Source organism: Vespula vulgaris, chromosome 10 (genome assembly GCF_905475345.1).
Source record: "Vespula vulgaris chromosome 10, iyVesVulg1.1, whole genome shotgun sequence".
Classification (NCBI taxonomy): domain Eukaryota; kingdom Metazoa; phylum Arthropoda; class Insecta; order Hymenoptera; family Vespidae; genus Vespula; species Vespula vulgaris.
The window spans coordinates 4,825,217-5,978,649 of NC_066595.1; the positions used below are offsets into that span (position 1 = coordinate 4,825,217).

General features: G+C 32.5%; 90 protein-coding genes, 4 long non-coding RNA genes and 2 other non-coding genes across 265 annotated transcripts in view; 49 read left to right on the plus strand and 47 right to left on the minus strand.

Annotated features, from left to right (window-relative positions):
* Positions 1-50,470: 50,470 nt before the first annotated feature.
* LOC127067006 (mitochondrial inner membrane protein OXA1L) lies at positions 50,471-52,516 on the plus strand. The gene is made up of 8 exons (XM_051001434.1): positions 50,471-50,651; positions 50,732-50,972; positions 51,040-51,216; positions 51,282-51,425; positions 51,515-51,600; positions 51,690-51,956; positions 52,082-52,244; positions 52,319-52,516. Exons 1-8 carry the CDS (start codon positions 50,592-50,594, stop codon positions 52,474-52,476), a joined length of 1,296 nt encoding a protein of 431 aa, XP_050857391.1. The 5' UTR covers positions 50,471-50,591; the 3' UTR covers positions 52,477-52,516.
* Positions 52,517-52,609: 93 nt separating this feature from the next.
* Positions 52,610-53,632, minus strand: LOC127067007 (MIP18 family protein galla-2). Its single transcript, XM_051001435.1, has 3 exons — positions 53,199-53,632; positions 53,049-53,128; positions 52,610-52,980 (listed from the first exon to the last, which is right to left on the minus strand). The coding sequence occupies exons 1-3, from the start codon at positions 53,317-53,319 to the stop codon at positions 52,708-52,710; spliced, it is 474 nt and encodes a 157-aa protein (XP_050857392.1). The 5' UTR covers positions 53,320-53,632; the 3' UTR covers positions 52,610-52,707.
* A 149-nt stretch (positions 53,633-53,781) lies between these two features.
* LOC127066999 (HEAT repeat-containing protein 1) lies at positions 53,782-61,085 on the plus strand. The gene is made up of 8 exons (XM_051001404.1): positions 53,782-53,966; positions 54,130-54,278; positions 54,374-54,668; positions 54,741-59,085; positions 59,161-59,478; positions 59,606-60,057; positions 60,161-60,611; positions 60,734-61,085. The coding sequence occupies exons 2-8, from the start codon at positions 54,137-54,139 to the stop codon at positions 60,902-60,904; spliced, it is 6,174 nt and encodes a 2,057-aa protein (XP_050857361.1). The 5' UTR covers positions 53,782-53,966; positions 54,130-54,136; the 3' UTR covers positions 60,905-61,085.
* Positions 61,086-61,239: 154 nt separating this feature from the next.
* On the minus strand, positions 61,240-85,155 carry LOC127067005 (uncharacterized). Its single transcript, XM_051001433.1, has 8 exons — positions 82,165-85,155; positions 80,279-80,382; positions 77,808-77,987; positions 77,325-77,507; positions 76,507-76,689; positions 62,901-63,083; positions 61,994-62,078; positions 61,240-61,820 (listed from the first exon to the last, which is right to left on the minus strand). The coding sequence occupies exons 1-8, from the start codon at positions 82,602-82,604 to the stop codon at positions 61,751-61,753; spliced, it is 1,428 nt and encodes a 475-aa protein (XP_050857390.1). The 5' UTR covers positions 82,605-85,155; the 3' UTR covers positions 61,240-61,750.
* A 6,129-nt stretch (positions 85,156-91,284) lies between these two features.
* LOC127067001 (whirlin) lies at positions 91,285-164,629 on the minus strand. 13 transcript variants are annotated; one of them, XM_051001413.1, is made up of 15 exons: positions 164,501-164,629; positions 164,135-164,378; positions 141,822-142,172; positions 140,675-141,114; positions 134,163-134,311; positions 123,176-123,499; positions 122,160-122,389; positions 121,039-121,342; positions 117,730-117,884; positions 113,427-113,508; positions 112,914-113,024; positions 98,388-98,654; positions 94,065-94,373; positions 93,629-93,707; positions 91,285-93,533 (listed from the first exon to the last, which is right to left on the minus strand). In XM_051001413.1, exons 3-15 carry the CDS (start codon positions 142,142-142,144, stop codon positions 93,391-93,393), a joined length of 2,916 nt encoding a protein of 971 aa, XP_050857370.1. In that variant the 5' UTR covers positions 142,145-142,172; positions 164,135-164,378; positions 164,501-164,629; the 3' UTR covers positions 91,285-93,390. The 13 variants fall into 13 exon arrangements, with proteins under 13 accessions (XP_050857370.1, XP_050857372.1, XP_050857378.1 ...); XM_051001415.1 differs by lacking the exons at positions 164,135-164,378; positions 164,501-164,629 and adding exons at positions 137,629-137,640; positions 161,935-162,677 and having other exon boundaries at positions 134,163-134,293; XM_051001421.1 differs by lacking the exons at positions 164,135-164,378; positions 164,501-164,629 and adding exons at positions 137,629-137,640; positions 161,935-162,676 and having other exon boundaries at positions 134,163-134,293; positions 140,735-141,114.
* A 39-nt stretch (positions 164,630-164,668) lies between these two features.
* Positions 164,669-195,718, minus strand: LOC127067002 (ral guanine nucleotide dissociation stimulator). Of its 5 annotated transcripts, none has more exons than XM_051001428.1 (8): positions 195,582-195,704; positions 194,777-194,981; positions 177,376-177,882; positions 170,895-170,999; positions 169,691-170,120; positions 167,788-168,404; positions 167,364-167,678; positions 164,669-167,270 (listed from the first exon to the last, which is right to left on the minus strand). In XM_051001428.1, the coding sequence occupies exons 3-8, from the start codon at positions 177,535-177,537 to the stop codon at positions 166,620-166,622; spliced, it is 2,280 nt and encodes a 759-aa protein (XP_050857385.1). In that variant the 5' UTR covers positions 177,538-177,882; positions 194,777-194,981; positions 195,582-195,704; the 3' UTR covers positions 164,669-166,619. The 5 variants fall into 5 exon arrangements, with proteins under 5 accessions (XP_050857385.1, XP_050857383.1, XP_050857387.1 ...); XM_051001426.1 differs by having other exon boundaries at positions 195,296-195,688; XM_051001430.1 differs by lacking the exon at positions 177,376-177,882 and having other exon boundaries at positions 194,777-194,936; positions 195,582-195,718.
* A 1,130-nt stretch (positions 195,719-196,848) lies between these two features.
* Positions 196,849-221,081, minus strand: LOC127067000 (FK506-binding protein 5). 6 transcript variants are annotated; one of them, XM_051001407.1, is made up of 7 exons: positions 220,842-221,079; positions 220,558-220,747; positions 210,785-210,899; positions 201,649-204,124; positions 200,872-201,128; positions 200,370-200,786; positions 196,849-200,228 (listed from the first exon to the last, which is right to left on the minus strand). In XM_051001407.1, the coding sequence occupies exons 3-7, from the start codon at positions 210,785-210,787 to the stop codon at positions 199,233-199,235; spliced, it is 4,149 nt and encodes a 1,382-aa protein (XP_050857364.1). In that variant the 5' UTR covers positions 210,788-210,899; positions 220,558-220,747; positions 220,842-221,079; the 3' UTR covers positions 196,849-199,232. The 6 variants fall into 6 exon arrangements, with proteins under 6 accessions (XP_050857364.1, XP_050857363.1, XP_050857365.1 ...); XM_051001411.1 differs by having other exon boundaries at positions 199,342-199,671; positions 199,745-200,228; positions 220,558-221,081; XM_051001406.1 differs by having other exon boundaries at positions 220,558-221,079.
* Positions 206,255-210,229, plus strand: LOC127067008 (uncharacterized). The gene is made up of 3 exons (XR_007782531.1): positions 206,255-206,384; positions 209,808-209,994; positions 210,091-210,229. It is a non-coding gene; the product is annotated as an uncharacterized LOC127067008 (long non-coding RNA).
* Positions 221,082-222,751: 1,670 nt separating the features above from the next.
* On the plus strand, positions 222,752-225,375 carry LOC127067004 (bifunctional purine biosynthesis protein ATIC). The gene is made up of 7 exons (XM_051001432.1): positions 222,752-222,918; positions 223,030-223,233; positions 223,376-223,664; positions 223,750-224,241; positions 224,380-224,769; positions 224,842-225,106; positions 225,205-225,375. Exons 1-7 carry the CDS (start codon positions 222,900-222,902, stop codon positions 225,322-225,324), a joined length of 1,779 nt encoding a protein of 592 aa, XP_050857389.1. The 5' UTR covers positions 222,752-222,899; the 3' UTR covers positions 225,325-225,375.
* A 15,724-nt stretch (positions 225,376-241,099) lies between these two features.
* LOC127066730 (uncharacterized) lies at positions 241,100-245,052 on the plus strand. Of its 7 annotated transcripts, none has more exons than XR_007782489.1 (6): positions 241,533-241,679; positions 242,189-242,346; positions 242,634-242,791; positions 243,079-243,236; positions 243,682-243,903; positions 244,794-245,052. It is a non-coding gene; the product is annotated as an uncharacterized LOC127066730 (long non-coding RNA). The 7 variants fall into 7 exon arrangements; XR_007782488.1 differs by lacking the exon at positions 243,079-243,236 and adding an exon at positions 243,302-243,459; XR_007782491.1 differs by lacking the exon at positions 242,634-242,791.
* Positions 245,053-247,562: 2,510 nt separating this feature from the next.
* LOC127066731 (uncharacterized) lies at positions 247,563-248,824 on the plus strand. Its single transcript, XR_007782495.1, has 3 exons — positions 247,563-247,692; positions 247,753-248,287; positions 248,383-248,824. It is a non-coding gene; the product is annotated as an uncharacterized LOC127066731 (long non-coding RNA).
* Positions 248,825-260,411: 11,587 nt separating this feature from the next.
* On the minus strand, positions 260,412-263,419 carry LOC127066725 (transcription elongation factor, mitochondrial-like). 4 transcript variants are annotated; one of them, XM_051000785.1, is made up of 7 exons: positions 263,134-263,419; positions 262,582-262,657; positions 262,133-262,243; positions 261,839-262,052; positions 261,619-261,765; positions 261,346-261,532; positions 260,412-261,262 (listed from the first exon to the last, which is right to left on the minus strand). In XM_051000785.1, the coding sequence occupies exons 3-7, from the start codon at positions 262,234-262,236 to the stop codon at positions 260,949-260,951; spliced, it is 966 nt and encodes a 321-aa protein (XP_050856742.1). In that variant the 5' UTR covers positions 262,237-262,243; positions 262,582-262,657; positions 263,134-263,419; the 3' UTR covers positions 260,412-260,948. The 4 variants fall into 4 exon arrangements, with proteins under 4 accessions (XP_050856742.1, XP_050856740.1, XP_050856743.1 ...); XM_051000783.1 differs by having other exon boundaries at positions 262,133-262,325; XM_051000786.1 differs by having other exon boundaries at positions 263,066-263,419.
* Positions 263,420-263,726: 307 nt separating this feature from the next.
* Positions 263,727-266,449, plus strand: LOC127066952 (46 kDa FK506-binding nuclear protein). Of its 2 annotated transcripts, none has more exons than XM_051001290.1 (4): positions 263,727-263,894; positions 264,080-264,169; positions 264,440-265,460; positions 265,605-266,449. In XM_051001290.1, exons 1-4 carry the CDS (start codon positions 263,885-263,887, stop codon positions 265,684-265,686), a joined length of 1,203 nt encoding a protein of 400 aa, XP_050857247.1. In that variant the 5' UTR covers positions 263,727-263,884; the 3' UTR covers positions 265,687-266,449. The 2 variants fall into 2 exon arrangements, with proteins under 2 accessions (XP_050857247.1, XP_050857248.1); XM_051001291.1 differs by having other exon boundaries at positions 264,452-265,460.
* Positions 266,450-267,503: 1,054 nt separating this feature from the next.
* On the plus strand, positions 267,504-269,125 carry LOC127066957 (coiled-coil-helix-coiled-coil-helix domain-containing protein 7). Of its 5 annotated transcripts, none has more exons than XM_051001303.1 (4): positions 267,504-267,718; positions 268,403-268,581; positions 268,653-268,751; positions 268,828-269,125. In XM_051001303.1, exons 2-4 carry the CDS (start codon positions 268,483-268,485, stop codon positions 268,933-268,935), a joined length of 306 nt encoding a protein of 101 aa, XP_050857260.1. In that variant the 5' UTR covers positions 267,504-267,718; positions 268,403-268,482; the 3' UTR covers positions 268,936-269,125. The 5 variants fall into 5 exon arrangements, with proteins under 5 accessions (XP_050857260.1, XP_050857259.1, XP_050857258.1 ...); XM_051001302.1 differs by lacking the exon at positions 267,504-267,718 and adding an exon at positions 267,743-268,204; XM_051001301.1 differs by lacking the exon at positions 267,504-267,718 and adding an exon at positions 267,744-267,961.
* Positions 269,126-270,010: 885 nt separating this feature from the next.
* LOC127066953 (ethanolaminephosphotransferase 1-like) lies at positions 270,011-272,802 on the minus strand. Of its 2 annotated transcripts, none has more exons than XM_051001294.1 (8): positions 272,523-272,802; positions 272,134-272,197; positions 271,860-272,052; positions 271,379-271,641; positions 271,139-271,296; positions 270,876-271,056; positions 270,421-270,597; positions 270,011-270,345 (listed from the first exon to the last, which is right to left on the minus strand). In XM_051001294.1, the coding sequence occupies exons 2-8, from the start codon at positions 272,161-272,163 to the stop codon at positions 270,283-270,285; spliced, it is 1,065 nt and encodes a 354-aa protein (XP_050857251.1). In that variant the 5' UTR covers positions 272,164-272,197; positions 272,523-272,802; the 3' UTR covers positions 270,011-270,282. The 2 variants fall into 2 exon arrangements, with proteins under 2 accessions (XP_050857251.1, XP_050857250.1); XM_051001293.1 differs by having other exon boundaries at positions 272,134-272,202.
* Positions 272,803-273,200: 398 nt separating this feature from the next.
* On the minus strand, positions 273,201-277,018 carry LOC127066944 (G patch domain-containing protein 1 homolog). The gene is made up of 4 exons (XM_051001262.1): positions 276,505-277,018; positions 276,057-276,435; positions 275,719-275,949; positions 273,201-275,648 (listed from the first exon to the last, which is right to left on the minus strand). Exons 1-4 carry the CDS (start codon positions 276,566-276,568, stop codon positions 273,500-273,502), a joined length of 2,823 nt encoding a protein of 940 aa, XP_050857219.1. The 5' UTR covers positions 276,569-277,018; the 3' UTR covers positions 273,201-273,499.
* A 234-nt stretch (positions 277,019-277,252) lies between these two features.
* On the minus strand, positions 277,253-281,472 carry LOC127066951 (GDNF-inducible zinc finger protein 1-like). 2 transcript variants are annotated; one of them, XM_051001288.1, is made up of 7 exons: positions 279,541-281,472; positions 279,341-279,390; positions 279,002-279,189; positions 278,734-278,910; positions 278,213-278,678; positions 278,039-278,083; positions 277,253-277,709 (listed from the first exon to the last, which is right to left on the minus strand). In XM_051001288.1, exons 3-7 carry the CDS (start codon positions 279,182-279,184, stop codon positions 277,318-277,320), a joined length of 1,263 nt encoding a protein of 420 aa, XP_050857245.1. In that variant the 5' UTR covers positions 279,185-279,189; positions 279,341-279,390; positions 279,541-281,472; the 3' UTR covers positions 277,253-277,317. The 2 variants fall into 2 exon arrangements, with proteins under 2 accessions (XP_050857245.1, XP_050857246.1); XM_051001289.1 differs by lacking the exons at positions 279,341-279,390; positions 279,541-281,472 and having other exon boundaries at positions 279,002-279,299.
* Positions 281,473-281,624: 152 nt separating this feature from the next.
* Positions 281,625-288,549, minus strand: LOC127066948 (RNA-binding protein 39). Of its 13 annotated transcripts, XM_051001285.1 has the most exons (10): positions 288,387-288,487; positions 288,236-288,309; positions 287,914-287,987; positions 285,198-285,262; positions 283,834-284,178; positions 283,323-283,530; positions 282,964-283,230; positions 282,711-282,886; positions 282,411-282,581; positions 281,625-282,062 (listed from the first exon to the last, which is right to left on the minus strand). In XM_051001285.1, exons 3-10 carry the CDS (start codon positions 287,929-287,931, stop codon positions 281,765-281,767), a joined length of 1,548 nt encoding a protein of 515 aa, XP_050857242.1. In that variant the 5' UTR covers positions 287,932-287,987; positions 288,236-288,309; positions 288,387-288,487; the 3' UTR covers positions 281,625-281,764. The 13 variants fall into 13 exon arrangements, with proteins under 13 accessions (XP_050857242.1, XP_050857238.1, XP_050857236.1 ...); XM_051001281.1 differs by lacking the exon at positions 287,914-287,987 and having other exon boundaries at positions 288,387-288,549; XM_051001279.1 differs by lacking the exon at positions 288,387-288,487 and adding an exon at positions 285,665-285,760 and having other exon boundaries at positions 283,834-285,262.
* Positions 288,550-288,970: 421 nt separating this feature from the next.
* LOC127066941 (E3 ubiquitin-protein ligase HUWE1) lies at positions 288,971-310,637 on the plus strand. 7 transcript variants are annotated; one of them, XM_051001249.1, is made up of 54 exons: positions 288,971-289,311; positions 290,418-290,490; positions 290,848-291,066; positions 291,147-291,386; positions 291,545-291,607; positions 291,689-291,907; positions 292,184-292,455; positions 292,538-292,814; positions 293,010-293,651; positions 293,811-294,080; positions 294,186-294,695; positions 294,776-295,219; positions 295,296-295,412; positions 295,506-295,640; positions 296,529-296,815; positions 296,943-297,180; positions 297,260-297,382; positions 297,464-297,718; positions 297,837-298,154; positions 298,264-298,395; positions 298,491-298,739; positions 298,811-299,160; positions 299,248-299,488; positions 299,596-299,749; positions 299,838-301,059; positions 301,304-301,445; positions 301,523-301,628; positions 301,789-302,085; positions 302,213-302,357; positions 302,442-302,583; positions 302,705-302,831; positions 302,921-303,070; positions 303,150-303,290; positions 303,372-303,557; positions 303,655-303,829; positions 303,960-304,145; positions 304,229-304,457; positions 304,553-304,733; positions 304,809-305,181; positions 305,293-305,469; positions 305,543-306,161; positions 306,338-306,513; positions 306,598-306,779; positions 306,884-306,943; positions 307,033-307,125; positions 307,198-307,325; positions 307,454-307,691; positions 307,790-308,065; positions 308,202-308,390; positions 308,464-308,651; positions 308,740-308,873; positions 308,997-309,162; positions 309,290-309,480; positions 309,624-310,637. In XM_051001249.1, exons 2-54 carry the CDS (start codon positions 290,446-290,448, stop codon positions 309,724-309,726), a joined length of 12,522 nt encoding a protein of 4,173 aa, XP_050857206.1. In that variant the 5' UTR covers positions 288,971-289,311; positions 290,418-290,445; the 3' UTR covers positions 309,727-310,637. The 7 variants fall into 7 exon arrangements, with proteins under 7 accessions (XP_050857206.1, XP_050857205.1, XP_050857212.1 ...); XM_051001248.1 differs by lacking the exon at positions 288,971-289,311 and adding an exon at positions 289,322-289,705; XM_051001255.1 differs by lacking the exon at positions 288,971-289,311 and adding an exon at positions 289,322-289,705 and having other exon boundaries at positions 307,054-307,125.
* A 2,357-nt stretch (positions 310,638-312,994) lies between these two features.
* On the minus strand, positions 312,995-322,276 carry LOC127066955 (putative phosphatidate phosphatase). 3 transcript variants are annotated; one of them, XM_051001296.1, is made up of 8 exons: positions 321,797-322,276; positions 317,622-317,773; positions 316,561-316,665; positions 315,913-316,115; positions 315,577-315,634; positions 315,338-315,514; positions 315,130-315,228; positions 312,995-314,291 (listed from the first exon to the last, which is right to left on the minus strand). In XM_051001296.1, exons 1-8 carry the CDS (start codon positions 321,858-321,860, stop codon positions 314,217-314,219), a joined length of 933 nt encoding a protein of 310 aa, XP_050857253.1. In that variant the 5' UTR covers positions 321,861-322,276; the 3' UTR covers positions 312,995-314,216. The 3 variants fall into 3 exon arrangements, with proteins under 3 accessions (XP_050857253.1, XP_050857254.1, XP_050857255.1); XM_051001297.1 differs by having other exon boundaries at positions 312,995-315,044; positions 321,797-322,274; XM_051001298.1 differs by having other exon boundaries at positions 312,995-315,062; positions 321,797-322,274.
* A 2,065-nt stretch (positions 322,277-324,341) lies between these two features.
* LOC127066943 (regulatory-associated protein of mTOR) lies at positions 324,342-333,704 on the minus strand. Of its 4 annotated transcripts, none has more exons than XM_051001259.1 (24): positions 333,611-333,704; positions 333,280-333,531; positions 333,066-333,168; positions 332,599-332,840; positions 332,384-332,530; positions 332,130-332,314; positions 331,990-332,049; positions 331,666-331,766; positions 331,460-331,593; positions 330,963-331,346; positions 330,802-330,876; positions 330,439-330,696; positions 330,227-330,370; positions 329,898-330,153; positions 329,771-329,812; positions 328,802-328,947; positions 328,606-328,703; positions 328,438-328,546; positions 328,110-328,273; positions 327,777-327,947; positions 327,315-327,556; positions 327,075-327,239; positions 326,490-326,772; positions 324,342-326,413 (listed from the first exon to the last, which is right to left on the minus strand). In XM_051001259.1, exons 2-24 carry the CDS (start codon positions 333,436-333,438, stop codon positions 326,218-326,220), a joined length of 3,864 nt encoding a protein of 1,287 aa, XP_050857216.1. In that variant the 5' UTR covers positions 333,439-333,531; positions 333,611-333,704; the 3' UTR covers positions 324,342-326,217. The 4 variants fall into 4 exon arrangements, with proteins under 4 accessions (XP_050857216.1, XP_050857217.1, XP_050857215.1 ...); XM_051001260.1 differs by having other exon boundaries at positions 333,598-333,616; XM_051001258.1 differs by having other exon boundaries at positions 333,280-333,655.
* Positions 333,705-334,021: 317 nt separating this feature from the next.
* On the plus strand, positions 334,022-341,007 carry LOC127066942 (Fanconi anemia group D2 protein homolog). 2 transcript variants are annotated; one of them, XM_051001256.1, is made up of 17 exons: positions 334,022-334,441; positions 334,618-335,560; positions 335,630-335,903; positions 336,053-336,412; positions 336,492-336,852; positions 336,927-337,354; positions 337,428-337,519; positions 337,685-337,859; positions 337,936-338,193; positions 338,264-338,588; positions 338,666-338,978; positions 339,057-339,263; positions 339,352-339,649; positions 339,775-339,992; positions 340,115-340,323; positions 340,439-340,565; positions 340,696-341,007. In XM_051001256.1, exons 2-17 carry the CDS (start codon positions 335,044-335,046, stop codon positions 340,707-340,709), a joined length of 4,176 nt encoding a protein of 1,391 aa, XP_050857213.1. In that variant the 5' UTR covers positions 334,022-334,441; positions 334,618-335,043; the 3' UTR covers positions 340,710-341,007. The 2 variants fall into 2 exon arrangements, with proteins under 2 accessions (XP_050857213.1, XP_050857214.1); XM_051001257.1 differs by having other exon boundaries at positions 334,022-334,282.
* Positions 340,668-341,913, minus strand: LOC127066956 (transport and Golgi organization protein 2). Its single transcript, XM_051001299.1, has 4 exons — positions 341,768-341,913; positions 341,349-341,598; positions 341,038-341,256; positions 340,668-340,965 (listed from the first exon to the last, which is right to left on the minus strand). Exons 1-4 carry the CDS (start codon positions 341,907-341,909, stop codon positions 340,758-340,760), a joined length of 819 nt encoding a protein of 272 aa, XP_050857256.1. The 5' UTR covers positions 341,910-341,913; the 3' UTR covers positions 340,668-340,757.
* Positions 341,914-342,510: 597 nt separating this feature from the next.
* LOC127066954 (solute carrier family 35 member G1-like) lies at positions 342,511-344,664 on the plus strand. The gene is made up of 4 exons (XM_051001295.1): positions 342,511-342,652; positions 342,728-343,032; positions 343,245-343,342; positions 343,430-344,664. Exons 3-4 carry the CDS (start codon positions 343,333-343,335, stop codon positions 344,476-344,478), a joined length of 1,059 nt encoding a protein of 352 aa, XP_050857252.1. The 5' UTR covers positions 342,511-342,652; positions 342,728-343,032; positions 343,245-343,332; the 3' UTR covers positions 344,479-344,664.
* Positions 344,665-344,935: 271 nt separating this feature from the next.
* LOC127066945 (SANT and BTB domain regulator of class switch recombination) lies at positions 344,936-350,021 on the plus strand. Its single transcript, XM_051001264.1, has 9 exons — positions 344,936-345,649; positions 345,776-346,658; positions 347,112-347,495; positions 347,591-347,857; positions 347,942-348,236; positions 348,346-348,574; positions 348,725-348,986; positions 349,154-349,344; positions 349,744-350,021. The coding sequence occupies exons 1-9, from the start codon at positions 345,559-345,561 to the stop codon at positions 349,845-349,847; spliced, it is 2,706 nt and encodes a 901-aa protein (XP_050857221.1). The 5' UTR covers positions 344,936-345,558; the 3' UTR covers positions 349,848-350,021.
* Positions 350,022-350,345: 324 nt separating this feature from the next.
* On the minus strand, positions 350,346-353,889 carry LOC127066947 (lymphoid-specific helicase-like). 5 transcript variants are annotated; one of them, XM_051001268.1, is made up of 8 exons: positions 353,536-353,888; positions 353,094-353,455; positions 352,754-352,958; positions 352,372-352,684; positions 351,658-352,259; positions 351,106-351,500; positions 350,752-351,010; positions 350,346-350,599 (listed from the first exon to the last, which is right to left on the minus strand). In XM_051001268.1, exons 1-8 carry the CDS (start codon positions 353,678-353,680, stop codon positions 350,511-350,513), a joined length of 2,370 nt encoding a protein of 789 aa, XP_050857225.1. In that variant the 5' UTR covers positions 353,681-353,888; the 3' UTR covers positions 350,346-350,510. The 5 variants fall into 5 exon arrangements, with proteins under 5 accessions (XP_050857225.1, XP_050857226.1, XP_050857224.1 ...); XM_051001269.1 differs by having other exon boundaries at positions 351,106-351,167; positions 351,438-351,500; positions 352,372-352,958; positions 353,536-353,887; XM_051001267.1 differs by having other exon boundaries at positions 350,346-350,590; positions 352,372-352,958; positions 353,536-353,889.
* Positions 353,890-355,674: 1,785 nt separating this feature from the next.
* On the minus strand, positions 355,675-359,890 carry LOC127066950 (beta-1,4-mannosyltransferase egh). Its single transcript, XM_051001287.1, has 3 exons — positions 359,604-359,890; positions 358,280-359,088; positions 355,675-358,212 (listed from the first exon to the last, which is right to left on the minus strand). Exons 2-3 carry the CDS (start codon positions 359,081-359,083, stop codon positions 357,640-357,642), a joined length of 1,377 nt encoding a protein of 458 aa, XP_050857244.1. The 5' UTR covers positions 359,084-359,088; positions 359,604-359,890; the 3' UTR covers positions 355,675-357,639.
* Positions 359,891-359,993: 103 nt separating this feature from the next.
* Positions 359,994-366,270, plus strand: LOC127066946 (inositol polyphosphate 5-phosphatase OCRL). The gene is made up of 18 exons (XM_051001265.1): positions 359,994-360,184; positions 360,736-360,923; positions 361,030-361,210; positions 361,482-361,616; positions 361,692-361,804; positions 361,887-362,029; positions 362,119-362,292; positions 362,369-362,531; positions 362,605-362,783; positions 362,875-363,096; positions 363,199-363,334; positions 363,415-363,691; positions 363,751-363,888; positions 363,981-364,078; positions 364,166-364,343; positions 364,451-364,578; positions 364,729-364,840; positions 364,934-366,270. Exons 2-18 carry the CDS (start codon positions 360,858-360,860, stop codon positions 365,092-365,094), a joined length of 2,604 nt encoding a protein of 867 aa, XP_050857222.1. The 5' UTR covers positions 359,994-360,184; positions 360,736-360,857; the 3' UTR covers positions 365,095-366,270.
* On the minus strand, positions 364,347-369,358 carry LOC127066949 (importin subunit alpha). The gene is made up of 8 exons (XM_051001286.1): positions 369,215-369,358; positions 368,625-368,768; positions 368,171-368,490; positions 367,778-368,033; positions 367,262-367,400; positions 366,817-367,175; positions 366,377-366,709; positions 364,347-366,270 (listed from the first exon to the last, which is right to left on the minus strand). Exons 2-8 carry the CDS (start codon positions 368,688-368,690, stop codon positions 366,172-366,174), a joined length of 1,572 nt encoding a protein of 523 aa, XP_050857243.1. The 5' UTR covers positions 368,691-368,768; positions 369,215-369,358; the 3' UTR covers positions 364,347-366,171.
* Positions 369,359-371,857: 2,499 nt separating this feature from the next.
* On the plus strand, positions 371,858-375,727 carry LOC127067101 (uncharacterized). Its single transcript, XM_051001630.1, has 3 exons — positions 371,858-372,000; positions 372,194-372,268; positions 372,915-375,727. The coding sequence occupies exons 1-3, from the start codon at positions 371,986-371,988 to the stop codon at positions 375,702-375,704; spliced, it is 2,880 nt and encodes a 959-aa protein (XP_050857587.1). The 5' UTR covers positions 371,858-371,985; the 3' UTR covers positions 375,705-375,727.
* Positions 375,728-376,308: 581 nt separating this feature from the next.
* On the plus strand, positions 376,309-378,197 carry LOC127067282 (60S ribosomal protein L13a). Its single transcript, XM_051002051.1, has 6 exons — positions 376,309-376,422; positions 376,900-377,030; positions 377,123-377,232; positions 377,417-377,562; positions 377,838-377,960; positions 378,075-378,197. The coding sequence occupies exons 1-6, from the start codon at positions 376,402-376,404 to the stop codon at positions 378,156-378,158; spliced, it is 615 nt and encodes a 204-aa protein (XP_050858008.1). The 5' UTR covers positions 376,309-376,401; the 3' UTR covers positions 378,159-378,197.
* Positions 378,048-380,366, minus strand: LOC127067279 (DNA-directed RNA polymerase II subunit GRINL1A). 4 transcript variants are annotated; one of them, XM_051002041.1, is made up of 5 exons: positions 380,224-380,366; positions 379,540-379,712; positions 379,224-379,482; positions 378,787-379,158; positions 378,048-378,704 (listed from the first exon to the last, which is right to left on the minus strand). In XM_051002041.1, exons 2-5 carry the CDS (start codon positions 379,689-379,691, stop codon positions 378,486-378,488), a joined length of 1,002 nt encoding a protein of 333 aa, XP_050857998.1. In that variant the 5' UTR covers positions 379,692-379,712; positions 380,224-380,366; the 3' UTR covers positions 378,048-378,485. The 4 variants fall into 4 exon arrangements, with proteins under 4 accessions (XP_050857998.1, XP_050858001.1, XP_050857999.1 ...); XM_051002044.1 differs by having other exon boundaries at positions 380,254-380,359; XM_051002042.1 differs by lacking the exon at positions 380,224-380,366 and adding an exon at positions 380,160-380,178.
* Positions 380,367-380,781: 415 nt separating this feature from the next.
* LOC127067276 (glutamate dehydrogenase, mitochondrial) lies at positions 380,782-389,607 on the plus strand. The gene is made up of 8 exons (XM_051002034.1): positions 380,782-381,650; positions 386,778-386,978; positions 387,450-387,683; positions 387,768-387,925; positions 388,008-388,163; positions 388,254-388,464; positions 388,553-388,707; positions 388,813-389,607. The coding sequence occupies exons 1-8, from the start codon at positions 381,221-381,223 to the stop codon at positions 388,927-388,929; spliced, it is 1,662 nt and encodes a 553-aa protein (XP_050857991.1). The 5' UTR covers positions 380,782-381,220; the 3' UTR covers positions 388,930-389,607.
* Positions 389,608-389,756: 149 nt separating this feature from the next.
* On the plus strand, positions 389,757-400,621 carry LOC127067280 (band 7 protein AGAP004871). Of its 3 annotated transcripts, XM_051002046.1 has the most exons (10): positions 389,757-390,314; positions 391,413-391,539; positions 395,665-395,774; positions 396,222-396,294; positions 396,476-396,558; positions 396,643-396,846; positions 397,142-397,197; positions 397,281-397,359; positions 397,420-397,521; positions 397,592-400,621. In XM_051002046.1, exons 2-10 carry the CDS (start codon positions 391,458-391,460, stop codon positions 397,688-397,690), a joined length of 888 nt encoding a protein of 295 aa, XP_050858003.1. In that variant the 5' UTR covers positions 389,757-390,314; positions 391,413-391,457; the 3' UTR covers positions 397,691-400,621. The 3 variants fall into 3 exon arrangements, with proteins under 3 accessions (XP_050858003.1, XP_050858005.1, XP_050858004.1); XM_051002048.1 differs by lacking the exon at positions 395,665-395,774; XM_051002047.1 differs by lacking the exons at positions 389,757-390,314; positions 391,413-391,539 and adding an exon at positions 393,233-394,278.
* Positions 400,622-400,643: 22 nt separating this feature from the next.
* LOC127067278 (cubilin-like) lies at positions 400,644-404,748 on the minus strand. 3 transcript variants are annotated; one of them, XM_051002040.1, is made up of 8 exons: positions 404,631-404,748; positions 403,182-403,305; positions 402,958-403,110; positions 402,745-402,880; positions 402,323-402,450; positions 401,946-402,236; positions 400,902-401,147; positions 400,644-400,793 (listed from the first exon to the last, which is right to left on the minus strand). In XM_051002040.1, the coding sequence occupies exons 2-8, from the start codon at positions 403,231-403,233 to the stop codon at positions 400,672-400,674; spliced, it is 1,128 nt and encodes a 375-aa protein (XP_050857997.1). In that variant the 5' UTR covers positions 403,234-403,305; positions 404,631-404,748; the 3' UTR covers positions 400,644-400,671. The 3 variants fall into 3 exon arrangements, with proteins under 3 accessions (XP_050857997.1, XP_050857996.1, XP_050857995.1); XM_051002039.1 differs by having other exon boundaries at positions 403,182-403,345; positions 404,631-404,729; XM_051002038.1 differs by lacking the exon at positions 404,631-404,748 and having other exon boundaries at positions 403,182-403,551.
* A 15-nt stretch (positions 404,749-404,763) lies between these two features.
* Positions 404,764-427,333, plus strand: LOC127067275 (BAI1-associated protein 3). Of its 3 annotated transcripts, none has more exons than XM_051002030.1 (27): positions 404,764-404,925; positions 411,891-412,457; positions 413,823-414,130; positions 416,651-416,825; positions 416,900-417,067; positions 417,311-417,377; positions 417,461-417,650; positions 419,142-419,288; positions 419,687-419,731; positions 419,810-419,966; positions 420,027-420,230; positions 420,320-420,478; positions 420,577-420,755; positions 420,835-420,942; positions 421,029-421,178; positions 421,260-421,311; positions 421,800-421,841; positions 422,835-422,980; positions 423,357-423,573; positions 423,663-423,737; positions 423,817-423,930; positions 424,388-424,603; positions 424,730-424,945; positions 425,013-425,207; positions 425,288-425,532; positions 425,613-425,821; positions 425,948-427,333. In XM_051002030.1, the coding sequence occupies exons 2-27, from the start codon at positions 412,272-412,274 to the stop codon at positions 426,040-426,042; spliced, it is 4,065 nt and encodes a 1,354-aa protein (XP_050857987.1). In that variant the 5' UTR covers positions 404,764-404,925; positions 411,891-412,271; the 3' UTR covers positions 426,043-427,333. The 3 variants fall into 3 exon arrangements, with proteins under 3 accessions (XP_050857987.1, XP_050857989.1, XP_050857988.1); XM_051002031.1 differs by having other exon boundaries at positions 404,765-404,925; positions 423,817-423,918; XM_051002032.1 differs by lacking the exon at positions 421,800-421,841.
* LOC127067281 (dynein axonemal light chain 1-like) lies at positions 427,233-428,359 on the minus strand. Of its 2 annotated transcripts, none has more exons than XM_051002050.1 (3): positions 427,977-428,359; positions 427,645-427,856; positions 427,233-427,561 (listed from the first exon to the last, which is right to left on the minus strand). In XM_051002050.1, exons 1-3 carry the CDS (start codon positions 428,173-428,175, stop codon positions 427,397-427,399), a joined length of 576 nt encoding a protein of 191 aa, XP_050858007.1. In that variant the 5' UTR covers positions 428,176-428,359; the 3' UTR covers positions 427,233-427,396. The 2 variants fall into 2 exon arrangements, with proteins under 2 accessions (XP_050858007.1, XP_050858006.1); XM_051002049.1 differs by having other exon boundaries at positions 427,645-427,922.
* A 150-nt stretch (positions 428,360-428,509) lies between these two features.
* LOC127067277 (locomotion-related protein Hikaru genki) lies at positions 428,510-432,274 on the minus strand. 3 transcript variants are annotated; one of them, XM_051002036.1, is made up of 10 exons: positions 431,689-432,274; positions 431,532-431,614; positions 431,262-431,424; positions 430,982-431,161; positions 430,779-430,913; positions 430,549-430,692; positions 430,032-430,244; positions 429,722-429,928; positions 429,156-429,244; positions 428,510-429,021 (listed from the first exon to the last, which is right to left on the minus strand). In XM_051002036.1, the coding sequence occupies exons 1-10, from the start codon at positions 431,987-431,989 to the stop codon at positions 428,905-428,907; spliced, it is 1,632 nt and encodes a 543-aa protein (XP_050857993.1). In that variant the 5' UTR covers positions 431,990-432,274; the 3' UTR covers positions 428,510-428,904. The 3 variants fall into 3 exon arrangements, with proteins under 3 accessions (XP_050857993.1, XP_050857992.1, XP_050857994.1); XM_051002035.1 differs by having other exon boundaries at positions 430,982-431,164; XM_051002037.1 differs by having other exon boundaries at positions 430,982-431,155; positions 431,689-432,273.
* A 1,798-nt stretch (positions 432,275-434,072) lies between these two features.
* On the plus strand, positions 434,073-456,605 carry LOC127066754 (triple functional domain protein). 8 transcript variants are annotated; one of them, XM_051000841.1, is made up of 34 exons: positions 434,093-434,644; positions 435,460-435,752; positions 436,148-436,261; positions 436,569-436,890; positions 436,965-437,623; positions 437,930-438,034; positions 438,893-439,071; positions 439,173-439,320; positions 439,408-439,599; positions 439,692-439,895; positions 440,008-440,292; positions 440,390-440,716; positions 440,789-441,200; positions 441,280-441,518; positions 441,655-441,956; positions 442,043-442,289; positions 442,379-442,570; positions 442,655-442,918; positions 443,000-443,356; positions 446,018-446,429; positions 447,368-447,437; positions 448,386-449,064; positions 449,125-449,208; positions 449,275-449,627; positions 449,766-449,925; positions 450,061-450,288; positions 450,463-450,651; positions 450,934-451,166; positions 453,226-453,487; positions 454,512-455,052; positions 455,145-455,676; positions 455,752-456,087; positions 456,205-456,397; positions 456,465-456,605. In XM_051000841.1, exons 2-34 carry the CDS (start codon positions 435,492-435,494, stop codon positions 456,570-456,572), a joined length of 9,189 nt encoding a protein of 3,062 aa, XP_050856798.1. In that variant the 5' UTR covers positions 434,093-434,644; positions 435,460-435,491; the 3' UTR covers positions 456,573-456,605. The 8 variants fall into 8 exon arrangements, 6 of the variants coding, with proteins under 6 accessions (XP_050856803.1, XP_050856798.1, XP_050856801.1 ...); XM_051000844.1 differs by having other exon boundaries at positions 436,980-437,623; XM_051000843.1 differs by lacking the exon at positions 437,930-438,034 and adding an exon at positions 438,273-438,368 and having other exon boundaries at positions 434,094-434,644.
* A 108-nt stretch (positions 456,606-456,713) lies between these two features.
* LOC127066764 (zinc finger protein 62-like) lies at positions 456,714-460,222 on the minus strand. Of its 2 annotated transcripts, XM_051000879.1 has the most exons (3): positions 459,651-460,222; positions 459,432-459,514; positions 456,714-459,357 (listed from the first exon to the last, which is right to left on the minus strand). In XM_051000879.1, the coding sequence occupies exons 2-3, from the start codon at positions 459,438-459,440 to the stop codon at positions 458,041-458,043; spliced, it is 1,326 nt and encodes a 441-aa protein (XP_050856836.1). In that variant the 5' UTR covers positions 459,441-459,514; positions 459,651-460,222; the 3' UTR covers positions 456,714-458,040. The 2 variants fall into 2 exon arrangements, with proteins under 2 accessions (XP_050856836.1, XP_050856835.1); XM_051000878.1 differs by having other exon boundaries at positions 459,432-460,220.
* Positions 460,223-461,256: 1,034 nt separating this feature from the next.
* Positions 461,257-465,204, plus strand: LOC127066766 (ubiquitin carboxyl-terminal hydrolase 22). Of its 2 annotated transcripts, none has more exons than XM_051000881.1 (6): positions 461,257-461,400; positions 462,588-462,720; positions 462,814-463,029; positions 463,157-463,571; positions 463,650-464,216; positions 464,293-465,204. In XM_051000881.1, exons 1-6 carry the CDS (start codon positions 461,281-461,283, stop codon positions 464,348-464,350), a joined length of 1,509 nt encoding a protein of 502 aa, XP_050856838.1. In that variant the 5' UTR covers positions 461,257-461,280; the 3' UTR covers positions 464,351-465,204. The 2 variants fall into 2 exon arrangements, with proteins under 2 accessions (XP_050856838.1, XP_050856839.1); XM_051000882.1 differs by having other exon boundaries at positions 463,157-463,400.
* Positions 465,205-466,203: 999 nt separating this feature from the next.
* LOC127066768 (hexosaminidase D-like) lies at positions 466,204-469,728 on the plus strand. Its single transcript, XM_051000887.1, has 9 exons — positions 466,204-466,545; positions 466,633-466,687; positions 467,268-467,483; positions 467,548-467,896; positions 467,981-468,055; positions 468,136-468,331; positions 468,391-468,666; positions 468,780-468,866; positions 468,945-469,728. Exons 1-9 carry the CDS (start codon positions 466,517-466,519, stop codon positions 469,117-469,119), a joined length of 1,458 nt encoding a protein of 485 aa, XP_050856844.1. The 5' UTR covers positions 466,204-466,516; the 3' UTR covers positions 469,120-469,728.
* A 275-nt stretch (positions 469,729-470,003) lies between these two features.
* Positions 470,004-473,310, plus strand: LOC127066765 (centrosomal protein of 112 kDa-like). The gene is made up of 8 exons (XM_051000880.1): positions 470,004-470,473; positions 470,599-470,987; positions 471,097-471,292; positions 471,351-471,584; positions 471,656-471,868; positions 471,944-472,132; positions 472,293-472,459; positions 473,174-473,310. Exons 1-7 carry the CDS (start codon positions 470,183-470,185, stop codon positions 472,353-472,355), a joined length of 1,575 nt encoding a protein of 524 aa, XP_050856837.1. The 5' UTR covers positions 470,004-470,182; the 3' UTR covers positions 472,356-472,459; positions 473,174-473,310.
* LOC127066755 (intraflagellar transport protein 140 homolog) lies at positions 472,508-478,195 on the plus strand. The gene is made up of 11 exons (XM_051000848.1): positions 472,508-473,340; positions 473,448-473,689; positions 473,777-474,095; positions 474,167-474,383; positions 474,462-475,332; positions 475,403-475,538; positions 475,613-476,095; positions 476,174-476,460; positions 476,550-476,826; positions 476,900-477,801; positions 477,883-478,195. The coding sequence occupies exons 1-11, from the start codon at positions 473,077-473,079 to the stop codon at positions 478,193-478,195; spliced, it is 4,311 nt and encodes a 1,436-aa protein (XP_050856805.1). The 5' UTR covers positions 472,508-473,076.
* A 195-nt stretch (positions 478,196-478,390) lies between these two features.
* Positions 478,391-490,154, minus strand: LOC127066769 (nuclear autoantigenic sperm protein). 3 transcript variants are annotated; one of them, XM_051000889.1, is made up of 3 exons: positions 490,005-490,154; positions 479,622-480,317; positions 478,391-479,523 (listed from the first exon to the last, which is right to left on the minus strand). In XM_051000889.1, the coding sequence occupies exons 2-3, from the start codon at positions 480,315-480,317 to the stop codon at positions 478,846-478,848; spliced, it is 1,374 nt and encodes a 457-aa protein (XP_050856846.1). In that variant the 5' UTR covers positions 490,005-490,154; the 3' UTR covers positions 478,391-478,845. The 3 variants fall into 3 exon arrangements, with proteins under 3 accessions (XP_050856846.1, XP_050856847.1, XP_050856845.1); XM_051000890.1 differs by lacking the exon at positions 490,005-490,154 and adding an exon at positions 480,832-481,015; XM_051000888.1 differs by lacking the exon at positions 490,005-490,154 and adding an exon at positions 480,678-480,810.
* LOC127066775 (uncharacterized) lies at positions 481,141-496,229 on the plus strand. Of its 3 annotated transcripts, none has more exons than XM_051000911.1 (7): positions 481,141-481,428; positions 482,758-482,979; positions 485,360-485,467; positions 486,386-486,523; positions 487,168-487,902; positions 487,975-490,898; positions 493,965-496,229. In XM_051000911.1, the coding sequence occupies exons 1-5, from the start codon at positions 481,350-481,352 to the stop codon at positions 487,425-487,427; spliced, it is 807 nt and encodes a 268-aa protein (XP_050856868.1). In that variant the 5' UTR covers positions 481,141-481,349; the 3' UTR covers positions 487,428-487,902; positions 487,975-490,898; positions 493,965-496,229. The 3 variants fall into 3 exon arrangements, with proteins under 3 accessions (XP_050856868.1, XP_050856867.1, XP_050856866.1); XM_051000910.1 differs by having other exon boundaries at positions 487,168-487,571; positions 487,705-490,898; XM_051000909.1 differs by having other exon boundaries at positions 487,168-490,898.
* On the minus strand, positions 490,911-492,402 carry LOC127066781 (uncharacterized). 2 transcript variants are annotated; one of them, XR_007782503.1, is made up of 2 exons: positions 491,721-491,834; positions 490,911-491,385 (listed from the first exon to the last, which is right to left on the minus strand). XR_007782503.1 is itself a non-coding variant. In XM_051000930.1 (2 exons), the coding sequence occupies exons 1-2, from the start codon at positions 492,312-492,314 to the stop codon at positions 491,090-491,092; spliced, it is 474 nt and encodes a 157-aa protein (XP_050856887.1). In that variant the 5' UTR covers positions 492,315-492,402; the 3' UTR covers positions 490,911-491,089. The 2 variants fall into 2 exon arrangements, 1 of the variants encoding a protein (XP_050856887.1); XM_051000930.1 differs by lacking the exon at positions 491,721-491,834 and adding an exon at positions 492,137-492,402.
* On the minus strand, positions 492,958-494,783 carry LOC127066780 (uncharacterized). Of its 3 annotated transcripts, none has more exons than XM_051000928.1 (5): positions 494,365-494,451; positions 494,191-494,277; positions 493,947-494,031; positions 493,666-493,754; positions 492,958-493,595 (listed from the first exon to the last, which is right to left on the minus strand). In XM_051000928.1, the coding sequence occupies exons 1-5, from the start codon at positions 494,410-494,412 to the stop codon at positions 493,395-493,397; spliced, it is 510 nt and encodes a 169-aa protein (XP_050856885.1). In that variant the 5' UTR covers positions 494,413-494,451; the 3' UTR covers positions 492,958-493,394. The 3 variants fall into 3 exon arrangements, with proteins under 3 accessions (XP_050856885.1, XP_050856886.1, XP_050856884.1); XM_051000927.1 differs by lacking the exon at positions 494,365-494,451 and adding an exon at positions 494,677-494,783 and having other exon boundaries at positions 492,961-493,595; XM_051000929.1 differs by lacking the exons at positions 494,191-494,277; positions 494,365-494,451 and adding an exon at positions 494,677-494,754 and having other exon boundaries at positions 492,960-493,595.
* Positions 496,230-496,243: 14 nt separating the features above from the next.
* On the minus strand, positions 496,244-498,887 carry LOC127066772 (uncharacterized). Of its 3 annotated transcripts, none has more exons than XM_051000899.1 (7): positions 498,134-498,882; positions 497,573-497,816; positions 497,395-497,512; positions 497,096-497,328; positions 496,883-497,029; positions 496,612-496,791; positions 496,244-496,382 (listed from the first exon to the last, which is right to left on the minus strand). In XM_051000899.1, the coding sequence occupies exons 1-7, from the start codon at positions 498,147-498,149 to the stop codon at positions 496,244-496,246; spliced, it is 1,077 nt and encodes a 358-aa protein (XP_050856856.1). In that variant the 5' UTR covers positions 498,150-498,882. The 3 variants fall into 3 exon arrangements, with proteins under 3 accessions (XP_050856856.1, XP_050856857.1, XP_050856858.1); XM_051000900.1 differs by having other exon boundaries at positions 498,094-498,881; XM_051000901.1 differs by lacking the exon at positions 496,883-497,029 and having other exon boundaries at positions 498,134-498,887.
* Positions 498,888-499,029: 142 nt separating this feature from the next.
* Positions 499,030-514,920, minus strand: LOC127066758 (uncharacterized). 5 transcript variants are annotated; one of them, XM_051000857.1, is made up of 3 exons: positions 514,679-514,920; positions 502,651-503,708; positions 499,030-501,305 (listed from the first exon to the last, which is right to left on the minus strand). In XM_051000857.1, exons 1-3 carry the CDS (start codon positions 514,918-514,920, stop codon positions 500,074-500,076), a joined length of 2,532 nt encoding a protein of 843 aa, XP_050856814.1. In that variant the 3' UTR covers positions 499,030-500,073. The 5 variants fall into 5 exon arrangements, with proteins under 5 accessions (XP_050856814.1, XP_050856816.1, XP_050856818.1 ...); XM_051000859.1 differs by lacking the exon at positions 514,679-514,920 and adding an exon at positions 511,227-511,595; XM_051000861.1 differs by lacking the exon at positions 514,679-514,920 and adding an exon at positions 508,354-508,828.
* LOC127066760 (inward rectifier potassium channel 2-like) lies at positions 503,577-540,848 on the minus strand. Of its 6 annotated transcripts, XM_051000873.1 has the most exons (11): positions 538,236-538,343; positions 531,427-531,715; positions 528,332-528,446; positions 527,992-528,230; positions 527,237-527,510; positions 526,969-527,161; positions 526,677-526,898; positions 525,358-525,593; positions 524,996-525,294; positions 524,527-524,795; positions 515,203-515,351 (listed from the first exon to the last, which is right to left on the minus strand). In XM_051000873.1, the coding sequence occupies exons 2-10, from the start codon at positions 531,597-531,599 to the stop codon at positions 524,534-524,536; spliced, it is 2,013 nt and encodes a 670-aa protein (XP_050856830.1). In that variant the 5' UTR covers positions 531,600-531,715; positions 538,236-538,343; the 3' UTR covers positions 515,203-515,351; positions 524,527-524,533. The 6 variants fall into 6 exon arrangements, with proteins under 6 accessions (XP_050856826.1, XP_050856828.1, XP_050856830.1 ...); XM_051000869.1 differs by lacking the exons at positions 515,203-515,351; positions 531,427-531,715 and adding an exon at positions 503,577-503,708 and having other exon boundaries at positions 538,236-540,848; XM_051000871.1 differs by lacking the exons at positions 515,203-515,351; positions 531,427-531,715 and adding an exon at positions 507,518-507,647 and having other exon boundaries at positions 538,236-540,848.
* Positions 540,849-542,005: 1,157 nt separating this feature from the next.
* Positions 542,006-547,921, plus strand: LOC127066773 (coiled-coil domain-containing protein 137). Of its 2 annotated transcripts, none has more exons than XM_051000903.1 (4): positions 542,006-542,753; positions 542,826-543,474; positions 543,566-543,776; positions 547,625-547,921. In XM_051000903.1, the coding sequence occupies exons 1-3, from the start codon at positions 542,677-542,679 to the stop codon at positions 543,773-543,775; spliced, it is 936 nt and encodes a 311-aa protein (XP_050856860.1). In that variant the 5' UTR covers positions 542,006-542,676; the 3' UTR covers position 543,776; positions 547,625-547,921. The 2 variants fall into 2 exon arrangements, with proteins under 2 accessions (XP_050856860.1, XP_050856859.1); XM_051000902.1 differs by lacking the exon at positions 547,625-547,921 and adding an exon at positions 544,666-544,805.
* On the minus strand, positions 544,092-546,024 carry LOC127066776 (BLOC-1-related complex subunit 5). 2 transcript variants are annotated; one of them, XM_051000913.1, is made up of 2 exons: positions 545,052-546,024; positions 544,092-544,979 (listed from the first exon to the last, which is right to left on the minus strand). In XM_051000913.1, the coding sequence occupies exons 1-2, from the start codon at positions 545,354-545,356 to the stop codon at positions 544,484-544,486; spliced, it is 801 nt and encodes a 266-aa protein (XP_050856870.1). In that variant the 5' UTR covers positions 545,357-546,024; the 3' UTR covers positions 544,092-544,483. The 2 variants fall into 2 exon arrangements, with proteins under 2 accessions (XP_050856870.1, XP_050856869.1); XM_051000912.1 differs by having other exon boundaries at positions 544,092-544,985; positions 545,052-546,015.
* A 2,848-nt stretch (positions 547,922-550,769) lies between the features above and the next one.
* On the minus strand, positions 550,770-636,656 carry LOC127066778 (MORN repeat-containing protein 3-like). 4 transcript variants are annotated; one of them, XM_051000925.1, is made up of 4 exons: positions 636,434-636,656; positions 636,037-636,326; positions 634,815-635,919; positions 550,770-553,808 (listed from the first exon to the last, which is right to left on the minus strand). In XM_051000925.1, exons 1-3 carry the CDS (start codon positions 636,607-636,609, stop codon positions 635,705-635,707), a joined length of 681 nt encoding a protein of 226 aa, XP_050856882.1. In that variant the 5' UTR covers positions 636,610-636,656; the 3' UTR covers positions 550,770-553,808; positions 634,815-635,704. The 4 variants fall into 4 exon arrangements, with proteins under 4 accessions (XP_050856882.1, XP_050856880.1, XP_050856879.1 ...); XM_051000923.1 differs by lacking the exon at positions 550,770-553,808 and adding an exon at positions 576,534-577,470 and having other exon boundaries at positions 634,815-636,326; XM_051000922.1 differs by lacking the exon at positions 550,770-553,808 and adding an exon at positions 576,534-577,470 and having other exon boundaries at positions 634,811-636,326.
* Positions 580,327-632,951, plus strand: LOC127067102 (uncharacterized). The gene is made up of 8 exons (XM_051001631.1): positions 580,327-580,338; positions 586,247-588,300; positions 620,521-620,645; positions 623,893-623,971; positions 629,090-629,182; positions 629,492-629,796; positions 629,890-630,163; positions 631,377-632,951. Exons 1-8 carry the CDS (start codon positions 580,327-580,329, stop codon positions 631,585-631,587), a joined length of 3,153 nt encoding a protein of 1,050 aa, XP_050857588.1. The 3' UTR covers positions 631,588-632,951.
* A 299-nt stretch (positions 636,657-636,955) lies between the features above and the next one.
* Positions 636,956-641,792, plus strand: LOC127066762 (zinc finger CCHC domain-containing protein 8 homolog). The gene is made up of 7 exons (XM_051000874.1): positions 636,956-637,445; positions 637,746-637,986; positions 638,081-638,391; positions 638,471-638,684; positions 638,773-638,953; positions 639,081-639,229; positions 639,314-641,792. The coding sequence occupies exons 1-7, from the start codon at positions 637,117-637,119 to the stop codon at positions 639,761-639,763; spliced, it is 1,875 nt and encodes a 624-aa protein (XP_050856831.1). The 5' UTR covers positions 636,956-637,116; the 3' UTR covers positions 639,764-641,792.
* LOC127066783 (small integral membrane protein 14) lies at positions 641,267-645,296 on the minus strand. Of its 6 annotated transcripts, none has more exons than XM_051000936.1 (6): positions 645,148-645,285; positions 644,187-644,261; positions 643,065-643,182; positions 642,429-642,483; positions 642,181-642,332; positions 641,267-641,958 (listed from the first exon to the last, which is right to left on the minus strand). In XM_051000936.1, the coding sequence occupies exons 3-6, from the start codon at positions 643,134-643,136 to the stop codon at positions 641,914-641,916; spliced, it is 324 nt and encodes a 107-aa protein (XP_050856893.1). In that variant the 5' UTR covers positions 643,137-643,182; positions 644,187-644,261; positions 645,148-645,285; the 3' UTR covers positions 641,267-641,913. The 6 variants fall into 6 exon arrangements, with proteins under 6 accessions (XP_050856893.1, XP_050856892.1, XP_050856890.1 ...); XM_051000935.1 differs by lacking the exon at positions 645,148-645,285 and adding an exon at positions 643,299-643,432 and having other exon boundaries at positions 644,161-644,596; XM_051000933.1 differs by lacking the exon at positions 644,187-644,261 and having other exon boundaries at positions 645,148-645,296.
* A 1,132-nt stretch (positions 645,297-646,428) lies between these two features.
* On the minus strand, positions 646,429-653,103 carry LOC127066774 (calcium release-activated calcium channel protein 1). 4 transcript variants are annotated; one of them, XM_051000906.1, is made up of 4 exons: positions 652,955-653,103; positions 648,600-648,796; positions 647,140-647,268; positions 646,429-647,014 (listed from the first exon to the last, which is right to left on the minus strand). In XM_051000906.1, the coding sequence occupies exons 2-4, from the start codon at positions 648,759-648,761 to the stop codon at positions 646,487-646,489; spliced, it is 819 nt and encodes a 272-aa protein (XP_050856863.1). In that variant the 5' UTR covers positions 648,762-648,796; positions 652,955-653,103; the 3' UTR covers positions 646,429-646,486. The 4 variants fall into 4 exon arrangements, with proteins under 4 accessions (XP_050856863.1, XP_050856862.1, XP_050856865.1 ...); XM_051000905.1 differs by lacking the exon at positions 652,955-653,103 and adding an exon at positions 651,519-651,797; XM_051000908.1 differs by lacking the exon at positions 652,955-653,103 and adding an exon at positions 647,474-647,547 and having other exon boundaries at positions 648,600-648,672.
* Positions 651,949-660,311, plus strand: LOC127066771 (SEC14-like protein 2). 6 transcript variants are annotated; one of them, XM_051000894.1, is made up of 11 exons: positions 654,848-655,115; positions 655,311-655,414; positions 657,148-657,217; positions 658,305-658,348; positions 658,495-658,612; positions 658,690-658,899; positions 659,049-659,129; positions 659,212-659,411; positions 659,500-659,645; positions 659,702-659,853; positions 659,923-660,311. In XM_051000894.1, the coding sequence occupies exons 2-11, from the start codon at positions 655,364-655,366 to the stop codon at positions 660,027-660,029; spliced, it is 1,179 nt and encodes a 392-aa protein (XP_050856851.1). In that variant the 5' UTR covers positions 654,848-655,115; positions 655,311-655,363; the 3' UTR covers positions 660,030-660,311. The 6 variants fall into 6 exon arrangements, with proteins under 6 accessions (XP_050856855.1, XP_050856853.1, XP_050856851.1 ...); XM_051000893.1 differs by having other exon boundaries at positions 654,849-655,115; positions 655,278-655,414; XM_051000892.1 differs by having other exon boundaries at positions 654,850-655,115; positions 655,302-655,414.
* A 192-nt stretch (positions 660,312-660,503) lies between these two features.
* Positions 660,504-661,557, minus strand: LOC127066782 (thioredoxin domain-containing protein 17-like). Its single transcript, XM_051000931.1, has 3 exons — positions 661,176-661,557; positions 660,906-660,987; positions 660,504-660,732 (listed from the first exon to the last, which is right to left on the minus strand). The coding sequence occupies exons 1-3, from the start codon at positions 661,315-661,317 to the stop codon at positions 660,576-660,578; spliced, it is 381 nt and encodes a 126-aa protein (XP_050856888.1). The 5' UTR covers positions 661,318-661,557; the 3' UTR covers positions 660,504-660,575.
* Positions 661,558-662,093: 536 nt separating this feature from the next.
* Positions 662,094-668,223, plus strand: LOC127066770 (ribosomal protein S6 kinase beta-1-like). Its single transcript, XM_051000891.1, has 12 exons — positions 662,094-662,339; positions 662,434-662,474; positions 662,547-662,721; positions 663,303-663,386; positions 663,457-663,590; positions 663,682-663,744; positions 663,838-663,966; positions 664,056-664,146; positions 664,231-664,347; positions 664,451-664,690; positions 664,826-664,977; positions 665,101-668,223. The coding sequence occupies exons 1-12, from the start codon at positions 662,253-662,255 to the stop codon at positions 665,156-665,158; spliced, it is 1,371 nt and encodes a 456-aa protein (XP_050856848.1). The 5' UTR covers positions 662,094-662,252; the 3' UTR covers positions 665,159-668,223.
* A 994-nt stretch (positions 668,224-669,217) lies between these two features.
* LOC127066767 (T-cell activation inhibitor, mitochondrial) lies at positions 669,218-673,409 on the plus strand. Of its 3 annotated transcripts, XM_051000885.1 has the most exons (9): positions 669,218-669,375; positions 669,454-669,877; positions 671,157-671,271; positions 671,429-671,829; positions 671,914-672,226; positions 672,293-672,393; positions 672,436-672,597; positions 672,675-672,806; positions 672,912-673,409. In XM_051000885.1, the coding sequence occupies exons 3-9, from the start codon at positions 671,191-671,193 to the stop codon at positions 673,144-673,146; spliced, it is 1,425 nt and encodes a 474-aa protein (XP_050856842.1). In that variant the 5' UTR covers positions 669,218-669,375; positions 669,454-669,877; positions 671,157-671,190; the 3' UTR covers positions 673,147-673,409. The 3 variants fall into 3 exon arrangements, with proteins under 3 accessions (XP_050856842.1, XP_050856840.1, XP_050856841.1); XM_051000883.1 differs by lacking the exons at positions 669,218-669,375; positions 669,454-669,877 and adding an exon at positions 670,163-671,075; XM_051000884.1 differs by lacking the exons at positions 669,218-669,375; positions 669,454-669,877 and adding an exon at positions 670,166-671,075 and having other exon boundaries at positions 672,454-672,597.
* A 221-nt stretch (positions 673,410-673,630) lies between these two features.
* LOC127066759 (engulfment and cell motility protein 1) lies at positions 673,631-677,559 on the plus strand. Of its 4 annotated transcripts, none has more exons than XM_051000866.1 (8): positions 673,631-673,715; positions 673,872-674,323; positions 674,477-674,770; positions 674,858-675,286; positions 675,389-675,805; positions 675,904-676,341; positions 676,413-676,719; positions 676,800-677,559. In XM_051000866.1, the coding sequence occupies exons 2-8, from the start codon at positions 674,213-674,215 to the stop codon at positions 676,961-676,963; spliced, it is 2,160 nt and encodes a 719-aa protein (XP_050856823.1). In that variant the 5' UTR covers positions 673,631-673,715; positions 673,872-674,212; the 3' UTR covers positions 676,964-677,559. The 4 variants fall into 4 exon arrangements, with proteins under 4 accessions (XP_050856823.1, XP_050856822.1, XP_050856821.1 ...); XM_051000865.1 differs by having other exon boundaries at positions 673,656-673,807; XM_051000867.1 differs by having other exon boundaries at positions 673,683-673,799.
* LOC127066763 (uncharacterized) lies at positions 677,487-680,598 on the minus strand. 2 transcript variants are annotated; one of them, XM_051000876.1, is made up of 9 exons: positions 680,251-680,598; positions 679,883-680,165; positions 679,624-679,738; positions 679,422-679,547; positions 678,902-679,347; positions 678,555-678,804; positions 678,297-678,469; positions 678,060-678,225; positions 677,487-677,946 (listed from the first exon to the last, which is right to left on the minus strand). In XM_051000876.1, the coding sequence occupies exons 2-9, from the start codon at positions 680,059-680,061 to the stop codon at positions 677,743-677,745; spliced, it is 1,659 nt and encodes a 552-aa protein (XP_050856833.1). In that variant the 5' UTR covers positions 680,062-680,165; positions 680,251-680,598; the 3' UTR covers positions 677,487-677,742. The 2 variants fall into 2 exon arrangements, with proteins under 2 accessions (XP_050856833.1, XP_050856832.1); XM_051000875.1 differs by having other exon boundaries at positions 679,883-680,133; positions 680,251-680,597.
* Positions 680,599-681,129: 531 nt separating this feature from the next.
* On the plus strand, positions 681,130-688,505 carry LOC127066777 (23 kDa integral membrane protein-like). Of its 7 annotated transcripts, none has more exons than XM_051000919.1 (5): positions 681,130-681,859; positions 682,825-683,013; positions 683,093-683,251; positions 684,231-684,363; positions 686,500-686,639. In XM_051000919.1, exons 1-4 carry the CDS (start codon positions 681,800-681,802, stop codon positions 684,324-684,326), a joined length of 504 nt encoding a protein of 167 aa, XP_050856876.1. In that variant the 5' UTR covers positions 681,130-681,799; the 3' UTR covers positions 684,327-684,363; positions 686,500-686,639. The 7 variants fall into 7 exon arrangements, 6 of the variants coding, with proteins under 6 accessions (XP_050856876.1, XP_050856875.1, XP_050856877.1 ...); XM_051000918.1 differs by lacking the exon at positions 686,500-686,639 and adding an exon at positions 684,548-685,815; XR_007782502.1 differs by lacking the exon at positions 684,231-684,363 and adding an exon at positions 685,831-685,940 and having other exon boundaries at positions 681,139-681,859; positions 686,500-686,642.
* On the plus strand, positions 688,362-692,803 carry LOC127066779 (CD63 antigen-like). The gene is made up of 5 exons (XM_051000926.1): positions 688,362-688,505; positions 690,941-691,129; positions 691,219-691,389; positions 691,651-691,854; positions 692,002-692,803. The coding sequence occupies exons 1-5, from the start codon at positions 688,446-688,448 to the stop codon at positions 692,074-692,076; spliced, it is 699 nt and encodes a 232-aa protein (XP_050856883.1). The 5' UTR covers positions 688,362-688,445; the 3' UTR covers positions 692,077-692,803.
* A 79-nt stretch (positions 692,804-692,882) lies between these two features.
* On the minus strand, positions 692,883-839,297 carry LOC127066756 (uncharacterized). Of its 8 annotated transcripts, none has more exons than XM_051000853.1 (16): positions 839,103-839,297; positions 837,352-837,708; positions 778,546-778,626; positions 777,747-777,969; positions 729,277-729,387; positions 709,795-709,928; positions 707,695-707,785; positions 705,745-705,993; positions 704,949-705,219; positions 704,100-704,577; positions 703,254-703,521; positions 702,307-702,685; positions 701,354-701,649; positions 700,630-700,863; positions 700,028-700,178; positions 692,883-696,407 (listed from the first exon to the last, which is right to left on the minus strand). In XM_051000853.1, the coding sequence occupies exons 2-16, from the start codon at positions 837,390-837,392 to the stop codon at positions 696,049-696,051; spliced, it is 3,366 nt and encodes a 1,121-aa protein (XP_050856810.1). In that variant the 5' UTR covers positions 837,393-837,708; positions 839,103-839,297; the 3' UTR covers positions 692,883-696,048. The 8 variants fall into 8 exon arrangements, with proteins under 8 accessions (XP_050856810.1, XP_050856806.1, XP_050856808.1 ...); XM_051000849.1 differs by having other exon boundaries at positions 704,079-704,577; XM_051000851.1 differs by having other exon boundaries at positions 704,079-704,577; positions 837,352-837,827.
* A 3,587-nt stretch (positions 839,298-842,884) lies between these two features.
* Trnav-uac (transfer RNA valine (anticodon UAC)) lies at positions 842,885-842,957 on the minus strand. The gene has a single exon. It is a non-coding gene; the product is annotated as a tRNA-Val (tRNA).
* Positions 842,958-846,363: 3,406 nt separating this feature from the next.
* LOC127067333 (tetraspanin-6-like) lies at positions 846,364-848,930 on the plus strand. The gene is made up of 5 exons (XM_051002140.1): positions 846,364-846,607; positions 846,708-846,896; positions 847,010-847,168; positions 848,114-848,320; positions 848,405-848,930. Exons 1-5 carry the CDS (start codon positions 846,503-846,505, stop codon positions 848,735-848,737), a joined length of 993 nt encoding a protein of 330 aa, XP_050858097.1. The 5' UTR covers positions 846,364-846,502; the 3' UTR covers positions 848,738-848,930.
* Trnad-guc (transfer RNA aspartic acid (anticodon GUC)) lies at positions 847,916-847,987 on the plus strand. The gene has a single exon. It is a non-coding gene; the product is annotated as a tRNA-Asp (tRNA).
* A 150-nt stretch (positions 848,931-849,080) lies between the features above and the next one.
* On the minus strand, positions 849,081-852,750 carry LOC127067336 (CD63 antigen-like). Its single transcript, XM_051002141.1, has 5 exons — positions 851,268-852,750; positions 850,950-851,138; positions 850,565-850,729; positions 849,756-849,971; positions 849,081-849,662 (listed from the first exon to the last, which is right to left on the minus strand). Exons 1-5 carry the CDS (start codon positions 851,328-851,330, stop codon positions 849,600-849,602), a joined length of 696 nt encoding a protein of 231 aa, XP_050858098.1. The 5' UTR covers positions 851,331-852,750; the 3' UTR covers positions 849,081-849,599.
* Positions 852,751-852,884: 134 nt separating this feature from the next.
* Positions 852,885-864,631, minus strand: LOC127067338 (uncharacterized). 4 transcript variants are annotated; one of them, XM_051002145.1, is made up of 5 exons: positions 864,417-864,631; positions 856,342-856,405; positions 856,042-856,257; positions 855,398-855,648; positions 852,885-853,716 (listed from the first exon to the last, which is right to left on the minus strand). In XM_051002145.1, the coding sequence occupies exons 2-5, from the start codon at positions 856,393-856,395 to the stop codon at positions 853,611-853,613; spliced, it is 627 nt and encodes a 208-aa protein (XP_050858102.1). In that variant the 5' UTR covers positions 856,396-856,405; positions 864,417-864,631; the 3' UTR covers positions 852,885-853,610. The 4 variants fall into 4 exon arrangements, with proteins under 4 accessions (XP_050858102.1, XP_050858100.1, XP_050858103.1 ...); XM_051002143.1 differs by lacking the exon at positions 864,417-864,631 and adding an exon at positions 858,815-858,953; XM_051002146.1 differs by lacking the exons at positions 852,885-853,716; positions 864,417-864,631 and adding exons at positions 854,815-855,327; positions 858,815-858,952.
* A 1,968-nt stretch (positions 864,632-866,599) lies between these two features.
* On the plus strand, positions 866,600-868,554 carry LOC127067337 (superoxide dismutase [Cu-Zn]-like). Its single transcript, XM_051002142.1, has 4 exons — positions 866,600-866,699; positions 867,541-867,865; positions 867,963-868,187; positions 868,298-868,554. Exons 2-4 carry the CDS (start codon positions 867,686-867,688, stop codon positions 868,550-868,552), a joined length of 660 nt encoding a protein of 219 aa, XP_050858099.1. The 5' UTR covers positions 866,600-866,699; positions 867,541-867,685; the 3' UTR covers positions 868,553-868,554.
* Positions 868,555-868,883: 329 nt separating this feature from the next.
* LOC127067340 (uncharacterized) lies at positions 868,884-870,987 on the minus strand. The gene is made up of 2 exons (XM_051002149.1): positions 870,519-870,987; positions 868,884-870,090 (listed from the first exon to the last, which is right to left on the minus strand). Exons 1-2 carry the CDS (start codon positions 870,640-870,642, stop codon positions 869,852-869,854), a joined length of 363 nt encoding a protein of 120 aa, XP_050858106.1. The 5' UTR covers positions 870,643-870,987; the 3' UTR covers positions 868,884-869,851.
* Positions 870,988-871,327: 340 nt separating this feature from the next.
* LOC127067339 (probable small nuclear ribonucleoprotein Sm D1) lies at positions 871,328-872,918 on the minus strand. Its single transcript, XM_051002148.1, has 4 exons — positions 872,711-872,918; positions 872,448-872,524; positions 871,614-871,811; positions 871,328-871,536 (listed from the first exon to the last, which is right to left on the minus strand). The coding sequence occupies exons 1-4, from the start codon at positions 872,722-872,724 to the stop codon at positions 871,454-871,456; spliced, it is 372 nt and encodes a 123-aa protein (XP_050858105.1). The 5' UTR covers positions 872,725-872,918; the 3' UTR covers positions 871,328-871,453.
* A 276-nt stretch (positions 872,919-873,194) lies between these two features.
* LOC127067332 (probable malonyl-CoA-acyl carrier protein transacylase, mitochondrial) lies at positions 873,195-874,631 on the minus strand. The gene has a single exon (XM_051002139.1). The coding sequence runs from the start codon at positions 874,495-874,497 to the stop codon at positions 873,238-873,240; it is 1,260 nt and encodes a 419-aa protein (XP_050858096.1). The 5' UTR covers positions 874,498-874,631; the 3' UTR covers positions 873,195-873,237.
* A 541-nt stretch (positions 874,632-875,172) lies between these two features.
* Positions 875,173-881,009, plus strand: LOC127067307 (uncharacterized). Its single transcript, XM_051002090.1, has 3 exons — positions 875,173-875,322; positions 878,006-878,211; positions 879,657-881,009. The coding sequence occupies exons 2-3, from the start codon at positions 878,031-878,033 to the stop codon at positions 880,358-880,360; spliced, it is 885 nt and encodes a 294-aa protein (XP_050858047.1). The 5' UTR covers positions 875,173-875,322; positions 878,006-878,030; the 3' UTR covers positions 880,361-881,009.
* Positions 880,460-885,229, minus strand: LOC127067308 (flightin). Its single transcript, XM_051002091.1, has 3 exons — positions 885,079-885,229; positions 884,298-884,552; positions 880,460-884,199 (listed from the first exon to the last, which is right to left on the minus strand). Exons 2-3 carry the CDS (start codon positions 884,504-884,506, stop codon positions 883,956-883,958), a joined length of 453 nt encoding a protein of 150 aa, XP_050858048.1. The 5' UTR covers positions 884,507-884,552; positions 885,079-885,229; the 3' UTR covers positions 880,460-883,955.
* LOC127067309 (uncharacterized) lies at positions 881,137-882,983 on the plus strand. The gene is made up of 2 exons (XM_051002093.1): positions 881,137-881,798; positions 882,582-882,983. Exons 1-2 carry the CDS (start codon positions 881,793-881,795, stop codon positions 882,981-882,983), a joined length of 408 nt encoding a protein of 135 aa, XP_050858050.1. The 5' UTR covers positions 881,137-881,792.
* On the plus strand, positions 884,742-890,784 carry LOC127067303 (meckelin). Its single transcript, XM_051002086.1, has 14 exons — positions 884,742-884,807; positions 886,642-886,797; positions 886,904-887,065; positions 887,157-887,458; positions 887,527-887,721; positions 887,799-888,050; positions 888,154-888,308; positions 888,383-888,545; positions 888,623-888,907; positions 889,046-889,489; positions 889,579-889,844; positions 889,925-890,132; positions 890,245-890,455; positions 890,532-890,784. Coding segments are annotated over exons 3-14 (2,706 nt in total). The 5' UTR covers positions 884,742-884,807; positions 886,642-886,797; positions 886,904-887,064; the 3' UTR covers positions 890,756-890,784.
* Positions 890,785-890,883: 99 nt separating this feature from the next.
* On the minus strand, positions 890,884-892,634 carry LOC127067310 (NADH dehydrogenase [ubiquinone] 1 beta subcomplex subunit 3). 3 transcript variants are annotated; one of them, XM_051002094.1, is made up of 2 exons: positions 892,487-892,634; positions 890,884-891,296 (listed from the first exon to the last, which is right to left on the minus strand). In XM_051002094.1, the coding sequence occupies exons 1-2, from the start codon at positions 892,499-892,501 to the stop codon at positions 890,973-890,975; spliced, it is 339 nt and encodes a 112-aa protein (XP_050858051.1). In that variant the 5' UTR covers positions 892,502-892,634; the 3' UTR covers positions 890,884-890,972. The 3 variants fall into 3 exon arrangements, with proteins under 3 accessions (XP_050858051.1, XP_050858052.1, XP_050858053.1); XM_051002095.1 differs by lacking the exon at positions 892,487-892,634 and adding an exon at positions 891,559-891,713; XM_051002096.1 differs by lacking the exon at positions 892,487-892,634 and adding an exon at positions 891,384-891,547.
* Positions 892,635-892,792: 158 nt separating this feature from the next.
* LOC127067306 (fizzy-related protein homolog) lies at positions 892,793-898,053 on the plus strand. The gene has a single exon (XM_051002089.1). The coding sequence runs from the start codon at positions 892,800-892,802 to the stop codon at positions 894,258-894,260; it is 1,461 nt and encodes a 486-aa protein (XP_050858046.1). The 5' UTR covers positions 892,793-892,799; the 3' UTR covers positions 894,261-898,053.
* On the minus strand, positions 895,720-901,668 carry LOC127067304 (nucleolar protein 58). 4 transcript variants are annotated; one of them, XR_007782589.1, is made up of 5 exons: positions 901,475-901,664; positions 901,209-901,285; positions 899,569-901,061; positions 899,140-899,465; positions 895,720-898,674 (listed from the first exon to the last, which is right to left on the minus strand). XR_007782589.1 is itself a non-coding variant. In XM_051002088.1 (4 exons), the coding sequence occupies exons 1-4, from the start codon at positions 901,517-901,519 to the stop codon at positions 899,314-899,316; spliced, it is 1,761 nt and encodes a 586-aa protein (XP_050858045.1). In that variant the 5' UTR covers positions 901,520-901,668; the 3' UTR covers positions 899,094-899,313. The 4 variants fall into 4 exon arrangements, 2 of the variants coding, with proteins under 2 accessions (XP_050858045.1, XP_050858044.1); XR_007782588.1 differs by having other exon boundaries at positions 899,130-899,465; XM_051002088.1 differs by lacking the exon at positions 895,720-898,674 and having other exon boundaries at positions 899,094-899,465; positions 899,575-901,061; positions 901,475-901,668.
* Positions 901,669-901,891: 223 nt separating this feature from the next.
* On the plus strand, positions 901,892-904,074 carry LOC127067233 (uncharacterized). Of its 2 annotated transcripts, XM_051001940.1 has the most exons (5): positions 901,892-902,213; positions 902,370-902,509; positions 902,655-902,773; positions 902,852-903,000; positions 903,101-904,074. In XM_051001940.1, exons 1-5 carry the CDS (start codon positions 902,207-902,209, stop codon positions 903,589-903,591), a joined length of 906 nt encoding a protein of 301 aa, XP_050857897.1. In that variant the 5' UTR covers positions 901,892-902,206; the 3' UTR covers positions 903,592-904,074. The 2 variants fall into 2 exon arrangements, with proteins under 2 accessions (XP_050857897.1, XP_050857898.1); XM_051001941.1 differs by lacking the exon at positions 901,892-902,213 and having other exon boundaries at positions 902,373-902,509; positions 902,641-902,773.
* A 980-nt stretch (positions 904,075-905,054) lies between these two features.
* Positions 905,055-918,307, plus strand: LOC127067231 (cAMP-dependent protein kinase type II regulatory subunit). Of its 3 annotated transcripts, XM_051001936.1 has the most exons (9): positions 906,539-906,741; positions 906,829-906,898; positions 907,193-907,284; positions 910,808-910,891; positions 911,150-911,256; positions 911,341-911,599; positions 911,862-912,020; positions 912,100-912,202; positions 912,332-918,307. In XM_051001936.1, the coding sequence occupies exons 2-9, from the start codon at positions 906,880-906,882 to the stop codon at positions 912,460-912,462; spliced, it is 954 nt and encodes a 317-aa protein (XP_050857893.1). In that variant the 5' UTR covers positions 906,539-906,741; positions 906,829-906,879; the 3' UTR covers positions 912,463-918,307. The 3 variants fall into 3 exon arrangements, with proteins under 3 accessions (XP_050857891.1, XP_050857893.1, XP_050857892.1); XM_051001934.1 differs by lacking the exons at positions 906,539-906,741; positions 906,829-906,898 and adding an exon at positions 905,055-905,961; XM_051001935.1 differs by lacking the exon at positions 906,539-906,741 and having other exon boundaries at positions 906,748-906,898.
* Positions 918,308-918,726: 419 nt separating this feature from the next.
* LOC127067234 (uncharacterized) lies at positions 918,727-922,374 on the plus strand. 2 transcript variants are annotated; one of them, XM_051001943.1, is made up of 3 exons: positions 918,727-920,571; positions 921,058-921,210; positions 921,573-922,374. In XM_051001943.1, exons 1-3 carry the CDS (start codon positions 920,451-920,453, stop codon positions 921,803-921,805), a joined length of 507 nt encoding a protein of 168 aa, XP_050857900.1. In that variant the 5' UTR covers positions 918,727-920,450; the 3' UTR covers positions 921,806-922,374. The 2 variants fall into 2 exon arrangements, with proteins under 2 accessions (XP_050857900.1, XP_050857899.1); XM_051001942.1 differs by having other exon boundaries at positions 919,463-920,637.
* Positions 922,375-922,511: 137 nt separating this feature from the next.
* LOC127067235 (nucleoside diphosphate kinase 6-like) lies at positions 922,512-924,168 on the plus strand. Of its 2 annotated transcripts, none has more exons than XM_051001944.1 (3): positions 922,512-923,162; positions 923,276-923,579; positions 923,651-924,168. In XM_051001944.1, the coding sequence occupies exons 1-3, from the start codon at positions 923,085-923,087 to the stop codon at positions 923,818-923,820; spliced, it is 552 nt and encodes a 183-aa protein (XP_050857901.1). In that variant the 5' UTR covers positions 922,512-923,084; the 3' UTR covers positions 923,821-924,168. The 2 variants fall into 2 exon arrangements, with proteins under 2 accessions (XP_050857901.1, XP_050857902.1); XM_051001945.1 differs by having other exon boundaries at positions 923,276-923,534.
* On the minus strand, positions 923,928-926,149 carry LOC127067232 (uncharacterized). 2 transcript variants are annotated; one of them, XM_051001938.1, is made up of 5 exons: positions 925,857-926,142; positions 925,193-925,733; positions 924,846-925,115; positions 924,575-924,708; positions 923,928-924,387 (listed from the first exon to the last, which is right to left on the minus strand). In XM_051001938.1, exons 1-5 carry the CDS (start codon positions 925,888-925,890, stop codon positions 924,227-924,229), a joined length of 1,140 nt encoding a protein of 379 aa, XP_050857895.1. In that variant the 5' UTR covers positions 925,891-926,142; the 3' UTR covers positions 923,928-924,226. The 2 variants fall into 2 exon arrangements, with proteins under 2 accessions (XP_050857895.1, XP_050857896.1); XM_051001939.1 differs by having other exon boundaries at positions 924,245-924,387; positions 924,832-925,115; positions 925,857-926,149.
* A 49-nt stretch (positions 926,150-926,198) lies between these two features.
* On the plus strand, positions 926,199-939,287 carry LOC127067228 (GATOR complex protein Iml1). 9 transcript variants are annotated; one of them, XM_051001927.1, is made up of 24 exons: positions 926,199-926,702; positions 926,776-926,901; positions 926,987-927,458; positions 927,519-927,715; positions 927,881-928,164; positions 928,241-928,473; positions 928,597-928,812; positions 928,867-929,043; positions 929,118-929,258; positions 929,845-929,853; positions 931,393-931,610; positions 931,691-931,896; positions 931,964-932,138; positions 932,225-932,425; positions 933,204-933,299; positions 933,786-933,859; positions 935,272-935,382; positions 935,477-935,684; positions 935,752-935,860; positions 935,924-936,541; positions 936,621-936,781; positions 936,854-937,022; positions 937,100-937,416; positions 937,481-939,287. In XM_051001927.1, the coding sequence occupies exons 1-24, from the start codon at positions 926,352-926,354 to the stop codon at positions 937,679-937,681; spliced, it is 5,070 nt and encodes a 1,689-aa protein (XP_050857884.1). In that variant the 5' UTR covers positions 926,199-926,351; the 3' UTR covers positions 937,682-939,287. The 9 variants fall into 9 exon arrangements, with proteins under 9 accessions (XP_050857884.1, XP_050857886.1, XP_050857885.1 ...); XM_051001929.1 differs by lacking the exon at positions 933,786-933,859 and adding an exon at positions 934,782-934,852; XM_051001928.1 differs by having other exon boundaries at positions 928,244-928,473.
* Positions 937,607-941,517, minus strand: LOC127067230 (rac GTPase-activating protein 1). The gene is made up of 10 exons (XM_051001933.1): positions 941,148-941,517; positions 940,869-941,071; positions 940,646-940,800; positions 940,162-940,573; positions 939,908-940,077; positions 939,685-939,811; positions 939,376-939,608; positions 938,987-939,284; positions 938,737-938,912; positions 937,607-938,650 (listed from the first exon to the last, which is right to left on the minus strand). The coding sequence occupies exons 1-10, from the start codon at positions 941,230-941,232 to the stop codon at positions 938,587-938,589; spliced, it is 1,923 nt and encodes a 640-aa protein (XP_050857890.1). The 5' UTR covers positions 941,233-941,517; the 3' UTR covers positions 937,607-938,586.
* A 538-nt stretch (positions 941,518-942,055) lies between these two features.
* On the plus strand, positions 942,056-956,959 carry LOC127067066 (uncharacterized). The gene is made up of 5 exons (XR_007782544.1): positions 942,056-942,780; positions 942,846-945,968; positions 949,994-950,284; positions 950,362-950,922; positions 952,926-956,959. It is a non-coding gene; the product is annotated as an uncharacterized LOC127067066 (long non-coding RNA).
* On the minus strand, positions 946,883-950,568 carry LOC127067064 (arrestin domain-containing protein 17-like). Its single transcript, XM_051001579.1, has 8 exons — positions 950,420-950,568; positions 950,160-950,275; positions 949,275-949,394; positions 948,561-948,775; positions 948,242-948,415; positions 947,999-948,172; positions 947,697-947,940; positions 946,883-947,598 (listed from the first exon to the last, which is right to left on the minus strand). Exons 1-8 carry the CDS (start codon positions 950,473-950,475, stop codon positions 947,438-947,440), a joined length of 1,260 nt encoding a protein of 419 aa, XP_050857536.1. The 5' UTR covers positions 950,476-950,568; the 3' UTR covers positions 946,883-947,437.
* An 8,701-nt stretch (positions 956,960-965,660) lies between the features above and the next one.
* LOC127067060 (putative polypeptide N-acetylgalactosaminyltransferase 9) lies at positions 965,661-1,136,126 on the plus strand. 7 transcript variants are annotated; one of them, XM_051001555.1, is made up of 14 exons: positions 965,662-966,542; positions 988,269-988,375; positions 1,065,357-1,065,452; positions 1,071,590-1,071,786; positions 1,083,663-1,084,470; positions 1,085,307-1,085,502; positions 1,115,952-1,116,121; positions 1,119,200-1,119,513; positions 1,119,990-1,120,188; positions 1,120,384-1,120,553; positions 1,122,133-1,122,261; positions 1,127,936-1,128,046; positions 1,131,587-1,131,715; positions 1,131,897-1,136,126. In XM_051001555.1, exons 5-14 carry the CDS (start codon positions 1,084,215-1,084,217, stop codon positions 1,132,035-1,132,037), a joined length of 1,815 nt encoding a protein of 604 aa, XP_050857512.1. In that variant the 5' UTR covers positions 965,662-966,542; positions 988,269-988,375; positions 1,065,357-1,065,452; positions 1,071,590-1,071,786; positions 1,083,663-1,084,214; the 3' UTR covers positions 1,132,038-1,136,126. The 7 variants fall into 7 exon arrangements, with proteins under 7 accessions (XP_050857518.1, XP_050857512.1, XP_050857511.1 ...); XM_051001561.1 differs by lacking the exons at positions 1,071,590-1,071,786; positions 1,127,936-1,128,046 and adding an exon at positions 1,128,613-1,128,717 and having other exon boundaries at positions 965,661-966,542; XM_051001554.1 differs by lacking the exon at positions 1,071,590-1,071,786.
* Positions 1,131,821-1,153,433, minus strand: part of LOC127067062 (serine/threonine-protein kinase Warts-like) — a 142,756-nt gene continuing 121,143 nt past the window's right edge. The window contains exon 6 of the mRNA XM_051001575.1: positions 1,131,821-1,132,105. Coding sequence (XP_050857532.1) covers positions 1,132,076-1,132,105 — 30 coding nt within the window. The 3' untranslated portion in view covers positions 1,131,821-1,132,075. The remainder of the gene's footprint in view (positions 1,132,106-1,153,433) is intronic.
* LOC127067061 (serine-enriched protein) lies at positions 1,136,776-1,147,324 on the plus strand. Its single transcript, XM_051001562.1, is given in 9 exon segments — positions 1,136,776-1,137,411; positions 1,138,254-1,138,456; positions 1,138,682-1,138,817; positions 1,139,737-1,139,775; positions 1,140,777-1,140,894; positions 1,141,298-1,141,455; positions 1,141,678-1,141,809; positions 1,142,395-1,142,577; positions 1,142,877-1,147,324. Coding segments are annotated over 8 exon segments (1,731 nt in total). The 5' UTR covers positions 1,136,776-1,137,411; positions 1,138,254-1,138,268; the 3' UTR covers positions 1,143,654-1,147,324.
* LOC127067063 (alpha-amylase 1-like) lies at positions 1,148,953-1,152,807 on the plus strand. Its single transcript, XM_051001577.1, has 5 exons — positions 1,148,953-1,149,155; positions 1,150,323-1,150,753; positions 1,151,373-1,151,733; positions 1,151,993-1,152,481; positions 1,152,594-1,152,807. Exons 1-5 carry the CDS (start codon positions 1,148,982-1,148,984, stop codon positions 1,152,606-1,152,608), a joined length of 1,470 nt encoding a protein of 489 aa, XP_050857534.1. The 5' UTR covers positions 1,148,953-1,148,981; the 3' UTR covers positions 1,152,609-1,152,807.

Genomic DNA, 1,153,433 nt, shown 5'->3' on the forward strand with positions numbered 1-1,153,433 from the left:
CTTTGTAATTTTTATCACGTTTGAAATACCAACGATTACATACGTTTACATTGTTTCAATTTGAAAGTTTACCAAATATCAAAGGGTGTAGTAATTGGAAGAACATGAGCGTGTTCTCTAACACACATATAGATATTTTCATACATCGATACATCGGAGTTTAATGGACCCTCCATGACTGAAAATCTGCTCGAGAATTTCTGCGGTTTCGTTCGTGCAAAAGCTTGAACGACGAAGGGTGGGATGACTGAGTCGCTCGAGTTTCGATGAAAATAATTCTCGATGCGCGAAAAGGTCAAAAGGAAGGCATTTTTATCGGTAGGTGAAATGAAATTGCATGAAAAATGTAACCAAGCGAAAGGGAGCATTACGTACCTATCTACCTATCCATCTACACGCGACTTTGAACACTCAAATGATTTTTCTGTCACGAATGCTCCAAGTTTTTTTATTATTCATATAGACGTAGATACATATATGAACCTTTAACTAACAATAGAAAGTTTCTCGATGAAACACGTGGTGTTTTTGATACCGCTACTGTTATTATGTTTACTCTTTACGAATAAAATAAACGATTAAAACGATACGAAAAAGACATTTTAGTAGCTAAGTTGAGAGAAGACAGACAAATCGAGGAAAGAATAAATGAAAGAGAGAAAGAAAGAAAGAACGAATGAAAAGAGAGAAAAGAGAGAGAGAGAGAGAGAGAAATGAAAAGAAGGAGGAACAGCCACGAAGGGCATTGAAAGGAAACAGTTTGTTCAAAGCACAGCCGTTTTTCACGATAGTAAAAGCGACAATATCGGTAAAGAAACTAAACGGTCCACCCTGTTGAACATTGTCGGTATTGTTGGTGGTTTCTAGAGGCCGCAAGCACGCGCACCAAGTTACAAAAACGCAACAATGTCGGTGGGTGGACGTCAGTTACATACCCGGCTTCTTCTCGGACGATCCTATTCACAATGACGAGGAACTCCTAAACGTTTATGATTCTTCCCTTTCTTTCTTTCTCTCTCTCTCTCTCTCTTTCTCTCTAGAGAAAAATTTGTCCTCGGTTATTGTGAATGAAATCTCTCTATCTCTATCTATTTCTCTTTATCTCTCTCTCTCTCTCTCTCTCTCTCTTGACCGTTTTATTTCTCTTCTCAACTGGACAGCACACCGGTCCTTTTACATGAAACGATCGGAAACGCGTGCTGTTGAATGGACGGTCACAGGATTACAGGAATTTCGAACGATTCGTGAAACGAGCGTGCGCCAACTCGTGCCGACGCTTAAGCTCACATCGTTTGAAATTAGGTTTATGAGGAGAACTCGTCGTTAACCTTTGGTCAAGCCTCCCTTTCTCTCTCTCTCTCTCTCTCTCTCTCTCTTTCTCTCTCTCTCTCTTCGTGTTTGCTACTATTCAAAGCTTTGCTCAATTCGAATCGTTGTTGTTAAATCGTCTCTTTTGAGCTATAGAGATAGTCGGCTAAAATCGTAGGTAATAGCAGATATTTTTGCGCTTTTCCAAACTTCAAACCTTCAAACCATACTTTGAACGTATTACCGTAAGCTTACACATTTCTCGCTAATGACTACTGTCCTTTGAAGTTCCATGATCTGAACGATAATCAGAATAATATTTTTCAAATATTTCTTTTTTCTTCTTTTCTCTTCTCTCTTCATTCTGCAACACGATATTGCGAATGACATACGATAATAACAGAAAAATTATCTACCTATCTAACAGAAATTATTTTTACATTATTTTCCTGTCATCGATGGCTCTGTTGTTACCCTCGTACGATATTTAAAAGGTATACGATTTTTTACGTACCTCCGTAGACCTCTCGCGATATTACATGCGATAAACTCAAAAGTGTTTCGCTTTCGAGACCGACAAAGGGGTGCCACTAGCCGAAAGAATTGGAAATCTCTTCGTGGTTCTCTCGGATCGAAAGTTCATGCGAACGGAATGGAGAAAGAAAGAGAGAAAGAGAAAGAAAAAAAGAAGAGAGAGAGAGAGAGAGAGAGAGAGAGAGAAAGAGATTTTACCTTGGAGAGGGAAGTCTCACGCTGCGTCGTGAATAAGGAAAGAGGGAGATCATGATGAGGAAAGGAGAAAGGAGAGGGAGAGGGAGAGGGAAGCGCAACAACGATGTCTTAAATTTTTCGGAGCTGTCAGAAAGTAATACAGCCGTCGGGATGGTCGGGAAAGAGAGGCGTCTTCTTTTAAAAAGCGGTCGTCGCGCTTGGACTTTCTTTCTTCTTCCTTTTCCTCAACTCCCCCCTCCCCCACCCTTCCTCTTTTTATCCTATTCCTCATCCTCATCCTCCTTCTTCTCCTTCTCCTTCTCCCTCTCCTTCTTCTTCTCATTCTCATGGTCCTGCTGGTCCTCCGAGCTGAGAGATCCCAAACGCTTTTACGGATCCCGGTTCTCGTTTTATTCTCCGACACGATGACGATGACGCCGGTGATGATTCTGTCGGCTCGATGAGAAAGTAATAGCCTTTTGCCTTTTTTATCTTTCTTCTCTTCTTCTTCCACGTTTTCGTCCTTTCTTCTTTTTTCTCTTCTTTTTTTTCTTTTTATTTTTTTTTTCTCTTCTTATTCTTCTTCTTCTTCTTCTTGTTCTTCTTGTTGTTGTTGTTCTTCTTCTTCTTCTTCTTCTTTCTTATCTTTTTTTTACGACTATTATTAAACAAGCTCCCCGTTACGTTCGTGACCGGCAAGCAAACGCGGACAAACACGACTGACACTTTTACTTCGTCCGTTGTTAATCGCTTCCTTTCGTTATGGTTTTAGAAAAAAATAAAATAAATAAATAAATAAAATAAAATAATAATCCTTTTCATGGATTTATTTTTAGATCTATACCATGTTACTCCTTGATCGCCTATCGAACATTTCGATTCGATATATAAAAAAAATATCAAAAGTACGAAGGGTATCTAACTTTCTTTTTGTTTTTTTATTTTTGTACTTTTTTTGTTCCCGAAGTTTACCTATCAGAGCTACAGAGGGGGAGAGAAAGCGAGAGAGAGAGAGAGAGAGAGAGAGAGAGAGAGGGAAGAAGTTTCGGCACCTGAAAAACTCTCTCTCTCTCTCTTTTTCTCTCGATGTAAGGACGATACCAAAAACGATGGCAGAGCCAGCTCTCTCTTTAGGGTGGCACCGACGGATATCCTCTTACCGACACGTGGCATGCACGTGCCCTTTTGCCACTCGGTCCTCCGTGAACGTAGAAGAAGAAGAAGAAGAAGAAGAAAGGAAGAAAATGAGAGCGAGAAAGAGAGAGAAAGAGAGAAGAGCGAAGAGAAATAGAAAGGAAAAAAAGAAAGAACACTGGCCGAAGGGCTAGATCCCGTTATGGCTATTAATTAAGCGAGACTCGAGACACGTCAGATTTTTCATCGAGCCGCTCTAACGTCATTTCGGCGTTTACGACCGAAGAGAAGTTTTTTTTTTTACAATCGCAATCCTCACGTAAAAACAATCGATCAGTTTACAACATTGAATTGATCATTTTTCGATCCTTGAATTTGTAATAAGCCTACGACTGGTGGCAATACGAAATCTTTACGAGAATTGATCTGACGTGTAAATGATACGTATCTATCTACTTACTCCATAAAAAAAAAGAAAATAAATAAATAAAAAGAAGAAAGGTCTCCGCACCCCTCTACACGTTCACGTGTGCGTTTCTTTATTGTGGGAAAATATCGATAATCCGAGCAATACTATTATCCCCCTATCTTTTTGCTCTCCCTGTTTTTTTTTCCTTTTGAACAAAAAAAGAAAGAAAGTAAGCTGTTAACGCAAATGGTTTTGACATGCTTCATTGTCATTTCCATAATGGATATTCTATTATATTACAAATTATTATAAAACAACGCCATCAAATTTTTTTTTATCGATTCAATCTCGACAGACTTATTAACACAGCTCATTTTCTCTTTTTACTTTTTTGAGATCACTTTCAATGGTTTTCTTTTTTCTTTTTTGACTAAAGAATTAAATACCTGTAACGTTTAGCAGACAATGACATTTTCGTAATTATCGATGGGTACCTTTTTATTATCCGGCTTATACGGTACGAGCAGTACGTATTTTCCCGATATTTCACCTCCATAAAAATCTCATAAACAATGCGATCAGAATGGACGTACGTACGAGGGGTTGCGAACGCTCCTGTTAGTGTCTCTCTCCCCTTTTGGGGTCTCGTGTTACGGATTTCCAGAGTTCATCCATCAACCCTGAAAAAGCTGGCCTCTATGAAAACGACATAGTGGCAGTTCGTGATTGATAAAACGTCAAATTAGTTAGCCGAAATTCCACGATAATCTTAAGCCTCTGCTAATAGCGATCTCTCTCTATGTGCAAATCGTTCTTTGCATTTTATTCACGCACCTTTGAAAACTTTGTATACAGGTAAGTACTTACCTACTTATTTCCATCGTCGAGAAAAATTATTCAAACACGATCATTATGTTATTCTGAATAATACTGAAAAGTTCGCGGGAAAAAATTCTACGAAAAATTTTCACAGTCCCGAGTTCAAAGGATTCGATGAAATACTTTTAAGAAAGTAATCTGGATGAGCCATGAGCTTTAGAACTACAATTTGGTTACTTTTAACGGATCCATTTGACTATTCTTTATGCTCGAGCTACTTTAGCTTTTTTCGCTTAAAGAAAACTTGAAAAAGAGAGAGAGAGAGAGAGAGAAAATAGTTTATAATAAGGAGTACGATTTTAGGTGGATTTTACCAAGTAGAAGGAATGCTCTTTTGGAAAGAAATCGACAAAACTTTTCGCACGAGTGAGATTTGAAAAATGTTAGCCAGTGTGGTAAGCCATGTTTTACTGAACTGGATACACACCTGGATCTTACTAGGATCGCAGGTGTGAGTTAGCTAAACCCGAAAGGACCTCCTAGAGATCGACGAGCTTCGAAAGGGCACACCGCAGAGACCGAAAAAGAGAGCGACAGCATGAAAGAGAAAGAGAGAAAAGTGATACAAAAGGGCGTGACGACACGCTGGGCACGTCAAGGGTAAACGAGTGATTTCACACAAATTAAGCATAGCCTATGGTCGTTCGTTCGCTGATGTGTACCAGCTAATGATCGAGAAAAAAGGTAAAAAAAAAAAAAGAAGAAAGAGAAAAAGAGAAAGGTGTATCTACCTACTACCGCTGAAGATGATCGCTTCTTTTTGCTTCATCGATGCTTCCATTCTATTGGACGAATACAAAGAGAATTATTACTGGTATTACACTATTAAAGGTAAATGTTTGCTATTTTACCATCACAGAAACTCTAACTCTGTTCTCTCCGAAAACCTTTTCATTCGTTTGATTTCATTTAGCCGCCTGAGTCCTCTTGCTAAACGAACTAATCACCATGTCCATAACTCGCTTGAAAACTTTGCTTTTAATCTTTTACGCTCAACCGACTACACGATGTTTTTATCTCGTTGTGGCCCTCGCTCTCGTGTGGAGCTATGATTTCGAGTAATCGAACGAATCGTCAAAGAGTACCAAACGTTTGGCTGCCCTTTGATCTGCTTTTTATTCAACAGAGTTAACGTACGTTTCATAACGAGTACCCAACCTGTCATACTCCGCTGTTTTCTCTTTTTTTCTAACTTCTTTTTTTAATTTTTTTCCTTTTTTTTTTCTTTTTTCTCGTTGTACCAACTAACGATCACGTTAATCCTTGGAATCAGGATTTTTCCTAGGGATTTCGTTTTTTGCAAAGAAAAATATATCGGAAGAAGGTTGATGAAAAAGAGCAACAGAAAATATTCGGTTTCGTCGGCTTGTTTTTTTTTTTCCTTCTTTTTTCTTTCTTCTTTCGTTATCCTCTCGAAAGGTAATGGTCACGTTTTTAGAGAGATCGCACGAAAGAGTTTCGAACTCTCTCCCGAGTAGGCACGTGCACGTTCGAGAGGGGTCTCGAAGACCATACACCAACATTCAGCAGCAACTACGACACGGTGGCACCCCATCGAATTACTCACGCTTCAGCAACGACGCATCGGATTTACGCGTGTCGGGGTCGGCCACGACGCGTACTACAGAGATCACATAGCAACGATCCTTTTCTACGTCCGTCTAGATCCAACGAAGCGTTTCATTAACGATCAACGACCAGCTTTGGCTTCCACGCCCTTCTCTACGAGAGAAACGGGATTCCTCTTACGATGAGAATTCACGCTTGCGTCACGTTTCTTCTCCTTTACCTACGTTATACGTAATATCCCCCTTCGCTTCTCTAAACACGAAATGTGACTATTTAATGATCCTTCGATATGCTTCGACGGTAGTCAATGATTGAGCAATACCATAATGAATACCTAATTTATTATCACGTTAATTATCTCGTTCGTATCTATAAATTATATTAGGATATTTCGATGATGTTATTTAAGATTAGATATTTGCCAAAACTATTAACATTTCTGATTTTTTTTTTTTTTTTTTCTTAGATACATACTTTTCATTCGACATGAAATCTTTCATGCAAATTAATATCGACAATTTTAATACGATATTTATCCAAGTTAGACACTAGTTGTTAAACGTTCAACTTTTTTTTTCTCGTTCGTCGAAATAAGGAATTCATTTTTTATCAGTCTTTTTATAATATTCATTATGAAAATAAATAATGGATAATGTAAGAACGTTAAAGACTATAATATTTTGTAAATGAATTAAAAATGATGATGTAGTTTGATCTTTGATCCATACGTCATGTCGTTTCCTTACATTATATATTTGCAATGAAATATTGTTTATATTTAGAAAAAAGAAAAAATGAAAGGAAATTGTTACGTATCTGCTAACTTTTATCTATCCCCATATACATATTATTTTTGTAATTCATTGATCTATATCAACGCCTACGAAAAATCTTTTCTCTCTGGTTTGGTTTACGCTCGTCTACGCTCACTGCCATTCTTCGCGCTTCGTGCCGCGTGCAGTCTTCGAAGTGGCCGGTTATTTATGGCTGGATGTATTAGAGGTGGATATAAACGTCGGTTATTGCAAACACTTAACAGTCCGTATATCAATCAGACGCCAACTTGGACTACAGCTCCTCGAAAGTGAAGAGGGTTTATCCGTTGTTGTTGTTACGCGAGTTCCTCGTCGTCAAAGAAAGGCATCCTTGCTGATTCTGGGAGTCTTCCGAATAGAAAATGCGTCTGCACTCAACGAAGTGCTATGTTAACGTAGCATAAATGTATTTCCGATAAGAATCGTTACTGCTGTAATATTTATAGCATGATTAAGTGATGAAATATCCAATGGTAAGTTAAGTATCAGTATTATTATATAATATATTGATTATCGCGATAATAATAATACTCATTTTTATAATAGAAAAACATATTTGTTATTCGCATTGTAAAAGTTTCTATAGATATTATTTTTCAAATTGTACGTAGATACATCTTTATAATTTCGTCGTGTAAATTTGAAGAAAAAAAAAGAAGAAGAAGAAAAGGATGGATATGATTTACAAAAATTAATCGTCAAAAATATTCTAACCAGAAATATTCCTATCTACAGCTGGGTATTTCAAAAGATCATTTTAAATTAACATTAATCAAAGTGTACAAATGTTTGATGCTATATTAATATATAATATAAATATATATATATATGTACATGTATGTGTGTCTATAAAATAAGTTTATTTCTGTTACTCTACACACATAGCTCTAACAATATCTTAAAAGAAAAGATAGACGTCGGGTTGGTTTAGGACATCTTAGCTTACCCTTTCCTAGTGCTCGTAAATAATTGCGGTAGGGGTGGACGAGGGAGAATAGACGAGCCGCATCACTACCGGCCATTTGATAAGCCAGATAAGTCCTATAAAGAATGTTTGTCCCTTGTGTTCTCCTCTATTCTATACACCGCGCCTTTTCCCGTCACTCTTTCCACGATTCAGTGTCGGTATCTTAATGTTCCTATTCCTCTCCGAGCAACCCTCCCTCTACCTTTGAGTATCCCTACCGATGCTATAAATTACACGCGAACACCGCACAGCTGCAACCACGGTTATCCTTTCCCCTACCCTCCTGTCTTTTTCGACGTTGATTTTTTCGAACGAAATTTCTTTTTAACCTCACAACGATATCTATTTTCGATATTATTAACATTAGCTTAATGAATAAAATAAATCCTATAGAAATATTTCCTTAACATGCAAGTAACAAAGCGATAATAATTTTAATAAAAAAAGAAACATAAAGGAAAAGAAAGTATAATAGATAAAAAAAAATGTACATTCTCATAGATGAATCTCTTTATAACAATTAACATTCACCTACAATCACGATCCATTTATTTTAATATATAATATTCTTAGCAAATTGTTATTGGCCCGATAATAATAAAGATCAAAAAAGATCAAGAGAGATAAACGTCAAAGATCAAAAGTCGTAAACACGATCGATTGTTGGCCGATATCCAGTTTATATTACTTCGCGTGGTCCAGATGATTTCGAGCAATGATTTCGATCGGATTTAAATTTATGTAGACATCTCTATCACGTGTGCAACTCGATGACACCGTCATCGTACTGTCGCAAAGAATACACTAAGTTGGCTCAGTCGGTTGGACGAACTAATGTTTAATGACTTCTAAAAGGGAATGGAATCGAGACGTGGAAGAAGCTGCGTGAGAAGGAAGGATAGGGGGTGGGGTGGGAAGGGGGGCGAGGAGAAAGGGAGGAAGGGAGGGAGGGAAACGGTCGTTAAAAAAGATTTCCCTACGATATATCTTCATTTACGTGCGGTAAATAACTCACTAGCGTCCTTGGCTCGTGTCGTGCTTCGTTTTTGACCTAAGAGATGTTAGAATAAACCGTAGAAGAAGAAGATAATCACATTGATTATCGTGAAAATTACCGTCGAAAATTTTCTTTTTTTTCTTTTCTTTTTTTTTTATTATTATTTTTTTCCTTTCTCCAGTATCTTTTTATTAGAACAAAATCGTCCTATCTCTCATTATTTTCATGATATTATTCCGCGAACGACGCCATTTTCGATTTATCGGGACAGTAGGTACGTAACGAGGAACAGTTTTGAACGAAACTGATAATCATCGTAATGACGAGCATACCATTTTCATTTATATTAAATCGATAATTCGTAGCGAACGTTATCACGAAATTGCTCGTTAAACGTTGTTCTCATATCTTTTTTTTGTTTTCTTCTTTTCTCTTTTTCTCTTTATTCTTTCGTTTCTTCTTCTTCTTTCTTTTTTTTAATTTTTTGATTACTTTTTTTAATCTACACGCAGTCATGTCTCGAATTTTCAATTGCGTTCATGTATATAATTTAAATCCAATGTTATATCTCTCGAGTAAATTATTTGCTATTATCGATTAGGTATTATAAAAGAAAGACAGAGAGAGACAGAGAGAAAGATAAATTCCATGAAATATAAGAAACGACATAGAAAATGGAAAGAAGTTCCTGCCTTATCGTTATTCCTATTGAAAGATCTTAGAAAAATAAAGTTGGGGGCGCTTGAATATATGTTGTCTTGTGATTAGTGTCTTCGTTCATTTTTCTTTTCTTCGCGCTTTCTTCTTTCTTTTCTCTTCTCCTTGAAATTCGTTTTTTTTTCTTTTCTCTCGTTTAAGAAAAATTAGTAGGTCGGCTCGGGGTTAAAGATCCGTCAGTGCTCGCCGTGAAAATATTTTCTTAGGTTGCGGACCACTCGTGCCAGTAACGGAGACAATGACAGAGTAAACATCGAATTATCCTTTGCCTTTCGGCTTTTGTACGAGCACTCGAAGATCTTTTCTTGACAGGTAGCACTCTCTCTCTCTTTTTCTCTTTTTTCCTCCTTTTTTTTTTCCTCGCACCTGTCGCTCTTAATACTCTTCGATCTGAAATTGTAACTATTTTATTTTTTCCCAAGGATTCTTTCATTAATGGACTTTACTTTATTTTATATTTGTACGATGTCCCCAATTAAATTTAATAAATCTTATTAATTCTTTAATCTCTCTCTTTTTTTTCTTACTCAATTAATATCTCTTATAACTCTGTGAACGCATGCAAGAACGTCATATATCGACTTCTAAATTTTTTATCGAACCGTGCTTACATTTCTTTTTGTTTTATTTCGCCTCCTTAAAAATCTTCATTTATTGATTGACTTTTGAATGAAAATTAAATCATACAAAACTCGTGGTAATGTTATATAAAACGTTAAACCGATAAACGTAAAGAGAAAACATGTTGTTTCATTAAAAAATTATTTCATTAAAAAGTCACGTAGCGGATTGTTGCATGATACCGACAGAACGGTATCGATCTGATCTTACATAAACCTTTCAATTATATTGTCTCTATATTAAATATGCGAAATTTTTTTTCTTCTGTTGTTTTTTTTTTTTCACTCGTGAGAGAAGTAGAGTTTATCTCGAAAGAAAATCGCTGTTAAACGTTATCTCCGTCGTCTGGCGCGTTACGAACCATTGAACGAAGATTCAACCAAACATCTGGACGGTACAGATAGTCGTGCTTTGAGTGAATTCTAGACGCGAGTTTGCTTCCCGGAAGCATCTATCTCTTCTTACATCGTAGTACGTTTGAACGCGAGAACGAGTAGAAAATATGTGATATTTGTTGTTTGTTGACGTTTCTTGATCTCGTTACTAACTTTTAAAAATTATACCGGAGGGAGAGAAGATATTTAAGATCTTATAAATATAATCCGTTCAAACAATTTTCAAATATATTCTTTAGAATCACGAGAAGCATTAAATTCTTTAAGAATTGACCATTGGTATTTCATGAATTTGCGATATGAAAATTGTTAAGATATGCAAGTATTTTATTGCTTAAGTATATACACGTATAATAGCTATTATATCTAATATATCTAGATATATTATCGAAATATCCTATTCGATATACCTATAAGTAATAAAATTTATGAAATAATTTCAGAGAAAGAAAATTACACATATATGTATTATTTCTATTATATAAGATATAATCGATCTCTTTTTATATATTTATCTATTATAACAGATAGAAAAACTACTATACCAAAGCAACAAATTATCAAATCTTAAATATGAATATATATATATATATCGTATTTAAATAAAAAATAATTACACGTAAAAAATTACTTGTGATATAATAATGCAATTTGATTACTGTCGATTTAAATGAATCATTTAAAAATGATATACTTTTCGAATTTACTTATTCGAAAATCAAATTTATCGTCACCTGTTGTATCTAATCGATCTACTCAACTATAGCATAACACGTGCTATAAACTTCTCGTTAGGTTTCATCATATATGAAGGTCGTTGAAGATTTTTTAACGGTTCACAAACGAACACTTCGTGTTCGAGTTCGTCTAGTTTCTCTCTCTCTCTCTCTCTCTCTCTCTCTTTCTGTCTCTCTCTCTCTCTCTCTCTCTCTCTCTCTCTCTCTCTCTCTCTCTCTCTCTCTGTCTCTGTCTCTGTCTCTGTCTCTGTCTCTGTTTCTGTCTCTTTCTTTCTCATCTCGACGATTCCTCGAAGCAGCAGCCTTTCATCCAATGTAAGAGTTCTCTCGCGAGACTCGACCCATAAATACGCGCGCGCCCGTGCTCCCAACACTGCTTTCCGTGTGCGTGCGTGTCTACGATAAAAGGAAGAAAGAAAGACGGAGGGAGATGCGTATAGATAAGTAGAGGGATAAGGAGGACAAGAAAGAGAGAAAGAGAGGAAGAGAGAGCTCTTGATTATAGATGCCCAACCATGATAACCCCAAAAATGAATAATGAAACGATCTCTCTTGCGCTTTTAAAACCTATGTACGCGCTCTGCATACGCCTAAAGAGAACGTATTATAAACAAACATTGAAAATCTTCTCTTTTGTCTTTTCTTTTCATTTAACAAAATTTTACTTAACTCATTAAATTACACAAGAATAGAAAAATCTTTAGATATATTTTATATTTCTTATCCGACGTAATAATCATTCGCCTTTCATAAAATATTGACTTTCATAAAATTTCATAAAAAAAAAAAAAAATTGTCAAAAAAAATTGCTTGAATCATCGTCATATATTTATACTAATATAAAATCTTGAGATATTAATATTTAACATAAGTATACATTTTATTAAATTGCTTAAAAAGAAAGGAATAACATACGATTAGATGAACGAATTAACATACGAATTTGATGAATCTCTCCTTTTATATTTTGTAAAATCTTATATCTTTCCCATTGAATTATTTTCTTCGGTAATAATCGAATACAGATAATTTATACGATATCGACGTCGCGGCACCAAAATGATCGGTGTTCGACACAAAGTGCAAACTCGCTTCGACCGCTCGTTATCCCTTTTCTCAACGAGAGGATCCGGAATAATAACGTGTCCGTTCTCGCGATAGTTCGCCCGCGAGCTCCGTTAATAATTCATGAATTATTACTCGACGGACTCCGAGTAATTACCATCTTGCACTCGATCCGATTCGAGAAAGTATATAGATACGGATGAACGCAATTAGGTATAAGGTACATCAAGGCTTTCTAGGTCGAGGGCTTCGTTCCTCTTTTCTCTTTCTTCTTTTGATTTAAGTATGTTGTCCTCCTGTAGAAGCCACGCGTCTCCCTTATTAAAAGGGAAGATAAAATTAAAGAATTATCATATTAGATAAGAATTAAATAAAAGAAAAAAAGAGGATAAAAAGAAATAAGAAAAAAGGGAGAAAGAAGAAGGAGAGGAAAAAAAAGAAAGAAAGAAAAAAAGAAAGAAAAATCCAAACGTAAATCGTTCTCAAAACGATATATATCGTTCTCGAAGTTCATCTTCTTCAAAGATCTTTTGATCGTTCCCCGTGTCTCCCGAAGGATGTTCCATGCTATTCGAGCTACCTCGTTAGGTGCCGTATATTCCTTATCTCAGAACGTAAAGATGTAAAAAGATATTCTCTTGGAATCTCCGACACTCGCCGTCTAATGAATATATAACATTTACAGTAATATTTACTTGGAATGATGCATGGCTGCCGTGTTTCTACCAAAAATCTTATGAAATTACGGTATATATGTATATACATACATACATACATACACAGATATATTCATGTATATATATTTGAAAAGACAAAACAATGAATTATTTACATAAACACTTATATGAATTAAAAAAAGAAAAGAAGAAAAGAAAACATCTAGTTCTTCTATAATATAATGGAAATACATAGATATATGTTTCAAAAATCATCATTCATCATCATCATCGTCATGATCATCATCATCGAATTACTCATTCATATTTTCTTTTCGTAAGCGATCTTCCAGAACAATTCACTCTCGCCGTCGTCGGCTGTCTCGTTCGGTCGTCTCTAAATACTCGAAGCGGCACGAGTGGCATTTCGTATCAGAAGCTCTCTTCGATCGAGCTACAAGAAGAAGAAGAAGAAGAAGTAGAGGAAGAAGGAGATGGTAAGGAGGAGGAAGAGGAGGAGGAGAAGGAGGAACACGAACACGGCGGCATTGTGTCGCCGGGGTAACGTGAGACTCGAGGAACTCGAGAGAGCGCCACTTTCTCTCTCTCTCTCTCTTTCTCTCTCTCTCTCTCTCTCTCTCTTTCTCTCTTTCTTTCTCTCTATCTCTCTGAGAAGCGTTAATACAAAGCTCGCATAACGCATGGCACGAGCGAGAGTCCGGAGAACGAGCGTGATAAACATGTCGACGTGAGTGGACCCCCTGTAGAGGTCCACCGTCGGGGTCCTGGGAGCTTCGTGCCACTCCACCTGCCCCTCCACCTGCCCTTCCATCACCTACCCTGTCCACCTACCTGCTGCCGATCCTTCTCTCTCTTTCTCTCTCTTTCTTTCTCTCTCGCGCACGCTTTCTCTCTTTCTTTCTCTTTCTCAAACAGTTTTCACTTGAGATAAAAAATACTTAACTCCAGTGTTCTCTTAGATCTGTAGAAAATCCGAGTAAATAGTTTTATTATCTATTTTCATTGTTATTAAAGATTCCTTATTTTTTGTGTGAAAAATTAACGGAGAGTTAAAAATTTTTTACGATGAAAAAATGTTACAATATATATCTTAGTTCTTTTTGATTAATTTTGCTTTATTTTTTACGCGTCTAACCTTCTCTCTCTCTCTCTCTCTCTCTCTCTCTCTCTCTCTCTCTCTCTCTCTCTCGATCTCTATTTTTTATAGAATTCGAAGGATAATCCTTTAGATGAATTTCTTTAAAATTTTTCTCATTTCGAACAGTTATTATCATATTATCGAGCAAAAAAGAGAAACAAAACGTTCAGGGATATAACAGACGGCACTCGTTCCAAAATCCCATCCCATTTCACACAAATTACGGAATACCTTTTCGCACCCTTTCACTCCCTAACGATTTCCGGTTGCAGAGTGGATAATACGCTGGCGCCTCTCGTCGGCCAAAACGAGATGATTGCTATAATCGTACTGGCATTTCTTCTTTCCCTTCAAGAATTCCATAAAAAACGTTTCGTTTTCCACGAACAAGCGATCGATAGGTAAGTAACTAAATACCTAACTTACTTATCTACTTAACTACACTACTTCGTAATCGCGTTTTAAAACCCTTATCACGAAATTTCTTTTTTCAATTTCTTTTCTTCTCTTTTCCGATTTTACATAGTAAGAAAAAGTAGTTGGCGTTTATCATACGGATTATCCTACGATAAACGCGCGATCCACACGAGACAAGTAGATTATTATACCGAACGATCGAGAGAAATAAACGATTTCGAAAGGACGATTCTTTTCGACGAAAACAAGTTCGATCTATCGACCTATTCGTTCGTTCGCATCGTTTATGGATAAGACTCAACGATGAAATTTTCATGATGCTCGTCCTTTAAAGAGTCACATGAATTTCCTTTCGATTTCTTTCCATTTTTCAGAGAGATCGAAACGATCAGAGAGACCGAGCAAAAGAGAGAACGAGAGAGAGAGAGAGAGAGAAATATAGAGAAAGAGAAAGAGTGAATCCGATTGGTGATCGACGTTGAAAGGGCTCATAAACGCGGCTCATGGAATGTCGCTCATCTCGCTGCGCAAGTAGGTACTACCTTGGAATCAGTGGCAGTATAGCAAATCAAGTATTTTATTCGGCATAACTGGCTGCCGGCCGATGCGACAGCTCTTCATATAGGTTATCTCTCTCTATCTCTCTCTCTCTCTTTCTCCTCCAACCCTCTCAACCTCATCCTCCCCCTCCTCTCTGTTCTCTCCCCAACCGCTTCCTTGCATGCGGAGTCGCCGCTCCAAATGTAGTTTTCAAATGCAGTGCATCGTTCGTGAACGGGGAATGCGGTCCGAATAGTGTCCAGTGATACTCAAACGCAACGATACATATATATGTATCCTTCTCTCTCTCTCTCTCTCTTTTTCTCTTTTTCTCTTTTTCTCTCAGAGCAATGCAAGAACTTGTTAATATCCTCTGTTATCTCCCTATGATTTTCACCGGTCTCTTTAACGCTCGACGCCAGTTGCCGCTTCGTTACTATTGCATTCACCTTCGACGTTTTTTTTTCTCTCTTTCTCTCTCTTTCTTTCTCTTTCTCTTTCTGTTTCCCATTTTTGTGAAAGCGAGATGAACGAAGAGATAAGGGAGGATTTCACTGGTACGACGCAGCCTCTCTTGACTGGCTATGACAAAAAAGAAAAAGAGAGGAACATAAAAAAGAAAGAAACGAAAAATAAAAAATAAAAAGGAAAGAAAAGAATAAGCAAGATTAGAATGAACGTTTCAATTTCCCTCTATATCTTTCTCTCTACTATTTATTTATTTCTCTGTTATTAGATGGTATCTACCATTCCCTTCTCGCGATACGACGATTTAATCGTCTTTACGTAATTATTTCATTAGGTTTTATCAGCTTTTAGATAAAATTTCCGCCAATCCAATTAACGAATTCTTCTTTCCTTTCGTAGAACGATAAGAACTAATCGAAACGTATTTATTTACTTATCAGTTTCTTTATTATTTTCATTTTATCCGATAAAGTATTTCGAAGGTTTTTAATCAATGAAAATTGCGAAACAGAGGAAAATTGTTGGATTTGAGAAGCCCTGCACGAGTCTGCCGTATTTCGTTTCCAACTCTGACGTCCTGTTAACGCAGCGGGTACAAAAAAGAAAGGAGAAAGAGAGAGACAGATTCTTCAGTACGACATAGGTATCGTCCTGAACAGTTTTCAACAAATCGACTTGAATACTAACTCCAAAAAAGGACGAGCTTTTACCATATAGGAAACAAAAAAAAAAGATTGAAAAAAATTTCCTCGACTTCGTCTATCATGAATTTTACGATGGTGCTTTTAAATATCGATAAGATCTCGTTGCGATCATAATTCAAAAATATTTTCCACGATTATAGATAGTTTTGTCTAATTATTTTCTTATTTTCTTTTCTCATATTTTCCATCGCGATATCGTCAAATAATAATTCATTGAACGCTGGAATAACACGAAGATATTTTTTGGATGAATGAACAAAAAGTAAAAAAAGAAAAAAAAGAAAAAAAAAACAAAAACAAGACGACGCATTGTTCCTTCAAAATAGAGTCAGACTTTTTCAGCGCAAAAAGCGTGAGAGACCGCATTGAAAAATCGTATAGGAATTTTAGTACCGTGATCATAATTTAAAAATATTTTCCCTTTTTGCAAATATTTTTGTCTATTCTTTCTTCATTGGTTTTTTTATTTATTTTTCATTCCTTTCATCGTGATATCGTTAAAATAAAAATTCTCTGACGCTCGAATAATTCAAAATATCTTTTGTTTAGTAAAACAATTAAAAAAAAACAAAAAACAAAAAAAACAAACAAGAAATAAAAAAGAAAAAGAAAGAAAAAAAGAAAAAGCCAATGCATTGTTCCTTATAAAAATCGAGGTTTTTAAGCGCAAAAAATATGAGAGATCGCATTGGAAAAGCGAGCACGGATTTATATCCGCGGGATATATCTCCGTAGTGTTTCCGTTGCAACCGTGCCGGCTGGATTTATGGTCTACAACCGCCTCATTGCGATCGTAGCGTAAAATCTATGGGCAAAGTATATCGGTCTCGTCGTTGCCTCCGGCCGACGAAAAATTTGCACCGAGCGACCGAGTACGTTTCTAAATTTTTTTCTTCTTTCTTCTTTCCTTTTCTATTTCCTTTTCTTTTTCCTTTTTCTTTTTGTTTCTTGCTTTTAAAGTAAGCTCGCGCTCGCACATGTCTCCACATCGTGTACGCCATGTACACTATGTAACTTATGTACGTCGCCTTTTTGGGAATTCATTCTTTCGAATTTCAGCTCGATAGAGAAACGTTATCGTCGACGTACGTGTACATACCTAAAGGATATGAACGATAATAAGATCTTTCGAAATGGAAAGCCTCGGGAGAGATATATTTTTTAACGAAAAAGAAAAAAAAAGAAAGAGTTTCAAGAAACGGATGGATGAAAAGTAAAGTGGATGAAGCCAAAATAAATTGGGCAAAGACGATCCGCGTATTAGAAATATTTCGAGCGAGGAAGAGAGTAGAGGATGGAATAAAAAAAGAAAAGAAAAAGAAACAAAAAAGAGAGAGAGAAAAAATGTCGAGAAAGAAATGAAATAAAAAAAAAAAAAGCAAAAAGAAAAAGAAAGATAAAGGAAGGAAGTGTTATATAATCCGTTAGGATTCGCGACGGCGGGCCGCGCGAACGGAGCGAAGCGGCTAATTAATATTTGCAGTTAAATCTACGATCTAGATTTGAAATGAACCGCTAGCTATCCTCCAGACAGCCAGGTAGGATCCGTACCGGCTCCCTGATTCCGTTGTCCGACGCGTTGAAACCGAGCCGGCACTGTTGTTCTGTTGTTTCCGAGCATCATCGCGATAGCATTCGTGTGAGTGTTCACTGACCTGACGAGAGAGTGTGGCCGCCTGCAAAGTAGATACGATAGTTAGACGAGCTTAAACTTTTACGGAAGACACCAGACACGTTGTGCGGAAGGAAGCGTCTTGCAAGAGTTGCCGTGCGTTCAACCGTTTCTTACCTCCTTTCGAACGTAATCGAACGACAAAAATTGCACGAGTTCAAGGCTTTTTTATCCCTTTCTTTTTCTATTTTTCTTTTCTTTCCTTGAAAGGTCAAAAAGTATGAGAAAGAAAGAAACGTTAGCTCGTTTTATGTTAACGTTACTACGAAGCTATCGACCGATCGAAAGAAGACGAGAAATCTCGAAAAAGATACGAGCCAAGCTACGAAACTCGCTAACGAGTTACGAGTGGCACGACGCGAGAGACAGGTGGAAGAAGTAAAGAAAGAAGAGCAAGAAAAAGAAGAAGAAGAAGAAGAAGAAGAAGAAGAAGTAGAAATAGAAGTAGAAGTAGCAAAAGAAGAAGAAGAAGAAGGAGTTGAAAAATAATAAGAAGAAAAAGATCACGTAGGAAGGCAGCATTGAGAAGGTAAGATAATTTCATTTGCCGCGAGCATACGCGGGAAGTAGCTCGAAGACGATTACCGAGGGATCCCGTGTTCCTGTCATCGACGAATCGAGATCTCCTATCTGATGCTGATTATGCGCGAGCCTTACGTGTGTAGATACGAGCCGGCATACAATGTATAATAAAAACGTTACCCGTCTTCGGGCTCGCCCTCGAACCAACCAACAACCTATATCTACTTACAACACAACGTAGGTACCAACCTAACTTCTACATCATTTCCGTGTATAAGTATAGACGCCTCTCTCGTTTACGCGATTCGAACGTGCGCGCACTTATGTATGTATCCATCTATGTATATATGTTAGAGATGTGCATCTATTATATACCTACCTACTCACATATATACTTATTTAACATCGCGTAGGAAGTTCCGGCCCGTAGAAACTCCAAGTTGGAATCAACCACGCGAACCTAGCGTCTCTGATTGGTAATTAAACGCATGACAGCCGACCGCTCATTCATCGCTCATCTTTCTCTCCTTCTCCTTCTTCTCCTCCTCCTTCACCATCTTTTCTCCTCCTCCTCCTCCTCCTCCTTCTTCTCTCTGCTACCTCTTCCCTTTGTCCTACGAACCAACGATAAATGTAATGACGGTCGAGTACGTAATTAACGTCATTTTTCTTTAACCTCGGCATCACGATTATAATCGAGACAACTATCTCTTCTACCTATATATTGTATTAATTCTTTTCGAACGAGATACCTTCATAAAAGCTCGTTGATTTCGATTCGATCGAGATTAGAAACGTTGCCTATACCCCGCGAGCGCGCTCGCCCCCCACCCCCGTTCCTCACCCTCCTCTCTTCTTCTCTCCCTTTTGCGTAATCGCATTCGATCGTAATTGTATTTAATTACCTACCTACCGTCCGCGCACACAACAGCTGGGACTAGCACGATTTTTCATTTCGAACTGAACGCTACATACATTTTGATTCCTATGTAATTTTACAAACGAACAGGAGAAAGGATGGACGGAAATTTTCATTTTATTACCTCGGCGATCTTGTACATCGTTGATCTGCCGTCAAAGATAACGTATGTTAGACTTTACAAGATATTTCCTTAAAAAAAATACATTTTAATTCTTTCAATGCGATGAAACAATCTGAGAAACGATGCGTTTTTCGAAAGTCGTCGTGTTATTTTTGTTTTGTTTTTTCTTTCATCATTTTTTCCTTCGTTTCTTTTTCTTTTTTTTTCTTTTTTGATAAATGGGAACAATACAACGAATAATTAAGATGTCGTTTCGACTTAAAACGAAGGATATATATATATATATATATATATATATATATATATATATATATAAAACGATAAAATTCACGATTTGCTTATTTTTATGGAAGTATAATTACACCCGCAGTGAATCGCATCGCGTTCGTGGCAACTCAAGTGCTGATAGTAATTTAAATATATATACCAAGAAACCTCGATTCTTACATCTTTATTTTCTAGACTGTATAAACATTGTAAATACATAAGGCACGCATAATACATCGTTCGAACGTAGTTTTTACTGAATGAAAAGAAAAGGAAAAGGAAAAATGAAAAAAGGAAGAAGGGAAAAGGGAGAAAAGAAGGAAGGAAGAAGAAGAAAAAGAAGAAGAAGAAAAAAGAAAAGGAAAAGAAAAAACTTATGTTCGCGTCCCGTGCGATATTATTTTTTTACAAAATACGCAAAACATGTTAGCGTGCACGCGAGCAAGTAAGTACTTACCTAAGTCCTTACTTACGCCACCATACGAATCTCCATTTTAATCGTTCTCATTTTCCAGGAGATGGAAATGCTGCGCGTGCTCATCGATGCCAAAAAGCGAGCCGAGCGTGGAAGCCATTCACAAACAAGGCGGACGTTGCTTTGCAAGAAGCAGGGAGAACAGAAAGTTCCATGAAACGCCGTTTGCCAGCCGTTTGTCGGCGAAGCTAATTCCCGTTTATCGCGCTCATCTGGCCCATAAACAATAACAATTACGAGTATCACTAATTTCATGCTCGAGACATCCCCTTCTCGTTCGTCGTACGTATTTTGCCAGAGAGGGGAAACTAATAAAAGAAAATATAAAAAAGAATGAAAAATGGAAAATTAAAAGAATACGTGCACGCATACAAAACCACGAATAAAAATCCAAAACTTCTGCTTTAAATCCCTTTCGAAAATTATTTTTGTCCTTAACAATTTCATATAAACATCTACTTACTGTTTCCCCTTTCTTCCGGTCTCATATATCATAGGTCGTTAGAATATGATTTATAACTTGTCAATACAAACGAAATGGTTAATAATTATTTTTCCAATATGAAAAAACGAAAAGAACGAGAATGATCATTGATAATTAATTTCTAATGATTTTTGTTTCGAAAAAAAAACACATAAAAACATTTATATATATATATATATATATATATATATATATAAAATACATTATTAGAAAATAATGTTTATTCAAAAAAAATCGTACATGATTTCTAGGGATATTCGTTTGGAAAAAATACTATAATATATATATTTACGTACGTAAGCACGTCACTAAAAAATATCGTTAGATTTCATTATGAGGAACGTAGTAAGGAATGATAGTTTTTTTCTCAAAGCGAAATAAGAACGACGATCATACGTAATCTTTCTCTAGTAACTTCCGCTTTAAAAGGAAACTACGGTCACGTGAGGAAGAAATGAAGAATGATTCGCACGAAAGGCAACTTAAGTATCTAAGTACTATCGTTTCGCCGTCCGGCATATAGGCAATAACAATTACGGATATCGCTAATTTTATGCGCGAGCCATCCCTCATGACCGAGCACGGCAATAAATACGAACGAGAGTGGTGGAAAGAGTGGTAGTTACCGATGTAGTTCACGGCTTCCCATTACACGGCAGTGTGAACCGTATCCCTTCTCCCTTTCTAACTAACTCTGCTCTTTTATATACAGGATGATTATGGACGATGCTTATGCTTCTTTCTCTGTCCTTCTCTCTTTTTCCTTTCTTTTTGTCTACACGAAATTTAAAAGACAAAGACCTTCGATTTACGTGTCAATTTATATTTCAAATAAATTTTTCTCTTTTCTGTCTATCTCCCGCTCTCTCTCTCTCTCTCTCTCTCTCTCTCTATCTTTTTCTCTCACTTTCTCTTTTCATTTTTTTTAATCTCGAGTTTAGAAAAATAATCTCTCTCTGAATCCAAAGAGATACGGATCAATTCCAATCACGATGTCAGCTATGTATATGAGTAACGTTACCGAAAGCGTAGGTGTTTTGATATATCGTATATGTGATTACATGTATACCTATACACACATACACACACATATACACATAGATATATATGTATATATTTCTGCAGGGAGGCAACTACGCGAGGCGTTATCCCACCTGCACGATATCCACGCCGGAGGTATGCCGGTGTAGCACGGTGAACAAGTATGCCCGCTTCCTTCCACATTAAATCCCAGCGAATCGCGAATCTTTCCATCTCTCTCTCTCTCTCTTTCTCTCTTTTTATCTTTCTTTCATTCTCGACGGTGAATTGCCGTAGGGCACGCACATGGGATTTCGCGCGTGGTATATAGAATCGAATCACGAGCGCAACCACGAGACGACGATGACGATCAGGCGAATGAGAAGAAGGAGGAGAGGAAAACGACGAAAGGGTCTCTTGTGAAACGGAGAACTAGGACCGTACATTTATATGTTATGTGTGCATATATGTGTACGTGACTCGATCTAACATGTGAATGTATATCTGTGTATGAGCAATGTGAATCTCTCCTTCTCTCTCATTCTATCTTTCTCTCTTTCTCTCTTTCTCTTTCTCTCTCTCTCTCTCTCTCTCTCTCTCTCTCTCTCCCTCTATCTCTCTCTCTCTCTCTCTCTCTGTATGTTATGGTGCCCGTGCTCACGATCAATCTACTCTTTCTTGGTAGAACCCACGAAGGTGCTTCTCTGCACTCGCCTTGATCTCGATCCTTTCAAAGTGAGAGAAAGAGAAAGAGAAAGAGAGAGACAGAGAGAAAGATTGAGAAAGAAAATGAAAGAGAGAGAGAAAGAGTGAGGGAATGTTATACGCTAGAAACTGTTGATATTGGTCGAACGATTTACTTACGTTTTCAATGGAAATTCTTTGCACAAGGTGGATGAAAGATCGTAGAACTTGTTCGTGTAGAAAACATCAATTTTATTTCTCCTAACTACGAACGTTCTTATTACACATATCTACTCCGTGAAACGTGCGATAATAAATAATTTCGAGAAAAATAGATAAATAACGAAGAACTCGAACCGTCGATCGTATGTATGTACGTACAAATGGCGCACGTGATCACCTTTACCAAGCTCTTGGAAAGATCTTATCTATGTATATGTATACGTAAACATGACGTATATAAACAAGCTTTTTCGCGTAACAATTGCGACGACTTTCATCCAATGTCATTGAAACATGCTTTAAAAATCATTAGTACTCGATCGTCAACAAGTTACAAAAGTAAACATTGCAAAAATATTACTTTGTCAATGAATATTACTTTGTCAAAGTCACCTTTATTTTTATTTTTTAAATGGCATCATATATAACTTCATATATATAACTACGTAGTGATGTTGAATAAATAACATTCAAACAAATTCAATGACATAGATACTTTAGTTGGATAATTTGTTTAAAAAATCATTTTCGATTTAATAAAAATCTTTATAAACTTCTGCGACTTTTATTCGTAAAAATATTTACAGTTAATTATTTACGAAATACTCATAGAAATTGTGTATTTTCTATGCAACATATGGGTCAAACTCATAAATGTGTGGATGCAAAATGAACGCTGGATTTATGAATAGATGGATGGATCGATGAATAAGTGGAAATATGTGTACATAGGTGTTTATATATTATATATATGTATCTATGTATATACGTATGTATGCATATATGCAAATTTTTTTGTTACACTACCGGAAGTACCTAAAAAGTCAAGTCGGGGCGACCGTTATGCGAAACACTGTATGATATATCTATGTATAAAATCACACATTATATATAAATATACATACATATATATATATATATATATATATATATATATATATATATATATAATAAATACATATAAACTCGTTGGATTTACGTAAAGGTAGAAGAAAGACGAGGGTGTTTCGCGATCGGTCGGAATTAGGCGCAAAACGTTCGCAGCCTGTAGGGAACTTAACGAATAAGAAGAGAGAAAGAGAAAGAGAAAGAGAAAGAGAGACAGAGAAAAAGAGAGAGAAAGAGAGAGAAGATACAAGAAGCCGCTTTAAGTGTGTGCGTGTGAGCACACGATCGTAAGAGTTGCATGGCTCCTCATAATCTCGCATATTTACACTGGCCGCCGTGAATAAAACTGTTACATTATGTTTCGGCATTCCCACGTGTGCGTACGAGATCGCCGCTAAGAGGATGGTGGATGAAGAAGAGGTTGAGGGGACCAAAGGAGGAATCCTCCGAGCGCTCATTTTTTCTCATTGCCAGCCACGCTCTCGCCATAGCGGTTTCGATTCTCTCATCGTTGGTATTAAAAGGTCCAGGTTTTCTTACCGTTTGAAAAAATTTTCATATATACCTAAATAACGTAGAAAAAAAAAACTCGGAATGTCGAGTGATACTTAACTATCACGTGATGAAAGATAAATCGATAGATAACAAAATGTCATCGAATGTACAAATTAGATATAATGATTTTTAAATAATTTCTAATGTCATATTAAAATACTCAATAATTTCAAATTCAATCTTCAGATCTCGACTATATGAGAAAAATTTTCGATATAACGATTTTAATCAAACGATTCGTATGCAACTAATCTAATCAATCTGACGATCTAAAACATTCTCTCTATCATTTACGCATAGAAATTATACCTATATAAAATAACGCAGTTCGAACGATTTTTAACGAAGATTATTATACCATACGATATAAATATTAAAAAGTCGATTCGATCGATCCTTCGTTATGATCGACAAAAGAAATCTAAATTAAGTAATATAAATATACAAAAAACTTATAAATAATCGATGTAAACGTGGAAATAAATGTACACATTGGAAATTCTTTGAAACGCAATAATTTCTTAAGTCGTTCGAGAAGTTTAGACATTTTCGGAGATAACGCGTACATAGACGTAATATTAAAAAAAAAAAAAAAAAAAAAAAAATCGTAGAACGAGTATCAGGCGTTGACACACATCGTCCTATGAACAAAACGGACTGCAAGATGGAGTCTCCATGAAAAAGAAACAGGCAATCCGACGTATAGTATAGTCTTGAGGATTACGGTAAAAGCGCCGGTAGACAACTGTTACGAGAGAAAGAGATAGAAAGAGAGAGAGAGAGAGAGAGAGAGAGGAGAGAAAGAACAAGCCGAGATTTAATTATGTCCGAGAGAGTCAGAAAGGGGGAGAGTAATACGACGGACAGCCCGGGGACTTTATTACTGTTTACTGTAAAATTATTGCACCGAGCGAGCCGTTTAATCACGCTGGCTCTCGCACGACCAAAAGCGTTCGCTCGTTCGCTCGTGCGAGTTCACATACTCAAAATCCCTTTAAAAAAGATCTCACCGTAATTTACAATAAAGTCTTTTGTAAATTCGTCCGATGTTTATCGAGTAAAAAAGAAAAAAATGAACAGGAAAGAAAGAAAGAAAGAAGAATAAATAGAAAATAGAAAAGATAAAAATGTGTTTAAATAAAATTTTTACGTTATACCTCCTTCGTCGTCGTTGTTGCTCCTCTGCTTGGATTATTCGCCGTCGTGAAATTTAACAAGATTTCGTAATTACCAAGAAACAAAATCAGAAGTCTCCAACATCCAACGTGCGTCTTCGTCGACAGTGAAATGTGAACTGACTCCGTCGTAATTGATTTCGTATGTTATGTAAATATACGTAGGTACGACGTTCGTTGTTCGCTTTAATAATCACTGTAACCTTTTTGTCCTTTATATACAAAGGTATATTATTAGTATCGAATAAGAAGATGATAATCGTTACAAAGAGGTTCACGCTAGTGAAATAGAATGATTAGCGTAACATGCATTGTAAGATATGTATTTTGTATCACGGTGTCTCACGATAAAAGATAAGATTGGAAAGAAACGTTCTTGTCAGAGACGTTAGAGCATTGAGACGTCAGTTCGGTAATTCGAGAGAGAAAGAGAAAGAGAGAGAGAAAGAGAGAAAGTGGCACATAGTCGTAAATCGTTCTAAATATAAATATATATATATATATATGTGTGTGTGTGTGTATCAGAAAGAACGAAATATCATCAGTCCGAATTATTTTCCGCGCTATTGCGATTCCTCTTCCGTTGAAAGTAAAGAGGGATCAAGGTCAAGGGATCTTAATTAATACACTTTTGGCCGAGGATTCGAGAAAACGTGTCAGTTGAATATTTTTTCACGTCGCAACGACGACGGTGTAATTAATCTGATAAAGCGAACTTACATGGCCAGGGAACGAAGTTAACTTCTTACGTATTACTTTCTCTCTAGCCGTAGGAATGGGTGGAGGAAGGGGAGGGTAAAGGTACGGGCGCAACAAACATTTACAGAGGTCACAGGCGTGAGATCTATGCAAGATTTTCGAGATATGTCGTATTGTCGTAGGTAAAGTACCGGCCGTAACAGAGATACCCGAGCGAGTGCCTATCTCTTAACGCGCTTTTTCTCCTTGCTTAGTGCGGCGGGGCCAACGTGCCCGAGCGTTTCTGCCGCATCAATTTTCCCATTCTTCTTCTTCCCCCTATTGTTTCGCGGAGCGTGCAGTTACATACATACACAGATAGATAGATACATACATGCATAGATACTTACGTATATACACGTACATAGATAGATCGGGGCGACTCCGATCTGGCTCGTGCTTCTCTCGCTAAACTCGATCCATGCTGATTTCGTTTCAATAAGAAAAGAAAACTCGTACGTTCCGTTTTCGTTTTAGCAGTAAGAAAAGTTCGATTAAAAAAAGAGAGGTTTCGTTCGTGTCTCGTCTGTACGAGCGAACGATGGTATAAACTTTCTTCGTTTTCTTCCTTTCTCTTTTTAAATAGCGTCGATTCTTTTTGTCAACGAGAAATTTAAAAGAAAATGAAATAAAAATAGAAAAAGAAGAAAAACATGAAAGAATAATTCGTATCCTGCGATGATCCCCGGCTTCGATAAAGGAAGGTCGACGATCGACGGCCGCAACGACGCGCATAGGTATACTTTACATATCGCATAACCCTCTGACGCACGCGATGACTCGAGCAAATGAAGCACGGTCATTAAGGAGAAATTGCCCATACAAAGTGGCCCCATAAAGGAGCAGAGCCTCCTATTAAAACCGTCGACGTAGACGGCTCTTTCGAACTCAACTTGCCGGCTTCCTCGACGGCGCGATACGCGTCGCGCATCGCGAAACACCTGCTTCGAGCTTCGTTCGCAAAGCTTTACCTAACTTGTTCTGGTCTTTGTCGTTACACTTCTATCTCTCTCTCCCTTGCAATTCCTTCAAAGTTCTGTTCTCCACTAGAGTTACATACCTACTGCCGAATCGAATCGCGACACGAAATTTCCTTCCTTAGAAAATATTTTGTTCCTTCCAGAGAAAGAGAAACAAAAAAAAAAGAATATAAGGGAAGAAGAAGAAGAAGAAAAATATTATTATTATTATTATTTATGTACCTCGTAAACGTGTATAAGTACGTACCTACGTACTTACATAATTATTCATCTATGTATGCGAATAATACCGGTTCCGGTTTCTGCGTAGAGATGTTTATCCATCGTTATTACGTCTGCCAGACACCTGCCAAAACCGATCTGCAATTAATGCCGAATGCTCGAGTAACATGCAATCTTTTTCGAACCTACCTACCTACGTATTATCTATCGATACAACGTCAACGTCCAATGGCGTCCACGATGTTTCCTTCCTTTAACTTTCCCTACTGCCGTTTCTCCTTCTAATCGCGAAAAGATCGCGTTGCAAAGCGTGTCATAATATCGGCCTCTTTTCTGACGCAACTTAACTCGATCGACGTACGAGCAATTCATCGCTTACCAACGACGTCCAATTACCGATCGAATTTTTCTTCAAAACGAACGTCTTAAAGTCTACCAACGTCGTCCTTGTGATTTTCCAACGCGGAAGGAGCCTCGATAAGATAAACGATGACTTTCGTGTTAACGTTGACGATATCTAAACGTTCGAAACGAGACTAAATAAACTGTATCAAGAGCGAAATATGTAAGTGCACCTCGAAAGTGCCGTTCGAAACGCTTTGAAATAATAGAAAATCTAGCAATGGTGAAAGCGTTCGCGAAAGAGCTAAGAGATTTATTATGTGTTTTATCATCACACATATACACACACATACACACACATATATATATATATTCTTATATATAAAAGGTACGAAATCGAGGGAACTCGAGATGGTTCGACGCCTATCGACGAAATTGCTTTATCACGGGAAATTAACGAGATCTCAGATTTTTAATTAATGCACTTTGCACGGCAAGAGCTGAGAACCGAGCTGCATACATCCTGAGAACCACGAAATAATGCAACGAAGTATGCGCCGCTCGCTCGTTTCCAACCGCGTGAATCGACGATCATCAAGTTCAGAACATTTGCGCGATTCTTGATTAGGTATGATGATTATGGGATATACTTTATATACGTAGCTCGTTTAATATTAAACTTTTCCAAACAATAGATAGGTATGAAGAATTTTCGTCGAATATAATCTGTCAAAATCAATAATAATAATAACAATAATAATGATTATTATTATCATTACTATTATTATTATCATAATGATTAATAAGTCTTTTGAAAATTTGAGAATCATATCGTATAATTATTCCCACAAAAATGAATAATTTCAACCAATGTCCCTGAACTTTCGTCACGGATCCTTATTATCGCGTCGGATAGCGTACCGTAAACGTCGACGTCTCGTTTGTCCATCGTTCCCCGATCTTCATGCCGTTTTTCGAATTAAAAGCCACTAATTTGGTCGAACAATTAGCACCGAACGATAATGCACGTCGGTCATGGTGCACGAAGCCATGTTAAGGACGTTCGTGCGTGTTTCGCTAACGACGTTTCAACTAATTTTCATTGAAACCAAGCGTATCGGAATTTTTCGCGAGGAAATAACTTTATTACATTAGCCAAAGTCGTCAAAGAGAGAGAGAGAGAGAGAGAGAGAGAGAGAATGAATCTAAAAAAAATGATCTACGTTAGTGATTCAATTAAAATTCTTTTCATACAATGGGTCTCGAAGATGCATAACTCAACTACTTTTATATTCCATGTATTTATAAAAGGAGTAGAGGGTTAGCGGGTGTGTGGGAGGCAGACAGAAGAAGGAGTAGGGAGGATATAGAATATCTCATGCTGTAAAAAGAAATCTTGGAAAAATAATGAACATTCGTTCTTCCTCGCACCATTTTTCGTATCCACTGTTTAACATAATATCAATCTATTTATAGATATCTCTTTTCCTTTCGCAACAATTCGGAAAGAATCAAGGTAACAAACACGGCGATGACCTTTCGCTTCTCTACTTGTATTACTTAATAATCATAAGTGTTAGTAACGTTTTAATAATTATTTTTAGCGACGACCTCGCGTGTAGGTACTCGTCGTTGTGCTCCTTCCGTTTACATTTTAACGGTTCTCCACTTCCCGTCTCGATCGACCGGTCGCCCTGTGGTGTGCTCCATGGAAATCGAGAATTCTACTACGTAATGCGACTCGAGCTTCTCTCTCTCTCTTTCTCTCTCTCTCTCTCTCTCTCTCTCTCTCTCTCTGTGTATCTCTATCTCCGTCTCTTTCTCTCCTTTCTGCTCCTGTTCGTGAGATCTCAAGCAGAAAAAAATGGTCTGCCGGTCCGATAAGATCGTCTGGTTAAAGCCAAACAAACTATTTCATTAAGTGAAAAAGAAGAAATTTTTCACTGGCGGACCAACGACCGAGCACGTTGTAGGTATCTTACCTATGTAAGTACATTGTACATACATATAAAAGTATCCACTAACACAGATATTGAATCGGCGGCCGTTCGAGCGAGCTCTCGGCAACCTCTAGTTACGTTGCCTCTCGCTCATGCGTTTCTACCTTATCTATTCGATCTTTTTTTGCGCTCGAATATGCTCGCTCATCGTCGGCTAATTATTCGAAAATTATCTACGGACTTGAGAAAAGATATGTATATACATTATGTATGTATGTACATATATATATATATATACATATATATATACATGTATATAGTTTTTTTGGAAATCCTCGCTGATGTTTCAAATATTTCACCAACTTCATTTATTACGTTAATTTATCTATGAATTTCAAACTCGTCGTGAAATAAATTTCAACACTTTCGCAACATGTCGAATTAATAGAATGAAAACGTATTGACAATTAAATCAAATATTTCATTTTTAAATGATAATAATACGGTGATACGATGATGATAATAATAATAATAACACTAGACAAATTACAGAATATATTCATTATATTCGACATGTTTAAATAATCACGTTCACCTTTGTAAAATCTAGTTCGACACCTGGAAAAATGAATAAGAGAGTTTGCTAGAGGAGAACTGGTCAATCGTCGATAATCGCATTTGACGACTGTCCCCATGTCCTTTGATAAGTCACCTACACATATACATACATATATATATATATACAGATATACAACATACATATATACTGGTTCGTCGAATAAAAACTTTCGTACGAAAGGACACGCTAATAGGAACGTGCGCGTGCGCTGTAGTTTCCTATTACCGAACATGGATTATCCTCGGCTTCGTCGGAACAATGCCATTTTACATTCGTCCTTTTCCCTGTAGCGAGGAAAACGAGCACAAGAGAGAAAGAGAAAAAGGGAAAGAGAGAGAGAGAGAGAGAGAGAATAGAGAAATAGAGAGAGAGAGAGAGAGAGAGAGAAAGAAAGAGAGAGTGAGAAAAGAGAAGCAGTGTGGCCGTATTCTCAAGCGGGCTATAATGACATTTAAGAAGGACACATTTTCACGGCTCAACTTGTAAATGGTCGGATTACCGGAACCGGACTACCCATAGTTTTCTACGTGTCTCGGATATTTCGAAGGAATACGAAATCGTCAAAGGCGACCGCCATCCTCAACTATTCCGTTTATCCTAAGACGATGATTTTAAGACGGTTCAAAGGATTTGAAAAGCGACATGGAAGGATTCTTTTGATAATTCTTACGATTATGAAGTGGTAGGGACTAGGTATAGTCGAGACATTGCTCGTTTGTAAACGTTCTCATTCGTTGTTCCTTTCTCAGTAAGAAATCTATGTAAGTACTTACCTACCTCTCTACAACTCTAACAATATTAAACTCTTTCTTCTTTTCTTCTTGTTCTTTCTTCTTGTTTCTTCTTTTTCTTACGATAGATGAAAAGAAAGAAAGAGAAAATAACATCTCAAAGATTTACCAAACAACAATTTATCTTTCTTTGAATCGAATTTCTCTTTTTAATCCGATCTCTTTCGATTTTACAATCAGTCTCTTGTCTTTCGATTTTACGAGAAAGAAGAGATAACTTCGTCGCGACAGAGTTTTCACGCGAGTTTCCTTGATTCTTTTTATACCTGCGCCAGGAAGAAGGAAGTAAAATGGAAAACATAGAAATCTTTATCGAGTCTGACAGTTCATCGGATAACGTTTAAACGTGGCATCCTTCGACGAACGACAATGGCCTTTTCCCTTTTTGAAAGCCCTCGATATTTTGTACGCACATTAGAGATAGTGTCCGCGTGTGCGTACGTTACCATAGGTAAAATGCCACGCGACCACAGAACAAAAATCTCTCGGCGACCTAAAAGCCCATAGAGTTCGCACTGGTCCCCGTAGATGTCCGTCGGATAAGACGACAACTTGAATTATATTCACCGGTGAGCACGAAGGACACCTATCCGGATGAGTTTCAGCTCGGAGATAAAGTTAATAGCTTTATTAACTGTGGGAAAATGGGACCGTAGTTGACCACCACACAACCACAAACTCCATCAGTACGATCGAGTTGTTAGGAATTAAAAAAAAAAAGAAAAAAGGGAAAAGAAAAATGATTTTAGATATACTAAATCCTTTCGAACGCTTATTCATTAATTCATTATCTTTTTACTTAATTCACTGGTATCTTATAATTTAATCGGTTTGTTTGAAATTTAAAAAAAGATAAATTATATAAAGATAGAAATGGTATAGATCCGTATAATTTAATATAACACGAGAGAGATTATATTGTATTTATCGGTGAATATAATATTCTACACTCGCTCGAAGTATAAATAAGTATAATCGATAGTATAATCGATAGTATAAAGTATAAAATAAATTAGAAGAATAAAAGTTATATGTTATATCATTTAATATAACACGAGAGATTATATTCATCATTAAATATAATCTGTACATTCATTCGAAATATAAAACAAACCATAAGAATAGAAATCAAATATAATATAATTTAATATGCCATAACACAGAAAGATTATATCTATAACACATTTGTAAATATAATTTGTACATTCCTTCGAAATATGAAACAAAATCGCAACAATAAATATTCTACACCTGTAATCAAAGAGAACAACACTTTACATGTTAAAAATTATAATATAAAGAGAACATAGAAAAAGAAAGAAATAAAAAAAGAAAAAAATATCATCGATCTATGAACAAGGACCAAAAATTTCTCAACTACTTCGTTAACGAACCGGGCTATCCTTTCGCAAACTATGTTCTCACCCTGGCATGAATAAGCCGCACCCTTCTAGTCGATCGAAATCAGTCGGTAAGTGCGCTTCGTAGCACCGTTCGATGAATCGATACGGCATGAAATCGAAGGGTGATCACAAAGATAACACCAGGATCGATCTTATCACTTTTTTCGCGTAATTACGCGTGTTGGGCACACATTGAGAAGGTCTCTCGTCATTCTGGCTGTCCGATACGAGTGGTCTTAACGAAGATGCACTACTAAACTGTACGAAAGGGAAGGAAGAAAGAAAGAAAGAAAACAAGAAAGAACGAGAGAGAGAGAGAGAGAGAGAGAGAGAGAGAGAGAGAGAGAGAGAGAGAGAGAAAGAGCGAGACAACTAAGAGCTCCCTGCTTACACGCTCGGAAAATCAACGCGAGCATCAAGCAGCAAGAGAGGAGAAGGGATAAGGCACACTGATTGAATTTCCTGTGGCAATAATTCTTCCCTTTTACACGGGCCCGCGCACCGTCGGTTCAGCGGTGTAAAAAGGCGGATGCTGTTAGCGGTGCAATTAATATCGCGCGAAATCGTACATCACGGAACTAGGCCTTTGAATTCAGAGATTAAGTCAAGCTTTCGAGTTATATTAGTGAGAAACGATTTGCCGATAATTCAATAATTAGATTTATACCTGCAATTATTTTGATTTATGATAGCTATTTTATTTCTTTTAAATTCGCTGAAATTTTCGATACAGATAACGTAGTTAATTGCTTTTTCTTTTTTTTCTCTTTTCCTTTTTTTCTTTCGAGTTGGTAATAATCCGACCAGATTCGAGGAGTTAATTATCATTGATATCATTTGTCGTAAATAAATGATTCGCGCCAATGATTAGATTTATATCGAATTATTTTGATTTATAATACGACTGTTCTTATTTTAACTTCGTTGAAACTTTGATGAAGATAACAAAGTATATTTCTTCTTCTATTTTAGTTATTATAGTTAGTTAATATATTTAATATAGTTTCTTTTTTCGTTTCTATTTTTTTTTTCATCTTTTCTTTCCTTTTTATTTATTTCTTTACTTATCTTGTTTATCTATTTATTTATTTATTCTGAGTAATTATTTAACTCGATTAGAGAGAAACTAATTCACAATTAATTTCGTTACAGTAGATGAAATAAGCGTCGCAATAAGAACGTTACGAACGTCGAAAGAATCTTTTACCGTTTTTTTATATAAAACGAAATTGTCTTTTTCTAAGCACTTAAGTTTTGAAAATTTACGACAGCCGTATTGTGCCGAGTAATACGAAATCTCGAGTTATTGTTGACCAACTCAAAAGGGAAAGGGAAGGCGTTTCGAATCGGTGCCTTCCAGCAGTAAACCAATAAAGTGATAAAACCGAGCACTTTGTTCAGCCGTTTATACGAAGCCTTACCCACTTTCTATAGCTTTTTATCTTACGAAAGTATCATCGTTCCGACAAACTGACTTCTCCAGGACGACGCGAAAACAAGGACGTGGTATTTACGAGCCGTTATAGAGACGTATCCGTATGTTCTCGCGTTTGAAAACTGAACAATCATCATCATTTCTACGATTGGTTGCTACCTATAAGCGATACTTCTAAGAATTATCAACATTTTACGACGTTGTTAGATTGATTTTTCGACAAGGGTATATATATATATTTTATTTTGCTTTTTTCAATCGATCGATAATATTATATTTACTTACGTACATATGAGTGTATATGTGCATCGGAGAAAATTTCCCCAGAGTGTTTCTTCTTGAAATTGAAATCGACATGGAATCTGAAATGAAAATGAAAATTTTTTATGATCTTTTTCCCCTTACACGATACAGACGAGTAGACGATCTAATTGATAACAACGTGCGTGTTTGTTGTCTGACAACGAATAATGGAAAAAGGAGAAAAGGAAAAAAGTAATCAAAAAAAGAATAGATCTAACGAAGGACGTTATTTTCAAACGTATCTGAGCTTCATGCCGACGTTTCTCTCTCTCTCTCTCTCTCTCTCTCTCTCTCTCTCTCTCTCTCTCTCTCTCTCTCTCTCTCTCTCTCTCTCTCTCTCTCTCTCTCTTTCTCTCTCTCGTGAAACGTCAAAGACGCAGCGAGAGACGGAAAGATGAAAAGACGGAAGCTAACGAGCATCCTCGTTCGATCGAAAGCAATGTTTAAGCGCCTTTAGTTCAAGGGGTTGTCCCCTGTAATCGTGCCGCATTATACTACCAACCAACCCTTCGTGAGTTTACGTCTGGTATCCGCTTGGATCAGCCCATGGAACCGTACAAACTGGCTTATGTCTGCCTGCCGATCACGAACAAATACGACCGCAAACATTTGCACGGCCTGTTCTAACCGCTTTGTCCATGACAGAAGGCAACGATAATGTTTGGGGTGGCGATGATCGCGCGTGGGTTTGTGTAACAGATTGAAATAACTTCTTCCGAATTCTCAAGAGGAGAGTAGTTAGGAAAAAGGAGAAAAAAAAGGAAAAAGAAAGAGTGGAAAATGTGCTAATTTCAAGATGATTAAAATTACGATTACAAATATATGTGCATGTATACATTGATTTTATCGAGAAAGAGAAATGATTCTTAATTAAATTCTAATTATAACTACGTACCTTTTATTTCCGTCGAAACTTTCAATGTTGCGGAGATCTTTACGAGAGCTAAGACGAGACGACACTGATTCTCCTTCGTTACGTACAGATCACGTCGCATTAGTTTATAACATTGCGATGACCTCAACATATTATTTACAATATTAATGAAAGAGAGAGAGAAAGAGAGAGAAAGAAAGAGAGATGGATAAAAGAAATAAATATATAGTAAACACGGTTGACCTATTCAAGGATATGTTCTTTGAAAAATGTCGTGTTTGTGTGTATATATATTATGTAAGGAATAAAACCTAGAGAAGTATATTTATTGTTAGAACTATTTTATATGTGTGTGTATTTATTGTATGTGTGTATGTGTATGCGAATATATTATATTTAATATAGGATTACAAACAAGCGTTGAAGAAATGAATTCACATTTTTGCATTATCCTATATGAAATAGGCCAATGAAATCTAACGACCACGCAAATGATTACGAAATGTCCACGTTTCTGTGCTCGTTAAAATGATTTTAAATGATGCCGTTTTAATAGATACGACGACGATAAAGCAGAAATAATCTTAACCGATCTATCGAAACTTTCGTCATCGATTCAACGACGATGATTTTAACTAGACTCACGTTCACTTATAATGTAACAAATAATAACCGACACAAGCTTTATTCTCTCCGCCCAACGTAAATCCATCTTCGTAGATCATCGAGAGTTCATCGAACGAGAACGCTACGCCCACGTTAGCTCATGTCGATAAGCAAAGTAGATATTTTTGTAATTCGAGCGTGTAGTCACGAAACAAGCGCACACACACATAGACATTTTTCTTTGCTTAGCCAATTAACGATCCAAAAATGTGAGCGTCCTGGATAATAATAGAAAGAAAGAAAGAAAGAAAGAAAGAAAGAAAGAAAGAAGGAAAGAAAGAAAGAGGAAGGAGAAGAAAAAAATAAAATAGATCGTATAAAAATCCCATGACATTTTGTGAATTATCGACGGCTAAGACGAACAAATTATATATCATAAATATCAAGCCCTTATGTACACTATCGTCTTACGTACATATATAGGGTCCAATCTCTCGTACAAAAAAGCCCCTTCTACCAACATAGATATTTTTTTCGTCTCATTTGAATCAACAAAAATAAAAATGAACGAGGGGAAGATCTATACTTTTCGTCTTCGCAAACTCTAACGAAACGAGTCGATAAATCGTATCGATCAGGATCCAAAATTAACTAAAGATCATCGAACGTTATTACTTTCTCTATGCGTTCATCCGTAACATGTGTATCTCGTCGTATTATTCTTTCTCTCTCTTTCTCTCTCATTTTCTCATTCTCTCTCGTTCTCTCTCGTTCTTTCTCATTTCCACACTTCTTCGTCGAAAAGATGAGAGGGCGACTTGACAAATCCACCGGGCTTTCCGTATTTATAAACACTCTCACGCTACATGAATTTAAAGCCTCCGCATGACGACGAAGGAACACACGTTGACGAAGAGCGTCTCGTATCTCGTCGCAGCGCCCTTTCTACAGACTCTCAACAGAGTTTCTCTCTCTCTCTCTCTCTGTCTCTGTCTCTGTTTTTCTTTCTCTCTCCCTTTCATAAATCACTCGGATTTCTCCCGGAGACATTTCGCTCTCGCAACGAGATCTTTCCTTCTTCTACGACGTAACCTTACCTTTTATACACCGACTCTTTCCGATGATCTTATCCGATAGAACGATGACAATGAATTACGTATTAATCTCGTACTTTTTAAAAAACTTACGATGTAACTGTAACCCATCTTACGTGGGTACATCCACAAGAAAGAAAGAAAAAAATTAAAGAAAAAGAAAATAAAAAGGACATTAATTAAATCTAAAAAAGACAAGGATCTAAAGAAAGTAGTACGTATACCGGACGAAAGTTGATTTAGGCTCGTAGTATTAAAACAAAGATAAGATGATCTAATAAAAGAGATAGAAAGATAGAGACAGAGAGAGAGAGAGAGAGAGAGAGAGAGAGAAGGAGGATCGTGACGAAATCACGAGTAGCGGTGCAAAAATCTTCGTTCCAAGAAATCAACGAGGCGGACGGATATCGTCGAGAAGAGAGCCTCTCAACCGCTCGCTCGGAATAGATCGAGATACGCGATGGTATTAGAGCTGGCTTAGGAAGCAAGCTACGAGGAAGAAGGTACCACACGGTTTATACTCCCTCTTCTTCCTTCTCCTCATACACCTCCTTCTCCTCATACACCTCCTCCTCCTCTTCCTCCTCCCAACTGGCAGCTTCTTCCAGGTCGCAGGGTGGGTGCATTTGAACGCTCCGATTCCTCTCTCTCTCTCTCTCTCTTATTCTCTCTCTTATTCTCTCTCGCTCTCATTCTCTCTGTCTCTCTTTCTCTCTTATTCTCTCTCACTCATTCGTACACTCGCTCCGACTCGCTCTTTGCTTCGCTACATCTCAACCGTTTTTACGACGCTTTGAGTCGCGGGCGTCGCAGCGGAATGCGCTAATGAGGACTTGGCTACCGTCACACTTCCCCCTTCGTCGACTCGCGCCACCCCGAGAGCGTCGCGTGAACGAGAAGAGCGCGTCGCGACGCTTCCTAGCTTCGCCCTGACTTTGCTAAACTTCTTCGAGATGACTTACGTGCTTCTCTCTTCTCCTCCTCCTCTCCTTTTCTTATTCTTATTCTTATTCTTATTCTTATTCTTATTCTTATTCTTATTCTTATTCTTATTCTTATTCTTATTCTTATTCTTATTCTTATTCTTATTCTTATTCTTATTCTTATTCTTATTCTTATTCTTATTCTTATTCTTATTCTTATTCTTATTCTTATTCTTATTCTTATTCTTATTCTTATTCTTATTCTTATTCTTATTCTTATTCTTATTCTTATTCTTATTCTTATTCTTATTCTTATTCTTATTCTTATTCTTATTCTTATTCTTATTCTTATTCTTATTCTTATTCTTATTCTTATTCTTATTCTTATTCTTATTCTTATTCTTATTCTTATTCTTATTCTTATTCGTCTTTATCGTATGTGGTAAAGAACTACCCTAAAGATGTACCTACGTATATTTCCCTATAAATAAGTTTATTTTATGTTTAAAAAAAGAAAGGAGATTTTAAAATGTCTTTAACTTATTTTGTTGTCTATTTTATAAACTTTTACTTTGTTAAAAGTATCTTGTCCTATTTGAAGAAAAAAATTTGTACACGATTCTCTATAGGTATAATATCTTAGATATTTTTCATAACTTTCAATCTAATCATTCTCACTATATTAGAACGTATACAAATGATAATAGATCATAATCTAAAATTAATAAAAAAAAGTATTTATCTTGAGACATATGTATTCCCGAATTTATATTTCCAAAATAAATCGATTCAGTCCATTTTTATTAAAATTTGTATTAGAATAAAATTTATTTATACAAGAAATCATTCTTATTTATTTAAATTTATTGTTGTATGATTGACACGTATATATGTACGAGCAACTTAAAAACCCTCTCTTATCATAGTTTGTTACGTCAAAAGTATTCTCTATATCTGATAACAAGTATCGCTGATATTTTCGAGAAAAATAGTAACGAATCGAGAGATAGAAGAAGAATAAAAAGAAAAAGAAGAAGAAGAAGAAGAGGAAGTAGAAGAAGATACTTTGGTAAAGTAATCATGACTACCACCGAGCTTTGTACGACCTACCTACGTGCGTAGAAGAGTCCAAGAGGACTCGCTTTGGAGAAGTTTGCATGAAGTAGCACAGACACGCGAAGAGTCTCGGTGCTGAAGGGAGATTGGAATAAAAGAGAAAGAGAGAGAGAAAGTTAAAGAGAAAGAGAGAGAGAGAGAAACATGTAGAAGTCATCCTCGCCAGGGTCCTCGTCTCTTCCAACGTGATGAATAACGAGCGAGACGCACCTTTTCCTTTTATTTCTCGACTCGTCGCTTGGATGCGCGTAGAGAAGCGTCTCCTCGCCTCGCAGTCGCGTTAACACGAAGGGAAAGCCGAAGGAAAACGTGAGAGATGAAAAGAGGATGAGCCTTCTCGTTTTTCGCTAAGCCTCCTTTTCAAGGAGTCACCCTACGCAAACTAACATCGAGTGTGTTTGCGTAGGTTGCAATTTTATATTGATTTGATAACAATACAAACGAAAAGGTTAATTAGTGTCAACGATATATTACATTTTAATAATAGAAGTTTATTATGTCTATTATAATAACATAAGATTATCTTGAATTACCTAGACGGAAAACTGAATTAATTAATCCTTTGTATATTATACTTTATGTATTTAAATACTAATTATTTTCTCAGTTAGTTCTCAGGTAATTCTAAATTTTATTTGTTATTGTTTTATTAATGCTGTAACTGTGAATAAATTATTTGAATAAGGAAAGAAAAAGAATGAAAAACTAACAAGTTTCTTCATAAATTATGCATAATGTTTAAATATATGCTAACTTTAGAGATATTTAGCTATTTGTGAAAATAAAGTCTTACATTAAGTAGATACGTGTTTTACAAAAATATATTTTCCATTAACATGACGACTAAGTTATTAGAAAAGATTAGAAGAAATTATTTATTTTATAAGTATTATACTTTAATGAACATTATTACAAATAATACATATAATTAGTAATATAATATTATATTCAGTCAAAGATGACTCTTCCTCTCTCTCTTTCTCTCTCTCTCTCTCTCTCTCTCTCTCTCTCTCAATCTGGAGTGCAAAAGTTTAAAAAGCAAAAAAGTCAAATGAAATCAGTAATATTCCTGTTATAGGTATGTATAATATATAATACCATATCCGTATAAAATAATTTTACCTAAAGTTAATTCAGTTAGATTCTTTTTAAAGGAACAAATATATGTAATCATTCTTCGGTCATCAGGTTTACCATAAAAGAAGAAAAATAATAAAAAGTCATATAGTCGAGTTAGAAAAACTTGAACTCGAAATGGTCGTTCGTGTTAGACACGCGCAAACGTCTTCTCGTGGGTAGGAAAGTGCAAATAGGGCTAAAGGTGGAACGGTGTAGAAAAGTGGCATCCTTTTCCTTGGCGCCAACGTTTACGGTTTAGCGGTTGTGCCAGCGTGCGATGCGTATTCCGATCTAGCGGTTGCACGCGGATTACTTCGCGCGTATTACCGTACAAGGGGGAAACACACGCGAGTCTCCTCTCTTAGGAAACCCTTTTTGCGGATACCTTGCTCATCGCGAATGCCTTATCGCGAAACCTTCGTACCTGCGATACCTACCTCCTCTCCGAATGGACATGAATCGCGTTTAACGTAATAACGAACGAGACCTCTTTTTCTTTCTTTTTGCACATAAACCTTCTTATCTCGACTGTTCCGTCCAACTGCTTGCCTCTCGACGAATCTTTATTTCCCTTTTTAACTCTTTAAGATAGGATGTCTATTGTTATTTATTTACAGCATGGAGAAACTTCTCTTTTTAATTATTATCCGGGAAACGTAACTCTTTTCTTTTTCATTTTTTTCCTTTCTTTCTTTTTTATTTTTATTTTTTTTTTTTTTCTATCCCTCTCTGTCCTTTTTTCGTGATGAAAACCGACGAGAAAAACGATAACAAATCGTAAATAACGATGACCTATACGATGTTGTTAACACGCTACCGGCTAATTATTATATTTTTTTCTTTTTACTGTCTCTTTTTCTTTTTCTTTTTTAATCGGTATATGTATCTAAAAAAGAAACAATTTTCATTGTAATAATTATAATTTCGGTAATATTACAGGGAGAAATCTCCGGATTCGTTATTTTTTTTAACGAGTTCGATAATTTCGGCTTTAATAGAATGAATTTTACGTGATTATTTTTGATAGAAATTACTCGATTTAGTACAGACACGTTTGCCAGGTCTTTTTAAATCTTTGATTTCACGGTGAGATTAAACAAAAAGAAAAAGGAAAAAAAAGCAAGAAAAAGAAAGAAAGAACAAAAAAAACGACAAGAAAACATAAAAGGTATACGAGTGTCTCGAACCAACTAATAGCAATAATTATAAAGCGTGGACGGAAGCGCGAAAAGACGAGTGGGCCGTGCCATTGCGACCGAAGGAAAATGATTATAATTTAAATTCATACGCGGCCGATTTGTAGCGTGCTAACGAATCTTTGTCTTCGCACGCTAACGAGCCACGCCCGCTTGCGTGCGTGCAATTGGCTCAAATTGTTTTTCCACCTCGCGAATGCGACCCTTTCGTACGCACACGCGAAAAAAGAGGAAACATTACGCGACGGGTTTTACCATCGTCTCTTCCTCTTCTTAATGCATGAGTTTCAAAGAAAATCTTCAACACTTAAATACGTCCTTTTATATTAATCGTTAAAATAAAATAATTTCGCCTACCATCTTTTTTCCCTCCTGTTTGCTTTTTTCATTTAATTTTTATACAAAATTTCATACTTACATACAATTAATTACAATTAACACTTATCGTTCCAAGAAACATCTAAATTCATAGCTGAGAACTCTAAAGAAGTTTCTTCGGACTTTAAAGCAGCAAGAAAACGCCCCAGATAATTTTTAATAAAAATATTTATAAATATTGCATAAAAACTATTGCATAAAAGAAAAAAGAAAAGAGAAATAATACAATTGATAGTATTATTGTCGCGTTATCGATTGATAAGAATTAAACGTTAATACATCTATCGTAATTCCTTAATCTACGTTTGTAATAAGGTTAATAATAACACAAACGTTCGAATAATTAACGAATATAAGTTGTTGTAGAAAGAGTTATCCTTTATTGAATTTGACAGATAAAAAGGAGTTTACGAGATTCGTTTGCGCCTCTGGATAAAGAATAATCGATATGTTTGGAAAGTAGCCGGTGTTTCGTGTCAAATCAACGACGTTTAATAAAACGAGAATCGAAGACTCGCGTTAATGTGTCGTATCTTTCCTTTCCCCTCCTCACCCCTCTCTCTCTCTTTTTCCCTTTCGATGAGCTGTCTCGTAAATTCCGCGTCCATCGAATTGCGTTAGATATGCGGTAAGCCGTGTAACGATTTCTTTTGAAAAAAGGTAAAAGACAGAGATAGGGAAAAAAGAGAAAGAGAGAGAAAGAAGGAGAGAAGATATGAGACGGTGCATCGGTCTCGCATAAAAATGAGAACTCAGTGCATTAAACCGAGTAATGGGCGCCTTCGGGAGAAAGCAAGGAACATAGGCGCCGCATCCTTACGCGTAATACCCCGTGACAAAGTGGCTCCCGCGCTAGCATCCTCTGGTATATATATGTATGTGTTTGTATATATATATGTGGGTGTATATATGCGGACGAGACGTGAGCCAGACGAAGGATATCTTCCGTCTTTGCTTCTTGACCGTATCGCGTCCGATAAATCGCAACTACCCATGCGGACATCCTTCATCGGTTAGGTTCTTACACCCTCTATATATAAACATATGTATTGTCTATAAGTATATATATTATTAATATAATAGACTTAATGTACGTGTCTATAATCATTTTTGTTCAATTCAACAAAATTTTGTATAATGTTCCGACAAAGGGTTATTATTAGTTTAGGAAATATCGATTAGGAAATATAGATTGCAATGATTTGAACTAGTAAAAAGAAAGAGAAAAATGTAAAATTGGGTACATTGGAAATGCATTGACTCAGTTATTTATGATTGTAAAGTTGTTTAAGTTAGAAATGTATTGTTTGAGTAACTTACGATTGTGAGATTTATGATTCGTAATATCCGTAAGCTATCTACCGTGTCTTGAGTTTTACCTGAGATTTAATACAGGCTTTTGTCTAGAGTTTTGCATCGAATTGAGTATTTTCTAATTTATTAAACATGTTTCATGTTTTGTGTATTAAATTAGAAATATCTTAATTGATTTATAATGACGTGACAATTCCTTTTTTTCTTGTTTAACTATTGAGTCTGGTTTCTACTTTTCCATCTTTTATTTCTCTTTCATTCGATTATTCCAAATTTAATATTGTTAGGTACAATATTTGTATAATTAAACAAAATATTTTCTTTTATCTGTTTCGGCTATTATCACGTCAATGTGTTTAAAGATTTTGCATGTGGATGGAACTTTTATACAAGGGACAGGTGCATCTTTTAAGTGCTAACAAATCGACAGGTGTTATCGATCCTTCCTTTTTCCTTTGAATACTTTCCTAAGAGAACATCAAAATATAATATATATATATATATATATATATATATATATATATATATCGCTCGTACGTTCAATGACCGATTTAACGAGATTATCATCGTACTCTTTAGAGCGCTAAATAAATCGACTTTGATTTATATTAATAATTCTCTGATTAAAGAGAATCCCGTATAAATTCTATTTCTCTTTTTTTCCTTTGTTTTCACAAGCTCAATATTACTTTTCTTATCGATTCAATCGTAACGAACGGAAACGAGAAAAAATGAACTATGTAAGAATAAAAACAGCACGTTATACCGAGTGGCACTGGCACCGATAGATATATTTTCATTTAAAACCCTGGAAAAACTCAGTAGGAACGATGATTGATAGGTACGTAGATCGATCTGGAAGAAGCTTCACGGCGGAAATGCGTGTTTTCTATGATATACACACATCCGGCGCAACGCCTCCTTGGCTCACCTGCCGCCTCGTAGACGTTTCTACCCTGAAATAATGATGATAATCGTAATAATAATGATAATTCTATCTAAAAAAAATAAAATAAAATAAAAAGAGAAGAAAAAAAGAGAAAAAGACAACAATAATGTAAGTGATAATAACCGAGCTTGTTGGCCGAGCATCGTCGAAATTGGCCATTGAGAAGAAAACGTATGTATATAATATATCTAGATATATAAAGACACGTGGATAAAGACGATGAAAATTCTAATCGCAGAAGGAGACTCCTAACGAGCTCGATTAATTGACTTTTAATATCCTTTTAGTATTCGCATAAATTGCATTCGTTACTTTCGTAAATCGTTTTTTTCATACATACATACATATATACATGCATGCATACTTACGTACCCTATGTACATATATACACGCATACGCATAAGTATACATAGTTACTATAATAAGTCGAGTCGTAACGTATACCATCAAGGATTGAATATTATTAAGACGATCGAACAAATAATTAGAGGGCGAATTTATAAAACGGAATTAGAGCGATACGGCACGATCGGAGAAAAAAGAAAAAAAAGAAAAGGAAAAAAAGAAATAAAATTAAATATTTTCGGGGAAAAATGTTTAAAAATAAGGAATATAACGATGGTATAACGGTAAAAATGAGGACGAGAGACGTTGTTGAGGCGAAAGGAATATTTTGACAACACTATCGAATAACGAGCGGCATCTCGCCGATGAGAAACAAGCCGCAACGAGTTGTTCTGTCTCTTTCTCTCTCTCTCTCTCTCTCTCTCTCTCTCTCTCTCTCTTGTGTACGTACATATATCCGCGCGTATCAACCGCATTTTCGTTCGTTAATCCCCGACGTTACGTTCCGCCGACCAGAATACTTTTTTTTTCCCAGTTCGAAGGAGGGCGGGGTATCGCCAATTTGTGGGAATATTCTCTCGTCGAGAATCGTCGATGTGTGCCTGCAAAAGCTCACGCGAAATACATGGAATAATAGCGGTGGGTGCTTGCACCTTTGTATATGTACGTGTGCGTGTGCTTATACGTTTGTGTATCGGGTAAATCGGTGTATCTACCGTAACGAGCGTCGAAGAGAAAAAGAAAGAGAGAGAGAGAGAGAGGGGAGGTCTTGTTGGTCTCACGACTAAGAACGCTATGCTAGTTACACGCGAGCTCGGTTCAGCTCGCGACGAGCATTAAGTAAGCATTATGATAACTACAGCCGCCTCCCTGTGAGCCAGTTCGCGTCTCCGGTGTCTCACGAGACAACCGGTCTCTCCTCTCGTCGAAATCTTAACGCAGTTCCTTCTTCCGGCGATGAATTCTTCTTAGACTATTTCTTAGATAAGAAACAAAATAATCAAAGATCACGCGATCCAATTTAATAATATAATATATTAACAACCTCTTCCTGGAATTGTATTATATTATAAACATCACCATCAGATTTTGTTGTTGAGAGAGAAAAAGGTGACCTTAACGAGACAAACTTTATCGACGAATGAAAATGCAACGAGTTTATAGTTCGGTCAATGAATACAATAATAATCCAATCGTTTTTGTAGACGAACGATCGATCTCGTTGAAAATTATAATTATAAAATGTATCCGATGAATAAATTAAGACAAATAAATGGATAATTACTTAGTGATTTATGTTTATTAATTAGTATTTATTGAACTTTGAACGTTATCAACAACTCGGAAGGATCTACTTTCCATCCTTTTCATCGTTAGGAAGCTAAGACGGTTATGTTTCCCGTGAGGATTCTTATTTTTTCTTTCTTTTTTTTTTTTTTTCTTTTTTTCACAGAGATGAAACTGCCGGAAAGATAATCGGGCCGAGCAATCGTGGCGAGCAATCGTGCGACATTCTCGATGAAGAAACTGCTGAATGAAAGGAAACCACGCGCGGTTCACACGAGCGCCCGACACGCACGTACATACATACATACATAAGACTCTCCGGTCTCCGAGCATTTACTCTAAAGTAAAGCGATTTCCTTTTACACATCGTGATCCCACAACGTGCCGCCGTCAGTCCGCGCGTATCTCCTCTAGATTATCCTTTCCACCGTACACCTGCGATTACCCCGACACGCGAGCGAAAGAAAGAAACGACGAGAAGAAGAACCTAAGACTTTTATACCTACATATGTATGTGTGTGTGTACCTATGTATGTACATATAGCTACATATGCGTGAGCTATTTCTTAGATGCTTGATGAATCTTTGAAAAATGTGTGCTAACGGTAAAACGGTTGCTTATTATTTTTCTGCAATAACTATTCGTCACTGAATTGACAAAAAATATTCTAACTAATAATATTCTTGATTTGAAAAATAATATTTCAAACAGAGATAGAGAAAGAGAACTTCGAATTTTTTAAGTATAAAATATAAATATAAAAGATTTAAAGGAAAGGAAAAGAAAAATTACGAAGCAAACTCTTTTTTAAAGTTCGATATCGAATAATTTTACAGAAAAGACAAATGTAGATATACAAGAAGATGAATATTCTATCTAGAAAGAGTTGAATTATTTGCGATGTTATTAGAAAAAAATTTTCTAAGGAAGTGAAAAATGTCGAGTAGAGGTAGGTATATCTAATGCCCTTTTCTAAAAGTCTTTTCTCAAAGAATCGTAAGGTAATCGACCGGTAGGATAGAGATCTCTCTCGAGGATAGAGGGTTTCGTAGGATTCGGTACGTACCTACTTCTAGACCCATGAAAACGTTTTTATCTGAGTCTCTTGAATGAGGTCTAACTCTAGCCACCTGATAGATCCCACAGATACGAGAAAAGCAGCTCTCCCCATAGAAAAAAAAAAAAAGAAAGAGAAGAAAAAGAAAAAGGCTTTACCTGCTTCCATGGTCGTGTTAACAGCCGAAACTCATAAAGACATTTAAAGTGGCCTAAGAGAAAGATGTCTCTCTTCTATCTCGTTCTTGTCTCTTGCCTCTCTCTCTCTCTCTTTCTTTTTCTATTTCTTTCTCTCTGCCACACGTTCGCATCTCCTTCGAAGAGATTTTTTCAAAGTCGCTAGACACTGGCGACGATGAATAGGCCATTCACTAAACTCGTATAAACGCATACAAATACATTCAAGTATTAAAAAGAATACTTGTATATCGCTTATTCCCGTGAGAGTCGCACGAGCTACGAAGGAAGTTACATTAATGAACCAAAAGAGGAACGTTCGTTAAATTCTCGATCATCCCTTCGAATTCGATCATTCACTATTAAAGTTGAACGTAATTCAATTATCTTAGATATCGCGAAGAGACTCTGCGATTGTTCGAAATCCATTGAATAAAATTTTGCAAATGTTTTTATGATATAGAAAAAGAAAGGGAAAAACAGAGAGAAAAAGAAATAAAGAGAAAGAGATCTATATCCACATTGATTCTTTCGTCTCTTTCCTCTCGATCTCGATATTCGAAAAAAGAAGGACAAAAATCTTTTCTCTAGGTTTATCGGCGCGATCAAAGGGACGACGATAGCGCATTGACGCGAGAGAAGGACTGACCCGTTGTCGTCCCTTTTTCATGACAGCTTCACTACCTTCTTCCTTTAAGGGCAGGTCGATCCCATTATCTTTTTCGTGGCCGACTTGTTGGTCGCGTAAAGTGGGGAGCCTTGTCCAGGAAGCGAAGACTACGATCGACGTTCAATCAATTTCAAATTCCTCGAGAGACGAGTCGAACAAGGAAGAGTAATTCGTAACGAACTCTTCCGACTCGATCATTTCTGTCCGATCTACTGAGTTGTATGCTTTACGCGATTCGGATCTAAACGAGTAACAATGAATAACAGAAATATTTCCATAGATATAGTTTCAATCACGGATTGATTATTCTTACATTTCTTTTTTTATTCTTCTTTTTTTGTCTTAGAAAAGAAAACGTTTCGATAGTTTTTCTTAATAATAAAAATAAACGACTTTGATGATATACCGAAAATTTTTTTTCGACAAGAATAAAGAATATGATCAAACGTTTTTTTTTTTTTTTTGTTAAAAAATTCAAAAGTTTATAATAGAAAGATGCAATACATAAAAAGAATTATTTTTTATTTCGTGTCTATAGTGTAATCGATCAATAACGTAGATACAGCGTGTGTCTATGAATGAAACGATTCAAAATAATTTTTGGTACGTCTACGATGCGATTGGTCAATGATTTATCGTATGTCTATCATAGTTATTCATCAATGACGTATAGAGTATCTATGAATAAAACGATTCAATGATTTTGAACTTGTCTATGGAATAAATTGTAATGATTTATCACGTGTCTACGATATCGTTTGTCAATGATATGTTTATAAAAAAGTTTTTCTTCAATGGTTTAAATTCGCACATTATTAAATGAGCTACTCTGTAACTTATTAATATTAATTATTGAATCGTCTCTTATTCGTGGATCGTATAACGTATCATATTATTTTATATAATATAACGCAATATTTCAATTGCGATCGTTAATATAACGAAAGTATTTCCCCAACATTGATATATAAATATGTATATATATGCACACACCTATAAATATATATACACACCCATCGTCGATATCGGTCGGGTCGCAAAATTATTAAGCGTAATGAAAATATGTAAGGACGTAGTCGATGAATAGATAAAGTTTAAATTGCGGCATGATATAGCATCGCGTTATATGCCATATCCGGTAAGTTCATAAGTAAGAACGAATGGCGTGGCTCTCGACGCCATGATCAAAGAATCCAATCTACACACTACCTAGCAACCTATCGAAATAAATTACGAAGTTATGTGATCTACTTATGCAGATTGCTTACGACAAACTTGATAAAAGATATAGACAATCGTTCGTTTCTTTATATCGAAAGATATATTACGTACTTACTTACCCACTTACATATATGCATATATATTTCATGCGTGCTTTTTCTTTCAATTAGAAAATAGAAATTAGAAGTTATGAACCGTGATAATATATTCACAAACGAGAACTCAAAATCTCATAACCACTACCACTGATTTATTGCATATAAACATGTTGCATAGTGTGCGTTTTGTTTCTGTGAAATAGACGATTGTCTGTTTGTTCGTCTGCTATAATAAACAGGTTTTTTGATCCATTTCCAATCCGCAAGAAAACTCCAATTAGCACAGAGACCAATTCTCGATAAGTGACAAATCACCCCAGGATCGCATGTTTTAGAATAAAATCATAGTCCGTAGGTTTTCGAATGCAGCAACCCCCACATGGTGAGACCTGGGTCGATAGTACTTGCGATACATCGAAATCTTATAGAATATCTAAGTACTACCAAGCGGATGGCTGCATATAATAGTTCAAAGAATTATTCTAGATTAATTATTCTAAATTTTCTAGGATCAGATTTTTGGGATGGACCCTCGGATGTGAGTCTTTGGGCGGGCTGTTGTCTCAGCATCTTACAGAGCTCTCAGGTTCTTGAGAAGGGCCCTTGGGTGTGAACTCAAGTTCCCGTGGAACGAGTCTCCTCTTTTCTCAGTAAGGAAAAATCAAGCTTGATTTTGGTATTCTGCTTTTGATCGGAGATCAAAAGATAATCGGAGAAGTATAATATTCTTTTTTTCTCTTGTTATATGTATTACTACTTTTACATAAAAAATATTTGTCACACATTAACTCGATTATTACATTACTTGCAATAGGAGCATATAACTTATACAACAGATTTATACACAGATACAATAAGTGGTGCATAGTGGTGCTAGTGGTGGTATTTCTCTATTGCATTTGTAGTTCATATTTTGTCCATACCTGTCGCTGAGATCGCATAGTCAACGAACAAAAAATGGTGAACAACCTCAAGGATCCTTTTTGGCGTATATGTACGACGAAACGAAGCATCTGTTATCGAATTATATCGAGACGACAAAAAAGAGCATGAGTGAAAGAAAGAGAAAGAACGAAAAAAGAGAAGGAGAGAAAGAGAGAGAGAGAGAGAAAGAGCGACTGACTGACAGGCGTTACCGCAGCACGGTGGTTAAAAGGGATAGTAGGAGGGAAATTGGAGGGGTGTGGGTTTTCGGACAATGCGAATCTCTAATTATACGCGCGCCGTCTTCTGCTTTCCTCTCTTATTCTTTTTTCATTGTAAAATCTCTTGCAGCCAGGTATTATCGCCTTAAATCAACAACGCCGCTTCTCAAAGAAGAGAAAAAGAGAAGGAGAGTGTGAGAGAATAAGAGAGAGGAGAGAGAGAGACAGAGATAGAATGAGTGAGTGAGTGAGGGAAGGGTAGGAGTTACGCGTTCGGAAAAGAAGAGAGAAACTCTGGAAGCAGAAAAGAAGGTACGAGAGGGTACTTTAATAGCAGGTCTCGCTTAATGACCCACGTCCCAAAGCCCAAACTGAATGTCATTGCAGTAGATTCGATCACGTGACTGTTAGCCCAGTCGAAGAGTACTACCAAAGGCGTAAACACGATCGATTTCGATCGATTTTTCTATAGATCTTCGAAGTTTTATTCTTGTTAATTAAATTTGTTTGTTTATTGATATTCGATATATATATATATATATATATATGTATGTATGAATATGTATGTATATGTACGTACAATATCTTTATAAAATAATTTATGGCCAACTTCATTTCATTGCTCTTCTAAATCGTGGATTAAAAAAATATTATATTTACCTTTTTTTTTCTCCCTGAAGTTCATAAAGTGTACTTATTCTAATTAACGATGTATAGATAGCGTTAAGAAAGATTGTATTTATAATGTTAATTTAACAAATGAAACTATGGTTCTTCTTTTTAAAATATAAAACAAGTGGCGCCATCTGACGAGCAAACTTTATACGATGTTCTTAAAGCACGCTAACACCACATGGAAATGCGAATAGATGGTTTTTGATCAAATGGACTGAATAGTATGAGACTATTTACATACAGCTCATATTCTTTTTTGAAAATAATTAGTTGAGTTTATAATAGAATAAAATAAGAAAATGTTGCGAATCTCTGTCAATAGTTGTTGTCGACCGTTGTTAAAATTAAATACTGTACAGGTAAGATCTGTAGTTTTTGTTAATATGAAAGGTTATGTATGAAAATTATATTGTTTTTTACATTTTTTTTTTCTTTATAGAGCAATACTACATGTAGATCAATTCACATTGTACGTCGAAGTAGGCATACTATTGTAAAAAATTTGCTTCTTCTTGATTCGAATCGTTTCGATTCTCATATATTAAATGCTTTCTTTATGCGACATGCAAGTACGAATGGTACTGCAGTAACTGATACAAAGGAAGTTCCTGAAGTAAATCGAATTGATTTAACGAATCATACGACTGTTAATAAAGATGATCAGTTATTTGAAATACCAGGTAATTTATGGTATATTTTAACATCTTAAATCAGAATCAATTTTACATGTTTGTTCATGGATATTAGATATACCAACTCCGGTAGATGAGGTAGTTACAGTGGTACAAAAAGTACATGCCAATGGCGAAGTAATGTTTGAAAGTTTAGGATTAGGAGGATATAATCCTGTAGGTATTATTCAAACTTGTATGGAATGGTTGCACATCTCTTGTAATTTACCTTGGTGGTCTACGATTGTTATAGGTAAATAAAAAACTTTTCCCTTTCATATACTTTATTTAATTGAGCTAAAAGAATTATTTTTTCAGGAACTTTGGCTGTTAGAATATTCATGTTTCCTTTAGTAATAAACTCTCAAAGGTATTCAGCCAAAATGAGTATGTATTTCCCACAAATAACGAAATTACAACAGGGTTTAACAGACGCAAGAATGAGTGGAGATCAGTATCAAGGTATGAAAAAAAAAAAAAAAAAATTTGCTGATTGATTTATTGGAAGAAAAATATAGATTATTAATAGATAATATTCTTTTTTATTTTAGCTGCTGTATATACGAATGAATTATATCAACTTATGAAGGAAAAAGGCTTAAGTCCTTGGAAATCTTTAGTTCCTATACTTGTACAGGTATTATATATGTATATTATGAGTTGTTATAAAGTATATAAAATGATATTAATTATCTTTAATAAAATATGTGTAATGATTTTTTATAGGCTCCTGTATTTCTTAGCTTTGTCTTGGCTTTGAAAAAAATGGCTGATTTACCAGTTGAAAGTCTTAAAACTGGTGGTCTCTGGTGGTTTCAAAACTTGACTGTGCCAGATCCTTATTACCTATTACCTTTAATAACAAGTGGAACGTTATATATTACGATTGAAGTTGGAACAGATACATTAGCAGCTTCATCAATGGGAATGATAAAATATGCTTTACGTTGCATCCCATTAATTACATTACCATTTTCAACATCCTTTACATCTGTAAGTACAATAAGATCTCTAGCTTTACAATATTATAATTATCAAATAATATCTTAATAATTTTGGCAATAACAATTCTCTTTCATACTTTTAAAACAGTAAGTGTAATTTGTATTTAATTGCAGGCTGTATTAGTTTACTGGACAATGTCAAACTTTTTCTCTTTGATACAAGTTGGTTTATTAAGAATAGAACGTGTAAGAAAATTTTTTAATTTACCAAAGATAGTACGGCACAAACCTACTGATGTAATTGCAAGAAAGGGATTTATGAAAGGAATGAAAGAATGTAAGAGCAATATTGTAACTATAAATATTTAATCTACTTATTTAAAATTTTTAATTTATTATACTTTCAATTAGCTTGGGAGAACATAAAAATAACGAAGCAGATTGCTGAAAGAGATCGCGCGGATATGATCAAATTTAACAATGCTGGAAGGGGACCCATAATAAAAACGTATACATACGATCCAACAAAACAAATCAAACAAGCTAAAATACTTACAAAAAATAAATAAATAAAAAGATAATTCAATAGAATTATTGTAAAAATTTAGAGTTTAGTATTATTTATAACTTTTCTTATAAATAGTTATTAGAAATAAAATAATAATTTTATTTATTATATTTTTGAACTATTTCAGAAAAAAATTATTTCAACATATTTATTGCTTACAATATATTATGTCTATTTGATCTTAAGTCTTCTGATCTAATCTATTGTAAGGAAAAAGCATATTTGTAAAATTTTAATATTTAGAACCACAAACACAGTGATTAATTACTTCAACTAAATGTGAATTTTCAAGTGCAGCAGCTACTCTTTCTTTATCTGCTAATTGTTTGTTAAGTGCTGTTTCGGATATATGAGTACCAGGAGTTATTTCTACGCTTACTTTAAATCTAGGTGGTAAGGCTCTTAATAATTGCACTCTTATAGAAAGACCAATCAGAGTTGCCATACTACAATGAGGTATTGTTGGTGTAAATTTAACATTCACTATATTCTCTGCATCATTCACCTAAAATATTATAGTTTTAGAACTATTTAAAAAATACATAATAAAAACAGTGTATCATATTGCATTACCTCTATAAGATTTTGTTCTACAACATTTAGTTCTTCTAACGTTAATGGATGTTCAGGATCATTGATATTTCTAATGAGATCTGAAATTAAAAGCAATTAAACCAAATTCTCTTGATAAATATTCCTTTATCGAATCGTAACAATAACAACCAAAAACTTCTCTTGCATCAAACGCATCAACGATATCTTCATCTTCCTCAGCAGCTGTGACTTGTCTATCTTCTACTTTTTTATATAATTTTGGATTGATATTTTCCAAGTTATCCGTCATCGTCGTTATGTATATCAATATGGATATAAAGTCAACATTTTCAGATTCGATATTTACATATACTGATAGATTATTATGAACGATTATATGAAATAATCTTAACACTTGTAATCACATGAATTGTAACACAAATATAACTAGCATAACGACACCAAGTTTAGCGAACACAGAGGACGACACTAGCACAAACACGTGGGTTTCTAATCATGAATAACGCAGTAGAATTATATTCAAACACATAGAAATGAAAATTTATTATTGTTATAAATAAAGTTAAACTTTCCAAACAATTATGTATAAATGATGTCTTTTATAGGAGCCTGTTAACAAGGAACTATTAACAATGAAGTTAAATCTTTATTGTGTCTTTTCAATGGTCAGCGCTTAACCATTAGGAGGTATGCAATTTTATGTAAGCGATGGCCGCCTTTATATCTGAAATGTGAGAGCGGCAAAAGTTAAGCGGTTCGCTACAAACGTTAATAGCACGTGTAGAATGATCAATTACCGCTCGTTCTTTTCTTTTGGAGCGATATGGGTTATTAAACGTTAATTGATAAATATTTGCATTAAATTATACATTTCGTTCGATTTTAGTAAAATCGCTTATCGTCTAATTCAACTATTTCGAAACGATAAGTATTAATGTAAGTTGTCACAAGACATCATAGAGGTTATGTGTACATCATATTGAATGTGCTCAGAACGTTACATGAAATTTATATATTAAACAAAACGAAAATCGTGATAGAATATAAATAGTAATAATTTAAATTGTGCAAATAATCGTGTTTGCTTTATTAACTGTAGAATTATAATGGCCACTTCATTAGCGGAACAATTAAAGAAGCTAAGAGCTCCACAAACTGCGATATTGTTGCAAGATAAGAAACGTTCAAGCTTGTTATTTGATCCAAAAGAAGCTGCAAATTTAGATAAAGAAACGGTATTAAGCATAGGTAAAATTTTTTGTTTAATTAAAAGTTATTATAATTCGTATATATGTAGTTGAGTTATTAAATATTAATAATATAATTTTTATGTTCACATGCAGGTCAAAGCGGATTACAAGAATTGATCAAGTTATCTAACCTATTTATAGAATTTGAAGAGAATCTATTTGCCCGGAGTTCTATGAATCTAGAGCGTTCGATCTGTGATGTTAAGGTCAACAGAAGACTTGATGCTGGAATTGAAAAGTTTCTTATATTACTTTCACCTTATTTTCTTTTGAATACAGCTCATAAAGCTCTTGAATGGTTAATATATAGGTTTCATATACATCAATACAATAAGGATCAGTTTCTTCTTTTGATTTTGCCTTATCACGAAACTCGTATTTTTGCCAGGTATGTCATAGTATATAATTAATATATTAATTGTGTTTTTATATTGATTCAAACGTGTGTTTTATTTGTTAGGGCATTACAATTGATAGATCTATCAGATCCAGCAGACAAATGGCGTTGGCTCAAGCCACTACAGAAACCAGGAGTACCTTTAGCCTCCAATACGCTTATAAACAGAGTTAGTTCCGATAATGGTATTTTAAAAAATATCTGCACTCATGTTATTACAGCAACAAAGACATACTCAGAGCAAGCAACATCTTTAAGTACTCTGTACTCATTTTATACTACTGTATTAATCGGTGCTATCGATCGTTCATCTACCATTACAGAAGTTCAAACTGGTCACATCCTACCAAGTCTTTTAAAAGGATTAGCAAGTAAAATTCCAGATTTTGCTGCTAGCAGTTACATGATTCTGTCCAAATTATTGACAAAGGTAAAAATAAAAGATGATATTATGGAAAAATTATTATTGAAAACATTTAAAAGACCATGCCTACAATTAGAGGCAATGCTTTTGCTTCTTTTCTTATATGATTCTGCATTTTGTCGATTGACTTATATATATGGTAGTGTCGTACGAAGATTGGCAGAGCTTCCATGGTTTATAGAAATGATAATCAAATTACAATCTTCGGGAATTAATGTGACAAGACTTATCGTTCCATTGATACAAACTGCATGTCACGAAATCCTGATAGACACAACAGAAACTATATTAGTTCAGAATATGGTAAACGAAATAATTTCTTCAGTAAAATTGGAAGATAGTGCAGTAGATACATTATTATCAAGTATTCTAAAAAATAATTTTTCCGAAAATGAAGTATCCAAAGAATACAAAGATTTTTTGGTTCATCTATATCGATCATTGGAGAGAGGATATCCAGAAAGGTTTGACGATTATTTAAAAAATCTTATGAAATATAACGAAAAAGATAGTAGTTCTAAAGTGGAATTACGATTTCTCACGTCCTGGCAATTTGGTGCACACGGTGCATACGAATCAGTGGAAATATTGGATAGATTGATTCACTCTAGTGCAGAACAAAGAATAATTGCATTGGAAGCACTCGCAAATGACAATGTAAACATTCCTGAAAGTTTTCAAGAAATGATCAGGAATACGCTCAAGACTAGATTCAATGATAGCGAAGTAAACGTTATCAGGAGTTTGCTTTCATTTCCTGTAAAACGATTGACAAAATTACTTTCTACCGATACAATAGTCGATGAACTATTAGTTTTATTATCGACCTGTCATAACGATTCTAGAAAAGTGTTGGCTAAACCGGCATTGAGGATACTTTTAGAATTGTGTGACGATAGCGATGACACAAGTATATTTATTACAACTTTACCATATTTATTTCCTAACAAAGATAAGGACGTAGAAGTTGCTATGGAAATTCTATTGTCAAATTTTGCCAAGAAGAATAGCTACATGCAAAAGGTTAAAGCTGACATTGGAAGATCACCAAGTGCAGAAACGATCACTTCGGCTGTGTTTCATAATATATTAAATTCGGAATTATTACCACCGACTGAAAATATATTGAATGCTATGAAGCAACAAATTCCTCATGGCGATGCCGTGTCCATGTTTTTTAATATGATTTTATTGGGATCTGTTTGCAGAGTAGCCGTTGGTTCGTTAAAACCAGAACTAGCTAGAGAAGTAATTGAATTGGCTACAGAAATACTTAGAATGTATCCGCAAGTTAAACTTTTGCCAAATTGTAACAATTTAACTGGGAACGATATACAGTCGGCACTTGAATTAACTTCGAACGGTATCTTACCACTCCAAGTTGGCACTTACGTTCTCGAAATGGTTCACAGACGTTTGGATTTAAAATCTAATCCTACATTCGATTTTGATAATGATTCAGATCGTAGTAATCTGATATTACGCCTTCTCGAAATGTTTTTCGAAGGTATAGACAATAAATTTCAATCTAAACATTATTCACGATGTTTGCAGATATTTTTTCAAAGACATTTTACAACGATGAAAGATTTAATTCGTTTTTTATCACAATTATTTATAAAACCTGTAAACGTCCAAACGTCATTTCACTGTTTGCAAATATCATTGATACTTTTGGAACAATGCAAATCGATGCAATGGGCATTGCAAGACAAAGTTTTTCTAACGAACCTACTACTATCACTCGCAAGAGAACACAATGAGTGCAGAGTCGTTGCTATAGATATTTTGAAAAAATTAACGCAAACGTTTCATTTAACGATGGAACCATTTTCAGTGTTCCTTCAAGAATTAGTGAACAGAAGTCCAGAAATATATTTGGATCCAGATCAATTGTCCTTGTATCTCTATGTTTTACTATCTCCAGATCCAGACGTAAGCAGTCAATTAAAATCCGACATACGTAAGAAACTTCAACAAGTACAGCAGGAATTATTTGATATTGTTACGGATCCGATAACTCCAATGTACGTTAAATCGCAATTATTAAATATCCTAGTTCACGTAAACGGATCAGAAATTTTACAAAATCTCGCAACGCTTGGTCTCGAATTACTTAAAAAATTAAATATTGAAACGAGACAGGAATCAATGGGGAACGCTTTGAAAAATATTCTCCAACGATTTAACAGCGTAACTACGAAAGCTTTAACGAATGAGAAAGTCTGGAAACTTTTTGAAACTGGCATATTGGAATATAAAGGTCAAATAATAATGGATAACAAACTATGTCCGCCAAGTGTTATACTTTTGAAGCAGATCGACGAGACGTTCTTCGAAAGTGTTGGCAAAGTTTCAAATCAATTACAAGGAAAGATTCTCGGGATATTGTTGGATATCGCAACGGATTGTGACGTTGGTAACGTAATATCGAGTGTGAACAGAGCGATAAGAAGAATACGTATGCATGCTCGACTTATAGTCGACGAGTTACAAAAGATGAAAACGTTTAACGAAACGAAGATTGAAACTAATCAGACAAAAGTAAGAGCAAGACGACCAAGTCAACTTCGTGCCATTCCTAATCCAATGATGATCAATAGCAGAGATTGGAAACGCGGAGTGACCCTTTTGGAATTCGTACAACGTGCTGAAAATATAGAAAAAGAAGAACTTCTTTATCCGATTTTGTTCGATTTACTTAAAACATGTCTCAGCTTTGAGGAACAAAGTCCGATCGAATATACGAATCAATTGATCTTGTCGACCATTCATCGACTCACAACCGAAAAACTTCCGATCCGAGACGCTCATCTACAAGTGGATTTGATAGCACAGTGTATAAGAACATCGAGAAATCCTCAGACTCATCATCACGCGTTACTACTCCTGGTTGAAATGTTGAAGATCGTTAATGTACGTTGCGCATTTCACACGATCATGCCTATATTTACATTTATGGGTAGTTCCGTTGTTAGACAGGACGATGCTTACTCTATACAAATCATTTCGAAAACACTCGAAACTGTGGTACCCATTGCAAATTCTGAGAACGACGAGACACACGCTTGCGAAATTTTAAGAACGTTTATCGTATCATTACCGGATATACCAGAACACAGAAGGACGCCTTTATTCGTCAAACTGTTGCAATTGCTCGACGATCATCTTCATTTGTATTATCTTTTAACGTTCGAAAGTTATGTACTTTCCAGAACTCGTATAATCAATGAAAAAACACCATCTCAAAGGCTAGAATTTGCTTTGAACGTCTCGAAGGAATTCACACCGAAAAGATTGTTATTAGTTTGCGTTAAATTGGCACGATTTTTGAGAGATTTGCCCGTCGATATCGAGGAAGAGAAAGATCGAAAGGCGGCTATGTCGTTTCCACATAAACACGTTTTCGATGTTACCAAGAATACTCCGAAACATCTTAGACATTACAAATTTATATTGGTCCAATTTCTCGGCAATCTATTATCATCGACAGATTTTATAAATCGAGTTGCCCAATACAATTCGGACGAAGTGGACGAGATCAGGCCGCATTACGATGCTCTGATAATCGAATTGGTTCTTTTGATACATAATACTTCTAAGACCGCAGATATGTATCAGGGTAAGCCGATAGGAAAATATTGGAAGGTTCTTTTACATCATCTTTACGACGTCCTGGATCTCGTTAACAATCTTCTACCAAACAATATATTTTTAATTAGCATCAAACAACTTTTGAGTCATGAATTATTAACGGTTAAAAGGAAAGCTTTAGAATTGCTCAATGCAAGACTTCAACAGAGAAACTTTAACGAAGATGATCACGTCGATCTATTAGAGTTGATCGGTACGTTATTAGAAATTATCGACGTCAACGTGAAAATAGAAAATCAAGAAGGTGAAGTTGTTCAACAAACCGTCTTAATTACGCTCAAATTGTTGGCAAAGTTGTTAGCAAGCAAACATCCTGCGGTATTCAAACCCGTAAGTAATAAGATTCTTCTTATCAACGATCCAAGTATTAACGATCTAATAATGTGTTATATTTTCTCTTTGTAGATTCTCGAAATGACTACGGAACTCTTACAAACACGCGATGGTCCGATATTAGGAAGTGCGGCACTATGTGTTGCAGAATTATGCAGCTGTTTACGTACTTATGCTATACAATCGTTAAACAAATTTATACCTGCGATTATTCATTTGATGAAGACTCATTGTCACGAGGAAATACCTGATATCGTTACTATCAGTATCGTTAGCGCTTTCCAGAAGATCGTCGAATCTATTGGAAATTTCTTATCGCTTTACTTGGATCAAGTTTTGTACGAGTTAACCCGATTGAATTCATTTTACACGGACACGGATCATCCGAAGGTATTTTTATCACAAAAAGCTTCATTATTTTTTTGCGAATTCATAAAACTGTTGAAATTAATACTAATATATAACTACTATAATACTACTGTGATACTACTATAATATTCTTGTCTTATATATTCAGATCGGTGTCGTGGTTTCTCGTTTAAAATCGACAACGCAAAAGTTGGCAAGCTTCGTACCATTGCGTGTATTGTTACCAGCTATCAACAGAACTTACGATAGATTATGCAAGAAAAAATCTTACAAATGTATACCACCGCTTTTAAGTATCCTTTCCGAATCGTTTCTTTCGATACCAACCGCTGATTTAAATGCAGCTATACCAGATCTCGCGAGTTTCTTTTTAAAGGTATTTCAATTTCGCGAAGATATCGTATCTAGTCAAGATGATATGGAAGTCGATGGTGCAGATATATCTAAAGATATCGAGATAGTCGAAGAGAGTGCTGGTAAAGCTTTGGTAGCATTAGTTTTAAAATTAAGCGAGGCCACGTTCAGACCACTTTATTATAGATTTTACGATTGGGCAGCAAGAAATCCAGATCACAAAGAACGTAACATAACGTTTTTCAGGTATGTCGGAAATGATCTTGTCTATTTTAACGAATCGAATTAATCTACTGCTCGTTTTTCATTTTTATTATTTTTTTTTTTTCTTTCTTTCTTTTTCTTCCAGACTTTCAGCGAACATAGCAGATTGTTTGAAATCATTGTTCGTCCTTTTCGCCGGTCATTTCTTAAAACACTCTGCACTCTTATTAACCAATAACAATCTGTTCGTTACTCAAGAATCAGGAGAACTTACTCTTCCTGAGGAATCGAGTAGAATCGAATTGGTGGAGTCGGTTTTATTGACCCTCCATCGAGTTTTTACTTACGATGCAAATAATTTTGTTAATCAGGAACGATTCGACGCATTGGCTCAACCGATCGTTGATCAATTAGAAAATACAATGGGTACAAAAGAAGATTATAATAAACGGGCGAACGATTTGATAGTACCTTGTATAGCTTCGTTCGCTAGCGCTATACCAGATGATTCGTTGCACAAACTTTTGGTTTATCAAACTTTGTTAAAAACTAGACACGCCAAGGCATACGTCAGAAGTGCCGCTTTAAACGCTCTGGTAAGATAAATATTTCTATGAAGTTAATATCTTTTTTAATGGTATATTATTATGTCATTTCGTATCAAAGAAAGTTCTTATTTTTCTTTTTCTTCCTTTTTTTTCTTTATTCGTTTTTTCAGGTTGAAATCGCTCGAAAATTAGGAGAAGATTTTATGCCATTGTTACCGGAAACCGTACCATTTTTAGCGGAGATGTTAGAAGACGAGGACGAAGCTACCGAAAAATGTGCTCAGAATGCAGTGAGAACGTTGGAGGAAATTTTAGGAGAGCCATTACAAAAATATTTTTAATTTTAGTCAATTTGACGAATTCTTTTTTTCTTTTTTTTTTTATGAATCCGTCGAACGGAACAATACGATGTGTATATATAAAAAAGAAAAACATGTGTATAAAAAAGATAAACAAAAAAATCGTATATCTGTGTACGATGTGTGTAAAAAAGAAAAAAAAGAACAAGATTTTTATAAAGTATCTTCTATAATTTCTTATATTAAATTGATTTATGTAAAATAATCAATCGATATCGATCTCGTGGTTTTGACATTTAATTATGAATTTCAGAAGAATAGACGAACGATAGATTATATTTGAGATATTTTTTTTTTTTAACCAGAGCAGCCTGATCTATTAAGAAAAAACATTCTTTTTATTTTATAAGTTATTCACAATTTGGACGAAATATAGAATATATTATTTGCTTATATTATATAATACACTATCGTTAGAGTATACGCAATGTCATGGCAGTACATCGTATCCGTTGTATACATAATAACGTGTATCTATGTACATATATATATATACATATATATATATATATATGTATACACATATATACACGCATTAATTAATGTTTACAGTATACGTGTACGCAACGTTCGATTTATTAGTTCATTTTTTTTCCTTTTCTGTTTTTTAAGAGAATTCTTGTAGGATATACACACATTACGTATATCCCATAGCGTATACATCATCACATCAAATTAGATGCGAAAAGAATGAGCGTTTCATTTTAAGCGCTCATATTTCAATGACGTCTCTTATTCTTCGGAAGTATATATGAACTAGGCCTTTGATTAACTTTCTGCTTGAACGACAAAATTGACATTAAACGTAATTAGTCTTCTCCTTTGGAATCACACTTGTGGAACGTCCGCCTCGTTTCTCAGGGCCATCTCTTCTCCTTGCGCTGTCGTTGGAATTTTTCTGCGACAAAAAGAATATTCCATTTTTTATCATTTATTTATTTATGAAGAAAGAGAGAATGAAAAAAATTTAATGAAAATTGAGTTTTACTTTTTCTTGAATACAAATGATAAAAAAAATAATTCGTAAAGGAGAAAGATAATTATAAAGATAATTTTTAGAAAAAGCCTTACCTCTTTCTATACTGGAATATAATATAGACAATAATAGCATTGCCAACGAACAATAAAGCGATCAGGACGGTTGGAAGTACAACATCTGTAAAACGAAAAATAATCGAATTTATCAATCTGTATAAAATGTCAAACGAACCGCCGGCCAAAGTTTTCGTTCTCTTTCTTCTTCATCATCAACATCTTCATCGTTGTCTCTTACGACTAAACACGCTATGGGAACATGACACAGTGAACTTTGAACGCGTTACGACTAACGGAGCGTCATTCATAACTCGTTCCTCTTCTTTTTCATCCATACAAATATATTATATTAATGAAAACTTTTATGACCAATTTCTTAGAAAAAATTAATAAAATACAAAAAATATATATATACGTCGAGAGAGAAGCAAAAAAAGAAGTCATAACTTTCGAAAAATTAATGAAGGATATTTAAATATTAACAATAAAAAAGATCATCGTACAAAGATCAATGTACGTTCTTGGATATAAAGTTCTAAAAGAAGATGAAGAAGAGGGAGAAGGAAGAAGAAAGAAAATAATAAAAAAAAAAAGAAAAAAGAGATTACTTCAACGTAATCTTCTTGTTCGCAGCTGTTACGTATCATTAATACGAGGAGTCATTTATCGTCGGAGAAGAAAACTTCCAATCGGAAAAGCTAAGCAAAGTTATTACTTATCAAGAAAATGAAGATTTATCCTCGAGCAAGTTCGATGTACCGAATGATAAAAATCCTGATGAAAAATCCTGATAATTAATAACTAATAAATTAATTCGTTTCACGAGAACGATAGAATAATTTTAACGACACATTGAATTGTCACTTTGATGTTTCACTAATATAAAAATTTTAATATAATGAATTATTTTCTATAAACGTGAACAAGAGGAAAGTTCACCGACCTACGACGTAGTCCGCTTGCTTCATCATAGCAGATTGCGCCGAATCCATGGCCTGGCTGTTTCCGTTTGCGAGTGCGCCTTCGCCCCTACCGATTCTTACGCCCCCACCAAGGACGTTGTCACCCGAGAGACTCGACAAATGATGATGTTCGTTCTCTGTTTTGAGGATCACCGCGGACGTAGCTGAAAAAAATAAAAGAAATGAAAGAAATAATATTAAACGAACGCTCATTAAAAATTTTTATTCATTGATCGTTGATCAAAAGGATCGATCAACGATTTTAATCTTCGATAATTTAATCAAAAAAATCTAGGATCTTGGAAATTGTAAATACGGCCCTGAGACTCTTCTGTATTTGAAGCTTGAAATTTGACTCAATCGATCGCATTCCTTCTTCTATGACTCTATATCTTACGCGATTGGTTCGTATTGTATTTTTAATAAAAAAAAGAAATATTTGATATTATATAATAGATATTTTATAAGAAATTTGATTAGAACATATTAATTTATTTATTATTAATATCATTGATCTTTGATCGATATTTTATAGAGAGTCTCCTTTAGCTTGTCCTTGATTAAAGAATCAAAAAAAAAAGGAAAAAAAAAGAAAATATCGCATCAATCGGATCATTTTAATTCAATCTATAACATTGAAAAAAAAATGTTTACGCTTATTTTATATTCCAGTTTTGCAGATCAATCTCTTTTGTTTTGTTTTTCTTTACTTATCTTCATTCATCGGCATAATACTTACATTTGTGTTCGTAAACATTGTCTAAATCTACATATATGTATATTATATGCACGTATGTGTATATATGCAAGTGTGTATGTATATATATATATATATATATATATATATATATATATATTCGATTAGAAACGATCCTTATTCAAACATTATTCAAACAGCATTCGTATTGAAATACATACATAAGTACAACTCGGTCACGTTTCCGTTTCTCTTGAGGTGCAAGAAATCCAATTTATGTACCGCTATACGTTCACGATCGTTTTTCCAGATCTCTCTCTCTCTCTCTCTCTCTCTCTCTCCCTCTCTTTCTCTTTATCTGTCTGTCTCTGTCTCTGTTTCTCTCTTTTACTTCGATCGAGAAACGTTGCCCTACAAATTGAATGAATTCGTCGGCGGTTTCCCTCTTCTCAACCTTGAGAAAGTATATAGTCTCATGGAAAAAGTTTTTAACAAGCGAGACATTGTTTCATTATTGTGTTAATATTCGAGATCGGGAGAAATACTTCTCTTCTTTTTGCTTTCCTCTTTCTTTTAGTTTCTTTTTCTTTCAAAGATCTACGGATCGATCTCTTGCAAATCATTATCTTCGTCTCGCAAACGTTTCATTAATTTCAATTGATAAATCAAGCACATTTTATAATAATATAAATAAATTTACGATTTAAAGAATCTTTTGATAATTTTTTGTTTCTTTTTTTGTTTCATTTATAAATATCTTACAATCCGCAAAAATTACTCTTGTATTATTACTTTGTGAAACGATTATGTTGCATGAAATTGATTACTCGATCGTCTCGTAAACCTTTCTCTGCTTTTTCTTTTTTCTCTTTCTTTTTTCTTTTTTTCAAAAGAAAGCTTCGAGCGAAATGGTGAGAAAGAAGGAAAAAAGAAAAAACAAAAAAACGGAAGTTAGAAATCGTATATCGTTGTAAGCGAAATTGCAACGGGGTGCCCATTTCTTGTGTTTCTCTTCGAACAATATCGAAGACAAACAAATCGTAATCGATATAACAAACATAAAATGTATTTACGAGCGAATTCATAACTTTCCCTTTAGCTAAATAATTCCTTTTTTCTTGTTTTGTTATGAAACAGAAAGCTTTCTATATTTTACTACACAATTCTTTGATAAAATTGATTTACAAATATGAGATAAATGAAAAAAAACGTGAAAGAATTACTTCGTTTTGAAAAAAAAAGAAAAAAATTATATATATAAATATTAAAGCTATGATATGAAAGTTGGATTAATAAAAAATAAATATTGATTTGAGATAACAGAAGGTATAATAAAAAATATTATTTCCGAGATGATGCATCCATGCGTTGTGGTATCTATGCGTTTGTGTTAAATTCAGATAAATGTAATAGTGTCGTGGTAACCAAACAATTATATCAATTAATAGATATCGTATTTGATAATAAGTCGATTAAGTAATCCATGATAATTTAGAGATGGACGTTTTCTAAATTTTATATATTCAAACATAATAATAAAAATAGTAATAAAACAGTAATAAAATTTAATTAGATTTTAAGCATAGAACAATTTTAAAGATAGGCAATTCGTTCTGTTCTTAAACATATACGTGTCTTAATGATTCATAATGATTGAGTAATATTCCATGACCATGAATCGCATGTTAAGTCTTCATCATCGAAAATAATGACAAGGAATTTGGAAAATACGTATCACATGTTTTCGTCTACGCTAGTTAAGAGGGATAGGAAATTAGATAGAAAACAAAAGGCTTAGAAACATAAAGAAGAATATTATACCATTAGTTATTCGTATTGTGCTTGATAATGGTTACTTGTTTTCAAAAATGGACGTTTATCTTAAGTAAAGGAAACGAGAGAGATAGACGAGAGATACTGAAAGAAAGAGAGAAAGAGAGAAAAAAGAATTTTCTCACGAAAAAGTATTTTTTGTTTATTCTTTTTTTTTTATCCAATCGGTACGATGCAAAACGAAGAAAACGATATTATCGATTTCTCCTTTCTCCTCGACTCTAACTAATATAATTTATATTGTATTTAGAATCGAGCAGATTCATCTATATCGTATCACTCAATATTTTTTTGCATATGTATCTCGAATATAACTCAAACAGTTTTAACTTTATAAATACGGAGTTAAAAAATGAAAAAGAATATTTGTTCTTTCTCATCTTTAACGATTTCTCAGAAAAGAGTTTCCGACACGATCATAAAATTATTTAACATTGTAAATGACATATCTATATTGTAATCGCGCGAAGATATATTATTGTATTCGTGAATTTTGTGAACAAAACGATAACAGAACAAATTTATATGAGCGAGCAGACAGAGTAGCACGTGTTTCAAGTATTATTAATATCTTTATACAATTATGCAGATGAAGTCTCATCTCTTAAAATAATTCGCAAATGTTTACTTTCCTGTTTAACAACAATATATATATATATAAAGATTCGTTCATTGGTTATGTAAAAGAGATTAGCTTGGAAAGAAGGTCATTTCGATTATAATTGTAAATCATTTCACGTAGTTAACGTTCTTATCGTTTCTAGTTTTCTTGATTTTTTGTTTTGTTTTTCTTTTCAAGTTTACCCTCCATTAACTCACGTTAATTAAGAAGAAGTTTTAATTGGGGTCTATTCGATGGTTAAAATCTTTGCCATGGACTTTCCTTCGTTATTTCTTAACATTTTCCGATATTAAACTTCTACATATAAAGCAAATCTTTTCAATGAATGCAATTTTATTGGAATCAACGAATATAGTAAAATTTCAGAAAAAAAGGGAAAAAGAAATAAATCGATGATATGTTTTTCTTGTTATTTTAACTGAATCGACAAAAAATGCAAGTAATTTTTTATCACCTTTGAACGTTAACTTGTATCGTATCACGTCGAAAGTTCGTCATTTACTATATTCTTGCATCTTCGTAACTTCAATGCAAAGACTTTTCGATGATCTTCGATGACAGGGGTCATTACTTATCGATATATCACTTTTTAATTACGTTTTTTTTACGGGGCGCACGTTTCGATCACGTTTCGGCCTCGCGATCAAATCGATTACATCTTCCGTATAGAAAGAGAAAAAGAAAAAAGAAAACAGCGTTGATATTAAATCCAAAATACATATAAAATAAAAAAAAAACAAGACGTATTATCTTATTACTCTGATAACTAATTAAATGTATATATATATATATATATATATATATATATATATATATATATATACATATATATGATTTTCTTTTCTGAAAAATTTAATATCGTCAGCTTTAAAATTTAAAGAAGATTCCTTATTGAAAAATTTATACTTTTCTTTTTACTTTGATCGATCAATCGTACTTTCTTTGAAGAAATCATTGCACCAATCGCTTGAGAAGTTCTTCGGAAGTCCGGAAGTAGTTCAACCGTGGTCGAAATGATCGGAGGTGTTAGCACGTACTACTAAAGTGGACGCAACTCGAATGAAGTTGCAAGAGGGTTCTTTTGTTCATCCTTGTCAATCGACGACAATTGTCCGTAGCTCTCTAATCTAATTGATCCACGAGCCCACGAGATGATCTTACTCGACTCAATATACATGTATATATACACACACATTCCTGTTTTCCTCCTTTTTCCATCTTTTTTCTTATTTTTCTTTTTTTTTCTTTTTCTACAATTTGGCAAAGTATTGTAGTAAATGCATGAAAAATCCATCTAACTAGAAACTTAGAAATATGTACAACATGTTTAAAGTTGCATACATATATGCAACAAGCGAACTCTTGATAATGATTTACATAGAACTTTCGTTGCATTTTTCGGTAAAGGAAGGAGCAAGGAAAAAAAGAAAGAAAAAAGAAAGAAAAAAAGAAGAAAAAAGAAATCGAAAAAACGAGTGAATAGGAAGGGGAGTCATTGTTTTTAGCGATGAATTCCAAATGTAGGTCATATTTTTGAGAGACTCGAATATTTATTTTCCTAATACGTACATATCTATGTTCGCGTACTATTGTATCTCATGCGAATTTCATTCAAGCATGATTCTTTCGTATTTCCATGAAATTACTTTTTTCCAAGCAAAAAAATATTAAATCGATAAAAAGAGCTGTTATTTGTCAATTTTTTGAAACGACGAATATAAACGCTGTTAAAATAGTATATATATATATATGTATAAAGATAATCTAAATATATCTTATAAAATGAAATTGTACACGATGTAACACGAAGAGAAATTAGATACTTTTCTAAACAAATTTGTATATATCGTTACAAAATATAATGCATATTCTTTGTTTTGTAAAAGCGTATTAAATGATACGTTTTATGACTAATAAAATCACAAATATGTTCGATAGAAAATAATATCGTACGCGTTTCGAAGAAGAGAAAGAAAAAATGAATGAAATTAAGTATATAAAGAAATAAAGTTTAACGAAGGAGAAGTAGACACAGTCACGCAGGAAATAGGAATTTTTTTTCGCTTCCATAGCACATTGATTGAAATAATGAAACCATGCAAATTCAATAACAATCACTGATTTTTTATTCATTAGGCAAGCTATTCTTTCTTCTTTTGTTTCACCATTTTTTTATTTTTTTATCGTTCCCTCTCTCTTTTTGTCTTTTCATGTCGAAGCAATTCGAACGATGTTACTTGACACGGAAAATAATTTTACGTTAGATCGAACATTATTCGAAATATCAATATGACGTCGAATAAAGAGAAAAGAGCAGTACTCTCGTGCAGTTCTCTGATACGTTGCGTCAGTCACGTATTCCACGTGCGAAGCACGAGTAGAGAGACTCGTTTATGACGAAAGGAAGCCGAGTTTAAGCACGTGCGAACGGAGTGAAGAAAAGATATCGATCCGACTAGTAACGGATAAATTTCTTGCATTTTTATACTATCAAATTCGTTTAGTCTTTTTCTATAAAAACATATTTTTTTGTAAACATTTTTTTTTTTAACAAAATTTTGTGTAATTTTTTTTAATATTTGTCATATATATATATATGTACACGTATAAAAGTAAAATATAACTTACTGATTAAATTCCTGAAGGTATCCGTGAAGATTCGTATCATTTTGAAGTAACAAGATGGCGATTTCTCTTGATGAAGTAATTAAATACGTATGTTAGATGTGTCTATGTATATATATATATGCGTGCGTATTTGTATATATATATGTGTGTACGTGCCGAACACTACCGACAAATATTAGCTATAATTCGGCACCATCACGCGTTTCTGCACGACACATCGTATTACGCGATTGCACACGATTTTCTTCCAGTTCTTTCCAAACGAAAAGAGTAAAGTAAAAAGGAAAGAGAGAGAGAGAGAGAGAGAGAGAGAGAGAGAGAGAGAAAAGAAAAAAGATAAAACTTTATGATATTCGTGTACAAAACTTGTTTTTTATTTTCCCCTTGTTCGAGCTTCTCGTTAGACACGATCTTTTCCTCTTTCTGCTTTTTTCACCAAACTGAAATGGTTCCCGCGCACAACGAAAGAGCTTGCTTTTCTCTTGCTTTACAACCTTTTCACCAATAATACTCGGAGTTCCACTTATTCCTTTCTTCCCTCTGATCTTTTCTTTCTCCTTTTATTTCAGATCTTTCTGAACGAGACGAGAATCAAATAGTCCAAGGTGAGATATTACTCCTCATCGTGGAAAGGAAATTTTCTTTGACGGTTCAAGAAAAAAGAAAACAAGAAATAGAAAATATCAAAGTATATATATACATATATATATATATATGTATGTGTGTGTATATGTATATATATATTTCTTTTTTTTTTTCAAAGAGAATTGGCACGAAGCCGATGCGTTCACGGAACAAACCGAACTGAACGAGATCGCTGCTATTTTGTCGATTTTATTATCGGAGATGAACGACGCGTGGCGTGATGGGAAGGACGTTCACGGCGAATCGACGCCTTCTACTAACAGATGCTCTTTGACCCCGGGAAAAGAGAAAGAAAATATATACGGAACTGTAGAGAAGGAATAGAAAGATATAGAAACGCGGATAAATCGCGAGAAAATAAGTTTATGTATATATGCATGTATATATTTTATGTTTTATATAAATATATATACACTCACACACATATATGTATATACTTATACATATATATTAATATATATATATTATATATAATATACTTGTTGATATCTATGTTAACGAACGTTGTAATTAGTAAGTCTTCGTTTCTTATCTCTTATCGACTGTACGCCAGTACTCCTTCTCTCGATCATTTTCGTAACTCCCCACCCGTACTGTCGTAACATTCGTCGAAGTTCGGCAAAATTCGGTTTCGCGCGTAGATCTTTCTTCTTTCGATTCGAGTCAAACGAGTCCGACATTCTTTTCACGGCATTTTCTCTCTTCACGTTTTTTTCTTATCTTATCTTATCTTTTCTTTTCGTTTTCCTTATGTCGTTTTCCTCTCTCTCGTTTTTTTTCATGTGTTTTTCTTTTTAATCCCTGACTTTACAAGATTTTTCCTCAATCGTTTCTCTTCTATTTATCCGAATAAACACTTTGCGTTTAGAATGATAAATCGATATATTTTAAAAGATTATCTGAATGATAAACGGGAATATCTTATCAGAAAAATACCATTTTATTTACGAATGATTTAGTAAAAGCCACGGATCTAATCTGTTTGTTACACATGGGTGACCTTGTTTGTCAATCTATAGTCTTCGAATATTTTATTCTTCTTGCGAAAACTTCGATACTTTATACAGTCTCGATCGATCGATAAGCTATGTTTTCTGAATAAAAATGAACTATATCAAAAGAAAAAAAAGAAACAAGAAAATAGACAAAAAAGAAAAAATTTAGATACACGATCTTGATAATCACGGAAACTGATCAATCGATTTTCTTGCGGAATGAATGTCAAACACTATTTCCGGTATCCTTGAATGAAATTATTATCCTTTCCAACAGAAAGGAGAAGAAGCTTTGATGGCGTGATTCACGGTTGTCCTTGAACAACGAACTTATATCAATCCTTTTCAAATGAAGAAAAAAGGAAGAATAACTTTATTCTCTTTTATATTTCTCTCTTTTTCTTTCTCTCTCTCTCTCTCTCTCTCTCTCTCTCTCTCTCTCTCTCTCTCTCTCTCTCTCTCTCTCTCTCTGTTTACCTCTTTTTGTCTCTCTTCTGCATCAGAGTGCAAGATCAATGGGTGTTTGTTTTATGCAACTTACCTTAACTGATTGAGAGAGAGAGAGAGAGAGAGAGAGAGAGAGAAAGAGAAAGAAAAAAGAAAGAGAGATAAAGAAAACTTTCCATACTCTCCCTTTCACCGTGAACGTTGCTCAAATTTGTTCGTAAGTACGTTTCTAAGTTTTTTTCCCTTTCTCCCCCACTAAGAAACTAAAGAATTAATGAATGAGAAAAGAAAAATCGGGCCTCTCTCTTCGAAGTTGAACGAGAAGATTACGGATTGACGTTTGAAGTGAAAATAAGAAAATACGACGACGAGGAGGAATGATATTAAAGAAGAGTTAAATTTCTTGAGAAATGGACGATTACAAGAGAAGACGAAGAAGACTCGGGGGTTCTTCCTTTTCCTCGCGATATCGCGCGTATGCCGTGGAGCGTAATCGCAGGGCGTGCGTACGTAAACGTGAGAAACGCTTGAGCGTGCTCTCCATTGATAAAAATAAAGGCGATAAGAAAGAACGGAGTCGCGACGATCCCGCTATCAGAAACGCCGATGGCGACTGGAGTTGAAATTCCTTCCTTCTCTTGGTTGCCTGGCTGACGCACACGATTCGTCCAATGGTGAGGGAACCTCGTCGTCGTTGTCGTGTGGTGGCGTTGCTTCGAACCAACGAGTAAAAGAGAGAGAGAGAGAGAGAGAGAAAGAGAGAAAGAGAGAGAGAGAGTGAGATGGCGAGGGTGAGGGCGAGGCAAAGGGAGAGAAAGAGAGAGAGAGAGAGAGAGAGAGAGAGAGAGAGAGAGAGAGAGAGTGATCGAACAGAACGGAGAAGAGGGAGAGAGCCAAGTCATCCCCACTACAGGGTCAGCCCATTCTCTCTCTTTCTCATTCTCTCTCCCATCCTCTCTCCTTCTCTCTATTCTCTCTCGTTTCTTATAGCCAGGACGAAAACAAGCTACCTACTTACTATTCCTATAAATATCCAAATAAGTACTCCTACCTATCATGATATTGACATGTTAAAACGCTTTCGAAATGTTTCTCAAAAATAAATTTATCAAATATGTTAGAATAATATACAATTTTGTTTTACGATATCTACCCTTTCCCATTTTAATCTCTTGTCTTATCGAATAATAAATTGTCATTCGCGATAAGAATTAACGGGGTAAATTGTTGTATTAAAAAATGGCTGAAATATTAGAGAGAGGAAGAGAGAGACATAACTATATGTGTCGTTTTGTTCTGGGAATTCTAAATTTATCAGTTGTTCGGTTTGACCGGGAGAGAAGAGCGTGGGAGAGAAAGAGAAAGAGAGATAGAGAGAGAAGGAGAGAAAGAGGGAATTACTCCCTCCAGCTGTATCGTTACCACCTCCTTTCCCACCTTCTCTCTTTCTCTCTTTCTCTTTCTCTCTGTCTCTCTGTTTCTCTGTTTCTCTTTCAGAATGAAAACTGGCTTCCCTCCTTCTTCTTCTTCTACGCTTCCGAAGCCGAGTGGATCCGGCGTTGTTGAATATCCTCTAAATTATGCATGCATTCGAAATGCGTGCACACCGGGTATAAGGTATAGCTTATATGCATGTACCAGCTTCTGTAGTTTCAAACTCGTTCCACACACCGTCTCTCAACGCGCGATTTAAAAAGCTTCTTCTTCTTCTTCTCTTTCTCTCTTACTCCCTCTTTCCACTACGGAAACTACGGTTTTCATCTCAAACGACTCGCCATTCCAAAGTAAAACATACCTATGTATACATATATATATATATATATATATATATATATATAAAATATATATATTATATATATATTATATACATTTCTACTCTTCTTTTGTAATGGAACGATCGAAAGCGACGTTTGATTTTGCACAAAAGATTTTCTCTAGATATATATTTCTAAACTCGTCCAATCGTTCGAACTTTCACGTCTTTCCAATTAACTAACGATGACGCCGCAAGTAAAAAGGGAAAAAATAGAAGGTAGAAGAGAAAAAGGGTTCAAGGTGTTTTTTTATTCCTTATTTCGCCGACAGCAAAATCTTCTTGTCTTTGTTCGCACGGGTACTTATTACTCGAGTGTAATAAGCAACTTCGAGCTTTCGAGCTTTGAAAAAAAAGAGGAGAGAGAGAGAGAGAGAGAGAGGAGGGAGAGAGCGTAGGTGAAAATCGGGTCGTTTTCGAATTTCCTGTTCGTTCATTTCCATGACCTGAAGGAACGTTCGCGAAATATGTTCATGAATTTGTTACACAAAGAAAGTAATAAAGTGCAAAGATGAACATAACTTTTTAATATATTATAGGACACAGCTGCTCTATATTCTTTTTCTTCTTTTTGTATTTCTTTTTTTTATTCGAGATGTACGAACACGATTCAAACACGATAATTTTAATGCATATGAGCCAGTGATTATAAAAATGATTTAATTATTAGTTATTTGAAAAATTTTTAAACTGCATAAAGAAGTTATTCTGCAAGAATAAATATATTCTCTTTTTCGATTTGTTATTACGAACAAATAATGTTTAAATATAAATATACATATATATTTCATTCATATCCAAATATTAAAATACTATAAAAAGAAAAAAATATATGACTTGAACCGCATAATCGCCGGTTCATAATAGATAAGCTTAATCGTACACTGCACAAATTTAAAATTTTTAATGTTTTTAAATATAAATTATACTAGTATAAGTAACAATGGATTTATATAACATATATAATATAAATAAAAGGAAAAATGTGGAATAAAGAGAATATATCTCGTCGTGATTTTTAAATTAAAATGATTGTTTTTTTTTAAATATTAACGAAGCGAGAATACTTCGAAGGATTTATTATCGAAATAAAAAAGAAAACCGAAAAGAGATCAATAACCAATGAACGGAATATGCAGTCCTATGCACATTTGCATAACGGTGAACGTGCAACGAACCTGATCCGCATCGAATTCATTAACATTTTTCTTATTGGAAACTAGTCAAAGTAGCTAAGATAAACAAGTTTTTAATATATATGATAAATAAGTTAGTTAAAGACGATATTTCGAAAAAAAAAGTAATGAAAAAGAAAACGTATTGGTATATTTCTTTTTTGAATTATCACTAAATAATGTTAAATGTGCACATTGTTGCTTTGAACTATTTTATAAATCGATGCATATTAATAAATTATGTCCAAGATATTCCAGTCTTTTAATTCCAATATGAAAAGAAATAACTCGCTAATACGAAAATTATCTTTCCTTATAATATCATTAATGAATTGACCAATTGAATCATTAAGATGGAGATTTATCTCGTTCATAACGAGAAATTATGTGACAAGAAAACTGTTCAGCAATCTGAAAGCAGTAAGCGAATAATAACAGTCTAATCCTTCTTGTTTAGGTATGATAAGCGACTTATAGAATAGACGCTTATATATCAAAGAATAAAAGAATAGAAAAACAACTATTGAACAATTAGAATTAAGTCGAATAGTCAATCTACATCATGTTTATTCTTTTTACAAATTCAGATTCGAAAAATAATGAGTGCAAAACGAATAGAATAATTCATTCGTTCAATGGATCGTAATGAGTCGACAAAAAGAAAGAAAAAAGCAAGAAAAAAACATGAAAGAAAGACAGAAAAAAAGAAGAAGAAGGAGAAGAACAAGGAAAAAAATGAAAACGAAGAAAATTTCTCGACGAACAATTAAAAATAAAAAATACCTGAGCGATTTTCGATGTTTCCTTCTTCGAAGATAATCTTCCTGTCTTTTTTGAAACACTTATAAAAAAAAATCGAAGTGAAATCGAGCAAATATCGATGTTAATCGATCGATACAAATATATATATATATATATTTTTTTTTTCACTAAAGAAAAAAAATAAAATGGAACACCACGGTTTAACGTTGAGAACGATTTTCTTTCACCGAATGATTTTTCGTAGGAGACACGTGGTGTCGTGACGACCGGCGTCGCGATGCGTTCGAACCTGGCGATGTATGGTGGTCTCTTTACGAACTCTATCTCTCTCTCTCTCTCTCTCTCTCTCTCTCTCTCTCTCTCTCTCTCTCTCGAGGTAAAGACAGAAAGAGAGAGAGAGAGGGAGAGAGAGAGAGAGAGAGAGAGAGATAACGCGAGTCCCTCCTCTCGGTCTCTCTCTTTCTCTTGTCCTCTCTTCCCCTTCTTTCTCTTCGCCTCCCTACCTCTCTACTCCTCTTCTCACCCTTTCCCGCGTTCTCTTCGTTCCCACCACTTTACTAAATCCCCACCACCGTAACCGACTCATTCTTTCCCCTTTCGAACTCGATGGACGGTCATGGGGTTCCCGAGCAGACGGCTATCGCAAAAGGGACGTGCTATCGATCTCAAGGACCTCGTCCATACGAGACTCCCTATTCTTGTTTTTTCCGTATTTACATTGTAATCGATCGACTAATATTGCATATATCTTTTCGTCCTTTTTTTTTCTTCTTTTTTCTCCATCTCTCTCTCTCTCTCTCTCTCTCTCTCTCTCTTGCTATTTTTTTCTCTCACTTTTCTTTTTTTCTTTATCTATTTTTCTTTTTCAAGATCTTCAATATAAAACTTTAGTTACTTTACTTACTATTTTAAATGCATAGATGCAAATCGATTTGCACTGAATGCATAGATTTATATATGTGAATTGTATAGTATTAGCTACTGGCGATTGTAATTAAAATTCTGGATTTATTACGAAGTACTTTTTTTGATCGATAATTTTAATATTAGATGGAATAATACTCGAAAGTAAAGTTTTATAATCAATAGAGAGGGAGAGAGAGAGAAAGGGAGAGAAGATATTAAATCTACTTATGTATAAAACGCGATAGATAGATTATTTAAAAGTCAAGTGCAAGACAAAGAAAATGTACCAGATATATGTCTGCATCTATAAGAGGGCACGATAACCAATGATTCATATGTTCAAACTTTGAACTGTGAACATATATCTATTAATATTATACTTATTTTGATTTGTTAATTAGATTGATAATTATTTGTATTAAAATAAATAATTGTATTCATGTAAAGATCATTTTTGTCTCGTGAAAAGTTCGAGAGACATTATGAGAACTATAAAACAGTATACAAAATAACAATTGTAATAATAACAACAATTAAATCTATCTCAAGATTCTTTTGATTCATTCATCTACGCTTATTAATAACCTAATCAATAATTATCAATCAAATTAAAATGAGAACGATAAAGAATGCAGATTAATTAAGGCATTGTTGACCGATTATTATTTCCAAAAGTTAAAAATTAATGCATCTCGTCAGCCATATTCATAATTCAATTACCAATCGTTATTAAAATATTAAAAATTTGGGAGAATTGATAATACAAAAATTAAACACGATAAGTAATAAATTATAATAGAGATTTACATGCAACGACTCCTGCAACGAGTATACTCGCGATAATAATTTATTAAAGTATAAAATTGTGTTATTCGTATTATTTCCATAATCTTGATATATTAGCAAATTTTTCTTTTTATCTTTTCTGCATTTTTAATACTTTAATGAAGATTTTAATTTGATTACGAACAAATGACTGAGTATAGGAGAAACGCATTATTATTTTTCCTATTGCATATAAATTTAATTAATCAACTGATTATTTTAGATTTTTCTCTTCTTACCCACGCAAGTTGGCAGCTTATCGACGGTCTCGTTCCATTTGCCGTTCTTACATTCAAGTATTCTATTCTCTTTTCTTGTGTCGGGAAACACAGCGCCGGATTTACACGAGAACGTTCTTGACGTCACTGTATCATACGATATATAGCTTCCGTTCGGTGCTGAAATGTTCGGACAGCCCAACACTGGAAATAATATTGCAATTCCTTTATGTAAATATTATCGATTTTGATTCAACGTGAAGAACGGATAAGACCGTCGAATAATAAAGTAATATTAAAAACTATCTATCAAGTTCTTCACGATATTACAACGCTGTATAAAACTTGTCCGTCGCAAAATTAATAAATTAATTTTTAAATCGATAACAAGACAAGATCAACTACTTCAACCTAGACTTTTATTATTATCGAGTTTATATACGATATTGATAGAAGCGAAATTATCTTTTCTCTTCGATATTGAATCCACGTTCGAGACGAAGTATTCGATATTATTGTTCGATGCTTTCATCTTATCGAAAAAAAAAGAAAGAAATGATCGATTTTATCGAAAGGAATCGCGTTAAATGTGTAACGTTGTCAAGTTGATGGTGTGTATTCATCCATCCAGAAATATCTAATGCTATTTCTGGATAGACCGATTCGTTGCGTAATCATTGGTAGAAATCTCTTCAATCACGAAGTTCACTCGACGAGTTTGACTTCGTTTTAGAGTGCATCAACGTAAATAAATTTTCTACGGTTTAAAGTTAGAATAAAACGCGAGTGTTCGTTAAGGATCTCCGTCGAAATCGAAGATATCAAAGTCATAGACCGACCTTGATATTGTAGAAGAAATCCTCGAGCAGGATAGAGTTTTGTCGAAGCTATCAGGTCAAGTGTCACAAGGCTCGAATTAGAGATAATTTTAATGCCAGCGGCGATGCCGCAACGTTCAAACAAGGTGTTTCCTTTTTCTCGAACTCTCACGACGTCTATACAGCTTCCGTCCGCTTCTGGACCTGTCAAAATCATCAAGTACTATGTAAACAACACTTATTGTAAACATTATACGAAATGAGATAGTTGATTTTATAAAGAAGAAACGACTTGTATGATTTTGAGAGTAAGACAAATTGAATGAATTTTTTTTTAATAATTTTTTTTTCTTTTTTTATAGAAATATGACATTCACTTTTACCACAGAAAAATTTCATGTTATAATATATTTCTTTAAAATCCATACGATCTTTTCTATGAAATATTTTCTTATAAAATCAAACATATCTATTTTTCAGACTTCTTACTTATTCGAAACTTACTGCGAATATTCAAGTCGTGAAAAGTAAGGATGATCCTTTCACCCGGTGACGATTTGAATGTCCAACCACAGGAATAACCACCTGGATAATACAGTGGATATCCCGGAGACTTTAAATAACCTCCTTCATTTCCTTTGGGTATTCTTACTTCCACATTGCAGTATTTACAAACCGCTACCTCTGAAATCAATGTATTATTAATTCAAATATAATTTATCTGTAGAAATTCGATGAGATATGGGATTAATGTAAGGCGTATTATCTATCTTTCTCTCATTCTATTTATTTATTTATTTATTTATTAGATTACTTTAATCAAATAGAAAGAGAGAGAGAGAGAGAGAGAGAGAAAGAAAAAGAGAAAATACATTCTTCAGTCAAAAAAATGATCGCCTTTCAAGTGTATTATTAAATATAGGATGCGTTTTGGCAGAAGGTAAGCTCCTTCTGGTTAGAAAGATCGACATCTGCGTCCGTCGCGGTCCATTTGTCGATGTAGAGCGTGACCGTAGAATCCATTAGAACCACGATGTCAGATAAGCGAGGTTGTAGTTGGGGGTGTCGACGGAGATGTCGTCGAGGTCTGTCCTTGCCCTACTTTCACTCGGAGAGTGCGCTAAAAGTGGGGCTTCTAAACGGGGATCCGAGCTGATATTAGGGCAGCGAAGGGGAAGTTTTCCTTTCTACCCTTAATCCACGTAATTTGTAATTACGTCAATTGTTAAACTTTTTTCTTGGAAGGAAATATAGTGTTAAGTAAAAAAAAAAAAAAGAGAACAAAAGAAAAAACGAATGATTTTTATTTGCACGAACGTAACACGTTGATTACCATAATCATGATAACAAATATTATGCATTTGTAGAAAGTTCGTTTTTATATATTTTTTTCAGGCTAAAAGTGAAATAACGTGAAGAAAATGATTATTCGATTCGGTTCGATGAACTTATTAACACGTTGAATTCCGAAACAAATTTAAGTTTGTCTGATATTTTTCGTAATATTTATTATAATATTTTTTTATAGTATTTTTCGTAAATGAAACTGATAAAATTATAAAGGACAGATAGATACATTGTCGTTTAGACTTTTTATGTTAGGCTATAAACTTTTATGATCTTCTAAACATAATAAAAAAAAAACCCTTTTGAAAAATAATTAAAGTAAAAACTGCAAAATGAAGTGTCAGCATTAAATGAGTCGAACAATTTTATTCGCCGTATAACTTTGTTGAAAAGGAAACATTAGAAAAATCTTTACAATCTTTCCACGTATTTTATCGATTTCTTTTACTAACCACGTCTGTTCTCATTTATTTCAAGTCATCGAGATTACCCCTTAAAAGCTTCTCGTTACGTTAGCAAGCACGCAGTAGAGAATAAGAGGATAAAATTTATGTGAATCGTGAAACGAATCGAGTACAAAGTAGACGAGACGTACCAATAGAAATCAGTGGATTAAATCGATTCGTATTCGTTCGAATTCTTTTATTTATTCCTTTTTTTTTCTTTTTTCTGTGACCCAAACGTAGGACCAAAATGTCACGTTGCTTTTCATGAAATTTTGGATAGCTCGTCGGAAGTGACACGTACACAAATCCCTCCATAAGCTTTTGGGATTGGTAAACCGTCCCCATTTCTATTTTACCAGTGTCCATTCATTTCGTACTTTGCTTTGCAGCTGTCCTCGATCTGTCTCTCCGATCGCTCGAACGATAACGATCGAACGACACCAACCATTCGATTATCATTTTTCATTGGCTTGTTTATGAAACGTAATCAAATAGAATGCAATAGGTGAAAGCATACATCGGTAATTGTAAATACATCTAGATACTATGTCTGGTTAATGTAATTTATATTTGCGAATTAACGAAGAAAATAATTTCATAAGCTTTTAGAGAAAATTTATATTATTATTATTATTACTATTTGTTTTTTCCTTTCTTTTTTCTCTATTTTTTCCAACGAATAATAATAATAATTTAGTAAAATGAAATAACGTTAAACTGGACGTAGAGTCTGAGGGAAGTTCGATAATTGGAATAAACAATAGACCAGGCACGAGCTGCGGTTTAATTTTGTTACGTTGTTATCGATTTTTAATATCACACACAGTCAACCCACATACACAATTACACACAGTGTAATTACTCATCAACGTCACGCGGATACAGGTCACGTCATTGAGAATTACTATTTCTGTTGTACATTTGCACTAAAATTTTATCTCTTTTTTATGTTACATTCGCAGCAATAAATCTTTTTCATCAATAAAAAAACAGAAAGAAGAAAACGAAAAAAGCTTCAATATTCGATACATAAAGAATGATCCTTTTTTTTCCTTTTTTATTAGAAAAAAAGGTAGCAAATTTAAACACCGATATAATAGTTTATTGTGTCCTAACTTTTTGCTGTATATATATGTGTGTGTGTGTGTATAAAAAAAATTCTTTTCAATATCCAATACTCACCAGGAACACAAGCGTATTTTAATCTTAAAGCAGCGGGATGCCAATAGGTTGTTCCTGGATGATCGCTGCTCAAATTATACCGACAATGATGCTGACCCGAACATCTACAAAAAAAGATATCTTTTGTTCGAAATCAATGTTTGAATTTATTTAAAAAAAAAAAAAAAAGAGAGAAAAAAAATTACGACGACGAAAAAAAGAAAGAAAAATTAATTTCATTGTCACATGCACAAAGAAATTGTCACATACGAAATAAGGGATCGTAGATCGTTAGCCGTCCTATCGGACGTCAAAAATGCAATTGCGAGGGCGAAAGTAAAAGAACAAAACTCGCTATCATTCGCATCGAACGTTCGTACGTTAATGCGCGCGTTGAGCTTAAATAAAGAGGGGAATGCTTTGTTTTCACCCTCTCGCAAAGGGGTTCGTCACCGTTGTTTCACCCTTCGATCCATCCCCCGTCGACCCTTTCGCTTCGTCGATTTTATCGTATCTTATAGTCTCCCTCTTTTTCAGCCGGAAATAAAACGGGAAAATAGCTTTCTCGCGGCAGACATGCTCGAAATTCTTATGAATATTTCAAATAAACCTTTCTCGAGTGGAATTAAAGATGAATTTCCTTCTCGATTTGCACGAGAGGGGAAGAAAGAGTGAGAAAGTGTATGTGTTACGGAAAGAAATCGTAATTTTTGTTTTTTTCTATTCCTTCAAAATATAATATTGCTTGCTTTTCTTAATTTTCCTATAACTTTCAAAATTTACGTGTCTGGTTAATATTACAAAATTTCTTGGTTGCTTTCAAAGAAAATAATTTCTAAGTAAACGTAATAAATCCGAATCTATAACTTTTCTAAACAAATACTACACGTGATATTCACCATAGTTTTCTAACTTTGTATCAATTTGTTCTAATTTTGTTCTCTATCTCCTTTCCATGTCTCTTTTTTTCTCTTTCTCGCACTGGTTTATACTACATTATTTGCAATTTATAAAGGATCTCTGACTAGATGCTCTCTTCGAGTCTTTATTTGCAATAGCCGATTTACGTCATTTTTCAATTGACCTTAGGGAGTTTGAACTTCCCTCTAGAGAAGCAATTAAAACTTCTCGACATCAAAGCCGTGATTTGATCCACCCTCTTGTATGTGCATCCGAGACGCAATAAGCGTTTCTCGAGTGGAGATTCTCCTATCGAGTCCTTGTTCAAGACGGAAAATGAAAAGAAGATATCCATGCGTGGATGTACGATGAACTGAACGGTGAAGAGAATATAAAAGATAGGAACAAAGAGAGAACGAGAGAAAGAGAGATAGAATGACGCATTATCCTTTTTCAAAAGATCTTTTTTAAAGGATATCGTCCTTCAATATTTAACGTTAACGTAATAGTCTTGTAACTAATTAATTAATCTATATTAAAAAAATTAATCTAATCAATCTGAAATTAATCAACGTGAAAATATTGTCATCTTCGTTCTCATTCTCATTCATTAATATTAACTACACAATTTTTGTTTTGTTTTTCTATAAATCAATCTTTTAACGGTAACAGATACGTTTGATAAGATCGACCCATTTATTTCTTTTCGATCTTTATATATCTATAAATTTAAGTACTTGATATTGTTATTAATATTTGCGATGTCGTAACGAAGAGAAAAAATAGAAAAAGGGAAATAAATATAACATAAATATCGATTTATGCAAAATTGACTCGAGACGCTCGATTAAATATAAATGTAAAAATATAAGTTTCATTTTCTAACTATTTTCTCTGCGGTCTCTAACTTATCCAGATGTAATCGAATATTCTATACTTTCTCTTAACCTCGCGCGGTCTTTTAAAATACCGAAGAAAAGTAAGGGAAAGAGGGAGGACATGCTTACTTTCTGTTGAAGGAAGCCCTAACGTCGAACAAATATCGTTCTTCTTCCTCGTCGTCTTTGATGTAATTTCCACGTAATTGCCTCGTGTCCTTGACACGTGAATTCTTAACGCCCAATTTGAATTTCTTCTTTTTCGCTATCAACCTTTGCGATTCGTATCCACAAATACTCGTTCGATTTGATTGATATTCCGCTTCCAAGACGAAAATGAAAGCTTTGAGAGATCTACAGGTCAGACGTAAAATCCGATCGGAACATTGTTCTTCTTCCACTAGCTCCATATTTCCAGTTGACAATTTGACGGCTTTCGTCGTTCTTAGAAAATACGAGGGACTCGTCGGTACGATAAGCCGACAGATAGCACGTTCCGTCATGGTCGCTAAAAACGACAGAAGAAGGAGAAGAATCACGTTTGGAATCGTTCTTCTTACAAACGCCATGACCGATGATCATCTCACGAGGATTCCTCGGTCTGAAGCTTCTTCTCAAGGATCCTGTCTTAAAATTAGCCCTCCAGAGAGATCAGCAGGGTGAATCGTCGAGTGTACCGATAAGATGTTCGCTGCCTCTTCTTTTCTCTTTATTCTTCTTTTCTTTTTGTTTTTTTATTCCTTCCATCCAATTTCGAAACACTGTGTGCGCAACAGAGAGAGAGAGAGGAAAATTCTTTTTGATTCACCACTTTCTTCCTTTTCTCTTACACACACTCCAGTTTCTTTCTCTCTCTCTCTTTTTCTTTATATCTCTCTTTACATCAAACGAGGTCGTTGAACTCTTTCCTCTTCGTCGTCCATTCGCGATCCGTGGGAACCAATCTTTCTTGTGATCGCTTAACGTTTACGATCGATCGATGTTGATATCAACACAACGACGAAAGATTTCTTGCTTGTTTACCGTGAAAACTTCGAACTTCACAATCGATCAAAATATATTTCTCTTTTTCTTTTGCATTTGAAAATCAAGAAGTCGATTGCAATAACGCGTTTCAATGTGCCGATACATACTCGTTCAAAGTCGTAATACGAATAACGACTTGTACGCCGTGGAGTACCCGATAAATGGAGAGTAACTCGTGAAATACGATCGGATTAAATAAATAAACGATAAAATCCAATTGAGTAGCATCTTTGAGCTATTATCATGACGAGTTAGGTCACGATCGTTAACGAACTATATAAGTAAGAATCGATTCGATTTATTACTTAACTTCTTTTCTTTGCAAGCTCGTCTCTTGAACGTGATCTCGCTCTTTCTCTTTTTTTTTTTTATTTTCACACAAAGGAAAGATTTTTCATTAACGAGTTCTTCGGATTAAACAAGAGAGAAAAATCAAAACGATCGTACGTTTCTTCTTTCGGAGTAATCACAGAACGACTGCCATGGAAATTGTCCAGACTTGAGAATTATTTTCCAATCGAATTCTCACTCTTTCTCTTTCTCTTTCTCCTTTATTTTTGGCATGCGTGGTAAGATTTTAACGAGTGTTCGCTAACCTAACGAGCATCTTCTCCTTCTCGACGGTTGTGGTTTGTTGCTATAACGAAGAGGCCTCGCTGGGCGATCAATCGGCCACGGCCAATCTCCAGACGGCTTTTCAGAGAAAGAGAGAGAGAGAAAGACAAACAAAAGTATGTTTTCTCTCTCTCTCTCTCCCTTGCGTGGGATTCTTTCGTTCCAAGGACGCGATCTAGAATAGATCCAAGCATATACGTACGTATGACCTCTTCGAACGGATTTTCTTGAAATGTTTTCTTTTATTTTTCTTTTTCTTTTCCTTTTGGTAAAAAGAAGCTGCTCTTTTTTCTTCTTCTTTTTCTTCTTCTTTCTCCTCCTCCTCTTCCTCTTCTATCGTTTATATTTTTTATTCGAGAATCGAGAAAATTTTTGTTTTCCTCTTATCGATACTTTTCTTTTTCTTTCTTTTTTTTTCTTTTTATTTTTAGTATCCTTTCAAATATCGAGATATCGTCACTTGTTCTTATCGTCACTTATACGATCACACAACCACGTGATATTGTCGGTCCTCGTTTCTCTCCAAACGTTCACAAAACTCCACGTTGAAATCGAACACTCAATGTGTTTCGTTCTTCTTCTTATTCTCATTCTCGAATATTTTATTCTCCTTCTCTCTATCTCTCTTTCTCTCTCTCCCTCTCTCTATTTCTCTCTCCCTCTTTCCAACTCCGTCGACGGCGAATCAAGATCTCAAGAATTCACGAATTTCATTATCATTCTCGACCGGACGAATATATCGAGCGATTCGTTTCACATTTGCCAAGTAATCCATATATCCTTTATAAATTCTTGCGAATAATACATAGAACGAAATACATAGAAGAGCCTCTATCAACGCGTCTATATAAAATAGACGAATAAATTCTATTCTACGATCTAGCTCCTCTCTAAATCTCGTCAAACGATCGACATGATTGATAATCGATCGATAATGTCCGTAATAAATTAACGATAAACGTTTGCATCGCGTAAAAAATTAATTAACGATTAGATTTTAACAAATGACATTTTCTCCTAATTAACATCTCCTCGTATTTTCTCACTGTCATTCGTTAAAATCCCGCGCACTCGCGCGAGTAACACTCGCGTTGGTTAGTCGTCCTAGTGTGTACTGCGATTCGTTGCGTTGCTTGCTTGCTTGCTCTGATCCCTCTCCTCTTCTGTCTCTTTCTCACTCTCTCCCTCTCTCTCTCTCTTTCTCTCTCTCTTTCTCTATCTATCTATCTATCTATCTCTCTCTCTTTCTTTCATCGTAGTCTTAACGTGTCCGATGGTAGGTAGTAGAAACGTTTGTGGGTATTCACCGGAAGCAATGGTAGCTTTTAGAAACAGGGACCACCCTTCCCGAGCACGTGTACCTACACGTACGTTTAGTTAGTAAGAGGGATGAAGAGTAGTGGTGGGGAGGGAGAGAACCAAGTTAGGGAGAACCACTACGTTAGCCTCTAACCCTCGTGGGGTAGGTTCGTGCCACGTTGTCCCTTTTCCCCTAACTTTCCTATTTTACCCCCCTCGATTTTCTTTTCTAATCTCGCGCGTGCTCCCCCGCCCCTCTTTCTTTCTCTCTCTCCCTCTCTCTTTCTTTTTCTCTTTTTCTCTTTCTCTCTCTCCCCCCCTTTATCTTTTCACGGATCGACGCCAATCTTCTCACCAGCTGCTCTTCTTGAAATTTCACATATTTCCTTTCTCCTGGTTTCCATTCTTTGTTGCAACACCGGCCGAAATTTCAATGATAAAATCGTCCAATTTTGTTCCCGTGTATAATTTTACTTTACTAGGAAAATAGAGAGTCTGATATTCGATGAAATTGTTTAATTCTTTTTTTGTGTTTCTTTTTTCTTCTTTTCTCTTCTCTCATGTAATTTTATATTTTAAGAGAAAGGATAGGTATTTAATGTTCAACGCGTTAACAACGTCGTCTAATTTCCTTTTTGTTTTTTTATATGTAACATAACTTTTTAAGACAAAGGATAGGTATCTAATAATATTCTACGCCTGTTTTTGCGAAGATTAGAAGAAAATTAATCGGGCTCTGAAAATCTCAAGTTTCCAATTGTTTCAATTCTGGAGATGTTCCAAAAGTGGTCAGGCATTGTTACTGGGATATCTTCCGTTCTAGGCATTGTCCTTTGCAAGAGTATTCTTCCGTAGCTTAGAAAGAAGATAGAATGATAGAGAAAGAGAGATAGAGAGGGAAGAGAGAGAGGGAAAACTGAGTGCAATCGCTATTGTCATTGGCACGTGGTAACTATTGGCATCGCATCTGCGTCTATGGTACCCAGGAAGTACTCGTACTTCTTTTCCCTGTCACCGATTCTACCCTAGTCATTGTCCTTTGAATGAAGGACGCTCTTTCTAAAAATTTAAACGATCACATCTGCGTGAAAGTAAGTAAGTACATGAGAGACACGTTGAAATTGCATCTGTTTGCAATTCGATACGAGTTGTAATAGTCTTATCCTCGAATTTCTACATCTCGATCATGATCTATCGTCTCACGAATATTTTGTAATATTTCATATTGTTGCAACGGATTATCAATCTCTCTATGTATTCGTGTATACGCGTGTGTAGGTGCGTGTCTTGGAACTAGGACATTTATTTATTACGAGTATCATCTTTCATCCTTTACGTCCTTGATCGATATTCGTAATTGATACCGTAGAAAGTTATCAGAGACTCCTGGAGTTACATGTCTTGTTCCGCGTCTCGAATGGTGTAGTTTATTTGTTTGTTCGTTCGTTTTTTTTTTATTTCTTCTTTCTTATTTTATTTTTTTATTTTTTTTTTACAAAGAAAGGAAGTATCATTGGCCAAGTAAGTACATATATGTAAGCATGTATTTAGGTATACGCAGTGTTAAGGTTTCTTTCGTAATTTTTAATGATCTTTCACAATTCCTCATGTATGACAGATTCCGATCGTTATAGTTTCGAATGGTACAATTCGCTTCTCTTTTTTTTATTCCTTTTTCTTTTTTTTTCTTAATTTTATTCCTTTTTTTATTTTCACAAAAAAGTGAATATTATCGGCCAAGTAGATGTATATATGTATTTACGTAGGTATATGCAGTGTTAAGGTTTCTTTCGTCATTTCTAGTGACCTTCCATAGCTCCGTACTTATGGCAGATTCCGATCGATATTGCATATATGAACACAGAAAATAGATACTCGATACTACATACATATACACATATATCTTTTATATATCTTTTATATATATTTTAATAAAATAATTTCTACTCGATTGGAATATGTAAAATATGTGATCGAATTACTTTGAATCAGTAATAGTACTCCATAAGGGAAATTACTAATGAACAATTTGTGGTTGGTTCAGCTTTAACCAACTTTGCATAGTCATTCGAACGACATACGATTTGCATGGGATCGATAAGCAATTTCAAAGTTAAATGTAAAAGAAGAATCGTAGATATCCGTTTTGGTTCTCACGAGGCAACCCGCAGCATTTCTCACCCCCGATCGAAGAGACCTGGAAAGTATCTGCTTTGAATTAGAACGACATGTGCGATCGGTCACGGCTCGTTGAGTTAGTAAATTCGTTCGAACTTTAGTCATATTGGCTTCTCCAATTTAGCATTCGAAACTGTTTTCTCGAAATAACGAAGTTTGTCACTGTTGTGTTAATAGTTCCGTAAATTGTCCATTATTATCGTTTAATGTATATACGTGACTTTAAGCGAGTAATTAAACTTATTTCGATCGAAATAAATAACACATTAATTTTATAAAACGACATTAAATCTGTTAGCTTAATTGACTCTACGCGCGAAAGAATGGATTTTGAAATTTTCTAAAGGAAAATATTTTTTCGATTCCTTTTTATTTACATCCTCGAATTTTACCTACGTGACGAGAGCGAAACTTTCTTAAGTTTATAAATTATTTCGTAAGTTCTGTCGACTCGACAGACCTCGTCATTCTTAATAGGATTACGTGTTACGCGAAGCTCGAACTCGTGGCGTGGGTTCTTGCATAATCCACCCTCGTTCGCGTTAGCGTCTGGCAAAAGCTCCGTTTCCTTTTATTTCTGTGTATTGGTGAAAGTTAGAGAAAGAGCAAGAAAGTGGGAAAGAGTGTGTGAGAGAGAAGGAGAAACAGAGGTGAAGATAGAGAGAGAAAGAGAAAGAGGGAGAGAAAAAAAAGAGAGACAGATAGAGGGTTTAACTGTTTTGACGTCTCCTCAACTTTGTTTATCTCACGATTCTAATCCTGCAGTTTTCCCATTTCGTAATATAATCAAGACTATTTTTATTCCTCACCCTCTCCCACTTTCTGTCGTAAAATAATTCAAGGAATACACAACCCAATCGCACCAATATTTCTTTTTATCTATAACACATTCAGTAAAACGAAAAATGTTTTGACGAATAAACGTTTACATTACACTCGACATTTTATTATTTAACTTAACGCGACAAACGTTTAATTTGGGAAGCATAGAATTATTTTATAAACGATTTTTCAAAATTATAATTAGTTACTTACGTGTTTAGAAAATAGTAGATTCCTATATTATCGACAAGATGCCTAAAGAACGATGCATTAGCTTTTTCGGTGCGCTCTATTTTATCGTTTATGCGTATTGCAGTTTACGACGTTATCTTTTATTCCACGTTAAATAAATTTCTACTTGTTATTTCTTTTCGATGATGAACCTTTTATTCAATTACAATAATACTTGTTATCGATACGATAATCGTAATTAGAATGAATAATAACAACGATATTAACAGCGAATAATAATGATAACGATGATGTTGATGTGACGTTAATAATAATGATAATGGCAATGATAATAATAATAATAATAATGATAATGACGACGACGACGACGACGACGACGACGACGACGATGATGATAATGATGACGATGATAAGAAAATGAATAAAAGTAACTTGTACGATAACGATGAGAATAACAATACTGTGTATCGTGTCTAAACACGCAACCGTTATGTCACGAAAAAATACACATACTCTCGCACATATGTATGTGTATTACATATATATATATTACATATATATACATATACATATATATATATATATATATATATGTATATATGTACATATATATCACTATAATCGTCTATGCGCATCTGTATGCATGTATCTGTATTGAATGAAGAATTTGTTTCTCTCTGTATGTATTCACCATTCTGTGTGTGTGTGTTTGTATGTGTGCACATCACAATGTATTTTACAGCGTACCGATATTGGCGAATCCTTAATTAAATATATGTTTATTATACGCATTCTCTCGGCACTTTGAATATTTAGCACGATGCGCGTCTCTCTCTTTTTCTTTATACTTGAATATTTTTTCTTCTTCTTATTAATTTTTTTTCTCTCATTTGTTATATCATCCTTTATCCATGGATTTTGCTGCAAAAAAGGGTGGCTTATGAAATGCATATGAATGAGGGAAAGGGGAGAGATAATATATGAAGGAGCTTATCTCTTTAGTGTATGTACAACGCGTTATATAACGTTACGATTAATTACAATTATCATGTTAACAATAATTATAATAATCGATTTGTCGATCAAGCTAAATCTCTCTTTATGTCAACTCGAATTTTCTTTTATATCGTTGATAATTGCATTACTTTACTCTCTTATTCAGTTCTTTATTTTCTTCTTCCTCCTATTTTTTATTTTCTAGTTCCTTTTTTCTTATTCTCATTATCGTTTCGCAATTTTCTTTTTCTTCTTCTTCCTTTTTTTTTTTCTTTTAATAACCATTCCGTTCTTTCATTCATAGAAATCACAGTAGAACTATGAAAGGGGAACGACGAAAAGAAGAACGATGAAAAGAAGAAGATAGGAAAGTGAAGCTTATTTTTTCGCGTTGATTCGCGTTCATAGGAATCGTTGTTAAATAAAAGCTATGCGAGAAATATAACGAGAGAATATTAAGACAGGAAAATAAACGGATTAATATTGGGAGATTCGTTTCTTCTTTCTTTCTCGTATTCGATCTTTCTAACATCCTTCTAATATCTGTCTCTCGTCGCTTGTTTTTTTACGGAAAAGCTGTAAGGCATTGTCGGATATGTCGGCTGAGGTTTTTTCTTTTTTTAATTATCGTTATCATTATCATTATCATCATCATCATCATTATTATTATTATTATTATTATTATTATTATTATTATTATTATTATTATTATTATTATTATTATTATTATTATTATTATTACTATTATTAATGTTATCATTAATATTAATATTAATATTAATATTATCATTATCATTATCATTATCATTATTATTATTATTATTATTATTATTATTATTATTATTATTATTATTAATATTATTATTATTATTAGGGCCTGAGAAAGAGACGATTTTTCTTAGCTTTACACAAAACGTACCTCTCTCTCTCTCTCTCTCTCTTTCTTTCTTTCTTATTTTTTTTTTTCTTGAATTGCATGAAGTTCTTCGTAGGAAGCTTTATAAAAATATTTCCACGGTTTTAGATAACGTCGCTTGTTCAATGTTCTTCGCGCCGAGATGAAAAAAAAGGATTCGTCTCGATCGAATTTCCAACAGATTTTTTTTCGAAACGATTTGAATGGTGACCAGACTCGCGTGCTATGTCGATCTATATCAAAGAAATAAGAAAAGAAGTTAAGAAAGAAAGGGAAAAAAATAAATAAATAAAAAATAATGAAGAAAAGAGGTAAATTCGTTTGAAAAATCAGTACGTGCGTGCATGCGTGCGTGCTTGCTTGTGTGTGTTTCATGTCTTCCATGTAAGGCTATGTTTTCCACTTCTTTTTTCTTTTCGATTTGTTTTTCTTTCGTCTCGTTACCCCTTTCATGTCTATTTCATTTTCTGTCTTTATCGAATTTTCTATACTCTTCTGTCGCAGTCTTCTTCTTTTTCTTTAATCAATAATCTCTTCGTGTACTTGATAAAATCAAGAAATATAGTAAGTATGTCTTGATTATACGTCAGGAACGAAATCATTTTTGTTTCCTTTCTCTTTTCTTTGTTATTTTCTCTCTCTTTCTCTCTCTCTCTCTCTCTTTCATGTCTTCGTCACTCATTACCGTAATTAAACTTGTATATACATACATTGACCACTCCGCGGTAAATTGCAGGCTACTATTTTTTTTTCTTTTTTTTGGCACATTTAGCAGATTTGTCCTTTGTCACTTCTCGTATCTGTCTACCGTAATTGCTAAATATACATGGCCTGAATCCTTCTTCTTCTTCTTTTTTTCTTCTTTCACTTTTTGTTCTTTTATTTTTTACATTTCATCCTATATATTCTTGTGTTTTTTTTTTCTTCAAACATTTCTCTCGATTTGTATTCACCTACTATCTGTTTTTTTTTCCCTCGGGATCGATACATACAAGCATATACATACAATCGTATAAGAAATCACGAACGATCGAGAATTTCGACTTATCGATTTAACACCGTGTTTTCATTCAAATGAACATCTATCTTTTTCGGATCGTTTAAGTGAGAAAATAAAAAAAGAAAAAAATCAGATTATTATAATTTTCAATAGAAAGATATTTTAATAGATCGTTGGCGATTTCTTCGGCATCGAAGGTCACAGGCTTTCAGCTAAATACATACGTATACGCTTCTAAATAACAGCTTTTGAAAATATCCTTTGTTTTTTTTTTTGGTTTCCTTTTTCTTTCTTTAATATATAATCTCTCTTTTTTTTCGTTTTTTCTTTTTATTATTATCATTATCATTATCATTATCATTATTTTTTTTTCGGCCGTCACAGTATACGCGCGTAAACATATAGCGAGCGCAAACGCATTGATAGGTACAGCTTGCAATTCCACTACAATAATCATAATATATATATGTATATATATATATACTCTAATAAATCTCAACAATTCCCATAATAAGTCTGTACTTGTTGTTGTTGTTCTTGTTGTTCTTGATGCTACTGCTTACGATCGCATGACATTGTATCGATTAGTATTATTTTTCTAATCGTCGAACATTCCTTGAACATTTTTTAACGCATTGATAACAAGACATTTTGTTGGCGATCTTACGTAAATAATTATTAATGTCGGGAGAATATCTCAACTCGGAATATTAATTAATATTAACCTGTGTTTTATCGAAGCTTAGAATGCGCGATAGATCGTTTTTGTACGTTTTTGTCTGTAATTCATTATCTTCATCAGTGGTAACTATCTCTTGATACAAATTAACCGTGTCGTTCATTCAATTTTTTTTTCTTTTCTTATCTTTTTACTTATTGTTAGATCGACGTGTAATATCCACGTTTCGAAGGACGCAAGGTCTCACACAGACATACACATGCATATATATATACGCGCACGCACACACACGCATACATATACACTCTTTTTCTCTTTCTCTCTTTCTCTCGAGTCCAGTCGGCCGTTCGCCCCGTTATCGACTTTCTAATATTAATATCCGCTTTACCCATGACGTAGAGTCGCGTTATACTACTACTACGTCCTTATCGTCGACGTCGCGTTTCTCGAGCGTCTCGTTTACCGCTATCTCGGCTCATCTTATTACGTAAAACGCTCAAACGCATTCCATTCTATTTTAGGAAACCTTTTTTAATTAAACTTATTTCACTTTTCATAAAATCTCAATTATATATCGTTATCTCATATAGGATATATATATATATATATATATGTATATATTTTTTCTTTTTTCGTTGAAAATTAAGATGATCAGAAAAAAAGAAACTATCAAGAGAAGATTTTTATCTTGTTATCCTTCGAAACGTCGATATATCGTATAAATCTCATTAAATCACATATTCTTTTTTCAATTTTGATCTCATACTCATATAATCGTACGAAGTAACACCGATCAAAAGGATCTCCCTTTCGTGACAATTAATGTAATACCATAATAACGTATATATGTATCTATGTATATATGTATGTATGCGTGTATGTATATATGTATGTATGTATGTATGTATGTATGTATGTATGTATGTATGTATGTATGTATGTATATATGTCTAAGACGAAAGACCATTTTTTTAAATAGTTTTGGCACAGTTCACGAGTCTCCCTCTTCATTTCTTCATAGATTAATCGTACATCCAAGTATTTCATTCCTTATCGGAGTACTATAGGATTTATCAGAATGCAACACTTTAAGTTTATTACCGGATTCGTACGTTTCCAGTTCTTTGTTTTTTTTTTTTTTTTTTTTCTTAGTAAGCAGGTCAAGAAGGCCTCGATCTGACCTGAAAGTAACTGGTAATTATGTACCCTCGATTCTTTGTCTTCCTTGCAAACGCGACGATCTCATTTTTTACTTTTTTATCTTGGCTTCGAACAATTAACTTTGCCGATCACAGATTTCCTCCTTCCTTACTCCGTTTCTTTCTCCTTCCAATGTCTCTTTTTCTTCTTCTTTTTCTTTTTACTTTTCTATGTGTCTTCTTTTTGTTATTTCAATATTGAAAGGTCCCACCACCAGGGCCAGGTTGAGGAACGACCGATCGAAAATTCGGCAGCGAATCGAGAATAAATTCTTACTCTTATAATCGATCATAATAGATCATAATCGATCATAAGTCAAGGATTAGATGTTCTCTCATGTTAAAACACGATTCTCTTTCGAGGCCGATTTTCTAGATTGTCGAGAAGAGCCTCTTACTACGGCGGTTCCGGCTCGGAGGTGGGGGACTCCTGCTACGCCTCCAGAAAGATCAAAGCCGTTGGTTTTGGCTCGAGGTTACTTTTCTTCGCTTCAACTACAAGAAACTCGATTTCGTTTCTATCACGACGTGCGAATGACTCGGCGATCAATCTAGCAACCTCTTGATGATGTAGCCCTACCGATGAAAGGAAATTAAATTCATTAGGAATTTATCAACGTTCGATATTGATTTTGTTATAGTTCAAACGAAATAAATAATGCTTTGTTTACCTTCAACTTTGTGACCATCGACCTCGAGAATAAGCTGACCGACTTCCAATCCACCAGCTTCGTAAGCAGCTCCGTTATCCTATGGTTTTCAAAAAATCTCTTTAATATCACTAGTTCATTAAATAGAAATTAAATAAGAATTATAAAGAACATGAATTATCTGTTCTACATATTATAATTATAAATCTTATTTAATATATCTTTTTTTTTGTTCTTTTTTTATGGTCAAAGCAATTTAAACAAATTTTATTACACTTTAGACTATCACCTTTCGATATATCTATTATTAATTTATACTAATTTTATTGAAACAAATACTTAAATTAAAAAAAAGAAGAAATAAAGAATACACGTGAGTGATCTAAACGATATTAGAAAGAAAAATCAAATTATAGTAATATAACAAACTTTAAATACAATATTAAGTAGAACTAACGTGAATGTTAATGATCCTCGGTAAAGGATGCTTAGTATTAGCACCACCCTCGATTGCTATACCCAAAATTGATTTAGTTTTCTTCACAGTGATCCTAAGATTTCCCTGATGATCCGGTACAACTAAAGCACCGTCTTCTTCCCTTCTATCGGACATCTCGCTTCTAGTTAATCTCTGAGCACTATGATGTCTTCTAGGTGGTCCACCTGGTCCTCCACTTCCGGTAGCAGAACCTCCACCGGAACTACCTTCCTCGAGTAATTGTGCTTCTTGCATATCGAAGCTTCGCGAGAGCTTGTGCGCGAGTTCCTGAAACGTCCAAAACTCGGATCGCATGCCAGTTTTAACTGTGGGTTTTTTTCTTCTCCTTTTTTTTTTTTTAACATTCTTGTGACGTCTCACTGCGATAACGACGATATTATTTACAATAAAAAAATAATGTATTAATATATATATACACATATATATATTATATATATATATATAATTATATTTTATATTACATTTCATATATATTAAACGGAAATTTTGAAAATCTTCGTCGTTATCGTTTACGAAGAGAGGTCGATTAGAAAACACACGTAAAGAACGATGAGAGCACACAGTAGCTAAAAAAGGCAATTATGCTGGCGTAATTCGTATGCGCTGGATCGTCAAAGATATTCCCGGTTGAGGTTTCAAGCTCACAACTTCTATGTCGACTTTTTTCGTCTCGTCTCATTTTTCTTTTTTTGCTTTTTCTTCCAACGATTACGTAAAACAAAGATTCTCCCGCATCCGGGAAATCTTTTGGCAACGATGCGTGATTCTTTTCTCCAGTACCTATATGCAAGTATACCGGGTGTCTCGTTTCAAATAATATAATCGAATATCTTCGTTCTTATTGATTTTATAAATGAATATTTCAAATAAAAATTGTTAGACTTACAAGGGAAAAATTTAATTCAATTCATTGCAAATTTCATAGATGGTTATAGATTGTCGAGATAGAAGATTATTAAAAATTTTTTTTTTTTATGAAAATCAAAATTTTCAGCCCGACAAAAAAGTTATGGAGAATATCCGAATGATATGAGAATAAAAATCCGATGAATACCTACACAGTGTACCCTTTTTAGCGATATTTCATCGATTTGTGGCGATAACAGTTACACCACGATACGATGTAATCACAAATCTGAAATCACAGATCATAGAACAAAGAACAGAGAACACAGATCACAGAGAACACAAAACACAGATCACAAATCACAAATATCGGTACCGTGGTTTAACTACAATATATTATCACCATAACTCGATAAAATATCGATGAAGAAATACAAACGTTGGTTACTTCGTTAAATTCGTATTTATATTCTCTACAACTTTTGTTATGGTTAAAATATTCATTAAGAAAAAAAAAATTGTCATGACTTGCGTATTATAACAAAGTTTTTCCCTATGAAACAGATGCAATAAATATTCAATTACCTCTTTAAAATCTAACAATGTTTACTTTGTTTCACTTAATTTTTATTTCTTTATAAAAGCAATAGAACCGGGAATATTTGGCCGTATCGTTTAAAACGTGACACTCGGTACGTGTACGTACAAATCTTTATATATATATATATTAATCTGAATATATATAGATATAAGTATAAATATACATATCGATATAGATCGCAAGAGTATATAAAAAAATTAAGTCATGCTTGCTGATAGGCTGGTAGCAATTGGGTGTTGGTGCTCGGAGAAAGAGTGGTGGTGGTGGTGGTGGTGGTGGTGGTGGTAGTGGTGGTGGTGGTGGTGGTGGTGGTGGTGGTGGTGGTGGTGGTGGTGGTAGTGGTGGTGTTGTTGTCGCGCCGTAATCATATTCAACTATCATATATTATATATAACAATTTCAAAACTTTTGTATATTATTTTTATAACACGCTGTATTATCTTGTAATCAATTTAGTTTAGATTTTGTTGTTCGTACAGAAAAAAAGCTCCGCTCTATCATTACGATTAATTGATTTATTTTTTACACTTTTCTTTTCTTTTCTTTTCCTTCTTTTTTTCTTTAAAGAAACGACCAAAGAAATAACCAAAAGCGTAACGAAGAGATCGTATCGAGAAGCTAAATCGCGAATACAAACGAACGATCCCATTTTCGCGCTCTCGCGAAAGGTGAAAGTGTTTTGCCTACGCACTCGCGCGTACACTCACGATTCTTACGTTTTTTTTCCCTATCGCTTTTACCTTTAATCAAACGCACACCTCCTAATCTAATTTTCTAATTTTCTAAATAAAACTCATGAATCTCTCGACAACGATATAAATGTAGGTAAGTAGGTATATACATATAATATACATATATATATATATATATATATATATATATATATATGTATGTATATACACATACTATATACAATTATTTCTTTTTTGTTTTTTTTAGAAAATAATTGTAATCTCTATAAAAATAATTATGGATAGATAAGATACCTATGGAACTTGAGGAGATGAATGTTCTACCAACTAATTTAACTAATCCTCGTTTTCTATATACTCTAATCTAAATATACGCTAACTATACGCCTAAGACATACTAGTTTTACTCTAATTTCTAACTAATCTAATCTTTTACATTCTATTCATCTACTTGTCATAATATAATATTCTAACTATCTTCTAACAATATTATATTATATTTTATTTATTTATTTTTTCACTAATTTCCTATCTTTACTTTTTCGATGTGAGTAAAGTGATCGTGCATGCCAAGACATCTATGTACATATACATATATGTATTGATATACAATATGTATATAATAATAATAATAAACATAATAATAATCATAATTATAATAATAATAATAGTACATAAAAATAACGATTATGGTGGTAATTTGTAACAATAATTCGAAAAAATATAAAAAAAGAAAAATATAAAGAAATATATAAAGAAATAAAACAAAATAATAATAACAATAACAGTAATATAATAGTGACGATAATAATAATAATAATCGTGCTTGAAGATACGAGTAGTAATAATAAAAAACCGAAGAAAGTAGCATGTGCAAACATTCAAGTAAAACACGTACACACCTAACGCTAGGTCGACTAATATTCTCTAGGAGCTCTAGGAGCAGAAAAAGAAATCGATTTTTGTGATAAATAGAGAGACAGAGAGAGAGAGAGAGAGAGAGAGAGAAGTATATATATATAAAGATAGATAGAGAGAGAGAGAGAGAGAGAGAGAGAGAGAGATATCTAAAAAATTAAAGGGAAAATTCATGCCAAAGGATGTCGTCGTTCGCGATCTTTCCGATCTTCGATTCGCGTGCGCATCTTTAGATCATTTTCATGGACGCGTAGTAAATAATTTTACCCGAGAGAGAGAAATAGAGAGAGAAATAGAGAGAGAGAGAGAGAGAGAGAGAGAGAGAGGGAGAGAAAGAGAGCGAGAACGAGCGAACGCGCGAGATCGAGAAAGAAAGAGAGAGAGAGAAAACGCGCGCGATTCGAAATTTTTTTTCTCACGTACGATCTCTTGGAAACTTCGGATGCTTTGTTAATTATTAACCGACTAGAAAGTTTCGTTTTAAATTAATTAGACCAATTTTGATCTAACCTTTTGTCATCCGTCATTTCACTTTATATAAAATGAAAAGATATTGAAATTTTCTCTTTTTTCTTTTTTCTCTTCTTTAATTTCTTTTTGATTGAAATAGTCCTCACGATTAATAATAATATTAATAATAATAATAAATAATAAATAATAAATAACAAATAATAAATGATAATAAATAATAATAATGATAATAACAACAATAACAACAACGACAACATCAACGATAATAATAATAATTATAATAATAAATATCATTCGGCAAGATATGCAACTCTATCTATAGGGTGAAATAAATTTCGATATAAACATTAACGATCGATCAATGGATCATTGCTTCCGTATTTTAAGGTACGATTAAGGGAACACGTGAACGACGTTTCTCCGATTGAAGGAAAAAAGAATAAAAAAAAAAGAAAAAGAAAAAGACAGATAGAAAGAGAAAGACAGAGAGAGAGAGAGAGAGAGAGAGAGGGAGAGAGAGAGAGAAAAAAAGAAAAAGAAAAAAGAAGAAACATCGTATACCTACATATGTCAAAATGTGTGTGAGAAACAAATCTTATAAAACGTACGAACGAGCCTTATATTTAAATACGAAAACGAAAATAAGTAAATAACCGTGCGTGTTGACATTTGATCTTGTCTTTTTTTTGCTCTTTTTGTTTTTTTTTTATGTCGTCGGCGCTTGTTGTTGGTTTTGTTTAATATAAAACTTACGAGGGGCCTGGCGCCCCAGTACCAGGATTTCACACGCTGCGTCAGCCCACCGAGTAGGTGGGACCTCCAACCACCGAAACCTCCACCACCTCCACCATCCGAGCTCCTCTCTTCCCTTCCTTCTTCCTCATCCTCCTCCAAATCGCGTTCCCTTTCTCCTCCTCCTATTCCTCCACCTCCTCCTCCTCCTCCTCCTCCTCCTCCTCCTCCGCGCCTCCCATTACCGATCATCTCAGCGTCGCTATCATCGCATCCTCCGTCGCTCTCCTGCGTCGCGACGAAGGATCAAAAAAGAAATGGAACACACCCAAGTTCTTCCGATTAACATCCTTAGATCATTTCTCGATCATTCTTTCATTTTTTCTTTCTTTCTTTCTTTCTTTCTTTCTTTCTTTCTCTTTTTACCCTTCTTAAATTCTCCTGCACATTCTTTACTTTCTCTTTTCCCTTTTTTTTCTTTTTTTTTTTTTGGCGAATCCGTTATGAACGTATTCTAAACTTATTCTATTAACTTTGATTAGGATGGAAGAAGAATATTCTCTTTTTTTCTTTTTGCTCTTTTCTTTTTTCTCTTTTCTTTTCTTTTCGCAGCAAACGACTTCGACTCTTCGAGTTTAACACGTATCGGATCGTATAAATCATCGTTCGAATTTGTTTAATATCTCTATCATTATTTCAAGAGATTTTCAATGCATTGTGAAAGTTGGCGATGCGATTATTATTATTATTATTACTATTACTATTATTATTATTAGTATTATTATATTATTATTAGATGGAATTTATACTTGTGTACAGAAATAATTCCTAATGTTTTATAGAAGATATTGTTATAATCGTATAATAATAAAATGTATGGAATAAAAATGATTAAAATCTATTAAAACCTGTATTATTCCGATTCTCTTTAAATGCAATACGTATATCGATAAAATCATCATTCAATTTTATTACATTTCTCTTTGCAAAAATTTTACAGTATTACGAAAAATTAAATATTGATGATAATTATTACATTCTTATTCGTGTGTATGTAATTTCTATGAAATAATCGTTAATGTATTATTGATAATTATTATAATTAGTGAACGAAAAAGCTATAAAAAAAATAATAATAAAAAAATATTTAAAAAGAAATAAAAATTCGTATGAGAAGTTTGATTTATTTTCAAAACGTATCGTTTATAAATCGAATAAATAGTATACAGGCTGAGTAAGCGAAAAGTGTATTTTCGCGTGCGTTTAGTCGAAGCAATGAAACGACGTGGCTCAGTGCACCTCGATAATTGACCCACTTCGCGAAATCATAAAACGGTGACCGCAGCCCCCACCGTCGTTCCGGTCCTTCCAGGTAAATAACGGAACGAGGAGACGCGTCGAAACTTTCTCCGATGGTGACCCATAATACCGTTCTGGTCATTGTCCATTCTTTTGTTGTTTTTTTTGTCGTTTTTTTTCTCCTTGATCCACGAAAAAAATCGCACGAGTGATCGATAATTTATCTCTCGCGTAGAAACGAAAGATTTTCAACTTAAAATAGAACTAAAAGATTCTAATAACTCTAGAGAACATTTTTCCAATCGATAAATTCTATCGAAAGATTCGAATATGAATTGATTTTTATAAACAATCCATCTCTGTCTAAATCTGATGTAACGATGTAACAAAATTTTAATCGAAAATTAATATTATCGATCATTCTTGAAAGTCTCCTTCTAATCTTAATCGAGACAAGTTTGTAAATAATAATAATCGATATAGTCTTAGAGATATAAATAATATAAATATAACAACTTAGATTATTTATATATATAAATATTCTTCTTTGTGATTAATCGACAACGTCAATCGAAAATAGACAACTCGATGATCGATAAATCGTTATAATCGCTTATCGCATCCTGCTTATCGTTTCAATCGGGATATCTACTTTTTCGATATCACTGACGAATTTCCGTCTTTATTCGACTAGGTTGAATTCGCGTAGGTGTCACTCACAAACTGGTTCCCATTTTTTTTTGTCTGACGTAACGCACGTGAGTTGAACGAACCCGTACGTGTGTGTATAAGTAATGAAAATAAAAAAATCCATCTTTCTCTTTCACTTTTTTCTTCCCTTTCAGTCTTACTCTCAAACGCTTTTAATTTTGCAATAACTCGTTAAATTGAGAAATCATTAAACAAATATATATATATATATATATATATATATATGCATGTACACATGATAATCCATTTTGTCGTTAACTTTCGGCTTTTTAAAAGACATCTCAAATCCGACAATAAGAGCAAATAAAGTAAAAAGTAGTTGAAAGAAGAAGCCATAAAAAGGCCGTTTAGGTCTTCATTGTCCTTTCAAAAAGTTCGAAGTATCGTCTCGAGCCGATTCCCTTTGTCAGTGATCACTCGCAATGAGAAGAGCCGAAGAAGGGTCCGATACGAAAGTACAGACTAATCCTCTTCTAAGAAGCACGAAGAATGATCCTTCGATCAAACCGGTTCAGAGATAAGCGCGAACGATAGTCGAGAGAGCTCTCCTTACTCGCCGACGAGCGAGAAATCCGTGCGATCGATTGATCGAGCAAAGAATGGAACGTGTTCTAATTCTTTAACGAAAGCTTGTCAATTCGCGAGAATCTCATTCGTTCTATCTTTCTATCTTCCTATCCTTTTTCTTCCTTTTTTTCTTTCTTTTTTCTTTCTTCTTTCATTTATTGACGCTATGAAAATAACACTACAAGTTAAACATAAAGAAATGCATTATCGTGAGATTCGTTTTAATAATAAACAAATGATTCTATTATCGTTTATGAAATCTATTATCACAAGATTTTTCTTATTATAATAGACCAATCAATTATTGAAATCTATTAACAGATATAAGATCCACGTCTTATTATCAAACAAAATCAGTTCTCCTTCTCTACTCGAATTAATAAAGAGTCTACGTCGAAATACGCATATTCTTCTTCATGCTACTCGATCAAGAGACTCAGAGCTTAGGCTTGTCCTTTAATATTTCATCTTTTTAATTACTTTCTATTCTTTATTACTTGTCCTATATAATACAGAAAAAAAAAGGAAAAAATGAAAGATAGAAAACCCGGGATAATTTGTGAGATCTCGTTGGAAGTTGTTCAAGTGCGAAACTTTTCCTTCTACTTCTTTTTTTTCCTCTTTTTCTTTTTTTAATGTACAACCGAGGCTATTTGACTAGAATATTTACCGTCTCTCGTATCTTTAAATCGGCGGGATGTGACTCATCGACGGAATGAATCATAATTTAGAGAGTCGCCGTTCGGATCCGTTCCTCTATTCCGGAAAAAAGGGAGGAGCAACTAAGTAAGTACTGTGCGAGTTTCTCTTAGCGGGAAAAGATACGTCGCGATCTAAGTCAAGCCTTTCGTGGCTTTCTAATCGCTCGTGTTTCTTGCGAACCTGCCTAAGTACATACGTACTTACGTTTACTACCAATGTTCCAAACATAAAATATCCATGGTCAAACGTTTGATCGTGCGATTAGAAAGCTTCTCTATGATCTCTCTATTCTCTTTGATCGAACCGAAAGAGAAGAATCCAGAAAAAAAAGAAAAATCGATCGTTATAAAATTTTTCATTTTCCAATCGATCTTTTATCATAATTTCTCAAGCTTTTTCGAATCTGTCGCGAATATTATTTATCGCGGTTGCGTCTGGCGATACCGCGACCGACAAGTGTTTATAATCGAATACACTTAAAATCGTTTTACGACTTTTTCCCGCAAGGTAATAAAAATTTAACGCGACCCGTAAGTTGAGAAACGCTGCCTCTACGATCGTTACATAATAAATTTGCATCTGCAAGATGATTTTACTTTCGTCGGACGATCCCTGTTCGTTTTCATTTAAGTTTAAATTTTTATTTTAATTTTAATGTTTCTTTTTTCTTTTCTTTCTTTCTTTTTTATCTCTTTTCCATTTTTTCCCACCTACTTTCATAGATTTCGTTTGGAAAATGTCTGTCTCGAGGTCACTGCCTTCGACACGTTCCTATAATGTCAATCCTTACTTCGAACGTTTCAACGTATGTACCTAAGTACACTTTCCTCCGGTTGAATGGGGCCTTCCATCGCTCTATGTTTTTTTTTTCCTTTTAACGAGACAACGTCATCGCTTCTGACAATGAGTAAACGACTGTGGGGATGCGGGGGAGAGAAAGAAGAGCTGGTGGCTGTGTGAAGACAGTAAAAAAGAAGATAATGGTGTGAGAGACTTTGAGAGGTTAGAGGTTTTTTCGTGATTTATGAAGGCTTGGTAAATGTCGATTCATAGTAATAAAATATGACGTTCTATTTCTAAATCGTTGTAAAAATTAAAATAAATATGTTTTGCGGATTGACAGATTAAGCTATTTAATGAAATTACATTGATAAAGACCCTTAGATCGAAATGAAAGTTAATATTTTTTTTACATATTTATACAATATTTAATGAGGATTAATTATTTCAAAATTATGCAATTTCGAAGCATTGCACTAATTAATCTTAACTTGAACTAATTAAAAAGAACAGAAATGATTTATTTATCTCTTTATCGCGAATGAATTAAATTCTTTGCGTGATGTAATTTATTTTTTTTCTACTTCTTTCTTCTCTATCTTTTTTTTTTTAGTTTTTCTCATGCAATTTAGATCTGCTTTTGATATCTCAGTTATGTATACAGACAATAGGCATATACTTTCAAAGCAATTTTTCAATAAAAAAGTGATTTTGTTAGATAAAATAGATATCCTCGAATAAGTATTCTTCAAGAGCAAATACTGTCGTCACGTTTCCAGTGATCTCATAGTGCAAAGGATTAAATATTCATGACAAGTACATTCGAGATAATTTATTATTATTTAATTGGTTGGAATATTAGATTTTGTTATTATTACATAAAGCTAATAGACTTCATTTTATGAATAGTCATTATTATTCATAAGAATATAAAAGTCAATGTTAATATTTTATTATTATTCTTACTATTACTATTATACGGATTAAATAATAATGATTTATCCATGATGTATCCATAACGAACCTTTTAACCGATAAAGTAATAACAAATTTAATCTATTCAAGAAAAGAAAGAAAAAAAAACCGATTAAATAATCAATATTAAGCTAAAGATCAAATAATCATACCTATATAATAATGTATACGTAAACAAATATTCACATTTACAGAGAGATATTAGAAAACACAGGAAATAGAGACAAATCTAGACAACTCCATTCGTTTGAAAATAAATGTTCGACGCGTCGTACATTTCCCCTTTTTACATGCGGATGGATGGAACGGAATCTCTCGAGAAAGTCTTTTACTGCGATATCAATGGACTGGAATGTATAGATAGAACGAGAGAGATAGAAAGAGAGAAGATAGCAGACATCGAAAGAGACAAAGAGGGACAAAGAGAGATACAGAGAAATACAGAGAGAGAGAGAAAGAGAGAGATAGACAAGACACGCGTTCGTATACGCACACGTAACTCGTATGAATCGTAGATGGGGATATCTTTCGACGAGCACAAGTTGGCAACGTTGTACAACTTCTCTCCCCCACTTTTTCCATCTTTCAGTCCCACCATCAGGTAAAACCTCTCACCTGTTCCAAGTTGTCCCTCTCTCGCCCTAACCAACCTCCTCCTCCTTCTCCTCCTCCTCCTCCTCCTCTTCCTCCTCTTCATCATCATCATCATCCTCCTTCCCCTTCATTTTGAGAGACCCCCTTGATTCTTTCTTCCTCCTCTCTCTCATTCTCTCTCTTTCTCTCACTCTTTTTATTTTTCTCTGTCTCTCTTCCGCTTTCTCGGCCTCGCGTCTCTCGCACACGTTGCTTGCTTGCTTGCTTGCTTGCTTTTGCTGCTCGTTCTCCCAAAGCGTCTCGCAAAGTCGCGCTCCTGATCGTCGTGCAGCAGGTAAACGTGAACCTGGCCGAGTAGGAGCTCGTCAGTTCGCGTTCGAGTCTCGAATCGTTCGCAGTCCGATCGATTTCACACACGCGAAGATATCTCCTCCTGCTCCCACCCTCTACTCGTCATCTCATTGTTTTCCAATATCAACAATCAAGGTTTTTGTTTACTCTTTTTTCTTTCATTTTTTTCTCCTTTTACTCGCTCCTCTGTGCACCCCCCTTTCTCTTCTCTTCATCCTACTGCTCAACCATCCTCTTTATTACGCGAGTCAAACGTTTCTAATCAGTATTGTCCAAGACGAAAGATAAGAAGATATTAGAAAATAGAGAAGAAATATCGATCCTCGAAGGTAAAGAGATTGAAAATCATTTGTCTATTCGAACATCTCTTTTTCTCTCTCTCTCTTTTTTTTTCTTTCTCTCTCTCTCTCTTTCTCTCTCTGTTTATTTCTCTGTTTATTTCTCTGTTTATCTGATCTTTCTTACGGACTTTTAACGATATATCGAACGAGCTGTTCGTTGTAATTTTTCTCGAAAGTATTTTAAAACTTGACATGTGTATATATGTATGTATGTATTAGAGATCTTTCATCGCATCGAAGGACAACATCGACCAATCGATCGATCGTTCATTCCTTTCGCTTCGATCATACACACGCGCAGATATTACGCGTTATTATCTTTAACGATATCTAGCAAAAACGTTCCTTCGAGTTTACGTCGTTGGTTCGATCGTCGCAAAATTTACTTTGAAAAAAAGGTAATATTCCGGTTCTTACACTTTTTTGTTTTTTTTTCCTTCTTATAAAAATCTTTTTTAACTCTCTACGATCGAATCTTTTTTCTTTAATAGAAATATATTACAAGTTATAATTAAAAGGATATTATTTTCTAACATATTTACACGGGTACTTTTAGATCGATTTTATGATTATCTTCTAATATAATTGTATATACATATATATATATTTTATATATATATATATATATATAAAATATGTAATAAGAATATAATAATTACATATATGTATATGATTTTAAAGATATAGAAGATAAAACGAATTTTCTATATAACTTCGCATTGATCCATTATTCTTTTAAATAGATCATTGAAATCTTGAAATCGCGTTGTTCTTCCTACTCGTTTCATCGACAGAAATTTTTCCCGTTTCCCTTCGAGTTTCTCACAGTCTCCTCTTGTTTCTCGCAAGATTGACCGTTAATCCTTTACGGTACTCTCTCGCCACCAAAGCCTGGGAATCTATATTTTTAACCGGTTTCGTGCATCTCTTATCGCTCGTCAAATGAATTTTCTCTTTGGCTAACAGCCATTCGAGGAAGTTCGATGGGGAACGAGCACACTTGTTAATTGCTAATTTATTCGTCAGCGAATCATCGTGATCGTCGTGAAATACGGGACTCGTGTCTACGAGCTCTTATAATCTAACGAAGCGATTATAAAATTCGATGAAGATGTCAACGATATTTCTTATATTTCTTTTTCTTTTCTTTTTTCCTTCTTTCTATTTCTCTTTTTCTTTCTTCCAAAGAGTCACATGTATAAGCGAAATATAATATTAGAAAATGAAAATCTTCAAGTAAAGATTATTACAAATTTAAGTAAAAAAAAAAAGAAAAAATTATCAAGCGAAAATGAATTACAAAATATTAAAATATCTAATCCATCTAATATCGATTATTTTATTTCTTGTTAAAATTTTAACTAAGGACCGATCATGAATATCTTTTGTATGTATTTCGAAAGAAAAAGAAAACAAAAAGAAATATATAAGAATTATCCTTTTTTTCTCTTTCTTTTTCCTTCTTCCAAGTTAGACTGAGAGAATTGTTTGAACTCGCTAAAAATTCACGATGACAAATTTTTTTTTTGTTACCTACTTCAGAAGCCATCGACAATAATAAGATCGGCTCTCGTGTATATGTCGTCATCTTGAGAAACGTCGGGCTCGGGTTCGCACGTAGCCGCGCGTAAACAAGATCGTAAAAGCTCTCTAAATCGAGTCGTTCACCGAACTCGTTCCGAATCGAGTGTCCATCTTGTATCTTGTTATGAGCGCGAGCTACGATGAAAGATTCGCAAGCAAGTAATGTCGTATGCATCTATTTTTATCGATCGATGATTAATAACATAGATATCGGATAAAAAGCATAGATTGTCATCGATAACGAAAGTCGAATGATAAAAATTAATGGATATCACGATACTTTTCGTTCCAATATAAAAGTTTATAATACGATCGAATTGAAAATACTCTGTCTGTCGCTTGAAAATTTATCTTCCTCGATGCACCGACACACTTACACATTATCAGTATACAATATTTTTTGTTATTAACTTGAGCACATTCCAACTTGTTTTTTTTCCTTCTTCTGTATTAAGAAAAAAAATACTTATGTGACGCGGATGTTTTCGAAAAATATATAGGAAGTTTACGCCTCGTCTCAATGCTATCTCCGATGACTCATCATTCATCGATAAAAACTTCCTTATTTATCGATCTTACTCTTCGACGATCGAAGCGAAAATACTTACAATACTTAGATATTTTCATTCAAACTTCAGATTTCAATGATTCACTTATTTATGATTCATATTTAATCTCGAATTATAATTGGTAATTAAATCGAAAAGAAATGTGAAAAAGGAAAGAACAATGAGAACGATGAGGAGGAGAAGGTAGGGGGAAGAGAGGCCACTTTACTGACAAGGTAAAAAGAGAGAGAAAAAAGTGGGTCGTAAGAGGCAAAGAAGTTAAGTTTATGAAGAAGAGAAGGGGGTAGGAAGGGGGAGGGGATGTGTCGAGGGAGACGAAAAAAACGAGAGGATGTCACTGGGCCATCCGATGGCGTGTCGACTCGCCAGAACTACTTGCTTCGCATTTTAATCAGTCTTGAATCATTCGACGAGCATGGTCGATCGCCTCGAGGCTGAAACGTTCACTAGGCCACCTCGCTGTTTGTCAGACTAAGACGGACTCTTTCTACTCCACCCTTCTTAACTTTTCTCTCTCTCTCTCTTTCTTTCTCTCTCTCTCTCTCTCTCTTTCCCACTCTTCTTCCTTCCTTCTTCCTTTTTTACTCTCTTTCCCTCCCTCTACGACGATATGTTTCTTTTATGGTATACGTGCTCTACGGGTCTTTGACCTTCCTTCATAATTAAAAATCAGTCGGTTATTTACTAGCTCGAGTTAGACCGCAGATAAATTACAGTTATTCAACATTAATTATTTTTTTACAATATTTTCGACTCTAAGTAATACGGCGTTATTCAATAATAGTCAGTTTTTCTTTTCATATAAAAATATAGAAAATTGTTGTGTAGTGATAAGTTAAGTTACTCGAGATTATATCGCGTTTGATAATTTTAAAAGTTTTTAATATCAAGACAGAGTAGTAAGTTGAATATAATTATTTGAGATTACTTATCCTTAATGATTCTTTTTAATAATACTTTCATCAAAATTTAGGTATTGATATTACATGTATTAGATATTGAAGTTTTCGATACGATTATTCGATATTTTAATACTTCAATGTAATTTTCTCGAGAATATTTTTAATATTAACGAATATATTATTTTACATTTATGTAATGAATTAAAAACAAAATAAAAAATAAAAAATAAAAATTTACTAAGCAACGATGCAAATTCTCGATTTATCCTTGAAGAAAAATGATCGTAAACGGTCACCCGTTTACAAACAAGTAGAGCATAGTTCTCTAAATGGCGTAACCTGACATCAACGTAGCGGGATATGGGTGGTAATTAACTCGCTAACTAAATGCCAGATATCAGGGGTAAGGACTGCGACTACTGTAATTAGCTTGTTAACGCGATACGCTTTTTGCGCGGCAAACGTCGTCGGATGGCAGCAATGGTTTCGTCTTAATTCGTGCGTCTCTCTCTTTCTCTCTACGTGTGTTTGTTACGCGTGTGTGTTAGTTGCGTTTAACGTTTTAAAATGGCTCGTTAACGTTAAAGAAAAACAAGGACCTGGAATGATCGGGGTCAACGATCTTACGATTACAAAAATTACCTTTAATTAACTTCAATTATTTCTTTAAAAAACTATTATTACTACTTCGAAATTGTACGGCACGATTAGTTCGCCGAGGAAAAAAAATGTATATCCAAATATATAAAGAATATTTTAATACTTGTAATAATTTTATGATATATACCAGAAAAAAGAAATATAACATAAATAATATTTTAAATAGAATTATGCTAAACTTTAAATATTTAAAAATTCTTAAAATTATCTGCATACATACATACATACACGTACCTACACATACACACACACATATATATATATATAAAATTATAATAAAATTTACATATAAAATAAGATGATATAAAAAAGTTACAACTTTCATTTTTTGCAGGATAATAAAATTGAAATATGGAGTCTTGGCTGAGCGATGTGCAACGCGTAAGAATTCCGCGGCCGAAATTCGGAAGCGGAAATTCCGTGAGGAGGTCAAACTCGAGCGTGCAACACGTGCGACCCGAAGTTCACTCAAGACAGGTTCAAGACGTGGCCAAGGCCACCGAGGAACTTCGACAGGCGTTACAGGACAAGCTTTGATCGAGAAGAATAATCGAGTCGAAGAGTAGAATCGAGAAAAAAAAAAGAAGAAGGAGAGCCGACGCGAAAGACTTCTCTCTCGTACCTTTTGCTAGACCCTCGTCTCTGTCACGACGAAAGCCTATTCTTTCTCAAGGACGAAGCTCGAGATCTCGATCGAATATTATTTAGTTGTGATCTTCCCGAGGATCGATAGATAGATCGATTTCATTTCGATAAATTCGAGCTTTTCCAATGACGCTCGTTTTTAACCCAAATCGAATTTCGTTCTTTAATCTGTATGTATGTATGTATGTATTCATCTATGTTGTATGTATGTATATATAAATGTATGCGTGCTGTTCCTATGATTTCATTTTTAAAATTGCATCGATAAAGTGAAAGTTTAGAAAAGTACGGATTCGAATGCGAAATCGAATGTGAGATAACTCTGTCCATTTAAAATCGATCCGATAAATGAATATTTTCTTTCTTTTTTGTTTTTTTTTAATTTATTTATTTTAACTTTTTTTTTCCTTTCTGTTTCTTTTTTTTTGTTTTTGTTTTCTTTTGCAATCGCTCGCTCGTAAATTTCACTATGTCGAAACGTTGGAACGATTGAACGTCAAAATGACACGGGGTTTCAGACCAGAGGCGAGATCGCTTTTTTTTTTATTATCTTCTTTTTGTTTTCTTGTTTTTTTTTTTTTTATCGAACGACGTAAACCGTAATTATTAATTTTTAGTTTTTAAGTTACAAACGTGTGTACCTATTGTATTGCTTTTAAATAAGAGACAAAAAATACTATGTATAATATTTGAAATAAATCTTTTTATATTAAATTATATTATCATTTCTTATATAAGATATATCGAGATATTAATTTCGTTAGATATTTTTATTTGTTTTTAATCCCTTTTTCCCTATTCTCGTAATTCCATATTTTTAAATCTTTTCTTTCTGAAAATTTTTTTTCTGAAAAAAGAAACACTTCTTACACGAGACATCAAGGATCCGACCAATTAGTTAGTTGCACGTTCGATCTAACAGTAAGGACTCGAAAAAACGTAAACGGACGTTTCAATGGTGACTTTAAGACAGGCAGACAACGTATCGACAAGGACTCTTGGCATTTTCTCGAAGTAATTTCGAGATATAGCGCGAAAAGCAATTTACGATTACCTTTTACGACTAAATTGGCATTCAAGTTTTTTAATGACTTTTTTATACCGAAACACATTCAATATACCTCAATATCAATATATAAGAAGAATCAAGAAAATGATTGGTCCTTGAAGAGAAAAGAAAAGAAAAAAAAAAAGAAAAAAAAGAAAGAAGGAAAAAAGAAAAATAAAAAACGAAAAGAAAAAAAAGTTCACAAAATTTCGATCGTTCTTAGTAATTTAGATTTTTGATTGCGCGTTAATAGTCTACAATAATCGTCGGGATGATACCGATATCGAAACTTTATCGCGAATCGTTTAACGCCTCTATTTCGATCTCGATCATATTCTCGATCATCCGATCCATGTTTTTTTACGTGAAAAGAATTATATGCCTCGTTGTAAACGATTAACCGACACACACACGTTCACGAGATATAATACCTCGCTATCATCTTAATTACATCAAGCTGGCAAGAAGTACTAACTTGCACGTTCGTCTTTTCCTGCAAGAAAGAGAGAAAGAGAAAGAGAGAACGAAGAAAGAAAAAAGAAAAAAGAAAAAAGAAAAAAAAAGAAAAATAAATAAGAGGAAACTGAGAAAGGAGCAATATTCATCGTGGTAAGCGATGGGAAATCTCGTGATTATCTCGATTACTATAGTCCTTGATCGCGTGCGAAACGTTCAAACTACCCCCCTCGCTCTTGAACTCTTCCCCTCGCCCTTCTACTGCCTTCTTTCAAGGGCTTCATTTATTTCCGATAAACTATCATGAGTAAAGTTTTATCTTGAGCAATATTTTTTTTCCTTAACCCTCTATAACGACATATACCTAGTTATTTTTTTGTATTCTTGTTTGAATTTCCTTTTTTGTTTCGTTAAAAAATTAATTACTAGCAGGATTTTACTTGCAATTAGTATTATTGTTAATATCGATTTTTATAATTATTTATCGCAACAAAAAAAGAAATAAATATCTAAAATATTGAAAACTGGATTTAAAACGATAATATCTAATAATAAAAAATTATTGGTTTTTTAGACTATTTGATGTCGACAAAAGAGAAATAAATTCCTATGGGTAACATCTTTGTCCCATTTAAAATAATAATAATAATAGTAATAACCGTGTGTTATTCTTTAATCGGTCTATATGAGAAATTTAAAGGGTTAAAAAGCAAATAAGAATTTCATTCGTGCATTGCACGCGTATTTTCTCGAAGAGTCGATGATTTTATGGTCGCAGCGGCGTTGCAGCGAAACGACCGACGCCCTCTCTCCAATTTCTTTTCTCCATCTTCTTCGTCTTCTTCATCATCATCTTCTTCCATCCTGCGCACCTGCACTTCTACCTTCTACGACTCCTCTTCCTCCTCCTCCTCCTCCTCCTCCTCCTCCTCCTTCTCCTCTCTTTTACTCTTTTTATTCTTTCTTTACCGTGCCGCGATGAGTCGTCGCACGCACAAGCCCTTCTCCTTCTCGAGTGCCACTAAAGGTTCACTTTTAACCGAGTTCTTAAATCGATTCAAATACCTTCGAGATTTTCAATCTCATCTTTCAAATGAATTCTCGAATCAAGTTTGCACAATTAATTTTTTAATTCGAAAAGATTATTACACGTATATTTATTAATTTATTTTTATGTTCAAAAATTATTCTGATATACGTATGTATATTTAAATTACATAGAGATAGTTTTTAGAGATTAAAATTAAATACATACACATATGTATATTTAATAATTTATTAAACTACATATATATATATATCAAAATATATAAAATTCTTTCATAATATTTAACACAGGAAAGTAACGATTATAAAATAAAAGAATTATGAATAAAATTCCAAATGTTTTTCCATCATTATCAACAATTAACACCCACGACTTTTACTTTTACAGTAAATATGATCGTTTAAATATAGAAAAGAATTCATGGAAAAGTTGATAATTTCAAATTTCGTATAAATAAAGTAAGATATTTCACGCATCTTGTATTATCATAGAAACTCGTGCGTGGCACTCGGTTGCAAGGAGAAGCGGCACGCAAGTCGGCCATTTTTACGCGAGTCCGACGAGTTTCGCGAGAGAAGGAACGTAAAGCTGACTAACGAGAGAAACGAAGGAGCTTCTTTGCGGTCGACCCTGAACCCTCGTCCATTGCGTGCTATAATTAAACTATAACGACCGATATAGTACACGTCTACAACGACTGCAGCGCGTGCATCGAGTAAAACGTGCATCATCTTCGTGATGAAAGAAAGAGAGAGAAAGAGAGACAGAGAGAGAGAGAGAGAAAGAGAGAGAAAGAGAGAGAAAGAGAAAGAGAGTAGTGCACGGCTTCGTTTTCACGCAATCTCACGTTCTCTTTCAACTTCCACGCTCGATTTCTTATCTATTACGATCTCGAAATAAATTTATTGTGCTCCTTGTCTTCTTCGCTGTACTATATGAAACAATGGCCAAACGCAAAAAGTAATGGACGTCGCGTAAAAAAAACGAAAGAAAAAAAAAACTTAATGTACCTCGTTTATATCAACGGCATAATATATCGTACAACTAATTATGGATAATTAAATATTGATATTAATTAAATGGAATATAAACCAACGAGAGATTATCATAAGAGTGATAACTGCATACCTATTATCTTATAAAAATAATTATGACTCGAAGATCGTAATAAAAAAGTAGATAGAAAAAAATAATTATAAAAAGAAAAAGAGAGATAGAAAGAGAGAGAGAGAAAAGAAAATCAATTTTCGATCGAAAAGAAGACAATGAGCACGGAGTAACTTAATTAATTAACTCTAAAAGCGATTGGACTCACCAAATTATCCGGATGAAGATGATGATGTCCGTAATCTCGTGGATTTCCTCGAGATCCTCCAGGCGAGCTATGTCTTCGTCCTCGTCCGTTGTCTATATCGTCCTCGTAATCCTGGAAAAAAATAAAGAAGAGAAATTAAACGTACACGTCCGCGTGAGACACGCAAATGATCTTCGTTCGAAGAACACGATCGTCAGCCTCTTCCATCGAGTCCTAGTATCGTTCTCTTAACAAGAAAAAGAAGAAGAAGAAGAAGAAGAACAAGAACAAGAAGAACAAGAACAAGAAAAAGGAGGAGAAAAAGAAGAAGAAATAGAAGAAATACAAGAAGTAGAAGAAGAACAAGAAGAAGAAGAAGAAGAAATAGAAGTAGAAGAAGAAAAAGAAGAAAAAAGAAAGAGACATTTTTATTCATCAAAGATTAAGTGAAATAAGAAATGATCTGGGGTTAACAGTGGCGGTTGAACTAGGGTAGGTAGGAGGATAGGTTGTGAGGGTGGTGTCATTCTATACCTGATTATCACACTCGTCGTCGTTGGAGAGGGCGAGGTCGGAGGTAGTCACCTGATGTTGTTGAGCCCTCCTGCAGGTCACTCTGGAATTCCCAAAATTTCCTTTTGAAATCGAAACGCGTCTCGTTTTTTTCCCCCACAATTTTTCTTTTTTTTTCGTTTTTCTTTTGATCCTTGAATACGGGAACGTTTCGTATGCGCATTATTAAAAACGTCCTTTTTATCTAGCCCACGCACGCGCTTGTTACCCTATGAGCACGAGCAATATTCGAAAATCCCTTAGAGAGAAATTAGTATGGTGACTCTAACGAATCCTTATGTTGAAATTAAATTTTCGTTTCGAGTTAAAATATTTCTTTTTTATTTTTCCTTTTTTTCTTGTTCCTTATTTTATTTTATTTTTTTTTTTACCTGGGAAAACGTTCTACGTTATCATTACGAATTCAACGTCCTAGTGCGAGAAATTTCTTTCGTCGTCACGCGTTATTCCTTCTTTTTTCTTTCTTTTCTTTCTTTTCTTTCTTTTCTTTTCTTTCTTTTTTTTTCGTTCACTTTAAGTTATTGTCGTTTCACCCCTTACTCGCGAGACGCGAACGGACGTTTAATCAATAACTATCGTCCGAATGAAATATTTTTTTTCCTTTCCTTATCTTTCCTTTTCTTTTCCTTTTTATCCGAACGTATCACCAATAGCAATCGTCGTACAAGATCGAACGTTTCCTTTTTAACATTTGTATTTTCCTTAAATTTATCATGAATCACGATTGTGTTACACAAGAATCTGTCACCGTTCTTACGACCGTTTCGATTAACCGAGGAAAAAGGGATTATGACGATGATAAGTGAATAATGGAACAATATTTTCGAGATCGATTGAATTAATTAATGAACGATCATTAATTTACGATCTTTTTTTTCTTAGATTACGAAATTATCTTTAAGGTATTTTTATGATACGAATTGAAGGAAAATGCTCAAGGAAGAAGAAACGATACAACGTTACGTTCGAAAAGCTATTACTGAACTACATTCTCCTTCTCTCTTTCTCTCTCTCTCTCTCTCTTTATTCCTGAAAGTTGAATCGTTCGGTTCCGTTACCCAGGATACGACCTATCGAACACGATACCACGAAACCTTTTGCTGCTTTACGTGAGCTTAAAATTTCAAGGGCTCAAATCGCGACACGACCTGTTCAAACTTTAGATGTTTGTACCTGTTCGTACCAAGCGTCATGACGCGTTAAAACATTTTAACGATTTATTTTATTATCGTGAATTAACCACAAACATATTTCTTATTTCTTCGAAAAAATATTATCTTCCAGTAAAGGTATTGCCTTCATTTTCGTAGCCATTTAATTAAAAACAAGAAAATAAAAAGAAATGGATAGATAGAGAGAGAGAGAGTGAGAAGGAGGGGAAGAGAAAAGGAGATTAAACTATAAAAAATTACAAGGTCGAACCTAGTAATTAAAATTGTAATAACCTATGTAAAAGTAAGTATTTAGAGGTTGCAATAGAAACCCAAAGAAATTATTGATCTTTTTTTAAGATCAAATACATATTCTGTTTGACTTAATAATCTATAATTTTTAAATTAAAAGAAGTTGGAATAGTTAAATTGATAATCTTAAATTGTTTAAAAACAAAGATTTTCGATAATAATTCTAATTTTCTTTTTTAATTTTTTAAATCCCTATAAACCAATTTTCTTTTTTTTTCGTGTTTCACAAAATTGTAAGCAAAAGATTATATGATGTATAATTATACCACACTAAGTATATTTAATAAACATTAACTCTTTCGACATTTGAATTAACTCTATGAAACTATTATAACAAAAATAAAAAAAAAAAGATAAAACAAGATTTAAAACACATTTAAAACATCTAACTTCAAATGTATATAACGTTAGAGAGTTAAATAAATGTTCATTATATTTGTCCAACATCCCATAATATGATCTTCCTTTTCTCCATCTGAATTAAATGGAAAAAAGAAGAAAAGAAAAGAAACGAATAATTAAAAAAGTATATGTAGATACTCCTTTTGAAATCCAATATTAATTATACTCTTTTTAAATTCAATCAATACAATACACTCCATACGTGCATATATATATATATGACCTACTATTATTTTTTACACGTCTCTGATTTTCAATAGTTTTCCTTTTCCTTTTCCTTTTTTTTCTTCGACTCCTCATTAACGAATTAAATATTTCGATCTCTATTTCTTGAAATATAACATCGACATCCTTTTCATAGATATACGAACGAGAATGACTGTAGTGTGCTTTTATGTTTGCGTTACGCCCATACGAACAACGCCCTTTCACGCCTACATGTTTCAAAGACCGACAGACATAGATATACATACAAAAAAAAAAGAAAAAAAATGATTTACCTTCCGCATTATCTGCTGTCCATGTTAGGTATACATTCTAGAATGTATCGTCGATCGTGTCTCTACGTGATTGCCGATAGGAGAGGAAAAAGACTTGAAGCGAATAGATAAAGTAGAAAAGGAAGATGAAGAGAGAGAGAGAGAGAGAGAGAGAGAGAGAAAAGAGGATATAAAATAAAAAATATCGATGTAACACATCCGACATAGAAATGCCATTAAATAAAACGACATTAAGAAAAAAAGAAAAAAAATAGTTAAGCCTTCTCGAAAAATTGATAATGATAGATCGTAGATAAAAATCCAAATAGAGAGCTTTAATAAAAAAAGAAAAGAAAGAAAGAGAAACAAATCATAGATAATTTTGAAATTCGATCTGTAACATATGCGTGCTTTCATATATTTTTTAAATAAAAGAATGCGAGAGAAAGGAGAGAGGAAGAGATAGAAGGGGAGAGCGAAAGTTTTGAATAGTGACGGTGAAAGTTATTTCAGAAATATCTTTGACGATCTCTCAATGATATACTTCTTTTTATATATATATAAATTATCTATATAAAAAGAAAATATTAAGTATATATAAAAAAATAAACACAGATCTAAGGATAGGCATTCTTTGAATGATATAGTTCTTTTTTCTTTAATAATTTAAGAGTCAAAACGAGTATGCCTATAAGAAAGAAGATATACTTGTATAAAAAAATAAATATATCGATCATAATTTTATATATATATTATGTTCGTATATATATATATATACCTTGAAAGATTTCATATCTTAAATTTGATCTAACACGAAGGAGAAGATTTAAGGATAGGCACATGTACCAGTATAATTTTCTCGTTGTTCGCCATGTCAATCTCATTAGGTGATACGTAAGTAGATAAAAATTTATCTTACGTAAGAAATGCAAAGCAAGCGTAGGCGATAAACAAAATCTTTAAGCGTAAAGCTTTTCGCGCGGTGCACGAACGATTAGATCAGATATTTGCGTTATGTGATTAGTTAGCGAATGAAATAGCGAGGATCGTTCATATCTAAACGAGAGTTTCTCCTTCCTTCTCTCTCTCTCTTTCTCTCTCTTTCTCTCTGTCTTTATTGAGAATTTTGATTGGATCGTACGAGCGTACAGGGAAAATCGAATTCCCATGTTGACTCGCTTGACTCTCTCTCTCTCTCTTTCTTTATCTATCTATCTACCTATCCATCTATCTATCTATCTATCTATCTATCTATCTATCTCTGTTCTAACGAAGCTGCATGCGGAAACGATCAATTTGAATTTCATGAAAACTACGCGGAACGAATATTTTTCTTTTCGAATTACATGTTAATTTCTTTCGGAATTATCTACTTCTCTCCTTCCTAAAATTCTAATCAAAAAAAAGAACGAGAGAGGTCGATATTGATGTATTTCAGTTTAACATGAGAGAAAGCTTATTCGTAGAAACGTGCGATCTGACTCGATAGGTTCTACGTATCTTTCAAAGTTTTTTTATTCCAACCACAGACCAAATGAAAGAACGCGACTATTTATCAGTGAACTATCACATTAACAATATGTGTCATATTAATAATATCCTTCTGTTCTAAATAATTAAACCAAACAAATACGATATTTTATGATCGACGAATTTTTAATCTTAAACATTTTACACGACTATTTAATTAATAAATAAATAAAATATCGTTGCAAGTAAGGAAGGAATCGATCTAGAAATCAATCGAATCTTTTTTCTTTTCTTTGATCACTTCCAAAATATAACGAAAAACATCTTGTTGTCTATGGTTGTAATAAAAAAGCGAATTGGAATATCAAACGTTAGAAATATGAAAAACGTGAAAGAAAGTTTAACGAGGGATCGTTAAAAAGTCTCATTGAAAAACGTTTAGAGATCGACCTGGTCCTGGGGATATCAGCCCCGAGACCGCTGTCCTCGCTCGGTGACCTATACTCTTGATTATCCCGTGGCAGGAGAGGTCCTGTCACTCCCAGGGGATCTCCCTCGACGTCCACCAGTCGTCCCGGACGGCAACAACCACCGGGTACACCCCTCTGTGAGAAATCATCAGATCCTGTCATGCCGTCTCTAAGCGAGATTCGATTAATCACCGATCACCGATCGTTCGTTCGATTACGTTGGCCAACGATTTTTAACAAGATACGATCATTTTTGTTCTCTTTCTTTCTTTCTTTCTTTTTTCTTCTCTTCCTTCTTTTTTCTCTCTCCTTCTCTCTTTCTCTCTCCTCTTCCTCCCAAAAGATTTTCTCTTCGATCGAAAGATAAGAAAGAGACAATGATCGTTTAATATAACGTTGGTCACGAAACCGATCGTTATCGAGTTTACCCGAGCTTTGTTCACAGACCAGGTCTCACAGGATCTTTTCTTAAGGCACTTAACTAACATTATTTTTTCTTTCCCGTTTAGATTAGACGCAACCCTATGTATTCCTAATTCCTAATCGGCGAGGCGATGTACGGAATGCGGATTAAAATCGATCTTTTATGCGAATCGCTGTCAGCATTTTTCGAACCAAGTGTGCGATATTATTAAAAAATTCCGAAGGATTTAATAATCGTTTTTAATATTTCATGTAGATTTACTCGTAATCAAATTTCTAATTTATATGCGATTTTTTTCTCTTTTTCTCTATGTGATTTTTCTTTTTTTTTATTTATATTAAAATTACATCGACGATAAGCTTCGATAAGCTTTGACAAAATTGTTTTTATCGTTCTTGTGATTTTGTTCCGCTAGATTTCCTCTTATCGTGAAATATATTCCGATTGCACACTCGGTCGTTTTTATGGAAGAAATAAAAGAAAAAAATTTAGCAAAGCTCAGGCGAACTCGTACATGAAAAATCATGTAAGTAATTAAATATATGTATATATATATATGTGTGTGTATAAAAAAAAATTATATGTATATACATATGTATGTACCGTTGTCGCACGCTCGGTACATCAAACGAGCGAATAAAACGGAAGAGAAGAAGACTAAAAAGGCGAGAAGATAAGAAAATAAAACGAAAAAAAGTATTAAAAAAAAGAAAAAACAAAGAAAAAGGAAAAATAGAAGAGACAATGAAAATGAAGAATGTGTGAAAAGAATAGATTAGAAAGTAGAGTTTAGTCTGTCTAATAAATTATCGAAAAATAAAAAGCATATCCAAAAGATATATATATATATATATATATATATATATATTTATTTATATGTACATATATATATCGTATGAAAAATACGTCCATCATGTTCGTAAGCTCATTAATTTCTACAAGCGCATAAGCTTCCTCTTTTAAAACAACGCATTAAATTAATTAACCGGATAGATCGTCTAATACGATATCTAGATATCTAGATAAGCAAAGCGATAAACAAGCGTAAAGGCAGCCTACAAAGCAAATCGTAGAAATGAAATTGTTAGTTCTCTAAGCAGCGTTGTGGTGATTAATGGCAGCGGTGATAGTAAAGAGATAGATATGCAGAAAGGACGAAGAATGAATCGTAGAGAATGAATGAATGAAAAAAAAAAGAGAGAAGAGAGAGAGATAGGTGGAATAGGAAGAAGAGAAAGAGAGAGAGAGAGAGAGGATGCAGGATATTTTTTCCTCGAAAGAATTCATGCTGTTGATCGCAAAAAGGGTGACTAAAGAAGAGGATTAGGCTAACTAACGTTCAAGCGTGAATATCTTCGTGTTATCTCTTAATGAGATTTTTCAAATGATTTAATTTTTCTTTTCTTTTTTTTCCCTTTCCTTCGTCTTTTATTTACTTTTTATTCTTTTTAACTTGAAAAATCAACCCGCCAAATCGGTGACAACTTCCGTCGTTCCTCGCAAACCCCTCCAACGAATACGTCGTCCTTTCCACGTTATTCACACATTTTTCGAGCAACGATAATAGCAGCAGTATATTTTTTCGATTATTTTTTATCGTCGAAAAAATTTTCGACCTTTTTTTTTCTTCTTTTTCTTCTTCTTTTTTCACTTCTTCTTCTTCGTCTTCTTCTTCTTCTGCTTCTTCTTTTTTTCTTTACCTGCTGCTCTCTGCAGCGTCTTTTACCTCTCCTTTCGTTCGTATATTTTACGTTCGGAATGTTAGGTAGTTAAAGGCGAATATACGCGACAGAAAAGACGAGAAAAGAGGATCGAGCATACCAATAATAAGTATGTACCTACGTATTTATGTACGTCGAGAAGTTTCTCAAACGAATTTTTCGTTTCCCGTGAAGATTATTCGACGTGAAAAATACTTCACTTGGGAACGAAATTCGAAGAGAAATACTCTTCGAAGGAAAATTTTGTATAGGAGTTATACAGGATCTTTCTAATTTTTTTTTTTCATATCATTGGCGATATTTTTCGATCATAATTCGTCTCTTTATAATATGATAAAATATCTCTTATAAAAAAATATAATGAGAATTAGTCAGTTCTTCGAAACGTCCTGTATAATGTATATACGTGTGTGTATGTGTTTGTAAATACTTATATACATACATATATATATGTATATATATAAGTATAAATATAAATATGGACTACACACACACAATTACAAATCTAACCAGTCATATAAAGAATAACAGAGGACATAGAGAATGAGCAAGAAGAAACAAAGACTGTTCTATGTACGCATAGAAATGTAATAATATTCCAAAATATAAAGAACACGAAATAAAAAGAAAAATAATATTAGTAATAATAGTAATAGTAATAATAATAGTAATAACAACAACAACAATAACAACAACAACAGTTAATAATAATCATATATAATATATCGTGTAAGTGTAAAAACTACGTTACGTGTGAATATATATGCAGTGAGGAGACTATAATTACATAAATAATAATATATCGTTTGTATGTAAATGACACACTCTATATTACTTACCAAAAGATCATGGAATGACGATGTAACTATTAACTCTGAATAAATTCGATCCCCTTTGCTCTATATATATATATATGTGTGTTAAAAAGAAAATAAAGAGATGAAAAGAAAAGGAAAGAAAAGAAAAAATAAAGAAAGAGAAAGAAAAAAAAATGAGAAAAAGATGAAGCGAAATAATAATTTTTGAGGAATCGACGTTCCGAATTTCGAAAGATTTTTCTCGTTTATATCATTGTTCTTAAACTTAAAAGGATTTTTGTCTATTTCTTTTTGTTTCTTTTGTTAACTGTGATTTAAAAACTCACCCTAGCCATGGTGATGCGTGGTCTGTAAACTAATTCATCGAAAGCAGCTCTATCCTTGCTATCAACGAGTTCTCTGAGTTCCGTTAGAAGCGTCAATTTTTCATGGGTATTCAAAAGATCGGCAAGATTCGCAACCAGCTCCTCCACCGTCAGTCTTCGCGTTCTATAATCGGCAAGAAGTTGAGAGAGTGCAGCCCTTTCGCTTCTCGCGAGAACGACCCTCGCCTTTTCTTCCACCATCGCTGCTGTAGCCGCAGAAACCGTGTGAATTCCTCCACGATGTCTCCATTCGTTCGTACTGCTTCTTGAATAACGTTTCGATTTTAATATTATTTTATAATGTCTTAAAATTTTAATGTTTATCGAACTTAAATTTTTTAAATTAAAGTTTTCTAATGAAGTTTCTCTTTTTTCTTTCTTTTGTAACGCGATTCAAAACCGCCATTAATATGCGTACGTATTTTTATATTTGATAGATTATAATTATAAGATCTTTTTACGTATAAGTTTTATTTATTATTAGTATAGTATAGTTATATTAGTATAAGTTATGCTGCAAGTAAATAATAATTACGTATCTATATAATCGTATTGTTCAGTAATAAATTATATTATAATTAAATGTAAGTATACTAGTACTAGTACTATATTGACTACAACTATATATATTGTATTAAGAATAAGTATAACTTATACTATAAATTTTACATTATATAATTTCCTTTCCTTTTTTGTAGAAACAAACTTGGGTTATCGTCGAAATCACGTGAATGTCTATTTATCGATTTCCTTTATTTCATTTATACAATAAGTCAATAAAAATCATTGCCTCGAATAAATCTTTAAAAATGTATAAATAAAATCGTACAAACGATTGTATAGATTTCTCAAGGATATCATAAAAATCTTCCAAGATCTATTATTTTAATATTTATTGACCTATTTTCAAAGAAAGAAAGATATTTATTATATCATTCAAACGTATTTACGTACTACGATATATTATACCTACGTATTAGAAAGATAAAAATATCGTTGTTAGACGTTTGATTAAATTTCTTTCGCCTTTCACATTTAAGCTAACGAAATATAATATAATGAAATATATAAATTTTTCTTACGCAGGACTAGGCGGCCGATGATTTCCAGGACTTTCGAGAATAAGAGGATCGTGTTCGGGATATCTCGTTGGCATCACTATTGGTTGACTTGTAGTACACGAATGAGGTACCTTTCCTACGTCTCGTATCAATAGACTCATTCTCTTGTTTGTTTTTAATATCTGTACAGCCTCATCGTGTGTAGCTTCCTCGAAATTTTGTCCGTTGACCTCTATAATCTGATCCCCAACCTATTCTCGAAAATTAATAAACAGAAAATTCTTAGAATATATTATAAACATAGGTATGTATCTGTGAAATTTTCTCATGAAATGTATGCGTCATATTCTTTTCTTTTTTCTCTTGTTGTTATCGGCTATTCTCGGAACTAAAAACTCCCGATAACCTACGAGTTCTCGTATACGAAGCATACATTCGAGATGTTATTCTACATAAAAAAAAGGAAAAAAAAAGTGTGTTTGTGTTGGCAATAACGAAATTCGATATCGACTAAAATCGATAAAGCTCTGTGAACAAGTAGCTTAATATTTATAACCGCTCGTATTTCAGCATAGTAAATCTCCTAACAATACTTTAAAAACTATTTCGAAAGATTTTTCGATATAAACATCTCTCGGATTTAATCGTCAAATGTATTGAATGTTTCCATATAATTTCTATCATACTTTTGAATTATATCTATAATCTCTTGAAAAAAGAATTATGACGTGTAGAATACTAATGTATAATATATTAAAATACTAATACATACGTAACAGTAAATATGTATATATACTATACTATATATTATAACTATATTATTATATTAACAATATAAAATCATTTATAATAAATGATATAAATTAATATATAGTAATTATTATATAATATAGTAATATAAGTATATTAAACAAGTAAATATATATATAAATTTTTGCATAATATAATAATATATATATATTTATTGTTATAATATATAATCTATTAAAAAAAGAAAGAAAGAAATGATAAACTATAAAAATAGCAGAATTACTCGCCAGAAGTCCAGCACGATCAGCGACACTGTCCTTGTCTACTCCAGTGACATATATTCCAAGGCCATATTCGAGACCACCTCTGATCATAAGACCAAGGGATTGGCCTGGTTCGATGCATAGTTCGACCTTTCGCGTTCGTGGTCCATATCGGGAATCTCTGGAGGAATAAAAAGGTGGCGGAGAGGCTGGTCTTCCTTGACGATCCATCCAACTACAGGATTGTTGACGACCCGAAGATGGCCAAACAGGATGACCAACTCTGCAACGAGGATCTAATGCCGGTCCACGTACCGTCATACTCAAAGTCCTACAGGATTTCAGCATCTGTTTCGAAGGAAACATTTTATTCTTTATTTCTTGAAAAAAAAAAAAAAAAAAGAAAATGTCTGCAATGAACGTTAATAACTTCTATGATCTTTAACAAAACAAAAGAAAAAGAAAAAGAGATGAGCCTTCACGAAGTAATAATAAAACATGCACGATGATTCAAAACGAAACGATATTCGTGCTGAGAATTTATTACAGTTAAAAAAAAAAAAATCAAAAAGAAAAAGAAAAAGATGAAGAAAAGAATAGAAAGAATTGCACGTAATCGACGAGATGTATGTGAGATTTTATTTTTGAAAAAGAATTATATTCGAGAAATAGAAAAGAGAAGGAAGAAAAGAAAAAAGAAAAAAAGAAGGAACAATTCGAAGGTAGAATGTTGGAAATGCTTTCGAAGGAAGAAAAATCATAGAAGATAACGTTGTCAAAGGCATACCCGATAAAATTGCTTCGATATTTTCGAATTTTCTTTTCTTGAGTTAACATCAGATAGCATGAATAAAACATACGTTAAATAACAAGTCTTAAAATTCTTAATCGAGATTACCGATAAAGCTGAGATAAGTTTCACGAGTTAAGAATTAATGTAAGATTAAATCCTGCAACGTCGTAGAAAACGACGCTATGCTGCAACGATTTTGTAAGAAAAAATAACAAAAAAAAATATTAATAAATAAAAAAAAGAAGAAAGAAAGAAAGAAAGAAAGAAAGAAAGAAAGAAAAACAGTTACGTAGTAATTAATGATTAAAAAGATCTACGTTCGTTCTCGAAAATATTTCTATAAGATATGAAATAGGAAAATACGTTGTCCCTTCGTGGAAGGAATGTATGTAACCATGAAATATTCTTAGATCTGGGACATCCTTAGTCCGGTGAGGATGTCTAAGCTCCCAGGACGATTCGAAGATTATAGTGAGATGGTCCGACGTTTACCGTTGAAATCCACCGAGAATATATCCTTCTCGTGAAGGAGAGTGTACAGGACTTTCTTCCTTCCACGATGTATTTCTCTATTACTATATATACAGGTACTTTAGTAAGTATTGTATAAGTACTTTATATACCGTTTGCTCCATTTTATCGAAAAGATTAAATCCCATATATACAGAATCATTCAAAACTTCCCAGATACATCAAAACTTCCTAAGTGATATTAAATATCAATTACTCTTTTCCGAGACCTTTTAGGTCTTGCAGTTAAACATATAGTTTTACAAGTCAATTATTTCTTTGATTAGATAAGAAAAATGAGAAAGAAAGAAAAGGAATATATGTAATATTAATTTAAAAGATTTCGGAAAGGATGTAATAATCGATTTTAAAAATCCTAGTCTAAAATTCCCGATAGGAACATTAGATCCATATCCTGTATAGTAACTGTACTAAGTATATCCGTAATCCAAGTAAATAAGTATAATGATTTTTCCTCGAGCACGACTTTTCACGAGTTGGATAATTCTAGAGAATGAAAAGAAAATCAGATAGTAGCAGAACTAGCAGCAGCAGCAACAGTAGCAGTAGCAGCAGCAGCAGCAGCAGCAGTAGCAGCTGCAATAGCAGCAATAGTAGTAGCAATGGTAATAGTAGTAGTAATATTTATATGTTATCTCCACACAAACAAACAATGGACGCATTGTATTCGTTGTATAGAAAGCGTCGAAGATGGAGGCGAGTGGCTTGTAAGAAAGCTCGAGCTTTTCATTAGGAAAGAATTCTTTTCGAAAGGAAGAGGCAAAAGGATACCCGTAAAAAAAAGAAGAAGAAAAGAAAAAAGAAAGTAAAAAAAGAAAAAAGAATGGAAAATAAGGAAAGAGGGATAGAGACGACTGGTAGCCATTGTGTTTGGTGAAATCGGTAGCAAAAGAGCCTTTTACTGAGCGTTCGAACGCGATTTTCTTGAAGACGAAAAAGAGAGAAAAAAAGAGAGAAAGATAGAGAGAGGAAGAGAGAATAATACTTTCGAATAAGGAGAGAATTTGCCTTGATAGTAAGGTCAGTAAAGAGAAGAGAGATAGTGCGTTTGTCGGCGGTGACGGCAGCACACGAACGAGCCGGCAAGAGGATATCGATCTTCTCGCAGCCCGTGACGTCACATCCTGCCTATCCTTGACCCAGCGAGCTTGATCGAGCTCAGATCCGAGTCCTCCTTTAGGATCTCCGAGCAAAGGAAAGATGATTTTTTCTTATGTACAAATATATGTAATGGGAAAACAAAATGTAAAAGGATAACGGTCTTTACTTCTTTTGTGCATTTCTTTTTTTTTTCTTTTTCTTTTAGGATCGACAAAGTATGATATATGTATATATGTATAAAAGATTATTTAAGTGTGTGTGTGTATGTGTGTAAGGTACCAAACTAATAAATCCCTTTTGCAAAGGACTCTGTTTGATATTTTACTTTGTTTGCTTCCTAAATAGGAACTCTTATCTCTCCTATAACTCGTTTAGTATTATACACAGATTCTATACCAGAATTCTACGATCAAAAATAGCAGCTCTTAAATTCGTAATTAAAATGCTAACGCAAAAGAAGAAAGTCGAGTCGGGATAGGTATGAATGAGGGAGGAAAGAGAGCCAGGAGGAAAAAATAGTAGAAAGAATGGATTATATTAACCGATGCGATAAATCTTGTGGTATGAAAAAAGAATGGAACAGGAATGGGCGGATCAAAGATCGCTTATGTTAACCACAGGGCGCCATAAACGTATAGGTGGAACGGTTCCATGTGCCAACGGCTGGTATATATGCTCCCATTATTGCGAAACACGTCGACGTTATCGAAACGATCGGAAATAAAGAAGGGACATTATTCGGTTTATCAAAAAAAAAAAAAAAAAATGAAAGAAAGGTAATGTCCTTCCTCTTTTTTTATACAATATTTTTCTTTCTTTCTTTCCTTTTGATCCCGGCGTTTCGTCTTTTTTATTCAAGAATCTTTTTATCCTCTTCTTTTTATAAAAATATAAGGCTGTTTACATGTATACATATGTGTGTGTGTGTATATACAATCTTAATGTACAGTCTAATATATGTAGAAAAAGAAATTCATTATGAATATATAAATAATGTATAGAATGGTCCTCGTAACCATAATCATGATTTTTAAGATATTTATCACAACACCATCCGAAAAATAATCACGTAGAAAAATTTAACAGTTTCTAATCGTCGATAACTTACAATAATAATAATTGGCAAGACAATTCTCAAAACAATTTTTTTTCGATAAAAAGGCTCTTGACTTTTTAAAAAGTCAAGTCGCTTCGACTTTTGTAAATAGGACCATTGTGCTTTTTCTTTCTCTCTTTTTTTTTTTCTTTAATTATAATATTAAATAACAGCAAAATGAATTCAACGAGTAAATTTAATTTTACTTTAAGTTACATTACAACTTGAAATGAACAATTTTCAATTTGTTGAAGCGTAATATATACTGCGAATGAATTTCTTTTTCTAGAGATACATTTTGATCTCGTGAAGAAAGAAAATAGAAATATATAATATATCGAAAAAAATATATTTGTGTAATGAAAATTCTTAAAGAAAAAAGAAAAAAAGAAAAGAAAAAGAGTTAACCCTTATTCCGAAGAAGTTTAGAATTCAAAGAGATTGTAATCCCATCGCATCATAGCCGTCGTTTGATCCATAAGATCATAACGAACTCGGTTGAATTTCAGTTTTAACGAGTTTCTGAATGAACAAGGTCTACGCTAGAAAATTAGCTTGGCTAATTCCAGAATTCGCCGGGCGAGTTTCGTCCGGGTAAAATCATGAATAATAAAGAGCGGCAATGGAGATAAATATTCAACGGAGCTATGCCAAAAGACATCGAGAAATCCGTTGAATAATGATAGTAACCGCATTATATATTACAGTAATCCATTATATACGATAAATTTTTCGTACGACTAAGTCGATAGAACGATGATCTTAAATCGAGCGTGAGAAGAAAAGAAAGAAAAGAAAGAAGGATAAAAAAGGAAGAAGAGAGGAAGAAAAAAAAATTATAAGAAAAGAGTAAAGAATCGTGTTAAATCGATCGATAAATAAATGGTTGAGAACGTTGAGAGAAACGATTCATAAAGAAAGTAAAAACGATGGGATGGCCTTTATGAATTCAAAGAAGGAAACGATCGATTTCCTGGCTAAGCTTTACGTCATAAAGGAAAATGCTCGTGATCGTGTTATAAATTTGGACTTCCGTATGATCGATTTCTTTTAGGATCGAAATCGCGTGTCGAGTATGACCTTAAGCGGATATATAAATTATTCAAAAGATTCCATTATAAAGAAGTAGATACATTGTCCGAACGATCATTACTAGGTCATTCGAAAATTCGATTATTATCTTTTATACACGCATACGTACTTACACGTATTTACGTTTCCTTCGTAAATAATTATTTATATTCGAACGAATCCAACTACTTATTACTAGCGTTGTCAGACAACCACCATTTGACAGAGCTAACGATGATATCTTGCAAAAAATGATAATAACTCACGACCGACTTTAATAAGACGACGTCGTAATTATACGATCGTAACGATGCTTAATCACCGTCTCCCATGTAATAAACCACCTTACATTAATAGAAATTTTATTCTCTCGAACATTTTTAATATTTCTCTCGACATACTAATGAATGAAAAGATGACGACTCCTTTCGTAGCATCGTAATATTTTTAACTCTCTTCTTTTTTTCTTTTTTTCTTTTAATTATCTTTCTTATTTTATTAATTAATTTATTTATTTATTAGCTTCATCGATCTCTATAATAATATCAACGATTTCATGTAAACACTTCGATATAACTACGTTATAATTTACGACACATTTACGATACGGCCCCATGCATGCATGATATCAAATATTGATACGAATACGATAAAAACGTATCTACGTTTGTAAAGAGTAGATTTAATTTGATGCAAAGCTATCTTCTGTTCTCTTTTTACATATATATAAATCTACCTATGCAGATCTATAGATCTTTTTTTTTAAAGTAAAGAAATGAAGTATTGTAAATTCAATGTTTCGTAAAAAAGAAAGAAATTTATCGATTCGAACATGAAATATATCGAAAAGGAACTATTAAATATGACAATTAATTAAATAATTCACGAAATTAAGTACAAGTTTCGTTATCATAAATCTCGACATCTCCATTCAACGTACTTACTTATTTAGAAGCTAAAAGTTATCTTTAATATCGCGTGTAAATCGACAAAGTCGCATCAAATTTCGGCCTTCTTATACTGAACACACACATATGCATACACGTATACACGTGAAACTATCCATACTTAGATTCTGTTTCATTTCAATCGATTATAAATATGTTAATGAAGTCATTTTCATATTCACATCGATTAGAATAAAATTTCGATTATGTGATGAAAAAATATTTTAAATCGTTAAATAAATAAATCATTATAGCTTTGCATTTTATACTTTTCTAAATTACTTCGTAAATAAAAATAATTTATCTTCGATGAAATGAAATATATAGATGTAGCTATATAAAAGAAAAAAGACAAAAACGTGAAAATTAATTTAAAAAATATAATCTTCGATTATCGTAGAAGGGTCGAAGTTATTTCAGCTCGTACCAATTTGAATCCTGGTATTATAGATAACATCTCTTAAGATCGTGTTAGAGTATAAAGACGAGTTGATTACTTGCTCTAAATCGAATCTAAATACATAGATACATACGCATGTATTTAAGTGATTTCGTATTCCATTGTAGTGATACGTAAACTATCTATTAATGAATTTGTCTAGACAGTTATAATTAATATCCAACCTTACTTTTAAAAAGAATAATCAAACTATATTACAAATATAATTGATTCCTTAAAACTTATTTTTGTAAAATTATAATAAACAGATGGATCAATTATAATTTTATATATACAATAATATAGATTTTCATTCAATTCTATACAAAATATTACAAAACTAATACATTTTCTACGCTTTCCTAAAAAGTAAAAAGAAAAAAATGTGATCGCACTTGATCCAAAAATACGTGTCGTTTGATTACATGATATCCATAGAAAAAAAAACGAAAAAAAAAGAACTGATCCATCATGATTTCTCAAAAAAAAAAAAAAAAAAATACGAAGTAAAATTAGTTAATACGAATTGTAAAGAATATCCTCGTAGGATTATCAAGACGGTAGCTTCGACACACCCTTTAACAATAAGGGAAAATAAATGATAGTGCTTTGGCGAAGAAGGGCGCCTGAAAGACTGGCGCCAGGATGTCGCAAAGAAGTTTCAACGGAAGAAGGAAGAAGAGGACGAAGAAAGGAAAAAAAAACATGGGGGTGGACAGTGGATGGTGGATAGTAGATAGTGGATGGTGGATGGTGAATGGTGGTGTTAGTGTGAGAGGATGAGAAGCCAGGAAGGAGGATGAGGGAGAAAATAAAGTAGAATGACGACGAAAGATAGAGGACGACGCTCGTTTACGCGTCTCTACGAGGGTTTCCTTATGCGTATCGGCCTATATTCCTTCTTATATTTCCTTCTCCTTCCAGGATTCGTCTCGATCGTGCTATCTTGAAACGTCTACAAGCCATTATGGAATAACTGGCTGCCGTTACCACCGTTACTCTTAACGACAAGCCGAGCAATTTAATCCTCTATTTCCTTCCGTGTCTTCCTCGTCGTTTAACGTCGATCGATAAACTCGGATAGAAAAACAAAGAAAAAAAGAAAAACAACAACGCATGGATAAGACCTAGCTAGCCGTTTTCAACGAAACGATACAATACAACGATACCGACACAATGATGATTCTTTTATTTACATATGTATACATATGTATAACATGAAAGGTGATAAGAAAGGGAGATCATTTTATATGTTTACGTGCGATCTACGCGTGTATCTCTAGTGTTTTTATTCTCTTGTTATTATTACTTTTATTATTGTTATTATTTCTTTTTTCTTTTACCCACTAACTGCAGACCGATTTTCGCAGAATTTATTTTCGGGAAACGTCCTTGATCAAATTTCTCGATTATTATTTATTTATTTATTAGATCGATTATATCTAACGTTATTAAGATTTTTTATTCCTATGATTTAGTAAATTAAGACTCTTGATTTTGGATTAAGACTATAATTTTAGGAGATTCAAAAAATGATCGTAATGATCTTATTTGTTTCTATTGTTTCTTGAACTCTTTTATTAATGATATATATATATATATATATATATATATATATATATATGTCTATATTTTTTAATTTTCTCTAATGTTTGATGAATTTTATATGAGTATTACAACGAATTGTATGTGTTCTTATTTATTTTTTATTACTATTATTATTCTTATTATTTCGAGATAGTCGAGGCTATAAATTGACTCGCTTCTAACACATTCTCACGATGGATTAATTTTATCGTGAAATGAATGAATCGATACCTTCGATCAATAGCTTCGAACTTCGAGCATTACCACGTTAAGATAATTAATGACTAACTATCTTTCTTCGCTCGTACGATGGCCGTCGCAAACGCCTATCTCTTTGACGTAAACCACGAAGGACGAGGTTTTGTCCTCTTTTACGATCGATACAACCAGCAGCGAATAAATTTCTATAGATATAGAGGTAAAGTCTTCTTACATAGACTATCACGTTATAAGCTATTAAATCCTATTAAAAATGAGAATTTTTTAATCATTTTCTATCATTTACGAACCGATCAATGCAATTCTATTTTAACGATTGTTGACCTTTTAAGAATATTTTATGATCGTCAGCATATTTACGAGCTTTAAGAAGATAGATTATAAAAAAAACATTCCTTAAAAAAATGAAGTTTATTTTACGATTCTAATGACTATGTAAATATAATTTTGTGGTACAAATAACTAACGTCATTCGAGATGTTAAGAAAATAAATTGAAATGTTAATTTAAACTCGTCGCAGAAAAGAAAGAAAAAATATAAGATGGAACAATAAGAAATTTGAGAAAAAGAGGGAAAGAGAGGAACTCTAATGGTCTAAGAAGAAGAAAAAAAAAGATCTATCGAATAAATAACAAGCTTTAGTAACTTGTCCGTTGCAAAAGTGCAGTTTCTTCCTAAGAAAAGTTTCATAATAAATCTTACTCGTATATTCTTTTTATAGTTTGAATATATATATATATATATATATATATATATATATATATATATATCCTCCTTCTCGACAACGAAACGTTTTGGATTACAAAATCATTCTGATATAGTTCGAGTATTATACAATCACGATAATTATGATATTAAAAATAATGAATTGGAAAAAGAGAAAGTGTCATTGTCACACAAAAGAAAAAATAGAATTGTCAGATTGAATCAACGGCAGGTAATCAATTCTGACGATTTTTCCTGATTTAGAAAGTCAATATATAGAAGAACGGAGAAAATATTATAAAAACGAGGAAAACTGAGTCTGATCTACTTCTGATTCGTCGTAAAAGTATTAAAAGTACTGTTAAATTCCGTTTCTGTTAAATTCGCATAGATGTATTCGTCGATAATAACTTGCTTCCAAAAAAAAAAAATATATACATATATAATTAAATATAAAAAATCTATCGAATGAAGAATAAGAAACATTAAGATAATTCTTATTGAAAGATGTAGAGTAGAATTTGTTCTTAATTCAAAAAAAAATATTAATTCCTAATTGAAATAATTAATCTCTCATGCAATATGTCTCTTAATAAAAAATCCCTAATTCGATTAATTTCTAAGTTAAAAAAATTTTGAAATTTATCGCGTTGATACGATAACTATGATCGAGAGAGAAAAGAAAAGAGAGGAAAAAAGAAAAGATCAAACTACTCTTGCTAGTTTTAAAGGATTTTTGAAAAAAAAGAAAGAGTGAGAGAGAAAAGGAGAAAGAGAAAGAGAAAGAGAAAGAGAAAGAGAAATAGAAAGAGAAAGAGAAAGAGAAAGAGAAAAGGCTTAATACAAAAGAATAGTAGCCAGGCAAAGAGGTAGGATCGACGTAGCGAAATACAGCGTAGGATTAGAAGTAGCATTAGGAGGATTTAGCGCATATCCAAGAAGTATCCCACCGTTAGCTCTTTTTGGTAGATCCCGAAGCTAACGCCTCGTGCTCTCTTTATATCAAGGTAGTCCCTCTGATATCCTGATGGGCCATTGTCGAGAATCTTTTGTCTCGAAACTAAGCGAGCTACTATGGAAAGTATGATGACGAGCTGTTATCGGGAGGTACAGTGATAACCATCGCACATTGTACCGTAACGTTTTACAGTTAGGAAATATTAGACGAATGGCATAGCTCCGAGCTATGTACATTTCTTTCGATCTTCGTCAGCTATCCGTTTCCCTTTCGATTCTTCTAAATAGATATTTTTTACCCTCTTTCCATATAGATACATAACAGCTATCTATCTATCTATCTATCTATCTATCTATCATCGATCCGGTCCACGCGTCAAGGACAACTCGTTATCTTTAATATTTAATCTTTTCCTTCTGCTCCTCTTCTTCGTTTTAATAATCGATTATCAATTTTAGCAAAGTTTTTTCCCTTCGAAAAAGAATATCATCTATTCTATCGACTTTAATCGATCTAACTCCTTCGAAATGATTATTATGGATTTTTATCTAAATAATACTCGAGTCGATAATGATTCTCCATCAATGAAAAATCGATCGGATCGATTAAGAAATTATCAATGAAAATATTAATGTCGAGATAATCTCTTCTATACTATATAAATAAGTAAGTACTATCTACGTTTTATTCGATATTTTCGATCGAAACGAATCTTATTCGATGACACCTACGATCGATAGACCTTCTAAGGTTGATCATAAATATCCGTTCGATGAGTTCGTATACGAGTTAATTTACAGTCGACTTTTAATTGGATCGTTTGTAATCGATTGCGAATCGATGAATTTTGATGTAACATCGAATAATTTATACGGTCGATTTATAAATTCTCTAAACTATTAAACGATAAAATGTTTATTTAACTCGTATGTTCAAGTTCATTCATATATACAACTTTAATATACCATCGTTAACGTAACGTTGAATAAAACAAGATTCAACATATAATTAATGTGGCAATCCGAAAAGTACACTAAATGATAGGTAACTTTTCATATGTAGATAACAAGCTATCTTGTAATATATGAACTTGCATAATGCATATACGAACGATGGACAAATCATTCGCGATAACGAGACGTCGAGAGAGTTAAAACCATTTCAGTGCTTCCAAGCTCGGCTATACCTACATATATTTTTTATCCGCAAGGTCATCGATCATATTTCATACGTAGAAAACTGCAAGCTCGACCTGAGTCGGCTAATGGACAATATTTTTCAGCCTTTCCAATGATACATTCTTACGTATACATAGATACATGTACACACATATATGTACATATATATGTATACGTTTCTCAATAGATATGGATAATTTAAAACGTTTGAAATATTTTTAAACGCGTTAGAAAATGTTTGGACAAAAAATTTCGAAAACAAGTTCAATGATGATTATGATGATGATAATCCTAACGATGATGATGACGATGATGATGATGATGATAATTTTCAAGAGGAAGAGAAATACGAGATCGTTGAGGATAAACAAGAAATTGAACTCACTTTGAGGGCCTCCTCGTGGGTCACCGCATGAAAGGGTGTGCCATTCACCTCTAAAATGGTGTCCCCTGGCCTGAGTCCAGCTCGCTCGGCCACTGAACCTTCTTCCACTCTCGAGATATAGACACCCACCCCTGAGAACAATTCGCAGACTTTCCATCAGACTAAAAAGTTGCCAAGCTACTGTTCCGCGAACGGTGCGTGCTCAAATTTTCTACCCATGTCGTAATATTTATTTTCCGATACATTTCGTGATTTATTTGAATTTGAAACTTGGATTCAACTTAAGTACTCTACTTTTATTTTTTTCTATTTTTTCGTTTCGTTTATTTATTTATTTTTTCTTTTTATTCATCACCTAATCTCCTCGCAGTTTTGTTTTGTCATTTGCATTTGGCATGAGTAGAAAGATCTCGTGTATATAGAATGTGAAAATAGAAATCGAAGAAAGATCGAATATGCAAATGCATGAACATTGTTGTCAATATCGAAATATATATGTGTGTGTGCAAGTATATGTGTATAAAATTTAATATACATACTACATACATATATTTATTGTAAATACACTTAAATGGAAACATGCAGAAAAACGTAAGAATATTACAATTATACGTACGAAGAAGAATAAGAAGAAAAAAAAGAAAAGAATGAAAGTGTCGATCTTTCATCGTGCTAGTGCAATAAATGAATTAAATTGTTTTCGTTTATATTAAGTATAAGAATAAATCGTGAATCATTATTATATGATGCAAATGACATTTATTCGAGAAAACGGAAAAGTTATAATTATCTCGTAAATGAACCCTTTCAAAATAAGTCTCTGGAAAGGGTCGATTCGAGGAAAAACAGGAAAAGAGAAAAAGAAAAAAAAAGAAAAAAAAATCTTCATTAAGAGCGCGATCCGAAGTCTTGAAATTAAGAAGTTTCGAAAGAAAAATCAAGCCAATGGCAAAGACTCCGGTGTCGTTAGTTTCTCTCCGAAGAAAACTTCGCTTCGTAAGGAAACGAAGTCGTCTAATACTCTACTCTATTCCACTCTAATCGTCGAAGGGTGACTAACGCCACCCGATAATTAATTTTTCTAATTCGAATCAACGAGTTGAGTGTTACGAAAAAGTCCTCATATACCATAAATTAATCTAACTCTTAAACAGAAAGAACAATCGATTTGTTAAATCCACAAATTTTAAATGTACAAACTAATTCACCGTTTGTTCGTTCTTTTCCCTCTCATACAATAAATTATCAAACGATATTTATATCACACATAATCGATATTACGATTGAAATATTTCATTGTCAATGTAAAAATTAAAAATACAAGTTTTTCTTTTTCCATTAGTTAATAATAACAAAAATAATTTTAATGATTTTTAAATGTATCTACGAATAACACGATTTTCAATGTTATTTCGATATATCTACAGAATATTTAAAGAATTTATAAATGATCTACGACTTGTCTTAAATTGCGTAGAGTGTGAAATAATTCATGAGCATGCATCATTGAATCATTGATGAGCTACTTCCTAGATAGACGTAAATAAATTGAATCGTTTTTTTATTCATAGACACGATGTAAATCAATGACGAACTACGTCAATGAAAACCTAATCATTGATAATTCATTTATACAAAAATGTAATTAATTAATTTGCGATTAAAATGACAATGAAACGTTTCAATTGTAATTGTTAATTAAATTTAATTATAGAACGATCCTAAAAGAACTTGTTTCCCTTTAAATGATTTTCAATGAATGAATAAGAGTTTCTATGTGCGCGTGCACACTGACATATCACTATATACACCATCGATAATCAGCAATTGTTCTAATAACATTCATATTCACGATTATTAAAATAATCGTCATGCAACGAAAGATGCAAACGTGCCGATTTCAGAAGCCGATGCTTCGATTCCGTGTTTGAAAAGATCTTTTTTTCGATGATTGGCGAATTCACGTTATAAGATGGCGACCAAAAGTAGAGAGAGAAAAATAAGAGAATTTAATAATTTGCTCAACAGCAATACGTACTAATCCGAATAAAATTTCATTGAAGTCAAAGAGAGTAAAAGTTTTTGATAATAAAAATCGACAAAAAAATCGATACTTGTTTTCTTTCTAAAAAAGAAAAAAGAAAAAAAAATTCCACCTAAATTGAATATAATTGGAAAATCGAATTTCCATTATACATACTTCGTTTAAGTTCATCGAATGAACCATGAAAATTATTCCCCGAACGGCTAGCCCCGACATAAATAAAATTTAATCTACGTGATCGTTTGAACGTGTAGATAGGGACAAAATCTTATAGAAAAATAAAAATAGTTCCTTTGAAAGAGTATAAAAGGCTGATAAAGCAACGTTTTGCATTTCTGCAGATAGAGACGGGGATAGTTTATCGAAAACGATGTAACGCGTATCATAATTTATTGACATTTACGGTCCGTGTTGTCATCGGAACTCTGGGAACTCCATTACAACTCAATTTCGCTTCGATATTATCGTACGTTCGACGTACGTCCGTCCCATGGCTATTCGATTATCGAAGCTTCACAATCTGAACTCGAACGCGTTTACAAAATCAAAACTAGCCTACGATAAGTAAGCGATAAAAATATGTAAATGTATGGCTAAATAAATAAATAAATAAATATATATATATGTGTAAGAATAAAATTTAGTCATCACAATTTTGTTCTATTCGTCGATTCTCGTCTTTGATAGACAGATAAGATAAACGAGAAGAGAAATATAAGAAAAGTGATTTACGTTTAATAATCTTTTGAACCCTTCTAACTCCCTTCTACCCCGATCCCACTTCCCATCCAACCAATTTCACAGAATAAAACGAGTAAAAGTCGATCTTTCTGAGATAAACGAGCACCATCAAGAAAAAAAATTTTTCTTCGCGTTCCTCCCATCTTATATTTCCTTCAGCTTCGTTCCTCTCACTTCTTCGACAGTCGCCATCTAGTTTCAAGCCCGGCCGATCTGCGCATAACACCTTCATGCGACATCGATCGTTACTGACGCGAGTGTATATCGAATACTCGAAAACCACCGGGAAATTGAAACGACCTCGTATTCGAATACTTCAAACTATGCTGTGAATAAGTCTCTCTCTCTCTCTCTCTTTCTCTCTCTCTCTCTCTATCTATCTCTCTATCTCTCTCTTTATCTATCTACCTATTTTTATCTCTTTTTTTCTCTCTCTCGTTTTCTCTCGCACGGATGGATTTTTCAATGACAATTAAACTGACAGAAACTCGAGCGAAAAAAATACAAAAGAAAATAATAAAAATCAACTTTTATCATCGTAGAAGAAAAAATGTGATTTCGTTCGAATTTTTCGGTGGTTTGAAAACGGTATGTTCTTGTTCTCTCTCTCTCTCTCTCTCTCTCTCTCTCTCTCTCACACACATTCTCACTGTATTTTCTCTCATATCACCGATGAATTACCTGATTGCACATCTGGTACAGCGAAATAGAAAGCAAGAAAGAAAAACACGCAAATTGACTTATATCCCATGAAAATGATATACTTTCGTCTTGCTCAACTACCTTCCTCTCTTTTTTTTACGTTTATCATTCGTTAGGATCCACGAAAATTTGACGAATTAGAGCAACCTATGGAGTTTCGGTTGGCGCTATTGGGCCGCGAAGAAAGATGAAAGAAAAAAAAAGAAAAGCTTTCATTCGTCTTCGAATGTGTGCACGCGTACGATACGCCGAATAGAAGCTTGAAAAGTTAAAAGGCAAACTCAAGTGCGATGACTTTTCTGCAAGCAACATCTACAAACTCAACGAATTCAAGAAAGCGTATCCGGTCGTATTCAAACGTGGATCCTTCGAAAGTTTTTCGCTTTGATGACTCGCAAATCGGGGAGCTTTCTTGGAAAACCTTAGTAACATGGTTTATCCTTATCGACGATTTTTTGTTTCACTTTTCTTTTCATTCCTTTCTTTTCTATCTATCTATCTCTTCTTCTTTCTTTTTTCTTTCCTCGCTTCTTTTTTACTTTATCGTTTGCATCACGTTCGATTGGTTTCCTTTTATTTCTTTTTTATTATTTTCCTCTCTCTTTTTTTTTTTTTGTTCTTTCAAAACAATGTACAGATATCAACCAGTCGCTATACTCGACGACAATTCTCTGATGGGCCCAACGGAAAGAATATAAAAGAAATTTTATGTCAAAAACAGGATAAACTCGCTAATATATTCTAGATCGTGGTCCTTTATTTATGGTTGTAATATTGCATGTCAATTTCATTTCATTTTTTTTCATGATTTTTTTTCTTGCCAGATATAATAACAGTATAATGTATACGTCAAATACAGTACAACGTGCGTGAAAAATAATATAGGCTGAATTGTAATATTTTGTTTCTACTTTTTCTGATTTAGTCGGAATATAATACAAGTGCATACTTATACCGTTTAAACTCTTAAAAATTTTGTGATGTACGATATAACATTATTGCGAAGTTTAGCCATAGTTTCAAATAGTGGTCGTGCTTGCTTGCTTGCTTGCTTGCTTGCTTGCTCCAAATAAATGTAAGTCGAATAGAAAATTTTCATAAGAATAATGTAGATAAGGATTTTCAAAAAAAATGAGAGAAAATAAGAAAGAATATTTCGCGAGATATTTATGTTATCAACTTTTCTAATATTACATAAACGTTTTTCCAATTCATACTCTTTTTCGTTAGCCCATCAGAAAATTTGGTCTCGTCGAAATTAATTTGCATTAAAACAGAAAAATTAAAATATATCTACAAAAGATTAACATTTCTTTTTCTCATATAAGAAATATATTGCAATATCGAATAATTTCGTAAATCGTATATCGACGAATAATTAAATATAAAAAATAATATCACAATCATCATTCAATCAAATTTTCTTGAAAAAATAAGTAATGAACGTAGGACATATCGAAGTACGTAGGAAAGCTTGCTAACGTCGAATGCTTCAAAAGCACGTCGTTAGAATCGTCAATGTGGAAAAGCACCGACTAATGACTTTCACGATGGGCAAAACCAATCGAAACGTGGACTAATTAATCGGCATCGTTGATTGCACGAGTTAAGTGACACGTACGAGCTGAACTCTCTATCACATAATCATAAACCAAAAATATGATCTTTCGATCGAGTTGGAACAACTACGAATTGTTCGAGTAAATTGTTCGAGTAAAGGAGCTTTTTACGTTCCTTTTTTTTTCTTTACGCGCTTGAAGTAACTAAAAATGTTATTCGACTCGTCGAAAAAAGTTCTCCGATTTAACAGTTCACCAAGACATATTTGTTTTCTTTCCTTTCTTTTTTCTCTTTTTTCTTTTTTTTTTCTTTTTCTTTAGGGAGAAGAGATCCCGGTTATAAAAGTTTCTACGTTTCTTGCAATCTTCACTGCCAATTGAAAGGTAAGAAAGAAAGAAGTGAAGAAAAGAAAAGAAAAAGGAATAGAAGAGAAAAAAGGGAATAAAAAGAGGAAGGAAGGAGAAGCAAATGATTCAGTGTTTCAATCGCACATCTTACTCGAGTTCCTCTTTCTCATTCGTTCTCTCGTTCTCATTATGTCTCCCTCTCTCTCTCTCTCTCTCTCTCTCTCTCTCTTTTTCACTCTTTCTTTCTTACTCTCTGTCTCTCTCTTTCTTTCTTGCAAAAGTTGTTCGTCATCGGCCAAATGGAAACGCTTAATGATCGGGAAATGTTAACTCTTTTCAACCTTCTCCCACCTCTTCTTGGATTTCGTCGACTCGCGCTCGTTCTCTCTTTGCTCTCGACTAACATTTATAAAAAAAAAAATACCGTAAAATAAGAGAACAGAAGGGAAGACAAGACAAGAGAAAAGAAAAGAAAGGAAAGGGAAGAGAAAAAGGAAAAATGAAGATCCGACTGTTGATCCGTTGCTCGTAAAAGAGGTTAAAACGAAACGTACGAGCTAGTTTGAAATAAAGGAAGAAAATTAAAAAAGTATTTTCATAAATTGCTACTCGCTTTAACGTACAAAAGAAAAGCTTTTGCGCCACGTCCGACGTTATCACGAGAAGATAAAGGAAAGGAAAGAAGAAGAAGAAGAAGAAGAACAAAAAAAAAGGAAAGAAAAGAAAAAGAACTGAAAGTTATATGAGAATAAGAGAGCAGATATTCGAATGGAATGGAACGAAGTAATGATATAATAAAAAAAAAAAAGAAAGGAAAAAAGAAAGAAAGAAAGAAAAAAGGAAACAGAGAAAAAACAGTTCAGAGTAAAACAAGATTTTTATTTATGTTCTAAAAGAGAGCCAAAGAGAGTGAGAATAACGAAACAGAAACGAGGGTGTTAGAGAATCGAGGTTCGAGAGTAAAGTCAACGAAAGGGGTGGACAATGGTAAAATGGAAGTAAGTAGATGAAGGAATAATGGTAGCGGTGTCAATGGCTGAGAATGACGGCAGACAACGAATAAGAATAAGAATAAGAGAACCTAAAGAGAAGAAGAGAGTAAACGTTTGCGAAAGTACCTCGTTCTCGAGGCACGAAGTACGGCGACGGGGGTAGCTTGAAGGTACTTCGGATCTCACCTGCGTCCTTGCCACCCTTCACGCAGATTCCAAATCCATGATGAGAGTCCGGTGGATCTCTCGTCATGGTTATTGTCCTTACGGTGAGCTCCTGAAGACTGAGAGGCTGCGAACTTGGCGAAGTTGGTGGATTCGAGCCTATAACCTGCTGACCTTGCTGTTGCTGTTGCTGTTGTTGCTGTTGTTGTTGCTGTTGCTGTTGCTGCTGTTGCTGCTGTTGTTGCTGTTGTTGTTGCTGTTGGGATTGTTGTTGACCGGACGATTGATGACCTTGTTGAGAAGAACTCGTACTTCTCACGGCGGCCACGCTGGCTGGACTCGAGGCAGGTGTCCTTCGTTCACCTTGACGTCTCTCCGCCGGTACACCGTTGCCGAACAACCTGATATTTCGTTCAATGAAATTGCTCGGGGTTAACTTTAAAATTGAAATATTTTGTTTCTCTTTCATTGCTATAGCAATGCCCGATGTTATCTAACAGAAATAGAACCTTCCTCAAAAGCCATTGAAAATATTCGTAACGGGGTGAGATATCGAAAGGGAGTAAAATCGAAAATGGGAAAAAAAAGAAATAAACAGAACTTTTCACTTTATAAACGCGTTCATGTGTATATGTGTATGTATGTGACTTCAAAGGAAACGAGCTTTCTACTACCAGAACCGCCACTTCAAATACATACCTACCTATGTACGTGCAAGCTCGTTACTATGAAATATTCCTTTGTGATTCCTAAAGCGAGAATCGCATCGCTTAACCTCCTTTGTACGATCCTACCACGTTACTTTCTCAGTTAAATCGAAATAAACCGTAACAGGTAATTATCTCATTATATTAGGAGATTAAGGTCGGTCTGTTTTCTAAAAACAGAAAAATGTCCGCAAAATATGATATCTCAAGAGAAATTACTTTTCACCAATATGCAATATGTTTTAAATACTCGAACAAGACATCTCGAAGTGATTCTTTTTCTTTCTCTTTTTTTTTTCTTCCTACCCTATAAATTCAAATTATCACTGTCCTATGAAACTGTTCGAAATGGTAAAATCCTATCGATAAAAGTTATAAATTACATTGGAATATAATCGAACCTGAGTACTTGTTCCGGTGAAATAGCACCTGTACCGGAAGTCGCATGAGTTCGATGCCTGTAAGGTGTCGTATGAGAGGAGTGATGATGAGGAGCACTGGGTGGTCTTTCGACAATGGTATAACTGGTGCCAGGCGGACTATAATATCCTCTGTGTTGACCGGCATGGTGCCTGCTATTTGGTTCAAGATCCTCAGCCTCGTAACAGCCTCCGCTACCACTTCTCAGAAAATGAGAATTATTTCGTAGAAAATGAGAACCGCTACCACCACCCCATTGCAGCTCCTGCAATTCCGAGCCGTAGTCCTCCGTACTGCTGGCCATTCCTTACACCACCTCCGAACGGTCAGACCTGAAAAATTAAGCGAACTGACGAATTGATTTACTATTTTTAACAAAAAAAAAGCAAGCATAAGAAAAAGAAAAAAAAATTCAACGAAACGATCGAACTCATTCAATTGAAATTTTATTAAAGGTTTTTCCCCGTTTTGTTTTTTTTTTTTTAACTTCAAGATATCTTTCGTTTATAATTTTATTATGATAAATATCTCATGCCTAACATAATAAAAATGTACTGTGCGCGAATTTTATATCGCGAATATAATGGTAGTTAAAATGGATGTATACTATTAAACACGAATATCAATTTATACTTATGAATATTATTTTATATATATATATTATTTACGAATATTATATATATATATTATGCAATAAAATAAATAATTTTTTTTTCCTTTCTATACCGCACGAGTCGATTAATTTCACAAAATTAAAATCGTTTATCGGTGCGTACCTTTCGCGAATATAAATCGATTATTTTATCACTATTCTATCCTTTCCAAAATCTTTAGTCGTGTTTAAAGGAATTATCGACGAGAGCAACCCTAAAATGATATAACAAAGATGGTAAAGGGGAGAGCGGAAAGACGCCTACGCGGCTCTCAATGTCGGTTATACGACCTAAATTTCAAAGATACCTTCGCTATCGATCGAGATTCTCATAAATTAGTCAAGACCAAATATTCCCGTGGGATAAGGAGCGATAGGATTTCTACACAAATGATACGTCATTCTATCAAATAAATGTGTTATTTTTATAAAGAAAAGATAAATTTTTCTTTTAAAGACAACATTTGAAAACCCTTGATAAAACAGCGAATAAAGATGAAAACGTAAATGTGATGTAAAATTTTTACTTCCTAGCAAAAATGAAAGAGTCAATCGTGAAAAGTAAAATACACAAAGACGATTCTATACAACTTAATATTTTTACTCATTAAAAAAAAAATTACGAACTAACAAAATCTTCGAACGTCCTTGAGCAAACGAAAGAAAATTTATATTAATGTTGAAAATAAAAATCATCAAGTCGTCGATAAAACTTCATAGACTTTCATCGGTAACTATATCTTTTGCTTTTTCTACATCATTCTCGATCGTTCTAAATAATTTAAAAATTATTTGTTAAAATTATAAAATTATCAATTATATATAAAATGAAACGATATGAAATTGAAAATGATATAAAATACAAATATTACTCCTCTTAATTGATTTCTCTTTTTTCTATAAAAGGTTATCAACGTGATTTATTTATTTAATATTTTTACTCGTTCGTCGAAAAAAATTTACATCGCGATAGTTAAAAAATATCTAAGCCGTCACGTTTAAAAAGTTTCAAACGATGGGTTGCATTAAAGCGTGGAGAACATCCGTGCAAGCGAGTGGCCATTTTGTCAAGCCGGTCCCCGCCTGGATCGATAAGCTTTGCTTTTAAAAGATTTATGGAGTCAGCGACGCGACGGGAAACGATTATACGCTCGATCGCATCGTAGGGTTGGTGGTAAGGTAGGTAAAGGGAAAGAAATACTCACGGAAACTCGATTCTCCATTTAAACGGAGAAGTAACGTACCTAACGTTATCATGCTTTTAGAAAGGCTCCCGTTAAATGCCGGAAAATAATTTTCAAGGGGTCTCCTTTACGATACTGAACTTTCAAGTTATGCGAATTCTCAACAGTAAAAGGCTTTCATTCCACAGACATCGATCGCAGTTCTCTGCCCTATGCAGACCGAATGCTCAAACTCTGTGGTTAATTTATGAGCAGTATGTTAATCGATCTCTCTCTCTCTCTCTCTCTCTCTCTCACTGTTTGTATCTTGCTGTATATATATACATATATATCGCATTTATTCAACAATACTCCCTGTATTAATCAATACAATAACAAGATTATTATAACGTGTTCTCAATAAGATTTCTATTAAATAATAGATTTTGATTGATATTATTTAAAAAAGATTATATATATATATACAACTCTATTTGTAATATAGATGTGTGTATGTGTGTATATATATATATATATATATATATATATATATATACACATATATACATCTATGTTCCAAAACCGTTCGTTCAATTTCATTTTGGACGTTATCATTTAGTTCCACTAGAAATGTTTTCTTCCTCTATTTTTATTTATTTATTTATTTATTCATTTATTTCTTTTTTTTTCGTAAAACCCGTATCATTGAAAGCATTCATTGAAAATACATGAATAACTACGGTATTTTGACGAGTTACGGTATTTATGTGCAGAATATACAAATGTCACATTTATTCGACATTTAAATCGCAACGGGACTATGTAACTGGTTACGTTATGCTCCAAATAAAAACATGAAAATTTGTTGTAATCGTCGATCAATCTTTCGAATGAAATCAATTTTGTTTTATTTAATTTCAAAAGAAACGAGGGTTTTTCTTTTGTATTTTTCTTTCCTTTTCCTCTTTCTCTTATTCTTCCAAAATTACCAATCGTAAATAAATTTTGATTAAATTAATACTAAAATTTATGTATATAAATGAGATTATTATTTTGATCTATCTACATAAAGTTTTATTCGAAACAATACGTGCATTATTTTAATCAATAATTTTTACCTATCTGCATGGTTTCGCCTTTCTCGAGAACTCTCTGTCCATCTTTTATCTTTAAAAACTACCGACATATATTTTATAATCTTCAAGGGACTCATAATTTTACTAGGTAATCTGAATAAATAACAATGTCAGGCAAATATAGAAGATAGATGAAAAAATCGCAATTGAGTTACTTTTAGTTTTGCTGAGTCCGCAAAAAGATAGTCTCGTTTCATATTATCTTGATGAAAAACTACACCCTTAAGAGTCATTAATAGAGTTTACCTCTATATATATTTCTCAAATCCGATCGATTAAATTAATTTCGTTTAAATCATGCAAAACCTAGATCGTAGTATCCAGAAATATGATATGATCTATGTAAAAAACTCTCTCTCTCTCTCTCTCTCTCTCTATATATATATATATATATATATATATATATATATATATATGTAACTATAATGCGTATTATTATATAAATTAATTAATTTCGTAATTTTCTATTAAATTTTCAATAAAGGATACCAATAAAGCTATAATGTTTTCTTACTAAGATACAAAACGTTATTTATCGATCAAACCCTACTGTAAATGGAGTTAAAGGTCAACCTAATGCAAGGGACACCCTTCCCTTGATTTATACGATACTTTTTATAACCGGTCTATGTTTTTAAGCGAATTAATTTTACCCTGTCAGAAAATATATTCTACAGTATAATCATTATTAAATTTACTACCTTATCGACAACGCCTGAAGTCTAATAAAAACGAGATTCCCAATGAGCCCGTTGTCTTTTTTGCCAATAAAAATCGAAAAATTTAATAACTTCGTAGTACGACAACGAATAAAAATTTATTTTAGTTTTAGTAGAATTTCATAAATTTTCTCGTTTATATTTATTTTCTTTATGTTGGTTGTTATAAACCTACGTGAAAAAAATATTTTTTTTAACTAATATTTGACCTCTCCCATGTAGTACATATGTTTTTCTTTCTCTCTCTCTCTCTCTTTTTCCTCTCGTGCCAGCAGATCACGCTCATACGGTTTTTAATCGCGTAGAACAAACAAACAAAAAAAAAAAAAACTTCATGGAACAAACAAATCGAGCGGATGAAGAGACGCGATGGATGATTTGGAGGGAGGGGATGGATACGTTATCGTACAAATATCCGGTATAGAAAAAAGAAGAAAAGAGAAAGAAGAAAAAAAAGAAAAGTCACAAAGATAAAATCGAAGATTACTACGATCGAAATAATAACGGAGCGAAGGAATCACTTCTAAAGAGAAAGAAGAAAAAGAAGAAGAAGAAAAAGAAGAAGAAGAAGAAGAAAAAAAATGCAAAAGGGTGGTAAGAGAGCAATCAAGCGTGTTTCCCTTTCCTTGATTCTCGAGGTAGTCTGACCCGACCTTGACACTGACGAGATGAGAGAACGAGGAAGGTAGCTTGTTTGCCGGCGGGGGTTGGCCGTGTTGGAAGTTGCCCCTGGACGCTCCTAGGGGTTGCTAGAGGAGAACATAGAAAGAGAGATAGAGATAGAAAGAGAGAGAGAGAGAGAGAGAGAGAATGTGGGAGGAGAAGACACGATAGTAGATAGTGTCGGTGTGAAGGTGCCTTCGGAGGAAGCAGAGATGTGCCGCGTGTATTCCGTTGTGCGAGAGTGGGCCGATCAATACTGCAGAACTCCTCTGAAGCTGCCTTCTCATTCAGGAACGAGTCCCTCCCGTCCTCTTAAATCTCTGGACATAGATATAGCTAACGAACATCCGCGTGTCATCTTACGACAATTAAACGAACGAAGGAACGAATGAACGAACGAATTAACAAACGAACATAACGAAGCTCTTGATCATCGATCAGAGACAATAAAACTTAATAAAGAGGATTTGATTTAATTTAATATAAAAAAATATTTAATTCGATCCAATAAATGAGACTCTTTTTTATCGATAATCAACAATGAGCAGTAATAATTCGATTAATAGAGACAGTTTTAAATAATTAACGAAATTAGAAATAGTTTTATCATCGTCTATATAAAGTATTTATATTAAAGTGTAACGACTTGATGTATCGTAATGTAATAAATATATTTTCAGAATGATCAACATGAGAGAGAGAGAGAGAGAGAGAGAGAGAGAGAGATAGGATTTTTTTCTTTTTTTTTCATGTAAAACTTACTGGATAACAAGTATCCTTGTTAAGATTTAATTAGAAAGAACTGTAATTCTGTTCATAAACCGAACCGTCCATCCCGTCGTCGTCGTCGTCATTATCATCGCACTTTAGACGAATAAAACATAATCATGATATATAATTCGAAAGGTAAGGACGGATACGAAGTAGTAGCTAGATCATTAACCTAGATCATTAACATAGATCGTTAATATAATATATTCCTTCTAGCTGTATAACTTAGCTAGTTCAATTTAAACATCTATGTCGTCTAATGGACGAGGATCTGGATCAGTGATCAACGATTAAAGCTACGTAATGCTTAAAAGCGTACTACGATGGCAAAGTTGCTTATACTACTAACAGCAAGAGATGGCTCTTAAAATATTTATCTCCTGAGTGCTACTCTTCCATAAGTGTTCTAACACCGTCTACTTTTACAAGATAAAAAGCTTACTTTATTTTCTTTTTTTTCTTCTTCTTTTTCGAATCTAAACGTCGAAAGAAATCATAGAAAGAAAGAAATAAATAATATATTCTTTTTAATTCTTATAGAGGTTCTTACGAAGCTATATTTCGAGATAATATAATATTATATATTTCAGTCACGAAACTATAAAGATTCCTTCATTGATTTTATCATAGCAAAATCGTAGAAAATCTAAGTGCAAGCGAAACAGGTAGTCTACGTATACACACACATACGTAGGTACCTTACACATATATATGTACCATGAACGCTCGCCAAAGTTCAGAGTCAAGGTAAAGTCGCGTGCGATCGAGCTTGAAATTATTATCCCTGAGATAAGCGCAAAGGCCAACGTAACGTACTTTTTTCCTATTCTTTCCTTCTTATTCTTCTTATTCTCCTTATTCTCCTTCTTCTCCTCCTCCTCCTTTTTCTTTCTCGTCTTCATCAAATCGATTAAATTGATACGTCCATCGATAACGATGAAGCTTCTCAAGAATTTCGACGATTATAAAAAGATTGCTGAGTCGCAATAAATGACTCTACTATATTTTTTCGAGATATTCTTTAATTCCTACACGTACATTCTAACAAAAAAAAAGATAAAAAATAAATTTCTCCTTTTGCAGATGTATCCATTTATAAATACCATGTATACCTTCAGAATAATCATGTCTGCGTTATGCATTATTGTTTATTATTACTATAATCCATTATGAAGTTGATTATAAGGCAAAAGTTATGAAAATCTCTCTTTCTCCCTGTCTCTCTTTCCCTCTCTTTTTCTCTTTACTTCCTTATACAGCATTGACGTAAAGAACGCTCGCGAGAACGTGGGCGTAAACCGTGCAATTTTCACCTCGTTCCACGATGTTCCATTGATCGAATTACCTCTCCGGTTAGGCTACCGACACCTTAACGCCTACGTTGACGTCACAAGCCTTCTATTTTCCCGTCGCACGGCGGGATGAATGAATATCGAGGTTACTACTCGATATAGATCTTAATAAATTTCAACATAAGCCGCATACCCGGCAATTCGATCATTCAAGTAACGCAATAACTCAGAAATATCTACGATGAAACGTATAACGTAACTTTCTAACGAATTACAAACGATTTAATATTTATTTATTCAGAAGCTTGTTCACCGCGTTATCAATTATTTCCAACGTAATATACGCGAGAAAATGAAACCATTGTTTTCTCTTTCTAATTCTCTCTCTCTCTCTCTCTCGCCCTCGCTCGCTCTATCTACCCATCTATCATTTTGTGTATCTCTAGTTTGATACAGTAAAACTTTTAATAAATGTGTTAATAATAAAATAAAAAAAGTTATCAGTACATTATCTTATTTGTATTATGGTGAGGTGAATATTAACGTGACTGACAAAAAGAAAAAAGTAAAAAAGAAGAAAACAAAAATACACATCTACAAGAAAACATGTATATTTAAATTAGAGTAGAACTCGAATTTCTCTGTGTTTTAAAGCTCGAATAAACAATTGTGAAAAACAGAATGATATATGTAGATTTATTTCGTGAACGTATCCCTTACTCCTTCTCTTCTTGGGTAACGTATAAATATCTATGTTAAATTAATGTCTAATAAGAGTGACGAAGGAACAATGATAATACATATTTTAAGCGTGACGATCGAAAATAAATAAATAAGAACTCCGAATGGACGTTGTTTTAACGATGAATTTATACGGAATGGGAACTCAAGGTGTGGAAAGTTCGGAAGCACGCGTTAGACCGACAAATCATCTTAAAGGGGGATTAACGAGCACGCTACGAATTACGTTCTTTCTATTATAAAATCAAATTATAATACAACCAGGTTACGGGAATCATTTATGTTTTGTAAAATAAAAAAAAAAGCGATTAATCGGTTTAATCTTTCTTATTCGATTTTCGTTCAAATATAATCAAAATTTTATTTAAGAATGCAAACGATCAAGAGGAAGAATATTCGTTAAAAAATAAAAAAAAAAAAAAAAGAAAAGAAAAAAATAATTTCTCCCTTAACTTTTTGTAATTATTACTTCTAAAGCGAAATTTCCATAACGAACGAGCAAAGTCACAAAATTTTCTTAAACTTTTAAATAAATTCGTGTCGTCGTCGTTGCGTCGTCGTCATCTACTTTCTCCCTTCCTCCTTCTATATCCCCGTTCACTCATCTATTCCCCTCACCCCTACCATTATTTGTATACTGCGTAAAGGTATGACACAATGACGATAATAAGAAGATAAGTGAATAAGATATGTTTAGCATGACCGTTAGAAAAAATAAAAAAACAACCGATAGATCGATATGAGCGTTGAGACTCGAGGCTCCCTGCTTTTCTATTCTCGGTCAAGGTTAAAATAATATCAGACAAATAATTATCCTTAATCGCTATAATTTAACATAAGTAAGTAATCCGGTATGCTTCCGGTTTTATATAAACTCATTAACCACATGCATATATTAAAAGATGATATAAAAAATAATAATAAAAAAAAAAAAACATTTCTTTAAATAATAAGAAATGAAATCTGAAAGATTTCTCTTCCTCTTTCTCCGTGTTTCTCTCTTTCTCTTTATGTCTTTCTTCATTTCTTTCTGCACTAGAATAACAGAAAGAAATAGTAGAAAGAAGATCCGAGCTCGGTCACAATATTAGCTTCTCCGTTTTCCGGTTTATCGCGTCGCGTGGTATAAGGCGGATGTCTAAAGGGTCAGGGATAGGGCGGACGATATAGCGCGTAAAGAGGGTCGTAAAACCTGAAACGCATCCAGCTAGTAGGCAAGATCTCCCGGAGGGTACGTGTCCGTGTGTTTTCCTAGCCATTGGAATACTACTCTCCCTTCGAACAACACACTGCGGCAACTGCAGTAGCAATATTTCACGAGGTGCCTCAAGAAAGGGGCCTCGACTGACCTCAGTAGTTCACACAGGTGCGAGAACGAAGCGTACCGATGCCGAGGACTCTTTGCTCTTTACTCTTTACTCCGTTTCTTCTCGTAAATTTCGTCCATTCAAAATATGAGATAAGGGTATCTACCAGACTCCAATGTCTACAACTTACTTAGTTAGTTACTTATTTCCTTACTTACTTATTACTTCAAACGATACTTCTACATTAAAATAATAACAACACGTTTTTAATAGAACACGACAACACGAAATTAATAGAAATAAATAGAAACAAATAAATCGTTGTATCATTTTTGTCATAATATTCGACTAGAATTAAAATTTATATTTAATTAATAACACGGGCAATACTTGTCGCTTACGTGATTTGTAATTATTGTTTTCGTTTTTGAACAAACAACTTTACTATCTATCAAAGTAACGACATTGTCATCCTTCGAACGAAAGATTTATAACGTTAAAATTATACGATGATACTACTGGTGATATCATTTTTTTTTCCTTTTTTCTCTTTTTTTCTTTCTTTTTTTTTAATTAATCCATCGTCGAAAAGTAAACTTGCTACTATGTTTCATAACAAATGCACTACGAGCATCTTATTATAATGAAATATTCTTCTTGGTGTGTACCGCTTACGTTAATCCGCTGAGTCTACAGTTTTTCAATGACATTATGAGCTTCAACATTTTATATCATTTATCACTCACAATGTATAAACTATTTATCACTGACGTCAGAAGATTAATATAGCTAGTAGTAGAAAACCTTCGAGTTCCTAAAAATAAACGAGTTCAATCGTTCCCAAGAAAATAAAACTGGCTTTAACTATCGAGAGAGAGAGAGAGAGAGAGAGAGAGAGAGAGAAAGAGAGAACTTTGAACATGGTTTCGTTTCGACTACGGAAAGAAATATTGTATAATGCATATGTGTAAAGACGTGAACAAACGAGTGACATTTAAGGAAAAACCTTTTGTTTCGACTTCAAACATATGTCATAACGAAATGCAATGAAAGAAAGAAAAAAGAAAATAGAAAAGAACAATGCGATAAGCGAAAACAATTTTTTCGATAATAACAACAACAACAACAAATAAATATCTACGAATTTCTAAAGAATCGACAACTAATCGCATAATATTCGATAAGGTTTATCCTATCGTCCGATCGAATGGAACTGGTCGAAGCTTTTACGGAAATTAAACTCAGCGTATTAATGTGGCCAGCGCAAATCGGCCATTTTCACGGGTCACCTGCCATGCGAAGTTGTACAAGAATGCTATTTCATATACTACATATTCGCGTGTAAACCATGTATATGGTGCTATATATACGGTGCTTTTAGTAGCGTAAAGATAATACCTAATCGAAATAATTCGCATGATTGAAGTTTGCTCTATGCTACGAATAATATGCATATATACTTGATCATTGTTCTAACGTATAAAAATATCATCTAATATCGTTAACTATTACAAATGTAATGCGTCAGATTAAAGTAAAAGTTAAGATACTAAGTAAGTTACTTAGATTTGATGTTAAAGGGTAATTAAACGCTAAAAATAAACTACCAATATTACTAAGTCGTTATAAAACCAATCTGGACATACACGCATACATAGATATATACATATACGTTATCGAACTCTGGGGAACAACTGCTAAAAGCCATATCAATAAGATGGAAGCACTTCAATCTATAATCCTTCGTACAATGGTTAATGCCTTATGGTATGTCAGAAATGAGGATCTCAGAAAAGACCTCTATATCGATTCCCATTGAAAATAGGAAAATACAGATATGTATCGCCAACAAATACGAAATAAGAACAGAGAACCACATAAATGATCTATGTAACGATCGAACTATAGACAGTAGTATAGACAGTAGTATTCCAAGGTTTACTGTAAAAAAAAATATTCTAGCAACAAGCAATTAATTCCACTCTGATATCAACATTTGCTTGTACCACTGAACTAAACTGAACTAATGATGGTATCGACCACTTGGATAATATCTAAAGGCTACTATGTATCTTCTACTAGATAAAACAAATTAACGAATGATTTATTTTAAATAAATCGTAAAAAGACAGCTGAGAAAATAAGAAAAATAAAAAAAAATGAAAAGGAAAATAAAAAGTTGAAGGAAACTTTCGAACGAAGAGTAAACGTTTTCGAGGAACAGAGCAAGTCGAATAAATCGATACAAGAGTGTCTCTCTCTCTCTCTCTCTCTCTCTCTCTCTCTTCCTCTCTCTCTTTCTCACTCTACGTGTATATGAATACATATATGTTCCGTATGTCGTTAGACAGAAAAGTGTCTGCGCTTAGTCACGAACATGATTCTGTACCTGGCACAAGAATAACATCATGGTACGAAAACCGTCGACACAATGACTACCTAGCGTCCTTTGTTCCATCCCCTCGATTACAAATTGATTAAACGATGTGTATCGACGTTAGAGTCCCTCCCAATAAAACGACCTTGAAACTTCGTCGTTTCTGAGCTAACTCGCGGTGCCATTATGGAAAGTCACTCTGACGAACAATCGAGAATATTAGGAAATTTGTTATTAAATTATTATAGTCTAATATTTAAATAAAAGCACGCGTAATAAATATTTTATATTTCATTCAATCATATATATGTATATATATATAAAAATATATATATATATATATGATTTTTTTCATTCGAAAGAAAGGACTAAGAACATGAAATCGAAATAAAAGGTATTTCTTTTTTTTCAATATTTGCAGATACAAAGAAGCGCATCGACGCGATTGGAAAGTTTCCCTTTTATTTGAAAAGAGATGTTTCTAGTGTTCAGCTCGATACGCATAAAGGCATAAATGATAAGAATGGAAAGGATTGGAATGTAATATAAGAGAATCATAAACCATAAAGACAATGGAGCTTTTCGTTAAAACGACAATAATAAGTTTCAAATAGGAGTTGGTAATATTCGTACACCTAATCGAAATTGTTAACTATTCCAATAACAAATGTATATTATTCGATCCTTTCGAACAATAACGAAATATTAATTTTTATCTATCATTGAGAACGATGCTTTTGAAATATCTTGAAGAGAAAAAAGAGAGAATATTTTTTCATAAGATACTATATTAATAGCTAATAAAATAGAACTAATAAAATGTAGGATGAATAAATAGTAATAAAAAATCGATGATCGATCAAGAGTAATCTTTCTGATATCTTTCAAATAAATGTCAAGAACGTATTTGATATTATCAATAACGTAAAGATATTAAATTCTAACGTCAAGTTTTCATGACACAGTCTCATACACATATCTTGACACACAAAAACATACACATATTTTCAACGAAATACGAATATCTAACGACGACTTCTCTCAACGCCTACATGGGAAGAAGTAATTTTCAACGAAGTGCTACCTCGGTTAAACGTCGAAATTCATTTGCTCGACATATAATTCGCTCGAGACACTTCACGGATTCCGACTCGTTTGTTAGACGAACAAAAGGGAGAAAGAAAGAAATAGGAATGGGGAAAGCAAGAAAGAAAGAAAAGAAAGAATAAGCCTTGAAAGCTAGAAAATAGAGGTTAATTTCTTTTTCTTTTTTTTTCTTTTTCTCTTTTTACAGTCGATTACTCTCTTTCTAATTCTATTTCAAAAATACTTTTTCTTTTCTTTCTTTAACCTTTCATCAACATACCTATCCTGCTATCCTTTTCTTTCTGTCTCTAAATTCGCAGTAACAAATGAACATGCTGACGAGCAATTACGTACATAAGTATGTACATATGTATGTATCTATGTATTTATGTATCTATATATGTATGTGTATACATATATACATATATAGATAGATAGATAGAGAGGGAGAGAGAGAGAGAGAAAGAGAAAGAGAGAAAGCTTAACACCGCATTGCGTGGCAATGTTCGTCGCAATGTTGAATATTCACGATATCGTGCAATGTAAAGCAAACACGTGTAAATTCGTGCGAGTTTGTGTGAGACTTTTCGACCACTACGAAAGCAATCGCCGTGACATACGAAATCTTATCGACGTATTCCCATGTATCTTCGACGTAAATCAACCAGAACGAAAATAAATTTCTTTCCCTTACTATACATTATTGTTTCTCCGATTCTGAGTAAAAAAGAAAAAAAGAATATCGCGAATTAATGAAATCTACAAAGGTTTAGGCGTGATAGTTTACCGATTTAAATAAAATGTAATATTAATGTAAAAAAAGAAAGAAGTAGGGTTAATTAGAAAGGTAGAGTTAATTATAATAAAATAAAGATGAACGGATTAAATATAAATGTGAATAAACAAAATTGTTAATACGTGTTAATATGCGAAATTAATTTTTGCGAAACAATATATATATATATACATATATATAATACCATAACTTCCGCATAATATAATTTTTATCTATTTAATCCGACGATCTAAAAAAAGAAGCTAAATATATACGATATAATTTCAATTCATGTAAAACGAAAATAATACTCGAACTAGTCGATTTTCTTATAAAACTAAGTAAGTCAAATCGAAAATTATTCGCGTGCAGTTAGTATTTAATATACTTTTTTTTTAGGATTATACTATATCTAACGTTAATTACATTGTACCTTAGTCGTGATAAAAAAAGAATATAAGACACGACTCACCGTCACGATATTTTTCGTTACAAACGAGCGCACGAACTTACAATACTCTCTATAATACATACATACATACATATATATATATATATATATATATATATATATATATAAATTTTTAAAAGCAAAGAAAGTGGGATAGAGACAGAGAGAGAGAGAGAGAGAGAGAGAGAGAAAGAGAGAAATTGTCTTTCTCGAACAGCAGCAGTATTCCCAATGGTACTCTAAACGGAATCGAAGGATCGAATCCAATTTCCCTTTCCCTCTTCCGCCCCTTTCGCGTGACGTTCTTGCATAGATACGTGTATTCAACGTCGATTGTACGACTCAGCACGACGAGAAAGATCCGACTCGGCCGAGTAACGTATTTTTATTTCTTACTATATATGTATGTATGTATATATATATATATGTACGTATGTACGTATGTATGTATGCAGATAGATCGTGTAAAATTCTAGACTCACGAACTACCCCTTAGACTTTTACCTTTTTTTATTTTTTCTTCCTTTTTTTATTTTTTTCCTTTTTTTTTTTTTTTTTTTCTTTTTTTCTTATTCTTTTTTTTCCATTAACACCGACCAAACAATCTACTCGAACTAAAAAGAAAAATATAAGTCGGTCACGCAGAGACAGACATACTCCATTGGCATCATATTTTTATATATTTATTAAATCGATAATAAAGAATATAATACGTTGACTATGTATAAATGATAAATAATAAATAAACCTTAAATGCATGCGGTTTTATGGAATTACAAAGAGAAGAAAAAAAAAAAGGAAAAAGATTGTATTAATATTTAATATAGTTTTAGATAATATATGTAATAACATATACGAAAGTATTTTTTATGAAACAGTCTATAACATTTCTATATATAATAATTGATCTCGTTAAAAATTTCAAAGAGAGAATACACCGAATCATGCATTAAGGAATTAATACTATTAAACTAATTGTACGATATAGAAATAGCCAAGTGTAAGTACGAATGCTAAAGCGATAGAGCTAATCTAGGATATTCCGTTGACTAATCGCTGCTTATGTTTGTTTAGTCTACACAATGGAAACGTATATCAGCCCGATGATATTCTCTTGAGACAGAAAGAAAGAGAGAGAAAGAGAGAAAGAAAAAGAAAAAAAAATACTCGGAACATTAATAATTAAAAAAATAAAATTAAACGAATTATTATTTTCTATCGTCGATATAATTAAAAAGAATTTTCTTCTAACGTATAATACGACGTCCCTAAAATTAAAACCTTTAACAACGATGTCTACGATGATATTTTCGTTTAGTATAATAACGAAGTTAAAAGTATTAACTCGCATGGACATATGTATGTACAAAGGGACAAGGTAATAGAAAAAGTTACTCGAACTTTATGCGTATTTGTTTGTCCACGACATACTACGTATCTACAACACATGTATTCGTCTAAGAATATTAAGTTCGCATGAATCATATCGCGTTTTTACCTGCACGTAAGCTTAACGTACGTTGATAAAACATTATTAAATAAATAATATGTATGTACGTGTATATACCCTATGTTAAAACCGTATGTTCGTGTAAAATCGTTAGCTCAACATTTAACGTTGCTCAACAATTTAATAGTATTCGAATTTATTATAAATTTTCAATTACTATACACAATTTCATATTGAATAAATATCTCTAAGTTAAAGTCAAATCCTTGTGGCAAATAGTTTTCATTTGATTCGTTTGCTTTTTCACAAATGTTTTATAGATATATTTCGTTGACTTTAAACACTCTTTCAGTAATCGCGAATATTTCCCCGATTCGTAGAATTACGTTTTGTTTCGACTAAAAAGAAAATATAATCTCATACATAAGCTCGCAATATTATCGATTTTTTTTTTTTTATTTTTCTTTTCCCTTCCAACGCATTAATTATATAACCACCACTCGACTGCATATATTCGCGTAAGTAATTTTTTTCTCATGTATGCGATTTCTCTTTTCTTTCTCCATTTTATACTCTTCGAATTTACATTCAATATGGATAGATACAAGTGTCATTCACAGAATTCACGTTAAACTTACGGATTTTAAGCGTAAACGTAATAGCACGTTTTTTTCCTTAACTACGTTCGAATAAATTTCAACTTGAAATGAATATTTTCTTTGAAATAATAAAATAGAGATCCTTTGATAAAGGATATTTCATTGGGGAGATTTTCGATTCAATTAAATATTTCAATTGAAAAAAGAATGGAAAGGGATTAAAATATACGGCGTAATAAAACGACCGCCTAAGTTTCTACATATTTGAACTTACGTATAGTAGTATAGTTATTAGTTATTAACATGGAGAAGCCGGGCCCTCGCCTTTTTTCCACGAAGGAGAAGGTTCACGCACTACGTCACAAAGATCGATTCTAAAAGCCATGAGGTCGTGAACTAAAAAGTGTTACGAGAAAGAGAAAGAGAAAGACCGAGAGATCATTCCGACATTTTTTTTTTCTATTTTTCAAACCAAAAGAAATTGAACTGTATAAAAAAAGAAAGAAAAGGAAAGAAAAATTTTTTCTGAATTCAAAAACCGAAGAAAATCGAAAATTTCTGGAACGTATTTCTTACACATTATCGATGTATCTTGAAATTATTCAATTATGAAAAATTATTCGATTCGATAAATAAGTAAGAAGAACATATTTTAATCGGACTCGTTAAAATAATGTAAAGTCCTTTGTCCTCTTAATCAATCTAAGCAAATCTCTACAAATAAATTGAAACATGTAATCCGAGCAATTTGAGATTATTTAAAATTGCAAAACAAACAGAGAAACAACTTTCGATATGATTGAATCGAATGTAAGACAAGACCGATTCGAAAGTAAAAATTTTCTAATGTTACGTTTTAAGAGAATTTCACAGTTTTAACTTTCCTCCGTGTGTAATCGTAAGTTAAAGCACAAATATTGTTAGAGCCATTAGAAGGGGAACTCGAGCGTCTACAAGGATAAAAAGCGTTAGACAAACAAAAAATACATATATCTTGAAGTTCGACTTTAAAGCTTTCCTATGTTGTCTGTTTTCTTTCTTTCTTTCTCTCTTTTTCCATTTCTCTTTCTCTTTCTCTCCTTCTCTCTTTTTATATTTTTCTCTCGTCTATATTTTCTATATTGTATGATTGTTATTTCTCCCTTTTTGTTCTTTTTTACTTAACTATTATTTATTATTATTCATTTATAATTAACGCACGTTATTTGCTTCTCATGTGCGACACCATTATAAATATATCTAATTAAATGAAATAGATATCATGTATATATATAATATACATCTTTTATCGTCTACATTTTCCGCATCGAATTATTATTATTAATTATTATTTATTTTTACTTACATAATTTCTTTGTCTTTTATTCTCAACACATCATCATGAATATAATTAAATAAAATAGAATGATTAAGAAAATAAAATAAAATCTCTGTCTCTCTTTTTATCTGTTTTTTATCTATATTGTTTATGTCGCAGTATTATTATTTATTTTTAATTTCTTGTCTTTGCTCGTTATTTTCTATTTGTCCAACACTACCATGAATATAATTAAATAGAATAGATCTCTTTCCTTCTCTCTCTCGTTCATGCTTTATTTCTAGAAGCAAACACGATATTATTGACGTTTGGATTTTTCAAATTCGATCGTAAAGCTTCGAGCACAAAATTGGCGGCTGTCCATCGATGAAAACGAATCCGAGATTTGAATTTTTGCATCTCTAAAAAAGAGGATCCTGTCAATACGAGTACTTACTCGATAATGGAAGAAGCGATCGGACAAAAGGATCCGGTAAACGTCCCTGCATTCGGCAGGTAAATCCAACCAATCGGTTCGACTAGTAAACGCGTATAAAAAGCTCTTGGAAGGTTTGACAAAAGCTGTGTCGTCGTGGAAAATGTATTCCATCGTAAAAGTGAGCGTGCGCGCGCACATTTTCCCGGATTACTCCTACCGAGAATCTCGTGTCTGTGCGTTCGATCCCGTTTTTAACTTTCGAGAAAGAATTGAGATACAAAATAACGATCTTTCATTTAAAAAAAATATATATATGCATACATATACATGTGTATTTATTTATTTAAAAATCAAATATATATATATGTATATTCCTTTACTTATTTTTTAAGCTTCTAAGAAAATATTAAACGACATTTCAAATAAACGTTTGTATAAAAATGATTGAAATAAATAATTTTGACTGGTTGGTAAATTCATTGCGTTAAATGCATACATGTACATATATAATAAATTCGTAATTGAAGAAAAATATTTTTTCTACATCATCAGACTACCGATTAATGCTAGAACTAATAATAATTATTTCGACATATTAAGATATATCTCTCATATTTATATCGATAAAAGAATTAGAATTAAAAAAAAAGAATAGAATGAAATGAGAAGAGAAAAGAGATGTTTCTAAAATTAATCATACGTATATATCTAATATTTAATATCTACTAAAAGAAAAATCGTAATGCCATTGAAAAAACTGTTGGACGAAATTTAATGTAGACGTTTCTATGAAAACGATTGATGGAGTTAATAATTTGTATCGGTCGATAAATCTAATATTAAAAGCATACATTATGTAATAAATGTATAATCGAAGAGAACAATTTTTTCTATAACATTAGGCTGATGATTACATGCATATACATATATAGGAATGTATCTAACTATAGACTGTATACATAATAGATATAATCTAACGTAAAGAACGAAGACAAAAGAAAAGAAAAATGATGAAAGATCGTATTATCGTCTTTGAAGATAAAAATGATAGACAAGATCTTTAATTTTCTCGTCGATGAATTTAAATTTTTATGATAAAAAATTATAAAAAAGAGGAGGAAAAGAAATAAAAAAAGAAGAAAAAGAAAAAGAAATGTTCTCAATAACAAATGGCTATGTCTATTAATATGCAATATAATCTAACGTAAAGAATGAAGATGAAAAAAAAAGGGGAACCATGAAAGATCGTATGAAGATTACATAACGTATGAAATCTTTAATTATCTCTATGTCGATGAATTTAGATTTTTACAATAAAGAATTATATGTGTGTGTGTGTGTATATATATAAAGAAAAAAATAAAAGAAAGAAAAAATAGAAGAAAGGAAAAAAGAAAAAACGTTGTCAATAATAAATGGGTAGGTCTTATATCGCATGATCGTTAAAAGTAGAATCGATCGGCATAGAAGAACGATATCGTGACGAATCCATCTAACTTTCTTTCTTTTCGAAAGGAAAAAGACTAAGTAAAGCGACCTAAGGAAATCGTCCGAAGAAAAAACATCGATTCTCTAACTTCGATATACCTACCACCTATCTTATTACAGAGTTCACGAGCGTAAAAAAATTCTGTGTTACCACGCGGAAACCTTTCGGTAATTTGGCAAGAGAACATATAATCTACAGGTTTTCAAGCTAACCGTCAGATTTGTTGGCACGGAATAACGAAGTTTGCACGCACTCAACGTAACCCGCGGACGTCGTTTAAATTTTTTATAAACTTGAAACATTGTTATCATAAAACAATTTATTTGTCAATCAAAAAAAAAAAGGACATTGAATTAAATCCGTTTATTTCTAATTTGTTATTTCTAATTTATTTTTACGTACCTAATCCTATTATTATGGGTTGTATTCAAACGAATATAATTAATCAATAAATATTAATAATATTATTATTAAATAACACATAATAATTATTATTAACATATTACTAATGAGAAACTTGTCTTCTTTCTCTCTTTAATTAGCAACTTGTTAATTCTCAATGTAAGAAGTTATGGTTGACTAAACAATACCGACGTACGAAGGAAATGACGCAACTCGAACATTTTTTTTCTTACTTATCCTTATTATATCGGACTCCTGTTTTAATGAGACTTTCAACAGTGGTAAAAAGAATTTTGAGTTTCAAAAAAATAGAATATACGGATCTACTACAGCTGGGAATAAAAAAAAAAAACAAGGAAAAAGAAAAGAAAGGAAAAAAGACGGATAATGTTCTTTGTATGAAGAAAAATATCAGAGATATTCCATTTTTATGTTACGTTAATCATGGAATTATTTTTCTAATCAGAAGAAATCTCCAAATCTTTCTCTTTTTCGATGCTTCGAGCTAAGCAAAAATATTAGAACGTTTGATAAAAAATCGTAATCACTTTTGCAAGTGATACGTGTAATTCATGAAACGTACAAATGAAACGAAAGGAACGCCATTGAAAATCAAAAGAAAATAAATAATCGACGATGGAAACGAAAAGGACGAACTCTGTGAAACGGAACGACGATCGCGCGCCATTGCTGTTTAGACTTTCAAGTGCTTCCACGATCTCCGATCATAATTCGTGTTCTTTCCAATATCTCGAGGAACGAGTCGGCGTAATAAGACCTTGACAAAATAATCCGATTGAAGTAACCGATGATATTTCTTCACACTTTGTTCTTCGTTAGATATCTCTCTCCTTTTTTTTTCTATGATAACAAAGACGAACTAGATGTGAGATAAAATTAACGTAAAACTAACAAATAGAGAAATAATACGAGAACGTAATTATTCGCTGAAACACAAAGTTACCTCTGTAATTAGACATTATCCTTTAACCACGAAAAATTAACGACGGATAGTAACTCCTCCGATGGGATACCGAAAGAAAGAGAAAAAAAAAGAAAATTAGAAACAAACGAACTAATGAACGTACTAATGAACGAACGAACGAATAAATAAATAAATAAATAAATAAACGAACAAATGAGAAAAAAAAGCCTGAGAAATATATAATACAAAAAGATGTAAAGTTCATTTCCTTTTTCTTTCCTTCCTTTCTGTCTTTTATCTTTTCTTTCCCTTTCCCTTTTCCTTCTTTTGCTTCCTTTTTCACATTGATTCGAAACTCACGTCTCTCATCTCGTTGGTAGAACGTCGTCGTGCTCACGTGTCGACCTGGGTATCGTCGCGTCGTTGAAGCTTGCGAGCCGATCGCGATGGCGTCGAGAAGAATAAGGAAATATTCGTAAGGGTCGTAGAAAGGAAGAAAGAAAATATCGAGGAGGCTGACAAGGAAGATAACAGTTAAAGGGATCTAAGAAATAACGTTTGAACGTTACCGACGGCAGCAGCAATGACGAACGTTCGTGATCGCGTAAACGAGTGACAAGCATCGCCCCAGTTCGGCACGAAGCTCGCGACTGCTCGCGACTGCCGTTGCTCGGGATGCCGAGGTCTCAGCCGGGGGTTGCATCCTCGAGTTCACCGGTTCAATCGGCGACTATATATCTCTATTTCTTCGACCCCCAACAAACGACGCGCCATCTGTCGAGACTTTGATAGAAACTTTTTATACACCACCCCTACTGTGTGTCCCCAAGCACACAGGGCGCAAACTCATCCCCAAGAATGCTTTTTATCTACCTATCACGTAACGCGAACGTTCATTTGTTCCTGAAATATCTTTCTAGTTTTCAATTAGATCCCTATACTGAGGATCCAACGTAAATCTTTCTTCTATCGATTAAATAGAAATCAAATGTTAACATGATTGTTAATTGCAATCGTTTCCGTTTCCAACTGTTTTTCTTTCTTCGATCGTATTAATCAATTTTTTATTTTTTTTTATATTACGAAACACCAAGACGTATTCTATGAATCTAAAATTGTGAAAGATCATCACGTGGAATTAATAAAGTCTGTTGAAAATTGAAAGACAAAAGGATCAACGTAGATACAATTACGCTAGGCTCATTGGACACATCTGTGTTTTCCTAAATAGAAGAAGATTTTTAGTCCGAACTTGTAAATACTACTTTATCTCGTTCTTGTCAATAATTTCTAAGATATAGTTATTCTCTCTGTCATTGTACAAAATCATCGTTAATTATAAATAAACATATTTATATAACTAACAAGATTTGAAAACCCTTTGCTGTTTCATCGCTCATAAAAAAGAAGAAAGAAAAAAGAGAAAAAGAAAGAGAAAAAAAAAATGAACCGTCTATACCAATCCACTCGTTTTTCTTTTCACCTCTTTCGTATACTCATTATCACGCATCGGTTTTTTCGATTTCAGAGTCCTATACGAACTCGATACGCATGAATGACAATTCGACGATTTTCTGTGCTCAAATACACCAGTATATATATATACATATAAAAAACTAGAGAATATCCGTAGAAAGAAAAGAAGCTATTTTTGGCATGCGTTTCCTCCACCTACTCGTTTCTTCCTTTCTACTCTTCATTTCGTCTTTTTGAATTCGACTGAATGTTTGCCTTCAAAATGAGATCTTTCTTGGCAATCGTAGGCGTTTCAATTAATGTATTCGTTATATAAGCAAAGATGCTATATGGAATTGAAATATAAATTTGATTAATGTTCATTGTATATGTATATACGTGTATATATGGCTCTCTCTCTCTCTCTCTCTTTTTCTTTTTGACGAAGAACATAAATTTGAAACATTAGCATTGTATCCCTATATATAGAGACTAACATTAGTGCGATAAATTGTCAGTCCATAGTGGAAAGATTTAAACGTAGTCAGACATGCAATTTAACTTCACAAAATACTTTCAAATGTCAAATTATAGTTTTTTCCTCGTACTTTTTAATTTAAATCATGTGTGTGTATGTGTGTGTTTGTGTAGAAGTTATCAAGAAATATAACGGAACGATTGTGCAATGTCTAAATTCACTTGAAAAATCGATCAAAGTTCTAAGCTCAAGAAATATACCTATACGTCCTACAGTAATTCCTACAGTTTGCAAATTTCTATCTCTGACGTCGTCGGTATGACCTTGAGCCAGTTTCCTAAACTCGTGGCAACGTCCAATATAAACTTCCGTTGTTAGACAATGCTTTCTCGTCGTCGTCATCGTCATCGTCATGATCGTCACGATCGTCGTCATCTTCGTCACGATAAAAGCTTTGCTTTCGTTATCATATTGATCAAGAAAAGACGACGAGATCGACAGAGAGAGAAAGAGAGAAAACGAAAGAGAGATAAAGATAAAGATAAGACAAATCGTCCAGGAACATTGTCGTCTACCTTCGGTTTTATTCTTAGCACGACCTAAAGACGAAGCTAAAGTCGTACCTACCTGCCTTTCGGGGTGAAACTTAGGGTACTTGCACTTTCTTCCATTTTAACCTTGGCTCAACAGGTTCGCGTGCCGGATGTACTTGCATTCCGGAAGTCCACTCATCGACTCGATGGAACGACGTTATCGCTGCTAACTAACGCATCGTCGTTCATCCAAGAGGGAAACTTTCGAGGATTTGGATATTTAAATGATACGGGATAAATCCATACAGGATGATTCTTATAATCGGGATACGTTGTATCTATTGTGAACAGAATAAAAAACAGGATTTATGTTGCGATTAATTAAAAGGAGAGGAAATGATGTTGTTAGGATGATAAAGGATTCAATAATAATCGAGATTATCGTGACAGTAAAACTTACGTTGAAATTATTTCAGGAAGATGCATCGTCTGGGCGAAAATATACGTAAACATCTATAATAACGATAATAAATAATTATGGATACGATCGTGTTACGTGGATACGTGATTTGTGCCGGTAGGATCTTCTAAAAAAAAAAAAAGAAAAAAAAAAGAAAAAAAAGTCGGAAAAAGTTTAGGCCATCTATTTTCGTTTTCGTTATCGATTCACATTATACATCCATTTTGCACGACGCGACTTCAATCAATTAACGGATAGGTGTATACACGTATAATATTATAATTAATAACTAGCTAATATCCAACGAAGGGAGAGAGTTCGACGAAGATAAGTACAAAATTGCCTAAACCTAGTTTAAAAAAAAAAAAGAAAGAAAGAAAAAACAAGAGAAAACAAACAAAAAAATAAACAAAAAGAAAAGAAGAAAAAAAACAACATGAAAAGAAAAAAGGAAAAAAGAAAAACACCCACGTAATTAGATCAAAAACGAAGCTCGATCGATTATTGTTATTATTGTGCGAAAAATCGCCCCACGATAGTCTCCTCTTTTCTCTTTTTCTTCTTCTTCTTTTTTTCTTCCCTCGCTGTTATTCGGTGCTTCCTTCTTACATGTGTACGTATATATTGCATGTCAAAAATATATCGATATTCTGCCGATTGAAATAAAATCGAACGATAATAATTCATTCCTTGCCGATTTGTGTTAGTCCGTTCGTTCATTCATTCATTCATTCATTCATTTATTTATTTGTTTATTTATTTAATTAATTAATTAATTAATTTATTCGTGATATGAGAATGAAAGTAAAAAATGTATTGATTTCGCATCGAAACTGGACCCGATCGTCGATGATCTATCCTATTTCTCGAGGCCAGAATAAGCGACTCCAATATCACAGAATTCGTTTGACCATTTTTATCTGTATATTTCTTTTTTCTATTACTTTTGTTTTCTTTTTTCTTTTTTTTTCCTTCTTCTTTTTCTCTTTTCCTTTTCCTTTTTTTTTTTTTTTCTTCGAATAACTCAATCGAACGAGACTAAATCTCTATGTATACGTTTTGGTCTTCTCTTCGAAAGGTTCTCTCAATTATTAAACCGACGTATTTCTGTCGTTTCGTTTGAAAGAAAATAATTAATTGACAAGATATTTGCCCGTTAGTTTTCTTTCAAATGGGTGATCTAAATTTGGTCCACTTGGCCGATTCAATCCTTTACGAATAACACTCGATTCACGGAACTCTAAGAGATTTTTATATACAACGATCACAATAATACTCTTTCTTTCCAATGCGGACCCTTCTCTTCTTCTTCTTCTTCTTCTTCTCTATTTTCGGCAAATTGTTTCTCCTTATAATCTCAATATAACCGCTAGGTAAATATAAATGTGTATGTGTGTGTGTGTGTGTGTGTGAAAGAATGAATGTGTGTGCGTACGTGTGTGTAGCGTATATAACGCAAACGTTTGTAAATATACGTATCGCGTTCGATATTACATTGTAATATTATACCAATCCTTCATCTACATTTCTTTCAAGACTAAACAATCTCTATACGATAGATAAAAACCTATCCATGCTAAACGATTTCTCTTTTTGTTTTATTTTGCTAACACTTAATTAATTAGTCCGTCGTTACGTTGCAATGGAAGAAGAATAAAAATGACGTATCTTATAAATTAAATGCATCGCGATCGTTCGATCAAACGATTTACGAATCGATGTACGAAGTAACAGCTCTGTCATGGTTCTAAAAAAAAAAGAACAGAGAAAAAAGAACAAAGGGAAAAGAAAAACAAAAAGTAAACAAGTAAATAGAGAAACGTACCGAATGGCAGAGCGCGATGAGATTCAATATCGGATATTCGATGCAAACGAAACTTCTTTCCTTCGAAAGAATATAATCGAGTATCGAGAGTGTCGCAGGATTGATTCGAGAAATAGAAAAAAAAAGAAAAGAAAAAATAGAAATAAAAAAAAAGTGAAAAGGAATGTTTTCTCTATCTTAGTTATTTCTTTTTTTCCCCTATCCTTCGTGATCGCATTCGAATCGCGATAGACGATCGTGCCGCACCGAAAGTTTCGAGGATAGACCGAGGATAAGATCCTCGTGTAGCCAACACTACCGTTTGTGATTGTGACTGGTTTTACTTTTCGGACTGTCCGTGGCAGAATCATTGACGTCCCTTTTAGGTCGTAGAATGAAATTAAGATTGTGTGCGGTGTTTACGGCATAATAAACGTTAGCCGAATGTGGTAGAACCATTTCTCGATCGGGTAAAACTTGAGCGAGAGTATATTGATCGGGACTACCCTCGATCCCTAATTTGAGCATAGCGTTACGTATTACTTGGGGAGTCCTCTCGTTGTTGGATAACATGATCGATTTGTAAAGCACCACACCGTCCGTTTCTACGTTCTCGCTTTCCATGGTAACCTTAATAATGTAAAAGTCTGGTGAATTCTTGTGCGAATGACTCGGACTGGAGACCAAGTTCGGAGTACTTCCATTCGCTGTAAAAGAAGCCCCGCTGGGTGGGGCCAAACGATTGGCAGCGATCGCTCCCCCGCCACCTCCGCCCGAGCTCAAGGACACGTCCAAGGAGGGTAGAGAAGAACTCGAAGAGGAGCTTGACATTTGCGAAGGCGATGTACGACGGTCCAACGAATTGTGCGGCGAACTAGGTAGAGAATCGAGATCGCAGTAGAATTGCGAACTGCTAGAGCTCGACGTAGAGGCTATCGAGTCGTTCTTCCGATGACCCTGATGACTCTGTAACGCAAATTTCGGCTGAGTCTTCTTTCGACTAAAGTACGACATTCGGGAACGAATGAGGATCAACGAAATCGTGCTTAATGGCCTGACCTGCTTCTTCTTGCCCCGACTATTTAAGGTGTTACCGGGTGGTGGAGGTTCGATTTGACAGCTCAATTTATACGCCTCTCGATCATCCAACACCACCACGGAATGGAACCAACGATCGAACAATGGATCCGTACTAAAGTTGTATGCATTCGCAGCACCTTGAAGCAGTCTTATTCTGGCGAGTACCTCAAACTCCTTCCGTCTCTTATCGAAATTGATCAGACCGTCCGCTATCGTATCGGGGATGGCGGTGTCGATCATCGTGAGATCCGTCAGGAACGTGCCCAAGTACGGTATCGTGCCGTAACTGATATTCTGAAATTCGAAATATTTCCCGATGAGAAAAATCATTCGTCGGATAATGTATTCCGTCGCGTGAAACTATACAGAAAAAAAAAAAGAAAGAAAAGAATAAAGAACTTACTCCAGCGTGAGTATTTTGCTTCTGAAATAATTTCTGAAGATGTCTGTCGCTTCTACCGGCGGTGTCAGCGAATTTAGCTGTCCCTTCCTTGATCAACAATTCTCGCTGCGTCCAAGCGTTGTTCTCCTCGGAGAAAATTCTTTCGAGTTCTCGAAACAATTCGTGCTTTTCTCTTGGCATAGACTGCCAACATTTTTCCAGCCTGTAAACCGGATTACTTTGTAAACCGGAAACTATAGCCTTCAAGCTACTGAAATTCTTGAGAACTCTTAATTCCTGCGCGATGTCGATCCAGGCCTCGAGAATTCTCGCACGGTCTTGCGACTTCATTGTCGGTTCTGTCAAAATAGTCGATATTACGCGTAAGGATACTGCGTTGAACTGATTGACCGTTGCCAAGACCGTAGCTGCCTCGTGATTCCTCGAACGATCTCTTCTAGACCAAACTGCGCCTAAACATTGATGCGCCACGAGTTTCTTGAATACTTCGGCATCCATGCGAGTCAATTGCTCGGCGAAATGTCGTTGAGGAACTTCGGGGAACGTATAGCTGGTCCATTGATCACCGTTCGAATCCGAACTACCATGAACTCGGCTATTGTCGTACACCACGCAGTCTGAAAGTCGACATATTTTCAATCAATATATCTCTTCGCTTAATCTCCTCTCTCTCTTTCTTTTTTTCCTTTTTTTTTTTTTAAATCGCTCATGCAAAAATCATGACTCGAGAGAAAATAAAGATGAACGAGCAACCCCGATTCGTTTCGATTCTATTCGAGCGAATTCTTTCAAGCTGAGCAGGTGCAACACGAGACTTGTGTTAGTCAAAGAAGGCCGGTCTTTATCCAGTCACGGCAATGATTCAGTCGTGCCGATGATTCTCTACGACGAACTAACCAGCGTTATATTCATCGACGTTTTCCAACCGATCGTGATAAGAGCACGAGCAAACATCCGGTAGCAAACATTCGTATCGTTAATGTAACATCGACGACCGCATCAGACGTGCTTTAAAACTTGATCTCATAAAAATAAAAAAAAATTACGTAACAAAGGCAAACTCGATCGATTTAAAGAAATCTCTATTAGACAATGTCGATTCATTTCTCGCGATCGTACGCGCCATGATATTTTTTATTACGACTGATTAATCGTTATTTCTAATTTTTTATACGTAAAATTTTTTGCAATTTTTATTGTAATCCTAAGGAAACGGGTTTTAATCAACGTAATTTCAATGTATCATACTCCTCGGAAAATAACGTAATAACGTGCGTCTGCCTTTTTCGACCGATGATATCATCTTTTTAGATTTCCACATTAATGATTAGCACTCCGAAGAAGATGTTGGAGGTCAGAAACGAAAGAACTATATCGATTCATTCGACGATTTCCAACGAAACGATCGTGCTTAATGAAAAGGAAGTTCAATTAATATTCGTATTAATTTAAAAGCGACTGACGATTATTTGACGAATGCTAACTACGATTACACATATTTCGATGTTAATTATATTAAATTGGTCGATAGGCTATGTAAAAATTTTTAATATTTTTACTAATTAAATAAATTAAAAAAAATTTTCGTCTTTATAATATTACCTTTGATATTAATAATACTTGATACTATTACTATAAACATTTTTGTAATATCATTATAGTATTTACAATATCCGTAACAGTAAACAATAATATTAATTTATATATAAATAAACTGATACTAGTAAGAACTTGCTTTTCTCTTTATCAGAACATTAACAAAATATTGTCATCGGTTGATGAACAAATACATGACAATTGTAATTAAAAATCTCCAATGTGTCCTTCTTTTAGATATAAAAATAATGAAAAATATTAACATTATATCTATCGACCAGACTAGAAATAAAAACTAAGATCTCACCAATTTGATCCTCGCGTTGGAATCTATGCAAACGATGCCTAGCCTTGAGCTCGAGTTCCGAGCCAGGTAAGCGTCGATGAGCAAAATCGAGAAGCCTAGCGAGTAGTGGATGATTCGGTGGTGTCTTCCAATCACCGGGATAGGCGTCGAGCCAAACATGAAGCGCCTGAATAAGGGTTTTACGATGTTGTTCACCGGTGAGGGCGCCTGTATTTTCGTCGAGCGCATCGTACCTGGCGAGAAGCAGTTCGAGGACTTCTCGCGGTGTGGTAAAAGCACGATATGTCGCAAGGAAGACGTTGATGTAGGTCGACTCGAGTTCTCCATCGTCGTTGGCTAAGCTCTCTACGAGACGTTGAACGGTACCCGCTTTTAAGAAACGTACTCTTACGGTCTCCCATTCTAAATGCGAGATCTCGTCGTCCGAATCCTGAAATATATGTATATATATATAGAGAGAGAGAAAGAGAGAGAGAGAGAGAGAGAGAGAGAGAGAGAGAGAGAGAGAGAGAGAAAATCAATCGATCGTTCTATTTCATCGGAGAAATTTATATAACGTAACATAGCAATTTATTTTATTCGATCGTCAATTGCATTTATAGAGGATAAAAACCCTTCGACTTTACTTTCACGATGGATCGAACGATATATTCATATTTTCTATAAAACGAAATATTTTACTCTCATAGTACACGCAATATTCCTCGTGCGAGTAATGAATGATCTCATTCTCACACTGTCTTATCTCTATCAATAGATATTATCTGGAAAATCTATATTTCTACGTTTCCACTAGTTTTCATTTAGTATATCGTCCTCGTGAGTAGATCGTTTGTATATGAATATGATCGGCATTCGTCCGCGAACGTTTAATAATTTAATCTAATTAATCATACAATATCAATATATGTATATGTTATAACTTATAAACTGTATCTTAAAAAGTAGAAAAAGAAAAAAGAGAACAAAATTCAACGATATACATGTTCATATCCAATCGACAAATATCGTAAATCATTCGACTATTTCAATATTCAAACAATACAAAAGTTCGATCGAAAGTTGTTTCTTGTCTTTTCTTTGTTTTTTTTTTTTTTTTAATTCACAAATCATAAAACTATAAGCTAGAATAATAAAACTATTGAAAGAACTTTTGTCCCGGCCTATGTTATCCGAAGCTAGTTCAATTAGAAAATGAACTTACCGATGCGGAAAGGCTTCTCGTAGGTCTGTGATAACGAACTTTCTTCAAGTAGACGGTGTATATGACGCCATCGCCCCTTTCCTCGCCCCATAAGCGCCACGTGGGCTGTAAAAAAAAAAGAGAAAACGGTGCCAAGTCGATTAGGAAACTAAGAGAAGAAGGGTTGGAATAATTCGTTTGAGTAATTCGTGAAAATACGACTGTTTGGAAAGGACGATAACAGAATGGCATCTGCCAATGATTAACGTTCCTAATTTCACGGACTATGAAGTTACATGCATGCAGTCTCTATCTATCTATCTATCTATCTATCTCTCTATCTCTATCTTTCTCCATCTCATAATAGCAGAGGAGCTAATCAATGAACGCGTTATTGCTCGGCCGTGTACCCAGCGAATTTATTGGGATAATTGAGCCCGGCCGATTCACTCGACGGATTTGACCTCGCGTATCTCTCTTTTCGTTACATCGACGAGTACAACGAGTACAATAAGTACGACGAGTACGATAAGTACGGCGACGACGAAGCCGACGACGACGACGACGACGACGACGACGACGATGATGATGATGATGATGATGATGATGATGATGATGATGATGATGATGATGACGACGATGACGACGAACGAACAAACGGTGTGAGTACCACCATGCTTTTGTATCCTCCTCTAAACTAAACCGGATGAGACATTTTATCGTCGAACAACGATAGCCTTTGCAAACCATCACGAGGGACCATCATCAATCGTGCGTTACCCCGAAAGATTCTTATCGTACTTGTATGTGTGTATATACTTTCGATCAAATCGAGATCAAATCTGAAAAATTATATTTATTACATACCTAATAGATACTATTGTGTATGTGTGTGTCATCATATATATATCATATATATATATATATATATATATATATATATATATATATCGACATGCAATGTGATAATATATATGAAACATGCAAAAGAAACGAATGATAATTGTCATATAAAATGTGATTATAGGTATGTACTTGTATAATAGCCTAATCCAATCCTCCTTTATAACGCTATGTAATTTTTAATGTCACTCACTTATACTGTATTTTTTTGTAAGTTTTACCTTATTCCATTTCACGCTCGCACGAATTTTATTGTTACCTCATATCTGAAGTTTTTATGATATAAACTGTTTAAGTATAAGTTATATTTAATACAATATAATTATATTGGTATAAGTGACGCTGTTAACTTTGATATTATATAATTTTTTTTTTATTCTTGTAGATATGATAAAAAATTGAGTTATATAGGGCTAACAGAAAGATACAAACTTTTTCGATGTGCATATATACACACACATACATAAATATATCTTGTTATCTCACGTAATTATATCTTATATAAATATCAAAGAATATTAACTCAAAAAGTAATGACTCTCTTAAGTCAATAAGTAAATAAAGTTTTCTTCATCTTCATCTTCATCTTCATCTTCATCTTTCTTTTTCTTCTTTTTTAATTCTAAAGTAAGTAATAAAAACGAAGCCAATCGTGACTCGAGGTCTTCGTACCTTCTCGTCCTTGAGAATAGCCCTGATAGGATCGACTTTACGAGCAAGTCTATTGTTCTTCGAACAATCCGATTGTACGTATCAAAGTCTCTCACAGTGCTAAGCGATAATAATTAAATACTTGTCTCTGTCTCTTTCTGTCTATCTCTCTCTCTCTCTCTCTCTCTCTCTCTCTCTCTCTCTCTCTCTCTTTACGTCGTAATACTTCTCTTTTCAGTTATTTCTGAAAGCACTTCTTATATAATTTCATGTTCACGTAAGTACACAGGAGTACATCGAGACAGGAGATATTTTTTTATCGGAATTTGATAAATATTTTCTTTAAAAAAAAAAAAGGAAAAAAAATAAAGAAGAGAAAGATTTTTCTCGATCTTCTTTATTTATTTATTTATATATCATATTTTCGTTGTTAGAAAATACGATAGCGTAAAGTTAAAGCCGTCCAGAACATTTAATGTCTGTTTTAAAAGCGTCGATCTCGTGCTGCAATGTTATGCGCTGTTAAACGTTACGATTTGTACGTTCATCTTGAGATCTGGTAGCGTTTGCATTTACGTTGTTTAGTCGATGGAAATGTAGATCGCTATAAAAAGCATCTTCCTAGTTAGAGTTACAACGGAGACTACCTATATAGCGTTTAAATTATAACTAAACTATAGTCATATTGAGAGCACGTTTATATGCGATCAGAAAAGAAAAGAAAAGAATAAAAAAAGAACAAGAAGAAACAAGATAAAAAAATTAATCATTTCGTAATAATAAATAGAAATATGAAACTTGAATAATTTTACGATGGTTCTTCGTGAAAATTGCAATTGGTAAGAGTATGCATAATAATCGAATATAAATAAATGTGACAGATCTATTTTTTTTGTTTTGATGCATTAAAATGTACTCGATATATACATATATGTATGTAAAATAAGATATAAAAATATACTAACAAATAGAAACAATAAATTACATAATTTCATGTAACGACTCATAAAGAAAATATTATTGCAATTAAAAAAAGTAGGTAAGAATCGAAGCCATTCACATTTCTATATCTCAAAATGAAATAATCAAAGTCAGATGCATAGAAATATGCATAATAAATAGATCTAAACAAAAAAATACAAGTAAATATATGCGATTATTATATAACACATACTAACACGTAAAAATAATACATAATAATATAACAACGATAATAAATATTATATATTGCAACTGGGACAAGTAATTATAGCGATCAATTCGATTTACACGTCTACGTCTAACGAAGTTACGAAACACAATTACAATGGCATGCAAATTATTCAAGACTATAGAGAATATTCGATTGATTTATAGGAAATTTGTACCGAATACAATCCCAAGACGTAGAAACTTTCTCTTCCTCGTCGTGACTATCTGAATCGATTCCTCACACAAGATTCCAAGAATGCTTCCGGAACCGATCGATTCGTCGATACTATCATTTTTGTACATAGGTATGCTTTCTACGAAATGATCCACGAACAACGATAAACATGTAGATTGCAAACCATAATTTCTTTTTCTTCTTTTTTTCAAGATTATATCATTAATATAATTTATACAAGTAGATATATACATATGTATTCTTACATGACGGTGTACGTCGATAAACTCGATTGACGATTTCATAATTTTTTTTAAAAGAAAGCGTCGCTGCAAAATTTCTTAAATTCCAACGACGTTTCTAAATTCTTCCATAATTTATATTATATATTTTATTTTACTAAAAAAAGGCCCAAGTTTGACATAAAAGAAAAAAGAAAGAAAAAACAAAGAAGTCTAATCATTCATTAATCATGATCTTCTTTTATTTTAATGTTACGAACGAAAGAATTTATTTCGAATGACTAATATATATATATATATTATATATATATGAAAGAAACAATATGTGAGGTAAGAAAGAGATGACGAATAAAGAAAAAGAAGTAAAGAAAGAAAGATTCTCGCGACAAAGTCATCGCGTGGGCAACGAGACTCGACGGAAGTTCAAAGAGCGAACGATAAAGCGGATCATTGCTAGCTCTAAAGAAGGAAAAGGTCGTTTTATACAGTACATGCATGTATGTATATACATATATAGATACTTAACAATAAATAGAAATGCATGTTAAAGTCGTTGAAAGTAGTCAAAGAACTTCAAAGAACGTATAGACATTTGTGCAGTCTTTCTTGTACTATCGTCATTTACGATTTGCACTGAACACGTCACAACTGTTAGCAAATCTTTTCCAAATGAGTTTTGATATTATAGTGATCTCAGTTACGTGGAATGCAACGGAGCGTGTGAAACCGCTTTGCGATCTTACGTTAGTTTTCTTTACTACATATCTATATACGTATGTATGTATATACACCGATAAATATAGATTACAGAGAAATTATCTTTTAATCCTCGTTTACGTTACAAGTAGAAAGAAAAATAGGACGTTTAACTTTTACACGTTTGATTTTTTAACTCCAATAGATTTCAAAACAATGTTGGCATATTTGAGTTACACGGCCTCTTCGAAAATAATTGATACTAATCTAATGATATATAATAACTGTAATAGTGGAAACGTAATATATCTCGTGTTATTCCACGAACAAAAGGATTTTCTCACTTCCCTTTTGAATTCCGAATGAACAGAAATAAAGTTTGCGTTTCCGGTCAGGTAACGCATAATTACATGGTTCCGTGGTTAGACGTCGCGTTGCCACCGGCGTTAACTATTGCGGCAAGTAGCGGATAGACGATTAACTTTAAGTGTTTTATTTCTTTCTTTTTCTTTTTTCTTTCTTTCTTTTTTTTTCTTTCTTTCTTTTTAGGGCCTAAGGGCTCAGGATGAGTCACGTGCCAGGAAATTAGATGTCACGAGCAGTTTAAGATTACAACTCGAGTCGCGTGTAAACGCTTATTACGTAGATCGTTAGATCCTATACTCTTTCTTCGTGATATTTTTCTAATCGACAGAAATCACAATATATAATTTTCTAACTATTGTATTAGAATGAAAAAAAAACGTTTTTCTTCTTTTTTTTTAAATCAAATTTCCTCGATAATTGCATCTAAGAGATATCCGAAAATATTTCATTTGTATAAATGATCTTCTTTTTAAGAAAAAAGAGAACGAATTGAATTTTGAAACTTTATGGTAAAATTTCTCAAACTTTCATTTCAGATCTTCGAATTTTTAAATTCCAACTGAGAATTTTTTTCTTTTTCTTAAAAAGACCTACAACAGGGTCGAAACGTGGTAGAATATATCTTAAATTACCATTCTTGAATATAATCTTAACCCGATATAAAAATTCCAGGATTATATGTCATGACCTTCCCTTGTAAGTAATAAATCGTTCTTATTGCATACACATGTACTTACTACTTATTTACTATGGACTCGATCGAAGCGTGTACTACTATCATCGTATCCCCCACCATTTCCGCGTAGTATTAAAGACAACGATATAGTTCCGATGACACTGTGACCCTGATTATTCGATTACGTTGCTAACGCCTGTGCTTCGGGCTACTACGAGATATATACATAATATATACATACATGCATGCATGCATACACACATATATACCTACACTATATGAATATATATATATTCAACATCGTTATACAAAAAGAATTTGATCCACAGAGGAAGAACAATGTCGTCATTGATATTTATTATTTTCAAGGTTCCCCCGAGCGATGCCGTCTACTACGTTAACACGAATGACATTTACTATCTTTATGATTTTTATCTCTTCATTGAATCCGTCAAATCGATCGAATTTTCCCATTGACGTCACTTAACAAATTGTAGTCTTAATGGAAAATAATAGATAATATCGAATAGAGAATGATAGAAACTTCATAAAAAAAAAAAAAGTGAAAAAATTTTGTTTCCAAGAAATAACTTTATCTCGATTTATTCCTCACAAAGAGCACTTAAAATTTTTGCAAAATTATAATGTATTAATATTGTATTTAACGTAATTTTAATATACATAATATGCGACAATATAATTTTTTATGAAAAAAAGAAAAGAAAAAAGATAATTACTACGTAATTTTCATTGAAACATTATTTTCATTTTTTATTTATTTAAATTTTACTTAACATCTATTCATTTAATATCTAATATATTTATCCACAAACTCTTGTGTCAGAATAAATACTATAAAATTTAAAGAAAATTTCTATTTAAAGCTCGTATATCAACTTATCGATTTCGATGATCGTACGAATTTCCATTAGTAAATAAACGAAAGGTAAAGAATAGAATTCCAGATCAAGGTTTCACGCCGCAAGCAAGACATTTAAAAGGTGCGTTCTTCTTACGCAATATCTTATCGAAACTGACTTAATCGCATTCTATAAACGACGAATCTCTCAAACGAGAGGAACGTTTTATTGTAAACAAACAAAAAAGAAACAGAAAAGAAGAGAAAAAAGAAGAGAAAATAAAAGAAAAGAAAAGAAAAGAACAGAAAAATCGAGACTCGCGCGATACGTACAAACCCACAAGCAGAGATACAGAGAGAAAACATACGAAGACGAAGAATCAAATGGAAAAAAAATGAAATATTCAACGACGAAAAAACTACGACAGAGCGAAGTAAAACATTCTAAAAAAAAAGAAGAAGAAAGAAAATATAAATTTTAAAAAGAAAGAACAGTGAAAAAAAAGACGAGGGAGCAAGACAATGTGGAGAGAGATATCATTAAAATAAATAAATAAATAAATAAATAAATAAAAATAATACATACACACCTACACACACACACACATACACACACACACATACAGAAGACGTACGAAATAATCAATGAATTATCAAAGGAAAGAAAGAAAGAAAATAAAGAGAGGGTAGGGGAAAGAAAAAAGAAACGATCAAGAGTAGCGCTTTCGTGCGTGTCTCTTTACCTGCTGCACGTACCACTGCGTGGAATTTTGGTTCTTCCTTTGGCTCGGCTTGCAGGGTGCGCAAAGAAGAAAGGGTGCCAGTTTGTTGACGCCCTTAACGCTGGCCGCCGGCGGGGGCGACGTTGGGCTTAGCCCGTCATCCCCCAACACGGGCCACAGCATCCACGTCCTAATATCACTCGAACGTTTTTCCTCCCCTCCTTCTCCTCTTCCTCTTCTCTCCTTCTTCACCTTCTAATCTCTTTACTTTCTCCTCTTATCGGTACTATTTTCTTCCCCTCCCTCGAAAAAATATCTTTTCGAGAAGGAGAGAGGGAGAGAGAGAGAGAGAGAAAGAGGGAGAGAGATAGAGAGAGAGAGAGAGATAGAGATAGAGGAATAGGAAGAGAAAGAAAGAGAACAAGATACTCTCTTTCTAAGCTCGTCGATACGTTCAAATTATTATCACCGATCTGCCTAACACATTTTTGTTTCAATCTTCTTCTCAGATAAAGTTCCGCCAACGATCTGTAAATTAGGGATTCGTTTGAAGTTGAAACCTTTGTATTAAGCGGTTATAACTGACGTGATCGTTTCTTCGTTCTGAGAATTCTTTATCGGCTTTAATCAATTTTCATAGAATTTTCTAAGAGACAAACAGGTTGATTATTTTTATCCACTACAGCTGTTTTCATCGTTCGACTGTAACGAAAGACAAGAGACTCGATAAGAGCGAATATCTGTCGATAAATAGAATAAAAAAAAATAAAAAAATAAAAAAGGAAAGAAAGAAAGAGAGAGAAAAAGAAAAAAGGAATATATTAAACGACGTAACAATGTCAAGAATAATAATATTTGCTAATTAACATTTTCTTCGTAACAATCGAAGTCTACATTCGAGAAATCGATATTTTTTATTAAATTGAACCTTCGATATACATATGTGTATATGTATATATAGTCTCGTTGCCAACGAGATAAATTCAGATGCGTACGAACGCATCGTACGTACGATGCAACAAGAAGGGTTAATGAAAACGATATTCCCGATATCGATTTTCGATAAGTAGTCGACAATTAATATCGGAAGGTCGTAACTTTCAATCGACGATGTGGTTTTCTTCGAGTCTTCCTCATTAATTAACTTCATTTTCATTCTCAACTTTGAGAGACTAGGATTTTTCTCGCCCGAGAAATGATCGATATGATTATATTCGAGGGAGTACTCGATATCGGATTTTTTTCCTTTTATTCTCGTAAAAAAAACAAAGGAAAAAAAAGAGAAAGAAAAAAGAAATTAAAAAAAGAACGGGAGCAATCCTCGTCCAATATTAATATTCCATTAAATATTCCTAAATACAAATGAAAACTTTCGATATTTGTATCGAATCAATTCGTTCGTATCGAATTCGATATTCGTTCGTATCGCACGAATAAACAACATTTAAACGATCGAAAATCGATCCGTAAAACTTTTTTTCTCTTTCCACTTCGATAATTTTGATCCGATAATATTGATTTATCGTTAAAAATACATCGTTCAAAGAAAAAGAAATGAATATGTATTCAATAAATATATAACGTTCGGATCGACTGACTGTCCATTTTAAACTTGTTGATGATAATAATAATCGATGTCGTTAATTAAATAAATTTTTTCTTCTCTTCTTTTTTTTTTCTTTTATTTCTTTTTTCTTCCTTTTGCTGGAAATTAGACATTGAGAAAGAGAAAGAGAGAGAGAGAGAGAGTAAGAGAGATGAAAAATGGTATTAAAAGACAACTTTATATAAAGACAAGAGATTACGTTCGTAACATTCTACAAACTCATGTATCCCAAAAAGATAAGATTGCTTTGAAAAATAAAGAAAGAAAATAAAATAAAAGAAATGAGAAGTAAGAGAATCTAAGAAACGAAAATACGTTGGACGTACGATAGGATAAAACGCAAAAAGATCGAACAAAAGTTCTCCACGATAAAAGTGTCGATGCCCGTCGACGCCTCGTTTCGATAAAACTCGAATAGCCTGTCACGACTTGTCACACGAGAGAAGGAAAGAGAAAGAGTGAGACACAGAAGTATGTAAATATCGAATAAACTATGTATACAACGACTTTAACGAACCCCTGCAATTAAATTTCGTGTCGGTGACGAGCGACCGATATTAATTAAAACGAAACGACAAACTTACACGTAATATGTACGATAAAAATGCAACGAAATTACTTTCTCGATCGAATTCTCGTATCTGCGAGCCTTCAAAAGAACTATTTCGAATTTTTCTATTTATTAAATTATTATTTCAAATATTTCTAAGAGTAAATATAGTATATATCATTTTATTGCGTCAGTCTGATAAATTAAATAAAAGAAATTTCAATAAAAAGAAAAAAAAAAGAAAAAAAAATTGAGCGTGCCAGGTAAATTTCTAATTATCTAATCTTCATTATTGACATCTCATAGAAAATGTCTTCCTTGACATTTAATCATTCTATGAGAAAAATATTGTCTTCCTGATGAGAATAAGTATTTATATTTAAACCTATATTAAATATAGATATATACATATATATACTTGTAGAATAGATTCGAGAGAGATATAGGTACATATGTGTGTGTGTGTAAATGCATAACGATGCAACATCCTGTCAACGGTATTCCGACGTTTATTAATTTCATTAGAAACTAACGATAAATATGACGCCAAAGAGTGACTAACGTTTCCTCATACGATGATAATTGTATTGTACTTTACCCGGTCACCGAACGCCGAGGCGCAACCGATCTGTTTATATATATATATAAAAAAAAAAAAAGAAAAAAAAAGAAAAAGAAAATGATTAAAAAAGATTAGGATCGATTCCTGAAATTTAATATTAAAAAATATATATATATACATATATATGCATATAATTTTTTTATTAGCTAATTTATATCAATTAAAAAAAAATAAAAGATATATATATATATATACACACACACATATCCGATCTCTGGTTTTTCATAGTTATTCCATACTTCACGATAACGTTCGTTCTCACTTATGCATCTCGAAGATAAAGAAGGCAATGGGAAGGCGACAAAAAAAAATAATAATAATAATAAAAGAGAAAAGAAAAAAGAAAAAGAAAAAATTAGAACGTGTTGCAGGTCGAAAAAAAGAGCGGAAAAATTTCGCAATCTCGTACGCTTCGCGAAAGAAATAATTTTCCCTGGAAAGAAACGAGGGCAGAGAGAAGTCCGCGAGATTTGCACGAACGCGTTTCTCTCCCGAGAGTCTGTCGTCTAATAGCAACCCCCTCTGTGTTTTTATCCCTTCCCCCTGCGTTTCTCTCTCTTTCGTCGTCATATCCACAAGCGACTTTCTTCGAGCGTACCATAATTTTCTATGTGCGTATGCATTTGTATTTGTGTGTGTGCGCGCGTCGTTGTAATGAGAATTATACTTCGTTGACACTCGCCAGATTAATCAAAACATTCTACCTATTCATCTTATCGTGCTGTTTCTTGCATCAAGTTAGCACAACCCTTTTATTTATCTTTTTCTTCTTTGTCTTCTTTCTCCTTTTCTTTTCTTTTCCTCTTTACAAAAAAATATTTATATTTCTCCGTTCTCATCTGGATTATTTTCGCTTTATTCTACGTATATTTGTTTCGATAACAATAGCAAACTCTGTCGAAAAAGTTACATTGAAAAATAAAATAGAATTATTCGAATGAATCGAACGGAAAAGTTATATACAATTTTCATTACTTAATACATTCATACATATTTTTCGAAATAATCCAAGGTAAAATTACAGAACGATTTGAAACAACCTTAGAAAAATATGGATTGAAAACATTCGAATAACTTGCCACGAATTTCGAGCAGATTTACTCGAATAAAAAAGAAATAAATAAACAGAAGAAAAAAAGAAGAGAAAGAGAAAGAGAGAAAGTAAGAATCGAAGAAAAGAAAAACAGAGAGAAAGAGATAAAGAAGAAACCTTTTAGTTTGTTATTAGCATACTGGTTGAGAAAAATATTCCGACCTTGAGAATCTCCAGGTATTTCCTTCAAATTCTCTGAATCTCGACTGGTTTACAAAACATGACTCTTTCGTCCTCTGGATATTTTTTGTCGCGATTTGTCGTGTACGTTCGTACGCTTGCCCCACCAGCTGTGTCTCTCTAAATACGATCGATTCGATTTAGGTATTTTAAACTACGCTTTAAACGTTGAACTTTACATTTTACAATGCCTGTTCTATATGCGACGAAATTACCCTACTTACACTTGGGTACTCGTAAATAGGATGCGCCAAAAAAATAAGTCCGAAAGTATGGAATCCATCCAAAGCGGTGGAGGGCCATCGAACGTCACGACTAAAGATTCTTTGTCGTGCCCTTAATCGGGCTTAACCGAACTATTCATGCATATTTTTTTTTCTTACGATAAATAGGTATGCCTACAAGATAAGTACATAAATATTTCTTCCAATTTGAACCATCTTTCTTTTTCCGATTCGATAAACATACGTACATACAGATAGACAGACACATGATGAAATATTTCATCATTTGTCTTAGATCTATCCGAGATTATCGAAAATTCGTAATCCCATCCTGGCAACATACCAGAGACTCTCCTTGGATCTAGTCTCAAAGTTATTCTAAGGAGTATCAATTAAGTGCTAACGTATTGTCGACGTACTAAACACGTCTTGCTCGACTAAGTTTTCTAATCTATATGCGAATTATATATTAATAATATTACGAACGTGTACTATTGAGATCTACGTGCGTATGTAAAAAAAGAAAAAAGGAAAATAAAAAGAATAAGAAAATAAAAGATGCTGTTACTCCACAATGGACGTTCGTCCTCGTTTTTTGTTTGTATCGGTATGACCACAGGTGTTCCTACCCTTCTCTCCTTATCCACCTCGAAAGTGAATTAGTTTAGAAGAAGTAATCAAAATCACAAGGTGTACAACAACGACGCTAGTCAACCCAACTAATGATCCGTAGACTGTTCTACTAGATAAATAGGCTAAGGCCTTGTTCGACGATCTCGTTCGACTTTTTCTCTCTGGCAATTCTACTTATACATATATTATATTTATACATATGTGTGTGTGTGTGTACACAGACACACGCAAACGGATAACAAGTAAATTCGCAAATCGTCTAACGAATTAGAGAAAGCATTAGAATACGTTGCAATAAAGCGAATCTAATGTTCCAAAGACTTTTCTATCCTTTTCTTCTTTTTTTATTTTATTTTCCTCGAAGAATTTTTCTTTGAAAAATCCTTAAGATTTGTATGAAAATATATACGTTATTTTGTATATAATATAGGTGAATACAGTACTATAACGCTTTTATCTTTACGATATTATTAAAATTCAGAAGCTTTCAAATTATTTTAAAACAATTAAGAAGATAAGTTTGAATAAAGTAATATTTGAAAGAGGAGAATAATGTCTATACGAAAAGTTTCGTCAATGATTGAAATTCGTACGAATTAACAAATTACAACGTCGTAGACACGTTTGAAATCATCGAATCGTTTTATTCATTGATATTCGTCATTCATATCGATTATCTAATTCATAATAATAAAAATATATTAGAATGACGACGAGACTACAACTGTTAAAAATTCATTAATTTAACCTAATCATTAAATAACTAACTTTAATCGTATCATACATACGTATAAATGTAATCATTGATCGAACGAAATATTGTTTCAGATTGATTCGTCACGTGCTTTAACAAGATTCTTTTTTATCAAGATATTCGTAATAAAGGAATGATACGTTTTACGAAAACACGTGCGCTGTCTCGTGTAACGTTATTGTTGTGAGATCAGAGTGAGACTGACCGCTCCGGGGCACACGTACACGTGTCGGAGAACGTAAATACACATGTAAACGTATACAAAAACATAAATGTTATTGAAACAATGTGTGAATATTTATATGGAATATTACGACTAAAGATTTTTTCTCCTTAAATCGACCTTCTGTAAATTTCTGATTAACAAAATTATTCATATCAATTATTAGCATTTAAATTATTTTTGAACGTAGTATTGTAAATGTATATACATAAATTGTTTCTTTGAGAAACAAACTATGTAGATGCATAGCTATGTAGTAACATCGAAAAATGGTTAATTCAACAAAATGATATTAGATAACGCGAAATGTATAACGATTATTCCGTTCCACTTAAAAAGTCTTATCTATCGATGACCCAGCTCTTTAATCCTAATTCAAATCCTATTTACTCTGAGAATCTAATAATACGAAAGTCGTATTAAACGCGTATCGAACGAAAATCGTATACACACACATACAATAAAAGTTCAATAAGAAGGGACATATTCAAAAGGAGGGAAGGACTCTTACCGTACAGAAAAATCTAAACAAAGTTTCGAACAACGGTATATCTCCAATCTTTCGAACTGCGAAACGATGAAAACGATTTTGTATGTATTTCTGTTTAAAATTTTCTTCCCACGGGTCCTTTATCGAAAGTATACATTTTCTTTGAGACTAATCTTGAAAATTGATCTTTGAAATTCCAAAAAAGGAAATAAATGAATAAACAAATTAAAGGCAAAGAAAGCTTCGTCAGTTTCAACACTTTAGATCTCCGTCGAAGAAACGATCGCCAGATGTTAACCGGTTTTCTACCTTTTACAATCCTCGACTCTCTTCTCTCTCTTGTCTGACGAGAGAGAGAGAGAGAGAGAGAGAGAGAAAGGAGTAAAGAAAGATCGAAAAAGACGCGAAGCTGGCGTCGGTCAAATTCCTTCCATAATGACGTATTCACTTAAAATTCACTTGAATATTCTTTGATCGACGAGTTTACGTAAACGTCGATAATACTAGAATATAATATAAAAAATGGCAAGATCCTATCGGAAACGTGTGATGATTCGATCGTCGTCAAGAACGAACAACGATAAAGTATACGACGCGATGTCACGGCAACGACTGACGCCGCCGGCTGACGAGAGATCTCGACGCTGGAGGGAGTCGAACCGAACCGAGCCGACACGAATAAAGCCGAGTCGAGCCGAAGTAGAGTCATAAGAACGAGCCGCCGATCGACCGTATGCACACCGACCGCTTTCCTATTGCTACAGATTTTTTATTCATTTTCTTTGTTCCCTTATTTTTAGAAAAATTATCTCGAACACAGAATCTTTCTTATTTCTTTATTTTCTCGATTAAAATAAATCTTAACTTTTAATATACTGATTTAATATAAGCCAACCGCAACACAATTAACTAATTTCTTACGACGATCCTACTGCGTTTGTAATGATTAATGTAGATTAGACATGCGATTATTATCCAACATTTCGTTTCCAATTACGAAAGAACACGAATCGTAGTAACTTTTAATCGTTTAACTATATACGGCACTGCATTGACGTCGGTAACATCAATGTTTGATTTTACCGAGGCATATCGCTTTCCGCTCTATCGGTAACTCGAACGCACGCATTAAAATTCTCCATGAATTTTCTTATCGCGCGTTCTCGAGTATGCGATAGTAGCATACTATACATTTCATCGATTTAATTCATTCATAAATCCAATGCGATATAAACGAGAAACGAAACACCCCGCTTGAAAAATCTGAAAACGATATTACTTCCAAACGAATATACATATGTACGTAAATATTCCGATAAAGAATGCTTGCGTCAATGGTTATAAGAAAATAGGATATATGATATTAAATAATTCACTATAGTTGATATCGACGATCACGCAACGAAAGATCTTTGTATATTTCTATGATATCGAATATAATTTTTGATCTATTTTATGAAAAGACAAAATTAAAATTGAAGTGTTATTTTATTTAATAAAAACTAATACCATAATTTGCTGTTGCTTTCGAGATGATCATTTTTCTACATTAGAATTATTTGCTTGATAATTAAACAAGTAGATAATTAAATTTTTCCCGCACACATTTCGAGATTCTGTTAGAAATGAAATATAGATAAATAACAATATTCGATTAATTTAGTAGGTACTTTTAAGATTTCACTTTTTCGGTTTTGCGAAGATTTGAAATCTCAATTTTTTCCTTCTTTCCTCCCTCGCGAATCATCTATTGGTCTATACCGTTGAAACCGTAACAAAAGAAGGGAAAAAGAAAAAATTGTAGAAAAAAGGAAAGAAAAAAGAAGAAAAAAAAAACATAAACGATGTTTCTTTGTCAAGTAACATGAGTCACCAATAACTATCGTCTTATCTTTCGCTTTTTATTTCATTTTCCATTTGGTCTGCCATACCTAGCGCGTTTGTTTTTCCGTATTTTCCACGACCATTTCTCGTAATATATTAACCGCATCTAATTTGCATTTTACATTAATTCGCGTCGTTGCAACATACTGTAAAGAAAAAAAAAAAAAAAGAAAGAGAGAGAGAAAAGAAAGAATACAAAAAGAAAAAAATTAATGAACTCATCTACTTACTACGTTCTCTCTCGCGTTAATCATCAAAAACCTAACGTTCTCCATGTGAATAAAATACACAAATAAAATAAGTAATACGCATAACTGCAATTAATATGATACGAAATCGAATATTAATTCAATGAAATATTTGTCTCGTCTGAACGACCAGCCAGACTAGACGACAATTTACCCTCGCATTTACCCTCCCGATAAAACGTTGAGTCATCGAACTCGACTCATCCCTTCGTACTGGAGAGAACAGAAGTCGTCTCGATGTACGAAGGGTTCTACGATCTTTTGGTCTATTCAAAGCTTTCCGAGAAAATATCCTCTTTCCTTCTCTCTCTCTCTCTCTCTCCCCCTTACTCACTCCCTCTCTCTTTCTGAACGAATCCTTCGATATTATACATGTCCAACGATCTGATTTGATTTTTCCACTATGATTAACTTCGAAAGTATTAGTTTCACAAAAGAAAAAGAAAAAGAGAAGGAAGATACAATGAAAATAACAAATTTCTAACATAGAAAGGCAAAAAAATTATGCAATTTTTATGTAAAAGGTTTTCCTATGAAAAATCAAATTGTCTGACGTTATATAACGATTACAAAAGAAAAAGAAACAAATGAATAAATAAATAAACAAATAGGCTTGAATCGTTTAAAAAAAAAAGAAATGATGAAATAAATTATCGAAATAATCGTTGTTTTAGTATAACGCTAATCGATATCCACGCGATCTCATCGAAAGCGACTGCGCTAATGCTTTCATCCGCGTTTAAATGACGTAGAGATTTACGTAAATATATATATAGAGACAAGTAAATAATTAACAAACAGTTTTAAAGACGTGACGTACGTTATTGTGACGTAATTCGACGTTAGAATCGACTACTCTTTACGTCACTACTCGTAACGTTGCACCTCGTTGAAAAAAATAGCCGACTCGAGATAAGAAAAGAATTCAAGGGCACGAAACCGTGAGCGATAACGAGTTACGATAAGTATGGTTATGCATATAATTAAACACCATGCTAAATAAGGTATTCCCCGTTTTTCGCAGGAAATGATTCACCGACTATCTATTAAAGAAAAAAATAAATAAACAAAAAGGCTTATATCTAACCATTTGTAAAAATACATTAAAATAATAAGTCACAATTCGTCGACTATTTGTTTAAAAAAAAAAAAAAGGAAAAAAAAAGAAAAGAGAAAGAGGGAAAAAAGAGATGGAAAAAAAAGGAGAAAACATTGAGAGAAAAAAGTTGCAGAATGAAATTATCGTGAGATTGAGCACCCCTGAAAGGGATTTTACGGAATGAGCCAGGGTATTTTTTAAAACCGCAAATGTGCGGCGGACGCGGATAATTATGTCTTGGGCTTACATTAATCGTTTTTCAAGATCCTTCGCTTTCGTACGAGCGCGCATATGCGTATACGCGAGAATCGCGTTTCTATATCTGGCCCCCTTCCCCCACCCTTTTTGTGGTCCACAAACTACTCGGCTGTTAACTACGATAAATATTTGAGCCTTAAGCAACGTACCGTACATTGACCTCATCATCCTCATCATCCTCATCGTCATCGTCATCATGATCTTTTCTGTATCCCGGATTGAATATTATATTACTTTTCCGTTATAACCCTTCTTCTGAAATCGACTTTCTAACTTATTCACTATTACATATGACTCGAATAAATCTCGAAAGTACCGCCTTATTATCGCTAAAAACCTACTTCGGATAGATAGGCTAGATAAAAAGAACTTGCCAGACAACGATTAATTTAAACTATAGCATTGCTAATGTAAAATCAACCATAAGGCGAGACGACGTCGTCGTCGTCGTCGTCGTCGTTGTCGTCGTAGTCATAGTCGTTGTTGAAAAAGAAGAAGAAGAAGAAGAAGAAGAAGAAGAAGAAGGAGGAGGAAAAGAAGGAGGAGGAAGAGGAGAAAGAGGAATCGTCGAGTCAACGACCGAGACGAGAACGAGACGAGAGAAGAACTAGATTTGGAAGAACGTAAATTATTCTCACAAGGACGAGAATAGAACGGAAAATGAAGATTAGATCCTTAACGTCGTGAACGTCTTCTCTTTTTGAGCCCGCACCTCTTGGGGAAGATATTCTTCGGAACTTTCACGTTAGAACACGAATTATTCTCAGCTTTCGGTTATTAAGAAACGCACGATGATTTTTCTTAAGCAGTGATTCTCAAAGTTAAACTAAATTCGTTCCATTCCAAACGTAAATCGAATTAAAGAGTATTAACAAATGAGAATTAAGAGAGTCATGTTAATCTTTCGCTCACGAGTATAGTGTTACCCTCGCTATTCGTTCGACCTTGAGCTCAATCCCCGTTCAAACATTTTCCTACGTTCATGCGTTCCCGTCCATTTTCGAAAGAGAACCTAATATCTATATCCTATTTAGCGAGGGCGTCAAACCTACGGTTAAAACGATTTAACGAATTTATTATACAAGAGACAAAGAAATAATGTACTTGGGAGCACACGATAGTTCGTACGATTCTTAGATCTTAACGTGGGTGTCTTCAATGATTCACGATGAACCACCACGCCTAACGACTCTTAAAGATTATCTACTTATTAACGAGATCGATCAAATATTTCATATTAGTGGATATGCTATCACGTATACGCCATTTTGCGAGGCATTCGATAAGTGTCGCATAAATTAACGAAAGGGTGAACTATCTATCGAAGATATCTTTTTTTAGCTTTTTCTTTAAATTTTTTAAAGACTCGATTCTTTAACGCGAATTAAATCTAACATAATGAAACTGGAATATAAACAAAATCTCTAATAGATTTTGTGCTTTTAATTCTTCATTTTCTCTTTCGAAACAAAATATATTGTACACACACACACACACACACACACACACACACACGTGAATTGAAAACGTCATTGATATTAAAAGATAAGTAATTTATTCGCGTAACTCGATTCTACAAAATTACTATTGTCCGTCCTGTTCTCGACAAAGACAAATTGGAATAACCTTGACGTTCGTCATGCATTTCCACACAAATACGTACGAGTCCTCGCAAGAAGAATAAGAAGAAGTGAGATTATAAAAGACAAGGTCGTATTCGTCAAAAGAGTTAATCGGTTCAAACCGGTCAAATCAGTAAGTTCGAACTTAACTTGTTCGAATAAGAATGAAACTATCGGAAAATGTATGTGAGTAACGTTATCGGTAACGAATCGAGTACGATCGTTCGATCACGTAAGTTTAGACTCGACTCGTCGATGTAACAATTATTATTATATGAGACGAAGTGAAATACGAATCGTACGGTACGGTAAATGAAACTTCCATTTTTTCTAATCAACTTTCCAGATTCCGTTACGAAACAACATGAATTTGCCAATTCTTACGATCATTTAAAACGGCCTAACAACGACCGTTTCGCTATTTTAAATCTAAACGTTCTTCGAAGTATTTCCGATATGCTCTAATAATCTCTATGAAATATATAGAAACGATTGCGTTGTTATTCCATAAAAAAAAATGATCGATCATGTAAACTGACCGACCATTGTTTCAAAACGAAACAATAACATTCCGAAAGTTTTACAATTTAACGCGATCCCATCGATATCAACGTATAAAAATAAGAACGAATTATTTTTAGATGGAAATTTATTATTTTAAGATGCACACCGATTTAAACGATTGCATTCCCGTTAATTTATTCGTAAAATTAATGACAATAATTCGCTCGTATGCAAAAGTATTAATTATTTGACTAACTAGTGTAAGTAAAATAATCAGAAATCAATAATTTCTTCGGATATCGTTAGTATGTCATAATGCATCGTTCCTACGAGGCGTGAACGACGATCGTGAATCACGCTTTCGTGTAAACATGCCTGTCGTGAGGATTGCCTTTGACGTCAAACACGATACCTCTCACAATCAGTCCTGATACGATCGAACCGGTTCGATTTTCAATCGTGGCAGTAGCAAGCGTGAAACAAAGGATGTTTCTATACGGATAAAAAGGATATTAATTCTTTCACTTTCTCTTTCTCTCTCTCTCTCTCTCTCTCTCTCAGTTGTTTTCAATCATAGTTAATTAAACAGAAATTAAAAATCCCATTTGAACAACAGTTCCATGAACTATCCGATGATAAGGAAACATGAAAAAAAAAACTGAAACGAGCAGGACAGCGTGATTTACGTTCGTGGTTCACGCCTCACGGTAATGCGGTATAACGCAAGACAGTAGCGAGAAAAGAGGAAGGGAGAGAGAGAGAGAGAGAGACAGATAAAAAGTGACACAATCGATACTCTAACGTTACACTTCCAAAAACGGTTCTTCGTGAACGATCGGCATCCCGTTTGTAAGCGTTCGTGTAAAACCCGTTATAAGACGATGCAACGAAAAAGTCGAGTACGATCGAGTAAAACACATCTCGAGTCGTCGAAGAGGAAAGGAAAGGAAAATGTGCTCCCGCGCGCACGATTCGCACGAATCGATCTTCCCACGGGGAGGCAACTCGATCGTGAGAAAGTCGGATGTCCATTTCGAATCGAGTGCAAACGCAACGTAGCGAAAGAGTTTCCTCCGGTTTTCTTTCTCCCTGTCTGTCTGTCTGTCTCCCTGTCTGTCTCTATCTACCTATCCATCGATCTATCTATCTTTCTATCTCTTTTTCTTGAGATAGTTCGAGTAATACTGAAAATGTAAAAGTATCTACATTGTCGGCTCGGACAGGACGCGGTCACCAATTTTTTTGGTGACATTTCTGAAATCGATACGTCTCGTCGACTCCTCGAGGTTATTCTGTCGATTGGAACGGCTCTCTTATAGATGTGTGTGTATCTGTGATGTAAGAAAAAACCTCGTATGTTACAATTTCAATAAATTTGAGTTTATACAATTAATTTGGTCAGCGGAATATAATTTATATGTATTTTTGTCGGAAAAAAGTGCATGGAAATATATTTGCATTTATATCGTTATAAAGCAAAAAGAAAAACAAATAAAGAAGGAATCAACAACAAAAAAACAAAACAAGGAAACATTGCTAATAATAATAATAATAATAATAATAATAATAATAATAATAATAATAATAATAATAATATTATCGCGTTCAGAACTTTATAAACAATATATATCTCGAAAGTGAAAACGTGTAGCAAGCGGCATTTTCCCTTAAAACCACAAACATATATATACATATACACGATCGAGATGATCGTATAGAACCTTTCTACGATTTCATATTTTCTATGTCTCAATGAATAAATGAATATTTGTGTGTAGGTGTATGGGTGGGTGTCCGTGTGTTTATTAAAAAGAAAAAGAGGACAACATTTTTTTTATAGCATTCCGTTCTCTTTCGTGAACTCTTGTGTCGATCTTTGCGCTACATTAACTTCTTTTTTTTTATCTTTTTCTCCCCCTCCCTCTCACCCTCTCTCTCTCTCTCTCTCAACTTTCTGCATTCCGCAACGAGACGAGACGAGACGAGACCCGACGCGCCTCGTTAGACTTGACACGTATTACTTTGCATTCTCATAAACGCTTTACCCCGGCCTACCTTTCCCAATAAACGCGATGATTCTGTTATATCGAATGAAACGTTTCTTTTACATTTAATAATAACAACAAATGAAATATATAAGAACAAATTGGCCGAACGATCTTTGATTTGTTTCATAATAAATTCGAGAAAATTAATAACTTATTATCATTAACTCATAACTGGGAAACATATACCATCGATCATTTCGTGTTAATTAAAATTATTAACTCGTTGTTGTAAAAGAATCTTAAATAATGTATTTAAAAAGAAAAGAAAAGAGAAAAAGAAGGAGAAAAAATAGCGTTACTACATTGCGTCTCTTCGCATTTATATCGAATAATATGCGTTTCGTTCGTTCCTTCGAATACAAGTAATGCATTCTAAGTATTCCTAAATGTTTCCTTTGCCTTGACGTCGAGATTACTACACTATCCGTCTAACATAAAATATAAACTACTGCTCGGGGAGTCTTGATTGACTGCTAAGTACTTTACAAATGCGTTCACTTTCATTTCAATGCGACGATAAATTTTACGAAATTTCTCAAATGATTGTAACTCGGATCACGTTGATATGAATCTATATAATATAAAAGTTGTATAGATCTTCGTAATATTTAAAAAATATTTAGATTAATATTTTTATATAAATCTATTTAAACTTTTATAGAAATGACGATGATAATCGATGGACGAATGCAATATACGTAAATAAAATAACGAACGATACAAGATTAAAAGTAATAATGTAACAAAAAAAAAAACAAATACACAATTATTACTCATAAATGTTTTAGCATAAATTATTAAAAAAAAAAAGAGAAGAAAAGGAAAGAAAAAGAACAAGATCTTGTTTCCGTTTCAAGATCCTGGAGCTCGAAGAAAGAACTGATTAAAAAAAATAAAAAAATAAGGATCGATAAAATTAACGAGCGTGTAAATATAGCAAAAGCGTGTCACGATACCGAACTTACTACCTTAGCTTACGAGTTTCATTGACTCTTGGATGTCATTGAACGCACGACCCTCGAATTCGGACTGTGACTGGAATGGTAAAAAGAATAGAATACACTGGCATAACGAAAATTCAAAAGACAACCAATGAAATACGACTGAAGTCGTATATAACATTTACGTTATACGATTCTACTCAGAATTTAAATTTGTACCAAAGAAAAACATCAGGTCACTCGTTTGGTTACGAATAAGAATCGTAAATACAAACTCGTCATTCTACGAATCTTCAAATATTTGCAATAGAAATAAATATGGGCATAAGTATGTGTGTAAATACGTAAGTGTGTATGCATAAACGTACATATGTACATATATATATATATATATGTTTGTATGCACTGTACACGCGTGTACGTATTCCGAGAGACGTCAAAGTTGAAAACATGAAATAAGAAAATTTCGAATTCTTTCGATACTTTAGATATATTTTTTCAAAACGAAGTATATTTACGAAGTCATTCGAGAATGATCGAGAGAGCTCACCACGTGACTAACCACGTGCCAATTTGTTACGTAGGATTTCATCGTCCATATGTGAGACGATCATTTTCACTGTTATAGAAGAAATCCCGAGTTTCTATTGCAATCCTTACGATCAACGTTGTTTCTAAATATTTGATCCATAAGATTTAATCGTTCTAATATGTATGAATGTGTAATGAATAAAATTTCTTTACGATTAATCCAATAAATAATCATTCTTATTATTATTACATATAAAATTATAAATTATTATTATTATTATTATTTTTATATTTGTTTAAGTGCGTTTCATCGTGGGATAGTTTTAATGCACGAGCTATTGATATATCTATTCATATATTACTATTGTATATGTATATTATTGATTTAATAATTTACTACTAATATTTCACGTGTTATTAAAATTATTGCCTTTTGAATTCTGATATGTATGTTGCGTTGTAAACCGAGCTGAGTTAAATGCTTTGTGAACAAATGTAGAGTGATACCAATGATACTATTATTACTTCCTTTCTGTTGCCATATTCTCTCTATTTCTATTTCAAGTTGATCATATCTTTATCTATTTTTCTTTCTTCACATTTTGTTAATATATTTTTATCATACGGTATTGATGCATGTATCTATAAGGATAACTAATTTCTTACATTTTATCTCGTAATATGATGGCTTGTCTGTTATTAACGGTATCCCTATCTTTGTCTATATCGTTCTATCCAACTATAGTTTCTAGTTTTCACTTTCAATTATTATTTATGGTGTATGCTCGTAGTATGATGCATTATTCAGATTTAAGTTTTATTTTTGTACTATTGTCTCGTGCTTGTTGTTATTATTATTTTTATTATCATTATCATAATCATTATCATCATCGTTCACGCATGAATAGGTTCATTCTTGAATTTCAAACATTTTCGTCGCTTAAATTTGCCGTCATTGAAATGATTTTACTTTCACGAAAGGGTCGTAAGAAGGAAGGACGCCACATCGTTAGCGTTTCGCTTTTAGGTGAAAGCGCCTGCTCGAAGTATATACCTACGTCATACGATCTCGTTTAGAGACATACCGGAAGAGAAAGAACGATACAAATCCGTCGCTCATATTTCACAAATTTCCTGTGAAAATGTAAAGAAGAAAATAGAGATAAAACAGGAAAGAACATGACGTCTAAAAGCACAGAAAATTTATAATCCTTCCATATAGATATATCTAAATTCAAAATTAAATCGATGATAACACAACGTGTTTCGAAACTAACTTTATCAAATCCTTTAAATAAAATATCAATTAATCGATTAATAATATTAATAATAATAATAATAATAATAATAGATATGGCGTATCAAAGGATATCGCGATACCTCATTAATATGATATATATATATATATATTTATAATTATGTAGACGTTTGATCAGGTGCATTTGAAAGTACACGACGAAGCAATCCGAGCGATAACGAGCACCGCTTCGGTGTCTCATGGCTGCAATGTAACAAAACGAGACGATGGAAACGGAAACGGTATGGAGAACCGTCGAGCGTACGCACGCGAGCGTGCGAGAACGACCGAATGAGTGTCAGAGAGAAAGAGAAAGAAAGAGCGAGAGAGAGCGAGTAAGATAGATAGACAGATAGATAGAGAAAAAGAGAAAGAGAGAGAGAGAAAGATGGACAGATAGAAAGAGATGGAAAGAGAGAGAGAGAGAGAGGGGGAGCAAGTAAGATAGATAGATAGATAGAAAAGAAAGAAAGAGAGGAAACAAGTAAGACAGATAGAAAGAGATGGATAGAAAAAAGAGAGAGAGAGAAAGATGGGGAAAGGGAACAAGTAAGAAAGATAGAAAGAGAGAGAGAGAGAGAGAGTAAGGGAAAAAGAGAAAGGTATGATAATTACCAAGGAGTCGTCCCCATTGTCAGCGCTCATAGCCTGTCGCTAGCGCGAGGGAATCCGTACTCCTCCTGGTCTTCGTCGTCGTCGTCGTCGTTGCTGTTGTCTTTCCTCTTCTTCGCCTGACTTCCGAAAAAACGATGAGGCCCGACGTAATCTCGTCATTCTGCGAGTACGGCGACGTATAAGAATAACGCGGGAACGACGTAGCCTATGGTCAACAATGGGGATAATCTTTCGAGGGGCGCCTCGCACCTGTCATTTGGCATGGCAATGAGAGAGAGAGAGAGAGAGAAGCTTGCAGTCTTTCTCTCTCTCTCTTCCTCTTTCTATTTCTCTCTCTCTCTCTCTATGTATATATATATCCTCTATTTTTTTCTTCCGTTACTCTATCCCCTTCTTTCCGATGCACGCCAGAGGAAAGACTAGAACGGTTTCCGTATAAAAGAGAAAGAGAGAGAGAGAGAGAGACGCCGAATGAAAAAGAGAAAAAGAGAGAGAAAGAGAGAGAAAGAGGACACTGACACACGAAACGTCAACGGCACTTGCACGCCGCGCACATTAAATAGCACTATTTATAAAAACACCATTAATTAGCCATATTTGGCTTATGCACTTTCCGAATGAACCGTTAAAAACATTGTCCAATCTCATGCCCGTTCCAAATTCTATCGTCGCGATATCCCCCTAAAAAACGTTACAGACACGAAGTGTTCATACTCCTTTACTCGATGTACTCGTGTCCCTATGGCTTCTGTCGTTCCCGTTGTTCCTAACGAAATACGAAAGTATATGAAACGAACGTACAAACCTCCTCGATGGCTCACGGACAAACGCCAACTTCCACCAGACGGTCTCGGCGACACGAGAAACACACCACACCACTACCGCCACCATTCCACCACCAACCGGCGAGTACTTCCCTCTTTTCCTCTCCACTCTCTCCTCCTCCTCCTCCTCCTCCTCCCTCTTTACGGTTTACAATCCACTCCTCACAGCTATAACACACGTTATGACTACTGGAAAGACACGGAGTTACCTTTCCCCGACCCTCTCATACCCCCTTCCCATGCCAATCTCTTTCCCCACTCTTACTCTTCGAATTCTTCCAATACTTGCGTACGATTAACTTTGCGACGACTAATCGTTCTTCTAACCGAATCGTTTTGTTTACAACATAGACATCCCGTTATAAATGAACGAATAACATGGAAATAATGATCTATCCTTCGACTTTTAACAAGGCGCAATCACGAAAGAAAACTACGACGCGACCGACCGTAGTTACTCCGTTCCCGCTACAGCGCCATTTTGTGCCGGTGGCGGCGCGCGCATCTCCTCGTGATAGAATGGCGGCGATTTCAAAAATTCCATTGATATTCTTTTCTACGAGTTTTTCCGAATGCGAGGAGAAAAGAAAATTAAAAAGAAAAAAAAAACGTGGCGATTAAAAATGGTATACCTGTTTTTATCTCTGCATCGATTCTTTCTTTCTTCCTTTCGTTCATAATCATTTCTCTTTGATTGGCCACACTTCGCAATGTCTCGTGAAAGAGAGAGAGAGTGAGAGAGTACTACATAAAAAGAGAAAAACGTGTCGTTCATAATGATGAAATTTACATACATGCTTAGTATGTGTGTGTGTGTGCGTGTGCGCGGAATTATTACAAAAAATTATAACGGGAACGAAGGTATAACAATCAAATAGAATTGCAGTCTTGGATTGTGCGTGGTTCTTAAACAAAGAAAAAAAGAGAAAAAGAAAAGAAGACACTTAATGATAAATCTTATCATCATTTTAGATTACGAAGGAATAATTAATTATTACATAGAATTGGTCGCTCTCGCTATAACGATCCTATAATTTTCTTTAAATAACGTTTAGATAAAGCGTTGAACATGCATTTTGACGATGATATGATATTTATATAAAAGGTAAGAAAAAGAGAAAGACAGACAGATAGAGATAGAGATAGAGAGAGAGAGAGAGAGAGAGAGAGAGAGAGAGAGAGAACACGAGGAATGGGAATGATATAGACGCGTACACAAATAGACAATACGTTAGACGAGAGACGAGAGACTTTTTCACAACATTTAATAAAACGCTATCAACTATGTATGCCTTTTTTCTTTTACTCAAATAATCTAAAAGTTACTTACATACGTGCTTATATGTATATTTATATGCCATACGGAAGTGTCACATCCCACATAACGCGTATAAACGACGACGTTTCTCGCTTCTCCTTCTTTATAAATACACGTCTTTTTCAATGACGGACTTTTTTCTTTTTCATTTTCTTTTTTTTAAAAACGCTCGTGCAAAATACACGAATTATATTAATCGTTTAGGCACCGATCAATGAGAAAAAACATATAAAGAGTGAGGATAGGAATAAAGGAAAATTCTTAATAGAAGGAGTTTGGGAGTTGACACGTCCACACAATAAGTATGTATAAATTTAATACTAATCCTCATATATCATTGTTTTCTTACGTAGAATTATTTGAATTAATTGTGGGTATTAGCGATCAACGTCCCGGGATGCTGAAAAGGTCTGTGTCAGAAAATCTACTGGGTGATTAAGAATACATGTGACATGTGCCGCAAGAAAAAAAGAAAAAGAAAAAAGAAAAAAAAAATGAAAAAAAAAGAGAAGAAAAGGACAATGTATAATATAGCAAGAGTTTCATTGCATTTTCTTTTTTCTTTTCTTTTTTGTTCTGTTTTTTTTTTTTTTTTGTTTAACGTTTTAACCATGAAATCGTTTCATATTTGTCGGAGGAGTAACATTGTATTCTAAGGCCTTCGTTCTCCATGAGAATTTTTTTCTTTCTTTTTTTTTTTTTATAAATATGAGGCGCAAAACAAAAGAAAATTGCAATTTCAAATGAGGTACGACGAGAGAACAAAATTCGATTAGAGTTTAAATGTTAACGCTTAACTTTTTGCAAACGACATGCGCGTGTCGTTTTACGTCAGCACCATGCGCTCTTTCTTCTCGACGTTATTATTATAAATGGCCGTTCGTATTATTTCCAAACATTTGTGCTTTTCGTTTAATAAACGTGGACACGGTACAAGAAAGATGTATATATCTTCTATTACCGAAGAACAGGTGTAAATCGACGATCGAAAAGACCATTTTTCAAATGCGATCTCTTTCGATCCCATATATAAAAGTTCCGCGATAATATATTTCTTATAACCTATGACCTTTGTGTGTGCGCAAAACTGCATCATACGCACGAGTATATCACAATCGCTCACGTGTCGTATTATTCGTGTGTAACCGAGGATGCGTATACGCGCATATTTTTCATATCATTTTTATAAATTGGTAAAGTCCAATTTGTGTTTTCTTTAATACGATCGAGAAATATAACAAACGAATGAACAAACAAACAAACAAACAAACAAACAAAAAATTATTCATCTATTCGTCACTTTGCATTTTTTTCTTATATAATCGAAAGTATCCCTTTTAAAAAGAGACATACGATCCGTTCTGAGCTACGTGTTTACAAGTATTTTTATAACGCTAGTTATTATAAACCGCATTTCTAAGCTGATCCCATGTTGTTTCTTGGTCACAACCACGTTGATTACCTACTGTCACTTTGGTAGCATACCCGCCATTTTCTTCATATATATATATACATATATATTTGTTTTTCGTTCCTGTTTTTTTTCTTTCCTTCCTTTTTTCTTCCTTCCTTCCTTTCTTTCTTTCATTCTTTCTTTCTTTTTTTATCTTTCTCATTTCTTTTTTTTTCTTCTTTCATTATTATCTTTATTTATTTATTTTTTTTTTTTTTTCAAAGGAGTCTGCCCTCCACAAAGATTTTCGACGGAGACCTTCGTTTTGAATAATCCTTCGGCGAATTCGCACGACCCCCGATTTTCTCTTAGCGTTCTTCGACATCATACTTCTTCCGATGTGTCTATCATTCTCTCGACTTCGAAGAAGCTCCAGGGGTTGAGTGCGAGGTAAGGTGGTGTGAGTGAGGGAGGTTTCGATATAAACTATTCAAGAAGGACGTTCCAAGATTTCCATCCCGGGCGGACGCATATGTAGCCGCAATATTTTTTCTAACGATATCCATGGGACTCATCGTACATCGCCAGTGATTCTTAACGAAAGAATATCGTTCTTTCGAAAAATCACGAACAACAATAAAATCGGATTTATCTAATCGCACAGAAGTAACGGAACTATCAAAGTTCCAACATCCTTCTTCCTCTCTATCGAGAAAGTTTCTTCGATTGAATCGAAACTCATCGACGGATTATTAAACTCTTGACAATTATATATATATATATATATATATATATATATATATATATATATATATTCATCAAGATGCAAATGTCGCAACATACGAGACAAGGACGTGCATCATCGTATCGCCGTTGGACGACACCCACCATTACTCGTCGTATTAACCAAGACGATTCAATCTAAGCGGATACCGTCTCCACCATAGATTTTTTAATGATCTCTCCAAAATTTTCATCGCATTCCTCCGTACTTTCCGATTGTTGCTCGTTCGTAGTTTGATCCTTTTCTCCTTCTTTATTTGCGTTTCCATGATAAGTACCATGCGCTTGCGGCTCTATCTCGCCATAATACGAATACCTACCGGATAGCAATTCCGAGAACGGTTCTAGCTTACCTATCTGCTGAACTCCACCGTTCATCGGCTGCACAGAATTCAAATTTGTATATTGCGATCCGGTCGATTCGTCTTGCGCGAAGCTAGCCTCGTAATTGGAAGAATGTTGCCCAGGATGTACCTGGCAACTGTCCTGCACAGATGTGCCATCTTGCCCATAGACCGCGTAATGCGAGAAACCTGAGCTTCCGGGCACTGGTTGAAATTGCGGCTGAAATTGAACCCTAGACGTGGAAGGAAGATTTGTATAAGCCTGATAATCCTGATAAGCGGTCTGTTGAAAATTCATATTTGCACCTGCTGTTTGGCCCGAAAATGTTTGAAAAGCTTGACTAAATTCGGGATGCAATTTTCTTTGGCCACCTTGCGTACCATCGACCGTGTCTTCGTTCGGATAACAATCGTCTCTTATAGCATAAAGATCTAAACTATCTTCTCGCGTACCAGGTACTTCTGGTTGACAATTCGAACTACCATTGCCGGCATCATGATTTTCATAATGTAACGTTGTAAAACCACCACCAGTTATACACGCTTCCGTATTAGAATTGTCTATTAGGGAGCCCAAATTGATATCTCGCAATGGTCCGCTTTTATTATTCTGATTGTCGGTGCCCTCGTGATCAGTTCCTTCTTCATCGCGTTGCTTCTTCTCTAACTCGAGCCGCATCAACGTGTGTATGAAGTGTGTTCGCACTCGTACCGGGTTAAATTCTATCCTACCGGAGCTGTTGGCACAACCATCTCGGGTACAACCGCAGGGGAAACCGGCGCGATCGACCTAAAGTACACGCGAGTAGAAACAAATTAGAAAAATCGAAGACAAAGAAAAAAGAGGAAGTTAATTATTTTGTCTGATTTCTTCGGGAATGAGCACTTTTATAATAATGCATTCACCATGTCCATATAAATAAACATATACCTGGCACTTGACGTTCGCTCTGCTACAAGGACAACTCTCCGGATCGCAGTATCCCTTGCATCCACAGCCGCAGTGTTCTCGACTCGCGCGGATATCTCGACATTCGTCCTTCTCAACGGCATCTATCCTACGTACACCGGCCGCACGAAGAAGCGCTCGTCTCTGCCACGTTGGTACAGGCTGTAGAAAATAATAACTATCGATGTCGAGCTCCTCGTTGTCGCTGGGTTCTTCATCGGTATCGTCGCTCGGATCTTCCGAACTCGAAGCAGCTTCCGTCGCGCAATTTGCTGCACGTTCTGAACGTAGCTGCGCCAATCTAGCCCGATGCAATCTCCTTTGCTCGGCCGCATGTTCGGAAAGAGAAAACCTTTCGGCGTGCGTATGAGTCGCGCTCATGCCTAGAGTACTACCACCCTGAAAGAAAAAGATCAAACAGATTTTAGGATGCGAAGTATCTTCGATTTATAATTAACGAATGAAATTAAGGAATTGCCATTACTTGCGAAGGAACACAAGTGAAACCTTGCGCTCGAGGAAAATAATAAACAGTAACGGCATCAAAATGGATGTTTCGTTTCTTCTTCATAGGCTCCTCGGTAGTATTGCTTCTTTTAGGGCTCGGTTCTCCTTCCATACAATCAGTCAGTCTACGTTTAAGATTGCTTTTCGGAGGATTTCGGAACGTCGCTAACGTAGCCTGCGATGCCCCAGGGACACTCGTTTCCGGTACAAAACTCTCCTCTAGTTGGTTCACAGCTAAAGAGAAGAAAATGATTATCGTTAGAAAACGTCGTGTTGGTGTGTTCGATGCGAGACTTATCGATACTCTTTTCTCCCATTCTGCCGGATGGTGAGCACAGTTAGATGCTGGTTGATATTACACACGATTCGATAGGTACAAAATGCGGGGAAATGTTGATCCTTGTTACGTTGGAGCTTGAAAGGTATTATGATTATCGTTAAACGAAATGATACGATCTTCTTTTAAAGTCATGCGTTTTTTCTTTTTTTTTCGTAAAAAAGTCTCCATGGAACTCGATTCGTCGGAAGTGGAAACGATCAATGCTAGTAAATATAGATAACAGTGAAATGGATCGATCGTGCTGGATAAAAGACGAGGGCGACGACGACGACGACGGCGACGACGACGACGACGACGACGACGACCTTGTCGATCAACCAAGATAAGCGGATTTCGCGAACTGATAAGATAAAATTGAAAAGTATTCGTTCGTATCGTGCAAGATAATATGAAGGACCAAGAGGAGTCTCTCACCTTTTTCCTTGTCGGAAAGAATATCATCCGGTATTCTGTCAAGAAAAGACGTCTCGGAATCGCTCTCCGGAGCTGGTGCTGGTCCAGGATCTCCAGGTATTTCGCTTCCAAGACCAGAATCGCTCCCGTCGGATCTAACCTCGTCTCTTGCACCAGTCGTCAACGCTAAACTCTCTGCGGAATCCTCGGTGAAAGGTTCTGGTTTTTCTGGCTCGAGCCTGGTTATCATCTCGGACGCTATCTCGTCGCAACAGAGAGTCTCATTCTCGGGGCAATTATTCGCTGCATCGGCGATGTCTTCTCCTTCGCAACTAGTGCCGCGAATACGAACAATGGACGTTGGCATCTCGGAACTGTCGGAACCAGTCTCGGTTTCTGTTTCGGTATCAATCACTTCTTGGACATCGACAGAAGCTTCCAGCGCTTCTCCAGGTGAACCTGGTGTTGTTGTCTCGGACGAATCCAAATCAGACGAGTCAAGATTTCGCAAATGATCGTCATCTTCGTTCGGCATAGTCGACGACGTCGCCAGAACGACTTCCTCCTCCTCTTCGAGTTTCTTGATCACTATCGCCCCACCGCTAGACACTTCTTCTTTATTTAATTTCTGTAACACGCTGCTTCTCCTCGCAACATTTTTCTCAACTCGTAACTCTTCCTCCTCACCGAGCTCATCATCCTCCTCCTCTTCCTCTTCCTCCTCCTCCTCCTCTTCCTCCTCCTCCTCCTCCTCCTCCTCCTCCTCCTCCTCGGTGATCATTTTCGTTTTATTTCTTATCGAATAACGTGTGGCTTCATCGAAAGCTATTCCATTCGAGTCCAACGAAATTGGATCATCATACTTAGCCACAATGGACACTGTCGGGGAGAGTGCCCTTTGCGTTTCCGAACCTACGATTTCGACTTCCTCGTTTAACTCGGCTTGCCGCAAATTGCTTACATCGTCAACGCTATTTTCCTTCTCTATACCAGACAATACGACCGGATAACTATCGAGTAAAAGCGAATCGTTTCTGTTACTTTCTTCCGTGTATCCATCCTTTGAACTTACAATATTGTTCATGTCTAAAAGCTTTTGCACGGAAGACGAACGAGTAGATATTTTTTGCATCGTACTATCAATTTTTGTTCGACAATCTGCCGTAGATTCGACTATATTGCTATCAACGCATCGGTCAACATTTCCTTTCTCCTTTTTAGCACCTTCCTTCACGTCTATACGATTTAGCACTACGATCAGTTTACGAGGCGACAAATTAGTCTTTAGCATCGTTTCGTATACATCGTCCTTCGTAGTTGTACCGCCGTCTTCTCGAGGAATCTTTCTCGGTCTCATCGCACTAAGAACATTGTTTTTGCATTCCTTAAGATCCGACTTATCTTTGATCTCTTCGTCCACACGATTCAGCATGACAACCAAATGACGCAGAGAATCTGTACCTTCTTCTTTCTCCGACTTCATGACGACGGACGTATCGGCTTTGGAATCGTCAACGACTCCGTCTTCACAAGGGAGAATGTCATTCTCACGGAACGACGTTGAGCAACAGGAATTTTCATCATCATTACCATTATCATCATCACCATTATCATCATCATTATCGTCATTATCAACGCCGTCGTCCGTGCTATCCTTATGCAATTTACATTCGACGTTCTCCGTGATTTCGACGCTTCCAGTACATTCGTCGTTTTCAATCGTCTCGTCCGTTTTATAGATCTTAGACTTTGATCGTGTCTGCGTACTATCTTCATTAGGATCGACCAAATCATTAATCATAGTTTGCCTATGACGTATCATTCGAGAAACATTGGGCGATGATAAATTCTCCGACGTGACGTTGTTGACGTCTTCGCAAAACAACCGTGATTCCGGAGTCAATGAGATCTCACCTAGTGTACGTTCTCGAAGGCTTATCTCAACGGGCGAAAGTCTTTTGACGTCGTTTTTCAATTGATTCGTTTCTTCCTCAGACATCTCCACGCCGATTCTCTTGGCATCTGAATCGATCGACAGAAAGTCGCTACCGGCTGGTCTCTTTCTTGACATCGACGAAGAAGACGAAGATGATGGCGAGGACAATGGCGATGGCGATGACGATGACGAAGAACCCGAAAAGTCGTCAACGGTCGTCTTCGATTCGGTCTCGACATTCTCATCGACCTGCATACGTTCTTCTTCTTCTCGAAAACATTCGGGAACGAATTTGTCCAAAAGAATGCAGCAGCTCGATTCGCTGCAAGTTGTTGTTGTTGTTGTTGATGATGATGTTGTTGTACCATCTTCGTTCTTTTCATAAGTTGCCTTCTCTTGCTTCTCCGTAATCGTACGCGTTGCTTCTACTAGGCCTCCTTGGATCTCCCGCGCGACCTCCATCTCACAATCCACGGGATCACAATCCGTCTTCTCGATCATGCTCGAACCACCGGCCGGCTTGGCGGACCCGTGACGTTCCAGGCTTTGATCGAAGACATCCTTTATTTTAAAGAAAAAAAAGAAAGAAGGAAGAACAAAAACGAATTAATAAATAATGATCCTTTTAACGTGCTGATAGAAATTTCTGAGAGACAGAGACAGAGACAGAGACAGAGACAGAGACAGAGACAGAGACAGAGACAGAGACAGAGAGAGAGAGAGAGAGAGAGAGAGAGAGAGAGAGAGAGAGAGAAATAAAAATATCCAAGGATATATCTAACAACTATCTCCTTTTTCTTTATCACGCTATAATGTTCGATCGTCGATTATCGTATCTCCTTGTGCTTTTTTCTTTTCCTTTTCCTATTCTTTCTTTTTCTTTTCTATTCTCTTCTTTTCTTTTCTTTTCCTCGAAAATCCCATAAATGTTGGAGTAGAAGAGAGAAGAGGATATAGCGAGATCAATAATTCGCGGCGCTGATACTGGCGCACCGCTCGAACAAGGCCAGGAGGATACGGCGGAGGAAAATCAATTTCCACACGTGAGAGAGACAGAGAAAAAGAACACCTCTCTCTCTCTCTCTCTCTCTCTCTCTCTCTCTCGCTCGCTCGCTCGCTCGCTCTCGCGCGCGCACTTTTATGTTGCGTCTCTGCCTCTTGTATAGTTCCTTCATATCTCATCGCAATTTTTAATCATAAGTATTATATCCGATATTTTCGCGATTCGATGCACAGACAGAAAGATAGATAAAAAGAAAGAAAAGAAAAGGGAAGAGAGGAGAGAGAGAGAGAGAGAAAAAAGAAGGAGAAAAATGAGAGAGAAAAAAGAGAGAAAGAGGAAGAAAGCTTATATATAATCGTGACCGGAGATTATTGATTCAAAGCTGGCTTGGGAGGAGAAGGAAGAGAGGAAAGGGGGAGGGGAAGGTTTCTGTCTGCCTGCCTTTGGTTACCATGCGCACCTTGTGTCCCTTATATACCTCCGAGGAACTCGAGCCAGGTGTAAATGGCTGCTGCCCGTTGTGCTTATCCTACCATCCCTTATTTCCTTCCCCTTTTTTCTATTTCCTTATATTTTCCTTTCCTTCTACTTTCCTCATCTATATTCTTTATCTTCTTGCCCCTTTACTTTCCCATATTTCGTAACGTTCGTCTAGTTTCGTGCGTCTCCAATTATCAGAATTTGAGCAGTAACTCTGATCACGATCGAATCCTATATCACGCAATTTTAGAAAGTGCTTCGTAGCTTCAGCCATTTCCATTCTGATCGCGACCACAATCGTCCTTCAGATCTGTCGTCCGATCGACGTTTCCGAGCGAGAACGACCAAACTTGAGATTTTAACGACATGAGTGTGTGTGTGTGTGAGAAAGAGAGAGAGAGAGAGAGAGAGAGAGAGAAAGAGAGAATGAAAAAGAGAGAGATTGATAAAGAGAAAAAGGTTGATAAATAGACAGATAAAGAGATACAGGAAGAAGGATACTGAAGCTATCACAAGAATAAGCTTCTCTATCAAAGTGGCCTTGTCTCTCTGTGTATTTTATGATTGAGAGTTCTGGAAGGAAAATCGATCGAAAAGAACGAATGAATGAACGTGAGGAATCTATTTGAGATGTAACCAAAAAAAAAAAAAAATTAAAAAAAGGAAAAGAACGATCGATCGTGAAACTTTAAAACGAGAAAAATAATATCGTCGATGTAGAATGATATGAAATAATGCGTGATTTCTTCTACACGAGATAGAAATATTATATGTGAAAAGATCCGATGAAGGAGGAGATGATGATGATGATGATGATGACGGTGACGATGACGATGATGATAACGTATCGCGAGCGTATTTATATATAGCGAAAGAAATATGCGAGAAAAATGATAGACGATTGTTATTAGATGGGAAGCGAAAGTCTGCGAGAATTAGAAATAAAGAAAATATAGAAGCGCAACGCGATTAGGATTTTTACGCCCGTCGCGTTCGACAGCTCGGAGCAAAGTGAGCTGTGGTGCCTCGACGGCTCGTCGATGATGTTACTGCTCGATGCTCGGCAATGTTCGGCTATGTTCGTTTGCTCGACACGACGACGACGACGAGGACGACGACGAGGACGACGACGACGACACAAGCTCGCTTCTCTCCGTCGCGCTACCAAAGAGTACACGCGTATTTTCCGTCCAAGAACTTCGTATGCGCATGCGCTGGTTTCATTTAAAAAAATAAAAAAAAAAACAGTGGTGCTCGGACTTCGAAATTTCGAACATGCCGTTCATTCGATCGCACGATAAAGGATTTCTTCCTCATAGGATTCTTTTCCAAGTATAGGTGTGTGTATATATATATATATATATATATATCTTCTTTTTTCCTTAAGAAAACCTGATTAAAAACTAACGTAAAAAAACTTACTTAATTTCCACTATCAAACGATGTAACGTATCTTACTCGTGCGTTTTTACACGTAACTGCACTTCGTAGATAATTGGAAAGCAAATTGAAATTACAAACATAAGTTTTCACGAGCGTGGATCTAAACAATGTACTTTTTTATTTAATATAAAATATGTCTTTCTGTGTATTGTTCTTCTCATCATATATTTAACAAATAAATAAATATATATATATATATATATATATATATATATATATATATCACAATCAGAGAATATTTTCTGCAACTACCAAACAGAACCAAGTCTCGTGACGTTCTCGTTCATATTCTGTCACTTATCGCAATTAAATAAGTCATTATTTAAATCAACCTCCATTCGTCTATATTCGTAAATGTTCGGCCAAGATCGTACGACGTCAGTGAGAGAACATCGCAAAACCATACGGATGTATCGCGACGCGTTTCTAAATATGTGTGCGCGCGCGCTTGTGTATGTAGCAGGCTTCGTTCCGTAAGCAGTGGTTCTCAATCAATAATCGTAAGAGAAAGTACGCAAAGCTTTTTTAATCGATTCTTCTTGTAATTTGAAATTCATTCGTTGGTTATTAACATACTGAAAGGTCAGTCCGAAGATTTATAACTCGGAAGTGTAGATTAAATTATATATAAAAAACAAGTGATGAAAAAAAAAAGAAGAAAAAAATAAACCCGATTGTAATTAAAGAAAACATTCCAACATCCCAATATTACAGTATAGCACGTTCTAGATTTCACATTTAATGAGTTAATTTAATAAATCTTTCGATAGGTATACCTTCGAATGAAGCACAAAATTAATATCGAACTAATGATATAAAAGTTCTATTTGCTGAATATAATGAAAAGTGATAAAAAAAAACAAACATTCTAATGAAAATTACAAACGAAAAAAATGATCGTTTCGATTGAAGAAAGAAAAACCATCATTACAAATTCATCATTACTAAACGGTAATACTTTCACGAAACTCATACCGAGAGATTCAGGAAAAGAAAGTTACATAGATGGGGCTGCCTACGGAATTGGCGCGGAATCGCCAACGAGTCTCTTCTTTTTTTCACCGTACTCTTTTCGAACGACCCTCTTTGCTTTCTTTCTCTTCTCTTCTCTCCTCTCCTCTCTTCGCCCCTCCTCTTTACCCCGTTCCCATGTCTATATTTTTCTTTCTCTTTGAGGTATCTACACATATACACCCATACACGTGCGCACGCGCACGTATACACACACACCAAATACTATTCTCTCACAAACAGTTCGACGGACGAAAAGAACGTAGCGCTTGCGCAACTCCGCACGGTGACTGCTGCTGCCCGTAATTATTGTTGCACCGCGAATCTTGCATCCTTTTAGCTACGTTCCTTTGGTCCTCGAAGAAAACTATCCTCGATAACATCTTCGATAATTCTACAAAAAGTACGTTATTGTACTTTTTTAAACTCAACAAAGTCTTACGATTACGAGAATCATGATATTAAAAATAGAAAAAAATGGATAAAGAAAAAAATATATATATGGAAAAAAAAAATACGTGGAACAACTGTGCCAACACGTATTTGAATTTTTTATGTTATTCTTTTTCTTTTTTTTCCCCAGAATTAAGCAGTGCAAAAATGAAAGGAAAATGCGTTGGGAGGTAAAAAATTGCATGTAACAAGGATGAGATAGAAAAAAATAATAATAATAAAAAACCGAGCAAGAGAGAGAAGAGAGGGAAAAGAGGAGAGGGAGAGAGAGAGAGAGAGAGATCAAAGGGGTTTTACGACACTGGCAGACGGTGCGATATTGCTTCGTCGTGCTTTCTACCTTCTGGAAAAGGCCCTAGACGCGCTTCTCTCTCTCTCCCCCTCTCCCTTCTCAACCCTTCTCGTTCTTCTCTCTTTCTCTCTTCCTCTTTCGTCTTTTCTACTAGCAAAGCTTTCCCATATTCCGTCTGCGCAGGCTGCTACGGCTATATGGTATAGTATAGCTCCACTATAATGGATCGCTATAGTGCACCATGCGCTTATATCGCGCAAACATACTACTACAAACTCTCGGCTCACTGTACGCGCAACCTAGGACCGTATCGATGGATTCGAGAATCCCTAGCCGTTGCGTATTCATATCGATCGCTATCTATTTTTATCGAAACATGTTCTTCAATAATTTAAAACTTACCATTACTAAGGAAGAAAATTAAATGCATTCATTATTTAACATAGATCTTATTCTTGTGTTAAATTATACTAATGCATTAGAAAAAAAATTCGAACCACTCCATTACATCTAATTCGTTGAGATAGATATATCGAAATAATTTTCTTTAAAATTTAATCTATACCTCTAATCGTCTATGCTAATATATCTAGGTATATGTAGAAACTACTCGAGCGAAAAAACGAGATATGCAAAGAGAAGTTATATGTATGCATACACACACATATACACGCATATATATATATATATATATATATATATATATATATATATATATCGTCATCCGCGTCGTCTTGGAATAATAAGAGCGAGGGAAAGAATTACTATAATAATACGCAGACTCCTTTCCTCACAGGCTTCCTTGGAAGTCGTGGAATGTGCTGCTCTCCGAACGTCTCTCTCCTCCTCTCCTTCTTCGAACCTCTACCATTAACCCTACCATTTCATCTTTCTACCATAAAGATAAAACCAAATTCAAGGATATTTGTTTAGTAAGGATAATGTAAATAAATATTTAATATATTCTTTTTTTAACCCTTTGCACTCTTTATTTTTTTTATACATATTTTATTTCACATAATTTATCTTAATGAAAATATAAAATGCAAAAAAAATTTGTTATCATTCGAAAAAATGTCGAACTATGCTCAATATTTGAATGCAAAGGGTTAAATATATATATATATATACATAATACACACACACACGTGTAACTTTAATCAAATTTTGAGTTTTCCCTTTTTTCATCTTTGAAAGAAGTCATTTCAAGCATTTTTTAAATAAATAAGACATATGTATACAAATTAGATATAATTATACTATACTATATAAAGTATACGATTTTACAATCATCAAAATAACTCTCGCAATAGTAACAGAGTAGAAATATTTTCTGTACCATTACTTTTAAATCTTGAAGGAATAAATTATAGTTAATAATTGAAAATTTAATATCTCGTTGATCGTTAATTTCACTATAATGTCCTATTTTAATAATATTGCATGGCATAAGATTAACTGACTGAAAGTGCACGAATACAGATATACAGACGTTCCGTGAAACGTGGATACGCGCATACTGCAGGCTGCACATTATTGTCATGCATTTATGTTTTCAATAGATGCGCACCGGCGAAGCCGACGCCGACGCCGACGCCGACGCCGACGACACCGGCGCCGCCAAACGACTCCGTCACCGTTCGTTTACAGAAATACACCCACGAGGAAAACGAACGTGGTATTCCCAGATGAGTATGTACAATTTTAAAGCTCGCCTCAAGAGAGCCTCTCGATTTATATTCGATAAAGGTAAATAGCGATAATAATTTTCTTTCTTTCTATTTCTTCTTTGAGAGAATATAACGAAAGGATTAACATAAATAAATTTCTTTTACTTCTTCTCAGTGAAACGTGATATAATACTATTTTGAATTTTCGATAAACCATTGTCAGCGAATACGAGAATGTCTGAAGATTTATTATCTAAATGATGATAATATTTTTTCTTCCATGAGAGAAAATAAGAAGATGAAGCTGTAATAACTTCCATTTTTGTTCTAAGTACATGTTGTAACGTGATACAATTTTGAATTTTCGATAAATCATTGTATCAACGAATATGATAATGTGAAAAGATTTATTTACGATAGGTAAATGACGATAAGTATATAAAATAAGGTATATTTAAAAAAAAAAAAGAAAAAGAAAAAGAAAGAAAAAAAATACCATGATATAACAAAGATAAATTTCATTCTTTTTGTAATTACCACGTAAGATAATGTTCAATTTCTGTATAAACGTCAGTCGGAAGGAAAAAAGATGTTTTCTTTTTACCAAGAGATGTGAGAATATGAGAAAGGAAGAATAAAATAAAGGTATTATTTAGAGAAAAAGGAAGATAGGAAGGAAAAATGATAGGAATATTTAGTGAGAGTGCAAAAGACAGAGAAAAAGAGAGAGGAAAGAGAGAGAGAAAATCGAGAGAAGCGCTACGGGGGTATATATCGAAGCTTGTAAATCGAGGTAGGGCTTACACCTCCGGTCGAATCGATCCCACCGCAGCACTGTAGCACTATAGCCAGTTCACGTGCATACATACCATGAACGACGAGGTCCATGGTACCACACCGTCAGTGCCGTAATAATCCACCTCGGTTTCCCTCCCTTCTTCGTTTGGAGGACGATGTTACCGGCTCGGCTCGACTCGGCTCGACCTAATTTTACGTACGAATATTTATCTTATATCGAAATCTTGTATATATTAAACTTCATCAAGTTCAATCCAGTAATCTTTAAAATATACTTAGACTTTTTTTTTTAACTTACACATTTCCCATAAAGATATAATTATCATATCAGCATCTATTCATTTTGTCGAAGAAAATAAATATATAAGAATCTTTATCGCGTTTAACAATTTTTGAACGTATTAAGTATAAATCCTCGTGCGTTGATTAAATTTTATGTACGAGGATTAACGATACTTTTTTTCGAGCCCAACTTACGCGTATTATCGGCATTCTAACGACACCTGCATACGTGGGATGTACTAACGTCAATGGTGGTACGTTCCGCAGATGGTCACGAAAAAACGAGACAGAGAAAAAATAAAAGGATGACGAAAAAATCACGAGTGAGGTAAAAAGGAGACGTGGGAAGATAACGAATGTGGATGTATAATACGTCAGTACGAATGACGTACATTTTCGATTATAAAAAAATATACGTTCTTTCTATATTATCATTCATTAATTAACTGATCATTCAATTCAATTGTGTCAGAAAGTTTCCACGTGCTTACGACCCTTTCTAATATACTTTCTTCTTTTTTTTATAATTTCAAATCGTCAGCATAGTATTTCTAATTATAGCGTATACATTTCGATGAATGATTATAATAATAATAAAGAAAATTGATATTAAAATCAAAATGATAAGTAAAGAAGTGGAAACTCTTTGTGGTTCTACTTAAAAAATAAAGAGAGAGAGAAATATATCAACTTTATTTATTATTGGCTTTGTCTTGAAACAACGCAAAGACGACACTCTCTAATTTTATATAAGTATGATATATTTCGAGTTTATAATAAAAGAATTCTTTAATTCCAAAAATAAATGTACGATGATTTAACATGTGAACGAACTCGTGCAGGATACATACATACATTCGTGAGTGTACTAATTTAACAAAAAGTCCCAAGTTATATGGAAGTAGAACGTATAAAAAAAAAAAAAAGAAAAATAAAAAACATATTAGTTATATCGAGGTTGCAAAAATGAACTTCATCGAGAATTTATAAGGTAATATTTTGATTTTGATAGGAATTCTGTAAACTTTGATCAAAGTTTGTAAAAATATTCGATTGTGTTCGCACTTTAAAGTGTTGGCAAACGCAACAACCTCCTGCTCTTCCTTCACATAGTGGGAGGACCAAAGCAATCGATATTACTTTCGATACTAATATACACATATCGTGTAGAACATGATATATATATATACACACACACTTTAATGGGAAACTACTTTTCACACAAATACAATACACAAATATGATCGTTCTCGACACATAGGCGCAGACGCGACTATACATCGAACGTACACGAGTGAGTATATGCTAAGGGTTTAGAAGAGGAGTAGTGGAGGGGGTGAGGGTAAGGGTGGGAGGTGGACAATACAGCTGGTACTCATTATCCTCGGTTCAATAGACGAGACCATCGGTTTCTCTTGATGTAGTCTACACCTACACTATATAACACCTATATGTATATATATGTACGTATATACAAGCTGTAACACATATACAGATAGATAGCGAGCATTTAGCAGATATGTGATCTGGTAGGCGTGCATATTACACACGTATAAATGTATATACGTGTGTATGTATGTAGATACGTAGGTATGTATATATATATATATATATATATATGAACATAAGCGCGCACTGACCAATGTGAGAGAGTGCAGATGTGCTCGCCAGACTGGGAAGAAAGAGAAAAAGAAAAGAAGATAAACACAAGGTACTCGGAAATCGCTAAGAAGAAAACTTCATAGTTGTTATTTTTTGTTTTCTCCAAAACACTATTAAAACTCAACGTTGTTGTTGTTATATTACTCCTACTACTACCATTACTGCTATTATCTTAATTGAAAAGATATTGCATATTTTTAATATTTTCCATGGGATATATCTCTTTACCGACCAGATTCGGATTTTAAAGTGAAAATTAAAAAAATATACATTATATAGATTTGTAGAGATGTGAAGTGAGGAGAGGAAAAAGAAAAAAGCTGACAATAATAAGCCGAAGACGCGATAACCTGTGGAGACAGAAGAGAAAACGAAGAAGTTGTACGTTAACGGGATCATATCTATGTAGTGGGGTCAGCGAAGCTTCGTACTTCCATGGTCATAATCGTACATGTCCTCTCTCTCTCTCTCTCTTTCTCTGTCTGCCTGTCTTTTCTCTCGTTCTCTATCCCCATCGTGGTATGGCGAACTAGTGTCGACGTCTAATACACTTGTCGTGTTCACTAAATCTTCCTTTTCTTTTCTTTCATGTTTTCTTAATATCAAAGAATATGGAATACGAAGAGAACTTCGAAGATATTAAAACATTTTTAAATCGCAAAAGAAACAGAAAGAGGAAAAAAAGATGAAAGAAATGTTTAGAGAATAGTTCAAAACTAGTAATGGATAATCATCATCTCTGCGTCTCTCGCGTTAAGATCTATCTCTGCGTCTTGAATATGACCGAATGAAACATCCTGGATGTCTTTGGACCAAGAATAGCCGCGGTAAGCCTGACGTCACAACGAAGTAGTACTACGGCTTGGAGCGACGTATAAAACAAATGAAAATTCTCCATCTAGTTCGTTACAAACATCTTCGATCTCTCTCTCTCTCCTCTCCTCTCCTCTCCTCTCCTCACCTCACCTCACCTCACCTCACCTCACCTCACCTCTCAATCTTCACTTCTCTCGATGCATTATCGTTTGTAATTAAATTCCATTTGTGCGAATCATTTATATTTCAATTGTCAATAACATAAACTTCTTCGTTTTATGCAAATCTAATACACTATGAATAACTTAGAGAAAATCTCTTTCAAGAAATTAAAAAAAAATAAAATTATATATATATATATATATATATATATATATATATATATAGAGAGAGAGAGAGAGAGAGAAGTTCTATCTTATGTGTTTTAATGCTTTTATTACTTAATTATCAGGAAACACTGAGTCGCGATAATGTATAGCGTGCAAGTAACTTTACGCCACTTTCCATGGTAAAACGCTGTAAGCAAACTGTGATGCATGTTCTATGGTTTAACAGTAACTACGATAACAACAAAAGTTCTCCTATAAATCTAATTCCGCGTTAAACTATAACGATACTTCAACACTGTCGTAAAGAACACTTTGTTTCTCTTCTCCTTTTTAAAAGAAAAGAATCAACGATAAGATACATAATTATGATTATACTACTTTTTATTACGCCACGAAATCACAAAAAAAATGCACTTTGCTTTTAAACAAAATAAATAAATAAATAAATAAATATATATATATATATATATATATATATATATATATATATATATACACCTATCTATATGAACGCGATGTGCAAACCCCAATTCAAAGAGAACGGACTGACCCACATTTTGTAAATCTACAAGCGTCGATCGTGTACGCGACTGATCTCTCGTAGAGCAACTCGATATTTTTCATTCCCCATCGTTCATTCGTAGAACTTGTAAATATATCGAAGTTAATATTAACGTATTTGTGTAAATATATGTTGGGTTACAACGTATAAATAAAGCATTTATTCATACGAAAAGTTACTTAAATATTTAATACGATCAATCTTTATATCGATAAAGAATATTCGACATTCCCTCGAAGACAATATCAAAGAAAGTCCATTAAGGCTGGTAGCTTTTAACAGAATATAAAAGTATCTCAACGTCAGAGTGGTAAGATAGAATGCAAGTGGAACGAACGAACGAACGAACGAACGAATGAACGAACGTAAACTCGCATGGAGTAAGAACGTCGAGTTGGTTGCAAAATGATTCTGAGATTGTTCGGTTGGCCGAGCGTTGTAAGTTTCACAACGAGCATTGTTAGAAACGTGCGAGAGAGAGAGAGAGAAAGAGAAAGAGAAAAGGGGAGAAGGAAGAGAGAAGGATGTCGAAATCGCATCAATTTTAGAAACAACGAGGACAAAGTAAAAGGCATCCCTCGAACGATTTTTTTACCCTTGTAAACATTACTAACGTCACGCGAAAATCTTTGATAATTTGAGTACAATTATAATTTAGAATAATAACGTATAACGAACGAGAAGAAAAGTAATGAAAGTAAAAAAGAGTAATTCATAAAAAAAAGGAAAAATAAAAAAAAATTAAAGAAGAAAATTTGACTATACGAAGAAGAAGAAGAAGATAAAGTCCGAGATTTGACGTGGCAGCCTGAAAGAAGGGAGAAAGATCGAATCGAATGTATAGTACGATGACATCGCGTAACTGACCACTCTTAATTCCAAAGAGTAGTCGGACTGAGAAGAGACGGATAATAATCCACAGAATGGAGTACTCTCCCAACCTTTTTCTTTTTCTTCCTCTTTTTCTCCTATCACCGAAGTATATCCCATCACGCGTGCTTTCACCGGACACGCATCATCGACCCCAAAAGAGTCTCTTTCTCTACGTAAGCTTGATCCCTCCTTTAAAGAAAATAAAAGAAAATTATTCTCTAGCAAAACTTAGGTAGATAAAAAAAGAAGATAAATAAACAGACAAATAAATAAATAAATAAATAACCGAGTAAAACAAAATGGATGCTGTCGAAAATGTTGCATGAGAATCGATTACACAACGAATTCAGACAATCAAATTTAATCGGTAAAATCGTTTACAAGAAAATAAAAGTATGTTCATAAGAATATAAAATTAAAAAAAAAAAAAGGAATAGAAAAAGAAAGAAAAAAAAATTTCACTAAAGAATTTCTTCATGGAAGCTGTTGAATGTATAGTGCGATTATATACGATGATCCGTTGTAACCGCGAGAAGGTAAACTCTCGACCACAGAATTACTCAACCCTTGGCGTTAAACGTCGAGAAATCAAATGAAACGGATAAGGATAAATGAAGATTCGTTCGTAGATCGACAGTTCATTGACATGGTATTCAAAAAATATTGAAAATATAGTTTATCAAGAGAGAGAAAGAGAGAGAGAGGGATAAGACGATGTATATATCAATCGTAAGAAAAAGATATCTAGATCGACATTAAACATTTACGTATGCATCTACATATATCGTGTTCCCACTAATGATGAAAATAAACAAATCGATAAACCGAATTTAAGTTAAGCTATTCGTCTTTTTTCTTCGTTTTTTTAAACATTTCATTTCGTTCATTACTATCTCACTCTTGTACATCTACCATCAAACATCTGACTTCCCTTCGTTCTCGATCTCATTGGACGTCATGAAGGAAACGAAATATGGCGAACGATGATCGAAATCCGTCGCGTCGAAGGAAAGAAAGAGATGCTCCAAAGAGACGAGGGATGTGGAAAGGAAGAACGGTAAAAAAAGAGAGAGAGAAAAAGAGAAAAATAGAGAGAATGAGAGAGGGAAGAAAAGAAAAAGAAAAAAGAAAGGAAAAAAGAAGGAAGCGAGAGAAGAAGAAAAAGAGAGAGAGGAGAAAAGAAAAAGAAAAAGAAAAAGAGGAGAGAAAGAAGGAAACGAAAGAGGAAGAAAAAGAGAGAAAGAAAAAGAGAAAAGGGGAGAGATAGGATGGGTGGGAGAGAAAACGAAAAGGAGACCGAAAAGTCGAGTAGCGTAGTGTAAGGAGATCGAGCGAGAAAAAAGAATCGGTATGTTGTATAGGTGTGTATCAGACTATGTAGGAGAAATGTGAGGGTGGGGAGAGGAAGAAAAAGAGAGGGTGGTAGAGAACTAGAGAGAAAAAAGAGACAGTGGAGAGAGAGAGAGAGAGAGAGAGAGAGAGAGAGAGAAAGCGAGAGAGAGGGAGGAAGAGACTAGAGGAGAGGAGTGAAAGGATGGTAGAACAAGAGGGGAGGGATCAATGCCGGTTGCCAGGGTAACCACGGCACCCGATCTTCCTTCCTTCCATCTATCCTGGAGCGCACTTTCTCAGTCCTACCCCGTGCGTACAAGAACGAACCCGGATTGCGAAAAAGAGAGCTTGCTTTCTCTCTCTCTCTCTCTCTTTCTCTCCTCTAGATATCTGAAGGACTTGCTTTAGAATTCGACTATAGAAACCACCCCGAGAAACCACCCTGTATCATTCGATCCAACACCTTTTTCGTTGGATCAATGATCACAATCGATTTTCTTTTCATACATCTTCTTTACTCATCGACCATATATGTTTTCTTTTTTTTATTATTGTTTTGCTGTTATTATTTCTAAAAATTCAAAAAAAAGAAAGAACAAAACTAATACGTAATAATAATAATAATATTCAACGAATCAAGATCTCGATGATAAAGTGAAACGAGTTGAAATTTTTTCATAAGGTAAATTTAATTGAACAATCGATTCGATTGATCGTTCTTTTTTCTAAATATCCAATTTCGTTTATATATATATATATATATATATATATATATATATATATATATATAAAATACAATTAACAATTAAAATTGATATACTTTCTACGAGTGTGTGTTTAGTGATCGATAAAAAATCTAGATCATTTTGCATGTTATTGGAAATGATGAATTACGAGGGAAAAGGGTACAGCAGAGTTTCCCGCTTAAAATGACCATCGTGTGACTCGAACTCGTAAACGCAACTTCGTTGAAAATCTAAAACTATTCGCATCAAAACTTATCCATAAATCATCGCTATTCGATGAATGAAGATGATAGAGATAGTAAAATGCCAATCCTCTGTTCCACCGCGCCGCTCCCTCCCCATTTCTCTCTTCCTCTTTCTCTTTCGGGGAAAAAAAAAAAAAAAAAAAATACATCGAATAACTTTCTATAGACTCGATTATTCTCAAACTCGAATTCGAGTAGAGTAGTAACCATGTTATTTAATTGCATACATAGCTTAGCCGCCATCTCGATGGGAATTTTCGATGTTTTTAAATTAAAAGAAGTAAAAATCGATCGAACCAACGATATAAACGATCAATATTAGAAGCGGGCTTGCAACAGTAACGGAGGATGGAGGAGGAATGAGGAAGAAAGAGAAAGAGAGTGTGAGAGAAAGTGAGTGATTAAAACACGTTCAATTGTTTTAAGCAAGGACGACACGGCACGACACGACACGACACAACACAACGACATAACGACGACGACGAGGCGCGTGTTCTCTCTGCATCGGTAGAAGTTTTGGCGGGTCGATGTACCATTGTTGCCTCGACGGCTGCGTTTGCTTTGTTTTCTTTTCTTTCTTCGTCCCTTGCCACCCACCTTTTCTTTCTTTCTTTCTTTCTCATTCTCTTTCTCTTCGTTCGTCATCACGACATCCCTACTCTCTTTCTTCGTCTCTTTTCCCTTTTACCCTCAGCCTTACCGCAGGAACTCACATTTATACACACACACAAAATCATTTAATATCACACACACACACATATACACACCTACGTGACATTAGCACACTATACGATCACGGCGCTGTGCACCACATCACCGTTACTAGTTAGTTAGTAGATAAAAATGAATTCCCTGGAGCCAAACGACGGAATCCGAAAAACCGTAACAATTTATATTTTCGTCCAAATGAACCGCGGTTCTCGATGAAAAGACGATGAAAAGAGAAGTCGAAAGATAATGAAATCAATCCACGAAGTAACGATCCAGATTATAGATCTTAATGCAATTACGATTACGTTTTATCGAGGTATCCAGTTAATATGATGTGTAATTGATGTCGATCATCGTTTAATCACGCTAATCTCATCGTACAGTAATTGATAAAAACTTTCCATGAAATTTTCCTCGTTTCTATATTGATTACATTTATCTTGATATTTAAAAAAGTTTGTGAAGTTCTAAACCGAATTTATCTTTTTTTTTCTCTTCCTTTTTTTCCATCATACTTACGCAATGAAGTTCGTTCTATTGAATAAATATACATATTGTAAATGTAAATTCGATAGGTAAGTTTAATTTTTTCAGCAAGAAATCTAGTATATTCCGATGACTATGAACAAAAAAATAATAAAAATACTTTGAGCTTATCATTTTACTAAAGTATATATCACGACGAAACATTCACAAATGATGGATAATTCACTTGATTTTCACGACGTAAGTGAAATATGACTGATATTTGATATACATACATACATATACACGCACACAATTTCGTGAATCATAACCCTCGGTATAGTTGAGAAGAAAAAAATCCAAGTTCATATTTTTAAAAATGTCGTTTTGCGATCGGCCAGTCCTTTTTTCCCGCGCGACCTTTGACCGTTTGTTGAACTTCGATAGGTCATTTGATTTCTAACAATGTACATATATATATGTATATATCGACGATGAATATAAGAAAGGAATTTCATTTTATGAAAACTTTATGAAAACATTTTTAGATCTTAAACTACGTAAATGATTATTTAACGTAAGAAAAAAATTGTATATATTAAATAAGATACAATTAAAGTATCTTATGATTTTTTAAATCTGATATTAATCTCAATCATAATTGAAAAGGCTTATAATCATGCTACAAAGATATTGAAAATATAATATAAAACATGTATAATTAAATATACACACACACATAAGCACATATAGTTCGATCGATAAGCTTTGATAATTTCATGTCGAGTATATACATACAAAGAAAAAGGATATACATATATAGAGAATAATGGACATTGTATAATAAATAATCGTTCATTGAAAATACACGGTTCGTTTCAGATCCGTAGGATTGTTTCGAAATAAAATTCCCAAATCGTAAATTCTTTGAGTTTCTTGTCGTTGTAAAAAAAGCAATGTTTCTTTACTGCTATCGCCAACGAAAAACATGTTTATCTAACTTCAACAAAAAAATGATACACTTTGGACACTTCGAAAAAGAAAAAAAGAAAAAAATAAATAAAAGCAATTTATACGTCTCGTTTAGATGCCGGCAAAAATTTTCACAACTATTTATCTAGAAAGAATTGAAACGAGTATATTCACTGGATCAAGAAACTACTCGGCCTATTTTCTTATTCGCTACTATACGTAACATCCTCGCAAACTAAAAGACAAGGTTAGCGAACGCGTCCGACGACACATAGATAGATAGATAGATAGATAGATAGACAGACAGACAGAGAATCAGATAGAGAGAGAAAGAAAAACAGAGACAGACAGACAGACAGAGAGAGAGAGAGAGAGAGAGAGAGACAGACAAAGAAATACACCGTTGTAATAATATCGTAAAACTTTAAGCTTCGTACGAGTGATTGATCATCTTTTTCATCGACTTATTTATTATTCTATCATTTGTATTTTATTATTTTTGAAAATTTTAATTGCACGATAAAAACGCCTCAAGAAGGAATAAATAAAATAATAATAAAAAAAAAGAAAAAGAAAAAGAAAAAAGAGGTTTTCTAACGTACGTTACGCTTTTACTCGCGTCCTTTTCGGACAACGACTCTATCTTTCTGTTCGTACACACTATCTTCGTCTCACTGACTCACTAACTCGTCTCGTTTTCTTTTTTAAGATATCGGGTGGTTAACTACGCAGGTTGATTGCAAAGTTGAAACGACAAATATATGTAATAACGTTAGAAAAAAAAAAGAATAGAAAAACATTTATAACTGAAAAATAATAAAATTGAAAGGAAAATGAAATACGGCTTACCGGTTTCGCATTGACTCGTCACATTTCCGGACACACAATTCGTCCAAGAGATCGAGCTTCCTCACGCTTCTTTTTCCTCCTTTCCCCTTCGCTCCTTCTTCTTCTCTTTATCCCTCTTTTTCTCGTTAGTCTATTTATCTTTTGCAAGAGTTTGTAAAGAGAGCGTCGTATGAGCGTACACCAGCGGACACTGGAAATTTGATGAAGATTACACCGTGGCGCGCAGTGTTAACCAGTAGCGGTAGGCCATCTTGAAGCTAGCGACGAAGCGCACACGCACATACCGCGAGGACCGTCAAGTTTGTCACGAAGAGCGGCAACGGCAACGGCAACGGCAGCGGCAACGGCAGCGACAACGGTGCCAAACCAACGTAACGCGAACGAACCATTATCCTGACTCGTCCGTACGGTAGGACGGCGTACGGACGAATGAGCACGCTCTCTATGGTTGTTACGTTACTACTACCGCCCTCGTGCGACCAAGCGCCGTAATAACCAACTATTTGCCCGCCAAAAATCATCAACGTATTACCTTATACTATATCAACGTTTACCTATGCTTGTTCATGTTTACTGAAAAAGAATTTTCTTCTTTATTTATATCTATAATTTATTTAAAATCTATTGATTTTTCTGAACTTTATACTTATAGTATAATATTCTCTTATTTTTAGCATTAAAATTTTCATGACTCTATTTTTTTTTACGAATTTTATTCGAATTAATATTATTTCTAGATGTTACCAATTTCAAATGACGCGCGTATAAAATATTTTAAGGTAACGCTTCACAGCTGCAAATACGTAATAAAGTAATAAAATCCATAAAATATTTCGGATTTTTCTTACATAAACTATACGTATAAATTGATTTGTCGAGATAATTAACGTATTTATTATGTATAACGATATATTGAGAAAATTAATGAGAACAAGTTTTAAACAATTCGTTATTCGTTGGCGTTTTTATTAATAATGTTTCCTTGAATATAATATATTCATTTAGATTCCAATTTATTTTATTATCCTAATAAAATTATGTTATTGAACCTATTCTATTTCTATGCATCTTTTTTATTTGGTCATAGGCATCTCTTCATGAGCATCTGTTCTTTAAAAAAACTTTAGTTATTATAATTATTCAAATGTTATACTGCTTATATGAAAGATATGATGATCACATAAAATATAATTTCTTTCGATTCAAAGTTTCCAATCGAGAAGATAATTTCTAAATTCCAAATGGTTTTTTCTAATTATTTAATATATAACTGTAACTTTAAAACTATCATTTAAAACTATCGTGAACTAATTACACCAAATATAGCTATCCGTATAAAATGTGATCATTATTTTCTGAAAACTAAATTAATAAGAAAATTATAAGAGAAAACGATACTTAACATTTTCTGATACTTTTCCTTAGCTTCCTTCCTTTAATTTGATGAATGATTTCTTTTCTAATTTCTTGTCTGTTTCGCTATCAACAAAATATATTTTATTATTTCTACTGTGTTATTGCACATTAAACTTACAAATTCAATTAGAGGATCAAAATAATTTATACATAAATATATTTATCAAGCAAGAAACGTTAATAAGTAACATGTTTGTTAATTCTATCTCTAGCTCAAATAAATTTGTTAATATAAGTATTTAAAAATTCGATTATGTACTACTGTAATAATTTTATCTTATTCAATATTGATAACATTTGACACGGACACCCGCGAATTGCGAGACATTTTGACGTAAATTGTAAAACAGTATACACTATCAATGAGGCACAATAAAGTAATTTCAAACTATTTATAGCTATTACCATCCAGTAACGACGGTAAATGCTAAAGAACCTGTCGCTTTCAAATTCTCATTATTCTATGATTCTGAATCTCTAAGAATTTAAGACGAAAGAACTAAGTACTTAGAAGACAAAACTTGTTTAAATAAAAAATATATAGCTTATTAAATTTTAATTACAAAGAAAGCAATTCAAATGCATAAAAAGAAGGAAATCAAATTAAAATAATTCTATGAGTGTACACAAAAGAATTGCACATAGTAAAACACAACGAAATATATATAAAATATTGATGTTATTATTACTTATGTATTACTATTATTTTCGCACATTTGTAGTACCCTGATAAATACTGAAATTATTCTTTTCTATATACGGCCCTGTAATAGAGTTATAATGATAACAATTGCCGCCTTGACGAACACTTCTTGAATGTCTTTCGTTCGATTCGAAAGTAACGTGCTATTATAACGTGCTATAATAAATTGTTCTATATATCAAAATTCATTTTATTATTTTCTTCGGTAAAGTGAAGGAAAAAAATGGCAACAGGAAAACTAGGTAAGAATATTAAAATAAAATAAATATTTTTTAGAATTATTAAATAATCATCAATGGATTGTGATCAATAATCGATCAATGATACAATTAATATTTTTTATATAATCATAGCTCTTCTAAGTGTCTCAGACAAGACCAACTTACTTCCACTTGGTAAAAAATTACATGAAATAGGCTTAACTTTAATAGCATCTGGAGGTACTGCTAAATCATTGAGAGAAGCTGGACTTCCCGTTAAAGATGTTTCGGATATAACTGGAGCACCTGAAATGCTTGAAGGCCGTGTAAAAACTCTTCATCCAGCTGTTCATGCTGGTATATTATTTATACTTAATAATTACATACTTTTAATTTAGATTTTGAAAATTTTGAATATTTCTTTATAATGTTTATTATTAATATAAATTGTGTACATATTTTATTTTTGTATATAATTATTATATTATGTAATATATAGGTATATTGGCTAGGCTTACCGAATCGGACCAAAGAGATCTTGAAAAACAAAATTATGATCTTATCCATATAGTAGTATGCAATTTATATCCATTTGTAAAAACTATATCAAAGCCTGATGTAAAAATTGATGATGCTATAGAAAATATTGATATTGGAGGTGTTACTTTATTACGTGCAGCAGCAAAAAATCATTCTAGAGTTACAGTTGTTTGTGATCCAAATGATTATGAAAAAGTGATTAAAGAAATAGAAACATCTTCTGACAAGGACACATCCATTCAAACCAGGTATATTGTTTACTACACTTTGTTTATAGATTAAAAAATTTTTTTTAATCAGATTAATATATAAATCATTTTAATTCGATTGTAGACAAATACTAGCATTGAAAGCATTTACACATACTGCAGAGTATGATAACGCAATCTCAGATTTTTTTCGTAAACAATATAGTGCTGGTATTTCACAACTCACTCTTAGATATGGAATGAATCCTCATCAGAAACCAGCACAAATATTTACAACTTTGAATAAATTACCATTAACAGTTGTTAATGGTTCTCCAGGTTTCATTAATCTATGTGATGCACTGAATGGTTATCAATTAGTGAAAGAATTAAAAACTGCTTTGAAATTGCCAGCTGCAACATCCTTCAAACACGTTAGTCCAGCAGGTGCAGCAGTTGGTGTATCATTGGATGAGGTGCAAGCAAAATTATGTCAAGTAGATGATCTTATTAATCAGTTAACACCTTTATCTATTGCTTATGCTCGAGCAAGAGGAGCAGATAGAATGTCTAGTTTTGGTGACTTTGTGGCATTATCTGATCCATGTGATATCATGACAGCTAAAATTATTTCAAGGTAATATATTACTACTATTACTACTACACTACTACTACTACTACTACTACTACTATTATTATTATTATTATTTATATATTTATCTAAGAAATTTATTTAATTCTATTGTATTTATTATTTAATACCATTCATTTTTAGGGAAGTTTCTGATGGTATAATCGCCCCTGGTTATTCAGAAGAAGCTCTTCAAATTTTAAAGAAAAAAAAAAATGGTAGCTATTGTATACTACAAATTGATCCAACGTATGAACCATCTCTAATGGAACATAAAGTTCTTTATGGACTTACAATGGAACAAAGGCGTAATGATGCAATTATTAATAATCAAACTTTCCAAAATATTGTTTCTAATGCAAAAGAAATATCAGAAACAGCTATGCGAGACTTGATTGTGGCAACTATTGCTGTAAAATATACTCAAAGTAATTCAGTATGCTATGCAAAGGATGGACAAGTTATTGGAATTGGTGCAGGTCAACAGTCGAGGATTCATTGTACACGATTAGCTGGAGATAAAGCCGATAATTGGTAGTATACTCTACATTAACTAAAACTTTGTTACAAAAAATATTATAATATTATCTATTGTTATATTCATAGGTGGCTTCGACAGCATCCTAAAGTAGTTGGTATGAAATTCAAGAAAGGTATAAAAAGAGCCGAAATTTCGAATGCTATTGATAATTATGTCAATGGATCTATTGGAAAAGACATGGATGAATCCACTTGGGCAGCTATGTATGAAGAAGTTCCTGAGAAACTCTCTGAAGATGATAAAACAGAATGGATTAAAAAATTAAACAATGTTGCCATTAGCAGTGATGCTTTCTTCCCATTTAGAGATAATGTAGACAGAGCTAGACTGGTTTGTATATTTTGTATATTTCTGTAATATATAAATGTGTAGCTTTGTGATCGGATAAAAATGTAAATATTTTAATGATTATTGCAATCAAATTACAGAGTGGAGTTACTTACATCGCTAGTCCTGCTGGTTCTACTAACGATGAAGTGGTAATTCAAGCATGTAATGAACACAAAATTGTATTATGCCATACAAATCTGAGACTGTTTCATCATTAATATGATGAACCATACTATGATGGGCCATATTAAAATGATTTTTTTGCATTATTACATAATTATTATATATACATACAATTATTTGAAAAATGGAATATATTAGCCTTTAGATAAGTGTTAATCTAAGATTATGGTTAAAATTTTGTATTATTCATAAGAAAAAAAATATTTTTAATTCTCTAAATATATCCCAATGAAGATTACCTTATAATGAACAAATAGGCAACATCGGCAGGAGCTGCTAAAAGTATAGAGAGCGCTACTCTCGACTTTATACCTTTAAGACAAGGGAATATATTATTATTATTATTATTATTATAACTATTATTATTATAAAAAATAAATAAATAAAATAATTTCTAAAGAAAGAAAAATAATTACTACCCAGATAAAATATTTGACTAAACAGAATTCATTTAGATCATTAATGCTGTTCACCAACCCTGATTTTATAATGGTTCGTACCAATGTAATGAATTCACATGTAATTCTTGACCGATTTTGATGAACGAAGTTTTATTTTAAAGATGAAGGTTTACGCTAGGTGATGTCTATTTGAATTTATTAGAAAATTTTTATTTTTATGCATGAACTATTTAAAAAAAAAGAAACAACATTTTATGACACGATTTTCTTCGAAGAAGTAATATATATAACTTATGTAATATAAGTATGTAATTTCAAAACAAATATAACAATAAATATATTAAGTAATAAAATAATGTATCTATATCTCCATCAAAACACAAGAAATAGAAAGTATGGAAAAATGAAAAAGATCATCATAAAACATAATAAATTTTGATTGAATTTAAATGCAGCCATTAGCTCGACAGTACTTGCGTTATTTACATTTATCATATATCGCAATTAATATCGATTTCCAGGTCTCACCACATGGAGGTTGCTGCATACGGAGACCCACGGGCTAAAGACTCTACTATTAATATCAATTATTAATATCAATTACTTTGGAACCAATTATATAAAATCATTATTATAACAATAATTAATTCAATAATAATTATATTATTATAATTCAATAATAATTATTATAATTTGGAAAGAGAAAGAAAATCAATCGCGAAACGAATCAAAAATTTTTTTCTATTCAATTGTGATTAGACGAAAATTTATGAATTCGTTTGATATCGACCTACTTACCCGGTAAAGAATAGAACCCTTTATGTGGAATTCTATTCCCATTAAACTAATATAAACATATTGTACATCCTTCGATGTACATTATGTTGAAATTAAAAATAGAAAGAGAAAAACATGGCCTATAGATTTTTATATAAAAATTATGCTTTTTATTCAATATTATTTTATGATAAGAATATATGATATTATGAAGATTATTATCTACAACACAACAAAAATAATTTAATCTTCTGTAAGATTAATGATTGGCCAATTTGTTTTTCTTTTATTGTATTATATATATTATCTTATCATCGAATATATAATTCTATATACAAAATTTCTTCATATGATGTAAACAGCATAGCTACCTGTGAACATAAAACATCAAAAAACATTTCATAATTAAATAAAAAGCAATTGAAATAATGTGGGAATTTCATATAATAAATCAGCAGTCACCTGTAAATATAAAACATCAAAAAACATTTCATAATTAAATAAGAAGTAATTGTAATAATGTGCGAATTTCATACAATAAATCAGCAGTCACCTGTGAACATAAAACATCAAAAATATTTTACAATTAAACAAGAAGTAAAGAAAATCAATATGCAAATTTTATACGATGAACAAATAGCCTGTGGAAATAAGAAATTTATAATTTTATTATTTTCTAAAAATCAAACATCAAACTAATAATTATTTTACATGTACACACATACGCACACACACTCTCAAATATGAGAAGAATAACCAACGAAGAGTGGAATCGGATCTTGCCAATTTAAATGATATTTCCTGAAACAGAAATCAACTCTGTTTAAATCGATTGAAAATTTTTTAAATATTTTAAATGAAAAAAAAAAGAAAAAAAAAGGGAACAATTCGTGCTTCATTGCTTTTTATTTTTTATAATTCCAATTCTTCATTCAAAGTCTCAATAATTAATTAAATCTCCATATTATTATTTTGCTTGGATTTTTTGTTAACTAAAGCATCTGAGAAACCTGAAACACAAATCTATTTTATATAATATACTCATAATCTTTATCAATTTATTTTTATACCACATACCATTATGATGATATAACGAATCTTGAAATATTATTTTTAACACTGTTGTTAATACTCACTGATATATGAAGAGATATTTTGCAATATTTAATATTGAAACGCAAAGATGTCACCTCTCTGTAACAAAAAACTATATAAAAGGGCATGTGTGGAAAAACAAAATTGTATCTACAATCCATGTATATTTTTATAATTTATATCATTTTTATAATTTAATAAATAAAAAACTGTATATACATATATATAACCATGGATTGTAATGCTGAAATAAAAGCAAAAAAAGTCATAAAATTGGCGTTGAATGTATCGAATTCTCGATGCATTAGAAAATATGTTTTACATTTAAATAAAAATATAAAATTATGCGTCGATTTTATATACAAATATATAGAAATATATATAAAGAAAGAATTGCACAACAATAAATAGTCAACTGTTTAATGCAATTATAAATATATGTTGTAAATTATTCAAGACACGTTATGAAAAGAAAAAAAAAGAATTGTAAATATTTCACAATATTTATGAATTAAATCGCGTTAAAAAAAAAAAAAGAAAAAGTGAAAAGAACAAAAGTATACTACACCTTGTGTTGTATTATAAAATACATACACAATTTTGTATACCGCCATAAACATATCCATAACGAGATCAGATCTGTATTTAATTAATAGATTATATGTATCTTCTATCATAAAGTTTATACTAACGCGAAATATGCAGTTACATTGTGTCTGATGTACGTATTAAATCGTTTATATGTAAGACACGTTTTTATCTATTAAATTAAAAAAAATATACTAATACAATTTCACAATTTTAAAACTATGTAGTTTGTATATGTATATAAAATAGTAATGAAATAGGAAATCTGAAAGAGGAAAATAAGATTATGTATAAAAATATTACACAAATATTACAGACAAAATAGTTTTAATATATTCTTGCATATTATTCTTATGAATTTGTTTTATCACCAATGCTTGCTTTAACAGATCCTAACTTTCCTAACTACATCAAGTCTTATAGATTTTTAATCAATAATTAGAATTTATATAAGATGATGATTATATTTATACAAGTCATAAAATGACTCTTACAATAAATGAGCCATCCTACAACTTGTGATAAGACTACGTTGGCATTGGATAAAATATATATATAAATATATAATCATCAAAAAGTGAGTATATATAAAAAAGGTACGAAAAGAATTATTGATTTACTAATAATTATATAAAAAATTCAAAATTAATCTGATATAAAAATCTATATGCTTGAGTATCCAGTGCATTCCTGAATGCAAACCTGTTCTTACTCTGAACTACTTTCGCTCACACTCCTGAGTGTGGTCAGCCTTTTCATTCGTTTCATTTATATACCAAGATATATGCATTTTTATTCCAAAAAATAATCATATTTACTTACTATATACATAAATATTTCCTATAAATTCATCGTCATATCATTCATTATTTTTTCTTCATATTTCTTATGAATCTGTCATATATATGTACATATACAAAAAAAAAATATATTTCTTATATATCTGTGGACCATTTAATTTGATAATCGTGTTTAAATAATTTGGAATAGAAATGTACATTCTTGACATATTTTGTGCACTCCTGAGTGCAAGGCTGTTATTTTTGTATCATATCGCTCGCTCAGCAAGATTTATACATTTCTAATTTAGAATAATTCAAATTTTCCTTTCATTCACTTGCACTCTGTTTAAATATAAATATATTACTATATTACAAAGAGTATGAAATAATCTTTATTTATTATTAAATAAATATTATTCCTTAAAAAAAATAATAAGATTAGAATATTTAAATATTTATTTATTATATCATAAGTGCATTTTCATTTTGATCACTCGAAACAAGAAATGTATATCCTTACTATAATATGTTCATCTGCATTCCTGAATGCAGGCATGTATTTACTATGACCTATTATATGCACTCCTGAGTGCAGGCAAGCCATTTCAATCGCTTCATTTATATACCAAGACATGCATTTTTATTTCAAAAAAATAATCATATTTCTCCCACACATACACACATATATATTTCTTAATAATCTTTATGTCATTCATTATATCTTCTCATCATTTCTTATAAACCTTTTATATATCTATATATATATATATATATATATATATATATATATATATATATATATATAAAATACTCTCTCTCTTTCTTTCTCCTCCATATATACTTAGTAATTCTCTCATTTAATATTCATTTGTTGATAATTTTGAAATAAAAATGTATAGCCTTGACATACTTTAATATGCACTCCTGAGTGCTGGCTGCCATTTATGTCGCTTTATTCATCTAGCAAGACTTATACATCTCTTATCGGAATAATTCAAATTTTCCTTTAATTCATTTGCACCATTTAAATTCATTCAATTATTATATATGGAATAAAATAAAATTTCATTTATTTATTGTTAGACACGTTTAATATCGTATAATGAAAAAAATATCACCAGAGTTCAACGTATTTATATATTTCTTCATTAAGTATCCTTATTAGTGCATTCATTTATCTTTGATTATCCCGAATATGAAATGTATATCTTTACTATAGTTTGTTCATTTGCATTCCTGAATGCAATCATGTACTTACTGTGAACTTTTCACATGCACTCCTGAGTGCAGGCAAGCCATTTTATTCGTTTTATTTATATACCAAGAGTTATACCTTTTTATTCCAAAAAATATTTATATTTCTTTCAAATATGTATAAACATTTGTTAATAATCTTTGTATCATTCGTTATATTTTCTTAATATTTCTTATGAAACTTTCATATATATAATAAAAATACTCTTACTTTCTCCCTCTTTCTCCTCTCTCTTTCTCTCTCTCTCATATATATTTATTAAATCTTTCATATCATATTCATTTGTTAATAATTTTGGAATAAAAATGCATACTCTTGACATATTTTAATATGCACTCCTGAGTGCTGGCTGCCATTTTATATATTCATCTGCATTCCTGAATGCAGGTATTTCAATTCATCATCAAGTCTTGTAGATTTTTAATCAGAATAACCAAAATAAACAGAATAATCAGAATAATCAGATTAATCAGATTAATCAGAATAATCAGAATCATATTGCAAAAAGATAATGAGGGTGAGGATGGAGATGATAACGATAATGATTACCACATAAGAGTCATTTTGCAACTCGTGGTAGAGCTGTGTTGACATTGAAATATGCATATATCTCGTATATATACATACGCATTATGAAATTATGAACATGAAAAATTTGATTAAAATATGATTATTCTGAATTAAAAATCAACATGCTTGGGTATCCAAATGCACTCCTGAGTGCAATGCTGCTGCAGGCCACGAACGTCCACACAATATTTAACGAGCGTGACTCTATTTTTATAACTAAAAATTTATTTCAAGAAAAGACTAATTTAAAATTTTACAATGCAAGGACTCGACTTTAATTTAAGAAGAAAAAATGCAAGGACTCGATATTAATTTAAAACAGAAAATGCAATGACTCGACTAATTTAAAAAAAAAAAATGCAAGGACTCGACTTTAATTTAAAATGAAAAGAGGGAGGGCTTGACTTTAATCAGAAAAAAATAAATAAAAATAAAAATAGAAAATGCAAAGGGCTTGACTCTACTCTGAAATAAAAAACTGACTCTACTTTTAAAAAATACAATGACTCGACTGTACTTTAACAAAAGATTGCAATGACTCTAATAATTAATAACTGCAAAAGCTTGACTCTAATCGCAAAATTTCTAAGTTTTCACGAACGCGAGTGCGGAACACCGTAGCAAGGAGATGGAATGGTCCATCATCTCCATCCAGGAACAAACTACTACGAGCATAAGTGTCAACGTGGTAAAGGGTAAAAGGGATTTTGATAAGACCACAAGCCATTAACGAAGGGTTCGACATACCGACCACCTTTGAAAAATGACTTGTAGTCGATAGTTGCCCTCTTGAGCCACATTATGTGGGGGCCTCTTCAGCACATAGCCGCTTCTTGCTTCGTGCCCTAACCACTGCATTGGAGCATTCCTTACGTGCGACGCAAGATAAGTTTACGCATCAAAAAACGCCCTACCGTTCGAAGCAACGCACCCACAAAGATTGACATACTGCAGTGGTTGCTACTACAAGAATGAAATCGTCCCTAAGCTAAACCGACCTAATCCCGACCTGATCTCACTTTACGCAACAAGACTCAAACCACTCGTGTAAAAGCACGAATTGAACGAGACGCAACAGTCGTAAGCTAAGGGGTTGGGAAGTGAAAACACATTTTCGCACGCAGGTTGTTCTGTTTTTTCTTTTTTCTTTTTCTTTTTTTTTTTTTTTTCTTAACCTAACGAGCGGTAAGCGCTTGCAACGTAAAGTATCGATCTCTTCTAAATAGTATAACCACTGTAGTATGGCAAAATTCGCGAATGAATCACCCCAAACGGCACTGACGAGTCCCAACACGTATTCTCAACTGCGTTTTCTACTCTGCCTAGGTGCGTCTCGATTTTCTAACGATTTGTATTTATTTATTTATTTAACCGATTAAAAAAATAAAAGAAAAATATTCGTGTATAAATATTCGAACTAAACCGTAAAGCTATCCTAGCCTGTGGACGATTAATGGACTCAAAGAATCCACCAACCGTACACAATAACACAGGCACATTTAATCGAATGCTCCAGCAGATATAATATTCATTCTATTCGATGAACCTATTACATACTAATATTAACTCGTTGCACTTAGAAAATGGATATAGTTTCGGTAAAATGTCAAGATCACAAGAACTGTAATACTTTCATTTTACTTATGCAGGTATATTCTATTTCTAAATAAGAAATATATAGATGGTAAATATTTTAAAAATCGCGAAGTGCAAGAATTAATTTAAAACTAAGTATCGAACAAATTCAAAATCCTTTGCTAAGTTCAAAAGATATGGAATGTATCTGATGTTCTCATTGGGTGCAAAGTTTTTCGAACTGTTTGATACTGATATATCGCGCAATGCAAAGTGTCAGCAAAAAATGTAAGAAAAAAAAAAATAAAAAAAAAATACAAAAAGATAAAGTTCAGCCATGCTGAAAGATCGTAAAATTTGCTGAAACTTCACAAATCCCCGGAGAAAGGACTTCCCACTCCTGAGTGGGAATCGCATCCTTACCCGGTCCCTACCTGCTTAAAATGAATTGAAACATTCACTCAGAAAAGTATGCTACCTGCCTGCCTATGACCTATATTTAAAAAGTGCAAACATTCACACCAACACATACACTCCACGGTTCTCTCACACTCCACCAGGGTGCAAAAGCCTACACTAGAGAGCATGCCCCGGGGCACCTCCGACACCCTAGTTCAACCGCGTGTTTTTTCTAATATATTGGGAGTACGTACCAATTGCTGAAATCGACTGCCAAGGCTAATGATTATTGCATATATGACTAAAGCAAAAATACTAGTACATACTAGTATACATACAGATACTAGTAATATATACGAGTATTTAAAAATTTTCCACAAAAATGTGGTAACTACTATGCAAACCGATATTAATATAATTATATATTAGATATATAATATATTTATTTAAAAGTTATCGCGAAACGATGTACAATGCACTTCCTAAAACGCACATACAAGTGCAAGGTACACCGTGCAATCACCAGCACAATGACAGCCGCTGAAAAGGAAACTTAAAACTAAATCCACACTGACTGTTTCTCATCCATACGAGTAACACCTGGATTAAACGCATAGATGAGAACGCAGAAAGCATGGGGGGAGAAAGGGGTATTAGTATATTAGTGCTGAAAATCCTGAGCTAAAAAATGATTAATTTATAATATATATAAAAAAATATATAAAAATATATATAAAAACATATATATATAAAATTTAAGCGGACTGTGACTCTAGAGTCTCTTTGCACGTCTTATTAGCAAGAGCTCAAACAAGGATGGATGATGGTAGGCGGTCACCACATATGAGTGTGACCACCACATATGGGTTTTACCACTAAAAGTGGTAAAAAAATAATAAGTGGCAAAAATAGTTTTGCAACCCCACCTGTATACACCGCTTAAGGGCCTTTGAGCGACCCGCGGTAGGCAGTCGTTGACATGGAGGGATGAAGTATGCACATAGCTCATATATAATGCATACGCATTATGCAGTTATGAAATTTCATTATTAAGAAATATATAATTTTAATAAAAAAACCTCGGACGACTCCTTTCATCAAATGGCTGTTCTAATGAAAGAACGGGATTATAATCCACCACTTAACTTCCAGAATCTATCCGTCGCGGAAGGGGTTTGTCTTCTTGCTCATTTGTTGGTAAATCGATATTTTGAAATATCGAAGTAAATCGCGATTAAATGGACTAAGTACGGAGCAATGCATGTAACGTAGACCACGTTATATGCTTTATACGAAATCGGGTAAATTAATGCCCGATTTCATTACTAATATCGCGAACAAAAACGAAGAGAGAAAAGTGCTAATAAACAGCACTGTAAATTAAACGACTTTGAAACAAGAAGACCCTGGCCTGAGCTATATATATATATATATAATAATAATAATAAAATATTCATAAGAAAATAACTAATTACACGTATAGGGAATCACTCGTGAATAAAATCAAAGATTTTAATCACGGACACTTTTGCTCGTTTCGGACATGGGACGTCTACGAATACAACCAGTAACCCGTGCCGATAAGGACCTTTCATCCTCGGCATGATGGGCACCAGAGGAACTTAAAATTTTTCACTCACTACTTAAGAAGTTCTGCGATGGCTCCAAAACACTCGTCCCCCTCGTAGGAGGTTGAATGATGTCGTGAAGTTGATTGAAATTATCATTGAATCGTTGAATCGATGAATTGATGAATCTGTAATACAAAAAGGTATAAAAAAGGATTAATTATACGTTTCATATCGAATCAATGTGAATGAATGAAAATGATTAAAAAGAAATGTATGAAATATGAAACGACAAAGAGAAGTTACAATTGGAAGAAAGATATATACTTACATGTAATTGTATCCAGACGAAGCTTTACAATCGTCGGTAAAGATGAAGAGGATGAATTTTTAAATTCACACTTTCGACCATAACAATATTTTTCGCAACGCATCCTCTTCCACCGAATTGGCCGAAAGTGTGTTAATGATTCTAACAACGCGGCGAACATGTGATTTTAACAAGAATATAACATAAATTCTTGTTTTTTGATTTACTAACGCGACCGAGAAATTTTTATCGGCGAACAACACTGACTCTAATTCGCGATTTTATTTTATTTTATTTTTAAAGCAACCTGTTTGGTTGCAAAACAATCAAATTACTTCGCACAAACACTGACTCTATGATCGCATTGCGCGCGATCAACAACTGAAGACCTGTTGAATAAAAATTGTTAAAGCAAGCTGTGGCGTATATATTCTATTAAATATCATATATTAAATATTAAATATTCAATATTAAATATCATATATCATGTTATTCAAATTACATGATTTAAAATTATAAATTTATATTACATCTTTTGTATATGCTATAATAATAATAAAGAAATACTATTCAAAAGATGTAACTGCAAACTTGTAAGCTATATTAAAATAAATGAATATGTAAAAGCAAACGATCAAAATCGCGTTGTATCTATCGTTTAAAAATAGATTTAATCGCGATAGGGATATGTTCACAGAAGTATACTAATTGCGTGGATACCTATAAATCAGAATAGATATAGCATTAAAGTAAAACTACACAAGGAGCAGTAAAATTGAAATTATAATATTTATAATATTAATTAAACGATTAAACGCATCTTGAAATTTTATTCTATTTTAATTCAACTTTTATTATACTTTAATTACATTTTCATTATTCTCGGTGTTTCTTAATATTCTTTAAATTCAATGTAAGATATATTTCAACAAATTTTTAATAAATTAATATTTAATCAAAATTATTTCCTAATACACCGAACGTCAGCCTTTGGCCCGGTAGTGCGTACGTTGTATAATATAAAATATACGAACGTTCGCAATACCGATTTCCGAATCCCACCACAAGGAGGTAGCTGCGTATGGGGATCCATATATAAATTTCTTAAAAAAAAATAAAATATTATATAATAAAAGTTCTGGATATAATAGGGCATAGAAACTTACAATGGGACTACGACAAAACACGTAATGAAATCGTATAACACAATAAATAGTTTGTTAGTGAAAATTTCAAATTCAATGGTGAATATTATATTGGTCAATATGATGAATAATTACTTGAAAATATCCAAACTATTATTAATAGAGAATAAGATTATGCACGTAAATGTGATTTGCATATTCAATATATAAATGCTATATTATATATCGAAATCTAATATGATATAAAATAAGATTAATAAGCTGTAAATGATTAAATGAAACTTATAAAATATTATATATAATGTAAATGAGAAATTAGACGAACCAAAATTGAAGAAGCAGGAACAAGTCTGAACACGTCTGGACGGCTGCTGATACAAACGAAGAATGTGTAGAAATGAACTAAGAAAGTCGTCCTCTTGGTCGTCCTCTTAGTCGTCCTTTGATTGTTTACATGTGCTATTGTCGGTACCTCCTAAATACTGCGTACAGTGTAGCGTATACAAATACACGTATATAGATATACCTACAACAGAATAATATCACGCTTTTTCTTTTGTTGCTAGCCGGAGATTCATTTCCAAGAATTTCAATTCAAAGAATTATTTAGCAATTGGTAGAGATACTTTAAAGCTATTATTTATATACTATCTTTCTTTGTTTCATTATATGTATTTAAAAACAGATTTTTAATTTAAAAATATGCGCATATAATAGTGAACATAAGTAGAATAGAAAATATAATATTTAATATGAAAAAAGTTAATAAAAATAAATAAAAGTCAATGAAAATAATCAAGAACAAATAAAAATAATAAAGAAATTAGAATTTTTCAGTGCGTTTCACTAAAACATAATTTAGTACATTATGAAAATTGAAATTATTAAAAGCTAAGTATTTTTGAACTGTATCAAAGTATGCAGCCATTTGCTCGATATTGCTTGCTTTGTATCTTAAAACACAAACTCAAACAATATCGATTGCCTAAATCTCACTGCTTGGAAGTAACTGCATACGGAAATCCAATTATTAATAAAAATGTAATAAATTTTCTAAAATAAAATAATAGCAGAAATAAATGCGATGCCGAAGTTAATCTGCTTTCGTCTGTACTCGTCCAAATGTTATATAGAAATAAAGATCTCTTATGTGGCCTTGAGAGAGTTGGAACACTCGACTGTTTTTGTTTTGATATTGATCGAAGAATGTTTAGAAATACACAATCTAATGTAACTTCCATGTCGTATGTTACCTATCTCTTTCTATTAAACCTCGCTATATTTATTAAAATAAAATAAACTTACCTATATCTATTGAAGAAAAGGAAACACTGGAAATATTCGATGCTTTGTACTGCAGCTTGGGAATTCTTGAAAATCTGAAAAAAGTAAGATCATATTACTACAGGACAAGATTAAAAGTGTGTGCGTAATATGTGTAGGGAATATCCATAAATGATGTGTGTGTGTGTAATCATTATATATGTTGTATACCTATATATACATACACATTTATGATCGTATACCATATGTAAATATATATGATCGTATACTTATTGTGTATATATATGATCGTATTCCTGTTTGTGTGCGTGCATGCATGTATGTATGTGTGTGTGAGTGTGTATGATCATATATGAAAATCGAATTTAATACAAAATATCAATCGATCACAACTATTAATGCAAAATTATTGATCAGAGTATCATTAAACAGCGAGAGAAGTATTAATATTGCGAGAATAAAACAGGAAAATAGAAGAAAAAATACTACGCGAAAGCTCCCTGGGCAATCTACGAGAGGCTGATCTTATTTTCGCGAATATCTTTTTAACGCGATGATACCCAGACTTGCGAATGCGGCCTCATGAAAATCGCGTGTTTGGCTATCGATTGATATATAGGAAAAGAGTGTATGTTAGAAAAAATTTACTAATTACCTGTAATTATGCGGAGCGACGAAACACCGTGTACACTTGTCACTGCGTCCAAAATGGCGATGAGACTAGTGACAAGGAAGGAAAGTAGTCCCTATAATTCGATGACGTCATCATAGGTACAATCGAATCAAATCAAATATTATATTTTTCAAGGAAAAATAATAAAAAATATAATATAAGTATGTAGATAATACGATATGGATGACAAATGTAATTAATTCGAATATTAAACATAGACAATAATTTTTTAATGAAAATATTATATTTTTTAAAGATATAGAAACGTTAAATAGATACGCATTTGTATTACAAGGTTATCCCTATGCTTTATACATTACGCGAAATAATGAGTAATTGTTAAATCAAAATAATTCGATGAATTTATGTATTGATGCGTAATATATATATATATATATATATATATATATATATATATATATATATATATATATTTGAAAAAAGTAATACTTCTTTGAATTTTTATTTAGACATATCGGATAATTACATAATTTATGATCGAAGTAATGTATCGTGTGTCGATAATAATTATATATAATCGAGAATCGAAAAGAAAGGAAAGAAGGAGAAATAATACATATGTAAATAGATATGTAGAGAACTGATCATTAAAATGTATATAGACGACGAGAATTAAAAAGCGATCACGAAAACTATTCATTATTTTTGGGCAGTACTAACATATATAAAAAACAAGAACTGAATTGGCTTACTAACCTAATTTATTTCTTCTTCTCTGTATTCGAAGCGAAAGCAAATGACAGAAAAAGATAGAAAACACACAGATGCAAACGATTGTCGAGCTCGGAACAACACACCAACACATTCGTAATAATCGTATCACATATACACACATATACGTATATTACACATAACCAACTCTCCGAAACGTCTAGTATTTACACATTCTCACAGATTACGTTTTTTCATTTTTCACAGTTGCTCAGAAGACAAAGAAAGAAGTTCGCTTAGCGGTAGTAGCTGTTGATCCTTCAAACGACGTACGTCTTGATTCTGGAAGACGAAGAACGATACACTGACACTCATTCTAATTCGATACTCTGTCTTATCTCGTGAAATTCTTGACAATCTGAAAAATGTGAAATCTCATATTAATACAGAATAAAATTAAAAGTGTATGTGTGAAAAAAGAAGAAGATTAAAAAAGTGTATGTGTATATATAATCTGTAAAAATATCCATATACGTGTGTATGTGTGTGAAAATCGAATATAATATAAAATATCAATCTATCATGATTATAAACGCAAAATTATTGATCAGAGTATTGTTAAAAAGCGGGAGAAGTATCGATATTGAAAAAATTAAGCTGGAAAATAGAAAAAAAAGTACAATGCAATAGCTTCCCGGGGATCAACGAGACCGATTTTATTTTCGCGAATATCTTTTAAACGCAACGATGTTCCGATTTGAGAATGAGGCTTTTTGAAAATCGCTTACTTAGCTATCGATTGGTGTTTAATAATAAAGTGTACGTTGGAAAAAATCTCCTAATTACTTGTAACGGGGAGACGTATTTGGTTGGTACGAACTGAAGCAGCAATGGCGTCATCTACACCGTGAAGGTGCATCTTCGCGTTGTACATACATATTACGTCATTTTAGAAATATTACGCATTAATAAATATATTAATTTTTCTTAACATTTTATTGAAAAATAGCACAAAATATAATATTCAATCGCAAAGAAAACATTGAAAATTGTTATCAAACGTCTTATTACTTTCTATTAAGTTATATAAAATTCCCGCCAAATACGTAGATTCCCGCCAAATACCCGCGTAATGATATACCTAGATTTCTTCTGTCTTTTACTTCAGGTGTCAAAAGATAATTAATTAATAAATGGAATAATCAAAGAATTTATCTTTTCTATGATCAATATCTCTTGTAAATGTTTGAAAAGAATGATATTCAATTATATTTGCCTATAGATTGATCTAAAAATATTAATTAATAAATAATGTTTGTTCGAGAGTATTTATTATGTATTCGTTGGTAGCCAGAAGTTCTAATCGTTTTGGAAGAAGAAAAAGCTGCAACGAAGAAGAAATTCATCTGAATAAGGGAAGAAAAAAAAAAGGATTTCGTGTAGATTTTCGAACATTACTGATCTGTATAAATTCTAAAAAGCATTAGCACATCGACCAATATCATTTCTTGCAAAAATTTATATTTCATCGCAAAATATGGGGACAAAAATATTCACTCTCGTTTGCTGTCACACAGATATTGGACACATTCACACAAATACATGGAACCGAGAATAAAACATTGTCTCCAAGCTGCGAATGCACAAACCTGTGTGAATTGATATGCTGCATCCATAATCTTTTAGAAAAATTCTTTCAATGCGAAGGTAAGCACAAACCAATACTTTTTTATTTGCTTGTACATATTTACTATATAGCTACATAAGATTTCGAATTAGTTTTCTTTTGAATATCGAATCTTTTCAAAGGCGAAAGCTCAGAAATTAATATTTTCGATAATTTTACACTTATTTAAACAGTTTCTAATATTTGCACAATACAAAGATTAATATTTAAACAATACTATATTCCTTTAACATTACAAAGATCGATACGTGAGAGAAATAAAATAACTAGTTTATAATTTTAATACTTTGAAATTTTCGTTTTGCGATCATTGCCTTTGCGTAATACGAACATATACGACTTTTATTTACTTTGACTATTATTTTGTTAGTTTCCTTTTGTATGCCGACGAGTGCACATCGCAGTTCGTGTAATATGCATTCTTTGGAAGTAATAGAGAACAGTCAATGTAAGTACATAATTATATCTCTCATTCTTCCAATATTCTACACGATTTATTTCGGTTTAGAATGAAATTGTGGAGTGGGGATACTGGGCTTCCCGAGATGACAACAAAGTCAAGCGTTCGACCGATTATGGTTCCATATAAATGGTTCAGTCTTGCTGCGTATTCCGACGACTACACATCTCAGTTCTTGTAGTACACATCGCAGTTCTCGTAGTACACGTTCTTCGGAAGTAATAGAGAAGAGTCAATGTAAGTACATAATTATATCTCTCATTCTTCCAATATTCTACACGATTTATTTCGGTTTAGAATGAAATTGTGGAGTGGGGATACTGGGCTTCCCGAGTTGACAACAAAGTCAAGCGTTCGACCGATTATGGTTCCATATAAATGGTTCAGTCTTGCTACGTATTCCGACGACTACACATCGCAGTTCTTGTAGTACACATCGCAGTTCTCGTAGTACACGTTCTTCGGAAGTAATAGAGAAGAGTCAATGTAAGTACATTTACATTCAAACATTTTTTCTAATTTTCTATACGATTTATCTTGCTTTAGATTCAAATTGCGAAGTGGGGATAGTGGGCTGCGAGAGAGGAAAACAAAGACGGGCCTTCGACTGCCTCTTACAGATACTAGTTCAGTTGTGTTTTGGTCTTCGAGGAGAGAACTTAGAAATTTTCGCGGAGGCCGTTCGTGCGATTATTAACATACAGGTAGTTTAAATATATATCTGTATCACTCATGCGTACAATATTCTATACAGTTTGTTGGATTTTAGACTAAAGTTGCGGAGTGGGGATAGTCGGCCTGGAGGGACGACAACAAAGACGGTCCTTTGACTTACTTTTACAGTTACCAGTTCAGTTGTGTTTTGGTCTTCGAGGAGAGAACTTAGAAATTTTCGCGGAGGCCGTTCGTGCGATTATTAACATACAGGTAGTTTAAATATATATCTGTATCACTCATGCGTACAATATTCTATACAGTTTGTTGGATTTTAGACTAAAGTTGCGGAGTGGGGATAGTCGGCTTGGAGGGGCGACACAAAGACGGTCCTTTGACTTACTTTTACAGTTACCAGTTCAGTTGTGTTTTGGTCTTCGAGGAGAGAACTTAGAAATTTTCGCGGAGGCTATTCGTGCGATTATTAACGAACAGGTAGTTTAAATATATATCTGTATCACTCATGCGTACAATATTCTATACAGTTTGTTGGATTTTAGACTAAAGTTGCGGAGTGGGGATAGTCGGCTTGGAGGGGCGACACAAAGACGGTCCTTTGACTTACTTTTACAGTTACCAGTTCAGTTGTGTTTTGGTCTTCGAGGAGAGAACTTAGAAATTTTCGCGGAGGCCGTTCGTGCGATTATTAACATACAGGTAGTTTAAATATATATCTGTATCACTCTTGCGTACAATATTCTATACAGTTTGTTGGATTTTAGACTAAAGTTGCGGAGTGGGGATAGTCGGCTTGGAGGGGCGACACAAAGACGGTCCTTTGACTTACTTTTACAGTTACCAGTTCAGTTGTGTTTTGGTCTTCGAGGAGAGAACTTAGAAATTTTCGCGGAGGCCGTTCGTGCGATTATTAACATACAGGTAGTTTAAATATATATCTGTATCACTCTTGCGTACAATATTCTATACAGTTTGTTGGATTTTAGACTAAAGTTGCGGAGTGGGGATAGTCGGCCTGGAGGGACGACAACAAAGACGGTCCTTTGACTTACTTTTACAGTTACCAGTTCAGTTGTGTTTTGGTCTTCGAGGAGAGAACTTAGAAATTTTCGCGGAGGCTATTCGTGCGATTATTAACGAACAGGTAGTTTAAATATATATCTGTATCACTCATGCGTACAATATTCTATACAGTTTGTTGGATTTTAGACTAAAGTTGCGGAGTGGGGATAGTCGGCTTGGAGGGGCGACACAAAGACGGTCCTTTGACTTACTTTTACAGTTACCAGTTCAGTTGTGTTTTGGTCTTCGAGGAGAGAACTTAGAAATTTTCGCGGAGGCCGTTCGTGCGATTATTAACATACAGGTAGTTTAAATATATATCTGTATCACTCTTGCGTACAATATTCTATACAGTTTGTTGGATTTTAGACTAAAGTTGCGGAGTGGGGATAGTCGGCCTGGAGGGACGACAACAAAGACGGTCCTTTGACTTACTTTTACAGTTACCAGTTCAGTTGTGTTTTGGTCTTCGAGGAGAGAACTTAGAAATTTTCGCGGAGGCTATTCGTGCGATTATTAACGAACAGGTAGTTTAAATATATATCTGTATCACTCATGCGTACAATATTCTATACAGTTTGTTGGATTTTAGACTAAAGTTGCGGAGTGGGGATAGTCGGCTTGGAGGGGCGACACAAAGACGGTCCTTTGACTTACTTTTACAGTTACCAGTTCAGTTGTGTTTTGGTCTTCGAGGAGAGAACTTAGAAATTTTCGCGGAGGCCGTTCGTGCGATTATTAACATACAGGTAGTTTAAATATATATCTGTATCACTCTTGCGTACAATATTCTATACAGTTTGTTGGATTTTAGACTAAAGTTGCGGAGTGGGGATAGTCGGCCTGGAGGGACGACAACAAAGACGGTCCTTTGACTTACTTTTACAGTTACCAGTTCAGTTGTGTTTTGGTCTTCGAGGAGAGAACTTAGAAATTTTCGCGGAGGCCGTTCGTGCGATTATTAACATACAGGTAGTTTAAATATATATCTGTATCACTCATGCGTACAATATTCTATACAGTTTGTTGGATTTTAGACTAAAGTTGCGGAGTGGGGATAGTCGGCCTGGAGGGACGACAACAAAGACGGTCCTTTGACTTACTTTTACAGTTACCAGTTCAGTTGTGTTTTGGTCTTCGAGGAGAGAACTTAGAAATTTTCGCGGAGGCCGTTCGTGCGATTATTAACATACAGGTAGTTTAAATATATATCTGTATCACTCATGCGTACAATATTCTATACAGTTTGTTGGATTTTAGACTAAAGTTGCGGAGTGGGGATAGTCGGCTTGGAGGGGCGACACAAAGACGGTCCTTTGACTTACTTTTACAGTTACCAGTTCAGTTGTGTTTTGGTCTTCGAGGAGAGAACTTAGAAATTTTCGCGGAGGCCGTTCGTGCGATTATTAACATAAAGGTAGTTTAAATATATATCTGTATCACTCTTGCGTACAATATTCTATACAGTTTGTTGGATTTTAGACTAAAGTTGCGGAGTGGGGATAGTCGGCTTGGAGGGGCGACACAAAGACGGTCCTTTGACTTACTTTTACAGTTACCAGTTCAGTTGTGTTTTGGTCTTCGAGGAGAGAACTTAGAAATTTTCGCGGAGGCCGTTCGTGCGATTATTAACATACAGGTAGTTTAAATATATATCTGTATCACTCATGCGTACAATATTCTATACAGTTTGTTGGATTTTAGACTAAAGTTGCGGAGTGGGGATAGTCGGCTTGGAGGGGCGACACAAAGACGGTCCTTTGACTTACTTTTACAGTTACCAGTTCAGTTGTGTTTTGGTCTTCGAGGAGAGAACTTAGAAATTTTCGCGGAGGCCGTTCGTGCGATTATTAACATACAGGTAGTTTAAATATATATCTGTATCACTCTTGCGTACAATATTCTATACAGTTTGTTGGATTTTAGACTAAAGTTGCGGAGTGGGGATAGTCGGCCTGGAGGGACGACAACAAAGACGGTCCTTTGACTTACTTTTACAGTTACCAGTTCAGTTGTGTTTTGGTCTTCGAGGAGAGAACTTAGAAATTTTCGCGGAGGCCGTTCGTGCGATTATTAACATACAGGTAGTTTAAATATATATCTGTATCACTCATGCGTACAATATTCTATACAGTTTGTTGGATTTTAGACTAAAGTTGCGGAGTGGGGATAGTCGGCCTGGAGGGACGACAACAAAGACGGTCCTTTGACTTACTTTTACAGTTACCAGTTCAGTTGTGTTTTGGTCTTCGAGGAGAGAACTTAGAAATTTTCGCGGAGGCCGTTCGTGCGATTATTAACATACAGGTAGTTTAAATATATATCTGTATCACTCATGCGTACAATATTCTATACAGTTTGTTGGATTTTAGACTAAAGTTGCGGAGTGGGGATAGTCGGCTTGGAGGGGCGACACAAAGACGGTCCTTTGACTTACTTTTACAGTTACCAGTTCAGTTGTGTTTTGGTCTTCGAGGAGAGAACTTAGAAATTTTCGCGGAGGCCGTTCGTGCGATTATTAACATAAAGGTAGTTTAAATATATATCTGTATCACTCTTGCGTACAATATTCTATACAGTTTGTTGGATTTTAGACTAAAGTTGCGGAGTGGGGATAGTCGGCTTGGAGGGGCGACACAAAGACGGTCCTTTGACTTACTTTTACAGTTACCAGTTCAGTTGTGTTTTGGTCTTCGAGGAGAGAACTTAGAAATTTTCGCGGAGGCCGTTCGTGCGATTATTAACATACAGGTAGTTTAAATATATATCTGTATCACTCATGCGTACAATATTCTATACAGTTTGTTGGATTTTAGACTAAAGTTGCGGAGTGGGGATAGTCGGCTTGGAGGGGCGACACAAAGACGGTCCTTTGACTTACTTTTACAGTTACCAGTTCAGTTGTGTTTTGGTCTTCGAGGAGAGAACTTAGAAATTTTCGCGGAGGCCGTTCGTGCGATTATTAACATACAGGTAGTTTAAATATATATCTGTATCACTCTTGCGTACAATATTCTATACAGTTTGTTGGATTTTAGACTAAAGTTGCGGAGTGGGGATAGTCGGCTTGGAGGGGCGACACAAAGACGGTCCTTTGACTTACTTTTACAGTTACCAGTTCAGTTGTGTTTTGGTCTTCGAGGAGAGAACTTAGAAATTTTCGCGGAGGCCGTTCGTGCGATTATTAACATACAGGTAGTTTAAATATATATCTGTATCACTCTTGCGTACAATATTCTATACAGTTTGTTGGATTTTAGACTAAAGTTGCGGAGTGGGGATAGTCGGCCTGGAGGGACGACAACAAAGACGGTCCTTTGACTTACTTTTACAGTTACCAGTTCAGTTGTGTTTTGGTCTTCGAGGAGAGAACTTAGAAATTTTCGCGGAGGCTATTCGTGCGATTATTAACGAACAGGTAGTTTAAATATATATCTGTATCACTCATGCGTACAATATTCTATACAGTTTGTTGGATTTTAGACTAAAGTTGCGGAGTGGGGATAGTCGGCTTGGAGGGGCGACACAAAGACGGTCCTTTGACTTACTTTTACAGTTACCAGTTCAGTTGTGTTTTGGTCTTCGAGGAGAGAACTTAGAAATTTTCGCGGAGGCCGTTCGTGCGATTATTAACATACAGGTAGTTTAAATATATATCTGTATCACTCTTGCGTACAATATTCTATACAGTTTGTTGGATTTTAGACTAAAGTTGCGGAATGGGGATAGTCGGCCTGGAGGGACGACAACAAAGACGGTCCTTTGACTTACTTTTACAGTTACCAGTTCAGTTGTGTTTTGGTCTTCGAGGAGAGAACTTAGAAATTTTCGCGGAGGCTATTCGTGCGATTATTAACGAACAGGTAGTTTAAATATATATCTGTATCACTCATGCGTACAATATTCTATACAGTTTGTTGGATTTTAGACTAAAGTTGCGGAGTGGGGATAGTCGGCTTGGAGGGGCGACACAAAGACGGTCCTTTGACTTACTTTTACAGTTACCAGTTCAGTTGTGTTTTGGTCTTCGAGGAGAGAACTTAGAAATTTTCGCGGAGGCCGTTCGTGCGATTATTAACATACAGGTAGTTTAAATATATATCTGTATCACTCTTGCGTACAATATTCTATACAGTTTGTTGGATTTTAGACTAAAGTTGCGGAGTGGGGATAGTCGGCCTGGAGGGACGACAACAAAGACGGTCCTTTGACTTACTTTTACAGTTACCAGTTCAGTTGTGTTTTGGTCTTCGAGGAGAGAACTTAGAAATTTTCGCGGAGGCCGTTCGTGCGATTATTAACATACAGGTAGTTTAAATATATATCTGTATCACTCATGCGTACAATATTCTATACAGTTTGTTGGATTTTAGACTAAAGTTGCGGAGTGGGGATAGTCGGCCTGGAGGGACGACAACAAAGACGGTCCTTTGACTTACTTTTACAGTTACCAGTTCAGTTGTGTTTTGGTCTTCGAGGAGAGAACTTAGAAATTTTCGCGGAGGCCGTTCGTGCGATTATTAACATACAGGTAGTTTAAATATATATCTGTATCACTCATGCGTACAATATTCTATACAGTTTGTTGGATTTTAGACTAAAGTTGCGGAGTGGGGATAGTCGGCCTGGAGGGACGACAACAAAGACGGTCCTTTGACTTACTTTTACAGTTACCAGTTCAGTTGTGTTTTGGTCTTCGAGGAGAGAACTTAGAAATTTTCGCGGAGGCCGTTCGTGCGATTATTAACATACAGGTAGTTTAAATATATATCTGTATCACTCATGCGTACAATATTCTATACAGTTTGTTGGATTTTAGACTAAAGTTGCGGAGTGGGGATAGTCGGCCTGGAGGGACGACAACAAAGACGGTCCTTTGACTTACTTTTACAGTTACCAGTTCAGTTGTGTTTTGGTCTTCGAGGAGAGAACTTAGAAATTTTCGCGGAGGCCGTTCGTGCGATTATTAACATACAGGTAGTTTAAATATATATCTGTATCACTCATGCGTACAATATTCTATACAGTTTGTTGGATTTTAGACTAAAGTTGCGGAGTGGGGATAGTCGGCCTGGAGGGACGACAACAAAGACGGTCCTTTGACTTACTTTTACAGTTACCAGTTCAGTTGTGTTTTGGTCTTCGAGGAGAGAACTTAGAAATTTTCGCGGAGGCCGTTCGTGCGATTATTAACATACAGGTAGTTTAAATATATATCTGTATCACTCATGCGTACAATATTCTATACAGTTTGTTGGATTTTAGACTAAAGTTGCGGAGTGGGAATAGTCGGCTTGGAGGGGCGACACAAAGACGGTCCTTTGACTTACTTTTACAGTTACCGGTTTAGTTGTGTTTTGGTCTTCAACGAGAGAACTTAGTAATTTTCGCAGGAAGCCACTCTAGCAAGAATTAAGCAAGAGTCGACGTAAGTATATTTTTCTATCACTCATATTTTCATAATTCTGTACTGTTTCTTTTGTTTCAGACTTAGATTCTGCACTTCCAGGGACTTTGACACACTATCTCCAAAATTGGACTTAGAATTTTTCTCACCTTCGTGCTACTTTGACAATCTATCTGCACGAACGGACTTAGAAATTTTCGCACCTTCGAGATACTTTGACAATCTATCGCCACGAGTGAACTTAGAGATTTCTGCACTTTCGGAAGACTTTGAAAATCTATCTCCACGAATGGACTTAGAAATTTTCGCAGGAAGCCACTCTAGCAAGAATTAACGAAGAGTTGACGCAAGTATATTTTCTATCACTCTTATTTTCATAATTCTGTACTGTTTCTTTTGTTTCAGACTTAGATTCTGCACTTCCAGGGACTTTGACAAACTATCTCCAAAATTGGACTTAGAAATTTTCTCACCTTCGAGATACTTTGACAATCTAGCGCCACGAGTGAACTTAGAAATTTTTCCACTTTCGGGGGACTTTGACAATCTATTTCCACGAGTGGACTTAGAAATTTTCACATGATACCATTCGAGCGAGTATTAACGAAAACTTAAAGTAAGTATATTTCTCTATCATATATTTCTTGAATTAGTTATACAGTTTTCATTATAACAGTGATACTAACAATTTCGTTTGTATTTTTGTTTCAGAACCCGTTACAATCACGCACGTTGCAATGATGTAATCGAGTGTTAGTACCGCTAAAATAAATTTATCGTGAAATAGAAGCAGTGTTTGTTCGTTCGCGTTTCGCGATTTAAATCATAAGTGTTTTTGCACAGACTGCGTGCAATGCAGTCTTTAGAGTCAGTGTTTGTTCGCGTAGTTTTTTGATTTTTTAACAGTCGCACAGACTGTACTTATAAAATATAGTAGAGTTTCGTTAAGTAAATTCAGTGATCGTTCGTTAATAAATAACTATCGCGAGTTAGAGTCAGTGCATCACTGAAGAGGATCTCAACCAACTTCGATGTCGACCTACCTCATTTTCAACCAACTACAAATCATCCACCCTCAATTTCGACCTAAGTCGCGGTCCAGTGTTTTGGAGCCGTCGCAGAACTTCTTAAGTAGTAAGTTAATTTTTAAGTCCCTCCGATCACTCAATCATGTCGAGGACGAAAGGTCCGAATCGGCACGAGTGATTGGTTGTATTTAATTCGTAGAAGAGCAATGAGTGACCACGAGTAAATTTATCCGGAAATTTACTCGTGAATGGTTCGTTATTTTTTGATTTATTTATTAGATCAGGATAGAGTCTTCTTGCTTAAACGCGTTAATTATAATTATTTGAAATTTTGAATATTTAAATGCATTTTTAAATAATTTTCTCTCGCGAAAATAGTAAAGTATCGCGATATTCACAAATTTTAATAATGAATAAGCAAGAAGATATTCGCGATGGATAGTATCTGGATTACAAGTGAAATTTTGTAATTTGTTTTTCAATAATTCGAATAATTGCTTGTAAGAAAGAGCGTCCAATGATTTTTCATTAAATTTTTAATTAAAGATTAATTAGTTTTATTAATAAAAGAAAAGTCTCAGTAGAGTCATTGTTTTTGAAGGAATAAAGTAGAGTCATTGCTTTTGAAAGAATAAAGTAGAGTAGAATCTTTGATAAAAGACAAAGAGACTTGTAGAATCATAATGCGTAGAACATAGAATAACTTAATCAATTTTTAGCATAGGATTTTCAGCAATTAATATATTAATTCCTGTATCTCTTTCTGTGCTTTCTCGATTTTTCGTTTCAGGATTGCTTTAGAGTTGCGTTAGATTTATTAGTTTTCTTCCACGTTTTAGAATAATTGATGGTTTTAATTTCGTGACATTGACGATAGTTCAAATGATCTATAGTAGTTGTTAGGGCACGAAGCAAAGAAGAGGCTATATGCCGAAGAGGCCCCCACAAATTGTGGCTCAAGAGGGCAACTATTAGACTATTGAGTTATTTTCGAAAGTTTTACAGAACTCTTCGAAAATGGCTCTTAGTCATAATTTAATTTTACCATGTTGTCACTCAAAATGCTCTTTTAGAATAATAATAATGTAATTTCCAGAAACTGAAACGACGTGACATTCCGTCTCCCTTCTCACATTGCCACGCGTACGCGAATAGAATTTTTACGTACTTTATATACTGATATTATTAAAGTCGAGTAACAAATTTTTGTGTATTTTTCTTTTCTAAAGTTCAATTGAATTCGTAATATTATTTTTATAAAATCAAGTTTCATATTAAAGTAATAATTTCGAAACGTTTAAAATATGGCAATTGTGAGGACCACTGAAGGTGCACTAACTAAAAGTGCACAGAATAAGAAAATGCAATTGCGGAAAACACCGAAATTGCACTGAACGAAGGTGCACATACAAATGAAATAAGAACATTTAAATATATACCATATTCTCCGCTCACTTTTACAGGAAGGATACCTAATAGGATTCCAGTATTACTCGGCGCATGGCTGCGTGTTATAGTTTAAATAATTATTTTAAATTGTTGATTAATTACTTTATCTTTTCTCGGGTGGGACCCTTGGGAGGGGCCCTCGGGTGTGGGCCTTAGGCGGGTTTCGTTCTTTCACTAATGAAAAATCGAATACACTTATGGTATTCTGATTTTCATCGAGTGAAACGTTCTTCGAGAAGCACACACATCGTTCGAAATTCTATTTTTCTCACACGCACTTACAAAACTATTCTCGGCTTCTTTTTTCCTTTTTCTCTTGTTATTTTCGTCTCCTCTTATTTTTTCTTTCTTCTTGTCCTCATCTTCTTTTAACCTTTTTTTGTTTCAGATCAGATCATCGAAGAACCGATCATCGAAGAACCGATCATCGAAGGACCGATCATCGTGAAATTAATTTTTACAGGGAAGTTTTAATTGTATATTTGTTTTTTTTTCTATTTTATTTAATCATTAATTTATTTATTAATTATTAATATTATTGTTTAATTATATTTTGATTTCAAATGTATACTTATATATAAATGGCTTTTTGCATATAATTATCTCTTTCTGTTTTATTCTTTTTCTGTTTCAAGTTACTTATTTCTGTTTCAGGTTAGATCATGAAAGGACCGATCATCGTGAAATTAATTTTTGCAGGGAAGTTTTAATTGTATATTTGTTTTTTTATTTTATTTTATTTAATCATTAATTTATTTATTAATTATTAATATTATTCTTTAATTGTATTTTGATTTTAAATGTATATTTATATATAAACGGCTTTTTGCATATAATTATCTCTTTTTGTTTTATTCTTTTTCTGTTTCAAGTTAGGTGATCGCTGGACCTATCATCGTGGGATTTTTACACGGGAGTTAAAGGAACCTCTCTGCATATAATCTATATTATATGCGGGAAGGGTATGTCTCCTTGCTTCCGTACGCGAATAATAGGGAAAACACTCACGCGCGTGACGGCCGGCACGCGCGTGGGTGTTCGCGAACGCGAGATTAAGTCCTACCGAGGACTACGCTTTGATTTTTGAAATCGAAATAGACACGACCGGTCGTGTCTCGAGATGTCTGAAGCCGACGGTGTGGACGGTGGAGCTTTCTGTAAGCGGGGTTTTATACATCTCCAGTTTGCTGAGAAGCCCGAAGCTCCCGAAGCGGAAAGGCATCTCGGTTCGCGGATTTTAGAGTAGATTCCCCGTTAGCCCGTGGGTCCCAAAGTGCAGCAACCTCCACGCGGTGGGACCTGGGTCGGTGATACTTGTAGATACATCGAAATTTTATGGGATACAAGTATTACCGAGCAAATGACTGCATATTTCAAAGAATTTTCCAAAATCTTTTCTATGTAATTCCAAATTATATTTTATATTATTTCTAACATCTTCGATACATTCACCAATAAATTCACAGTCATTTCTATTCATTGAAACGCATAGCTATGTAGTAGTTGAAACAATCATTCGAGATTAATTATTTTAGCTTCTCTCGGGTGGGACCCTTGGGTGGGGCCCTCGGGTGTGGGCCTTAGGCGGGTTTCGTTCTCTCTCTAGGAATAAAATTAAACTCATTTATGGTACTCTGAATTTTGTCTAGTGAAATGATCTTCGAGATAACTATCCATTGTTCTGAGTTCTATCTTTCTCTCGGACATGTTCCGTGTTTCTTTTCTTCGTTTTTCCTTTTCTTATCTTTTCTTTTCCTCTTCTCTTTTTTCTTTTTTCTTTTCTCTTATTCTTTTACTTTTTTCTGTTTCAGGTTAGACTATCGAGAGACTGATCATCGAGAGACCAATCATCGTGAAAATAAATTATTACAGGAAAGTTTTTGTATATTATTTTGCATATAATTTTAGCTATTATATTTAATTTTTATTATTACCTTTTAATTTTTGCTGATATATTAATTTCTTTTTATATTCTTTCTCTGTTTCAGGTTAGATCATGAAAGGACCGATCATCGTGAAATTAATTTTTGCAGGGAAGTTTTAATTGTATATTTGTTTTTTTATTTTATTTTATTTAATCATTAATTTATTTATTAATTATTAATATTATTCTTTAATTGTATTTTGATTTTAAATGTATATTTATATATAAACGGCTTTTTGCATATAATTATCTCTTTTTGTTTTATTCTTTTTCTGTTTCAAGTTAGGTGATCGCTGGACCTATCATCGTGGGATTTTTACACGGGAGTTAAAGGAACCTCTCTGCATATAATCTATATTATATGCGGGAAGGGTATGTCTCCTTGCTTCCGTACGCGAATAATAGGGAAAACACTCACGCGCGTGACGGCCGGCACGCGCGTGGGTGTTCGCGAACGCGAGATTAAGTCCTACCGAGGACTACGCTTTGATTTTTGAAATCGAAATAGACACGACCGGTCGTGTCTCGAGATGTCTGAAGCCGACGGTGTGGACGGTGGAGCTTTCTGTAAGCGGGGTTTTATACATCTCCAGTTTGCTGAGAAGCCCGAAGCTCCCGAAGCGGAAAGGCATCTCGGTTCGCGGATTTTAGAGTAGATTCCCCGTTAGCCCGTGGGTCCCAAAGTGCAGCAACCTCCACGCGGTGGGACCTGGGTCGGTGATACTTGTAGATACATCGAAATTTTATGGGATACAAGTATTACCGAGCAAATGACTGCATATTTCAAAGAATTTTCCAAAATCTTTTCTATGTAATTCCAAATTATATTTTATATTATTTCTAACATCTTCGATACATTCAGCAATAAATTCATAGTCATTTCTATTCATTGAAACGCATAGCTATGTAATAGCTGAAACAATCATTCGAGATTAATTATTTTAGCTTCTCTCGGGTGGGACCCTTGGGTGGGGCCCTCGGGTGTGGGCCTTAGGCGGGTTTCGTTCTCTCTCTAGGAATAAAATTAAACTCATTTATGGTACTCTGAATTTTGTCTAGTGAAATGATCTTCGAGATAATTATCCATTGTTCTGAGTTCTATCTTTCCCTCGGACATGTTCCGTGTTTCTTTTCTTCGTTTTTCCTTTTCTTATCTTTTCTTTTCCTCTTCTCTTTTTTCTTTTTTCTTTTCTCTTATTCTTTTATCTTTTTCTGTTTCAGGTTAGACTATCGAGAGACCGATCATCGAGAGACCAATCATCGTGAAAATAAATTATTACAGGAAAGTTTTTGTATATTATTTTGCATATAATTTTAGCTTTTATATTTAATTTTTATTATCTTATTAATTTTTGCTGATATATTAATTTCTTTTTATATTCTTTCTCTGTTTCAGGTTAGATCATGGAAGGACCGATCATCGTGAAATTAATTTTTACAGAGATGTTTTAATTGTATATTTGTTTTTTTTATTTTATTTTATTTAATCATTAATTTATTTATTAATTATTAATATTATTCTTTAATTGTATTTTGATTTTAAATGTATATTTATATATAAACGGCTTTTTGCATATAATTATCTCTTTTTGTTTTATTCTTTTTCTGTTTCAAGTTAGGTGATCGCTGGACCTATCTTCGTGGGATCTTTACACGGAAGTTAAAGGAACCTCTTTGCATATAATCTCTATTATATAGGAATTATATAGCAGAAAGGGTATGTCTCCTTGCTTCCGTACGCGAATGATAGGGAAAACACTTACGCGCGTGACGGCCGGCACGCGCGTGGGTGTTCGCGATCGCGAGATTTAGTCCTACCGAGGACTTCGTTTTGATTTTGAAATCGAAGTATAGACACGACCGGTCGTGTCTCGAGATGTCTGAAGCCGACGGTGTGGACGGTGGAGCAATCTGTAAGCGGGGTTTTATACATCTCCAGTTTGCTGAGAAGCCCGAAGCTCCCGAAGCGGAAAGGCATCTCGGTTCGCGGATTTTAGAGTAGATTCCCCGTTAGCCCGTGGGTCCCAAAGTGCAGCAACCTCCACGCGGTGGGACCTGGGTCGGAAGTACTTGTGATACATCGGAAACTCATAGACTGCAAGTATTACCGAGCGAATGGCTGCATTCTTCAAGATTTTTCCAAGTTTTTCTCTATCAAATTCCAACTAAATTTCGAAGTACGTTCAATTTACGTTCATTCGTACATCTTCCATATATTCTGCAATAAATGTGCTCTTTCATTTTTATTTATTCAAAAGTATAATTTTATAATAATTAATTATTATAGTTTCTGCCGGGTGGGTCCCTTGGGATGGGCCCTTGGGCGTGGGCTTCTGTGCGGGTCTCCTTCCTTCAGTACCAAATAATCGAGCTGGATTTTCGTACTCTGGTTTTGCTCGGGTATGTCTTTTCTTTTCTTTTCCATGTCCATATTTTCTTTCCAATTTCATCTTTTTCACAGGGGCCTATGTTCCATTGCACCTTACGGATATTCTTTTCTTTCCTTTCTTTTCTGCTTCATCCTTCTCACGTGTGCGCACACTCTTGTTTTCTTCTCTTCTCATTTGCGTCTTCTCTTCTTCTCTTTCTCTTCTTCTTTCTCTTCATCTTTTCCTCTTCTTCGCGAATCTCGATATATCCGCGCGGAATACGGGTAGGATAGGAAGAACACTCGCGCGTCTGTCGGCGGGCATAGGCGTGGTGTTCTCGGGCGCGATTAAAAGTCCTACGGTAATGGACTTCGTTTGATTGCTAAAACGAATAAATGACCGGTCGTGTGTCGGTTCGTGTGCTGCCGAGTGGTATGGATCTGCTATCCGTAAGCGTGGACTGACCCTCCTCCAGTTAGCCGCCTGAATTCTCGGTTGGTACGTGGACGCCGCGAACGCGAATTTAGAATAGAGTCATCGTTATTCTAACACTCACGGAAGTGTTCGGGCGCGATTAAAAGTCCTACCGGGGACTTTGTTTTATAGAACGTCGATGATTGATCACGCCGGTCGCGCGAATTTTAGAGTAGAGACCCCGTTAGCCCGTGGGTCTCCAACTGCAGCAACCTCCACGCGGTGGGACCTGGGTCGGAAGTACTTGTGAATCTTCAAAATCTTATGGTGTGCAAGTATTGCCGAGCGAATGGCTGCGTTCTTTAAGACTTCTCTAAAATTTCTTCTGTGTAATACCAAATTCAACATCGAAGGACATACATTTTACATTCTTTCTTATTCTTTCCGTATATTCAGCAGTAAATTCACATTTATCGAAAAGCACAGCTATTTAATAATTGAAATAATTATTGGAGATTAATTATTATAGTTTCTATCGGGTGGGACCCATGGGAAGGGCTCATGGGCGTGGGCTTCTGTGCGGGTCTCCTTTCAGTACCGAAAAATCCAGCTCGATTTCCGTACTCTCGTTTTGATCGGCTCCATCATTTCTTTTCTTTTCTCTTCTCTTCTCTTCTTTTCAATTCCATCTTTTTCACGTGTGTACGTGTTTCTCTCCATCTTACGGATATTCTTTTCTCTCCTTCTTTCCGAGTTTTGTCGTTTTAACATGCGCGCACGTTCCGGCTTCCTTTTCTTCTCTTTCTCTTCCTCTTCTTCTGTTCTTCACTGATTTCGATACATCGGCGCAGGTTCGATGTATCGTCGAATGGTTTGTTTCATATTCGATTGTTAGACGGGAATACGGGTAAGATAGAAAGAACATTTGCGCGTGTGTCGGCGGGCACAGGCGTGGTGTTCCCGGGCGCGATTAAAAGTCCTACGATAATGGACTTCGTTTGATTGCTAAAAACGAATAAATGACCGGTCGTGATACGGTCATCGGATGACTGTAGAGTGAGACGGTCTATGTGCTACTGAGGAGGATGGTATATGGCTATTTGTAAGGATGTTCAGTCCGTTGACTGACCCACCTTATATCTATAGTCACCTGAGTCCATGGTGAGGTGTATGCAACCCCGCGGGACCGCGAATTAGAGTAGAGTCACCGTTATTCTAACACTCACGTGAGTGTTCGGGCGTGATTAAAGGTCCTACCGTGGACTTCGTTTTATTGTTCGAAATGCGAAAAGCACGGACGGCCGTGCTTAAAGGCGGGATGTGGGCATCCGAGGCTGACGGCCTCAACGTCATCCCTAGTAGGATACCGTTGCGGACTCGATGTCTCTGTTCGCTCATGTTACCTCGCGAACGCCGGGAACGCGGATTTTAGAGTAGAGTTACCGTTGTACTAACACCACGTGAGTGTTCGGGCGCGAATTAAGTGTCCTACCGTGGACTTAGATTTATTTGCTTGATATATAGATAAAATTACGCCGGTAATGCGTATTTTATAGTAGAGTCATTCGGACATTCACGTGAGTGTCCGAGCGCGATTAAAAGTCCTACCGGGGACTTCGTTTTATTTGTTCGGCGATTATTTGTTCACGCCGGTCTCGCGGATCTTAGAGAGTAGAGTCCCCGTTAGCTCGTGGGTCCCCTGATGCAGCAACCTCCAAGCGGTGGGACCTGGGTCGGTAATACTTGCGAAATATCGAAATATATGTCTTAATTATATTTAAAATCTATAGCTAAATTATACATTTAATTATAAAACGCAAGTATTACCGGGCGAATGGCTGCATATTTCTATATTTTTACAATATCTCTCGTTTGTCTAAATTCAATTAAACGTTAAATTAATTACATTTTCAATTGTTGGTTATATTTCTACAGATAAATAAATTTGAATATAACAAAATTTTTGATTAATTTTCTAACAGAACGCACAGAAAGCTTTCCCGTCAACACTTATGTTAGCTATCATTTGTATTTATCCTTATTCACTTTTATTACTTATATACTTTTATTAATTGTATACTTTTGATAACTACATTAATTATGTACTTTAATTTACTATATGAATCACTTTTATTAACTTTATTAATCATTAGTTCCGGGTGGGACCCTTGGGAGGGGCCCTCGGGTGTGGGCCTTAGGCGGGTTTAGTTCTTTCATTAAAGAAAAGTCGAATTCAATAATGGTACTCTGATCTTCCTCGAGTGAAATGATTTTCGAGATGCACTTCGATCGTTCGAAATTTTATTTTTCTCACGTTCACTTACGTAATTACTCCACGTATCTTTTTCTATTTTTCTCTACTGCGTTTCTTTTCTTTTCTTCTTTCTATCTTTTTTCCTCTTTTTTTTTTACTCTTTTTCTGTTTCAGGTTTTTTCTGTTTCTGTTTCAGGTTAGATCATCGAGGGAGCGATCATCGAGCGAGTGATCATCGAGGAATCGAGCATAGTGAAATTAAATTTTTACAGGGAAGTTTTTGAATATAAATGTCTTTTGCATATAATATTGCATTTAATTTTTGCTCTTATATTTAATGTTTATTACCTTTTTAATTTTTACTCATATTTTACTATATATATAATATATTCTTTTAAATATATATAATATATTCTTTTTCTGTTTCAAGTTAGGTGATCGCCGGACCTATCTTCGTGGGATCTTTACACGGAAGTTAAAGGAACCTCTTTGCATATAATCTCTATTATATAGGAATTATATAGCAGAAAGGGTATGTCTCCTTGCTTCCGTACGCGAATGATAGGGAAAACACTCACGTGCGTGACGGCCGGCACGCGCTTGGGTGTTTGCGGTCGCGAGATTTAGTCCTACCGAGGACTTCGTTTTGCTCTTTGAAATGCCGAAATATAGACACGACCGGTCGTGTCTCGAGATGTCTCAAGCCGACGGTGTGGACGGTGGAGCAATCTGTAAGCGGGGTTTTATACATCTCCAGTTTGCTGAGAAGCCCGAAGCTCCCGAAGCGGAAAGGCATCTCGGATCGTGGATTTTAGAGTAGAATCCCCGTTAGTCCGCGTGCCGCAAGCGTTTCATCGTGCCCAAGGACCATGGACGGACTTAGATTTTTATACGGGTGTTTAAAGAATCTTTCCACCTCAGGCGTAGAAAGATTTCTTTTCTCCCGTTCGGGCAAGATAGAAGAACACTCGCTTACGTCGGCTGGCATAGGCGTTGGTGTTCTCGGGCGCGATTAAGTCCAAAATTGGTTCCAACGTACTCAACATACTCGCGTGAGTGTTTCCGGAATACTCGCGTAAGTATCTGTGAGTGCGGTAGGATTCAATTTTGGGTTCCGGCGTTTGTCGCGAAGCACAATCGGTTGTGCTCAAGTGGTGATCGAAGCTTCCGATGTTGGATAGTTGAGCTATGCGTAAGTCGGTTCCCAAATGCGGAGACGCATGGGGCTGCAATTTTAGCGTTTGGAGGCTTGAATTCGTCGGGAGTGGAGGTCGCCCCGTTGCTTTGCTTTTTTGATAATAGTAGAAGTAGTAAAAAGTAGAGTCATCGTTAGTCCGCGGGTCTCCAGATGCAGCAACCTCCACGCGGTGGGACCTGGGTCGGCAGTACTTGTGATATATCGATATCTTATAGCCTGCAAGTATTTCCGAGCGAATAGCTGCATATTTGAAGGCTTATCCAAAATCTCTTCTCTATGTAATTCCAAAGTAAACGTCGAAGTTCATACATTTTACATTGATTCTTATATCTTTTGTATATTCGGAAATGAATACACCAGATTAATTATTACAGTTTCTCTCGGGTGGGTCTCATGAGTTGGGCTCATGGGCGTGGGCTTCTGTGCGGGTCTCCTTTCAGTATCGAAAAATCGTGCTCGATTTTCGTACTCTAGTTTTGGTCAAGCTTATCTACATTCTATGTTCATCTTCTCTTTTCAATTTCATCGTTCTCACACGTGCATGTGTTACCATCTGGTTATCCTTTCTTTCTTTTCTTCCGAATTCTATCGTTTTCACGTGCGCGCATGTTTCGGCTTTCTTTTCTTTTCTTTCTCTTCTGCTTCTCCTCCTGTTCATGGATTTCGATATATCGGCTCAGGTCCGATATATCGTCGTAAGCTTCGGGTCATAATCGATTGCTAGACGCGAATACGGGTAAGATAGGAAGAACATTAACGCCTGAGTCGGCGGGCACAGACGTGGTGTTCTCGGGCGCGAATAAAAGTCCTACGGTAATGGACTTCGTTTGATTGCTAAACCGAATAATGACCGGTCGTGTGTCGGTTCGTGTGCTACCGAGCGGTATGGATTGCTATCCGTAAGCGTGGACTGACCCTCCTCCAGTTAGCCGCCTGAATTCTCGGTTGGTGCGTGGACGCCGCGAACGCGAAGTTAGAGTAGAGTCACCGTTATTATAACACTCCCGGGAGTGTCGGGCGCGATTAAAAGTCCTACCGGGGACTTCGTTTTATAGAACGCCGATTATTTGATCACACCGGTCACGCGAACTTTAGAGTAGAGTCCCCGTTAGCCCGTGGGTCCCCAGATGCAGCTACCTCCACGTGGTGGGACCTGGGTCGGTAGTACTTGCTATATATATTGAAATCTATGTCTGAATTATATCTAAAATCTGTAACAAAATTATATATACTAAAATCTATAACTACGTTCTACATATGATTATAGAATGCAAGTACTACCGAGCGAATGGCTGCGTATTTCAATCTTTTTCTATAATCTCTTTTCTGTCAAAAGTTTCGGGTGGGACCCTCGAGTGTGGGCCTTTAGGCGGACTGCTTTCTCTGCATCTTCTAAAGCTCTTTTTCTTTTCTTCTTTCTTTACGTCCTCTCTCTTTTTTCTGCTTCTCTTCTTCTTTAACTGTTTTTCTGTTTCAGGTTAAATGATCAAGAGATGAATCAGCGAGGGATCGATCATCGTGAAATTAAATTTTTACAGAGAAGTTTTTGAATATAAATGTATTTTTTCATGTAATATATATAATTTTTGCTCTTACATTTAATTTTTATTATCTTTTTAATTTTTGCTTTATATTTAATTTTCATTGTCTTTTTAATTTTTGCTTTTATATTTAATTTTTATTATCTTTTTCATTTTTGCTCATATAATCATCTCTTCTACTTTTACTCTTTTTCTGTTTCAGATTAGGCGATCGAGGGATAGGTCATCATGGAATTTTTACATGGAAGTTAATGGAATCTCTCAGCATATAAGTTTTATGTAAGTCTCCTTGCTTCCATACGCGAATGATAGGGAAAACACTCACTGGTGTTTACTATGGGTTACTTAGGAATTTACTATAGGTAAAATTAAAAGTGTACGTTACATATGTAGGGAATATTCGTAGGTGTATGTGTGTGTGTATATGTATATACCTATTATATATTATCGCGCGGGGTAACAATCGAATTTAATACAAAATATCTATTGATCAGAAAGAGAAACTAAATAATTTTTTTTAATAATCAGAATAATTGCTTTTAAGAAAGAGCATTCAAAGATTTTTCATTATATTCTTTATATTCATTATACAGTTCACATTGTTTACAGTAATCTAGATTCAATTCACAAACACAAAGTTAAAATGAAGTTTTTTTAGTTATATCCTTATAGAGCAATCTTATTTTTTCCAAGATATTTTCAGATAAAGCTTTATATTTGTGCTGATAATGTTTTATCAACACCATAATTTGCAACATGATTCTAAACTATGTTGAACTAATAATGTTGCAGATGCTCAATTTATGGAACTGTAATGGTAAAATATTGACCGATATACTATCATAGCATCTTCTTTTACTTATGAATCTTTTGTGCTTTACTATATACTAACTAAGTTTCATGTTCTGCTTTCTATTTTTCATATTTAACAATTATTTTTTAGTTCTTCCTAGTATCTAAAATGTTATATGCACGTATAATTGATGCATATGCGTATATAATTGATGCATACATAGCAAAATTGCAATAAAATGATTCGAAACAGAAAAGAAAAGTTAGAGAATGGAATACTTCTTTAATTTTTTGACATCTTTACAATCTCAAACAAATTCATAACCATATTTTTCAAGAACACCTAATTGTAAGAATGTTAAAGCAATCAATAAAGACCAATTCATTTGATCTTTTATGTAATTTATTTCGTTGTTATAACTATGCATTATGTCCTTCTGTATATATACACCAACAGGATGTTTTTCTTCATCATTTATGCAATCTTCTTCATATAGTAATTTATTAATTACTCTCCCAGAAGAGATTACTTCGTAACCTACATGAAGGTTAAATAGTTTCACAACTTTCTCATACTTCAGTAGGTAAATATTCTTTGTAAGTGATGAAATTTTGTTGTCTTCTAATTTCAATATGAAAATTATTAATTATTATAGAAATATATTTATAGGAATTCAAATAATTTATTATTACTTTTACAATTACCATTAGTCATCGAAGTACCCTGCAATAAATTTTTTTGTGATAAAAAAGCTAAAATTATTGCTTTCAATTTTTCTCTCTGTAAAAATACTTTTACTTGCTTTACAGATTTTAACAAGGTACAATTGAAATTTGTTTCATCCATTACATAAGCATCAGCCATAGGAATCTTTAACATTAATTTCCAAGCCTATCATAAAAAAATAATTTCTAATATTATATCATTAGATGATTAATTTTTGTTTATTATATAAAAAATATATATTTAACATTTACCAAATTAAATAGTTCAAAAGTATAATCACTTTTTGGAACTTCTAAGAAATTTTCATATTTCCATTCCAATATATTTTCTTTAGATTCAAGTAATGCCCAACTAACAATATTTGTTCCTACGTAGATCCCCAATACAGTAGATATTTGCTAAAATAATATTAAATAATGTTTATTCATCCATCATTCTTATATCTTAAATAAGAAATGGTAATTCTTTTACCTCTCGTGGGATATCTGCTGAAGGGAAAATAATTGATCTTCTGAAACTTTGCAAATTTTTATACTGTTTGTCATTAATAATTGAATGTATAAATGCATCTAATATCTCTTTTGTCATATCTTGTATTTCTAATATATCTTCTAATGATTTATATGAACCATATTTTTCACGATGTAAATGCAATTTATTTGCATGTGATTCAGAAATCTTATACCTACATAAAAATTATTTTAATATATGCTTCCAATTATAATAATTTTTAAATTCAAGATAAATTATAAAAACAAAATTTACCTTTTAAAATAATCAATTCTCTTATCATTTAATATTTTCAAAATATAATTATTATGGGCACAATTATACTCTAATTCCTTCTTAGTTCTTCTGTTAGAGTACATCAGTCTGCTATAAGGATATAATACAGATCGAATTTGTTTTACAAATAAATTACAACTTGTATATTGTCTAACCATATCCAATTTTTGTACTAGAATCATATAAAAACAATTCGTAAAACAAAAATAAATTCTCTTATTCTGTTTTTTTAATTTTACTTATACAATTATATAAAAATTTTACGTAAATTAAAACTATATCATTTTTTAAATTACGTCATTTTATAATGATTACATTATATTAAGTCCATTAGGTATGAAATATATTCTTTTATTTTTGTACAATTATATATTATACTATTTATTTACATTTACTTATCACATAATTTATAAAATAATATTACTTACTAAAAATATTCACTTCAATATTAATACTTTAATATATTAAACAATAATCTGTTTCTTTATCTAAAATATTAATATCCTGAAACATAAAATATATTTTTCATATCTATAATTTGTTAATTAGTAAACAAAAATTATTATAACTCAATTATAATCAATATAAAAAATTATGCATAAAGATATATTATTATATAAACTCCATAAAATCAAAAATTATTTCTACTTTGTCTAGAATAGATAGAATATTAATTAAAATAAACTAAAAGAATATATATAGATTCTCATGAATTTATGTATAAAATTTTGTTGATTATTGATGCCTTAAAAATATAGGTTAAGAGCAAACTGTAAAAATTCTTCTATTAACTACATTGCTTTCAACTTTTGTCGTTATAAAATTAAATATCACATTATCATAATATTTGATTCGTTATAACAACATTAGTATTACGATATCATGCAAATTTGATTTTTTACTGATATTTACAAATATCATGCTATCGTACAGACATGCAGCGACAAAACCATGGCTTTCATTATAACATGAAAACATACCTTAAGTCCAACCACACATATTTTTCATACAGGATTTCTATTTTACATTTGTTCGCAATATTATGCTATATTTTATCTATGGCAGCATTTCAATATTATATACACATAGGTTTATTTTTGGTCTTTGTTATCTTGTTTTAACTACCAAACCTACGATACGCCATTTGTTATATTCGCAATTATTTTATGAATAGAATCCAATAACAGTAACATTTTGACCAATTATATTGCTGGAATCGGCTTCCGTAAGAGTAGCCATACAATAATAACAGTAACAGTCATAAAATTCAACATATTGTAATTGATTATTATATTCTTATAGATAGCCAATCAGATTGTAAGATTGGCTGACATCATAATTCAGCGCGATAAATGAAGCATCTAACTACGTAACATAGAAAATATTTAAATTAATACTTCGTTTTGTGGTGGTAGTTGATAATAAAAACAATTAAATCTTATGTATAATACAATAAATGAAATTAAATAAAGTTGAATTAAAATATTCAAATATGGATTAAATTAGGTTGGAAAAAGTCTAGTGAAATCGTTTTTCCGGTATTGGCGCTAGTATCGTTGTTGCATTGTTTGTTCATCGTTCGTTTTGGGCGCATTGGCGCGAGAACATCGGATGTGGTCTGTTTATAAGAGCGATCACTCACATTAACGTATTGAAAAAGAAGAGAATAATTATTAATATAAATATACTTTTGTTTATTTTGATCCAAGGTTATACAATAAAGCAATCAAAATGTTTTGGGGTAAATAGTAGCATCATTTATAAAAATACATATAAATCCTTGTCTTAACTTTACCGGTACTATATGCCAAGAATGGCGTCGCCATGTGGTTTTAATAATAAATTATAAAGTTTAAAAACGGAAGAGAAACTTATAATACTTCTACATGTTTGTGATCAGTATAATATATACATATATATTTGTAGGTCTAATAATGGAACCGAATAAACGATACACTCAAACCGTTGAAAAATCATTCCACGTGTCTATGGCGACTTTGGATGTTGCAAGCGCCGGTAAGTCAAAAAAATGTGAATTACATTAATAGTTTTTATTTGTGTTTTTCTCTTACTCTATCAAGTTATAATTCTTTTTGTTTTTTATATGCTTGACTATTTTTTAAAAGTTATGATAGAAGTTATTGATGCAATCAATAATAAAATTCATAAAATTAATACAATTTCAGATGTCAAAGTATTACTAAATAATATTAAACAGACTTTAATTACTTAAATATTTTTTCTTTCTAAAAACAAATTTATAATTAAAACTTATATGACATATAGCTGTTATTGCAGATGACGATGTAGTACAAGTGACTGTATATTATGATGGTACAAATTACTTACTCTGTAGTTTAAAAAAAGGCTCTGTATGGCAAGTACCACTTGATTTGCACTTTCAAGAGGGTACTAAAATAGCTTTCACATGTAATGGGCACAGTCGTGTGCATTTAACTGGATATTTAATACCAGATGATTTAGTTGATGAAATAGAAGAAGAGGAAGAAGAGGAAGAAAAAGTTCAACAATTAATTGATAAACAATCAAAGAGAAAAGCAATAGATTTTCCAAAAGGAAATAAAAAAGTAAAAAGAGTAAAAAATGAAGTTGAATCGTCAGAAGATGATGATTTAGAATTAGATGGAACAAATAATGATGAAGATATCGATGATGAAGAAGAAGAAGAAAGAAAGGAATCTTTGTTGAATGAAGAAAATGTTAATGAAGAAGAAGATGAGGAAGAAAGTGATGGTGATGACGATGACGATGATGATGATGATAATTATCATGATGATGATGATGATGATGATGATGATGATGATGATGATGATGATGACGATGATATTAATGAAGAAGAAGAGGAAAAGATACGAAAAAAATTCAGTAAACAACAGCAACAACAGGGAAAGAAGAACAAACAAGTAGAACAACTACAGCAAAAAAAGAAGCAAGATAAACAAAAATTGGTAAATGGAAAGGATATCAAACAGAATCAACAAAAAAAGAATAAAGGAGAACAGCAACAACAGAATACTTCAAATGAACAGAAGAAAAGGGTGGTTGAGGGAGGTGTACAAGTAAAAGACATTAAAACAGGCAATGGTGCATTTGCAAAAGCAGGAAAATTTGTTTCTGTGTACTTTATAGGACGATTGCAAAATGGCAAGAAATTTGATGCCACTACACAAGGAGATGGTTTTAAATTTAGGCTTGGAAGAGGCGAAGTTATCAAAGGTTGGGATGTAGGCATTACTGGTATGAAAGTTGGTGGAAAGAGACAAATTACAATACCTCCAGCTATGGCGTATGTATATTTATCATGATTTAATGCATTATTATTACGTTCTGTTTCTTTCTTAAAGTATTATAGTTGTTCTTAATTATTAGTATAAAAGATCACAAGAGAAACTATGTAATATATCTATTCTATAACATAATTATTTTTTAGGTATGGTGCTAAGGGTTTTCCACCTGCTATTCCTGGCAACAGCACACTTATTTTTGAAGTTGAACTAAAAAATGTCCATTAATATGTAATTGTAATCTGACAAATATTTGCATATTTCATATAACTGTAATTCTAAAAAATTTTACTATTTATTTATTAACATATAAGGATATATTAAAAATTTATTAATAATGACAAAAAATCTCTATAGGTTATTATATTTTAAAAATATTCATACAACATCAAATTTGTTTGTATTAAATATAATATTTATTCCCATAATACGATAATACTTATATTTTTGCAACAGATTATTGTTTACATAAATAATTAATTATAAGAGTTTAATTAAATTGAATATTATCAGATATAATTAGTAATGATATTTTGTGACATCCTTATATGTTAATAGGTGAGTATTCAAATGTAATTAGACAAAAAGTCGTGAAATATGTAAAGGAATGCCTAAATAGATTAAAGCAGTTTTGAATTGTTGGAGGTATAAAACAAGATGTTGATGTTTTTGATAAAAAGTTATATTAATGCAATGCATTTAATATCGTATATACAGTCAACATATATTTGAGCAATCAAGGTACAGTGTATACAAGTATAACATCTCTTATATCTCACTATAAACTTAAAAACTACTGTTGAGTATTAAAAAAGTAACTGATGTTTACAAATAAATTTTACAAATATTCTAGCTCTGGTATATGTTTATTTTAACTTTTATAATGTCTGCAACATAAATTTCCAGGGCGTATACATCAAAATTGTGTAAACACTAAATGTATTTAAATGTATTCATCAAAAAGATATTATATAATAAAATTTTAACTTTATACCTTCTATAAATTCTATTATGAAAAAGAAGCAAAACCGAATATAGTATTTTATTAATTCTAAACAATATATTTCTAAATTAATCTTTAGTCAATATGTCACATATTTTATTAATATAATTTATTTCATATACACTCTGTTGAAAGTAAATTTCATAATATTAGAAATTACATTAAATTAAAACAAAAAATTAAATTTTGCACATTCTTTGATATCTGCATAGCAGTACTTTTTGGAATGATTTGATAACTTTTCTTGAAGAAATTTTAATTTATTTTTACAGGATCTTTGTTAGTTTTTTTCCATGCTAATGTACATATTCCATTTTTACAATCTTTAACTAAATCCGATGGTTGTTCATCTTCATTTGTACATTTGATTTTATTTTTGAATTGCCACCATTTTAAAATAAGTGGTTGTATTAAAAATCTCCATATAATTAATAATATGGGAACAGCAATGCATGGTACACACACCATTTTATTTGTCTTTTATTTTCTTTAATAACCTGTAGCGTACAAATTATCATATTAATAACATGAATACACAAAATATATTAATTAAGAAACATTTAAATGCAGAATATTATTTTCGAACCTTTGTTTAATACGATTTATTATTGTTTTATTAATCAATATTAAAGATGATTTACTTTAACTGGTAATAAATTAATATTTACTTGAAAACAGATGCATGACTACTGCATAACGATAAATGTATCATCTATCATCAGCAAGTATTAAGCTTAGATAGAATATCACATATAGAGTGGACATCGATTATAATGTCGTATTTTTCTCGTTGTAAGGTTAGTAATTTCTACCATATCGACGAGCCTTTCCTACTTTTGTAAGTAAATAATTAATTTTTATAATAGTTTCAAAAATTCGGTGCAGTAAAAATACTATTTACTATTAAATCTTTCATTTGATAACCAGTTATTATCATACTTTGTTAATTCGAAGTTTTAATTTATTATAAAAAAATATCCCTCTCTGATAAGATAAAATTTCGTTTTGTAGAATAATCGTTGGTGGCGCTAATGATGAAATAAACCAAGTTAAGATCTTTAGGATCTCACATATTAAAAATTTTAGGAAATTTTACTTTATGATAAAAGAAAAAAATTCTTTTACCGATACTTCAAAATTAAATAAAAACTAAAAAGTATATAATATTATAAAAAAACAAAAATTATTAATTGAAGTAACTACATTGTGAAAAAACATTTTATTTGGCGCAACGGAAATACCATTTCTACCATCTTAGTATGTTATTTTTTTATTGCTATCATTTTCTTTTTTAAGTGTTTTGTTGTTCTATTTCTTTCTATATCTGTGTGACTACGTTTTTACTGTAGATATAATTTATAATTGAATGGTGCAAATGTGAACTACGTAGTTATAAGTATGATTGACTCATACAATATATTTTATATGGTAGCAAGTATATGCTAAAACGTATATCAAATGAAAAATGAATATTTTATTATTTATTTAAAAATCTGAAATGTATGTAAATTATACATTTTTTAAATTTAATGTAAATGAAATTGGTATATCAAGGTGGCAGTCATACTTTTACTTTCATTACAAAATTGGTTAAATTATTCGTTTTATGTCGATGATTGTGAAGTTTACATAAAGCGCATCTGTAGATACGACGAAACTTTCAATAAAAATCTTTGTTACTTATTACATTTGTAAATATATATCCCGATCCGTGATATTTTTCACGTATAATGTTTTTTGTTGGTAATAAAAACGTTCTACAAAATTACTGATTATGAAACATTAGAATTTAAAACGTGTAGTATTCTATTAATATTTAGAATGTGCTAAACAAAACAGTTCAAGCTATTAACAATTTATAAACGCATGACGTAGCTTCATTTTATTTGATATCCACCTTTGTCATTTAATGTTTTATAATTTACATAATAAATTATGCAGGTTCCCTATCAAGAGTAAAGAAATTGCACATTTTTGAAGGTCTATAAAATGTAAGAAAAATCTATATACTTAATTAAAAAATGAACAAGTTGAACAATACAGATAGCAATATCTCAAAGGTAACAGATGTAAAAAGAAATTTGCGACGGAATCATGAAGCAGATAATCCATGTTTAAAGGTATTATATAATGATGAAATGTTATTTATTGTAACATAATAATATACTAAATATGATTGTTTAAAAATTAGGAATACAATTTATCTTTAGAATGCTTGAGCAATAATAATTATATTCGTGATGCTTGCCAAGCCTACTTCAAAAATTATAGAATTTGTCAGAAGTTCTGGGTAATATTTATATGAAATTTTATATCAAAATAAATTTTTTGTAAATTTAACTATACAAAATCAATTTGTATTACAGCAAAAAATAGTGGCTGATCGTAAACTAAAAAATATCAAACCTTATCTTCCATCTCCAGAAGATCGAGAAAATATAAAGAATGAATATCTCAAATTTAATATTAAATAGCAAATAACCATGTATATGTATTTACATACATTTTAGAAAGTGTTCCAGTGACTATCATTTAAATTTACTGATTTTAATAAAGTTTGCATGTACAAATATACTATTTAAAATAATATTGTTATTACAGCAAAATTATGGATAAGTTTTTATTATTATTATAATAAATTGTAATAAACTGTATAAAATGTGAGATATTTTAAGTTTTCTCAACGGTTGAATATATTTTTGTCTATATTTACATTATACACATTTTTACTTTAAAAATATTGCTTATTTTGATCATACGTATTATAATTTTTGTTAATAAATCTGAAATTCATTCAAGAATTCATAAAGATTGATAATTATAAGAAACATTGTACTATTGTATGACACACTAACAACAAATCATAATAATTTCTGCAATTGTAAAAATTATATTATTGATACAACATTATGTGAATAATAAATACACCTTTTTGCAAAAGTATACACTTTGGCCTTGGAGTGAATACATTTATATTTATACAATATCGTAAGTAACATTTTTTATCGATATCTATATATGTAGTTCAAGATTAATGTATTTAAAATTTTCTTATTTTCCTTGTATGTAAAGTAAAATTGAGATTTCTAAAGTAATCCTTACTAGTGTCTTGATTATTTTAATCACGCTTATCAAATTATTAAGAACCGAAATAAATTAATACATTTAATGCTATTGAGATTTTTCAGTACTATTATAATAGGCAAATATTCAGTACTCACAATCAGTACAATCATAAAGTCATCTAGTGGTTATTTTTTGGCATGATTCTTAAAAGTTTGCTCTAACATATTTTCAAGTGTTAATTCAATAAGATAAAACATATAAACATGTATACACGATGTATGTAAGTACACTGATAACTATCAATGCAAAACATACAAGGATTAATACCTGTAAGAACCAAAAACACATTTAATGCATATATGTAGTGAAATTAATAATATACAGGCGAATATTCACACATATAAAGATAAGCTAAAAAATATAGTAAAATAATGATATATGAAATCAATAATCAATAAATTAAAGACAATTTTGCTCCATTACTTCAAGGAATTGATGACATATTTAAACTAATATGACATCATTTATCAGGTGTCAAGTAAAGGAGTGTATGCTTACAATTTTAAATAGTTACATTGTAGTAATATTAGACTTAAATTACTTTGGTTTCCTATACAAGTGAGTTATTATTTGATCTATGATTTTCGTATGTTACTAATTGTCGGGTTCCCAGTATCTCCTTTCCTTTTTATTCTTATTGCCTCTTGTCCGGTTTGTTGTTCTTTTTATTTCTAACACGTATTATCCACAAGTAGTCAATCAGAATGATCCTTTATATGGAATGTATGAATTCGGAAATGACGGCACATTTGACGCACCTAAAATAAATATTTATTTTCCATTTATTAAATTATTATAGAATTCCAATAACATAAAAAAAAATGTAGACATACCACACAGGTACCATAGTGAATGTGAGCAAGTAAAGATAAAATTGATACAAAGTACATAGATTTAAGATCCATTTCAGGCAAGACAAATGAAAGAATAGTTGCTATTGTCACTGGCAATAATATCCACGGCAATATTTCACATCTAGTATTGCTCATTTGAGATACAATTAAGCGACACTGTAATGTATGAAAAATAACATATTTAAATGCCTTTATAAGCAAATGTTTTTTCATGCATTTACAAGAAAAAAATTGATTTTTAAATTTTATAATACAATTTACAATATTATCAAATTATGCATAGTACAAATCAGCTAAGTACTTTTTCTCACTAAAATGTTATATTATAAAAACATATTTATCAATTAAAAGCATATTTAATTCAAAATAATATTTTGTTTACGAATATATTTGTTCTTTTTATTACATAAAAATATTACGTAATATTGACTTACGCATATATTAGAAAAAGTAGTGCCAATGGCAAAATATATGATACGAGGATCCTTCTCCAATACATTTTGTTGTGAGAATAATATCCAAAGTGTAGAAATCATAAATAACAATACTAAAGGCACCAATGGTCTTATTGCTTCTGGAAATGTTCTCATTTTTCCTGTCTTATCTCTATATGATCTATAAATTAATAATATACATATTGTGATAAGTGAAATTAATCATTTTTAAACAAAGCATAGTAAAAATCAATTATACTAACTTGTATATATTCCAAAGTACAACTGGTAAGTTTGAAACAAGGGCACTAACATATAATAACATTTCAAACATTATTCCTGCTGATATTCCTCCTGGCAAGTAGAATTTCCATGCTTCATGACCACCTACACTGGTCAAGATAAATACCAAAATAGTTGCCTAAGATGTAAAAAAACAGATATTATGAATAATAAGATAATTATAAAATATAGTGTAACTAAAATTTATGAACACAACCAACCAACATAGATGCATCATATCCCCAAGGAAGGAATAGCACACCTGTATTGTATTTCTCCCAGTGACTTAAATAAAAATTAACAAATACATTCCAAAGTATGAAATACATTCGTAATGGAGAAACACTATGATCTGTCCTTCCAAAAACTGAGTACATACAAACAGTGATTAACATTGCTGTCCAACTGTCCAAACCATGATCAAACAATTCACCCAAAGGCCCAGAAGTTTGTGTACGTCTTGCTTGTTTTCCATCAATACCATCTAAATATAATTCAAATTACTGCATTATAAAATTAATATAATATAATTATTATAATGCATAATTATAACTTGATATAAGTTAAACAATATAAAGAAAATAATTATGCTCTTTATATATTATGTATAGTTATAATTGAAAATACATGTAATTAAATTTACTAACATCCTAACTAAATGTTGCATCACTTTCTGAAAACATAATATAACTTTCTACTTACCAAGTGTATATGCCATAAAGATATTAAATGCAGCTATTGCAAATACCCAATGAGGTATAGGAGAATATTGTGAATGATCATCGCTTGATGCATAAAAATAATAATCAAATGTTGCAAATACCACAAAGTTTAATACAGTAAAAAGAAATCCAGAGAATGTTAATACATTTGGTGCTACCCACTTTGGACAATACTGGAAAAATAAAGATATGACAAGGATATTTTTTCTGCAAATTGTAATTATAATTATATGAAAGTAATATAAAATTTATACCTCAACAACTTTATTCCAAAATGGATGCATAACATACACACTAAGGGGACTTGTATCCAATGAGCTATACTAAAAAAAAATGTAAATAAATATATATATACATATATATGTGTATACATATATATATTTCAATACGAGGATATTTACATAAATTACATAAATCTCATACAATAAATTAATAAAGCAATAAAAATAATTACGCATAAATACATTTTTATTTATACTTAGTTATGTCTATTATTCATGTCTATCAATTTTTTTTTTTTTTTTTTTTTTTTTTTTTTTTTTTTTTTTTTATTGATTTACTGTTTTAATCTGAAATATTGTGCTTTATTGAAAGCATAAGAAAAGATACAAAAAAATAGTTGTCATGGAAAATAATCACTTACTTTATAATTTTCAAAACCAGTCAAATGTTCTTCCGATAAATATTCTGTTTCGAGATTCATTTTTTGATACATCATAAGAGAGATCTAACCTTTATAATTCGAGTACTTTATTTTTGAAATATTTAACACCTGATTTATTGGTTTGTAAATATATATGAAAGATTTAGTTTTTAATATCAATTATTTCAACCCCTCCTAAAACAATTTAAAATGATGTATATTGTACATAACAGTAATCTTTCATATAGCGCCCATTCATTGTCATTGAACAATATAAGTTTAGTATGGATTCTCCATCTTAAAACTATTGACAAATTTGTGCGCCTCTGTAAAAATAAATATACACTAAAGCGAACACGCGGGTTATTTAAAACACACATAAGAATAGAAATTATTCCATTCTTATCTATATAAATTATTATATTATATAATATTAGCGATGCTGTATATGATAGTTAGGTAAATAAATTAAAATTAGGAGTGAATAAATTTGTATTATTAATCGTTCTCATATCTTAAGACATGTTAAAATAATTTTAAAAAATTTTAAATAAAATTAGCGTTATTTATTTTACATTAAAAAATTCAATGTAAAAAGTGGCAAAAATATTGTATTTAAACTGTTTTAAATTATATTAAAAGCAATATATATCTTTATTATAAAGATAGAAAATTACTTCATTATTTTTAGCAATTTTTCCGTTACTGTTTTAGAAACCTTCATCATTCAATAGAAAAGTGTATACTATTAAATTCATTAAATTACATTTTATAATCAGTTACATTATCATTTTATTTCTAAATAATATAAAGTTGTTCTATTTTCTAGATGCACATTGATAACATTCAACTCTACTGAAAAAAATTGATGTATTCTATATAACAAATATTCATATAATATTTAATATTTGACATATAACACATAAAAAAAGAAAGATAAAAGCTAAAAAGCCTTTAACTCTCTAAAAGTCATTTAATTAACGTTTATGCTTTTTGGATTTTCGCTTACTTTTTGAACTTTTGTGTTCTTTATGTTTATGTTTCTTTTTAACTTTTTTTGATTTCTTTGTCTTGTGTGATTCCACCCACTTTCCTTGAAATTCTTCTACGACTTTTGGTACTATGACACTTTTACAAATAGGCCTTGAAAATTCTATACTTCCAGTAGAATCTGTTAAAATATTTCCATCTTTAATCAATCTTGAAGGAAGTATCGGTCCATATACTTTTTCTGGTATTGGCATTTGTAGCATTTCACAGGTTTTATTTTCATAATTTTGTTCAATGGTAGTTTGTGGTTTTAATTGCAAATTCATTTCTTTTTCTTTGATATTACTCTCAATATCTTCTGTAGTGACATGTGTTTTTTTCACAAGATCTTCAAGATCCAATTTAGCAAAAATGCCTCTAGGTGGTGACATATTTCTTGATACATTAATATCATTTGAAGAATCACCAATCAACACTGACTTCACAACTTCGTTATCAATATTTTCTTCTGTCTCTGTTTCTGATTCTTCGCTACTACTGAGAAAAATTGCTCTAAAAAGATCTTTCTTTTGTTCTGAATTCTTTTTATAAGTTATACTCGTCTCTTTATCTTGAGATTTTTCAATGTCTGCCAAAATTTGATGTTGTTCTATATTTACTATATTATTTTCTTGATTAACAAATTCTTGTTCAGGATTGCATTTCAAAAATTTCATTGAAGGTACCTCATGGACTGTTTTGCCAAATATTTTTTCATACGAAGTTTCGAAATTTTTCATTTTTTCTGATATTATTTGTGGTTCATGATTTACAACAGAAGTCTTATAACATGTAGAAGAAGCAAGTGCATAATCTTTTATGAATTCATCTCCATATGAGGTAGATGCCTTATTATCTATGTCTTTGTCAATTGTGTCAGTTACTTTTAAAAATCTGGAGGATGCATCTAAATCTAATGAATTAAATACTGAAAACCTTGGTTTCTTCTCTGTTTTAGTTTGTGTACAACTATTTCGTGGTTCAGGAATATTAAATCTTTTACATACAATGCTTGTAGGTTGCCATTCAATTATTTCTCGAGTTAGTTTTCCAAACATTTCCATCTTGGCAGCTTCATCTTTTTGTTTTCCTAAACTATCAGTTATATTTATTATATATTTATTTGAGTTATTTCTATCATTATCATTACTTGATACTTGTTCAATTGATTTAGCTGCTTGTTTAAATTCAACAAGCTTTAGATCTTTTTCTGATTTAATCGTGGGAGATGATTGTATGTTATCAGATTTATATTTATCATTAGTTTTTAAACAAGTAAGAGATTGTTCAAATCGTCTTTGTTTATTTTGGTTATTAACTGATTCTACATTAGCGAATGAAGAACTATTTAAATGTCTTGGTATATTTAATAACCCAGAAGTGATTTGTTCTGTACCTGTAACACCACCACTGACAAATGTTTTTGTACTTAATTTGTTCACCCACATATTGTTCACTTGTGTTTTTGGTCTTTCAACTATTTTTTCACTATTTTCTGCCTTTTGATGTTCTAATGAATTCAATGATTCTGATATTAAATTAGCAACAGGCATAGAAATTACAGAATTTAATGCTTTTGTGGTTGTATCAAGTTGACTTTGCATTGCTGTATCAGTGAAATTAGTGTCTTGTAAGATTTTAGCTCTTTTTATAACATTAAGACTCTTCTTTTTTTCATTAATTGATTGATGTGGGATAGGTGGAAAAAATCGACTTTTTCTAGTAAGATGAATTGCATGATAGTTTTTCGGAAGACAAGGCAATGCAAAAGTCTTTCTATAATTTAATTTATCTTTTGCTTGTACAAATCCCTCTATACAATTGCTTCCATTGTCATTTAAAATATTATCCTTCGACCATCTTGTTTTATTTTTGCGTTCTGGTCCCAGTACAGAATCATATTGAGACATATCTTCTCTTTCATATATATCCTCATCATCTGCTTCAAAAGCACCAACTCCAAATGCATGTCCAAATATTGGAAGGATTTTATTGTTGCTTTGATAATTATATTCTTCATTAATTTGATTAGATAATATATTTTGCCTATTTAGTCCACTATATCCAATACCAAAGTAATTATCTTTTCCCTTAGACCTATAAAGTATAAGTGTCTAGAATAATAAAAACGGTAAAAAAACAAGAATAATTATAAAATTATATTTACTTAAAAGGCTCATAATCATCAGGAGCAAATGTAATATTAAGAGTTTCATCATCAGAATCAATGTTACTATCAATTTCTTTTTCTTCATTTTTAGGTAATGAACAGCCATATACTTTAATTCTTTCAATTTGTTGTTTTGCTTTAATCTTCTCTTTCTTTGTAATTCTATTTCCTATTCCTTGTCCTGGTTTCCATCCCATTTTTTTCAGGAGAGCGATACCAACTGTTTCTCTATAATTTTTACATCATATTGAAATAATAACATTTATGCAATAGTTTTGCTTATTTTTATTTGTATATCTTATACCTAATTGTAATCAATTGTAATAACCAATTACCTGACAGGTCTCAAAAGTTCTTTCAATACAGGATTGTACGACAGAGATCGATTGTTAATTATTTCAGTTCTCCCTCTTTTTGTACCTTTTTGTCCATGGTATTCATAGTCACTATTGGCTCTAATACCTTTTGGTGCTATGCCAAATATGCTTATATCTTCTTCATCCATAAAATCTTCTGGTTGTTGTTCGATTGTTTTTGCTTTACTACCTCTAGAGGATTTAAACTGCTGTGGTTTCCATCCATCACGTGTTCCAACAGTATTAAAATATCCTGCAGAAAAACCGCCGGTGAAAGCACCATGAAATCGACGTCTACCTTGCGCATCATATGCATACTGATCTTCTATTGTCACAGCTTTTTTCCTTGGTAAATTTTCTGTAAAATTCATTTAAAATTCAAGAGATATACATCCGATATATAAAAAATTAAAATCATTTATAATACCTTCATCTAAAGGTTCCAAAGGTATACCAAAAGTTGCATAATTTTCGTCCTCGGAATCACTCATTTCTTTTTTAAGTTCATATATAACACAATGTTTGAAGTTTATAATAATTAAATAAGAAATATTATTTAATCTTGAGTACACTTTTTAAACATAATATCATGGAGGTTATGGTGCACGTCAGTAATTCCAATTCAAATGTAGCTCCGCTGATACAGCACTAATACTAATGTATATTCACACATAGCTCGCGCGCATATATTGATCGATATCGACTTTTGCAAATGATTTAGATCATGTATACAAAATGGAACAAATAATCCAATTTTTATTTAGATAAACGATTTGTGTAATTATATAATTTCATATCAACGTTTTTTTTTCTATACAATACTAATATAGATTATATTAAAAGATAAATAGTAATGTTTTTAATAAAATTGTAATTTAGAAAAATATGTGTATGTGCGTGTGTGTGTGTATATATAATAGTTTATTTTCTTAAAAGTTATTACAGTAGAACTCTCATTATAAAATATCTTTGAAGAAACATTAAATTAAAACAAATGAATGTTTATGATAGTAGTCAAGAAATCAGAAAATGAAAGTCAAGAAATATGCATCAGATTTTATTTATATAAATTTATTACTATCAGATGTAACTTATTAAATATGGATATTCATGAATTGTTTGTAAAACTATATAATTGTTTAAATAACAATTGTAATAATTCATAATAACTAATATCTTGTAATATCTTAATAATTATTATTATTGTGGTATACAAAAATACTTGTAATCTTGTCCATTTCTAATTATTATTATTTACAAGTGATTTATTATGTTTGTCTCGTTTAGCATTATGATAAAGGTAAGAGTGTACACGCAAGCTGTTGCTGTTTTTATATTTATTGCCACAAAGCTTACATGTAAGACTTTCAAGTGGACCATGAATATAACGAACATGTAATTTTAGATTTTCTCTGCGTGTAAAATTACGAAGACACCAAGGACATGAATAAACCCGCATTAATTTACCCTTTTCCATATAGAATGTTGGTCTAATTTCTGAAACTAGACGCAGTGTTGTTTCCAGGGATAATGTACTATTAGGATCACCTTTTATATATCTATACTTTCCGCCACAATTAGCTGCATCATGTGTCAAGTTTTTACGTTCTTCTATCACCATACTAGTCAGACCTAATACATTTATACATATATTAGATAGAAAAATAATAATATTATGTAACAAGATTATTATCTGCAAGATTTTTCAATTAAAAAATAAGCTATTAAATTGATAGGAAATTAATTATTCTTAAATATATACTAAAGACTTGGAAACAATACGTGGTCGTACAATTGTTGAATATATTTACATTTAGTTTTTCTTTTTTTTATAATATGAAAAAAATAATGGAACTATTCTGTATTCAGGAATTTTTCATTCTTATTTTTTTCATAGCATTTTTAATTAGCATTGAAAATTTTCATAGTATTAATAATATACACCAAGTTGTAACACATACCAAGAGATTGATTAGCAGTTTTTAAATGCATATCTGATTCAGAATCTGAAACATTAAATAAAATTACTTTAAAATAAAACATTAAATAAATTAACTAATTCGTTTATTGCATTAAAACAATTATGTAGAATATAAATTTTAATTCCAGCATAATTGTAGGTGTTTTTCTATTACCTGATTTATGTACATTCTCAATATTACAAAATACTTCATTTAACATTTGTGATTTATACATTGCTTTTATATCCATATCATCCATATAATTTGAGGATTTGTATTGTATTGTTTTTGTGTGATTTATGTCAGAGGTACAATCGAATGGTTCCTTTGTAGTATCAATATTTTTATAAGTTTCGATAAATAATGTTCTTTGTGGACTATAATCTGTATGAGAAACTAATTTTTTGGGATAAGGAATTTCATTTGTTACATTTCTTTCCATAATACTGAAACTCTTTATTACAGAACTTGAAGGAAGAATTGTATTTTCTCTTTGTACCTTCTTACATTTTAAAGATTTTGTTAATTTCTCACACTGATAAATATCTTCTACGGAAGTAAGGTGATTTTCTCTATCTGTTTTTATATCAAAGTAGCAATCCATTTCTTGGATATTATTATCCAATATTCTGTCTTTTTTCTAAAACCAAAGAATAATAAATTTATTGCTGTGATTTCTAATCAAAATAACATACCTCATTTCTTTCTGTGGTTAACCCTTTTATCTGCAATATTTCTGCTACTTTTAAAAAATTGCCAATATCCTCTTGTTTAATATTAACTTCCCCTTGATACATGAATTGAAGCATAGCAGATAAATCACGATAATTGACATCTTTTAGTATTACAATTGGATGTTTACAAGAATTTTCCTATATCACAAATAGATTATCATGAAGATCTAAGGTGTAAATAATAATCAAGAAAAAAAGACTCATAAATATTTTTATAATAATGATTTACCTTGAAAAGTCTATTGAAATATGTACTACAAACTGATAATATCAACTTATGTGCCCTTAAAATTTTGCCTTCAGCTGTTAAAGTTACATCAACAAGTTGTTCATCAATTAATAAAGTATATAAACCAGAAGATAAATTTCTTGGGAAACTATTCCATATTAAAGAAAATTGTTCTCCAGACATTGTTGCTAAAATATAAAATAATAAAACTCTTTAAAAAAGATATAGTTACATAGATATCTAAATAATTTACTAATGAAAAAACAGAGTATTATATAATATAATTAATATAACAAATGATATTTAAAAAATTGTATGATCAAAAAACAAACGCAGTACCTTAAACAAATAATCCATAGAAAATATAAAGTACTTTGGAACTTGTTCTCCTGTTATGTATATATACATGTAAATATATGTATATATGATTTAAAGCATATAATAATTATAAACAATACATTACAGTAACATAGTTTTTACTCTCATTTGAAATATCCTTTTTAGAATTTAAAAATATCTGGTATTCTATTTATTGTTACCTTAAAGTAAAATTTGATAGGAAGACTAAATAAGAAGCAAACATTTTGTAGTATGCAATGGAAGTGTAAGTACAGTCACTACATAGTATGCCAATTTCGTTCGCGCCAAATTTAAAAGATGTATAATTTATATAGATTGTAAACTTAAAATTATAGATTTTAAAATAAATAATCAAATATTAATTAAATAAAAGCCACAACTTCGATATCGTAAACAAAATTTAACTACTTCTAAAAATATTTAGAAAAAAAATGTTAACGAGAAAATATCAAAGAACATCCAATATACAAAAAAAGTATGTTCTTTCCGTTTTCCGCTCTATACGTATATATTATTGGAAGTGCTTATGATTTTGTGTGATTACAAATTCAGATTTTTTTTATAACTACTAAATTGCTTCTTGTAGCATAAATAAAAAAATAAAGCTTATATATTTTTCATTGTAAAAAAAAAAGTATTAATAGATCCTTTAAAATTGAACTAGAAAAATATATAGATTTTTTTCATTATTCAATCATATTTCTGAATTATTTGAATATAATTATTAATATCTAATTATAATGAAACAGTAATTATCCTATAATATCTTATTGAACAAAACGAATATTGTTACCTTATAAAAATATAAAAAAATAAATAAAAACATTATTACAAGTAATACACATAATAAAATTTCTAAAGGGGTTATTTTTTCGTATTTTATATAAAGTTTTTATACTTGAAATTGTTGATACATTCAAAAAATATTGTTTCTATCAACATTTTTAACACGATATATATATGTACTTTATATTCGTGTAACCAAAACAAAAAAGTATTTTTATGAAATAAAAATGGTAATCAATCATTTGTAAACATTTTCTAACATTTTAAAGCGTGACCTTAATGAACCAAATGCTTTGGTTGTTACATATTTACATGAGTTACGTGATTTAGTTTTGGTGTAACTATATCACATAAATAAATAGTCTTTAATATTAACTTATCTAATTTTAACAGAACTCACTGTTTAATACATATCTGCATATATGTATATACTAAATTTAATAATGATTGAACATAAATACAAATAATTATATTGTATCATGATATATTCAAAAATATCTTTTCTGTTATCAAATTTAAATATATCTACCGAATAAAAAGAAGTTTTATTACTTATAACAATTGAATATGATTTAATAGTTTGTTTAAATAATGATACTAATACATAGTTTAATAATAATATATCAAAATGTATTTTATAAGGAAATCTAAAAAGAATTTATTATACATTTAATTTATGATTGTGATATGAGCGATAGAACATTAATTTTATATTTTTAAAATATATTGCATGTTTTCTTTTACATTTATGGATATCCATATAGAATTATACCATGTATAGAGAGTATTTACTGTATTTTTTCTATTTTAGTTGGTCATATAAAAATTGCAAGCACGCAATCTCGTAAAGGCAGATATTTTCACTATAAATTCTTAATACAGTAGATTTCTTATAAATTTTCCCAATAACTTACTTTACTTTTTTTTTTCCCTAAATCTATATCCAATTATTCTTCGTTAGTTAACATATATACGTGGGTGTATACATATACACGCACTAAATACACACGTCATTATATATCATTATTCACACAATTGACACGACATTCTGAAAATCTCCAAAAATGATGTTCTATAATCACATTGTACTTCCATAAACTTTTAACCAGAATACTATACATTGATTATGTTTATCGCTTTTAATAACTGTTTCAAAATAATTTTTCTAACTAATTATCTGCTATCATCGGGGCGTAATATGGTGAGACAATTGGTGTTATACAACGTCACATTGTGTTGAGTTTTAAATTTAAATGCTATATTTCCAGATTAACGCAATAATACGTACAAGTTTTGTATTAGATCCTATTACTCTGTACACAGCTGTTGCTAGTAACAAAATAAAGAGAATAAACAAAGAAATAGGGCCCTTATATATTGTGATTTTCTAAAATATGAGAAATATTGTTGTGCACAAAAATATTATACAATTAAACACAAATGATACTTAATTTAATATACTTAATATTAAAAAACGTTGTTCTTTTTTTTTTCTTTTTTTTTAAGGGAAAGAGGAAAAGGATACTTTTTTAAGGGAAAGAGGAGGAGGATACCAGCACAATCATTGTAATGCTACAAAAAATGTACAACATTTTAAATGGTCTGATTCATTTGAGATCATATTCCTCGTCGAGGTGCAGTTGGGACTAATAATTGAATAGCAGTCATAGCATCTGGGAAGAGAGAATGATAATTTACAACCGGTACATAAGCAGCGGTTATAACTCGACCAGCAAACCATCGGCCATGTAATGAATTGACCGCAGCAACTGCCGTTGCTATTGACGGGCATTTAACATAAACATTTCCTTGTGGAGAAGCTTGATCCACATATACGTGTAGTACACCGCCATGCTTATTGCATTCTTCTATTACATCATCACGTATTTCTTTTGCCCAATTTGGATTTGTTTCGCTGTAACAAAATCATATTACATTAGACCCTTTTTTGTTTTCTTTTCTTTTCTTTCCACATATAATGTTTTAAAAATTAGATAAACACATTCATATTCATATAATCGTTTTAATGTTCGATTACCATTTTGCCACTAACATGTGCTATATTCATGTAGCGATATAAAAATGGTATTACTATTTTATTTCGCATATTTGTTCCTCCAATAAAAGAATAAATGCTTACACTGGATCTACTTATATATGCTTCGTGCAATTACTGAACTTCGTTAAATTACTTTTTACTTGTACTTCAACTTGTATACATTTTTGACATATTATTTAATGTAAAATAATGCAATATACTTACTTTTGTGGGTCGAACATGTTTGAAAGCATAAAACATTGTGTCGCAATTGGTGGGGCAGCTTGTGGTGGTGGTGGTGGAGCAGAAATAACAGGTGCCATATTTAAAGCATTTGCTGCTGCAGGAGGAATTTCAAGACCAGTACCTTCGGCCAATTTGAACATCAATTGTAATCTGCGAAACAAGCATTGGATAATATAATTAAACGTATATACATATTTATGAAAATAATGAGATAAATTAATGTAATTAAATATATTCAATGCTAAATACACACACACGCGCACTTCGCTATATATTTACCTGCCAGTTGCACCAAGGTCAATACCACTTCGATCTAATTCATCTGTGTCCAAAAGTGAGGGACCCTGAATTAAGTCTGTACGTTCCGTAACATTTCCAACTTTCATTGGTCTACCAGCTAGTTCAAAACCATTTAATTGCTCTAAGGCTTTCTTAGCATCATCTGCATTCCTAAACTGTAAATATATTTATAATAGTTAATTAATAAAAATTGATATAAATTTATTACACAATTGTGTACACATAAACTTACCGTCAAAAAACCATAACCTTTACTTCTACCAGTTTCAGGATCCATAATTAATTGAATATTATCAATTTTTCCAAAGGGTTCAAAAATCCCACGAAGCATTTCTTCCGTTATATTAAAGTGAAGAGAACCTACATATAATCTCATAGGTCCAGTTTGCCCTTTAGGCATTAAATTTGGCATAGAATTACCCATGCGATTTTTCTCTGCTTGAGTGTGTTGTACTACTATAGGAACACCAAGTAACTTTTGGCCTGATAGTCCAAGCGCCTAAATAAACATCATAAAAAATGTTCTAAACATCAAACAATCAAATCAAATAAACAAAAAAGTTAATAAAACTATCTAAAAAAACAGCTTACAAGTGTAACGCTCTCGGGATCTTTAAATTCGACATACGCAATCCCTTTGAATCGTCTGGTCTTGTTACATGTAATGAGCCTGACATCTTGAACTTTGCCAACACTAGAGAAAAATTCTTCTAAGTCACGTGCACGTATTCGTTGACTAAGCTGCATACAGAATACTGTACGAGCATCTCGCTCTTCAGGCGTCAACTCGTCGTTTCTGCTAAAACATAAAGCAGTATTCTATCATACTGTATTTCTCTTTTAAGGGGCTATATATAAATTCAGATTTTGTTTTCAGAAACGATCGGTGTATAATACATAATACAATAAAGCGAATACTCAAAGTACTTATGAGTAAAAAAATTCGTTTTATTTTCATTAATTGTTTCTGAAAAAAATTCCGAATTTCGATATTTTCTCGGGCTTCTAAGTGAATATAATTCATTAATAATTGTAAATATTTTTATACGTACTATATATGAGAATATATATTTATTCTAAACGAGTATAATTATATACTTACATTCCAAGAGGGCTAACACCTTTACCAAAAGATGGTCGAGCTCTTGGTAATGTAATTGGAGTAAGAGATCTTTTTCTTCTTCTGTCTCTGTCTCTTCGATCTCGGTCTCTATCGCCATCTCTGTCTCTGTCACGATCACGTCGATCTCTCGATCGCGATCTTCGTCTGCGTTCGCGATCACGATCGCGGTCACGATCTCTATCCCGGTCCCTCTCGCGATCTCTGTCCCTATCCCTGTCTCTGTCCCTATCCCTGTCCCTGTCCCTGTCTCTGTCACGATCGCGGCGGTCTTTATCTCGACGATCGCGAGATCGTGAACGGGAACGAGATCGATGTTTGCTCTTTCTAAAAAAAGAAACATAAGAATTAGCGATAGAAATATAACATTCAAACATGATTTTAATAAAAACATGTTTTCGAACGATATTAGGTATTATTTTTTTACTATCCTCCTGCCAAATCATCTCAATTTATGTATTAATAAAGATATTTTAATTCAATAGAGAAGAAATAAAACACGCTTATGATACTAGATGAGAATAAATTTTACATATATAAATTTTATTTCTTATAGAAAATGTTTAATTTGTCCATAATAAAAGACACCATGTAATGTATTATAGAAAAAAAATCGATTAATAGGATAGAATAAAAAATCTGGTAACTTTATACACATATTTCCACATTGTTGAAGAAATGATACAGTGTTTCCATTCAAAAAGATAATATTTTTTGTGAAAATGTTCATGAATTGCTACATTTAATTACATTATTGATAATAAAATCCTTAAAAAGCTTATAAGATTCACTTTTTTCTTTATTTCTTTTTTTTTTCTTTTAATTCTAATACAAATGACCACTTACTGTAAATAAATTTGTTATCTTCTATTATTCTTGGTCCTATGTACTTACCATTCAGAAGTCTAACCTTTGGAATTATCAAAATAACCAGCATTTACACTAATTGAATGGAGTCTATAACAAAGAGAATATAACTTCAAATGGCCATTGCAAAGACAAGTTTATATTCATCTTTAATATTGCATTAATTAAACTTGTGATCTGCTGAATAATTTGTGTTAAAAAGAATACATTTTTTCACTTTTACTATAATAATTTTTAAAACAACCTATTAATTTTGCATGCTGCATAAAAACTTATATTGTCAAGATGTGCTAATTGGCCATCTTAAAGAATTGATGTTAAAAGTAATATATATAAAAAGAAAAGAATATTTCTGTACCGTAGATAATATAATAGAGTATTAAGAAAATTAGTATAAAAGTAAAAATGATGATAATAATGATAATAATAATGATGATAATAATAACTGTAATGATAAAAAATAAATTTTTAAAACTCACCCAGATGATTTGCGACTAGACTCATTTTCCTTGGAGGACTTGTCTTTGGAGGAGGAGTCCTGCTCCTACGAACAGCAAACAGTTGAATGCCATGCCAGCCAGCCGATGTGGCAGGGTCGCGCGAACAAGGGGACAAAAAGCAAATCATTGAACGTTAGTAGGTTTCATAATAATGAGTTTTATGCATGTTCAACATTTTGAATTTAAACAGCAGCTATAAAAACTTAAATATAACATTAAGTTGACTTTGCTAGTTATGAACACGTTGATATTTCTCCCTTGAGCACTAAATTTTCGAGTATAGAGATGATTGCCGGATGGTGGTATAACTCTTGTGCTCTTTTGTCTTTTCCAGGCAGACTTTACTGGTCTCAGGGGGCTGAGATAGGGGAATAGCAATAGAGAACAAGAGAGACGGGGCGAGCTTAGTGTCGCGAGTCGTCGCATAACACCTTGCTCAGACTTACCAATCGTTTTATCGGGTTTTAGGAAAGCATTGCAATCTTGGGTTGAGCATGCCTTGGTCTTAAACTACCAATGGCCAACCACACATCCTTTTTCTTCTGTAAAAGAGAGCCCTCATCAAAGACAGTACGTTTTTAATGTAACACGTGATGTGAACCCTAATTGCTAGCCTAAAGCCCTTGCATGCTTACAATAATAGCTACTCCACGATGAAATATAATGATTAATGGTCATTCCTGCGTTACACTCTTATCATATTGATAGATTAATATTAAAAAATATTTTAGGTGATGAAGATATTAAAATAAAATGTATATAACTTATAGAGAATTTTAGAATTGAAAATAAGACCTTTGTGTACATTGTTTTTTAAAAAGACGATAACATTTTCATGAATGCATATTTTCTGAAAACATGTTTATGTGTGTATTACTCTATGTTTTACACTTTTCATTACGCACCAGTTTACCATGTGTTTATGTCTCAGTGTACAAGGTAATATTATAATGAAATAAATTTATAGTACCAAGACCACATTGTATGTGTATTCACATGTGCACAATGGTATTTTTGACAAACATAAATAACGCTCATTTGCTAGGAAGTATATTATTAAGGTTAGATAAAATACAAGAAAAAATGAACGGTATAAAAAGAGCTAAACAATAATTTTTATTCATTAAAAATAGATCTCCTTTTGTTTATGTTAAAATTCTTTAATTTTTTTCAAAAATATATTATTTCAAAATGAAATGAATATCATAAATTAATTTACTATTACTTTGTTGTATTATATTATTTAATCATAGTGTTTTATAGATTATTTATTATTATAATTTAAATAATCTCTTCTACTTTTTTTATAAATATCACATATAATAAAAGAATAAAACTTTTTTGGATGATAATGTATATATAGCTTTTATCAGTAAATACATGTTTCAGATATATTTATGATTATGATTACTATATACATCAGAAAATTTATCAAATCCTACAAGATAACTTTATTATGTGAATACACTTCTTTTGTTTTTATCAAATACAGAATATTGTGGTATGGTATATTGCATAATATATATTATAATAGCACATAGTTTCCTTATACAAGGAGCAATAATCAATGATAATGAACATAATGTATATAACAATTTCTTCAAATAATTATGTTGTTAGCAATCAATATCTTTTAAGTGTTTTTATAAAAAACAAAGATAAGTCTCTATTTACTTTCATTAAAGAACAACGATATTAAACTGAAACTAAAAAACAATGTTATTCTCATATCTTTTAATTAGAATGTTTTGTTTTCATAGGGATGTAAGTAATTTATGATTGATAAATTATTAAATATTTGTAACTATCTGGTGCATAAATAATGAAATGTGAGATGTAAAAAAATATTTTTATACGAAAGAAAAGAGAAGAGAAAAAAAGAAAGAGAAAGAGAAAGAGAAAAAAGAGAAAAAGAAATTTCCATACTAATAGAAGTAAGGCATTTACTACTATACAACAATTACACCATAATGAATATATAGTGATTCAATATTCCATTGAAATTTCTTAGCATTACTGATACGACATATACACCTTGCTTCAATGAGCATGTTAGTGTTATTTATAAAATTTCATTTAAGTGTTTCTGCAATACTGTCATTAATAAAAATGAATTTGTCATTTCTTGTTATTTAGTGTTATTCATTTAAATTTCATAAAAATACAAGAAAAAAGGTGACAGAGAATAAAAACCATTTTCCTACAGCACTGCTTTCCTTAAATAAGACCTAATACTTCAACTAAAATATCAATGATATTTTATACTGTAATCAACTGTTGTATGTTCATAGATAATCATATAGATGAATAATAAGAACTATAGCAATAACATATGAAAATAAAGAAAAAACAATAAATATTAAATAAAATATGTTTCAAGGAAAATAGATATCCACCTATTGAAGTAAAAGATTGTTTCTATACCAGTGCCTGTTCAATATAAGTCGCATATCATAAAATATAATCACTTTATAAAAATCTAATATGTTAATATTTATAATATATTTATACATTTTGGAAAAATAGGTTTATAATGTTATATATAATCATTGAAATCATTTCCAATCTTCCTTTCCTGAAATGCAGTACTTGACCATAGCGATACTATCTACATCCTAATTATTAAAAAATTATGTTTCATCAAAATAAAATAAAAGAAGTAGAGAATGATGTTAGTGATGACTTTTCTTAATACCTCGTATTTCAAGTGCATTCTAGGAACTCGCTGCCGAACATCCTACGAGCGCGAGGGTACATGTTACGTACCATCTATAAGTACAAAAAATGGAGGTATTGATCAATAGAATGGTATCAGACAAGGATGTACTTTGTTCTACATGTATATATTGAGAGGAGGAGGATATTTTTTTTATCTTAACAGACGACGAATACGCTCAAAATACGAACGCACCGTACTGCATCAACACAATTAAATTATAGGAGAAGAACAAATCGGGAACTCGAACACAAGAATACAAAATAAAATACCACAAAGCCTCAGAATAATGTATTCTTACCCCTTTTCTATATGGTGCTTCCAGCATCGCTTCGACATCCAATTCCTCCGCCATTGCGCGAGTTGGAGAATTTTCTGAAATTCCACGCATTAGCACACGACAAATAAATATACGCGAGTCGAAAGAACTATTTTAGAATTATAAAACGTACGGTTTATAACGATTTATATATAATTTAAAAGATTTAGATTTTTTTAATTGTAATACAAAAACAAGTGCAACGCACAATACCGCGATCGTACGTAAGATGGCCAAAAGAAAATGGACGATATCGCAAGAACTACGACTAATCGCTATTTTACCGGAAGTGACGTATACATGTATGTACCCACAAAAATACTACGTCTATGAGCAAAAAGATATCAGAACGTGGTCGTTGTTGAATTTTTCTTGATATACCTAACAATGCATCATCTGCGGAAATGGTTATTTGGTTGGCTAATAACAAAAAGTGATCATTTGAATCTAATGAAATTATATTTTGATAAAACATTTAATAGAAAATTGAACAATAAAAATGATTGTATAATTTCGAAAGAAATGAAATTTATTTTGATTGATTATATGAAATCGAATACAAGAAATAATTTAACAATTACCGAGGTCTTGAAGCATATCTAGGGAATTTGAACTATATCATATCATGACTACTTCTAAATAGAATGTTCCCGAAATTACGTATTCAGTGGCGACAGTGGATGAACAAACCGTTGTAGTTGACTAGAGCGCTCTTTGCTCGGCTTGGCGGCGATTAGTCTGTGCTTGAAGGCACTTTAGACTCTTGCGCGCGCGTGTGTACTGTTGTGATCGTTTAAGTATAAGATTCGTACGCCACGAGCCATTTCCCCTCCCCCCAGTGCGGTGTATTTAAGACGCAATAACACGTACAGTAATTTTTGAGAATACGGTGTCGTGTAGCAAAATCATCATTTCTTGTAGAGCGGGTCAAGATATTCCGTTGTGCGAGAAAGACTCGCGAAGGACGGGAAACAAGAAACGGTTATCCTTCGTGGAATGCTTCAGTAAAATGGCGGTAATCGACAGTGCAATTGGTGCTCAACGATAGAGGAAAATCGGTGCGTTCGGATTATCGACGACGTTTTAAAGTTGTTTTATATTCGTACTATCACGATAGATATTCGATTAACTCACAAACGACGTTGAGTTTCAAATTAAAACCTTTTTCATCAAGGTTTTTCTTCCGTTATCATTTTTTTTTTCTCTTTTCTTCGTCGCCTTCAAATTGAAGAGTAATACATCGCGAAGAAGGATAATAAGGGAGGAGGATCAGGTTAGCACCGTAGGGTGCTGAGGAGGCCATTGCATGCGCTCGAAATCTTCCTCCACAGTCGTTACAAGCGCGATGCACGTGTCACATCGTAATCTTTGCAAGAACGTTGAAAGCGTTAATACAAACGAGAGAGATACGGTACGAGTAGGAGTCGGTGTCATCGACGAGATTAAAGTTAGGTGAGAGACAACGTCCTCTGATTGTGTTCATTCGTGATGTATTTTTTCTCTTCGTAAGAAAGATAGAGATAGAGATGTAGAGAGAGGTAAAGTAAGAAAGAAAAGAAAGAGAAACAGAGAGAGAAAGAGAGCGCGAGCGAGCGAGCGAGCGAACGACGAACGAACGAGCGTGTGTTGAAGAAGGGGTAGAGAAGAGGAAAGAGAGAGTACGAAATTGCTTTCCTTGTTGTCATGCGAGCGAACGTCGTTACGGTCTAGAATCGAATTTTTTACTACTGACGTTTGTCAAACGTAAGCAAAACGATAGTATTTCGATGGTTCTATTGTTTATTAAATATTTTCACATGATAGATAGGTTAGGCCAATCTAACAGATGACTTTGCAAAATGACACCGTGGTTCGTGGTTTTACGAACAAGAATTTTCTGGATAATTCGAGCGAACAAAACGATATAAAGTATCCAAAAAAAGAAATAAATTAAATATTCGAGTGTTTGTCATGATACCGTTAAATGCCAATAAGCACAAAACACTTTTTATGGATATTGGTGAAAGTTCATAATTAGGGAATATATTATATGCTTTGTTAAATATGTAATTTTTTAATTGATAAATTAATTCTATACCAATTAGACGTGGAAAACAAAATCTAATTTGAGTTTCGTTATTAAATTCTTAGAAGAAACCTACAAAAAAATTATTTTTCATTTCAGATATTAGGTCTTGCAAAGAAATACTAAAATGAAGATCGACAGAAGCAGATTGAAAAAGTGCACTTCAGAAGTTGTAAGTAAACTATTTTATAGATTGAGTGATGTTTAATTTATTGCAAATTTATATAAAAATCTTTGAGTTGCTTCAAAATATTTTATATAATATTTAAATCATGATATGATACAATGATAGCAATACAGATTTATTCTTGAAAATAATTATAATATTATAGTAGATAATTTTTCTGGCTACTACTGTTTATTCTGATGTGTGTGTGTGTATATATATATATATATATTGGAAGAAGAATCAATTATATAAATAGTTAGATGATGTAATACTTATTTATAATATAATTTTTTTAATGGTAATATGCAAAAAAGAATTGTTTGTATGAAACCAAATTCATATTAATTTATTAATCTATAGCCAGCTGAATGTCAAGCCCTCATAAGCAAATTACGTTCTTGCTCCCACGCGGAATTATTAGAGGAGCTAAAACAAATAGATGCTTGGACTTTTGGAAAGTGTGAATTATTTCATTGGATTGATGTCTTGGATCTTAGCGATAGTATTTTAGAAGAAGCTACAGCAAGAAGCTCAGATAATCCATGGGAATTGGCATGTGACTTGCCTCAAAATGCAGAGGTAAATTTAATATCCCAATAATATATATCATTTTTATGAGAATAAAAGTAAACATAAATAAAATGAATAACTTTTTACAGGCAAAAGAATTACTTCTCTGGGTTCTTCATTTTACTACATTGTTAATTGAACATTCATTCTCACGGCATTTGTATAACAGTATGGAACATCTAATTACATTATTATCAAGTTGTGACATGCACGTGGTTCTTGGTGTATTAAATCTTTTGTATATGTTCAGTAAGCGTAGTAATTTTATTACTCGTTTAAATAGTGACAAACGTCAAGCTCTTCTTAGTAGACTAAACCATCTAGCAGAGGTTAGTGTAATCAAGTTTTAATATAGTAAATAGATTATTTATGATAATAATAATAATAGTAATAATAATGATGATGATGATGATGATGATGATGATAATAATGATGATGATGATGACGGTAATAATAATTTTGATACATGATTTTCTTTAATTTATAGAGTTGGGGTGGAAAAGAAAACGGTTTTGGATTAGCAACATGTTGCAAGGAACATCCAGATAAGGTATTACATGAATTTCGCGTGTTTTATAAAGATTATAAGATTACTTTCAGTATTTTGAAACATTTCTATTGTTTTATTCAGCCATTCCCGTCAAGCGCTACAACGTTACATTTTGAATTCTATGCAGAAAATCCCACTGTAACAGAGAGTGCAATTACATCAAATATTAGTATAAAAAAGATTGGTCAAACAAATTATGCAACATATATACATATAGAAGGTGTAGATAAACTTGGTAAAACACCAGCACAAATAATGAATGACTTATTAAAAATTTATAATGTACCTCAGGATCGTCAGGTATATTCTTTATGATTAGTACTTACAGGATATGTAGATATTCTACTCTATGATCATTCTAGTTTATGACTTTCAAATTGTAAATTATAAATAATTTATTCTATGATAGAATACACATGATTATTTAATATCATTTTGATATTTCTAATTATAAATTTTATTTTACTTTATTTTTATATTTGAAATATTTATTGATATATTTGTTTTTTGTATAGTTATGGTAACATATAATTTTTATTACTTGAAAAGAGTTAATAATCTTTCCCATGTTTTTAGATGGCTTTATTGACACATGTTAGGCTGGCTCACAGTTTCTCAGATTATCGTAGGCGTTTGCAATGTGTTCAAGCTCGTCTTCAAGCATTATCTGTATTAGTCTATAGCAACGCATTGCAAGAAAATGCACATAGTCTCTTACATGCTGGACTTCTTGAAGAATTAGTGGAATTACTTGAGTTGCCACACTCTCATCTTGTTGAAATTCGTGCTGCAGCATTACGCACCCTTACTAGTATTATACATTTGGATCGTAATCCACATTTTCCAAAGTATGTATATATTTTATTAATATTTTTATAAAAATATGAATTTATATTTTTATATATCATGTATATTTCATATTTTTGATAGAAAACCTGGCTCTAGATTAAATATGATCATCGATGTGACTGGTGCCAGTTCATATCATGGCTTTTTACCTGTTCTTATTCGTACTTGCATAACAACATTAACATCATCACAAGCAGATGGACAGCCGTTTCCACTGCCATTGGCAACGGCTTTATTCAGTTTTTTATTTCATCTTGCTAGTTATGAAGCAGGAGCAGAAGCTCTTGTTAGTTGTGGAATGATGGAAAGTCTTCTCAAAATAATAAATTGGCCAGGGAGTGAATTAGAACATATAACGGTATGTAGAGTGTAAGAGGACAAATATTTTAAACTTAAAATTAAAATATTATTTGTTTAAAGCACTTTCAGATGTTATAAGTTAAGTTCTATTTTAATTTTAAGCAATGAATACTAATTATAATTAAATATATATATATATATATGCTTTATGAAATAGTATACAGTAATATATTTAAAAAATTTATATTTATAGTTTGGTACTAGAGCAGTGCGTGTGATAGATCTGATTGCAAATATCGATATGCAAGGATTTCAAGCTCATGGTGGTTTGGCTAGTTTTATTAATCGGCTTGATATGGAAGTTAATGTCTGCAGAAAAGAGCAACCTTTTGAAATAGAACCACAGCTTTATGAAGATACACCACAAACTGTACATGAAAGATCTTTAGATAGAGATGGAGAAGCTTCTTCACGCCGCTTAAATGAAACTTTCGAAGAACGCGAAGAATCTTTGAATCCAATGGAATTTTCAGAAGATGAAAATATGAGTACTAAAACAGATGATAAAAATGAACAGTTACCTGATTATTCTGCTGCAAAGACTGGAAAGACTTGTCTACTACAACGTGCTGCACTTTTAAAATCTATGTTAAATTTTCTTAAAAAAGCAATTCAAGATCCAGCTTTCTCTGATAGTATTCGACATGTTATGGAAGGAACGTTACCGTCATCTTTAAGACATATTATAAGCAATTCCGAATATTATGGTCCTTCCCTGTTTTTACTTGCTACCGATGTTGTAACAGTGTACGTTTTCCAAGAACCATCGTTACTCTCATCGCTGCAGGATAATGGGTTAACAGATGTTGTATTGCATGCTCTTCTTATTAAAGAAGTAAGTATATCTTGTATTTATAGCTTTTATTGTGAATACGATCGATCTAATTGAATGAAAAATTTCATTACTAGTTTTAAATGTTTCGCATTTATGTAATGAAATTATCTACTGAAATTTATAGATGTGTAAAATGTAAAATGATTTTTTTATATACAGGTTCCTGCAACTAGAGAAGTTCTAGGATCATTACCCAATGTATTCAGTGCACTTTGTTTGAATCAACGTGGTCTTGAGTCATTTGTGAAACGTCGTCCCTTCGAACGATTGTTCAAAGTGCTTCTCTCACCAGTTTATTTATCGGCTATGCGAAGACGCAAAAGCGCGGACCCACTTGGTGATACAGCTTCTAATTTAGGCAATGCTATGGATGAATTGATGAGACATCAACCAAGCTTAAAAGTTGATGCTATCTCTGCAATTATTAAGGTACATTATTATTATTATTATAGTAGAGATACATTGTGTAAATGATGATACATTTATCTAATTCTAAACAATAATGCATTAATATAAAATATTTGATATATATAGTTGCTTGAAGAACTTTGCGTACTTGGTTGCGATCCACGATACATATGTTGGCGTGGTGTTAGTAAATCGGATAATTCTCCATCAAATTCTGGATGTGGAAATCGTCAATCTTCGGGTCAGTCAGTTGGCGTTGGTGTTGGAGATTCAGCAGGTGGTAGTGGTGGAGGCGGAGGAAGTAGTAGCGACGAAGAGGAAGAAGATGAAGAAGAAGCTAGCACTAGCTCTCATCCCCAACGCGAAGAACAACCCTCTCCATCTCCCGCACAACCTGGACCACCACCTCAACCCAGAGAAAAAACACCAATTGCCTTGGTTGATTATATTCAGAACGTTATGAAGTTCGTCGATGCCATATTGAGTAACAATTCGACGGATGATCATTGTAGAGAATTTGTTGCGCAAAAAGGACTCGTACCGCTCCTTTCCATTTTAGGATTACCAAATTTACCAGTAGATTATCCTGTTGCTCAAGCAGCTCAGGCTGTAGCTTCAGTGTGCAAAAGTATTTTGGTACGTTGATATTTAATGCAATAAATTAAAAATTAGCAAGAATTAAGATCTATTATTATAGTTTACATTTTTATTTATAGAATTTAGCGCATGAACCTTTGGTTCTTAAAACGGGATTGTCACAATTAAATGAGGTTCTGAATTTGCTAAAGCCTCTTTGCAGTAACATGCAATCGCCTGCAGGTTCTGTTTTACTACACGAATTGGCTTCAGCACCAAATCTTGAGACAGCTTTCACAAGTGATACAGCAACGCCATTATTACACGCTATGAATGCAGCTCATGGATATATTGTAATGTTTGTCCATGTTTGTCGAACGAGTCAAAGCGAGATTCGAAACTTATCTATGAATCATTGGGGATCTGACTTAGGTTTAACAGTTTTAAAAGGATTGTCTAAGTTATACATGTCTCTGGTTTGGGAAAGTACTTTATTACTTGCGCTATGTAGCGAAGATATCATTCCAGCTGGTTGCGACTTTGGAAAAGAAGATATGGACAAATTAATACCGCCCGAATTAAGAGTAAGTTATAGTGTACTTTGTATTATTTTACTTTTATATATTAACAAATTTTAGACACTAATATAAGTTTTCATAGACGGATTGTGAAAGTTCTACATGGTCTGGTGCTGCTTCTTCTACCGACATAGGTAGTAATGGAATGACAACTGCTATGGAAGCACTCAGCACTGATCCTCCACCTATACCCATGGAGGTAATTATAAATTAATGAATGTAGAACATAGAAAAAAAAAGAAAGGCACAGAAAAAGTGAATTATAATATTAAAATATTCACGAAATGTTTAGGTCGATGATAAGCCAAGCACAAGTGCTGGAAGGACATCACCTAATTCTCATCAACTTAAATATATTAAGCCTTTATTAGGTGCATCATCAAGATTAGGTAGAGCACTTGCAGAGTTATTTGGTCTACTTGTTAAGGTATAGTCAAATTTATCTTTTATAAATATTATGTTCATAGTATATTTAATAATATTGCATTATACAAATTTTGTTTAAAATTAAAAAAACAATTAAAAACTATATTTTAGCATACATATAAATAAATTATAATATATATTTTCTCGCTTTAATGCAAATGATGAAGTGAGAAATACATTGCCTAAATTCGATTATAATCGCAAATATAAAAATAAAACTTATATAACAGTCATCAGATATTAAATTAAATTTATTATACAATATAAATTTAGATTGTTCAAAGCAACCGTTTCTACCGTCTAGTGTGTAAATCCGCCATTGTATATAATGTATATTATAATTTTTCTTTATTATATTTAATATATGTAGAATAATACTATCCAATACACATTTTGATGCCTAAAAAGTAAAACTTATTCTTAAATATATTTGGGGCACTAATTGCAAAAATGGCAATATTTTTATTCTGTCAATTATAATTTTGAAGATAGGCATAACTATCTTATATGCTAATTCAACAAGTTGTCCATAAAAATTTAGAATTTTTAAGTGTTTTACCTGTACAAATAAATAGATCATATTAAATTCTAGAGTTGAATTTACACTGACTATGTTTCATTCTGGCCGTAAAAAATCATAATTAAAAATGTATACTTTATTATTAAATTATGATTCTTACATACAAGTGTTTGTGCCATGTCTCGAAATCTAGAGCTGATATAATGAAATTGATGCCATTTTTGAAGTTAGTGCATCAAGTATATAAATATAATAGGTTTAATTTCCAAAACATCAGATAAAAACTTTTTTTGTTGGGCTGTATAATTTAATGCGTATATATATATTATAATTATATAAATATATACTATAATAAAATTCTTTTTAAAGCTTTGCATGGGTTCACCTATAAGGCAAAGAAGAGGACAGCAAATGCCTTTAACTCCTGCTCTTCCTTCCCAAGCAGCAAGAAGCGTAGCGACTGCTTTGAATTGTTTATTAACGCGTGGTCTATCTTGGGAAATATTACCTCCATCGCCGATTCCTAAGTTCCAATTGACTTTCTTAATATGTTCTGTGGGATTTACATCTCCAATGCTCTTTGATGAAAAGAGGCATCCATATCATTTGATGCTTCAAAAGTTTGTGCATTTGGGTGGACAAAATGCGTTTTTCTTGTAAGTATTACCAAGATACAAATGGAATACATATTATGTTGGCACAATGTAGTTACATATATAAATATATATAAGACATTTAATAGTATAATTTTTATTTTATATTTATTTTATTTTATATTTCCAGAACTTTCCAATGGGCATTGTCAGGAGGAGGACAATTTCCATTATCCGAAGGGTTAGAACATCCAAATTTACCTGATGGCACTGGAGAGTTTTTAGATGCTTGGCTTATGCTTCTTGAGAAAATGGTGAATCCTAAAGCAATTTTAGATTCTCCGCATGTAGTATCTTCTAAATGTACAGGAATGTATGATAGGTATGAAGTATTTGACCCAATAAAATACCTCACGGATATCCACAAGGTAATAATCCGGAAATTATTATTTACAAATGTATATGTATTTCTTATGCTTTTATCGTGTAACGTTTGATTTATTACAGAAAGCTTTTAAAGCGGTGATGCTTATGTGGGGTAAAAAGCCATTAAAAAATTATGGAGCTCGTATGACAGAATCTATATTATCGATCTTGCGACATATATTACGCGGTGAAAAAATAATTAAGGTAAATAATGTATAATATTTAAGATCTTTTCGATGATTATTGTATTTAAATTATTAAATAAATTATTAATAAAATCCGCAGGAACGCTCTGAAAGAGAGAAAAATAACGAAGGTGTTTCGGCTAGTGGTAGTGGCAGTACTAGTTCCGTTGGTAGAAGCGGAGCAATATCAGATAGACGAGATGAACCAGAAGCAGATGTAAATTTGGAACATTTGAGGCAATTGATGGACATGGGTTTCAGTAGAGCCCATTGCATTGAAGCTCTCTTACATACGATGACCGTTGAGCAAGCAACCGAATATCTTCTGGCAAATCCTGCTACATTACGAAGACCAGTAAGATTTAACGTAACTTATTCGTTATATATTAATTCTGCGTACAGAATAAGAAACAAAAAGTTATTCGTTTGTCACAAATCTTAAAAGAGCGATTGTTGTATGCGTTTGTACTTAGGATGCTCCATCAGGTGATCCAAATCGTGTTGTTACTATGGAATTAGAATTAACCGAAGATGAAGACATTACGCAGGTTCTTGCTATGGCATTTGCCGATACCGACGCATTAAAAGCACCAGGACCGGAAGAACCAGATAGAGAGACAACATTAACAGAGAGCATAGATGAATTTACTCGTAATGCGTTAGCACAATGTCTTAACCTTCTGGATCTTATGCCCGACACGGTATATAGAATTTGCGATTTATTAGTAACTATTACAAAACGAAATGGGGATGAGTGGCGAGATAATATGTTACGGCAATTAATACGAGAGGTAATGTGTATATTTATATTATAATTCGTAGATTAATGATAAAGAATAATTATTTCTTTATATTTCTTTGTGGATTAAACTTCTAAATGATATTATAATAATTCAACAGATCGGTGACTTAGTCGATTATTTGATCGATATTACTAAAAGTCAAGATGAAAATGCTGGAACGCGATTAGTAGAATGCGAGGAAGCAAATAAAGTGTCAAGACGTATCTATCTTTATACTTTATTTTTTGAGGTTGGTATACAAAAGTATCGATTTACTTAATTTTATTCTATTTACCTTTGTCTGCATTCTTTATTTGCTTTCTTTCTATATTTAAATTATTATAGGGTACCTTTCAAGAAATGCGGGTACCTTGTGCCCGAATTGTCGAGGAGTGTGTTATGTTAGACAAACTTGTGAAATTACTTGTTATGAGCGAAGGACCGCTTACTGCTAATAAGAATAAGATCGTAAAAGAAAGTAAGGATGGAACAGTCTGTGTAAAGACTCCTAAATGGCTTGCACCTTTATTATTACTTATAGACCGTTTAGAGAAGGTTGGAACTCTCACAAAAAGAAAACAACTAATGCATAAAGTAAGTAAACGATACAATACAATGGGAAGTAATTAATACAAGGAAATATCTCTAATTGGATGCTTCACCAGGTCACAAATTGTATGTGGAAATGGTTCGATTTAAGTACTGGAAAATGGACTCTTTATTCACCAATGAATAATAGAATTATTAATGAGGCATACTGGGCAGGAGAGCCCAATGTGCGTATAACATGTAGCAGACGTCGTTATTTAATAACATTTTCATGTATGACTCAAGTAAACGAGGAAAGTGACAATAGGAGACCAATTACGATGGGTTTTAACTTCAATAGTGGTACAAACGAAGATGGTGGTTCTGGTTCTGATTCTAATATGGATACCGATGATAGTCCAGTCGAGGAAAAACGAAACGCTGTAGTACAAGGTTTAGATCCTAGTATAGCACCAAGTATCGTACGGTAAATTCAATCTTCTTGTTTTGATTAGTAATTTTATTAACAAAATAGGGATATTGCAAAATATTCATTTATTATTTATGTTTTTAGCGCGTGTGTAAAATTATTAGCTATCCCGGTTGATCGCGATACACTCCATGCCTTGATGAAAGTATGTTTGCGTTTAACGAGGGATTATAAAAATGCAGAAGTATTTGCACGTGAGGGCGGTGTAAAATTGCTTCTTGAAATGACTCAGTCCAGTACCTTTATCGGATGTATTAATCTAAGTACACTCCTTATAAGACATACGTTAGAAGAGCCACGTATTCTACGTCTTGCTATGGAGAAGGTATTACTTTAATAATTTCCGCGACGATCATAAGCGAAGTGGTATTGGATATTATAAAACACATTAAGGAATTCGAGATTAATTCTGATTTTATTATTTCTAATTAGGTCATACGCACGCGCACGCAAAGTAATATTCCTCCTGCATACAAAGAGATTTTGTTTATGACTCGACAAATTAGCAGTGCAGTATGTCGCAATCCTGAAGTTTACAGAGAAGTTTGTGAAAATATTCTTAGAGTTGATATTAACGTATTAAAAAGTGAGTATCTGACTTATAATTGGAAAGATGCAAGATGAGAAGCAATTATACTTAAAATGTGTATATTTATACATACATATTATTGTAGGGGATGACATTGATAGCAGATTAGTCGTCAAAGCCTTGCCTCCTACTCATTCTCCAGCCTTACCAATGGTAGAAGAAGTTTCTATCGGCGTTGTTCGTGATTTATTAAATGCATTAATCAAACCGGTGCCTATACTACCTGATGATGGATCTGTAACACCGACGGGAAGTCCAGAAAAAAAGACAACACATTCAACCTCTGCAACTGGCAATGCATCTTCGTCATCTTCAAGACGCGATGTACTTAGAAATAATGCGATGTCTACGAATGATCCTCTAGATGATGATGATCAAGTATCTCAAATTATTCCTCTTAAAATATATACGGATGTGAGCAGTAATGGTAAAGCAGAATCAGAAGAAGCGAAAAAGCCATTATTGGCAAAGTCTGCAATATTAAAGACATTAGCCGATGCAGTTCGATCCTATGGTGCAATTGTTAGTCTTATTACTGAACACACATATAGAGCAGGCCAGAGTGAATTAGTGACGGAAGATACCACAGCTCTTGCATTTCTGCTTGATAAACTTTTGCCGATGTTACCAGAAAACTCCAGTGATCGTCAATGTAATAATATGGCACGTACGCTAATAGCTGCTATAGCATCGTGTAATCATTCACCGGATGTGCAGACGACATTAGTAACTGAAGTTAAAGCGGCATTGACACGAACATTAGCACTTCCAGAGAGTGCGGAAAAACATGCACAATTGCAGTTATTAATTGGTTTGATTTCCACTATGATTGATAGTTGTCCACTTACATCACACGCACAACTAAGAGCATCTTTGAAAATTCATCAATATAATAATGTTAATTATATTGTCAGAATTATGCTTAAAAAGGGTATTATAACTGACTTAGCTAAAATTCCACATAGTCTTGATCTTTCGAGTCCACATATGGCTGGAACTATAAATGCTGCTTTGAAACCTCTTGAAACATTATCTCGAATTATTAATCAACCAATGCCTGGAGGTATTAATAAATTCACGAAGCCGAAAAATAGAACCGTTCATGAAGAACCGATAGGAGAGCAAACTGGTACTACGACTTCGGAAACTACTCATGCTGTCGGCGAGGAAACTATTGAGGATGCGGAAAACACCGAGCATGACATTTCAGTGACAGCAGAAAGTTTAGAACCAACATCTGAGAGTCACGTACATGAAGTAGGAGATGAAGCTGCCTTAGAAGACATCATGGATCAACTTCTTGAAAGGTAATAATACATAAATAATTAATTTTTAAATCAAACTACAAAAAATATTTTTGATTTTATTAAATTTCATTAAAATATATGAATTCTTGATAATGTTGATATGGTTCAATATTTTTTGTACTTTATTTTTAATTTCATATAAAAATGTAATTTTTGAATCATTAATTTTCAAATGATTTATTGTATGAATAACTAAGAACTCAGATATGAGCGCAATAGTTGTGCAATGCTTATAATCAAGCAGTGTGCTATTTTCCAGAGATGGTTCTACCGTGGCAGAAGAACAATCGTCTCGGTCACATCGGCCAATGGATATTGACGATGAAAGTTTAGCGATGCGTGATCCAGAAGGAGACTTCGATCCAACACGTGACACCACCGTAAGAGTAACATCGCTTTTCTTTTTTCTCTTCTATTATTCTGTTCTTGTGTTCTTTTTAATAATTTTATTTTATTTTTATAGGAAGATCTAATGAGCTCTGATTCGGATTCAGACAGTAATCAATCAGATGATAATGAAGACGAAGTTCAAGATGACGAAGACGAAGAGGAAGAGGAGGAAGATGAAGGTAACAGTAGAAACATCTTATTAATTGTTATTCCATATTATCTGTAGTTTCAGAATATGACTAATAATTTGTATAAAAGGTTTCAGTGTAGTTTAATATTTTTATCTATAACAAACATGTAGATTACAATAGAAATATAGATAACGATTTATTTATCCAGGTGAGGAGAATGAAGAAGAAGAAGAGGAAGAAGAAGAAGGTTCGTCAAACTATGAGGAAGATGGAATAGAATTTTATGAGGATGTTGGAGAAGCTAGTGGTGTCTTTCGTATGTTTCCATCTGCAGAACGTGATGGTGGCAATGTTGTTATGATACAGCATAATATCGATAATCAAGACAATGTAAATACAGTCTCATCTACACCTATTTCAACTCGACCTGGTCTATCGTGGAATACAAGCTTCCCTCTACCACTTGGTTTATTTGAAGAACCACCTTCTTTTTCTGAAGGAAATGGTAAATACAAAAGATTTCAAATATAAATTATATCGAATTTTTAATCTGCAAATTTTTGCATTTGTAGAAGGTATGTTATATTTACGTATATACTTGTCTCATAAGAAGATATTTATTTTAATTCTAGGTATTAGTTCACATCCTATATTAATAGCTCAAGGTAGTTTTGATAGTGGAAATCCAAGAGCTCAACGAGTGCTTCGCCATCGACGATATCAATATTTACAACTATCTAATTCTCGCAATCCAAATCCACCTGTAATATTACAAAGGTACGTACTTTAGTAACCTTCAGTATTGTTTAATAATTTTTCCTTTTTTCTTTTGACTTGATTTTTTTTCTTTTTTATTTTCAGACTTTTAGGTCCAACTGCACAGAGTCTTCCTTTATCAGCTAGTCAAGTTTTAGCTTCTAGCTTTAGGGACACACGTGTTGTTGTAATGGATAATGGCCTTGGAATATTTACAAATCAAGAAGAAGAACAAATTGATTTTGTAGTAAGTAAATAAAACTTATTATAGTATCTTATTAAACGTACTTGAAAAATAATTTTATTATTAGTATAGTATAGTATAATTCATAAGTGTAATTTTATTATTAATGACAATAAATTTATAGGATCAATCGGGTTACTTGTTTGGACCAAGTTTGGCTGCAACCTTAAATAACATTCCAACTGCATTACATTGGTGGATCGAAGAAAGCAAACTATTAGATGGAGATTCACAGCCCGATTGTTGTGTTGGTGAGAATTGTTAAAATATGGAAATATATCAATCATTTTTATATAAATTTGTAATATATCTGTAACATTTCATTTTCCATGAAAAAAAGGTGTTGTACACAAAATGATTCCTAGTCTTGAGAAACACAGAAATGCTGAATTAGCTGAAAGAAAAGAAAAACGTAAGAAGCAGCATGGTTCAGAAAGGGAAACTGAGAGAGATGGAAAAGAAGAAAAGGACAGTACAAAAAATGTTGAATGTAAGTGCGAATGGAATGAATTAATATAACAAAATTCTTTATACAAGGTATAATGTTAATAAGTATGTTTAATCTTTAGCGGGCCCATCAACAACAATTTCAATAGAAGAAGAAAGAAACTTGGCATTATCTCAAAGAGATGACACGATAGTTATTACAGCTCCTGAACCTCACGCTGAACCTATAAGGCAGGAATGTATACCTGATGAAGATATCATTGGTAATTGTATATAGAACAATATTATGTGTACTTTATATTAAGTATTTTTATCATTTAATGTTGGTTATTATGTTTACTTAGATGTAACTGGAGAAATGGAAGTGACAGTCCAGGATGATGAAGAACGACCACGTCCTCCTCCACCGCCAGAAGAACAATCTACAAATACTAGGCAACCCCGGATTGATTGGACTCCTAGATTAGAGCTCGCTGAAAGTATCGTTGATTCTGTACTTGCTCCTTGTGCTTCTGAAGTTTCGAGACTAAGTAAATATATAATGTTCATTGTTAGTTTGTAATATACAATGGTTATAATTAGAAATTTTGCCTGAGAATTTCATTTATATATTATTTTATGAAATAGGACAATCGGAACATACTACCGAAACATCAAATGAAATGCCGGATTGTACATCTACACCGATTCTAGTAGATTTTAGTCAAGAGGTCAATGAAGATCTTTCAAGAGAGAGTAGTGATTCGGCTGATTGGATCAGACGTCTATTAACTGATGATAGTCAATCTGGTGTAGAACGAAAGTAAGTAAAGTTATTAATAATTGATAGCGGTTAAAGAATACAATTAAATTATTCTAATTTTATTATATTTTTCATATATATAATAATAATGCGTACTATTTCGATACATGAATGTTATTAATTTATTCAGTGCAAATATCGTCGGCCAAGATCCAACGTCTTCGACATCTGAAAATGCACATCCAGAAACATCGAGTCAACAACAGCAATCACAACAGCCATCTCAAGAACAACAGTTACCAGATGGTGTAGATCCATCCTTTTTAGCTGCCTTACCAGAGGACATGCGTGATGAAGTCATAGCGGAACAACTGAGGTATGTTAAAATCAATGATTTGTAAATTATATGAATATTACGGGCAAAAATAGCAGTATCACATATAATTTATTATTATACAGACTTCAGCGCATAAGGCAACGCGCTCAAGCTACAGCAGCCGAAGAACTTACGGGACCGGTTGAAGTAAATCCAGAGTTTTTGGCCGCATTACCACCAGCCATTCAAGAAGAAGTTCTTGCCCAGCAAAGATTGGAACAACAAAGACATGCAGCTGCTTCTGCAAATCCGGAAGATCCGGTCGATGCTGCGGCATTCTTTCAAAATTTACAACCTTCCTTACGACAAGCTGTTAGTAAATTTTTTAACATCCAACATTAATTCTTTTCTTAAATTTTGAATCTATGGCTACATCAATTGTTTTCTATTTCTTTATCCTTTCATAGATTCTTACGGATATGGAAGAATCGCAAATATCTGTTCTACCTCCAGATTTAGCACAAGAAGCTCAAAATTTGCGTAGAGAATGGGAAGCTCGTAATCGGCATATGATGCAGGAGAGATTCCTTAGTCATGTTAGTCAAGGCAATACAGCATTATCGAGCATATTGAGAAGTTCGGGTGGAGGTAATTATTATGCGCTTCTTAAAGAAATTATGCGCGTGTTAAAGAAGTTAAATTAATAGAATATAACTTTAATAGGCAGAGGAGGTGGTACACGATATGCTATCCATGCAGTTCCACAGAGAGCTCAGTGGGGATCTTGGAATCCTCGTGGAGATACTGCTATAGCACATCAAGGAGCAGGTTTACGTTTGAGAGGAAGACAATTACTTGATCACGAATCGATGGCATGTTTGTTGGTCTTACTATTTGTCGATGAACCTAAAATTAATACTCTAAGACTTCACAGAGTGATCAGAAATCTCTGTTATCATGGCAGCACAAGAGAATGGGTAGTTAAAGCCTTACTTAGTATCATGGAGAGAAGTAATGATGAAACTAGGGATATAATTACAGATTTCAGTGGAAAATTTAAAAGAAAAAGTTTGCTTCCTACCGCTTCAGATTATTGGTAAAGAAATTAAGTTGTTCTTTTTTTTTAGAATTTTTTTTAGTTTATATATATAATATACACACATTCTATAAAAATAAATAAATAAATTGAGAATGCTATTATTTTTAGGTATCCTAAAATTTTTGAACAGAGAAATAATACACAATCGTGGCTAAATATTAGTATGGATGCAGCTTTAGGATGTAGAGCAAATGTATTTCATATTATCAGACATGGTGGTAAAAAGTCAGAAAGACAGGGTAGCATAATAGCTATTCATCCACAAGCTGCACCAACAGTTTGTAGGTTGGTATATAAAGATTTTCTTTATTTGTATCTTGATAAAGTTATCCTTTCTAATGTTATTTTAATTCTATAGGCACACTTTAGAACTCCTAATCTCTTTAGCAAAAAGTTTTCCGGGATATTTTGTGCCAATAAAATCTAAAGAGTCAGAAGATAAAGATAACAGTAAGGAAAAAGATATAGGCAATAACAAAGATGAAACTATTTCGAAATCAAAGTCTGCATCAAAACCAGGCAAGAGCGATATTCCAGATTTTTGGGATATGCTACTAAAACTTGACTCTTGTGCTTCAAAGAAAGGAAAATCTGTTGCAAGAACTCATTCAAATTCAAATTTGGGAGTGGATTCGGAGCATACAATGACAACTTTTGAAGCATCTCCATTTGGTCAATTAATTTCAATGCTAAATTGGTCTGTTATTAAACGAAGCAGTCAATTAACTGACAAACTATTGCGGTTGCTTTCTCTGATCTCAATTGGATTGACAGAAGTAAATCTATATCGTCGACAAGAAGGTAATAAAAATAAAAAAACAGAATTAAATAAAGAACAGAGTGTTGCTGCGCCAGAAGGACATTTGAGATTAGCCGTACAAGTATTGACTAGTAAAAGTTGTTCCGAAGAAGGCTTAGAAGACGCAACGGCATTGTTGCTTAATTTATCACACTGCCCAGATCCAACTAGACAATTGGTATAGTATTGCTAAAGTATTATATATGATATATAATTCTGTGATTTTTTTTATGATTTTTTTTTTATGATTATTTTTTATGAATTTATTTAAAAATATGAAGTATTATATTTATTATTTATAAGAGATTAACTGTTTTTCTAATTTTCCTTTTTATTTTTCATTCTTTCGAATAGATACTGAATTTACTATTAGAAGGAGCGATGGAATTGGCAAACATGGTTTGTGAACACATCAGTGATTTAATGACAGAACTTAAAGTTTTAAATCGCGAATTGAGCAGAAGGAATTCTATTGAAGAACAACCATCGACCAGTTCTGGGGGAGGTGGACGTGGAATTCTTTTGGATAGGTAAGAATTAACTTACAATTTGCACATTGTTAGTTTCTGTTTTCTACACATTTGAAGATTAAAATCTGTAATATCTCTTTAAAGATTTACCAATGAAAGCGTGGTTGTAACGGCACCAAGTAAAGTCAAAGCCGGAAGCGATCTCCAATTACCATCAATGGCTGCTCTTGTCAGTAAGACCTCTAGTCAGGCATTCTTTTTAAGAATACTTAAAGTTATTGTACAGATAAGGGAAGCTGTGCGTTTAGCAAGTACAAAGAAAGCAGGTATATATTTAAAATATATTTATAACATTATTACAATTTATAATTGAAATTTTATCTTGTTTGTGACAAAATGTATCTTTCCTTTTTTTTTCTTTTTTATTCAGCAAACCAAGCACCTGCTCCTACTACGGACACGGCAACATCGAGTCAAATCTCAGGAACAGGTGATATATTGTATTTACTGTTGTTAGATTATCTATACATAATTATTATTATTTAGTATTATTATATCATACTTTATGCCATGTTTCAGCCGATGATAATTCTTGTGCAGATGTTCCTATGGACACGGTGCAAAGTAATGCTGTTAATTCGGAAAATGCAAAGACAATTTGTCCACGTACTGGTAAGTTAGATAAAAATAGAATATATATACACCTACTAACGAATGAAAATTATGTACTTGTTTTTATCATAGATGATGAAAAATCACCACTTCCACATTTAAGTGAAAGTTTAGTGTTGGATCATTTATGGGAAACACTTAGTGCTTGTTTATTAGAATTGGAATATACTCCAGACCATCATGCCGTCCTTGTTTTACAGGTAAGGCAATTATATTATTCAAGATAGTAAAATAAGGAGTTAACTTTCGCTAAGTCTAATTTTTTAAAATGTTATGGATCGTAATAATATTTCTAAAAAACTATGACAATTTCATATTTTATTTATAGCCTGCCGTGGAAGCATTTTTCTTAGTCCACTCATCGTCTACTACATCTCGTGAACGACATCGCAATACTAACACGGAAAATCGTGAGGTCGTGCCAGATTTAGCACCAGTTTCACCAATATATTCCGATAACGAAGGTACTTCTCAAACAGAAGCTGGTACCAATACTTCTTGGGATACAACTATTTCAGCGCAAAAAACTCTACCACCAGATCAATTAAAATTCTTGAAATTTGCTGGTATGGTTTTTATTTATATTTATATATTTATATACGAAATTACGTATAAAAACTTGTCTTGTATTTGCTTTTTTTTCTTACATATTATATTATTTTAGAAACGCACAGAACTGTACTGAATCAAATTCTACGACAAACAACCACCCATTTAGCCGATGGTCCATTTTCAGTGTTGGTTGATCATACAAGAGTATTAGACTTTGATGTAAAGCGTAGATATTTCAGAACAGAATTGGAACGAATGGACGAAGGTATCCGTAGAGAAGAACTGGCAGTTCATGTGCGTAGAAGTCATGTTTTCGAAGATTCATTTAGAGAACTTCATAGAAGAAATGCGGATGAATGGAAGAATCGCTTTTATATTGTTTTTGAAGGTAAATACGGAATAAATAATTTTTTATTTTTAGTAATCTTGTTAATATCGATATATTGTCTGGGCATAGATAAGTTATCTGTCAAGGAATCGATCACAGCAATTATAAAAATAATGTTTTTATTGATTTGTTGAAGGAGAGGAAGGGCAAGATGCAGGAGGTTTACTGAGAGAATGGTATGTCATTATTTCGAGAGAAATCTTTAATCCCATGTATGCTCTCTTTACTGTTAGTCCTGGAGATCGGGTTACATATATGATCAATTCATCTTCTCATTGTAATCCCAATCATTTATGTTATTATAAATTTGTTGGACGGGTTATTGGTAAGTATTAATGTTTATTGTTATCTATTTTGTTTATGATTACAGGAAAATAATGAAATGTTTCTTTTAACAGCTAAAGCTATTTACGATAATAAATTATTGGAATGTTACTTTACACGTAGTTTTTATAAACATATACTTGGAATCCTTGTAAAACATACCGATATGGAAAGTGAAGATTACAGTTTTTACAAGGGGCTCGTTTATCTCACGGAGCACACTATTTCTGATCTTGGTTATGAATTGACATTCTCAACGGAGGTAAATAAATTGATATTCAAAATTTATTTTTATAGACTTAAATGAATATTTAATCTTCAAATGTATAAAAATCACAAAATTTTGTTAGGTAAATGAATTTGGTGTTAATGATGTTCGAGATTTAATACCAAATGGCCGTAACATAATTGTTACAGAGGAAACAAAACTTGAATATATTAGGCTAGTATGTCAAATGAAAATGACTGGAGCAATTCGTAAACAGTGAGTACAAGTACAGAAATCTTCGTTAATGGATTTAATAATTATATATTGTTATTTGTAACGATATTATAAAAAATTATTTTTGTTATTTGTACATTATTTTGTACATTATATTTTTTGTAGATTAAATGCGTTCCTGGAAGGCTTTTATGATATTATACCGAAGAGACTGATTTCCATATTTAATGAACAGGAACTGGAATTATTAATCAGTGGATTGCCTAATGTAGATATTGAAGATTTGAAAGCAAACACTGAATACCATAAATACAGTGCGACGTCACTGCAGGTATACTATCTTTAATAATATAAAATCATTCATATAATAGTTGATTTGTAGCAGTCTCTTATATTTAGAATCAATGAATGTGTTTTAACTTTAGATCATTTAAAATAAAAATAAAATTGTTTAACAGATCCAATGGTTTTGGCGTGCATTACGAGGATTCGATCAAGCCGATAGAGCAAAATTTTTACAGTTTGTTACTGGAACTTCTAAAGTACCTCTGCAAGGTTTTGCTGCATTAGAAGGAATGAATGGTGTACAAAAGTTCCAAATTCATCGAGAGGACAGATCAACAGATAGATTACCATCCGCTCATACATGGTTAGTACTCGATTACATGATTATGTAATCGCCAAAAGAAATTTTAGGATTTATCCTATACCACAATACCGTATATTTTTGTACATGATAGTATGCTGCATGCGTATTCTTCAATTATTTATTTATAAATTCTTCAATTATAGTTTCAATCAATTGGATTTGCCAGTGTATGAAACATACGACAAATTACGCACGAATTTACTCAAGGCAATTCACGAATGCAGTGAAGGATTTGGATTTGCATAAAGTGTAATTTGAATACTGTTTTTACATATTATAAAACTTCATCGTAAATGTGTTGCCCTGCCTATCTACGATATATTATAGAACACGGCCCTTATAATTACTGGCTTATTATTAAATCGGAGATATCCTAAGCAATCATGCTTAATCTTCGTTCAAGATCTACTGATGAGACCTATACATCAACGTATATATAAGATACACACGTATGTATATACGTATAATTATCACGATGTAATTATTGAGAATAATTTTCAATTATATCCGCTACTAAAGTTTATTTCGTTGAGAAAGATCTTGAGGAAGATGCTGAGCTTTACAATAATTTCCAACAAAACGTAATATAGGAAATTTAACTAAGTTATATGGGTAAGATAAATGTAAGGTTCATATTTAAGTAGTAGGAAGTTTAATTTCTCATAAGGAATACATAGGGTGTAAAATGTAATATATTGCACTTCAACTGATTGGCGATACGTTGTAACCGGTTCGATAGTTTATATGGAAATAATACCATGGATACTGCTGGGGAGAAAATGTAGCGTTTAAAAGCGAAACGTTGTAAGAGAGCAAGAGAGAGAGAGAGAGAGAGAGAGAAAGAGAAATATGCAAGTAAATGAGATGTGTGCGAATGAGTGTGTGAATTTGCAAATAAGGGAGCAAATGTTCCAAATAGAAGGGGAAATATTGATGGAAATGATGAGCCTAACTACAAGATTTCATAATAAAAACGCTGTTCTGCCCCATGTAATGTATGGTTGTACACTATTAGTATTAATAATTATAACTAACTTTTAAATAATAGTAATGATCGCTAATTAATATCATTTTAATATTAATCATTCGAAATGTGATGTTAAAATCGTGTAATTTTTTCTTGAAATCTAACGAAATAAAGTTTACAGTTGAACAGACATTACTTTGTAAACACATCGAACGGGACAATATCAATTATGCGCGCAAAAATACATACAGTTATATTATTGGACTCCTTTATTAGATATTGTTAGAGAGAATTACTACCTAGAAATCATAGAATAAACAGAAAATTGTATTTCTTCTAAAAAGGATTGTATTTTTTACTGCGTAGGACAACTTTTCTAATTGCATTCCTTATTCCGTGTTGACACAAAACACATTTGTTGTTCTTTTGCGCATTTCATTTCAATAGCGCCTGGTAATCGATTCAGATATGGTTTTTTAATATATATATGTATGTATTTTAATTACAAATATTATGCTTCCATTAGATTGAATAATTCAAGCGGCCAATATCTTTCGTCGGTCACTCATATATAATAATATGATATATGTATATACGTTATGTGTGATGCATATATCAAATAATACATACACATATATTTATGTGCTTATTCGTGGCTTTTCGTTAAGATTCTAAAAGAATATGACATAGGTGCTTTGTAAACATATACTAACAAAGAAAGATTATGATATATTATCTTGGAATTTTTTAATTAGATTGACATGATGGAGAATGGTGAATTAGAAAAAATCTTAAATTGTTTCTCTCACTACTATTATTTTAAAAGATCCATTTTTATTTAAAACTGTCAACGTTGTTGAATCAAACTGTTTTGTTTGTATATTATATTATTGACATTTTTGGAAGAAAGAAAAAGATGCTTTACAATATCATCGAGAAATTAAAGTTTTGCTTCAAAAAATTGTTTTATGTTGCATATTATGTAAGAAAGTAAACAAAAAATTGAACCTTTATTTCAACAGCAACGATGACATATCAACAAGCGATTACGCTTTACAACACAAAGACTCGAGATCGATCCCAATTGCAAAGGTTGTTTATGTTTTCTTTTTTGCAAGTTTTTACTCATTTTATTTTTTTTATATACAGAATATTTTTCTTACGTGTTTAAGTATATTTTTAATTATATATCTTATTTTTAATTATATCTTTATATTTCATAAGAGATCCATTGACACTTTTTTCTACAGATAAGATTTCGTTTCCTTTATTTATTTTAATTCTAAGCAATAAATTCTCTAAATCATAAAATGACCACTTTCCAAATATAAAGTGAGAATGCATATTTATTGTAATTCTTGAATGCTTTCTTGTTCATTTTTCTTTTAGTTTTCAGATAACAATCTTCAGTAATATATAAAGGAAAACGAATATTTGCATTATGAATAGAAAATTGATATAGAAGATGCTTGTTTACTTTTATTTTAATGTCAACAAGAAAACAAAAATATATTTTTTTTTTACATTCAGAAATATCCCTGTCTTCTGTGATCAATTCTGATGGATTTTGCAATCTGAAAAGAAAATCTTTTACTTGCCGAAAAAAGTATGTATCAGATAATTGACAATGGTATACATTTCAGAAGAATTATTTTTAACGTGCATCTTGATGAATTGTTCTTTGTATTAACAAAGTATTATATCGTATAAACTTGTATTTATTTGGCCGTTTCACGAATCTAAAATTACCATAAATTTATTTGGTAATAATACAGATTCCATTTTTTGTTACTTTTTCGTATAATGTGCAACATAAAACAATCTTTTCTAAGTATATCTATTGATTTTTCACTAAGAACTTCTTTCATTGATTACATTTTAAAATAAAGATAGATTTTTTGAGAAAACTGCTCATCATCGGAAAACTATTTTAAGGCATCCCTTAAGTCACCTTAAATCTACTCCCCATATAATCTCAATCTAATTTCAAAATCAGAGGATAATATGTCGTGGCCTCTCTCTATAAAAAAAAATCAAAGGAGAGATGAGCTATCCTCAACAGGCGCTGTTAATGTCACGATCTGTACGGAAGATATACGCATACATTCAAACAGAAACAGAAATAGTATTCATGTAGGAACTTCTGCGCAAACTCTTTAAACAGAAAAAGATGCGGTATTATGCATCAAGCAGTTGTCATTGATATGTACATGCTCTCTTTAGATTAATGAAGAAATAACTTTTTTAGGAGGACTATTTATCTGCATCGATGATCTTTTTTCTGACTTCATTTATTATGTTCTCCGTTTGTTTAAAAATAGAATAGTACTGTTGATGCAGTGACGTTACCGATGAAAAAGCAACTCATTTAGATATGAACATTGTAAGGACAGTAATAGAAATCTGATGAAAATAGGAACAGAGAGAATAGAAATAAGAAGAATTTTCGAATAATTTAAATTTTGTTAGATGCTTATGAAATCTATTATGGATATCAAGGCAGCATATCGTGAAATTAAAGATTGTTATTATGTAAAGAAAACTTCGTTTATATTCACCATTTTTTTATTTTCTACATCATTCAATGGTGTAGATAATTTACTCTCTTTACGAATCTGTTGTAAACTCTTGCGAAAAAGTTACGTTATTTTTGTCGCGTTATAGTAAGTTAAGAATAAATATTATTGAAATATATTACATTGGTCTTGTGTGCACGGTTACTTTCGCCTTAATTCAGTGCTATTCAATATATCTGATCACGAATAGGCAACCTTTATAATCATATCGATTTGAATACACTGTATAGCGTATAGCATTGTAATATAACATCCAGAAATAATACATAGATTCTTGTAACGAAATTGGATTTTTTTTCTTTCCTTTTTTTATTTATTACCTATCGATACTTTTTTATTTTATTTTCTAATTTTAAACTGTTAATTGTAAATGTTTTATAGAAAATTCACATATAATGTTATAAAATATAAGTAACGTATTATTTAAGCATGGAAATAACAGTATAGAGTTTACAATTTGACTAATATAAATTAACATAAATTAACAAATTAGGACCTAATATTACGGATGTTATATAACTGTCATCCGAAATAACAGTATCTTCTACGTAGAAGAAATATAGAGCCCTTTTATAATCTATAAACTTAATAATTTATAATATATCAAATGCATATGTAAATCCAAACTCTATTCTACATTAAGGTATTTATAGAATAAATAAAAATCTTTGAATGTATGTAAATATAGAGGATTCTCTTACATATACATAAGATACATCTAATTACGAAATACTTTCAGATACAAGAATACAGCATAGCTGTATATGTAACAAATCTAAAGCACCATTGTAATATGTATGTATCGTCGATACTACAGAATATTTTTCATATTTAAGTAGTATGGATCGTGCATGTATGATCATCATACACATCTATGCACTGCAAGACGTACATCACAAGTTCTATGAACGTACTAATCATGCTAAGAATTTAACATTATTGAAAAAAAAATATTTATCTACAGACTAACTTTTCTTAATTGACGCCATTGAAAATTTGCTCTAAGGTCATAATATTGTCCTTTTTCTGAGAAAATATTTACACAGATAGGAAATACACGGTGTTTTCCAAGTTATAAAGTCATAGTTATTCATCATAAAACTTTGCTCTTTTAAATAAATAAGAATTAACAAGAAGTAAATATATATATGCATATTGACCGAAAAAATTAATTCGGTTCTGTCAACTTCTTATTAATAGGTACGCGTGTAGTTACAATGTCTGCCCAGTAGTATGTCATCAGCCTCTTCTCCTAAGTCGATAACAACCTTTTGATCATAGAATAAAGATATTTTATCTTTATCTGTTATCAATTTAAATATGTTTTGGCGAAGAAGCTAGATACATTTAACATAAATAAAAAAACGGTATGTTCTTGCCTCGCATTATGTATGAAGTTTTGTACTTCATAACTAAATATGTGCGAATATTTTTAAATAAAAGTTCGAGAATTAGCGTACATTCTATTAAATAGAGATATTTCTACATTCCATCGATATACACATACATATATATACTAATTTATATACTATGTAAAGGAACAAATAGGTATATCTATTCGGATGATCGTAACGACCGCTAATTCACGAGCATTGTAACAAAAACAAAACTGATATTGCACAAATTCGAAATCGTTCAAAAGAACTTCCATGACCGAAGCGCAAGCAAGAGGATTTAAAAGTTTAAATAAAACAAATATTTAAAAGTTCTCCTCCCGTATGGTTGGTAGCATTGCGTGGAGAAAAATGAGAATGGATGGATGATAGATGGATCACAAAAGACCTTTAGCAGCTTTTTATCTTGTCCGATTGGCAGCATATGTTGTATGGAGCGAGAAAGAAACAGAGAGATAGAAACAGAGAGAAGGCCTTCCAGATGAGAGAAGAACTGCATATGAGCAGTCCCGGTTGTAAGGCAGCTGAACTAAAAGGTCCCGAAGGATGATGGGTGCATCCTCAAGGCCGACACTAGCAAATTCGACGTTTCGTTTTCCCGAGAGCACACTAGCTTCCCGGAGATAACTAGAAGACAGTCACGGCCTTGTTGCGATCAGCGACAAGCGATCTCGTTAGGTCAACGATTGTGATTAGCATTGCCATTATTCACCTGCGTACCAGCTTCCGTTGCTTCGTAGTCCCCCGTTCGTTGCTTTTCCACCCGACAGCTCCTTCGTCTTTCCTCGAAGAGATCAGCTATGCAGAATATCTAAACGAATCCAACGTTATCAATATTAATAAAGAGTAACTTTAACTTAGATGACAATATTCGATTTTTTATTTAGAATGAAGGACATATATGAAATATCAATACCTACCACAATAAGAGCAACAATGGTACCGATAGTCGATCCGGCAAGAACGTCGCTCCAATGATGTTTATAATCGGAAATTCTTGACATTGCCGTAAACCACGCCATAAAGATGCATACAAGTTGAAACATATGCTTCAATAATTTGCTACCTCTCCATGTAATTCTTAGCTGCAAGTAAATCTGAAAAAAACGATCGTGTTATATTTTACAAAGTATGTGTAAGCATATTTCAAATAACTTACGGCAAGGTAGATCATCGTGTAGGCTGAAAACGAGGAGTGCCCCGAAGGAAAAGATAATCTGAAACGATCCATCGTACTGTGTAAAATATCGAAAATATTTTTTTTGCGGGACACTATAAGATTATAATATAAAGTATGATAGCAAAATTGCGATTAATTTTAGATTAATATCAAAGAAAAAATAAAATAGACGTAACAAAACCGAAAATCTCATAAAATCTATTTTTTCAAATTTTAGTTGAGGTTTTACTCGTGGTAAAATTTTCCTTTTTTTACCTTTTTTTTATTTAAACAATTTCAACCTTTTTAAGGAGATTATTTTACACCTTCTTTTACCTCATTTCCTTAAGTAATTTCGGCGAAATGCCTGGTGCGGTACAAGAGAAATTCTGGATATATCTGAACTGATTTTCAGGCAAACTGCAATTAATGTCTGGTACGCAGAGTGTCATAAAATGTGGTCTCAATCGACCGATCGTGTATTTGGCAACGTCCGTCACCAAAACTGTTGTTGCTGCTCCAAATCCGAAAACTCCAACCTGGAAAATATTATAGAATATAATATATATCTTTCATTATTATATCGTATGCATCATACTAGATAGCATGTTTGTAAAAGCAAGGAAACGTGAATCTGTCATTCTTATTGTTAGCGGTTAAGTAGCATACACAATTTACAGTTTAATAATTCTTCCTGCTATTCGATATATATACTATGAAATATAAGCTATATGTATATATATATATATATATATATATATATATATATATATATAACATGGGACGATAACAAGTAATAAAGATAAATCTATTCTTATCAAAGTGGCAATTTTGTTTTACATTAAATTTTCTCAAGTGTTCTACTCTTTTTATAAAATACAAAATGTATGTGATCAAAAATGTAAAAAATATTTTCTATAAAAATGATGAAAAAGAGAAGAAGGGAAATTGAAAAAAATAGTTGATAAAACGTAATTTCCTTACCTTAATGTAAGCCATCCAAAGCCAAGGTGGAATCGTGTATCCAAAGAGTATTTTCGACGATTCGGTAGAATATTGTCTTCCATATAAATACTCACCTGCGATCATCTATAGTAAATAAAAAGATTACATTTCAACTGAGAGATCAATATAAGAGTTCAGAATAACTACATCATATTTAAATGGTTAAAGATAAAATGTTCGGAACGTCATCGTAAAGGGGAAATGAAAAATAGGGTAAGTAGGGACGCGTTTGTCTTTCTCTTTCTCTTTTTCTCTCTCTCTCTCTCTCTCTCTCTCTCTCTCTCTCTCTCTCTCTCTCTCTCTCTTTCTCTTTCTCTATCCTTTGTGGAATCTTCTCCAATGTAAAAGCTACATCCGTATACCTAAAGTGGGTTAACCGGTCAAACTCGAAGTAAATGCTACGCCAGGTGATACGGCGATCGAGACAAGAATTGTGTGAATGAAATATAACTGCAACTCTAAGGAGTTTTACCTGCCTCGAGGACCTCTTTCATCTTTTCCGAGAGAGTAGAATAACTTGTCCTCTCTCTTTTTACACATTAAAGGGATTAAAGCTTTCCTATGAAGCCTGTAAACTTCAGGTCGGCAACAGAAATAAACCTTTTTCGAATTCTTACAAATCTAGACATAGCATCTTATATATTCAAATACTTATTCTAAGAAATAAAAAAAAAGATCTTATTCTATAAAAGAAAAAAGATTTAATAGAAATAATAATACAACCTAAGATAAAATTTATATACTTTATTCCTATATGTTGTTAATCCTTTTCCATGCAACTGATTCTATTTTTTCTTTCTTATCTTTTTGTTTATTGTATCAACGCAAAATCAAATAGATTTAAAATTATCGACAATAATTTAAATTGTATGAAGATAACAAAGAAGTGAAAGAGACAGAGAATACCGAAAACATGCGCGCAAATATCATAAACTATCTTTTTTCGTTAATCGAAAAAATGGATGATGATGATAACGATAATGATAACCACTGATTTCATCTACCATCTTAAGAAATAATGATTACTACAGGTGACTCACCGTACATATAGGAAGGAAGAGGCCAGTGACGTAGAGCATCGCACTAGTAACCGTGGACGAATGGTATGGATGCATCAATGATTCATCATTGCAGAAAAACCCACGCTTGTATGGCTTACCAAAGAGGAAGAACATCAAAACCGCTAGACTAACTATAACAAATTCATAAAAATAATACGTTAGAAGAATGTAGGAAAAAAGAGATCTTATATTTGACAATGCTGTATTATTTGTTTCTTGCTGTTTTTCTAAACGATAACGAGTTTCACCTGATCTTTCCAGATAAAGGACTCTCATTACTTTAATCATTGTGTCAGTTCATAACGATTTACATACATCAACATCGTCGGTTATTACGCGCATGGTAATTATGGTGAAAAAAAAAAGATGAAAATAATGACTAACGTTGGAAAATTATGGTGTCCGATGATATAGTTTGCGTGAGACACGCATATACCGCTTACATTTATGAGTAGGTAACGTCGTCAAGGATTGACTGCATAATTTTATTTCTTCACGATTAATGCAAAAAATAAGGAAAATGAAAAAAGAAGAAAAATAAAGGAATCAGTAATTAAATCATGTTATATTTATATTATCATAAAAACGTCGTAAACAAAGTCGTTAAATATACAAATTCTTTGAAGTACATAATAACTGAATTACGTTTCACTAAGGTAAAGTAAGAAAATAATTAATCATTTGCGATCTTACGACATTGCAATCATATTTTAGCAGATTTCTTCGTTATTGAAATTTCTTTGTTAGCTATTAAAATTTACATCTTTCCTTTTACTCGACATCAATGACATATGTAATTTACCAGATATAAATCTACGAGGAACATTTTTTAATAATTCATAGAAGATATTTGTCTTTTATAAAAGTATAACATTTTTTTAAATATGATATATATCTATCTGTCTTCTTATAATAGGAACACGCCGGTCTGTAGTGTAATGCTATCGATAACGCGATAGAAATAACACTATACGTCATCTTTCATTGCCTATTTCTTCTTATATCTTTATCATGTAGCAGTCTAACAGAAGAAACAAGCATAATAAATAATCATAGAGAGAAACTAATGCAACGCAATGCGGTAGTCAAAAAATGCAAGCTAGATTGCTCAAACTACCAACATAGTCATAGTAAAATTGCCAATGAAACGTTGAACGTTTCAAGGAAACTATGTATCTCGGATTTCAATGAATTGCTCTCTTTCTTTCTCTTTTTTCTTCTCTTTTTTTTCTAAAGGGTCGAGCAGGTTTTCGTCATCCATCCTAACGACGTCTCAAAGGGAGCGGTCATTGTGTATGTTCACGAAAGAAATAAGCGTTAAGGCATATACACCATTGATGAATAGTGTGAACTCGGTACGATCGTCATTGTGTATGGTGGACTGCTTTAATTTAACACTTATAGTAAAACTCGAACGTTATTTTTTTTAACCTCACGAGATCTTTGTACGGACGATCTGTGAGTCCCATTAATCGCTTTTTGAATGTCTATTTGAATTTTGCAAAATGACATAAGAAAACCGTGAGATCTGATGTTAATACTATAAATCATATACGAAAAACTTTTCTTTTTAATACTTTAGAATTTGCTTTTCTGAAATTATATGAAACCATGGAGTAAATAAATCTGGAAAATCATTAATTGAAAAATAAGCAGAAATTGTATTAACGTTAACTACATTAATCAAAAAAATATTCGAACCCTTTAGAAAAAGCTCTTTATTTATGTACCCTAAATCTATTCATAGAAATTGGCATGGAAGTGAATTAGAAAATAATCTTTAAAAATAAATAATGAGCTGACAAAGAAATCGTATACTTCGAAGCGTCTTACGAGCAATCTTCCGGAGATATGTTGTTGAAAGAATTGTATGTAAGTACTTCAGCTTACGGGTTACGTTGTATCAAGTCTACAAAATTCTACGAAACTCTACGAATAGTTGAAATGCTTAAAATAAATCGTTCATAAATAGTTATATCACATGATCTGTGCAATTATCAGAATAGAACGATAAACACTTATTTAATGAATATTAAATACAATTAGAAACGTTGCTGGCAAATTGATTTTTAATGACATAATCTAACAACTTTTCATTACGTTCTCTCTCTTTTTTTTATGTATGTGTGTGTGTAAATATACGAATGATGAATCTTTACGAAGAATCGTCATAAGAAAAAATATATATAAGGTACTAGTTTAGAAGTATAATAATATAGAAGTTTAGTAGTATAGTGATGTAGAAACTTAGTAATATAGTAATATAGAGTAAGAGAACAATAATAGTATAGTAATACAGATACATAATATATAATATTCACATATGTACGATATCCGGCAATTTCACCGGTGGTAGATTTACCTTGTATCTGTATTTTTGCGTGTTTCTATTCGTATAAAAAAAAAATACAATTATGTTCTGTAAATACTTATATATATCCAATATGTGACATAATGAATTATTTCAGCTATCTGAAATAAACCTGATTCGTCATCGTAGTAAGGATTACGCACAATAAAAATAGTAATATTTACACGAATTATGAATCATTCGTAATTCGTTATTTGTTATCAGTTTCGAAATTTTATCGTCGATAACGTAGGAGAAGGGGGTACTTATTTTATATTTTAACAAATATTATCTTTCCGATCGATTTTCGTTACATTTACAAATAACCATATTTTTTTCTTACGCTGTTGTTAACTATCGATGTATAATACATTATTATACACCGATATCTTCTACTATCAATCTAATTAGTTTCTCTAATATAAAAAGATAATTGTGACAAAGAATTTATCTAATCGTTTCATACATCAGATTACTTTTTTATGTGTATTTAATGGCGTACAACTATATGTCTTTATACTTTTTAATACGATCATCTTTAATAGACATTTAGCAATAAATATTTATTTTTTTAGAAGCAATAAGACAGGGAGGTTGTAAGCGTGTCGGTTTGTTCACTATGAAACTATGTCATCTTGCCTCGGATCAGATCGATGAAACTAGAATCATATTTACGTAAGACAGTTTTCAAAGTATACCGAAACGTAAAAAACTCAAGAACAAACTTTGTATAAAATCGATCTCTTTTCCTTCGATGTTTTTTACTTCTAATCATACACTTGCTATTCGATGTATTTCAGTCGAGAATTTAACTGCGGAAAAACTAACCTGCAAATTTGCATTTTTTCATGTATGCAAAAATAAATGTACTATTATATACTGCTGAGTTTGCTTACGGTCATAAATAACTAATGATAAAGAAAATAGCCTCGTATTTTTTCCGAGACGATTGTTGCGATAGTGGCTATAAGAACGAATGAACCTCAAGGAACATCAAAAACGAGGTAAAAGTATATAAAATTTGTCGCTTAAGAAAAATAATAACATAGATAACTTAAGAAGTACATAAAAATAAGATAAAATAGTACGTGAAATTGTTCAGTATAATATTCAGAACATCAAGGCTTTCTACTTTTTCAATTAATGATTAATATATCGTAAAGAAATCGCTAGAAGGTTGACAACGCAGTCGAGAAGGTGAGTTATTACTTATATAGTAAATCGACGATCCTTACTTTCAATGACCTCGACGATTGCGTAAATTGTTATGAACTAAGAGTGGGGGCTTTGTTACGCGAAATACTAAGCAACAAGGATGCTTCCAGGAACCACGGATGAATTAATCACGACCGAATTCATCGCTTTCTTGGGCGTGGAAATGAGCAAACAGTTTCTATATGATATATGTAGAAACGTGCAAAAGATAATGTTTTTTTTTTCTGTAAAGAAAGAAAAGATGGAGAACTCGCGGATAAGCGAGCATATTTGTGTTCTTGGACAAGTGCACAGCAACGCGTGTTCAATGTGCTTTCACCGAGATATAAAATAAAAAAATTTGAGCATATTCGAATATATTCGATTCAAAGGTTAAGCCCTTGGAGATCGCAATCGAACGTATCGCTTTACGATGCCTTCGTCTGTCACGATCTGTCAGCTCGTTTGACGTAACGCAATCATCGTTCATTGTACCCTCGATTGAGTAAGACGACTCACAAAAGCTTTAATGCCGCTTTCCCTTTTTCTAACGACAATGTACTTTTCTTAGGATTTACAATATCGTTTACGATAGCGATAAATTACTTACCAATAAGTAAGCACACAAAGTCGATGATGATTTTCCGTAAAAGTAACTTTGACGTTCGATCCATCTTCTTTCCGACGTTTCTCTTGTAGTACTAGATACAGTCCACAGCTCGATTTTTGCTTCGTGCGGCTCTATGTGTTGGATATGCGTGTGTGTATATGCGGTGTGTATACGAGCGCGCGCGTGCGCACGTGTGTGTATTTTATTGAGAATAAGAAGAGTTCGCGCGAACGCGATGCGAAAAATCATGCGTACGATATATCGGAGTCTCTATAAAATTTCTGTTTCGTTGTGTGTCAAACGTTAAAGAGAGAAAAGTTTGCTGGAGAGAGCATGAGAAAAAATGGAAATAAGGAGATAGAGAGATAGAAAGAAAAAGAGAAAGTGTGAGCGATAGAGAGAGAGAGAAATTTCACGACAAAAACAACCAACTCCTTCGAGATCCGAACGAAAACTGTGCGACGACGGCGGTTCGCGGCGGTCGAAGAATGCGTCTGCGCTCGTTGCCGCTTCGCTAATGCGGGGCGCACGTGCGCTTTTTGATTGGACGGCAAGTGCCTAGACGCCCTTCGAATCTGTCGCTTTATAAATAAAAAGCTGCAACGGACGTGATTTCTCGCGAAATTCTGAAAGAGATCGTTGATCCGTTGAATATCGTACGAACATCCTAATCGATAAAAAAACCTTAAAAGATATATGGAATCGTAAGTCGTTTCTCCTTTTTTCTTGAAGACATACAACTAAACGATCCGCAATAACATAAGAACGCTATTCGAATTGTCAACAAGCTCTTTTTAATTACTTCTTTTTTTATATAATTACTTTTGTATTATAAATAGATCAAGTTACTATTATCATGTTTTAGTTACGATTGTTTTCACTTATAAATTGTACATATTTACATATCAAACGTATTATCGAAAAAAATTACGTTGGAAAGCATAAATGATAACAATTTAATATATTATGATCAACGATCGCCTTAATTTGGTAAATAATCCTAATGTTCCATATATATTGCCATTGATTTTATTTAAGGAGACTCTTTGTTTGGTCACTCGATCGAGTTTGTACAATATAATGTGGCTCTTATAATCTTTTTTTTGCATAACCTCTCTCATGTGTTTTGTCGAATCTATCGTTCTTTAAGATCTTCGTGAAAGTACAAATGAAAGTTAACTTTCGAAAGAAAATAGATATATAAAATATTAAATAAACTAAAAATGCTAAAAATAATTTTTTGCATATTACTTGAAACTTGATTAATATTTCTGTGATATTTCGTGCGTACGCTCGCATATTAATTCCCAAAAAAATGCACGATTATAATAATCACTTTTTTTCGATTGCATGTACAAAAGTTAAAAATTAAAAAATGTAGAAGCTTTTTGTGTGTACGAATAAAATTATATGAAAAAATAATACATTTTTTACATAACATTTATGAGCGGTAATATCAAATAGTAGAAAAAAAATTTATCAGGAATGTATAACAACATATGTATATACGTATGTACATACGTATTATATAACTTACTAGGCATTATAGATATTATAGCAATATATATATATATATATATATATATATATATATATATATATATTTCTGGTGATAAATCAAGTGATAATAATATCCACCTTAACGAAGTAATACACGAAAATAATGTTATCGTAGTTATTTTTTACCATTATCTCACTTATTAAACTATCTAATCTTCCAAATCATTTGATTTTGTATCGATATTTATACGCCGCATTCATGGAAATGAATTCGCGTAAATTTAAATAATACAAAAGTAATGACTCATAAAGTAAAAATAATAATTTATTAATATTATTAATAATGTTTTTTTTGTTTTTTTCGAAATACAATTTAAATAACATCTGATTGAAGCGTCTTGATATTCGTATGATATAACTGAATGTGCTTGCTCAAGAGATTTATTATGATATAGCGCTATTACCTGTCCATAATAATCTCAAACTCTGCAATATAATCGTAGTAATATGTTTTAATAAAAAATCTCTAAGGGTTACAAATAAAGATAAGGTCATTAGCCTACATTATATTTATCTGAAAAAATCGGATCCTGTAATGCATAGGGCAGGTTTTAGGGATCATTTCAGAAGCAAAAGACGATAAGATTAAAGAAAAACGTAAGTTAAATATGTTCCGGCAAACATGCTTTGATTTATCATCAGAGCTTCCTTCATACTACAAGCATGCCGACTCTATAAAGTCAAATTACGAGATAAGACTGATACTTGAGTTTCATTGTTCATTGTAAAAAGAAACAAGGTACTACCCATGATTTCTTACACATCTCTATTATTATTTTATTAATATTAATAATAATATTATCATTATCATCATCATCATTATCATATTTATTATCGTTGATATTATTATTATTTCTAACGTACATTATATCCGATGTAGCAAAAGCGCATACTTTGATTGAATGTTCTTCGAAAAATTAATGATTGTATATTTATCCAATGGACGTTTAATTGGAAAATAAATTAAAAAAGAATATATCTCATATCATATTTCGACTTAACATGATTGTGTATTTATTATAGGGCAATTATATACAAAAGATAATACAGAACGAAGCAAGTACATGGAATTTACCTCCTTTCTTCGTCTGTAACAATTACCATGTACATGATATACCTGACAATTATTGCTAATAATAGAAGCGACCGTCGACTGTATATAATACAGACAAAAATTTGTCTAGGCTTGTCTGTAGTTTAGCTTTGCCTATGTGTCTTATTTATTGTATATGTGGTCGAAGCAATCGATCATCAATCGTCACGCTTAAGTACATTCAACAGTCAGCATTACTTAATTTTACAGTTACAGTCATTTTTCGAAGACTGCATAAAATGAACATTATCCGCGTATATAAGATCAAATCGCTGATTCATTTAATTGAATCGTTTATATCGAGTATCGTTATAGGAATTACATTTAAAATAATGTAATCATTCGAATACATTCCTGATGGTTCTACTTACGAAGGACATGTAGTACTTTGTCAATTAAAACATGTTAACTTAAAAATAATGACTCATATTAATTGTTTCATTTATATCGTTCATTTCATGCTTTCCGCATGCATTAGTCTAAGCACTTATCGTCCATTCGTAGGTGTCAATATTAATAGTAGACTATCGATCGAATTATCTGTCGGTATAATTTATTTTTCGTTATTTACTATACTTGCGCGCATGTATGCTTATGAAAACTATGCAGTGACGAAGAAGAACAATGTCAATCTTTTCTTTTATTCTTCCTATAACATTTTTACCTACTCGTTACCTACTCGTTCGTTTTTTAATGTATGTTACGTTGAGATTAATACAGTTTAATTAACAAATATGATACACAAGCATTTTATCTTATATGAATATCAATAATTTACGTTACATCGCACTGACGATAGTAGATAATAATAATAACGCAACAATATTCTTATATCGTAGAATATTTCATATGTATTGTAGTCGTGCAGTATAACTGTAATTATAGTAAGAAAATGCTTACTCTTTTCAACATAAAAATCTGCATTGTGATGTATATTTAAACGTATAAATAAATTTTGAATAATTCTTACACAGGAAAATAATTGTGCATCTTAGCTTCAAATGCAATATTTTCGTGACTAGAAAAATTAGAGCCAAACTGTGTAAAAAATTTTTTGTATCCTCATAGTCACTTTGAATAAGTTCTTTTTTTAATTAGGAACATAATTACAAAAAGACGTAATATTTGCTGATCTTACACAACTCGTTAAAAATATAAAAATTAATTTAAATTATATCAAATTCATAATCTATACATCATAGCTTCCAAATCTTCTCGAAGTCATTTCCACATAGTACAATGATTAAAGTTAATTTACTTTGTACAAGTTGCAAACTTCTGTTAAATATTAATTTAAACATATGCAAACACTTATTCGCACAGCCTCTTTCATTAAGTTCTACGCACGCACACATATTTCAAATTCGTAGTTAACGGAGCACAAATTCAATTTCAAAAATGGTACTAATTGCATTTTTATACTGCTCTTTGGTTATTATAAGAGACTTTGGTTGTGCTAACCGCTACTTTTTTGACTACAAAAGACATATTGAAATATATTTTTTGTACATATTAGACCCAGAGAAATATACATAACCAAAATGATTTTATAATAAACAATGGGAAAAAAGATTGTATTTAACTTTTTACTATTACTTATTCCAAAACATATATAGAAAAAATATTCTATGCTTAAAATTTCTCTTCCTCTTTCTTTTTTTTTCTTCTTTTTCTTTTTGTACTTTTCATATCATAATAATTAGACAAATTCAAAATATAATTTCAAAAATTGTCAAAAGCAATATTACATAAATTCTCTTTCTAATAGTCATCTTCTTGACTCTGATGCATATGCAGTTATAGTACTATCGACACATCCCGCTGCTAAAATCACACGATAGGGATGAAAACTAAGACAACTTACAGGACTAATTCGTGTACCCATAAAACCTTCGTGAAACTTTATTGTATTGAGATGTTGTCCAAGCGTATTATAAACACTGATGCAGTGATTCGTTGAGCCGCTAAAATAGATTAATATAAGAGGATGTTTTGAAAGAAAGAAATACTTAAAGAAATTTTAATATACTTTTTACTTACCAAGCAAAAACATTAGCATTTTCATGAACGGTTAATGCTGTAATGCCTTGCGTTATCTGTACAGTACTTATAGAAGAATTTTTTCTTATGTCAAAAATTCTAATATCCCCGGAGGAAGATCCAGTAAATAATTGTGATATGAAACCATCGGACTTTCTCAAGTGTGTTCCCAACACCCATGCAGTATGTTCTCTCCACGTCATAACTCTTGCTTCCAATGGAGGCAATCTTCGATCGAAGAGTCGAACTGATCCGTCACCACAGCCTAATGCCATCAAAGACCCTAAAATTTAAAACATAAGATATGCGTGGCTACTTTATTATAATTTAAACTGAACGATAATATAAATTATAATACATATATTCAATTTATATTCTTATAAATTAATAATAAATATTGTATTCGAAAATTAATTGGAAAACTAATGGACTGACAAATAAATAATGGAATTTTTATGAAAGAATATTGAATCGTTTATTTTAATATAAAATACTGGAAATTATTGGCCAAATCTATACAAGTGAATATATATATATATATATAAATATTTTCATTTGTATTAGATCTTATAGAGGATTACAAACCTGTATTATCTACATCAACAGATGTAATACAACAGTCGGCACCTGTTGGTATATCTTGTTTTTTTAACTCTGTTTCTGCGTCCCACAATCTCACAATACGAACATCACCTGTCACAGCTAAAGTTAGAGACTTTTGCTCCCACTTAGTAACCAATCCTGCTGTTGCTAAATAAAAAATTCCTTAATATCGAAAAATATATTTCTAGAAATGTACAATTATAATTAATATTAATTATTTACCAGTGGAAGTTCTTGCTAATGGCTGTATATCGGACAATGCTTGCCACGCAGTGAGCAAGACAGGATCACGTCCTAAAGTGCTACTGTAATTCTTCCATACTCTAATCGAACCATCATCGGAACCAGCCATTAATAACGTTACATCATGAGCATTGATAAATTCCAGAGTTGTAATACGTGACATTCTATTACCACGACTAGCATAATATGTTAGTTTTGCACCATTTTGACAGTCCCATACTCTGTAGATATATATTAACCATACTGTATTACAGATATAATATAGTAATCAGATTTTAATTCATTTAGTCATGGTAAATAATAAATATTTTAATAACTTCATTGTTCATCAGATGGAATATCCTCTTTTTAAGAACGTTTATGTCTTTGATTTGGAAAGTTTTTACAATGATAGATATCCATACTTAATATCAGTGAACTGAACTAAACTGTTAATATTACCCAAAGTAATCCTTCAATGCTACCGCCAAATGTGATTCAAACGGATGGAAGGTAAGAACATCTGGAGATTGAGGACATCTAGTATGAAATACTTGAGATTCTATTCTATTTTGCATTGCTTTCAATTGTTCTTCTTTCGCATCGCGTTTCTGTCGTTTGTTTCGTAAATACCTATAGAAATAATTTGAAAAATTTATATAATTATGTAAATTTATATCATATTATTTATATTATTATATATAATTATATTATTTACGTAAAAAATAAATATGATAATAATACTATCTTAAATAGTAATGATACTATCTCTTTGTTTTCAATAATACAAATTACCTCCATTCGCGTTCATAATGTGCCCTGCTTTCCATGTCACTTATAGATTCAGTTTCATTTTTTAACGTAACAGGTTGTGCGAATTGTGCACAACTCCATTCAACAAATTGTGAAGTAGTTAAAGGAGTTTTAATATCAAATATTTCATCTGCTTCTTCTGATATCTTGTAATAAAGAAACAATAAATATATAATAAAGTATATACAGAAGGAACTTAAATATTTGTATAGTACAATATGCATTTTCATATTCCTATTGTACAAATACTTAAGTCCTTCACTGTATATACAATCTATATAAAAAAAACAAGATGATATTTTATATTTACTGTAATGGGAACCGGTTTCCTAGAACGATTACCATGTGAAGACATTCGTGCAGATCGTAATAGATCTGTTCCAGAATTAACTATAGGTGGTGATTCTCCCTTGCTGTTACTAAAGATAATACAAAAATCTTAAAACAATAACTTAAATCCGAAAATGTATCTACTAACCTTAGATAACTAGTTTGATTTGATGGAGAAGGTGGAAGAGACAATGATGAGGATATTTTTGTCTCTACTACTTCTTTAGGCACAGACGACTCTTTAACCTGAAATTTTGTTTAAAAATTTGCTTTAATTTTACTAATATACCAATAAGTAAACGATATACATAAAGATATTTCTTTTCAGTATAGTAGTATGTTACCTGTCTGCGAATATGATTTGTTACTTTCTGAGACATCACAGCAACTGCAGGATGAGGATCATTGTCAAGATTACCAAGTCCATGCCATAATTTCATGTATACACTACCATAAGACAAACTTGGTAAATTTCCTAAAGAACTATGACCTATGATAAAAATACACTAAATTAATAAAGAATAATATAAAATACGATTATTTTATAAGAACAATATATACAAAGTACCCCAATGAAAAGTGTCCACTAAGATTATTATTAAAAATCGAATGATTTTTTCGAAAAACGTTAAAAGACAAGTCAATTTTGTTTTCGAGAGAGACAGGTCCTTATTATAAATTCACCTCTTAAAAATCTTAAATGACAATAAAAGTCAACTGACATATCATTTTAAAGGTCTTTTAATTATCTTTATAATGGTGTTATTTTTTTCAATTTTGAGTCAATAGTTTTAGACGTTTCCACAATCTGAACATTTAACAAAATAAAAGTTGTTTTCAATCTGAAACTTTTTCTAAGAGACACATTTTAGAAACTACTAACTCAAAATTTAAAAAGCATCATTGTAAAGAAAATTAAAAGATCTTTCAAATGATATGTCAATTGACCTCTGTCACTATTTAAGATTTTTGAAAGGATTAGTTTAAAGTGAATGAGCTTATAATAAAAATCTGTTTCTTCTTGAAAACAAAATTGACTTTTTGAAGTTTTTCGAAAGTATCAGTAGATTTCATAATAATCCTGATGGGGCCTTTTCATTGAAACACTCTGTATATTATATTACATTATATTGTATTGTATTGTACTGTACTATATTATATTATATTATATTATATTGTATTGTATATATATCAAAGAAACATATGGTCATTGAATATTTAAAATTTAAGATATAAAAATATCTATTGAATACATGAATAGTAGGAAAGTTGTGTAACCAAGAACATGCAACTGAATTCCTAATTATTATTACCAAGTGACTCGCAAGGTTTCCTCACGAACTCCCAATTATTTCCTGGCATATGAATGAAACAATACAAGTAACTATTATCTTGAGATCAATTAATCATATAGAATGATATAACACGTAAAAATTTTACCTAAACTACTAATAGAGGATGAAGAAGAAACTCTTTTTATACGGTCTTGACCAAGCCCATCAGTTGTATCTACAGTATATGTATTATTAGGAGACAGCATCTTCAAACGATCTCGTGAACTAATACGTCTCATTCCACTGAATGGTGATAATGTTTCTACGATTAAATCTTTTCTGCTATTTTCTTCAGCTAAAGCTAAAGTCACAAATGAATTCTCAAAATGTAGAACCATCCATTGAAGTGCTACTACCAATTCCTACAATATTCATTCAATTTTGTGATAATTTTTTCTTTTCAATAATTTGTAATGAAAAATGAAGCATACGTACTTTTCTTACTAAGGGACACATATCATGAGAAACAGTATTAATAAGGGTCATAGCAATAATTTGATCGATATTGTTTGCATGTTCGCTTCGAGTTGTTACGCTGTTTATAAAAGTTCCCAGCGCGTAAACGCTAGCAGCTCGTACCTATATATAGTTTAATAATCATAGTTCACTGATTTTTATAACATATACCAAAATAATAGATTTTATACCTCAGGCACAGGATCATGTAGTAATATGAAAAGTTTTTCATGCGCAATGTCTCTTACTCCACACCATCTTGCTTTATCATAATTATGCCAAAGTCTTCCAAGGCATAAACAAAGCCATTGACGTAATAACGGATGAGAATCACCCAATTGTTCAAGACAAATTGATACAAGACTTCCATGATTTGCAGCAACTTGCCCAGGTCGATAATCATTTACAATACAAGCTAACACAAATGCTGCTAATGTTCTGTGTTCCCGCTGAAATATGATTAATTTAAAGATATCCATGACAATAAAATTGGTAATAAATTAATTAAAAATTATGGTTACAGATATTGCTGAAAATACTATTAAATTTTATACCAAAATCGAAGTATCTTGCAGAACAGACAGAAAGTATTTATGACCATCATCTCGTACTAGATCAGCCTGACAGGTCTACAATTTAAACAACAACTATGCATTAACATTAGTATTAAAACAAATAAAATAATAACTATAAAATATTTTAGAATATAACTTACATTGTCCACTGCAAGAATTTTTGCCCAGATAAACACAAGTAAAGGTCGGAGTTCTTTTGCATTGCTTTGAAGTAATTTTAAGACATATGGAAAAATTCCAACACTTAATGCTAAATTCACAGCCCAAGGGCCAAGATCAAGAAAACGTCCTAATAATTCTAATGCTCTAAGTCTATGTACTTGACTCAAAAGCACTTGTAACACAATTGGAAGTTGTTCTGGAGGATTACGATTTTTCGAACCTAATGTAAGCCACACTTGAAAAGCTGTTAGTTGTTCTTCAAAGAAAGGAGAATGTACAAATTGCTCTTCATTTTCAAGAATTTGTGGTAGTTGTGCTAAACATAAATCAAGTGCCAAATCCCAGGCTTGCCACATTGGATGCTAAGATTATAAAAAAAAAAAATTATATTGACATATTCCAAAATTTTATCAAAGTTTCTTAAAAAATTGAAATTTCTTATTCCTAAAATAAATGTTCCAATATTAATTTTTACCTGATATGTAGGTGGTAATTTTGGACAGGATACTGGAGTACAGTCATATGAACGAAGTATTCTTTCGGCAAGTAAAAAGTTTCTAAACAAACTAGCAACTAACAAATCTTGTCTAAACAATCTTTGGAATAAATCTGAAAAAGCAAAATATTTACTTAAAAATTAATTATTAGCAATTTTAAAATAATAAAAATTTATTAACATACCTCTAGGTAAAGTGTTCCATGCTATGGTATCTGTAATTGCAGTAAATATCCAATTTAATTCCCCTAACATAGTTCTTCTATCAGTCAGCTGACCTGGAATTCTGTAATGTATGCGATTACATACTATATTGGGTTGACCAATAATATCTGAATTTTTACTATTTTATATCTAAATAAACAATATTAGTATTGTATACTGAAAATTTTGACTTCATTTATTAGCTAATCTAATATATTAATAGATAATAATTATTTTTTCAGACTGTATATATATGATCTTTCTAATACCATTTAAAAATTAATTAAAATAAATGTTTATCTTACTTGTCAATCAAATCCAATGATATCTTTGGAATTAATTTGGTAGTATTTTGCATCACAAACCTACATAAAGATTATTTTAATGAATATTATAAATAAATATTAGATGCAATCAAAAAACATTTGCAAATTTGTTTTCTTACCAACGTAATGCAATTTTTATTGGTGTAGTAAGGCAAGATGTGAACACATCTGCTGGCAAATCTGGATTCATTGGTAAAATCTGATTAGCTGCACATGCTGCCAATTGAATACAGTTTTTATAAGATGGGATTGTAGAATTTGCAATTCCAGTCGCACAATTTTGTTGCACAGCCTGCTTTTCCATCTGTAAAACAGGAATTAATATCATATGTATTTTATAATCACAAATGTGAATTTAATAAAATATTTTTACTTCGTATTCTTTTTCATGCTGTTCAGCAAATTGTTGGAAGGACTCTACAATAATGCCGGCATTAGAGCAATCATATACATAGATACTAGGTGCCCCCATCCATGTTTGTAAATCATACACTGACAATGGAATGTATTGTGTATAAGTCTGTAAAAAAAATCTGTGTCTCAAAAAGATACGTAATTTAATAATTGAAAAACCATTTTTTCACCAACCCTATTAAATACCCATATTTCACCATTACTAGTAGGTTTAGGTACACCATGTCCATTGTAATGAAAAAGAACTCGTTCTTCTTTAGCGTTTCTCCGTAAAGAGGTACATAATTTTTTAACTTCTTCTACTGTAGGATCTAAGCTTTGTTTATAACGTGCTCTAGGTTGCCACCTTTCATACTGTTTTTGTAAGTTGGAGCCTATCATTTCAAGAGCTTTTTGTGGACTTACAGAAGATGGATCTGTAATAAATAAATTAGAAATTTAATTTTTTATTTACATATTTAAAATCTTATGTTATTACACATTTGTTTAGATAGAAAAAAGTAATTATTATAAACAAAACATTGAAAATCATTACGTCATATATATTGCTTATATATTAAATATAATTAAAACATTAATGTAACATTACATAGCAATAATGAAAGAGACAGATAGCAAATTAAGTAAATAAAATTAATTACCAATCCAACATTCCAAACGAGCACATGGTTGTGTTTTAACAATATCAGGTGGATCAACACCAACATTTAGACAAAGCACCAATGCCACGCTAACTGTTTTCATCTGAAAAATGAAAAAAAAAATTATAGAAAGCTTAACTTAACAAAAAATCTATAATACTAGAACACTAAGGCAATTCAAATAAAAAAAAAATAAATAAAAAAGAGAACCGACCCGTTCTTTCATGCGCCAAGTTTGCGTGACACAATTGATACCCTCGATTGTTGTTGTATGTCGAGGTTTTTGGAAAGCAACAGGCATTTTCCAATCGTCCTCGGTCAAATTCGAATTGTCTTCCTCGTGGCATGACTTTGCGTCGATAACTGACATCATCCACTTATATTTCACGGAAAGCCTCCGCCGGTTTCCACAAAAGACACGTTTCGATCACATCAAATTTCAATTCACTTTTACGCGGACTATAGTCTGTAAACTTAAAAATGAGAAATCACAAAGCACACGAATCGTAAATGTATTGAATTAGATACGGACTTGGTAAGTTTACCTGAACAGTCGCCATGATAAAATTCCATGCGACTCATACTATCAGGTTGGCCAATAATAATATAATCGATGAATTTCTCTACATGTTAGATTAGTTTCTTTGTTGCGTCTATTGGCAACAAAATTACAGGTTTATCAATTATGGAGATATCAATTATGTTTTTAAGAATGAATATTCCGAATGTTTATTTATCTATCTTTCACATATTACATAAAAATAAACACTAAAAAAATAACTACTTTTTAAAGTAATAACTGATTGAAGTCTGATGTATGACTTTTACAATTACAGACAACAGGATAGACAAAAATAAATAATGCATGTGTACCGTCTCTTCCAGAGAGTACAAAACCATGAAACGAATTAAGATTCATTTATATACAACTATGCTGTAGCCGTGCATAAAACGAATTGATTTGGCACGACCAACGAGGAGAATGTGTCCTTTTCTATTGTATGGATAAGATGGGAAGAACCGCGCGCGCGTAAAAGTTCACGGAAGCGATTAAGTCAAACAGTGGATTCCGTTTTATAATTATAAATTCCAAAAAGACGAATGGTCGTATTCAATAGTGGTGATTGAAGTTTTTGATGTTGCGACGATTCTGCTATCCATAAGTGGAAATTAATTCTTCTCCTGTTAACATATACGTCCTAAATGTTCACTAAGTGGTATGTTATCCAGGAATTTGAATTTTAGTAGAAACCATCAGGCTATGGATCTTCAAAAACTGCAACCTCCATGTGATGAAACTTAAATCGGTTTTTGCGATTTATCGAAATCTAATTCTAGATTATACAACGCAAATACGCGAATGGCTGCACATTTCAGTGCGTTTCCAAATCTTTTCTTTCTAATTATAAATAAACATTGAACACTTACATTTAAATAAATAAACAGATTAGATATAGGATTTTTAAATAATTTCTTAGAAAAACGCACTGAAAAATTTTAATTTTTTTATTTACCATTGATAATATATACATAATTATTAATTACTTTATAGTTCATATTTTGTCCATACCTGTCGCTTAAGTCGTACGCCATATGCGAAAGATGATGAACAGCCTTAATGATCGGACAATATTCGAACATGAAATGGCCATGGTATGGTTGTATATAAATGCACTTTTATTAGTTTTTGGACAAACGACGAGCGAACCAATAAGAATGTTCAACAAAATTGCCATCTCGTATCAATTATTTTACGCTAAATGTAGTCAGTGGTAAAGTTTTTCAAAAAGTTTAAATAATACTAAAAAACTACTATAAGTACTACATGAGACTGATAAGAGTTTCTTGATCGCTTATTTATTATTTTTGTATACAGTATAAAGTTTCTTTGTACTTTGCATAATAAAATCTTTATGATCTACAACAAACCGTTTATAATATTAAGAAAAAGACAGGAACTGATCATAACTTTGTGACAATGGATAAAAGAAAGTTACGATTAAAAACAACTTTACATAAAAATTTGAGTTGTAGTTCAAGTCAAGCATCAGCAAGTAATTCAACTGATGAAGATAATCTAACGAATAAAGAATTAACATCACGAAAACGTAAACTACCTGTTTTAGATATTACAAAAAGCAAAAGCAGGAATGATTCTAATCTTTGTTTATCGCAAAATGAGATAACAAAAAGAAGGAGAAACGAAGTGAATCTAACACAAGAAATAAATAAGCTTTCTCAATATGAAAATTATTCTAAAATAAATGATATAATGTCACAGAAAATAACTTCAAGCATTTGTAAAACTCCTCTTAAAACAAAAGAAACATCTATTGTTTCAGAAAGAAATAATGACAATATTGTTGAAACAGAGAAAAGTAGAAATATACAAGAAAACATAAGTAATATACAAACTACTGAAAAAACAAAACTATTTATTGATTATCTAAAAAAATGTGGTATTACATTGGCTTCTGATGAAGCATATATATTCAGTAAGTTTTTTTTTTATAGTTCTGTTATTACATAATATAAACTGTAAAATATATTGAATATTCTTATAGACCAAGAAGTTACAACAATAAAACAGAAAATGAAAGAAAAGTTACAAAGTAAAGAATATAAAAAACAAGAAATTATAAATTCATTGGAAGAATATATTGATAATCGACAAAATTTACAAAGTATCTTGTTTGACTTTGTAGTTTCTTCTGATTGTCAAAGCTTTGATCATATAAGTAACACATGTGTTGTAAGAATTTTATTACAAATATCAGAACTACAACCAGATATATATGTTTGCTTTTTAAATAAGTTGAATGAATCTGTTCTTTTAGTGTAAGTAGAATTATTTTCTAAAAACTTTTAAAGATATAATAATATTACAGAAATTAAAATGATGATACGATATCTAATATTTAGATATATTATTTAAAATAAATCATATATGATTGATTGTAAAATTCTATTTATATTACATCTTACAGTGAATCTATAGAAAAAATACCTTGGGCTAGAACATTATTACAGAAATTTCGTTTTTTAGAAATTATTGTCGAACCAGATGTATTAACAAAATGTTTACAACAACTTCTTGAGACATGTCCTTTATGGTTTCAACGTGAATTAATTCTATATATACCTGATATAATAACAGAAGTACAACATCAAGCTATTGCTGAAATTCTGAATAAATTAATGGATGATAATAATGAACTAATAGATACAGTATTAGACTGTATTAATAATTTGACTCTTGGAAGAGAATATTTAAATGATTATAAACATAAAGTACTAGAAATGTTAAATAAACATTTAAAAACAAATATAATACCTGCCATTACTAAGTAAGTTCAAATATTTGAAATCACATTAATTTTTAAAAATGTGAATATATCAATAAATTGATTAACTTTTTTTATATAGATTTATTCTCAGCGATTGTACAACGATGGAGACGTATAAAAAAATATTATATGTCTTACGTAATCTTGATATGCAACCTCTTCATGGTGAACAACTTGAAGATTGCTATAAAAACCAAATGATTATGATCCAAAATATAAAAATGAGTATTCTACTCTCAAAGAATATGGTATGTGCATCATTGATGATCATAAAAAAAATTGACAAAGATCCGAAACCTATGGATATCATATTATTACTTCTTATATCATCTACTGGATCATCCAGGAGAAAAGGTGTTGATGCTATTCTAAAACAACATGTGCGATCTGGATTTTACAGATTAAGTTTACTTCAACTTTTATATAACAATTATAAAGAGGTATGTACAATAAATTGTAAGCCAGTTTATTTACCAAGAAATATAAATCTTTTTCATGGATAATATGATTTCAGGTTGTACAACATTTACAGCCATCTATGATACAATTAGCAAGCAATTTATTGAAAATGGAAGAAAGAATTTATGTGGATTTTGCAATTGAATGGTTCCGATTACAGTTTCTTAGTCAAAAGGATACTGTTCATAAGCAACGTGAAATTATAGAAAAAATCATTTTACTTATGGGTAATAATGATCAAACAGCAAAGAATGCCCTTAAAGTATTGTGTAAAATGGCCATGGGAATAGAAGAAAAAGAGTATTTATATTCACACTGCAATCATTTAAGAATTCTATTAGAAAAAATAGATCATTTTGATATCGAAGAAGTTGGCACATTAAATGACTTACTGCATAGTTTATGTACAAGTACACTGGCAGAATCTTTACGTGATGATTTATTTATAGTTTTACAAAAGCAACTTTCTGCTGTAAAACCACTGTTAGTATCATTATTACTCCACAACTATGATATTTCTACATAAATATAACTGTGTTTTCCTCTTTCCTTTTAGAATAAAATGCAAAGGAGTTCTTGGAGCTGTTATGGCAATAAAGCATTTGGCATGTAAATCAGATACTTATATATCTGCTCATAATTTATTCAGTATGAAATTTATATTTTTTATATTTTTTGTTAATTTCTTTTTTTTTACTTAGAAATATATTTTCTATAATTTTCTGGATGTAAAAATATTTTTTTTCGGTCTTTTTATTACTTAATCTCATTGCATACATGAATGAATTTTTTCATAAATGGTATTTTCCATAGAAAAAGTTCTTACTGCAGTGAAGTCATGTCCACGTTCAAAAGCATTGTTTTATGATCAACTGGCACAAGTTATTTCACAAACCGGATATATTCATGAAGAATTTCTTCGATGCGTGACAATTTATATACAAGATGAATTAATCAACACATACATGGTTAATAAATTGGATTATAAGTAAGATGAATGTTATAAATATATGTTATCTGAATTAATTCTAATAACTTTTATAATGTGTTGCTATTATCCGTAGCGGGGATCTTATACCTAAATTTGGTTTAAATAATGCAGGAGATGATCCACAGAATTTGGTTTTAAATTTTAGTAATAAAAAGTATGGAGCTATTGTGCCTATTACGTTTAGATTATTAAAAACTTGTTGTATGAAACTTAATGAAAATGGGGATTTGGAAGACATAGATTCTTTATTAGGATGTTCTATTTTAATGCCAGAAAATTTTGATGTATCAGAACCTCTTATAGTAGATCTTATAGTATCCTGTATTAACTGGTAAGTGGATATCACAAATCAATAATAAATATTGTGAATCATTATATAATATTTATGTATTTATTTACAGGTTTAGAGAAGTTATTAGTGGTTTTGTAACCCAATCACAATCTTTATTACGAAAACAAGTATTAATACGATTAAATGATTTAATGTTTTTGCAAGGAGAATTAAGTACAATGTTATCCCTGTGTGATTCAAAATATCAACCATCACCATGTTATTTTCATTATTTCCCACCTCCACTCTTTTTAAGAGTTGAAAAAACTATAAAAAAGAAAGGAAGAAAGAAATCTTTAGAAAAAAGTGTAAATACATGTGATCAAGAAAGTTGGGAAATTGGTTCTATATTGTGTTCTAAAAATCCAGCATATTTTAGGAAACTTGATGCAAAAGTATTTTCTTACTTATCTTTCTTCATATAATATTACTACGTTAAAAAGAAAGATATTACTTTAAAATTTCTTTTTAGATAATACATTTATTAGATTTTAAATTAAATATACATGCATCACCAACAACAGAAAGTATTTCAATATCCCAAGTATGTTTTATTATTAAAGAACTTCTCGGAATGTTTGAAAATGATCTTAATGAAACGTTTTTGAAAGATATCATATATTTATTGCCAAAGATATGTGGAAAATTACAGGAGATTGTTATTGAACTGAGAGAGGAAGATGCTGATGAAAAAAGAGAAGGGGCAAGATTAATATTATGCCTTTTAGCAACAGTTTTTAATTGGAAAGAATTTCACAGTGCTATTTATAATCCAATGCTTCGTGGTATAGTATATATTATATTTATATTTTTTATATAAGATTTTGTTTGTGATAATTGATAATCATTTTCATGCATTTCAGAGGGATTACGAATATTAGCAAGTCAACAAAATAACACAAATGTCAAACTTAGATCTTGCAAAGAACTTGTTTCAGAGTCATGTAAATATATTGAATCTTTATCTGATATAGCCACACGAATATCGATCAGCGTTGCTCTTATTACAATATACCAGTCAGTAATGAAACACTCAGAAAGTTATATGCAGCAGCATAAAGATAAGAATGGTAAAACATGTATGATAATTAACAATAAGATAAATATTCCTTTCAAACTATTAAAGCAATATGTATCATTTTTAATTATATATATCAGCAAAAATGGCATTTGGCTTTTTATCTTTGGACTGGTCTAAAGATAAGCATGCTGGTACTTCATATAAAGCTGCTGTTAATACTCTTATAAAAAGTTGGATCGATTATGAATTGTCACCTCTTGATACAATAACTATGTTATTGGAATGGTTACCAAGTGAAGTTATAAAATTGGAAAAGTCTCACAATTACTTAGATAGATTACCGTCAATAAATAGAAATAACTTTCACTTGTTATATAAAAAAATATTTGATGGTATGACTAAAGGTGTGAAAATATCTTTATCCGCAGCTAATAGGTAAACTTAAACATCTAATAAACAGTGTTAGAGAAGTTCAAGTATGCATACATACATTAAAAATTAATCATATTAATTTAATAATTTTTGATAATTTAAAGAAAAGATTTTTCTTCTCCTTTTAGAGATCCTGAAAGAGTAGAAATATGGTTGAATGTTGCAACAAATGTTCAAAAAATGGTTCACATATGTAAAACGTTGAATGCAAAAACTAATATACTTATCTTCTTACGATGTATGCCTATCCTTTTACGATTGTTCTTAAATTCTGGTATACCAATTTTGGAACATAATTTAAAATATCAATCAGAAGATATAACTAAAGCAGTAAAATTAATGCAAGGTATATAATGCATAATATTTATTGTAACATGTACTAAAAGTAGAAGTGTATTACAATGAGTTGGATAGGAGGAAAATGTAAACATTCAAATGTCTACTTTAGTATATTCTACTACATTATAGTAGGTACAAGATATTTACATGCAGTATGTTGTGATGGAATGGAGAAAAAAGACATGTTATTAACAAAGCATATACCTGCAGCAAAATCTGTACTTGAAAGATTAGTCTATAGTGTGAAAGGAATGCTTGTACTTAACAACAGTTCTACTGCATTTTGGATGGGAAATCTTCTAAACAAAAATTTAGAGGGTCAAGAAATATTTTCACAGGTCTCTTAACAATTATATACAAATTATATGCAAATAGTTACACGTATAAATTATTACAGTTAAATATTTCGTGATGTACAAATATAAAAGAGAAATTAATATATTTTATTTTTAGACAACATCATCTGAAGAAACCACATTACCAAGTATTGATACAACTACACATGAAACATCGAATATATCATCAGAGATATTAGATAGTGATTCAAATGAGGAGAAGTCTATGGCAAGTATGGAAGATGGTAGGTATTTTATCAATATACAATATAAAAAATCGAAAGCAGATGAATTAATGCATATACATATATCTGTGTAAATATTCTAAAGATCAATTAACCATCTCATTTATTGATCAATGTATTTATTTCCCAGATGAAGAGCTATAAGTATTACATACTACAAAAATATGGAACTGATTATTAAAGTTATGTCCTCTAATTAGTTAAAGTATTATTAAATAACTGTCGTTTCCATGAAAAATCTGGCATAAGAGTTTCTTCTACAAAAGTTATTTGATTTAAACCATTAACCATTAATATAGTATGTGTTCTTGTACCATAATCAGCAACAGAAACAAAAATGGAACTGAGTTCAACAAACATATCTGGCGATCTTTTTTGTAATTCAAGATCTGGTAAATGTCTATAAATATTAAATAATAATATATTAGTTTTGATATTAATATATACATTCAATTAATAATTTATTACATACCTTTCTCGTGATTTTAAAAATTGCAAAAGATTTTCGATAAGTTCATCTTGCTGTGAAGTTTTAATGTTATGAACAATACTTGAAAAACTTTTTTTTCCTTCTTCTACCTTTTTATAAGGACATTCTATTGGACTATTACCAAAACCTAATATATCATCTTGACACATTTTTGGTCCTGAAGAATTTAAAGAACTGCTTAAGTAATACACATCAGCAGTACTAAACGAAAACAAAAAAAAAATATTTTAATAAACAATTTTAATTTTAATAAATTTGTTCAAATTCTTAATACATAAATAACAGATACATACTACAAATTTATAAGAATTAAATTATATGGATTATAAGCTTGAGTAATTTGATTTTCCCTATGCATTTTTTTTAGGTAGGATTCTATAGAGTCATTCGAAGTAATGTAATCGTTTACTAAAGTTCCACGACCCTTTTTTGGAGTTTTATTTTTATCTGGTTCATTACTTAGATTTAAAATGATACCAGCTTTTCCTTTTGTTGATAATGCAAACCAAGTACCACCTTCTTTGCCAGGTTCCATGTCAATACCTAATCCAATAAAAAACAAAAATCAGACAAAAAATTATTGCAAAAAAATGAAAGAAAAATAATAATAAGTAAATAAATATAAATGTGTTTTAAATATTAACGTGTGTATGTATACACACACACACACACAAACATATACAAGAAAAAAATTTATTTAATTTTAATATACCTCCTAAGCACATAGGATATTTCTTCCAATAATGTGCAGGTAATGCTGGGCGTTTAAAAATTTCATCACGATTTCCAGCGAGGATTAGCCGATAAGATTTACCGTCGGCATTAGGATTTCGATAAATAAATAAAATACACATATTGTCTGTCACATACGTATTGAAACGGTATATAAATGCATTTGGTCTACATTCTTACACTTAAAAGAACATCATTCAGATGTTATCTATTGTTTCTGATAAGATCATGACAGCATGTAGTCATAAATTAAGATAACCTCTTTATAACAGTATATTAAATCAGTTACGATTGTTAAAATTAATCAATATTAATTATCATACATTTTATGCCAAAATAATTTATTACAATAACTTCTTTGTTTTCTCTTCTTTTAATCAGTACATCATTGTTTTCTCTACCAAGTACAGTAATTACAATTCCTAATGCGCTATTCATAAATGCATAAATATGTTAGAACATTTAAAATAAAATTTAAATATGTAGAGAAATATATAAAGAAAATTAACTTTAGAAATATAAAAACTCGTGATCAATTGTGACGTAAGACGAATGTATCTTCATTGAATTTTAATCGGACAATTTTTATATTTATATTAGTAAACGTAATTAAAATCTTGTAAGGCCTTATGTCAACATTATTTATATTTACAAAATTTGTTTTCATTACTTTACGAAAAATACTTGTGATCTCTTTTTCCTTTTAAGCAATCGTATAAATATACATATTCTCTTTATAAATTTTAAAACACGAACAGTGGAATTTGATAGTAATATCAGCCAACATTCAACTCAGACGCGTGCGCAAAAATGCATGATATCTGTGTCACAAATTACTTCAGAAATTGCTTCGGAATGCTTTCAAGTATGATCTGCTACGAAAGTTAAACATTTATTAGTAATTCTTAATGATTCTGTTTATCTGTGTTTGTATGTGCAGAAGAACCTGAAATACAATGATATCAGTACAAAAAATGCACAGAAAATGTAATGTAAAAAAGTATAATTAAAATCGCAAAAGAATAACCTTGTACCAAAATGATACAATTCATTGACATGATATTATGAATTAATAATCATTTAACTTGGTACTGTGGTTCATGGATGGCTTTTATCAAATTGTGAACAACATATATTTTAGAAAGTTATTCCATAATCTAGTCATCTTTTTACCTATTTCAAATCTAGTCACGACTAATCAGCAAAGAAGTTTTGATTGTCTACAATGATAAGTGGGATAATTAAGTGAGTGCATTTTATTTAAAGTACTAATAAATACTAATAGTAATATATAAACATACTTCTCATATTAGAAAATAAATCATTTCTAATTTTATAAATTTTACTCTTTTAATTTAATTTAATTACCTTCAGTTTAATTATATTTTCAAATATAATAGAAATAATAGAAATAACAATGATTAACAAGCATTTAATAAACTCTAATTCCATTACAGTTTCTATTAAAAAGTATTTGTTATAAATATAATATAGTTGATGTGAAACTTAATGAAATTTGGTGTTTAATAAGTTTATATCTGCCTCATGTCTAAAGGTATTTATAATTATTACAAATATAAATGATTTTTTCTTAGATCATGATATTAAAAGTATCTATAAAACAATTATTTTTTCTTTTTAGATATGTCAAAACACGTGGAGTTACAGCATTTAGTTGATGAAGATGTGGAAAGTAATACAGCTTTCCATCAAAAGCAAATATCTGCTCCAATTTGTAAATCATGTCCATATCTTGGTTTAGTGTTAGCAACACTTTCTTCTTTATTCTTCTCTTTATGTAGCGTTATTGTTAAAGGATTAGTAGAAGTTAATCCAATGGAATTGGCAGCCTTTAGATTTGTTGGGGTGTTATTACCAGCAATACCAATTCTAATATATAAAGGTGAACATCCGTTTCCTAAAGGACGTAGAATAATGTTAATATTGCGAAGTTTTGTAGGTACAACTGCTCTCATGCTTAGTTTTTATGCTTTTAGACATATGCCTTTAGCAGATGCTTCCATTGTAGTATTTTCTGTTCCTGTATTTGTGGCAATATTTGCGAGGATATTTTTAAAAGAACCTTTTGGATTATTTAATATACTGACTGTATGTTTAACATTGATCGGGGTTGTATTAATAACTCGTCCACCAATTATATTTGGAAATACCATAGAGTCTCTTTCAGATGTTCATAGTACATCAGAACATGCTGATTTATGGGGTGCAATCGCAGCATTTTCTGCAACTTTATTTGGTGCTAATGTTTACGTTTTATTGCGTGCATTAAAAGGTCTTCATTTTTCTGTTATTATGACAAATTTTGGATCACTTGCTTTAATACAAACAATAATCATTTCTTGGGCAATTGGTGCCCTCTGTTTACCTCGTTGTGGTGCAGATAGATTGTTGGTCGTTGCTCTAGCATTATTTAGTTTTGGAGGACAAATTTTACTTACTTTAGCTTTACAAATAGAACAAGCTGGTCCTGTTGCTATAGCAAGATCAGCAGATATAGTTTTCGCATTTTTCTGGCAAGTACTCTTTTTTAATGAAATACCTAATAAATACTCAGTAGGTGGAGCAATCTTGGTAACAAGTTCTGTTTTATTGATAGGATTAAAAAAATGGGCTGTGTCATTACCTGACACATCTAATATTAAGAGATCATTAAGCATATTAGCAATGTAGTTTAGAAAAACAAAAAAAATTTATTGGTATGAAGTTTTTGAATAATTTTAGAATCTGTGGGTGTTCCTAATACATGTCATAATTATGTTACTATGTTATAATATCTTATGTATATGAATATTTTCAAAATACACATTTATTGAAACATAATGTACCATTATGTAATATAGATATATTCAATACATATTTTCATGAATTTCTTATTGCTTATTACAAAAGATTGTGATACTAAATTTATATTGGGTTTAATAGTCAATATTAATTCTAACAAAATATTCTACCCAAATATTGTTTTTTTGAAATATTTTCAATGGTTAGCATAATATTATTTATTGTAAATTAAAATAATATTACTATATCTTAATTTATAGAACTATCTGTAATACTTATATATAATCTGAATATAATATTTTTTTTTATAAGTTTAATGTATTAATATTACAGTTAAACTTTAATATTATTTTACAGTTTAACTATTAATATTATCATCTATCTATATTAAGAAATAATTTTGTAAGTATTATTAACATAATTGCTTTTATTAAATTTTATTAAATTTATCATGGAACTATATGAAGTATTCAAAAAATTCGTCAAACAATTGACGAAAGTACATGATTAACTTCTTATATTTTATTTACTATAATAATGTATACGTAAATATTTACCAAATTTTAAATTAAAATTTGTCGTTCATAAAATTATTTTGTTATTATAATATTGGCGACACTGTATGTATTTTTCACATTTCTCATAGGATAAAGTAGACAATTTTTACTATAGTTTGGTAGGACTGTTTAAAAGGCAAATCCACTCGAAATTTGTTGAAATAACCAAAACAATCTAATTTTTAATACATCGATTAGTGGTATCAGTCAGTATCAATCAATGTAATTATTCTATAATGGACAAAGTTAAACTATTTATATGATATGATACGTTCAAATTTTTCGTGTATAGTAATGAATTAATTATTATTATTATATACAAGTTAAATTTAAAATAGTTCAAATTCTTTTAAAATAATAAACTAATCCTTGACAATCTAATAAAATTTGTAGAAAGTATACAAATTATTATATGTCAGAAATGGAACTAAATAAAAACCGAAATCTAATATCAAAAAGACATTCGTGTTCATTTTTAGCACCAAATTCTACTACTCAAAAAGGTACATTTTAACCTTTATTTTTGAATTCTATACTATATTAAGGTCTTTTCTTTATTAATTTAAAACTTACAATACAATATATCAAATCTATTACATACTTTATATTAATTATCAATGTATTGGAAGATACATCCCAACAAAAACAGCTGGATGAACTTACCTATGGATTTTCTAAAAATACATATGATATTAAAAATAATAAATATCCAAAATTGACAATTGGAATGTTCTTTGAATTTATGAAAACTGCATATCAGGTGAATGATAGTTTTGAAGGCTTAGCTGCTATTCTTACAAATAAGAGTGAAATAAACTGGAATAAATTGGCAAAAATTAATTTAAATTTGGATGTGTCCATTGATAATAAAAAGTCAGTAAATGAGAATCAACTACACAAGGATTTCGCAAATGAATTTGAAAGTCCTAACAACAAAATGTCAGATTTAACAGAAGCATTGAATACATGTACAAATGAAAACGTAGATTCCTATATACCAGAGATAATGCATAATACAGCAGAAAACAATAATCAATTAATTTTACCTGTAACAACTAATCAATATACAAAAGAAATAAAACCTTTGCAAAGTATTCATGATACTGAATCAATTGTGTGTTTGAGAACCATAAATTATACAGAAAAACAAGATTATTTGCAAAATTCAAAATCAAAAGAGAATGATGCTAAGGATAGGAATCAATTATCAGAGCATATATTATATGTAGAGCCATCAAAAACTAAGCAACACACAGAAGAAAAAGAACCTGTTTTAACAAAAATTTTGCGGAAAAATTTGAGTGATATATTGCATGAAGGATTGTTAGATTCTATATTGCCATATATGCTTCCAAAGCCTGCAATATCACAGCCTGTTATTAAAAAATCCATTGTTAATATAAACATCAAAAGGAGTACTTCTTTATCTAATGATATTGATAATGGAATAATAAATAATCTGTCAATCTCTAAAGATAAAGATAAAAATAAACAAGTGAAAAAAACTGCAGAGTAAGTATTTCATTTTAGTTTAGCTTTTTAGTACTAATAATTTACATAATAATATTATATAAAATAATAGGAGTGCATAGTCAAATATTTATTATTTAATAAAAAATTATATATAATGCTTAAGTAATCTTAAGTATATTATTTTATATATTTTTTTTAACAATTCCATTTTGTTGCAGAAGTACATTAATATTATACAATAGTAATATGTGTTAACTTTCATAGAATAATGTATTTGTGTAATAATTCATTGTACTTTTTCTCCTTACCATTTACTTTGATTATATATATATATATATATATTCATAAGCAGTAAAAAGTACTATAATAGTAAAGTGCTGAGAATATATTAATATTTCATATTAATTTCTTATAGTTGCAAATAATTACCATTATAGAAATATACAAGGAAAGCTATTGTATATTTTTCATATTCTTTATGTTTGTCATTAGTATGACAGAAGTAGAAATTCATGTATGTGACGAGGGAAAAAATATGAAGAAGGATTTCCGATGTCCTCAAAAATTACTGATACAAAAAATGCATTATTTTGCTGATATAACAGCTGGTCAGAAATTAGAAGAAATAGATATATCTGTCCATTGTGATATTGTTATTTTTGATTGGTTAATGAGATGGGTTAAAAAAGATATCACAAAAAAATCTGAATGGCCTATATTAGAAGCAAGCAATGTTATTCCTATAATGGTTTCTGCGTCCTTTCTACAAATGGAACCATTACTAGAAAATTGTTTTCAATATTGTCATGACAATATGTCAGATATCTTAAAATCATCAACAATCTTAACATGCTTAAATGATAATCTTCTTACAAGGTAAGATATATTTAATATATGTTACTTAAAGCAAAGTTTGAATATTGATGAATATTTCTGCGAAATTTATTTTAAATATTTATTTTAACATATAGATTAGCTAAACTATTTACCAATGAGGATGTAGAAAATTTGCAAGACAAAAAAGATAAAATTCAAAGCCGATTATTTTGCAAGCTTATTATGTCATTAATAGAAATTAATCCAGATAATAAGAAGGGACATTATGGTTCTTTGGCTACTTTATTTAAATGTGGAAAATGTAATAAAAATGTTGTACAATCAATTTCTGATTTCATTCCATGTATCTCAACTGCTATGCAGATAGATAATAAAGGAACTATTCATAATAAACATATAAGGTAATTTTTAATATTATATGATATATTATATGATAAAAACTATTTCATTTAATTATAAATAAGGAGATTATATTTCTTTCTCAGAGATTCAACATGGTCATTAAATGAATATATTACAAACCTGCGAACGGAATTACGTTCATGGCGTAAAGTATATTGGAGATTGTGGGGTGACTGTCATTTCCTCTTTTGTCAATGTTGTAATACATATTTTTCAATACATCAAATGGGTTGGTGTTGCTACCATCCTGAATGTCCACAATTTTTTGTAAATGAACATCAAAGACCTATGTCATTTCCATTGGGTAGATATCCTTGTTGTAGTCAACGTGCTTACAGATTTGAAGTTTTACCAAACCAACAAGGCTGCAAATACAAGGTCCATAATCTACTATTATTTATTTCAGTTTTTATCCAGAATTATTATAATATATAATCAAAAAACTTATTTGCTTATATTTACTTTTTTCTTGTACTTTTCTGATTAGGAACACTTACCAAATATCAAAACAGAAAATGACATGAATATATTGAACATCTTTATAACATACAAAGATATTATATCTATAGAACCGCCTCAGCTATTTTTTCCAGAAAAAATTACGAGATTAGTAGCACGCGATTCAAGCATTCAATCAGGCAAATTAATATGTAAAGAAACCATGTGGTGGAATGGTTTAGAGCTTGTACCATCAAGACTGCAACTTGGTCTATTAGGTACAGTAAAATAGTTTTTATGAGAAAAAAAATTATAACATGATATAATTTTATATGTGATAATATTCTGTAATCTTTAACGAATTTGTTATTAAAATAGCTTATTACAAAAAACTTACAGAGAATTTTAATTCTCTTATGTAAATATAGGAAAAATTTGGAATGGATCACTTATTCATAAGTCTACTCAAATTATTGACCTAGAAAAACCTTTGCAAAAAGATTATCGTCAAACAACAGATAGATCTTCTACTAGCTCTTCAGTTACATATAGTGATGATGATGAAATAGAAATAAATGATGATGATAACACGGATAACGAATCATACGATAGCGAAGAATCATCAGTATGGTCCAGTTTAAAAACGGTTAAAAAAACAAAAAAAAAATCGAAAACTGCAGCTATCAAAAGGTATATGTAATGTAATATATTATTAAATACATCTTTCATATAGGTGCAGATATAAGCTATTTATATATACATATATATATTAATCAGTAAAATGATGTTTTTGCTTGTTTCCTATAAATTATATAAATGTGTTTATATATATGTATATTTAATATATGTATTTATAGGGAAAATGGTAAATGTTGGAGTACAAGTTTAATGGTAAGATATAATCAAGACAATCAAAGAGATTTTGAAGAAAGAATTAATGCACAAATGATTTCACTGTTAACAAAAAGAACATCTATAGAACACATTCTATTAGCAAAATCATATAACAGACAACGCAGCCAAATTTATAAAAATATTCTACCAATAGGTATGTGTATTATTTATTTTGTTCTTTCCCCTAAAAATAATCTAATATATTTTAATTAAAAAATATAATAAAGAACATATATATATTATAGTCAAAATAATAAATAGGGAATTATATATAATTATTGATTAATCTAATAAATATAATAGTATTGATAACACTTCCAATTGGGGGATTATTTTATATAGTAATTGATGGTTATATATAATCTCTAAATTGATCATATATATGTTATATATATAGCCTTGTCTATAACGTTTATTCTTAATTTAGGAGAAAATACACATATCACAATTACATATGATTTTTTCATTAGTCATATGCTATTATACAAAAACAAATACATCTGTTTGCATTTTTTATTATTTTTAATATATACTAAACTGTTTCTTTAAATAGGTGGATCCTACATGAAATTAGAAGCAGAGTTTCGCGATCAATGGGCCCAAGCTTATAAGAATTCTTCAACAGGAAAGAACATAATGCGTTTGAAAAAGCAATAAGCTTTACTAAGCACATTTAAAATCTTTTATATAAATTATGTTTCGTCTATATCGTTATGTTAGCCTAATACACACGTATTTTTGTAATTTATAATACGAAAAAGTTATGTTTATACAAAACATAAGTTATCTATGATAATTGAAATTAAATAACTAAACGTGAAATGTAGAAAATTTTTAACTTTTATTTTCCACGATTATCCATATTAATTTTCAAATGTTTCATGTTAATTATGGAACAATATATCACTTTTATTTAGAAACATGAGAGTCTTGTCACATATTTTATTAGTATTAATATTCAAATGGTCCATTTTAATTAAAGAACAGTATATTGCTTTTATTTAGAAAGTTAACTTATCATATATTTTATTATCAATCATTCAAACATGAAAAGAAGTTAAATATCAAAAGTTAAAATTTATAGTAACAAAATGCATAATATGCAAGAAGTTTTCTTACTTATATTTTTTTCAATAAATAGAGAAAACTACAATGTGTAATTAATGCTATTTTATTATAAAATTAAACAAAACTTTAGTAGAGTAAACTGTAAAAGACATAAAATAAATACTTATTAATAAATATAATACTTATCAAGAAAATATGACAATCTATCGATATTTATACATTAAATTGAACTTTGATCTTTAAAAAACAATCTTAGTAAGTAAATTTTCTTGTACCAGCAGAATTGTTGTGTGCCATATCACTTCTATCCATTAGTTCATTGAGTTCTTCTTCTGAGTACGCTAACAAATTATCATATTTATTGTACTTTTTCATATAAAATATAAAAAACTGAGAATATCATTCATTTTTGTTACAAAAATTCATATTCATAAATGTAGGATTGTGTTATATTATACAATGTTGAGTGTACAAAGAAAATATAGAAAGTTACCTTCTAGTGTAGATGTAACAATTGTAGATTCTTTTGATTCTAAAAGTTGTTTCAATTCCATAAGTGTATCCTTACTGTGAATATCCAGTTTACGTAATTCTTTAGACATAACCATCTTTTCCAAAAGCCGTTTAGCTTCAGCACGTTTAATAATTACTTCATCAATTGTTCCTTTAGTACATAACTTATAAATTACAACGGGACGAGTTTGACCAATCCTATGACAACGTGCCATTGCTTGTATATCTACTTGTGGATTCTGCAAATATAATACATATATTGAATTTAATGTAACTTTCATATTATAACCATTTCTCATAATTTATTATATAATTTTATATAACACTAATATACCCAATCACTGTCATATATAATCACAGTATCAGCAGCAGCAAGATTAAGACCTGTTCCACCAGCTTTTGTAGATATAAGAAACAAAAATAATTCAGGTTCTGTATTAAATTTATGAATATTTATACCTCTTTCTTCTAGTTTACTTGAACCATCTAATCTAACATATGTATAATTTCGTAATGAGAGATAATCTTCTATGATATTAAGTAATTTTGTCATTGTTGAGAATAAAAGAACTTTATGTCCTCGCTTCTTCAATTTAGATAACATAGCATCCAGTACTAAAAGTTTACCAGAAGATTTGATAATATCATCATTAATTGAATGCATACCATTTAAATCCAAAGGATTATAAAGCAAATATGGATGATTGACAATCTTTTTATATAGTACCCCTGGAATAACAAAAAATATATGCAATAATAAGAGTAACGATAGAACTACTGTTTGTGTGTACAAACAATACATACAATATATATATGTATGTATATATATATATATATATATATATATATATATATATATATATGCAATTGTATGTTAATCACTTACATCTGTTTTGGAACCGTAGGTTCTGTAAGAAATCACGATTCTGATCAGTAATATTAATATGTTTCTGCCACTGCAATAGATATGGATCTGTTAGTGTACTTTCTTCCTCTGGTACAGGAGATGTTAATTCATTGTTTAAATTATCAATACCCATTGTATTTGTTGTAATACGCTTTCTTTTAGGTTTGCTACCATCCAATGTTTTCAAAATAGGTTCTTTTTCAATTTTATTATAAAGGTCATAATTTAAAACTGCTCTGTATAATTCATGTTGCAAATGTGAAAGTGGAGCATAAACAATTAATTCTTTTTTAGGTGGAATATTTATATGGACATCTGATTTCTCACGTCTTAAAACAAAAGGCTTCAAAATTTCTCTTAATGATGATAAAATGTGTTTTTCTTCTTCTTGTTTTAAAATCTTGTTAGTAGCCTCTGTACTTTGTAATTCATTTACATTAAACCAGGATTCAAACACAGGCAAATCATCAAATATTTCAGGTAATAAAAAGTTAAGAAGTGCCCACAATTCAGCTAGATTATTTTGAAGTGGTGTACCAGTCAATAAAAGGCGGTTCATAGATGGAAATGTTCTTAGAACTCTATAAAATGATATAAATTTTAAATTATAATAATACAAAAGAGTGTAAATAAAATAACTTTTAATCCTATATATCATTTCAGATATATTATATATTATAGCAACTAACTTACTTAGATAATAGTGATTCATGATTTTTGATTCTCTGACCTTCATCGATAATTATATATCTCCATTTCTGACTCATAAGAAATTTATTTTCTACTAATGGCATTTCATATGTGGTTAGTACAATAGGTTTTGTTCTATATTCTCCTTTAACACTGTAAGATTGTGTAATTTTCTTAGAGATATTTAATCTTATATTTTTTGAGCCATGAAATACTATTATTGGTAAATCAGGGGCAAATTTCTTAAATTCTGAAACCCAATTTGGTATTGTAGAAAGTGGTGCAATTATTAAATAAGGACCACCTTGATGTTTTTCTAAAAGATGACATAACAATGCTATTATTTGAATTGTTTTTCCAAGTCCCATTTCATCAGCTAAGATACCATTTAATCCATTCTCATAAAGCACTTTCAACCATTGCAAACCTTCTCTCTGATATTCATATAAAGTACCATTGAAATGTTTTGGAACACAAAAATTTTCACAGTTATCTACTTGCTTTTCAATATCTAAATTTAATAATTCTTCTGAAATTTGTCTTGGACTTAAATTGGATTTTGATCTATCTGAATTTATTTTTTTTTCCATCTGGAAGAAATTTAAATGTTAAAAATAATTTATATTTTTCAAATATAAAAAATAAAATATAGATATATTTTTCATTATATTTATTATGTATTAAGATTTATTTAACTGTCCTAAAATAATATATATATGATTCACCTTTGGAGAAATATATTGGCGTATATCATATTCTTGAGTATTTTTCTTTTTTTCTTTTTTCTTTGGTGGTAAATTCTCATTAGTAGCTTTTTTCTGATCTTTTATTTCTTGCGATGAAGTTGAAGTAATTTTTCCCATAAGATAATTAGCATAAAATTGACTTTGAGTTAAAAGATGCATTAACCGTTTATATCTTTGTTCATGCAATGTTTTATTATATTCTTCCTGTGCAATACGCTTTTCTTCAATAAACTCAGCTAGGCTTCTTTTTTTTTTATTCGTAACATTATCTTCAGGAACTTTATCATCAAGCTTGCTGTGATCAGCAATTATACTCAAAGATTTATTATCAGTCGAATCACCTCAAATAATAGTTGTTGATATAATAAAAGCCTATCTCTTATATATATGTATATGCTTGAAAATATTACATTATACTTACTCGTTTTACTTGGGAAGTCACAATCCACGACGATATCTTTATCGGATTTATTATCGGAATTATTATCGAAATTATTATCGAAATTATTATCGGAATTATTACTATCCTCTTTCATTGTTAAAATTTCATCATTCGTTTGCTCCATCTTCGAAAGAAACAAAAAATATGAAACTCTTTGTAACAACTGAGTACAACTAAACCATGTATCGGCTAATTCCCGCCATAAAGAAGATTAAAGGAATCGTTAACGTAATCTTCTTCCCTCTATATACCGATCAACCAATTTATCCACTAGACCATTAGATATTACACAAATCGTGTCTTTGTAACGAACGTATGTACTAGTCTGGACAAATAATCAAAAAGAGTTACTAGACAACAAACGCTACGATTGCAGCGCCACGGTTACTAGACTAAGTAAGAAGAAATCTCACGCCCATTTACCGCACATCAAGAACGTATAAATTTTTTGTTATATCTTTGTTATATGGTTGCTACAAATAAACTGTTAAAACAGTAAGATATCATTTTCTCGTCATTTAAAAAATGGATTATAAATATTTAGTTATATTATCACAAAAAAAAAAATTGCACACCTTTTTTGAAAGTGATCAAATAAAGAATGTAACAATATATAAAATATAACAAACTAAACTCACAATAATTCAAGGGCTATCTAGTAACATATTTTGAAATATTTATTAAATAGTTGTTAGTTCGATTTTATTTGCAGTGGACTGTATATCATGTGAATAGGAAAATAGATAAAAAAAAGGATGTGTAATCCAATAAATATGAACGTCATCAAACGGATCATTTTGCCAAAAATCAAGCGAAGATAATCTTTACATAATCTTAATTAGATATTTGTGATATATACATTAAAAAAATACATTAGATCAAATAATATAGATTGTCTAATTCTCATGGCATAGAAGCTGCTGTTTTTGAAAATTCCGATTCTTTTTTATATATAAAATTTTGTGTTATTATACGATACATTATTGTGTTGTTATTCGCTATTACGCCGAATGATATTCATTTTCAAATAAAACATTTTATACATAATATGAAACACAAAATATTAATTAAAATAAGCTAAGAGAATATATATACACACACACACACATATACGTATGCATTTCTATATTATGTGTAAGATTTTTAAATGCTTATTTGCATTATAAAAATATAGGTTAAAAACAATATATAATTAAGTTTTATTGTTTGCTGCACTGCTAATTGAGTTAATCGTTGATTAAAGTTAACCAAATTTGATCGAAGTTGCTTTAAATACATTAGTTGGTCAGTACATACATACATATGCACATACATACTCAGTATAAATTTTGTATAGTACCATGAAACAATTATGAAACAATCACTGTTATAAAAGATGGATTAAGCAATTAATAAATGATATAAATTTATAAAATTTTTGTCTATTATTTATTGTTACAAACGAAGATTGTTCCAGTATTCATACATATATAGAAATCATCTTGAATAAACAAACGAGAGATGAAAATACGCATATTATTTGTTTATATTTCAGAAAATGTGGTCGAAAATTGTAGCAAGAATCGCCAATAAATATATTCCGTATATATCACTTCCATTTGGTTGTGTCATTGGTTTTATTGGATATCATTTAGAAGGATGGATATCCAACCGTTATACACCTGGGACCGCTCCTGTGAATCAGCAACGTGAAGAAAGATTATTAGAAAATATAGATTCTACATCTACTAAGGAAAAGCATAATCCTTTAGAGGTCAATCTTTCACCTTCGCTTTCGACTTAATGCAGATACATATAAACAAATTTGTTAGCTGTTCTAACGCTAATTACTTACGTTATGTAATATAAATATGTAAATATAAAAGTACATGTTAAGCCACTTAAGTAATAAAAATAATTTTACGTAACTGTTACGATAAATTCTATATTTAGATATTGTTTTGTAAATTTATATCTTATATGAAGAGACTTTTATATATATATATATATATATATATATATATATATATATATAGACGTAGAAAAAATATCTGTTACTTAGCTTTCAGTAAACAGTTTCATATTTTAACTAGATTCGTTTATGATATGGTTAATAAAAAAATAAGTCACACATAATCATATATTTGTATATTCATTTTAATATTTTGTTTCATAGTATTTATTATATATGCAATGAATGCTTTTTAAACTAATATTCAATGATTTTATTAACATAAATCAAGTTTGTATATATATATATATATATGTATATGTCTGTTAAGACATATATACATTTTTAAATATTCTAATTAATAATTTTCGATATTAAACTTAATTTTTTTGATATTTACATATTACTTTCTTAAAGACACACATTCTTTCACATGTAAGATATATACTAAAAATAAATGGTATAGACATAGTAATAAACATTTAATACATTTAGTATTATTGTTACAAACATTTCTATAGTTAGTAATGTGTCAATTCTTTTAAATTTTATGACTAGATTGCTTAAGTCTTTTTGAATAATCTTATCTACTACTTATTACTTCACTAAATATTAAGATTTGAATATATCATTACATGAAGCAACAAAACACAGATCCAAGAGGCACAAATTTAGAATAACAATTTCTTATAAAAACATCATTTCAGAATATTATAAAAAAAAATATTTACTTTAAATTGGAATTAAAATTGTTTCAACATGACTTTATTTCATTTTTGCTCTATATGTTGTTTTCACTTATTGGATATGTTGATACATATGAAAATAATATAATACACATTCTTCAACACTCTATTGATTGAAACTTTTTAAATAGCAAAAAATTGAATAGATTTGGAGGGAAATAATAACTTTTTTTTGTTTTATTTTGGAAGATACATTATGTTTTTCTTTTATGTCCGCTTTTATTGTAGATAAATATGTTTCCTAAAATATGAAATCTTTAGAAATAGCCACGTTTGATTGTTTAATTCAAACGACATTCAAAGAAAATGAATGTTTATAAAAGTCAAAACTCAAAATTTAGAAATGATCGATTATATAAAATATTAGAAATATTATTTTAGTAGTATGATTACAAAATACATATTAAATCAGAGTAAATGTAATATAAATATTTATTATATATGTAGTTTTATTTTCAAAAATTCTTAATTTTCTGTCTTATTAACTAATCAAATAATTTAAGTATTTTATACGTAATACCTTGTAAAGATTTAATGTAATATAATAGAATTAAATTCATAACATTACTTCGTACATACAAATATTTATATCATAGAATCAAAGATGTCTAATTGGATACTTATAAGAATAGTAGGTATTATGTGAATTGTTGTATCGTGTTGACCTCATTGCAATCTTTTATGTTTGTTCTTTTGGAGGCACTTAGCTTTTATATTTTATTTCTTTAGAAAATATGTAATTAGATTAAAAAAGTTAACAAAGTAGAAATGAAGATTAATCCATTAGACATCTCTCTCCCTCTATCTCTATCACAGATGATATTAATATTTTTTGATTATAAAAGTATGTAATTATATTAAATAATAACTGACAAATAATAATATTAAAAATGAAAAGAAAGTATGTATATGATTGAAATATATTACAAGTGCTTTTTTTTAATAACAATATGTTTTTTTAGATTCAATTTCATGCAATTTTAATTTACTTTTTTATCTTAACAATTCTATAAATTGTAGAAAATTGTATGTTATAAAAGAACAAATTCAAGCTTTATTTATATTGCTATTTCACAATGCTTTGGAAAATAAATATGCAATAATAATGATCAATATTATTGAAAAATTTATTAAACTAATAATACTAAGACCTTTTTAAAATAATAAATAAATATTACCTTATTAGATTACAACTGAATGTAGATACATTATTTGGTTTCCTAGTAAAACTTTACATACTTATTTAAGTAATTAAACATTTTAAGTTCCAAACATTTTCCACTTATCAATGTTGTAAGTCTATTTATATTGATATTTTTTCGATATTGATATTGCTATTTTCATAGACTTACAGGTACCGATTATATGCACATATGATACGTTGTTGAGCACACAGTACTTAAACAATCATACAGTTATAGGTGGTTTGTACTCTTTGTTAACAACATAAAATTTATGTTTTTTACCAAATAAACCCCATATTACAGCAACATTCTCAATTATTAAGTTAAAAGGAATAGTTGATAATGCTCCACACAAACATAATAAAAAATGAATAATACCAAAACGATATAAAGAAAATGATTTAACTACTCCAAATACATACATATAAATATTTACGGCTCCTATAAAAGCACACAAAAAATCTATAAGTGGAGAACAACTAATAGGACATAGCCATGCTAAAATAATATTAGAAGTAGATAAGGGCATTGTTATCCATGAGTAACAAGATATACCTAGTAGCAATTTTTTTTTCAATGGAATTGCTTTGGAATGGACCACTAGTAATATACCTTGTAGCCACCTTTTTCTTTGTTGTACAAAATCCCATAATGTAAATGGTGATTTTTCCCACATTTCTCCATCTACAAAATTAAACGTATACCCCTGTGAAAAGGCTTTCATGGCAAAGAAGCAATCTTCTGCAACAGATCCATCTAAACCATTGTTAAATGAAACTTCTCTCTCTGCTGCCATCTATAAGATAAAAGTTATTGTTGCATATCTGATTTGATAATAAGAAATATCATCTATCTGTCATTACCTGAGTGACAACATAAGAACCCTTCATACTAAATAATGGTTTATGAAACATTGTAAATTGTAATCTTAATTTTCCCATATCATCTGCTACTCTAAAGCTGTCTGCTAATGTTGTAATCCAATTAACAACATCTTCATTTGCATATGTGATTAGGCCTTGACCAAATTGATGTTTCCCATCCAATACAAAATTTAATATTCCACGAATAGAATTTTCTGTCATTAAAGTTTCTTCATCCAAATGTACAATCCAATCATGATCAGCTAATTCATTTACTGAATTTTCAAGGCAGTATTGTAAAGCACGTGCTTTAAACAAAGCACCACTACTTGTGCGATAGTTTGCAGGTACAACAATTTCTGTAATTCTACGATGAGATACCAACCCTATTGGTTTGTCACTTACTACTTCTATTTGGAAGTTCTCAAGGCCTGCTTCTATACATTTATTTAAATTTCTATTTACATTAGTTTTGACTAATTGTGGATAATCTCCACGTGTTACTATTCTGATACAAATAAATGGTGCTAATAGTGGTGAACCTTTCAGAATAACTTTATCCGGAAATGCATTATAAATCGTTAATCCAACAAAATTAAATAGAACTTGAGGAAGTGAAAGAAAAGTCACACTTCGTAACAGATATAATATTAAAGCACCAAAAAATCCATATCTGACCCAGGGATCTAATTGTTCTGTTTTATCAATGTTCCATTGTAATCCCCCAGAGACAAATTCAAATATAAGAATAACAATGAGCAGTAAGCAACAATGTAAAACATGTTTCATAATACTGCTTAACATTATGCCTGTAATATAGAATAAAAATATTTTATCACTATAACAAATAATTTCAAAGTAATAAATTCTTAAAATTATAGATATATTATTTATTATAGTTATATTAAAAAATTAAATTTATATACATTAAGATTAAAATTGGGTGCTAAAAGAAACAAAATATATATATGTGAATATATAGTTTAATTAATTTAATTTAATTAAAATGACATTAGCAAGAAAGTAGAAAAAGTGTGTGTGTGTGTATAACTTTGAGATATATAAATATTATCTTATCTTTAAATAAAAATAATCAACTAAGTTAATCATTGAAAGAATTCAATGAGATCTTATCATTTTCATACTTTATCCTTTATCTTAACAAGTAGTATAAGTTATATCTAAATTTCATATGTTTAACATATTTAAATATATTAATTAATTTCTTTATTACAATAAATAAGAAAATGACAGGAAATAGTAAACATTCTGTATCTAGTGTATTAAAACTGTAATCATTTTGACCTATAATAAACATATATACCTGTTTTATGTAGAGCTTCTAATTAAAAATATGTTTCGAAAAATTTGTTTATCCCATTGCCTGTAATAAGGCAATAGGTAAATAACATATAAATAAAAATTTCACGAAGCAACGACCAACACAGACATTTTTGCAACTTTGTACTTATTTTTCAGTGTTACCATCAGTTACCACCAATAACACCAAATTATACTGAACCGATATAAGTATATTTCTATATAACGATAACTAATTCCATTTAATTTTGTGATTGGTTGAGCAATTATACCATGAAAATACTTCTGATACATTTCTATTAGTTTTCGTGTAAACAAGACAATCCATATTTTACTTTTATCGCGTGCCATCTTTCTGTTTTCTAAGTTCTGATAGTTATACCAATCTATGTATAAAACCTTCATAGATTTAGATAATACGTTTTTGACGCTAGTGTAATAAATAGTGATAGCTCTGTCAAAGAGTTTTGTAATTTTACATTTTTATTGAAATGTATATTTGCTTTTCTTTTTAATATTTTATCTAAAAATTGAATCATGACTGTAATTAAGGAAATATGAATTTTTTTAAATATATATTAAGTGGTAAGTAAAGCAATACGAATTATACGATAAATGATACTTTTTTTGATTAAGCGTCTCCTTATAATCTCTCTCTCCCTCCTCCCTCTCTATCCCCCCTCTCTATTTCCCTTTCTTTCTCTGTTTCTGTCTCTCTCTTCCTCGCTCTCTTTCCCCCTCCTTCTCCTTCTCTCTCTCTTTTCCCCTGCCTCCCTCCTTTCCTACTATGTATCTATCTATCTATATTAATTATACTTAATATTGTACCTATGTATACACATACATCCACGTATTTGTTTTGAATAAGTATTATTATATATTTGCGCATGGTTGTAATCGACAACGAATTTTTCTAACACAAAGAAATATTTCTTTTTTAATTTCTTATCCTTTCAATGCTTCAAAAATTTCTGTTATCTCATTAATTTTATTATTAAATTGCTGTTAATTGTATTTGTCCTTTAACCATTAGTATTCTGAGACATTTATATAATTAATTTATAAAAAAAAATTATATATATTTAATATAAAATATTAATATTATTAATGATATAAATAAAAGTAATAATTTTTAGGAGATAGAAATACAAAAAATAAAATAAAAAATAAATAGATACTCATGGTTCATTGCATCTGTATTTAACAAATTATATACCAAGTGCCATATAATCTGCAATTTATATTTATAACTAATACCATGGCTTCATCAGAACAATTGGCTATTATTCAATCCAAATTTATTTCTGGTGAAATAGTAGTGATTGTATCCTTTATCTAAATTAATACAAATTTTATTTTAGTAACTGATATTAAAAGTGATAGAAACATTTTATGTATACATTTATAAATAACCTTAACTAGATTTAAAGGCAATGGAAGCATCTTTAATGCAAGGATGGGTAAAAGCAACACGTGTAATAGCCTTAGTTAATAAAGGAGCAACATATGCTCTAGTAGTATTTCTTATATCTAGAACACCTCCACAAGTGTATAGTGATTTAACTATAGAAAGAGTACTACCTATTGATCAGGATTTTAAGTGTGATATAGGTAATTATAAATACAATAAAACTCTCTGTCTCTGTCTCACACACACACACACACACACACACAATGCAATAAATATGTTCCATGTTATAGAAAACTTTCCACATTATATTTTGACACTCACATAGTCAGAAATTAGCCTTTACATTCATAATCAATATATAATCCATAGGTTTATATGACATGGAACATCTGTTGTATTATACAGAGATTCATTGTATTTTATATTTTTATTGTTCAGAAACAGATAATAAATATCTATCATATTATTTAGATACAGGTGGAAAGCAACAAGAAGGTTTATATGTATATTTGAACATAGCATTCAGAAAGCTTCGTTTGATATTCGAAATGAAACGTGGTACATCAACAAGTTCTTTAGTCTCTGAAATATTTCGTGCTATAGAAGGTAATGTATTATTTATATTCTGGAAAGAAAATATTTTCTGACATTGAAGATTTATTCAAAGTATATCTTTTTTAGTTTACCAAAAATCAAAAATTTCACCAGCAGAATACTTATGGATAAAAAAATTAACAGGATATATGAGTAATTTAGATAGTACTAGTAATGAAACTCAAAATGTGATTGATCCTGTAAGAATTTGAAAGTAATTCCAATTATTATTAATTAATTTATCATCTATTTGAAAGTTGATTGAATTTAATTATTTTACAGCTTGTAGAATTAGAAAGTCCTGATTTAGTTGTATCCAGACAAACCATAGCATCTGGAAAATCACCAGTTGCTGCAAGGGAATCTGTAGTGCGTTACCAGATGGCATGTAAAGAAGATGATTATACATACAGCAAGACTTTTCGGTTTGTTACTCTTTCTTCTATAAATATATATTTTTATATATGTAATTATAGATTTTGTATTCCTGATTTGAATTATATTTTTGTTACAGTATATTTATAGGAACATGGAATGTGAATGGACAACCGCCAAATGGAATTAAATTAGAAGAATGGTTAAGTAGTGACCAAATACCTCCTGATGTGTATGCTATTGGATTTCAAGAATTAGATTTAAGTAAAGAAGCATTCTTATTTAATGATACACCACGAGAAGAAGAATGGAGGTAAAAATTCATTGTCAGAATGTAAAAGACATTTACTATAATCAATTTCACTTACAATTAATTACTTTTTTTATAGGATAGTTGTAACAAAATCTCTTCATCCTAAAGGTACTTATTGTCCAGTTGCTGTTGTAAGACTAGTAGGCATGATGTTGCTTGTATTTGCTCAAAAAGTACATATGCCATATATACAAAACGTTTGTACTGACACAGTGGGTACAGGAATTATGGGTAAACTGGTACATCTTTTTTTCTTTATTTTAATATTTATAATCATCTATTTAAATAGTTTATCTTACATTATTATTAAAGGGAAACAAAGGTGGTGTAGCAGTAAGCTGTTCAATTCATAATACATCTATTTGCTTTGTTAATGCGCATTTAGCAGCTCATTGTGAAGAATATGAACGGCGAAATCAAGATTATGCAGATATATGTGCAAGGCTCTCTTTTTCAAAATATGTGCCACCTAAAAGCTTTAAAGAGCATGAGTAAGCAAATATATGTATATAATGTAGTAATTTGATATAATTTATTGTAAGGTACTATTTCATATTTATTTCTTATTTTGGTTCTTTATAGTCAAATTTATTGGTTGGGAGATCTTAATTATCGGATAACAGAAATGGATGCAACAATAGCTAAGCACTATATTCTTATAGGATATTATGCTCCTATTTTAGCATTAGATCAATTAGGTCAACAAAGACGACTAGGTCGTGTATTTCAAGAATTTCAAGAAGCTGAGATAAAATTCAAACCGACCTATAAGTATGATCCGGGTACAGACAATTGGGATTCCAGGTTTTGTTAAATTTAAAAAATCTTATTTAAAATAATTATCAAATTCGTATATATGTCATTAAAATAAATGTATTTTACTTCCAATATTTAATTAAAAAATAGTGAAAAGGGTAGAGCACCAGCTTGGTGTGATCGAATTTTATGGAAGGGTGAAGCTATCACGGCACTAGAATATAGAAGTCATGCTGAATTAAAAATATCTGATCATAAACCAGTCAGTGCTGTTTTTGATTCACAAGTAAGATATCTGAAAACAGAGATGTATTGAAATATTATGTTGGACATAGCATTAAGTACTATTATCTTTGATTACTATAGATCAGAATTATTGATGTGGTAAAATATCGTAAGACCCATGAAGAAGTTATGAAGAAATTAGATAAACTAGAAAATGAATTTTTACCCCAAGTAATGGTTGATACAACTGAAGTAATCTTCGATACTTTAAAGTTTCTTGAACCTAGTAGTAAAGATCTCATTATAGCTAATACAGGACAAGTGCCAGTTCAATTTGAATTCATAAAAAAATTAGATGATACCAGTTATTGTAAAGACTGGTTACATATAGAGCCCTATACAGGTTTTATAAAACCAGGTAAACATTTTTTATGATATAATAATGACTTTTTTTTATAATATTATATTGTTTTATAGGTGAAAAGTGTGATATTAAATTAGAAATATACGTTGATAAGAAGTCAGCATGCAAACTAAATTCTGGAGAAGACAAATTATATGATATATTAGTTTTACATCTTGAAGGAGGCAAAGATATTTTTATAACAGTTACAGGTACATATAAATGTTTATTTTTTGTCTTGAATGAATGAAAAATTTATAATTTTTCAACAAATATTTTTTTTATAATGATACATTATTAAAAGGTACTTATGAGAGAAGTTGTTTTGGATCATCAATGGAAGCATTAGTTCACATTCCAATACCAATAGGAGAAGTTACAGCCGGTCGATTGGTAGAATTAGTAAGTATATTTTAAATTAAGTTAATAAATATTATAGAGAAACTTAAAAATATCAATTACTTTATTACTATATCATATTTATTGTAGGAAAATAATAAAAATTTATCGCTAGAACCGTATGCAATACCAAAAGAAATATTTCAATTAGTTGATATACTATATCGTCATGGTATAAAAACTCCTGGCCTCTTTGAAACACCTGGTCTTCATAGTGAAATTATTGCTATAAGAGACTGGTTGGATAATGGAAGTCAAGAATCTATGCGTATCCTTTAAAATACGTATATTTATTTATTTATTTATTTATTTATTTATTTATTTACACGAAAGATGTAAAACTAAATATTTCTTAACATGTTCGATCGAATGAAGCTGGTAGCGTACATTCTGTAGCAGAGGCATTACTTTTGCTACTAGAATCGACGGCAGAACCTTTGATACCATATAATCTACATAGTGTTTGCTTAACAGCAGCGACGAGCTATTTACAATGCAAACAAGTAATATAGAAAGCTTATATATATATATGTTAAACATATACTATATATATATATATATATATATATATATATATATATATACATATACTAAGAATTCACACATACACACAATATGTATTTTTCGTAATTGAATATCATTTTTAATTGTAGATTGTTATGCAACTTTCTGAAACCAGGAGAAGCGTGTTTTTGTATATTATTTTTTTCTTACAAGAGCTTTTAAACCACACTCAAGACAATGAATTGGATGCTAAAACTCTTGGTTAGTTAAAATACATGTTTGTTATTTCTTATAAGTTTACATAATGTAAAAACATATGTAATGTTAAAAAAAAAATTATGAATCTTTTCATAGCAACTTTGTTTGGATCAATCTTTTTACGAGATCCACCAAGAAGCAGAGAAGACCGACTACAAAGAAGTCGTGCAACACAAGCTACATTTGATAGAAAAAAAGCTGCATTTGTCTATCATTTTCTAGTGAATGATCAAAGTGACATCGTTCTTGGTCGATAGTATAAAAATGGTTTATGCAATTCTACGTAGCGTACATTAATATGCTTGTATGGATCACTACAATGTTTGCCTATTAATATTTTATATATTTATAACATAAATTATGTATAGAAGTAAGGACGGATAGATGATATAGAAATGACCAGAAAGTATTATTTTTTACTTTACAGTTTTAAGTATTTTGGCAATATTATGAGTACTCAATAGGTTTTTTTTCACGAAGTTCTTGTGAGAGTTAGATTATTCTACTATGGTAGCATAATCCACTTTCCATGTGCTTATATGTTTAGTAAACAGGTTAAACAATATTAGTTTAGTGCATACCTATACATAAATATTGTATATTAAGTATGTACTCAATTATCTAGTCACTATAATTTATAATAAATTTTTCATTAAAATATATTTCAGATTTTTAACATAAACTAAATTTCATATATTATAAAATTACATATAACCGATCTTTTAATTTCTTTAAAAGGTATATTCTATTATATGTATAAAAGGTTATAAGATCAAAGTACGTAAGCGAATCAAGTACACATGAATTTTATTAAAAAATACATAAAAAAACAAATTTGTATTATTAATTAGATTCAGTATAACTGACAAATATACGTCTTTGTGTCACAATATGAAAAGGAAGTATAAGGAATAAAAAATACGACAAAAAACTCAACATGCACAAGATACTTTGAAAAATTAATTTTTGAAAAGCCTATCTTAATCTTAATATTTTATGATATTATATCTTCCAAATAAATGTGGAACGTATATATTCCAAAAATCATAGAGAGAGATCGTAGAGAGCACAATTTCGCATACTAGTCGAAATCGTAAATTTAAACAAATTTTCTCAGTACAGATCAATACAATATAGTAAATTGTTACCATAAAAAAAAAGATAATAAAACACTTTTTCGAAATAATTTTCGCTGTTTAAGAATATAAAAAGAACACAAAATACGAAGTATTAGTTTAGCGTGATGAGATTGCTAATATTTTGCAGTTATTATGAAATATTTACAAATGAATTATAACTTGTTGTGAGCTGTAATATATGAATGATTAAACATTTTAAAAATTAAAACCTTTCTGAGGTGCAGTATCAGCAGGTGTAAACTGTAATTGTCCATCTTGTGTTGTAGGTAATGTTGATGAAGCGACCTCGGTATCCTATTTTTATTAGTGAATGGCATTCATTAATCTCATAAAATATAAAGCTAATTGTAAATATAGATTTTATGAAATTAATATAATAAATCTCCATATTTGTACTTACGCCATCTGAGAAAAATGTATCAATCATTGCTATGGCTTTTTGGTATACTTGTTCATTTTCATTTTGTTGTAAAAATTCAAGTTTGTCAAGTCCACCAACTTCTTCAATCATAACAGCCACACGTTCTACTTCACCCATTTTTACAGCTGCTTGCAAAATATTTGTTAAACCATCCAGAACAACAAGGACAGTCTTCCAATCTTTAGATACAAGCAAATTACAAAATGGTGTTAATACACCCATCTGTACTAAATGAGCTAACTGTTGAACTGAACCTCCTGAAGTTAAATTAGTTATAGCCCATGCTGCTTCTTTTTGTGATTTATAATCACCCTGTAAATATATTAATTTTACTAAAATTAAAACTAAAACAAGTGATGGATAAAAAATTTTTAAATGATTTAAAAATATAACATTTTTTTATAAAGACATCAACTTACAGATTCAAGCACTTGAATTAAAGGTGGTAAAAGATTAGCATGTATAACATGCTGAATTTGTTCTACATTTCCAGCAGTAATATTACTAATAGTCCAAGCAGCTTCTTTGACGATATTTACGCGATTATGTTGTAATAATGCACCAAGATGTTGAAGTCCACCTGCAGAAATGATTGCGTCCGTTTGTACATCATTTCCTGTAACTATATTTCCAACTGCTCGTAGTGCTGGTGTAAGAAGTGTTACTTCATTGGATGAAAGTAACTCTACTAATTTTTGAATAACACCAGATTCAATTACTACTTGTATCTTGTCATTTGGTCCATCAGTAAGATATGACAATGCCCAACAAGCATCAGCTATAATATTTATATAATATATAAATACTGATTAACATATTCTACTATATTACTTGTTATATTATCTAAAACTATTCTTATTATACCTAAAATATCCTTATCAGTATTGCTAAGCAATCGATTAAGTACTGGTAGAGCTGTTCTTACAATTTCAAATGGTGGTGGTGGATTTTTATTTCGACACAAATTTGATAATGTCCAAACGATATTACGGGCAAATGTTACCTATATTCGTTAAATATAGTTAAATTTAGTTAAATTTAGTTCAAAATATACAAACAATATATTTTCGTAGAATTTAAATTATCCATTACAACATAAAACTAAGGCTGTATGAAATAATCGAAGAGATGGATAAAAAAATAATTATTAAAAATATTATATGTATTTATCGTCGATCGAACATATACACGATATATGAATCATCAAAATATTGTCCTAGAAGAGACTGCAAAACAAAGATTTGATAAGTGAAATTCTGTATAACAACATACAATTATTTTAATTGTAACAATATATTTATAGATATACTCTTTCATGCACAGATAATTGAAAAAATTAACAAATGTTTTAAGAGTATTCATATAAAATGTCATACATACAGGAGTATCAGGCTTAATTAAATCCAATAAAAGTGGCATTGCATCGTGGCCAAGAACAAGATCACGAGCCATTGGTCCATCTCCAGCAATGTTTCCCAATGCCCATACAGCTTGCTCCGCAACATTCAATGAAGAAGATTTTAGCAAAGCTACTAATTTTGGAATAGCACCATGTTTCACAACAACATGTGTCTGTTCAGATGTGCCTGAGGCTACATTAGTTAAAGCCCATGCTGCTTCAAACTGTAGTGCAGAGCTATAAATTAATGAATAAATATTAATTATTACATAAACAACTTAAAAAGAATTAAATTGTAAACAACTTCTGAATAATACCAATATTGTATCAGAACTTTATTATAAGTAACATAATATAAAAAGTTATCATCATACTTGTGATGAGAGTCCAAGAATTCAATGCAGCGTGGTACTATTCCCTGCTGTATCATGTTGTCTATAGGTGGATTTTTTTCACGACTCAACATCTTCCTACAAGCCTGTGTTGCTTGAAGCTGGATAGTCTCATCAGAAGAATGCATACCACCAACAATCTCTTCAATTGATGTAGAGATAGGGAGTACATCATGGTTTTCTGTTTGTGATAATGGTTCTGCATCTTCGATTATATTTAAATTACGTCTTTTTAATAACTGATTTTCTTTCTTTGCTTTGCGTAACTCTACAGACATTTCACTTCTTCTCCTACGTGCTTCCTATAATTGCAAATTATAAAATATAACAAAACCTATTGTCTTGTAATATGCATTCTTGTATTATGAATATATTTTAAACATTATGAAATTTATAGTAAAAAATATAAACATAAAAAATGATACATTGAACTCACTTCATGTTTATTATTGAATTTGAAATTAGCAATTCTAGTATTACGTTCAGCTTCTGGAGCAGGCATATTTTATACAATACTGATCTCCAACAGATAAGTCCAATTGAAATTAGAAAGATGCTTTTAAAAAATCTGAAAATTATTCTAAAATATCAAATAAAAATTAGAATTGTAACTGTAATATATATATATAATTTTTTTTTTGTAATGTCGAATATATCTACATTCTTTCGGAAATTATGTATTTTCTTCACAATATTATTGAAATGGTGTATAACAAAGGACATTATTTCTGATCACAGTTCAAAATTTAACTTGACAAATAAATTAAATAATATCATAAGCAACATTATATTGATGTGAACTAAAAATGAAGAACGAATTACAGTTATTGTATATCTTCGATTAACTGCGCATCATATTGTTGCGTTCGTTTCAAAGAAATACTGAAGGCGTTATGGCATAACGGTTACTGGTTACTATTTTTTCTCTTAAGGGTTTCTTCTACGTGTACATATGTTAATATCAATTTCTATCCGAAAATGTAGAAATAATTAAATTTTTAAGAATCATGTCATATTTATACTTACTCTAAATTAATTTAGAAATGAGATGATGAAAATCGTATAAATGAATTTGAAAGAACCAAAGCACTCATCGACTAATCACGACCCGCGCGGCGATGATACAATGGCTGAAGAACTGGTTGCGCTTTTCTTGGCGACCTGTTGCTGTTACCAAACATAGAAAAAAATTGAAATTGCTCTTGACCAATTATGGCTTTTACTCTTCAGAGTTATAACAAAGTGCAAGATCGCAATTGGCTAAGAGAATATATGCGATATGTGATTGGTCTAAAAAATGTTTAATTTTTTTCACTGACCAATAGCAATACATAGACATAGACAAGAATCATGTAACTTGTATTGAGGACAGAATTATATTAACGTAAAATGAACTATATATTGCTTATCGTTCACTCACTCTCTTTTTTCATTTTCTCTTTTTATCTATTACATTGGAATCCACCCATTCGGTTGCGATCGCAGCACCAAAAGTAACTAGAAAGATAGCGTGACAAATAATCACAAGTAAACACGTGAAGTTCTCGGTTTCTAAATTAACACAAAAAAAAAGGAAAAGAAAAAAGAATCTTTTATATGTATTTTAATTTCTTATATAAATATTGAGAATATATATTTTGTTATCATTTATATGATACGAGCGTGCACGCGTTTATGTCTGTATAACCACATTATATGGTTATTTACAGTAATTTATCTTTCAAGTTATAACGGCCTACATATGTGTAAATAAACAAATTGTAAATAATAACGTAATCAATTTCATATTAGAACTAAGAACTCACATTCCATCTATCTTATATTATTCGTATAAAGAAAAATACTATTTTTTGTTACAAATTTTTATTCGAAAGCTATGTTTTCACGAACAATACAAGGAACTTTTTATTGCCTCTTGTTGCTACATGTTTCAAAACATTTCCAATAAATATCAGTTTATAGAAACATATTATTCATATTGAAACAAAATAATCAGAAGAATATTTGGATATTGTTTCAGTTTCAGTATTTTATGCTTGTCAAATGCGAATTTAGAATATCTACTTTGAGGTATCAATCTTATAGACGGAAAATTGAAATAAATCGTAAATCAGCGATATCATCCGTAGAACAACTGTCATTTACATTGAAATTTCGCAATAATAACATTTGTACCTTCTGTACTCTTTAATTAACTTAATAATTAAATCATTTTCCATGTTACTATATCGAACGTTTTATATATATGTATGTACGTATACGTGTATAAATCACATTAACATTGTAGCGACGATACGTATGTAATATGAAGGGTGACAAAGAGTACAGAATGGAAGATCATTTGTTGTTGTTGTCATATATTGTTACATGTTTCATTTTTGTTTTTATTTTTACGACATTTCTTGCTAACAATAGAAACACGAAGAATCATTCGGTAACAAGCGGCAACTTTTTCAAGATACATAGAACATCAACAAAAAGTTTTTGCTTCACTGAGATCGTAGCTTAATAATAATGATCATACATAATAGAAAAGCAATATATTTATTACCATGCGTAGCTCATTATTATAAATTTCGAGAGATTTCTCAATTAATTTTCACTTTTAAATATATACGAATATTTTTAACAGCAATGCCATTGATAGAAAGGGAAGCTTCTTCTACTGGAGCGAAGTCGATTGATGCAGTATCGTTTCATTTTATTGTCAAAGAACTTTATATGTATGTATTAAAGTAATTAAAGTAATTCGTTTAAAAATAATTTTAAACTCGAAAGATAAGAATTAATGATAAAGTTCGAAATATTATTTTGTTTTTACTGTAGGTAAAGAAAAGAATAAAGAAACATACAGCGATCGTCAAAAAGAAATAAAAATTATGACGATGTATAAATAAGATAATTACAAAATTGTCAATAATAGTTGCTTATCGCTAAATAAAAGAAAATTGTGTTTTTCAAGCGACGATACCAACAAGAATATTACACTAAATAATGGTGAAAAATGATAGGTTGATTAACAATGTATTGCATTATAACATAAAAAATTTACGTGAAACCCATAAAAAATTTCGGTTTTTAGTAGATAAATTTCAGAGTAATATCACCATGTTCATATGTTCATATGTACGTTGAAATACGAGTACACTAATATTTTACATTCCGGATTGACAAAAGGATATTCCAAAGAATATATTCTATTTTTTTATACGAAATATTGTTTCAATGATAATAATTTTCAATGATAACTGAAATTTAAAAGAAGTAGAAAAAATCCTATTATTAAATAGCCGTATCTCGGGAACTATAGCGATCTAAAATTTTCAAAGTTAGCACTTTTTTGCGACATATTAAAAAAAGGAGAATAGAAGAAAAAGATAATCCAAAATGTGAAATTTTTTGTATGAATGGCCCACTTCCTTCTTAATCCTATGGATCATCGCGTTGTTCTCTTTCTTGCTCTCAAATTCTTAGTAATCGCGGACGATCGCACCCGACATACGTATGTATATTGAAAACTGGATGCTGGACAGATTCTGTATGTGGCAGTAGCTTTCTTCGAACACTTTCGACGCGTGGGGATAACTGGAACTTTTAAGTCAAGTCAAGTGCATCCCGTCAGAGCAAAGTAGTATACTGTGTCATTTCAAAGTGCGTTCGTTGTGTCAAGATTCTGTGAAGAATTCGGAGACTTAATAAGAAAACGGCCGCAGAAGGTCGCATAACACTAAAAAGTTTTTCTATCGTAGGATTACCGCAAAGTGATAGCTGACTTTTCATGTATTAAATTAGAAGAAATGCAATACCGTATAGTAAGTTTTTCCGCAATTCATCGAGCCAAAATAATATAAAATAAAAAATTTATTTATAGGTACATAGAATTAATTGAAACATAGTTTTTTATTAATATTGCATATAAAAATCATATCATAAATACATTTCTTCTTTGAGACATTACAAAGAAAAGAAAATTTATGAAAAATATTTAATCGTTTTGATTTACAGCTTGCTGTTACCATTTGGTCGAGTATTATTGGAAATTTGGAGTTTTGCACTGCGAATGACTCAGCTAATAAATACGTAAGTACAATCAACTTAATTACTAACACATTTTAGAGAAGAGCATAACAAAATATCTCGCTATGACTATATTTTTGAATGTATATTTAAAATTAAATTGTTTTTATCAAATTTTCTACTCGTCCAAAAAAAGCCACCAAATTTAGCAAAAATAATGAGAAGAGAGCGTGCAAAAATTTGTATTATTTTCTTTACGTTCCAGTATATTAGGAACTAATGATTTTTTATGCATTTTACTTTTACGCGACCTATCAAATTTATACAACTCTCACTGGTTTTTCTTTCAAATGAGTCAGAAAAATACGACGCATCATTTCCCGCAATGCAGTCCTTTTTTCACTTCTGCATCCAACGGTATAGGAGAAAGGGAGATCATCCTGGTACCGTAATTGCGCCTTTCTCTCATCGCGACTCTGCCTGATGCGCTAATTTCGAACTGCTTTACTGTAGAGATATTCCACTTAAACAGGTTTTGAACGAATCATGTCGACTCTTGGCACGATTCTCTAAACTTTCCTTCCACTATATTATACAAATGTGATATATGATATGGAACAAATCAATGTTTCCATCTAACTATTGTTATTTGCTATTTTCGTAGATACCGATACATTAATATTAAATGCCTTTGTTATATCTTTTTCAGACCGAGCACTTGGTAGAAATTCAAGCGTATCCGCAGAAACAAATTATAGACCCTTCACTTTCGAAAAAATTATATTTGAAGAATGGAACTTTTTACGAAAGTACAACTGATATAATAACATTCAAGCAAGATGAATTATCAGATCGATTTTCTACCCTCGATGATATCCATCTTCGTCAACCTACGGTAAAGAACAATGAAACAAATGATACGAATATAGTGGATCTCGCGGGTTCCGAAGAATCCTACTTTTTTCAAGATTCTGATAACTTTGGACAAAAAAGTCGATCTGTTCCGTTATCGAATGTCAAATATGACATGTCTGTATCTCACAGAAGACTTAAAGAAATAAACGATCAATCTGGCTCGTCGGATATTTTACAAAGGATTTTTACGATGCCATTTAGAGATGTAAATGAAATGGATAAAAAAAAAAGCAAAATAAAAGATGTGGTGAAAAATAATATTTCTATTGGAAATATAATACGAATAAGAAATAACGGAGAGAGTACGATAGGGAGTGGAATAAATGAAAGGACTTCCGAACAAGGTGAATTAAATGATGAGGAAAGAATATTCGATCGTATTGATCACATCGACGCAACGATCAAATCAGAGAAGAATGATTTCATTAAAGAATCCGATAGTCTTTCAATGGTATCGTCGCCGTTTGAAAGACTTTCTGGTCCTATAATCGTACCGGATTTTCCACAGTTAAAAGCTTCAAATTCGCTGTTAATATCAGAAAAGACACCGAATAAGAGCGATAATCCGGAAATACAAGATGTAATTGGATCGACTCTCGTTTTGAATCCTCTTCGCGTTGGTGTAGCTCTTGTAAATGCTAAAGAAAATACTTTGATCGATGATGATAGCGAAAATAATCAATCAATTAAGTGCGTTGTCTCTTCTAGCACCGCACAAACTGAAGTGAATACACTTGACGGAGGAAATGCTACGAGCAATAACGAATCCACAAAGTCCTGTTCGAATATAAATATAAATTACGAATTTTCTAAGCAGTCGGAATCGCCAATTTTTGACGAAGATTTGACGAAGAAGAAGAAAGCCGATGATACTGTCGAAATTCAGAAATCGATTGAAATTTATCATAATGCTCCTGTTCAAGAAATACATTATCCAGTGGAATTATCTCCGCCGATTTCTCGTCACGTTGACAATATATTCCAAAAAGCTAAAGTAAATAACGCGATCAATTTGGATAATATACAAAAAGAATTTCGTATTAGGGGAGAACATCGGTCGGCTGATCTTGATGTTCAACCAGGAAATTCAAACTTTTATATTAGTAATTTCGACGATAATATCGAAGAAAAAATTTCGCGAACTCGTCAATCGATCGGTTTTCAAGAAAAACCAAATAATTTAATCGTTGGTAACTCCGATAGTGTTGCTAAGAAAAATATCAATTTTCCATATATTTCCATGGGATTATATCTGTCCAGCGACAAACGGGTAGAAGCTAATCCGTTTCCAGCTCAACAGAGTACTAGCAGTAGTGGCAATAATATTGGTATACCAATTTTGTTATTGCCGGGCCAATCTCAAGATGCTATATCATACGAACAATATACAGATGCAGGAAATATCTTCAATAGGATATCAACAACGGCAAGTGGAGGGAATAAACATCAAACATTAAATAGTTTTAAATCAGATAAAGAAGGTAGTGATCATCATTACGTGGTAAATATGAACGAAGAAAGATCGGACCCATCTCAATATCATCTTTTTCAAAAGATCATTCAGAATAATCCTCTTCCTGTGATCGAGACCAGATACGTTTTACCAGTCTCCTCGCCTTATTCTGTAATAGCGAAGAAATCTTTCGAGAAACCTACTTATGGCTTACATTCTACTGAATTAGGAAATGTGGATAACAAAGTATTTTATTCGATTGAAAAAATAATGGATAAACAAGCGTCGTTACCACAACAACTTGCTCAAATACCAAATGATAAACAGACGATAGAAAAACAAACTCGTTTACCGAATCCGTATGCATTTTATGTTGAAAAAACAGAAGAAAAGAAAGTACCTCAAGTCATTCATAGATTCATCATGCAACCTTACCCGATTCATATAAAATTTCCATCTCTCTCGACTGAAAAACTCATTTCGGATCATTCGGAGAAGAAGGTAGTAAAACATAATCGTAAATCTTATCCTATTGAGGTCGGAAAAAATTCAGAAAACATTAAAGTGCATTCCGAAGAGATTGATAAACTTGTTCAACCATCGCAAGTTCATCGATCATTACAGAAATTTTACGCTGAAGTTTCGTCGATTCCTTTTCATAGAAACTATATAAATTCGTCTTCGATTCACGAAAACGCACGTAAAAAGCCAAGCTTCTACTTTGGAGAAAGTACTACGGGATATAATAATAAAAATGGTCATTACAATTACTTAGAACAATCCTCGAATTCTGTTCCTCCGAAAGAAATTGCTTCCATTGGAAATTTGCGCTCTTATAGAAGACGCGGTAGAATTTTCGAAAAGGATAGGACACCAAAAAACAAATACATGGATTCGCGTCAAACGTCGTCGAGTTCTTTGCGAATGCAATTAAAATCCTCACCGTCTTTCCTTGTTGAAACACAACAATCAGTTGTACCAGGGATTATGAGAAATGCTCGACAATCCGAAGGGTATCCCTTAGGAGATATTGGTAATTTCAAACAATCAAAAGTTGAATATGGTTTCAAACCGCCAATGATTCCTTCTACTCAATACGATGAGCAAACGGCATCTAAAGTTGATAAATAAATTTTTTATACATCGTCAACAAGATTTTTATACACCGTCACTGAACATCGATAGCTTTACATATTGTTATTATTTTTCGATTTTATTTTTTTTTACATATTAAATAATCAACATTTTTTTTAGATTATCAAAGCTCATACGTAACCGTTCATTTCCCTCTCCTATGTTTTTCTACGATAATAGATTTTTTATTATGCAAATTTTATATCCAATAATATTGAAACAATTGATTTTCTTCTAAAATTAATTCAATAAATTATAAATTTATGATTGCTGAATTGAATCTCTCTTAACGTGTAATCACTATATATGTATGTTTTGTTTTTTGAATTTAACGTCACAATAATACAAAATATTTTATAAATTCACAATTTTCGATAAATATATAGCGCAATCCATTTTTTGGTGGAATTAATGAAACTATAATTCCGATGCAATTAATAATAATGTATAACATCTCGTATATCTTATAGAGTTTATCAAATTTCTTCTCTATTTATTTTAAAATAGATGCTTAATTATTTTATTTCACTAGAATATTTTAATTTCACTAGAAAATATACACAGTGTATACATCGGAGAGTACTATATTTTTACAATGTTGGTAACATTGATAAGAAATCTCTATGAATGAACTTCCGGTAAGAACTTTTACATCACTTTATGTCTGTTGGATCTTTTCCGGTACGGTGTCGAAATGACTGGCTTCAGTGAAAAGGTTCGTAGCAAAGTTTTATTTATTTAAATGTTCTGAGGCATTATTTTTATATTTATTTGTCAATGTCAATTAAAATATACTGCAAAAAGAAAATGATGTGCGCCGAAAATATTATTTTCTCTAACATATCGTATCGGGCGAAAAGTTAGGTTCTGTTCGTACCTTACCCACATTGTTCGTTATAGATTGTTTTCTTGTCAGTATGCCTTATTAATTGTTTCCATATATTCAATAAAGTGTTAGTATTAGTACGTTTTATATAAAATTAATTCTATAATAAATGTTAAAGTGTTTCTATACATAATATTTTATTGAGACGCTTTTTCATTGATATCGTAAACACGTGGATTTTATCAATGTCGTTTTATTGTTATCATTATGATCTATGCATATCTTGTAATAAATCTCTCGTGTAATATTAATTAGGTAATAAAAAAACTATAATATTCTATCACTAATATAATCGTATATTTTTAGCCAATATTGATAGATGGCCGCGGCCATCTACTCGGCCGTTTAGCGGCTATTATTGCAAAAACTATTTTGCAAGGTAACAAAGTTATCGTTGTTCGTAGCGAACAACTTAATATTTCTGGTAACTTCTTCAGGTTTGTATATATTATTATTTCTTAAATAGAAACTTAACCAATAATGAAAGTAGAAAATATATTATTATCTGTATGTATCTTTTTGATTACAGGAATAAGTTGAAGTTTATGTCATTCTTGCGTAAAAGATGTAACGTCAATCCTGCACGTGGTCCGTTTCATTTCCGTGCACCTAGTAAAATTTTATGGAAAACAGTTAGAGGTATGCTTTATAATGTGTGTGTGCGTTTTTTTTTTCTTTTTTTTTATATATCAATGATTACATATATCTTACCTACATTATTTGATAATTAATGAAATTACTATAATTTATGAGATCTTTAAGAATGCAGATATACATTTTATGGTTCTATTGAACTATTATTAATAAGAATATCTTATTGCAGGTATGATTCCACATAAGACGCAAAGGGGTAAGGATGCTCTTCGAAGGTTGAAAGTTTATGAAGGCTGTCCACCACCATATGATCATAGGAAACGTGTTGTTGTACCAGGTGCTATGAGAGTGATGTGTCTGAAGCCTGGTAGAAAGGTAATTTTTTATTATTGTGAATGTTGTAAATGTGTGTATATGAGTTCTATATTTTTAAGTTCTTCTCTAATTATTATATATATGATTTGTTTGTCAATGACATTATTTTATAGAAAACAATGATGGTATGGTAATTTGCGCCTGAGTACGGTATATTTTACCGGATTTGATGACATATTTAGCTGAGTTGTACAATAATATAAATATTTACATATATATATAAATGTTCATGCAGTAAAATACTGCAATTTTTGCGAATATTTCTTTTGTTTTAGTATTGTCATGTAGGAAGATTGTCCCATGAAGTTGGTTGGAAATACAAAGCTGTGGTGCGTACTTTGGAAAACAAGCGACGTGTCAGATCCATTCTTGAGGTCCAAAAGAGAAATAAGCTCAAAGTGAGTTTTTTTAATAATAAATTACTATTTTTATTTAAGAAGTTATATGTATATGTGTGTGTGAGTATTTAAAATTTTATACAAACATATGTTTAACTAATTTTTTAATTACAGAAACTCACAAAACAGGCTGGAGCATCTGTTGCTAGAGCTGCAGCTCCATACACAGAAATCATTAACAATTTTGGCTACAATTGATATACAACTAAAATAAAATAAAAGTTATAAATATGGAAATTTTATCCTTTCTTCACCTAAATTTAGAATTTTAAATAAAACAAAGTAAAATGAAGATATTCTTAGGTTTTCGCAAGATATGTTCCAAGAACTGATAAGATATTAAATTATTTTAATTTTTTAATATTTAAATATAAATATTTTTTAAATTTATCATATATATATACAATATTTTCTACAGTATTTATTTACAGAATGAAACAAACTGTACAATTACATTCAACTTGTTTTTGCAACGTTAAACTTATGGTTTTCGTTTCCATAATTATTTTTTAATTGATCCTGTATTTAACTTTTAATAGAATCTATTGTATAAACAATAGTTCCTCTCTTATCATTATCTTCTTCGTCATGTACTTCTTCTTCTTCACTTTCAGAACTAGAAGAACTATCCTCCTTTATAGCTTTATGTACACGATAATCGCCTACATTCTCTGGTATATAACCAATATTATGCAAACCTAGTTGTTGCGTTAATCGTTCTGCTGCGTGTTTTGCTTGCATTTCCTATTAAAAAAATAAATATATTAAATAGAATAATCTTTTACAATACAACTTGATTTCTCTATAAGATGATTTGTCTTATTACCTGTAACTTTTTTACATGTTCTCTTTGCAATTGTAAAGATTCATTCAAACTTAAAGATTTTATAGCACCATGTACTATATGAGGTGGAGTAGCAGCAGTGATTTCCCAATATTTTGTATATTTTCTTTCTTTCTCCTTCTCTGGGTCATGAACATTACTCTTACTAGTTTTATATGGTTTAAATGGTTCCCTTTTTAATTGATTTTTTTCCTGAGATTTTTCAACTTTATCAATAACATATTTTACATGTATTGGTTCTGCAGATGTTTCATTTTCAAAAGATGCAATTTCCTCTAAGTCTTCTGGTTTTATTAATGATTCCACTGGTTGTAAAGGTATAATTTTCTTTTTATGTACACCAGTTCCTGTAGGCTATTATTGTATAGACATTGATAAGAATATCTGTCTTTTTATAGATATAGTTGTATAGAACTTACTTGTGCTAAAATCTTTAATGGATCTTCTTCTTCATCATCACTATCCAATTCAATGATTTTATTTTTATGAACTTCTTTGGTATAAGAACCTGTCCATTCTAATTCATTCATTGCTGCTTTTCCTTCGGATGCTATATTCAGTCTTGATAGAAATACAGCTGCTTTATCTATTTCTTTCTGATAATTGAGTATGTTTAATAATTTATCTCGAAATGCTATGATCTTTTCCCCTTTATCAGGAAGTATCGAAATAAATTTTCTGAAAAATAATATATAAGAAAATATTGAAATAAAACTTGTATTACATACTACTCACTTATTTGTTAGCATTTTATTCTGTCGATCTAAAAGTTCTTCTAATTCTATCTTTGATTTGTTAGCTAAATCTTCAATATGTCCTTGATTCTCCTTCTTTGTTGGCGGTGGTATATCCCCTGGTACTTTTTTAATAATCTTCTTTGGATACATTTCTTTTTTTGAATAGATAACCTATTATTAGAGAAATATATTACGAGTACGGGTCGGATTCAAACAAAATTTAATTAATATATATACAAAATGTAAATGTAAAGAAAACATTTAAGTTTCTGATATTTTTTTTTTATAAATTAATGTTCTTATAAGACGATATCACACAATAAAAAAATATTATATGATATAATAATGCAGTTAAATTAAAAAACGTTTAAATAATGACTTATTTGATCGCTCATAACCTAAAAATCGTTCTGTTATTGTCAATTCTATGAAAGAATAAAGAGAGAGAGGAATAGAATATATCATAAATTTGATTATAATCTATATATCTGTATACAACGGAAATTCTACTTTTGTCATATTAATAATTAATAAATTAATTAATATTAATAAATTAATCATTTTTTAATAAATATGTAGAATATACAAGATAACAAGATGGATTTGTGAAATATATACTTTATATGATCTAGCGATTGTGTATATTAAAACATATATAAGAAATTAATATTTTATTATTTACATAAAAATCTATAATCTATATGATTAATACATTTTTTAAATTTTACGCGAATAAAATTAGCATTAACAAGATGGCGGTTATATTTTCACTTTCTTTACATGCCCTGACATATAGAATCGAACTGTGTTCCATTCTCAAATGATGGAATTAAACGACGAAGAGGCAAAATATAATACCTTTTAGTAATTATTATATATTTATAAATTATTAATAAAAAAAGAAAAAAGAATTCTGTTTTCTAGGAAAAATTAATTTTCCGTAAGTTGGCAATCCTGTACTATTGGTATAAACGTAATAATTCTTTTATACAAGAAAACTTTTTTAACGCAATAAAATAATCAAATTTTGTTATTCAAGAACTTATTGAAATTATATACTTTACATATTTGTTTGACAACCAATTAGATTTAATTTTTAATTCTTCTAGTTCTTAATATGATATAGTATACCACTAGATGGCGCTCGAGGCAATTCTGAAGTTTTATAAAAGGGGAGTTGCTTTCTTCACAATCTAATCTATGGATTATATCTTACCGTATAGTACCGATAGAGGAAGAGAGAAACCCAGCGTATGAGTTGATCAGTCTGTCGGTACTGAGCAGTTGGGGAAGAAGGTTTGGCGAAATAGGTAGTAGTAGGTATTCAGCTAGGCGATCAAACCAACGAGCAGGTAGAAGGGTGAACAGAAGGGCAGGAAGAAGGGCAGACAAAAGAACAGGAAGAAGGCCAGATAAAGGAGCAAAACTAGCAAGAGAAAGAAAGTCGTAAATAATAACGAGTCATCGAAACTGTAAGTCATTCAAAACGGAGTCTTGCTTACGATATAAGAAGAGGTAGTATTTGACGGACAGACGGGAAAAAGAACAAAAAAGAAGGCGCTGAGAGGACGCTTTAAGAAAAAGAGAAAAAGTGAAAGAGTGTAGCTGCATTCTTTCGAAAAAAGAATACTTTGAATATCGTTTGGTGTAATCACAAATTTTATTGCAAATAAAGAAGAATGTTCCACGTGAGAAAATTGACGAGATCACCGATTGGTTTGAAACAAGTACCCAGTAATGATGTGCTCAAAGGCACGCTCGTTCGAGCTACGGCAGCCTTGCAAATGCGAGGTTACGCCGAACATCAAATCCCTGAACGTCTAAAAGATGTGCCGAATGCAGCGAATCCAAAATTTTTTGATATGGTCGAATATTTTTTCCATCGTGCTTGTCGGATTGCCGAGGATAAGCTCGTCGAAGACATTGCTAAGCGTTCAAGGATAACAGTTGAGGAACGTAAGAAAAAAGTCAAGGGAATATTAATGCTGATGGAACCATGCGATCACATTCTTGAGACATCTTTTCCTCTTAGACGCGATTCCGGTGATTACGAAATGATTACAGGTTATCGAGCTCAACACTCGACACATCGAATACCTTGCAAAGGAGGTATGTCTATTCTTTTATCTTTTTACTTTTTATTATTTATTATTTATACGTCGATCACTTAAGGATTTATAACGATTTAACTTAATGATTTATTTGTTTATTTTTTATTTATTTTATTTTTTTTTTGTTCACTGCTATAACGTTTTATTCACTTTGAGGAAAACGATGAAAATACGTCTGTTATACGTGAGATACGTTACGATTCGCGTTTAATAAAAAAGTTTTGTGATACGACTCGTATACTTTTCTATCGATATAGTTGAGTTGATAGCATTAGATCGTCTTATAGCAGCATCTTACAATTTCGCTTTGCGTCTCTATATGCTTTGTGTATTTATTCGCGCGTAAAGTCAAAAGAGAAAGCGTTATATATTTTCAACTAGTCAATGTCATTGAAATTTCGCTGATAAATAAATGTTTGGTAAATAAAACATTTCTAAAAAAATAAACACAAAATAAAAGTACATTAAGGTAAATTGATTCGAAAACAAAAAATCGTGACGTAAGCGAAGGCTGGTTGCAATCAATTTCGATAGAACGATATTTATATTTATATTAGTATGGCCCAATCAGAATCCAATTGGATGGTTTCTTACATCATGATCTTATATGTTACTCATTGTTAGAATTAATTTCTCAAAGTGTAAAATATTTTCCTTTCGATACTCGTTCAACTTGTATCAAAATACATTGCGAGCTTATATCTTTCATTTAAAAAGATATTTAACATGTTTTAATATAATTCTTTGTTTAATCGAAATGCTATAAAAATGTGAAGAAGCGTTTGACGTTGGGGATTAAAGAAGATCAGATAATCGCAAAAATACTCTCGATGAGTCTATGATTTAGTTACGTCATATATTGTTGACGATAAGGGAGATGAAAAATGAAGATATATATTTAAAAATCTGTTGTATTTTATATCGATTATTTAAAAATGAAAAATATATATATGCGTGTGTGTAAGTAAAAATATTTCATAAAATCTATATTTTTTCAAATTTTTCTAAATATATATTTAAGCATAATTAATATTTTTAATTTTTTGATTGTAAAGAATAATGATTCATAACCTAAATATATGTATATATATTGGTGTCAATAGATAAATAATGCAATACTTTAGTAGGTACATTAAAAATTATTCTTTATTCTGACAGCATAAATTTTATGATCTGACAATCATACATATGATATAAAACTGATCACAATGTGAAATAAGGTTAATCGTAAAATCTATATTTTTTTAAACTTTTCTAAGTAAACATTTAAGCATAATTAATATTTTTAATTTTTTGATTGTAAGGGGTAATGATTCATAATTTAAATATGTGTATATATATTGGTGTCAATAGATAGATAATCCAGTACATTATATAAATTATTAAAAATTAATTCTTATTTTGACAGTATAAATTTTATGATTTGTTATCTATACGTATGATATAAAACTGATTACAATGTGAAGTGAAGTTAATCATTTTTAATGTCATTTCTTCTCTTCTTTTTCTTATATGATGTATTATTTTCTTATCTGGAAAATAGTACGCTAACGTAAAGATTAGAAACAAAAAGTATAAGGATTGTTCGAAAGTACCAGTTGAAAAAATATTAAACAAATAGAAAAACTTATATTAATATCAATTGTAAGATACAGAAATATTAGATTATTGTTTATTGATGCCAATATATACTTGAGTTATGAAACGTCACTCTTCACAGTTAAATAAGGAAAAGATTTTATAAACGCTTTAGTATGCATTCACACTTATGCGGATTTAGTTTTTTATTATTAACATATTGACTGCCATATTGACTATTTTATGTAGATGAAAACATTCTTACTTGATAATAATTTAAAACTAATTATCAAAAAAGTTGATCATTTTAGAAATTTAAAACGCAGCAGTAACAACAATAAGGAATAAAATTTATACTTGTCTTTTTTCATTTTCATTACATTTTTGAATCTAAATATTGTAGTAGTTTGTATTGTTTTACTCATGAATATTGATATATAACGTAAAATATAGAAATGCATACATATTCGTATATCAATCTTCAGAAGGAAATTGCAGTATACAATAAAAAAATATGTGATTCAATCTTTATCGGTGTCGATATTTGGCAAAATGTGGATTGTATCGCTTAGCGTTAGCTAAACATCCCTTTCGTCCCAAGCTCGCTTTTATGGTTACGCTGTTCGCGTATGTAAGGACTCTTCGCACACTTGTGACGATTTTACGGCTTCGGAACTTATGAAGAGGCGGTCTTAACCTCGATACCAGAAGACTAAATTATCGCTTGATTCTTCGACGAATGATGACATTGGAAAAAAGAAGAGTTAAATATTTTATCTCGTTTCATTGTTTTTAATGTAGTCTTTTTTTTTGTTTTCGATTCTTTTAACCTCTTTTCCTCTTTCAACAAATTTATTCAAGGAAAATGATAAAAGTACAAGTAGTATCATTGACTGCGTTCAACAGAACAAGCAGCTTACGATTTCTTCTGAACGTATTTTTTTGGAACTACTATATATTTGGTGTAAATTTGAGCGTGTTTTGTGTCATGATTAAACTTTGCATAACTTGAATTTTTCGAATAAATAATGGATATAATGCGATTTATCATATTGGATGAAGTTCTTGATTTAATTAAATTAAATCAACATGACTAAATGAGTCAAAATATTTCTTATTTATTTATCCTTATATTCTATATTCTGTATTCTATTTTATTTTTTGCATACATTATTTAGTAAATAGATTAAATATTTAAAAATATCATTTTTAGATACAATAAATCGAATGAATGACTGAAACTAAATCGAAAACTTTTTATAAGAAAATATGTTGTTCAGACGAGAGATAATATGGATAGTAAAATGTATAAATATAATGAATATTCCAATAACGAAGGTTATATTGTAATAATAAAGAAGATTAAATGAATTCAAGCGCACGTATGCACATGCCTCATAAAAATGAGAAAATTAGCGTGCGAATGGTTGCTTTGTCTCTTTTTATTTACGGATATCGAGTTACACTCGATAATTCGCGTTTTAGTAAGTCGGACTTAACGTAAAAAAATATTCTTGTGTGCAAATTATATTGTTGGGTGCGTATTATATATTTTTTCCAAGTTTGTTTTTTATGAAATAATAACTTGATCAATATAATTTATCCATTTAATGCATAAGATATAATATATAAATGTATATTCGAACTGAACGAAAATTAAGTTAAAAATTAGGTTAGGAAATAAAATAAAAATATGGAAGACTGAAAGTGTTATAATTTTTAATCTAATTAAATTTATTCTTTGATGATTTTTGAAAAAGAAAAAGAAAAAAGAAAGAGCACTCGATATTACAGTTATTTGAAGAGATGTCTTTACAACATTTATTTTGAAAGGTATTTAAAATGTTGAATATATATTATAGAATTATATTTTAAAACATTACCCGTCTTTTTATAGCTCCTTTAAGACATAACATCCGTAATACTACATTACGAAATATGATATTTCGTTATCACCTTTTGTTTAATTGTAAGAATCATGTGAGATAGAATGAAACAGTTCTCTTATGTTAGCCAAATAAATAGAGAGAGACGATGATAGAGAGAGAACATGTACAATGCAGCATGTTGTTTTTGTTCGACGAGATGAGTCACTACTTAGGTATTTACTTAGGTAATAATTACTTTGTTTATCACAATGTGTCTATATATTCGTTCCGTCACATGTCCAGGTTTTACTTACCATTCCATATCAAAGAAGATAAAAGTAGGCGAAAAAGAGGTTCGACGAAACGTAGGTCTTATTTACTTAGATTTTCGATAACAGAATTGATTGATTATATCGTTTATATAAATCATTTGTGAACATGAGCATATCTCGAATGCTTTGATATATGTGTATGTTTGAAAAATTTTACGATGATTACGTCGCCAAGACATAAACACGTGTTGCTGCCAAATGTTCGTTAGTAATCTGGCATCAAAATTAATCATGCGATATAACTATAATACATGCTCAATGACAATGACACGATATTTAAGGTCAATGAGCTCTTTTTGTAACATCTGCAATTGGCTCTCGCGTTTGTTCGTATCGATTTATTTGTTTCTTTTTTATTATTATTATCATCATCGTTGTCATCATCATCATCATCATCATCATCATCATCATCATCATCATCATCATCATCATCATCCTCATTATTCGATAATTATTTCATTTATGGAGACGATATTATTGCATAGAAAAACATATTTTTATGTTTTGATATATAATGATTATTCAATGTGTATTATATACGAATATATATATTTATATATTGTACACATACGCAGACAACTTCGTGAAAACGTAAAACGAACTTTAATATTTAACAAGAAATAGCTTATACACTATTAGCAGATTTGCAAGAAAATTTCTCAAGAAAATAGTAATTTATCCGGAACAGTGGATCATGTCCTCTCAGGCCTATCTGCTCCGAATTCATTCCGAATTCTTGTAAGCTAACTCATAACAGTAAATTACATATTATACTTATTTATATATGTATATATAATACGTATATGAATATGAAATCTTCGATTTATAACGAGCTCTTTTCTAAAATAGACTTCATAATTTGTTAAGTCAATGGCTCGCAGTTGTTACGAAAAATAGTGAAGGAAAATGATTATTATTCGAAATCCAACGTTCCAACAATCGCAGCAATCGCTTGAGTGTTCATTAATAATCTACTTAAGATAAGTCTGTCTTTCGATAAATTGTGATTTCTTCAAAGATCTTTTTCCACACTAACGACTTGTTTTTCAATAATATTTCTTGGATATCAACATGTTTAAGCTTTAGAGAGATTACATGAATTAATTTGCCTAATGCGAAATAAACTGCTATATTTAACAGTATGATGATCTAAAAAAAATCGCATTATTTTCCATTATATTTTTTTATTGTTATTATTATTATTATTATATTATCTTTTTTTAATTTTTTAATCTTATTCGTGGTTACGTCGATATTTTTTTAAGATAAATTAGGAGAAAGTTAAAACAATTTAATTATTTCACTTTGTAAGCATAATTATCCTAACAAAGTTTATACATTTTGCAGGTATCCGTTTTTCCATGGATGTTTCTCGAGATGAGGTAAAGGCTCTATCTGCGTTGATGACATTCAAATGTGCTTGCGTGGATGTACCTTTCGGGGGTGCTAAAGCCGGGATAAAAATCAATCCTAAAAATTATTCCGAGCATGAACTTGAGAAAATCACAAGGAGATTCACATTGGAACTTGCAAAGAAAGGATTCATTGGTAAGCTTTCTTCTTAACTAAAAATGAAGAACTTCGAGATTTTATATATCATACAACATCGTTTTGGCATCTCAACCAACAGCGTCTTGTTACGTCATTCCGTATGCTTGCAGCGTCGACGTTATTTCATTTGTGATAATTTTAGATCAAATCTATCGTAGAAAATTTACATTTGTGTGAGCTTGCTAAAAATAATCTGTACCTTGTTGCTGTATCTATTATAATATCGTAAAGAACAAATTTCATGCACAGAGGACACAACTAGAATACTAACATGTAGCTTATTGGGACAACACTTTTTTTTTTTTAAAGTTTTTAATTTGTTTTATTCATCTTTCGTGTGCCTACAAATAAAATAATATGTATTATAACTTTCGAAACGAAATGAGACGATATGCAGAAAATAGAAAATAGAAAATAAAAAGCTTTTTTTTTAAGAGGGAGATATATCGATATAATTATTTTTCGTAGGACCTGGCGTGGACGTACCTGCTCCTGATATGGGAACTGGAGAACGTGAAATGTCTTGGATCGCTGATACCTATGCGAAAACGATCGGTCATTTGGATATCAATGCTCATGCTTGTGTAACTGGTAAGCCCATTAATCAGGGTGGAATTCATGGACGAATATCTGCGACTGGTCGCGGAATATTTCATGGATTGGAAAACTTCATTAACGAAGCTAACTTTATGAGTATGGTTGGTACGTACCATTCATCATTGAAAATTTAGACTTTTCTCATTGAATTAAAGTTTTGATATTTTATTTAATATATTGATTATTTAGGTACTACGCCTGGATGGGGTGGAAAAACTTTTATCATTCAAGGTTTTGGTAATGTCGGTTTGCACACAATGCGTTATTTACATCGTGCTGGTGCTGTTTGCATAGGAGTCCTCGAACACGATGGAGCAATCGTCAATGACCAAGGCATCGATCCAAAGGTAAAACTCAAGATCTATCTTCTATATAAATATCAATCATACTAGTTACAACACTCGTTCAAATATTTTATTTTTATTTTAGCAACTAGAAGATTATCGTATAGAGTCCGGAACGATCGTCGGTTTTCCCGGGGCCAAACCGTACGAGGGAGAGAATCTTATGTACGAGCCTTGCGATATATTTATTCCTGCTGCAGTAGAAAAAGTCATTACCAAAGATAATGCGTCCCGTATTCAAGTAAATATTCATTAAATTGAGATGATGGTAAACGAAAGATCATAAAAAAATTGTTCGATATTATTTACTTGTATTGTTTTTTTGTATTAGGCCAAGATAATAGCAGAAGCTGCCAATGGTCCAACGACGCCAGCTGCCGATCAAATACTTATCGAGCGAAATATTCTTGTTATACCAGATCTTTATATCAACGCTGGTGGTGTTACAGTTTCTTTCTTCGAATGGTTAAAGAATTTGAATCATGTGTCGTATGGTCGACTCACTTTCAAATATGAACGGGAATCTAATTATCATTTACTTGGTTCGTCAAATGCAATATCAATTTAATACCGTAAATGATATACCAATTAGAAATAATTTTATTAATATTTTTGTTTACTACGTTACAGAATCTGTACAAGAGTCATTGGAACGTAGGTTTGGTTGTGTTGGTGGTCGTATTCCTATTACTCCTTCGGAAGCTTTCCAAAAACGTATTTCTGGTGCATCCGAGAAAGATATTGTACATTCAGGATTAGATTATACGATGGAACGATCTGCCAGGGTATATGTTACAATTCCATAAAGATTCTTTACGATAACAATGATATAATTATTCGATTACATTTGTTTATATATATTATTGTACACTTTTATATTATTTCCATAGGCCATTATGAAGACCGCTATGAAGTTCAATCTTGGTCTTGATCTGAGGACGGCAGCCTACGTAAATTCAATCGAAAAGATATTTACAACGTACTCTGAGGCTGGTCTCGCTTTTTAAGTACTAGTCAGAAAAAATTTATTAAATGTAATAGGGCGAACACGATAACGGAGTGCTAACAAAATGTCATAAGCCAGTATTTCAAAGACTATTCACAGTTTTACCACTGGTAATGTTGACCATAAGACAAAACGTTCCATGTACATTGTTTTATGCATCATTCTTCGAATGCGCCGCAATAATTTGCCTAGTGCATATATATATGTATGTATAATTATATATATATGTATATGTATATGTATATGTATGTATATATATATATATATATATATATAATTATACTTAAGAGGACTACGTGATAATTATAGATACAATTGCGCGAAATCGCGACCAATACGAAATAATGTTCAGTCATTTATCTAACCAGGGGAATGTAAGACCAGTGCATTTTTATATTTCAATTTTTATTTATCGGTTCTAACATTTAGGACACCGATAAATTTATATCAAAGTGATATACGATTGAATATTTTCGCGCTTTAAACTTTGCCGTATATTAAACTACTGCCGTATAGTATATCCATTGAGGATAAAAATGAAAGTTTAAAACTGGTATTTATAACAAAAAAAGAGGTTTTTAATAAATCAAGAAATACAATACATTATACACTAATATTGTCATACATTTTAGGCTGATGTTAATAAACACACGATCATAAGTGAATATGAATTAGATAATTATAATGTAATACATTGGTTATTGACCCTGTTATGAATCCTTGAACCTTTTACATATGCTCTACATGTAAAAAAGTCAAGCTCGATAGAACACGTGTTTTTATTCTCACATATAACATTTAGAAGCTGTTCACATATCTATAGCAGTCATAGTTATAGCAGATAAACGATATTTAAAATGTACTTCATTTAAAAACTTTAAACTAGTGTCGACCTTCAAATAATCTTTAGAAAAGCATATATATATATATATATATATACACACACACGTGTTTAATAAATAATATTCTATATAATTAATTGTTATTAAATTGATCTCTATTTGTTTCTTTATCTAATAATTTACATGTTATTTAAAAAAATTCTATATACAGAAAGAATACATTCGTCTTGAATCATCAGGAAACAAGAATCTATCGGTTTGCAGACGAAACGAATGATCGCTTAGATAGTGACCTCTTATAACGAAGAAAGCGTACTTTATTTCGAAAGGACTGTTTTGATGCTTAAATGACAAGAGGTCAGCACCGTTTGAAAGTGGAAGGGTATCGGTACGTGAGGACGAACTGCGCGTGGCCGAACATAGCGTTAACCAATGTCTACTAGTTAGGGTGGCGGTCGTCTCGTATAAGGGACTCTGAAGCCACGGCGACGTTCACGCTTTGCTCTGTCTGCCTTTTCATTTGTGTAAGAAGAAACAACACAAGGTGACAAAAAGTTTATATTATTTCCATGGAATTCCTTTTATGTTTTCCTTTTCTTTTATTATAACATTATCAGTCATTTCTTACATTATATATATATATATTTTTTTCAATTATATTTTTGATATTTCTACTTACAAAATTGTATAAGATGTACTTTTCTTTTAAAAAACAAGGGATTTATCAACGGAGATCTATGATTGTAAAAATAATGTCTTAAAATATCAGTGATTTGTTTTAGATATATTTTTAAGTGCAATAACAATGTTCGATTAGTGGAATTACGCGGTGGAAAATATCCATCCTGGTGGAAAGAGCGTTATCGTGTCAACAACGTGTTTTCCGTGTGATATTATCTCGATGAAATATTATCAGAATGCTATATGTTTTGACCCTCTATTTATATTGTCTGGATGAAATAGGGAATAGAGAATAAAATTGTTCTTTGGAAGGACGAGCTGTATTTTTTTCGAGAAATAATGGATACGAGTGTTTCAAATAAATACGAAATTTTAATGGAGCTTTTTGATTAATCATTCTGATTAATCTATGCAGATCCCATCGGAATAAACTACATTTATTATTAAGTTGACGATCTGTTATCATGCCATAACATCATAGAATGATATAGAAATGAATTTAATATTTAATTAGCAATTTCATGTTTTCGCATATAACTACTAAACAACATAAAATAGGACGAAAGAAGTTTCATAAAATATTTTACGATTTTTCGGGATAATAAGAATTATCTAGTGTATACGTTCGAAAAGAAGACTTTCTCTACGAATTACATAATCAGAAAAATAAAATTTTTTCTTCTCTCATAGTTACAAAATTACATGCTAATAATAAGATATACAATCGTCCGTTTTACTTTTGTATCCGATTTTTGTTTTACTTTTAGACATCACTGTTAGTGCATTATACAATTACCATCGTAAAAAGTTTCCACATGCTATAACCTTTGATAGAAATATAATTGTTCAATTTTGTTTGAAATTCTATAAAAATTATGAGTTTTCTAAATGTAATAAAAATTCTCGGTTTTCTCTTTCTTTCGAGTAGATATTTATATTAATTTAAATTTAACTATTTTAGGTGGCGAAGTTTGAATCTCGCGTTAATCCCATAGAATCTCTTCCTATGGCGACTATGAGCAATGGCAATGGATCCACGATTCAGATCAATGCGCGTCCGGATGACATACGAGATCGTATTATCGGAGGTAAGATATTCTTTTATTTGAAAAAACAAATGGGTATAATTTAAATGTAAATTGGATAATACATAAACACTTGAAAATTGATTGTGAAAATTAATAAAAAAATTGTGAGATACATAATACTCCATAGGATTTTAATAAAGCAATATTAGGTAACGTAAATACAAGAATTACTCGATTAACATATTGCATGCCACGTCATTCGTATATATATATGACATTAATGTTTCTTACGAGGTCGTCTCATTCATATATATAACGGATATATTGAGCTAAAAATATATATATATACCTTAAAAAAAAATATATATATATATATACTCATGTTAATAATACTATGAGCATATAAATTGAAAGTTTTGTTAAGTTAATTACGATGAAAATATAAGTATGTCTGCTTTTAGTTAAATTGACATTTTAGCTTAGTAAAAATTAGAATCAATAATTTTGTAACAAGTTATTTAATTTTTTTATTTAAGTTTAATTCATTTATAAGCAAATATTTTCACATTTAATTTAATACTTCATCATTATATTTAATTTATTTATGTTTTAAATTGAAACATTTCAGACATATTTTGGGGAAACAAGTGCATTAGTTGCAAAAAGTGTAAACTATTTTAGATTTGTTCTGTGCTACTTCACGTCCTTCTTGCTGTTCTAGCATATCATTGCACATATTTTCTATGTAATTTTTTGTCAGTTGTATCGATTTCTTGTAAAAACTTTGGAAATACTTTTTCGAGATCTTGCTAAATCGTGTTAAATATTTAGCAGTTTTGCCACAATGTTTTATCTAAAGGCTTGAATATTAATTGTTTTCTTTGTAACATGTTAGTATATCGCCCATTTATCATTGCTAATTCAAGAAGAAGTTCAATGGAGAGTTTTTTATACCATTTGACATTTTTTCTAAGAATTGTTGCATAAGTCATTTGAAGTCATTTGATTTGATAAGTCTATGTTAGTCTTACCTTTATTATATGCTAGAACTTCTAATGGCTTCTCCAACATTTTTTTTATATCTACATGTTTTTGTGAACTGACGTGGCCCTTTCAGTAATGCCTTAAATGTAGCCTATCTTTTCCTTTACGATATAATTTTTGTTGTTTTAGAATCAATTTCCATACTATATTATAACTTCACCTTTTAACTAGACAATATTATTAAGCTGACATGTGGTTTAAAATTAATAAATAAACCATAATGCGAATTTGGTATGAATGAATTATTGCTTAAGTGTAAGGAAGGTCGTAATCTTTACTTTATCGTAAAGAACTTTAAGCAAAGCTACGTAGTTGTATCACTAGTCGGAAAAAGTCACGGAGGCTTCTACGATATATTTTAGGAGATATCGAAAATATTAAAGATTTAATTGGGCTAACTTGAGAGTTAGAAATTTTGCCTACGAAGATTCTGAGTTAAGGGCTAAATTGTTTAATTTACAAGACGAAATCAGGACGTATAAAGGATGTCTTGGAATTTTAAAAAGTATTAGTTTTGTATCGGACTATTTTTTTCTTTTTAATCATTTGAATTTTTAAATTTGCAAGTTTCAAATTGAGTTAATTTTTTTTTTATTCTATTCGGAATAAAAAATTACAATATTGTTGAGCACCAGTAATTTCATCTAAAAAAATTATTTTATGTTGCACATTATATGAGCAAATACTATAAAATTGTTAGATTCTTGAAAATGTTTATTTTGATGTTAGATGATGATTTATTTATTAGTACAGATATTATAACCGCAAGTCATTAGTTAAGTGCTTTCTATTCTTTAGGTGACAACAGTAAATCATCAGATTTTTATTTAGCGGTATCGTTAAGTCAAATTATTGTCAAACTTAAACAACTTTGACAATTTCAATTTCTTTACGAAGACTTAATACAACTCAGACGAAAACGGAAACATCAAAATAGTATTTTCGTCGAATAGATTATCGTATAACAATAACCGATATTTCAGGCGGTAAAAACAGTGAAATGAAGAACCTTAAATAGTAAGCAGTGGTATAAGCGAACATTAGTCAGCCATCTATAGGTAAACTTGGTTTCTCTAGCATTCACCTTGTACGTATATATATTCACGATCTTCATCTTTGCGTTAGAAATATAGTTCAAGACTATACGTTGAATGCAATCGATGAAGCCATTGTATTAATGTACAGATCGAAAAGTAAAAATTACAACGAATGATTGCTCTTCAAAGAAATTTGTTTTATCGAGAATCTGTCCGATAGGAAAATAAAAAGAAACAGGAAATAAAACGTTGACGTGTGACGTTTTCATTGGAAAAATGTATGTGGCAGAATAGGGGTGGAAAAGTAGGATGGACATTGGTAGAATGAAAGATAAGAGTAGGTCAGAGGGATAGGAGAAAGGATAGGATACCAGTACGCGCATTTCGCGCATTTCGCGCATGCCACTACGAGGAGAGAAAGATAGAGAGGACTTTCCATGTGAGTGGGCGGCTGAACACGGCCAGACTACGGAGCAAATATCGGTAGAAAAAGTGTGACATTTCGAATCTTGAATAATTTGCTGCTACGTGCTCTACTACAGATCTGAAAGTTCAGTAACGAACCTACATTGAGAGAAAGAGCGAGAGAGAGAGGGAGAGAAAGAGGGAGAGGGAGAGAAAGAGGGAGAGGGGAGAGAGAGAGCAAGGGAGGAATTCACTGACTCAGGTCAACAGGTCACTGGGTACATCGTTAGTAACTATTTCATTATGACAGACGGTAAGCTTAAAAATGTACATTAAGAATAAAGTAATCGAGGAAAATTGATTTTGATACTTAAAAGATCTTCGTAAGGCGTACTATAATAAATTTCGATTAAGAGTTAGGTATATTTTCTTAGGTGCGGTTTCTAATAAGGTCTTTGGTTATAATTTGTTCATATTTTTTACTTCACAATACTATTCTTGTTGAATTAATATATTCAATATTCTTAAAAAGGTGCCATTGACTTTATAAACTTGCTTTTTATCATATATAAGGGAGGTAAATTTATTCAGTTCGGTGTATGTAGCTTACCCATAAAAGGACGCGCGTACGAATATATCGATCCGTAATTCTTATTCCTTCTCTCGCCGGCGTTATCGTTAACAAAATCGATCCTGAGTTTAAATGAGTTATCGAACGAGAAACAGTTTGTATATTTACTGTGTATGGGAGTGGTGAATTACGTTTCACGCAAATTCTGGCCAAATTTTCTTTATTCTTTCTTACCTTAACTTCGAAAATATCGAAGAAAAAATTACGGAAGAACGAAAAAATAATCTATGGAATTATGAAAAATTATACGAGTCTTTCTTGATGATTATCGAAATTTTACACGCAAGGGATTTACTCACGAAACCGCTTGCGTAGTTTTCAACTTTAGCGTAATTTCTTCTTATATACATATCTATATATACCTCTGATGTACGATATACATGTCGATGGACGAGAAAATACATAGTGTATATGTAGTCTCATTTACTAGCCATTATCGATCTTGTACTATGAAGAAAATGGCAAATTCGTTTACATGTATCGTATTTCTATGAATAATTAAAAAAAAAAAAATAATAGTTTTGCGAGAAAAAGAGATTGCAATAGTGTATTGTTTTTATTCAAAGACTATATACAATATATTATAAGAGCAAGAGACTAAAAAGCTTTCGTACACTTAAGAGGATGATATTATGGATTGGACTATATAAACACTCGTTAGTTAACAGCTAGGCTGGAAAACACTTTTGAGAAAGTATAAGAGTACGCTCTCTTAGGAAAGGGGCTAACGAAAGAAGCTATTCATACTATATCAACGATAGAAGAGTAGCTCTTATGTGACTCGTAGAATCGAGGCAACTATACATCATTTATTATTCGAGCTTCTTTTTTGTAGGTTAATGAAATAATCGAGGTTTCCGTTCTTCAATCTTAGTTTGAAAAATTTGTCTGATTGTAATTATACATACATGTGTCCTAATTAATAGCTCGGGCTTGTTTTATGAATTATTAATGGACGAACGTATATTCGATTTACTCTCAAAACACTACTTGTATTTAATTTTCTGATAATTGTTAAACTACCCTATATCAAGCATATCGATAAAATTTTCGTTTTTATTGTTTCAGCGGAGGATTCCACACAAAGCGATTCAAAAACCTGTGGTAATATTCTAGTGGTATTGTCTTGGATTTTGGTGATCATGACTATGCCATTCTCTCTCTTCGTTTGCTTTAAGGTACAATTTTAAAAAGGTGTATTCGGTTTTTTTTTTTTTTTCTTTTAACGTTCACTATATAAGCTGCTATAACCCTCGTGCATTATTATTAGAACGGACAATTGACCTCTAAGAACCGTCGACATTCTATAAAAGATGCACAGAATTCTGTTAATAGTAAGTTCTATCATTTCTTTGATAGATTTAGATAAAACTTCGATTATATATAATTTAAAGGGGACACTAACTAAAAAAATTGTTTCCAATGAACAATTATAATAGCTTATATTGCAATAGTAATCCTTTCTCTCTCTTTTTTTCGGAGTATTATAAATATACTTACATGTAAAATATGTGACACAATCCTTCTTTGAATGGATTTTCAATTACATTTTTAACAAATTTTGGTAGTTCTGTCTTACGAATATTAGGGATAAGAGCTAAAATATTTTGTTATTATGTTTATAGGTAGTACAAGAATATGAAAGAGCGGTTATATTTCGATTGGGCCGTCTTCTATCCGGCGGTGCTAAAGGTCCTGGTAAGTTTCTTTTACAATATATATATATATATATATATATATATATATATATATATACATATACAACATCAATAATAAAAGACGCATATCTGATATAAAATTCAGAAAAAAGATTAGATATAAGATACATTATAAGTAACAAAATGTCGTCTCTTAACGATAAAAGTTATGTTTTTTTTAGGAATTTTCTTCATTTTACCCTGCGTGGACAATTATGCTCGAGTCGATCTTCGAACGAGAACATATGATGTTCCACCGCAAGAGGTAATTCATTGGAATCTATATTTCTCGAATGGATTTAAATGGGTTAATGGATAATGAAAAAGAGACCAATCGATTATTTTATAGGTATTAACGAAGGATAGCGTTACCGTGTCCGTGGATGCAGTTGTTTATTATCGTGTTAATAATGCCACTATTTCTATTGCCAACGTTGAAAATGCACATCACAGTACGAGACTTCTTGCACAGACGACGCTTCGAAATACTATGGGTACGAGGCCACTACATGAGATACTTAGCGAGCGTGAAACTATTTCTGGTAACATGCAGGTACGGTTTAACATTTGATAATAATGTTTTAAAATTATTGGTTGAATCGGATCCAAGATTTGCCGAATAAAAAATAGTTGACATAGCCGGTTGACTTGGCAAAGATACTTCCGTGAAATCGCAAGAAATTTGGGTTCCGCATTACTTGTCAAATAAAAATAAAGATCGCTTACAATATTTTAATTTGTTTAAAAAAATTATTTACTTTTGGAAAGTAGTAACCTTAATATATCTCTGTATATACATACATATACAAGACTATTTGTAAAAAGAAATTTATTAATACGTATTACAGATTTCCTTGGACGAAGCTACCGATACATGGGGCATAAAAGTCGAACGAGTCGAAATGTAAGAATCGAAAGAATATCATTATATTTTTTGTTGTTATCTTTTTAATATTATAATTTTATATAAATAAATAAAATTTGTAGCAAAGATGTACGGTTACCTGTCCAATTGCAACGAGCTATGGCAGCAGAAGCAGAGGCAGCTCGTGAAGCTCGTGCAAAGGTAATCGTTATATCTATTCGTATATTTAGATGAAAATGATTTGTGATATTTTGTATTTAGGTCATCGCCGCCGAAGGTGAGCAAAAGGCAAGTAGGGCGCTAAGAGAAGCGTCGGAGGTAATCGGAGATTCTCCGGCAGCATTGCAACTACGTTATCTTCAGGTAAGACAATTACATCATTTTCTTACTATTTTATAAGAGTAAGCACTTACTAATTAATTTTTTATCGTAGACTCTTAACACCATCTCGGCTGAAAAGAATTCGACTATCGTATTTCCATTGCCTATTGACATGCTTACATACTTTATGAAAGCAAAAGAAATGTCTTAATTCTATGTATTATTCCAATGACATATATTCAATATGTAACAAAAAGGTGATAAAGATTGGAAACTGTGAGAAGATCGACCAAATAAGTGGTGATCGTATCTCTTATGTACGTATTCGTTACGTTAACAAGACTTAAATCTGACCAAGAAGAGCAGAGTTGCTAATGTTAGACCAAATTTCAACGTTTATTATTAGATTAGACAGGCCATAAGATTAATGTTCTTGTTGAAACAAAGAACAGTTCGCGGCGTTACGAATTTTCGACACCGGATACTTAAAAAACATTCATCGATATTTTTGGATAATCTTATAACACCACTGCTCTATTTACAAACTAATATAAAGTATTTGACCAAATGCAAACTGACATTACTTTCAATCAAAAATCGCAATCATAAGCAAATAGAACATCGAAGAAGTGCGCGATGAATTAGGGTGAGTACATAATATATTATATAGGTATATTCGACGTAGAATAAAAAATGAACAAAATTTAATATCTAGCGTCTAATATCGTAAGTTTATGTTCTCACGTAAATCATGGTTAATTTGATAAAAAAAATAAAAAAAGAATTTCACACTGCCAATCAAAATAATGCGTACATGACCGTTTCATAACTTCATATTTCGATAAGAAAAAATTGTTGACTGCAAAATATGCATTTTTGCGAGAAAATGGAATTGATGAATCTTCGTAAGATTTATAAACTACAAGTAAGAATACATTTATCTGATATGAACCTTAAGAATTTTAAGATTAGAAAAGTATTTATATATTATACAATAGAACTTCTAATATACGAACTAATACAGAAATTTAGATGTTCAGATGAAGGAATTTTCGAATAATAAAACAGCAACTATTTTGCCATTGAATTTCATTTAGTTTAGAGAAAGACAAAAAAATAATTTTTTATTGTTTTAAAATATAAAAAATTGTCCAATTCTGTTTGGATTTTTACAATCGTCTAGATTACTTAAATCATTTATTACGTTTAACTCTATAAATATGCAATTTCTTCTTGCCAACAAATTTGATTTTGATCGTTATAGAAAAAAAGGAACACTACGTGGAATATATCTGCTTTGATAGTTCAAATAATGAAGGTTCTACCGTAAATCGCCTATTAATTTTTATGGCACTAAAATAATAGAGCTGAAAAATTTATCTCAATGTCGAATTGTTTTTACAATAAAAGAGAAGATTGAACGGCAGAGCATAGAAGTATCGTTTAAATATTTAATCTAAATGTAACGGCCTGAAACGATAAATGGTTTAGCATCGGCAACTCTCTCTTTCTCTCTTTCTCTTTTTCTCTCTTTTTCCGGCAACATATTGCCTTACATATGGTGCTTATTAAAAGTCTTTCTCTTGGTTAAAGGTTTAAATAATAATTAGTAAGTTTGAAAGTTTGTACTTGAACAATTTTTATTCAAATTTTATTAAGGTTCTTACGATCGGCTAAACAGAAATTTAAAAATATTTTATATTACGATTAGATGTGTCAAACTTTTGATATATAACTAATCGTACCTTCATAATTCATGATTTAAGATTTGAGAACAATTAACACTGGTATGATGTTACAAGAAACATAAGTATGTTTCTATTTTAATAATAACCCATTCAGCAAAGACTGTCGATCGTATTAATTTTCATCTCACACTCTTATTTTTATTCAATTCACGATTGTGATATGAAAGATATGTTAATTAGCAGTTTAGGTTATTCCTCACAGTCAATTAAAATGCTGCATACCTAAATATTGTAATTTCCATAACAACCATTCTGAATCTCTTTTATGAAAAAGAGATTTTTCAATCTTTTCATTAATTAAGAAAATTACGAAGTATCCAAATTATTGATCTTTACGTTCTCGCATATCGTTTTATACATTTCAGGTGACTGTCTTTATTTTATAGGAAACATGATTTAGAAAGGATATTATAACGAAATGAATGTCATGGTCGCACTTGCTCGCACATACTTCTAATCATTTTAGTTTACTTTTCTCGCACATATTTCTAATCATTTTAGTTTACTTTCCTAAGGTTTGCTATACAACGATTGTTTTTTTATGTTATTGGAATTTTCGATTTTTTAGTGTTAAGAAATAAACCTACCTCTATTCTATTAAATATATATACTATACATATATACAATATACATACACGAGTGTACTTATGCATTTTTCTATTGACGAATTTTAACTTTGACGAAAAGAAAAACTTAGAAATTATCAAGATTAACTTTAGTAATAATTATTGAATTTTCATGGATCAGAAGGCAAGGCGAAATTGGTGCGAGATCATTAATACATAAACAATCTAAGATGATGCTTTAATTGACTGCTAGGAAGATTTGTTTATTTCTAAATATATTAAGTACATTAATAAGGAGAGAACGACACGAATTATATTATCTGATATTAGACGAAAACTAATTCTCTATTTCTCGTTAACATTGTTTATGAAATATTAATGTTTAATCTATGGTATTTTATGTATATATATATATTTATGGTATATATATATATATATATATATATATATATATATATATATATATATATACACACACATATATCGACGTGTTATTGTGTGAAAATATATCCAAAGAATGCACTACTGTCGTATGTTACACATGTATTTACGATTGGATCGCATGATTGGCTCGTTAAACGTCTGATTGATTCTTTAGGTGATAGATACTATTGAAAAATCAAAAGTATACGTGTAATCAAATAAAAATGAATGTTTGAAAATGTACAAGCGTACTTATCGAGCAAGTATTATTACGTGTACTTGCAAAAGAATATATAATACTCGCGAGATCCTATTTTTTAATCGGATTAACATCATCCTAGTATTAAATAAGAAAACTTGTAAAACATTTGGAAAATGATCTTTCAATAAAATGTGGGCTCGTAAGGTTTGAATAACAGTTCCTTCATCTGCCATTCGGATGTCTACGTAATACCTTACCTCAACTTTGTCGTACACGGTTGTTGAATATAATTTAAACAAAATCCTCTATTTCCAACATCATTAGGTGCTTCGGTTGCATCTGTATGAAAGATTAATCTGAAAGGTTTGACAGTACCTGAAATAAAACGCAAAAATATTTTTATTTGATTATTGAACATATATAAAATAAAAAAGAATACTTTTTGTTGAAAGGGATTGTGATGCAAATAATGAGAATACTTACTAATGACCGAAGATGAGTTAAGGTTTTGATTATCGGCATTAAAGGTACCGCCACATAATCGGTCTACACAAGTAGTGGACATTGAAGGAGATTTGCCTACGTTAATCGCACAAGGAATCATCAGCCAATCTGTTTGACACATGGCACCTGTCATAGAAGCTATTTGGGTTCCTTGAGTATTACCCGTTAAAGTGAATGCATTATTACGAGACATTTGTCCTGAACCACTATTAGATACCATCGTAGCTGTAACATTTATATTTTATCGAAATTTATTCGATCAACAAGAAGACATGTATATATATGTGTATACAAGACGAGGTAATACTAATATTTGAATGACTCCCAAGTTATACGTTCTATGAAAAATCGTTTCGTGCTAATGTTAGATAGTTTCCTATTAAGATTACTTATGACAAACATTGCCAACTTTGTTTTACTGAAATCTTTAGTGATATACAAACTTCAACTTAAAGTTAAACAAAACAAATTTTTGAGGAACTAAACAGAATATCTAAGTATCAAGTAAACCCAATAAAATTTAATATATTTTATATATATAGAATTTTGATGTTATCTCGAGTTTCGTATTAAAAAGTAAGAAATTTCATATAAAAAAACAGGATTGATATTCAAATTTGTATAAAATAATATAGCTAATTTTGTTTAAGGAACGACTTATAAATGGATAGATTCAAAAGACTAAGATTCCATTTTTTATTGTTTATTTTCGTCATATGAACTCTATAACATGAAATTTTTATTTTATTACGCTTAAAATATAACCACCTGATAAATATATATTCTCGTTCTTTCAAAAATAATCTTTTCAAATAAATGCGTTATTCAAATGATTATTTTCTTTGTGGCTTTTAAAGAGCAAAAATTTATCAAACATTTAATTTAAATATTATATTTCATTCGTAATAAATTAAAAATTCATGTTACAACGTTTCGATAAATGACAAAAATAAAAAATTCATTATTTTTTTAAATCCCTTCGTAACTTTTAGGTCACCTTATTAAATATTTTTTTTGTCGCACCTTCATCCGAACATGGCATATATTGAACACCACAAAAGTTTCTTTCCATTCTGATGCATATACTGTAATCCTGATTGGACAATTGTAAGCCGGTCGAGGCATCGAAATTGAATGATTTTATTTGCCCTGATACACCGGTAAAATATTGCAAACATCCTTCTTCGGCTCTATAAATTGTGTTACAGCGAATCTGTGAGATTCGGACTTTCCAGGATCGTGGAAAGGAACTTCCGCTCGTGACGAATGTCAGTGCAATGGGATTAGTTTGTCCTATACCAGCATCGATGTACACTGTGAAAAACAAAGAAAACGTGTCTTTGGCCAATGATGAATTTCATTTTATTCGAGACTCGTATTAAAATAAAAATCTAACTTACTGTGGTTGTCATTATTAGTTCCACAAATGGTTGGTACTGGATTACCCCCAGAAACAATAAATTGATCGTAAGTGCATAGATTGTTGATCGTCTCGGGTCCTCTTATCGTAAATTGTACAAAATCCAGTCTATAAACAGTTAAAAATCTTATTGAATTATGTATAAATATAAATGTATTCTCGCGTGCGCTATTTAAAATTAAATAAATTTTTAAAGACTGAACACGAAGTTATAAATCGTTTATTAGACATAAAGAAACTAATATATCATATGAAGTATGTCAATAATTGAAAAAAAGACGTATTTGTTTGTTCAGTCTAAAAAAAAAGTATTAATTTTAAATGCGAATACTTTTTTTTTACCCATTGTACGTATACCAGATATGTAAATCTGGAAACGATCAAAGAGTACTTCTTTTTCACCTAAATTGGCACACATCCGGATGCAACTTCAAAAGAGTCAGCTGACAAGAGTCCGTACCATCAAACGTCGATGGATAATTAGGATTAACGAAATAAGTATTATTATCGTTGATCGTTTGTCCGCATGAGGCCATGACTAAACGACAAAGGTAATATCGATTTTTGGAAATAAATAATTAAAAAAGTCACTTTATTATAATCTGTATTTCTTACCGATACAACAGACGCCATAACCATTTGCACAAACTCCGCTGGATATACCACCTCGCTGCGAACATTCAGTTGATGATATGCAAGTACCATTTTCACCATTCAATCCACCACAGGCATTATTCTCAAATCTTACCACGGTGAAGAGTGGAAAAACTGAAGATAAGTTTTCAAAATTTTTACTTTCTTTTATTTTTTTGTTAGTTGTACGATAAACGTGAACTTACGTCGTTTTTCTCTCTTATTTTGTGCCATTCTAACATTTTGAAGAGCTGACATGTGCGTTTCGGGATCGTAAGATTCTTGAGATCGATTTTCATTCGTTTGCCATAAACGTCGTCGTTCTGGAAACTTTTGTATTTTCCATATGTTCCAAGCATCGATTTCAATGCTTATTGCGATAAAATTAATTATAAGTATAGTTAAATATCGTTTATCGAACATCTCGATGATTGACAATATGTATCGAATTTATTAAAATAATAGTTGCTTTAAATTGTAAACATTTGAAACGTTACTCCGTGCTTACAGATATTACACTAAAGACAGGAGTTACAAAGACGCGAAATTAAATATATTTGAGAAGATGATTTACACGGTCTGCATACCAAGTTACAAACCGATTCTTGCGATTACTAGGGAAAGTCGAGTAATTTAATTGAAGATAAAAGCGTGAGTAACTCGATGTATTGTGCTTATTTCTTGAAGCATGATAATCGTCGCTTTCTTAACTTGTAAGTCATAATCGCTGAAATTAAATAGAACACGGTACTTTCCATTTAGAGTATTCTATACGAAGACGATCACTTTTTCGAGTACTTTCACTACCCCATTTTCATTTTTCATGCATATGTCGTAAAGATTCTAACACTTATCAAAGAAAATTCAATAATTTCCATTATAAAAAAGTGGATTCTTTGAATTCCGCCTCAATTAGACTTATTTCTCAAAATGTATATCTCCTTAATTATAGGCAATAGAGATTTCGTTCTTACGAGAAACAGTAATTAGAAAGAATTAGATATTTATAGAAGTTTTATATCTGTGATTAGATAATTACAGTACAGAAATGTTGCAAACAATACTTTTAAGACAAATTAAAATAAGTAGTCCGTTTTTAATCCTAATTATCGAAGTAAAAGTACAAGGCGAAATACAAAATTCGAAGTACCCTTTTACAGAAAATACAGCAACAAACGAAAAAAGGAAAAAGGAAGAACCAATAAATATAGCATTATTCGAGCGAAGGTTGCTCGATTAGGATTTTGTTCGGAAAATGGGGCTTTATGTACAGCGGTGGCAGGGGTAGAACAACGTGAGCGGCAGGTATGAAGAGAGAGGGAAAGCAGGGCTGGCAGGAGCGTAGGTGAGCTAAAATAGATCGATGGACGGGTGCGCACGCAAGTGTACCTCCGGTTGACTTGGTGTAGCCTGCAGGGGAGGTAGACCCTACTACGGTCGAGGAAACGCGGGTTGGGAGGAAGGTAAAAAGGAAAGGAGAAAATCGGTAGCTCGGAAAGATTCTTAAAAGCAGAAAATTCGGGAGAAAAGAAGAGAAAATGGAAGAAATGGCTAGTAGAAGAACGGGTCGAATCCCCGAAGAGTAAAGGCGCACCTCTTTCTCGTTTTCTCTCTCTCTCCCTCCCTCCCTTCCTCTTTCTCTTTCTCTTTCTCACCTGTTTGCCGGCAATAGGATTGACTAGGTGCGGACGGCGGCGTTGGCGGTGGCGGTGGCGGCGGCGGCGCTACAAGTGGCTGGATTCGTAAATCGGGAGCACACGAGCGCGCTCGCCCGCTCCTTCCTTCCAGTTTCCTTTTCGCTGCTTGCGTGGACGTGCACGTTTTCTCGCACGGAAACGTGCGACAGCCCTTCTTAGGATAGCACCTTCGAGTATCTGTCGAGATCGTAGCTTCTCTACTGGGACACATCCAATAGCGTCTTCGATAACTTTGAATTTGGCATTCTTTTTGGTAAGTAAACAAATAACTGACGTGGAAATTCATATTTAACGTTCCGTGAGCCAATTTTTTTTAGCTGATTCCCGCTACAATGGGATGGTTACAATTTCTTTGCTTTTTCTTTTCTTATCTTTTCTTTTTGCAATGGAACGTTATCGCCATATCGTCAGGGTTTCGACAGATGATTTAATAGAGAGCCATAACGATATTGACTATGTCTGCTTTGTCGTTTCTTAAAACGCACGAACCCATTTATTTTCGTAGATCTCCTTTATTTCAAACGCATAACGTGCTACGACCGTACTAATACGATTTAAATGGCAGCTTTTGAGGAGAAACGCTAATTGAAATTTCCTTGGACCATGCCAACACAACTCTCGTATTACCGAGGGTTGGCTGATTCTCTTACGTCGTCTAAATTTCATTAAGCTACATTAAAACTACTTTCATCAGTTTACTCCATAATTAATTAATTGCTAATCATTTAAATTTCTAAATTTAACGTCGAATACATTTTTATTCAATGTAACCGGATATACTGGATATTCCTTTCTCGTTGATTGGCCGCTTTATTAATTCTTTCAAAACAAATATCTTTTCTTTGTAAATTTAAAGTTGCTCTCATCGTCGGAAAAACAAAATTGAATAGAAGGCCGTCGATGGAACTCCTAGATCCGGAAAATCGATTCTCGATTTTACGGACGCCAAAGGCTACCTTTGCATTAAAGCTACTGCGGCCCGTATTCCAATATCGATACTCCTTTCCCTACGAAACCGATGCAAATGAAAGGTTTATTGGGACGAAAAAATTCGCGTACGGAAGAATGGAGGCAAAGGAAAAATTGAAGAAATGTTTTGAAAATCTTTCTACGTCGTAATTTTTGTTCACTTTTACCGGCTGGAAGGATCACAAAATGCAATCGATTTTTATAAAACGGAACGAACAGAACTTCAAACAGTTGACGTATATGCTTAAATACTAATCTATGTGAAACGTAAACATGTTATCGATATCGTATCGATAGGTTCGCTCAACAGGTTAAGCGTATTGTGCTTTGTTGTCGATCGATCGTTAATGTACGTTATAATTAACGATTATTTTCTGTTGTAAATCTTACTAAATGGTACGATACGTACGATGTTTAACGAGTGACCTTAATGGTCGATAGATGCAACTGTAGTCGAACGGTTCACAATTATTTACGTAAAATGTGTTTTGTAACAAAAAGTTTTGCGTAGCTTTGGAATATCGATTATTTTGCATGCGTATGCCTTAACCTCGCGTGGCTACGTTCTACTTTTTATTTACGATATCGCGATGACCAGCTGTCGATCTTCTGCACGATGGAAAATAAAAGGAAATTAAAAAAGAAAAGCACACGGGAAGAACGAAGAGAATATAAACGAAAAAGTTTTCCATTCGTATAGCAATTATCGAATTTTCGAGTTATGAAAGGATTCGTTAAGTATCAATGAACTTTTTTGCAAAAAAAGTTCAACAGTTCATCTGCATTTCCTCCTTCACGATTATTGGCAGCTATATTGAAATAATATGTATACGAATGAAACGAGAGCACGGATCGATAATGAGCAGATTCAAAAACAAAAAATAGAGAGTTTAGGACGTTTGGTATTTTATTTTATTCCTTCTTTGGATCAGATAGCCATTTGTAATGTTAAAACGCTTTAAGGTCTTTTAACAATCAGATTTAATACTTGCATAGATAAAGAGAGATATAGTCTACTCGTATGTAAAGTGACCGTAATATGGTTCTGAAAACTAAGTAAATTCTTACTCGTGAATGAAGTTTTTTGAAATTGTGAATGGATTATATAAAGTTAATGCGTTATGTCAAGACTTTTTACATATATTTGATAATTGTTCGTGGCTGCAACGAAAATGTAAAGCTTTTTATAAGATTTTTTGTTTTTATTGAATTTTAACAACCAAATCACGTCAATTTATATGGTAAATATCATTGAACTTACAATATCTTCGAAGGACTAATACTATAGTTTAAAAATTTAATACTTCTTTAATCAATGCATGACCTTTAAAATTCATAATAGAATTTGATATCATTTTGCAGACAATTTTCAAATTGTTAAATCTATTCACAATTTTTGAAGATTTCGTTTCATAAATTAAACAAATGTCTCGAATTAGTATAGTTAAAAGAAACTATAATTATTTTTGTAATTCATTTTATGCATGAATAGGAAACTTACCATGGTAAGAAAACATCTTTGAAACGTTTCGTAGGATCTTACGAAAGAAATTTAATTGCAAGGTTCGTGTACCTCTTGAACGTAATATATTCGTTAATTACTAGCGGTTATTGTTTATTTCTAAAGGGACACGCGACCTGGCATGCTCAATTCACCTACCTCGTTCTTTTTTTCTTCGAACGATGTAAGTCAAGCTTATCGATAGAAGAATCTTGGTGAGTTAAGTAGTCTCACCTTTTACTATTGTCCTCTTTGACTTACAACCTTTTTCCATTTCTTTTTTATACTTATTGGCTTTTTATGATCGGTAGTCATCAAGACAAGAATTCTCTTGACGAATCTAACGAAAATGTATTATTGCAGTCGATGGAAACTAATGTACTTGTTCTAAGAGATCGTGTTTAGAAGCACGCGTGCGCATGTGTTACGAGTTTATGAGGAGACACGTACTTAGGTACTAGTTCGTGTTGAGTCACGTTGTTCGGAACAGAGAAGAATACGAAAGCTTATGTTACTTTTAAGAGCTTTTACAGTAAGTATTATCTATAATTTTATATTCGAACTTGTTCGAGCTATTCTAAGTTTATGTAGTTTGTGAGTATTTTGCAAGTACGTTCATGCGTAGATACGTACATATATATATGTACGTATATAGATTTATATGCATATATGAGATATGTGTTTGAATATTCAGATCTTACAATAGTCCAGTTTAAGCGCTTGTTATTAGTTTTCTCCATTTTCCAAACTGAGAACCTGAGGTAAGTCATTTTGTTTCACAAAATTATACTTCTCGTATATAATTATGCTTATTTCACTCACGCGAGCCAAACTCTTTTACAGATCACGGATTATTTGAAAGATCGAAATCGAAGAAACTTGATGCAAAATATTCTTCAATATCGTTACGATCTCATCCACCGAGTTGCAAATTTCTACTTTTATTTTTTATTCTTTTCGTTCAGCTTTCTCCCTATTCATATACTATAATTAACAAAGTTGAGCAACCACAATGCAATCGATTATTTACTGTCGTTCGATATCTATATCACGCTAACATAACTCTTGCCTGTTATTAATATACCCACGGAAAAATAGATATACAATATACACAAATAGCTACAGCAAATTGACAAGGTCTTTACTTTTCTCACTTTCTATCTTCTTTTTCTTTCTTGTCGTTTGATTTGCCTCTCTGAAATACCATTTACGAATGACACGAGTGCTTTCAGATTGTCTTGTTATTGATCCTTTATTACGATTTAAGATCGACTAGGAAAGTACTACATACCGACGTAGATCCAGTGAGAATCGCTAAGGGTTGTGAAGAAGGTAAAGTAAATGTAGGTACTATTGTACATCGTCGTGATGGAGTGGTTGGTCGATGGTTCTTTATCGATTTTCTTGCCGATCGAAAGACCACACTCCATCGCTCTTCTCTTGACTTTTATCATTATTCGAAGTACGCTTGCCAACTGCCGAAAAATGGATGTCATCGTCTTTGATGTCCAAGAAAAGAAATGTTTCATTTCCTTTCTTTTTTAGAAGAGGAAAATATTTTACATTTTTGAAATCATAGTTACGTAACTGCAATAATGTCTCGGACATATAATCTCAAACGATGCGTACGTATCTAGATACCTACAAATGCACCTGTTTATTGATATATGTATGTATGTATCTAGATGAATACACATAGAAACTACGTATCTATACGTATATATATACGTTTCAGTTTATATCTACGTTTCAGTTTAATTGTTAAATTGAATAAAAAAATTGTGTTAATGCTATCATGAGTGAAATTCGATTGATATTATTGTTTATGAATACAATTAATATTGTGTTTATTTTACTTGTCTCTGTAATAATTAATAATTTGTAACGATTTACTCGTCAAGTAACAGAACTTTAGAACAATTCGTTATTGTGTCATTATTGTGTTATCGATTAATAAAGAAAATGTTTTATAACTCTGGAACAAATAATTTCCATACTAAATGTTTATCGAGAGATTTTTATATGTCCTGATGAGTACTACAGAGATTTCAAGTTTAGAGATAATTTTTTTCTATAACTCTGTATAATTTAATATCTTTTGGAAATTTGTCGGAAACTATTTTATAATCATTTGAAAAGAAAATTTTTTTGTATCCTCATATTAATACTTACAATTTATTTTCATATTGTTTTCAAAATGAGGCCACTTATTTCTGTGCCATCTTGTATGTATAAATATGGTACGATTGTTTTGTGGAAAATCCAGTGAAAAATCCAAAATGAGAAGGACAAGAGAAATACTATCGATATTTACATGGCCGAGAATTTTATCAGTGCGTTAAATCGATGCGTGTTCTGTAAAGCGATGATAAGGGCGTATCCGATAAAATATTATAGATTGATATCAATTTTATTCGAAACTCGTCGTTATCGTACCAACACATAATAGGCCGGGTCGAGAATTTCAGTGACATTTTAGCAAAAAATAAACTTTCTCATATAGATATCTAATAAACTTGCATTTTTTCTTAAATGTTGATGGAATTTAAAAATGAAAAAATTAATAATTTTATTCGCGATGTCCTGACGATTTTGTTTAATATTCTCTCTTCATTTTTTCACAATAAAAAGCATTCTTTCTCATTAAGAATGCAATAGTTTCAAATAAAATTACTATATTTAATGTACGCATTAAAAATGTTTAATAAAATAAAACAAATCTTAAAAGTTCTTTAACATTGATATGGAATATCTTTTGGATTTTAAATTTCTTTCTATTTTGTTCTAGCTCAGAACTTATTACTGTTTAATGCTATCAGTGTTACATCATGTCTTACGTATGTGCGTTCTCAACCATTATTGGGATTTTGTGAAATACTAAGAAATATGAGATGAACGTACTAAGATATAGATAATGCTTTATCTTTTATTTTCAGTCTGCAATCAGTTGAAATATTAAAGACTGCACAGAGAAATATTCGAAATATTTTTTATATAATCTTTTAACATTACATCATTTAGTTACTCTTTCGTTTTATTCAATTTACATTTTGTTTTATGTAGTTTATGTTTAATTAAATGTTATATATATTTATATCATAATTATATTTATAAAATAATATATAAATATTATATATATATATGTATTTATTTTGTATTCATTAACTTTATCAGTGAAGTGTATATTACTGCTTTGTTCACATTTATATTACATTTTATTTTATGTATGTTTGTATATTTGATCAATAGCATTTAAACATTTTAATGAGTGTTTTCTAGTAATTAACTGTATTCTGTTAATTTCCTTTTATTATTCAGATATTAATTATTTAATAATAATGAAGACTTATCTCATACATCAACACTTGTTTCTTTACACCAGAAAATTTATCCAAAGATCTGGGTGACTATTTATTTTTATATCAAAAAAGTAAAGTATGAAATAAAATCTTTCCAAAAAAATTGACTTTTAAATAGTAAGAAAAAATCAATTAAATAAATAAACTAACTAATGAACTAATGAAATATATTACATCATATAGGTACTATTAGAAAGAGATTATTTTTTAACATTTTTTTTAGTTTTTATCATATTTTTATGGTTCAGAAGATATAAAAAAACGTCACTAAAATCCTAGATCCGAACCATTGTGCGAAAACCTGATAAATTCAGGAAAAAATTTCTTTTATATATTCTTAAAAATGCATAATTAAAGTTAAACTATATCGTGATTGATTCAAGTCGTTCTTGTTGGAAATCTTGTCGATCATATTATTTGAAAGGTATCTATCTCTTTCTCTCTGTCCTTAGAAAATCATAACAGAAACATAATCAAAGTAGATCTGTTGAAATTATTGTTTCAAAGGATAGGTGGCACAGTAGAAGACGAAAAGTGTGTCAACGAGGCAATCGCGACTTTCGATGGTAATCGATCTCTCGATGCGACGCCTTTTGTTTAGTTGTACAGTCAATAATGCGCATATCGAATGATCTTACTTTTGAGACAACGTTCTCTCGAACTTGAGTGCTATCCTCGACGAACATAGAAAGCTTAACCTAGAGATCTTGATATACGCAAGGTAAAACAATACGTTTCAGGGTCAAATGTTAGACACGCGATTCGTCTCGATATTCAACTACATATGATTGCTAATTACTCTTGAAATGGACGAGAGTTTTCTTGCGAAAAGGAAGAATCAATTTAACAAGATTGTGACATAACAAAATTTCTGATTAAACATATTCTGGTATAAATCTCAATCAAACGATATCTCTGTTAAGAACAGTAAATTATTTATTGCTGAAAGAAAAAATGTAATTTTATTTTGATATTATAATTGTGAGTAAATAAAAAATACTGGATTAATAGAGATTTAAAGTCCAAAAAGAATTTCAAAGCCATTGTAACTGTTGTAGTGCTAAAATCTTATTTTGACATTTAAGAGATAAGATCTCTTTCCTCTTTCCATTTGCGTTTCTATTTGTACACGTAATACGTTTTCTTGAAGAACGCAAAACCGCAACGATAATGTAGCCGTTACTCTCGTCTAGTTTAATTTCCCCGTAGCGAGACACCTTCCGGTATACAATTCAGATTCTCGTCAATAGTTTAGCGGTTTCAACATTATTGTTGCACGGAGATAGGAATTGTACTTTAAAAAGTATAATTTTTATTTTAAGAAAAAATATTACTTTCTTTCTTTTTTCTTTCTTACCATTGCTGACACTGCACCATTTTTATTTACAGACGAGGTAAATGGTCTGCCATTTCTTGGAAAGATGATCTTTTACGAAGAAAAGGCGTCAACTCGAATCATCAAGCTCCAATGTCGACGAAGAAGAATAGAAAGTGAGGAAGGTGTGGATGGCTCTTGGACAATCGAATCGATATCATCGTCGTCGTCGTCGTCGTCGTCCTCCTCGTCGTCGTCGTCGTCGTCGTCGTTGTCGTCGTCATCGTCGTCGTCGTCGTCATCGTCGTTATCAACGTCATTGTAATTCCATTGGAAAATCTTAAAGAATTAAACAAATGGATGGCCGATCGAGAATAAGGATCGAAATGATTTTCGTCGTTTGAAAATCGATCAGTGTGATAAGAACAAGTGAGAGAACGAACGAAATTTTGAAAATGAGCTTCTTCAATTCTCTCCAGCAATACGTGAGCGACAGCGTGGCGAGCTTCAGCCTCAGCCCTAAGAGATTCTCCTTCAGTCGAGAGGACTCTGCTAGTACGACAGGTAGAAGCGGCTCGAGCGGAAGCATTGTCAACGACAATTCGAGTGCACATCAATCGACTCCTCATGGTTTTCCCAAGGTACCAATATACATATATCCGTTAATCTGAGGTATCGTATTGGACTTATTTCCATGAATAAAATGAAGAAATCCTCTTTTTTATAAGCTTAAGAATTTTCCAAAGTTATATATTAATTTCCTCGCAAAGTAGAACATTCTTAGAGCATATCAAATAATATTTGCCTTTGATTGATGAATAATACTTATATGTGTAGGTAATATCAAAATGAAACTAAAAAATAATTTTAGATTTCTATAAAAGAAAAGAAATTGTTTTTTATGCAAAATGCTCGGTTGAGATAACTCATAATTTAGAGCATCATGGCTCAAATATAAAAAATAAGATTTTGATCATAACAGCAAGAAAAATTATTTTTGCTCGCATAAAACTTCTCTACGAAGATCAAAATAAATTCAAAAATATTGAATCTCCTTCATGAAACCACTTATCACGTTTCACACATCGAGTCCAGTCGTCTTTTTTCGATACACAGTTCTCATGTATTGCTCCCTTACATACCCGATATATTCAGCATTATCTTCTTCTTGAAAACTTTCTTCAAACTTTTCTTCAAAATCTGAAAAGTTTTTATCCGAAGATGAATCTACTATAAAGGAGACGTTTATTTTTGGATTGGTTTAAATTTTTAACATGTTTTGTTACTTTTGCCACTTGAAACGTCTCTTACGTTTTTTAATTTATTAAATTACACCTGATGGCGTACTAGGAAGTGGATTAATTTTATTTAGCATTGCGTCTGATGTGTCTGTCATGGGAGTCTTTTTATTAATTGCTTGCGAACAACCAGGTGACACAAGTTCTGGTTCTTTATTTTTCTTTCTATCTTACATTTGTTTTTATAATAGTCCTTCGTCATTAAAAACGATTAATACAAAAAATAAAAATCCACCATCTCTGTAAATAGTCAAATAAAAACGTGACAATGTATAATTTTATGACAAACCAACTATCCCCAAAAAAATTGGGCCATTTCAACCTAAGAGTCAGAAAGTAATGATTCTCTTGTTTTTTTAATAATACTACAATATCTCATCGCACAAATATAAATATGATCTTTAAATAATATATCAATACACTTTACTCAGAAAAAGTTATTATTTTTTGATAAATTATTTAAGATTTACTCGTATGAGTTTTTTTATCAGTCCTACTATTAAAAACATCTGGAAACAGAACTGTATCTATAAAATATGAGTTGTCTCGCCCACAAGGTTATCTTACTCGATATAACTGTATACTAAAATATTAGTCATCTCGAAAAGAAAACACTGTTCTATTTATATTTACGTGAGACTTTATTTATGATTAGTAGAAGACACGCTAAAAGGACACGAACCATTACATTATTTGTGGCCATTATAGGTGGTGCCACCGCCAGGAACAACAGTCTCTTCGTCCTCACAAGCTCGTTCACTTTCGAGGAGACGTACTTTTGATTGCACTGTCCCGTCAGGATTGAGCGTTCATCCTGTCGCTGCAGCCGCAGCCGCTGCGAGCGATGGCTCGGTTTGTGGTCCTGTTTGCGGTCAGAGCTGTGGAAGTTCCCCTTCACCGCGAAGAGTCGGTTCCTTTCGTCGAAGTACCGCCGGCGCGAGTACCGATCGACCACCGCTCATGTTTTGCCGTCGCAGACCTTCTTGGCCAGAATTCGACGTACAAGCCACTTCTGGGTAAGTTTTACGTTTTTTAACATTTTTTTTTTTTAACTAGTTGGTCAATGAAACAAACTTCGAAATAAGCTTCGAAAGAATAATAAATAAATTTAAAACATACCCACATGTATGTGAATTCCTCGCGCGATCGATATTTTTTCTTGCATTATTTGACAGAAATGAAATTTTTAATAGAATATCTCTCCGTCAAATGATATATGTAATTCGATAAAAAAAAACAACATTTCGATGGATATAATCAAAGTAAATTCTAAAATATACGTATATTTACCTATATATTTTTATATTGGAGAGAAGAAAGCTCGAGCTCGAGCTCGTTAGATACTTTTTATTCATGATGAAGGACGGTCAAAGGTTATCGTCCCACGGAGACGCACCTGTTGCGAGCAAGAAGATATGAAATAGCAACGACGTTGGTATTTCGCGCTTCTCACACGAGAAACGAGACGATTTCTTCATCTCTTTTCCCCCTTATCGTAAAAACGTATCATTATAACATCACGTTGCAACACCTTCGAAGGTTATCATCGATATCGATATAGTGTGTAGTTAGTAACGCGAGAGAAACTTACATATGTATATACATTTTTATTACATATGTATATCTTTTCCTTTCATACGTACATAGAACATTTCTAAGAATTTTTCTTCAAGAAAAATTAGAACGGGAGTGAAATGAAAAAAGCGAATCAATTCTCTGTACACGTTAGTGGGTAATCAGGAAACGAGTTTAGTTCCGTTGGATGTAATCCAATAGACATTGACGACGATCCGGGAAGATTTGTCTGGATAGGAAATGAACGAATGTAGGATTAATGAATTTAACTGCTATCGAGACGCGTCTGGCGTGACTGAACTAAGAAAATATACCGGATTCCGTGTAATTCGACACCGGACACTTAAGAAATCAAGTTACCTACAATTATCGACTCTGATTATGAGGAACCGTGTCTCTTTTACTCTCCGATTTCTAATCACAATTTATCAGCAACAAGAAATTGATGAGAAAACATTCGAGAGATCTCCATATGAGATAGTATATATGAATAAGCATTTCTACGACTATGATCATGTATGCATATGAGATTTATTTCCACTTAAAAGTATCTGCTTATTTTTTCTAATGTATCGAAATTGAAACATATTCGTATATTTTTTTATTTGGAAACTTTCCAAAAATATTTTTTTTTCTTTATTTCAATATAACGATTCAGGTATTGTATCGAACGATCTTTCAGTTTTTTAGAAGACTGGAAGAAATCGGAGAAAAATTGGAGAAAAGAGAAGATTATTAAAAGTCTAGTCGGCGTACTGATAAATATACGTGCTTTCAAAAGCAAGTAACGTAGCAAAGACAGTCGGACTCGTGCGAGCGAAATGAAAAATCGATTCGGATTTGAAATGCCAAAAGAATGCCGAGGTCGCATCGATATTCCTCTTATTTACTCCGTGGAAGTAGATACTATATCTAGAAATATGACGGAAATAAATGCACGATCGCAAATTCTCCTTAAGAGATTCTTATCTATTTTCTTCTTTCATTCTCCCTTTTAAGTCCAGCCATCATTGGTGTCCTTCGATTTTAAAAATCTGTTGTAGCTGTATAACATTCCTTACGAATCATATAGAAATTGTACAAATTATGAACTTAGAGTTTTACATCCATATACAAAAGCTTCTATTGATAATTTTGTCTAATAAGTTCATTTTTATATTCATATCATCATTTATTATCACATATCATTTCGAATATTTTCAGATAATTAAACTTTTGCAAATTGCAAAGGACACGAATCTTCAAATAATCTAAAATAATTCTTCGATAATTTTTTGTTAAAAATTTTCAATAATACGAGTATCGATGATCAAAATAATTATTTTGAAAATCGATAGGTAATAAAATCTAATATGTCAATTAAAACATGTCTATACGGGATAAATAAATTTTACGCAAAATTGCTTTTTCCATAACAAAAGATAAAAAATTTGTAATAACTAGGTACACATGCTCATACATATTTAGAAAATGATATGATTTATGTAAAATTTCAATAAAAATTTCCAGCTTTCGTTTCAATCATAAATTATAACAGAGCAAACGTTTATCGCGATCACGATTGCGTAAATTACTCACTCCTGTTTTAAAGTCAAATTTAACCTTCCGTTTTGCGATTTTCAGCTTTAGAAGTTCTTTTTAATAGTTTGTTAATCGTCGAAAAATTTAATGCACAACGAATTATGTGGGTACGAAGCTTTAAGAAGAAACAGCCCATGATCTTATAATATACATACAGAGGGAGAGTCGGTGTTTATAAATAACAAGACGATATACGGTATCGATGCTTGGAATAAATTAGTTCAGTAGCGCGTATGCTTGACGCAAGGTGTGCGAGACAAACCGGGAAAATATAATGTCGAGTGTGGAATTATTTTTATTCAGATTAAAGAAAATTTTATCGAAAGGAAAAATGACAAAATCATTATAATATTTGATTAATCAATATTATTTTTTTTAAGTGTTCAAGAAACCGATGGCTCGTTTTTCGAGAGTTTCACCGCGTTATCTTGGAAACAAGAGAATCGCAGACTCGTGGCTCTTCAGGAAGTCGAAGCTCGAGCTAAGGATCCTCCACCATCGTCCGCAGAAGCCAACATAAATTTCTTCCAGTCTCGTCGACTTAATAAAGAAGAGGTCTTTGCAAAGAGCAATATTTCTTCCTTCAAGCTTAAACTTTAGAAACGTAAGTTGATATGCATGTTTTTCAGATCGAGAAACTATACGTTGAAGTTCTTTACACGATCGCGAACACGGTCGGAGCAAGTACGGGTCAGTACGCTCACTATAAAGAGGACCTTTATGGGTATGCGCAGGAAGCGTTTGGTATACCACAGGATCAACATCGACGATACCTCGATATTGCTTCGAAAGAGAAGGTAGATTTGAAAGAGACCTACGCTTCATTTTTATCATATTTCCATCTTAACCCTTCTATGTGCGTAACTTGATATTTTTGTTATACACTTTCATGAAAAATATATTATACAGAATAATCAGTTTATATTAAAGCAAAAATAATAGAAAAATTATAATATCATTGCATACATTAAAGGGTTATTAAGCTTCAATTAAAAAAAGGAAAAAGAAACAACAAAAACATTTTCTCACACAAATTTCAGCCTCCTATCGTGGTCCTAAGTGTAATAGTTATTGAAGCTGAAGGGCTAGAGGCGAAGGACGCTAATGGTAAATTAGATAACGATATAATTTAATAATGAATATTCATAAAAAAAGAAAATAAGGGTCTAGCGAGTTGTTCGGTACGATAGGTTTCAGCGATCCATATTGCATGTTGGGCATACAACCTGGTAATACAAGCGCACCACTGAGCCCACAAACGAATCTGTCAGCTCATTCTCCTCATACACCTCCAGCTTCACCAAGACAAACGGCTCGAGCCTTATCCGATGGAGGTGAGAACGATAACTCGCATCACGAAAAGCTTCGAAAACATCATAGGTAAGATTGATGTAAAGTGAAAAGAAAAATAAATAAAAAAGAAAAAAGAATAGAGTTCAATACTTTGTTATATTGTTTTGCTTCTATAGACGTAATAAAAATAATAATCATATTAGTAAATACTGGGAGAGTCACTTAACCCTTTCATCTGAAATATTTTCGATGTAACACAAATTTCCAAAAGATGTTTTCTACAAAAATTCATGTCTTCGAAGGGAATACAAAATGGTTTGATCTTGGTCATTTAAAGTCGTTTGAAGATCGCATGAAGATCACCTTCAATTTCTTCAATGGAAATCACCATTTTTCAATTCATATTCTTACAGCTTACCTCGAAAACTTTTCAAAACAGTATAATAAAATACTTTTTCATTAAGTATGTATTATACTTCTCCAGTTATAAGGTTTGAAAGTTACAATACCGCCGCGTCGACATTAGCATTACCGAAGGTGTATTACGTGGAGGTCGTACGGTCGATCTTCGTACATAGCAGCACATTAACTTTGAAACTTAATATCTCGATAGTGGTTTGTGCGAAAGTCACAAGTTAATAATGTTTTGAAAACGATGTCAACTGTAAGAATATATAATAGAGAAGTATAGTTCTCATTACAAAATTTAAACGTGGCCTTTATGTGATTTTTAAGCGCTATCCAAGATCAAACCAGTGACACTATTTTATATCTCCTTCGAAGTCACAAAATTTGGAGAAAATATTTTTTCGAAATCTATGTTACAATGGAAATATTTCGAGTAAAAGAATTAAGTCACTCACCCCTATTATAATATTCTTCGGATCGAATTTTTTTCTATGCAGTATCTACGTACATAGGAGAGAGAAACTAGGCCTTTTAGGATTATTCTTGCTAAAATATCTAATCCACGAAAGACGGCTTCATATAACATCATCGAACAAAATGCAAAGCGGGAATATTTATCGCGAACAAACTCTCTTGACGAAGCGACAATGCAGCTTGCGATAACAAAAGGTGCACCGGATGTAACAACTTCTGTCCTTACTTTACACGCTGCCTTGAAATATAGCGAACGAAAGCGCTAGCGTATGCACTATTCTCCCTTCTTCTTACTCTCTCTCTCTCTCTTTCTCTGCTTGTTAGCTACGCCATCTAGTGTTAAAAAGAGAGAGAAAAAACGAGAGAGAGAGAGAGAGGAGAGAGAGAGAGAGAGAGAGAGAGAGAGGAGAGAAAGAGAGAGAGAGAGAGAGTAACACGATTAATACCGCGCCGAGTGGACACAGTGCTTGACAGGATAGAGTATCGGCGTTAACTGTGGTTTCGAGAATCTCAAATAATATATTTTTTCTTTTTCTATTTTTTTTTTATCTTACATCTTAATGCCTGCTGACATCGGAAATATGGTGAAACAACGACTAAACGTTTTGTGAGAAAAATCACAATTTACCTAAATACATCAGCACGTTATCTGAAAAATTGTCTAATAAAATTGACGGGATGTCTATTAAACGTCAGTTTCAGGCTATCATTCAAACGCAAAGAGCATACTAGCAGACGAGAACACCGAGAATCCTTTAGCGGAGCGGTTCCTGCCAAGTTTATACGTGCTACCACGGTGAAACCGCATACACTGAGCCCCCAATGGAAAGAAAAATTTCGCTTGTAAATTATCGTCCTCCCTTTTATTTATTTTTTCAATTTAAATTCCGTACAGTACGCCGCAAAAGTATCTAGTCTCTCTTAAGTACCATAATATATTAAATAAATTTTATAAAAAATTATAAGTTCTTTCTTTTATTTATCGGCGCATTTTATAGCAAAATATAACATCTTAAAATTCACAAATTTTATATGTAGACTTCTTGGAATCACTTTCAGTATCTTCGTATCAAAGAATGTTATTTAAAGTACTTAATATTTTTCAATGTTACATGTAATAAAATATAGCAATAAAATCAATAAAGTAATATCTAAGCGAGAGATGATACTTGAGTGACTACCTGTCTATTAATGAAAAAATAGATAAATTTATAGTCTTTTGCGATATAATTTTATTTTAGCGACATCGACGATATCAGCACGGATATCTTGCATCTCGATATATGGTATGTTTTCGTAAGTAGGTTTTACCTACTTAAAATATATACGAGCTAGTACATTATTTAGAAATATATCATTTTTAGGGACCACGACGACGAATCCTCGGTATTCGACGCCGTTAGTAAATTGAACGAAGTGCGAGGTGTTAAGGGTCTTGGCCGATTTTTTAAACAAATTGCACAAAGTGCTCGTTCCGGTAGTCAAGACGACTTTCTGGGCTGCGTGAATGTCCCTCTTCAGGTATAACAATATCCACGAGTTAAATAGAAAGGACATTTATAATTTTCTCGACTATCTTAGGACATTCCAAGCACAGGCTTGGAACGTTGGTATAAACTCGAAGCAAGAACTCAAAGGAGCAACATTCAAGGTAGAATCAAATTAAAATTGTGGCTATCCACACGAGAAGACAGAGGAACATCCGAAGAAGATAATTGGGCTGAACTTAGACAGCAAGAAAGACTTTATACTATCTTCCTCGATCATGAAATGAACAAACAAGGGGTATACGATCTGTTTCTATAAACATTCAAGTTATTTTATAAATTATTTACTCTTTTATTCTCTTATTCGAACTTTATATCACTTCTCAGGAAGATTTCACAGGTGAATTACCCCAAACAGCATTGACAATTCTTCATCAACATGCTGTGCAAGGTGATGTCACAGAATTGCAGCAGGCGTTGATCAAATGGATCGCTAGTTCGAAACATCCAGCTGTCGATTCGAAAATTCTCTATCGTCTTCTTCAGGTAATCATTTAAATCGAAGAAAATACGAATAGTAGTAAAAATAGTATAAATAAATGTCAATCTTGAGTAACCTTGCTCTCTATTATTTCGCTTTTTAGGAAATAGATAACCTATGGCATCTAAAAACGACGGAAACGTTATCGCGAGACGAAGAACAGTCTCTAGCGGAATCTTTCAATGATTTTTTAGAAGTAGCACTCAAAAAGATTCAACAACATCGTATGTTATACCCGCCCTTACATCGATTATCGATCTCTAAGCTTGACAATCTTCTAAGGTAATTTCTAATTATTTATTTAATAAATCTATCGAGTAAGGATTTGATGTTCTGAAATGCGTTTATTACTTTGTTTCAGATGTTTAGGTCTTTTATCGAACATGAAAGCTTTTTGGGCATGCTGTCCCTTTAACAAAGAAATAAGAGGAGAGATTATTACAGCCCTTAGAAAGGGAACTCACGAGTGGTATGTTAAGCGGTCAAAAACCTTTTGTTTAAAAATAAATTTTTTAAGTGAAACGCCTCGTTTCCACGTTTTAATTACTAATCTAGGTATGAAGATGTACGACATCAAACTATGTATCATGATCAAGAACCTGATCAAGATGCGGATCGCGTCTTGCAAGACTTTACAAATTTAGTCACGGCACTGTTAGTAGACTTGGAACAGGGTCGTATGTATTATAATAGTCTCTTTGAAAGGTAAATTAGATAATATCTCGCGTTGTTTATCAAACTAGAAAGGATTTAATTTTTAGTGACGATGATATTTTCTGCTTTCAGTACAAACGGTGTACCATATTTTTCCGCAGTTTATAAACAGTTGGAAAAACTGGTAAGTATCTAATAGGAACGATTAATATCAATGATGAGAATTACGTGAAATTTTGTTACTACGTCACAGCGGAAACACGTGACCACATAAAACACGATGTTATTTTTTATTTCTTACCTCGTCGAGCTCGATGTGCTATGTTTGGCTTCAATGCTTTATCGCAGACATCGATCGTGTTTTTACATGCTCTTTTTAATATGATTGAAAATTTTTTAATTATACGTTCATATTTTTAACAAAGCACGATATTGCGACGTTATTTTTATAGATTCGGTCGATGTATATTTACATTCAATTGTGTTAGTACACATATGCGTGTCACACACACATACACCAATTACTTATTTACTGTGCGAGATATGAAAAGCTTGCGATAGTTAACAAGATGATTATGTACCATTGACGCACAAGAAAAAGAAAGAATTCGCAAAAGATTATTGTCCATCGGTTCATCATTATTTTACTGTACAGAAAATGTTTGTTCATAGCTGGCGGAACACGTGGCGAAACATATGGAGAACACTTCCGAGGTACTTTTCTAATACCTCCACGAAATGTTAATCTCTCCTTGTCTTTCTTTTCCCACATTCTTCAACTTTCCTGTAGATGTAAAAGTAAATCGTACCTATCGAACCTACCCTCCATCTTCGTATACCTGGTGATGTAATTTCAAAGAAATAGATTCTAGAGAAAAAACAGTATTAACTATATTAATAACCAATCTATTTTCTACTGTCTGATATTATTTATTTATGATGCAATATATTTGTAATTTCTTAATAGAAAGTCCTTATTGCAAAATGTCAAGAGACTAACGTACAATGACATCGACACGGATAGTGCTTAAATCTTTTATTTCAGTGATAATTCACTTATTTCCTCGATAAATGTTAGGTAACACTGGCACTGCGATATGTGCTGCACGTATCTGTCATATAGATATGCATGGTAGTTGCATGAATAAGTTGAAAATTACATTACGTATTTCAATTGAATATTTTATTTCTACCATGACACGATATTATGTGATATAGTATATTTTTTATAGATAAAATAAATATTTTTAATCTATATCTTTATTAAACCGAAAAATTAATCAAAAGAATATTTCCAATATTATTAAGAAAACTTTAATATTTCTTTTTTGTTTCATATAAATGAATTATTTTTAATAAATTGAGCTTCTAATTTTAAATAATTTGGAATAATTTTTTTCTTACAAAAATAATCTTTTTAATTAAATTAATAAAAAATTTAAATTTTGTTACTACTTATTTCATTAACACTTTCTGATTCATACTACATGTATACATTGTTTTTTAGCTCTCTTAGCAATCACATTTTTGCACTTTATAATGATCAATTGCTTTTCTTCATCATTCGTTCAAATTTTTACAGTACTAGTTATAAAAGAAATAGATTTCTAGTAGAACGACAAAATATTTGTACGTTGAGATATTGAAAGAAATTAAAAATCATTGTATATTAAAATATTTATTACTAAATGATAATTAATTCGGCAGATACAAAACGAACTCGGTGCAAGAGTCACTACGGCTTGTCTCCAAATTCATGGACAAAACAGAGATGAAGATTACGTGTTACCACCTGGTGCAGAAATAGGAACACCAATTTTTGAGTTATACCTAGCATTACAAGATTTCGTGAGGTATATTCATTCAAATATAAAGTATTTATAGACACATCAATTTTGTTTTTAAGAGGTAACAGGGAAACACATTTTTTCGGAAATTATTGACTCAAAATTAAGAAAAAAATAGTACCATTACAAAGAAAATTAAAAGAACTTTCAAAGGATATATACCATTTGACCCTTGTTAAAGATTTAAGATTTTTGATTATCTTCCTTGAATTTATGACAATGACCTGATACCCTCGCAAACAAAATTGAAGAGTCTCGGCATTTTTCAAACAAATCAATCATTCGATTTTGTAATAATCTGGACACTTTTCATTGAGACATTATATACGATATAATAACGATTTATAGAATACTTATTTTTACAATTTTTTCTTTTATTCAGTATGAAGGACAAGTTACCGTTATCTGATCAGAAAACTCTGATAATTTGTAACTATTACGAGTGGTTTAAACCGGCGGTTGACAAGTGGTTGGATCTTGCAAAGTTAAAAGCAATTCAAAGAATCAGAAGAGCGGCGGAATTGGATCGAATTTGTACTGGTGATTTTATAGTGAAGCATTGTACATCTGCAATTGATGCAACTGCATGCTTTTACCAGGTAAAGTATTCGTATATCTTATATATCAGTTTAATAGAATAACAATCTAAGACATATACATGGTTAAATAATTGCTGTAATATTTATAGATTAAAGAGTTTTGGAAGAAATTAGCATGGCCAGATTTCATTGGATCGTATAGTTTCGTATTGAAAGTCATCGATGTAAGAGATCGAATTAAATTATTTCATTAATGTAAAACAATATTTCAAACTTACACGTATCAAAATTTTTCTCTTATAGGCTATCTGCAGTCCTGCTGCTTACTATGCTGAAATAACTCATCAAAAATTAGCGGAGAGTGGATATTATGATGAACAGACTCCATATAAAACCACAGACGAGGTAATCGCTCAGGTAGAGAATACTTCGCTTTAGTTTACGCATTAGTGCTTTGTAGAAACATCGGCAGATAGTATTGAGTAAGTAGAATATCTATATATTGTCTAGATGCAACGTTCGTAAGTGTAGATACATGTAATGAATAATGCATATATTCTGCTACATTTTGAAAGAGAATTTTTTCCAAATTTGGACAACGATATTTTTTCCAAATTGAAATTAATGATCTATAGTAGAATTAGCAAAATTTTTCTAAATCTTCTTCTATGATAATTATATAGTTTTCTTTATAATTTAATAATACAATTTATTTTGACAATATTTACAACTCTTGAAAATACTTGAATACCATATTAATATTTTTATACATACGCAAATTTATAACACTTTAATTATCATTTGTTAGCAAAAAATTTGGTTCGAAAAAGTATATGAATATTTTTTTAAATCATGTGATTTTTTTTCCATTTAGATGTGCGTCGCTATAAATGGCTTAGAATATGTGAGAAGATGGTTATTAGACCTGGGCGAAGAACTTCATGTTGAGAAACTTCTCACAGCGTTAGAGAATCAAGCTGGAGATTCTGCTCGCGTACAATGGAGAAATGCTTTGACTTTACCATTGGAGCAAACGCCTGGACAAATGTTACTCTTCATTAATCAAATTGTTTCAAGAATCGGCACGAAGGTCAAAATCATTATAAAATATTGATAAACGATAGATATATCATAATGATATATCAAATATATTCGCATTAATATTTGTACAAAATTAATTCAAATTTGATCGTCTTCCTTGTTTCTTATTGTTCAGATGAGACCACCTTTGAAAAAATCCATGTTTCATCTTGCTTGGTCACCCGACAGTTTGCCCACGTCAGAAGCAATCACACCTTTATTGGAGTATTTGGATGTACATTTGGTTGCTCTTAATTCTGCTCTTTTAGCCGTCAATTTTACCCGTGTCTTACAGGATGTTTGGGAGGTCGTTCTCAACGAGTTGAGCAACCAAATGGATGGAAATGCAGGAGTAAGTTATATAAAATGATTAAAAAATCACGGTAATAATAATGATATAACCATTGACTCTATTCTAGGACAAGCCAGTTATGTTTTATGAAAGATTGTACGAAGCGCTCGATCTATTGATCAAGTTCTTTCATGCGGATGAGAAGGGTCTATCTTTAGGGGTACTTCGCAGTCGGAGCTTTTTAAATGTAGAGGAACGCTTGCAGTATCATAAAATGGATACAACTTTTCTCATTAACCGTTATTATCGTCAACGACTTCAGGTAATAATAATTTTATCGACAATAAGGAAAATTTCATTTTTTCAAGTTTTCGTTCAATTCGAGCCTTGAATTTGTCCTAGGACCAAATGAATACCGTAACATCCGAGTACGGTGTTTTGACAGTGAGAGCATATCTGAATCACGATTCGCTTTGCGTGGAAGTGATTAATGCTAGAGACGTAATACCGCTAGATCCGAATGGTTTTAGCGATCCCTTTGTAATAATCGAATTGTTGCCACGAAAAGTTTTTGAACATTGTGCTGAACAACAAACCAATGTTAAGAAAAGAACATTAAATCCGATGTTCGATGAGTGCTTCGAATTGTAAGTTTACGAATCCGCATACTGCTCTTTTCATATCAGTTTCTTTCGTTAAAATGTAAATTAATTTTTTTTTAATTAAGTTCCGTAAGTGTGGAACAGTGTCAGAGTCCTGATGCTATAGTCTTATTCACTGTAATGGATCACGATGTACTCACAGCGAACGACTTTGCTGGAGAAGCATTTTTAGGATTAAGCACGATACCCGGTGTAGCTGACACTAATACCAGTATAGATAATTTTCATGGCCTCAAACATACAGAATTACCGTTAATGCACCAAAAAAATCGAAGTAAGTAGATACTTACGGTAAACTTTTAAAGATCAATACTCCGAACGAAAATCGGCCAATTTTTTAGAGCATACCATATTTGTATAAGTAACTGCATATTAATAAATAAAATGATTCCTATTTCAGACCATCCAATTCTTCAAATCCTGGAAACAAGAGTCGGCGATAAACTAGCCCTCGACTTCGTAAAGAAACAAAAACAACGATTCGCCACGGCATAAAGAAACGTGGTATCATTATAATGAATAAAATCAAATGCACAGGTTAACAATGGTCGAAGAATCAACGAGAAAGAAGACGTAGCTCGTTAAATCTTCTCCGAATATTTAACGCCAATTCCCAATTCCTGTGTAAATCGTGTTGAATTTAATCAATGTTGGTAGGAGTGGTCAAGAAATAGCAACGAGAACTTCAAAATTATTTTTCTGTTAGAAACGAATTTATAGGAAGGATTTAAAAAATGTTGGAAGGTGGAAATAGAAATATGTCTGTGTGATGTATTTAACGGTAAATGTTTTAAAATTATCGTCCAACTCGGAACGATTCGTCGAATTCGGAACGATATAAAAAGAAAGTCTCGTCTCGTCTCGTTTCGTCTGGTCTCATCGTAATGTTGGCTCGATATATGTACAATGTATATATGTACCTATGTTCTTTCGAATCGCCGCTAAAGGATCGATCTTATTCTCGAAACGTTTCTCGATATGTCTCGACCTATTTTGCATAGCTTCGAGAAAATACTAAGTCAGTAAAAGATGATCGATATACAAGAATATTTTTCTTACACGTCGTCGGCCAATACATCTAACTTATTCTATCTTCTCGTCGCCACTCTAATTCTCGAATATTATCTCGGTAAACAGTGGCGTGTTTACTAAGAATGTCGAAAGATTATTCTATCGCTAAAGGAAACGTGTCATCGGCAACACGTTCCAATAACAAGACGTCTTAGCACGATCCTTTCTAAACCATGCGATTCAAACCTTTGAATCGCGCCTTTAGTACAAGGTGTTACGCCTAATTTCATTTGCTCGAACAATCTCTACTTTTCCTACTCTCTTTGCGACTTTGTCAACGCAACGTTTGATGTTGAAAAGTAGATATTTTGCATAACGATTGGAAAAATTAGAAATACATATAATGTATGGTATTATGAAAATCGAAGAAGAAAAAAAGTAAAGGAAAAAGGAAAGGAAGGAAAAAAATGAGAGCGAAACTAATCTCAAGCGCACACACGTCAATTTTTTCTAATGCACGTATCACTTTGCGCCTCCCTGTGTATCTTATACATACAAACGATGAGGATATTATGTAAAACACTTTACATCTGATGCGCCTTATATCAAAAGCAAAGATTAAGTAAATAGATATATAACGTATGTTTGAACCTGGATAAACTTCGTGCATCGAATCCAATCGAACTTCTAGTATATTTTGCTTTTTCAGACCACCAAAAACGTATGTACAATCTATCTTGTATCGTGAGACAAATAAATGATATATATGTATAAATATTAGTATCTATTGACCAACGACAATAAAAAAGGAAGAAAGAAATATAATAGTAATAATAAGCTATGGCATTTCTTCAGGAATTTTGGAATTTGAAGAGGAACCGTCGTTCTTAATTAACATTGTCTGATTAATGCATGTATTGTCCTCGGTTCGTATAATTGGTTCACCATCTAATTTTTCCAGATGAGGAAGACGTCGGGCAACTTCTAATCTCCATTGATCCATCTAAAACAAATTATTCGTCGTAATTGATATTTTCCCTATGTACGTAAGTTGTCATCATCACGCTCATAGAACTTTTCAGCTACCTCAAGACTATCGTACAATGGATTTCCAACAAAAGATAGATCTCGAATATTTGTAAGTTCTTGCAATCTGCTAAATTCGATCCAATCTCTCACCAAATTATTAGACATGTACAATGCTCGAAGATTTCTCATTGCGCTGATTCCCTTCATTTTTTCGATATAATTGTAAGAAATCCAAAGTTCTTCTAAAGTATCACCAAGTGGTTCGAGACCTGAAAAGCTTTTCACCACATTACGACTCAACGACAAGATCTTTAAGTTTTTCAACGTACCAATTCCTACAAAATAATTCAAGTTATTTTGTATATATATTTATCTTTATAAATTTTCACCTGTTATCTTTTCGATCATATTCGTCGACAAAGATAATTTTTCACATCCGGTTAAACACGCCAAAGAATTATCCATCTTTTCAATAGGAAGCCATTGAAAGCTTAGGATAACTTCTTTTGCAGTCGCAGGATCCTGCTTATTTTCTTCCTCCCAACGTCGTATAGCTTCTTTACAAGTCGTTGCCTTGACGACTGCCATTTCTTCTTCGTACTTAAATTTCTAATATATTTCTTACTATTTATAAAAAAGGAACAAGCAATCAATAAGAATAAAGATAGATAAAAAAAGAAAATAAAGGATAAAATTTGGATTTATCTGGACAAGGTAGTGATCGGAGTAATCGTAACAGTGCCTAGGAAACAATCAATGTATCTACTTTCTTATGCGCACGCCTATTTCTGATTATACGAAACATGCCAGCAAACATACGCACTTACGTACATTTACCTGTCGTTGATGATGATAATAATGATAAAATTGATCGATATAATAGTAAATAGGAAAGGCAATTATATAAAAAAAACTCGTTAAGAATTCTTAAAGAATAACGGACACTTTATTACATATAGATATAAAAAGAAAAGTGTCAGAGTAGTTAAATCTTATCGAGGGTCTCAACGACTTGTCTATATTTGTGCGATTGACAAATATGTTCCTCTATTTAATTTGTGATATCCCTCACAAAATCAAATGAAATTAATAAATCGAGGGAAATAAAATAATAAACGTAGAGAAAAGAAAAATGTACCCTTCGTTGTACATCTCGTTTTATATTTATTAACGCGTCGCTTTATGTCGGACGCTTCTAAATGTTAATCCATAAGGATGGATTTGAGTTACGACCGGTGCAGATAAGCGATTACTTTCGTATGAAAATCAGGGCGACTTTTTTCAATCGATCGTAGATAAATCCAACGCACGTATCGATCAAACATCTTTGTAAGAACGACATGGTGGTGGTGGCGCACTCCATATTCCATTCTCTCGACAAGTTGGCTTTCTGACAGGTTCCAAAGGTGTAACGTAGCCAGGAGAACATGTCACCTGCATATGAAATTTATATATATATATATATATATATCTATTATTTCATTTTTTTCCTCGACATCGAGCATACGTTACGGATATCGAGAAACGCTAAGCGCTTGAAAAAAAAATTAGACTATCGGTATACTAACTTGTATATTATCACCTGGTGTATACCAAAATTTCAGCGGTGAAATCCGACCGTGCGGAGGATCGCCAGGATATGGACATCTTACTTTACCTACAATGTTGCAAACTATTTTTTCTATTGCTTATTTTTTTTAAACCGATAAACAGTAACATCGGTGTAGTCAAATTTGAATCGCATTATACAAAAAGGATTGAAAGATATTACCGCAAAACTTTAAGTGCTCGTAGTAGATACTCATCGAGAGAAATAAAAAGATTTTAATAAATGTTTCCTTCTATGAACCAATAAGGTTCTAAGTACCGTATTGTGTGCCTATTTAAAAGCTTTCGAGTAAGTTAGTATAACTTATCAGTTACTATAAAATCAAGTTAAGTAAACAAAATATTAAGTATCACTTGAAGATACGTGAAAGTGGACATGAGCCGTATCAAACATATGTTGTGGACAGAAGATAAAGATAAAAAGGAAATATAGATTTCACCGAGGATGGTAGCTTTTTTCAAAGGCTCTATAAAAACAAGAAACGTTATTATCAATAAACCAACTAAAGGATTCTACGAAACTCACAAACTGGCGATTGATGCGACCACGTGCCATTTTCGGTGCAAATTACAGATGCTTCTCCTATCAGTTGATGTCCCGGTAAGCAGGCAAATTTAACAAGAGCGCCGACCTTATAGATGCGATTACGATGGTGTTTTCTACGAGTAGATTGCAACATTTGATCGACGATTCGACCGCTTCGCGGTAAAGATGGCGACGGACACGTGATCTCTATAAATACAATATTATCGGGTTGATTTATAAATATAATTTATCGATATAATTCCCCTCGACTTTATAACTTGGACTTAGAAGTAAATAGAAGGAAACTTACCGAAACAAGTCGGCATGGATCCGTTCCACGTGCCATCCCCTTCGCACTTGATGCTCTGAGATCCTAATAATTTGTGACCCCACATACAAGCGAATACAGCCCTGCCACCGAAACTATTGTTGTGCTCTAGTAGCTGTAACCACGTATCACTGGGAAGATCTATCGGTGGACACGTTATTGCCTCGCAACGTGGTATATCTCCTGACCACATTCCTGGAATATATCGCACGACGACGGGAGTCTTCGCTTAACTCTCTCCTACGATCGAATTATTTCGACGCCTTATACAATTCGCATTCGGCCGCTCGACAGGATTATAGTCCTTTGTATTTCAATGTATGAAAGAATGGTGTATGACCTATGACTTAACGCGAGTACCGAATAAACAAGGACAAGACGATTTTCTGCTAACTCGCTAAAGTACTGCAGCCCTGTCGCGTGGTCATTAACTCCTCGGCCATCTACCATTGTTCGCATCGAAATTTCGCTTGAAACATTATTAGAATCAATTGCTCACCGTTATACTGGCACGTTATCATCGAGGCACCTTCCAATCTATATCCCAGGGGACATTCGAAATTAGCACTGTGACCCATCCGAGCGCCTTCGATCTTACCAACCAGCGGTCCCTCTGGTAAATTTATTACTGGACACTGAACGTCTACGAGACGAGATCGATTAAAATTTGAATCTTTCTCTAGATTCCGATTTTGAATAATATCGCGACATATAAAAAGTAAATCCTACCGACGACGTGAACTCTTATAGAATTTGCTAGGCCTCGTGGAGTCGAACACGTGTATACTCCTGAATCCTGCACTTTGGCATAATATATCGACAGTCGATACTTCCAGTCTCTCTCCTTCGCAGCAATCGCCCAGCCTAATTGACAAGTGAATAATTAGTATTTCGATTACCTTTAAGAAAGAACTTACGTGCATATATCTCACCCGTTAAATATTGACGAAACGTCGACGTCCACGTCCATTCTGGATTACCTAATCTTCTAGCAAAAAGACACTCCAAATGAAGAATGCTTCCTGGAAATACTGCAAGCGTACCCGTCGGCTCGATTGCCGCTGAACCTGCTGGCAATCCAAAGACGATCGTCGGTGGAACGTCTTCTGGATCTCCTCAAACAGGAAGAGGAGTGTGTATTAGTGAATGGTAAAAAGGGCCTGTTCTATTTCAATTATAATCCATTGAAGCTCGAGACTCGAATCAGCTCACCGGTGTAATTGGAAATAGCCGTTGTAGGTACGCAAGACGGCAACTTCCCGTTCCACGTTGCATTACGACAATGTAACGATGGATCACCGATGAGCTTGTATTTGCCAAGCTCACGACACCTCACCATAACACGTTCTCCATGAGGTACCGTAATTTTGTCTACCTGCGAAAAGAATATTTCATTGATATTTCTACAACGATGACGACAAGAAAATTAACATGTTACTTATATATGTGGATATTAAGATTTGAAAGTAACAAGAAGCTTACTGATACGGTGATATTTTTGTAAGTAACGATGAGAAGTGGATGCAAGCCTTCCAACTTGCATCCTCGTTGTAAAATTCGCTTTTCTGAGAAAACAGAACAGAAAAATACAGATCACAAGAGAGAATAACAAAGAAAATTATAATGAACCTTTACAAACCTAATTGCTTCGCATCGCTGAACTCGCTGGTTATCATCAACGCAATCAGGAAAATCACGAAACAAGTTGATATCGCGTTGCCGCATCCTTTTCTGTGTTTCAAACACGCACGCGTTCTTTCCGTCGTCGCTTCTCTTCTCCTTCCTCCGTCCTCGATCAACATCCTGGCCACCACCACCACCTCCCTCCTTAACGAATTAGATAAATCGAGAGCATTCGCGAATATCTCGCAGCTGTAGAATCGTCCTCGATAACAAAACGCCTTCGTTCTCAACGTTAATGCGGCTACATTTTCGAGCATTAACGCCAAGCCTCCCCTTTTACTGCATCCACTCCACTTTCCACCCTTCTAACTGGTCGAAGAACGAGAACACATCGGATTCGTTCCTGACTCTGCCTGATTCAAGAATATGAAAGAATAGGAGCCTCTGCACGATCAACGAATAAAACTGATTCACTTAAGACTAACATCAATGGGGAACAGCATTATCACTGACGATCAGAGCTGTCAAACGTTTCCCATCCTCGCTAACTCTCCTCTTAACGGACGTGCCTCTATACATCACCGACGTGGTACTCCCTCATGAAAGAGAGAATAGGGTGGAAATAGTGGGAGCAGAGGAAGAAGAGAAGTCGAGAAACGCAAGCGCAAACATCCATACACTATTCGAGAAGGTACCTCAGCCTTCGTTGTAATTGTGCTCATATGTACACTCCCAGACAAAAAGATACATCAGAATATTATTGTCGAATTTAATGAATAATTATTTATTATTGGATTAACATTTTTTTATTATTGGATTGAACAATGTTTAATCACTTAAAAACTATGATTAAGTATTACTCTTTGTTAAACATTTAATATTATTATCTTTTGTACATATATTTGATTATTTCTTGATATGCTCCATATAATTTCATATTTATCTTATATCACGAACAAATTGGAGAGAAAATAATTTACATTGCTTAATATCTTTTATTAAATAACATTGTCATTGAAAATATTTTCATGATTAAGATTAGATACACGCAAATTCAATTATTTTAGAACTAATAGCAGTGAAGAATTCTTCGAGATAAGTATTATTCATTAAGAATATTATTTATGTAACTTCACACCATAAATTTTAAACATTTAAATATTACTAATAATCTTTAATCTCTCTAGAACGATATAAAGTCATAAAAGTTCATAAAAAATACTTTATAATTATAGAAAAATATTTTAAACTTTTTCGTATACATCAATGTAGTCAATATATCTATACATATGAAGTAACTAATTAGACACGCCATATTTTCGCAAAAAATCTAATTTATTAACAGAGTCATATGATAGTAGAGTCCCTCGAATGAAATGCACAATCAGTACCTAACTTCATACGTTAGATAGCGCTAGAAGTACTAAAACGTGATATTTTTTATAGTTTAGTTGTGTCTTGCGAAACCTAGATGGCGTAACTTGTACTGTTTGTGAGTTTTTTAAGTCCAATGTATTCCTACGCCGCTACTTTGTAAAAAAGATCTGTCTTGCTAGAAGAAAAATGTGATACGATTATAAAATTGCGGTGCACTTTTTAAAATAATTATTAATATCTTTTACTAAATGTCATACAGGTACAAACTTTCTTTATTTTTACATCGATAACTTTCATTATTTTTATATAACAATTACGTAATATTTATTTATACTTATTTTTTATTTCACGTTTTATGCTTGAAATCTTTTGACATATTAATAGCATTATATCATTTCTCTCTCCGTATTTAATAATTTATATCGATAGATCTTAATTTCTGAACGTTTATTATCTTTTTGTGTTTCATAAAATTTTAAGGTAAAATATTGTAACAGAAGTGAATGACTGAATTTTATTGCAGTTGCATATAAGTTATCTTCTACGTCGTTTTACGTTCGTAACATTATTCAAATTGTAATATTATCTCGATACTTCGTTTAATTATTTACTGAATTATTTATTATCTCAATCATTTTAAAAATCTCATTATTGAAAAAAGCTATATTGAATTTTCTATGTTAAAATAAATGAAAGAAAAAATAATATATTAAAATTCAGTTCGTAAAATTGAAACATTTAAAAATTGTCATGTTATTGGTCGAAGTTCATTCGATACATGTATTCTACTACAAATTGAACGAATATCGTTGCTCTCTACTTTTCGACATTACAATTGGTCGAATAAGGAAAGATGGGCTTTGTTATTGGTTATGATGTGGAAAACAAAGAACCAATCCATATATAGCTTATTATTCTTTTCACTCATAAACGATCACAAAAGAAACTTCGTTATTACCACTGTATTCGTTATATTGCTTTCTCTTCTATATTATATTTTTCCAATCGTATATAAACATACACAACAACGCAGCAGTTACAAGCGTATGCGCATGCGACCACTAATATATATCCTATAATATGTATATTTCAAGGAATATGGTGGACCTTTTCAAGGTCACAAATTTTCAATATCGCGACATTAAAGACGCCTTACGCGAGTGTCATTATTGGGTTAAGCTGTGACCGAAATACAGTGGAAGAATAAGAGTGCATATTTGCTGTATCCGTTTCTTGCCTAAATTTGTCTTCGATATTCATGGATTTTGTATTCTATAAAAATTTAAAGATCGTGCTGCCGCCTGCGAGGCGTCAATACAGAAGAGCGAACTGAGTGTAATTTAGAAATCGCGTGGATTATCGTATGAAATAAAATAGGATTAAGAACCAAGCTTGATAATATAAATTAAAGATGGCACGGTTGAGCATTGGTGCATTATCGATGTGGTCAAATAAATATGATTCCGTATGAAAGCTAATGATTCGCCATAAATATGTGTAGAAGCCATAAGATCTTTCTTCGATGGAATGCAGGTACTTCACCGAAGAAGGAAAGAAAATTGTATCCTGCGAATCTCTGACTGAGAATTAGATAGGTAAGTAAGTATTCTTTCGTTATAACATCTAACCTATGTGATCGTTACACAGTGATGACGGTTAACGTGCTTAACAAACAACGGTATTGTCGCAAATCGGTGCAACGGTCATTGAAAGAGAGAAAAAGAAAGAGACATGTACACATACAAAAGCGTGCGCGCGCGCGCGCGCTTGTCCCCCCCCCCCCCCTCCCTCTCCCTCTCCCTCCCTCTCCCTCTCTTTCTCTCATACACATAAAGCTATATAATACGTAGCAAGTCTAACGCGATATGGCCGCTGCTCTGTAGAATTCGTTTGACGATCTAAGAAATTTATCTTGAAAGTGAACTTAGATGTAATTAATTTAGATTGAATTTTCAATTTCTTATTCTTCAACTATAGGTTAATTCATCTTTATGTTAGACACTGTTTATTGTTGTATCTCTGTTTTTAAAAGCACGATATAAGACACGTGTATGAGCTTTCTTTATGCATAGCTTTTCTACGATTTAACGTTCCAAATGCTTCTTTAGATTACCTCTATTACGAACATTTATTTTTCTTAAGAAGTGACTGATGTCCCTTAGATTTTAGGTGTTAGATTTCTACATCTAATATACAGCCTATAATATTTTCATTTATAATCATCGCATCGTATTAATACATTAACTTCGGAAAATATGAGTTTACTAAAAATTTTCAAATTGAACATTGTTATTGTAACAAAAATTATTTATTACCATGATTTGTAGTCATATCATATATCGTTATATGTTTGCTTTATGTTTTTAGTTTATGAAGTATTTTATTGCGTTCAATGTATGTTTTTATATAGATCATAAGCAAACTATATACACACTTAACACAATGGATGGCACAAGGGCAGCAGATGTCCTACCCTTGCTTCAAGAACGTTTGGCTATACTACCAGGTGGACGAGATCGTAGAGGAGGTCCAGTTATTGTTTTCCCAACTACTCCTAGAAGAGAACGTGCAAAACCAGAAGATTACCGTCGTTTGTTGCAATATCTTTTAGCCATTCCTGATGATGAAACCAGAGATCTAGGATTTACTGTGATAGTGGATATGCGTGGTGCTACTTGGGATTCTGTGAAAACAATTTTAAAGGTTTTGTTATGACATTTAAATTTTAATTTACGCTTAGAAGTTTTGTAAACAGTTAAAAAATATATTTGCAAAAAGATATGTAATATTAAAACAGTAGCATTCTCTTTAGAGAAATAATATTTTTATTTATTTTTACTCAATTAAGTATATTTTGTATAAAATTTAATTAAAATATAATAATACACAGTTTTTTCTATTGTTATAATAAGATAATAGATATTAAGATAATAGTAAATTTTTTAGTAAACATTTTATATTTATTTGATTAATATATTTTTTGTATACAAATACTTTAAAATATTTTTTTTATACATACACATAAGAATATTCTACATTGCATAAATGCGAAAGTTCTTAATAAACTAATTTCTTTTTTTTTTTTATTACCATTTAAGGTATTACATGAATACTTTCATCAATCGGTCTATGTTGCATTCATCATAAAGCCAGAGAATTTTTGGCAGAAACAAAGGACATCATTGGCTAAACAGAAAAAGTATAACTTTGAGGTAAATAAAAAATTTTCTGTCATTTGTATTAAATTTTTTTAATTTTATCTTTGATATATTTATTCTTAATTTAAGCATTACATGTACTGATGTAGACAGTGTAATGCTGCATGTTTTGTTACAAACATTAAGTGCACAAAGAACACATTTCAAAACATGTACAAAGTAAATATCCAATTCTGTGTAAATTTTTATATGCACTTATTTTTTGCACTTAAGCTGTTTAAATCAAACTAAAGTTATAAATATACCAGTTTTTTTTTGTGATATAAAAAATTCTTTAAATTAATTTTTTTACTAATTTCAGATCAATACAATTAGTTTAGAAGCTCTAACAAAAGTTATAGATCCTTCTCAACTGACATCTGATTTGGATGGTTCATTAGAGTATGATCATGCTCAATGGATCCAAACAAGATTAGCTGTAGAAGACTTCACTTGGCAAGCTGCTGATCTTTTAGATAGGTTGGACGATTTACAAGAAGACCTTAGTCGTAATGATTTTGCTGATGACGTTGGAGGTGCTAAACATGGTATTGACCTCCACAATGAGATGAAAAAGAAAATTTTGAAAATTCCTGTAGAAGAAATCGAAGTTGTTGCTCAACGTTTACTCCAAAAATTCGACAGTAATATGCATTTTACACTTTAATATATTGCTTCTTATGATTGTATTAAGTTAACAAATATTTGCCTTGTTTAGGCATGTCAACGCCAGGTGGGGAAGGAGGAAGTATCGAAAGCGGTGCTGCGGGCGGAACAGATTCAGACGGTCAGGCATTAGCGACATTAGTTATACAACATTTAGACTCTGTTCATGCAGCCCAACAGCATCTCTTGCAATTGTGGCACATCAAAAAAATGAAATTAGATCAATGCTTTCAGTTACGCTTGTTTGAACAGGATTGTGAAAAAATGTTTGACTGGATTTGTCATAATAGAGAAGGATTTCTTGCTAATTATGTGGAGATTGGACGTTCTTATCAACTTGCAAAGAATTTGCAAGAGGAACATAAACATTTTACCATGAGTTCAATGAATGTTTATGTGAATATCAATAAAACCCTTACAATGGCTGCGAGATTATTAGAGACGCAACATTATGCAGCGGGTCATGTACGAGCCGTTGCGAGTCGATTGGATAGAGCTTGGAAGGAATTTGCGGCTGGTCTCGATGAGCGTACTGCTGTTCTTGGCCTAAGTGTAGTGTTTCATCACAAAGCAGAGCAATATGTCGATAGTGTTGTTGGTTGGAGTCAAGCTTGTGATGCTAGCAATCTGCCTAATGAAATTCCTGTTCTCGAATCTCACATAAGACAGCATCAAACTCTTTATGAAGCAATGTGTCAAGCATATACAGAGGTAAAATATTTGATTTATAATATCTACTGGTATTTTAAATTTTATTTTTGCTTTACTAGAAAGTTTCCTTCCACAAATTAATACAATTATTAAAGGAGTGTTAGGAGTAATAAATAAATATGAAATAGAGATAAACACTAGGAAAATTAAATAACGTTTCACTTAAACGGGCATATAATTAATAGTGTATTTGCGACGTTACTGAATAAAAAAGATAATATCTTATTAATGGTATCGTTATAAAATAATGAGTAAACATTAAAATCATAAAATAAAAATTTTGTATACAAATCTAATATTCGACAGGTTTACAATGCATATCAGGCTCTTTTGAGTGGACTAGGCTCCATGCTGCAAGTATGTCATAGCAGAAGTACAGTCCATCGTTTGGATACATTTTACACTAATTATGTACGAAACAATTTTTTTCATTACTTCTAGTCGGTGAATATTTTTGCTTGGTATTTGGGTGCGGTTAAAAGCAACAGCCTTGTCTAAATCTTATGCAATAATTAACATAGGTGGACTAAACACTTGTTATTATGGACTTGTTAGGATGGAAGCTTTTATCATGAAACAAAGTTGAATTTCGTTTAATCGGTGAAAGGCGCCTAATTTTGGAATGAATTCGTAAAATACTGTTGTTTAGGTGCATAGTACCAGTAAGAAGCTTCTTTATCAACTGGATCATCTTGTGCAAGTCTGTAACCAACCACAGGGAATAGACCACACCATCCGCAAACATGTATGTCACTTAGTGTTTGGGAAAATATATAATTTCATTAATTTAATTCTCTTTATTGCATTAAAAAATTGTACATTTTCGTCCATATATTCGTGCATAATTCGTAACAGATTCTTCTTCATTTTCTACAATTAGTTTCCTATAATTGCTTGTGCATGCAATTGATAAAGAGACTATGTAACTTCATTATGACTGCAAGCATGTAATGTAAGCAAATACTTTAACTGTCAGTCTTAAAGTCTCAACCATAACTTAGAAATTAATTAAATACGTATTAATATCTATTTATATATTACTTACTATTTTATCTGTTATAATTATTTTTTATATGAAAATATCAAGGATAAATAACATTTATCTTTATATATAAATCTTGTATTTATTTTACATTAATTTATATCTGCAAGTATTTGCTTATGTAATGACAAGTGTAATTATTACATGGCATACATATTAATATATTTTTTGGCTTTAATTAATTTTACATATTATATACGAAATTTGTGTCTCGTTTTTATGCATAGAGCCAAGATGGACATAATGCAGAAAGTCATGGTGGTATGAGTGGAAATCCAGCTGCAGATTACAGTGAGGGTGCATCCCATGTGTTAGCAGTTATTCATCAAATTTTAGGTCATCATAGAACATTGGAAGCTCGTTGGCACGCACGCAAAGTTAAATTACATCAACGTCTTGCTTTGAGGTATTTACAATTTTCTTAATTTTTGTTAAAGGATATCGCTTAATTTATTTGTTATGTGATATTAAAATAATTCCATTTATTTCGTTTTTTTCAATTTACAGATTATTTCAAGAAGATGTAAAACAAGTTCTTGATTGGCTAACTAATCACGGAGAAGTTTTTATTCGTAAAAATACAGGTGTAGGACGAAATCTTCAAAAAGCAAGAGTATATCAAAAAAGTCACGAACACTTTGAGAATGTTGCACAGGTAATACGCTATTTTACATAGATAAAATCTGCCTTAATCTGGAACAGTATTTACGTCATGTCATTATGTATATACACGTTTTTACAGAATACTTATACGAATGCAACAAAATTGCTTACTGCAGCAGAGGAATTAGCTCATACAGGAGAGTGTGCTGCCGATGAAATATACGCGGTAGCACAAGAATTGGAATCTCATGTTAGTAGATTTGCCGCGAGAGTCGAACAACGGCGTCGCAGATTAGATCTGGCAGTAGTGTTTTACACTCATGAAAAAGAGGTATATATGTGTGTGTATGCGTATGTGTTATGATCGTCGAGTGATATTACTTGCCAAATGATTAATGTAAATTTTTTCTGCACGCGTTATAGCTAAGCGGTTGGGTCGATGAATTACGACAAGAGTTGCAGCAAGAGGAAGTTGCAGAAAATTTGGAAACAGCAGAAAGATTACTTGATCAATGTGCACAGCATAGAGCGTCATGTCTTGAAGCTTGCGCTTCAACCATTGCGCAAGGTGAAGCATTGCTTCAAGAACTTCGAGAATCTACGGATGCACCCGATACTACAGGCTCTGTATGTATTAATCAATTAATGTATTTCAAACTTGAAACTGTTCAAAATGTCAGAGTTTTTTTAAATCACATTACGTGACGTTTCGCATCTTGCGAACGCGAAAATATTTCAGATATCTGCTGTAGAGAGTGCTCTTGATAGATTGGCTGGCTTACGGCAAGAATTGGAAGAATTATGGGCGACAAGAAAGTTAAGGTTAGAATTGTGTTTACGATTGCGCGTTTTCGAGAGAGATGCGTTAGAAGCCAGTGGTCAACTCGAAATGTGGGCACAAGACTTACAGGGATCTCCTCGCGAAGGTTCACCTGAACAGCTATTGCGTGTACACAATGACGGTGTTGCTCATATGCAAAATACTACGTTTCAAGTGTTACAACAAGGTCAAGAACTTGCACAGGTAAAAAAATTCTATTGATATTATTTTTAAAAATGATCCATATAGACTACTTTATAAAAAATCTTTTTTATGAAATTCTATTTTGTTACGATCATAGGTTCTAGAACAAGCTGGAGTTTGTATCATGGCAGATGGTCAGCATAGCGCTACGGCAAGAGTTCAAGTGCTTCTCGAATTTTTAAACGAAAGAGAAATGGATGCAGAAGATCTTGCAGAAATGCGAAGAGTTCGACTTGAACAAGCCGCGCAGTTGGTGCAATTACAAACAGATGCTACGCATGTAGCTAACTGGATTAGGAATGGAGAAGCTATGCTTTTAGCTTCTTTAAGGGTTCCCGAAAATCTACAGGACGCCGAACAACTGCGATTAGAACACGAACAGTTTCAAGTCGCTATAGAGAAAACGCATACCTCTGCTGTACAGGTAATTACGAATTATCTTTATCTTTTCATATCAATTATAAATATTTGTTATGTTATAATCGTGTCTTTGTAGGTAAAACATAGAGCTGATGCATTAGTAAGCGCAAACCATTATGATCCGAAGAGTATCCGAGAAGTAGCTGAAGATGTCACTAAAAGATGGCAACAATTGGTAACTTGTGCAGAAGAGAGGCATAAATTAGTAACCGCGAGTATAAATTTTTATAAAACAGCGGAACAAGTTCGATCGGTTCTCGATAGTTTAGAGCGTGAATATAAAAGGGACGAAGACTGGTGTTCCGGTGGGGAGAAAGGCGGCCAAGTACCTACTCTTGTGGCTAAACATCAGGAACAAAAAGAAGCATTTTTAAAAGCGTGTACTTTGGTGCGAAGAACTGCCGAGACATTCTTAAAGTATACTAATCGCAGTCTACAGTTTTACAATTATCAAGCAAATAGTGTTGGGTCAGAGAACAAAGTAAAAAGTTAGTGTCTTAAATTGGGATAAGTTCAATTGTGATTCTCCTTTAACACATTTTTATTTTTCTATCATCATGTTCATAGATATCTTAGAAGAATTGTTAAGTAAAGAAAATAAAGTACTTGAATATTGGACTCAACGAAAGAAACGCTTAGATCAATGTCATCAATATGTTCTTTTTGAGCGTAGTGCAAAACAAGCCATTGAATGGATAAGGGAGACTGGTGAATTGTATCTTGCGACGCACACAAACGTCGGAAAAAATCGTATAGAAAACGAGCAATTGTTACAAGAACATAACGAATTTAAAGGTGCAGCAAAGGTAAAATATTTTTAAAAAGAAAAAGCTAATGTTCATACATTAATAATCTTTATTTCGTTTCATTGTTAAATATAATAATAATAACATAACATATAAATATACATTTGATTTGTCATAATTATTGTTTACGTTATAGGAAACTAGGGAAAGAGTAAAATTGCTGATTCAGCTAGCAGACAATTTAGTTGAAAAAGGACATGCTCATGCTGCTGTTATTAAACAATCAGTGGCAGAGGTGGATCAACGTTATAAAGATTTTAGCATGCGAATGAATTGCTACAAGACACAAATTGAAGATGATTTGGGTATACAATCCGACGATGGCCATAAAGATTTAGCTATAGACCGTAATTCCGATCCTTTATTGGAAGAGAAAATTAAAGGAAAAGATTTAAAAGAATTGAACGAAGAAAAGCGGAGATCAGCTAGGCGAAAAGAGTATGTTTCATATTAACTTTACAAAATTGAGAAAAGACGAGATTTGTGTATACTTTTGTAAATATATTTTCTTTATTTTAATTCAGGTTCATTATGGCCGAATTGTTGCAAACCGAACGTACATATGTTAAAGATTTGGAAACTTGTATTCGCTGTTTCTTGGAAGAAACGCGTAATGGAAAGGGAAACGTACCAACAGGATTGCAAGGTCGAGAATCTATAATCTTTTCCAATATGGAAGAGATACATCAATTTCATAGCAATATATTCCTTCGTGAGTTGGAAAAATATGAAACTATGCCCGAAGACGTTGGACACTGTTTCGTGACTTGGGTAAATAACACGTTATTTAATAAAATTCTGGAATAATCTAATAAATTATTTTGATGACTGTTTATAAAATAATACGTTGTTGTTTGTAGGCTCCGAAATTCGATATGTATGTGACTTATTGTAAGAATAAACCAGAAAGTAATCAATTATTAGTTACGCATGGAGGTACATGGTTTGAAGAATTACAGAGAAAACAAAAAGTTGAACACCCAATTGCTGCATACCTCATAAAACCAGTGCAAAGGATCACGAAGTATCAGCTTTTGCTTAAGGATCTTCAAGTACGTAAATATAATTGGTAGACAATTTTGACCGATTCTCTCGTAAATACAAATGCTTTATAATATTAATATTTTTGAATACAGGCTTGCTGTCAAGAAGGACAAGGTGAAATTAAAGATGGATTGGAAGTGATGTTGAATGTGCCTAAAAAAGCAAACGATGCCTTACATTTAAGCCTATTAGAGGGTTGTGATGTCAGGATAGATACTCTTGGAGATGTAGTATTACAAGATTCATTTACGGTATGGGATCCAAAGCAGCTGATCAGAAAAGGCAGAGATCGTCATATATTTCTTTTCGAATTATACTTATTGTTTAGTAAAGAAGTAAAAGATTCAGCTGGAAAGGTTTGTATATTTGACAAAGCAATTGTAGATGGTCTGTAACATAAATTTTATGTTAGCCATATGTTTTTCGTGATTTATCAGGTAAAATACATTTACAAAAGTCGTTTAATGACTTCTGAATTGGGTGTCACCGAGCACATCGAAGGAGACGAATGTAAGTTTGCCGTATGGACTGGAAGAGCACCAACCGGCGACACCCGTGTGGTTTTAAGAGCGAATTCCATGGAGGCGAAGCAATTGTGGGTCAAAAGATTGCGCGAAGTAATACAAGAAACCTACTTCAGCTTGAGTATGCCGAAGAGTCCTGCCAAGAAGAGTTCAAGCCAGCGATCGAGTAGAGATTTGGAGGAATGTGCATCTTTGAACGACAGTGTGGAAAATTTGGACAGGAACTCATTGGCTTCGTTTGGTTCGACGAATACAACGGATTCAGACAAGGTAACTATCGTATTTTATGTCGTAGAAAGCGGAAATTGATCATTTTAGCGTACATTTGTTCCTTACATCCTGTGACAAGTAGAAGATGTTATTTTAGCTCGTGAAATGATCGTTTATATAATAGTTTAATCGCATCACGTAAAACGATGTGTGCGTCTTTTGATAAATGATACAGCGAAAAAAAAATATATTTAAAAAAAATAAACGTATTTTTTGACTAAAAAATAATATACATTTTGAAACGAAAAAGAAAAAGAAATGATTGTCGGCAATCTTCCTTCTGAAATTGATTTTCAAGGGTTTTATACGCAATGCAGTAGGATTTAATTTACTTAATCGTACGATATCCTGCAGTCGAGGACGAGACATTAAAGTCAGCTGCCCCGGTTAGATGGTGACTGCGCACTGAGAATTTCCTCCAGGAGAAAACATCGATGAAAGGCGTTATCGAGCATCCCTCCCTTCTTCCTCTCGATAAGCCCATTCCACCTACCGAGGCATTTGGAGAGGCGCTCACGGCGTTGATACTCGATTCTAGGAAGGGTGCGATTAGTACGGGCGCGACTGTCGGCCCGGGCGGACTCGTTTGGAGTGTCGTGTCTCGTCCCGTCCTGACCTACCTTGCAGATACTGTTCTCTCTGTTTTTCTCTTGTCTCTCGTCTCTTGTCACACGTCACGTCACGTCACGTCACGTCACGTCTTTTCTCGGCTTGTCTCGTCTTGTCTTTTCTCGTCACACGCGTTTTCTTTTTAACGGTGAAACGTATCTCGCGTGTCGAAAAAAAAGCAAGAAAAAAAAAGACCCACTCGAAAATGGCTGTCGGCTGTTTGCGCCGATGTATCCTTCCTTCGTCGTTCTATTTCTCTCTTTACGAACCCTTCATTGAATTTCGTGTACGAATCATTGCGTATGAAAGACAGTAAGTCGTAAAAAAATATCATTATGACGTCACCAGCCGGAAAACCGGCAACGATTGCCCAAAAGGCACGCAGAAAGATCTCTTTACCGTGGTTCAGACAGACCTCGGTTACACCACCTCACGCGACCCTCGCCAGGCAGCACACCATCGATACCCCGGGCTCTTTTCAAGCTCGGCTTTTGCGCCGCCAACCCTCTCTGTCTCAGGTATTCTCTCTCTCTTTCTCTCTCCCTCCCTCTCTCTCTCTCATTTTTTCTATATTCTTCCTTCCACCCTCCCTCTCTCTTTTTTTTTCTCTCTTTCTTTCGTTGTTTTTTCCCTTTTTTCTTCTTTTTGTCCTTTGTCCTTTTACTCGCCATCCCGTCTGTGGCATCTCGATTGTGCGCGTGAGCGCACGGTTAAGCGCATCCAACTGTAATCGATGTTTCACTATTGGACCTTCCCGAATTTATCGCTAGTCATCTAATACGCCATAATTTGTTTTCTTTTAAACGAACACAACTCCGATAGTTAAGTTTATTTTTCACCGTCGTCACTCTTTTACTCAACATCCTCGCTAAAGATCATTGATGTTAGCTTGCATTATTAGCTTTTTATGTGCCAATTCGCGAGCAGTTTTTTGCAACCAATTCTTGCGAACTGTTGCCCTTGAGTGCCACGTTGTGCTTGCGCGAATCATTTCCTAATATAGACGTAGGTTAAATGTAATAACCGCAACATATAATCGCTCGTCGACCGCGAAAAGAGCGATAAAGAAAACTCTCTCATGAGATCGCTCGCTAACGGTACAAATTATGGTATTTACGGCATTTATTCGTATGCCATCTGACGTATTAGACATTAGAAATTATAATCGTTTGATCGTAAGACTTGGAAACTAAGTTTTTGGCGAGCATGACTTTACCTAAATATATTTTGTTCTATTAAATTAGACATTTTTGTCAATCGTATGAATGTTTACCTGTACTCGGTCCTTTGGACTTCTCGTACATATCCGTATGGGTTCGATCTAATACGGATTTTGGCGCGTGGAATAGTCTATTTTCGTCATGGAATGCGCGAATACGAAAGAGAGAAAGAGAGAGAGAGAGAGAGAGTGAGAAATTAAGAAAGAAAAAAAAGAAGAGAGAGAGAGAGAGAGTCGGGCTGAGGACAGTCCAGATAAAACGTATTCGTTTTTCTTTTCTTAAAAATACGAAACTGAAACGGAATGTTGATATTTCGATAAATCATAAATATTAGCTTCCTAACTAAAATTATATACCGTTTTTACATCGTTCTTTTATCTTCCTAATTGCAGTAAACTTTTTTATGGACGCGTACACATAATCGGAATCTACTCTAAGAAGTTTTCCTGTTTCGAGTAAATGACTCCTTGTACTCTAAAAATGAAGCACTCTTCTCGTAAATATCGTCTAAACGATTACACGGACCGATCGAACCTATTTCAGCGAACGTAGCACATTAGACGCTCCAACGGTCCGTAAATTCAAAGACGATTTCTCGATGATGTCGGTTCCAAGTTTGTATCTGCGTATGGCGTGTACTCTCTCTCTCTCTCTCTCTTTCTCTCTCTCTCTCCACTCATAAAATCCGGTACCCTGATGCGTTCGTTTGCTTACTTTCCCACGTTAAAATACTTCGTTCTTTCCTTCTTTCAGTGGAGTGAACCATGAATAGAAAAATACGAGAAAATAAATTAGGAAGACAAATTGCTATTTTTTCGATTTTCATTCTTAGACTGGTGTAGCCGAAATGACTTGGGTCGTTGCGGATCATCTAGCAGCACCAGGATCTAGAGAGCTGACGGTGACGAAAGGCCAGCAAGTGGAAGTCTTAGAAAATGGTAGCGGTAATGGAAATGCCAGTGGAATCGTTGGTACTGGTGAATGGACATTGGTACGTTTACCACTCGCACCGGGACAAACAGATCCACCAGCAGAAGGTCTTGTACCTACGAGCGCTTTGAAACAACCACCAAGTAATTCCTGTAAGACCTCACCATCGAGAAAGCCACCCAATCAACAACAAACATTGCTTCAACAGCAGCAACTTAATCAATCGGTGACCGGTCAACAACAACTCGTTATGGTAGTCGGTACAGCAGCATCATCCCCAGCTTCGACTTTAACACCGTCGAGCGAAGAATTGGGTAAGTTTTTTCAAGAGTTGCTTTTCGATAATTGCCTTGGTAACGACACAATCGAGTTAACGTTCGACGAGTAGAAGAGAACAAGAGAATAGGCCACGCTTGATAACAGTTGAAAGAGGCAGATGACGAGATCCGTACTTGTACGTATACTAGGAGACCCGAGCGCTCGATCAATACGACGCACGGGACACGAATGTCCTTGACCACTTGGCAGCCTGGGGCTAGCTTCACGGTCAAACTGGGCGTCGATCATTCGACACGACCTATGGCAATTCATGATCAGACAAGAAAGTATCCGTTGCTCCTATTTTTTTCTCCGTGTCTCAAATTGTCAAACTAGCAGAGGGGCGATGGACGATGCGGACCGACAATGAGGAAGGAGAAGGGGATGGATCGAAGAAAAATAAGCGAGGGCAAAGTACGATGAGGATGCTTCGAAGACATGACAAACTTTTTCCTTGAGAAATTGAGAAGGCAGATAGAATGAAAGAGTCACGCAAGCTTTCTCTTAAGCCTGTGTGCTGCATCTAAAAATAAGAGAGTAACGTCGGGCCGATATCATAGAAGTATACCTCGATATATGAGGCGGTTACGCTTACCACTTTCGATTCACCCATTTTATTATCCCCGTTTGGATAGTAGAGATAATAATCGTTTATAAGTCTAGCGATGATACAATGATCTAAAATCCAAAGTCGATCGATTTTATTTGTACTCGCTTTGCAAAGGAGTTACGTAATGATATCAATGAAACTAAAGGATCGATAGAAATCGAATTTTCTGAAATAAGACAAAATTACTTTATGTCTAAATAAGATAGAACGTATTTTATAGTAAAATCGCGTATAAAGGAGTCCGATTGATATCTGTATCATTACTGTTATCGCTATCGTTATCGCAAATGATTATAACGATCTTTGTCTTCTTATTGCTTTCAGAAATTATTGGAAGCGATGGCAGCTCAGCTAGTACCAGTTCACCTGGAAATAAAAGACGCGGTTTTAGCGGGTGAGTAGCTTTATAACGCGTTTTCTGATTAATGACGAATTCTTTCAAACATAATATTCCTAGGAATATACGGTCGCGTGCAAATGTGTCGAATGATTAAATTCATCGATATCTTTTACGTATAGTGACATGCGAGAAGGTTATGTTTCTTTGTGGGTTCATATAAGTTATTAGTCTTTAATAATATATTTACCAACATTAAATTGTTATATGCGCAGAAATAATGGAATCGACGTGATAATGTTGTAAAGGATATGCCAATGAAATGTTAAGACGATTAATCATAACAATATTAACATTATTTCTTTCGTAAAAATAATTGAATTTACTTTGCATCAGAATGTTCGAAATTTAACCTATAAATTTTGCACACATCAACGTGCACGTTTATTTTATATATAATAAACATTTAAAGTAATAAGCATGAGTTTATAAAATATTAAAAAATATGTTATAGACCGATATTTGTTTATGACAGTACATTTATATGTAAATAAGATGCATAACAATCAGACTCTGTAAGTCTGATACGGTAATATAAAATCATAACGAGTCGAAAGTACTTAACCTAATTACTAATAGAAAGCGCACGCTTGGTTATTAGCAATTGGCCAACGTGCATAGTGAGTGCCGAGTCAAACAGCATTGGACATAGTGGCGATTCTCTTTAACGCCTATCCCCGCTCTCATTGTTTTCACTGGCGACACGGCAGGCACAACTGTGTCCGCGTTTATTAATAGCAATAAAATGAAGATGATGTGGTAGGAGAAATGCGTTCGCTGCCAGTACGTTGCGTTTCTCTCCCTATCATTCGTCGCGTTCTCGAATTATGCCTTCCGATGCGTAACTCTTTAAGAAAGTAAATGATATCGTCGTGAAACTTGGATATCGTCGCGAAATTTCGTTAACGTGCTGGGTAATACGAAGAGTTCGTTGGTGTGTCGCAGGAGAAAGTGGTTACCACCTCCGTTGCGTAAACTCAGCCAAGGCAAGGTCGATAAGGTCGTCTCAACGTCGTCGTCGGCTGCGTCAACGGCTGCTGCCGCCACCGTTAACAGTGGCATTCCGCTAGCATCGACGTCTTTATCAACGGTGACGACAGCGACGACGACGACAACGACGACTGCTATTTCTTCTATTACTGTTACTACAACGGGAACGACGACAACGACAACGCCGACGACGACGGCAGCAGTAAAAAATACGACAACGGTGGCAACGGTAACGCCAAGCGGCAAAAACATTGGATCCTTAAAAAAGGGCAGCTCGGACAAACGTTTCAAGCTGCCATCAGGAGCTGTTGAACAAAAACGTGCCGTTACTGTTTCTGCTGGAAACGTGAGGATTGTCTCCGAGTTTGAGCCTTTAACGGGAGCCGAGGAGGTTGAAAGAGAGGAAGAGGAGGAAGAGGAAGAAGAGGAAGAACACGTTGAAATTTCCGAAACGATATCTGCGACTTACGACGACGGTGAAGGTAACGTCTTTCACGAACAAAATGGCACCGAGGATGGTGAAGATGACTTGGAATTACCGCCACCGATGAAACCGATTACCGAGCCCATTTTAGTCGCTGCCGGTAATGGACCCCCTGGTTCAACGATACCCGACGAATTACCTGGAAAAAGAGTGAGTATACTAGCTCCGTTATTTCCATATTGCGTATTCTTATTTTTCTTATCTTTTTAGGCATCTGAGTGTTCCAGCAAAATACTCGACGGAGCCACAACGGCGGATTTAGCAGAAATCGAGCAGATCGTAAAGGAAAGGATGGTAAGTTTCGTGCGTTGTTTTATTTCATTTCGTTTTATTATTTCTTGATGAAACTTTTGATCATAGGAACAACACACCGAGAATCAAGAAAGGCATAGTCTGATGCGAACGGAAAGGACAACAGCAGGTGGTAGAGGCTCGAGCGATGGCGAGAATAATTATGCTCGTGCTACAAGTCCATCGCATGTTTCCGAAGAATCCGATCCCGAAACTGCGGCTTTGACTAAAAGGCAATTTGTTATTCGCGAATTGGTCGATACAGAAAGAGATTATGTCAACGATCTCAAACAAATTGTCGAAGGATATATGATGTTAATGCGTGATCCAGAGAGCGACATTCCACTTCCTGATGATCTTCGAGCTGGGAAAGACAAAATGGTATTTGGTAACATAGAAGCGATCTACGAATGGCACAGAGAGTGAGTATACGATTGCTGGCGCGAGCCATTTCGTTTTCTCTTTTTTATCTTATTTTTTTTTCTTTGCGTATATCAACAAGTGAAAATTTTACGACTTGCGAGCCAACATGCTAACATAATAATCTCTTGTATTCTCAGCTTTTTTTTGAAAGCTTTGGAGAACTGCATAAAATGCCCGGAAGAACTCGGTCCTCTCTTTAAAAGATATGAGAGGAAGTTGCACATGTACGTCGTTTATTGTCAAAATAAACCCGTTTCTGAATACATCGTGTCAGAATATATATATACTTACTTCGAGGTAATTACAATTATTTGTGCCATCTTTTCTTCAATGTAACAAACACGTTTGTTATAATTAATACATTTTGTTATGTGTTAATGTATCTAAATTCTTTCTGGCCATGAAATATAATTATATTTCGATATATTATAGGAATTGAGGCAGAAACTTGGACATCGTCTGCAGCTTTGCGATTTGTTGATAAAACCCGTGCAAAGGATTACAAAGTATCAACTGCTCCTTCGTGAGGCATTGCGTTTGACCGAGCGTACTCAGAGATTATCAGAAATCGAAGGACTTAAAGCAGCGGTTCATGTTATGCGAGTTATACCAAAAGCGGCTAATGACATGATGGACGTGGGGAGATTGCAAGGTTTTGATGTAAGTTAAAAATATCAAATCAATTTCGAATGGTAGGTTAATCACCTGTTAGCCTTTTTTTTTAAGTGTTTACGTAACATTTACAATTCATGCTTATAATATATTCTTGAACGACATATTGTATGTTAGAAAATTTTAGTATTTTACGTCCTCTTTTATTCTTTTCGTTTGAAGGGTAAAATAACAGCACAGGGTAAACTTCTGTTACACGGGCCTTTATTAGTGTCAGAAATATCGAGCATGCCAACGAGAGGAAAAGAGTGGCACGTTTTTCTTTTCGAGCAAAATATTATCTTCAGCGAAGCTGTTGGTAAGAAGACTCAATTCACCAACCCAGCCTACATATATAAAGCTCATATACAGGTAATTTTTTCATATTTTTTATAACAACATGTATGCGATTTATCGCAAGAGACTACGAATTATCGTTACTATAAATTTTGTATAAGTCGGTTTGGTAATGTGAAAACGCTACGAAACTAAAAAAATTTGAACTTCGATTCGTTCGAATAGATTTTGTGGAAATAAATTGACTTGAGTTCATGCTCGATCCAAGTATTAAAATTTGATCGCGTATAAACATCGTAAAAAAAAAGAAAAAAAAAAAAGAGAAATGTATGTATTCGCCGGTATGTTTTCGTGCAGGTAAACAAAATGAGTCTCGAGGATTCGTACGACGATCCGGACAAATTTATGATTCGATCTACGGATCCTCGAAAGCCCGGTCTAGGATTTTATTGCAGCGTAGTAGAAGAAAATGGACCTCGCAGACAGGAATGGGTAGATACGATTACTGATATCCTACAAACACAACGTGACTTTCTCAAGGCGATACAGTCACCGATTGCCTACCAAAAGGAACTTACCAAAGATCCACTGTAAGCGTCTCTATTTAACACTGAATTACACTGACTCTCTTAACACTCGACCTGTGAATATTCGTTCCGACATATTTTTGTATATTTTATATAAAAAAAGAGATACAAGCGCTGTAAGCTAGATAACCGTAGTCGTCACCTAAATCATCACCTTCGTCCTTTTCCCTTGGATTCTTTAGTCACTACCCCTAGCACATGATCGACGTTCCTTCGATTATTCAAGGATCTTTTCTTCGTTGTTGCCATTCTTGTTGTTGTTGTTGTTGTTATCGTTGTTGTTCCTGTTAACACATATCATCGTCACTCATCGGAATCGTCATCGTTATTATCATCGTTATTCTTCTTCTTATAACGATATGTATTGTCATTATTTATTCCGTCATCACTCGAAATAGAGATATACTTCGTTACTCCTTTTCAATACTTGTATTTTCCAAATTTCCGTCATCCCCGTAGCAGCACGAATAACTATGCAAAACCTTTACTTTACGTACTACATACATACATACCTTCGACAGAAAAACGATCTATGTAAAGGAATATACGCTGTCGACGAATTATAAAGTGAAATTCAACTTTGTATTAACGTAATAACTTGTCCTAATGAAACTTCATCTAAAAGTAAAGCACAAGAAAAAGAAGAAAAAAGTGAAAAATATGAAAAATATGAAAAACGAACGTGTCGAGATCGAAAGGAGACATATTTTAAGAATACCGTAAAGGAAGAACTTATACTTTGAGTCGTATAAAATTCAAAAATGAAGTTAGACTTCTAGATAAATTAGAATCGGTTACGCTGAATGTCAAAGTACTTCTCCATTTCCAAATGGGTCAAATTTTGGTCTTTTGTCCCCTCTCCCTTTCTTCTCTCAAGCTCTATGGATCGTTGTATTACTCTTCCACAGCCACCTCTTGCTTCCAAGGCCTGTAAACGAGCGTTAATCCGTTCCAATGTGCATATACATAGTGCGTGCGTACGCGCGTGTGTGGGTGGTGTCTGGGGATGTGCGTGCGTGAAAATGCCCGCGCGCGTGCGTTTACGTATGTAAGTATTGTATACTTACGTATACGAAAATGCGTACATCGCGTACGGCATACGATGTACAATTCCACGCCTGGGGTGTGTGCCACGCTACTTAATGATATAATTATCGAGAATGTACAATATATTTATAATAATTTTAATAACGTTTATAAATACCATTATGAGGTATCTGGTGACGAGTACACTGTACATAGTACGTATTAATTCTCGAAAAGCATCAAAAAAGCAGGGCTATAATCAACTCGCGAAACGTAAATATTGTTTAGAATAAACTGTAAAATACGAAGACTGTGATTACAATGCGTCCTTCTTTCTCACGCCTACCTAATGTACCCGTGCATGCTACTAACGGCTTGTTTTATTATGATTTTCAGTGAACACAGTACTGCGAGAGACAATGTCGGACTCTGTTCTTTATGACTGTCGTTTCTTTTTCTCCTTTCTATGTTCCTCGACTTTTGTATCTTCATGAAACAATCCTATTATTTGTTTCCCCTTTGATTGCCCACGGAAGAATTCAATATCGTTGTACGATTACACCTTTCGATATGGTCGTGAGATTTTATTGTATTCCTTGAAAAGGAAGCTCTTTCTTTTCTCAAAGAACGTTTAAGTTTCCATTTATACTATTTCCATTGATGCTAATTGTTTAAGTTCACAAACACGCGCACAAATACACACATACACACAGATTTATTGTTTGAATGTAAAACGAGACCAATTAGAAATTTTATTTCATTCGATATTATTATTTCTTATTATTGTTAACGAATGATTTATTTTTGTTCCTTCTTCCTGTTGATATCGCACCAAATTCATGTCAAGACTCGTTCGACTTATATTTGATGTTTTTGACAAACTTACTTCCTGATCGATCAAATCAGATGCAATGATGATCCAAGTGATGCAATGACAATTGACCTGCTAGTATCTAAAAAAGTATAATGCTAGTTAAGACGAACCTTGACGCGTAGTACTGTGTTTTGTTTTCATTTATAATTTGCTGACATATAGCCGAGTTCCAACAACGGAGCCTGTGGTTCGAGAGACCATATCAGTAGCCCCGACGTTTTCGACAGCATCCCCTGGAACGATGAACAAAGAAAAGAGTATTCCTCAGCAGAAGATAACTCGACCGATTCAAAGGACTCAATACGGTGGTTTAGATTGCGAATTACCACGAACGCCAAGTCCGACAAAGAGTAGGCTTAACTTCCTCGATGGATTCAGGAATACTCTGCGCGCACGATCCCCAGTTCGTACTAATTCGATACCGGTGAGATATTTCTTAACGATTCATCGATTTTCATATTGATAATGCTAGCTGGATAATTCGCATTCTATAATTAGTATTCTTGATTGCAGCAAAGGGGCTCTTCTCCTTCTTGATGTCTGTCGCTAACTGCTATGTACTGCATTACCTTCTGTCGTCGCATCCACAAATCCTCGATCTTTTATTGTTAGAGAAATAGACCGAGCGAGACATTATCAGAAAAAGCGTACGATCGGGTCACTATTAGTTGTTGTGTTGTTGTCTTTTGCTAAGTGCACGCACGTTATAACTTTCGATCGGTTAAGAGTGTAACACCGTGAGATCGAGAAGCAAAAGAAGATTATTCTCCAACAACTAACACGCTAGCCTACCTAAAGTGAAAATATAGGATATAAAGCGACGGTTTTGATAGTATTACAGTACCCTAGGCTCGTTATTATTAATGTTATTTGCCATAAATGTTCAGACTATTAACAACAAAATAATAATTATATACTACTGTATTACTATACAAAACCATCGGATCTACTACCATTATTTTTGCTACTGCTGTTACTATATATTACAACTACTATGATTACTACTGCTACTACTACCACCACCACCATATTTATTACACTATTACCGTTTCTCTCTTTCTCTCTCTCTCTCTCTTTCTATCTTTCTCTCTACTACTGTTACTGCTATGCCAGTTTCTACGGCATCAGCTACAGCTACTATACCGTTATTAAAATCGTTACGACCACAATCATCACATTCTCTTCATCATCACTGGTCGCTGCAACTGTCGTTACTACTGCTATTATTATTCTATTGCTACTAACTACTACTGTACTATCTGCTACCACTGCATCATCCAGATAACTACTTTTAAACTTCTATAACTTTTGGTGAGCATGATAAAGCATTGAATGCGCTACTGTATCGGTAATTTGTTTGCATGAGAAATTTCACTAAATTTATAACAATGTACAATCTATAAAAGAACGAAATGGGAAAACAGTGATTAAACGATGTTATTATTTAGGTCGTTCCGGGTGCCCGAGTAAGATTGGCAGCCGACTGGGGAAAACTACGTGCCGGTGACGAACTTGTCGTTTCTCGTTTGGATGGCCCTGGATTAGTGGTTTCACATCATAATGAGAAAGAAGAACTTTGGATACCAGCTAGCCTTGTTCCAAATTTGTCTATAAGTAGAGCGTGGTCCTTCCGTCCGAGCAAAGTAGATTCTAATAAGGATATCGTACAGCCATTAGAAAGATCTTTAGAAAAAAAAGGAGCACCTACGCTCCTAGCAAGTACAGGTCTGATAAAGGCAACCGCTGGCGAGGACGTTAGACTTTCAGTAGAAATTATTAATGTCGAAGCAGCAACCGTTACATGGAAAAAAGAAGATGAGAAAGATAATCGAATTATTAAAGAAGGCGATCGATATCGATTTGAACAGACCGCTACTTTTCTGTATTTAGAAATTGTAAGATGTCGTCATTCGGATTCGGGAATATACCGGTGTTACGTTGAACATGACACTGGCTCTTGTTGGACAGAGATTTCCCTTTTCATCACAGGTATGTACCGAAAATTATTCTAACTTTTAACGATTATTATATAAAATATAACGTGATAGAATAAACGATGATTTTCAAATAATTGTTTTTAGGCGTAAGTGGTAGTACATGGGCACGAATCGTTGGTTCGACAAAAATCGAAATAGATTGGGAATATTCAAGTGTTGATTCATATAGTATAGAAGGTAGAACAGCACCTTCTCAAACTTGGGTTCTGATGGCAACGGACGTAAAACATCCACCAATGACTTTGGAATTACCACCTGGTGCATCTTATAGTTTCCGTGTTGTTGGAAAAAATGGAAACATTACTTCATCTTCCGCGGAAGTAACGTTGACTGGTTTCGAAGATAACTTAAATTGGGAAACCGAACAATTTATTGGAAGATATTTAGAACTAGATGAATTAGGAAAGGGTAGATTTGCAACTGTAAGACGTGCTAGAGATAAGGGAACGGGTCAAGAAGTGGCACTGAAACAAACTCCACGACACAAGCAACCACGTTCCCTAACTCGAGCCGAGTATGATTTGTTAGCGTCTAGTCATCATGGTAACATCATTAGAGCCTTTGCCCTATTTGAAAATGCTCCACGTCCAGGAATTGACACGATTGTACTAGAATTGTAAGTTATATCTATAAATGTAATTCCTTGAAATATTTAACACACTCGTTATATTTGGCTTTTCGATTTTATTAGAGTTCGAGGTCCAACGCTCTTCGTTTACCTTAGTAAAAAATCTGATTATACGGAAGGAATGGCCATCAAGTATGCGAGTCAGTTATTGTCAGCCCTTCAATGGTTACATAGACGTAACATAGCTCATTTAGATTTAAAACCTGAAAACGTACTAGTAGATCAAGATAGCGGTATAGTTAAATTAATAGATCTTGGCGAAGCAGTAAGGGGCCCAGTCGACGAAGTCGTACCGCCTGCTGATTTAGAATTCGCAGCACCAGAATTGGTACTTGGTAAACCTACGGGAACTTGTACGGATATGTGGGCTGCAGGTGTTTTCATTTATGTACTTTTAAGGTGACATATTAATTGATATTCTCGATTAAATCACAATGCTTTTTATATCCATTTGATGCTTATCAATTGCAATTATTATCGACAAAATAGACTTACTTGTTACATTTTACGTTTTAGCGGTGTATCGCCATTTCTAGATGATTCTGTAGAAGAAACGACTGCTAATATATTAAAATGCGATTTCTGTTTTCCCAATGAATATTTTGAAGCCATATCTAACGATGCAAAAGATCTTCTTGGAAGATTATTATGCTTACATGGCGAAGAAAGAGCTACCGCCGAAGCTACTTTAACATCACCTTGGTTTAAGGTAATAAAGGATTTTATGATAAAAAACATTCATCTTAATAACACACTGAAAATATTTTTGTCTATAGGCTCCGGCTAGCTCTGCAATATCGTCAATTAGATTGGCCGAATTTACCGAACGACGTGCGCATTGTTCCAAATCGCGACAAGATCATAATGAAAGATTCTATTCGTAATATTTTAAATAAATTAAAAATATTTCGAGCCTCCCCCCAAGTAATTTTATTGCATACATTGACTTAATAGTACTTAGAAGAATAATTTTTTTTTTTTTTTTTGTAAATAATAAGTTACTCGCAAGATGTACAGCACAAAAACTTTTTCTTATTTATCGTTTTCTTACCTATATCTTTAACAAAATATTTTCAATAAAACATATATTTTTTATTTTGTTACACTTCGACGGTTCTAACCAATGTTTATATGTTATGTATATTTAAGAGATATTAATAGAATATATTGAAAGATAGAAAAATCCTAGACATCAGTTTGAAATGAACAAATGATATTAATAAGAATAGGCCACATTTTTAATTTTAATGTACATAATTTTTGGGAAGAAAAAAGATACACTTTTTTTTGTTTTTTTAGAAACATATATTACTTATAAGATCAAACCTTTCTTTACTTAATAGAATATAATATGAAGCTTAAGTTAAAAATGTTTTCAATGGAAAATAATGAAACAGTTGTATTTTAGTGTAGATATAAAATGTAGTACCTTCAAGTCGAATATGAAAAATTGAGAACTTTTACATTTTGCTTTTTGGCATAAAATCGCCCTTTCGTCCTTGTAAAAAAAAAAAGAAAAAAAAAAAGGTTTCGAGAGAAACTTTTAAATATAATATAAATGATACTTTAAAAATGCCAAATCAAGCGATCTAGTAATTTCTCAGAAATTGTGGGTACCGATTTCGAAGTTTTTTAATTTAGTTTCGAGAAAAATGTTTTTAGAATTTCATTTCCATTTTTTGTAGTTTAATAGATGTTTTTTTCTCTATTTTTTTCTACCACTTGTGAATTTTACATATACATATGCATATAAAATTGTTACATACATAGCAAAATTGCAATAAAATAAAACAGTACAGAAAAGTTAGGCGATGGAATAGTTGCTCGATTTGAAAGCATTATCTTATAATGAATATTACTATTATCGCTAACTTCGCAATTTCTTAAAATTTTTATCTGATATTTTGACTGAATATTCTTAAAACTCTAGATACTTTTAGAAAATACATATAAAAAAAAAATCGATATTTCTGACAAAGGGAAGTCATGTACCTCTTTAGAAAAGAGACTGACTTTACAATAATTTAAATTGAAAGTTCATGTATTCATCAAAGTTCTATTTGCAAATATCTTTATTGTCAAAAACAAAAGCTATATAACGTGTATGTAATCAATTAACTATTTTTTAATGATAATACAATGATGGAGAGTATATATTTTAAAAAATTGTAATGATTCAATTTATGTGAGAATATCTTTCAATATCTATTGCTTTATAATCTTGAATTATCACATTTTATAGTTATTGCAAGATATCAATTATTTCTTTATTTTACATCTATTTGTTCTAGTTATGAAATCCCACACATATTTCCATGTATATAACTATACAGAAACATATAAAGTAAAACATTAGCTTTCAATAAGTTCTTCAACAGAATGGATAGTTTTTTCTAATTGTATGGATTGTGATTCATTGTTAGGACAAGTGGAAGATAAATCCGTATGATTAAAATCTTTATCTATAGATACATCTGCTATTTTTGGTTCTTCTATAAGAGATATCTTTGAATTGTTGGATTGATCAGCATTATCAACATCAAAGTTAACCATGCATACATCTTTAATTTCTTGATCAAGTAATGTTTCTTTTTTTATATTCACACATGGATGACCACTTTCAATATGTAAAGATAAATTTTGTTTTGATGCAAATTGTTGTTTACATAAATCACATGAATAGCATTTTTTTCTTTGGTGTGATCTAGTAATATGTAATCTCAAACCTTTTTTTCTAGAAAAAACTTTTTGACAATGATCACATCTATACCATTGATCATCATTATGTTCAATAGCACGATGTTCTAAGAGAAGAAGTTCATTCTCATAGTAGATGATACAATCCATACACATAGTTCTAATGAGTTTAGGATGATGAGTAATTAAATGTGTCTTCAACTGACGTCTTAATCTAAACTTGCTAATACAGAATTCACAAGATATTTTTGTTCTACGCATAGGTACTTGTTTTTGCAAAAATGTAATCTTTTGGCGTTCTATTGCATTCAAAACATCTGTCCAATGAAGTTCTTCATCGCTATGGCAAGTATCTGTAAGTAATGAAAATACAGTGCCACACTTATCACTGGCAGATGTATCTTTCAATAATTTTTCATTTGTTGGGACTTTCTTAGATAAAGATCTTTCATTGTCTTTGGTATCTAACAATTTTGGCTTTATTATATTATTACTTTCATGATTCATTGACAATCGATCATCTTCATTAGATGGTAATATTGGATCAAATTCTATATCGCTAACGCAACCATCCACTCTATCTATAGTTATACCATAGCAATCATTATCTAATTGACCTTTAGGAAAAATATGACGCAATGTATTGTCTGCTATATAAATTTGTTGAAAAAACTGAAAGGATTGTTCCAACTTCTTTACACAATCATAGCACATGTTTAATGGCAATGTATCTTCATCATCAATTTCTATCAATAATTTTAGTTTTGAAAGAAGACTCATTTCAGTGTTTCTTTTCTTTAATGTCATATTAACTACATTATTTTTTTTCATAGCACAAGTTCTACACCAGCCTTCTTCATGAAAATTATTTTCTGTGGTATTTGCACTTTGTTCTTTAAACTGAAAAATGTTATGAGCACGGTGCGTATATGTTTTTGCTGTAACTTGATCAAACTTCGATTCGTGTTCAATCTAAAACATTTCAAAATAATTTAACAGTACTTATGTGTATTTCATTTATATAATTCTATCAAAAAAAGACTCACATAAGACATATCATTAATTCTTCCAACAGTATTATAATACCAATATGGTTGGGGTACAGCATTTTCTTTCAGCGTTCCTTTGGCTAAATAAGAATCACTTTTGAAATGATTACTGCATACAAAAAATTTCATCGATCGTAAAGTTGCAAAGTCGCGTCCAATTAAATATTCATGACCACTGTTTACCAGCCATTTAACGCATAAACCAATATCGCTTACTGGTAATTCGTGAAATATTTGTTCTTTTTCTCGAAGATCACGACAATTGATATAACTGCACTTTGTAACTTCTTCCATTATATTATACTAAAAATAATATTACTTATGACTTAAACAAAACTAAATACGTTCACTATATTGTCATTTAATAATCGAGACCACATCAGACCACATGGACCGCGTAAAAGCAAGAATACGAAATTATTCAAAAGGGTGCGCCACGTACGAAATTTTAAAACGTTTTAATTTTTAATTTACAGAATTATTTAGAAAATATTTATTTGAAGTTTATTTCTAATTATCTTTGCAAACTAATATTGTATTCTTGAGTGAATAATTTTATAATTTCACATTTAATGTCATATGCATTTTTCGCCCCAATCGGAATGCGAATTTTTAGCTTAATAAATTATTTGAGATTCTTAGATAAGAAGAATAAAAGAAAGTATTATTTTCATTAAAAAATAAGAATTAATTAAAAAGCCAATCATCATTCTTGTTTTTCGTACGCTACAATGCGATTGGTTTAAGCAACAAAGAGTACAACCAATAAAATCATTGATAGAAGAATAAGGTTACTAACGATGTACTATCAATATTGGAGGGGTATAGGGAGCCCCGAGAACGCGCCCTTGACAGTGACGTTCCTGTTTAGTGTGAAATGATGATGGTAGTAGTGGGGGAAGAAGTGAGGCTACTCTGTACCGGCACCGCCTGCACTGACCGGCTGGTGTCCGTGAACAGCCGGGTGAAGAAACGTGGAATAGGAGAAAGGACGAGAGCGTCGGTTTCGTTCATCGGAAGGCCCGCTGTCTCCATCGTTCTTGGTTCGACAATCGTTTTACGACGATTCTCTCGTAAAGTGTGCTGTTTTTGTCTGTCCTGTCTGTCTGTCTATCTCTTTTTCTCTTCCTCTCTCTCTCTCTCTCTCTTTCTTTCTCTCTCTCTTTCTCTCTCTCTCTCTCTCTCTCTCTCTCTCTCTCTCTCTCTCATGCGCGCGTTCTCTCTTTCTCTCTCGAATCTCTCTTCGTGTCTAGGGGGAGACATAGGCGCCGTGTGACAGCGATAGGAAACGAAACGATACGAGACGGGACGAGACGATACGAGACAAGACAAGACAAGACAAGACGAAATCGCACGCAGTAATTTTTGGTAGGACAGGGCGAAACCCTCGAGATCTTTCTTTTCCAAAGCTCACGCGCTTTTCCATGTCAACGACACGCGCGCTTCTACCAAAGCCAGCGTGCTACCCCCCGCGCAGAGGAGCCTCCTCCATCGTCGCCTCCGTTGCCGTCGTCGAGCGAGCACTCCACGTCGTCGCCTCGGTCGTCGTCGTCGTCGGCTCGCCGTCGTCGTCGCCGTCGTGCGCGTCGCGCCGGTGGGAGGCTCCTACGTTGATCTCCTCCCGATCGACGTTGTCAGATTCTCTTGCAAGGAGGAGAAGGAAGAGAAGGAATAACACCGAAGATAATCCGTCTTGCGAGTCAAGGATCACTGCTGGCATCGACGTCGCCGTCGGCATTGACGTCCTCACAGGGTTGAGGACGGTAGTGGAAAGGAGGGGGAGGAGGAGGAGGAGGACGACGACGTCGAGGAGGCACGCCAACGTCGCTCAAGCTGCGAGCCTGAGATGAGCGACCATGGCTGCATACACTTGAATAATTTCAAAGCAGCGAAGGGCATCCAGCCATACAAAGTGATACACTCCTATTTCGTGACCAGCACATCAACCGAGGCACGCGTAAGGAAGGTGCGACTATCTTTTTTTTCGCGTGGTTCACCATTCAACTTTAACTTTATTATTACCTTTTTATAATTCTTTATACTTTTATTCTTATCACGCGCGATTCTTGCCAATTTTCTTTATCTTTTTCAACCTCCCTCTATCTTATACATATGTGTATATATATATTATATATATACATATATATATTTATATATCTTACCTATGCATAACACGCGCCGTCGCTACCTATCTTTCTCTTTCTTTCTACCTATCATACGCTAGCTAGTTTTCCTTATCTTTTTTTCAACCATCGAATTTCCCTATGTTGGGAACTTTTATTGTGGACTTTTCGTTGTTTATGTTTTGTTATGAACAAGTTTAAGAAAGAAGAGATGGTCGTTTTATTTATGCGAAATCCTTTTTATATCCTTGTCTCATTTTCTTTTCTTTTTTTTTTATTTATCTTTGTCTCTTTTGCTCTCCCTTTTCCTCACTACATTTATTTTCTCTTTATCTTCGATCTTGGCTCTGGTTCTCGACTACTCGAGTCATGGACCATGTAGATAATGATAGAGAGACCGACGACCTAACGTAACATCTGTTTTATGTTGCTTCATAATATCATGCATGTATGTACGCTACTTCACGTTTTCCTTTGGTTATGTGTAGTTCATTCACGATTTCCAGGGACGGAACATTGATTTATGTATCTTTAGCTTTGTTTCAAATAATGTACCAATATTGTTGTCTTAACCACGTTTATAAGGTTTCGCGAAACTCGGACTGTAGATTGTAGTTTTATAAAAGATAAACATTAAAATAATTCTATTACGTATAATGTGTAATTATTTGTATTTATTTTTTGTATTTATTTTAATGTATTTATTTTTTTAAGACATTACGTTGACTAGATAATCATCGATAGTTTTAAATTGGCGCGGAAAACAAGATAATACTTTTTTTTTTAATTGAACAGCAAGATAAAATATGTTTATTCGTATATAATTAAAAAACGGTATGAAATTTTTATGTAAAAGTGTTGTATTATTGCTATTTTTTCAAGTGAAACACTGTTTTTGATTATGGATAATTTATTCCATCGGATTTTCGATTCGCAGAAATAACGAAATTACAAATTTATATTAATATTACTTTTTGTATTTACATATTTAATGTAACTTTTATATATAATAATTAATTTTTTTTTGCAGGCTGTAAGCTGCTTGTGTCATACTTGTAAAACTTACAAGGATCGTCTTCATTCTTGTCTCCATTGTATATTTTTTGGTTGCTATGTGAAGGGTCACATACAGGAGCATGCAAAAACAAAGAAACATTTTTTAGGTAATAGATTTAACGAATATCTTTACATTATAATTATCAATAATTTAATGATATCATGACTTAATAAAATTTAAAAAATGTTGAATTTTTCAGCTGTGGATTTATGTTATGGTAATATTTTGTGCTTCCAATGCGGCGATTATGTTTATGATAGAGAATTGTTATCTGTTGCTAAAGCACAATGGAGTGAATCAGCAAAATCATTGAGTTTTGGAGAATTTTATCGTGCTTGGGAACCTACTCAAATAGAGGCAGAGTTATTGAGAAAACATCCAAGGCGAAGGCGTGTTGTAGAAAATTCTACGATAGGTACTTTTTTAAAGCTATGCATACTTATTAAATGTAGAAAAACATTTATTTATGAATTTATAAGAAATAATTTGAAAGTAAAATCATATTATATAAGATATTGATACAAAGTTTTTTGGTGCTTTAGGTCTAAGAGGACTTATAAATCTTGGCAGCACATGTTTCATGAACTGTATTGTACAGGCATTGATACACACTCCACTATTACGAGACTACTTCCTGGCTGACCGTCATCACTGCCCACAACCCACTCGCTGCCTAGTCTGTGAAGTGTCCCACCTTTTTCAGGAATTTTATTCCGGTAGTAAAGCACCTCTAACGCTTCATAAACTACTTCACTTAATCTGGACACATGCGAGGCATCTAGCAGGGTATGAACAGCAAGATGCGCACGAATTTTTTATCGCTACTTTGGATGTCTTACATAGACATTGCGAAGCTGCACCAATTTTGGTAAAAGATAACCCCCATCACTGTAACTGCATTATCGATCAAATATTTACTGGTGGACTTCAGAGTGATGTTGTTTGTCAGGCATGCAAGTACGATGTTATTTATTGTTATAAAAATTATTGGAATGTATGTAATGTATATATTCACTGTTGTTTATTATCTTTTAGTGGAGTTTCGACTACGATAGATCCTTTCTGGGACATATCTTTGGATTTAGGTACCGCGGCTGGCGCATCAGGATCCGATAACTCTGGACCTCCTACCTCGTTATTAGATTGTTTAGAGAGATTTACGCGTGCAGAACATTTAGGCTCTAGTGCAAAAATTAAATGCAGTAATTGTCAAACTTATCAAGAAAGTACGAAGCAATTAACAATGAAGCAACTACCGATCGTAGCTAGTTTTCATCTGAAGCGATTTGAACACTCCAGCATTCAAGACAAAAAGATCTCTACATTCATTTCATTTCCGGAACAATTAGACATGACTCCTTTCATGTCACACAGACGTAATGGTAATAATAATAGCGCTATGATCGAAGGCTTGCCGAAAAATGGAGAAGATATGGCGTTCAGTGACAACCGATACTCATTGTTTGCTGTAATAAACCATGAAGGTTCTCTCGAGACAGGACATTATACAGCTTTCATAAGACAACAAAGGGATCAATGGTTCAAATGCGATGACCATTTGATAACAAGAGCAAAATTAAAAGATGTCTTAACTAGCGAAGGGTGAGTTCATAACCGTAAACAGAATGTACATTATATTATGATTAAGGAACTGTAGAAAGATCGTTTTGTTTTTCAGGTATTTGCTTTTTTATCATAAACAAATTTTGGAATATGGACGAAATAGTAAGGTGTAAATGTTTAATCGTATAATTAATTTATTTGTCACGACTAATGATGGGCGATAGACTTAAGTTCTTAAACGTATTGAATTTCTTAAGGTATCAACAGACACGCATAAATATGAAGTTTCGATATTGATTGATGTTGAGAATATTGAGAATGAAGTTATCTACAAAATTCTACATATTTAACTGCAGATAAGGCATATAATGCCATTGAAAATTCAAATAACGTTATTATCGAACTATGCGTTAGTATCAAATTAATAACAATTGAAAAGCAAACAAAAAATAACAGTTACAATTCAACTATAAAAATAAAGGATATTGCTTTATTAGTATAGATAAATGTAACATCATCTAAACTGTTAATTGTAAATTATCAAAGTATACAAAATAAGCGTGTTTATACGATTTGTTTAGTGTCGATATATTTTTGCGTTTGATGAACTAAGCTGAGTGCCTCTGGCGATCACTTCCCTCGTTTGTGTCCTAAATAATAATGTAAGGATAGTTTTAAGGTTAGCTCAATTTTTTTAAATGACAGATCACAATTTTTGTATGTCGCTGACTGTTGTTATATTTCTGACCTGACACGTCTATACATAAGACGCCAAGGATAGATGACACCGTACTTCGTTAGTTATCATATTAAAAATTCGATCTATTTAAATTCGTTAACTAATTAAACTCTCGACTTAATACATTTGCGATTTGACATTAACGATTTTTTATTCGAGGTACGTTGGGTCAGCGGTCCTTGGATGAAACAATTTTGTACAAACGTATTGCGAGGAGGATAATAATTTTATCCAATTAAGGCGAATCTTTTCGCTCGACTGTATATAATAAAATCACTGTTTATCAAATTTTTTGTGGTTGCCCGTTGTACCTTTTTTTTTTTAATGTCGTGATGTAGAATTTAAAGATGCTTTATAGAAAGGATGCGTTTTTGTAATTTATCGCGTGGGAATATTTTTTGTAGCGAGATATGAAGAGAATACAATTTTAATTCTTGAGTAGTAGATTCTGTTTTAATAGGTTTTTTATTTTTTTGGAAAAAAAGGAAGAAAAGAAAAAGAAAAAAGCAATCCCAACCGAAGTGCCAAATGTTCGTTGCACTTTTTGTTCTCGCCTGTATCTTTATGTTAAAACTAGCAATTTATGTTAATTGTACACTACTTAAAACGGGTTTCCGTATTGTGTTCATTGACAAGGATATTACGCGAAGTACATCGTCCCTTGAAAGCAATTTCCTATGCGTTTGTCGGGAGATTGATATCAACAGGGACGTATGTCATAAATTATACGCGATAGATCGATGTAAAGATCAATCTATAAGCTTTAACATGCAACAAAATATGTAATAATTACATATTTAACGTATGATCCTCTGTCAACAATTGTAAACCGAAGTGTTACTACGTAAGTTTAATTCTATTTCGAAGCGTATGTAGATAAAAGAAAAATAATAGATAAAAGATAAAAGATCTCGATCAATGGCATTATGAGAAAATACAAAGAAATAGTAGTTGCGAGAACTAGTGTCACTTGAGATACCGATTAACTGCAACATTGTCACAAATGCACAATATATTCACTCGTGTAACTATTAGAAATATGACCGATATGCTTCAAATTTGAGAATTAACACTACACAGCAGTTGTAACACTTCCTATAAGGCTGAATTAATCGTATAATACAGAAATAAAATTATATTTCATCGAGAATAGATCTTTTATTTTAAAATATGCTTTTTGTTTCAATGTTCATGTTTCAAAAATTCATGATATACTTCTATAAAATCGTGAATATACGTGCATTATATATGTATGTATTTTATTTGCTTCTTTCAATCATAAGATGCGTAACTGATCATTCTATTCGTCGTTCTTTACTAAATTATGTAAACTGATCGTTTCGTATTGTCATTGATACATGAAGTAACAATTATACATACATATGTATTGTGCTTGATTTAAATTTAAATGGCGCGAATTTCTCGTATTTTCACGGATATCGAATTGACTATTGTCGATGCAAAAAATGATTGTAAATAGAAGTGATATAAGAAAATATTGTAAATATAAAATGTTTGCTAAAAATTATTTTTTGATCAATTATATATGTACATGAATTTTTACAGCTACATTAATTAACGTCGTAGTGATGGAGAAAAGATGGACGCCTTGACGTTTGGCTCGCACAGGTAAACAGTCGATCGTGTTATAAATTTGTGAGATTTCTTTTAATCCTTAAAATGTTGCTTTATAAAAAAATATAATTTATTTTACAGACTTGTCCACCTTGATTTGAAGGGCGCTCCTCCACGAGTTAATTATTTCGAAAAGGTTTGTCGAGCAAATAAACAATCATTCTGTTTGTATACTTTCATACGTACATATCTTTGTTTCGCACATTCTTCTTTTAAATAAAGCACTACGATAATAGATCCTAACCTTACTTTTACGACTAATAGAAATATATTTTCATTTATATTGCATGAACAAACCTTAGTTTTCCTTCATTCTTAGATTTATAAAGGAAAGAAAGAAAGGAAACAACAATTCTATGTATGTAAGTTTGGCGCGACAATGGAATGTGCGTCACTCACGAATGCATAACGTGATTCATTCAGACTTAAAAAAAAGTTAAGTGACCCTTGATATATTTATTTATGTACGATTATTCATAACTAAATCAAGTTTTACTTAATTGTCATTTATGATTTAATTGGTTAAGTTAAAAAAATAATTATCAAGAGATTTTATTTACATGGTACATTTAGTTATTATAATGATATTTTGAAATTTGTTATGTTACATAAAATAAATTAGTATTTACTCATATAATCACATATTTGAATAAATGCTAATAAATAATTGTCTTGATAATATAGCTGATAATTATTATTCACATCACACATTACAGTTATTTCCTTTGATAAGAGCATGGGGTGCTACTGGGTTACTCTTAGAATGGGAGGATACCTTCCCATACAATCGAGAGCTTACTCCAATAGGAAGCAACAGACCGATCAATTTGGCAAGCGGATATACAGTTCAAGAAGCAAGGCAAATCTTACAGATAGCAGGAGATTGTGGTTTGGCAGTTGTACCATTGGTACAAACTTTTGGACATATGGAGGTGAGTAAATAAATGATAGTAAGAATAAACTCAAATTTTAACTTATATCTATGCATTATCACAGTTTGTTCTGAAACATGATGAATGGCGCTCTTTACGTGAAGTAGAACGCTTCCCAAGCTCTATATGTCCATCTAATCCACGAACTTTGCCATTGGTAACATCTTTAATTCGTCAAATAGTGAGTTTTCATCCAGATATACAATACTTACATATAGGTGCTGATGAAGTCTGGCATCTTGGTCTTTGCTCTGTTTGTACCAAACGGGCTGCAGCTAGTAAACATGGGAAACCATCTTTATATTTGGAGCACATTTTAGCAATTGCACAATATGTACAAGAGACATATCCTTATTTAAAGATAATAATCTGGGATGATATGCTGAGGTCAATAGACTTTCAGGTGCTAAAAGGTATTTGAATTAATTTTATTTATTAAATGATTAATATTTTTTTCAATTACTGTTAGATTGAAATTATATCATTTTTGCTTATAGAGCATTATATAGGGAAATATGTTGAACCAATGATTTGGCACTATAATCCTAGAGATAATTTTGCTCTACCTCAAGGTATTTATTTATTTATGATGCATGATTTATTTATTTATGCAAATAAATGCAATAAATTTTTTAATCAATTTTCTTCTTAGATATCTGGGACAAATATAGTGCCATATTTCCACACATTTGGGCAGCAACTGCGTTTAAAGGTGCAACTGGGTCTTGCCAACACATCCCAATAATTCGAAATCATATAAGTAATCATGAGAAATGGCTAGAAGAATTAGGCATTAATGTAAATAAAGTTCATGAATTTCGAGGCACAGTATTTACTGGATGGTCAAGGTAAATGTTTCGTAAATTATACGTAATAATAGTTTCTTGGAAATTATTTTTGTACTCAGGTATGATCATTATGCTACAATGTGTGAGTTATTGCCTACAGCAATACCATCATTAGCACTATGCTTAAAAGTATGGCTCCATGGTTACTCAGAACAAGTGCATATTCAAGTTGCTAAGAGCCTAGGATACATAGATCATCCATTACATATAATACCTCAGCCACGACCAGCACCAATACCAAATAATTTATTGTTTCCTGGATGGCAAGTGGCAATTGGTATTGAGTGGTTCATAAATTTTAAAACTAAATATCACAATATTATAGCTAGTGAGCAGTAAGTATAAAAAATTTAGTATTATTTCTTGTATGAGTATTATATAATATATATATATATATATATATATATATATATATATATGCATCTTATATGATTATAAATTTAAATAGAATATTAACTTGGATGAATCCATGGCAAGTTTCTAATAATCATACAAATCCTATGCAATTGGAGAGTTTAATACCTGCATTCACAGAGTAAGTATTATATCACTTCATGACATAACTTTGTTACATCAAAATAATTGTAATTCATAAAGTTTATATAATATATAGTTTGTTATTGGAGTTATCATCTTTGGAGGGATATTTAAGAGTTCAAATGGAAAGTATCTTCTTCCCATTTATGATTGATGAGTGGATGGGCACAAATCTTCAGCCAATGAAAATAAAGCTTACAGAGTTGAAACAAATTACAGAAAACCAACTTAAGTTAAGCACTCGCGCGTAGAATTTATTGAGTATATCTTAGTATGTTTATTTCTGATCTCGGAGAATAATTTTCGATGCAAATGGTTCATAAGAAGTAGAATATAGAGCATAGAGCATAAGAAATATTTAAAAAAATAATAAGGAAGAAAAATACAAATAAATATTGTATAATATGAAATATTCCTTTTAGATGTAATAAAATTAGAGTAGGCTTCAAAGAGTATAATGTCATGCAAGTGACATACAATGTAATTTTATAAGAAAAAGAAATAATTATTTTAATACTTCATTTGAACATAAGTAAATCTATGAGAGCAACTACATCATTTGCTATCATACTTTATCATATCGTAAACTATGCTGTGATATTTGGCTATGAAAGATAGTAACATTAAATCCTATCTATCCATTTTTGCTTCATCTCTCCCACTAGCATGTAGATTTAAATGATATCTATAAATAAAAAGTACAAATATTTTTTGTACTTATGATTCATATTACTAGCATTATGAATTACTTTTGAAGATAAAAAAAATAGTATTTTTAATACTAGGACACTTAGACCATTATTTTTTATAGAAAATATGATGTATTTAAAATTATTTGTCAAAGTGATTGTAATGTATGTCACGCATGTATATTTAATATTTTTTAATATTGCATGATAAATCTGTTTCATTTTAAATATGTTTATTAGTGTATAATAGATCTTCTGTAAAGTAAAAAAAAAGAAATAAAGTAATATAAAATTAAATCAGAGAATTAACATGAAGATAATAAATATATAATTTATCAATAATAATGCTTATTTCTGTAATAGTATGATATAATATTTGTATAAGTGAGATAACAAAGGAAATATTTTCTAGTTACAAAAATAAGTAGAGTGACATTTGTTTTTAGAATATTATAACATCTATGGCCATATTGCATTTTTTATGAAAAGATTTGTCAAATAATTACTACATCTACCAATGTTCTATATACTTATAAAAAATTATGCAAAATATTAATTTAACATTAATTTAAAACAGTATTTTTTCATATTATTAATTAAAATGTATTATCAAGAAGTATAAAACATGTCACAGCTCCAGGACCGTGATGAACAAGAAGCTCTTAAACAAGATGAATTTTTTAAAAAAACATTAATCAGTGTGAAGCCTTTTATATTAAATCTAACATCTGTGACAGATGCTCAATTATGCAAAGTTTGGCTTGATAAGCTAAGTCTTTCTTCTTCTCAACGCAATCTTAGAAATGAGTATCTTCTAGAATTATATCAGCAATTGAAAAAAGGTCATGTAGGAGGTATATTTAGTGAACCCCCACCTTTAGGTTCTCTTATACCATTACCTAAATCATATCGCATGGTAATCTCATATTCATGTATTTATATGATTATTAATTATAATATAATAACTAATATATAATATGTTTGAATTTTACTTAAAATATAATTGTCATTTTTTTCTTATTAAATAACTATATGATTTAGGTATATATTAGTTCATCCTTAAGTGATCTGTCAGAATTTAGTACGACATCATATCACAAATGTGAGCAAATCAATGACTATAAAACATGTTCACAAAATACTACATCAAGAATACAAGATAAAAATTCTACAAGTACAAGTCAATATGTACCTACATTTAAACCACCTTCGTCAGTTCAATTTTATAATGATAACATAGTAGATAGAGGTCAATTTAGAATACATAGGCATGATACTGATTCACTAATTGCTACCATTAAAGAGTTACAAATGCAAAATAAATCTTTACATCAACAACTATTAGAATATCAAGAAATTAATGCAATAAATGAAAATTTACATACTAATATAAGGCAACTAACTTCTGAAGTTACTGCACTGAAAGCTAAGTGAGTGTAAATGTAAGCTCTATAGATTTTTTACATTCAAAGAAAATATAAGATTATTTATAATAATGTATTTATATAAGAAGAATGTAATATTAATTCATTTTATTAGATTACTAGAGACACAAAAAGTAAAAAATATTCTAGAATCCACTCATAAAGAAAATGTTCAACAATATAAAAATAAAGTTAGTGAACAATTTTCTAAACTGAAATTTCAATTACATGAGGCTGAATGTAAAAATGAAAATTTAAATAACAATTTGCTTACAATGTCACAAGAATTGGATAAAATTATTCGTGATAAGGTAAGAAGTAAAAAATGCTGAATATAGAAAAACAAGATTTTTAATAGTTTTTTCTAAGGAAGAAGAGATTAATACAATAAAGAAGCAATGTATGGATAAATTAGAATCCATGCGCCAACAATATGAAGTTCTTTTAAAAGTAAAAGATTTAGAAATAAATACACAGGTAGATTTAATTCATCAGAAGGATTTGGAATTATCCAAAAAAGATGAAGAAGGAAATAAGAAAACTGAATTACTGACAAATAAAATTAAGGAGATGGAAATTAAGCTTGAAACAGAGACAAAAGATGTAATTATTTATAAGTTACAAATTGTTGCATGTTAAATTTTATATTAAATGATCTAAATATATACTTTCAGGATGATAAATTACGAGCTATGTTAACAGATCAAAATGCAATAATGAGACAAGAATTTGATAAGATAAGAAGTGAAATGGAACTTGTATCTCAAAATCAAAATGAGAATTTAGTTTCTAAAATGATAACCTTGAAGAAGACTATACTAAAGCTTCAAAAGTCGAAAGACAAACTTGCATACGATTATGAAAAAAAAATTAACCATATTCTTAAGGTTTATTTATAACATTTGCAATTAATATGATTTTGTAGTTTAATTTTTTTTTTAATTTATTTTTCTGCAATACAGAACAAAGATTTGGAAATTAAGTCATTATATATACAATTTCAAGGACAGAAAACTGACTTATGCACATCCTTGTGTTCGGAAAAACAATGCGAATTAAATTCTCTTGTAGATTCATTAGAAGAAAAATATAAACTGCTTCTTGTAACAGCTGATGCAACAGCTGAAAATCAGCGTCAGAATTATCTTAAGGTAAAATTATTTGATTTGTGTAATTATATACTTCTTTAATCATTGTGTATTACTTACATAAATATTTCTTTTTTACTTATTTAACTTAATTTTTCAATATTTTTTTTTTATATATTAAAAATATCTTAAAATTTCATATACATTTTTTTTTAATTTTCAGAAAATAAGCATATTAGAAAATGAACTATATCAAGTAAAAAAAAATATTCGAAGTAATGATTAATGAATATAATGGTAATGAATATGGTAATGAATATAATAGTAATGTATTATTATTACTATTTTTAGTGTTCTGTAATAATGTCATATATATTAATAAAAAGACGCGTAAGTATATCATTATTTTAATCTATATTTATTTTCTTAATTATTAAGTTATAGATAAATAAAACTGAATAAATAAATTCAAAAAAACTATAAATGGATTACACATAATCCTATTATAGAAGAATTATCTGAATAAATAATATAACTTCATCATTCGTTTTAAATTATTAGAATTTTGGCGCCCAAATATAAAGTAATAATTAGTAATGAGGTTATGATGTAGATATTGTTTAATTTGGCAATCCTGCTTGTCATGCTTATGTTGGTTTCTATAGCAACCTATTTGACAACAAAATCAAATTGGCCTCGATTCCAATAAAATTATACTTTCCGATTGTTATAAACTTTATAATCAAGTATAATCAATTGTGAAAAAGAAAATAGTGAAATATTTCGATTATTTATTTCATCAAGTGTCTTTTATATAAATTAATATGTTTTGCGATCAGTAATATCTTTACTAATGGACAGAGTGTATATGTATATATACACGCATAATTTTATTGATTTAAAATATTTTTAAAGATAAAATATGATCAAAATGATAATTAAAAAAAAATTTATAATTATATTTATGTAAATTTTTAAACATCTGCAATCATATAACAAGTAAAAAGATGTCTTTATACTTTGATACACGAGTGCAAAATCCAGAAACTGCTTCAATAAGCACACACACAACATGGCATCCTAATTATCCATTATTGGCTGTAGCAGCATATTCTCAAGATAAAGGAGGATTTGTAACAGTTTATGACGATCAAGGGGAGCCTTTACAAGATGTAGAATCTTCAAAACACTCTGTAGCTCAGGTGACTGCTCTTGGTTGGCATCCTGATAGAAGATGGCTAGCTGCAGGATGGGAAAATGGAGATCTACGGGTTAATAATTTTATAATCTTATAAAAAAGAATTTATAAATATAAATCCTTTTGTTATATGATATTCATATATTAATCAAATATATTTGTATTATTACTTAACTACAGATATGGCCAGGTGATACAAATAGCACTGAATTTAATGTGATAATAACACCACATCATGATCCTATAACAATTTTACAATGGAGTCCACATGGAAGTCGATTGGTATCGGCAGATGCTGCTGGTTCTATAATAGCTTGGAAAATTGATTCTAGAGGTCAGCTGCTTATGGTTTTTCATCATGAATTAAAAGGATCTTTTGTACATATTGCATTCATTCCACTAAAACCAAGCATGGATTATAGGTAATTTGAATTGTTTGTAAAATAAAAATAACATAATTATTATTTACTTAGATATATTATATATGTAATATGGTAAATAAAATTTAGTGATTTGGCAAAAGCTGCAGTAGCTGGAGATGAAAGAGCATTAGATCTATTCAGCTATTGGCGTCCCAGAACTGCTGCACCAACATCTGTTCTAACTCGAAAAGATAATCATGCTTTTTATATTGGAACTTCAAATGGAGTTATATATTTTATTGATGCTCAAGGGCAATGTATAGAAGTTTTCAATACAGATGGTGTTACACTACACTTTTTATTGCATCATCAGTTAAGAGATTCTATCATAATTATGACAGAAGGTTTAAATATTGGATATTACCAAACAGATTCAATTACTGGGCAATTAACAGAAATAACTAAGGTACTTTTAAAATGATGAATACATTTTCAGCGAATATTCCTGTGTACTTATTATTTCAAATTTTTGATCAGGTGAAACTCAGTGGTCGAAGTGATATACCTCGTAGCGGTCCTGCTATATGTTGGGCTGGTGGTAATACATTAGCTGTGTTAACTGGAGAACTGGGAGTTCGTTGTTGGGATCTTCACACTGGAGATACATATGTTCTATCACCTCCTGATTCATTGACTGGTAATCTTGCCACACCTCAGGAAATCTGTACAAGTTTATCCTTTTGCAAAAATAATGGTATTTGTTATACATTATAATTCACCAAGATATTATTTTTTGATAATATCCATTCATATTCTATAAAATATAATGTAGATACATTGGCTGCTGGGACGAACTTGGGTACAATTTATTTATGGAAAGGAAAAGTTGTAACTGATTCTGATGAAAATCGTTGGCCTAGTATTCCAGAGTCATGTACAATTCATGGTACTGTCAAACAACTGATGTGGGGTGCCACCTTATTAAGAAATCCCCTTCTAGCAGTTAACTGTATTACGAACGTTTTTATTTTGCATCAACAATCGATGTGTGCCGCATACAATGACGGGGTTTGTGCAAGCCAGCTTAGTCCAACACAAATTTTATTGGAAGTAGATGGACAAATGCATACACTCAAAACCGACATTCAAGTACAGATCGTTGCTGTGAATAAAGAATATGCAGCTGTTTCATCCAGCAGACAAGTGGTAGTTTATAGGATTAATAAGGATGATTCATTAGGGGCAGTAATTATAGGAAGTTTTGCTTGTGACACTGAAAAAATGTTGATTTATGAACACACATTGATTATCTTGACACCATTAGTTATTCAATTGCGCTCAACAGAAGGTACTATTACACAAACATTACCTACAATGCCGGAAGAAGGAGAACCGATTACTATGGACCTTACGGGTCGATATTTAACAGTTGCATCATTAAACGGTATCTTAAAAATTTGGGATTTAAGCAAAAGGGAAATCGAGCTACATACTAGAGCTATGGCAACGTACGAAGCCATTAATGACTTTGCTGAAATTATTGAAGCCAAATGTAATTCGGATTGTCGATGTGTGTCTATTACCGTTGCTATGGCTAATCTAATGCCTAGTTCAATCCTTTATGTATGGGACATAGAGAGTGATCAAATGCACGAATTTGATTTTGCCAGGTCAGATGATACGATCGACGATGAATCTGCACTGTAAGTAATAATAGTAAAAAATGTAATAATTTTTCAGTATTCTATTAATTTATCAATTTATTTGTTCCAGAGCTATGAAATGTAAAGGTAGATTGGTTACTGCTCATTGCTGGGATTTCGAAGACCCTAGGCTTTTAGTTTGTCGTGCACAAAAAGTCGAAACGCGAGAATCTAAAACATCGAAATCAACCAAAAATGATGATGAGGTATGATGCACGTTTTTTATTACTTATTTCTAAACCATTATATTCATTCAATTAAGGATTTTCATAATTTTTAGGCTGCTGTAGTATTTGTTTCGCTATTCGCTACTTCTGATTACGGAATTGCTCTACAAGACGTAAAATCAATAGAAGACGAGAACTGCAGATTATTGGGTGTACAATCGCCTCATATAATAATCTTAAATTCCGAACAAGTACTTGAAAGGGATAGTAAAATTATGCGATTACTTATGAGAGACTTCGAAGAGCTTGAAGACTGCGATCCCGTTACTAAAAAAGCTGTTCTAGATTTTAGTTTTCATATTAGTGTAGCTAATATGGATGAAGCTTTCAAAGCTATAAAAACTATTAAAAACGAAGTTGTTTGGAAAAGTTTAGCAAGAATGTGTGTAAAGACCAAGCAATTGAATATGGCTCTTTTATGTCTGGGACATATGAAACAAGCTAAGGCAGCAAAAGCATTGAAACAAGCAATGCAGGATGACAGTTTAAATTTAGAGACCAAAGTTGGTATATTAGCGGTCGAGCTTGGATTGTATGTAAGTATTCATTTGAGATTAACAAAGTTATAATCTGTACTTAAACAGTAAGTATAATAAATATCGAATGTTCAACAGAGCGATGCTGAACGTCTTTTTCGCGAAGCGAAAAGACTCGATCTATTGGGTAAACTTTTGGAAGCTCGTAATAAATTTAAAGAAGCCATAGAATTAGCATCGAACGAAAACAAAATTCGTGAAAAGACAAGTTACTATAATTATGCAAAGGTTCTTGAATGGGAAGGAAAAGTTGTGGAGGCGATCGATATGTATACGAAAGCTGATTGTCACAGATCCGAAGTGCCAAGAATGTTACTTTCAAGACCGAGAGAACTTGCAGGATATCTAAATAACTGCGACGACTCGTAAGTATTATACATGTATAATTTCAATACCATTTTATCAGTTTTTTCTTTTTTCTTTTTTAATGAACAATTATCTTGTAACATTTTAGTCAAATAAAAAATTGGCATGCTCAGTACATAGAATCGACCGGAGATATGGAAGGAGCTTTGCGCTTATACGAGCAAGCCAATGATACGTTGTCCATGACAAGATTATTGTGTTATTTCAATAGAGAAGACGAAGTATGCGATCTCGTGTTAAGAACAAATCATGCTGCATCTGCATATCATTTAGCTGCACATTATGAATCCAAAAATAATGTATCACAGTCCATCCATTTTTATACTATAGCAAAGGCATATACAAATGCAATTCGTTTGTGCAAGGTAACGTATACACGGAAGTGTTGTAGTTAAATTACATACTTTCAAACAATCTCTAATATTTATATTTAATTAGGAACATCACATGTCTGAAGAACTGTGGCCTTTGGCAGTTTTAGCATCCAGGCAATCGCAAATAGAAGTTGCGAAATATTACGAAGAAAATGAACAATTGGATAGAGCTGTTCTCCTTTATCATAAAGCTGGTTTATTGCATAAAGCTTTGGATATAGCTTTTAGGACACAACAATATAGTGCTTTACAGCTTATTACTATGGATGTTAATGCTGATTCCGACCCTGTTCTTATCGAGAAGTGTGCAGAGTATTTTGTACAAAACGAACAAATAGATAAGGCTGTTGATTTATTTGCTATTGGTAAAAAATACATGGAGGCATTAGAATTAATGCAAAAACACAATGTAACGTTAACAGAAGATCTTGCAGAAAAAATGACAACAGAAAAGATAGAGAATGATGCAGAACACGAAAAGAGGAGGATTAATACATTAGAAAAAATCGGTGAAATAGCGTTTGATCAAGGAAATTATCATTTAGCTACCAAAAAGTTCACACAAGCTGGAAACAAGTTAAGAGCCATGAAAGCTTTACTCAAATCTGGCGATACGGAAAAGATTTGTTTTTTCGCACAGGTTTCAAGACAAAGAGAAATTTATATCATGGCAGGCAATTATTTACAGTCATTGGATTGGCAAAATCAACCTGAAATTCTGAAGAATATCATTAATTTTTATTCGAAAGGCAAAGCGATGGATTTGCTAGCTAATTTCTATGTGGCCTGTGCTCAAGTAGAGATCGACGAATTTCAAAATTACGAAAAAGCTTTAGATGCATTAAACCAAGCAAGTAGATGTCTTGCTAAAGTAATAGCACCTAGAGATCCTGATCTTCACAAAAGAGCTACCGACTTAGTCAATAATAGAATGGCAGCGATAAGACGTTATATAGATATTAAAAAGTATGTAAATATTTGATAGTTTTTTTATAATGTTCTATAAAATAGTGATACTTTGTAAATGAAAATTATTTTCTTTCATAGATTATTCGACAGAGGCGAAACGGAAACAGCAATGTCGCAGGTTCAACAATTACTCGACTCTCAGGGTTCCGATTTAGAGCAATCTGTTCGTCGTGGTGATTTGTTTGCTACTATTACTCAACATTATGCGAACGTGGGAGATACCGAAAAAGCTCGGGCTACTGTCGAAGAATTAAAACGTTTAGTACCTGGCATAAATCTCAGTTATTACTATAACGTTAATTTGTTAGAAGCATTGGGATATAAACCATCAATTCAATATCAGGAAAGTTCTGATAAAGACGATGATATCGAGGAACTTTTAGGCGAATGAAAATTAAAGTAAGTGCATTACTTGTACGAAATTTTTACGTATCAGTTATCGTGTAGTAGTAAAATATTATCCTAGCAACGACGTACAATCAGATTCCGTCCATTTGTGTATTATTCTAATAGTAAACGATAAAGATAATGGTTGTAATAATAAATAATAGGTTTCGATAGGTTGAAAAACCAAAATATTCAAGCATTTAGAAAAATTCAGAATGTCAATCTTTATTATTTAAACTTAGCACACGAAAACAACCTTAGATTTATTTCTAACAAATTACATCAAAGTCCTATTGGTGAAAACTAGATCCATTTCTTCTAGAGCAATACAAATGCGTTATAACTAATGTATCGCATGATAATAAATAAATGAACGTTCACAATATTTCACGTAAAAAATGGAAAAAGAAAAGAAAAAAGCAACACGTTTTGTGAAGGAATTACCTCATATACTTTCCATTGATGAAGAAAAAAAGAAACATTAAAGAGAATTCTAAAAACAATAAGAAGCTTGAGGCATTGTTATCGAAATAAAAGCTGAGCTTTGCTTTCGTCCAGTATTAAATATGTATAACAAAATCTAGTTCACCCAGCGAAAATCTCGCAAAAGTTCGTAATAGCGACTTAAACCGTAATTATTAAGACCTTCTATGTTCAGACAGCTTTTTCGGGTGTCGGCTTTTTGCATGGCGGTACGGAGACTTCTGTTTCAGGTTCGTCAGCCTTACGTTTTTTTCGTACGAGGTGCGATATATCGCTAGCTGGCTTTACAATTTTTGGATTCGTCGAGCTACCAGCTGATGACGACGACGTATCTGAACTAGGTCCAGCACCGTTTGAATTACTACGCGAAACTTCACTTTTAAGGCTTTCTATAACGAGCTTGCAAGCTTCTTGTTTAAAGTCTTGCATATCTGTGATCTTTTCTTGAATCTCTGGAAGGAGATCCTTCAATTCTTGGATCTCTCCCTCGACGGTATAAAAAGGATCGTCAGTCTTTGGTGGTTCAGTGATCGCTTCTAGTTCTTTTATACGTGATTCTAAAAGCATAGTAGCTTTGTTAAATTCTTCTATGCTAGCATCAAAATCATTGCCCAAGGAATGAGCTAATCCCAATTGATAATGAATTTCGGCAATCGCTCTAGGCTCGCGTGGATCGATCTTCTCCAGTAGATTCAAACATCCTTGTAGATCGTTGAGTGCTCCTTTGTGATTTCCTCCTTCCATGGCTACTTCCCCAAGCAATCGGTAGGAATCGGCCAACAGTTTCCATCCTGCTGGCCCTCGTTTTAGCAAAACTAACTTTGCTAATTCCAGCACCTCCCAAGCGACCTTTTATTCAATACAAATTACCTCACTTATTGTTTCTTCTCTCAGACTGATATCTTCAATTGTCAATTAATTGCAAAAGCAAATCATTTATTTCTTACCTGAAGATTGTTTACCTCGTCCTCTTCTTCAGTTTTAGTTATATCCTCGATGTTATCGTGTTGACCGTTTTCTTGTATATTTCCATTCTGTTGTTTCGACGAAGTTGCCGAAGCATCGGTTTCATCATTTTTAGAAATGTTCTCCCTTTCAGATTCTAGTAAAGTTTTCACTTCCTGTTCATCGTGTTCCTTCTTCTTTACATCTTCTTCCTTAGTTTCTTCATCTTGTTCATCTTTTGCATTTTTCTTCGGGGTGGTATCGTCGGTAGTTGTCTTCATGGATTCGTTTTTATTATTTTTTTCATCCTCCTCTTCTTCCTCTTCTTCTTCATCCTCCTCCTCCTCCTCTTCTTTCTCATCAACTTTACTCAGCTTTTCCTCGTCGGCTTCATCTTCCTCATCGTCCTCGTCGTCGTCTTCTGCATCTTCCTCACCTTGAGCTTCCTCAGAGCCTGGTATTCCTCCTCCCAAAACACCAGCTTCCTCTCTAGCGAGACCTAGAAGTGCACGTCCGTAAAGAAGATACGGTTCGCCTAATTCGTCCGCCGTATCACCGTGCTTTTTCGCGAGCAATTCGCAAGCCTGGGCAAGTGCGGTCACAGCCATCGTGTAATCACGTACAAGAAGATGTCGTCTACCCTGAGAAATCGCGGTTGCAGGATCGGTGAATGGTACGTTATCCGCGATATCGGCCATCTGAGAATAAAAGGAACAGACATTTGTAATAAATTTCTCTATTTTCATTTATGAAAAATTTTGATTTCTTCTCGCTTTGAGAATTGGAAAAAGCGAGAAAGAAAAAAAAATTATTACAGTAGACATTTCTCTGTAAACTAAAAATAAAGAAAACATAAATAAATAAATTATAATAGATATCTTTATTTATGTTAACGCGTTGAAGTAAGAAATAAGAGAGTGAATTAAAATGAAAACATCAAACTTACTCACCAGTACCTAATAAAAAAAGAAAATCAAGTTTCAATTTGCAATATTGATGTATTCTTTAACATTAAAAGAGAATTAGCATAAATACAAGTAAAAGAAATTATTGCCTACCTCAAGCCTTCTCTTTATCATAATTATTGACTAGTTCTTTTACTTAATCTACATACGTCTAAAGTGAGAGAAATATAAAATTGTGAAATATAAAAGATCATGACATAAAGCAAATTTAGCTTTACTACTTCAATTGATTAGTATTTATAATTACACTGATACGGTACGATCAGAATTCCATGAGATCTTAGATTACGATTTTTTACATTTCAGATTCAATTTTCCAATTGATGTCTAATATTTCGTAATTTGTAGTAGTTTGGACAAAGCTCATCAATTAGGGAATGAATGCAACAATAAATAAAATAATTAAATATAAATGAATGTTAAAGATAAAATGCAAAAAGGGGGAGAGAGAGAGAGAGAAAGAGAGAAACAAAGGAAGAGAGAAAGAGAAGAAGAGAGAAAAATAGAAAGAGAAAAAAAGAAAGATAAAAGAGGGTTGTCCGCAGCATCCGGTTAGGGTGGGGTGAGTTCGGTCGATTTTCGTACGCTTCGCAAAACGCAAGATGTAGAGGGCGTCCTCGTAGATATTCCAACGTTGAAAAGGACTATAGTGGCGATGCTCGCAGCGAGGGTCAGTGAGAAAAGCGAGCGAGAGAGCGAGGATCAGTGTGGTGCTCGCGGCTATCAGTGGGCTGCCAGTGGTTGCCCTGGGCACCACCTGCGCGGATGGAGCCTACTCGTGTACCCAGGGGCCCTGGTCCGCGTCTCGTTTTTCTCTTTGCCACGCTCGTTCTTACCTTTGCAGGTAATCTTGTCCCTCCCTTTTTCCACCCTTAATACGCTCCTCTCTTTATCTCTCTCTCTCTCTCTTTCTTTTTCTCTCTGTCTTCGTCCTCTCACTCTCTTTTTCTATCTTCCTTTTTTCTATTTCATCTTCTTTCTTTCTCTCTTCTCGTTATCTGTGGCCGATAACGTTTTACGTAAGAACCACAACCGTGCACATTCCCTCTCGAAATGTTATAATTTCTTCTTTAAAGGAAGACGAAGATGGATGTTGTAACACGATGAAACGTCGTCGATCGAACTTTCCATTCTGTTCATTCGTTTTTGGTGACAACGTGAAACAACAGCAAGAATTCATCTCGAAAGAAGCTTTATCTTTTTACTTTTTTCTATCGCGACGAGAAAATGATACCGTCGCGACATTGACAAATTCGATGGGTGTAACGCACAATAAAAGTGCAACGTATCGAAATACGAGTATTGTTGAAAAACTTTATTATCGAATAAATCTTATCTCGATACCGCGTAAATTCTTTCATCTCGATACACGTGGTTGAGAAAGCGACGAACAAATCTTTCTTTCAACAAATCTTATTTGTAATGACAGTACCTGAAAACTTTTATGATTATGCAACAAAGATGAATTTTCGATGTCGAACTTGTCGAGAAAGATAGGTCAAAAGGTCAAGACCTTTGGATACATTCGCGAATTCATAAGGACCGTGTTTGTGCTGATGTTGTCTTGTCAAGAGAAGATTTAACATGCATATAGTAAATTTTCATCTTTTTCTTTTGTTTTTCTTTTTTTCATTATCAAAAGTTCGACACGGCCAACAACCACCGGTTGAATTCACAGAACTTTACACTTTTTCACAATCAAACACATACGTGTGTATGTGTTCGTGTGTTTACGAAAGTGCTTCTTTAACTCCATTATTCTGAAGAACTCTTACGGTAGTGCTACTCAGAAAATTTGTCTTGTCTCAGAACCTGACGAAATTTTGAATGGAATAACACGAAAGTGACACTCATTTAGACGTCTAACTTCCTTCGCAAACAGCAAAGTCTACAAATAAAAACGTCAAAGTATACTTAGCAAGCGGTCGATTCTCTTTTGAGACTTCGTAATTCCCAATCCGAGAAACGTTTACTATGACACACTTTGAATAATTATCCACGATTCTGATGAATCAGAGTTTGTTTAATTTCAAGTTTAAACACTGGTCAATATACGATAGAAGTTGTTGAATCCTCTTTTTGCCTCGATCCAGATCAAGTTCGAATTTAATTTGAATAAAATCGTCCTCTCTGTCATCTTCCTTTTTTGACGTACCAATGTCTTGTTTTTTAGCAACCGGCTTGTTGTGTGGAGCAATAATGACCGATCATTGGGAAGAGGTTGGCTGGGATAAAGAAGCTCTCACTCATGCTAACGTTAGCCTCACATGGTTGGATGATCAAGTGGCAATGTTAGAGACACCGACTGCTCACAGAAATCATCATCGAGGTAGACGTGGCTCTTTCTTGGTGCCCATGCACGGTGGAATCTGGACGATGTGCGTCTCGTTATCGGGTGAGCGAATTTTTTCTTTGAATTTTTATTTCGTATTATCGTCAGATCTAATTTTCTACCATTCGAAACGTTAATAATGTGGAAAAATATGTTCGGATCAAACGACCGTACGTTTATTTCGATGCGATGACTCACTTCGAAAATCGATTTTCCAAGGCATATCTTTCTCAAAGTACTTGCATACTTTCGTGCTTGTTGACGTTACAAAGAGAGAAAGAGAGAGAAAGAGACAAAAGCGATTCAGGGTTGCGTGGGTGTGTCTACTCGAAGAGATACCACCTTGACTCTGTCTGTCTCGGTTGTATCGATCACTCGATTAAGATCTATACATTCTATCGGAAGTATCTCGTTCGGTATCGCGTGACCGTGAACATTTCAGATGTTCCTTTGCAAAAGTCGAGTCTTGAGTGACGATTGCTTTTTTGATCGTACGAATTAATTGTTTGATTAGAATGTAAATAATTTTAATATATGCCTTTTTTAATTGTGCATGCATTTAAAAATCTTTTCTAATTATCTCTAATAGCTATATTACATTAATACATTCACGTAAAATGTACGACAATTAATATCACTTATTATCTTTTATTTAGAAAAAATTGATTTGACAATGAACATAATAAATTAAGATAATAGGTACTCGATATTTATTTTCTTTCATTTTTAATTTACATTTATTAAGAAGTTATTATTACTGTTTTAATATTATTTTACGCTATATGGCTGTATATATATAACGTCATACCATCCAATATTAATATGATTATTTCTATTTTTCAATATTAGGATATTAAATCTTTTTACGAGTATCTATTTGTCTTTTTTTTTTTTATCAATTTCCTATATACGGCGATTAAAAAGAACATATATAATACCAGAAACTTTTCAGAACAATGCAATCACAGTTGTAAAAAAAATTAGGTCATTCGGTTAATGACGAGGAGAATAAAACGGACTTTTATCTCTTAATGAAAGTGAAACTAACGATACAGAGAAGACGAATAAGAAAAAGAAAGAAAGAAAAAAAAAACGAGAACTTTTCAGGCTTCATAAGAAACAAGAATATTTCATAAGGAAGAAACAAGTTAAAGATTTTGTTCAACGTCGGTCAACATCAAAATCCAATTTGAAATTTGAGGATTAACGTCACTCAAGCGATTTTTGAATAATTAATGAAATAAAGTCGTGCATTCGTGTCTATGTACGACAGTAACGACGACGACGGAGGCGGCAACGAAGAATCCGGAAAATTTAATTGAAAAACTCGACTCCCTCTTTCTCTCTCTAGATGTAATTTCATTGCAAGGAAAATTATAGAATGTACTATACATTTACCTCGTACAACTTAACAAACGAGTACGCATTCAAATTGTGAGAATGTTTTGCCTTGAAAATGAAATAAAAGGATAAAAGGGAACATGATTGCGTCGTTTCTTTTTGTGAACGCGTCATGTGCGATAGAATGCACAATTAAATTTCGTTATTTCGTAATTTCGAAGTAAATTGGATTGAAAATTTATTGAAAAACTATTCATACTTTTGCTGTATTGTATTATAATTGGATTTTATATAAAAATTAACAAATAAATAATGCACTCGTATGAAAAGTTACAAAGTATCCATTTGTATTCGTAACATTCACATATAACATTTATAGAATAGTAGATGCGTAAATGTATTCTATAAAGGTACAATATTGTAATATCCAAGATTTTATAACCCAATTAATAGTTCAATTCTTTTTATCGTTTAGCTTGCAAAATGTGGTACTTTAAAAACTATATATACATATATAGGTACTGACATTCCAATATTTCGAAATCAATTTAATATTAATACCTTATTTTAATATTTGATACAAAAAATAAAAAAAAAATCTTAAGATCAAAAATAATCAATCTCGTTTAACATAATACCTCGCAAAATATCTAAACAAAAAACTTAATCTATAAACGATCAATTTTATTCCATTTTAAATATAGAAATTATACAGTATTACAATGCACTTTCTTCCGAAAAGGTCGTGATATCACGCGTATGTTCGAATTTAGTAAGACATAAAATCGGAGATTTGGAAGGTGCGTGCAACGAGATAATTGGTTTCCTCGTACATTTTTCTACCTTTGTATAATGGCTCTTGGTCACGCTAAGCACCGAGCAATGCAAACTACTATTTCAACTACGAAATTGTGTGCATTCTCTCTCTCTCTTTCTACGGTGGTTCGACCTTCTCGACCGGAATAACGACATTCACTAATAACGTACCACTAAATTTGTCTATGAATCATCGAATCTATAAAAAATAGAACAATAATTCGAGATGAAAAGAAAGAGAAGGATTTTTTCTTCTATTTTCTTTCTTTTTATTTTTTAATTTCAGACGACGAAATACAACTACTGGGTCAGGTGGGCTTTCCGCAAGAGAGATGCATTAACTACTTGACACCCGACGAGGCACATGAAGAAATCCGTGCTGCGTGGCAGAATCGTGAGTCAGATCGACATTTCTTTTTCTTTTCTCCTCTTGAAGTCGATTCTCGACATAATTTTTAAGAGCTTTTATGACTTCTTTTATTTTTGGAATTAATGGTATTGGCTTTAATTTAATTAAGATCGTGTATAGATCGACTAAATTATACGAACGTCAAGTTTATATAAAAAAAAAAAAGTACGAAAAGGTATGATTCGTATCATGGTAATTATTTATTAATCTATTATAATCAAATACTTGAAAAGATATATTGTTATTGATTTGAGTTTAAGATAAAAAATAGTTCATAAACAGCAATTTAAATTACTTTATTCCATGGAGATAATGAAAAGTAGGAACAAAATACTAGCGCCTGGGGATTGTTTTATAATGAGACCTTGGTTTCGAAAAGGTTAATAAAAATGCAATTCGTGCCGATAAGAATGCAAACAATAAAGGTTATAAGATTATATTGGAAAGTTCATTTATTTATTTGAAAAGTGATATATCTAAAGTATAAAAAAACGTGAAGTGACATTTTCAATCAAATGACAAATTTCAATCATTTTCAATCAATTATTAATAGTATCGCGAAGTTACCATTGCTATTCTTTAATTTTTAATAGAACTGGTATTATATTAGGATTATGTTTCTACAAATTAAGATTCTGTAAATAAAAAATAAGAAAAATAAAAAAAAGTCAATAATTTTTAAAATGTTGAAAATTCAGAAATCATACCGAGTCGTTTTAAACGAGATCTTGATTATAATGATCTTTGACCTTATTAAAGTTGTTAATTAAACGCGATCTAACGTTTTGTTAATGAACTTTACTTTCGGATTTTCTATATTACTCTTGAATTATTTTATTACTTCATAAATAGTTTAATTACTTTAAATCATATATTAGACAGTGACCTATTTTATCATTACAGGGATGCAGAATTTAAGTATTTCTTGCTCCCTCGTTTGTTTGATAATCCTTGGCACCGCCGTGCTAATAGGATTTTTTGGCTTGTGCAGACATCAAATATCGGCCGTTCTTGTTACAGGAGTGATGTATTTATTGGCAGGTGAGATTATTGATCGTGAAAATTAATCTGTTAATGCGTAACGACCGTACTCGGTTCGTAATTAGCAAAATACTGGAGTCGCTCCAATTGGTACGAGTTAATTTTAGTTATGCGTGGAATGTTTCGCGATGAGTCGTAAAAAAAAGAGAATTATTTTCTTATATTTCCCTCTCTCTCTCTCTCTCTCTCTCTCTCTCTCTCCCTCTCCCTTCTTCTCTCTCTCTCTCTCTTTCCCCCTCTCTTCCTCCCCTCTCTCTAACGAAAAAGAATCTATTGATCGAATGAATAATCGATATTTGATAACAATGAAGAATGATGACGAATCGATAAAAACATTTTACGTATATTGTATATATTATTTATGTACGTATATGGATCATACACAAAGCTAGGCAATTGAATGTTTACGAGCTACAGCCAACTCGTACATTGATTACAAATTAAAGTACGTTGAAGAACGATAAACAAACATTTATTGTAACAAAAGTGTATTGAAACAGTAGGAGGGGGAAGCTAGTACGGGAAAGAGAAACGATAAACATTCATTCTCAGTTGCCTTGGTCTGCTGTATGAAAGTCGCACGAAATTTGGAGGTTAAAGAGAATTTAAGAACGGACAAGAAAGAGAAATTTACGAAATTTCAGCGACATTTGCGCTCTTCACGTTGACCATCATCCACTTCAAGAGAGCTCAAGACCGAGGTATTCGTATAATTAATGGTCCGGAAGATGGCGTGATAGGCGGACCGGTGTCACGTGCCATTCTAAAAGCACGTCGTTTTACGACCTCTTGGAGCATGGATTTCGGATGGGGTGGTGTAACCCTGTGCGCTCTCGCATCGGTAGCTTGGATTTTGCTTAGCAAGATAATGCGTTTCAGTCCAATCGCAGCCATGATCGCGTAGCAGTGGGAAGCCTTCGAGGTCTAAGGTCATTTTACGACTTGTGTCTATTGCGATAGAGGGTTCCTGAAGTAAGATGGGAAGAACGAGAAGACGAGAGAGGAGTCGAAGATACATCGAAGCGAAGAAGAGGAATAAAGATCGTATGTACGTGCGTCTCTTTTTATGCGTGATTCGAATCACACGTGGATGTGATAAAAAAAGAAATACGCGAGATACGATAATATATTACTAGATCGACGATGTGTCGGATAAAAATATCGTTCCATTGCTCTTCCAGGGTATAGGTTATATTGTTGAGCTTCGAAGCGTAACTACGATCTAACGATTTGATAAGGATTTAAATACGAATCGTCCGATAAAGTTCTGCAGTAAGTCGATGACCGATCATTTTTATAAACATTATATATTTAATACGGAATATCGGCCTGCTGCTGTACTTTTACCATTTTAGAAAGCTTTTGCATTTGATGGCGGTGTAAGTGTTGTAAATGTCGTGGAAGATACGCACGTAATTATGATCATAGTTATAAAGTTTCGATCTTTGCAGTATCAGAAAGTCACGTTGGCATCCGTTTTGAAAAATCTCTATCGAGCATGAATATTCACTGAAATTGACCATCTCGAAGGCACTATAAATTTCTCTATACAAAGAACATTAGTTTATGTACGCTTCGTACACTTTATACTTAGGTTTATCTTTACAAAACACATGACAGAATAGTTATGATTGTGGCAGGCAGTTAGATAATATTCTAAATACAATATTTTGTACTGATTAATAAGAATCCCTATCATTCTAGATAGCTTATTTTGACACGAGTGAATACTGATTGGAAGGATTTGTTTTATGTAGGTACTTCTAGAGATCAAATTTAATTTTTATTCTCATTACTATGTCTATATAAATTTTCATTAAAGGTCTTATTCGTAAAAGAATTTGACATTCATAAGGTTTCAGACTGAAAGAACAAACAGTATTTGCCCTTGTATTTTAGCTTTTGTTTACAGTCAAATTATGTCATGTTACTAGAAACAGCTACTTAACAAACAAAAATTTGAGAAGAACTAATATAGATAAATTGAATGAAAATTTACTTATTATTTGATAAAGTTTCAAAAATTAAAAATACAGTAACTGTTTCTGGTAATTTGGCTTTAGTCAATTAAAATAAAAAAGGCGTATTGAAGATTATAAGAATCAGCTGATATATCCTTTGGATATATTTATGGATTCTAAATGGATTCTAAATATATCTAAAAATTGCTTTTCTTCCGTATATAGCTGCATTAATTTCTGTAAAATTTATGAATTTTTTTTTATATATATTATCAATATTTAGTAATAAGCAAAGTCATTTAATAACAATTAGTATCATTGAAAATTTATACTAGTCTGTATAGTTATCATTATCTTGTTAACAGGTCAAATAGTTTGCTTCTCCTTTGTTTTCTATATTTCTGAAATAGTTCGAAAGTAAAGTAAAATTTTTTAAACTTGTCTCTTCAAGATTTAATCTTGAAATATGATAAAATTTTATTCTCTTATTTAGTACAATCCAATCGCCTTATAAATAGAGTAATAAGCATGTTTGTAAAGTGCATAGTTTAGTATAATATCGTTCCAGCCAATATAAGCAACGATTGAATATGTGCGATAAGAAAATAGCTTTTGCTACGACTTGTTACAGCGAAAATGAAATTTAAGCCAACAAAATATATTGCAAATGAAAGGATTGTGAATTACGATTCGTCCATTAATATTTAAGGAAGAACAAAAAAAAAATAAAATAATCAGGTATTTTGGATAAATAATGCCTGACACTTGGAAAACGAGCTTTGGTAATAAGTAAGAAATTTAAAAATTTTGATGATAGGTGCAAAACTGTTGTCCAAGTGATCATAAAGGAAAATATTATTTGAAAGGAAAAAAATTTTTTCATAAATAACATTTTCTTAATTATCATATTTTTTACCTGATGCTTGTTGTTTGTTATATCAGAGTTAATGTATCGCAAATGCAATAAAAAAAACCTACAAAATATAGGTATATTACGTACACGTAACAAAATCCTTCCATCACATTCCAGATTTAACTAAGCTATTAAAATTATTATATTTCGTAATTTACAGTTGCAATAAAAAGTGAGGTTATGTTTCGCAAGCGAGATGCCATTTGCAAAAATAGAATTCAACGTGTGCGTATCAACTTTCCATTGTACGTGACATCGAATTACCGAGCACGTGATAATTTTACATGTGTTTGTAACGAGTGCTATTCGATATGAATATATTCAGGTAATCTGCGATATCGATATAAACGAATCACTCGAAGGGAGACAAAGGATATTTCGCGCCTTTCAAAATTTGATAAACAATGGGAACGCGAATTCGTGCCTTATTGGAAGATTACAATTAAGAATAAGTTCGTCGAGATAATAATTTTTTTGAAAATAACCCCGTGTTGAACATCAAAGAAAGAGCAAAAAGAAATGTTAAAAAAACAACGGCCGAATTATAACGGCTTTTATTTCGGGAGAGCTAACCTTACTAAATATAATATAACGGATTTACACATACCTTGCTTTTTCTAAGAAAATAAACAAGAAGCCACAAGACAGGTCAACAACAAACGAGTTTTCTTCGTTATTTTTAAAGAAAACGATTACTGTTTTGATGATTCACGAATATCTATATGTTTCTTCGATTTAAACGAAAACTGTCTACTTTCGAACCGTTACAAGAAACAGATCATCAACCAGCATCAACCGGCACAAAAGTACAATTTCTATGTGAACGCGATGAATTCTCATCGAACGAACTAAGAGGCACCTAGCGAGCATGCACGTAAGTTTATCATCATTTTCTAACATCGACGAACATGTATAATCCAATCTAGAAGTTTCTTCACTCAATGCTACGGTAAGAAGAATTGATTCTTAAAAGATTTACATGTAGGTTCGTCCAATGAATGGAATCAGTAGAGGTAAACAAATGCACGTGATTGGAACAGAAGTGTTTCACAATTTCCAGAGATTGTAACACAGTTAAGCTCTAACAATAACCCATGTAAATTCGCTTCTGAATTCAACAATTGACTATCGTTCGTCAACCAATAGCTGAACTCCTTTGCTTAAACGCGAATGTTTTATTTACCTCTGCTGATTCGACTGTTGGACGGACTGTTAATATAACGGTTTTTTATATTGTGTTAGAATTGTTTGATAAAACATTTATAAATCTGTGTTTATATGATATTTTCGTATTATGTTCAAACGTATAATGTGCCGTCGGAAATCTCTCAAACGTTCTATATATTTCGTAGTTGAACAAAATAATACAATCGAAGAAAAGGACGCTACGATACGCAATCATTGTTTGTTTTATCGATTTTATTTAAAATTTTTTTTTTCTTTTCTTTTCTTCTTTTTTTTTAGTGTGTTGCCGCCTTCAATGTGAAAAAAAATTAAGTCGGTAGGTGAATGAAATTTTTATTACACTTTCCGTAAATCATCTAAATTAAGAAAGCAAATATGCCTTTGTTACATAAGTGTTCTCTAGATGCAACTCTCTTCTTTACTATCTCATATCTTCTCGTGATTTTATTTCAAACGCGTTCGTTTTTTCCCCAAAATGATTCGTGTATTTCATTCTATCTGATTATGTTAGGTAGGTTTCTGATCGAAACTTTGTTCTGTTAGAATAGCGTTAATACAAATGCGATTGTTAGACTTATCATAAGAATTAAAAGATCTCCTTCGATTTTGAATTTTTTCGTGAAGAAGAGTTCGATCTTTTTCCATGTTTTTCTCGAAAACAAGTTCCTCATTATCTTTCGGAAGTATTTTTTCGGAATTATTTTCTTTGTTTTTGATGATGTCGTTTTGTTGTTTGTTGTTATAGTCGGACCAACAATGTTGAAAACTGACGAACACTTCATTCCAGACACACAGTTCTTCAACTAGAATAAATATAAAATGCTATTTTTTTTTTTTGGACGAATGTAACTAATTTTTTAGACGATAATTATTATCGTAGTAGACGCTTTTTATTGGGACATTATGTACGCACATACGTACATACATGCATACAACAAGAATACATACAAACAAGAACGTAATATATAAATATACGACGTGTACTGAATTGTTTCGTCAAATTGCGAAAGCATATATTGTAAGAGAAAATAAGACAAAAATCGAATATTTACAAACACTTAGAAAATTAGAATAAAATATTGAACATAACCTAACTTAGTTGGAGCATTTTCCTTACGTAATTAAACCATATACATACTCAATATTAATCTATGTGTTTTTTATTTCAAAACACTGTATTTTGATGTTTAATCTACTTGAAAATTGGAGGTTAACTATTATTAACGATGTTAACTAATAATCACAATGAATCGTTTCGTAACTTCGTTTATCTCCTGCGATTGCGATAATCATTAGTTATTAGCTAATAATAAACATTAGTGAATTTATAGATAAGATAAATATAATCAATTTTTTTAATATTCTGCAATTAAACATTCGTTGTCACCTACTTTTTTTTTATATGTTGTGTTATATATTCGCTTATGAAATGTTGACAAATAATCTTTATGTAACATGTATATATATATTTTTTTTTTACTTAAAAAAGTATGCTTTCACAGTCTGACGAAAAAAATTCAGAATGTTCGAAGTATATTCTATATCAAATATTACCGTATAGAAGCAATATCATAAGTATAAACGATCCTGTTGGAATTCCTAACTTCGGTAAAAGAGTGTAAACTAAATTTAGAAAAATAGGGCCCTCGTAAAATGCAATTCCATTGATAGTATTTACCAACCACGGTATATAAAGATAGGGAATATTATATATGTCAGCGATAGCTACCATCGTCGTTGCTATTAATCCCGTAATTACATTAGCTGCGAGTATTCTTATCTTTAAATCTGAAAGATTATAAGAAATTCATCATTCATCATACAGGATCGTTGCTTCATTTTAAATAAGCATTTATATTATAACTTTCGTTATTACTATAATTTCGACGAAAAAGCGCATTAAAGGCGGCCGATTTTGGTGCTAAATTATCAAGAGTGACACGAGTTCCTGTTTCGACGACGATGAAACTTAAAAAGTTCGTCGTGAAACATAATATAATCATGTAAATAGTTTCGATCTGCGAAAAAGATCTCCAAGTTGAATTTCAGGTTTATTAAATTTAGATTCATGATTATCTTTACCTTTGCAACGTATCTTTTCTTAGTGCCATCTCGTATGACGTACCATTTATCGTTAAACAAATTTTTATGATTTAAATTCATATCTTTTTACGAACTTTTTATCTCGTTTTATTTTCATTTTATTTAGAAATATCTTCTCTTTTTTTATAATTTCGCTTAGGTCAGGTCCGTGACGTGATGATCTGCTTTTAATCACCATCCATTTGTCATGTATATGTATATGTATGAATATATGTAATAAATATATACATATGTATATATACACTTGCTTCATAGTTCACTTTGAGGAATAAAAAAGAAAAAGAAACATAGATGGCATATATATCAAAATGTAATTTCGAAAAAATTCTCTTCAAAGTTTTCATCAGAGTATTACTTAATGAAAAGCAATGCAATTAAAATCAATTTTTTTTTTTTTTTTTTTTTAAATAATGTCCTTCAATCTTTGAAGAATAAAAAAAAAAAGTACGCGAACTCGTCCGAGTTGATTTAAGAAGAAAGGATCAATTGTCTCAATTATGTTTTATTTTGTTTCTTATATATTATTATTTGTTAACGGAAAGGATTTGTCGTTTATCGATATTTCATTTACAAGATTATTTTCAATGGCTTTATTACGAAAGGCATAACGCATAAGGGAATAAAATATATATATATATTTTTTTATAAATAGGAAGATAAATCGTAAAGTTTGATTTTGCTTTTGAAAAACATTTTCATCCTGTTTATTTCATTGAATAGAATTTCGTGCTTGTCGATGGAACAGGCAAAACACTTGCAACCAGTTATGGACCATTAATATAGCTGGCAAGATCTCGTCGCGTTTTACGTGTAAACCGTCTAAAAAGAGTCTCACAAAAAATACTATAATCTCTACGATAATAACGCATAACTGCATCAGCAGCCAGGGAGTGTATAGCATCGGGTATTCCTATTAATAAAAACAATAATCGAATGAAATTTCATATTTTTACGACATTTTCTTGCAACGTTATACTTACTGTAATAGCACCTAGCATTATCAGTGTATAGTGCTCTATTCCAAGGATAGAAGTCATTAATTTCAAGTCTCTTTCCACGTCCCAAGGTGCTAATCAAAAAGATGTTAAGAAAGAAATATTGAACTTTTGTTATAAAAATACGTACATTTTTTAATTTAGAATATACATATATATATACACATATGTATAATATTTTGTAATATAAATGTTACAAAAACAAACATATTAAGTGAAGAATCCTTTGAGAGATCTTTTGAGAAATCAAACAAATGTCAACTCACCCAAGTTTTCTCTTTTAGGACGCGATGGACATCTAACTGGTACTTTGCAATTCATTGTACGTATGACATCAAATGTTGTTATCACCTGGACGATTTACGAATGAAAATTAAAAAGTATGAAAACGATTTAATTGAATTAATCGTGAGAATCGTGTGATTTCGATCGATCGTGTACACGTATATGTATACACGTATATGTATAAGCACACACGTTAATAATTAACAAGTACTACGATGGACTAACGGTCCCAATAATACCCAGCATGATGACGTATAATGGATTTCCCATGATATAATGATCGCACAGGTTGCATACCATTCGACCGACACGCTGAAATTTGAAAATTTTATTTAGCCGTTTTATTTGCAAGTAACACCGAGAAGGTTATAACGATTATTGATAACATTGATAGCTAACTAATCGTCCACCGTGTTCGTTGAATTTTCGTCTACCACGTATTCTCATATTTTTTAATGCTAGTGTAACTTCGAAGGGAAAAAATATATGTATATATTTATATATATATTAGTGTTCACGTTCGAGTAAAAAAATTTTTGACGATGTATAAATAGTTTAAGTTAAAAAACGGTAAAAATTTTCATCATTTTTGCCCTCTGGCGTACGCAATTCGTAATTTAAGTCCAAACGATGATACGATTAGTTCTGATTGGTCATTTGTTAAACATTAAGATTGATCTATGGAATACCTTTTTTTTTATGTTAACTTACAGATTTTTTATTTTTCTCTATGATCGCTCCCACGCAAGATATAACAGCACGTTTTCCCATTTTTCTTTGCTTGATCATTGTTTGGTAAACATTAATAATTATGTATATAAAACTCTTTCGATCTTGTTAGTTGAGGTTACAGAACAACGATGCATTTCCACGAGGAATATCCTGACGTTTAGAAAATATATAGATCGGGTAGACGATGTATATCAAAAAGTAATCGTAAAAATTGATAATTCATTTGCATTTTATACTTTTTAAGCAATTTCTCACGTCTGATAAATCATTCGAGAATAAACGAGATCCGAGAGTATTTAGGATAGTCTGAAATTAGCAATTTTAGCAACGTTAAGTCGCGAAATATCTTCAATTCGATTTCCGATCGAAGTCTGATAACGCATTTTGGTTTCGTAATTTCAATATAGACAAATTTTTCGCATGAATAAATTTTTGGATTGCTCTTATATCAATAACAATCATGAAAGACTGTTTTAAAAAGACGGTTTATCACGAAAAAAAATTCGAGCCAAAAGGAATGAATAAACAAAAAGGAAATAATAAACGAGAAGGAACGAATGAGAACGAAACTTATCGAACGATCCAAGCATTTTTCTTGCTTTTAATAGTTCTAATGTTGTGTTATCAAGGTATACGCAATGGTAATCTTCAGTATGATCTTCTGGAGAATGGAGAAACTCGTTATGGTTATGCAACTTATCAAAAAAAAGAAGGAACCTTTGTTAGCTTAACCTTGGGATATTCTTTTCATCGTTCTATCGTTTACACAGTGACTGCCATTATGTTTTTTTATTCTCTTATTTCGGTGAGAAGAATACATGGTCGACTTCGATCGTTCAATCCATTATACAGTCTATATATGATGTATGATTTATCGTTTAGAAAAATCCAGGCTGGAGTTTACCGATGATAATTTTATATTTTGCCGATTTGGTATGTGACGTAAGCTATGCAATTATCGCTGTTTGTCTATTCTTTCGGAAGTTTCATCTATCGACGGCTAGTTTTTATACGACCCTTATTCTATTGCTGATCAGTACGTTTTACGTTACATCATTAATTAAATTTACGAAGGAATTTAGCCAAATGTTTGTCCCTGATTATTTTTATTTTTACCCACCTGCGTATAGTATTCGAGAAATTAAAATACGTATTTCTTTATGTTCCTTTTTTTTTTAATTCTAAAGTGTGAAACAATGACTGCAACATAAAAAATCATAATTCCAAAAATAATATATTTTGGAAGATCTAAGAAATCAGCGACCAACATTTGTTTATATTCTCCTGTTGATTTGAATCATAAAAAAATAAAAAATAAAATTGGTTTTGACGTAATGATTATTTTTCGCCCACGTAGCTGGAGAAATATGGGCGTGGTTGGGCGTCCTTCGCCTTTACGAATATAGAACATACAAGTGACAGATATCATTTACGAAGACAAAATTTTGTATGATATATATATTTTTTTTATTTAACGTATTATATATTATCTGTAATTTTCTTGTGAAGAATATATTTATTTGTGATATTCATTATAATGCTTTTATCATAAATGGGGTAACATGTAGCTATAACTCAATGCACTTAATAGAAATCCATGATGGTGAACGATTGGGCACTTTAAAATATTCAATCGGCACGTTTTGACGTTGTCCAAGATTCTAACTTCGTTGCAGGAATGTATTCTGTGGAGGGAAAAAAAAAAAATAAAAAACGAACATTACTACGTTTTCAAGTGGTTTATAATGACATTTAACCTTTAAAAGCTATCATAGAAGTCAATGAGAAAATTAAATACAATTAAGTGTTTTTATTATTATTTAAAAATAACTTTTGAGATATACTTTTAAAAGAAAATTTGCTTGATAGCTTTTTAAGATAAATAAATAAAACATGAGAAAGAATTTGTCGTACTGTGGACAAAACTTGTTTATGGACTTCAATAATGCTCCTTCTTTACGGATCGATTCGTTTTTCGATATATCGTTTATAAAATATCCTATAAATGCTTGACAAGGTACTCCAGCAGCTTGAATGTTATTTTGTGGATCAATGGTGGCCAATCCATCGGGTACACATTCTTCGTTTTGTTTCCTTTGCGAAGGAAGATAAATGACTCTAATTTGACTTTTTTTCTTTATTTTTGTTTTTCATTTGCTTTATAACATTATTAAGACGATCTTACTTGCAAATAACTTGTGAAATATATTTCAGATTGCAATATAATCTAGGATCTAGGGCGATTCCGGATGAATTCCAAATGAAATACGCTTCGGTAGCTATTTTCAATATCTTATTATTTAAATTTCCAGCTACTTTGGAGAGATTGGTTCTGCAAGGTCATCGTGATAGATCACGAGAAAAAATAAATAGAGTAGAAAGTGATCGATCTTCTTACCCTTGAAAGAAATTGTCGACGGTGATATCGTGGTTTTTAACGTTCTCGTATTTATGAGCAATTTGATCTCTCAAACGAGCTTCTCGCATTATCCATAAAGATCTGGTTGCTTTGTTCTGTAAATCGATCGCGTTTGTAACCGATCTAATTTCAGGCTCAAGTTTCCTCGTTACTATAAAATCTTGCGTAGAATCTTCCTTACGGTTTTTTTTGTGTAAATTTATTAGGTGGATCTAGGGAAATTTTTCATTTATTCGTTGCATTTGTTCAATTAAAATACGTTCAAATATGCCCTATACATTTAACTCTGGATTCTCACGTGCTGCACTTTCAATGTGGCAAAGATCCATCATCGACCATATACGATCTTCTTGTTTCACTGAGTATACGTTGATCGATCTTTTGTTAAAGTTCTCTCTGGAAAAATATAAAGACTTAGAACTCTCATCGATGCGCTAGTTAAATTTTTAAACATACCGGTTTTCAGTATTCGTTGTGTTCGTAGGTAAAGAAAGAGTAGCTGATACAATGATGAGCAAGACAAGATTTACTATTATGACACACGCAATAAAAAAGACAAAAAAAAGATAAGAAGGCCACTTTTCCAATTGTTTAACGACTCCTTTCATGATCGCACTTTTGGAGTCAAGCCTAGGAAATTCGGTGAATTTTTTGGTGCCAACGTTTGGTAATAGTAGGAGTTCATCGTCCTTATTCGATTCTGTTGATTGTTAAAAATATCTATTTTTATTGGTATTCACGTGTTGTGAATGAAACAATAATGACAATACTACTGACAATAATAATAATAATGTTAAAATCAGAACTTAATTCAAAAAGCAGATGTACGATTATCATTACTTCAATAACAGTCAACAAATCTATAAAACACAACAGGCTAGATATAACACTCACAAATAAAAATTTAAAAAATTATTAACTTGCAATTGTATCGATATTATTTATTCATTAATCAAAGGATAATTATCATACGTCACCTTAAACTGCTGGTGTATATCAAGATGCATAATTACTTGCCTTTTATATCTACCATGTTCTTCGTTCGGTTTAGTACTGCGCTGTCGTCGAGCTGTCTTTAAGTAATTTGCATCGTTTGCCAAGTCAGCATGTCGCAACGAATTGCCACATTTTAATCGAAGGAATTTCGGAAGTGTACAAAGATATTGCAAAAATATGATATATCAGGACGTACATAACCTCCAATAAATGGTAACGAGTAAAATGTTTTTTTTTTCTAACATTATATTTTTGTTTTCTTCGTCGCTTGTTTTTCCATACAATCGAATCATTAAAACGATAAGTGGAATATTTTCGTTCGAATAATGAAATATGATATATAAAATAGTCGGTTCTTGATAATATTTCACTTTGTTTCCCCTGTTGCTTTTTTCTTCGTAATTTCTGTGTTATCTTTTTTGTATTGTTTGTAATATTATTAGTACAGGTGTTGTATTCACCTACTTTTTTTATACGCATTCCATCTGTAGCTAACGTGACGTTTTACTCACAAACCATTACTATATAGTTATCTATTATTATGCGTTTATCTATTACTATATACTTACGTATATGTATCTAATTTTGTTTGAATATGTTCGTTTAAATTTGTCGGCAAGTTGTTACAATATCTTGGCACCTATTGGATAAAATATTTAGCTAACTACTAAAATAACTTCTTTATTATTTCAAACGATCAGTTATCTCATTCAAACAGAAAGTCTTCAATTGTTTTTTGTAATGAAAGATATATATATATATATATATCAATAAACGATTGTAATTATTTTCATACAGATAATTAATAATAATGAATAGTAGTAATTAAATTATTGGAAAGTAAACTTTGTATGTCGTCATCGTGACAACAGTTGAATCGTATTTTATTATTTTTGGGATAAAAGAAAGAACACTGATTAAGTTTGCATTTGTCTTTATTACAAATACTTTCTCTGAAATTATTTCGGAGTAATCATGGTGGCAGGCATAGATATCCGCGTTATAAGATATTATTATGTATTTGAGAGGAAGACACTTGATTTTTTTCTTGCTTCGAGTGCACAAGTCGCACAATTTTTCTATCATAAACGATTCTTCTTTCGTCCTGCGATTCGTTGAAAGGAATGACACTACGTACGTACGTATGTACTTATTTAAGATATGTATATCTACGTTACATGCACGTAATAATACATAATCACTATTTAAAATGCCTTATATACAAATATCGCGCTATCGCTTACTCTCTAAACTCGTGAGCAATAAATATTCAACGAAAATAAAGATTAATTAATGAAAAGACTAAAAAACGTGCTACGATAGAAAGAAGAAAATTGTTACATCGTATTTTTTTACTTTCTCTTTCTTTGCCTTTCCTAGCTCGTTTCTTTTTCTTCGTTGTTATTGTTGTCGTTGCTTATTCATTTATTTAATCCGTCAATCGAACTTATATTCTAGAATATCTGTGAATATCGTGGAACGAATCGCGCGGGAAACGGTCAATCTTGAAAATATACTTATTCGGAGAAGATAGCTTTGAGAAATCCGATAACTTAACGAGAAACACGTTGTGTCGTTTTCATTGAACACTAACAGCGGTAAATGATATATTTATAAATTATACTAACGTAGATAGGTAGGTAGATAGGTAAGTAGGTAGATAGATAGATAGATAGATAGATAGATAGATAGATAGGTAGGTAGGTAGGTAGGTAGGTAGATAGGTAGGCGAAGCTAATTCAATTCATTAGAAATCGAATATCACGATAAAACGAAAGGCACTGTATTCAATGCGTTCGTTAAGCGAACTGTATTGGATAATTCGAATTTATATTGTTAAGACCGACCCGCGGCCGAAAGCGAACTGTCTTCCCGTATTTCTCTATAATATTATATTATAGCGATAGAAAGAATAATAATAAAAACGAAAGTAGCGTGGTACAGTGTTAAGGCACTCGTGATCAAACGCTTGTATAAGAGATCGTTTGCTTCGAATTAGTACCGTTCAGTTGTTGTTTGCTATTGGCGACTAATGGCTCGACATCGGCAATCAAAGTTTTGCTCTGTCCATCGCTATCGGACAAGCTGCTGGCACTATTACGTTTCGAGAGAGCCCGATTAACGTCCTGCAATTGGGCGTTCTCGTAACTCCTACGATTTCTAGTAGAAATGCTAGGAACTCGGCTAAATCTTTGGCTACTTTCCGGACTGGATTGATTACCTTCGAAAAATCCAGATTCCGGAGAGAGATCCGAGAACGGAGATTGTGGACTTCTCGGTGATCTGGCCGAAAAATGTCCTTCCTCGGTAGTTGTGAAAATGTCACGAAGATCAGCCTGTCCTCTGGTAAATGTCTTCTCCGTTTCGATACTAACTCTATTCTGTACTTCGATGTCACTGACGTTCAACCGACGCTTCGTTTCAGGCAACTCGTGCATCTCCTTTGATCCTTTCATACCGCAAACGATATTTTTTTTGATACCGTCTAAATGTTCCCTACTACCTGTGTGACGTCTAGCAGCGATCAAACTTTCACCACTGGTAACATTCAAATTTCGATTGCTATTCGATCGATCGATGGCCAACACCAGATATTTTTTCGAACCGTTTAGATTTCTTCTCGAACCGTTCAAAGATCTTCTACCTTCGTCACATCCCACAGGAAAATTTCGATTGGAGAGATTCCTTCTCGAGCCGTTCAATGATCTCCTCTCTTCGTCGAGAAGCGGATACTTCATGAGACTTTTTTTCAAACAAACCTGATTTGACTTTCCTTGATGTTCTTCTTTAGATGTCTCACCTTCTCGAAATTCCTCCTCGAAGACTATCTCTCGACTGTTTTTTATGATCTCTCTGTTCACCGCTTCAGATAGATGTCGAAACTCGGCGTCACTCATAACTTGTATAGCGTCCAACTCGGTGTCCGTCAACTTTGATTGACCAATCTCTCGATGAAGATTTGTTAACACTGGAGGACCATGACCGGTGCAATTAACGTCTCTACAGGCGTGTCTACCGAATGGCACTTCTTCTAAACTGTTCTCACTTCTTGTGCTGTCGATGTACGTTAAAAGACGATAATGATGATGATGATGACGATGGTGATTCGGTGGAGCCGACGAACGAAGTCCGCAATAACAATGGCTTTGTACGTCCTGACTAAAGTCCAATTGATCCTCGTCTATTATTATACCTGAAATTTCATCTAAAGCTTAAATCGTGACTAGATATCTAGATATTTAGATATTTATTCATTTATTTTTTTTTTAATGATACGAAGAAACGTAAATCCAACGACACTGGGACGTTCACAATGTTTCTCCCTGACGATCTATTTTACACAGACAACGTAGTGTTAGTTATCATTTTTATTTTATATTCGATTGATTCGTGAGATTCGACTATGACCGATGATACCCCGACAAAGATCGTACCTTCCTCGAACCTTCTACCATTTCCATGTTATATTAGTTACGTTAATGAGTGATTAATGTATTCCGATTTAAGAGACATTTTACAACATTATTGAAATATTTTTTTCGGGTTAAATATTTCACGATACGACGATAGGAATTTTTTTAGGATTTGTTTTATGTCAGTTCATCTTTCGAAGATGGTTAACGGATGGAATGTCGGAACACGATTATGATTAGTAGAATAAGGATATCGATAGAGGAATGAAAATGGAGAGGTGAAGGAGGAGGAGAGAAAGGTATGGACGAAATAAACGGATGAACGCGACAAGGACGGATACTCTTCCCCTTTTTTGCCTTTGATTTCCAATTCCCATAAAGTTAAGGTTAATATTTCACAACGATTATCGCAAGTTTGTCATTTTTAAGGACAAGGTGATAAGAGGTGGCTCGCGTTGTAACTTGCGCTTTCTTTCCTCTTGTTCTTCCCTTTTTCTTTTTCTTTTTTTTTCTCTTTTTTTTTTTCATTTTCGATGTTTCTCGGCCAGATGATTTTTTTTCGACCGAGAACGATAGGATTTAACTTATCAGCAAAATTCTCATATTCCTGGGCAATCGTCGATCGATGGAATGTCAATGTGAAGCTTCGGCGAAGGTCCTTGCGACGAGTGTCCTTGAGGAACAAGGAATCCCGTGCCTTCGGTTTGGTTAAGCGCGTTGAGTATCACCGGAGTGGATTTCGGCTCGCTAGGAATTTTCCTCAGGCTTCCATCTACGATAGATCCAGCACCAGAAGAATCAGACGAGGACACGATCGGATCAACAAACGTGCTTTAAGAGTAAACGTGGAAGCAAGCGTGCGATAATAATCGTTAGTGTGAAAGCAATGTGCAAAGCGTACTTGATTCGAAAATGCGTTAGCATGAGATTAAAGGCAAGTCATCGGTCATAGCGAAAATCGCTCGCATAGAGAAAGAAAGAGAGAGAGAGAGAGAGAGAGGGAGAGAGAGAGAGAGAGAGAGAGAAAGAGAGAGAGAGAGAGAGAGAGAGAGAGAGAGAGAGAGAGAGAGAGATCTATAAATCATATTCGATTTCGAAGCAAAATAGAGATAGAAAAGTACTTACTATTCCCTTGACGAATCTCATCCTGAACCCTGTAAAAATCTGCGAGCTCTCTACCAGAGCAGAGGGGAGTATCGACTTGCGTGGTGCTATCGAAGAGAGAATAATCCACTTCGTAACCTTGTCTTTCTTTCGAATACATCACCATAGGTTCGAATCTATGACCCCAGAGTATCTCTTGAGGCAAGTAGCTGGATCTTGCCTGAGTGGTTTGTCCGGTCGATTCGATGGTACCCTCTAATATGACAACTACTTCGAATCTCTCCGTGAGCATGTCCTCCGCTGAAAGATTGTAGAAAGGCGAGTCCGCGTTAATCTTGTGAACGATCGTCGTCGGCCAAATGAAAAAGAGATTGCCGTTCTGTCCGTCGGTGCCCACTGCCAGTTCATGTTGATTTTGCGATAAGATTTCACCTTCCTTGGTGGTCCTTGACCTGATCATTTGGGCTCTCACGGCTGCACCAATGATATGACTCTTTCTCATATCACCAACACGGAACATCAGACAGAGCTCGCCGTCCCGTTGGCAAATCACTGCGTTTTTTGAAAACAGAAGGGTTTGCGTCCTCTGTTTTGGCCTACTCATCTTCGCAAAAACTATTCCAACCATAAATGCTTGTATCATAACACCGGCGACGCTCTGTATGCACATCACGAAGATTGCCTCCGGACATTCCTCGGTTGTCGATCGACTACCGTAACCGATCGTGTGTTGTGTCTCGATGCTAAAGAGGAAGCAGCTCGTGAAAGAGAAGATATTGTAGATGCACGGTGTCCAATTGTTCTCAACTTGAAACGGTGGTAAGTGACGTTCCTCGAAATCACCGTGAGTGAATGCGATCAGCCACCAGATCACCGCAAAACCCAACCAAGAGAGGAGAAAGCTCAATGCGAAACAGAGCAAGGTCCATCGCCATTGCGTATCTACCAGGGTCGTGAAGATGTCCTGGAGGAAACGCAAGGACCTTCGAGAGATTCGAGATTGCAATACATTGCAATCTCCGTTTTTTAATACCGCTCGACGGCGTAATTTCCGTGTCGGTCCTGCCCTGTATCGGCTCCTGAAAAATAAATCGTAGAAATTATAGAGCAGTGCTGCTCAAACTACTTACGGATATGGCTCGTCTAATTCGAGGGATCTTAACGTTTTCTTTAAATTCACGTTTTTTCAAATTCTTCTTCAATAAGATTTGGATAGGTTTTACGAAACTCATTATTTCTAGCATAGAAGTTTATAATTTGCTTGATAGTTAAGATGGTTAAATGATGCCGATGTAAAATAATATCGAGGAAGTCTTAAACAAATCCACTTAGATTAATATCGTATCAACATCGATTTAACATATTGCGTTTCAATAGTTTCAATGTATTATTCATTATAAATCAAATGCTTTGCATCATTTTTTACGTTCTTGCCTAACGTCAAGATAAAAAATAGAGATGAACTGGTGTTGCGACGTATCACGAATTTATCTTCGATATACTACGCGTTTTAATTTTCAGTTTGCTCGATGTTTTGAAGTCAACGAAAGGTAATTTTGAAGTCAACGTTGGCTAAGGTTTTCTTTTTCTTTTTTTCTTTCTTTCTTTCTTTTCTTTTCTTTTTTATGGTGCAATCAGAATAGTCGACTTTTGTGGAGAAGACACATAACAGATTCCTTGAGTGGCAAAGATTTGAATAACAAATCTCAACGATCTCGTTATCGATTCTCTCGTGTCCGTTCTCGTTGTTAATGCCATATTTCAAAGTAGGTATGCAAAAGATGAATCATTCTCGCACCGTGACTAATTAGCGAAAAATTATACAGCCTAAGTGATCATTATTTACGAAACGAGAATATAAACGGTCCTTGTTTCTTTCATAACTCTTTTCGATTCTTCCTTTTAATAACGTAAGAAGAATAGACGAGTATCGTGATAATGTTATATCATGTCAAATTTTCAACGTGAAACGTATTGAAAAGTTGGAAGTAGAACACAGGGAAGATTAAATTTTATAAGTTAACGACGTAATAACTTCTGCTTGTAGACCGATCGCCATACGAAGACCATTCATTGAACGTAAATTACTCGGAAGCACTCGCGACAAAACGCCTTTTGTCTTCTTTCGTTATTAATCGCATTTTATTACTTTTTTTTTTCGTACTCGTGGATATGTTAATCATCCGCGTATCGCGCGTTCAGCGCTCGTATTTACGCTAACTACTCTGAAGATAGAAGCGAAAAAATATTTTTATCTCTCTTCTTCTCTCTTTCTTTTTGTTCCTTCAGATATTTTCAGAAAGTTCCTTTGTACATTGAAATTTTATTTTGTCCTTCGATAATCGTATTCCTTTATATTTGAGTTTTATCATATTTTGATACTTTTTAAAGATCGAGCAAAGTGCATGTTGCTTTGAATTTTGGAATATATGAATAATGAAAATAATGTTTTTTTTTTTTATGATAACAACAATCAAAAATATAAAAAGAATCATTTTGAAATCTTGCGTAATTTAGTTGTCTTTATTTTATATCATGTTTAGAGATCTATAAGATCGCCATTTTATCGTAAAACTCGAGGTTTTATTGTGGATTTAAAGATTTTAATGCACACTCAAGATAGCTAAATCTATACAACGAAAAAGTAACAAAACTTTAAAGAAATTTATTTAGTATCTTCTTTATGACTACTAAAAGAAATCAGTTTTAATCGATGACTTTTACTTACGATGATTCTCTTCGCATTGTACGTCATCGTTCTTGCACTTTAAACTCGTAAATTCGAAAAGCACTGAATCTTGTAAATCATTCGATTCGATTCGATTCGATTAGATTTGCAAAGTCTTCGAAGATTAAGTCGAACGACTTTGAAAAACAATTAAAAAAAAAAAAGGATTACGTATAAATCTAACAAGATCATCACATAATATAAAATATTGCACTTTATTAGAAGAATCTACTCGAAATTACTTTCACGTTCGGCGTTATTTCGTTTCTACAAAGATATGTTTTGAATGACTTTTTTTGTTTGTTTTTTGTTGTCAACGAAGAGAGCACATGGTTTCGCGAATAAAGACGATCGACGGTGGTATATCTCGTGCGCGCGCGCGCCCTCTCAGCGCAATGATCCGACCGAGAGTCTCGGGCCGGGTCTCCCTTTCGTACGACAAAAAGGAAGTCGCCATTTTGACTTTGAACGATAACCGAGTAACCGTTATCTACCAATTTATTTATTGCCACGCGTAAATCAGCCGCCGCGAGTCGACGACACACTGTGGACTCGTCAACTCACCGATCTCTCCTTCCCGTTTTACCATTACGACATTTTTTCTCTCTTTCTTTCTTTCTTTCTTTCTTTCTATTCGTCACTCTATTGTAGCCGAATTTCTTTCGAGGATCTTCCCCTCTCTTGTTACATTGCTTTTTAAGTCTGAAACCGCACGTGATACGATTATGAGAATTATTTCATTGACCTAATCAGCGTATATCGTGATGCATGTCCGGGATATAAAGTCGTACACGCGAAGAGCGAGTGAGAGAGAGAGAGAGAGAGAGAGAGAGAGAGAGAGAGAGAGAGAGAGAGAGAGAAGAAAATTTATTATTTATAACAAGGGGAAACAGCCCCGTGTGTACAGGGTGTCTCAAAGTTTATCATCAAACGAATAAAGAATAAGTAGGAAAACGCAGAAACTACTTTATGATTATCTTCAATGATTTAAAAAAGAAAAGAATAATGTAAAACGAATGAAGTGATAAATGTTAAGACATTCTGTAGACGTTAAAGATGGAAATATAGAGAGAGATTATTTTCTTTTAGAAAATATTTACAAGCAAGAGATATATCATTGAAAAACATCTACTACTAGTTTTCAAAATGAATAACAGATTTATTGTATTTATTGTTTAATTACGTAATCTACATTTATCATTACGCTCGAAGTTAGTCGAATATATTGTCTCTGACAAGTTTTGTAAGCTTCGTCGAATATTTTAAATTGCATCGGAAGAATTATGTAGTTGAGTTCTTTTTTTTTGCAAGTGTTACATGAATTTAATGTTCCTTTGGTCTTACACGATGAATTTCTCATTAAGATACTTATCAAATCTATGATGTACGATTTCTTATCGCATCTGTTGCTTCTCGATAAGAAAAATAGTTGAAAATACAGAAAGAGAGATATTCCACGAAAAAATTGTATTTTTGTTTATTTTATTTTATTTATTCATTCTTTTTTTTAAGAAAATTACATATCAGCTTTATTCAATAAAATATCGAATTTCATTAATGCAACAGATAACGATCGAATCATTATGAATAAAAAAAAAGTCATCACTTAAAAAAAAAAAAAAAGAAACTGCTTTAGATCAATCAATCGTATGATCAAAATTTTCTTACAATCGAATGAAACGTTCTTTAGTAAATATCGCACAAAAAAAATATTCATAAACGAAGTATGTAAGAAACGTGTTATAATCGTTCGTCGTAGAGGCAAATCATGACCGAAGATTAATTTCTTACGACGACAACAGCTAATCGACAAAAATACATATACATATTTACAAAATAAGCTCCGCGAAGATGTTCAAGACGTTGCTTCCACTTAAATACGGATAATACGTAAATAAAATTCTCGTCGATCGATCGGATTTAATTCGATAAATTTTTCTTTCTTTTTCTTTTTTATTATACCTGCTTCTGAAGGACAGATTCGGACTCTTGGATACGACGATTATCGAGGAAGGTGAATTAGGTGGTAAAAGCTTCTGTTCTTCTCCACATTCCGGTGATGGACTTTTGTCGTTGTTACAACTTGGACTCTTCGTACCTTCTCCGTTTATCTTCAATGATTTTTCTTGAAGATCCTTCATTCTCGAATTTTTTCTTCACGAGCGGTCGAACATCGTTGTTTAAATTCTCTTGTCTTTCACTGGATGTCGGAATTTCTTTATCGCGTATCGAAATGAAAAGTTCGAAACTTTTTGTCGTCTTCGCTTTTTCGAGTCGAACAATGATATATCTAAAATAAAAAAAAAAAAAAAAATTTCGATGTAATCCTCGATTTCAGTACACGAATTTTCTCTTTCTTTTCTTTCTTCTTGTTTCTTTTGAGCTCGTTCACGTAAGATGTAATCGTTCGTAGATATAATCAATATTTTTAACCACGTACGATGGAAATGGGTTATCAGTATTATTTCTTCTTGTCAGTCCGTAATGCCCTTGAATCCGAAACGAGCAGATAACAAAATGTCACTTTCGTAAAACTCGATCTTTTCTTTATATCACCGATCTTTTCTCCCGTCGATTATGATAGCGATCATAATCGAATGAATAATCGCTTCGAGGTATCGATTATATCCACGACGACCTATTTTTATTTTTTCTCTTCTCCCTCTTCGCTATCACTCACTTTCTCTTTCTCTTTCTCCCTCTCTTTCTATTCTAATTTCTTTATAAGTTTAAAGTCACTGTTTGTTGCCATTATTTCTGTTATTCTAATTCAGAAAAATCGATTGAAAAAAATCGACGCGACCACGAAAGAAGATGGAGTATCGACAAGTACCGAGTATGAAGCTAGTAAAACATCTACTGATGCATTGAATATCGACGCAGGACGTCTTATATATATACGTACGTGCCTAACCGCCTCGTTCTTCCACTTATCGGTCACTAAACACTACGCTTTGCTCTTTTCATTTGCGAAAAAAAGCTGATCATATGCTTACGTCACGTTAAACATGTCGATCCCCTTTTCAAACGGTCCTCCTCTTCTTTTTACCAACGTTCGACATTTTTTAGCTTCGTTTCTATACTTTTTTAATTTTATTTCAACTATCAAGAACAACTCGGTTATTTCATTTCGATAATTTCCACGTTGTTCAACAAAAGTCACGTTTATCGAATGAGGAAGACAGGAAAGGAAGAGAGAAAAAAGAGAGAGAGAGAGAGGAGATCAATGCTAATTAATTCGCATTTGAATCGCGCATTCATCTGCGAAAATGCAAAGGAGTATTCTCAGTTGTATTTAAATGATATCAGCGAACAGATCGTTCAAGATGATCGCGTTTATAATTAAAGATATTATATCATATCGTCGATACATTGAATAAAACAAAAAGTCGTTTGATTATTTTTCAACAGATTTTTGGAAAAAATAATTTGAACAATCTTTAACATGATTTTTTTCGTAAGTGAATAACCATAGATTCGGTATTTACTTTTTAAATATAAATATATATATACATATATAATCTTAAATTCGAATGCTGGAGACGTTCGTAGCACGATAAATACAAATTAATACTTACAATCGTACAATCGCTAAGATTATATGTAAGAATAATGCGTATAATCGCTAAGAGATCTGTTTTCACTCGTGTCGAATATAAATAATTTCTTCCGAAAGAGGAAAAAGAAAAAGAAGAAAGAAAAGTTAAGGAAAGATGAATATTTCACGTTCGTTGGATGAAAATTTCGATCGCCTTGTTGAAAATAAAATTGTCGAGCACGAAACGTGACGTTTCATATGCTACTTTCGACTGACTGAGAAACCATGTCTTATCATTGTCTTGTCATCTCGTTATCGGGAATCGTACTTGGCAAGCTTCATAAAATCACTAATTCTACATATAGAAATGATATTCCCCCACCCTTAGAGCTAGGAAAAAGCGAACGTTGGAGATAACGATTTATGTTCTAACCTTTAACATCACAAATTCTCACATTATTTCCAGCTATTCTTCTACTTTTATGTTCTACTTTAGTTTCTCTACATATTAACATTATTATTACTATCATTTATATTAATGATCATTATTATTATTATTATAATTATCACATTACTGCGTTATTATTACTATTGTTATTATTATTTTTTTTTCTTTTTGTTTTTATTTTTTTTCTCAGCTTCGGTCGAATAAAATAAACGTAATATTGATCGAATCGTCGTTTTACGGAAGTCGATATGTCTAACAAAAATCGAAATTAGAAATTATTGTGGATTAAATAAGACGAAACTACATATTTTTAGAATATGAAAAATAGGCAAAACATAGTTTTTTATCATAGAAAAAGAGAGTTGAAAATTGAATACAGTTCCAAATCACGTTATGTCAGTTATGAACAGTGCCAAAACCTGTTATGTCCATCACCATTTTACTGCAACAAAAGCCGTTATATCTAGTACACTATTATTGCAATATGACTGATACTTTTTCAACATCCGTTATGTTCTATTTTTATATAATAATTTCTTGTGCAGTAACACAGTTCGTTAAATTTCAAGATGCTGTAGCTCAACGAAATATCAAAGAAAAGATACACTATAGGTGCTCGTTAGATTCGTATTGATATTCTCTACAAATTTTGTTATACTTAAAATATTGATTTCGATTAAAAAAAAAGTTTTATGCTTTACAAGTATCTTGACAATCATATTTTTTATGAAATAATAACAAAGATATGCAATACATATTATTACATTTCCTTATTCAAAATTTAGCAATTTTTATTTGAAACATTTATTTATAAAACCAATGAAATCGGAGATATTTGGTTATATTATTTGCAATAAGACGGTCTATATATTATGTTGATACTGCAAATACTTCTAAAACCTATTATATCCAAAAATCTGTAGTTAAAGAATCAAAATCTATTATTTCCAACAAATTTTAATTAATTCTAATAAAAATATTGTTACATGATTTTCATATCTCATACTAATAAAATAATGAATATCAAATATTTAGAAAAGAAATCAACCATATATTTCTCTACTGAGAAAGAAATGACAGTTTTTAGTAATAAAATATTTTAATAGACATAACGGATTTGAGAAATGATCGACTCAATTATAAAAATGAAAACAGGACATTTCGACGTAATATCAAGAGTATTATAAAAATTTTTCGATTGAATGGTAAAAAAAAAAAAAAAGAAAGAAAATACAGATTCGAATTATTTTTAGTTCTAAAACGTATGATCTCGTGAGAAATGGACAGTGAATTACAATCATGCATATTTAAACAACATTAACTTTAAAAAAAGAACATGAGTATCTTTCAAAATGTCAAAAAATATTGAAATAAATCAATACTATTAACGCTTTATTTACTGAACTTATCAATTTCACGGATTTCAGGCTGTTTTTAAAATGAGAAAAATCATAAATATTACTTTTTAACAATTTATGTTAATTTTAATTGATATAATGATAAGAACTAATGTTTTATATATATATATATATATATATATATATATATATATATATATATATAAACAAAAAAACGAGCATTTCAATGGTTTCAATAAACATAGTTATACAATCAATGCTATTTTTTCTAACAAATAAATTTTAGTAATTATCAAGGAACAATATTTTCATATGATTTAAGATTGAGCAAGTACGTAAAAAAATTAATTTTACGAATACGTGAGGAATTTATTCTTAAAGCATGTCAGAATTTATAAACGAAATGAAATGAAAAAAAAAAATCGATCAGCGACCATAGATGTTGAAAAAAAATATCGATATTCGGGATCTATTTCTAATAAATAAAAATGAAAATATTCTTTTAATTCATTAAAAAGAACCAACCAGGCATCTCTTTTTATAGGCACAGCTCGATTCCGTAGAGACTTTGTTTTGGATTCTAATGTCACGATTTGTATCGTCTTTTGAGACTCAGTTAGATTCAGTTTCTCGTTATCTTCCATAACTTGGCACACGATGAATTAGATAATTTCTTTTCTCTTCCACGGATTTATAATTCACCAAGTTTGTATTATTGTCCATGAGCTAGCTTACTGTCGAACGAAACGAGATCTATCGCGAGCTCTCCCGCAGCCGTGCGACGTTACGAGTTCGATAACGAGCTTTTAATTAAACTAACGAGACCGGACGAGAGTCGAGAGGTTGCGAAGACCGATAAAATTTTCATTCCAACAGACTTGATCGTAGGTGATGATGAACGATCGTTTGCGTCATTTTTTTTACAACAATAAAACCAAATGCGATGTATCAATCCATCTTTTTTTAATTTACTTTATATATCGTATAACGTTGTTGTTTGTATTTTTTTCTTTTTCTCTTTTTCCTTTTCCTTCTCTCTAGTTCAAATTACACAGTAACACATTGACCAGGTGGCGGTGGACACAGCCTAACAAACACATTAATCGTGTCTCGTCCGTCTTAGTAATTTGATACGTGCTAGTAAACACGCTCGATTAGACGCTAAGTCGATAACTAGATTACCGGTTTATGGTCGCTTCGATCTGTGGTTAACGTTACGGAGATATAATACCTTGTATCATATCGGACGCGTGCCATTTTATATCTAATCACGATATACAGTTATATCGTATTCGTTCTTGGAGTAACTTTAACTTTCAATTGTACTGTTATTTTTTTTTTACCGAAATATTATATTTATATTTTATTTATATATATTAATCTTGCGTTGAAGACATTTTGATAGTTTTGTTGAAAATTGAAATTTGTTTTTTTTTTTTTTTTTTTTTACAATATATATATATATATTTTTTCCTTTTTTCTCTTTTAAAGAAAAATTTTAAACTTGACTGATGTATGTGTATATGAGAAAAACAAGAGTGTAAGAAGACATGTGGTTACATAATTGCCATTAGATCTATCGTAATTAATAATTAATTTACTATATATACGTCAACGCTTGATTCATTTTAAATCGTAAGATTTTCCATGTAACGAATACGTAAAGCATTATGACGCGGTTTTATCATGTTACCTCCAGGAAATGAGATATCTGATATCCGCGGATTGCCGCAAATTTCCACGATTAAGCACGATTATGATCGCAGATTGATCTGCCTCCGGTGACCTTTAGGACAACCGAGGTATGCGAATTATGAACCTTGAATGAAAATGCTTAAAAATAGAATTTAAAAATAGAGTACTATTCTTATCAGCAAACTTTTCTACAAACGAATATATTTTTATTCGATTAAACATTTATCCCATCAACGTAAGACATTTTAACGATTCATTCGTCATCTATCGTATAATTATTTACGAAAATATGATAGTTGTTGAATAATCGTAAATATATATATATATATAAAGTTCGACGCATACAATTTTGACGTTTTATTATACAACATTACTATCATTAAAATAATTTTTATAATGAACTTTTTTTTTATTCACATGCATCATTACTCGAATAAACAGATGAAATATATATAGCGAATGATTACCGTTTAGATAAAAAATTCGTGTAAAGAAAAAAGAAATAAAAAAAAAAGAAAAATTCGTTCCATTAATTATATTAGATAAGTTTTCTTCTAAATTGTTAGAATAATGATAAATTCTATGAAACCAAAAATCAACAATATTACAACTCCTTCGTGTAACAGGAATCGATGATGGAGCAATGAAACTATTTCCTTGTCTTGTAAGATCTTTTTACGGTATGTATGTCGCTATTTCATTGTCGTCGTCGCAATATCGGATAGTTTGACAAAACATAAATTATCGCCAAAGAGCAAATAGATCGTTGTCATCATTGAAAAATATGATAGATTTGCCGTAGAAATGTGCACGCCATAAAAAGACTCATTCATCGATGTATGGTTATACGACTAATATTATGTAGTTACTTACATATACAGATACGTACATGTAAGTACGTTTATATAGTTACATACATTTGTACACAGTTAAGTAATTAAAGACACACTCGATAAATCATATTTCGTAATAAGTAGTTAGAAACGATAAACGTTTTGAAAAAAAAAAAAACTCATTCTCTTATGAACTTGAAGCAATCGTGTATAAAAAATAATCATTCCATCAAATTATTTGTATCAATTGTTTCCATTGATCGAGACAATTCAACGCCATGTTTCGATTTTTTTAATTTTATCGAAGAGATTGTTATCGAGAAAATTTTGAAGGATTTAACAACGAGAAAAAAAATATTTTCGTGATTTTACATTATGAATATAATGAGTGAAAAATTTTCTCAATGATCAAAATTTCTAGTTATTTAATCAGATATTAATTGATTATTAAACGATTAAAGAGAAAAAAAGGAAAAAAAATAATCACATATTATTTTGATTATAATATCATATTGACTTTACAGAATTAATTTTGCCAAATCGTTTTGCAACTCTCAGTTATTTCGGTTTCTTCGGAGAAGAACAAAATTATACCATATGGCGCCCGTCCAAATTAACACCTTAATTCATTGTTTTCGTTCTTTCCTTCGTCTGTGTACAAAGCGTATGTATCTCTATAAGAAACGTAGAAGTGAGAAGCATCTTGGCGATCGGAGATGATAATTATTCTTTCTAACGCACCGGTAGAACCCGTTTTTAGACGTGAACGATGCCTGTTTTCGAAGGTGCACGACCTTGAACGACGTACATGTAATTTCTTACAAATATGAGGAAGATATACGGCTATTATTCATCGAGTCGATAGGTTCTTCGTTTTCAACGAAGGTGAATGTATCATCGTGGAATTTACGTTAGTTCTAACTTTCTGGATACCACATCATATACATACAAATGGATAATTATATATATTCTTTTGAGGTATTTATATAAAATAAAAAAATTTTATCGTTATAAAGAATGTTATGTGTCTTCAAAATAATGAATCATAAAGGGATTTATAAATATACATATTTGAACTGATTTGCGAAGGACGAGTTTTTCAATATCGGTCAACTTAACTCACTGTACTATAAGTTATAAATATTGAGTATAAACTTATACTTAAATCTATGACTTTCAAGTTTCATAAGTTATTACACGATTAAGTTATTAATAAGAAAAGAACGTGTTGTCGTCGTAAAGATTATATTTTTAAAAGAACGAATAGATTATTTATCTTTAATGATATGGAATGATTATTAACTGAATATTTTGGATTTTAATGGAACTTGGAGAAAAAGAAATGAAAGTACAGTTCGAAATATTTTCTCGATCTTCTCTCTCGAGTAATAGATCAAATTGATCTTTTAATTTTGCGAAGTCTCGAAAGAAAAAAAAATGTTTACTTACCTGGTGGAATCTTGCCGACCGACGCCGCCACCTATGCTGCTACTTTGAGTGCTGACTCTGACAAGAGTGACGTTTCTCGGTAGACTTGATAAAGTGCCGGTGCCTTTTTGGCCCAGCAAAGGTGATTCAGGTCTCGTTGGATTTTCTCCTACAGTGGCGACGTGAGCTTGCGCTTCCGGATCTCTTTCTTCCTCTTCTTCGATCGTACCCGGTAAACGAAAAAGTTTTTGTGGTTCCTCCATTCTCTCCCTCTCTTTCTCTCGCTCTCTCTCTCTCTCTCTCTCTCTCTCACACTCTCTCTCCCTTTCTCTTTTTATCTCTTTCACGACGTCACTTTCATCATTACGTTCAAACTTTTCATAGTTTTTCTATTCAACATACTTTTCTTTTTTTCGCGTCTCAGCTTTACACGATCAATGACTTTGCTATTCTCGTAGGAATTTTTTTTCTTCTCTCACTACCTTCTTTTTATTTCCTTTGTTTCGAACATCAGTATGAAATGCGTCTTAAACGCTCATCGAAATCACCACGCATAGTCGAGCCGCGATCGTTACTCGCTAAGGATATAGTTTTGTGATCCGCCATAGCTTCAACTCGTTTCGCGTTTATTTTCTCGTTCGGCAGCTTCTACGTCCTTCTTCTCTTTGCTGGCTTATCCTATCGTCCTTTGACTCTGCACCGATTAAAAGTTCGTTGACGTTAATTAGAGAAAAAGAGAGAGAGAGAGAGAGAAAGATTTATTTTTTCATGCTAAAAAATGTCGGATAGTTAAACTTATATACAGTAATGTGCATTATACATAGGTATATATGTTTAAACATAAAAAGGAAAAAAAATGTATTTATAAGGGATATATAATAATTATGATCGTAAAGTTACATTTTTAGCTCATTTCTCGATGCCTTTTTAAAGTCATTAGAAATAATGGAGGAAAGAAAAAAAGGTACGATTTGATATCGAAAGATATCTTATTGCAATAGCTACGCGTCGCATTCTTCTCAGAATCATTGATACGCGTAATCACGTGCATGAGAGCACACCGAGGATTAGAAAGAAGAATAGGAGAAAGAGAGATCCTTTCGCCGAGATAAAAAGCATTTCTATTTATAACCAAAGTGGAAGCTTTCGTGGAATCTTTAGAAATTTTATGATATATTATTTATCGTAAAACTTAATAGTTTGTTTTTTTTTTAGACTATTTCATAAAACTTATTCATTGATTTTGAAAATTGAATTGAAAAGTATCTCGAACATTTTACTTAATTAAATTTAATTTAGAACAAAAAAGAAATGACAAGAAGAATTTGTAGCAAAGATGATGAGTACAAAATAAGAAAAAATAAATAGACAATAAAAAATAGAATAATATGAATACATCTATACGTCTTGTAGAACTAGCTTTTTTATCAACCCTGTAAACATCATCAAAATTGAATTTTACGATACACTGACCATTTAATAATAGATTTTCAAACAAATGCAACTTGTTTTAAAATCGAGTTACTTTTATGATTTTTTTCAGAAGACACGTAAAACAAGCGGATTTATCAAATAACATATCTATAGGGTATTCGTTTCTTTTCTTTCTTTTTATAAAATTTTGACTGAAAAAAGAACCATGTTATATTCAACAATGTTACAAGAAAAGCTCTATTTTATTTCTAATTCTTCCCATATATGTTCAAACGGCACACTAATCTCCATATCGAGTAAAAAAAAATACTCAGAGCACTTGGCTCGGTTCTAGACTCACTTAAGATATTTATCATTTCACAGTATCTACATTTGTATCTAGACACATAGACTATGATGAGGTATCTATGAGATAAGATAGATTATTACTCGAATCGGTTCTACCCGACGTTTTGATTTTCTCGGCTTTTCAAGGGACGACGGACGCACGTAAGCGCGTCGTACTCGCAACTGTATCGGATTCGCGCCCGTTGCATGAGATCTCGTTGCCAACGGATGCCATGGCGTTTACCTCTTATGGCGGGGATAACGTGCGCGCGCGAACTCACATATACATTTACGAGGCCACGCGTCGTGTTCTCGCGCGATCACATCGTGACTTCTCAGATAGATCCCGACGTGCGAAAGCGACACGGACCTTGAAACTTTCCTTCTGTCACAGTCGCCAGGCTAATGCGTTTAAATGCGCAACGATAATTTCTTATCATTGTATATCCGTGGGAAAAAGAAAAAATCCTATTTGAAAATTTTAACGATATTTTTCATCAACATTTTTAAGTAACTTTTCAATAAGATAAAAAAAACAACAACGGTATATATCACAAGTTTATTATTATCTTAAGTAATAATTTATCGATAAATTCCTTTTCTATTGATAATAGATTCTGATTATGAAATGTGAAGTAATTTGAAGAAGAATGTAGTTTCTTTAGACGTAAAAACGTGCTGTTAAATTAAACATTAAATAGTTTATAATGAAATACGGAAAATCGAGCAAGAACGATTAAAAATAGAAAAATAAGAGGATAGAAAGATTATGTTTCATTGATAAATTTTCATTTGGAAAATCTCCTTTAACGACAAGAAAAATGATTACTTAACTTTTTGATCGAATTGAATTATTCTTCTAATTAATATTTATTGACTATCTTTTTTCAAACCTATATGTAACATTTAATCTTCTATCTATATTTATCTTAACTAGACATAGATAACTTTTTAATATTATAAAAAATAAATATTGCATTAAGTAAAAAAAAAAAAAAATGGGGAAACAAGAACGTTTTTTTTCGAACGATAAATCGATAAGAATCCGACAAAATTTTTAATTAATTAAATAAAATGATTAATCAGTGATTTAATCGATTTCAGTAGTTATATTACGATCAAAATTCTTCTCATTGTTCTTGTCTTATGAATATTCCATTTTCCTACTTTTCTTACGAGTGTCGTTTCCCCCTTTTACACGTTCCACTGCTTTTACTCTCTATATGTAAATCGGAACATCATTTGCAATTCCAATAGTTACGTGTTCCCGATGTCCCTTTCCTTTCTTTCTCCCTCTTCAAGTTCGCTTTATTTCACCTATGTAAATATGTATGTAAGTACATACATATTAACGTTTACCTACGTAGAATACGTAAGACACATTTAATTAAAGTTAAATAAAACGTTTTATCACGGCGTATATGTTACTATATATATATATATATATTTTTTTTTTTTTTCTACGAAACTGTAGATATATGTATTATTTACTTGTTTTCGTTTTCTTTTTTCAAACTACCTTCTTAATCATCGAAAATAATCATGGAAAACAATATCAAGCAATAATTTATAATACTCCTTTATCTGTATCATGTAGATACGTGGTAGAATCATAGATACGAGTACGATCTATAGTAATAATCGCGCACGTGTGCGTCACGCTACATCAGGTTAACGTCGTCTTACGTATGTACACACATTATCATTGGCGTGTGCTCATCAGTCAACTAACGGTGTCCCTGAAACGTTCTTCCTCGTAAAGAAGAGATTTTGCAAGGTAACGCTTTTTATTTTTTTTTTTTTTCCCACGGTCGTAACATTTCCTTTCTAATTCGTCTCAAATACACGTAGAAACGAAAAAGAAATTTACTAATAAGCATTCGAACTCATTTTTAATCATATATTTAAGTATTATATTTGTTCGAAGACATATCGAGGTAACGTAAATGCGTAAGTGTTATACGTATTCGAAAGTGAAAAGACAATGTTGTCATTCGCATTCTCGAATGATCGAAGCGAGTCGAAGTTGATCGAGAGAAAAAGCGAAATTGTCTTGAATCGTTGATTTTTACTGATACGTGGTATTTCGGTTTTCTCTTTTCTTTTTTATTTTTCATGCACAGCTCGATCCATATGCTTGATACCTATACACGGGACATGGATCGAATATCGTCCGAAACGAGGTCGACACGCGATCGGATGTTGGAAAATTCGCATCCTCTTACCGGTCACTAATCACCGATCGTCCCGTCCGGACGCACGCTTTTGCGCACAGCTTTCATTGTCTTTCCGCTGGAAATGACGTCGATCTTTCAACGTAGACGGCTGATCAATTAGCGCATTCCCTCACGAAACCAACGACGATGACGATGGCTCTCTCTCTCTCTCACTCGCTCTCTCTCTCAATCTTCTCTCTGTCTTCTCTTAACCGATTGACGACCACGACACTGTTATAAAATTTCACCAATGAGAAAGAAACAGCACACACTATTTTTTCAACTTATCGTTCATCCTATTCAGAACTTTGTATATTCTTGATCAGTTTTTTTATTTACTTTTCTCTTTTTTTTTCTTTTTCAAAAAATCCTCTCCTTTCGGATTAAGAAGAAAAATAAGAGACGCGAACACGTGGTGAATTGATCGACCGGCGTCACTCGTAGATGTCGCTCGTGTAAATTTGAATTTTAAATGTCCCGCCATTCACTCGATCTTCCAGACCAGTCTCTCTCTCTCTCTCTCTCTCTCTCTCTCTCTCTCTCTCTCTCTCTCTCTCTCTCTCTCTCTCTCTCTCTCTCTCTCTCTCTCTCTTCTCACCTATATTTACGGATTAGAATCGTAGAATTTTGTTTCGAAACGAATCGAGACACTGTCCCGCGCGTTCGCCGCGTCGACGACGACGACGTCGACGAAACGTCGCGAAACTGCGAACGCTTTTGCTAAGCGAATGTAGTAGGTACATACGACGAATGCAACGAAGAGAGCCACGAGCAAGCCTGTCCAGTGACGTCAACCGGCACCTTTTACACCCGCCTTTATCCCTTCTCCTTTCTCTCAGTTAGTCTTCTCTCTTCTCCTCCTCAACTCCTCCACCTTCTTCTCCTTCCACTTTGGTTTCCTCCTCCTCTTCATTCTCATCCTCATCGTTGTACGCGTTGACTCTTATTGTCGAAGATCGCCGATCTGTCTCGGTCTTTTAGCTGCTCGTTTTCTGAGTTTGACGTCTCCCAAGAGAGAAAGAGAGGGGGACAGTCATCAAAATGTTTCTCTAACGGTGATCCCGTCGTTTTTATCACGTTATATTATTGTTAATAAAATAATTTATAGTATTGTTTTCCTATTGACTTATCGTGTCGTTGACACTTTATTTCCTTAACTCTCGATCAGATCTTGTAAACAATGATTCGACGATTCACGATGCACTTTGATAAAAAGTATTATAAGAAGAGGAATGATCATGGTACCATACATGGTAGTACGAGATTTATGTAATTGATTCATATAGTCGTACGATGTTATATAATCTCGAGAAAATTATTTATATTGCATAGTGGTATACTTTAGATTTATTATTTTTACAATTCGAAGCACTCGTGGTGCGGTATAAGAGAAAAAAAATATGTTAGTATATTAGAAAAAATTTTTATATACTTTATATATAATACTTTAACGATCTGATGCGTGTGACAATGATTAGTATAAAAGATCGATTTGCCACGTATTCGTGACGGTCTTTCTCTTAAATAAGTACCCGTATATTCTTAACTACTACCCGTCTCTACTAACAGAGGAGACACACTTTATGATGATAAGTAATTATGCCAAGCAAGATAGGAGATTCAGAAAACCCAATGGTGACATTTCAACTACGATCTTCATTGTACGAACAATGACGAACGTTCTCATTCGACAAGAAATTTCTTTCTTTTGGAACGTTTTACTTGGCGAACACGTCGACTGTAATTACTAGACAATGTGGAGCAAAATTTGCGTCTTCATTTTTTTTCTTTTTCTTTTTTTGTATTTTTTTTTTCTTTTTTTTTGTTTACATAATTACTCGCTTTATTACTTTCGAGTCGAACAAGGGAACACGCAAATCAAACGGCAAGAGCAACTCGCTTTTGATCCTCTCTCGTACGTATCGAAATAAACGACGCTCATGGCTCACTTTCCAACCTTCCACGATCAGACAGCTTCGTTTTCGTCCTTTCTAAATTCCTATGCCAATCGGGTATTCTCGGGATATGTGTCACTTGTTTGATCATCGCTTAGAATACTTCTAGATAGGTGGATTGTTTGTTTAACTCGCTTTTATCTTTTTACTAACTATTGTCTCTCTCTCTTTCTCTCTCTCCATTTAATACTGATTGCAATACGTTTAACATTATTGCTATCCGAATATAAAAAATATCGTATTGTTTAACGCCTTCTGCTGAAATCATAACCCGTAAAATATGTAATTTGCTATATAAAAAAAGTAGTGTAATAAAGTTGCTTACAATTAATTAAAATAAAAATGATCTTAAATCCGATATACTCGAACCAAAAATTAGATAAAATTGAAAGGACGAATATAAATAAACGAAGATAGTAACTATATTTAAAAATCATAAAAAGTATTGATTAAGACATGTCAAATAAGACAGAGAATATACGTTCATTTTTTTCCTGACTTTTCGTATAGAATACGTGTATAGAATACGTGACTACATTTTTAATAGAGTTTGTATAGATATATTATATATATATTATACATATACGTTGTCTTTCAGTATCTAAATATCTCTTAGTATCTAACATCTCTTTCTCTCTTTCTTTCATTCGCGATAATTATATCGTTAAATTACGAAACGATATATCGAAACGAATCTCTGCTTAAAAAAAGAAGGATTATTTTATCATTCAAAGAGATCAATGACGTCGATCAACGACGTTGTTTTTCTTTCGTAGCAATTTTAATTTGAGTCAATTAAACGATGATGATTCAGACGAGTAATTACCGATGTTACTCTCGTTTGCTAGTTGCCACGAGAAGTGCAGATAATGCGGTGCCGTTTTACGCGCATTTACGAAGGATACACCGAGAGACGCGCGTTACGCGAGAGTTCGTCGTTTGTATAAAATAATTCGAATGTAAGATTTACGAGAAGAAAAAAATAAAAGAGAATAAAAAAAAAAGAAGAAAAAAAAGAAATAAAGCAAAAGAAGTAGAAAAATAACAAAAAAAAAAATTTCGAGGAGAGAGAAAGAGAGAAAGAAAGTTCGAAGGAGAAGGCAAGCCCCATCTCGTCTCTTGAATTCCCCCACGAAACGTCCGGTTTCCGGTTATTCCGGGTATATTAGTCATAGCGTGCGAATAATCGACGAGTGGGACGAAAAAGATAAGTGCAAAAGGAGTTTTCGATCTTTTTTTACCGAAGTATCTATCCAATCGTTTCTGGGAATATTGATTATCCGTTGTTAATCATTGAAAAATATTATTTCCTTGAAGTTATGCGATGAGATCCTTTCGCTTGACGATGATTCGTTCGTGAATCATGGTTAATAATGATAAAACTTCGAGATAAGTTCCTTCAAATATATTTTTCTTGTTGTTAAAACGTTTTACTGCGAAGCAGAGCAGAACGAGGTTGGACAAAAGGGAGTTAGCTAGGTATAAAGTGTCTCTCAGGTGACAGGTTCGGAATAACCGACCTATCAGAGCGAGGATGTGCTTGGAGAAGAAAAAAAAATGAATGAGTAAGTTACGTTACGTTTGCTAAGCGATATGCTTATCCCAGTTTCGTGATCCTCGAGTATCACCTCTCTATTGTCGTGAGAAACAATGTCTGCTACCAAGCACGACGATTGCGAAGAAAATTGTCAAAGATTTGTTGTTTAACTTAACCATCTAATAATGTCATTTAATTTTCTAGTCGTCTACACTCATCTGTATATATATATTTCTAATGTTATAATATTTCATTGTTTCTTTCTTCTCCTATGTTAATGCCTGTTCTGTATAAATTATATCTAATTATAGTATAGCGTTACACTGTAAGTTTCATATAGTATAATCTCTTTTTTTTTAGAGACACAAAAAATTGATTTATAGAAGGTACAAAGTGTGATTAATTGTAAACATTCGTTAATTATTAAATAATTAATACGTTCAAAAGATTTTGTATGTTTATGCTTTTAGCAAGTCGGATCTGACTCGACTTAAAGGACCCACATTACACGCGTACATTGTACATACATTCGAGCAATATAATCTACAATTCCCATAGGGTAACCGATGGAGTCGATGGAATTTCATTCTCCAAGGTTTACAATTAGCATGACAATCGCGACATTTACGACCTCATTCTCGGAAGGTCGAGCCAACTAGCTTGTGATTTCGAGGATCGTGAGATGAAATTTGACCTGGATTTCATAGCGTTCTCTGTTAGTTAGAGCAAAGTAGAAATTTACAAATATACGATGAACGAAAACTTCACGAATTTTGCTTGTTAACTTTAAAACGCAATTGGATATTTTCTGCTAGAATAAATAATTAAAAATAACAGAGTATTTAAAATGAAATATTATTTCGGAGAAAACAATAACTGTATCTTCCAACAATAATATTTTATTTCTAATAATATCTTATCTAAATAATGCTTCAACTTTAATGTGTATTTACTAGTAACACTAATAGAAAATTGTTGCAAGCGTGTATCACGAAGTAAACTAACAAAATTATTATTCTCTCCAGTATGAAAAAAAGAAAAAGAAAAAGAAAAAGAATATTTCTTCGCTCATTGTTATACGTAGAAAAAGGGATCGTTGTAACTTGATAAGCTGTATATCTATTACTGTCCATTCAAACAGTCAAGTTGAATTTAAGTACAAGAAAAGAAAGAGAAAGGAAAGGAAAGGAAAGAAAAGGAAAGGAAGGAAGGAAGAGGAAAAGAGAAAGGTACGTGCAGAAGGAACTCGATAGCCACTTTATCGCGTTTCGCGGGGTGTCATGGACAACTCTCATTATCATCTCGGTTCGACTCGGCTCGATTCGGTATGGTTCGTAGCGCACACGCTCGAGCTGACAGATGATAGAAAACGAAGTTGTAAAACGAGTGAGAAGAGGAAGGGAAGGCGAGAACGGCGAGCGTAGGAGGAGGAGCTGAGATTAAACAATTGACTGGCGCGATAACGAGGGCACTTCCCGCCACTAAACTCATCCTGTCGTGTCGTCGTCTAACCTATCCACGACTCTTCGTATTCATTTAAACCACCACTCATCCATCTGCCCTTCTCGCAATCGTAGAACGTGCTTATTGCATCATAACGCGCGAACTACCGCGATCGAATGATTCCCAACGAATAGTCAGCTCTTATATTGACCCCGTTTCGTGGACTCCACTAGTTCGCAAATTAAAAATTATCACAAAATTTTCATCAACTTTTACGCCTAACTATAATAACGTTTAAAAGCATAATGGTCTTGTTATGTACTTTTTTGAAAGAAAGTCTGTATCGTTATGTTTATTAATTAAACAAACAAAGTTGCAGAGTTCTTGTTTAAAAAAAAAAAAAAAAAGAAGAGAGAAAGAAAAGTTCAAACGATTTGCGCAGCAGTTTGTCAGTGTTAAACACTCTCAGGACGATGATGCGTCTGTTCGTTTGCAAGATACTTTGAAGACTTCCGTTCTTTCTTGAATAAAATTATAATTATGTAATCTCTATCTGTTTTTCATGTAAATTTATCCCTGATTTAAATCATAATAAGAAAAGGATGCAGGCTAGATAGGAGGAAATCAAACAGCATGAGCGATTCTAAATCTCTCGGTATGATGTCTTTTGTATTCTAGTTAAAAACAATTTAGATGACGATTCCGATGGTTCGTAAATTTGGATATATTTTTAGGAAGTTGAACAATTATGTGACAAATAATACACGTCCTTCGTCCGCCCTCGTTTCCTGAGCTTTTATAATACACGAGATATTACGAAGTTAACATTATTTACGATCGTAAATTTCGTATTTTCGAGATGGAACAAAGCGTTTATTTTTAAAGCGTAATAGTACGACAATATTTTTCATAGTTTAAAAATATAAAGTCTCTTAAATATATCATAATTAGACTTACCTGTAAATTAGACGTCTTCGCACGCATTCACGCGTTCCAAGCGATGATTTGATTCCGGTGAGTCGACGACGATCTCTAATCGCTGAGGAACTCCCAACGACGTTGATATCGTTGGTATAGTTATCTCTACGCTTCTCATTTCCTCTTCGTTTCCCAATACAAAGGACGTCTTCTTTTGCATGTCTTTAGCCTTGTGACCGTCGCACAAACTCAATCTCCTCGGCATAGCGTCGCGAAGAGACTCATGCGAGCCCTTAAATTTGCTATGTCTGAGAAATCAAAATGATTAACGACTTACGTTTGCCAAACAATTTTATACATCATGTTTATCGTTAAATACTACATTGTTACGTAAGCCACTACATATTCTTTTTTTCGTTTATTTAAATATGAATTTTTTAAACTCGCTTATAAGAGTTAATAACCATTGCGTTTAAGTATAGTGAACGTTTTTATAACAGCACGTTACCTGGGATCCAAAGTCGACTTCGAGGATGACTTTTTATTGCGAGCTTGACATTGATCGATGGTCGGACGTGAAGTTGATCTTTTCATTCCTTCGATATTAATTCTCGAGTCGCTTTTCTTCGAATCGAGAGTACTCTTCGAGCCTTCCCGATGAATCTTCTTCTCATCCTTGCAATTATGTTTTCTGTTTTTTCTAAGCGTCGCATTGATATCCTCCAAGGCACGATTGTATTCCTCTTGCACTCTTGATTCTTCCGGACTGACGGGAGTAGCCCCGCAAGCAATCTCGTTATCGATCGACTGTAAATCGTTCGTTGGCATAAATTTTTCTATATCTTTGCAAGGAAACAGGAAGAAACTCACCTCGTCGGGAGTATAAAATATTGGCCGCCTTGGTTCAACTTGCACGCTGTTTACGCTCTCTCGTCTCAAGGTGCCGTCAGGACCGGTGATCATAACCGGAATCGGAGTCGGTGGAGTCAACGGAGGTGCATGCATATGAAGACCACCGAGAGAAGAGGCCAAACTCGAACCGGAACTTGTAGTCAGAGAACTGCTCGAGACGTCGTGATATGGAAATGCACCTGAACTAACGCGTTCTGCGACGAGCACGAAACAATAATCAAACTTCCTTCGACGGGATCGTTTAAGATTCGTTCGAAGTAATCTCCATTAAGTTTTCAACAATTTAATTCACCAGATACTTGCCATCGTGCATCGGAATCTTGTTGAATCTATTTCTTTTGTTCGCTCGTAAATACTTATTATTTTAACATCATGGTTTTACTGGTCAAGATCGAACGATTAAACATTTATCTATGAATTTTTTATCACAAATAAAATAGTATCCTGATATATACAAAAAGAAAAAAAAATTAGCTATTTTCGAGCACTTTTTTTAAGACGTTTTGTCAGAAAATTAATAACAATTAGATACGATTTCTACTTATACCACCATCGATAAAGTAGAAATCGTTGTCATCGTATGAGAAAATTGCGGTCAAAAATTGACTTTTTGAATGGACCTTTAGTAATTCATTTATTCGGCAGAATGTATCTGTAATCTTCTCATAAAGAGAACGTAAATATTCAGAAACTGTAAGTCAGCAACAAGAGGTAGTAACTACCATGATTTTTGTCATAGAGATAAACTCTAACCAAACGGAAAGCATTGTTTTTCTTAGAGTCCTCTTTTCAATATTATATATCATACGAAGCTTTTAAGGCTGTTCATCAACCTTGATTTTATAATACAACCGCGCTGTCGTGGTTTAATATTTATATAGTATAACGGTGCCGTGGCCGTTCCGTATCCAAACATTTATATACTATCGGAGATTGTCCAGGTGTTACAGTATTTGAAGTTTCTGAATACGTTCCTAAAAATTAATAAAGTCATACACGGACGAGATATGTTCAGACACGTTTATATAAGTCCGTGCTGCGGCCGTGGCCTCTCCGTGGAAATAAAAAAAATATCGGTTGCTTGGCAAATGTGATCGAAAAATGTCCGGATCATCCATGAATGATATATAAACTGTTACGTCATAAAATTATGATAACCAATTCGGATCCGATGCAGCCAACCGGGACGCGGAACGGCCACGGCACGGTTGTATATAAATGAGCCTTATTATCCATAGCGTTTGCGCTGTTATAAAATAATTTACAAAATAGTTTACCTCCTTTAGCTCGATGCATCGCTCTGATATGATCGAGATCGGCTGCAGAACAGAGGGGAGTATCGACCTCGTAAGTGTTATTAAAGAGACTGTAATTGACCTCGTATTCGCCGGTTTCCTTACGGAATGTGATAATGTGCTCGAAACGATGTCCCCAAAGAATTTCCGACGGTAGATAGGAGCTTCTAGCTTGCGTCGTCATACCGGTCGATTCGATCACACCTACAATCGTAATTGAAAACGCTATAGTACTAGAGTTAGAATGTTGCAGCATCGAATTTAAAGTTTTTACCTTCTAAAATAACGACAATCTCGAAACGTTCTCGAAGCATATCGCTGGCGGATATATGATAAAGTGGCGAATGTTCATCAATCTTATGAACTATCGTTGTTGGCCATATAAAAAATATCTTGTCCTCCTCCCCGTCTCCGCCGACTTTTAATTCCGTTTGGAAGAACGGTAGGAGCTCGCCCTCTCTCGTCACCTGAAATATTTTGCATCGAACTAGTAAAATAATTTTTTTTAATAAAAATATATTTTTAATACTTAAGCTGCCTACCTTTCTTTTGATCATTTGTGCTCTGACGTGAGCCTCGATGATATGACTCTTTCTCATGTCCCCGACGCGAAACATTAAACACGATTGGCCGTCCCTCTGACATATTACAGCGTTCCTCGAGAAAAGGAGGGTCTGCGTTCTTTTCTTCGGTCGAGACAACTTCGCGAATACTATGCCGACCATAAAGGCTTGTAAGATCACTCCTGTCATCGATTGTATACACATAACGAATATCGCCTCTGGACATTCGTCCGTCGTGTGTTTAGAGCCATATCTGCATCATGATACGATATTAATATACGAGTTCGTTTCTTTTCTCTTTGAACTTTTGAACTTTGAACTTAATTTTACGATGTACGTAATTTTAGTTAAAGAAATGTCAAGGTCAGTTAAAAAAAAAAAAGAAAAGAAAAGAACTTAAATTTACATTTTTTTAAATACATAATATAACGCATTGATGCTGAAATTTTTGTGATTATATTAGTAAATATAAAGATGCTAATATTGTTATTTAACTCTTATTTTTAAATCGAACAGAAATTTATTAATTGGAAAAGTTAATATCGTTTTGTATGCCTATAGTAAATTCATGAAAATTTTACGAGCTTTAATAATTAATAACGATTCATAATTTGTGCATCGTTACTTTAAACATTAAAACATTCCGTGCGTGTTGAAAAATGAAAGAAAAATAAAACACAAGTTCATACACTACACAAAAGAACGAGAATAGAAGTAAGAATGATTGCGTTTACCCGATCGTGTGCTGTGTCTCGACGGAAAAGAGGAAACAGCTGGTGAAACTATGTATTTCTTGGACGCAAGGAGTAAATGTAAAATTCGGCGAGTTGTAATTACGTGGATCAAGGTCTCCGTGGCTATAAGCGATCAACCACCAAATCAGAGCAAAACCGAGCCAAGAAAGTAAAAAGTTCATCGAGAAAACAAGAAGCGTCCAGCGCCATTGAGCGTCGACTAAAGTGGTGAAAATATCCTGCAAAAAAAAAAGAAAATAAATTGTTAACCGAGATGAATGAGTTTAACTTTGATGGTTATTCAATTATCTTCTAAAAAAAAAAAAAAAGAAAAAATCACCTGCAAATAACGACGACGACGTTTAGCAACATTTCCTTGAACGACGTTGCAATCTCCATGCTTGAACACTACTCTCTTACGTACTCTTCTAGAACTGAATCTGGTTTGACGATATCTTCGGAAAAAAAAGCAAAAAGAAAAATCAAAATATAAGAAAATGCATAGGCTTTGAATAAGAAGAGAATATTAGAAAGATACGTGAAAAAGATGTAATAAAAATAATTCTTTACAAATTATAAAGATATCCGTTTTACAAATTTTTCTTTAAACATTGTTTTAATATCAAACAAAAATTTATTTATCGTAACCATCGCAATGTTATTCGCAATGCAGAAAATTAATTTTTATCTAATATTAAATAGCAAAAAACTTTCAGTAGCATCTGTTTCTTTTTACTCATTTCTAAAATAAAAAGAAATGATATCCTAGGATGAAATCTAGTTCAGATTAAATTAGTTTCTTTTATGATAGCTCTTAAAAGTTAAAATATACAGCAATTACGATCTATATATAAAAACGATCTATAATAGTCATTAATGATCCTTTAAATAATGTATATAAGAGTAGTTATTGAATAAAATTGATTTACTGCATTGTTCGTATTATATGGCTTGTTCCATTTAAAAAAAAAAAAAGAAAAAAGAAAGATTCCACCTTATATCTATTCGTAAAAATATAGAAAGATAAAAGGTTTTTTTATTCGTATAGACGATCTCGTTGTTTATTTCTGAAATTGAGAAGCTATCTTTCGTTTCTATTTCGATGATCTTGATAGTCGTAATTTATGAAAGTAAAACAAACAACTTATCGATAACTACAAAATCGCGAATTCTTCGATTTCTTTTTGTTTTTTTTTTCTTTTTTATTTCGCATTAAAACAAATTGCGACTACCACGCACGTTTTTATTAAGAGATGAGAGGAAGCACAGCGTAAAATTATAATATCATTGAAAATATATTAGGTTCTAATTTATCGCTTGGTCTAGGCCATGCTTAAAAGTGCGGCGCCACAACGAAATCGTCGAACGGCAACTTGCCAGTGAAGCGTCATTGAAACGAATCACGACTTTTTTTTATGATTCATATGTTCTACGATTTATTATAAATGACGTCGAAACTTGCAGTTAAAATTGATCTAATTAATATAATTGATCGCACTTATAAATTAAATATCCCGTTCAAATTTTTATATATTTTTTAACGATCTATGATTAATTTCTTTGGAATCGAATGATCGTTCGATAGTTTTTAACAAGTGCTAACGTTAGATTTAATATGGATCAAGGTAATCGATGTAATAGATTGTAATGAAGTTTGAATTTCGAAGAAAGAGCCATCGGTCGAAGGTCAATCCACTGTTTTAACGTTTTTCGATCTCGTCGTTTCGATAGTCTTTATTAATAGATTTTGAGCATCGTTATAAATAGTTAAGTCGCGCCTCCGTGTCTCGGTAAGATTAGTTGGAAATAAAACACTGTTAAGAAAGAGTATTTTTCGAATACGTTAGTCTAGTTTTAAAGGCTAGAGTCTAGACGATCGAGATTAACGAGACGACGTATGTTTACGAAATAAGGAGTCTGGTTCCATATCGCACATCAAAGGTAGTTCGAGTCTTTGCCTTCGATTTCTTTGAACTCGTCTCCTTCACGATTATTCTTCTCTATGTAATTATATTTTTATTTCATAAAGAAAAATTTACTATCAAACGGTATTACAAAAATTGATCGTCTCTTTTACTTTGAGCGTTTCGTTCAATTTAATTCAAGTGCCGAAAAAAATGATTTCTCGATTGTGACGATTTTTTCACCTTGCATATCTTTTTCAAAAATAACGTCAACTTATTAACTATTCTATTATTATTTCAATGATATGGAAACATTCTTATAGGTAAGCGAGCTTGTTTCGATATCAGACACAAAATCGCATTAACAGAAATTTGCGATTTCATTTAAAGACATCAATAGCCTTGGTAACTTAAAAAAAATACCTAGAAAAAATATCATTCGTTTTATATCTAATTTTATTGTCTGTAGTACAAGATATTCAGGATGATAAATTTAAATTCAGGATAAATTATGCATATGTATATATATATATATATATATATATATATATATATATATATATATGATGAACAATCGCTTAAGTAATTTTCGATATTTATGAAAAGTCGTAGATAGATAGAGTTAAATAGAAATCATTTCTAAAGGAATTATTGTCACGAAAATTTCGAGAGAGATACTCATCGTTTCGTTTTATCTTCATCGAGACGAATCGTGTCCGTCTGAACGAGACAAGAAATCGTCGGCGATTATGATAACCGGTGGCAATAAACCTAATGATATAAACCGTCGGGCGAGATTGTAACTCGGCGATCGTCTCTGGTCTAGATTAAACGGATGTTCACTTCGCGACTTTATGTCTTCTTTCTTGGCTCGTTAAATCGACGATTCTTTCCGCTTCACTCACTCACTCTCTTTCTCTCTTTCTCTTTCTCTAATTCTAATAGGCTTCTTGAAAAGAATTTATCATTCATTATCATCATACAGAAAATTATGCAAATGCTTTTTCTACTTATAACCATTACTATTTTTTCACATCTTAACCCTTCTGTATAAAATTTGACGAATGAACTTTATCTACGTATGTTTGTATTTATACAGGATAGTTCAGTAATTATGGTACAGTTGAAAAGTATGCGATCCCTATTAAATAAATAAATCAAGATTGTAGAATAAAATTTTTCTGTACGATCTTTTTATTTTTTATTTTTCTTTTCAATAAAATCGACTCATAAATATTAATCTACTACATTTGCGACTCATGTCTACTATATATATGTACACACATATATATATATATACATAGTATAAACATAAATAAAAAATAAAAACGAATGATACAGTAAACGTTTATTCTACAATTTAGATTTCTTTCGACCACCTTGTATTTAATTATTTGCACTGTATCTCTTTTACATCGATAATCCCGATAATTTCGGTATCATCAATATTATTAATTTGTTGTCGAATATCAAAGAAAATATTCGAATTATCATCGGATGGAAAGATTATCATCGGATTTGACTCGCGTACTTAAGCAATTCTTCTCGCCAAGCGGCTTCTCCGGAAGTCGTGGCCTTAAGGACGAGCATCGAAACTTGCGAGAGTGCTCTGCGCAAGCCGGAGAAGGCCGTTCCTCCATCTCCAAGGTGGTGTAATTTTTCTCCGTCCGACGCACTCGGCGAGATTGACGTTGCCGTGGCCATGTTTGTTTTTCTGCTAAATTCAAACGTCTCTCTTCTCGATGGTCTCTCTTATCGCAATAGAAGTGACGTCCGTGGACACGATGGACATAAAGATGAAAGGAAGAGAGATGTTTCTTCTTAAATAAAAAGAGGAAAAAAAAATAAGAAAAAGAAGAAGAAGAAGAGGAGGAAGAAGAAGAAGAAGAAAAGGAAAAAAAAGACACGCAATCCAAACGCAAAAAGTAGCGTTAATCCTTTCTTTTTATCTCGTCAATGTCGATCTATCGAAGTTTAGTATGTATGTATCTCTCGTCGTTCGGCTTTCGGTAGCACGAAGAAGGCTCGGTCATCTAAAATTAAATCTTATTCAAGATGGCCGTGCAGAGCGATCGCTTTAAGGACAGTCTACCGAGAGTTCAGCTGTCCCAAAGGCTCTTCACTCCGCTCTGCTCGCCATTCAGCTCGCTTCATTGCTAAAGCCACACGTCGCAGCCAGTCCACAACCAAAGAAATATCCAGATCAGTCGTTTGCACCACATTCGGCTCTTCGATCTCGAACGATCGAATTATTCTCGATCGTTTCTTTCTTTTCTTTTCTACCCACCCCCGCACCACTTCCACCACTTTTATTCAAACGTTTATCTCTCACTCGCACTCTCACTTTCCCTTCTTTTGGCTAGCGTCCACTTCACTTTTAACCGTCGCTCGAGTAGATGTTCTTCCAACTATTCCGAATTTTATAAGATTAACTCACGTAAAATCCTACGAATTATTACAATACGAAAATCTTTAGGATCGTTGGGCTTTTAATTATTAAAGATCCAACGAAAATATCGCGTTAAATAGATCCATTTAATAATAACGCGAGACCATATCGATATCTCTTTGTTGAAGTATACGGAACATTCTCGCGTGATGCCGTTTCATAAACGAAATTTTCTAACGAGGTGCACGGAGCTAATTAAACTCGCTCGTTAACGAACAACAGCTCGTCTAGTACTGCGCGATCGAATTTCGAGTCATTGGAGAGTAGAACCGATTTTCGTCGTTCTTCGTGTCGTCTATGCGTCGGCTTGGCACCGCTTAAGGCCGGCGAGATACACGCTGAATAATACTCTACTGTCTTATTGGAATAGTTGGATCTGTCGAAAAAATTAACGCAGAATAGAAAGTTTGCGATAAAATAAACCATTTGGAAAAAAAGAAGATATTACTTTGAAAGCATATCCGCTTGAAACGTCCGGATAATACGATCGACGTCATTCCTTATATTTATTTTATTTATACCGAAAAAATTACATACGAGATTAAATACGATCGACGTCATTCCTTAAATTTATTTTGTTCGTGTCGAAAAGAGAAAAGAAATATTATGTAAAATTACGTATGAGATTAAATACGATCGACGTCGTATGTTGTTCATTTAATAAAGAAAAAAAATTGTATGAAAAACTTACAGATAACAAAGTATGCGTTCGAGATTGATACAATTGATGGTATTTTTTAAATTTATTATATTCATACTTTTCGACACCTTTGTTTATTCTACTGTAATAGAAGAGACAGAGACAAAAGATCGACGGGAGCGTATTACCCTTAGACAAAATATTTTCGGGCGAAATGTTTCGCGATCTGGCACTGTCTCGAGAACGAACGATACGATTTTCGCGGCCGACAGTTTTCGTTTTCTAGGCCAAGAACGTCCTTTTGGGATCTTTCCTCGACGATTCGTTTCTTTGCCTTGAGTTCATTTCGATGCCACACTTCGCAACTTTTATTACAATTTAATTGATCTCTAAGACGATTATTAATGTATCTACTTATTTGTTGGAATTAAAATTTTTTTGGAGATCGATTAAAAACTAACATTCGATGATCAATGATTTTTGTTATCTTTTCTCTCTGTCTCTCTTTTTTTTTATGAAAAATTATTTAACGATAACAATTAATTTCCTTTTCTCAATACGTCATATTAAAAAATGTGATTGATCTTGATAGTAAAACACTGCACGTAAATATATATATATATATATGTGTATATGATCCCGCGAAACGTGTTTTCTTTTCTCTGAGAAAAGTTCCTTCTCTTTGTGCAAGATTAATAGTAACAAAGTTACGTCTAAATACAAACATTTTCAAAGTGGTTCGGACGTAAAACTAGGAGGACGGGATTCCCTGATACTCTTTGGCGTGCCACGGTTTCCGCAATTAGAGACTTCTATTCTCGTCAAGCAAAAGAAAGACTTCCGCCGAGGATGGTAGGGAAACGGGAACATGGTGATGCTATTTTCGCGGAGTTCATAAAACGCATTGTGATCTAGATCTCTCAGCGACGAAGTATTTTCGAGCTTATCGACGAAAATTCCGCGGCTTGGCGTCTCCCCGACCGAGTCTCACTTCCGAAAACTTCGTCGTTTATTTTTTTCGTATTTCTATAAAAGCAGTCAAAACATGTATCTTCCGACCGCTTTACAGTGAATACAAAAAAAAGAAAAAACTAATGGAATAACATTTTATAGATCATATATGAAATATATTAATAATTAAAAAGAAGAAAAAGAATAGAGTTTGGTTGTAGCAATATAAATAAAAGAATAAAAAATTAAGATTTTACATATTTCTTATCGAATGATTTTTTGAGTAATTTTTAATCGTACTAAAGATCTTTAAAATTTTTTATATCTTTAAACTCATGCATAATGCACACACACATACACGTACACATTTAACGATGATTTTATAAATGTTTGCAGGAATATAATATTAAATGAAAATATAATATAATTTTAGAAATGTTTCCATCGCTATCAGGTGTATACGATAATCCGATTCAACTGATATGAATTACAAATTAAACCAATATCGAATATTTCATTATCTCTCTTTAATGATGATATATATCCTCGCATAATATTATTGAATTATAATCGAAACATTTTACTGCATCCTCTTTTCTTTTATTATTTAAATGATAATTCGCGAAATAGCGAACGAGTAAATAAAAAAGAAGAATAAAAGAAGAAAAAGAAAAGAGAAGTTGTGTGGAATGCACAACGATTGATAACGATCATTAATGAGTTCATAGAAATTCCATATAGCTCGAACATTTCTTTTTATTAAAACTTTGTGTTTCGAACATTTAACGGGACTTACACATATTTACATCTGATATTAACCTACTTCGCTTCTTTATCGTTACGGAAATTATTTATCAATGACCACAGACCATCCTTTCGATAAAGAACTTAGTTTCCGTTTCACTATTTCTCGGCGAATACGATAATGGAAACTATCAAGTTTCTACTTGATATTATGGACTGTGTAATTAATACGAGCATTAATTATAATGCCTAACAATTATGAATAACAACAAATAAAATCGAGCAATGTAATAAATTTCATAGCTGTTTACCATAATTTATTAAATAGAATAGATCAATATGAATAATGCTATCACGCGGTCGGTCAAAGTGATAATAATGATCTTTTGGCAGGAAATGATTTTTTGGCAGTATTAAAAATGGAGTGGAGGGGTTTGGTTAATATTAGGGGCTGTGGGAGGAAAAGTAAGGAATGATCATTCGACAGAGTTGCGCATAGCTTTTAGTATCGAATTGTAAATTCATGCGACGAGTAGTTAATCTCGTGGGACATTTTAATTTAATTACTTATTTTTTTATTTCTCATCTGTAAAAAATTGTTTGTTATTTTCTAACGTGGAATCATGGAATATGGATCAACGTGTTCTTCATATCAGCTATAGTAGTACTTTGTCAATAGTTCAAAGTGATCCTGAAAACTCAGGAAAGTTCAAAAAGCAATTGATACAATAAACATGGAAGCACGTAGCTAAGTCAATCAATCAGTGAGTCAGTCAGTGTCTATTAGTAATGAGTTAATTTGTAATCAGTAAGTCTGTGTTATAGTGATTAATATATTTATGAGTGTTTGTAATAAATTTATTATAGAAAACTACCTAAAAAACCTTAACAATGAAATTTATTAAAGTAACCAAGAAAAATCAAATTGTCCGAAGAGAATAGGATTGTACGTAATATTTAATCAATTTAATAAATTAATCAATATTGCACGATCGTGTTAGTGATTATTCATAATAGTCCAGGTATTATAAATAATAATCTTTAACATATTCAAGGATGCGACATTGTAACAGTTTCGTTATATACATATTCGGACTTTCAATAAAATTATTAAATTTTAATTAATAAACAATCCGATCTGCAATATATGATAGCTTTTCAATTTATATTAAATGATCATAACGAAAGGATCATTCAGAAGGTAAGTACGGTAGATAGAAGAAAAAGCTCCTAATCAAAATAAAATTTTTCTTCAGCTAAAAATAATTGTTGAGTTGCTCACGAAGACGTTGTAGAAGTAAGACGTACAGTAAGTTACTAGTGTAAACGTTACATCATATCTGTCGTGCAGATAAGACATATAATGACGAGTTAAAGTAAATAAATAACGTAAGTAACGTATATATACGTAAATAACGTTAACATATAATTTAGTTAAACAAATAATATACAATGCCGTTTTAATCCAAGAATATTGTTAAAAATCTAAGCTTTGCATAATTCAGTAGACAGCTTTTTGATACAATAACTGACAGAAATATCTAATGAGGCTAAAAAACATAGATTTGGGTAAGCAATTATTACGATAAATAAGCAAGGTCGTATTAGCAGATAGCCTATGGATAACAACTAACACTTATGAAGTATTAATAGAAGAAAAAGCGCCAAGTCAAGCCGACCACCACAAACTGTCGACAATGTTCGTAACATTATAAGTAATCGTGTCACTGAAACAATTGTTACAGGAAATCATGAGGAAACGATTAAACAGCAACGTCATAATTAAATCTGAATTAATATAAACATTCTTGAAAGAGACATTAAAAAATCTAAATGAAAAAAATACAATTTACCATATTTATCGGTTTAAAAAAGATAAAAATTATAAAATAATATTAATTACTAATATAAGGTAATATACATGTTTTAAGACGAACGATATAGTACATGAATTTAGTAAATTATGTCAAAAAGTGTAATGATTAAATAATGTAATATAGTAAGAGCTACAAAAAAAATTGTTTCCATTATTCTATATTAATTTTGTACTAAACGATAACAACAAAAATATATTTTTTTTTGTTTCAACGCTATAGGCGCTATTGATAGGCCTTAAATTATCAACCATAACTTAACTTATGCAGAAAGTATGAACTAATCTTAATACAATGATGGAACAATGCAACAGGGGTAATTAACAATAACTTGGTAAAACTCGAAAAAAATCAATCTGAACTTATGGTATCGAGTTATGAATTATAGCAACTAAAAATAATAATAATAATATAAACTATTCAATCGATAATACTCAGCATCGTCGATGTACGATGGTACATTCGTCATGATGATCTACATAGAGATTTGAAAATAAAATCAGTCGAAAAAAACATAAAACGATACTTAAGCAATTAACAAGCCAACCCAGAAAATCATTCGAACATACCACGTTTTGTTGAAAACTATCCGTACCAAGAAAACTATGTAAAACAGATTTAGTATATTTGATCATTCAACAGTTATAGTTGAAGCTAGCAAAGGATCTAAATAGAATGTGTTTGATGATAACTCCACGTGATAATTCTATCATCTAATTCGATAGAAGTATTTATCGAATGTTTTTCTTTTCAAAACAAATTGTAAGTTATATTATGGGTATATATATATAAAAAAAAAAGAATGAAATAGTTATCGCTACAATTGCCAGTATTTTCTCGCTAGCACTTACTTTTCGCAAAAATAACAGTTTCGAAGGTAACAAATCTTCATTTCTCGTAAAAAGCTCTACGATCTACGAATGCGAACAGCATGAGAATGTTCAACGTACTATTTTATTTAACTCATTGGTTATATTATTTAACTCATTGGACAAAAGTTCTTGCAAAAAAATTTGCGATAAGATGCAATAATTCAAAATATATTCCATTTATTTCTCTTTTCCTTATTTTTGTTTATTTTTTATCTTTTTTTTTCTTTCATACTCATCATCGTAGCATATATTTACAGCATTTACGATAATTGGAGTACAATGTCAAGTTTAAAGATAATTTTTATGGCATTTTCAAAAAAAAACTAGAGGACTTTCTTTTTTCTTTTTTTTTTGCATAACTTTTAACACTTTAATAACAATTAGATAGAATCGAGCCCGATTCTATCAAAACGACTTCCTTTAGAAATAATTGTTATCAAAAATCTTGTCCACTTTGTGTTTCCGTTATTTTCATTATATCTAAATTCATCAAACACAAAGTATAAAAAATCCTTCGATTCTTGTTCTCTATGTAGGACTACAAAAAAAAAAAAAGAAAAAGAAAAAAAGAAAAAAAAATTCATTATAATAACTACAAAGCGAATAACTCTATTATCAAAATATTATTATCATTATTATTACTATTACAAAATCTATATTGTAAAAAGTTTGATTTATTAAAAGTCATTATTATGAAAAACTAGAAAAAAAAACTGAACTATTTCGAAAAATTCTCAAAATAGATAGCCTTCTCTGTATGTAAGACGATAAAATTATAAATAGGTAACTAAGCTAAAAGTTTGTTCTAACCTGGTCAAAAGAGGTCCGGACTCTCCTCTGAAGCTGATCCTGTTGAAGGCTCTTCTTTGAAAATTACCAAGAAGACTGCGTTTTTCTCTCGAAGAATCATTTCTTCCAGTTTCCTCGAGGCAAGGTTCCCCAACATTTTCACGACCATCACCACAGGGTCTTAACAATTCGGATACATTCAAATCGTTTGGTTGTCCCGTGTTCGTATCAGTCGTCGAATGTTCCTCCGGTTCTTCATTGGCGTTTCTTCTCGTTACGAGCCTCTCGATCGTCGGCATTTCGTGATCCTCTTAATCCTCCATCCTCTCTCTTTCCCTTTCTTTCTTTCTTTCTTTCTTTTTTGGTCGACGTTACTCGATAAATTTATTCACACTGTTATTTGAATATATTTATATTCACTCGCAAGACGTGCCATTAGATTATTTCTTTATTTATATATTTTTTCTTGCCTTGTCTATCGTTCTTACGGACATTATCGAAAGAAAATATCTTATTATCCTAATCTATATAAAATCTATTTATCTCCTCCTCTTCGACGGATATCTTGAAAATCAACTAAACCAACTATGAAACGTCCATCGTTCACCTCGTTCAACACTCTCCTCGTTCCTCATTTTTTTTCTTCTTTTTTCTTTTCTTCTTCTTCTTCTTTTTCCCCCTTTTTCCTCTTCCTTTTGCTTTGTTTTTCTTTTTTCCTTATTCGATCAAAAATTTAACCGAACAACCTTGCAAGATTTTTAATAGGAACAGTGATCGCATCTGTCGTCGAAAACGATCGTTTAAAACCGTTCTATCGATTTTTCTATTCTCATTTAACATTTTCCTTTATTGCTTCCTGATCGAGTTGAATCGAAATGCGGATCGTTTTAAAACGATATTTTTTTCAAGTATAAATTTTATCGGATAAATATCGTTCAATCCAATACGATCATGTTAAATAAATTATTTCGATTTACCGAATCGCGAATTAACTTGAGACGTTTAATCGTTCGAATATCGATCGTAATTGTTACAGTTCAAAAAATAAACGACGATTTGGAAAGGTTCGGTTTGAATAGGTTAATCAAAACAAATAACATGGAAAGAAAAGTTATCTTCGAAAATTTGTCTTCTGCTTCAAACTTGTTAAACGTAGTTAAAAATGGAGTGAAAAAAAAGAAAGAAAAAAAATATATATATAAAAAGAGGAAGAAAAAACGATAGATAACACTGTAACGAAGTAAGCAACGAACTATAAGACCGGCCGGCGTTCTACTCTTATGTAGGTATCTCTCACTCTCGGTCAGAACCGCGAAAGGAACCGCTACTTCCGTTCGTCTTTCTTTCCTCACTTTTCTCCTCTCTTCTTCACCGTTTCCACCTCTTGCAAATTCTCCACGCACTATTGACTTCGGTCCGTACGTACGTAAGTACAAAAGCTTTTCGCGAGAAAAAATGGCGCCATTATCATTTCCACGACTACCGTAATATTTCGTAGATAACGTTACACAATGATACCGCGTCTCGTCTCTGTTTTCCTTCTGCACTCTATTTTATTCCATTTTTTTGTCTTTTTTCCTCTCTTTCGCCTTTTCGAAAGTCACGTTCCAACGATTCCGCGGTGTCACGCGTCGAGATTCGTCATCAGGCCGCATACACTCAACTATCGTCGATCTATACAGTTACATATGTCGTCCAAGAAAAGCCAACGCAGCGACGAAGAAAAGTTGTTCGCTTGTAACACACGCGAATACGTAAGTGCGTGGCTCTTTAGATACGGTGCCGGCAAAAGCGAAAATAATCCTCTCTCTCTTTCTCTCTCTCTCTTTCTCTATCTCGCTCTCTACCTTTCTTTTTCTCCTTTCTACGCGCGCGTGTCGCTATCGTACGCAGTCGTAAAAGGTCGTGCGTGTTCGTGCATACTCGGTCACGTTCGTACGCGTGCGTGCACCCACGCGTGAAAAAGTCAGTCGGCCGACGACAACGAATACCACGTGTGTCGAGTCTTTCTTTTTCTTGTTTTTTCTTTTTTTGTATCGAGTTATCTAATACCTTGTCCTTTTACTCGATCACCTTCTACCTGTTCTGTTCTATCACCATAGATGTATTTTCATCCAACATCACTTTAATCGAATCTAATTAACTTTTACAATCCGGTTCTCCTTTCCGTCTTGATATTACCCTTCACTGGATTCCTCTAACGGTATTCTCAACTGACTTTTCGTATGTTTAACCAATCGACCGAAATACTCGCCACTACTAATTACCGATATCTTTTCAAGGATTATTATATAGGTTATTTCTAATTGTTCTATTTTTACGCGCTGAAACAGATAGCTTTTATAGATTGAATCTGTGTTGTGCTTATTTTTAATTTCAATTATTATTTTTATCATCTTCATCGTTTATTTAAATTAACGTAAAATACACTCGCTGATTTTTTACGATATGTCGTTTTCTTTATCTTGCTCTTTCTATTTATCTATCTATCTATCTATCTACCTATCTATCTAACTATCTGCCTATCTGTCTCTCTTTAAAATCAACTCTTTGATGGCTAGATTGATAAGTATAAAAGCAAAAAACGCAAACAAACCGAGTAAGTACGTCCTTTATATCAGCGGCGCATACGAAACAGAAGGTACGTTCTCGTTACTGATGCAACGACACAAGTGGTTTTATACGCATGCATACAAACACGAATAAAAGCATGACTAGTTTAACGTTCGTACGATTCTTGATACGCCACCGATAAAAAAAATGAACGTTGAAGGTGGGAATATTTGATTTCGAAGTTCATTAATTTTTTATTCCAATCATTCGAAAATAGAATTCGAACGGGATAATATAACTCAATCTTTTTTTTTTGCACGTTACATATGTCAAGTTTTTTGTTCACACGAATCTATCTCTAATTTATTTATAATGTCATTTCATTTTAAATTTGTCAATTGTTCGATTTCGATATTCTTTTTTATCGACGTTCATTTTCAGTTTCTGTAATTTTAACGCTAGATGGCACGTTATCTGCTTTTCAATGCAAGTAAAAAATAACATGTCCTACACGCATATACATCTTCATACTTTTGATCTTTTATATTTTTAATATATTTCTCAATAATATTGGGTATTCGTGCGTATAATCTTTGTCTAGTGAGATTCGAGTAATCGATATCGTTTGCTTTTTGTAATTTGCGACGTACATCGTAGTAAATACACGTAGACATACGTAATCTACCGAACATTAATTTGCCGCGTTTTTACATTTATTTTTCAATTATTTCGAATTTAATGTTCAATCGAAGTTTTCGTAAGGTATTTATTTCAAAGCCGTTAACTTCATTGTCAATCGTTTAATGACTGTTTCATCATTTCCCTTCATGAATAAGTTTTACAGGTTAATTAATGTATAATTAGGTTTGTTAATAGAGAAGAAAAAAAAAAAGAAAGAAAAAGAAAAAGTAAGAATGGTATTAATTCCAAGTATGAAAAAGCTCTTTTTTTTCTATTTAATTCAATATCTAAAAGAAGCAATATATGTACACATTTTTTTAATAATAATTATTATCATTATTTACTACTATTTTATCAATTTTCGAGATCTTAGTTCCATCGAAAGGAACGCTTTCATGTTTGGATCTTGGATTTTATCCATAATTTCTTTTTGTACATCCAGATTACTAACTTTAAGAGAGTTAGTCAGCTTCTCTGCGTATTGAATCCAAACGCAATTAGTACAACCAGACATGCAGCAGTTGGTAGGTTCTGTGATTTCATCTATAGAAAAAGAATCATCAGCTTTTTTTTGATCTTCGATTCGTTCATTAGACATTCCTGTACTTTGATTATCGCTAGAACATAATCTCAAGGTCACGAGTATGCCTTTCCAATTATCAAGGGTTTGTCTTTTGACATTGTTAACTTTCGAACGAACCAGATTCATTATCATTTAGGTTAGATGGTCATTCGAATATATATTTAGAATGGCATTGATGTTATTTTATTTATCTGATTGTTAAACGTATACTTAACAATCAAATACTATGTATTTAGGATATACTTAGAAAAATAGCTGAAGCGAATGTTTTTGGGAAGAAAAGTTCTTTCGTAAGTTCACAAAACTCTTTCTTTTTTTTTTGTAACGTCATAAACGATAAATAACCAATAGATATCTTTCATATAAGAAAAATAAGTAATCTTGAAGAGTCATCTAGCGGGACGTATCTTGAAATACATTTTCAAAACTAATATTTTACAATATAAATCGTAATAATGTTATCTCGATCTTATTGTTAACATTTTTTTGTGTTTATATTCTATTCAAAAATTTTTATCGATAATTAATAATTTGTTGAGCATTCAGTTTACTTTATATGTGCGTGTAAATAAATTGTAATATCTTCCACGTGGGTTTGCTTCGGTTCAATGTCATTTTATAAAATAATAAATATTGTTTGTAACAATGGGTCGTAAAATTCCGGGAAAGAAACATCGTGGCGTCAAGGATCCTGAAAAACAGCGTGCTAAACGACTAGCTGAGTGAGTTTGCTTTCGAGTAATCATTGTAAGTTAGTGTTTTTCGAGGTTAGCAACGTTGTTACGCATTTGTAGGTTAGAAACCAAAATAAACGCTCCGCCGAAGGATGTCCAAGAGCAAGCTATACCAAAAAGTTTAGAAAATCTTATTAAGCTTAAGGAAGCAGTTAAGTCAGGTAGAATAAGTAAAGTGAAGAAAGTCAAAAAAAGAAAGAAAAATGGATTAATATGCGTAGGCGGTGAAAAATCAAAGTCGTTACATCCTAAATCACAACCAGAGAAAGCAGTTCCTATATTTCAACAAAAACCCGACGAAAGTAATAATCGATTTTTTTATCGTGTCAGTCAAGAAACTCATGCTTTTCTTAATGAAACTGCCTTTGAAAGGAAATACAATGTCATTGTAAATAGAAATTCTGATACCGGGGAGGTCGAAGGTCTATCTAAACGTCCTAAAAATGAGTTGGATGAATTAGAGAGATTAAGAGCAAAACATAAAAATATTAGAAAAAAGAAAAAGAATAAAGAAGGAGAAGGTGATATGAACCTTACTAAATCTCAAAAAAGAAGGCAGAAGTTGCTGATTAAAAAGAAAAAAAAGGAGGAAGATTTAATTGACAATTTTAAAACATTTCAAGATGAAGTGAAATTTGGAGAAACAGTGCATGCACCGCCTGAATTAGTTACCAGACCTAAAAAAGCTAATCTTACGGATAATATCAAGGTATTTTTTAATGATTTAATTTAAATATATATTATAGATATATGATATATCTACGCTCTACTTTTCATATTAAAATTTTTTTCTCCAATAGCCAGGAAAGAAAAATTTACTTTTACATTCCTTATTCACAAAGAATGGTTCATCTAGTAGCAATTCCACAAAATCAGTCACCATTGATAGAACTGGTAAACGTAAAAATCTACCAACTAGCGAAAGGAGACAACTGGAAAAAGAACAAAGCAGTGTTATTGCGGCGTACAGACAGTTGAAAGCCAGGCAGTCTGCTGATGTTCATACTTAGGGTATGTATTTATAAAAAAAATATATATATAAGTGATTCAAAATTTATTTACTTTGTTTTATTTTTAACACTCAATATATATATATATATATATATATATATATATATATATATATATACATACATATATATACATATATATATATACATATACATATACATAGACACATTTTTATAATATCTCTAACAGTTTTTAAGAAGTCATAAAAAGAATGATTTACTTCTTTTTTCTAAATAAAGTAGATTCCCTTGTATTCTATTGCTTTTAATATATATGTATATTCATATCATTAGAAAAAAGAAAGATCTAGCTCCATTCTCTTAAATCTCTGTACTTTTTTTTTTATTATACAATTGTTGAATTCACATGAAAATAGATGTATCATACAAATCCCTGTTTTTCAAGATTAAGCGCATATTTGTATATAATATACAATATTGGTGTAAATATTAGAAATCTATGTGACTAAATATAGTGTGCAGGTAGACCTTGTAATCCAAAGTGGTAACAATCCGAATTACTTATAAGTATAGTTATAAAGTTTTCCATATTCATTCTACTCGAATCTAGTTTCACAATAGGATGTTGATTTGTTGACAGAGAATAGAACTATGTAGGCATTTCTAGAGTTTAAATCTTTGTACGTCATGCATCAAGTTGAAAGAGTATTTTTCGAGCTATTAGATTCGTAATTGGTATATTTGTATTTATCCTGTGGTCCATACAAATGGTTCTAATCTGTCTTCGATTGGTAAGAAGTTATTAAGTGTTTCAAGACTCTCTAAAGTCTGATTAAGAAGCGAATGACACTTGGTCAGTTGTCTGCTAAGTTCATGTACTTTGTTTAGTTGTTCTGTAAATTTTGCAAATTTTTTTTGTCTTTCTACAGCTAGACCCAAAATTCTATTAACTTCAGCTTCAAGATTGATACATAGAGCTGCTTGTTCTCCAGCTATCATTTGTGCATTAGTATTAAGATGATGTTGATATCGGGCGCATACGTTAAATAATCCAATGGGATCCAATCTTTCAAGAACTTCTGGATCTCTTACTCCTGGTGGTAGATTCAAAGTTCCACGCATAATTGGTAGAAACATGGGAATACTCTGTAATTTGACTAGATCTGGATCTTTTTCCGTGCTAGGATCCGATGCAGCTGGTTTTACCACCACAATATTGTGAAGTTTGTCAGATAATGGTTTTCTATGACTGATAATGAAACAAGCATTTCATAAATGAAAAAACAATTTTAATAAGCTTCCAATGACTACATACCTATGAGTGAAGCTGTTTCTCCTCCTTGATATATCCTGTGCTCCTAGACTTTTTCCCCTGTACAATTGTAACTGTTTGTTGCTCATCTTTGGAGAGTCTCCGATAGGTCTGTTTACAGTATAAGATATATATGGTAGGTCAGAATCTGAACAAATGCTAGCACCAGGACTGGTACATCTTGGTGGAGTATCCTCTGGCACTCTTTCACTGCTTGGAACGCTTTTACCACGACGAAGTTGTCCAGTCCTTGCTCTGCCATTACTTGTGCTTTGAGTACCACTCTGTGAGCTTTGTTCAGAACCCATTTTGCAAGTACGTAGCTTTCTCTTTGTATCGTTATAGAAATCACAATTTTTTTTGTCAAAATTTCTAGTAATGATTTACAATTTGCTTTTTTATTCAGTTAGCAAATATATTTAGATAGACACGAAGAAAACCGTAATTAAAAGCATTATACGAGACGTACGATTAGAGAACGTACAAAATTTTTGTCACGTCCAGTACGAAGTCATATCATAGATTTTCTTTATGTGCAATGGTTTAAGATAAACTCTTTTTAAATAGTTCATTATGATCCAAGATCATAGTACCATCAGATGCACCGGAAAAAAAAAACAAATCGGTTAGAAAATTAAACTTAATCAATAATAAGAAAGTACGTAAGTGTTTTGGCACATATTCGAACGCAATTAATGTTATTAATGTCAAGTTATTAAACTATCGCATTTTATTTGTATTTTATCTTTACGACAATATATGTACACAATTAATTGGTAGTAACAAATAATTACTGTTTTCTTCGTATCCCTTTTGTCAAAAGTTTCTCTCTCTTTTCACCATCGACTGTCGTTTTTAAGACGTGCAGCAGTTGCTGCAATGATCTTTAGAATTGTAGTGACATCTGTCGTAAAAACATATAGTCTATCAAACCATCTTCGTTATCTTTGATCGGTAATTACACAGTGATCTTTTTAATTAAATTTCGTCATTATCGAATAAAGCGTAATTAATCCTTAAAATAATTTTTCCATCATTTTACTTCATACAAATATATCGAATTGTTTTTTTTTTTTTTTTATGTAATAATGTATATTTTCTTTATGTCAAAATTAAAAAGAATATGAAATTTTTAATAAAGATGTTTCAATTTTGTTTAATCTTAAATTTTTTGGTTTCTTACGAATTTACTTCATTCAGTTGCATCAAATATCGAGTATTGAAAATTATCAATGATTTTATAATGAGGCATAAGAAATATTATTGAGAAGCATGCTTTTTATAAAACAATTTTTTTTGATAACAAATAATTTTCAAAAAGATACGAGTTAGAGATGCCTTATCTAAAATAGATTTTAAAAATAGATATCGAAAAAATGAGTTGCATAAGTTGAAACGTCAAAAGAAGAAAGTTCAATCTGGTGTGAATGACATCCTAATGTAAATTACACGATTGGAATATTTTTACTAAGTTTTTTTCCAGAATACGTTTGATCGTATTGACTTTGGATTTGCATAAATATAGAATGGGTGTCATTTAACTTGAAGCGTTAAAATGTTTCTTTTTCGTTCTTTGAAATCATAATGCGGATTTATTACTCGTGGTATCTTTATTACCAACTCGCGAGATTCATCAATATAATTGTAAGAAACGTTAATTCAGCTTTACATGCTACTCTCACGATTGGAATTCGGATAAACGGAGAGATGAAATATTTTTGCTTGGGTGTTATAAATGAAAATGTTTCCTGAAATTACAAAGCAGAGAATACAAGAGGGAAAGAGAGAGGCAGAGAGCGAGAAAAAGAAAAAAAAAGAAAAAAGAGAGAAAGAGAGAAAGATTGGGAAAGGTAGGCACACCACGTTCTAATATTTCCATCCAGTCGTATTGTACTACCGAATAGAAGCAGGCAAAATTGTAAATGATTTCAAAATTCTTGTATAAATGGGCAAGGCGTTTAAATTTTCCTTCGTAATTCCGTACATTCGTCTTCGTAATAGAAAGGATTTCTTATCGTAGTAAAAACGGCGAATCCTTGTTGCGAACCAAATTGAGAATACACGTTTCGATTCTTTTCTTTTTCTTTTCCTTTCAGAATTTATAAAGGTGTATATTTTTTTTTTTTTTTTTTTTTAAGAAATTTCTTTACATCAAATTTCAATAATGTTCATTTCGTATTATTTATCGTTGCTACAACGAAAAATCATTTCTTTTTTATTTTTTCTTGTTGTTTTTTTCTTTTTCCTTTTTTTTTATAATTATAAATTGAAATATTCTTTCGACATTTATTCGAAATTATATATCAGATATAATTACCTTATAAAATAAAAATTATATATTCGCGAAAGTATAAAACATCCACTACTATAAATAAATTCTATTATTCGATATGAAAAATTGTTCCTAAGAAAAATAAAAAATATTTCCTAATCGTAATTACATGCATTATTTTATTGACAAATTAAACGAAATAAATGAACATTTTAAACGTAGGGATTTACGTAGAGGAACTCGTATACGCAGTAATTTCAAGTTTAGGTCAAGGTACGGTCCTTTTTTTTTTCCCTTTTCCTAGTTGACACACGCGTTATCTAGAGATGGATCGAGACTGATGGAGGGCACCTCTTTTCAAACTGGGCCAAAAGGGAACACGTTGTTGCTCATTTGGAAGTTGCAATCTCGGGATAAGAATCATCACGGAATGCATTGGCAAGAGTAAGCGAGCTCTCGTGCGCGTGCGAGAAAGAGAGGGAGAGAAAGATAGAGATGATAGGATGGTAAGCATAAAAGAGACATTAAATTTGAATTGTTCGTACGGCAGTGCGTCACTGACCGCAACTTAGAAACATAGACTTAAAAAAAAAACTTAAAAGAAATAAAAACACGAATTTCTTCCTCGTGAAAACGTAAAATGAAAAGTGAGAAGGAAGACGTTCAAAAAAAAAAAAAGATATTTTATTCTACAAAATCGAGACATCATAAGTATGTATTAAAAATGTAGTAAAAGTATAAAAAAAAAAGTATGGATAAGCGTTATAATCGTACACATAAACACGCATATGCTTTCACTTTCTCTTAAAACAGTTTTAAGGGGAAAACGACCTCGTGCCGATAATATTATTTCCGATGAAACGAAACTCGGATATTAAGAATGGAAGTTCGTTAACTATCACGAATAATTTATAAATATGTAGTAGCTATTTAGTAATATTAATGGTGATAATTAAGCTAGCAAGTAAAGAGAAGAGGAAGAAAATAGATTAGAAATGACTTGGACTATCTAATCGTGTATACGCGAGAATCGATTTAATCATTAACGTGGTTTGAATTAGGTTTTCTTTTTCCACGAATCTCGAGATTATTGATGTATTATATTAATTTTTTTAATATCTATAAATATTTATAAAAGATACGTAAAGTAAAATTTATTTTTTATATTGTATTTATACACATACACACACGTACAGTTTAACATTACGTATAAATATTTTATATTACATTTTTATATTTATTTTATGTATATTACAGATACAATAAAATACAAAATATGTCATTTTATTTTGCAAAATATTTTCACAAGCACCTGTCTATCTATATATTTAGATATTTTCTATTATATCTACATTTACACATCTGTGTCACTTTTTTATTATTCAAACGTATTTAAAAATGATTCATTTCAGTATTGATGATTCCAGTAGAAACTTTTTGTTTAGATAAATAAATTCTTTTCTTTTTTTTTTTTTTTTAGGAATATCATATAGGTATTATTATCACGTATTTTATGCGAATGGTACGATAATAGGTTTTTCGATCGATTTCTTACTTATCAATAGTTCGATAAAGCTTTTTGCATGCGAAAATTTCGTACACGCAAAGGTCATCGAAAATGCGATGACACATCGTATTGACATTATCACAAGCAAAGTTAATTTCCCTTTAACAGCTAGTTATTGTCCGACATATTATGAAACGCGTCCTTTCAAAGCGAACGTTTCAGTAATCCTTGAATGCGTTACCAGCTTGCATATTCACGAAAAACACGAATGCGGTGAAATACTTTTATTAATTCTTCAAATTTATTTCATTATTCATTAAAATAAATAAAAAAAAAAAAAAAAATGAAAAAAATAAAAAAAATAAGAACGAACAAACAAACAAAATCACGTTAATTAATTTTGTATGAAATTTCTAATCAGTAACTTATTTTTTATTTTAGGAATTAATAAAAGAGAAAAAAGGGCAGATCGAGTTTTTATTTGAAATATTATTTAATATTAGATAATAATAATTAGATTGGATCGTTATTTATATCTTATTCAATATTCGATCGAAATCATGGAAATTAATTTTTAGATTGATTAGGAGAAATTTGATTAAGAGAAATCGATTATATTGTATTTATTCTTAGTAGATTTATTTCCACGTTTCTTATCATTTTGGGATGAAATTTTTGCCCCATGAGAATATCGAAAAAGCTTTCGTAAATTTTTCGATAATTTCTTTTTCTCTTTTTATTAATACTTTAGATTTATTTCTACGCCGTGTGGTCTTCAATCGTTCGTTTATTCTGTCAGTTTCGTTAAATATTTCTCGTCAAATAAAAATGTCCGACGGTCATATTTATCGGTAGAATAAGATGGAAATCGTCGAAATCGGGACGAGATCACGAAGAAAAGAAAAATCGAGGAAGGAATTCCGGATGCGAGAATCCCGATCGCTGCTTGGTATGCGGAGGAGTTTGCACAAACATCAAAATTTCGTCGTACCCAGTCGAAAATTCGCTCGTTCGAGGCTGTTTGCTGGGCAGATCAGCATAAAAATCCACCGTTTATGGTCCGTCTCTATAACTTTTTCTCGGTCAATAAAGAGAGAGAGAGAGAGAGAGAGAGAGAGAAATGGAAAAGAGAAGGGATAGCGTGAAGGGAAGAGGTGAAGAGAGAACGATAGATTATTTCATTTTTTCACCATCGATGTCAACAACGTATTTATTGCTTTTTTGTTTTTTAGATTTTTATTCGATGCTATCGTGAATTGAAAAATAAAAAAAAATCGTAATAACTGGGTGAACGATCGACAACCTTATCTATGTTCGATCGTATTATTTATGAAGCGAGATAAACGCGTATCAAGTGTGCGTGATAACGAGCTTGACTTTTTAATCAAACACGATTGAAATAAAACTTTCGATGGATTTTATTGGATAATACATCGAATTATTCTTTCCTTGTTCGACGATGAGCACTCATCTAGAAATAATCTTGAAATATGAAAGAAAGATGAGAGTTACGTTTAAACGAAACGAAATTGATAATTAGAAAATGATTTTTTTCATGTCCTTTCATTTTCTTTTTTTTTCTTTCATCTTTTTTTTTTTGATATACTACCGGCTATATTAGAATTTTGTGTCAGTTATTTTGGATAACACAAGAAATATGAATTATAAATTGTCCTAGATTTTATAGTTACTGGAATTATTTAAAAATTTAATAGGTTTAAATTAATCATAACGCGAAATGAAATTGATTATTAATAGGAATATTATTATTTTGTGAGATAGATAGAGATGTCTCGTACGAATTAATTTCTTTGATATTTCTTTGTTAACGCTGATTAATCTTATTTTATGATGAAAAAATTATTTTTCCGAGATAAGTTCAATTTTTCATCGAAATAAGTTGTAAAATATATTTAAATCGTATTATCTGCAGATAACAAAATATAAATCATGAATACACTGCGTGTATTTATCCATGTAACATATGCTAAAAACATATTTCATATATATATATATGCATGAAAAATATACGAATTTGCTTTTAACGAATTGTTTTTGAAAATTAAGGCGAGCACACACGTAAACACAGTAATTATTCGCCGAAAATGTTAGGATATATTAATTACTATTTTCTAAATATAACCAATGCCACGATTATGAAAACAATGATTAGCAAAATTTTTACGGGAACAACAAATAAAGAGACATACTTATTTTTAAAAGCGTTACATTAAGCGATAAGACAATAGAATACGAAAAATATAAAAGAAATACGCATAGATTATTTAATCGAAATACATACGTAGTTTCACTTTCTAGATTTACATAGATGATACGTATACGAATCTTATTTATGTTAATCTATTAGTTTCTATTAATTTTAACAATTATGAAGATACAAATATATTCGAATATTCATTTCTTTATATAAAGATAGAAATTCCTTCTTTTGTCAATAAAATATTCTTATTATTTTTATACACTTCGTTTCGTCGATCCTTCGACAAATATGAATTGGAGTTCATCGATCAATTTTCACGCGAATGAACTATATAAAATTGATTTTATTTTATGTTTATAACATCTGTGTCTACATTCATATACTTTAATATTTAACATTTAATACGTTGCAACTTTTCGTTACCATTTCTTTAATTAAACATTTATAAAAAGAAAGCCCAACATGACGTAGCTAATTTAAAAAAAATTTTTAATGATAATATATTTCCCCGACATTTTACGATATGAATCGTGGACATGTTTAGTTACGTAAGCTATTCCTTATGTACATAATCTAAATATAATGTTCTCATTCGAATATCACGTTAGATAGGTAAGTAAAGCCTTTAGATCGTTCTCTGACGACTGTTTCAGACGCGTTTGATGTTGCTTAATGGCAATGCTGTAATCGAGTTTGCTGTCATGTGCAGCTTTGTACGCGCGCGCGCGCTTACGATCGCTCGTTCCATTGTAAAGTGCATTCGCGTACTTGTGCACGCTCGTCCGAAAGTTCCTCCTCGAAGGACGAGGACGTTTCAATACGTGTCTTGTCTTCTTCGGACCTCGCACCGGGTCAAGTCGTTTTGCATTTATTGCAAGTAAGTCTCGCGACATCGTTCAAACTCTATTGTCTTTCTACTCGAATCGTCGCGTTCTACCGAGAATCCATTTATCTTTTATTTTCGAATTTGTTTTCGCATAAAAAACATAAAAAAAGGATCCTACCTCGATTTACTCGATTTATAATTATTCGATCGAAAGACGATTTCGTTGTAATGTTTCAAATGTTTATTTATTAATCATTAATTATGGTTTATCGTCACAAATGTTTATATTTATAACTCGTCTTTAACAGTAAATTATAATCATAGTACTATATAAATATAATGAATTGAGACGTTCGATTGATTGGCCGGTTATCGTCGTTGGATCGATAGGAACGTGCACGATACTTTTAAACGAAGCGATGATAGTAAATGAGTAATAGTCACTTTCATTATCTCCTAAACGTACACATTATTATTTTCCTATAGTACGATAATAGTATAATCTATCGATAAAAATAAATTATCTATCTTATCTATTAATAAATATGAATCAATCTGAAAAGAATTAATAATGCTAAAGTTATAAGAACTTTTGATAAAAAATGAAATGAAAGTGGCAATGCAATATTCATTATCATTATATCATATAGAATATAATAATTTCATACAGCTTTTTTTTCTTTCTTTTTTTTTTAAAGTTTCTTACGACGAATAAAGTAATGTTTGTGTTGTAAAAATTTTTCGTGGCCAACAAACAATTTTATATATTTCCATTTTTTTCGACGAATAATTGATAAATACCGTCGTAGTAGTTGACGAGGTGGGGGTAAGTCAAGCGAGGGAGTAGTAGAAGGGATAGCGCGAAGTTAGGAAGCCGCGTGCGCGCGCCTCTCTCGAGTCAGTGAGCAACGAGCTCTCGTCGCGTGCGTGTTGTTGTGTCGCGACTGTTCTTTAACACCGTTCGACCACGTGCACGGATTTTCTTTCTAAACAGCTATTGCTCGACATCGAAATACATATATATATATCTACGCGTTAACGTTTCGACTTTGATGTTGATTCTTCCCTACGAAATTAATTCATTATTTCTTCCTTTATTTAAACTCTGATACCTCGTCACCGAACGGGTTTTCCTCCGTCACTACGGAAGAAAGGATCGCGTGACCGAAAAACGGATCGAAACTTATTACGATTCAAATCGAATCAAATCATATATCGAGGTAGGTATATCACATTTTTTCCTTCCGTTTCTTTTTTATCTTCTTTATCTTTCTTCTTTATTTTTTTTCGCTTTTTTCTTGTGTATGTCTTTTTTCTTTTTTTTTACTCTTTTCCTCCTTTCCATGCGAATATTCTGCACTGTTATATAGTTCTTGAATATTGAAAACTATCGGGTGTGTATGAAGCGTTCGGAGGGACTCGATGAAAATTTTAGATTGGTATTCAGGAATCACAAGGAAAGGCGAATGGGTCACTGAAAAATTTACGAAATCGATCAAGCCGTGTTTAAGAAGAAGAGAATGATCGGATAGCGACGGTGCTCAGCTTCCTTGGTCGATTGAAATTGAAGTCGGTTTTGTTTAAATTAAAAATCAGATTTTATATATGTAGGAAAGTTTGGAATTGTATGTACATACCTACGTATCTACGTACGTAGCAGCTTTTTCTTGTTCGTTGACTCGGGAGAAACGGCAAGAAAGTTTATTCCATTAGCTGCTCTCGAGACGCTGTGGCAAAGAAATCCGATGCAAAGAAACGTCGAGCTTTTAACAGTTAATATTGTTTCTACTATACTCGCACTGTCTTGCGAAGGAAAGTGGTGTTCCTCGTGGTAACCGTCTATTCTATTCTTCTCGTATTTGAACGCACACTGGAACGACGTCAATTTTCGTCTCTAGTCGAAAGGATTATTTCTTCTTTTTTTTTTTTGAAAGCTGAAAAAAGAATTAAAAGGATTAACGCTTTTTGTTCAAAGAAGTTCGCGCGGAAAAATTTAGATTTTAATCGAAACCGTTCAAATACTTTTCGCAATCGAAATTTCAAGTCATCAAATTATTTATACGTGTTCTTTATCATTGAAATTGTTTACTCTATTTATTAGATAATTAGAAAAAATAAACAATCCATTGTATACGTATTTAATCGTCAAATAAGATATAGATGAGTAAGTAATTAAAAAATGTTAATGCGTGTACACAGAGTCAAAAGTTCTATCGCTATAATAAGTAATTCACTTTGCTTTTTTTTTGAAAATAGTTTTCTTTTTTTTTTCGTTTCATTAACACCATTTTATTATATTGATTTATCATTTCAATGTGAAATATTGTTTTATTAATCTTTACATTAAATAATAATTAAAACTTCGAATTGTGCATGCTTTTCTTATTGTTTTTTAAAAAAGAACAAATATATATATATATTGAAATGAAGTTTCATTCATGATCAATTAATTTTATGTAATATTTTTTTATTTTATATAATGTTCTTTCAAAGATCAAAGCAGACTTTGATAACAGCTCCGAATAATTAATTGTAAATGAAGTAAATATTCAATAGTCTCTAATATCGTTATATTCGAGTTTCTAATATTTGTATGGCATGATATTCTATTGATTACTGTTTCGAAGCGTTTGTATAGGGAACTCTTTGGTGAAGTCAAGCAATGAGGAATTGGGAAATAGTTGCGCTGGAAGTAGACTATTTGGTTGTCGCGTCGTTTCATCTTCCGGCTTGTTTAATTAAACAATAGTCGTTGACGGAAATGGAGCGAGAAGATCGTTCGACCCCCTCCTTTTTCCCCGCTATTCTCTTTACGTGTATTCTCCAGTTAGATTACTGTTTTGACAAAAATGGAGATACCGATTCAAGATAACAAAAGGGTTACGAAAGACCTTTACGTATTTAATTTATGATACTTCTCTCGCGCGATAATACGACCATGTCGTATAATGTAAATCTTTATATTCTCTCGAAAATTTGTTGTAGTACATAAGAAATAATTTGAGGATTTAATATAAAGCGAGTGGTATAGAGTTTTAAAGAAAGAGAAAGAGAGAGAGAGCGAGAGAGAAGGAAAACAGTGTGGGTGGTATTTTCAGGGCCGATAACAGTCATACGGACGAAAATTCACAGTGAACGCTTTTGAAAATAGATACGACATCAAAAATAGTTCCAGTTGGCCCAAGTTCTCGAACAGCAATACTTCTCTTTCTCTTTTGTCTTTTTATTTACAACATGAAAACGCTTTTTCTTGTTTCTTTTATTTTTATTTTTATTTTTATTTTTTTTTTTAATTTCTCTTTTATTTTCTTTCTTTCTTTCTTTCTTTCTTTTTTTTTTGACATTTACGATAAATCAAAAAATTTTTCAAGTTGTGGAATATATAAATAAAGATATTTCTTTTTTAACGAAAATGGTCCAATCAGTTTACAAAGTTAATCGAGGATGTTATTCTTTTTGGTTTTATTTTTTATTTGTTTATTTATTTTTTTTACCACGAAAAACTACTAGACGACTTTGTTACCATTTGTCAACTCGCATGAAGAGAAAACTTTTGAACGAGCTGACTAGATTAATTATTAAAATCGATTAAAACGATTTACGGTGCTTGTTTTCCACCGAAGAGGCGAGCATGCTCGTTTTGTATAAATATATCGCGAAATTGGTGAGCACTATTTTTTTTCCTCTTCGTTCTTTCATGGGAAATACAATGAGATAGGAGAAGGATGTTCCATAGGGCACGTTCGAATTAAGTTTATATTTTTATTTTTCGACAATTCCTCGATACTAAAGTTAACTTGTCAAAATTTTTTCAAAATTTTAGGATTTAAGATGAAATTTGTTGAGTTTAACGTTTCGTATCTCAATGAATATTCACGCTATCAAGATCCGAGGGACTTTATCAAAAAATAAACATTACGATTTACAGCAAAATTATCAAAATATTAGAATCTAAAATTTACATAGAAACGTATATTTCTCTGTAAAAGATGATATTCCATTTTTAGAATATATCATATCAAAGAAATACAAATACGCCGAGATATTACGATCTTCTTATATAATTATTTTAAATGTTACTTGATCGTTTAAATCCTAAAAAGAAGAAAAACAATGACGGAGAGGAAAAAAATTACGATATAAAATTACATAAAAATACAAATTATATATTAAAAGTATAATTATAGAAAATGTAGCTCGGACGCGTTAAAAATAACAACGCGTTGGATAGGGAATTTCTTTCTTTTCTTTTTCCTTTTTCTTTTCCTGAAAAAATTTTCGATATCACAGAAAGAATCCATATATGGATATAACGTGGAAAACTTTATAACGGAAGATCTCCGCTTATATTAAATATAGATCTAAGATATAGATATCGGAAATAAGCTTTTCATATTTCAAGCAAACTTGTACGCATTGCATTTGTTCATTCTAATATCGGCGAGCAGTGGGTGGACGAGATAAGACCTAATCAAGGAGATGCGGTTTTATCCATGGTAAACGAAGACACACTGCGACTCGTTCAGAAAAGAAGAGAGAAAGAAAGAGAGAGAGAGAGGTGCAAAAAAGAAAGAGAGAAAGAGAAGGCTTGACGGAAAATACGTGCCTGACATAACAAAAGAAGTTTAAATTTACTCTGAAAGAATCCTCGCGGTTTATCGTTGCAATTTTATCTTGGCCTTTGTCAAAGGTTATCTCTCTTTATCTTTTTCTCTCTTTCTCTCTCTCTCTCTCTCTCTCTCTCTCTCTCTCTCTCTCTCTCTGCCCTGTCTGTCTCTCTGTCTCAGCGATTAAATGAATTTGATTGTGCTCTTTACAGAATTTTATCCGTACATTTTCACTCTTCTTTCTTCAACTTTCCGTCTGTAACCAGGGAGGATGAGTTTCTTTCAGAAGATTTAATTAGTAGAAATCGATGATTATTTTTTTTTGTTTAAAAAAACTTAAAGAGGATTAAACGAAGTTATTCGTTAGATTCTACCGTACCCATATCTATTCTTATCGTTTCGCAATTTTTTTATCTACAAAAAACGAAAAAAGAAAAGGAAAAAAACAACTATTCATTATATTACGTACGTGTTTGCCTTGGGAACGATTATCGCAACCCAGTAATGTCAGCGTAGTATATTCTAAGTAAAAAATTTTGATTGTAAATTAAAAAAGAAAAAAGAACAAAAAATAATTGTCAATCGCGTACTCTTGAAACAACCGTTAAAGTCGCTGAAATTTTCCGATCGTTCGTTCCGAAACTGTCAAGTAAAGTTATAATCGCGTTACGTTAGATGGTCCATAGAAAAGTTCGGGAATACGGGATTCGTTCGACGTCTCGTCATCGACATAGAACAGAATTTCTTGATCGTTTGGGATTGATCGTGACGTCGAACGTGAGATCGAAAATAGATCGATTAATATGTATGTGTACTCGTCTCTGATTTAGCATGTTGTTTGTAATGAATAAAAAAAAAAAAAATAGAGAAAAATGTGTACTCGTCTGATTTTCTATTTAGCATGTTGTTTGTAATGGATAAAAAAAAAAAGAAAAAAAAAGAACGAGAAACAAAAGAGAAAAAGGTTTCTTTTATTTAACCGCTCAGTTACAGTGAATTGATGAAAAATCAGAAAGCGATCGTCGCGTCGAATTTAATTGGTTACAAACATAAAGTAACAGAAGAGAAGAGGATGAAAAAAGAAATTCAAAGGTTGCCTCGTCGGAGTTATCGAGGTAAATTGAAATGACACGCTTTTGTTTACGATTAATTAAAGGAGATTCCCATTTGTAAAGCTAACCAAAGGTCGAGTACCAATTTGCACTTCTTCTATATACTCCACCGCCATTGGTCTGCCGTGAGTATCACTCGATAAACCTATCAGTTTTTCTTTTGACTTTCTTTTTTTTTTTTATTTGTATGTACATACATATTTTCATATTGTTTCTTCGAACCACTCGAAGATACGAATCTTTGTTTTTTTCCACCCTGTAATTCGTTAGTATTTTACGTATTCATTATTACCAATTGTTTCCATTTCGCTGTGTCATCGAAACGAATAGATAACTAACCGACTATTATTGTTTTTAATATTACCGGTTATTTTAAAACGGCCATTATCAAACAAATTTACGATGCAAAATCGATGTTCAATATACATCCAAGACGAGTGCACATTTATTACGATACGCATATATTCTATTCGTTTTTTCATTTAAAAAAAAGCAATCAATGAAACATTTTTTACCGTTCCTATACAATTGGAATATTATTTGTTTTTTTTCTCTTTCTTTTGCGAGGGAGGCCGAGCCACTGAAAAAAAATAGTTGTTCAAGTTTAATAAACGCATATCCGAATAATTTTTTTTCGACTGTAAATACGAACTTATTCGTTATCTCGAAGTCGAAACGCTTCAGGAGGGAGAATTATTCAACGGAAGTGGTAATCGTACGACGAAGGTTCTCCTTACTTTTACGTTTTTGCTTCGTTGCTCGTGTTCTCTGTTACCTTGGTCGTCATAAAATGATGGCTCTTCCGCGGAACGGGTGACGTGCGCGTAATTAGACGACTTTCGATAATCGATGAAACGACGTTGGATCGAGATAATTTAAGAGGTCAAGAGCATCCTATTTAAAACGACGTTATTAATCTGTTAATCACAGAGATAGATAGATTTCTGATCGTTCAATATATGGATATATATGTATTTAACAAATTGAGGTGTCGTACGAGATAAGAATTGAAAAGTGATCTATGTATTTATTCCTTTGTCACGAAAGATATTAAACGTTAACGCGTTCTATCGCTTCAAACGTTTAATTATTAAATTCATCGATGAAATTAATTCATTCGCTTTTATCTCCTTTTTAGTTTGCGTTGAAGTTCTATCGTACACCGGGTACACCGGGTACATCAGGTACATGGTAAAAGAATAAATAAATATGATATTTTTGTAGAAATATTTGAGAAGGAGATACGCGTTCTTATAAAGCGAAGCGTGTCTGGGAAAAGACAATTTTGAAAGGGACAAGATTGTGTTGTCGCCGGCTGGCGAAGACTAGGCGAAGTAAGGCGGGAAATTCGAATCTTACGGTCGATGGAAATTGGTAAGAAAAAAAAAGTGAGGAAGAGAGAGAGAGAGAGAGAAGGGTGCGTCGTAAAGCGCTATGGCAGACGGCACGCAACGCCACACCGTATGTATACCGTGTTATTATCCCCGCCTTTGCGATTCTTCGTTCTTATTTCTTTTTTTTTCTTCTTTTCCCTTGAGAAAGAGAAGGAAAAGAAGCGTTCGGCAATAAACTTGGGTGTTTTCTCGCAAAGAAAATTGCACGCACACGTCGACACGCTAAAAGTAATCTCAAGGACGGGATGAAGAAGAAAGAGAGGAAGAGATGGAACGAACCTTTCGCAATCGAGTTTAAACATGGATTAAGAGGAGTACTGCCAATTAACGATGATTAGGTAGTAGTTGCGATTAGAAATATCCGTGACTAACTTTCGCCACTTCTCTTTTCTTTTCGTATTTGTTTCATTTTAATTTCTTTTTCTTTTCCTTTCTTCTTGTTCTTCTTTTTTTTCTCTCTTTTCTTTTTTTATGCAAGTATCCTATCGATTTCTTCTTGATTATGAGATGTATCTTTTATATACATATTTGATATTAATTATGAATATTAATATATCGGTATAATTTACGAGAGATATCAAGTTGATTTCTCTGTACGTCCGATACGTTGAATGTAGCAATTTACTTATGTAGTAATTAATAGTTTCTATTATTATTATTATTTTTTTTTTTTGATGAAGATAATTAAATAAATTATATGAATATGTAAGGTGTATAAAAGTTGTCGGAAGGTAGAAATATCCTCGATAAAACTTTAATAATTTTTTTTCTTCGTTTGATCTATCGTTTAAGAAACGATTGATCAAATCCATTGTTCTTATAGGCAAATCATCTTCACGGTAAATTATATATTATAGCGTTTATCGTGGATATCTGTGATTTATGTCGGTTAAGAGTGCTCTTTAAACGTTGTCGTCGGATATTTTCTACGAATATCCTTAATTATCGCATTTCGAAGCGACTAAGCACGATTACAAAACGTTTAAATTCTCGTCGTTTGTCATTGAGGTTGCAACAGAGGAACAAGTTTTTCCTTTGGTAGTTTATTTCTATCGTGGAGAAATGAAAACGGTACTAATTTAAGATATGATCGTTCGTTCGGTCGATCGAATAATAAAAAAAGAAAAAAGGAAAAAGAAAAACCAGATGAAATTCATTAAAAAGTAACATCTTAATATCTCTGACATTAGCTATGCTTAAAAAAATCATATCCAATTTATTTTATATTCCCAATGCTTTGAATTTTTAACTAAATACGAACAAATATTAGTACGCTGTGTATATGTGTGTGTATGAAGTACGTGAAGAATAAAAAAGAAAGTATTATTTTATTTTTTTTTTTTACTCTATCATTAACGAATTCACTGTTATATCATAAAAGTTAATACTTTGACATAATTATAAATGTAACTAGCTCTAAGATTGATTTTGATTTTTGGAGATACGAATAAAACAAATATATCTAGAAAATTTAATATTAAATATTTGCCTAAAAAAAGTTATCTAATTTCGATAGACGATTTTTAATTATTTTCGCGACTCATTAATTATATGTGCATATGTTCTGATTAGTTCACACTTTTTAAATTAAAGTACACTTGTATTATATAATGAAGTACTGTATTTTTGTCTGTATTCAGGAACATTATAGAATTGATATTAACTCGTAATTATGGAAAATGACGTGACAAGTCGAACGGATGGTTAGTAACCTTATGAGTCATTCGTGCAACAACGCTCTCGATTTATCTTATTTTCATGTGATTTTACTACGTTGCTGCTTCGAGCACACACGTTCGTTCTCCGAAGATTTGGATAACATTACCATCGCATTATTTCTTCTCGTTTATTCTCTCTTCTAGATTCGATAAGAACACAAGGATTCTTTCGCAAAGTTGTTACACATCTACTACATACGTAGTCGGTCTAACCATTATTCGAAGAAAGAAATAATTTTCCTTCTTTTTTTTTGTTCTTCTATTTTATTATTATTATTTTTTAATTATTTTTTTGTTTTCATATCCATTGAACTTTATATTTTTAAGATTTGATTTCATCTGAGTTAATAGTAAGTAAGGAAATAAGATAATAATCGAAAGTAATTCGTATGAGAAATAAAATAAATAGAAAGATCTATTGATTGGTTGGTATTGACCAATAGCTGAATATGACATAAAATCAATTAGAAAATATTAAAAATTGAGAGAGGAGATATATAAGCATTTTAAATGGGATATCCTTTAGAAAAATTTACGATATAATCATATTTTTCTCTATTATAAGATAATGCAAAGTAGGTGGAAGATAGACTTTTTCATGAAATAATAATTTGAATGTTGTGTTTTTACGAGATGAAGTCGTAATTTTGTTTTACCGCGTATACGTTTGATTTTTTTTTTTTTTTATATTTTCTACCTTTACGTTCTTTGTAATTCGCGATCGGTAACGAGATCGTAGATTTAATTTTTTCATGTATCTATAAAAATAAAAAAATATATATATACGTATACGTATTTACATGGAAATTCGACTTGACAGTAGATTTGAGCCACGTCATAGTTTTATTACTATTCGCGATATAATGATTTCCGTAAATTTTTTTCCCCGAACGAATTCTGATTATAATTTTTTCCCCGTTTTCGTATTTTACTGTTAAAGAACATTGCTCGCAGTTATTTAACTCTTTGTACTCTTCCACTCAGTCGTATCCAACGTGACACAGTATTTAATTAGTAGAGCAAAGCAATATGAAACATCGTTATTTATTCGAAAATTATATCGAAAGTGTATAAGAACCATATTTTCTCGGAAATTATTTCAGGTAGCAATTTGAAATCGTTGTTAAATACATACTGTAAAATGAGACATGAGTATCGACTATCTAATGGTTAAAAGAGAGCACTTTTTATTAATTAGATACAATGTTACGTCATGAGAGATGAGTGTAGAGTCAAAGGTTAATTGGGAACGGTAATTAAGCGATTTCGTACGTTCGTTATAAGTTCACGTAGATTAAAATTCTTCGTAGATTAAAAAAAAAAGAAAGAAAAGAAAGAAAGAAAGACAAAAAAATTGTGTTACCCGAAGGATAGCTGATTTATCATGAAGTTTGTCGTACGTGTGGCCTTTCGAAGAAAAATACTCCTACGATAAGGGGTCTACGCTTACGTAAAAGCATGGAATCTCGAAGATCGAGGAATCGCAAGCGAAAGCTCTTTCTTCTCGACTTGAGAATCCTTCGTTCGCTCGCGGCGTCGTCGGTTTGTTTTTCCTTCTCTTTCTCCTCTTTCTTTCTTTTAAGAGGAGCTACCGACGTTGACATCGGGTAAACTTTCTTGGCTAGATAGACCATTTCTAAAAGAGAGATCGCGAAAGCGTGGAAGGAGAAATGCGATAAAGAGAGAAAGAAAAAGATAGAAAGAAAGAGGAAGAGAGAAAGAATGAAAGAGGGACAGAGAAAGAGAGACACAAAGAGAGAAAGAGAGAGAGAGAGTAAGAGAAAGGAGAAGAGGATGGATAGGTTCCGAACAAATACACGCGCGACTCTTCGAATCAAAGCGCGAAATCGACAGTTCGAAGCGTTCGTTATTAGCACCAACGAATTTGAATGTCGTCGATATTCCGCGAGAGGACTGCTTCTGTTTTAGAGTTAATGAAAGTCAAATTATCGCGAATAATGACGCCTCGTCCCTAAACGATAACGATAGATCGATAGAACGTTTACAAAAGTCTTTTGCGTTTTTTCATAGATACTTTCTGTAGTATTCCTTTGTTAAATCGAGATATTTTAGATATATAGTAGCTATGTACGAAAAATATATCCCAACGAAAAGTCTCCATTAGGATTAGTGTGAAATATAGTGATTTTTTTTTACAAAAAAAGAAAAAAAACGCCGATAGGTTAATTTCGTTTCGTTTGTGATTTTTTTTTTTCTGTTTGGAGGAAGTCAAGTCTTTGTCATAATTTCATCAATTTTGAGTTAATCATTTAAGAGGACGACTGACGACTCTCTCTAAAATCTTATAATGGTAAACAGGCGTCAAGTAGAATGTCGTTTTAAAGATCTTTTTATTCTCTTTACAATAGTACTTTTTTCCTTTTCTTGAAACTTTTATTTTATTCAATATTCAAAATGCGTATCATAAACCTTCATCCAGTAATAAATCCAGTAATAATCTTTTGGTCTTTTAGTTCAGTGTTATGTTGAACATTTTATGATATATCCGGTGTTATTAAATGTTCAAAACGTATATCGTCGACCTCCATTCAGTAATAAAGTCTTTACTCAGTGTTACGTCGAACATATTGCAGTATATCCGGTGTATTTCGGTGAATTTGTGGGCCGATATCTTGGGCAACAAAATTGTTGATCCATTATTTTCATGAAATAATTTGACCAAAGAGTCATAGTTTATTGAGATTATTATATTTGTCGATTTATCGTTGAAATCATTGAAATTGACATGAATATAAGGAAAAAAGAGATGTTTTTTGTAACGTGTTTCTTCACATTACGCAGCTCCAATACGACAGTTTTTAAAGCAGCATTTTCTTGATTATTCACACCCTTGAATTTTTGTTTTTTCCATGGGGAATATTTAAAATATAAAATATAGACCATCCGATCGATCGAAGAATGTCGTGAGATTACACCGGATGTACTGTAAAAAGATGTAACATTGAGCAAAAACTAAATTACTGCTCGGAATTAATAACGAAACGAGTTTTGAATATTTAATAAAATAAAAATTGTATTCAACTCGAAACCACTTTTTTCTCATTTAAAATTTTTGATGAAAATCATTAGATCTCATAAAATTTTATGATTGACACGTTTCTTTAGACGCATGTCTTTTAAATTAAATTGAATCGTTCGATCGATCGATCGAGAAGTCGTATAATTAATAAAAAGAAGATATCGAAACAATATAGAAACAAATTTCTCGATTCTTTTAAGAGGAAGTTAAGTCGATAAAGCGACTTTTTAAAAGAAAGTCACTTTTTATAAGTGATAAAACTCGTAAATCTCGTTGTGATTGCATTTCGTGTGTCATAGACCGGTTTACTAACTTCAAAAGTTCGTAAACTCGTGCCAACATTTCGCATTGGTTAGAAGCTAACGACGACGTTGACGTCAACGTCGAGGGTATTCAATTTTGGCATAGAGTAAAACGCAGAGAAAGGAGAAAAGGCTAGCTGCCTCTCTCCGACAGGTTGTAATTAACTCGTAGTGGTCCGCAGGGCCGTATCCGTTGATCATGTTCAAACTTTCCTATATTATCTCGCAGACGCACAAAGATTTCGTACCTATCAATCTTGAGAATATCTTATTAGAGGAATAACGATAACACAGATATTATCGATTTGAAAGAAAAAACGACACGTGTTTTATTTTTCAGTAATTCAGTCGTTTCGTTACAATAATAAAAATAATTACAGTTATTAAAGCGATCATTAATAACGATCATCGTATATTTCAAGGAAAATGATGGATTAATAGAAACGACAGAATCGACGATACTCGTGAGTACTTGTTATGGAGAACGCAAATGTTCTCTAACATCTAACGTTATCTAAATTATTTAATTCACTTAAGTTATCTAAAACATAGATACCTAGCTATATCAAAAAGTATTTTCTCATGAAAATATTTGTCGCGAATATTCGCCATAATATAGGTCCTAGCAAACGAGATGATAATTTTGAATGATATATTTTAATTAACGAGCATATATGTTTAATGTTTACGTTTCTTTGAGATTCTTTTATCGGTATCTTCTCTCTTCACTCTGATCGGAGTTTTAACTTTTTAATTAATTAGTTGAGAATCTTAATATATTGTTGGTGCGTGTACGTACATAGAAACGCGCATTATATTAAGATAAAACTAAACAATGTTTAATGATTCTCAAAGTTATTTATTTTAGCACAGATCGTTTGATTATTAATACTATTTTACTGGCACTATCGGGTGTCATCATAGATTTACGATCATACTATTCGTCGACGGTTTCAACTGAAAGATTTGTAAAATCGAACAATAATTAAATCAGCCGATAATTCTTGTTTGCGTAACGCAGCCGAAAGATATCGACTAGTGAATTTCCATTTTAATTACGCGAATCCACATATACGTGCGTGTAATTAACAGAAATTTTAGTAGAAATCGGAGATGTTCCTCCAGTAGCGAGGTCAAGGGAGGGGGCAGTAACACGTGCCGAGATTCTATAAAACGTTAAACTAACGATTTAATTACACATCGCAATTACTCTCTCGAATTATCGAATACATGTGCTTTCGTTGCTGGAGGGCCAATCTAAACTGGAACTTTTTACTCGAATGACACCTTTTTTTTTTTTTATTTCGCGATTTCGCCGTAGAATTCTAATTGAAATAGAAGTACCTTGTATATATGTTTGTATTATGAATGCACATAATATATAGTGCTTATACGTGTATACCTAAAGTACATCGTCTGAGACTCCATTTACACTTTCCAACTCGAACTCGAAAGTATTTTCTACCATTCGCGAAGCGTTAACCTTTCAAGAAATGCCTCCAAACAGTTTAATCGAGGAGATAATCGTTCACTGTACATTATCTCTCTTTAAACTTATGTAACTCGGTCTAAGATGGATCGATTTTAAAGATATTAACACGATTACAATAAGATAAATCGATCTATGAGATTCGTATATTTTTTTGTTATAAAAACCTATGGCAAAAGATCGTAAAAATTTTCTTTCTGTGTTTTCTTTTTACTTTTTCTTTTTTTTTAATTAGTGCCACATTGAAAAATCATTTTTATTTATTTCTTTCTATCTTTTTTTTTATTTATTTTTCTTACATATTTCACACAGCACATAAATAGACAAAAATTATTCAATTTCATAGCGTTAGAATATTTCTATGAATGAATATATTTAAATACATCCAACTATTTAGGTGTTAGCTGCCGCGTTTACACGGCAAATCTCAACTCTCTTATGAATTACGCTTCGATTAATATCGTGCTGTCGATTTATCGTTAATAAGCTTAAAACTAGTAGACCGCATGGCGCATATAAATACGTAGTTGGTTCGTCGAATAAATCGACTGAAAGCTTTTCCCTTTCATCGTTTTCCTCCGATTTTCCAGACTCCAAATTCCAATTCGATACAATATTCGTGAACACAGATAGTATTGTGTGCTTTTAAACAATACGGAGAATAATTGTTATATCTATTTTTCATTTTTTAAATAAAGCCACGTTGAAAGTAATTACAAACAAAATCGAACTATTTTTGATTTTCACTTGACACACAAATTTGTTGAGCTATCTTAGAAATTATAAGATCTCTTGTTTCTATTAATTTCCATTGTTTTTAATTGCGTTAATATTGTTAATTAATATTAAACTAATTATAGGAATTAATTTATAACAATTTTTACTTTTTCACCGTATATACTAATATACACATATATTATCTAATATAAATATATATAAATTTTTTGAATTTGAATTCGTGAGAGATAAATCGAAGATCGATCTTCCCATTGTTCTAGAATTATTATTTGAATGCACGTTGTGGTTTAGTTCATCAGTATTTTGCGTTGTTTGAAATTTTTCAGATTCAAAATTGATACTGGCAGGTGAGATACGGTGTTACGGTGATAAGAAGGATCAACCGGGAAAAAATTTGGGCGCATAGAGGTGATGTCGAAGATGATACTCTACTAACAAACAAGCGTGGAAATTAACCGATTGTCGAAGCGAAGCGAATTAACGTTTTATTAACGCCATGTAAGCACTTCGCTGCTCTTTTGGCCTACGCAGAAGGGAAATACTATGATGATGCAGAAGCAACGGCGGCCATCTTTGCGTGACAAACGAAAAACTATTAATGGTAAGTTTAAATATATAACAAGGACGAACGACGTTATTATTTTATTGCACGCTTTTGTCCGATAAAAACAACAGATCTTTTCTCGCAGCATGCAGAAGTACTACTGGATAAGAAGTAGGTACTAACTTACTTTGTTCGAAAATCGATTTGTCATTTTTTTCGGTTTTGATTTCTTACCGGTTGCATTAATTTTTCAAGGGAAAGATCTAAAGATAACGTCGATCAAAATTCTCGTACAATCGGTAGAATGGAACAAAAATTAGGTATAAAAGAAAGAAAGAAAAAAAGATAAAAAAAGAAAAGAAAAGAAAGAAAACAGTCCGTGCTTTTTTTTTACCCTAGAAAAGTTCCTGAATATTCATAGGAGCAGCTCGTGTAAACCTTCGTGAGCTCGCAGAGCTGGTGCATTTGGAAACATAAAAAATTCCTATCCCCATCAGCGTTGCTCAAAATTCCGTAGAAGTGTTCCCGGTTTTCTACAACATTCATGCATCGTCTACAATAACGATTCCTTGATCCACATTGTACCGATGTATTTCCTCGTAATTTGTCGAATTAATTGATAATTTATTTACGGTTTATATCTACATTATATACTTCGATATATTTCGAATAAAGCATCGGTAACAAGGTATCGGCGAGAGAATCGAGTGCGGTTTCGAAAATCGTGAGTCGTATTCATTCATTGTGTGCTTCGAAAATGGCGCAGATTCGATGTTTTCGCATAAAAGCGTAAGTATCGACGTAGACGTAGCGTGAAATTGGAAAGCAAACGAATGCGTGATAATCGATGCGACAAATGAAAACTGTGCTTGTTCGACCTACTGAATATAAGTGGTAGTGAGAGTGAATATACATTTTGTGTAGGAGCAAATCATGTGTATGAGTGTGTGCCTATGATTCAGAACCGCCTACTATTCCTTTTATATATTTCCTGCGTTTATTTCAGCCTTATTTTTTTTCTTTCTCTTTTTGTTTCAATTTTATTTGTTATTCGATATTTCCGTTCCTTTTTTACCCAATATAGATATTTAATAACTATATTTCTATATATATATATACATATATACATATATTTATCATTAAACTTAAATTTTCATAAGGGACGAATTTTGTTTAAAGAATTTCTATGGGTTTATTTTTTTTTTTGTTCTCTTTCAAGCGATCGAAGCGACTTTACCTTATTCGAACGAATTTTCTTATCCAAGGTGAAGAGTCATCATCTACTTGGTATTCACCTTCATAGACATCTATAATTTGTATTCCATTTGCACTTTTCTATTTTATGCATTTCCACGACGACGACAGTCGCAGAACATAACGACCAAGTAATCTATCCGTCTATTTATAGATGACCGTCCGATAGTACTATACTACCAGTCGATTTTGAAATGGTGTTCGCCGCAAAAGGTGGTTAACCTGAATCCTTTTTTCATTATCAAATAAAACGTTATTTATAGTATACCGAGAGATGATAATCCACCCTTGTATTTCAGTTTTTGCAATATGTATTGGAAAATATGTAACTTCATTCTTATAATCGAAAACATATATTATGTTTATTTATATATATTTATTATTATATTTATATATATATGCATATAACAAATATGTCTTTATATTATATATTTTTTAAAAGGATAATTATTTTTTTTTTATTACAATAAAAAGTAGCTAAAATTGGTACGACGAAAAGATTTCATATATCTTAGAGATGAAACAAAAATATTACACTAAACTAAACCAGTTAAATTATTTTAATAGAATAGAAACTAGTTAGTAAACTAAACCTAATAGAAATATTCTTAGAACGCACATGACTGAAGCTCGTCTAAAAATTAAATATACCTATATTCGTTTCGTACATAAACATTCGATCAAAATGTTAAAAAGAAAAATAAAAGAATGTTTCTACAAGTTCCAAACATATTTTAACGAAATATTAAAATTTCAAATGTCAAATTTCAGTCTTTTGTTTTAGAAAAAAAATTAAAGGAATATTTTATGATTGACTGGATCTTTTGATATCAATTTACTCAGATGGCTCGAGAGAGGAGTGTCGCGTGTTCGTTGAAATTAATATTTTTCTTAGGACAATTGAAGAGAGAAAAAGAGAGGAAGAGAGAGAGAGAGAGAGAGAGAGAGAGAGTAACGTGACCTTGAGAAAAAAGAGTCAGTCTTCGTTCGAGTTCGAGCGTCATTCGAATCGTAATTACGTATCACGAAGCATACGTAATGTATGTATAGCAAGCAACATATCCGCTGCACGAAGCTGCTTTAAGAAAAGAGCGTATAGACGATTGGCACGAGGCTATGCTCCTCTTGCATAATCCTCATGCGCGTGTCCGTGCATAAGAACACGTTACTTTGTACCTAGCACGCGGAACGCATCGGCAACCTTTAACTTTCTTGCTCGGAGGCAAAAAAGGAAGAGGAGATGGAAAAGAAGAAGCTCGAACAAAGGCAGCCTTTCTTCGTCGTATGAGAGAATCGATTTGAGTCCGTACGATTACTCTTATCCCTCATTCTCCTTTTCCTCTTCGATCGTGAAGAGAAGAGAGTTCTCGTTGACCCTTAACCCGAGGTTAAAGGAAAAGAAATTTTCGATTCTTCTTGGTTTACTTTGAAAAGAGATACCTCAGACCGGCTATTCTCTTTCGATTTACTCCTTTTCGAAAATTTCTTTGTAGGAAAAGTGAAGAAAGTTAATACATTTATTGCTCTCTACTTTTTGATCTTATTTATTTTAAAATTAGATCAACCAGGAACTTGGCAATTCCTCGAATTTCTGATTTTATAGTTGAGGATATAGAAATCGCAAATATTAAGCTTTTAACAATTTATATTGACATTGATAGATATAAACGTGATGAAATTTGATATTATAAGGCGAGAAGAAAGCATTTTAATGTACCCATCAATGCGCTAAGTGTTTTTTCTAATATTTCATTATTTATTCGTAGATGAGCATATAAGAGTGTAATAATCAGTCGTGATAAAAGGGTCAGTTATAGAAGATAAATATGTAAAATATAGAGTGAATTCTATTACAATTTTACGGTTGTTTTTTTTTTCTTTTTTTATCCCTCCCCCACTCTCTCTCTCTCTCTCTCTCTCTCTCTCTCTCTCTCTCTCTCTCTCTTCAACTTCTCTTTTAATTATGAGATATTAGCTTATACAACTAGCTTGGAAGTAAACACGTTAACGTACAATACTATTCCCGCAGGATTTATCGTCGACGTTGAAATATTCATCGAGAGGACAAAGAGAAAGAGGAGACAGAGAACTATTCTCGGTCTATTTATCGGTTCGTCGCACGACGACACGCCTCGACGTGCCTAACGACTTTTCTATCTTTCTATCCTCCTCAACTCGCCTCGACTCGCTGTCATTTCGGAGATACCTCTCCGTTGCGCGAGTTTGCGGAAAGCGAGAAAACGAGAACGAATAAGTCGGCCGTGAGAATCTTGTCGACGTTGAAGAGCAAATAGAATCGGATTTCCCGTCTCTTCCATTCTTACTATTTTCTCCGCCCTTCAAAGTTCCTTATTTCTTTCTACCGAATCAACTTGTTGAACGTCGATCAATTGTCCATCTTAAAATAATAAATAAATTTTTCGAATGTTAATTTCCGACAAGTTTGTAATACAATTTGTATTATTATTTCTATTTTTATTTATTATTATTATTATTATTGTTGTTGTTGTTGTTGTTGTTGTTGTTGTTGTTTACAAGGTGCTTGAAAAAGTTTATCGAATTTTTAAACATCATATACAGATTTATTCAACTGATAGTAAAAAAGAAAAAAGAATATAAATTTATTCATTTTAATTAATAATATCTGTCGTCATTGTCCACAATCACTTGCCACCTCATAGGTTATTGTCTGATACTATTATTTCTCAAAAACAATACATCTCTTCAGACAATGAAATTATAGACCCATTTTCCAACTTCTCGGTATTAGCAAATCGTGTACCGGACAAACGATTGTCTTGGATCGATCGGAATAAATGAAAATTAAATGGGACAATGTTCTACGAGTAAACTGGTTACGAGCAAATTTTCATGTTTTCTAATAATTTATTTAATGTTTCTTTAATAATGTTTTCAATATCTCCAATTACATGTAATAACGTTAATATTTTTGACTCTAATTCTAATAATGTTTCTTTTTTTTCTCTTTTTTTATTTTAATTGCAGCAGCAATATGAGATTTAGTATTATCTGACGATGGAGTTTGATCGATCAGTTGATATGGAATCCATTTACTTATCTTTTAAATTTTTTCCATTGATTTTAACTACCGAGAAACGCTTGATGCATTAACTCCAAGTTTAACTCTGCAAGCTCTTCCAATGATTGAGGAGAGATCTTTATCAAGAAGTTCTTGCAATTCATCGTTCTCAAATTCTTTCGGTTTTCCTGAACGCACTTTGTCATTAACGTCCATTTCACCATTTCTAAATCTTTTAAATCTCTTTTCACAAACATCAGCGGTTACGACGTTTTCTCCGTAGATTTCACAGATGATTCGTTTTGTATTCCACGGCAATCTTTTTCTTTTCCTTTTCTTTTTTATTTTCCGGTTAAAATAAAAAATAAAAAAAGCGTACAAGTGGCGTGGATGCACTTTATCGAGTTTCATTTTTACCTATAATCAAAATGAGATTGCGTTGTTACTTAAGATGTCGTAAATAAATTTTAAGTTCGTGAGTAAGCATCTTTTTAAATTTATAAAGCTCCGTGAGAAGAAAAAAAGCTCGCAGTAACTTCCAATTATTAACAATCCGACGAACTTTTGCAAGCACCTGATATTTCTCTTCTGGGCGGGGAAAACAGTATAAATCAATATTCTTAGTTTTATAGAAAAGTATTTTTTAATAATTAAAGTGGAATGTAAGAAGTGGAACATTAGATCTCAGATGTGAAAGTTGATAACACGCTGTTTCGTCCTATTCGATTAAAAAAAAATGTACATCATACTCGATTTCGAAGCATTCTTCTTTGATTTTTTCTTCTTTCTTTTTTGAAAAATGACAATTTAATTCAATCAAAATTTTCAGTTTTACTTGACGAAGTAGTTATACTTTGCATACGTATTTATACTATACTTGGATTAAAAATAGAGACAAAATAATATAATCCAACTTGCACTGTTTTTTCTGACAGTATATTTGTATTATTTTTATCAAATGATAATAAATCATTATATACTTATGACAAAGTAAATATTATTCGTAACGATTACAAATATTTTTCGGTTTATTAGTCACAGATGGATGAGTAATGCATCCGTGAAAGTATATCTATTGTTATGACGTCATCGTATCGTCATTTCTAAATGTAAAAAAGAAAAAAAACTTCGTATATAATTAGCGTTCTTCTACAAGAGAAGATTTTTCTTATAACCCATAAAAGACTTTTCCCTTCACTCTTTATCTTTTTTTTCCATCAAAACCGTAAAAGAAAAAGAAAGAAATTCTATCGAACGTCGTTGTTGAAAAGTTGATCTCGACGGAGACAGAAGGTATCTCTTTCCCTGTCTCTCTCTCTCTTTTTATCCTCTCTCTTCAGGAATTTAACTCGGATGCTGTTTTTTCGCAGAGTTTCTTAGTATTTCAATGAATCTCACGCTCCCGAAGCTTTCGTGACTCCCACAGGATACTTTTTCTCTTTTCTTCCTACGCGAAGCTCTTAAGGGATTAGTACGTACTTTGTGTTCTTTGCTTTTATCTCTCTCTCTCTTTTTCTCCTTCATTCTCTGTTTCTTCCTCTCCCTTTTTTCTATGAACCAGCTGGACCAAATCAAAGATGCATCTCTCTAGCCTTTTAACTTTCGTCATATCGCACATTTATTAAAGAACGTCCGATCTTTTTTTTTTTTTTTATTTCTTTATTTATTTATTTTTTTTAAAGCACGAAGACGAGTTGAAAAGGGACGAAACCTTTCTCACCTTGAAACTAACGCCGACATTTTTCATATAAACAGCGACGATAGCAACCGGCTTAATCAAGAAAAGATCAAGAAGAGTTGATCCAACGAAAAATGTATTTACACCTGTTGAATAATTTTACGATGACTTCTCTTTTTATTTCTCTTTCTCTCATACTCGTGACGTCTCGTTTATTTTCTCTTTTTTTTTTCTTTCTTTCTTTATTTCCTTTTTTTCTTCCTCCGATCGGTTGACCTTGACGATAATCGCCAATCTAGCGAAGAATTTTCACTTTTCAATTGGAAGAGCTTTAGAACGAATCGATTTGCCAGGCTAAATTTGTTACTTTTGTTTTTTTTTCGTTTCTTTTTCTTTTTTTTTCTCTTCTCGTTTTTCTTTTTCCTTTATCGAGGCACGTCGTAATCGAGGGTGAGAGAGGGGTGGCGAGAGGGATGGCGAGGGGAGAAAGAAAGAAAAAAGGAAGGATTCGTTCGTGCGGAAGTGTCACGCGTGAGCATTAAGAATTCCGTGAGCGGAGAGAAAGCGGTCGTAAATCTTGAGATAGATGGAGCAAGTACCTACATTTGAACTTTAGACATTATTTGCATAAATATAATGGCATACGCGTCTATGAATAAAGGGAATCTATATTCTATTCTATCACGGATTGCTGAAGCTTGAAATATAGTATGTTTAGTGCGTACGACAGTTATCAATCGTGGCTAATATCTCTTTTCAATGAAGAAACGTTTCTTCGCATCGTGGTCATCCTTTCACCGGAAAGGTAGAAAGATAGATGGATTGATAAAAAGATTGATAGATCAAATTTATTATGCTGTAAGTTAATGACCCGTGCAGGGTATTCATACCAGTACGAGGAACCCAGACATAAACCAGTTTGTGGAATATAATGGAATAAAAAAGACATAAAACATGAAAATTTTAACGAATACGTCATTGTTGTTGTTGTTCTTATTATTGTTGTTATTATTGTTATCGTTATCGTTGTTGTCATTGTCATTGTCATTGTTATTGTTGTTATTATTATTATTATTATTATTATTATTATTATTATTATTATTATTATTATTATTATTATTATTATTATTATTATTATTATTATTATATACGATATTTTTATCGACAAACATTTAAATCGAACAAAATAAATTTTAATCGAACAAAAGTATAATTTATGATCGCAAAAAATGTAAGTAATCTGTTTTTTTTTTTTTAACGATCTGGAATATATCGCGGATAAATGAATTTACAATTGTGAAGGAACAAAAGAAAATAAACGGGTTCCAAAGTAAAAGTAAAAGTAAAGTTTAATCGTGTAAAATGGAAGATCTAAAAAAGACTACTACTATACATGCTAATAAGTCATTCGAACAAATTTCTTTTAACTCTTGTTATAGATAGGTGTAGATTAATTTATGAAAAACTAAGAAAAAAGAAATGCAAAAGAAAAATTATATATTCCCATCTTTCGAAACTCGTTCCGATTACGTTCGAGTTGTTGTTATCTCATGTCTTGCTCAAACCAGTCTTTGCTTTTTTTCGACTGCAGAAGATATTTTCACTTTTCTAAACGGTCATTGCACGTACTTATACATACATACGGATTTATAAGATACACACAAAGAAGAAAGAACACGAAGAAGAAAAAGAAGAAGAAGAAGAAGAAGAAGAAGAAGTAGAAGAAGTACTAATAGTAGTAGTAGTAGTAGTATTAGTAGTAGTATAGTAGTAGTAGTAGTAGTAGTAGTAGTAGTAGTAGTAGTAATAGTAGTAGTAGTAGTAGTAGTAATAGTAGTAGTAGTAGTAGTAGTAATATAGTAGTAGTAGTGTAGTAGTAGTAGAAGACGAAGAAGGAAGAGAAAAAATACGAAGAACCAGCTTCGTTGCCGCTGCAGGCTAGTTTCGCTTTCCTTCGGAAACCTGTCTATAGAATCTTTTTAAAAGACGAACGTTCGCGGTTTGGCTTCGAGTCGAGTCGAGTCGAGTCGAGTCGAGTCGAGTCGAGTCGAGTCGAGTCGAGTCAAATCGAGTCGAGTCGAATCGTATCGACATCGAAGAAAACTATCTGGAAAGGCACGGCTTCGTATATAATTAAGAAATTCTATACTTCAAGTTATACAATACCGATAGAATATTGACATTTGATTAAAATAATGCGGATATATTTTTTTTTTATAAATTTTCAACGTAGTAGTTTAAATAGTAGCAGTAATAGTATTAATGGTAGTCTTTATTTTTACATCGTATTTTTATTTTTTATCTCGTATAAGTATCTTTATTTCTTTTTTTCAAATATATATTTACGATCATTTTTAATAGTTCGCAGTAAATTTTTCTTTTCCTCTTTTTTTTCTCTTTTTTCTTTCCTTTTCTTTTTTTTTTTTCTTCTTTATGTCTTAACGTCTACAACAAGGGATGTACACATACTTAGGATGGTAAGCCATTAAAAAATTATTAATTTTTAAATATAATCGCCAAGTTTATATTGAAATTTATGGCCGTCCGTCTGCAAACGACATCCTTTCTCCATCGAGTAATGATAGACGCACTGTTGTATCATCGGATTCGAAGCTTCACGGATAGCGGGAGTTAAGCATCGTAGCGTCATTTTCTAGATTATAGATAATCATCGACGACAGAAATGAATATTTTCTATTAAAGATATTACGTAAACTCGATAGAAATCTACGTAATAAAAAAGAAAAAAGAGAAAAGAAGAAGAAGAAGAAGAAGAAGAAGCAAACGATATTTTATGTGAATAAATCGTTAGTTTCTATTACATAGAAACGTTGCATCTTTATCGGTAAGTAATTCCTCGTGGAAAATAATTTTGACATCGTGCCAAAACGTGTGTGACCGGTCTTTCTTAGATATATCTACCGCACAGGTAGTGGTGATAGGCGATAAAATTCAATTGCAGGAAACAGGTAGCACGATACTCGAGACCTCGAGACATTCGAGCATCTAATTAAGCGAAGTAAAGCAAGAGAAGGCTAAAGTAAGAAAAGAAGTGAGAAAGGAGGTGAGAGGCAAGTCCGTGTATGTATATGTTACTTTGATATATACGTCCTGAATATACGTTCGGGAACGCTTGGAGAAAGAGGATTAGGAGAAAATTATTATTATAGCCGGGAACGGCAAGCACGGTGAAACTCGAAACGTCTGGAATAATAAAAGGTGGAAACATATCGCTACGAAATAATTGAAAATATTGAAAAAAGATATTCGATAAGAATCGAATGGAGCAAAACGATAACATAAAACTTTATAAATAAAAATTAAAAACGTCGACCTTATTTGTAGGAAAAAAAAAAGCGAAAATTTATACGAAACAATTTGTCGAATCGTCCCAACGAATATTTTTGTTACTCGAATAAGTTTAATATCACGCGATCGTCGCAAAATTTTCAAAGATTTTATACGTATAAAAATATGGATCGATAAAATATACTATGTGAGAAAAGTGCGAATTTCTATGATATTTATTTTTCAAATATTTTGTAAAATCGTCAATATTATTTTCTCGTTATTTACATTCCTTTTATCATCGTCGATTCTTTTTCTCATAAATTAAAATAAATAAAAGAAGCAAAAAAAAAAGAGGGAGGGAGAAAGCGGAAGTGAAATTACTGATAAATTTGTCATTTTAGTTCGCATGTAAAATTATTTTCCATGCAAATCACTTTGACGTATACGTACAATTAAATAAGTAATAATTTTTATCGACGTGCATTGTATATTTACGTATATATATTCCAACGAATATAATTAAATATCGTTTCTATTGAACTTGAATGAAATTTTATTTAATACACGGAGAAAACAATCAAAGGACTACATACATTTATCGATTTTTTAAATAATCCCTCATTGTTAAGTTCTTTGGATAATTAAAAAGTACTAATGTCATCGTATTTAAATGTTTCATTTTTTCACTCGAGATAAACCGAATGTCGTTTAAAAACATTCATTACTGGCACGATGATAATTTATGTAGAACAATTTTTTTTCCTTTTCCTTCTTTTTTTTTTTAATTCAACCGGTTGCTATTTTAGAGTAGTAGATTTTTTGATAACGATGTTGGAATAAATTGCACGAGTCCAAGTTTAGAAAATAACTTAGTGTAGGAAATGTATGTATTTTATTTTGATTCACGATGTCGGATAAATATATTTTTTCGGGATCATAATTTTCAATCGTCTCGTTTATATTCTTTTAGATCGACCAACATTTATTTTTATTAACAGTTTCAACTTATGTATGATCGAATATTATTTTTTTTATTATATCTGATATTACATAAGTCCATTAAAAATAGACTAATACAAATCATAAAGAATGGCGTTTTGCATTCCTGTATCGGTGGACTTCAATCGTCACATTATATAACGTGCATCTGCTTTATCTCCGCACTTTAACAAGTATTTTCTTATCAACGTGACGAGCATCGTAAATCACGGATGTGTAAGTATATAGTAGTCGTAAACAGAGCAAGGCTTGCGATATCTTTGCTTTGCGACCATCTTTCCTGCTCTCACTTTCTCACTCTCTCTTCTTACTCTCCCTCTCTTTCTCTCTCCGTTTTATCGTAGTCTACAATTATTATTATCGTTTATCATCAACGAAATCGATACAAATCTGGAACAAACCAACGTTTAACGATTTATTCATGAACGCCTATATCATTTTCTATCTTAACATTTGTCAATTCTTTATTTATGTAACTAATTAAATGTTACGCGAGAAAGTTCGCGCGAAACATCATTTTTACTTATTAAAATATTCCACAATAAATCTTTAACCGTTTTATTGCCTGGGGTTTTTGAAAAAAAGTTTTGTAAAAAAGAGTGACAAGCTGGCGCGATACCGCTTGTTTCAATGCACGTCGATAAAATCGAGCGCACCGTCAATTGCGCAACGTGGCCCGCAACAACTCCCTGCCACTTTCCGACATGAAAAATTTGTTTAAACAGCACGAACATGCCTACGTGTTCGTGCATTGAGAAACATTTAAGAAATATTTTAATCAATCGTCAAAACGATTATATTATATTTCTTTGAGAAGCGTCCTAAGGACAAATTCTTTTTCATTTTTCACACGAAAGAGTTTCATTCGAAATTGTTTTCGGAGAGTTTAACTATAAGTTCCACGAATTCGTTTCTTTTTCTCCCTTTCTCTCTCTGTTTTTTTTCTGTGTCTGCCTTAGTACGGTCAGATAATAATCAAAGCAATGAAAATGAAGTGGAACAAGTGGGAGAACTTGCACATTCGTACTCTCAAAGCGACTCTTCGGTAAATGTTGAGAGCAGAAAAGCGGTATCTTCCAAAACACCGGAGCGAAAATTGCTACGAAGGTGCAATTTAGAGGCTGCGAAGCCTCGTTAATGTTATTCAACCGCACCGAAGCAAAAGCTGCCCCGCCTGTTGCCGGCGCACGCGCGTATACATACACTTTCCTTACTTTCACATACTAATGCGCGCGTTCGACCGCATTTGCGAAAGGTAAAATGAAATTTTCAAAGAGCACGAGGGTCGTTTTAAATATCAACAAAACCGTGTTACCATTATTTTATTTTTTTCAAAATATATTTTTTTATATTTTCTTTTTCTTTCTTTACTCTTTTTTGTTTGTTTTTGTTTCATGCGTGCGTGCGCGCGCGCGCGTTTGTGTGTGCGCTTTTTTTTTTTTTGATATTCACTTTACAAACAGAGTATATCTACGCGAATAGCGACAATAACTTTTTTTTTTTCCTTTTAAATATTTGCCTCATATTTATTTTAAAGACAAAAATCGCAATTACTTTTGTAATTACGTTATTGCGACTAATAATTTTTCCGTAATATTAATTTAAAGAGATTTTTCAATGTTACGATCTTATTACCTATATAGTCTGGAAATGTAAAAAGGGACTCGTTAACGAGTTGTAAATTAATCGGAGTATACGCAACTCGGACCTCTTCGGATATTTCGTCGAAACATTTATTCATTTCAGTTATCGCTTTTTTGAAATTTTGTTTTCGTTCGAATAAACGATATATATTTTTTTCTTTTTCTTTTTTCATTCTACATTCATTTTCACGCATAGATCGCGTTGACTACCGGATATGACGTACGGGATTAGAATCGTTGGATGGTTTTAATTTCATTCTAGGCATCGAGTTGCGTACGGATGCTACTTATATAATATAACGTTCTCGTCATCGTAATCGAGCTTTTCCTCTTCAAGAAAGTTTTTAACTCGTTTCCTATTTTATATTAATATTCATTCACAATAATCCAAGTTACATTAATTGCAAGTAATTCGATTTCACACAGAGAAACTGTGTACCAATCGCAGACCATTGATTCCCATGTGTAATAAGATCTATCGATCCTTGTAATTAACTATTCCAGTAAGCAGTTCAGAGATTCTAGAAAACTTATTATTTAATACATATGCATAACTAAATATCGACTATTCTCTCGTCAATTCGCGAATTATATTTCACATCGAGAATTCAAGATGACTCTAACGAACCCAGATCGAATGTGATCTATGTTATCATTTCGCGAACCGAATCAATCATCTGAAAGAGAAAAGAATTATAAAGAGCAACTAAAACAGAGATCGATAAAATCGCGAATATAAATCATCCGCGTCGGAAACGCTAACGAGAGAACATTCATCGCGAATTTAAAGCAGATGGATCGATCGATTCGCCGATAAAAACGAAAAGGACTTTTTTATTTCCAATGACAATTATTATTGAAAAAAATATTTCAACGAAGTAGTCAAACATATGGCTCTCTCTCTCTCTCTCTCTCTCTTTGTTACTTTTAAATAAAAAAAAACAAAAGTTGAGCTTTTAGAAATTAATTAACGTGATAATTAAAAACAAATTTTACAAATCTAAAAACGCTTACAGCCTTTATACTCCGTCATCAAAAATTCGTAAACAAGATATATAAGATCTATATTAAGATCAACGACGATCGAGTTAATCGTGCACTAATAAAGTAAATTCTTTCGTATATGAAAAATTTAATGATACGTTTTCTATGGATTTCTTTGTATGATATCACTTAACCCATTTCCACGAACCATACCGATTATTAGATCATCTTGGTATGGATTTCAATGCGTCACTAGGAAAAACAGTTTAGGATAGATCACGAAGGACGATTATGTCTGTAGGCCCAGGTCAGCTTTTCTAAATATAGTATCAACGCAACTGTCATTATCTTCAATTATCTCGAAAGCTAATGCGGATGCCTTTGCAAACACCCGCAATATCATATCCCAACCGCAACCTCGTGCGTAGGTAGAGGCGTTACGATGTAGGTACTACTCGGCCTATCTTACCTACGCGTTAGTGGTAGTGGCGCAATGCAAAATTGATGGCTGCGAATGACGTGTGCGGTCGCACATTAGAGTTGCACTTTAGTACGATGAAACGTTGGACGGGCTGCCTTGGTAGTTAACGTTTCGCTTAACCGCCGTTATCTCGGAACAATGAAGAGACTGGTACGCTTTAATCGATACTCCCGTTGGAAGGTTAATCGTTTACCGGTTACCTATCCGTACGTTCACTGACGGACCTTGAATCGTACTATGACCCTTTAAAATCGATAATAATGAAAGATGGAGGTTGTTTTAATACTTTGTATAATAATTTATTTAAAATTATATATCTATATAGGATATCTAATAGGAGGTACTTTTCTTTTCTTTTTCCTTTTTTTCTGTTCATAATCTAAAATTGTAGTTTTTGTTTGAATTAATTAATTAACGAAAAGTATCTTGGAATATAGATTTTGTATCGTTAGTGAGAATCTAGAATCGTTTAGAATGCGTATAAAATAAATTTAGAAGTGTGTTTATTTGATGATATCGAAATGTATCGATTTATCAATAGTAAAGGTACAGGAGTTGATGCATTTGTCAAATATCTTGGTGTGACTCTTCATAATTATTTTTATTGCTCAGAATACGATTGAATCTTTTTCTAAATATGTATGATTAGAATATTCTTGCAACATTTCATTCAAGATATACGTTGAATTTATTCTTCACTTTGCTCAGATTTTGAGAATGATTAATTATCATTGAGTACACGTTGTTATTGTTTTTTTCTTTAAATTTTTCTTACTGTTACCTACGGCCTTCACTTTTTTCAAATTGATAAACTGTATCAAGTTGATTGATTCAACTCCAAAGAAAACGCATCAATCAAGCCCACATGAAGTCATTATATGAAAATATGTTCATAAAAAATATCTGAAGCATATAAACGAAATAACAAAACTTAATTAATTCATCTTCAAATGATTCAGTTCAGTATCTAGAAAAATTATTATTGTGTCAGCAACAAATAAACTCTATCGTAGTAAATAGATAAACAATACACTTAAAATTGAACTATTTAATATTATAATGTCCCAGTCTCTCTTATCTATAATAAATAATAATCTAATATATAGAAATTATATTCTATAAGAATTATAGAATACAAATTATACAATAAAATATCGTTTGATTAAAACATTTCGAAAAGATTAACTTTGAAGATCGTTCAAACATATTTCTAACTTAAAGAATACCTCTCTTTTTTGTTTTATTTTACGAATCAGTATTTTTTATCGTCTTTTTAAATTGATAAAAAAAAAACACCATATTTGATTTCACAGTTTCGATTGAATCGTTCAAGGGTAATCGCTTACCTATCGGTTTTATCATGATTACCAGCTCAGTGTGTATTTCAACGCGTTGTAAATTGATTTGTAGGCGCGTCGAGTGTCGTCAGAGAGACGATCATAGAGCCGTCAAAGAACCCCTTACACATCGTACTCGTTTTTCGACATACTCTCGATGGACTCTCGTGTACGTGTTTAAAAAAGAGTGAAAGAGAGAAAGAGGAAGAGAGAAGGAGAACGAGGGAGAAAGAGAGATCTGTCAAGCCACTATTAGGTTCGTGCGAGTATTCTTGGCAGCTTCTAACACTCTCATAGTCTATCCCAAAAATATACCAACTCTCGGCCAGCGTCGCATCTCGCATTCGACTAAGCTCGGTCGATCGAATCGAGATTTTTTTTTTTTCTTTTCTTCTCTCTCTCCTTCTCCTTCTTTCCTCTTGTCTTTTCTTTTGCTCTTTGCTTTCCTTTTTCTTTTTTCTTCGGCTGAGAAAAGGTTTGCACGGTCGTTGATAAAGGATCGACTTAAGTGTGTCAACGATCGCGTCTCCTATAAAAGCAACGTACTCGTCGCGGCCTCCATTCGAACGAACGAATGAACGAACGAACGAACGAGAGGAGAGGCGGATGGAAAGATGCTGAGACGAATGCGATAAATGTGACGTGAGCGAAAAGGAAAGAGACGTTCAGTTCGAGTGTCTTTCGATAGTGGATGGATTTTTCATTTCTTATTGCCTTCGTCCCGTACGATAAGGATTTCTCATCCATCGTCGACAAAGATCACTTCTTTAGAAAGAAATTTGTGAAATCTAGTAGTAACAGGGACGTTCAGAACGATCGGTTTGGACTTGGGTTTTTGACGAAAGTGATCTCGATGGAGGTTATTACGTATAATAAATTTGGACAATTTGTTATCGGTTATTTTTTTTCTTTTCTCTTTTTTCTTTTTTTTTTTTGATGGTAATTTAAAATATCGTTCAAATTTATAGGGGCGACGTATCGTGAAAAAAATTTTTTTTAATAATTGGTTCGTGATTTTTCCTGATAAAAGGTTTTATTTCTTTCTGCGTTTGAACAACAGTTTATATTTGAAACAGTTTATTTTTCTTTTCTTTCTTTCTTTCTTTCTTTTTTTTTTTTTTTTGAAATTCATATATTTCTGCCACTGTAATTGTATATTTATTCTTGATGATTATCGACTTTTTCTTACCAGTATAATTGAGTCTCTTAGGTCAACTTGTAGCATCGAGTCTTAATCGTTCAAAGATAAGCAAATAATGGTAATTTAGCACCTTGTACATAAAAGCCAGCGAATTACTTCGACTACGTACGTGTCGCAAAGCAATTTGCTTTATGGTTACGACTTCGTAAAGTCGCACGCGTCGTTCGTAGTCTCGTTATGTTACTCGTCAATGAAATTTCTACTCTAGTATTTCTACTCTTACTGCTGTACGCATGCACGCAGTCATTCATCGATTTCATCTTACATAAGATTTAATGTTATTAACTGTTGGCGAGTCGTAAAGATAATTCATTTTCTTTTTTTTATTGTTGCAACGAGATTTGAAGGAATTATTAATAAATAGATAAGAGCGAGAAGAGATTTCAAAAATGAAAAGCAAAAAAAAGTATAAAATAAAAAATATATATTTGCTTGTATCTTCGTTTATTAATATTAACGTCGAAATGAAAAGAAAAAGAAAATTTTCTCATGGGTGTCATTGACGTTGAAGAATCGAAATTACGATCTTTCCTGATAAATTCAATTCGTTTTGATTGTTATCAGAAATGAGTGACAAAGTCTCTGGGAAAAGAAGGCGCGAAATCTCTGAAGTTTAACGATAAAAGCTTCTAAGTTGCTCGCTACACCGTGAGATCGTAATTAATTAATGGATTAACCCTTCGGCTTACAGTGAAATGAGGTGAAAAATAGGGTCAAAGAGGAACAAGAGAAAGGATGGAAAAACTTGAGGGAAAGGAAGGTACGAAATAAAAATACTACTCTATTGGAGTTAATAAAAATCGATTAAAAAAAAAAAAAGAAAAGAGAGGAAACCACATTTTTCTGATTCGATGAGAGCGCTCACCCTTACAGAGATAAATAAGATATTCAAAAATAAATAAAAATACGAGAGACGAAGTGATGATACGTAAGTAAAAAAGAAAAAAAAAAAAGAAAAAAATAGTACGTAATATGTCGTTAAAATTTACACCGAGTAACAATTACGAGTTACGTTTATAAAATTATTAATAATTTTTATAACGTTTTCTCTACTTATATTTCTCTACTTCCTTTCTCTCTTTCTCTCTCTCTCTCTCTCTCTACAAATGTACGATAGAATGATATCAGTAACTAATAAAAACAGGAATAGATATGCCACAAAGCTACGTTAGAAATTTTCGGCACATTTCAAGACTCGATCTCATATTCCGAGCATGAGCTCGATCTTCTGCTTTATTTAGTTGTATTTCGATGCAGTATTTAAATGATCCACGACTACCAGAGCTTGGCATACACTTACGGTGTCTCTTCTTTGGCTTCTATATTCTCTTTCTCTTTCTCTCTCTCTCTCTATTTTACACTCACTTCTCTTACTCGTTCCATCTCTCTTAGTCTCCAATATATCCTTCATGAATATGTAGAACCGCTTGCACTTGCCTTCTTCCACTTTTTCTACCGGCATACATTTTCCGCTTATTATAACGTACAATACTAAAAATATAACATTGCTCTCTCAACTCGTTTACGTAAGCCAAGTAGCAAATCGTTTCGTGAACATATTATTTTCATAAGCAAACATTTATAAGAAGGAAAGTCACTGTGACGTTTAAAAAAAAAATAAAAAAGAAAAAAAATAATAAACGAAATTTTGTTTCCCTTCCTTCCTTTTCCCTTTTTTGTTTTTCTTTTTATGTTTTATTTCCTTTTCTTCTTCTTCTTTACATTCCTTTTAACCCGCGACGTCTCCGAAACATGTTTCGAAATTAATAATTGAAATTATTAACAGAAAGGTCTATCCGGCTTGAAATCTCTTCGAAGAAATGGAAGAAACGGAAGAAAGCAAAGCGCTATTGAGATTCTATGTGCTCTCCTCGACTATAATAAAGATAGCTAGACTCATCGACGTTTCTACTTAAGCAAACTATCTTCGTCGAGAGTACGCTCAAAATCGATCGGTCGTAACGTCGACCACGTACCATCTTTTTTATGCATATTAGATACATTTTAAAAAGCGATAAGATTGCAGATTAAAATCGTAGCGAAATGAAATCGCTTGGAACTTAACGAAATAGGAAAGAGAAAAAGAAAAACAAGGCACAAGAAAAGAAAAGCAAAAAAAAAAAGAAGTCAAACGGGAACGCTCAAAGTGATTAATACTACAATCGTAAAGTCTAATATAATTTGGAAAGACGATAATTGATTAAGAGAGATAATTGACGATAATTTGCTTCTATGCTCAAGTCAATCCTGAAAGCAATGCCCTCGACTTATTTTTTATACATGTAACAGGTCGATACACTCAAAAGCTTCCCCATCTTTACTTGGAATAATTATAAAGCTGCGATCGAAAAGCGGATATTCGCGGTCTTCCTATTTTACTTTTTAACTTCGTAAGTGGATTCGTCAGGATGATTCCGCTATCTCTTTACAAGATACATAAATGTTTACGAATGAGAGAAAGGAAGCGAGGAAAAAGAACGATAAATCATTATTATCGTCGTTACGAGTATACATTCGCATACTGGAATGCTTTGAGCGGTTTCTGCGATATAGCGGACGTGGCGGGAAATTCAAAAATGGGTTAGCATTTCGATAAAAAATATTGAATAACCCGCATTTCCGCGTATACCAGGACATTTTCTAAAGGCGATAGGGTAGAAGAGTCTTTACGATTGCGATTCCTCTTCCTCCGTTTTCGTTGCGACGTGCCTTTACGAGGTAGACCTTGCGATAACCATAATGGCCGGTTTCAAACCATTATCGTCACTCTATTTCACACTCGATATCTTCGAAGGCTTTCCTCCTTTCTTGATTCCTCTTCGAGCATCGTATCTATCTACCTTCTGTGATCGTGTTCTAAATCATCACGATAACGTCTTCTTATTGGATAATGTTTTATAAAACTAATGATTAATCGTCAGTTAACTTAATCGTCGGTTCAAATATCGATTATAATGATTTGTCTGTCGGATGAAAAATAAATGACAATCAAAGAAAAAGAAAAATTATGATTACACACGTCGCAAATATTCGAATTTTCAAATAAATTATACGTATATACGTACACGTTGCCAGTGTCCCAGAAAAGATTGATATAGTTCATATATATTTATTCTACCAACGTATAAAAAAAAAAAAGAGAAAAAGAAAGAAAGAAAGAAAGAAACCATATAAAATTCAACATTTTATTTTCCTCAATTCTCGTTTCTCTTTATTTTTCAGGTGCGGAGGTGCTGGACTCAAAAGGTTAGCAGCGCTCTCGTAGTTTCGTATTATCGTGTCTGTGATAAATAGCTAGAACCTACTATACATTCCAAAGTCTGTGAGATAGTTCGTTGTTAGTAAAGAAAATAGTGCTTGTAGTTATTTAAAGATATTTTAAAAATCGAGGAAATAAAGAGAGAAAGAGAAAACAAAAGAAACAAACAAACAAACAAATAAACGAACAAAGAAAAGAAAACCAAAAAAGAAAAACTCAAGATCGGCACGGGCCGATCAGCGTTATTAAACGTGCACGTAGAAAATAACTCTGGACACGAAGAAATGTCTGGAAGCAGATGGCTCGAAAGTCAAGAGAGCAAGTTTGGACCGCCGGACATACGAAGGCAACGATTCAAATTTGAAACTAACGAAAGAGATAGCAGAGGAGGAGGTGCATGAGATACGTAGATCGAGATCTGTGATCGATCTTTCGATCGGGAATCAAACGGTCGGAAAAAGAAGGAAGATACGACAGTATTGGAGCGAGAGAATAAAACCATCGAAGAAATCCATCGACGAAGGAACGAGAAAAATTCGAAAGGTAGAAAGAAACGACTCGTTTCTCAAACGATTCGTCAAAACTTCGAAGGAAAATATCGCCGAGGGATGCGAACGATTGGTCAGAAACATTCGTAGGAGTCCGCGTCTTCTTCAAAAAAAATTACATTTGGCCAAGAGTACAGACAGTTTGGATAGTACGAAAAACGATAACCATCGACCAGTACCACCTATTCGAAGGAAAAAATCGCGAAAGGGTTCCGTATGCTTATTGGACTGTTCAACAAAATCCGAAGATTTTGTAATCGTTACGAGGGATAGAAGAAAAGAGGAGGAGGACTCGTCGAGATCGAAGAGCGTCTCGGTGGAAGATGTCGAGGATTTGATACGTTCAGAAGACAATCTTAGATTATTGGAAGAGCGTGTGAATCTAAGAAGACGTTTTGAAAAAAAGAGAGAATCCAAGGACTCGCTTTTGGCTGATTATTCGCCTGCTGTGCACAGGCGTTACGTACGTTCAAGGTCATCGCGAGAGGAAGATCGCGTCTCCGAGTCCGAAAGTAAGCCGCTCGAACAACGAACGTGTAAGTGCGAAAGGAAAGTGAAATATTCGCCACCGCCGGACGAGGAAGAACCAAAGGAGAAGGAGGAGAAGGAAGAAGAAGAGGAGGAGGAGGAGGAGGAGGAGGAGGAAGAGGTACAGAGGTCATCGAGACGTAAACGGCAAATCTGCGATAACGCGAACGGGTCAGTCGATCTCGAAGAAGTTCCAACGACTCGACAATTTCCGATAGCCGACAGTGACCAGTTGCATGCGCGCGCCTCGAGCACGTCGTCCGACGTAAAATGCAAACTTGCAAATTCGTCGGATGCACGAGGAGAAGAAGGAGAGGAACGACGGCAACGAGAACGACAACGACGACGACGACAACAACGAAAACGACGACGACGAATAAGCGAACTACGTCGACGTAGGCAGCAAGAAAGCGAGGAGGAAGAAGAGGAAGAAGAAGAAGAAAAAGAAGAAGAGGAAGAAGAAGAGGGAAGAGAACCGACGAGTCTCAAGTTATCAGTCGAGCTATTATCGCCGTTACTCGAAACTGCGAGAATTTCGATAGGAGATCGTGAGGATGAAAGTATTCTCTTAGCTGAAAGTTCTTTCGAAGCTCGATCGAGTATAGAAGAGGAGAGCGTTAATTCTGACTCCCCGTCGATCGATACCATCGTTGGCGATGTTTTACGATCCGTGACTGTTCTACGAAACGATTCCATCGAAAAGATTATCGGGGATAGGATCGAACCGTCGAGGAACGACGAGAAGAGCAAAAGTTGTCTCGAGTATACATCGAAATCGAGAAACTCAAAGATGAAGCTGACGATTAGAATGATCAGGATACGCGACAAACTGGTGCTCGGTTTGAGCGCCTTTGCGATACTCTTCACCTTACTTTTGGTGATGGATCTTCAAATGGATCTCGGCTACAGTGGACATCATTTGATACCAAGCCACGGTCGTGTTAGAATCGGTGACGATCCCAACGTCGAAACCGTATATACCGGTTTCCGGCGTAAGTTTTTGCAACGTACCAACGGTAGTAAAGAACAATACGACACGGCTACCTTTACGCGAGCTGTCAAGGACGTTGGTGCTTCTTCGAAAACTGGCAAATCGAACGAACACGACGATTTCGCCGATCTAATCGATATTGTTACGAACGGTTACGATGTTAACGCGGACGAGGGTGTCGTTAGGATTAGCGGCGAAGATCACACTTACAATCCTACCTTGGGAGAACTCAGACACGCCGTCCCAGGGTAAGTTCTTCTTCCTGTCTCTCTCTTTTTTTTTCTTTTTCTTCTTTTTCCTCTTTTCTATCCGATTTTTACTGATATTTTTAATTATCAACGACTGTACGAGCTTGCGATCGAAAATATATGCTTTTTAACGTCGAGTCTCTTGGAACATTAATTAATTACGACGTTAATTCTTAAGATTATTAAAATCAAACAATAATTCTCTTCGCATTTTTAATAATTATCGCGTTACTTAACATCAAAAAGTATTGAAATTCCTAATTGGAAATTGAATGATTTTCTAAAATTTAAAGGAAATTACATACCCACGATAGTACCGAAACCAAAGTAATCTGACTTATGACTGACAGTTAAATCTAATCGAAAACAGAGTCAAGTAGCGCCACTATCTTCAATAGCAATTACTCGTGAGAAGCATGTCTGAAATTAAGATTCCATTACTTATCGTTATCTCCAAATTTGGAAAAACATTTTGTTATCCTCTCGTTAGATTCGTTTTAAACATTTTCTTCAATAGCAACGGGATCGCAAAATCTTACATTTTCGGATAAAATATTGGATAGGTTCGAGAAGAGAAGACTAAAGCCACGATACGAGTTGACTAAATTGCTGTTTTCTCATGGTCTACACGCGTACCACGTTTATAGGAACACGATTTTTCTCCTCCCGAGCCATTCCACACGACGAAATCGTGTTCGTTGGTGCGAACGCGATTGCGGACCTTCCTTTTCTTTCTTCCCTCCTTCCTTTCTTCTTTCCTAAGTCACCGTTCCCTTCTTTTCTTTTCTTTCTTCCTTTTTTTCCTTTCTTTCTTCTTTTTTTATTTATTTATTTATTTATCGTTCTTTTTTTAGATTAAAGTTCCGTTCGATCATTAACCAATCGTTGTCGTTGAGAGACGATCGACCGCGTCAGACTTCATCGATTTTTTTATCATCAATTTGTCTCATGATCACTGTTAAATACGAAGTATAAATATAGGTTTTGTATCTGTTATTTTTTTTTCTCTTTTTTTTTTCAAAGTCATTAATTAATCATTTTAGCAGACAGGTCTCTTAGAACGTATAGATTTTTACGAGAGTCAGTTCGAGAGAAATTTTATTTTTTATTAGCTCGCGGAAAGCCAAGTAGAACGTGTGATTCTTTAAAATGTTATATAGCGTTTGTATCGAACAAAGTATAATCCATTAATTCGTTCTTCATGTGTATGTATATCTCATTAATCATTTACCTTACATTTGCATACATATCTAGATATGATTGTTTTGGATTAATCGAAAACGATGAACGAGTTTTGTAAAATGCAGGAGACCGATGTATTATTTTGAAAACTAATATAACTAATAATCCAAAGAAAGAGACGACGATTGAATGACAATGATTGTCTTATAACTGTTCTTCTTTGTAGTCAGACTTCAACTGTCCGATGGTTTCTTCTTTGTCTTCTCTCATTCGTTATCGATAACCTTTTGTTAGACTTTGTCATCGTCTTATCTTTTATACTGTTCTACGAATATGATTATCTTCTTCCTTTTTACCTATTTACTTACATAGTATCTTTATATGTGTTCTCATATCCTACATATATATATATATATATATATATATATATTTCAATTAAATGTTATTCGAATATATTTTATCATACGTAATATAATTGATAAGTTACGATTGAAATAATCGATATTGCATTTAGCAATTCACTTCTATATATATATATATATATATATATATATATATATATATACATGTATATGCGTACATATATATGTACATACATAATACGATATATAAAAAAGCTAAGCTTTGTCCTGGATGTCGGAAGATATTAAAAAGGGTGAAAAGTGTATATTAGAGAAGGTCGAATGAATGTTCAGTGATATCACGAAGTAACCTCGATTCCAAAGGGAATAACGCATTGTTTCTCGTACATTCGAGTAACGACAATGGCGTAAGACGGTGAAGGTTCGCTTATTCGAAATAACATAAAAGGGTTCATATAGGCACGCGGAAACGATGCGATAGGACTTCAGAGACTTCGGTACGAACCAGACGATGCTTTTTACTCTATGATGTCTCTCGAGAATCTACGAACGAGAAAGAAGAAGACAATGAAGATGGCTACCTTTTATTTTCAGAAAGTATCCCTTCTTGAAATAATTCATAAAACATAAATAAACGGGGCTGTCGAATAATCAAAAATAAGTATATATGGATATATTTATACACACATATATGTGTGTGCAGATATAAAACGTAGAATACCTTGAACTTTATTTCTCTTTTATGTCTTATGACTGCCGACAAGAATAAAACGATAATCGAGTATCCTATTCGTGGATTAGATGATGTGAGATATATGTATGTACCATCTTTGTGTGGACCTTCCTTTTCAATGTCAATGTTATTTGGATCAAGCTGACATTTCAATATGTTCTTTTTTAACTTTAGAAATCGATAAAAAGAATATACTTCCAAATGATAACGTTGCTGATAGCCTATCGAGATCAGATTTTATAGGTATCATGGGATGATACCCATAGATCTGAAATATAAAATCTTAGATTCTGAAAATCATTCGTTCAGATGATATAGGATCTTCATATATAATAGAGCTTCTTTGCTGGTATTAGATGTTACGTTCGGTATTTTTGATATTACTTGCTCTTAAACTTATCCTAATCCTTTGGTTTACTTTCATACTCTTTCATCTCCTTTTTTTTCTTTTTTTTTTTTTCTAACAATGAGTAACGGCGATAACAATATCTGACTTGCGGGAAATAAACTTCGGATTGATCTAATCATTTCTGCAAACGTGTCTTTTTTTCTTTTTTGACTTCTTTTTTTTTAAGTTGAAAAATCGAACATATTAGTAAAGAAAAAATTAAAGAATTCGATTCACGCGAAATTCGTATTGATCTAGTGACAGTGTTTCCGTCGGATTTCCATCGACTGAATAATAAAATACAACACAAACTAAATAGATGTTCCTCTTTAAAAGGAACTGCTTCTTTTTTATTCGATCATTGTGTGTTTTTGAGTTTAATAGATACCTATGTACATATATATGCTTATCCCTCAACGATATACATCATTCACATTGTTACACTAATTAATTGTAACACTAACCGATACTATACGTCTAATCGCAATGAAGAAGATCTATTATATATAGGAACCTTTATCTCTCTTACGTATAATTTCTAGAAGCTAAAATTTTATATTTCGAATTTACTATTTTATCCTATGATATCCATCGAATTTCATTTCGATCGATCATTGACACCTATCGAGGTAGTATAGTCGATAAAAGTAAAAAAGAAGACAATATAAGAGAAATCAATCATTATTATTAAATGTTAAATGAAAATGATAGAAAATAAATATTTGTAATATCATCTGGAAGTATACTCGAAAAAATGACGATATTTTCACACTCTCAGTGCACTGTATCCTATTCGATCGTGTTAAAGTTGACAAAAGCAGAACGCTCTTTCTCATAACTCGTCGCTTGGTTTCGAGGAACTTTCGAAGGGGCTTCAAAAACTTTCGAATAGCTTTTCTGAGCGTACAATAAAAGAAGAGTGAAAAAACGAGAAAAGAGAGAAAGAGAGAAAGAGAGAAACAGGGATAAAAAGAGAAAGAGAGAGAGAGAGAGTCATAAATCCATCCAGTTTTCTCGATTTTCCGCACGAAGGATGATCGAATAATCGACGAGTCTGGATCAGTCACGCAATATAGACTTTGAGAACAAAAAGAATGTACAAATAATAAAACAGATAAAAGTAAAATAACTATTTATTTATGTAGATCTATATTTACTAGATCATTGTACTTAATATACCTCATAACTTTGATGCATTTTGTTCTCTTCATTATCACTATATCGTTTAGATAATGAAGGAGTAATCCTATCTATCTATTATTCGAATATTTAGATAATAATTGAGTTCATCTGTTCATCTGTCTATCTTGTTTATTTAAATATTTATTAAAGTATCCATATACAGCATTCATAAACTGTAGTCGAATAAATGGACGAGTAAATTTCATATAACACCAACCATAAAATAGTTTGCAAAACCATATAAAAATTCAAAGAAAGAAAAACATTATTTGTAAATGGGGAGAGAGAAAGAGAGAGAGGGATCAGTGTTTCGGTCTGAAAAATAGAGATATATTTCTCCCAAGTAAAAGCCATTTTCTCGCTTCGTCCCGCTTGTTTACTCCAACTCATTTATAATTTTTCTCTCACGCCTATGCCCAGAGTGCAACTCTTTATCACGATGGAGACTTCGATCTCGTTTAGAAGACGGCACAAGGTTCGCATCATTACTTTTCTTTTTTTTTCCCCTTAAACCGATCAATAAATTTGCGTTTTAATTATTGATTACAATCCCAATATCGTCTTTTTTCTTTCACTTTGAAAGAGCTTTCGGAATAGCATTAACATTGTTACTAGTATAAAACAATTTTATAATAATGGAATAATTTAAATAATGCTTGAACGCAATATCTAAATTTTATTTTTTCTTTGTTATTATTATTGTTATTATTATTATTCTTAATTATTCTTAATTTACTTTTAAATATTTTTAATTATCTTCTTAAAGGTAATTATGCTTAAAAGAATATAAGCCAATCTCGCAATTATGCGGATTAATATTTAGATTAGATTTTCGCGTTGAATTTAATATTTAAATTATAGCATCTCGATGCTTATATTATTTTATTTTATTTTCCGTTTACTTTCGAACAAACAAATTTTCCTACGAAGGCAATAGAAAAATTCAAATTTCGCGGAGTTATAAAATAAAAAAACGCGTAACGCCATCTGTTCTAAATTTAAAATAATACGCCGAGGGAACGAAACTTGTTAGCTTCTTACGTTTTGGCCAAGATCCAAGAATTTTCTCCTTATTCAGGATTAACATCCTTTATCTTCACGCGTATTTACAGATACGCGACACGCTCGTTATCGCCTCCGTATTTCTGATATAAATTTCATCTTTATCGCGATCCGTTTTCTCCCGACAGTTTATTGAGCGTTCTTATCTCTAATAACAATATAAATAGAAGATAAATCGTACAGTATAATATAATCGATAGAAAATTATTCGCTTAATGATTTACTTTTATTAATAAAATTTTAAATCATTTTTTCCAGTTTTACTATAATTAATTTCGAGGATTTAATTTCATTACACAATACAAACATTTTTCTAACAAGAACGATTTAAAATTATTGTAAAGTACAAAAAGATTTTCAATCCTTTCCGTACTATAAACTTAGGTATTATTAAAAAAATAAACGCGAAGAAATATAAAAGGAGAGAGAGAGAGTCGTTTTATAAGTGACGAAAGATATCGCGCCGGAAATAAGTACGTGCCCTCTAACGCGTTATCTTTGCTACGATTTTAGAAAAAAATAAAAAGAAAGAAAAATAGAGGGGAAAAAACTGATCGATGCTAAGAGAGATCGACGCGTTCGTGTTTAATATCCGGGAAAAGAAATTGGGTCGTTTTTATTATTTTATCGTAACCGAGATAAAAGTCGTTCGAAAGGAACCGTCTCGTACGTACTTAAGTACTTACGTACTTACGATTAGTTCACGAGAGACGAAGATTAGCGTCTAAAGAAATCGTGTCATGGTTATTGGGTCGCGTCATGACGCATACAAGACGTGTTGCAAGTCAAAAGAGAAGAAAATATATTAAAGGGAAGAAGAGAAGCGAGACGTCTATACCTCGTCTTATCTTATCTATGATAATATGTCTATCTTTGATGTAAAATAACAGGTACGGTCAGTTCCGCTCCTTTTGCTTTTCCTGAAGCGGCTCGTTAATTGTGGAAAGTGCCGCGACGAAAAGAGAACTCTTCTTTTCGATTTAGAATCTGACATGTCAATTATTAAATCTTTTCCAACAAGAAAAAAAAAATTTCTTCTCCAAAGTACACGAGTATGTTCAAAAAAAAAAAAAAGAAAAGAAAAGATAAAGAAAAAAAAATCGTGTACCAGCGGCGCAAAAAAAAGGTAAAAATTCGAAATATTTTTTCAAATTTTCTCCAAGATAAACACTCTCTAAAGAAAAAAAATCTCTAAACTTTAGGATACTTCGTAGTAAAAAGAGAAACTTCGAGCATGCGCTCTTATCTCTATGCATAATGATCTATAACATATCGCTTAGCTCCTTCTTATTATTTTTTCTCATACGTCCATGTATAAACCATTTTATATAGTAACATCGATCCTTAACAGGATTCGATTACCGTTTGATTTTCCATATGCATCAATTTTATTTAAATTATACTCTAAACAACATCAATTTGAAATAATAAATTGTACTAGTTAGAAAAGTATTATACTGATTTGTCGCTGTATTTCGAGGTATAATACGAAGTGCAATGGAATTGTTCCAAAGGAAAGACCAGAGAGTTTTCGGTAAGCGGCCTAATTACGCGACCGGTCCATGCGAATGACTAATCAGGGCAAACGTCAGCGACTCGTATACGAAGACCAACGGGCGTGCGCGGATATGTTCGGATATACGACCGTAAACCGCAGAGAATCCACGCGAGAGAGAGAATCCTCGCTCGCTCGCTCGCCAGCTCGAACCTTCGTGGCGAACGTCTACGGATTAAAGCCCCGTGTTGTGTTGTCCTCGCGAAACCGCACTTTGTGCTCAAACACACGAGACACATATTACGTTGCGCCCCCGACCATACACGGATTACTGTCATATATATACCTCCTGTCCCGTTTACCCGGAATTCCTGCATCGATCTATACTCCGAACCTGCAGGTCCTTTCACCGATATCCTTCTGAATCACGTTCCTTTATTCTCATTATTTCTTCTTTTCTTCCCTTTAACTTTATTTTACGTATACTTTAGACATATATACGTATACTCGCACGCTCATGTATGTATGTGTGTGTGTGTACGTGTGTGTGTGTGTTAACACATGTGTCTTATCTTTTTTCTTTGTTAAAAATATTGATAATAATAAGAAGAAAAATAGTAATTTTCAAATCGTAATTTTTGCGTTTATCAACGTAATCAATCGAAAAGCAGATAAGAGGAGTTGTACTTCTTTCGTTAGAATTCTTTTTTGTTTTTCTTTTTGTTTTAATTTTCCTCAGAATCATCGTCATTTTTAGTCGTATTTTCTTTTCTTTTCTTTTCTTTTCTTTTCTTTCATTTTGTTTTTATGCGACACTAATTATAATAATAAGAGGAAATTGTGGACAAGTTTCTTCATTGTCTTCAACAATCATAAATATCAAAATTCTATAATAGCGAAGTGCAATTTTGCCAATGCACGTAGTACATACATCCTCGTTGATCCTTCTTTTCTTCTATATTTTTTTTTCTTTTTTTTTTCTTTTCTATTTTACAACTATTCATAGAAGACTCGACAGTAATAGCTTTCTTATCTACGAGTGTCCTTAAGACGTTGAAGATGCACTTAACTAACAACGCGAAGGATTCTTGTGAAGGAGAAAAAAAAAGAAATAAAAAAGAAAAAATATGACGTGTTTCGTGTAAATTACACGAACGACGTTTTTTTTTCGTATTTTTTTTTTTTTTTATCTTCTCATGGTCGTAGCTTATCCGCGGATCGGTATTGTTTCCACGGTTGGTCTCACATCGCGAGCTCTATTCTTTCTTTCTCTTTTCCCCCTGTATAGATTTCTAGCTTTCTTTCTCTTTTCGTCACATCCGATCCCAGCGAATTTCAAACAAGCACTAGCGTGCGAACGTTCGAACCCCCCTAACTCAATTTTATTTCTTCGTTAAGAAATATAAACGATATATTTTATATTTTTAAATGATTTCAAAGCATTTTCCCTAAGGATTTATTTTTATATTTTCGTAAACGTATCTGTTAGTTTATATATACAGTTATACAGTTATCCGATCGTAATCTCGCATTCGCTTTTGCATTTCGATTGGAACATCGCTTTAATCCTAATAAATCTTTCATATCTTCCATCCTACATTTCCCTTTCCTCTTTAATAATATCTCAAATCGTTTAGAAGTTATAATTCTTGATATCTAATAATTATATGGAAATTAAGAACAGATCGATCAACGTTTGTTATCTCATCTCAATGAAATAGATACTACTTAAGTCGATCGATTTGTTTTTCTTTTTAAACCCTTTAACCATACAAAATAAAGTTACAAAGGAATCACGAAGGTTGCCACAAATTTATGATCAATGAACGAATATAAATGAAAACAGAAAATGAAACGTATTATTATTAATACGTAATTTAACGTTTTATCTATCGGATCGAGGATACAATATGTATGATATTTGCCGAGAGTCAACGAAACGCTTTGATACACCCGTTAGACGAAGAGAGTACTGAATTTTAAAGATAGCTATCTACTCTATCCCTTCTCTGTCTCTCTCTCTGTCTCTCTTTCTATCTATCTATCTATCTATCTATCTATCTCTATTTCTCTCGTCCCTCTTCCTCTTTCGGTCACTCGCTGGTCAAATATTTGAAACAGGCCGTTTCGTCCCCAGCCCCAATTCGTCTCTCTTTCGCTACGTCGTAGTCCGATGGCTCGGTCCGGACAGCCTATTGACTCGGGACACGAGCTCTCTTCAAAGGGTGGAGAACGTTTTAAAAAAGAGAGCCTCTTCGCTGTGACGAGGGCGTCGCACGCCAGGCGTGCGACAAGTAATCGAGAAATCGTTCGAAAAGAAACTCCCTTCGAAATTCTCTTTTGTCATATATATATACATATATATATACATATATTGTGTGTATGTGTACATATGCAAATTGTAACTTATCGTAGAACGATAGAGAGAAGGGGAGGAGGGATAAGAGAGAGGGAGAGAGGAAGAGATATTATCGTAAGATAAGAAAAATAAATTGTGTAAGTTGGTCTGAGCGAATTTAACAATGAAGCTTAAAAAACTAACAACGTTCATAAAAAAATTGAATATACGATGTGTCCACAAAAAGGATTGTCCATTGTTCATGACGTTATCATAACACTTATCCACGCGTAGAAGAACTCGTCACATATTTGTACTTTCAAAGATAAAATTGTTGACTACTATTACATTTCTTTTGATTTTTTTTTTTTTATCATCAAGAGCTAAGCGTAATTAATCGAATACTATCTGTTTTTTAATATAGATTTATTCTATTATTATAGTATCTCTTTGTTAATTAATCTTCAGAAAACAAAATTTATCGTTATTATATTGGTATTACGAGTGACCAGTGCTACGAGTACTATTTTAATTACTTTACATGTTAATAATAATAGTAATAATAATAATAATTTATTTCGAGAGATGAAAGCTTTACGAGATAAAAACGATTTTCGATTCGTTTGCTATATCCCATATAGCAAATATCGAAAATTCTCGTCCTGCTTGAAATACAATTGGGTTTCTTTCGAACGAATCTCAAGTAGGATCGGTGTTCAATCGATGAAAATCGGACTCGCAATTGTGTGATCGTTCGATTCGCAACGTTAATGGAGTAAAATTTCCGACATGAGCTAAAATCGAGCGCTATTAATCGAATATTGGTATGTCAGCCATGACAATGGCAAAATCGAATTTCGTCCACGTCCTTTCTTGCAAAAGCGAATAGCCCGAGAGCTCTCTCTCTCTCTCTCTCTCTCTCTCTCTCTCTCTCTCTCGCTCTCTCTCGTTTAACCAAATTATTCGTTGCGATCAGTTCGAATTTCGATCCTCAATATCGTTATATGCACACGCATGAAAGAATCGAACGGTATCGACCGATCTAGTCCTTGATCAACGACGATACTCAAATATTTCATGGTTTTATTAGACACTCATTTCTTTTCTCTTATGATCGCATAAATTGTATGCTCTTACGAATCCATTTCCAGAAAAAGAATCGAATCGCGATCTCTTGATCGATCTGTTCTCTCTAATAATATAAAACGAAGTGGAGGTAACCTGGCATGGGTGGATGGATGGATGGATGGATGGATGTTTGGATGAATGGATGATAAGAGTCGAATGATAGGATTGAAAAGGGACGGAAGACAGATATTGGGGAAAGACAAAAATGTCAAAAATATATATTTTTTGGAAAAAAATAATAATAGCTAACTTAAACGCGAACTACATGGTGTCGGTGGTTGGACGGACGGATGGATGGATGGATGGATGGATGGATGGATGATAAGGGTCGAGTGATGAGGATTGGAAAAAGGACGAAGAGTGGAGACACACAAAAATACCAAAAATATATATACACTTTTTTGCAAAAAAAATATATATATATTATTTTTTTTTTTTCGAGAAAAATAATAATGGCTAACTTAAACGCAAACTTTATCCTCGGGATACAATCGTATAAGAAGAAAAAAATGAGAGGTAAACGCGAGCTCTTTCGCGCGTCGTACGGTTATTTCGAAATTGATTTACACGAACGTTGGAAAGTTTCTTCGCCGGTGGAAACTCGCTCGCGACCTTATTCGCTATTCACCAAAGTCTTTCCAGAGTTAAGAAGAAGGAGAAGCAGAGGGAGAAGGGGCAAGGGGGTAGGTGGAGGTATCGTTAAAGTTATCACGACGCTCGCAACGTGTCGTTGCTTCGCCGTTAAGTAGAGCAAAGATTATGCGAGTATGCTTGTTTGTATCGCGTAATTTGCGCTACAGCAATAGGGAATAATTAATCGGCTAATTAATGGAACGATCGAGCTCCAGTAACGAAGCGTCCAGGAGAAAGGCATCTTTTCAAGATCGAGGCAAAAGTCTATTAGATTGAGCTTAAACGGCTCGTTTATTCATCGTGAAAATGCAAATCGAAATCTCTCTCGCTTGAAAAAGCTTTCATATGCAATGATTTCTTTCAGGAAAAATTGTTTTTCTTTTTCTTTTTTCTTTTTTCTCCCTTCGAATAAAAACGAACGAAATGGATTTCATTTACGTCACACGGAAGTCATAACATTTATAAATATTTTATGATTTTAATTTTCGAATTAAAGCTTCGTTTCCTCTCAACAGATATATGATCGATATTGTCGTACCATTCTGATAATTTTCACGCATTGCCATTGTACTCTTGTTATTAACACTGCGTAATATTCGCACTTATTTTTCTCGTTTCGCTTTAATGCGTCAGATAGAATCACCATTGTGCTACATTTTAACATTAAAATCTTTATAATGGCGTATATGTAAAACTTGGAATGAAATCGATGAATTTGTTCGAAATTTTAATTCGAAATACCTTCGCGTCTTAAAAAAATTTTCTTTTAGATTTTAATGAAACAGTTTCGAACAATTTCGTTTATTTTTAACGTAAGAGTTTATAACTAATAGGCATATCGTAAATATTCGAACGTTCGATCTAAAATATTAAACAGGAGTTTTCGCAAAGGTACACAAACTGTCTGTAAAATTTTATTGTGTTCGGTACAGCCAGTTTGTTGATAAGTTTTCGTCTAAAACTTCAAATGGAAGTCTTTCCATCAAAAGTTATAGCGGGGCAACGCTTTTCGCGATGGTGATTACATAAGGAACTTCCTATGATCGTGCCAAAAAATGAATACATAAAAAAATGGTAATATTTATTATAGCTATATATATATACACACACACACATCTACATAAAAAATATTGAAATTTTCATGAAATATTATACACGTAAGTATATCTTTTTTAGAATTTAAAGTCGATCGACTTTCCGTGACAAAGCTGGTTTATGCATAAGTATCAATCCAATCGCTTTCACGTTACAGGAAGTTCTTTGGTTCAGGTTCGACCGGTTTCTCGTTAGATCCAAAAAAAAAAAAAGAAAGAAAGAAAGAAAAAGAAGAAAAGAAGAAGAAAAGAAATTAAAAAAAATCACGTAGGAGATCTCGAACTTTCTATAATAATCGACAAAATTGGATGGCGTCGAGTGTCGAGTGGCAAACGCGTAAAGTTTTCGTTTCTCCATCTTTCTCTCTTTTTCTCTCGTGAGAGAATCATAGAAATAACCTTGCAGTTACATAAATCGCGCTGACTACGATTTATTTTTGCGCGTTAGACGCAGAGAGAGACACGAAACCACGAACTATCTAGACTATGTTGAAAGGGGAAACGCGTCATGCGTATACACGAACACAAAAGCAAGTTTCTTCCTCGTCTATGATGCTCCGTCGTCTTTTACGATTAGATACTCTCATCCAATTTCCATTCGGCACATACGTGAATCATATCGCTTTACAATCACCGAGTATACTCACGATACCTATAGAGTAATGATCGACGTTGTCTACGTTTAGTTCGAAACATCTCTCGAAGTTTTCATCATTAGAAAACTACAATAACAACAAAACAACAACAAAAATAATAAAGCTATAGAAATAATGATAAATATTGTGAAATTTTTTCTTCGATATGAATGATAGATATTATTTAAAAATTTTACGAGGTCTCATTAAAGGGTAACATACAACTAACATCATAATTGAAATTATTTGAACGATGACGTTGACGGATGAAAAAGTGATGGATTGGAAAGAAAAATAAAGGATCGAATTAGTCGATATTTCCAAACGCGTTAAACAATGCACGCTTCGTTAACACGATTTCATTTTGGAAAGTTTCCAGTTCAGCAATGATCTTTGACATATTATTTTGAAAATATCTACGAATTTAACCGACCACCAACGAAAGAACGTTGTATCGAGGGCTGGCAAAATTCCTGAGTTCCACGGAAAACTCGGATACGAGGTTTTCGTCTAAAGATAACTCTTTGATCATCTTATTATGATGTCTTTCTTCGAATCAACTGAAAATCAAGTTCATCGCACCCGTCGGAACTCTCTTTTATCAATGATTTATCTTTTATTAACGATAAGATTGTCACGAATTGTCGAATTATTTTCGAAAAATTTTTGTCCATTTATTATTTCGAGCTTTCTATTCGTTCAAGCGCGCATACGCGTGACGTTACGCGGATGTGTATATAAGCGTAGATGTTACCGAATTGTTTTGGAGTAATTGGAACGTTGTATGAGAATGATCAACGTGATTGCGGTGAAATGCGAATGCGAATTCGACGATGACACATTAAGCTTCTCACGCTAGCATATCGAATTAAAGTTTGTCGTCAATTTTATTGCTTATATAGAGATATTTATAACAAGAGAAAGAAAACGATAAAGACTACCGTAAAAATAATATTAATCATTGATCGTTAATAGTAAACCAGATTGTGAATCAACGATCTCTAATTCATAATTGAAAACCATCATCCTTAATTACGTAAGATATTAGTTAATTTTGTTTGTTAGACACGATGTTATAGTTACAAGGAATTTTTCGTACCGTACATACTTTCGACTTACATACGTTGTATATTACTACTATTAAGCGATACTTTGGAAAAGTAACATAAAAATAGAAAAAAAAGAGAAACGTTATCATAGTTATCGATTCGCACGCGATACCACTAACTCGTCTCGTCTTATTGTTCCCGCCTTACTGCTTCTGACGATACCCTTTCTCGGAATATACTTTTTTTTCTCGCCTCGCGGGACACTACAGAGAGAGTCCATTGATAGAGTGCGTTTAATAATGTAATATTTGATCGACGTGTCAAGTGGATTCCGTGCCACGCTACACATACGTAACGAAATAACGCTAAATTGCTTGCAAGTCGATACTCGTGAAAATAACCATTTTAACCCTTTGCACTTGGAAATTCCGTTATACTCGGCATGAATATTTCTCATAAATGTACGTTTGTGTTTCGCATAAATGTACGATATAAAAGAAAAAATAATAAATTAACTAAATAATTTACGATTAAAACTTAATATCTTCCATTTGAACTTAGAGAATGTTTAAACGATGCAAACGAATTTTTTGAAAAATTTAAAATAATTATAGTCCACTTTTAATAATTTCAATAAAATTTAAGTTCTAATGAAAATCGTCATTATTTATGTATCGTTATAAACCGCACATATTGTAAAAATGTATAAAAAGGAAACCTACATTTCCGCGTAGGACATACAGAATGGGTACGACCAACGTGATTCACGTTAATGGGTAACGTTATTTTAAGTATTCCACCGCAATTTCTATTTATTTGAATTTAATTCTATTCCACGCGTGTACAATTTTTTTTATTTTTCCTATTTTTTCTTTGTTTTCTTCTTTTTTTTTTTTTTAATGAATTCTTTAACTTTTAAAATGCTTGTCATTTTAATACCGAAAATCAGATTGAATTAAAATTAATCGTTGATCTTTGTAGAGTATATAACTTGATTTTTGGTATAAATTTCAAGTTCAATCTCAATCATTTTGACTGTGAAATCAATATGTTCTTGCATTCACAAAAATGCATATGAATCCGTATACGTAAAAATACATTCCAAAAATATTCCATAAATGGAGATCTTTCGTCAAATTCGTAAATTGGAATTTTCATTCGTCCGCCATCTTTGATTGCTTCCATAAAAAAAAATAAAATAAAATAAAATAAAATAAAAAATTACAGAGAAATTCATGATTATGCCTGATATTATTTTTAAATATTCCTTCAAAGTTTAAATTCTTTTCGTTCCACGCAAAATTTTTTATGAACATTTTAACTTTTCAAAATAATATTATTTCGAAACTAGAAGTCTAGTTCGAATGAAACGAAATTACTCGTCAATCCACGTTGAAAGTAACTTCATTTTTGATATAAATTTTAAGTCAAGCGATCCAATCGTTTGAACGATAAAGTGGACACAAGTGTACACGGACGCGAGAACGCACACATACAAACACGAATTTAAATGTTGTTACGTAAACTATATAAGTATTCAAAAAAATGTTTACGTATGTATACTTCAAGTAGTTTCGAAAATAATCATCTGTTATATTTTTCGGTGTATCGAGAACATGAGAAAGTCTCTGGAGTCGTGTCTAAAAACAGAGAGAGAGAGAGAGAGAGAGAGAGAGAGAGAGAGAGAGAGAGAGAGAGAGAGAGAGAGAGAGAGAGAGAGAGAGAGAGAGAGAGACAGAGAGGGAGGAAGAAAAGAATTCGATGCAAAAGTGGATGGTGCCGACGTAAAAGGTCGCTTCCCGTAGATAGAAGAACCGCTTGGTAGAGTTTGTAACTGTTACGTCGCGAGGACGATAAAGAGGAAAACATTTTCGCGAGGAAAGTGTCTCGGGAAAATATCTTCTAGGCCCGCTTAAACATAAAATGCGCGGGCTTTAAATAACTTCATGCGGTGAATTACGGAAGCGTCGCTTTGGCGAGGTTGCCCTCTGTGTTTCGTAGCGATGCTGTTGGTGGTTGACTCTTGCGTTCTCCTACGAGACATCGGCAATTCTCTCGCGCAAATATTGCTGGTGTTTGTTTTAGTGAGGTCCCTACGACAACGGAACACAATAATTCAGTGCGAGTGCGAGCAGGATGGCTAAATTCTGTCACCTTTCTCTTTCTCTCTCCCTGTTCCTCTCTCTCTCTCTCTCTCTCTCTCTCTTATAAATGTGCAAGCATACACGTACACGTTCGAGAGAGACCAGGCAACACGCGAATCGTAATGACGGCGTGCAAATTCCTGTACGTGGCTGATGTAGTCCGAGCCTTCATCTACGCGGAGAATCTACGGTTTGTTTGTCAATCCGCCCGATGTCAAGCTATACTTCGTTCGATGCACATAGACGCGCATAGATGCAGCCTCTCTCTCTCTCTCTCTCTCTCTCTCTCTCTCTCTCTCTCTCTATCTCTATCTATCTCTCTCTCTCTCAAGCTCACATCAGTTTGCGTTTGCATTCTCTGAAATTGTACATACCGCTCTGCACACGAATGTCTCTCTCTCTCTCTCTCTCTCTCTCTCTCTCTCTCTCGATCTCTACCGCTTCAGAGTAAACCGCAGGTCGCTTCCATAAATTCCAAATCATCTGGAAGTCTCCGTTTCCACGCGAAATCATAGAAACTTGAAACTGGAAAATACGATGTACGGATCGAGATGGGTAAACGATTTCGCCTACGTTCAATAAAATTCACTTCAGACCGATGCGAAAACTCCGATCGAGAAAACGCGACAAAAATGGATTAGAAGAGAGGAACTCGAAACGTTTCAGGACGGTTCGATTGTCGACGTATGCTTTTTAAATAAAGATAGGAAATATCGAGAGACTTGGAAATTTTATTCCAATAAGACATTTGTTTTCGAACGTTTACATTCTCTCTCTTTCTCTCTCCCCTTCCCTCTTTCTCTTTCTTTCTTAGAGTATGCTTTGGAGAATTACGATGGTTGAAAAAATAATTTGAAGCAATAGAAAATGTCTTATTCATGAAATGCACCTATCATTATAGAGCCCTTTGTTAACATCTCAAAAATTATTGTGTCTAAATATATTCAATAATGAAAACCATAAGATTTATTAATCGAAAATCTAAATGTTGTTGTTATTATTAACAAAAGTATCGTCAAATAAAATGATGTCATTCGAAATGGTTCGAATGTTCCTTTTAGGATCTATAATGCATTTTTGTAATAAATCGTTTTATAACGTTGTCTGATCGTGTTTATTTGTTTAAATATGACTAACTATATGTAATTTATATATAATTTTCAAATATGATTAGAAAACAAATATTTGGAGAACATAGTTATGCTTTCATTACGTGGAGGTTAGTACATGATCTACATACTAAAATTACATACTAATTAGTCATAGAACTTTCTTTGATCCGATCGAAGTCGATTGAGGGTACATCAATCATGACTTCGTTATAACTTACCCACGAGAGAAAGCATGATTTCTTTATTAAATAACGCGATTATCTCAACATAATTGACAAATTAATTGTGATCAAATTAATAATGATCAAATTAATTGACATACCAGATATGTACAAAATATATGTATGTATGTTATATTAATAAATTTGAGTTGATTCATAAATAAATTTCATTATAAGTTATAATTAATGTAATTTATAGATATTAATTATAAATCTATGTTATAACATATAATTTAAACGATCAAGAAATCTTATATACTAATAAAATATATATACATATACTATACTTATACGAAATATGTAATTTAAATAGAAATTACAAATAGTATACGAAATTAAAAATTATGAAGGAAAAAACGAATAGATTAATTATTAATAATATTAATAATCGTTAATAAAATTGAAAAATTTACGTGTCAGAGAATAAGAGACTTAAATTTGTTTTAAAAATCAATATGTAGAATGGTTCGAACAAATAATTCAATGTTACAAATCCGATATCCTTAATTGTATCGTTAATTTTCTTTTTTTTTTTTGTATTTTTTTTTTTTTATGATTAACTTGTTAAGCGAAGAAATTTTATCGATCGATGAATGAATTTATTTCAAAACGAAATTTATTTCGATTAAAAATAAAATGGAGAATTGATTTTTGCTCGATAGAAATGAGAAACGAATTATTCATTTCCCTTTTTGTGTTATGAAAGATATTAAATCTTCCTTGACATATTAATTAGTCATTTTTAGTTAACAGATTAATAGGAAAATTAAAAATAAAGAGCACTTATATATTTATCGAGCTATTTTAATCATCAATGGATCAAATGAATTCACCAATCGTGCGCATCTACAGACAAATTTATTCAAATATTGCAGTAGATATTCAGTCTAATCGATGAACCTATGAAATACTCTTCGCACTTCAGTGATTAGAAAATTTCAGACGAAAATAGAAAATCTACGATCTACCTTATCGTTTTATTCCTTTACTATTACTAAATTTACTTTTCAATTTAATTACTTTTACTTTATATATACGAATAATAATATATTTCAGAAACCACTTTCCACTTTTAATTAGAAATTTCAAATCACACTCCGCGTTTTTTCTGATCCTACTTACTTAAAATTAAATACATTCACACAGATGTTATTTGCTTATGCTTATCCATACCTATATTCAAAATGATTGTAAATCATTTATTGTAATATACACTAATCCACAATTCTTACATACATTGTAAGAATGAAAAAGACTATTCTGCGTAAAAAATTATTCTGAATGGATACCTCCGTCATCGCAAATTTAAATATACACGCCTCATCTAATTTCTTAATTAATTAGGGATACGTGCTAATTTATAAAATCGTACACGATCACTAACACAATGATAGTTATCAGAAGAAGGGAACGTAAAACTAAATCCGTGTTTCTAACTTATACGAATATAGAACGAATGTGAACATTGAAAGCAGATGAGATCGAAGAAAGCGTGATTGATGAAGGAGAGGATGGCAACAGGAGGAAATTAATATACGAATTACTGAAAAAATATTCTCAGCTAAAATTAATTAACTTATTGTCAAAATCTACTAATAACTATGGGAAAATGGCTACTTTTATTTCTCTGAAAATATTTAAAAAGAAATTTCGTAATAATATGAGATAATTCTAAATTACGACATCTTACATTTTTATTCTATTTAATTCTAATTATAAAATTCTGAATGATTTGAAATAATTAAAAATCTCCAAAATAAACTCCACACTAAGTATATAAAACTAAAATTACGATTTTATATATAATATATACATTAAAGATGACTTTATTTTATCTATGACTATTTAAAGATAAAGTTATCTTAGAAAATAAGGAGTTTAATTTATCTTTAAAATATTAAAAATTTATATTTATATTTGATTAAAAAGTCCTCGCGAACGACCTCTTTTCTACAAGTGTTTGTTTTAATTAATTAATAAAATTATATTTACTTTTCCATTTTCGTAATCCAGGATCTACCATTGGAAATATCTTCTTGTTTATTTCATATATATATATATATATATATATATATATATATATATATATATATATATATCAACATGTTAAAATAAATCGCGTTTATATCAATGCGGTGCTGCAATGCGTATTAAATTTTACATGTTCTGTTGACGAAATCAGATAATTAACAATTAGACATTTACGTTAAAATCGTGAAGAATAGAACGAAGATAAAATACAAGTGCAATGAGGTATTTCTAATTATTTTTAATATTATAAATTAGAATATAAGATGATATTGAACTAATTGATATAAATAGCTGTGCAAGATAGATAAGAAATGTATCAACGGCAAATAAACCAACAAGAAGATTTATCTCGACATGATGAGTACTAAAGGGACTTGCATTTTTTTCACTCACTATTTTTGAACTTCTAAGATAGTTCCAAACCACTCGTCTACTCTATAAGTCGACATTGAAATGGGTTGATCCCTAGTAGGTTGAAAATGAGGTAGGTCGACATTGAAATATGTTGAAAATGAAGTAGGTCGACATTGTAATAAGTCCGAGTTGCTGAAGTTGACATGATGCGATTACAATAATGATTTGAAATAAAGAAAAATAATTTACTTATTTATTATAATAAAGCATCGTAAGCTATTAAATTAAAAAATTTACTTATTGAGTCTTCTATAGAAGAAAAGTTATCAAGTATATTAGTTTTGTGATCATTTTCTGTTGCACTGATCTTAATATACGATAATTATATATTAATTACAGAATTGGTAAATATCTTACGATATATCATGGATATGATGATGATCATAGAATACTTGAAAAATGTTTAATCTTAGATCGTTATTAATAAAAATTGCTGATTAAATTAAATGCAATACGAATTATCACGTTTAATCGATAACATTTGATCGATCACAGGTGATCGATAAAAAATGAGTCGAGAAGTATCGATATCGTAGAAAATAAAGCTAAAAAAATCGGAAAAATGTATTATATAATAATCCCTTGGGAAGAAGCCAAGATGTCGATTTTGTTTTTACGAATATTTTCATAAACGTTACAAAGTCACGACTCGCGATCGACATAAATATCTTAGAAAACACATTTCAGACAATTGATTGATATATCGGAAAAATGTGGTGTACAGTAAGAAAAACAATATGCTAATCATCTAACGTAATAACGCGGACGATGGAAATTCTTGTCAAGTTATCCGAACAAATATGGCGTCATAATCATCAGCAAGACAATTTCTATCGCGCAAGCGCAATGCACCACTTTGTGTAGATTACACGCTAATAAATTTATTCAGAATGTTCAAGAACGTGTGTGACTACAGCGACGACGTATACAGAAAAAAATGAACTGAAAACGCATTAAGAGAACTATGCCTCTCCTCTCTATTCATAGTATCGGTGTGTATGTTTAGGTATAGGTAACTAACTAAGTGCATTGTGCTCCTCACGCTGTCGACTTGCGTGAATTGAAAAACTGAGCTAACAATGAAACATCAGACAATGATATGATCATCAATTTTTATAGAACAGTTAATACAAAACCAATACGTGTTCCGTAAGATAAACAAAACGTGCGATTTCTAAATAAACGTTTCACGCTATTCTCATATCCGATTGACGTTAAGTGCATTAGCTTTTTTGTTTTCTTTTTTTGTTCTCCTTTTTTTCTTTTTTTTTTTTTTTTAACAATTCATTGCAATAATAAACCGATAATAATATTATTTAGAAGGAAGCAATAGATGTATAATATTTATATCCTCTTGCAAAATTTCTTATTGTAATCTTTCTTTGATTTATCGGATTTAAAATAGATTTCTAAAAAGAATATTATCGTCGTGTATATCGTAGTTAAATATTCTCGTAAAAAGATTTAGATACGCTAAGAATAAAACATCTTTGCTTTGTTTCATTCTTCTAAGTATAATTGTAAGTATTAAATAGTGCAGGCTTGATAAACCTTTGTGCTGAAAAGTCATGAATGCTATTATAATACAAAATCGAGAACAAAAGTAGATGCATCACAAGTAATATCGTAAATGGGTCTGTTATATAGATAAATCTTGCAGGATGATATTTTTGTTCACCGGTAAGAGAAATTCAGGACGCTTCGAATATGCCTTGATCTACATTGAAATATATTGCATATATAAAAAATCAAGTTCTATTTAAAAAAAAAAAGTGTTTAATTGAAAATACTCGTATATCATTTAGATAGACAAGATTTCAACCACAACTATGTCAATCATTTTGAATCAAACATATTCTTTTTAAAAACCTTTTCCTGTTATCAAAAATAACCAAAATATATTCACCCTTCCAATTTTAGTTGACCCTGTATATCCACAAATATATACGCACATGTTATATTCTCGGAAAAGTTCATGCTACTTATTACAATATAGATTTGTAGGTAATGTATTTTCTTTTTTTTTGAACACATTGAGATGCAAAAGAAAAAAAAAATGGATAATAATTTTCCTGTCACAGACACATAAAGGTACATATTGTATAAGCACTCTTGGTGATTGTAACTAAAAATAGAACAACGTATACCGTCTCAAAATATCATGTCAGATTTATCGTAGAAAATTGAATGAAAAATGTTACTTCAAATAGATAATATAGATGCAATTACACGAAAAAAAAATCGACATCGATTTACGACATATAATAGATATAATATTTTATTTCGTTTATCTCTATTCAACGTAAGTTGCAAAAGAGAAAGAACGTTGCCTGGCAGAAATAAGAAACCTTTTAAATACTTATGCATTTACTTTTTATAGCATGAATATATCAGATCATTGCTTTTATATCGCTTGATAAAATTGAAAGATTTAGTTGGAGGTTTTATTATTTTTCTTCTCTTCTTTCTAAACCACTAGATTCTCCTACGTGGGATAAGCCCTGTTAAAAAATTCAATGGCAAGTGGCCGCCATTAGGGTCGTCCTTGTGTTTTATACTTCCATGGATTTTCCTTCTACCCAACATCGCAGACACCTTTCTGTTCTACCCTTTCGAGAAACGTCTTTTCCTCGTACGCCATTGGTTAATAATAATTACTACTTCGACTCTTTGCTCTTGCTTCTTCGCTTTTAGTTTCATCGAGATAGTTTTCCTTTGAATCTTAAGGACCGATACAACTTTTAAGTCGCATTTCCCATTCTCTTTTCTCAAACATACTCTCCTTTCTCTGGATATTTCATAGGACTCGTTTAGATTACAAAAAGATAAACAAGAAGGAAATTTATTTCACGAATTTTATTCCAAATCGAAATACGCTCGTATGAAGACGAAAGCTTCTCTCTCGTTCTCTTTCTCTCTCTCTCTTTCTCTCTCCCTCATCTAGGAACCCATATAATATTCAGAAATTCATTGGACATCGCTTCGTCCTGGATCCGTTCAGTCACGTTACGTTATACATGCGAACGAAGCTTAAATTCACGTCCTGATAGAGTTGTAGAGCGAAGTGGATAGGAGCTAGAAACGCATGCGACAGAGAGAAAGGGAAGAGAGAGAGAGAGAGAGAGAGAGAGAGAAAGAGAAAGACAGAGAGAGAGAGAGAGAGACAGAGGCGCGAGATTAGTTCGAGTCGCACGTGTGTTTCCGAACTCAATCTGCTTCCGAAGATTCGGTTTGCAGTTTGGCATGTTTCTAAGCAGAGTCCTCCTCCTTCGAAGAGGACGAAGGGAGACGGCTGATTCCTCGACGGAAACGGAAGGACCGTTCGACTTTGATAAAGATAGAGGTTGACAAGAGACGCGCTTAATCGGATAATACCGAGTAATCAGGCCGAGCTCGTTTGTCCGCGGTTCCAGAGACTTAGTCTGATCTAATCCATTTTGATTTTCCCAAGCTGCTTTCGCGATTTACCATCAGAAAGGACTCTCGTTGTTGAAAGAATAATCATCAAATCTATATCCGCAAACGTATACACACAAGTCCCAATACGATCGTAATGCATTCCGTAAAATATATAGTTTCACCGGATTAGATGGACGTGCCGAAGGAGATAAATTTACGAACGACATATATTATTACGAAGGTAACCAGAATTCCGAGAATAAAATCTCTTTCGAGATTCTTAATAATCAAAATTTGAATTACAAATGGGATTATCGATTATCAGATATGTGCTGTTACTTTGGAGAAAACAATAATGATATAGATATTTCCAATAGTTTCCCAACGTTGTTGCAAATTAACATAATTAAATAATGTGCTCCTGATTATTCCGTAATCAGAAGCTGATTACGAAACTTTGTATTTTTATTTAAAAAAACTCGATTTTAACGATTCGCGTTACGAGATACGAATAAAAATATACGAGACTAATACGAAATCAACGAAAATACGAAGATTCATGATTATTTAAGAAAAGAAAAAAAAGGAAAACAAGAAAAAAGAAGAAGAAAAAACTTCCTCTTTCGTTTTTCTTCGATATGATAAAAACTATCTATAATAATCATGACGTCATTTTTAAATAAGAAAAAACGAAAGCTTGAGTTATAATAAATAATATATACTCTTAACTCATTATTCAATCGCGAGCGACATTTCGTATTCGTATATATTTAAATATCGATCACGAAAAACACTTGAAAAAGACAATTATCTTATCAGACCGACTTCGCTGGTTGCTTTCGTAAGACAGTTCTTAGAAAATATACCAAGCTGATTATGTATCATAATCTTCTACGAAACGTCATTACGTGTAAGCAAGATGCAGAAAACATTTCGAAGTTCGCGCCAGCTTGTATTTTAATCGGAAGGAAGTAACGAGGTCGAACAAAGAAGATTCAAAGTAGTAAGTTAATGAAGAGAACTACATGGTGTCCTATAAATCTGAACGGTGTCTCTACAAAATTTATACGTCATAATCTTTACGTATTGTTTCGTCTAATTTGTATTTATAGTGTTACCTAAGAACCGTGGTGTACGAGCTATATTCATATTTTAAACAAATATAATCCGATATGTTTTTCTGCTATGATTTCAGATTTCTCGAGCATCCTTCATAATAGAATCAATGTTATTTACTCATTCGCTTCGGAAAAAACATCTTATCGCTTAATTCGTTTATAATTGATTCCTGTTTCCTTTCTGAGATTGGTGCCGATCAAAAAATTGATAACCGATCTCGTATTCTAACATAACAGGAAAGAAGAATTTTATTCTTGGCAAATCTCGAAAAAGTCTCGAACTAATCAAACGATTCCCAGATCGCAAAGACAAGGTCGTTGCTGCGTTCGAGTTATCCGACAAGTTATGAATCTTGAATACCAACGGACATCAGTTAGCACTCTAGAGACGATAAAAAACCTAGGCGATGCCTCAAGAGGAATAAGATTTTATAGTTCTGCTCGTACTTTTTTCATCCTTGCCCGAGAAATCCTACGAATTCGTAATTTCGCGATTTCTCATGAATATAGACGATTTCGAAAGATCGTGACCAGTTCTTTATAATGAATATAGATCTGCGAAAGATTCGGAAGCAAGCATAAAAGATATATCTTGACTACAGAATTAATTTTAAAAAGAAAAACTACATTCTGTGACAGATAATAGATCGAGGTTATGCCAATCGAGAGATATAAAGCAAAAAAGCAGAAATAATATTGACGATTGTATTGATAATAATAGGAATAACGATAATGAAATTCATTCAGATATAAATTAAAAAGCACAATAGATAAGAGATACAGATAAAAACAAAGTAAAAACATAATACTTATTATCGCTACGTGTTATTCTTAGAATTCATTTTAAAAACCTAGACATATTACACTGCAAACATAACACGTAGATTGCGAACGTGGTTTCGTACAACACGATTTGAAATTATACGGGAACACTTATATTGTGTTTCAAACGATTTTAATAAAGTTTGATAAAATAAATTTTTAAATTATTGCAACATTTTTGGAAATTTTTAATGTTATTATTATTATTATTACTACTATTATTTATCATTTGATTTTTATTAAAAATTTTTATTCGTTTTAGTTTACTCTTAATGTCACGAATTTTTTCAATTATTAAAAATCTTCAAAACCGAAGCCGTTTTTCTTATTTGAAATTTAATATCAAATTTTATATGAATGAACTTATTATTTTTTGTATTCATTAAATAATATTTTACTTTCTCGTATAATACGGTACGGATTTTCCTATTATAAGAGGGTTACTTGTATTTTGTACACACAAATATTTAAGTAAATCCACATAAAACCCAACATGGTGACTCAGGTGGTAGAACATTCGCTTATAATAATGAGAGTCCCAAGATGAAACCTCAATGAGGTCAGTTATTCCTACAAAAGCATCTTCATTTTTCAACAATGGCCGTGTGAAAAACGTCATATAATTATCGTGCAAAACACTTATACAACAGTAAACAAATTTCGATAATAATATATCCCCAATAATAGTTCAACCTACTATGAATCAATCACTTATCCTATTTACGAAAAAATTACTCCATGTGAAAAAATAATATATCGCTCGTATATATTTTGTGATAACCAAAAAAAAAAAAAGAAAATAAAACTTAAATAATACAAATAAATAAGTACGTGGGTTCAAAGGGTTAACGAAATAAACGTCGTCGTTGATATTAAAAATAAAGCAAAAAAAAAAGGATCTATGAAATAATGATAATTGATAATAATTGTAATAATTAGGTTACGATAATTTATGGTAACGTAATGGTAAATTTTATAAAGAGTTCGAATAAATTATTTTATCGAATGAAATGGATGAAATAAGTTGAAAGGCGATAGAAACGAAGCGGCATGGCGCTGTAGTCAACGATAAGCGGCTTCTATCGGAGGACATTATTCCGCTCGTGGAACATCCTTATCTTTCGTAGACTACACGTCGCAAGGACGCTTCCGGACTCGTGCGGGCGTTGCGGAGTGACGTGCCAGTACGAGTCTCTCCTTTCTCTTAATCCACGTGTACGTTCTTCTGGTGCACGAGGATGCACGTTTAATATGCACGTAGGCGCGTGTACGCTCAAGGATTAAGACCCTGCGCGCAACCAGCTGAACTGCTGGATTACGCTCGAAATTAATCGCGATACGCCGCGAACGGTCCGATTTGCCAAAACTGTTCTACGAATAAATGACTTTTATATCCTCTCTCGCGTTGTAATTCAAAATCCCTCGTTTTCCTTATAAAAGCTTAATCGAGCGACATTCGTAATAAATGAAAATAATATTTTTGCTTTTTTTTTTTTCCTTTTCTTTTCTTGTTTTTTTTTGTTTTTGTATTCTAATCCAAAGGCCCGATGACAAATTTTTTTCCAAAAGACTTTTATTTATAAGAAGAAAAATATCGGATTGACGATTGTACGTCTCGGCTGTTTCACCTTTTGTTTATTAACAAATCATCTGCAATTACCTCTTTGAATTAGAAACGAACACGGTCAACATTTAATGATTTCAGTCATAACGAGATTTAATAACAATGTGAACGCATAAGATTATACAATATTTGGGGTTAAGCAATAAAACAATCGTAATTATTCAGGATTTGGTTAATTATAATGTAATTACCGTTGATAATAGTTTCGGTTACCTCGATAATTAATTTCGAATCTAAAATCGTCCATCGACGATTTTAAACGATAATATTTTTACGAACGAAGGAACAAAGGAAACTTCTCTCATTTCTCTTTCGTTTTAGGAATTACTTTTTCATTTCTTATTCATCGTCGTGTATCACGCGTGCGCTTATAACGAATTTGACAAAAGGAAAATCAATATATTTGATAGATACTGGATCTAATATAACTGTAATATCGTCGAACGTATTTAATTTGCGTTTAACCGATCGCGCGTATCGCGACACATCTCATAGTTATGAATGTAGGCGAATATCAAGGGATATCTATTTCCTGGTATATTCAGTTTCCAATTATCCCCTGGGCGATTCTACTCGTCTAGACGAGGCTTTAATTCGTAATACCACTGGATGGAAACGCTTGCTCGGATCGAAGTCATTCTTGACGGTAGTCGATTTGAAAGCACACGCGCGCGAGTGCGAGTTCATATTCGCAACCCATACGCGCTGTCCGCCCCAATTATTAATGATTATTGATCTCGACGGTGCCGTGAGAGATGATATTTTCAATAAAAGCTGCAAGATTCGCGATCGGTGAACCTGAATGCTCTCGTGTTACGTCTACCGTACGAACGTGCGCATCGAATCTCCAAGATAATGATTAATCGATTTCTCCAAAACTGAAATCGGCTAGAGAATATTTTTAATAATCCTCGAAGAAGCTATGATCTATTATCTGACGATATAATACACGTTATTAATTTTAATAATGTATCTCGAAGAAGATACGCCTCGCCTTTTTATAAAGTAAAGATTAATGAACTATCTGTAAACGATTTGTATTAAGTTAAAAATGTAAACGAAAGAGAAATGAAACTTCACTATTTTACTTTCAACGAATGTCGATTGTATTATACGTTCATTCGAAATGCAATTGCTATGAAACGAAAGTCGTGCGTAAGAGCTTCTTCCTCATTTTCTAAATTATCTTTCTATCCATTTGTATTTTTCTTTTTTTTTCTATTTTTTTAATCATTCTTTACAATTTCATCTATCCATATTATATTTATATCATCAATTTCACGTTAGCTTTATACGATTCGTAGAGGCAGAAAATATGAAAATACTTATAATTTCTATAAAAACTATGTTGGATAATTATACTTTGTTATCGATGTATTTGTAACGCTTTGGTGATTTGTTTCTTTGTTTCTTTTTTTATTTTTAATAGTTTCAGTCACTACCTGTAATTTATTGTGAAATTGTTCTTTTTACGTTTCCTCTAACACATATATTTCCAATAAAAAGTAAGTATTCGTACAGATCAAAGGAAACTAACTTTTGAAGAGTTTTACTAATTGCAAACTGGCCGTTAGTTGCGATAGACATACTTCGAATCGTGAATCGTACCTTATCTTAATTTTTAATTTATTTTACCGTGAAATGTAAATATATTTAACTTCATCGCCAATGCTGCACGCCTTCGCATTAATTATTTATACAGACGACACGATTGGCTTCGTTCTCCTTTTACTTGTCGACCGCAATCATAGCGAATGCTATGACCGATGATTCGACCGCATATTTCCGTAAACAGGAACGAAAGAGAAGATTACGACGCTTTGAGGAGAAAAAAGAAAAAAAAAGAAAAGATAGAAAAAAATCAAAGTTAAAAAAAGTAAAAGAGAACGTTTCTCGTAGGGCACAGGAAGAGTTTAATGATTTAGTTTCCGAGACTTTATGAGAATCACGTTGCTCTCGATATCGAAAAGTATCGCAAATCGGTTCGAAGCCCTTCTCGAGTACACGCGAGATGAATTTTAAATAACGAGCTTAGGCACTTTGAGATATCTTATATTATTCTACTATAAATCATTAAATTTCTTAGCACTTTTGCTCGTGAAAAAAAAAATGTTATCAAACGATCGATAACAACTGTCTCGTGTGTTCTTCTTTTTTTTTTTCTTTTTTCGTTTTCCCCTTCGTAATCAGTATCCCCCAACACTATCCTACACTCGTACGATGTTGAACATGTATACCTACGTAAGTTTGATAGCTATTTTAACGTTTACGTTCGAACGCTCGCACGTGCGATTGATTCGTAATTTAATGAGAATGCATGGGTCATATATCTTTCGTTATTGCCTCGGTACGTGATACGGACAACGAAACGACCGCATCCGTTATCTCGGACGACGCTATCTCGTTTCGTTTCTCCGCATACGAGTTTTGCACTTTAATAATTATCCTTCTCTGAGTGCTTTTCATTGTTTCCTATAAACTACAAAACATCGAACTTGGAAAAAATATATATAAACGAATATAGCAAATAATTAGATGTTTCGATGTTAATAAAATATTTCCAAATTTTTACATTTTATCGAATTAAAGACAAAAATGAAAAGTAGAATGATTAATTGTTAATCATAAAAGTTAATTATTTTTATTCGTCAGCGAGCATCTTGATAAAATTTAATATTATAATAATATAGTAGAATATAACATTCTTATAAATAATCTTGATTATATTTATATTAAATGTCAGTTGAAAAGTTTTCTATATAAATTTTGAGACAGTTCGTAATCCAAGTTCCAACTCGCAATCGCGATTTTAAGGTCTGAATTTTATTTATCCAAAACACATTTCTCTTTCAAGTTCACTTCAATTTTACTTTCTCATCGGAGAGAAACAGTTCGAAGGCTTTATTCCGTGAAGAACGCAGCGAGCAGCTCGGTATCCCGCGCGATTTGATACCCAGGCAACGGATGGAAGGGAGAAAAATATTTTCATGAAAAAAAAAGGGAAGGAAAAAAAAAAGTAAACCTTTTTTACCCTGCAGATATAAATTATAATACAATATCTGGGTCGGATTAAAAAGATAAAATGCATTATTTTTCGATAGCTCTTGATATAATGATAAAAAAATTCTGTTTATGCTACAATAAAAAAGGAAAAAAGCAAAAAAAGCTTGTTTTTGTCTTCAGCACATTAATTAATTAATCTCCACGCATTTAATTTAGAGAAAAAAAAAGTATCGTCCGACTTGAAAAAAATTACATAATTAAGATAAAAAATACAGATTTTTTAAATAAATACCTAATGTAATAATGGCTTCCTTGATAAAAAAAAAAAAAAAACAAAAAGAAAAGAAAGAAAGAAAGAAAAAACGGCTAATTCAAAGTATAAGTCATGAATAAAAACATAAAGTAATTTGATAAGAAAGAAGGGAAAAGAGAAAGAAAAGATAGGGCGTGTCACTCGCGATCGAGCGTCGTTGAATAATCGAGGAAAATTTTTGAAGCGAGCCTCCACAACGCCCAAGGGTGCAACCCAGACGCGTTTTCAAGCGGGCGCGTGCGAAAAAAAGCGGCCTTGCTATATTCGTCGACGCAACTACAGCACCCCTGTAAACCTTCCGTTCTATCTCCGTCGATCCTAGTAGCCCCTTTAAAATGCATGAAACGCCGTCATGAAACGCTGTCATGAAACGTCGTCCACCAACGGACCCTCCTATTACGAACGACCAAACCAAGCCTCTGCTCTTTGCCCTCTCGTCTATGTTTCAGTATATTTGAGTATACGTGCGTGTGCGTCTTTGGTCACGACGTCAAAGGACACCACGACGTCTATTCGAATATCTACCTCTCCGTGTGTGTATATATATATATATAAACATATATATTATAAACACATTATTTAAATTATGTCTACATAGTGTATCTGTTACACACACACACACACACACACGCGCGCGTATGTATGTATGTATATATATATGTATATATAAACTTGTGTAATAAAATGATATATATTAAATATATATAACTAAACTATATAAGTATATTTTAAATAATATATATATATATATATATATCCTAGCTATATAAATATATTATAAAACTAATATCTTTTTAAATAATTCTTCTTTGCTTTTCTTCATCTTGTATTTCTTTCGTTTTAATACATTCGAAATTCTACGACGAGAGCAAGCCCCTTAACGAATTTGTTTCCAAGTTCGCCGCCCTTCTTTCTGTACAAGTATCACGGTTAGAGCTCTTCTCTTCATCCAGCTTTACGTCCGAGCTTACTTTTCGGCAAGGTACACGTAATTTATACTCACTGAGAGAAAAAAATTTCCAAGACTACTAAAAATGGAGCTATTCGGGGTGACTCTAAAAAGAAGGTTGTTCATATCGTCTTATCTTATGCGAAGGTGCAATCCATAATATCGATGAGCTCGGATCGTTCTTGATAAATTGACCATTCTGTCGGAAAGAAGATAAGCCGAGTCAAGCGTCGATCGTGACGTTAGAAAATTGTCAGATCGAATCTTTCTTTTTTATTATTGGGATCGTTCACTCGAACTTTGAGTGAAGACAATGATACCAGAATGATTGTTGTTTGAGATTTCAACGTTATCTTTATCTTTTAATATCATCGTGATTTCATCATTTTTTTTTTTTACTCTGATATCTTTTATTAACATTTCAATGAATCATGGAAAAATTAAGGCGGATAAAGAAAATTTTTGAATAATGAATATCGTGCTTAGTTAGCACGCTTTAATTATCTAATTAGGAATTTTCAACAAATAAAAATAATTTTATATGTGTTGAAAATAATCCACGTAGTTAGATGTTTTATATACATTTAAAAATAATTAATATATAAATATCAGTGAAACGAATATGTACTATGTGCGAGCGTTTTCACAAAATATAAAAAGCATAAGAATCGATAACACGTATCAAGACCAATTTACGTAAAAATTGATCTACTATATTTTCTAAAAAAAAAAAGTTAGAACGTAATAATTTCAGCAAAAGTAATAAAATATAACAGCGGTGTATATATAATTCAGTTAAGCGAAATACGAAGAGCACTTTCTAATCGATTAATTGCTTTAAAAAATCCAATAAGTTTTCCTTAATTTTTAATTGATATCAACTTGTTCATTTTATAAAAAAAAAAAAATCAATAGCAAACGAAAATCCGTATTTCGATCTAAAATAAAATTAAAAAATTTCGTTTTCTTCGAAAATTAAATTTCGCGATGATGATTGCTATACTAATTTAAATACACTGAAACCAATTTATAAAATCAAATAAATTTATCGTATAATTATCGTAAATCGTTGTATAACAAAAACGATAAATCCAATGCTTCCCTTGAAACGACTTATACTAAAAGTTAAGTATAAAATCGCTTGGCACCGTTATAAAATCACCATACTAATTTCTCTGGAGAGCTAAAATTAATCTTAATTACGGTAAATATTAGATATTAATTAATTCCGAAGTAGGCCGCTGCACGAGTTTTACGGACAACCGGGCTTAATGAAGCTTTCAGAAGGCAAGGATAACTTTCCTGACAGTTTCTGTCCCCAGGAACCTTCATTATTTTACGGAATATTCAGGTCCAAACGAATCCGATATGTACAATGGAAATTTGACCACTGTCATTTCAATCATATTAAGCATTTATACAGTAATACTTTTTTTTTCTCTGATAAAAATTCTTTTATAGATCTGAATACAAATATTTATCTATAGTATCATACCAATAAAATAAAAATCTATATAAATGTAATATGAATTTATTCTTTCAATAGAAATTGATAATTTATTCGAGCTTCAGTTAGGGAAATGTTATTTATATCTATAATATAAAAAAAAAAAAAAAACTTTAACCCAAATTATTCGATATTGATTGCTTTTAGATAGATATTCGTTATTAGATTACATATAATTCATTACTTTCCGTCAATGATAATACTTTTGCTATATTCGAAAAAAAAAATCATTTTTTATCGATCGGATTTATTAATTAAATTTATAATTTTTTAATCTTGCAGAAAAAATGCCACGACTCTCGAAAAATTTCATCTTCAAATATCCAGGATAGAATTGTATCCAAAAGATTCTTCCTACGTGGATGAATTATTACGTCAAATGGCAACGCAACCCATCACTCACGTTGGTAAGTTTTCAGAATTATCGTTCTCTTTTCTCTTTATTTTATGATCATTATATCATACAATAAGAAAGCTTTTTTAAGACTGACATGTACGGTCCATTCGTTACAATTCGTTCGACTATCCAATAGAAATTTTTTTATAAACGATCTATGCGATTCGTGCCAAGAATTTTTCCGGCAGTGAAAATAACAAATGGCAAAGGCCACAGCTGGCACGCGAAAGTCTATTCAATTTTTCGTTATTTCGTAATGAATCAATCCTCAAAGCGACTCATCCTTTGTGAAAAATCTCAGCATGATTATTCGCGAGAATATTTAACGAAACGAGATATAATATCGATTCGGCTATTTCTACGAGAACGTATAGATAATAAATTTGTATTCGAATCACTCGTTTCTCGGATGATACTACTAGGATGAGCGAAATAAATTCTTAGTTTTTTTTTCCCCCGAAGATATTAGAGATATATATCATTATAATATATATATATATATGGAAAAGAATGATAGGGATTCATTTAAAAAAAGAAAAAATGTTGATCTGAATAACTCGAAAAGGTCACGAGTAAAGGAAAATTTTTTACATGCACTTTATAGCTGACTCGGAGCAATGCAAATTTACTTATTAAACTTTCTTCTAACTACAATCAGTCGCGAGATATTTGCTCTGACATTTGTGGACGGATTCCTTATGTATATGAGCGTGTGTGCGTGTATGTGTGTTTGTGTATGCATTTATATATTTATGTTTATATCATTTTTACGTTTTTTTCTCCGAACAATTTTCACACGAGTAAACGCGTACGTCTCGTCGAATTAAACGAAATGCTTTATCGACAGAGGTTATCATCGAATGACGAGACATTGTTTCAAACTCGGATACATATTTTTCGCGAAAGAATTCGACGGTTCGCGGAATATTCGTGTTATTTTGATAAAACGCTTTCCCGATACGGTGCACGGCGGAACGTGGCCCGATTCGCGTTTGTCGAATAATAGACGAAACAACGTCGTAAACTACGGTAGAACAAACGAGAAATTCCTTCCAACTATCTCCTCTCTCTAATAAATTCTGCATCCTTCTATTTATCGGCGATTAATTTGCTATGTTTACTCGGAATTAAGACGCATTCCATTTACTCGAATTGAACAACTCGAATCGTTCAAAACAGTTCATTCTTTCGTAGTATTAAAAATAAAAGAAAATGTAAAAGATAAGAGCGATGTTATAACAAAAAAAAAAGATAGAAAATAATAGTTAATTCTCAACTTTCTATTTCGAGTAATTTAAAATAATAAAGTTATTACAACTAATATTAAATATTAAATCACTAATACATGTGTGTTATAAGAAATGAAGAAAAAAATCTTTTAACATCAATCTAAACTGAGGTGTGTTCCATGACCTATATAGGAGAATGTGATACATATGTATATGTACATACACATATACTTAGGTACACGGAAGATATCGTGTATCTACATGCAATTCCTATTTAAAGAAAAAAAATATCTAAAGTCAATGTAAAAAATTAAAGTATGCGTCTTTAACTCGATAATCGATAATCAATAATATCGCGATAATGACGGATTAAAAATAAATCGAAAATCATTCGAACGTGAGATAACAGTAAAATTTCGTATAGTTATGAGTTTTCAAATTATTGTTATATAGATTATAACATAGGAAGAACGAACGGAGAGACTCATCTGAACGCTTTTGAGGTTTCCTCGAGACAAAGGAGGTCGATCTAACAGTCTAACTCGGAGAACGTTAACTATGTTACTTCATTGTAGCTTCCCAACGTGACGTTCGTATGCAATAAAGCTTCGATTCGATTAAAAATCATAGAAATTTTCTCACAAAAATAAAAAAAATATATATATACTGACATTAATTCGTTAAGATAAATTAAAGGTGAATCAATTAAGCCTCGGCGCTAATAATAACATTCTGGAAAATGATATCTGTCAATTTTCAGATAAATGAAATCGGAAATATAAAAATACAAGGTAAATTTATGCTTAGCACATTTTCGGATCATTTTTATTAACAATTAATATCTGACCGATTTAAAAGCACAAGCTCGTCTTTCGTATTATTTTTACGAAAGATGATATTAAGATCAGCGATAAGATTCGAGAAAAATACGAAAATTTTTAAAAGCAGTTTAATTTAGAGTCGAGTATTTACTTTCTGTTCTGTTTCGTTAGCATCATAATTATCGAATTACGAAAATGTCTCGCCGATTTGATCGTTTGTGATCTTTAAAAACAATAAAACATAATACAATAATAACCCTTCGAAACCTTAATTAGAACATAATATATCGGTTAACTGAAAATGAAACATTTTGAAGATGAATTTACTCATTTAACGTAGAACTTAAGAATGATTCTATATTTAATGATGAATGATCTAATATTTAATCTTTCAATATCTTTTAACAATTACTTGTCTGTACTGTCTCTCTTAATAACAGATAAGATCTTGTGTTAACTACAAAATTTCTTTTTAATTCGCTTAATTCTACACATTAACGAATAAATTTATCAACAGAAATACTTTTAATTAATATAGGTGTGATAATGATATCTTCAAGAAATCCAAGATCCGTCATATCGACGAGTTTAATAATTTGAATGTTATTCCCGATTCACGCGTCTATCCTCGAAAGGTTTATATCCGGTATAAAGCGAAGCAATCGAAAGGGAACGAGATTGGGGGAGGTAGAGGGACAGGGTAATGCGAAGAACAGAGAATTTAATGCTAAAAGGCGTGAACCTTTAGAAGCTCATCGAACGACGAAGCCTTCAGGGTCAAATGAAACGAGTCGATATCCCTATTAGCCTCTCAAAGGTCCAACGATTAATTATCTTCCATGATAAATAGAGCATGTTCATCCGCACGTACTACCTACTCGATGATGCACGATGCTCATAGATCGCATGATTTGTAGAAAGAGAGAAAGAGAGAGAGAGAGAGAGAGAAATGACATGATTTCGTGCCGCTTTCTATTCGCTATCGCGATCGTTCGACACGCAAAATTCAGGCGTATGTTTGCTAGGTATAGTACTTTATCAAGTTTAGCCAAGTATGAAATCGTATTACTCGCTCTATCGAGTTAATAAAAGATCTCGCGAGGATCCAGAAAAGTAATATGCATATATATACATGTGTGTGTATGTGTGTGAGTGTGTATATATATATATCGAGAAAATTCGCATAATTATTTTCCTTTGTTCACAGTTCAGAAAGAAGGCGGCACTCAACTGAAATTAGTGATCGACTATCTGAACAACATGCAAGCTCTTTTCAAGCCAATGAGGTACGTAGATTTATTAAATGTTCATTTAAAATCTCTATACAAAATCTCCGTCATTTTTTTGAAATCATTTTATCCTTTAAATCGTTCGAATGAGAATGACGTAAGGATAGAAAAAAAAGAAGAAAAAAAAAAAGAAGAAAAAAAAAGGAAAGGAAATACTTCAAGTGAAATGATAATTATTAAGTAAGCTAATTATCTAACATATGAAACGAATGTTAAAGTAATTTTTTTAATAGAGGAGAAAAAATGTGTATGATTTCTTTACGCGAAGACGTGATAAAACTGATATCTCGCGATAATACGATTTTGATAATAAACATACTTTCTCCACAAAGTTGGCTTCGAAAGGAAGATCTCCGACGTTTTTCATGCGGAAACGACACGCATGCGGAGGTGGAAAGTTCGATATCTCTAGCTTGCAGTAAAATCATGAAACGAAATTAGCAAAGGCAATTTGTCCGCCCGTCCACCGCTCATTTTCCGCTTGAATCCTTTCGATGGGGAACCTGCTGCGGCAGTTAGATCTCTGTACCATGCGATAAGAGAACGAAATTAAGATTGAAACATTGGGCAAGTTGATACGAACGCGAACGTCGACCTCTGCAACACTTCCAACGGTAAACAAACCTAGAATTCTCGGAGAAAACGACAAACGAGAGAGTTTCCCCGAGTATCTACCGTATTCATTCGTATTTTCCTATGTACGTATTTTCTTTCGTATTTTCGTCCTTCCCTTCTCATATTATAAAATCTCGAAAAAATATTAGTAAGCCGAAAAATATATTAATATTCCGAGATAGATCTTTCGATATTTATAAATAATCGTAAACCCAAGGAACCGTATTTATTTATCTCGTAATAAGAAATAAGTAGACATATAAATGAATACGAAATTAAAAATATCCTATACATATATATATGTGTGTGTGTAGACCTATACCAATATCCTTTAAATTCCTATTTAATTATTTAGTTATTCGTAGTTAATTATTTAATTATAGATTTTATATAACAGTTAAAAGTCATCCGTATTTTTTTTTATATCGTCAATAAGGGTTTTAAGGAGGGGGAAAAAAAAAGGAAAAAATTAATCAACAACGACGAGTTTTCAGCAACTTCAATAGTCGCCGCGTTATCTTTGCAACTCGTGCTGGAGACCGACCGAGCCGAGAGTAGTTTTTCCTGCGGTGCCAAGCGACGACGAAGTTACGTGGATGGGATTACGAGCACAATTACATAAGTGGACTCCCAAGTGCCTCGTGCCGTGAGAGAGCCACTCCAAGTGGCCTTGCTCTTTCTCTTATATAGCCTCCCTTTCTTCTTTCTCTTTCTTTCACTCTCTCTTTTCTCTTTCTCTCTTTCTCTCGTTTCACTTTGTTTATCTCTCGAGCCTACTCACGCCTTTGTCTTTCTCTTGGTCTCTCAGCCTCTCTTGAAATAAACGATACGTCACATCCGCCATTGTTTCAATTTCTAAGTACTTGGAACGATCCTTCGAGCTTGCTACGACGTTCGTTCGAGAAGAAAATGAATATATCCTATATGATGTAAATTCTTCAACGATTAATTTCTTTCTAATAAACGATTATTGATCGGCCATCGACAATATCCCTCCAAATATTTTCCAAATTCTTTTACAAAGAATCTTTTCCAACGATTAGATTTAACTATCGACTCTTCACGGATCACTTAACGTTTCAAATAAACATAGTAATATCTCTCCGACTAATATCTTAATTTCTCAATAGCGATAGCGATTATAATATTATCGAAAAATTCAAATAAAACTTCTAACGAGAGTATAACGATATTAACGATTTTCTCGAAATACCAACTCCGCCCTCTTTCGAAATAATTAGCAGAAATATGTATATTTCCCAAAAGTTCCTTACTCTCGCTTTTAATATTACGAAATGAGTTATCAAAGATGAAATTTCATAAGGGCTAAAGTAATAGGGGAGCCAACGAAGAATGGTGCCGAGAGTGTCCGAGAAAGAAAATAAAACAAAGGCAAAAGAATTCGTAATATCCAGAAGTGGAGAGAAAATTCGAGACAAGGGCCATCATGTGGCTTATTGCATTCTCTCTCCCTCTCTCTTTCTTTCCCTCCTTCTTGCTTATGGTGTTTCTTTTTCCATTTCACTCTCGCTCTCCGCACATTTGGCCCTTTAAACTTCCGGTCGGCCGAAGATTTCGCGATAAGTGGCCTAGCTGAGCTTAAACTCTGGTAATAAGTTCGGCAATAAGTTTCGTGGAAAGTTTTGCAGGAAAAAGATAGAGATAGACAGAGAGAGAGAGAGAGAGAGAGAGAAAGAGAGACCGAATGAAGAGGACTCTTGTGGGAGAATTTCATCCGAAATTGCGAGCGTCGTCTCTCGGCCGGTGCAACCAATCTCACGAGCCAATCCCTGCAATAAGCTCTCGTTACGCGCGAAAAAAAGACTCTGCGTGCTGGCTTTCAAACGAACGACCATATATATATATTCTATGTATAAAGACACGTGTATGTATATATATATATTTATCTATACGTATATAAATATCTATATACGCTCATGTACATAGATATGTACATAGATAGATACATATGTACGTAGATATTTGTCCTTTTTCCTTAGACAACTCGCGAGCAACTCGAAGCCTTCCCTCCGTAATCGGGTTCTTCGTTCGAGCTCCGCGATCCAAATCGAACCTTTCTTTCCATTTTCAAATCGGTTTTTACTTCTCCTCCTGAGCTTTTATCGTCCAAAGTTTTGCCAAACTCCAAGAGAAAACCCTTTTATATTTTATTCCTGGATTTTGGACGGCAAACTTTGTTCTCTTTATCTCGTAACTTAAACTCACGAATCTAATGGACTTCGATCGAATTAAAAACTTTCTTGTCGTCTAATTACTATTCCTATCTTCGATTATTATGAAAAATGTTCTGCAAAAAGGGCGGCTTGGATTATTATTAAAAAATATATCCTTTCTTATGTTTAATTGATCAGTCATTTTTATAAGTCCCTATGACGACGTGGTTATCACCGATCACGTTACACCGATCGATTATTTCATGTTAAATCAAAAATAAATTTAAATGTTTTCCGTATCGTTAGAATACTATAACACATATAGTTTTAACTAATCTAATTCGATTGAAAATATTTGTCTCAAAGCTGTACAATCCGATAAAATGCATATAACAATAATTGTGAATTATTATTTTTCTTTCTTTGTGATTCTTCCGTAATCAAATTTCGTTTTAATTGAATTACTTGCAATCGAATAATAATAATCCAATAAAGTTCTACTTTTTAATACGATCGACACTAATTCTTGTTAAGTTCAAGATTCCATTTATTATTCCATTTAGCAAGTTCCTAAAGCGTGAGATTCATTTGAATTTCACAATCCTTCTCTTTTCAACTATCGATACTTATCTCTCTTCTTCTTCTTCGTCTTTCTCTTTCTCTCTGTCCCTTTTTCTCTCTCTCTCTCTCTCTCTTTACTTCCCACCTTTATCTCTCTCTCTCTCTCTCTCTCTCTTTCTTTTTCTGACTACAATTGTAAAGGGTGTGAAAAAAGAATGAGAAAGCTCGAAAAACAAACAACCCTTGATACGATAGAATATTCTCACGAGTAAAGTTGAAGTTAAATCGTGTCAGAGTAAGAGAAAGATATATATATATATATATATATATATATATATATATATATATATATATTCGCAAGACCACCTTACTACTGGTGGCGCGATTCGGCTCGAGACAAGCGCAAACGACTGTTAACTTTTAATCAGATGCAAATTACGCACTAATTACCGTACCGCCGGCGTATTAATTAGTCCGGCCTGGACGGAAAAGTTGTCGACCGCGTAGTACGAGTTTTGAGATTCTCTTTCTCTCTTTCCCTCTTTTCAAATTTCTCGATATTTGTGCTTCTCATACTCGCGACGCAACATGACACATAAAATAGATCACTATACCTATTAAATAAAAAAAAAAGAAAAAAAAAGAAGAATAGCCGATCGATCGTACTTTCTCTCTATCTCTCTCCCTCTCGTACGTGAGTAAATCAATTCCGTCTTTCGAGTATCGCGTTTTTATAGATTCGATCAACGAAACGGAACGAAAGTGAAAGATCCACGATGAATGCTCTTCCATCGTAGATCGAATCGAGAGCGATGAAATAGGATCTCACCAATGGATTTCGTATTCGGAAAACGCTTTAGAAATATCCGTTTCCTCTTTAAAGACAAAAAAAAGAGAGAGGGAGAGGAAAAAAACAGTCTACGTACTCTTCTGCTAGCTTTAAAGGAATTCATGCGACGTGCTCGAATTTTAGGTTCGGTGGTTATTGTCTGCCGTACGCGTATACCGGGTGGCCCCGTAAAACCAGCTGGGAGCTCATCGAGTAAATATTTGATCACGGAGAGGGTTTGCGATGCTCTCGTAGAAGCCAACGCTTTCGTTCTTCCATCCTTTTCCAACTCACAACCTTCTTCCTTCCTCTTCCCACCAGTCTGTGGTGATCCTTCGACCCAAAAACCAATAAAACTTGGGGATTTTGTATTAGCATTTTGTCCCGCTCTCCAAGTCTTTCGTCCTCGTTTCTCTCTCACATGCTACTTCAGAACCGGGCATACGAACTACGGATTTTCATTCGCGATATCGCGATATCGACTTTTATTTCTTTCTCTCTGCTCTGTTTCCTATGACGTATAACAAATTTTAACTCTTTTACGAACTGTCTCAGAGAATTATGTTTTCGAAACGAAAACGTGAAGAGAAACGAAAAAGAAAAAAGAACGTAAAATAGAGAAAACGAGAAGGAAAAAATCGAAAAATAGAAAAGAAGGGACAATATTACGCGCGATCGTACTGTTTCGTAGGACGTATCACGTCAGTTATAGGTACATTTCGATTTAATTAACAGGATCGATCAATATATATTTAATTAAACGTTTAGATCAAGCAAATTAGAACGAATGTAGCCGAGGTACATATAGCCGATAGTAATGCGTCGCGCTTTCCTGAATTTCGTTTATATACGTACATACGCGTAAATAGTTTGTTGTGTTCGTTATAATGATTGTGAGAGCTCAATACTGTCTCACTCGCTTTCATCATCTTTTAGATTTCCACGGGAGCAACAAACTCTGCCAAATCATTTCTACTTCACCGATTTCGAGAGACATACGGCGGAGATTGCATCTTTCCATCTCGACAGGTGAGATTGAAAAATCCTTTTGTTATTACGTTGTTACCATACAAAATCAATAAAAATAATTCATCGAATCGATCTGAACAAATAATTCTTTCTTCGAAGTAATGTTATAATCATAAAAATTATAATTTCTTAAATTTCTAATGGATCCAAGCAGAAAGCATAAAAACAATCACTATCTAATATTTCTGAAAATGATTCAGTTATAATCATAAATAGATCATAAACTCTACAAAAAAATAAGATTCTATTATACCTGCAACTTGTTCCTAGCTAAAACGTTAGCAACTTTTCTTTTCTAACTGTTTCTAGATTGTTGGGTTTTCGACGGGCAATGCCGGTCACTGGAAGAACGTTAAATATAACGACAGAGATTTACAACATAGCCGATGGCGAACTACTCAAAACGTTCTTCGTTAGTCCTGCAGGTAACCTTTGTTTTCATGGAAAATGCAGTTACTACTGTGACACGGCACACGCGGTTTGCGGCAATCCAGACACCTTAGAAGGTAGTTTCGCGGCTTTTCTGCCGAACAAATCGTTTGCTACGAGAAAAGCTTGGAGACATCCTTGGAGAAGGAGTTATCATAAACGGAGGAAAGCTCAATGGGAGCATGGTATATGCACTGCCTTTCTCTTTCTCTCTCTCTCTCTCTCTTAAAAAAAAAAAAAACAGAAAAAAAATAGGTAAAAATTAAACGACTTCATAGATTCGCAATACTGTTCGCTGGTGAAAGAGATTCCTCCATACGACGAAGGACGAAGACTTCTCGATCTGATGGACATGTCCGTCTTCGACTTTCTCACCGGAAATATGGACCGACATCACTACGAGACCTTCAAGATATTCGGAAACGACACTTTCACCCTCCACGTCGATCATGGTCGTGGCTTTGGGAAACCCTTTCACGATGAAACCTCTATTCTAGCACCTATCTTACAATGCTGCATGATCAGACAGAGCACATTGGGCACCCTCCTCAAGTGAGTCGAATTTCTAACGAGACAACGAGGATTTTCCGAACGCGTTTTATCGAAATTGCTCGGACGCTCGTGAATCTCTCCTCTTCGATCGGCAAATACGCTTCGCGGAACGAGACGTCGCGGCGCATTTTTCGCGTCCCGACGAAAACCCCGAAAAATACGAGCACGATAAATTCGCGGCAAAAGTAGTCTCGTTCTCTCGGGATTTTCTCTCGGACAGGCCTTCCTCTAAGCGATCCTGACTTTTTTACGAGTCTTTGCGCTGTTGCTAAAAAAAAAAAAAAAAAAAAAAGAAAGAGGGAAAAAAATACGAAAAAGAAAATAAAAAAAGAAAGATAAAGCATTGTTCCGTGATACGTTATCGAGATTTTCTTTAATAAAATATAATGAAATAAACATGTAGAAAAATATATAGAATAAAAATTCTCTTATTATGCCTATACGTTATCGCGAAATTCGATCGATCCGGGTTACGTTCCGACGTGATAGATACGAATTAAGTATAATTAGGCTTGCTTCCTTCTAAGTAGCGCTTCGAATGAAATCGTGCTACTTGTTAAAGAAACCCACACGGTGTCCATTAAATGCGATATTATAGGATAATCGCTTCCTGCGACTACTTCGTTGCGAGCACTTTATTCTACTGTCAAAAGGGATACTGTGTTTAGCGAGCAGATCGTATCGTAAACGGTCATCGTTCCGATCCGTTCCGGTCCGTTCTCGATTCATTTTAACATATTAGCGATTGATAAGATAAAATTACATTTACATCTTCTAAGAAATTTTTCTCGTTAACTAACCACTGTTAGAAGTATTCTTTTACGATCATTTCGCTTTTAAAATAAAAATAAAAAAAAAAAAAGAAAGAAAGAGAAAAAATATTTACAGCTCGCTTCGCATATTTTTTAATTGGATATTTTATGAGATTCCCCTGTGCGTGTGTGTGTGTGTGTGTGATGTTGTACTCATTACCGTACCTTAAAGAAATATTAAATTTTCTTTTGTTTGTTATATTTTTTCTTTGTTTGTAACGTTTGTTACATACGTAATATTTAATGACGTTATAAATATAAAGTTACATACGTAAAGTTTTTTGCAATTATTTAAAGATAAAATTGTTCGTTTTTTTTTTTTTAACAAATACAACATTTAATTATTTTCTTTTTATTTCCACGATATCGTATAGATTAAAAAATAAATCTTTCGATTAAAGGTTTCACAACGGCCCAATACGTTTGAGTGCAGCCATGAAGCAAAGTATGGCAAAGGATCCAGTAGCACCAGTTTTATGGGAACCCCATCTGATCGCTTTAGATCGAAGAATTGGCATGATCTTGCAAGCCATCAGGGAATGCGTAAATCGCGAGGATTCCGACCAATTGGTAGTTCAATCCGAGAAAAAAGAGAAAGCTGGTAAATCCTAAGCCTTTCATTTGACGGCAAAAAAAAACAAAAAGCTAAATCCCATCCAAACAATCTCACGGGATTTTCTAAATAACGCCTGAAAACGCTTCGCTCGCAAAAAAATCAACGCGATCCTTCCATCGTACGTATGTACATACAAATGTATAATAATAATTATTATATTTATAATACCCTACACCTTTCTTCTGTTAACACGATCCATTATTCTTTTTATAATATTTAAATAAGACGTTTAATTTTTTTAAGACGATAACTCTGTACAAATAAGTGAGCAAAATAATTAATTAATTTTCTTTCTTTTCTTTTTTTTTTCTCCTTTCTTTTCTTTTCTTCTCCTCATTTTGAGAAGGAAGGAGAGCTATGTACAAATCAAAATATCTTTAGAAAATTTCTGTAAAAAAAAAAAAAAAAGATAATAAATAATAATAATGAATAAATGATATAAAAAAAAAACAAACAAACAAACACACAAGCACGCAAAACAAAAAGAAAACTTTTTGTAAATAAGTGTATCATAGAGATAGAGATGCGGGTATTTCGAGATATCTATCGGACGGGACGTCGATAAATAACGCGTTCGTAATGAGTTTTTAAATCAAAGAGAAAACGATCGGCAGGCGCGTGTAAATAAGTAAAGAAAAATACGAGAAAGATAGAATCGTGCGATTTCGTAGCGTTACTATCTTCTTTTTTTTCGAAAAGAAACTTGGCGATCATCGCACGCAAAAGGATGTACTTAGATTATTCCAATTTATCACAATTTTTCTTCGAAGATGATTCTTGTTTTTTAAAAGAAAAAAAAAAAAAAAGAAAAGAAAAGAAAAAAAAAGAGAAATGTATAGCCACTAATAAAAATCACTGTGTACATTTTAATCTGTCGTGTAATTATATTCTTAACTTTGTTAAATATATTTTTCAAAAGAGAATGCTAAATCGCCAAGAATGTAACATAATATATAAATGTTACATACATACATACATACATACATATATATATATATGTGTGTGTGTGTATTTATGTACATATGTAAGAATGTATGTATGTATGTATGTATATATGTATGTATATATATATTTGTTTGTTTGTATGTTTGTTTGAATATATGTATCTATGTATGTACGTATGTATGCATGTATGTACGTACGTATATATGCATGTATTATGTGCGTATGTATGATGTATGTATCTATGTATGTATCTATGTATGTATGTATGTATGTATAGATAGACATAAATATATTGTATATGCGTGCGAAAAATTTTGTATAAAACGTGCTTTTAATACACGTGCAATTCTGTGGACGTTTCTTATGTGCACCTGTATATCATCGATATGTCAATGAAAGACACTTTTAATGACAATGGTTTTCTTCTTAATCTTATTAATTACATCCTCAAAATTCCTTTTATATATATATAGGTATATTCAAAAGTAATATAATGATGAAGTAAAAAACTTAGTAAAAACATTAAATTTTGTTACCCGAATGAAATGATCCGCTTAATATAACATTTTAATGAAGATATCTATAAGATAATACCGATCCAGTGAAATAATTGGATCGTATATTTTTGTTCCCCGTATTAAAACTTTATCGAACAAATCCTTTCTTTATTTTCTATTTTAGTAATATTGAAGTAATCTCAATTCCATTACTACTTTTCGATAATTTTACGAGAAAGTTACTAATGATTTCCTTTGACGAAAATTCTCATTCTTACGAATTATTGATAACTATGTCATTCTCCTGCTCGATTGATTTTTCTTCATTGAATAAAGTTCGACTAGAATAAGTTCGAGAGAAAGAGAAAGACAGATAAACAGAAAGAGAAAGAGAGAAAAATAAGTCCGATATAATTAGGATCGCCTTTGTTCGATTCTCACAGATACTTTAACATCGTTTCTCTCACTTTTATGACATTTGATGATGTCAACAGTAACATTTTTATATGAAATATTTATGAACTTGGAAATGCTCGGGTAAGCACAAAGACAAGATCTCGTTAACGAAGAAAGAAGAAAAAAAGCTTTTAATTAAGCGAATTTACATTGAAAACAAAAAAAAATACAATGTAACTGTCCTTTATAATTGATTATTATCATCATTATTATCTTTACTTACTTATTATTATTATTATTATTATTATTATTATTATTATTATTATTATTATTATTATTATTATTATTGTCATCATCATCATCATCATAATAATAATTATTATTATTATTAATATCATTATTAAAAATGTACAACGTAAGTAAAAGCTTTGCATTCATCTGGTAAAAAAAAAACGTATATAAAAAATTGTTGGAATTAACGATTTTGTAGTTGACTTATACGATGGGAAAAAAGAAAAGAGAAAGATAATATAATATTTTTGTACGTAAGTAAAAAAATATTATACATAAATATTATCGAATATGTTCTATGAAAATCATATCGTTTAAAAAAGAAAACAAAAGCGATTTTTTTAAAAACAAGCTGTTCTTTTTTTTTTTTTAATGAGACGTAACTATCGTCGAATTATATTCTATGGAAAATCACAGTTTAGTAGATTTTCTATAAAAAAAAAGAAAAAAAAACAGAAATTTTTTGAGACTCGTTTTTTTTTGCTTTTTTCTTTTCTTTTCTTTTTTTTTGGTACGATTAAATATTGCCAAATATATTCCATAGGAAATTATATTGTTGCAAGAAAAAAAAATATTTTTCGAGAACAAGCAATTCTTTTATTTTTTAGATGCGACGAATTCCCTCCGAAAGAGATAAAATACGGCAATACGGGAAGCAAAATACGTAGGTATATTCTCTCGTATTAGAGGAACATCGAACTTTCAATGGTAAACGCATCCAATGGAGTATTCCGTTTGAAAAGTACGTTCACCGTGTGTGTTATCTCTACAAATTTGCGGCTGCCTAACTTTGTTTTCCAACACTTTGTTCTTGAGTGCCCTTACCCTGGCTCCATTCGCTTGAGCCCTCACTATTCGCACGATGGAAAGACAAACGTTGTTGGATTTTTCTTGAGGATCGATAAGATTAACCGCGTTAACGGATCTTGCAAGGACGACTTATTGTTAGTTTTATCTTATCCTTACACACCGAAACATCACCGAATAAACGTATATACGTATATATGTACGTATGTACGTACGTATGTATGTATGTATGTATGTATGTACGATATGTATGTAATATATATATATGTATGTATGTACGTACGTACAATGAAGTGCTTTCTGGCGAAGGATATCTTCGTCTGCTTTGCCAAACTTCCTTTTACATATCTCTTCTATTATCCATCCATTTCTATTTTACTAAAGAAAATATTATCGTGCACGCGTACTTGCTCAAATATATATATGTATATATATATATATTGAAGATATTTTAAAAACAAATAATATTGATAAAATCGACCTATCTTTTAACCTCTAAATTTAAAACGTACATATATCCTAACTCGTACTTACAATTAGGACGCAGTAGTAGATAGTTATGCAAACATTCTCTTCGAAGCTCGATCTTACCGATCGATAAAAGAACTTATACGGCCATCTATCGGTAGAATGTATAAACTAACTTTGATAATAGCGAATCTCTGATGATACGTAAAATTAATCTAGGTATTACATCTACAAACTTTAGATACCTATTATAGAAACTTGTTCCTTTTCAACATAGATATAGATATTTCCGTGGTAAAAGGAAAATATTGAAATGATACTCAATAAAAACAGAAAACTAGAAAGAGAGAAGGAGAGAGAGAGAGAGAGAGAAAATCAGAAGCATGTTTGGAAATGTTTATTCTTCATTTTAATGAAGCACATGCGGAAAATCATGGGAGTTACTACTCGTAACGATAGCTTTAATACAACTTCAAACTAGTTAATGGCATAACGCAAAAGGAAGGACGTTTCGTGATTATACGAAGAGCAATCGAAGAACAAAGTTTCTAAATGGGAAAACACGATATTCCTCGCACGTATAATGAAAATACAAAATTATATGAAAGAAGTTTTGCTTGTTATTATGTAAAAAAATCATCATTATTTAACAATCGATGATTCGTTGATTACGATTAACGATAAAAAAAAAAATAAATTAAATCGAATGTCAATAACAAATGGTCGACATTTTTATTTCCGGTATGGGATATGGTGTTGGATGTAACGCCGATTGTCGCCAATTAATATCTCGCATTATGCTATGAATGCAAGAATCGTTGCACCAATAACCGTATTGACATTGGCCGGTGTCTAAATGATAAAATGTACCGAATTTATTTCTTTTGCCATCGACGAAAGTTCCCTCGTACCGATTTCCATTTCCTGTTAATATTTTAACAAAATATGTATGTATATATATATATGATATATATACACACGCATATGTACGTGAACCTATTATAAACGAAATATAAGACAGATTGTTTAGATCCTGCGAACCTTCAACGAATATTCCTTTGCCATTCGGAAAATCATTTTTCCAAAAGCCTTGGTAATAATCGGAATTTTTGTACCAAATACGGCCATAACCATGACGTTTGTTACAATGAAAGTCCCCTTCATAATAATCGCCATTATCGTACCAATGATTACCAAAACCTTCCTTTTTTCCCATCATCCAATTACCCGCATATATTTTACGAATACTACCGTCCTTTGAAATTTTACTCAATACTCCATAACCGTGTTTTCGTCCACAAAACCAATCACCTTCGTACATCCAACCATTTCTGATTTACGACGAAATAACAAATCAATAAAAAGATACAAAGATATGAAAGAAAGGAAGAAAGAAAAAAAAAATGAAAAGAAAGGAAGTGAATTTCAAAACGAATACCTGTCTATGTCTATACCCTTGCCGTGTTTCCTATCGTCCTTCCATTCGCCTTTATAATGTCCCTTGAAAAGAACTTTCTTATATGAACTATATATCGAAAACCGTAATCCATTTCTTTTGGTTCTTTCCGATTGTTCTTTACTAGAAGAAATTTTTAAACATTTCAAAAAGGGCATTTTGCAGAACTAATCGAAAAACACTACGATGATTCTACCGAATATATATGGTTTCAATTCACGTGATAAATCATAATACTTGCATTAGAGTTAAAATTTTTTTACGACAATATTTGTTTCTATCTACAAAAGTCACTCATTAATAATCCCGTCTTAAACAACTGCCATCATATTACATTTATGTTGGCTATACTGCATGTTGGTAAAATCGGTAAAGTCAAATGTTGGTTGATTAAATCCAAAATGGCGAATAAAAAGTAACTCTAGTGGGAATAAAATTAAACAAACGTATTAAATTAAATTTATATAAGTATAATCTTTCCTGTTATTAATTCAGTTCGTATTGCATCGCGCGTATTCTTTTTAATTGTTTTAACACGTCTTTTTTTTCGCATTAAGTTTCAAAAATTAAGGTTATTGGCGCGTCATTGGATCTGTGTTTGTAAACGTTATTAAACAAGGAGATAAGTGTTTAAGTAACAAAATAAATACAATTCATGCAACTTTATGGCAGATTACGATTTACATATAATCAAGGAAATGACTGATCGTAATTCTATGAATTCCACGATAACTGTTGTGGATATCGACGAGGAGGTAATAGAATTGAATACGAGCCAAGACGATATTATAATTGTTCACAATAATGGCGAAAGTAAGGATGACATCGAGGCGAGAGAGAGCAATCTCTCAACGTGCGACGTTATCGGCGATTGTAAGTTTATTGAGAAAGAGCCGAACGTCAACGAAAACTCTGAACTTTATCAACACGTAGAATCATCAAACAATTCCAAACCTATGTTTAAGGTTATTTTTCAAAATGAAAATGTAGCTCGGTGAGTCTCGATTCTTATTAAGAATGAACAACGCGTCGGTTTTACATCAGTGTTCCTTCCTTTTGAAAAAGAAAAGTACATGAACTTTATTCCATACCTTTCCGTTCGAGTCATGAATAATTTTGCTTAGACGATAATACGTTTATCACTTCTTATACATATTTAATGAAAAATACTTAACCTATGACAGATCTGACATTTGTATTTTCTTTCCTTAAAACTTTTTGACGAGAGAAACTTTTGTTTATATTGAACGATATAAATGATGCTAAGAGTTCAATTATGTTTGTTATATTACAGGCAATATGAAAAAGAGATAAGACAATTCTTACAGGATTTGGTTTTGAAAACGTCTAAACGAATAACAGACAGTAATTTCTCTGATATAATTTTAGAAATTTGGGATAAAACAGAGAACTACGATCAACAAATACTAGATGCAAATACTGAAGGTGAAGATAACGAAGATACATTACCTCTCTTTACTATTGATACACAACCTACCCTTAAAAGTAACATAGATGTCCCGACATATGGAAAGGTACATTTTATGAAGTTTGTAATAATATATATATCCGTATAATATAGGAAATATTTTTTATATATGGTTCAAATTTAACAATATTTGTTTGTAGAAATATAAAGATGTTTTTGATGAAAATAAAGACAAAGAATTAGATTCCGAGGAAAACGACTTGTGTATTCGAAAAATTTCATGTTTCAATTGTTTAGGAAATCATAATTTACGAGAATGTAAACTGCCTTGGAACAAAATTAACATAAATAAAAATCGGAAAGAGCTTAATATTAAAGGCAATTCTAAAGCTGTTAGGTATCACTTACATGACGATCGAAGATTTGCTCAGATAATTCCTGGTCAAATTAGTAAAGATTTACGTGTTGCATTGGGCCTCAAAGATTATGAATTACCTATGCACATTTACAGGTACATGTATTATGAAAAATAATCTTGGATTATAAATTTCAAACAGTTTCGTTTCTTACGATTAATACATTTTTTATAGAATGAGGGTACTTGGTTATCCTCCTGGATGGTTAGAAGAGGCACGTTTAGAACATTCAGGATTATCTCTATTCAATTCGGATGGAATAGCAGAATTGGATCCTAATGACGAACCAGGAGAAATTGTAACAGAAGAAGATAGAGTTCAATATGATATCAAAAAGATTTTGGACTATCCTGGGTTTAACGTCCCACCTCCGCCGGGTACTCATGATGTAAGCATTTATATAGTAATATTTTAATAAATATTTGACGAATAAATTATTGTTAAATATTTAAAAAAAATTCTGATTTTTATAAAAGGATCATAAGCAGTTTTGGACTCCTGAAATGCAAAGTATTCATAGTAAAAAGAATATGTTATTCCATCTGAATGGGAAGAAAGCAGCAGAAGGATATAAAAGAAAAAAATTAAAATTAAATACATCTTTAATGAACAGTACACCTACAGTACCTAGTGATATGGAAATAGAAGATTTTAGTGGTAATTTCTTATCATTTTCGCCGATAATATATATCCCTTTTCATAAAAAATAGAAAAATCAAGAAAACGTAAGCTTATCTTGATATTATTTTTACAAAGAAAATCTAAATATACGTTTCGTTTATAGGTGCAGAAGGTACAGTAGAATCGGTACCTATTAATGGACATTTTATACCACCTTTACCAAAAGATATACCTATTAAACCACCAGAACCTCCGTCCTCATTATCAACATCAGAGCAATGTTTATTTGATTGTCATTCGCAAGATTCAGCTGTGAGTTATAAAACGTGTTCTACACCGTGTGTTTGTTTGGAAAACTAACAAGAGCAAATGTATTAAACTTATATATCTTTCTAGGATGGAAGTGCATCACCATTATCTAGGACAAATTCTCCATCATTATCAGATCTGGAAAGCATGAAAAAACGATTACTTGTAGAACTTGAAGATTCTAGCTCGCAATCTAATCTTGAACCGCCTATGAAATGCAGTTCTTTAAATTCTAATATGAAATCTGAAATACTTTCACCTTCCAATGAACACACACCCCAATCTAATCGTTCTCAAAATGTGCATAATATGTTGAATACTATTCAGGGAAGTATAAAATCAGTGGACTTTGGTACGCCCATATTACAAAGTACTTCTCCTTATAGTAAGTTACCATCTTCAGAAAAATTTTCAAAAAATATTTGTGATGTCATCAACTTTGAAAACTTACCAGATTCTACTGGTAAGTATGAACAAATGACAGGAGTTTTGCAAAAAGTACGAAGTACTTTAGCAAAATTGCATGAAGATTCATGAAAATTATTTATCTATTAGATATTTTCGATAGGTTTGAAATGCATATTGAAATGCTGATTGAAATAATTGCAATACTAATATAATTTATTACGTACAGAGTTTGTATGTAAATATTGTGATATAAATAATATCATGCATAATAACGCATAATAATGTATTATACACTACAATTTGGAAAATATCTAATTGTGAAAGATATAGAATTTCTTATCTAAATTCTGTAAAGTTTACAAAAAATACTGTTAAAAGTAAGAAAAAACCTGCTAGAACGTAGAATAACTAACTGATAAGTCTCTTTATAATTTAAACATAGAAAGTTATACCATATGTTTCATGTAATTTGAAAACTAAGAAACATAAATGATATCATTTGCATTATTTTTTGCTCGTATTCGGAATTCTATGAAAGAAATTCTTTATTTAATATCTAAAATATTTTGCATAATTCAAGGCCAATTTGAGAAATTTACATTTATTTTACATGAAATTAATACTACTCTTAAAAGTACAAAAATATGATAATCTGAATATTTTGATTTATATTTATGTCAAAATACTTTATGAAATCACGACAACAAATTATAATTTCATTGATAACAGCATTTCAAAAATTATTCATTTTTTGCATTTTTTAAATTATTCATCTTTGCTTCTTGTAAAAATGAATCCCTATGCATTTTAAAAAATTGTAGAATTGTATATGCAGGATGTCAGATGAAATAACTGCCAAACAATATAGCAAAAAGAATATGAAGATTTTTTTATTATCTTCGTATTGAAACGTCATTTGAAAATGATAAACAATTTGACAAAAAATTATAACAAGAGAAAAAATAACATGTTTTGTTAATCTTATTTTCTAGATATAACAAGATATAAAATTCTTGATGTCTTCCAACATTTAAAATGTTCGCAATTTTAAAATAGAAAGATTAAATTGTGAACTAGCTACATTTTCAAATTAACTCATTTAATTGATTGGAAAATAGTCTGATTACTCTAATGAAAAAAATTATTTGATATTTTTATTATTACAATATTGAAATTGAATACATGTGTGAACATTCGAAAATATTTTTAAATTAAATATTTAAGAATAAAGAAAAATATTTTTGGTACTTTTATTCAGTATTATAAAAAAAAAGAAGGTCATAGAAAAAAAGTCCTCTTGCTAAAGTAATTATACTCTTTACTATAGTTTGGCCACTATTTCGGCTGACATTTGTTTCAAGGCAGCCTACGTACTTCTTCTTGTATGAAATATAATAATATAAAAAAATAAACTTGTAAATATCTAAGTACTCATTATTGAATCTTCTTTATATTTCTATAGAGATATGAAAATGATAAATGAAGTAATTTTATTTTCATTGTGCATTTTAATAATAAGTAATTAAATATGAAAAATGACTTTATGTTGATATCATCGACAATATGGAATAAGCAATATTAATGAACTTATACATTCTTCTATCTTCTCATATATGTAAACTTATTATTAAATTAAGGAAGAAAAATGTATTTATTAAAATATGTTCAGTCATCGTACATTTTTACATTTGCCATATAATTGGAATGAAAAGAATAATTTGCATAATAAATTTTTCATGACAAAATAATTCTCTTATAATAATTATAAATACGCCATACCCATTGCTATACAATTGCGTTATACAATATTTAAACATTGAGATTCCTTATATTTATCATAATTAGTGCTAGTATTTTACATAACTTCTATACACATTGTAATACCCCATATGCGCCATAACATATATGTATAACAAATGCGTCACTGTAGAAGATGGTAAAATAACTAATTAATTAATTAGAATAAAATACCGATTTGGTGTCGTGTGAACGAGCTGTTAGTAGGAAGAAATGGAAAAAAAAAATGGGATAGAATACAAAATATAGTTCTATTAAAACTGCGTTCCCATATAAAATATAGTATTATATCGTTAGATAATTAATACTGAATATAAATCTTTATAACATTTGCATTAAAAAAAGAAACAAAAAAAAGAAAGATCTCAGATCATGATTCTTCTGATTCATAGTTACTCTTCCAATATTGTTACTTTCCATTTGATAACTCCAACTATGAGAGTAGAACAAAATTTCTCTAGACATCTACTCTTTCTGTGTTTTTAATTTCCTGTAGGTGGTGGTGTTGGAGGATCATCGCTCGGGCCCTATAAAAACGTCTCTTTTTCTATCTTATGTTTACAGAACCAGTTGAACTAATATTTAATTTTCATTACTGAATATACTGATTAAATAACACTATTTGGACAACGAAATATAAATTAATAAAATAATAAAAAATAAAAACCCGATTCTAATATATCGATAATCGATGAAGAATTTTCGATATTGAACGATATTACTTTATTGATATAAACGCTACCACTTACGGATATATCGTCTCGATTTTTAACAACATTGCTCCGCAATGATGCACGTCGAAGAGATCTTGGTCTGATAATATACATTAAAACAATAAATGCAAAGAATAAACATGTCATGAAAAAATTAGTGGACGGCTGTACAGGAAGCGGTCCTGGCACTAAAATAAAGAAAATGTTATGAATATAAAATAAGTTGTAACACACAGATACAATGTCGTAAAAAAAGAAAAAAAAATAAGAAAAAGAATACCTACGCCTTGAGAAGCTAAAACATTCATTGTCCGAACAGTAATTTTGTGTTTGCCGTAACTGAAACAACATATTTCTGATGACATAGAAAACAAAGTATTCTATTTTTTTATTCGTACTTAAAATTATATTCATCGAAATTTGTTACCGACGTGTATTGCAACGATAACAAAGAAAAAAAAAGACAAAGAAAACATTCGAAGAATATAAAACGATATTATGCAAAGATCGACTAATTTTTACATAAATTGTATAATGCAACATAAACAGAAAAAAAATGGCACATTGGGTAATTCAGATGTTACACTTGAAAATATTTGCATTACGATACGTGTGAGCAAAGATCCGTCTGTCCATGATATATATATATATATATATATATATAAACGTGTCGTCATTTTATTTGTCATAATTATCTTCGAAAAATAAACAATGTAAACGAGTCGAATGTTTTAAAATGATTTTTTTCGACGATCGTCGCATATTGCTGAATTTTCATAACAATCGAAAAACACTTTTCTCAACTAAAAATAAACTTTTAATCGAATCTTTTCAAATATTATTCGGTGTTTCAAATTCGGAGATTTCGAATTATCTGTTATTCTTTCGTCGTTTATTCAAGATAAGAAAATTCGACTTACGATAGAAAGTAGACGTTGCATGAGCAAGTCGTTAGCCCATATACATTCACAAAGATCGAAATCGTCGCTCATCGTTAACACGGGTATCTTCGCGGTGTCTCGTATTTAATGGCTGAAACTAAAATGAAAACGAGATAGAAACCTAATATAAATAAAGTAAATAAATTACGAAAAAATATGAAATTAAAAAAAAAGGAAAAAAACATAAAATGAAAATTAAAAAACCACACACACACGCGCATCAAAAGAGAAGGAATCCGACGTTAACACGTTTCTTGTTTGCCTTTCCTTATATATTATTTTATTATATACTCTAGGGAACGTATGTATGTACACATATGTTGTATGTCCGTTACTGTATGCACTTTCTGGAAATTGAACACGTTCTATTAATGTTCTTATCAGTACGTGTGAAAAATAAACACATTTCACGGAAGCGGAAAAACTTTTATCGTCGAAAAGGATATTTTATGTATGCATGATAGTTTAGCAACGATAATTTTGCATTCTATCTAAAACCTCTGAAAATATTGTCTCTAACTAGAACAAATTAAACGAATCATTCTAAAAATATTTAATAGACGAGAAAATATCAATTTCGTTTCTTTAAAGATTTTCTCCTTACGATATCTTAATTATTAATAAGTGTAATTTTATTAATATTTATATAACTTATCGAATGTGACAACGTTTTGATTGTATATACGAAAAAAGAATAAAAAAGAAAAAAAAAGATTGCTGATAAAAAACATGAAATAATAATTTCCAATAACTTTCTATTTCAATGTCTTTCTTTTCTCCTTTCCATATATATATAAATAGTACACACACACACACACTTCATGTTAATATCATTATTATCTCTTATTTCTGACTAAACGATTATAAATTCGTTCTTCCTTGTTTTTCTACGTTCCGTTTTGTCTAAAGGTTAATACTAATCACAAAGTGCAAAAAAGTTTGTACTTCGCATCGAAATGAAATATTTAAATAATAGATAACAAGGCGATAGATTTATAATTTACTTATCGAAGATTTCTTAGAACCAATAATAACACAAAACAAAAAATTAATAACGGATAATACAAAAAAATACCTAATGATTGTCTTTTAAATTGTAACCTTGGGAAGATGTATGCGATTTCTGCTTGAATATGTCCTTGTATATGTCCTATGTGCGATTTGCGAGATGCGTTTCTACGAACAGATGATTGAACTCATTCGTATAACGAAGTCTTCTCGTTAATTTTCGTGTAATATCGACGGGTATGAGTATTACGTATGTACATACGTACAAAATGATATATACTATGTATATATATTACATATATACACAACGTATGCCACAATACGCAATTAATATCGTAACCGCAGAAAAATGCGTAGTACTTATTTAAACGCGAATACGGACAGATATTGAACACACCATACAAGATTTGTTAGAAAATATAGATTAATAATACGTATATTTTTTTTAGAAGCATAGTAACAAAAAGAGAAAAATTGAACGAGAGCGTTGGATCACGATCGTTACTTACAGCACTGATAAAAAAAAATTAGCGTAGAACGTAACTGCAATCGAGATATACGAGAGAGTAAGTAGGTGAGTTAGTGTGCGTATTTGTCAGAGAGAAAGAGTTGCAGAAGGAGTGGGGAAAGAGAAGGACAACGAAAGAGGAAACAGTCACTCATATACACAGTATCATAAATTCTCCTACATAAAATTTATAAGATCACGAGCGTTGCACGATCTTCTAAATCGAGAATTATGTCCTCTATATGTATAACTACGTATTTTACGTATGATTTTACAAGAGTTGGTATAAAATTGTGAGGTACAGTGTAAGATAGTCAAAGTAAATTTCGATGAAACGTTCTGTTTAAACGAGAATTCCTCTTTTACTGTATTATATTATAAAAAAAAAACAATTGACACGCGGCACATTCTCTCTCTCTCTCTCTCTCTCTCTCTCTAGAAAAATGTAACAATATACTCGAATGACACATCGTCACTTTAAAAAAATAATCAAATATTGAAATAAAGAATTTAATAAACGTCTGAACTTGATAAAATTACACGAACCTGAGAATGTAGATCCTTTAACTGCCAAAAAATCCAGACAATACACGATATTTACAAACAGCCGTCAGCCATTACATCTGTAGTGTCCTCCTTTATATAGCACTAACTCACAAAAGTTTTTGGACAAGCAATAAACGAGCCAATAAGAGCTACGCTAAACGTGTCATAATTTATTATTTTTATATGAATATTTACGAAGAAACGTCAGGTCAATCGAATAATGAGACATTTTTTTCCAAATTAATTTATACAGTTTAAATCGTTCCAAAACAATTGTTACTAAAGTTCCTTTCTTGCCCGATATATTCTTGACCAATCAGCGTATAAGAATAATTATAGCATACGCGTTAAATCTGAACTTTGTTGCCAACTTACGATTATAAAAATGTCGCGCTTGTCGATGGCTCAGCAGCGCCACTTTTCTAAAACTAAAATTAATTTATCATCGATAAAACAGAGAGACGGCTTGTATTATTTGTTACAATTGTTATCGATTTTCTTTAGCATTGATAAATAAAATGAAATGAATTAATGTATATATTTAAGTATTTACAAAGTCTAACTAAATTCGTTAGAATTATAAAATAACACAGAAAATTGAAGGGTACTAATTTACGTGTAAAGAAAATAATTTTAAGAAAACTGTAAATTATTATATAAAAATAAATGAAACAACAAAGATGAAGGGATTTGATTATATATTCCCTTCTTTATTTTCATGCTTTAGTAAAATCAATACTTACGTTATATATACAAAGAGAAACGAGAAATCTAAAAGGTAAAGAAGGAGAAGTTACAATGTCTTTTCGTATCTTTATCATTTATAAACACGATATAATAATGATAGGAAATTTTGTTCGTACCCTTCGCATAAGTGTCATGTTAATCGAATCATTTTGATTATTTAATAAAGTAAATTATCCTATAAGCGTTTTTCAAAAATCACAAAAATCCATATAAAAATTTTATACGATTTCGAGTGTGCAATGAAACACATTAACATACATACGTACTTATTTGTTATTTCCCTAAAGTTAATCGATAAAGGAAATATAACAATCGAATCACCAAACTCGCATTCCAGGAAGATTATGGATATTTCACATATATAGTCGCAAAATCTCGAAAGTAATAAAGAAGTTGAAAGAACTGGTTACTTCCGTTATTCTTAAAAACAACAATTAGTATATACATGTATGTGTATTCTGATCTACGGCAATGGTCAGTAAAAAAATGTAATTGGATGAGGGGAGAGAGAATGGTGGTAAAAAATCGCTGAAATCCTTTCCGCGTCACAGACGCTGCAATGGTATTTCTTCAAAGTCGAAGTACTGGATTATCACACAACGTGCGTTACACCGGATTGCAATAAGTTTATACCGTTTCTACCTTCGGTATCCGTTGATTCAATTTGCTCTTTGAGCAATTCGAGTTCTCTTATACCGGATACAGTAACCTCGTATTTATGAGCTACCAAACTACGATAAAAGTGTATCGCAAAAGCGAGGAAGATTATCAATACTGGTATTAACACTATACAGGCCGACCATGCGGCAACCTGAGAAAAATCGTAGAACTTAACCCAACAGAGAATCGCTATCTCTAATAGAAAGAGAAGTAAGCCAAGTAAAGTGGAGAACGCCCATGCTACCTCGATGTACCAATGGAGACGTTCGTGTGGCGATTCGTGCACGAGACTTATGCTGTGCAAGTTGCAGACCGCTTCGATATTCGGTAGAATACACGTCGATATCATCAACGCCAGCATGTGAACAGCCACTAGTAACGTTGTGCAAACTGCGAAAGCAATTAACATCTCCGAAGGAACTTTTGTATCAGAGTTTAGTTGTACCTCCACCATAGCAACCTGTTGACAATCATAATCTTCATAATCTTTATTGTTTACGTTCAACTATGATTTAATTTACGTATAAAAAGAACTATAAGAATGATGTATTATTCTAAATTTTAAACAAAGCATTCTAGTCATACCATAGCGAAACCCGAGAGTAACGCCGAGGTTTTACTGGATGCCTTCAATTTCGCTCTGCTCAGCTGCAATTTTCTCCATGAGAGATAACCCGGTGTGTGAAGGCCATCACCCGACTGCGACATCTTCGACTAATCAATCAACATGGAAAGAAGAAAAGAAAACGAAAAATTCATTCGTTCGCGATAAAATGTGACATTTTTTTTGTCGCGGTACAGAATTCCTATTTTGTATTTCTCGTTCACGCTCGAGTAACTTCTATTATCAAGATAATAGACGTATCGTTTGCCGATGTGACAAGTGCAAGAGGCTCGTAAAGAAGCATGAGAAACATACCGAAAGTCGTTATCAACGTCGATGCGAGGAACTTGCCAAAAGTCCCGCGTAGGATAGAAAAACCAACAGGGATTCTGAACGAAAGAAACAATAAGAACGAAAGATATTAATGAAATAATTGATTAAAAGGAAAAAGGATTATTGAAACGCTGGGAAATCTGGCAAGAATGAAGACAAAGTATGAGAAAGGAAGTGAGAAACGAGATTACATCGAACTTTACGCTTATTATACACGATACAACGTTTGTGTGTGCGTGAACATTAATCCAGCATTATACCATTTTCACCTTTTTTTTACTTGCTTCTTTGTTGGTTTTAAAATTGTTCTGTCTATTGAATTCTTTTTATCAACTCAACACTTTTGAGATATCTAAACTCTTTTTTATGTATGTCAAAGATTGCGTTATATCAATTGAAGAATATTTTTCAATGGTATTCTTTTTTGTTAAAATAGAAAAAAAAAGATATTGAAGATCGAAAAAATGTTGGATTAACTTTACTAACGCCACGACGACACATGTATTAAATGTTTTCCTTTCTTTCCTTTTGTTTCTGTGATCGACCGATCCAAATTACGACAAGAAAAGGATAAATATTATGTTAAATTGGATTTGCATCGAAATAAGACACGTTAGCACGTATGCGCTTCGTTACGTTGTATTAATTATGAAAGCGTGCACGTCATGAGCGATTATCAAGATTATACGAAGGCCTCCGAAAGGTAGTCGAGTTTTTTAAAGCTTCCATACGAATATTTGTTAACCCAAATAACCAAATTAGAACAGATCTCAAAGTATACTTTGTTTTTATGTGCGAATCAAATGCAAAACAAGAAAATTAATTATAACTCCGTATGTCCACCTTTAATTTCGAGTAATAATAATAATAATAACAACAACAACAACAATTAAAAAAAAAAGAAACATTTCTTTTCCTATAACCGATAATTACGATATCATAAATATAAAGAAAAATTGTATAAACGTTTAAAACAAACTCTGGTCCTCACATAATGCGATATGGTTAATAAAATATGGAAGAAATGATTTATAATGTCGAAAACTAATAAAAGTCTAGAACGAGTTAACGCATCGAAAGGAAAATAATGATTTAAACCTGGACCAACCTGAAAATCGTAGAACCTCTTGTGAAAGCAATGCTCATTAGCGGTTCGTGTGTGTAAATGACCCACGTTTACGTGGATAGGTAAGTGTGAGGAGGGGAGTCCGGCTCCGTTCTCGCCACCAAACACTGAATTGCGTCCAGTGCTCGTCGACCATACGGACATTAGGCTCGATAATTCTTCTGCGTCCTCGATCCACGCTGTAACAAATACGAGATGTGATGTACGTGAAGATTCCGAACGTTATTTTCTAATATTTTAATTATTAATCAATAACGGAAGTAAGTAAAAAGAAAAAAGAAAATAAATTAATAAAACAAAATTAAAAAAAAAGGGAGTAACGATCGTTTTTACGTATGAAAATTATACGCTTTATCAGCGTTAAAAAGTTTCTGCTTGAAAGCACATGTTCGCAGCCAATTGACTCGCGCAGCTGATACTTTAATGGAGACGCATAACGTTCACGCCTTGTTACGTACGTACTCTATACATACAGTAAATCACAAAAATATTCAGACATTTTGTGAGTTTAAAGAATTTTTATTTTCGACTCGGTAAAGTATTCGTTCTAAATATATTAATAGATTTGACAAAATAAGTCTATTCTATGGAATACGTGTGTGAAAGATTAAACGAAAATTGAAAAATGTCGACTTTTTTTCTAAAGAGATTTGCTTATCTCATGTTATTAATATCATCAAATATTAAATCTTCTAAACAATATAAAAGATCTCTTAAATCGTAATGAAACGTCCAGTTTTACGATATAACGGTAACTTTACGTTACAATGAAAAAGCAATTTCTTTTTATAGAATTTTTTACTTTTATTTATTCTTTTGTTGTTTTTTCATTTGTCTTACCCTCATATACTTTGCGTAATAATTTTAATTTCTTCGTATCTATTCAAAAATTCATATTTTATTTTTTTAGCAAATGTAAGAAAAAAAAAAGAACAAAACGATTCCATTTCAAAAGATATTTGAATATTTTTGTGATCTACTGTACATAATATTATCCCGTACGTTTGCCATATATCTCACGTACGATCGATTTGTTCTTGAAACATCGAATGATGCAGCTTAACCATTACAATTGTTGACAATAGACGTTCATTCAGAATTTTAAAATTCTACATTGAGTCTTTTTCGTCACAATATATAAAAAATATTTAAGTAACACTTGTAATATCATAAATATACGTGGTTTGTTTCTTTTACAAATAATAACTGGTTCAAATAACTCGGTCTTCGTTTAATCGATTTTCTAATGTAAATAATTTCAATAGATCTTTCTCGATAATGACGTTTATTTTCACTCATCAAAAAAAAATTTTTCTTTTTAATGAAATTCGAAGCTTTTTAGCACTTTGTACTTTTTATTACGTCGTTTATTACTTCGTTATAAACAGTCTGATAAAAGAAAAAAAAAAATAAGATCTCTTCCTTTTACGAACACTGTGAATGTTTATTAAAACATATTTTTTCCATATACGTGCATTGTTTCCAACAGGCTGTTATACAGATATTTATTTATTTTATTATTTATTATTTATTATTTAACAATACATATTACGTATATTATATTAAAATAAAATTAAGGAAGTTACTTTATTATATTATCGGTTCGATTAAATCAAACAGATTTCATAGTACATGTACGGTCATATCACTACATTATTGAATAGAAAATATAAAAATAGTATTATATCGGATCGATTTGTCAATATTAAGGAAAATTATGCATGCGGTTAATGGTCTTTACTATACTATGACATTCTAAGCCGTTAATATCGGATTATCATCGAGTGGATGCATATTGTTTCAAGGTATCTAACTTTCATATAAACATCGTTCGTCTACACATATATATTTCATAATGAAAAATTCCGTAGGATGGATTTATCTCGACTCGGACAGTATCAATTTTTTCCGTCTGTTCTTCGTTTTATTTATTTCTGATGAGAAACATCGACGTAAATACGAACACGTACGATGTAGCAAGGACGAACGTAGAAGGACGAAAGATTCGTGTCAGAGAGAGATAGAGAGAGAGATAGAGAGAGAGAGAAAGAGAGAGGGACAGAGAGAGAGAGAGAGAGAGAGAGAGAGAGAGAGAGAGAGAGAGGAAGAGAAAAGAAGAGAGATACGTGAAAAGAAGAAGACATTTCGTTTCGATCTCTTTTTGTCACATTTATGTGAAAAGTTTCGCGCAATGACACGCTCACTAACACGTCTTTAGTAATACGAGCGTTGCCAATAACACTAAAAATACAAAGTGAAAATAAGAGAGACAGAGACAGAGAGAGAGAGAGAGAGAGAGAGAGAGAGAGAGAGAGAGAGAGAGAGAGAGAGAGAGAGAGAGAGAGAGAGAGAGAAAAGGGTGCGTGTATATGTGTATGAGCACGTTAAATGTACCTAACTTATCCTTTACACCGGCTCGCGTACCAAATTAAATCACGATTAAAACGGTCCAAGAGCTCTACTATCGATGTCGACGATCGTGATGATATATACTTCCTTGGGATCATCGATTTTCTATTTTTCGAAACATCGGCAAATTCGGAGAAACGAATTAGACTCGTTAAAAATGATTTCTACATTATTCTCAATAACAGAAATGGCAGACTGTTATACGATAGCTGTGCGTATACTATCTAACTATATCTTGTAAATGAAAGATCAACAAGGGGCAGTATATATTGGTACGAACGATTTTATTATCGTGGATAAACTGACGAAACGTTAGAATAAACATCGAAAAAATTGGATAATTATTGTCTTATCATACTCGTAAATATTGTGTAATTATTGTTTGTAAATGTAGAAAGAATCACGGACACAGAACTAAGTTTAGTAGTACACGCCTAAAAAGGTTACTAGGTTATCTTTAAAAGGTATTATGACATATACACCGAAACATACCTTGAACCCAATGGTCACAGGCTCCAACGATGAATCGTGTGTCTTCATGGCATCCGCGAATTCGCTTCTCTCTTTCACGCGTTTCCACGTATACACATATATACAAAAAAAAACAGAACTCGAACGAATGGCTACGTCGTGTGTAAATGTAAATAAAATTCTTGTTAAAATAAACGGCATATAAAGAACACGATTAGTTTTACTAGATTTCACATCGTTTTTGAAGGAAATATGTAATCTTAGAAAGAATCGAAAAAATCAACTCCAACCCACTTACTACTACAACAGATGTTGACATACTGAAGGCTAGAGAACCGCTCGAGCGCATCGTGTACCGAACGTTGCCGAATATCAACGAAGATGGCCGACTGGTAGAACGAACTCGTGCTACCCGGCGAATCTATATACGAGTCAAGCGTTTCGCGACGGACAATGTGATTTTGTCGTTTGACGTTCTTTCTCGTGCTAAACAATGACCAATTATGAAATGCGAAGATGTCTGTAGCTTGCCGATGATTATACGTATCCGGTTATATGTAATGGAACGTTAGAACTTCGTATCTTCTTAGAAATCTGAATATGTGTATACGAACGTAAGTACTTACATATATATGTTTGTGTATATATATGAACATGCACACATTTTTATATATTACACGAATAGTAATAAACAATGCACATTAACATAACGTGATAATAAATCATTCAGCATTACGAATTTAAAGAGTATTTTATTACTATGAAAAAAACATTGTCTAATGCTTCTTCGCACCAAAAATATAACCTTGAAAGAAGTTACATGCTATATATTAAGCATTGAAAAATATATTCTAGTATACATTTCTTATTCTATCAAAAGATTAATTAGAGCCTATCTAACTTTGTTGCTTTTTCGATTAATGCCTTTCATGATTTCACAGACGTTGTAAAGAATAATCTTACATGTTTGCATAATATATTTATTGCTTAATTTTATCTAATTATATTTTATATCTATCTTATTATACTTATTTGATATAATACAAAATATTCATACTGATTTATAATAGATGTCTCATACAAGATATCGGATGTATAAATATATATCATGACTCATCCTACTTAAATCAATATTCATTGATTTAATTAAAGTTACCATTACATAAACTAACTTGTTATTTGCTAGAGAGAATTTTGATTATTATTCTTGATGAAATAATTTTGTTTTTCTAGAAAATCTTTCTAGTATTCAATGTCCATCCAAACATTAATTGATAATTGTATAAGTTATTTGACAAGATAAGAAAAGCAAATCATGCCATAACGATAATGAACTAATATCTTCTAAAGAACTTATCAAATTTATAGACAGTTTTCAAGACAGTTTCAACATTTCTTACTATTTTAGTCCTTGTTTAAAAATTATAATACAAATAATTGTTTACAAAATTACTTACATTACCACTTCACACAATCTTCTTTCTCTTGGAAGTGTAGTAGCAGTCCGTTGCGTGTGTATATTAACGAAATCGTAATTTTGGTGCATTCTTCAAAATAAACTCATATATAATATAACCTCATATATAATGTTACTCGTTTATGTTCACTCTTTTATTTGTTATACTACGAAGAACGATGAAATGTAAAATTATGAGCGTAACTGCCAAGCCACAAAAGTTTCGCTGGTATATAAGAAATGTCCGCTGAACAATATCGATTCTGAAAAGAATGCAGGTTCGACGAGTAAGAGGCAGTAAGAGAAAGAATTTCCCCCACCATTTTCTGAACAGGCATTTCTCCAAGCTAACTTGCAGTTAGCTGTTTGCGGTGTGAAAATGAGCAAGTAGAGAAAGCATACTGGTGTCGCTGTGATTGCAACGATTACCGAACATTACCGAATTATACCGAACTGTACCGAACTATAGCTGTAGGTCATAGGTGATTGTACCGCTTTGTAAATACATAACAGGTATGCGTTATATACGTGAATAAATAATAAATTTTTAAGAAACACGTTTTTAAATATTGAACGTCTTTGTCCTTTTTTTTTTCAAAGTACATATAAGATTTCTATTAAGGTTTTAACATAATCTTCATTCTCAAAACGTCAAAGATGATTGGACTATAATGGACAATGATGACTTTATTTTTGTGCTTTCGTTCTTTCTATCAATCTTTTTATCAAGCGAAAACAATGAAGAATAAACAAAAAAAGAAAAAGAAGAAAAGATACATACAACGATCGGGTTTGAGAACATAAAATATTGATATTTCGATGGGAAAGAGGTTAAAGGAGAAAGGAGAGGAAATCAGGTTTTTCAAGACGGGCAATGTAATTATTTTGAAATAGAAAAGATATATGTAAGTGATACAAAATTCTAAAAAGAGCATAAAGATGTTTGATTATTTGATTAATTTTATTATTCCTATTTAATATTTTATTTGTTATTTTCGATCTATAAATTTTAATAATAAAAATTAACTCAATGAGAGATTGCACTGTTTCTCATATAGATGGCAGTACTAACTTGAAAAAGGGAAGACAATGATATTACGAAAATTATAATTCCAATATCTTTAATAACGAATTAATTAGAATTATCGACGTGATGAAATACACGGTACACTATTATTCTTGTAATTTATTATATTACAATGTTAGTTCGATTGAAACGGTCTGATTATTGCAATAGAATCATTGAAATAATAAACAAATGCAATATCAACCTACCGTAACCTTTCATTTTCTTTCAGTTATAGAGAATCGTTAGTACTTACTGTTGTAGCTGTATCAATAAATATTCTAATTCGAATCTAATCGATCGATTATTTACGAGGCATTTTATTCTGTTGTGAACATTATGCAGTGAATATAAGGTAAACATTTCCAAAAATTATTCTTTTATCTGATACTTTTATTTACTTTTATTCTTATGTATTATTTTACTTTTATGTATTTTTATTTATTTACGTTCTAAAGTTGTTATGTGACATTGAAATTGCTTGCTATTATAGAATGATCATAATGTTCTGTTGAATAATAATGTTCTGGAAATTTCAGTTGGATAATATTTGTATAAACAAAGTGAATTTATGAATTATTATGTTATATTTGCTACAAAAAGTTCATCCTATTTTTAGTATTGTACTTGCTATTTTTAATTTTAAAGCTTTATTTTTTGATTTTGTAAAATTGCGTACAATATTTATTATACAATATTCGCTATATAATAGAAGATATTTTTAATTATTCAATTTTTGACATATTTGAATTGAACTGAAAAAACTTTTGGATCCATACATTTATAATTTTCAAGTTTTATCTGAAATTAAAAAAAGAACGTATTGTACAGCAATGTACGTAATTTATAAACCTTGGTCAGAAACGCTAGAATTGAACGGTAGCTTTCGATAGCGAAAAGAAAAACCCCACCACGCTTGGCATCGAAAGAACCGGAGGGAGCTAACGTTATATAGAATATTTCTTACTAAGAGGGTATTAAGTTTTCACGCGCAACACTTACTTTTCAGTTGTCTATCGACTCGCGTCGAACAACACTCGCGTTCCAGTACAGTTTTTCTTTATCTTTTTTATCCGTACAAGGTTGACGGGCAAAGGTGATTAACGTCTCTTAATACATAAATCAAATTTCGTAATTTTCCTCGTTTGTTTGTTTCGTTTTTTTTTAATTTTATTTTCTATCGTAAATTGTTATTTCTTGATCATAATTTATTGACTTCGTAAAAACGTTTTTTTTTCCCTTTTTTCTTTTTTTTTAGATAAGTTAAGAAAATATGATTTAGTTTTTATAGATTTCGATATCGATTCGTCACCATCTTGAGAAGATTAAAGCACAAAAATAACAATGTCTACATCATTGAATTTACTGGACGATCAACGTTTCGCTTTGATGAAAGTAAGCTTATGTTTATTTTTTATTAAGGCTAAAATTGATAAAGAAATTGCAGAAAGTTCTGTTCTATCTTTTACTTTTTATCTCTTTCTCTCTCTCTTCCTCTCCATCTCTCTCTCTCTCTCTCTCTCTCTCTATGTATCTATCTTTCTCTCTCTCTTTCGTGAAACCGTTAGCGTACGCTTTAAGCTGAAGATCACGTAGAATCGGTGACGTACATGTACTCGCAAAAAGTTACACGAATTCTTTTAAAACTTATTTTTACGCGCGTAAAAAAGATTATAGAGTCAAAAAAAAAAAAGATCAGTAAGTCAGATAGACCTTGAGAAATTCATTACAAAGTGCAAGGGAAACGATTAATTAGATTCATATTGAACAAGGATACTATATTGAAATAAGAATCATTTAATTTAAATTCAGTGAAACTTGTCGATTTACATTTACTTAAATGTTTTTATGTTTTCGATACAATTTCTTAAGATCTATATTTTATTCCTTTCGTGAAAGAATATATTTTCGTAAAAGAATGTATTAGTTCGTAGTTTCACAATCGTAAGAAAAATACTATTCTTTGTATATACTTTCTCGTCTGTACTGACCGCATAAAAAGAGAGGAAGAGAGAAAAAGAGAGAGAAAAGAATAAGATTCATGAGCAATATCGACAAAAAATCTGGGACATTCTCTTAAAACATTTTATGCAAAGATGATATTTTGATCGTTCTCTTTCAACTTAACATACATTAACAATTAGAACACTTTTGATCTGTAATTTAGTACATCTGTATTTAAAATCATTAAAAGTGTTAATTGTAAGCAAAATGAAAATGGTAGTTGAACGCGATTACAAAGAAAAATAGGTGCCGTGTAGAAAGCGTTTCGTTATGGCGATTAAATCTTCGTTTCGTACGTTCTCCGCATTGGCTTTAAAAAGATTTCTTTCTACAAGTATATAAAAGTGGCCACTTTTATTCGATGTAAAACGGTGGAAATTTACAGGAAGACGAAAAGATTTCACTTGGTCACGAATCATTTCTCTAAATCGATCATAATAAAATATTTTTCTTCATGATCGTTTCCTGTTAATGTTTTTCCGTAGTTTGTATCTTTATTACAACAATTTTCTGTGAATTACTTATATGATATTAATTACAGATATATAGGCTTGTAAAAACAAGAATACTTATGTAAAACGTCATTGTCACTTTTTATGATTAAACAAAACGCAAGAAAATAAAAACTTATCAATATAATTCTTACTATATAATTTATAATAATACCAGAAAAAATGAACTTTGTACAGTAGAAAAATATTACCTAGTCATTTACTATATTAATTATTTTTTTTTAATAGATTATTGTAAATAGATGTTTTTTTTTTTAATTCTAAAATAACAATTGTATAAAAACGTATTAATTACGTAATAACTTTACGTAATTAGGAGAAAGGACAGAGTAAGGGAAATATGTAAATTAAAAATAAGATTTTTATTAGATTATCACAACAAGAATACTGTGCATGCTCTTTTAATTGAAGAATTCAAAACGTCATATCTAAATAATACAGATTAAAAAAAAGAAGAAAGAAAAAATACTATTCTTTTAATTAAATTACTTAAATCGTTTGAAGAATAATTATTTAAATTGTTACATGTTTTTTGCTCATAGAAAAATTCTATCAATATTATAAATAAATTGATTAGATCGATACAATATTTAATTGAATAATGTGTTTTAGTTTAGACGAACCGTTGCTGATATTCTGCAACCCCATCACGATGATCATTTCCTTCTTCGTTGGTTACGAGGTAGGGAAAGAATATTTATTCATTGATTAATTGTCAAATCGTCGATAAGAAAATTGAATCAACGATTGTTTCGAATAATACCAATAAGATATAGAAGACGGAATACTTATATTTGCTCGTTAAAACCGAGTTTCGATCGGTTCGTTTTAATGACGTTGGGTGATATCGAAAAGAGAGCACTAAAAGAAGATATTTTACTCGGGCTCGCTTATTATAGCAATGGAATGTGCTGCGTAATAATCGGTCATTTAGCAAACTATCGCCATGTTTGTGGCTCATAATTTTTTAAAGCACTAGACTTTTGCTTTCATCATTGTTATTTCTTCCTTTCTAATCGTGAGATCGCGTTCACGCTCAAATAAAAATTTCAAATTTAACTAATTTCGTTGGAAGACTTTATTATTAGTTAGAAACTCGATTTCAACGTTGTCACCATAATTCATATTCGTCTGTTCCGCATAATAAATATTTTTTTTATTTGAAATGAAAACAAAGCGCCTTTCTTCGACGATAAAGAACTCTGGAATTCGTTACAATTGATATTAACTCATTACGGATGAATATCGAAATATCTTATCGTATCGCGATTTTAGAAATCGTTGATGAAATATCTCGCATTTTCTATTTATCAGTCAAGAATAGTTACGATTTAGTAACAGTTAATAATTTTATTTGACTAAATTCATGTAGAATATATCAAACGCTGGATCTTTAAAGTAAAGATATAAAGATTTTCTTTTCGAAGTGATAAGAAATCATAAAGAAACAGAAGAGTTAATAAATTCAAAAAAAAGCTTGTTGGACTTTAGAAATATTAATAAAAAAACTCTATATGTAGATTACATGTATTACGAATAGGAAAAGAAATGAAACGCGTTGCGTTCGCAAACTTTGTGATGTTTTACTTCATTTATTTGAATGATTTATTTACTAAATATATTTTAATGCTCTCTCTTTCTCTTTCTCGTTTTAAATAAAAAAGATAATAATAAATAAATTAAACAATTAATTAAAATCTCTCAATGAAGAGCTTTTATGGAACTATCCATCGTTCTTTTTTTTTTATAAAGTCTTTATAAATTTCTAGCGAGAAGCTGGAACATCACGGCGGCCGAGAAAATGCTGAGGAACGTGAGTACGAAATAAAAACGTCGATATAAAAGAGATTTGCATGATTAATTAAAGACATCTGTTTTTCTGTGCCTAAAAAAAAAACTGGGGGAAACAAGTACATAAAACAAGTACAGAAAACAAAAATTGTCCTTATTTCTGTTAAGTCAATGCAATGGCGAAAGCAATGGGAAGTTGACAAGATAGAAGAATGGGATGAACCGGAACTTATCAAAAATTACCTGCCACATGGTTTATCTGGATTCGATAAAGAAAATGCACCAGGTATAATGCTACATGAATCTTTCTATAAATAGAACATTATTATCCTCATTATATATTTCAAATGTATTCTTTTCTAGTTGTTGTTATACCTTTCGCCGGATTTGATATATATGGAACTCTTCACGTAGTTACACGAAGAGACATTATAAAGAGTTTGATAAAATATTTGGAATATTATTTAAGGATATGCAACGAACAAGTAAAGAAGCATGGTCCACTTGCTGGAAAAGTAACCGTCATCTACGATATGGAAGGATTCAATCTGAAGCAATACTTGTGGAGGCCAGGTAAAGCATTCAGGTAAAACCGTGAACTATCTATGAAAAATAAAAGCCTACATTTTACTGTAGCACTTCCTTTAAATTATACCAATGTCAAAAAAGTCTTTTAAATATGCATATCGATGATCGAAACAGAAAAAATTGTTATTTTTCAGCCGGTGAAGTTGTCATTAGCGCAATTCAAATGTACGAAGCAAATTATCCAGAAATTTTAAAAATGTGTTACATTATTAACGGTACGTCAACTAAAGTTATCAACATTTAAAATTATTAAAATCAACATTAACTTTTATCCATATGAAATTATTGTTTTCGCAGCCCCGAAAATGTTCTCTTTTGCCTTTTCCGTCGCAAAAAGATTTTTGAACGAGTATACATTATCGAAGATACAAATTTTCAAAGCAGATCCAATGAAATGGAAGCCTGCGGTATTGAAACTAGTTCCAGCTGATCAAATACCTGCTCATTTCGGAGGCACTTTAAAAGATCCCGATGGGAATCCAAAACTCGTAACAAAGGTAAATATAATAGCGTTAATATTCTCTTTACTATTGATTATGCGCTCTTAGATTCTTTTATAATTAATATTTACGTACATTCTTTTAGATTTGTCAAGGTGGAAAAATACCAAAGGAAATGTACGTGGACAAAACGGAAAATGATAAATCTACGGACTATACTACTGTCACTATTCGTAAAGGAGATAAATTAGAGCTTTGTTTGACTACATCAGAAGAGGGATCTCTTTTAAGGTATACATTTTACAAAAATATATTTAACGTAGAATGGAATAATATAATTGTTACAGTTGGGACTTTCGCACGGAAGATTATGATATTAAATTTGGTATTTTGAAAGAGGATACGTCAGGTATGAAAACTGAAATCGTACCTATTACAAAAATAGCTGCACATAAATTAAATGAAATAGGCATTGTAACCTGTGATAAACCAGCTACATGTGAGTCATTGTTATTAAAATTTTATATGCTATCATATTATATATTCATATTTATTTTCTTTTGTTTAGATTCTGTCGTCTTTGATAATACTTATAGTCTCATTAGGAGTAAAAAGATTCATTATTCTATACGCGTCTTACCACCATCAGAAGAATTAAAAGAACAAATGCCATAAAATAATACGCGAATGGGAATAACATGCAATGAAACAATAGAGTTATATATAAATGGTAATGGGATCTTACAGCTGTATTAATAAAGAATATTCTTAAGATCAACAAATTTAGAAAGTTATATATATAATAGACTTATCTATTGGAAAAATTTTCACTTTAAACTTTTTATATCAATTATAAGCTAAGAATTTTCACTCTATAATTGTATAATAAATTCCAAAATAAAATATACTTTGCACATTAATAATTTTTACGAGATTATTGTTGATGTGACAACATTACCTAATCTTAAAACTTTTAAATTACCTCTGACATGGCATTTCACTTAGTTAATAAGACAAATCACTGAAGAAATCCTTTTAATGAATTTTTCCAATAAAATTGAAAATTCTTTTAACTAGAAAAATAATTATAGAGTAAAGGATTATAAAGTAATAGTAATAAACAAAAAAGTAATGAAAAAATCACTCATATAAGAAAAGTAATTCTTATATTCAATACTGTTTTGTATTATAGAACAGTAACATCATATAAAATGGCCAATTTTAATCATCTTTCTCTGTGAATAACATATTAAGAAGTTCTTCACTTTGACACTCACTACCTTGTAAACGTTTTTGAGTTCCCCATTTAGCCAATGTTGGTAACACTTTTAATTGAGTTTTATTATCTTTACGGAATATACAATTAGGATCTTTCCAACTAGAAATAGAATCAAAGATCAGATATTTCTGCGTCAAACAATATTATATATTATAAAAAATAGAAAATATAAATGAAATAAAATGTAATAATAGTTACAAATTTTGTGTACCAAATATTTACTAAAGATTCTACATATGAATAAATTTAATTAAAAAACCTCATATACTCACAATGCTCTATCTCCTACTTCAACTACAACAAAATGGGATGTCTCAGTCAGTACTTGTAATCCAGCTTCTATAAACGGCTCCGCTATATTAAATTCATATGATATTTATTAAAATACTTGTAATAGAAAAAAAAAGAAAAAAAAACAATAGAAATAATTTTAACAAAATCCATGATATAAAAGTAAATTTACTGTACATTGGTAATTATTGTCTTATTACAAAATAGGTTATGTAGTTTAAAACAAAAGAAATAAATGAAATTTTTCTTACCTTCTACACAATCGGGACACCAACTTTTACCATTTTCAAGCTTTGTACCGGTATATAACACAAAAATCGATTCTTTGGACTGAAAATTTTCAAAAAAGTTTAAAAAGTTTTCGTATCCTATAACGTGATGACGAATAGTCATTTTGCGTGATTTCTTTTAATTATACAAACAAAACGTTTTTTTCTAGTCCAAATAACGATACTTTGTCGATGCGAAGCAAAGAAGAAATTTGTGTAATCTTATTATAAATGTAATACGTTTTATCTCTTTAAATATAGTGATAACGAATCTATTGTTTCAGTTCAGTTTACGATGTCTGATCGAAAAATAATCGGCACGTGATAAAAACTGGCACAGTCGAAGAAAACATTTTACTAAACTTGGATGATAATATGGATTATATGTATGTATTAAAATTTATTTCGATTCCTTTCACTAAAAATTAAAATAGAAAGCAGGTAATTAAATATAATAAACTTTTACTTTTTTCTGACTCGAACAATAATATAAAGAAAAGCCTCGAATAGAAATAACCATAACGATAGAATTTCAAGTTCATGTATTTTTTGTCTAAACCGTCATCATTGTATTTTAATGTATAATAATTTTAATTCGATTCGAATTAAAGCATATATAATTATAAAATTTTCCTAATCCTTTTATTGTTTCGTGCAAAGAATATCATTTTTATAATCATAATCATGTCATTTGAATGTACCGCGTTAAAGGGAACGTATAGGTAGAAAAACTGGCAACAACGCGAAAAGCATTCACGTCAGACGATTCGTAATGAAACCAGACGAGACTCTAAATGTGCGTAGTGATTGGTCAAAAATGTTTTCTCCCACTCGATGATAACTGATGACAAAGACTTTCAACCAATCCACGAGTTGATGAAGTGAGGGTGTTTGGTATGCTCTGCGAAAGAGTAGTTTGTGCAAGGAAGGTAGTAGTAATTCAAGGTTTTTACAATTTAAGGTGCAACAATATTTCCTAGATACTGCACGCTGCATTAAAGCGATTCACATTTCCTTCAGCCTGCGGACGTCTTTTGATATAAAGCAATCGCGTCCAGAATGGCTGCGGTATTCGATATCGAATTGCACGACGTGGATACGGTGAATAGGGACGAGTCTGACGATGATGTTATCGAGATTGGCGAGGTAACTTTCCTGCTTGTCCATTTACGAATTTCAATATTTTTTTTTATTATTCCATACTTCTTATTATACCAATCAAATCGTCACTTTTTTGCAGGAGGACTATGATGCTAATCCAAATGTGAATGAAATAATTGAGTGAGTAGATTTTTATATTTAATCTGTAAGTTGATTTAATGTACTAACATAATGACAATAATATTTTAACAGGTCGGATGGTGTAGAGACGGTTGCTATATCCGAACAAAATGTTAATCGTGGAAGAGAAAGAGCTGGACCACAAGATTTCGAACTTTGCAAAGTTATTGGAAAAGGTGGATATGGAAAGGTCTTTCAAGTACGTAAAATAACAGGAAATGACAGTGGTACAATTTTTGCTATGAAGGTAAGTTGAAAATAACATTGCTTCGTTTGTAAATTATATAGTCGAAATATGTACTATTATCGTGAGAGTTAATAACAAATAATATATTTTTATTGCTTCACTAAATGTTATATAAAAAAAATAATTTATTTTTTATATATTTATATATAGTGAATTTATGTTTATATATATGTTTTGCTTTTTTGTTTTTTATAATATGAAGAAAATCTTCAAAGACATCCTGGCTAGTTGATGAGTGATAGGGTAGTATGGGTTTCTTACCTATTAAAACCCTTACAATAACTCTGGTACTCTCCCTTAGAAGTACATCTGGGGAGAGTCCTTGGGTGAGGTACGCTGACCTCACCCTTTTTCTTTCTCTCTTTTTCTCTTTCTCTTTCTCTTTCTCTCTTTCTCTTTATATATATACATATATGTGTGTATGTGTATATATATATAATATAATATAATATATAAAATTATATTTTGAGACTAAAAAAGGATTATATATTTTTTATGAAAATTGCATACTTTCTTGTTTTGTTCTATTTTGTGATAAATTTTCAAAACTATAAGATTTTGTTATTGTATTTATACATTAGGTGTTACATAAGGCATCTATTATAAGAAATCAGAAAGATACTGCTCATACAAAAGCTGAGCGAAATATTTTAGAAGCAGTGAAGGTAAGCTTCACATTTATTAACATATTTTTAAATTTATATAATTTGTATTTAATATAATTTTTTTTTGCAGCATCCATTTATTGTAGATCTTATGTATGCTTTTCAAACGGGTGGTAAATTATATTTGATCTTAGAATATATGTGTGGTGGTGAACTTTTTCGACATTTAAATGATGAAGGAATATTTTTAGAAGATACTGCATGGTAGGAGCATTCTACAAGTATATGTTATTGTTTGTTTCTGTATTGTTAATTAAAAATAGTTTTAAATTTAAAGTGTATACTTTTATTGCAGTTTTTATTTATCAGAAATAATATTGGCTTTGCAACATCTTCATTTACAAGGAATTATTTATAGGTATTATATATTTATAACATCAATGATTACATGTTTTATGTTAATACTGTTTTAATAAGTATATTATTAATTATATTATAATTTGCTTTATAGAGATTTGAAACCAGAAAACATTTTGTTAGATGCAGAAGGTCATATTAAATTAACTGATTTTGGTTTATGTAAAGAACATATACAAGATGGGACAGTTACACATACGTTTTGTGGTACTATAGAGTACATGTAAGAGAGTGCTGAGTATTTTTTTTTTTTTAAATATCTGTTAATTGGGAAAGAAATATCATTTTTTTAACATGGTATTACTTTTTTAGGGCTCCTGAAATTTTAATGAGAAGTGGACATGGAAAAGCAGTAGATTGGTGGAGCCTTGGTACTTTGATGTATGACATGCTTACAGGATCTGTATGTATTTCTATGAGAGCATGCATTGATATTATATTTCCATATTCATTGTATCTTTGTAAATTGTATTACTTTTATTTTCAGCCTCCATTTACATCTGCTAATAGGAAAAAAACTATAGAAAAAATTCTACGTGGCAAATTAAATCTTCCTCAATATTTAACACCTGATGCCAGAGATTTAATTAGAAAGCTACTGAAGGTTAATAAACACTTTATTATTTTATTTATTTATTTTAGATCTTCTTTTAGTATCGATTTTTAATGATATACAAGTAATTTTTATATATCAACTTTTGATACAGAGACAAGTCGCACAAAGGTTAGGCTCTGCGCCATCGGATGCAGAACAAATAAAAAATCATCAATTTTTTAAGCACATAAATTGGAACGACGTTATATCCCGAAAATTAGAGCCCCCATTTAGACCAATATTAGCAAGTGAAGATGATGTATCTCAATTTGACAAGAGATTCACAACCTCTGCTCCTATAGATTCGCCTGCAGAATATACTTTAAGCGAATCAGCCAATAGAGTATTTCAAGTAAGTTTTTCTTGTTAAAAAAATCACGTTTATAAATCTGATAACGTTTATTAAATCTCACTTTAGAGAATTAAGAACTTTTAATTATTTTATAATTTTTCTTTGATTAATTTGCTTATTATTTAATCTCTTTAGGGATTTACATATGTAGCACCGAGTATACTAGAAGATATGTATTCACAACCAAGAGTTATAAATGCTAGAAGTCCTCGCAAAGGCAATACACGTGGTTTCTCACCAAGAAATACACATTTCCATTTGCATAATTCGCATTTGCAAAATCATAGGCAAGTCCTTTTTTAGCACTTTATGAACATGATATAAAATCCTAGTAATTTAAGAAATATGAAAATCGATTTTTACTATAATCATTAAGTAATTAAATATGATGTTTATCATTTAATTTATAGGCATAATGGTGTAGGACATAACAATGTGGAAGACACAGAAATGATAGAAATAGGCTAACTCTCACTTCTTAAATAGCGAAATAATGCTTAGCATTTTGGCCTAACTGCTGAATATCCGCGACCAATCCTCATGTCTCAGGGAGGGATTTTATAAACGTACAGAAAGAGAATAACATAGGATGGTCTGATCTTAACTGCTTCAGAGGATATTCAGCAGTTATGTTTAGCTAATTTTTTTTTAATCAAATATAACAATTACGAATTTATTAACTAATATTACGTTCTGAAAGAAGCGATGTGTGTGTAGCGGTTGCTGGTATCACTGAAAATAATACTTACATCTGATCTATAATACAGGAAAATAACTAATCTGTTAACCGAGGAAGACGGGCATATCTCACTTCTCCGGTGATACTAGAATAAATAATTTTTTTTTGTTCAGCCACTCCTACTAAAAAAACATTATACGTCCAATTATTTATTTTGCAATTCATTCGTTTCTAAAAAGATTCTCCGTCTTCATCCGTGTTATTTTATTTTTAATCGAAATAAACTTTGTACATTCGCGTTTATTGATCGCAAATCTCCTCGATTAACAGGTTAATCTTGAGTTGATATTTTGTTAGTAAATATAATGCGAATTTACATTTGGTATTTTGATTTATACATTTTCTTTTTTGTGGCTTACGTTAGCAGTGTATTTATGTACACATGTTCAGTTTATTGGCGTGTATGTATATGTGTACATAGATACGATCGAGTATTTAATATCCGCGAAGATATAATCCTACTTTTGTAGATATTATTTACAAAAGACAAATGTAAGACAACGAAAATCGTAATGCTGCCATCAACCGCTCTGTTGCTTTAATCTCTTTTTCACGCTAACACTTGATTATTTATAAAATTAATTTTAGCAGCACATTGATTATTTATAAAATTAATTTTAGCAGCAATAATGTTTCTATGGGAGCAACGACGAGCATATTTTGCCTAAACAATAGTTAAAGTTAGAAGCATTTATGCAATGAAGCAATGGAATTGCATTTTTACAATTTAAAGTTCCTAAAAAAAAATTGCAATATATATGAATATTTTGCTCACACGACGTAATAATATTCACTAATAGAAACTTACGAAATATAGTGAAATATCTTTAGCAATTTTTTCAAAATGCAATTAATTGTTCCAAAAATAGCAATTTATTGTATAAGCATGCTGCCATAGCAACCATATTACTGCACAATTGAAATATCTAAAAAAAATTAAGGATTTTATATTTGTTCCTATGTTTTACACTTATTATAGTGTTTTTTAATTACAAAGGAACATCAATGGTACAAGTTACCTCAGACTTTTACTTTTCTTATCTTTGTGTTAATTAATGCAATATTGACTATAGACATATATTCATAGATAAATTATATAATACAAAATATAAGCAAGAGTAACAATTTGATGCTCAGCAAATTTCCAAACTACCCAAGTGTTCACAGGCCATGATATCTGGCAAATATTACATTTAACTACTTATAATAATTCCATGGTCGAGATGCAATATTAATCCAATAACAGAACCTTTCTCTATATAATTTGTGCTTCACAATTAATTCGACATTAATATATATATATATATATATATATATATATATATATATATATATATATATATATTTAATGTTGCATTTCGACTATGTACGCAAGTAAGTGCGTATAATATACACATAAGATTATACTATTCGCAGTTGTATTGTAATGTAAAAATATCTATTCGAAAAATATTATGATAATTTATAAGCTATTATTGTATGTATCAAAGGACGTACACTTTCAATGTTAAATTAAGAATGTGCCTACAGAGTTTTCAAGATGCTACTAAAACTAGAACAATGTGCCGAATTTAGAAACTTAGACAGGAGACATACCTGGAGCATATTACAAAGTGTCGTTAAATATTGTTAAAACAAATCACTGTTAAAATCAAATAAAATTAGGATTTTCTTTTTTTTTCTTTGCAATTCCAATTGTAATACTTTTTACAAAGAAAGTATAAATTATAGAAAAAGAGATCTATTATTTATTATTAATTGTTTGTAAACTGAACAATGAACTTTGTAGCGAAAAAATATTTCAAAATATAGCAAATAGAGAACTTTGTAGTTGAATTCTTAAAGCTCTAATGATGTGCTCTCAAACAGACTGTGACATCGATACTCATTGTTATGATCCATTTTTAACAGGACCTAAATAAGGATTATGGCGCTACATGTTACTATTATTAAGGAATTCTTGCAAATTAATATATCAAATATTTATCATGGTACACACGTTCAGTTATTTAACAACTGTTTTAAAAAAAATGACAAGAAGTATTATTCAGTAATCTTCCTATCATAAATTAGGAGCACATATTTATCGATTGAGGCACGATTTATATTAATTGAAAATTATAAAAAATGTTAGAATGAAATTAACACAATTAACCTCTACCAAAAAGGTAATCTGTGTTTCATGCTTCCAATTAAGAAAAACTGTAGTTTTTTCAATTGATTTATTGCTATCATGGTTTGTAATCCTCTTTAAATCGTGTATACAAATAAATATAATGATTTGTGACTTAAGATCGTTCAAATATGTTAGATTATTGAAATGCATGAAAAATGATACAAATACCTAGACGATCATGGAAAATATTACAAATTAAATTAATGTTTTATATTTAAATTTATTTAATCGATATGTACTATCTAGATAATACTGTATAATCTTGCAATAATAATTTTTATTTTTAATTATGTAACATAAGACACAACAACACACACAGATTGTGTTTATTATTACTGCTACTGATATGATGATTGTTTATATTATGGTATAAAAACATTAATAATTAAAATTGAAATTACTATAAAATATATCACATTGATCAAGGAGTCCAGTGATGGGTTGGTTAGTTAAGAAATATCCACAAACGTTGTATGAATTACAAAACATCTTAATGAAATTCAAAGTTTTGTTCACTATTAATTGTTCATTATCCTTGATTTCGCAATGTTTTATAACTAATACAAACGTAATTTTTGATCCATTTTGATGAATAAAGTTTTATTTAAAAAATGAAAATTTAAGCATGGACTTTGTTTTTTGCTTGAAAAAAGCTTTATTTTTATACATAAATTATTCTTCAAAAAACGCCACAAATAAAATAAAAATTAACAAGAATTGTTGGTAAGAATAGATTTCTCTTTACATTATGAGTATATGTTGGCAACGATATAGTTGTGATTTGTCGATCGAATAAAAATTGTCAGTAATTAAAGCTGAGGGATATTTCTTATTTTTACAGATATCGAATCAATTTTCTTTTACATTTCAACGAGTAAATATCAAACTTTTTCTTTTACCAAACAGATGAGATAGAAAATTTACTTTCGACAATTTCATAATTATTTCAACCATCCGTAATCTACACGGTGTACAATAAATTCATATTTAAACGATATTCGTTTAAATATTACACAACTCGTGGCACGCGATAAACAAAAAATAATTTTAATTTAAAATTCTAATACTTAAAAATTTTGAACTTGTGGTCATTGGTTACATGTGACGTCACATCAAAAATCGAATTTTCGATAATTAAAGTCGATCGAGAATTTTCGATCAGCCTTTCTTTATATTCCGACGAGTAAATATCGAAGTTCTCCCTTTCGTAAAGGGACAACTTCAAAATTAATACTTCCGATAATTATAAATTTATTTAAACATTATAAAAGTACGTAGAGATAAAAAAATTAATATTTAAACAATAGTAAATTCGGTTAAACATTAAATGGGTTGTAACACTTGTCAAATATAAAATAATTTTAATTGAATTTCCCTTCGATTTTAATTTTGAATTGGCGGTCCTTGGTTACGTGTGACGTCATCAAAATCGAACCTTCGATCGACTTTGATCGTCACTGGATCAGTCTTGTTTTATATTTCGACGAGTAAACATCGGAGATCTCAAGGATATCTTTCTTGCAAGTAACAACAAAGAGCAAATGCAAGTATAATTTTATATTACACATTTCTTGAATTACTTATACAATTTTTTTTATTTTAGACTTAAATTTTAAACTGCCGGTTCTTGGCTATATGTGATGTCAACAAAATCAAACTTTTGATTGACTTTGATTGTCACTGGATCATCAGTCTTATTTTGTATTTGGACGAGTGAACATTGAAACTCCCTCAGGAAGTCTTTCTTGCAGATGTCAACAAAGAATTAAAGTAAATATATCATATATTCCGTAAATAATTCATTATAACAGTGATACTAATTATTTTGTTTGTATTTTTATGTTTCAGAACTTCATTGCAATCGCGCGCATAGCAATGAAGTAGTCGAGTATTTGTATCGTTAAAATAATAATATCGCGAAATAGAAGCAGTGTTTGTTCGTTCGCGTTTCGCGAATTAAACAATAAATGTTTTTGTATCGATTGCGTGCAATGCAATCCTTAGAGTCAGTGTTTATTAGCGAAGTTTTTTGCTTTATTAACAGTCGCACAAACTGTATTTATAAAAGGTAGTAGAATTTCGCGAAGTAAATTCAGTGACCGTTCGTTAATAAATAACTACCGCGAATTAAAGTCAGTGCATCATTGAAAAGGATTTCAATCAACTTCGATATCGACCTACCTCATTTTCAACCACCTACAAATCATCCACCCTCAATTTCGACCTAAATCGCGGACGAGTGTTTTGGAGCCATCGCAGAACTTCTTAAGTAGTAAGTGAATTTTTAAGTTCCTCCGATCATTCAATCACGTCGAGGACGAAAGGTTCAATTCGACACGAGTGATTGATTGTAATTAATTAGTAGAAGAGTATCGAGTGACAAATTTCTTCGGAGATTTACTCGTGGTGTTTCGTGTTTTTTGATTTATTTATTAGATTAGGACAGGGTTTTTTGTTGAAATGAGTTAATTATCATTGTTCGAAATTCCGAATATTTTAATCTTTTCGAGAGTTTTATTTTATTAGCAAAATTGATTTAACGAATTTATATTTAAATTTAATAATATAATAAAAAATCCTTGGACGCTCCATTTTACAAGCGATTACTTTAATTATTAGAAAAAAAGATCATGCAATTTCGCTTGTAATCCAGAGACTATTCATCGCGAATGTCTTCTTGCTTATTCTTTATTAAAACTCGCGGTTCTTTACTATACTCGCAAGAGAAAAATATTTAAAATATAATGTAACATCTGCAAAAAAGTATAAACAATTAGGCATGAGAATGGTATAACCAAACAAACTTGTACATCGATGCTATAGGATCTTAGTGATCCTTTATTGCTCTTGTAGTTCATATTTTGTCCATATCTGTCGCTGAAGTCGCAAGTGTGATTAAAAGATGGTAACCAGCTTTAACGTTAGAATTACAATGAAATATATCACATCGATTGTGAAGTCCAGTGATAAGTTATTTTCCAAACATTCACAGACGTCATATGAATTGCAAAACCTTTTATGAGATTCAAAGTTTTGTAAAGATATCTGGATGCTTACAGCTGTTAATTGTTCAATACAATAATAAAATTACAATAATACAACAATAAGATCACGATCAATGTAATTCAATGGTATGGCATTCTAGCTATATGTGTACACATATCATGTTCTCCTCCTTTAACCTTGGCATTCGTTTCTTACATTTTTTATCTTTACATCCGTTTGAATGTGACGAAAACGTGTATAGCGCGTGATATTTAAGGCGTATAACATCTCTGTACATTACATATGCATTGCTCTAGTGCGCACGCGCGGAATTAAAGTACGCGCTTGGCAAGCTTTTCTTTATGCATGCAACCAATGATGACAATAATAATCACTCTTTAGTTGGTAAATTCTATCGAGACATGAGTTGTACGACGTCACGGCGGTGATTTGATTAAAAATATGTATTGCACATTAGCAAGATGGTAATATAATCGAAAAATTAATTCTTGAAACATAAATTGTGGGAGTTCACTGACAAACTGATACATAAATTTTGTTAATAGTTTTTGTAGGACAGATGCAGTGAGAGCTTTGAGTATGGGTGAAGTGGCTACTGCACTTAGACCCTTTTATTTCACTGTTCATCCTGATCTTTTTGGGCAGTATCCTACACAAAGAGTAAGTAGAAAACGATAGATACTATTTTTTTTTATATCACTCATATATTCAGACGATTGAATATAAAAAATTTTTTAAATCTTATATTAATGTAATTCCATATAATATTTTTATAAGCTTTTATTTATATTAATTAGATTTTTCTTTTTTATTTTAGACTGTAAATGAAAATTCTTTGAAACAACTAAGCTCAATTTTAGAAACTCTTCAGCAACAAAGACCTATAAGACCTACAACATTGCCATTTTACTTACGTTCAAAAGATGAAAAAGATTTGAAGGCTGGCAAATTTACATTAGTTAAAATAGAACTTAATGAAAAAGATTTAAGGAGAACAATTCGTTCTATCTTGAAGACATGCGATTTACCTACAACATTTGTAGATAAAATAGAGGAGAAACCATCCAACATTCAGTCTGAATCATCATTTAAGTCAAGATATTGGCAAAGAAGAAATAATCCAGGGGAAACGATAGATTTTTCTGAATTAGAAGATGATCCTATTTATGCTTCGATCATTATGAGAAGAAAAATGGATATTGAACCAGATACATTGAAGTAAGAAATAATTTATAAAAATCATTTAATATATAATAAATTATATTGAGCATTAATTAACGACATATATCTAATTTTAATTAGAGCATATCTTGAAAAACATATAAATGAAGTACATGTAAAGTTAGAAGCATGTAAATCAGTAAGAGAGGAGGTGAAAAAATTAGAGAAGGCATTATGTTTGGACTTAGGTCTAAAAAATATTATGTGGGATTGTGGTTGGAATATTGCTCATTATAGAGGTTGTTTATTAGCTTTTCAAGCATTAGCAGAACATCATCCAGAACCAATGGGAATTTTGAAAGACAGGACACTAATATTTGCCAATGACACTGGAATAAATTTAGAAGGAAATGTGATGTTAAACTCTGGTGAAGTGAGGAATAATTGGCTTGATGTAAGAATTGTTTTTTATGTCATATATGTAATAATTCATTATTACAATAATATTTCTTTTTGATAGCTTATCAAAAATGTACAGAAGTATGATACTATATTGCAAAGATTGCCAGCTTTTGAAAAGGCGATATCCACGGTCCTTCTTGATATTAAAGTGGGAAGACGGTGCGTAATACATCACATTTATTGAGTGACGGTAAGGCTCAGGGTACTCTATATGTGCAGGAAATTCATGCCTAAAGTAATGGCTGGTCAGTATGAACGTCAGCTTCGACAACTTACGACTACACTGTCCGATTATCGAGGAAGAAGACATTACCCGAACGTTTGGCCAACAGATCTATCTGCATATGAGATAGTAATCGAAGCGTTAGTAATGTTACATTATGGTAGCAAATTCTTAATACAAAAAAATAGTTAACATAACAGTTGTTTTTCATTTTTAGTGAAGCTGGTCCTTTAATGCTTTCTCCAACTGGACAATTTATTGTACCATCCTCTTGCCCAAGTTTTTTGCTGGTCAGTTTTATTACAGAAAATTTATCAGAAGCTAGCAAGAGATTGCATCATTATAATAAGTAAGAAAAAATATTCAATTTTTTTTTTATTTGTAATATGTATATAGATAGATAAAAATAACGAATTAATTCTTTAGATTATAAGCACACATAATTTTGTTCTAGTATAAAACACATTGAACGAGAACTCCATCAAAAGGTTATCAAGGAGTTAGGCTTGATTAATCTTAATAAAGATGACAGTATTACACCAGATTTAATGATACAATGCTGCGAACGATTGCTCATGCATAAAAGACCACTAGCTCCGTTATTAAACGATGTAATGCTTTGGGTAACACATTATTACTCTGTTATGAGCGATGGTGTATTATGTATACCATGGGATTGGAAGCTTTAATTTAGTGTAAAAAAGGATAAAGAATAATGTCAATTCATATAAATATATTTGTTAATTGTATTAATTGAACTTTATACTCTAATCTATATCAGAATTAATAGATTAAAAACATGTACATATATTACAATTATTTAAGTGAGAATGGCTGTGTGAGTGTGTGCCTCTTTTCCTTAGTAAATACAAATATCAATTGGATTTTTTCTATAGTCTTTATGTAAAATTAATAGTACAATATCAAGATGATAAAGCTTTATATTTAATAATTACAGTAATTTTTTTATTTCCTCTATAATGATTATATATACATAAAAAATAATGTACGTCCTGTTTCTTCAGAACAATTCAGCATTTTTTAGTGAAATTGAACATAAAACATAGATTTCATAAACTTCGAGTAAATAGATGTGTAGGATAAGAAGAAAGACAAATGAGTAAAGTTATTCAATATCTATCGCTAGATAGCGCTTGTGTCACTATCAATAACAGAAGCTTCTATGTAAGTTTTAATATCTCTGCATGTCATCATATCTCTAATTTTTTATAGTTGATAAATGCAGGATATATACTAGGTATACATATTAAACAATATCTTGTTTGTTTACGGTATAAACTTCTAAATAATCGAAACTTGTGTTTACACTATTCAGTATCGTGTGAGAAAGTAAATGTTTATAATTTAGTTTTTTTTTGGGATTTACTAGTAATAACTAATTGTTATGTTTTAGTATTGCAATTTATACTCTCTCGTAAATAAGATGGCTACCGCCCCAAATTAAAATGAAACAAAATGCTACGTATGTGATTCTATTTTTGTACGAGAAATTATGTAGCAATGCAAGACTTGCGACAATTTTATGATGACGTAATTTTTACGACGAATATTTTTCAAGGATATATCAATAACTGAAAAAGCATCTTTGAATGACAGTTGTCACTTATATGATACGAATCATGCAAAAGTCGCATGATTAATGATGCAAAATATAAATTGACACTTAATGAATACATTAAATGTAATTTACGTGATTGTTAGTTATATTTAGCTGTGCAATTTACGTGAAAAAAAATGCCGGTCCAAAAAGATTCCAATATTGTGAAAATTGCTGTTCAGATGACAGATCAAGTACCACAGTTAATTGAGTTTAATCAGAAACAGCCATTAACTGGTATTATTCAGGTAAATAAAGTTTTGATGCAATTTAAAAAATGTATGTATTGTTAAATAAGTAAGAAATTATTTTAATGAATCAATAATTTTGTTTATTCATAAGGAAACTTAAATAACTTGCAATACTCTAAAATTGATTCGTCTGATTATTTTTTCTTGTAGGAGCTGTGTAATGGATGGGGTCTTTCCGATTCAGAATTATATTCATTACAATTTTCTGAAAATAATAATCAAAATTATATTACAGAAAAAAATCGTAATGAAGTAAAGAATGGTAGTATTCTTAGATTGGAATTTTCTCCTTCTAAAATAGCTACCGATATATTGACAAAACTGAATAGTGGCACTCCGGAAGAAAACATAACAGCATTACAGAAATTAAGTTCTTTAAGTACAGATATGACATTTGCATTAGAATTTATCAATAAACAAGGATTGGGTCTTATTATTTCTCAGGTATTTCAATTGCAATAACTCTTTACTAATATAAATAATAATTTTTTAAAAATATGCTTATCATTTTTTTTGTATATATATATATAGGTTGAGGGTGGAATGCGTAAAGGTAGCGCTTTAGCATATTCTCTTCAGTCCTTTGTAGAATTGATGGATCATGGGATTGTATCTTGGGATATTTTGGAGATACCATTTATTAATAAAGTAGCAAGCTATGTGAATAATCAATCCGTATCTCTAGATACCAATATAATTGAAGCAGCACTTAGTATTTTAGAAAATATTGTTTTAAATTCATCAGGCAAATATGCTCAAGTTGAAAAAGAAGTTACCTTTCCTAATTTGGTAATGCATTTGCAAAGTACAAGCCCACAAATACAGCAAAATGCTATTGCTTTGATTAACGCTTTATTTCTCAAAGCTGACACATCCAAACGAAGAGCCGTCTCTGCTACATTGCAGTCGAAACAAGTCCGAAATGTTTTTCTTACCAATGTAATTAAATCAAGTGGACAGGTACGATGTACTGACATTTTATATATTAAAATTATATTTCTGCCGATCGAAATTCAATGGAAATCAAATGGAAATCTATTAGTATTCTAACTATTGTTTCAGGTTGGTACAGAAATGGCGCATCAACTATATGTCTTGCAAACACAGATTTTAAGTCTCTTAGAACAGAGAATGATGACTAAAATGGATCCACAAGATCAAGATGCTCATGATAAAATAAAAGAACTTAGACGAATTGCATTTGACACAGAAGGTGGTATCGGAATAGATGTAATTGCTCGTAAGCAAGGTTTATATGCTAAGGATTATAAAAAATTAGGTTTCAAATATGATATTAATCCTGCTCTTGATTTTACCGAAACACCACCCGGTATGCTAGCGCTCGATTGTATGGTATATTTTGCTCGTAATCATACGGAAAATTATACAAAGGTCGTCTTAGAAAATTCTTGCCGAGCGGATGAACACGAATGCCCATTTGGCAGAACAAGTGTTGAACTCGTAAAGTTATTATGCGAGGTATATAAAAGAACATATTCGTAAAAATATCGATATTTGCTATTTTTATTTTATAGCAATATATATCGTTTACTCTAAAATCTTACCTTTTCAATTAGGTGTTACGTATTGGAGAAGCACCGAGCGAACAAGGACAATCGTACCATCCTATGTTCTTCACACACGATCATCCATTTGAGGAATTTTATTGCGTTTGTATAGTTTTATTGAATAAAACGTGGAAAGAAATGAGAGCCACTATTGAAGATTTTGTAAAAGTATTTTCCGTTGTAAGAGAGCAAATTACAAGAGCACTTCAGTGCAAACCGACGGGACTAGACAAATTTAAAAGTAAATTGCAACAGTTGACATATTCAACGATCACTAATCTTTGGCAGCAAGAAAGAACTAGTCGCGAGGAGTGGGAAAGTCACGCAAGACCGATTGTTGAGCTCAGAGAACAAATTACACCTGAAATATTAGAGTTAATTCAACAACAACGTCTTGGATTTTTGGTAGAAGGAACTAGATTTATGAAATATAGCGCTAGAGGACAGGTAAATGATCTCTGTTTGAAAATGGCTTTATTTAAATATAATAACTCTAATTTACGTTTTTAAATTTCTAGAGAATTAAGGATAAATTTTGGTATGTGCGTTTATCACCTAATCATAAAGTATTGCATTATGGGGATTGCGATGAAAAGTCAGTACCGTCGATAGATGAACTACCTACAAAATTAGCTGTTGTTGAGATTCGAGGTTTAATAACTGGAAGAGACTGTCCTCATATGAAAGATTTACAAAGAAGAAAAACAACGCATCAATTAGCATTTTCCTTAATGTTGGATTCTGTAGAAGTTTCCAGTTTAGATTTTGTTGCTCCTGATGAGCAAGTTTTTGATTATTGGACTGATGGCATTAATGCTTTACTTGGTAGATTGAAATTTTAATATTATTTAGCACATATTAGTGATGCATATATTACTTAAACAAATCTTGTTATCTTTTTATAGATAATAGAATGACCAGCAAAGAAGCTGAAAATGATCTAGAAACTTTATTATCTATGGATATTAAGTTAAGACTTTTGGATGCCGAAGGAATCGACATACCTCAAGATCCACCGCCGATTCCTGAACCACCACCAAATTATGATTTCTGTTACGAGTTAAAGTAATATGTGCAATTGATACCTAATATACATTCTATTAACTCGATATATTAATTGTGCATGCCAAATAACTGCCAGTAGTGAAATTGATGTAACTTAACGTAAGTAATAGTTTTTATATTATATTATGTTTAATATTTTTATCAATGCTTTTATTCATATATCTACTTTTATAACAGGATGCCAAAAATATTATTACCGTTTTTTATAGAATTTTATACACGTATTTATATGAATTTGTAATATATAGGGTGATCGTTTTATCTTATATAATAGAACAATCGTATGTTAAAGTAGAGCGTAGATCTATATTACTATTATTTACAATACTATTTCCTTATACAAATTAAAACGATGTACCCTATATATTATCCATTGTGCGTATAATAGGCTATTGCTTTGCTAAAAATTATATAGAGGCCTTTTTAAACTTTTTTATAGAAATTAATGACTAAGATGAATTCTTTTTTTTGTAATACATTAATCGTGAGTCGTATTCCATAGATTTTATTATACAAATACTTGATACTATTTTGTAATAAATATATTTATGATCACAAGTATACATATATATAATAAACTATACAATTGTATTCAAAGAATTATTTATTAAAGCGCGTCGAGCAGATTTTTAAATCGATGCAGTAAAAAAAAAAAAATTTATTAGCATGAACGTGTACTATAAATGGCGGTGTTATTCAATGTGAGTATGTCAAAAGTTCAAAAATCAAATAATTACATTTGTCAAGTTGCATACAAAGTGTAGTTTACAAATGACATCTTTATTACATAACATCTTCAGTAAGAATTTGATAATGCTGAGGATCGTTTATTCGATGATCAGGAGGACAAAGGAAGAATTCAATGAAATTAAGTACAGGACCTCTGCTAAATGGATTTAGGTATCTACCTTTCCTGTCTCTTAGATACGGATATCTCTTATAATTAAACATTTCGTTAGTTGTTAGATTCATACAAGCATGGAGTACCTGTATTAAAAAATAAAATGATTTTTTGAGTTTGGATTAAACAATATAAAATACATGAAATTCTCAAATTGATATGAAAAGATATAAGAATGAGGGATTTATATTGTATTTACCGAAGTGCACGTTAGTATCCATCCAAGACCACAAAAAACTAATGCTTCCAATACACCCAAGACATATAACAATTGGATGCCTTCAATAGCCATACAATAACAAGCAAAGTACAACGTAAACGAGCAGTTTATCGCCACACACATTACAAATAAGAAAAACCACATTCTGGAACAAATATATTTCGATGCGGTAAGATCAATGGAACAGCATTTGTTACGATATAAATTGTTTCTCACCTGTTTCTCAATCCAACACAGTTATATATGAAAGGACAATGATGATCAAAACATGTGACACATCTGTTGCAAATTCTACAATGTTTGGCTCTCAGTGGCCTGAAACATCTGCAGCTATGACACAAACGCGATAATAAAACATTTCTTTTTTTCCATTTATCAAAATATGGTATCTAAAGAAAAAAAAAAATATCCCGTTGGATCATGTTAACCAAGATTTTCATTTTCTTTAGGATTTGAAATTTCGATGAATATTACCTGCTTTATAGCTCTGTAATAAGTTTCACTATTTTGTGGTACATAACCGGGATCTCTTCTGTTTGCTACTATCCATGATATCCACATAACGATGTTCCAATGAATAAAACAATAATGACTTCCTCGCAAAAGGTTCCAAGTCAATGGAATACATTTAAGTAAATACATAGGATAACCCCAAAGTAAAACTGATATCATAAACAATAGCAATGGTCCTTTACTATTACCAGCTCCTCCAAATAGCAGAGCCCTATCGAAACGTTATGTCATTGACGAAAATTCATCGAGCTTTCGTCTTATTAGGAAACATTAGATAGAGATCAAAATGAAAAAAGAAAGAACCGAACCAGAGTTCATTGATAGGTGGAATCCATCTAGCTCTCCGCTTTTGCTCGGCTTGTAATATGCGTACGATCTCGGAATGACGATGACTCTTTGCCAGTTGCAACGGAGTTTTACCATTTTTATCTCGAGGCTCCAGTTCGATCTTGCTCTTTTCGCATAATATCTTAACGCAACTAATATTTCCCGATAAACAAGCTAGATGAAGAGGAGTAGATCCAAAATAATCGGGTTTCTGCAAATCAACACCGCTGTAAATCAACAGTCTGATCAACTCGGCGTGTCCTTTGTAAGCGGCCCAATGAAGCGCGGTATCTCCATTGATATCCGTCAAATGGCCCAGTGCACCAGATCCAAGAAGAAAAGCGGCTGTAGCAAATTTTCCAAACATACAGGCTGTCATGAGAGGAGTTAGACCTTTAAAATCGGCAGCATTGACGGCGACTCCGGCCTAAACGTAAGTTAACCGTTAGAAGAAAACATCCACGAATACTATCGTTTTTCATTAGTCGCATATACGTAAACCTTCAATAATAATTGCACTATAGCACTATGCCCTTTTCGACATGCCCAATGTATAGGCCTGGGGCCTTGCGTTCCAAGACAAGAATGATCAATGGGTCCGCTTCGTTCTATAAGATATCTCATCACCTGTCGCATTATCGTTTATATTGAATCTTTTCCAGAATATACAATACTCTCAAGGACAATGTATAATTTCACGTACTTCGATGTTACCATCCAAAGCAGCCCAATGAGCAGGTGTATATCCCCATTCGTCTCGGGCATTTAATATACTCAATCCACTTTTCTCTACCAACTCCTCGACCGCTTCAATCTCACTGCAACAGGATTTAATAAAACCTTTTCATGAACGTGATCGTTCGGATAAAAAACGATATCTTTCAAAGATACAAAGATCGTTCGTCATTCTATAATAACATTTTTAACAATACATAAATAATGATAAATTCGTACGCTATAACCTTGCTCTAAGAAGATCAAAAATTTGTTTAGTTTCATCGCTTGGACTTTGGCCCGACGCTGCCTCGGTATATATATTGTCATCAGGTCCATTGCTGTTCCTTCGTTCAGTACTTTTATCAGAATTTTGATTCTGATGTGTGCCACTCGAAAGCAGGTTGCTGGGTAGATGCCCGACCATGTCGGGATCGGGACTTAATTCCCATACGGATCTCGCCGCACCAGGCCCTGTTACAGGGCTCACAGGATAGACCTGTATGTATTTCTCTGATAAATTTCATAATTCTTTAAAAAAAAATCAAAAAAAGAAATATAAGAAAAAGAAAAAAACGAAATACAACAAGAATCTGAGTTAGCGAATTGGCTTTACCTTACAAAGCGTCGCGAGTTCCGTGTTAAGTCGCTCGTGTTCGGAAGGTGTTCGCAAAGTTGCACCTTGCGTTGATGTGGAGGATGTACCACCACCTTCCGGAACGGTTAGTCACAAAGACACGTTGGGACCGACCATATTTTCTATCTTTTTTGCTGTTTTCTTTTTTTGTTACCTGGACTCGAATTTTTTCACTTTGAATTTTTATCTTTTCTTCTTTCTTTACGTTTCCTTTTTAACATAAGCAGGTAATCGTTGATAGAAACGTTTCGACCAGACCCTCTCGAGTCTCACTAATGCAACGAAATCTTTTCAAGAGTAGGTTGCCTTCGTTGTTGCGCATTCGAATCAATAGCGTCGCGTCGAATGGACGCCTGCGTCTTGATGAAACACGCAATGTTAATATATTACTCTTACCTTGAAGATATTTTTCTGATAACTTTACGTCGTTGTACATTAACCGGAAAAACCAATTCGTTTTCCAAGAAAAACTCTAATAATTGGAGGTTTCGAACGATCATTGTATTGTTTTTTTTTTCTCTAACAATTCACAACTTCTACAGCGAGTTGATCTGAACAGATCTATGATTAAATTCGATTTTATCTTTCTAGTTTATTTAAAAATATTTCCATTGTTCTTCGATAATACAAAAAAGAACGATACGTTCTGATGTCAAATTGTATCGATTCAAAGAAGAAGTATAATGGTATAAAAAAAATCTTTTACTTAGGACAGATTATTTATTTTCAGGATATTCCGATTAAATGACTTTTTACGTTTGAATATAAAGTATAAATGGAGGAGAAAAAACAATATAAAAAAAAAAAAAAGAAAAAAAATTCCAAAGCGATACTCAAACATTTTTTATTTCATATACGAGTAAAATATCAAGAACATTCTTGAAAAAGTGGTAAATTCAAATGGGACACCTTGCATATCGATCGAACGGTGGTGGTCATAGCGTAACGAAGGGTTGGTGGTCAAACCCTAAACATCTGTGCCTTTGCTATAGTAACGCTACGTTTTGTTCTAGATATTTAGTATTATAGTTAAACGGGACATGGTCGTGTAAGCTTCTCGTCGATAAACTTCTTAAACTCGTTAAAGCTATAGATAAGAAATTGGAGAATTTACGAAATTGTGTGCCGTCTTTTACGCGCGAAATTTAAACATGAAAATAATCGAAGGTGGAGTTCAACCGCGATGATATAGGATGTAAAAATTTGAAAGAGGAGGCGCGTTCAGAGATAAGAGATTCGACGTTAGCGCTAGATTTGTTGCAACGGGTCAGACTTTCGAACGATCGAAAGACGCGCGCTTCAAGAAACGTCTCTTTTGTGATCGTGTCGCCCTCGTGATAACGACGGCGAGTTCGAGCAAAGTTAGCGACTACATGCATAAGTAACTCTCTTTCTCTTCAAGTACTCGTTTTATTTCTGAGTGTGTACGTGTGTGTGTTGCGTTTGCAAGCGCGCGCGCGCTCGCGCGCTCACTCTCGATCTCTTTTCGTCTCCTCCGCGCGTATATTTATAAACGTGAAATGGTGAAATGGCACGAGCACTCGGCTGCTTGCGATATCTTCTAATCGCCGGTACTGTCGTTCTTGGCGTAAGTGTTATGCTCCCTCTTAGCTCACTTTTCTTCTTCTTCGACCTCTTTTAATTCTTTACTTTTCGAAAATTTATCGACGTCGACATTCGATGTGGTCTTATCGATGATATTCTATTATTCCCATATTCTTTAATCTTTTGTTCGATTATTTTTCATGACCGTTACATATACTATAACACTGTTGGAAAATAATATCGCGAGATAAACGCGGAAAAGAAAGGAAAAGAAAAAAACAAAAAACAAGGTCATCGAAAGAGACGTAAAATAATTGTCATTCGTTTGTTGCCGTTATTGTTGAAGTTAGTTCTAACGAAGAAATATTTTTTAATGATTTTAATTGTACGTAAAAAATTATTTCGTTATCGAAGATATTTCGAGTAAATATGATTATCATTATTTAATGTTAATCGATCGTTCGATTAATTTTTCGATTGATTTTTCTATCTATATACTTTTCTTTGATCGTAACGATGATCGAATCTTTCAAGTTACTCGCAAGTTTTAACTTTCTACTTTTCTTCGATGGATTTATCAATGCTTATCTCTCGTAATGTCGTTCGATCAGTTTTCTTTTTATATTTTTTTCTTCTTATTTTATTAATACACTTCTTCGTTCTAAACTCCGCCGAGTATTTTGCGATGTTGGAAATTATCCAATTCTCTGATTCGCGTTGATAATCCGTGTCTATATAAATTCTTTCATTTTTTTATTCTATGTTTTCTCACATCGAGAAATTATCTAATGCTATAGAGAAATATATCTATAAGTATGTACATAATTGATATCACTGAAGTTTTACTACGTACGATCGAGAAAATATATCTTATCGATGATAAAAGGCTTTAATAATAATCAAAACATACTTTTAAACGTACAATACATTTTCTCGACATTTTTCCTTTGCACGATATAATCACATTTTTATTTTACTCAAAGATTCATATCCGGTAATTGTTTACAGATTTCAGGAGTAGTAACATCCGCCTTCGCAGGATTTTTCTTGTATCAATTAAACGAATATAAACAACTCACTCCTGAAAATGTTTATGGTCCATCCATCGTTCTCTTGGTTTTGGGTATCTTCACGTGTGTCATCGGTTGGTTGTCCTGGCATTTTTTCGATTTTACGCAAAAGGGACAAGCGATATTGGTAAGAAAATTAATATATAAATATACAAATATTGATTTTTGATTTTCTTCTAACGTAATTGTTAACGTTTGATTTTTAGTTTGTTACAAGTTTGGTGATTATTTCCCTGTTCGAAATGAGCGCCGGAATATGGGCTCTTGTCAGACATGAACAAATAGATTTTCTTCCGACTGCTCATCTTAAAACAATATTTATGGATAAAGAAAATCAACCTTTATGGGAGCACATACAAGCTAAGGTAAATGTATCATTATTTGTTTTATTACCGATGATCTTAATATTTAATTTTATTTTAACAAATGTAATCAGTTTTTGTCGGTAACGCGTGAGAATATGCAATTCGATTGGTGAATGCACGTTATCGTGCTTCCATTTTAATTGACGCACTTACAATTAATAGTAACGCTTTATCCTTTGAAAGATTTAAGAGGAGTTCTTTATTGCTATACATTTGCAAAAATTTAATTTAACGAATTCTCATAGTTACAACTTTTGTTACATTTTTTGTGATGATCAAGAGCTCAAGAAAATAACATTTTTTATAAATCTGAAACGATAATCTCGCGTAAGGAAGCTTTACTTTTCGAATAAGTTCTTGATCATCAATATCTAACAAAAACTATGGCCTTGAGAATTCATGTAAACTCTTAAGACTCGCAAACGCAGAAGAAGAGTATTTTTATACTACACCAGAGAGTTTTATACTACACCGGGTCATGTCGGACTTTTTTTTTTCGAAGAATCTCGACATACAAAATAACTTATTCCATGTCCGTGTAGGTACATAATGGGAGAAAGAATTTCGATTGATACAAACGCAATAATGCTACTGTGCATCTTCATAAATTGAAGGAAAATTAAAAAAAAAAAAAAAATGGTTTTTTCCTTTTTTTTTCGTGATAACAATTTTTCTTAGATTTTGATGATCAAGGGCTTAATCGAAAGAAAAAAGTTTTTTTTCACACAAGATATTTATTAATTATGTTTATTTTCTTTGGTACTTTGTACTTCTTTCAAAGCTAATAAATACGTTCTTTTAATCTTCTCGCGCGTTACTTGTTTTAAGTCATTTTGAAGATAACTGTATTTTTATATTGTCTGCTATTTTTGATTCTAATTATCGATGTATATTATTCGATTATTTATATATATGTAAGAATATAGAAAATTATTATTATCCCGAATTCGTGAGATGGATGTTTGCAATCATGTTTCAGCTTGATGGTCCATTTTCCTTCTTGAATTCTTGGAAAAAATTCAAAGGTTTTTATAATTCTCAGGGCCATAGAACCTGTTTTCTTACAATTACGTAGACTTTCACCAAACCCTGGCAATAACTTTTCCTTCAAGGTTTGTCCTTTTCCTTCCTTTCACATAAACTTACATCTTGCATATATATATATATATATATATAGAAAACAAGTATAGTAGGAGAAATGATCACAATTTTTCATATTATTTTTTTCATTGATATATAATTATCACCGATAACTTATAATGTAATACACAATACTATTATCTTTTTATTTCGTAGGGACTGTTAAGTGATATGACAAAATAAACAAAGGACGAAGAATTGCAATAATTTTTTCGAACGGGATATAAATCTGTTAATTTACTTCTACGATATTAATTATCAATAATATTATAGAAAATTAATATTATTGATTAAATTAATAATACTATTAATATTATGCAACATAAATATATCTATTAGTTTATCGAAACAATATTATTACCATGTATTGTATAATGAATTGTTTTAGGCAGATGCAAAAAAAGAAATAATGCACGTAATGTTAATTTTTTATGAGAAGAGTTATCAACTAAAACTCTATCTAAAAATCGTATGTTTCATTTCTATTATGAAATACATATTGTCTTCGTACCAGCTGTTTTATTAAAATTGACAATCATACGTTGTCTGATATTTTATTATCAGCTCAGTAACTTTAATTTACTGACTCTGATAGCATGAGGGAAATAACATACCTATACCTAAGCCGATAGAGCATACCGATAGAGTATATCGAAAGAAGGGACAGAATTCTCTTAACATATTTTTTCCGCATTCGTTGCTGATGTCATACACGTCTCGTGCGACATTGGGTTAACAGCCTTAACGCCGAAGGCACGGTCTTAAGGCCTGAAAGTGATCAGTTCTTTTCTAATGAATATTATAATTTATTATTGTCGTCAAGAATATTCACGATCGAGTTTATATTACTTGATATTTAAATTTATAATAAATTTTAGGTCGCAATGAACTTTGTAATTCGTTTAATGAGACGAGTCAAAAAACCGACTCTACTAAATGAAACTAATCGCGTGACAAATGCATGGGCCTTCAGTTATTGATTGACGAATGATAGTCAATTGTTGTACTCAGGAGCGGATTTACATAGATCGTTGTTAGAGCTTGGTTCAGTTCGAAAACTGTTAAATTCTTTATACACGCATCGATAAGATGTACTACGTAATACGATGTAAACCGTAAAGAAATTCATTAATCAAAATCAACTAATGACAAGATGAAAGTAATAACGATAACAAGTTTTATAAGGATGATCATTCTTATGTCTTACGTCGATATGTATGCGGAGGCCTTTTTAAGTATATGAAGGTTATGAATACGCTCCTGACCTGATTACGCTCCATCATGTGTATTTATTTACGTCTTCTGACTCATCTCTTCGAACGAATTATATATTATCGTTGCGATCCTTGAGAGATGCATTTATGACTTAGTGGATTCTAGTGTCTAACGATTGATCTAATAGATCATTTTAATTAAATGCTATTTCGTCTTTTTTGTAGCTTTGCTTTTGGTAATTTGGCTATTTTCTCGATTCGCAATCCGGCAAACCTATTGGACAATGTTTGGAAAAAGAAAAAAAGGAACAAGTGCAGGCGGAGTTTGAGTAAAAGTAAATAGAAAGGAAAGGAATGATTGATCCTTCATTGATTGTCCGGATTGTTCGTTTCGAGTATATTAAACGATTTCTCTAATTTGCAACTAAAAATAGATAGAACAGTTAGAGTATTTTAGTTTTTAGATAAATGTATTTCGAATCCCATTCTAATCCAGCTTTAATTACATATGTTTGTATTATACGTTTGCTTTAAATTATTATTCGTTGAATGCCAAGTGTGTGTATGGGTTTGCATGTCCAAAAAGAATTAATAACATTAAGCGAGTAATTTGTTTTAGGCTCGCGAAATAACGATAAAATGTCTATCCTTGTTAAAAAATCTTTAATTGCATTTTTGTTTCTTATTAATTTTTATGATAGAATTACATAGTCGTAGTTTCCCGTTTTTTTTTTTTTTTATAAATATGCGTAGATAACAAATGGATACGCATTCTAATAGATTCTTTTTTTGTGTTCGTTAAAAAATCAATTGTATACTGTTGTATAAATAATTTCATATCGATAACGTAAATACATACATAGCTAATATCCATCGACGTTTTTATTGTTTTAGTTTCTTTGTTGCGGCATGGACGGACCTATCGATTATCGTGGAAAAAATTCGGTTCCGTGGTCTTGTTGCGATATATCATCATCCCTAAACCCAAACAACGATAAATTCACTTGTACTTCTATGTATGGCAGAGGGTGCCACCATGTGATGATAAATCGAACGAAATCGATTTTATTACACGTGTTTCTACTCAGTCTCGGTAAATTATTGTTGGAGGTGAATAAAACATTTAATGTCCTTATCATCGGTTTATAGTATTAGATAGTAAAAGATTATTTAATGAAATCATCAATCCTTTTTTTTTTTCTTTTTGTTTATTTCAGATTTTTCTGATAATATGTACAACCTGTTACATGAAAGCTTTTGTGGATAGAATAGAAAGAAGAAGACAGGATGCATTGACTCGTAGAATATCCTCGCAAGTAGTATATCATCCGGATAATAATAAAAAGCTTTTGGATCAGCAATCCTCCGCATTCAGAACCGACTCCATTGAATAATTTAATTTAGTTAGATCGAATTTATATAAGTTCGATCATTGATAATGAAACATTCGAGTTGAATCATTTAAGATTTCATCAACGCGATCGATTTTCAACGATAAGATATTATGAAAAAAGTATGATTCATTACGAGGTGACTACTGAAATCGAAAATAAGTCAAGAGACTTCATTTGTGAAATAGAACATAATTTTTAAGACATTAGCCAGGCCTCTTATCATGTTTATATTATGAATGAAACTTTTGTTACGTATTTTAATTGTTATAAGATAAAATAATAGATTAGAGACAATAAATTTTTATTATATTTATAAACGTATCACGATAATGATATTCTCGTAAGAATGAAATCCTGGAATATAACTACACAGAAATTATAATAAAAAATAATACTATAAAGAAAAAAAAAAGGAAAGATAAAGGACATCGCTCGTTTCTTCCAACTTCCATTTATTTGATCTATTTATTTGATTAGAATATTTAGAATTATGTACATATATATACATACATATTTGATAACATGTCTGCGTTGCGTCTGATTTAAATTGAAACGATGTATTTATGTCTTACATCAAGTTGAAAATGAAAATTTTATGACATGATTTGCATATCATTGCATTAGAGATGACAAAGAAGTGAACATAGTCATATATCATTCGTAATGTCTCTTTGCTCAGGGACGTACGTACGATCTTAAAAGATTTCGATAACACATGATATTATACAAATGATATTATTATTATTATTCAATTTTTACTAATATTAAAGTATCAAGTTAATTCTACGAAAAAACATTGATCGATCATATTTCATATCGGCCATCTTTGCTATTATAATTCTACGTTTTTATTTTATCGATTTATTTTATCGATATATTTTTATTATATCGATAACAATGATCGAGGCAATCGATTAGACGATTCTTACGATAAAAGAAAGGAAAGAAAAATCAACGAGGAAAAAAATTTCGTTATATTGTGCATTAAAATTGTGTGAATTTTTAGGATAAGACAGGAAATAACAAAAGTTTCAGATAATTCGATTCGCGTCATGAGACGAATGGGCAACGGTGTGAGTCATGTATGAAGATAGAGAAAGAAAGAAAGACAGAGAAAGAGAGAGGAGAGAGAGAGAGAGAGAGAGAACGATACAACAAAGAACGAGGGAGGGGGAGAGGTTTGGAGAGGGGAAAAAGAGAGAGAGAGATTGGATGAAGGACGAGGTGGGGATAGCTGGTACGTAAACGTTCACAAAAAGACTGAAGAATAGCGGCAACGGTGCTTCAGTCGAGTTTCTATCGTCGTGTTTGATACATCTTACTGCGCGTCTCGCGCGACCCGGAATAACCTGTTGAACGTAGTTTCTTATTCGCGTAAACACTTCCAGTGGTGAGTTATTCTCGTTCCTTAAATTTAGAAGAGAAGAAAGAAAAAAGAATTTCAAGATGAGCTGTGGACTGGGATTAATAAAATACCTTCTCTTCATATTTAACTTTATTTTCTCGGTACGTATATCTTTCGATATGTATTTTTAAGTAAAATAAATATAAGGTTAGGTACTTATCGTATTACGTATAATATAGGTTTAACAGAAATAGGTTATATTTTACAATCTCTACAGCATAGAAATGTGTAAGTCTTACTCATAAAAGAGATTATCTACGACAAAATGCGTATCTAATCGAACAGCAAGCAGAAATACATATATATACGTATGTATATGTGTATGTATATTGATATCAGGCGTATAACGTTACTACTTAACCATGTTAAAAATACTTGTTTCGAATACGTTTACTTTTATTTTCTAATTGTTAGAGTTATATCGTATGTACGACAAAGTGTACGAATTGAATTTATCAAATATTAGATTAGATAATTTTAAACAACAATTCTAACACCGATCTTTCTTCGTTCGATTATTATATTAACGAATACATATATTACGTTTCGTTTGAATAAGAAAACTTAATACGAATTTCTACCTATGATTTCAAAACAACGTATAATATTAAATAATTACGTGAATTCAATGTCGTTACGTGATTCTCTTATCTCTATTCTTTTCTGTTGCTTTATAAAGTCTGAATAGCGCAAAAATAGTGTTATGTTGTATTAACTAGCGTCGCGATGAATTGTCACGAAAGGAAGTTTAAAATGAAAGATAAGTAGATAATAATTCGCGTTGGCGTTAAAAAACGTAGATAACAACACGGGGAATAAGATGGTCGTTATCAAACGAATCATTTTGGGGATTTTCCTGCTTGAATGATAATCTAAATTTTATATTTGGAATATTAAGTTGTCTATAAGAAATACTATGACGTCATCGTTTCCTATTCTCTACGAGATTGTTATTAAACGAACGAACTCGAGAGGTCTTCGTTTGTTGGAAATCAGAATTGTTGTTGAATCGAATTTCGAAGAAGTATGATATCATCGTTTTCCTTTCTCTTTAATATTTTTGTACCATATTATCGTTCTTCTACGAAGATAAGTATTTACGTATGACGTGTGTTATAACGACTTGAGTTTTATCGCTATCAGCAATGCTTTATAACATGAAAATTTAAATACGTACATACGTTTTAATCATTTATGAATGATTAGAAAATGATTGAACAAACCTATTATGCATGATCTATGATATACGATATAAGTATCTCAACATCGATTACTAATTATAAACAAATATATATACATATATATATATATATATATATATATATATATATTATTAAAGTGTGCTGATTGGATACTATCGGATCGTTACGTGATTTCTGATGTTATCCAAAGTCGTCATCGTTTTATAAAACTTAGATACGTTGGAGATGCACGTACTGAACGATCGACTGCGAGCTTGGATATACCGGTGACTCTCTTTTGTTAAATTTCAAGGACAAATATATCGCCCTTGTGCACACACCTGCGATAATCTCGACGTAAATTATTCCAAAGAGATACATGTAGGTTAGAACGTTAACACAATATGGTTGCGTGTAAACTTTCCAACGATATGTTTTTTTCTTTTTGTTTTCTTTATATATATATACATTCTCTTTTTTTTTTGATAATTCAATGCGACGATATATTACAAAGCAACTTTTCAATTTTATCGCAATAGATATGTTTAGACGATATAAGTGTTTTTAATAGATTATCGATTTACGAGAAAACTGTTGCGCCGATATTACTTTTTTCTTTCTTCTTTTTTGTTTTTTTCTTGTACCTTTTTTTCTATTTTTTATTTTTTATTTGACTAGATTCTTACAAACAAATTCGTTTATTCTGAATTAAAAGATTTTCAAAATAAAATCGTTTAGATCGAAGTCGAGCAATCTTTATTAATCTTAAGATATCGTTTTAATCGTAAAAACAATTTCCTTTGTTTTAATTATAATAATCAATAGAAACTATAATCGTATACTCGTATTGATCTACAATAATATTTTTAATGTTTCAATGTTGTACTTCGTTTTCGAACAAGTACTTGATTTTATTTGTTCCACTTTGAACGTTTCACGCATATTCACGTAAATATATATATATACACGTATGTAAATATATATTTTGAAAACAATACCATTTCCTACTTATTAGTTTTATTAATTAAATGTAGCGTAACATTAGAGGTGACTCAAGAGTTTTAGAAAAAAAGTCAATGTTATCACGTAAGCTGGATGACCTCATAATGCGAAAGAAATCAATATCATTTTGATACTGTCGAATTTGGTTTTATTGATCAATGCTTTTTTATCCGATATCCATCTTTAATATATTATTTTCTTTTGTTACAGTCGAATAATAATATCGATCAGTCGAGCATTTATTATTTTTCATATATTTAACTGGTTTATTTATACATGCAAGATTTCACAGACACACACAATCACACACGAATTTATTTCATAAACTTAAAGAATAATATTCGCTGTTGCAGTTATGCGGCTTAGCTATTCTTGTAGTCGGTATTCTTATGCACATAAACCTTAATAATTACAAAGAAGTTGTGCAAGAAAATGTGACTGTCCCCTCGGTGACATTTATTGTCATTGGCAGCATCATTTTTGTTATTGCATTTTTCGGATGTTGCGGTGCGATACGTGAGAGTCATTGCATGACGATAACTGTGAGTATTTCGTTAATTTGTTGCTCTCCATATTTTAGATCAAATGTATCTATCGGACTTTAATAAAACGAGATAAATATTATTTCCAGTTTGCATCGTTCTTGTTAACGATACTTATAGTGCAAATTGCCGTGGCGATATATGCATTTGTAGTCTTCAGGGAATCTAATATCAACGTTAACGATACATACAGGGAAGTATTCAGTCGTTATTGGACTTCTTCTACGGAGCGAGAGATCGTAAATATCATTCAGAGTAATGTAAGTATAATACTCACCTAATCGTTTACATAGTTAATATCCACTTGTATATATTGGGCTAACATATCATTTATGTCTTTATTTTTTTTATAAATATCAGTTTATTATTATTTAAACCCGAAATACAACTAATTGTTTTATATATTACACACACACACACACACACGTGATTTTCATTATATCTACTTACAAGTATAATTTTCTTTTTTCTGTTTCGTTAATTGTAAAATGTAGTATTTATCTTTATTTTCTTTTTTTTAGTTAAAATGCTGTGGTGTTGACTCATATCGTGATTTTTATGGATTTAATGGTACTATACCTTCGAGTTGTTGCGAAACGTTGCAAACGTCATCCTGTCCAGAGCAATTGAGCTTCCAAGTTGGATGTAGTCCCGCGTTGAAGAATTTCTTGATCTATGCTGGAAAAGTATTGGGAGGTATTGCTATCGGTATAGCCTCAGTCGAGGTAAGTTATCGATTATCGATCTTTTCATTCTTTTTTTATTTCTTTTTCTTTTCCTTTTTCTTTTTTTTTATTCTTGGAGAAATTTGTAAATTACCTATTAGCGTATATCTTTGAAAACTTATTGATCTATTATTTTTCTGTTTGCAGTTGATCGGTATTATATTTGCATTATGTCTGGCACAATCGATAAAGAATTTCGAGAAGAGAGGTTACAGAGTATAGGTCGATAATCTAAGAGTATTATATCCGTTTAATATTTTTTTCTTTTTTTCTTCCTCTTTCTTTTTTCTTCCTTATATCATACACATAAATTAACGATAAAATTACCTTTGGGGATAGTCTTTTCTTGCAATGGAAATTAAATTTCTGGAGATGAAAATTTCTCAATGGAGATTTTCTTTTATAGATACACAAAATGTTTGTTTAATTTTACAGGTTTATAGATTCTAAAGAGAATTATGAAATTGGAAGTATATTTGCTTTGTTCTTTTTTTCTTTCCTTTTTTATTTTCTTTTTCGTTGCTTGAAAAGTAGTATTTTCATAGCAATATTTATTTATATTAAAATAGTATTTTGTTGCTTGGAAAATAATATTTTCACTTTAGAAAAGGAATCTGACAAGAATAAATTGCGTTAAAAGGAAGTAACGTAGTCGAATAGACGATATCTGTAACTTTTGTAACGTAAAGGATAGAGACACGTAACGTACCTAATTTTATATAAAAATCAATCAATTCATAAGAAAAGTTTGTTATCGTTATTCCATCGTTAACGGACAACGAAGATAGAAATATACTTATCATACGTATATTTGCGTATGATATAAAATATATATACATGAATTTAGTATTATTATCTTATTCTTTGTACAATGAATATTTGATTTAGATTTATCATTTGTTAAGCAAACTATACTGTACGCACAAAAATAAAATTATCTTCTAATAAACTTCTTTTATTTATTTATTTATTTTTTTTTTATCAAATAATTAAGGAAAAAATATGTACTAAAATTAGTAAATCGTATATCATTTTCTTATATTGTCATAATTTATTAAGATTAAGGGAGGATAACTTACATCCGTTGTACTATAATACATTACTATTTACAACGTAAAGTCGGGCTTGCGTTCATTGCCTCCCTCGCTTCACACACACTCTCTCTCTCTCTCTCTCTCTCTCTCTCTCTCTTTTAAACACGCACACACAGATACGCGCATGTGCACGCATTCTATTCCTCTCTCGCTCACTCTCATTCCTATATCTTCTCTCCGTAGTGACAGTAGCGGACAGAGTTTACAAATATCTTACAACTATATCCGAAAAATGATTACTTCTCTAGACTGCAGGACAAAAGTTCTTTCGTATCTTCTTTTTTTTCTTTTCTTTTTTTTTTGTTTTCCCTTACATTGTCGCGCATACCGAACTATGAAAAATGTGGATTTAATTTTGCGCAACGACGATATACATACGTACTTATCTTCCGTGTATAGCATCAACAACTCAAATGTCATAAGTTATATCTTCGTCCTAAATCTGTTAAATAGTTAGCTGACAGCGACAATATCGTGATTCTTACTTTTCGTGGAATAATATTTTACACAATCGAAAAAATCATTAGCCTGAATATTTTCAGACGATGGCCTCGACGACCCATCATTATTATATATACATGATAATTTAATCTAATGCTTTATTTCAATTTTCTCCCAAAGTCGAGAAACGTCGAAAGGAATCTCTATCATCAGCGTTTTTTAGTTGGGTCCAATTAAGAGAAAGAAAAGACAAAAACTTTATAGCCATGCAGTCTTCTTTTTTTTTGTCTTTTTTTTTGTCATTTGTTTATGTGTTTTTTTTTTGCTTTTTATTTTCCCCCATTTATTCAAAATACCAAGTGACGTTCGTATTCGATGTATCTACGTGTAAAATATCTTGATTTTCTATGGACTCGTTAATTTAATAACGTCATACGCACTAACGATGTTATTTTCTAGTAATTTGACCAAATGCTTGACTTTGTTAATTGTTTCTCTTCTCTCTCTCTTTCTCTCTCTCTCTCTCTCTCTCTCTCTCTTTCTGATGATCTATAAGCGTTCTTATAACTTCGTTCTTTTCGTATTTTATAGAGACATCACAATCTTTATTCAACTACATCTAACTTCCGATAATCCGGGAATAAAGCGCTAATCCCACTAATTCTGTCAAATCTATTCTTATGTTACAACGTTCGGAAACAAACTGTACAGGTTTTATCTTTTCGAAATCTCTCGTTTAAGAGGTCGAGCGATAAAGAACGAACGTTCGATGATCGATCGTAAAACGAGGAGATATACAACGACAAAAACGCGTCGTTTGCTTCTGGTTAACATTTTCCAGAGAAGATGGATAAATTCAAAGAGTAAAGATTATTCTTCTTCTTTTTTTCATATAGAAAGATAAGGATGTTGCAAGACGCAAGGTTCTTGATTATTAATTTTTTTTCTCTATTTTTTTTCCTTTTTTTGTTAATTCATCACAATCTTAATACATCGCCGAACGTGTTTTCATAATAAATATGATCGACGTATAGAATGGACTGCTGTTCTATCGTTAAAATTGTGGAACTTTAAAAGACAAAGAGACACACTGACTATCTTTGTCTAGTATAATATAATTGGCCAATGAGTTCTTAGCGTTAACGGGTCAATGTTATTTGACGTATATTTCAAGCAGAAATTCTACAAATACGAGTTGTTCATTCTCGTTTGTCTAATGGGCTATTTTAAATAATAAATATATAAATAAACGATAATAGCATATATTTATCAGATTTTGATGCTTTGTTGAAAGATTTAGTAATAGAAAAAAAATTAAAAAAAAAAAAAAAGAAAAAAGAAAACGAATATTTACTTACGCTTTTTCATGATTATACACACACACATATATATATATATATATACATATATGGCCCTGAGATATGTTCTACTATATTTATATACTTCGACGGTATAATAATCGATTTAATATCGTTATATAATCTAAGAAATGAGCAACTCGTCGTCGTGGCCATATAAGAGAAGAAGAAGAAGAAGAAGGATATGAAGAGGACACGCGCAGTTAATTTTATATGTCGATCTTAAACATGTTTTCCTTAAAGAGAAAAAAAAAAATGTTCTCTACCACACAACACAGCGCTCTAATGGTTCTCTTTCGAGCAGTTCGTAAATTCGCGTTCGTAAATCGTATTGTAGGTATGTATTTCGAATCGAACTTTGTAAATCGTTTGAACGATTTGTAGGTACTTACTTGGAACGGCGACTACAATTACAAGGACTCGTTTTCTTATTATCGATAGAAACTTTGATTTTCGTTTTCTTATTCCTATTGATTATCGTACACACATATACGTATCGTTGGAAATTTCTACTTTCGTCGCTTTAATTTTCTTCTTTCTCGAAGAAAACCATCCATCCATCTATCAATATGCCGACTTAGTTGGCCTGAATAATATTAGCGACATAGTTTAAATCTATCGGGAGATATCCTACCGTGTATTTCCTTATCAACGCGTTCTCTAAACGCTTCTAATAGGTACGTTATATACGTGTATTTTTTTCACATATATTGGTTTTTTATTTTTTTCGTAATTATTTTTTTCCTCATTTTCCCTTTCCCATTTTATCCTTCCACTCATCCCTCCTCCCGTCTCCTCTTTTTTTTTCCCTTTACGAACGATAAGGAAAAATTATTCGTACGTAGCAGGAGGATGCGACGCTTCCAGTTACATATGTAAACGATGACGAGGAGCTAGCTCCGGATAGTTTTTCACAACAAATACACATAGCAATCGTGTTTCGTTTTGTTTTTGTCTCTAAAAAAAATAAAAAAAAAAAACAGCGCGGACCCAATTGGAAAGAATATACATTCGTACATACGTGTATACATACATACATACATACATACATACATACATACATACATACATACATACATACATACATACATACATACATACATACATACATAAAACATCATACGTAGGTTGGTCCTATCGTTCTTTCCCTTTCATTCCTCTCTGTATCCCAGCAACTCGTTGGACTAGGCACGATGCGAGGTGCGCAGTTTGAAAGGATAATTTGATAAAAAGTATGCGGCACCTCTCTCGTTTTCTCGCGTCATAAAGCGTATAGAAAAGTGGAAAAGTCGTATCTGGTTCTAGAGCGAATGTTGTTGTTGTTCGGTGGGTCGTGTTGTTTCGTCGATTTCAAGAGGATTCGAAGTAGTAATTATCGTCGTCGTCATCGTCGTCGTCGTTCTCGTTTGGGTAGTCGAGATGAGTATTTTGTTGTCCTGCTCGATGGCATCCATTTTGTTGTCGGAACCGTGCTCGGAAGCGATGTCCGAGCAGGCTGAGGACGATGGGACCATTTCGTCGAGAAAATCAAAGGAGGCCACTGCCTCGCGTTCCTTTTCGCCATACCTCACGAAAAAGTCCTCCCCGCGGTCGATTATGGACGGCCTCGAAGTTCCCCAAGTGGAAGGTCTTAGGACGCGTTGTGCCTGTGCCGCTGATGCTGAGAAACCAAGCGCAGCGGGTCAACATGCCTCAGACACTTCATTCTTCGGCTTTCTTTTCGCGTTCTTTCTCGCTCTCTCTCGCTCTCTCTCGCTCTCTCTCTCTCTCTCTCTCTCTCTCTCTCTCTCTCTCTCTCTCCCTCGCTCTCTTTCTCCCTTCCTATACCGGCTCTAGCGGACACAGAGTAGCTCGGCTTAGCACTCTTTTTCTTTTTTGTTTTCTTATTTTCTTAGTTTTTTTTTCGTTTTATTTTTTGTTCGTTTTGCATATTACCTCTCCTTCCCCCTCTCTTTTTAGTTTCTTTTTTTTTACTATTTTCCTTATCCTTTCCTCTCGCCCTTCTTCGCGCGTCCCTTTCATCTCCTTTTTTTTTTTTACTTGTTTTTAAACATTTTTTTTCGTTTCTTTTTTCTTTCTTTTTTTTTTTTTTCAATTACATCCCACGCTACGCTTACTAATTTCTCTTTTACGATTTCGTTTATAGAGTTTATTAACCTCGTTTACGTTTAGGACGACTCGACTCGCATCATTTTACAATACGTGCACTTATCACCTAAGGACATGACGATTAATCTAATTAAATTTATCCATCGTAAGAGAGAAATTATATCGCTTGTGATCCTTGACGCAATTCCAAAATGAAAAATGTCGCGATATATTTCGATACTTTTCAAAGTCGAATGATAGTTAATAATTATTAATCGACGGTGAACGAAACTACGAATTGTTTTTGATATATAACAAATCGATCGATGTATGGTACGTATAAATAACGATAGAAATGTTCTATTAAAATATACACATGTTATGCAAGATATTTATAGTTAGATATTAATGATTATAACAATTCATGTTTTTCTTTATTATCCTAATAAAAATTTTATATCAAATATCAAATTATTCCGGCAAATTTTTTTCTAAAGAATAAGTACGATTAATTAAGATTGGATTAGCATCGTTCGTTAATAATGAATATATGTATAATATTTATTATTACGTCTATGAAAATGTATGAACAAATGGATGTATGTATGAAAAATTTGGAAAGAAAATTTTGAAAAGAAGTTTAAGGAATTGCGTAAAGGTGATCACTTTCGCGTTGCGTCTTTCTCGTTACGCTCGTCTTCTGGTTAATAGTATGTTAGTAAGAGCCAATGAGAGGTAAACCATTTATAATCGTACAATTCCGTATAGTTCTGTATGCTGGATCGAACAAAAGTTGTCATGATGAAAATATTCCTTCCCGACTGGTAAGACGATTATAGAAATTGTTCGTCACTAAGCCGAACTACGTAGCTTTTCTTGTGACAATCAAAGCACACCGCGTAGGAGCTACCATCTGAACAGAAAATATGGAAAAAAAAGCTATGTACAGCGAGAGCTACTAGCGATTGTGTTAATTCGTGTATGCGTATCGTATACATATACGTATATAAGATCATTTGTAAAAGCTATTGTTTTATTTATGTTTTGCAAGTAAGATCAAACAGAGAAGACAAACGGATCGATGTTAACGTCCGTTTGTTGATCGATCATGAACAAATTTATCTTCACAAATTAAAACTTAGTTAAGAGATTTTAATAATTTCTTTAATAAATTACTAATAAGTAAATAAATCTATGAACGAATTATATTTATATCTGGACAATCGCGTTGGTTTCATTCTAAGGATATTAACTTCACTTTGTCATCATTTTCTTTTTTATCTATTTTTCTCTTCCTTTTCTTTTCTTTTATATTTTTATTTAAATTCTTGCGTTTTAGAAGAAAATAGCCAGGAAGAAGAGAAAAGATAGATAATAATGAAACACCTTAATTAACTCTTTGATAATCTTGTTAACATTTCATTCAAATTGAATGAAAAAATATCATCTCGATTACATCTTGCTTTTCGATAATGCGTATATGTATACGTACGTCTTTACAAAATTGTAAAAATTTTTGTAAGGACGTTTCTTGAGCGAGCATACGAAAGCATACGAAGCGTGAGCACGTTTCAGTTAAATCAAATGAAATTGATATTGCCACGTTCAGAACTTAAAGACATTTTTATAATATGTAGTGAAAAATAGAGTTGTGTTTAACGATTATCGATACTTGTTAAAAAATAATGATAAGACTTGATATTATCGATGTATCTACAATTAATAATAATATATCATAATTGATAAAACTTTATCGGTATGTTTTTTATCAAAATAATTTGTTAAACAAATTGAATATGTACAGATCTAATTAATCAAAGAAATGCATTGTTGAAAAGATTCAGATATTGGAATGTTCAAATAATAGAGATTTTATTGAACTAACGTTTTCATTATTTTCTTAACCCGTTTACAACTAATAATTAAAATTACATTTTTTTCTTTTTCTTTTTTCTCCATTAATATGATTTCTCTCTTGTGTGATTACACGAATTTTCACGACGAACTTTGATACTCTTGATGATAAATCCAAAAATAAATTCATAATGAACGAATGTCCGATCGTTTAATTCGATACAATATTCTCCGAAATCTTAGAAAGGTTAATCTCAGAAAGATTAAATATGTAAAAACTGTCAGATAATCTCCAAAAGATTAAATATGTTAACTGTTAAATATACCGATGCGATCATATTCACATTTTTTTAAGGCAAATACGAAACGAATCTTGAACATATTTTTACTTGTAATGTTCAAGATCTATGAAAAAGGATCAATGATTATTGCGTAATTTAAAAATCGCCTATTAAAAACAACAATTCCGTTTAAAAAGTCGAAGAATTTGCAAATAAAAAGATTCTATCGATTGGTTTATCGTTTGTATATAATAATCGATATTATCGTTAAGCACATCTCTAATAGAAAATCGCAGCCTTTCTGAAGATCAGTGTTAATAAGCATTGAAAGTGAGCACGGCTCGTTGATATGAGAAGATAAGAGATTTGAAGTTGCCATAAAAATCTTTATTACTTATTTATATTTGGTGAAGGTGCGATCGAACGAGATGAGCGGTAACGAGTAAGCGAAGTGAATTTGTTTCTTTACTTTTTTTTCTCTCTTTTTTTTTTTTTCATAAATACACGTGCTCGCGTTCGAGCGAGGGGAGGTGTTACGCGTTTGTTATACTTTACGACAGTGGTGCGTAAATTATTCATACTTGCAATTATTTTTTGTCAGGAGAGAAGCTTCCTTCTAATCCGATCATTTTATTCTTAATGAAATTTTGTAATCGAATACAGAATAAAAAACGAATTGTCCAAGGATCAATCTTCTTTTCCTTTTTTTCTTTTTCTTCAATAAAAAAATACAATTCAAGGATATGAAATCAACCTTCTTTCAGAATTTTTCAATTCTTTTTTTCTCTCTCGATGTAATCAGATAGGGAAGAAAAAAAGGAAGAAAAGAAAAACTTTTTATGCAACACTCGCAACATATCCGTGGATATTAGATAAGATAGACATTTAATCTGACTGAAACATGTTTTCCATTGATTATATTATCGATATCATTAATTAATTGCAATGTAAATAAAAGTAAAGAAATAGTTTTTGCGCACCACTGTTTTACGAGAGACGATATGCAAGAAAAAAAGTAGAAACGGAGAGACGCGTTAACCTTATGAAAAAAGTGTACCTTTCTTTTGTCGTCGGTACCGATGTAACCTGTGCAAATGTCGGTAATCCGGTGGTTCATCTCCGGAATCACTACCTGCGGAACCACTGCTCGAGGTCGCCGAAGAACTTTCGCTACTTGCCAACATCACGTCTAGAAGGTTTGCTCTGGCCTGAAGAGAAAGAAAATGCGTATGATTTATTGAATCAAGTCTAGAGGTAAGAGGAGTGTAAAGCGTAGTTCTAACAAAATCACCAAAACTTTCAAAAAGCAATCCAATTGTTCGTTTTACAACTTTAGAAAAATCTTTATATTGCTAAAAAAGAAAAATTTTTCTTTTAGCCGTTTTAAAAGAAAAATATTAGCCAAGCTCTATTTGAGAGAGCTATATTTGGGAAAGAGTACAAACAATTAAAAATTAAAAATTCGAGATACAATAATGAATAATAGTAAAAATATTAATTTATCGTATATCAAATTTGTCTAGGTGTAACAAATATTGCAGATATAATAATTTTTTTTTCTTTTCATTCATAAAAACTTATAACGTGTAAAAACGAAGAATTGTCTTTCGTGATATTTATTTAATGTATCAGAAAGAAGAGAGATCGAGATCGGTATACCTTAGGATCTGTGAAGTCGATATCACGTTCAACGTGAACCCAACCAGTTGGGCAGCAGCAAGCAAGATCCAATTTTTCGAGCGCAACCTGAGGATCTTGATTGACCGAACTATCTTCGCCTTTTCTAATCATTCGATTTAATTCGTCGATAACGTCCTTCGACGTTGCTCGCTCGTGGAAGCTCAAAGATCTGTCCCTACCTTCGACCAATAGAGGTGCTCTCGCGGGGCTAACCTGACGAAACGAAAAGAAAGTTTCAGGAGAATGAACATAGAATTAGAAATAAATCTTTCACGTTCACTAACCACTGACCTACATGTTCTTCACGATAAATAAATTTATTCCCCTTACACTGTTTCCCTAAAAAAATATCATGTTTGCATATAACAATATGCATACGAATATTAACAAGAAAGTGATATTTTCGATAAAAATACATTTCGTTAAGGATCACTCGCACGTACGATTGAATTAAATAATTTATTCGAAATTCAATTTGGAAGTCGATACTTAAGTGCAAAGAATTGATGTATATGTATATAGGGTGAATCTATCTTAATAAATTCACGCGAATATTTTTGCAATTATTTGTAAAATTTTTGTCTACAAAATTGTTCGATATAACGAATAATATTAAAGATATTCGGGTACATAAATCAAAATGGATCACTCTCTGTACGATAGTGAACGTGTTAAACGTGTATGGAAGTTTTCTTGAACTCACAACCGTGCTAGGGGTCGAAGAAGTAGCCGCTTCCTCGTCTTCTTCGGGAACAGCACCTAATTCGGTGGGTGCTACAGTTGTATAACCTACAGCACCTACTAAAGTGCTAGACCCTACAACACCAAGCATTCTATCTTCGGTTGGCAAAGGAGGTACTGCTATTTGTTCGAGCGGATCGTCCTCGTTGTTCACTTCAAGTATATTTTCCGAATTAGCACTTTCTTGCGACGATGGAGATCTTTCTGTACCAATGGAAGAACCTTCGACGGCACATTCGCTTCTATTTCCAGGATTTTCTGAAAATATATTCAAACGTAATCCTTCGCATTTGAAAAGTTTATTAATTCCAAAGCTTAAAGTTACTTAATAGTACGACGTTTATTGTTCAATTAATTAAATAATTTATTAATACAGATTCTTAATGTTAAGATCAAACTGAGACAATTTGAAAATAATATTATATATATATATATATATATATATATATATATATATATATTTGAGAATCACATTTCTTTTTTTCTTTTCTATAAAGAAAAAAAAAGAAAGATGTTCTTTCATATGACAAAGATAAAAAAATAAATTACTTAAATTACTTACAAATATACGGATTCTTAAAGCTAAGACGAAACTTAGACGAATTTAAAAATAATATAGTATATTTCAGGAGGATCTTTTTCTTGTCGTAGAAAAAAAGGTTTACGATAATGACAAAGACAAAAATAAAATAACTTATAAATTATTTACATATAAAAATTCTTAAAACTAGGACGTAAATGAGATAAGTTGAATATGATAACGCATCTTAGAATTGTTTTTATCTTCTTTAAAGCATAAAAAATTAGTTTTCGATGTAACAAATAACACTAGAATACACATACACATTAGAAAATAAAAATACGGATTTGAAGATGTTTTACAAACTTTTCAGATCACGTTGATTCAATAATTACCTTCAATCGAATGGGTCGGCCCAGGGATATCGTTTTGTTCCGAAGAATTATTCGGTAATTCTGCCAAATACATTTGTTGCTCAGCTATGAAGGATAGGACACTTTGTAGGGCTTGTTCCCTGTCAGTTGGTGGTTTACCACTTCTCGAGGAAGTACTCGCGAGACTTTTGGTACTTTCGAATTTGACCAATCTGTAAAAGTCCCTGGTGAAATCGGTGCCGATCGAGGGTGAGTCAGGATCGTCGCTACAACCGGAGAGAGCCGCCGATGATCTTTTACTCGAATTTTCTAAAACTCCTTCCTCGCTACTCCATGAAGCACCAGGGCTCGAAGCATACGGCCAAGGTCCGGCAGTCCTCGTATCCATCAACAGAGCGACCTATCATAGATGGTTAGATTTTTTAATGCTTTGTGTTTCTTTCATAAAATTATACAGGCTGAGTCGTGGAATTGAAAAGGATTGTTTAGATATCGTTGATCAGTGGTAACAAGGATAATTTTAATTATATTGTAAGGACAACGAAGATGCATTTAGAAAGTGCAATTGGATTATTTTATTTATTTATTTATTTATTTATTTTTTTAATGGAACCATATATATTTCTATCCTTTCATGTTCATATACTTTTCAAAGCTTGTCAATAAAATTTTACAATGATTCACGACGTTTGCTTCAATAAAGTATATCGTTTATTAAGAGACTTTAAATATCTCTTGGAATGTTTTTTTTTCCAAGAATTGAGAATATTCAGTAGACTCGGTTAATACGAATAATGTAATTTCGAAGAAAAGAAAAATTGCACTTTTTTTTTATTTGTGTCCATTTTAGTTACCCATAATAAATTAGAATTATTATAGTATTGAAGTTTTATCTTCGATGACAAAAAAAGACACAAACCGTTTCAATTCCGTGACTAACCCTGTAAAGCGAAATCAAGAAATTGTACCAATTCACCCCCTGCTCTATCGGCGAGGTAGCTGGCACCATTCCATAGACATTCGTTCGCATCCTCTTCGAGTTCCAAAGGATTGTGTTCTTTGATGGCAGGGAGTGCAGGCATAGCGGTACAAGCATTCGATTCTTTCCACGCTGTAGATTCTGTTTGAACGAGGTCCTCCGTCGACAACGAAAAACTCCAGTCTTCCAATTCCGCCCTATCGTATTCCAACTCGAGTAAATCTCGATGCTGTTGAGCGCTTCTGCTATCGTCCAATCTGAACAATAATAATATATATAAGTGAATTTTTTAATTAAATGTATATAAATATTTTATTTTCTATGATTATTGTCGGTAAAATCAATGGAATAAAAGAAGGACGAAAGGAAATTTAATAACGTTCACTACCATACGTATTTTTCATAAAAAAAATTAATCGTCAATGTTAAATGTTATTTTATATTTCCGACTTATTCGCTTCATGTAAAAATCATTCTTTTCTTTTCCTTTTTTTATTATTATTATTATTTTTTTCTTTCATGCTTCTATCATCAATTAGGAAACATTTTCTATAGTCATTTATAGATTAAAATATAAGTGAGGAATTCGTCAATCAATCAATCAATCAATCAATCAATCAAAAGTTCATAAATTTTTGATTAATAAATATATATAATTCTGCTTGTAACGAGATTATTTGATTTATTTATGAAATTTATTAATTCAATAAGTAAATGTCCGAGATAAAGTTAAAATCGAATTATTTGATATTCCAATAGAGATGCTCGTGGCAGCAAACGTATAAAGGGTTAAGGGGGAGTTCGATGGACGAACCTGAGCCATTGCTGTACGTACTCGGCATCCCAGCCCTCTTCTTCGACGAGAAGAAGGGAGGAGGATCCCATGGGGCTCGGTAATTTGTACGGCGTGAAATTGCTCGTTGCTGTGAGTTTCAAGCAAAGATGACTGTCCGAGAAGCTGCGCATCACGTGCTGATAGGGTAGAAGGTCTTTGCTCGGTGGATAACTATGCCGTGGGTTAATTCCTAGCGTTAAATTGAGAGGTAGGAAGAGGACATCTGGATCACCAGCATCAAGTGCGATTAAACGTGCATCCGGAGAAACGTCGCCTTCAGTCTCATCGGTTGCCTCTTTGAGGTCTTCTAATCCACGTGATGAAGGTTCTTGACGAGCACCTTCGCCTTGAACATCGCTCGACATCGTCGAATAACCTTCATCCCTGTTACCACTTTCAGGACTCTCGCTACCTTCCTCTTCCGTGGCACCTGCCGTACCATTTGACGCTGTTCCCGAACCTGTTGAAGGTTTCTGACCTGAAATAACAAAGAACGATGATATCGTTGCGGGTTACAAGGACTAGACTTAACTCTACTAACTTTGTAAAATGAATAATATATCCTACATCGTTGTTTTTGTTTTCCTTTTTTATCGATAAGAAATTTATACAAAAGTGTTTTAAGGATTTTCTTCGTAATTCTACTTTTTAAAAAGTTAATCCATTCGATTGTGGTATTCAAATATTTTTTAGTTTCGAAGTCATGTTAGAATCATTGAATTCGTTCTGACGTGATGAATTGATATTATTCTATTGAAAGGAAAAATCAAGATAATTATGAATGAAATATAATTTTCATTAATAATAATGGAAAATGTTGTAATATAAATACAAGTTTAAATATAATACCTAGAGTGGGTCTGTTTCGTCGACATTTTGTCGCAGCCGCCATTACGGGTATTTGTAGATTAAGGGAACGTGGTCTGGAAAGAGGAACCCAGGATGGATCCAGGCTAAGAGCAGCTACTAAAGCGGCCGGTCCAGCTTCGAGTATATTTTGAATCAGTTCAGTAGGACTTCCGGGACTCGCTGCTTGAGCCAGAAGACCCGAGAGAGCTCGATTTTGAGCTTCGAGTTCTCGTATGCGCCTTTGTAGCGCACCGATCTCTTCCCTGAAACCCTGAAAGAAATTGCACAGATATCAGTACATTGGACTCGGTAGAAGACATTACATTCGTCGTCTTTAAAACTTCAACGAGTTGTTTTTTTAAAGATAAAAAATATTTTCGAGACCAATCAAATTGCAGTAATTCTGTCAATCGCATTATTTGTAATTTTGGTATTTACACTTAGTGCAATATTTATAAACAACTGTGTTGTAACAATTACGTAGCGTCTATCCTTACGATATTAAAATACATCGAATTTCTTTGGAATTGGCCGAGAAAGACTATACCCTTACGATGAGAAACATTTTTTTTCTTTTAAAGATCCTTCATACATATATTTATAAAAACAAATCTTCGATATTTACAATTAATACGTGGAGATTTGTCGTTATCAAAATTTTTATATCGAAAAATCAGGAAACATAAAGTACTCTAATCATGCTGAAGAAAGGCCTTTGATAAACAGAGGCGAGCACAAAGGAAGAAGGGAAATGAAATAGGGGAGTAAGAATGAAAAAGTATGGCTTTCGATGAACCTTTTGAGATAGAAGGGCGCGGACCACCTGGTTGGCGACGTCGTCGAGACACCGCTCGTACTGGCGACGCTGAGCGTCGGCGTCACGTGCCAGGGCTGCGTGTTCACTTTCCAAGGTCGCCAAACGTGCTACCAATGCAGCATGCACCTCCCCAGCGCACGCAGCCTCCAAGCCACGCAATTGACCGCGCATCGACTCGTTCTCCAATTGTAACTTTGAGATCTGAACCTGGTACTGATGAACCCGTGCCTAAACAACAATGAAAGACAATGATCAAAAATTAAAAAATCGATTTTCTTTTTCTCGATCTTCTTCTTTATCCCTTTCTCAAGTACTGATATTACGTTTATCGCAATTAGCTCGAAGAGTTAATAAAGCGTCAACGCGTTATTAGCAGAAAGGCGGTTAACGTTAAATTAGAGCTTAGGAGCTGCCAGGGACAGGAACGCTAATAGAGGGTGCGTGTGTCTGATTTATAACGGTCGTACCAAGCGGTGGTTCTCTCGCCCCCACTGTTAATGTCTGCTCCCTCTATTCCCTCCCTCCCTCCAATTCCCCTCCTCGATCCCATCCCTCTAGCCCTTTTCTCGGTATTCTTTCGAGAGCGAAGGGTGGCAACGATTTTCTGTCATCTTCGACGAGAGAAAATAGAACGATTTTATTCACTTTTTTGGGACGTTAATGCTGATACCGTTGAATTTCATTGACTTTGCTGCGTTGACTATATACATTTGTTCTACGTATATATATATATGTATATGTATATATGTAGATATATATAGGGTTAACAGATAAACGTTTTGGAATTTTGTGATCGAGCGTAGATCGATAATAAACGATATTCCGTAGGGCAGCGATGTGAACCCATTGGATCAAAGTACGACTCTTTTAGAGGGAAACCGTCCGTGAACGAGATAGCATACTACATCGTAAAGTATAAAGGGATGCTAGCAAACGTCGTATTTACTGTTCCCCTCTTTATCGAGCCGTAGCCGTAGCAACTTTTCTTTTTTGATGAGACTCTGACTTGATATCACCGATTGATATAGTTTAAAGTTATACGAATATATTTTTACTGATATATATATATATATATATATATATATATACGCTTTGTTTTCATTGTCCATTCTTAGTTAACGTGTCAGTAATTTTTTTTCCTTAGAATGAAGCTATCACGTGAATCGTAAAGTACAAAGCAATAATTTTTTTTGCTTGGAATATTTCAGTAGGAGTAAAGCAACGTTTCTTGATTTATAAAGGGTCCCAAGCTAATATCGAATCGCGTTAAATTTTTAATGGACCGTGAAATGATACCTGCTACATTAACTCAATACGAGGAATGTGATTAATATTGTAAGAGATTTTCACAAAGTTCTCGTAGTTATTGTGTGTTTCCGAGACGCATATTTTAAATGATATAGTCATAATCATATAGTTAATAATACAGTTACTCCAGTGTCTCTGTTGGATTTTTAACAAATTTTATCTCATAAAAAATTGGGTCGCGTTTTAATAATTACGAACGAATGCATTATGCCGCAGAATGGAAAGATTGAAAAACGCTGATCTAAAGGATTGCCTTGTACAAAGTATGCCAAACAAAAAATTAATTGCGTTATAAAATGAAAAATTAAAAATAAGAAGCTTTTTACGAAGTGTTTTAATGAAAAAGGAACATATGCATTCTGCAGGTAGATTAAACCAATCAAATACTACTAAATCATATACTCTTATATACATATATGTAACCTTCCATATAGAGTAGCCGAAAAAAAAGATTCAACACAAAATTGATTGTTATATTCATATTCAAAGGTTAATCTCTTTTTTTTTTAAAGATATAAATCATACTTAGTACGGTGTAGTTGTGTTAAAAAATTAGATCGTAAAGGGTTAACATTAACTCGGGAATAATGGTTGGCAGCTGTTAGCTGGTATTCTTCTTACCTCGTAGGATAGTGTGAGCGCAGTCTTTTCTTGCTTCAACTGTTCGGCCCTTTGCTTGTGTTGCAACAATCCACGGGATGATTCTTCCATCCTACGACATACAAGAAATCAGGTAGGCGTGAAGTGGCTCTGTTGGATTTTAATCCTCACTGAAATGATCCTAATTGAATGCTCCCTAACGATTCTCGCTGCTTCTTTCACCATTTCTTTGAAAGATGGGATAGGAAGAGAGAGAAACAGAGACAGAGAGAGACAGAGAGAGAGGGGTGGCAAGAGGAAGGGTGGTGGAAAGAGAGAGAGAGAGAGAGAGAGGGAGAGAGAAAGAAAGAATTGCCTCGAAACGTATTTTTCTTGTCGTTGAAGCTTGAAAAGCGCCATGGATTCATCATAATAAACGAACGAAAGGTACAACGCAAAATTGGAAGTTTATATTTGAGGATCGTTAAAAGAGGGTTCTCTCGCGAGTAAGCCGATTTTACTTTCGTTTAGTTTCGTAAGTAAGCACACACACTTGGAAATATCGAAAGGCTAATCGGCTTTAAAGCTCCTCTTGTTAAACTTTCGTATTTGTCTTAGCTCTTAACGCTCCGCTAAAACGATTATGACATTGATTTTCTCGAAGTTGAAGAGAAATCGATTTGAAATATTTTAATGCATCTTGCATATTCGATTCATCGATAATAATTAATGCCGATATTTTCAGAATTTTACATCTAAATATAACTTAAATATTATATCTAACGTGTATAATAGAGTAGTATATTTTGTAGTAAAAATATTGAAATTACGAATTCAATACTATACTTTATTATTCAGTACACCACTGTCGTGATTCTTATTCTTGTTTTATTTATTTAGATATGAAATATTACAATTTTTAATATTACTTGTTAGGCAATTATCATATGTGATCTGAACTAAGAGTTATAAAAAAAGTTACGTTTTATTTTACCAATGTAAGATTTCTTATTCGTTTTTCATTCGTTCATAATGATTACTTACATTTTTTTATTTTTATTTATTAATTATATATATATATATATTCCATTATATATATCTCGTTTTTCTGTCCTATCGTTTTTCGAATCAGGATTATAATAAACTTATGTATCTATTATCTTCTTTTTCTTTTGTTACATCATCCTATCGGCAAACTAAATTATCTATCGATCTTTTCTCCACGCAATTCTTTCGATATTCGCTACGCCGCGGCAGGGTCAAAAGGAAGGACGAACGATACGTACTATATATCATTGGACGAAAGCCAATATCGATGATTTACCATCGAATTCTCTGGTTATCGGTGCGTGAAACACTTCCCTTTCTCCTCCTACTACCCTCCCTCCTTCTCTCTCTCTCTCTCTCTCTCTTTCTCTCTCATTATTTATACGTTATAACCTTCCTTGGGGCACTTTTATACCGCGTGGTCTGGTCCACCGAATATAAAATACCTAGCAGCTTTGCGGCTCGATGAAATAAGCGTGGAAATAAGCGACGTTCGTAACGCGTTATTGAGGGAAACGAGGGAAAAAAGTGGCAAAGACCAATGGGTAAAAGAAAATGGAAAAAGAGAAAAAAAATGAGAACGGCCGCCGTTAACTATACATCTATCTGCAGCAGGTGTTATTAAAAAATTCCCATATCGGTGTAAAAATTAGGAGATTTAAGATTTCTTTCAATTTATCGATCAATTAATCGTATTCGTGGTTACAAATTTGTACTATTCGGATTAAAATATTTACGTGAATTTTTTTCTTGCCTACTAAATTTATACTTTGCTTTGAAAAATTGTTCTACAATTCTCTAACAAGTGTTTTCGACGATATATCTTACATCTTTGCAAAGTTAAGTTGAATATTGAAAACAAATAAAAAAAAAAAAAAAAATGTAAGAAAAGAGATTACAGATGATGACACAGAACAGTAGTTTCACGTTAAATTGAAACATACACAGAACACTTTGAAAGAGTAAAAAATTTCAAACTATTTAAAAAAAAAAAAATAGTAATCGAAAAAATTGTTGATAATATCTCGTTTATAAATTCTGCATATAAATATTTCGAAATGGCTAAAGAATTATCAAATGGTTCTTTTTTCTCACCTGGCCAATTCCCTTTGAAGATGATGTACCCTTGATCGTGCTCGTTCTGCTTCAGCCGTAGCTTCGCGTAGCCGAGCTTCAGCCTCCAATCGTTGTCGTCGTTCTCGTTCCACATCTCGTTGTGTAGCCTCCCTCTGTGACAGAAAAACATCCCCATTGAAGCTTATCAATGGACGAGAAAGTGACTCGAATATTTCATTCATTCGCGCAGCATGTCGGATTTCAATTTCTAGGGAGCAAGTAAAGTAATTTCTTTTGGATAAGAGTTTCTATGGGTTCTTATCTCCAAGTTTCCAGATAATTAGATCTTTTCTTGATTAAACTTCGATAAAAGTTTCGTCGATCGATACTCCTGAAGCGGAGCGAAGCAGAAAGAAAAAAGATGAGAAGCAGAAGCAGGAGGAGAAAAAGGAGGAAAAGGAGAAAGAGGAGAAGAAAGATGGAGAAGAAGAAGGAGATGGAAGAGAAAGGAAGAAAAGCTCGTCGATCTCGGAGGCCCCTGAAGTCAGGAGGAGGAGGAATTATTCATGAATTTAAATCGAAGCGTTGCACGCTACATTGATTGCACCCTTTCGAATCGAAACGAACGACCGAATGAAACAAGAAAGGAAAGAAGATAGGAGGGAAGGAAGGCTGCCGAGTGGACAATATTTTTTCTTCCCTTCTTTTCTCTTTTTCTCTCTCAACGTTCGATAATTGCGATGACCCGGTCTGCCGAAATTGGTGTCTCACGCGATTTAACCCTATAGAAATCGTACCTATCGATATTATCACGAATCAATTCTGTGTAACTTTATTCATTGTACGCATGCTTGCCGATGTTAATTATAAATACGTTTGTAAATATACTCGGACTATTTGATAGAGAGAAATTTTGAGCTGACACATATATGGAATAACTAGTCGTAGAATGATATATATATATATATATATATATATATATATATATAAAGAGAGAGAGAGAGAGAGAGAGAGAGAGAGAGAGAATTGCAACAGAAATTCAATATCGATTTAGAAAAGATAAAGGTATAATATCAGTAATGGAACAAATAATAATAATGTAATAATGGAATCTAATTACACAGATGAAATAAGTAGATAAGGTAAATAGAATCGTGTTAATCCAATATTATAAGATTTACGTATCATTGAAGTTCGGTAAGTGAAATTTATTTTCATAGGGAAAAAGGGATTAAAGAGAGAAATCAAATAATATATAGTGATATAGAACAATCGAATAATAATAAAAAAATGAACAAAATAAGAAAAACAAAGAAACCAATTAATTTGTAGTGATATCATAAATAAAAAGAAAAAGATATAAAAACGAAATCAAACATTCGATGTACTCAAGAACCATTAAAGATCGCTTTAAATGTTCCACGTATATAAATATTAATAATATATAATAAAATTGAAAATCTCTTTGAGGAACACGATTTTCCGCTACAATTACAATTCAGCTTCGTTATTATCCGTGACGTCGTCACGTTCGATGGGGACAAAAATCTATTGATACGATGATATAATAAAATAAATGTCAAAGTGTCAATTTAAAAAAAAAAGAAGAAGAAAAAAGGAAGTAGACGGAGAAGTTCCCATTTAATATTCAAAAACCAATAAAACATTTTCCCTTTGGAGGTATTAGATAAAAGGGCTGTCTTTTGCACTCAACTGCTTTACACCTAAAAGGAGATAAAGAAAGATGGAAGGGAATGAGAGAAGGAGATATTCGGCAGTGGAAAGAGTCAAGTGAAAGGGCCGTCTTTTCCGGAGAATTTCGAAAGCTAAAGTAAAAGCGTCGGCGAAGGAGCTATCGAGGAATACAATCTGGTAAAAGCCGACTGACCGCGCTACGTCGAGAGGATTCGAGGGATGTTTCGAACGGATTTATGGGAGTCTTAAATCCCAAAGAACGCCATCTACCACCACTCTTTTCTCTTTTATTCTTTCTTTCTTTCTTTCTGTCTTTCTTTCTTTCTTTCTTTCTTTTGTTTCTTTAGAAAAAATCTTAGCTACTTTACACTGTCCACTACACGTTACATTTATGTTATATTTTTTTGATGTATAATATTTTTATCGAGCAATCTGAATTTTTTCGATGTATCTAAAACATAATGCATCCTATAACATAATGCAATTTTATAATTATCAGAAAAATTTCTAAATAATTTCTTTAGTTATTTTATGTTTTTAGTAATTTTATGATAAGTTGATGTTTCGATGATTGTAATATAGGTGAAACGTTTAAAGAGATTAAAATATTTGGTAATCATTATTAATAATAAATATGAAGTTAACAAAGTATGTAACAAAGTGACTTCTTTTTTCTTTTTATAGCAGTGCATTTCTTTTTTTATGGATTTCTTTGATGAATCATAATGTATGGTAAATAACAACCACGTGGTTAGTTTGTAGATTGGAATTTCAACAGTGCAGTCATGTGTTAACAGTATAGTTTGTTTTTAACTCTTCTTCGGTGATTAATGAGCTTTCATAGTGTTATTGAATTAATTTTCAAAACGTTGCACGTATGTTTAATAGGCAAATGAATAATATATTAAACTGCCAAGATAACGTACAAGTAAATTTATGAAAGTATTATTGGGTTCAATATTTTCAAAACGTATACGTGTGTGTACCACAGTTATGATGTAAATCGATGTGTTATTTTGAAGTTATTTTTGGGAAACAGAGAACATTAGTTGCAGCATCGTATATGTATACATATATCTTTAAAAGATAGCACGAGAGAACGTATGAATGCTTCGTTCATCGCCGTCTCATGAATGGGTTTCTCTCGTGAGTACGAACAACTATCAACAAACAAACTCTTACTCGAGAGTGTAAATGACTCGTGAATTTCCTCAATGATTCCTTCCGTGCATCGGTTTGTTTCAAGAGACGTAATAGATGCATCAACACAGACCTTTCAAGATATTTTAATAAGATGGTACAAAAACTAGTACCATGAAAAATTATATCTTAATAATATCTTCGAATGAAAAACATGAGATCGAACATCAGTGTTTTAAAAGAACGTGGAATCCTCACGTTTTTTCCCATGTAGTTTATAACTCCAAATAACAATTAATCAGTAAAATCTTTAATTTCTTTATAGAGTTAATCATTGCTTTGATTCATGAGTAAGAAAATTTATTACGATAAAACGATCCTTATTTATAAAAGAGCATTATTTTTATATATAATACTCTTTTATAAATAACATTATAAATAACATTATATATAACAAATTCGATGTTTCGCTGTTGCAATATCATATAAACTGAAGCATTCTAAGTATCACGATCTTTAATTATCTTTACCTACAAGATTCTATTGATTGACATTATTTTCATTACGTCGCTGAAGGAATCTTTGTCAGAGGATTATACGATAGCAAAAAAAAAGAAAAAAATTGGAGGAAGAAAAAAGAAAGAAAAAATAGAAACGTATAAAAATTATCGATTGCTTTGTCGAGTCGAAATAAGTAAAGTGACGACCAACGAAGAAGAAGAAGAGGAAGAACAAGGACAAGAAGAAGAAGAAGAAGAAGAAGAAGAAGAAGAAGAAGAAGAAGAAGAAGAAGAAGAAGAAGAAGAAGAAGAAGAAGAATAAGAAGAAGACGATGAAAACGACGACGACAACGACGACGACGACGATGATAACAACGACGGCACTCACCCTACTTTGTTTGGTGAGACTAGTGCCCATCAAGGAGCGACGATTTCTCGGCGTCACATCGGCGAGAAGATTTCGCCGAGAGTTTTTGTTCGTCGTCGTTTCGATCGTCGTTTCGGTCGACGTTTCGGTCGTCGTTGGTTCGTCGTTGGGCGGACATTCCCGGGCGGAGGGTGCGCCGAGCCCTCCGGCCGTTGGGCAGCGTCGTATTAGCGAGGCCACCCTGCCGAACAAGGGATGATTCTCCGCGAGTCCTCTCGCGAGTCCTCTGGCGAGTCCTCTCGCGAGAGTTCGCAAAAATCCGAACGCACTATGTGTTCTCCCACTATCACTTCGACTAGAAAACTTCTCACTACATTCACTAACACTATCCTCCCTTGTTCTCTCCACGATGAAATCACTGTTTTTCTTAATTTTTCTTTTTTATTATTTTTCTTCGAAATCGACGATCAGTTTAATCGGTTTTTGCATTATTGCTTGGCACGTGACAAATGCATATCTCTGATTCAACAGGGTAATTATCGCACTCCTCCAAGCTAACGAATTATTATCCTTCGAGCGAGTAGAAAATACGATAGAAAAAATATACATATGTGTATGCGCTCTCTCGAGAGGTAGATACGATTACGAGCGGCCAAATCTGAAGAGGCCGCTACTTAAGGCAACGTTCTTTTCTTTTTAATAAAAAACGTTCGTCAAAGAGAAAAAAAGAAACATCCGAGAAAATAATGTTTTGGTAAGAAGGAAGAGCAACTGTGTTTTCTTTCTTTTTCCTTTTTCTCTCTATCTTTCTTTCTTCTTTCTTCTTCTTCTTCTTCTTCTTTTTTCCCCCTTTTTTTTTCTTTCAATTTTATTTCTTATAAGGCCGGTCTCTTCTTCGACATCGTCATCGTCATCGTCATCATCGTTATCGTCATTCTCCTCCCCACCTCCTCCTTCCTCCTCCTTCTCTTCTTCCTTCTCCTACTTCTATTTTTTTTGATTTCTCCTCTTTCTTTTCTTCTCTTCTGTCAACTCGCGAGACGACGTTCGTTCTCCTCGGCCGACATGCCGCACGCGACGACGACCCTTGTCATTCGACTCGATCCTCGCCTCGCTTTCGAAAGAAAGTGAGTAAGAGAGAGATAGATAGAGAGACAGACAGACAGACAGAGAAAGAAAAAGAACGAGAACGAGAAAGAGAACGAGAAAGAGAAAGAGTGAGTGTGAGAGAGAAAGAGAAAGAGACAGAAAGATAGCTACGCGTCCGTCACGCGCGATCTTTGCCGACCGACTGAATTTCAGGGCAACCCTCGACACTCTAGTCTGACTCACACTGCGACCCTTCTAAACCGAGCCTGTCGCCGCTCTTCTCTTCGGCCACTCGACTGCGTCTGCGTTTGCGTCTGCGTCGACCACCCCTCTTTCTATCTATCTCATTTTTCTCTTTCTTTCTTTTTCTTTCTTTCTCTGTCTCTCTCTCTCTCTCTCCCCCTCTTTCTCTCCATCTTTCTCTCTCTTTTCTCTTTCACGTGCTTCTTCGTTCAAACCCCTCTCATCCCTTTGTCACCCCTCCGCAACCACTCTGCCAGCCTGCGTCAGCCGTTACACATTTTTTTCGAACAAAGCGGGGACCCTTTTTCGATTTCTCTCGCATTCTCTTTACTATGACTGAATACTACCTATCTACCTATCTAGAAACTTTCAAATTCGTCGACCGATCAAGAAATTGTTAGGAATTATGTTATTTGACATATTCGCGAGCGACGTTTGTACGGGAAGAAACGATTATCTAGATATATCGTGTTTAATTTTTGGAAGTTTATAGCTTTCACTACGTCCAGATTTTTTGCTGTTTGTATCTGGGTAAATATAATAAATATTGCATCTCGTTTATATATATATGGTTTGTAGATGTTATGCTTTGTATTTAGAACATTTATATCATGGTTGTAACGAGTATTTCTTTTTGTAAAATAGGTTTATTAATGTTAAAATGCGAAAATAAATTTTTATATTTGTCAGATCGTTTATCAGATTGATTTTTTTGATTAATACTTATCGTTCGATCGAATTGATAGTATTATCACGGTACATTGAATTTTTTGTTATACCATATTAAATGTTTTAAAGTATTATTATCTCGTACGGATATATTGGAGACATTACAAAGAAAATTAAAAAAAATACTATTAATCTGCAGACGCGCTCGTCGAAATTATTGTTATTCCGTTTGGTTCAGTGATACGATCGTTAAGACGGTAACGTTACCAACGATCACAACCCAGCACGCTACTCTCTGCAAAGTGTGATTCACTGTATCGTTTTTTAATGGGGTGGAAACACTCGTTTGTGACGTCATACGTCGCATTCTATTTATTTCTATGGGCATTGCAAATTCGGGGTCGCATGTTTTAACTCTTTGACTACCATTGACTACTGATCCCATAAACATTTCTTCGGACGTAACTTGAAATTATTTTGTTTTCACAAAAAACGAGATAGTATATTATATCAAAAATTTTATTTATTTCATTGTAAATATCTGTCCTCGTGCACATTTTAATGGCATATTTAATGAGATCTACGTAAGAAATCTAACAGTATTATTTATATACGTAATACAATTTTTAAACGTTGACATAATATATATATACACACACATATATGTACACATATACAAATACACATATATGTATTATGTATAAAAGATTCTACTATCGTTGAAAGCTCAAAGGAATAGCCAGTATTCGCGGTTGACCCTATCTCTCGGTAAATCCGACCGAGGACAACGAGAATGCGAGCGTCTCGCGTAAAATCGGCTTAACAGTAGCGGCATTTTCGAGAAGAGAATTTCGTTCGAGAGCGTGGAAGAATTTTCAAGGGCTGCTTCTCCCTGTCCGTTCGTGCTTCCGCGTTAACCCGAGCCCTAATCGGTTTTAAAAAGCCATAAAGCGGATTATCCACAAAGGATATTACGGCTAGATCGAAGTTATGAATTTATTAGACGATCACAATGTTCACTAGGGGAGGAAAGGAGGAAAAGTAGAGATTATGGAAGTGTGATCGTTTCACCGTCGTTATTGACGAAAAATAGAGAGAGAGAGAGAGAGAAAGAGTGGGGGAGAGAGCAATCGAGATCCACACGATTTTTGGATAATCCTTCTTTTATTTGAATCTATTCGAATGGAAAATCGTTTCGTTCTTTAGAACGATAATCGCCTAAACCTTCTTCTCCACTCTTCCTCTTTCTCCTCCTCTCATTCTCCTACTTTCCAACTGCTTATTTTCGTATGTATGTGGATACTCATACGTATTTATGAAATGGTTACACGGTAGAAGATACGTACGAACTTTTCATTGGAATAGAAATGATTCTAAGATTATAGCTGTTCGATTGTTCCCATTGGAGATAAGTATGCGTCTTATCAAATCGTTTTCAAATGTAGTAATTCAGAAGAGTGGTTATAGGTAGGTTCTTATAGTCTGGAAATTCAAATATTTCGTTGAGATTTCTTTTTGAATAAGTAGAATATATCGAGTTATACGTGACTAACGCGATATTACTATCGCGTAAATTTTAGCAGTTTCCTTTTTTTTCTTTTTTCATTCTTTTTTGCAAACTCGTTTTGATACCATCGATCATCTCGAAAGATCATTTATTTATTAGCAAACGACTTTGCTTCTACCTAAAAAGGGTTTACCCTTCGACGATGGTTATACATTATTACTCCCTATTAAGATAACTTTTAAGATTACGATCCGATATACCGTAATTTGGTAGTTAAAAACGATCAGAGGGAGTATAACTAAGGTTTTAATTACAAAAGGATTTCGATCGTTAACGAGAGTTCTCTTGGTAATCATGAAGCTAATAAAACTTAAAACGACGCGAGCTTTGGCTTTGCTCATGTTGAAGTAGTAAGCGACGTTGGTGGCGACGATAGGCAAACTCGTGTGAGACGGTTCGTTTTGGTGGGAAGGGCGGTTGGGAGGTTTCGGGGTGGAGGGGGAGGAGAGAGGAGGCGGCTGGTGGATTTCGGGGGTGGGGCTGAGGTCGTGCAATTTAATTAATTAGCGGCGAGAACGGTTACTCGACGATGGGAAGGGTTGCTCGACCATACCGAACGTACGGAATACCGTATGTTCTTTTATTGATTATTTTCTCTTTCTATTTTTATTTTTAATATCGTATTGAGTATTGAATATTTCAAACCGATTTTTCTAAAGGGAAATTAGAAAATATAAAGCTCCTATCACAAACCGTAAAATATTTATTAATATGGACACGTAAGAGTACGTAAATATTTATTAATATTTTCAATAAACGCGAAGTAAAAGTTTCGATTAGCGAATAATATTTTCGTATTACGTTATTAATTACTAAATAAATTAAAACGCGTATATATATATAATTGTAAGTATATTCTAATAATTTTCAAATATCATGGAAAACGAATAATCAAATTATTCTCTATTAATTAATAATTCCTGTTAATAACATTGTCAATGTTAATACTTTCTTTCTATCCGTTTGATCAAACGAATTTTTCTTTGTTATTAATTAACATCGAATCGAGATCTCCAATGAAAATTAATTGATATCGATAATATATTATCCTATATGAATGAATCGAAGTAACAATTTTAGAGAAAATATTAGCAATGTAGAGGAGTTATTTGACAAAATTAATTAGTCGTTTGCCAATATCAGTTTCATCATATAGTCAATAAAGGATCTTCGATGAATAAGGCCGATGTTGGGAAGCAAACGATTTAATATGCCCGATCAAAGGATCTTACCTTTTCCGTAAGAGTCCTTACTGAACAAGGATAGGAAGAAAGAGAATGAGAGAGTGACAGAGTGAGAGAGTGAGATAAAGATGGAGAGACGAAGGAAGCACCCTTATCCATCTTCTCGCAGTCACAAAGCGGAGATCGGCCCGTTTATTGGAAAGCTCTGCCATCGGGCGAAGTTTCATCGCGAATGAAAGCAGTTCCCTCTTGCTCTCTTTTCTATGTTATCGATACACAGAAGCTAAAGCTGGAATGCCGCATGAACGTTGATGCCACCGAACGCAATTTCGGAGAGTCCGGAATTTGCATGACATTCCCTTTTCGGAAACCAACCCTGGCCGATCGTTTGTGTAACGATTTTGTCCTAACGATTACTTCGTATTGATAACTCGGAGGTTGAATAAATCGGTGCGTTTTCATTCCTTTTTTCTTGTTTCTTTTTTGTTTTCGATTGTCTTCGTTTTTTAATTAAAAAAAAAAAAAAAAAAAAGAGAGAGAGAAAAGAAAATTGCAATTTTGATAGATAGCAATGCAATATAAGACATTTGTTTTATTAAAAGTTAAAAGTAAGGATGTGTGGTAATGATAATGCAACAACAATAATTATAATAATGTAATAGTGGAAGGAAAGTGATCGATTTTTTAGGGGGTGGCTCGATCTAGAAGAGATGCTACTTCGAACATTCTTCTCGATAATAAAATCGTAATAATAATAATGATTTTTGTTATAACGAATTATGTTATACGCATAATAATGATCATCGAGTAAAAGATTATTTATAAACGGAGAAAAAAATAAAAAAGAAAAAGAATAGAGAAGAGTTAAAAAAGAATGATCGTTAAATTTGCCTAGCTACGCGGAATATGCTCGATCGATATTTGAGGAAAACAAATAAAGCTGGCTTTCCCTTCCTCCCCTCAATAAGAGTAAGGGAAATTATTGAAAGGACTGTGATGGTGGGTTAGCTTTGTAACGCTGAGCAACGGGTGTGCGTACAGCTATCGGAAACGCGCGTAGATCACGCAGGATTATTCGAACACCCCCGCGCACGATCCCTAAGCTCTACCGGATGCATACTAATTGCTACGAAGCCGTACGTGAGCTCGTGTTAAGGCGTTACGCACGTGCCTTAGAGGCCTATTTTGTAAAGAATTATTTTTTATAGTTAATCGCGAATATTTATAAATCATCGCAGAGAAATAATATAAATGTAAATGTAAATGAAATGTAAATGTAGATGTTAAAAGGATTGAAAAGTTACACACACACACACATATATATATGTATCTGCTTTATATCTATAAATGTTATATAATTTTGAAAAAAAATAAATCATTTTTGTTTGTTCGTAATAACGATACAAAATACGATAAAAAGATAAGAATCTTGAAAAAATTCTTGTCAAGAGTTTTTGAGAAACAAACATGATTTTGCGGATTAGATCATGTTGTACAAACGTCATCTCAATCAATCAATAACAAAGGAATAATCTATCATACGTAGTAAAAGTTTAAAAATAAAAAAAAAATAATGTTGATCCATTACTCCTTTGCGTTTATCGAAAGTTGTTTGAAATTGATTGATATTTATATTCATATTTTTTTTTGTAACTAAGATATAAAAAGGTTATTTAAAATGTAATATAAAGGTACGTACTTTTTAAACGCTGTTACGATATATCGAAATTTTTGTTTCAATTTTTCTACTTGGTTTACTTAATAAATTCAGAAGTTTTTTGTTTGAATATATTAGTGATTACTTTTAGCGTGTGTAAATGTACGCGTACATGGTAATTCGTTTATCGGTGAGCAATCATAGAAGTCGGAACATTTCCGTGGACAAACCACGAGTATTGGGGGGTGCAGAGGCGTGTCTCGACGATGGACCCTTCGCCTTTTGTTTCCTCAGTGGAAAATAATTCGTGGCTCACACGGGACGCTACGGATATAAACGTGTGCGCGCATCTCTGGTACGCCATTAATTAAAGACTCTCAAGCACGACCCTTCGATAAAAAGCCGTAGGGTCGCTAGGGGTTCTCGGTGAATTTAGCATTTCAAATGCTGTAAATAAAAAATTGGAAAAAGAAAGTAAAATAAGAATTTTAGTCGTATATAACGTGGGATTTTATAGTTTTGAATAAAAGTTTATAATAATAGTTTTGTTCGTTAACAAAATGATGGATAAAAATACGTTTTTACGTTATTGGTTATTTTAATAAATAATGATAACGATAATAATGTAATGATTTATCGATCTCCTCCGATCTCAAATTTTACAATGCTCTATTATTTCTATATCTCTAACGAATTTTTTATAAATAGTTCTATTAATAAAATTTGCAATTTTACTATCGGAATTGTCTATCGAAGTAGATACATTTTTTGTAGTCAGACTGTTTTAAACGTCCTTAGTAAATACGTAAAATATAAAAAAAAAAAGAAGAAAAATTAAATTCTTATTTGTCAAACACAGCTTGGTCGTCATGCTACTGGTTCCAAAGCTGTTCGGCAAACAAATGAGGCGATCAATTTTTCGGACAGCCCATGTATATATCTCTTGTCCGACACCTCATTGGTTATATTTTATCCATAATATTATCGCGTCAAATATTTCATATTTATTAACGAACTTTCCTTCGGTAATATTTAATTATCAGTGCACAATTCGCGAAGATTCTTACGAATTAAAAATATTGTATCTACGCCATTGCCCTTTTTATCAAAGCAAAGAACGTGCTTATCTATCCGAAAAAAGAGGTCAACGAAATTATCCTCTTATTATATCGCGAACGAAGCAATTAACGAAGTAACACGATACGGCGACGATGCGGCGGAACGATAAGTTTTCGCTTTCACCAAGGGAAGAGCTTGATTATTTACAGCTCGGTCGTTGATCGAGCGCGTTTATTAAATTTCTCGCTGTTGCATCGTTCCCGTTTAATCTCGTTTCCGTTTGGAGAGCGGAAAATACAAGGGGCGATCGTTAATGCGGCACACGTCCTATATCGTTGTTCTCTTTTTTCATGTAGACCGCAGAAAACGCTTACCACCGACCGATAATAATTCATCGAATATCTCTCATTACGATATGTTGCAACGCATTTGCAAAGTTTTCCAATTGCGATGAATTAATAAAATGCTTTATTGCATTTTTCTATTTTTCTCGACATGCATTTCTCGTATTTTTTTTTGTCGTTTATTATTTATCTCTTTTATCTTGCTTTCTCTTTTCCCATTTTTCATCTTTCGTTCATTAACAAAATCTATTACATATTTTATTGTAATAATTATATATATAATATAATAATAATAATATAATATTGTAATATCGTATTTATTTGGATTATATTCGGATTATTCGTTACTCGTTCAAGGATTTTTTTTGCGGTCAGATATGCGAAAGATCGTTCGCGGAGGTTATTTAGCGTGCTATCGTAGTATTAGCCGTTTTGCAAAGGGAAACGATCCGTTCGTAGAACGAAAGCCTGACGATCGTTTCCTCCATAGGCTGAAACGTTCCATTTCAAAGTGCAAAGTTATGTACTACTCGGGCGCATCGTCGTAAACCGCGATGGCAATGTGGTCCAACCCCTAAATGTACTTCGGTCATTAGTCATTACTTGTCTCTATCTATTTCCCTTTCTCACTCTCTCTCTCTCTCTCTCTCTCTCTCTCTCTCTCTTTCGAATCGATTAGAACGATTTACGTTCTCCCTCTCGGGAGAATTTTGCAAATTCACAAGGGTAATCCAAGTCGTCGAAAAAGAAGTCTGTTGTTATTATAGTCGTATAATGAAGTTACTTTTTCTTCTTTTTTTTTTCTTTTTTAAAAAATTTTTCTAACATATCGAATTAATGCAAAAAAAAAAAAAAAGAAAAGAGAAAAATAATAATAATAAAAAAAAACTGTCTTTCGTCCCAAGTATATTATCCATCATGTTAAACGTTCTACGATTGGTATACTATGATAAAATATTTTGTTATCTAGAAAACATCATGCAATCGTACGATACGAACCATTAAACGAGTATAAACCGAGTCACGCTAATTCTACAAACGAATTCGAGGAAAATGATTTTATCGTATATTTTTCGTTTCCACGTTCTCCTTTCGGCAACGAAATATATTCGTGAAGTAACGAGCCCGCAAGAACCGCAAGATTTTTCGTAATCGCTCTAATATTCTTTGTTTGCCACTTTGCAACTTCTTATCCGTCTTCTCGAAGGGTCGAAGAAGAGAAGAAAACCTGAAGCGGATTAAAATTTTATGCCGCGACGTTCTTCTTTGAACGACGTTCGCCCTCCCTTAAAGCTCGAACTTTCTAGAGAAATGAATTTAGAAAGGTCGAAGGGAGTGCAAGTTTACGATGTTGGAAAAGTGAGCGTATAATTATCCGTTACTCGAATAATTTCAACCAAAAATGGTTCTTCCACGATGATGTATGCAAAACTTGTTGAATAAAATTAATGCTGCAGAGTTTTAGCAAGATTCTATAATTTTCATTAGATTTTTTTTTTGCTTCTTGGTCTAGTGAATAAGAAAAGAGGTACCTTAAATTATTTCTTGTAATAGTTCGATGCTTGTTCTTTAAAAAGTTTAGTAGAACATGTTTTTTATTAAGTAAGTTGAATTATTATCTTTTATTTATCTATAAGAATTCATAAAATTTTGAAGATATATTAAAAATACTATTGTAAATTCTTATATCGTTCAACCAAAAAAAAAAAAAAGAAAAAAAGAAAAAAGACACCATTATCTCTCACTATATATAAAAAAAAAATATATATATAAATATTATATATATCTATCAGAGTTTGTATACGAGAAATATTACAGTAAATCGTTTAAGGCGTAATGAAAATTCGTTGGTGATGTTTACCATTGCAAAGTAGACATAGGAAAAGGGGGAGTATGTAAGAAGGCGAGATCCATGAGCCCTTTCCTCGTTCGCGCATCTCTCTGACATCGGAGACGATCGGTAGGAGATAGAATTTCAGCGGCAAGCTTCTCCGATTCGACTTGTGAGCAATTCCTTCTACCACCTGTCTCTCTCTCTCTTTCTCTCTCTATCTCTTCCCCTCTTAACTGTAGAATTTATATCTGGGAAAGTTAAAGAGGAGCCTAGAGGAGGCAGAGCCTTTGGTAAAGAGAAACTGAAAGAGACAAACGGTCCACGAGAGGGGTTGGAGATGCAAGGAGGAGAGGAAAAGAGAGAGGAAGAGAGAGAGAGAGAGAGAGAGAGAGAGAGAGAGAGAGAGAGAAAGAGAGCCGAGGGCAAGAGGTACTTGTCTCGAAGAAAGTTGAGGTGAGGGCTGCGAGGAACGATGATGACTAATGTACGTGCGAGCAATTTACATGCCACTTTGCAAGAAGATATCCTCCTCTACTTCTCTTCTTCGTCTTCCTGTTCGTCTTCGCTTCTTTCAACCCTCCTCTCTATCCCTTTGCGTTTACGCGACTCACCGTCGACATATCTAACGTTTGCCTCCTGTAAAACCTCCCCTTTCGAAGAGAGAACACGTACATCCGTCTGACGGATCCCGACGTTTCATCAAATTGCCTCTTTTTTTCTCTTTTTCTCTTTTTATCTCTTTTTCTTTTTCATCGCGCGAGAATAACTCGCTAGCGAATCCTTTTGAGAAACTCTTGCTAGAATAAATTGCATATATTATAATTTCATTTTTTTTTTTACAACGTAGTTGGTGATTCTTTTTTTGTTCGAAAAAATGTATATCCTTTGAATCAGTAAGCTTTATGAGTTGTTTTATGATGGTAATAAATGTATATACTATTTCTTTAAAAATAAAAAAAAAAGAAAGTAGAGAAGATAACGATGACTTTGATATTTCAGTAAAATAATGTTGAACAAAGAAATTTTTGATTGCCTGCTTTGAAATTGTGCAACGATTCTGTTTCGTGACACAGAGGAAATATTTCAAATGATTTATTTAAAATGAATTACCTCATATGTGATCTTATCTATAACGTTAAAATTGTTGTTACTACGTTATTAGATAAAGAAAGTAGAAAATAAAAAAACAACAAGAAAAGATTTGCAAAGGCACAATACATCAGACGTGTAATCTTTATTTAGGAACTTACTTTACAAATCCGAGATAGGATATATCGAAAATCCCTAAGCGGCACGTCGGAAGAAGTAAATTCGAAAGGCGCCAAGGATGAAGGATAAAGCATAATGTTAGAGGGAGAAGTAAAGAAATAGGGGAAGGTAAGATTCAACGGCGCCGAGACGTCGCGGACGCTCCGATCCTCTTCCTCCTCTACACTTCGGTATCGATCATTTACTACGCGTGTCTAATGAAAAATGAGAGGGTGACATCGAGCGTACGAACCTCGCTTATCCCTTAAAAAATATTTCATAATCGATATGTTCAACGAATAATATAGTATACGAATATTATTATACCGATCAGAATTTTTTATTTCATTCATCTAAATATAAATTATAATTATTTTTAAACATTGACGAGCATTGAGATATGTTAAATGATTAAAAATAAATGATAGATATTAATATAAGTTACGATAAATTAATAAGTAAATTGTAATGATTATAGATAATGGTAATAAATATATATTAGATACAGTATCAATTTTATAGAGGCTGTTTTGTAGATCTTCAATTGAATAGATGTTTATACATTGAATCTAATATTATTGAAAAAATGAACGATCTTTCATCTGTTGATGTAATTATATTTTTATTAGAATTAGTTATTTCTATTATTCAATCCTAATTAAAAAACGAAAATTGATAAATAAATAAGAATAATCATTTGAACTAGTAAATAATTCTCTAATTAAAGTTACGTCCTTTTAGTTATTTTTACAAACTGTACGGCCAACAAGGAACGAGTTAATGACGTTTGACTACTTTAATTGCACGATGATCTATAGCGGTCAAAATTACAAGACGAACTAATCTTTTTGTCTTTTTCTTTTTGATTTTTACGTCGATCGGAGAAACCGATCAACAAATTATCTGGTCGATATCGTTTCCGATTAATTACAGAAAGCATGTTAGTTCGGCGTTCGATGTTCGATTTCAAAGGAGAGTTAGAGGGTACGAGGGTGTATTTTAAGCTCCAGTCGTACGTGAAGATCGCACTCGCGGCGAAGCTAGTATCGACGCGTCCTTTGATCGCGGAGTTACTATGAGCACCCGAGGCGGTATCCGTTTGACCGTAATTCGAGTACGACTAATAGACGGTGAAGCGTGCTTATCGTTGAATGAGAACACAAGAGAAACCAATGTAACGATTACGAGCTCATTCGGGGGATAAGAGGGAACGGGAGAGTTGCTAACTAACGAGATATTTTAAAAAATAAAAATAAAAAATTTTCTTATCGTCGAAGATATATTTTATTTTTGGATTATAATAATTCTTTTATCTTGTTAGAAATAATTAGAACTATGACAGATTACAGGGTTAATTTATATTATATAATATATCTATATATATGATATATATATATCAATTTTATAATATACAACATATTTCTAATACAATGATTTTGTTCACGATTGTATATTTTTTTATTTTTCTTTTTTCGCGATTATACCCAATAAACACTTATCTATACTATAGCAGAAAGGTTTAAAACGGGTTATGACTGTACGAGTCATTTCGTTTCGTTCGAGCCGAGGGTTCCTCTACGGTTACAGAGATAAAATCTTAGGGAAGAAAAATGATATTGCAAAGAAATATAATAAAAAGGATTTATTCGCGTTAGTAGATAAAAAGAAAAGAAAAAAAAGGAAAAGAAAAAGAAGGAAAAGAAAAAAGATCGCTTGCGTTGATATAAAAAAACATTTTAAAAAATTAATTAACTCGTAAAAATCACTCGTACTAATTATAAATATTTATTATAATAAAAACGATGGATTAAGATGGTGGATTATTAAGTATTCTTTTACGATAAGACTCAATTTTAAAAGGTAGGTTTATTAGGAAACTTCGAAGGATAGGCGTCGTCCTTTCCGACGCATCGATATCCTCTCTTTTTTTTTCTTATTTCCTCTTGGTCTTCTTTTCTCACCCCCTACCCCTTGCTCAAGGCTACAGACGAATCTTTATTGAAAGCGAGCCCTACGCGACGTCTGCCTTTGCATTATATGTAGGTATCTTCTTTCGCCTTAACGCGTCACGATTTTATTCACCTCCGTTCCCCTCCCTTCCCCTCTCCTATTCATCTCCTTCCCCCATTTTTCCTTCTTCCCTTTCTATTCGTTCCCTCTTCTCGTATATAAGAAGTTTCATCCCTTAAATATGAAACGAACGTTAAGTAAACGCGACAAATACGATCGAAAATATAATTTTTCCTCTTGCGATCGTTGTAGGTATATAATAATAAAAAAAAATCAGATATTAGGTATTACGATGAACTGACAAAGATTTTTGTAAATCATATTTATAATCTTCTTTGTATTTCGTCTTTTTATAGGCAAGATAATTAATATTACGTTTCGATTATTTTTTAAGGATAAAAAAGAATTTTTTGTCGACGTAGGTATTTAATGGAAATATTTTGAAGGGGGACTGAAAGAAAGTCAGGTATTCTTTTTTATTTTTTTTTCAAACATAAAGTAAGAAAAAAATACAGAGAAAGAAAAGGGAAAGGAAAGAAGCAAAAAGGAAAAGAAATTTCAAGAGAGATTGAATATAGAGGAGACCTGTGTCAATGATTTTCCTTTGAAGTTGATTAGTATTTTTAAGCAGGATAGCAACTGAGTTTCTCGTGTAATCACCATCGGAAAAAGCATTGGCTCGCATTGACTTTTAATAGAAATGGAATTTTTCAATTTCTGTTTGAAGTTCTGAACGAATCATAACGTTTTCTATGTATACATCTGTGTAACTGTTTGCTCGAATTTTGTTTTTATATATATACTATCAAGCGACCAAATCGATTAATTCAAATGTAACAAGTTTTTCTACCATGAAAAATGCTTTTTAAAATTTCATTTCAAGAACGATTGAAAATATTCATTCAAATTGAAAATTGTATTAATTTAATTACGAACAATTTTATTGAAATTTTACGGAACACTTACTTTCGTAAGCTGTAAACATATTCTGCTTGAAATATAAAAAAGATTTACAAAATGGTGATAATTTGATTATAAAATTAACGAAATAATTCTGTGTATGGTTCCCATTGAAATCTTACAAATAAACAACTTCATGATACATAAAAGTGCAAGAAGTCGATTAATTATATAAAAATTGAAGTTTTATTTTGATGTAAACCTATTAATGTTGAAAATATGACGTAGGAAGTAATGATCGCGACTGACGTATAAAAAATGGAACGAGCGAAACAAATAAATTTAATTATGTAGAAATACGAGTAGTATTAATTATGCAGAAAAAAAATCATTATGAACTATATATTCATCATAATTATTACGATAAAGCGGAGCTTATTTATATAACAAATAAAGTCCTTTTTTGTCCTTTTTTTTCTTTTTTTTTTTTCTTTCTTTCTTTTTGTGCGAGATAAAAATTTTTTTATATAATCCTATTTAACTTTGTTATCTTTGCTAAGAACACATTAATCAATGGCGGATAGAATCTAAATCTGAAATCCGTAAGTTTTATGCTGAAACGGAATATACTTTACTAGTCTGCCTGCAAGCGCTTGTTTTTGTCATGATACTTTATATCATAGGATTGCAAACGGAGGGCTGGCTCGTAGGAAAAGGGCCACGGATAGACGTCAGAAGCAGACCTTCCCGCATCTCTCGTCGTACATCATTTTCCTCCCTCTTGAGGAGGAATCGTTGCCCTTTTCAAATGCCATTGCCGCTAAGTTGCTCTTGAGGAAATCCAGATTAGCTTGGGATTTGATAAGTATACCAATACTTACACAACCGATTCATCGACTGTCCACTCAACGAACTTGTTCGTCGACTCTCTCATATTTTACACTTATTTTAATCTTATAAGAACCAACGATTTAATCTACAAAAATTCGATCGATACAATATACTTAAATAAAATAAATGATTGAATTAAATAGTTAATAAAGTATTTTGTTCCATCAGTATTTTTATTAATTAATGGCAAGTAATATATTTCGTAAAATAAATATATAGTATATATTTTTTTTTTGATCATTATAAATAATTAAGTTTTTGAGTTGTATCGCTTATATTACGTATTGATATTTTATTATAAATTTTTATTTAAGATACTGACCAAGTATTTAGAAATATTAAATCAATAAATAAAGACTGAAAGATTATTTGTGATTTATAAAGAAGCTTGTTTAATAATAAGAAGTTTGGTCTCAGAGTTAAGTTGTTTAGATTTATCTATTTTTCCATTTTCCGATATATTGGGTTGTCTGGAAAGTTCGTGCTCCCTTTCCATATGTATATGTGTATATATATATATATATATATATATATATATATATATATATATATATATCCAAACATACCAGTATATTTATAACGATACTGAAAAATCTATTAGTTTTATGTACTGATACTGAAACCAGGCATCTTTATTTATAACGAAACTTTTATAAAATTTTATTTTTTAATTTAGTAGTTCATTTCAATTTTTGTCTTTCATTCAAGATGGAAGATAATGAATGCATTTTCGATATTTGATGCAATTTAATATAATTAGACTGTAAGAAAAAAAATCGCACGGTTAAAAGGTTGGAAAACGCTCATCTAGATAATCCAATTGCAAGCTTCAAGCTTACCGTTAATGTTTTCTTTATAAATTTCAAATAATTTAAAAATAATATCTTATCGAATATAATAATCATATAACAAATCTATATAACAAATCGAATAGCGATACGAACTTTTGTGGAACAAGTCAATAACATTTTAAGGATAGAAATATGTTAAAGACGGAGAGATTAAATCGATATATCGAAAGATTTTTTTAAAAAGAGATAATTTTTCTACCAGAAACCTTCCCTTCTTTTTCTCAAGTTTTAAATAATTCCAAAAGTAAATAAAACTCTCGAGACATTTTTTACCTTGTTAATTTGTCGTTGAAGTTTCGTGATCGTTGCGCGATCTCGTTGAGAGACGAGTCGTTCCGCTTGCAGCGCCCGTTCCAATTCGTGAACTCGCTCCTCGAGGCTCTCCTGAAACATTAACGTCGGTCTTGTGAACACGATAGCGTAACTTTGTCTGCTGTCTTTTCTCTCGACGTCGAAGCGGGAAAGCACTTAAGGAGTTAGCGTTACCGTTACGATCGACCGTCCCTTCGACTTTAACGGCCAGCCCAATTCAGTCTTTCGCATACTCGTAATGGACGCGAGATAAAACCTCATTAAAAGTGTTTCCGGGATGAGCATCGTCCTTGAATATAAAAGTGATTACCTTTTTGCTTCTATCTCCTTCTATCTCTCTCGCTTGCTCTCGATTTTTTCTTTTTTCTTTTTAATTTAATACATCTAGCCCTGGTGTTGATAAAAGAAGGAAAAAGGTGAGCGAGTTCACCTGCCGGTAAATTTGTGGAAATCCGTAGTCGCACTTCCGTAATCTCCGACTACGCATAGAGCCACGATCTCTTCTTAAAGTTTAAGCTCCGGCTAAGGCAGCTTAAAACTACGCCAACAGGAATTACGTCTCAAATATCCTGTTGAAAGTTAGAAAGTGACTTTGCTCTTGGCTTTCTAACACGAAAGAGATCCCGTCGGGATCGATTCCTTTCCAATTTGATATTTGTTATATCATATTTATTTAGTAATTTGCTTTTTATTCGTGTAAACTGAAATAACAACAATCGCGTAATATTATACGTTTGAAATGTTTTTTTAATAGAAAATATATCCTACAATTTCGTAATCTCTTTTTTACGTATTTGGACGTATTAAGTTTTGCGTGTTTGTGGATTACGCTTGCGCGCTTTAAGAATGAGATTCTCAAATTGTTCTGTAGTATACTAAATATATATCAAAATAATAAATTATATACTATAATAAATAGGATGGTTTGATAAAAAAATTACGGCGATGATCAAACTTCAATATTTTTATATTTACATTAATTGATTATTAGCATATATTATTTTAGCCGACACATAGTTAAATAGCCGTGTATGTATGATCGTATTACTCAAAGGGTTAAGATTCAAGAAGAGCCCTTTCATATGCCAGGTCACGTAGTCACCTCTTTCGAGTCTCCCACCTCAGTTTCTATTGTTTGTTCACCGTTCACGCTTCGTTGCGAGAATATTATCGATAACGAAAATAACCAAGTCGATCGAACAGTCGAAATGTTTGAATTTTCTCTCGAAAGAGATGTGAAATTTCGGATGAGTAGAGAAGTACGTTGGAAGAAGCAGTGAGCTACTCTTTTGGAGCAGGCACTTCGTATCGTGAAGCTTCTACAATTATAACAAGCAGCTGCTGTGTAACCAGCACTTGGCTTGCACCCTTCTATGTGGACGTCAAGGGTGCGTCGTGTAGGCTTTATATACTTGATATATATATATATATGCACACATATGTATACATACATACGTACGTATATATCTACTATCCATTGGAAGGACCCATAGAATTAGTACGGGGACTCGCGGGACGTCATTTAAAGTACGGACCTGCCACGATGAGCCCACTCTATATGCAGAGATTCCGTTAAATTGCAAACGGCCATTTTCCAAAGAGGGAGCTTCAAAGACACGAGAACGGTAGTAGTACAGTCTTCCAATGTTTACTACGTTGGCTTTGAATGAATTGGCTTCGACAATTAACTCGATTCAGAAGTCATCCTTTTTTAATTAAAACGATTATTCATAAAACTAAATTAGAATGATTATATAAATAATTGTAATAACGATAAAAAGGGATCGTTATCTGTTGTATCATTTAAAAATAATGAATTTGGAATAATTGAATTAAATAATTCTTATTTAACAGTAATAGTTGTTAATAGTAATAAATATGTTGTTATTTATTAATAATTTAATTATAACTTTCTTTTCCAATTTTATGCTCTTTTCTTTTGTTCCTTTTTTAATTTAAATTTTCTACACTAAGAACGCAAAGTAAGTTAAACATTTGAAAAATCGAAAAATGCTGAGTTAAACTCACGCACAACAATCGAGAACCCTCGTGTTTGGCTCGCCTCGTTCCTTTCTTTTCCCTCTTTTCGCCAATTTCCCGGCTATTCATCTTCGTTTACCCTCGAAAATCGTTTCAACCGTCTCTTTTTACATTCTCTCTTTTCGTCGCAGGATGAAGCCAACTTCGTCGTGAGAAAAATAAAAATAAAAATATAAATATAAATATAATGCGTCGATCGCACCCTACCAGAGTGATTATCCGCTAAAAACCTTCCCTTCCTTATTTTCTGCATGATCAAAAATAATTTTTCTTTTAACCTTCGGAAAGCTTTTACGCGTATTAGCATTGTATCGTTGAAAACCATTGAAAAAAAGGGCACGTAAATACGCGTTCCTTTAATCATAAAATTATTAGTTAAGCTGCTTCAGAATGGTGGAACTTGGTTAATTAGACGAATTAAATTCGCGGATAAAATCTGAGCGTATATAATACAACATTTTGTAGAATTACCTGCGACTACTTAAATTCTTATTACTCGCATCTTTTTAAATCCTCTTTGCGTAACTTTGATCCTTGTTGTTAACGTCATCCGTAAGACCACCCTTTGCCATAACACGAACTCGCTTTTAGGGTTATCGTTCTTTTCTGAATAGAACGTCGAACGTTCTTCAAGCTTTTTTTCCCTTGATATTGATTGGTTTAGGATTTAAATTCAACGTAATTACAAGATAACGACCTATCGAGATAATATTATTTAATATTGTCAAATTTAATTTATATTAACTGTAGCATTACATTTTTTATGACATTTGAAATATATCTATTGACATAAATAAATATCAGATATTTTGTAATAAAAACAAAAATTATTATATATCCATTTAGATTATTAAAAAAAAAAAAAAAAAAAACATTAAAACGATTTAATCAGGAAAATTTTCGATTCGTTTTTAACACCAGTTAAGAAGATACTTGAAATGTTACAATTTCTCGTAAACAACATTTCAAGGAATGTAACTTCTTTCTTTTCTTTCATTTTTTTCATATCCAATGTTCTATCTTCTAGAGAATTTTCTATAGATATTGTTCTTCCTACCCTATGTTTTGTATCATGAAAGTACTGTTCTTGGTTTTATGCTAATATAACGCCATGTAACGCACCCTCGTAGTTGGCACGCATGATGTCTGTACATGATATCTGTTTGCTACCGATGGTACGAGCAAGATAAAAACGCTCACGCGAACGTAATTCGATTTGCTATTTTTTCGAGGGATGTACATAACACTTTTTTTCTTTCTCTCTCTCTCTCTCTCTTTTTTTATCTATCTATCTACGCATTGGAAATCTCTTGGTCGTGAAAATGAAATGATTTACATAGCAATAAACTAACGCTTCTCTATCTATCTGTCTATCTATCTCTATCTCTACCTCTTTCTCTTTCTCTCTCTCTCTCTCTGTGTTCACATCGAAAAAGGCGTCTGATTTATCCGAGCACTTTCGCCAGGCACTGGACTAATGCCAGGCCGGAAGGTCCATCTAGCCGGAAATCACGCTCATAATTCAGTGCTCCTCGCGAAAGAGACCATGAAAACGGGTTGGTAGGTGGTTGGTTGGGAGGAAGAGGACGAGAGAAGGTGTGGGTGGGTACACCGACTTTCGTCCTTTCTCCTCCTCTCTTTCTCTCTCTTTCTCTCTCTCTCTTTTTCTCTTCTATCCTTCCACTCTCATTTGCATAAGGCGGCTTGCGGTTTTGCAAAATCAATTTCAACTTTTCCGTCTGGCTTTTAGGTGGCGGTATATTTAAAGGGTCTAGCAGACATGCTCCAAGGTAAAACGATATGTATTTTATTCCGTCGAGGGACATTCTTATCCGAAAGAATTCGTTTTCGAGATTATTAATGACGACAGTGGACATGGATCGAGAGACATCGTTGAGCAAACGATAATGGTTTTCCCATTGGTATAAGAAAAATAGAGAGAGAGAAAGATGAGAATAGACAGAAAGACAAGCAGTATGATGGAAAGACAGAGACAGAAACGGAAAAAGAGAATGATAAAAAGAGAAATAGATAGATAGAAAAGGAGAGAGAAAGAGACGGATAGAGACATAGGTACAGATAGATAGAAAATGAGAGAGAAAGAAATATGACTGAGAGAGAGGAAGTATAGAGAGAGAGAGAGAAAGATAGACATAGACAGAGACGGATAGGCAGAAAGATAGTACAGAGAGAGAGAGAGAGAGAGAGAGAGACCGAGTTTAATGCAGAAATAGATAGAGACGAAGACAAAGAAAGAGACAGACGAACAGGAGAAAAACAGCACAGAGAAAGACAGACTGACTTTGATATAGAGACAGAGATAGAAACAGTGGAAGAGAGAGAAACAGAGACAAAGACAGACAGATAGAGGAAAAGAGATAAAAACAAAGACAGAGCAAGAGAAAGAGAGAGAATAGAGTATTCTGATTTGAATCGATTCGAGGAAGGGAAGAAAAAAATGTCGCAGAGATAGGAATCCCTTTTGGCAAGGTTTTGCTTTGTAAAGAAGTCGCGAGAGTAAGGAAAGTATTCGAGAAGCGTTCCCAAGAGAATCGATTTTACTGAAGGAGAAAGGAGTGCGAAGGATTTGAAGGAGAAGCGAAGGAACTAAAGATTAGGGCAAAAACCTTCTCCCTCGATACGCTCCCACGGCAGAGACATTTTAATTTACGTTCCCCTCAGCGCGTTATCGCATCGAATTCCATTTCCACGTGGTTGTACTTGTTTCTTTTCTTTTCTTTTCTTTTCTGTTCTTTTCTTTCTTTCTTTCTATCTGACTCTTTCTCTCTCTCTCTCTCTCTCTCTTTTTTGATTCGATTGTTCTATCTTATTGGACAACGGTCAAGTCGTTCAATAAAAAATTTTCAAAGTTATTCAATACAAATTTGTCTTATATATACATATATAGAGCGATTTATAAAAATGAATTTCATAATAAATGATATCAAAAAACGAGTGACGTAAAAAAGAAAAGAAGAAAAACTCAATAAAACGAATTGAAAGACAATGATCCATCGATGATTTATTGCGATTTTATATATCATATAAAATAGTATTAAAGTTTAATAGTATTAAAAATTCATTCTTTAATTATATTTAATAAGTATTAAATATTAAATACAAAAAAATATCGTCGATGAAATAACATTCTTATAGGTATAATAGGGAGAATAGGTGTCACGTTTCTCGAATAAAAACGATCGATGCAGCAGGTGGTAAGAATAAAGTAGGTAAGAAAAGAGAAAATAAAAAGCAAAAAAGAAGAAAAAACGATAGATCAGACTTCGTTTGGCAGACTTCGTAGAAGTTGGTAAATTTCGTGGTTCGAGTGCGATGTTTGAACGTGGTTAGAGAGTGGTTCGCCTTTAAGGTGCTGCCCGTCGCAACGGTGAGAGTGGAAGAACAATGAGGGATGGATAAGGGAACGGAGGGACGTTTTTCGGAAAAGAGGGAAGAGGAGATTCGAGCTATGTCGCGGCTTCTCAGGCTTCTTGCGAAAGACGCAAGGATTCGACGAGAAAGGGTGGAAGAGCTCGAAGGGTGCCTAATAGAAAACGAAGAGACGGCCTGTCATCGAGACGCAAACCCTTACAGGTGCTACACACAACCATTTAGGATTTACGATATTGAAATATCTTTTCGTTTTCTTCCAAAAATAAATTGCATTAACTTATAAAGTTCTTTGATTGGAAGACATTGCCAGTATCTTCTCAATTTTTGAAGTAGAATTTTTCTCAACCTCCTTTTATTTTCCTTTCAAATCGCAATCATATAAAAATATAATTATTAAGATTAAAAGAAATTTTATTATATCTTTATTCGAAATTGCAAAACTCTTGGACTTTTCTCTTATCGCAAGATATAACGCTTGAATTTGATTTTAATCGTTTTGACTGTCGAAGATATTCGTTTATTGCGAACTTTTTAGAATAAATATTATTTATATAATATTTTTCTTTCGATGTTATAAATATCGAAAGGATAATACCAAACGATAAAGGATAACCAGACGATTTACATTACAAAGTTATAAAAATTGTCAGAGACGATAATGATATAGAAATAAAAAAATTTGCATCGAAAGGAAAGGCCTTGACACGTGTCCTTTGTCCTTAAGTCTCCCTCTTGTTCCAAAGTAAGGAAGAAGAAGGAGAAGAAGAAGAAGAAGAAGAAGAAGAAGATGGAGAAGAGGAAAAAAAGAACAAAAAAAGAAAGGAAAAATAGGATCTTGGCGAGCGAAGGGATTGGGCACCGTCGATGAAGGGTCGAAACGGCAATGTCTCGAAACGAGATGGTTCGTCCGTTTTAGCCTCGTGGAAGCTCGTTGACCCTTTTCCTCGTCAACGTGCTGCCTAATCGCCCTTAAAGACTCTTCGAGAAATGATGAATCGGTCGTTTAACGAGGGTTCGTCAACCTCCTCTCTCCGATAAAAGTTACCTCTAATAGTCGGGAGACTGTATCGGCTTACCAATCATTGATTTTCTACATGATGAAAATGCCATTTACTATTGAAAGCTAAATTTCGAATGTTCCATTCGTAACGAAACGTCATTACCCTTTTTACTCTCATATTTTCTTTTCCCTTTATGCGAATTAACGAGTTAACTTACGAATAATAACGATTAGTTAATCCTTTTAATTCTATAATACTCGATATTAGATTTTAATGAATTTTTATTAATTCGTTTTATTTTTCATCAATATCGCACATCTTTTTTGTTCTATATCGAATCGATACGTATGTAGATAGGTATGTAATTCTTTGTAATTGTTCGTAGAAGATAAAATAAACTCGTCAGTTCGTACAGATTAATATCGAAAGGATAAGGATAAGAGAATACAAATGGAAAATAATAATAATGTTCATGGGATATTTTATGGTTTCTAAAGTGTAAGAAAAGGAAAATGTAAAGGAAAGATAATGTATAATATATATCTATACATACATATGTATATGCATATATACAAATGGTAGATCGATAAGTATATTCAGTATACTTGATAAAATATGTACTCTAAGTCAGACATGGGTAAGTGACAATGAATGATTACAATGTACAAAGTGCTTACAACCTGTTCGTATTTGAATGCAGAACAATACATTGAACTAAATACTTCGTTGTCATGTATCTAGACGAAGGCACAGCTGGGACTTTCTAGAAATGATGAGATGATATTAAGGGAAAGGAAAATATGAATTAATTATTAATATTAACGAAGAAACAGAAATACGTAAGATTGTCATCGAACAAGTTATCGACTTTAATAACTCTTGGAAAATAGCATTTGCATTGTATTAAAACGATCCAACTTGGACAAAGGTAGTATCCTCCTCTTCTCTTCGAATAGCCCGGAGGTTTCATTGTTTTCCTATCCCGTCGGTGGATGTTAATTTAAGTTATATTCGCGTGAAATACGAGAGAGAGAAACTCGGATATCTCTCAATCGTTATGAAATATGAAACGTAACAGGACGAGAAGTTAAATTAATATCGTTCTAACATAACGAGGAGAAGAAATCAAAAACTTCTTTTTAAGATATTATATTAAATACGAAATTAATCGAGATTGTTGATTTTACTGGATTTAATAACAGAACATGGATTGTGAAGAATAGAACGTATATTATTTTAGTCTTATTCAAATAAATTACGAAAAAAGAAAAAAAAGAATAAGGAAGAGTTGAAAAAATAAAATTCATATATATATATGTGTATACATATGTATCAGCGAACGAAATTGGACGAAAGGTTCGTCCTCAAAAAAAAAAAAGAAAAAAAAGGAAAAAGAAGAAAAAAAAGAGATGGATCGAATGAAAAATTTTTGTCTTTCGGTGAAAATATTCGCAGACGAACGAAAATATATCGTAAAGGAAAAATGAGATGTAATACGATAACGTATAACTGCGGAATATTAAATTATTAAACGAAGAATTTAAAACGATTATAAAAAAAAAAGAAAGAAAAAAAATTCCACACACACGCAGTTAAATTTGATTCACATTTAAGGTGATAGATAATGGATACGAAATGTTTCAAACCTCTAACCTATCTACTTCAAAGAAGGATGATTCTCATTTCGTTACTTTCTTTTTGATTAATACGCAAAATCGAAATAATCGATGATATCATTTTTACTTAATTTTTTTTCTCTCGAAGGACAAATGCTACCGATTCGAAGCAAACGTCAATTACGAATCGGTGATTCGTGTAATTGCTGCATTCGTGGGACTTGCTAAATCGTCATCCTTCGGTGATCGTTGTGGGAGGACACACCGAGTGGAATATCGTAATTTGAGGAGAAATAGGAGACAGAGACAGAGAGACAGAGAGAGAAAAAGAGAGAGAGAGAGAGAGAGAAATAGAGAGACAGAGAGAGAATGAGAAGGTCTTGTAATACGACGATACACCGCAGGAAACGGAAAGGATATACCTTTCCTCGTAACGCGAGAACGACGCTGTTCGAAGATTCGCCGAATCGACGAATTTTCTTATAGAAGAAAATTCGATTTTTCTCGACGATTGAATTCTTCCAATTTTGTCGACTTTCCTCCTTTCCTCCTTTTCTCCTTTTTAAGATCGTACGATACCATGTTTAACTGTCTGTAACGTCATGTAACTGTTTCATTATGTTATTTCATTTTTCTACTAAAAAATATATTATATACTCGAAGTTTAATATTTGTTTAACATGTACTGTATTTAATATAAAGTATAATTATACCGATTTAAATTATATTACAATTTTTAGATCGTACAATATTTTTTAAGACTCGGAAAAAAAGACTTTGATTATCTGTATGGAGAGTTAAATATAAAATTTGCGTTGGAATGTTCTTTTAGTGAAATGTTATAATTAATATAACACATATTTTTTATATATTTGCAATTTAATATATCCAAAGTTAAAAAAAGAAAAAGCAAGAATAAAAGAAAACCATTTTTATGAAATGTAAATTGGGTAAAAGTCACAGTACGATTAAAAGTATTGCTTTACAGTTCTTATGAGAACAAAGAAACTGTCGTCATCGTTCGTTGATCATCGTGGGAGGATATATCGCGAAGAGTATCGTAATTTGAAGAGGGACATGGGAGAGCGAACAAATACCGTTCAGAGTAAGAAACGAAAAGGAAGTGAATGTATTTATATTTATTTTCCCATCTGATAAACCAACGTTTCGAATTCTGAATAAGAAAATACAGTAAAACTGATACGCTTCTCTGATAGACTAAATTTAGTTTGGGTCGGTTAACTTATCAAATTTCACCTTTACAAAATATACCCAATATACTAGTAATACTTAAAGCTCGTCTTAATCTATTTTACTATTATAATATAAATATTATTATCATGATTAATCTTCTAATAAAAAACTCACAAAATAACAATTTCATTTATCAAGGAATAAGATATTTTCTTTTTTTTTCTAATATCATTTACATCTTTTCATATACATAGCTATATCAAGCACTTAACTCCGATATGAAAACTATTTCATCACTGATCGATATTGAATAAAATTTAATATAATTTCATATAATTCAAGAAAATTATACACACCCTCCGAGATAGTAATCAGAGAATCATTAAGAAGAGAAATAAAATGGCGATTATCGTTGCTTCAGTCAGATAAGAAATGATAAACGATAGACGATATTTATTTAAAAGGTGTGACGTTTCCGCGACCTGCATACATCGTTCTGAATGAAACAAAAAAAAAAAAAATGAAAAGAAAAAAGGAAAAAAAAGAAGAAAAAGAATAAATAAATTCGAGTCGACTCATCGCGTCGCGATATTCCATTTCGTTAGATCGCGAGGGGTCGGTATAACCGCATTAGTCAAGCTGTCGTGGTTCCGTTCGAGGTCACTCGGTCGTCATCAGCTTTGACAAGACCTGCAGGGATGCAATAATTTCATATTTCTCGAAGTGCGAGGTGATCCATCAAGTTCCAATGCCTTCTAGCCTTCGCGTTTCATGATTAATAAAGATACGCGTGAACGTACCAGCTCCCAATGTAATTCTTCATCGTTAAACCTCACTACGAGTTTGCGTACGGTCACGGTCATTAATAGCGCTGACTATTTCTTGTTGCTTTCTCAAAAAAGGAAAAGAAGAAAAAAAAAGACAAAGCAAAGGGAATCTAAGAAAATTTTTATACAATAAATATATCCCTCAAATAAATTCCAATAAATATATGGCTATATCTTTTATCGTTTTATTTTCTATTTGTAATTATTATTAGAATTAAAATAAATTTCATAAAGAGTTATATTCGATCAAAAATCTATGAGATCATTAAGAAAGATTTTTAAAAGTTTTGTAATATAATTACAGCAGAAATCTTAACGAATTCGATAATATAAAATTAATGTAAAATTAATCATTGATAAGAAATTAATTATTAAATAAAAAATCCTATCAAAAAATTATGATTGATACTCCTAATCATCCGACTATATTTCTTACGAATACACAAAAAAAAAAGGTAAAAAAAGAATCTTTACCATCGAGATTTGTATCGAACTCTTGTCATTGGTAAAAAGGTATTATAGGAGAATGCTACGAGCGATCTGTTAAGAGCTTGTCTGTTGTAGAATAGAACTTGGAACGTGTGACGGTGATCGATGACCGAATAAAAATCTGAACGGCAACAGCCCCTTGAATATTCGATATCTGATTCTATCGTTGCTGCTACCGCAGGATCGAAACGATTAGAACGATGGTTTTGAAAGTGTGAGAAAGAGGAGACGTAGAAAAAGTCAAAGGACGAGTCACACAGAGTGGGTAGAATCAAATGGGAGGAGCACGATTCGTCGAGTCTCGTCAACAGCGAATTCGTACTGCCTTTGTGCTCTCATCAACCGACTTGACAGACCATCGGGGTTGAATCAAGGGAAGAAAAAGAAAAGAGTAGTGAAGGAGAAAGAAGATGACAACAACAACACAAAAAAAAAAGAAAAAAAATGTATAAGAGACAATCACGAGGGAAAGAATGAAAGAAAGGACGGCCTGTGACCTCGTTGTAAGAAATATTATCGAGGTATGTCAACCTTGTGTTACGAATAAAAACGATCGAAGAAGAAAGTTCTATAGAGCACTCGTTTCTTTCTTTTTACGTTTTAACTTTCTTCTATAACGTTTCATCGATCTGAATTAAGATTTTTCTATTCTTTTTATTTACTTTTTTTTTTATCGAGAAACAACTTTTTATGAATTTGTCGAATACCCCACCTCGAAAATATTCGTCAGTTTTTTCTTCAAAATTTTAATTTTGTCTTATTTCGAATGTATCAGGCATTGGATCAATGATACATATTCAAAGGAAATATATTGAAAGATATTTGATGTTGTTACGAATGATAAAGATTACAAATTTTGTAGAGCTATTTCTTCTAACTTTCTTCTAAATTGTTTCAAAACTTCATGTGAATTAAGATTTGTTCATTTGATGTCAATTTAATCGAGAGAGAAAAAAAAAAGAACAAACATTTCGCGAATGCGAAAGTGGAGCAATTTGAATACGAGATCGATCATCAAAAAAATAAGTTTAAATTTAATAAAATTCGATCGAACAATTTATTCGATATAAGTGTACATTACTTCGATATTTCGATTTGATCCTATTTCAAATACGATATAATATATCATGGGTTGAATTTCGATAATCAAAATGAACGATTGAAAGAAGTATTATTTATAAATTTGTCCGTTTCCTCTTTGCATCAAGGTAGGGAAAACGATCGATCGTAAGAGAGGGCTATAATTGGGAGGGAAAGACCGGTGGTCCTGTCTGGCTCCCTTCGTTCGGGATCAAAGTATTACAACGACGGTGCTCCAGCTCCATTGTTAGCGAATGCACAACAACAGGGTGGTCTCCATTGTGATTCGCCAATGGTGAGGTCGCCGTGTGTTTCGGTGAAGCTCGCTGTTTCGGCCCGTTGCCCTTAACCCGTGGCCCTTCCTTGCTTCGTTCACTCGCCTAACCTAAACAGGATAGGATAGCTAGGATACTCTCTGTCTATAGGGAGACTGAGAACGAGCTAGGGATATAGGAAAAGGAAGAATGGAAGAGATCACGTTGGGAACATCGTCGATTCCGTTCTGCTCTTCTTTTCGCTTTATCCTCGTAAGGCGACAGATGGTTGGACAAGAGCGCTTCGTTTGCTGATTCCAGAGGGAACACTCTACCTGTTTCATTCTCCTTCTCTTTTATTTTTCTCTTTTCTATCGACGCTCTTTAGGGGAATACGTATCGTAGGAAAAATTCAAAGTAATAATAATTACGTCTTATGATACATACAATATTTTGAGCTAAACCGACGTTGAAAGACATGATCGATGTACGCATTTGGTCGTAATAATATTTCAAAGCTTTTAGAAATTGGATAATATTGTATAAAACGATGGAAAATATTCTTTTATGATCAACGAAAACTTATGCGTTTTATTTTCCTTTAATACGACGTATTTTCTAAACTCTATGATTAAAAAAAAAAAAAAATACTATACACTGTTTCGTTTAACGAAGTATCACAAATTTGCGAATTAAAATTCATAAGAATTATTATGGATTTTTATCTATCGAATTTATCCTATAGATAAATTTCCATCGACTTAACGTGGAAGTAAAGATTTTATTCAATGTTTTAAATTGTCTGAGGTAGGATGTGTACACAATGTTTTCCTTTATTTTTTACCCCAAATGAAACGCTTGCGTGTAATGGAATACAAAACAACGGTCACGACGAACGACGATGACAGAGCGTCTCCGTTGATTCGAGTATTTGTTCCTGTCAATCAAAACGATCCAGCATCCGACGTGAAAAGCGCTAGGGGTGGATCGACCGTGTGCACGCACGTCGTTTAGCCTGATTACTGATATATCAGAGAGACGCCATTGGTGACTCGTCGTGCACAGCCTTAATCTACTTCAAACTCTCAACCGCAATTTTTGATCCATCCTCTTCCTTCCCCTATTCCTCAATATCTTCTTTTTTACCGAAATAATCCCCGTAGAGAATGTATAGTATCCACTTTTCCAAATTGCACTTTGAGTAATTTTTAATAAGCGCCATTTTATTTATCCCTTTTGACAACTTCGAGATATCATTCCGATATTTTTATCACGTTTTAACAATCTCACGAGTATTATTACGTAGCGAATAAAAAGAAGCGATTGGTTATTATTTTTGGGTTATTCTATCTTCTTTATAATTATTTCAATAATAATAATAATAATAATAATCGGATATTTCTTTTTGTAATAATAAATCAAAACGAAAGACAAAAAAGAAAGAAGTATTACTATTTGGTATAATAAAATATAACTTATTATGCAAATTTTGATAGAGTCAAAGAAAAAAAAAGAAAAGAAAAACGGTATTGCAAATAATTTTGTATGCATAATATTAATCAATAAAATCTTTTAGTTAAAAACTTATTTATTATGTTATCAGTTAAGATAAAAAAAAATGTAATGCAACATGGATTTTAGTCAATATCGGCCTTGAAGTTTTCTGAATATATTTTCTATATTTATAATACGGTATTAAAAAATAAAAGGATCGTTTAAAGAACAAATATAGATAGTTTTCGATAAAATACGTGCGTCGCAGTTTTGAAAGAGCGCCAACGACAGGACGATAATCGTACTTTCGCAGGGAGAATCGTGGAAGATCTCATCTTTAATCCCAATGCGTCCATTTTCCTATGTATACGATCCAATAGTCGTAAAGGGTAATTCGCGAGCGTCCATCGACGGACGTCGCGTTTCAAAACGACCTGGAACCCGTTACGCAACATTAATTTTAAACGTCGCTTTGGTTAGGAGAGTAACCATAAAGTCACAAAATTAATTATATACATATATATAGGTATACTCTTTTGAGTAACTTTTTTATTTAGGACGAACGAATTACTCAGGAAACTTCGTGAATGAGTCGAGAACAAATTAATCTATCTCTATAAAATGAAAATGTCGATAATTTTCAATGACAATCGATCTAATAAAAAGATGTAATAAAAACTCTTCAAGGATAATCAGATTTTATATAATTATCTTATAAATCTTGTTAGAATCGATAATAATCATATTTTATAATTGTTTTCACGATATTATATTATTCAATTATTTTGTGTTACTTTGGACGTTTGATATTTAACAAAAGCTTCAGTATAAAATATTCGAGAATAATACAATATAAAATACAAAATAAAATATTACATATATTTAAGAAAATCCTTGATATAAAAATGTACGTATTTCATAAATCCGTTAGAGATTTATCGAATGAAAAATTTCCATTACAATAATAAATTCCATGCCTTCGATGAATGATCGGAGAGATAAGCTATCATTTTGTCCACACTGTGTATATTAGGAGATACGATACGTTTTTAATGGAAAACAATCGATAGTAATAAAGATCGTAATAGGTTTCCTTTACCAAAAGGGAACGTCGTCGTTTTTAAGCAGTGAATCACTAGTACCGTAGACGGTGAATGACGAAGGACAAAGAAATTCAATTCTTAGACCATGCCTTTAAAAAGATGACGACGACATCTTCGCGACCGAGCATCTTTAATAACTTTTAGAAGTAATTCAATGAGAGGTTTAAACCTCCGTAAAAAGGCATAAGTGGATCCAAGTATAGGGGAGTAGTAAAGCTTCAAAAAAAGGGACAAGACTAAGGGTTGAACCATCGTTGAAAAGTGAAGAAAGATCTTTCAAATCCTCTTTCTTTTTCTTCTTTTTCTTTTTCTTCTTATTCTTCTTATTATTATAATTATGATTAGTTATTTTTTTTTTTACTATTACTGATATCGATCATATCTCGTATTGAATTATTGCCACTACGTTTTATTTCGTTTCTTATTTGAAAGAACTTTTTTTTGCCCACCGAAAGTAAACTCTTTGTTTCTTTTTCTCTCTCATTCTTCCCATACCCTCTACCCCCGAAGAGAAGTTGAAAAAAATATGCTCGGGGGCCAAGTTTAATCCCATTAAAACGTTTCACCATGAGATATTTTTTTTTCTCTTTCTCTTACTCTTCCTCTTTCTCTCTCCTTTTTGAAAGAATTCCAAGCAATTTAATAAAATAAACGAACGGAGTTTCAGTCGAACGAGAGAGTATCCGATCGCATTTTTCTTGTTATTTTATTATGTTTATTCGGGCATAAACCATTGGAAAAATATAATCCTTGTAACAATATTTGCTTATTTCTCGGCTCAAACGTAACCACAATATTTTTCTTTTCGCATCAGGAATATTCTTCTTTCCAAACAGAATGGTTTTGTGAAAAAAATGTTAAAATTGTCGAGTGGATATATACATACGTATTTAAGTACCTAGATATATACATATATAGATATTATGTATCTGTTACGTATACTCGACAAATATCATATAGGATGAAAACTCGATAAATATTATATAGGTAAAAATTAGAATTCGTTTGATTCGAAAGAGGATAATCGAGGTTGTACGTTACGGTCTTTCACGGAGCTGTCTTGGATCATAACGCGATTTGTGGACGATAAATCGGTACCGTTAAAAATAAAAACAAAAAAAAAGCTCAACATGCTTCCGTTTATGGGGAACATGGTCGATCAGTTTCTCTCTTTCTCTCTCTCTCTGTCTGTCTTTCTTTTTCTCTCTTTCTCTCTTTCTCTCTCCCGCGAGGAAGCAACTCGTTGCTTTTTCTCTGGTCATTGAAGCGAGCGGCTCTTTGGGTCTTTTGATGGTTGACACGCCGCCAGCTTATCTCTAATTTTTCACCACAGGGTGCTCCATTCTTGATGCTTCATAAAAAACGTTTTAACCTTCGATTGAACGAAAAAAGAAGAAGAAAAAGAATCCTCCTCGATTTAATCCTATTTATAAATCTTGTTACTTACTAATAAAGAAATAAAAAGAAAGAAAAAAAGAGACGAATTAAAGAGAATATCTAGAGCCTCATGAAGAACGTTTTTAATCTACAAAGAAGAAAATCTTCGAATCGCACAAACGCGCACAATTCTATTTATAAATATTATTAATATTAAATAACACGTATTGATATAAGCGTTGTGGTGTTGATTCATAAATTAATGTCGTTATAAGTAAGAAGTTTATTAGGATAAAACAGTACTTATTTTAGGATCAAGGGTAATATTTAAGAAAAAAGAAAAAGGAGAGAAAAAGAGAAGAGACTTAATTTTCAAGATTAATCGTATACCGAACGAATTAAAGAGAAGTTCGAGAGAGTGGTGGTTCGGGCAAACGAGTTTAATGCAGAGCATGATCATTCGGGCGAACGAGGATGAAACGGTTAACGTAAACATAATTGGGAACAACATTTAAACGAAGTTGCCGAGTCGAGTTTACACGATTACGCGACTCCCAAAGTCCCAAATCGTCCCTTTTCCTTTTCATCCTTTCCTATCCTTCCACCAACACTTCCGTCGCCTCGGTCCCTTCCCCTTTTCGACTCCCCCTAATTATTTTGTTTCCGTAGTCGTGGAGACAAACGAGCGTTACCGATGTGGGGTCGTAGCGTCGACGTTCGCGACCCAAGTCTCTCGATTTGGAAACATCCCTCTGAGGGATGCTGGTTAGGCAACGTTTCACCGCGAATTTAAAAGGTTTTTGACTAAATAGAAATCGAGTTCGAACAGGCAATAAATCTACTATTTTACGTGATTCCAATTCTTCTTCTTCTATTTCTTCTTCCTCTTTTATTTATTTTTTTATTTTTTAAAACAGCTCCTTTCAACATCGTAAAAGTAGAGATTTATTATGTCGAGGTATAATTAATCTACGCGTGTAAAAAGTAATAGACTGCAAGATGAGTAACGTATGTAGGATACGAGAAAAATAATTATATGATAATAAATTAAGCTAGGGTACAAAAGGAAACATTTTCGATTAGAAGATTAATTGAGTAAAATAAGAAAATTAAAAAAGATATAAAGACATATATGATAATAATGTTAAAAAAAAAGCTTCGGTTAAAAAAAGATAAAGAGAAGAAACAGGGGATATTACGATTAGATTTATCTAAGCTCGAAGTTAGGAAACATAATGCCAGTACGGGTTAGAGAGTTCGACGTGAGACCATTTAAACGTCTTGAAATCGGCTCACCAAGTCGAAAACCCTCGGCAAGGATTCGATGAAGCGATGAAACGTGCCACGAATGTAAGGAGACACTGAAGTCGACGTTAAACAGATATGTCTCGATAATAGTAGCTGGTCCCGGATTCGAAAGTACTCCACGTTTTGCTTAAGAGATAGAGAGAGATAGACGGATAGATAGATAGATAGATAGATATATATATAAGTAGAGAGACAGAGAGATACAGCGAAAGGGAGAGAAAGAGAGGAAGAGAGAGAAATAGAGAGGGGTTCTCCTCCTCGATGTCTCTTCGTAGTGAGAACCGTGCGATGGCGCAAATTGAATTACCGTTGTCGTTGAGATGCGAGAGAAACGGATAAGTAGATAACGCGATTAATGCGCCGACACAGCAGATCGAAATCCTCTGGCTTTCATCGAACTTCGATCCCATGTTCGCTCGAGTCTTCTCCTTTTTTTTTATTTTTATTTTTCGTCTTCTTTCTTTCTCAATCCTTTTCGAAATATGCATCTCGTCCTCGGATGCATGAAACTCCTTTTGTAAATATATTTAAAAATTTTTCTGGAGATCGAAATGAACAATGTTAGGTATTATTTAATTATTATTGAGTAAATATTGAAATGGATGTAATGGGAAAATTACGTTTTTGTTATTCTTTCTTTTTTTCTTCTTTTGTACGATACTCAAGAGTACAATTCATTGTACAATTCATATTTAATTTTGGATATAAAATTTGTCGAGAATATTGCAGCTAACATGGCACACCTGTTTCGATGAAATAGTTGAAAAAGAATTCGTGGAATGGCCCCGAGCGAACGATTATTATGAAATATTATCGAGGGGATAATATCGGCGAGAAATCTTGCATAATTATTTTTCATAAAATTATTTACGATAAATTTATAATATTTCAATCGTTAAAAAAAATGTATGTAATATATACAAATTAATAAATTGTTGTTTATATATTATTATTATTATTACGGAGAATCAATAATAATAATTTATACGAAAAGGTGGTACAAGCGTTTCACGACTTATAGACGTTGTATATATAAGTACATACGTATATATATGTCTCTCTCTCTCTCTCTTTATATATATATATATTGATATATACTATCTATGTATGTATGCATATATTCCTATCGTGATATAATCAGAAGCGATTAATTACGACGACGCGATAACGCAATGAACTGCGGGAGACATTCCGGCACGTGCACTCGAACGTGATGCCGTGCATGAATGCATATTACATGGAAATCGAAAGTAGAAATTTATAGAGATCCGATAGAAAGTTCTCTGATTCATGGTTAGAGGTGTAAAGAATATAAACAAAAGTTGTTTGTGTAATTTCCAATTTTATAAAAAAAGAAACAAAAAAAGGAACAAGAAAAAAAATAACGTAAAAGAAAAAACAGACAAACGAATAAAAATAATAAAGAAATAAACAAATGAGTAATTTCTCGTTAATAATAATATAAGAAAAAAAAAAAAGGAAGGAAAGCAAGAAAAAGAAGAAGAAAAAAGATAATTGTACGATTAGCGATCACGATATAAAAGAATACGATAACTACGCGTGGAAACGTAAAGGGAGGATAAAAAATTGAAACAGAAAGAAAAAGATTATTGTCCAGGATAATTTCCGGTCATGAGCGTTAGCCAATTCGTGGATGCGTTTCGTTCTTGGTCCTTATTTTTACCAAAGGACTATTTGTTCCACGCAACGCGTAAATTACGGGCAATCGGGGTTCGACGAGAGGGAAGGTCGAGCAACGACGCTCCATTGCTTCACCACTATCGTCCATTATATTATATATATATATATATATATATATATATATATATATATATATATACACACATATATAGACATATATATCTCAAAGACGAAGAAATTTCACGAGCGTGCCTCAAGGCTACTGCTCCGAAGCACGTCACGCTTCAACGAACTTCTTGCGACCTATTCCCTTTTGTACTCGTCGTATTCGCGAGTCTTTACCTTCTTCTCTCACCCCACTCCATCCTAACTTTACTCACCCCTCCCTCCTTCCCTCACCCTCATCTCTCTTTCTCCATTTTCTTTCTCTTCTCTCTTATCGTTGTTCCCTTCGTTAAAACGGCCCTACGTATAGCTTGTGAAAAACTATGCTTTACCTACTTCCTCTTTAATTAATCCCTCTTCCCTAACGATTTACTTTTCAAGAAGACGTATCCATTAAAATAATTTTCTTTGATTGTATCCTAGTAATAAGGACGTTGTACTCTACGAGTAATTATTTGATTTTATTAAAAAAAAAAAAAAAAAAAAAGGGAAAAAAGGAATAAGAAACTTCTTTTATTGTAATAAAGTTTGTTTCTGTTTCTTTATTCTTTTTTTTTTCTTTTTTCTTAGTACAAGGTGATTTTTCTTTTAACGACACTTATTTTTAGCGTTATATATTCATACGAATAAGGTAGAAATATTTAAGAGTATGGTATTTAAATACTTGGAATATTTGGGGTGTGGCATTAGAGAACTCATTAGAGATTCGTCACTTCTATTAAAAGGGGTAAGATCTTCTAAAAAAATTTCTAATAGAGCATTTCTGTAGACGATTAGCATACTTGAATTTTTATTTCTTTACAGAATATATAGAGATATTTTTATTATATGACTTATAGATCGTCGCATTAAATGTTTCTAACTAAAATATCTCTTCTATTTTTAATATAAAAAAAGGGCGAAGGAAAGAAATTTTTAATTCTTTTTTTATTTAATTTCAAAACTACTGAAAATTATTTCGACCAATATAAAATTTTTCTCAAGGTCCGTCTATATTTACGAAGATGATGAATTTTTATTCTTTCTGTTAATCATTTTTAATGACGAAGGTCTATTATGCACCTTCTTAAATGAAAGAACAACAAGTAGAAGAACGCATGTCTCACGCGATCGAAGAAGATACAAAGGAAAATAAAGAAGGAGAACCTTGTCTCACCTGGTTGTTCGCAAGCAATTAATAAGAGGACTTTTACGTGATAGACACGTGATAGACATAATGCTAAATAAAATTAATTCAATTCGCGTTACATCGTCTAAGTGTAGTTCAACGAATTAGAAAACTTAGGGGGATGTTTGAAGCATTAAAAATTCAGACGAACTGAAACGTGAAACGTTTCCCTTTACGGATGAGTTCATCTGAGAATGAAAAATTTTTCAAATTTTCTGGAGGACAAAACATGAATAAAGTTTCGAGGGAGATGATTATGCTAAATATGATAGTATATCCAAACAAAACGATTAGATTCGATGTGTTAGACGTGATAAGTGATTTCACGAAGGGTGGTGTTCAATATTTATAGATTTATGTGACCTCTGAATAAATTTTCTTCTATGTTGAAAACTTTTTTTATTACTTGGGCCATGATCCTTTCCGAGTCATTAATAATCTCATTGGGACGATTCGAATGAGACGACATTTTTTGTATCGTATGGGGTAATGATTCCTTTCCTTTTTCTTTTTTTTTTTTAATATATATACAAAACTCTAGAATTATTTCTTGGTTTCATTTTAAATAATATTTATACATTTATATCATAATATAGATATAATGTAGACATGACTTATATTGTAATATAAATATAATTTAGATACATTACATATAATTTATATCATTTATCTACTTTCACGAATATATTCTCTCTTTTTTCTTTAGATATCCATTAAATTTACAGTGCACCGAAGCTTTAAAAAAAAAAAAAAGAAAAAGATAGATTATAAATGTTCGAAAATAGTTTGGATAGAAAAAATATAGATAAAATCGAATCTGGAATAGATTCGACGTTCGAATAAAGATTAAAAATTATCTATGGGATCAGGAAGAGCAAGAGAATCGTGATGTGTGTAATACACAGGCAGGGCTTAGAGAAGATTTGACTCGGAGAAGCTTAATTCGCCGTGACTTCGAGTTGATCGTCGACCATTCGGCTCGGTTTAAATTCAAATTTCGCATCCCGTCGTTGTCGTCGTCGTCGTCGTCGTCGTCGTCATCGAGTTCCGCCCGAGTAAATTACGAGTTTCTCCGGTCGCACCATCTAGTTGAAGCACCTTGCTACGCTCGTCTTGTCGTTACGAGAACGAAACGATCGCTCCCACGTGAGACGTCTGGCTCATTAGGCATTCCTTCCCTTTGGTCTGCGGTTATAACGGCGCTGCTCTCTCAATGGCATCGACCGTCGTTGTGGTTGTACCAAGTCCGATGTATACATGTATGTATATATTATATATATCTATACGTATACGTATATGTATATGTATGCATGCATGTATGTATGTATGTATGTAGGTATGTATGTATGTGCCGGAAGCATATTCCAGACTGCATCCAAAATCTTGCGCAATTCATTTTCATAATATGTGGAGAAAAAGAGAGAGAGAGAAAGGAATTGTTATAAAGAAAAATTTTGGAATAAATTGTTAAATTATATGATACTTTTTTTTTATTGTTAAATATAATTTTTAATAGTAAATATATCAAATAAACGAAAAAAAAAATATATATATATTGTATTTTTCTATCTCTCTATCTCTCTATCTCTCTATCATGTTCTTTTAATATATATAAAAAGAAAGTTCATGAATACGTGATACGATATAAATATCTATTTTATTTTGAAGCACCGGCTATGATCGATTTAATTCTTTTGACCAATTTAAACTTACTTGTATATATGTATATATAAAAAAATTACCGTTACGTTTAAGACTATCATCAGCACGTAATTTTTACCATAAAAAAAAGAAAAATAAAAACAATGATGATATTCGAGATGATCGACTTTAAGTGGAACATTTCCTATGATGAAAGAAACAAAGAGAATGTATGTGGATATTATCCCGTGTGTTCTTTTATAAATATAACTGCACGGTAATTTATTGAGAGAGAAAAAAGGGGCATGCATAGGAGCAAGGGAGGTGCACAGAGAAAGAAGAATATCTTCCGCAATAAAATGATACTTATTCTTAGGCGAATGTAGTGATCGTAAACTGGACTGACTCTCTCTCTAAACGTTTAACTACTCTAAAACGTTTAAAAAAATGAGGAGGAGAAAGAAAAAGAAACAAAAAAAGAAGTATAGTTACACGTATACCGTTGTAATCCATCAAAGTAAGATCGTTAACGAAAAAGAACAATTACAAAGTGTTGGAAGTTTATGATACTCGCTTATTATCTCGGATGGTATTCGAGAAGAAAGAAATGCTCGAAGCGACTTTGTTGTTTGCTCGAAACAACGTCCGAAATTATGGCTTGTTCTCGAAAAAAGAAAAAGAAAGAAAACAGAAACCAACAAAGAAGTAAACAAAAAATTAGAAAGGGTTTCTCTTACGATCGATTAGCTCGATTTCCGAAAGTAACAAGTTTTTTATGAATCCAGTCGTAGAATTAAAATACAACTCGTTTTAATTTCTTTGTTATCTCGTACTATCGTACTTGCAACAATAATTTTCCTCGCGTATCGCTTACTCTCGAAGTTTATTTTTATTATTCGACAAAAGTGAATAAAAAGATCTTAAACACCTTATGAATATTTATTTTAGAAGAGAAAAAAGGAAATGAAACTGCATTTTCCTTTTTTCTTTGAAAATATTATACTAGTTTATCGATAACGAATAAAGTTTTTCCTTTTTTTTTCTGTAATTTTTAATAATTTTATATAACACTTGTTAGTCTTTTCTATGAAATAATTAGATATATACTCAAGAAAACCTCTATCGAAGATACGATCAGAAGAAATAAAAGAAACGAGAGATATCCCCGGCGTTCTTAATTTTCAGATATATTTAAAAGCAATAACGACGATAAAGAAAAGATCTTTCGTTGGAAATACCAAGGAGAGATAATCATAAAGAGACAGAAATAAAGAGAAAGAGAAAGAGAAAGAGAAAGATAGGAATAAGCAGAAGAAGAGAAATAATGGAAGCGTTTAACGCTGGCTATCCTAATGGTCACAGTTAAATCCAAGAGTAATCGAGGCTTGTGAGATCCCGTGTAAGATCATCGAAGGGATTTCATCGAATGCGGGCAAATTGGCAGATAACGTTTGAAATCCAACGTAAGCCGTATCTCTTTTACGGTATAGCTTTTACCGAGAGAAGCAATTTCCTCGTTTAATATAATACAATATATAGGATCGAAAAGTCTTTCGTGATGCTCGACATAGCACCCCGTGTGCCGTGTTCCCGACGGCAATGTAATTAAACTTGTCTCTTAAAAATGAGTAGCCATGAAGGCGCCACGATCGCTAGCCTTTTCGCAAGAATCAAAGTTGGTGGGAGATCTCGGTGAACGATAATTAACATTCTACAGAGAGAAGGAGATTGAGAGAGAGAGAGAGAGAGAGAGAGAGAGAGAGAACACTCGAAGGATTCTCTGGGACTTTGCCGAAGCCCCGTAGAAAGATAAAGAAAGTGATCGAAATGCTGGTAGTGGTCAACTCGACGACCTCCTTCCTTGATAGGATCTAAATTAAATGGCTAATTAATTGCTCGATCCTACGTACATCTTTGCGTTCGGGTTACGGCATGCAATTAATTAGCTTCGCTCTCTGTACGAAATTGACTACGTTGATCGTTCCTCCCCTTTTTTTTTCTTGTCTTTTTGTTTTTTTTAGGATATTTGAAAAAATAAAAGAAAGAAAAGATAATAAATTCGATCTCGTCGATATTTCGAGATTAGTTAGTTTTTACGGATTAATAAAATGCCGTTCGAATCGGTATGAATATTTTTTTGTTATCAATTTTAGTATGATTTTTCTCGTAATTTCCTAGGAATGGTCCTTGAAAAAAGCTACATTTTTCCTTTAATCTGATCTATATTCATTCTTCAAGGATAAGATGTGAAAATTTTTGTATATACTTTTTTTTTTTTTTTTTTTTATATAGTCGCATTAATTTTCTCTTTTTCTCTTTCGTTTAACACTAAAACTGTATAAGAGAATAGTTAGAAATAATTTATAGTAACTATATATAGATTGATATAACAAAAATAAATGGAAGGTATACATACATATATACCTTTTTTTTTTAAGAAAACAAAAAAGGTAGAAAAAAAATAATAAAAGAAAATAATTTCGAACTTGGTATACGAATATATTCGATGAAAGATTAAATTACGTATGCAATAGTTTAAAATCTTAACATCGATCGTTTAAAAAGCGTTCTGTTTGGAGCATGCGTTTTCTTGAAGGCGCGACGGGGCATTTATGTAAGTACGTCGAGCAAAAAATAAAAAAGCGGCCGAGTTGGAGAGGGACTTTTTAGCGAGCGACGACTGCCTCGAGAGCCGGTTAAAAGACTCTCCTCCTAGACGCGAAGAGACTCTAAAAAGGTACGTAACGCGACGAGCTCCGGTCTTTTCTTCGCGCTCCTCGCCGGCACTCGCGAGGTCGTAAATTATTTTAATCGCAGCCCTTTATTGTCCTTTAACGAGAATCTAGCCGACGTTTTCTCTCGACAGTCGTGGATAACGTTTCGTCTCCTTCGAAGCCTTTTTTCTTTTTTTTTCTTTTTTTACTTTTTCTGTTGTTTTTTTGCTTCGTACCTTTAACTTTTAAAATGGAGGCGATTGAGCACCGATCGGAGAGAAAAAACTGAGAAAGAGAGAAAGAAAGAGATATTGTTACTGCAAAATGACAAGATAGTATGCAAATTAAAAAGTTAATGTTAGAATTAAATATTGCAAGCATCTAGCCATGATTATTGAAACTTACTTATGAATTTTTATGAGGTTTCGTTTATAGATATCTATGATATGTAAATTTCTCTCTCTTTCTTTTTTTTCTAATATATGCGAACGTGATACCTATTTGCTAAAAGTATATATGTATATATATGATTCTGAAATTACTGATAATAATAAAGTTAAGATTATTTCTTGTCAAGTGGATTGATAGTCGAGATTATACGAATTTTCAAATGCGGAAGAATTATTATCAAAAGCAGCACGCAATTTTTTATTATCGATAATAAAAGATGTTTAACGTAGATAGAAAAAGAAAATTAATCGATTTTAAAGTAATATAATTTACGAGCAGATGGAACGTCAATTAACTTAGACTGACAATCATTTATGCCAAAGAAAATATTCGAACACACGTGTACCGTACACTCCGTCATTAATATCAATGTTTGTTCAGAATAAATCCATAACTTTCATAGTCAATTATTGTTGCTTTCTAATTATCATTTGAATTTTAAATTATATCGAGCTGTCTACAGTCCTACAATGTATGTAACAAATACATCGCGCGTATACTCATCTACGCAGTGACAATATTGCCTTCATGAAAGATATGAATATGAAAGAGTAAAAGAGATAAATAGATAGATGGGTAGATAGACAAAAAGGAAAAAAGAAAACAAAAAACATAGTAACATTGCTTCATTTCCATAAATTCTCACGAGTTAGTCCGCACGAAGAAGAATATTTTTAATGGTATCACCATTGTTATTCCAAACTTTATACATATATACATAGAAAATAAAAAGATATAAAAAATCCCTTCAAATCAGGAAAAAGGAAAGAAAAGGAAGAACAAAAAATAGAAATAAAACAAAAATGGTTGAAAAAGAACGAAATAAAAACAAAAATAAAAAAAAAAAAAATAGAAACCTCAGTACAATCGAAGCGGAGTAAGAGAACGCAGATGGTTTTTGGCGGGATGCGTTGTATAGGGAGAAAGAGACCAGGTGCCTCGCGTGTCGCCCGGCAAATAACCAGTTTAAATTGCCCGAGTGAAATACTGCACGAACAGTGTACACGTGTACCCACGTAGGTGGGCTTGTTGTGTGCGTTTATTTCTCTGTGTGTGTGTCTGTGTGTGTGGGTACGCGCATCGACGAACGCGTGGGCGGCCACCGAGGGAAAGTTCTCTCTGACTGACAATGAATGGGATTCGGCCGATCCATTCAATCCTATCGGGAAAATAATACCCTTTGTGCGTTGCGACCGGTCTCGTTAGTTACTCGAGCTGCTCCATCGCCCGCGCGATTTCCGTTATCTCACTGTCAATTCTTATTAGCGACGCCGACATACACGGTGAATACAAAAAAAAAAGGAATAAAATAAAAAAAAAAGAAAGAAGGAAAGAAACAACAAATTCACCTTAAAAAAAAATCACCTTACCATTATTATTGTTTTGCTTTTCGATAGATCGAAAAGATTTATGGAAGTCGTTAAGAGTAGGTTCTATTTTAATGAGTTGTTAAACGGAAAGTACGAATAATTGTTTATCATTAGGAGAGTTAATTTATTTCCGTCGGATATCTTACGTAACAGGAAGAGATATATTTTCTTTCTTTCTTTCTTTCTTTCTTTCTTTTTTTTTGATTGATTTTACGAAAGTTGTATTTACGTATATACGTATTAATTATTCTTTTCGTCAAACTTCAGAAATAACTATCGATGAAAGAATAAATAAATCATTTATATTCGTTCCTTTTATTAACGAAGCATTAATAACACATTCTTTTCGATTCTTTTTAATACACAGTTTCTTCTTCTTCTTTCTTTTATTTATTATTTTTTCTTTTCTTAATTAATTTATACAGATCTTGTCCTAAGTACATTACATTTTAAATGAAAATACATTTCGCATATTCACATTAACCGATTGAAAATCTCTCCGTTTAACAGGTTAAGAAAATAAAAAGGAGATGTAAATGGTGAAGGGAGGGTTTGGCGGGGTGAGAGAGAGAGAGAGAGAGAGAGAGAGAGAGACAGAGAGAGAGAGAGAGAGAGAGAGAAAGGAGGGAAAGGGGAGGGAAAAAAGGTCGGACCAACGTCGATCCGCGACTTTACGACGTCGTAAAATGTTTTAATGGTTGCGAAGAGAGCAAGGGAAAGGGACAAAGAAATGGACAGAGTACAGCGACATTAGAGAGACAACTTTCAAGGAAGCAAAAGGGAAGAAAAAGGAGAGAACAGACTGGGAACGGAACGGAATGGAACGGAAGGAGGGTGAAAACCAGCAGCGATCTCGCGAGCTTTCGTACGTCGTTTTAATACCGGCGTAATGGCCTTTCCACGAGTCCGTTGCGGCCCCTAGAATCCTGTCGCGGCCAACGTTTCGCCAACGATACCAATGGAAGGAGAAGGATAATATCGAGCGTGTAAAGGAAGGCGAATGTAAAGAGAAAAAATTGAAACGAAAGCAACATGACTTCGTTTCTTTTTCGAATTTTAAATACGTATGAAAAACGACTTTAGATTGGTTACATTTATCGAGATAAAAATGTGTTCAATAAAGGATACGTGAACGTTGGTTGAATCGAATGAAAGAAAAATTGATTTATATAAGTTCGACGTTTATGTCAATCAATTTATTGTTCTTTTTTTTTCTCTCAATAAGATAACAGTTTAATTATCTCTATTTTGTTAACTATGAATACGTTTTCTACTTTACGTTTCGATTTATTATTTTCTCTTTTACTTTTAATATCTTCTACATCGATATTCGAATATCTCGACGATTCACGAACGCATCGAGCAAGCATTTCGATTTTCTCGAAAATTGATCGAAGTGAAAATGTGATCGTTTTTCTCAAATTATCTTTCTTTTTTATCCATTTTTATCTGAATATCTTCTCCGCTTGTATTTGCATATTATGCGGTAATGGTTAGATCAACGTCAAGATTATGCTTCATAAATTATTTTCTCATAGCATGCGTAAACAGTAGACTGTAAGGAAAATTTATGGGACGTTCGAGACATTAGGATTCTTATGGGACGTTCGTTTTAAATCGTAATGCCTACTTTACGGTAAACGCATCCTGTTTCTCTTTGTTGCTACCTTGATGCGGATAAAAAGATGCAAAAGCTTTTAAATCTTTTTCAACGAGATTTTCGTTTATAAAAGAAAAAAAAAATCAGATGAAAGTTTTCATTAAAAATGTGTGTACCTACATACACACACATATTATCGTGTATACACGCATTTAAACAGATCGTTACTTGTTAGCAAAGACGAATATAGATAAATTAACGAATTGATTCGATCTTTTACTTATTTATATATGTATATATTTATAAATCCTACACAAATATATAACTGCACATAATATCTCAAATTATTTTTTATATCAAGTAATTCCTTAATTACTTTACTTCATATATTCTAATATACTCATTAAATTGATTAAATTTATTAATTACATTTTTAACAAAGTTGAGTAATTTACAACATTAATTAACATACTCTTACTTATCTCGTTAGAGAATTAATTGTACTATCTGTAATATATTCAACTTAAACTTTTATTTATGTAGATATAGTATTGAATGTAAAAATGATTTCGTTTCTTTCGTATTAAAAAAAAAAAAAAAAATGCCATTAATATAACACACAAGTAATTATTAATAATTTTATCGATTATTCTCGGAATAATTTTTCCATCTTTTTTAATCACTTCTATAATCACAAACATTCATCAAATTCTTACTAGTATAATATAGCAGTATATGTAAAAAGAAAAAAAAATATATATATATCATGCGTTTGTATTCGTGCGAAAGCACGTTTCGTCCGTCGAGCCGATAAACGCCGTCGCCGGTCGACCGGCGACGATAACATCGCGTGATTGACACCAGCATAGTGAGAGAAAGAGACAGAGATAAAGAGAGAGAGAGAGAGAGAGAAAGAGAGAAAGAGAGAGAGAGAGAGAGAGAGAGAGAGTGTGTCGACGGACGCGTACGATGAGTTATCGATTTCGCTTTCGATTGTGCACGAGTCTCCCCCAACGAACGCACGCACGTTCAGTTTTGTTGCTCCCTCGTATTTCACCCTACTATGTATATATATACATACATACATACATTTATGTATTTCTCTCTCTCTCTCTCTCTGTCTGTCTCTGTCTCTTCTTCGTTTCTCCTGCTAATGAATTCCTCAGCAACGATTGGCAGTACCGCGATCAAACTCGATGCACACCGGTATGCGCAAAATTGAACGAGAAAAAATGTGAAGGTTGACTCAGAGATACGTGAAAATTTATTAAAGATAGATGCATCTATCTCTTTCTCTCTTCACAGACAGATAATGTTTGTTCTTTTCGTTATATTCGCATTCAACAACGATATAAATGTTCGATACTTGTGACGGGTCACGAAACTCTAGACTAGTTTCTTTTTTTTTTCCCTTTCTATCCTTTAATCTCTTCCGTTTGCTATTGCAAACGAACACATTTTATTTCTCCGTTTCTGACGAAAGTCGACGAATGTATAAATTACGACGACATGAGTTCGATCGATTGACAAGGTTTACGATTTCTTTTTTTTTTTTTTCTTTTCTTTTCTTTTCTTTTCTTTTTTTTTCCAGGAAAAGCTAAATGCCATCCATTATCGGTGGGCGTTATATGTATGTCGACGTAGTAGACTATTCGAGGTAGACGAGCGTGTCGACTTCGTCCAAAAGGGAAAGAGAAATCTTTCTAAGGGTTACCACCAATCTTACTTTATTTTCACCCTTATTCTTTATTTTCTTTTTCCCCGAAAGAAATGTGTTTGCAAATTATTCTAACGAACACCTGTATCACACGCGAATCGTGATATAGATATCAATCGTAAAAAAAAATTATATTGTGTATAGTTTTAGTAGTTATTAATTACTGTATAGATGCATACAAACATAAACTCGAGTGAAACTTCTCGAGTTTCGAGAACGATCGAAGGTGTATTGGAGAAAAAGGAAAAGAAAAAGAAAACAAAACGGAAAGAAAAAAATATCAGCAGAAACTTGGGAAGAGTACATTTTAACGTAGATAAAGGAAAGATTTATAATTTATTTATACGAACATTTTTGTTGAATAACAAAATTTAATAAATAATACTTAACCGAGGAAATAGAGGAATAATCATTAATAATTAATAAAGTACAATTAGATCGCGTGATTATTATATAAACTTTCACTAGAGAACTCGATAAAAAAGTTGTAAACTTTTTTAGAAAGTAAACTTTATTTTGTTCTTTATTATGATTTCGATCGATCGATCGCAATTTTTTCAAAACACTTTTTTCACGATTTTTAAACCGATCCTTCTAACTTCACGCGTAAAAAAAAAAAGAAAAGAAAATTCAAGTCGTTTGTCGAATCTTAACAAAATTATTCTGTTCTAAAGCGCGTTTATTTAGTATTACTATTTACCGTATAGTATACATATATATATTTTTTTTCGACATAAAGAAAATAACTCCGTTAAAACAACTTGCAATAAAACGAAAGAAGAATTCTGAAGGATCTGGGTGTAAAGTATCGCGGTTGCTGGCATTGTTCAAGGTTGTCAGCGACTCCGAGTCTTATCTTGGAGGACGCGCGTGACTGCTCGCGCGGAGGGTGCTGGCGCGTCTCAAAGTCTGAAATTGAGAGAAACGAGGAACGACGAGAAATGGAATGGGTAGGGGTGGGAAAGGGAGGAGTGGAGAGACGCAACCCAGACACGCTGTCCAACCGATAACGCTATTCTCCCAGATGAGGAGGACCGGTCGCCGTCGCCGTCGCCGACGCCGGTGGTTTCTCCCCTTATTGTTATATAGAAAAAAAAGAGAGAGAGAGAGAGAGAGAGAGAGAGAGAGAAACGCAACGCTGATTCAAGAGAATCCTTCGATCGTATCTCATGTGAAGCGTGCAGATAACACGTATGATAAAAAAATCTCCAATGTAAGATTTATTATTTATAGGAACGGTGATTTTTAAACGATAAGGATAATATATTAAATAAAGATATATCGAAATGGAATGAAAAAAAAATATTGCATGAATTTCTTTAAGCTTATGTATAATTTTGTTTATATTTATTTATTTACGATCAGACACGAAAGGAGCTCTGATGTAAGATTTACTTATAGATAGAATGATTTTTGAGTAGCGTCAGTGTACTGGAGAATCGTTATTGTATAAGATTATTTATCTAACCCCTTAATAGGTTACTCTGGGTTCGACGAGTACACTAGGTATTGCTTCGCTTTTATTACGCAAACAGATAGATACTTTCAAAACAAAATTCCATCGTTAAAAGGTTAACAGGAGTAAGGAATTTAAGTAACAATGATTTCTTCGAGAAAGAAAAAGAGAAAAAAGAGAAACATATATATATAATTAGAAGTATGTAGAAGAAAGATAAAATTAGAATTTCCATGAACTTACTTTCTAATTTTCTTAACGCAAAGTTTTAAAATTAGATATCGGTATCCCACAAGCTTGTACATTACTTGACTCATTCACGATAAATCGTTACATTGTCAAATATTAACATTTAATTTCTATTCTCTTTCACTTCCATGAAAAATTAACATTAATAATATTTTTTATTTTTGCACACTAGTCTCTACCCATTTTCCATCACTCTCCCCAATATGTTGCCAGTACTAATTTCTCTCCGAGTTACATAACTTCTAGGAAAGATTCAAAAAGGGTCTCATACGTTTCGATATACCTTTAGGCTTGTTTCTTTTTTTAACTTGTAGCGTATTAAATAGAAAAAAAAAGAAAAAAGAAAAAAAATAGATACGAAGGAAAAAGTTAGAGCATTCTCTTTATCGAGATGTTCGAAGCAAGGGAAAAGGTTCACCGTCGCGACGCTTCTACGGTCCTGGCTGGCTACCGACGGACGTCGAAGTAGCCAATTAAAATCTCTTTGGAGTCTTTTTTAGTAAAGGCTCGACAGAATCGAGGTGGGACGGGCTAATGAATTCTGGTAGAGGGTGTCGGGACGTAAAGCCGGTTCGTAACGTGAACACGGCGGAGCCTCGGTGCTAGAGCCGATGCCAGACTGGTAGGAAGAGAGAAAGAGAAAGAGAGAGAGAGAGAGAGAGAGAGAGAGAGAAAGAGAGAAAGAGAGAGAGAGAGAGGACGAGAGATACCAGGATTCCTGGTGTACGATGCACCCGGCAGGCAGACAGGATCGATGCTTCCTGTCGCGGCTCGGAGCCCTTTAAGCGAACGACCGTCGTTCGTCTCGACGGTCGCACATCGACCTACAGATACGTTGCATAATGATAATAATAATTATTAATGATCATCGATAAATCATCAATTACGAGAGAAAAATATATTTATTTTATATATATTATTTAAATATATATTTATTTATAACGAATATATCTTCTAAAAATATATTCATACGATTGACATTCTTATTTAATTGTATCGTATTCCTTTCTTGTTTGTTTCGTTTCGTTTTGTTTTTGTTCTCTTTTTTTTCTACTTAGTTGCAGTTCATTTTTGTTTTGTTTTCTTTCTTTCTTTCTTTCTTTTTTTTTTAATTTTTATAAAATTTTTAATGGTATTAAAAAGGGGATAAAAAAGATTGTTGAGTCATGATAATTATTCTTTAGTTAGTAGATTGCAAGGGTCTGGTTTTGTTTTGCTTTTTAAATACGATTAAATGGTGTAACAATTATTTATGAAGATATTTATTATTGAGATTTATTGTTGAGTGAGATTTTGGATTCTTTTAGTTTCATATCAAAATTTAATGTATATCGAAAATATTATGTACATCTAAAATGCGATTGTTTGAAATAAGAATTAACAAGTAGTTTCGGTTCGATCAGACTTTTAGATTCAAATATAGTGATATATTTAAAAATTAAAAAAATTCATAGAAAACGTGCGCATTACGTAGCGTAAAGCATTTAAGTCTCGCTGGAATATCAACAATAATTTTAAGCATGACTATTCGAATAATTCCGACATTTTTTATCAAAGCAATCAAAGATGACAAATATGTAAAAATTTCAAATTTCAATTCGTTGACTTTAAAAGAGATTTCCATCTATTTCAAAGTTTCCTATCAAATTTTATATATAAATATATAATGCATTTCTATACGCAGATATTCACGTTTATTTGTTTAAATGTTCGAGCGAATTGAATTTTATAGAAAAAAATTGGATTTAATTCGACTGTGAATTTAAAAATATTTCGAAAAAGGAATCACAATCACCATTCAACAAAATAAAATTAACCCTTTGAGTGGCAGAGATTTTTTTTTATGTATATATGTCTGTGCGAAAAACGCCAACGGTTATTATGCGTTTTTGCAGCGGTGCGGAAAATACTTCGTATCAAAGTCAATCGTTGTGTTTGGTACACATTGAAGTATAGAACGATATGACTGTGCAGGGACATCGAATTATTTCAGTTTCGCATAAAAAAAAGGAAAAAAAAAAAGGAAAAACGAAATTTTGGTTTCCATAGTTCATTGTAAATAATTCGAGACGAGTCGCGACAACCCTTCGGGCATTTTTTTGCATGTACATGGAGGAACGTGATGGTGGTTTAAAATAAATAAAAATAAAAATCGGATATGTTTGTGTGTGTATGTGTGTTTTAATATTTTTCCAAAGTAATATTCTTAAAATTGGGAAAAGTATGTTCAACGAGAAATATATTAGAATTTGAATGATAACACTGTCCTAGTATATGACGTAGGATGCAATTCGCTTAACTATAATAATATTAATAAATATTATATATTATTATCACTATTATATATTATTATATACATACTAGATATTTATGCAAATGTTAAAACAAATCTCCCTTACACCCACTCTTTCTCTTTCGTTCGCTTACTTACACAAGAAAAAATAATAATAACAAAATAAAAGAAATAAAAAGAAGACAGAAGAAAAATAGAAAAAGAAGAAGAAAACAAAAAAGAAAGTCATAACAATAAAAGGAAAATGTTCTTTGTTGAAAAATGATCGGTCGATCTTGGCACGGGTAGGATCGGATATACCGAAGTAGTATAGGGAGCTCTAAAGCCGAGGGTAGATTTATGGAAATTCGTTGGCTGCGGCTAAAAGGGCGGCACGAATTAGGTTCGAAGGGGGGAAAAAAAACCATAGCTAGTACGTAGATGTGCCCGGGCACGGTTCGATCTTTGATCTCCGGTTTAGGGGTGGGAAGGGGGTGGGGCAAAACGCGTGAACGAGCTGAGCATTGTTCTATCCAACAAAGTATACGTCTCGATTCAGGATTATCTGCATTTTAAATGGGCCCCAGGAGAGATCAAACGAATCGTGTTATTTTTTGGGATCCTTTTAACGCGAAATACGTTCCGATACCTTCGTTTACATGAAACAGGTTAAAGGATACATCTTGTTAACGTCTAAACGAAGATATTACCTCGGTAACGTCTATCGAATGTGAACGGGGACGTAAACCCCTTCTATGGTTTTTGACACGGTTCGCTAACAAGTGAATTATGTCTTGTAAAACATTCGAATTTTAAACCATCGAGATGAATACTACAAATGTAAATCGTACTTAAATATGTACATCTTAAAACATGCTAAAGCTATTTGTCTCTAAGACTATTAGTCTTTCTTTCATCGAACAATATATTATTATTAGTATTTCTCTCTCTTTCTCTTACTCTGTTTGTCTCCGTCTGTCTGACCGTCCCTTTCTATTTTCTCTTTGTTTGTCTCTTTTTCTTTCTCACTCCATTTCTCTTTTCGCAGCTTCAATTAGAGAGTAATGGACGCAAGGGAGTGGAAAGACGATAGTATAAAAGGTGGTACTAGGCATCCACTTTGATATAGTCGCTATTTTGCGCCTCTCCGACGGTTTATGTCACTTATGACGTCCTGGCTATAGCACAGTCTGGTTAGGAACGCATCGCAAGAGAGAGGAGAAAGTCACTGTGTACGTGTCTCCATAAATGTTAATTAACAATGATTAGGACGCATCCCTCTTCCTGCTTAATGTCCAGCAGCAGCAGTAGTAGTAGTAGTATAGCAGTAGCAGGACGAGCATATGTGGTCATTTTTGTTAGAGAGAGAGAGAGAGAGAGAGAGAACTAATTTATTGTACTCATGGATCAAAGGTCATATCAGAGCATCGAAATGATATAAAAATTATATTTTTAATATGTTGAATATGTTCGAAGAAATTTGACACGAATCATTGCATTCATCGAATATTTTCTACAATTATAGAAATATGTGGAATGTATTAATACAATTTCTATAATATGTATTTCTATAATATGAAAAGCTTTTGAATATATGTATATATATTACAATGGGATAGACTTATTTATTACTTCGGAAATAACATAAGGTAAAATAAATTATAAAATGTCAGACATGACGTGCGTGATGAGCGACAGTAGAGGAAAAAAATAAAATAAAAAAGAAATAGATAGAAAAGAAAGCATTTAGCTTGCATTTAAAGCGCATTTCGAAAGTAATAAACTCGCGAACAGCGTTCCAAGGGAATGCAACAAGAAAATAATATTGCAATTGCTTCCGCTTGTTGTTATATCGCGGTTACAAATCTTTGTAAATGTCGACAATCAAAGTTTATAAATATTTTATTTGATGTCGAATGTCTGTCGCAATTGATACTGTCGTATACTTAAAAAATGCACTTCTAATTACTTAATACCTTTAAGTTTTATTTAAGCATTAGAAATAAAAATATAAATACAGTTTATATAAAAAGTAGTTCGTAGAGTTATTTAATTTCAACAAAAAATATCGTAGAAACTTGGTTCATTAACAAAATTTCTTTAACAAACGAAAATTATTTATATAATTTTGAATGATTTTCTTCAAAAAAAAAAAAAATAAATAAATAAATAAATAAATAAATGGATAAATAATAATATACAATACTCGTATCTATTTGAAAATATTAACAAATATCTAGAAATACATATAGTTCACGTAAATTACAAAATAGTTAAAGATAGTCACATAAACATTCGGATAATTTTTTGAAAGTGAATATTATATTTCACAAGAAATATTCAAAACTCTATGCTTCATCTAAAAAAAAGAAAGTGTTATTCAGTTTGAAATAGAATATTTTGTTGACTCAGTGTATAAATGAAGCAATTCGAAAATTCTTAACACTTGTACATACATCCATACATACATCCTTACATCCATCATTCATACATACATCCATCCATACACCATACATACATACATACATACATACATACATACATACATACATACATACATACATACATACATACATACATACATACATACATACATACATACATACATACATACATACATACATACATACATACATACATACATACATACATACATACATACATACATACATACATACATACATACATACATACATCATACACACATACATCATACATACATACATACATACGTATATACATACGTATACACGTATGTATCTACATACATACATACACACACACACACATATATCTACATAAATACATATGTATAGCGCATAAAGTAGCTGCTGCGCTGCTAGCAACGACTACTGATAGATCTGGCATGGTTAGATCGTACTCGCGTGCGAGAGCTCTCGCACGCGTTACTCGTGCCGACGTAAAAGAGCTATTATTAGCCGACCACCTGTGCGACCCGAGGCAACTCTCTCTCTCTCTCTTTCTCTCCCTCTTTTTCTCTCTCTCTCTTTTTCTCCCCCTCTCTATTTTAGTCAGAATCGCGTTTGGTATACGCGCTATCGAGACTGAGTTATTTCACGTAAAATCGATCACTTTTAATATTTCGTTCCAAACAAATAATATTAAATTGTTGCTGAATATACGTATGCAAACTGTTTCTTTTTTTTTCTTTCTTTCTTTCTTCTTCTTCTTTTTTTTTTTTTTTAACAATACCCACGAATTTTATTCGATCGAAAAAGTATGAAATTTCTTCACATATAAAATACAAAAGTAACGAAGGAATATTACTTGATAATACTTTGAAAATAAAATCCGACGATAATAACAGTAGATTATCCTTTGATACTTCTATTTATTTCTATTTCGAGAGATATATGCGCTTATAAAATTTCTATATTTAATGTGCTATGAGAGAGCATCGAAGAAATGAAGAAATATGTGTTTCTTATTAAACTGTGTAAAATAATAAAACGATAATAATTGTCGAATGGAAGAAATTTTATTTATGCGTAGCTTATTTTTTTCATCTTTCTTGCACTCTCTTTATTTTCTTTATATTGATTCCAATAGTAGTTTCTCATTTTGTTTTGAAGAGGAAGAAAAAGATAGTATCGTCGAGTGAGAGAAAACATAACACATAGATCGCCGTTTGTTTATCGACTAAGTATAGATTCTTATGCGAGTAAATGGCTTTCTTGAGGAACGGTCAAGAGGTCACCGTGTCTTGAAACGCAGAGAGTAACGTATGACGTGTACATGAGATTCTAGTGTTTTTTCACGGTATTCTTATCATTATACGTAGGTACTTATATTATTTTCCTTAATACTAGATTTACCAACAGTTGTTAGAAAATATTTTATTAATAATTTCATCGCGATGTTTTCTCAAGGTTTTCTTTATTTCTTCTTCTTCTTTTTTTTTCCTTTTTCTTTTTTCCCTATTAAACGTACACGTAGGTATAATTAATTTTATAATTTTTATCTTTTCCCGACATATGTAAGTACATATCTCAAAATACATTGAAATAATTAATAGTCGACAGTTCTAATATTATACACATAACGAGTAATAATAAACGTTGTTTTTTATATTCTTATGTACAAACAACGTTTCTATTCCATTATTCCATTCGAAAGGATTTAATTATAAGAGAAGATAAATAACATTTTTTAAACCTATTCGAACGGCTAGTAACGTTGTTAATTGATATTTTAAAGGGAAAAAAAAAGAGAGAGAAAAGAGCGTACAAATCATTACATTCAATTTTACTTCGAAAAAGGTATTATTACTATTTTTTATGCTTTCTTTTTGTTTATTTCGAATCAATCAATCGTGAAAACGAACGAAATGGTTGGAAAAATGTCGGGAAAAACACGATGGAGAAATCAGGATATTTGCCAATTTTTTAATGGCAAACGATTACTAGCTCGAGGGCAGCTTCGTTAGAAAAACGATTTTTATTTGGTATACACGATTCACGATTCACGATTCACTTGTTAGTATCGATAAATAATGTCGGTAAATGCGTATGTCGTTTTTGAAGTACATGGAAATAAGTTATTCGCTTCGTCGTTCGCAACAGATATTGGCGAGACGACGTAACCATTATTAATCATACTTAAGAAGACAGCCGGTAACACCAGTTCGATGATGATTTATTGAATCGAAAAGATCAAAAAAAAGAAAATAATTATGGTGTCTATGCAATCACGTCGCTTCCGATGTTAATAAATAAAACTTTTTGATTCGTATTTTTTGTATTTTCCCAGCGAACTGTAATGTAAATTTTGTAATTAAATTTTGTTTCGTTCATTTAAGAATGAGTTTTATTTTCTTTTTCTTTTCTTTTATCTTCTATGAAAGTAACGATCAGTTTCCAAGTTTAAACGAAAAAATTCATATCCTCATAAATTGTATATAGAACAGACGATCAAACTGCAACTTGCGATCAATGATCAATTTTTCAAATATTTTATACAAGAATGTTTCATAAATCGTATTCTGAATATTTTTTTTTTCCTTTAAGAAAATATTTTTTGTTATACATAAATTTTCTTATTTCATAGTTATTTCTCTACCTGGAAAAAAATTAATAATAATAAAAAAAAAAAAAGAAATCGATGTTTCAAATTTTCTTATCATTTTAATAACATCTTTTCGATATGATATAGGAATGCCCATAAAAAAAAAAAATTTCAATGTTTAATCATTTCATTATCGATCTCTTGCTCGATCATTACATATGTTTCGTATATGATTTATGAGAGAAAATAATTTACTTTTTGATTTGTTTCGAGTGGCGTCAGAAAACGTTAATTCGATTGGAAATTAATTTGGAGAGAACGTGCCTTGATTTTCTGCAATCCTATGCAAATTGTACAGACAGAGAGAGAGAGAGAGAGAGAGAGAGAGAGAGAGAGAGAGAGAGAGAGAGAGAGAGAGAGAGAGAGAGAGAGAGAAGGGAGCGAGATCAAGGGGATTGACGACGTTAATAGCGACAGGAATGGCGATAGAGCGACGAATAATTAGGCTAATCAATCCAATCGCGAATTCCCTATGCACGTGTTTGTTACTGATACACTTACATATATGATACTGATAAACGTATCAATTGTCTATATACAAAGATTGGTTGAAAGTCGAATTTAATTGGCGAAACTATACAGATTGTTACGAATTATTTTCAAACAAAACTGTTGTACCTATAAACTCAACATTTTCTTCGTGTATTAAATAGTAATGATTTAGAAAAATCGTATATATATATTATATATATATAATCGTATATATATATATATATAAAATAAAAAAAAATATTTAAGGCCATAAGAATTTACAATACTGTGGCGATTCTTCTCTCGCATACGTATATTTTATAAAATAACAATCAGAATCGATGCAAACTGATATCAGTGTTATTTCGTATATTACATTTTGCTAAACGTCTTTGAAATAATGCAAACAGACCTTGGTTAAATGTAACGTGAAATATATTTAAGTATAAATAGTCATATAGAATATAATTGAGAAATTATACAGTTAATACGTCAAAAGAGGGAGACTAACTTAAGTAAGTACGCTTCGTACGTCGAAATAGAAGAGGCCTTTAAGGCAGCCACCAAAGTTAAAATACAAAGAACAAAGAATTCATATTCATAGTTACGGGGATACAAAAGCTTTTCAACATTTTCCCCCCTTTATTCGTTGCACATCCATGAAGTAAACGAATTAATCTTTTGAATTCAACGTTGAGTTTAAGATGTTTAGACTTTGATGTTCAGACTCTGGCAACGTTTTGGTTGGTTAGAAAATAATATCGCACGTGCTTAAATATGTTACATTAATATCGTTTCCATCTTCTTGTATTTCGCGAGAACTAATATCATCTTATATCTATGTACGCGTTTGCTTCTAAAATGGTATACCCAGTCTTTGCATAAAATTATAGCACTTTGTTATGTTAGTTACACAGAACACACGGTAATCGTATTAATAATAAAGTCATTAAGTCTATTGTGATACAATAATTTCTCTTTAATACCATACAATACCATATCTATCGTAACTATCAAGTGTATTATATATTATATACGCTCTGTTTCCATAGTCGACAAGGTTGACATACATTTTTCTTTCTTCTGTGCTCCAATTGATCGGATTATTTAATAATGTTACTATATAAGTAGATCTTTTTTTCAATATCTTTTATTCTTTGTGTCTAAATCCAATCGAAATCAACGTACGTTTTATTAATTTTTATTAGCTTCGATATATGCAAATTTGATCGACGCAAATATCGTAAATACTCTCCGATATTCTTATTATCTTTCTTCTTGAAAGAATTCGTCAAATAATTTTGACTGATTTTATGTGTATTTCGTCGGATAAATCGCCTTGAACATATTCTCTGATGACGTGTTTGATTTATATTAAAGTCTTAATATTTTCTTATGTGACGATTATCTATAGCAAAAATCGTAATAAATTCTTGCAATTTCTTCAACGAATTATACTCTTTTCTATTAACTTTAAAAATCCGTTCATTCTGTTAATAACTTTCTATCTTTTAATTCATCATTTATTCTCTATTTATTTACCTCCACGTTGTTTTCTACCAGATACTCTATTTTTACCGACTTCAGTCATGCTTCTTTTTCTGAATTATTCATATGTTTCTTGCACGTTAATTGATACTGTTCATCTCGGAATATCACTGTTAATCTCTATATAATTTTCTCGATCTTTCTTATTTTTTTTCAATTCTTCCAATTTTCTTATCGTCCACGTCATCCTTTAACTGAATTGTTTCAACATTATCTTTTTCTTTTTCTTTCATTTAAATTTCTTCATTTTCCCATTCATATAAAGTCAAATCATACAAAGATACTTCCGAAATCATAATTTCATTTTTTTGCAGATATAGATCAATTAATATTCGTACGTTTGATTTCGATCAACTTGGTTCATGTTTTTCAAAGTATTAACGTTTTAATTTCTTCAAAAAAAAAAAAAAAAAAAAAAAAAAATATATATATATATATATACGAGATACATTTCTTTTACTTTCACGTCGAGACATAGTCCTCGTAGGTGTTTCATTAAAAACAATGGCACGGTTTTCGCAAAAATTCTCATAAAACCAATATGAGGTTTATTACCAGTCCACACTTCCTTCGTAGGGTGTAATATTGTCCAGTGCTCGTGTCGAGCAAGGATTTCGAGTATACCTTGCTACGTTTATAGCCTCTGTTCAGCTGTTAAGCTATATGGTACTTTACGTTAGAGTAGTATACATCTTGTCGTTTCTATTAGACGGCGATATCCTCTTTCTGGACACATACACACAAACGTACACATTATTTTTTATTAGAGAATATATTCTACGGATAATTCCATGATTATTTCTTCTCTCGTTAGGAATTGCATGAATTCGTGCGATAAAGTACTTGTTGTCAATTTGCAGTTCTCTCGTTATCTGATAGCATTCTTTATCCTCATTTTATAATCTTTAAATCCGTGTAAGATGTCAGAATATTTTTTTTTGTTTTATATTGCTACCTCCATGTATAGAGAAGGTTTTATCGTCAATGAAAATTGTAAAGTATTTCGTTGATCTATCAAATATGTAATTTGTAACGAGTCTTAATATATCATTATCTTTTTTTGTTATTTCGGAATAGTTTAGACGTATCTATCGCATCGATGTTACATATGTTAAATATCAGATTTAATATTGATATTGTTTAATATTGTAATATAATATATATACTATTTTATAATTAATTTATATAATTATTTATATACTAATTTATATTATATAACTAATTATTATATATATTTATAATATATAATGTATTATAATCAATATTGTAATATTTCCAAATATCATTAATGTTATTATCATAATGTTAATATATCACAATATTATACGATATTAGCGTATACAAATTCTCATATATATTCTCGCTAATACAAACATTATGCTATTAGCAAAATGATAATAGAAATATATTTATCAGCTGAGAGTTCTCGTATTAGCTATTCGACAGATTATTCGACATTACCGTATATTATGGCAATATCTAGGAAATATCGTTTTAACAATTTTAGTAGATTACATAAAAATATAGAAACGAAAGAACAAATATGAAAGAAATTTTTAATTCGTTCTAAAATCGATCAACTATCTGTCTTCTCTTTGTTTGTTCGAACTTTCGAACCTCGATCGATACTCTCGTACGTTGAAAGAGAGAGGGAGAAGGGATAGAGAGAGAGAGAGAGAGAGAGAAAGAGAGAGAGAGGGATGAAAAGGGACCGCGAGAACTTCAAAGGGCCACCCTTTTCGTATAGCCGAATTGTACATATTTGTCGATGTCGGTTGCAGTTTGGCATGCAAATTGCTAAATCGCTGTCGCTAAATCTTGCGAGAATGCTTCCTGTGTTCGCACAATAAAAATCCAAAAAAAAAGAAAAATAAATACAAAAGAAAAAAAATGAAAAAAAAAAGAAGCAAATACTTTTTGTAAATAAGTGATTAACAATAAAATAGATAGACAGATGATATTCCTACTGGCATATACAAATAGAAATATCGGTATCATTAAATCAAAATTTTTGTTATATAATATAAAAGGTAAGAACACGTTACAATGAAATATTTCGTATCACAATTTTCATTAAAATATTATAATTAACAATGATTTAGATACGACCGTAATCGTGTTTGTTCAACAATCTCTAGTAATAATCTTTGAGAGGATTAATACGAAGAAAAAAAAAAAGAAAAAAAAGAAAGAATGATACATAGATTTTAACTATACTCCAACTAAATTCAACAAGATGAAAGAGACTGTGTGTCGTTCTATTACGATCTCGAATCTGTCGCACAGCATGAGTCACATATTTATAGCCGACAAAGTATCCCCCAGTCGACGTAAGTACTTACTTACGGACAAGATTTTTCTCTAGTCACGAAGGTCGACCAGTCGTCAGCGATTTGCAGTAACGAGTCAACCCGTTAAACGTTTCGTCGTCGAACAATTATCCTCTTATTCCTTTTTACTTATCGTTTTTCTTGTAAATTCTTTTTTTGTTCTCTTACTTATTTAATTTCTTTTTTCTTTTTCATTTTTCTTTTCTCTCGATGTTCCTTCTGCTTTCACGAACACGAAGTGTTTCTCTTTCTTTTCGTTTCTTTTATTTATTTATTTATTTTTTTTTTCTTTTCATTTTCCTCTTCTTTCTTGCACTTTCACAATTTCCGGCTTTACGAACGACAGATCCAGCAGGTGGTTAAGGGATTATAAACGTAGAGGTAACTACACGTTACCGACGAACGCGAGTCACCAAGCCAGTTTGCATGCATGCCTTCCGGCGAACAACGTCCAAGCGAAATAACGTAAACGTCAAACTTAAAGCCAATATTTCAACACGTGTTCTTTCAAAATCACACCGATTAGGGATTTTAATCTTTTCACAGGCCTGCGTTTATCGCCCCAAGTTAATGTTAAGTATAATGTTGAATATAAAAACGAAATTTTTCGTGTAAAGTAGTTTTCTCTCTTCCTATCTTTTTCTTTTCGTTTTTGTTTTAAAGTTTTTTAAAGAAAGAAAAAAAAGAGAAGAAAAGAAAAGATCCAAATTTTCCTCCTCGATGTGATCCATAAGATACACGCTATAAATATTTTAAAATATCGTTTGAATTATCGTCTAATGTAATTTTGTGCGATAATGTTTACGCTTCTCTTTTTTTTTCTTAGACATAATCTCATTGAAATATTAAATTCGATTTATTTATCAGATCTTTGATTAGCAACAGATGTCTAACAAACGAGTGTTATATTCATAATTAAGTACGGAATCGATAATACAAATATATTTACTATTATAATAACTTTTTTCTATTTTCTTTGTCTTTTTATAAAATTAAAAATAACGTAGGTAGTATGGTGATAATTACTGGTTTACACAATATGCGTATATAAAATAAATAATTATAAAAAGACATATGTATATATATAATAATTATTATAAATCACTTTAACTTTTCTTACACTCACAAATAACAAAAGACGAAACAAACGTTTGAAATTTGTTCATGAGTATTCTACGTTGAATTAAATTCACTGACGAAAAGTTTCTGACTGTTGACCGATTTTCTACAATGGATGCTCCATACTTTTGTCTGAAAATATTTTTGTATGGAAAGCAGCTAACGCTTCGAGAGAATATATATATATTTTTTTCTTTTTAAGAAGTAGAACTAGCGAATAAACGAACAAAAAACTATGGCGTGTAAACCATAGCGTACTTTTTTACGAACGCGAACATGGATGCGACGATACTGCAGCTATGAGAATCGGTTTTCCTTCGATCCGTTGACTCTCTCCGCACGATAGCGACACAATGGAAGCGAGTCCAATGAAAAAAATTTTTTTTACGCTAGATACACTCTCTCGGTGTTAAAAAAAAAAGAAAAAAGCGAGCCTCATCCTTGGAATACGAGAGATCATTTTCGGAAACGAAACGCATCGTGTGTATTTATCGACTTTTTTTTGTACGCGTATTTCTCTCTTTTTTTCTCTCTTCGTGTGTACGTACGTATGTGTGTTTTTCTTTTTTATAACATCCTACAACGATTAGTTAAATATTTATGTAATGATTCACAATTTTGACGATTAGTTCAATCAATTATACATATTTCAATAATAACTAATAATTAATTAGAAATGGATATACAGTAACGTTTTGGATCTATTTCTCTGGTTTATCATTTTATTTAATATATAAATAATCAAATGAAATTAAATATTTATAATTAACAAAAAAAGAGAAATCAAATCAAACGATCGAATAGAAATATTTAATTAAATTAATATTTAACGTTAATGTTTGATCATTTTTTTCCTCTACGATATAAAAATGGTAAAGAAAAATAGAAATAAATTGTATGAAATATGGATATTTGGTAAAATAATCTATTATATTAGTATACTTCTTTTCGATATCGTGAGAAAGTGAAATCGAAAATGAAGATGAAAGTACTCGAAAGGGTTACGAGGAGAGAATTGACGTCGCTTATTGCTTCTGTCAATCAATACAGCTGAGTTTAGCGTCGAATGAAAGAGAAGAGTAACAAAAAAGGGTTGCGTTTTCGCGATCACTATTCCACCTGCCTGCTAGTCGTCGTGTATCGTTCACTAAAAGCACAAGAGACTGTATTTCACGAAAAAGCAAGTTGTAATTTGGTGCAAATGCCAAACGATATCCGTTTCCTTTCTTTTTTTTTCTGCGAGAGCGAAAACCTAGACAGTCGATCGATCGATCAGTCAGGACGGAATTTTGATTTTATCGCTACGATTTATATCGATCATACTTATCACTCGACTCTTTCGATGTTACTCTTTTCTAACCTGTCGAATTTTCGTCTCATTTTACTTTTTCCATCGAAATACACACGCGAGTGATACGATCTGACTTTTCTCTTTTTTCTCTCTCTGTTTTGTTTTGTTTTTTTGATTGATACGAAGCTGACAACCCAGACGCAACCCAGACTATTTCTACAGTAAAATTTCAAGTGAAATGTCTCTTTTAACACCCTACAAGATATTTCAAACATAAATTGCTACGATATTTATAACTTTCGATCAATTATCATTGTTCAATACTTCGTTGATTTTTATTTTATTAATCGTAATTTCGAATTCGTTCTCTTTCACACTCGAAATCGACAATTTTGTTTCGATTAATAAACTAACACGTAAACGATCTTATCTTGTGTTTATTACGAATGAACTCGTTTGATTTGTTTCCCTTTTGTTATCATAATATCGAATTATAGAATGTTAGTTTTCAAAAAAGTACAAAGAAATCTTTCGATACCTATCCAAGGAAAATAATGTAATTTCTTTTATTTCTATCACTTCTATATTTTGTCGGTCTTGCGATTATAATTCGAGAACAATGTTTTATTTAAATTTAGCGTTACCTCGCTTGAAAAAATTTCTCGTTTAGCCGAAATTCAAGATTCGAAAATGCGTTTTTGAGTCAAACTTAAATTTACGTATTTACATATGCAATTTACGTATGTGAAAGAAAAGACGTAGGAGCAAGTAGTTCTTGATTTAAAAGAACGTCCCTCCAATTAGCGTTCTTTTTAGTAAAAATTTTTACGTCGCAAAAAGCGGCTCTCGTTTGTCTCTCTCATTCCTCTTTTATTCGAACTTACGTTCGTCTAAAGTAGTTATTCTTAACGGTACTACCGGCTAAGGAAGGTAATGAAGGGATTCATATAATCGCAAGAGCGAGGCACCTTATCAAGAAGCAGCATTATTCGCGTCTCTACGGTGTGCCTCATTAATTAAAAAGCGAGAAAAGAGAAAAAACGAAGGAGCTAAGTACAAAAGTCTCTTGCCCGATGAAAGTTACTCGTCTCTTAACCTTTTGCATTGAAACGAAGGGAGTCCGATTTATATAATGTACATATATATAGTTTTTTATTTAATTATTAATAATTAAATTAGTAATTAAATTAATTAGATTAAATTTTGATTACGTATATTTACTTTGTGTCGAATGCAATTTATTGTTATTTCATTTAAATATTTTAATCTAATTATTGAAAGTTTGATATGTGGAATTCTATATGTAGTATATATTTATGGAATGTACAAAATGAAGGGTTACAAATGATTGTCTCGAAAGTAGAGAGAAAAATGGTGAAAAATTAGAAGAAATGTTACGGAGAGAAGTGAAATAAAATTTTGTGGTAAAGTTTTTCAGACAAGAATTATCCGATTACAAGAGGGAGATGTTATGATATTTATTATTATTATTATTTGTTTCTTTTTTTTTAATAGAAACCTACATGTTTTATAATGACCATAATATATTCTATATAAAAAATAAAAAATAAAAAAATAAAAAAAAACCAACAAGTAACTACTGTCTGAAATATTCTTTTATCCGCCTCAAAATTTTCCGAGCTATTTAACAAAGTATATAACAAACACAGTTGACCTTAAAAGCTTCCACTAAATAAAAAAGATGGCAAATACAGTATTTCCGAGATAAACATTTATAACTCTTTGTTTTCTAATAAACATCCGGTATAAAGGGGTTTATTTATATCATGATTAAGCGTATTTAATATCTACAAGATAAACGAAATAAATATTTGTATTAAACCAGTAATTGTGTAAACAAGAAGAAAATAATACAGTTTGATATTAGCTAGAACAGTAGAACTAACAATAATAATAAAAGAAAAAAGAAAAAAGAAAAAAAAAGGAAAAGAAAAACAGAAAAATGGAATTGTTTGTTTGATTACGAATGCCTGCAATAAAATTGTAGAGAGAGAGAGAGAGAGAGAGGAAGAGATTAATTAATCGAGTATATACTACTCTTTATAATCCGAACAAAGAGAGAAGAAGAAGAAAAAAACGAACAAAAAAATAAGATCGAAGATGTCCTATTGTAAACGAAGTTAACGATATCGTTACAATTTATGTATCGTAATTAATACAACATGATCATGAAACTATCGGGATTATGTCCCGTATCGGGACACAGATTACATCCTGTCTGGTAAGAGTAACGAGAGTGAAGAAAAAAAAGTAGACGATAAGATGCATAAAATGAATGGTTCGATCGACGATCTTGGTGAGAGAGGGGAACGGGGAAGAGATTAAAATAGAAGTGAATTAATCGCCAACGTAAATATCGTAGATGTCGACATCACGAAGGTGTCTTATAAGTTAGTGAAAAGGCCTAGCTTGAAAGAGAAGATGAGGGTGAGAGAGGAACAGAGGCTTCTATAAAGTTGGCACGTCGACTTTCCCTGGGATTTCATTAAATCGTTAGAATTAACGTTCTCTGTTTCTGTCTCTCTCTCTCTCTCTCTCTCTCTCTCTCTTTCTTTTGTAAACGAATGGGTACCGCACACAAAACGTCGTTAATTTTGAAATAATCGCCACGTATCGGCTCGTGCACAATTCCCTTCTCTTATCCCAAAAGGAGAGTGAGAGGAGTTCGCGCGATCCAATTTGGTATGGAAATCCTACTTCGCCCTATCGAGGAAATCAATTACGTCTAATGAATACAACATGAAGGGTGTAAAGGGTTTAGCTATTAAACCGCATAGAGAAAATAAAATGATAGTCGACTACTACTACTATTACTACTATAAATCGAAATGCTCTTCTTATTCGAGATATTTCTAATTCGACCGACGAATCTGAAAAATTTTTGTTTCTTCTTTTTACACGCTTCTGTGATATTACAGAAGGTTTAAAATCCAAGAAAAAGACTTACCTTCGCAGGATCAGACTTTTCCGATTGATCGTTGAAAGTTTGTGACCCTCGGGACATCGTGTTTCTTCGTGATATCGTCGTGCCATCTTGCGAGGGGCGCACGAATTCTATTCTTCCACCCTCTACGACAATATTGGGGGCTGGTGGAAAGTTTTCTGTGTTACCGACGGTATCGCAATAGCCCAAGAGCCCGGCCTTCTCTCCGTAGAGAGGGTGGATTTGTCTGCAACGGTCGGTAAACTTATATCACAGGGTTGTTGATACATCTTACGCAATTAATATGTTTTATGTTTTATGTCCCAACTAACATGATTTCTTCGATTATTTTATTCATAAATTTTTATCCTTTTTCATTTCCTTTTTCCTCGTTTTTTTTTGTCTTTAAATTTCGATAAATTCCTACCCCAAGTTATTATTACTTTTCCTGCTAGACTTCTTCATTTACGTGGTTCCTTTTCTTTCTTTCTTTATTTATTTATTTATTTATTTATTTATTTATTTCGAAACCATTCCAAACAAACATTCGGCGTAAATTGGAGAAGATCGAGTATATATATATATATACTAACCCTTTTTGGGTTATTGAACTTTTTTGTTGACTAATTTATTAATAAAAAAAAAATGAAAGAAAGAAATGAGAAATTCATCTTTCGAATAAATTTTCGAACTATCGATGTACCAAAGGATTCGAAAACTATGTATTAATATACATTCTTTTTTCTTTTTTTTTTTTTTTTAACAAACGACGTATAAATGAAGCTGCAGAAAAAGTAAAAAGATGAAAAAGAAGCTGTCTTACCGGGGGGACGGTATTGGCCGAGGTTTGTCCAGTGCCAAGTCTGAGTTAAGGGGCGAATCAGTTCCGCGGCCACTGGAAGCCCTATGGAAAGACAATTAGGTATCATTAGTTCGATCGCGGAAGTAACTCCGATAACAACGATTCGTCTAGCTAAGCCGATGTCACCTGAGTTCAACGACCTCTGTACGCTCGACTTAAGACCTGTCGACTTTACTACTAATATAATTATATATACACACAGAGAGAGAGAGAGAGACACACATATATATACAAATGTATTACATGAAGATGAAAGAATGCATATGAATATTTAACAATGTTAAAATGCGTTATGAATAAATGAACTGAATAGGTGAACGGTTACTCGACGTAATATACTAATTTTATACCATTAGACAAGAAATAAATAAAAACGATATGTGTATGTGTATATAAATATTTTTAACAATACTAGATATACTTTCGTAATAATAAGAGACTCGAATTAAATAAAAGAAAAAATAGATGACAACAAAGAAAAAAAGAAAAAAAATTGAGCGACTTAAACAAAGATCATAAGTCGAATAAAAACATTCACTGCAAAGATACATATAGTTATTCTACGTGGAAGAATTTTTCTCTGAAACATTTCTCAATGGTCGAAGATGTACGTATACGCTATGCAAGCATTTTATTCCATGAAACAAAAATTCTAAAATGATTAATATTTATCATTGATAAGTAGAAACAAAAAAAAAAAAAAACAAGAAAAAAAGACAAAAACAAAAAAGCACGTGTCCCATAAATTTTTTTTATTATACGCTCTACATAAGTATACAAGTTAGAAAAGGGAACAAAAAAAAGAATAAAAAAAAAATAAATAAATAAAAAAGAAAAAAGAAAAAAAAAAGAAAAAAAAAAACGTTCGCTCTTGGTACACCATTCCCTTGTAAGTAAAGAAAAGAGCACTCGAAATAAGAGCAAGGCAAAAAGGATAAATTCGTAAATGCTTCGTCGAAAGAAAAAGATAGATGGTAGAAGAGTCTCTTGAACTTTTTATTCGCGAATGGAAAAATGCTTGTACGCACGTACGCACGTACGCACGTACGCACGTACGTGGCTTCTTCTTTCGCGTGTCACACGACTTTCTCTCTTTCTTTTTCTTTTTCTCTCTCTCTCTCTGTTTTTCTCTTCAATCTTTCTCTCTCTCTCTCTCTCTCTCTCTGTCTCTCTCTTTCTCTCTTTCTCACTCTTTATACCCTGGAATGGAAGCCCGACGGCATTTTAAAACGTCACGGGATCTACATACTCGTCGTTTAGAAAAGCATTTGCCTTCCATCTCGGTGATATATGTATATACATAGATATGTGAAAGAAAAAGAGAAAGAAAGAAAGGTTGCATTAGCACGGAGAATCTTTTTATATCTCTTTCTCTCTCTCTCTCTCTCTCTCTCTCTCTCTCTCTCTCTCTCTCTCTCTCTCTCTCTCTCTCTGTGTTTTTGTCTCTGTCTCTGTCTCTCTCTCGTTTACTCTTCGTTTCTTTTTTTACGCGAAATGATAAAACGAAAACGTTGATTCAACATTCTGTGTTTAAAGAAAATGGATTTTAATAATCAACATCTGTAGAGATATACAAATGTTACCTCTGATGTCTAGAAAATTCCACGTCTCTTATATTTGTTCTTTGTTATGATGAAAATATTTTTCATGACGTTATTGGAACTTTCATTGACACGTTATTGTAATACTTTTCTCTATAAACACATACGGATATGCAAATATTGAAGTTTAAAAATATACATCGATATTACGAGATATTCAATGATTTTCAAATCATGGAAACTAAAAAAGAAATGACTGCAATTTCAAAAATGTATGAACATGAATAAATAAATAAATGAAAAATAAATTGAATAATAAATTCATTAATGATTAAACGTTTATAAAAAAGAAAAAAAAAAAGATCGTATTATTGCGATTACATAGTTCGATAAACTTGAAGGCATCATAACTTGATGAAATATCGATGAAAAGGTTCACTGTAAATACTCTTTGAATTCGTATCGATATTCTCTACAATTTTTGTTCGGTTTAAAGTATCGATTTCCATTGAAAAAAAGAGGAAAGAAAAAAAAACAGATAAAAAATTGTTATTATTCTTCCATACTTTTATACAACAACGCTCTCTGCGATATAATTGCAATAAATATTACGTTTTTCTCCCGTTAAAATTTTATTTGAAATATTTATTTATAAAACGATCGTTTATAAAACCAATATTATCGAAGATAATTGATATCAATTATAAACGAGATATCCTATAAATATTATTATTTATTATATACATATATATTCTTATTTTTTATTGTCGATGCCAATTATAAAAAATATATTATATAAACACGCAACGATGATAGTTAAATAAAATTTAGTAATTAATACAGATAGAAAATCGTGAAACGTTAAAATAGAAGGATACACTTTTCGATCTCGAGGATACACGTTCACTTATCGATCGATCGCTCTTACGAAGTACTGAAAAGAGAAAAGACTTCAAGGATCGGTGCACCTCGAGAGAAAGAGGATGCTCGCATCACGCTCGCACATCCGTTCGCACGCGCCAAGCGGAACGCCCATTACGTAATTTTCTTTACGACGTAGAAAAAAGTACGTTTTCTTAGCTGGGAAAGCAAAGTTCGTAATAAATTTCGCCGTAGAATAAAACGAAACTTTTCTTTTTCAAAAAAATGATTTTTATCTATCTCATTAATAATCATAATGAATTAATAAAAGTGTAATACTTTTTAATCGACTTGATAATAAAATAATTATTTAAGTAGTTTAGTATATTAATAAGATGATCGACGATTAAATCGAACTATAAGATCTATTATATTTTTCGTATCAATGATATATCGATTATAAATATATAAGAATATATCTATCGTAACGATTTATCTCGTTTAATTAATATGAAAGATGGGACTTCGATGTAGAAAAATGTAAAAATGATTAATTCGAATGCATATAGTCGATATATTTTCTTTTTTCTTTTTTATGAATTTTAATTTAACCACAAAGAAAATGCCTTTTTCTTCGGATGAATTATTCCACTTATGTTAAGAACAATTATCATTTTCAGAGGGTCAAAGAAATAATGGGGGAATCGAGAATGTCCTTAGAACGTAGATCGGAGATACGCGCGGAAAATAGCAGGGCGTATGACGCCAAGTGCTTCGTAATAGACTTTCGGGAAATCGGCGCTTTTAGAATTTCAACGAGGGTGACTCACCCCTTGCTGCACGTGAGAATGCACAAGAGAAAGAGAAAGAAAGATAGAGAGAGAGAGAGAGAGAGAGAGAGAGAGAGAGAGAGAGAAGAGGGTCAGTGAGATCTCTCGACAATTCCGTATGGACGCAGCTGTCGTTCCGCGTGTGCGTTTACGCGTCTTCGAATCAAGAAGAAACATTGGAAACGGTGCAAGGTGTCTTTCAAATATTTTTATGTATGTGTATGGATCTATATGTGTATGTGTATATATCTATATATACCAACATTTTTTATTAGATATTTATATTAGAACTTAGATTTACGAGGAAGCGAACATTATCGTGTAAATATATTATCAGAAATGTCAAATATTCTAGAAAACTTTTACATAACATTTTAAATATCTTATATTATTATAGTTACAATTTTTTTATTTCATGACGAATGAACTTATCTTTTAATTTATATATTTATATAAAGTCTCAAGTATGTGTATAATATAATGAATGAGATCATATCAACGACTACAAGATTACGTCTATTCAATATAAATATATTTGCAATGTTTTTAACGTAAAAATATTGTTCTTCTTCGTTCATTCATTTATTTATTTATCCTTTTTTTTTTTTTGTTAAATCTAAGTCTCATTTTTGTTTGCGATAGTCAATCGCCGATACGTACAATTTCAACGGAGTTTAATCTGCAAATTTAAACTCGATTAATCTGCGAACGAGAAGAATTACAAACAAATAAAAAATAGAAAGAAAGAAAGAAAAGAAAAAGATAAAAAAAGATTCTTTTCTCAACACCCGCGATGCGCATACGATGCGAATCGCTTCGAAAACTTCCTGCTTCTCGTGATCGTCTTAAAAGAGAAAGAGAGACAGCATCGTGTGGCCACACCATACGAGCCTCCTTTTCTCTTTCTCCTTCTCCTCCTCTTGCATCGAGACTGCAACCTCCGCGACGGAACGATCCTCCTCCGTCGGAAGATCAAAGTCACCACAGTGCTAGATATTTCATCGTGGACGTCTGAGCTGCTGCCAACGGTGCCAAATGCGTCCGCCCGAGAGGATTTGCGAGCGGAAGCGAGACAGAAAGAGAAAAAGAGAGAGAAACACAACCGATACATCGTCGTCACCTTGCGGAAATATGAACTCTTACTTGAATTTATTCAAATAAATTTGACGTAGGTACTTATCTAATATCGAAGCAAACATCGATTAAATAATTAACATTTCTCATCGAATTATTTCAATCGATCATCGATATCCAACTGCTAATCCTAAGCGCGATATAATTCCGTATTTATTTCTAAGATTTATATATATATAAAATGGAACAGAAAATTAGCTATATCAAAGTGATTTGATTTTTAAAAGAAACAAGATAGTTTTTTTTTTGCTCGACTTTTTTTTCAACAAATTTGCACACGTATTTATCTGATATCGAAGTAAATATCGATTAAGTAATTAACATTTTTCAACGAATATACATTTATATATGGAAAAAAGAAAAAGAAAATTAGCAATATCAATGTGATTTGATTTTTAAAAGAAGTAAGCAGTCGCAAGGGAAGAAATTAATTTTATTTACAAGCGAGGAAAGTCATACAACGTTAAATTATTTTTCTTTCGTTATAAAATTTCTTTTTTGTCTTTATTTTTTTTTCTCTCTCTCTTTTTCTTTTTTGTTATATACCCACCGAAAAAGTCGGAGCACACAGATTGAAATCGATTTTCAAACGATCCTGCGTTTACAAGCGATTTATTACTTTTTTCCTTTACTTTCCTTTCCTTACGAATTATTAATTGTTCTTTTTTCTTTTTTATTTAAATCACTTATCGACCGTCACGTAAGCGTAATATTAGAGTGCAAAGGGTGGAAAAGGTTAACGGGGCACATTCGTATTAAAATATTTCTACTATTTTTGCTCGCGATACCAATCTGAGCGTCGCAGAAACAGCGTTATATTTACCGCTTCTTCCTCGTGCTCGAGACGTTCCTCGATTTCGCCTCATTCTAGGTCAAAAGTCTGCGCGTATTCTGAGAGCGTCGAGAGAGATGTTTTCCTAAGGAGACTCTCTCTCTCTCTCTTTCTTTTTCTGAATTATTTTTTCTTTCTTTCGATCGATCTACGAATATGACGAAGATTATATTCACGATCGTTCAGAGCACATACATTAATAAAGAAAATTTTAAACGTCGAGTTGAAATATTTGTTCGAGTTTAAAAAGTTCTTCATTTTGCCTGCTTTATATCTTATCTTATTTCATAATTAAACGATTTTAATATTTATCTCTGATTATTTATATATATATATACATATATATTTACTTTTCATGCTTCGTATTCTATTCGAGATAAATCGATCATATATATTTTTACACGATTGCATAAAGAATCGTTTCTTTTTCCCTTTTGAATAAACATCTGCCATTAGTTTGCCATAGGCAAGAAAATTTTGTCTACAAAACATTTCGTATCACTGGTATAACAAATTTTAAGAAAACCACTTAAGTTCGGATCGATCGGATCGATCGGTTGGTTTAGCCGATCTCTTTTACGGTGCATCGAGAGGTCGTTCCTAACGAGTTTCCGAAGAGGGAAGAATATAAAAAAGAAGAAAAGAAAGGAAAAGAAAAGAAAAAGAAAAGGATAGAAGGAGGAATGAGACGGTTGGAAAAACATTTACCGATTCGAACGATAACTACTTCCGGCGGATATGCCAGTCAAGGATGGTCCTTCTCTTTCATCCTACTCAACCTCTTCTCTTCTCTTTACATCTCACTATATCACGATTCATCTGGATTACTTACTTACTTACTTGCTTATTTACTTACTTATTTACTTCGATATTTTTTCCTTTCTTTCTTTTGTTCTATCGCATTCCAATGTATCATTATCTCGAACGACACTCGAAATATCTCTTAACTTTCTCGAAATCTTTCCGGAAAATCTATTTCCAATGCGTCCAACTAACGAAACGTAATTACCATCTGAATCATACCTATAGCGTTATAATTCGAGGGGAGCCCGGACTCGACCGGGTGGGTGAGTCATTGCATCGTTGACAGAGTTCTCGCTCCCGTTCCATAGCTCGGAATATAAATTAGTCTTCTTTAGAGAGATTTCTAAGACTAAATCGAAACTAACCACCGCGTTAAGAAAAAACGAATTCCGGATAAACCTGCTCCACCCTAATTTTTTTTTATCCTACATCAATTAGATACCCTTTTTAAAACGGTTCCATTCCCTCGACGAGTATTTCAACTAATTGATGGTAAGTATTTTGGTAAGATAAATGATCGGTATAAATAATTAAACGTTAGGATTAACATCATTTCTATCACGCGCTGATATTTTATCAAAATGGTGATCATTTATTTAAAATATCGTTTCGAGATTTAAAAATAATCGTTCGAAAAAATATCTCGATACTTTGTCAAGTTAGCCCTTTTCTTATTTTTCTTTTTTTTTTTTGAAACTGAATTATTTTTAAAGTAATTACTTTCAAAGAAATTATTTACTCGAATAATAATAATAATAATAATAATACGATTCAAATAATTATTTATCTTCATAAAAAGTTATCAATATACAACTTACTAACAAAAATCAGATTACTACATCGGCACATTTTTATCTACATTTAAACTTATTTTTATATAAATATTATCATCCAATATCTCAATGTCTATCGAGATATCTATAGGAATCCTCGAAAGAAATCATATATTTCTTCTGTGAACAGATAAATAGATAAAAGGGGGTTTGTATTCATAGGATGATCAGGGTTTGTGTTCGCCCTTCGTGCAATCCTCTTCTCTCTTTCTCTCCCTTTCTTTCTCTTTGTTTCTCCATCGGAGTCATTACACGTCATTATAGAGTTACACGCTTGAGTGGTCGAACGTTACAAATTACAGAGAGCCAAGAGCAACCTGTTCTCTCTCTCTCTCTCTCTCTCTCTCTCTCTCTCTCTCTCTCTTTCTACTTTCCTGTTAACCGCACCCTTACGTCCGATACGCATATACATATTTCTTCCACTATCCAGCACATTGTTATCGATATTACCCGCATTTGCTCGGTAAGAACGATGGTAACCTTCTATTACAAGGCACTTTGCTGTCTCCTCGAGGACGAGAGAACGAGATGGAATTTCCACGAGACACGTTTGAATTACTTTGAACCACGAAAAGTCCCAACGGACTTGGCTGCCACCAGTCTAATGAGTAATTACGATTCATGAGGAGGCCTCGAGCTCCGTTAATCCCATTCCTCTTGTAGGTACTCTCTTCTTCATCCCACGAGAAGCAACTATATCTCTCTCTCTCTCTCTCTCTATCATTCTCATTCTCTGTCTCTCTCTCTTTCTCATCTTCATTCTCTTTATTTCTCTCTCTCTCTCTATCTCTTTCTCTCTTGCGTGCCAAAATCATGAAAGCAATCTCCTCGAAACTATTATGCGTATATCTCTAGCACTAGCCCGATTTCGAGGATTAATACGACAAAGTTAAATTCGCAGCTTGATTCGTGGGAATAGAAGACGTGTGACAGGATATACGCGAGGTGACTTGTTTTAATCTATAAATACTTGGAATACGTGATATCGTATTCGATGCAATAATTATAATATCAAGGTAATGTCTCTTACAAGTAAATCTATTTATCTTATATAAATTGTTACGATATAATGTATTTCGCAATAGATGGAAATTATAAGATATAGATCATTCTCAAGGATCACTATCTTACTTCTTGGAATTATATATTAAAAATCGATCAAAGTTTTAAAAGGAACTCATTCGATCTAGAAGATACACGCTGATTATCAGATATTACTTATAATTCGTTTTCGTTAATTCTGGAGTTAAAAAGAATAATTATCTACTTTATGAAAGAACGTTAAAACAAGCAAGGTGATAGAAAATGCGATAGAAATTTTACGACGATCTAACAAATCCGTCGATTTCAAGATAAATCATTTCATTGAGAAAATAAACGATCTCTCTCTCTCTCTCTCTCTCTCTCTCTCTCTCTCTCTTTCTCGGTTTGATAAATCATTATTAAATAATATTTAAATAAAACATAAAAAATTATAAATCAATGCAATTGTGATAATTATCAAAATAAAAATCAATTCTTTCTTCCTTCTTTTTTTCAATTCAAGATATTTTTTTTCTTAGATATACATACATACATACATATGTATACAGTCAATGTGTACGAATCATTTATATATCATCCCTTTCGAGTTTTTACCTATCGATAAAATTTGTCTCGCAATTTTCCACGCAGAATACAAAGGATAGAAAAGAGTGACAGAGAAAGATAAAGAGAAAGAGAGAGATATTTCTATAGTAACAGGCTCGCGTATCAAGGAAGAACGTTTCCCTCTAAGAGAGCGTACAAGGTACTTTGAAGCTCGAACGATTTCCTCCTTCGTTCCGATCAAAGACCTTTTTCTCTACCTCGACGTCCTCGACTCTATCGAGCGTTAAATCGAAGCCGTACGATGCGACGACGCCCGCGTATGCATCGGAGATTCGCGGGACTCTTTTCTAACACGATTAACACTATCTCACCTTACTATATGTGTTAATCTTCTTTCATTTTTCATGTCCTTCATGTATAAACGAATGTTACAGAAGAGGTATAAAACTCACACTTGCGACTAAACAAGACAAAAATATTATAAATAAAAATAATTCTAATATAAATAAAACAATTCTTTAATGAACGACATTAATTCTTGTTTCGTTTTGTTTTCTTTTTTTCTTCCTTTTATTTTTTTAGATCGACGGATTATATAAATCCTTGGTCGGGTTTAACTATCCGAATTTGGATTCGTCTTTTTTCTCTTAACAAATATATATATATTTTTTTTCTGGACAATTATACTTTGGCCAACTTCATCATGATAGAAAGTAAATATACGAATGTAAAGGATTCAAAATCGATTATATGGAATAACGAGTGAACATTATTGAAACATAATACAAAGTTAGCTACGGCTGTTAATTCGATATATATATATGTGTGTATCACGGATATTAAGTAATCAAAAAAACTACAAAGAGAGAGAGAGAAAGAGAAAGAGAATGGAAAGGAAGGTAAAAGAGATACATACATGAAAGAAGGCGAGGAACAGAATGGAAAACTGGTGCGTGGGCCATGTAGGACATTTCTGGTTTATCGTCCTGCTATTCTACTCGAGATCACGATCGTCGTTCTTATTTTATTACAATGTATCTCGCTTGTAAATATCTCGCTTTCAAATATGGACTAGAGAGGTGTCATCGTAAAAAATAAAAAATGAAAAAACAGAAAAGAAAAATAAAAAAAAATAATAATAAAACTCACAATAAAAATGTTTCGATTTATCTTTTATTATTCTTACGCGAGATAACGCGAATCTTTGAATTACCAATCACGAAAAGTTCGTCAAGTTTCTTTGAGATTATTTCTTGTGAGATATACTGAAAATAAATATCAATGTAAGGTTGATAAACGTCATCGTATTATTGATCGAACAAGATCACGTATATCTAAATATTAATTCGTATATTAGAAGAGATCTGTACATCAAATGCTTATCGTTAAATGAACGAAGCTGACGAAATTAAAAATTAATAAATGTATACCTATGTAAAAAAAAAAAGAAAAACAAACAAGAAAAAACTGCTATCTTAAACAATCTTTTTTGTGTGATAAAAAAAAGAATAAAAAATAAAAAATTATTCAGATAATCGAACTGAAAAAAATCGTTGTTTTTGAATCGGATCACATATCTTTTAAAATACAATATAATAATAATATTCGAGAGGTGTAGAAAGATCGTAGAGCGGGAAAGCGGAGGCTGCAATACGACGGATGGAGGCCAGTGAACGAGAATAGCCTATCGTTGCATTGCATTGATATTGCATTTGCATTGCACGTATATCCGTCCTCCGGTAATTCATATATAAGTATAATAGTTACCAAATGTATCCGTAACTGTTTCGATGCCAAGTCAATATCAAAGTAGTTCGAGGAAAAAGAAAAAAAAAATTTTTTTTTTTTTTTTTAGTACTTTTTAACACCAATTTCTTTTCCTAAATCATGCGAGGAAGGGACAGTTATTTCTTATCTCACGGAGATTACGTACTCGGAAATACGTGAGTTAATTATAATTACGTAAATCTTGCTCTTTACGTAAGAGACCGACTAAACGAGTTGAATTTTTACGAATGTACGAGACGCAATGGCCGGCACATGAGCGTTCATTAAGCGCTCGAATCCGTTCTCGAGGACGCTCGTTTGAAATAATAAGTACTAATTTGTAATGATAATAGCAAGACTTTTGAATCGATTAGATCTTTTTTTAAAATTTTTAGACTTTCTTCGATCAAAAAGTAATTCTTTCTTTTCTGTTTTTTTTTTTTTTTATAATGCCCGACAAGTTATAAAAAATTTTCACTAGAAAATATCATCTTACAGAAATTTCTCTAATCGAAATTTGAAACAAAAAATAACACAAAATTTTCAGAGAGATCGATATTTAAAATTTTTATCGAATAATATGTGATCTAAATTATTATCGAATAGTACACGTATAAGTACTTAAATCCATTTAAATGCTGTTGATTATAAATCACTACGTATTAATTAATCGACGATATAAAAAATATGAAATTTTTGAAATAAATCTGAAGTGCTACATGTTGCATCTTACTGAAATATTATTTAGTCAGTTTTTACTCCGTGCAAAGGTTAAAGGTCGATTCATTTTATTTCGGTTCAAGTCGATCTTCGTAATTTACGGAACGATTAAAACGTATACTGAACTATATGTGAATTTATTCAAAAAATTTCTATTTCTCTCGAGTCGTCAATATTAATACTAATAGGAACAAATAAAATGATGCTTCAATAAATCGCTAAAAATACTTAAATCGTTTTAATAATCGATGCAAAAAAAAAAAAAAAAAACAAAGAAAAGAAAAGAAAAGAAAGCAAAAAAGAGTCGTGGTGAAATTCCCACGACGAAACGTATCGTTCGTTTTACAATAAGAAATCCTAAGGTGAGTTCGTACTCACGATCCGTCGAGAACGTAATTTCTCGATGCGATGGCGCTCGCGTCAAAGAGATGCACTTTACACGTTGCATCCACCTCGAGCGAGGATCGTTAGCGTGGCTTACCAAAGCGCGTGTAGCCTCTTCGATGTAGAACGAATATCTCGTGAGTGAGAACGAAGTGGTAGGGAACGTTCTTATGTATTTATGTATGTATATATATACACATATTATATATGTATGTATGTATGTATGTACTTGGCTTCTCTCGTACTCGATCCGAGCACGTCGAGTCCGGTTTGACACTGTTTCTCGTTGCTTCGAAAAGGTCACCGACGAATGCGAAGAAAAGGACAGAGAGAGAGAGAAAGAGAGAGAGAGAGAGAGAGAGAGAGAACGCTTCGACTAAACAGATATAACAAGGAAGATAAGGGCGCGAATCACGAATGATTTATGCCTGTGTACCTGCAATGGTCGTTCTTCCTCGTTAGAACGAACACGTCACCATTCGACTTATCGTCCTCCCTTCCTGCTTACAAACAATTTCTTTTCTAACACTTATTTACTCCTCCGATCGGATTTTATCATTCGTCCTTCTTTTTGTTTACAAACTCAACCTATTTCGAACACAACTATATCTCAATACATTATTTTTTGTTCTTATAAATTTAATTACAAAGATTTAAAGAAAGCATACTAAATTGAAAAGAAAAAAAATGAAATAAGAAAGAAATGATTAAATTGATTTTATCATTTATTTTATGTTATTGGTATTATTTTTATATTTGAATTTTCATATTTGAGAATTTGGAGGAAAAAGTAATTAATGATATTTATCGTTTAATGATTTTGTAAAATTGTTAATTATGTTTCATAATTTTTAACACGCTCTCATAATTATTTGCACTTGATGTACTGTTATTTATTTATAAACAAAGTAGTTCTTTTTTTTTGAAGTTGACATCACTTAGAAAAGTAACGATTCGTAACGCGTCGTAGTTTGTCATTATGTCTTTCGTTATTTATGTACCAGTAAATAAGCTACAAGAGAATTCCCTTTTATAAAGAAAAAGAAGATTAATTTAACGAGAAATGTAATATTATTACTTATAAGTTTGTTAAAACTCAAAGGGGCTTACGAACAATTCTGATCCTTCAATGTTTGTCCATTGTACATAATTCTACAAATTATACACCAAGAAATTGTGGTATTAATTAAGCTTACCCTTTGTGCATCTGTAAATATACTCACAGAGAAAATTCTCATAACATGAACTTAAAAAGAAATTTAATATTATAAGCAGAATCTGTTTGTACGCATCTATCTTGTTTGTACGAGTACAACTACGTGAAACATGTTATTACATGATAAATTATTTAATGTATAATCTTTAAAACGTTTAAAAGTTCATTGGGTGTTAAAATAAATATTAAACACAAACAAAAAAAAAAAGAAAAGAAAAAAAAACAAATCGTAAAGCGATTATATTCTTTTTTGTTCGTTCCTTTTCTTTTTACGATCCATATAATGCAATATATTAAATGATTTTTCTTATAATCCCGTTAAACAAATAAACAAATAAATATATAAAACTCGATTTCTCGAGAAGAAATAAGAAATCGTTCGTCGATGACGAAACGAGACGATTCCTGATACTTGAAACGTAAATTCTCGATCGGACTTACATATTCAATGAGATAAGTCGAAGCGTGGTCGAATTTAAATCGATATCGTAACGTTCTCAAGCGTCATCGTGGAAAAAAGGAAAGGGAGATGAAAGAAAAGAAAAAAAAAAACGAAAAAAAACGAAAAGAAAAACGAAAAAAAATAAAACAAAAAAGAAAGAAAAAGAAAACGAGATAGAAAGGTTTCTTTACTTTTAAATCGAAGGACGTCGTCGTGTGAAAGCGATTTTCAAAAGGCAAAGCTGCTTCGTAAAGACACGAAAGCAGCTTAAAATATCGTTTCGATGAAATTTACGGAGGAGACTCGCACGTGAGGATCTCCCATGATCTGCTCGTAAACTATCTGTGGCCCTCTTTTCGATCGATAAAAAAAAAAAGATCATACGCAAAACGCATACGGAATTCGTAATATCGCTCTTTCGAACTTTCATCGAATTTATTTATTTATTTTAATGATAGTTCAGTCGTTTCCAGTATAAGATTATAAATCAGCCGATAACGTTAATGACCGACACCATTCCTAAAGAATTTTTATTATTTTATTCGCGCGTGCGACGTATTAAAAACTTTTAGGAACTTTAATTATTTTGCAAAAAGGATATATGGGGATAATAAAATCCGCCATTTTATTACCCCCATGTATCCTTCTCCTTGAAGCAATATCATTTTTATGAAATAATTACTTCACTGCTTATTTAGATTTCGATAAGGAACTTAAAGGATATATCATTATAAATAGAAAAATTTGGTAAATAATATTAAAAATTCTCACATCTGATATCGTAAGTTTATCATAAAATATAAAATAATCCTATCTCATGTTCTAACTTTACGAATGATGCGACACGACGGATCGAAATTTCCGTAGGTTCGAACGTAACGAAAAGTTCGGAGGAGTCTTCTCGTAGGAATCGTATCCGTGTATCAGGATCCTCCGAAGCGAGAGAAAGATAGTCTCGCTAATTGCATACGTTCGTCGATGTTAGAGGATCAAGAGGGTTATTAAACACAGCCGAGCGAGATCTCGCTATACGTTTTATTCTGGCCGGGTCGGGACGTTAATTAACGTCGGTTTTGTTAACGCGCGAATCGCATTGCGAGTGGTTTCGCTAGAAGGAATAACGAAGACCGAGGACACCTTCCTCATCCGTTGCAGCAACGGGTGACGACAACAACAACAACAACGACGACGACTACAACGACTACGACGACGACGACGACTATGACGACGACGACGACGACGACAACAACAACGATGACTACGACGACGATAGCAACGCCGCTTTGGTTTAGTGGCTCCTCTGTGCACGTCTCGTATTATTTATAGAACGTGCACGTCGAGCCATGAAGTCTGATAGGCAATCAAGGCAGGGCGCGTGTGCAGCATTCCTTGGCTGAGTCACCGCGAACCAGTCCTTCCTTTCCCTCCTTTTACCCTTCTCCTCACCACCCTTCTCTTTTTTCTATTTCAACCCTCCCACACGGTATGATAGGTGTGAGAAACTCGATAAACTCGACGTTACGTTCCATTCCATCATGTTCCCCCTCTCACGCCTGTCATCGTCATTAATATCCTCATTATTACGTTTTTATTTCATCGATTTCCTCTTTACCGATTTTTTCTTTACTTTACGGAGCGAAACAAGTGGATCTACTTCAAGATCTCTTGTTTTCTTTTTTCTCTTTTTGTTAATTGTTATTATGTTTCTATCGTACGTATGTAGGTACTTAGTAAATAAAAATGGAATTTAATTTATCTAGAATAAGGCTTGTTGCGTTATTTTTTTTATAGATTCATTCATAGATCATCGTATATGTTCGATAACTTAATCGATCCTTTTATTTTCCCTTTTTTTTTTTTAATTAAACGATGAATAAGTCAATTCTTTTTTTTTTTTTGTTAATTATTCGATCTTGTTTGTTTATCTAATTAAGTTATAAATGATCGAAGAGAAACTTGGTTGATTTTTCTTAATAAACGAAAGGAGGGTGCAATTCTTACGCGACATCCGGCAGATGAGGAGGAAAAATTCGCTCGGAGGCAGACCTCTTCATATTCCGTCTCGTCCCATCCCTTGGCCCTCGGGCCCTCGGCCCATTGTACGCATTGTTATTCGCCTCGTAGAGGCATCGTAAAGCCTACAGTTCGCGCGAGTACCCATGCAAGCCTCGCGTTTTATTTCGGTAGACACATCTATAGGAACAGAACTCCACGTTCACAATGCAACGACCGATCGAATTTTCTTTTGTAAAGAATATACGTATACGTATTACTTTAATCAAATTTTTTATCAAGCTAGATAAGAAAGAGTAACGAGTAAAAGGACTTCTTAATAATATAGAAAATGAGATAATTGATGAATGATTTATATACTCGAAGTTGTATCCAACAGAATATATGTATGCGTTTAATGTTATAGAATACAGTCCCCATGCAATATATAAACTTCTACGTGACACGATACATATGTGTGTATATATATATACACAACGGTATACAACACGATAGAAATAAAATAAAAAAAAATACATATACACTAAAGAAAAAAATATCTTTAATGAAATATAATTTAGAATTGCATATATTTGATGGGATACTATATTACTGTGTATGTCTACGATACTACAGTATGCGACTTTATAAAATTCTACGATCCTATGTCGAGCTTCATGCTTCGAAAAGGTCACAAGTTAAAAAAAAAATAAAAAAGAAAGAAAAAAAAAAAGGAAGGGAAGAAAGAAAAACAATTTTTACACGGACTTTCTAACTGACTCAAAGCCATGCAAATTTATCATATTAAACTTCTTTGCAATTTCAAGCAGTATTCGCGAGATATTTTATATTCGCACGAACATTTATGAACTTTATATATATACAAACCTAACTTTTAAATTCTATCACTCATTTTATACGATATCTTTATAAGCAATGCCCAAACATTTTTAGTTTTTTTTTCTTTTTTTTTTTTTTATTTTAATTATAGTCATCGTTTTTTCGTCAAACATTTTTTCTATCTAACAATAATAATATCGACGTATAGTCCAATAATAAACGAAAAGACATGATGGTACACAAAGAGAATGAAGAAAATAAAAAGATTCGTTTCTACCTCTCGATCATTGTCCATCGATCTTAGACGATCTTATAGAACATCGATCACAAGGATCGATTTTCGACGATGATAGGAGAAATCTCTATTTGCTCTATACGCGTCTTCCTTCTCGATTAGAATCAGAGTTCTGATTCGGATACTGAAAGGATCGGAACATGACTCGTCCGATAGATCGATACAATTGATCGGAAGATCTTTTATCGATCGTGTATCCCGCATAGGATTTTCTTCCCTTGATCCTTTATCGATTGTTCTCGATACGTCTTCGATTCGATGGATGAATTCCGGTTGAGATTTCTTTCTTCCCTTTTTTTTCAATTTTTTTTTTCCCTGACAAGTCGTCTATGATTTCATTTATTTATTATTATACGATCCATGGACAAATAAATCCGATTATTAGTAGTATCGTTGAAAAAAAAAGAACATGGACTTTGAAAATATTTTTAAAGAAAAGTTCGTATGGGATAAGCATCATATTGGTGAAAAGAGTTTCTTAGAAACGTTTTGAAGCGCAATTTCAAACGGGAAACGAAATAACGAAGGATAAATTTAATTGGCGCTAAGTGGGTTGAACGGCTCAGGCACGAGTCTTCCGCGAATTTTCGTTTCGATACCGCGACCAACTGAGTACTGTGTGTGTATATGCGTATGTGTGTGTCCGTGTATATACGTGACGAATACGTACGTGGTGGAATGGACCGGGATGCTGCTGCACCTGCCGTCTCTCTCTCTCTCTCTCTCTCTCTCTGTCTCTCTCTCTTTCTCACTCTCTCGACTACTCGTTCCGCATAATACCGCAGAGTTATTTTGGGATAATGCGGTAAGGCAAAAAGGGAGAAAGAGAGAGAGAGAGAGAGAGAGAGAGAGAGAGAGAGAATGTGTGTGTGTGTGTGTGAGAGAGAATGAGAGAGAGACGACAGGGAGCGTCACACTGTCTGTGAAGAGAACGCACGTGCCAAGCGCGCATCGCTAATGGCTCATTCAAGATAGGAATGGAAAAACTCTCGTCTAAATGTGTTGCCTCGCGATAACTTACGACTCGAAGGAACCAACGCTTAGGACAAATCAAATTTATTATTATTTTTCATCGTAGAAATTCTTCCTTTCTAATCAATTGTTGTGTTATTCTTCCTTATTTCTTTTCTCTCTTTTCTTTTTTAGTTCTCTGTGCACCGTACTGACAATGATCGTACGAGAAAAAGTGATAGAAACGATAGAAAATATTAATGGAATAAAAAGAGGAAAGATATAGTTATACATACGTGCTATATGAGGATTTTCTTTTTTTTTTTTTTTTTTACAACAAACTGTTATAAATATAAATAGAAAAAGAAAATGAAAGAAATATGAGTACGATGTGATTGGTCGTTAAAAATATACAAAATACGAGATATCTAATAAACATAATCAAGAAGCAATTCGTTGAGATGTCTTATTCTTTGTTCCGTCGGATATTTGTATATTATATTTATCAATATTAACGAAGTTAAGTCTTGAGAAATTCTTTAACGTATAGAATATCTTGTATAAAATATCTTCTGGTGATTATATAAAATGCATACTCTTTTACGTTACACTCTACCATTAATCTTAAGAATCCATACTCCGCTTATTCACACATTCCACCGATTAAACTATATAAGCAAAGTAGATATAAAGATGACGAGTAAAAAGCAACTACCTTCGTCATGCTACGGCAGAGATAAAGATAGAGAGAAAGAGAGAGAGGTCGAAGGACTCAACGTTTTCGTCCTTTTATCTCGTACGGACCGGACGGCCATGAGTGGAACCGCAAGAGGAACCCTCCGTACGCATATTATTTCTACCGACGCAAGATGCGAACCCCAAGTAAACTAAAACGATTGGTGAGACACGCGAGGACACTTAGCAACATCGATTTGCTCGGGAGCAACAAACTTTAATAATTTTTATTTCAACGACGAACAAGAGTTATCGATTATATCAAATAAAATATTATACAGATGTTATTTACATAAAATTTTAATTAACAAAATCGCGTAACCAGTTTTTGATCGCGGGAAGATATTGCAGAATTTTTTATTTTTTCCTTAAAGAAAAAAAAGTAAAGAAAAATAACAAAAAAAAGAAAATTCAATTTTGATGACAAAACAAAACGTTTAAAAAAATTGTCAGATGATTTCGTCTTATCGACACGATTTTTTTATCCCTTTGATTCACCCTTCCCTAAAAAAAAAAAAAGAAAAAAGAAAAAATCGTTCGTTATATAACTCGACATATATACTCTAATTATTGGACATTTTCATTAAAAAAAAAAAAAAAGTTTCGTCAACATTTTTTAATCCGGTCTATCGAGTTTTCAAGCTTGTACACCAATACTATCAAACGTTTCGAATTTGAGATCGGACATCTTTTTTTACGACCTTGTTACGTCCACGATCTTTAGATACGGGACGAGATAAACGAAACTGAATTCGAATGTTTTTTCGGATTTCACTATATTCGTGGATCATCAGTATGCATTCGAAAATTTTTTTATCGACTAATCCGTAGGCTATCGTGACATTAAGCCTTGACAAAAATCTCATATGTTGGCACGCGATCCTTCTTCTCTCACGCTATCACTCGGGCCAATCGAGACGTTATAGATCCGTAAATAAGAAAGAGGCGTTTTTAACGACCCCCTATAGTATACATAATAACATGAAACACGAAAACTAAGTGGAAATAAAAGGATAAACATCAGTAAAGATATCGTGTATTGAGCGAAGATAATCGTTAGTAATAAGATCGGGTTAATGTAAAATTAATTATAAATGAATTCGAAAGCGCTCGTTAAGATGAAGGATTCGACGAATATTAAGTTAATTACAATTTATCAACATCTAATACTGATAAAAGTATATTGAATGTAGTTATTAAAATGAGCGGAAATTTTTTTTGAAAAGTAGATAATTTCTTTTTGTTCTGCATACGTGTTTTTTAACGAAGTAAAATTACTTTTTATAATATTTTTTTTTATCGAGTCACGTTTATTTAAATGCTTTTAAAATCGTGTTGATACATGGATGATATTTATTATGCAAGGACGATATTTACGAGCTACATATATTGACTGTTAAAAAAGACAAATTATTTTATGTTTATATAATAAATAAAACATTAGATACTGAATAAAAAAACCTATATAAACATAGGTTGAATAACACTGATTATATGTTCTATCTACCATATAAATATGATACTATATAAATGATTTTAAAGATCCTATATAATACAACTAATCAACGAATGAGTAGATATATACTATATATACTATATTAATTTCTCAATATCTACAATAAAAATTACAAATAATTTTCTAAATCTTTCTCTATATAAACATGCTACGTTAAGTATTTTCAAACAATAATTATCATGCATCGTTTTACTGAACTGTCAAACAATTTTATTCTCTCTTTTTTTTTAAATTCTCCTCGATGAAATACGATCGATACGATAATATTATCAGAATATAGAAAAATGATCGTCCTTCGTCGAACTGGTTTTAAACGCGTCACCCAATAAGTCGTTCAACGTTAGACTTCCTTTTTCGGGTTGAGATCTTCTTATTTACTCGGTGAAAGACAACGTCTTCTATCGTAAAACCGTGACCGTATCTTTTGAAGAGATTCTCAGAGAAAAAGAGATACCGACGACACCTGAAATCCGACCGGTGAGTTTGCTACGGCGTTATTAACGCGAGAGGAGAGGTATCCCTTTACAAAAAGGACGATGAAACCGGAGCTCAGAAATCATTTGAGATTTCATCTCGTGACGAGCATCGATCTCTCTATTCCATGGGATTTCGATCTCTCGTTTCTAATCTCAATACGCGACCAAGATCTCTCATTGATAGAGAGAACGATCCCTTTCCCTTCTCTCTCTCTCTCTCTCTTTCTATCTATCTATCTATCTTTTTCTCTCTCTCTTTCTGAAGCACCCTTTTTCGATGCTTATCTCGCTTAAACTTCCAAGAATTTAATACTTCTTCTTTTCTTCTTCTTCTTTCCTTTCTATCCTTTCTTCACCTTTCTCATCCCTTTCTCTAGCAGGTAGAACGTTTCTATTGTGATAAATATATTTAATATAGTATATTTTATATTTCGATATATGACACGTACGTATTTATTCTTGTACGTTTATTTAATATGACTATTTAATTATTTAGAAAGATCGCGTTTGAAGATGTTAGAAAGTTTTTTGTGGATTGTATATAATATGTAGGAATAAAGTTATTTATATGATAAATTATATATAAATATAATTAGATTTATTTCTATATTATATTAATTAATGATAAACATATATTTTTATATTGTTATAAATCGTGATCATTTATTTAAAATACTGAATGGAATGAATAACAACCATATAAATATCACGAATAAATGAGTCTATTATCTAAAGCCAAGTTTTTCTTTTATCTTCTCTTTCTCTTATACCAATTCTTTATCTTTGACAAGTTCATTTAAATTGTTCAATTAACGAGATTCGTTTAAACTAGAGATAAATCTATTAAAAAAGAAAAGAAAAAAAAAGAAAAAGAAAAAGAATTAATTAAAAGATGTCAATCTTTTAAGAATACAAAATAGAGCATAGACGATTAAAAAAAAAAAAAAAATCAACAGTTTTATTCAAAACAGTAGAATCTATTCACTCAACAGTTTTACACAATTACGATTATAACACTGAATATAATTAATTCTCCGAATGAAAGATGAGCCTATTTATGTTAGCTCGTTAACGGTATGTAGAAACGAAAAAGAAAAAAAAGAAGAAAAAAAAAAGGGAAAAGATACGACGTTCCTACTGTTATTATCTACTAGATTCAAATGAACGAACGAACAAAAATTATTTTTTTCATTCATTTCGTCGTTCCTTCTCGTTCTATCGAAAACGTGTGCTCGTTCGACCAAATATACAACGAACGTTTTATTTTGAATAAAACGTTTATATACATATGTTAGACATATATATATATATATATATATATATATATATATATATATATATACATACACGGTTACATTACAGTGGTAAACTGTACAGTATTGTGTAAAGATTGGATGAAAAGATGATTGCGCGGTGCATGAAAGCGCTTCTAACGAATGACAAACAAACTAATCGAGGGCTGGTTATCTTATCCGTATGACGTGTTGCTTGAAGCGGGAATACGGCTCTTTGGTAACAATAAATTCATTACGAAGTCTGACGGCACTCACACTCACTCATACTTATATACTCTCTCTCTGTCCCCCCCCCTCTCTCTCTCTCTCTCTCTCTCTCTGTCTCTCTCTCTGTTCTGTCTCTATCTATCTATCTGTCTATCTATCTATCTCTCCTTCTCTCGACAGACGCTTTATGACGCTTATCTACATGAACGTGCTCGCAAAACGACTGTACACTCTCGGCTTCTGAAGCGTGCAACCGGATGCTCCATTCCAATGTCATTTGCATCTCTCACCGAAAAAGAGAAGCCATGACCCTTTTTTTCCCTTTCCAAGCGGGCACAATGAAAAGATAAAATTTGAAAAATGGGATGGCACGTTGATAACGATGTTTATAGGGACCAGACATTTCACTCTGTGATCAATTTCGAAACTGTAGGTTTTATGGAATATTTATGGTTCAACGAAAAATATTTGGTCATGGAGAAATTTTTATTCCGAGAGAAAACTCTTAATGAATTTAAGGATATTTTTTATATTCTATTAATTTTCATCATTGCGGAGTTCTCATGGTAAAGTTTATTTTTATATATTTGTTTGTTATTTTTTTCATTGAAACGATCACGTTTTTGCAAACACTTTGCATTACATGTACGATTGAAATCAAGTAAATGCATATTATAACACTATTAAGACAACATGTATCTTCATTAAAAAAATATATATATATAAAATACAAATATAAAAAATAAAATATTCATCTCATAAAAAATTACATCTCTGAAATATTTGTAATCAATAGTATTTCACGTCTTTTTTTTTTCTTTTTTTCAAGTTGCTCCGAATTACAATTCAATTCGTCCATGTCAAACACACGATATTTGTATGTCAGAGAGATTCTATAAAACCAATAGAAAACTTTTAAATGAAATTGCGATAAATAAAGAATTCAAACTTCCCTTACTCGAGATATCGTAGTTAAATATTTGGTATTAGTGTTAGACAACAAACAATTTATAAATAAATAAATAAGTAAATAAGTAAGTACATTTTTTTTAGATAAAATAAAATAATACAAAATTCATTCGTAAGATAAAGAATAAAATCGTTATTTCATACGTAGATATTTGATATGACAAAAAAGAAAAGAAAAGAAAAGAAAAGAAAAGAAAAAAAAGAACAAAATAAAAAGAAGAATAAGAAGATTCGTAGATACGAGAGTTCAAAGATCGTGCTCGTCGATCGTTAACGCAAACGATACGAATCCTTATCTCTCCCTTTCTCTCTCTTTTCGTTGAAGGAATATGAGCTATCTCGTAATCGTAACGGGACAAAATAAAGAACGAAAAGGACCTCGGCAAAAGGACCGAGTCATAACCAAGTTGAAATCGTATGAACGGTAGAACAACAGGACGAAGCAGTTGTTGCAACCTGAACGATCTGATAATCTCGAATGATCATCTAGCGGTAGCCGGTCGAGCAAGAATCGATAGGAGAGAAGGACACCAAACAAGAATATACCTATATATGTACGTATTCGTATATGTATATATATATATATATATATATATATATATATATATATATATATATGTATGTATCTATGTATGTATGTATGTACTTCAGAAGCAAGCAAACGAGCTTGTGGATTCAGAACACCGATTCGATGGGCTCGTTTACACGAGCATAAAGCGAACCTTCTCGTAATCCTTTCGCTTTAATCGTCGTGTTTTCGCGACGCTTAAACGCTATAATATTTCAAGATTTAGGAAGACAAGCTTCCCTTTACAACGTTCTTTTATTCACTTCTTTCTTTTCTTCTTCTTTTTCTTCTTCTTCTTCTTCTTTTTCTTCTTCTATTTCTTTTTTTTACTTTCCTGTTTTTGTTTTCTTTTTTTATTTAATTTTTTGTTTAATTTACAATCCTAAGCACAATCGTAGTAGCAGAAGGGATTATGCAAGATAAAGATGAAGAATGTAAAAGAAAAAAGATTCAACGTTTCTTTTTTTCTTTTTTGTTCTTTCTTTCTTGTTGATTTCGCTCTAATCAGATTTATATTTAACGCCATAGATAATAAAAAGTTACTAGATTGATAACAGATTGAGAAACTTACACAAGGGTTTATATCTATTAAAATTAATTAATCGTCGATTAATAAATTACAATTTGAAGAAAAGAATTAAAGAAACCTTTCTTATTTTGCTATAATTGAAATCGTAATTATTGTAATGAAAACGTAATGTAAAAAAGTCATTCCTTTTTTCTTAAATCTTTCTTAAATCATTATTGACAAATTAATCATTTAAAAATATTTTTTTTCAAATATCTTTCAAATTGACGGATTAAAAAAAAAAAAAAGAAAGAAAGAAAGAAAAATTGGATTAAATCAAATCGAATAAAGGACGAAAGGATTGACCTTATCTAACTTCTCTTTTTTTTCTCTTTGTTCTATCAGTTTTCTTTCTCTTTTCCTTATTCGAAGATTTAACTTATCGTTTTTTACGTAGGCCCGAATCTCGTCTATATTTACGTCCAACGAAGAAAAAAAAATGGGGGAAAAAGATACGACGATGTCCGGCAAAGGGACGAGGAGAATTTATAAGAGATGCTCGTTTGATTTATGATCGTAGCACGAATCGTAAAATATAATTTATTCGTACGCTCTCTTCTTACGATCGTTGTAACATCCGGAGCCACGACAAGGTTTTAAAGGGAGAAAGGGACAGAGTAAGAGAGTCCCTCAAAATCGTGAACACAGGAATAACTCGTACGTAAGCGTATCCACACTTTGTCCACGTTTAATGTCTTCCGTTAATTTACTACTGATTTCCTGCTATCTTGTATCTTCTTCTTCTTCTTTTTCTTCTTCTTCTTCTTCTTCTTCTTCTATTACTTCTTCCTCTTCCTCTTCAGCTTCTTCTCCTTTTCGGAGAAGATTTTTTAAATACGAACGTAAGTACAAGATCGGTAAATCGATCGTTAGAAATCGTTAATTACTCTCTCTACAAATTACGAAAGAACATTTTACTCAAAGACCCGAATGCATTTCTTTTTTTCTCTATGGAAGAGAAAGTACAGAAATTCTAACATTTGTCTGTGCATATCTGTGGATAATTCTTGTTCTTTTTTATTTTCAATATATATTCAATGTACCTTTCATTCGATGTATTTAATTTTCATCGATTGATTTAAAATTGATATATCGTAATAAGATTAAAAACGAAGATATTTTGATTTCTTTATAAATATATAGATGTATATATAAATCATCCACGAGAATGGTGGATATAAATTTTGCGAAGAAATGAATAGTCTTTCCCAAATCTTTAACAATACAAAACGTAAAGTGGGTCGCGAACAGCAGGACGTCATGAGACAGTATAGGGCACCATAGGGTGCCACGAGACTCTACTCGAAAGAACATGTATACCTCGATATCGTCGTAAGTATCGAAGTTCGTTTAGTCCGCGTGTAGAACACGATAGGTATCTTCGTACCGTTGGATTCTTCCTAATCGCTAAATACTATCGGTCAAACCTACGTCACGACGAAAGAACTATGCGGATAATGATAGGCGTATCTTTTTAGTGTCGTAGACCGAACTACCGTTCCTATGAGATTATTCATAAAAACCCAGCGGGATATTCGTACGTTTTCTTATCACTTTACACGTGTCCTATATAACTTATCTATGCATGTTAATACACTTATTCTAGTTTTACTTTAAATCAATTAGATAACATCGATGGAACATTCGATGTCTATCAAAGTTCTTTTTTTTTTTTTTTTTTTTTTTTAATATGGTAAATGGTATTACGTTTCTACTTCTAAATTTTTATTAATTAAGTAGATAAATATTTATATTTGTAGATCAAGTAAATGAATATTTATTAATATTAATGAATTAGATAAGAGTTTTGGAAAAAAAAAGAAAAAGCAAAAAAAATGTAATATCCATCGTTCAAGAAAAGTTGAAAAAATACTCTATTTATTATGTTTTGTTCTAAGATTTTAGATTGACCTAAATATTGAAAACTGTCATTACGTTGTTCGATTTATATTAATTATATTAAAAATTAATCTCTCTAAACGATATTTTCAACGAGTAATTATATCATAAAATGATGCATTCAAATAAACACTGTTCTATTTATTCTAATTATATAAAAAATATCTACTAAATAATTTATATGTATATATATAAATGTGCGTTTGTCTGTCACAATCGTAAAATTATCACGTAAACAATTTAAATTGCGAACAATTGTACATTGGTTTTAGAGTTAGTCGCAAGGTTTAGCAAAGTCGAAAATTGTTTGAAATCGCTAATGGCTAAACTACGGTTAATTAAAGAAACGTGCCTTCAAAATTATTCATCTCTGTTAGGTAACGTTGTTAAATTCTTTTATCTCTTGGGAAACAATCCTGAGAAGAAAAAAAAATCTAGAAAAAGAGAAAGAAAATTCGTTTGCGGTGATTCGAATTAGCGAGCACCGATACTTGCCAAGTTGCAAGCGGCCGATTTAATTTCAGTTAAAAGCGCTTCGCCGACTGAAACGATTGCCAAATACTCCTAACGTATAATACGCTTGATTTCCTAAAACGAATCTTCATAGAATCTTTGAATCAGAAAAGTACTTTGGACATACTTTGACGATATTAAATAAAATTAATTGTAAGTAAATTTCAATCTCTTATTCGTTTCGAATAAATTATTACATTATTATAATTATAATTATTTTATTTTTTCTAAAGAGTAGATTCTTTCAAATGCATTTTTAAAGATGGATCTAATACAAGTTATTATTATTATTATTATTATTATTATTATCATCATCATCATCTACTTGCATTTCAACTATTTCAAATATTTTTAGAACGATTCATTTCTAAATGTATCTTTCTATTATTCCTGTGGAAACAAAAATGTTTGATGTATCGTGAGAACGATTTAAACATTCTATCGAATTGTTGAAATGTAGAAAAGGATTATTACAATCTACTATTGTTTCCATATTTTTTCTATTTTTCTTGTTAATGGTTTGTATATCATATATTTTTTTATATTTTATTATTATTACTATTATTATTATTCAATTCCAAAGATTTCTTTAATACTTCATATTCATTTTTACACATACATACATATATATATATATGTATAAGTATATATATATATATATATATATATATATATATATATATATAATTCTTTTCTTGAAAATTTGTTATAGTATCAGCAAATAAATAAATAAATATTATAACGTTTGAAATGATTTTCCTGGCGATTCTCAGCTAGCATGAAAACTTTGCTAAAGCGAATCGATCCTAAGTTCCTGCACCCCTATCCTAAGAACGGATGCTCATCTATTCTCGGTTACGTAAGCGAGCGTGCGCTGGAAAAAGAAATTAATTGATTCTCGCTCCATTAACGCGAGTTATCGTTTATCGATTAAGCGAGCAAGCTCGACTACGAAGAAGCGAGCGAGCGAGCGAGCGACTGATCGCTTTTACGATTACAAACCAAGTACTACCTACCTACATATGTATCGGGTACATAGCCATTTTTAATCCTGATCGATTTTAAACTCTGCTATATTCTTTTACAATAATTACTTTACTATTTACCGACAAAAGTCGAAAAATAGATTGACACGTGTGTTCGCCATTTTTGATTCGGTGACACAACACTTGACATATGTATGTCTTCTTTCTCTGTTCCTTTGTTAATTATTATTATTATTATTATTATTATTATTATTATTATTATATTTAATTTTATAGATTATAACAATATTCGAACATTAATAGTAATAGTATTAGTATAATGAGAACAATAAGTTACACATAATATTATATATTATTAAATATTACATTATACTACAATATTTCATATTATTATCTTATTATTATTATTATTATTATTATTAATAATATCAGTAGAAACTGTATTCCTTTGAATTAAAAATTATCACGAAACGTTATTTAGCGGATAAAAAATGTACAATAAAAATGATACCTCTATCGACAAACCGATCTTTTTTGAAAAAATTGATATTCCAATGGCGTTGTTTCGCTTTATTTCTACTCGTCCTTCTTTTTTTAAAGATCCGATCAATACATTGAAAGGTGCAACAGAGTACCGTTTCTTTGCCGAATGGAGTTGCGAATATTTTAAAACCCTTTAACTTTTCTGTTTGTTAATGCGTTACACTCAGATTATATCACGGATGCATCCGTTACGCGGCGAGGAACAACGCGTAGTTAATATGCATGCATGGCTTAATTTACATTAGACGTTGCATTCGGCTTACATTATGAGCATGCACGGAAGCAATCTCTCTCCCTCTCTTTCTATCCCTCTCTCTCTCTCTCTCTCTCAAATGTGAGAGAACAAGCGAGAATGAGAGAATGAGTAAAAGAGAGAGACAGAGAGAGAGAGAGAGAGAGAGAGAGAGAGAGAAAGGAGTTATCTCGAGGCCAGGACATAAAGCGAGGACGATAATCTAATGAGCAAAGGTGAAGCAGCCTCATTCGCGCGTACTTATTAAAAGAATTAAGTACGAACCAATTTTTCTTCTATCAACTAAAATCTATCTCCCTTTTCCACTTAAATTCTCGAACAAGTCTTCTATTTTGAAAAAAAAAAAAAAGAAACTTTCCAATTCTCGATTTCTCACGCTCATTCCTCGTTTTGAGATCAAACGTCAGATTATTTGTCGTATTTTTTTCCTTTTACCGCGACTAAAAATTTCCAGACGATCCATATAAATATTTAAATTAAAGAAAAGTTCGAGAAAGAATAAGAGAAATAATCAAAAGAAAAGAACAAACGTTCAACAACTAACTCGAATTAAATTCCGATATAAATCTTAATCGTTAAATCAAATAAGTAAAAATCATGAAAGAAGAAAAAAATAGAAAGGAAAAGAAAAAGTAAAAGCGTCGGACTAATTTTCACGTAAGTACGTACATACGCGTACGTAAGTAAGTACTTAATTACGTTCAATGTTCAATGTTCGAAAGAAAGTGGAACACGTAGAATAGGAAAAGCAAGGAGAGAGATTGGGTGTGTACTAGGCGAACAGGGTCAAGGCCCGAGACATTAAACTCGCACTTTTGTCGCGCAAGAGAAAAAAAAAGAAAAAAGAAAAGAAAAGAAGAAAAAAAGCCTTCTTCTTTCGTTCCCTCTCTTTGCTTTTCATCCTTTTTCTTCGAGTTTTCTCTCTCTCTCTCTATCTCTTTCATTCGTACTCGCTAATGATGGTCCGTAGTAAAGACTTGCGTTCATTAGACGGCGCCGATCCATAATACTACTCGGTCTCGTGTGATTATCATCAACGTGAATACATTGATATAACGAAAAAAAAAAAGTATTTTTTTTGCCCGATCAACGAAGGCAAATCACTCCGGGAACACGATGATATCGAACGTCGTGATAATTTTCAATAAACTATCGGAATAGACATTAACATGCGGGAACGTTTTAACTCATTTAAGCGGCTCGACTCGATGGAACTTTCCTTCGTTGTCGTTTTTCTCCGCCAAGTCACGTTCGGTTCCCCTTTTCCATCGTAAAACCAGATCCTCGTCTACTTTACCTTCTTCCTCTTTTTCATAACGACACCTTCGCGATACACCACCTTAGCGAGTAAAACGTTCGTAAGAAATGTAATAAATAATGATCGTAAAAATATATTGATATCGTTAGATCGTTCACATGGCTTATCCATTTCATTCCAATGTTATTTATCTAATTCCGAAATTTTTCCCAAATGTTTTTTTCATTATTAATCTATAATTCTTATTTATTTTATTATTATTTTTATAACATAATTGTGTTGATTATATATTGCTTAAATTTATATATATATATATATATATATATATATATATATATATATATATACATATATGTATATGTATAGGAAGTTGTTATTTTAGATATAGTAGCATATAAGTATTTTTAACTATACGCTTCCTATCCTTTTTCTCTCTCTCTCTTTTTATACTCTACAACATTTGAATAAATTGATTATTTTTATACATTAATATCATTAGTTATGATTTCTACATGATTCGCATCGACAGAATATTTTTCTAATACGATAAATATTTTCTTATTCCTCGTTTTTGTTGAAACTTATTAAAATTCATTCTTTATAAAAGAAAGATAAAGAAAAAAGGAGAAGAAAAAAAGTAAATATAAAAATATCGATGGAATTTCTACGTGTGAGATTTTTTTGATCTGATTGAATAAACCGTAATCGTATAATCAAGATAGCATGTAAGACGTCTTTCGTTCGGTTTGAAAAATAAAATACGCTCGAGATATCGGTGAGAAAAGTAAATCAATAATCTAACAACACAAAGAGACAGAGAGTTAGGAATAACGCTGCTTCGCGAAGAGTAATTCGAAATTAGCCGAGAGGCACGTTAATTTATGCGGGAAGGCACGAATCGATATCTTACCGATCGATCGACCACTATTTGCTCGAGGTGGAATTTTGTATATTTGCTAGAGAGAGAGAGAGAGGGAGAGGTACAGAGATAGAGAGAGATAGAGAAAGAGAGAGAGAGAGAGATAGAGAAGGCGTATAATAGCCGCGCGTACTACCGGTAGTACTATGCTACTAGTAACCACAGCTACCATCATTCCGGATCGGTTGGAATCGAGATGGCTGATAACTCTACAACGGGGAATGTGCCCCGCTAATAAGCGCGATTAATCGATAACAAAATTTTAACGAAGCTTTTAACGAGCTTCCCTCGGTAAGAACACATCGTCGGCGATTAAACTCAACAGATTAAAATTTATTTCGCTCATTATACTTAAATAATAAATATAAATATATTCATTTGAAATAATATCTATAGAGACATGAATGCAGATTTATCTTAAATAGATATAGGTCTATATATAAATATATAGAGTGTTCGAAAATAATCTGTGGAAATTTTGTCTATCGTAAGGGACGATCAACGAATGTAAAAAGAATTATCTTTTTATATAAAAAAAGAAAATGAACAGAAAATTTATATTTTATATTAGAGATAGTCTCGAAGTTAATGCGTTAATGTTTGGTATGTTATATGATCGATCGATCGATTTATTCTTTGGATCATTCTTCTCCAATGAATCAACGACCTTCAGTATTTATTTGGACGTGTTGCAAGACATTGTTTAATCGCTAATGGATGTCCTGCATCCACGTCATCATTTTTCAACAAGATGGTGCACCGGTGCATTGAATTTTAAGCGTTCGCAAGTCCCCTAAATGAAATATTCTTAAACAGGTGGATTAACAACGAAACTGCAATTCATTGGCCCGATTAAATCTATCGACATCAATATTCTTTCATTTTTTTTTTCTTTGCCGATTCGTCAAAGATTATGTATAATAAAAAGGTGACAGACATTGACGAATCAAATGCAAAAATCAACTGCTATCGAATAAATTGATGTGGATATACTGCAGTGTATTTGAATGGAATTAAAACTCGAACTATTGATTGAACATTTCGTTAATCATTAATGATGGACATATCGAATGTTTTTAACATTGTTAACTACTAATAATAATAATATATAACTTTTAAAAATACACGTTTAATAATTTACAGGAGCAATCGTGAATTTCATTGACAAATCTGTACGAATAATTTTTGGACATCACGTAATAGTAATAAAAAAAAAAAAAAATATTGCATGTACGTATATGCAATGAGTGTATATATATATTTCATATTGATATATAAGTTTCACTTACGTTTAATCAATCGATTTAACTTATATAGCTGACAAATATCGGGAATAGTCACTTTCCGTCCGTTGAAACGTATATGCTCTTTCATGAACCTTTGACATATCCTACGCGTAAGAGCGATATTCATAGAATTTGTAATATATTTACATCCACTAACCTATCACGAAAAGGTTCGTAAATACTTGCGTTTGATATTCTTAGAAAGGTAACGTTCTTGAATTGCGTTTAAATCGAATTTTAACGAGTATCTTAGATCGATACGAATAAGTTCCGATTGTGTTTCAAAGGTAAAATTACAAATTTAAAAAAAAACAGTTTGTTATCTAAAAGCCCAAAAAAAAAGAAGTTCCTTATTTTTAAGAAAATCACTTGTTATTAGAAAAATATTCTAAGGAGATTGTTTCAACAATTAAATGACAAAAAAAAGAAGAAAAAGATAATTCTAGATATCCCATAATAAGTAATAACTTTCTAATTTCTAATTTCTAAACTCTAACGAGTAGAGAAAACAAATTATTTATATTCGATTCAGATGAAAAAATTTAAAAATGATATGAAAAGAGAAATAAAATCAATCTTAAAACGCCAAGATCTCATTTTGTAACATAAAAAATTAATTTGGTGAGTAACGAAGTATATATAACGAGCAATTTCTAATTTCTAATTTTCTAAACCCTAATCACTGGAGCAAACAAATTATTTATAGTCGAACCGTATGAAACAAAAATAATAAATAAATAAAACATTACAAAAACGTATTAAATGTGAAATAAGATTTATTTGAAAAGATCGAGCTTTCATTTTTCTAACATAAAAAATTAATTTTAATGGATATCGTAGTATAGAGACAACGAGCAATCGTAGAATATATCTATTTATATAATTTTTAACTAAACCATAGAAAAGTAAAAAGAACTAACAAGGCATGATAAGGATAACGAGACTCGGTCGCTCTAGCAATTAGTCGATTACAAGAAACTCGTCTTCCTGATATGTAAGACGCGTCGAACTTGGCTAGACTAATCAATCTATCCGTCTATCGTGTGGGAGGCAATAAAATGCGGACGATTAGCGGTTAATCTCTAAGACTAGAATATAGACAATACCTTAAAGATTACGATCCTTTAAAAGATTTAAAAATTATTTACCATCAAAATATAGATACCCAAAAAAATCTCTTTTTTAAAATGACGTTCATTAAAAAAAAAAGAACCATTTTAAAAATAATCAGATCAGTGAATTTAGAACTAATCAACATTTTTTACTAACCTAGAATCAACCTAAAAACACTATATAATATACTTTCATTATTTTATTTATAATATCACTTGAGGATTTATAACTTTTACACGTACACATATATTACAATTAAACATTCCTAATGTGATACAATTTATAAATAAATTCCGATTGGATCTACAATCATCTAAGTAATTTCTCGTATCAATACAATTTTTTGACTCTCATGAGCTCGTACAACTGAACCAACAATAATATCATAAGTCGGCGTATTATATATATACCACCCACTTTCCTCTATCTATCTCTGATTAAACTCATGCAAGAACCAGGAAGATTGTCCTATCCGGGAATTATTTATAGTAGATATCTAGATACGCGTGTGAGCTGTGTTTTTGCCTAAGATCGATAGTTTCTATCATGACGGTTAACACACGATGTTCTCTATCGTAGGAAATTCGATAAGCGATTGGAAAATCGATACATACATAGATACATAGATACATACATACATACATACGTATATACATACATACATATATCCATGTAACGCGAAAGAAGCGAGGTGGAAAGCAGGAAAGAGGATGGAAGAAGAAAAAGAGCGAAGAGAAGAGTTGTTGGATGAGTCATTCGGTACGCAACGAGTTGCCATCGAGGAGAACGGCTGGTATAGGTCGGTGCACCTTGCCGAGCAAGCTTCTTCCTTCGTGCGAAACTTCAACGTGCCCACGAAGAGAGAAAGAAACAAAGGGAGCGCGTCGCTTCGTCAGAATGACGTGCGAATATCGACACCATCCGGCATTTAGTAATTAATACCCGTCATGGTTCTTATAATCAGTGATCTATAAATATAGTAGAAACTCGATCATAACTTATTCGATTATAATAAATTCAAAGATGAATTTCGATAAGGTTTTTCAATATGGTAATCCAAATTTTAAATCGTCTCACTCGTATTCGACAACGAGGAAGTAAAATTAATTTATGCATTTTTATACTCGAAAAAAAAAAAGAAAAAAATATATGCATATAAAGTGGAGTAAAAGGTACTCTTCGATTCATTATAAATTTATCACTGATAATATCACGAGATCCGATATCTCGTAAGACGTTTCTTAAAGATGTTGCTTCTGAATCGTTCACGTTTTATAAGATTTCTTACGATATAAAAATATTGAGAGATTATTTAAAGAATTCTGTATAAATTTATTCGTTCGATTGCATCTTATTTTAAAAAGGAAAGAAAAAGAAAATCAGTGAGGTAAAACGTATTTATTATTTATGGCCCAAGTGAAGAGGTCATGCTTGTTTACGAATCGTTGAATGGTTAAAAAATATCATCGAATGTATTGAAATTAATTAAGCTAAACTCTACGATAACGATACAGTTTTATAATTCACTATCTTAGATAGAGAAATAACATCGTAACACGTAAACAAAATTTAATCGTATTAATTGTATTTGCATATCAGACGACATGGAAATAGATAGTCTTGAATACTTAACGGAACTATTTGAGTATTCCAATTCTTGCTAATAAATGGAGTCATTGAATAATGACACTGATAATCCTTCGATTTAATTATATTACGACTTGTATATCTCGTTATCTATATACGTATAAATATATGTAAAAGATTGTATTGTACAAAAATAAAAAAAAATTTCTAATTCATTTCATCGTAAAATCCAAAATGATTCTTAAGACTTTTCGTTAATATAATATGAAGCACATATATATATAAATATCAAATCGAGCTTAGAAAAAAAACGATTCTATAATCTCACCGATACAATTTCCTTTCCGATTCGTACTAAACGACAAGAATATAACGATCGTAAATAATTTCGTCTTTTGGGTTTGCTCGAAAGCAAAGAAAAAAGAAATAAAAAATAAAAATAAAAAAATTTCTTATCTTCACACTACAAACGTTTTATTTATCTTCAATAATCTTTTCCTCGAAGAGCAAATCCTGATTCGTGTTACTCTCCAAGATCCAAGAAATAAACAGTGAAAAATACTACTATTAAATTGCCAATTGAATTATAAAAGACATTTTATTTTGGAGAAATGGACGGCTCTTCCTGCCAACAGTACACTCTTCTTCGTGAATTTAAAAATTCGAAGGAAATAAAACAGAAATTAAAAGAAAATTAACCAAAATAAAAAAGAAAAGGAAAGGAACGAGATACCTCGTGATGGTAAAAGATCCTTTCCGAAGAAAGTCTGCGATGGAGAATAACCAAGAAAGGCTCCCAAAGGATGACATTTCGAATTGTAATGTAGAGAGTTAATGGAACTCGTGAAAATAAAGTTATACGGTCAAAGCTATGTCCTCTGTTCTTATTTACGTTCGTTAAAATGCATGAGTGAAAGAGAGGGAGAGAGAGGTAGAGAAAGAGAGAGAAACGTAGATACATTATACGAAGAATAAGATTGGCAACGTCTACGAACTAACCGAGCTTATCTATAATGATTATGCTAATTTAAATAGCTGTTTCCTTATCGACTTCCCTCTTGGATTCGTCACCTTGGATACGCGTTAGAAACTAAACACACGATGTCTATAAAGAGGAAAACATTTGTACGATTATTTCGAGAAAATATAATAGTACGATAGAACCGAGAGAAAAAATATGTAATAAAATAAATAGTAAAATAATAAAATAAATATTTAGCAGAGAAAGTAGAATATTTTTTCCACGTTGACTTATAACTTTTTAAACGATATTATTTATTTACTTATTTATTATTATTATTACCAATATCAATTTACACAAAGATAACTTTTAATATATATTAAGAAAAATATACATCGAAAAAATATCAATAAAAATGAAGAATGTGAATGATTATTAAATATCTACTTTCAAATTTTTAAATACCCCTTGCATTATTAAACTAATTTCCTTTAGTAGAGTTTAGAAATTATTATTATCGATGTTATACGTGAGAGCAATTATAAGCTTATCATATATGTATTGTACTACGTAAAACGTAGAATAATATTCTGGATTCGGTATATTGGTTACAACTACGATGTAATTTACATTCGGTTTGTTGTAGTTTACCAAGGAAATAATTATATCATTATCATGATAATAATAATAATAATAATAATACTAATAATAATAATAATAATAATAATAATAATAATAATAACAATAATAATAATTTATGATAATCCTAGTATTACGCAAGCATACAGATTGTTGGTCGACTTGCACCTGCGATAGTCTCTTCACGAGATCTACAGTGTCGGGAACGACTTTTAACGACTTCATCCTTAAATAATTTAACGAGGCGGATGTTCTTAACTTAGAGCCGCTCTCAAAAGACAGCTGCGGAGTGACGAACCATTCGATGTAGAAAAACAAACGCATTGGGTGGAGCATATTGTATAGTATGTATGTATGTTGTATATAAGCATTCATACAAAGCTTTGAGTAAGGATTATTTTTCTAGAAAGTCTCAAGGGATAAATTTTTTTCACGTTTCGACAATTCAATATTTTTGTTTTCTCTTTTATATATAAAAATATATTTATACACTCTCACGTCCTAAACGTCATTTTATTATTCACACGAAACGTATTTATATATACGTAAAAAGTCTATTTAATAATGAAATGATTAGAAAATTTACAGTCATACTTTTTGTTTCTTTAAACAATTAAACAAAATAAAACTCTAAGATTGAATAAGTTTGAAAAATTAAATTCAATAAAATTGAATAATAATCGAGAGAGATCGTCTCGAAATAAATAGTTTATCCTTTTTCTTAAGACATTTTTATTAAACTATACTTTTAACCTACTTTACTTATAGACACTGTCACAATCTTCATCATTTAATTCGTAGTTTAAATTTAAATTTTTCGATAAAGTTCGTTATTAAATCCTTCGGATAAAAACGTCCGATTCGATTCGATTCGATTCGATTCGATTCGATTCGATTCGATTCGTTTGGACATAAGGATGGTGAAGAATTAAGGAACCCTTTCAAAAGGGTTCGCTGGTTCGCAGTAAAGTGAAGAAGACAGGTGCCGACGTGTTCGTTTATACGTCTGAACGAAAACAAATCGCGATTAAACGCGACACGTTCCTCTTCCGAAAAGAAAGAAAGATAGAGAGAGGGAGGGAGGGAGGGAGGGAGGGAGGGAGAGAGAGAGAGAGAGAGAGAAGGGGAGGAAAAGAGAAAGAAAGAAATAAAGAAAGAGAGTAGAGGGTCGCTACAAGTATTGCTACGTAAACGCAACGTAAAAGAGCCGGTCCTTTTCGACCTCTTCTGCGTTGGATTTCTATTCCGAGTTTACTAGGAAAAGCTTCTCTCTCTCTCTCTTTCTCTTTCTCTCTCACGCAGTCGGCTATGCGCAAACGTATAAATACTTGAGAGCAAATAACATGTTCTCCCTCTTACTATTCCCCCTTTTTTCTCATTCCCTCCCTCTCTCCCTCCCATTCTCTCTCTCTTTCGCTCTCTCTCTTTTTATCGCACAACTCTTTCATTTTTACTTATCTTCCTTTTATTTATTTATTTATTTATTTATTTATTTATTTTTTGTTACTCTATCATTCTTTTTTTATATTCATCTTCATCATATCTATATATCTATATACATACAGATTATCTATATCAATAGAATGTAATAAATGATACGAATAAACACTTTTGTATATCTTCATTGATTACAAAATAATTCGTGATCAAAGAAATGTATTTCGAAAAGATACATTTTTGATAAATATCTTCTTCATTAATCTCTCTCTTTCTTTCTCTCTCTCTCTCTCTCTCTTTCTAATCGATCTTATATATCACTTCACAATGATACGATTCCTATGATATATCATAGTCTCTTTCTCAAACTACTTTCTCTCTTTCGAACTCTTTCGTACCAAGATGCTAATTGACGATACGACAAAAATGTCGGGGTCGTTTCTACTTGCGGCACGTGCGATGGAAGTAAGGGGACCTTTTATACGATACTCGGAATGTCCTATTACCTAGGAGACACCGCACCAAGCACTCTCTTATGGCTCGATGCATGAATCATTCATGAATTCTTCGTTACTTCGGTGTTCTAACGAAATAACGGTAACGCAAGTGTAAGCTAGCTAAGCGTGCTAAGACGAGAAAACGATAAAGCTTTTCTCCTTACTCCTTTGAAAACGTCTTTCTTCTAAACACCATTTAACCATATTAATTTGCGTAAACCTAATGTACAACGTGACGTAAGAATTCGTTTAACGAGTCGAGAGTAATTACGTTGTCATTTTCGACGGCTTTGCCTTTTCATCGCAAAAAAAAAAAGAAGAATATTCGATCAACGTGTCACGTATGAATATCTCGTAAAATCTCATTTATAATTGAAAATTATTTTATCTTCATTCAATCAAATTACTATGAAGATATATTTTAACAAATATTGACATCTTTTAATTGACCATTACGAACATAATCTCGTTAATTTCTATAAGAATCTTAATCTACACTTTAAACGTTATCTTCGCCAAAGAAATTTATCGTGCAAAATCTATGGTTTGTATCAATAGCGAAGGTAAAAAAAAAAAAAAAAAGAATCTGATTGATGAAACGCGAGAAAACGATCCTTTCTACTCGAAAGTTATCACTTTTATTGACTCAGAGCAGTGATGGATGAACGATTTATATTTACGATCGTGTCCCGTACAAAAATTCTCTATACAATTTCTAAAACCTTTTTAATTTATTACTTAAAAACTGTTAACTCTTTCGTGCATAAAATTCGTGAGAAACTTCAACGAATCGTAAAAAAAAAACGAAAAAAAAAAGATAAAGAGACAGAGAAAGAGAGACAGAAAAAAAATAGTTCGCGCATCACCGGCGTAAAAAAATGGCGCATGAGTCATGATTTTTCCTTTCTCGAGATTCAACGAACCGATCGGTAAATACAGGAGGATTCAGAATAAAATGGATGTTCGTATTTGTGAGTGCAGAAAAATGCGGGCTGCATCGTGTAATTATTCCGTAGGGGCAAAGAGAAAAGAGATAGAGCAGGTGCTGATGGCCGCAGCCGTTCACGTGTCATGGCACGCGCGCGAGCACACTATCGCGCTTTGCGGCACACGATCGATCGAACGAGTTCGAGGGCTTGGCGCTCGTTAAAGCGCACGCTTCCGATCGAATCTCTTCGTGGCTGAGAAGATCTCTTTCTCTCTCTCTTTCTCTGACATTTCATATATATATATATAGACACACACACACATTTACTTATATTTTATTTTTTATTGAAATTTTCTATTGCTAATTTAACGAGTTCTTTTTTTTATTGTTTCTAACTTACACATATGTGTATATATATGTATATATGTTTGTATGTATGTATGTGTATGTATGTATGTATATGCATTTATATTTTAAAATAATTAGATTTGATAAATTGTTATTTTCATGCACCTATATATTTATGTATCTGACTTTATACCGTATATTACTTTCTTTTTATCTTATTATACACCAATATAATAACGAACCAACTCAAAACGTACATAAAAGTTACATTTATATTATTTACAAGTTATATCACATACAACTTATATTTAAGATCAATTTTACTTTGACATTGATATCTGTTTCTATTGAAATCTCTAAATATAAATGCATCATAAAGATATACGAGATATAGTTATAGAAAGATAGTTCGAAATAACGATATTTATTTACGTCGTTGAATAAGTCGTAATTTTGATAAATTCTTTTTTTTTTAATAATATAAATCATACATTCGTAACGTTAATCACGAAATCTGAGATCTGTCAAAACGACGAGTCCCCTATAAATATAGTTGTTCAAAATTCGTGGTAAACTACTCGTTATCTTCGAAAATCGACTGTAATGACTTTCAAACTAATAACGAAGCTATCTCTCTCTCTCTCAAAAAAAAAAAACTGATCAAAAGAGTAAAAGAGATAGAATCACGAGGAATCCACATCTTCGCACATTTTCTTTCAATTGCAACGTGAGTGAGTGCACGTGCGTGCGTGCGTGCGTGCACACGCGCGCATATATATGCAAACGCTTTGCCACGTGGGCGACAAGGGAAGACAAAAGATTTCCAAGGGCCTATTAAAACCAGTTAGAAACTCGAGAGATACCGTTCATTCATCTTCATCCTCAATTTTGCATCGAACCCATCGAACAAAATACATTGATACAAGAATATAAAAAATTTACCAAAGTTTTCAAAACCCGATGAAAATGCATCAATTTCAAAATTCGATTAAAACGTCTACCTAAAGTTTCAATTTGTTTCGAACATTTTAAATATCTTACAATAAAATCTAACTTAATTTTCTTCATTTCAAAAAGTATTCAATGAATCGGACGATTCGACTGAATCTTATTATTTCATTCAGAAAAATCGAAAGATTGCGTGTCATTCTCCTTATCATGTTTGGTTGTTACATACGTGAACAGTAAGATTTACAAGAATTGTGAATGTTCGATAACACGTTTTTAAAAAGTACATTTTCTGGATGACACATATATCAAATTGATATTAAACAGTAGATACTAAAGTGTTAGAAAGTTAAAAAAAAAAAAAGAGAAGAAGAAAAATCAATTTTTCAATAATACTTTTATTCGTTTTTTATATATTATTATTATTAGCATCGTAAATGTCATACAAAACGACTTTACTCTCGTCACAACATAGATAACATCAAGAAGATAATGTATTGTTTAATAAAATAAATTACAAGAATTGAAAGAAAAAAAAAAAGAAGAGAAAGAAAAAAATCGATAAAATAACAAATAATAAAAATTGCCACTCTACGAACAGTTTAGACCATATCTAATCCTTTGACGACGTTATCGATCGTAATGATATTGATACTGAACGATATAAAAATGAATAACAAATTAATTTAGACTTCCTATCGCTGTATCAAAAATAGTTCTAATCAATTTTAATAGTCTGACAGTTCGAAACGTTTTACCATCAATTCGAATCGAAGTTACGAATGAAAGTCCGATGCTTTCTAATCTCTATTGAAAGCAATCGTTGGACAGTCGATCGTTAAATCGTCGTGTTTGTACACCGAAGAATGAAAAGTCATCGTTCCTATCTACGAAGAAGTTACTGGTTCCTTTTGTCCGATCTGTCCGAGCTGTCCGAGCACGTCATCCGATATAATAGTTTTTAGCGTTATTCGTTATCGATGATTATTCGATCGAAAAAAAAAAAAAGAATAATAATTCTTATCCGATGTTAATCGATCGAATACGAATGCTCGAGTAAAGCGACTCGGACGTGCGAGCATCGATATTTTCTTATATGAATTTTACGCAATATCCTTTAATTATCTCGGCGTCGACGGTCTCCGTACACGATCGGCTCCCTGACCCAATTAGCCCTGCCCTACCCTAGGCTTACAACGCAATCGAGAAAGGAGCCCCAGTAACCGTGCGAACTGTTGAGAGAAGTTCATCGAGGATTCTTAACTTCTTAGAATGATTATTTGTCTTAGATTGACTCTTTTATCCTTCATACTTCGTACTCTAAGAAAGAAAAAAAAAAGAAAAAGAAAAATAATAATAAAGAAAACCAAAAAAAAGAAAGAAAGAAAAATTACAACAACGTAAGCAACTCTGACGTGTGCGTAATAAGTAAACAAAAATAAAACAGTACGAAACGAAAATAGAAAGACAAAAACGAAAACGAAAGTCCGAAAGAAGAAGAAAAAAGAAACTGGCATTAAACATTTCATAAAAGTTCTGACCAAGTTGATGAATAAAAGTATGGTCGTAATTATAAAAAAGAGAGAGAGAGAGAGAGAAAAAAAAATAAAAAAAATAAACATGACGCATGACGCTTCTTCTTCCTTTTCTCTCCTCTTAAATGGCAGCTCGTAAATGTTACGTGACCGAAATGCATTCTGTATGCAGGTATGTATATATAACGACAGAAGGTTAAAAGGAATGACTTCAATTTGTTTCTTTAGAAATATATCGATATACACACACATATATATTCCGATTAGATAGTTCACCTCCAACGTGGAAAACTTGTTCGCTCACGATTTATTTATCGCTTAATATTAATACAAATTTTTATTGAAAAAAATATATCACCTTTTATGATACGTACTTTGCCTTGCTATTTTTGTTTCTGTTATATATATAAAAAGAGAAAAAAACAAAAAAGAAAATTAAAAAAAAAAAAAAAAAAGAAAAGGTGAGATGTTAAAAGCTATTTATCTTCTTTCTTTCTTTTATTTTTTTTCCCTTTTTTTTTTTTTATTTTTTTACCACAAGAGATACTAAGTTAAATTCACAAAGAAGACGTATCAGCATCTTCTATGAAAAAGAAATGAAGGCAAGCAAGGACGTCGAAAGAAATAGTCTTTCTCTTTCTCTCTCTCTCTCTCTCTCTCTCTCTTTTTCTCACCCCTTCTTCGACGCGCCATTGTATTATATTGTTCGTCAGCAAAAAGCTTTGGCTACCTTTTCCATGAAAATACAATTAAGTCTCGACGTCTCCTTTCGTTGAAAAGACGTTGGCAATACTATTGCTTGAAAAGAAATGAAGAAAGAAAAGCGAGAAGGATGAAAAAAAAAAACAAAAAATATATATATAATTATATAAGTAGAGATAATCTAGAAAAGCTTGAAGTTATCGAGAAATGAAACAGTGAGGTGCCCAGGGGCGAACAAAAATTCGTTTTCATTCATATATTTATTCATATATATATATATATATATATATATATATATATATATATATCGAAGCACCTGCCTTCGAGAAAACTCTCGAAACAGTTAGAGTAATTACGATGGAAAGAAAATTGCGAAGGAAAACTCGTTGATTATAATTCGCCCGAGCACGACCGTCCTACGTTTTCTTATTATTATTGCGGCTCGAAAGATCATATTTATGAGAATCTCTGCGGTCTCGAGAAAGCCAACGGGAAAAAATGACTTGCCGCCATATCCGGAGGACAAACGACCGACTAGAATTTCTTCGTTCTCTCGCGAGAGACCGACCATTCGAAGTTTTTCGAAAGATACAAGAGAATCTTCTCAGTTCATCAAGATGGTCACAGTCGGTATCAGAAAACGATTAGAAACAGTAATTTCTCATTTCTGATAAGAGTTTCGAGTAGTTATTTCTTTTCTTTCGTTTTATCGATAATCATACGAGAAACATATAGATAGGAGATCGATAAATCGAAAGAAATAATGAAATGTAAGTTTAAAAAGAAAAAATAATAAGTACTTTTAAGTAAATTTACTCAAAAAGTTTTCCATCTAATAGTCATTCTAAGATAATAAAGAATACAACGAGTTAAGTTGAAACGAATGATAAAATGTAAAATATATAAAAAATAAAAAATAAATTTACTCAAAATGATTTCCATTTTAACGCGTTGAGAGAGAAAGAAAGAGACCGCCTTTAGAGTTACCGCGCAAACGGACACTCAATTTTGCAGACTTTATTTAATCCTTTGAGTGATGTGGGCGCATACATAGTATACGCGACTGAGCGTAAGACGCGCGCTATTATCTGTGGGCGCATATATGCGCCTTAACTTATGTCTTGCGCAACCATTAGACATGAAATAATGACCGTACACGGTGCTTGATACTTCTGTTTTAGTTCCGACCTCTAACAGTGCTTTTTACTCGCTTTGTTCCGCACTCAAACGTGTTAAAACATTTTAAAGATCTCCTTTATTTTTCATTTCTAAGATTTCAAAGTATACGTTTTTATTATAAGGACTACAAGCCCGACATAAAAAGTATGACAATAAATTCTTCCGTATCTTTTATCTAGAAAAAAGAAAAAAAAAAAAGAGAAAAAAAAGAGAAAAAAAATATTTTTCATAAACGATCCCTTTTGTTGAATATTTTTAATCGACAAAAATTTTTACAAATTACCTACGTTGCTCGAATATATAATAATTATTATAGATTTCTCAGATCCAAACGAATTTTATTACACCTTTTATAATCCAGCAAAAAATTTATTAATTTTTTTATTACTTCTAATCTTATATTCTCGTAGAAGTTACCATGATAAATCACTTTTAATCGCGAGCTCATTCGTTTTCTTTTCTATGATAAAACTACGTAACAAGTCCGAGTGATAATTTCCGTAGAAATTCGTAGCATCCATTTGTCGTAGATGTAGCATGGGCGTATCTGGTGCACGAAAGCTCTCTTTGTTCCGCTTTATGCTACGATTATTACAAGCAAGAGTCTCTCGTCCGGTTACATCGTCGTCGTCATGGTCGTCGTCTTCGTTTCGTCGGCTAACAAAGCAAAAAAGAGTAACAACGATAGTTCCTTGAGTATTTCACTAAGTAAAATCATCCATCTTTCTTTTTTTTATTTCATTCTTTTCATAATCAACATATTCAAAAAATTCATCATTCCATCCAGGATTTCGATTCGAGGTCGAGCTCCTTTCTAAAGCAAACTCGAATCGAGTTTCGCTCGGTCTCGCTTTGCCGGACAATGCGCTGACCCGATTGAGCGTTCGTTAATTGATGCAGCTTAATTAATATGCAAAGTCAGTGAACATGTAGCACTCGTTGGAGAAACTTAGAAGCTAGCTGAAAACTTCCGATTCCGTTCGCAAATTCATATTATATACGATTTCTTCTAACATATTATTTATATATTATATATATACACACACACACACAAGTGTATTTAATAAATTTAGAATGGAAAATATTTTTATCTAACGCCTAATGGAATTTAAAGTACGTTTGATTACGTTGAATTAACTTAATCACTCTTATCAAAAACGTGACGTATGTTAGCGTTAAGTGATACCTTCAAATACTACCAGGAAATTTATTCTAACGTTTACATATACGAAAGATACTGAGAAATGAATTACGAAGCATCCAAAGGAGAAAATAATATTTATAAACGTATGTAACAGTAATATCGTTGATTATTTTTTTTTTTCTTCTTGTTATTAAACATATATAACGTTTATTGATTTCTTTCTAGAAAAGTTACGAGTTATGATTTTTGTCAAAGTAAATTAATAAAGATAATTAATTAAGATTTGTCAATCTCAACGAGCATTGCGAACGTGACAATAAAAAAAATAAGCTGTTTATAAATTTTTTTTTAGAGATACTTGAATTGATTTAGACAGTCGATAAATTAACATGCAAATAAATTCCGTACAAATCGAATATTTTCTTGCAATATTATATAAAAATATTTATTCCCCGGAAACCAAATAGCATTGTCAAATAATAATCAAGAAAACTTGGATTTTTGCAAAAGAAAAAAAAGTAAAAAAAAAATATGAATAAGTTGATTAAACTCGCAAATAGATTGAGCCTAGATAGGAGATCTAAACGAGACACTTCTATATATGGCCGCTAATAACAGTAATAATCGTAGAAATTGATGCTATGTTAGAATTACATGTAATCGAAAAAAAAAGAAAACAAATAAAAAAGAAGAAGAAAGAAAAAAGATTTGATTAGCGACATTTACTACACATATATTTACTACATATACATTTACTATATATATATTCATTGAGAGAAAAAAGAGAAGAGAGAACAAAAACAAATAAAAAATACGGAAATAAAGAAATAAAAAATCGAGTTGAAAAACATGAAAAGAGTCGTAAAAAAGGAACGATCGCTCGAATACATTTACATATATGCGTGAAATGTATTTGTGAATCGAATGATTATGTATTGATCCCAACTGCAGGGTCTTTCCATTCTTTTTATTTTTTACTACGAACTTCGCTCCCATGAGTTTAACGCACATACTCAGGAGGGTTGTAATGATGTCTTTGAGAACGTGTCCCTTTGTATCAAGGGAACGAGACAGCCCGAGGTCGTTTTAAAGTTTTAACGTATCGAGGGTGGTAAAACTACAAAGATCTTATGTAACCGAGGAAAATCTATAGAAAAGGTATTTCAATTTTCCCTTAGCCCTTCAACGAGAAGGCGAGCATTTTCTAGTAGGTTTACGGTTCTTGAATGGCCCGATAAGAATTCGATTCCGATCTACTACCGAATAATATATCCGTCAGCTTTTCATACTACTTTTCCTAAGCTCTTACGACAAGATTTTCACGACATTTTTCTTTTTTTATTCCTTCTTCTTTCTCTTCTCTTTCTCCTTCTTATTCTTTAAATTCTTTTTCATGGTATAATAATTCGATTTTTTTTTCTATCTTCCTCTTTATGCTTACGATAGGATTGTGTGATATTCAAAGAAATGAGATATAAAGAATATATATATATATATAACTATTGCAAATTTAAATAAAAAAGCTATATTCCTAAAATTTACGACTTTATCGTAGAAATCTTTCAGAGATAAAACGTATTTATCGAAAATTTTCAAGTAAACGATATTCGATAACCCCAAGAACAAGCTTTAAAAAAATCTTAACGACGATTTTTCCACAAAAATCATCATCCCTTGTTGTATTCAAAAGTAATCACTTGGTGATTTATTCAAGAGGCAAGACACGTAGAGCTACCTACATCCGCGTCACGCGGACATACATAACGTGCGTAGAAACGTGGATCTACGCGTGTCATCCTTTTTTATTGTTCTTACGTGACATTATTTAAATATTCTCTACAGCGATGCATTTTCCAAGAGCTTATCGACTTATCTAATACTCGAATCATTTTTTTTTTTGAACGATAAATTCAAGGGAACGAAATCTATTGAATGTTTGACAAATTCGTGTATCGATAAAAATCGTACAAATAATAACAGATCAAAACTTTAACTCGAATTATCGGCACAAAATTATAAATTGATATTAATCTATAAAAGAGCTTCTTTTGTCTTTGTCTTTCGTTAAAAGTTATGTATTTTTATAAAAAAAGAACAAAAAATTTCTATATTGTTTAGAATTCACATCGACACTGTTTTCGAATGATGTACAAAGAAATTAGAACAATTCAAGAAGGTATAATTTTTTTGAAAAAAGACGAATTAGAAAGACTTCACAATACAAATTAAATATCCATTTATTATCATCATCACCATCAGCACTATTATTATTATTATTATTATTATTATTATTATTATTATTATTATTATTATTATTATTATTATTATTATTATTATTATTATTATACGATATTTATCGCATTTATCAAACAGTATTATCCTCGTTCAAATGGAAACAAAAACGTGGAATGAAATAGTCCTTCGATCCAGCCGATAAATCAACCGTTTTAGAGAGATTATCGTAATTAGTGCCACACGATAGATCATCCTCATGGGCGATCATTAATGGTACATTCAATGGTAATTAGCCAAGCAACGAAATAGTAGATCATCGAGCGAATTGCCGATTAAGACCGTGCAATGTATTTGCAAACTCAGCTATTCGACTATAAGCAAATGATTCGTGAAAAAAGACGAATTCCTCTTTGTTTCACGATTTTTTCTTACTATATAAATACTTGTTGAAGTATTATTGAACAACATATACTATTACAACACTTAGACGCCATTAAAAGATATAAACGTATGTAAGTACATTTTTTACCAATCGGAAAGCAAACGTTACATATCTTTCAAACGAATATCTAAAATATTTTCCTACGTATTCTTATCTATGGAACTGAAACTCTTATTATCACTGATTTATGATACGGTTATTGAAACATACGCTCCAGATCGCGATAAGCAACAGATTTACCTACAGATTGTGCCTCTTGTATCCACACTTCTATCTACGTAGAACATATGTACACATGACTCGTTTACGTAACAAATGAAATAGCTACTTACTTCGAAATGTTTTATCGAAAAGCATTGTTAAATTGCTTCTGATAATTATAACCCGACTCTCGAGTTAACACTAATCGTAAGATCGAATTGATTAGACAAATATTTAAATCCACTCGCGAATAACTGCAAGTTTCTAATAAAAAGAATTAAATATTGCAATAGTTTCAACGTACGAAAGAATCTACAATCCCAACAGTATTATTCAAAATCGTATTTCTAAATTATTTACGTCAAAAAAAAAAAAAATGTATATATATATAAGTCATATCGTTAAAGTAAACGATTTTCTATACTCCTCCATTGTCATTAAAAAATTAATAGTCTTCCTCAATCAAAAAAAAAAGAAAAAAAAAGAAAAAAGAGAAAAAAAAATGATTTAATACACCACCATTAGGAGATTAAACGAAATTAAATAGAAAAAAAAAAAGACGAAAGAATTTAACATAAAATAAATGGCATCTTCGAGAAAAGATTTAAAAAAGATTGAACGACTTTAAGTCTTCAATCTTTTCACTTTATCTTATCGAGATAAAACATACACTTCGTATACCGGCTTTGTAAAATCGATGTTAAAGAGTGAATCAGAATTGAAGATGGTTAGAGTTCGAGGGCGAATCTTTGGTTGAGCGATCGCGAGAGCACAACAGGGAGATAGTAGGTGTAGGTAGGTCAGTGATGCCGAGGTCGATGCCGAGGTCGATGATGAAGCTGAGGCCGTGGCCGAGCCAAACTATATTCGCCGGGTTCAAAACCGGGTGGGGCACGGAGCTACCCCAATCGATAAACCTCCGCCCGTCGACATTCGGACTGGGTCATGAGTTCTCTCTACTTCTACGAAATACAACTGGAATAGCGTTAGTAAATACGTAGGGTATCTATATCAAATAATAATAATAATAAAAATCAAAATAAATTAAATTAAGTTAAATTAAATGAAATAATAATTATACGTTTCGACATGAATCTTATTATTAAATAAATTATTAAAGATCAAACAAGAGAACTATTCAATATAATATTATTTCGAGGAAATGTTTATTCGTTAAAATAATATCCCTCTCTCATCCCAAGCTTGTAAAATATAAATGCTTCAAAAAAATATATAAAGCAAAGTTATAATAAACGGTATTGGTAAATACAGTGTTTCACGTGTATTATTATTTCTGATCTTTCTTTATATTAAAAAGAATGAAAAATGATTAATTCTGTATATAAAAATATTCTATGGACTATATTGTACAAATTTCATTAAACAAATAAAATTATATATATATATATATTATAATTAGTATTTGTCCAGTGTACAACCATTGTATTATATTTATCTGATCAACTCTTTACTGTACGACCATGAAGTTGTAAAGAAAATAAAAAAAAAATAAGAATATTTTTTTATATACACAGAAAATAATAAGAATAATAATCCATTCTACTTTAGCTTTATCTATCAGTAATTCGTTACGTAAAAGTCCGATGAAACAGCTAGATCGAGAAAGGGAAACGTCGAGCAGAGCTTGCCACGATTATCCATTCCGTCCACGACTTAAAGGGAATGTGACTCTTCGCGTGTTCCACGCTTACAAGGTCTTTGTACTCATGGCAGTCGTGGCGCACAAAGGGGCACTTGTAAATCCATGTCAAACGAGTCACCATGGAGATTCGAATGGTGCGCTTAATTTATATGCGCTCTAACTAGTCTCCCATCGTTCCGTATTTCCCGTAGCACGACCCTACTCCTTAATAACAATCGCTTTCTCAGCATTGTGTTCCCTTTTTTCTTTTTCTCTTTTTTCTTTCTTTCTTTTTTTTGTATTATTTTCTACATAAAACACGCCACGAACGTGAAACTTCTTTGGACAGGTAAAACGGAAGCAAAAAATCTCTCCGCAGGGTGTTAAAAAAAAAAAAAAAATAACAAAAAAGAAAAAACACTATGGCTCGATTTTAATATTTTTTTTTCTTTTCTCCCTGCTGAATTATTCATCGAGAGAAAGAAGAAAAACAATTTTGAACAATGATCGCTTTCAAAATAATAATATAAAAATCTTGTCGATGAAATTGATAAAATATTATATTTGTTTAGTACACGGGACTCGTAATCTTTTATGCATCACGTAACCCCTGGATATGTATGTATGTAACTGGCGTATCCTTTCTATAAATGGATAAAACTATAGTTATAGTATGTCAATGGAAATAAAATAAAAATAAAAATAAAATAAAACGTATATGTACATCCATTAATAGTATTTATAAACTACATACAGGTTGTCCCAAAAGATTCGACTTATATTACAGATACGTATCGAGGGGATCTCATAGTATAACTTTATAACTTATATTTTCTTTTTCTTTTTATTTTTCGTTCTATTTCAGCTCTCACGATGTATACCCAAAAGTTTTACCACGCGTAGAAAATATGTTCAATATCCTTAGCATTTTATTTCCTTTGCTATACATGAAATACATACATATCTGTCGTTTAGGATGTTATGTAAAAAGAAAAAAGAAAAAACAAGCTAAAGAATAAATATGCATGTATACACGCACACCGAACAATGTGATACAACTTTATCGTTGCCGAATAATATCTCGATTTACGATCGCGTTTATGCTATTTCGATTACGAATATTTTCGTCACGTATTTATACTTTCTATATTCTATAATGGTTAACGATTTATTGTATAACCGCGTATTCATTTTAAAAACATGTGATAACTTCGAAAGAAATCATTTTTCTAATAACGTTTATTAAGAGTTTTCTTATTTATCTTTGATAAATATAATACTACGAGCACTTAAAGTTTGACTATAACTTGTTTCAACACTTTCTGGGATAAACGTATTAACTCTTAAAAGCTATCATAAAAAAAGAAGAAAAAAAAAGAAAAAGAAAAAAAAATCAGATTAACGTTGTCACATGTAATGAAATTTTATCGAAGTTTGTTTGTTTTATTTGATAGAAATCAATAAAAAAATAAATGCAATTAAAAGTTCCTATTATTATATATATATATTTTTTGTATTATTATTACTATGATATATTAGATGAAAATAATGAAGAAATGAATTTTTGTAATGATCGCAAATAAGACTTTCAATAATTACAACAAGTATAACTTTGATTATACTTTTGAAAATCAGACTTTATATTATTTATTTTTTAACGATGAAATTACATCCATAGACGTTTAAGGATTAAAAATCATCGAATTTCATGAGAAAGTCACGGTAATATTTCCTCCTTCGACTTATTGTTGGACAAAGAAACAACGGTAAAATGGCTCACGTTATTCCAGCAGGTATCCATGCAAGCAAGTATGTATAACCCCGGCCAAGCGAAAATTCGAGTAATCCGATAGAAAGGCGCTTTATGGGATAACGGCGTGAGCACGAATAGGAGGATGGAGATCGATACCGGAATGGCGAACTTTACAACTTCCTTTCTCGAGTTTCTCGAGTTGCGATTTGCGCACCGGTAGATCGCTACTCTTGAAATAGAGTCGGGGCCATCTTCCAAAAGGCGATTGTCTTCTCTGCACGGAAGCGGTTTCCCTCTTCGCCAACCACTTCCGGGAGAACGGATTCAGTTACTTCAAGCGATAGAATAACCCGTCCTCGTTCTTCTCAATTCAATCTACTTAGATACCACGTATTTTCTCTATTCTCTATTTTCTGTTTCTTTCTCTCTCTCTCTCTCTCTCTTTTTCTTTCTTTCTCTCTTTTTGGATATTATTTTATACAACGTATTACCCAACGTAACAATCAAGTTACGTGATACACTACGAAAAACCGCGAATACCGACAAGTACAGTTAATATAGATATGTAGTTACGTGTATCCGCCAAGATTGATGTCAGTTCGTGATTAGACAATCATAGTCATAAACGTAGTTAACTTTTATTAATCATTTATACGTATAATTATATTTTTATATGTTATTATATTCTAATTAAAGTCTAACGCTAATTATTTGATATTCATGGATAAGGTATAATTTTCGGCTAATAAATTATACGCTTTCATGCATTCGAAGATATTTAATCTCTAATTAAATTAATCTTTAACTACTTCATTTATTGTTAGTTGACTGTAGTTTATCGCAAGTGTTATTTTATATATTTCCAACATTTCGATGTCCTACATCGTACGAAGTACGTCGATTTATCCGAAATTTATCCGAGTCCTATCATCATTTTTGCGAGGACATCGTGAAAACCATGCTAAACGATTCATGAGAAACTTTCAACTTTGAAAATACTTGTCAAGTGAAAAATTCGTACGATCAAAAAAGGACAAAAGTTTAGATTCGAGTATATAGAAGCGGTATCTTTGAACGCGTGGTTGGCATTATTGACGATGCTCTTTAAAAATAGAGAGGCGTTCCAACTGTAGAAATACGTTTCCTGCAGCAGCCCTTTCGAACGGTTCAACCGATACAAACCGTCGTGGTTCACGAGACTAGAATATTTGCGTGATTACAAATTTACCGTCTGTCCTTACAAAAAAAAAAAGAGCCGACGTTCAGACCGATCATTAACGTGGATTACACGTTTAATAGCTGATATTATTAAAAAATATTTCTATAACAAAATTCCTATTACCTACCATCTCCATTAGACGTATACGATTCTTCAAATATCTTTCAATCCATAAATTATCGTAACAAAAGCCTTATCCTCGATATTAATTTTTACAACCTATCGTAAATAAAATTTTTAGAGGCGCGCATTTGAACGACGGAACGTATTACGCCTACGCATTAAGATTTTTATAAATCTAAAATTAGAAAACGTAATAAATCTACGATATAAAATGTAAAAGATATCCTGAATATTTCAGATATAGCGAGGACGCAACCCGGTGTAAGTTCGTGCTTTGAAATTGTCGTTTGTAGTGTAACTTTCAAATGCGAGAAAAGCTCTAGAGAAGAGGAAAAGAGAAAAGAAAAAAAGAGAGAAAGAAAAAGAAAAAAGAAAAAAGAAAAAAGAAAAAAGAAAAAAGAAAAAAGAAAAAAAAGAGAAAAGAGGAGAAAGATACGACATATACATACGTACTTACATACATTATGTATGTATGTACGTGGACGAGTGGTTCGCGACGCGACCACAACGGCTCATTTAGGGGTCGTTAGTTCCGCTTTGGCCAACGAGAAAGAGGAGGAATGGGTGGGAGGGAGGGTGAGAGGGAGAGGGAAAAAAAGGAAATAAAGAAAGAGACAGAGAAAGAGAGGAGGAGTTCGTTCACCCAGGCGTGCCTCTTCTCTTTCGCTATGCTCCCATGCGTCTCCCTTAAAGCATTATCCCGGTAGTGGATACGGCTCGAGTAGTACCCAAAGCTAGCTCGTTCTCCTATCTAATCGATGGCCTCGGCCCGCAGAAGGAGGAAGAAGAAACCAAAGGAAGAAGAAGAAGAAGAAACTTCGCCTCGTACTCGTGCGCCCACGATCGCTCCTACGAGAGGGAGTCAAACACTCGTTCCTACGCCCAACTGCACCCAGTGTAAATAGTGTGAAACGTTATTGCCAAGCAGTCAGAATAGAAAGAGAGAGAGAGAGAGAGAGAGAGAGAGAGAGAGCTTTCGCGAGCTTTTACCTCGACGCATAATCGTTTTCAAAAACGACTAGACTAGAAGTGAAATTATTCTAAAGTCGTTCGAGATACAGTAGAACCTCGATTATTCGAATATCAGTTATCTGAAAGACCGGTTATCCCTACTAGAATGACTCATATTGTGTACGTAAGTATCTATATATTCATAATACTTCGTGCGTAGTCTAATTATAAATCTTGAATAACTAGACTGATTAAGATAATCAAAGATCAAAGTTTGCTATGAAGGGTATCGAATTGGGGAATATATATATATATATATATATATATATATATATATATATAAAATGATAATAAAAAGGAAAAAAGAAAAAAGAAAAACGAGAAAATTGTTAAAGAAAGATAAGACAAAAGAACGAAGGAAATAATTAAAAAAATTAGTAATTTTGTAATATTTTATAACGTCTAAAAAAGTCCTATAAAAATATATTTTCTAACTCGAGTATCGTCAAATTGATAATTATACGATTATTACTGCCACATTGAGAAAACTATTATTTCTGATTTATATTTCATAATTTTGTCATTTCGTTACTGTGTCAGCATTCACTATTGCTATTACCATATCGCGTGACTTTATAAATTAAACCTAACATAAAACGTAAATTTTCTTTTATTGTTATTAACAATTTAACAAGTACGGAGACCTGTTCGTATATCGTAGTTTTATTATTATATGCAGTTTGTTCCATTAACGGAGTAAAGCATGTACGTATATAAATACGTACGTATGCACGTACCTACATATGCACTTTAGATACACAAATTGACGTCTACAAAAATAACTTCCTCTTGGCCAAGATTACTCTCTCAGTTCGTGCACGCTCGCATACGTTCATCCTAAGACGTTCCTCGAGTGCTTATAGAAAACTCGTATGTGTGTACGTGTGTACGTGCTTTATACCTATCCAATAAATTTTTTTCTTCTTTCGGATTTCGAACCGTCTAATAATCGTTTTTTAAAAAAATTTTTTTTTCTTTTTTTTCTTTCCTTTTTTTGAAGTTTAGACATTAAATGCGTAGGCTAGCTATGTCTAGATAACGTAAGAAGTGGAAACACTTTGAGGAGTGGTCCGGCTGCTGGACTCCTAAGATTTCGAAGTTGACCCGTTACGAGAATAACTTCTTGGCGACGGACGAAACGACGAAACGACGAAACGATGATATGACGATGTACCACGTTCGTATAATACATGCATACAAGATGTAAATCTTCCGAGAGGCTGATAGATGTAAACTAAAGTAGAGCGAAGAACGACGAGTACGATATTAACACTTTCGCGACCTGCAACGTACTCTCCTATGTATTTTCATAAGTTAAAGCTGATAGCTATAATTCATTTTTATTAGTATCGTTAAAATGAACAAGTTGATAAAAGTTTCTTATTGCTATCATCTTTTTTCTTTCACTTTTTTTCATTTCAATATTTATTACTTTTCAAGTTAACCGAAAAAAAAAGGAAATTTAATTTATGAAAAGCAAAGTTTTATCTTAGTCGATAAATTAAAATATAATTTGTTTAGATAAAAATAAGAATGTTACGGAGATTCAGTTAAATTGTGTGTTTTTTTTTTTTTTTATATATATCCGAGAAGTGAACTAATTCAAGATAAATAAAAAAAAATTAAATAGAGATCTTTGTATCGTTAAAAAACAGACGGAACATTCTTAACGCGTAAAATTAGTTTTTTTTTTCTTTTTATATATATATATATATATATTTGTTTGTATTTGTTTATATATATATATTGTTTGAATTTCATGTGCCGATAATTATGACAACAGACTAAGTCGAAGAATTGAAAAAATTCATTCAATGATTTATTTTATATTACAATTATTTATGTTTTAATAATCTAGAAGAGCGTAGAGAGAAAACTTTTTTTCAATGTACTGTTTAACGACTTTGCAAGGTTGGTTGATAAACATAATTCTGTTTTTGTTTATTTTAATAACCCAAATTGACCAAATTATTTCTTATTTTTCGGCATACTTTATTTCTCTGGAAAAGTGCATGTACGTATTTGATTTTTCCGACGATTTACATGAAGGAAAAATTATATTGCATAAACAAGTAATGAACTTGTTATCGTACGTTCCGTACAATTTTTCATGAATATTTTCGTGCTCACAATACATCACAAAAAAGAAAAAAGAAAAAAAAAGAAAGAAAAAAGATATCGTTATCGAAAAAGAATAAGAAATCTCTATTATTATTTTAAATTAAATTAACATGATTATACATACTTACAAAATATAAATGAATACCATTCTTCATAACTTTCTTTTTCGAATAAAACTGAAATATTCTCTTGTTTGTTTTATGACGTATAAAAAAATGATATTCGAGTTCATTAATAATTACATAAAAGTAGGTTCACATTATAACAGTAGGTAAATACATTAGAAAATATTTTCTTACACAAAAGAAAATTATTTTTTATTACGAACATGAAGCTTTAAATATCTCAATAAGAAAAAATATATGACTTAGTCCGCTCTTATAATTATTGGCACTCACATATATATATATATATATATATATATATATATATATACACATATATATAAACTATTATCAATTTATAAACAAAGTAGTTTTTTAAACCGATAGAAATGTTAAAAAAAAGAGAGAGAGAGAGAAAGAAAAAAAAAAAGAAGTAACAACACAAGCGTAATAAAACGTAATAGAGTGCATAATACACACATACGCACACACATAAACATATATAGATAACTTCGACCAGCTTTAATTGATAAAAAAAAAAAAAGAGAGAGAGTAGTATTCGTTCTACGTAAATCTCCTTTCGACAGAGTTCTTCTTCCTTCGGCTTTTCTCTTCTAGCGATGGCGATACAGGCGATTGTGGTTAATCGTGGGTGGAATCGGAGGTCAATAGGTATGCTTGACTCGAACCATGAAAGAAAGAAAGATAGAGAAAGACAAAGAAAGAGAAAGAGTGAGAAAGAGTGAGAAAGAGAGAGAAAGAGAGAGGTAGAGAACGGTCACGTTCGAGCTAGGATAGAAAACCAGTATATTTCGATAGGATAGACGAGATATACCGATAGAAACCGTAAGCGTTAAAGTTAGCTTTGAGTCTTGGGTGAATATCGTTTTGGTGTCGTCTTCTTTTAATCGACGAGTCTCGTGCAATGCAGAAATACGATACACTCGGACGAAAGGACGAAAGCAGGTCAAAGAGTCAGCAAATTCCATTGAGTCGCGTTACGGTTAAGCCTTCGCTCTTTTCCTTAGCAAATTAACATGTCTTGCTTAGATCGTTAGCAAACAGTTTTATATAAAAACTAACACCTGTCGCAGATTCTTTCTCTCTCTCTTTCTTTTTTTTTTGTTCTTTCATATAAATAAGTACTTAACGTTGGAAACAGATGGATCTCATAAAAGCATTAGTGATCTTCACACGTAGGTAGATGCACGTAAGTAGATGATTGTCGATATATCTTACTAAGATTATTCTAAGTGTCATAGATATGATATTTCAAAAGAAATAATAACAACGAAATTGTACTAATAATTCTATCCGACGTACGAAATCATACGTATCCACACGAGCTATAAATTATAAATAAACGATATATTATATATTATATATACTGTATATTATAATCGAAGAAATGTATAAATCGTATATATCAAAAAAAAAAAAAGAGAAAAAAAATCGCAGTCGATCGATACGGTTTACGAAAATTGCTAATCGAAAACTTATAAATTGCAATCGTGGGTGATATAAAAAAAATTTGTTGTCTCGATTATTTTGAGCCTTTCGAAGGAAGACTTTTTAACAGTAGCTGCTGTTTCCGTTTCAGGGTTAAGGGCTCGAAAAGCTGCATCTGGATTACGTGGCCAGGAGAACTGCATTTAGAAAGGTCGTTAAGAACTCGTTAGAGGAACGCGTTTGCTCGACGTCGAGTCGATATCTCGAGGGTGAGATGTAGCAGGCCTTCACCCTCGAACTCTCTTTCTCTTCTCTTCTCTTTTCTTGCGACGCTTCGCGACTGTTCCTATAAATACGTTTCTCTCTCTGTTAGCCCAATTTGCTTCGCTTTCACCCCTTAACCCCACCGCGCCCCGGTCACTTCAATGTCCTCCAATTAGTAAATTAGTCGAAGCATAACGGCTTCGTGTTTTATTGCCACGAATCGCGAACTCCGCAACTCCAGCGATGCCCGATTTAACCCCCTGTCTCCGACCACTATTATATCACGGATATCCTCTCTAGAAAATGGATTATATTTTTAGTTATACCCGAGGACCTTTTGTTGCCGTTACTTTCCTTAATACAGCTATTAATATAACTATACGATGTACAAGATATATTATTAAATCAAAAATTGTTAACGTCAGGCCAAAACTATAATTATATCTTGTAAAAGGTTTCGCTAAATATAAACGATTAAAATTTAATCAGAACGAAAACGGTTCGTGTCTACGTTACGATTTTTTATTTATCCATTTCATCGTTTCAATTTAATGGGCAGTATTTATTTCGTATTGTTTAATCTTAACGATCAAGTATAATTCGTAAGCGTCTATCATTTTATTGTATCTAATTTTATATATATATATATTTTTTTTTATCGCTTTTCTGTAATTTAATGATCAAGTTAATAGCAAGAATAACGGTAAAATTGCAATTTCTTCGAAATTCAGTAAATATCGTCTTTCAGAAATGTCGAAACAGTATACGAGTCGCATTTCGGCGAAGATAAATTCTTCTTAATGTGTTTTTCGTATATAGAACACGCTGGAGAATTCCTCCCTATCGATCGCATGGTGAAGGTCATGTTCGCGACACGCTAACATTTGGGTCTCGGTTGCTACGACGTACAAATATACATATTGTATACATATGTGCGTGTATATATTATATATATACATATATATGAATATATATGATATATACTTCTCTACACATATAGATTTACTACGTTTAATTTTAGGCAAAAATATATTACTATATAAATATAAATATATAAATACACACACACATATATATACATATATCGTAAGAATAAAATATGGATGGAATAGAATAATAAAAACGAACGATATCCAATATGGAATATAAAATAAATAAAAAGAAAATATAACAATAAGAGAAAGAAAAAATGAAAAACTTGGAAAAAAAATGTATAAGATACTGGAGAAATGAGAAAGAGAATTTGGAAACTTCACAGTAGGATTTTCTTAACGACGAATAATTCGTCGGAATAATAATGTTAAAATGAGCCGGTGAGTGGGACGACACTCGAATGATTTTAGGTTAGGTTAGGTTCGCCCACTTTGTCGTCTGATCGGACGGAAGTACAGAAAATGGTATTGTATACGTGGGCGAGCGTGTAAAGTAAGAAAAAGAAGAAGAGGAGAAAGAAGATGGAAAAGAGAAAATAAAAGAAATCACGGAAGAAATGTTAATGCAAGGTGTTCTTCTTTTCCCGAGATATTCGATAAATTATTGGTAACAGAAGGTAGCGGGCAAGAATAAAAAGTAGTAAAATAACGTGCAATCTGACTTAATAACATATAATTTAGATTCAACCATTCAGCCGACATAGGAACGTATTATTCTTTTATTATTAATGTCAAAATTTACGTTCTGATCTTAATCGTCGTTATCGATAAAAATACGATGTATTTATTACAATCAAAAAAAGGCTAAAAACTTTTATCGCATTTCCATGAAATTATTCGATCAATATCCTAATGATATACAAAATCGCCGAATTAGTAATTTAATTTAATAACTATTCGTAGCTACTAAGGTTATCTTCATTCGATATTAGAAAAGAAAAAAAAAAAGAAAAGAAAATATCGTACATTCTCTCTTATTTTCAAAATTCTTAACAATAAAATAAAATAAAAATAAATTTATCATTCTAAATAGAATCTGTTTCTGATTTACATATATACATATCCTAGCTCGAGTAATGGTCTATCATCTCAAATCAATAAAGGACTCTTACCTTTAGCTTCTTAGTAAACGCATTAAGATAGACAATAAAAAATTATCGCAGTAATAAAAATGCAAGAGACGCGAAGGAAAAAGAAAAATTGAAGAATAGAATAAAAAGAATGACTTACCTTTTCGAAGGCTTCCAGCGCCGCTTGAGCACTCCCAACATGAGTACAAAAAAGGAACCCTTTCTTTCTTGATACGGAGCTTAGGGAGTCACTGATGAATTAGTGCAGGCGTCGAGAAGTTTTCGATTCGTCTTCGTAAAGAATTAACAGCGTTAACCACAGTTCACTACCGATCTCACCAATCTCACAAATGGGACCACACAAGCACCGAAATGCGTACTGTTTATCGACACTCGAGTCGCGACATGTCCTTTGGATCGAGAGGGCTGTTTTGCCCTTCGAAATTCCTCGAATTTTTCTTACTCTTATTTTCCTTTTACACGACCTGCTACGCACTGTTTTCTTCTTCCTTTTTTTCTACTCGAGATCAAACATGTTAATATTTATTTATTTATTTATTTATGTACGTACGTTATACATGTATATTATCTATCGGAGGTCGAAAGGACGCGAAATTTTATCGATCAAATTCGACGCTATAAGATGACGATGCGCAATATAACGACATTGCGAAAAAAGAACGAAAAAGAAAAGAAAACTTTTCGATTAGTTTCACCATCTCATTCTTTACCACATAAGCAATCTCGTTCTAATTAACCTCAAAATTAATTGCCATATAACGAACGAAACAACCAAATGACCGAAACCCTCGATCAATGGGTTCGAACGATAAATCACCGAACCGGTCTAATTAAGACGATAACTAATTAACTACTCGCGCGTGCCTTCGTACCACCATCGAGCGACATAAACGAGTTTCCCTTCGATCTAATACGAATCCAATAATTCGAGAGAACTATTATTTCATCTTTTATACAAGTTTGTCCAGTCAATATTAGAATCGCAGGATTAACTCGTTTCACGATCTAATAAAATGTATCACTCAATTGATTACTTTCGAATCGTTAATCTAAAACGAACAAAATTATTAGTCGATCAACGTACTTCGCAAGGTCGATATTAACGAAATAATTACCGACGGAGGAATAAAAACCGTTACAAGATTCTACGTCTTTACGGAAAGAAAGAGAGAGAAAGAAAGAAAGAGAGAAAGAAAGAAAGAAAAAGAAAGAAAGAGGAAGAAAAAGAGAGAAATAGAGAGACAGAGAAAGAGAAGGAAAAGTTCACTGTCACTACTGTAAACGACGTAACGAGTGCAATGGACCGTTCACGGGAACGCACTTACGACCGTTGGAACGCACTAAGAAGAACGTCTACGTTGTGTGGAAACGAACTTCTCTGTCGTGCGTTTCAAGGAATAGGAGAAGATATAAGATGAAAAACGTGTATATATATATATATATATATATATATATATACCGATAATGCGGGTATCGTTCGAGATGCGATGCAGTCGTCGGATGCAACGACGAAGACGTTCGATGACGTTCGCCGATGCTGCCAGGCGCTTTTTGGTACGTGGCCAAAACGGAAGAAGCCGATGGTAGAGGGAGATGAACGAGAAGGAAGAAGAAGAAGAAGAAGAACAAGAAGAAGAAGAAGAAGAGGAGGAAGAAGAGGAGGTGCAGGAGAAAAAGAAGAAGAAGAATAAGAAGAACGCGAAGAAAAGCGCCCGTGATATCTTTGAAAAAAAATACGACGCGAGTTCGTTGCCCGAACGCCAAGCCAAGAGAGAAAGAGAGAAAGAAAGAAAGAGAAAGAGAGAGATGCGACTCGACTCAAGAGAGAGAGAGAGAGAGAGAGAGAGAACGAAGAAAAAATGGCGATTGAGGTTCGTTCGAAATACCAACCCGCTCTTCGTTTTTCTCGATGTTTGTACTGTACGCCGGGTACGATTACGTGATAAATTCTTGGACACTTTCGGCCGGCGAGGATTATCGTATAGCGTTGGCGTTCGATCTCATGAAAGAAAAGGTAGAGAGAGAGAGGCGCGCGCGCGCGCGACGAAAACGAACCGGCCGCGCGCCGAACTCGAGCTAAACTGACGAGAAAGAGATGGGAGACACGCGGTACCCCACTTCTCGGTCATCCCCACCACGACGCAGCACGCAACCTACAGCGCCACACCGCGGCCATCAACATCAACTGACCACAGCCGACCGACTTCAGGTGCGTCTCGCGCTCGATTTACCTTAACCTCTCTCTTTCTCTCTTTCTCTCTCTCTCTCTCTTTCTTTCTTTTTGAAAATCTTCCTTTTTTCTTTTTTTCATATTTGTAATTTTTATTGCGTAACAAACGACGAGCAAGTTTCTATTCAAATTTATTCGTATTCAATTATTCGGAGATTTATTATTTATTCGTTATATATTTTATATATGCTATTTTTATATATTTCTGTATCAGATATATGAAACGTATAAATGAACGCATACATAGAGATATGATCTCACGTTTACGCGCTTACGAAGAAGAGAAGATAGTCACAAGTCGATCAACAAAAATCGATGGTAAAGAACTATAATCCTTACCAACATCTTTTGATTTTTAGCTCAAATAAATGATATAGTAAATTTTGTTATTTAATGGTGTTGAACATAACAATCAAGGAACTTTATTTGAAATAAAGAGAAGCACCAATCAAATGCTTTAGTAATACAATTTTTAAAAATTCGAAAAGTGAAGTTAATCATTTTCAACTATAGATTGCTCAGTTCTACTACTTTGATAATAACGTATAATAATAGACTCAAATAATGAATAAGTTAATTTTTTTAAATAAATAATCAATATATATATCAGTATTTTAATCAGTATGAATAATTAAGTCCAAAGATCGTATCAATTATATTACATACTAATATTTTATTATAAATACTGACCATTTATCGAGAATACTGATACAATAAATAAAAGTCGAATATACTACCTACGTCGGTTTCTCAACTTTTGTTGACACTCGACCATTCTCGTGTACGAAACGTTAAGATTTATCTCTAAGATTAATACTATCAAATGAGAAGTAAAAGTAAGATACTCGATTATAAAATATATTACAAAGTTCTTATCGATATATATTGCATCGTATTAAAATTTTAAGAGTCTTTCAAATCCCTCATGATTTTACTTGTGACCCGTTTGTATTCGTTTCACGAGTACGTTGAGTACAGTACAGCTGTGCCGACTTCGGCGTTATTCGGCTACGATCGCGTGCAAGAGAATCGATTTTTCCTACGGTTAGTGTACAGAACGAAATCGGAGTTGCCATGCGGACGATGGAAGCAGGTGGATCTGACCGACATAACGTGCTATTCATCATTCGAAAAAATGAATTAATATTTGAAAATCTAATTGTTTCTATGTCGATTGCTCGATCTCAGTCGAATTCAATCGAATTGGAATCGAAAATTAAACTCGATTTAACTTCTCGTTAGAACGAGTAAATCATTCTAATGTACGTTTTTAAAAAGTGAATTTTTGTCTCTTTTTACATTTCCTCCTTCTAAATGAAATTTTATAATTCTTTTCGCAATCATATCGATCGTGTAACATAATAGCAACAAAACCGAGTTTTTATATTTCTTAGTTCTATAATCCTTCTCGTATCATGAAGATAGAAAAAAAAAAGTAATAGAGAATAATATTAGACGGTTTATCGAAGTAACCCAGCCTTTTTATGATATTATTTCTTTCGATAACGTATAGATGCATTCGTAAGCTCCAATTGCACTTTTCTTAATGGAATTATTTATACTTTAAGCTCGAGTAATCCTCTTAAAATTGAATGATCACGTTCTATATCGCGTTGAAATGAAATAATGCAAATTTGAATATTTCTCAATTCTGTCTGTCGTCGAATAATATTAATTAATTATTACCATTATTTTGTTAACATTGGTTAATACGTAACAATTCTTTCTCGGAAATCGAAAATATTAAATCGAAGTATTCTTCGTGGTCACTCGTCTGCAAAGAATTCCTAGAAACATCGGTCGTTTCCAACCTGTTATTATTTCTTTTTCTTTTTTCATGCACGTTACATAAAATCGATTTCTTCGTGTTCTATTATCGAACATTTCGACAGCTCCATATAGCCAAATATCGCATTATATAATAATATATAACTTGAATGTTTCTTGAGTGAAACGAATGTTAAAAGTAAAAGAAAGAAAAAAGTAAAAGCAAAGAAAGGAAAAATAAAAAAAATAAAAACGCTCGTAAAAATCGTAGACAACCTGACCGTTGTAATTCCTGAGCGGCACGATCATCGTGATGTCTGAAAAATATTTTTACACCGGTTCGTTCGTTGATCGTAAACTCTGGTACAAAGAGTTGCTTGTTAGATGGTTAAAGCCTTTTGCAATAGGCTACGACGAATCAGTGTATACGTAAGATGTACACACATATATATACATATATATACATATATATGCATTTGCATCGTATCTATCCCCATAAAGACTTTCCACCGAGTTTCTTTTTAATACGGTCTACGTATTCTCGCGAAACAGAGAAAGAGAGAAGGGTAGAAGTCACGTGGCTCACTAGACATCTCGCCAAGAGATAAGGTATTCGAGGGTGCTCGAATGAAAAGGCACCCTAGAGGGCATTCTCATGACACTTGACCTACCTTTCTTCACTCTGGAGATTTATTAAGCGTGTTAAGTGTATACCGTCGAATTCCTCTTCCTCTATTTCGAAGAATACAAATTTCTTCGAAGAAAGCAACTTCTTTCTCTTCCAAATTCTCTATCAGTTTTTATTTAAATTTTATGTTTACGAAAGTACAGATTAATGTCGTAATAACAGATTAATCAATGTTAATTAGAAATACAAATTGATTCTTGATCGTTCATAAGATGGCAAGATAACGAAATCATTTCTCGACTTCATTTTCTTTGTCCGTCATTCAATGGATCGTAGTTTTGTGATCCACTGTCGTTTCCTGTCTCCTCTCTTTCTATCTCTCTTTCTCTCTTTCTCTCTCATTACTTTCCATGCCTTTCTCCAGTATCTCGTCGTTATGAGATAAAATACCGAGCAAGGAAGAAACTGTGGAATTGCGAATTGCGATTAAAAACCGGATTCATTCTCGTTACCGGTTGGAAAAAAACGAGAGGAAACGAAAGAACGGAGGTGCAGGTGGAGAGCCAGGTGGCTCATGGTAAGGAGAGGAACAGTGAATGAACGAAGGAACGAAAGGATGAAAGAAAATTCTCTTTGCTCGCATTGCTCCGAAGCGGTTCACTCTTGAAGCGGTCGAACGTAAAAGTACGACAAGACGAATGTGAGCACGAGAGTCGAATACCAATCACAATTTCCTTTTCCTTCTCTTTATCTTTATTCCCGTTCTTTCTGCGTCTAAAATAAAAAAATCTTTGTTATTTCGAATGCGTCTTCGAGAACGATCGATGCTCCAACATTATTGAATTCATCTAGAGAAAGTTGAAGTCGAAACATTACAAAGATTATAAGTTTACAAATAAAAACCATGATCATTTTTCAGAATATATATATATATATATATATATATATATATATATTTAAAAATATATATATAATATATATTTTTTATAAGAGAAATAAATATATAATAAACATTTAATTAATAATACGATAAAAAAAAAAAGTAATTGGTTCCGGCCGGGATCGAACTGGCGACCTTCTGCGTGTAAAGCAGACGTGATAACCGCTACACCACGGAACCTTGGTGTTAGTTTCTTTGTATAAGTATATTAACTAAATTTATTGTATATGTAACTAATTATTTATATCAATTAATATTTAAATACATTCAATATATCTTATTACATATACTAAAAACTAATTTTTGAAGCAGACATTTTTGTCTAAAAATGCTACGTAAAATAACCTTCGATGTCGATAAAATAGATTACTTTTTTTCGATATGAGTATGTTTGATAGATGGCAGGCAAATACATACTATTTACTTTTAACTTCCTAAATATGAATGAAATAGAAATAAAAATTATATATATATATATTTTGTTTAACATCAATGATTTATATCTGTACTTTAAACTTTCAAAATCCCATATTCTAATTATAAACGTCATTATATCTCGTGATTGATCAAAGTTATAAGAAAGTTTAATAAGAGAAATTTGCACGGCTATGAGCTGCAAAGTTTTTAATACTCTTGATCTTTTCTAATTATAAAAGTCAACATAATTTCTTTTTTATCTATAAGATTTTTATCTATCTGAGAATATCTATAAATTTGTTTACATATTTATATAAAAGTAAACATTTGCAATCGAAATCATATATAGTAAAAAATTACTACTTTACATTGTTTATGAGATAATCGACATCATAAGTATTAGACTAGTTGACTTTTCATACACTATATATATATGTACGACTAATTGATTATTCGTTTAAAAAACGATCGTCAGGCTACATATTTTGAAGTTGTTTAAAATGATCTTCAGCTTTTCAAAATACATGATCGTTTGATTTGTAAGTAATGTATTATGCGTAACACAGGATATGAATCACAATACAATATGGATCTGGTAGCCATTCCATTAAAATGCCGATTTTAGATTTAAGAGTTTAGATTTAGTACATTACATTAATAAAAGAAAACAATGAAATAAAACTATTTCTTATAAACACTATGTCGACAAATAAATTCTAGAATATTTCTTTTTCTTATACCTTTTGAGAAACTTTGTCGTTTATGTTCGCCGTAATTTGACCGCTATATCAACGAAGCATTTCGAGAGATCCATGTTTCACAAGTATTCGTTCAACTATTTGGATAACTCTTCTGTTAAAATGTCGGCGATTTGGATAACGATCTGTGTAGTATATAGCAGCCATAAATGCGTCGCCGACGTACTCACCTAATGCGAGGACCATGTTGGTGTGCTCTCGATTACTGTATGTTGCCATGTCGACAAAATGACGAAAACTAATAGCCCATACCGAAAACGATAACAATCCATGACATTGGTGCTGTCCGTGAATAAAAGAACAACAAAAACAAAGTTTACAGGATATCCAAGTGTACGCGTACTCAGTCTATTATCAACACCAATTTATTTATAAATAAAACCTCATATGGAAAAATGACACTGTACATTTACGACTTATTTTTTCAATATATGTACGTATAAATTCAATTCTCTATTGTAGAACTCAGATCGGTAATATATTCTGTGTATTACTAATAAAATTATTGTTATTGATCCAGTTTGAGTTTTTGATCATTTATGCTCATGTAAGTAGTCGAATAAAATACTACATTTGGCGACTTTAATATTAATAGAAATAAATATGATTGTGTCACAAAGAAGAAGAAATGATAAAGAACACAATGAATAACGACAGTGGAATGCCATTGTGCAACCCGAATAAAAAGTCGGGATATTTGTTTTCAAAATGGAAGCAGTGGTTATGTGCTTTCAATCTGTTATCCACAACTAAGAATATAATCGATTTGAAAAGATATATGAACGAAAAGATTGAATAATTGAATAAAGCAAACGGTAGAAGTATGAACAAGATATTTTTAATGTAAAACTATATAATATATTATATGTAATAATTAAAAAGATTAGATATGATAAAATTCTAAAATAATTTCTTAGAAAAATTCTAAATTCTTTATCATTCTTATTTATTAATGTTGATATATGCATACTTATTAAATACTATTTGGATAGTTATAAGATTTTAATAAGATAAAACATCTTTCTTTTTTCTATTATTAAAAACTTAGATTTTGCTTAGATTTTTAAACAATAGTAATAGTAATGATACAAAGAAGTAGTTAATATTAAGCCATTCGTGTCTTAAGCTTCATCGTGGTAAGACCGATACATGATTTTACTTTTGGTGTAATGTATATCAACATTTTCTATTTTTTAAACAATTATAAAAAATATTCTTATTTATCCCTAGTTTCTTATCAACAATAATTTGTATTAATGCTTGCATCTTTGTGTTAGTTTCGTGTAATGCAAGTTTTAATCTTGATATTGTTTATCTTATCTCAATGTTATTTCTATTGTTCTAAACAATTACGCCTTGCTTCCGTTTGATATAATTGTTCGAATTTTATTTGTTGTAATATTTTGCTCTCTGCTTGTAATTGTCCATTTTGATTTTCGAGTAGTAATAATTCCATCTTCGAATCTTTGATCTTTTTGAAAACAAATTTTTTCAACTTTAACATGTTTCAAGATTTTCTCTTTGAATTTAAGTATTTTATTAAGAATTAAAATTGATAAAATTACAAAATTATTTGGTATAAGAAATTTACTAGTATCTATTCGTTATTTTTGGCATATTTTTTAACAATGTTTAACAATACGTTCATTAACTCATTCAATTCCGATTGAATTAAAAAAAGGATCCTAGTATTCTGTTTACGCTAGGATTTTTTCACAGGGGAAAATCTTAGCTCATCGGGTAATCCCTGGAAATATGATCACCTTTATTACAAATATAACATTCGATAAATCTATTTCGATTTTCTTTACGTGAAAGAACAGAATCAATGTATGGGCTATATGAACTGGATCAAATATAGTCACTGTCAGTAATATCGATATATTATTGATAAAGTTGTTATTATTTACGAAGTAATTATTAAAGAAATAGTTGCTGTGATGTATCGTTACTCATACGAGTGTATGGAATATTAGAAGTGTATATTTATCCGCATACATACTACCGATAATAATCAAGAGAAAGACGATAAAAAGAATATAGATAAAGAAAATACATTTTTAAGTTTCTAGTACGTTATATAAATTTATCTATCATACACACTGTCAAGTTTGCTATGTCATCGAGTATTATTGTCTTATCATTTAATTATTGTGATTTTATTATTAATTTTCTATCGTACTTTTTATTCTTGACACAAATAAAATATAACTAAAATGTGCCCATGCCTTCTTTTATATTATTTACGCGATCAATCATCAACTGCTTTAAATATAATCCATTTTATAGGAAATATGAAATTGAAAGTGAAATTAATATTTGTCTTCCGCAAAGAAAAGAAAAAGTTTAGATATATCTTTGATGTGCAATGTTTTTCTGAGAAATACATATAACAGGATGATACTAACTGATAGTAACAACAACGACTGTCCGAGTTATTACTACGAGAACACTCGTTAACTGTAGTACTCAATAAATGAGCACTCTGTACGCTTAACAATAGGATTATAATGTAAATTGTTTGTCTGCTTAAGAAGAAAGTAAATAAAAATGTGGCTAAATGATGAAGTTTTGTTATTACTCTCTCGTAAGAAATATCCGTGGATCGGTACGGTGTTACTTAGTGTTTACTTTACGATCACCTTTGCAATAGTGGTAAGTGCAACTTAAAATGCAATTTTTTTTTCATAAATAAAGAAAACCTTAAAGCTCGTTAATGCTCGTTAATGAAATATCATTATCATTACTTTTTCAGCTTGTAGGAATAGCATTATTGTTACTATGTTTCGGAATAAAATTACGCACATTATGGGATTTGATTTTACTGGAGCCATATCTTACAACAGATAATACCATTTTATTTTCGATTTCAATCATGGTAATGGCAAGTGCTATTCTTGGAATAATATCAGCCTTTACATATTCTCAAAAAGGTCTGTTAACGGTAAGATATTTTACAATTTAATATCGAAACTTATGATATTATGCATGTATATTAAAAACAATTCATATTCAAATACAAGATCGAATGATTGAATTTGGTTCTTTTTTTTTCAGAGTCTGCTATTAATCTTTATAATATTCTCCATTACCAATATATATACAATAGGTTTTAGAGAAAAAAATTATATATCTGAATTAGACCTTTATTTGCTTTTGACCAAAATAATGAGACAAAATAAATTTACTGTTTCATTCCATTTGATGCAAAAAAGTGTAAGTTATTAAATATTAATTATATAAATTAATATATATGTTTCATATCCATTACATACGCGCTATGCTTAATGTATTGGATCATAATTAACTCTTAGTTCACTTCCATTCAGAAATTAACTATAATCATCTATTATGAATGTAGATTTATATTACATTATGTAGATTAAAAATTCCTATAATTATATCTTTTGTATTATTCGAATTTATAACTATAAATTATACTTTATCAAGTAATTTTTTTTCACACGTCAGATAAATTTTTTATTTTAATGTGTATTATTTAAATATAATATACTTTAATCTTTACAAGACTTTAAATAAGTTTGATACTTTTTAACTTTAAATGGGAAAAAAAAAACATAAACGAAATAGATTACACTTTTAGTTGCCAATAATCTTATTATCATTGTCGGTAACTGTTCTCAATCGGTAACTGTCCTCCATCGATAATTAAATGATATAAATTGTAAATAATTTTCGGAATTCTCATTATTTATTTACTTATCGATTTCTTCTCTTAATATAATAAAACAACCATTATTATAATAAGATTTCTATATATTTATATAATATCAATAATCATTGTTGTAAATCAAACATATTTAATTCCCCAAGAATACATGATTATCCCAGATAAATATCGGTAAATACAAAAATATTTATAAATAATAAATTATTTTTTTATAAATAGAGATACCAAAAAAATGGGTATATATTATAAATATAAATAAATATGTACCAAGGTCCTCGGTAGTATAGTGGTTAGTATCCCCGCCTGTCACGCGGGAGACCGGGGTTCGATTCCCCGCCGGGGAGGATTTTTTTTATTAAAAAATAATAAATTAACTCTATATAATCGTAATAATCTTTCACCACAGATTATAGTTACGTCAAATTTTTTTATAAAATATTCGAAACTGAAAAAATTTTATTGGTTTACAGCTTTCTTGTTGCGGAATTCGTTATTATGAAGAATGGGTAGACAGGTACGGAATTATTCCAGCATCTTGTTGCCAAAATTCGACTCTATATTGTGATAAGGATGATCCATCATTATTTAAAGATGGTTGCTTCGATATAATTACTAAAATATTAAACACAACTTATCAAAATTCAATTGAAATAATCATAACATTAAATGTTTTCTTCGTAAGTAGTATATACAAATACTGTGACATTTTTATATATACATTAATGAAGTCTCAGTTAGTGAAAATTATATATGTATTTCAGATAATCATATTATTTTCGGGATATTTCAACTATTACATTCTGCAGAAAATGAAAAGAAACAAAGCGACATTTATTACATTACCAAGAATACTGGTACCAAATGATTCAAAAATGAAAGTATATAATAAGAATTGCCAACAAACACCATCTACATTGGACAACAATACAGTCCAAGCAGGAAACAATACAGTCCAAGCAGGAGACAATACAGTTCAAAACAATAGTCCTGTCGTTTACAATCCTACTCCTCCTGTCCCTCCTCCAATTAATGAAAATATTGAACCGTTATACCCTTATTTAACCATGCCTGAACCGAGTATTCAAAGATACTAACGTCTAAAACAATTTCAATTAATTTTATTTGGATTAAATATTACACATCGTTATAAAAATCTGTAAAGAAACAATCTATCGTTTATATTCATAAATTTTGTTAATTATATTCCAAAATTGATATGTAACTTCATTAACTGGTATTATAAGGATGTTATTTTTGTAATAATAAATAATTATTAGCGCAAACTTATTATATATATATGTGTGCGTGTATATATATATATGTATGTATGTATATATATATACATACATATACCTACGTGTACATTATATAGGTGCTTTTATTAAAAAGAGATTTAGTTTGATAAATCGATATGAGTTTTTGCCGATAACAGTACGTGACATTTATCTATTAACTACAAAAACATTTAGCATACACGTTCACACAAGTTAGCTTAAATATATTCATAATAAGTGTATGTATATACAATGTGATTCATAAATGCATATAAATTCTTCAGGAATTAAATTTACATACTGATATAAGTAAAAGAAAATGCCATATGAACATATATCCTATATATCCTTGCTTATATTAGTGTATAGATTTAAACCCTGACATATCGACATACATTTAACAATCACCATGTATACTTTCACAAACACGTTACAAAAATATAACAAAATGCAAGAAATATTTATCATCTTTACTTTTACTCATAACAAATAGTGATCAATCGATTAAATATACTTTCCATTATCAATCATTTTTTCATACGAGGAAACGATTCTGTCACAGTTCTGATTCCTGCGTTATTTATGAAAATCAGCTGATATAATCAGATGTAAATCGCGTAAATTAAATATAAAAAAATAATATAAAAAAGAAAATTCGTATGAAAAATTAAACGACCTCGTTTCATTTATTGGTCTCTCTTTTTATGGCCATAGCTAGACAACAAGCAAGTATTATACCAGCGATCTGAAACAAAAAAAATATAAATGATGTTAATAATTCTATTAAATAATTTTCGATATTCGCACATTAATAATGATTATCATCGATCGTACTAACCTCTATGAAAGCAATACCGATTCCTACACCGATCAATATAGTAGCTCCTTTTTGAACACGCATTTTCAATTTATCGAAGCAACCTTCCTTGTTAACGTCTAGACTTCCAATCGCACAAGGATTTTGCATTTTCATGCAGCAAGAAGGTGGCAAAGTCCCTATGAAGGCATTGATTGTGTTCCAATCGTTTGGTCCGTCTACCCCGCAGCACATCAACTGTGATACAGTGAGTTTTGTATTATATACATGATTTCGAATGGAACACAAAATAAATCATATATACTTTTCAATCGTATAAACTTTTCGGATATACGAGAGATCTTGCTGGATCATGATCATTCCCTTTTCTTCTTGATCACAACCATCAAGATTATAAAAAAGATTTTTAAAAGAAAAAAGAAAAAAAACAGAAAAGAAAAGAATATACGCTTCACGACGAAATAAAAATAAAAATTATCTTGATACATCTTAAAAAAAAAAAGAAAAAAATGATAACTTCAAGAAATTTCATCCGATTCACTTGATATCATCCATTGAGAGGATGCAATGTCCCTATTACAAAATTTTTTATGAAACTGAACATTAAAAAACATTTTGAAATGTCAATCGTAATAAAAAGAAAAATCAAATATTTCGTTCACTTCCTTCCAATATCGAAACTGGATAGTGTAAACAAGATATATGTAAGTATAACAGGTTCGCATTGGTTTCATTTAGAGTTAAAAGCGATATCGATTTCAACGCGCTTAACGTTACTCTATCGACAAAGCCATCATAGGCTCGCCGTGTTCCAGATTCGGTCTACCGACCTTGTTCTGCACATTATCCCAGGCAAACTTGTCTGCGTCAGTATAATTCTTCATCGATTCCTTCAACGTATCCTTCATCGCCATACTGAAATCATTTTTGAAGACTGCCGCTGCAATTCCAACCGCGAGTTCGATCACGAAAATGATCAAGAGCGCAGCTGCGAACTGGAAAAAGAAGATAAGATCAAGGTCTAACAATCAATCATAATTTATCGACAAATAATGCGAATAATTCATTCAGAGAATATGATAATTTAATTTTGTGTATACATTTGTATACACACAAAGTCATTAAAGATCATAAATTATATAAAAATATACGTAGATATATGCTTGTGTAAAAAATAAAAAATTGCATTGTTATATTATATAGACAAATCCTTACTGCGATCAGCATGTTATAGTGTTCCTTGATCGCACCATAACAACCAAGGAAGGCGACAATAAAAACAATAACACCAGCGACTATGAGGACAATGGGAGGTGCCATTATTCTTCCTTCGACAAAATGGCTAAACTCGCCGACATCTCCGAGAACGAGAGCTCCCGCTACGATGATCCCAATACCAGAAATCTAAAGGAGATTTTTTTGTCGATTGTTATGAGTATTGTATTATACATCATAAAATAAATGAAAAAAGGAAAGTAAAAAAGCAAGAGAACAAAAAGTTGAATAAAACGTTTCACGCTTTAACAAACTTACAGCGAAGATCAAATTGAAGACGAAGAGGATGTATTTGATCAAGCTCATACCGCAGGACTCCATGATGATATTAAATTTATAATAACAATAATATTATTATAATATCTGATTCTATATAATAATAATCCTATTACTATAAATGTAAAAAGGAAGTCGACGGAAGTATATAATCAGTGATTTTTACGAGCAACGCGTCATAATCCCGCGTCCTGCGCGAAGCAACCGGTGCACAGTAAAGCGATTTACATTCTGAGGAGTAAAAGCACTGAACGAGTTCGATCGAAATCCTCGAGAAGCTTCGAAAGAAAGTAGCGCGCCACCAACAAGGATCCCCATTGGTCCTATTCCATGGTGCTCGAGGACCTACTGGAGAACGCATCGAAACGGGACCGGCTCGTTATTGGTGGTTGATTCGTCGACGAACACTCATTTTATGTTTTTCCTTTGTAACCATAGATACAACGACGACGACAACGACGATGATATTTGCTAAGTAAGGAAAAAGAGTTCGTTGCTCGCATTTATCACATTACAAGGCCATGATCCTTCAATCTTAAAATCTCCGGAATTTATTTTTCTTTTTTTTTTTGTTTTAATTTTTCTACCAATTTTCTCTTTAAAAGAAGTTGCGCTATTTTGTCGCCTTTATTATGCAACTCTAATAAATAATGACATAATGAAATAACTTTTAATCGGATTAATCTCGTCGGTCTTTATTAACGGCTTGCAAAAAAGAAACAAAAAAATAAGATCAAAAAAGCCGCAATATCTATAATTAAATTGAAAACAATTTCAATTGAGAAATGAAAATCGCTTGTTACTTAAAAGTCCAAAGTAATTTTCAATTAGTGCTGCTTAAGTTCATTCGTTATTAACGAGTGAGATCCATCAACAACTCGCCCAATTTCATTCACCAAGTTCAACGACCCAGTTTGCCTTCCAATTACTTTCCTTTATTCTATTATCGTACTTTCGTTCACGCGATTATTTCTATAACTATCTCTATCTGATAGAATTCTTTTTATTCACCTCGAGAATAAATACGTACGATCATACGGGAGGAATAATATTTTTTTTCGAAACTATATCTATTATCTAATTATGTTTTTTTTATTTGATTTGTTTTTTATTATTATTGTTATTATGTCTTAAGACTTTACTCGTGTTCTGTTTTTTGCCCTTGTTACCTATGTATGTCGATCGCGTGACGCCCTCTCAAAACACATAGTCTCGTTCGATCGTTACTTTTCTAGTCCGACGAACTTTGAAAGCATTTACATCATTCTTTTTCTTTCTTTCGCAGTAATCTTTCGTTTTAATGAAAAGAACATGTAGGTAAACGTTTTAAATCTAAGAAAACCTTTTCTTTAGGAAATATAATACGAACAGGATTAACTTTTATCGCTAAATCTTATTTTTATATTCAAAAAGGGATATAATAATATATATGTAAAAATAATTTCTGGATAAAATGAACGTTCGTGTAAGTAGGTTAATGGAAGTACGATAAATGCAGGAACTAGAATCAATCGATTTACATGTCTATCGATGTAAATGTTGTCAAAACTTTAGCGAAGGAATAAGATGATACCAATAATCGTAAAAGTATCAGACGTATTACACCAGGGAAAAATTTATTATGACAATATTACGTCGTATTATATAAATAACGTGATACAGAGTTTATTTTACCGATATCTATTTACTTAAATAATACATGTACATATGCACAAGTGTACATGTATGTATATACATGAAAAAAGAACAAATCGATTGTTTCTTCTACAATATTTTTTTCGTTCGATAAACGAAAAGGCAATCTACTGACTAAGGCATCGACTAGAGCAAACACCTTAATTAAAGCAATTAAAAGCGTTTTACAAAAAAAAATAAAGATAAGTGCGATAAACTTATTTTTACGTACATATACTTAAGTACGATAAGTACATAAACATACTTGAGTAACAACATTCATTAGGTCTGTACCTCTGTTACGTCTATATGTCTTTGTTGACGTTATTCGTACGATAATTAAATAAATTTCTTTTAATTCTTTATATATGATTAATTAAAGCATACATGTATGAGACGATGTAAACTCCATTCAAAGTTGAAAGATCTTTCAATGATCTAAAATCGATATTAACATCAGTACTTTAAGATACGAAGAAATTGACAGTATAAATCCGATATATAATTTTCCGATATATCTTCGTTGTTCTTCGATTTTATCTTTCAATACTCTTTCATTCCTAATCGATGTAAACTTTCAGATATAGTAACTCGTGAGATAGACACGTTACATCTTTATAGATGACAGAAACTTGTTGATTTTTGAGATCGTTAATACTTCAAGTGATGGAAAGTAACGATCATAAAAGACGCTGCTATGATGGACATGCTCGGTGATGTAAAAGGATTGGAACCCGACCAACTTCCTACCGGTGACCTGAAAGCAAAAGCACAAAAGAAATCGATAATTACGTTTTCCTTAAATGTAGGTTTATATACCAACATATTTACAACGTATTCATATTTTCTAAAACAAATTCTGAAATTAATCCATACGACAATCCATTACAAGATTACGTATACGTATATACAAGGTGTCCAATTTAAGACGATCCATCGAAATGTTTAAGATAAAAGTTAAAGATTGTTAAAACTAATATCATGTGGTATATATGATTTTTTTTCTTCTTTTTTATTTTCTTTTTTGTAATCGAGATCGTTTGGAAAATTTTAACGTCATCCGTATGTTTGCAAGTAAGATACTTTATTTCTTTATTTTCAACATGACAACCATTATCCAATGAATTCAAAAAGTCAATAAATGTTGCGTTCATTTTAATTTGAAAGTTTCCTTGAAAACGTATCAAATTTCAAAATGATATTCAATATTCAATAATATTATATTATTTTCCCAAGCGATAATCATCTCTAGTCGCACGATTTCTTTCGTTGGAGTATCATTTAATACTTTGATTCATTAAATATAATGAAATATTTGTAAAGATATAAAAGATAGTTTAATTGTTAAATCTAATAGATCTTTGAGAGAACTTAAAAATTACCGCTAAAATGACAACCTCTAATTTTTATGTGAAACATTATGTTATATCGTCTTATATGGGACACTCTATATATTTAAGGTTCAAGCGAAGAGATGACAGAACAAAATCAAATCATTTTTTGATAAAATGAATGAAAACATATATGTACGAATGTATGGATACTCTGCTATTCGATACTCTTGTTATTCGTTGTCATTTGTAACGATGAAATATGCACGAATGGAAGAGATAAAAATAAATTTGTACATATATACATATATATGGAAAAATTGAAGCCAACAAAAAAAAAGATATCAAGAACTTAATACACATATATGTACATATAAATTTCGATTACGGACATACAAGATTGAATGTATTCTTATTCGATAGCGCTCGTTTAATAATTCACGTCTAAGAAAACCAACTTGGAACACTTAAGCATCATGGGGAAATAGGATAAGAGGATATATGAAGCAAGAGAAAACCACAGATATTTTTATACGTATTACCAATTTACATATAAAAGGTAAACAACACACTAAACTATTTATGATAAAGATAACACTTTAAAAGGCCAACTTAATACAAAAATGATATCATACGTTTCGAATTATTCATCGCACGTGATTACCTTAGATCTCCTTTTCTTCGTAGGTCTACGTTAAACGAATAATACCAAAATAAGATTTATTGAGAATTTACGTTGAGTATATAAGAGATAAATAAAAAATATCGACGTATGTATTAGGAATGAACGAATCATAAAAATCGCAATATCCTAATTAAGACGCATTACTAATCTCGAAGCTATTCTAACAGCGTGTCGATATCTCATTCCCCCATCGGAAGTTGTCCTTTCGCCATTCTCAATCGATGAACGCCTCAATTTTAGCTGTAATTTACATAATAAAATTTTGTGAGAGAATCGTATCGATCAGAAATATATACATTTCTTTAAAAATTACGTATTCGTATACGTTTTCGTAAAATCACACTGGTGTACACTGTAAAAACAAAAGCCTTTTACATATATAAGTCCATAAATATATATACATATAAGAAAATGTAACCTACTGGATTCCGATAATTCCACAGGCCCAACGACCTCCTGCGTTTCCTGTCGAAAGGGATAGAGTGCTGTTGCCTTTACCCAAGTCGTCTTCATCAGAATGTACTACGATAGCACGACCCAAAATGCTATTAGGTCCAGTGAGAGATATAATCGTGTCTGTGATATCGATGACCGCTTCTCCATCGGCATTGGCTCTAATATTACCCAAGTCACCAACGTGTCTAACAGTATCCTCCGGAGCACCATGAACGTTCTATATGCATATACATACATATATACATACATACATATATATATATATATATATATATATATATATATATATATAGACATTTATACGGATATAGTACATATATTCCTATGTATAATACCCTTGTATTACAGCTATATTTATTACATTGACTACCGAATTAATCTCACACAAACTGATATTTCATAAATTTGTTTAAATTAAAGATATAAAGAAGGATTCATTGTCATCCTTTTTACGTTAAACTTATTAAAAAACATATATATATATACATATATATATTCTTTGTCTTTTAAATCTAATCGAAGATATCTTTAACACGATTTAAATAATAAAGTTTGCAGAATTAAACATTACTGATATTGAATACTCGACAGTTTTTACAAAATTACTCACGTTTTCAGGATTAAAATGGGCACCAGTCGATGTACATCCTTCTTTTATATCTCCTTTCTCATGAATATGAAAACCATGAAGTCCTTCCGTCAGACCGTTCACTTTACCGCTCAATTTAACTGGTCCATTCGGCAAAGATTGAGTAATTGTAATATCTCCTGAAATATTTCTCACCGATGCATCGTGAGAGGTCAGATGAACGACAGCAACCAGTTCCTAATATTTTATTTTATTATGAAATAGTTGAAATTTTATCTGGTCAAAAATAAAAAAATATAAAATCTTTGAAAGAAGACTTACTTCGGCTGTGACTACTGTAACAGCTGTGATAAATAATATGACCACACGATACATTTTGAATTATCTGAAAGAAAAAGAAATACAAAATCGCACGCACACACACACACACGCGCGCATATATATATATATATATATACTCAAATATTTTGATAATTCTAAAAATTGTATGTGTAATTCTAAAAAAAAAAGAAAAAATAAAAAAAATCATAATGTAGCCTTCATAAATTTCTGAGTAGGTTAATTTTTTATGTTATGTGTATATATATATATATATATATATATATATATATATATATATATATATATATATATATATATATATATATATATAAAGTAAATACTCTTGTAGGATTTTTTTAATTAATCGTATTTAACACCTTTGCTATAGGTTTTAGTTTGTTCTCCTTCGCGACAAGCATGGTATAGTATTATCATTCTCGTTCAATATACTATTGAACGAGCAATTACTTCGATTCCTTGAAGAAAAACACGTTGATACGAAACTTGTTTACAACTAACAATACTTACGTCATGAAATCTTTACAATTCTCGATTTGAAATCTATCTTTCTTGTTTTGTAATTAAATGACAAATATTATTAAGTTCTATTTTCTCTTTCATTCGATTATGTATACTAATGAATGAATTTTTATTTTTATTAAAAGATAATTCCTGTCAAACTTTTTCTTTATGAGATATAATCATCGTGAATTTATCAAGTTTTATTAATAGTTTAATCAGTTTCAATATAAAATTGATTGTGATTACAAAACAATATAAAGAATGTTAGTCGTAGATAAAAGGCATAGATGTCATCAGAAATCAATACATACTATACGAACGAGTGAAACAAACATCAATATTCCATATCTACGTGTGCCAATGAAGGCCACATTCAATACAAGTATTTACTCTGAAATAATGTTTTCGTTTGAAATATTTGTATCTCATAAAAAAAAATTATTAGAAAGTTATCGATCTTAAGTTTATCATACACGAGAACAAAAGGATAGAATCGATTAAAAAAAAAACAGAAAGTATATCGATCCTATGGGAAAGTTCCATTAAAACATGAATTACGAACGTAGACCTTAAACGAGACCAAGCTTCTATGAAATACAGTGAGTCACAAAATTAATCATATTCACACATGGAAAATGAGCTATTTTTTCTTTTACAATGAACAAAGTGTCGTTATGAATATATCAAAGTGTAATAAGGAAAACCATTGTACTGTATGAATTTTTATAAAGATCAGTATATCATTTTCAAAGATTTTCATCTAATCGTATTATAAATATTAATCAGTATTAAAATCAACTACGATCGTTTAAAGATTTCCATTTTAATAGTCATTGACTCGCTATAATTCGTTTCAAAATTGATAGACTTTAATATTATGTATGATAGGATTTAATGAAAAATTATTATTCCAAGCAATCACCATTTTTTAATAAACTCATGAAACTTTCTCGATTGTATTCAAAATTTCTAGACACTTCGTTCATTCTTAAAAAAAAAAAGAAAAAAACCATCATTCTGAAACATTATAGAATCAATTTTGCGAGTCACTGTACACATGACGTACATATCGATCGCGAAGAAAGAGGTACTCATCTAGAAAACCTGCGCACAAAACGACCCTATAACGCGTCGTTTTTATTTGATGAAAAAAGTTACACATAGGAATAAGCCTCCACGATTACTTAACATAAAAAATATTGATTGATAACAATTGGTGAACGATTTTAACGAATGAAATCACACGTAAGTATTAGTGTCACATTTACAAAATGAAAACAAAAGTTGCATTCCTATGAATGCAATCCTAGAAATGAAACTCATCAAATCACACACTTTTCTTAAATAAAACGATAAGAAATATCTAGTAAATAAAGCTATCAAAAATAAACAAATTTCGGGATTATTTAATTCAATGATCCATAACGAATAACAAATCTCTCCATTTTTCAAAATTCTCTCCAAAGAAAACAGGCTTATAACAAGGATCAAATCTTCAAAAAAATCTCACATAAAATTAAACAAAATTAGATCACACATTTCAAGGAACAATCGTTTTACAATAACTATTACTGTAATTCTAAAATAGCTTTTTATAAAATTTAACGTTTCATTCATTGAACACTAAATCTGATCTAAATATCTTTTTTTCTTTAAATAATATAAAATCGTTTTCTTTAAACTTCGACATTTAGTTCACTTTAATAATAAAAGACTCGACTTACTTTTGATGTGACAAATTTGTGACTGATTTGGATATATATTATCCAAATAATTATATCATATTTCTTTGGAGAAAATCATAATTATTTAATTATTACGTTTTGCGCGATCGCTTTAGTAAAATGAATTCGCGAAACGGTGTATCATGATAAATTTTATAACGTCCCTGACAGGTAAAGAGGACAAGCTTATCGACGAATATGCAGGAGAAAAGTGAAAGGGAACCTACCGAGTAAGAAACGAACGTAAAAGCCAAGCGAATAATACGGACACCGAATGGCTGACTGTGGATGCTGTGCCATGTGTTCCGCTTTATATTAGCTTCTATGTATACATCCCCACCCAATATTCAAGCAAATCGGTTACGGGCAAATACCTCGTAAAAGAGCATGCACCGCTGCTTTGTAACTTGATGACCGTAGGATGTAGATATGTACGCTTTGACAATGACGGAAGATTTGAGATCAGCAAGATACTTACAAAATTTATTCATTTTTACGCTATTATTACGAAAAGGAAAGTTAACTGTGCTTGTAATGTTTTTATCATTCATATTATAAAATCACGGTGATAATAATATAAAAAGTTATTGTTCATTTTTTTCTTGCTACATACACACACGCGCGCGCACGTATATCTTTCCAAGGTAATTTTATTATCGTTTGATCGTCACATCGATCAAATATAAACTTTAAATTAAAAAATTTATGTTTTATACGTAGAATGATATATATGACATATATGATATATACATAGTATGATATAATATCTCGATGAAATCGATGGAAGAATTATTGATATTCTTTGATTATCTTATTCTCAGTTTTTCATAATCCAAATGAAATTAAATTATTATTAATCGACGATCTTATACCGATTGTGAAAATATTTAAATAGATATATCATAACATATACACGATTTACAAAATTTCTTAGCCTTTTGCCAAAGTCAAGTATTTCAAAGTGCAATCCCGTGGCTCAATTAGATCTTATTTAGACAATGTGTTATAGTCGAGATACGATTGGACGTATCCGTTACAAAGTAGCATTGCACGAAGTAATGCATAAATGGACATTGGGTTAATAGGATAATCGCGAGAAATAATAGAAGAACCGCGAGCACTTCTCGATCTTATCATGTCAGAGATTTATATATATATATATCTATATGTTTAACATTGATAAATAAGACTTTTACTAAAATAAAGAAATCTAACGATGCTAGTATGTTACTTTTTAAAAATCGTTTTTCATTTGCTGTCTTTTTATATCTTCGAAAAATAATGATGCATATATATATATTTTTTTTTACACTTCCTTTGATCTACGAATATTGATCTAGGAATAAAAAAAAAATTTATCTATCCTAATCGTCATAAAAAAAGAATAACAAAGTCCATTCTTTAATTTATCATTAGCGACTCGAGTATAAAAAAAAAATGTATGAATAGTAAAAATAAGTAAATGTTAATGAAAAGTTGTAAACTATAAATCATATAAAAAGAATCATGATTATACCATGAAAAAAAGAACAGAGAGAAAGAGATAAGGTTTCAATTATTATTATCAATAATTGAAGGATAATTGACGAAACGATTATTATTATAGGAAACTAAATCACATTTTGATTTTTGTAATATATTAATTCGAGAAAAATAAAGTTTTCTTAGAATTCTCCGAGTTAAATGTTAGAATACGATCGATCAACGCATATAAGGGTCACGGAATATTCCGCATTTATATTTTTCCAACTGGTATCTGCAGATAATGAAAAATTCTAATTTTATATATTTAATCTATCTTTGCATTTTCTAGTAGTCAACAAAAAAGTGAATAAAACTGACTACTATCTTATTTTCTTTATATATGACACATTTCTTTGGTGTGTATTGTTTAATTTGTTATTAAAAAAGCACGTATATTTATTGAAATTTACTCATACTCGTATTTATGTAAACTAACAAACATTTTTAATTCTAACAGGAGAATTTACAGCAAGAGGTAAATTAGATGCAAAAGAACCTTACACATAATGTGTTAACTATCTTTAACCTTTTCACACCCACGAGCGAGATATCTCGCGACTACCTAATGCTTTGAACTAAATATAATACATTCTTGCATTTCCAAACATGTAAAAGTCACGTCATTAGTAAGTATCGAAGCTCTAACGAGATAGTTTTATCATATGTAAGTTTAATTTCGATTGTATTCATAAATGTATAATAACGTAGATAACAATGTCTATTAATACTCGAAAAATACAAAAATTAAATAATAATCAACAATAAAGAATGATTCTTAAAAACCATTTAACAGGATATCTCCAAAAAAAGTATTCGACGATCGTTACTCGTCAATTACGATGCACATATGTGAAAATTTTGTTGAAAAATACGAAAGAGTTAATTGTATTTACTTATTTACTTGAGTGAAAGAGATATATACTCGATAAAATTAAAGATCATCAACGGTGTGTGTCAGGTGGTAGGGATAATTACAGATCAAATTGAAGTCTCCTTTGTATGCTTGAATCCTCTTTATAAAGGAAACCGGATATTACATTTGCAAAGCTCCGATTGGAGATTCAACTACGCAGTAGCATTTCGCACAATTGGGATCTTGTCATTATTGTTTCCGTCTTGTATAAATACATTGACAAAATTCGATTAAAGTCTTATTTCCACGTCATATTACCGCACATTTTGATCGTTATATTCTCGATAACTCGGTCAAAATAAATTAAATTTTCCATTACTACGAAGAAAAACAGATATCGAATAAGCTTACGTTATTTAATATAAATGTCATTTAATATAAAATTGAATTATTTTATTTTATTGTTAACCAAAAATTTACTTCAAAAATGAAGAAATGTAAAATGTACCTGATACAACAAATTTTGAGAAAAATAATAAACTAATAATAATAAGTAAGATTTGTTAAATCGTATACTTATAACTTTAAAGATTGTTATAACGAATTTTTAGGATTTTGTTTTAAAAATGAAAATAATTTTTTATCAACAAATAAAATCCTTCGTTCGTTATTTTTTTATATTATTTTAAATTCTTAGAAAAGTATCAATATATTTTATTCTTCGAAAGATTTTCTTTTATTCATAAGATATTAGATTATAATCGACAACGTTCTAACATCCAATTATATAACAATTAGCTTATTTGCAATTATATTCATCGAGATATATATTATCAATAAACGTTATATAATAAATGTGATTCATATCTATGACTGTTCTTTAGTACACATGTATTAAGCTGAATTCATAATATATTAGAATGTTTTCGTTCTAAACGATTTCCTCTGATCAATGTATATGTCTATTTACACGTACATGCCATATAACATGATTAGAAATAAATAAATAAATATATATGTATAAAAGAGTATGTTATAGATACTTTTTAACTAGGTAGCTGGAATGAATGGTGAGCATTTATCTTTAAAACGAGCGGAAAATTACAATGATGTAAAATAAGGAAATTCCGTTCGAACGTTTCCTCATACAATGTATGTATGTTTGTATGTATGTGTGTGTGTGTGTGTATCATATCTTTTTTTTGATTGAAATAAAAAAAAAGATACGAAACAAAATTAGAAAAGATTAGAAACAAAAAATAAAATAGTTCTAAGTTGATTATATATTTACGATCATATATTTTTTGCAAGTGCATCTAATAATGCATGTGCATTTTACAGTTACATTATTTTCTTGATTAAGTACTTTCCTTTTTTTTACATATATCAAATTCTTTCTAACATTCTACAAAAAAAAATTTAAAAAAACAAAAAACTAAAAAAAAATATTAAATAATATAGTCGAAAAATGATTGGTTCGCGAGATATCTTGAAAAAAATGTGAATCTAATGATTCACGCAAGTGTTACAAATCATTTTTTTTCTTTTTTGTTGAAGTTATAAAAAAATATTGTAGAAGAAAAATGAATGATTCAAGGTTTATTACATATAAATGTAGTACGCATACGCATATGCATATACATTATTGCACTTTTTTATGTATTTCTAAATAACTGTGTTAACTTACAAGTTCATAAGAACGTCTATTTATTATTAACAATGATCTTCTCAACAAGTTATTTAAAAAAACTTTTTAAAAAAATGAAGGTGATATCAATTTTTTATTAAAAAAATAGCATTTCTGCGATTTTTATTTTTATAATTTCTTGATGATCAAGTATCGATAACTTTTTGTTTAAAGCTTTTTTTTATTCCACTCGAAAAATGCCTAAAATATCTTGATGATCGTTGCAAGATTATCAGAATTGTCCTAAAAGAATTTTTATTCATGTCAGTCATATTGTAGATAAGAACCTATAACTCGAACACCATGCTATATTTTTTTCTAATCTTTTTTTCCATTTTGAATCATGCAAAATATTACTAAATATTTGAATTTGAACTAACAGCGTACAAATAATTCGCCTTATCTACCACTTTAAATCTGTTCAAAATTGAATAAATAATAGGACTAATTACAATTATATATAACATACACGTAAAACTTAAAAACCTATTTCGGAAACGAAGAAAATAAAGTTCTGATAATCCTCTTATCAAAGATATATGTATGAGATTCGTAAATATCGTATACGTTTATTTTTCTATAAAAATAACTACTGATTATAGTAAAGTGAAAGATACTTTAAACATAATATTTCTTTGCAACGTTTAAAACATTTCTTTATAATCGTTATTTATAATCGTTATAGCATACGTAGTACGTATTTGTATGATACGTATTGTATTCAAACCTTGGCATAACATTTTATGGTATATAGATCGAACCACAGTAAGTAACTAACAATAAGCTACTTGATCCATAAATAATTCGGTAAAACTGTCTTATAGAACTTTTGCGTATGACCTTTTTCTACTAACTGCTACTGGCAATCGCAAAAACGAAAGCTAATAAAATATTTCACGACATAGAAGGCTTATTATTTCTTTCTTTTATATATTTTTTCTTTCTTTTTCTTACATTATATTTCTTACGACATATTTTTTTCATGGCTCGAGTCTTATATTCCTTTTTTGAACGCGAAATGTCGAAAAATTTAATCGCATTGTTAAATTATAAAAAAAGATAATGATGATGATGATTATGATGATGATGATAACAAAATTTTTTCATTATCAATAATGGACATAGATTTGTAAAGAATTAACTGGAAGATAAAGATAAATTCAAAAGCTTGTTTCCAAATTATTTTAAATCCATATTTTACAAAAACAGAGATAAAGTTTCGATAAAGTTTTTTTCTCGCAAAAAAATATTTTTGTATTTTAAAACACTTAATTATATATGAAATAATTTATGTAATTAGATATACAATTACATTTGAATAGTTATAATAGAACTAACAATTTCCTCGGCTTTATGATAATTTGGGAAAAAAAAAGATCTATTCATTTATAATTATCCTTTACTTACCGAAATAATAGTTAATTCATTTCACGTGAAGTATTATAATTTGTTTACTTATCTTTTAAATTTGTTATTATTAAAACAATTGTAAAAATTTTTGAACTCCAAATTTAACGAAGAAGAACTAAACGAAATTTATATAATATCATACGCGATCCTTATCAAAAATTAAGATATTATTTCAAAATAAGAGATCCGAGAGTGTAATCACGAATATTTTGCAATAGACAATCAGAATTTCGTCGGCATTGATTAAGTATGTGGCCTAACACACGCGTATTTACACGTTTTATCGCGATAATAATTATTTTCTTATCGTCCTTGTTTTATCACAAAATACATGATAAGAATTTTAATAACGTACCCTTTGCTTTTAGCTTCTCTTCTTCTTCTTCTTGTTCTTCTTTTTCTTCTTCTCCTTTGAAATTCTCACTTTTTCTTTCCGTCGATATCAGAGGACGAGCAAACAATTGATGTTTCTTGCGTGAAAGAATAAAAATAAGAAAAAACGGTCAAACGTGCACTGTATCGTTGTCTAGAAGAAACTGAAAGCAGTCTATAGACAGGTGCGACATTCGCTTTAGACGACACTAGTATATCTCAAGCTTACATTTCATGTCAGTATACACATAAATATGCGTACATCGTATACGTCCACGTATTATGTATCTATCTATGTATGTGTGTAAGTGAGAGCTACGTCGTAACCAATGCCCCACTATTTTCTCCTCGAATATTGTCGTCGTCGTCGTCGTCGTTGCCTTCAAGGTCCCGTGGACTATTGCGCGATTACTATAAGTATACTAGTCTAGAGATAAACACCTAAAATACAAATTATCAATGATTATAAAAGATAAAATTATTACGATTCTCTAGAAAAAAAAAGAAAAGCCATAGAAATGTAGAAAATCGAAAGTATTATTATAAATTAATATAAATAATATAAATAAATTAATAAATAACATCGAAATTTTTGAAAAAGAACTATGAATATTTCAACAAAATTTCTCAATATTATTATGAATCAATTATGTTATCATTAAAAATTTTATATAATATGTGTTATATTATATTATACAATTATATATAATTAATATGTGTTTTTAAATATTTTTTTTTTTATTTGGATTACCAAATATTTTTCTTTATAATAAAATAATACCTTAAAATATATTGGAAATGATCAACAATTTCAAGAATTCATTTCTAAAAATATATTTTAAGAATAAGAAAATTTGTTGAACGAGCTTACCAAGCTAGAAAGAATAAAAAAAGAGAACATGCTCGCTGACAATTTCATCATTAATCTCGCTAACTTTTAGGCTAAATCTTCCTTGGCCCGCTTACCTCCTTTTTCGATTTCTCCTTGAAATTTTTTATACTTTCAAATGTATACACAAGAATTTTTTTGATACGAGCGATCATTAGACAGCTTTTAAAAATATCATCGTTTCGTTCATAGTACCAATTAGCTCTCTAATATCGTAGATAAATAACTGATTTTTCTTTTTCGTACATAAAAAATTTTCGAATAATAAGATCTTTTCAATTCTTTTTTTTACAATCGACTCCATATTCAAGTCGTTCAAATCTATTATTATTCCTGTTATATGCAATTCAGTAATTTATTATATAATACAATATTTATTATTTGTTAAAGAATAAGTTTACTTATTTATAAATATATATATTTATATTTATAAATAAGCATATTTGTTCTTTATTTATTTATTATTATAGATTATTTATTACAGAATAAATATCTATACGCGATTACAACAAAACTTGCTTTGGAATCAGTTTTACAATTTTTCTATTTTTTCCACTTCGGATATCGTACTAATTCACAATATTATCGAATTTAATGCATAAACTCTCATAAAGCGTATATTTATCATGTAAGATAAATAATTCTCACAAGTATCATATATATCGAGTTATCGATAATATACGTGACATTTAAAAACCACAGAAATCAAACGCCTGGTAGAACTAATTAATTACTTCGACGAGCACAAGTTGCAGTTGATAAAGGTTGTTCACCGATTATCAGACGTTTCTCTCTTCATTAATCATGCATACAAGGTCATTTATAAATAAATAGATATTTTCTTATTAATACAGCGTTACGCACGATCATATTTTTTAATTAAGTCTACAAAATTAAATGAAAATGTTTAAAGTAACCGCTTCGACGAACATTTACGACACGTTGTAAAGGTGAATCACGCACTCGTTGAAAACTACCAATATCTACGGTACAATTTCAAATGCATTACGTCTCTCTCGTCGTAAATCATGAATATCATAAGTATAGATCAAACGGAGCTCTCTAAGGGGTAACAAAATTTTCATGAATTTTATACATAAAAATAATCAAATAAGTAAATAAATGTAAAATAAATGTAAATGATCAGATCCTTTCCTACAGTGATGAATCTTTTTCTTCACCGTCATATAATGATGAACGATACATAGATATGTACCCACATAATTACATACATCTATTTGTAGACTTAGCATGAAGACGAGGCCGATCGTTGCCTGACGCGATCATATCGGATTCACTTCGCTTTCACTTTGCTCGTCCGTCAGCATTGCATATCGAGTTTATACTTCCGTGTGTGCGTATGTGGCGATGAACCAGGTATCCTATGTATACTATATTCCATTTGCAGCAAAGCAACTCCGAGAAAATGCAAGCAAAAAATACATGTGGCAAGTCGAAAGAAAGAAACTAAGTGCATATACAAAAACCGATTATTAAAAATATTCGGATTCTTTTTAAAATAAAATAATTTTTTTTTAATTCTCAATATGAAAGTATATAGTATTATTCTAAGAATTAAAAATTAATATAGCCGTAAATTGTAGCAGCGATAAAAAAATACAAAACAAGCTTCCTGCAAATTTTATATCGAAAATCGAATATATATTTGACTTCGTCGATTATTTTTTCTTTTTTAACCATTTGATCTGGAAAATGTTATTAATCCAATTTGTCTTTAAAATTTATAACGAACGTTTTCGTTATAAAATCGATATGATCGTTCTAAACGAAAAATATTCATATGCATATTTTATATGTCAAAAACCTTTAGTTTTTATATACGAACACTCGAATCGAAATGGTTCGCTCTATACTTACGGCGATTAATTCAGAATCGGTTCAAAGAAGCAAAAAGCTCGCTTCTCTCCCTGTCATCGATCAAACTTTCCGAACGGTACAATCGTGTAAAGAAAATTACTACAAGATAGGAAATGAATAAATTCTTTAGTTCAAACCAACGCGTAGTAGCATCAGATTTAATAACTATAATAAAGTCTGATCCCATTTTCTGTAGAAATAGTAATTTATAAATTTTATAACTATAGAAATGTCCATGTATTAATCCGTTTGCCAGTAACCGATGGTACAGATATATATATATATATATATATATATATATCCTACGGATATTTATATACATGGTGCAAGTGCCTTCCAGCACCATAATCCGGTCTTGTCCTCGTCGTGACTCGTCGGTGACGTAACCCATAAATAGAAGTCAGGAGAGTAAACCCAGCAGACGTTATCCGTCTTCGAGGAGAAACGATTCTTTCTAATAACGATACGTGTACCATAAAAAAAAGATGCAAAGAACATTAAAGATCACGATCATGATGATCCTCTTAACGCAGAAAACGTACGCTGAGGTCCATGAGCAAACGACGATGAATACAAACGAAAGGATACTATTCATAAGAAGTCTTCCTGGTTATCCTGGAAGTAGAAGCAACTTGTACGAGGTTTACATGGAACCATATTTCTTTGTATGTATTAAAAAATTTCATCTCTCTTTCCGTATATCCTCTTTCTCCTTTCTTGTTAACAATGTTTTCTATTATTAAATTCTATCAAAATATGCAGGTAATAGGAATGAAAGCAGTGGTTGAGATGAAAGCACTCGGGAAAGATGGGTCGCCAATAGAAGGTCCTAGAGGAAGCTTGACACTGGAACAACAAGTCGATGGAGTTAAGATAAATGGAACTATAACGGGTTTGAGTCCGGGTATACATGGATTTCATGTACATGAAAAAGGTGATCTTAGAGAAGGATGCGATTCTGCTGGGCCGCACTTTAACCCATACATGGTAATATAAGTAAACATTTTGTTTGTGTCCTCTTTCCTTCTCTTTTTTTTCTAATTTTGTGCTACACAGTATTTCATATACATACATATTGTACATATATGAATATATAGGTAAATCACGGAGCACCAAATGACCCATTACGGCACGTCGGAGATTTAGGTAATATCGAGGTCGGACCTGATGGAGTAGCACAAATCAACGGTATGGATCATTATCTGAGTTTGGTCGGAGTTCGCGGTGCTATTGGAAGAGCATTGGTAATACATGCAAAACCAGATGACTTTGGTCGCGGAGGAACCGAAGAAAGCATCAAAACTGGATCAGCCGGAGCTCGATTAGCTTGTGGCATTATTGGATTTTCATAAACGTAATTTTTGATTCTCCTTCGTCTCACTTTATACTGTCTATAATGTCGAGTGTTTTATTTCAATATCGATCGTATCTTATCGATTCTTCCATTCAAACTCGATCAACCTCAAGAATTCTTCTACCAACTTGAAAGTGAAATAGAACGACGAATGTGAAAGGATTAGATATCTGTCATATCCTAAGGGTATACGACCACTCCTTTAATAATTAACAAGCAACTATAAATTTGCATTGATGAATGTTCCCTTCTAACGCAAGCTATCCTCACCATGTATACTTTCACACAAATAAAATGATTAATTTCACGTAATAAATAAATAAATATAAACATTTAGAAAAATATATGATTCTCTTTCATTCATTACGCTTCGTAATGAGATAATAATAATTTTGATAATATACAGTAGAGGACAAAAGTTTAAAACGATAATCCTTTCTGAAGGATACGTTATCAACGATTAACAGAATATTCTTATAATTATACATCCTTCTTTCGATTTACGCGTAGTGTTCGTTCCATACGTTTTTTTTTCCGTAGAAGAAAACAGCATAGAATTTATCAATACGAAAAAAGAATACTACAGAAAGTTGCCGATAATAATAATTTCATAAAAAAAGAAAAATGAAAATTTAGAAAAATCAAAATAAATTCTATTCGTTATCGGTGTCTATACCGTAATCCGAAACAATCAATCTTATCTTCTTAATTTGCACAAAATCATTATCTTCATCGCTTGAAATATCTAGAAACCTTTTAATCATTAAGGATCACGGAAAAATATATTTTCTCATCGCGTAAAATGAGATCGCGTAAATTGATACAGAGTATAAAAAGTCTGCATAAAAACGGAGGGATTATTTACCGCATATAAAAAGCACCGCGTAAATCGATGAAAGGATATACATTTATACTATTTGTGTATAATTTTACGACTCTCAAGACTTAATACTTTGCGGATACTTGAAACATAATACGATAATCTTTAAAAAAAATCGTCTTGAACTTTTATCCGCTACATATAATTCCTATACCATAATTTCGCTGATCGGTTAAACGTTAAAAATGTGATTTTATTTTTATTTATGTAAAACATTGTTAGACTTTAAAACCGATAAAAATTGCTAATTAAAAAAAAAAGTAATAATAAGACATCGACAATTCGCAAGAACAGATGAAAAGATGGAATAAAAGATAGGAAAATAATATCTAAATATTTTGTTCGCATAAAATGATAGTTCAACATCGAATGTTATTAACGCACGATGATCTTTACGCACCGTTGTTATATTAAATATTAGCTATTTTCTTCGTTTACTAATTGAAAAGAAGATTGGAATGTAAGTCGATGACAACCGCGCACCTTGTCGATGGCGGGCAATGATTTCGTTTCCGTTAATTCTTCCAAAGCTTGAATCATCTTTGAAACGATTTCTGGTGGTGAACGTCTTCTTGTTCCCGGCGCATCTGGTCTATGTTGAAATTCCTCTTGTCGTTGTTGCAAAGCCATAGGGAAGATTTGCGGTTGAAAATGCACTAGTGGACATTGAACCGTGAAAGGTTAGGTTATATCACGGTTACGAGAAGCGTAATATAATATCGATTTCTCGATATACACCGCTAGAAAACTGTACAACTACTTTATCGTAAAAATAAAATCTTTCATACGACAAAAGATAATCTTCTTTTTCTTTTTTAATATGATGAAAATTGTTTTAAAATTATTCGAAAATACTTCATTTGAAAAGTTCTTTGATCGATCATCGAACTTATTCGATGAATAAAAGAAATTTATTCGATTTTTTTTCCACTTGTACGTTTCTTCGTTAACAATATGATCCACGTATAACCCATTTTACATTAAAATAAATTTGTTTTAATAATGATAAAATCTTTCTCATTATCAGTGTCTCCTTTCGTAATTAATTTTATTAACGCGATTAAAAAGTAATTTATAGAATTACCAGGGACATCATGAACATCATATTCGGACATATCGTCTACGTTGTCAACGTCGAGATTACTACGACCACATTGCATAATTAATTGAATACATCCAACTACAATCCTTTTTGATGATCTCCACATAATAAAACACAAACATTTTGAAAAATATTGTCAAAGAGATGGACAAAAAAAGATTACATTATTCTATATGCATCCTTGCTATAAGCATGCGAAACTTTTGTTGCAATGGTTAGAACTATTTGACTGAAAAAACGCGTTGAAGTTAGTCACATAAACTGATAAACATTTTTTTATATTGAAATTGCGGCATAAAAATAATACAATTATCGTTAATATTATTGCGTATTAAATATTTTCCAAAAAATGTTTAACGAAATAGGCGTAACCTTCAGAAATCATTTTTATTCGAATAGCCTTGACTTAATAATTATAAAAGAATTTATTTTTATTACTTTTTCAATGATTATTTTCAATGTGAATGATTCACTGTCATTACATTGCATCAATATAGTTTATCATAGCACAAGTTACCTTGTAATATATAAACCAAAAATACGATTTTATTCTTAGAATATTTCTCTTGTAAGTCTATCAACTTGTTTATTTTTTTATATGCAAATTATGATATATGTGGAATATAGTATAATACTTACATATTACATACATATTAAATTGTAAAGTTGTATATCTCACTTATATTTAATCAAAGAATCATTTTTTATTTTTGTACTGGTTATGCTAGAAATAAAATTGTACTGCTTTTCTATATTAATACCATCAAATCTGTAATTTTAATTGAAAATAGTCGCAGTGCAAAAGATTTTATTAATTGTTCATATTTCATATATCGTATGAAGATAAGTATTTTCATTTTTTTCTCAATTATCCACAGAAGAAGAATCGTTTAAAATACTTAATAAGTTTTAAACTATTATCGTCTGCCTCGTCCTCTTCCTCTACCTCCTCTACCACCTCTTGCACCACGACCACCACGGCCCCTTCCACGTGCTGCTCCTAAGAAATAAAGTAATATTTTTTTTATCTCCTTTTAGTTTGTATACAATTATATATTGTATTTGACTATTACAAACCTCTTGCAGCTTCTTTCTTTTTAGCTTTTGCCTTCGGTGTGTCATCAATAAGTAATGTCTCCAATGCAAGAGATTCCGGTAAAATATAATACCGTATATTATTCCCTCGTAAACTTAAAGTATCCAACTGTACAGGATCTCTATTCTTAATTATCATCTTTACTGTTTTTAAATGGGTATTCATTGCTACATCTACACCTATTGTAATAAAAATCAGTTTATTAAATCAAAATAATTTTTTATTCAAAGCAAATCATTATATATATAGAATATCTCAGAATAAATAGCTAATATTTTAAGGGTTACTTGAGTACATCAAAATAACAAAATAAATTCATAAACATATATTCTATTTGACTTTGTTTTGGAATTATAACAAATTTTATTGTATACTAATTGTTTTGTTAAATAACATATCATTACATTTTAACCAAATTTTTAAGTAATTTCTGAACCAATTTTCGAATGAATGAATAGGTCATGAAGATTTTATTGCAAAGAGATCATTGTGAATATCTTTTATGAAAGTAAATAGTCAATTAAAAATCAAATTTGCTATAACTGGAAAACAAAGTCAAATAGGGCATATGCTTATATGAACTAGTTTCATTGTTTTTATATGCTAAAATTACCTATAAAATATTTCCTGTTTATTCCGGAATATCCTATATACATTATCTTACAAAACTAAAAATTGTTCAAATTAGATAAGATTAAATACTAAATTATACTTGAATATACATAAAATAATCTATCTAAAATACATAATAAAATATAAAAATATTTCATACTACACTCGAATGATAATCTCTAAAAGAGGTTATATTGACATACCTGTAATTGTACCATGTACTTGAGTTCCATTTTTTAATTCTATCGTTACAGTCTCATGACTGAGTTTCATCAAAAATCTACAACAAAAAATATAACATAAGATATATATTATTTGATTTCCAATATCTTCGATTTATTAGAAATTTTTTATAGGTTAAAATTATACATATCCCAAAGTAAAATGTATATATATAAAAAAGTATAATATATGTCCGAAAGGAAAAAAGAATAAAATCTTAATTATTATTATATATCGTACGTACCTTACTAGCTTCATGATGTGGCTAGAATAATTATTTTATATTGTTTTATATCAGAAAAATTGTAGTACCGGTATCATACCTCCTTCGTTTGTCTCTTTTCACGAGATGCGCGGGACGCTATACTGGCGTTCCGAAACCTAACCTTAACTAAACTATGTTACTGTTTATGTAAACATTTTTTAATGCGTATTTTAAGTTATTATAATTATAAATTCAGCAATATTCTTTTTAATTTTTAATTTCTATAATTTTTATTATTGTTATTTCTAAAATTTGTATTTAAACAAAAAAACTTTAGTTTTACCACGAGAGAAAATGAACGTATGAAATACGTATACGTACGTAGATATAAAAATTGTCTATTTGTGTATACAATTCCTAAATATATATTCTTTCATACGCTTTTATAAATACGTTTTTATAAAAAGTTTATAAATGTGATGAATATTATATTATAACATTATTAGCATTAACGTTTCATAAATATCGTTTAACATTATTTATTTACAAATGTTTATAATTTCTTATCAAATTACTATACAAGATTCTGCTGCTTTTGCATTAATTAATTTTAAAATAGTTTTCATTCTTCCACTAGAACCCACATCAAATGTTCTTGGAAATGGTGTTCCTTCTGGCCTCTTATAAATTCTTTGTATGCATTGTTCCCATTTTACTGGGGAAATAATTTGTTTTACTAAAAGTCCTTTTATAGATTTTGTATTTTTATAAGGACGCCCAGTGTAGTTAGAATATACTTTAGTTCTTGGCTCTTCTAGCTGTATTTCTCTTAATTTTTCATAAAATTTTTGTATAGCTGGTTGCATAAGTGGTGTATGAAATGCTCCTGAAACTGGAAGCCTCTTCACTTTTTGTAGACCCACAACTTTGGCATTCTTCTCTATATAATGCAATGCTTCTTCATTTCCAGCTATTATTTTATTCTGAGTATATAAAAAGACAGACACTTTACATATTGGGTCAGGAACTCCTAAGTCTCTAGCCCAAGCTGTAGCATCTTCTAATACTTTTGACAATTTTACTTGTGGAGGACAATAAACAGATAACATTCCTTGACCTATTTTGTCAGAAGCCATTTGCATCATATTTCCTCTAACTGCTACCAACCTGATTCCATCTTCAAAGGAAATAGCGCCTGAAAAAATCAATGCACTCAATTCGCCTACACTGTATCCAGCAGTACCTATGCATGTTTCGAATACATTCTGCCTTTCTTCACGGAGTTGTTCTAATGCAGCTAGTGATGAAACAACTGTAGCTGGTTGATTAAACTTTGTGAGATCTAATTTATCTTGTGGACCTTTTAAACAGATATTTAGAAGATTATATCCTAAAATTTCATTAGCTAGGTCAAATATATCTTTTACTCCAGGAAAACGCAAATATTTTTTAATAGCACCAACTTTAAGAGTGCCTTGTCCTGGAAAAAGTATTATTGACCTTTCTACTGGGTTTACTTTAGGTATATTTATATTCTCCTCTTCGACAGACGTTGGTGCATTAGCAGGATAAGGGGTTGTAGCCCAATTTTTATCATTGGCATCACTGTAAGTGGCAGCTTCTTTAAGGAGACGCTTAACTTCTTCCTCATTAGAAGTATTATTTGGATCATCGTATTTTTTTTCAGTAATTACTGTCTCCTTACTTAAAACAGTGTCTCGATCATTTGGAATATTGTGAGAAAATTTATTAATACAATTGAAACGATATAAGCCTGATAGTTGTAAAATCTTATCACAAAAAACTCGTTTAAACATCATAGACATTGTTTAAATAAACTTTTTACATATAAATTTTCATTTTAATAATCACTCTTTGAAAATAACAACATGGAATACCATGTGTTCCATTAAATAACAACATTTATGTATACATGAACTAGGTTACTTTTACTTTTCATCGAACACGCTCGCCATCTAGAATGTTTTAAAAGAACTTTAAGTTCGAACGCGCGCACCGCTCGTATTGTTTGTTGTTTCTGCCAGAAAATTTATAATCGTAGATAATTTCAAGCTTATAATAGATCAGATATTCGAACGAACGTAACAAAAACAACGAATTATTGGATATATTTCAATTTATAACCACTTCCTGCTTGATATACTTACTAAAGATATATATCTATATGTACATATACGTAACATAGAAGTCTATGTTTCTATGTCCTATAGTTCTTTTTATTTGAGCATAGATTAAAAAGGAATGAATTCAAATGAACGGTACGTTTTCTACATCCTATTGAACAACGATTGAAATATTTCAAATATTCAGAGAATAAAATTATTACGAATGAAACAAAAGAAATGAGAAACAAAAATCTGTATTGTAATATATTGTAACGAAATTGGATCGAATATTAAGTGGTATCCAAAGAATAGGAAAAAGCCTGAAGGACTTAAAGATAGGAGTGGGCGAACGCCCACCGGAGTATGAATAAATTACTGGGAATAGCATCCTAGGAGGAAACACAAAGAGGAAGGGGTAGTACCCCAAGGGAGTGGGAAACAACGGGCATCGCGACGACCGTGGGAGTCGCGGCTCTACTTCCGAAGAAACAGCACCTTAAGGGATACCTTGTAACAATCAGTCAGGTAAGGGTGACCTATTTTTTTCTTCACCCTTTTATTCATCCTTTTCACACACACACGATTCGCTCATGTTATTATTTTTTATAACATTCATGAGAAGTTTGGAAATTTTCGAAAATTAAACGTTTCTAACATTTATAAATGATTTATCAATTTATCGCGATAATAAACTATGAAATGAAAAAAAGAATAAAATTGTTTAATGTATAGAATCTAAGGTTTTGTTGGCGAATCTTGTGAACGAAATAATTTATCCATCCTTTAAGAAAGACAATCTAATCATTAATTAATACTTAAATGTTTCATTTGCATCTTATGATTAACATAATCCAGTAGTGGTGATTAGATTTATATTGCACAGGATCTGTAATCGTTTAAATCGTACGTTAATTTCCAAAAGAGTAAAATCTTTTGCGGAAAAAAAGTTTAGATAATTTTGTAATCGATATCACTGTTTTTAAACGACGCTCTCGAGCTAAATCTGGCGGTCTTACGCAACGCACTAACGACAGCAGCGTAACACCATGAACACTATATCTATTCACTATATCTGTTCACTATATCAGATATAATTGAAGTCAAACATGGTTAAAAACTATATAATAAATTCGATTGTTGCATTAAAATAAATTATAGATCGCCTTTATGTATAGTAAAAAAAAAAAAAACTGTATAATCAAAGTTATTTAAAAAGTTTCTTGTAATACAATCTTGCATTCTTTTGCGATCGCATCACTTACCGCATATTAATTTTATGAATCAGAAAATCCAAATATATGATAGAAATAAGCTCCCTCTTCAAAGAAATCGTCTAATTCGCAAAAACCATTATATTTTTAATGAATTTCTAACAAAACGAAATATAAGTCTACATAAATATTTAAGTGTGTCGTTGAAAGCTCTGATTCATAATCTAAAAGAGTTAGTATTACATTTTAGTACAACATAATTTGTTATCGCGTAAAGTGTCTGGCGTGTCATTGATCCGTATCACTAACGTGCCTTTCGCAACGTGTCTCATAAATCCCAATATTTCTTGACCATTCGTTTTAAATGATGTAATTTAGAAATGCCCTAGTAACTATACTCGCCAGTTATTGTTGTGTTAAAGAAGGCCTTCGCTTCTATTGTCACATTTTACGAGGACAAGAGTTATTGGATATTAAAAAATATTCCCTTGGGATATATATTTTTTATATGGTATTAAAGTTTCAAATAAATTATCATGACAATCTGATAATCATAATGATAATTTAAAAATGATATATATTGTTATGGTTTTGACTTAACGTCCAAAACAAGTTTACTTTTCGTCTCCAATTCCTTTTTTTTTTAAGTATCTCTCTTGATTTCTATCGTGTGTAAACACACGATCTATATCGTCACTCATAGTAAAATACCGAGCACGGACATGAAAGAAGGATTGAGCAACTAAGTACATCGTTCTAAATTACAAATACGTTTGGCGTATAAACGAGCCAAAGAAACGTAGAAGCCAATTAAGTCGAGTGAACGATCTAATCGGTGGATGCATTAATAGCTTCGATACACAGTACAAACTACCTATGAAGTTTTGGCGTTTGCTAATCATTCGGGCCACCTCGTTCGAAATTGCTCAAATGTCGATGTCATACGTATTTACGTATTTCGATTTATCTATACGCATACAGACGAATTATTTAAAACGTTTTCTTTTTAAATGAGTCATCGGTAACGAAACAAGAATGATGACAATTAAGAAGAAATCGAAGTCCAAGGAAATGTCATAATCGTATTCTCTCTGTATCTGTAGAACGCGGGCAAATTTCCAGACTCGTAAATCAAATGAAAATAATTGGTCTAATTGGAAACGATTTGAAAGAGCGATCATGGCAATTGTTTTCAACGCCTCTTTCGTTTACCGAGTAAGATCACACGTAAGAGCGACAGTTAATACGGCGAAACTATAGAATGAACTGTCGCAGTTGCTTTAGAATTGGCAGCTAGTCGGGTTTCGGTTAAAATACGTTTTCGCGTTTACACTTTTAGGTTGTTTCGTAGAAATCGGTCAGTCAACAATAAAATATAAAACGTAACGATGCTGTTCTCCAAACGTTTGCTTGTCATTTCGAGTGCCCCTGAAGAAGACAAGGAAGAACGATTCTTCGGGATTTACACTGTTGGTACTCAGTCTCGGCTGTCCCGGGATCGCGTGTACCGTGCCAGTTCGGTTCACGGGCACCAAATTAGATGCGGTCTATTTTTGAGAGCAGCATATAGATAGTTGCTCGTTCCAGTTTACTGGTTCCTCACAGTCGGAACCTCCTCCTCTCTCTCTCTCTCTCTCTCTCTCTCTCTCTCTCTCTCTCTCTCTCTCTCTCTCTTTTTCTTTCTCTTTCCCAATCGAACTTTTTTTATTTTATTTTCCTTCCCTGCTATCATAATATCATATCACTACCACCGTACTACCATTATCATTGTCTTTTCCATCTTTCATTTTCATATCCTACGAAGACGCAGGATCTTCTTGGATTTCTGCCGATATAAATTACGAGTACATGTGACACGAGAAGAAATGATTTACTTTCACTTTCCGTATCATTTACTTTCACGTGATAATGAATTAGTTCAATCGAATGTATTAGTCATAACGAAATATAAAATGAAGATATCGAATTATTTATAATTGACCGATTATTTATTACAGAGAAAGAGGAAGGTGTGCCGCAGATATGTCGAGGCCAATACTTAGCAGGCCGCGTACGCGCGTTTACGGATGCAATTACGACAAGGGCGAATCCTATTACAAGCCAATGGTCGACCACTTGGACAGGAAGTACTGTGCTCGACCCTTATTCTCCGAGCCAAGAACGTCGCTAGTCGATGAAATCGCGGCCCGTCGAGGCGACATCGGTAACCTCTTCAGTCGTTTTCCCAAATGGTTTTGAGGAATGAAAGTACCCCCATGCCCTTTTTGAAATGTTGCCGAGGTGTTCAATAGATCCGTTGTAAATGATGAACAATTGAGATACTCTTATCCTGTCCCTTTTATCGTCCATCGTATAGCATGTTTTTCTTGTCTCTAAAGATAAAATCTCTTTCGTCACAATCGTTCGATATGTGCCGTTTGAGAAATTATTATCCGACATAGAATGTCAAAGTATAATTTACAATATATTCTCAAATTTTAATGTGGAAAAATATTTCACATTAAAATTCCCATTAAAATATTTCACATTAAATCAAGGGATTGAGCAACGTAATGATAACAAACGAATCTTCATCTCTACCCTCTGTGTGTGTAGTTATTCTCTATGTTCGATTATTGTCCGTAATAATTGTATAATCTTTTGTCTGTCGAATAAACGTTTGCTTTTCTAAATACATTACTTTTTGCCGACGAAAGTCTAAGCCGCTTGTCGCGTAAAAGCTACATTGTGCGGCTGTAAAAGGAGAAAAAGACAAAAAAATAAGTTACAGGTAAAAATTGGTTCGTACTCGGTCGAGGAACAGCGTAAAAAAAATTATTTTCGATACTCTTCAGAGTCATTCCGAGTCCAAATTACATCCCAGGGGAGGAAATAGGAATAGATAAATGTAAATAGGATTAATTTAACGAGTAGAGATTCCCTGGGACGAGAGAAACGAGCAGACAAGCAGGATAAAGGAAGGATCGTTTGTAGATACATAGATGATAGATGTGAGTGCATAGACGTATAGTGGACAGGGAATTATAGTGAATCACAAAATTAATCATATGCTCTTTGAAACTGAATAAATACTTTTTTTTTTAAATGAACTGAGTGTCCTAGAATTGTTAATAAATTGAAAAAAATTCATCTGCCGTACGAATTATGTCGAGAAATTGTTAAAAAATGGCAATCGACTTAGTAGTAATAAAAAATATAAACTGTATATAGCATTCACGAACTGTTTCATTAAATCCTGTTGTAACAATCAATTTGATATATTTTATAGATCTCATTGATACAACTGCTTGTCAAAAAACGTCAAAATTGATAAATTTTAGAATTAGGATTATTAACCACTACAATTGAAATCTTTTGTCGACTGCAGTTGATGATATTTAAAGAATGCACGTATGACAATTTACATTCGACTTTTACAAAAGAATTTGATAAGAAAAAATCTTATAAAAAAGCAGATTTCATACTATTTAATAAATTCTCGACGTAGTTTCTCCGAGCACATTAATTTTTTTCATGTATATACAATTTTAGGAGACATCGTTAATTTAAAATCAGACTGATGGAACATACGATCAATTATGTGTATCACCATACGCATGTAGATGGGTAGGCCCGCGAAGAGATGAAAAGTTCTGTCGGTTTTTACAGGCTCGCGAGACCTTTCCGGTCCTCGGAACGACTCCTTCGGGCGTGACCTTGACCTCGACCTCGACCCTCGTACCCGTGCCTCCCAAGTACTAGCACCCTTGACCAGCACCGAGTACAACCCTCTTCTACTCCCTGGTGACGAGGAGGAAACCGTCTACGATAGCCGTGGACAACGGACTCAACGCAGGTTCGCTGATGATTTCGCGAATGAGGTCGCCTCAACGACGCGTCGTTTCAAGGCTAAGGTGGCAGCGATGGAACTCGATCAGGAAATGGACGCCGCACTCAATAAGAAAATCGAGGAAACTGACTCGACGTTCAGCAAGAAACGTTCAAAGCTTTTAGCTTCCATCGGCGATGAGATCGAGAAACAACCTTCCACCTCTTTGACCAGGTGGTCCAAGTTGATAAACGACAACGAGGAGGACTCGATGCTCTCTGGTGCGGCTGCCACTCGAGCCAGGCAAACGAAAGCACGCCTCGACGATCTCGAGACCGAGATGGAAGAGTTGGCCGAGAGACAAGCCAAGAGAGAACGCAGAGCTGCTGCTTTGAGGGCGCTCGTCAACGAGAGCATCGCTGCTTCTTCTCCTCCTTCTCCTCCTCTTATCGACGAATATCAACGATCCTCTGCCGCCCTCAGTAGCAGCAGTAAAAAGATTTCCATGCGTAATGAACGCACCGAAAAACACGTCACCTTCTAGTTCTCTATCTCATGCTCTATTCATTGCGGTCACGATGCTCTTCTTGCCTCACCTCTCCCGCTAAAACTTTCCCATTTTACGATACAATATTTTAGTCGATTTTCTTTATTGCACATTGCTTAAAATCGTCTTAAATGAGACCATATTAATTGATACCTTTTATTATTTCACTTCTTTAAATAATTTACAGGATACAGGTAGTAGTTTTCTTATTTTCTTTTTCATTCATTTCAATCGTTCGACTTATCCGAAACGAAAGGACGGTTTAATTGTATTTCTATTAATTAAGTGACTATGAGTAAAAGGATTGTGCTCTATAGCCAATCACGAGTTATCTATAACAAAAAAACTATGACTTTATTACGTCACCGAAAGATCATTGTGACCACCATCCTCATATTCTTCGTTCTATTTAAGTAATACTTCACGAAATTTTATTGTTTCTGCGGGAATACACTTCTACGTAAAAAAAAAAAAGACTATTAAATCGACTATATATGTATGTACCTTAAAATACATTGCAGTACATAGTAAGTGTTCTTGTAAGGATTAAACGTTAAGAAAGAAATTACTTCTATGTCTGCACGCTACTGTATATATCTTCTTTCTTTCTCGTTTACCAATAAATTTTGTTGTAAAACTTGAGAAACATCATGTACTACCTTTATTGATATCGTGTTGTCTTTACTGTTGAATTATCTTGTTACGCTTTGCAATTTGTATTTCTCACGCATGTACATACAATACTCCTTTTTTTTCTTGCATGTTACTCTAATAAAATTCAATTTTTACTTGCGGAATAATATATGTAACGACGTAATAAAATCTAATAGCAGGATTGGATGTTAGCTGTTACTAAATACAACCAAGATATAATCTTGACTCGTTTAACGATACACAAAAATAGATATCAATGTATACAGGATGGCCAACGTAAAACGTTACGAACTGTTTTCATCGCAACAGTTAAATATATCTACTTAAAATTAATTTTCTCCGCATTATTAACTTACGTCATTAAATGGAGTGAAATATAAATTATTTCTTACTTCAATAATTCTTACTAAACCTAATAATACCGTTTTGAAATATCCTCTTATTTAACAAAAATAAAAATAAGGTCGTTGTAACACTTTACATGAGTCATCCTGGTTGTGTAATGTAACGCATTTTACAGGTATTTAACTTCATTTAGCATTTTATCCTTATTACTAGCTAACACCTTCCCACTAACATTTCAGGCTCCCGAAACTTATCGGGAAATCGTGGAGATTATTACGACGATCTGGACTTTATTTACGACGGACGTGGCCGAGCATATCCGGAGGACGATTTCGAAGATGATTTCGTTTTGAATCAACGCCGGTACAAAGAACGTGCCGCGGCTGCCTTCGAGGAAGATTTGGCCGAATTGAGACGCAAGAGAAGAGACATGCAGGTTCACTTCTTTTGAGAGGGTACTCTGGTTCGGACAATAATTTTTTTCACGATAACTAGGAATTTATTTTATTCCTTTTTTTTCTTTTTTTTTTTTTTTTTAATTTCTACTTTCAATTCTACGTACTTACTTTTTAATATTTCATTTCATTAAACGACTTTTTTAAAGAATCTACTTATTTTGCAGTACTTAGAAAATATCAATCGCCACTCACTTTCAGATGTTGCATTAAAAAGTATTTTTTCTGATGATTAATCTTTTTCTATTCTTATCCGACATCTCGGAAAGGAAAACATAATTTAAACAAAAAAAATAATCATTGATTTCGTACAGTTGCAATGTAGTGATAATAAACATAGAACGCCCACCTTTTATCAGTCATACGAAACAAAAATAATTAGTCTGAATATAAAAAGAAAAAAAAATATACGAATAGATTGTTGTATAAATACATGGAACTTATGGATTTTTACGTACTTTTCTATTTTTATATCACTTCTACTTTAGGCATTCATAAAACGGGATCTATTTGTCAAATTTCGTCCTTTCATATTTTAAAAATATATTTCAGAAATTTTTCAACAGTTGAGATAGATTTTTTTGATCCTGTAAACCAAAATACCCTCTTAATGCGTGCAAAACGAGCGGATTTATTATCTACGTATATGCACTTTTAAATCGTTCTTATAGGCTGGAATTTTCGAAGAATTTCCAGTGATCTACGACCATATACATCTACGATCGATTCATTTTCTTAACATTCACAAATTCGTTTACTTTCAGGACCGTATTTTCGACGTAATCGATTTGAACGCCGAAATTGAGAAGGCCAAGAACACCTTAGAAGCCGCCGACAATGCTTTCCAAAGACACGCAACTAAATTCGATAATAACGAAGACGATCAAGACAACATAACTCTAACACAGAAACTCGATAGATCACGGAAATTGGCCAATATGGAACTCGTTCCAGAAAAATCTAAAGCCAAACCGCAAATTATATTACAGTGGGCAAGAATGCAAAACGTAGATCCGGAAATATCAACGCCTCGAGCTTTCAAAGGAAGAGCTCGATTTAACTCTTTAGCCGATGCTAATGAATTTGTCGAAGACCCATTAGATGTTCTTGCCATGCAACCGATAAAAAGAAAGTTTCTGAAACGGAAGAAGAGCGTCTCCTTTTAAAAAACTTTGTTCGTCATCGCGATTGGATCGAATTTGTTGTTCGATTTGACCCTTTTTAAACGTGTATTTTAATTGAATCTGTATATACATATATACATGCATATATACATATACACTATTAATGTGGAAATTGCTGAATATAAAATGACTACGTTACGTATATTGATGCGAATACATATTTACAATAAAAAGTAAAATTATTATTATTTTCTGATGTAATTGATTCCATCGTGTAACAACGAGAACCATTTCCGTTCGTACCTAAATTCCTGCATTATGCGCGCATCTACGATGATACTTACTTCGCTAAAAGTATATAATATTTAAAACTCGAGGGGGATGAAAAATGGGAATGAAAAGTAATTTATGAATTTCGTTAATTAAAAGTGCACGTGTATTCTATAATACCGATTTATAGCGGTAATACATATACAATAGGCATAGTACACGAGCACGTCACAGCTATATCATAAAATTGTTGACAAATAAATAATCAAACGAAACAAATAAAACGAATACGCGTTTAGATTTATGACGATTGATTTGCTGATGGAATAAGATATCGATGTTTTATGCGAATGTCAGTCCCTATTTATGAAAAATATATATCTACGAAGATAAATGAATCGGGTATGAAATCGAATCGAATTTATCTAGAAATGAAATTATCGATAAAATTAGACGGTAAGTGCTATTCGATAGATGAATTTAGCCAGAGGTAAACCGTAATCTTTTTCCTCCGTTTAATGAAAGATCTAAAATAAATATCTACAACGACTACGATTTATTTTTAAAATACAATATTCTCATTTATAAGATGAATATTCATTTTACGACGTATAGGTAAGCCGATTAAAAAAAGGATTAACAGCTTATCACTGGCATTATCGATAATAGCAATATCGACGAAGAACATAATAAGATCGTTAATCCATCGATCTTCGTCGATCTTTCTCCGTCGAAAATGATAATTCAAAGAATTCTCTGATACTTCAAACTATAATATGCTCGCGTATGGTAACTATAATGTCTTGGCTTAACTTCCATTTTAGTGATGTACTTCATATCGGCGGATCTCTTAATACTCTTATCAATATTCTTCTGATCGTACGTCCTCATAGCCCTTTCTGCCCATTCCTGTGCCCTTGGAGGCTCACGATACAAACCCTTTTGTCTTTGATCGAGATAATCGATTACGTCGTCGTAATAATTCTTCCTACGAGACAACCATAATTTCTAATTCATTCCTTTGTTTTTTCACATTTGATTTGATTTCACCTCATTCTCACTTACGTTTTAATTATCTTCGCTTACCTGTAATCGTAAAGATAGGCATAATTGAGAAATAATGGGCGCACCCAGTGATGATTGTACTTTGGAGGTTCGATCTTCTCAAGTTTTACTTTTGGTAATTCACCGGGTTCAGCCCCTTCAGCTGCCCCTTCCGGGGCCCCTTCTTGGGCTTCTGTTTCTTCGGCAGCTGGTTCATCAAGATCCCACGGAGCTGGTTCATCATCCCACATCCTTCTTTTTCTTCTTCTTCTTTTTTCTCAATTCTCCTTAAAGAGCCTGCAAAGTCGTTGCGATCGGTCGAAGATACACAAGCTTTATATAACCCCCTCTCCCTTTCTCTTAATTAAAAGACACGATAGATATAAGACTCGATTTCTTAGTTTCTCGATCGGTCAACGTGATAGCGTCAACTTCGATCCTAATTGTTATATTTAGACAAGAGGAGTATATTTGTCTTGTGAAAAAAACAGGCCACGTTAAGGTACAACAACTCGTTCGACTATCACATCAATCGATCTTCCTTGTTTAATGGTACGTATTGTAATATTAATATATTTCATACGCACGAGAATAAAATGAAAAAAAGGTGAATTGTAAAAGAAAAGAAAAAAAAGAAAAAGAAAAAATGTATTACACATAAAATGAATATTCACCACACTTTGTTCGTACGATTCGTCAACAAATTTTCGAAGCACGATAAATCGATTTTAAGCCGAGAAGAAAAGATTCTTTCTAAGAAAAAGTTTGTCTTAAAAGAGAAAGAAGAAGAACAAGAAACAGATAACAAAAAGGAGCGATATACCTTTGCTACGACGCTCGCTCCACGAAGCACCTACACAGACTGCAAAAAAACTACCCTCTCGTCTTTAAAGCTTCGCCACTCGCGGGGACCTTGCCTTCTTTCTTGCTTTTATTTTCGCTTATAACATTTTCTTGTGTACCCCTACCTCTCGGGGCTCGTGTCCCTTCGATTTCGAAGTTGGTGGGGGAATGTTTGGCACGAGCAATGCAAATTGAGTTGTTGTTCTTGCTTCTTGTTGTACCTACATACGATCGTCCCTTTCTATACGCGCCTATGCGTGCAGTTCTTGAAAGTTCGCCACTTTGTCCTCGCGCTAATTTTCTCTCTCTCTTTCTCTCTCTCTCTCTCTCTCTTTCTTTTTTTACATATCTATCCATCTGTCTTTACTTATCTCTCTATCTTTATCCTTTTGTGTAAATCACAAAAAAAAGATTCCCAGAATGTCACTTCACTCTCCCCATAAAATACGCGAACTAACCTCAAATAAGTATTTCTTTCGAATCTCTCTGAAATTCCGCCATTTAAGAGAAATTTATATCGATTTATATCGATTTCTCGCGCAGTTCATTTAAACGACAATCTTCGCGTATACCTTCGAAGGCAATTGAAGTACATGTATATATATGCATGTATGATATATATATTTATATATACATATCTGTACATATATATTTTGGCAAGAACGTCACATAAAATCGAGAAAATCCTTGTCCCTTGTAATACGAATGGACAGAATACGTCGGTTTGGCGAGAATTTCTTGTTAAATTTTCAATATTGGCGCAAGGTCGTCGTTAATTGTGGTTGATCGGCGAAGTATTTTCGATTAGTATACTAGATATTACGTCATTTGCTTCGTATAATGTCATTGTTGATTCTTAAACGAATAAAATTGTAAAAACTAGTTTTCATGTAATCGATAAAAATTTTCTAAAGTATACAAATAACGCATTAAATACGTATCTATGGATATATTTGTTGTATGACATTTTTATTTTTAGATTAATCGCAATAGACATATATCAATCGCGATGCACACATCTAGACTATGCATCATTGTTTCGAAACTATATCATTGACACGGTATCCTGCTTTACTTACTATAAATCACGTGTATCGTCGACATGTATTACGATATTATCTTACCGGACACCATAACATTTAAGTAACGGTACATTGAAATAAATGATATAATAGTAACGAATAGTGATATTTTGGAAATCTTGTAATTCCATATACGGAGAAAAATCTCTTTCCATTAGAATCATTTACTTCTTTCGTACATTTTACTGCCAGAATAAATACGGATTAATAAGCAATATTTCTTCGTCGACTTTTTTTTTATAAATTACGGATGTATGCAAAGACAGATATCTAGGAAAATGTCGAAGAAACATAAAATTTATACATAAAATTTCATTAGTCCGTTTTAACGTGATATCCTACGACTACATTTGCAGCCATCTTGTTGTCATGGAAACGACTATGTAGTATAAACAAAATTGTAAAACGTAACCAAAGAATGTATTATTTTGACAATAATCTTATTATTTTATGTTTTGCAGTCTTTATTTTAACAATCGATGAAACGATTGGTATCAATAATGAAATTTTGGAATTATCACAGCCAAGTTTGTGTAAAAATGATGAATATTTTGATACAAAATATTTTTCTTGTCGCAAATGTAATATCTTCGACTTTCTTGAACCCAGCACTGATCGTAAGTCCTACTTTAACATAATTTCTAATTTATAAATATACAATATATATATCTATGTTTTTATTTGTATATTTTTATCTCGGCAATTGTTTAATGATTTTTATAGATTTACGATGTGTTTGTAATAAATTTAGTAAAACAATTGGTTTTAAAAATGGTAATCCCATTTGTAGAAAATGTGATTATAATCAAACTGTAACTACTGATGGCAAGGACTGTATTGTTTGCAAAAATAACATCTGCAAATGTTCATCTAATGAAATACTAAGTACTTTCTATAAGAATACATACTTATATATATGCTTAATATACTTATACATAAATTAATGCAAAATATATTTTAAACTTGCTTTTTATAGTGGAAAGAAACTGGAATGGTACATTATTAAGTAGTATAGAATGTCTTCCGTGTCCAAAAGACACATATCCATCCAAAGAAAACTCTAAATGTTTGCCATGTAATAACTTGGATAATAGAAATCAAAGAAACTGTATCTGTCCAATGGCATCACATGTTAGAATACAAGGATACTGTTTAAACAAAGACAATCTTTCAGATTGGCCAGATGTTAAAAGTACTTATACAATAAAGTTTCAAAGTGAGAATATAGATAGTTATTATCTTAGAACCAAATTACAAGCAGCAATGTACTTCTGTAAAGTAAGTAGAAAATTTATCTTACAAAACTTTGAAAATAATCCTTATGAATCTTTAATATGATTTTTTAGAATAAAGACAAGATGTCTTGCGAACATTTATCACACATATGTGTTTTATCTCTATATGTGAACAGCATACAATGTGCATTATTTATGCAAACACATATGGCACCGGTGAAACTATTTTACAATAAAGATGAAACATCATTGATATTAAATGCCAAAAATATCACACAAATATATAGTCTGGGAAAGGATGATGATGTATACAAATGTTTTGTAACATCTGTTTTATCAAGATCAACTGGTTTTCTATAAAATCTAAACATTTTTTGTTTTAGAATAATACATTGAATTTTACAATGGCAACATTTTCTTTAGAAGGCAAATTACTTGAAATAGATAGTCCAAACATGCCTTGTCATTTCCTTACAAATGTTAGGTTTGGAGTTAATCTTAATAAAAAATGTATAATCACTGTAAAGGATCTGCTAAATATGGAAGTAAAATTTACACAACTATATTTAACATTCAAAGAGGAAGAAAAAGTTCTTTCACATGCAGTACCTATTTATATAAAAAAAGAATATGAGGTAAAAAACATATATACATCAAATCAAGCATAATATCAGAACATTAATGTATATAATAATCACATAAAGTGTGGAATTTGTTTCAGTCTTATTCATGTTTCAGAATGATTATGATATCTTGGAGACCCAACTTGTTAGGAAATTTTTTTTTGTGGACAATATAAGTGGTATTAAAGCATTGCCAAATTTTGTAACTGGTACATTTCTAAAGAAATCGAACTTGTCAGTACTTCGCTATATGAAATCATTTACTATCTTGTAAGTTATATGTTTCTAATATTATTCGTATATATTCTCATATAATATGACATGCAATAACTTTGTTTGACTAGAGTAAATATTTGTGGTAAAGCTCGTGGAAAAATTTATCCACCCATAGTAATTATAGAATATGGAGAATTAATGGAGCACCAAATTTCTAGAAATGTAGAAGTTACAATAGATTATAAAGTAACATTTGCTTTAAAGGAAAATCATATAAATTCTAATACCCAGGTAAATATTATTACTTCTCTGAAATTGCAGTATCTTTTCTTAATCATGATTTATATAGATGTTAAAATAATTTTTAGATATTTATTGGTATTTTATCAAGCATAGCAATTATCAATTCAGCATTGAGAACTTGGACATACTGTAAAAAAAATTATGGTTGTACTCCTAATGCAACTGTTTCATTGTGGTTCTTTATATATGTGATGGGTGCTATAGGAAACACTCTTATTATTGCATCAATTAGTGTATGCATATATTTATTTATATTTTTTAAAGGACAAACGATCCCATATACTTTACTCCCAACTATATCTGATGAAAAAAATATACAGATTTTCACTATAATTGGATTTTGTCTAAAAGTAAGTATGCTATACATGTATATACATATAATTCTAAAGATGCATTTAATACTCAAAATGATAAAAAAAAATCATATAATTATACAATTCCAATTCATTATTCATTATTCATTATTTCCAAATTATTTCATTTTACAGATTGTAGAAATTATGGGATTTATTTATCAACATTGGGACATACATATCTTTTTCATCGATTGGGAACAGCCAAAAATAACACGTAATCCATCAAAGTACGATTCTCCTTATACTTCATTTCGAAAATTGTACACTAACATATTAAATGACGGTAATGACGAGAATCCAAAAGCTCCATCTGAAATTATTGCAGCTAAAAGGAATAAAACGTTTAAAAGAACGAGCAAAAAAGATACACATAGCCAAATTTTCAAACCTGTAGAACAAGAAGAACTCCAAGTAACATATTCTATATCAAAATCTTCAATGCAAGAACAAAGTAATACTCAGCTATCAGTTAGTATATGGAGAGCATATCTTGTTGCTAATGAATGGTTAAAATTACTAACAAAACGGAAGATAAATATATCATTACAAATAATTAGTACTTTGATTGTTTTAGAGGTAATTTAACTTAAATATTAAATATAATTAACTTATTTTTATATTCATTAAAAATACCATTAAATACTGATAAATTTTTATCACTGTAGGTTATAGGTGTAAAATATTGGAGCTTAGCTATACCAGAAATAACGATTACTAAACACCCTGATGTGAAAATGAATTTTTCATTGCAGTATGCTGTTTGTGCTATAGTCTACATTACAATTTATTTTATTCAATACTTAACATCCATTATATTTTATGAAAGATTTATAAAAGATCAAATGCAGCAATTTGTTGATTTATGTTCAATTGCTAATATCAGTGTATTTATCTTAGAATATAATTATTATGGATTTTATATCCATGGAAGGTAATAAAAAATTACCTAAACATTATTTTAATGAATACAAGATATTGATAATATCTATTTTACTTAATTTTACTTCATAGATCAGTCCATGGATTTTCTGATACAGATTTATTTACTTTAATAAACAATTTAAAGAATGAAGAGAATCAATTATGTGCACATAGAGGTCTTGTTCCTGGTACAATAGAACAAAACTTTATAGTATCAGTTACAGAAACGTTCAGAACATTCTATGAAAAATTTTACACTGAAAAGAATTTTGTGAATTCTTCACAATCATCAATACCTGTGAATATAATTACCATATAAAATTAATAGTGCACAAAACATAAAATAATATGTATAAAGGTAAATTAATCTTCAAAAGATATCTAACCATCTTATTAATGAACGTTTTTAGATAACCAATAGATTTTTAAAGAAGAATATTTATACTTCCATGGATTGGAATCACATTTGTAATACACGTGTAAAATTGAACCAATTTTTATGTGAATTTCTGGATCATTGCTTTAAAGATGAAGATTACATTATTAAAGAACAACACTTGATTGAAAAACTTTGTGACATTCTCTATACAAACACTAACAAAACATCTGTATTCTATATTGGTAAAACAGCAAGCAATAACTATAGATTTGTAATGTTACTATCAGAAATAATTTAAGTTATATCATTTTATTTCAGATAATGATTATTCATTTAGTCAAGTAATACTTTATGGAAATGAATGGTTGATAGGTACATTTGAAATTACAATATTTCTTTTTGTCCTAACTTTATATGATAACTATATATTAGCTGCTGCTGTTACATTTATACTCTCGCAATTATTCATTGTAATTATTAAATACAGTGGAAGAAAAAATTTAAGCAGTAAAACATTATTAGATGAAAGATTTTTAATGTAATAGATTATGATAGAAATATATGACTATCAGTCAATATAACTTATAAGATATACCTTTTTTTTTATAAATAATATTTTATTTACTTATGCAAAAAATAAATAAAGAGAAATAATTCTTTACAAAACGAATATTTACCCAGTAATTTATTTTTGTATTTCTACACTTGTAGTACTGCTTAATAGTTTAGCAATTCTTGCATTTTATGAACATAATTATATTAATGATGATCACCATGATCATGATCATCTTTTTTATTCAATGCTAACAATTGTTCAATTCCTACAGTTATTAAGAATGCTGGAATACCAATCTTCCAACCTCTAAGACAAAATGTCAGTACACGTTGTGTTTTTGTTTTATAATTAGGATGATAACGCCATGCCTCATTTCTTAACCATGGATCTTCTAAACCTTCACTTGCTAAACGTTCTTGAAATTTTACTAATGCTGGAGAATTTTCTATCTTATAACAGTCAGAAGAAGGTATTTTAATAGTATCGTGTCCATGTCCATGGCCACCCATATTAGATTCTATAATTCTCTGCAAAAAAGAAAGATGTAAAAAAAGAAATATTTATTTAAAATCTAGTAAAGACAATATATATATATCCTCATAAACTTTTATTACATGTTTAATAAGAAATATTTTATACGTCTATTTAATATCTATAATTAAGAAAAGGTTAGATTTTTGTTTTCTTTTAATTCTAACAATTATAGAAACGAATAGTTTTCTTATAAATGTTTTTATCAACTACTAAAAGTTAACTACAATGTTAATAAAGTCAAATTATATAACTCGCCTTTTCTTTCCGTTAAGTAACTTCAGTATTAAAAGTGTCACTAACTTTTCCAAACGCTTGATAGTTCACGACCATTCAGGATGTCCGTGAACATAACGGAATGATTTTTGGAACGCTTTACAATTGTAATAACCTTATGCGAAAAGAAAAGATGAGTCATACAAATAACATTGTATTTATTCGGTTTTGTAACTTCTGAAAACATAAACATTATTAAGTTTATTTTGATAATAATATCAAATATGATGTGATCTCTACTTTGGCATTCATTCGTCTATGGAATAAGAGATTCTTTTAGGTTCATTTTTTGTGCTTATGATCCTCTTTAAAATTTATTGCAAACACAAATACACAACTTCATAAGATAAATTTAATATATCTATATCTATAAGATATCTACGTAATTAATAAAGAAAGATAGCAAATTATTATAAAATAATATAATATAAAAGCTACATTTATAACATACATATATATAAATAATCGTATGTTATTTACACAAAATCACACGTCAATAAAAAATTTCAAGAAATTTGTAAAAAGAACTGTAATAAATTTCTAATATATTTTCTGTCATATCATGTACGTAATATATTTCGTATGACACAAACGTGATGTTATGAATCTTCTTTGTCATCTAAAAAATATGAACTTTAGAAAATCATAATAAAGATAAAAATGAAGTGATACGGTAGATTCGAAAATAATTACCGTTTGTGAGTAAAGAAACCTTAATAATATAGAGAAGTAAACATATGAGTCAGATACATATCTAAAGGATAGAATAATGAAAGAACGATAAAGCGATAAAATAGTGAAAAGGAATAGAAAGTCCTTTTCAAATAGGTTGAATAAAGAAAAATAGGCATAAAAATAAAATTGTTAGGATGTCGCTACGTGCATAGTTCTTGCTAGCCTCAGCACTTACATTCACGTTTCCCATCTGTCGCGTTCGAAGCAAAATTTCAAATAAAGCCTTTCGATTGGAGGAAGACGAGTCGTTTTTCCTGCCCTCTCCGTATGAAAAATCTTTCGAGTTGACGTCGAATGGCGACGTAACGGGTTAAATAGTTCAGTTTTATCGGCAGATAGTGTCGGCTCTCGAAAAGAGAAAAGAGATGTCCGATATATGTGTAATCTAAGTGGCTACGTTATAATTAAATGAATGTGCAGCCACTTTAAAGAATGTGACTGAAAAGAAAAAGCTAGTGTGTACGTTATATTTCGTGGTGTATCGGAAGATGTTTCATCACGAGTACGAGAAGCGACTGTTAAAGTCGAGTAGCGAGAGCCACATAGATAATCTCGCAACTCCTGCCTATTATACGCCTGTATATTTTTCACCAACAAAAATGACAAACAATAGTTTCGATCGATTTATACCGACAAGGTCTGGTAACAACTGGCAAACAACCTTCTCAATGATTTCTGAAAGCGGCCGAAGTGGTCTTGCGACAAAGAAGACCCGTGAAAATGGTGAAGGCAGTCGAGACGGTATAGCTTATTCGTGTCTCTTGAAAAATGAGCTTCTAGGTGCTAGTATAGAAGATGTAAAGGGTCAGTGCGAGGAACGAAGAATACTATCGCCTCTTATGTCGAAAAACTTGTTTAAATTTACTACACCCACGAAAGATCATACACTCTTGGATCAAAGTTCGCCTTACTCTCTTTCTCCTTTAAGTGCTAAAAGTCAAAAGTTATTACGATCTCCGAGAAAAGCAACTAGAAAAATTTCAAGAATACCTTTTAAAGTACTTGATGCTCCGGAATTGCAAGACGATTTTTATTTGAACTTAGTGGATTGGTCTTCACAAAATGTCCTTAGCGTTGGCTTAGGCAGTTGTGTGTACTTGTGGTCTGCTTGTACCAGTCAAGTAACCAGATTATGTGACTTATCCAGCGATGGAAATAGCGTCACTTCTGTAGCCTGGAACGAAAGAGGAAATTTAGTTGCAGTAGGAACGCATTTAGGGTACATTCAAGTATGGGATGTGGCTGTAAACAAGCAAGTAAGCAAATTGCATGGTCATAGTGCCAGAGTCGGTGCTTTGGCATGGAATGGAGAAGTTCTGTCTTCTGGTAGTAGAGACAGATTGATATTACAAAGAGATGTACGAACTCCTTGTGTCGTGAGTGAACGACGTTTGGGAGCTCACAGACAAGAAGTTTGTGGCTTAAAATGGTCTCCAGATAATCAGTACTTGGCCTCCGGTGGAAATGACAATCGTCTTTATGTTTGGAATTTACATTCCTTATCACCAATACAAACTTATACAGAGCATTTGGCTGCTGTTAAGGCGATCGCGTGGTCTCCTCATCATCATGGCTTACTGGCTTCAGGTGGTGGTACAGCAGATAGATGTATCAGATTTTGGAATACATTAACTGGTCAACCTATGCAATGTGTTGATACTGGATCTCAAGTTTGTAACTTAGCTTGGAGTAAACATAGTTCAGAACTAGTCAGTACACATGGCTATTCCCAAAATCAAATATTAGTTTGGAAATATCCAAGTTTAACACAAGTTGCAAAATTAACAGGACATTCTTATAGAGTTTTGTATTTAGCCATGTCACCTGATGGTGAAGCCATTGTAACAGGTGCTGGAGATGAAACTCTACGTTTTTGGAATGTGTTCAGTAAAGCACGCAGTCAGAAAGAAAATAAGTCTGTACTAAATTTATTCACAAGCATTCGGTAAATTTAAATTTGGTAAATTATCATAAAAATTTATTATTTTATGTATTGTACATACATATATTGCATATACGATTATAGTATTCTAAAAGAATCATGATATATAAAACATATATAGTCGTAGACTATAAATATTTAGGTTTGTAGATAAGACTATTCAGCTGGTGGTTGTAGTATAAGTTCATAAATGCACAGCCTGCAATAAAATGAGTCTTGTGTGCAATATGTCACTACTTTGGTAGGGACTAGGTATACCCTTATAAGGAAATATGCACGAATTTTTTTGTCTTTTTGTTTCTCTATTTCATACAAAACAATTTTTTTTATAGATGTGCTATATTCCATCATTGTATTAATGTTAATTATTTTTTTCTTTTTTTACTGAACTTTTTTTTTTGGATATATATTGTACTAAGTATGTAATTATTATTCATTGTTTAATAATATTTCGATCCATCAGGATATTTTAACAATATAGTAAATATTTTCCGATTTTTATTAATCACATAAATAACAATTACAATTCTCAAGCAATTATATATTGTCCAGAAGAATTCCTTTAAAGGGTGTATTAATATTTTCATAATTTTTCAAAATATGTGCTGTGTCTGCTCAAATATTCGCAGGCTGATGATCAGACCATTAAAGTATATATATATATTCTAAAAAAAAAAAAAACTTTTTTTCTTTATTGTTACAAATATACTTTGGTTTTTCATTGATAATTAATAAATAACTGTGTCATATAAATCAGATATTACATACATTTTACTTTCTTAAATCATTTATAGTAACTTATGCTTTACAATCAGCAAGTTGTACAAATTTGAGTGGAAATGCGACTTATAAAATAAATTACTAATTTATAATATTACAAGAAAATAATATATTGTAATAACATGTTTGTCTCTGCATTCAGAGGAGATCGAAAGTGGAAATATACATAGAAACTATAGGAAATATTACAAGAACAACAACAAAAAATGTAAAATCTTATATTATCATGTTAAGTCAAAAACTCATGTCTGCAATTAAGTTTATAGACATTATTTATAGACATAAAAAAAAAGAGTATATCATTTAATTAATTCTGGATTATCATATTTTTATAAAAAAAAAAAAAAGTTTTTTTTTTTTTTAAATAACTTTCTTCTGCTAAGATAACATATTTTTTGTATACATTTTTCATACACAAAATTGTTACTTAAATTTATTTAAAATTTAAGTGATATAATGTTATTAATGTTACAGACATGAATTTTTTCTAGTAAAGGGTAAATGGGAAATAATATGTATACTCTATTTTTTAATACACTACTTTATCCCAGAAACTATAAGATGCATGTAGAAAATCAATAAAATGAATTTTGAAATCACAATTGTAAGTTTGGCGATTTATATTTTTTATTATAGTATAAACAAGAGGATTTTATCATATAGTATATATAAAAATGTATACAAAATTTGATTTCTTATATGTATTTTGAAATAATAATTTATGATAAAATTAAACATTACAACTTTATGCTTTTTCTAACATTGAACTTTGCATGTGGAGTTCAAAATATTCAGCAAAATAGAGCAGTATATATGTATTTGCACTGCTATCTACATGCTTACAGATAAATAGATGCTTGCATTATTCTTTACATTTTATATTACATATCAATGTGTTGATATTTTAATGATATAAAATTTAATACCATTATGAAAAATTATATGCAATAATATGCAATTTATTTTATAAAGTACATAATTTGTTTCTTTTAGTATCCCAAAACATGTTATTGATCTTTTAAATATTGTGCTCTTAAAATTTCTAATCCATAATTAACAATAAATTAGAAAAAAATATATAATTGGTTAATCTTCTTCAGAATAAAAAGTTGCAGCATATAATGCACATAATTCAATATTTTAAAAATAAGCATAAGTAATTTGATATATACCTATACATACAGACTTATACATTTTTCTAGTTTACAATATAAAATGTTAATATTTCAAAATTATACTGTTTATTTACACCACTAATCATGAACTATCTTAGTTTTTGGCAAGCCAATAAGATGATCTGATTTTTATATAAAATTAAATTTGCTACAAATTCATATAACCATAGTATGATATATATAATAGATTTAAAAAATCATTATATATTCATTTTTTTTATTATAATAATTTCATTTGTATATATCTTTACTTATCCTAGATTGCAATACTCACATTCCTATCAATAGAAGATCAAATATATATATATACATATATATATATATATTTGTGTCACACATGAAACTTATTATACATACATTTTTGGTTATGTATATTTTTAAACAGCATATACGCATAAAAATCATAAACGAATATAAAATTTCTATGCATCAATTTATAGAAATTTATTATTATTAATAAGTAATCATTTAAAATATTTAGAATTTAATAGCTGTATTTATGAACTTAAACATTGCACGAAGCAATGTTGTCTCAGATTCATAATACGATTTGAGAATTCAATTTACCTGATCATAAAGTGTTGGAGAATAAACAATATATAATCAATTTGCTATAATAATTTTTTTATAAGAAAGAAAAGGATTAAGGGGAAATTATATTTTTAATGATAGACTATTATTTTAGCCTATATAAAAATAATTATATCTACGAGTTACATGTATCAATTTTATATACATTAAAATGTAAAATAATACTTATAGTTCAAGTGTGTGCATATGAATCTTAATCATAAATTTTTTAATAACTGATAATGTTTAAAACAATTAAATTTTATGATGACTAAATAATTATAATAATAGTTTTCAACTATGATTTATATGATATAAAATACTATTGCAAAAAAACACATGTAATATATATGGAACATATATATATATATACATTTATCAAATAAATGTAAACATAGTAACAAAATAATACGTGTGGATCTGTTTTGGAAAATAATATTTCTATTTTGATAGAATACGTATATATAGAAAGGTTCTGGTAGGTATGCATATAGAATGCTTTAATAGTTCTTCATAATTCCAAGCATTTTATTTTTTAGTATATTAGTATTCAAATCTAACAATTACAATAATATGCAATTCTTTGATGACAATATATCTATAACCTATGTTCGTTAATAAACTAAAGATTGTTATATTTATCTAACATAATAAATAAAAACTGTTTAAATCATTAATAATTGTAAAAAATATTTGTGTCTTGCCAAATATTTGGTAATAAAATTAAGTTATGTTATTTTGCAATAATATAAGTAATCCATACACCAATTTACAATAAAGTACAAAATACATTTGTATAAGTTTATTAAGTGATTATATAATGATTTCTGAGAATATCTTTTTTATTGTCCTATATAACATTTTGTACTTTTCCTGCATAAGAATTGCTCTATAAATATTACAAATGGATTATACAATTATGCTAGCATTGAAAATTTACATTTAACATCAGCTTATTTTTGTGTATGTGTATAACAATAAAGATATGTTAAAATCATGTATGAAAAGTGATTACTACAATCCTTATTCAAATGAAACCCATAAATATTAAGTTATGATATGAAAAATCAATTTTTATCAAATGTTAAAAGAATACATATACATAGTATTGTATCTTGTTATATAAAATATTTATTAATTTATTGAAAACAAAATAATTATTTTAAGATATTCAATTTAAAACACCTTTAAATCATATGAGGATCTACTCAATAAATTAATAGATTAGCATTTTCTTCAGTGATATTTTTATATAATATAATATAATGTAAATGATATAAACCAAAATTTAATTATATAAAAGTGATTTACTTTTATTATGTACATAACAGTTTTTGTAAATTTCATTGCAATAATACAATATACAATATATGTTAATTTCGATTGAATATTCTTTTATTATTCAATAAAAGTTATAAGAAATGAACATAATCTTTACAAAATAATAGTTTTCTGCTAAGGAATAAATGGTTTAAATGATTTAATTATGACTTAAAATAGTTTGATATAGGAAGCAAGAGTAAACAATAAATTCACAAATATGTAATTGTGTACAGTATCTTACAGAACTTCTACAATGATAATACATGATAAACTTGATGATTAAACAACTACGTAATAAAATAGTATTTCATATCAAGTTTATATAAATTATTCTACATTGTATCGTATACAATTATGCCTAGAACCGATTATTTTTAATACATTCAAATAAGAACTATATACATATAATATTATTTTCGCGATTCAATGTGTAATTGGAAAGTTTTTTCTGCAGTATATTTATAATTTATAAAATAAAATCAAACTCTTATTTGCATTACGATGATACCTTTAACACTTTGAGTATCGCGTCACTAATTTGTAGTAGATGTGTTTTCACAGAGACCTCATTACCTATAAATGCTTTAATAGTTTTTACTCAAGCAAGAAAGATTTTGTTAAGGGTATTTATTATATACTGACTGAAAATAATTAAAGTTTCATTTGTTTAATGCATTGAACATATATTTAAAATAAGATTATAAAAAATTATATTGATTTTAAATGATATTCTGAGAAGTAAACAAAGTGTAATTGTGGTTCTGCTATATTATATATGCAATATATTATATGTTGCTTTACATTACTTTGCTAGTGATGTGAAATACAAATAAAATATTAAAGAAATCACATTACCTTACAACAAGCAAAAGATAGAAAAAGTTAGACATAATATAAGAGTGAATCGCGATTTATGGCAGATAGCTTTTGTTAGATGTCACTAAATACATTTAACGAGATATTATCGCGGATAAGTAAATGAATAAAAAATATTTGTTAAGAAACTATAAAAAATAATTTTTATTTACCTCTGCTTACCTGGGAAAAACTGGAAGCAAGTCATAAACTTCACCTGGGGTGTTTATGGACTTTTGTACACCTCCAGAGTCACATTTGAAATGTGTTGAGCACCCAATGTATTAATGATCAATCCTTTAAACTGTTTATATAGATATAAACACATATAAATCTAAAGAAAACTTTCAATGAAAGTTATTCATCTTGTTGTACTTTTTTTTTCTTTTTTTTTTTCTTCTCTGTCAAAACTGATTCACCCTCTGCTGCTTCTACTGAAATAGAAGTCCCTTGTGTTTCCACAACATGTTTTTCTTTCTTCTTTTTTTTCTTCTTCTTAGACTCTGAAACTAAAATTTAAATTGATTTAAGAAATTCTGCATTTTTAGCTTAATAAGTGTGTGTAGAATGAATGTCACATATGTATATAAATATTAAATAAAAATTATTAACCATTACTTTCATCCTGTGGTTCACTTAGGGTTGCAACAACATTTGTATCTTCTTCTATTTTCGCAATTGTAGATTCACTTATTTCTTCATGCTGCTTGGATTCCTGCTTGACTTTTTTATTTTTTTTCTTGGATGTAATTTCTTGTTCATTTCCATCTTTTTCTACATTTTGTATTTGTGAGGATCCTTCAATATCCTCAATATCTTTCTTTTTCTTCTTTTTTGGAATTTCCTTGCTCATTTGTGTTTCACTTTCTTCAGTTACTGTCTTATCTTCTATATCAGAATATTTTCTCTTATTACTTGTAAGAGTTGTATCTGCAGCTACTGGATATTGGACAACTTCACTCTTGAAATGGTATTTTTCAAATTTACTTTTTGCTTTACTAGTTCCACTGATTTTATGTAAATTTCCTTCTTCAAGTATTCTTAATCGACTTTCTAATTTAGCTTTATGTTCAGTACCAAGATCAAAATTCACATCTTCTCCTAATGCATCGACTCTTGTTGCTAAAGAAGCTTTTGCTGCAAGCATTCTAGACATTTTTCCTTTATTCTGGACAGAACATTGTCCTACAAGCTGTGCATGGTAAATTAAACCATATTTTGGAGTGTCTTTCTTGGTTTTTAATGCTCGAAAAAGTGCTTTTTCTGCACCAAGAATTTGTACAGTGGAAGCAGGATGTTTAGCAAGATTGATAAGAGAACCTGCATGTGAAATTAAACGAGCACCCACTAGTTCTCCAACTAGAATAGTCAAATTAGGTGCCATTGCCATCATTCTGGTTTTAAGATAATCATATAATTGTGCTCTGTACTGTGAAATTTCTATGACTTGATCACACAAATGTTGAATATTCAAGATATCATCTTCTGAAATTTCAGTTCCCATTGATATCTCAGCAGCTTCTTTAACTTTCTCTTCGATATCCTCAGGCAAAATATCAGATAAATCTGTATTTATTGTATTCTCTCTTGTTCCAATTATTTTCACGCTTCGTACAAATGCAATATTGTCTGTTATAATTTTACCAAGTTCTGGGAAATGCCAGCCATACCATTCACGGCAACGCATTACATAGTTATTTAATTCTTTATCTAAATCATCTAGTAAACAAACCGCTTGTACTATCATGGTATCTATTTTATCAGGTGAAAATTTTAACTTATATCTAGAAAGACTATGAGCTAAACCCAAGGCCATGGCTGTCATTTCTTTCTTGGGCAAACCAGCTAATAATCCATCTGCCTGACTTCGAATGCATCTCATTAGTTCTTGTATTGCTGTATTGCTCACACAAGATAAACTAAGTTTATCTTTTATTGCATTCCCTAATTTAGCATCAGCCACTGCTAATTCTTCTTGAAGCTCTGAAAAATGTTTCTTAAGGGTTCTTTTTAAAGATTTAGAAAGTTTTCCCTCTACAGCAGCTGTTGTAGCAGCAAGAGCTTCTGTAGTATCCTCAAATTTTTCAAAATGTTTTAATTTGACACTAAAATCAAAATACGACAAATCATTACAATTATGATATTTATAATTACAAAAATATTATACATATATAGATAAAAATATAAGGATCCTTATATAAAACAAACATTATAAATTTTTCATATTGTAATGTGCAAATAGAATATCTTACATTTTGTTTGCTGCTTCTGGTGTTTCAAAATCTAGAAACAAATTTTCTGTTTCTGTTAATTTCTTTTCATCGAGTAACTGTAATAAAGTATTATAATCAGTTAAAAGTAGACATCTTTATATATCAAAATACATTCCGTTATTTTTTATAATAATTTATTATACATATTGTGTATTACATATATATATAATAACATATTCGGCTAATCCGAACACGTGCAACGTTATCAAGGTTATGATTTTCGAACGAAATACTCATCAACTTACCTTAAATATTGCGTATCCCGCCGGAGTTTCAAAGAGAACTAACATATTTTCTTTGTTTAGTTTAAAATATACACATAAAATTAAGTAATAATTCACACACTCATTTATATTTCACGAATTATTATAAAATCGGAACTTATTCGCCGAAACCAAGCCTCTTCGAGTCACAGAGTAAAAAGAGAAAGGAAGGAATTGGAGGGAACATTTATCGCCATACATTACATCAGTATTGATGGGTGTTCCTATTCAAAGTGTCTTACAGCGCACTCTAGCGGCGAACTTATGAATCCTAAATTTTGAATCAATAAAAAAATATTAAAAAACAAAATAAACTTTAAGAGTGTAAATACAATCTATATCTATTATTTTAGTCACTATTTAAATAATGAGTTCCTCAAAAATTGTAATACTCAAAAATCATATAGAGCTTGCGTAGTATCAGCTGACAATGGTCACAAAACCATGTCCAATGTTTGACAGTGTATGATGCGTAAGGATCAGATATATGTACATAGCTTATCCGAGCACGTCGTATTACGATTAGAAAATATTAAAAAATTCCTTTGAATATAAGATCTGTCATAAATGTTTACCTTTCGTATCTTACAATTTAATAAATTTTATTTTTAATAAAAATTATTGTAATTAGAAATTTATATTTACATCACATCAAAAAATTCAATAAGATTTCTGATACATCTATTAATTGCTTTAGTGTTCCTCAAGTTTATAATGTCAGGTAGGTTAATATTATCTATTTAAAAAGAGACATAATAGAAAAATTATATATAATATATTAAATATAAAAGTTAATTTTATCATCATTTTGGATTGATGTAAGTCATTTTAATATAAACATTTTAATACAAAGTCAAAGTATAATTTTATTTTTTAGTATCGATTAATACGATAGATAGTTTGGATTATTGTTATTTTCCTATTACCAAATCTCGCATTAAATTGCAAATAAAAGCTAACCATGATGCCAGAATTTCCCTTAGGACTCATTTGGGAGATGATTCTAATGTATATGAAGTAAGTTTAGGATAAGTAATATATTTGTGGACTTTATATTTGATATTTAATGTAATTTTTATCCAAACAAAAAATGAATTTATTAAGTTTGGTATTTATTTCATATTAAATTTAATGAATATTTAATATAGCATTGCTACTTTAGATTATTCTTGGTGGGTGGGGAAATACCATGTCAGCTATCAAGAGAAATAATGTAGAACCAGATGTAGCTGAAGCAGAAACTATAGATATATGTGGAGATAATTGTGATATTTGGATACAGTAAGTGTTAATCTAAAGCTAAACACAGATAAATAATATTTTATTAACAAAATTAATTGATAACTTGTATGTCTATAGATGGTCTTGTGATGGAATCTTAAGTGTAGGCCGAGAAAATGAAGAATGTGAAACTTTAATGACATATAAAGATAGAAATCCATTCGTTATCAATTATATAGGATTTAGTACAGCTTGGGGTGCAACAGGAGAATGGACTATAATGAATGGTGAGTGGAGAGTTATATATAGCAATACATTTAAAAATAAAATATAATCTTTTCTCTTCATAAAAATATGCAAAATGTATAATATAATTATCTTTTTTAGAATACAAATTTACATCACTTGCTATCAGACAACAGCTGGCTGATACATGTCATTTATGGTTTGATTTTAACAATACATTAAGTTTTCCCCAAAATGCAGCCATGGCTTCTGAAGACGGATTATATGTTGGACGTGCACATCATAAAGATTCTGTAACACCTGGTAGTATAAAGGATAATATTTGTACTTTAGCATGGGGGGGAACAACTCATGAAAAAAAAGAATTTCAAGTATTATGTGTTAAAGACATTAACTGGGTAAAATCATGGGAAGGTAGTGTTCCTTTATATGCTCTTCCTGCTGGTGAAACAGAAGATGGTTATGCTCTTTTTATCGGTAGAGCTTTGTATGAAGGAGTATATTATGTAGGAAAAATACAACCAAATCATCAAGTATGTTATATACCAGTTAATGGACAAGAAATGCCTTGTTTAGAATACGAAACTTTGGTAATACATAATTACAATACCATGGAACATATAGGAAGATAAATATTTTTAAAAAATGGAAGCTATTCGTTTACATCGACTGTATAATATATTTTGTGCATTCTATACCTCAATACTACAAAATGTTTGTAAACGAATATAGAAATTAGGAAAATTATATAAGCTATATGTTATATCATAATTTATACTTACATAACCTAGATACTCATATATTTCTTAATATCTCTCTGCTACAAGCTGCAAATCTATTAAATAGAGAAATATATGTAATAAATTGCTATTAGAATGATAAATGTGAATATGATGCTCTGTGATTATAATATTCTGTAAACTGTTCGTACCTCATACGGTGCTAGTAATTTGTTTTGGACTGATAATGGTAAAATGCTAATTATTTTTAGGGTTATATATGTATGTATGTATGTATGATGTATGTATTTAGATGAGTAAAAAAATGAATGAGCTGCTACGAAAAACAATGTTACGAAGAGAGAAATAAAATTATATTCTTTGATCGTTATAAAATCGTACCGCCTATTATATCTCCGAATTTATTCAAAATAAAAATAAAGGTTATACGATTTTCGGAATATTAGAATCGAGCTTTTCGCCATCTCCGATGTTATAATGGTTTACGCCAACAATTAATATAGACGTAATTTTTGAACGATTTTAATGAACAAGATCTCATTTTAAAGATGAAAGTGAAAACACAACTTTTTCGTATTTTTGAAAAAAATTCTTTCAAAAATTGATATCGATTATTTTATTAATATAAACCATGTCCTCGCTTGATACATATTAAATAATACTAAATATAAAATAATTTCGATTTAACTTAAAGAAATGCACTGACAAATTTTAATTTCTGTATTATTTGTATTTATTCTTACACGTCCTTATTAATTACACATATTTCAAAATTCAAGATATTCATCAGTGATTTACTTTGTACTATTGTTACTATCATCTTTTATATATTATATTATATTATATTTTATGTTATATATTCCGTCGTAAATATTATCGAGCTAATGGCTGCTTAAATACACTTTGGCTGTTTATATAAATTTAACTAGAAAAAAAAAAAGTATAGAATTTGTACAATTAATAAACACTTTTCAATTAATCTATCTTTAAAGAAGTATAATCTGGTATATGGTGTTTTCTTGCTTTTGTAAAATGTATCACTATTTTTATTACGCACAACAATTCCCGTCACGCTTTCAGCACGATTATTACGTTAATGTGAGAGGAATATAAGCTACCCAAGTTTATACATCGATATGATAGACATATAGTGTTTACAAATTGCATATATAGTTCATATTTTGTCCGTATCCGTCGCTGAAGTCGCATGCGCTACGAGCGATAATTGGTGAACAGCCTTAAACATAATTTAATACATCCATTACCAGATGGAGTTGACGGCGCATACATCAAATTACAAATTCGCGATGCTTCTACAAAATGCTTATATCGTGGTGAGCCACAGTTGCCATCTTCACGATCGGGTCATCGTTTCTTCACCTGTTTTTCCGCGATCGCGCCTATGTCCGAAGTAATTTGATGTTGCGCTTTAAAAAACGACAAAAAAATAAGGGTGGACGGGCGAATGGTCGCAGGAGAGATTAGAAACGTTGACTGTAAGATTAGGGCGCGCGCGCGCGCGCGTGCGACGTGGTCAAGGAAGAGAGAAGAGTAGAGGGAGCGGTGGTGGGCTAGTTAGCTGTGAGAAAAGTAGAGATAGACATTTTGGAAGGTCTCCGTTTTCATCGATTTCATTGTAATAAAAGACATACGAAAATTAAAATTTTTTGAAATAGGAAAAAGGAAGAAAAGAGTGACAAAGATAAAACGTTTCAAGCGGTTGATTGAAAGAGAGCGAGAGTGAGAGAGAGGAAGGGAGTGAGCGAGAGTGAGAGAGAAAGAGGGTGGGAGCGCGCGCGAGAGAGAGAGAGAGAAAGATAGTGAGATAGATAGAGAGAGAGAGAAAGAAAGAAAGAAAGAAGGAAAGAAAGAAAAAGAAAGAAAGAAAGAAAGAAAGAAAGAAAGAGCCGTTAGGAGAGAAGGCGCGCGCGTGCGTGCGTACGTGCGCGCGGCGTTAAGAGACAAGAGGAGTGATAGGCGACGGACGCGATACGTCGCGGCTGCCGGCGGAACGTTACGAAGGAACGTTCGCGCGAAGAGAAAAAATGAGCTGTCAACGTAACGCTGGCAAGATCACGGTGCCGGATGACCTTAGAGACGTTCTCTTGGAATTTACGATCAGTTATTTGTTAGAGCAGCCCGGCGACATAATCGATTATGCGGTTGAGTTCTTCACGCGACTCAGGGACAATCGTCGAACGCAGTTGATTCAGCCCGATGCGCATACTTGTGCTTCGACACCGGACGAGTCCGTCGACGAAGGTACGTCTCCTACACTAATTAATATCTTTATCTTAACGATCACTCGCTATTCATAGGATAATCCTCTCTACGAAGAAAAAGATAGCTTTATCACGCTCGTTTTCTATGGACAATACCTTCTTAACGAGCATTCGCGGATGATCGATGCGGAGGAAAAAGAGAAAATACGGAGAATAACGCGTTGTTCTACATTTCTTCCTTTTATTCACGAGGGAATCGCATACACGCGAGCAACCCGAACTTCCTCTATTTGGAATTTTTACTTTCTACAAGAGAAAATACGAGCTTTGAATTTTTTTGGATGTGATTATTATTGGCACGACGTTGTATGATCCTCGCGAGAAACAAGTAAATTCAAAGTTGAATCTTTGCTTCGAGATTAATTTTTAAACAGAGAACCATTGTTGTTCCTTAACGCTAAGGTAAAAGGCGATTGGAGAAGAGATTGAACATCGAGTTGCGAATAATCTTCCTTTTATTATTAGACCTTTCCGATTGCTTGCATAATAATCGGCATAGGCGCAGTAGAAGTGTGGCGCGCGTCTCGATGTCTGGCGCGCGCGCTCTCTCGTCGTCGTCGTCGCCGTGGTGGTCGTCGCCGTGGTCGTCGTCGTCGTCATCGTCGTCATCGTCGTCGTCGTCGTCGTCGTCGTCGTCGTCGTCGTCGTCGACATTGCTTTAATTTCAGAAATTTTCAAAGTAACCGAGCGTTTCGCTGCTGTGCTGCGCGAAACTCTCGGTCTTGGTAATAGAGAATCTTTGCCGATAGATTGGAACTTGGTACTATTATTAGTAACGAAGTAGTTGAGGCACACAGTGTACATTCTATCTTGACCGGTGTCAGACTCAATATTATTCTTATCGTAGTGTGCCTATTTCACGTGAAAAACATCCGGAACTCTCGGTACGCGGATAGTTATGCACAAGGATTTTGAGCGTACGTCATTCACCGTTATTTCCCTGAACGCATTCAAAATTACCGCTCCGAATCGAGTCATGTTAAACTTTTCTACGTTTTACGAATCAACTTTATATCATATATAAATAATAGGTGTATATATACATTAGCGTATACGTATACATATATATATGTATGTATATATTTCGCCGGATGCACATTCGTTGAAAATCTTTGAAGATTCGCACCAAGTTGTTTCGCGCGCTCTTTACGAGCGTGCCATTCCTTCTTCGTATATTTATACTTAACACGTCGTTTTTTATTGCTTTCCAGAACCACCGGTCGGCAAGTTTGCGACCAGAAGGAAGAGCGTTTTCGCTGAAACTTACAATCCAGAAGAAGATGAGGAAGAAGACGGCGTTAAGGTAATAAAAGTCTTTCCATTTCTTTGCATTTTCCATCTTCCTTTATCTCTACGTTTCACGAGATTTCGATGAAAGTCTAGTTTTAAATATAGTTACGAATTCATACAAATTTCTTATTTTAATGACGTTACTCAAAGCGAAGTATTGTAATACGATGAAGGAAATTTTACATAAACATTGCGCATGATTCATTCCTGTTGATTCTGTCTTTTCCGAATCCTGATTGTTTATTTTTCTTTTTTCTTTTTTTGTTTAAATGAGCATGTAAATCATTGTATAAGTCGTCCATTTACCAAACCGATTAACTCTATAAAACCAAATGTAGAAAAAATTAGTAAAGTTATATACATTGTACGTTATTTATTATTCAACGGTTATAAACATTGTTGTCTTTCGGTGGTATTAAGCATTAATTATCAAGAAAATGTATTTTAAACGTAAGAAGTTACGCATCATCAATTAAATACTTTGGCACTCAAATTTAAGAAAATTCTAAAAGCGGAATTAATCGCTTTGGCCTGTGAACGGCTCATATGTCAAGGTCGAAATTGACGTACCGTAATGAACAAATTGTATATTGCTTGGAGAATTCCATATTATTATTGTTTTTAATACTTTATGATAACACGAAAAAAACAAGAAAGAAATAGAGAGAGAGAGAGAGAGAGAGAGAGAGAGAGAACGTGTGAGTTTCGCGAGAGACAAAGCGATCTGTTTCTGTTAATATATATAATAAAATACTTTATCGAAATTCTTTTCTAATCTAACGCTCAATTTATTCGACGAGAAGGAAAGCCACTTTAAATGAATCCTTTTAATGTTTTTAATTCTTACGACGTATTATTAAATAAAAAAAATATTCATTCAGAAATTTAGAACTTGAGAAAGCTGAGTAAAAGAGAAACCAAACAATTTTACGTAATGAGAACTTATCTAAAATGTGGAAAATAAATCATAAATAGAGATAATTTAGATCATAAATAATATTAAATTAAACACTTTGTTATCAGATTTTCCTGTTTTATCAAGAAGCTCAAAAAGGATTAAAACGATTCTCAATGATTTCCTTATATAAGGTGTCGCATAAAACCGTTCTTGTTTGTAAATAGATACGAAAGAATCCGGTGTCGATTTGAAATTTTTATGATCGAGACGCTTGAATGCGGGTTAATCGTTGGAAGAGTTACCAAGTAGAAAAAGAAGATAGGGAAAGATAGAAAAAGGAGAGCGAGAGCCCTTTGAATTCACGCCGATAGGTTTTATAGATTTTATGGAACTTTACGTAATGATTGCCCTCGAGGAAAAAAGAAAAAGAAGAAAAAAGAAAAGAAAAAAAAAAGAAAAAAAAAACAAAAAATTGTATTTCGTCGATGGCGTATGTTTTATTTGACCTATACGGTGTATAAAAGAACATTCGTACGTATTTAAACATATATACATTAAGATACCTCGTGGATACAAGGTGATACATAATACATATGTATATAATGTGAAGTTCTATGTGACACGCGGTCTATATCTGTACGTATGTGTGTGTGATGTGATGTGCGCGCGAGCACAAGACATCGTATAAAATCGTTTCGCATTGAAGTACCGCACTTAGCCTGCGCCAAGCGAGTGACGAAACGCGATGATTTACTTTGCTCGACGATGCGAGCGATGTACCTTTGTGACGTCAGAACGCGCGTGTTCGATAACCTGGCTATCACGGATGTGACTTTTGTGTGTGCCGTGTGCCGCGTTCAACCACGGCACATATACATACACATCGTTTAATAGAGAGAGGAGAGAGGAGAGGAGAGACACGTACACACACTTATAACACGTGAGCGCACGGCGCTGTCTCGAAACAGCTACGAACTCGATTATTGATGCGGTAATCGAATTGTGCCTCGATAAAATTATTCTACCGATTTTATTCTTTATCTCTTTTCTTTCTTTTTCTTGTATTTTCTTTGGGAAACGAAGAAAAGTTTCTCGGAAGATGCGCTCAGAAGCATGGCGAATTTTTTTGCTGTCCTATTTTTGAATCGATCAGTATAGGGATAAAAAAATATGTATGCTTAATGATTTTTACTTTTCTTCTTCTTCTTCTTTTTTTTTCTCTTTCCATTTTTTTCTACAGGAAATTCTTTTATTCTTCCGGCGCATTTCTCTCTCTCTCTCTCTCTCTCTCTCTCTCCCTCTCTCTCTCGAGCTTGATCGAGATTTATTAAATTGTATGTGTATATATTTCATATTAAGGATGATTATATTAACATTTAGGTCGTAATCTTTAATCTGAAGTCATATTGGTTTTTAATTTCTCTTCGTCTAACATTTAACGAGTATCGGCATTATTTTGTAAAGTCTGCTTGTAATAGTTGTAAAATGTCGACGGTTAAAAAGGTGACCTTAGAGTGTATAATAGATGCTGGTAATAAAGCTTGCTACTGATTTTTTTTTATTATAGAAACTATAGATAAAAAATAAAACGCATTTAACAAGTTTAAAGATAATATTTAATGCGTTCGAATTTATTTACGTTAAAAAGCGTAGGATATAATATCCGGTAAATGTCTTATTTTGTACCGCTTGCAATTTTTGGCTCTTTCCACTGCATTCTGGATGACACATTTTAACATTTCTGCCAATATTAAATTTATTTCTCTCAGAATATTGTTTTTAAGCGCTTATAGGTTTTACAGTTTTTAATGTGGACTTTCTTTCTCAAAGCAAACTTGTTTGTTATTTTTTAATTATTTATAAAATAATTTTAATTGTAATTTTTGTAATAATTGTTTCAAAACAATTATGTAATGATTGAATTGGTTTTGTCATTTTCTATTATTTTTCTCTTTCTCTTCCAATATTGTCATTCTAATTAAAAAGATAAAGAAGAGTGCTTGGATATTAACTCATTTCGTCTGTTTCCTGCTATACAATGAACTTTTAATAAGCGCAAGTCGTTAAAGCAATATACAATGATTACAGGTGTTTAAAAATTGTAAACAATACATTGCGCAGCTGAGCCATTAGAGTCACGTTAAATGAATACCAAGACGGCTACGCATGGCATGTCGTTGAAAAAAAAATACAAGTGAATATAATGTGTCCCAGTTTAAAGCAATGCTTTGAATAACAAGATACGTAGAAATGGATTGTAACACATCGTACGCTAAATTTAAAAAATTATTTCGCGATTAGAAAAATTATTGAGAGATTGAAGAATTTAGCATTAAGAATCTAAATGTAGAAATTATTACAATTATTGATATAACATGTTATTATTCTATTTTGATATCGACGATGTTGGAATAATTACAATACGTGATTACAGACCATTTAGTTGATCGTTATTTCCTACAATTAATTATTATTGTTGGTTGAATCCATTCATCAGGAAACTATTTTTTTTTCTTCATCTATTCGTTCTCAATTGTCTCAATGATTCATAAAAAAGTGATGCTTAATCCGTCGAAAGAAAAATGGTAATCTTAAACGTGAAACAAATTTGGAAATTTTTTTTTGTTTTTGATTACAGATGGTGCATCCGAAAAGCGATGGCCAACGACAAAGGTTAAGCGAAAGTGTCAAGAATATTCTTTTGTTTCGTGCTTTAGACGAAGTAAGTTAAACATAGTATACAGTTTGCGCACAATCGCGACAAGAATATAATCGACTGCACTCGCGCTAACTTTAGAAATACCAATGAACTCATGCGATGCTACTAATCAGATACCGTTCTTAAGACGAATATGTTTTTAAGAAAATTTCTTTAATAGGTGATACGCGTTGATAAAACTTTTGTAAAAAAAAAAAAATGGTATTTTGTTTACGCTAATGTTCCTTCAATATGAGAATTATCGGCATCCTTTGCTTGCAGGAACAAATGGCTGACGTATTGGATGCAATGTTCGAGAAAACCGTTCAACCAGGAGAATTTATCATTAGACAGGGTGATGATGGTGACAATTTTTATGTTATTGAAAGGTGGTCATATTAAAATAACGATTTCAATAACAATAGACGAGTGTTTTAACAAACGATTAACGAGAATTTCTTTTCTCTTCTCAGAGGGAAATTTGAAGTATACGTTAAAGATGCTAATGGAATAGAAACTAATATTCACACTTACGATAATCGCGGTGCTTTTGGAGAATTGGCCCTTCTTTATAACATGCCTAGAGCGGCTAGTGTTAAAGCTGTTACTCCAGGTACTCTTTGGGCCATGGATAGACAAACTTTCCGTCGAATTCTTTTGAAATCTGCTTATAAGAAGCGCAAGATGTACGAGGATTTGATTAATAAAGTTCCCATGCTTAAATCGCTCGAAGTGAGTACCATTTGCACATTTGTTTTTATTTGAGCATTCTATTAGACTTACAAGAGCTTTTATCTAGATGGGTTTTATATATACATATATTGAAGTTTCTACTGTAGTAGAAATAAAAATTGAGAAGTCTCTCAAATGTTGGGTTGAATACAAGTTTACAGGATCCTTGGGGTCTGCAAATTATATTTTGAGAACAACTAATTTAAAAGATTGATTTTTTTTTAATAATCGTTTTAATTTATAATGTACGAATATGTTACAGCCTTACGAGCGCATGAACCTCGCTGATGCTCTTGTACCGAAACAGTATTTAGATGGCGAGCAAATTATTAAACAAGGAGACACGGCTGATGGAATGTATTTTGTTGAAGATGGCGTTGTCAGAATTACTATATTGGGTGAAAATAATCGCGAAATAGAGGTACAGCGATAAACATTCGTTTAATCATATTTTCAATATAAAATTTCTATCTTTGATACGGACAATTTTGATTTCTTAGATTAATCGAGTTCCAGCTGGAGGATATTTAGGTGAATTAGCATTGGTAACGCACAAACCTCGCGCAGCTTCGGCCTATGCCGTAGGAGATGTAAAATTGGCCTGTAAGTTTCTAACAGAATCTATTCTCCTAGTATTTGAAAAATGCGATTGAATATTAATTAACTCAATCAAACAAATAAGTAAATCTTGTAAGCTAAAACGATTACAGATCGATGATTTTGGATTTTCAGTTTTGGATGTTGAAGCATTCGAACGTTTATTGGGCCCTTGTATGGAATTGATGAAGCGCAATATAGATGATTACGAGGATCAATTGGTCAAAATTTTTGGCAGCAAAACCAACATTTCCGACATTCGATGAACTATTACGAATTAGTAGATGTCGCGCTGCTGTACCGAAAGCACAGTTTCGTACAGTAATGTATAACAGCACAAAATTATGCCACCACCTATTTCTGAATCTCATCCGCGTATTTCAAGTATCGTCTCGAGTCGACTTTCGTATGACTGTCCAATGTCAGCTGGTAAGATTCGCCATTAATAATTATCAAGTTTATACCTGTGACACACTAAACAAATTTACAAGATGCTCGGTTCTTCGTACATACATCACGGTATTATAATAACTTTTTAAGACTGTATTAGATCAAAAAGTATTAAAAATTTCGCCGTGCACTCACTCGCATGGGAGATTGAGATCTGTTTATGAGAGAGAGAGAGAGAGAGAGAGAAGAAAATCAGCAATTTGTATAATTGACATGTGTATAACGTTTCCCGTTAGAGCGTTGCTCGCAATAAGAAATACTCGGAATCGTAATACGTGAAAAATAGTATTGTTTTTTTTTTTTTTTTTTTTTTAATTTATAGTAGAACGATTTGAGTTCTTTAAACAACTTATACTTTTTCAGAATGCTCGTCTATGCCTTTGCATATTTTTGTAGACACGTATTTCTTATTTGAAATATATGCTCTTATGAAAGTTGCTTAATCACGCTCGTAAGTAGCATTGCAAATCTCAGAGCATTAGACAAATTTTATCGTGCTCTGTTCGATGTTAGGCATTGGCTAAAGTATTCTGATGTAGAAGATAAACACGCTGATAGTATCTTTCTGATCGTTTTGATTTTTTACATATTGTATATCGAAAACTTGATATACTATGCAAGACAGCTTTCACCATAATACGTACCTATCTATTATGATTTTTATTCATTGAAAGTACGAAAAGAAAATAAGTAAAGGAGATTGAATATGCATTAAGGATATGCATGAAAATGTACAAATAACTATTGACACGGCATGCGGAAAAAATCAGACCGTGTCTTTAATGCCACGTTTATTAAATACAAATGAAGTTAGTAGAAGAAGGGAAGATAACAAGAAATGGCGTTTTGTTCAGTCGCGGGTATGATTTCATTTCGATCATCGTTAATCATATTTTTCGAGCATTGTAATCCTATATTATTATTTTAAAATTACAACACAATAGGAGGGGAGAAGCAATTGTGTATGTTAAAAGTAATAGAGAGTACCATTCTTGTTTCTTCCATCGAATAGTAGATTTGATAGTAAATTTGCAAAGTCAAAGCATTGTTCATTGTATATTTATTATGTTGAAGAAAGTGAAATGTTATTGTTATAATTATTCTATTATCGAATGTTACAGATGCACTTTGCAAAAATATCTTATCTCGCTGCTTTTGTATCAAATTCTAAGTCATATTTGATGCAAATCAAATATATTTCAAAGCAGTTTCTATGTTCCTAATTTTATAACGTGATTGTTTTTAATTTTTGTTAACAAGCTACAAAGTATCGAAGAAAATATAGCAGCGCACAATTCTATGCACACTTATCATAGAGAGCATATGCCGATAAACAATTGGTTAAATGATAGAACATGCGATCGATAATATTTATCGCACTATTCTCACATAGAAATTTTTTTTACATACATATAGTAAAACGTCTACTTTATTGATCGATAAATGGGTTGTATAAACATGGATTTACAAAAGAAATATATATATATATATATATATATATATATATATATATATATTAAAGCGGTATAGGGATATTACGATGATATCGCGAATTAATTTTCATTCTTCTCCATTGGTATGAAATTTATCGTCTGCTGAATTCTTTATCGAGTTATCATTGTTATTGCAAAAGAATAGATACGACATTTAGGTGCACGCTGATTTGAACAAATGGACAAGCAAATTAATTTCTTTCAAATTTGAAGTCTTAAGAAAATCATGAAATTGGTGAGTTTAAAAATTATAAAAAATACATTCAGTAAATTTATCGATACCAACGGAAGATCAGGTTTGTTTTTACTGAATATTATAGGACATATTGAAAATTAAACAAAACGAGAAGACGTCAAAGAATATGATCATCATAATCAAAGTCATTGAATCATCAAGCGGGAGTCGATGTATCTGTCAAATTTCATTTTATAAAACCGTGTGTTTTAATCCGAAATATATCCATATATTTCGTCTTTATACAATTTGATGAGGAATTAAGAAAACAAAAATTTTTCAAAATATTTTTACCACAGGTGAAATATATTATATAACTTTATATCTGGCACTCTTATACCAAGAAGAAATGAATTTAAATGCCCTACGATCTAATGTATTAGTCGTTTGACACAATCAGATTGCAATTTTTGCGACGACCATAAGATCCGTGAAAAATGGTTTTTATTACCATTAATTATATGATCATTACACGACTGAAATAGAATTACGCCATTAGTTTTCTAAATAATATCATTATCATAAATAAAGAAAAGGAGAAAAAAGTAAAAATAAAATAGATCTGCATAATCTATTTTAGAACGAACATTACGTTGTCGTATTTTTACGAAACCGCTTTCGGTACATAGATACACTTGTTCATGTTCTATGTCGACAGATAAAATGTTCGTATTATTCACATTATAATTGTATGTTCCCTGCAAATGCCTTTTTTATGTTTGTGATATTTCAGTATTCATTGTACTGCATTCTCCGTTTTCGTTTATTTTCAATAATCCTTTGTAGTCTTCCGTTATATTTTTAAACTGTGATATTATTTTTGATGAAATATGTAATTTGTCTCTTATAACTTCTTTTATTCGTTAAAATGTACGAATTCAGATCAAACAATTGGATATGAAAGATTCTTTCCAGGGCCGAAAGATCTTATAACGATCCAGGAAAAAATAACAACTCCTTTACTATTGAATAGAATAACAAACAAAAAATAATAAGAAAAAAGTCGATAATAGAAAGATGATAATTAAAAGAAAAAAGAAAAAAAAAACATAATTTATGCACCGAGTATCATGAGTGTAGTTATCTCTCATATTTGTGTCAGATTATATTCGATAAATTAAGTGTCAATGCTTCGTAGAGCTAATCAAAGCCGAATTTCAGAATATTACGTGTATTTAAATAATGTCATTTGTCCTATATGTTGCGTGTTGCCCTCTGTATATAAATGTACGACGATCGATTTATAATATCTTAATTTTTATGCACAGTCCATCGTTTGTTCCCGCTTTTGCTTGCAGTGCATATACTTAACGTCTTCATTCTGTAAGAACACGCGTGTGATCTTCGTCGATCTTTAAAATTTCCTCTTTATTATCGACGTAGTATTATCAAATATAAATTTCATCGGTATTATTTCTACTATTCCACTCTATTCGAGCTATAAGGATCGTCATTTTCTCTATTTCGCTGGTCTCCTTGAAAGGACCGTATATACTAATAACGACCAAGCGCATCCTTTGCAATGATAAATGATTGGGATTTTGTCGTATTTTCCTCGATAGTCTATCGCAGAAAAAAATGAGAAAAAGTATGAAACGATAGTAAAAAAAGAAAAAAAAAGAAAAAAAAAACAAGAAAAAAAAGAAAAAACCGAATACGGGTTCACTTTCCATACGAGAATGTTCTTTTTGATTTTTAAGATGATGTTTAATGCATTTAACGAATTTTCTTATTTTACATTGAATCAAGATCTATGGAAGAAAGTGATCGAACTTACGACTATTTTTGTCTGTCATATCCTTGTTCTTTCTGTCGCGAATAAAATAATTGATGCAATTGTGTGTACGTGCGTGCGTGCGCGTTATAAAATTATATGAATGTACCAAAAAATATAAACATACTTATATATGTACATAGATGCGCGCATAGTGCGTACGCACGCAATTCTTAAAAGAATGATGATTGTATCTATGTACTAATCGGATATATCATTCTCCCTCTTTTAAATATACAAAATTCGTGAATAAACTCGTTAACTATCACTACGAGAATTTCGATTACGATCGAAAGTAATTTTTAAATTATCTGACGATCTTTCTATGTGTATCATACTAAAGATTCTAAATAATGAAGATTCATTTATTTCTTGAACGGTAATCGTTCTAATTTTAATTTTTTTTCGAAGAAGAGATAAGAAAGAATCTCCTTTTTTGCTCTTGTTTTTTTATTAACTTCACTCTTGTACCATACCAAAGTTATAATTAAACGCGGAAAAGAGTGTTAAGATACAATAAACGTTTAAAGGACTCGGAATAACCAAATAAGTAAATAAAAAATATATATATATACATATACATATACATATATACATAATACGAATAAAATTATAGTCCTAAGAAATATCATCGTGAGCAACGCGTCTAAAGAGGGTAACACGTATATAATACCGATACGACGATATATCGAGGAATGGTTACCTTGTGTTCTATTTATGACGCAACGATGCTGTAAAAGTCGCGTTGTGTGAATTATAAAACGATGAAGAAAAGAAAAGAGAAGGAAGAAAATAAGGAAGATAAGATGCGAGAAAAAATTGCAGTAAAAAAAAAAAAGAAAAATCGCATAGTTGTTATTCGATGTGCAAAACCAATGGATATATTTATCCGATGTTTATCCCACTGAGGAAAATAAATTTCCTCGGAAAATGCTGACTCACGAAGAGAAATGTATATGAAAGTGAGCTCTTTGTGTTCCCTTTTCTCCTTTCCAAGAAAAAACAAAAAAAAAACAAAAAAAGAAATGAAAAGAAAATAAGAAAAGTCATTGCGATGCTGTTGTTTGGGAAGATCGAGCGTAGAAAAGAGCTGATCGAGAGTTAGCGCGTAACAGGGTATCGGATATTAAAAGAAAATAAAAGAAAAAAAATATAAAAATTCATAGCGAAGCCGGCCGAAATGAAAGAGAAAAAAAAAGAACTAATCTTGTTTAACTCGCTGTAGTAAAGTGTTAAACATTTTCAATTTCTGCCCTATTTCTCAACAATTGATTTTATCGATTATTCCTAATGAACTATCGATCAAGAGAAAGGATTAACATCGTTTCTTTCTTTTCTATTGTATCATTTACTCGATCTTGCGACTGGGAAGACGCATCTGCTGCACGTCCGAAGCGAACCATACATATACATATATATGTAATATATACATATATGTGTGTGTACGCGCGTTTGATGTGTGTTTGTGTGTATGTTTGCGTGCGTGTGCATGAATGTACGTACGAGTGCATGTGCATGGGTATATGCGTGTGCATGATGTATGTACGAATGCATATAATGATCACATATATAGATGTGATATATCGCTTTGGAATGACTATGTTCGTCTGATCTATGGTTAAAAACCAAATAGATTTTGTATTATACGGCACTGCGTAAGGATATTTCGAAAATCATTGACTGTAGTATAAATTAAAAAGTTAAAAAAGAAAAGAAAAAACAAGAATGTACGTACTTAACGTCCCGTCTTAATTTCGCGATGTGTTGTAGCATGTACAAGCACTTAGGTGATATATATACACACACATATATATATATACATATTATATATATATATATATATTTTAGAGATGTCGAATATATGTCAAAACTCGTTTCCAGCTGGTCTGATCGGGTATTACTCTAATATAATTACTATGCGTTTATAACTGGCAGAGATGCGAGTAGCAAATTAATCTTTGTAAGAATAACAAAAAAAGCGCATGCAATCCGAAGATTTGACGTATGATGAGTATAATTAAAATACATTTATGAACGTTTGTCTATGCTGTTTTTGCGAACATTTGAGTATGAAACGAGGAGTCCGAGATTTCTGTATCCACCCTCATTCGATGAATAAAAATCTTCCATGATACGAAGAACGTCAAAGTTAACAAAAAGTTTTGTTTATATCTCTAATACTTAAGTATAATTCAATCTAGTTTAATATGTTCCCTTCTTCATAAAAAAGAAAGATGAATCATTCTAATATATTTTAACTTTATTAGATTTATATTCACATCGTACGTCATTTTTTAATACAGCTATTTTAAGTCTTTCACAATCAAAAACGTACTTATTCAAAATTGTTATCTATGATAATCGTTTTCATTTTTAATTGGAAGGATTAATGTTAAAATAATTGTTCATATCTATATCCATATTGTTCTGAGAATTTCTTTTCTTAATTATTTAATCCAATTAAATTTAACGATTAAACCCTATAATAATTCTTGTTATATTCTCGTTTTTTTTATGATACTTTCAATCAGTCGTATTATTTATTTTGTCGTCGTTTATTTCAAATTTAATAGTACAGTAATGCTTGTTTTATTTTTGCATATCATATTTTTCCGCAAAGATTAGAATTCGATTAAATTCAACGAAATAGTCACACTGCAAATACATTTCTTCTAATTTTTTTTTAATAAGCATAGTTTTATTTGATGAACATAAAATAAATATCTCCTTGATCATTCACGTTCATGTCTATAATATATCTATAAGGAATTTATTCATTAAATTATATCTGACATACATTATTCCTGACATTTTATTTCAAAATTTTTCAGAATTATATATCGTGATCTTCCTGTGTCAGATTACGTTGAAATACTTTTGAAATTCGTTAAATAAATTGGGGTCTAAAATTAATATGTGTGTCTGTGATTATGTAAGAAAACCATGTGGTGTTATCGAGCTTTGATTATTTTTTACTTAAACCCAAATTATAATTCTTAGAAAAAAAGAATGACAATATTTATTATTTGTCTTAATTTTCTATAACTCAATTTTTTTCGATTTCGAGGTAAAAAAATATTTTAGACAAAAGTTATGTGTTCTTTTAAGATAAAATATGATTATAAAAAATGTGTTTCTATTTAAAAAATATATATATATATACCTTGAAACAACTTTAACACTTTCACTAAGTAAAAATGATAAATACCATAATATTTCCACCTTGAAATCAGATAGCTTTTGTCTAAACAATGTTTCTACAAAATTTCATGTTTCTGAAATAAAAATTTATAACGCTATATTTTGACGGTATATGTTGTAATATATTATTATATATACTATATTAAGTATAACTTAGACTTAAAAAAAAAATTTCCTATATGAACTAATAAATAATTTTATAGTTATAAAATGAAATAAAAAATACAGATATACGTCTATATACTTAAGTAAATGACTTCAAAGTTACTCGACGTTAAAGAAGTTTAATATTTTGTAATAATACGTTCAATGATACAAGAGGAAACGTATGCATATTTATTGCATCCAGAAATTTGCCAATATTTGAGCGGAAGTATAAATTGTCAAAATATAAAACGTAATGGATCTTTGTTACTCGTTAAAATTGTTGACGCAGTTAAAGATACGCTAGAGTACAAGTTAGGTCACGATATTGATAATTTTCGCAAGACCACTCTACTTGTGTGGTCGCACCTCTATCATGAAAGATTCGATAGCTTTTTTAAATTTTCTAATTGCGTAATATACTCGTACATTGGTTCATTACATTAAAGATATAATTATTGTATCGTTAATGGATATGATTATTATTATTATTATTTATTTATTATTATTATTATTATTATTTGCGACTATACTCTCCGTATATCGTTCATGCACCGTACATACAAAGTTTTATAAAAGGTCATAACATATGTAGTAACGATAACATTAAAGCCTCGTGGTGGTGGTTGATCAACACCGTCGTCAACAAAGATCTCGAAGGCCAGCGATATTTCGTTCTGGTTACAGACATGGATAACAAAGTTTTTCTGTTTATCTCTTGAACTCGCCTCGTCATAACTCCTCGTCGGTCAAGTGAATAAATTTATAAATTATACTAGAAGTTCGTACGTGCGTTAGTACTATCTCGTCTCTCGGGAAGAATTCATCACGTTGAAAATAGTTAACTTTTGTCTCGTCGTTACTTTTAGTGTCGATTAAATAAATTAAAAACGGCTTATTACAGAAGCTCATTAAATCCGTTATATCGTACATTATACGATTATTTTTTACCAGTCGATGATCAAATCAAAGCAATCTGATTGTGGCTATATGAGTTTTATAATTGTTGAGAAGTATCCAAATCAAGAATTGGTGGAAGTGCTCGAAAGTCAAGCTTCTAGTAGATCAAACAAAATTGGTGAATACATACATACAACGTTTTTAAATAATCTATTTAAAGAATTGCTTTTTGAAAGTTGTACAGGTTAGTGTATTGCTTATATTATTTTTGATGTTTCTATTATTATGCAGGAGAAATTTCTATATTTATTCAATAATGATAGATTATTAAAAAGTTTCCAAATGTTTATATTGATACAATATCACCTGCAATATAAATAAAACATTAAATTGCATCAGTTATTATCAACTAATATACTTAAAATTAAGTTAATTATGCTCATTATATAAAATTTATTTTTATTTTCATTATTAATTCTTTAATTTGTATTTATATTAATAATCGAAGAACATAATATGAATCTACATATATTAATTGATATCATCTTAACAGTGTTAAACTTGAAACACTTGCATGTATATTGAAAATATACACAAAAATTATAAGACAGAATTAAAACTTTATAGTCAAATTCTTCGATAAGTATCCACTCCTCTCTTCTAGATTGTAGAAAAATGGCTGCAGTACCACAAGCAGCGTTTGCAGCGAGCAAAGTCCGATGTAATGAGAAACACGATAATAGTCTGATATCACTGATAGAAGGAAAAGAAAAAGCAAGCAAAGAAAACACATATAATGGTAGATTCTACCTAGAAGGTAATTCAGATTTGGATATATGTTCACTAATAAATTATACCAAATTCACTTTAATGTTATTTTATTATATAGTAATATTATATAGTTATATTATTACTTACAATATATCATGTAATCTTACCAAATATTAATCATCAATATGAATTTTTTAAGCATAAAATTAATACTAATACCAAAGAACATTTTTCTACTAGTTTGACATTCTATTTTAATTGAAAAGTATCAAATTAATAAATTAAATTATATAAGATATAAGTAAAATATATGACGAATAAAGAAAATGTTATAAAGGAAAATTGAATGACTTCTAATAATTTAATTTATTGAAGTTAAACATTTTTTTTGGATGATATTAATTTTAGGTTGGGAACTCACGCCCTTGAAATATAACAGCAAACTGATGAACAGCATTTGGGGTTTATATAACCGTTATTCTGTACATAATTTCAAGAAAAATACTGATGCCAATGAAGGGTTCTTAGCGACTGTATGGCAGACGGTTTATTCAAATCCTTCCGTTATGTCTGCTTCAGTCGTTTCAGCTTCAACTACTATGGAAACTCCTCGTATCTTAGGTACTAGAAATGGTATCTAATGGATAGAATATTTCCAATATGATAGTTTTGAGCGTCGCACTTACTATGAATATATCATCGGCAGTCAATAAAATAGCGTACCAGTTAATTTCATGTCAGTAGAAACATACTTAAATTAACTCTTTCTATTAATCTTATTCTATCATATAGGAAAAAGTATGATTGTTTTTAAAAATATTCATATATATTTGAAATCTAACAATTAATCGAAAAATTAATGTTTTTCGAAATATAAAGATCGAACTACATAATTTCGAAGCTGTAGACAACAAGCCAATATGAGCCATGCGAATTTTCAATTTACGGGAATAGTGTTTTTTTACTACTCGTAATAGTTACTAGGATAACGAATGAAAATCATGCTTTTTCGAATAGTCGAAACAATTGCTTGTTTGATCGTAAGCGGTGATGTTTTGTATTTTGATATATAAATATGTATGTATACAGATTTTCGATTCATATTTTCCTATATGTTAAGATAATTTACGAAAATTTCTTACTACAGTGTAAAGTCAACTGGTTCGTCAACTGGGTTAGGAAAAGTAAATAAACTGTTATTTGCCATGAATTAATTAATTTTTATTTAATTAAAAATATATCCATATAAAATTTTATCACATTATTATCGAATTATTTTAGAATAGTTATTGAAATAATAATAATTTATTGCGAATAACGAATTATTGGTCTGAGGAAACATTCGATTAAGTAGTAAATATTTATTTGAAACAATTCTAGTTCACTCAACTCTGATACTGTATCAATTTCAAATGATAAGGAAACTGATGCTATTTTATCATTATTGGTATTGTAATACGAGTATTGTTATTAATGCTATTAGTACTCTCAAATTATTATTGATACTACTACTATACTACTGCAATTATCATTACAATCTTTAATAAGACTTACTCGTTGTTAATATGGAAATTGATGAATAACTTTCACAGCAAGTTTAAAGAATGTAACACATTTATTTCACTACTTTTATAAAAATATTATATAATCACAGAAGTTTGGTTCCAATATTGACTTTTAAATTTAATCCGATATTTTTGAAAAATAATCTTTTATCTTTTTTTATCATGTATATATATATATATATATTTAATTTAGACGAGACTCGTCTTAACATATACGCCATCTGCTGGATATATTGAAGAATTACTTCATGATTATATATAAGACTGTGATCATTTACAGAAACATTTTTAACCAAGTATGAGTAGAATATCGATCGTGAATTTTACAATCGGTATATAGTCAAATGATAATGAAATGCAAGCAAGAAAATCTCTTGAATTAACACTGGCTATACTTAAACCACACGTTGTTAAATCCCCTTTCGTGCTTCAGGTAAAGTTTTAACCTTGGCATTCATTATTTATCTTTAGTTCCCACCCAAGATATACATATATGCATGCTTATGTAAACGATAGAGAAGGTTTTAAAAGACTTGCACTTTTCAGAAAATTCGTGACTTGATAATCGAAAATAATTTCAAAGTTGTTAGAACCCGCAGAACTGTTTTGACATCCGAAGAAGCAGCATTGTTTTACTTTGATCATAAAGATAAGTTCTTTTACAATCGTTTGTTAACTTTTATGTGTAGTGGCCCATCAGATATTCATATCTTAGCTGCTCATGATGCTATTGTACAATGGAGAGGATTGATGGGTCCTACTAAAACATATCAAGCACAATATATAGCACCAAATAGTATTCGAGGTATGTTTGGTCTCTCAGATACTAGGAATGCAACTCATGGGTCGGGTAAGATATACCCAAAGTAACTGCTGTATATATTTGTGAATCTAAAGGAGAATCATTCATTCTTATTATAGATTCTCCAGAAGCTGTGGAACGAGAAATAGCAATATTTTTTGAAGACTTTAACATAAAACAGTGGTATGAAAGAGAAGAAATATTTTATAACTTAGAAAAATTACAATTTGATCCAGTATCTTTTGTACATATTGTTGACAAAAGTTCTGTAGTTCCTAACAAAAAATAAAACACAAGAAGAGAAACATGCAAAATAGCTTTGTTGCTAGCAAGTGACAAATTATATAAAATCTAGTCAAATAAATTTATAAAATAAAAATATATCAGAGTCATAAATTAGAATAGATTTGTTGTATTATGTTAAAACATGAGTACATATTTCTTGGAAAAATACATACAATATATATTTCATTTTCACTTGAAATTGCAATGTACAAGCTAATTATAAATAATGAGACTAGATAATTTTCACATAAAATGTATATACAAGTTATTTTTTGATTTGTGAAACGATTGATATAAAGTCAATTGTGCAAATACCCTGGATTCTGACACAATATACAACATTTTATTAATATATTTTGTTAAAAACGCTTCCCTGTTTGTACCTATTGAATCTGGTATGAATCTAATGTTTAAGCATTTATTTTCACATAAACTTTAGGTCTTGAAAATACTTTTATACCCTCCTCTAGTTTATTCAATTGCTTTTCAATTTCCATTTTCCTTCTTTGAGCTCTGAGTGTATCCGTTTTTATGGGCATCATATTTAATTCGTTAACATAATCTTGATAATCTGTAATAATTATTTTCAGAAGCTTTATATAAAATATCTTGTTTTTAGCTATATTGAATGAAGTATTTACAACAGACCACTTGAATATTTTTTACAGTTTTAAAGATAGAAATGTCAACTTGTTTCAAACAAAGTTGATTTGTTTTAAATACCTCGCCCAATATAGTATATTTAATTTAGAAAATACTTTTTTTCAGCATTCGCAGAGTCTCCTGACGCTCGTGATCCGGTAAGGGGACATGGCCTTCTGGGCATTCAGGGTAGAATGTAGTTGTTTTAGCTTCTTCTTTTTGCAGAGCTTCTTTTCGATCCTTAATATATCTGGTACAAAAAGTTAATTTCTTAAATAATTATGTGTTAAATATATATCATTATATCTTTTCAAAGGTAAATAAAATGCATGGACAAAAATTTAAATTAAACATAAAACTTCTGGGAAGTTACTTTTAACATCATACTTGGGGACAACTCCCTTGCGATAATTAGTAGGAACTACACCATTATTTAACTGTGCAGCTATTTTACTAGCAATAGAATTACGATCTTTATTTGACTTTACAAAGTCAGTTTTATCATTGACTATTGGTAACTCTGAAATTTTTGGAGAATCATGTAACTCCAAATTAGCAATTCGTGCACTTTCTATCTCTGATGAACTATTCAAAAGTTTAGAAGATTCATTTTTATTCTTTTCTTCATTATTCTTTAAATTCTTCTTAGTGGGGTATCTGCACATAAAGTTAATTTGTCAAAATTATATCTTATTATAAACATATTAATGGATATTTATAATTTAATAAGTTACCTGATAACACCTTCCATATATAACTGATCTATGTGTTTGTCTTCTATTGTTTGAATACCTTTATGTTTATATTTGGTATTTATAGGCAAAGAATTGTTTACATCCTCTCGAGATTTTTGTATAAAATTTGGGTCAGATGTAACCTTTATCTTAGATCCTTGCTGTATATTTTTAGTATCTAAATTTTCTTTTCTTGTTTGTTTATTTGCCAATTTATTTGTTAATGAATTGAGTGGTTTTTTTATAGGCATAGAATTCTTTTTATTAAGTATAGGAGTACTTATTTTTCGTAATGGTTCTTTCTGTATAATTTCTGTTTGTTTATTTGACATTATATTTTCCATATGATTATTCTGTAAGTTTCCATGGAAACTAGTATTCACTTTTGCAGTAATGTTGGAATATTTATTTATTTTTTTTCTATGCCTATTTATCTGTAATTTTTCGAGCTCATCAGTTTCTTTATTGGAATGAAAACATTGTTCCATTCGTCGTAAATTTTTTACATTTTCGTGAATAAAATTTTTTTTTCTGGTCGTTGCTGAATAGTAAATAGTATATATATTTCATAAAATAAATATCATGTTATGAAAGTTATATTTTAAATTTCCTACATAATTGGATATTGTTCTACATCTAAAAATGAATATCATGTAATACTTACTTAGGTTAGGAAAAACACCTTTTAATGTAGCCATTTTTAAAACAAATCTCTAAATAATAAAAACGATCATTGATTTATTATTGTGGAACTATTGATAATTTTATAACAAATAATGAAAATATAATTCACATGACGACCGTTAGATTAAAACGAAGATAGTATTATTGATGCTAGTTGATTTTGCTTTATAGCAATAAACGAAGAAATTTCTTTTACAGGGTTATTCGCCAACACATGACTCAATTTTGAATGGTCTTCGTTACCAAACAAACAATGTTGTTTACAAATCATGGCGAAATGTCTGTCAAACTCTCAGGGTTACCAACATATTTCTTTTCAAGGGAAAATAAGATCTCGAATCAAAATCCGCGATGATTGAAGCGCTACCTAGTGATAAATTTCAAAAGTTTTGTCATTTACACAGAACGTAGATATATGTCATATTACAAGTATATATATAAAATTACAGCTGACCGCTAAAGTGATGGGTTAAAAATGAAGCTTTTTAAACTAATTGTACATCAAAAAAATTTTAGTGGTGAAGATTTAATAATTAACCCCAAAGATTATCCAGGCATAAAAACTGGAGATGTCGTTGAAATTTATCATCCCGAAGATGAGTTTAGCCGCTTACTCCTGCAGGTTACATCTTTCAAAGAAGATCTTCAGGGACGAGAAACAATTAGTGTTGAAAATAATGTAGCAACGATGTTTCAATTAAGAACTTTTGCTGATGTTTATATGAATATAGTAAATCCAGAAGATGTAGCATTAGATTCGGTTGAATTAACCTTTAAAGATCAATATATGGGACGCAGTGAAATGTGGAGATTGAAAAATAGCTTGGTATATTAAAATTTACATTCATTATATTATGCCTCAGTTATTGGAATTTATTACTTTATGTTTTATGTATTAGGTGAATACTTGCGTTTATATGAATAAGAAGATAGAATTTTGTGGAGGTAGCATTCGATGTCAAGTATACGAAATGTGGTCTCAAGGTGATAGAGTTGCTTGTGGTGTTATTACTGATGATACTAAGGTATAAATAGAACTATTCTATTGTAATTATATTTGATATAGCATTAAATTATTTATTGGCTTTCTTTAATTATCATATGATTTAGGTAGTCTTTCGTTCTTCAACAAGTATGGTTTACCTTTTTATTCAAATGAGCTCAGAAATGTGGGATTTTGATATTCATGGTGATCTTTATTTTGAAAAAGCAGTAAATGGATTTTTAGCAGATTTGTTTCAAAAATGGAAGAAGAATGGTAGTAATCATGAAGTAACAATAGTTTTGTTTTCAAGAACATTTTATAATGCCACACGTTTAGAAGAATTTCCAAGTCATATGAAAGAGTGTTTACAACATGATTATAGAGGTCGATTTTATGAAGATTTTTATAGAGTAGCAGTACAGAATGAAAGATATGAAGATTGGAGTAATGTATTGGTACAATTACGTAAATTGTTTACTGATTATCAAAAGATTGTTTTGGAATATCATCAAAGACCAGATGTTAGTATGCCAAAAGCAGTAAATTCTACAGCAGCACAAGGAAATTTTTTAGAAGTCTTAAACATGTCATTAAATGGTAATAATCAGTAATTATAAAAGCACATCTTATTCTACATATTAATTATTTATTTTACAGTGTTTGAAAAACATTATCTTGACCGTAGTTTTGATAGAACAGGTCAATTGTCAGTTGTAATTACTCCAGGTGTAGGTGTATTTGAAGTTGATAGAGAATTGACAAATGTTACTAAACAAAGGGTTATTGATAATGGAGTAAACAGTGATTTAGTTTGTGTTGGAGAACAACCATTGCATGCAGTTCCTTTATTAAAGGTAGTACATCTTATCCAATGTTGTAGTAATGATGATATAGCAGTATACACAGTATAGTCTTGGCTTTTTTGTAATTTATATATTTTTTTGCTTGTTTCTACAATTATAATATTTCTTATATTCCTTTATCAAGGAATATATATTATTAGAAACATATTATTTTAGTTTCATAATAAAGATACATCTATAAATGCACCAGATGACTACAGTATGCCTCATTGGATTAATCTTAGTTTTTATTCAACAAATAAAAAAATACCTTATTCTACCTTTATACCACGCATAAAATTGCCTCAAAAGGTGTCAAAACATTCTATGGACAATGGTAGATTAAATTGTAAAACTAAGCTTTTACAAGAAGACCCTAGAGAATGCTTGCATAATTCTTTATTTGATTATGATGCTTATGATGCTCAAGTTTTTCAATTGCCACATGTTCATACTTCAAGGTATTATATACCATTATTGTCATATATTTTTTTTTCTTTCTATAATATATTATATAATTTCAATTTTTAATTAAAGTAGTTTGCAAAGAGTTACTACAAGAACTAAAAAAACAAGTGTGGCATGTATTGAGACTCATAATAATGCTCACATATTAAAGCTTTTAAAACGTAAAATGTCAGATCCTGATATTCATCATCCACCACCTGAAACACATGCATTAATACCAGCAGCAGCAAGAAGTGCTGCAATCACCATACCCCATCGGACAGAAAATGTTGAAAATAACGATTCTAATGAGGAAGCAAATGGTATGTATACAATACATACTTATTATTCCAAGTAATAAAAATCGAATGTTATATATATATATATATATATATATATATATATATATATATATGTATACTTATTTAAATTTGTTATTTTAATAGTATCAAGAACATCTATCAAAAGTGATATAACCGATTCTGAAATATCACCACCATTCAGACCAGTTGTTGGAAGTGCTGGTAGTCCAACTAATTCAATTTCTCAACCTACAAATATAGTTAGACCTAGCAGAGCACTTATTAATCCTTTTGATCCTTCACATGTTACTATAAAATTGACTAGTAATAGACGCAGATGGAGTCATATTTTTCCTAAAGGTAACTATGATTGTTAGATTATTATATTATATTTTACAGTAGCAATAATTTTAGGTCCAACGGGTGTTTTGATACAACAACATCACTATCAAGCTATTCCCACACAGTCACATCCTGAACCCCAGAGTGATACTACTTCAACATTGAGTGGATCTCCTATGGAGCAGATTACAACTATTAGCAATCCACATCACATATCAAGATCAGCTTCTCAAATTGGATTTCAAGATCGTTAGTAATCAATCAAATGCTATATAAAATATCTATATCTGATTTTTGATTCCATGATATTTTTTAAATTATAGATACAAAAGGGAAGTTTCAACGCATAAATTTGATAGGTGGAGATAGAGTGTCAAATACTAATTCATCTGGAACTAATAAGAGTTTAACTCTTTTATGGGGTGCCACTGGTGAGCAGGAGTGGACACCAGCACTTACAACAGGTTTGCCGATAATTATTCCAAGTATTTCTATGCACAAATTTTACATGAAGTAAGATAAATTATTATTAACAAGATAAAGTGAACAAATTATTACATAATCAAAATTTAGTAGGATTACAGTGTAAATGAGAGAATCTCCAAGTAATCTGCAATGACTTTTTATATAACTGTTCATATCATTTCATCATACATATAAACTGTATACTGCTTCTTGTGTGGTTTTTGCATTAGTACATATTTATTTCATCATCAAATGTTTTTAAAACAATCTCATCAAATCTTTATATTAATTAAATTAAAATATAATTCAATCAGTAATTACATAAATAAAGCATTGTTTATATTTACTTGAGACAGATTCATTAAAGAAGCAATATCGTTCACACTGTTATATCAGACATTAATAAGGATTAAAAGGACTATTGATTTTTAGAAATATTTTTACTTATTCTCAACATAAACCAATCGGAGATATAGAAAATAATGGTATTGCATTTATTTCCATGTTATGGTACGTCTAATTGGGACGCAACGCTGGACGTATTGATGCGTGCGTGATGTGCAACTATGATGTCACATTAAACAGCAATCATAGGTTAGCGCCATATATTACTGAAAATTGATTCGGTTATGGTATACATTTATATTGGGATATTGAGTCCAAGTAGAACTGTCACTACTCTAGATTAGTTTCTCATTGTCTCTCTAATTTCTATTCTTGTTATTTGTGCATGCATATTGTACATAGCTATTTGTGTGTAATTCAAGTTGAACTTCTTAATTAATGTAGTAACTTATTTCAAGCTATGTGGTTTTTATTTAGAATATGTCTTTAATATCATAAACGTTCTTTTCTTTGTCAGTTATTTCTGTTTCATTGTTAATTAATTATAGTGATATTTAAGGGATCTAATAATATTTATTTGTTATTTGTATAACACTTTGATTTTGGATTTGCATATTTGTATATGTATTCTATACATGCACTTAAATGTGTGCAAGCAATTTTTAATTGTATCTTATCAAATGCTTTTATACAGATGTTTCTCTCTTAAAATCTGCTTTTTTTCTAGAAGATGTAACCTTCTGCAAACTTAGGAAATCAATCCAATACTACAGGGTTTATAAAATTCTTCTATTTTACAGTTTTTTTTGTACTTCATACTGTATATGCTATATCGTAATTCACTTATAAATGCTATTCGTAAATTATTTATATTTTGGTCTATGCTTTTTGCCATTTTAAGGTAATCAAATGTGTAATGTAAAATTAATGTTTATATGCAAATTAGATATCACATAAATAATATGCAATTTATATGAAGATAATATTTGTACAAGCATATACATTTGAATACCTAAAAATATCTATTTACTAGAAGTATCTAGCAATATCATTTTTAATATACATCTTCATGCTTAGAGGCAGCTCTGCATCTAATACGGCACGACATATGCACGCACGCGACACACGCACGCGTACATACATAGAATAATTTATGTCTGTATATACATAAGCTCAATATTATATTCTCTCCTTTTTGTAGTCCTACAAAATAATCTCAATACATCACATATGTAGTTATCACAAATGCATATTTAATTTGTGTGAAAAAAATAAGCCTTTTGCCTTATATTAAAAGTTTTGTGTGATATAGTAACAAGATTTTCTTGTGCATTCTGTACTTTTTTGAAAGTTTTTGTTGTATGTTAATTTTAACACCTAAGTACTGTACACACGCACACACGCACGCGCGCGCGCGCGCTCGTGCACACACACACACATTTTGTTTATTATATTTTTTTTTATTATATTTTACATATTTTGTTTATTATATTTTATATTTAAAAAAATTATTTGTGATATAAATTGTTGTTATAAATATTGATGTGGCATGTTTGCACATTTACATATTTAGTTTAAAGTAATCAATTTAATAAAAAGAAAAAAATTACTTTTGCTTAAAGACTAATTAAGTACAAGGTAATCAAAAAACGATAGAGAGAGATATTGTATACAATTTTATGTACTAAAATTAAGATGCTAAATGTATAATTGATATAATTTCAATTGCTTCTTGTTTTTATAGTCTTGCAAAGATTTTATTATAGTTTTGTCTTTTTTATTCTTTAGGTGTTGATTGGAAGTCATTAACAATTCCAGCTTGTTTGCCTATTACTACAGATTATTTCCCAGATAAGAGGAGTTTACAAAATGATTATGTAGTTTCGGATTATAATCTGTTACCAGATGATGTAAATGCGGATTTTGCACAACAACGAGCGGTTTATAAAAAACCTTTAACTACTGCAGAAGTTTTTAAAGAGCTCGTTTCACAAAGATTGGCTCAAGTATGAGATAATTGTTTAATCTTTAAATAATGGTCATAATAATTATTATTATAATTATATTTACGTTTGTATTGTTCAAGGGTTTTCAATTAATTTTATTACCACCTATTAATAAAAATCAAAGTAATACACCTGGTAGTGGTACAAGTGCACCCATAAGTTCTGTAATGCGAGGAAGACAAACAGAATCTGAACCAAAAGAAGAATACTTGCTTAGCATTGGACGAATTTTTCATAAAATATCACTTTATGGTAACTCTATAACAGTTACAAGATACAGGCCAAGGTAAGTAATTGTTTATAATACATGATATTGTAAAATATAATGATTTAAAACATTGTTTATTTTCTAGGCATCCTTATCCACCATTTAATATACATTATCGATATAGATTTCATGCTCCTCATCATGATACATATGAAGTATCATGGGTATCTTTTACAACAGAAAAACTTGAAAATTATAATTGGAACTATTTAGATCATTATATATGCACAAGAGGACATACTGATTTTGCTTTAGTAGAGGTAGTTATTTATATAATGTATAATAATAATTTCGTATTTTTATATTTTATAGCATATATTATCATGTAATATTCTTTAATTTTAAGACACTTAAATATTGGAGGTTCAGAGTATTTTTGCTGCCAATGAACAATTTTGCAACTCGGAAAATTTTAGAAGGTTCATCAAAGTGTGATATATATACACCAGCTTCTGCAGCTGAGCAAGCTTCTCTTATGGATGGATTTTTACGTTTTATAGAAGGATGGTTGAATAAAATACGACGTCCGCATCCTAATAAAAACTGGGTAATGTTTCTTTTTTTTTTATATCTTTTTATTTTTTTAATTTTAAAATATTATTTGAAATTGTATAATCTGTGTCTATATAAAAAAATAATATATAATATTAAATTATCATATAACATTGCTATGATATCTCTATATAGTAATAATTTGTTTGTTGTTTAACTATTACTTAATTGTGATTTTATTTTACATTATATTATTTCATTAGCACTATATTAGAATGTGCATGCTAAATTTTGTAGTTGAATTATGCTCATGTGACTATCAACTTATTTTTTATTTCTTATTTATATAAACTTTTTATTGATTAATTTTATTGGCTTCATATTTGATTCCTGCATTTATTTTTATATATTGTCAATATTGTAGTGTAGTTCTATGTCTTGGTACTATTTATAAATATTTTTTTACTATAATAATGTATTAAAAATTATTGCATGTATTATTTTAAATATATAGAAACAAATTGCTGTGAATATAAATAATAGGAGGCAAGAAATGCACTGCTTCATAATGAGCTTGTGTAGTCAAAGACATTTACTACTACTACAAGATATTGAACAAAAATATTCAAAGCAACTAACTTTTCCTATATTTATAGGCTGATTTTATAGTTACAATATACATTTTACAATATATTAAAATAATATTTTATGCCAGTTTTGATGATACAAGAATAGATTACATAAAATTATATATAAACAAATCACATATAAACAAATTTGTAAAAACAGGTAGTTAGTATAAGGGATGGGGTATTTAGCATGCTATGTTTCAGAGTCCCACAGTTCTAAATGGTGTTCCTCCAAGAGACCCTGCCTCTCATTTGACCAGACGCAGGCACAGCACGAGCCTAATATTCCTCACTAACCAGGTACTTCCCCTAGCAATAGCCTCCATCTATTGAGGCAGCTATTAATCTAATCAGGTCTAAGCTTTGAATTGGATAATTTCGAGCAGAAAAATATGAATTCAAACAAAAATTTATATCTTATTAATATGCACCATTTATATTCAATATATGAATATAAGTATTCCTTATGCCTGTGAATACAATTTAATTGCTTTTAAATAAATGTTATTTCGAATTATCATAAAGCTTATGTACTGTACTTAATATTGATTTTGAATATGCTTGATACTTTGCCTTGAATGTGCATCCACAATTTAGCAAGCTTTCTCATTATGCGTGAGATATTACTGTTTAATTCTATTTCTTTTCAATATTATAATATGTATCAAACATGTTTTTCTTTAATATCAATTTTTACATTATTATAAATAGACAGATATCTATCTTCATAACCATCAGCTTTGTCATGCCCTCACAGTTATCCATACTTTTCATCATACTTTCCAGACCAGTCTAGTCAGCAGCTCTCCCTTTAGAGAACGACTTGGAAGCAACCGTCTACCAGAGAAACCACGACCAAGGTTTGAACATGCTTAAATTAATGATTTCAGCATTGTTGCTTTCTGCTAATTTCACTATGTAGTTCGTCACCTTCTTTTATTCCAGTGGACCATACCAAATTGGTGTTAGACACTTCTTCTGCTTGTCTATATATTGCACGAGAATTGAATTACAACATTGTTTCATGAAACACAGTAATATTATCTTAAAGTATTTTATAAAAAACATGATATTTTTCTGTCCTTAAAAAATCACTGTAGTAATTCAATAATTTCTCGAAAATATTACCTTGCATAATTTCTTTGTGTTTCAGTATTATTTATGTTTGAGTGTGATAATATAATTAATTTCCAGTTTAGCACTCATGATGATAGAGAAACGATTTTATTAGAAACGAAAAACAACATAGATATTATAAAATATATATTTTACATTTACAATGTTATATATTAGTATGTTCTATAACACATTAAATTTAATTAAATTGTCTACATCTGTCATCCATAGTGTTATTCTGTAATAATAATTTTTTTACTTCTATGCTGATGTATGAAGTAAGATTGGTCATAAAAATGCTTTATCATAGATATTTGCTTTATATTCATAATTTGCATTAATGGTATTGTGTGCTTTAATTAATAACAAGCAATATCTTTAATCTCTATTATAATATTATTGTTATCTTTGGAAGAGGTTTACAAACAAAACAATTTCAATTTATGTGCTGAAAAAAGATTTTGTATACATTCTATACATTATAGCTTACTTCATCTTTTTGTTATTACTATGAGACAAGTATATAGAGTATCTGCATGATATATTTTGTCATTGTAGATGAAATAAAAAATGTTAATATAAGGCATGATTCAATATATATGCAGAGACTCTACTTAGAGTATATGATTGGTAGTGAGTGTGGGAGTGACGGGGTTCTCTGTACAGGAGAGGCATGTAGTGAATACCGCTGTGGCTGCACGCACGTGCCTCGACACTCCTCGTCACGTGCCAAACAGGTTGGTTAATTCTCTTAATACAAATATTAATTTTAAACTTGATTTTTTATTATTCATATTTGGGTATGTATATACATATATTTTTTTCTTTTAACAAAAAGGTTTATAATGAACCATTCAATTGATATTTTATAATAGTTATGAAATAACGTTGATTTTTTTTTTTTTTTTTTTTTTTTTTTTTTTTTTTTTTTTTTTAAAGCAATGCTCAAGTGTATACATACGAATTACATTTTTTGATAAATGTAAATCTCTCATATTACATAATGATAAAAAATATAGAAGAGACTTGTTCGCTTGTTTTTGTAGCAACAATGTACATTGCTTAATCTACCAGGCACTATGCATTTCATTTTTTCATTTTAATCATATTCTAAGGAATATTTGGACATATTTTTGATCTTATTTTGTGACATTAGATCTGGTTCAAAAGTAATGGACAGAGGAAGAGTATCCCCTGCAAGTGAAGCAGTTCTTCCTCTTGCTTTGGAGCAACAACAACAAGATCACTTTGAAACTAATGAGGATAGGTATTTAATTAAATAGACAAATACTATAATGTACTTAATTAATATTCTTTTATGAGATATATTTATATTGTATTAATCAATTATTTACTTCCAGTGCTAACATGGAATTAACAAAGTTGAAAAGCAATGCTACAAATGCAGAAATTTTGGAAGCTATGAAACATCCACAAACTGGAGTAGGATTTCTTACACAACATCCATCTTTACCAAGTCAAACTTTTGTTAGTGCAGATGCAGTTCAATGGCTAAGTAATAATACAGAAGGTGGTGTTACTGTAGAAAGTGCCATCAATACTATAAAAGTAAGACAACAAATATTTAATGTACAAAATTGTGTTGATGTCATACTAACATTGTATTTTGATTTAGGGAATGATTCAAGAAACGCTTATTTGTCATGCATCTGGAGATTTTTCTAAACCTTTTATATTAGGATTTTATTTGTATCATATAGTTCAAGATAAGGAAAACCAAAAAGGTAAAATTTCAGAAACTTGTTTAATGAAATGGGATTAAACGTTTTTTATTCTGTTTTTTTCAGCTGCAGATTATTCACCACCTTTGGGTGACCTACAAAGTTTTGAAAATGAGTGGGTGGAAGTTGAAATGAAAGCTCCCAAAGGTTGGTGTGAACCAACTACTGCTGCTACTACTACCACTACTAGTACTACTACTACTACTAGTACTACTACTACTACTACTACTACTACTAGTACTACTACTACTACTACTACTACTAGTACTACTACTACTACTACTACTACTACTACTACTACTAGTACTACTACTACTACTAGTACTACTACTACTGCTGCTGCTGCTGCTGTTGCTGCTGCTGCTGCTGCTGCTGCTGCTGCTGCTGCTGCTGCTGCTGCTGCTACTACTACTACTACTACTACTACTGCTGCTACTGCTACTGCTACTATGACTACTACTACTCCTACTATTGCTGCTGCTGCTGCTGCTGCTGTTGCTGCTGTTGCTGCTGCTACTACTACTTCTACTACTACTACTACTTCTACTACTACTACTAATTTACCAACAGTATCATCTCCTATATCTATACCCAATTATGATACTGTTGATGAATCGAATGTACCACTATTTTTAAGGGATGACCTAGATTTAACAAATTTCTTGGAGGAAAAAGAATTGAATGGTTATACTTTTTATATAAATAATATATGATGTTTGTTTGTGTTCATATTAACATTTCTAATCAATTGTTTTAATTACAGGACCACCATATAAACACACACATCTAGATATTGACATCAATAACAAAAGTGATAGAATAGAGTGGGGGCATCTTAGGTATCAATCTGTATATATGATCGATCATTCTTACGAACTTGTAGTGCAATGGGTAGCTTCGTCTGGTAGTATTGTAGCTGATCTTGTAAGTATTGCATACATAAATCATGAAGTATAATTTTATAATGAATTTATTACAAGAATTTTTTTCTGCAAGATATTCATCTGGCAACGCAAGGCTCAAATGTGCGGGATTCAAATGGTACCAATTCCAAGTGATTTGTTAGCCTTACCATTTACTCTAAAGAGTGATCCTTTAAGAGGTCCTATCTTTATACCACTCGATACAGAATGTCTTATGGGAAATAAAAAATATCTATTTGAAGGTCTGTCAATAAGAAAATAAAATTATTGATTGTTTAATGATCTGATATATTCATTAAAAAAATATATGTATTTTTAGAATTTCGTGAAGATACGTATGCTCAGAGATTATTCTTATTCCAAGAGGCCATATTACGGAGATTTGGTTTCATACCATGTTTGATTGAAAATTCTGAAGATGATCATCAATACGTTCATGTGACTGGAAATGCTTTTATACTTGTACCATCCACAAAAAGTATCAGGCCACGTCAACGTACTGGCACGAATATAGTAAGACGAAGTACGGGACAAAAAAGATACCCAGTACATCCGGAACAACCAAGTCCACATGAAGCATATATCACGCGTCATGTTAGTGGGAAAAGTAAAGATGATTATAATGTAGATAGGCGAGTAAGTATTAATTTTTTCTATTAAATAAATATTAGGATATATAAAAAATACATTTCTTTTAAAGATGGGATTTCTTTGGTCATGGAATCATATGATTAGCCGAAAGTGGAAATCGTTATCCACTTCAGCTGGCGATGAATTATTTCAAAAAAAAATTATTCAAGATTTTAAACATTTTTGCTCAAACGGAGATAATAGGTTGAAGAAATTTTGGGATTCTTGTTGGGAGTTGAAAGAAAAAAGTTGTACACGTTTAAAGCAGTGAGAGGTATAGAATTAAGTTTTATTAAAAATGTAAAAAATGAATTTGTGGATATATCATTCAAGAGCTTTAATAATAATTAATATTCGTTGATTATTTTTACTATGACCACGTGACTAGATCTCCCATATTATTCCGATTATTGGTAAACAAATAATAAATAATGAATTTTAGCTGTGATCTAACTATTAAGTCTTAAAAGTGAGGTATAACGATAAAAGTTCGAAATAATAAAGCAAATAGTGTTAACTTAATTTTGAAAAAGATAATTTTTATAAAACACTTCTTTTTTTATATTTTGTGGCAAGAATATTGTCTTAATACAATTATCGATTCTATTTCTTACTTTTGTTATAATAATAGATATTTATATACGTATTGTAAGTGAAATAAACATGTATTAAATCATAGAGAATCGTTTTACATTTATACAAAAAAAGTATGAATATAAAATATATGTCATACTTTTCATGCTATAAATACTAAACGAATTATAATTCTTAAGAATATTTGATGTAATAGCGCTTTTTTACAGATTACTTATACTTTAACATTAAGTACGCTGTCGACATAAACTGCATATTAAAAAAAAAAACGAGGTATATCTCTAACATTATATATATATATATATTATTTGCGAATGTATTTGTAATAAGTAAACAGTAAATGTTATAAGGCACTTCTTATAGTAAATATGAAAAGTTTGTGCAAGTTTTTGATGAAAGAATTAACATTGTATAATTAAATTAAAGTAAGAGCCTAAACAATCGCTGATTGTTATTAGTCATTAAGTGCAACTTTGAGTTTCACTTAATTCTATAGGGCAATTGCAAATATAATGTATAATTTAATTAAGCTCAATAGTGTTTAGCATTACATCTATACACGTCATAACGTAATAACATTACTTAATATCCTATTCTAGAAGGTGGAGTTGCAAAGTATTTTTTGTTTTTTTTCATAAATGTGCGACTGAAAGAAAGTAAAAGAAAAATGAAAAAAATGCATACAGCTATATGAATGTAAAAATATAGGTAATTAAAAGATTTTAAACTGACCTGGAGGTAAGAGGCGTGTGGAAAAATCCACGAGATGCAGTACGTTTCAAAAGTGATTCTGTAGAGGGAGTATGTCTTAATTCTCCTGTTTTAGGGGTACCAATATTGTTTAAATTTTCAGGATTAACAAAGTTGGCCCAATAATCAGAAGGAATTTTTAACAAGCTCTCCACGATCTGAAAAATATAATACAAATATATAAAAATGTTATCCTTTTGATTAATATAATGTAAACATTATATATACATACTGCAACTTGATTTTTTGTTTCACTAAGCATAGAAGTAGGGGATGGTTCTTGAGAGCTAAAACCAACTAATGTTGGACCAAATACTTTAGCAAGATTACTTATTGGCATTTTACATTCAGCGCTACTAGATACTCGTTGTAAATGTAATATAAGAAAAGCAAGTGTATCTCGATTAGGTTGTGGAAGTTCCGAAATTGCTTGATAAAGTGCTGCATCTGCATCTTCTTTATCTGAAATAGTAGTAGCGCGAACAAAATCTGCCCAAAGTGCTACGGTGATTAAAGGTTCCCGCAAAGATCTATAATAAAAAATATAAATTGTTATTTATTGACGATGAAAAATTATTTTATATTACATTAATAAAAAAAAAGTAAAGAGAAGCAACATACCTAAGAAAATCTTTTAGTGTAGAACAGATTGTAGGTATATCAATGTCAGAAAGATTAGGAGCACCTTTACCTCTGAGGAACTTTTCTTTCAAACATTTAACATCTGTTGATCCACCATTTACTCTGTATAATCCTTGTTCACTCATACCTCTCAATTCTACCTCATTAATGCAATGGACTATTAGCGAAGGTACCATTGGAGGTATCATAGGGGCATAATCTGCTATAGTACCCTGAAAATAATAAGAAAAAATTTTATTTAAAATTTAATTATTAACATACTTCATTTTTTATTAATCTTATACTTACTGATGTACCACGGAAAGTAGGTGTATTTCCTGTTGGAACACAAGGGAGTGGTACTAAATCTTTACATTCTGTATGTGCTGTAGCTTTACAGTCTCTGCATTTTACTGCTACTTTACCAAATCGAATCCTATTTCGTAGAAACGAATAAATTTATAATTCTATATTATTATCCATTATAATCCTAATATTTATATGTTCAAAATTTAAATGCAAAATATCTAACCGTTTACCGCAAGGTGTACACATTTCAGGTTTAATAACTGTTTTTGCTGTGAAACTATGACCTCTAGAATTTTTAATATTTAAAGTGTATCCACCAATATTTGGACTCGGTTTAAAAGCAGTTTCTGAATCAGAACCTGATGTAAGAATCTCTGCTTTTGGTGCTGAAGGCTTTAAAAAAAAAAATAATAAAAAGGAATTAGTACTAATTAATGCTAATATTTAAATGAAAAAAAAAAAGGAATATTAATATACCGTAGTATCAACAGCTATTTCATTGAGATCTATTTGAGTCAATTTAGTTCTACTATGATCTGAACTTTTGCGTTTTTTGCGTGTACTGTGTGGAGGTCCTTGAGGATTGGTATTTTCATTTATTGGTATAGCTTCAATCACTGAAGATGCAGTGATTGCACCTTCTTTTGGCACTGTGACAGTAGTAGTAGCTATTATTTTGTCAGAAGTATTTAATTCTGTCACTTTTTGTAGTGTGCTGCGGCGTTTCTTTGGAGAATATTCTCCACTTGGTCTATGTTCTTTCCATTCTCTCTTCTTCTGGTTTTGTTGGATAATAATGCTTGTATCTAAATCATCTTCTGATTTTGAAAAACAACTGAAGTCACTTAATATAGAACCGGTAGAATCTAATTCTGCTATTGTGTTGAGCCTGAAAATGAAAAAAAGAAAATATAGCTCTTTGTAATCCTTTTATATTCTTTTTTTAAAGAAATAAGCATACTTGTCATTATGATGTAAATCTTTTATGTGTACATTGCTGTTTCTTGCATTTATAGAAGTATTATTGAGAAATTGTAACTTTTCTCTAGTTTCATCATTCAAGTTTCTTCCTCCATCATTAAACAGAAGATCTCTAACTAAAGCTATCTGCCGTTCCTGTTAAATATTATATATCCAGAAAGTTGTTTTATTTTTATATTTATCGTAAAGAAAGATCATAATACCAAAGAGTTTTTTTCTTCTTCAGCAGCTCGTCGCATTTGTTTCTCCTCATTCAATAAGCGTCTAGCATGACTAAGTTTTCTATCAAGACGAGTTGCTTCATGATGAGATTTTTCTAAAGCTATATGGAGCCGTTGACATTCTTGCACAGATGCCAACCATTTCTGTCGCATTTCTTCTTGATTTATGGCAAACTGAAGAAACTCTATAGGGAAAGAAGTTGTATTAAAAGTAAATTATAAATATAAATATAGGGCAATATTTTAACATGTAGTACTAACCTTCTTCGCAAGATCCATTTATGAGGACGTTGGAACATCTTACTACTTCATCAAGGCTTGCTAATACCGACAGCGATGCAGTCATTTTTTAAACAAATAGAATTCACTTGAAAACTTCGAAATTGAAGAATAAACGATCGTCTAATAACGTTTCTTTCGTATTCAAATATTCATCAGCTTTTATTTAACCACGTGTGCGAACACATGAACTTGAAGAAATTACATATTTATATTATCTTTGATGTAAATCAATAAATCACCGTATTTCTTATAATTGTAATTGATGAAAGATTTTGCGTCTGACTTTATGAAACTCCTGTGCTGAGAATTATCCGTTAATATTGTAAACCGCGTTTCAACAGATTCTATCAATAACGATTTGAATATAACCAATAGGAATAGAGTTTAGCTGTTAGTTTTTCTGTATAACGGTAGAGGTCACTACAAACCACAGCGAATATATCAGCAGAGGAGCTGGTTCTATGAGAAACGTGATTCAATTGTTTTCAACGTAAACGAACGGATTCTTTAATTGAATTTGTTAATTGTTTTAACATTAATCTCTATGATTGGATAGTGCTTACAACTGTATACCTATGGACTAACATAAAAAAGTAAATATTTCGTTTGTTTCTAATGTTAATTATAAACACATTGTTAATCAAAGTTGTAAATTTACTGCGATTCAAATAAGGATTACACGATCGTACGTAAGGTCTTTTCGCGAACAATTAAGATATTTTATTTAAACGAATTACTTTATTTATATTTCATATCTAACAAAATGAAGGACTCTGTTGAACTATAAAAAGAATAGGATTTTGAAATCTTTTTTTTTCTTCACAACTTACAAAAAATAGTTCGTCTTGTCTTCGCAGAGGTCGTAGCAGTATCATGTTTGCAAACATTTGCGTCGCATGTTTGAATCGGTGTTTTTATTTTGCATAAATTTAGTATAATTTGACAGAGTTACACGTTTCGAAATATTTCCGAAGGAACGTTTACATGGTATAAATTGTGCAGCTTTACGATCTGACAACTAAACCGAATAGAATTTTATAATATTAGAAATTTATCGAACGTATCGGTGTACTTCTCTCAAGAGAGTAAAGTATAGGTGCTCAACGATAGTCCATTGACGTATATGCAATAGCGTATTTAAGAATAAAGGAGGGGTAAAATAAAAGAAAGAAAAAGAGAAAGGACGAAGACAGAGAATATAACCAAGACAGCAAGAACTATTGAAGTGATCGAGTGCTTAAACCAACTTCTTTCCAACTCAGGTAAAATAATGTCGAAGTATTGTGCAGGTCGTCTTTGAAACTTGCTACATGAAATCTCTTGGTTATTCCCTCGTCGAATCATCGTACTCGAGAAGTATCGATAAGATCGGATACAAAGTGGTAAAGGTAGAAAACAGAAACTTTTACGACTTCTTCAATCTATCTCGTGTTACGTGAAAAAGCAACGAAGTATTATAGTTCATTCTGAAGTATCGTGAACCCAAGTCGCCATTTTCTTTAATACACGAATGACCAAAATTGCGCACGAGACTTTCCGAAATCGATATAACGAACGTTCCATTTCAAATGGAATCGAATCTCGAAGGGACTGTTCTTGACAGAAACTATAAGTAATATTTGTGATTAGAGTTTCTATTAGAATTATACGATTTCCATTATTGCATTCTGATTCTAGATTAATATTACTATATTCGATAAATACGATACGTATGCTTGAGAATTCAAGAAAAGAATAAGAAAATAAAACAAGAGAGAAGAAAAAGAGAGAGATTTGAATTTCTTCTTGGTCTTGGTCATTATTTATAACTTATTTTGCTTCGAAGCTGGCACAAGGCTCGCGTGGGAAATCGTGCAGAAAACTCGAAGAAAGATGCCTCGGTTGCTGAACGGCCGAATAAGAGAAGCGTAAAGAGAGACCGAGCCAGGCGGAAATCGTTGGGCAATATTTTTATGAAAAATTGTTATGTCGGTCAAAGAGTTGGGAAACGCATTCGGCTCTCTTGCGGGTCAACGCTAGGTGAATTCGATACGAACGTGTGTAATCGAAAACTATCCGAATATCACGTAGACCTAGTGTTTTTCTTTTTTGTTCGCGAATGTCCCTGGTTTGTTTCAAAAAATCACACGTGTAGATACGTACGTACGTACGTGTGTTCGGATAGACTTTTTCTCTTTTCAAGCCCGAAGCTTCGATCAATAATTATTTTGTCATAGACACTATTAATTTCTATTTCCTTTCGAACGTTGACGTTAAGACATAGTTTTCGTGATTATTGTTATTATTATTTTGTATCTCCAATAATCTTGACAAATTTGTTTTAATTGGGATATTAGGTAAATTGTTATAACAGGAGTATTGTAGGTCTAACACTAGAGAACATTTGTTCTAACAATAGAAAGTATCCGTACAAGATTGTTATCATTTATTATTATTAGAACACAAGCAATGTCTTTATTTTTATCTTTATACCGCTTCTTCAACTTCTTTCTTTTCTTTTTTACATTACTCTAGAGGAAGCGGAACGCATGCATATAAAAAATCTTTCGCCATTCGTACAATCCGAGTAGCTACACGTTGCATTAATGATCGAGCTATGAGTAGAAAAATTTTAGCTTTGTAATCGCGAGGATTGCAGAGAACATAGCGGTATCGCGACATGGATGAAAGTGACTTGGTGAGTTCGCCGCACGAGAGAGCACTTCGCTTTATTACACTGGATTCGAGCATGCGTTATCTATGAATTTTTCTTTTTCAGTTTTCTTTTTTCTTTCCTTTTTTCTTTTTTATAGTAGATTCGCTGAAAGCCGCATTCGGTGCTTGTTGTCCCGGTTCGTATTGTCCTAGTTATGAATCTTCCTCGCGAAATAATATTTTCTATGTCTCTTTTTGTTCTTTTCCAATATCAACGATCGTGTTTTAAAGGTTTTTATCTCGCGCAGTTTAACAATCTTAAGCTATCCTTTGGAAACCCAAGCGATAGCTTTCTCATTAGGATATCCGATAAACGTTCGAAGGCGTAGAGCTGCAGGCGTATTCATAGTACGTATGTATTCACACAAAAGAATATTGAACGAGCTTCCAGTCGTCGATAAGATTTTAAGCGAGCACATTTGACAAGCTTATTCGGTATTGCAACTGATAAAGACGAACAAATGCAGCTGCACATATCTGATAAAAATGCATGCTTCTAAACCGATAGTTCGTCGCTTTGTATAAACTGTTCTTTGATGTTTAATCGCTCGTTGTAATCAGATATTTTTTTCCTAGAGATTATAAAGGGCACATTTCGAATTTAGGTATTCTGCTGATATAATTTAAGATGGTAGAAAAATTTTCGGATCATTGAACAAACCATCATTATATTTTAGGTCGGCTAAAATAAACAATAAGGTTCATGCATAGTCACGTATCCTTGTCGATTGACGGAACGATGCAGTAAAGTCTACGTGATCGAGAAAGACACCGTTGGTTGATGAACCTTGTGTACCAGATAGATTCCTCTATTAATCCATTCCAAAAGGGATAAAGTGATGAGAAATAAGGACATGTTTACGGAGTTAGAAGAAGAGTGACTGATACCGAAAGAGAAAGAGAGAGAATATCGGAAAGGGGTAAAAAGAGAAGAAAGAGAAGGAGGAGGAGAATGAAGGATAAGCCCTGTTAAGCCTATGAATGTTCGTCGAGCGCCGATAACAGAGAATTACTGTGGAAGGGCTGTTTACACCGAGTGTTACTGTAGTTGCGCGAGCTAATTGTTTTAACCGGCCGTACTTAACTGTACGGCTCGATATATCCTGGATTTATTTAGCCACGCATGAGAATATCTCTGCACAATGACACTTCAGACAAAGCAATGCCGACTTGTCGCTCTCTTTCACCATGTCACTGACTCTTTTCTTCTTTGTTCTCACGAACATCAACATTCTGTTGAAAAGTAGCGAAACTCGAGTATAATAGCTACTGGATTACCTTTAAACCATATTTTTTATTCCAGTTATACGCTACTGTTCGTAGTTACCAATAGTTCGTATTACTGACTATTCTATAAAATTATTTTTAGAAACAATTCTCTCGTAAAGTTTAACAAATTATCATAATATTTTCTTCTATAAAAATCTCGAAAGGAAGAGTATGAAATAAGAGATGAATATTTACGATGTTTGCTCGGAGAAAAGTATTATTACCGGTGATAGTTTGGCTTGTCTTATACATAATAATGTCCAATTGAAACGAATCTTAGTAAACTTGTTTGCCCGCAGAAATGCTTGCAGGAAATTAAAAAGAAACTTTAGTCATTGGTTGATAAATATCATGAAAAAAGTTTATTTGTTTATTTCGTTATTTGTTTCAACAATTTTTTTTTTTTAAGTAGGATAAAGATGGAATATGCAACCCGCAAAAATAAAATATTACAAATAATTATAGAATACCTATAAACACATATGTATCTTCTAATCCTATTTTTATTAATTTAAAATGGATATTACAGGATTGATTAGATACTTTATTAAACCGGAATCTGTGACAAACGACTTACCGTTCGAACTTATTTTCCAGGAATAAAAAGGACGAAGAGGAAGAAGAAAGGAAAGGAAAGATCGATGTCTCGATTCGTCTTTAACCGAGCCGAACAGAGTCGAAGGATGAGACGAGACAGGGAGGAAGATCGAAGAAATGGTTGGAAGTTCGAATTTAACGGGAGAAATTTTTCTACCGGAGTTGGAGGAATGGAAATGCTGCGAGGAGGACTGTTTCTAGCGGAAATTCATTCTTGGACGATTCTGAAGGATGACGCAGGTAGGAAGGTTCGTGACTGCCCGAGAACTGGTACGAACTTTTAATTAGGTGGCCTCTACGCTTAGGGCGATTTCGGTATAAGAGAACAGGTATATCGAGAGGTAACTCGTGTTACCCGAGGCGAGAGGAAGGATCGATGCCTCGATTCGCGTCCTTTCGACTACTTCATTACATTCTCCTTGTCGCCGTCATCTCTTGTCTGACTTTACAGACGAAACTTGGTTACGTTTAATCACCACTAAATTACGATAACTCTTACTACAGGACCCATGATTAAGATCGATATTCAGAAGGCGTACCAACTCTGATGTGGTCTTTCAAAGTACTTGCGGAATGTCGAGATATGTTGCGACGAGAGAGAGAGAGAGAGAGAGAGAGAGAGAGAGAGAGAGAGAGAGAGAGAGAGAGAGAGAGAGAGAGAAGGCAAGAGCGTTTTCTAGTTCGTAGATGGATGTAGATTGTAGCCAAAGGAACCGTCAACCATCGAGCTTCTCCGTCTAGAGCTTTGGTGTCCCTTCTTCGGTACCTAACGTCTTTGATCATGAATTTCAATATTGATTTATCAATGAATTCTTGGGGTTTACTTTCAATGTTACGAGCTGTTTCGTCTTAAGAATTATCTGATTAGATAGTCGTGTTCGATAATGAGTTTCAATAGCAACAGTTTAATTTCTTCGACTTATAATCGAACATCGCTCATTCATCGTTTCTCCATTCAAAAATGTCTTTTTATATACACACCTATATGCGGATAAATCGAATCTTCCCAATTTCTTTCTCCAATTTCATTTTCAATTCGATATCGTAACACATTCGATCGGGTTATGTAAATTGTATAATACGGTTCGTTTTTGAGTTTGGTATAGAAGGATATCCGGATTGAGATATGTAGCGAATAGGTAAAAACAAGGTACTCGTCTGATGTAATCTTTATATTCAATTTGGATTAGTACAATGTATACGCATATAGATTATACATATTTGTTTATTTTTTTTACACAAGTTTCCATCGATATCAAACGTAAATTTTTATATATCTTTTTTTTTTCATTTTTCTTTTTATAATTCTCTAACTTTTATACAACATGAGCTTGCGTAAAATTTCGAAGAATTATATTTTAACGACTCTGTGGTTTGGTCCCAACGGGTTTCCAAATTTCACTGGGTATATTTATGCTCGGCACTTAGAAGTATAAAATACTTGGTCGTTTCGTATTGTACTTTCCAACGTATTTTATTTCCCGCATAAACAAATCGATGGCAGAATAATAAAAGGCAATACAGTCGGACAACGCTAGATAAAAGGGGAATTGAGATCTAATCGAACGATTATCGCGAATTCATTTCGTTTCAAATTTTATATTTGCTTCTGCGTTTGTAACGTGCCATGTTCGTAGTAATATACGTCGACTTTATAAAGCAACGAAGCAAAGGCTACTATTTACCGTTAACTGGCACTCGTATCGTTTTCAGTTAGCGTCCTTCCTCCTGGTTGAACTTCTGAATTTGTACACACGGTATACGGGGGAGTAAGGTTTGACCTCTCCATCACTATCACCATCATCTCCCGTGGGATCGTCTCGGTCCGGCTTCGAAGATCGATATATTTGACTTTTCTCATAGACGGGTACTAAAAGAAACAATAACAACAAAGAAACGTGAATAAATCTTATCGTTCATTCGCAACAAATCGTGAGTTGCATAACGTTTTCAAATATCAACGCTTACACAATATTTCTGATTGATTCTCCTCTTCTATTTTCGTTATTGAAGGCTCATCCTCGTCTAAATAAAATTCTTCTGAAGTACTTACAACGTTCGATGGTAACGTATTGGGAGGCAACGAAAATGTATTTTCTGGATTTTCATAATTTCGAATTGGTATTGTACCAATTATCACGTTCGTTCGCAACTTTAAATTTTTCTGAAACATTCTGTAGTACCATTCGCTCACGTCGACGCAAGCTTCGGCCTGTAGATTTTATTGTCTTTTAACATATCCATCTTCAATACGATTAGCTATAACTTACCTTAAGAGTATATAAAACGTCAATGATATTGCAATGAATCATTCCAGTTGGTGGTACAGCAGGTACATCAAAGACGATATCATACGATTTACAATTTTTCTCGATCGGTTGCTCGATTTCAACTACTATCTCTTTATGCTTCCTAGACTTCTCCGTAACATGATACATAATTACCTGAAATTGAATTAGAAAGATTATTGATTAAATGTAATATGAAAAGGGAGAAGAAGTTTGAATCGTTACCTTTTTAAAAACAATTCGTAGCTTCTTAACAACGACATTCGAGTAATTCTTTAATAATATTTGAATCGGTATAGTTTGTCCTGGAACGTAACCTCTTACTGGCAATGACATCGACATTTTAAGTGATTCAGTTTGGCCCATGTAAATTTTAGATTGCTTCTCACAGACGGGTAACTAAAATGAATGAACATATATATTTTACAAATCTTGATATATACAGAAATACATTCAAAAAAAAAACGCAGTGATAAAGAGGATACGCGATCGACGTTGCACGAATGCAAGATACGCCGGTGCACGTTTCCAGTTTCATACTCACCGGTGCGAGAGAATCTCGATTAAGGTCGAGGATGGGTGCAACGGTGAATGGAATAATATTGGTGGAAAACCGATAGACGCTTGTTATGTCCAACAATGCCCTAATTGAATAGCGCACACGTCCGTAGCGGCCTTCGAAGCTGCACGGTAAGTTTTCCGGAAGTGTCAGACTGAACGGGTAGACGCCCCCGGTTATCGTGCTCTTTGCGTTTCTGTCTGTTCGTAGACATTTTTATCATGTAAATAGAAAATATAATTTAAACACAAAAGAGATAATAATAATAATAATAATAATAATAATAATAATAATAATAGAGAGAGAGAGAGAGAGAGAGAGAGAGAGAGGGAGAAATTTAATATTAAAAATATTAATATTAATTCAATATTATTCAGATCATGTAGGCATAATTACATGCCAATATTTTTTCATGGCTGAACGGTAAGAAAATAAAGCCACGACTATTGATTTAATATTGATAAAATTAATTTAATGCTAACATTGTTAATATATGAATATACAGATATGTATACATATATATATATATATATATATGTATATATATATATGTATGTATATATGTATGTATATTTATTTAGTTTTTGTTTATTTTTCTATTGTTCGTTGAAAACGAACGTTGACGAATCGTTTGTATAACAGTAATTTAAATGAAAAAATCAATAGAATTTTTTTAACGAGCAGAACGATCAAGTTTACCTCCTACGATGTAGATCTCCTCGTGTAAATAATTTTCATCGGATGAGAATTTGCGCCTTATTCCTGCCGATCGATCGGTAAAATACACCTGTGCTTCTCCTTTACATTTTATTCGAATTCCTGAATAACAGAGACAATCTTAATCGACGCAATTGATCGATGAGAAAGATCGTGAACCGTATGATCGATAGTAGGGATATTAATTAGAGATATCGCGAAGCATCCTAAGTAAAATCAAATGTAGAATTATCACGCGTGACCCTGAAAGAAATTTTCGAGACCTATATTGGAGATATCAGTGGTCACTCATAGAGTTCTACGTGCGTATGTGTGTTGGTGAGTGAGTGGGTGTATGTGTGTGTACTTACGTACGTGTGTAACATCGTTTAGAAATTTTAGGTCACTCGTTACGCAATACGATCGATACCAGGTTTGGCACGTGCTCGTCTCGACGGGGAAGATTTTTAGAGTTACGAGTAGTAAGTTATATAAAAAGTAAACAAATCTCGAGTAAACATAACGATTGTTTTTACGTTGTTAAAATATCTTTCTCTTTTTTCTCTTATCGTAAATCGTTGAGACAACGTACATGTGAGGCATCTCAATGTAATTTTTTTCGGACTCTCTTTACTACAGTAATACGATCGATCGCATCCTTCTTTCGTGTCTTACGTGAAAATCTATTTTCAAACTTATGATCTTTATCTCTTTTTTAACAGATACGAATATCGAGATCGAATTGATGATATCGAACGGAACTTAATTCAATGACTTATAAATCTTTCGATACAGACGGATAGGATCGAATCTCACGATACGATATATTAAATACATAGATTTGAAAAGAAAGAACAAAACAAGGATAATGAAAAAAATTCGACTTACCGATCGCATTAACCGGTTCGTCCAGATACAGATGAACTTTCCCAGAAATCTCGTGACCACTGTAATACACTTTCTGAGGATGATCCAATACGAGATCGATGCGTTGCAAACCGATTCTGTTTGTTGTAAGAAATTATCATTTGTAATATCTATGCACACATTTCTAAATTTTTCTTTCTTTTTCTTTTTTTTTTCTTTTTAGATCTCGATTGATTCGATGCATATAAGTATAATATATATACATATATATGTATTTGTACCTCTTGAACGAATTCTCGGAAATCGGAGATGTAGGTTCAGATTCTTGTCCCTCCATTATCGCGCGTGTCCGGAAAATCTTTTAGAAAGGATTCAAGGAAGACAACAATTACGAGAGAACGTTTACGGAAACACTGAATACAGCTCGTTATGTAAGCGGATATGCCTTTTTCTTCGATCTCATGATCCAACACAATTTAATTTCATGAGATCAAAGAGTTAAAAAGAAATGGAAGAAAAATGGTATGAACGTCACTGTCGTCGGCAATGCGAGTATCTCGATGACTTACAAGTTAAGGATCTCACGCGAAGAATGTTTGTTGATAAGATTCCAAAATCGCCAGACCAGACCTGGAGAAAAGCGACGCATGCGTCAGGAGGTTCGCCAATATCATGGCGACATTCTGTCGCGCAGACTACCGAAGAACATAACCTTTGCTCTTCTCCGTTGGCACGGATAATCGAAGAACTCCCAGTTGGCCTGGGTCGTTCTTCGTTAGTACAGGTAGATAGATATATGGCTATGTTGTTACAGCGTCCTTTTAAATTAAGACTGACAATTTACTGACATCCATAAATTTCACATTAGAGATTTGTTTACTTTTTCTTTCTTCTTTTTCTTTTTAAAATAGCTTTCTATCGTAGTTAATCTATTTAGATTCGCTTGTTAATAATATTTTTTCTTTTCTTTTTGAACGAAAAGATTTAAAGGAACAGAAAAAGGAATGATTTCTACCAAGGTAATCCTCTTATAGTATGAAAATCCGTTCCTTGTTATATGAAACTGTACGAGAGTGAAGTACTATTATTTGATGGAAACTAGAAAGTAATAAAATTTAACTTTCCGTTTGGCGAGAAATGGGAAAAGAGACATTTCTTCAAAATTTAAAATTATCTCGTGACTTTGGAAGTAATTTTGAAGATTTTTAAATTTACTAATTGTCGTAGAAAAATGTTTTCATTCTATTAAAGGTGATTTTTTAAAGTAGCGTGTTACACGAGCATTCTCGAAATTTTTTAAACCGTGCGGTATCTACAAAAACTATGTTCACAAAGTGCGTGTTATAGGAGAATTAACTGTACTTTTATTTTTAGTAAAACCATGATAAGTAGATTCTCATAATGTAGATTAGATAGAAGCTGCTCGGCATGCTGACAAAATAACATCATGCAAAATCTTTTTGAAAAAAGGACGTTTCTACGAATAGAAACAAGCACGAACGAAGCGTCGAAACGAAGGAAACTTTTTCCATTGGTTCGTTACGTTCTTTATGTGACGTGCTCACCGTGTTAACTTACCACAACGTGTTCACGTCTTCAGAATTCGAAGTAGTTTGGTGATCGATTTTTCAACTTTCTTCATTCTAATCGATCGATCTATCTAATTTTAGATAGCCTTCGAGCAAGAATCCTATCTCTAAGGTTTTCTTCTTTAAACGAAAAATTTAATGAACGACTTGGAATATAATCTTGAGAAGTAGGTTCTATATCTCGACTGGATATTCTCCTTATGATGATCTCATCTTACTCTCGCTATCTTAATATCATGGATCTTTGTGCATGGTAACGAGATGCTGGGCGATATTAATTACGCATGCTGACGAGCATACTGTATACTCGTAATACTACGTAGGTAATGCTCCTTAAAGATCGCTTTAATTAGCGTTCTCTTCTTGAGGATGCTTTCAAGGTACTAATTTATGCCATCCATACCTTTGACACAAAAGGACAAGCATCTACCAATGTAGGATTATTGATTATGATTTTGAAATTCTTTCGATAATATTGTTATATACCTTTTTCTCTCTGTTTCCTTCTCTTTTTTCTCTACTTATCTAACTATTTCTATTCTGTCGTTATTTTAAATTTGTGAACGTCAAGCAATAAACTTGCATGCATTTCACTTTTGCTTTATTTTGAACCAAGTAAATGGGTTTTTATTGTTTTCTAGAAATTACTTTGACTTTCCAATATATGAACGCTAACATCTCCATTTTCTTACACAAAATTGAGTATATTTTTTTATACAATCGTTATTTTTATTTATTTTTTGTATTGAGGTAGTGCAATATTTGGGCAAGGAAAGAAGAAATAGGATAAAAGGAAACAAGGAAAGCTCTTGATTTATTATCTCGGAAGAAAAGTGATGTAACGGGATGATCCTTGAGAGAACAAGAAACTCGAAAACAATCAGATCTACAAAAAATGTTTTCTTTTTTTTTTGTATGAAAAACAGGAAAAGCTAGATAAGAAATTTGCAAAAAGTTCACTTCGTATCTTTCTATTATCGTTATGAGAAAACAAGAATTTATTTTTATTTTTTCTTTAGATTTTTTCTACGTTATATCTACTATACTTTCTTTATATATAATACAAAATTTCAGAGTTCTTTTGATCAATCTATAAAATCAATTTATAAGAGAGTTATTCAATTTTAAATTATTACCAAATGGTTTAGTGAGCTACTGTAGACATAATAGCTATGTATGTATTTATGGATGTATGTAGGTGAAATTCACCGTGCTCGCTCGATTTACGCGCAGTGGATTTCCGTTCGTTGTTACGAGTACCGAACAGATCGTAGATGTACGGCTAGTAAATGGAGTTAGTTTCGAAAATACCTGGATGCTTCACGCACTAACGAGTTCCTGATGTTCCACGTGCCGCAATCTCGGACCGCAGCTTCGTTAGACGGAGATAAAGTGGTGCGGCTGTGAAAGCGATCGCCTGGAAATTGCACCTAAAGACTACGTACTGTGGCCGTAAGAATCCGTCGGAAATCGTTTCTCCTTGTTAACTTTGACACGTAAAATAATCGTCGGAGGATATACCATTGCGTTCGGAGTTAACGATTCTTCCAATTCTTTGAAAGTGTTCCTTTATCAACAATACTCATTTCGCTATTCGTTCGTTCTTTTATTCGGTTGTATTATCATTGTCTACTACACGAGAAGCTTCTTGAAAATTTTAAATATTGACAATGTATATTACAGAGTTTTCATTTTTATTTTCATTTTCGTGCTTAAGTCATATTCGGAAGTATTTATTTTATGAGGGTCATTTTCACTTTTTCCCATAAAATTTTTTTTATATCTGTGAAAGGATCATTAAGTAATACCAAATATTTTGACATTCATTGTTATCCTATTTCAAGATCCTTATTACGAGAATTTCCCATCTAATAGTTCTAGAGAGTTCTTCGAAAAGTACGATTATTTACGAAAAAATATATATTATTCGTTACTCGTGTTTTTTTTTTAATGATAATTTGTAATTATTGTTAAATTATTTAAATAATTATTTGCGATTATTTAAATCATTAGTAAATTTATAATAATTACAACTTTTCGACGATTGTAATTCTGTCTTATAGCCATTATTATTATACTATTTATTAGGGATTAAGCACACTCCTAATGATCGACTAACATCGTAGAACCATTCTGACAGAGCTATTAGTACTTGCTGTCTTACGACGTAGATTTAGTTTAAAACTCATTAAATTGTATTGTATGTGTATGAAGCGAAAATTGAGTTCAAATACCAATACAAGCGCGTGTATTGAAATTATAAATTTTATGACTATTTTTGGTGTGTTAAGCGAGTACGTTCGATGCAAAGTTTGCAGAGGAAATATGGAATTGAATATAGTCGGACATGTGGGATTAGCCTTTCAAATTAAATTGAAGTGCCAAAAGTGTGAATCCTGCCTATATAGATTTGTGCCTCAAAATAAGTCACCATAGTTACGACCTGAATACGCGTATTACATTTTCACTGAGAATGTTAGGTGTCGGTTTCACAGGACTTGTAAGGTTTTGCGGTTTAATGGATCCTTCACGTTTTCTTACTCGTAAGCCCTATGACAGAGTAGTGGAATCTATTCAGCAAATAGCTTTAGCGATAGTTCAACTATCAATGATGAAAATGGTATCGAATTAACTGGTGACATAGATAGGATCATAATTAATGAAGATTGGAAGTCAGTTGATCGTTAAAATCGGATAACATAAGAATTTCATTCTTTTCACGATATTGTTGTTGTTTTTGGAAACTTCATAGGAAAAATGCTTATATAATGTCGATATAAAATTTTCATATTGTTGTGTATGCAAGATATAGGAATCTCGTAGTGGTACATCGGAAGATTTAGAATAGATGGAAAATCACCAAGAAAGCGTTGATAAAATGGAAGTTGATGCCACGCGTGAAATAATCCGATTAGAAATAAAATACAATATCTAGTACAAGCACTCACTATGTTGGCGACGGTAATGCGAAAACGTTTTCAACTCTATAAAATATACAATCTTTAGATTTTCATAGGGTTAGATTTTTATTTGGTCTTGTGAAAAATAGTTACAAAAGAATTTTTCCGTGATGTCGAAATCGTAGAGGTTGGTATATATATTGTAGTTGTAATGTTTAACGATACCTGGATTCATTTGTTGGACATAATGAGCGGATTAGGATGGCAAATGGCCTCTCGTATTTTCGAAATGTTTAGGTAGCAAAACCGTATTCGCTTGGCAGGCGCGGATAAAAAGAAGCGCAGAAGTACAAAGCAGGCTTCACAAGAAAAAAAAGACGTTTTGCGGCTGCTACTGAAGCTGAACGTACTTTGAAGACTATACTCTACAGTATAAGAAATCTTTGAGTCGCATAAGTACGACTTTTCTAACATAAATATTCTAACAAAACGTAACTTTTTCATTCATTTGACATGAAATTATTCAAGTTTCAAAACTTTAACTGATGCTTCATTAATTTTAACAATTCTTTCCACCATCAGATATGATTCCTGAAATAGTATAATTTTATCCTGTAATAACATTTTTTTCATATAAGTAAAAATAACGAAGATATATGTAGTGGTAATAGTTATTAGGCCATACAATATATGTAGGAGTAACTAGGTGTCTCGGTTATTGAACTTTTGGTATTATTTATTTTCTTATCTAATGGTTTTAGTAAATTTGCTATTGTTCTAACCACATATTCATGAAACATAATGGAGTGGCATCAGTTAAAGTTGTTGTTCCATCAACTGCCATGTATACAAAATGGTTAGCCTATGTTCGGACGTTGTAAAGGTTAGAGGAAGGAATGGTCTCTTTCAAGCCATGCAATTTATCGTTTGAGTTCTTTAGTCTGTTCTGCAAAGGAGAACGGAATTTTTCCTACGTGACAGAACGCTCAGGATACGCGTCGAGATTTATATAGTTGGATTTTAAGATGAACGATGAAGATAATACAACAAGGTTGGTAACTTTGCTAACGGCTTTTGATGTCTTTTAGCGATTATATTCATAAATTGAAAAAAAGGGAGAGAGACGGAGAGAGAGAGAGAGAGAGAGAGAGGAAAGAAAGGACAAACACTTAAGAAACATTAGACAAATATAAAAAGTATGAAAAAGAAATATAGATTTTACTAATTTTATTTTCTGTTACAATACAATTTTTGTGATATAATATTGTCTAATCCCGAAGTTGTATATTTTCGATTATTCAGGTATAAGGGTAAATCCAACAATTATAGTAATGGACAAAAATGTTTTTTCGGACCTATTTAACATCGCTTTCAAACTTAAAGAAAATATTATGGGATTAAATCCAAGATTAACTGAAAGGTATATAATATTGACCAATATATTCGTATACCTGTATTTGTCTGTCCCTTCTTGCATCTTTCTTGTTTATTCTTGGTTGTTATAAATTTAAAACGAAGTTTATGGGAGGCCAGGAAATATATTATTGATTATTATCAGAAGAGAGTTTTGAAGAAGAGTTCGGAAATTTATACACATTCTTACAGAATTTACAGGCGTTATTTCGCATTTTCTGATTAGTCATCTGCAATAAATAACAACAATGATTGTGTTTCGAATTATTTTATTTTATACTATATAATAAAAAGAATATTTTTGGTCACAGGTACTGTGTGGGTAGAGAAATGCGAAATACTCGACATGCCAACGTTAAAGTTGGAGAAATGTTATACCTAACGTTTCAGAGCAATTGGTAAACGGAACAGGGGGTATAAGAGGGTTGGTAGAGCTCGAAGTTAAGTAGCGCTCGTTTAGGTCTACAGGCTCTCGCAGCACTAGCAAACGATGGAACCTATCAGAGTTTGCGGTATCATACTCCCGTTAGTGCTTCTCTTTGCGTCCTTAAGGAAACCGCAAAAAACTCGGCCAAGGAAGGTCCAAAAGGACCCTCCGTTGTCCTTCCAGGAAACGAGTTTTCCTAAGAGTAAAAGAGAAAAAATATAAAATGAGTCGTTATAAACTTATGGAGGCATTTTCACATTTTACCAGCATATTTTTCTCTCCCCGAAATTCTCAGATATTTGTGTGACAATACAAAAATGCTATTGTTTTGATGATGAAAAGCTTCTACATGCAATACGTTATTATATAATACGAGAGACATTCGTATTCATATTTTGAAAGTTCCAATCGATACCAACGGATTATTGGAAAATATTATTTTACTTTTTATAGGTATGAAATTTCTACTGCAATTCTTTTTTTTATTTTTTTTTCTTTCGTCTTCAACGTTGCTAATGGAATAATACGAGTGTTGTACTTTTTTCTTATTTTTTTTTTTAAACGATTTTCTATTTTGTTTTTATTTGTTATTTTTTTTTTTTTTTTTTTTTTTTAATGAAAAGTTTTCATTAGAACGAACCTGGACATCAGAAATGATTGAATACGAATATTAATTTAATAGTGAATGTTCTCGCTAAATTAACTGTTTCATGTGCATATTAGACAATCACGTGTACGTAACAAACGTGGCTCGATACACGTACAACGTGCGACATGTCACAAGCATTACGATCGAACCAGTAATTATCTTGTCCCTCTTGCGAAAGGGTGAATGGAATGAGTGGTAGGGGGTAAGAGTAGGGCAAGAGAGATAGAGAGGGCGAGGAAGCGTCGATGGGACAAATGCTAACGAACCGGAGAATGAGTAGTTATGGTTCGTTGGATACTCAACAACCAAATAATTAGCGGGCGAATTCGAATTCCCGCGTGGTTCGTGAATTTTATCGAAGCTTATATCCCTTAAGCGGAACGCTATTTGAAAATTTCGAAATCATATTGTGTATGTGTAATCTAGAAACGTAGAAACTATTCCCGATTTATCGATAAATAAAATATTTCTTATCGAAGTTTTTAAGGTGAATTTAATTGAACGAATTAAAAATGAAAGAACAGTGAAATGGAGAAATTATTTCTAGTTTTATTATTTACAAGACCATGAATAATTTGGGAGATATTGACATTATTAAATATTATTTAAACGTAAATATTTTATTTTCAGAAATGATAAACCAGGTAAAAAAGAAATCAATATTTGTTTTAAAAGTCTGTCAATATGTATTTGCAAGTAATCCAGTAAAAATGAAAAACTTTATCATCTTTGAAAAAGTTTTTTCTTTTTAAAAGTGAAAAAAATAATGAAATAAAGTTTTAAAGAAACAAAGCTTTAAAGAACAAGACATTTTCTATTTACATAACAAAATTTACGAAGTTTTTACGAATTTTAAAACTTTTTTGTGTATAACTTTTTACAAATATTTTTTAATAGTAGAGACGCAAAATTTTTCTTAATGAAATTTTTCGATATCTAATAGTTTTGAAGAAAAAGAAATCCCAAAATTCAAGAGTCTTATTATCCCCTTGAATTAAAACCGGGCAGTAACAAAAAATTCTTACTTAAAAGAAAATGTTTTACATATTGACAAGGTTCCAAAATTTTAAAAATTTTTTGGATGTAAAGTGTTCTTTTTTATGAAGATAATATCGGATTTTTTTTTCAAATAATAATTTCATAAAAGTATTAGAAAATGCATTTTTAAGGGATCGCTTGAATCTCTATTAAATTAAATTCATAACGTATGTCTTTTCTTTACTTTATTACATTTTTATTTATTTATTTTTTGTTTTACAATAAATCTTTCAAATAGTCAATACAACTTTAGAAAAATATAAAACTAGAAAAATACATATATCAAATTGAATTTTATTAGTTATACATAATGTTCGTTAATTTTTACAATTAGAATTTAGATAAAGATACTAAAATAAATGCTGTCGCTTATGAGAAACGACGGATTAAGTATAGCGCGCACATTAACTATATATCTACTATATTACCTAATTATTACATATATATAAGAGACTTTACATATATACGATCTTTATTACATTAAAAAATATATACTTAGATATAAAAAAATGTACATATTAAATATTTATTAAATTATTTATATATTACAAACATATTTCATTTATTTTTTATATACAATTTAAAAAAAAAATTTTTTTTAATTGACACGAAAAACTACAAGTCTATTTATTCTAGTCTTGGAAAACTATCGAAATCTATATCTTGTAAATATAATCGTTGATGTTCAGTCAATCGATTATTATCAATTGAGTTAAAATCTATTGTCGTATATGTTTCGTTCACATTTAAAGAATTCTTTCCATAAAAATGATTATTTTTAATAATAAATTCTTCTTCTTTCTGAAGAAGTATGTCTTTTAGTGATTGATGTTTATCCAAATGGGCATGATTGTTTATGGATCCAGTATTTTCATTATATAATGCGTATTGTAGTAAACACATAATTTTTTCGTCTTTTTGTTTTTTCAGTCTGTCACTTTTTCTACATTTTCTGCTAGATTTAACATATACCATCAAATCTTTCCTTTGATTATTTGTTAAGTTATGTCCAGTTATTTTATAAATATTTCTGCTGATCTTTGTTCTTGATCTTCTATGAGGATGTACGTCTTCGCAATGGAAGTAGTAACAATCCTTCCGTTGAAAATCAATACCTGCAAGTAAATATTCTTCCTTTACTAATTGCATAAAATTCTTTCAAAATTTAGTTTCATTTTCAACGATTGAGAAACAAAAAGGTCAGGGATATAAGATAAATCTCGTATGTTATAAATGATGCGATGAAATATTCAAAGTGAGCTATTAGATAATCGACAACATTCTGTACAATTATATTTATCGATCATTGCGAGTATTCCTGGATATCAAAAGATAGGATTAAATACGAACATGTAAAGAGACAGTTCAAAGTTTATTGTTGAGATTATCAATTACGATTTTACAATTAAATCATGAAAAGTTAAACTTATAGAATTTTTACTTTTTAATTCAAATAAAATGACGCTAGTGATAACTTGATCCGTTCTCGTTGAGAACGTGTGGAAACGAGCAGAGAAAGAGAAGAGAAAGAGAAGAGAAAGAGAAAGAGGGAAAAAATCATCTAATTTGTAAAACCAGAAACGTGTGAAACTCTTGGGAAAAAGAAAAAAGCAAGGAAAACGAGACAAGCGTTATCGAAAGACTCTCTTTGTTGGCGAACGTGGGTTCATTGTCTAACTTATCTTCAAACAAAGTGCTCTGAAAAAAGGGACGAAAGTATAAAGAAAACTTGCAATTCAACGAATCCTACTACGTTGTCGTCCTACTCGATATTAACCGAAGGGAGAAAAACATCTTCGATAAAAGTTTCTCTTTCGTTTGAAGATTAATTGTTAACTTACCACAGCAGGTACGTGGTTTTTTCATGGTTCCATGTATGCGTTTAGCGTGTCGTATTACATTGTATTTTCTGGTGCTCTTATATTGACAGAGCGAACAACTGTGTAGTTTAACTGCTTTCATGTCTTGTTTTGACGGACCAGCTTCAGCTAAATCTTCAGCAGAAGGTCTGTAAAATAAAAAATTCTCGTGAATTTTATGAAACATGATTAATGAATAAGGAAAATAATATCGACTCCAATTTTGAATAATCTTTTAACGAGAAGACGAAATCTTTACTGATTGCGAAAATATAATTCTCATTTTTATTTTTGATATAATTAGAGTCGCTAATTTACGAAAGAAAAATCTGTAATATAGCATTATGCACCAATTACGTTACGTTAGTTATCGTAAAAGAAGGATGTTCGATAAAAATTACAAAGATTTAATCACGTTTAACTTCACTCAATGATCACATTTATATCCGTTCGGAGTAGATAAAAGATCGGATTAGTTATTTGATAACAAAAGTATTAAATTAAATTATCCGTAGAATTGAAAGACTTAAAAACAAGGATCTGTAAATAGAGACTCTTAAAAATGTTTTTTACTTACTGGTATTGTTGAATAAATTTTATTTGATCTATATTGGAGATAGACATTTTTTTTCACTAGGTATGTCGATGACACTCCTTTTCTACTCCTTTAATGATTATTAAAGAGTTGAGAATATAGTTTCTTCAAAAAGAAAAGGAGCCACAATAATTTTTCTTAATTAAGTCTTTCCCGTTAATTATTTCGTTGAAAAATAAAGATAAAGCAACACTTAAAAAACGGAGTTACTTAACAAAATTTTTGTAACTATTACTTGCAGAGAGGAACACAAAGTAATTCAAAAACTTGAAAGCAACTAAACTCGATAGCTGAAGATACTTCATAGTAATGGTAGTACCACTGAACAGAGTATTTATTTACCTCGCTATCCCCACTCCAAAAATTTGAAAATTTTTCTACCAATAATTTCACGCCATACCCCAAAAGTACATGGGTTAACGTAATATTCTCTCAGTTCGGTCCACCCAGCCGGTGTCTCAATTGAGAGGTATTGTTTGTATGTACATGTGGTCACATCTATTCAATCACGTTTATCGGCTTCTTCAAAAGTCCTTTTCAAATAAATTTCGCGATATAAAGTGTATGAGTACGATTATACATTTTTTTTTTTTTTAACCGACTACGATCAAACATCTTTTCTTCGAATTATTCCCATTAGTATCTGTTTTCTTTTTTTCAATGTTCCATCAAACAAAGCGTCTGGACGATCATTTGTCTTATATTTCTCGATACCAAGCTGGTTAATTACGAATAAGTATGTGAGAGAGAAAGAGAGAGAGAGAGAGAGAGAGAGAGAGAGGGAGGATGGGACGTAAAAAGGAGATAAAGAGAGTAGGCGGGGAAAAGATAGAGAGTGGATGGAGAGAGTAGAAATGGGAAGTGAGTAGTAGGTAATGGTCTACAGAGTGGGGAAATGGGGTAGAATGGGAATGGAAAAGAAGAGGTGGAGAAAGATAGAGAGAGAAAGAAAGAAAGACATAACGTGAAATATAGAAATATAAGAAGCTTAAAAAAAAAATATTACGCTAAGGTATCGAAGAAAGAAATCGAAGGAAACGTGATCATAAATTGTTTTTTTATGGAGTAAAATAAGTATTCATTTTTAAAGTATATATATTCCTTTGAAATACAAGTATGAAAGATTTCTTGTTATATTTTTAAACTTTTATTAGATTTTGATGAAGTATTCTTTAAACGATATTATGTTGTTTAAACGTTGTTTCGGGGAGAAATTAAATTGCGATCATGTCTTGTTTGCAAAACGGAACGATATAAAAAAAAATGTATTACTATTGTAGAGATTTGTTTTATGTAGAGATTTACTCTGAAATCTTCCATGATTAACAATTGTTGTTATTTTATAAAAAAATAAGGAGTAGAACGTTTTCTTTAAATTAATATCTTTTATTTTCGTATCGCTTGTACTTTTGTAAGCGATCAGCTGATCAAAACATTAGGCGACCCAATGAATTTCTCGTTGCATTGCTATTGCCTTTGTGGACCGTCGGCGACTGCTCCTCAGTGCACACGCAATCTAAATTGTGCAACTTTACGACTTGACAACTAAACCGAACAAACCTTTGTAATATCAAAAATTTATTGAATTTATCGATATATTTCTCTCGAGAGACACGATTGGAGTATCGATTCTTCGAATCCAAAAGTTCTTCAATTGTCGAAGAATACGATTTATTAATGAAATAGTTTATATTTCTATTACAAAAAAATATATATATATTGTTTCATAGCTATTTAAACTTAATCGATAGATTTCACGTGAAAAAATGAATTTTATAAAAAAATTATTTTTTATAATTTTTCTATAGACTATATTTTATAATCACATAAACAATTGATAAATCTTTTATCATGATATGATATTATTAGAAGAAGCAACTTCAGTCGCGAAACTTCTTTTTTTATCTGCTACAGCTTGTTATTTACAACACAAAATCGAATCAATTTTACTCCCTTTTGAGGGGCAAAAAAAAAAGATTCGATCAATGCTTTTTCGGCTTTCGATGGTCGCTCACGCTTGTGTTTTGTATCAATTTTTAGATTCTTTGTCGAAGAGAATGAATATATTTACATTTTATCAAAATGCCTAATCAGTGTTTACACAAGTTGTGCTTATACCCAAACGCAATCCATATGCGACTCGGACGCAATTCAAAACTGAAGGGCCAATTTTTTGATCATTTGTTTTTTCGTTCAATTGTAAATTTTATAGAGATTTTTTGGATACCCATTAATTTTTTTTTAATTTTTATTTAGTTTTATTTTTTGGATTCGATATATAAAAAAAAATGATACAAGAGAAAAATATACATTTGTCGAAACGTATTACATCAGGTTATAATTTTAGTAACGTTATGGATTTTTATTTTGTCATTTTTTATATTACATGTTGAAACTTAATGCACATTACTTATTGTTGGTTCTATATATTATTTTGGGAATTCAAATAACTTATTGAATGCACACGTTCGATATTTAAATGGTGATTTAATTAAAATGTTGGGAATATAATTTTTCAATAATTAAATATGTTTTAAACCGTTTATATATCTTTATAGAGGTTACGAATGTATTGCATATTTATTTAAGTATATAAATATAATATAAAGGCGACTATCCAAATTTATTCAAGAGGAGAATTTCAAATTTATAACTAGTTACTTTATTAAATGATAAACACGTATAATAAAATGAAGTAGCTGAAAAAGTTTGAAGTTATAATTAAGTAAATTGGATTGCATAAAATTTGTTTATGTTCTATAAATCGATATTTATGATTCTCTAATATCGAACACCGTTAATTACGACGCTCGTAATATTTGTTTGCTCAAATATTATACGGTATAATATAATCGATTTCTTGCAAGACCACTTAATTAAACCGTAGTACTCTTCTTTTCTATGTAAAATTTATGATTTATGTAGGAAAAGAGAGCAATTAGAGTGAATAACATTAATTATAAAGTCTCGTAGTAAGTGAGAATTAGCGTTATTACCGTCGTTTTAGAACGTCGAACGTACGCTATCTTCTCTCGTGCGGTAGCTTGATTTAGATTCTTTTTCACAGTGACACAGTTATCCGTAGACAGTGCTTTTGGCTTGGCATTTATCATGCTAGCAACGCCAGAGTCTCTGATTTCCCCAGGTGCGCATACACGTGCATACACCTGCATACTCTTTGCGTATAGATTAGAACAGAAGCATTGTATAGATAATTCGTAACTGCATTTCTCATTGACGAGAGGCCAATGTTCGTTGTTATCCGTATCCGTTATTTTTCCGATACATTTTTAACGACCTTAACAGTAGTATGACGTAAATGTCATATCACTGCAGTGATTGAAATATTAGTACGGATATCTATATTTTTTTTGCTCTCTTTATAACACCCATTCGTTTCTTTTCTAACATTTATTTCCTCGATTTCGTTAAAATGAAAGATCATGCTTTACTCGTTTCTTTCTTCTTTCGGAAATTGATAGAGAAAGTAGAGCGAAAGATTCATACGTGCAGAGATTTTTAGGTCAACGATGTTACCGATGATTTATCGTGAGACAAATCGATGAACGAAAACGAGGAAGCGTGCGGCACAGTTACGATTTTGACCCTATATTTTCTGTTGAAAAGCTTGGTGACGACAGGAGGACTTTGGTCCTTCTAGATGCTAGAAAAGCCAATAAGTTCTTGCTTCTTTTTACGTTCTCTTCACGAAGTAAAGAGGCAGACGAGAGTGACAGATAATTCGAAAGAAAATCGATAATCGTTTGTACGAATGTTCAATCTTGTTACTCTAACTTTATATCACCTCTCTTGCCTTCTTTTTTTTCTTAAATAAATATACCGATAAAATATTATTAGAATCCTACGCGACTCGCCGTACAAACAGCTATACGGATAGATATGCAGGTAAGCGAAAAATATACACAAGTTTCGCTTATGATCAACACTTTATTAAAGATCTCTCAAGGTTAAAGATATTATTAGTTTAAGATGTGTCGATTATCTGAAATTTTATGAACAAGGAAATCCCTGAATCGTTTGGTAGTTTTATTATCCGACATAAAAATATAAACTGCTTGTGACGTTGTAAATACCCGTAATAAATATCTCCCATAAAGGTAATATGGGTAGAGTATTTATAGAAACCGACTAGGGTATTTTTCATTTATTTTACCAGGTACTTCAGTCAGGTAATAACGGCTCTCTAGTCAAAAGTCGAATCAATGTAGTTCCAATGACAAATTTTTCCTTTTTTCTCGATAAGTCTCTCGGGAAATATAAAAAATACTAAAGACTGTGCACGTTCGAAGTCGTTCGTGTTAAATTCGGGTCAGCGAGCATGGCTTGGCGAAAGGTTCCGCGCGAATGGAGGAAGAATTACTATGCGAAAAGTTCGTGCCCCTCGTTTCTTCCCTGATGGACGATTAAAACTTCCACCGTCGAATTTACAAATTCCTTCGGGGTCTTCGACTGACGGAAACGCATTAGTTCGCCTCGCTCAACGAATTTAACCCCGATCCCCTTAGCATCGCAGCAGACCTATCTCGAATTAGAATTTAAATCCGTGGAACGGCTTACTCGTAACAGCTTGATTTTTTTCATTGCGATTACGCTCCCAAATAAATGTTCATAATACGACGTGGAAATTTCGTATCGATCGTGGGACAGATGGTGACATAGAAAACAAATCTGTTGGTTAAGAAAAAAGAAATCATTTAATTACATCTCCAACGAGATAAGAGGTTAATCGATTTTATTTTGCTTATGCGATATATGAGATATAATAAATTTGTTAAGTTTCAATGTTTGACGAAGCTCGTAGGAAATAAAAAACGAAACAAAAAAAGAATATATATAAAAAAGAAAATGCGTTTTTCTTTTCAGAAAGTGCGTATCGACCGATAAAAGGAGCTTCGATAAGCGGCGCACTTTTGATATCGTAGGAAGATCAAGGATACAATGCGCATGCGTGTCTTCGTTCTTTTGATGGAACTTGGTGGCGCTCGCGAAGGTACGTACTAGAGAGTAGGAGGAGTGGGGGATTAATCTACATCGGTCGAACGGAGAAAGGCAGTCGCGGCGCGGATATTGCGGCGTCTGGCTGCAGTGGATCGGAACAGAGCGCGTGGAGGACAGTGGAGAAACCGCGTGCCATTGACAGGTCAACGAGAATAGCGGTAGAGACTATCGAACGAACGTAGAAACGAACGAAGAAACGTTCGTACTTAGTCCAACGAGATACCACGTGTTTTGTTCGCGTAGAATTTTATTAACGTTCTCTCGTCTTCGCTATCCTTCGTCCGTTTGTTGTCTGTCTTTCTTTCTCTCTCTCTCTCTCTCTCTCTCTTTCTTTCTCTCTTTCTTTCTCTCTCTCTTTCTTTCTCCGAATTGAACAGTCATTTGTTTCTACGAAGGAAGAGAGAGATAGACATACAATTTGAACGTGCAGTTTGTCGCAGTAATTTATTCGAGAGAAGCGTGTGTGTCCTTCGAAAAAACCGTTTCAGTTTTTTCTCACTCTCTCTCTCTCTCTCTCTCTCTCTCTTTCTTTCTCTTTCTTTCTCTCTCGTTGGTTTGTGAAGTAGCACGCGCGCGCGCGTAGTAACCGTCATACGAGTGTGTATTTGTGCCACGCGGAAAGTGTCCACACATACGACTTTCGCGGAATTACGTCGAAGGAGAAACACATCGAGACTCGACGGAGATCGTTGATGCTGAGTAGTGTCGTGCTCGTGCTCGTGCTCGTGCTGTCCAGGACGTTTACCTCGATCGCCTTGACATTGAGCTTGGTCTTGCCTGACGTTTCTCCTTTAGCTTTTTGAACCACGCAACGCCCCCTTTCATCGCTCGACAACGTTCAAGAGGCTCACACGCTACAGTTCGAATAATTTCGACGACGGTTATTTTCGTCATCGATTTATTTCCGTCATTCAGGTAAGTTTTAACTAACCTATCTTTTTTTATTTTTAGTCCCTTCGAAAATGATCGTGGTTCGTGAAAAAGAAATCGATCGATCCGTTAACGTCCTTCGTTCTTACCTTTGTCGGTGGTCATTAGTCTTATCTGGAACGTATCGTGTAAAGTGCGATCGAAAATTGTTCCGTGCCGGTATAGCGAAGTAGAAGAGAGGGAGAGAGAGAGAGAGAGAAAGAGAGCACTGTATTTACCACTACGTAACCCAGATGTACGAGTGATAGGGCTCTCTCATGCGACCTACATAAACAGGTGTACCGCCGGTACGTTCGTTCGTTTCGGCGATCAAGCGTTTCTAAGCGTTTCGTAACGACGCGTCGTTCTCGTAATTTTCATTGGAAAAATCAATGCCGGTTGAGCGCGTCTAGCGCGTCTAACGATAATTCGTTCTCGTTGAATTCCTCGATTATTTTTTCCCTCTTCTTTTTTTTTTCTTTATTTTTCTTTTTCTTCTTTTTTTTTTCTTTTTAGTTATCACCTTTTGAAACAAAACGTGTATACGAATACAACGCTTAGATTGCGATTAACAACTGAACATTTAAAAGATCTCAACACTGTGCGTCTCCACGTAGAATTATTTGATAAAGGAAAAAAACATTGAGAAATAGAAAAATAATGTTATGCTAAATGCGTTTCCTCGGTTCTTTGTGTTTAATGTGAGAGCACCCCAACTCTACGACTTCCCTTCTCGTGACAAACGAAAAGTTAGAGCGTAAGCCGAAACTCGGTCATTACGTGGTTTCCACTTTGCTTTAACGAACTTTCTAAGCATCCTTCACAATGGTCGGAGGTGGTGTGGTGTGATGTGGTATGGTGTGGTGTGGTATGGTATGGTATGGTATGGTGGTCTCCCTTCCCACAGCGTTTTAAAAGAATTACTTTCAGTTCGGCTTGATTGATCGTTCGTCGTGTCAAAGCTTGTACCTAATTCCTGAAGATTCTTTCTACCTTCTACTTGATTAGTTTGCGACTCTACGATTAATTATGCCAAGGTAACTAGTGGAGCTGTTCCTCCACCCACTCTTAGATTTCTTTTCTCAGACATTAGTTTTTCTTGCTTCATCTTTCTTATTCATACAGTTTATCGTGTCGGAAGACGAATCAGTTTTTTTTCTTTTTTCTTTTTTTCTTTTTTACATAGAATCTACATCGATCCATCGTATTAACGAGCCAAGTCTTTGTATTCTAACGATTTCAGTGTTATAAAAGTGTTTAATTGTTAATTAAATTTAATAATTAATTTTTAATTCTTATTTAAATATTAATTTAATTCTCGTTCGTCAACATCGTCAATGTCGTAGTCAATGTCGTCGTCGTCATTATCGACGTGTTTAGTTTAGAGTAGTTTTCTTTGTCTGTTTTGTTATTTTGTTTTCTTTTTTTTTCTCTTTATTTTTCTCCGAATCGATTCGTTCTTTCTTTCGTTCGATTCTTCCCCCTCTTCTTCCCTTTTATCCCTATGTCTTTTGATTTCTTGTGTATAATGGAAGGTCGTTCGACACATTTAGTTGGGTGTTTTTATTTCACCGTATTTGCTTGACGCACGAACTCTCATAAATTTCCACGAATTATAGAAATTTCTCGCTTTTACCTTCGATCGATCGTCACTCATTCTATCTTTTTCTCTCTTTTTCTTTCTCTCTCTTCGTTTGGTATATCATTCATCTGTTACTGTATACGATACGAACGCGTCAGATATATTCACATGGAACAGAATTTGTGAAAAAGATATTACTGCTAAATATACCTTCTCTCATTCGTGTATCATTCGTTTGTAAAAAGAAAAAAAGAAAAAAAATACAAAAAAACGAGAACGATTTGAACTTACACGTACTTTTTTAATAGCTAAACATAAAAGAATGTTTGAAAGATCGCCGAGAGATCGATGGAAAGTTTTTTAAGGATATATCATAGAATTTCATTCGAATGATCGTTTATTTTCTTACGTCGTATTATTTTATTACGTTACAATACAATACAATTTACAAATTGATTATATTATAAAATTGAAATCTAGAAATGATAATAATAATTTTCGTTTTCGATGTATACATAATTTATCGCGTTAAACGCTTTCTAAGCTTTCCCTTTCTTTCGTATTTTGTTATTTTTCTTTTTCTATCTCTTTCTCACTTTTCTTTTCGTTTATCGGTCTTCCTATTTATTTTTATTAGCACCTAGGAAAGCAAAAGCCGAAGGGTAGCTTCGTCGGACGTGATCGTCGAGATTTCAAAAGGGATTTCGTTCTACGAGGTATAACAACCGACCCGTTTGCCACTATTTTCGTCTGTGAATGTGATAGCTTAAATACGTACGTGTCTACCTACTAGTAACAGTTTGTCCTAATACAAGTCCGAGCTGGGTAAGGTCGTTAACGGAACCGTTGTAGGTTTCTCCGCACTTTGTCTCCCTTTTAATTTTCATGTTATTTGAAAAGGATTTGTCCTTTCCTATTTTCACTTCATAATGTTAATTGTTATTTCCATATCTAACCAAAATTTTTTACCTCGTCAATATATTTCGGTAGCGACCGAGGGACTTAGATAATAAATATCAGGTAATACCTTGAGCAATAAAAGAATAAACGTTGATATTTTTAGTTGAAAATAAAATAAAAGGATAAAAGTTGATATTTTTATAATATATAACAAGCTAGTAACGGACAAGGCCTGTTGATTTTATAATCTTGTATTTAGGATGTTAACGTATTATACCATTATTTCTTTTTTCGAGACATTTTCTAAAATATTCGTTTAAACTACTAGCATCTAGAAAAAGAAAAAGTAGTCATCTAGTACAACTGAAGGAGTATTAAATCGGATTAATTATTTACTCGAACGAGTAATCTGATAAAGGAATAGGTTCTGTATAACATCGATTTATATCTTCGCTATTGTTATATTAGAATAATGCTTTTTTATACTATGTATAAGTTTTTAATTCATTGCATTTGTATTTTATATATACTTTTTTTTTTTCTAATAATGACAATTTCTTCAGCCTTTTTTTCATGTTTGGACGTATCCATGGAAATTTTTTAATTATATGTGCCTTTCTTTCTCTCTTTCTACTTTTCTCTCTTAATTCGATATAACGAATTTAAGTCGATCTATTTTTTTATTTTCATTATTAACTAAAATAAAAAGTATTAGCGACGTAATTTGCTTATTACTTCGATCCAAAGCAATCTGATAGATTTTATTATTTTTTATTCGAACGAAAGTTATCAGAATTCGTTTTGATAATAGAAACCAGGAACAAATATTTATCATCGTTCAAGGTGATATTGTCGTAAAGAATTATCATGGCGTCTATTTAAAGCTTATTGATTCTACCTCATTTTCTTTTTTTTTTTCCTTTTTTTTTTATCTTTTCTTCTCTGTGAAAAAAAAATAGCTCCACGATATATTCAACATCAAGATTAGATATAACGTACTCAAGATCAAGATTAGATATATGTATCTATCGCATCGATGTTACACGCGAATATGACATGCTCGAACGTTACGATCGAACTTACGATAACATTTTTTGTTATCTTTCCTATACTTTCTTCCCTCCTCTTCTATTTATTCTCCTCGTTACAGGATTGAACATATCCATCGATCGTTCTATACGTGCGTTGATTGCGGCCGTGAAAGAACGCGTATTTGCAGTGCGTTCGAACGCGGGTATTTAAATTTTAAATGGTCAACCAAGCTATCGTACCGTTGTATATTGTACGTGCGCGTTACGGTCAGATAGCTGTAATTCGTTGTACACATCCTCGACGCCTTCGATCCTTTTTGTCGTTTGATCGAATCGAACACTCGACCGGAGTAACTTGTATCTCGTTCGAATATGTACGTACGTTCTCGTCGTTGTATATCTATATCGAACGAACATATATATATATATATATATATATATATATATATATATATATGGATACAAACACATATAGACAAGTTTATTGATTATCGGACGCACGATTAGATATATAAACCACGTTCTACTGCTCTATTCTTCTTCGTTTGTCGCGTTGTTCGTTGTTTCGAGAAATCAATTTTTCAGACTGGTATATATCGATGCTATGCTTTTTCGTGTACCACGTTAAATTCATAAATCTTCGTACGTGCCGGTGCGATCTATCGAAACGATACTGAAAAGATCACTTTCTAGTCGGTCGAATTTTCTATCTCGGAGCTTTTCTCGAAAGGTTACGAAGGGAGAGGACGATCTCGATGGATCGTCTTCGAGGGGTTAAAATGTCGATCGCCGGAAGGGATAAAATGGAAAAAGTAAGAGAGAGAGAGAAAGGAGAAGAAAGAGGAGGAGAAAGAGGGTAGTTGGAGAATGTCGACGAAATAAACGGAGAGTACTGGGTTCGATCGATTTGTTCTTTGGTCTAAGCGTGGCTCAACGGAGCTTGCTTACGGTTCTGAGTCCTGAGCCCCATCCGGTTACATAGCGATTCGTGGCAAACATGTGGTCAGACCGGTTGACTCAGGCAGATTGCTTCGTTTCTCTGTTGCCCATCTCTCTTCACTCTTTCTTCCTCTTCACCTGCAGCATCAAGTCGTAGTCTTTCTCTCTTTCTCTCTCTTTCTTTCTCTTTCTCTTTCTTTCTTCATTCTCTTTCTTTCTTTTTCTACATACCTTTAATACCGTATTACGTGTCTATTATTTCTACGTACACGTGTAAGTACATAAAATAGATCTACGTATCTACTATGTAGTAATATCGCAAAGAACATTAATATTTAGAACAATCCAAAGTTCTACGTTATAGTAAAAAGTAAATAAATTAATTAACAAGTTTTCATTCTTTTTTATTATTGTTATTATTATTTATTTATTTATTTATTTATTTTTTTCCTTTATAAGACATCGTTTTCGTTGAAAATTCTTCGTATATGTATCACGCTTATTTTAAGAGACAATCGACCGACGTATTTTACATACTCTGTTTATACATGCACGTATGTGTGCGTATACGTAGTCCAGCCCATAGCAAAGCCTCTTCTTTGCGTTGCTCGAGAAAGGTTAGTCGAGAAAAAGAGAGACAGAGAGAAAGAAAGAGAGAGAAGAGTACGTTCGAGAGAAACGGCCACGAAATGCAACGGGTTTTCCATGGGTTTTCGTGAAAACATGAAAATATGTGCATACGAAATAAGCGAAGAAAGAGAGAGATAGAGAGAAAGAGGAAGATAGGGAGGGAGAGAGACAGAAAGTCGATCAAAAAGTCGACACGGTTCTTCGACGAGCGAGAAACGCTCTGGAAATACATCTACCGATATCGAGTGAAAATGTTTTCAAAACGAAACGTATTTTACATCTTCTATCCTCGTGGAATTGAATGTTTCTCGATGAATGTTTGGTCCTTTCTTTTAACACATATATGTATATATATATATATATATCTATGTATATGTGCCCTCTCTATGTCTATCTATTTCTTTTGTACAAACGTTGGACGAAATACGATCGTAAAACGACAATCTTTCAATTGATGTATTATTTCGATCGCATTCGTGCGAAATCATCCGTTTATATTATTTACGCGATGAAACGATGAAACAAATAGAATTTTTATTTTTCAAATAAAGAACCTACTCGCTCGATTGAGTTAAATTTGTTTTTACTCGTTTGAAATTCAACTCATTTCGAAGGTACGTGCGTTCAAAGAAAGTTCTTTAAGCGAGGCACGTTTAACCTTCAAGGCATGTACCTAATCGCTCGCTCGCGATCGTTAGATCCGTGTGCGCGATGGAATTCGTTAGGAATATCTCAGAATCGACGATACTGAAAGTATCGGTAACTTCTCTAGACGAAGAATAAGAATTTAAATCTTATAAAGGTAAAATGTTTCGGGGTGAGAGCGGAAAAAATAATTGCAGACATTGTTATGTTCTTCGTCGCACGACATACTTATTCCCTTTTTCTACGAAATCGCAGATAATTCTCTTCGTTCTCTTTTTCGGATTATTCGTTTGATGTTAAACTCGGACGCACAAAAGAAAGAGAGAGAGAGAGAAAGAAAAAGATAAGATTAATCGTGGCTCTCGATGTTAACGATGGTGTATAAAAATGACTGCTAATTTATTAGTCACAATCGTACAAATCACACGATCGATCCAAGTAAGGATCGATAGAAGCTTCCTTTGAACTCATTAATTTCCATCCAAAGGGATACAGAGTAAATATTTAAAAATATATTTTAAGCTTGTATTTCTTTTCTTTTTTAATTTTTTCTTTTTTTTTTTTCTAAGAGAGTTTATATTTAACTCGATCCGATTTACGAACGATCCGTTTATAATAGGATTATCAATCATCTTCATTAATTTTGACTTATATATATCGTAAAACGAAATGTACATGTTCTTTCATTCGTTAAAGAGTTCATCGACGATTTCGAAATCGAAATAATATTTTTTAGCATGTACTAATGTTTTTTCTAGATAATACCATTCATTCGTCAGAATACGAAATATGTCTATATATTATTGTGGATGGTTGAATCTACACAAGACGATGTCTTCCATCTTCTCCCAGACATCTCGTCATTTGATTTTGAAAACGTAATTGTATAACTTATGTTATGGGTCGATGACCCCCTTGTTCGAGGAGTGAGTAAGAGGAGTTAGAATGAATACCTCTTCACTGGCTACTCTTTGCTTTAATGATCATTGTCCGCTTCCCGTTATCAATATCCTTATTATCGACCGGTCGTGTCTCTAGTCGATGGATGTAATATTACGTTCGTATGTCCCACAATTCTATGTCGACACTCTCGACATTCTGTTATCTTGAAATATCTTTTTTGCGAAAAAAAAAAGAAAAAGAGAAGAAAAGAACATGAAGTTTTCCATACCGGAAAGTACGTTTCCATTCTTATGCAACACCTACTAATGCATCTCAATATAATTTTTCGCGTTGTATTTACTTACATTATGTACTCTTGCAATATTCTCCAGCTGTTGTTATTGATTCAGCTGTCTTTTCTATGTTTCTATCGAGTAACGTGACGAGTAATATTTAATGTTCATTGATAATACACATAATAATGTCGTATATAATTACGTAGATTGAAAATGACAGAACATATTATTATTACCCATCGTAGCTTCTCATTAGCATAAAAAAAAAAGAATAAAGAAAAAACCAAGAGAGGAAAAAAATGAAGCAAGTTAATAAGAAATCGCTCAAATAGCAATCAACTGTACTATATATAACGAATACGATAAAATGACGTCTATACGTAAGCCTTCCGTCCCCATTGAGTTAATGACCAAACTCGATTTTCCACGGCAGTGTGCATAATTGACACGCAATTAATTCGAAGTTGGAACCACGTACGGGTAACATTGCTGCCGGCGGCATTGCCATCGTTCAGGAAAACTTTTTCGATCTACCGAGTTTATTAGAAGTGAAGCTAGTGCTCTTCCTTGATTTAGAAACTGCAGATTTTCCAATTGGATCTTTCTACATGCGAGTAAAAGGGAAAGGGAAACGTATATGCTTGAAATAGACGCTGAATAATACAAATAGAGTCAATTGTTACGTTCCACTTTCTCTTATAAATATCACTACTATTATTTGAAGTTTCGAATATTTCTAAAGTAAACATATTTTCTATCGAAAGTAAGAATTTCCAGTTAGAAATATTTTCTAATTTCAAATGTGAAAAATTCCATTAGAAATAATTTCTATTCAATAGAAATATTATTTATGGACTAGTTGAATACTAGTAAAAATTTCATTGTTACTTATTTACTCATTGACCAATCGCGTATTTTATGTCATATTTTTCATTTCGTACAATAGTACGAATAGTAAATTGTATACTAAGAATTCGGTTTGTATATATTTAAAATATGTAGTTTGTATTTGGTCTTTTCTTTTAATGGACGATTGTAAATCTTCTTATAACTTAAGACGCGCATAAAGGGTATTCTTTCGAAAAGTACCTTTTCATAGAAAGAAAACCATTTAAAGGAATCATTGTCGAACGTATTTTAACCATTTAACTCGCAATATTAAAAGGATAGAAAGGTAGAAATCGTAAAGAATTGGAAATAAATATATTATTTTCGAAAATGGATGTGAGCATTCTTAAACGAGTTACCTTCTTTTTTTTTGTATTTTATATTATTTTCTTCCTTGATGTATTTCAAAGAAAGTACTTTCGACTTAACTATTAACAATATAAGATCCGAGTTTTCATTTAGAGTTTCCTTGAATGACAAAATAGTACGAGAATAATTTACCGAAAAGGCTACTAAAAAAGGGATACTTTTTTTTTTTTCTTTTTGAAATCTAATTCATTCGGCAAGCTATTCAAAACATAGTTGAAATTATACGGAAGATATACAAGTAGGAGAAAGTGTATAGGTTGAAAAGATGTAGGCAGATTCGTTGCAGGTATCTTCTAGGTATCTATTTTGGTACTCTTTCGGCTTTTGAATCATTTCAACGATGGGCATGAGCTTTGGAACATTTTTGTTACCGCCTTTACGACCCAATTTCCAATTTCCAAGGACGAAAAGAAGCACGGTACTTTCGTCCAATGCTTGTGTCACACGTACCGTGCCGCTTGTGTAAGGGTTGCTCTTCTGCAAAAGAAACTCAATGGCAGAGAGAGAAAGAGAGAGAGAGAAAGATAGGAGAGAAAACGAGAGCGTTCTCTACTTCTTCCATCTTCTTCGTCTCTTTCTCTCTCTCTCTCTTCTATTTTTCCTCCACGACGCTCTTGGACCGTTCATTCTTAGCACGCGAAATCCAATTTTCTGTAGCCGAAGAATCTCGATACTTTTTCACCTTGTAGGTATAGCTCGCCTTCCTTTTTTTCCATCCCCTTGTTCCTTCCACTCGTTTTTCCTCGACAGCCTTGCCAACCCTGTCGTTCGATCGAATTCAATTCTGAACCGTTAAACTTTCGTCATCGGTACGAAGGAGACGAACCTTAACGATCCTGACATTTTTCTTGGCTTTCTCATTGATCGTATTGCTGGAGGGTAAAAGGGGAAAGGAGAAAAAGAAGGCAATCTTGTCGTAGGAATTAAGAAGATTTCTTTCGTTTCGACGCGATAAGTCTCGAAAATAGATTTCTCATTCTCGTTCTTTATACATTCGATATCTTTTTGTAATCTTTTCCCTCCATCCCTCCCACTCCTTATTACAAACGATAATGAAGTTCGCTTTTCTCATTAGTCATCGTTAATTTATCAAAATAGATGTCACTGTGGTATTTCACTTTTGTTAGTTCCTTTTACTCGTACTTTTTATGGAATTCGATTTCTTACGGTATGATTACGGTTTGTAATGTATTTTAAATTGTTCGAAATTACTCGAACATTTTCCACTAATCGGCAATAATGATTCGTGATTTCTATCCAGATACGACATTTTTATCTTGGATCAACGATTCTTTGCGTACTCTTTATCTTTTCATATCAACAAGTACGCAACTCGGATCCAAAGCGTAATGGTAATTAATTAGGTTAATAGATGCGTCTAACTGCGGCATGCTATGTCCTCTTTAATGTTTTTTTCATATATATATGTGTATGTTAGGTAAGTAGGTAGGTTGGTAGATAGGTAGGTAGGTAGGTAGGTAAGTAAGTGTGTGTAGGTAGTTATATAGAGACGTAAGTGATATTGCCTTCGTCAATAAACGGGATTACCGTTAAACTGTGATATTAAAAGTCTACGAAAGAAGGCTCGGGATTCATCATTCTATTCGTGCTTGAATCACCGGATCAGAGAGAAATTCATGATTTAGCAGGATTTATAGTAACGAGGAGAAATCGATCGACCTGGTTCAATGGATTCCAGTATTGTATGCGACTTTATTCTATTATTAAGCCTTGCAAGTCGTATCGAGATATTTTCTCAAAGTAATTGAATATTTCCAGTTAGTTTCGAAATTTTGAATAATTTAATCAGGTCAACGAAATTCGTCAGTAGTGAATTCTCTCTTTTTTCATATGTCTGTCTCTATTTTTACTTTAATTAAATATTCTAAAGATTAAATTATGCACTGGTATTCGTAGCATACGTCATTATTATATACATAACACTGTAGATTGTTAGGTTAATATAAAGAGATAGAAGAGTAAGAGAGGTAGGTCTGACAGAAAGAGAAATAGAGTCAGAGAGACAGAGACAGACAGACAGACAGACAGAGAGAGAGAGAGAGAGAGAGAGAGAGAGAGAGAGAGAGAGAGAGAGAGAGAGAGAGAGAGAGAGAGAGAGAGAGAGAGAGAGAGACACAGAATATATTATCAGTTTTTTCGCTTATATATTCAACGATAGTAGTTACGATATATCGCAAGTATGTTTTTGCTTTGTAACAACGAGTAGAATTACAAGCTCCGGGAATGAAGTGCGAATAGATCGTCGATTTGTTCGAACGTGGATATTGCATAATTTTTTTATCACTCTTATATGCTTCCAAACAATACAATTATTTACTTATAAAACGTATTTTCAAAATTAGAATTATTTTTAATACAAACTGATAATCTTACGTGTCGTAAGAATTATGTTTATCACGTATCCAGTTTTTAAATGTAGTAGCGTTCTCTACTTCCCTCCCTCCCTCTCTCTCTCTCTCTCTATCTCATTTTATCTCAGATCGATAGTGGTAACGCACGGGCTATTCTACCAGCGGCATTCAAAAGATAAATGTACTCTCGCATCATCATGCAATCCCTTTGTACGAGGCTGTGGCTCGGTCACGCGCGCGCAAACGGTCGAGCGTCACTTGATGAAACGTCAAAGGGAAATCCTGTAGATTACGCTGCAATTCTCTCCATCTCTCTTTCTCTTTCTCTCCCTCTCCCTCTCTCTGTTTCTCTCTTTTTCTGTCCCTGTCCCTGTCCCTGTCTCTCACTCTCACTCTCTCTCTCTCTCCCTCTTTCTCTTTCTCTTTCTCTCTTTCCCCCCTCTCTCTGTCTCTCTTTCTCTCTCTCTTTCTCTCTTTTCCCCCCTCTCTCTTTCTCGTTCATTCTCCCACTCCATCTCTTTTCTATACGTATCTCAGCCGCACAGCATACGTATTCATATATCTTTCTCATTCGTTCGCACGAAATGTGCGACTGCGACCAATCGCGTAGCGTTAGTATTATTTCGTTCTTTTTGATCACGCTTATGCGACTTCATAATTTCTATGGTCATGATCGATAATGGGGTAACCATTAGAGAGATAGTTCATCGACCAATGTAAGCGACTAAAATTATTTGAGGGACGAATCTTCTTCATTTTCTTTTTATCTATCATCTTTTGTATTTTATATACGTATAAAATATAGAATAGTTTCTCTTCATTTCGATTTGAGAGATCAGTACGTTCTCGTTTGAGCGTGTAAAATTTTGAAAAAATTTCGATCGTGCGTTATTATTGTTATTATTATTTTTTCCTCTTTTTCAATTTCATCCCTTTCCATTTGGATAGGTTTATTTCCTCTGAAATGGATTGCACCAAGTATCAGGGCACTTTTTATTGTTCTTGTTTGAGAATTTACTGGATTATACTGCAACACGTTTTTAAAATAATGAATTTTTTTGTTATGTATTTGTGTATATCCGTACTGAGTCATAGCTGTTTAGTATGCTGTATGAATGATTTAGACGTTATATACCGGTTGTGGAGATAATTTATTACAATTTTGTTTTTGTTTCCATATCCTTTCTACTTCTCTTGTTAATGATGTATATTTGTCTATTTATTTCTCTGTACTTCGTAGTTATATTTGCACAGTGGTACGGCAATGTTTATAATTTATATGACCTTTTGTGTTTTATTTTGTAGCATTACGTCTGACTTGTATTTGTAATATGACTTTACGTCATATGTATTTTTATAATTTAATTTTTATTATTAGTATAGCTTATATTGATTTTTAAGTAAGTACTGCGGTCGGTATGCAATTGTAATGTGATGCGTCATCTTTAATTAATTCTCATTTTTATTTGTTATTGCTTGATGTATTATTTTTCCGTCATGGTTGTGTTTTTAAAAATATTCAGTTCCATGTTTTCATCATAGTCTGCCAACAAACTAAGAATCGTATACGCCCCCAAGAGTACAGTCACAATAATTCAGAGTATTATAAACCAGAAAGGGAGATCAGCCTGTAGTCCGCATTGGGTGATTCAGCACCTTCTTTACGCGTTCTCTCTGCAATGCATCAGGTAGTCCAGGAGCACAAGGTCATCCTCAACTCCGCTTCTGCATTCGCGATTATGCATATCTAACCGGACCACGCCGAATATCGAAATGATCCCGGTCCACGACCGGTCCAGCATGAATCAACTTCAGCCTTAATGCTAGCAGCGTGCTTTTAGCATTCGGCTTACGACTATTAGCTGACAAGATTTAATAGGCTCCGGTTATGGAATAAGCGTCAGTCAAGTGGAATGTAGTTAATCGTTATTTGCTTGGACATTAGGCAACAACACGAGGAAAATTAATTTTAAAAGAGATTAATTTTAACTTTAAAAAGAGGATCCGTTGTGGCGAACCGATGATGCGAGTGACGCGATTGATGACTTAGGGAATAGCTAGAGAAGTTTTAAGTATCCAATATACTTGAAAAATCAGAAACGACGACAGCGATGCGATTGACAGAGGGGAAATGGTAGAGAGAAGCTTTAAGCATCCAACGTTTTTGAAATTTACTATTAGAGAAGAATATTCGACGTCGAATATGCAAAATGGCCGACTGTAGGAACAAGCACCTTCATTTAATGTAAGTAAGTAGGTATTCGTGCAGAGGGCTTGAATAGCTTTATTATTAGGACAGTAGTTCAGAAAACGGAAGACCTGGGTTCTTCAAGTCCCGGTTCAGACTACCTGATGAGAACAACTTTTTTACGAGAACCCTACAATATGTTCCAATTGTTTTTCGATTTCTCTACGGTCTATTTCTGTATTTTGTTAGAATCTGAAAAGTGTAATTTTTTTTTCCATTATGTTTATTATTTCGTTGTTCAATCTTTCATTCATCGTTTCTATATGTTATTTCTTTTTTTCAATGTATAGGCTTTACTACTTTCGAATTTTACTTTTATATTTGTTGTTTCTATTATTTTTAGCAATTTTGTTATTCGCGTTTTTGTGATAGTATAGATATAGTGATATATACTTATGTCATTCATATATAACAGATAGTTTATTCCACGACTGGTTGTTTTCTATTGTTTGATGTTGGAATCATATGCTTTAGATATATGTAAAAAGAAACAGAACACCTGGAAAGATTTGAAGTTACGTATCTTATATAACTAGAAATTATATCGAATGCTTTTTTATAATCTACATATATATATTACATAGTTTTTTGTATACTGGGCTATACTTTCGACTCTTTCTTGATTATAATGTGTTCATCCATTTTTTGTACGATTATAAAAATCATGATTTTATATAGTACTTAACATATTTATTAATATTTTTAACACTGTTTGCACGTTCGCATTGCATGAGAATTGATACTATTGTTATATATTATTTTCTTTCCAAAACTTTTTAATTTCTATCGCAAGAATTAAATATTTAATGATTTTTTTTTGTTCTTTTTGCGTAACATTTAGCTATGTTAATTAACCGAATTTCCTTTTGTGTTCTGCTGATAAGATGTTGGTTGCTTATAATTGTTTTGTCTGTATAATTTAAATCCATCGTTTTTTAGTATGTTTCCATGTATGTATTTCTAGTATAGTATAGTGTACGATTATACGAGCTTGGGTTGTCATGTTAATTCTTGGTGTATGATCTTTGCTACAGGTGTACGTTGTATCTATCTATGTATTTTATTCCAGCTAGTAACGTGTACCCTCCTCTGTTATATATTCTATTGTTTCTATGGGTTAGTAGCATTTTCTGCGTGTATCTTCGTCCATGGTTTCTTTTATTATATATATTTCCTGTAATTTCTGCTAGCTATTACGTTGTCTTGCATCGCTAAGGTAAAGCCTCCTATTTCTGGGAAGAATTAAAAATTGAAATCATTATTATCATTATCGTTATTATCATTATCGTTATTATTATTATTGTTGTTATTGTCGTTGTTATTATTATACATAAATAGAGAAATATGTTCGGAGAAAGAAGAATCTTATGATATAACCTTACACGACATTAAACTACTTTATTTTAAAGAAAGAAGAGAGTGTATATATGCTTTTAAAAAATAATAGAACGCCAAATATGGAAGGGAGTTGTTAAAATAAGTATATTTACGGCCCAGATAAAAACATATACACGGGTGTAGAACGATAAGGGGTAAGATGATGAAAACGTTTTCTTGCTCAGATTAAAACGAAGCATTTATTCCCGTTTATGAATAACGTTTAAACGAAACGAAATATCTCCGCTGACATATTTAATCGCTAAACTCTCGTGGATATGCATCGGTTTACGAAGCGTATTTGTTATTTATGTATTCTTTTTTTTCTTTTTTTTTTTTTTTTTTAATTTATGAACGGAGGCTTCACTTTATAAACGGAGATCACGAGATTTATTAAGGTATATAGACTATATAAAAAGAAAATCAAGATAAAGAGTTACACGAAAGACTTGATCTCTCAGTTAAGTCGTTATTATGATTTGCTTGTTTATACAGGGTTTACATAAAGTCCGGCAACACTTAAAATGATCCGTTGTACAACTGCTACATGCTACATCACACACACACACACACACACACACACACACACACACACACACACACACACACACACACACACACACACACACACACACACACACACACACACACATATATCGTGTAGTTCGAAGAGAAACTCTGGAAGTTTTTGTCCGACAAAAGTACTTACATAGTTTGTCTTTGCAGCTTTTTTCTTTTCTGCCGAGATTACTGCGACTGAAGATTCGTAGTTGGGTATGTTGCAGCTATGATTGATGCATTAAATATAAGAAAATTCCGATTGTTTATTCTTCTAGCAAGTGGCGTTGGTATAATCGTGTACAACAAGGAAATGTCTCAAGAGATGCTAGATCAGACGTACTAAGAAAAGAAACGAATGTTTCATGACATGGTGGTCGCCTAGCTCGTCCGATTTGACCGTGTGTGATTTCTTTCTATGGGAATATTTAAAAGATCGCGTATATGTATAGCGTTTTTTTCTTTTTTTTTCCTTTCTTTCTTTTTTTTTCTGTCACATGATGTAGAGGAATTCAAGTAGAGAATTCAAGAAGCGGTCGCAACAACGCTCGCTGAAGATATGTTGGGAAGGTATGGCAAGAGTTAGATTACAACGTGGACATCTGCCGAGTCACACGTGCTTTCCACATCGAATTTCTATAATGTATTGTGATGTGCAAGAAACTTTGAGAGTTTCTCTTTATAATGATAAGTACATGAAAGTTATATCGTATTTAGTCCTTGTGCAATGGATCATTTAAAGTAATCTAGTGTAATCTAGTATTATAAAATTTGTTTCATACTTCTTTTTTCTTGTGTGTGTGTTTTTTTTTCTTTTTTCAAACGCAACTTCGCCCTATTATAATTAAACTGTTGTCAAAAGTGGTTTTACATCGAGCATGGTATTTAAATTATCAAATAATTCATGGGTTATTTCCTTATTACGCGCAGATAACTTTCTCCGAATAATTATGATCGCTACGTTATTAAGCTGCGCGAGGAAGCAGGTACGAGGTAAAATGAATCATAAAAAAAATCTCGACATAATAACGATATAGTGTTAATAATCGTAACTGTTTCCTCGTAGAATAGAAAGTTTTACAATGTATTAAGTTCAAAAATAAAGATACATTTGATCTTTGCTGTAACGAACGAGGAAGAATCGTCGCGTCGTAAAACGTTTAGAAAAAATTCCTTCGTCGCTATTACATTTATTAATAGTTATTTTCTTTCATTTAAAAAACATATAAATAAATATGAAAACAAAAATTTACACGTGTATGCAGATACATATACATGTTATATAGGATGCTAGATACGAGACTCGATTGTTGCACCATCGTGCTGATCCATCGCGGCATACATTTTTCTTTATTCTGCAACATCATGTGGGAATTTTGCATCTCTGAAACACCGGTTAAAAATACGAGTCGAGTCAAATCGATGTTGTCGGGCGTTGGTTAATCGTACGATCATCATCACCACCATCACCATCATCATCATTATCATTATCATCATCATCATCATTATTTTGTTGTAACATCGTACTCGTTTTAATATCAATTTGAGACTTACATTATGTTGGAAAAGTTAGGAATTGTTAATAAAAATGATTTTTCAGAGATATTTTCTTCGTTCGTTTTTTGAAAGTTAGTATTCGTGGAAATATTCTCTCACTGTGAACACGTGCTATCAGCTTCCTATTGCACGATGATTAATCTTGTTCGTTACGGTACGCAATTTTACATACGTATTGCGCGGAGGGATTTTTAAAACGATATTTGCAATATAACCGTGTCAATGTATCGCGTTAGAGACTCTATCATACAGTAGTATTGAGTCAGTCGATAACAGTCAAAATGGAAGTAACTGTAAGACCATTAGACAATCATTTTTAATGGATAATTAATTGTAGATGGCAATATCGTACTATTACTACTACTACTACTACTACTACCACTATTATTAGTATTATTACTTACTACGTACAGATCATTGACTAGAAAGCGATGAGATTTTACGAATAATAAAGTAATATTACGTTCAATAAAAAAAGAACATTTTTTGAAATCGGAAGTCGTTGTAAAATAGAGGAAACAAATCGGATGCATTTAATATGACGTATATGTGCCCCATACATATATACTTTATGTAATTGCGTGTTTCGTAACTATTTTATCTTATTTGATAATAAGTCTTTTTAATTTGCACGACATTTGCGGTTTTGCTTTATCAGTTTACCGTTCCGTTTCTTCCGTTAGGTTTAACTAGATAGTAGCATTAATGAAGTAGCTGGTATATTATATACGCGTGTCCTTGAATCGCGAAAGTACATCCGTTTTCTCTGTCGGTAAACTTTCTAAATCGTTCGGTGTTGACTTTTTGAAAGCTCGAAAAAGTGAAATGTCATCGAATTACTTTATAAAACAAGCCTATCTGACTTTCGTAGGTCATCTATCAAAATATATCCATCCATTCATCCATTCATCTATCAATCCATCTATCTATCCATTCATTCGTTCGTTCATTCATTCATTCATTCTTTCTTTCATTTCTTTTTTTGTTCACCAATCCTAAGCTATTATAAACGAGTACAACAGCAAATATTCGTACTCATCATCCGTCAAAAGAACAATCACGTTTGATCATTATTAGCCAGTGAGTTATTAGACGCGTAATTACGGATGTCCCAGTGCACGATTTAAATTTAAATTTCTACAAGACATTTCAAGCAGACATTTCAGTCCTATATTTTGATTTCCTTACAAGAGTCGAATTGGCAGCGAGCCCGTGTTGTTGGAACGATCGTGAGGCTTTTCTCGGGATTAATGACTTTTCTCGGACAATTACCATCGAGATTGCATCGCCGTGTCTACTCTTTTTAGCAAGCCTCGAGTCACCTTATCTTTTTCTCCGTTGGCTCACGTGCATTTCTACCAAGACAGTCGCTAGACAATAGGATTGCTGGCATATAACGACGAGGTAGACCCACCTTTGAGATAAATAATTACGTAATGGTGAAGAAGCATTGTCTCTAAGATCGATCCAATGTTCGAACATAGTGCTATAAGAAAGATAGGAGTAGCCTTTAGTCGGTTAATTATCCAAGATAAACTCGCCTTAATTTCATATACTCGTTCGAACGGACCTGTGCATTCATTTTCTTTTTTTCGTTTTCTTTTCTTTTTTATTCAAGCGTTTAAACGTAAATTGTTCTCATTATTTTGCTATATCCGGAGATAATCGTATCTAGATTTGAACGGAACTTAGTCACATAGATATCTTTTTCCGAGCTAAAACTATAACGTCGAGTTGCAAATCGACGCATGAAAGAATTCCCATTGAATTTTGAATTCCTATGCGAGATAGGTGAATGAAGAGGAGGGGAAGGATAAGGAGGAGGAGAAGGAGGAGGAAGAGGAAGAGGAAGAGGAAGAGAAGGAGGTAGTAGAAATGGAGTAAGAGAAGTAAGAGGAAGAAGAAAGAGGATTGATAAAGTTGCGAAGGGTGAAAGGGGAAAAAGAGACGGTCGAGAATCCACTCGACTTGGATTAAAAACGGTAAATACGTAGAAGTTGACACACGAAAGCGGAGCTTTTCCAGTGAGTATTCGGATCTCTCTGCGGCAGATTCGTGGACAAGGAAGGGACGGTGTAAAGGTGACGGAGAGGAAAAAGAAAGATAGAGTAATAGATAGATAGGTAGATAGAAAGAGATAGGAGTTCGTAAAGGTAGACACCCAGTAGAAAGGGAAGGCAGAAAGTGTGGTTACGAATTCACAATGGCATTGTTCGAAATCCTCTTCCTCCTCTTTCATCGCTTCATCCTTTCTCCTTCTCACCATATTCCTCTCTCTCTCCTCTCTCTCTCTTTCTCTCTCCACTTTCCACTTTCCCCCATCCCTTCTTTCTCTTACCTTCTCTTCCTTCTCCATCCACTTTACGCAAACCCCTTTCCTCCTTCTACTGCGTCGTTCCGCCATTAATGGTTTCCGTTTCCGCTGTCTCAATCTCACATTCGAAGATCCAAGCTCTATCCACCTCAACCCTTTTTCCTCTCCTTTACACTCCTTTCTATTTTCTTTCTCAACGATTCGCTACCCTATCGAAAATAACTCTTCCGCCATCGATGGACCTTCGTCCCTATCGAAAGATTTTTAAAAATGAAACATTTTTCTTTCTATCTTTTTATATATATATATATATATATATATATATATATATATCCTATATGTTACATCAAGTATTTTCCAGCAGTAGGTTTTAATTAATTCAAATGGATTTTTCTTTTTTTCTTTTCTTTCATTGATACAATTGCTAAAGCGTGAAATCACAAAACGGAAAAATGATCTCGTGGATTCGAACGATCGGATAGATAGATAAATAGATAGAAAGAGAGTGAGTGAGTGAGCGAAAGAGAAAGAGAGAGAGAGAGAGAGAGACTTTAATTGTACATTCGAAATAAAATACCATCTCTCACACAGACGGATCGAAATTGCCGAGGAGGATATAAATACTGAGTTCCTATCTCTGGATAGAATCGAACGATGATTCGGTGGCGACGGTGTGCCGATCGATTTAACCGAATGACCAATTTAGTACTGCGATCGAATAAATTCTTCGTTAAACGAGCGTACCAAATGCCTCTCGGCGATCGGAATCGCTTAATCTTTGTTTCTATCGACGTAACGACGCTTGTTCCCACCCCCCGTTTCTCTTTCATTCTCTCTTTACTTTCCGTAATGTTATGTATGATTCTTTATGTCTTTATTAAATAGATAAGTACATGGGGATTCAAGTACTATATTTTACGGAAATAAATTAGAACGTAAAGGAAATAAAAGATTGAAAAGGAGTATTGCTTTGTAAGTACGCGCCCTCTTAAATAATCGTATCGCGTGCTGGTTACGTTCCAATTAACGGAGGCGGTTCAATGAAGAGAGGAGGAGCACGTAGAACGTATCCGACTTAATTAAAAACGAAACGGACCGTGGAAGAATCTCGAGTCACGAAATTAAAAGTACATGTACCCCGGTACTAAACGGAAATGTAAAGCATCGCGTTCGAAATAGATGAGATTATCGTAACGCGTTGATCCGAAAAACGAATTTTAATCGAGACAAAAGATGAACGAGTGTATTTTTAACGATATGCGAAAATGGGCTTCGTGCGTATTGTTTTGAAGTGTTCGTTCGTTCGTTCCTTTTTTTTCTTTTTTCCTGTTTTTTCTTTTTTTTTTTTTTGTATCAATCGTAACTTAAAATATTTTTCAACGTTCGCTATTTCGTTTGCTAAAATTGAGCTGGTTTGATTCGAATGGGTACTGCGGAGGGTTGACCAGAGGATACGATGGTTGCGTTATCCGTTTGAGTTTATTTTTTCGATAGATTCATTTTCATGATAAACTGATCCCTTGAATTTCGACATCGATGTTCACGTGGAGATTGGAAGTTCGTTCCTTTTTGTTTTTATTTCTGTGGGCTTTTTATTTCTTTTTGCTCGATACGTGCCGTCAGAAAAATGTTGTCGATTGATTCAACATTAAATATGAAAGAAAAGGATGGAGCTATCGATAAGGATAGGAGGATGAAGAAACTCTATATTATTAATGCACACACACACACAGAGGTTTATACCTTGAAGATCTAATTAAGTTTCTTGAATTAAACCCTTTATATATTACGATCGCAATGCATAAGTTTTACTTCTATATTTTTGCAATTTAAATGTGATTTTTTCGCTTAAGTTTATTTGAAGATTGAAAAAATGATACTCCTTTATGAGCTATCATATATGTATATATATATATATATAGTAACAAAAATATATTTATGATATATATATTTATATGTATATATGTATGTATGTATATATAGATTTCTCTCAACAAAGAAATGCTCTTAAGAAAGTAAAATCCATATCATTATATTTTATACTTTGAGACGATGCAACTTTCTACATTTTTGTATTTCGTTCGATCCAATAGGTATTCGAGTTTAAAAGGGACATTCTATATATTTTATCGCGATACACAATACACAGTTATCTTATTTTCACTGTTCTCCGTGATATTATTTTTATATTGCTATAAAATTGCAGAAGTCAGAACGCGTAAAATATCGGTGTTACTCGGTTAAGAAAGAAATCGAAACAAGCAAATACGAGCTGAGCTGAATATCCAAACAATTTTGTAATTTTTTTGAGCTTTTAATGCTTCTTTCTGTTTTCCTTTTCCTTCCTCTCTCTCTCTCTCTCTCTCTCTCTCTCTCTCTCTCTCTCTTCCTTTTTTTGTTCTTATCATGTCCCATCGATGCTCGAAACGATAGGTAAATATTTAACGATATCACAGGGTATAAGAGCATCTAGAATCTCCTTTTCTTGTGCACAGCAACGCTATCACGAAGAAAATACATTTTTCATATTCGTCCATGAGCTGTTCCATTTGCATAATCGTCGTACAAGTAATATAACGCGCGTGAAACCTCCGTCATTGAAAAGTATCTGAACCCTAAACAGATTCTTGCAAATTGCTGACATGACAATGCGGTTTTCTCTTCTCGCAAAGATCGTTATTTCGCTAAAATATATATACACATTTTTTTTTTTTTTTAATATTTTTATGTCATGGAAGTCGTTGCATTTTGGATTGACATTTCGTTTCATTAATATTACGAAATTACCTTATTAATAAATCTTTTTCTTTACGAATCACGAGTTTTGTTTCGATGAAGCTTTACGGATAGAAGTACGTGAGTATTGGAACGAATGAGCTATTTAAAGACCTAACGGTGTCGTCTATACGTTTGCTGTTTACTCGCACGGATTCTGAGGTGAACTTGATCTTTTTCCAAGTTCACGTTACCTGGCAAACTACCAGTTTAGGTATCAAAAGGAAATAGAAAATCATTTATTAGATAATGATCTTGATGCAGCCTAAAAGAGTTATGAAAAATAAGCAAATGACTTTTAAGTTAGCACGTTATTTCGTTAACACGATTAAAAATTGATCTAATAAAATTTTTCATTTTCTTTTACAGTTTTGGAATAACGGATTTGGTTTTGCGGCGATCGCATCCATTTTATTAAACGAACATGACACGAGATACATAAGTGTATTGGATAAAATGAACAAAGGATAATACAGGTCAGATATTTATATTAATATATTAAATTTTTTTTTAATATATAGTAAACACAGATGTAATATCAATAAGATGAGAAATAATCGATCAGGTTTATGCAATAAGTATGATACTAAGCTACTATGAATTTATACGTAATTAATTTTATAAGATTCTTTAAGATAAATAAGAGTTCGTATTTTCATGGAAATATAAGATAAAAAATAAGATCGACAATAATTAAAACAACAAGTAGTTACTGATTCCCGATCGAATTAAGATTGTTCGCTTGTCGTAAAATACGCGTTAAAGTTATTTTTATGACTAAGACGTAGTGAAAATTGATTGGACGTAATCAAAATAAATTCATTCATTTAACTATTACTACATTTAAATGATTTTATTAATAGCTATCGATGTATTTGTTTTTGAAGCGCGATCAATAAGAGCATGGAGGATATTAAGATCGATCGATCGATCATAGAATTTTTATCGATATCTTTCACTGGCTAGCGAAAGATTCTTTCAGTGTCGAATACTGGTATGATATTCAAAGAACTAGTGAAAAATAAGATTTTACGGTTTAGCACGCTCGAATGCATTCGCGTTTACTTCATATTTTTACGACAGTGCCCACATTCGCAGTGGATGCTGCGAATGACAGAAGAGGAATGCGCGTTTATTGCTTCGATGCATTCGACGATGTGTCCTCCGAAGATTCTTATTTAAAAAATGGTGCTCTTTCCATCCGACGTTGTTTTTCCGACCGACGTTTGTCCCTTCTTCTACGATTTTTTCTTCTTTTTTTTCCCTTTCGTTTTTTCTTCCCTCTTATTTATCTCTCTCTCTCTCTCTCTCTCTTTCTCTCTTTATCTCTTCCTTCTTTCTCTTACTTTTCTTCCCATTTACTCTTTTTCTTCGAGTACATAGCTGCAATTTATGGACTGTTCGCGAGAAACGGTAGAAGATGGGTGGTGCAGGGAGTAGAGGAGAGAGATGGTAGTGATGGTGGCGTAAGAGAGAAAGAGAGAGAGAGAGAAAGAAGGAGAGGGAAGAGGTATCAGAGAAGGACGAAAAGAAGAGAGGGTATCCTGGCCGATAAATCGCTGCTCGTAAAGTGTCCCACCCTATAGCTCAACCCTTTTGGTGAAGGAGAAGCAAGAGGAAAAGAAGGAGGACGGTTGGATAGGTGGTACTACATTTTATAGGAGAATTTTTGTTGAGAAGGACCGCCTGCCGTCGATGGTCGCAAAGACGAAGGACGACGAGTATGTGAGAGGAGTTTGGTGGGAGGAAGAGGTGGAGGAGGAGGAGGAGGAGGAGGAGGAGGAGAAGGGGTCAGGCAAGGTAAAGGGGGATGGCAGAGAGAATCTGCGGAGAATGGCTTGGACGTGTGACGTTGACGCGCGACGAGAAAGAGAAAGAGAAAGAACGAGAGATTTTTCCATTTCAGAGGAATCCTCTTCGAGAGCTGTAAAGATTCTTATTTCTATTTCTTCTTCTTTTTTTTTATTATTATTATTTTTTTCCCCTTTTTTTCTTTATTCCTTTCTATTTTTCTTTTTTTACTGTTTTCGAGTTCGATCAAATATGGCGATCGCGAAAGTATATGTAGAAAAAAAAAAACAAAAAGAAATAATTAATAAAAAGTCGGAGTATTGAAATCGTTAGAGAGATATATCTATAGACATTAATCTGAGTTTCGATAAGATTTTATTATTGATTATTATTATTTTCTTTTTTTTCTTTTCGTTTTCTTCGATGTCGTAAGATGCAGATAAATGCATGAGTAAGCATGTGCAGATAGATGCGCTGGCATTCAGGCCCAAGGTGATCGGGAAATACGAGGGTCGTCCTTTCACATAGGGTAAAGAAGTCGAAAGGTTATGATTGACTCAATCATGGATATTTTAAGATTGATTATTCTTAGGAGTTTTACAAAGGATATAAGAATAAATTTAACTTCCCTTCTTCGTTTTCTTATTAATTGCGTAATTATGATAATCGTTGATTATTATACCGATACCGATTTTATCATCGATAATGTGCAATGAAGAAGATTTCGAATAGAATCTTCGTCTTCTTCTCAACGATTAATATTATTCCGATACGGTATTGTAATAGTAAAGAAAATTGCATTTTATAATAGATTCCTCGAGAAAAATCTACAGTATTTTCTATTATCGATTCCCAATTTCGTGTCGGTTCTTTCACGATCGAGGTCTCTCCCGAAGCTCTTTCGCAATGTGCAGTTGTTCAGTGAAGGACCGAAATACCGATGGTATAGAAAAAGAGAAGGCAAAAAAAAAAGGAAAAGAAGAAGAAGAAGAAGAAGAAGAAGAAGAAGAAAGAAAGAAAATGAAAAAAGGAAAGAAAAGAAAAGGAAAGAACATAGGCAGGCGTACGGTCACGCTATCGAACGGATGCAGAACCGGTTTCTTCGCGGAAGAAACGATTAATAAAACTTAGGAACTTCGTAGCAGTGCAACCGTACTCCTTTGCGATTTGCGCTTATCGAAGGAAAAGCAAAGAGGTGAACGATTTATTGACCGGCCTAATCCACGATCGAAGTTAAGCCGTACAGTAGTTAAGAATATCGAAGAAGAAAAAGGGAGGGAGGGAGGGAGAGAGAGAGAGAGAGAGAGAGAGAGAGAGAGAGAGAGAGAGAGAGAGAGAGAGAGAGAGAGAGAGAGAGAGAGGGAGAGAAATAAGCGGGGAAATTTGCAAGTAGTGGAAAAGAAGGAAAAGTTTAACGATGCTCGGTTCGTGCCAACGTAAATCCGAGTTTACAAGGGAAAAATCTATACACGCCTCTTCAGTTTTCGCGTATCGAAGCTGCACTTCTGTTTTTCCGAAAATCCGCGAGCATATTCCATTTCCATTGTAGTACAATGCTACCACGTTCTCGGTCATGTATTTTTTTCTTTCCCTTGTTTTCTCTCTTTTTTTTTTCTTTTTCTCTTGCTCTCTCGAATACATCGATTCTAAAGAACTGAAATGAACGGTGCTGCACGGTCTCGAAAAGGTCTCTAGTTCGACGAAAAGCTTTGACCGCTTTTTTTCCTTCTTATCCTCTCGCACAAGCTCTCATTTGATAAGGTGTTCTCGCGTGCGAGAATATTCGTGGCGGCTTCGTTACTTCCGGACGTCTTTTATATATGAGTACGATATATGTAAGAGTACGTAGAGTTTTTATAGATATATATGCATGTACGTATGTGTATTTAATCGAACCAACATTTTTCTCTTGTCGAAAAGAAAAGAAAGGAACGCGTGTAATCCGACTTTGTTCAAATCGCCTTCGCTTTAATTATCTTCTTTATTTTCTTCGCGGTTTTTTTTTTATATATATTTTCTTTATTTTTTCATTTCTTTTTTCTTTTTGGTACGGAAAATTCTCGACAACAACGATAGAAGATTCCAACGAACGATTATTTCTAAATTTCAAAGAGACGTATTCGCGTTTCATCTCGAAATTTAAATATTGCTTCAATGTGTATCCCGTTCTATTCTGGATTATAATCGTCAATATGGTCATACTATCTGGTCGGATCGAAAAGTTTTCCTTTCTCTCTTGTTCGTTTTTTTTTTGTTTTTTCTTCCTGTTTTCTTTTTCTTTTTTTTTATTTTTCTTTGAATCGAAATACACATACCGAAGTATCGTATTCATTCGACGTATAAACATTCAAAATTGGGAAGCATGCAGTCCTCTCGTACCGGTCGACTGATCGCTTTCCTTTCTTTCCTTCGTTGAGTTTCGATTTCCCATTGGGACATGGCTTTAAATTTGACAAAGCTTCTGATATGCCACTGGTTTCCCCATTCTACTTCGATTGGAAACGATCCGCTCCAATGGCGCGTTCGCTTGGCTCGACTCTCGCGATACGCGCGAGGACTATCGATCGATAGTTTGCTTGCTTGCTTCCTAGCTAGCTAGCTAGCTAGGTAGCTAGTCTAGCTAGGTAGCTCGTCCACCCGCTTCGGGAATTGCTGGGAGAAGCTTGACGCGTCGTAAATTCCTTTCTCCGCTTTGGCGGTTTATCGTAACGATTTTTATCGTCTACTTTGTCCACCGTTCAGTGGAATCATCCGATTCTTGATTGGACTTCAACTAAGAGGATCGTCTTCTATGAAATTCTGAACGAATCGATAAGATTGCGATTACTTTGAATAGAGACGATCATAAACTCTTTTATCATTTATATATATATATATATATATATATATATATATATATATATATAAATTTCTTTTCTCTAAAGAGACAAGCTCTCTTTATCCTTTCTCTTTCTTTCTCTCTCTTTTTCTTTGATATTCTTTGTTCGATCTCCCGAAAAAATATTCGTAATTATTCAAGTAATTACTCTTCGTGAGCCATTATCTCCAAAAAAAAAAAGAAAAAAAGAAAAATTGTTTCCTCATAGACGATCGATCCTACCGCACTGTACTCTTTTTACGGTAATCGCAAAGAGCTCGATCTTTTATTTGACGCTGTCTGACGGAAGGTATTCGAAGCAATTTACGAGGCGCACGTGCCGATTACGGCCGAATCTTCGTGTCCTCCAGCTGATATATGCCGCAATAAAGGGTCAAAGAGGAGGAACCGATGGAGATAGACCTGTACGGGGAAATGAAACTCGCTAGGGGTATAATATATATATATATATATATATATATATATATATATATATATATATATATATATATATATATATATATATAAAAGAAAGAAAAAGAAAAAAGAGAAAAAGAATTATAAACTGGCAAAGATGGATTCATGAAATTAATAAGGTTTCCATGATTTTTTTTTTATTTTTGTTTTTATAAATTATTCATTTCAGTCGTTTCAACAACGACGGTCTTTAATGCACCTTTATGTTTCTTAATCTTAATGAAACGTAAGTAACGCATATCTATTTCCACAGTGATTTCGATGTCATTAAAAATTTCTGAAAAATTCTGCGATACTTTAATTTGCTATCAGTTTCATTTAGATTGTTCAAACAGTTTTTAAACAAGGAAGACATTATGCTTTATGATACACAACAATATCTAATGATAGTATAAATAATAATAATAATAATAATAATAATAATAATAATAATAATAATAATAATAATAATAATAATAATAATAATAATAATAATAATAATAATAATAATAATAATAATAATAATAATAATAATAATAATAATAATAATAATAATAATAATAATAATAATAATAATAATAATAATAATAATAATAATAATAATAATAATAATAATAATAATAATAATAATAATAATAATAATAATAATAATAATAATAATAATAATAATAATAATAATAATAATAATAATAATAATAATAATAATAATAATAATAATAATAATAATAATAATAATAATAATAATAATAATAATAATAATAATAATAATAATAATAATAATAATAATAATAATAATAATAATAATAATGTTACATCCATAATGAGTTGAAGCAATAGCAGGATTTATTATTAGTTATTTACAACATTATATACACTTTTCAATCGGAAAATGATATTTCCACCGTGCTTGCGACGACGATGTTTTATCTCTTCGGTTTCTCTGTAAAAAGTAGCAGACATTATTATATCTAAACAACCAATCCGTTTAGCTAAATGTTTCGAAACAGCAGGATCCTCTGAACAGACTTATCTTTTCGACACAATAAAAATCACATAACATATCTAATAACGATAATATAATAATAGTAATAATAACAGTATTAATAGTAGTACGTGTGTGTATAGGAATGAGTTGATGCGAAACGTGACGAAAATGAAAAAGAACAAAGAAAAAAAGGTGAAAAAAGTAATCATAAGCTTTTGATTCGGTACACTTATAATTCATTATTCAACTTCATAAAGCATATAAACGACGTGGCGTTATAAAATTCGTTCGTTTGAATATTTTTTACAACTCGTATTCATTCGTATATTCAGGAGAGAGATAGAGAGAAAAAGAGAGACACAGAGAAACAGAGAGAGAGAGAGAGACAGAGACAGAGAGATAGAGATAGAGATAGAGATAGAGATAGATAGATATCCCTCTCATCATCAGAGTCGAGAAGCATTAAGGATCCCATTGCTCGCTGCGATAACTCGAGTCGACGGCTCCTGGCAGTACTGCGACAGGTGTCAGTACTCCCTCTCTCTCTCTCTCTCTCTCTCTCTCTCTCTCTCTCTCTCTCTTCCTATCTCTCCCTCTTTCTCTTTAGTTTAGCCCTTCGATGCAACTGCAGTCACGCGGAGGGCATGTGCTCGTTCACTCGCGCGCATACACATACATCTATACACTTAACACCCATATACATATGCACGTGTGTCGCTCTTGTTTTAATGCGATCATCCGTCAGCCAATCGTGGCTCACCATCGTTCCATCAGCCAGGCTCCGCGAGGGTTTCGCTCTTATTTCCCTGTTTGCTGGATGATTAACCGTACTTAACCGCCTAGCGGTGTACATGTGCAATTCCTTGATGAATAGTCGCTTTGCTTTTCGAAAAGGACTTTGAGAGTTAAACGTTGAAAAGCAGGTATATTCGACCGAGCTTCGATTATGTTTTTAATTGGCAGGCGTAGTTTTTTGTTACCTTTGCCTTCTTTTTTCTTTCTGTATCTCTCTCTCTCTCTCTCTCTCTGTTTTTTCTGTTTTCTTTTTTTCTTTTTTTTTAATTTAATTTAATTTAATTTTTCTTTTGATTCTTTCTTTTTTTTTTCCTCTTTTACCTTTTTCCTTATAACATTTTGTATACCTATGATATATGTATATATATATATATTTTTTTATATATATATATAGTTGAGTTCAATCGAATATAATTGTACAATCAAACGCGGTTAAATATGATTTCGATAAATCGTTTCTCGCTCTTGAATTTTATTTCATAGGGTATCTACAAAGGTCTCTTTCAAAGTCACAAAGTTTAATGTAAACGTTTGATTTATTCATAAGGGCTTTGACAGAGCTTTGTCGAATAGAAATTATGTACGATAGATCGTTTGTAATCAGGTAAAAATACAATGTTGCTGTACGATTAATAATTTTGCTTTTAACAACGAGAAACTCGGTCGGAACTCGGAGTTCGCACTCGGTAAGTTTAATGTAGGGGTCTTGCACGGATCGATTGCGCTTCGTTCTCGTTATTAAATCGTAGCTGTACAGTAGACTTACGTGTTTCGGCCTTTAACCTTCGCAGATATACACGTGGTATATAATACATCGGGTGTTTCTTGAATATATAACCCCATAGAAACGACTATTTCTCGTGTTTTTCATAATACTTTTAATTTATTTTTTTTTTTTTAACAGATCAACAATCAATATTTACTATTTGGAATACGTAAATATTAAAAAAAGTCGTCTTTTTATTTTGTTCTTTTTTTAAATTTTCTGCTTACACCGTGGATAAAATCGGAATACTTGCTGGATCCATGTTAGTTACGAGAGATCACCGATAAACAGCGATGTCCCGTTTCGACCTTGTTTCGATTACATTTCAAAAAGAAGAGATAGAGAAAGAGATAAAGAGAATGGAAAAAGTGAAGAGAAGAGAAGAGAAGAGAAGAGAAAGAAAGAAAAGAAATCGAGAGGGATCGATTCGTAGGTAGATATATGGGATAGCGCGCGGACGCGTTACTCGTGGGCATTCCTTGAAATCCGAAGTTTTAAAGCTGCTGCTGCCTACCACGGGAATCTCGGTGGTAGTTCTCGAAAAGAAAAAAAAAAAAAATCGAACAGGATTCCTTGAACGGCAGATCGTGTTTTTCGTTTCTACGAAAGATCCGATACACGAATTCCTACGATAGAACACAAGGATCGCCATTTTATAATCTTTAACTAGTTTTTCTCTATTCTTTGACCAATTTAGTTAGCAAATTTAAAAAATTATCCATTTATAAGTACAAGTTTTTATTAAATCGTTAACGTCCGATCCGAAGTAAAATTTAATAGGTAACTGTTTTTGGATAATTATTCGGATCGATAAGGTACGTACTTTAAGTACATAAATTATACATTAGTTTAACCAGAATTCGCATAATAGTGTTATGCATATACGTATGTTAGTAAATTATACAAAGTGTGGATTAAAGCTGCTAGAATCGTATGACTTAAGGCATTTTATGTTATATTATATTTTTTGTTTAATAACAATTTTTATTAGATCGTACAGTGGATATCGAAAGACTGATAAAATATTTATTAATGTTTTGGTTTTGCCGAATTGGCACGTCATCGAGAAAGTTATTATTAACAAAACTCTTTAAAGGCGTGCAAATTCCTTTAAACAAAGAATTAATTTTATTATAATTAAATAATAAGATATGATATTAAGAGTAATATTTCGTTATAAAATTTGATAAATCGTACGTCGAATCAATCATCCATCACAATTTACAAGTCGGAAGAAGTATGTTTTTTTAAGTACATAATATATGGCCACTGTACTGACCTTATTGAACCTTCCATCTCATGTCGTATATCATCCTATAGTGTAAACCTTTTACCATTGTTGGGTTGCGAGCGAATCGTTCAATCTTTTTTTCAGGAACGAATATAACTTGTGTTAAGTCTGTTATAACACAGTTACAAAAAAGATACGATTTAAGTATAAGACGTTTTTTTCTTTCCTTCTCTTTTTTTTCAAATATTCGTGACGCGTACAAAACAAAGTTTAACGAAAAAATATGTTCTTACAATTCTTCATTTACTTTATATATTATTTATTAACGTTTATTAAACGATAGTAAGAACAAAGCTGATGACGAACAAATTATATAGATAACTGGTATGCCTTTGACAATTCTCTTATATATAGAATGTATGAACATATATGATACATGCATTCCATTGAATGAGAAAGAAAGAGAAACAAAGAGAGAGAGAAAGAAAAAGAGAAAGGGAAAGAGTAATTTAATTTATTTCTATTAATTTTGAATAAAGTGAATTTATCTCTTTCCCCTTTATAACTTTCGCCTTGAACACTCAAAGGACATATCTGACATTTCTACGTTCACCTTTAAACTTTTCATCCTCCTACATTTGCACACACACACACACACATACACACATTATATATGCACACATATACACACTTATGTTCGATATGTACGACGATTGTGAGCGATAAAATCGCGCTCTTCGAGTTTTATAAATATTGAATTGGCAGGATCGCGGGGCTGACATCGGAAGAGGTAGGACGATGGTGCAACGTTTGCAAGAGAATCGCTACTACACATAGTAGCACGTTCGCGACTCGTAAAACTTTATTCAGCACCGAATACGCAGCGTACAAACTTCATTTTTCTACGAGTTAACTGCGGACGTGTCGTCAACGTTCTCGGGTATGCGCGCACGTAGTTGCGTATGAGAGCTTTCCCGGAGATGTTAAGCACAAAAAATGGTAGAAAAGCGGAAGAGAGAGATGAAAAGAGAAATAGATACCTAGAGTGAAAATGAGAGGGACATGGAGAAAAAGAGAGAAAGAGAGAGAGAGAGAGAGAGAGAGAGAGAGAGAGAGAGAGAGAGAGAGAGAGAGAGAGAGAGAGAGAGTTATATCGTAGACGAGCGTAAAAATGAAAAGTTTTACTAGAAAGTCTCGAAGAAAATGTTTATTTTATTTTCATACCTTTTTTCTTCGAGATCTTAAACCATGGTAGTTCGATAGGTTAGAAAAATTGCTAAGCTTCAAATTGATATAAATGGGAGCCGGAAGCAGCATTTTCGATCGTAGAACGTTCGAAGAGCGTGCTCGTGTTTCTTTATCGGAACGCGGAAGCTTTCCGCGAGAAAAATTGGCTTCGCCATGGGCGGTAGAAACGACAATAAAATTTTACCGGCTTCCTCCCCTCGATCTTTGCTTTCCTACCCTCTCTCTCTTTCTCTTTCTCTCTCTCTCTCTCTCTTTATATATCCCCACGTATCTATCTTTCTCACGCGGCCATCTATCTTTCCGCGACAATAAGCGGATTCGCAAAATTGCATTCTCAAAATTGCATTCGCAAAATTGGATGACCCTTACTACCAGCAGTAATGCAATTAAGTCATTCAAATACATACACGGCATATGCGTAAGCCATTAACGTTCGTGCACCAATTTTTTTCTCTCGTTTTCTCACTCTTTCTTTTTCGCTTTCTCTTTTCTATTTTCATCGTTTTTTTTTTTCTTTACTTTTTTCTTTTTTTTTTTTTATGTAACCATAGAAAAGAGGGGAAAAAATGAGCGGTTTAAAAACAGAGACGTACAAATTTTTAAACGAACAACATGATCCCTCGAACGTTCGTTTTTGGTGTAGTTTGAAAAACGAGCTCGTTTGAGAGATCTCCTAAAGTATAGTGTGGACTGAGGGGGAGAAACGAGGTCGATGGAGCCGATACGTAAACTCGCTAAAATTCCAGGGGTAGTCATTCATTCGGTTGCCGGACCGCAAATTGAGCGGTTTGTTTCGTGCGGGCAATTCAGTCCGAATGGAAACCATGGTCTTGCGGTGACGTGAGAAAGAAAAGAGAAAGAGAGATAGAGATAGAGACAGAGAGACAGGCAGACAGAGAGAGAGAGAGAGAAAGAAAGAGAAAGAGAAAAAGAAAAAGAAAAGGAAATAAAGGGAGGGATGATGAAAGGATGAAGAAAGAATAAGTGAGTGAAAGAAAGAGACGGGAAGTCTCGACATCCGTCATTTGTCAAGTAGAAAAAGGACATTTCCCGAGGTTTCTCCCTTCTTCCTGCACTTGAGCGAATCGCCTCAAAGAATGTCACGATTATTGTTATTGGAATTTTAATCTTCTCTCTACAAAGTTATATCATCCTCTTTTTTCTCTGCGTAATAAAAAAAAAAAAAAAAGGAAAAGAAAAAAGAAAAGACAGAAAAGAAAATAAGAGAAAAGGAAAGAAAAGCAAAATAAAAGGAGAGAGAGAGAGAGAGAGAGATGCATCATGAAACTTTTCCGACGAAACTGTTCTTATAATGTCTTGGGCGGAGGTTTATATTCTGGTCGTTTCTCTCCTTCCTTCCCCCTCCCCCCCTCCCCCAACCCTCTTCCACCATTACGCAAATAACATAAAAATATACTACTTTGAAGAAGAACTCATTTTATGAGTTGTTACCCACAACTTTTTATTGATTTATATAATTAAGTAGATAAAGGAAATAAAATTTGCGACAATATAAAGGGGGATATATATATATATATATATATATATATATATATATATATGTATAAGATAAAAAGTAATAGTGAATAAAATAAAAAGTAATCTGATGTTACTTACTTATGTGATCATCGTTGTTTCGGCCTGCAGTCTTTTATTTCTCAGTTATTTTATATACGTCTTCAGTTGTTGGTACACCGACTAACAACACTTTTTAAACTCTTCCTATAAAATAAAGAAAAGCCTGGTCGTCATTTGTATCGCAGGAATTGTTCACTTTTTAAACGATCTTTCGAGATTTTATTCGATTTATTGAACCAAGAAGGAATCAAATGTTTGAACCTTATATCTTGAACAATGGTCATAGATTGTTTTATTTAAACGAAATCACCATAAGTAATCATTAATTTCGAGATTTCGATGATTCGGTAATGTCGCTTATCGTAGTTTTTTATATTATTAAATTCGATAAAAAATTCAAGTGGAATCGAAGTAATCGTGAGATCACGGATTAAAAGGTGACTCAAAAAAGCTGAGAGAGAGAGAGAAAGAGAGAGAGAAAGAAAGAAAGAAAGAGAAGAAGGGTTTCTGTTCCATGAAGGAAGCAAGAAGAGAGTGAGAAAAAGTGAGTGAAAAAGGGAGAGAAAGAGGAGAAGTTTGACGCTTCGATTTACGTTTTATAGAGTTAATTGAATGGGCTCTTCTCTCACCCTCGTCGTTGTAAAATCGCTTATAACGACAGGACTCTCTCTCTCTCTCTCTCCCTCTCTCTTTCTCTCCTTCTCTTTCTCTTTGTGTGTACGAAGAGCCTATGGAAGCGCAAAATGGTTATTATCTTCGGTACCGCAGACATAGCTGGCTGAGCTCCTGATTTAGTAGGTATCCTCTCGACTTAATCCGCACATCGAGCACTCGTTCGAATCCCAACCCCTCGTGTCCATCGTCGCGACCACTTCTTCGACTTAGCTCTTACTATCTCTGCAAAATCATTCGAATTGGCCCTCAATGGGAGAAAGCCCACCGATAGGAAATTATCGAAGCGGATGCCTGTTTTGTACTCCTCGATCTCACCACTCTCTGCAACCTTAATTGTTCGCGAAGGAGGATAAAGGAAGATTTATGCAAATCCCGATAATTTCCATTCGTTGAATGTATTTCGAATAGATAACCTAATCCTTCGCAGTGAATCCACAGAAGTACGATTCTGATTCTGATAAGGAAACAAAAAATATATCTGTATATATATTTTAGAGAGAGAGAAAGAGAGAGAGAAAACTTATGAACGAATTTGTCTTAATTATCTCGAGAAGATTGTTGAAGTCGATTTAAGATTTGCATTTCTCTTCGAATTCGATCAATTAGAATAGTAATGATACATTTTACAGATAGGATTGTATAAAAGCTATGGGAAATTTGTAGATTCTGCACCTGTTTGCGATTTGCACAAGTACCAAGGGCCAACAAACACGTGACGCCACATAATCCTCTATCTATTCCATGGAAAGTCGATTTCCGATAATTCGTGTCAGAGCACCAAGTAGTAGGGTAAATAGAAGCTATTCAATGAAGGGAGGAATAAGGAGGAAAGGAAGTATAGAGAAAGGGTTTAAAATTCCTAGTTTTTCGCAATTTCAACAATTACATATCTAATTACATACGCAAACTATATTTGATCGACGATAAATATAATTTTTTAATAATGTTTGCGCGATTAAAAAAAAAACTTCGATTAACATATAGGAATAAAACTTCATCGATCGTTTTAAATGCGAAGTCGAAAACGTATTTGACTTGAAAATCAATGATCATCTTAATTAGAATAATTAAATATATATATATATATATATATATATATATATATATATATATAGAGAGAGAGAGAGAGAGAGAGAGAGAGAGAGAGAGAGAGAGAGAGAGAGAGTAAGAACTGATTTCAATCATTTATTCAACGTTAAGAAAGTAATTTATCTTCAACGAAGCAAAGAAATCTAACGTAATACCTTCCCAAAAGTTATTCTAGGAATTTACATATCTCATACGATCGAGAGAAGGTTCATCTTCATTAATCGAAATAGTTCCTATATTCGCGAACATATATCAAGTACACAAGGGAAAGGTATGTGTACTAAAACGTTGAAACGCTCGTTGACGCGTACTACGTTTCCTGAGCTCGTATATCCGTTCGTGTATACACGTTAATCTCATCGTAAGAAGAGACATGGAAGGAGAAGTAGATCGGTCTGAGCAGATCCAAGGAAAGGAAGCAAGCAAGAGGAGATCGAGTCCTTGAAACTTGGCAGATGGATCGCGCCAGAGTAATGGCGTTTTCAAATGCTTTGCCTCGAATATCCACCCATCTCTTTCTCTCTCTCTCTCTCTTTCTCACTTTCTTTCTCTCTCTCTCTCTTTCTTCCTTATCCTTTTCGGCCTATCATCTCGAATCCAAGACGTTCCTGGTGTTCCTGAAAGGTGCTCTCTATCTACTCTTACCAGAGGTAGAATCTCGAGACTTATCGTTCACGATCCGAGTAGCTAGCTGAGTCTCGATTTTCCTTCTCTCTTCTCTTGCTTATCGAATATCTTTCTTGCTCGCTCTCTTCTACCGTATTCACACACGGAACTGAAAAGGAAACGCGCAGCTATCCGTCCATACCGTGCTACGAATACTAAGGAATCTTAAAGACATACCGTCGCGCGACAAGGTGCCTTAAGAGCGTATCGAGAACGTATCTCGAACTTTTCGAGTCTCTGTTCTGTATCATCTCCCTCCTCCTCCACCACTCACCTAACCAGTCAAACCCACCCACTCATCCAACCACCCACCCATCCATCCATCCATCCATCCTTGCTTCTCTCTTCTATCACCTCTTCCCATTACGAGAGTCTCTCTTGGGACTGCATAGATAACAAATTCAAGGGTCTTTTAGTAAAATATTCCTATACCGTCCGAAAAGCTCGTAAACGAATTTAAGTATTATTTCGACGAGAGTTGTTTTGTTTGTTTTTTTTTCTTTTTTCTTTATATACATAGATTAGTCAATCTCGACGTATAAAAGTTATTCTTATCTTTGGCACCGTGAGTTGGCTAAATAGAGAGACGTTTCTAACCGTGTTAAATCTCTTATGCTGATCTAAATTACTGCGAGAACTCTTCGAAATACCTATAATATAAATACACCACCGGGATACTCGTGCAAATTTTAGCTTTAACCGAATCAAGGAATCGTCAAAATTCGATGGCATGGATTTCACAAGCACATTGCGTGCAAATAGGAAAGCTTTAGGGTAACATGGTTACTTAATCTTGGATGGAATGCATTATATGGCGTCGACGGTGGTTACAGTGGTTTTACTAGACGTTACCAGGGATGCACCATAGAGTGTTACCGTATGACCCCAAAGCCTCTCGTCAACTCCCAAAGGATTGCTTAGGTCGATGGTGAAAGTCTCTTTTCTCATGATAGCAATAGTAGCGATGATAGAGGTAACATTTTAGTGGTAGTGGTGTCGCTGCGAACACGACACGCTGCTGCGTCCTATAGGATCCTCGGCCGCATATCAAGCGGCTCCAGGCGTGTTGCAAGATTAATGAGAACCCATCTCCGATGGTCGTTACGGACCTAAGACGATTACATCCTCCTTAAGTTCGCCTACCTCCTACCTTCTCTCCTCCCCTCTCTCTGTCTCTGTCTCTGTCTCTGTCTGTGTCTCTGTCTCTGTCTCTCTTGTACATAAGCGTCTTAATCGCCAAGGCCCGTCAGATATGCGCCGCTTTAATTAGTTGATCCAACTTACCTTACGTTTTCGCTATGGGAGAACGCGTTCTCGTCGTGACCTCTCGTAGATGTCACCTTTGATGCGAGATGCATGACGGAATCCTCGCTGATGAGAGAAATCCTGTGGTAGAGATACGAAATTTGAAAGGAGAGAAAACACGTACGAAGTTTGGAACATTTGTTTTTCGTTGAATAAGAAAAGGTATTCTTTTTCTCTTTTTTTTTTTCCTTCTCCTTCTTTTTTCTTCTTTCGATCGTACGTAGAAGAGATCGTGTGAATATTTTTTTTAACGAGTAAATTCGTGGAAACACGAAGAGATTAGAAAAGAATGAGAAACGAATGTTCCTCTTTTTGTTAGTGTTTTGTGAAGTATATAGGTATGTTCGTGCGTGTTTGTGCATAGAGCTATCTATAAAGCTTCATCAACAACAAGAGCTTTCCTATCTGAAAGGAAGTGCGTGTTGCAACTATCAAAGAAGATTACATATTACTTTATGATGAAAGGAATGACAGGAATACGTGCAAATTTGACTTTCTCAGTGTACCTCTCCTCTCTCTTCTTCGCTCGTTCACGCTCGCTTTATGTATCCTTTCTCTAACGTTGATTAGAGCTCGTCGAGTGCATACTTGAATTTCTACAAAGCGTGAAGGCAACATTTTATTATGTAAATCAAATTTTCTTTTCTCTTTGCATTTTGGAAGTAAGTGTGATAGAACGCATCGCCTCTGCGAACTTGTTATTTCCGATAACAAAAGTATATATCATTTTTAATTTTGATACAAATAAGTTAGGTACGTAGAAATAATATTCATGATCGAAATATCAATGTTGTGCTTTGTATTAATTAATAAAACACGTTAGGAGAACGCATGTTTGAATTTCGTTTCGAATTGAAGAGATTGAAATAGAAAGAAGATCGAAAAAGAAGCAGCAGAAGGAGAAGAAAACAAAATTACAATTATTCGAACTTCTCCATGCTCTTTTCTTATTTCATTTAACATTTATTACAATCATTAGGAATATCCATCATTAGGAACATATTAATTACCTGTGATAAATCGATATAGAAACTAGCAATTTTCTTTGAAGGTCAATCCGCAGACTCTAGGTCGCATTATCTGTGCGACGTTGTGCAATCAAGTGATTTATTCGATAATTTTCGACTATTTCTATTATTAGTCGCTAAATTTATACGTGGTTGGAAAGTCGAGCGTCTACATATAATTTATATATAACGATTAGCCATAAGTGTGTGCATAGTGCATACACACACACGCATACGTACGTACATACAAACATACACAGCATATACGTGTATCAAGGCATATATGCATACATATACACATAACTAGATATTACATACTGCATATATCCGTGAAAGCGTTCTATAATACGACCTGTATAGGAGGATAGCTCACTCACGACACTAAAGTCATTACTTTATTCCCTGTCTCGTTCCTGGTAGCTGGGATGAAAGCGGCGAGATCTGGTCGGTCGGTTATCGAATTTTAATAGCATTAGAATTAATAATGCCGCTGTTTACCGAGCTCGCAGCGTCGGTTTTAGGAGGCCGGAAGGGCAATCGAGGCCCTAGCGAACATATACGGAGCGGTGAGTGGTGTGGAGGGTTAGATTAAATTAATCATGTAGCTTCGACCCTTGCTGCTGTCGCTCGATCTATGTGTTCAGGGCTTCGCTGCTGAAACGTCAGGAGTCTCTCTCTCTCTCTCTCTCTCACACACACACCCACGCACATACATAGACGTACTCACTCACTCACTCACTCAACTCACTCACTCCTGGGACGATGGTATCCAAGGTAAATCCTTCGGGTTGCTCCACCACTGCGGTTGCTGTCACTTCGATTTTCCAGGGGCCTCTCTCTCTCTCTCTCTCTCTCTCTCTCTCTCTTTCTTTTTGTTTTTTGCTCTCTCATTCTCTCGATCACGTTACAATGGCCGATGAATGTTGCACGAGCCGTTAGATTCGAGGACACATTGCCGTTGGCTGTTTCGCGATGCGTTAATTCGGCAATAACGATCTGTCAGTTGGAAACAATAGAAATGGTGACGCGTAGTCCGTTCGGGTTCGACGTGTGGCTACACCGGGACGATACACGAGCGATTTGAAGCAGAGCATAGTCAGTCAGCCGGAACTAGCGTTATTCTCTCGGATTTTAACCGATGTTGATCGTTAAGCGAATTGATCTTTCGCATGAATCGACATGATCCTCTTTTTATATCTTTTTCTCTCTTTTTTTTTTTTATTTACTTATTTATTTATTTTCTTTTATTATTTAATTATTATTATTTTTTTGTCTTTTCCTCCGAGGCAGATCTCCCTACGACAAAGTACACACGTAGAGGAGACCAAATTTCTCTCATTTACAATGTTTTTACAACGGATTGAACAGCGTACTTCGTACTTAGAAAAAAGGAAAGGAAAATACAAAAAAAGAAAGGATTTTCTTTGAGGATTTCGAAGGTTTTCTTTCGAAGAAGTAAAAGCCGATCGAATTGAGAGAATAAATAAGGGGCGAACGGATTACGTCAAAGTGGAATTTGTCATTCTAAAAGAGTCACTTCTTATCTTTTTAAAAGCTCGCTCGCGCGAGATGAAGTTGCGGATCTTGACGCGTTAAATAAGCACGTTCAACTCTTCTCAATTTTTTCTCTCTTTCTCTTTCTCTTTTCCTTCGGTCATTCTCTCTCTCTCTCTCTCTTTATCTCTATTTATCTGTCTATCTATCTATCTATCTATTTCTTCCTTCCTTCCTTCTTTCCTTCCTTCTTTCCTTCCTTTCTTCCTTCCTTTCTTCCTTCCTTTTTTCTTTTTTTTTTCTTAAGACAAATGGAAAACGGAGCAAGCAGTAAAATTTGTCGACGGTAGGCCGTCGTATCTTTTGTTTCCGTCGTAGTTAACTCCTGATTTGTAGCATTGTACTTTCCTTGGTAATGAAAGGAAATTATGTGCACGTTTCTTTGTTTCTTTTTCTTTTTTTTTTGTCTTCTTTTTTCCTTCTAATATGAAAGAACGGAAGAGTGGTTGTATTTTTACGAGCATAAAACTGCATAAGATTCCATTAGAATCTTCTTTTTTTTTATTTTTCTTTTTCTCTTTAATTTGTTATCGCATACATTCAATATAAAATATTTAGGGGTTCGACGATGTAAAAAATGAAAGTTTTTGTCGTCCTTACGAATTACTCGCCAATAAGACAATTTGAACTAATTGTATTCAGAAAATTATTCGACGAGATCGCTTTGTTAGAAAAGGAAATTTTCAGTTGTCTTTTATAATAATCGACCGAGGAAGATACTCTTCCTGTACTCGTTATCAATTCATTCTAAATCTGCTTCTGTTTCCGTAGATTCTACATGACTGTTTATATAGAACAAACAATTCGATATTATTCGCCATGTTTTAATCGCTACGATATTTATATCGTAACATTTTTAAACGATTAATGGGAGATAAGTCAAACTTTAACATTCAACAGAATATTTATTACTATCTTTAGTAATTACGTAAAATAATTTACAGAGATAGTAATTTATATTTTACGTTTACTTTATTAATTCTTGAACGAAGTCGCGAGATTTTATATTATATATATATAAAGAAAAGAAAAAAGTATATCAGACCCTTCCGATTATGTACAAGTTTTAATGCCGGAAACGGCTTTTATAAGTTAGCCACGGAATTTGCAGTCGATCGAGGATGATATTACATATATCTATGTGAATAACCACGTCTAACGAAGCCAGCGAGCTAGGTATACCAGGTAATCTACTCCTCTCGCTAAAAGACTCGATGTGCCTTTCAAGTTAATTGTTTCCCAGAGCTCGAGCGTCTGCTAGCGCTAATACTATTAGTTCCTTATAGTAGCAGCCATTAAAAGTCCAGCTTCTGTTATACGATAAGAATACGTAGGGACCGAGGGAACGATATTAGCTCCATAACTTACGGAAGAAACGAAAACCTGGCACTATCATAAAATTCATTTGAAATTCACAAGGATATCAATTTTATTCGGATTCATTTTATAATTCCATTTTATCGTTATATCAGGTGTGTGTATATGTCCGCGAGGTATTCATTACAATAATCGATCAGAGAATAGCAACGAGTAGATTTGTCTGACGAAAGCTCAGCGCCGAATTGGAATCCGTCCAGCTGCAAATCACTCCTCAGGACATCCTGATTGTTCAGAGTTCCGTTATTGCTCGCGAACAATACTGCACCAACGTAGTGTCCCAACGGCGGTCTTGGTTCTCTTTGACAAACAAAACTCGTTCCGCTGTTTCTCTCTACCTCTTGCTTTATGAACTACTATTGCACTACGTTACCACGAGTATGAGTTTATGTATATATATTTTTTATAATTTAAAGATCTATTCGTCGAGCGAAATTATTATCAAATTCTACCACTTTAAATACGTTCAACAATTTCTTCGGATTAATTAATTAATTTCCTTGAATTAATTATCTCCTTTCTACATTATTTCTAACCGTATGAGATTATGAGATTATAAAATATGAGGTATGTTTAATGTATTAGATTGAAGGGCTTAAGGAATGGTGGGAGAGATCATTTTTCTAAATAGATTCCGGAGAAGATAAAAAGCGTATTCTCATACGTCAGCTCGCATCGTGCAGTCTGGTGATCGAGCTGTGCCACCTCTTTTTCTCTTTCTCCCTTTTTTTTTTCTCTCTCTCTCTCTCTCTCTCTTCATTTTTAATACTGACAATACCTCAACGTGAGAAAGAACCAAAGGAAGGAGCAAGAAAAAAAGGGGGAAGAAGAGAAAGGAGCTGAGAAGGTTCGAAAGAAATTGCTTAGACCTGTCGATATACGTGCCTCGTGGAAAGGGACGAATACGTGTGCGAGATTAATCGGCCATCGAGATAGGTAACGTGAAATTCGCTGGCAGCTATGCTTTCCGGATTTCCCAAGAAAAGAATCTTCGAATCGACCGACCTATTGTGGAATGTTACGAAGAGTTGATTTATACAGTGTCGAGTTATCACAAAACTCGAGCGACACGTTCCGATGAAATATCGATTGTTCTCTTTTTTTCCGAATTCTATTGTTCAAGTGTATGTAAAAAAAAAAAAATAATAAGAAAAGAGAGAAAGAGGCGTGAAAGAAAAAGAGGAATGAAAATATTCCCAATCATCCCATTCATTGATGATATAATAATTATTGATATCTATTCAATTTGTACCATTGTTTGAATGGAAAGTTGCAAATTGGACGATCATCGTCTACTTCCTGTGATTTTGTAGAACGCATTTGATTTTTTTTACCCCTTTCGTAAGTACAAGATAGAAAAAGATAAAAAAAAAAAGAAAGAGATCTAATCGAGGACGAAAGTTCGAAAAGTACGAGATTTGAATTTTTCATAGCGAGATACGGCAGGGGCAGGCTAACCTCGACGTGATAGTACCGTAACGATAAATAATGTCTGGCGATCGATCATGTCCGGAAAGTTTTACAACCCTTTTAAGAAGGCACAAGCTTCGTGGTTGCAGCAGACGTTTGGTATCTAACGAACCCGTTGCCTTTAGACCTATCATCGTTTTCTTCCTTTCGAGCGTGTGAGAATAAGCTTCGTGATTCGGATTTATAGTCCTGAAACGTTTTAAAAGAAATGAATTGCGTGGGGAATGATAAATTTGATAAAACGAACGAAAGAAATATTTCTTTTCGTTATTATCGTTCGTTCGAAATATTTCTTTTCATCTAAACGTCTAGAGAAATTCACGGTCCTTTAAATCATAATTAAACTTGTAAAGGAGTCTGTCTAAGATGGGCCTTGAAGTGAATTTCCTATCCCAAGGAATATTTCGAATGTTACAAACACATTTCTCTCTCTCTCTCTCTCTCTCTCTCTCTCTCTCTCTCTCTCTCTCTACCTCTCTGTTTCTCTATCTCTGTCTCTTTGTCTTCCTCTCTCTCTCTCTCTCTCCATTGCGAAACCACTTTTGGTCATTTGACCTGACCCGAAATCCCGGGAATCTAGGAACTTGAGGATGTAATTGTTTAATCTATCCGCATAGCGTAGTGGTACGTCTCCGTCTGCGCCGCTGGAAACTATGTGTCAAGTACACAGATTGAATGAACTTCGCCAACTCTCCGGTACGTTCATTCCTTCCACGTCGGCAACGTGTTCGAAAGTTCAAAACTTTCGGACGCTGGTACGTTGAACGATTTATAAATAAATATTTATTTCCTGATATTATGGCACTTTGATGAAAGTTTTCGCTTGAGGAATCACAATACCTCTTATATCTTAAATATGTAATTTCTGTCCTAGTTGATTCTTAACCGTGAAGAAAGGTGAATTTAACGAAATTGAAATCAAACCGGTTGACTCTCTCTCTCTCTCTCTCTCTCTCTCTCTCTCTCTCTCTCTCTCTCTCTCTTTCCTAACGCTTCTGCGATGTACTAATATTAAAAGCCTTTTTATTAGCTTCTCGAGAGGCTAACGGGATGTATTTTGCAACCTCCTTCCTTCCTACCCATTTCGATGGAGTTTATTTAGCGCAAAAGCGCTTCTTTACGAGGAGTAGTAAAGCGAGTATTATAACTCTCGAGAGACAAATAACCACCGCTACCACCACCATTACGAACACCGACGGTACTAGAAGGGGTTGCTTGATGGTGATACCGTTGCTACTTTTGCTGACTCGCTCTCATATCACTCGGTCTTATAAATCGAGACGCAAGATCATTTCAGACACAAAGGAAAATTGTGAAAGGGGGATAGGAGTCAAGGGACGAAAGAGAGAAAGAGAAAGAGAGACAGAGAAACAGGGAGAAATAGAACGAGAGAGAGAGAGAGAGAGAGAGAGAGGAGGGAATAGAACAAGAGAAAGAGAAACAAGGCAATTCAGCGAGTGAGGTGTATTTGATAATGAGCCTAAAGAGACAACAGAAATCCGGGCGCAGGATAAATTCGTTCGGGCGAAATGGACGCAACGTGGTGAAGAGGAAAGTGGTTTTGGTACAACGATGCTGTCTTATAGATGTTTCTCTCTCTTTCTCTCTCCCTCTCTTTCTCTTTCTCTGTCTCTCAGTCTCTCGTTTTCATCTCTTGGCATACGTGCAAGAGATAGAGAACGAAGACTCGAGATAATTTCAACATTGTATGCTTCTCAGTGATCTTATCGCACAAAGCTCGAGACTAGTTCAAATCCATTTGGATATATATATATATATATTCTCCTTTGAGTTTTCCTTTCTGTTTCTCTCTTTCTTTCTCACTCTCTCTCTCTCTCTCTCTCTATATATATATATATATATATATATATATATATATATATATATATATTTTTCCTTTCTTTCTATGTAACATCATAAATCGTCTTCTGTACGGTGAAACTTACCTTCCCAAAAATCTTCTTCTTTCATTTCCGTTTGTTCGTCCATCTTTCTATCCTTTTATTAATTCATGCTTGAAAAAAAGTCGAAACCGCGAAGATGTCTCTTACGAGGAGTTCAAAGATGAAAGAAAATGATCATACGATTGGAAGAGATCGTCGTTCACGATTAATTAATTTATTCGAACTTTTGATTGAGATATCCTGAAAAATCTCGAAGCGTAAAGATGAACTCGAAGATGAAATTCATGATATAAAAAGTTCAGCGGTTTATTGCAGCTTTAAATTAAATTTTGACTTCGATTTTCTTGATTATTTTTTTTTCCCTTTTTTTTTTCTTTCTTTAGTACAAACGCGTAGGAAACTTCGAGCTATTGGATGAAATTAAAGAGAGAGAGAGAGAGAGAGAGAGAGAAAGAGAGAAAGAGGGAAAGAGGGAGAGAGTGCTTCAAAACAAAGAAGAAAAGAAAAGAAAAAAATGATACTGAAAAAATAAAAAAAAAAAAGAGAGAGAGAGAGAGAGAGAGAGAGAGAGAAAGGATAAAAGAAACCATAAAAGATGAGACTCTTTTCGATATCTCCGGAAGTACCTAAGCGTGCTAATGAGTTTAATTTAATTGGTTCTTCTCGTTTTTATCGTTTCTATCGTCGCAGTAAGGACACGGATAGAGTTCGTTTTGTTTAGTCTGTTGTGTGTATCATAAAAATGAGTTTTATCGCTTGACAAATGAAAATAATTTCTTACTAGACCTCTATCTCTCTTTCTCTCTCCCCTTTTTTTTATCTTTTTATTATTTCTTTTTTTCTTTCTTTTATGATACTTCGTTTTTCCTTCCTTTTTTCCTTTCGTATGTCAGACATTCGAACGTCATAGGAAGAATATAGAAAAAGAATCGATAAAAAGGAAGAGGAATTGCCGATAACGACGAGCTTTAACTAGAGCCTCTGTGTTAACGAAAGACTCGTCTCGATTATCGACAGCTGTTCACGATGTCTGACAATAAGCTGTCGCGTCGAATAATTCGTAAAATCGTGCGTGGATGATCTTCGTATATCTCGACAAAAAAAAAAAGAAAAAAAAAAAGAAAGAAAAAGAAAGAAATAGAAAAAGGATTGAAATAGTAGAGGAAAATAAACGTAGGTGGATTTTTTTTATTTTTTTTTCTTCTATTTTTTTTTTCTTTTTCGGAACGAATGAAACTTCCTTCTCGATTATTTATTCTCGATTGTTATTATTTTCAATAAAATGTCAAATCTGTCGAAGGATCGAAGTCCAGTCAACGTCGTTTCATAATAGAATAAAATTTTATACAATCATTCGTAGGATAAAAAGATATAAAAATTAATATACTCGTTTATTCGTTGTCAAAAAAATCATTGCTACTGTCTTTGACAGACGTTAATAGAGATCGTCCTTCGTCTTTTTATTTTCTTTTTTTCTTTTTTTGGAGATATCTTTTTAATTCGATATACTGGTAATATCGTATATCGCACGAAGTATATCGATTAAAAGTAATCGAGATTAAAAATAATCTTATTTCTCGTTTATTTCGTGAAAATTTATCGTATTTCTCATCAATTTTATAGAATTTTCAATATTTATAAATATAGCCGCACTTGCTCTTCATTTTATATATTTTTTTATATCTTTGAATATATTATTAACCTTATTTTTTTATAAGAATATCGGATGCATTTAATATTATTTACAAATATATTTAATAATTATTATTTGTTTAATATAAAGATATAAATTTATTAATAAGAAGCTATGCGAATATTTTTTTTATCGGGATCGTATATTGTACGTAGGTATTATATTAGAATAATGGGAAAATCAGATCTCTGATATTAACTAATAAAAATGAAATTAAAAAACACCTGTCGATTGGTGGTATAAAATGCGTCAAATATCTATTCAGTATTGGGATGTTCTGACACGCAGGATTATCGTAGCGAAAAGATTAATTATTTTTCGATTCGTTGAAAATAAATCGATTTAAAAAGTATACAAAAAATACGCGATTATCGTAGTAAATAATACTCTATTTCATGCCATATAAATGAAGTCCGTATGTATATTATTTTGAAATAGGTTTTTCTTTCTTTCTTTTTTTTTTTTTAATTTACATTTTGATAAACGGTATTTACAAATACATTCGAATCTTGGACGAATAGATTCGAATTTTTTATGAATATTTTTAGATCGAATAATTGGATTAATCTAAAAACGATAATATTTTTTCTTTTTAATTAATTTTTTATTGTTAATCCTCGGTTAGACAATCCTCTTAAAAACAGAGATAGAAAGTATAATTAATGATACTATCATTAAACATTTTCAATTTATTAACACTTCAAATCAAATATTATTTTAATAATCTACGTATATTCACTTTAGAATTAAAAATCATTTTATATAATATGATTACATAGCACGTATAATATCCTTGAAATTATATATTGTCTTTGCATAATTATTGAAACCCATGAAAAAAAAAAGATGTATTATTGAAATTAATTTCAATTTATAAATGCGTATTGAAAACGATCTCATTTATAAAAGAGCAACGCGTTAACGTGACCGGACGTTTACACTCTCTTACATAAAAAGCAAAATATTTACATTTCTATTTTCGAATAAAGCGGCAGACAGTTGTTGTCCTTTTTGTTTTTCTTTGTCGCTCGAAGATCTTTGCTTCGTGCTTTTCTCGGAAATTCTCCAGGCATTTGTTTTGCTTTGTTTTGTTTCTTTCCTTTTGTTGTTTATCATCGACGAAACCTGTATAAACTGGCACGAGTAAGTACGTAGTATGTGCCGAGACGCGGAGAGATGAACATCTCGTTATATCGTTATAATTAAACTAAATAATATCTTCTTAATTGGTAGTGTTATTCTATTATGGTTTTATTAAACTCAGTGGAAGCCAGATTACGATCTCACTCTTCTCCATACGTAAGTCAAACTACAATAATTTTTAATATATTGATAGTTGAACCCGTTTTAAGATATGTGAAATTAAAACGTACTACTTATTAACGATAAAGCGATTTAGCGTTATATTTAAGTATAGATAGGTTAAATATTTATTATACGTTTATATAAAATTAATATTTATTATGCGTAATATATAAAATTATTTAGAAGAAGAAGATAGATATTTTATCATGGACGTTAGGATTCTTATACGATTAGCGATTGATGAAACGTGAAAATGAAGATAAATGTGTAACTTTGAATTCTTTAACTTTAAAGGTTACTCCGAAAATTCATGCGTATATATATATATATATATATATATATATATATATATATATATATGTTTACATATCACCTGCGTTCTCATATAGATACGTATATCTGCGCTTAATATTCGAGAAAAATAGTTCGGCGAAACGAAAACGCAAAACTACCGGCAAGGACGATATAATTTTCCGGAAAAGAAGGAAACGAATTACTCGCTCGTCCGGAGTTCGCTCGAAATGGAAGCGTATCGCGCGTAATGCACGTACGCCGTTAATAAGAGGCTCGCAATTAAAGCTGAATAATTAAACGGTCGTTAGTCTCGAGCACCTGCCGGAATAACGCTTCTCGTAATAATGAAAACCAAGTACCAAACTCTGAAGTCCATCCGGCGAAAACGAAATCGTTATTTAACGTGCTATTCGTTCTCGTTTGAGGTGTTCGAATCGTCAAATTTGCTTTTCTAACGCGGTACGAGGTAAATGACAAAAGAAAGGAAAAGAGAAGAAAACAGAAGGAAAGAAGAAGAAAGGAAGGAAGGAAGGAAGGAAGGAAGGAGCAGAATAGGGCTTTTCATGTCGAAATAGGACCAAAGATTACGTAACACAAAGAGCCTCACGCTGATTTTACCGTGCATTAATAATAATCTCGCTACCGTGTTTACACAATGGCTAAAGTTAAGCGAAAATTATCATTTGATCGTCCAACGACCGTACAGAAACCTTGCCTTGTTTTATAAAGGACTCGGCCATTTTATTAAGCGCGATATCAACATCCGCTTGGACTCCGCCCAGTAACTTACATAGTACGCTTCGTATATGCCACCAAGGAGAACTGTAATTTTCTGACGTTATGTTACGTTCGATCCTGTTTCTAATTTTTTTTTTTCTTTCTTTTCTTTTCCTTTTTCTTTTCGTCACTATAAAAAATATTCGGATTCGAAGCTCGATTTATATAGTTAAGTGCTTTTCTTTTCTTTTAATTTTATTTCGTCAAAAAGATATAAGCACATGTATTAGGTTTAATAGCGAAACGAGAGTGTTCATTTTAGTTCGTTGTATCGTTTTCTTCTCTTAAATATTAATCAATTTTCTGAAATATTAATAATGTTCAAGACGATCGAAAGTAATTAAACTAGATACGAAGATACGTTAGACGAATACTTAGACGTTTGTATAATGAAAAACATAAAGGTAAGACGAAAACAATGTCGAATGGAGGCGAATTATTCACTCGGTGTGTAAATACAACGGACAGTTTTAATTACCATCGATGTGTGGTTAGATTCTCGTTTGTGTGTTTGTATAAAGGACGTAACTATGAATCGACACACGTCGTTTTGTATATAAAACTGGCGTGTCGTACTCGAGGATTAGCATAACGATCCTTCCAGTTGCATGCATTTTTCATACGTACGTACGTACGTACGTACGTTCCCATCAGATTACGAATACGTTCCATCTTTTTCTCTCTCTCTCTTCTCTTCATTCATCTACGAGACCGTTCATCGTGTTCTCTTGTATACGTGCCAAGATAAATTTGATCGAGATTGTTGTTATTATTGTTCTTTTTGTTCTTTATTTTTTTTTATAGCAGAGAGAGAGAGGGGGAGGAGGTAGACAGATAGAAGAATTGGTAAGCTCGAATATCAAGAGTTTTAGATATAAAAAAAAAAATAGTAAATGGAATGTCGATAAGAGCAACATAAACCTGATTTTAAAGAGACTAAAAGTTTAAATATACATATATGTATTTATATATGTACACATGCACACACACATACACATACATATATACATACATATACAAATTGAGCTTACGTCTTCGTAGTCGGAGAAGCATAAATTAGTACTTACGTTGCTTCGATTCCAAGCTCCGCTTCAATTTGCATAAAGTTGTCAACGGCGGGCGTATTTCGCGTCCGTGCACTCGTATTTTAATTAAATTCAAATGCAGATTAAATTAACGCCATAAACCGCAGGAGTCCGAGCGTAAGGGTCTCCACCAGTCGGACATCTCTCTCTTTCTCTCTCTCTCTCTCTCTCTCTCTCTGTCTCTCTCTCGTTCATTTTAAACTTTTACAACGATCATTTCGTAGCTAGTTCAAAGAAAAGTAAATGTCGATTAGTCGTCGGCGTGGTCAAAGTTGAAAGAGAACACTTTTTTCGTTATTTGTTTTTTCTTTTACGCCTTTTTTTTTTTTAACAAGCTTACGTAACGCTAAATTTTATGAGAAAGGAATACGTAAATTCATTTCTCGAATTGAAAAGAAAAAGTAAATCGAGAAAGGATTAGCGTTCGATCACGCACGGAAGTCCTTTCGAAGACTTTCTAGGCACGTATAATCGAGTGGTAATTTATCGTCGTGCTTAATTAACTCACGATCGTTAATGAGTCTTGTGGGATGAGGTGGGGGCGGAGGAGGAGGAGGAAGAGGTGAGAGAGAGTGGTGGAAGGAGAGGGGATGCGGCGTGTTTAATCCCAAAAAGCTGTGTTTGTGTAAGGGTCGTAAAGAAGGGCCCGAAGTAACACCGAGAACGTAATTTAGGATGGATTAACGACCTCAACACGGTCTTTCAATTACTCCGTATTCGAGGGGAGGAAACGCTCGTGTTTTGATCGTGTCATTTGAGTTTCTTTCTACAAATGAATCGAAAACTTCATCTTATATTCGTATATTAAAATTGTTTTCAGATCAAGACAGTAAGAGAAACGTATTCGCCGGGAAGGATGATACTAAATAAAAGAAAACGATGTAAAAAATATTTTCTGATCGTGTCAATTAAGCTTCTTTCTTCAAATGAATCGAAAACTTCATCTTATATTCGTATATTAAAATTATTTTCAGATCAAGACAGTAAGAGAAACGTATTCGTCAGGAAGGATGATACTAGATAAAATAGGACGGTATAAAAAATATTTTTCTTGTTAAATAAACGACTAACATACTACGGAGTTTACGCGACAGGATTATTACGAGCAGGTTACAACTAGGTTACGACTTAAAGCTTATCTAGTTGGCTCTTGTTGACGATCGAAGAAGAAATTACATTTAAATAATGCAATCTCTCAGCACATATGCGATTCATGCGCCACACCTCGCGTTGGGAGGAAAATAGGGAAAAGGGTTCTCGTTGCGCGGTAGTTCAATGAATTTTAAAGCTTGTACTCTTCTCTCAAATACCTATTCTTCTTTTTTTAACGCATACACACACACACACACACGAAAAGAAGAGAGAAAGAGAAAGAGAGGTGGAGTAATTCAAAGTAAATGTAAGAGTAATCGAATTTTATTAGAATTCAATGCTATCGATTTTCCGTAGAAGCTTTTATCCATTAGAAAGTATATATATTTTTTTTCTGTACATATTATATAGATACACACATATATACGTACACATATTACTAACGTAATCAAATATGTACATTGGTCCTATGTGTATACCGTCTTTATGTAGTATTTTTATCTCTCGTTTGCTTTTGACCGCGACCAACCGAGATGGTTCAGTGGTTTCGACCGAATTGCATTCTAAATAATGCATCATTCGTGTCTGAACATTTTGACCGATCTCAGAAATATAGTGAGCATAAAAATGATGTAAGGCTAGAATGAAACTGGTCGTTCGATCAACGATAACTGCTAGGAGGGTTGGAGATATGACGATAGGGCTATTAGAGGTTAGCGAGAGAAAATATGTCTTTTTAAAGGATAGCTTAAAGCATCGGAAAATATAGTTGTGCTCGTTTCGTTCCGATCGATATGGAACGACGAACACGATCGTTGCAGTTGTCAGACAACTTGTTCGAAAAAGAGAACGAGAAGCGAAGAAACGAGAACTTAATTCAATGACTTTTATCTCTTCTTAGAAATTGTTCTTTCTTTTTTTTTTTTCCTTTAATTTTATTTTTTAAAACGAACTATGACTATGCTTATTGTCGATATCTACTTACAGATACTTTATATTTTCTCCAATATATCAAGACTTTTGCGAAAGTTTATTAATATATTTAAATTTTATTTATCGTTATTTAATATTTGTGAACAATTTTACAAGAATGTGTTTTCATTTTTTGCATGCCATTGATCTGTGATATATTAATATATGTTAAATACTTGTCGTAATCTTTCTACTTTGTTTGACTTTTCTGTTTAAATATGTATGATGATGTTAAACTAGTAGTATGTTCTATTAGAAGTCTCGTTATTACACTGTTCTCTCTCTTTCTCTCTCTCTCTCCTCTCTCTCTTCTTTCCTCTTTTCCTGTCATGATAAAATTCCTCAATTTTTTTACAGTTGGTTTAACTTTGTTGAATATCATATATTACATATCTTAAGTCTTACGTAATATACACATATATCTGTTACTAATCTTCATAGTAATCTTTTAACTTTGCGTCTAAAAACTGTAACTATTCTTAATACATTTGTAGTTATTTCTCTTACAGCATCTTTATCTACTCTGTCTACTTTTTCATTGTATAAATTATGTGATGTTTAAGTTTTTGCTTGTAAAGGTGTTTAAATAGCTAGTTATGTGATCTCGTGTGTGTAAGCCCGTTGAAATGTAGAAAACATTGAATAGATTAATTCGTCATCTTTATTTTACAATAGTCAGATATACATATAGATATAATATATATACACATATATACATATAAAACATATATATGTACATTTAAAATAGTCGAGTAAAATTCACATATTTTACTTGTGCAGTCGAAAAACTACATCGTTTAAAGTTTATTTACGCGGTATTTTATCATCCGACACATTCTGGAGAGAAACGTTTCGCCCTGGTACGGGCTGTGCTTTACATTCCCTCCCCCTTAACCCGCTACTCCTTCATTATGTAAACCTCTATAATATATATAGTAAAGTTTCTTTATTCGCGTAACGCTTGCGGAACCGAACCTACTGACCATATAATCGAATAAAGTTACTGTTTTCTCTCTCTCTTTTTTTTTTTTATTTTTAATGACAACGAGTTTCTGATACGTTGAAAGTAAATTTAATAAAAACATTGCAACGTCGATTTTCTACACTCTTTTTTCTTTTTTTTTTTCTTTGTTTAATAGATTTTTCTTTCGGACAAAGTTTGTCGCGGAACAAGTAAATAGGGCAATGGATGTTATCAGGAAAAAGGTGCGAGTAGAGAAAAAGGAAGACAGACAGAGAGAAGCAAGTTGATGAGAAAAGGATAAAAGAAAAGAAGTCTTGAAGTCTTGAATAATGATTAAATAAAAGATTTTCCACTCTGCGAAGCAAGAAAAAGGCCCTTCAAAAAGATCGCTCCTAGCGACGTAAATTCGCAAACTTATACAGGTTTAATGATTAATTAATTATTTTACAAGTGGGAAGTGGAATATCAAAGTTTCTACTCTAGGGTTGAATAAATAGTCGAGAGGAACCTTTCGTGGAAAATAACGATAATTGTTTCCGAGATTTTATTTGGCGAATCTTCGAGCAGAATGGCAATCATGACGCTCTAATTTTGTAATTTCCACGAGAAAACGAATGCTTGTTAGGAGAAAAGTCGTACGAGTACTCGGTCTCGTTAATTATGGAAATTAATTAGGGAATATCGAATTTTGAGTATGATTTTTGTCCACCCAACTCCTCTCTTTCTCACACACTCTTCTCTTCTCTCACTTTCTCTCTCCTTCTTCTTTTTCCTCTCCATGACGAAAGCTTCAGATAAAATCGTTATTTCGCGTTCGAACTTTGTTGTTCGTCGAGAGAGAAAGAGAAATAGAAAGAGAATGAAAAAGAGGGAGAGGGAGAGAGAGAGAGAGAGAGAGAGAGAGAGAGAGAGAGAGAGAGAGAGAGAGAGAGAGAGAGAGAGAGAAACGTTCGTTAGGAAGGAATTCGTTTGTAGAAGAGAAGAGAAAAAGAGAGAGTGAGAAAGAAAGACAGATTCGACAATGTACTACTTTGGCAATTTCTTCTTTTCTCCTATTGCATTCGGCCTCGTAAAGAAAGAGAGAAGGAAAGAAAAGCGCGGAAACTTGTACTGTAGGTTACAAGACGCGAAGTACCACTGAAATTGGCAAGCACCAAGGAGTTTTGCTCCGGATGTCTAATCGATTAGAACTCTTCCCGTTCCTTTTCCATTCCAATTCAAGAACTCCTCCCGGACGAATCTTCCAAGTTTTCCTCGTTTCTTCGCGAAGCAACCGAATCACCGTTAGATCCAAACTATCCCAACTTTTTCTTTACGAAAAAAAAAGAAAGAGAGAAAGAGAGGGAGAGAGAGAGAGAGAGAGAGAGAGAGAGCATATCGCGAATCCTTTTAATTTGAATGAAGGATCATAGGTAGATAAGTATTTATCTACATATATTTGGAAAGGAGATATCGGTCAGTACGGTATTATCGAAATTATTAGAGCGTTATATTATTCGAAATATCCTCGATGATTTTCTAATATAGATATTACCTTGATTGATAGATTGGTTAGTCAGTCGGTAAGGTATCATTTTATTCTCATTGAAACTCTTCTCATAGAGAAATACTTTACGATTTTGCGAATTATCGCGAGCGTTCATTGTAACTTAAGAAAACTTGAGGTCCTGCTCAGTCTAGCCCTATTTTACGATGTCGAAAATTTGGAGAATTTCGTGAACATCTCTCTTTGAAACTATTTTAGATAAGTTATCGTCAAAGTTAGCACTCGCCCATAGGGATAGTATAGTCCCTTATGATAGCATCGTTTTACTGGTATACTTTCTCTGTGTATCTATTAATTTATGAATTTTCCTAGGGTGTCGGAAGAAAGTTGAAAAGAGGTTATCACTGTTCTCCTTAACGTTTTCCCGTAAGTCGTCTCTAAACTTTCATAAAACTCCTTTTCGCCTACGTCCGCTTGTTCCAAATTGCAGCCGTTGCATCGGACTCAACCCTCGTTTCCCTCGCGCACAGTTTCAATTGAGAACGTGTTACGCAAAATGTAATCGTAGTCTTCGCAACGAAAGGACAGAGAGGGTAGACGATAAAATATCGGGAATGGTCAAAGTTAATTAACTTTCTTATCTATATTATCGGAGGGAAATATAGGAGGGTAACTATCGAATGGAAAAAAAAATGGAAAGTATTTATAATGTTGGCTCTTCTTAATTAATATTTAATTCTATCGATCGTTGGATACATTTAATACATTGTCAATAATTTTAAGTCGATATTATTAATTAATTTTCTTGCTTTTATTTATCGATATAATTAATTAATTAATTTTGGTACTTCGATTCGTTGATTGTGATCTTTTTATGGAAACAATATCGTCCTTTGTTGAACGATGCACGTGTTAACGTGGAATTCTCGTAACAGTAATAATAACATCGAGTGTTTGTCCATTCATGAAATATATGATCTCGTTCTCCACTCCTCCCCCACGTCCATCCACCCTCCGATGTAAATGTCAAACGTGTGGACAGCTTTTGATAGGTTGTCGTCGTTTCGTTGACTTTCAACACCTGCTTTAACAAGTGCATATATTTTTTTTTTCCTTTTTTTTTCTTTCCTTTTTTTTTTACAGCATCGTGGAAAGCCACTTCCACGCTCTCGTGACCGTGAAATCGTACAATGGTTATACGATACTCGTTCACAGATATATATATATATATATATATATATATATATATATATATAAAACTTACTTATTATCCGCTTGAGACACAGCAGCTTGGTTATTTCATTTTTCTTCTGTGTTCTACTTCTACTTATTTCATTCTTTTCGAAGCTATTGGTATCTGATAGCGTATCTGATACTTTCAAGCATTTTCTTCATTTTTCAAAGCTCGATCGAACGATTTATTATAATTTGCTCGACGATCTAATAGCTTAACGATGAGAAGAAATCGAATGGAACAGTAAAACTTACTTTATATTGCTGCGATTTCATATACGATTATTTATATACCAATGGATGAATCATACATACGTGTAATTTAAGAGATTGCGTTATTAACTGAGAATAATAAATGTGAGATGCATTCTTTATTCAAAGAAGACATCATATGGTAAAGATAATTGAGATAGATTATCATCAACCGTAAGAAGGACCTTTTTCTTATATCGTCGGCTTCCATTAAGGAGTATACACTTAAAGAAACGGTAGGAATAACATAAACCACGATATATAGAAGAGCCAGTAGTGAAATATTATTTCACTTGGTATATCATCTCTGAGATCTTCTTGATCCTTTTTTCGATATCAAAAAGTACATTCGCGGAGCATTCAGAAAATACGAGAAATATTACTGTAAAACGTTCTTCTTTTTATATATGTGTCTATATATATATATATATATATATATATATATATATATATATATATAATAATAATAATAAAATTTCTTTCTTTTTTTCTTTTTTTTTTTTCCAGAAACATATGTTATCGTTTAACTTGTAAGAAAACAAAAATAGAGAATATTTCGTGATAGATTAGAATTTAATTTTAGAAAACGATAAATAACAATAGAGATACCGACGATATTTTCTCTCTTTCTTTTTTCTTACCGATTTCGTGACACGAATTACCGTACGTTGCACAAACCGTAGAAGAAGAAGAAGAAGAAGAAGAAGAAGAAGAAGCTCGGACGTTCGGTTTTCTCATAAAGGCCATTGAAAGTATCCGCTATTCTCCTACATCTTCCTTCACATTCTCCTTCTTCTTCGAGGTTGCAAGCCGCAGGTGGTATAGGTAGGTTGGTAGTATAGGTAGCTTGCTCGTTCGGCCTTCGTCGACTTTCAGTTCTCGCCTGAACGCCGTCAGGTGTACTAGCTCTTTTCCTCACTTTTTTTTTTTTCTTGTCATTGAAAAAAATACAAAAACATAACATATATAATCGTACGTATTTCGATTATTACAAATGTTTCCAAGTGATATATTTTCTTTGTGTGTGTAAGAATGTATCTCGGATATAAAAACTTTTGGATTTATAAAAATGATTACGAAAACGTGGTGAGTAGATTTGTTGTTTCCGCGTATCAAGTCGTTCTTGTATCTCTTTCTCTTTCTTTCTCTTTTCCACTTTCTTTCTCTTTCTCTCTCTCTCTCTTTCTTTCCCTTTTATTGTTATTTTAGACTTATATATCACGGATCACGAGCAAAAGCCAGCTGGCGCTGTTGTATTGAATTATAAAGAGAGAGTGTTGTCGCAAATTTCATCGTGACAGCATGGAAAATACGCGGGGAGAAGCGACGCTTATAGGATTAACCGCATGTAACATACTGCCGATCGTTTCGACATTACTTACGCGAAAGGTTACATGCTCGGATCGTGCATATCCGATTATTAATAGCTATCCAATTCGAGCTCTGTTCGCTAAAAAATTTTCTACGGATATAAAAAATTCGTATTTTACTTTCTTTCTTTCTGTTTTTTTTTCTCTCTTTTTGATCACATCGACGTACAATTTTTCGAAATTTACGCAGGATCAAAAGTATTACGATCTATCGATGAAATATTTGTAAATACCTTTTACAAAATTTATTTCGAATGCTTTTCTGAAAGAAAGATCAGACTTAAAGATGACTTCGTTCGTTCTCGTTCCACGATTTTACCGTTGTTCGACTGCTACTTGTCGTTCCTTTCTCCCTCCCATGCGCACCATAAACGGTTCGTCCGGTTCAATTATTCGATGAGTCTCGTAAGCTCCGAATCAAATCGACTCTCTTGTTTCCTCGTGTGTGTGTGTGTGTGTGTTTTTTTATCGTTTTCATAAAATTCTAAACGTCCCTTGAGCCATCGTTCGAGTTTCTCTCATTCGGACATATATTATACAAAAATGCGAAACGTATGGATCCATTGATATGTGTCCATTTGTTGTATCCTTTCTTTCGTTCGCTTTATACATTTGCTTTCCTCGAAAATGTAAACGAAAATTTTAAACGAAAGAAAAGATATGTCACACGAAAGGAAGGAAGAAAGATGAAAGATGCATTTCCTTTCGAAGAAAATGGAATTTTCTCGTATCTTCCTAATTCATATCTCATCTCTAATTTTTGCTTGTTTCACTATGTTGATTGCGTCTCTTACTCGACTCTAATGAGTTTCCCGGTAATGCCGCGACAAATAAACCATTTATACCATAATCTAATTCGCTATAAAGGTGACGGCAGTTTCTCTACAAACATATACGTTCTCTCTCTCTCTCTCTCTCTCTCTCTCTCTCTCTCTCTCTCTCTCTCTCTCTCTTTCTCTCTCTAGTTTGCTTTTCACGAGTATCGAAAATGTTTCTCTAAGATTAGATTGGTGGTAGCGATAAAGGAAGGACTTCAACGAGATGACATCTTGCCGCGGGATGTCACTTTGAAGTGAACTTATTAAACTAATTTCGCGACAATTTTCGCGGTTGATCGTTGTAGGTGATTTTCAAAGAAATATTAAACGAGTTTACTAGTGGAGATGTTCCTCTAGAGCTTTGAAATCAGGTAGCAATATTTGCGAGAAAAAGGTTCGATTATAAGAAGTCGAGAACAAGGCAATTAGCCGAACAATTTTAAATCGAGGTACAGATACCGGTTTTCTTTCGCGCATACACACACACACACACACACACACACACACACACACACACACATACATGTATGTACGTGAAGAGCTACCCAGTACTTATACAAATGTTCGAATGCGATTACAGAAATCACTTTCTCTCGTCTGACATTTTAATATGTAAAAACGGTAGACTGAGTTGTTAATGAATATCGATTTGCAAGTAACTATATTCTCAACATTTTTCTTCTTTTTCTTTTTGTACAACTAATCGTATACTAATGTATTAGAAAAATTATTGTTTTTACCATTTTCTAACGAAATGCTAAAATATTTTCTCACGACATGGTGTTTGACCTATTCGTTCGAGAGATAAAAATGTCTCTATTTTTTTTTTTCTTTCTTTTTTCCATTAAAGAAACAGATTAAAATTTCGTACAATGTCTTGTCGTTATCTCATAGATATTTTATTCGTTCTATTATCGTGCATCTATTGTTATTATAAATAATCTCGTAACTTGAGATAACATATCAATGAGTAAAACACGAACGGAAATGCTTCAATGACGCACAATTTCATGTTTTTCTTTTTTTTTTGTTTTTATCTTATCCGGATTACCATCGTTTGATATTAATCCTTTCTTTGCAAAAGAAAAGATTTTTTCGGATAATCAATATACGAGATCACGTTACTCTTTTTTTGTATATTTCCAGGATAGTATTTGTCGTAAAAATATTTATTATAAGTCACATACGAGTATCGTAAAATATGAAACAAATTATTATACAGAATATTAAACAATTATATGTTATATTTCGTACATTACGTATGAAAAAAACATTGTAAAAAAATGTTGTATCAAGAAATTCGAAAATGAGAATGGACGATGGAAGATAAGGATAAAATTTTTTGATTCTCGTCACGCGTCTCCATTATTTCCTCGTAAACTCCGGAGATAGTGCAATGGTTCTTAAAAATGTTGAATCGGATGGTGGGGAAGATGTGTTTAAAGAGATAGAGAGAAAAAGAGAGAAAGAAAGAGAAAGAGAAAGAGAGAAGAGAGAAGAGAGAAGAATCTTGGAATAACATGTCCTCGTTCTTTTAACCTTGTACTTGTTTGTCTTTTTCCAATGTTCTTCATCGTTCGCGCCTTACATTCGAGACGAGACTTACATACATACGAGTCACGAAGTCTACCAATGGAAGAGGAGACGCGAATTAGAACTCATTTCCGAAAAGACGTGATACGTGACTGGACAACGTGGTAGTATATACATATATACATACATACACTCATACATATATACCTACGTATATACTTATATACGGATAGTGTTTCATTACTAGTTTATTACGTTGCTAAATTAGGTTCGTAGCTTTACGATTCAGAGCTTTACTCTAGAAAGACTTAGTTTCTAGGCGAGAGGGAAGATAAGAAATTAAACGTCGATTTTTCTCTCTTTTTGCTTTCCTTTTCTTTTCCTTTATTTTTTTATTTTTTTTTTCCATTTTCATTTACGATTCCCTCTATTCCGATTCATATGACAACTTTTAATTTATCTTTCCACGATTAAACGTACAAATCACGAGGGAAATTGAAGAAATCGTAAAAAATTTCGACGATCAATTATACACGACAGTAAGTCTTCCTATTTTTAAAGTCAGCTTGGGAAGTTTATTTTCCTATGGAAATCAAATTCGAACGTTATTTTCGTGGCTCGGATAAGATCGATTTACTTCTTTTTTTGGGGGGTTCGTTTCTTTTTTTTTTCAAACTACGAGTTATCTAACGTTTTAAGAATTACGTGACGAATTGTGCAATTTGATAAATGTCACTGGTTATGGCGCTCGAGTAAGCAAGAGTTTTATGTAATAACGTATGTGCTCATAGTGGATATGATATCTATTATTAGATACACGTTTGTATCTATATGGTTTTTTTTTTATGCAATATTTTCTTTTTTTTATACGATTCACATTTACATGGTGTTTCTATAACGGTGTTTTATTTACACGTTTTATTTACTTTTACATATTTTTACGATGTTATAATTGTTAAAAATTGCATGCCGATTAGTTCATAGAAAATTATGAGTATCTAAAAAAGCAAATATTGTTTTGTTATAGTTTCCTTGACACATTAATATTTCTTTTATGCGTTCATTAAATAAAATAGTTCTATTGAACGCTCTTCTACATTTTTTATTACTTTTTTCTTTCTTCTTTTTTTTTTTTAATAGTTTATATTCGTTTAATACAAATTTCATATTTTTTGCAAATCAATTTTTATGTGACTTTTTTTACAAGATTTTTTTTTTGCACGGTGGCTTCTACCATGTTAAAAAAGACATATTGATACACTGTGTATCTATAAGCTATTATTGTGATATTCATATCATCGATAAAAAGAGAGAGAAAGAAAGAGAAAGAGAGACAAATAGATCAGAAAAACTTTATCGTTAAAAATATCGTTAAAAACTTTATGAGATCCTTCGTTTAAATGTCTATAATAGTAAAGTAGCTTTCGTTAAAAACGTAATTAGGTACTTAGTCTGTTTGCCGTGATCTTTCTATGTTCAAAAATTAACTAAAAATTAAATCTATTTTTTAATCACCTATTTATTTTTTTTATTGTAGTTAAACTTTATTTCCTTCGTTATATTCCATTATTTTATATTATATCTTTTTATACATTTTAAAGGAATAAATAAATAATTTTATTTCTAAAGTATACAGTATTCATTCGAAATGTTTTCTTTAATATATATAGTTTTTAGTTAATTTTGGACCGAGTTAATCCGATCAAAATAATCTTTGCAATACCTATATTAAATATGATATACGTGAAATATGATATACATTGATATAATGATTGGATATCGAAGCGTAACTTTACCTTAAAAAAAAAAAAATGAAAATAAAAAATAAAAAAATAAAAGAAGGAAAAAAAGAGAAAAAAATGTCTCACATTTCGGTTCAGCGTTAAAATCATATTTCACTAAAGTGTGTATGCACGTATATATCTCGTTTCCGTTATTTGTTTGGACCGGGACAACCAGAAATATACAACATCGATCTCGTTTCAAATGACAAATCCACGAATCAATCCATATGCAAAACGTATTATTGACCGTTACGTTTCGTTCATTTGTTAACAATCATATTGCAGAGAAGATATTTACGAGTATAAATAAACGGTAGTTATAAAAAAGATATTGTCGAAACGATACTATTTAAAATATTTTATTTATTAATTTGTTATAAGTCTTTTTATTACGTGATACTTTAAAAAAAGAATTATTTCATATCATCATATTCGTTTTTACAAAAAGAGTTACATGAAATTGTATAATAAACAAATACAAATTGCAATTGCTCCGTTATACCTTACTAGTTTTAATAGTCTTTTATTTTGATCATCGTACCATCACTAATCTTTACTAAATTACTATGTTAGATTATTATATTACGATGTTATTATGCATCGTCTACAAATGAAGGATTTGTATGTATCGCTCATTTGAATTATAATGTCTGAAAATGTTGGAAGAGTAACTATACTCGTGTGGGGTACGATCAAATAGCAGTAGCGAGAGAGAATCATTTCTCCTCTGACGAAAATTTTCCATGTCTCTAGTGTAACACATTGACCATCATGAAACAAACCATCCATTGATCCAATGCTTGAACAAAATATGCTTGTATGGGACCAAAAATCCCCCCCATCAAGCGGTCGTAATCTATGGGTTGTACGTTCCCGCAGTTGCAATAAAATTACACCATCGGCACATGCCAATTCTGTCGTATCCGTTGGATCGTAGTAGTTCCACATGAATTTGCGAAATGTAAAACGCACAAAAAATAGATTTAATTTGTATATGTTTTTCACTCACTCTCTTTCTCTCTTTCTCTCTTTCTAGTACGCGCGCGTGTGTATCATTGATCATTTATTTTATATATTCTTGATTGAATATCGTTCGCATGTAGTAATACTTAAACAAAAAAAGATTGATAATTTTTCTTCTTCTTCTTCTTTTTTTTTTATACGGTTTTTCTCGTTTTTTGTTCGTTCTCGTTGGAAAAAAGAAAACAGAAGAAAAAGAAAAAGAAAAGAAAATAATATAAAGGATGAATAAAATATAAAAACAAAGAGAAATCGTATTATGGGGAGTGAGAGAAAGGGTATGCAAGGTCGAGGCTATCGACCATAAAACCGCAAGTCAGATCGAACTTTTGTTTTTAGAACGCGAATAAATCTTTCTCGAATCGGTTATTTTTCGAATCCAACATTTGCAATCGAAAGCAAAGTACAATTTTTCTTTTTTGCTCGGTGTTCCTCGACATTTTGTTTCTCTCTCTCTTTCTATCTCTTTTTTAAGGAATAGAAGAAGACTAGTTTGCTTGAAAAGGAGGGGTACGGAGACGAGGGGAACGAAGTTTTCCTTTGAAAACGACTCGAGTTTCACTGCGGAGTTTTCGTCATGACGAAATTTTTGGCAGGCATCCAAAAAAAAAATCTCTTCCTTTCCTTTTCCCTCATTCTGTTTTCCTGTCTCTCATACTACCACGATGCCAACCGTGCGGATTTTTATCCGCATAGTGCGGTCGCTTCCCGTCCGCGGTTCGTTGTTTGTTCCACCATTCGAGGATTCTCTTTTCTTTTTTCTCTTTTCTTTTCTTTTCTTTTCTTTTTTTTTTTAGAATCTTCTCGGCAACGGAAACTGTAACCGCAATGCTAGAGAAAGAAGTGTTCTTGTTTCTCTCTCTCTCTCTCTCTCTCTCTCTCTCTCTCTCTTTTTGTTTTTCTTTCTTTCTTTTTTCTTCTTTTTTGTTGTAAAAGAAGGATGATTGCGGGAAACGGTGGTGGATCATTTAAATTGGGCAACGGCATTTCGAGATACGCGTCTCTGCGGCTCGGTTAATTAAGAGGATGTTTTGTGATTTTTATATGAGGGGAAAAAAGAATGGGAGAAGAACACAAGTATTTTTACGTCGTTAAACGAGCGAGCCACTATTAGGGTGTCTAAAATAAGCTATTTTTGTCAAGTTTCGTTCTGTCGCTTCTTTCTTTTCTTTCTTTTTTTTTTTTCTTTCTTTCCTTTCTTTTTTTCTTTTTTTTTTTTCTTCTTTCGACAAATTAACGTGTACATGAGAAATTTATTGTGCATCATTAAACCGTCAGCAAGGTGATTTGTTAAACGATGATTTCACTTGTGTCCTGATATAATGTTCAAAAGAAAAAAACAAATATACGTTCGAGTTGTTCATTTTACGATTTCATTAATTTATCAAAAATTGTCTGTCTCCGCTCGGACCATTATATTTTTTATTAAAATAAATTTCATATATTCGTGTATTCATCGAAAATCGAAAATCTCGAATAATGCGTTATCTGCCAAATCGATTTTATACAATTCGATATATTCATTAAACATATTTTAAAACTTTTTATAAATGAAAAATATAGGAAAATTCTTCATTGTCACGCTTTTTATTTAGACTTTGCTTTAGACTTTATTTTTATTAAGAAGTATATATATATATGTTTTAAATCTTTTAAATGTTATAGATCGAAATCTTAATCTTTGATACAACAATAGTGGTCTTTCTTTTCATATTAATAAACGATTGTTTGTTTAACAAAGTCAGTATGATTCGATTCATATATGTTTAGTGTATACGTGATCGTAATAAATATAATGGTGGAATATGATAATGATAAATAATATGTATATCGAGAACGAGCAGTATACTAACGCGAGATGTTTGAATTCACTACCTCTCGTTTCCAATCTATAATTAATCATCAATCATGAATCCGAATGTTTGTTCTACTGACTATGCTTCGATGAAATGATTTTAGGAAAACAATCATAATTGCAAGTAACTAAATTAACAATAATAGTTTATGTTAATGTAACGTATTGTTAACAAATTGCGTTGTATGCAAACGGCATATCGGGAAAATTTCGCTAGATCGATACCACTGACGAATGAATCATGTTATTTTATTGTAGATTTTATTTATGTACATATTTACATACTAAATTATTCTAACAAAGTGAAAAGAGAAGGAGAAGGAAAGAGAGAAAGAGATATGCTATTGATTTCAAGCTTTCCATAAACGTCATATGTATTTCCTTGACGTTGATTAATTCGATAAAGAAATTAATTTAAATAATATCATAATAATTAGATATTCCGATAAGTATCTCGAATATCTCTGAAACGACGTAAAGTTATGTATTAACTACGATATGGGACGTAACATTGATTGAAAAAGAAAAGCAGTAGCTTATTCGTGATACGATTCGATATCGACAAATCGTTATTAATGTTCTGTTTCGTATATCGTATACATAACTGTACGGAAGAGAGAGAGAGAGAGAGAAGGAAAGAGAAAGAGAAAAAGAGAGAGAGAGAGATAGAGAAATAGAGAAATAGAGAAATAGAAATTAAACGAGGTTGGAAAAGGCGAGAAAGATAGCAGTGATAGCGGAAGCTCGCGTATTCTGGCGACTGGCCAAGGTCGATCAGGTTCGAGTGTCTGCAGCAAAGTCTCCGTTGGTTTCTATATATACATATATACATATTTTCTATGTATGCAGGTATATACATAACCTATCTACGTTAGAGAGGCAACTTATTTAACAGACTTCTTTTTCTAATCCCAGATCCGCGAATGAAACGAGGGGGAGGTACGGATACTCTCATATAAAGGAGGAAGCGCTGTTTTCGAAGAACTTCAGGAACGTTTAGTCAGCTCGAGCTACGTGATCAGTTTTCGCGAGTGGATTATTTTCAAAAGTAAAATTACGTTGATTCGGGGAAATCTTCGTTTACGTTTTCTTTTCCTTTTCTTTTTTCTCTTTAATCACTCTTTCCCCCCCTCTTTTCTATGCCATCCTTTTTAAGATTTTCAAGATGTAGTGGAAAAGAGAGAACGTCAATCGTCGAAATTATTTAAAATACGAATAAAATCCCATTGGATATTTGTACAAATCTAAATATATGTATATTTATTATGCATCCTGTAATACATAGGTTAGATCTATCATCGATTTCTAAATAACGGAATAAACATTTAACATTTCAAACATTTTCAAATTGCTGGATATATCTGCAATGTAAATAATTAAAATTGTTATGCAGGAATGTTTAAAATATTCCCAATCGATTGCGTCGATCGTGCAAAGCTTTTTCTTTTCTTTCTTTTTTTCTTGCACGATTCTTATTCGATTTTTTTTTCTTTTATCGTTCGATAATCAACGAACGATTATTACTCGTCGAAAGTATCGTTAATCGAATTATTCGTTCTCTGCATCGTACAGGCGTGATAGTTTAAGTAGGTCGTCCCATCTCACGATGATTAATCATCGTTTTATCATCCATATTAACTTTCTCTTTTCGTATCGATTTTCTTGGGAATTCAAACCCCAACGCTCGTCGTAGGAATCCGATGAACGATCCTAGAACGCTAGAAGCTGCTTTCTCGTCACGATTTTACTCGTCGTTATCATTTTCGAATCGATACTCCGCGCATTCATTCGAACGGTAATCAGATTTCCTCGGCGTTATTCGAAACGGATGGTGGGACCCAGAGAGCGCATTCTTTTGCTCTACTGATCTCGAAGAGAATCGAGTTGCGTGAACGATTTAACCGGTTTATATTATTACTTTCCTTTGGCCGATCGAAACACGTTGGGGTTTGAACATTCGAAAGGCATATAGGTGCGAATGCAATACATATTATCTAAAATATGAGATCAAAGATTGATAATAAGACATGAATTATCAAATAAAAATATAATAGCGAATTTTCTTACGATCTGACACGTGAACATTTCTTTTTGAAATCGATCGAATGAATCAGAAAGAGAAAAAAACAAAAAGTGATGTATGTAATGATAAATAAAAAAGAGGATAAAAAGAAGACGACGGATTGAATGAGGAAAAAAAGTAAAGGAGAAGGAGGAAAGAATTGAAAAAAGAAGGAAAAAAAGAAAGACAAAAATAAAATAAAATAAAATAAAATAAAAAGAAATTATGAAAGACGAGAGAAAAGTGGAAGAAAGGTCAACAGTGAGAATTCGATCTTCGCGTGAAGAGCAACGAATAAACGTTGACCTTTCGATGACACACTTTCCCGTTAACAAGAAAGACCTCTTCCTCCTCCTCCTTCTCCAATACGTGCCCATGATGATTCCTCTTTCTCTCTCTTTCTCTTTCTTTCTCTGTTTCTTTTCGTCGAGAAGAAAAGAGTAGGATGATGACACACTACTTACCTGTACTAAAATGCATCCTACTTCCTTTTGCTCGAAGCTATGCATACACACGCATGTTGTTAAAGACATCGACGAGTTGAAAACCTTGTACACGAGAGCGAGAACGAAGTTGTCTTGGATTATCGAATAAACGGAGAGAGTTTCTCTTCGAGAGAGATCATTACGAAACGTGCCTGTCAAGGAACTAATAATAATATAATATACGATGGATTCGTCGCACCTTTTTTCTTTTTTCTTTTTTCTTTTTTTTTTTTACGAGTCCTTTAAAAACCGGCCATAGAATTAAAATGATTTCGTACAAGAGTGGCCTACAAAGTATAGAAGGAGGAAGAAAACTTATAAATACTATCGAAACGTGGAAACAATAAGAAAACTATGAAATTTAGGAAATATATCAAATAAATGTCGAACAATTGTTTTGGAAATTATTCTTCTTCGTCATTTCATTCGATTATTTCGTAATCTCTCGTATAGATATTCTTTCTTTATTTTCTCTCTTTTTCTCTCTCTCTCTCTCTTTTTTCATCCCTACATCGAAGTTATATTCGTAAGGAAAGTAGTGAATTTTTACTGTTGTACGTCGTTAGCATATTGCTGGGAACGCTCGTTTTTGCTGAAAAGAACTGACCCGAGCTCTCGTGAATTCGTTTTTGGACTTTGTGAGAACGCGAGCGTTGGGATTGGTACTCTGCTGTAGTAGTAATCGTTAGTGTGGTAGCTACGTTCCAAGTTTCTCTTTTCGCCAACTAATTCCATTTCGAAGGTATTCCAAGCGGCGCTAATCGAATCCGATCCAGAGTCCCTTCGTCTCTTTTGTTATCTTCTTACTTTTTTATTCTCTCTTTCTTTCGCGATAAAACGAGTCACTCTTTTAACTGTGTACTTAGATATACGTGAGTATATACATGTATGGTCAATTTCGAGTTGATGTCATTAGCGACAGTGATTGCATCCTTTGAATACGTTTCCTCCTCTTTTTTTATCTTTTTTCTTTTTTTACATCTTTTTTTTTCCTTTACAATTATTTTTTTAAAGATCACTCTGGCAAGTGAATATCGTTTTTCGAAACTTCACGAATCTATCCCGTTCGATCGATAATTCCAATTGGCTTCTTCTTTTAAAAGCTTCTTTTTTTTTATTATTTTTATTACTGTGCGATCGTTTGCGAGTGATCGTTAAATATTAAACGCGTTTTTCTTTGAGCTGTAGTTTTCTTTTCTAACTGAATGCAAACGTGTATCTCGATCAAATTTTATTCGATCACTGGAACGTTTCGAGAGGATTTCTCAAGCGAGATTATCTTCGATTAAATTGTAGGAGGATTTTTTTCGATTAAAGAAATTCATTTCTGCGAAATTCTTGGATCGTTCAGTTTTTATTATTATTATTTCTTTTTTTATAACGCGAATTTTTCTTCAGGAGAAAAGAAGAATTAAAATTAAAAGTAGAATTCGTTTTTTTTTTTCAAGATTGCACCGTTTCGTAAGAGAAGAAATATTTTTAAAAGGTCCTATGTTAGATTCTAAGTAAAGTTGTATTAGACAGATATAGTTATCTCTTTTTTTCTTTTCTTTCTGTGACATCGTTTTGACACCGTCTTTCTTCATTACAAAGAAGAATTATTTTTCCGCGAGTTATTTGTGTTGGAGACAAGGCATGCAAATTATCATAGCATCTCGATGAAATACGAGAGAAAGTTTAAGTATCGTGAGCAGTCGTGAGAAGGCAATAGTCACATTTTTTTTCCTTTTTTCTTTTTCTTTTCTTTTCTTTTTTTCTAAGAGAGTCGAGAAATTGCTTAATCGGACGACAAAGCGAAAGAAACGAAGAACGAGAAATTGCGCGAATCCGTGAACGATTAGTCCGATTTCGCGAACGACTCTCGAGAATATAAGTGCCTACTAGGTTGCCGTTATCTGGCAAGCATGAAATTAAGTTAAGCAGCACCTCCAACTGCTCAGAGATTAGGGAGTGACTGTGAATCCGACGTTAGGTAATATGCTTGTAAGAAAAATCGTTTCTTGGCCAAGAGATAATGATTTCTTCAAGTTTTAGTGTTAATCGTTAAACTCTTTTCGTTCCTTAATAAATGTATCAATTTTTTGGTAAAATTAAAAAGTTATTCAATTTATCATTATATCTACTTATTCATTTATTAATCACGTTGATTGTTAATCATGATTAAAATAAAAGAAAACTTGTTATAGAGGCATGAATAAATTCCAGCTCGAATAAAATATGTTACATTTAAAGTGAGAAAGAAACGATAGTAGAAAGAAAGAAAGAAAAAAAATATAAAAATAAACAAACGAAAATTATGCGAAGGTACGTGTAACTACGAAAGATGATCGCGTTCGCTTTGATTTTTCTTTTTTCTTTATTTGTTCTTTTTCCTATTTCTCGTGCGACGAAAGTAACGATCCAACGAGACGACGAAGCCTTAATTCGATTCCAAAATGGTCGTTAACGTCGCGACCGACTTCATTCGACGAAATTTATTGCACCCTCATCCCCCTCCCCCCTCTCTCTCTCTCTTTGCTGCCACCATCTTTCTCTCTCTTTCTCTCTTCTCCCTCTCTATCTCTCTCCTTCCACTCATCTCCTTCACGTTACGAACTTTCCACGAAGATAAAAGCAAAGTTTCTCGTGTGTCTCAAAGGAGTCCGCGAGAGGAGTTTCCGGCTCGTGTCGTCTACTTAACTGCACGCATAAATCTTGCGTAATATCTCGCTATTCGCGTGGCACCGAAAGAATGACACGTTCATAAGATGTTTGCCAAGGATCTGTGATCATCGTGAAAATTAATAAACGTTGATAAAAGTTATAGTCGATCGATTTATACGATACTCCGATAAATAAAATCGATCTTACGGATTCGCTAACACGAACGTTGAATTATAAATGAAATTTATTAAAACGATGCTCGGTTGTATCCTTACGAATGTACTTAACTCGTTTTACAATCGTCGACTTAAATAAATTAGAACAGAATCGTATTTTGCAAGTTTATCTCATTTTTATGTTGGTTTAATAGTTAGGAGGTTCGTGGTAGGTAGTTGGTAGGGTAAATGAATAAATTACTTCGTGATGTTTCGCGATGATTATTATTTCTTGCGAACGAGAATACATCATTCGTTTGATCCAAATTAGTATTGTTGTATAATACGTATTGTATCGTCGAATAATACGATTTAAATACTATGCAAATCTATTTTTAATTATACGATGTTATTTAACTAATACAATGTAAACACTATGCATTATCTATTTTCATTGTTCGTATACACGACAAAATTTATGATGTCCGATATTCGTAGTCCATCGCTCGTCTATCCTGTCTGAGATAAGTATCGAAAGGTTGTCAGTATAAGTCCAAATATTTATGCGGTAACTTTACACTTTTCTCTATTCTCTATTCGTTTCCTATCTCTAACAGAAACGCACTTTGTTAGTACATTTACCTTTGAGCAATTTCTTTCATAGGCCAACGTTAGCGAAAAATACTCGACCTCGCAACGACTCGCTCATAAAATTAGCATTTTAATGGCGATTCTTTTTTTGTTTTGAAAGTACTAACGACGGCCACGTAATGTTCCTAGCCGTTTTAAAATTGACTTTTACTTATCGTTTTCTTCTTAATGTTTTTATTCGATTACAAATAAACGTTCAATCAATAGACGTCGATCGATCGTTATAAACGATGCAAATGTTTTAATGAAATTTTTTTCTTTATATCATAAACGAGAACGAGATCGTACGCGTGGTTCGGTTAAGCGATATTACGATAAATAAAATTATTGATCGATACCCGGTAACCTTAACGAGATGATATTTAACGTATTGAATAAAGGAACATCGTGATGGACGATAAAGAAAGAAAAATAAAGAATAAAAAAAAGAAGAGAACGTAGATATACAGGAACAAGATGCACCCTGGAACGAGCATCGCTGATTTTTGTTTCGCGTGTTAACCAGTCGTGTTGTTGGCGCCTCAAGGAGGTCTTTCACCTTGCTTCTAACCATCCCTTAAACGTCACGTGGCTAATTACTTGGCACCGTTATAGTATCATGCGAGGGCGTATTTCGAAGTAAATGTCTTTCACGACTGGGAAATATTTCGATTTTATTGTAGGAAATATCTTATTGAATTTGCTTTTCTCTACGTATTCTCGTGAAATACTTTCTTACGTTATCGAGTCAACGGATATTCAAGATAAAGAATAGAAAGAAAAGAGAAAAAGACGTATCCATCATGTTCGCTAATATTTGATGTTCGGAGATTATGTTTGTGGCTGCAATAATACCGGTTGAAGTTCAACCAGAGAAAGGAAGCGTACACGAGTAAACTCACGTCTTTTCGATTGTGTTGGCCGGCCACTACTAGCTACTACTGTTTCTACGAAAGGTTACCTCTAGTTGACAGAGCTTCCTATCTCTTCTCTATTTCCCCATTTCGCTCTCATATTTATTTAGCTACTAGAAATTCTAGGTTCAATCCGACTTTACTCGGAAGTACTATATTACGATTCTATTATTTTCTTTTCTTTTTTTTTAAATCTCGAAACAAAATAAATCGAACGAACAATTTTGAATTATCGTATTACATCGAATAAACTATCGAATTAATTTAATATCTTGAGATACGTATATCGCGATTCTTTTCTAACTTATATAGAATAGAAAAGAATGATAGTCCGTTTATATTCCATTATTTCTAATATTCGAGACGATCTTCTTATATCTTTCAATAATGAATTGTATGAAAGATATTTAAATTACGATATTCTTATCGATATTAATTAAATTAGGTAATAATTCCTTTGGAAATTGAAGAATTATGGTTTCGTTCGTGCCACACACGTACACGTCAGACAATTTATTTCAACGCGTTCATTCGTTCGTCCCTTCGTGTTCGTTCGTTCGTTCGTTTCACCCTTTGAACGTCGAATCGAGCATTGTGGTCGGTTGACCACAAACTGAAGAAGCGAGAAAGAAAAAGGAAATAAAAAAAGGAAATGTAGGCCGAAGGGAAAAAATTCATGGTTGTCCGGTGAAAGTTGATACTCGGCGGAGGTAAAGAGGAGTGACAGTGCCCGATGAGTGTGAGTACGTGTGTGGTGTGTATGTGTGTTTATGTGTGCGTGTGAAGAGAAGGGTCGTACAACAACGAAAGGGTCGCTTGAGTCTTAATTAACTCGCTCTGCTGGTTTGCTCCTGGCCTTTTACTCTCTGCTTTTCTCCCTCTCTTCTTTCTACAGCATCATCGGCTTTAGCACACGCCTTTTCAGCCGCTTTTCCTCTCGTCTCTACTAAATCCATCCCTTTCCTTCTTTATATCTTTTGTTTTATACGTAGTCGAAATAGTTATAACTTTGTGCATTTAGATCGTTGTTAATTCATTTCTTTAAATAATTTTCTTGGAAGAAGATAAATAAGTAAAGTTAATATTTATCGTTGAAGAAAGAGAAGGAATTTATTACGTTTTCTATAGGGTTAGACTATATCATCCCTTTTCATCCCCCTTATATAACTCGAATTTTGTATAATAAATTGTTACTTGTGTTTATCTATATCTATATTTAAGGGTTCATATATAGATTATTATCTAACTCTAATTATTATCAAACTTTGTTATTAATCGATTTAATTGTTTTAGTATTTCAATCAAATCTTTATTTTGTGAAATAAAAATTCGTTCTTTTATTCGTTCGTAATGTCGGTCACAGAGGAAGATTCTAAGACGATTAAAAATTTATCATTCGTAAGTATATTTTTGCAAGTGTATGTATGATATTAATTTGTATAATCTATATGAAACTCGTAAAATGTTGATTTATATAACTGAATATATATCATACCTGTGTCACTAGTATATCTACTTATTTACTACTTTATACGTTCGTTGTTTTAAATCTATTTAATAACAACATTTAGTATAGAAAACTGAGTCAATTTATATTCGAACGTAGAATCACATTGTATAAAAAAACGTTTTGCATTTCCTTGTATTCCCTTGATGGTTTCGTTTACTCCCTAGAGCGCTTGAATCTTATTTTCAAGAAAATTTGCATCGACCGAAGGGCCACAACGGACGTTCGGGATTGGTTGATTTTCATCCCTTTTCTCCCTCACCCCTTATCCTCCTCATCCCCTAGCACGTTCGAGCTGACGTCGTACGTACTTACTTACGAGGAGTTTCGTATGTTCGATTTAACTCTAGGAAATGAAATAATGCGAAGGAAAGGAAAGACCGGAAATGAATTCGTTTTCTCAAAAACATAAAATTAATAGCTGTCTTGATTTTCCGGAAAAAAAAAGAAAAAAAGAAAAAAAAGAAAGAGAAAAGAGAGCGATTTAATGAAATGTATGTATAAGTTTATTATTCTTGATGAAAAGCGATGTCTCTTTAAATAATAAAGAATATTCGAAACATGGAGTATCGTATAATACGATGAAAACAAATATGGCTGTTATGATATGCATATTAAAATTTATACTATTTTGCAGCGTGGCAATATTTTTTCATAATTGTTTTATAATCTTCGTATTGTCGATTAAGCTGTATTTAAAAATTAAGCTTTCTTTTTTCTCTTTTTTCCTTCTATTAAATAAATTAAAAATATATGAAGTAACGTCGATAAAGAAAAATTCGATAAGTCCAAACGTTTGATAAAATTTTTTATGTAAAAATTTATGCCATTTTTTCTTTCTTTCTATTTTTCTATCCTTTTTTTTTTAAAGTTATCCATCACTTCTGTTTGTTGAAAAAAATTCTAAAACATTTAGAAAATCTATATCTCTCTCGAAAAGAATCGTAAACGTATATTGTGTGTATTCTCTCTATCATCGAAACATATTTATTATCAAGTTTAGGTAGTTTGTGAAAAAAAGTTATAGAGAATGAAATGGAAGAAAAAGACAAGTAGAATGGACGTTAAAACAAACATGTAGAAGTTAAAATTTTCGAAGAAAATATCAACAACTACCTTTCTCCCTCTCTCACTTTCTCTCTCTTTCACTCTTTCTTTTGTTCTCTCTCTCATCCTATTTTTCTTGTATTTTTCCCTTTCTTTTTTTTTTGAAATAAAAAAAGAGAGAAAGATAGAGATAGAGGTAGAGATAGAGAGCACACATTGAGCTTTGGTCTTTTAGCGTTATCTCTCTTGTCTATTTTTCTCTTTAACAATGTACATTTCGGTATTGTATTTCGAAAAGATCCTTCCGGCTACCAAGTGAATAGTCCTTTGCTAGGAATATTTTCTCCTTCCCTTTTTCTTTCTCTTTTTACCTTTCTCTCTCTCTTTCATCTTTTTATTATCCATCTCTGAACATTCCAACATTGTACAAAATTTCCACTTCGTAGTCTCGATTCCACGCATAAGCACACACGAACGTGCACCTGCTATTATTCTTATACGCACACATATATAAATAAATCACCGTACACACGTATGTGGGAAAGTTTTCCTTTGTCCACAAGACGGAGGTTTACAGGAGGCTAACTTTATCGATTAGACTAGGCGATGCTCTGACAAGTACATCGTTTTTCACGGCACTCCCTTTCGCCGAAGGGTCCTTCGCTCCGACCAAAAAGCAGCAGCATCCTAGATCACCTTCTTAAGGTTCCCAACTTGATAAACGACTACACTAGTCGATACGACTAGTGCTTATTTGACGAATCGTCTAATGAATTTTAGCGAATGTCTTCGTTAGAATGAGCTTTTTGTATCTACAAGAAGTAAATGTTTGTTTCTCCGTAATATATGATCTTTTTCTTTCTTTTTTACTTTTTATATTTCTTTTACCTTTCTTCTTTTTAATAACAAAATGGGAGAAGTTGATGTTGCATGTTAGATTTGATTTACTTCTCTCAAGAGGATACGTGACTTGGGAATCGTGTAATTGAATGGATTTCGTAACGGTAGAACTTCTTTATTCTTTTTATTAGTTGGTTTACAGTATGGAAAAGATGTTTATAATTTAATATTTCGTATTAGTAATGATAATTATTGGTATAATAATAGTAATGATATATATATTTATTTATTTATACATATTTAATTATATTTATATATAGCATTTATAAATTAATAATAACAAGTCTTTTGTATGTATGTAAAATAATCATAATAGAATATTAATGCACTATTACAATATATGTATATATTCTTATTATTACTACTAATAAAATTATAATGATAATATAATGGTAATATAATGATAATCATAAAAACCCTTTAAACATAGTATACAATATAATGAATTTCATGAAAAGAGGGATTCAAAGAATAATATTTAACTAATAACATTAACTAATAATATTGAAAAGAAATATATAATAATCGTCGTAGTAGAACCTACTTGTTAATCGAAATAAAATCGAAGGCGAACGAATTAATATATTTTTTATTTCAGATATTCTTTCCATATTTGATAATATCGGTGTTTTGTGTCTCTATAAAAAAAAAAGAAGAAAAAAGAAAAGAAAAAGAAACATTATTACCAAGTAATAATGCAAATTAATTTCGAGTTTGTCATAAAATAGTTCGTTGAGATGGTACAGAGCAACCCAGACGCAACAATAACGATGACACCCAAGTTGTCCTTTGACTTTTCCTCTTCGCTCTCTTCCATCCCTTCCGGCCTTTCTTTCGTCCCTTTCTGTAAACTGAAAAGTAGGAGGGAGCATGTCGGTGTAGCTGCGTCCCGTGTTGCCATTGTGCTGATGTTTGAGGAAGCCTAACCTGACGTTTGCTAGTTCCCGGCTGATGGATGGCTCTCTCACGGATCGAATTAATCTCGTTTAAGGCGAATATATCGGTATATAAGAACAGCGTTGAATTGTCGAGATCGTTATCATCATCGTGGTTTCTTTGAGCTTTCACCCTAAACTTTGTTCTTTCCTTATCCTTCTCTCTTTCTCTCTCACTCTTTCTATCATCTTTTCGATCTTGATCTATTTAATGTCGAGGTAAAGAAGCATTGATGTAAAACGCTTGGTATTTTCGCATCGAAGATGAAAAGTACCTTTCTCGAGATCTTCGTTTTATCCGTAGGAAAGAGAGGGAGAGAGAGAGAGTGAGAGAGAGGGAGGGAGCTTTAATTAGATTTAACCTAATTAAAACACAAGCAAAAGCTTTCGATTGTAGCTTCTATTTTTTTTTGTATCCGAAACGTTGGTTGATTTATTTTCTATTTTTTTTTCCTTTTCTTCCTTTCCTTTTTTCTCTCTTTTTTTTTTATCGCAAAAAAAAAAAGAGAGATTAAAATATTCGTCGTTATTATAACGAAGAGAAGGTTCTAATTATTGGTTATATTCGAACCGTTCGTTCTTTGATAATATTATTCAAAGAACTTTCGTGCGATGCATTCGAAATGGAAATTTCAACTCTTGCGAAATCGATGAAACGGAAAAAGAAGAGCTTAAAAGAGATAGTTCCCTTTTCTGTGCCATTTATGATTGGCAAGTAGCCACGTACATACTTAACACCGGGAAGTTCGAAGGTATGCGTTGAGAAGTTAGTCTCTCTCTCTCTTTCTCTCTTTCTCTCTCTTTCTCTTTCTCTCTTTTTCTCTTTCTATTTTTTATTCTTTCTTTGTTTCTTTCTTTCTTCCTTTCTGTCTCAAGCCGATGAGATTTTCTCAGCTCACGCGTTCAACGAGACGTTTCAACCATTGCTTATTTTCTCTTACTACGAATGGATTTGTTGAAAGAACTTGTACTTTTCTATCTTCCCTACTGCTTCTCGTCGCTTCCCACAGCTTCTTTTCCATTATTCCTTCTTTATCCAATTTTGTGGTTAACCGCAAAGAACGATTGAAAAAAGGAAAGAGAAAGAAAGAGAGATAGAGAAAGAGAAAGAGAGAGAAAGAGAGAGAGAGGGAAAGAGAAATAGAGAGATAGAAATCAAGGGGAAATTATTTAAACTTTCTTTTTCTCTTTTCTTCTCTTCTCTTTTTCTTTTTGCTTTTACCTTCTTTTTCAAGACAAGTACTTCTATGTAACATCCTATTTTCATTCATACTCTTGTTAATTTTCATCGTTATTTTCATTATTACTTTAAAACACCAAGGTTTCTTGATAACGAGCTTCATCATTACGATTATTATCGTCGCACATATATTCCCTTTATTTTATTTATTTATTTGTTTCTTTATTGTTTTTCCATTTTTCTTTACCTCTTTCAAATATTCAGCAACGTCGAATGCTTCTCGTAAAGAATCATTATACATTCACGAGTTATTTACATTTTTAGCATCGTTTTGCTAACTAATTAACTTAATTCCTTGGATGAAAACATACCGCAAATACTGAATAGCACTCGACCGTCAACATATTAAGTTTCGATCTAGATTTCTGACGTTCTCAAATAACGTTAAGTAGGTAATTAATTCAGTAGACGATCAGCGCTACTAATTTTGTTTTAGTTCAATCACCGCGTTAGAGTAAATTCCATTTAAAGTGTCTCCTGCTGACATAAAAGGACAAAGTCACCGTTTAATGAGTACCTGACGTTAGTATGACCGTTAGCATGGCTTAGCTTAGTTCGTTCTCTCTTTCTCTTCTTCTTTCTCCTTTTTTTCTTTCTCTCTCTCTCTCTCTCTCTTTCTCTCTCCCTCTTGTTGAAGATCTTGATGACCTTCGGCCGGATGCGCATTCTTTTCTGCCTGAACGCCGGAGGCACGGTTTAGGCTCGGTAAACGAGTTTGCCACATATAAAAAGCGAACCTAGGTGTTTCTAAGAAGTGCAGTCTTATTTAGTTATAACTTGTTCCACTAAATTCTTCATGTTCAATGGTATGCACCTTACGGGACGTATGAATCTTTCTATAAAAAAAAAATCTTTCTTTCCTTTTATTAAAGAAAAATTAAATAAAAGACGAAGGCGATTAATAAGAACGATTAATAAGATTTTTTTTTTCGTCTAACGATGTGCCGGATTTATAATGCTTTTGGCTAATTAAATTTTATGCTCGTAGAATCGTATTATAAAGTGTTAGACAAATTTGAAAACTTGAGGATTATAGATAAGTAGGAAAAAGAAATGGTAGAGAATAGATGATCACTCGAGTTTTATTAAAACATGAATAGATTAAATGTAAACGTTTAAATAAAGGGGGTGGATAAATCATCGAGGGAGAGAGAGGAAGTTGTGTATCGAATTTTCGTCAGCTTGGAATCGCAAAAGTCTACATTCCTTAATCACGAGAATACACAAAATGTGGTCGACCTCGTGAGCAAGGCTACCTGGTGAGTGTACATATATATATATATATACACATATATATACACATGTACACTATATATGTATATGTATTTTCGACGGTATCTCCTTTTCGCTTCGTCGATTCGTGCTCGTCGACGGAATGCTAATTAGTCGGTGAACACGTTAACGGTTATTGGTTTTCGTCCGTTTTGAGACCCTGCAAATACTAATTATTTGTTTCTACTCTCGGAAATATCCGAATTTATCATGAAAATCGAATATTACGAGGAAAAAGTTATTCTCCCGATTTATTGTTTCCCGACCTTGTTGACTTTCCCTAAATAGCTAATTAATACTTTTAATAAATTTCAATGCTAGCTTTTTCATGTTTACGTTCGTGCGATTGTAAAATTTCTTCTCATTAATAAAAAGATTATAGAAACAAACGATCGAAGTTCGAATATAACAGTCGCATAATTCGATACCTAGTATCGTAACGGTGATGTTTGAAAATTCGTTTTATATTGAAAATTTAGAAAAATTTATAATCGACGACGATATATGATATATTTCTTTACGAATTTTCTTTTCTTTTCTTTTTCTTTTCTTTTCTTTTCTTAGTAAGTAGAAGAATCACCAGCCAAGATTTCCTTCGGAATGATTCAAGAAATGTTTTCGTTCTTGCATTCCCAGTTAAAAATTCTAAAGAAAGTGAGATATAAGGATTTTTTTGCAGAACTTCCTCGCGTGGTTTTTCTGCGATTCCTTTGGGGAAAGTGTGGTTATGGAAGATGAAGAAGAAGAAGTAGTAGTAGTAGTATTAGTAAGTAGTAGTAGTAGTGAAAGAAAAAGAAGGGTGGAAGAGAGGATTGCCAGTCCTTGCCGGTAATCCTACTTAGGAAGTTCGGTAATACTGAGGCTATGAATAACGGTAAGATTACGTGGCAAAAGTCTTTCGACGTTGGCCGATCTTTTCAATCCCCTTCCTCGCTTTTCCTCCATCTTTTTCTACTCGCAGCAACTTTCGAATCTTCGCATCGTCCGTTCGGTGTTAGACTTTATCTGTTCCCTTTTCTTTCTCTCTCTTTCTCTTTTTTTTTCTTTCTATCTTTTTTTTCACTCCTTCAGTCAAAAGAACAGATCGATAGGATGTTAGAGCTCATTCGAAAAAAATGCATTCAAATTGGAAAAGTATATTTCAAAATTCGGGATAATTCGAGTGGATTTTTTTTGTAAGATTATGTTTTTATATTTAATTTAATTTAACGAGACTTTATTGTTATATATCGTGACATTTTTTTTTTTTTACAATTTCGATGCGATCAGTTTTACTTTTCCTTTTTTCCTCTCTCTTTTTGTTTGATCATTTTATTAGTATTTCAAAAGTATTTTTAATCAAATGGATGTTATTTTGAAAATTTGAAGATGATCATTCTGAAATTTTAATTAATACTTTTTGTAGTATATATAAAATGGACGCAAAATTTGCTTTTGCCGATTTGGTATCGGTCAGAAAAAATTTAGCACGTTCGCAAAAATATTACAATACCCGCGGAACAAAAATAGAATTGAAACGTTCTATTTTCATCAAAAATTATAACGAATGAATGCTTTTTTGTTATAGTAATTATATAAGATATTCTTTGTAGTTCGAAAAGTAGCAAGAGCAATTCAATCCATTGATTAATTATCGTATTATATATATAAAAAAAAAACGTATTAACAAAAGCCGCTTTTAGAGATCACGTGAAAAATGAAAAATTGAAAATTTAATAAAGCTAATTTCTTTTGAATGCAGTAACGAATATTCAGAAAAAAAAAACAGAGAAAAAGAAAAGAAAAAAATATGGGAAATTAATTTTTTTATTCGTTGTAAAAATTAAATGTTAAACGCAGTTCCTTTTGAATAGCCAATAAAAAGAATCTAGGAACGCGTAAGTTTCGAATGAAAGAAAAAAAAAAAAGAAAGAAAAAAAATAAAACCGGAGAGATTGAATCGACGTGATTTTGGAGACAGAGAGAAAAATTAATCTACATTTTTTCTCGTGGCAACGAGAAAACGCTCACACGTTTTTTAACTCCGATCCGTATCAGAACGGAATAATGTACGAGTTTGCGTTTTTTTTCTCCCCTCTCTCGATTCGAGTAAAATCCAGACCGAAATCCTGGATGAGATTTTTGAAAAATGATCTCTTCCCGTCGAACGTGAAGTCCTTTACAAACATCTTTTGCCGGAAATGTCGTAACGATATCAAACATCTCACTCTATTTCGTTCCTTCTTATTTTTTTTTTTCATTCTCTCCTTTTTTCCTCTCTCATTGAAAAGAAGACGGAACATCGGCTATAAATTGTTGATACAGTTAAATATTTTCTTGTTATTCGATTGATCCAATATGTTCGTACGGTTTCATCGAATATTGGAAACAATTTCTTTTCTAGATTTTTTTTTTTTTCGTCAAATGGCTAGTTAGTATCCATGTAATTATATATTCTTCGTTACATTATTTACGAAATTTTCTCGATGTTGCGATTATTTTTAGATTCCTCGTTCGAAAAATATCGCGGGTTTCGGAGCAAACCAATTTTCTATCCATTTCCGTAGTTTCACGTCGTTGTGAAACGAAACTCCATTTAAACCATTTTGAAAAGAGCGAGAAAGATGATAATCGGTTTGGATCGAGGTATTGTGAATAGAATGGATAGCGAAAAACTTTTCGTCCAAGATTTCGAATGGCCATTTTCGTTAAACTCGTAGCATGAGCTCATATTATGTTCTAGTAGAATTCATCGCTATATTCGATTGGTCGGACGTTTTTGTTGGATCGTTATATCTAGTTATGATTCATCATATCAAAAAAAATATATATTCTCTTTAAATTGTGATAATTATTTTCTTGTTATTTTCGACACTCCAGAAGTTTTTTTTTTTAAACGATTATTTCCTTGATTATAGAAACAGAATGGAAGAACAAATAAGAATAAAAATAAACTGAAGTGAAATGTGAAACGTGAAATAAACTGATCTCAACGTGAAAAATATTTTTTTAAAAAATTCTTTTTTTTTTAAATCACCCTGTTGTAATATTCTTTAAAATAACAAGGAAATAAAATAAATATATGTAGGTGTATTACGTACATGTGAAATAGTACTAGTTCCTTTCAGTTTCAAATATATTACATACATTTAAAAGCTGAAATATCAAGGAAATTTTTTTCAAATGGATCGATTGAACAAAATCGTAAGATCTTATAACAAAATTTTGTTACAGTTCTATATGTATAGAAAATAAATCAAAGCGTCACACAGTATCGGCAGCTGTCCGGTCCATGTGGCATCTCCCTAAAAGTAAAATGCCAGTCGATAGCCATGCGTTTTTCCCTACGCATTTGTGTGTGTGTGTGTACGTATGTATGAATGTAAGTATGTGCTTTTCTCCTCACACACAGATGAATGAGTAAGTTCGCGTGTACGTCCAAGCGTGAAAGCGTGAAAAACGAAGAAGCAGAGCCGTTCCCGTTGAAAACGAATTTAAATATTCGACTGACCGTAGAATTTGATTGAAAACTATTCCGGATCGTCCAAACTATTCCGAATTGTTCTACTCTTTTTTTTGCTCTCTCATTTTTTAAATGTTCCTACTCTTTTGTCATTTTATCTTCTTTTACCTCTTTCTGAAAGTTTAGTATTATGGGAGCGAATCAATTTAATTTCCAATAATTTAAACCTAGCATTCGTGAGAAAGTTTAGATAAGAGTCTCCGATAATTCAACGATTTAGAGCTCTATAGTTTGATACAATGTGGCTAATTGTCATATGAAGCAGCTATAAATTCTAATAAAATAAATGTCTGAAAGTGATAACGAACAGATTTACACCAATTACATATCTCTCTGAACAAGTAGAAATTAAATATAAAATTGTAATGAGGGATTAGGAGAAATATTCTACCGAAGTAAACTTAACTTAGATTCTATTCAAATTATTTAATTGAAAATGTTATTAATCAAAGGAGTTATGATAAATTATTCGTATTCGATCAAATTGAAAAATAGAACAATATCTGACAGATTGCATTTCTATAAATAAGACATTTTAATGAACAATTTTTTTTAGATAAAATATTATATATATTCGCAAGTATTATTTTTATCGAATAACATTATTTCTATCTAACGAATAATTATAAAAGCAAGCTCGGAAAGATGGTTCGTATATTTAATTTATTCAATACTTAGAATAGAAATATCAGAAATATTAGAATAGAAAAAACTTATAATAGAAAAGATATTAAATATTAAATAAGGTTCAGAACATTCGTCATAAAATCAAAAAATCTAACTTCAAATTTAGAATCCAAATTATTCAAGAATCCAAGAAACCAACTTTTTTTGCGAATCCAGTATAATATTAGTTGGTTATAAATGATAATCCGTGAATTTAATTTTAATAATTACTTTTCGTTTTTGTTACATTCACACGTGTAACCATCGTTATATTATTTAAATATATATAGAGATTCACTTAATATAATCAATTTTTCATATTTTCTCTCTTGTTATAATTATTTATGAGCAATCATTTCCGAGTGTTATTCGGTTAACGGAGTAATCTAATCTCGACTCGACTTGGAGAGAAGAAGCTGCTTTTGTAAAATATTAAGTTACCTCGAATGGATGGAAGTATTAAGAAGCCAGTAAAGCTAGATCATATTTCTATTGCAATGTAATATATATTTTAAATGCGTTAGTCTTTTATCTTATTAAAAGTATTTATATCGCGTAAAAAGTATTCCTTGTGTCTTTTTTTTTTTCGCATAGAATGATAAAAACTATGTAATATAATATAAATCCAGATTGATCGTATATCGTTCTTTCTCTTCTTCTACTTATCTTCTCAGATCTCAAGCAATAAATTAAACGGATTTTCTTGATACTTTTATCAGGAGTTTGAATCAAATTTCTTCCAAAAAATGAGAAAATGAATAGTGTTATTAAAAACCTAACAGATTGGATTTCGTTGCTGCGTATTTCAAAAGACGAATTTTCAATATTTACTTTCAATTTCTTTTGGACACGATCGGAAACGGTTTTCACGGAATCTTCGTTGAATCTTGGTTGGTTATCGAAGGTCATTCTCGAACGAGAGTTCTTGGTTGGCACAAGATTGTATTCGCGAGAATGGCTTCACTTAGAGAAAGAGAAGGTCACGATCTAGATCTTGACTTTTGTGAAAGCAGTTTGCAAGATTCTGTCGGGTTATTCGTTACGACACAGAGTCAAGCGTCTCGATCTCTTCTTCCGTTCGCTTTTCTCGATGCATCCATAACGAGGTGGTAGTCTCCTCGCTACGTTCTCACGATTTAAATAATTCAAAATCTCCAGTCTATTGCGAGTCAAATCCAAATAATTTGCATAACAATATTATTTCTTATAAAACGACACGATATAAGAATTATTTCTCTATAATTTAACGTTTTATTGAGCTTTAAAAGAGAGAACAAAAAATAATAATATCATATAATGGGAATATCAGCGTGAAAATTAATGCGGTGAAAAAATAAAATCAAAAAAGAAAGAAAGAAAGAAAGAAAGAGACAAAAAATGATACAAAAATATACGAGCGCATGACGATAAAGTTTAAACGGTGTTAATCTTGATACATCTATTCGATCGCTATTTGTAATAACTTTCGATTTAAGTTAATGGATACCTGAATCTCTAGAAAAAAAAAAGAAGAAAAGAAAAACGAACTTGTAACAGAAAGAAAGTGCTACACGTGAAATCATTTCGCTTGTTATCCATTCGAATAAGCCCAAGTGCGAATCTAGTTCAATTATGGAACGACGCGACGTTGATATTCCTGTTAAATTGATTAATGTACATCGTTCTTATGCGTGCAATATTGATTAGATGATAATCTTGAATAAATTGACGACCTCCCAGGTTTGACTTGGGAATTTGAATCATTTCATTATTACCATTCTCTATGCATAGGATTCTGCATATGTCTTAAATAATTTACTACAAATACCTTTACTAATCGACTTTATATATCGATTGTAATCATTAATTAAGATCGTGACCCTTTTTCTTTTCTTTCTTTCTTTTTTTTATTTTTTTCCTTTCACGTTTTCTTGTTTTTCGAGCAAATCTAACAAAGTTATAAAAAGTGCATACCTCCTGTATATGTTAAAAAAAAAGTTTATCCTTTAATCATCTTCGTGTCTTGAATTTTTTCTTTACTCGATGGTGCCTTGGAATTTGTATTATCATTCGTCGAACTTACCGGAGGCCGTCTTTTTCATGTCCTGGGAGAAAATTTCCCAGAAGTCGTGAAATAAGGTGGTACGATCGAGACCGGAATACGATTAGAAGGAACTTGGCCTTCTCATCTCGGAGCACCTCGAGAGAAGATTCCATTATCCTGTTCTCAAGATGATGGTCAAGAGGTTAGCTGAGACTCGTTCGTTCTTTTTCTCTTTCTCTTTTTCTCTCCTTTTCTTTCAATTTTTTCCTCTCCCTCAATTTGTTCTCCTACTCACGAGGCAAACTGAGAACGTACACAAGTCATTAAAATGTCTCGGTTTCGATCTCACGATCTTATCGGGAAATCCACATGGGAACAAAAAAAGAAAGAAAGAATAACGCACAAGAATATATATATATTTTTTTTCTTTCCATAAGATTGTAGATATTATTTAATATATTATTAATATTTTAATCTAATAAGTTAATGCGAGATATATTTCAAATGTGGAAAAGGCATTCTCGTTTATTTAATTCTCAATCAAGAATTTCAGTCTTAGCGAAATAATGTTTTAGTTCATCTTGACGGGCGAGAAATAAGCATCGAGTAACTAATAACCTATTTCGTCGGTCGGCGAACAATTTAGTAAACGCGTACTTCGAATAACCTACCTTCCGGATGAAGCACGAAGATTAACTATTGTAGTAACGTATTTGGAATATATTTGCATAATCCTGACTTTAATGTACGCCGACAGACTCAAGCCTATTAATCGTTGTGAAAGCTGACGCGATACGATGTGAAGTTGATTTCGGCGTGTTCATTAGTCATATCTTCGATTTTCATGAATTTATTTATTTATTCTCATAAACAACTGTGTACAAGGTTTCATATTTTCACTTGTGAAGGATTCTCTTGTCATCTTACAAATGGTAAGAGGAAAAGAACGACATAAAATTTTTTTGTGTGACGATGAATTTAAATCTATTTAAAAAATTAAATTAACTCTTACAACTCTTACAATATTTATCCGATAAAAATGTTCTATTTCATTTTCTAACGTTTATACCAACGTTGGATTTACCATCGAAGCCCCGTTCGAATCGTCGTCGAATTCGATTAGAAAGATCGTAATTTGTTGGAAACCTAAGTCCACGATCTTAAGTCGAAAGCGAAAGGGCATAGAATTTAATTAATCTCGTAATGCGGTGTTCTAATCGAAGCAATGTGTACCACGCTAACCTGTACAAAGTTCTTCGCGTTCACGTTCCTACCTTCTTCGAGATCCAACAAAGTTATACCAGCGGTTTGCCGGCATCTTCTTGAAATTGTATCGACTAATTACGGGTACGAAGGTGCACGGCAAGAATTTGCTAATTGAAGTTGGGCTGGCATGCTTTCTAAGCCGGGATGAAATTACATTCGTGGAACGGTCGAAAAGAGAGGAAAACCATGAGGGTAAGAGGTACAGAAACCAAGAGAGACAAAGAGAGGGAGAGAGAGAAAGAGAAAGAGAAAGAGAGAGAGAGAATGGTAGCAAAGGTATGGTTCTTATTAGAGGATACCATCTGGCACCACTTATTGTGCTGTGATTCATTCCGGAATATTGCGACTTAAATCCTATATTTAAATGAGATATAACAAAAGAAAATTTCAATAAAATGTGATATTTGGTACATCGTTATTAGCCGATCGATTGCTCGATATTGTTATTCTTGTATTCGGCAATGAGTTTTTAACAAGCCTTTGCATAATGTAAACGATCTATGTAATTATCGTTTAAAATTATAATTTAAGAGGAATATATTATTTTTCATGTTTTTTCTTTCCTTTTCTTTCTTTTTTTTTTTTAAATTTTGCCGAAGTTTGCCCAAAGGGGAAGTTTTCTCTAAATACAGTTTGGATATTATCTAATTAATTTGTATAGTCCATTCGATCGAGAAAAATTTCAAAATAAAATGTGCGTGACCATTCGATAATCGAATAGTTCGCGATATAATAAAAATTGTTTTCTTTTTTTCAATTTTTTGATAAATATGATTCAACGACGAAAGAATTTATTTACTAAGGCGTGAATAATTATATCGTAAGTGTTTGTACATAGGGAGAATGTCATCGTCGTTTCCTATGCCATGTCGGATTGGTCGGAATGGTCGAACTATCGATTTCAAAGGGTACGCGCGAACTCGACTAACTTCAGAAGCGTAGGTGCGTTTATGCGATGTCCCTTCGGCATGTTGAGCGTGAAGATGCCAGCGGTCTCACGCAAACATGTCCTCTACCGCCTGAAATTAGGCGAGCAGCTCACGTTGCGGCTGTTCTTGGATCGTCCGACAACGGCTTAATTAATTTCACTCTGATCTCATTGCTCATAAATGGGGATCTTGTTATCGTTATATACGCATCAGTTATCTTGTTCGAACAGAAAATATTTATTCGATTAATTTATCGCGTATTGTATATCCTATTCGTGAAAGAAGGAGAACATATTTTCTTCTTTTCTTTTCTTTCCTTTCTTTTCTTTTCTTTTTTTTTGGATAATTCATAGAAAGAAAGAAGTAATTATTAACAAAATTGATCAGATTCGTCAAATTTTTAATAAAAATAATTAAGATCGTAAATCTAATTTTTGTCTATATCTCCTTTTATATATTTTAAATGATCGATAGATTTAAAAATGAATTATGATTATTAAAAGATCTCTACCGTCGTTGACACGCCCGTGATGTATGATTTCAGATATATCTATTTCGTCTGTAATTGGTTTCAGACTTGACTAAGGTTTTAATGAATTATTTAAAAATATATTCGATTCGTCTATGTTGTTAAAGACACGTACTATCTTTTTTATTCGTTTTATCTCAAAATTTTCATCGCGTATCTCCGTACACGTTCGTTATACGTGCATCCCCATACATATATAAATACATGCATATATACATACATATTCGAGATAAAATCTGATAAAAGTCAACGTCACCTAACGATGCATTTTACACGAGGGACGTTTTCGAGATTACATCAAGTTTTCATTTTCGTTTTCGTTCCATGAACGATGAGTTACCTCAAAATTAGGTGACATCAAATTTATATCGCTACATTTCCCATTTATTCTTATTGCAAATTATTTTCAAAGTCTTTTAATATGCTAAATGCTCGATTTATTCTCTCAAGAGTAAATGTGCAAATTAACTTCTCCGATTTGTTGCAAAAACAGATGTATTTATTAAATCGGATAAATCTGACAAGAGAGAAAAGAGAAGAAATAGATGCGTGTAAATATATATAGTAGAGAAATCGGTATAAATTTAAATAGGGACAAGTTGATATAGTAATTTTACATTGTATATGCATAACTCGATTACAAGACATTTGATGTTTATTTATCTTAACATGCATCTAAATATCTATCGTAATAGAGCACGTACGTCTATGTACGCTAACGTTAGTAGTTGTTATTCAATCGATTTTATTTTTATTGAGCAAAAGTAAATATTCGTGTTGATTTTTGAATCCGTATGGAGATGTTACTTAAAATTTTATATCTTGGATTAGTTTGATTTCTTATTGAGTTATTATAAAACAAGATAAATAGTTATGTGTCTTTGTTTATGTATTCTATATTTTTTTGTGGAGATATTTTCATACAATGATTTTCTTTGAAGTAGATTGATGAAGTAGCACACATAATGAAAATGAATCAATATTAATTTGTCTTCGATCATTCGTAAAATCTCAGCGCGATTAAAATATCTTGTATGAAATGGATTCAAATAAAATACAACGAAGATATTTCTAATTATATTGCATTATCTCATAAACGATTCATAATAGCAAGTTTTTATTTTAATATCTTAATTGCAAATGATCGCTCGTGTGTAAACATACTAAAAAAGAAAAAAAAAAAACAAAACGAAAATTACAAGTAACCATTAAAAAAAATTATATTGCTCGATAACTCCATAAGATCGCGAGTAAAAAAGAAAATATTTACATGCACTTTGCAATTGACTCCGAGCAAATGTCTTTTAATAAACTGTCTTGCAATTTCAGTGTTATAATCAACAAGACTGAAATAACATATTTTGAATAATAAAAATAGTTATTAACAATCGTATCAAAATATTTTATTTATTCAACATAGTGTCTCATAGTATTATCAATTTGTCCTGTAATGGTCAATGTAATCGATAAATTTTAATTTCATCAAATAAACATTTTCTGATGTATTTTATATGCATTTTATTATGATACGTAAAGACAACGGGCCAAGGTATATTTTTTATTATCTAGTTAATTCAAATAAAAATTACAAAAATGATATAACTCAAATTGGAAAACGTATTAATATTTCTCGGTCTTTTTTATACAAATTATATAAATTTTCTTATACATTCCGATTTTTTTTTTGACTATCCGTGTGATTTTTTGATAAACGAGTCATTCCTTCATGGCTTTTAATTATTAATATGGAAGAAACGGATGAAAATAAATTATGCATTTATAACCCCATTTTCCTAATAACTTTGCAATTTTACTTACTTGAAATATGGCATGTTATATGAATTTTTTAGCCTCCACAAACCCTTTTCGTAATTTCATTTAGAACGTATAGCAACCCATTCAGCAAAATTTTTAAGCGAGATCTTCTTTTCACTTTTCTCTTTCTATGCCAATTATTTCAGCGCAATATAACTCGCGGAATTCTCGTGAAGCAGCAGTATGCGTTTTCATATGCATCAGATTCTGTTATCTCTCGTTTTCAAAAAGAATTTGAATTTGGCCAATGAATTCGAAATGGATTCGATATTTTTTAATTTGATCTATTCGATTTTAAAACAAAGATCGTTTGTTCAAATCAAAGAGATGTATAATTTATTTGATAAGATGAATATCTAATTGACAGTAATTCTACTTGTTACGTACCCTATTACATCAAAATTTTACCATCTCATCGTTTATAATTAATCGTTAATTCATCGTTAAAATTAGCAGACTCATCAAACTCGTTACCACTCGTTTCTGTTTCTACCTTCTGTTCTCCATTTTTAAATTAGGAAACCTCTAAGTATTTAACGATAAGTAAATTCATCGATGGATCGCCGAATCATAACGTTTACAATAAGAATATATTTCATTAGAGTCAATATATTCCTTCATCAATCATACAGTTTATCTAATTGTGATTCTCGTTAATAAGAAATAATTTTTCAAAGGTACGAACTTGCGTTTCTTTTTTCCTTCTTTTGTTTTCTTTCTTTTCTCCCCCCCCCCCCATGAAAGTATTGCAATTTACTTAATATTACCTATTAATCTCTATCTATAAAAGTAAAAATCCGCAAGGTATGAAAAAGGTTAACCGTCTCGTGCACATGGCATTTCGTATAAACACGGAGTATGATTAAAGGGTAGATAGAGATACTTTAAGCCACCGCAGTGCATGTATAAAGCACGATGGATGACGATAATAACTCTAACGTAACACGTCAAATCGGGAAATTAGTATTCGATTAGGTCACGTTCAACGTGGTCGATAATTGGCCGAGCCAAATTGTTTGTTCGACGATCTCGAGTCCTCATTGACGGAGCTTGTATTTAACACCCCTGTAGAGAATGAGAGAGAGAGAGAGAGAGAGAGAGAGAGAGAGAGAGAGAGAGAGAGAGAGAGAGAGAGAGAGAGAGAGAGAGAGAGAGAGAGAGAGAGAGAGAGAGCGAGGGAGAGAGGGGGGGGGGAGGGAGAGAGAGAGAGAGAGAATCATCTGCTTTTGATCGATTGTTTAAAGCTCACGTAAGTTTAAATGGCCTATTTCAATTCTGTACGAAATATTCGAACGCGTACAATACCCATTGAGAGGAGAGATCGTTGTTGCAATCAATCGTTAACAATCTAACAGAAAGTACGGTTAAGTGTGTCGGACGTTGATTAACTATGTTCTATTTGATTTCCACGTGAAACGGAACTGACGTTTCTACGTTACTGGAGACTTGACGTTTTTTTTCGACCGTTCGTAAACTCGAATACGAGACAACTACTAGTAATTCGAAATAAGCACTAATATTTTCTTTTTTTCATCGCTACGTATGTATCTATGTCTGATAAAATAAACATGCTCTTCATTTCTTTTTTCTTTTTTTTTTAGCATCGGTAAGAAAAAAAAAATAAAAAGTTGAAATCTTGCAAGAATTTCGTTTCCTCCGATGTAAGAGGTGTTCGAGTGCGTTCACCTCTCTCTTTCTCTCTCTCTCTTTCTCTCTTTCTTTCTCTCTCTTTCTTGTACGATAAAATCAAAGCAAAATCCACATCGAAGAGCAATGACGCATTCAAGCAAGAAGCCCTTGCGAGATCGATATTTCGATATTTCCAACGGAACGAAACCGGCGAGCTTTTTTGTCGATACTATCTTTCTATCCTCTACCTCAAACCGTCAACCCTCCTCCGCCTCCTCCTCCTCCCCCCTTCCACCCCTTCCATTCGTTTCACGTCTTTTCGACTACGCGTTTCTACTCGAGGCAATCGTCCTTTCGAACGACTGAACTTCTCATGACACGCATCTATCCTCATTGAATGGCGAAGATCGTAAATCGTCATTCTATCGATGCCCGGCACGAGAAAAATGAAAGAGAGAAAGAGAGAGAGAGAACTATTGAACGTGGTAAAACTATTCCATCTATTTATAGTAGTACTATTTTTCTTCATTGGAATGAATATTTAGTCAATTTTTTTTTTTTTTTAAATACACGCTTTTATTTTTCCTTCCAGCCCGTTTGTTCGATCGTCGGCTTTAACTCTTTGTTTTTCTTGTCCTTTTTTCTTCTTCCTTATTTTATTTCATTTCATTTTATTTCATTTTTTTTTTTCGTATGTATGTGTAATACATTCCGGTATTATTTCGTATGAAGATAATTTAGTCAGATAATGATAATAGGAAGTATCGATTGACTCTAGTGAAATATCGAAAAATTATACTCGATCTAATTACCCACACGTTTTTATCTTATCTCGTTTGAACAAAATTTCGTCGATTATATTGAAACTATTAAACATGTAAAACTATTTGTTTCGATTAAAAAAAAAAAAAAGGAACGTTATCGATACTACAATTGATATTTACAACTGTTATAGTACTTAGAACGAATCTAGAAAATTAGTCAGACTTTTCATTTTCGCGTGTGTTTGTGTGTATGTAAATGTACGCGTATGTATATATACATGGTGTTAGACACTTGGACGAAGCTTTATCGTCGTTGGTACCTTGGACTTTTGTGGCCATCGACCCGGTCATTCCCTCGACTCCTACGTTTCACTTCTTATCTTTCTTCTTCGTGCGTGCGACACGGAAGAAGATCCCGAACGATAAAGCTCGCTGTAACTGCCACTAACGATTACATCCGCCGATCGATCGTTACCACTTAAATGACAACGACATCGATGCTAAGCATCGATCGGTTAAACTCTTATTGGATATTATAATTTACGACATCTCATTCTGTTTTTTGATTTTGAAACGTTAATTTTTAATAAAAAACACTCTTTATCATTTTCGACTCTGTGAGAAAATGATCGAGTATAATTGAGTTTTGTTTTGAGAAATGAACAGAGGATAATGATCGACGTGGAAAAATTTCTTATCGTTTCCGTAATGATTATTTATAATTTATACGTCAGTATCTAATCATAGGACCGATAAGGATAGCGATTAATCATTTAAACTTCCTGTCAATCTGGGTCTCCATTCATTATTAGAAAATTTGGATTCTCAGATAAATGTCTGTATGATATATATATATAACATAAACTATTTTAAAGATTTTTGTAATAATATTTCTGTTCGTAGAATTTCTTCATCAAATAATAATTATTTTTCTTTGACTTTCTTTGATTTTCTTTCTTTTTTATATTTTTAACATTAGATTTAACAACGATCAAAATAAAGGATAATTATTATTATTGTTATTATTATTGTTCATCAATTATTTCGATTAGGGAAATGAATAAATAATTCAAATAATAATTTAAAGACAAATAGAATTCTATTTCTAATACTAATACTAATACTAATACTAATTCTAATTCTATAACTCAAACTGATAAGAGCTTGGAATTCGATGGTTGATGTAACACTCCGAACGTTTTCGTTTCTCTTGTGAATCCAAATATTCGATTTCCATTCTCTTGTCATATATTCGCGTGTATCTTTCGAAATGCTCATTGCCACGGAATAATCCTGCAGGAAGATATGCTCGACTCGCTATAGAGAATGCGAATGCGATTTGGTAATAGGCTACGAATGGGAAGTGGGATAGTCGATATCTTGGTTAAAATCGATATGCTGCTCACGTTGACTCGTTATAATCCGCTTTGCTGATAGAATGATGGAAAATCGGTTATTAATAGGCGTAAAATAATACTTTTTAGGATATCGAACGAAAGAAATTTCATTTTATCGTTTAATCGTATTTTTTGTCAGAAATATCATCGAAAAGTCTTCATTTTATTTATAACTCTGTTTTACTAGATTACCGTTTCTAACTAGATAGATTTATTTCTAGCTTCTTGAAAAAAGAAAAAGAAAAAAAAAAGTAAAAAGAAGTCAAAGGCAAAGCTCGTAAGCGAATTGAATGGAATGGTGGGATCAGACGATTTTTGAAAAACGGATAAACATGGTTCGAAGACGATCGGTGATCTGTTATTGTAAGTTAAAAAAGTAGAAAAAGAGTGTCAAAGAGAAAAAGAGAGAGAGGGAGATAGAGAAAAAGGGAGAGACATTCGAGGCGAAAAGAAACGATCGATAGAGGAAATAGGTAATTTTTCTTTCTCTCTTATCACTCTGTCGAAGTCATACTGGACATGGGCAAACACATCGTTTGGATCAACCAAATGTGTACTTCAGTAGTGACATTATTTTCTTCGCTACCCTTACGTTATCCCTACGTTATCCCTACGGAAGCTCAATAGATGCATGCACAGCAACTTTTTTTTTTTCCTAATACCCCTTTTACCTCTCTTTTCTCTTTGATAAAAATTGCTTTCGCCGTTCTTATTTCTTCGCAAAAAAAAAAAAAAAAAAAAAAAACCAAAGAGAGTTTCTTATCTATGTGCTGCTTCTCCTATTTTTTTTACTTTCTCTTTTTTTTCTTTTCTTCTTCCTCTCTCTCTCTCTTTTTTTTTTTAAAGCTAAAAGCGTTTTTAAAGGAACATACATATGGAATTATCACTTCGTGTTGTTCCATCGAAAGAAATGATTTCCCTTCGACGCGGAACGTCATAAAAATTCAGATTTTGCTGTTAACCATCTAGGTAGAATCGTTACGATGGAAACGAAACGTTTGGAAAGGAAAGATCGTTTCGCAAGTGATGTTCTCGCGTTGATTACGCTAATAAATGTCGAACAATGATCAACGATGTATGCCGTTTTAAGATACGTACGTGGAACGTTAGTAGAGATATTTTCAAACAAAATACGTAGTTACATTTTTATACTTTTTCTATTTTACAAATATATACAAAACCGTAATCGAGGAATCATAGTTCGCATGATTAATTGTATTCTCTAATGAATCAATTGAATAATATGAATATCAAATTGAATGAAACAAGTAATAATTCTATCTAGTATAATCATTAATGATTAATCGTTAATTAAATTATCCAGCACTTTTGGTAGACATTTTATATTAATGAAACGATCAAATTTATACGACGATTGAGAGGAATAATATTATGACGATGCGAAGTGTTGAGTTTAAAGCATCGTAGAGCTTTGCACTTCGCGCACCTGCTTATGGTACTCAAAACGATATCTGCCGAGCGTTTATGCGCTCCATATCGACTTTTCTCTCTTTTCTTTGTCTTCTTCGCCTTCTCCTCCTCCTCCTCCTCCTCTTCCTCCTCCTCCTTCTTCTTTTCATCCTAACACCTTTTTCATTGTTATACTCTTACTCGTAAATATTTGCACTCGACGTGCTTCGCATTTTCGCCGAGGTCGTTTTATATATCGCTTCAAGTAGATTCCAGTCGGGCGTAATTTATCCCCTCAACCTCCTCCCATACCCCCTATCTCCAACCCCCATCCTTTTCTCTCTCTTTCTCTCTCTTTCTCTCTATCTCTCTCTCTCTTCGTTTGTCGCAAGCTCGACCGTTAAGAACACGAAATCCAGTTAATCCGTACAAGCGGATACACTACTCGAATTATCTCGCCCGGTTCGTGTCGCCTCTTCCTTTTACCTTCTCTTCCTTCACGGTCTTTTCTTTCGTATCCTTATATAAACCATTACTTAGAGAAGAAAGTAAGACAGCGGGTGCCTTTTGCTCTCTTTTTTCCTCCCCCTTTTGTTTTTCTTTCTTTTTTTGCTTTTGTTTGATCTTTTTTTATTTTTTATTTTTTATTTTTTATTTATTTATTCATTTATTATTTATTTATTTATTTATTTATTTCTTATACAATCCGTCTATTGAGGGGATGATAAAAGTCGATTGGGATTGTTAACAGAATATTTTGATCGATCGTGAAAGAACGTCGTTCAAGTTTCTTTTTCTTTTTCTACATTTGTTCGTTTAAATAAGAATAAAATAATATAATATAGCTATGAGCTTAAGAGAATAATTTCGGAGAAAAGTATAAAGTAACCGAGAAAGATTTTGAATATTTATTTAATCTCCTTCGTCGAACTTTCGGTTCCTTCTTTTTTTCTCTCAGTTAAGATCAAAAGTTTTAAATGAACAATTCAATAGTGGCTTCTTCTGCGAGAGATCTGTATGTTTTGTTAATGGTTCGATTAGGGTTAGAAACTTCTTAGGAATGAACGAAAAGAGGAGAAACGAAGATAAGTAGAGAAAGAGAGGAAGAGAAAGAGAGACAGATTGAGAGTAGTGAAGTGAAGTAAAGTGAAGTGTACTCAAGAAGTAAAGGACGAACTCTACTCGTATATCTTCTTTCTACTTATGATCCTCCAAAATCTGATATATTTGTGTACGTGCGTGCGAGGTATGATTCTGTCTGTGTATGTGTGTATATATATATGTAAAGAAAGGTAAGAGAGGAGAGAACTTAAGTTTTCAATAAATTATGTACGATCGTACTATACTTCAAAGTACTTGATGACATAGCTTATCACGTATTCAAGGCACAAGCTTTTTTTATATATTAATTATAACATTAACCGGTAATTTAGTAATTTTTAGCATAATTTCGAATGGTTCTTAGTATTAATAAGGTCTTGGAAAGTATTACGAGCGATTCGATCGAGAAATTAATTTTTGAGATAACAACGAGTAATGTTCTTAATTACTTCTGTTAATCTTGTTTTTCTTCTGTTAGATCTATCGTTTTTCTCGATTTACACTGGTTTTCCAACTTTACATTTCTTTCCACGCCTTTGAAAGGAAAAGAAAAAAGAAATAGAAAAAGAGATGAAAAGAACAGAACAGAAAAGAAAAGAAAAGAGAAAGGGAAAACAAAAATCGACCGTGTCACACCGTTAGTACGAACCGGTCTGTTCTGGGTTTCGTCTGATACCAAAGTACAGCATCTTCTCGAGGTGCTCTTAAAGGCATCAATTTGCGAAGGACAAGTGTGTGACGGTGACAAATTGCTGGGATCGTACTGGAAATTGCCGTCCGTGAACCGAGTTGTTAGCCGATCGTTGATGAAAAACCTGTTCTCTGCAAGGGGAAAATGAATTCTTATTCTTTTTGTTTGTATGATTACCTTCGTATTCTTTCATCCACTTGGAATTTTTGTTTAGTAAAAAAAGAAAAGAAAAGAAAAGAAAATTGACGAACTACGAAATCGATCGCTTTGAAAATAAAAGTCTCATTTCGTATTTTAAACATTGAATTTACTTTTATGATTTTTGTCTACGTTTAATTTTGTTTTTCTTCATTTCTTTCTTTCTTCTTATCTTCTTATCTTCCTTCCTTTCTTTTTTCTTTTTTATTTTTTATGAGGATGGAAGCCTTCATGAAATAAGTTTCGCGTGCGAGAGTTTTTAAACGGGCCCGGAGGCTATGACGATAAAAATTCACCCACTCGGTGTACTTTTTCTTTACTCTTAGGGTGCAAGTCGTTGGAAGGAAGTGAGAGAAAGAGACGAAGAGAAAGAAAGAGAGAAAGAGAAAGGAAGAAAGAAAGAGAAAGGAGATGCGGGAAAATGGTAGGAGAAATTCCTAGGGGATTTAGGGAAACGCAAAAGTTTGCTCGGGCAATGCGCCGTTAAATTAAATTACAGCGAAATGGTTGCTACGAATTTTCCTACCGGCGAGGCAGGAAACTCGGAAAAGCGTGCTGTATACCGTATCGTGCCATCCGTTCGTGACTTTCAACGAATAATAAGCTTTTTATAAGAATCGTCAATAATTTATTACGAATCGATCTCCTCCTACTTTCTTCACGATCTTTTGAAAACGTAAACGTTTTACTCTGTTCACTTTTTATCTCGTATAAATAGATTCTTCAATGATGTACGAATGCAGCACATAAATTCTGACCTTAGAAATTTTCCATGAAGTACTGCTGGAGAATCAAAGATTCAAACACTCTAGGCTAGCATTCTGTTTATACAACCGTAAATCGCGGTTTCACACTCGAAAGGGTAGATGCCTGCAAAGGCATTAGCAAAGCAAAGCATAGGATATCATTAGGGTGGATTTAGAAGTACGTAAATGGATATATATATATATAAATGTATATATATATACATTCCATTGTTTTCATAAAAAAAAATTGAAAAATGATAATTTCTATTTTCCTCTCTTTAACCCAGTCCACCCTTAACGATTTGAACGATTTTAGGGGACTTGGAAAGCCTTTTCATTTTGTTTTCTACTCGAATGCTGGTGATTCTTTTTAACATTAGCTACTACCACCTTCGGCCGATGAGGATTACGAGAATAAGAAGACAGTACTGTCGTATTTTACGAAATCCTCCTTCCTTCTCAATGAGCTACCAACCCTCATTCTTTTGCACTCCATTTATACTTCCTAGCAACCACTTGCTTGTATTACGAAAGCTCGGTGCTATTACTTACCAGTACATTAACATAGTACATCGTTAGCATTCTCTCGGATCTCGCGTTTGCAGTTCGGTGAGTACGAGAAAATCGCAGTTTATATCTTTGCTCCTCGTATTTTGCTTCGTCGCATCGAAAGAAAAGGTACTTTCTCGGAAGAGAAACGGAAGAAGAAACGGGATTGAAAGGAGATTGGCTCGCAATGTTGGATTATCCAAGGAGTGATTGAAACAACGGGGTAGTCCCACTTATTTCCATCTCTTTCTATGATCTTATCTTTTTTTCTTTATTTTTTTCTTTTTGTAAATCCAAGAAACCTTTATAAGCTACGCTACTACGTTCCAGACACTTTTCATATATACGTACTTTATTTTTCTTTTCTCTTTTTCTTTCTTTCTTTTTTTTTTTTTAAAGGTTTTAAAGAACATCAGTTCCGGTATGATTGAGAAATCTTAACGGTAGGATAATCGATAAGGGAAAAGAAGCTATTTCTGTTTCCCTTCTTTTGTATACGTTTCATTCATTCCCGTGGTATTCTTCGAACGAAATGATTTATAAATTAAAGGGGAAAAAAATACAAAGTAGAAGATAGAAAAAGAAAAAGATAGAGAGAGAAAGAGAGATAGAAAGAAAGAAAATATCATGAATCTGTCATTTCAGTTCTCTAGCGCTATCTGATCTTTGCTCCTGTAGATTACTTGTTCTTATTGTTAGTCCTTTAAAGAGAATCGTAGTAGGATCTCGCATCACGGATACGTAGAAAGAGGTCAGAGAGGAACGTGAAGCTTGTATTCTTAGGTTATTAATCTTACCTCGTTTACCGTTGTCCCAGCAAAACGTTTACTGCAGTTGCAAAAAGCATCACGTTTCCTTCTCAACGCGAGAAGATAAACAAGGATTTTTCGCTCGACCGCCCTTCAAGAGTAAATAAAGTAGTTCCTGGAAAAAGTCGACTTTTGTATGTATATATGTATGTATGTATGTATGCAGGCATGTATGCAGGCATGTACATATGTATATATGTACGTTTGATCACACTTGAGAAGAGTAAACATCTCCGATATGGATTTACTTACTAGAAACTTGGTATCCTTTTAACATTATTTTATTCGTATTATTATACGTAATCCAAAATAGTTACATATTGTGTGTTACGAATATCTTAAAACACATCAACGACTCTATCATTTCCGTCAAACCGTTTACTTTTAATGAAAAATTCATTTACCGAGATTTTTCTTTCCTTTTCGTTTCGTAATTTGCAGTACTATCACAAGAGATATCGCAAGAGTAGCCGCGTTTATCGTCGTTGCGTGCAAGGAAATCTGAAGAGAGATCTGAAGGATAATTTGACGGCTCGTTTCAATGTTATTTGCATCCAAGTCCATTAGAAAAAGATTTCTTCGAATTAAACCATAAAACTGGATTCAATTCAATTATTATTCTTTTCTATTTTTTTTTTTTTTATATCTATAGATACCTCGTAGGTGATACATCGTAGGTTCTAATTGGATTCGTGTAATTGTATCATTTACAATTTTCTTTAGTCTTGAGATATCGATTTCCATTAATAAAGAAATAATAATAATAATAATAATAATAAAAAATAAAGTATTATATCTTGATAATAACATCCTCTGCAAAATTACACATTACGTTTGTCTCTCGAAACCTCTAGCAATTTTTATTCGAACACATTCGTTTATAAAATCAAAAGGATTGAAATTATTTGGTAATATCATTTTAAATCAGACAATCTGTACATACAAATTTATATTCAATAATAATAAGATAATTGATGATATACGATTTAGGTCAGTTTCATAGGATCGATCGATCGATCGATCGATCGATGCAATTTATAAAACATGATTTTAACATAGAATCAATCCAAAGTACGTAATTCTACTGTATACACATCAATCGCTAATCGATCCTCTTCATATTTTATTTATTAGTTAATTCCCAATATACGTTGTTATTGTTAATCTCATTATGATATTGCAACGACTTAGAACGTTTATTCATTGATCGAAATAACAATTAATGTTATTTTTAAGAAATACATACGCACATCCATAGATACATTCATTTCTTTCTCTTTCACTACGTATAATTATCGTTAAAATGTTCTGTATTGTTGATGGAGAGCATTAACCTCCTCATTGATTTGATTTCAGGTCCATCCGGAGAGAAGCGATCCGTACTCTTCTCCGATAATTCGCTGTTCGCATTGCCAATATCATTGAGCCCAAGTACTCTGGAATGTTAACGAGGTAAAGCACGTTCCTGTCTCTTCCTATCTCTTGTATGTATACAGAGAAACAGAAAGAGACAGAGCGAGAGAGAGTGTGTGCGCACGCGAGAGAGAAAGAGAGAGATAGAGAGAGAGAGAGAGAGAGAGAGAGAGAGAGAAAGAGAGATATAATCATGCGTAGGATCCTGAATGGGTCTCGAGGTTTTGATAACGAAACTCTAACGAGGGTATTAATGTTCACGAAAGAAAACTGTTTTAATAAGTCCGCGACGTAATGAAAACCATTCATATAAAAGTTTTCCGCGGTTGATGACGCTTTAATTGAACGACGCTTCCCGTAAGGCAGATCTTCATTTGGGTTTATATCTCTTCTTCTCGTTTGTATATTCTCTCTCTCTCTTGACTTTCTCCTCTCTCTTTTTCTTTCTCTTTCTCTTTCTCTCTCTCTTTCTTTCTCTCTCTCTCTCTCTCTCTGTCTTTTATTTATCTTTCTCTTTCCTCCTCTTGCTAAAGCGCAACATCGTAACAAGACGTTAGAGATTATTCTCGAGTCCGCCATTTTGAAGTCGCAAGAATAATATCGAATTATTCTATTTGAAATATTGAATAATATTCGAAATCTCTCTATTTGAAATTCATCAAAGAAAGTAAAACCTTCATTTTGTTGAAAAAAATTCTTTTACGTTCATATTCGATTTTTTATTATGTTTGGATGAATTTTATTTATCGATATTAAACGTTAGAATCGAATCTTTTTAGAGTAATGATAGTAGATCATGTTTTAGAAGAAACAATTGTGAATCTAATGATATGTTCATTTAAAATTAACTCAAAGGAAATAAATCATTGGAATGATTTTTTTTTTTTTAAATGGTTAAAAGAGTAAAGATTTTTCTTTCTTTAGGTTTATTTTATTAGCTTCGTAGAATAGATCGGGTCATACGAAGAAATATGATAACGATCAATAGATTGAAAATTCTCATGGCTGTTTTCGCAAACAGACACTTCGCTCTCATTTCTCCGTCCATTTTTATGCGTCCTCTTCGTCTCGTAACCATCTGCGTTCGTCACGACAGCTGGCAGATTCATTAATTTTTCATCGACTTTTCTATCATATACATTCTTCACATACCTGGGATAATTTGAAAATAGTGAAATAAACGATATTTGTTAAATCGAAAGATCAATAACCTACGATATCCTCTATATAGATTTTCATTTTGCATTATGTTTCATCGGTACCTTATCGTGTATTTATCATCGATTATATTTGTAATTACTTTAACGAATAACAATAATTAATATTCTGTTTAGATATTCCTGTTAAGATATATCTATGAATTTTGTATATCTATTTACAAAATGAAATTACAAATTTAACTGGATATCATATAAGTATGCAGGAAAAAAAGTCTAAATTAATTAAATTATCTTAATAATGTTAGTAATTAATTAATGAAACATTCCTATGAATATGCATGATAAATTCTAAAATCTAGATGTGCGCTAATTAGCTCGGTCAGATGTAGATGAAAAAACAAAACAAAACTTTCGTCATTTTATCCAAAAAACATATTTGTTTTATATTTATATATTATTTTTATTTATATATTATTTATACTTGTTATATTTATTATGATATTATATTACGGTATATGGTTGTGTTACGATTTTTAGATATGCTATCTATTTTTATTTTACTTTTTTTTTTATCTCCAACGTGTTCTTGATATTCATGCTAAAACATTAAAAGTATCTATTTACTTACATCGATGAATTTGTACAAGTTGCGTATTATCAGATCAGTAAGTCAACAACAAAAGATAAGGAGATAGGTTCGTTTAATTGCTAAAGAGAATTTTTTCTCGTAGCATTGTACAGTTTAAATAGAAGTCGTTCTGAAATAACAGTTGTAAGTCTCCGTCAAATTTTCATTAATTAAAGTTTAACTGAAGAAAGAAAGAAATAAGAAAAAAAGAAAAAAAAGTGTATATAAGGCAAGTGTTTTGGTGTAGTTTTTCGTAAGTAAGTTTGCGAAGAAACTTTTGAAGAAACGAGTGATTCCTCACGACTATGAATTCTATATTTAAATCGTCCAACTGTTAAGGTAATTAAAAAAAATATTTCCTTCGTTTTTTATTTTAGTTATCTTTTTTTTATTTTTTTGATTTGCTTAATGCACTTTCTCTACCACATCAAAGAGATATTGGAATTTGTTAAATATTGAAATAAACGGTGATTTTGGAAGTTGATCGACTGGCAATATCGTGAAAAGGTAAAAAAAATAAAACCCGAGAAACTCCGCTTTTATAGATGATAATATGATTGAAATTTCTCATAGACATTTACGATTTATTTTCTATCGAGAAATTAAATTTTCTGATAAATATATAAAATATTAATTTAACAAATCGAAAATTAACCAATAGCATAGATCTCTTTTGCGATTTTTTTTATAAGAGTATTTGTAACGTCTTAGTCACTTGATTGAATAATAGTAAAGATACTGTATCGATTTCATTACGAAAAAATAACGTTGCGGTGAATTTAAAACGAGATATGTAACTAATTCAGAAAAAAATGTAAAACGAGATCGGAATAGATAGAAGTATCATCTATTTAATATATCTAATGCATAAGACGAACTTTCTCTCTTTGCAATTATTTATTTCATTATATTTTTATAAAAGATGAGATTAGAATAATTTAAGGAACAAAAAAAAAAGAAAGAAAGGAAATATGAATTTAATTATAATAGATGACGAAGAAATACATAACGTCAGTTTTATACAAATCATATTTTAAATTGATAATTCAATCTCTTACCTTATAAGAAAGTTCAACTCATGTAATTTTTCTCTCTGATACATTTGTATAAAATGATTTCTACAAAATTGCTTTGAATAAATCATCTCGAGTATAGAAAGGAAAAAAAAAAACCATATAAACGTCTAATGATAATGCATATGATCTCTACAAAATTGCTTTTGAATAAATGATTTCGGTGAAAAGCAGAAGAAAAAAAAAGAAATAAAAAAGACAGAAAAGAAACGAATGAGATTACAAAAAAGTCGAGTATCTAGATAATGAAGATGTATTTGGCGTCGTATACACAATCATTGATAAAGAAACATATACCTATAACTAAATTTAGAATTGAGCTGATTTATTCAAGTTTACTTATATAAATCATAAATTTCGTATATCGGTTGATAATTAAAAACTTAAAAGCAAACGTTATGGATAATATTTAATCCTAACATATTTTTCTAACGAAAAATTTATATTTATTGTATTTATTATAACCATTGTTTATGCTCGTCAAAGATTTCCAATAACGTTTCTTCTTTTTTTTTTTACATGTCAAACATCAACAATTTTAGTAGATACATCGTTGTTATTTCAAAACAAAACAAAATACATACATACATATATACATATACATATACATACACACACATATATATATGCAATTTTGTTTATGTGAAAATAAATTCATAACTTTTAATACGTCGTATTTAAAGTTAAATCCATTAAAGTCTTCTTTAAAAATGAAAATTAAGCTTGAGCGGGAGAGTCGTATTAGTCGCGTTAAAAGGAACCAAAGAAAGCGTCGGACGCTTTTTGAATTATGAAAGCGGACACACCTATATCGCATTCGTGAAAACGTTTTCTCTCATTTTGCAAATGGCTTCCGGAGTCTTTAATAGTACGCTCGGGAGACAGGACAATGTAGCCAGCGGCATGTAAGTCCTGTGGAAAGGATCCACGTCTCTCAACAGCCACGTTTCTTTCATTTCTCGATCCACGTCACTCGCACTGCACGAGACAAATTCTTTTTCTTCTCTCTCTTTCTCTCTCTCTCTCTCTGTCTCTGTCTCTTTATATATATATATTTTCTCGTACTCCTTTTCCCCCATGCTCAGTTCCCACCGCGTGTTCTCGTCACCGTGTTTTCTTTCGCGGTAGTTACTCTTCGTTTTTAGCTTTACTTCTTACTTAACGAAAATTTAAGTGTTTCGCACGTTGCCTAACAAGTTTTTCTCTTTTCCCTTAATAATGTCGTTTATAAAAAAGAATACCATTTCGCTATTTTAACGTTTACTTTAAGTCGGTCCCTTTTGCTCGCAATGGACAAAAAGTGAAGTGATGAAGTGGATAGAATAACAGTATAAAATTATTCTTTGATCCTTTATCATGCGTATCACTTTTTTTTCCTTTTCCGATGGAGGAACTTGTTTTATATTATAATTGAAGATATTCAAGAATACAACGTGAAAACGACAAAATGGATATTCGGATTTATTATAGAAGGGTCATAGAGGGAAAACGTTAATATCTCTGCGAGTACGGTTGAATATATAATTTAATTTGTCACGTTCAAGAAAGTTTCAACTTCCATTTTTCTTCGTTTTCAAACACGAAAGGAAAAATTGTATGGGGAGTGTAGGCTTGTGTATATAGTTGGGAGCTACGTAAAAATGCATAACACTCGTGCTTTTGTCGTAATTTTATTGTTATTCCGTTAGAAAAGAAATTTTCCATGGAACTAATTCCAAGTTTAATATGAAACGAAGGACGGTTTCAAATAAGCCTTTGAAAATTTTCAAGCAAACGTTACAGGATAGAGAACTCTTTCGTTTACGTACGAAATATATTTTTCATTTAATTACCAATAATTCGCTTCGCAAAATATTTTATTAAATTTTACGACGAAATTATTTATTATACTACCGTGTATTATCGTACGTTTCAAAGGAAGCATTTAAAAGATAACGAATAATCCTTTGAGAATTAATTCTTTTCATCAATTTTTTTTCCCATATTTTTTTTGTAGACAAGTTTTATTTTTATACGTATCAGGATAATTTTTATAAACTAACAAAACGATATAATGCGAAGTAAACGTATATAATATAAGAAAAAATTAACTTATACAAAAAAATTATCATTACACAAGAAGAACGCAAAAAAATTATTTTAAACCGATAAAAATGCGTATCAACTTGTTGCATATCCTTTGAATATTGTATCACTGGCATACGTATTCGTATAAAGAAGTAGGAACGGATTTGTCCTTTACCCATTAACATTGATACACAATAAACGAGGATACACACACACATTTAAGAGTTTCTAGGGAATGTTTTAACGACTAAGAAAAAGAGAGACGAAAAGAAAGAGGTAAAGAGAAAGAGACAACAACGACGATGAGGAGGACGACGACGACGACGATGACGACGACGTTGGTATCGATGGGGTTTCTTTTTTTCTTTTATTGTGTGAAAACACGAGGCTCAGCCTGAAGGTACTTACACGTGTGCTTAGCCCCGTGTAAACGTTAGATCCTTCCTCTTTTCTTGGTTTTTACCCCTCGTAGAAACGTCAGCGTAACAATGGTCGCCGAGTATAACGCTGTTCTCTTCTCTCTCCGCGTTCTCTCGCACGGACGCGCTTTATACGTCTCTACGTGGAGAGATGTACACCAACGTCCGAGATACCGAGTATTCCTTAGAGCTCGGAATTCAGTCTCGACGTATCTGTCATGTCAACGTTTATTTTCGCGATCTTACACTCTCCTCTTTATCTTTCTTTATCTCTTTTTCTATTTCTTTCTCTCTCTCTTTCTTTCTTTCTTTCTTTCTTTCTTTCTTTCTCTCTTTCTTTCTTTCTTTCTTTCTTTCATTCTTTCTTTCCTTCTTTCCTTCTTTCTTCTTCCTGTCTTTCTCTCTCTGTCTTTTGTTCCTTTCAACAAACTCGAGCATATCGCTCTTTTTCTATACGAGCAAGTAATCCGAAATGTCGCGTGAACTTTCCTATCTTGGAATCGACGTTCGAGTCGACAAAAATTAGGCTCGAGATAAGAAAAGGCGTTCTTTATTCCGGCGTTCTTTCAATAGATTCCGTATGGTTCGTCTTGAATCGTAGAAGAAATCTGTGATTTTATGTGGAAGAATGAAACGGAAAGATGAAAACTTCTCTTGTTATTCGTTATATATTTCTTTCTCTTCTTACCTTCTTCACCCCTCTCCCCTCTCTTTCTCTCTCCCTTTCTTTATATATATATTTTTTTGGTTTCCATTTGAGGAAAAGAAGAGAATGTTCATAAAGTCTTTGTTGATATCGCGAGTTATTAATATTTCGCGATTTACATAGAGAGACCTTCCTTCCATTCGAAGAGTGGGAGAGAAACGGACGACGTTGGAGAACAAATCGCAAAGTGGAACATCCGGGTGAGCATTCAGTCCCGAGTGTAGTTGGCGAAACTACAATGGCCGAGTTTCGTAGAAGCGACTTTGTTAACGGACGGCCATCTCTCGCTCCAACGCCGCTCTGTCTCGCGTCGTTTTAACGTAAGTGTTACGAGTAATTCGATGGTCAGTCAAGTCAGTGGAAAATTAATCGAGATATCATGCAATAAACGTCAGACAATATTTGTATTATTCGATATAAACGATTATGAAGGATCTTTTCTTTTCTTTTTCTTTTCTTTTCTCTTTTCTTTTGTTCTTCTTTCTTTTTGCTTTTTTCTTTTCTCTTACGTTTCTTTTTTTTTTCGTTGTTTTTTTCTTTCTTTTTTGTTCGTTAAAAGTTGACGTTATCGATCGTATAATTAAAATAATAAATAATTTATAACGATAATAATTATTATTCGATTCATAAATATGATACGCATTGGGAAATATTGGAAAATAATGTAATTTAAACGAATATTCAAAGAGAAAAATATTTCTGTCACAGACAAAATAATAAATATCAAATACCGAGCAAGATTATTTATCTAACGAAGAAATGTTCGTTCGAAACCCGTCGAATATAATGGGAAATATAGAAAAATAATTAGCGGAGAAAATAAATAAATAAATAAAAAAAAAAACAAAAAAAAAGAAACAAGATGTGGAACAAGCCTGGAGAACACATAGATCATACTTTCCGACACTGGAATCATTTCAAGAAGTTTAGTTGTAAAAAAACTGCATGTTCCCACTTACAAATTTCTCGACTATAAAAAATAATGCGGCATAGAACACGTGGAATAAAAAATATATTCGTCCCTTTATATTTCTCCATAAAAAGAGACCAGTTATAAGAAAAGAAAAAAAAAACCAAGAAAAAAGAGAGAGAGAGAGAGAGAGAGAGAAGGGAAAGAAGAGAAAAGAAAAAGAAGAAAAGAAAAGGATAATAACACTAATAATATAATGATATAATCCATTCGTTCTTTTTATTTGTATATAATGTTAGTAATAATGTTGAATAATTTTGTTGGAAAGAAGTTAGTTCCAATGGCTTCTCGTTTCATTCGTAAAACGAATTTGAAACCGATTCCGAAGCCTTATCCAAGGAACTTCTTCGAGCGTAAATGTAGGAGAAAGAGGAAGGTTTCGAAAGTAGTAGACGATATCAATCGACATGGCCGGAGGATATATGTACGCGAACACACACTCACGATTGATATTCGCCGATCTTTCCTCGCGTTTCCGCATAGAGAACTCTCCGTGAGCCGGTTCTTCGTGCCGTGCCGTGCCGTGGCGAACTTTGTGAATCCGATTTGAACTTCCAATCACGTTTGTGTCTGCCACGGTCTCGTGAGTAATCAGAAAGGTTTTACTCTCGTCTCCCTTGACGCATCACCTACGCTTCGTTTCTCTTTCTCTCTCTCTCTCTCTCTCTTTGTCTCTACCTCTCCCTTTTTATCTCTATCTCTGTCTCTCTGTCTTGGTGATAACTTTCTATTCTATTAGTTCTAATCCTTTCTCTTTCTATTCTTCCAAATAGATATTTAGATAATATCAAAGAATTTTCTTCTTTAAACATATACTTGGATAAAGAATTCCAATAAGAAATATAGAGTAAATATTTATTATGATCCGTACAATTACGATCTGTATCTCTTTATTTCTCGGTTATAAGATGATCGATAAAAGTTTGAGAGAATTGTTTTTTTTTGTTTTTTTGTTTTTTTTTTTTTTTTTAATAATATTAATCCTGCAATTTAATTTGCACGAATACGTCTATGAGATTTTGTACTTAGGTGTCTGATCTCGACACGTGAGAATAGTTTTGACTCGAGGGATTGAATTAATTAGTTTTCGTATGTATTCTTTGGGTAATTAATTAAAATTTCTTTTTTTCTCTTTTTTTTTTCTTCTTTTCTCTTTTTAGATAAGAATTTTATTTATTTATACAAATACAATATTTCCTTGAATAACTTCAATATATAAGATAAGATAAGTTTTATATATATATATATATAATGAAAAGAAAAAGAGGACAAAAGTGATAGACAATTTACAACAAACTGACGCTTGAATCTTATCGTATATTACACGAATAAAATTCAACTTCGGTCTAGTTTACAACGAGAGACTATCTCTCGTAAAGGATGTAATCTCCGAATGAGGACCGTTCAAGGTGTTATCTCGAACAGGTCATCTCTTCGGCCGTGCAATTCCTACGACCAATTTCGCCGGTTATTACGATCGCCGAAACATTATCTCCCCAGTGTTAATTGGATCACTACAATAAACATAGCGTGTAAGTTCTAGAAACCTTGTTTATCTCACCCTCTCTGTCTCTCTCTCTCTCTCTCCCTCTCCCGATAAGTGTCTTGGTTATCAGACTATAGAACATGCTGCTTATACTTATCAGTAAAATCTTTTCCTACTTAACAAGATTAAAGATAGAATGTTTAATTGACTTCTTAGTTTTGATTATTTCAACTTAATGTTTAATTGACATCTATATCTTATATTTATATAATATATATATATATATATATAAAAATCTCTCTCTTTCTATATTCATTCTGTATTTATTTTTTATTAGTTTAATATGTATATATTCTTCTTATCGAATATTTAATATTATACATTTATATTTATTAATATTTGAATATGATGATAATGATGATTGATGTATTGATGCTACGATGATTCGTATTTTAATTTTTTCTTTACTTCGTTATCGTATAAGAGCTTGTTGAGACTCATAAAACTAAATTATCTCTCTCTTTTTCTCACTTTCTCTCTGTATCTTTCTCTCACTTTCTCTCTTCATCTTTTTCTCTCTTTGTTGAAATATAGTTCTATAATTAAGGTCAAACTTTATTTCGTTTAATCATATAGTTTCGATCTGATTAATATTAAATCTGGTATGTTCGTATATCTGTCTATCTATCTATCTATTTATCTATCTATCTCTATCTATCTATCTATCTATCTATCAATCTATCCATTTAAATCTCTACGTATTCGAAATGTTCCTGCAATTTATTTTCCGCATACGAAATTATCGTCACGTTTTTCTCGAGAAAAGTCATATCCAGTTTGAAGAGCCGTGAAATCGAGCGCGAATCGCGCCACAGGCATGAATTTGATTAGTCGTCCGAGCTCGCGCTTTCTAGTCCGAGGTGCCGTTTAAACCCTTCCGGGTACAAGTTTCTACGAGCCGCACAATCCCCTACAACGTGCGCGTGTCGCGTTAGAAAGGGGTGTGTGAGTAGAGCTAGCCAACTGGGGCTAGTTTGCGGACTGTGTCGGTGACCTGCAGGACAACCCATTTACCTGCCCATTTACTTGTTCACCTTCGAAGTTCGCTAATTTCCTCTCTCTCTCTCTCCCTCTTTCCTTCTCCCTCTCCCTCTCCCTCTCCCTCTCCCTCTTTCCCTCTTTCCTTCTCTCTCTCTCCCTCTTTCCTTCTCTCTCTCTCTCTCCTTCTCTCTCTATGTCTCTCTTTTTCTAGCTTTCTCTCTTTAATAGTTATGAGAGATATTATACGATTCTTTATTAATGCTTAATGGTCACTGGTTAACATTGCTAGTCGCAAAATACTTTGAAGTTTCACGTTTAAAATTCCTTCGTAATACTGGCGATATTAGAATTTTTAATAAGAAAGAAGATTATATTTTCTCTTTCTCTTTCTTTCTCTCTCTCTCTCTCTCTCTCTCTCTCTCTTTCTCTTTCCTCACTCCATAAGAAAAGAAATAAAAAGAAAATTCGTGCCCAAAAAAATTGATGAGGTAATTGCGAGGCAATTTTTTTCCTGTGAAATTTTATATCTTCTCATCTGTATACGTAGACGATGTCGTTGTTAAAGAGAATAGAAAGAAAAATAAGAGAGAAACTTACTCGGTTTATGCGAGTGAAAAACGTCTTCGCGTTCTCGCGGAAAACGAGACATGGAGGCGAGAAGAGAAAGAAAGAAAGAAAGAAAGAAAGAGGAGAGGAGAGGAGGGAGAAGAGAAAGAGGAGAGTAAGAAGGCGAGTTTCGAGAGAAGGTGAGGTAAGTCTCTGTAGTCACGTAACGACGTTTCGTCGGGGTCACACGGTGGCCTCTCGACCTCCACTGAGGAAGCGAAGCCCCGCTGGGAGAAGTAGGTGTTAACTTTAAACTCGAACGTTCGTTTACCGATCGAAAAAAGGAAGGACATTTTTTTTTTTATTGTGTTTTCTTTTTTTTTATTTATTTTTTAATTTTTCCAAATTATTTTTAGTCTCACTCGAAACTCGTCTCGAACGTTAATTGGAATGTATAATTATCGGGGATTATATATATTTTTTTCTTTTTTTTATCTTTCGATAAGAAACGAAAGTGATGTTTCCTTGGCGGAAAAACGTTTATCCGATAGGATGGAAAAGCGAATAATAGAGCGTCCAAGTACCGTAAGGGTTGGATAGGTACTTATTTGGCGACGTTCCAAGGACATACGGTACGCTCGAACGGAATGTCCATTACTCCATTAGCGGGTCACCCTGTTAACTCTTTATGGCTGCTCTACTATATGAGCCTAGTGCTTTCCATCGTTGGAAGCGAAACTTAATGCTTCGTATTTCGTATCTCGGATTACCGTAAAATCGTTTCGATGTCTATTCAGTTGGTTGAAGGGAAATATATATATTTGATATAGGAAGTAAAATGGAAATAGAGAAACAGTTCTCGTTCAATAAGCTTTCAAGATTATTTCCCGGTTCTTGGAGTAGGTATGAATTTTTTTTTTTATATATATACATATGTATACATAAGTACATATATCATTTGTACAAGTACATAATCCAGTATATATAGGAGAAAATAAAGAGGAAATAATTTTTTAATTAATTTACAATTTAATTAATCTTGCAATAAATTGATTTGAAACTAATTAGATTATATATCTCGATAAAATTTCATGTAGTTGTTAATAAACCGTATAATTTTTAATTATTACAATGAATTATTTATTTTTAATAAATTTTATATTTTACTAATGAATTTTGTTTTCTGATACATTTTTCATTATTTAATAGATTATATTTTTAAGAATTAAGTTATGAATAATTAATTTTTAAATAGACGTTTTGCTATAGATATATGAGTGTGTCAAGGAGAAATGTATATCAAAATTATTAATGATATCTAATAATTTTTTCGGAAAGCACTGGGACAGGATAATTTAATTTTCAAAGGGGATAGGTTCTTATAAATTCATTTGGAGTAACCCTCTAAGGAGGGTGACAACCCTCTCAAAAATTTTAATAAATATATATATATATATATATATATATATATATATATGTCTCACTTTAATTTCATTTTGAAGCGTTATATAGTACAAGTTATCACGGAAGATGATTATTGGTAAATAACACTTGATAATCTTACCGCAAAGAGTAATTTTGTCTCCTGGAATAGAGCGTTAACTTTCATCGAATTGAAATTCAATTCTTTGGAAAGCAAATCAAAATGGAGGTCGAGATACCGTCGTTTCTTTTTCTTTTCTTTTGAATCACGTTTTAAATAAAACGATCTTTCTTTCCAAGTTTTTTGTTTCTCCGAGGAAATTGATTCGTCGTGCTTTGATTCATTCTGTTTGAGAAAAAAGGAAACGTGGCGATCCGTATCGACGGATGTGAATGTTGTAACGAAGAATAAAAAGAAGGTCCAAGATTATTAGTATTATTATATTGTATCTTGTAAAACGCTTGTGGATGCAATTTCGTGCATCGATGAGCTGGCAAATTTCTCAACGCCAAACACATTTTCCATGCCACGATGACTGCTTCGAGAAACGATTCGCTTGGTTTTCATCGAGTTTTCAACGTGTTCTCCGTTTAATATCTCTTTCCAATCTTTTTTTTGTCTTATCTTTTGTTTTCTTCTTCTTTGTTTTTTTTTTTTTTTCTTTTAAATCTTTCGACTGTGAAATTTATATATAGGTGTACAGAGCGTGTTAGAGAGAACATGCGGTTTTAACTACTACTGATGTATTCAAGATTCTAAATTAAGAAAAATAAGTTCATATAAATGCATGTCTGATATGACCTTGTTCCTGATTTACAGTTGTTTTTATGTTATATACGTCTTATTCTTCGTTGAAATTCTGCTTCGTTCAAAATGGTCGGATTTAAATCGAATAGATCTTTATTTGTAACGACAGTCAAAGCAGTTAGTTTGAGATATAGATAACGTTGAGGTATATTATTACATGTTGTGGTCGCCAATAAATTCAGACGATATCAGGCAGATTTGAACGAATCAGAATATGGATGATAAGTTATCTAAAATTATGTAAATGATTGATATAACACAAAAACGATTGTATATTTTTATATGAACTTATTTTTCCTATTTTAATCTACCGAATACATCAATAAAATTATATTTACGTGTTTCGATAGATTCTTGTATACTTGACACTATCCGATATATAAATAGAAAAAACAAAGAGAGCACTCGTTTGTTAGAAATTAAAAAAATATGGTTTTCATGCACGACAAAAAGAAAAGTAATTTTCTGACGAGTCACAGAGTCGAATAGGAATTGTTTTAGCTTAGAATGAAACGTTATTTTGATTAAAGTCTTTGGAGTATTGATTATGTGACCGAATATGTACCTCTCACACGCGCATGGCATGAAATAACACATGCATATATATACGTATGTACATATGTATGTATATATCTCTTTAGAAAGTCGCCGATTACTGACAAAAGACTTGTATCTATGTTCCTAGCACGTTCGCGCAATAAATTGTCAGTAGAATACGCTTACCAAACTGATATAGTATTTGGCATATTGTTGTACGTCGTATAGCAATCGAAAATAAAAAAAAAGAGAAAAGAAGACAAGAAAGAAAATGTTACGCTTACAAAACGTAAAATCCAATGTGAAAGTAGTTCATCGATACAAGGATTATCACGTTATAAAATTTTTACACAGATTAGAATTAAATTAATTTGTGATTATTTTTGAGCATTCTTTTTATCATTACATTGTAATATATTCAATGAATTTATATTATATCGTTATACTATAATATTATATATTTTATATTCAATGCATATATATGATATCGTAACTTATTATTTATATTGTTTATCAACACGTTACATTAATATATAATGATTAATAATATAATTTTTATTTCATCGTTATCCTCTTAGCTTGAGATAGATAAATGATATTAATAAAAAGTAAATGAAAAAGAAGAAGAAGAAAGATAAAATAGTTCTCCAGTGCGAGAAATAATGCAAGAACGAAGAAAAATTTTCGTTCGCAGCGATCTGACATGTATAAAGAAAAGATACGACGCTTTTCTCACAGTGACGTTTCTTTTCTTAATGTGCACTTCTGGATGAATGCAAAGATCGAAATCGAATTTGCGAGAGATTCGCTGAGATATAAAAGGATCTATTAAGAGCGTCGTTCTTGGCTCTCAATCGAGCATTTCATCGAAACGAAACGAATTCGATTGGTCGCATCAAGGGAGAAGAAGAAGGTTGCTTTTCCGGCAATACGTAGTGAAGCCTTTAGTGTAAAGTGTCGCCCGATAGTAATGGTTTCTAAAAGGGAAGCTTGCTACTTGGCCACGTACGAGTTTCTCAAAGAGGGTGCAGCAGCTCGTTCGGTACTAACGTTTCTTCGATAGTCTGTGTTATTTTCTTTCTTTCTTTCTTTCTCTCTTTCTCTCTCTCTTTCTCTCTCTTTCTTTTCCTTTTTGTCTCAGCTTACTCCAGACAATAACGTATCCACACTACTCGTGTCCGTAAATGGAGCTTCTCGTGAAGTCTGACGAAAATGAGAATAAAAGCTTCCAGGACTAAAAGTTTTCGAAAATCTTGACGATGATCGGCCCAATATATTATTTTCAAAAAATACTGAATTTCCTTTTTTTTTGTCGTCTCGTTCGATTCTATTAAATTCTTGAATTAATAGCCATGCCACTATGATATTAACAATTACTTCGAAATTGGTAAGACCAATTTCGGGATAATAAGATCTATAATATTTTCAGGAAGAAAAGAAAAGGAAAAAAAGAATTGCCCGTAAAATCTTCCAGCGAAGACGTCAAATGCGATAAAAATAGACGTTAGAATATATATATATATATATATATATATATATATTCTCTCTTTTTGAAAATCCAATTGCTTTTCCGGTAAACGAAATACGTAGACGTTCTCGTTGACTCGGTTATGATACGCTAGAAATAAGCTTTTTCTTTCTCTCTTTCTTTCTCTTTTACTCCTTTTTACCAAGCTTTTCACATTTTGGAGTCTTTCAAGATGCCGACTGCGTAGAAGCTAGCAAATAACCTATAAGCATAGCCTTTCATCGTCCAGATTTTACTGGAAATTCGGTTCTTTCCCAACAGTAACACTCTTAGCTCCTTCTCGTATCGCTTCGAATTGCACAGAACCGTTTCTCCTCCCTCATCTCCACCCCACCCCTTTCCCAAAGCTCCCACGATTTCGCTACAGCAGACAACTTCGTGAAAATTGACGATACTTGGTACGAAAGCGAATTTCAACTTCTTTACTTCGGCTAACGCCTTTCTCTCGTGCAACGTATGAAACTAAAGCCGTAGTATCTTCTCCTCTCGATTCCAACGCCTTTGTATAATACGAAAGTGAGAAAGTTTCTAGCTTGTTTGCAGTATATTACGCGTAGAATCGCGCGATACTTTTACGATATCTCTATAAAAACAAAGAAAGAAACCTAGAAGCGGGAAAGAATAAAGGAAATTCGAAAAAATAAATAAAGAAAATTCCAATGACGTGATACGCATCGTTTAAACAGCAGATAGATTAAAAGTTCTAACAGAAGTAGATTGTTTCATTTCATACTTTAATTCGTTAAAAATTCGAATCGAGATAGATATTATTTTCGTGATGTAAATACAATGTAAGTAAATACTTATTTTTTTTTTTTTTAACACATCTATCGAAAATTACTCACTTTCTATCGCTCTTGATATTCCCTGATAAAATACAAATTTAACGGGAACGCACGGCGTATAAAATACTTTGATCTACGTTCCTAAAGCTTAACAAAACTTTGAGCAAATGCAAGCGTTTCCGTTACAATGACTGAATTCGTTCGGTTTAAATTCAATCAGGAGTGAGATAACATTCGGAAAAAGCGAAATTGCGTTTTGCAATTTCTCTTTTCTACTTCTTCTTCTTCTTTTTTTATTTTGTTTTTCCTGTCCGTATCTTACTTGGTACCTGTCCAATTTCGTTTAGAGTAGAAACCAATGACGTTTATGAGATATTTTTCAATGTGCAAAAGAAAATTTCGAAAAGAGATGAAAAAAGAGAGAGAGAGAGAGAGAGAGAGAGAGAGAGAGAGAGAGAGAGAGAGAGAGAGAGAGAGAGATCGTTCTTTTCTCGTGGAAAAGCGTCTACTTTCATTGTTTGGTTTTTGTCTATTGGAGAATTGAGTTATGGTCGCGAGACAGGATACGGAAAAATGAAACACGATGGAATAAACTCTGATGAAAATTTTGAATGATGGCAGAATGTTTACGAGCTTGCTTATTTATAAAAGATGACACGTATTCTTTACTTATAATTATTACTGTAACCTATGGGAAATTTCAATAGTCGAATATGGAAGCCGTATTAAAAGATTTTACGCAAATTTTTATAACAGCATGTCGAAACTGTGTCGAAAAAAGTATAATAATTTAAAGTTTATAATTAATAATAAAATTATTATTATTATTATTATTATTATTATTATTATTGATGTTGATATTGTTGTTGTTGTTAATCGATATAAATCGTAGCTCGACGCAAAATAGCTCGTTCGTCAAATTAAATCGCAAGAGATACATTGAAGCGATCGTTCCCGTTATAATAATATCGATCCAACTAAGTCTTGGATTTTACCTTTTATAGACGATCATTTATCAACTTCCGTATTGGTAGTATCGCTAACGGCTGAAACTAATGGATCGAACGTTAAAGGTATTTCAACTCGAACAGATTAGTTTGCGTTTTTCTCCCTTTCGCATTAATGTAACTTATCGTGTAAAGTTATTTATGATGTTAATATGGTATCAGTGGAAAGATTTCTATCGATAATTAAAGATCTTTTTAACGATCTTACTAGCACGTATTTTCGAGTACAAAAGCGTTGGTTTGATTGAAATATTTTTGAGTACAAAAGCATTAGTCGGATTGAAATTTTATTAGCTTTTTTGTTCTCCTTTCCTTTTTTTTCTGTTTTTTTTTTTTCTTTAATCTATCTTTTACTCAACGTAATTAAGCTTTTCATTGGAAATAATTAATAGTCGAATAATAAATAATGAATATTTATTGTATTACATTCATATAATAAATTTTACAAATGAGAACTATTAGAACGAATTAATTCGTCCGATACTTGTTTTATTTATTTTTTCTTTTATTGTTTGACTGCACTGCAATAGAAGAAAAAAATTTACGAAATTTCGAGGAAAAAAGTAATAATCTTCTTATTTCCTTTTTTATCTAAAATTTCTACTAACGCGAAATCCACGCATAATTGCACAAACTCAACGTACTTGGGCTTCAAAATTTAGCACGAATTTTTTTTTTATTTTTTAGTAAAAAATCTCCGTCTCATTTATGCACCGCTTTGGTGTTGTCCGCGCGCAGATTATTTTCTCTTTTTCTTTTTCTTTTTTTGCATTACGCGCTTCTGCCTTATGTACCTTTCGTCGTAAGATAGAACCGACGAGATTAAATTTTTAACTCCTTTATAAGCCACGAGGAAACTGCAACTGCAGCTGCAATGAAGCGTTTTAATTATATTTACCTAACGTCGTAAACAATTTTATCATTATAACTTAATGATCATATATAATCAAGTTAACCTCCAAGGTTAATTATCAAACGCTTGATTATAACAGACTATATGTAATTATAATGAATTTCTATGAATTAATTTCAAAGAAGCTTGTTTTGTTTATTATGGTTAAATTTGATAATGAAAATCAAATATTTTCCTTGTATTTTCTTTCTTTCTTTTTTTTTTAAGTAATCAATCAAGTTGATAAATGAGATAAAAGTAGATCGAATAATTGTAGTGTTAAGATGGCGTATTAACTTTTGATTTTATATGTTTCATTCGATCAGATAATAGATAATATTTTTCGGGCATAGATTAATGGCGGAACGTACAAAAGTGCAGCTAACAAAAGCAATATCTTGTCATATTTGTTTTTAATATTTTAAAGACATACATTTCAATGGCATAGGAAAATTGTTTTGATTTGTTCAAAAGAAAAAAAAAAGAAAACAAGAACAAAAAGAATAATTTTTTTATATGTATTTTTATATCACGGTGGTTTTTCTCTCTTAAATCGAGATTCTGTTAAATATAACGAATAACAAAAAATGTAGAGGAACCTTCGTGCGATCGCGAACATTAATAAACTTCATTTAAAACGATCGGCCAATCCTGTCCAACGTGATATGGCGTTGAATAGCATTAAACGTCTATATTATTTCGATATTAAAGAGAGAATTGCGATGAGCTCACACGCTGGGATAATTTACTTTCCGTAATGATATTACACTTTTATTCGACACCGATCGTATATTCGATCGACATTGCGTTGCGATTAACGAGCAAGTAAAATCGCAGAAATAAAAGCGATAACGTGCGAACGAACGATCGACCTAATGATTACTTATGATCATTTATTCGTGAATAAAGTAACGCGATTTTATAACGCGTATGAGATATATCCGATCGAATAGTTTTTCGAAATCGTTTGGAAACGAATAATATGATGATAGGGTTGAAAGAGAGGGAGTTAGGAAAGGGGAGGAAGAAAAGGCTCATTTTTTGAATTCTACTGTACGCACATCTTTATTAATATATATATATATAAAAAAGAAACTTCATAATATAATAATTATTCTTCGTAGTATAATAAATATTCATATAATAATTCTGTCATATCATTTTCTCTTTTCAGATGATAAAAATGCGGTGACGTTAAAGCGTTATTGAAGAAACTATTTACAAATACATATCATCGACGCATATATATATATTGATCGAAACAGTATTAAGATACAACATAGAAACTATATATTCAAATTGATTCGTTCAACGATTGATGCATATCACTCTTCAAGAATACGTGAAAGTATTAAGGGGAAAAAGAAAAAAAAGAGAAGAAGAAAAAGACGGAGGAAGAGAAGAAGGAAAAGAAGAGAAGGAAATATATCAGTCTCTTTCGCTCGTAATTTTTTTTTTTACTTTCTCCGTGGAAAGATCGGCGATGTAAAGTGGGATCGATTTGTTTCTTTGTTTTATCGCGTTTATATAGGCGAGAGTAGAGTAAAGTGGCAACAAGTGTTGGGAGGAAGAATGTTGCTGAGGTAACACGCATAGAAACCCTTTGAGAATAGCGAAGGAAGTAGGAACGAAAAGGAGGAATTATTGAGAGAAGGGAGAAAGGATCGAGGAAGAGAAAAGGAAAGAGAAGAGATACAGGAAGATCAAGAGGAGCAAAAATAAGAGGATGGGCTTTCCAAGAAGAAGATCATTGTGGTTGAAGATCGCCGTACTGGCGACGGCTGTTTGGATCACTGTGTGTTTCCTTCTGTATACGGAGGATCGAGCGGCTGCTGCAGTGGCACAAGGTTTGGCATCCTCTGGTGTCGCAGCACCTCCTCAGGTGGCTAACGGATTCGTTCCACCGGCGCTTCCTCTTAAAAAGGAGACATCTGGAAACGTACAGAACAAGGCCAAACTCAATCAACCTGGTCTTGACCAAGGTAAACTTTCTTCTTCTTTTTCTTTTTCTTCTTTTCTTTCTGTTTTTCATTTCATTAAATTGATTGAGAAATCGAGCCAATAAAAGATATTAATTTATTTTACTTATCCTTAAAAAAAAAAGAAAAGAAAAAAATTGATGGCTCCTATTCGAGTAACTCATTTTAATCGAGTCGTCCATCGCAATATTCTTCTCTCGACGATAATGTCGAGGATGTTAAGGAGAGATGGCGAGAGTGCTAGGAAGAAGAACGGAGAGTGCTTGATATTCCTAACGACGAGCGTAGAAAAAAAAGAAAAAGGAAAAAAAAGGAAAGAAAAAAAAGCAGCGAGAGTAAGAGAGTTTCCGAGACAAGTTCGCACCGTAGTGGGCAGTAAAGCAATTTGTCGTCGTCTTTATTGTCGCATCGTATACACGAGGGTCCAACTTGCCCTGGAATGGGATAAAATTATTTTCAGAAGGAGCAATAGCAATGTGGCATAGTCCTATTGGCGCAGCTTGCGTTTGGATACGCCTGAACAGTATGGCGCCAAGCAAATAAAACCGAAGTTTATGCGAGAAAGCTCTTAGAAAGTATATGATCTCTCTCTCTCTCTCTCTCTCTCTCTCTCTCTCTCTCTCTCTCTCTCTCTCTCTCTCTCTCTCTCTCTCTCTCTCTTTCTCTCTTTCTCTCTTTCTCTTTCTCTTTCTCTCTGCCGTTTGTCCTCCCTCTTTCCGTTTAGATACGAACGAGTGGATATGGACGATTCAAAAATATTCTATTCTTTTCTCTTGAACCTGCTCGTATTTTCTTGCTAGGTTCTTTTTATGGTATCCTTTGATGTTTTTCATTGACAGGAGCCGTCTTGGTTGCTCCCCGTGACCCAGACGTGGCGGCACTTGGTGAAATGGGAAGACCCGTTATCTTACCGACGAACCTAACCGCGGAGATCAAAAAGCTGGTTGACGATGGCTGGGTTAACAACGCTTTCAATCAGTACGCCAGCGATCTTATTTCAGTGCACAGAACTTTACCCGATCCACGTGACCAATGGTGAGTTATTAATGAATAAATAAGTAGACAACTAAATAAATAAATAAATAAATAAATAAGCGATACCTAATAACAAATTATTCGTCCGAAACTTGATAGCGAAATGAAATTTAAGTTTAATCGAATTATCTGTCCTATAAAACGCAATTTGGTCTTTCTTTTTTCTCCCTTCGATTTTTTCTTTCATTCTTTTATTTTATTTTTTTATCGCCAAACAAAGAGCAAGAAAGGGGATATATGTGTATCTTCATCCCCAACGAAACTTTTCTTTATCGAAATACGCGAAGAATGTTGAGAGTGAGCAAAGAGATAAAAGGAAAGGAAAAGCAAAATCATTGCCCGTCGGTTGGCTTTCGAGCTCAAAGCAAAATGGATCGTGAGAATGTCTAAGCGTATAAGCCCCTTGCCAACGTTGGAGTAACTGTTCTTTTCCTCGAAATAGAAAGAGAAAAAGAGAGAAAGAGAGAGAGAGAGAAAGAGAGAGACCGATGAAGCGTGTACCGAAAGATATTGCTAGGAAGAGGTGCGCCACTTTTTGCGACTCGAGGGCTCATCTCGCCAGCGTGTCGACGATTATACGTTACATCGTGCACGCCTTTTCTCTTCTATCTGTTTCTCTCTCTTTCTCTTTCTACCTCTCTCTACCTCTCTCTATCTTTCTCTTTCTGTGTTCGTGTACAAAGGTCTGACCGTGCAGCAACGCGGAAGAAACATCCCCAGAGGATTACAATTCCCTCGATCCTAGAAATTACTCAAACGTTGTTAACGATTATCCAGTTTCCACGAACGTTTTGATAGTTTTTGCAAACAGACTTGCGTATAATATCGTATACGAATCCTTTGTTTAAAGATTAAAACGTTACAATTTCAAAAAGTGAATGGTTAAGAGTGATACGATAAATCGATTGTTAGTTTAAACGTTTGAAAAGAATAATCTTAAATTTTACCATTTTCTATAGTTTCTATCGTAGTCGTTTTATTTGAGGAAAGCTAGACTAGAGAAGAATTTTAATGAACCATCTCGAACGAACTCTTGCTTGAAAATAACGCGTATTTCGCGAACGATCGTAAATTTTCGGTAAAAGTTCGCAAGGATGGTCCGTCCTGAGGAGGAGGAAGGTCGTTGAAAAGAGCGAATATATATATATATATATATATATATATATATATATATATATATCGGGTAGACAGAATGGGTGTAAAACAGAAGAGTAGTAGCAGTCGGCAGTGGCGACACGGATGGTAACGTTAACGTAGGGGACGTAGCTCCCAACGCGCGAGCTTTGGAATTAAGCCCATGAATATTAATTACAATTTACATGATATTAACCGACATTATCAGGACAGGTGGGCAAAGTTTGCGGGCGCCTGTTGTTACTGACACTCGCAACCCACCACCGATCCTCTAACCGACTAAACGAGCAAAGGTGCGACCACACCGATACGTTACTTCACGTGTATAAACTCACGCGTGCTCACTTGGAAACAGGTGTTTCTAATTTACCATTTACCGGAATAGTCGTGGAAAAGCGATCGGGGTCCATTTCCTGACTATAGGGAGATGTAAATTTCTACATATGTATGTATAATATATACATATATATATATGTATTTATAGTTGTACTTTCGAGATAATCTTTGCGAATTTCCAACAACTTCAGTTATATCCTGGAAGAAACTACCCCGAACATATTCTCTGTCGTTTGTTACAATTTAACGTGTTGGATAATAAGAGGAGGAACAAACTCCCTCTCCTTTAGTAAACTAGGTGCTATATCATTATTATTATTATTATTATTATTATTATTGTTATTATTATTATTATTTATTATTATCATTATCATTATCATTATCATCATCATTATATTTTCCAGACTTCGTAATTGGTTGTTAGATAGGTACCACCGATTTAATGAGAGAGAAAACAGAACGATTTAGATAAATATATAGATAAGGAACGAAAAACATATTGACGCAAATATGCCTAATATGTATCGTATATTATTGCATAATTCATATTATAAAAGGTAGTCATATGATGTACAGACGACTTGTATTTGGCTGACGTATTCATAGTAAGCACGTGTTAAATTCTAACTCGTCTTCCTTCACGTAAGCGCATTTATAGCAGCAGTTTGCATCTCATTAGACAAAAGTTTCGTCTTTATCCCTTTCTCTCTCTTCTCTCTCTCTCTCTCTCTCTCTCTCTCTCTCTCTCTCTCTCTCTCTCTCCCTCCCTCTCTCCCTCCCTCTCTCTCTCTCTGTCTCACGTTTCTCTCGTTTCTACTATTCAACATGATTCGGTCTTTCTCTTTCTAACATCCCTTTTCGTTGACTACCTTTCTTTTTCATTTGAGCTTCAAAGGGAAATTGGCAATGTCGTTTCTAGCAGCTACAGAAAAGGGGTTAAAAAGGAGAAGGGTAGAAAAAAGTGAAGGGAGAATACGGACAAATTTAACAAGGAATTATGAGCAACGAGTCTTTGCCAGGCTTCATCCACTTTCGCAATTTCTCCTACTACTGATACATTGAAAGTCTACTTGTTCCTCGTTTCACTGTCTTGGACTTGAAATGATATGTTTTTATTAAACTTGCTATATTTATCATATCTCGGGTGGTTTAGTTTTCCAGATAAACGTCATAGCTAATTCGAATAATTCAAAGAAAAGTTAGTCGAGATATAATCGTAATTATATTTGTTTTGTTGTTTTCAAGATCTTGAGAGGACATAAAATTGATTGTTATATTTTCAAGGCTATTGTTCTTCCAACGGAGTTGAAAAATAAATGAAATAAAATCGAGCGAAGAAGAATCGTATAATAACTCTTGCCTTCTATAAACTCTGCTCGTTTTCCTCATTGCGAATGGAACAAGTCGTTTATATTTCTACTTCGAACAATAGTCAGTCACCTTTTCGACGTACCTAAGTATTCAAGTAGTTTTACTTTTCAAAAGAACGAACAGCCGCCGTTGGCTCGATAATTTAGTTGTCTCTTTGTCCGTTCTCTTTCTCTTCTCTTTTTAAGTTTACCATAAAAGTTTCGCGTGGGTTATTTGAAGTAAATTAAAATAATGAAACTTTTATCTTGTGGAAGATGCTTTGTTAAGAATTCTTCGGCTTGTAAATTATTATCTGCCTCTTTGGAATCTCATTTTAGCGCTTCGTTTCAGCGAATATCAGTATATTCGAATATAACGAATTACGGTGATTTGACTTTTATCGTGTTCGTTGTCAGTTTTGCTACCTCCAAAGTATTACGGCAGAAAATAAGAAGGATCCGATTTCTTTCCTTTCCTTTTTTTTTCTTTCTTTCTTTTTTCTTTTTTTCTTTTTCCTCTTTTTCCTTCTTTCGCTCGGGAATGAACTCGAGTGTACGAGGAGTTCGTAATTTAAATTCTCGCTCTTTCTGTGACATCGAATGGGTGGAAACTCCTAGAAGGATAATGAAAAAATATGCTCGAGTTTTCGCGGTCTGACCGCTTCATTTTCTTCCCTTCTTGACTTTATATTCACGCGGGGAAGTCACTATTTTTTAATTAAAAATCTATCATGCCCCTCGCTTATGCCAGCCATTTATTTTTGTGAGACAGTACCAACGACGATAAGAGTGAAATTTTCTTTTTCTTTCTCTCTCCTTCTTTTTTTTTTTTATAAATAACATTTACGATAACGCTACAAATGGTCTTATCAAAATTGTTTTCTTTTGCTCGGTGCCATGTGATAAATTTTTTTTCTTCTTCTTTTTTTTTAGAGATTATCTAGATTATAAAGTTCATTCAAAGCATACGGAATTATAGTGTTGTGGTTCTGTTTGGATATCACTCGTTTTTTCTCTTTCTCTCTCTTTCCGGAAAGCTAATCTCTTTTAACATATTTAGCGAAGTGATCTCCAGTTTAGATTCACTCGACATGTTGTTCACATCAGAACAACAAAACTCATAGCAGCAATTCAGATGTTGTTGACGGAGCTGGAAAATAGAAGCACCGGTAGCAGTTTGTAGGGTCGGTACGAGTCAACGAAGAATATCGCGAGTACCTTTACCATGGTGAATTGTTCGCATCCAGATGGAATAAGTTGGCTGGTCTACCAGTGAACGAGCGAATGCGAAAACTAGAGAGGGAGAGCGAGAGAGAAAGAGAGAAAGGGGAAAATAGATAGAGCGTTGAAGTAAATCGTGGTACTCGAATGCAAAATGATCGGAGATGGCCGTGCAGTTTCCAGTTGCACTATGCATTCCAGGAATCCATTCTTGGTGCAAATATATCTCCCTCCATTGTGCCGACTTCCCGACTATCTTGCATCTTCTTGTTCGTAGGAACGTCTCGAAAAGGTTTGTCATTTCAATGTAAATCTACTTTGAAAGTGTTCGAGATATCTATTGTCTCTTTCAATTTTTTTTTTCTAAATCAAACTTTTAATAAATATCTCAATATTGTAGATTTCTTGTTTTCCATTAATGATTGTAATTGTATATTACATAGTTGTATATTAATAACAATTTTTTTCATTAATTGTTATTAGTATACTAGTTGTATATTAATAGCAATTACAGTTGTATATCGATGATTTAATTATATATTGTAAATGTAAAAACTTAAGCGCAGCAACGACTTAAAAAGACAAATTGAGACGAAGATGATAGATCTTAGTTCTTTCTTTTTTTTTTTTTTGTTAAATTTTTTGAAATCATTACGCAGTTTTATTCACGATTCGAATAAAGTAAACTTTTTTTTTCATTATGTAAAAGTGAGTTACAATGAAGCAACGATGAAAAACCTTTTAAAAAAGATTTCTTTCGATATATAATCCAATTGATGTTCTCGACGTCTCATCGTCGATGAGAAAGTTACACTATACTCGATCTACATTTCTAGTAATGTTCTAACAATATAGAGATGTATAGACGTGTATAAAGGTGTATAGAGATCTATAGGTTTTGCACTGAATACGTCTATTCGATAGAGATTTACAGATTTTATCAAGTTCTACGAGTTACTTCAAGCGTTTCAAATAAATTCTGTTTTCATTAAATCCGACATGAGAAAATCACAAGGGGTTAAGTCTGTAGAAGTTGCAAAGTACTCGATGATATCTGTTCTCCATATCCACTCGTTGAAGTATTCATTCAAAAAGTTCAAAAGACCGAGTCAAAACCAAGCAAAAACAAAGTTATACGTAACACTTCGTTATCAATGTGTATTGTAAGATAAGGTAGGAGGATGGGGTGTGATATTAAAAAGGAAACAGGTCTATTTATACAACTTTATTACGTCATAGAGTAGCTGCTCTAAACTGAAATATACCAACCCCAAAGTATACAGTTAGAAGTATCTTCGCTAAAGATGCGTTACGTTTTTAATTACTAAAATGAGAAAGGGTATTTTCTAAAGGAGGTCAAGATGTACTCTCGGAAAAGGGAAAGAGAATGAGAAATAGAAAGAGATGGTTGGTTGAACGGAATACAAGAGAGAGAGAGAGAGAGAGAGAGAGAGAGAGAGAGAGAGAGAGAGAGAGAGAGAGAAGGATCGATTACACTGCTACTGTAGATCGTGGGAACGCCAAAGTCAGGATTGTAGTAGTTGAAGTGGCACGAATGAATCGTCGTTCATTGATATTTGCGAAGCTTTTATTAACTACGACTGACTGAAACACGAGAAAGTCATGCTATAAAGCGCGAATGTTACTACGAACGAACGAACGAGGAAGAAAAAGAGAAAGAGAGAGAAAGTAGGAAGAGAAAGAGAGAGAAGTTGGAGAATTACGGAAATAGAGTGGAAAAGAGCGCGAAGGATTGAACGAACGAATTCGACTTATATAGGTACTATTGCATTTCGATGTATTCACCTTCTAACAAATATGATTGTGTTTGATGATAATCGGTATGCATGCGTTTATGTGTGCATCCGCGCGTTTCTTTCGTGATGTTCGATCGCTGGCGTAATTGTCGTTCGTATTGCGATATAAACGAAGAAACGTTGCGTATACACACGGCAATATCTCGAAACTTTTCGGTTTGACTCGTTTTCCAATTAGATCAAAGTAGAGAAAAAGAGAAAGAGAAAGGGATGCGTCTCGCTTGGATAACTTTCGCCTGATCAGTTTCGCAAGTTTTATCAAGAATCCGAACGGCACGGGTATACTTTCGTAACGTGACAATCTTGTTTCTAACAGGTCACTTTTGATTTAACCGAGATAAGATAATTGAATTTTGAAAATGGGTATCGAAAGATCGATCGAATTTCTTATCGACGAACAATCGGGATTATTTAGCCTCGATTTAATTCTCTCCGTATACTTTTAAAATCGAATTTTAATTAATATTTATTTAATAATGCTAATACGTACCCGTCCAAATGGAAATTATATTTCTTTTATCAGGATACTTCGATTTAATGGAAGAAGCGACGTTATCGTTAATAAAGATCGCACAAACTAGACGCGGTCCATTAGATTTTTCAAAAAATATTGATTAATATTATCGCGTTCGTTTTATCGCTCCTATAAAAAAGAACTTTTCACGATCAAACGATAAATTAATTTATTAATTAGTTAGTTGACACGAGATATTTAAAAAAAGAAGAAGAAAGGAAAGAAAAGGAAGAAAAGAAATGAAAAACGACACGATGTCCTTGCCCGAAGAAAAATTACGGTTGGAAAAATGATTTGGATTTTTCTATGTATATGCATAGTCCTTGGTATTTTTTCAAGCGAAACGGTCGTGCGTTGCGAGGCATAAAATAAATGAAATACAGAAAGATAAGACTGGTAGACGAGTAAAAGCCTAGCTTCTTGAAGGAACGGACGACCTTCTGAGTTTCTGCAAATAATGATATAAGATATTCGAGAGAAACTGTGGACGGTGGAATGCAAAAGGAAAAAGAGAGAGAGAGAGAGAGAAAGAGAAAAGGAAAAAAGGAAAAAAGAAAAATAGGTGTATACGTTGAGAAGACAAGAAGAACCAGAGAGTTGGTTGCAAATAACAGTGTACTCTATATATTCGAAGAAAAAAAAAAGAAAAGAAAAGAAAAGGAAAAAAAAAAGAAACATTTTTAATCCAAGAGCAAGCTCATCTCCGGCATAACGACTGTTCCTTCCGCCTCTTGGCTCATTCGTTCCCATAATCCACTTCGCATAACTTGGAGAAGTTCAACGGTCGTGCCGGGAAGACTTTTGTTAACTTACCGCGGTCGAAGTCATTTTCAAACTTGCTCGCTACTTCTATTTCAGCTTTACAAAGTACATCTGCCACAATTTCGCGTCGATTCGAATATTTTCGACTTTCATGTTTCGCTCCGTGCGTACGAATAATTTGGATCGTTTTTCTTTTTTTTTCTTCTTATTTTTTATTTTTCTCTTGCTGTTTTTTTTCTTTTCTTCCTTTTTTTTCCTTTTTTTTAATTTTTCTTCGAAGAAGAATCTTTATAAAGCTAAACATATACGACACGTAAGTTATGAAAAAGTAAACCGAGGAATGAAAAAAGATAGAAAATGTAATGATTTTGCAAAGGTAGTCACGATGAAATGCGCATTTTCCGCTTTCCAACGGGTTTTGTTTCGAGTAGCGAACGATGTTTGTTGGTCTTGTGTATAAAAGCAAACGAACATTACACGCAACGTTGGCTAATTACAAAACGTATATACAGAGCGGGTTTCCGATTTATAATTTCGTCTTTCCTTTCCGTGTATATATGTATGTATTTTGCCGCTTTTCCATTTTACGTTTTGGTTTATGAGAAATACGTTAGTATAGATGCATATGCAGATACTTAGATACTTCTGTATTCGTAATACAAATGACCTAGTTATAGAACGCTTGGGAACATAGTTTGAAAAAAATATGTGAGGTCAATATGCTTCACATTTTTATGTAATTTTATTTAATAGAATTATTAGCAAAAAAAAGAAAGAAAAGAAATTGGGCAAACGTTACTTTTTTAATTTTATAACATTATGGTAATAAAGAGTAAAAAAATAATGTCATTATTTCAGAAGTTAATGTTACTATTTATGTGTTAAGTTATGTGACATATAATCTAGGTCAAATCGTATATATGGCATGTAGATATGTTATAAATAGTTTTTGTAATCTCTAATATAGTAAATTGATAACTTTTCAAACAAAATGTGATTTTTATATAAAACGCTTTTGCCTATTTCTTATAATTAACTAATAAAAAATTCAGGAAGCTTTCAGAATTGATTTTAATCACTTGACTGCATTTTCCGTTGCATAAAAAAAAATCGTTCCACGAATAACTTGATCTATTTTTTGCGTACTCATAAAGTTGAAAATAAAATTTTTGGGTTAGAAATCTTTTCATATTAATAGAAATAAGGGAGCAAAAATAAGAAAAGGAAGAAAAACAAAGGAAAAATAATTTATTTAATTATGAAAAAAAAAAAAAAGAGAAAATTACCTTTTCGCTACGAGTTAATCCGTCTTTTACCTATTAAAGTATCAAAGATAAAATTTAACAATCATTTCATTCCTTTCTCCTTTACCCTGTTTTAAAATTCAAGCGAATTATTTCAAGGATTTATTTTAACAAATTCATATGATGTAATTTATATAACGATCTAATATGACTCTGATTTAACTTTCCTTTTTTTTTATAAAAAAAAAAAAATTGATCATTATAGCAGGTTTTTTTTTTTTATTTCGTTTTATCAAACAGGATTAAATTAAGTGAAAGCGGCGTTTCGTCTTAACGACGATCGTCGTCTAGGATCTCTTCCATCTGGATTGTTAAATAAGATTCACAATACGTAATCGAATGTAGATATCTTGGAAAAAAACATTATGATTGTTGGAATTAATAGATAATAATGATCAAATTCGTCGAGGCCATATTATTACGTCGGAATTTTTCTCAAGACTCTTCTTTTTTTTATGAGATTAGTTACCCTTTATTATTTTCTTCGTATTCTTAACGATCAACGAGAATGGCGGACGCCGTTCTATCGTTATACCGAGAGCTCATTATAAACTCGAAAAGGGAATTTTCTCGTGCAGTCTGCAAGGAGTGTATCACCAGAAGAAAAATGAAAAGGAACGACGCGTTTGTTGTTGTTTTTTTTTCTCTACTCTTTTTCTTTTTTCGGAGTAGAATTATTAAGTCTAAGAAATTTAATATTCCCATAGAGAAAAATCTTCTGGAGAAATTTTCTGGATAAGATGAGATAAGAAAATTACAATTAATGTCATAGTGTAAGTCGATGTCGTTATAAATACCGTACGCACGTCTAGCCGTCTTTATATGATTTATATAAATAATAAAAATAATTGAAAAATAGATTCAAACAAGATTGTACTTATTATTTCTCTCTATCTTAAGATAGAAATATCAAAAATATAATAGTCATTCGAAATGGAGTTAGGATAATCGATAAGCCGTAGACGACTTGCGATATCTCACCGAGAGAAGAAGAGCCACATGCTTTGTCTCTTTCTCTATTTCTCTATCTATCTATCTATCTCTCTCTCTCTTTCTCTCTTTCTCTTTGTCGAAGAATCTTCCTCGCGTGGAATTAACTCAGAGCCTCGGCTAATTAGTATTATCTGCTTGCGGACCCCGAGGTTTACACAGCGAAACGTCCAATTAAGGTAGCTCGATAGACAATAGAATCGTGCTGTCGCGAAATTGCGTTACCAAGGACGGTCGACGACTTGACTAACTTTCGGAAAGATGGTCGAACGATTCTGTCGTGCAAATAATGGTCATAAATTAAGTCCATCCCATACGCATCTTTGACACTCCCATAATCACCCAATAATAATAGGATTGGATTTTCGTATTTGGAATTTATACCTACGTGAAAGAACAAAGAAAAGAAAGTAACAATATTCTTTCATTATGTTAATAACTAACTCTTTGTAATCCGAGACTCACATCATCAATGGTTTCATGTTCGATTCATCGCACGTTCTGTCTCATTTCTTCTTGATACATCTTATTCATTATCTATTCATTATCTATGTCACTATCGTCAACCGATCTAATTAGTATGTGTAAGAGAAGACATTTCCTTTCCATTCAGACCAATTAGAATCGTATTTCTTTCTTCTCGAATTTCTTTTAAACTATTTTTTCCGAGCTCGACGCAACAAAGATAAACGAAGGAATACAAGATTGAGAAATTAATTAGTATATTCTTTCAATGGAAAAAAAAAAAATAGATCAGTCTTGAATGTAATACTCCGATCGGGAAAGAAAGAAAAAGTAAAATGATACGAACAGGTCTCCGTAGAATATTTTATTCTTATTCACGCGGTTACAAGTATTAGAATTATTAACGTTATAAAAAAAAAAATGTTATTAATAACGTTCGACATTTATAAATTTTTAATCATGAGATGTGACGGTTTATGTTATTATCTTGAAAGACAAACTTCATAGAAAATCCATTAGTTGTCGAAATAATATCATTGCGTTTGGATGTTTGTTCAACGTAATGAGAAAGAAAGAAAAAGAGGGAAAGAGAGAGAGATACATATACTGAATAACAGAGAAAAAAAGAAAGAGAGAGAGAGACATTCTAAGAAATAAACGAGAAGACGAAAGTCAATAAGATTATATCTTGAAACGTCGTAGATAAGTAAGGTGGCTTTGTCCGTTCGTTCGTCGAGAATTTCTTTTCGAGAGAACGTTCTCCACGATTGAGTTTTACGAGCCGAGCACGTCACGTGCAAGTGAGATGATGGTATATTCGCGGTTACGCTTCTAGGAGCTGCGAACAGCTCGTAAAAGTGAGAGGGAGTAAGAAAGAAGATGCGCAAGAGGGATGAAAAAGTAAAAAAAAAGAAAGAAGGGAAGGAAGGAAAGGAAGTTTTCTTTCGGAGTGAGTAACGATAAGAGAAACTAGGAAGAGAGAAAGAAAGAGAGAGAGAGAAGAAAACTTGTCTACGAAAAAAAGTCATTTTAGTTGTTTCGAAAATTCGCTAGACTTCGATCCTTTTTTCTCCCCGTTCATGCTTCGTTTCTTTACATCTCTGTTGCTTACATTCACTTTCTTCCACTTTGCTCCTTTCGAATTGGTCCCGTTCGTCGACCAACGCGTTGAAAGGTACATATGTTGGTTTAGAAAAACACGATCGAAGAAACAAGTTCGATTTAAAACGTCGTGTCTCCTTGGATTTTGTCTTCCTTCTTATCCCTCTTTACTCTTTTCTAAATTTCACTTCACTTCCTCTTCTTTCTTATCTTTTCTCCATAGATCTTTTTTATATATATATATATGTATGTGTATGCGTCTGTCTGTGTCTATGTGTGTGCTTTAACTCGACGGTTTTATCGTCTTCGTCTCTAGAACGAAATTAATTAGCTAATTAATTTTAGTTTCCCTCGTAGACTTTTTTCCCGATTGATTCTCCCTCTCTTCTTTAATTCGCTAATCACTCTATCAAGAAGAGTTATTTTAATTGTGAGTTCTTACTTTTGATTACTCAATTTTGTTTTCTTCCTTTTTCTTATTTCATTCATAAATACATAATTATTCTCATTGCGGTTGTCTTTCCAAAGGCTTCTTTCTAAAGAAATATCATAAGAACGATGTGCGGACTACGAATAATACGAAATGCAAAACGAAAATTACGCAGCATTTAGAATCGTTTTGTCTTCATATTTGCCAACGTGTAACACATTCTCACAGTTCTCTCTTTATGAATGAACTTTTGTATAAATCGTATTTCTCTTTATTGATTTTTCAACTCCGAGTTTCTTGTCACTTCGTTGAACATGAAATGTGTTCGACAATACAATAAAAATCGAAATTAAATTTTTGCAAAAACGAAAAAAAGAAAAAAGAAAAACAGCAGCAACGAGATTTACTTTTTTTTTCTTTCTTTTTACACACATTCACTCGCTCACACGCACGCAAACATATATATAAAATTAACACGTGTAACCTTTGACGATACGTCGAGAACAGGTGGGTAAGTATTTTCGATCGATGTTCGTGTACGCTATTCATTTCGAAACGTGCCTCAAAATGTATTTTACCTTTCGATCGACCGATCCAAGTCCATTAAAAGTGTTTTTACGAGTTTCATCTCGCAATAAATGGAAGTCAATTGCAAGCTTCGCAGAAATACACTCACCGTCATCGCAAAGTGCTGTCGCCGTTAATGGACCCCTCCAACGAGAAAGAGCGTGATTGATGACGTAACTAATTAATATCGTGGTCTCGTATGTGCTTGTAATTATCGTACCGATCGAACGAACATATATTCCAAAATTTTTATTTCATATATGGTATGTATATACATACTTATATACATATATCAACGAAAGACTTCTTCGAAAATATTCTTCCCTATAATTTTCATAATATCTCTTTTTTTCTGATATTAATTCTCTTTGTATCCTTTGACACCGACGAGTACGTTTTCTTATCGGCTTATTTCTCGGATTACAAGGGAGCAAAAAGGAAAGAATTCATGACTGATATCTTGAAAATGACATTTTCAACTTTACTCATGGATATATTTTCAAAGCCATCCACTACGACCCTTTGTTTCTTTTCTCGACTGTTCTCGAGTCTGTTTATATCGTTGACTTTTTCTTAACACCATTTCTCGTCCGTTCTTTCTCCATTCACGATTCCCCTTGGGTATAAATTTTATACGTAAAGCTATAGAATATTTTTATCGATAATTCAGTAAGAATCGTAGGAAGGAATAAACAGAAAAGAGTAGGAGGAGGAGGAGGAGGAGGAGGAGGTGGAGAAGGACGTTCACAAATTAGTAGTACATTGCCAAGCTAATCAACAGATAGGAAAGCCGATCGTAAGCCGATTGAGTTAATAATATAATCTATGATTTATAGCAAGACCGAGCATTGTGAATTAATGGAACATTGTCTACAATAGTATGCACTGACAGATATCCAATTGTACAGATAATTATCGTCGTTGCACTCGTCGCAATTAGACCCGAACGCCGAAGAAAGATTTTGAATCTATTAATTGCTTATCGATTGAAAAAGTTTTCCTTTATTTTTTGTTATTACTTAAACGATGGAATTGTTAGCACGCTTTAGGATCAAACGAATCAATTAAATTAAAAAAACAAGACAATAATATTATACAAGCGTAGTTCTTTTTCTAATCTTTTTTTTTCCTTTTTTTTTATTTCAGAAGTAGGGAAACAGCTTCAGAAATTTTTATAATCATTTAGGTGTTGAACGAATAATCAGGAAATATAAAAACTTTGAAAAATTGCCTTGAAATTCTTCGTCGATGATCGTTATAAGATCGTTGTAAGAATTTCGAAGAGAAAAATACACACGCAAGAAATTGAAACGATAAAGAATCTAGATCACGTCGACAGTGTCCAGTTTCCCGTCATCCGGCACCTGTTACGGAACACGACGCGTTCCGTGTTAGAAGTTACAAGACTAAACGTCTGTCATCCGCATATCCCGGTTACAGATAAACGGGTCAACGTTATTCCGATATACGTGTATGTGGGAAGAAGAGATATGCGTGTATGCGTGCGTGTACTATACCAAGTTTACTTCAACGTTGGTCGAACATTCCTATGGAATTATAGGACGTTTACGTGCGTGGAAATTTATACGAGCGCGATCGAAACATAAAATTCGAATGCATAAAGGAAAACAGAAATGTATACCTAACGTTAAACGTCATTGGCCATAGGAAATCATTTCTTGTAGAATTTTCATGGAATTCAGTGGAATTCTTTTTTCCTGTTTTTTCTTTGTTTATCTTCGAATTGTTCGCGATTGGATTTTAAAATTTCGTTTTCATTTTTGCCGAGACATTTTACTTATCGAGTGTATGTTAAAAAATTCTAAAAAAAAAAAAAAGAAAGAAGAGAGAGAAAGAGAGAAAGAAAGAAAGAAAGAAAAAGAAAAAGAAGAAAAAGAAAAATACAATAAAAGTTTCATGAATCTACAGCTCATCGATCGAATGATGCTTACTCATTTCGGTCACGTTCAAGTTATTTGCCATTCATCGTACAAGAATATACGCGTTACCTTCGAAGTTCCCGATGAAAACCCAGCAGACCACGCACCGACATAAAACCTTTCATGAAATATCGAGTTTCGGGGTTATCCGCGGAATGAACTCCATACGTTAAACTGGACGGGAAAAAGGAATTTGAGCGAGCAAACGTTTCAACGTTTCAGCAAATGCTGCATCGCCCAATAAATTCATCTTCGTTCTACGGAATGAAAAATGCTTTGATGATAGCCTCTGTGTATACGTGTCTCAAAAAAAAAACAAACAAAACAAAACAAAAATTTACAATTACTATCATTACTTATAATTAACAAGTAATTTATACGACGTTCATATAAAAATTGATGTGTGTTATTTGTTTTGTTTGCTTTTTTTTTTTTTTTACTTTTTATTTCTTTTTTTCCTTTCCAATTACAGTGAGAATTATTCGTGCGTAGTTAGAATACGAAGTCAAATATCGTGTTCGTTCGAGAAAGAAAAGGTATTCTTTCTTTCTCCCTTTCTCTCTCTTTTTCTTGTAAAAAGATATTGAATTCGTCTCGGCGTAATTTTGTGAGCACCTCTTCGTTCTCCTTTCATTTTTACATAGTCAAACAGGGAAAGATACGACGTAGCGGATTTTACGGCAAACGAAGAAGGAGTCTGGGAAGTCTTTAAGCACGTCTCGCTCTAATTACGCGATACCGAGACTTCGTTTTTGTGTGTGTGCGCTCGCTTGCGTGCATCACATGTGCGTGTGTGTGCGTGTATATATATATGTGTGTGTGTGTGTAACACGCGGAAACGCGTGGGCGTGAAAGAGAGCGAGCTTCGCTAGAGCCCCAAAAGGGTTGGATGGGGTTAGAAGATGGGGGTGGTTGTTCGCGGCGTTGCATCGTCGCGGTATAGACGAGGGAAGCGACTCTCTCTCTCTCTCTCTCTCTTTCATTCTCTTTTATTCTACTATACATGTATTCATCCATATACCTTTCCTGTAGTATATGTGAAGAAGGTAGTACGAGTCTCAGAGAAGCAAGAGATTTGGCTGGGTGAGTACAATCGCTTCCAGAAGTTTATATCAACCATGTAATTTACACAACTTTATTTCACAACTAAACAATTGATCGTTAATTAACGACGAATAAACCGAAACTAAATAATTTTCCACGAGACGAATGATAACGATTGACCGAGATTTCGTTCTCGATGCGACAATTTTTAATTACCACCTAACGTTAATTACACGGTTGCTCATTTAAAACGTTATTTGGTATACAACTTGCAGTAAAATTCCACGGGTGTTATCTTGTCCGCGCCCATTTAAAGCGAAATACATCGTTTCGCTTTTAATCGATGGGAGTAACATTCTATTGTAATTAAAATTCTCTGTTTCTTTGTGAAGTAACATTGGAAATCTCTTTGAAAAAGAAAATGAGTTGATTTACGGGTAAATATCTCGTTCGAATTTTTTTCGGCTGAGTGTTGAAGGGGAAACGAGAGAAGAAAGAGAGTGGCAAAATGATAAAAAACAAATAAGAAAAACAATGACGAGAGATTGTCAAAGATAACCATAGATAACACGAATTCTCGAAGATACTCGAAGATAGTTGGAAATTGTCGATTTGTATTTTGATTTTTCTACAAAGTTTATTCGTGAAAGTCGGTCGGTAAGGTATTTGTGAACGTATCTGTCCTCTTCCATTTTTCTCATCTCCCCTCTACCTTCTGTCTTTCGTTCATTCATTTCTTCTTTCATTTCCTTTCTTTTTCTCCTTATTTTTTTCTCTTCTATTCCTCTCTATTCCCATTCTCTCTTTTCTCTTTATCTCTTCCTCTTCCTCGTTCTCTCTCTCTCTCTCTCTCTCTCTCTCCTTCTGTCTCTCTCTCTCTCTCCTTTACGCTCGGAGATCAACGCGAGACATTGTAGTTGCCAGGCCATCGGCACTCATGGCAGCGACGCGGATGTAAGTGCGCATCCACTTGTCTGGAAGCACTCAGGTGTGCGCTCATTAGACGCCGGGGTCAATGAGGCGACCGATCTCTGCTCCCTCCGTTGCTTTCTCACTCGAAAGGGTCCTAAGGGAAGGAACGTTCGTGAAGTGAAAATTCGTCTTCGACGATTTTTTTCTTTTTTTTTTCTTCTTTTCTTTTTTTCTCTTTTTTTCCCTATTTTTCTATCTTTCCTTTCATCGACGTCGAATCAAAAGATGTCTGATCCATACGTAACGTAAGTGAAATATGTTTGGTTACGGTCTTTTTTCTTCTTCTTTTTTCTCTTTATATTCGTTATTTTTTTATCGAGTTAATGGAACATCGTCAATGTACATGATATCTCGTTGGGAGTTCGAAAACGAGTTAATTAAAACTTTAACTGTTGAAGCGATAAATCAATATATATATATATATATTTATATCCGACATCATTTATAAATTTTTACAAATGAGAGATAGATGAGATTAGCGCGATTGTTATAAAGTTAGTAAAAGTCTAATCTTTTAAAGTTAAAATATAAAATGAAAAATAAAGTTTTAAATATTATGAAAAGAATTCTTATGTGAAAACGTTTCAGATTGCTAAAAGACTTTGCAGAATTCAGTGTCAAAAACTATGTCAATATTCAATACCGTGATACAATTTTCGAAGAAGATCGAAATAAGAACGAGATCTTTGCCAGAGTATACATTTCAAATAGAAATCTTATTTCTTACGGAAATGCCAGAGCTTTACCACGTTGATAGCTTATTTTTTTTTCCAAAGATCAATAATCTTTTCAGTAGAAAGGAAAGAAAGAGAGAGACAGAGAGATGAAACATCCTTCTACGTGTTTTACGTTTTTATTATCGCATCTTGGTATTGAAAATCAAACTTCTCTCGCGGTACGACGTCGATTGAATCCAATTTGCAAATTGCAAAAGTTGCGACGCTCTCGCTATGGGACGTAGAGAAGGAAAGAAGAAAATATTACACAGAAAAGACATTTCGCCATCGACGTCAAATCGAGACTTCATCGGCTCTCGTTGTAGTATAGATCGATGAGAAAGACAGGTGGGTTGAGAAGGGGAGAGGTGGAAAAAAGCAAAGGATAGAAAGAGATGATAAAAGTGATCGGTCTAACCGATAACGAGTACCACGTTGGTACTGCGTTCTTCGTCGTGATCGTGCACGGCTGATCCCAATGAAAAAGACCCTTTGTATTAACTTTTTTTTTCCTCTTCTACCTCTACCTCTTTCTCTCTCTTTCTCTCTTTCTCTCTCTCTTTCTCTTGGTTCCCTCGTACTTCCTACTCCCTCTCTTTACTTTTTACTCGGTAGGCTCATAATTGCGAGCACCGATCCCATCCTTCCTCTTTCTCGTTTTCGTACCACTTTTATCGATTTCGAACGTTACGAAACGTGCTCGAATATTTTTCAGGATTAAAATAAAAAAAAGGAATTGAAAAAATTAAAAAGAGTACAGCGCTTCAACAATGTTACCGAATGAATGAAAAGAGAATCATTTTATTTCGACTTTTGTCTCGTGCGTTTCTTTTCCGTTTTTAACTGTTGCAGCTCGATAAGAAGAAGAAAAAGAAGATTGAGATTTATTAAACATTAATAATTAAGAAAATCGTGACGAGTGGATATGTGTTACGGTCTTGAAAAAGAAAAAAAAACAATTCGTATTAAGCGATAAATTGTTCAAAGGGAATTACTTCGATGTCGGCGTTATCGTACAGAAAAACAAGTTGGTATTCGTATCGCAACGTTAGAGTTGAAATTTTTGATTCATAGCAAGATGAAAGAAAAATCATAAGCAATTGTCTTGATACATATCTTTCTTTTCTCTTTGTCTTTTTCATTTTCGTAAAAATAAATCAAGTATAAAGAGTACATATTTTTCTTTTTTGCTCGCCGAGATAATCACATATTAATTGTATAAGATAGAAGTCGATTTCGTCGATTGAAAATATCATTGATAAGAAAAGTAACAAAATTTAGAACAATAAAGAATATAAAGTATCGACATTGTACGATAATATATTCTTTTTATCATTCAGATTCTTGGTCGTTCGTATAAAGAAAAAGCTTTGCCTTTTGTAAGGAATAGTCGCATCAAGTCCGAGTCGAAGCCCTTGAGGCTCGCTCTGCTCCATTTCGAGGCTTAAGCTAACCTCGAGTGGTAAAGTTCAAGAACGTAACCAACACCCTGAGATGCTCTTTTGCCGGTAGAAGATCGCTAGAAAGGGGTTACCGGTGAAGAGGGTGCGGTTGGTAGTTGTAGTGGTGATGGTGATACTCGTAGTGGGGGTAGTGGTTCTTCCTTGCCAAACTAACTTCGAAATACGGTTCAAAGTTGAAGATAAAGAGATAGAATGGGAATAGGCCTTCTCTTTCTTGACTCTCTCTTCTACTTTGAAATTTCTTCGATCGTTCGTTTCGTACGAGGGTTGAGAGAAGTATACACAAAAATATGCATCCATGCATGTACATATTCTGACACGTTATATATATATATATATATATATATATATATATATATATATAGGCGACATTGGAATTCTTGATTTTCAAAGAGAAATTGCGGAAGGTACGATCGTTCGTCTCTGTCTAAAACACTCTTTGCGAGGCCACTTCGTTTCTCTCTCTCTCTCTCTCTCTCTCTTTGGCTCTGGCTCTCTCTTTCTCTTTGCTTCTTCGCGTGACATTTGTATCGAGAAAGCCTGCAATTCTCGAAGCACTTTGTGTAGCGATCTTGAGTACAGAGCATGCTTGTCACAGCACGGAAACTGCGAAGTCGTGCGATTACTATTACACCGTGTCAACGTAGACGCTCGAATTGGTTTCCCGTCAAAGAACGGAGTCTCGTAACTTCAAACGTTTACTTTGAATATGATCTTTCTTCTTTCGCTCAAAGTAAGATGTTACTTTAAAAAGAGGAATCGAATAATGAAGGAGACGTCACAATAAGTACGGAAGACTCATCTAATGCGTATATGTCTTCTAAGTCTTATTATAAATCGTAAATGACGTTTAACGTTGGCAAATGAAGTTTGTATATATATATATATATATATATATATATATATATATATATATATATATATACACACATACACACATTAGTTCTTAAAAGAACACTTATTGTAGAATTTAAATTCGCGTATTACAAAAATTAAAAAAGAAAAAGTAAAAAGAAACGCTTATTCACGAGTGACATAGGTTTTTTCAATAATTTATCTTACTGTTTATTATTTATCAATTGATAAATTTATTACTTTTTAAGGAATTTTGATTTAAAAAATTCTCTAGAATCTTTTATATTTTTATATAAGGAAAATGTGTTATAAGAATTTAGTACGTTTTCGGAGAAAGATCGATTATCAAATAATAAGCTTATTAAAGATTCAGTTATAATTTTCATTGTTAAGCGTAATATATTAAGTCCGATTCTTGGCACTGTTATAGATCGTTTACATTCTTTTTCTCTTTATTTTCGTTATAGAGAATATTCGTTTATCTGGTACATTTAATTATGAATGCTCGACGATGCGCAAGGAAAGTAGAACGGTCGTTATTCGAATCAGTCGTATACCGAGAGAATTTGCATTCGCGCGATCGCACAAGAAGTATTTTCGTTTAATCGAACGTATTAAATCTTCGGAGAACGATGCTCTCGTGTATTCTGCAGCGAGCGCATATTTTAATGAATTATTAAAAAAAAATCGTTGTACAGTGCACTTTCATTATATATTGCGATGTGTAGCCTTTTGTACCATTCCTTTTAATAATTCGACGCACGAATGTCTTTAGAATTCGTTGTACATAATTTTAAATTTAGAATCATTTTTATCGGACACGTAAAAGAGTGACGTACATTGTTAAGGACACGCAATGTTAAGGACGGAAAAGTCAAGGCACGTTTTTTTTTATTCATTCATTTTTTTATAATCAAAAATGTTTAATATTTCGTTATTCTATACTATTTGTTAAGAAAAGTATGAATTTACTGCATAATTATTTTTGTACGCTTGCAAACTAGTTTGCTTTTTTTATATATTTGTTTTTATCACTTATACTATTTAATCTTTATATGCGAGATAAAACATATGCTTTTGTCGATCGTTCATTTTATTTTTGAGATGTATATACAAAACGTCTGATGCGGTTCCATAATTTTTATTTATAATCGAACAGTTTCGCCGGACAGCTGTCGAAGATAAAGATACTTAATCGTTTTTAAAATTCGTCCATCTTTTATACATATTTTAACGATATCGTGCAACAATGCGATCGTTTAGTTAATTTATCACAATTTTGATTTTCGTATATACATATATATCCATCCTTTTAAATATTTCCCATGGGAAAGCTTTTCATTGAATATTCGATAAATTTTTCGAAGATAAATGGAGCTACGAGATTATCAAGGATAGTTCGAATATTTGCAGTGTCGAATAGCCGACTTGAAATCTTTCTCAATACGTTGCAATTTCAATCAACTATTCGAATTCAGCCTTTACTCTCATTTCTTAGATATTCCCATTCACGAAATTACTCGAGAGTTGCCTCTAAATAGCCGTGTGCCTACACATGATGTTCTAAAATACACATGAATGTACTCTTTAACGAGCATTGCGGAAAAACTCGCGTATACGGATCGTATAACTAAAGTTAGAAGAGTAAGATATTTTCTAGGCATAAAATGATACTAATTCGAGAGTACACTTTTCCTAACACATATACATACATATACATACATATATATATATATATATATATATATATATATATATATATATATATACACGTACATATTCATCATCTTTCTATCTCTTTCTCTCTTTCTTTATGTCTTTATCTGTTTGTCTTCTTCCCTCTCGTTCTCCCTCTCCATCTCTCTTTGTCTTTATCTGTGTCTCTTTTCCACTTTCTCTCTCTCTCTCTCTCTCTCTCTCTCTCACTCACTCGCTTATTCACTCACTCACTCATTCACCAGCTCTTCAAGTTGGATCATAGAACAACGCCTTCTTGTGCTTGAGTTCGTCCGCAAAGGAGATACTGCGTACAGAATTACATAGACGATGGTAAAGCTTCGTTGTGAATAGATAGAGGAGAAGGTAGTAGATGATGCATGTATCTACGTATATATCTGTATATACCTAGGTTTATGTGTGCATGTGTGTGATAGTGGTATTAGTTCAAAAGTTAGGCATCTCTCCTTGGTAAGCCCCACGGGCCGTGCCGAAGATCAAAAGATTACAATATACCGATATCATCATGAAAGAAGAAGAGTGTGAGAGTGAAGTAAACGGGGTTTGGAAGGGACGGAAGAAGAAGGGAAAGAGTACTCGAAGAAGGATGGTAAGGGCAAGCTCGAGTTCTTCAAAGGAAGAGAGACCTTAGACGCGTAATAAAGGTAGCCTCGCGATATTCCTACCAATCGGGAAACTAATATTTTTCCGACGACTCGACTCGAAGATATTATTGATTTCTCGTCGAGAAACGACAAAACGCTGCGATATTTTTATCTTCGTCACGATTCGAATCTTTTGGAACTTTATTGGATAATCGTTATATTTCAAATCGATTTTCCTCTTGTTCCTTCTTTTTTTTAATTCTCTTCATTTTTGCCAAGTGTCATTATTTTTGAAAGAAAAAAAGAAAAAAGGGAAGAAGAAAATCTTGTTTTTTTCTTTTTTTCATTATTAAAACTTATTATTCGTTATTAAAATTTATTCGTTATTAAAACGCGTTCGCCGGTTTAATTTTCACCTCTCAGAATGGTTCCTGGAGAAATCGTGAAATTTGTTATAAATAAACATGGCTATGATTAGCCGAGAATATCATCGCGTGAAATATCCCTTTATTTGTATATTTTATAGTTTGTCTCGTTTATCCTCCATTTTCGTTTATTCATAAATTCTATACCAATCTCGCGTTTACAAAAAAAAAAAATATTTATGATTCTTAGAAATCTTAATGAGAAAGAACAAGAGAGAGAGAGAGAGACAGAACGAATATATACGCATATACAATAATACAATAAGGTCGATACGCACGTGCATAACCTTGGTGATCTATTAAACTTTTATTTTGTATATACATATTGTCATAAAGAATGTTTACTCTTGAGAATTCCTTGAACGTTCATTAAGAAGATACGCAAGGATAAATATCATTGTTCTCGAGTTTGTGTATTTTCAATTGAGTTCGTAGTTCTCTAGAATTAAGAATAAACATAAAAAGCAATAGAAACAAGGACATGCTCGTAAACCAAACGATGTACGTGTCTCTCTAGAGGTGAATGAAATATTTAGTCTTTCGTCGTAACTCAGTGCGAGAACATCGTAAGAGATCAAAGATTCGTCTAATAGTTTTTCCGGATTATTAATCACGAATTTCCAGTCGTTAAAAATCATCATCGAAGTGTAATCAATAACGTTGCTGCCATAGGATCATCATCGCTATGAAGTTCAACATAAAACGTAATACGACTGACAAGTATATCATCGGACTTATGTATGTACGTATATTAAGAATATATTTTATATTACATTTCGCATATCACCATTATTCGATCGATCAACAACTTTACATCGTTATACATAAAAAGAGATTTCGTTCTATTAATTTCTATTAATTTCGAGTGAAAGATTCGTTGAGCGTATCTCGAGAACAATACGTAATTATGTAATTTTTGAGTAATTAAGTAGGCAATAGATATAAGAACGAGCCGATACGATTTATTAAGAAACGTTAAACTATGCTTAATTAAGTTAACAAATAATTCGCTTAGATTCGTTTAGATGCCTTGAAATAATCGATTACATCGAAAAATCTTATATCCATTTAAATAGCATTTTAAATAAGTAGAAGAATATTTTTAAACGAATTTATACACATCGCAGTAATCAAGTTCTTCGACGTTATCAAACGTGGGTACATTCAAAGAGGGATAGACGAAGTTATTTAGAAACGCGCAAACTATTTCACGCTGTTAACGTGGCTTTGTCGGATACCGACGACATCTCGCTGCTAAATTAATACCGTTGCCAGTGGTAATAGTGTCACAGCTTCCTCATGATAGAGGCGTTTAATTAACATATGCTGTATAAACGTCGTTGGAACAGAACGACATGCGAATATGAAACATGAATACTATACATTATATAGATATGTAGAACGTATCTATGAAAGGTGGAAAAGCTTGATATTAATTATAAACGAGTATACCGTCGTAATACCCAAGGACAAATTACTTTCACGGACCAATACAGTTAGTAGTTTATATTTTACGATAGGTAGGTCATACTTGTATTAAATTCATCGCTATGTTTTCATATTCTCAAAGAAAAGTATACAAGTACATATATATATACATATATATATACACATATATATAAATCGTTCGACCGACAAGAGTGACAAGATATAAATCGAAAACATACAAAGAGAAAAGTATCCGTGCAAGATTTTTCCGATATGTATTTCTAGGATCGATATTTCTAAGAGGAAAAATATATTTCGTATCGCGAAATTTGTTTATATTATTATCTTTCTTTTTCATCTCGAAATTTAACATCCCGCTACGTTTTCTATCGATAGAGTTTCGATAAAGAAAATATGTCGATTCGTAAAATCTATTATTCGAATAGAAAGAAAGCAAGTAGAGATAACGAACGAGTAGAAACGTACCTTCACCGTTCCAGGCACTTTACGATCACTTAAGGTGAGAACCATCTTTAAGAGTCTTCGAAATCCTCGAAACTTTCAAGCTCTTTATATATTCAATTGGAATATTTCAAGATCCTTCCGTAATTTCACTTCTATTTATTTGATCCATATTCTTATTAATTAATGGAAAATATATCGTAAAATAAATAATCACTGTGTATGAATATTTTTATTAGTATAAATAATGAAGTAATAGAATTGTGCCACTTATACCATAGTACTGATGTTTTGTTACAAACACTTTGTTAGAAACCAAATTCGCTTCTATTTACTTGATCAGTTTTTATTAATTTGTATTAATTAATGAGAAATATTTTATAAGATAAACGATCACTATATACGAACATTATTGTTAACATAAATAATTAAGTATCAAGATTGCGTCACTTATCATAGTACTGATATGTTATTATAAGTACTGACCAATTTTTTTTTCTTTTTCTTCTTTTTTTAAATATTATTAAATACCGACGCAGTAAATAACAGCGTTATAATTTTACAAAGAGCCATTTTCGAGTATTAGCATCGATATCGAAACGTGCCATTTTTCCTTTTCAAGTACATACTAATTTATCAAACTCGGCCTTCATTTATTAACAATAATAGAACGAATGAACGAAGAGAAAGAGAGAGAGAGAGAGAAAGTGAAAGAGAGAGACAGAAAGAGAGAAAGAGAGAGGGAGAGAAGATGAGAAAATGGGAATCAACCGCTGTGGATGACAGCCAAGAGCTGACTTTGAACGCGAAGCACAGAAATAGGGGAATTTGGCCGGTCGCAATCTCCACGAAGACAAACCGTCGTTGCTGCATTAAAACTTCGACTCGTTTCCACCCTCTTCTCCAACCCTTCTCTCTTTCTCTTTCTCTCTCTTTCTCTGTCCCTCTCCCTCCATACTTTCGACCGCCTACCACCCGTTATTAATCTTCCGTGCGAAAGTTGGCAACGCCTGGATATTAATCATGACCGGGCATCGCGGTAATTCCGTGGGACCTACTAATCACGGGGCAAGACCAATTAATTCGTGGCGTTATAGAGCGGTTACGTGTCCATGTGAAAGAGAGAGAGACAGAGAGAGACAGAGAGAGAGATAGAAAGTAGAATTGGATCGAGAATGCAACGATCGGTGCGACTACCTTCTCCCTCCCTTATTTTCTATTCTTCTTGTTTTTTTCTCTTTCTATAGGTAAAAATTTTACATTACACGTTTCTTGAACGTAACTATATCAAGGATAGAATAATTCGCGAAAGTAAGTAAATAAGTAAGTAAATAAGTAAGTAAGTAAGTAAGTAAGTAAGTAAGTAAATAATTAGAATGAATAACGATAAAGTTAAGAGGATAGAACAGGAGCGATAGAACGATCGATTTTACGTGCTATCTTGGAATTGTCGAACACAGTTGAGGAATCGAAGACAACGAAGAAATTAGTACGGTCCTAGCGTCTAACACTTACAATGGAGCCTTCCAGCTATGAACGTCTCTTAGAATAGAATTCCAGAAGCGTTGAATGGAAGGACACTTTCGGCCGAGTGTCATCGATTTCGAAAGTGGAACTAGGAGACAGAGATCTTGAAAGTCGAGAGAAAGAGAAGGGCGAGCGAGGGGTTAAAGGGAGTTGGAAAAGGGATACGTGTCTCTTCTTCAGGCTCCATTAGTTGGAAATCTGCTGCGGTTCGTAGAAAGCATCCGGACTGGATGGGACTTCTATGTCCAAAGGGCAAAACGTCGGTCAGGAAAGAGGAAAGAGGGAGGAGGTGGGAGGAGAAGGTTGAGTAGTATGACGGGGGGAGGGAGAGGTATACGCGTTAAGAGAAGAGAAGAAGATAGAAAGACGAAGAGAAAGGTGGTGGGTAAAGGTAGAGAGAGAGAGAGAGAGATAGTCGACCAATAAGCAGCTAGAAACTTGGCTCACTTCCAGACAGGAAGTAATACCGGCTTTTCTAAAAGTTGCAGAGTTCGCTCTCGCTTTACTCTTCGTTGGGCTCTCTCGCTCGTTTTACTCGCTACCGGTGCGCGTCTTCGCTTCGTAAGCTACCCCAGGATGGACTCGTCCGAAGTAATAGTTTGGACGATGGCTAACGAGGGCGATTGTTTGGGGATGCTGATAATTACGTTAGTTCCTTCTCCGCCTATCTCCATCTTTCTTCTCCATCTTCTCTCCTTATCTCCGTCTTCTCACACTCTCTCTCTCTCTCTCTCTCTCTCTCTCTCTCTCTCTCTCTCTCTCTCTCTCTCTCTCTCTCTCTCTCTCTCTTTCTCATGACAGTTTATCCAGACGCGAGGATAACGAGCCTTATCCTTCTTATTCTTCTTGTACCTTCCTTTCGTTCGTTCGTCGTTCACCCAAAAACTTCACTCGAGCGAACGTCGAACTCAAAGTTGTCTTATTTATAACAAGCTTTTAGCGAGAAAGTGCGAGAGAGAGAGAGAGAGAGAGAGAGAGAGAGAGAGAGAGAGAGAGAGAGAGAGAGAGAGAGAGACAACATAAACGAGATTTCATAAGAAATTATAAATATTGAGTCATAATTTTCTCGCTTGATCGTATTCCATGTGAAGTCAAGCAAGCGTTAATATAATTATCATTATTTAAAATTGTAAAAGAAAAGAAAGTTTATAAATCTACAGAGAAAAAGAAAGATAGAAAGAGGAAAGAGACAGAGAAAGCGATACGACTTTTACACGCACGATTTGAGAGATGAAAACAACGCTCGTTATTAGTAAATCTGTTCGTGAAATTCCTCCTTTCTATTGGCATTAGACTAACATCACTTAGATCTCACCGACGTAACTTCGCAATAGTCTCGCATATCGTTTTCGTACATATATAGAACGCAAGTATGCGATGGTTTGTGTACTTTCACATACATACATACATACATACATATTAACTGAAAGTGGGAATAGGGACGAAAGGGATGTGTACCGAGATTTTACGTGGGCTCGTAGAAATAGGATGCAAACGAGAATGCTTGTTAGTGAGACTACTCTCATACGAATCGTTCTCGTGGTTGTTCTCTTTCTCTTTCTCTTTCATTGGGTGAGAGGAAGAGAAAAAGAGATAGACAGAGAGAGAAAGAGACGAGGTCGATGAGTAGCATGGAGAATGTTTACTTATTACGAGTAAACACAATCCATCATTCTCTTCTCCCAATCCTCTCTCAACGTCGTTGAAAAGTATCCTTCGTATTGCAAATTCCACGATGCTCTTAATAGTTCGTTCTGATATATGTCAAATTAATATCTTTTTCTTCGTAATAATAGTCCCTTCTTCATCCCTTTTGTCTTTCGTCTCTATCTTATTTTTATCCTCTTGTCCTTCATTTAATTTTAATATACCTTGTACATAGGTACATACAGCTTATATGAATATTAGATTGAAATTTATAGCAGTAAAATCGCATTATCTGATTTATATTTAAGAACGACTGAACATATCGGACGAGTAAGTTAAAATTGCACACGGGAATATCTTCGTTAATGATAGGAAGAGAAAAAGAAAAAGAATTTTCTCTGAGAAGAATATGTTCGATTTAAATGGTTTTAATGTTTGCTTGAAAATCATATTTTACATAGTATAGAGATGATAAGAATTCTTTTATACGATATTTATATCACTTTAGAATGTGATATTTTCATAGAAATAATAGATCGTTTTGAATCTTGCGAAGAATAAAACGATTGCTTCTCAAAGTATTCTATTATGTACGATAACGACAGTAAATTACCATGAGATGAGAGTATTAAAATAAAATAATTATATTTCTTTTGATTCAGAAAGTTGAGAGTTTTGTTATCATCGATAATTCGATTTTAGAATCGCAATCACAATGATTGAAAGCAACGAGGAGAGACGATTAATGGAATACATTTTCTTTTGTTACTTTGAATTGCAGTTAAACGATTATCAATGCTTCTCATAGTTCAGTGACATCACTGAAATCACATTAAATCGTTTTGCGAATCGCAAGGAACAATAACGGAATATTATTAAATTATCTTCCGAATTATATTTTTTTGTGTTTTTCCTTTTATGATTCCGAAGATTGTTATATCATTGGTATTTTTAACAATTAATTAGCAGTACGAGATAAACGTCATTAAAATATCGATCGGTACTATGATCAATTATTTTCTTGGATTTGTAGTATTTATATAAATTTGTATAAAAAGTATAGCTTAGAACGAAAATACGTCTTTCGTCTTAATCGTTGATAAATCTGTAAAATATCAAACATTTACAGAAAACTGTTTATTAAAATAAAACGTGTCTCATAATTTTAAATGTTGTACAGATTTATATCGATTTGTTGTATGAAAGATTTTAGAATATTCCCGTACAAAACGAGTGTTAAACATTTTTCGTATCACTTTGATATCGTTGTTAGACATTTGAATAATAATTCGAAAACCGATCGTTGATTATCACGAAAACGAAGCTTATTCTGTTCACGCTCTCGCGTGTGGAAAATCACGAAAGTTGTATGTTCTAGTTTTGTTTACACGGATGGTGGAGGATAGACATATATATATATATATATATATATATATATATATATATATATATATATAATAGTGCATGTACATCTACAAAAGGTTACCACGTTAGTGAAACTTTCCGTGCGAGGTGAGAAACACTTTATCATGGACATCCTCCCCGTTAGTAGAACACTATACATATATCCGAAAGTCTGCAGAGCCTCGGCCCATTACCGAATCTTTACGACGCTTCGTGGAACCTGCACTCACGAGTATTGTATTTTTGCCCTCTTTTAATTGAAACATTAATCTTCTTTTCCTTTTGTCTTTTCTTTCTTCTTTACCGAAGTATACACGGATACGACGATACCCAATAAACTTTATTTCTCTTACCTTTTATTTTATTTTTTCGATCGTATTAATTAAAAGCGTATTAAATAATGTCAACCTATTAATCCTTTAAGACATTTTGAGAAGTCGGTGGGAGTTTCAGTGAGAAAAAAAGTTGTATACATTTTGAACTTTGTTTAAAGTATTTACAAAAAAAAAAAAGAAGAAAGGAAAGATCAAGTACAATGAACGATTATCGATTTTACAGGAATATTTATTCTTTACAAATTTCTGATAACGCTTTTGAAAAATAATAAAATTTGCTTTTTAAATAATAAAAATAAGAAAAGAAAGATGAATCTTGGGATTCATATCTTCTTGATTTTCGATAATTTAATTATGAAAAAGTCTTGAAAAGAAATGAGATGATGTTATAAAAAAAAAAAGAAAGAAAAAAAGAATAAAAATGTATATCGAATAATGTCGCAGTGAAACATAATCGATGGGGAAAGAATAGCCAAAGACCGATCGAGGTTTATTTCAAAAAAGCGCAAACTTTGCACAGCGAGATTGAAAGTGTACATCCTTCATTTCGTGCAGAGAAAGTATTATTTTAGCAGGAGAAACATGATTCGCATAAATTCTTAGATAAGGATCAAAAATCAGCTTGGGTAAAGTAGAGGATCTATTTTCTTCGCTGATCAAGCAAAACATTTCGGAGGTAAGCGTTATGACTTGAATTTTAAATAAACGAGGAGAAGACCGACCCTTCGCCGTCCTAACCGAACCTTCCATTTCCGATAAATGTCAAATGTAGCGTGATTCAGATCGATAGTCTTATCAACCATCACCGATCTTTCAAGTTGGAATATATTACAAGAATAAGAAGACAATCTTTTCTCTCGAATTCAGGGATTATCAAATTTTTCAATATTTTACTTACACAACAGATATATTAATTGAAGACAAAAAAAAACGTCATTAAAGTTTTCATTATTCGGAGATTAAAAATTTAATGAACTGAATCGAAGTAATATATTCGATTCAGTCGAACGTATTTACTATAATTTTATTCAATCGAATGAACATGAAATTACACATCGTTGTAAATCGAATGAAATATATTAGAAGATTTCGTTAAGACGAAGATATGAAAATTATTTTTGGATAATCGGCTTGGGTGCATATGTACGTGTGTGTGTGTGTGTGTGTGTGCACTCGCATACATATGCATATGTCATAAATGTTGAATGTGAAATATCAGGCCAGATGAATAAAGTGGAAAGTTGCTTTAAGCCGGTAAACGGTTCGATCGTTTCTACTCGTTTAACGTTGAACATCGATATCCTCTTTTCCGACGACAAAAGAGAGTCCTATTGGGGGAGGGAGAAAGGGTTGAGGGAGAGGGTGGATCGAGGGAAGCTGACGGTGACGAAGCCGAAGAAGGATGAGAACGACAAAAAGAGAGAGAATCAAGTACGGATATCGAATGAGAAACGCGACGACTTTCTCCTACGCTGAGCACAGTAACTTCTTTTCCACTCTGCGGAAAGTAACTCTGTAAGTTTAAGGGTGATTTCCATAGGAGAAGAAAAATCTGAGTCTAAGCGAAGGAAGGATTGAAAAAATTTTACCAATTTTTAACGCCTTGATATTAATATAATATATATATATAATTAATACGCAATGTATTGCGTAAAATCATTTAAATATTTTTTCATTTATCTTTCCACTTATCATATACTTCAATATATTATCATATAATTAATATGCAAGTTTATTGCGCAAGGTCATATATTTAAATACTCAAAGACGATATATCCTCGCGTTAGTTTTGTTTACAGTTTTCTTTTTTTTTCCAATCGCACGTAGAGTCCGAATAACTTGTTAATCGCATTTCACGTCATTTTTCATGGAATCGTCGTACGAAATCATAACAATGTTTTTTTATTTTCTATTACGCAGGTGTAAGGAGCCTGGAAGATATCTGAAGGATCTTCCGCCTACTGCAGTGATTATTTGCTTTCATAACGAAGCCTGGTCGGTTTTGTTAAGGACAGTTCACTCTGTATTGGACAGATCACCGGATCAGCTTATACAAGAAATTATTCTCGTTGATGATTTCTCGGATATGCGTAAGTAATTAAAAAAAAAAAAAAAAAAAAGGAAAAGAAATGAAAAGATAAATTCTAATTAATCAGTCTTATATTAAAGAAGATACTTATTAGTACGATATACCCGATAACATCGATATACATAGATACGTAGATACATAGAAATCAAATAACATTAAGATTGATATCGAGATGATGATGACGATGACGATGATAATAATGATAATAATAGTACGTGGTTATTAACGTATTCCTATTCAGTTCGAATCGTTCGTTAACTTTGCGTCACTCTATGGTTTCAGGACAGATCGATTAATTGCAATATATCTCTCTTTGGTGCAGTTGAAACGTAACCACGCTTGATATGAATAGAATCGGATCTCCCTTCATATATATATATATATACATATATATATCCTTCTCTCTGTCTCTCTCTCTCTCTCTCTCTCTCACTCCCTCTCTTCTTCTCTCTTTCTCTTTCCTCGTTTCCTGCCTTTGTGTATCCATTCCCATATCATATTTCGATAGAAAATTTAAAAATGTCAATACGCATCGATAGATCGATCTCTATGTGCAATCTGCTTTTCGTGAGATATGAAAGAAAGTATTTTTCTTTTTTTTTTCTTTTCCTTCTTCTTCTTTTTTTTTTGTTCTATATTTTTCCCCTTCATTCATTCGAGTCGTTCTTTTCGCGTAATAAAGACTGCAAAAGGGAAACCAACATTGATGGTTTTTTGAGATCGTTGAAGATTAGATATGTATGTTCCACGTATATCTATGAGCAGAAAAAAAAAGAAAGAAAAAGAAGAACGAGAGAGAACAACGAGTACGAAAATAGAAGAAAAGGAATTGGTCGTGCTAGTTCTGTTTAAAAGCTCGAGATAAGCTACCTTAGTGACCGGAAGTGGGCTTCATAAACATACTCGCGTGGACTTTTGTATAAGGGAAAAGCAACGTGTACCTATGTAACCTTGATTACCTTGATAGGGACCAGCTGATAATTTTATCATAGAAACGAGATAATAAAGTTCCTTCGTTCTCCTTCTCCCTCTCTATCTCACTCTATCTCTCTCTTTCTCTTTCTCTCTCTTTATTTTCTACGATTTCCACGCTACCGTCGTCCGATTGCACGTCACGAAAGCGGCAGCTTCGTTTTGAACACGCGAGTTCATTCAAAAAAAGAAAAGTTTTAAAAAAGAAAGTTCTTTCGAACTTGTTATACTTTACATTAAACAATCTATCGCGCCTATCGTTTTCCTTTAGTTATCGGCTTTGTCATTATTTGTAAATGTATTTATAGAAAAGAAGAAAAGAAAGAGTTAAAGGGAAAAAATAAAAAATAAAAAGAAATGAAAAAAAAAAAAAGAAAATATGAAGAGAACGTTAGAGGTAGTCAATCTTCTTTATTGTACCGCAAAAAGGGTATGGCATAAAAACGCTTTTTACATTTACATCAAAATCCAATTTGTGTCAGTCCACGCAGGTGTGTGTTAATAAAATTTCCTCGTTTTTGTGCGTCGCCATTTACATCATTCTGGGGAGTCAGACGGCAGAAAGGAAAAAAATAGAAAATGGTGTTGCTCAGAGAGCAAATTTTTCCTCATTATCAGAGTAAAAAAAAGGAAAAAAGAAAAAGAAAAAAGAAAAGAGTTGAGAGTGGGTGTTATAAGCCTTATCCGTGTCTTTGGCTTCTTCTTCCTCTTCTTCTACTTCTTCTTCTTCTTCTTCTTGTTCTTCTTCTTCTTCTCAAAGATGCAAATGGTATGCGGGCTCGATGTAAGTTCAACCGCGTCGCGAACATTCCGAGGATTTTATCGATTTCCTTGGCCATTTCCATAGAGCAAACAGGAATGGAAGATAACGCGCGGGTCACAACGATCCACGAACGGAATCCCTTTATAAACCATATCCATAGTCAAGCGAGCTTAGAGCGTGTAGATTTAGGATCACCGTCCTGGCTCTCTTGCAAAGCTATTGTAACGTAGAATAAATCAAGGGACGTCCACTAATTACTTCAGCCTTCTGAAGCGCACTTCTGTGGTCACCCGTATCCTCGTAAATCTAAATATCGTGTACGATAGTTGTATCTTTGTACGGTCATTCTATGTTAAATATTAGGAGACGAAGTCATGAAAATTTTTCGGTAAAACTTTATATATTTAAGCTTTCTCCATTATATAAAAAAAAAAGAAAACGATAAAATGAAATACTTGATGATGAAACGTTAACAGTCTCTCGCGAAAAGGAAATATTATGTTTATTAATAGCGTATATAATGAGGTCCTATATATGTATATATGTGTATATGTATATAATCCTTTTGCACTTGACAACATCAAAATTAATATCTTATGAAAATGTAAAAGTATTATTTAATTTTCTCGAATATCGTTTTATAATTGTTACATGTGATAGAACTGTGATAAAAGTTTTCTATATTCAATTTTATGAATGTAAAAAAATCGCAGATACTGCTTTTTTTTTCTTTTTAATTTGCACACGACAATCTTTATGATTTATAAATTAGTATAATTGATATAAATATTACAATTTATACTAGGTCTTACAATGACGACAATGTCATACGGCCTTTGCTATGCGTCATTAATACATATCATTACATATTTTAGAACATATTCGGGTTGTTGAGAAACACGTACATATTTGGAATGGTGTTGATTGTTTGAGTAGTTTCAATTTATTAACGTGTAAATAACCGGTTACATTTACCCAGTCGAAATGCGAAATTTAAATCGTAAATTGGAAAATATATGACTAGACGCATTCGTGTGTGCTCGTGTGTGTCTAGAATAAATTCCAAATGAAAAGAAAAAATCTTTATTTCATTTCCCGTTGTATTTTTAATTAAATTCAATGAAACAGGATATCGAACAATAGAGAAATATTGGTTTTTTGAAACTTCTGTTCGTTCTTTTTTTCCTTTCTTTCTTTTTTTTTTATTTTTTTTTCTTTTATTTTTTATTTTTTATTTTTTTTTTTTTTTTGAAAAGAAAAAGAAAGGAAAAGAAAAAAAAAGAAAGAAAGAAAGAAAGGAGGAAAGGAAGAAATAAAAGAAATCATCGATCGATCGTTCAACAGCTCATCTGAAGCGGCAGTTGGAAGATTACATGATGAACTATCCAAAGGTGAAGATCATTCGTGCTCAAAAACGAGAAGGTTTGATCAGAGCTCGTCTACTCGGAGCATCCGCTGCCAAAGCACCGGTCCTCACGTATTTGGACAGTCACTGTGAGTGTACCGAAGGATGGCTCGAACCTCTTTTGGATCGAATCGCACGAGATCCAACGACGGTAGTTTGTCCGGTGATCGATGTTATCGATGACGCTACACTCGAGTACCATTGGAGGGACTCAGGTGGTGTGAACGTCGGTGGGTTCGATTGGAATCTTCAGGTAAACCAATCCAGGCTTGACTTTAATTTAAGTAACGATTGCGCGAGAAGGAAACTGTCCGTATAAATCCGGAGATGGAAACGTGAGTAAGCGAAGTGAGATTCTCCGTTTCCTTTCCTTTCAAATACGTTGGAAGGAATTTTAATTGGAAAACGTCGATTAAGACTAAGAACTGTATAACGTGAATTGCCTCATTTTCTTTTTCTTTCAGCAATATAATCTTTTCTTCCTTGAAAGAAGAAAAAAAAAGAAAAGAAAAGAAAAGAAAAGAGACAAGAAAGAAAGAAAGAAAGAAAGAAAACAAGTAGAAAGTTAGTAGTTTGAAATTCTCTTCCTTTCTTTCTTCTTTTCTTTTCCTGTTTTTTCTTTTTTTTTTTGTTTTCTTCTTTCTTATTTTTTTCTTCTCATCTCGCGAGAGCGTCGTTATGCTAAATAACCCGTCAAGTTTACGATCTTCTCTTCTGTTTTTTAATCAGTTCAACTGGCACGCGGTACCGGATAGAGAGAAGAAAAAGCATAAGAATCCGGCGGAGCCTGTTTGGTCGCCAACGATGGCGGGTGGTTTGTTCTCGATAGATCGGGCTTTCTTCGAGAAACTCGGTACATATGACAGCGGATTCGATATCTGGGGCGGTGAGAATCTCGAGCTGTCCTTCAAGACTTGGATGTGCGGAGGTAATCTTATTGTTCCGAATTTGTGATAGGATCGATATAAATATCGTATCTTTGATATTATTGATTCGCGATGATAAGATGAATGAAATTACGTACGTGACTGTAAGCCACGATTCAAGAACGAAATCGAACCGTAGCTTTCGCGTGAAAATTCTTTTTCAAAGTTTAATTCGAAAAGCGTTAACTGTCCTTTAGGCACACTGGAAATCGTACCGTGCTCGCACGTGGGTCATATCTTCAGGAAGCGTTCCCCTTACAAGTGGCGTAGCGGCGTGAACGTGCTCAAGAGGAATAGCATAAGGTTGAGTGAAGTGTGGTTGGACGAGTACGCCAAGTACTACTACCAAAGGATAGGTCACGACAAGGTGAGCACTTCTCTTTTGCTGCTTGAATAACCTTTCTACCGCTCGGTTTTTAGCTTCTCTCTCTCTCTCTCTCTCTCTCTCTCTCTCTCTCTCTCTCTCTCTCTCTCTCTCTCTCTCTCTCTCTCTCTGGTTCTCTGACTCTCTATCTCTCTCCCCTCTCTCTCTCTTTCTCTCTCTCTCTCTTACTCTACCTCTCCCTTTCTTCCTTCCTCTTTCACGGTTTTCGTTTACGAGAAGCGACGTGTGGCTGCTTAACTTCGTGAAATGTGACATACGAGTTCTCTCGAGGGTGACAATGCTTGCAAGATTTATCACGGATGTTTCTGCGGAAAGAGATTCCGAGTGAAATTGATGAAAATTTTATAAGACCTCATAGATCGTTGGATGTTCTTAATTTTTTTCTCTGTTAAAAGAAAAAAATTAGAAAACGAAGGAATGGAAGAAAGAAAAAGAGAAACAGAGAGAGTTAGGGCGAATGATATAGTGTATACTTGTATATATATATGAAAGACAGCGATATAAGCTACACAAGTGGTCGATGATGGAAAGGAGCATGACTCGGGACTTCTCGTAAAAAGGAAACCGTAAACGATCGAGGAAGGTTCGAGTAAAGATAACTCGCCTGTCTTGGCTTCTTCTACTCCTGGCTATAACGATTTATCGTTTATCGTCGATCTTCATTCGTTCCTTGTCTTCGGGCCTGCCACGATCGATGGGCCGAAGTGATCAAATAAAATGGATTGCGCCGGTAGCTCCAACTTCTTGACGACCAACGATGTACATACGTCTTCCGATTTTCACATTGACATCCTCTCTCGAGCGATAAATAAAAGAAGACAAGCGAAACGACAAAGGAGATTTCTCTATCATAATTTGTTATTGAACGATTGGATCAATTCGTCAAATTATCGATCATATCGTGAAAAGATTATTTTCTAAATAACTATCTACAAAAAATTGTTATTATTATTATTATTATTATTTTCTATATAACTACATATAGATATATATGTATAACATAATAATCAATCAATTTCTTGGCATTGATTATCGATAAGAAAGTACAGAAACAAAAATACAAATATACATTTTACAAATATGTATATAATAATTCTAATTTTGACAGACTAATGTTCACGGTTTGACTCTAATTAATTTTACTTATCGTATCGTGAAATCTAACGTTTAATCGATCGATCGTCTTCGTCGATAGAGGATATAAAATTTTACAAGAATAAACTAAAAAAAAAGGAACGAATCTTACGATTTAAGAGCCATCACGCTAACGTCGTTTATCCGCATATTCATAATTCGAAAATACAGGGCTCTAACTTTAATTAAAATCATAGTCATCGCTGAATTATCGAACAAGATCATCTGTTCTTCATCTTGCTTTTGGACGAGCTTCACGTTTTTGTTCATCGAAGCGTAAAAATCCTTCACCTTCTCCTTTCTTACCCTCCTCTCACAATCTTTCTCTTTTTCTCTCTTTCTTTCTCTTCCTTTCTCTTCTTCTTTTTCAGCCGAGTAAGCATCCCGGTGGGTAAACTTTCCAAACTTATGATTTACGATTTTTCAGGGTAACTATGGGGACGTATCGGAACGAAAAGCCCTAAGGAAAAAGCTTGGATGCAAGTCGTTTAAGTGGTACCTCGACAACATTTATCCGGAACTCTTCATTCCAGGCGAAGCCGTAGCTTCTGGAGAGGTAAGATCTCCGACAGGATGTTTCTCGCTTTTCTCTTCCTTTAGGTTTGTTAGGGGAGCATTGCTCTTTTCGATAGAGCAAAAGACGATAGAAAATAGAAGAAGAAAAGCAGATAGAGATGCTGACATCGTACCAATGTCAGGAAACAAACCCGTGGGAAAGAAAAGGACGAATGGTGTTTCCTGTAACAACGCCGTGATGTCTCTTTGATCCATCAAAGCGTCGAATTACAGTTCTCTCGCAGAGAGAGACTTCTTTTTCTTTTTCTTTCAGAAAGCTAGACTGCTGGACGCGTTTGCTTTCCTACTACTTTTCAACTTTCTTTCTTTTCCTTATATCACTTTTTGTATATTATATTTTTCTCTTAAAGGTATCTTCTGTTCAATTTATCACACGTGTCTATCTTTGAAAATAGAGACTTCTGTATAATTACTATAGTGATTCTGAAGGCAACGTCTAGCGTACCGTCAAACGTTAATTACTATCGTTTAACACGTTTTCCGGTACTATGCGTTATTCTTTCTCCCTTTCCCACTCTCTTTCACTGTGTCTCGTTCTCTTTCTCTCTTTTTGACCGACCAATATCGTTTCGATAATAGCTCGTTTGTTTACTGGCTTCGCGGCGAGTCGTAAGCCCGTGGCAAAATTCGAAAGCACTGTGTTCTACACATTGCCGGATATGTTTTAATCGAGTTTCTCGTTAATTAATTTACAGTTCTCTCTCTCTCTCTCTCTCTCTCTCTCTCTATCTATCTATCTATCTATCTATCTATCTCTTTCTCTTTGTATCCCTCTTTATTTCTCTCTTTATTTCTCTCTCTATTTCTCTCTCTATCTCTCTCTATCCCTATCTATCTATCTTTGTGCGCCGAGGGCACTATTATCACGATGAAAATTCGTTTACGAAATCGGAGATGATAATTCGCGAGTCGTATAGCTTGCGACACGATCCCCCTGCAACAATGTCGATCGCACATTAAAGAGAGAAACGAGAGGGACGAGTTACTGAAACTGAAAGCGAGTTAGGAAAGTTGTACGTTGTAAAAGTCACAATTAAAATGTTATTTATCGGCGTGAACTTAGACGGTAGGATTGTAATCAGATTAATTAGCAACGGGCTTGCTACGGAAACGACGAGAGAGGAAGAAGGAGCGGGGAGAAGGAAACGGAACGTTGTAATATCCGAAAGAAAACAAGCACGCTTAGTAATTTTCATTTGTTAATGAAATTATCATCGAATATTACTGTCGAATCATTTTATTATCATTCTTCATGAATTCATTCATATCAAGTATCTATCTTATAGTTTATAATTTGTTGAATGAAATTCGATCGATGAAATTCTACTTACTTTGACGCCGTAATCGAGGTATCGTAATTGACGTTAAAAAAAAAAAGAAAGAGAAAAAAGAAGAAAAAAGAAAGAAAAATAAGAAAGAAAAGAGAGAAAAATTGTCCTTTATCCTAGACGAACAAGTATCATCTTAGAAGTAAGCGAGTCTCTCTCTCTCTCTCTCTCTCTCTCTTTCTTTCTCTATTGACACTTTCCGGGCGATGCACCAATTGACATGCAAATTTCGCGTCGGCTTTGGCCTTTCATCGATCACGAAGCAAACAGACTATATAATCGATTAGCCGCGTCTTCAATGGGCAAGGTAAATGTACTCGCATAGCTAGCGACGCTTCGTGGCTTTTGTTCCGTGCTCCTCCAATCCGATCAACTCGCGAGCAGCTCCTCCTCTCGGTTCGTTACAACGTCCTGCGGGTGTAGGATTGTTAGTGGCAGAGGCGATGATTGATGCCGACGAGCTTGCGACACAGGAAACAATGGGTTCGATTGGGAAACAATGCTCGGGTCGTCCCGATTGTCGAGGCAATTTCGATCGGGTCGGATGCGCGAGCCTTCTCCTCGTCCGACTTACCCGATCGGAAATCGATTCGTCCGCGATCAGCGATCAGGAATTCCCTTGGTTTTAAAACATAGAGAAGAAGAAACGTCGCTGTAAACCCAGCTAGAAACGTGTAGTAACTACTATCGAATCGCATGTGTTTATTGAACGTATACGAAACGCGAGGTTATTCGACATTCGTCAATTGCCACTTGATATTGTTCGATTTGTCTCTAGAGCATATCGATATTGTCCAAGAGTCGATCTTTATATACACACATACAAACACGTATATATATATTATATATATGTGTGTGTGTGTGTGTGTATATCCGTCTTCTATATTAAAGGAAAGAAACAGGAAAATATATCAATAACCGAATGACCATCCAAACCGTTTGAAAGATTTATCATTTTACGATTCTTCTAGTATCTGCCAGATCAAAATCCAGATTATCGATCCTCAATGTGTACCATCTAAACCGATTTGATTTTGATTTCTCGCAGGGATTGCTCTAGCAATACAGTTTTAATTTCTCCCTCGTTACTAACGATCAGTCACGATCTTGATTTATATCCGTAGCACGGAGACACTCCTCTGGCATTCGTAATCGCTAAACGATCGATCTTGTATAACGCGTGTCATTTCGTACAGTGAAATAGTAATGATTAAGCTATTCCGATTGACATCAAAGTCCAATACCTATATCTTTCTAAATCGATTTAATGCTTAAATTAATAAAAAGGAACGTTCGTTTCTCCGATACCCTATTATTGCCCGGAAATTCGTCGAGCAATTTCCGTTTCGTTCTTATTGGCCAATGGAAAAGCGCGTCTTGAAAGCAATACGTCCGTCGATCGAACATGATAATAGAAGCCAACGGAATCCGGTGTGGAGTTGTGCGAATGGTATCGAGCGTTATTTTATCCCCCTTCTCTCTACCCCCTCTCCCCTACCCGATCATTCTCCTTTTTTCTTCTTTTCTTTCCTTTCCTTTCCTTTCTCTTCTTCTCTTCTCTGGTATCCAACATCCGACGTATTTCGAAGCGTATATAGAATAGGGAACGCTTTTTCCAATATTTTTCCCAGAGACAGCAAGAGTGTGGATTGCGAGTTGAAGGTAGATGGGACGAAAAGGGTAGGAAGGATAGGTGGGGTAGGACGAAGGGCGGGAGGAAGGTAGAGGTGGTTGTAAAGGATAGACGATAAAAAGGAAGAAGAGATTAAAGAATGAGCAGATATATTCAGGAAAAAGCATTGCACGCGGCTTCTCGCTACACTCCGGAATGTCTCGACATGCAAAATAACAATTTCCATGCTCGAAAGGCACGAAGCCATCCCGTTCCTTTTATCCTTTTCTCTTCGTCGTCCTATTCCTTCTCATCCTCGTCCTCTTTGCCTCGAAGGAGCAAACCTTCTCTCCTTTTTTTTTTTCTTTTTACATCCTATAAACCCCCACCATTCATCCCACTCTCATCGCGATTCTGAATCCCCTTTCCTTCTAATCCATCCTTTCGCTTCTCTCTCTCTCTCTCTCTCTGTTTTTTTTTGTTTTTTTGGTCAAAGGGAAGCGCCGATCTTCCACTAAATCACGTTGACGCCTCTTCTCGCGCATCGGTGAGACGACCGTCGCATGCTGGGATGGATAAATGGGGTGGCAAGGGGTGGAGAGGATTTATAGTACTCGCTGCTCGACGAGCCTGTCCAGAAATCGTGCACAGCGTGAATAATTTCCATTGCACGTGTTACGCTTCGTACGTGAGCCTCGACAAACGAGACGAGGTTTAGTCGGTAGACGAAGGTGAAAAGAGGAGGGGAGGTAAATGCGATTTTCGAGTCGTTTCGAACGTTCTCTCTCTCTCTCTCTCTCTCTCTCTCTCTCTTTCTTTTTTCTTCTTTTCCTTTTTTGCGTGTCTGGTATAACGCAACTTTCTCGCGTTTCGACACCGGCGAGGCAACCTTCCGAGCAAACGTTTGAAATTATTAGATCGTACAGTGTTCGATATTGATTCGTTTATTTCTCGTTACCCATTCTTTTTTCTTTTTATTTTTCTTTCTTTTCGTATTAAGCTACAACGTGAAAAATTATTTTTTAAGTTGTCTCGTCTCTTCGTAGAGATTTTCTTCGGAAAGGAAACGATATTTTTTTCTTTCTTTTTTTTTTTTTTACATTGACGTCGAAAGATCAACGCTCCTCGCATTGAGAAATTCTCGCACGTCCGGCAGGCTGGAAAAAGGTTGTGATAGAGTTGATGGGACAGCCTCGGGTTATTTCAAAATCTCTTTTCGTTTACCCGAATCGGACCGTGGCCGAGAATCCCTGACCGTACCTTGGAAATTTCAGGAAACTATCGGAAGAGTTATCGATAAGTCACTTAGTTTTTATTTTAGCTTACAACCAATGACGACTGCGACGACTACGACGACTACGACGACTACGACTACGCTGACTACGACTATGACTACGACTATGACTACGACTACTTCTACGACTACGACGACGTAGAAGAAGAAGAAGAAGAAGAGGAAGAGAAAGAGGAGGAGGAGGAGGAGGAGTAGGAACAGGCATGATATGAAAAGAGAAAAAAGAAAAGGTAGAAAGAGAGAGAGAGAGAGAGAGTGCCCGAGGTAGACGGAGAAAAAGGAGAGAAAGATGAAGATGCTCGCATTTGAAACTGCAACGACCACAGAATTCTTGCGTGTCAGTGAAATCAGGACTGCTGACCGAGCTTCGTGACTGAATGCATCCTACGTAGACGTAGATACTTAGATACGCGCGCGAATGCTTGTGTATGAGTGTATATGTGCGAGTGTTTGTGTGTTTGCGTTCAAGATATACACGTTCGCGCGCTCGCGAGAATTTCTTTCGACGTAAAGTTCGGGGGCTTCGTTTTCTCGTTGCCGATTTGGTTTCAGCTTCCGCTTGAAAAATGAGACAGTTCGATCGTAGTACGACCATGTAGTCCTGACTTTTTCCCAATTTTTTTTTCCTCTTTCTCTTTCTCTCTATCTCTATATCTCTCTATCTCTCTATCTTTGTCTCTAGTTCTCCTCCTTTTCTTTATTTTTTTATTATTATTTTTTTTTTATTTTTTTCTAGTATCCCCTATACTCGGAATAAAAAGGAGCACGGGCGAAGGCAAAAAATGAGAAAAGGGGAGGCGATAAAAATGTCGAGCGCATTTTCATTCGATCCCTCCACTATCTTCGTTAACTCGGTGCGACAGCGTAATTTTTATAAGGCGACTAGAGAACGAATATTTATCACACGATGTAAACATTCTTCCCTTAAGCGTACTTAGTTTGCATTCGCTCTTTTTGAAATGATAATTCACTTGGGACTCGCTTGGGAAATGAGAAATTTCTTTTTCTTTCTCTTTTTCGTTTTCCTTTTTCGTTTTCCTTTTTCTTTTTTCTTTTTTTTTTCTTTTTCCTCCATTTATATTTCACTGACAAAGCCATGCTTACACGATTGATATCATTCGTACTTTTATCTTTATTTTTGTATTTTTTTATTCCTGCCTATCTTCCTTTCTTTCTTTCTTTTTTTCTTTCAGATATTTTCGAAGAGGATGATCGTTTTTATTTTTATATTTATTAATAATATTTCTTTGATTTTCTTTCAGAAAATACCTTAAGGATTTGTCTATTTCTTTGTCTATTTCTCAGTATCTCTGTCTTTCACTGTTCCATAGATACGTTGAATTGAACTAATCGTTACTAATGACGTTAATAATGATATTAATCCTAGAGATATAATCGTACTAACATTAAACGACGGCAGGTACGTAATCTTGGAGAAGGAGGCAACACCTGCTTGGATTCCCCGGCACGAAAGGCCGATTTGCATAAGGCAGCCGGACTCTACCCGTGCCATCGACAAGGAGGAAATCAGGTAGAATGGATATACCAGCTGAATGAATTTTCGTCTGACACCGATCTTTCATCAAAACTCCGCCGTTTCTCTTCTGTTCTCTTTCCTCGTCGTTCATATTCTTGTGTCTGTGTTGAAAAAAAGCTACGATCTCGCGTCTTTCGATTCGACTCGAAAAAGATACTTTTCTACTCTTTTCCTTAATCTTTCTTATACGAAAAAAAAAGAATAATAATAATAATAAACAAAAGGAACGTTCGAATCGATGCTCTAACGTGATATCGTCGTTTAATCGTCGATCTATAACGTACTAACAACGTTTTTGTATATAACCCTTGCATTCTGCACGATCTTATGTGTTCTGTTTATTTATTTATTTATTTTTCTTCCGTGCTGTGCTTTCCGATGAGTGGAAGAAGGAGGACCAAGGAGAAAGTTAGCTTAGGGATACGCTTATGTGTTTTAGTCGTAAGAAAATGAAATAAGAAAATAAGAAAAGATAATAACAAAAGCGATCTTAAAACGATCAAAGATATGTCAGGTGTAAAAGGAAAAAAAAAAAAATTGTGTCGAATTGTTAAACGCAGATAAGACAGCTCGCTAGCGGAATATGTATAGACTCGCCAGGAAAACCGGAAGACCTGCACCAGGCCGTGGGCTTATATCCTTGTCACCGACAGGGCGGCAATCAGGTACACGAATCTGGGCACGTCGCGATACGAGGGGAGAAACAAATAACAAGGAATTATTATTTCGGGGCACGCGGTATCTTACTTACTAACTCCTGTATCACGGATTTAGGCTCGGTTACATGTGTGATTAGTTGGTTATTTATTATTTTTTGATTTTATTTTATTTTATTTTTTTATTAACTCTGTTGGTGGTGACGGTATCTAAGGGAATAATTTTTTCTCGCAAAATTTATTGTCAAGAAGATTGAAAGCAAGAAAAAGAAAGAGAAAAAAGGAAACGTAGATCTTCGGAAACAGATCTTGAAAGTTTCATTTTCTTTTCAATTCATGATAATGCGAAGAATAAGAATATTATGGAAGAAGGAAATAAATGAAAGAATAAAGAGAGGACACCTCCGTTAGATCGTCGTTAATCTTGGCTCGTTTAACGTAATTAGTAACGTCGCTAATCTGGTACGGGTGCTCATCAATCGTCGTACCTCCTGTCGGTGCGACGATCTATAACAGCATTCTCTGTTGGCGTAGCTATCCATTTCCTGTCGTCGTTTATAATTTCTGAACGATCGATGTAAAGGGGAATTCTCGTTGTAATTTCGAATGGTACTACGGCGCGAGTGACGTTTCCGTCTTTAATGATTCCGTAGGAGCAAGAGATAAAACGAAGTAATAAAATATAGAAAAAATTACATAAATAAATAAATAAACAAATAAGAAATAGAAACAAAAGATAGAAAGGCTTTTGAAAGTCTTTCATTTTCAACACCACCTCTCGTTATTGTTAGTTCAGTAACATGCGCTTTTTTATAATCTTTGTAAAAGTGTAACGCGAAACATTTTTCCCTTTACTTTTTTCTTAGTTCTAGTTCTTTTATGGTAACCGAAATGGATTATAGTACGACAAATCTTTTCTTATATGATCGTAGAAAGCACACAATTTCGTTCGCTCTCTACTTACTCGCGTAACTTTTGCGAATTACGTTATTCCTTTATTCTTTTTTCTTTTCTTTTCTTTTCTCTTTTTCTTTTTTTATTTTTTCTTCTTTTTTTGTTTTTCTTTTTTTTCTATTTTACGAGCCTTTTCTCTCTTTCTCTCTCTCTCTCTCTCCTTCTCTCTCTCTCTGCAATTTTGCAACTCTTTTTCTAGTGTGCACCCACGTGTTCTTGCTTTTCGTCAAGCCGCCGGTTTGTTATTAACGACAGCCGTAGAAAACTCTTGCTACTGGATCTTTTTCCACAGTGCCGAGTAGAAAAGCTCTCGTTCGCGTTTAACAATTCCAACGAAAACGGCCTCGCTATACAATTGCTGAAACAATTAGTCGTCACTCAGTGGAATGCGATCCGTACAATTTAAGGTTTCCCTTTCTTCGTTTCAAACATCGACGTTTACGACTACATATTTTATAGTTTAAAGAATTTACTATACCAATTTAGAATTACAAAAGTCGTTTCGTTACAATTCTATAGTAAGTCCTCAATTTTCATAGTTGAAACAAAGAAAAAGAAAAGAGAGAAATATATTACAAAAATGGGAGGAAGGACTTTTGTAAGTTCTTTTTCCTTTTTTATGTTTTTTTTTCCCTTCTTTATTTCATTTTTAATTTCTTTTTATTTACTTTTCCACCTTTCTTTCTTTCTTTCTTTCTTTCTTTTTTTTTTTGTAGCAACCGACGACAATTTCTACGTATAAGCGCGTTATTAATTAATAATTGTACGACGAACGGCTCGTCGACGATCAAATGTGCAATCTCGTTAGCGAAATTATATTGTCGCGCACGCATAATGATATTTGCCGACACATTTCCTTTCTATCCACGAAGCATAGAGAGTGTGACGCATGGCTAATAACATCTCGGTATAATGCATGCTTGCCACGATTCCTTGCTTCTCGTTATCCCAAAATCCTGTAAATTCTAATTGTTTCTATTGTACATTACTTTCTCTCTCTCTCTCTCTCTCACTCTCTCTATCTCTCTTTTTCATTCTCTTTCTCTCTATCTTTATATATATGCGTGTACGTATGTGTGTGTCATGTAAGTACACTAAAATGATTCCGACAGCGATATAAAAAATCAATTGCTATGTTATATTATCGTCACACAATTCGATTATAAGACAGTACGAATTAGTAATCGTATCAAATTAATTTAAGACAAACTACATCGTTTCATTGTTTCTAAATTTTTTCTTATCGATTTAACGATATATAGATAATTTTTTTTATTTCTTTTTTTTTCTTTTTTTTTTCTTTTTGATTTTACACCAGAAGCAATATACTTTCCAAAGGAAAATCCCTGTCGTACTTTCGATGGTACATTGCCTTTGAAGAAGAACTCGGCATTTCCGGGAATTCGTACGCTCGTTTTACCAAAGTTCCATTCCGATCGGTTGGAATTGCACAAACGGAAACTGAACGTAGGGGCTCGTGTAAATCGATGCAATTTCGAGGACCATCGGATTCGATTATCGACGATCGGTACTGATTAGCAACGCTTTGACGTTGTGCTTCGTAATCCGACTTCATACGAAAGGAAAAAGTAAATCGACGAGAGAGAGAGAGAGAGAGAGAAAGGAATACCCGCATGTTAACGCTAGCATTTCTCGTCGTGTTAATTTACAAGTTCGTTTTCTCAAAGAAGTTAATTTCTTTATCAAAAAATTGGCAATGTCTTCTGTCTTGCATGTCTTTTTTATATATACATACATATATACACAAAACTTTATCAGATATAACGTGAAAATCGATAAATTCCAAAGTTTTTTCGCTGTCGGAATCATCGTTCTTTCGTTTCACCAGCGCTAACAAACTTTTGCTTTTCGATCCCGGATTATTTTTATCGGATTAGTTTTTAACATCGATCCTTTGTCGCAGTACTGGATGTTGAGCAAGATCGGTGAAATCCGTAGAGACGAATCCTGTCTGGATTACAGCGGCCAGGATGTTATTCTTTATCCTTGTCACGGGAGCAAAGGAAATCAAGAGTGGGTTTATAATTCTCAGGTACAATTTTCCTCCTTCCTTTTTTTTCTTTTCTTTTATTTTATTTTATTTTATTTTTTTTTTTCTTTGAGCTTATTACGATATTAAAAACGAATGTAAAGTTACTTTTATTTTATTTTATTTTTGTATTTCTGTATAATGCAGTTGGAACATATGATCGATTCGATTATTTGTATTTTAGACGAAGCAGCTCAGGCACGGTAGTAGCGACAAATGTCTGGCAATCACCGAAAGCAAGCAACGATTGCTGATGGAGGAATGTTCGCCATCTGAACCCAGACAGAGGTGGTCCTTCGAGAACTACGATCCCTCGAAGCTGTGATATCGTGCGTACTCTCGTCGTCGATCCAACGTTCCACTTCAATTTCCTGAACAAGTCGTCCCATTTCTCTACGGACAGAAATTTTCCGTTGGCAAGACTCGCTTCGGAAGATAGGCACATATAATGCTGCGACGTACAATACAACAATTTATAAATTGAGACTAACGATCAGCGTTCAAACAAGAATCGTTGAAATAGTTTTTAGAAATTAGAAATTTGTCTTCGACTTTTTTCTCTCTCTCTCTTTATCTATCTGTCTATCTATCTATCTATCTATCTTTCTCTCTCTCTCTGTTTCTTTTTTCTTTTTTTTTTTGGTTTTTGTTTTTGTACTTTGTTTTTTTTCTAAGAACTCATTGCGAATCATCGAGATGTCAACAATTTTTATTTCATAACGCGTTAATCGATTCTCGATGATTTTCAATCAGCAAGTAATTTACATTTAAAGATGAAACGTGTGTATGTGTATTTTTAATGAACGACGAATATGAAAAGAGAGAAATGATATTTTACGGTGCGACGACCTCGAGAAAACGAATTTCGCTTATCGGATATTCGTTCTTGCCTTGAACGACGCGTATACGAAAATTTCAGAGACAACGTACATAGAAAAGTCGTTAGATTCTTCTTGTATTTCATTCGATTCGAGTGATGCGTCTCATTCGAACGTAAGCGTATCATTGTACGTAGATCGACGAGCGTCCATCGATCGATCGATCGTTTATCGAGGTAGACATAAAGAGGGAAAAGAAAATATATATATAATAAAAAGACAAAAAAAAAGGGAGAAAAAAAATAAAATAAACATTCCAAGTTTAGTCCGCGCGAACGAGTTTAGACAGTTTCCTATCTAAGGTGACCTTTCTAATGCCGTGCGCGTGCGAGTTGTTCGTTTTTTTTTTCTTTTTTATTTTTTTCATTTATCTTCCTAAAAAGAAAGAATGAAATATGTTGTGCGATAATAAATAGAGGAAAAAGGCACGAGCGATTTATGTACATTTATTGTAAAATAATATTCTACCTTCGATGATGCCAGCTCGTGTAGATCGTCACCTAATTAATTCTAAGAATAATTATTATCCGGACGTGTGGCGATCTTCAAGAAGATTTCTCTCGCGTAGGTCATACGTTTTAATATTAAGAACACGTTTGCACCTAACGAGATTATATTGAAATTCCATTTGCGATGCGATTCGCGAATACTTTGCGTGCCAACGAAATCGTGAATACCGTTTGCTCCGATAATACATTCTTGAACATGCCATTTTCCAAGTAAACGGTAGAGTCATGAGCGATCATCCGTGATTGATTTTTTTTTTCTTTTTTTTTATTCTTCTTTCCTTTGTAAAATTCTCATCTAAACAGGAAGAAATCATATTAGCTTATTTAGAATCAACTACGAACCAATCATCAACGAACATATCCTGCTTGTTCTCGTTTTTATTCAGTCAGAATTGGGTAGAAACGAATATCGCTCTTACATATCGATTTTGAAATAATTTAACCAATAATGAAAAATGAGCGTTAAACCTTTATACACGTTTATCAAGCGTTCATTAAATATTGTAAATTATACTCTGTATGTCGTTCAAGAGACAATATTTTAAGATTCATCGAGGATAACTTTCGAGAGAAAGATCGTATTTACGATTTCGAGGATTATCGGTCGTAATACTTAGCGATACGAGTATGTATGCGTATTATTGTGGTTGTATGAGTGCGTGAGGAAAAGTGTACCGAAGAAAGAGCGTTCGAGCAAATGCATTTACAAGAATGATAACTTAAGAGGATGTTAACAAAAAAAGAAAAAAAAGAAAAGAAAAGAAAGGAGAAAAAAGAATGAAAGAAAGAAAGAAAGAAAGAAAGAAAGAGAAAGAGTGCGCGAGTATCGCCCGTGTTCGTCCGATTTTTGGCGAGTGCTTAATTATATCATAAGTAATTAGTAATTTCTCCATGGTAGTCGTGACGAAAACTTTTTCATTCGCTTCATCCAAAAAAGAAGAAAAAGAAATAAAAAAAAGAAAAGAGGAAAAAGAAAAAAAGAGGAGAATAAAAGAAGGAGTAAAGTCGCATGGACCATTTTCATCGATAAAAGTGCGACGGATCGGTCGAAGGGTTTTAAATAATTTTAATAAAAGGAAATAAAAAGAAGATTTATTTCTTTTTGTACGAGGTGACAAATGGGCCGATATGTAAATGGATGCGCGTGTAATTCGAAAGACATTTATACAGATAGATATACATATATTATATATATACATAAAGTATATGTATATATATATATTATACATACGACATTTCTATATTTGGTAAGGATGTTGCATATCGCGTTAGATGAAGAAGTTAAAACAAAAAGACAAGTTATATAGAACATATTTGAACGTTGCGACGAAGCTCGTCTTCCTTCGATACGATCTACGTCACGCGGATATAAATATTAAATATCGAACGTGCCTTATTTCGTGTATATATAAATATGAATATTGAATTAATATTATTATTATTATTCATCATCTACGAAACGTCTATCACATAACCCTCTTGCAAGTATTTGTGTTGAATAAAGTCGATGTGTTGTGTTTTATGTTATTACTAACGTATATCGATCATCGTTATCATCGTCATCGTCATCGTTATCATCTCAATGTTATCGTGCCAGTCATCATAGCACATCCTCGTCTTCATTGTCCACAAATACACGAGCGATTATTAAGACCGATGCATTTAATCGATCATTTTGACGTAACAACATATCTATTTGCGTGTTAAAAAAAAAAAAAAAAAACAAGAAAAAGAAAAATATAGGAAAGAATGGAAGAGAACATGCGAGGGAATTAACGATAAATGTAATTAACGACGATCTTTTCTTAGTAAAGAAAATCATCTAATTGTCCTAAAATGTAGATACGTATATGTAAATACATCCTCACTTTTCAAAATAATCGATCACCTCGGACGATATTAAAAATCGTCATTCCACAGAGATCGTGTAAGAAGGTAGAAGTTTATATTTTGAAAAGATCATCTTCCAATAAGAAAGATCCTTTCCGAAATGATTTTTCTTATCCTTCTACTCGTCCATTGTTGCTCGAACGAAGGCCACCTATCGAGCAGCTGATATTACCTCGCTTATCGGGGTGGCTGCTACGGAAACGAGAATGAAATCGCTCGTTATTCTCGCGCAGGCGTCGTCGTCGTCGTCGACGTCGACGTCGACGTTGACGACAACGTTCTCCCTCGACATACTCTAGGGCGATTCATCGTTCAACTCGATATTCTATGGTACAACAAACTCGATATATCGCGTAATCTATTCTTCTTCCTACATTCTTATTTCAGAATATTTATATTTATCTTATCTTCGATTGATCTAAATTTATCATCTCGTTCCAACTTTAATCCGTTGTCCTTTTATTATTTTCGTCAGGCGACCGATATTTAACTCGACCTATTGTTGATTGTTTCTTTTTGTTGTTTAATTTTTGATCTATCGATACATACATACATACATACCTACATACATATATATGTATACATATGTATAAATATGCAATATCAACGTTTTATTAGAGAGAGAGAGTTCGATCTCCTTGAATTACTTTGAAACATCTCAGAACCTAAAGAAAATATGATAAAGATCATAAGGTCAGGTTTTTGATATTTTTGTCGGTATTTTGTTATGCACGGTCGACATGTACTACTTGTTGCGGAACCAAGCGCTATTGATTACCGGAGAAGGATAGGTGGTCGAAGAGAGACGACGCGTTTTCTACCACGTACGTGAATGGCTGCGATCTACACGGGTACGGATTTTGAGCTTGACCCGGATTCTCGTCGAGTTCACGTTTACCTTCACTTTCGTTACTCTCGCGTCATAACCAAATATCTATCGGCAAAAGATTTGTCCAAGAGGGATGCGAACGTCGTGGCATTCTTATTTTTTATCTAATTTCGATGGTTATCTAAAAAAAAAAAAAAAAAAGAGAACAAATTTCTGACGTTAGCTTTTTATCGAATCTTTGTATTATATGTAAAAAAAGAAAAAAAGAAAAGAAAACTTGCAAAAAAAAAAATATATAATGAAATGAGGATGCAAGAGTTTGTCGCTTTCCTTTTTCTTTCTTCTTCTTCTTCTTCTTCCTCTTCTTCTCTCTTGTGATTTTCTTTTTCGAACTCGAAAAATATTTCAGGGATAAAAGATCATTAGAAAAAGAAAAAAAAAAAAGAAAAAAGACAGAGGAAAACGAATAATCGACTCGAGAATATATTTATTTCCGTCTAATATCAAATATCCCGTAGTATTTATCGACGTATCGAGAATACCTTCGCATAAATCGTTCGAACGCAAATTGGATCGGTTGATAAATTTCAAAGAAGGCCGTACCAACATTGATAAGTGGTAATTTGAAAGACGATAAAAAGAATAAAAAAAGGACCTCCCGTTAAAGCGGACGTCCTTCGTCTTGCTTACGCCGACGCAGTGCGATTCGCGTTCATTGCGGCTGCGCGTTTGGAGAGCTTTTGAGAGCTTCGGGAGGGTAGCAAGAGTAAGATAGAGAAAGACAAGTAGAGGTTGCTCTTCGTAAGTCGAAGCGTACAGCTCGAAAGCACTCTTTTGTTGGTTCGCGAGGTTTATTCGTTCGTTGGAATATCTCGCAAAACGAGTTTTTATCGCGAAAAAACGCGCGTGACTACGGAAACAGTTTAGTTACTTTTATTATCAAGAGTTTTTCTTCCTTTCTTCCTTGTTGCGAAGATTACTGTCTATTAATTTTTTTCTCTTTCTCTCTGTCTCCCCCTTTCTCTCTCTCTCTCTCTCTCTCTCTCTCTCTCTCTCTCTCATATCTATCTCCTATTGACGAGATTCCTTTCAAGTGTAAGAAACCTCGCGAAGCCTCGAGTTTTATTCCTCTTAGCAGGTATTAGAAGAGAAAAATTTTCGTTAGCGAAGGAAAGGCTGCTGGGAGAGTTCATTTGTAAAGCTCGTGGGAGATAGGTGGAGCGTGTGTGCGCGTTTGTGTTCTATGTCTGTATATGCATGTCTGTGTATTTGTGTCTATGTGAAAGAGAGAGAGAGAGAAAAAGAGATCCATCGAGAAAGATTATCGAACGCAAAGTTTCAAGCCATTTTTTTCTTTCCCTCCCACTTATTTCGATTGAACCTCACCCAATCGTATCTCTTTAACTCTTGCAACGTCCGATAGCAGACGGAGGAATGCTCTTCCAAGAATTTTGAGCCGTGGCCGAAAGCGTCGAGGAACATGAACACGGTGGAGTGTGCGTGAATCGAGAGACAAAAGTTAGCTGGGTAAAAGTGTTTTTACGGGGCAAAAGTAGCCCGGCGAGCGAGCGGGCTCCGGGACTCGAGCAACAGGTAATTTTCCTCTACTTTCTTTTGGGACACTACTTTTACTTGACTTCTTCTAGTTCGACTTTACGAGAGGGCGATAATAGTGGAGAGTGGGTTGATCGAGAATAAAGGGTTGTCCTTTGTTTTCGTCTTTATCGTTCAGTCGATTTTACACGAACTCTGACATTCATCTCATCGTACTTGTTTCTTAATTAAAATCTTAACGAGAATCTTTAATCAGTCTGTTCCGAAACTACTCCGATACTATTTCTTCTTAATATTCGTTATTAAAATATCATTTATTTTTAATATCGTTATTAAAGGATCGTTAGACGATCGTGATGGATTGTAGATAAATCATGATATACATCTTTGGTAGATGGTGTCTTAATGTTCTTGACTCACGCTAGGATTATTTGAAGGTTTCCTTTTTTTTTTTTTTGCACAGTCGTGAAAGAAAATATACGATCGAATAGAGTGGGAGTGGGAGAGAATGGAAGGGAAGATTTCTATGATTAAAATAGGTTAATCGTGTGGTGGATGAGAAATTGGTTTGCTACACGAGGAAGTAATTCGATCTCGCGAAGGGAAGAAAGAAAGAAAAAATAAGAAATAGAGATAGATTTGATGGTAGAATGGGGGTGAAGGAGTAAGAGGGGGAAGGGATAGGATATAAGAATCTATCGACGAATTTATTGCTAAAGATTTTTCTCTTCGATAAAAGACTCGTCGTAATTTATCGTTGGCAATCCATTGAATAGAGAATTTTCGAACTAACATCGTTCTTCTTTGTTTTAATTTAACTAATCTGTGTTTTAATCTGTTTTATTCTCTTCTTCTCTTTTTGTTTTGTTTCTTTTCTTTAGGAAAGCACAGGCCCGATGCCGGAAGCTTCGGGATCGCGGGTGGTCGACGAGTCGGATTATTCGACCTTCGAGAATAAGACCGGTCTCGCCGAAGACATGAAGTTTCTGGCGAGCATGCCAGAACTTTGCGATGTCACTTTTCTAGTTGGTGACACAAGAGAGCCTGTTTGCGCCGTGAAGGCTGTTCTCGCTGCTAGAAGTAGGTTAGTATCAACATTTTTCTTCCCTTTTTCCTTTCTCTACCCCTTTTTTCCTCTGTCTTTTATATTTTACTTCTTGTTAAAAAAAAAAGAAAAAAATGATCCGATCTTTCGATCTTTTGATCATTCGTGAAACCTTGAAAACAAAAAGAAAAGGAAAAGGAATTAATTTTGTTTTTTCTTTTTTTTTTCGTTTTTTGTTTTTCTTCCTTTTCTTCTGATTCACAGAGTTTTCCATAAAATGTTGTATCAAGCACCAAGTCCTCAACGAAAGAAAGAAGCGCCAACGAGAGAGAACAAGATACGACTTTTTTTAAAGAGAAGCTCCGAACCTTTGCTGAACTTACAAAACGCGGCACAGCAGGTAAATTAATCGATTAGTTGGACGTTGGAATCCTTGCGGTCAACCTTGCGAAGAATTTCTTATACGGAACGTATGTTCTATATATACAGAATGTCCTAGAATAAGCGGAGGATATATTTTAGGGTTGTCTTCGGTACGTCAAAATAATATAAAGGTTCATGTAAATGTATGAACAAATGTCATGTTTGACATTGATTTCGTGTTTGCGACGTTAATTTGTTATGATCCTTTTTCGTTAGATAAAATTTGGAATGAATTTCTAGACAATTTCTAGACAATTTCTCAACGAACGATATTCAAATGTATATATAAGTCGTGAAGTTTTTATCGTCTCTCGCTTATTCGCTTCACTTAAATCTTCTATTTGAAATCCATTGTATATAAAACGCTCATTGACAGTGTTGAAACTTTACGTGAAAGAATTGAATAAAGTTTTTTCAATATAAATCCGAGCAATATCTCGGCATATGAAGAGAATGAGACAGTCATTGGTAAGTCATCTGTATGGAAATACTGGTATTGAAATGTATTTCAGTTTTATGAAAGTAACCGGATAGAGTTCGTTGAGAATCAATTGAAAATCAAATTCTCTTTCAAATAGTAAAAGAATAAAAATATGTCAAATAAGACATATATGAACATTTCTGATTGTTTTGCTATACTGAAATCGCCATTAAATTATTTCTTATTTATTCTAGGACTTATCCTATGTATATATCTATATGTACATATAGGACGTTTGTGTGTCGATGTGTAAAATAATTTTGGAAAATACAAAATAAGATAGTCATTGTAATACATAAAGATATTATTTGTACCAGTTAAAGAAGCGTTTCGACATATTTTTCTTTTCTCATTTTTCTATAAAATTAGTAATAATTGCGAGATAGTAAGTGTGCATTTGTTATGTGTCAAACAGCGATCAGGGTTCACTCAGCAGCTGGCACCCATACAAGAGGTACTTCTTAAAAGATCGCATAAAATTTTTCCATAGAAATTCTTATTGCACAGCACTTACGATTATCTCTTCTTAGAATGATCTTTTGTCGAACTTTTTAATACACAAGTAGATCGAACTAATGAAGATCTTTTAGTGAATGTCATGCTCCATCTTTCTTTCTTTCTTTTCTTCTTTTTTTCTTTTTCTCTTTTTTTCTTCGTAGTCATTAATATTGATTTATCGTTATTGATTTATCGTAAATGTATGTTACGTATTGAATTTATGTCGAGAGATTCGGATACTTAGTATTTATTTAGTTCTTTTCTTTATTCTCAAATCGATTCGAAATTGCATGCGACATATATTTCGTCTTATTTGATTTTTCGATTTTTCCTTCGGCGTATCAAATTTTGCACGCTTCTTTTTTACGATGCCTTTACAAAATATCGATATCGAACCAATTTATGAGATAGGTATGTAGTGCGTATATATATATATGCGTTCGTGGTATTAAACTTTTACGATTTCTCTGCGAGTAAAATTTTACAAATTCTTTTTTCTTTCCTTTTTCATCTTTTTTCTTTTTAGTGTACATAATTCTCTATAAAAGATTTATTAGGCACAGTTCTAATGCTTGGAGCACGGTAGATTTGATTTTGATGAATTAATATCGTTGCATTATTCATTATATCTATTCGTACTTTATATCAGAACGAGCAAATGTTTAAATGACCTTCATTTTTACCCATTGACTATCTCGTTCTATTTAATTCTTTAAGAATCTGATCGAAGTCTAACTTTCAAATGATGCATTAGAATTCATTAAATAAATAAAAAAATAGAAAATGAATGTATCATCGGAGCAATGGGTAAAAACTAAAGAAAAATAAATAAATAAATAAATAAATAAATGCACCCTATGCTGGTGGAATAGCTTACGCATGATTTACAAAGATCGAAACTAATCTCATCGTGTGATATCGATCTTAATGAAGAAACGTCGAATTACATGCTCGTAGCCGCAATCGAATCAACATCATACTCTCATCATCGAAGAGTTTGAGCCGGATGTTTTTCGTCAACTCATCGAGTACATTCATACCGGTTGCGTCACTCTACAACCAAGAACCTTGTTGGGTAATTAATAAATATTATTTTCTTTTATTAAATCGAACGGTAGCGATAGCTTATCGGGACAACACGACGCTTGTGATGGACGTCGATTAATTTAATAACTATTTAACTCTCGGAATAGTTATATCGATAATACATAAATCGAAAGATAGTATGAATTTTATTTGTTTTCACTTTTTACTATTTATTATTTACTATTTAAATATATAAAAAGAGATCGATCATCGATCCCAAGTCTATTATCGTCGATGACTATGCGAGCTAATCGATACCCGATAAATTAACGTACGGTAAACATTCCGTTGATAGGGAACACGAGCATGTGTTTGTCCCACTCTGACTAACACTGATAATCAATACTTTATGCGTTACCGAGCTCGACCGATCGACTTTTTCATTTATACAGGTGTTATGAATGCCGCCGATTACTATGGATTGGACGAACTTAGAAAAGCCTGCGCTGGATTCGTTCAATGTTGCATAACCGTTGACACGGTTTGTGCGCTCTTAGCCTCGGCTGAACGTTATATACAATACAAATGTACCAAATCTTTGGTTCAAAAGGTAAAAAGCATTTTTTAGAAAGGTATGCTATTTTATAACTGTTTCAACATATTTTAGATTTGTAAGAATTTATGCAAGTGCTTATTTATTGGTCCTAAGCAATCTTCAAATACGATCACTTTGCAAAACATTAGATTTAACAGATAAAATTAATCTTCGATAAGATAGAATTGATCTTTATTTTGTAACATAGTAAATGTATTATTTATTCTCTCTTCGAAGGTCTTAGAATTCGTAGACGAACATGGGAACGAAGTGTTGAACTTAGGATCTTTTACTTTGTTGCCTCAACACGTTGTTCGTTTGATCTTAGCAAGAGAAGAATTACGTGCGGACGAATTTACCAAATTTCAAGTAAGTCAGAAAAGAATATCCCAAAAAGCGAAATATTATATACGTGTGTATGTGTGTGTGTGTTAGTTAAATATATATACATATATATATATATGTTATAAACGAAGCCAGTAATAGTACCCGACCATTATGAATAATGACTAAAACAACAACGCAGCCTGATAGATATTGATTAATTTATTAAATTGACCAGATGTTACGAACAAAGCTACATTTCCCTTTAGACGATTTGATTTAAAGAAGAAAGAAAAGAAGAACTTCTTTTTATCATTAAGTGTTATTAATTTGTTGTAAACTAATTAAGAATATTTCAAAAACAACACGATCGTATTAGACATGGGTCACATTAGTAAAATAATATATTTCTAATTAACATTATTCTATTATGCCTAATTGGGTATTATAAAAAATCAATTTATTATAAAAAAGAAAATCATCTAAAAAGATCCTAACTGAAATTCATTACTCGATTTTGTTTGTCATTATTCATCATGTTCCTATTAATCTAATAATTCGCAATAAATATAATCATGTACATGTATTTTAATAAATACTTCGTAATCTTCTTGCTATCTTCAATTTTAGGCAGCCTTAATGTGGAGCAAGAAATACTATGACAGTAATCAAGATACACCATTGAAAGATATAATCGGCAACTTTCTTGAGTATATTCAATTTCACAAAATTCCAACAAACGCTTTGGTAAATGAGGTTCATCCGTTAGGATTGGTACCCGATGGTATCATCATGAACGCTTTAGCTTATCAGGTGCGTTTAATTTATCCAACACTTACAATTTTTACATTTACAATTATCACATTTTTATACGATATAATGAATCTCTACTTAACATAGTGATTGGCACTTAATGAATCCAATGTTCAAAGATTAATAAATATCCCAAAAAAATTAATAAATGAACTATACTTCTTATTTATGCACATACACAAGCATCCATATATTTATAAGTAAAAATTTATAATATAAAAAAATATATCATATAAAGCGAATTCATTGACGATCATAGATCGAACTTAGGAAGTCACTTGACCAAGAGATTGTTGCAGGCAGACCCAACCAGTGTCGAGCCCGGGAAACTCTCCCCCCCCAAAGTGAGGAAACAGGGCCGCAGTATGTCGGTTCAATCATCCTTGGAACCATACGGTAGCAATACGACTCTGAGCTCGAGCGGCTCTGACACTGGTTTCGAGCGCAAACAGCACTCTGGTAGCAACTAACCTCAGGCCACGGCCGCATTGACAGCGGCCGTTTCGGATGAGCCTCGACGCGAGGATATATTCAGCAACGGCGAGAACGAACGGAGTTTCTACGAGCATCCAAGAAACGGTGATGTTGCTCCGACCGATGCAGATATTGAAGAATGGGAGAAGAAGGAGTTGCAGCGAGAAGAGGAACAGCAGCGACAGAAGCAGCAGGAACAACAGCGAGAGGAAGAGGAACAACGACAGAAAGAAAAAGAGCAACAGCAACGAGAAGAAGAGGAAGAAGAAGAAAAAGAAGAAGAAGAAGAAAAAAAGCAGCTCCGATTAAAGGAGGAGGAGGAGGAAGCAAAGCTTCGAGAAGAAAAGAAACAACAGCAATTCGAGGAGCAAGAAAGACAAATGCAACAACAGCAACACGAACAAAAGCAAGAGCAGCAAGAACAACAAGAACAAGAACAGCAACAGCAGCAACAACAACAGCAGCAGCAACAACAACAACAACAACAACAACAACCAAACATCCATCCGATAGATGGATTAGGTGGTCTCTACATACGATTGGTTCTTAGACGAGAAGGCCGGACGGATTTAGTTTGGCTATATAAAACGCACAAGTTCTAAACTGAAGTCTTAGATCGCTTATTCTCAGCCGTTGTTTATAGTTTAGAAGTATTGTAGATCGAGTTGGATAGAGTTAAACGAAATGGTAATTGCGTTATCGTTTAATTTGAGGATTATCGTTTCGTATACTTTCGTCGTACAGTTCGAAACAATGCGACTTGCATTTTCTTTTTTTTCTAGAATTAAGAAATTTTATAAATATATATATATATATATACATATATACTCATACATATATATATATATATACGTATTTATAAAATAGTATATATAGTACATAGACACAATCACACATTACACGTACACGCACGCGTGAAAATTATTAATAGATACAGATATTTATCATACGTTGCCGTTTGAATCTGTTGAAATTTTAATTAGGCGGTTTTTTCCAAAAAACATAAAAAAAAGAAATAAATAAGATACCGTTGGTAATGCATATATATTTGTAATTGTGCATACAAGTAAGAAAGCTTACAATCGGAACGCTTCCTTCGACTACGAATTTGTGATATTCGATTGCTTTTGTGGAGCACGATAAGCACAATTGCGCGCCTTACTAAAGGAAATTACAAAAATTCATTTGAGCAATGTTAATCTCGATTGTTAATGGCGAACGATATTTACATAGATAGATACCGTATGTATGTGCGTTGTCAAATGTGTCAAGACGACTTTGTAGTCTTTCATTGATTATATTAGCTAATTGACGTTGAAATCATCGGGACATTTATTGTTGTTGTTTTTCTTTTTCTTTTTTTTTTTCATTTTGTCTTTCTCTAGAACAAAACATTAGTCCGCTAAAAGCGGTAATTTGATCTTGAATCTTCTAAATCGAAAGAAACTTATCATCTCTCTTCTTAAATATATATTAATTAATTAATCAATGAATTTTTTGCTCGACATATATTTATTCATAAACATGTTATAATAGGCGATTATATTTCAATTGCATTTTCGACAAAAGAAAGCAAAGATTATATCGTTATATATTAATCATCGGTATCATACATATATCCTGTTATTATTGAATTTAAAATGATCATTCGCGTTTCTCATTCCGCGCAAGATATTCGTGCATAGTTATTAGATGGATCACTCACGATGTTATTGTTGAATATTGTACTTTATCTACGACATATCCATCGATTATGATAATGATGTCAGAGAACTACAAAGACTTATTACTAAATAATATATATATAGATATATGTATATATACACACATATTATACATACATACATACATATATACATATATACATATATATATATACATATACATATATATTTGATACAACATTGAAGTTGCAGAATATATTATTATCAATTTAATGCGAAACTAGTTAAACCGACCGCCGATGATTTCACACAAACACACATTAATATAATGATTCGATTTCTAATTTTATTATTTCCTTTTATTATTATTACACATTTCTCTTATTGATATTGATTTATCATTAGCATAGTTAACATCTACAACTCAATAAGAACACTTATTCTAAAATGAAACGAAATCGATTTACTAAATAATTTTCAAGTGGAAGTCAAAGATCTATTAAAAATCATTTGGAAAATGCTACGTCTAAACTGCCACTCTCGATAAAGAAAATAAAAGAAAAAAAAGAAAACAAAAAAAAATACAGAAAGCAAAGAAAGAAGAAAGACGAAAGAAAAAAAAAGAAAGATACTAAATCTATTATAAATCAACGATCGTAAGTCATTATCAATACGATTTTATTTTCTCATTTAATCATGCGATTTCGTCTTCCACTCGTCGTACTTCCAAAAAGTTTGCAATATTTCTCTCAGAGAGATACGTATCGTTTGAATGACATTAAACCTATTTGATTATTTGACATTTAATTTAGAATGTTTATCAAAGTTGCGCGCTAGGAAAGATATTAATATGTCGTTGATCGATGTTAAAATTTTAGAAAGAAAAAAAAAAGAAGAAAACTTGGCGATGAAATTTGATTAAAACTCATAGAAGTTCGCGCGAATCTATTTCCGATTTGAAGGGAAGCTCGCGTCCCGAGTTGGTTGCTACCGATTCTGATCTATCGATTGTTATTGAGAAAGAAAAGTAATAGAAAAATAATCTCACTTGCTACCATCTGTGTAATAGAATCGTTAATGTATAATAAGAATCGCCGTAATGTATGTGTGCGTACAATGTTTTACGTTTTATGTATCGTTTATCGTGATTTATATCGAAGCATTAATTGTTTTGTTATTATTATTATCGTTGTTGTTATTATTATTATTATTATTATTATTTTTTTTTTTTTATTATAAAGTAATCATCGAATTTTTTATAAAAATATTTTACATAAAAAGAATCTCGGAGATATGTTCGATTCGATATATATTATTTATTTTTGGAAAATGAATGTTTTATTATCTTCGATATGTTTTGTTACGAAACAAATCTTTCTCTCTCTCTCTCTCTCTCTTTCTCTCTCTCTCTCTCTCTTTATTTTCTCTCTCGTACACAACTTTTATACAACTATCAACAATCTCGTAGCACTAATCAATTTGCTATATCAGGTATAATCTTTCATATCTTATTTTTTCATATCTTTTAATTCATTGTCGATCTATCAAAATCAATTTTTCGATTATCCACGATAATCACTCAAAGTTACTCGTATAACTATCACGAAGGTGCACAATAATTATTAAAAAAAAAAGTAGTTAAAAACAAACCTAAACAGCTGTCGCTATCATCTCTCTTCTCTCTCTCTCTCTCTCTCTCTCTCTCTCTCTCTCTCTGTCTCTTTCTCTTTCTTTAAATTTCAAAATGTATATTTCATTATTCGTCGTCGTGTGATGCGATTAGCTCCCGATTGCATAAGTGTCAAGGATATATTGATGAATGTCGAACGCTAATTTTCTCGTCTATATCTCCACATCTGTCCGTGCGCATCGATATTTTTATTGTTTTGTACTATTGTAAGGTGTCCGTCAAAAATGATAATACTAATGATGATAATATTAATAATAATAAGAAAGAGAAGAATAAGAAGAACAACAACAACAACAAGAGTAAACATTAATAATAAGAAAAAGAAGAAGAAGAAAGAATAGTAAGAATAATAATGATAACAATAAATAATATCCGTTAAGCAGCCTAATCGTGCCAGTTCCACGTCATACGCTATCTCATCGAAAACAATCGTTTCTCTCCGTTGGTCCGATTGATTTTAATATAATTTAATATGACGGATCGCGCGTAGAAAAGAAAAAAAGAAAAAGAAAAAAAAAGAAAAGGAGAAAGATCAAACCATAATTATTCTTACTATTGTCGTATAATAATTTTTCTCTATCGTATTGTCGACGATATTATTTCTCACTCGTTCATATTCGTGGAATGTGCGCGCATATAGAATTGTGTTAGCGTGATACGTGAGCGTTTGAAGGAGCAGACAGTAAGAGGATTAAAAAGGAAAAAAAGAAATTAATAAAAAAAAAAAAAACGAAGAAAACAAAAAAGTATGTGTAAAAAAATAAAAAAAGAAAATGAAGAAAAAAAAAAGAAGTTCGCCAGCCGATTGGCACACGATTCTACTTAAAGTTCGATCTCTATAATGTTGTGATATACTGTAGCCAAATCAGTCCACGTATAAAAATAAAGGGAGAAAGGCGCGAATGCACCTGAAGATTAATCCTTCTGATTTATTTTATTTATCGAGTAAGTAATATGACAAAGTTACGATTGGACTTTACGATTAAAAATTTGATACCGTTGATAAATCCTAAAACACGCAAAGATCTTCCAAGTTTTTATTCGCCAGGTGTCTTCTATTATACCGAAAAGATGATATTGGAGGGTAGTTCGTGGATAAAGATATATCAGTTTGTATCTTATAAAATCATCAACGGTTATGGAGAAGAGATGGTGCAATCGATCCGATGCGAGGATCGACGACGTAATGAATCACATGGCAACGGATCAGATACTCGCCATCGGTGGATCTATTGCCTTTACGAATAACGGAAGATATCATGCCGTTGGATCACGAACATCAACATATGGTAAACATTCCATTTATTGAACTGTCTTGCATTTTAGTTTGAATTTCGTATGATTGGATGACTGATAAAATTTTACTTTTGTCAAAAAGATTAACGAAAGGTTTCTTTGACAATGGGTTCAATCTATACGCTATAGATACAACATGCAACCTATATTTCATTGTTCGTAATTGATGGTATCTACTTTGGAATTATTTGATACAATACAACTCTCTTCTAATGTAAATATTTACATGGAAATTATTACACTGACGACGATAACTCGTTTCTAAGTAGGATAAATAAAATAAACAATTTTCTATTCGAGAATAAAATAAATTTACGTAGGAGAACTACGTTCTGTAAGCTATTTTAGTTTATTTGTTTATCTATAAAGGAGATAAATAAATAAAAAAAATTTTTGTTTGAATTTTAAAGCTTTTGTTATCATCAAACAAGTATTTACGAACTCGTCTTAGTTCCTTTCTTATTTCGAACTATTTACAAGAGAGTTTAGAACGTAAACTCATTACACTATTGCTTCCTAGTCATGATTAACCTCGTCAATCGATACGTTTGAAAACATTATCGGCATTAGTGAAGCTCAAAATATTGTATTATTGAAAATTATCGTTGATAAATTGGACGGAAACGTGCGGAAACTACGATAGAAGAAAATAAAATTATTATTAATCGATTAGTCTATTATGAGTCAACGATACAAAAACAGGTATATAGTAGATTTATGTATTTTTCTTTTGACATTCATCGAATCTTATTATTATAAAGTAAAAGTAAAAGAAGAGAAAAAAAATCACAATTATCTATTCCACTTTATAATATTTATCGATCGTTATATTCATATTGGAATAACTTGACATCTAATGAATAAGAAATAATTAAATTTTTATTAATGAATGAATAAATCACAAATGTTCTTTCTTGTTTCTAACTAGATTTGTACTAATGACATTAAAAGAATATCCATCCATCCTATAGAATAAATGTCGGAAGACTCCACATTATGTACAAATACGGAGAATATAATTTATTGCGATACTATATCTTAAATGGGAAGTGGTTTGATATTAACCAATAAAAAACTCTCGAGTGGTATTATCGTTTCTAAAAATTTTATGATAGTGCATTAAAAAGTATTATCGATAACGCGGAGAGTAAATAAGACGACCTTTGGATGTGCGAGAACGATTAGACGTTTGAATGTAGTGTTTAAATTTCTTTTACACATACATATCTCTATGTATGTGTATATATGCTCTGAGCAAGCAACGAGAGTCACACATCAGAATGGCGTTACTCGTGAGTGTATTGGCATTGTTATTCTCTGTAACCACCGCTTACAAAACTCCTCACTATGTCAACGGCCATGATACTATGGTCCACCTTTTCGAATGGAAATGGAAGGATATTGCGGATGAGTGCGAAAGATTTTTGGGACCGATGGGCTACGGTGGAATACAGGTACTGTAAAATAAAAATTTCACACTTTTTCCATTAAACTTCTTCATTAAATGCGATTTCGATTCACTTTACGAATACAAAGTAACGAAGGTCAAACAATCAATTCACGCGGTTTTATCATTCATTTTCTAGTTAATTTATATAAGCAATTTTCTATTTATTTCTTTAAAAAAAGGATAACATGCATAAAAACGAACGTAACTACTTGGAATGACTTGTTAGATCGATCGATTTTCGTTCGTGTCATTTTTTTCTTCTTCTTTCTCTCTTTCTTTCTCTCTCTTTACGATTTATACGAATTATATGTAAATAAGAAGATAATGTATCTAGGGAGATGATTAATGAAATAAAAATGTAGCATAATGAAAACCACAAAATGTAATCGTGATTGATTCTCTTTGCTCAAACCAATTGTAGCCTTCGAGAGAGATCTTTAGAGATCACGTGAAATAGCTGAATAGATTTTGAATTTTGTGTTGGTGTTATGTGTGAATACGTAACGTGTGACGCAATAGGTATATAAACATGAAAGTCTAGATATATGTAGGTATGATTAATGAAAGAAAAGAATGCGTGGCTATATAGTAAAGGACGAGAACGAATTAAAAAAAAGAGAGAGAGAAAGAAAAAATGGAGAAGAAAAAAAAAAGAAAAATGTTTAATATCCGATGAGTTCCACTTAAAGATTGTCGTTTGTTCGACGGCTGATTCACAACCAGATGAAAGGAATTCTGCAGAAACGTTATATAAACGAACAACGAAACAATGAAGTCGATTACTATTCGTAGAATCGAGAGCTTCTTGTTCCATTTTCCATTTACATTCTTACGCTACTGATTCTTCTTAGAATTGCCATTTAGAATATTTTCTTTTTATATCATTTCAAAGTAACAAGTCTAAATTTCAATGTATTTCCATGTTTCGTAAAGTTATAATTAACGAACACTTGAAACAATCGAAGTATTCGCAAGGTCAAGTAGTCTTTCATTTCTTTTTTTTTCTTTTCTTTTTTTTAAATACATTACAGCTGTTCAAGCACTTTGCAAAGATTTCCATGTATTTTTGATTCTCTACAGATAAGACTTCATTCATTTAATATTAAGTTTGTAAAAGTCTCACGATGAGATTATTTATTATTGTATATTATACGATGTAATAATTTCGAAGGTCTCACCGATTCAAGAGAACGTAATTGTATCTTCTCGGCCATGGTGGGAAAGATATCAACCAATATCGTACTTATGGAGAACGAGATCTGGAAACGAGCAAGAATTCAAGGACATGGTACGAAGATGTAACAATGTTAATGTAAGGATATACGTTGACGTTGTGTTCAATCACATGAGTGGGAATCACAAAGATGCCAAAGGAACTGGTGGTTCGACAGCAGACACTTATAAATACGATTATCCTGCCGTACCGTACTCGATTAAAGATTTTCATCCTAAGTGCGACATAACGGATTATAGAAATGCAAGTAACGTACGCAATTGCGAATTGGTGGGACTTCACGACCTTGATCAAAGCAGCGAGTACGTGAGGGAAAAGATCGTTGAGTTTTTGAACGAAGCTGTCGACGCTGGGGTCGCTGGCTTTAGGTTAGTTATTCAGATTTAATTATTCAAAATTCAAATTCGTTTTAGAAATGAATAAATTTCAAGAAATTTTATTACATATTTCTTTTCATTTTTAAACACGCTTGTTACGGTGCTCAGAGACGGCTACTACTTTCGTTAAATGTCTTTTTTGAAGAATCAATATGAGTCTAAAAGGATTTTTTAATTTTATTAAAATATTAAAGAAAAAAAAAGAATCATGATAAAATATTGTTTTTTTTTTAACTGCGCTATACATCATCATTGTTGTCAATTTCTGGGTCAGAAAACGTTATCTTTTTATTTGTCTGATCATGTAACTTTCAATCGGAAAACATTATCTACTGTCTGATAATACTATTTTTTTCTTTTCAATTGATACAAGAAGCGAAAAGGAATTGTTTTGTTAATACAAAGTTATGTTAAAAAATTACCGCATACAATTTTTTCTCGATTAATATATTAAAGAGAAAAGAAATTATATCAAATAATTGAGTCTTAACTGAGAACAAAATGGGAAAGTAATTACGATCCAAAAGGATCGTAACTATTTGATATTTGTCAGAACATCTTTGCATTCGTATTAAAAACAGTAAGTACTCATCTCCTTTATTTTCCGTAGAATCGATGCAGCAAAACATATGTGGCCAAAAGATTTAGAAGTCATCTATTCGAGAATTAAGGATCTTAACACGAAACATGGATTTCAACCTTATTCAAAGCCATACATTTTCCAAGAGGTTATAGATTATGGTGGCGAGGCGATTTCAAAAAAAGAATACGAGTTCGCTGCAGTGACGGAATTTCAATACGGTCGCGAACTCGGCAATGCTTTCTTTGGCAAAAATGATTTGAAATGGTTTGTTAACTGGGGCGAAGCTTGGAATCTCATGCCTTCGTCCGATGCTTTGGTATTCATTGACAATCACGACACTCAACGTTCCGACGGTACACTCATCTACAAATTTTCCAAGTTGTACAAGGTAATTCTTGTAAACGTTAATCCTTTGCGTATTCTGTAGACAGCACACACGATGCAGCACATTCCAACATGCATTTACACATAAGCCTACAATTCTCTTCAAATCGTACAATTTATATTACTAGTTTCTTTTTTATCATTCATTTCAATAGACAGACAAAGGATCAACGAATTCTATTAAATATTCGAAAGTCAAAATGATTTGAAAAGATCGATGTTAATAGTTGTTACTCAGATTAATACGAATGTTGTGAATTTAGATGGCCGTAGCGTTCATGTTGGCTCATCCTTATGGTACACCACGAGTCATGAGCTCTTATCATTTTAATAAGTTCGACGATAGTCCACCAGCGGATTCAGATGGAAATATCCTCTCTCCGATTATTAATGAAGACAATACCTGTGGAAACGGTTGGGTCTGTGAGCATCGTTGGAGACAGATATATAACATGGTGCGTTTCCGAGTTGCTGTTAACGGTACCAAGTTAAATCACTGGTGGGACAACGGTAGTAATCAGATCGCATTCTGTCGAGGCAATCGTGGATTCATCGCGATCAATGCCAACAGTTGGGACTTGAAAAGAACCTTCGACAGTTGCTTACCCGCTGGCAGATATTGCGATGTCATTTCTGGAAATCTCGAGAACGGCAGATGTACAGGTAAAGTGGTTGAAGTTACAGCCGATAAAAAAGCGTACATCGAAATACTTTCCGGAGAAGAAGATGGAGTTTTGGCTATTCACATTAACGTAAGTAATAAATCGAAGTTAATAAATTCAATCAAATTAATGGGATTCAATTTCTCGACGATCTAACGAGAACTCGATGAAAATTTTTTCCTTTTTCTTTTTTTTTTTACAGGCCAAAGAAAACTAAAAGAAATTAAATCGTTCTACTAAAACATATATGATTTTAAATTATCTAACGAACATATTTCTATATTAATTAATTATCTATGGGATAAATCATCGGATTAAAATAATCCATATTATTTCATTCGATTTATGGTTCCTGTAATCAGGTCAAAAAGGAAAGCGACTGGTATCTTTCAACAAATATATTGTAACAGAAACAATGTACTGTTTTTTTTTCTCTTTTCACCATTAATTTCTACTATACATATTATGACAGTTAAACGTAAAATAATACACGACAGACTCGCAATGAGAAGTTAAAAAAAAAAAAGAAAAAAAAGAAAAGGGAGATGAGTGAGAAGTATAGATCGAAGTTGTAAGTAAACAACGTAAAGAAAACTGAGGAGAGGTTTGTATGTGTGTATATGTATAGAAATGAGTGAAATTATAGGTTTTTATCACAAAACTGGTTAACCGTTCCTCTTTGTTGTACTGTTGTACAGCTTCGTTTCTATCGATACAAAGCCAATTTTGGACAATAAGTTCAATTAACGATTAAATTTGTTTTTTATTCGGATGTAATATTAAAAATGTTATACGATCAAATTAATTATTTAATCATCGCCGTGAATATTTGTTCCTATGTATTCTTCCTGACTTTATGAAGTCAATGATTTTACCTGTCCTATGTTTAAAATATCTTAAATAATTTCAATGTCGATCATTGAAATGTATTATTTTGCACGCGATTACGAAACGAAATCATTAACAAGCTGTTTCTTAAAAACACATTGATCTCATTTATTAATTAATTTTTAAATAATAATAAGGATAATATATGTATAAT

Excerpts from the sequence above, each read along its gene's own strand:
- LOC127066957 (XM_051001303.1), top strand. The coding sequence starts at position 268,483 with ATGAACAAGTTGAACAATACAGATAGCAATATCTCAAAGGTAACAGAT. Across the intron at positions 268,582-268,652 it reads CAGATAATCCATGTTTAAAG|GAATACAATTTATCTTTAGA; the intron begins GTATTATATAAT and ends TTTAAAAATTAG. Across the intron at positions 268,752-268,827 it reads GAATTTGTCAGAAGTTCTGG|CAAAAAATAGTGGCTGATCG; the intron begins GTAATATTTATA and ends TTTGTATTACAG.
- LOC127067228 (XM_051001924.1), top strand. The coding sequence starts at position 926,352 with ATGAAGCTTTTTAAACTAATTGTACATCAAAAAAATTTTAGTGGTGAA. Across the intron at positions 935,685-935,751 it reads GTGCCATCAATACTATAAAA|GGAATGATTCAAGAAACGCT; the intron begins GTAAGACAACAA and ends ATTTTGATTTAG. Across the intron at positions 937,023-937,099 it reads TAAAAAATATCTATTTGAAG|AATTTCGTGAAGATACGTAT; the intron begins GTCTGTCAATAA and ends ATGTATTTTTAG.
- LOC127067279 (XM_051002041.1), bottom strand. The coding sequence starts at position 379,691 with ATGTATCCAAAGAAGATTATTAAAAAAGTACCAGGGGATATACCACCG. Across the intron at positions 379,159-379,223 it reads CATTAAAGATTTTAGCACAA|CCTACAGGAACTGGTGTACA; the intron begins GTAAGTTCTATA and ends ATACAATAATAG. Across the intron at positions 378,705-378,786 it reads AACATGTAAAAAAGTTACAG|GAAATGCAAGCAAAACACGC; the intron begins GTAATAAGACAA and ends TTTTTTTAATAG.
- LOC127066941 (XM_051001249.1), top strand. The coding sequence starts at position 290,446 with ATGAAGATCGACAGAAGCAGATTGAAAAAGTGCACTTCAGAAGTT. Across the intron at positions 291,908-292,183 it reads ATGTACCTCAGGATCGTCAG|ATGGCTTTATTGACACATGT; the intron begins GTATATTCTTTA and ends CCATGTTTTTAG. Across the intron at positions 303,558-303,654 it reads TTCTGAAGTTTCGAGACTAA|GACAATCGGAACATACTACC; the intron begins GTAAATATATAA and ends TTTATGAAATAG.
- LOC127067308 (XM_051002091.1), bottom strand. The coding sequence starts at position 884,506 with ATGTGGGATGATGAACCAGCTCCGTGGGATCTTGATGAACCAGCTGCC. Across the intron at positions 884,200-884,297 it reads GCCTATCTTTACGATTACAG|GAAGAATTATTACGACGACG; the intron begins GTAAGCGAAGAT and ends GTTGTCTCGTAG.
- LOC127067232 (XM_051001938.1), bottom strand. The coding sequence starts at position 925,890 with ATGGCTACATTAAAAGGTGTTTTTCCTAACCTAA. Across the intron at positions 925,116-925,192 it reads TATATGGAAGGTGTTATCAG|ATACCCCACTAAGAAGAATT; the intron begins GTAACTTATTAA and ends CTTTATGTGCAG. Across the intron at positions 924,709-924,845 it reads CGCAAGGGAGTTGTCCCCAA|ATATATTAAGGATCGAAAAG; the intron begins GTATGATGTTAA and ends TTTTTGTACCAG.
- LOC127066783 (XM_051000933.1), bottom strand. The coding sequence starts at position 643,136 with ATGAGCGACGATTTCGATCTTTGTGAATGTATATGGGCTAACGACTTG. Across the intron at positions 642,333-642,428 it reads ATGTTTTAGCTTCTCAAGGC|TGCCAGGACCGCTTCCTGTA; the intron begins GTAGGTATTCTT and ends TCTTTATTTTAG. Across the intron at positions 641,959-642,180 it reads AAAATCGAGACGATATATCC|GGCCCGAGCGATGATCCTCC; the intron begins GTAAGTGGTAGC and ends ACGTTTTTATAG.
- LOC127067307 (XM_051002090.1), top strand. The coding sequence starts at position 878,031 with ATGTCGAGGCCAATACTTAGCAGGCCGCGTACGCGCGTTTACGGATGC. Across the intron at positions 878,212-879,656 it reads GGCCCGTCGAGGCGACATCG|GCTCGCGAGACCTTTCCGGT; the intron begins GTAACCTCTTCA and ends CGGTTTTTACAG.
- LOC127066764 (XM_051000878.1), bottom strand. The coding sequence starts at position 459,728 with ATGGAAGAAGTTACAAAGTGCAGTTATATCAATTGTCGTGATCTTCGA. Across the intron at positions 459,358-459,431 it reads GAATTAATGATATGTCTTAT|ATTGAACACGAATCGAAGTT; the intron begins GTGAGTCTTTTT and ends GAAATGTTTTAG.
- LOC127066770 (XM_051000891.1), top strand. The coding sequence starts at position 662,253 with ATGGCTGCGGTATTCGATATCGAATTGCACGACGTGGATACGGTGAAT. Across the intron at positions 662,340-662,433 it reads ATGTTATCGAGATTGGCGAG|GAGGACTATGATGCTAATCC; the intron begins GTAACTTTCCTG and ends ACTTTTTTGCAG. Across the intron at positions 664,348-664,450 it reads TAATTAGAAAGCTACTGAAG|AGACAAGTCGCACAAAGGTT; the intron begins GTTAATAAACAC and ends CTTTTGATACAG.
- LOC127067005 (XM_051001433.1), bottom strand. The coding sequence starts at position 82,604 with ATGGCGTTTGTAAGAAGAACGATTCCAAACGTGATTCTTCTCCTTCTT. Across the intron at positions 76,690-77,324 it reads ATTTCTTCTACAATATCAAG|TGTTGGGCTGTCCGAACATT; the intron begins GTCGGTCTATGA and ends TATTATTTCCAG. Across the intron at positions 61,821-61,993 it reads ATATTCCAGTATAGAAAGAG|AAAAATTCCAACGACAGCGC; the intron begins GTAAGGCTTTTT and ends TTTTTGTCGCAG.
- LOC127066953 (XM_051001293.1), bottom strand. The coding sequence starts at position 272,597 with ATGATGTATCAAAAAATGAATCTCGAAACAGAATATTTATCGGAAGAA. Across the intron at positions 272,053-272,133 it reads TTTGGAATAAAGTTGTTGAG|TATTGTCCAAAGTGGGTAGC; the intron begins GTATAAATTTTA and ends TTATTTTTCCAG. Across the intron at positions 270,598-270,875 it reads CTACTTTTTCTAATATATGC|TGTCGCTTAATTGTATCTCA; the intron begins GTAAGTCAATAT and ends CATACATTACAG.
- LOC127066767 (XM_051000883.1), top strand. The coding sequence starts at position 671,053 with ATGTATTGCACATTAGCAAGATG. Across the intron at positions 671,272-671,428 it reads GGCAGTATCCTACACAAAGA|ACTGTAAATGAAAATTCTTT; the intron begins GTAAGTAGAAAA and ends TTTTTATTTTAG. Across the intron at positions 672,598-672,674 it reads TATGAGATAGTAATCGAAGC|TGAAGCTGGTCCTTTAATGC; the intron begins GTTAGTAATGTT and ends TTTCATTTTTAG.
- LOC127067339 (XM_051002148.1), bottom strand. Across the intron at positions 871,812-872,447 it reads AGTACATGGTACAATTACAG|GTGTAGATGTAGCAATGAAT; the intron begins GTATGTCAATAT and ends TTATTACAATAG. Across the intron at positions 871,537-871,613 it reads AAAGAAAGAAGCTGCAAGAG|GAGCAGCACGTGGAAGGGGC; the intron begins GTTTGTAATAGT and ends TTTATTTCTTAG.
- LOC127066756 (XM_051000849.1), bottom strand. The coding sequence starts at position 837,392 with ATGTTGGGAGTGCTCAAGCGGCGCTGGAAGCCTTCGAAAAG. Across the intron at positions 778,627-837,351 it reads CGCTGGAAGCCTTCGAAAAG|GGCTTCCAGTGGCCGCGGAA; the intron begins GTAAGTCATTCT and ends GTCTTTCCATAG. Across the intron at positions 709,929-729,276 it reads TTCAACGACAAATTAACAAG|AGGGAGGCTACACAACGAGA; the intron begins GTAAAAAATGTC and ends TTTCTGTCACAG.
- LOC127066780 (XM_051000927.1), bottom strand. The coding sequence starts at position 494,754 with ATGATCAAGCAAAGAAAAATGGGAAAACGTGCTGTTATATCTTGCGTG. Across the intron at positions 494,278-494,676 it reads TAGAGAAAAATAAAAAATCT|CGTGTCGGTCGAATGGTATG; the intron begins GTAAGTTAACAT and ends TTCAAATTTCAG. Across the intron at positions 494,032-494,190 it reads TGCTGGGTATTATTGGGACC|GTGATAACAACATTTGATGT; the intron begins GTTAGTCCATCG and ends TAAATCGTCCAG.
- LOC127067281 (XM_051002049.1), bottom strand. The coding sequence starts at position 428,175 with ATGGCAGTCGTCAAGGCAACGACTTGTAAAGAAGCTATACGACGTTGG. Across the intron at positions 427,923-427,976 it reads TATGATCGAAAAGATAACAG|GAATTGGTACGTTGAAAAAC; the intron begins GTGAAAATTTAT and ends ATTATTTTGTAG. Across the intron at positions 427,562-427,644 it reads CATTGTACGATAGTCTTGAG|ATGGATCAATGGAGATTAGA; the intron begins GTAGCTGAAAAG and ends AATTTGTTTTAG.
- LOC127067102 (XM_051001631.1), top strand. Across the intron at positions 588,301-620,520 it reads CTCAGACACGCCGTCCCAGG|AAAAAATGCCACGACTCTCG; the intron begins GTAAGTTCTTCT and ends TTAATCTTGCAG. Across the intron at positions 630,164-631,376 it reads ACATTGGGCACCCTCCTCAA|GTTTCACAACGGCCCAATAC; the intron begins GTGAGTCGAATT and ends TTTCGATTAAAG.
- LOC127067001 (XM_051001413.1), bottom strand. The coding sequence starts at position 142,144 with ATGGCCAGCAGTACGGAGGACTACGGCTCGGAATTGCAGGAGCTGCAA. Across the intron at positions 134,312-140,674 it reads CTTCGTGCCTCGAGAACGAG|TCTGCGAATTGTTCTCAGGG; the intron begins GTACTTTCGCAA and ends TCTGATGGAAAG. Across the intron at positions 98,655-112,913 it reads ATCTTCATCCGGATAATTTG|GAGAGCGACGGAGGATGCGA; the intron begins GTGAGTCCAATC and ends GTCGCGACGCAG.
- LOC127066951 (XM_051001288.1), bottom strand. The coding sequence starts at position 279,184 with ATGTCTGGAGAACAATTTTCTTTAATATGGAATAGTTTCCCAAGAAAT. Across the intron at positions 278,911-279,001 it reads ATTTCAATAGACTTTTCAAG|GAAAATTCTTGTAAACATCC; the intron begins GTAAATCATTAT and ends TTTGTGATATAG. Across the intron at positions 278,084-278,212 it reads TGAGAATGTACATAAATCAG|ATTCTGAATCAGATATGCAT; the intron begins GTAATAGAAAAA and ends TTAATGTTTCAG.
- LOC127067007 (XM_051001435.1), bottom strand. The coding sequence starts at position 53,319 with ATGACGGATAACTTGGAAAATATCAATCCAAAATTATATAAAAAAGTA. Across the intron at positions 53,129-53,198 it reads TGATGCAAGAGAAGTTTTTG|ATCTCATTAGAAATATCAAT; the intron begins GTTGTTATTGTT and ends TTTTAATTTCAG. Across the intron at positions 52,981-53,048 it reads TAGAACAAAATCTTATAGAG|GTGAATGATGCAGAGAATAT; the intron begins GTAATGCAATAT and ends ATAATATTTTAG.
- LOC127066759 (XM_051000866.1), top strand. The coding sequence starts at position 674,213 with ATGCCGGTCCAAAAAGATTCCAATATTGTGAAAATTGCTGTTCAGATG. Across the intron at positions 674,324-674,476 it reads CATTAACTGGTATTATTCAG|GAGCTGTGTAATGGATGGGG; the intron begins GTAAATAAAGTT and ends TTTTTCTTGTAG. Across the intron at positions 675,287-675,388 it reads TAATTAAATCAAGTGGACAG|GTTGGTACAGAAATGGCGCA; the intron begins GTACGATGTACT and ends CTATTGTTTCAG.
- LOC127067333 (XM_051002140.1), top strand. The coding sequence starts at position 846,503 with ATGTGGCTAAATGATGAAGTTTTGTTATTACTCTCTCGTAAGAAATAT. Across the intron at positions 847,169-848,113 it reads TCCATTTGATGCAAAAAAGT|CTTTCTTGTTGCGGAATTCG; the intron begins GTAAGTTATTAA and ends ATTGGTTTACAG. Across the intron at positions 848,321-848,404 it reads TAACATTAAATGTTTTCTTC|ATAATCATATTATTTTCGGG; the intron begins GTAAGTAGTATA and ends TATGTATTTCAG.
- LOC127066776 (XM_051000912.1), bottom strand. The coding sequence starts at position 545,356 with ATGGGTTCTGAACAAAGCTCACAGAGTGGTACTCAAAGCACAAGTAAT. Across the intron at positions 544,986-545,051 it reads AGAAACAGCTTCACTCATAG|TCATAGAAAACCATTATCTG; the intron begins GTATGTAGTCAT and ends TTTCATTATCAG.
- LOC127066948 (XM_051001271.1), bottom strand. The coding sequence starts at position 288,325 with ATGCGTGGAATTTCAGAAAATTCTCCAACTCGCGCAATGGCGGAGGAA. Across the intron at positions 283,531-283,833 it reads GGTGTTAGCCCTCTTGGAAT|CAGAAACGACGAGTTGACGC; the intron begins GTAAGTATATAA and ends TTTATGTTTTAG. Across the intron at positions 282,887-282,963 it reads AAGGTTATGGTTTTTTGACG|TTTAGGAATGCAGATGATGC; the intron begins GTAAGTTTATGT and ends ATATATTTACAG.
- LOC127067303 (XM_051002086.1), top strand. Across the intron at positions 888,051-888,153 it reads ATATAAAAAAAGAATATGAG|AATGATTATGATATCTTGGA; the intron begins GTAAAAAACATA and ends TTCATGTTTCAG. Across the intron at positions 889,490-889,578 it reads GTACTTTGATTGTTTTAGAG|GTTATAGGTGTAAAATATTG; the intron begins GTAATTTAACTT and ends TTATCACTGTAG.
- LOC127067002 (XM_051001428.1), bottom strand. The coding sequence starts at position 177,537 with ATGCTGTGGCCCGTGTTGGGGGATGACGGGCTAAGCCCAACGTCGCCC. Across the intron at positions 171,000-177,375 it reads CGCAGTGGTACGTGCAGCAG|CCCACGTGGCGCTTATGGGG; the intron begins GTAAAGAGACAC and ends TTTTTTTTACAG. Across the intron at positions 168,405-169,690 it reads CCAACGCGAGGATCAAATTG|ACTGCGTGGTGTACGACAAT; the intron begins GTGAGATCTTAG and ends GTCGACTTTCAG.
- LOC127067276 (XM_051002034.1), top strand. The coding sequence starts at position 381,221 with ATGTTCCACGTGAGAAAATTGACGAGATCACCGATTGGTTTGAAACAA. Across the intron at positions 386,979-387,449 it reads TGCAAAGAAAGGATTCATTG|GACCTGGCGTGGACGTACCT; the intron begins GTAAGCTTTCTT and ends TATTTTTCGTAG. Across the intron at positions 388,164-388,253 it reads ATAATGCGTCCCGTATTCAA|GCCAAGATAATAGCAGAAGC; the intron begins GTAAATATTCAT and ends TTTTTGTATTAG.
- LOC127067060 (XM_051001555.1), top strand. The coding sequence starts at position 1,084,215 with ATGGGCTTTCCAAGAAGAAGATCATTGTGGTTGAAGATCGCCGTACTG. Across the intron at positions 1,116,122-1,119,199 it reads TGATGATTTCTCGGATATGC|CTCATCTGAAGCGGCAGTTG; the intron begins GTAAGTAATTAA and ends ATCGTTCAACAG. Across the intron at positions 1,119,514-1,119,989 it reads GGTTCGATTGGAATCTTCAG|TTCAACTGGCACGCGGTACC; the intron begins GTAAACCAATCC and ends TTTTTTAATCAG.
- LOC127067304 (XM_051002087.1), bottom strand. The coding sequence starts at position 901,519 with ATGTTAGTTCTCTTTGAAACTCCGGCGGGATACGCAATATTTAAG. Across the intron at positions 901,286-901,474 it reads CGGGATACGCAATATTTAAG|TTACTCGATGAAAAGAAATT; the intron begins GTAAGTTGATGA and ends ACTTTATTACAG. Across the intron at positions 901,062-901,208 it reads CCAGAAGCAGCAAACAAAAT|TGTCAAATTAAAACATTTTG; the intron begins GTAAGATATTCT and ends TTTTGATTTTAG.
- LOC127066763 (XM_051000876.1), bottom strand. The coding sequence starts at position 680,061 with ATGGTCGGGCATCTACCCAGCAACCTGCTTTCGAGTGGCACACATCAG. Across the intron at positions 678,805-678,901 it reads CCACCTATCAATGAACTCTG|GGCTCTGCTATTTGGAGGAG; the intron begins GTTCGGTTCTTT and ends ACGTTTCGATAG. Across the intron at positions 677,947-678,059 it reads GGATACTAACGTGCACTTCG|GTACTCCATGCTTGTATGAA; the intron begins GTAAATACAATA and ends TTTTTAATACAG.
- LOC127067338 (XM_051002145.1), bottom strand. The coding sequence starts at position 856,395 with ATGTATCGTGTGGTCATATTATTTATCACAGCTGTTACAGTAGTCACA. Across the intron at positions 856,258-856,341 it reads TTACAGTAGTCACAGCCGAA|GAACTGGTTGCTGTCGTTCA; the intron begins GTAAGTCTTCTT and ends ATAAAATATTAG. Across the intron at positions 853,717-855,397 it reads TGTGGAATTATCGGAATCCA|GTCACCGGTAGGAAGTTGGT; the intron begins GTAGGTTACATT and ends TTTTGCTTTCAG.
- LOC127066758 (XM_051000857.1), bottom strand. The coding sequence starts at position 514,920 with ATGGAGGAACCACAAAAACTTTTTCGTTTACCGGGTACGATCGAAGAA. Across the intron at positions 503,709-514,678 it reads GGTCGGCAAGATTCCACCAG|GAGCCGATACAGGGCAGGAC; the intron begins GTAAGTAAACAT and ends TTTATTTTTCAG. Across the intron at positions 501,306-502,650 it reads TGAGATTCGTCAAGGGAATA|GTATAATAATAGACGAGGAT; the intron begins GTAAGTACTTTT and ends ATGAAATTTCAG.
- LOC127067332 (XM_051002139.1), bottom strand. The coding sequence starts at position 874,497 with ATGTCTATGATGTTTAAACGAGTTTTTTGTGATAAGATTTTACAACTA.
- LOC127067282 (XM_051002051.1), top strand. The coding sequence starts at position 376,402 with ATGACTGGCTTCAGTGAAAAG. Across the intron at positions 377,233-377,416 it reads TTTATGGAAAACAGTTAGAG|GTATGATTCCACATAAGACG; the intron begins GTATGCTTTATA and ends ATCTTATTGCAG. Across the intron at positions 377,961-378,074 it reads AAAAGAGAAATAAGCTCAAA|AAACTCACAAAACAGGCTGG; the intron begins GTGAGTTTTTTT and ends TTTTAATTACAG.
- LOC127066942 (XM_051001256.1), top strand. The coding sequence starts at position 335,044 with ATGGATAAAAGAAAGTTACGATTAAAAACAACTTTACATAAAAATTTG. Across the intron at positions 335,904-336,052 it reads AATGAATCTGTTCTTTTAGT|TGAATCTATAGAAAAAATAC; the intron begins GTAAGTAGAATT and ends TACATCTTACAG. Across the intron at positions 336,853-336,926 it reads TATATAACAATTATAAAGAG|GTTGTACAACATTTACAGCC; the intron begins GTATGTACAATA and ends ATATGATTTCAG.
- LOC127067233 (XM_051001940.1), top strand. Across the intron at positions 902,510-902,654 it reads ATGATTCTAATGTATATGAA|ATTATTCTTGGTGGGTGGGG; the intron begins GTAAGTTTAGGA and ends TTGCTACTTTAG. Across the intron at positions 903,001-903,100 it reads AGAATGGACTATAATGAATG|AATACAAATTTACATCACTT; the intron begins GTGAGTGGAGAG and ends TATCTTTTTTAG.
- LOC127066725 (XM_051000783.1), bottom strand. The coding sequence starts at position 262,311 with ATGGTTAGACAATATACAAGTTGTAATTTATTTGTAAAACAAATTCGA. Across the intron at positions 262,053-262,132 it reads AGAATTGATTATTTTAAAAG|GTATAAGATTTCTGAATCAC; the intron begins GTAAATTTTGTT and ends ATTTTTATGTAG. Across the intron at positions 261,533-261,618 it reads CTTTTGAACTATTTAATTTG|GCTTGGAAATTAATGTTAAA; the intron begins GTAAATGTTAAA and ends TTTTTATGATAG.
- LOC127067006 (XM_051001434.1), top strand. The coding sequence starts at position 50,592 with ATGTTGCGAATCTCTGTCAATAGTTGTTGTCGACCGTTGTTAAAATTA. Across the intron at positions 50,652-50,731 it reads TAAAATTAAATACTGTACAG|AGCAATACTACATGTAGATC; the intron begins GTAAGATCTGTA and ends TTTTCTTTATAG. Across the intron at positions 51,217-51,281 it reads GTGGTCTACGATTGTTATAG|GAACTTTGGCTGTTAGAATA; the intron begins GTAAATAAAAAA and ends TTATTTTTTCAG.
- LOC127066772 (XM_051000899.1), bottom strand. Across the intron at positions 497,513-497,572 it reads ACAACGAATACTGAAAACCG|AGAGAACTTTAACAAAAGAT; the intron begins GTATGTTTAAAA and ends ATATTTTTCCAG. Across the intron at positions 496,792-496,882 it reads ATTTCACAAGTTATTTGCAA|GAAACAAAACGAAGAATGTG; the intron begins GTAAGATCGTCT and ends TCCTTCGCAAAG.
- LOC127066765 (XM_051000880.1), top strand. The coding sequence starts at position 470,183 with ATGTCACAGCTCCAGGACCGTGATGAACAAGAAGCTCTTAAACAAGAT. Across the intron at positions 470,474-470,598 it reads TACCTAAATCATATCGCATG|GTATATATTAGTTCATCCTT; the intron begins GTAATCTCATAT and ends TATATGATTTAG. Across the intron at positions 471,293-471,350 it reads ATAAAATTATTCGTGATAAG|GAAGAAGAGATTAATACAAT; the intron begins GTAAGAAGTAAA and ends GTTTTTTCTAAG.
- LOC127067231 (XM_051001934.1), top strand. The coding sequence starts at position 905,745 with ATGAGCTGTCAACGTAACGCTGGCAAGATCACGGTGCCGGATGACCTT. Across the intron at positions 910,892-911,149 it reads TGTTTCGTGCTTTAGACGAA|GAACAAATGGCTGACGTATT; the intron begins GTAAGTTAAACA and ends CTTTGCTTGCAG. Across the intron at positions 911,257-911,340 it reads AATTTTTATGTTATTGAAAG|AGGGAAATTTGAAGTATACG; the intron begins GTGGTCATATTA and ends TTCTCTTCTCAG.
- LOC127066766 (XM_051000881.1), top strand. The coding sequence starts at position 461,281 with ATGAGCGACCATGGCTGCATACACTTGAATAATTTCAAAGCAGCGAAG. Across the intron at positions 461,401-462,587 it reads CCGAGGCACGCGTAAGGAAG|GCTGTAAGCTGCTTGTGTCA; the intron begins GTGCGACTATCT and ends TTTTTTTTGCAG. Across the intron at positions 463,030-463,156 it reads TGTAGAAAATTCTACGATAG|GTCTAAGAGGACTTATAAAT; the intron begins GTACTTTTTTAA and ends TTGGTGCTTTAG.
- LOC127066777 (XM_051000915.1), top strand. The coding sequence starts at position 681,800 with ATGGCACGAGCACTCGGCTGCTTGCGATATCTTCTAATCGCCGGTACT. Across the intron at positions 681,860-682,824 it reads CCGGTACTGTCGTTCTTGGC|ATTTCAGGAGTAGTAACATC; the intron begins GTAAGTGTTATG and ends AATTGTTTACAG. Across the intron at positions 683,014-683,092 it reads AAAAGGGACAAGCGATATTG|TTTGTTACAAGTTTGGTGAT; the intron begins GTAAGAAAATTA and ends TTTGATTTTTAG.
- LOC127067275 (XM_051002030.1), top strand. The coding sequence starts at position 412,272 with ATGAGCTTCTTCAATTCTCTCCAGCAATACGTGAGCGACAGCGTGGCG. Across the intron at positions 420,231-420,319 it reads ATGAAATGAACAAACAAGGG|GAAGATTTCACAGGTGAATT; the intron begins GTATACGATCTG and ends ATCACTTCTCAG. Across the intron at positions 425,822-425,947 it reads AATGCACCAAAAAAATCGAA|ACCATCCAATTCTTCAAATC; the intron begins GTAAGTAGATAC and ends TTCCTATTTCAG.
- LOC127066955 (XM_051001296.1), bottom strand. The coding sequence starts at position 321,860 with ATGGATCGAACGTCAAAGTTACTTTTACGGAAAATCATCATCGACTTT. Across the intron at positions 316,116-316,560 it reads TTTGGATGGCTTACATTAAG|GTTGGAGTTTTCGGATTTGG; the intron begins GTAAGGAAATTA and ends AATATTTTCCAG. Across the intron at positions 315,229-315,337 it reads CCATTGTTGCTCTTATTGTG|ATATTCTGCATAGCTGATCT; the intron begins GTAGGTATTGAT and ends GGATTCGTTTAG.
- LOC127066947 (XM_051001266.1), bottom strand. The coding sequence starts at position 353,680 with ATGGAGCAAACGAATGATGAAATTTTAACAATGAAAGAGGATAGTAAT. Across the intron at positions 353,456-353,535 it reads TGACTTCCCAAGTAAAACGA|GTGATTCGACTGATAATAAA; the intron begins GTAAGTATAATG and ends CTATTATTTGAG. Across the intron at positions 351,011-351,105 it reads TTATATATGACAGTGATTGG|AATCCACAAGTAGATATACA; the intron begins GTATATTAGTGT and ends TTATATTTGCAG.
- LOC127066944 (XM_051001262.1), bottom strand. The coding sequence starts at position 276,568 with ATGAGTGATTCCGAGGACGAAAATTATGCAACTTTTGGTATACCTTTG. Across the intron at positions 276,436-276,504 it reads TTTGGAACCTTTAGATGAAG|AAAATTTACCAAGGAAAAAA; the intron begins GTATTATAAATG and ends TGAATTTTACAG. Across the intron at positions 275,950-276,056 it reads GAACTTTTGAGACCTGTCAG|AGAAACAGTTGGTATCGCTC; the intron begins GTAATTGGTTAT and ends TAAAAATTATAG.
- LOC127066950 (XM_051001287.1), bottom strand. The coding sequence starts at position 359,083 with ATGTTAAGCAGTATTATGAAACATGTTTTACATTGTTGCTTACTGCTC. Across the intron at positions 358,213-358,279 it reads GTTCTTATGTTGTCACTCAG|ATGGCAGCAGAGAGAGAAGT; the intron begins GTAATGACAGAT and ends TTTATCTTATAG.
- LOC127067340 (XM_051002149.1), bottom strand. The coding sequence starts at position 870,642 with ATGTGGAGATCATCAAAAAGGATTGTAGTTGGATGTATTCAATTAATT. Across the intron at positions 870,091-870,518 it reads TGATGTTCATGATGTCCCTG|TGCATTTTCAACCGCAAATC; the intron begins GTAATTCTATAA and ends AATGTCCACTAG.
- LOC127067306 (XM_051002089.1), top strand. The coding sequence starts at position 892,800 with ATGTTTCATCACGAGTACGAGAAGCGACTGTTAAAGTCGAGTAGCGAG.
- LOC127066773 (XM_051000903.1), top strand. The coding sequence starts at position 542,677 with ATGGGTCGTAAAATTCCGGGAAAGAAACATCGTGGCGTCAAGGATCCT. Across the intron at positions 542,754-542,825 it reads CGTGCTAAACGACTAGCTGA|GTTAGAAACCAAAATAAACG; the intron begins GTGAGTTTGCTT and ends ACGCATTTGTAG. Across the intron at positions 543,475-543,565 it reads ATCTTACGGATAATATCAAG|CCAGGAAAGAAAAATTTACT; the intron begins GTATTTTTTAAT and ends TTTCTCCAATAG.
- LOC127066943 (XM_051001259.1), bottom strand. The coding sequence starts at position 333,438 with ATGATGTCAGTTATCGACGCAAAGTCATGCCACGAGGAAGACAATTCG. Across the intron at positions 330,697-330,801 it reads TGCAAGATACTTCGATTTTG|CGGGAACACAGAACATTAGC; the intron begins GTATAAAATTTA and ends ATCATATTTCAG. Across the intron at positions 329,813-329,897 it reads ATCCTCTATTAGTAGTTTAG|GAAATAATTGGGAGTTCGTG; the intron begins GTAAAATTTTTA and ends TTCATATGCCAG.
- LOC127066762 (XM_051000874.1), top strand. The coding sequence starts at position 637,117 with ATGGCAGATTACGATTTACATATAATCAAGGAAATGACTGATCGTAAT. Across the intron at positions 637,987-638,080 it reads ATGTCCCGACATATGGAAAG|AAATATAAAGATGTTTTTGA; the intron begins GTACATTTTATG and ends ATTTGTTTGTAG. Across the intron at positions 638,954-639,080 it reads GGAAATAGAAGATTTTAGTG|GTGCAGAAGGTACAGTAGAA; the intron begins GTAATTTCTTAT and ends TTTCGTTTATAG.
- LOC127066775 (XM_051000909.1), top strand. The coding sequence starts at position 481,350 with ATGGAGCCTACTCGTGTACCCAGGGGCCCTGGTCCGCGTCTCGTTTTT. Across the intron at positions 481,429-482,757 it reads GCTCGTTCTTACCTTTGCAG|CAACCGGCTTGTTGTGTGGA; the intron begins GTAATCTTGTCC and ends CTTGTTTTTTAG. Across the intron at positions 482,980-485,359 it reads GATGTGCGTCTCGTTATCGG|ACGACGAAATACAACTACTG; the intron begins GTGAGCGAATTT and ends TTTTAATTTCAG.
- LOC127067000 (XM_051001407.1), bottom strand. Across the intron at positions 201,129-201,648 it reads TCTTTCCGACAAGGAAAAAG|CTGTGAACCAACTAGAGGAG; the intron begins GTGAGAGACTCC and ends TCTTCTCTTTAG. Across the intron at positions 200,229-200,369 it reads GAGCGAACGTCAAGTGCCAG|GTCGATCGCGCCGGTTTCCC; the intron begins GTATATGTTTAT and ends CGTGTACTTTAG.
- LOC127066782 (XM_051000931.1), bottom strand. The coding sequence starts at position 661,317 with ATGACTATTCGTCATCACGTTATAGGATACGAAAACTTTTTAAACTTT. Across the intron at positions 660,988-661,175 it reads GTGTCCCGATTGTGTAGAAG|CGGAGCCGTTTATAGAAGCT; the intron begins GTAAGAAAAATT and ends AATTTAATATAG. Across the intron at positions 660,733-660,905 it reads GAAGTAGGAGATAGAGCATT|TTGGAAAGATCCTAATTGTA; the intron begins GTGAGTATATGA and ends TTCTATTTCTAG.
- LOC127066768 (XM_051000887.1), top strand. The coding sequence starts at position 466,517 with ATGGACGCCTTGACGTTTGGCTCGCACAG. Across the intron at positions 467,897-467,980 it reads AGACTTTCAGGTGCTAAAAG|AGCATTATATAGGGAAATAT; the intron begins GTATTTGAATTA and ends TTTTGCTTATAG. Across the intron at positions 468,056-468,135 it reads TAATTTTGCTCTACCTCAAG|ATATCTGGGACAAATATAGT; the intron begins GTATTTATTTAT and ends TTTTCTTCTTAG.
- LOC127067278 (XM_051002038.1), bottom strand. The coding sequence starts at position 403,398 with ATGTTCGATAAACGATATTTAACTATACTTATAATTAATTTTATCGCA. Across the intron at positions 402,881-402,957 it reads TTATGGCGTCTGTTGTATCG|TCATGGCCTCATGCGGACAA; the intron begins GTAAGAAATACA and ends TTTGTCGTTTAG. Across the intron at positions 401,148-401,945 it reads TATGCCATGTTCGGATGAAG|CTACGATGGTATCTAATAGT; the intron begins GTGCGACAAAAA and ends TAAATGTTACAG.
- LOC127066769 (XM_051000888.1), bottom strand. The coding sequence starts at position 480,698 with ATGATAAAGAGAAGGCTTGAG. Across the intron at positions 480,318-480,677 it reads TGATAAAGAGAAGGCTTGAG|ATGGCCGATATCGCGGATAA; the intron begins GTAGGCAATAAT and ends TTTTATTCTCAG. Across the intron at positions 479,524-479,621 it reads ACGAGGTAAACAATCTTCAG|GTCGCTTGGGAGGTGCTGGA; the intron begins GTAAGAAATAAA and ends ATTGAATAAAAG.
- LOC127066778 (XM_051000923.1), bottom strand. The coding sequence starts at position 636,609 with ATGCCCTTTTTGAAATGTTTAAAAATTTCTTCTAGTAAAGAACAATCG. Across the intron at positions 636,327-636,433 it reads AAGGGTATAGACATAGACAG|AAATGGTTGGATGTACGAAG; the intron begins GTATTCGTTTTG and ends GTCGTAAATCAG.
- LOC127066779 (XM_051000926.1), top strand. The coding sequence starts at position 688,446 with ATGAGCTGTGGACTGGGATTAATAAAATACCTTCTCTTCATATTTAAC. Across the intron at positions 688,506-690,940 it reads TATTTAACTTTATTTTCTCG|TTATGCGGCTTAGCTATTCT; the intron begins GTACGTATATCT and ends TCGCTGTTGCAG. Across the intron at positions 691,855-692,001 it reads TCGGTATAGCCTCAGTCGAG|TTGATCGGTATTATATTTGC; the intron begins GTAAGTTATCGA and ends TTCTGTTTGCAG.
- LOC127066755 (XM_051000848.1), top strand. The coding sequence starts at position 473,077 with ATGTCTTTATACTTTGATACACGAGTGCAAAATCCAGAAACTGCTTCA. Across the intron at positions 474,384-474,461 it reads ATCCTTTTGCAAAAATAATG|ATACATTGGCTGCTGGGACG; the intron begins GTATTTGTTATA and ends AATATAATGTAG. Across the intron at positions 476,096-476,173 it reads CGGTCGAGCTTGGATTGTAT|AGCGATGCTGAACGTCTTTT; the intron begins GTAAGTATTCAT and ends AATGTTCAACAG.
- LOC127066956 (XM_051001299.1), bottom strand. The coding sequence starts at position 341,909 with ATGTGTATTTTATTTATTTATCGAAATCCTAATGCCGACGGTAAATCT. Across the intron at positions 341,599-341,767 it reads ATATCCTATGTGCTTAGGAG|GTATTGACATGGAACCTGGC; the intron begins GTATATTAAAAT and ends TTATTGGATTAG. Across the intron at positions 340,966-341,037 it reads TTTTTAAAATCACGAGAAAG|ACATTTACCAGATCTTGAAT; the intron begins GTATGTAATAAA and ends TAATATTTATAG.
- LOC127066946 (XM_051001265.1), top strand. The coding sequence starts at position 360,858 with ATGGCTTCATCAGAACAATTGGCTATTATTCAATCCAAATTTATTTCT. Across the intron at positions 362,532-362,604 it reads CAGGAATTATGGGTAAACTG|GGAAACAAAGGTGGTGTAGC; the intron begins GTACATCTTTTT and ends TTATTATTAAAG. Across the intron at positions 364,841-364,933 it reads ATTGGATGCTAAAACTCTTG|CAACTTTGTTTGGATCAATC; the intron begins GTTAGTTAAAAT and ends ATCTTTTCATAG.
- LOC127066952 (XM_051001290.1), top strand. Across the intron at positions 264,170-264,439 it reads TTTGGATGTTGCAAGCGCCG|CTGTTATTGCAGATGACGAT; the intron begins GTAAGTCAAAAA and ends TATGACATATAG. Across the intron at positions 265,461-265,604 it reads ACAATACCTCCAGCTATGGC|GTATGGTGCTAAGGGTTTTC; the intron begins GTATGTATATTT and ends ATTATTTTTTAG.
- LOC127067004 (XM_051001432.1), top strand. Across the intron at positions 223,665-223,749 it reads GACACATCCATTCAAACCAG|ACAAATACTAGCATTGAAAG; the intron begins GTATATTGTTTA and ends ATTCGATTGTAG. Across the intron at positions 224,770-224,841 it reads GGAGATAAAGCCGATAATTG|GTGGCTTCGACAGCATCCTA; the intron begins GTAGTATACTCT and ends TTATATTCATAG.
- LOC127066999 (XM_051001404.1), top strand. The coding sequence starts at position 54,137 with ATGGCCACTTCATTAGCGGAACAATTAAAGAAGCTAAGAGCTCCACAA. Across the intron at positions 54,669-54,740 it reads GAAACTCGTATTTTTGCCAG|GGCATTACAATTGATAGATC; the intron begins GTATGTCATAGT and ends TTTATTTGTTAG. Across the intron at positions 59,479-59,605 it reads CGGACACGGATCATCCGAAG|ATCGGTGTCGTGGTTTCTCG; the intron begins GTATTTTTATCA and ends TTATATATTCAG.
- LOC127067235 (XM_051001944.1), top strand. The coding sequence starts at position 923,085 with ATGCAAGCAAGAAAATCTCTTGAATTAACACTGGCTATACTTAAACCA. Across the intron at positions 923,163-923,275 it reads AATCCCCTTTCGTGCTTCAG|AAAATTCGTGACTTGATAAT; the intron begins GTAAAGTTTTAA and ends TGCACTTTTCAG. Across the intron at positions 923,580-923,650 it reads GAATGCAACTCATGGGTCGG|ATTCTCCAGAAGCTGTGGAA; the intron begins GTAAGATATACC and ends TTCTTATTATAG.
- LOC127067337 (XM_051002142.1), top strand. The coding sequence starts at position 867,686 with ATGCAAAGAACATTAAAGATCACGATCATGATGATCCTCTTAACGCAG. Across the intron at positions 867,866-867,962 it reads ACATGGAACCATATTTCTTT|GTAATAGGAATGAAAGCAGT; the intron begins GTATGTATTAAA and ends CAAAATATGCAG. Across the intron at positions 868,188-868,297 it reads CGCACTTTAACCCATACATG|GTAAATCACGGAGCACCAAA; the intron begins GTAATATAAGTA and ends ATGAATATATAG.
- LOC127067277 (XM_051002035.1), bottom strand. The coding sequence starts at position 431,989 with ATGCTCGAAAATGTAGCCGCATTAACGTTGAGAACGAAGGCGTTTTGT. Across the intron at positions 430,914-430,981 it reads GTTTCGTCAATATTTAACGG|GCTGGGCGATTGCTGCGAAG; the intron begins GTGAGATATATG and ends CTTGTCAATTAG. Across the intron at positions 430,693-430,778 it reads TATAAGAGTTCACGTCGTCG|ACGTTCAGTGTCCAGTAATA; the intron begins GTAGGATTTACT and ends CTCGTCTCGTAG.
- LOC127067101 (XM_051001630.1), top strand. Across the intron at positions 372,269-372,914 it reads ATGACTCAGCTAATAAATAC|ACCGAGCACTTGGTAGAAAT; the intron begins GTAAGTACAATC and ends TATCTTTTTCAG.
- LOC127067234 (XM_051001942.1), top strand. The coding sequence starts at position 920,451 with ATGATCAAATCAAAGCAATCTGATTGTGGCTATATGAGTTTTATAATT. Across the intron at positions 920,638-921,057 it reads GCTTTTTGAAAGTTGTACAG|ATTGTAGAAAAATGGCTGCA; the intron begins GTTAGTGTATTG and ends CCTCTCTTCTAG. Across the intron at positions 921,211-921,572 it reads TGGTAGATTCTACCTAGAAG|GTTGGGAACTCACGCCCTTG; the intron begins GTAATTCAGATT and ends TATTAATTTTAG.
- LOC127066754 (XM_051000841.1), top strand. The coding sequence starts at position 435,492 with ATGGATGGCACAAGGGCAGCAGATGTCCTACCCTTGCTTCAAGAACGT. Across the intron at positions 441,201-441,279 it reads GTCAGAGAACAAAGTAAAAA|ATATCTTAGAAGAATTGTTA; the intron begins GTTAGTGTCTTA and ends TCATGTTCATAG. Across the intron at positions 441,519-441,654 it reads AATTTAAAGGTGCAGCAAAG|GAAACTAGGGAAAGAGTAAA; the intron begins GTAAAATATTTT and ends TTTACGTTATAG.
- LOC127066774 (XM_051000906.1), bottom strand. The coding sequence starts at position 648,761 with ATGTCCGTATGGTCGACGAGCACTGGACGCAATTCAGTGTTTGGTGGC. Across the intron at positions 647,269-648,599 it reads AGAGGTTCTACGATTTTCAG|TCGAAGATGTCGCAGTCGGG; the intron begins GTTGGTCCAGGT and ends TTGATTGATTAG. Across the intron at positions 647,015-647,139 it reads TACTCTCGGGTTTCGCTATG|GTTGCTATGGTGGAGGTACA; the intron begins GTATGACTAGAA and ends GATTGTCAACAG.
- LOC127066945 (XM_051001264.1), top strand. The coding sequence starts at position 345,559 with ATGTCAGAAATGGAACTAAATAAAAACCGAAATCTAATATCAAAAAGA. Across the intron at positions 348,237-348,345 it reads AACAAGGCTGCAAATACAAG|GAACACTTACCAAATATCAA; the intron begins GTCCATAATCTA and ends TTTTCTGATTAG. Across the intron at positions 348,575-348,724 it reads ACTGCAACTTGGTCTATTAG|GAAAAATTTGGAATGGATCA; the intron begins GTACAGTAAAAT and ends ATGTAAATATAG.
- LOC127066781 (XM_051000930.1), bottom strand. The coding sequence starts at position 492,314 with ATGGTAGCTATCGCTGACATATATAATATTCCCTATCTTTATATACCG. Across the intron at positions 491,386-492,136 it reads TATGATATTGCTTCTATACG|TTGAAGAACTGTGTGTCTGG; the intron begins GTAATATTTGAT and ends TATTTATTCTAG.
- LOC127066949 (XM_051001286.1), bottom strand. The coding sequence starts at position 368,690 with ATGCCTGCTCCAGAAGCTGAACGTAATACTAGAATTGCTAATTTCAAA. Across the intron at positions 368,491-368,624 it reads AATTCAATAATAAACATGAA|GAAGCACGTAGGAGAAGAAG; the intron begins GTGAGTTCAATG and ends TTGCAATTATAG. Across the intron at positions 366,710-366,816 it reads TAATTCAAGTGCTTGAATCT|GGTGATTATAAATCACAAAA; the intron begins GTAAGTTGATGT and ends ATATATTTACAG.
- LOC127066771 (XM_051000894.1), top strand. The coding sequence starts at position 655,364 with ATGTCTACATCATTGAATTTACTGGACGATCAACGTTTCGCTTTGATG. Across the intron at positions 658,349-658,494 it reads CCGAGAAAATGCTGAGGAAC|TCAATGCAATGGCGAAAGCA; the intron begins GTGAGTACGAAA and ends ATTTCTGTTAAG. Across the intron at positions 659,412-659,499 it reads ATCCAAAACTCGTAACAAAG|ATTTGTCAAGGTGGAAAAAT; the intron begins GTAAATATAATA and ends ACATTCTTTTAG.
- LOC127067230 (XM_051001933.1), bottom strand. The coding sequence starts at position 941,232 with ATGACTGCATCGCTGTCGGTATTAGCAAGCCTTGATGAAGTAGTAAGA. Across the intron at positions 940,078-940,161 it reads AAATAGCTGTTGATACTACG|CCTTCAGCACCAAAAGCAGA; the intron begins GTATATTAATAT and ends TTTTTTTTAAAG. Across the intron at positions 938,913-938,986 it reads AAACAAAAAATCAAGTTGCA|ATCGTGGAGAGCTTGTTAAA; the intron begins GTATGTATATAT and ends TATATTTTTCAG.
- LOC127067280 (XM_051002046.1), top strand. The coding sequence starts at position 391,458 with ATGGCGACTATGAGCAATGGCAATGGATCCACGATTCAGATCAATGCG. Across the intron at positions 396,559-396,642 it reads ATGATGTTCCACCGCAAGAG|GTATTAACGAAGGATAGCGT; the intron begins GTAATTCATTGG and ends ATTATTTTATAG. Across the intron at positions 397,198-397,280 it reads AAAGTCGAACGAGTCGAAAT|CAAAGATGTACGGTTACCTG; the intron begins GTAAGAATCGAA and ends TAAAATTTGTAG.
- LOC127067336 (XM_051002141.1), bottom strand. The coding sequence starts at position 851,330 with ATGGAGTCCTGCGGTATGAGCTTGATCAAATACATCCTCTTCGTCTTC. Across the intron at positions 851,139-851,267 it reads TCTTCAATTTGATCTTCGCT|ATTTCTGGTATTGGGATCAT; the intron begins GTAAGTTTGTTA and ends AATCTCCTTTAG. Across the intron at positions 850,730-850,949 it reads ACTATAACATGCTGATCGCA|TTCGCAGCTGCGCTCTTGAT; the intron begins GTAAGGATTTGT and ends TTCTTTTTCCAG.
- LOC127067064 (XM_051001579.1), bottom strand. The coding sequence starts at position 950,475 with ATGGAGGGACAAGAATCTGAACCTACATCTCCGATTTCCGAGAATTCG. Across the intron at positions 950,276-950,419 it reads TCCGAGAATTCGTTCAAGAG|AATCGGTTTGCAACGCATCG; the intron begins GTACAAATACAT and ends TACAACAAACAG. Across the intron at positions 948,416-948,560 it reads ATCGAGATTCTCTCGCACCG|TTACCCGTCTGTGAGAAGCA; the intron begins GTGAGTATGAAA and ends CATTCATTTTAG.
- LOC127067063 (XM_051001577.1), top strand. The coding sequence starts at position 1,148,982 with ATGGCGTTACTCGTGAGTGTATTGGCATTGTTATTCTCTGTAACCACC. Across the intron at positions 1,149,156-1,150,322 it reads TGGGCTACGGTGGAATACAG|GTCTCACCGATTCAAGAGAA; the intron begins GTACTGTAAAAT and ends ATAATTTCGAAG. Across the intron at positions 1,150,754-1,151,372 it reads GCTGGGGTCGCTGGCTTTAG|AATCGATGCAGCAAAACATA; the intron begins GTTAGTTATTCA and ends TATTTTCCGTAG.
- LOC127066760 (XM_051000869.1), bottom strand. The coding sequence starts at position 538,513 with ATGCCGACGATCGAGAGGCTCGTAACGAGAAGAAACGCCAATGAAGAA. Across the intron at positions 528,447-538,235 it reads TCCGGACCTCTTTTGACCAG|ATATCGTCAAACCAGATTCA; the intron begins GTTAGAACAAAC and ends TTTTTTCCGAAG. Across the intron at positions 525,594-526,676 it reads GATGCATCGAGCTAAAGGAG|AACGCGTTAGTTCAGGTGCA; the intron begins GTAAACTATTTT and ends TGCTCGTCGCAG.